Genomic DNA, 1153433 nt, shown 5'->3' with positions numbered 1-1153433 from the left:
ATTATAAGAAATCTACTCTTACAAAAGTAACCAATGTCTTCTCTGTGATGATACCCTTGGACATCTTCATGCTCATCGAGCTAAGGATATTTCTCAGGACTTGATTTTCATTGTCATTTTCTTTGTTCTCCATTTAACTTACCTGGCTATAGTACCCAACAAATATGCATTTAGAATAAATGATTCTGGGGGCCATTATGTGATAATTCTTTGCACATATATTACATTCAAAATTCAAAATTAGGAGTCCTGAGGTGTAAAATTTCCCTTGGCTAAAGAAGAATATACAAAATAAAGCATTGAATGTCTACTGGAATTTCATAGACAGTCTCCTAGAAGTGCAGCAACTGTAAAACTAATATCAGATTCTAAAAGAACAAAATTGGAAACTCAAACAGTCCTACCCAGCAAATAATTATCTGATCTGTAAGAGCAAAAGAAAGAAAGAAAAATGAATACTTTAAGGGAAGTCAATATTTCCACATAGTCTCATCCCTGTATAATGTTAGTGAAACCATAGAAGCTGCTTTTTCATATTACAGGCAACAGTCTATAACCCTGAGAGGCTGTGCTGAGACAGAAAGGAGAGAGAGAGAGAGAGAGAGAGAAAAAGAAAGAAAGAAAGAAAGAAAGAAAGAAAGAAAGAAAGAAAGAAAGAAAGAAAGAAAGAAAGAAAGAAAGAAAGAAAGAAAGAAAGAAAGGAAGGAAGGAAGGAAGGAAGGAAGGAAGGAAGGAAGGAAGGAAGGAAGGAAGAAAGAAAGGAAGAAAGGAAGAAAGGAAGAAAGAAAGAAAGAAAGAAAGGAAGAAAGAAAGAAAGAAAGAAAGAAAGAAAAAGAAAGAAAGAAAGAAAGAAAGAAAAAGAAAAAGAAAGAAAGAGAGAGAGAAAAAGAAAAAGAAAGAAAGAAAGAAAGGAAGGAAGGAAGGAAGGAAGAAAGAAAGAAAGAAGGAAAGAAAGAAAGAGAGAGAGAGAGAGAGAGGGAGGGAGGGAGGGAGGGAGGGAGGGAGGAAGGAAGGAAGGAAGGAAGGAAGGAAGGAAGGAAGGAAGGAAGGAAGGAAGGAAGGAAGGAAGAGGGAGGGAGGAAGGAAGGAAGGAAGGAAGACTTCTTATATTTTTCCAATTGGCATAGATATTGACTAAAGGGAGTTTTGGAAGATGTTTTTATTCTATCTCCATGAATATCATAGGTAATGGTTTTATATTTTGATGCCAACAGTATCATCTGGAAATAATGGTGCTCTATAACTGAACAGTCCACATGTGATTACAACACAAGTGATTTGCAGAAGTGTTGTGACAGCTAACACATCCTGCAAACTTTGTTATTCTTTCATCAAACGTTTATTGTTTCCTTTGTATCTAGAACTGAGGGCACCAAGTTGCACACAATGCAAACAAACACATATATCCACATGCTCTTAGAAGACATCGTAGCAGAAGTGATTGATTTTGCTTCTAAGTATAGAGGAAAGTCTGGGAAAATAGGAGCAGCCTGACCTAGTTTCAAGAATGATTAGTTTGCCATGTAGGTGGAGATGTAGAGATGGGTGGGGAAAGAGATTTTCCAGACAGAGGGGATGAATACAAAGGCCCAGAGAGGTGAAAGGACAGGTGTGGTCAGAAAGCTCTGACTAGAAAGATTTTGCTGGAGCACAAAGTCCAATGGAAAGAATTGCAATTCAGGGAAGTTTGAGATGTAGGCCAAACATAGAGGGGCTTTCGTTTGAAGCTAAGGAGTTGGTCTTCAACCCGCTGGCTAGTGGTTCTCTTCAGTGTGTCAGAGTCACCTGGGGATTTTGTTAAAATGTCCAACCCCTAACACTTCTCATTCAGCAGGTCCAGGGTGTGGTCCAGAAAACCATTTTTAGCAAAAATCCTCAGTGACGTTTTTGAAGGTAGTTTTTGTTTGTACCTTGAAAAAATAGCAACAGTGATTGCAGGAATTTGAGGTATTCTAACCAGAAGCATGGCGTTCTGAAGGGTAATTTGGGGTGACGAGGAGGAAACTGGGCACACTTGGTAAGACTGACATCACAATTGTTTGTAAAACACTTGGTCTGGGATTGAGGAGACCTGGAATCCTACTTTAGCTCCATCACTGACTAGATGTGCTTCTTCCAGGCAGTTTTCTAATTTGTCTTTCACTTGCATTTTTCATTAAAGAGTGTAATATTATGAACCCTCCTTCTAAGTACATAAGTAATTAAGCTAAAATTACTTTTTAACTGCTTACACTCCATGCAACTGGAGTGGAAATATTTTTTTTAATTGAAGTATATTTGATTTACAATGTTGTATTAATTTCTGCTGTACAGCTAAGTGATTCAGCTATACATATATATATGCATTCTTTTTCATATTATTTTCCATTATGATTTATCACAAGATATTGAATACAGTTCCCTGTGCTTGAATGTAAGTTTTATGATTGTAAACTATGCACACGTTACAGACTGATAAAATCAAGAATCTGACCCTGATTAGAGAATATGCAGTAATAATGGATACCAGCTAACATATAAATTTGTTTTTTTAAAAAATAATATCATTTCTTTTTACCCTTTTAAAAAAATTTTATTTATTTTTTTAACATTGCTTTACAATGTTGTGTTAGTTTCTACTATATAACACAGTGAATCAGCTATACATATACATATATCCCCATATCTCCTCCCTCTTGAATCTCCCTCCCAACTTCCCTATCCCACCTCTCTAGGTGGACACAAAGCACTGAGCGGATCTCCCTGTGCTATGAGACTCCTTCCCACTAGCTATCTATTTTACATTTGGTAGTGTATATATGTCCATGCCCTTTCTGACTACGTCCCAGCTTACCCTTCCCCCTCCCTGTGTCCTCAAGGCCATTCTCTACGTCTACGACTTTATTCCTGTCCTGCCCCTAGGTTCTTCAGAATCTTTTTTTTTTTTTTAGATTCCATATATATGTGTTAACATATTGGTATTTGTTTTTCCCTTTCTGACTTACTTCACTCTGTATGACAATCTCTAGGTCCATCCATCTCACTACAAATAACTCAATTTCATTTCTTTTTATGGCTGAGTAATATTCCATTGTATATATGTGCCATATCTTCTCTATCCATTCATCTGTCGATAGACACTTGGGTTGCTTCCATGTCCTGGCTATTGTAAATGGTGCTGCAATGAATATTGTGGTACATGACTCTTTTTGAATTATGGATTTCTCAGGGTATATGCCCAATAGTGGGATTGCTGGGTTGTATGGTAGTTCCCACCAAGAGTACAAGAGGGATCCTTTTTCTCCACACCCTCTGCAGCATTTATTGCTTGTAGATTTTTTGATGATGGCCATTCTGACTGGTATGAGGTGATACCTCATTGTAGTTTTGATTTGCATTTCTCTAATGATTAGTGATGTTGAGCATCCTTTCATGCGTTTGTTGGCAATCTGTATATCTTCTTTGGAGAAATGTCTGTTTAGGTCTTCTGCCCATTTTTGGATTGATTTGTTTGCTTTTTTGATATTGAGCTGCATGAGCTGTTTATACATTTTGGAGATTAATCCTTTGTCAGCTGATTGGTTTGCAAATACTTTCTCCCATTCTGAGGGTTGCCTTTTCATCTTGTTTATGGTTTCCTTTGCTGTGCAAAAGCTTTTAAGTTTCATTAGTTGCCATTTGTTTATTTTTGTTTTTATCCATTTCTCTACGACGTGGGTCAAAAAGGATCTTGCTGTGATTTATGTCATGGAACGTTCTGCCTATGTTTTCCTCTAAGAGATTTAAAGTGTCTGGCCATACATGTAGGTCTTTAATCCATTTTGAGTTTATTTTGGGGTATGGTGTTAGGGAGTGTTTGAATTTCATTCTTCTACATGTAGCTGTCCAGTTTTTCCAGCACCACTTATTGAAGGTGCTGTCTTTACTCCATTGTATATTCTTGCCTCCTTTATCAAAGATAAGGTGACCAGATGTGCGTGGGTTTTTCTCTGGGCTTTCTATCTGTTCCATTGATCTATATTTCTGTTTTTGTGCCAGTACCATACTGTCTAGATTACTGTAGCTTTGTAGTATAATCTGAAGTCAAGGAGCCTGATTCTTCCAACTCCTTTTTTCTTTCTCAAGATTGCTTTGGCTATTCGGGGTCTTTTGTGTTTCCATACAAATTGTGAAATTTTTTGTTCTAATTCTGTGAAAAATGCCATTGGTAGTTTGATATGGATTGCATTTAATCTGTAGATTGCTTTGGGTAGTAGAGTCATTTTTTACAATGTTGATTCTTCCAATCCAAGAACATGGTATATCTCTCCATCTGTTTGTATCATCTTTAATTTCTTTCATCAGTGTCTTATAGTTTTCTGCATACAGGTCTTTCATCTCCTTCGGTAGGTTTATTCCTAGTTATATTATTCTTTTTGTTTCAATGGTAAATGGGTGTGTTTCCTTAATATCTATTTCAGATATTTCATCATTAGTGTATAGGAATGCAAGAGATTTCTGTGCATTAATTTTGTATCCTGCTACTTTACCAAATTCACTGTTTAGCTCTAGTAGTTTTCTGGTAGCATCTTTAGGATTCTCTATATATAGTATCATGTCATCTGCAAATAGTGAGTTTTACTTCTTTTCCAATTTAGATTCCTTTCATTTCTTTTTCTTCTCTGATTGCTGTGGCTAAAACTTCCAAAATTTTGTTGAACAAAAGTGGTGAGAGTGAGCAACCTTGTCTTGTTCCTGATCTTACTGGAAATGGTTTCAGTTTTTCACCATTGAGAACAATGTTGGCTGTGACTTTGTCATATATGGCTTTTATTATGTTGAGGTAACTTCCTTCTATGCCTACTTTCTGGAGGGGGGGGTTATCATAAATTGGTGTTGAATTTTGTTGTAAGCTTTTACTGCATCTATTGAGATGGTCATATGGTTTTTCTCCTTCAATTTGTTAATATGGTTTATCACATTGATTGATTTGTATATACTGAAGAATCCTTGCATTCCTGCGATAAATCCCAGTTGATCATGGTGTATGATCCTTTTAATGTGCTGTTGGATTCTGTTTGCTAGTATTTTGTTGAGGATTTTTGCATCTATGTTCATCAGTGATATTGGCTTGTAGTTTTCTTTTTTTGTGACATCTTTGGTTTTGATATCATGCTGATCGTGGTCTCGTAAAATGAGTTTGGGAGTGTTCCTCCCTCTGCTATATTTTGGAAGAGTTTGAGAAGGATAGGTGTTAGCTCTTCTGCAAATGTTTGATAGAATTCACCTGTGAAGCCATCGGGTCCTAGGCTTTTGTTTGTTGGAAGATTTTTAATCACAGTCTCAATTTCAGTGCTTGTGATTGGCCTGTTTATATTTTCTATTTCTTCCTGGTTCAGTCTCGGAAGGTTGTGCTTTTCTATGAATTTGTCCATTTCTTCTAGGTTGTCCATTTTATTGGCATATAGTTGCTTATAGTAATCTCTCATGATCCTTTGTATTTCTGTAGTGTCAGTTGTTACTTCTCGTTTTTCATTTCTAATTCTATTGATTGAGTCTTCTTCCTTTTTTTCTTGATGAGTCTGGCTAATGGTTTATCAATTTTGTTTATCTTCTCAAAGAACCAGCTTTTAGTTTTATTGATCTTTGCTATCATTTCTTTCATTTTGTTTTCATTTATTTCTAATCTGATCCTTATGATTTCTTTCCCTCTGCTAACTTTAGGGTTTTTTGTTCTTCTTTCTCTATTTGCATTAAGTGTAAGTTTAGATTGTTTATTTGAGATGTTTCTTGTTTCTTGAGGTAGGATTGTATTGCTATAAACTTCCCTCTTAGACTGCTTTTCCTGAACCCCATAGGTTTTGGGTCGTCATGTTTTCATTGTCTTTTGTTTCTAGGTATTTTTTCATTTCTCTTTGATTTCTTCCGTGATCTCTTGGTTATTTCGTAGTGTATGGTGTAGTCTCCATGTGTTTGCATTTTTTACAGATTTTTTCCTGTAATTGATATCTAGTCTCACAACGTTGTGCTCAGAAAAGATACTTGATATGATTTCAATTTTCTTAAATTCACCAAGGATTGATTTGTGACCCAAAATATAATCTATCCTGGAGAATATTCCATAAGCACTTGAGAAGAAAGTGTAATCTGCTGCTTTTTTATAGAATGTCCTATAAATATCAATTAAATCCATCTTTTTAAATGTTTCATTTAATGCTTGTGTTTCCTTATTTATTTTCCTTTTGGATGATCTGTCCATTGCTGAAAGTGGGGGGTTAAAGTCCCCTAATATTATTCTTTTACTGTCGATTTCCCCTTTATGGCTCTTAGCGTTTGCCTTATGTATTGAGGTGCTCCTATGTTGGGTGCATATATATTTATAATTGTTATATCTTCTTCTTGGAATTATCCCTTGATCATTATATAGTGTCCTTCTTTGTCTCTTGTAATAGTCTTTATTTTAATATCTATTTTGTCTGATGTGAGAATTGCTCCTCCAGCTTTCTTTTGATTTCCATTTGCATGGAATATCATTTTCCATCCCCTCATTTTCAGTCTGTATGTTTCCCTAAGTCTGAAGTGGGTCTCTTGTAGACAGCATGTGTACGGGTCTTGTTGTTGTATCCATTCAGCCAGTCTATGTCTTTTGGTTGGAGCATTTAATCCATTTACATTTAAGGTAGTTATTGATATGTATGTTCCTATTACTATTTTCTTAATTGTTTCAGGTTTGTTATTGTAGCTCTTTTCCTTCTTTTGTGTTTCCTGCCTAGAGAAGTTCCTTTAGCATTTGTTGTAGAGCTGGTTTTGTGGTGCTGAATTCTCTTAGCTGTTGCTTGTCTGTAAAGAATTTAATTTCTCTGTTGAATCGGACTGAGATCTTTGCTGGGTAATGTAATCTTGGTTGTAGGTTTTTCCCTTTCATCTCTTTAAATATGTCTTGTCACTGCCTTTTGGCTTGCAGAGTTTCTGCTGAAAGATCAGCTGTTAACCTTATGGGGATTCCCTTGTATGTTATTTGTTGCTTTTCCTTTGCTGCTTTTAATATGTTATCTTTTTATTTAATTTTTGATAGTTTGATTAATATGTGTCTTGGCGTGTTCCTCCTTGGATTTACCCTGTATGGGACTCTCTGTGCTTCCTGGGCTTGATTGTCTATTTCCTTACCTATATTAGGGAATTTTTCAACTATAGTCTCTTCAAATATTTTCTCTGTCTTTTTTTTTTCTCTTCTTTTTCTGGGACCCCTATTATTCTAATGTTGGTGCATTAATGTTGTTCCAGAAGTCTCTGAGATTGTCCTCAATTCTTTTCATTCTGTTTTCTTTGTTCTGCTGTGCATTAGTTATTTCCACTATTTTATCTTCCAGGTCACTTATCCGTTCTTCTGTCTCAGTTATTCTGCTATTGATTCCTTCTAGAGAATTTTTAATTTCATTTATTGTGCTGTTCATCATTGTTTGCTCTTTAGTTCTTCTAGGTCCTTGTTAAACTTTCCTTGTATTTTCTCCATTCTATTTCCAAGATTTAGGATCATCTTTACTATCATTACTATGAATTCTTTTTCAGGTAGACTGCCTATTTCCTCTTCATTTGTTTCATCTGATGGGTTGATACATTGCTCCTTCATCTGCTGTGTATTTCTCTGTCTTCTCATTTTGCTTAATTTATGGTGTTTGGGGTCTCCTTGTCGCAGACTGCAGGTTTATAGTTCTAGTTGTTTTTGGTGTCTGCTCTCTGTGGGTAACATTTGTTCAGGGGGTTGTGTAGACTTCCTGGTGGAGGGGACTTGTGCCTTTGTTCTGGTGGATGAGGCTGGATCTTGCCTTTCTGGTGGGAAGGACCATGTCCTCTGTGTGTTTTGGGGTGTCTGTGAACTTATTATGATTTTAGGCAGCCTCTCTGCTAATGTGTGGGGTTGTGTTCCTGTCTTGCTAGTTGTTTGGCATAGGGTGTCCAGCACTGTAGCTTGCTGGTCGTTGAGTGGAGCTGGGTCTTAGCGTTGAGATGGAGATCTCTGGGAGAACTTTCACTGTTTGATATTACATGGAGCTGGGAGGTCTCTGGTGGAAAATGTCCTGAACTTGGCTCTCCCACTGCAGAGGCTCAGGCCTCACACATGGTCAGGGCACCAAGACCCTGTCAACCACAAGGCCTGGTACGTGGGGAGTTTCTTGCCTTTTGGGAAGTCTGAGGTCTTCTGCCAGGGTTCAGTAGGTGTTCTGTAGGAGTTGTTCCACGTGTAGATGTAGTTTTGATGTATTTGTGGGGAGGAAGGTGATCTTAAATTTGAATATAGGTTCTCAGACCAAAGCAGAAAGTTGTGGTCAGAACTTAAAGTTTTGTCCTCCTAATAACTTCCTTACCATTACTAATTAAAATAGCTAACAGATATTTATGTGCTATTTGCCAGGAACTATTATAAGCACTTTGAATAAACTATCTGATTGATCTTAAAACCCCTATAAATATGAATTTATCTCCAATTTTTTAGTTGGACACTGATGCACAGAGACATCAAGCAACTTTCCCAAGGTAAATTTAGTTGTTAGAAAGCAGAGCTGGGATTCGTACTGAAGGAGTCCAACTCTATACACACTTGTAACATTTCACTAAATGGGTAAGTCTCTCTTAATTTGGATGTGCAGGTGCAAATAGACTTTGCTGTTGATCACAAGTAATCACTTAGATTTTTACTAATATGTGATGTTCTCTGCCAAGGTAATAATTGTGGGCTGTGAATTATGTAAAATGAAATTACCATCTCTTTATTTTTTGCACAAAAAATCTATATTCATATATTTGAATGAATTCATTCCGAAGCCTATTTTAGAAGTGAAAACTTAAATGGATCCATGTGAAATAAAGACCAGATAGCTCTTCTCATACAAAGGTACTGGAGTTACTGGACTAAAAGTCAGGAAACCTAATTTCTTAAACCAGCTCTGCTACCAAGCAGCTGTGTGCTTTGAAGAAATCGAGTTATCTTTCTTTTCCTTCATTTTTTTTTTTCTCCCATTATAATGTCACAGGACTGGACTAGGTAGCCTCCAATACCCCTTTTGGCACAAACATTTTATGATTCTGTAATTAGAAATAAAGAGTGTTGCCCATCCCTTGGGTTTAACATGAATAATGGATCATTTCGGATCTGAAAAATATGCCTTTAATCTCATGTGACACCTCAGCGTCTTGGGTATCACAGGAGAGCCAAACCAATCACATTTGGTTGCTTTGCTTCAATAGTTTATGGCCAGAATTGGTTTGCTTTAGATAACACACTCTTGTGCTGTGTCACTGTTGCTAAGATACAGTTTAGTAACTAAAAGTTATTTTAAATATATATCCTGATATGAGGAGGAAAAAACATGGAAAATTTTTGACCAAAGATTTAAACTACTTTTTTGAGAGGCTGGAGACAATGCTTTAGATAAACCTTTAAAAGGCCCATTTTCATGTGCATCCTAAAATTATTTTGCTTTACTCTGAAACTGAGTAAAGAGAGGCTAAGGACCCAGAGCAGGAGAGGTCCATCAACGGTTAGTAACTATGATGAATTGTTTTGCAGCAGTGTTTTGGCCAGTTTGAAAAGACACTGATATTGTTGCATCATGGTCTATCTGTAAAGATAATTTTTCCTTGATATTTATGCCTTTATTTTCCTCAAAAAAAAGAGGGATTTGATTGTCATTATCTACAATAGATCAAAAAAGCCCTAATCTTAGAAATCCCTCTTGAAGGCTGAAGGGATTCCAACTGGACAGCCCTGTCCCAAAAGCAGGGGACATGCATGCTCCCTGATAGAGGTGGTAGGGCCACTTGTTCCCCAAGTGCTGGGCGTGGACAGGCACAAAAGCCGGTGCCTCCAGAACCTCCTCCACATGACCCACAATCCCATCATCAGAGGGGCATGTTTTAGAGCCCCAGCGATCTCATTTTTCAGGGACCCCTTGGATGTGTGAATGATGGGTGCTGAGGAAGGGGCATGTCACACTGCAGCTTAGGCTTTACAGGGGGATTTCTGTGCAGTCAGCTGTCAACAGGATAAGAGGGCGGTTAGACACAAGGGATCTAGAGGGTACCTTGGTTACCAGGCAAGGGAGAAAAGGAGCTGGCAACATACCGCAGGGTTTCGAAGTCAGATCTTGCCTGCTTTGCCCATTTCACCAAGGGTCAAGCCAGCTTCTCTAGCTTATATTTGGCTCTTTGAATGAGGCCTGTTCCCTCCACCTATTTCATTTGCTTTGTGATTCTAGGCAACATTCTTATCAGCCACATCTAAACTACCAGGCTTTGCATAATTCACTCCCAGTCTGAGCAGACCTGTCCTGTCTTTTCAGCCTGTGTATATTCAAGAAACGTAACTTGATCTTAAGTTGGTTCATCAAAAGTCTTTTAGCCTCCGATAAGCTTCTGAGGGGGGATTGAAAGCATAACCCCTGCTCCTAGGCCTTGCTAGGTCTCTGTGACATTGAGTAGTTCCACCCTGAGAAAACACCCCGTCACCCAGCAGCAAACAAGTCAGGAACTCTTCCACAATCTGTCACCAGAAGCAGCTCTTTGTTACCACCCCAGGGTCTCTGTTTTCTGTTACCATTACCATTATTACTATTATCATCATTACTATTATTACTACTATTATTATTACTATTATTATTGTTAATACTATGACTATTATCATTATTGCTATTAACATTTTCATGATTACCATTATTACTATGATCATTGCTATTATTACTATTATCATTACTACTGTTATTATTTCTATTCTCATTACTATTATTAATACTATTACCTTTATCGTTATTACTGTTGTTAATACTATTATCGTTGTTACTATGATTGCTACTACTATTATCATTATTGCTATTATTACTACTATTATCATTATTACTATTATTACTACTATTGCTATTATCATTACTGTTATTGTTACTATTATCATTATTACTATTATTATTGTTTCATGCCCAACTTCTTCACCAGAATCTAAGGCTCTCCAGTCATAGACTGGACACCACATGCCTTAGTACCCTTCCCTCTCCCCACCCCGCTCTCCTCTCCCAACCCCACTCCCCTGCCCAACCCCATCCAGTGTCAGCCTTAGTACTTGGCTCAGGGTTACCTTCTGGTAAACGTCTTCTAAGTAAATGAAAATGATAAGAGCAGCATATCATTTCACTGTTATTTGAAATAATGTCTGAAGGCAAGGGCCATTCTTAGTATTTCTCTCAGTTTCTTAGAAGGGAAAACAGGGCTGAAACCTTCAATCACAGTTTGGCTGATTCTGTATGTGCTGCTCTGAGTAATAAGGAGCTTAGATCCCATCACAGGAGGTGGAGCTCAAAATGGAAGGTGATGAGTGTTACTCAAACCCACAGGGTTTTACCACCCTTTGCTGCCCTGGTTTTGCCCCAAGCTGTCCTTTTTGATTGTTTTCGTCCCATCTGACTCAGGATCACTCACCCTCTTGTCCTGTGTCTCTCCCTTGTCCAGGTAGTAAAAAAAAAAAAAAAGAGAGAACAGTAAAGAAATTACTCTTCTAGTAAATAAAATGTTAACATGGAAATCACTGACATCTGGACTGCTTACAAATCGTGTACTTCTCCTATATGTGCCCCTGGGAAAATCCCAGAGGACAGTGTTGGACTATGGGATTCAGACTGTTTCACAGAAATGGAACTAAAACCAAAACAAGCCGCTCTCACTGCCAAAGAAGAATGTGGAATATAAACCTTGCCAAAAGGGACATTAAAAAAGTAGAACATAATAACAAACTCAGGAGTTCAAACTTACTGACTTAAAATAATTTTATGATTCTAAAGATGTGGATATGTTATATATAGCCATTTCCTAGAATTTTCAATAAGCCACACTCTATGGGGATGTGTATTTAAAATACAAGGTACTTGCAGTCAGCCGTACCTATGACTGAGAGTTGAGAATTTCCACAACGTACTAGTCTCATAGCCTTGGGTTTCTGAGCTCTTTAGCATCTGTTGAACATGAAATAAAGGACAGTTGTATTCTGTACAATAGAATTAAATGCTAATTGAGCCCTACGTGTGCTGGGCTCGATCCCACTCACATAAACTGCATTTATTCCTCATCGGGACCATCCTTTACACATTTTATGGTGCCATAGCTGAGATAAATAAAAGGTAAGTCACTTGTCCAAGGTTACACAGATGGTAATTAGGAGAACTGAGACTCAAGCCCAAGCTAAGGGCTGAGAACCCACTCTCTTAACTACTATTCTTTCAATCAATATGTTTGCAAAATCTTAGAAATGGAAGACACATTATAAAGAGTCCAGTACAAGCTATCATTTACATGTGAGGAACCTGGGCCTCGGAGATTGGGTCATAGTCACCAGAGAGTGACAGACCCAGGAGAAGGTCTCTGCATCCACATGCGATCCTCACTCTGCATGGAGAAGGATGTCTTACACACAAGAGACACACCATGGGTAGTCTGAGCAGGTTCAAGAGAGCAGACAAAAGAGTATTTGTTTTGAGAAAAGGTTTTTAAATGGTTTAGATATTTTATATAAACTAGTAAAATAAGTTAGACCTGGCCTGCAGGAATTTCATGTCATCTGCAGCATCAGAATAAAAGAGTTGATAAAGCAGAAGGGGTCAGAGAAGAGTGGAAATGAACAGACATAGAGCTGTTTTATTTTTTTTATCTCGATAACTTTATTTATTTATTTTTAACTGGAGTATAATTGCTTTACAATGTTGTGTTAGTTTATGCTGTACAACGAAGTGAATCAGTTATACGTATACATATATCTCCTCCCTTTTGTCTCTCCCTCCCTCCCCACCACCGTCCCACCCATCTAGGTCATCACAGAGCACCGAGCTGAGCTCCCTGTGCTATACAGCAGGTTCCCAGTCGCTATCTATTTTACACATGGTAGTTTATTTACGTCAAACCTAATCTCCCAATTCATCCCACCCTCCCCTTCCCCCAAGAGAAAAACAAATATCATACATTAATGCATGTATGTGGAATCTAGAAAAATGGTACAGATGAACCTAGTTCCAGGACAGGGATAGAGACGTAGACGTAGAGCTGGTTTGAGTATTCATTGTATCTCCAAACATGAGAAGGTGTGGCCATTGGATTTTTCATCCTCAGTCCATCACATACTTACTAGAACTTTATCTATATATTAAAAAAAAATGAAAAGCTACAAAAGCCTTTACAGTTTTTCAACGCTTTTCTTCTGTGTGCAGGTTGAGGGATGTGTGTTCATTTTCCTCAGTTACCCCTGGTCTCCTGCTGGATGTGTAAGAACAGTTACGAGGATCTTTCACTAGAGTAGCTCAGGACCATTCACACTGTGTAATTTCTTCCTCACAACTCTTCTGGGACACGTGCAATGGAGATTCAATTGTCTCCTTTAGTCCAAGAGGAAAGTGAGAGCTCAGAGAAGCTAAATGCCATACATGATCTCTTGGAGGACACTTTCATTGACCACACCTCTATTTCTTTCTCCCAAGTGTTGTGGCCTAAGGCCCAGGAATGTACTGTAATTTACATCTGTATCTATCCCTGTATATTACTTTATAGTGTTTGTTTCCATCTTACTGATGATAAAGATAGAAAAATAATAGAGACAACCGTCATCACAAGTAGCGTTGGAACACACAGTTACTGCAGACCTTGTCACAACAAAGGCTAATCAACGTTATATTTACCCACAGACTCAGAGGCAAACTCAGAGGCAAGCGGTCATTTAATGCCTATAGAAATATGTACTGGCCAGAGATAAACGTTAACAGGAAAGTTTTCAATCACAAGTTTATTAGGTAGGTGTACATCATAAACTAGACTTAACTCAAACCTAATGCACCCTCAGACCTCTGAGCAGCAAGTTATAAGGGAAAGGAAAGAAGATACAAGTATGAATGACATCAGCCCAGCCAATCAGGAGAATTCCCGCAGTACAATATCAGAGGGTCCAGTTTCAGAGCAGTGTCCATTTTCCTCCAGAGATCTGAAGACTTTTTGATAGAAATGCCCTGGTCTGCTTGTTGCTTAAGTAAATAGGCAAACAATTGCTATCTGGCATAGTATTAATATTCAGGATTGTGTTGGGCTCTTAAAATAGTCTTTTTTTGGTTTGACATATTAATTATTGAGATATTTTTTGATTGGCATCATTTGCATTATTTAGGGTACAGGCCACGTTGCTTTATTTTTAATTAGGACATCACAAAATATTTAGAGCACTTTATTATGCTCACAGATACTATGGGTCAGGAATTGGGAAAGGACAGAGCAGAGATGGCTTGCTTTGTTCAAAGATGTCCAGTGCCCTGGCTGGGACACCGTGAAGATTCCGTGGTTGATGCAAATGAGTAGGAACAGGAATTGTCTGGAGGCTTCTTTACTGACATGTCTGTACCTCTGCCGGGAGGACTGGAGGGCTGGGAGGACCGGAAGACTGGGCTCAGCTGGGTTGTCAACCAGGTATCTACACAGGACCTCTCCATGGGGCTTGGGCCTAACACAGCAGGGCAGCTGGGTCCCACCAGCATCCTAGACTGAGCATTCTGGGAGAACTAGGTGGAGGTCACATGGTCTCCTCTTGCCAAGCCTCGGAAGGCACACAGTGTCACTTTTGCCATGCTTCCTCAATTGAAGAAGTCACAAGTCCTTCAGTGGGAGGGGACAGAGACTCCATCTTTTTATGCCATGTTTTAAAAACTGTCACAAGGGCTTCCCTGGTGGTGCAGTGGTTGAGAATCTGCCTGCTAATGCAGGGGACACAGGTTCGAGCCCTGGTCTGGGAGGATCCCACATGCCACAGAGCAACTAGGCCCGTGAGCCACAACTACTGAGCCTGCGCATCTGGAGCCTGTGCTCCGCAACAAGAGAGGCCGCGACAGTGAAAGGCCCATGCACCACAATGAAGAATGGTCCCCGCTTGCCACAACTAGAGAAAGCCCTCGCACGGAAATGAAGACCCAACAGAGCAAAAATAAATAAATAAGTTAAAAACTGTCACAAGGTACTTAAATAAATAAACACTCTAAAGGTGAACATTTGAGAGCTGGGGTTGGCTCTTCTGCATTCAACCTATGGTTTCCAAGGTTTCTCCAATTGTCACCATTTTCTTTCTTTTTTTCATTTTAATTTTATCGAAATATAGTTGATTTAGGACATTTTGTTATTTTCAGATGTATAACATAGTAATCTGTTATTTTTATAGATTATACTCCATTTAAAGTTATAAAATATTGGTTATGTTCCCTGTGCTTTACCTTACATTCTTTCTTTCTTATTTATTTTATACTTAGTAGTTTATACCTCTTAATCTCCTACCCCTATCTTGCCCCTTCCCTCAGGCCTCACCCCACTGGTAACCACTAGTTTGTTCTCTATTAGTCTGTTACCATTTTGTTATAATCATTCTTTTGTTTTATTTTGTTTTTGATTCCACATGTAAGTGATAATAACAGAGTATTTGTCTTTCTCTGGCTGACTTACTTCAATAAGCATAATACCCTTCAGATCCATCCATGTCATTACAAAATTTCACTTTTTTATAGCTGAGTAATATTCCATTGTATATATATGTACCACATTTTGTGGATCCATTCATCTGTTGGTGGGCACTTGTGTTGTTTCCATATCTTGGCTACTGTAAATAATGCTGCTATGAACATTGGAGTACATGTATCTTTTTGAATTAGTGTTTTCAATTTTTTTTTTTAGTGTTTTCAAATTTTTATGGATATATACCTAGGAGTACAATTGCTGGATCATGTGGTAATTCTATTTTTAACTTTTTGAGGAAACTTCATGTTATTTTCTACACTGGCTGCACCAATTTACATTTCCTCAAACAATGTATTAGGATTCCCTTTTCTCCACAACCTCACAACATTTGTCATTTGTAGATTTTTTTGATGATAGCCATTCTCACAGGTGTGACTGTGATGTGATATCTCATTGTGATTTTGATTTGCATTTCACTGATGATTAGTGATGTTGAGCATCTTTTCATATGCCTGTTGTCTATTTTTGGAATAATGTCTATTCAGATCTTCTGTCCATTTTTTAACCAGGTGTGGGGTTTTATTATATTGAGTTGTGTGAACTGTTTATATATGTTGGCTATTAACCCCTTATCAGTCATATCATTTGCAAATATCTTCCCCCATTCAGTAAGTTGTCTTTTCATTTTGTTGATGGTTTCCTTTGCTGTGCAAAAGCTTTTGAGCTTGATTAGGTCCAATTTATTTATTTTAACTTTTGGTTCCCTTGCCTGAGGAGACAGATCCAAAAAACTATTGCTAAAACTTATGTCGAAGAATGTTCTGCCTATGTTCTCTTCTGGGATTTTTATGGTTTTTGGTCTTAAATTTAAGTCTCTAATCCATTTTGAGTTTATTTTTGTATACAGTGTGATAACAAGTTTTAACTTTTTTCTTTTACATGTAGCCGTCCAGTTTTCTTAGCACCAGTTATTAAATAGACTCTTTTTTCCATTGTATATTTTTGCCTCCTTTGTCACAGAGTAATTAACCATATAAGCATGGGTTTATTTCTGGGCTTTCTATTCTGTTCCATTGATCTCTGTGTCTCTTTTTGTATCAGTACCATACTGTTTTGATACTGTAGCCTTGTAAAGTATATAGGCTGAAGTCAGGGAATGTGATTCCTCCAGCTTTTTCCTTTTTCTCAAAATTGCTTTTGCACTTTGGCAGTCTTTTGTGGTTCCATAAAAATTTACAGATGATTTGTTCTAGTTCTGTGAAAAATGTCATGGGTATTTTGATAGGGATTGCATTAAATCTGTATGTTCCATTAGGTAGTATGGACATTTCTACAATGCTAATTCTTCCAATCCATGAACATGGGATAGCTTTCCATTTATTTGCATTGTCTTCAACTTCCTTCATAGATGTCTTATAGTTTTCAGAGTATTGGTTTCTCACCTTCTTGGTTAAGTTTATTCCTAGGTATTTTATTATTTTTCATGTGATTATAAATGGGATTTTTTTAATCCAATAAGCCACCCTATGTCTTTTTTTTAATTTCATAAGTAATAGTTATTTCTTTAAACTTCTTTATGCTTTTATTTTTTATTTATTTTTTTGAATTTTTGAATTTTATTTTATTTATATTTTTTATACAGCAGGGTCTTATTAGTTATCTATTTTATACATATTAGTGTATATATGTCAATCCCAATCTCCCAATTCATCCCACCACCACCCCACTTGCCGCTTCCCCCCCTTGGTGTCCATACGTTTGTTCTCTACATCTGTGTCTCAATTTCTGCCCTGCAAACTCGTTCATCTTTACCATTTTTCTAGGTTCCACATATATGCCTTAATATACGATAGTTGTTTTCTCTTTCTGACTTACATAACTCTGTATGACAGTCCTTAGGTCCATCCACTTCTCTACAAATGACTCAATTTCATTCCTTTTTATGGTTGAGTAATACTCCATTGTATATATGTACCACATCTTCTTTATCCATTCGTCTGTGGATGGGCATTTAGGTTGCTTCCATGACCTGGCTATTGTAAATAGTGCTGCAATGAATATTGGGGTGCATGTGTCTTTCTGAATTATGGTTTTCTCCCACTATATATGCCCAATAGTGGGATTGCTGAGTCATACAGTAATTCTATTTTTAGCTTTTTGAGGAACCTCCATACTGTTCTCCATAAAGGCTGTGTCAATATACATTTCCACCAACAGTGCAAGAGGGTTCCCTTTGCTCCACACACTCACCAGCATTGGTTGTTTGTAGATTTTCTGATGATGCCCATTCTAACTGACATGAGGTGATACCTCATTGCAGTTTTAATTTGCATTTCTCTAATAATTAGTGACATTGAGCACCTTTTTATGTGCTTCTTGGCCATCTGTATGTCTTCTTTGGAGAAATGCCTATTTAGGTCTTCTGCCCATTTTTGCATTGGGTTGTTTGTTTTTTAATATTGAGCTGCATGAGCTGTTTATATATTTTGGAGATTAATGCTTTGTCAGTTGATTCGTTTGCAAATATTTTCTCCCATTCTGAGGGTTGTCTTTTCATCTTGTTTATAGTTTCCTTTGCTGTGCAAAAGCTTTTAAGTTTCATTAGGTCCCAGCTGTTCATTTTTGTTTTTATTTCCATTACTCTAGAAGGTAGATCAAAAACAATCTTGCAAAAAAAAAAAATCTTGCTATGATTTATGTCAAAGAGTGTTCTTCCTATGTTTTCCTCTAAAGTTTTATAGTGTCCAGTCTCACATTTAGGTCTCTAATCCACTTTGAGTTTATCTTTTTGTATGGTATTAGGGAGTGTTCTAATTTCATTCTTTTACATGTATCTGTCCAGTTTTCCCAGCACCACTTACTGAAGAGACTGTCTTTACTCCATTGTATATCCGTGCCTCCTTTGTCATAGATTAGTTGACCATAGGTGCGTAGGTTTATCTCTGAGCCTTCTATCCTGTTCCATTGATCTATATTTCTGTTTTTGTGCCAACACCATATTGTCTTGATTACTGAAGACATTCAGAAGATTACTGAAGTATAGTCTGAAGTCAGGGAGTCTGATGCCTCCAGCTCCGTCTTTTTCCTCTCAAGACTGCTTTGGCTATTCAGGGTCTTTGCTTTCTCCATACAAGATTTTTTGTTCTAGTTCTGTAAAAAATGCCATTGGTAATTTGATAGGGATTGCATTGAATCTGTAGATTGCTTTGGAGAGTATAGTCATTTTCACAATACTGATTCTTCCAATCCCAGAACATGGTATATCTCTCCATCTGTTTGTGTCATCTTTAATTTCTTTCACTGGTGTCTTATAGTTTTCTGCATACAGGTCTTTTGTCTCCCTAGGTAGGTTTATTCATAGGTATTTTATTATTTTTGTTGCAGTGGTAAATGGGAGTGTTTTATTAACTTCTCTTTCAGATTTTTCATCATTAGTGTATAGGAATGCAATAGATTTCTGTGCATTAATTTTGTATCCTGCAACTTTACCAAATTCATTGATTAGCTCTAGTAGTTTTCTGGTGGCATCTTTAGGATTCTCTATGTATAGTATCATGTCATCTGCAAATAGTGACTGTTTTTCCTCTTCTTTTCCAATTTCTTTCCTTTCATTTCTTTTTCTTCTCTGATTGCCATGGCTAGGACTTCCAAAACTATGTTGAATAATAGTGGTGAGAGTGGACATCCTTGTCTTGTTCTTGATCTTAGAGGAAATGCTTTCAGGTTTTCACCATTGAGAATGATGTTTGCTGTGGGTTTGTCACATATGGCCTTCATTACGTTGAGGTAGGTTCCCTCTATGCCCACTCTCTGGAGAGTTTTTATCATAAATGGGTGTTGAATTTTGTCAAAAGCTTTTTCTGCATCTATTGAGATTATCATATGGTTTTTATTCTTCAGTTTGTTAATATGGTGTATCACGTTGAATGATTTGCATATATTGAAGAATCCTTGCATCCCTGGGATAAATCCCACTTGATCATGGTGTATGATCCTTTTAATGTGTTGTTGGATTCTGTTTGCTAGTATTTTGTTGAGGATTTTTGCATCTATATTCATCAGTGATATTGGTCTGTAATTTTCTTTTTTTGTAGTATCTTTGTCTTGTTTTGGTATCAAGATGATGGTGGCCTCATAGAATGAGTTTGGGAGTGTTTCTTCCTCTGCAATTTTCTGGAAGAGTTTGAGAAGGATGAGTGTTAGCTCTTCTCTAAATGTTTGATAGAATTCACTTGTGAAGCCATCTGGTCCTGGACTTTTGTTTGTTGGAAGATTTTTAATCAGTTTCAATTTCATTACTTGTGATTTGTCTGTTCATATTTTCTATTTCTTCCTGGTTCAGTCTTGGAAGGTTATACCTTTCTACGAATTTGTCTATTTCTTCTAGGTTGTCCATTTTATTGGCGTAGAGTTGCTTGTAGTAGTCTCTCACTTTGTATTTCTGCAGTGTCCGCTATAACATCTCCTTTTTCATTTCTAATTTTATTGATTTGAGTCCTCTCCGTATTTTTCTTGATGAGTCTGGCTAATGGTTTATCAATTTTGTTTATCTTCTCAAATAACCAGCTTTTAATTTTATTGATCTTTGCTATTGTTTTCTTTGTTTCTACTTCATTTATTTCTGCTCTGATGTTTATGATTTCTTTCCTTCTGCTAACTTTGGGGTTTTTTTTTTGTTCTTCTTTCTCTAATTGCTTTAGGTGTAAGGTTAGGTTGTTTATTTGAGATTTTTCTTGCTTCTTGAGGTAGGATTGTATTGCTATAACTTCCCTCTTAGAACTGCGTTTGCTGCATCCCATGGGTTTTGGATCGTTGTGTTTTCATTGTCATTTGTCTCTAGGCATTTTTTGATTTTCTCTTTGATGTCTTCAGTGATCTCTTGGTTATTTAGTAATATATTGTTTAGCCTCCATGTTTTTGTATTTTTTTTACGTTTTTTTCTCTGTAATTTATTTCTAATCTCATAATGTTGTGGTCAGAAAAGATGCTTGATATGATTTCAATTTTCTTAAATGTACTGAGGCTTGATTTGTGACCCATGATGTGATCTATCCTGGGGAATGTTCCATGCACACTTGAGAAGAAAGTATAATCTGCTGTTTTTGGATGGAATGTTCTATAAATATCAATTAAATCTATCTGGCCTATTGTGTAATTTAAAGCTTGTGTTTCCTTATTAATTTTCTGTTTGGATGATCTGTCCATTGGTGTAAGTGAGTTGTTAAAGTTCCCCACTATTTTTGTGCTACTGTGTCAATTTCCTCTTTTATAGCTGTTAGCTGTTGCCTTATGTATTGAGGTGCTCCTATGTTGGGTGCATATATATTTATGGTTGTTACCTCTTGTTCTTGGATTGATCCCTTGATCATTATGTAGTGTCCTTCCTTGTTGCTTGTAACATTCTTTATTTTAAATTCTGTTTTATCTGATGTGAGTATTGCTACTCCAGCTTTTGATTTCCATTTGCATGGAATATCTTTTTCTATCCCCTCACTTTCAGTCTGTATGTGTTCCTAGGTCTGAAGTGGGTCTCTTGTAGACAGCATATATTTGGGTCTTGTTTTTGTATCCATTCAGCAAGCCTGCGTCTTTTTGTTGGAGCATTTAATCCATTCACATTTAAGGTAATTATTGATACGTATGTTCCTTTTACCATTTTCTTAATTGTTTTGGGTTTGTTTTTGTAGGTCCTTTTCTTCTCTTGTGTTTCTCACTTAGAGAAGTTCCTGTAACATTTGTTGTAGAGCTGGTTTGGTGGTGCTGAATTCTCTTAGCTTTTGGTTGTGTGTAAAGCTTTTGATTTCTGCATCGAATCTGAATGAGATCCTTGCCGGGTAGAGTAATCTTGGTTGTAGATTCTTCCATTTCATCACTTTAAATATGTCATGCCACTCCCTTCTGGCTTGTAGAGCTTCTGCTGAGAAATCAGCTGTTAACTTTATGGGATTTCCCTTGTATGTTATTTGTCATTTTTCCCTTGCTGCTTTCAATAATTTTTCTTTGTGTTTAATTTTTCCCAGTTTGATTACTATGTGTCTCAGTGTGTTTCTCCTTGGGTTTATCGCTTATGGGACTCTCTGCACTTCCTGGACTTGGGGGGCTATTTCCTTTCCCATGTTAGGGAAGTTTTTGACTATAATCTCTTCAAATATTTTCTCGGGTTCTTTCTCTCTCTCTTCTCCTTCTGGGACCCCTATAATGCGAATGTTATTGTGTTTAATGTTGTCCCAGAGGTCTCTTAGGCTGTCTTCATTTCTTTCATTCTTTTTTCTTTATTCTGTTCTGCAGCAGTGAATTCCACTATTCTGTCTTCCAGGTCACTTATCCATTCTTCTGCCTTAGTTATTCTGCTATTGATTCCTTCTAGTGTATTTTTCATTTCAGTTATTGCATTGTTCATTTCTGTTTGTTTGTTCTTTAATTCTTCTAGATCGTTGTTAAACATTTCTTGCATCTTCTCGATCTTTGCCTCCATTCTTTTTCCGAGGTCCTGGATCATACTCACTATAGTTTTTCTAAATTCTTTTTCTGGAAGGTTGCCTATCTCCAGGTCATTTAGTTGTTTTTCTGGGGTTACATCTTGTTCCTTCATCTGGTATATAGCCCTCTGACTTTTCATATTGTCTGTCTTTCTGTGAATGTGATTTTTTTCCCACAGTCTGCAGGATTATAGTTCTTCTTGCTTCTGCTGTCTGCCCTCTCTACCCTATGTCTTTTGATTGGAGCATTTAGTCCATTGACATTTAAAGTGATTATTTATAGGCACGTACTTATTGCTATATTGTTACTTGTTTTCTGGTTGTTTTTGCAGTTCTTCTTTGAACTTTTCTTCTTCTTTTAGTCTTTTCCCTTATGGTTTAATGATTTTCTTTAATGGTAGGCTTGTAGTTCTTTCTCTCTAGTTTTTGTGTGTCTATTGCAGGCTTTTGATTTGTGGTTACCATGGGGTTTATATATGTTGACCTATATCTACTTGTTTTAAACATGTAGTCCTTTAAGTTCGATCACATTCTAAAAGATCTACATTTTTTACACTCTCCCACATGTTTTGTGTGTTTGATATCATATTTTACACCTTCATATCTATCTATCCCTTAACTGTTTATTGTAGGTATAGGAGACTTTACAATTTTTGTCTTTTAACTTTCATACCAGTTTATGTGAGTGGTTGATCCGCAGCCTTTTTATATATTTGCCTTTACCCAAGGGATTTTCCCCTTCCTCTAATTTTTTATTTCTTGCGGTAGCCTTTGCTTTTTCACTTAAAGAAGACTCTTTAACACTTCTTGTAGGATCAGTTTAGCATTGATGAATTCCTTTAGTTTTTGCTTGTCTGAGGAGTTCTTTATCTCTCCTTCAATTCTGAATGATAAAATTGCTGGGTAGAGTTTACCCTGTGCTAAGTTATAGATTTTTTTCTTTCAGCATATTAAATGTATCATGACACTTCTATCTAACCTGCAAAGTCTCTGCAGAAAAATCAGCTGATAGCCTTATGGGGGTTCATTTCTATATGGCTTTTTGCTTTACTCTAGCTGTCTTTAAAATTCTCTTCTTAAACTTAACTTCTGTCATTTTAATTATATGTCTTGGTGTGGGTCTGTTTGGGTTCATCTTATCTGGGATGCTCTGTGTTTCCTGTACCTGCATATTTGTTTCTTTCTTCAGGTTTAGGAAGTTTTCAGCAATAATTTCACCATATACAATTTCTACCCTTTTGTTTTCTCTTCTCCTCTAGGACCCCTATAATGGGAATGTTAGTATGCTTGATATTTTTGCAGAGTTTCCTTAAACTATTCTCATTTTTTACAATTTATTTTTCTTCTTGCTCTTCTGATTGGGTGTTTTCCATTATTCTATATTCCAGATCACTTATGTGTTCTTCTGTATCACCTAACCTGCTATTAATTCCTTCTAAGTTTATTTTTCATTTCAGTTATCTTATTCTTCAGGTTTGATTGATACTTTTTTATATTTTATAGTTCTTTGTTAAAATTCTCACTGTGTTCATCTAATCTTTTCCCACGTTCAGTTACTATTCTTATTACTATTGCTTTGAACTCTTTATCAGGTAAATTATTTGTTTCATTAAGGTTTTTTTGCAGGGTTTTTTTTTTCCTTTTCTTTTGTTTGAAACATACTCCTCTGTCTTCTCACTTTGTTTAACTTTCTCTGTCTCTATGAAATTAGGTGAAACAGTTACTTGTCCCTGTCTTGAAGACATGTCTTGTGTAAGAGTGTCCCTATGCAGTCTGTGTGTGCCTAGTAGGTGGGAGAGCTGGATCTGAAGTCAGGAGTGGCTGTGTCTTCCCCTGGGATGTGCTGGCAGCTATCACCTTGGAATGAAGTGGAGATGGAGGGGCTAGAGCCAGAGCCAGGTGTGAGCTGCGGTTTCTCCTCTGCTCAATGGCAGTCACTGCCCTATTGGGGGTAGAAGCAGGGCTCAAGGGGATGGAGCATAAGCCCTGGGGGAGCTGGGTTTCTCAAGGGTGTGAAGGCAGTCTCTGCCTTGGTTGGGGGTTTGGCTAGGATCCAAGGGCTTGGTGTTGCACTTCATGCTGCTTTTGCTTTTTCCTCCATGTGCGTGACTTGGTTAGAGGTTTGGCTGGGGCTGGAGGGGTTGAAGCTGCACCACTGAGCTAGTTTTGTTCTCTCCCAAGTGTATGCATGCATTGGCAATGGTTGCCTCCACCCTGGTCAGGGGCAGGGCTGGGGTCTGAGTTGGCTCAGTTTCCTCCAAGTGTGCACCCTCTTGTTGGCAATAGCAGCCTCCGCCGTGGTGGAGAGCAGCATTAGAGCAAGAGGGGCCGGCGGGGGACCCCAGTGTGGGCTGAGGTGTGTGTGCTGGGGTGATCCTGGCAAGCCATCTAGAGCCCCAGCCAGTTTGCACTCTGCTTCCTCAGCGCTGGGACTGAGAGTGAACAAGCATGTGTCTGCAGTCTTCATAAGTGGAATCTTAGTTTCCTACAGCCCTCTGGTAAGCCTCACTGGTTTTCAAAACAGCCAAGGGGGCTCGTCTTCCTGGTTTTGGACCCCAGACCTGGGGTTCCTAATATGTGGCTCGAACACCTCACTTCCCAGGGAGGATCCCTGAGCCTGTGACATCCCCCTCCTGCTAGGGGTGCAGGTTCTGCCCAAATCACTTCTCTTCCCCTCCTACCAGACTCTGTGAGGATCTTTCTTTACAGCTTTGGTTGTAGAAGAGCCATCCTGCTAATCTGCAGGTCAATTTCAGAGAGAGTTTTTCTATATGTAGTTGACGTTTTAATGTGTTTATGAGAGGAGGTGATCTCAGCATCCTCCTACTCTGTCATCTTGATCCCACCTCAACTGTCACCATTTTCTAGGCAACAGAAAGGGGAGCAGACAGAGTAAGTATCTGTGAGATGACCCGGAAATGGCCTGACTCAGATTCTTTCCTATCCCATCGGCTTGAACACAGTCAGACAGCCTCACATGACTGTAAAACTGCCTGGGAGAATACAATAAGTCCCCTACATGTGAACGAGTTTCATTCCAAAAGTGTGTTGGTAAGTCCAATTTGTTCGTAAGTCCAACAAAGTTAGCCTAGGTACTCAACTAACACAGTCGGCTATACAGTACTGTACTGTAATAGGTTTATAATACTTTTCACACAAATAATACATAAAAAACAAACAAACACAAACAATAGAAAACATTTTTAATCTTAAAGTACAGTACCTTGAAAAGTACAGTAGTACAGTACAACAGCTGGCATACAGGGGCTGGCATCGAGTGAACAGACAAGAAGAGTTACTGACTGGAGGAGGGAGAGGAGGTGGGAGATGGTAGAGCTGAAGGATCGTCAGCAATAGGAGACGGAGGGCAAGCTGCCATTTCACTCATGCCTGACGCTGACAGCACAGGTTCTGGTTCCTTGCTGGATTCAGTTCTATCTACCCTCTTGAAAAAACGATCCAGTGATGTCTGGGTAGTACTGTACCAGCTATATCACTGCTGCTTTTATGCTTGCTTGGACATCCTGGGCTCGAAATAAAGATATTGTACTACTATATTCTATACAGTACTACACAGTAAAGTACACAGAAGCACAACCACTTGTAGAGGATGCACACGTGTGACAATGTATGCCAGACATGTGAACTAACTTATGTGATTGGACATGTGAATGCACATTTGCATCTCTGAAAGTTCTAAACTTGAAGGTTTGTATGTAGGGAACTTACTGTAGTGTGTATTTTGCAGCTGTGAAGGGATCTGTGTACCCAAGTAAAGACTGGGGGACCCTATTACTAAACATAAAACGGAGAGAAGGCTACTGGGAGACTGGCCATCAGTCTGCCCCTCCGTAAGTCCTTCCTCCCCTAGATTCTACATACTTTTTTCTTTCTATTAATACAACTCTCCCTCTCCCCACAAAAGACAAGTCAAATCTCATCCTGTTTCTTCATTCAGCTCACAGTTAGGATTTCTGGGTGATATTCTGTCTTCTCCATCAGATCTGGCTATGGCCCGCCTAGTCTGGCAGACATCAAACAGGAAGATAGCAAAACATGCAGATGCTGAGACCCTGGTGGCTCTGGACACCTCACCTCTGGCTATTATGTGATAGAGGAATAAATGATCTTTTATTTTAACCCACTGTATTTTTCTCCTTCTGTCACAGCAGCTTAGTTTTTACCCAAACCAATAGAGGATCTATTACAAAATCACTTGAATTTCCTATATTTATTTCAGTTTTATACTTCCCAATGACTTCTCAAACAAGACTATGTATTTTAGCAACTTAAGATTCAGTGAAGTGGAATCTATTTTGCTTAATCTCAGTTATCTTGTTCAATGATCCCAGCAGACTCTATCATACAGAGCACAAAGAGAAGAGCAGATGGCCTGGAAAATGAATCAAAGGGAATTTGGCTCTCACTGTCACTGTCATTGCCACTTCTTTTGCTTTTAAATGAGAAAAATCATTACAGTTTTTGAAAACTTCCCTACAGACTCAGTGAAACCTGGGGATGTTCTGAGGTAAGGATTAGAGGGAAATCCTCTCATCCTTGCCCACTTCTTGTCCAATCCAGTGATGAGGTCACCTGAATATTGGGTGTGGAATAATTAGGTGAGGACTGTGTATGCCTCCGTTGACTTCTGCAGCTCCCACTCAACCCCTGACTCTCTAGGGACAGTTCAGACATGGGAAGTACATGATTTGTGTTGAAATAACTTTCTAGGCCTAAGATGCAGCCATCTCCACCCTGGGTGCCTCATTAGCAAACTGAAACTTAGGTGACTTTCATTTCCCTTTAGATGCTCTTCTTGACCAGAAACACAGTACATCCAGTCAGCAAATCCCCGAATGCCAAGCCAACTGTGAGTTCTATAGTTATTTCCTTGTTTCCTGTTCTTTACCCTATAAAAAGCTCCTGTCTTCTGCCCCTGCAGTGATCTGGATGCCTGGGGATGGAGACAGTCTGCTTCATGAAGTGTTAAGTAAAGTTTGTTTGTATCACCTGCCTTGTCTCCTTTAATCATTCTTAGCAAAAGTTATGTTATTTTTTAGAAGAGTTTGTGTTTCTTGTTTCTTTGAAAGCCCTCAAATGTCTATTTTAAAATTCAGAGATCAAAATGATACAGTGAAAATTCAGTTCATCAGATTGCCTGCCTAAGGAATAGTCTTGTAACTAGAGTTTGATAAAATAAAACAAGTTATTTTTCATTTCAAAAATTGTCACAGAAAAAATGTTTATAAATTTATTAGTGAACCAGCATTTCCATACAGAATCTAGCTCCCATGACCCTCGCATTAAACCCACCTGGAGTGGCAAGGATGGAGGGAGCATCTATCCAGAGTCTAGTTAGAAAGCACCAAGATTCCTCTCCACGAGCAAGAAAAATCCCAAGAGAAAAAGGCCATCAAGAGCATGGACCAAAGTCTGAGAAGAATACTGAATACTGTTCTCAGAATCTCCTTTAGTTCAATCTCCATGAACCCACACCTCAGTCCTACATCAAGGGAGTTGCAATAAAAATAGACGAAAAAGAAAAAAAAAAGATCTGGGAAATAAATATCAAGCAAGTGTTTGGGCTTCAAATATGAGATAGGGCCAGTAGCATAGACATTGGCACCCTTCCCACCGGGCAGTGGCACCTGCTGACCGGACATCAGTGGACGTTAGTGACAATGAGGGCTGCCTTAAGATTTCTAGAGGGCCTGAGACTCAAAAGATTATGATAATTCTCCCACATAGACATGAAATAATAATAACTCCGAACTGTTAAGTAAATGTAAGAAAATTTAAATAAATTATGACTTTGCTCTGAAAACTAAATCAATGAATTTTTGAATAGCCAATGATTTACAAAAGTTTTCCTGATGCCTATATTTTGTTAGTGCTCTAAGCATATGCTTGCCCAGCCCATTGGGTAAACCAGGCTGGCTTCAATAGCAGTCTCTCTGGAGGGAGAGGGCTGGACATTAGTACTCTTGGCACAGATACCATGTTGTTCAACACAAAGACCCATAAAACACAGAAGGCATCAGTGGAGACAGAGGCACAGCCAGGGCAAGCTGGGCAGGAGAGGAGAAGCCTGGCAGGTACCTCCGGTGGTCAAGAGTACTAGTTTACCCAGCACACTTGGGAACCTGCCTGAGGTCTCCCAGAACTATTCGGGAGGAATTTGTGAGGAGTCTAGAGTTTCTGCAGAGCAGTTAAAAGAAGAGAGGAAAATGGGTTTATAACAATTGTGATTCTATTTTTTACCTCTAGGTTGATGGGATTTGGGTTGCATTCATATTTATACATACATATATATATACACACACACACACACACACACACACACATGATATGTATGTGTGATAGAAGATAAAGTATATTGCAATAATTGAATCTTGGTGATACAAAGTCTTGAGGTACCTTAATCAGACATCTTTGAGCATTGCTTGTACTACAAATTAGCACAGATGTATAAAAAGAATATGGAGACAATTAGCTTTAATGTGCAAAGTGCCATAACATGCCCTGAATGTTATTTTCTGTTATATTCAATTTTCTATCATCTCACTTTTGTTCTTATTGCTCAGGGTAGCCAACAATATTTCTGTTCACTGTTAATCACAATTTTAGGGCATGTGCTAAAATTTCAGTTCAATTCAACAATCATATATTGAGCACTTACCACGTGCCAGGTTCAAGGTGCCAGGATCCAGAGATGACGAACACATAAGTCTCTGTCTTCCTCAGCCTCACACTAAGAAGATACACCAAAAAAACACGATGATTAGAGACAGTGTGGTTAAATCTCATCACATATAAATGAGGTAAATAGAAGTGCAGCAGTAAAGTAGCCGCACATGGAGAGAATACTTAATTTAGTTGGGGGATATGGAGTTTTGCTAAGAAAATGTTTCTAAAAGGAGGTAGTAATTGATCTGTTCTGGAGGAAGAACAGAAGTCACCAGGCAGTTAAGTAGGAGCTGGGAACCACAGGGTTATAACAAAATCACAGAACGTTTGGCCTGGTGAGAAACTGAATGTGCTTTGGTGAAATTGAAGCGGAAGCTTCAACGTTTGGACATTTAGGGAGGTAAGCCTGGAAGAGTATCAGACATTTGAACTAATTCTGTAGGTCTGAGGAGCAAGCTAGGAAATGAAGGGAATGAATAGCATAATGGGATCTGCATGTGAGGAACTTCACCTGGTAGTTGTTTGGAAGGTACTAGGAACGGACTAAGATGCTAATCAACACATGGCAGGGTTTCGAGGAAGGTTTTGACACTGAGGTAAGAAGATAAGAAAGACGGGGCTTCCGGGAAGATGGCGGAAGAGTGAGACGCGGAGATCACCTTCCTCCCACAGATACACCAGAAATACATCTACACGTGGAACAACTCCTACAGAACACCTACTGAATGCTGGCAGAAGACCTCAGACCTCCCAAAAGGCAAGAAAGCCCCCACGTACCTGGGTAGGGCAAAAGAAAAAACAGAGACAAAAGAATAGGGACGGGGCCTGCACCAGTGGGAGGGAGCCGTGAAGGAGGAAAGGTTTCCCACACACTAGGAAGCCCCTTCGCAGGCGGAGACTCCGGGAGGCGGAGCGGGGAAGCTTCGGAGCCGAGGAGGAGACCGCAGCCACAGGGGTGCGGAGGGCAAAGCGCAGAGATTCCCGCACAGAGAATCAGGGCGGACCAGCACTCACCAGCCCAAGAGGCTTGTCTGCTCACCCGCCGCGGCGGGCGGGGCTGGGAGCTGAGGCTCGGGCTTCGGTCGGAGCGCAGGGAGAGGACTGGGGTTGGCGGCGTGACACAGCCTGCAGGGCGCTAGTGCGCCACAGCTATACGGGAGGGAGTCCGGGGAAAAGTCTGCACCTGCCGAAGAGGCAAGAGACTTTTCCTTCCCTCTTTGTTTCCTGGTGCGCGAGGAGAGGGGATTAAGACCGCCTCTTAAAGGAGCTCCAGAGACGGGCGCGAGCCGCGGCTAAAAGCGCGGACCCCAGAGACGGGCATGAGACGCTAAGGCTGCTGCTGCCGCCACCAAGAAGCCTGTGTGCGAGCACAGGTCACTATCCACACCCCCCTTCTGGGGAGCCTGTGCAGCCCGCCACTGCCAGGGTCCCGGGATCCAGGGACAACTTCCCCAGGAGAACGCACGGCGCGCCTCACGCTGGTGCAACGTCACGCCGGCCTCTGCCGCCGCAGGCCCGCCCCGCACTCCGTGCCCCTCCCTTCCCCTCCCCCCACCGGCCTGAGTGAGCCAGAGCCCCCGCCTCAGCGGCTCCTTTAACCCCGTCGTGTCTGAGAGAAGAACAGACGCCCTCAGGCGACCTACACGCGGAGGCGGGGCCAAATCCAAAGCTGAGCCCCGGGAGCTGTGCAAACAAAGAAGAGAAAGGGAAATCTCTCCCAACAGCCTCAGGAGCAGCGGATTAAATCTCCACAATCAACTTGATGCACCCTGCATCTGTGGAATACCTGAATAGACAACGAATCATCCCAAATTGAGGAGGTGGACTTTGAGACCAAGATTTATGATTTTTTCCCCTTTTCCTCTTTTTGTGAGTGTGTATGTGTATGCTTCTGTGTGAGATTTTGTCTGTATAGCTTTGCTTCCACCATTTGTCTTAGGGTTCTATCCGTCCGTTTTTGTTTTTTCTTAATAATTCTTTTTACATTTTAATAACTTTATTATATTTTATCTTACTTTATTTTATTTTATCTTCTTTCTTTCTTCTTTTCCTTCCTTCCCTCCTTCCTTCCTTCCTTCTTACTTCCCTCCCTCCCTCCCCCCTTTCTTTCTTTCTACTTCTACTAATTCTTTCTTTCTACTTTTTCTCCCATTTATTCTGAGCCGTGTGGATGAACGGCTCTTGGTGCTGCAGTCAGGAGTCAGTGCTGTGCCTCTGAGGTGGGAGAGCCAACTTCAGGACACTGGTCCACAAGAGTCCTTCCAGCTCCACATAATAACAAATGGCGAAAATCTCCCAGAGATCTCCATCTCAACACCAGCACCCAGATTCACTCAACGACCAGCAAGCTACAGTGCTGGAAACCCTATGCCAAACAACTAGCAAGACAGGAACACAACCCCACCCATTAGCAGAGAGGCTGCCTAAAATCATAATAAGGCCACAGACACCCCAAAACACCACCACCGGACACAATCCTGCCCAACAGAAAGACAAGATCCAGCCTCATCCACCAGAACACAGGCACTAGTCCCCTCTACCAGGAAGCCTACACAACCCACTGAACCAACCTTAGCCACTGAGGACAGACACCAAAACCAACGGGAACTACAAACCTGCAGCCTGCAAAAAGGAGACCCCAAACACAGTAAGAAAAGAAAAATGAGAAGACAGAAAAACACACAGCAGATGAAGGAGCAAGATAAAAACCCACCATACCTAATACATGAAGGGGAAATAGGCAGTCTACCTGAAAAAGAATTCAGAATAATGATAGTAAAGATGATCCAAAATCTTGGAAATAGAATGGACAAAATGCAAGAAACATTTAACAAGGACCTAGAAGAACTAAAGATGAAACAAACAACGATGAACAACACAATAAATGAAATGAAAAATACTCTAGATGGGATCAATAGCAGAATGACTGAGGCAGAAGAACGGATAAGTGACCTGGAAGATAAAATAGTGGAAATAACTACTGCAGAGCAGAATAAAGAAAAAAGAATGAAAAGAACTGAGGACAGTCTCAGAGACCCCTGGGACAATATTAAACGCACCAGTATTCGAATTATAGCGGTTCCAGAAGAAGAAGAGAAAAAGAAAGGGACTGAGAAAATATTTGAAGAGATTATAGTTGAAAACTTCCCTAATATGGGAAAGGAAATAGTTAATCAAGTCCAGGAAGCACAGAGAGTCCCATACAGGATAAATCCAAGGAGAAATATGCCAAGACACATATTAATCAAACTGTCAAAAATTAAATACAAAGAAAACATATTAAAAGCAGCAATGGAAAAACAACAAATAACACACAAGGGTATCCCCATAAAGTTAACAGCTGATCTTTCAGCAGAAACTCTGCAAGCCAGAAGGGACTGGCAGGACATATTTAAAGTGATGAAGGAGAAAAACATGCAACCAAGATTACTCTACCCAGCAAGGATCTCATTTAGACTTGATGGAGAAATTAAAACCTTTACAGACAAGCAAAAGCTCAGAGAGTTTAGCACCACCAAACCAGCTTTACAACAAATGCTAAAGGAACTTCTTTAGGCAAGAAACACAAGAGAAGGAAAAGACCTACAATAACGAACCCAAAACAATTAAGAAAATGGGAATAGGAACATACATATCGATAATTACCTTAAATGTAAATGGACTAAAGGCTCCCACCAAAAGACACAGATTGGCTGAATGGATGCAACAACAAGACCCATATATTTGCTGTCTACAAGAGACCCACTTCAGACCTAGAGACACATACAGACTGAAAGTAAGGGGATGGGAAAAGATATTTCATGCAAATGGAAACCAAAAGAAAGCTGGAGTAGCAATTCTCATATCAGACAAAATAGACTTTAAAATAAAGACTATTAGAAGACACAAATAAGGACACTACATAATGATCAAGGGATCGATCCAAGAAGAAGATATAACAATTGTAAATATTTATGCACCCAACATAGGAGCACCTCAATATATAAGGCAAATACTAACAGCCATATAAGGGGAAATCAACAGTAACACATTCATAGAAGGGGACTTTAACACCCCACTTTCACCAATGGACAGATCATCCAAAATGAAAATAAATAAGGAAACACAAGCTTTAAATGATACATTAAACAAGATGGACTTAATTGATATTTATAGGACATTCCATCCAAAACCAACAGAATACACATTTTTCTCTAGTGCTCATGGAACATTCTCCAGGATAGATCATATCTTGGGTCACAAGTCAAGCCTTGGTAAATTTAAGAAAATTGAAATTGTTTCAAGTATCTTTTCTGACCACAACTCCATGAGACTAGATATCAATTACAGGAAAAGATCTGTAAAAAATACAAACACATGGAGGCTAAACAATACACTACTTAATAACGAAGTGATCACTGAAGAAATCAAAGAGGAAATCAGAAAATACCTAGAAACAAATGACAATGGAAACATGATGACCCAAAAAATATGGGATTCAGCAAAAGCAGTTCTAAGAGGGAAGTTTATAGCAATACAATCCTACCTTATGAAACAGGAAACATCTTGAATAAACAACCTAACCTTGCACCTAAAGCAATTAGAGAAAGAAGAACAAAAAAACCCCAAAGTTAGCAGAAGGAAAGAAATCATAAAAATCAGATCAGAAATAAAAAGAAATGAAGGAAACAATAGCAAAGAGCAATAAAACTAAAAGCTGGTTCTTTGAGAAGATAAACAAAATTGATAAACCATTAGCCAGACTCATCAGGAAATAAAGGGAGAAGACTCAAATCAATAGAATTAGAAATGAAAAGGAGAAGTAACAACTGACACTGCAGAAATACAAAAGATCATGAGAGATTACTACAAGCAACTCTATGCCAATAAAATGGACAACCTGGAAGAAATGGACAAATTCTTAGAAATGCACAACCTGCCAAGACTGAATCAGTCAGAAATAGAAAATATGAATAGAACAATCACAAGCACTGAAATTGAAACTGTGATTAAAAATCTTCCAACAAACAAAAGCCCAGGACCAGATGGCTTCACAGGCGAATTCTATCAAACATTTAGAGTAGAGCTAACACCTATCTTTCTCAAACTCTTCCAAAATATAGCAGAGGGAGGAACACTCCCAAACTCATTCTACAAGGCCACCATCACCTTGATACCAAAACCAGACAAGGATGTCACAAAGAAAGAAAACTACAGGCCAATATCACTGTTGAACGTAGATGAAAAAATCCTCAACAAAATACTAGCAAACAGAATCCAACAGCTCATTAAAAGAATCATACACCATGATCAAGTGGGATTTATTCCAGGAATGCAAGGATTCTTCAATATACGCAAATGAATCAATGTGATACACCATATTAACAAATTGAAGGAGAAAAACCATATGATCATCTCAATAGATGCAGAGAAAGCTTTCAACAAAATTCAACACCCATTTATGATAAAAACCCTGCAGAAAGTAGGCATAGAGGGAACTTTCCTCAACATAATAAAGGCCATAAATAAAGGCCACAGCCAACATCATCCTCAATGGTGAAAAACTGAAAGCATTTCCACTAAGATCAGGAACAAGACAAGGTTGCCCACTCTCCCCACTCTTATTCAACATAGTTTTGGAAGTTTTAGCCACAGCAATCAGAGAAGAAAAGGAAATAAAAGGAATCCAAATTGGAAAAGAAGAAGTAAAGCTGTCACTGTTTGCAGGTGACATGATACTATACATAGAGAATCCTAAAGATGCCACCAGAAAACTACTGGAGCTAATCAATGAATTTGGTAAAGTTGCAGGATACAAAATTAATGCACAGAAATCTCTGGCATTCCTATACACTAATGATGAAAAATCTGAAAGTGAAATCAAGAAAACACTCCCATTTACCATTGTAACAAAAGAATAAAATATCTAGGAATAAACCTACCTAAGGAGACAAAAGACCTGTATGCAGAAAATTATAAGACACTGATGAAAGAAATTAAAGGTGACACAAATAGATGAGAGATATACCATGTTCTTGGATTGGAAGAATCAACATTGTGAAAATGACTCTACTACCCAAAGCAATCTACAGATTCAATGCAATCCCTATCAAACTACCACTGGTTTTTTTTTCACAGAACTAGGGCAACAAATTTCACAATTTGTATGGAAACACAAAAGACCCTTAATAGCCAAAGCAATCTTGAGAACGATAAACGGAGCTGGAGGAATCAGGATCCCTGATTTCAGACTATACTACAAGGCTACAGTAATCAAGACAGTATGGTACTGGCACAAAAACAGAAATATAGATCAATGGAACCGGATAGAAAGCCCAGAGATAAACCCACACACATATGGTCACCTTATCTTTCATAAAGGAGGCAGGAAGGTACAGTGGAGAAAGGACAGCCTCTTTAATAAGTGGTGCTGGGAAAACTGGACAGGTACATTTAAAAGTATGAGATTAGATCACTCCCTAACACCATACACAAAAATAAGCTCAAAATGGATTAAAGACCTAAATGTAAGGCCAGAAACTATCAAACTCTTAGAGGAAAACATAGAACACTCTATGACATAAATCACAGCAAGATCCTTTCTGACCCACCTCCCAGAGTAATGGAAATAAAAACAAACATAAACAAATGGGACCTAATGAAATGTGAAAGCTTTTGCACAGCAAAGGAAACCATAAACAAGACCAAAAGACTAACCTCAGAATGGGAGAAAATATTTGCAAATGAAGCAACTGACAAAGGATTAATCTCCAAAATTTATAAGCAGCACATGCAGCTCAATAACGAAAAGACAAACAACCCAATCCAAAAATGGGCAGAAGACCTAAATAGACATTTCTCCAAAGAAGATATACAGACTGCCAACAAACACATGAAAGAATGCTCAACTTCATTAATCATTAGAGAAATACAAATCAAAACTACAATGAGATATCATCTCACACCAGTCAGAATGGCCATCATCAAAAAAATCTAGAAACAATAAATGCTGGAGAGGGTGTGGAGAAAAGGGAACCCTCTTGCACTGTTGGTGGGAATGTAAATTGATACAACCACTGTGGAGAACAGTATGGACGTTCCTTAAAAAACTACAAATATCGCTACCATATGACCCAGCAATCCCACTACTGGGCATATACCCTGAGAAAACCATAATTCAAAAAGGGTCATGTACCAAAATGTTCATTGCAGCTCTATTTCCAGTAGCCCGGAGATGGAAACAACCTAAGTGTCCATCATCTGATGAATGGATAAAGAAGATGTGGCACTTATATACAATGGAATATTACTCAGCCATAAAAAGAAATGAAATTGAGCTATTTGTAGTGAGGTGGATAGACCTAGAGTCTTTCATACAGAGTGAAGTAAGTCAGAAAGAGAGGGACAAATACCATATGCTAACACATATATACGGAATTTTAGAAAAAAAGAAGTCATGAAGAACCTAGGGGTAAGACAGGAATAAAGACACAGACCTACTAGAGAATGGATTTGAGGTTATGGGGAGAGGGAAGGGTAAGCTGTGACAAAGGGAGAGACAGGCATGGACATATATACACTACAAAACGTAAGGTAGATAGATAGTGGGAAGCAGCCGCATAGTACAGGGAGATCAGCTCGGTGCTTTGTGACCGCCTGGAGGGGTGGGATAGGGAGGGTGGGATAGGTAGGGTGGGAGGGAGGGAGACGCAAGAGGGAAGAGATATGCGAACATATGTATATGTATAACTGATTCACTTTGTTATAAAGCGGAAACTAACACACCATTGTAAAGCAATTATACTCCAATAAAGATGCAAAAAAAAGAAGATAGGAAAGACATCTTTCAGAGGTAATCTTTGGGGGAAAGGGGCAAATTAAGATAATGCTCATTTTTTTAGTAACTGGTGGTTCCACTTCCTGATACAAGGAAAACTCAAAGAAAAAGATTTGGATTTGTGTTCAAGGCGAATGCAGGGGTAGCTGTCATGGAATGTGGAATTGCAATGATGTGAGAGGGCCATGTTGAGGTGCCGTGAGGCTCTTACAAAGGGGACTAAAGAGGAGAAGTCCAGGATGGAGAGAGAGATGTTATAACTGACCTTGTTGTATTTCACGTAGATTATCTTACATGAAACACCTTATCATGCTTTTATAACACGTAATGTAAGTAATTTACATGTAAGCAAGGACTATGTAAATGGGTTCATGATAAAAGAGACAGTTTTATCTAACTCAAAAAGAAACATGTGCCCCAATGTTTATAGCAGCACTAGTTACAATATCCAAGACATGGAAGCAACCTAAATGTCCATCGACAGAGGAATGGATAAAGCAGATGTGGTCCATATACAAAATGGAATACTACTCTGCCATAAAAAAGAATGAAATAATGTCATTTGCAGAACATGGATGGACCTAGAGATTATCATATTAAGCAAAGTAAGTCAGACACAGAAAGACAAATATCATATGATATCACTTATATGTGGAATCTAAAAAAATGATACAAATGAACTTATTTACAAAACAGAAATAGACTCACAGACATACAAAACAAAGTTATGGTTACCAAAGGGAATAGTAGGAGGAGGGGAAAGAGATAAATTAGGAGTTGGGGGTTAATATATACACACTATTATATATAAAATAGATAAAAAACAAGGACCTTCTGCATAGCACAAGGAACTATACTCAATATCTTATAATAACCCACAGTGGAAAACAATCTAAAAAAGAATATGTACATGTGCATATATGTGTATATACACATATATAACCAAATCACTTTGCTGTACACTTGAAAATAACACATTGTAAATTAACTATACTTCAATTTAAAAAAATGAGAAAAGTACAGACACAAAGAGATCAAAAAAAAGGAGTCAGTTTTAGAAGTTAAAAATGCAAAGGCAGGGCTTCCCTGGTGGCGCAGTGGTTGAGAGTCCGCCTGCCGATGCAGGGGACACGGGTTCGTGCCCCGGTCCGGGAGGATCCCACATGCCGCGGAGCAGCTGGGCCCGTGAGCCATGGCCGCTGAGCCTGCGCGTCCAGAGCCTGTGCTCCACAACGGGAGAGGCCACAACAGTGAGAGGCCCGCCTACCGCAAAAAATAAATAAATAAATACTTCTAAAAAATGCAAAGGCGATGGCTGAGAATGAATCCTCCAATATATGTATAAATATATATAATCCTCCATGTGTAAACACAATATTTTCTTTAAAAAATAGTTTGAATTTTTCTATGCATTTCTCACATTGAAAGGCAGTGTGGGATTGAGGCTAAGGGCATATTTTCTGGAATGATCTGTGTGTTTAACTCCTAGTTCTGCCTCTCCTGAGCTGTGTGATCTTGAATACTTCACTTAAGCTCTCTGGGCTTCTGCAATCTCATATAGAATGAAGGTGATAACTTGGAGATAACATACCACACAGGATTTTTGTAAGAACTAAATGGGATATTACAGGGTATGACTTTTTTTTTTTTTTTTTTGCGGTACGCGGGCCTCTCACTGTTGTGGCCTCTCCCGTTGCGCAGCACAGGCTCTGGACGTGCAGGCTCAGCGGCCATGGCTCACGGACCCAGCCGCTCCGCGGCATGTGGGATCTTCCCGGACCAGGGCACGAACCCGTGTCCCCTGCATCGGCAGGCGGACTCTCAGCCACTGCGCCACCAGGGAAACCCTAGGGTATGACTTTTAAAGGAGAGCCTGGCATATGAGAGTGTTCAATAAGCATTGTCTATTATTATCTTAGATGAAAGTATTTGTTGTTATTCTTTCAACATAAATTTACCCAGAATGGTGAAGAATGGTCTCAAACTTCTATTTATATCTATATCAAACGAACCCAAAGTTGGTACATGACCTAAGTAGAAATTGTGCTCCTTTGAAAAGGGGTTGGATACAAGGTGAATGCACAGGTCTTTCTTCAAAGGAAAATTAAAGCTCATTTAATATTTTTAAAAATATATGTAGTTTGGAGGAAATTTAACTGTTTGACATTGTTTACAATAATCAACCAGTTAATAGCTTCATCATAATAATGCAGATGCAATCCTAGTTTTAGTAAACCGACTGTGCAAAGGACAAAAGGGGGAAATTATAAAAGCTGGAAACCGAAACAAATGCAAGTAATAAGACATAACTGTAAAAAACAGAGGGCTCTATCTTCTGGGGGCCTTTCCTGTGATGATTCTGAGGCACAGCAACCTAGCTTGGAGGGTCAGCTGCCCAAGCAGAGGAAAGGATGCAGGAAGAAACCTGCAGCATCAGACGGAAGGGAAATTTCAGGAAAAGAGAGGATTCAAAAATAAAGTATGTCAAATCAGAAGTTTCAAATCGAAACCAGAGAAAGAGTACCCTTGCCCCTTCTCCCCCACCAAAAAAAATTCCCATTTGTGTATCTTCTGTTAAAGGAAAGAAATAAGAGCTGTGCAGAGATGATTAAGAAGCTATGTCACCCCCTGTTAGGTGATGCTCAGTTCAGCTTCTGGACTGTAAAAGTGACCTAATTCTTTCTCTTAACTTTCTAGATGTTTATATGCCTTCTTCTGAATAGTCAACAATTCTTTCTTCAAGTTTATGTCTTAGATTATAATTTTCTTGATATAGACACTTTGTTGAATATTATGTATAACAAGTGCAACAAAGCAGCCTCTGACAGTTTTTCTTCCTTCATACACAGATAGTATGCATTTGGTAATTCATTCCTGAGGAAGCTTTACTAAAAATAGTATGAAAGATAAAAGGGACAAGTTACAGTGTGGAGGATATGGAAGGGTGAAAACCTAAGAGGACACTAAAAGCATATTTCAATCTATTTAATATAGCTTCCTATATAAGACACAACAATTAGATACATCTTTTGCAGAAAACAAAAAAAAAAAATTCCACCATGTAGTACACTTAGCTCCCAGAAAACCACCCACAGTTCTCAATTTGGAAATTTATCCTTAGGGTTTTTTGCCAGAAATAATTTATCCTTTTCCATGGTCATGTTTTCAAAGAAATCTTTCTCTTTTTTCCCCTCTACTTTAGAGGCAGTTTAATGCTTATGAGCCCTAGCCCTGACCTAGCCTATGTTCTGATGCATTTTTCCAATGGCAAAATTCAAACTTGGCATTCACTATCTTTGGCCTCACAGAAAATTGGTCCAAGTGGATTCCAGGAATGTTGGCTGAAGAAGACTTTGACACGGAGACAGCCTCTCTGCCAGGTGTATGCCCTCAGGATGACAGACACGGTCTAATTCAGATTCCAAACTTGCAGGAGAGACAAGAGATTAAGAAGAGCTGAGGTCACACATCCATCTCTGGTCCATCCAACTGTGGCCAGGCTTGGGGCTGGAGGGAGAACAGGGTCACATACTAAAAATACAGTAGCTTTCAGGGAAACATGGCAGTGGGCTGAGGGGAAACTCCAGCATTATCCACTCCAGGTTCTAATCAGGGCCTATTCACCAACAGGATTAAAAGCAATCAGGGCAAGAAATTGTTTGGAAGAGATATCCATGGGATATGATCTTAAAAAAAAAAAAGAAAAAGAGTAGTCGAGTTGACCTCCAGGCTGGAGGGTTTAGTATTGTGACAATGACAAAAGAGAAAACCCAAAGATATCTTGGCTACAACTAGAAAGCTTAATCTTTTTTTTTAAAAAAAAACATCTTTATTGCAGTATAATTGCTTTACAATGTTGTGTTCGTTTCTGCAGTATAACAAAGTTAATCAGCTATATGTATACATATAACCCGATATACCCTCTCTCTTGCGGTCTCCCTCCCACCCTCCCTATCCCACCCCTCTAGGTGGTCACAAAGCACGGAGCTGATCTCCCTGTGCTATGTGGCTGCTTCCCACTAGCTATCTATTTTACATTTGGTAGTGTGTATATGTCAGTGCTACTCTCTCACTTCGTCGCAGCTTAGCCTTCTCCCTCCCCGTGTCCTCAAGTCCATTCTCTATGTCTGTGTCCTTATTCCTGTCCTGCCCCTAGGTTCATCAGAACCCTTTTATTTTTTTTAGCTTGCATATATATATGTTAGCATATGGTATATGTTTTTCTCTTTCTGACTTACTTCATTCTGTATGAGAGTCTCTAGATCTATCCACAGCTCTACAAATGACCCAATTTCGTTCCTTTTTATGGCTGAGTAATATTCCATTGTATATATGTACCACATCTTCTTTATCCATTCATCTGTTGATGGGCATTTAGGTTACTTCCATGTCCTGGCTATTGTAAATAGTGCTGCAATGAACATTGGGGTGCATGTGTCTTTTTGAATTATGGTTTTCCCTGGGTATATGCCCAGTAGTGGGATTGCTGGGTCATATAGTAATTCTCTTTTTAGTTTTTTAAGGAACCTCCATACTGTTCTCCATAGTAGCTGTATCAATTTACATTCCCACCAACAGTGCAAGAGGGTTCCCTTTTCTCCACACCCTCACCAGCACTTGTTGTTTATAGATTTTCTGATGATGCCCTTTCTAACTGGTGTGAGATGATACCTCAGGTTGTCCATTTTTTTGGCATATAGTTACTGGTAGTCATCTCTCATGGTCCTTTGTATTTGTGCAGTGTCAGTTGTTACTTCTTTTTCACTTCTCATTCTGTTGATTTGACTCTTCTCCCTTTTTTTTCTTGATGAGTCTGGCTACTGGTTTACCAATTTTGTTTATCTTCTCAAAGAACCAGCTTTCAGTTTTATTGATCTTTGCTATCGTTTCCTTCATTTCTTTTTCATTTATTTCTTATCTGATCTTTATGACTTCTTTCCTTCTGCTAACTTTCGGGGTTTTTTTGTTCTTCTTTCTCTAATTGCTTTAGCTGTAAGGTTAGGTTGTTCATTTGAGATGTTTCTTGTTTCTTGACTTAGGACTGTATTGCTATAAACTTCCCTCTTAGAACTGCTTTTGCTGAATCCCATAGGTTTTGGGTCATTGTGTTTTCATTGTCATTTGTTTCTAGGTATTTTTTGATTTCCTCCTTGATTTCTTCAGTGATCTCTTGGTTATTTAGTAGTGTATTGTTTAGCCTCCATGTGTCTCTATTTTTTACAGATTTTTTTCCTGTAATTGATATCTAGTCTCATAGCATTGTGGTAGGAAAAGATACTGATACAATTTCAGTTTTCTTATATTTACCAAGGCTTGATTTGTGACCCAAGATATGATCTATCCTGGAGAATGTTCCATGAGCACTTAAGAAGAAGGTGTATTCTGTTGTTTTTGGATGGAATGCCCTATAAGTATCAATTAAGTCCATCTTGTTTAATGTGTCATTTAAAGCTTGTGTTTCCTTATTTATTTTCATTTTTGTTGATCTGTCCATTGGTGAAAGTGTGGTGTTAAAGTCCCCTACTCTTATTGTGTTACTGTCAATTTCCCCTTTTATGGCTGTTAGCATTTGCCTTATGTATTGAGGTCCTCCTATGTTGGGTGCATAAATGTTTACAATTGTTGTATCTTCTTCTTGGATTGATCCCATGATTATTATGTAGTGTCCTTCTTTGTCTCTCATAATAGTCTTTATTTTAAAGTCTGTTTTGTCTGATATGAGAATTGCTACTCCAGCTTTCTTTTGATTTCCATTTGTACGGAATATGTTTTTCCATGCCTTCACTTTTAGTCTGTATGTGTCCCTAGGTCTGAAGTGGGTCTCTTGTAGACAGCATATATATGGGTCTTGTTTTTTTTATCCATTCAGCCAGTCTATGCCTTTTGGTTGGAGCATTTATTCCATTTACATTTAAGGTAGCTATTGATATGTGTGTTCCTATTACCATTTTCTTAATTGATCAGATCAATACAACATTTCTAAAATATGTCTTCTGTGAGTGAGAAAGCAGGCTTCGTGTCTAATATCCACACCTAGGAAAACCAAGGGAAGATTTGGTTTTACTAATTCAAATCCCCTTAGTGGAAAATAAACAATTCCCGAAAACCTACAAGAGCTAAATACACTTCAGAATGGAAATCTGAAGCACTGCACTTCTTTGTTTGTAAACCTGCTCTTTGGATCCATTGATCTAGGTATTAGAAAAATAACCTGGGTGTATGAGTGGAGAACAGGCATTTGTATATGCCCTTTAAGAAGCAGTTTATGTTAAAGGTATGCAACAAAATTTATAGATCTCAATAAGGTCAAAGGGAGGTTGGTTTAAAAGGGTGAGGGGTTATATTTAATTCACTGAATGTGAATGCTTAGCCTTAGATTCAAAAGCTAGGATCAGTGAGAAGGAGAAAAATACTCCCTTCTGAATGGAAAAGAATGCATATAAATGATACACCCTGGGACTGCATTCATTGAATGTCCTTTTTTAACTGTAGCTAATTTGGGTTGAATGTCTTACTCTACCAAATGATTCAGACAAAGCAGCAAAGACAAATGAAAGCCGTGGATAAGTATTTCCAAGTTGTCCCAGAAAAGAAAACTAGGGTAAGCCAGCCTCCTTAAAATTTTCATATTCAAGACTCCGTTGAGATTTCTGATAAGAGCTATGGACTCTCTTTCTTGAAAATTGTGCTGCACTAAAATATTTACATATGAGGGGCCAGGGGCTTCTGAATCCCTGGAGATATTTCTGTGGACTTTACCATTTCAAGACCAGCTTGAAACTTCTAGTCATCCATTATTTTCCATTCCCAGTGTCACCATCCTAATTCAAGCCAATTTTATAACACTCCTGTTCTATGTTATTCTCTCCCCTGTGGAGTTCACACTTCCTGTTGAATATATCACTATCCAAAATAAAATTGCAAAGAGTTTTGCCTCAAGTGCAACCCCCTCAGTGTTTTGATCAGAGTTTACCTTATCTCCCTATAAATCCTACTGTTCTACCTGCTTTATTTCTTGTATATACCTAATAGAATTTTTTTCATCTCCATGTTTTTACTTTGAAAGTTATTTTTTGCTTTTAAATGCCTTCATCTGTTTCTCAGCCTATCAAGCTTAAGATTCAACACAAACATCAAACAGTCTTTAAAAAATGTTGCCCTCATAGCTTTCCATACTCTGTTTATAGTCCCATGACATTTAGTTTATGTCCTTCATATGGTATTCGGTACTTATTTATTTATACTACAATCATTTATATATATATGATTTCTCTCCTTTTAAGATAGTCAATATTGGAAACTCAGATCAAGATGGTGGAGTAGGAGGCCATGGAACTCACCTCCCCCCCGCAACACATCAAAAATACATCTACATGTGGAACAATTCTCACTGAAAACTAACTGGAGACTGGCAGGAAGTCTTCTGTACAACCAAGGCTATAAGCAAGACACACACATAATCATGTAGGAAGGGAAGAGAAGAGATCAGTCGGGACCCGTGCCGCTGGGAAGGGACTCAGAGGAAAAGGGAGATCACATGGGCAGAGAGCCTCCCTGGGGAGAGAGTGGTTCAAGCCACACATTGGGTGTCACAGCCCTGGGGTCTGACACAAGGAAGATGAGCCCCCTTGGCTGGTGGGACTAACAGGAGGGCTGTGGGAAGCCTGGACTCCGCACTTGAGGAGCACAGGCTTGCTTGCTTGCTGCTGAGGGAGGGCAAAGAGGGCAGGCTGAAACCACATGTGGGTGGCTGGCTGGTTTCCCACAACTGCCCCAGCGTGTGCCCCAGCCTGAGCTGAGGGAACGCTCCAGCCCTGCTCGCCCCGCATCACAGCGCCACACTGGAGCGAGGGCTGCCGAGGACAGAACCCCGCTGCAAGACAGAGGTGGCTCAAACCCAAGTGGAGGCTGAGCAGGGGGGTGACAGCCACTATTGGCGCTTACACAGGCGGCACATCCAGGGCAGACTGCCACACCTCACACCCCAGCCCTTGCCAAACACCCACACCAGTCCCTCGTGTTGCAGAACTGCTCCCCTCTAGGGATGAGGCTGGGGGTCCTGGGAGAGGGGAGAACACACACCTAAAGGGAATGGGCCAGCTTGGACCTGAACCTCAGGGCTTCTGCTTCAACAACTTCGGACCCACCCTCACCCCTGATAGTGTGGTGATGAGCACTGAGCAGAGGAGAAGCCCTGCCTCACAGCTGGCTCCAGCCCCAACCTCTCCATCTCCAGCCTCACCTCCTACCAAGGCGATAGCTGTCAGCACACCCCGGGAAAAGCTGTGACTTGTGTTCACGTCAGATCCAGCTCTCCCACCAAAACCACTGGACACATGCAGTCTGTACAGGGATGCTCCTACAGAAGGACACCCATTTAAGACCACCATGGGAAACTATTTTACCTAATTTCACAGAGACAGAGAAAGATAAACAAAATGAGAAGACAGAGGAATTAGTCTCAATTGAAAGAGCAAGAGAAAACTAAAAAAAAAAAAAAAAACTAGTGAAATAAAAATAAGCAGTTTATCAGATAAAGAATTCAAAGCATTAGCAATAAGAGTAATAAGTAAATCAGGGAAAAGAATAGATGAATGTAGAATTTTAACAAAGAACTAGAAAATATAAAAAAGAACAAGTCAGAACTGAAGAATGTAATAACTGAAATGAAAAACACACTAGGAGGAATTAATAGCACACTAAGCAATACAGAGGAACACATAGTGGAAGATAGAATAATGGTGATACTCAATCAGAACAATAAAAAGAAAAACAAATTTAAAAATGAGAATAGTAAAAGTGACCCCTGGGATAACATCAAGCATACCAACATTCACATTGGAGGGGGTCGCAGAAGAAGAGAGAGAGAAAGGGGTTGAAAATATATTTAATGAAATTATTGCTGCCAGTCAATGCTTTGGGTTTGGTATGTGTCTTCTGTATCTTTTTTACCCACATTTACTTATTTAATAAAACTTTATTAATACTAATCTTGTGCTTGGTAGCAAAACATACATGGTACTTGCTATCATAGAACATACAGGTAAACAAACAAAACACATACAATAAGCTAACAAAGAAATAACTAATCACAAAATGTAAAATTCTATGAAAGAAAGAAATAGCTTGGTCAAAACTTAACAGAAAGGGACCAATTAAGAATGACCAGGAAAAGCCTCCCCAGGTAAGAGACATTGAATAGAGAGCTGTGGAGGAGCAGGGAGCTGGTCTAACCACAGCCCGGGGAAGAACATTTCAGAAGGAAGGAACAGCATGAGCAGAAACCCTAAGATGAGAAAAAGAAAACCTTTGGAATGTCCTAGAAACTGAAAGGGTTCATGTGAATAAAGCATAGTGAGAGAGAGGAGGAATTGCACCACATGTCCAGATGTAGTTGTAGAGAAGCAGGGGCTAAGTGTGAGCTTTTTACGTAAAAATGCACACAAGCTCTTATGTGGAGAATAAATTGAAGGTGCCAGAGCAGCAAAGAATCAGGGAAACTCAGAAGGCTGTTCTGAGTACATGTGTTTTGAATGAATAATATCAGGCAAAGTAAAAGAAGAACCCAATGTGGAGGTTTAGGTACCTAAATGGTACCAAAAATGGCCTGAATTAATGAAGAAAATATATTTGACATTTATTTAATTCACTTGTTTATGATGCCTCTATTGGAAATGAGCCTACATTGGATTCCAGATAGTGCTAAAAAATAACAATGTAACAGCAGAAGCAAAAGACCAACTGACACTAACATAAGAGCAATTGATTATGATATTAGTAGGTCATGAAATGATGTGTAATGAGTGTACATTAGTTAACTTCCTCAAGAGTTAGTTTTATTTTAACTTTTTATTTGGAAATAATTATAGATTCATAGGAAGTTGCCTTTCACCAAGTTTTCTCCAATGGCTTATATAATTATTATACTATTTCAAAATTAGGAATTTGATGTTGGTAGAATGTGTGTGTATAGTTCTACATCATAAAATTTCATTTTAAACCCTAGAAAAGAATGCCTTTACTTCTTCATAATTAAGATGCCTTTCCACCTATGCTGTTGGCTGAAATTTTCACAGGATAAAGCTGTTTTTGAATAATGGGCTTACTTCATGCCCTTGTTGTCATATTTCGCACCACTTAAGGTATTTCCAGCATTAGCTAAATTATATCCTCATCTGTCCAACAGACAGATTTTCTCCTATTTTTATACATAAAGTTGCTGCAAAGAAAAGAAGCATTTGAGAAGTCCACTAAAACATTTTTTTGGGTGCTCTAAAGAATTTATTCAGACAGTATTCTTATATCGTGTATAATAGTTATCAATGGTAAGTAACAACTATTTATAAGCTCTTAAACTCACTTCTGTGTGTCACAATACAATTAATTATGGTAACAGGCCAGGAAAATAGCAGAACTATTTGTGTCACATTTAGATGGCAGTGCTAATTTGACTTAGAAATTACTACATAATATTATAGCCTAAACAGTCATTGACATTAATTTCAGATTATGCTTCAAATGAAGAATAGAAAAATTAAATAGTTATAAAATAATAATTAGAAAACAGGTTAGCACGTCATTTAAGACACGTTTTTTCCAGTTTTACATATGAAACTTTTTTTTTTTTTTTTTTTTTTTTTTTGCTGTACTTGGGCCTCTCACTGTTGTGGCCTCTCCTGTTGCGGAGCACAAGCTCCGGACGCGCAGGCTCAGCGGCCATGGCCCACGGGCCGAGTCGCTCCGCGGCATGTGGGATCTTCCCGGACCGGGGCACGAACCCATGTCCCCTGCATTGGCAGGCGGACCCTCAACCACTGCACCACCAGGGAAGCCCCATGAAACATTTTTTTAATGGTAAAATTAGTCCTGGAGAATGTTTCTATCTGAAGTCAGAACAGGTGTTTCAAATTCTATACACTATCAATTTAAAATTCCCTTTTCCTCCAGCTGCTCTGAGATCTTATCTGCTGCGGGATTGTTCATAGCACTTTCCTCTGCCACCCCTACTCTTGTGAAAATTCATTTTATTGTAATTGTTGGAAAAAGCAATGCCTGAGTTCCCATCAACACACAGAGAGGGTTACTGACCCTCAGCCTGCCTCCACAGCCTGGTGTGAAGGAAGAGCCCATGGCAGCCCTAAACCCAACCCAAACCCAACCCAGCCTCCGTTTACCCATCTCTAAAGTGTAAGTTATAAGTACAAGATCTTTCAAGATACTTTCTCTCTTTAATTCAATAATTCTGTGATGTCTCCAATTCAGGTGGCACATGCAAATTCAATTCCATAGCCAGCATCCCCTCGTGTAGGATATTATCAGCAGAAATGCAGTTTCATTTCTTTGAAAGGATACAGTTGATACTCTCAAGGCATCCACGGTAGCTTGGATGATGGGCCAGAGAATCTTTTTGGCTCTGACAGTCTGGCTTGGCCATGGCCTTGACTTTTGTACCCTGTAACCTTCAAGCTGTGCCAGGACACGAGCAGCAACAAACTGAGATTCCACTGCTCAACTGTTGAAAACCTAGGATAATGGTTGATTTGGGCCAGCCTTTCTATTGAATCCCAGCCCACCTCTCACCAGCTGTGTCCTCTAGGCAGAGATGTGGATCAGGAAGGAAGGAGGACCAGGGTAGGCCAACCCTGGACAAGCACAGAGATGGTTTTACCCTCTGCCCCATTTCAAACACCTTCTGGACAGAGCTGCTCCTGGACCCAGCAGTGTGATTTCCAGACAGGCAGGGGTCAAAGACCTGAGAGTGGATCCTGCCCTTAAAAGATGAAGTCGAGGGTGGGTAGGAAGACCTCACAGCAGGAGGGCACAAGCTAGGAGTACAAATGAACATGAGAATCATAGAGCTTCAGATTTGGGAAAAGGCTGTAACTAGAACTTAGTCCTTGACCTCCTGCTATCTCCTGACCAGTGGCAGTTGGTATTCTGCTTCAGTATCCCCAGTGGTAGGTAATTCACCACCTAGCAGTGTAAATGGTTTACTTTTTACCTACCTAATTCAATCCTTCCCAATTATGGACTGTCTTTAATTTTATTCTATTTTCTTGCACAGTTGTTTGAATGGGAAGTAAAAGGGAGAATGGAAGGAAAAACAATAGCAGCTCTTGCTGAACCTTGGCCTCGTAGTTTGACAGCATCACAGTTTCACTGGTTTTATTTGCAGGAATAATTGCACCTCACAATCCTTAAATTGCTATGGATACGCAATTATTGGTGAGCATTTCCTTTGGACTGTTTTTGAATTGTATCACTTTAGAGAAAGCTATTTTGTATTTCTAAAAAATTTCACATTATTGTGACAAATTTTGAAAAAATTCCAGAACAAGTGGTTTCTTTTTTGTGTGTGTATCTATTTCAAATACGTGGCTTGACGTTTTCCCCAAGGTCTTGCTTGAAGTGTGAAATTGTTCCTCCAGCTCTGGTAATGCTCCTTAAGTTTCTCATTAGCAAACGATAGAAAGCATATTGTCTAGAAAAAAATTAACTTTAATAAAAATGGTCAGTCTTAAATGGAACCAGACCACAATGTCTGTACCATATTCCAGATGGTTAATGGGAAGGATTTTATTCTTTCCTCAACTTGGAGTCTTCTTTGCATTATTCTCTATTTCCTTAGATAAGTGCAGATTGTATTTGAAGACAATCAGAACTGTTAAAAGCTAAGCGACTGCATTTCAGAAGAATAATTTGTGTTTTCTGTCACCCAGTGCCATTGTATTCTGATATCTAATATGCAGTCAGCAAGGATGTGCATTCACCATTCAGCTCTTCAATCTTTGCCCTCCAGAGAGGAGAAGCATTACTCATTTCTCTCCCCATGCACTTCTGGAGCAGGGTTACAACAAGGTTGAAGGGTCTAACTCTTAAGGAATCATCCATCCAGGAAATTAAAGGTATTTCAGGAGGCATTTTTATAAATACTAACCTACACAGTGAGGATTAGCATAAAGTCATATAAAAAAGAGAGCCGACCAGTTAAACATGACTTTTTCTAATAAAAGTTATTCATTTTAAGACATGAGAACAGGGCAGTGCAGAGTTTGAGAGGGAAGGCTCCAGAATCAGACAGTCCTGAGTTTGAATTCTGGTTTCACCGTTACTAACTATATGACCCTGAGCAAGTTCTTCATAGTTAAACCTAAGCCTATAATTTTATGCTTAAAGATAAAGCTAACGTGAGACGTCCACCCCATTGAATTCTGTGAGGAGTAAATGAGATAACACACAAGAACATCTCCTGTAGCACCTACCTACCACACAGTAGTGCCTAGTAAGTACAAGCACTGTTACTATATTATTGCTTAATCCAGGTTCTAGAAATATTTATCATGTCTGCTATATTCCAGATCCTGGGCCAGGTACTGAGGACACAAGAATTTGAAGTTTGTTCTTTAATTATTTTCAAGATCTAGTAGAGACAAGCAAAAGGTAAACAAATGACAGGATAACGTAAGAAGTGCAGTGACGAGGGACATAGGAACACAGCTGGGGGCGGGGGGGGGGGTGGTGTTAACTGATAAGACAGCATGAAGCTTTTGACAGGTTTACAGATGAAAGTCTTTCTGTTGGTGCAGAAATGTCTCTGGTTCTTTATCACCCATGCTAGACTCCCCATGGATAAAATTTCTGGGAGTAAATTATGTGCTTCTAAAATCTGCCATCATTACTTGAGGCTGTTAAGGATGCTGTCTGGGCACCATCCTAAGCGACTGTCTTCAAGGTGCAGCCTCTGGAATCTTCAAGGTGTGGCCTCTGGAATCAGGCTCTTGGGATTAATTTCCGACTTCCCTGAGCCCTGGTTTGCTGTGTGCAAAATTCTCGATCTCGAAGTCTCAGTTTCTTCCCCTGTAGAGTGGGAGCGTAATGTTGCTTACTTTACGAAATTTTGTGAGGATTAAAGGAAATAATATATATAAGGCACTTGACAGATGCCAAGTGACAAGTGGATGTTGACTGCTGCACTTGGTTAAATAAGAGCTAAAAACTGCTCTCATTTCAGAAAAGTCATCATTTTCTGGTTGGTTTGTTAGGACCATGACCCATGAGTCAGAATTAAAAAGGGAGTAGTACATCTCTTGGCCAAAAGGAAAAATCTAGACATGATGGAAAGAACACCCCTATTTGTCTGTAATTTAGTTCTTTTCTATTTCCCTGGATGGTGAAGGGGGAAGGATCCTGGAAGTGTCAAATTAGATAAGGGCTGGTTTCCATTTACATTGCCGTGCTAAGCTCTATTTTCTGTGTGCGTGTTCATAATGTTCTCATTTAATGTGTAAATATGTTTTAGTCCTGACACCGTGTGCTCCTGGTTTTATGACCAAATCTGTTGCCACGCTGCCCATAGTTTTATTTTTTATACTTTAATAAAAATCCGTTGTTTGATCCTTTTTATCAGACTCTTGTGAAAAGATTCATGTGAGAATCACCCAGTGGTAAATCACAGCCCTTTCCTAAATACCCAGGACAACAAAAAAGAAAGGAAAGGCCTTGGAAGGAAGATATGTTACCCACAGAAGTATTAATAATACACTCTGGACACAGGAAGTAGTGGGAGTATCATTCATACCAAGGTAAACATGCTGATTAAAATCTCCCTCACCGTGCCTCGCCTACAGGAGTCTCATTGTTACTTTCACCAGCAGCAATGCTGTACTGTCACTTTCTGATTTCTAGAGATTATTGTCTAAACTGTGTATTTTAGCTGAAAAAGCAGCCCCAGAATCCCCAACCACTCCCTACCACATGGCAATACAAAGGCAACCCAGTTGATGGGTGCTAATAATTATACATATATATAATATTTCACCAGTAAACCAGGCATAAGATTTATCCTTACCCCAAATTCTAATTATACTCAGATTTGATGGTATTTATGTGAGGTTTTTCTGCTTAAGCAGTCTTTTGAAAGCCATTTCAAAATTGCGAAACAGAACACACATACAGCATAATTGCTCATATAAGGTGTGATTGAAGAGCATAATGAATAATTATAAAGAGAACACCCAGAATGAGAACTGAAATAAGCTGCCCTCCAAGGAGTCCTCTGCCCCACTGTGTGCCTCTGCCAGATCCCGTTCCTTTCCTGCCGTTTGAGGTAACAATTGCCCTGATTTGACAGTAACACTTTAGCTATAGTTTTCCCAAATATGTGTGCATCCCTAAAAATGAGGTTTAGTTTTGTGTTTTTTTGAAATTCATATGAGTGAAATCATACAAAAGGTATGATTTCTTGTCTAGTTTCAGTTATTAAATATTATCTGTGGAAGATTTGGAAAGGAAACAGGGTTTATTTAGTTTTGTTGCTAGAAGATATCCTGATCTATGAATATATTATGATTATCCATTCTAATCGGACATTCGGATTGCTTCTAGTTTGGATAATTAAGGGCAGTGATGCTACAGAGAGTTTTTACATCAAATGTATTCTGTTCCACATGGGCAAGAGATTTTACAAGTTCTATCCTAGGGTTAAAACTGTAGGATGATCAGATATGCATTTTTTCAACTTTGCTAGCTAACCCCAAATTGTTTTCCAAAGTGGTTGTACCCACTTACACTCCCGCCAGCAGTGTAAGCAACTCATACCATTCCCATTTTGGCCAACTTTATGGGTGTGCGATGGTATTTTATTGTAGTTTTAATTCACCTTTTCCTGACTACTAATGATATTGAACACTTTTTATATGTTTAGCAACAAACTGAATTCCCTTTTTGTGAATTTCAAATATTTTGTCAATTTTTCTAGAGTTTTTCCTTTTTCTTAACAGTATTTTAAATGAAATATGGATATCAGTACATTGTTGTGCCCCCAGCTTTATTGCGGTATAATTGAAAAATAAAATTGTAAGATATTTAAAGTGTACAGGATGATGATTTGATACATGTATACATTGTGAAAGGATTCCGCAAAGAATTAATTCACACATCCATCACCTCACATATTTGCCTTTCTTCTTTTTTTCTTGTCAGAACATTGAAGTTCTCCTTTCTTAGTAAATTTCAGTTATTCGCTACAGTGTTATCAACTATAGTCATTAGATCCTCAGACTTAATTCACCTTAGAACTGGAAGTTTGTGCCCCGTTACTGACCTCTTCCTGAATTTCCTCATGTGAGAACTACACTGAAAGACCTCACTCCCTGCTCTGTAGAAACACTTCTGTCAACAACAACAATAATGATCCTGAATTGGGTACTCGTTTTATATACCCATATATATACTCATATAGTTAAAAATGTGGACGTCTCCATTGGTGTATTGTCTATGTGTTTTACTGATTTATTTCTGTACCAATATTGTCTTAACTGTTAAATTTTGTGCTTAAGATGTTTTAAGTCATTATAATACAAAAACATATCTAGGGTATTACAGGCTAGTAAAAACCTGGATATCTTTCAGTCAAGTTTCATAATGATTAATGATCAAATTGATGATCAGAATTCCATGTAAGATGTTTAAATGTAGTTAAATTAAGAAGTCATTTTTAAAAGATGATTAATGATTCTTGATGATCTAAGTCTAGTTTGAGAAGATAATTTATAATAAAGAAGCAAATGGGGAAGCAGTGGGTCATAACCAGTGGAGCACATTAGAATAAATTGCAGAAGCTTTCAAAATTCACATATGATTGCTTAGTCCCAAGGAAGTCTGGGATATAAGCCAGACACATGAATTTTAATTTAAAAATATGTGATTCCAATCATCTATCATGTTGATAATTACTCCAGACTCAAAAAGTTGATTTCAAGTGCCAGGTCCACCATTTACTAGCTTTGTGACCTTAAATATGTTAACTTAAATTTCCAGTTTTTTCACCTATAAAATGAGGGACAGGTGTCCCCCTAAAACCTAAAAAGGCTTTTAAAGACTGGTAGGCATAAATACAACTTATTTCTCTTCCTCTTTTAATCTCGGTTTCCTCATCTGTAAAGTGGAGCTAATAATTATCTAGTGTGAAGAGTTGAAAATATCTAAATAAAGCAAACTATGTAGAAATGGTATATGAACTGCAAAACATTATTTAAGTACGAAGTATTTTCATCTAAAAAGTTAACAGGTCAAGGAAGAGCTAGGGAACAAGGGGTAGTGGATTTACTTAATACAAGGTATGAATGCAAATTTTAAGGGATTTAGTGTCAGACTTTAAGCAACACTGAAAATGGCCTTTCGTGCGTCTTCTGAGGCTTCATCTTCTTTTGTGTGTGGCCATTTGTCAGTTAATATAACAGCAGTGACAGCAGTGGGCAATGCTCCTTCTTTAGCCCTAATATCAAGACAGCCATACTACTGGGTCTCCCTGGTGCAACTCACCTACAGGCTATGCCCCTTGATCTCCACTTAGTTTACTATTATAAAGAGACTTGGACAGCAAATTGGAATGAAATACCTTTGTCACATAAGTCAAGATAATTAGAAATAATAATAGCTGCATAGCCACAGAGAACCCCAAGATTACCCTAACTAGGAAAATTGCTTCTGTTCCCAAAACTGATTGTTTGAATAAAAAAGAATTTCCACTTAAAGCAAGGAACTTCCCTGGCGGTCCAGTCCAGTGGTTAAGACTCTGCCCTTCCACTGCAGAGGGTATGGGTTTGAAGGTTAAAAAAAAAAAAAAGAAAGAAGCAAATGAATGTGCCCTGAGTGTCACATGTACCTACCCCCTTTAAATTTCCAACTTATACCACAGATGCCCAGATAATACCACATCTTCCTCAATCAACCTAAATGTATTTAATCACCTCCTGATCCCATCAGTGACTGGACTTGGAACCAACATGTTCAAAAGAAGCAGGATTCTTGGATGTGTTAATTATTTTTCCAGTACTATGAACATCAGCTTCATTTACATTTGTCTTTTGATTAATGTTAGCTCCTTTCTCCACTAAAATAATTCTTGTTCTTATTAAATGTTTAAAGATAACTTTTGATTTGAATGCATAAATTTGTATAACATAGGAAAAGCAAAAGAATTCTGATAATTTTGTTGTATGCTCTATTACCTGGCCAAGTGAAGATCCTCCGTAATTCTTGTCACACAGTAGACAGACTCGTGCTGCTAATACTCTTACTCAGGTCCAAGGCTTGATTCAGGTGCCTTCAAGAAACTTCCTTCAGTTTTGAGTTAAGTACCTCCCAGAAAACTGTGACTATACATCTGGGGTTACGCTCACCATCTGCTACATGTTAAAAAGATGCATTTCTGTGTAGGTTTCCCATGGAACTTAACGCCTGTCAAGAGGGAGGACTGTCTTGTTTTACTGCCAGCATCTTCCACAGAACTTGGCTGGTACCATTTGGGCTACTCATTAAGTGTTAGTTGAATGGAACTGAACGGCTACTACCTTTTGCTGAGATCCATTCTTCAACTTCTCAGATAAACTGATAGTGAGATGAGCATATTCTGCTCAACAAAGGTTGAATAAAAATTCTTCACTTTATAGTCTGCTGTTTCTTCCTCACCCAGTCTCCAGCCAAGACCACTGTGTCAAATTGTTCAGACAAAGCTAGCTGGAAAGGGAATATGATGTCCAAACTACAGGAAGCATGAAAAATAAACAAAAGAAGTGTTAAGATGACTTAGAAACCGGGAGCAATTGAAATATTTCCAAAGTGCCAACTTTGTGATTTCCTCAAAAGGAAAATATGTGAATAAAGCTCTTAACTGAACCCTAGTATACAGCTTCTAGCATTTTAGCTTACTTTATTTTCCCCCTATTTTTCTTATTTGGGTGACTTTTTTCTAATACACTCTAGTAATACTGAGGTTTTTAGAGTCTTAATCATGGCTATTTAATTATAAATTCTCACTTTATTTGAAATGTGATTTTTAAAGTTTTAACACGTTATTTAATTATATTCAGGTGCAATTTTCCCTAACGAGACACTTAAATGGGAAGATGATATTTCCTTGAAAGAATTTGCACTTTTTTTTCAAAATTGTCTTGTGTTCTTTTTTTTTAAATTTATTTTATTGAAGTTTAGTTGATTTACAATGTTGTGTTAGTTTCTGGTGCATATAGCAAAGTGAATCCGTTGTACATATATATATATTCTTCTTCATATTCTTTTCCATTCTGGCTTATTATGGGGTATTGAATATATTTTCCTGTGCTATACAGTAGGACCATATTGTTTATCCATTCCATATATAATAGTTCACATCTGCTAATCCCACACTCCCAGTCCATCCCTCCCCCACCTCCCATCCCACTTGGCAACCACAAGTCTTTTCTCTATGTCTGTGAGTCTGTTTCTGTTTTGTAGATAAGTTCATTTGTGTCATATTTTAGATTCCACATATAAGTGATATCATATGGTATTTGTCTTTCTCTTTCTGAATTGTCTTTTGTTCTTATTTAGCATTAAATATAGGCTAACCATAATATCTTGAGATTAAAAAAATAAGACTTACTGTATGCAGGTGCTCAAGCTGAAAGTCAAGTATACAACTTTAAAGACTTCCATTTGGCTTTGAGTGGGAAGTATAGTAATTCAGTGTTTAGGTAGGCATGCTGTGGAGTCGCTCAGATGTAGGATTAAATTTGCCTTTTGCAAATTGCTGTGACTTTGGGGGAATGTTCTATAGTCTCTGTGAGCTGCAGCATTCTCATCTGTAAAATAATAACATTATCCAACTTATAGCTTATTGTGAGGCACTAAATGCTCAATCGGTAACTATTGGTATAGCCTCTATGAAACAATTAGTCAATTGATAACCCCTTTACTCCATTCAGAATGAGATGGTTTTATTGCATTTGTTATTTGTTGTCATTTTGCATCAGTACTTTCTAACCGAATGTTTTCAAATTCCAAGACTTTGATTGGAAGACAGATCACAGTCTTCCTTTTAATACTCACTGCAGGTGTTCTCGATTTCCCTGAGCCATACCACAAGCCCTGGCCTCTATGACCCTACGCTTAGTATAACCCACATCAATTCTGAATTCCATTTTGTGTATAGTCTGTTAGTTTGGTCCATTTCCTTTCCTCTCCACAACCTCATTCATACCCAAATATATTTCTAAATATTTTGTTCTGTTCCAAGTTGCAAAATATCCTTTATATGACCTTTAAAAATATTGTCTATTTTGAAAACTAGGTGCATTTTCCTCATCAGCTCCCCTACACCTCCTGCAGTCTACCTCAGCCTTATGTTGGCATCTTCCCCGGTCTGCTCATGTACGGCACAGCCGTCTCTCTTACTTTGCTAAACCATGTCTCTATTTTACATGATACCTCCTCTTAAAGGATTTGTTATCTGTAGAATATTGTATAGCAAACAGTCCCTAACTAGGTCTCCCCTTTCTATTAACTCATTCCTAGATTTAATTAAATGGGATCACATAATTTGGGCACTTATATCTATCTTAGATATTATTTAGTCTAATCTCCTCATTTTGCAAATGAGAGCACTGAGGCCCAGAGAGATCGGTGCACAGAAAGTATTGCCTGTCTTTTCTTTCAATTAAATTAAATTTCATTTAAAATTACCCCTTGAAAGCAAAGATTACATTTTATGCATATCCCATGTGTCTATACAATCTAAGTTGCTTTGGTGCTAATAAAACAATTCAACACTATAAAAGATTTTGATGTAATTTTCATGCCTAATTATCAAAACAGTATGCCTATAACAGGTGATGCTTGTTTCAATGGATAATGGCAACAGCAGAAGGTTACCTGGAACTTTTCCTGAGCCATATTTCTATGGCTGTCCCCTGCCCTCTGTTAGGCCTTTGGATAAACTCTATGCCCATAAAGGGCAGTGTGTTATGTGATAGAACAGAGTTCATGTGCTTTGAAGCTGGACCTATCTGAATCAGAATTTGCCACTTGCTACCTCACGGCCTTGGTTAAGTCATAGTACCTCTATGAGCCTTAATGGGAACAATAATACAAACCTGAAGTGGGAATTAGAGATGAATTATAATAAGCCCCCAACAGATAAGTGTTCCATACCTGGCAACTCTTATTATTAAAGTTTATTTGCTATTACCTAGGGGGAATGCATGCAAAGGAGAGATACAGCAGTCTTCAGAATAGTCTTCCAAAAGGAAGGAAGAGAGAAAACAAAACTGATGGGACTAGAGAAAATGTCTGATACGGATGCTCACTCATTTCATTAATTTTTTTAAAAGCCATAAAATATTAAGGCTCAAGATGAATACATATCTACATACATAAAGGAGTGGGGACCACAACAACCTGTAAAATATAGTTTAGAAATAAAAACAGAAACAAGAAAAATCAGTCAGTCACACCTTTTTTTTCCCCCTTGTTATTTGGGAAAAGCACAATATTTTGCTTGATTGCTTTTACTACTCACTTTTCAACCAGTCATATGGATTATACGGACCATAGGCAAAATAAGGCAACTGTATTATGTTTTTTAAAAACAATATTTCTTTATTTATTTTGGCTGTGCTTAATAGCTGGGGGTGATGGGTAAAAGGAACTGTGTTCAATAGGTTTTTAGGGACGCAGTGGTGAAGTGTGGGCGGAGAGCGGGTGTTCTACAGTCCTAAGGTTAGGTCTCAGTCTTTGAGTGAGTCTCTGAACTGTGAACTTTACAAGTGCTTCTCAGTTTGTTCTCCCCCCTTGGGAGGGGTAGGGTGCTTACATTCGGCTGGAGTTGGGTATTTCCCTTCTCTTATATGGAAGGCTAGAGGTAGCTGCAGTCGGGTGTTTTCCTTCCCCCAGGCCAGTTAGACTCTGATAAAAATCCAGCAGGTGAGGCTCTGATAAAATAATTCCCCTCAAGGGCAGGCCTTGTTATGAAGCACAGAATGTTCTGGCATATTTTAAAATGGCTCCTTTTCCCCTCGTCCTGCCAGAAGCACAAGAGGATTTTTTTCCAATATTCACGGTGGAAATGCGGTCAAGCTCCTGAAGGGAAAAAACACGAAGTGTGCTCTGCCCCCCACCCGGGACTGGTTCCCTTGGAGTTTTTAACTCTCCCATTTGTCCATTCTAAGCCTCTGCCACTTCACGTATCAGAGTTCAAGGTTTTCTGCCCCAGCACTTATTCCCGTGGAAGCTTCTGCTCCAGTAAGTTGTGAGTCTCTGTATCTGCTTGTCTCTCCAATTTGGGGCCAGCGTTAGTTGAAAACACTTCTAAAAAGTGAATTTTGGGCTTCCCCGGTGGCGCAGTGGTTGAGAGTCTGCCTGCCAATGCAGGGGACACGGGTTCGTGCCCCGGTCCGGGAAGATCCCACATGCCGCGGAGCGGCTGGGCCCCTGAGCCATGGCCGCTGAGCCTGTGCGTCTGGAGCCTGGGCTCTGCAACGGGAGAGGCCACAACAGTGAGAGGCCCGCGTACCGCAAACAAACAACAACAAAAATATATATGTATTCACATCCATACAATGTGTTGCGTGTACGCACACACAAATACATTAATAAAGGAATCATTAAATGAAAGAAATTTGAGAAATCTTACTCATTTGCCCTAGAAAGCTATGCTCTCCTTCTCATAGGCTCCAACTCTTAAGTCTGACATTGTTGTTTGATGGCCCACAGGGATAAGTAGACAAAGAAAAGAGGGAGACGATGAAAGAATTCATGCTCACTGAGAAACTACATTCTAGAAGAATCCCTGATTGCTGAGAAAGCAATCCCAGCTGTGAGGAAAGACCTAGTAGTGCCCAGGAACTCTCTGAACAAGGCTAGCATTATCCCTGGAGTTTCAGCTTAACTTGGCCTCTTTCCACCACTTTCACTGTTGTGGAGGAATACTTTGTCAAAATACACATTTCCTTGGCTGTCAAATTTTGAAGATATAGTATAATGTGCATGTGTATATCCTTGGAAATTTGTGGACGAGAATATCCAGTTAACAGGAAAGAAATAAAGGTGGTATGAATAATCAAATACTATTTTAAGTGGAATTATCTGAAAAGGGAATTCTTGTAATCATCATGGCCATTTTCCCTCCACTCTTCCACTTCAGTCTTTTCTGCAGCTGAAATCAGAATGAAGGTGAATGGTATTATGTCCTAATAACGTCCCTTGTAAGGAAAGAAAGATAAATGATCTCCTAAAACTCTATCATAGGTTCGGCACACTGATGGGCTTGGTGTCACTGGCCAGACCTTAGTTTTGTTCCTGCTGCACCTGCTACGCAGGGAGGGGCTCAAGTTTTTCAACTTGAGTTTCGGTTGTCTCTTCTGTAATGTGGTCACATCAGTCATGCATCCTCCCAGGTACTTAAGCCCTTGACATAGTACATGCACAGGTGTTTTAAAATGCTGGCTATTATCTTCTTCTAAATTTGTATAAGCTACATTATAATTATGCTCTTGTACTAAGCCAACAATTGAGTTTTATTCTAAAGAAAACCCAATGGTTTGTTTGTATTTATTTATTTTTTAAATAAATTTATTTATTTATTTATTTTTGGCTGTGTTGGGTCTTCATTGCTGCGCACGGGCTTTTTCTAGTTGCGGTGAGCGGGGGCTACTCTTCCTTGCAGTGCGTGGGCTTCTCATTGCAGTAGTTGTGGCTCGCGGGCTCTAGAGCGCAGGCTCAGTAGTTGTGCAGGGGCTTAGCTGCTCTGCGCCGTGTGGGATCTTCCCTGACCAGGGATCGAACCCGTGTTCCCTGCATTGGCAGGTGGATTCTTAACCACTGCGCCACCAGGGAAGTCCTGGTTTGTTTGTATTTAACATGCATGTTTATTTCTTCTTGAATCACAGTGGATCTGTGGTCGACCCTAGACTTTACCACTAGTTCATCGAAGTCTTTGGATAAAAGAGAAGAATTTGGTATTCAGGTCATTATTTATGAAAAGCTAAGGAATCAGCAGCCTACATGGCTAAATGAAGATTTTAGAAATGGTATCTCAGCAAATGTGCTATCAAGAATGCACCTGCATTTTCAGGCTGTTCTCAAGCAGCAGTTTGTTTCCATAGCACCTAAGTAGAGAAAGACAAAATCTCCCATTCATCCCCCAAAGCAGAAAACACCAGGTAGTTTCAAATTCCAGGTTTTGGTAAGGAAAGATGATGATATTTTCCAATACACATTAAAGGTTGGTTTTAGAATTTTTTTTCCTTTGTTAACTAAAAGTCATTCTTAGGCTATAATTTGAACTCATATTAACATTCAATGCAAAAGACTAATACTTGTCTTACAAGACAAATCGTGCAAGTTTCTAAAATCTAAAATGTCATTTTGCTTAGTTTAGAAAGTGACATAATAAAAGAGAAAACACCTCCTTGCTAAAGATGAACCTAGGAGGAGGAGTCCAAGAAAATTTCAGAATGTAAAGTCAGTACGATCAATAATAAGAGGGAAGGATTTGTGTCATTATTTATTCATTCAATTGTTTAAAAATTTTTTTTAAAAAAAAAAACCTTCTAGGTACTTGGCACTTTGCTAAATGCACTGAGACACAGAATCATGTAAAACAGTCTCTTCATGAAGCTTCAGGAAGCCAAGGAGAGAGGCTGGACCATCAAGGGTTATACCACAGGGTAGAAAATGCTTCATCAGCAAGCAGACAGAGGATGCTGCAGAACTTCATGGGAGGGAAGACAAGAGGCTAAAAAAGGAAAAAAAAAAAAAAAGAAGAAGCTAAAGAGAGTCACAAAAGAGACTATTCAGAAAAAGCAGAAACAATTTTAATAAAGAAAATGTCTGCCCTTCTAAAATCAAACACATTTAATACTATGTCTGTATAATACATCAAAGATATGTCTTGTTCTTTAAAATATCTTCCCTCCCAATGATTCTGAGGCTCAATCATGATTACAGGTACATGAAATGAAGTATATTAACACGACACAACCCCTCAGTACATAGTGCATGATAGGTAAGATTCCACAGGCACACAGTTCACACAAGTTAAGATGAGCTACGTGAGGTGTCTTCAGTTTTCCTGTATTTACCCCTGCTATCCAGGGTGGACATTCTTTCAACACTGTACCTTGGTGTCCTTTGAAAGATGGACATTGAAAGTTAAAAATGAGTTAGTATATAGGCACTGATGTATAGAAAATACACTTTGTGGTTATATATATTGTAAGCTGGAAATAAATGCCTCTGAATTACGTGTGTATTTATGCTAGGAAGCTTGACAAACACTGTCTGTGAAGAATGGAAAGCCTCTTGACCATCAATTCAAATAAATATAATCCAACCATATGCAGCAATACTAATTTACTTGTTAAACGAACTGCTCTGAAATCATTTGGTTGTCAGGTACCAAAATAGTTTTAAAGTTAGGGAACTGCTGTCCCACTTAATCTTTGTGGGTGGCCCAATTCCCCAAGATATTCACAGCTGAGAAGTATTTTTAAATGTATTTTTTATCTTACGTGATAATCAATTAGGAGCAAATGAAATCCTGTCTTAAACTTTCAAAAAAATGCAAATCACTTTTGAATGACTTCAGACTAGGCATAGAGGACACAGACTCTCTTTTAGCTCACACCCTGAATGCTGCTTTTGCATGCCATCACCTCTGTAACAGGCTGAAGCTTGACGCCTAGCCTTACACAGGACTGCCCAATCTACTGACGATCTCATCGAACAAGGATGGCCCAATCAAGCGAGAGCATCAGGTGTAGTGCTTCTGAAGTCAGTGAACAGTAATACTTTAAAGAAATTTCCTTCTAATAAATACAATATAAAAGCCTTTCTATTCTATGCATAAGTTTACAAAAAAGCACTTCAAAGATGTCTGGTCAAAACCATCACCAGAAGATTCCAAAGCCCACACGTTTTGTTGCAAATATAATTATGACAGCTACTACAAAAGCAGTAAAAAGCAAGACAAGAAAATCTTGATCTTTCTTCAATGATTTCAACCCTATTCCTTGGGAGAACAGGGAATTAAAGTCTTTGCAGGTTGTGCTTGGTTTTAAGCAGATGTCACCTGGGACCAAATGCTACGGCAGGTTCAGATTGTTTCATTATCATCACTGTGGATCTTTTTAAGCATGACTGGGCTTGGTTGCTTCAGAGACGTCTTAGAAACATCCGTGTGAATGGTGGACATGGCGATGGTCTCGTAGTCGTCATCCTGAGACCGGAAATCACAAAAGTTAAAGAAGAACTGCAGGTCTCTCTGGAAGTTTTTGTTCAGGAAGCCATAAAATATGGGGTTGACACAGGTGGAGATCATGGCTGTGAGGTGGCAGAGCAGGAATAACAGATTATGGTTGCACGTAGCAATGATCTGATGATTCCAGTCGAACACAGTGTTGAAGATGGTGAGCGGCAGCCAGCAGACCGCAAACGCCACCACGATGGACAGCAGCATGACGTTGATTCTTTTGGTTTCGCTGGACCTGTACTTACTGTCTCTCATCTTGTCCATCATGTTGTTTCTTCTTTTTAAGCGTATATATATCTACAGGAGGGAAAAAATAAAGAGTTCAAATAGAATCACTCATTGAATGAGGACTCTTGGAGAAAGAAGGTAAAAATGGAAATGGTGGCGGGGGGGGTGGGAGTTTTCTTACCTTGAAGTAGCAAATAAATATAAAACAGAGTGGGCCAAAATACTGCAGCACCAAGAGAAGAGTGGTGTAAGACAACCGGTGAGAGTCTGATGGAAATTTATCAAAGCAGACGTACTTGTCCTTGAACGCATCAAGGGTCACATTCTGGAACGGTTCATCCGTCAATACTTGGTAGATCAGGAAGGGCAGAGAAGAAGCCACAGCAAGGACCCAGATGACAGCAATGCCTACGTAAGCATGTCTATTACTTGGTCTCCAGCCCCGTGGATTGATGATCAGCTGATGCCGTTCCACGGCAATGAGGACCAGAGAGAAGATAGACACAGTGATGGAAACACACTGTACGAAAGGGTTCAACTTGCACATTGCCTCACCAAAAACCCAGTGGTCCATCAACGTGTAGACAAATGTGAAGGGGAGACACATGATAGCAACAAGCAAGTCTGAGAAGGAAAGGTTCACAATCAGGATGTTGGTGACATTTCTCAACTCCTTTTGTTTCAAGATGATGATGATCAAGGCCAGGTTTCCAGAGACCCCAAGAATGATCACAGCTCCATAGGCAAGAGCTAACGTGAATATCATGGCCAAGGGCAGATGACAATCGTCATTTTCAAAAGCCAAAAACTGGGAATTCTTCTCTGAAAAATTATAATAGATTGAATGATTTTCTACCTGGGAAAATATCGTTGAATTCATTTTGACTGGTTTGGCTATTACAGATGACTTTAGACAAATGGACAATATGTTTCCTCAAAGCAGGTCAAAGACTCAACTTATTTTTATTCTCCATATTGGAATCCATTTCTCAAAATTATTCTGAATTCTTCATTCCCTTGAACTGAACAACCTGTAAAGAGAAAATGACCAATTGCATTACTAATTCTATTGACGGCAGTCAAAACGAATTCTGATTCATAGTACTGTTTAAAGGGAAGACACTGAAATAAACAAAATGTATTCTATATATACATCTTCTTTTAAATAGTAGAAACAGTGCAAACAATTTGAAAAAACAACTTTAGTAATATTTTTAACTTGATGTTGCTTTCACATTGAGTTTCAGCAAAATGCAGTGGTCTGTACATTAGTAAGGTGTGTATAAATCTCATGCCCAAAGTCTTACATAAACGACCATCGGCACATTCCTAAACACTGTAGGAATACGAAGGTATAAAAAAAAAAGGACAGATTAAAACATATGAAAAAGATATGACACCAACAAAGGAAAACAAAAAAAAAATTTACCTAATTCTTCCTCTTACGATAAAAAAGAAAGAATTTATCACGTTGTAGTAACAGCCCCACCAACACTGAACTGCTCTTTAAGGAGATGATCGATACAGTGAAACATCAAGAAACTTTGTCCTGTGAAGGACTGCTGATGGAAAAGAAGACGTTTAATCCAGAAAAGACTCACTAGGAAGGGTACAAACATCTTCTCACATTGGAATGGGTAGCATGTGGTCCCTGGCTTGTGGCTCAGAATCTTATGTCCTCTCAAGTTAGAAGTAGGACCAAGGGAAGTGGATTACGTTAAAAATATTTCACGTCATTATGAAGAACAAAAGTTTAATCAAATGGAATGAACTGCCTGTAAACCAGAAAGTTCTCCACAAGCAACAGTTTGTAAGTACTACTCGAAAGGCTTGGGGAAGTTCTCACATTGTGTGGGAGATTCAACTGGGTAACTCTGAAGCTCTTTCTGACTTTAAGATTCTATAATATTACTAACATGTCAGAAGCTTTCAAAGGATTTCTAAGGTTTTCTTCATGGAAATATCCTCCCTCCCCACTAGACTGCATACAGATACAATGCAGGGATCTAAATTTTAGTCATACTTTTGATCTTTCACAGCATTTTGTGATAGGAATACTCTTTTCTTACCAACAAAACAAATCACAGACAACAGTCCTGTAGAGCTTAAAAGCTCCTTTAAAAAAAAAATCTCTGATTTCCTTTACGTTATTAAGTAAATATATGAGATGGGGTTTCTTATGTTAATTAACAGGCCATTGTGCTTGCGTTAAGAAACAGAATCGCACTTCTTTCTTCTGTGAGAACAATAAAGAAAATCATGCAGAATTACTTCCATTGAAAAGGAGACAAGAACTTTAATGAACAAAATATGCTTTTGCCTTTTAAGTGATGCCACTATTGAACCTTTCCTTTTTGCTTTTGCTTTCTAGAATATGGGTACTTTTGCTCTCTAGAATATGGGGTGTTTTTATTATAAAACTACAACTTATAAAACTGAAGAATAAAAAGAAAGGTTGCTACCACTTAGTGAGAATGAAAGCATCTGGACTAGGAAAGGTATCAAGTGTGAACGTTATAGAAACGTTCTCCCCTCTTCTTGTCAACAGCCTGGAAAGACTCCTGAACCTCCCTGGTAACACACTTTTCTCTCAAGAATACCAAAGAGAGAGAATATCTGTGTCTCTCAGTGTCTGAGAACAAACCTGGAGCAAGCAAGCGCTAATCTAAAAATTCTTTGGAAATTTCGCACTAAAGAATTCAAGAAAATTTCGCATCATACGTCCTAGTCAGGTTGCTGGCAAGATAGTTAACGTCACTGCACAGGTATCTGAGTTTTTCTTCATTAGTAGAACTAGCATGACAGGAAAATGCATCCTCTAACGCCCTACCCACTGCTCCCCCTCTGCACACAGTGCCAGGTGAGACACACAAGGTAGGGACCACTGAGCCTCCTGGACCTGACACTTGAGGACCGCTACTCTGCCTTACACTCCCGGTCTAACAACCCCATGGGGCATGTTCTGTACCAGGTGGGCAGGTCCCTTCACAGTCACCAAGTGCCCTGGCCCGTTTTAGCTTCTGCATCTTCGCCTCTGCAACACCTCATCACGCATCCAAATTCTACCCATCTTTCAAAGCACCATTTAGTCCCTTAGATCCTTAATTGGCTCTTCACAACTGTAATATTGCCTCTTGAAGGTAGGTACTACGTATATTTCATACTACTTTGTGAATATTAGATTTAGAATAAAAGTGTGTTGATGACACAGTAGGTGCACAGATGGAATAATAGGTTCTTGTGTGATTGCTATTAACATCAATAGCTGAATTCTATTGTCAACTGAAAAAAATCCACAATCTAAAAGCTGAGAGTTATGTTTTATTCGGCGGACTTGCTGAGGACTCAAGCCCGGGAGGCAGCCTCTCAGATGCTCTGAGGGACGGCTCAGAAGAGGTCAGGGCGCAGCCAGGATATACAGGAGTTTTTGCAAGAAAAGGCAGGTAGCTGGAACTTCAAAAGATTGCTGTTAATTAAAGCAAACCAGACATCTCAAGTGAATGAATTTAGCACTTTTCTATGTATGGGAAGATACAAGAGTCTGGGCTCCACTGAAATATTATCTGGAGCCAGTATCCTGTTCTCTCCTATCCAGAATCCCCTCAGGTACACCGTCCAGGGTGACTGCAGGGGCTGATGGCTTGATGCCCACAACATCCTTTGTTTACTGATACGGCAGGCGGCAGGGGACATTCTTGTCCACACTATCATAGTCCTTTGACATGCCAAATGGATGTTAATTATAAGAGCCATTTTACTAGGTCAGGTACATGGTGTGTGGGGAGGGGAATGTTCCACTTTGTGCAAAAAAAAAAAAAAAAAAAGGAATTGTTTCTGAAAGAGAATTCATTCATCCAATAAATATTTATTGAACACTATTTTGTGTCACGCAGGGTTTTAGTGGAGACAACAGTGAGGTTCCCACTGAGTTTCTAGTCTTGTGTGCAGAAGCAGACAAGAAAAAAGAAATCAGTAAAAGAGACAGGACACAAGACGGTAGTAAGTACCATGGAGAAAAATAAAGCAAGGAAGGGGACCTGGGACTGTTGGGGGCGGGGGCGGGAAGGCCTCTGACTGCCGGAGAAGATGGCGCATGAGTTAAGACCCGACAGTGAGGGAGGAAGCCAGGCAGATGCCGCAGGGATGCATCCCCTGTGGAAATAGCAAACATGAAATCTTTACGACTGGAGTGTGCTTCGTGTGCTGAACAGATGAGAAGCGAAATAAATGAGGGAGAGACTATAGGGAAGTAGCAGGGAGGGTAAGCAGGGGAGAAACAGACGCTGCAGGGCCTTACTCCGTGGGACAGTCTTCGACTTTTTCTCTGAGAAAGACGAGGACTCCCTGGAGAGTCTTTGGTAAAGGCATGAATTTCTATGACTTGTTTTAAAATTATTGCTCTAGCTGTTGTTTGCAAGGACTTAAGACAGGAGAGAGAAGTAGGGAGATTCATTTAGAGGCTAGTGGAATAATCCAGGTGAGAGATAATGGAGGCACGGACCAAGGCGTTTGCAGTGAAAAGGAAGAAAGAAAGTTTACATCTACCAACTGACTTTGACAAAATTCACTGCATATGGGACTTAACGCAAACACTTATTAAATTATTACAATGTATGGGCTACAAAGTTTTCTTGCAGATGAATTTAGGTTAAATATACTGAAACTCTACTCTGATCCCTTTGAAATTATATTTGCTAGACATATCCTGTGAGAAATAGCAGTTTTCTTACTAAGTAGAAGTTAACTTAGCTATACAGAAAATGCAAACTTCACATTTTCTTAATGTATTTGAAATCAGACTCCTTTGCTAAGTGCATGTCATTCCAGTTGGGTAAAACAGTTCTGCATTGGATAAAATGTGTATTTCCAGCCTACCTTAGTATAATCTCAAGGATGAATAATTGTCGGAAAATAATATTGAGAAAGAATTTACATACATCATCTTTGACAAGGAAAATGATTTGATATTTACTATTCCAATATATATTTCTAAAGTAAGGTATGCAACTACAGGCACTGCAAAAATGAAAGGTTGCTGCATCTCACTATAGCTGCCATGTGCTTTTAGAGACAAAACAGAGACACTACATACATCCAGTTGGCAAATTAGCCCCCTTCCAAAGGGAAATTTGCTTCTCCGTTCCAATTTGAACGCTGGCCTTTACTGCCTGCTGTTCTTAGAGCTGTTACTGCCTGAGAATACAGCTCTCTGGTCATAACGTGCTGCAGATAAATTTTGTCATATACTCAGAACCGGCTACTTAACTCCCTTGTTTTTGGAAAAGAAATCAGCCTTGCTACCTGCATCCTCCCAAAGTTACTGCTAGTTTATTCACATGAGTTACATAATTCTCTGTTCCTTTCCCTTCCAGGAGGTCTTGCTCAACTGACAGCTGCCTTAAAACAATAAGGAAAGACTAATAAAGCAGTAGTCACCCACCGAAAAGCGCTCAGTCTTTGGTCATGGGTGAGGAACCCGGCCGACAGCTTTCTGCTCTCACCGGGGAAGCAGCCTGCAGTCCAGGGACTGACAGCCGCTGTTGCTGGGACTCCCCTTCAGGCAGAGCCAGGCAAGCTCCGTGCTCCCCGGCCCCCGCCTGTGTGCCACCCGACAAGTTGTGCTCTCCCATAGGGTCCTGGTGGGCACGGCAAATCTGAGAACTCTTTAAAAAAAAAAAAAAAGGAATGTCAAGACACACTTGCTCACTCTCCCCTCCCCTCCCCTAGGTTTTTCCTGAGTTACCAAACTCAGGAAATGGGATGTGTTAAATCAAAATTCCTGTCGGCACGCTTATGCGCCCACCCTTTTCATATCGTGTAACTAGATGAATTGCCCCAAACTGTCCTCATTCCTAACACTCCCTCCCTCCCCGCCCCCCCCCATACACACACATTTGCCACCCATTTGTCAGATGTCTCTACCCATGATGATGAGACTGGCAAAGCAGAAAACATCTACAACAACCAGAACCAAACGAGCATAGCCCAACTTAGTTGACTCTGGCCCAGCATCAGTCCTTAGAACATTCGCCTCTCTCCAATCTACCTGGAGACCACCGGGCCACTCTTAGGCCACTTCCCTCTCCAGTCCATCCACAATCTCCTACCCAGCCGCGCTCCACCACCACCGGTGTAAAGGAGCTGAAGAGGTGGACGATGGAAACTCGGAAGTAGGGGACAGTACGATGTCTCCTGGGGACGCAGAGCCAGGCTGGAGAGGCCAGCACCGGGGGGCAGGGCTCGAGGCAGCCCGCGCGCGGGGCGCCCACGGGGGCCCCGGGCCGCTCCCCGCGCACAAGTGCGGAGCGCAGGGCGAAGGCCGACCCGTGAGCCTTCCTCCCCCTGCCGTCCCAGCCGCGCGTTCCTCCGCAAAAGCTCAGCGCGGCCGCGCCGCAGAGGCTCGGGAAAGATGCCAAAGGTAGCGAAGGAGGGAGGACGACGTCTCACCAGAGCCAGAGGAGGGGGACTCGGACCCCGTAGGGAACCCCCGTAGAGAGGCGTCGGCCCCGCACCGCAGGCGGTCCTGGGTGGCCGGTGGTTTGGAGCACCTCGCGACCCGCCCGCGCGGGGACCGAACCGAAGGCTGCCTGCGCCCCCGCCACTCCCCAGAGCTCGTTTCGGGACTCGCGTGCCCTTTCTTCCTCTCTCATCCTTCACCCCATCGGTGACAGATTCCTCTAAAGTCAGTCCTTTCAAAGGTGTACTCTTGGAACTTACCCTCTCTGCCGGATCCGTCTTTTAGCCCGATGATTAAAGCGGGAAGGGCGGTCGTGGAAGGGAGCGGAGCGGGAAGGAAAGCTCGCGGGTGTTTCTCCGGCTCAAATCCTAAAGGTTGGTGGGGAGGGGAAGAGCCGCCCTTGAAGCGGAGCTCCACCTCGTCTCGGCCACGTGACAACCCCCGGGCGGCGCCGCAGACCCCCGCACTCCTTCCCGGGAATTCGGTGGGCAGCGCGGGAGCCGCGCGCGCTGTCGGACCGCGCGCCCGGGGCGGTGGTGCGCGCTCTGCGCTCGGCGGGGCCAGGAGGGAGGCGCTGCGCCGGGCTGAGGTCGCGCCCGCGCGCCGTCGCTGGCTGTCGGTGCCACCTCGCGGCGGAGGCTGAGCCGGCGGTGCGGGCAGCGGCGCGAAACCCAGCTCCGGGGAAGGGGACGCGAAGCCCACCGCGACTGCGCCGCTCGTGCGTGCCTAGCCTCTCCTGTGACGTCCGGAGGTTTCTCACGCCGGAGCCAGAAGTTTTTCCTTTTTAGCAGTGAACAAAGAGAAGACCTTAAAGAAGCAAAAGTAGCGAATCTCCGATAAGATGGAAGGGGCTTTTTTTTTTTTAAGTCCTTCTTTCTCTCCGCTAGAAAAATGCGTTGAGGCAGATTTGTTCCCGGCACCGAGCTGCTCCTTTCAGGAAAGCACGAGGAGAGGAACATTTTCTTGCGGGTCAGGAAGAGTCAGTGCCATTTCCTCGGTACTTAATCTGCTACCGTACGGAGCAATATGAAGGAATAAAAGAACAGAATGTACACAGAGCACGTTGACGGTGCAAAGCCATCCTGGTGCCTGATGGTTCAAGCTAATTGCTGATACACTGCCCTCAGGTGTTTTACATACTTCTACTCTACTTCGAAAAGCCAAAGTTGTGTAACACACACACACACACACACACACACACACACACACACACAGAGTGATTACTGATGTAGATGAATACAGCTTCTTCCAAATCAAACTTTCAAGTAATAAAGAGTCTTCCTAATAAAGATACAGGACACTGCCTACGAGATGCATACAAGTTTCATTACATAACAACCATGATGGCAATCTGTCTTCAAACTAAAAGCAGAACAAAATTCTGAGACAAATGGAATTACTTGAACTTCGTTGAAAAATGTTTTATTTTTCTAGTTATTAGACTGAATAAATACTATTTAAAGCTCAGTAGAAACTCTAACTCATTCATTTATATAAATTATGAGGTACACAATCTCTGTTGTCCCCCCCCCGCCGGGAAAGGTTTCTAAAATATTTGTAATTAGGTATATTTTTATAAAGTTGGAAAGGGATTATGACCAAGAATCGGTATATCACAGTCAGGTAATAAATGCACTCTAACAATATATATGAGCGTATATTTTTTAAAAGCCCACTAGTGATTAAGGAATAGTAAAATGGCACATATATTTTCTTTCTTTTTCTTTTTTTAACCAAGGATGGAAATATAAAACATAATTTAGGAATTTCAGTTATTTAAAGAGCAATAACTCATTTAGGTTTCTATTCACTCTCTGTTTATCCCTTAAGTCACATTCTGTTCATAGAAGCAAATTTACCCCAAAGTCTTCATCATCTAATTGGCTCTTTTCAGTCTGCTGCAAGAATTACAAATGAAATAATTTAATTCTCTGAAAAGAATACATTTTTAGGTAAACATTTTTGCTATATCAGCAAATATTTTGGACTTAAGAATATAATTTGGACTCATTAAAAGACACTTTCCTTTCTGTGTTTTCCAAAAATACTAATAAAAGCATGTCTGCAAGAATACCTGAATTACTGTGGCCATTGTATTTTGTCATCTTATTAATTTTTATAAAGTACCCCCCAAGTCCAATTTACAAAGCTGTATTTTTTTTTTTTAATTAATTTATTTTTGGCTGCGTTGGGTCTTCCTTGCTGTGCGTGGCCTTTCTCTAGTTGCGGCGAGCGGGGGCTACTTTTCCTTGTGGTGCGCGGGCTTCTCATTGTGGTGGCTTCTCTTGTTGAGGAGCACGGGCTCTAGGCGCACGGGCTTCAGTAGCTGTGGCACACGGGCTCAGTAGTTGTAGCTTGCAGACTCTAGAGCGCAGGCTCAGTAGTTGTGGTGCACGAGCTTAGTTGCTCCGCGGCATGTGGGATCTTCCCGGACCAGGGATCGAACCCCTGTCCCCTGCATTGGCAGATGGATTCTTAACCAGTGTACCACCAGGGAAGTCCCTAAAGCTGTATTCCTGAGACATTAATAACAAATACCAATCTTTGAAAGATCATTGCTCTCAAAGACTTTTTTTCTGTGTCAAATTTTGTGATATAAAGGGAAGTTTTGAAATGCTGAACAAAAACAGCGAATTTATACAATTCTCTAGGACTATCATTTACTAAAGACTCTTTCCAATGTGTAAACTAGAAAACTTAAGCATAGTATAATAACCAAATACAACATAAGATCCTTGTATAATGTAATCTAATGGAAGATTTGAAATAAACAAAGTAACATGAGTTGCTCAGAAAATATGTGTTAAAGAATAATCTGAATTCCTCAGAAGATGTGTTTAAAAGAATATGTGTGTTAAAGATCTTTTTTTTTTCTACTCTTAAGTGAACAGTCAGTTGCATACTTTCCTATTTGGGATTCAAGCTAGATAAAACCTCACCTTTGTTAGAGAGAGAATTTTTTTGCATCTTGTGTATTTCCTTCTGAAATTTCACAGCAGCCAGAGAATTAAACTAAAGACTTATTCTCATGTTCTGATGGGCAATAGGTTTGTTCTGTCATTTAAACAAAGGAATAGGATCTACTCCTTAACTCTCTGTAGATCTTAGTTTTATCATATAAAAAATGGGACAACTTTATGGTCTGGCCCTTTAAATTCCATGATTCAATAATTGGCTAGATAAAATTATTTATCACTATATTTACTGCTGGAATTTATCCGCTGTAATTAACTTACTGGTCTCCTGATGAATTTCTGCTGCAAGGGTTAAAGTTCCTGAAATGCTGTTAGGCCTTGATTCATGAAAATTATCATAAATTATCATTCAGAAAAACCCTGATAGTCATTAACACATGTGAAAACTAAAATGTAGCTGATATTGATTAGGAGGAAATTCCATCAAGGTAGAACTTACTACGAAGTATGTTATTCTAGGAATTAATGAAGTGCCAATTTTCCCCTCTTTCAGTGACTTACCTATGGCATTTCTTTGAATCTACGATGCCATAGAATGTAAGCTGCAATGTTATTTTATGGACCACCAACAAAGAGAAAATCCTTCCAGTAGAGCAATGACTTACAGTCAACTGTAAATGAATCTTAAAGTTAGAGAATTTAAATGTTTTTAAAAGCCCTCATCTTAGGACCAATAAAATACAGTAGGTAAAGAGCTTTGACTAAATTGGTTAGTACAATCAAATAGTCAATACGATCACTTTATTCAACTGTCTTTTTGAAAGAATTAACTTAGCAGAAAAAAGTGACAATTAATTTAATTAAAATGTTAGTATACAAGTATATAGACAATTCAATTATCTTCCTTGTGTAGAAGACACCAAATACTATTTATGGATTCGCTCTTGATTTAAAATGGGAATGCACTTCAAGAAAGTTCTCATTTGGTTACATAGGCTACAAATTTAGAGCTTTTGTTATACAACTCTGTCAGAACAGATTCCATACGACCAGGATCTTAAAATTACTTAGGAAATATTCAAAAATTTTCCTGCAGATTTCATCCTGTTTGACACCCTTTAGACATTCAACAAATGTGTAATGTTATGTATTTCTTGCATGGTATAATGGAAAGACCTTTGCTATTATTATTTCTGACTATAATTATTATCACTCCCTTCTTAGGTGTAGGCATAGCTAGCTGGTGAGAAGGGCAAGTATGAATGCCATCACTGACCTTCCTTCATCCATGACAAACATCCTGCCCACCTCCACCCACCTCCACCCCAGCCCTGAAATCTCAGGGTTGACATTAGACCCCATCTCAACATCAGCAGATCAGACTTGGGCCCATGATGTAAAGCTATTTCCCATCCTGAGATAGGACAATATTTCCCAAAGACAGGAGAAAGATTCCTTATGTGCACCTAAATAATATGACAGATGGGCACAGAGGTGGTGAGAAGTGTTGCCGGGTATCACTTTGCTTAGGTAACTATCCCTTATTCATCCCTTTATTTAAGGTCTAGCTGTTGCTTTTCTTTCCCCAGATACATATAAGTCTAGAAAGAGGTTATATAGCCAAATATGGTCTGTGGTATAACCCGATCCTTCTCATCCTAAGAGACTGCTTGGCTGCCACTCTCTGCTAGTATAGTATGTTGGTGGAAATTACTCAACTGTGCAGATTATTGCAACTACAAATTCAAACCCTCAGTTGAGCCTTCAATGTCACTCAGAAATTCTCAGGCTTGGATGACTCCCAATTCCTTTCCTCTTAGAAGATATTTCAAATAGCCACCCCTCTCCCCAGCCTCCCACCTCATACCCTCAGCCTCAGTGGACTCCTCCTTCCTTCTGAAGGGAGTAAAAGCCATAGGGTATTTTTTTTTTACTGAAATATAGTTGATTTACAATGTTATGTTAGTTTCAGGTATACAGCAAAGTGATTCAGAGATATATATATATATGTTTTCAGAATACTTTCCCTTACAGGTTATTACAAAATGTTGAGCATCATTCCCTGTGCTACATAGTAGGTCCTTGTTGATTATCTGTTTTATCTATTTTATATACAGTAGTATGCATGTGTTAACCCCAAACTCCTAATTTATCCCTAACCCCCTTTCCCCTTTGGGAAATTTGTTTTCTATGTCTGTGGGCCAATTTCTGTTGTGTAAATAGGTTCAGTTGTATCATTCTTTTTTTTAGATTCCACATATAAGTGATATCATATGATATTTGTCTTTCTCTGTGTGGCTTACTTCACTTAGTGTGATAATCTCTAGGTCCATCTGCATTGCAAAAATAGAGCTACCATATGATCCTGCAATCCCACTCCTGGGCATATAACCAGAGAAAACCATAATTTCAAAAGATACATGCATCCCAGTGTGATAGCAGCACTATTTACAATAACCAAGACATGGAAGCAACCTAAATGTTCACAGACAGATATAAGGATAAAGAAGATGTGGTACATATATGCGGTGGAATACTACTCAGCCGTAAAAAAGAATGAAATAATGCCATTAGCCATAGGGTATTTGTTCCCTTTCATGTCCCTCAGTTTGGCAACGGATCCTCCAGCCCAGCTGACCCAGTCTCCAGGCACTGAGTTGCACCAGCCCACTGAGTTTTCCCAGCTGATGCCCCAAATGTCATGTGACAGAGACAAGCCATCGTCGTCGTGCTCTCCTGAGGTGCTGACCCACTCAATCCATGAGCATAGAGTCCATGAGTTTTTGGTTTTCCATTAAGTTCTGGGAAGTTTTTTACACAACGATACCATAACAAAAATACCTGTTTATTTGACAATTCATTTTTCTTGGCCCAACACTGAAAACAAAAACAGCAAGACAAAATTGCTCACTCTTCCTCACTGTAACTCCCTCACCCTTGTCACAGCTTCTCTAGCTGCCTTCTCTGTCCTGGTCACTCCTCCAAGAATAAGGCACATTCCCTGTCCTCTCATTGCTTCTCATATGGCCCACTGGAACCTGCTTCTGCCGGGGAAAACAATGACTAAACCGGTGGATACAATTCAGACTTTAATTCTTCATGTTGCATTTGACTCTCTTGACCATCCTCTCCTGGAACCTTCTTTTCCTTTGACCTCACTAACTACATTTCAGATGGTTTTCTTTCCTTACTGGCTGTTTCTGTCTTCTTCCCAAGGATCTGCTGTCTCCATCTCCTCCCTAGGTGATTTGCTTCCTAGGATACTGTTATAATCAATCGGCCAGAGGTGGTCCCTGTGTATTAGCCTAAAATGTTCCCCATATTGTTTACCTCTTCACAGTTGGCAGGACACAAATGCCAGACTGCATCAACCTCAAATTCTCACAAATCTAATTGCTTTATATGCAATCCAAATAAATACAGTTTTAGTTATTTAGAGCCTACCTACTTTATACACTCTGAGAAACTGCGCCAAACATCTGCTAACCATGGATAAGACAAATCCTGTAGCCATAAAAGACGCCTACCTGACGCTGCCCTTCAGAGCTCTCTGACCCAAGTCTCCCCACCTTGCCACTGAGTGGTGTCCCCTAGACACTAAGACTCCCTCTGTTTTCTCCTCCCCGGGGATTCCCTTGTCCCATCCCCCTTCTGAATGGTAGCTCATACTACTGTCTCTGGAAGGTCTCTTTCTGGGAGAAACTTCCCTGTCATGCAAGCCTGTCCAGGACCACCCAAATAAAACTTGTGTGTCCTGCCTTTCGTGATCCTGTCTCTTCCCTGATCAGCCCTGAAATTCCCAAGTTTACCAGAGACCTCATTCTTAATCTTCTCCCTTTTTTCACTTTCAAACATAATCATACCCTCTGCCATCACTGACACGCTTGTACATTTGTAACCTTAAATCTCCATGTAGAGTGCGGACATCTCCTGGGTTTCCTTGGCAAAGGTGCTTCACAGCTGGTGGAACCAATACAAACCAGTGTCGTCATCTCTACCCCTCAAGCCGGAACCTGAGAATCATCCCAGTATTTCCCTCTCTCACACTCTCAAATTCAACTGATCTCAAATTCATTGGGTCAGTTGGGAATCGGTCACACATTCCCACTGAATTCACAGCATAATATCTCTCAAATGTGTTCTTTTATATCCATCAAGCTCTAGCTAATTCTCTACTCAATGGTCTCTCTGCCACCAACTGCTATCACGGTCAGCCAGTGATGTCACCGCCCAGCTTAAATCATCTAGTTGCTCTCCACATCTAGTTGCACTCTTCAGGAAGAGTGCAAACAATGTCCTTGTGAACCAACCTTTTCAGTAGCATCCTCTACCCATTTCCACATGGACTTCAATCAAACTGAACTACCTGCAGGTCTCTGAATATTACTCTCTATCACCTTCATGTTTCCCCCCACTTCTTACTTGCCCATCCCCTCCATCTGCTGGTTTAACTTTCACCAATTCTTCAAACTTCAGTTCAAGTATCTTCTCAACTACAAAGCCCTCTCTAATGTCTATCTGTCCATCTCCCCAGATCACCCCACAGGCTGAGTTTCTATTTATATTCCTATTTTTAGTCCTACTGGTCTCTGAGTTTATTTCTAACACAGAATTTGTCACACTATATTGCAGTCAGTTATGTATCTGCACAGCTACACTGGGATCTCTGGAAGGCAGTGATTATTTTTTTTTACCTCTTAAAGCTTAGAGCCTAGAATAATATCTGGCATATCATAAGATACTGAAAACAGTTTTGCTGAGGGATTGAAGAAAAAGAAATAGGATAGGACTATATAAATTATAAACATCACAAATCAAGCCCATTTGTTCATCTCAAACATTAAAAAATATCTTTAGCACTTGTAGCTATGATGGATTATTGTTATTTTTATACATATGCATAACACATGTACATATTTATACATATTACTATTATACTTCTCTTGATTCTTATATTTTTGGATTTTCTTATGTGTTGAATTCTGCTTTCCCCATTCAGTGTAAGCTTGAGTAATGGACTTCACTGCCTATGAAAATGCATGTAATGTCTAGTAGAGAATACGTCTCATATATTTTCTACCTGCTGAATAACATACTTTTAAAACGTGAATTACCTATGAGCATAAGAGTAAGAATATGGTAACAGATGCAGTTTTAAGGAGTATATTATTCAACCATATCCGCTTTTGTTTCTGAACTTATGCTTTGAACAGTTCTCTAAACATCCTTTTTAAAGACTATTAAAAACAAACTGACCTACCAAAAATAAATAAACTGTTTCCCTTTCATTTCCACTTAAATATAGCAAAGCTATATTTAGCTTTATAACTAGATTTAATTTTTTAACCTTGAAAAATTAGCTAAGAAATGGAAATTTATCTTAAGATGATATTGAGGTGATATTTATCAACTACACTTTTTGTGTGGAGTTTTAACCTACAGAAGGGAAGAATATATGACCTATGTATGAAATTGTATGATAGAATATTGTGTCTCCAAAGGAATCCATGTTCTCTTCCTTTATATATTTTGTAATAAAAATTTAAAATAATGTAATTAGATATAGAATGATTTGCTTTAAGACACCCACAGCTTTTAAAAAGAATGAATTAAATATCATTATATAGCTACTACTAGCTTCAGGGAAAAGAATGTACACTAATAGTGGGAAACTTTATCAACAATATTTCTTTCTTCTTTTTTCCCCCCTAATATGGAGGGGCAACAAACAATGTTTGTCACCATCAAATTTTTCTGAAGATCCAAAAAAGTTATTTTTCTGCCCATATATCTGTAATATGTGCTTGTTAATGGCATAAGGTCATAGGTTTTCAGAGCTAAAAGGGGGCTTCAGATCTGCTAGTCAAAATATTTTGTTTTACAGACAAAGAAAGTAAGGACTAAAAAGATCAAGTGCTTTGTCTAAAGACACACCATTAATTTGGGATAAAACCTGGCTGCAATCCAGATGTTTTGACAAACGACCATTATACAAATACGTATGTGATATGTGATTATATAACTATATACGTGGGTATCACACATAAATGTGTATATATTTTTAACGTGAAAAATTACTTTAGAAAAAGAACTGGAATCAGTCACTGCTTTATAGTGAATGCTTTAATCATTAGGGCATCAAAGAGAAAGATAAAAGTTTGCTTAAGTACCACAGTGTTGGTCAGAAGAAGACAATGAAATGTTTATAGTTCTCCCTTAGCACTTCAAAATTATGATTGAATTCCCTGGAAAAAATGACTCTATGCACGCAAATACTTTAGGTTAACTTATTTTTTAAAAATATCTTCTGTTACTTAAAAAACTGCTTGTATTTCACAATTATAAGTTAGTTCCTTGTTTTAAGTCCCGAATATTGATTATATAACAAATTATTATGATTCCAAAGAAATCAATGCAGCAATGAGTATCATAAAAATATTTGTAACACACAGAGATGGCCCTTTCCATACCTTTTAAGAATTAAAGATTTAAATCTATCATGGTAGAAACAACGGACAAAGAAATGTTTACTCTTCGTGAATATAACAAAAATCTTCAGAGGAAAAGAATGCAACAACTAAAATAATATTTTCTTTAGTTTATTCACTCCCACTATAACTAATATTCGAGATCACATATCATTTGAGATTACATCAAAGCACTTTAGTAACTGGCCTCCACAAATGGTAGCTGTTATTAAAATGCAGTAATAACTTTGATAAAAACAACAGACATTCCTCAGAGAAATGTTACCCCAGGCAGTGTCTGGAGAGTGTTTTATTAGTCAATAATTTGTCTTAGGAGTTACCTAGCAATTTTTAGTTTTACCTTTATAGATATGCTTCCTTCCATAATTGATAAAGAACTATGAGAACTGGAAAATAGCCAGTTTAATTTTGTAACACACATAAAACCCAACTTAATTTCCCAAATGAGCATTTTGCAAATAGTGAGAGGGAAAAGTACATAGAGCAGAGGTGGACGTTACTATTTTTGTTCCCGTGGTGGTACTTCCTCTGTTTGAATGTCACTCCATCAACTAGAAACGAAATTATTATGTTCTATAAAGAGTGATCATGAGTCTTGAATCCCTCCTGGGAAATTTGAAGATAAAAGCACAGTTATCTTCATATTTTCTTCTTTATGTAGCATATTGTTGGAATTTTTCAACTTGACAATTTTTTCAAAAAAAAAAAAATCCTAACAATGTGTTCACTCCATGTATAGCAAGCGTGTATTTAAAGAAGAAATCCGGACTGCCCTTTTGAGGCTTGCGTGGTTGTGTGTGTGGTGAGAAGAGAAATGGTGGGTTAACCAAAATCTTCATCTCAAAAACATGCTGGCCTTTTACTTTTACTCTAATAATGATAGTTACTTCAAACCTAAATCCACATCATCGAAAGAAAAAACCCAAATTGGCGGAAAAGAAAAAAATACAATTCATCTTGTATTTTTAATATACAAAAGCTTGTAGCATAGCCTAGTTGTATTTGTTTTTGGAAGCTAGTGTTAGGGCTCAGAGTGGGCCACCCCAAAATATGCCATTGGTTACTTCGAATTAAAGCTACTTAAGAAATAGGGGCTTCCCTGGTGGTGCAGTGGTTGAGAGTCCGCCTGCCGATGCAGGGGACACGGGTTCGTGCTCTGGTCTGGGAAGATCCCACATGCCGCGGAGCGGCTGGGCCCGTGAGCCATGGCCGCTGAGCCTGCGCGTCCGGAGCCTGTGCTCCGCAATGGGAGAGACTGCAACAGTGAGAGGCCCGTGTACCGCAAAAAAGAAAAAAGAAAAAAAAAAAAGACCAGTGCAATAGGGACACTCTGACCCTCCGTTCTGTCTCTCTGAAGGCAGCAAAGAAATATGCCATGTGAAAGGGGCTGTCGGTGCATCTGGAAGTGGAAGGACACCCTCACTACCAGAGATCCGGAATTTGGCCGAGAAGCCTGTATAAACAAAGCGTGTTACTTCTTTACTTTACTACCCCAAGCCCAAACTCTGTTGAGATTCCTTACTAATTAAGCACCCAAAGCCTAAATTCCCTTGTCCTGTCAATTCCTCACAAATTTATTGTTTCTTTGTCTAAAAACTGTAAAAGCTGCTTGCTTTGGCCACTTCTTAGGTCTCATTTCTATCAGACCTCCATGCATATGAATTAAAATTTGTTTATTTTTCTCCTGTTAATCTGTCTTGTGTTCGTTTTATTATTAGTCCAGCCACAAGAACTCCGGGAGGGGACAGGGGGAAATTTCCCCCTCCCAAACAATAGTCACAATGGGGTTCGTTTGGAAGTTTTTTAAAGTCAATATGTCCTAGAAGTAGGCGTGTATTGTAACTGTACAGGGTATGGGAGGGTAGAAATTTATGTGGTAGGTGTGGTGCTTTACTGTACAGATGCTGGAGTTAAGAAAGTCTAAGAACCAAGCTTTCTTTTCTCCCCAGGCACTGCTTCTTGACACTTCCATCTTTCCCTTCACCCACTGCAGAATCCCAGGGCCTTCTCAAAATGTCTATTGTGCTGAAACAGCAATGAATGAAATAGGAAGTTTATATACTTGGGTATTTAAAGCTCTTGGATGACTCTGGCTGATACAACAACAATCTATCCAGGTCCCCTGAGTATCAAATACTAAAATTCAGCAGAAAAGGGCCACAGGAATTTTTTCTCTGGCTTCTGGGGTAACAGCTAGCATTTACTGCCCCCAGAAATTAGATTTACCAGTAGTATCACTCCCAAGGGATACAGTCCTCTGTAGTTTAGAGAGGGCTAGTCTCACAGGATTGCACTCATCACCACACACACGATGCTGTGACTGTCACATAGCCGTCTTTAGTTTTAAAGTGTACAATAAACACACCCCTTCTCAGTCTCGGCTATAAGCCAATCTACTGACACTGGGCTGTGGTGAAGGAAACTGCAGCGTTTACTGCAGGCGCCAAGCAAGGGGAACAGGCAGCTCATGCTCAGAAGACCCCAACTCCCCGATGGCTTTCGGGGAAGGGGTTTCAACGCAGTGTGAAGGAGGGGGCGGCAGGGTGTATGCTCAGCTCATGCACAGTTCTTGGATTGGTTAGCATCAAGGTGAGGTTTCAAGCATCATCAACCTTCTGGTTTCAACCGGTCTAGGGTCTAAGGGCTTGTGCTCAGCAGTTTTCATCTGGGGATCTGCTTCCTGTAAAAACAACTGAGGAATGTGTGCGGAGCCTTTATCTGTATCTTTCAGGAAACTGGGAGTTTGGTGATTTTGCTGTGGCTGGTTTATGGTCTAAATTGTCACCAGTTTCTCCACCCAACAGCTGTTCTTTGTTTCTGCATGTTCACGTTCCCAATCATTAACTCTGGAGCAGCCTTTAGAGATTCAAGGGAGGCTCCAGAGACTAAAGCAAAAGCCTTTTACTTCAAAAGACAGGGACCCAGGGGCTTGTACACGGTTTCATCCCAATCTCTCTTGCCTCTTCTCTCTTCTTTTTTCTCTCTCCCTGCCTCCCTCTCTCACGCGCGCGCGCGCGCGCACGCAAACACACACACACACACACACACACACACACACACTCACTCACACACACAGAAAAGCATTAAGCACCTGACAACTAATAACTAAAAATAAGGCAAACCTGCGCGATACAGATTTGGACGCCCTGGGGATGGAAATCACGTTGCGCAGAAAATGAGGACAAGTTCTCTTTGCTTGGGACTTTTTTAACCTATGACAACTCTTTTCATCCCAGCCTTCTTCAGCTGCCACGCGCAGCCTGGGAAGCGTGGGCTCGCTCCAGCCTCCCGGGCCCCGGGCCCCACGCCCACGCCTGGTCCCCGCGGCTCCCGCAGAACCCCGTGCCTACTGCGCCCGAGCGCCTCCGCCACCCCGCGTCCCAGCGTCCCCGCAGGTCAGGCGGCCCCCCGCCGCCCTCCGGAAGGTGCGAGAAAGACCAGCGCGCTGCTTTGGTTTGGTTTTTATTATTATTTTTCGAACAAAGAGAAAACCTGGGCCTTGCGGCGTTCCCCGGGCGCCCACGCCGGCCGCGGACCCCGACTTCCCTGCGCGGCCTCGGCGGGCCCGGCCCGGGAGACGGGGTGCTGGGGGCTGCCGCCTCTCCCCGGCCCACGCGAAGGTAGGGGGCGCCCTGGGCGGGCTCGGGGAGCAGTCGTGTGCCCGGGCGCAGCCTGCCCCCGTCCCCGCCGCCACCGGGCGCAGGAGCGGCCGCGATCCCGGGAGCCGGGGCGCCCCGAGGTACGGGAAGGGCCGGGGCTGGAAGCGGGGGTCCGGGCGACTTCGGGGCGCGGAGGGAGAGCGGAGGGACCCGGCGGGGCTCCCTGCGGCGCAGGAGCTCCCCGGGTGGGCGCGCGGAGCTGAGCCGGAGGAGAGTGTCGGGGGTCCCGCCGGAGCCGGGGCGGGGAGGACGCAGCCTCCGGGAGGGCGAGCCCGCGGCGGCCCGGCGGCGTCCGAGTCTGGGGTCCCGGGGCGTCGAGCACCTGCCCCGCCGCCCGCTGATGCCCGGGACCCCGAGGCAGCGCGCCCCGGTCTGCGCTCCGGGGACACATCCCTGCGCCTCGACTTCCGACCCCGGGAATTCATCCCCGAGCTTGCGGACCTTTCGGTTACCTTTTAAAGGGACCGAACGACCGCGTTGGATCGAAGCCCAGAGACTTTATGACAGACCGTGGAAATTGCCTAAGGCGCTCTCAGCGGAATTTGCAGCCCGAATGAAATTTTAAATTTCAGATTTCTCAAGGGAAGAGAAACTAGTGTTAGAAATGGGAAGAGAGGGTGGCTGTGCCTGCGTGTTTATCAGCTGAGCGGAGCAGTATTTCTTTCCGATTTGAATTTTGCCAGATTCTGGCTTTAAAAATAAATCGTGGGAATATTTTCGAACGTGGAATCTCGCCATTGTTCCAGGATCACAGCAAAGTAGGCAATAGTTGATATGTTATCATTGCCGGAGGGGAAAAAAATTACATGGATTTTATTCTTTTGTGTGATTGGCATCTTTTTTGAGATGAAAGATGTGCATTTACATTAAGGCAGGTAAAGAGCCTAACAAAGGGACCTTACTTAAATGTATACGCGCAATCCTTCATTGTCCTCTGAGTTCATGCAGTTCTTTTTGAAGAACTATCTATTCAACATACTTAAAGTCTATTCACGAGATTTCATTTCTGTTGGTGTCACATATAGATCAATTTTTATAAACAATTACAGTATAGCAAAGTTGCAATGTCTTTACAAGACATTGCTTTTTTAAAAACAGTCACCACAGTTTAACCAGGAAATTTTTTTTTTCACTTTTACTCTGAGGATTAAAGTTTGGTGTTTCAGCCTAGGAATTCTGAGGGTAGAGGGGTTAAAACTAGATATAAAAGAGAAAAACGAAATCTCGTAATTAGGCACCACAAAGGTTTCACACAGTCAGTATCAGATTTCTTCTAAAATAATATTTCATTTTAAAAACATTCTCTATTTCATAATTTCTCTGGTGAGCTGAGCTGAAGTTCACATTTAACATTATTTTTTATTATGTATAAAATATTTATGTTGCATAAAATTGTACAACGTTCATTATGGCACTTGTTGCAAAACAGATCATTATTAGAGATTTTACATTTCCATTATAGGCTTCCTTATTGTACTTTTCAGGAAAAAAGGACGTGAAGGCCTAAGTTGAAGGAAAGAAATCCTGTGTGCTTTTTCTCCTTTTCTTAAACTTCTGTTGTCATTTCAGCAATCTTCACAGCATTTCTACCATCTCAAGATGGATCTTCTTGAGAAGATTCCATCTCAAGAAACCACTTTCTAAGTTCATCCATAAGAAGCAACTCCTCACCCGTTAAAATTTTATCATGAGATTGCAGCAGTTCAGTCCCATCTTCAGGCTCCATGTCTAATTCTAGTTCTCTTGCTGTTTCCACCACATCTGCAGTTCCTTCCTCCTCTGAAGTCTTGACCCCTCAAAGTCATCCATGAGGGTTGAAATCAACTTCTTCCAAACCCGTGGTCATGCTGATATGTTGACCTGTTCTCATGAATCACAAATATTCTTAATGGCATCTAGAATGGTGAATCCTTTCCAGAAGTTTTTCAATTGACTCTGCCCAAATCCTTCAGAAGAATCGCTGTCTATGGCAGCTCAAGCCTTACAAAAATGTGTTTCTTAAATATTAAGACTTGAAAGTCGAAATTACTCCTTGATCTATGGGCTGCAGAATGGATGTTGTGTTAGCGGGCAAGAAAACAACATTAATCTCTTACATCTTCGTCAGAGTTTTTGGTTGACCAGGTGCACTGTCAAGGAGCAGTACTATTTTGAAAGGAATCCTTTTTTCTGAGCAGTAGGTCTCAACAGTGAGCTTAAAATATTCAGTAAACCCTATTGTCAATAGATGTGCTATTATCCAGGCTTTGTTGTTCTATATATAGAGCACAGGTAGAGTAGATTGAGCATAATTCTTAAAGGCCTTAGGATTTTTGGAATAGTAAATGAGCTTTGGCTCAACGTAAAGTCACTGGCTGCATTAGCCCCTAACAACAGGATCAGCCTGTCCTTTGAAGCTTTGAAGCCAGTTATCAACTTCTCCTCTCTAGCTATGAAAGTCCTAGATGGCATCTTCCAATATAAGACTGTTTAGTCTACATTGAAAATCTGTTCTTTTGTGTATCCACCTTCAGAAATACCTTAGCTAGAGTTTCTGGATAACTTAATGTAGCTTGTATATCAGCACTTGCTGCTTCACCTTGCACTTTTCTGTTACGGAAACGGCTTCTTTCCTTAAATCTCATGAACCTCTGCTAGCGTCAGACTTTTCTTCTACAGCTTCCTCACCTCTCTCAGCCTTTACAGAATTGAAGAGAGTTGGGGTCTGGCTCTGGATAAGGCTTTGGATTAAGGGAATGTTGTCACTTTGATCTTTTATCCAGACCACTAAAACTTCCTCCGTATCAGCAATAAGGCTGTTGCTCTTTCTTATCACTCATGTATTCACTGGAGTAGCACTTTTAATTTCCTTCAAGAACTGTTCCTTTGCATTCACAACTTGGCTAACTGTTTGGTGCAAGAGGCTTAGCTTTCAGCCTATCTCGGCTTCTGACGTGCCTTGCTTACTGAGCTAAATCATTTCTAGCTTTTGATTTAAAGTGAGAGATGTGAAACTCTTCCTTTCATTTCAACACTTAGAGGCCATTGTAGGATTAACAACTGGCCTGACTGCAATATTGTTTGTCTCGGTGGGGGGGGCGGGGGGGGAACAGGGAGGCTCAAGGAGAGGGAGAGAGATGGGGGCATGGCCAGTCAGTGGAGCAGTCAGAACACACACAACGTTTACGGGTTAAGTTGTCATCTTACGTGGGGAAGTTTGTGGTGCCCCAAACATTACAATAGTACTATTACAATAGTACTATTACAATAGTACTATTACAATAGTACAATAGTACATCAGAGATCACTGATCACATATCAATATAACAAATAAAATAATAATGAAAAATTTGAAATATCGAGAGAATTACTGAAGTGTGACACAGAGACATGAAGTGAGCAAATGCTGTTAGAAAACTGGTGCTGATATACTTGCTCTACACAGGATTGCCCCAAACCTTCAATTGGTAAAAAACACAATAAGTGAAATAAAGTGAAGAACTATAAAATGAGGCCTGCTTGTAATTTAAAATTGTAAAGTGGTAAATCATCACAGTTGTTTATATAGGTACTCTTCATTTCATTTTGGGACCATCTGAAAGCTTGTCTACTTTCAGTGGTTCTAGTATATGTATATATGTACAGACATACACACACACACACACACATATATATATATATATATATACCCATATATATACATATATACACATATAGTTATACTTTACCCTGAATTTGCCCATATTCCCAGGATGATTCATTTCTGTTATTTTAAAGCTGGAAAAATTAAACTACTTTTCTAAAATTATTAAGTAACAGATACTTACTTAGCATCCACTATGTGCAACATACTCTATTAAGCATCATTAAAATTATGAACATAATTAAAACATTTTTCCTTCTCTCCATTAGAGTCCAGCAGAGAGAACTGACCATGCATTTGAGGCACTCTGAGTTTTAGACTCAAAACCACATTCTTTCTATTACCATCAATTGTGCTGCATATCCTCTTACTTCAAATTGAGAACAGTGGGCTTCTCTGGTGGCGAAGTGGTTGAGAGTCCACCTGCCGATGCAGGGAACACGGGTTCGTGCCCCAGCCCGGGAAGATCCCACATGCCGCGGAGCAACTAGGCCCATGAGCCATGGCCGCTGAGCCTGCGCGTCTGGAGCCTGTTCTCCGCAGCGGGAGAGGCCACAACAGTGAGAGACTCGCGTACCGCAAAAACAAAAACAAAACAAAAAATAAACAAATTGGGAACAGTAATGTTTTACTCTCGGGAATGTCATCCGATAGTTACATGTCCCAAGAAAGCACAAAACCATTATAGAATCGACTGCCCAGTTTCTACCTTGTCCTTGCCTTGGTCGTAGGGGAGGCAATCAGTAACTACTGAAGTATAACAAAAAAGGATTGTTTCCAAAAAGTGAGTCCAGAGAAGAATAAGATATATATATGTATACAAGGATCATGGTAACAAACAGCTTGTACAGATTATGAGTGTAAAGAGGGTTATGAACAAGCGAGATGGAGCCAGGGGGTTATCGGATCTCAGGAAATGAGACAAGAAAGCCAGTCTGGGCTTCCCTGATTAGGAGCTCACTGAGCTGTCCAGGGGAGCAGCAGGAAGGCCATTGACTGGGAATATGATGAGTGGGATGAATCAGTAACCCTGGTGAGTCAGTTTGGTACCAGTTATCTTTTTCAACTTGAGGCAACATCAATGTAAATTGTTGGTTAGAGCCTAAGAATAAGTCAATAAGATCCTGAGCTTTTGAATTCATTTATCTTTAAAGGAATATATTGATAATTAGCTTTCAGAAATTCAATCAATATAAAATCAGTTATAGAAATTGTGAAAAACTTACACTTCTAAATTTTCTTATAGCACAAAAATGCTTATATCATCCTATTTGAAAATTGCTATATATAAACTTAAAGTTATTTATGATGAATGTGTGTATACAGTAACATTTTCTACTTGGAAATTTGTTGGACCAGGACCTATACTTCCCTTATAAATTGAAGATAATAAGGTTTACTATTAATTTAAATATATATGTATTTTTATAGTTTTAAGTATAATTACCCAACTATAGATCTAAAAACAGGTTGATAAACCTACATTGATATGTAGTGAAAATGCCTTTTTAAGATATATATATATATATCAGGATCTCTATAACAAGGTATACTCATCAGAATTAACAAACTGTTGTTGTCCTGAGTATGCTGTAGGATATTCTTGTTTAAAAAAATGTAAGTGCTGGGCGTCCCTGGTGGCGCAGTGGTTGAGAGTCTGCCTGCCGATGCAGGGGACACGGGTTCGCGCCTCGTTTCGGGAAGATCCCACATGCCGCGGAGCGGCTGGGCCCATGAGCCATGGCCACTGAGCCTGCACGTCCGGAGCCTGTGCTCCGCAACGGGAGAGGCCACAACAGTGAGAGGCCCGCGTACCGCAAAAAAAAAAAAAACTGGAGGTGCTTGCTTTTTTTAAAGGGGAGAAAGCATTCCTTTTGCCTCTTCTTGATATATGATAGGCAGTTGTGTACTTCATTAGGCAATACTGTCAAATCTCTAATATATACCAGTAAATAAGTAATATCAGCAGAGTCAAGAGAGTGGACTGAGTGGATGCAGAGTTCATGTCTCCGCACAACTAGGGCACCTACCAGGCCCTGGTGGGGGACCACAGACACCTAAGGGGACGGGAGGACCCCCCGAGCGACTGGGTAGGATGAGGTGGGGAGGGAGGGGGGAGGAGAACTTGAGGCAGGATGGGACCGGCACCCTTGAGGGGCAGCTGGGGGAGGGGAGGGGTTCCCACGCCCAGAGGGGAACGGGGGAGACCCTCGGGAGGGCAGAAGATCGGAAGGGCATGCGGCCAGTTCCCCCTGCCCACTTGGGCCCCAGGGAGCTTGCTGAGGTCCCGAGCCTGATCTGCCCACTGGGACCCCTCGAGCCGCGTGGGTCCTGTGGGAGTGGGAGCGAGCGGGGAGGAAAAGTAAAGGCCGGATGGACAGGACTGGTGCCCCTGAGGGGCGGCTAGGGGCGGGAAGGGGTTCCCACGCCCAGAAGGGCCCACCCACAGTCAGGGGATGAATGGGGATGGGGGAGACCCTTGGAAGAGCGGAGGAACAGAAGGGAGTGCCTGGGCCCCGGAAAGCCTGCTGAGGTTCCGGGACTAAACCTCTGCCCTCTGAGGCTCACTCCCGCCACGCTGAGCCTAAGCCCCGCCTCCGCACCCCCCACCCAGTGCCTTACCTCGGAACTCTGCAATCCAAAGCACACCTTTCCCAGCAGCCCAGGTCCTGAGCCTGGGCCCTGACCTCCGCCCTAACCACCCCCCCCCCCCCCCCCCCGGCCCTCGCCTAAGCTCCACCCCGAACCTAAGCTCCACCCCACACAGCCCAAGCTTTTTCTGGCCTTTTTTTTTTTTTTAGGTTGTGGTTCTATTTTACCTTGTTGTTAATTCGTTTATATTTTTATTTTTTCTGATAAGTTTTTTATTTTTCTAATTTTATTTTACTCTTTATAATTTGTTACTGTTCTGCTCCTTTGGGCTTGTTCCCCCCACTTTTTTTTTTTTTTTTCTGTTGTTGTTCTGTTTTACCTTGGTGTAGTTGTTTCACTTATATTTTTATTTTTCCTAATATATTTTTTATTTTTCTAATTTTATTTTATTTTTTATTCTTTGTTATTGTACTGCTTCTTTTTTCTTTTCTTTTCTTTTCTTTTCTTTTGCTATGCTGCACGACTTGTGGTAGCTTGGTTCCCAGGCCGAGGATAGGGCCTGAATTCCTGTGATGGGAGCACTGAGTTCAAACTGCTGGACTAACAGAGAACCTCAGATCCCAGGGAATATTAATCAGACTGAGGTCTCCCAGAGGTCCTCATATCGGCACCAACCCGGCTCTGCCCAACTGCTTGTAAATTATAGTGCTGCATGCTTCAGGCCAAACAACCAGTAAGACAGGTATACAGCCCTACCCATCAAAAAAAAAAAAAAAATGAAATGACAAAAAAATATGTTACAGATGAAGGAGCAAGGTAAAAACCTACAAGAAAAAATAAATGAAGAGGAAATAGGCAACCTACCTGAAAAAGAATTCGGAGTAATGATAGTAAAAATGATACAAAATCTTGGAAATAGAATGGAGGCACACATTGAGAAAATACAAGAAATGTTTAACAGGACCTAGAAGAACTAAAGAACAAACAAAAAGTGATGAACAACACAATAACTGAAGTGAAAAATACACTAGAAGGAATCAATAGTAGAATAACTGAGGGAGAAGAGCAAATAAGTGAGCTGGAATGTAGACTGGTGGAAATAACTGCAGAGGAGCAGAATAAAGAAAAAAGAATGGAAAGAATTGAGGACAGTCTCAGAGACCTCTGGGAAAACATTAAATGCACCAACACTCAAATTATTAGGGTCCCAGAAGAAGAAGAGAAAGAGAAAGGGTCTGAGAAAATATTTGAAGAGATTATAGTCGAAACTTCCCTAACATGGGATAGGAAATCGCCACCCAAGTCCAGGAAGTGCAGAGAGTCCCATACAGGATAAACCCTAGAAGAAACACACCAAGACACATATTAATCAAACTAACAAAATTTAAATTCAAAGAAAATATATAAAAAGCACCAAGGGAAAAGCAACAAATAACATACAAGGGAATCCCCATAAGGTTATCAGCTGATTTTTCAGCAAAAACTCTTCAGGCCAGAAGGGAGTGGCAGGATATATTTAAAGTGATGAAAGGGAAAAATCTACAACCAAGATTACTCTACCAGCATGCATCTCATTCAGATTTGATGGAGAAATCAAAAGCTTTACAGACAAGCAAAAGCTAGGAGAATTCAGCACCACCAAACCAGCTTTATAACAAATGCTAAAGGAATTTCTCTAGGCGGGAAACACAAAAGAAGAAAAAGACCCACAAAAACAAACACAAATCAGTTAATAAAACGGTAATAGGGACATACATATCAATAATCATCTTCAATGTAGAATGTTTAATGCTCCAACCAAAAGACATAGACTGGCTGAAAGGGTACAAAAACAAGACCCATATATATGCTGTCTACAAGAGACCCACTTCAGACCTAAGGACACATACAGACTGAAAGTGAGGGGATGGTAAAAAATATTCCATGCAAATGGAAATAACAATAAAGCTGGAGTAGTAATACTCATATCAGATAAAATAGACTATAAGATAAAGACTGTTACAAGAGATAAGGAAAAACCCAAAATTAGTAGAAGGAAAGAAATCATAAAGATCAGAGCAGAAATAAATGAAATAGAAATGAAGAGACAATAGCAAAGATCAATAAAACTAAAAGTTGGTTCTTCAAGAAGATAACATAATTGATAAACTTTTAGCCAGAATCATCAAGAAAAAAAGAGAGAGAAGTCAAATCAATAAAATTAGAAATGAAAAAAGAGAAGTTACAACTGACACCACAGAAATACAAAGGGTCATAAGAGCTACTACAAGCAACTACATGCCAATAAAATGGACAGTCTGGAAGAAATGGACAAATTCTTGGAAAGGTACAACTTTCCAAGACTGAACCAGGAAGAATTAGAAAATACAAACAGACTGATCGCAAGTAATGAAAGTGAAACTGTAATTAAAAATCAACAAACAAAAGTCAAGGACCAGATGGCTTCACAGGCAAATTCTATCAAACATTTAGAGAAGAGATAACACCTAACCTACTCAAACTCTTCCAAAAAATTGCAGACTCTCAAACTCATTCTACAAGGCCACCATCACCCTGATACGAAAACCAGACAAAGATATCACACAAAAAAGAAAATTACAGGCCAATATCACTGATGAACATAGATGCAAACTTCCTCAACAAGATACTAGCAAACAGATTCCAACACCACATTAAAAGGATCATACATCATGATCAAGTGGGATTTATCCCAGGGATGCAAGGATTCTTCAATATATAGAAATCAATCAATGTGATACACCACATAAACAAAGAATAAAAACCATATGATCATCTCAATAGATGCAGAAAAAGCTTTTGACAAAAATCAACAAACATTTATGATAAAAACTCTACAGAAAGTGGGCATAGAGGGAACCTACCTCAACATAATAAAAGCCATAAATGACAAACCCACAGCAAACATCATTCTCAACGATGAAAAACTGAAAGTATTTCCTCTAAGATAAGGAACAAGTCAAGGATTTCCACTCTTGCCACTATTATTCAACATACTTTTGGAAGTCTTAGCCACAGCAATCAGAGAAGAAAAAGAAATAAAAGGAATACAAATTGGAAAAAAAGAAGTAAAACTGTCACTATTTGCCAATGACAAGATACTATACATAGAAGATCCTAAAGATGTCACCAGAAAACTACTAGAACTAATCAATGAATTTGGTAAGGTTGCAGGAATACAAAATTAATGCACAGAAATCTCTTGCATTCCTATACACTAACAGTGAAAGATCAAAAAGAGAAATTAAGGAAACACTCCCATTTACCACTGCAACAAAAAGAATAAAATACCTGGGAATAAACCTACTTAAGGAAGCAAAATACCTGTACTCAGAAAACTATAAAACACTGATGACACAAATCAAAGATGACACTAACAGATGGAGATAGATACCATGCTCCTGGATGGAAGAATCAATATTGTGAAAACGACTATACTACCCAAAGCAATCTACAGGTTCAGTGCAATCCCTATCAAATTACCAGTGGCATTTTTCACAGAATTAGAACAAAAAATTTTACAATCTGTGTGGAAACACAAAAGACCCCGAATAGACAAAACAGTGTTGAGAAAGAAAAACAGAGCTGGAGGAATCAGGCTCCCTGGCTTCAGACTATACTACAAAGCTACAGTAATCAAGACAATATGGTACTGGCACAAAAACAGAAATATAGATCAATGGTACAGGATAGAAAGCCCAGAGATAAACCCACACACCTATGGTCACCTAATCTATGACAAAGAAGGCAAGAATATACAACGGAAAAAAGACAGACTCTTTAATAAATGGTGCTGTAAGTCAGTAAGTCAGAAAGAGAAAAACAAATATTGTGTCTTAACGCATATATGTGGAATCTTGAAAAATAGTACAGATGAACCTATTTGCAGGGCAGGAATCGAAACACAGAGGTAGAGAACAGCCATGTGGACACAGAGGGGGAAGGGGAGAGTGGGATGAATTGGGAGATTAGGTTTGACATAAATACACTTCCATGTGTAAACTAGATAGCTAGTGGGAACCTGCTGTATAGCACAGGGAGCTCAGCTCGGTGCTCTGTGATGACCTGGTTGGGTGGGATGGGGGGGGTGGGAGGGAGGTCCAAGAGGGAGGGGATATATGTATACATATATCTGATTCACTTCACTGTACAGCAGAAAGTAACCCAACATTGTAAAGCAATTATACTCCAATTAAAAAAAGTAAAAATAAAAGTAATATCATTGTGGTATTAATATTACATTATTAATTTCCTTGAGGTGAAAAAACTTATTATGGGATGTTATATTAGTATCACTTCTACATTTAACTTTATGCCGTGTTATCTTCCTTAAAAAATATGAATTTATTTAATCTTTTTAATGCTGAAATCTACTTTCAATTTTTAAATTAAAAAATAAACAGGTAAATTTTGTTTTTAAAAACACCAGTAGCCAGCTGCTTAGTGGTTTAATTCATGGTAATCTGCACCTCTCAGAGAATTAGTCATGAAATGATTTTGCCATCCAATTGTGTTCACATAGTCAACAGTACCATGTGATAAACATTTATTGAGTTCCTACTCTATACATGTAGGTCATGGAATAGTGTTTCTACACTTGAGAAGCTCAAATCTGAAGATTATATGAACTGGATATATTTAGGATATTAGCTTTTTGTTTGAATTTCTCATTTCCCCATAAATATTTATTTTTGTTTGAATTTTTCATTTTCCCACATATATTTATTTAACACTTTCCATGGTGAAGTTACTGTGCCATGTTTTATGGTAGATACCACAGTGAGTAAAACACAGTTTCACTTTTCCATTGCTTATACATAAATAAGGTATACTGATTTTTATTATAATTGCAGTGCAAAGCAAATTGTGTCATGTAGCATCAGACAGCTATAAACAGAAATACATGGAGGTTCCAAAAGGTTCCAGTTGAACAGATGAAGGAACACTTTAGGGCAGGTGACTTTTAAGTTTGACCTTGATTGATGTAAGAGAGGAAGGAATGTTTAAGGTAAGATTATATGACTACAACATGTATCAGGTACCTTGACTGGAGAACAATATTAATTAGCTATTATAATCTTGAAGTTCTTATCCACATTTGTCTTTTCTGTCCCTTCCATTATTTATACATAAATTAAAAAAAAAAGTTCTGCTATTTTAACACGAGTCAACACACCATAGAAGTGATGATAGATTTACACTTACTGTAATTGTTATTGGTTGACATTTACACTGTACTTGTTGCCAGTTAAAGACTTCCCTAAACTTTTTAGTAAATGAATAAGGTAATGGGAACACATGGTATAATGTTTCCTTCTCAATGGATTAATTTATAGTAGTCATGGAGTTTTTTTTCGAGTTGCTAACTAATGTCTTTTTATTCCAAGCAGGAGAATAATATGGCTTCAGAGCTCAAGGATTATTATAACAAGACATTTGCTGCAGAGAACAATACTGCTGCCACTCGGAATTCTGACTTCCCAGTCTGGGATGACTACAAAAGCAGTGTCGATGACTTGCAGTATTTTCTGATTGGACTCTATACGTTTGTAAGTCTTCTTGGTTTTATGGGGAATCTACTTATTTTAATGGCTCTCATGAGGAAGCGAAATCAGAAGACAACGGTCAACTTCCTCATTGGGAATCTGGCCTTCTCCGATATCTTGGTTGTGCTGTTTTGCTCACCTTTCACACTGACCTCTGTCTTGCTGGATCAGTGGATGTTTGGCAGGGTCATGTGTCATATTATGCCTTTCCTTCAATGTGTGACAGTTCTGGTTTCCACTTTAATTTTAATATCTATCGCCATCGTCAGGTATCATATGATAAAGCATCCTGTATCTAATCATTTAACAGCAAATCATGGCTATTTCCTGATCGCTACTGTCTGGACACTAGGCTTTGCAATGTGTTCTCCCCTCCCAGTGTTTCACAGCCTTGTGGAACTTCAGGAGACATTTGGTTCAGCGTTGCTCAGCAGCAGGTATTTATGTGTCGAGTCATGGCCATCCGATGCATACCGAATTGCTTTCACTATCTCTTTATTGCTCGTTCAGTATATTCTGCCCTTAGTTTGTCTAACTGTAAGTCATACCAGTGTCTGCAGGAGTATAAGCTGTGGATTGTCCAACCAAGAAAACCAACTAGAAGAAAATGAGATGATCAACTTAACTCTCCATCCTTCCAAAAAGAGTGGGCCTCAGGTGAGGGTCTCCAGCAGCCGGAAATGGAGCTATTCGTTCATCAGAAAGCACAGAAGGAGGTACAGCAAGAAGACAGCATGCGTGCTGCCTGCTCCGGCGAGACCTCCTCCAGAGAACCGCTCAAGAAGGCTTCCAGAACACTCGGGCTCTGGGAAAAGTCAGCCCCCTTCATCCCGTAAGTTTATACCAGGGGTCCCCACTTGCTTTGAGGTGAAAGCGGAAGAAAACTCAGATGTTCATGAGATGAGAGTAAACTGTTCTATCATGAGATTAAAAAAAAGATCTCGAAGTGTGTTCTACAGACTGACCATCTTGATACTAGTGTTTGCAGTGAGCTGGATGCCTCTGCACCTTTTCCATGTGGTGACCGATTTTAACGATAGCCTGATTTCAAACAGGCATTTCAAGTTGGTGTATTGCATCTGTCACTTGCTAGGCATGATGTCCTGCTGTCTTAATCCAATTCTATATGGATTTCTTAATAATGGGATCAAAGCCGACTTAAGGTCCCTTATACGCTGTCTTCATATGTCATAATTCTCAATGTTTTCCAAGGAAAGTACAAGTATGGGGATCATCTAAAATATATTCACAGTGACTGTATATGTATAATCAACAAATTTTGTTAACTTACAGAATTTAATTTATGTGTAAGAACGCTGGATTTGGATATCAGTTCCTAATATATGGAAGATAACTTTAACATGTTATAATATGATAAATTCATTTAGTTGTATAAAGTCATTGTCAATCCAATCTGTAATTTCATTTTAAAGAGTAGTTATATTACCTTCCATTTCAGCTTGTCCTGTAAACCGATGAATTGTAAGTTCTTGTTTAAAATAAAAGTTATATTTAACCATCTCAGTATTTTTTGTTCAAAATTATAAGCAAAACCATTTTTCCTAAGACATTTAATTTCAGGTATGAGGAACATCTAATAATCTTCATTTTTACTTCACAGATTTCTTAATAGTTAGTTTCTGACAATACAGAAAACTTTAATATGACCAGCAAACCATAACTAAGTGACAGATATATGCCTAAGTCATAAATTAAATGTCAACATTGGGTACAGTTTTAGAACCTCTAAAGGAAAATTTTTATATCCTATTATTGATGATTGGTCAAATTGTCAATTTATTCCCCACTATCCTAGTAATACACAGTTAATTTATCCAATAAAAATAGATTTTAAATCTTTTCTAGACTTATACCATGACATTAAGCTATCAAACAAAGATTGTTTCATATACATCTTTTATATTCTAAAATTTGAAATATAAATGGTATCTATATTTCCAAGTATTAAATAATTGTAAAGAATACTTGAAGTGTCTACAGGGGGAAAAAAGTTTAGTTAATGTTTTTGGCCAAGATGAAGAATGATTCATATACTTTATGCCATTTCAGTACTGAGGTCTCATATGCTATCTTACTAGATTGAAGTCAGTCATTTCAAGTGGAGCTTTTTATTTGTTTTAGTCAGTTTTTTATAGAACTAAGTCCCTGAAAATAATGAATGTTTTCACATGAGGCTCAGATGTGCAAAATAATAATGCTGTCTTCAGTTCCTTTCTCTGATTTAACCGTCTCCTGTATGGATTCCTGTTCATAAGGGAAAACAACTGAGCAAAACAAGAAACCGTTTAAGTTTTCAAACAGTAGGTAACTCTGGTCATTGTTTAGTCAATTGAAAGTCCAGACTCTCTACGGGGGCTTTTTTTCGGGCCTCTCCTGCTTCCCTAGGCAAGGCCTACACATAGGGGAAGCAGAAGATGGTGCTGGTCCCCACGTGTCCTCTGCTGACTCCTGCCCAGCTCCAGGTGAGAGGTAACTGTCTTGCCTGGTCTCTCTGTTCCATCAGCTTCTCCGTGTGTTGTAGAATGTATGGTCTATTCTCAGCAGGGTCCAGGCCTGAGGGTTCAGCCCCCGCGTTCTCCACCCCTGCTGATGTAAACTCACTGGCTGTGAGGTCCCTCTGAATCTCCACCACGTTTCCCAGTTTGTCCTGAGCCTGGGCTGTCTGCTCTGTGGGGTCTTGTCCCTGCCAAGGCCGGGGACACTTCAGGAACTTTATCACCAAGAACTCTTCAGAAGGGTATTGTCGACTGTAAAGATATTCACAACCTGAGAGTTGAGAGTTCTGTTTTATTCGACGGGAAGTTTTAGGACTTCAAGCCCGGGAGGCAGACTCTCAAGTAACCCTGAGAGAACCGCTCTCAGGAGGCGGTGGGCAAAGAGTGAGGATATAGAGAAGGTTTGCAGCAAAGGGCAAAGGGAGCATAAAAATATTCTTGTTAATTAAAGAAAACCAGAAATCTCAAGTTAAGGAATTTAGCACTTTTCTATATATGGGAACATGCAAGAGTCTGTGCTCACCGAAATCATTCCTTTGAGATGCACCTCAGCTCTCTGGGGCCGTATCCTGTGTTTTCACATCCTGAGTTTCCTCGGGGCTCACAGTGGCTGCAGTCTGATGGCTGCTACCTGGCAGGTATTCTTTCCTTGGGAGTCCCCTCAGGGCTCGCTGTAGGAAGTGGCTGCAATCACTGACGACGGTGACATCTTTTGTTTATTGATACGGCAGGAAATATTCCGCATAATTCCAGTATGAATGCTTACGGCTCACGTAGCTCACCTAGAACTGAGGCAGCATGGACTTCCCCAGGCCTTCTCTGCCCAAACGCTACAAGCCACCCTGCCCACAGTGTTGTTCACCTCATGTTGCTGCCAAAGCATCTGCTTTCCAGTTCCTTTCTAGATTTTCAAACATGAAACTAGGTAAAGCCACCACTGCTTTTAGCTTCCCTCTAATCTACCTGGGGTTATATGAGTGTCCTCCCCAAGTTTTGATAGGAGAGCAGAAAAAAAAAGTGAAGAAACTTTGGTTCACTTTTGCTTTTCTCTTTCTTTCCTTCTTCTTATTCTAAGGGCTTCTGCTGCTTTCTGCCGACTAAGAATGTCCCTTGCTAATAAAATCTTTATATTTCTCTGCACTACGGCTTACGGTAAAACTGTGTTCAGAATATCAAGGTTTGTATTTGGAAAAGGAAGCTTTTGTGATTTAAAACCCTTTTCCCCTTTAAATGCTTGGATTTAAGACTATTGTCTCACCTCAGACCCAAAACAAAAAAGTCTAAGTTGAAGAATGACTTCTTATTTAAAAGAAATTTTAAATTTTTCACTAGGGCAGTGACTTCAAGGTTTAACTTCAGTGGCCAAAGGGGGAAAACCCACCGACAAGGGCAAATATAAACACATAAAGAGGTATTTTATCCTGTTAGAGTAACTTACACTAGCAAATGTACAATAAGTGTCTAACTCCACAGATTTTATGGTTGCTGATAAATGAGTTTAGTTAAACTGGATAAACTAATTTGGGGCTCTTAAACTATTGAACTGAAAGGTAGCCATTTATCTTCCCTAACCAGAAATGACTGAATGTTCTTAATAATTCAGAAGAATAATTAATAATTAATTAATAACTAAGTAAGTAAGTAGAGAAGTTTAAATGGATTGGTGAATAGAAGTCATTAAGAGGGGGATTAATTGTTTTAGAAGGTTATTATGAATAATAATTTCTTCCATGGATACAGTTGCTCCAAACAGCACAGGTTTGAACTAAGCAGATCCACTTATATGTGGACTTTTTCAGTAAATATATTGCAAAAATTTTTGGAGATCCACTTATATGTAGATGTTTTTCAATAAATATATTGGAAAAAATTTTGTGACAATTTGAATAAAGTCGCAGATGAACTGCACATCCTAGATAGAAATAGCAAAAAAAGAAAAGAAAAAAATTAAGAAAAAGTTAGGTGTCATGAATGCATAAAATATATGTAGATACTAGTCTATTTTATCATTTGCTACCATAAAATACACACAAATCTATTAGAGTTAAAATTTAACAAAACCTATGCACACAAATGCAGACTGTACATGGCACTATTCATAGTTGAGAGAAATGTAAATGAAGGTAAAGATGCAGTTTTATATCATAACTGCATAAAATTAACCATAGTGCATATGTAGCAATTTTGCAGCCACCGTCCTCTTAACCATGTGACACTCATTATCTCCATGTGAGCAGTTCTTTTGTCCGGTAAATTGCATATCACAGTAAAAAGTGATCAGTCACACTTCTCGCATGTTTTTCACCTTGCTTAGTGCGATAGCATAAACCATGAATAACCGTAAATCCATAAGAAGTACCACTAGTGTTATTGGAAGTGCTCCCAAGAGGCAGAGAAAAGTCATGACACTATAAGAAAAAGTTGAATTACTTGATATGTACCATAGATTGAGGTCTGCAGCTGTGGTTGCCCACCACTTCAAGATAAATGAATCCAGTTTAAGGACCTTTTAAACAAAGAAAAGGAAATTCATGAGGCTGTTGCTACAGCTATGTCAACAGGCACACAAAACTTGCACTTCTTGTGAAGTATCTTTTTATCTCATGTTAAAATTACAGCTTTTTTGTGTAAAGATTGTAAGATTGCTATAAGAAAGGCACACCTGCGCTTCCCTGGTGCCGCGGTGGTTGGGAGTCCGCCTGCCAATGCAGGGGACACGGGTTCGAGCCGTGATCCGGGAAGATCCCGCATACCATGGAACAACCAAGCCCTGCGCCAGAACGACTGAGCCTGTGCTCTGGAGCCCGCGAGCCACAACAATTGAGCCCACGTGCCACAACTGCTGAGGCCCGCACGCCTGGAGTCCGTGCTCCGTGGCAGGAGAGGCCACTGCTGTGAGAGGCCCATGCACCACAGCAAAGAGTAGCCCCTACTCGCCACAACTAGAGAAAGCCTGCGGGCAGCAACGAAGACCCAACGCAGCCAAAAATAAATAATAACAATAAATAAATAAATAAAAAGAAAGGCACAGCTATAGACTGACATGAAGTCATTGTATGAAAAGTTAAAGCCAAAGGAAGGTGAAGCGTCTAAAACTGGAGAAGTTAATGCCAGGAAAGGATGGCTTGATAATTTTAGAAAGAGGTTTGGCTTTAAAAATGTCAAGATAACAGGAGAAGAAACTTCTGCTGACCAAGAGGCAGCAGATGAGTTCCAAGATATCATTAAGAAAATCACTGAGGAGAAAGAGTATCTGCCTAAACAGGTTTTTAATGCAGATAACAGTGTCCTAATCTGGAAAAAAAAAAATGCCATAAAGGATATTCATTACTAAGGAAGAGAAGTGAGCACAAGGATTTGAGGCAGAAAGGGATAGGCTAAGTCTATTGTTTTGTGCAAATGCATTCAGGTTTATGATCAAGACGCCCCTTATCTATAAAGCTGCTAACTCCGGAGCCTTGAAGGGAAAAGACAAACACCAGTTACCCCTCTTTAGGTTGGACGACAAGAAGGCCTGGACAATTAGAACAGTTTTTCTGGATTGGTTCCATTGATGCTTTGTCTCTGATATATATATAAAATTTTATTTTTGTTTCAATAAATATCATGTTTGGCAAAAAATTGTGAAACAAATATTTAATTTATCAATATTTTATAATAATATAAACTATATTATTAATATATTAATTAATTAATTAGTTGTAATACTTTTCATAATTTTTTATAATGTGCTACCTTAGGTTGTATAAAACCTTACATCCATCTAGACCCAGAACCCTTGAAGGGGTTGCTTTTTTGCCCTTGAAGGAGTTAATTTTCTACAAACTTTCATATTTTTTCTGGTTTTAGACTATTCAGATTTTCTCTCGATCACATTTTTTTAAAAAGATATCTGGTTTAAAAAATATTCAAACGAATTTATATATATTTTTTCTTACAATTAAAACTTTTTTTTCTGAGTCTGATTACACTATCTCCTTACCTAATGTTGTACAGGTACCTTATCTAGTTTATTGTACATCAAACATTCCACAGGATTTTCCATCTTAAAAGACCAAACTCTTGGTTTTGTTTGTTTCCATTGACTTATTTGTTGCTGAAGTCTAGCATTCATATATAAATCATGGGTGTACAGTTCAATTAATTTTCACAAAAGGAGCACATCCGTAGGATCACCACTCAGATCAAGTGAGAGTAGCTTTCTGGCACCCAGAAGCTTACCTTATCCTTGTTACAACACCTGCCTTCTCCTCCAAGGTAATCACTCTTCTGACTCCTATTACTGTAGATTACTTTTACTCATTTTTGAACTTTGCAAAATGAAATCATATAGTTTCTCTTTTGTGTCTACTTCTTTGTTCACATTATACATGTGAGATTCATTCATCTCACTGTGTGTATTAGGAGTTTATTTTCAATGTTGTTGTATCTCATTGGTTGACTATAGGGCAATTTATTTATTCATTCTAGAACTGATGGATATTCAGCTTGTTTCCGGTTTGGACTATTCCAAATAGCACTGCTAGGAATATTTTTGCACCTGAATGTATCTTACACATTTTGATTGAGTATATACTCAGCAATAGAATTGCTGGATCTTAGGCTGTACACATGATCAGCTTTGGTTGATACTGCTAAAGAGTTTTCCAAAGTGATTGTACAGGTGTACCTTCCCACCAGCCCTGCAGCATCTGAGAGTTCTATTTGCTCCAGATGATTGCCTGCACTGGGTATTGTCAGACTTTTCATTTTTATGTTTTTATTTTAAATTTTAGCCATTCCTGAAAGTGTCTAGTGTTATTACATTGTAGTTTTAATCTGCAGTTCTTTGATTATTAGTAGAGTAACACATTTTTCATGTTTGTCAGTTATTTAGATATTCTTTTTTGTGAAAAGCCTGTCCAGGTTTTTTCCATTTCTACATTGGGTGGTCTGTCTTTATTTATTGAGTTATTGCTCTTTATACATTCTTCCTATGAATATGTACCTTCCTTGGTTTCTCATTTTGTGGTTTGTCTTTTCACGCTTTTATTTAATAGAAGTTCTTAATTTAGTTAATTTGAATTGATCGCTCTTCTCCTTTATGGTAAGTTGCTTTTATGGTCTGATTGAGAAATTTTGCCTTAAGGTCACAAAGATCTTATATGTTTTCATCTAAAAGCTTTATTGATTTGCCTTTCACTTGTACAACCACAATTCACCTGGAATTATTTTTGAGTATGGCCTGAGATTTATTTTTCCCCATATGGGTATTCCATTGACCCAACACTATTGAAAAGGCCATACTTTCCCCATAGATTTGATAAGAGTTGATGTTTTGTCAGTAAGTTCTTCAGATTTGTTCTTCACCTTGATTTGTCTTTGCCCTTTGTATTTCTATAATAAATTTTAGAACTTCCACACCAGAATACAATAATAAAGTAATATATTTTATTATGTTATTATGAATAATGAGTAGGATTGCAATAGATCTATAAATCAGTTTAGTGGAATTATCATCATTACAATATTAAATTTTCAAATTCATATTTACTTAAGTAGTCTAAATTCTCTCAGCTACGTGTTGTAGTTCTCAGTATAGAAGTTTTGCATGATTTCCTTTAGATTTATTCCTAAGTATTTGGTGTTTTTGAAAGTTATTTTCAGTGTTAATTATAAAATTGTAAACATTTCATTTTTGAACTGTTTATTGCTGGTATATAAAGATATCGTTTTTATACTGATTTTCTAACCAGTCAATGTACTAATTTTGCTTATAAATTCTAATGATTTATATGTGGATTATTTTGGATTTTCTAGAGATACCATAATGTTGTCTGCAAATACTGACAGTTTTATTTCTTCCTTTCCCATCCTCATACATTTTGTTTACTGTCCTTGACACATGACACTAGATTGTCCTCCAGTGTAATGTTAATAGATTTGACAATTGCAAGCATCCTTGTCTTTTTGCCAATCTCAGGGGGAAAGTATTCATATTTATTTTCTATGCACACAACCAAACCTATCTTTGGTATGCAAAACCTAAAATTAGGTAAATAAATGACTTGTCATGTCACCCCTGTAACACTACATACAGTGTCTAAGTTATCATTCCAACAAAATACAATATATGTCTTATTCACTTCACCTGAATTTATGAGGTGAAATTTGAGGGGTGGGTATTTTAAACATAATCAGACAGAGGTTTTAATGATTAGTGGCAACTAAACAGGGCAGGATTGAAAAGATAGTGCTAGCATTTGGGAATTTGCTTTCTCTTTGTATGTCAGTGCAGCTCAATGATTTCACAATTAATATGACATATTAGTTTTAGAGATTTACCAAACAGTTATTTTAACTATGTTACTAGATATCTTATACCTAAAGAAGGATGCAGTCACCATTATTTTTTTTTCCCCTAGGTTGTTTAGCAGTCAAGTTTGGTGGAAAGGACATAAACTATGGACCAACACAGGTCTGGATCAGTATCTCACAAGAGTCATTCAACTAATGTGTAAACTTGCCCTGAGGACCCCATTTTTCTGAAACTCAGTATCCTGATCTATTAAATAGGGATAAAAGCAATAATATAGGTAAGTGTGAGCAGTAATCAAGATAACATAATAAAGCATCTAGTAACATGCTTGCTACAATGAGTAGGACCTAAATAAAAATTATGTTATTATTGACAAAGGCAATAATAAAATATGTCTGAATTACGCAGTATCACATAATGACGAAAACCAGGCTCAGGCTGTGTGTTCACATGGATATGCATTTAAATTTCAGCTGCACCAATGACAAACTGTGTAAATACACAGAATACGTTCACACCTCTGGTGAGTTACTTACATTGTTAGCACCTCTGAAAGTAAGTTTCTGCATCTGTAAAGTAGAAAATGATACTCACCTTACAGAATTCAAATGAAAATTAAAGGAGATTGTGTATAGAAGAAACTTAGAAGAGTTTCTGTACATAAGAAGCCTACAATCTATGGTAGCTATTGTCTTATCGCTGCTGTTAAGCATTGTAAAGATTAAATATGTGAGGGTATGGAAAGTTCTGGATAGGGTGTCTGGGTTAGGAAATGATAACACTATTGCAGTCACCTCCACCTCGACCTCCACCTCTACTCTTACAGAAAATTGACTCTGCAATTCCAAACTTCTAAAGGTCAGCATTGAACAAATGAGCACAATGCATGGAGGATGTGTAAAGGACAAAAGAATTCCGGAAAGTGTCTGCAGTCTCTGTACACTCACCTTGATCCTGTGGATTAACTTCTTATTGGTAAACTTATATTCTCAAAATGCATTCTGTGGTTGTAGTTGTGACTTTTAAGTCCATATATAGAAAGGTCTCATGTGCTTGTCATCACAAAAATACCACTTGGAGTTTTCTACAAAAAGCTGTTCAAAACTGGCTACATGGGTGTCCTCACCAGAACCCAGCAAGACTATGAATTTTACTGTTCAGAAATATGGAAACCCTGGATTTTCTCCTCTTCAGCATCTTTAACCTGCTGGTAATCAGACTGTCCTGACCCTGGTAAGCTTCCCTGATTCTCATTTAATGATCTGGAACCTTCCTTTCCTGAGGACTAGACACACATGAATGAATTTTACCTGTTAGGACACATTGAATTATTTTTCTAAGAAACCGCTGGGTTCACTACCTGAGCAAGCCACAGAAGATTTCTTCCTCTTTCATGCTGTGAAGCTAAAAGCAGTCTTTTTCACCAGTAAGTTAGAAGAGAACCTACTCTTAAGAGTGACTGAAGGAGAGTGCAAGGACCCTTAAAATAAATAATATACCTCAGAGGATAGAGAAATGGACAGGGAGGTTGGGAGACATAGTTTATTTTTCCAGTCGTACCTAACCATCTGGGTAATCTGACCCAACTTTCTCAACGGAGATATGTCATATTATGTTCTTGCAGTATAATGGCATTAATCAGAAATCTGAAACAAGGGAAAGAGATTAAGATGAACTATAGGGATATTAACACTTGTTGAAATTAAACTGAATTTTAACGTTTGTTGCTCTAGTTAATTGTGACAACAACTTAATGAGATGTTATCCTCATTTTATTTATTTTTTATTGAAGTATAGTTAATTTACAATGTTGTGTTAGTTTCTGCTGTATAGCAAAGTGATCCAGTTTTATATATATATATATATATACATTCTTTTTTTATATCCTTTTCCATTATGGTTTATCATAGGTTATTGAATATAGTTCCCTGCGCTATACAGTAGGACCTTGTTGTTTATCTATTGCATATATAATAGCTTATTATATATAAGCTCATTCCAACCTCTCACTCCACCACTCCCGCATCCCCTCCCCCTTGGCAACCACAAGTCTGTTCTCTATATCTGCGAGTCTGTTTCTTGTTCATGGGTAGGTTCATTTGTGTCATATTTTAGATTCCACATATAAGTGATATCATATGATATTTGTCTTTTCTCTTTCTGACTTACTTCACTTAGTATGATAATCTCTAGGTCCATCCATGTTGCTGTAAATGGCATTATTTCATTCTTTTTTATGGCTGAGTAGTATTCCATTTTATATATGTACCACATCTTCTTTATCCATTCATCTGTCATCAGACACTTAGGTTATTTCCATGCCTTGGCTATTGTGAATAGTGCTGCTATGAACATAGGGGTGCATGTATCATTTTGAATTATAGTTTTGTCTGGATATATGCCCAGGAGCAGAATTACTGGATCATATGATAATTCTATTTTTAGTTTTTTGAGTAACTTCCATACAGTTTTCCATAAAGGCTGCACCAACTTACATTCCCACCAAAAATGTAGCAGGGTTCTCTTTTTTCTAGACCCTCTCCAGCATTTATTGTTTGTGGATTTTTTTGATCATGGCCATTCTGACTGGTGTGAGGTGACACCTCATCATAGTTTTGATTTACATTTCTCTAATAATTAGCAATGTTGAGCATCTTTTCATGTGCCTATTGGCCATCTGTATTTCTTCTTTGGAGCTATTTAGGTGTTCTGCCCATTTTTTGATTGTAGCACAACTTAATGAGATGTTATCCTCATTTTAGAGATGAAGAAGCTGAGACTTAGAAGACTAAATTGCTTACACATGTCAACAGCTGGCTAATAGCAGTGATGGGATTTGAGACTCAGCAGTCTAAGTTCAAGACCCCTGCTCTCTCTTGGTTGCATCCTATGTTTACTTTTTAAGAAAAATCTGGTACCTCCTTGTCCTAAATAAAACAACTGAGTTGATCCCCATCTAATTTACTATTGCATATATAGGGGGGGTAATTAAACTCCATAAGGATTATGGGCAGGTGGAAAATTATTCACCCCACGGGCAGGGAGAACATGCTGGAAGAGGTACAGCACCCAGACCACAGGGGGCCAGCTCAAGCTCCATGTTGTAAGGGCTGCAGTTCTGCTGGTTTGCTGATTCCTGGGCTCGAGGATATTGACCTCTACTCTCATTTGGAGCCTATGCCTTCTTCATTCTAGAAGCCTTCCTTATTTTGGAGTCTGACACTAACAACCTAAAAACTTTATTGAGATGAGCTGGGTACCAGACTGTAAGCTTACAGCCCATAGCTCTGATTTTATTTGATGCTCACAGAGAGACGATGACCCTTCTTACACGACAGTCTGTGATAGAAGTTTATTACCTTGTAGTCCAGGTAAGACCACTAGGATACATCTATTGCAGGTAGCTTTTTCTTTATGAGGATGGTATTTAAAAATCTTTTGGTTACTTGAAATATAAAGTCCCTGGTATTGGATAGAGAGAAGTGTGGAATACTGTTCAGTCAACATTTATCTCAGTTGTTTGTATCTAGGTGTGAAGATTTTACTCTCTTCTCTTGTCTTTCTGTACTACTCTCATTCTTCATAATGAGTGTGTGTTGTTTACATAACCAATTGAAGGTAAATCCTACCATAATAGTATAAATGGGGTCCACAAAATTCAATTTCTTAAAATGTATGTCATGTTAGTGAAATGGTAAGTAAAAAAAACCCCACTATTTTTCAGTTGGATTGCCTGGTCATAAATGTGCAAAGTAAAGACAGTAAAACCTTTAGTGACCCCAAATGACCTCACCTTGAATTGAGAAAGTCCCACCCCAAATAACCACAAGGCAGTCACTTCCAAGCAACCCCATATGCCAGCCTATCCCCATTTGAGCATGGATGTGGGGTAAGAATGTGCTCTAAACGACAGTCCCGTGATATCCAAATCTGCGTCACAGCAAAACGCTACTGAAGCGTTGTACTGTATTTACTTCCCTAAAATAACAACTTGTAGATGACAGAGGGTAAATGATGTATTAATTCAATTTAGAGTGTCTTTGTTAACTCATATTGTATGCCCTAATCTCTAACTCAAGTAATATTCTGTGTTTTGCCTGGTTTTGTTTGTGATGCAGAACCTATACAACAAAGAGAGCTAAGGGATAATTAAGAAGTAAGTCTAACAGGTTAAGTTGACCTCAGAGGGAGAAGAAGAATGAGAGACAGAAAACTGTACAGGTGGGTTTAGGTGAACATTGGGGGGTTAACCTCTGAAAGTCTCCAGACTACATTATGTATGAAATGGATGAGGCTAGAAAGGTATTGTTGGTTACAAATTAATTGCCATTAGTGCTCTAAGTTACTTGTGTTAAGTGTTAGTTTTCTTTTTTCTTACCCTTGGATTTCTGGACTGTGCCTGTTTGCACTTCACTGAGGAAAGACTGAGATATGTGGACTCAGGCTCATATTTGATTTAAAATTCAACAACAATAAAAAGCACTTCTCTGGTATTAGCAATAAACCTTGTTTAAAAGAGAAATAGTGACACAGTTAGGAGTATCAAACTAGGAAATACCTCTACTCTGGTTTCTTTCAGATCCTTTATCTTATTTGTTCATCTGTTTTGCTAAAATTCCATGATGACTGCAATTCTTCATCAGGAGAGTTAATTCCTTCATTAGAATTTTTGGCTAATTCCAGAGGCTCTGAAATTTCTCTCTTCATCTCTTAGAATAGAGAAGATGTATAAGCTACCCCTCTGTAACTCTAATTGTTGTTTATAATTTGCTGCTGCAATGATCAGTTCAGGACTGAGAAAGCCATTCAGGTTTAAAGAAAAGGGCAGAAAATGTTGAGGAGACCAGTGACGCTAGGGATTACCGACCAGGACTACAAAAGCATGATGTCATCAAGACATGATGGCTGGTCCTTGCATCAGGACAGAGATGCCAGAGGATGGCTTCCCAGATGGTTTTCATAAAAAACTGAAATAAATAAATGAATAAATAATTTACTTATCAGTCTTTTTTTTAATTAATTAATTAATTATATTTTTGGCTGCGTTGTGTCTTTGTTGCTGTATGCTGGCTTTCTCTAGTTGCGGCGAGCGGGGGCTTCTCACTGTGGTGGCTTCTCCTATTGCAGAGCACGGGCTCTAGGCACGTGGGCTTCAGTAGTTGTGGCACACAGGCTTAGCTGCTCCATGGCATGTGGGATTTTCCCACACCAGGGCTCGAACCTGTGTCCCCTGCATTGGCAGGCAGATTCTTAACCACTGTGCCACCAGGGAAGCCCCTTATTGGTCTTTTTAAAAGAAGTACTCTTAATGCTGTGTTTCTCTAGAATTACCAACTTTTCTCTCCAATTAATTTCCAAGTACAGATGGCCATGTGGAAAATTTTGACTGAAAATCTACATTTTCATGTTTGGGAATTGTCATATTTTTGGTTTTTTTAAATTACTTTTTATTGGAGTATAGCTGCTTGACAATGTTGTATTAGTTTCTACTGTACAGCAAAGTGAATCAGCTATACATATACATATATCCCCTCTTTTTTAGACTTCATTCCCATTCATGTCACCACAGTGCATTAAGTAGAGTTCCCTGTGCTATACAGTATGTTCACACTGTTTTTAATAGACTAAGCAAAGCTATTTTAATAGATGGTTCTTTCTTTAAGAAAAGTAGAAAAAAAAAAGAAAAGTAGAAGTACAGATATATTGAATTTTTTATTCTTTTATTTTTTTTTAATAAAAACTTGACTTGGAGAATATGAAGTTTTCATTAAAAATAAAAATAAATTTCACAGTTCCTTTACTATTGTTATCAGTTGATTTTCTCGGCAGTGAACTTCATTTTAATGTTTCAGAATAAATATCACATCACCCTTATTACATTATTTTATTATTTTTCTTTTGAGGCAAATGCATAGGGTTTTGAAAGTGCATACACACAAATGAGTAATATGTCTAACGTTTCAATTAAATATATAATGGCTTAAAATTAAGAATCTATTCAAAAGTTCAAGAGGACACAAATCACTTGCTTATCACAAGACCTCTTATTCACTGTAGGTGTTTTTATCTATTTGGGAAAAGAGAGCATCAGCTGTACTCCATTAGAGTTTTCTTGTTTCTCTTGCACACTTCATTTCAAATTCTTCTTGTGCTTTTACTCTTCTAAAAAGAGTCTTGCTGGCTTTAGTTCACTTTTTAAAGAAAGAGGTCACATATCACCCTAGCAACCTTGTGTGAGGGAAGGGATGTATCTTAAAACATAGTAAAGCAAAGCCAGCACCTGGAAGATTTATTATCGCTAGCCACTTCTTCTTAACTTGTCATGTTGTCCTGGTGAAAAGTGAAGAATGCCAGGTCCTGAAGAAAGGTGCTAGAAGTGTTTCCCAAAAGCACTACATGCAACAGCAAGATCAGCTAATTATTCTCAGAAGAGTACAAGTAGCTACTAGAATAGCATAAACTATCATTTTATTTAAGAAATGGAGTAACTGTCAAATGACATCAGGATGAATATAAGTAGGCACAGCCTGAGAACTTATAAAACTATGGATGTGACCTAGAAAGCAGTTACAAAGTGAATGATGCTCATGCAGTCTCAGAGTGCATACATTGTCTCTTTATTAAAGAAAACAAGAGCTCACATAAGGTGGCTACATATAGACATACTTACAAATAACACTGACATCCGTTCTCCTCTCTCCTGTACTTCATTTTGTGGTACTGTGTCCCAGACATGTGTGAGTTTTCCCATCAGCCAAGGGTTTCCAATCATGGATTAATACTTGTGTTTTTCTTTTTTTTTCTTTACCTTTCTTCTGCAATTTCCAGATCAAGGTTAGAGCCAAAAATGTTTACACACTTCTGCACCAAACATGGAACAAAAAATGAGAAAGACTAAACAGAGCTATTGATTAAAAAGCAGAAACATTCCTCAGCGTTGTATATTATTCCCATTAATATTTTCTTTTTCTCTTTAGCATACAATTTCAGTGTGGTCCAAGAGAAAGAAAAAGAAAAACAAAGAAAATTCCAGGTAGATGAAAGAGGCACTTGGGCTCGTGATAGCCATATTATTGCAAAGCTGGCAGGCACCTGCTCTCTGGCAGCTCTCTGTAAAATCATCCCAAAGTGATAATTGTCCAATTTTCCCTACACTAAGGAAAAGACTATGTTATAGCAGAATCTCTGCTGAATTCCAACAGCAAATTACTTTTGGCCTAAAGCTAAATGGACTCTTAACCATCATCTTATCTGAATAGTTTCAATAATGATGGAGTAGATTAGAAAAGAGGACTCTCATAGTTTGGTTTATTAAGAGTAAAATTATAGAGTGAGTGCTCATGTCCTTTGTTTCCAGGATGATGTCATTGTGATTTTCATGATGTTACAGGGTAGGAATGTTAGGAGAAAAAGATTTTCACAAGAATCCAAGAACACAATAAATTCGTAAAAATATGCATGGCCTGTGTTCTCTGCAATCTGAAGACCAGTTTCATGTCCTAAGGCTTAGATTCACTGCCCACCTTCCTTCCAACCCAACTGTTTCATCTACCATATGGTGGCGCCTTTCCTGTGTCTAATCCTAGGAATCCCTAAAAGGTAGTAAGTGATGGTTTAAATATTGTCTGCTAACTCTGTGCATTTCTCAAAGGTCTATAAATCCATGCAGGATTTCAGGAGTATAATTTGGAAATACATTTCAAAAACTTTAGAAATGTTTATATTTTTTAATCCAGAAAATTTATTCCAGGAAATTCTAGTAAAGAAATAAACAGGAATGTACACAAAACTAATAATAAGATATTCATGGAAAGTTGTATATAACTTAAAAATGCAAATGATCAAAATGCCCATTAATAGAAGATTGTTAAAATTAATTTTGGGGAGGAGATGATATCGGCAAAATGGCAAAATAGAAAGCCCTGAACTTTTCCTTCCCCCCGACCAACACACAGATTCAAGAACAATATAAGTACCAGTTCCCTTTATGAGGAATCCAGATATGAGTTGAGAGGCTCCTGTAGCCCAGGTGAGTATGAAACCAGCCCCAATCAGAGCTGGTAGGAAATTCTGAGACACTCTCTCACCATAGTCCCTCCCCTTGGCATGGAGTCATAGGATTGGGAGGAAATCCCCCAGTTCCCAGCTTCCCTCTGGGGAAGGAAGGAAAGGACTAGACAACATCTAACATATGGATTTTCCTGGGGGCTGCCCAAGGAACTGGCTTCTGTCTTGCCTGAATCTGAGCACTGACTGGAACTCTCGGAGCTCTCAGGTTGGGAGAACAAAGATGGTGATTTGGACCACTGTGCAAGCAGTCACCTTAGCTCCTCCCCACAGCTCAGGGTAGAGTGAGCAGGTGATCAACTCCAAATCCCAGCTTCACCCTTGGAAGGGAAAGAGACCACACATCAAAATTCCCTTTTCAAGGGCTGCCCAGGGGACTGGCTTCTGTCGTGTATGTCTCGGAGAATTGCCAGGACTTGGTATACTCTAGCCACCTGAGAACCACTGAAAACAAAGATGGCAGTTTGGACCAGCAGGGAAGCATTTCCCATAGCTCCTCTTCCTGGCTCAGCACAGTGAAAGTTGCTGAAAAGCCTCAGATCCTAGCTTCTCCCTGGAGAGGAAAGATTTGGACCATGTGCTCACTATTCTATCTTTTCCAGTGGCTACCCAAGAGAATGGATTCTGTCTCACCTATCTTGCAGTGCTGAGGGGACATGGCATACTCCAGATGCCTGGGGATCACTGAGAATAATGGTGCTTTGGACCAGTATGCAATCATCTACCAGAGATCCACCTCCAGCAAGACTCCAAGCTCCTGGCTTTTCTCTGGGGAGGAAAAGAGAAGACTGAAATATACATCCAATATTTAGACTTTTCAGGTGACCATCCAAGGCACTGGCTTCAGTCTCTGCTATCTCAGGACCCAGCATACTCTAGATGCCTGGGGGCCACTGAGAACGGAAAAAGGGTTTGGAGAGTGCTGCTGCACCAGAGGATCCACAGTACCGCAGATAAACACAAGAGGAAGAAAGAGAGTACAAACTCTTGGAAATAAGAAATAAATAAACCAGCAAATTCCTCTAGTTGGGAATTTACACACACAAGTCCAGAGAATATACCTACACAGAGAAGGTCTGAGAGGCAACCTGAATCTCTTGCCACGCTGATTGTTGATGGTTCTATCCTGTATGGGACCAGTCCATGAAGACTGGTAGAGGTGTCTGCTTTTTCTAATGCATAGAGGCCAACACAGAGTCAAGGAAAACAAGAAACAGGGAAATATGGTCCCCAAAATGGAACATGATAAAGCTCCAGTAACCAACCCTAATGAAACAGTGATATAAGAATTACCTGACAGAGAATTCAAAATAACCACTGTAAAGATGCCCAATGAACTCAGGAGAAAAATGTGAACAATGTGAGCATTTCAACAAAGAGATAGAAAATATAAGAAGAACCAAATAGAAACCTTGGAACTGAAGAGTTCAATAACAACTGAAAAATTCACTAGAGGGGTTCAATACAGACTAAATCAAACAGAAGGAAGAATCAGAAGACTTAAAGACAAGTCACTTGAAACAATCCAGTCCAAGGAACAAAAACAACAACAAAAAGAATTAAAAAGAGAGAAGATATCTTAAGGGTCTTAAGAGATACCATCAGCAGAACAATATACACACCATGGGAGTCTCAGAAATTGAGGAGAGAAAGGGAGGGGGGACTAAAAGATTATTCAAAGAAATAATGACCAGAAAACTCCCAAATTTGGGAAAGAAAATAGACATCCAGATTCAGGAAGCCTAATAGTTCCTATGGACAGAAAGTATCTTTCCATTTATTTGTGTCTTCTTCAATTTTTTTCATCAGTGTTTTACAGTGTTCAGTGTTCAGATCTTTCACTGCCCTGGTTAAATTTATTCCTAAGCTTTTTATGTTTTTGATGCTTTTGTAAATAGGATTATTTTCTTGATTTCTCTTTCCAATAGTTTGTTGTTAGTGTACAGAAACACAAATGATTTTTGTATATTGATTTTGCATCTGCACTGTTAATACATTGGTTTATTAGGTATTTTTCTACCAGGTTTTTTTTGGTGAAGTGTTTAGGATTTTCCATATATAATATTATGTCCTCTGCAACCAGAGATAATTTTACTTCTTTTCTGATTTTGATGCCTTCATTTCTTCTTCTTGTCTAATTGCTCTGAGTAGGAGTTCTAATACAATGGTGAACAAGAAATGGCAAAAGTTCTTATTCTTATCTTGTTTCTGAACTTAAAGGAAAAGCTTTCATCTTTTCACCATTGAGTATGACATTAGCTGTAGGCTTGTCATATATGGCCTTCATTACGTTGAGTCATGTTCCATCTATACCCAATTTGTTGAGAGCTTTTATCTTGAAAAGAAGTTAAATTTTGTCAAATGCTTTTTTTCTGTAATTGTTAAGATAATTATGTTTGCTCTTCGTTGTTACCATAGGGTGTCATAATTATTCTTTACATATGATGAAATGTCCTTGCTGGTGATAAATCCTACTTGATCATGCAGTTAATCCTTTTAATATGCTGTTGAATTCAGTTTGCTAGTGTTTCGTTGAGAATTTTTTCATCTATGTTCGTCAGATGCTTCAGTCTGTAATTTTCTATTCTTGTACTGTCTCTGGTTTTGCTATCAAGGTAATGCTCATCTCATAAAGTGAGCTTGGAAGTGTTCCCTCTTCTACAAATTTTTGAGGAGTTTGAGGAGAATTGGCATTAATTCTACTTTGAATGTTTGGTAGAAGTCACCAGTGAAGCCATCTGGTCCTGAGCTTTTCTTTGTTGGGATGCTTTTGATTACTGCTTCAACCTCCTTACTAGGGATTGGTCTATTTCAGATTTTCAATTTCCTTATGATTCAGTCTTGGTAGGATGTATATTTCTATTAGAATTTTTTTTTATTTCTTCTTGGTTATCCAATTTGTTGGTGTATAATTGTTCATAGAACAGAAACAGCAGACTTGAACAACACTATAGATCAATGGACCTAACAGACATATTAAGAACATTCCATGCAACAGCAGCAGATTATACATTCTTCTCAAATGTATACGTAATATATTTCCCAAGAAAGATCATATGTTAGGCCACAAAACAATTCTTAACAAATTTAAGAACACTGAAATCATACAAACTATCTTTTCTGAGCACAATGGAATGAAACCAGAAAACAAAAGCAGAATGGATATTGGAAAATTAATGACTATTTGGATATTAAATAATACATTCTTGAACAATAAATGGGTCAAAGAAGACAAAAAAGAGAAATTAAGAAATGTTTTGAGGCAAGCAAAAACACAGCATACTAAAATTTATGAGATGAAACAAAAGCAGTACTAAGATGGAATTTTATAGTAATAAACATCTTTATTATAAAAGAATAAAGATCTCAAACATCCTAACTCATACCTAAACTAAAAAGAAAGAACAAGCTAAATTCAAAGTTAGCAGAAAGAAATAATATGGATTAGAGTAGAAATAATTAAAATAGAAAATGGAAAAACAAGAGGAAAAAATCAACAAAAGTAAGAGTTAATTTCTTGAAAAGATTAACAAAATTTACAAGCCTTTAGAAGACTAAGAAAAGAGAGTAGACTCAAGTAAATGAAATCAGAAACAAAAGAGGAGATATTACAACTGATGCCACAGAAATAAAAAGGTCTGTAAGAGACTAGTATTAACAACTATACATCAACAAATTGGATCCTTAGAAATTAGATAAATTCCCAGAAACATACGACCTAACAAGACTGAATGGTGAAGAAATAGAAAATATAAACAAACTAGTAAGGAGATTGAATCAGTAATCAAAAATGCCCCAACAAAGAAAAACCTAGGAATGGATGGCTTTACTGCTGAATTCTATCAAACAGCTAAAGATAATACTAATTTTCAAACTTTTCAAAAAAAATTGGAATTCCTCCCAAATTTATTTCATGAAGCCAGCATTACCTTGACGAAGACACTACAAGAAAAGAAAACTACAGCCTCACTTCCCTGATGAATAAACATGCAGAAGTCCTCAACAAGTTACTAGGAAACTGAATTCAACAACACATTAAAAAGATCACTCATCATGACTAGATGAGATTTATCCCTGAGATGCAAGAATGCTTCAACATATGAAAATCTGTTAATGTGATACTCCACATTAACAGAACATAAGACAAAAATCATATGATTATCTCAATAGAGGCAGAAAAAGCATTTGAAAAAATTCAATAACCTTTCATGCTAAACTCTCAACAAACTAAGCATAGAAGGATATTACCTTCAATGGTTTTCATATTTTAATATGAAAGACGATTTATGAAAAGTTCACAATCAGTATCATAGTCAATGGTGAAAAACTGAAAGCCTTTTCTTTAAGAACAAAACAAGTATTTCTCCTCTTGCCACTTCTATTTAACATAGTACTGGAAAAGCCATTAGGAAAAAAATATATATAAATGACATCTAAGGAAGAAATAATATTATTGCTGTTTTAGATGACATGTTCATACCCTAAAGACTTCACACCCAGCAAAACTGTTAGAATTAATAAATTTATTCAGTAAAGTTGCAGGATACAAAATAACATACAAGAATCAGTTACTTTTCTATACACTAACAATGAACTATCAGAAAAAGAAATTAAGAAAAGTCCCATTTATAATAGCATCAAAAATAATAAAATACTTAGGAATAAATTTAAATAAGGAGCAGAAAGACTTATACCCTGAAAACTACAAAATATTGATGAAAGACATTAAAGAAGACACAAATAAATGAGAAGATACCCCATGTTCATGAATTAGAAGACCTAATATTGCTAAAATGCCATGCTACCCAACGTGTTCTACAGATTCAATGCAATTCCTATCAAAATCCCAATGGTATTTTTTATAGAAATTGAAAAAACAATCCTAAACTTTATGTGGAACCACAAAGGACCCCAAATAGCCAAAACAGTCTTTGGAAAATAGAACAAAGCTGGAGACACCACACTTCTTGATTTTAAGATATATTACAAATCTAAGCAATTATAACAGTGTGATACTGGCATAAAGGTAGACACATATAGACCTGTGGAACAGAATGAAGGGCCCAGAAATAAAACTGTGCACATGCAGTCAACTGATCTCTGACAAGAGTGCCAAGAATACACAATGGAGAAACGATAGTGTCTTCAACAAATGGTGTTGGAAAAACTGGATATCTGCCTGCAAAAGAATGAAATTGGACTTTTATACCATACACAGAAAGCAACTCAAAATGGAAGAAAGTCTTACATGTAAGACCTGAAGCTGTAACAGCCTTAGAAGAAAACACAGGAGAAAGCTTCATGACATTGGTCTTGGCAATGACTTCTTGTATATAACATCAAGAGCACAGGCAACAAAAGGAAAAATAGACAAGTGGGACAACATCAAACTAAAAAGCTTTTGCTCAGGAAAGAAAACGATCAGGAGAGTAAAGACTGGGAAGAAATATGGGCACACTGTATGAAATATGAAACTACTTCACAGAGGTTGCCAAATCTAATAAGAGAACATGTGGATGAGATCCGCGGCATCCTTCACTGGGGATGATATATGTTACATCCTGGTCAATGTACTAGTCAGAGTAGGTTTGTGTATATGTATGTATGGCGCTGAGAGTTATATTTGGAGGAATAAAAGGCCCAAATAGAGAAGGAAAAAAGCATAAGAGAGAAATCAAACCAGAGCAATTAAACTTTTTCTATTCCCAAGAGGTAATTGCCTAATACCAGTGAATTAAATTATAAAACTATAAAAAGTGAATTACATGCACTTATTAGGATGGCTAAAACCTGAAGGAGTAACACCAAATGCTGGCAGCCATGTAGAGAAAGAGTAACTCTCATTTATTGCTGGTGGGAATGCAAAATGGTACAGCCACTTTGGAAGACAGTGTGGCAAGTTCTCACAAAACTAAACATATTCTTATCATATGATCCAGCAATCACACTCCTTGATATTTACCCAAATGAGGTGAAAACTTATACCCATACAAAAACTTGCACGTAGATAATTATAGCAGCTTTGTTCATAATTGCCAACACTTGGAAGCAGCCAAGATGTCCTTCCGTCAGCAAAATGGATAAACTTTGCTACAACCAGACAATGAAATATTATTAGCACTAAAAAATGGGCTATGAAGTCGTGAAAAGATAGGGAGGAGCCTTAAATGCACATCACTAAGTGAAAGAAGCCAATCTGGAAAGACTAAATACAGTCTGCTTCCAGCTATAAGAGATTCTGGAAAAGGTCAGACAGTAAAATGATCAGTGGTTGCCAGGGTTGGGGTTGGGGAGAGACAGCACAGAGAACGTTAAGGCCGTGAAACTATTCTGCATGATACTATAACAGTAGATATATGTCGCCGTACATTTGCCAAAACCCATAGCATATAAAACACCAAGAGTGAACCCTAATGTAATGAGGTGTCAGTGAAGGGTCATCAATCATAACAAATGTGTGTTTCTGGCAGGGGATGTCAATGGTGAGGAGTTTGTATCTGTGTGGGCCCAGGGGGTACAAGGGAAATCTCAGTACCCGCTACTCAGTTCTGCTGAGAATCTAAAATCTATTTATATAGGTATACATGAGTGTTACAGACTGTTGAGAATAAGATGTTAAATCATCAAATTTAAAGGAAAGAACAACATAATCAGAAAAAGGGAACGTCTTCAGATACAGCGACATAGAGAAGAAAGAAAGGAGCAGGAATTTCCCCCCCCAAAATGTTCCATAACTGATTGTTATCAAAAATTTACTTGCCCTTTGAGGCCAAGTGCATATTTGTCTGCAGCAGATTTTACGTTGCTGGATCACTGTTGCTCATTGCCTCATCTCCTTTCATGCGCTCCTGTAGTTTTCCAAGTATTCATCCTGCTTTTAGCTCGGTTTGTCTCATGTCTTTGTACTTGCATTGTCTCTATTCTCCAGCAGAAAAGAAATGGCAAGTGTAAACTCTAAACCCTGAAGATTCGGGGCATGTGGCTCCCAGGAATAAATGCTTCATGACAAAACACCCGTTAACAAGTCTCCAGTCCAAAATCAGTTACAGCTTTAGGTCTCTTAACTCACAAAACAGTATAGAAAACTGACATCCCCTTGAACGACAAAAGTGCAAACATTACTTATTCTGGAGGCTGCTGCTGTAGTCATCTCAAAGGAAAGATACATTTATTTAACAGGCTATTCTTTTCAGAAAGCACTGAAATGCCAGCTGAACAGAGATCCACATGGGATGCTATTCACGACAGACATAGGGACCGACTTACTTCTCCTTTGCCTCATAAAATAAAGAAAATGAAGATCTGATATTCTACACTGCCTTAGAAAAGTTGCCAAATTCTGATATAAGATATGTAGGTGGGGTATGCTATGAGCTTGGCTAGGGCTTATACTTGCTGTCTTCCTGTCAATGTGCTCCCTGTGCAGTTGGTATTTGTAGAATATTCCGTGCCACCCTCTGTTCTTACTCACTGCCTCTCACTGCCTTGGGACGGCACATGCAGAAGGTCAAGAGGCAAGTTGAAACAAGGTGATGGCCATCGGCATCTGGTTGCTGTAGGACTTCTCTGATACTTCAGAGGCCAGCAGAGTAACTAATCCTGTGCCAGCCAGCTAATTCTAGACTAAGGGAAGGATTGGCACAGACAGTATGAATGCTCCAATTGATAAGCTATGGTCTAAAGGACAGGGAGGAATAAGGTGTGGCTGAAGAAATATATGAAATCAGAAGAGGAAGTTTTCCAAAGGTGAAGGAAATCACAGCAAGTTGGCATGATGACGGGATGATTCAGGAGGAGGAAAATTACACAGGAGAGGGTGGAAAGTATGTTGAAGCCACATCCTTGAGAAGATGAAATACAGTGAGGTCTAGTGCATAAGCAGAGTGGTGACCCTTAGAGGAAAATTCATCTCTAGAAACAAGAAAAAAGGCAGAAAATATAATGGCCAGGTCATGGCTGGCTACATACCTTGTGGCCCAAGTGAAAAATGAAAATGCAGGGCTCTGGCCAAGGACAGAGAAGTCCATCTCCCCTTACCAGAAGCTGACGGCTCCAGCCCATGGTGAGTAAGCATAGTAGTCAGGGTTCTCCAGAGAGACAGACCCAGTAGGGTGTTTACATGTATGCGTGCACATACATAGAATCATAAAGAGATTTATTTTAAGGGACAGGCTCACATGATTATGGAGTCTGGTAAATTCAAAATCTGTAGAGTAACCCAGCTGAGAGGCTGAAGACCCCTAAACAGCCAATGTTTCAGTTCAAGTCTGAGATGGTTAATTTAAAGTGTCAACTTCACTGGGTTAGGGGATGCTTAGATAGCTGGTGGAACATACTTCTGGGTGTGTCTGTGAGGTGTCTCTGGAAGAGATTAGCATTTGAATCAGTCAACTGAGTAAACAAGATTGCCTTCGCCAATGTAGGCCAGTAGCATCCCACCCGCTGAGGACTGAATAGAATAAAAAGGCAGAGGAAGGTGAATTCTCCTTCTCTTCTCGAGCTGGGACCCATATCTTCTCCTGCCTGCAGACACTGGACATCGGAGCTGATTCTTGGGCCTTCAGCCCCCTGGGTCTTCAGAACTGTGCTTTGGACCACCGTCTTTCATGGGGCTCCAGCAACATGGGACTTCTCAGCCTCCATAATCATGTGAGCAGATTCCCATAATAAATCTCCTCATATATCTTCATATATCCTATTCGTTCTGTTCCTCTGGAAAACCCTGACTAATACAAAGTCTGAAGCTCTTCTGCTGGCAGAACTCCCTCTTGCTTGGAGGATGTCAGTCTTTTGTTCTCGTCAGGACTTCAACTGACAGAAACAGCCCCATCCACATTAAGGAAGGCAATCTACTTTACTCAAAGTCCACCCACTTAAATGTTAATCCCATCTAAAAACATTCTCACAGAAATATCCAGAATGATGTTTGACTGCACCGTGGCCCAGCCAAGTTGACACGTAAATTAAACCATCATATGGGTGACTCCTAAGAGATCAGTCTCCCCGAGCTGTGCTCAGTCTTGGGATCAGGAATGGGATAGAGGGCTCCTGCTTGTTCACCTGCTGAAGGAGCTGCCAGACCAGCCATTGCCTCACTTTACCCCAAGATGTCACAGGTGTGAGCCCAGCCCTGACCCACATTGACCCAATGTCAGGTGTTCTGCCTGGGGGAGAGGCTGATGGTGGATTGCAGACTGCCAGCTCAACACAACTTGCAGCCCTAGCTTGAGGATGGCAGCAGTGGTGGCAGCAGGATGATAGGGGAGCAGGAGGGGTAATGAGAGACTGGGGGCAGGACTGAGAGATCAGGAACCATTTGGAGGAGATAGAAAGGCCATGAGAGTCAGGACCCAGGTTCTGAGCCCCTGAAGTGTGCTCAATTATCTTTTTGAAGTTGACTTACAAAACACAAATTCAAAGATGAAAATTATTAAGAACTACGTCTTAAGACAGGTATCACAGAGCATGAAAGTCCCAGAGCAGGACCCTTCTGAGTGTGGGTCCCTGTGTGACTGCACTGGCCTCACACCCATGAAGGATGTTCTTGCCCAGATGGAGACAGATGAGCAGATGTCTTAGTGGAGTTTGTGGAATTCTTCTGATTACTTTTATTTTCTCAATAAATTAAGGTTTTTGAATTAGAGGCAGAAGGGGGAAGAGATGGTGGTGGTTTCAGGAGAGAGAAGAAATTTCAAAATCATTTAGGGAGAGTAGAAGGAGAGAAAATAAACCAGGAGATGTGAATGGATTGTTGGGCAGCTCCAGGGCCCTACTTGAGTTTAAGTCATGAATTTAGAGAAAGATCAAGTAGTCCTGAGGTGTGATTCTCTCCAGCAACACTCAGATGTGTGGGTGCAGCAGGGAAGAGTTGGATTTAACTCATGCTGGAATTTTTCCAAGAAGCATGATGAAGCAAAAAAGGGTAAGGAAGTTGAGCTTGTAGGTAAAGAAGCTGTTAGAGTGTTGGAACATAGAAATAAATAAATAGATAAAAATTAGCTAAATAGATGAATAAATTAGTAAATTATTGCTTAGTAAGTTTCAAACATTTTGTGCCTGATAGATTTCTTTCGTTATTTCATTTAATTTTCAAAACATTATGTGATATGATATTCACTTATTTTATCCAACAAATTTTTTTTGAGCACTATTCTGTGCCAAACACTTTTCTGTAGCTATGGCTTATTCATAGAGATGAAGTGTGCACCTATGGAGCAGGAAAATGAAAATAAACATAAATGCATGAACAGGATAATTTCAGGTAGTGGACAGTGCTTTGAAGGCAATAGAATTGGGTGAGAAAGTGGAGCTTGGCTGAGGTTGGAGAGGATATTCAGTCAAGTAGTGAGAGAAAGTCTTTCTGAGATGATAACTGACTGAAGCAAGGATAAGAAGGTGCACACACACCACACACACATAAAGCTAATATGAGCAGAGGATCAAGAGGTAAGTCTTGCCGTACAAGAGCAGCTGTAAAGCAGTTAAGCAAGTGCATTCACAACTGAGTCTCAGTACAGTCTGTGTAAATGGAGCTCCCTAGAGACGAGCAGGGCACAGCCTGCACACCAACACTAAAGCGAGAGCTCATCTGTTATAGAACCAAACTTACATCCACCTTCCCACATGCAGTATGGCCAATTTACTGACTCCAGTTTGTGGTGAAGGAAAGTGCAGCATTTATTGCAGGTGCCAAGCAAGGAGTCTAGGTAGCTAGTGCTTAAAAGGCCCCCAAATCTCTGAAGGTTTTCAGGGAAAGGTTTTAAACACAGGATAAGGAGTGGGGTTGTGGGGTGTGTGATCAGCTCGTGGAAGTTCTTCTGATTGGTTGGTGGTGAGGTAATCGGGAGTCAACATCATCAACCTTCTGGTTCCAATCAGTCTGGGGTCTACATGCTTGTGGGCAGCACACAGTTAACTTCTTCCTCCTGGGGGTTTCAGTATCTGCAAAACAGCTCAGAGGACGTGGCTCAGAATATTATCTACAGCCCTTGAGGAGGAAGTAAAAGTCCTTGACTTTGTTTAATGGCTCAGTTATTATTATTTTGTCTTGCTTGACTGTTTTCCTTTCTTTCTGCATTTTCTCACATCTCTGATTAAATTTATTCTTTGGAACTCAGGGAAGGTCTAAGAGGCTAAAGTTTTTCTACAGACAAGAGGCAGGCAGAGGACACTGGGGGATGGCAGGGTCTGTCCCAGGAAGGGCCCATAGGGTCCTGCTCGGTTACACATCCTCGGCTGACTTCTTTCTTCCAATTGAGAACACATGATTGGTAGTCATGTCAAAATCACTACAAAATACATATAATGACCATGAAATGCTGATTTCTAGTTCTCTAGGAATTTGAGAAAACTCTTAATCAAGTGAGGTTATGATAATCGCTTCTGCTTCTATCTAGTACCTATTTTCCTTCTTTTGTTGCTGAGCCCCACTGATTCTTGTGGGTGCTTTCCACATTTCTCCTCTCATACCTATCTGTGCTTGAGTGCCATTTCCTTTTAGAGAAAGCTTATTTAAGTCTCTGCAGAAAATGACTGGTTTATAATCCTGCAACGACACACAGTTCATTTAAAGTACAGTTATTACCTATTGTATTGTTGGTGAGGCTTCCATTTTCTCCACTATGCTCTGCAAATACCTCTTGCCAGCCTTACAGGTGAGCTGTCTGCAAGCAACTCTGACTGGCTGGTTTTCTCTCTTCTAGTGCTTTCTACTCTTTGGCCAGATGCCCCAGTGTTCTCTGTTCGTTCTGTGCTGCTGCCATGAGAAGACATTTTATCCTCCCTTCCATTATGTCGAAGTTTGGCATAGGAGTAATTTTCTGATTGGGTATGAATTGAAAAGGAATCTCTACTGGGAAAAACATAATAGTTACAATGTAATACAGTTTATATCCTAAATTATATCTTCTCATGGATTTTTCTGGCTAACCATTGAATGGCCATTTTATCGCAGAATGAACTAAGAATCAAAAGGTCTGGACTCCAGTTCTATTGCTGACACTTATTAGCAAGCTACTAAACACTGTTGACTCTCATATCTTCTCTATAAATAGGTATGGGTCTAGCTTAGAGTGTTACTCTGAACTCCAAAGAGAATGTAGGTGGAAATGATTTGTACATGAGAAAAATGCTTTATAGCCCTAAACCATTATTGTGCAGATAATTTTTCTGTTTGCTTCCCTATACTACTTTTCTTTTAAGATTATAATTAAGATAGGTCATAAAAGGGTACAAGTGCAATGATATCTCTACGTGAAGATAACATTATGGGTTGTTTAAATATAACAGTGTCAGATTCCAGAAAAAAGATTTTGTCCTGGGAAACTCACTGGGAGACAGGGTTAAAGATATTCACAGTAATTGTGAACATGAATCATGAGAAATTGAATTGCCTTAATGTACTAATGGCTTAAAAGCCTATTAAGTGACCAACACACAGACTTGCACATGGGAAGAACATTATGGCCTTATAAAGTACTGAGGCCACATCCTTGAAAAACACAAAACTGGAAGAGATCCTACTGTCCTTTTTTTCCCTATTTATTGGAGGTTCTCTGAACAAATTAATTCTAAAATTAAAAACTAAAATGAAAAATGGATAGGAAGGAAGATATTTAAAGGGTCACGGATATGACAAGAGTTCAAGAAAAATAAAGAATTGTTGATTTTAGAAGTGAAATGACCCCTTTAAGTAAAATGAAACTCAGAACTTCCAACAGCTGGCATTGATTGGAGAATCAGCAGATTCTGAACCAAGGGGCACCAATTATGTCCTCTTGATTTTTGCCTTCTCTCTTTGGTTCTCTTTGATTCCACTGCCATGAATATGCTGGTTCCCAGAGCTTCCACTTAGCATACAAACACCTTTGCCATGATTCTCAGCCTAAATCTAAATCTGTGGAGCTTATGTTTAAACTGACATCTGAGTTAAATTTGGAGTCTCAGAAGTAGCTACTCCTACCATGTTTCACATTCTTGGCATCACTTGTTACAACCCAAGTACAGACTCCTAATATCTTCCCCAACTCATCTATTATTTCTACTCTGCCTGACAAATCATTTGTTTACATCCTGAGGCTCTTCATGGAATACTTCTTTTGCTGTCTAGAAAATTTTCCTTTCCAAGAATACCACTTTCCCTATAATCATATCAAGTGGAGGCTCTTCCTCCTTTTAGAGTCAATACACCAAATATACCCAAGGACCAAAGAATGAATTTTTAGCCTGAGTCATATTAGAAGCCAGAGGGTTTTGGACAGAGAGGTGATATGACCTGTTGAATATTTTGGAAACACTCTGGATGTTGTAAGGGGGCAAGAGTGAAAGCACATGGAAGTTATGCCAATAATCTAATTGGTTGATAATGGTGTCTTGGACTAGAATGTTAATGATAGAGGTGATGAAAAGTGGTGAAACACTGAATATTTTTCAAAGTAATGCTGTCAGTAGTTGGTGTTGAATTGGATGAAGATGTGAGAGGAGTCAAGTATGTCTCCAAGTTTTTATGTGCATGTGTGTGTGCACATGTCTGTGTGAGTTCACGTTTAGCTGGGTGAAAGAGAGTGTCATTTGTTGAGATGGGGAGGACTGGGGTGGGGGGGATTGTTTGGTAGGAGTGTTGGATAGAAATTCAAAGGTGTCACTTTGGATATTTAACTTTGAAATGCCAACTAGACATTCATATAAAAATGTCAAAAAGGCAGCTAAATTTTCAAGTCTGAAATTAAAGGGAGGGTTAGAGCTAAACACATAAATTCAGGACTTTTCTACTCATAGATGGTGTAAAGCCATGAGATTGGAGATTATCCAGATAGCGAATAAATACATCTAGGGGGATTAGCAATGTAAGAACTGTACATACGCATGGAGAGGGGATGTGATAAAATGACAAAGGAGACTGAGAAGGAGCTGTTGGTGAAGTAGGAAAACCTAAGGAGAATGGCACTTTGGGGACAAGAGAAAAACTTTCAAGCCAGAGGAAATAAGTAATGCTGACAGAGCTGTATGAAGATGGAATGATAGATATTTTCAGGAAATATTTTCTTGGATTTGAGGAGTGTTCTGTGCAAACAGCTCGTTTCTTGCATTTAATTGAGAATCTTTATAGAATCCTGTCATTGAAGAAAGTCACGTTTTCCCAGCTACCAAAGACCCCATGTTAGATGAAAATCTAAGTATAAACAATAGTCAGCAACAATAGCAAAAATGATAACATAACTGGAAATAAAATAAGAAGAGGACAGGACCTGAATGAAAACAATGTAAAAGCTTTACTGAGAGATTTTATTTTGGGAAGAATAAGACCCCACCCCAAATTGTTTCTGTCCTATTTCTCAAACCCATGAAAAAATGATCTTGCATGACAAGAGGGACTTTACAGATTTGATCATGCCAAGGATCTTGAGAAGGGGAGATCGTTCTGGATTATCCAGGAGGGCCCAGTGCAATCATAGCACCCTTAAGAGAGGAAGCCAGAGGAGTCAGGGTCAGAGAAGGAGGTATTATGACGGGGACAAAGGTCAGAGAGAAATGGGGCCACTTTGCAAGGAATGCAGGCAGCCTCTAGGAGCTGGAAAAAGGTCAGGACATGGTTTTCCCTCTAGTCTTGCAGAAGGAACACAGCCTTGCCAGTCCATTTTAGATTTATGACCTCAAGAACTGTAAAATAAATTTGTATTGGTTTAATCCACCATGTCTTTGGTAATGTGTTGCAACAACTATAGAAAAACAATATAGTATATAGATTTTAAAAGATTTGAACCAATGGGAAGAAACCACTTATCATACATACATAGAGATAAATCTGTATAGCCTGGAAAGTTTCTTGAAGGACTCTTAATTGGGAAAGTAAGACTTGGAATAAGCTTAGGGAAGAACATTTTACTACATCTTTTATCCTACTGTGCTATTGGAATCTCTTTTTGAAAAATTAACTATACACATGTATTACTTTCTATATATTTTTTTGGAAAATACACAGATCAGATGAAATTAAGCCAATTCACTTTCAGTCACTGCAGAAGGTGATTTCTCTCAACATGGTCAGATTGCTTCTGTCACTGGGATGGACAAGAAGGCTTGAGCAAGAAATATGTGAACAGCTGGTTTGTACTGATGCTCCTAAAGGTAAGCAGTCATGCCTTACACCTTGGCATAGAAATATACAGAACATAGAATCACAGAAAATAAAAGAACTAAGGTTTTCAAGCTTTTGCCAGATATTCTGCATCCCAAATAATGAGGAATCATCAAATAATAGTGTTCCTTTACACTTAGAAATGGTAATGGCTTTGAAGCAAATTTCATATGCCTACCTCTTAGTATTTACTTTATCCTAGGGAAAAAAAATTGATATTTGGGGAAATAGAGAGAATGGTATAAGGGTTTATGAATAATAGCTCAGTGGCTATGATAGAATTGGCATTTTGGTAGAGACCTGCCGTTATTCAGTGTATCGTATTTGCCTGAATGATAAGTCAGTGATTTGGAAAGGGTATAAATGTGGTTGCTTAGCAAGCAACATGCTTTTGCTTAATGCAAATCACTATGATGTAAATCTTTTTTGTAAACCTTCAACATATCCATTTTATTAAAAAATGACACCACTGACCATGATCAAAGCAATAACTGTGTGTACAACTAAAAATAAGAAGGTTCAATCAACAAGGCTTTCCTATTTGGAGACAATAAAATCATTTATAAAACTAATATTTGCTTATTCTGATAGAGGGCTGTTTCTTGCTTTTCTCAACCATAAATTATTCTGATTGCTGCACATTCACTATTAGGATAAACATTGCCATCCTTTCTCAGCAGGCTACACATATATGACATATATCCACTGAAATAAATACACAACTGAAGAGTTGTGAGTTGAGTTTTATTCAGTGGCTTACTGAGGACTATAGCTCAGGAGACAGCCTCTCAGACAGCTCTGAAAAACTGCTCCCAAGAGGCCAGGGAATACGTGCAGTCAAACACATCTCAATAAAAGTTACTGCTAGTCACAAGGAACTGGTATTTCTGTTAATGATGTTAGTGCTTTTCTGGGTACAGGAAGGTGCAAGAATCTGGGTTCATTCATTTTTTTTTTCCCAAGGTATCTTTAACTTTCTAAGAGGCTGGTTTTTTTCCAAAGCACAGAGTGTCTTATCCTGGTTTTTGTCCTGAATTTTTTTCAGGGTGCACTGGTGGTAAGTGACTGCAATGCTAATGACTTTATCCTTGTAGAACTGGATGGTGAGCAACATTCTTTGTTTTACAATTTCCCCCTTTGGTCACAAATTTGACAGAGGTTTGGGAGGCACTTCATGACCATTTTCTCCCATGGTGCTAGCAAGGCTCATTCCTACATCAGGGGAGGATTTCATTGATTGGCCACTCAATGTGCTATTACTAGACATGGTCATGTTAATGGTAGCATAAAAATCTCTGGACCACCTGTCTTACTAGTTTGTTGTGGTCCAGGAGAAGATTCTCCCTTGTTGCTTCTTCCCATATATAGAGTAAAACTATTACAACCATTTTAATCTTATACAGAACTAGATATTTCATCAACCGCTTCAAGCTGCTTAGTCATTATTTTTGTCTTAGGCTCAGTTACATATTGGGCAATGCAAGGAACAACAATCTTGCAGAATAAGGAGAATACAAGTAATAAAGGTAGTACCATTAATAAAGTCATAAGTAAGAATTTAAGCCACGACTTCCATTAGGTGCAACCCAGTATATCCTTGGTCATTTGACCCAGCCTGTTCCATGTTAATCGCTATCTTTAAGTGTAATGATATATTTCCCTTGTTCATAAGGCATCCAGTCTAATTTCCTAGTGTTATTAGACTGATTATCCTTGGTATGATTTAATTATACCCAACATAAGGGGGCCTTTTTTTTTTTTACATCTTTATTGGACTATAATTGCTTTACAATGGTGTGTTAGTTTCTGCTTTTTAACAAAGTGAATCAGTTATACATATACATATGTTCCCATATCTCTTCCCTCTTGCATCTCCCTCCCTCCCACCCTCCCTATCTCACCCCTCCAGGCGGTAACAAAGCACCAAGCTGATCTCCCTGTGCTATGCGGCTGCTTCCCGCTAGCTATCTACCTTACGTTTGGTAGTGTATATATGTCCATGCATCTCTCTCTCGCTTTGTCACAGCTTACCATTCCCCCTCCCCATATCCTCAAGTCCATTCTCTAGTAGGTCTGTGTCTTTATTCCTGTCTTACCCCTAGGTTCTTCATGACATTTTTCTCCCCTTAAATTCCATATATATGTGTTAGCATACGGTATTTGTCTTTCTCTTTCTGACTTACTTCACTCTGTATGACAGACTCTAGGTCTATCCACCTCATTACAAATAGCTCAATTTTGTTTCTTTTTATGGCTGAGTAATATTCCATTGTATATATGTGCCACATCTTCTTTATCCATTCATCCGATGATGGACATTTAGGTTGTTTCCATCTCTGGGCTATTGTAAATAGAGCTGCAATGAACATTTTGGTACATGACTCTTTTTGAATTATGGTTTTCTCAGGGTATATGCCCAGTAGTGGGATTGCTGGGTCATATGGTAGTTCTATTTGTAGTTTTTTAAGGAACCTCCATACTGTTCTCCATAGTGGCTGAACCAATTCACACTCCCACCAGCAGTGCAAGAGGGTTCCCTTTTCTCCACACACTCTCCAGCATTTATTGTTTCTAGATTTTTTGATGATGGCCATTCTGACTTGTGTGAGATGATATCTCATTGTAGTTTTGATTTGCATTTCTCTAATGATTAATGATGTTGAGCATTCTTTCATGTGTTTGTTGGCAGTCTGCATATCTTTTTGGAAAAACGTCTATTTAGGTCTTCTGCCCATTTTTGGATTGGGTTGTTTGATTTTTTGTTATTGAGCTGCATGAGCTGCTTGTAAATTTTGGAGATTAATCCTGTGTCAGTTGCTTCATTTGCAAATATTTTCTCCCATTCTGAGGGTTGTCTTTTGGTCTTGTTTATGGTTTCCTTTGCTGTGCAAAAGCTTTGAAGTTTCATTAGGTCCCATTTGTTTATTTTTGTTTTTATTTCCATTTCTCTAGGAGGTGGGTCAAAAAGGATCTTGCTGTGATTTATGTCATAGAGTGTTCTGACTATGTTTTCCTCTAAGAGTTTGATAGTTTCTGGCCTTACATTTAGGTCTTTAATCCATTTTGAGCTTATTTTTGTGTATGGTGTTAGGGAGTGATCTAATCTCATACTTTTACATGTACCTGTCCAGTTTTTCCAGCACCACTTATTGAAGAGGCTGTCCTTTCTCCACTGTACATTCCTGCCTCCTTTATCAAAGATAAGGTGACCATGTGTGCGTGGGTTTATCTCTGGGATTTCTATCCTGTTCCATTGATCTATATTTCTGTTTTTGTGCCAGTACCGTACTGTCTTGATTACTGTAGCCTTGTAGTATAGTCTGAAATCAGGGAGCCTGATTCCTCCAGTTCCGTTTTTCATTCTCAAGATTGCTTTGGCTATTTGGGGTCTTTTGTGTTTCCATACAAATTGTGAAATTTTTTGTTCTAGTTCTGTGAAGAATGCCAGTGGTAGTTTGATAGGGATTGCATTGAATCTGTAGATTGCTTTGGGTAGTAGAGTCATTTTCACAATGTTGATTCTTCCAATCCAAGAACATGGTATATCTCTCCATCTATTTGTATCATCTTTAACTTCTTTCATCAGTGTCTTATAATTTTCTGCATACAGGTCTTTTGTCTCCTTAGGTAGGTTTATTCCTAGGTATTTTATTCTTTTTGTTGCAATGGTAAATGGGAGTGTTTTCTTGATTTCACTTTCAGATTTTTCATCATTAGTGTATAGGAATGCCAGAGATTTCTGTGCATTAATTTTGTATCCTGCTACCTTACCAAATTCATTGATTAGCTCTAGTAGTTTTCTGGTAGCATCTTTAGGATTCTCTATGTATAGGATCATATCATCTGCAAACAGTGACAGCTTTACTTCTTCTTTTCTGATTTGGATTCCTTTTATTTCCTTTTCTTCTCTGATTGCTGTGGCTAAATCTTCCAAAACCATGTTGAATAAGAGTGGTAAGAGTGGGCAACCTTGTCTTGTTCCTGATCTTTGTGGAAATGTTTTCAGTTTTTCACCATTGAGGACGATGTTGGCTGTGGGTTTGTCATATATGGCCTTTATTATGTTGAGGAAAGTTCCCTCTATGCCTACTTTCTGCAAGGTTTTTTCATAAATGCGTGTTGAATTTTGTCGAAAGCTTTCTCTGCATCTATTGAGATGATCATATGGTTTTTCTCCTTAAATTTTTTAATATGGTGTATCACGTTGATTGATTTTTGCGTATATTGAAGAATCCTTGCATTCCTGGAATAAACCCCACTTGGTCATGGCGTATGATCCATTTAATGTGCTGTTGGATTCTGTTTGCTAGTATTTTGTTGAGGACTTTTGCATCTATGCTCATCAGTGATATTGGTCTTTAGTTTTCTTTCTTTGTGACATCCTTATCTGGTTTTGGTATCAGGGTGATGGTGGCCTCGTAGAATGAGTTTGGGAGTGTTCCTCCCTCTGCTATATTTTGGAAGAGTTTGAGAAGGATAGGTATTACCTCTTCTCTAAATGTTTGATAGAATTCGCCTGTGAAGCCATCTGGTCCTGGGCTTTTGTTTGCTGGAAGATTTTTAATCACAGTTTCAATTTCAGTGCTTGTGATTGGTCTGTTCATATTTTCTATTTCTTCCTGATTCAGTCTTGGCAGTTTGTGCATTTCTAAGAATTTGTCCATTTCTTCCAGGTTGTCCATTATATTGGCATAGAGTTGCTTGTAGTAATTTCTCATGATCTTTTGTATTTCTGCAGTGTCAGTTGTTACTTCTCCTTTTCCATTTCTAATTCTATTGATTTGAGTCTTCTCTGTTTTTTTCTTGATGAGTCTGGCTAGTGGTTTATCTATTTTGTTTATCTTCTCAAAGAACCAGCTTTTAGTTTTATTGATCTTTGTTATCATTTCCTTTATTTCTTTTTCATTTATTTCTGATCTGATCTTTATGATTTTTTTCCTTCTGCTAACTTTTGGGTATTTTTGTTCTTCTTTCTCTAATTGCTTTAGGTGCAAGGTTAGGTTGTTTATTCAAGATGTTTCCTATTTCTTAAGGTAGGATTGTATTGCTATAAACTTCCCTCTTAGAACTGCTTTTGCTGCATCCCATAGATTTTGGGTCGTCGTGTCTTTATTGTCATTTGTTTCTAGGTATTTTTTGATTTCCTCTTTGATTTCTTCAGTGATCACTTCGTTATTAAGTAGTGTATTGTTTAGCCTCCATGTGTTTGTATTTTTTACAGATCTTTTCCTGTAATTGATATCTAGTCTCATGGCGTTGTGGTCAGAAAAGATACTTGATACAATTTCAATTTTCTTAACTTTACCAAGGCTTGATTTGTGACCCAAGATATGATCTATCCTGGAGAATGTTCCATGAGCACTTGAGAAAAATGTGTATTCTGTTGGTTTTGGATGGAATGTCCTATAATTATCAATTAAGTCCTTCTTGTTTAATGTATCATTTAAAGCTTGTGTTTCCTTATTTATTTTCATTTTGGATGATCTGTCCATTGGTGAAAGTGGGGTGTTAAAGTCCCCTACTATGAATGTGTTACTGTCGATTTCCCCTTTGATGGCTGTTAGTATTTGCCTTATGTATTGAGGTGCTCTTATGTTGGGTGCATAAATATTTACAATTGTTATATCTTCTTCTTGGATCGATCCCTTGATCATTATGTAGTGTCCTTATTTGTGTCTTCTAATAGTCTTTATTTTAAAGTCTATTTTGTCTGATATGAGAATTGCTACTCCAGCTTTCTTTTGGTTTCCATTTGCATGAAACATCTTTTTCCATCCCCTTACTTTCAGTCTGTATGTGTCTCTAGATTTGAAGTGGGTCTCTTGTAGACAGCAAATATATGGGTCTTGTTTTGGTATCCATTCAGCCAATCTGTGTCTTTTGGTGGGAGCACTTAGTCCATTTACATTTAAGGTAATTATCGATATGTATGTTCCTATTCCCATTTTCTTAATTGTTTTGGGTTCGTTATTGTAGGTCTTTTCCTTCTCTTGTGTTTCTTGCCTAGAGAAGTTCCTTTACCAGTTGTTGTAAAGCTGGTTTGGTGATGCTGAACTCTCTCAGCTTTAGCTTGTCTGTAAAGATATTTATTTCTCCATCAAATCTGAATGAGATCTTTGCTGGGTAGAGTAATCTTGGTTGCAGGTTTTTCTCCTTCATCACTTTAAATATGTCCTGCCAGTCCCTTCTGGCTTGCAGAGCTTCTGCTGAAAGATCAGCTCTTAACCTTATGGGGATTCCCTTGTGTGTTATTTGTTGGTTTTCCCTTGCTGCTTTTAATATGTTTTCTTTGTATTTAATTTTTGACAGTTTGATTAATATGTGTCTTGGCATATTTCTCCTTGGATTTATCCTGTATGGGACTATCTGTGCTTCCTGGAGTTGATTAACTATTTCCTTTTCCATATTAGGGAAGTTTTCAACTATAATCTCTTCAAATATTTTCTCAGTCCCTTTCTTTTCCTCTTCTTCTTCTGGAACCCCTATAATTCGAATGTTGGTGCGTTTAATGTTGTCCCAGAGGTCTCTGAGACTGTCCTCAGTTCTTTTCTTTCTTTATTCTGCTCTGCAGTAGTTATTTCCACTATTTTATCTTCCAGGTCACTTATCCATTCTTCTGCCTCAGTTATTCTGCTATTGATCCCATCTAGAGTATTTTTAAGTTCATTTATTGTGTTGTTCATCATTGTATGTTTCACCTTTAGTTCTTCTAGGTCCTTGTTAAATGTTTCTTGCATTTTGTCTATTCTATTTCCAAGATTTTGGATCATCTTTAGTATCATTATCCTGAATTCTTTTTCACATAGACTGCCTATTTCCTCTTCATTTGTTAGGTCTGGTGGGTTTTTATCTTGCTCCTTCATCTGCTGTGCGTTTTTCTGTCTTCTCATTTTGCTTATCTTACTGTGTTTGGGGTCTCCTTTTCGCAGGCTGCAGGTTCGTAGTTCCCGTTGTTTTTGGTGTCTGTCTCCAGTGGCTAAGGTTGGTTCAGTGGGTTGTGTAGGCTTCCTGGTGGAGGGGACTAGTGCCTGTGTTCTGGTGGATGAGGCTGGATCTTGTCTTTCTGGTGGGCAGGTCCCCGTCTGGTGGTGTGTTTTGGGGTGTCTGTGGACTTATTATGATTTTAGGCAGCCTCTTTGCTAATGGGTGGGGTTGTGTTCCTGTCTTGCTAGTTGTTTGGCATAGGGTGTCCAGCACTGTAGCTTGCTGGTCGTTGAGTGAAGCTGGGTGCTGGTGTTGAGATGGAGATCTCTGAGAGATTTTCGCCATTTGCTATTATGTGGAGCTGGGAGGACTCTTGTGGACCAGTGTCCTGAAGTTGGCTCTCCCACCTCAGAGGCACAGCACTGACTCCTGGTTGCAGCACCAAGAGCCTTTCAGCCACACGGCTCAGAATAAAAGGGAGAAAAAGTAGAAGGAAAGAATTAGTAGAAGAAGAAAGAAAGAAAGGAAGAAAGAAAGAAAGAAAGAAAGGAGGGAGGGAGGGAGGGAGGGAGGAAGGGAGGAAGGAAGGAGGGAAGGAAGGAAAAAAAGAAAGAAGATAAAGTAAAATAAAATAAAGTAAGATAAATATAATGAAGTTATTAAAATAAAAAATAATTGTTAAGAAATAAAAGAAAAAAATTTAAAAAAAAACAACGGATGGATATAACCCTAGGACAAATGGTGGAAACAAAGCTATACAGACAAAATCTCACACAGAAGCATACACATACACACTCACAAAAAGAGGAAAAGGGGAAAAATTCATAAATCTTGGTCTCTAAGTCCACCTCCTCAATTTGGGATGATTCTTTGTCTATTCATGTATTCCACACATGCAGGGTATATCAAGTTGATTGTGGAGATTTAATCCGCTGCTTCTGAGGCTGCTGGGAGAAATTTCCCTTTCTGTTCTTTGTTCTCACAGCTCCCGGGGCTCAGCTCTGGATTTGGCCCCGCCTCTGCGTGTAGGTCGCCTGAGAGTGTCTGTTCTTCACTCCTCACTCAGGCGGGGGGCGGGGGGGCGGGGCACGGCGTGCGGGGCGGGCCTGCGGCGGCAGAGGCCGGCGTGACGTTGCACGAGCGTGAGGCGGCGGCCGGCGTGACGTTGCAGCAGCCTGAGGCGCGCCGTGCGTTCTACCGGGGAAGCTGTTCCTGGATCCCGGGACCCTGGCACTCGCGGGCTGCACAGGCTCCCCGGAAGCGGGGTGTGGAGAGTGACCTGTGCGCGCACACAGGCTTTTTGGCGGCGGCAGCAGCCTTAGCGTCTCCCGCCCGTCTCTGGGGTTCGCGCTTTTAGCCGCGGCTCGCGCCCGTCTCTGGAGCTCCTTTAAGCAGCGCTCTGAATCCCCTCTCCTCGCACACCAGGAAACAAAGAGGTAAGAAAAAGTCTCTTGCCTCTTCGGCAGGTCCAGACTTTTCCCCGGACTCCCTCCCGGCTAACCGTGGTTCACTAACCCCTGCAGGCTGTGTTCACGCCGCCAACCCCAGTCCTCTCCCGGCGCTCCGACCGAAGCCCGAGCCTCAGCTGCCAGCCCCGCCCGCCCCAGCGGGTGAGCAGACAAACCTCTCGGGCTGGTGAGTGCTGGTCGGCACATATCCTCTGTGCGGGAATCTCTCCGCTTTGCCCTCCGCACCCCTGTTGCTGTGCTCTCGTCCGCGGCTCCAAAGCTCCCCCCGGCCGCCACCCGCAGTCTCCGCCCGCGAAGGGGCTCCTAGTGTGTGGAAACTTTTCCTGCTTCACAGCGCCCTCCCACTGGTGCAGGCCCGTCCCTATTCTTTTGTCTCTGTTTATTCTTTTTTCTTTTGCCCTACCCAGGTACGTGGGGGGCGGGGGTTTCTTGCCTTTTGGGAGGTCTGAGGTCTTCTGCCAGCGTCCAGTAGGTGTTCTGTAGGAGTTGTTCTACGTGTAGATGTATTTCTGGTGTATCTGTGGGGAGGAAGGTGATCTCCGCGTCTTACTCTTCCGCCATCTTCCCAAACTGTTTTTATGGGGGCCTTTAAACTTAAATAACCATAACCTGGTATTACCCATATAAATCAATCCCATAACTGAAGGATAGTCCCTCCTAATAATCAGGAGGTTATGGTTTTTGACTGAAATTTAGATCGTTGCTCTGATTGAGCTTGAGTACTTTTAAAGAAACTTTATATTTATGGCCAAGGTCAAAGCAAATATTATTGATTGACCAAGTGAGGGACTCCCATATAGTAATATTAATAGTCACCCCCAAAGAATTGTAACTTCTTTCCTCAAGAATAAATTTCCTAAGGGCAATCCAATCAGCGCCTTGGAGTGGATAAATCCACCAAAGTAAACCAAAGTACTGCACATAGGTAATCATGCATAATCCCAAAAATTGGATTGATTTTTAAACTCTGCATAGGATTGTGCCCATTATAGAAAAACATTTAACATGAAAAAGTCCAAGAAATCAAGAAAACACTATAAATAATCATAAGGGGCAGGTCCAGCATCTTAGGATAGCTGTCGACTTCCAATGTCAGATTCTTTCCACCCTGGTGCTGGTGTTATTTCTTCTCTGTTTGAATGTTGTTTTAAGGTGAACTTGAAGTCAACAGTCCTCTCTATAAACCGTTCCCATTCAGGGCCCCTTTTTGAGTGGGAAATATAAATCCAAGAATCAGTTCCCTTCAGTTTTGCTGCCCATGAGCTAGTTTACAGTACCTGATAAGGGTCCTTCTATCTAGGTTGGAGAGAGTCCTTTAAATGATTTCTTTTCCAGTATGCATAATCTCCTGGTTTCATGTCATGGGGCATCTGATCTTCATTCAAAAATAGATTACTGTGATAAGCTTCAGAACAAGCTTAGAATGTCCTTTTAATAATTCAATTAAACCTTACAATAATGCAACATAGTAACATGGAACCATCTGGGAAGTGAGTCTCAGGCAGTAAATACAAAACCTCAAAGACCATTAGCAACACTAGAATTTAATATCCACTGGAACATATTTTTTTTTCTCTAAAATTACGCTCATTTCTACCAACTATAGCCAAATTGAGACTAATTTGCTTGCAAAATAAGTCTGGTTTCAATAAACTTGGCCTGATTATTTACATAGTGTAAATATGATCACATAGGCCCTTTCAAATTGTTTTGCTGTAACTTTTCATAAGGAATCTCAGGCTGAACTTTTAAAAGACCTCTTAAGGCCCAAAAAAGTCACACCAAGTACTTGCCATCAGATTCACCTGTAATACCTATAAATTTGGGTAAATTCTTCTCTTCTCGAGGTTCAAAATATCTTGAGGTTCCTGTACCTGCCAGGAAGTGGCCTTCTTTATTCACCTGATAATGTTACTGGGAACCCCGTAACAAGGTACCAGGATGTTTTTCCAGTGAGCATTCTGGGTCCATAAAGTCCACCTTAGTTCTTTAAAGCTGTCTGCTCATATCTGAGTCTATGCATATTCTCAATATTGATATTCCAGTCAAAGCCATGGTAATGTAACCAGTGTTTCCAATTATGTTTTGTATAAGGAGAACAGATTCTTTTGAATTTATGCAAATATATATATTGCCATGAAAACAAGAATACTCACGAAGAGTTTCCAAATTCTGGAGGGATCAGGTAGAGAGAAAAGGTAAATGTTTCAATTCTGCTTACAAAGGCATAATTTACCAAAATGCTGTAAGTCATTGATAGCTTAAGGGGAAATGTTTCCCTAAGTCTGGAAAACAAAGATTAAAAACCAGTAGTGTTTTAGACAAAAAGTCATAAAAAATGTCATTCACCCCTATGCAACTAATTCTTGTTGATCTTGATCTTCTGTTAACAGTTTTACAAAGCTATCAGATTTTCAATTAGAATTTTTCAATTTTTTTACCCAGCTCAGTGGCATGATCTGAAAGTTATCAGAAATCTGTACTTGTCATAAAGTCCCTTCTATGAAACTTCTTGAAGATGAAGCACATTTTATAAAAGCATCAGAGTAAAATAATAACTGTCTATAAATAACAAATAACTAGAAAGGTACAGCTAAAGACCTAGTTACAATGCAATTGTCAAAGAAGTTTGTTTATTTAGTGACATAAAATATTTTAAAATAATAACTAGAATTATGACTGATAACATACCAGGACATATTCAAATTTTAGAACTTTCATATAATTTTCAAAACATTTATATTAATAACATTTACCCATACACTATAAACTAATAAGGTTTATTACCACTCATTTAACAATGCTTCACATGTAATTTAACATACCAAATAAGCCTAATTAGTCTAGTATGTCTCTTCGAGATATTTCAGGCCCTCTGAAACATCTCAAAGTTCCCCAGAGGTCAATAGAACTTTATTTAGAATTTGATTTGAAGAAGTTCATCAGAGATTCAAAAGGGTTGAAAACACTTGGTCAAAGGATCCATAGGTCACTGTGAAGCAATACTATTCACTTAACCAAGTCACAATAAAATATTTCAAAGGAAAATGCAGAAAGTTACAACAGGTTACTTAAAAGATAAAGACACTTTACAATCTGTTATCAAAAGCAGATCAAAATTCCCAGAAAACTTTGCCCACTTAACAGAGAAAAGCAAATTCCATTTTTGCACCAGCTTACTTTTAATATTAAAATTCATTCACTCAGTTAAATTCATTCCAGTCTTTGCCCATCCTGAGTGTGGTGCTTCAAGGACAAAGGACGACCCTGCCTGAAAAACTTGCAGCATTACACCCCCTACCAGGCTCTTACTGGCCCTCCCTGCCATGTTGCGATAGTTACGAAATTCCTGAGCCTGGGGATGGGACCTGTCCCAAATAAGGAAAGGCATCTGCCCAGTCCCACTCCCACCCTATAGAAGGAAGGTATATGTGCCTTGACTAATCAGTAAACGAAATTTTCACCTCGGACCATTCCTTTGTTTTCTGTCTATAAAAACTGATCAATAGCACATGTTCGGGCTCGACTCTCCCAGACTACTAGGAAGTCAGCCCGCTGTTCTGGCAGCCACCCTTCCCTCTAATAAATTCTATCTTCTTTACACTCTGCCTTAGGCCTGGAAATTCTTTTCCAACTGGCGTTTGGACCACTGATCACATAAAAAACTCTTTCCTCAGGGTTTCATTTCCACAAACATTCTATAACTTCCTTTTTTACCTTCAGATTTTGTTCTATGCTTTCTCTCTCTTTTAAACTCTCTGTAGGATAAATTTATTTTCTTTTCCCTTAACAAAATGCATTTCCATTCCTTACACCTTCTTTTTTCTTGCATAAAAGATATTTTCCTTATTAATTTCAGTAGTTTTAATTTTAATTACATATACTACTTAGAATTCTCAACTCTCAAAAAATCTTAATTTCTAGTGAAAACTAAGTAAGCCGTTACAAACTCTTTTACTTTAGCATTCTGTAGATTGGCAAACTTATAAATACATTTATAATTCCTAAAAATGTGTGCTTTCTTATAGAAAATGTCTCATTGTGGCACCAAACATATTTATTAATAGTCTTAAATATCTTTAACTTCTCTGTACAAGAAAATCTATGTTCAGTAATTAATGTTTTGGTATATTATTTTATTTGGGAATGATCTAGATAGTCAATAAACTTCCATCATTTAACTTAATTTAGAAAAACTCTAAAGTTTCAAGTTAAAAAAATATGGAGAAACTATTTTTAAGTGGACATACCATAAAACATAATTATCCTAGAGTTCACCTAAAACTCTTATTTCATTTACATTTAATTTACTTACGAAAATTTTGTCATATTAAGCTACTTTTTTTGCTGACAAATTTTGTAACAGAGATAACATGAACTTATTTGACTTTTATTAAACCTAAGTACAATGAAAGTATTATACTTAATGTTGATGACCCTAAAAACATGTCTGTACTAATTAAACCAAACTTTATCTTTAACACTGAATATTAATTTAATACTATTTCCCAGATCATGTGAACCTGAAATCATTAGGGTTATTTTCTTTTATATTTTCTGAGAATTTATATAAGTGCTTAATTTCCTTTAAGCCAATTAAATATATTTATTCATTGTAAATAATTTACAAATTAATTTTGGCAATGTCATCTGAAGGTAGCAACATATATTTACAATGTTCGTACATAGACACATATATCCAGATAGACTCAGACAGAGATCTCATAGTTTCAGTTTAAAACTTAATCATGAATCAGGTATTAAAATATAAAACTCACTGGTTTATAAATACCAGTTGGAATAAGTTAAGTTTATGCTAGAACTTTAAAAGGCCTCTTTTTTTTTTTTTTGTTAGTCTCAGGAATTGGTCTAGATAAGAGTTCTCTGACCTAGTAGAACATTTACATCTCAAAGGCACAGGCAGAGAAATGCAAACTGCTCCTAGAGGGACTTTTGTTCCCATAGGATCAGAATTTTGAAAAGATGTTTTGTCAAGCTGGCTTTTTCTAACTGCAAATGCAAAACCCAGTTTTGGAATGTCAAAAGATCCCTATCTTGGCCATTTCAGGGCGAGATTTCCTTAGTCCCCAGTTAAATAAGTACTTACAAGTATAAGTTTGTATGAACATAAATCCAGCAGGGGTATTAGCTGGCGGTTATTTGGTGCCTCTTCTTCTTCTGTTTTGATGGCTTTGTTTCCCATTTCAGGGTCAGTTTTTTGGCGTAAAATTAGTATTGAAAACTGTGTGGTGGGCTGGTGTGCTGCTTGTGAGCTTACTTCCTCTAGGTGTCACCCTAGAGTCGTTTCGGCTCTTTTAGGTGTCTCAGTTTCTCCGTCTGGCAGTCTAAAACTGCTGTGGGTGCTGGGAGGACTGGATGGCCAATCCTTATGTGTGCATCCCCAGATGAGCGAATTTTTAAATTAATGAGTGGGTTTCCCTATGAGACTGCTGCACAGTATGAGGACTCACTTCCACTACTCCTGTAAGTTTCTCAGTTGCCCGAGAAAGTTGTAGCTGGTTGGAAGGAGTTGTATCCCTTACCTTCAGAGCTGAAAGCTCTCGTATGGCATCTTCACTTTTATTCTGACAAAACACTGTTACGATAGCCAATTCGAGGAAAGACGTCAGGTCAGCCTTTTACGTAATTACCCAGTCCAAATGTCCTCAGTGTCTTTTAACTGAGCAAAGTCTTTCCAGTGCTTTTCATCTGGGGAATCCAGGTGCCTCTTCTTAAACTTAAGTTCAAGGAAAACCTACTCCTCATAGAGAGAAGTTTAACAACCATTGAATAAAACTAACGATCATCAACCAAGACGGGAGATCCAAGACCAGGAGAGACTCACCCAACTTCGTCTGGATTCACCAAGGTGATGGACAGGCACGAGGGCCCTTGCTGGTACCAAGGCTCTGGATCTTTGTAGAGTTCAGGCAAAAGAGAGAAGGATGCTCTTCATGTCACTAGAACTGTCAGCTGAAGGAAATGCACAACTTAAGAGCTGTGAGTTGAGTTTCCTTTAGGGTCTTACTGAGGACTCTAGCCAGGGAGACAGCCTCCTAGATAGCCCAGAGGATCTGCTCCCAAGAGGTAGGGAAGTGACCAGCCTGTGTATGGTTTTGCTTAGGGAATACATGCAAACACATCTCAGTAAAAGTTACTGCTAGTCAAAGGATCAGATATCTCAGTTAATTATGTTAGTGCTTTTCTATGTATAGGAAAATACAAGAATCTGGGTTCATTAATTTTTTTTCCTGAGATATTTCTAACTATCTAAAGGGTTGTTTTTTCCCAAGGCACAGAGGGCCTTATCCCGGTTTACATCCTGAATTCATTTCAGGGTGCACTTTTTGTCAGTGACTGCAGTGGCTAATGATTTAATCCTTGTAGAACCAGATGGTGAACAACATTCTTTGTTTTACACATACTTTGCTGTTGCAGGCCCATGTTTTCCTCTGGTTACCTCACTTTGGTTCCATATCAAATTATATAGGATGGTGCAAGACTTCAGTTTTATTTGAGGACATTCAAAATTTATAACAGTTCATCAACCTGTATTCTCTAATCACCATTTCTTACAAAATTCCAAAGACTAACAATAGTTCTAATAAACAAACATAATTTTAGCATTTTACCCTTACACATTAACCTTTTATTCTGAACAAAGAAGTTTCATGATATTTTATAAAATTGACCTAAAAGACTAGACACACTTATTTTTAAATATGGAGAATTCACTCGAATCAAAAGTACTGTGTGCTTCACTACCCTTTCACAGAATTTAAATATAAAAAATACGCTTTTTGGAAACATGATGTATGTATCACAACCAAAGAATATCTTCTTTTTTTTCCCCATTGACATTAATCTTTATATTTCCAAAAGTTTTCATTTAAAGATAGGAATTTTAAAAGCTATGAAATAGCATTTAAGTGTTATTAGATAATAATAGAATTTAGGAATGCAAATTCAGAAGATAAATATTGCATAAAGATAGTGTTCTGGGTCCTTAACAGAATGCATTTTCTTCTCTTTCTACATTGCTATTCCAAAAGGAAATACATAATTAAATTGGTGCTATGCTCACTTGGCAGGGGTTTTTCCATAATATTCATTTTTCTTTATGAATTTGAGTTTTCAAAAATTTTCAAAAAAAAGCCCTTAGTTCTTTGCCTGTAATTGATGTGCTGCCATCAGGAGGACTGAAGCTGTGCCTTCACTGTAATCCACTGACAGCACCACCATAAGAATTTTACATGCTTCCCACTCAAGAATATTAATAAGCAAAAACATAAAGCATATAACAGTACCCAAATATATCATTTATTCATAAAACAATACTAAAATATGGAAGTTTCTAAACACACATGATTTCTAATTTAGTATTTTTCTCAATATTACCAATCTTTGCTAATATAATATTAAATTTTCCAAGCAGAAATAAATCTTACTAATGCAGCATTCTGCAAAGGGTGATATTGTCTTGTTCTGCCCACTTTAAACAAACATGATTGACTGCAACAGCCATTGACATGTGTCCCTGTCTCTGTATTTATGAGATGAGAACCCTATGCTGTGTAGAGTATAATTCACAAGCATAATTGAATATCAAACAATACAGAGTGGGGCTGACATTATCTAGAATTCTCCACACTAAGCAAATGATAAAAACTCTAAGATATAATGACTTTCATTCTGGCCTACCTTTATTTTCTGTTTTGTTCTCATTTTGGCTGATTCCTAGTTTCTGGGTATAATCTGTTCTTTTGGTGGTTCTCAGAAGAAATTGGGAAACTCCAATTTAAATGGAGAGCAGGTGTTACAGTGACCTAGGCACATTCAATAAGCTTTCTGGGACTGAGAGTTCTATCCTTCAATGTGAAAAGGAGAGAAAAAAAAGTCTTGCCACAAAGCTCCAAATATGTGGTCTTGAATGAAGCATAACCATTTCCTTTCTTCAGTCAGAGAGACACATTGAAGCTACTTTTTTTTTTTAAGAAAGAAAATGGAAAATTCTATTCAAGCCAAATTTGAGGATTTTATAAAACCCGGGAGGAGCATCTCAGAAAGCTCTGAGAACAATTCTGTCCATTAGAAGTCAAGGCACAGGTATATGAGTTGAGACAAGAGAGCTGTACATTTAATGACGTATTGTTGACAGTTTACACAATCCATCATGGCGGTGGGTCATGTGGCCTCTTACAAGATAAAGATGGAATGTTATCTTTTAAGGAATTGCCTTGTTGATGCTAGGAGAATGCTGCTTTTTTTCATTGAGCAGTTATTTCTGCTGCTGGGGGAGGTTTGCTTGATGCCTAATGCAGATACACAATGCACAATCGTGGTGAGAGAGGAGGCCCAAGGGCAGAGGAAATTTTTTATGTTTAAATTTTTCTTGTCTTGCCATAAAATATGAATTTTATTTCACAGTTGCATTTCCTTGATGATATATGATGTGGAACATCTTTTTATGTGCTTATTTGCCATCTGTATACCTTCATTGCGGAGGTGTCTGTTAAATTCCTTGTTCTTTTTATATTTTGGATAACAGTCCTTTATCAGATGGCATTGAAGCTACTTGACCTTTATTTTAACTTCAGATCTTTGTCTTGACTTTTAGTAAAATGTTGTTTCCAATCTATATCATTTTTTTAAATGCAAAATTTTGTTATGCCTCAGTCTTTTTATTAAAAAAAAGCCATATTGATATTTATTAATGAATTCATTTACGCATTCTATCAACAAACATTTATTTAATGTCTACTACACGAAAGTATTGTGCTAGACACTAGGGATATAGAGGATAAGGCTGACCTGGTTCCTTTTCTCATAGAGTTTTTTATTCTAATTATTTATAGACATGAAACAACTCTGCTTTGCCGGCCTCAGTGATTCTCTCTGCTAGAGATTGCCTTCAGCACTTGAGATGCCAAATCTTAACAACCAGGGGGGAAAAGAAATCCCCTTTTTTCTCTTAGCATTACTCTTTGTTAAAAGGCTCCCAAAGTAGTGTTGCTTGGGTCCCCAAGTGTCATACAGGTACTTCAGTACAGGTAGTCTTCTCTTTGAATGGTTCTGTTACATGCAAATTTCAGTTATCATAATTTTTTTTAAATTAATTAATTAATTTATTTTTTTTGTGGTACGCGGGCCTCTCACTGCTGTGGCCTCTCCCGTTGCGGAGCACAGGCTCCGGACGCGCAGGCTCAGCAGCCATGGCTCACGGGCCCAGCCGCTCCACGGCATGTGGGATCTTCCCGGACCGGGGCACGAACCCGTGTCCCCTGCATCGGCAGGCGGACTCTCAACCACTGTGCCACCAGGGAAGCCCAGTTATCATAATTTAATTAAATAATAGTAGTTCCCCAAAAGCACAGTTCAAATATCAGTTACCAGGGTATATTAACTTTGAGTAATTGCATAAAATACAAACTTCACTGCCAGCTCTTCAGAACACAAATTGCTATGTAGATAGCAGATGTGCATCATGATTAGCAATTGTGATGGATCAATCACATCACTTCTTTCAAAGCCTGTTGGTGTTGGGTCACTGCACCTCTGTTATTCACTTGGTGCTCAGACAGCAAAGCATGTAGTTGTGTTGCCTCCTTGCCTCATAGTGATAAACCTACCTGACAGTTTACAAAAGTGGATAATTAAAAGAGGAAATTAGCCAATATAAGAAGAAACAGCTAATTATGGGAATGTTAACACTCCTGCTGTTTGAGGAGCTCTAGGTGTGTAGCCAGTAGGACTGATGAGGGTGAACTTCCCAACAAAAAAGAAAATGATTGTGAGGAAAAGTAACAGTGAAAGTGATGCTAACAACAAAATTCACAGTAAAGAAACTCTCAGAGATATCTCATGACATTGAAAGCACTAAGGATAAAACATTGAAGTGGATCCATATGTAGAAAGAAATATGAAAACTAGCAAATCACAGAAAAGTAAATGCTTTGTGTCATTATACAATAAGAAGTTATAAAACAAGTAGGAGGCATCACTTTTCAAGCTACTCTGGATAAGTTTTTCCAAAGAAATGAAACATGTTCATTCTCAGTGTTTCTAATGCTTTACATTTCAGTGTACCAAATATGTAAATAAGTAAATAATCATTGGCTTTACTATTTTTTATTTTTTTACATTTTTATAACCAATGGTAAAAAAAATCTTTGATATTTTAACAAAAATATTTAAAGATCACAGAACAATTGTTATTTTTACCATTAATTTAAAAGAATTCTTTGCATGATTTCAGCTTGAAGTTTTTTATGGGCCTGCACTACAGAGAAGTGCAAAGCAGCACCTATCTGTATATATTACATCCCACTCTCTTCATAGGACCCATAATGCATGTGGGGATTTATCCAAGAGTGGTTTAAGTACTGACTGTCAGACTCAGAGCTCATATTCCTCTCCAATGACTAAGCACGAACAATGCTTCTCAGCTCTTCTGCAAAGATACTTTCATTGGACAATCTCACACTTTCGTAGGTATGACAAAATATGCCTGAAATGTGGAAGGACATACAGTTTAAATTATTTTTCCAGGCAATGCCTCAGCTCCTGTATAGACATAGCAGACGATTCTGATAGGCTTATCTCAGCAGGGTCTACAAATTTCCAGTCATGACTAAATCCACAGTGGTGGACACTGCCCATCTGAGACTGTACCTGTTCCATGAGAAAAATGAACGTAAAAGAAAAAAAATATTGAAATAACATAAAGGTGTGTTGGAATCCCAGTGATCATTGCAGAAGTATTCCAATAGTGTTTATTTTGAGAAGAGTAGAAATATATATTTATTTTAGGACTTAGGGAAAAATGATCTTGATTTTTTTAATGTAGTATAATTAAATAGAACATATTATCTCTTAGAAAGAGATAGTCTTTTCATATTTTCTCATGAGTCGAATACAAATTTGTATCACACTGAATATTTTTTATCTTCTCAGTCACCACTTGAATAAAGTTTCTCATTTCCCAATGCCAAACCACTGAAAAAAAAGAGAAACTGTAATATCTTTTTATCTACTTTTTTGGGGGTTTATCCTTCATAAAATGGAGGAAAATCGATGTCTTTCTCTTCTCTAGCTAAAATATATTCACGTAATTCAACTTTTGACATTTCCAGAGATACAGCATTAGTCACTGCTTGACTGAGTCCCATTTGCTTGATTTTGAATATGTATCTGGGTATGCAGCCTTGAAAGAGATTACATACAAAACAATTTCCAATTGCGATTTGATAATGGAGGTCACATACTTTAAATTATGAGTTTTGTGGCTCATGGCTATAGTTTGAGAGGCTTGGAAATGAGTTGTGCCAGTTGATGGTTGTGTAAGTGGATAAACAAGGCTGGATGAGCTCGGCAGAGCGCCAAATCACCAGGGAAAGGATAACAAAAACAGCTTCAACCATCCAGCTCCTATTTAGCAGCTAGAAAGAGCATAAGACCTCAGGTTCACTCCCATTAAATACGGGCTACGTCTTTTTTATAGCAAATATTCTTTACCTTTCATCATAGGTAACAAAACGTGAATCCAAACATATGAGCTGTCCTTTAGATCGTCTTTTTTAATGCTAATACTCTTCCAGAACTGAAGAGTAAAAAGGATTTTGGATTAAACTGTGAAACAGCAGCTGAAGCACATCAGCTGAAAACAATATGTTGAAAATTCGGAGGCAATATGCAGATTAAATAACTTTGCTATTTTTAACCAAAATTAAGATAAATTAAAATAAAAATCTTTGTTTAGCCAAATTCATAAAATTCTGCAACTCCCTTTATCAACAACAGTATGTAACTTAAATTAGAGGAAGGACTTTGGGACTAGGGAACAAGGAGAAGATGCAAAATCTAGTCTCACTTTTGCCACTAATTAGAATTCTTGGAAATGAAACCAAGTCCCCGCCAAACCAAGTTCCCCTGCCAAGTTTATAGTTAACCTCTCTCTTCAAAACTTTATTCCCTTTCTTGTCCCCTCTCACCTCAGTCCTGTGCTAACTGACCACCAATCAACCAGTCAGATGACAACAATTGCTGTTGTCCATAACATCATTAATGTACTAAAATTGCTGCTGGAGATATCACCATAATGTACAAACTCAGGCTGTTTCTCCAGGACAAGATGAACACAGGTCACAGGGTCATGGACCAACAGACCAGAGACTCATAAAACGTAGGCATCCTGATTCCTGAAACTACAATTAAGAAATGTCACCGACATGTCACAAGATGATGATTAATCCCAGCTTCTTCATTCTTCCCCTTTAAAACACCCTCAAGTCAAAGACCAAGTGGGAGTGGATCTGAGGCTTGTCTCCCACGCCCTTGCTTGGTGTCCTGCAATGAACCCTTACTTTGCTGAAAAATCCAACTGCCGGCGTTTGGCTTTCTGCACTGCAGGCACACGAGGCCTTGTACTCAGTTACAAAAGGAAAAAAGAAAAAGGAATTATCTTTCAGTGAGGATTTACTCTGAGTCGGGAAGTCAGACCTTTGGTTCATGCATCTCCTTTAGTTCTCTCAATAATCCTGTGAGAAGGGAATCTTTATCTTTATGTTACAATGATCAAGCAAAAACGCAGGACTTCCCATAGCAAGCAGGCAGCTAGTAAGGGGCAAACCCAAAATTAAAACTCAGATTCGTTACACTCTAAAATCTGTGCCCTTCCCAATAGGATAAATCTCATTTCCTCTCAAATAATCTAAAATACAATGGATTCCTTTGTGCCATGAAATCGGTTTCAAATATAAATCAAATCTGAAATTTCTTTTGGCTTTGAGAGCTCCCAAATCCCACTCATGCTCTTCCCACCACATTATGCTGTCAGCAATATTTTATAATCTTAGTTATATTTAAATCATTGCATTTCATATTTTAATTTTTACCCTAAGTAAAAAAGGGCATCAGTATTTGCCTCTGAGTAGTAAAAAGGTCAATTGAAATAATGAGCATAAAAGTGTTTCAAAGATATAAAGGTAGTAGACAAACTGAGGTCATGATTATGCTTCCATTATGGAACAACAAAAAATTTGCTTTCCAAACTTAAAAATACCTTAGAAGCATGTACAGCAATATCCTTTATTCAATACCAAGAAAAACCATTAGAAAGACCATATTTATATGGTAAGAAACAGGAAGTCATCTGAGAGTGTAAGGGAAAATACAAATCAAAAATAAGAGGCTTAAAAAAAAAATAGGAGACAGTTCTCCCTGATGAAAATAAGAAAAGAACCCTTCCCTCCCAAAACATTTACTTTAGAAAACCTGCAACTGTGAGTTCTTTCTCTGTCCCTTTGAAATAAATGTGAATCTCTTTAAAGCTAAATAAGCCTCTCACCAGCTTTATGGCCCAGAAGTGTCTTTCTTAAGGACTAGGAAACATCTCTTTGAAATGTAATCACTCAAGGAGAGAGAGCCCCTATCTCCTGTGTCTGAGGGAGGGAGGAGCCCCAGTTTAGCACTAGCACTTTTTGCTCCCAATTGCAAAACTACGCCCAGTCACAAAAATATGAGACATTTTTGGGATAAAGCCAATTAGATAGCATAGATGGTCCCCCAACTACCAAGTGAATTTAGGGTGAACTATGAGACAAATCAAATGCCTTTACTTGAAGACTAATTATTGTTTATTTAGAGAACGTGTGTGTAGTGAGTTGTATCTCCTTCACTACACAAAAAGTGAGATTTCATTCTATCTTTGTAATCCGTTAGCTGATTTCCTGTGATATTTCTCACATTCTTAATGTATATTCAATAATAAAATTGTTTTCTTTCTTTTATGGAGAGATTTTCTGAATTGGGAAGAGATTTTGTTATTAATTATATTGCCCAATGAGAGAAAATATATCCTCAGAGAATCAGAAGTCCTTAGAAAATCTGAGTCTTGAATGCAGTCAGAAAATGGGAAATACTAGGATAAAAGCAGTGACCATTTATTTCATCAGAGGACATTTGAAAAGGTATATGTGACTGGCTGGTAAGAGGAACCCACACTGAATTTTTTTTTTTTTTTGGTATTAGAGAGGTGTGCTTCATGCCCTTTCAGAAGAACACCAGTTAGTCCAATTTTCTATAAAAGATTTGATGAAATAAAATTCATATTTTATGCTAAGACTCTTGCCAAGGCTGTTGCCCTAGAATCCTACCCCTGCCCCTCCCTCGAATGGAAGGTCAATTATTCTTATCTAAGTTTGAGGAGGAAGCAGCAAAGAGAAGAAAAACAAGAACTGGTTAGAACCAACTAGGCCCAAGATGGCAGAAGATCTGACTTCCAGTGGACCCTGAGCCTCATTACATGCTCACTGTAATACATTACCTGCTAAATGACGCACCCACCAGTGCCATGACAGTTGAGATTGCCACGATGAAACTGAGCAGGACCCGGTGGGGCTCCTGGGCACAAAAGACTTTCTGGGTCCCCTGTTTCTTGTTTGTAAGGAAATGAGCTTCATTCAGCCTCAGTGACCTTCCCTGAGTTCCACAGGGCAGATCGAACAGTTGCTAATCAGGGAAGGGAGGGATGCAGAGACAAGGGAGAAGCAGCCACAAAACAATAGTGCAGCCTTGGGGCAGGGTCCTGGTTCCTGCTCAAGGGATATACACAATATCTTTGAGCTGTTTTGCAGATACTGAAACTCCCACCAGGTGGGAGAAGTTACTGTATGCTGCCCACAAGCACATAGACCCCAGACCTGTTGGAACCAGATTAGTGATGCTGACTCCCAATTACCTCACCACCAGCCAATCAGAAGGATGTCCATGAGCTGACCACGCCCTGCTCCTCGAACACTATAAGACTCCTCACTACCCCGTCCAGGTCAGGACACACAGTTTTGAGGGCACTAACCCACTGTGTCCCCCTTTGCCTGGCAAAGCAATAAAGTTATCTTTTTCTACTTCACCCAAAACTCTGTCTCCGAGATTCAACTCAGTACCGGTGTACAGATGCTGAATTTCGGCTACTATGACAAGAACCAGAAAAGCCCATAGAAGGACTGGAAAGGAGTATTGCATGAGTTCTGGGTCCACACCACAGCCTTGTTCTAGATAACTCACGAATATTCCTACCACTCTTTCCTATTCCCTCCCTTTTACCTCGGTCCTCCTATATATTTGGTGTCTCCACCTGAACTGGGCTGTGAACTAGGTTCCTGCTTCCCCATTCTTTGGCTGTGGAATAAAGCTTGTGCTGTTCTAGTCTCAGCACGAGTTTCATTACTGGCTGTGTGAATCTGAGCAGAAAAAGAACTTCCCTCTCTGAGACAAAGGATCTCTGTCCAGGCTAGGAACCCAGTAGGTCCAATTCGGTAACAAGACAAATATTTAAACAAAAATTTTTTCTTTGCTCTTTCGTGCCTCCTTCCTCCCCTTTAGTGTGTATTGAGCACCTGCATTAACCAGACCTCCTTAGGAGATAACCTTCCTTCCTAATCTTGTAGGAGCCACGATGACCCATGACCCACTCACTTTGTAGATCTGGATGTGTAAACTGTCAATAATACATCATTTAATGTACAGCCGTCTGTCTCAAAAAACTTATATAACTGTGCTTTAACTTCTAATGGGTGCCACAGTTCTCAGAGCTTTCTGAGAGGCTCTTCCCAGATTATAATCCTTAATTTGGCTGGAATTTAAAATTTTCCATTTTTTTTCTTAGATTGACTGATTGATTTTTTCGTTGATAGATTTGAATTGCATTAATAGATGTATTGGGTATGGGAATGTGAAGGGTTACATATTTAAGTACAAAAGAGGGAAGAAAAGTGGTGGTTGGCGGATATACTAAACTAAGGCAGTGTTCACCAGTATTCATTCTCTTGTTGGGAACGAACAACGTCTAGCCCTTAGGATGTTCTGGGGGAAGAAGTTTTAGAGACGGCACGCCCTGTTTTAAACGTTCACAACATCCATGAGCTTATTTAAAGTTCTGAGATAACTTACAGTTAAGAAATTTGTCTCACTTTATTTGATCTAATTTTCTCTAAATATATTTGACCTTTTGTAATCAGATAGATTAGGGGGTCCCTGGAGGGAGATGACCAGGCATGACTTTCTTGACACAAGAAAAGCCATTTTGACTTAAGCCATTTTGTGAGCTAAGCCTGGTCTCAGTGCTTGCCCTTGGACAGGTCTCAGTAATTAATGATCTTGAGGGAACAAAAGAATGCAGGAATAAACGACTGTTATCAGGCAAGAGAAGTGACAACAGCAAAGATAATACATCAGTTGTAAGACTCTCAGTTCTGTTTCAGTGGCAGAGATTAGCCCAAAGCACTTTCTTGAGCTGTTTTGCAAAATTCAAACCCCTTTGAGCACTCAACCACCAGATGGACTAGAACCTAAGGGATGCTGCTGCCCGCATCAATCAGCTAAAACTTCGACCCTGTCGGCCTTTGCCCCAATTCCATGCAGCATTCTCCTTTGCTCAAGCCCCTTCATGAATACGCATGTACCCTTAGCTTAACACTTCCCCAATATTGCTGTTCAGGGCAACACTACTTTGGGAAAGATCCCCAGAGTTCTTACTACAAGGAGTAAATCCTTCCTTCTCCATCTTTAGCTTGGTTGTATCTTTTGGCTTGACACCCACCAAGAGGCAAACCCAGTTTTTAGGGAACTCTTTGAGAACACTTTATAAACTAGTTGTTAATATCCCCAATGAGGTAGTGTTCCACAGAATAGATGTGAGGAGTCACTGAAGATTTTTTTTTTTTTAATATTGAAACTGACTACATCAGTGGAACATATTTTGGGAAATGCTGATTGAAGGCCAGCACTGAAAATTCAGATTTTCCAATTCCCATTAATTGGAAGAGAGAAAAGAGACACACATTTGATCAATCACGAAATGATGCTCTAAAGGTGTTTGCTTCAGAGTTTAGCATATGGCAAGAGCCACAATTCAAGGCTTTTGGTTAATGGGAATTAACAAACAGAGCTGGAAGCCTCTGTTAATCACTCAGAAAGTAATTTGTCTAAGCAGCTTTAAAAGTGTTTCTTTTCTTGAATTTCTGGATTGTGCCTACTCTAATGGAAATGGATTTCATGTTAATTCTTGGGGGGTAAAATTGACATGATCCTTTTCTATCATTACAGGAATTATTTTAAATACAATCTGCTGACACAAGCGTTTTCCCAAGTTAAATAGAAAAAAATAAATAAATTCCCTTTGTGCTCTGGTGGTTGTTTCCCTGCAGTGTAGCCTTCAGAGTGAGGACTGAAGGCAACTGCCCATATTCCCTCTGACACTGAGGACTGAAACTGTTACCGAATTAGGTCGTATGGACCCCCCCACTTGGACACTAGCCTGGCTGAGACCCCTGCTTTAGTGACAGGGTGACAAGGAAGGTTCTTTTTCCGTTCAGATTCACACAGCCACAAACAAAACTGAAGCTGAGATTGAGGCAGCACAAGCTTATTCAGAGACCAGAGAATGGAGAAGTGAGAATTTAGCTCACAGATCAACTCCTTGCCTTAATGGCGACAGGGATTTGCTTTTTTTTTTTTTTGAGGTACGCGGGCCTTTCACTGTTGTTGCCTCTCCCGTTGCGGAGCACAGTCTCCGGACGTGCAGGCTCAGCGGCATGGCTCACGTGCCCAGCCGCTCCATGGCATGTGGGATCTTCCCGGACCGGGGCACGAACCCGTGTCCCCTGCATCGGCAGGCGGACTCTCAACCACTGCGCCACCAGGGAAGCCCTGAACCACATTTTTGAAGTGGAGGTGTTGTCCCATGAAAAGCTTATTCATTTCCATTACCATGGTGACCCAAGAGGACATGAAATTGCCCGTGTTAATGGTTTCACTTAGGGGTCAATTTTTAGATTAATAGATGTGTTCCTTTTTGTCCCTACTCTTCTTAGCATTTACCCATGGTCTTAATATCAAGTTTTAGGGTAGATTGTCTCATTTTTTATCAGAAGGTGACATGTCTAGGAAACGGAAGCAGAGAAAATTGTATGACTCTGACAAATCTCCCAAAAGTAGTGAGTGAATACAGAAACCATTTCCACTAAGTGCATTTGCCTTGACATTGAAAAATGTGTCAGAGGCTGCCAGGGGTTCGTTAAAATCTGTTGTCCTCTTCTTTCCTGGCATAGGACAAGATTTCACTTCCCTGAAGTCAGATTTGGCTACGTGAGCTGGGTTCTACCCCATGAAACATGATTGGAGGTCACACGTGCCTTATTCAGAGAGGGCTCACAAAGTCTCCTGCATAGCCATGTCCCTTTCCCCTCTGACTGACTAGGATGGCAACACCCTGTGTGACCTTGGATGCAACATTTCAAAGGTGGCAGAGAAGCTGTCAGCCAGTCAGTGAATGATCACATAAAGAAAAGCACTCTGCTGACCTTGGTATCTGCCTGTACAGTTACAGAGGACAGTAACTGTCTTCTTATTCTCTAAACCACTAATTTTTAGGGGTCTGTTATTTGCAGCCTAGCCTACCCTAATTCTGACCTCAGTCTTGGTGTGAGAGAAATGTGTCTATGTGTGTCTCATGTAGTCATAATCATAAATTGAGAAGAAATCTAATTATTAGGAACTTAAATTGGAAGATCCAAAAAAGGGAAATGATACTTTTGCACAAATTGCTTGGCCTTGCATAAAAATTAGAAATAACGAAAAGTGTATTTTTTGCTTGTATCTTTCACTTAGCATAAACTAATCTAACATAGGTCTCAATTAAAGGATTTAGCAATTTAATCACAATTTCTCTAAACTGTATCTGTACATTTCCATGAAATCTCAGGTTTTTGTCGTTATTTGGAGTTCTCTATTTTCTTACTAATATGGGTCCATCAAAATGTGGCAACTGGCCAATATTTGATTATCATGACTATATCTCACAAGGCTCAACTGACACCATTTTGATATACTATCAATTCCAAACGAGCATATTTGCCATCAGGTAATAATACTAGTGATAATGATAACATTTAGAGCAACTGTCTCCACTCATTACATGCTACGATATTAATTTAATCTTCACACTAGATTTGAGGTTGGTATTATTATCCACATGTTACTGATGAAGAGCTGAGGCTCAGAGAGAGTTAAATAACTTGCCCAAAGCTCTGAGAAAAGCAAGTTGCTGGAACTAGGATCTGGACCCAGGTCTTGACTCAAGCGTCTGTGCTTTTAGTTCCCCACTGTATCATCTTAGAGAGCAGAATACTCAGCACAGTCACTTTCCGATTTTCCTCGGGTGTTACGTTTTACAGACTATTTCATATACTAGCAGGACACTGAGACAACTCTGTATTGTAGCTCAGAACTGGGTCCTTAAATCCTTAGCTTTGTAGAATAGCTCTTTCGGATCAAGCACTGAATCACATAGTTTAAAAACAATGGAAAAAATTGTCTTCAAAACTAAAATAATTACACCTCTCAAAGTGTTAGAATTGTATAGTAACACCTTTGGTCCTTCTACAAACTACAGCAGATACCACATCTGATATCACACCCATTTTTATTTGTACAAAAACAGTCTGAACCTTAATCTTCAACTCCTTCTTCTAACCTGGGTTTTATAACATAATTTCAAGTATTTATAAGACAGTTCCCCCTGGACGTTATAGAGAAATCTTTAACTCAGCAGCTCATTAAACACAGCACACAATTGCCCTCAGAACTTGACTTCCCATCCTACCTTCCTGTTTATGTCTCCAATAAAGGAATTAATTTCTCAGGGCTTCGGGCTTCCATGTTACTTAGTTTGTACTGTATGTATAGCACTTACCAAATTCATGAATTGTAACTATTTTTATACAGGATCTACCTGCCCTGACTGCTTGTAATACATGCCATTTTTATGGATAGATCATTTGTTTAGAAGAAATTGACAAGTTCAGTGATTTATTTATTCAGCCACAGATTTACTTTAAGAGATAGTGTCATTTGAACTAGGTGGGAATTATAGCATTGTAGTCATCTTTATGCTTCCAAAAAGATCTGTTGTAATGCCCTGATTTTGACTTATCGTGGCAAATACCTGTTGAGTGATAAATCACATATAAATACATTAATACAGAACTTTAGTACTAATAGATAAGATAAATTCTAAAACATGAAAGGGCAATTATCTGAGACTAAAGCACACATGAGTCAATGCCCACTGGGCAGGGGGTAAGTGAAATCCAACTTATGATTCAGAGAAATCTCTACTTATATTATTAAGGTGATGAATAAGCATCTAACAAAAACATAACTAATGTACACAAAGCTGCAATCTTGGAAACTGTAACATTCTACAAACATGATATTTTGTAACGACAGGAGTTTGGGGAAGTTAATAAAGAACAGTGAAAATAAGAACAATCGAAGAAGAATTTGTTGATGTTTATCCAGAGGTAGGGACGACAGATACTCTGACTTATTTGACAGACGTGAGTATTCAAGTCATTTTTAGAAAAATATTCTCTAAAAAGGAGCAAGGGCAATTCTCCAGACTCAGGTCAGATTACTCACATCCTTTAGCCCACCTCTCTCATCCTATCTTTCATTTACCAGGTACATTCATGTTGAGAATTAGGTATAGCAGTCGGTGGATTTGAATATTAAGATCACTGAAAGCATAACAGTTATCTTTTACTGTAATAAATTTATTATTGTGAAAAAAGGCACAGTTTATGTGAAATCCTGATTTTATCACTAAGAAACTATATAATTTTAAGCAAGTTACTTAATCTCTCTGGTTTCCACTTTTCCAAACATCCACAAAGTGAAGACATGGGGCTGATAATGTCCTTTATTGCTTTAAAAAAAATCTGTGATTAGAGAAGTCTGTGTCCTTAAGTACTACCATTACCCCTGCCAGTCGAGATCTCTTCTGGCAAACCACATCTAGGACATCCCAAGGGAAAACTGAACATTTCTTAAGAGGAACTTGCCCTTAAAAGATTTGAACCCATTTGTCTCTTGTTTACATGGACTTAATTTGCTGCTTATAATCAGGGAACATATCTCCTCAACTTAAGTTTTAATTCAAAATATTAATCTATCTGCTTCTAATAACACAGCAAATGTCCGTTTGATTTTAAACACAAATGGTGGTTATAAGGAACTGTTAACAGCTGTGATCTTGTCTCCTTTCCACATACTTCTCTTGAACACAAACGAAGAAGATCCCATTCATTTTGAATGGAGTCAAGAAATCTGGTTCTGAATCTGACTTGGTGTAAAACCCAGCTCTATTCTAGTGTTCCCCTTGAGTTTAGTGTAGTCCAGAGTCAGTTGTAGGACTTTTGGATCTATCATACTTTAAAAAAACCCTGAATTTCCGGCAATTCCTAAACTAAGAACCGGATGAAATTGAATTATGCTGTATGGATTTCCCTATTTTTCAGGCCACTTCTCAACTAAGTTTGCTGCTATAGACTTCATACCTGAATAGCTTTCACTAGGCTATTCCATCAATTATCAGAGTAAAATAAGGAACAGCAAGCTTAAATATGAATAAAGGGGAAGCTCAGGGCAATTATAAACAACCTAAAAAGTCCCCTAAAGAGGAAACTTCCTAATCATTGTTTCTTTTTGATGACCAAAGGCAATTTGACTGTGTTCATAAACATTAGAACTGGCAAGCACAGTCCTCTGTATCTTTCTCTACTTTTGGCTGAGATCAACGTTACCTTTCATGCTAGTTTACCCCCAAACATAATAACATCATTATGAATCCAGCAAAATTTAGCCCCTATGTTATGAGCCAAATATGTCTCAACACAGTTGAAAGTCCCCAAATCTGTTAGCTACATATAGCTGGGTTTTCATGAAGCTGTGTAGGTGAAAATGACAAAAGTAAGTAACTTAAGGAAGCCATCCATCAACTAAGATTAAGAACTGGCACCATTAAATTATTCCTTTGTTAGTGAAGACTCTTTTAGGGGACACTTAAATTAGAATTTCCTGTAGTGAATCATAGGCATAGGGAGTGTTTGAACAAAAATGTCTGTGCTTTAATATCCATTCAACACAATTTAAAAACTATTTTTATGAATATATATTTTGTAAGTACCCTGTATATATATGACTTATGCTAATAATAGCAAATGCTGTTAGAGAATATTTCATCAAAATCAACTTAGAATCATTGCTTCTCTTCCTTCAGTCATAAACTTATACACTTTGAGGGCTCTGCTTTCCACTGTCCTCATAAAGGGACAAGATATAAAGATACAAATAAAGATAAAGAAAGAGATACATAAAGACTTTTCCTTTAGAGTCAGTCCACTTTCTGGGTTACAGACATACTCAAAACTCCACTCTTTGTTTCTCAGTTCTTCAGCGTAGGCCTCAGCTTTGGTGGCAGGGTGAGATAGGGCCAGGGTCAAGGAGGTCTGGTCTCTGCGTTTTCCATCTCCAAAACTCAAGTTTAAGTGCTCACTCCAAGATTCTGAATCACATTACTATGTGCAGAGCCCCTGACCACAACATGACTTATAAACTGAATTCCAATTTATTTATTTCAAATGGAGGGGAAGCTAATACTGTCCTGGTCTAATAATTGGAGTCTATTATCTAGAGGTCAGTCCTTCCCTGATAGTTCTGGAAACTAAATGTTAGAGAAAAATGCTGTTTATTGAGCTTATTATTATAACCCATAGAGGCTCCTAAGGCACATCTGCTAAGCTTTGGTTCTCTCATAAATTGACTTTATGGAATTTAGAAATTTTCTGTATTTTGGTTATATCTGCACAACCAGGGCCAACTGTCTAGGATCAGAGCCTCTTTCCATTGTCACACACCGACCTGCACTCTCCCCACTGCCTTTTTGATCTTCCTTATCAGTTACTAACATTTCTGTCATTATAACACTCTCTCAAGAACAGGCTAGAGTTTCTAAGATGATACTTTATCTTCAGTTTCCAGGATTTGTGTCCCCCTGGCTTGTTGATTTAATCAATGAACTATCTCACAAGCATGGTCCAGGAAGAGTTAATATTTCTGGGAAGTTTCCTAAAAATAATTAAATCTGTGTGTAGTTTTATGGCTCTGGTGTTTTCTACGGAGAGTACATATTTTCTTTTATCTATTTACTACAGCTTCCATCTGTGTTTTTAACCAACACTTTTGATGTTAACAAAATACAAAATAATCTAGATTCATAAATATCTATGTGTAGTATGAAGTAACCATTCTATTCAATATTTCAGAAATTTTCGCATTAGCATCTAAGAAAAAGACAAGCTTTTTATGTTGTGTTAGATGAAAGAATTACTTTAAGATGAAAATAATTTCAGCAGACTAGTATTATTTCAGTGAAAGATGGACATGATTTTCTTTCAAAGTGCCTGTATTACATTCTTTCCTATCTAGCTCATTTTCCCACCAATTTTAAAACATCATCATAAAGTTTAATAGACATAATATAGAAGGTACAGCAAAAGAACCAAAATATTTAACCTCAACTGCTGTCTTCCTCTACACTATATCAGGAAAAAAAGGACCTATTGATTATGTTTAATATATATTTGTATATATTAAATATATATAATATATTAATATATGATTATTTAATATAGTTTTAAATTGCATAAAATAAACATGAAGAAAGAGTGGCATGGAGGAAATATTAGAGACTTTGAAATCACACCCCACTAGTTTCCAATAGTAACTTCTGTCCTTACTGGGGTAGTCTTTGACAAATCCCTCATAGCCTTAATACTTGGCTTCCATACAAATAGTGGCTGTCTTGATAAGTTGTTCAGGGATTTGAGAGGATATACATAGAATGAAGTAATTCCAATTTATTTGAGATTTGATGAGATTAAATTTTAATAACATCTAGCATATTATGGGTATTTAATGGGCAGCATCAGTCATTATTGTTGAGAGAAACTTACCTGAAAGCCTATAGACATGCAGACTCTTATTGTAGACCAACAGTCACCAATAAAGACCATGGTTTTGGAAATATAACTGAAAGAGAACAAAGTATTGCAGAAAATAATACTGGATAAAGAGAAATGAAGACCAAAATTTGGAAGTTATATTAACATATGCTTGTGTCATGTTTCTAACTTTTCAAATAACTTGCAGATCAACTGTAAAAAGGAATTTAGTCAGTAGGAACTAAGCTTTCATTTCATATCCAGCATCAAATAATGATGGAGTGTGACTGAAAAGACATATATGGTATAATTCCTGCCATGAATTACTTGCAGATGCACTAGGAGATAATGGAGACTTTTTTCTGAATGGAGACATCTTACACTCTAAGGAGAAAATACAATAAAGAACCAAAATGATGATAAAGATAGTAGATGTGAAAGGAATTCAGGAAAGCACATATCGCGGGGTAGCCAGAGAAAGAGGTGGGGAGAAATGGCCATGAAGATAGGTGAGATATGGCTGTGCATACAGCGGGGGAGGAAAACCCTGAGTGAAACCACTGTGGCAGGAAGGAGCACTGTAGGTGTAGGAAAGATGATAAGATTAAATGTAGCAGAAAGGGGATGAGTGGAGAAGATCAGGGTCAGAATTAACATCATGGAGGAACCAGATGGTGGAGCTTCAGTGTTAATAGGACATGTCTGTTGTAGATCTGATAAGCAGTTAAAAACAACAATCTGGAATCAGATCTGAGTTCAGATGCTTGCTCTGACATTTCTTGGCTGTGTGACTTTTGGAATGCAGACAGACCTCTCTGACCTTCTGTTTCTTCATTCGTCACATGTGGAAAGGAATTCTTAAGTCAGAGGATTGTTGTATATATGATGCCAGTATAAATCTCAGAAGATTTTGGTCCACAAAAACAGTTCTTAAAAGGAGGCCAAGGACCAAAAACTTTAAATCATAAGCCTCATTTCACAAAGCAGACTTGAAAAATCAAGAAAGCAAATTGAAACGGAGAAGGACCCTATGGTCCTTCCCCTCCACATCTTCTGCCTGCCTTTTGCCTATAAAAAAACTTTAGCCAAACAATAAGTTTAATCAGAGAAGTGAGAAAATACAGAAACAAAGAAAAACAGTCCAACAAGACTAAATAATAATGGTTTAGTCATTAAGCATAGTCAAGGGCTTTTAGTTCCTCCTCAAGGGCTATAGATAATATTCTGAGCCATGTCCTGTGAGCTGTCATGTAGATACTGAAACCCCTGCTAGGTGGAAGAAGTTAACAACATGATGAGCAGACTGTAGCCATGACATAAGCTGCCACAATTCTGAGAACTGGCCTCAAGCAAATGGGAAACTGACCCTGGAACTGAAGATTAACTGTACTTAGAAAAATCAAGATGACACTGATCAGACAACCAATGATCAATTTCAAGATGACTGTCAGAGCTGACTGTGCTGTTTCTGCATGTAGCCCCCTCCATCCGTCTCTTGCAACTGGCTGTGGGCAGGAGGAGGGGAGTCGGCCTTTGAACAGGAGTCCACCCTCCCCCACAGTTGCCGGCATCCAAAACAAAGCAAACTTTCCTTTCCACCAACCTTGCCTCTTTATTGCCTTTTGAGTGGTGAGCAGCCGGACCCCACTTTCAGTTACAAAATGACTCTCAAGAAATTCTTAAAGCTGAGTGATTGTCCCTGGTTCTCTGAACTCTCAGACCTGTGTTCCTTCCATTAAATCACATTTATTTTCCAATATGCAAAATTCCAAGTATACATGGAGCAACTTAGAAATCACTGAGCTAGTAGGAAATTACATTAAAAATAGTTAAAACTTTTATTATCTCTTATTTAATATACTATGATTATATTATACATTATTAATAACGTATATAAAGAGTCACAAACCAAAATAAGGATTTGAGCATTTGAACAGTAAATTAGATAAGAGCATTACTTCAATGTTCCATTTACTGAAGTTGGAAACTGTCCTGGGGTTATGTAAGAAAAATACCTTATTCTTAGGAAATCACACTGAAATATGTAGAGGTAAAGGAAGACAATGATATCTGCAACTTACTCTCAAGAGATTCTGCAAAAAGAATAAATATATATATTAATTCTCTTTCTCCCTCTACAATATATGTGTGTGTATGTAAATATATACAAAAGTGTAAGTATATATAGTATTTGGGTGTACTAACCTTGCACCTTTTATGTAATTTAAATTTCCAGATAAAGAGTTTAAGGAAAAAAAGCAGGGGAAAGATAAACACAAAATCCAGCCAGTGTGAGCCAGGTAGCGGGATCGGGTCAGGGAGGAGGGCCCAGAGTGCTGTGACGGGTTCATGTTGGCATGGCTGTTCCTCTAGTCACCCTGCTTTTGAGCTACGTATATGTTACCGACACTCTTGTGTGTGTACCATAGTACATGAGAAAGGAGATGAAAGGAAAAATAACTCTCTCTAAAAAATAAGGACTCGATCAAGAAAAATTACAAAATAATTCTGCCTGTAATCTTGTGGAAATGATGTAATGATATATAAGGAATATACTTAGAAAAGCTGAGACAGTTTATGGCAGATAATTGAATATCTGAGAGAGAACTTTCATGCTACCTGAGCTGTAAACAGACTTTCAAGGTTAAGGATGTAAGGGAACTGAGGAACTCATTTGCTTCACAATGACGAATTTGAAGACCTTGAAAGATACGCTTTGCTCCGCTGAGATTTGCACTGTTCTGAGAAAAATAACTTTCAGGAGATAAAGGCTTTCATGTTCATCTGATTCTCACATTAAATAAAACACAACAAAACAAAATATAGATTGACCAGCATTCACAGAATGATTACTTTATGGAAAGATCTGTATTAGAAATAAATAAAGGTAAAACCAGCATGATTTCTACCTTAGGGAACTTATGTCATAAACAGAAACAACTGTGTCATGAGGGAAAACGTGAGATGTCATAAAGGAACAAAGATTCGTGAAGGAATTCTTAGGAGGAAAAAGTATTTGAGGGTTCTAAAAAAGTCAGCGGGTCAAGAAAGGATGATGAAGAGAGTTGCTTATGAGTAGAGCTTGAAGGTTGGGTAGGATTGCGTACAGGTACATTTTACTGGAAGAACCATAGCAAGAAGTTCATAGCAAGCAGCAGGGTCAACGTGAGAAAGGTGAAGTTAACACACAGATGGATGAGGAATTGTCCAGCTGATTTAGAAAAGCCATGGACATCATGTAGACCAGGCTGGAAAGGGGGGTTAGAGCCGGATTTGCCAGGCATTGCCGGTGGGTCGAGTAAGGAGTATTTCCCAAACGTGGTGGGCACATACTCCAGCAGGACAGGCAGACCACTCAATGGTGAGATGCTAAGTGCTCTCCTTCTGCACGACCTGAATAGCCCCTTCTACACTGAAGAAACAGATGCCAAGCAGAGGTTCTCCATGGCCCAGTCACACTCACACCCACAACCCAGATGCCTTCAAGTAGGGCTCTCAGCAGGGTCTTTCTGAACTTCTTCATTCCTGGCTTATTGCTCTAGACTCAGAATTAGAGATACGTATTGTATCTCAAAGTTGTTTTTCAATTTGGTCTTAATTATTCTGTATGAGGCAGACATTATTTAACATGTTCGTATGAAATTGTAGTTCTTCCTTAAATTTCAGTATAGAAAATGTTTCTTCTCCAGTTCTCTTTTTCTTTTCTTTTCTTTTTTTTTTGGTTTTGTTTTATTTTATTTATTTGTCCATAGGATTTTTATTTCCATTTAAATTCAGGTAAGAGAGTTAAACAAACGTGCCTGCACTACTTTGCCATCTTACCTGGAAGTCACATATCTTCTTCTTTGATTACATGCCATAGGAGACTGAGAAACATTCTTAGTAAGCCCCTGGCAAAAATTTAATTTTATTAGCTCCAGAGCATTAAAGAGAATTTCCTTCTGAGTGTGTTACTGTGTGTGGAATGAAGCATTCCCAGAGTTTCTATGTTAAATCAAGCTTTCCTTTTTCCCTCTGAATCAGGTTAAGGGTTTTGTAATAGATTGCTTGGTTGGTGCAGACAGGAATTGCTCCGACAGTTATAAAGATTAGTTGAACAGCCTTAAGTTATCCAAGTCTTACCCTCACAATTTAGAATACCCTAATTTCCATCAAAAGTGCAGGGCTTAACAGAACATCTCAATTTAAGGTAGCGCTCTCTTTTAAAGAAGAGGAAGTGATATTTCATTAGACCTGGCATCATTTTCCAAGGATTTTGTGATTTCCCCAGTGTGAAAACCTCTTGGTAGAAACCTCAGTAACTGGGTAAAGAGAAAATACTCTGACTAATCAGAATTGCTTAAAGTAAATTTCCTGCTGGAGTAGAACCCGGACACCATTACTAAAACTGTTGCTGAGTTATGATCATAAAATGCTAAGAGGGGCCATACAGATAATCATCTGGTTAAACTTTTGTATTGTAGCTTAAATCAGAGAAATTGAATAAACAGACCAAGGTTGACCAGAGCTAAATTAGGTAAGATTCAGAGTCAGTTTTCCTAACTATGCTCATTTTACTTCACCATCACAACTCCTGAGAGTAAAAGAATGCACCTACCGTTTGAATCTCCTGTTCCCTGGTGAATTCTTAAAAAAGACTAAACACCAATTTTTAAAAAATGTTATTGGAGTAGAGTTGATTTACAATGTTGTGCTAATTTCAGATGGACAGCAAAGTGATTCAGCTATACATATACATATATTCATTCTTTTTTAGATTCTTTTCTCATATAGGTCATTACAGAGTGTTGAGCAGAGTTCCCTGTGCTGCAGTAGGTCCTTGTTTGTTGTCTATCTTATATAGAGTAGTGTGTATATGTTCATCCCAAGCTCCTGATTTATCCCTCAGCAACGTTTCAAACACTAATTTTTTTTCAAACTAATTTTTTTTTCAAACACTAATTTTTTGAAGTATAGTTGTTTTACAATGTTGTGTTAGTTTCAGGTGTACAGTAAAGTGATTCAGTTATACATATATATATATATATATATTTTTCAGATTCTATTTCCTTACAGGTTATTCCAAAATATTGGTAGAGTTCCCTGTGCTATACAGTAGGTCCTTGTTGATTATCTATTTTGTATATAGTGGTGTGTATATGTTAATCCCAAACTCCTAATTTATCCCTACCTTCCACCTTGAAAAGCCAAACACTTAAAAACATTTGAAGTAGCCCCCAAACCATGTAAACAATGTGAAACTGGTAACAGTGGCTCTTGCCTCTAACGAAGAGAACTTATTGGCTGGGCAAGGAAGAGATAGGAGGGAAATTTATGTTTATTATATGCTCATTTTATGTCTTTTAAATTGTTTTTTCTTAAGTAATTCTTCACTAAACTAGATAAGTTGAAAGTCTGATAGGGAGAGAAACTTGTGTTTCTAAGGATTAAGGGTGCTAAACTGAAAGGGATGGGCTTGTGATAGTTACATTTATGTGGCAAGCTCACTGGGTGCCCAGATATTTGGCTAAACATTATTTCTGGGTGTGTCTGTTAGGGTGTTTCCTGAGGAGGTTAGTATTTCAACTGGTGGACTCTTTAAAGCAGATGCCTTGTCCTATGTTGGTGTCCATAATCCGATCCACTGGATGGAACAGAACAAAAGATGGAGGAAGGGCAAATTCAGGTCTTCTGCTGCTGTTGAGCTGGGACATGGGTTTCCTCCTGCCCCTGGAGTAAGACTGGCACCACTGGCTCCCCTGGTTCTCAGGCCTTTGCATCTGGACTGATGACACCACCAGCTCTCCTGGGCCTCCAGCTTGCAAGCACACATCGTGGGGCTTCTCAGCCTTCACGATTGTGGAGCTAATTCCTCATGCAAACTCTCTCTCTCTCTCTCTTTCTCTCTCTCTCTCTCTCTCTCTCTCTTTCTCTCTCTGTATTTTTCTTTCTCCCTCCCCATATACATATTCTATTGGTTCTGCTTCTCTGGGAAGCACTGACTAAATAGAGTGTATTTACTATGCCAGCACATTATATGCACGATCTCATCAATCCTCGCAGGAACACTGGAAGATTTCTGTGTTACAAGGTAGAAGTTAGAGCATTGGTCTGTAATCCTTTCTTCCCCCCATAATTAACTGGGAACAACTTGAGGGAAATGTAAAAAGCAGGTGATCCAGTGTAATCTGCTTGTCAGCATGTTAATGGAACCTCTGAGTAAATACACTAAAAATATTTGCCAGGAGGGGATATTTATGTGTAGAATGTTTTTAACAGGATGAGCCTGGTTAAGTATAACATGTAGGAAATAAACCCCAAATCTGTGGTTTTATAGGCATGGCTCTGGGGAAAATGTCACATAAACTGAAACAGAAGTGGAGATATCCCATGTGCAGTAAACCCGTAGTAGTTGCTTTGAAACCTGTTTTTTTTTAAAAAAAATTTCCAAAGTACAGTTGTTTTACAGTGTTGTGTTAATTTCTGCTGTACAGCAAGTGATTCAGTTGTACATATATATGTATATACGTTTTTAATATCCTTTTCCGTTATGGTTTATCATAGGATATTGAATATAGTTCCCTGTGCTATACAGTAGAACCTTGCTCTGTTTATCTATTCTGTATGTAATAGTTTCCATCTGCTAACCTCAGCCTCCCACTCCATCCTTCCCCAGCCTCTCCCTCTTGGCAACCACAGGTCTGTTCTCTATATCAGTGAGACTGTTTCTGTTTCATGGGTAAGTTCCTTTGTGCCATGTTTTGGATTCAACCTATAAATGACATCATGATATTTGTCTTTCTCTTTTAGTTCACTTAGTATGATCATCTCTACTTGCATGAAACCTCTTGTGTCGTCAGGGGTCAGAGAGCATGTGTCTGATGCAAGAGGCAGGAACTTGAGCCACCTCAGCGTTCTAGAATTTTCTTTGCACTGCCTTGGGTCTGTCTTCCTGCAAAGCCTTTCTCACTTTAGGGCCTCTCAGGAGAAACTTCCTCACTCCTAGGCCACTCTCTTATGATGATTTGTAAGTAGAAATGTTGTTAGAGAGACCTACCTGCAAATGGGCACTCCTCTGGTTGTCTGTGTGAGAGAGAGAAAGGCAGTAAAAAGAGGTGGGGAGAGACTGGAAGGAAATGTATAAATAGGCTCCTAACGAAAGCTGACCGTTAACATCATTGCAAGGTATTACGTGGTCTTTTAAAGTGGAAAAAGAGTCCTATTTACTTGACTTGTGAAATCCAAGTGTTGAATTAAGATAGATACATCATCATCACAATCTCTAGAAGCTATAGCGTGTTCTAGTTACGAGCTTTGCCTCTAGAGCCAGATGGACTAGAGTTGAATCCCTGCTCTGCTACGCATTAGCTATGAGCTTGGCGGGTTACTTCATTCTCGGTGCCTCATTTTTCTCATCTGTGAAATGGGAACAATGTTACTAGTACTTAGCTCATAGGGTTGTTGTAAGGATTAAGTGAGATAATACATAGAAAGGGTTTAGAACAATGCCTGGTACATAGTAAGTGCTATTAGCTATTATTATTATTCTGTTACATCTGAGGTTCAAAAAAATCAAACATCTTTCACAAGCTCAGTCAGTGACAGAGTCAGAATTCCAATCTTGCTATGTGCTTCAATGAAATACAATTCTCTCTTGAAAGGTTTTGTAAATATTTTAAAATTAAAACTGTGCTTCATTCTCTGATCCCAGAGCACTTTGTGTGTGTATCTATTTTGCCACTTCATGGAAGGTATTGTGGTTTTGGTTGGTTCTTTTGCAGCCTTCTCTGCCAAACTGTGAATTCGGAGCAGAATTGTGGAGCATACATCTTTGTCTTACCCGTGCCCAGCATAATAAATATTTGGTAAATGAACACTAAATGCAACAAGTAATAATAAATATACTGTCAGGCTTGTAATTTTTTTTTTTTTTTTTTTTTTTTTTTTTTTTTTTGCGGTACGCGGGCCTCTCACCGCTGTGGCCTCTCCCGTTGCGGAGCACAGGCTCCGGCCGCGCAGGCTCAGCGTCCATGGCTCACGGGCCCAGCCGCTCCGCGGCATGTGGGATCTTCCCGGATCGGAGCACGAAGCTGTGTCCCCTGCATGGGCAGGCGGACTCCCAACCACTGCGCCACCAGGGAAGCACCAGGCTTGTAATATCTTTAGGTCTGTAACTTTTTGACTCTTCAAATCATATTACTCAATTTTTTTACTTTATTATATGCAGTCACACTTGAGGATATCTTTGGCAGATCATTTTCAAAAACTTTAATGATACTTAGTGGCAAATAAAAGAAGACATTTCTCAAGTTGTGCTCACTTCCTTGATTCTCACCCTAACATTCCACTTAGCAAATGTCACTATGACTCCCAGAGTAGGGACTCAGATTTATCTCATTCCCTGATCAAAGGGACATATTATGTCATGTCCTATAAGGACATCTTCCCAGAAGTTGAGATCTTGAATGCTTCAGCTATGCTACAATAATTTAATTAAGGCTGTGACTGTCCTCAAAAATAACGAAATAAAAATAAACATGTATAGAAAATGCGTCAAACAAGAAAAAATAAAACGTTAATATAGTTGATCTTGTTAGAATTTTTCAAATGTTCTCAAGCTTGCCCACCATGGCAGCTTTCTGTTTTATGTAAATTGTACACACACACACACACACACACACACACACACACACAACTCAGGTACACCCAAAATTGTAGAATTTGAAACTATGAAAAATGAAAGAGTGCTGACTCCCTGATTATTGGAGGAATGAAGTGGGGACCATGTCAGTGAAGACTTACACGTTAGTATGAAATGTTTCAGGGCTGCAGTTTCTTATTGTGACTACTGCAGAACCTTTCTTTTTCTCAAGTCATTCACCAGGTCCACAGATGTAGTAAAGCTATACTAGTGTCTGGGGGCTTGGACACGCAGAATCTATCCCCATGTGACCCTTTCTGCCTGTGAATCTGCTTTCTTGGTTAAACAGTTGCACTTGGCCTACAGTTTCCCACTAACCAGAAAGATGTGCTCATTGGATAATCAAAACATGAGCAGAATTTGTGATTAGAAATGGTAAGCAGGCTCCACAACTAAGTGGAACACACTGATTATTTTAAAGTGAAGCTATAAAGAACATTTAAAAGCACTGCAAACCCAACTCTCAAATGTCTCCCTATTAAGGTAAGGCTTGGTATTTTGGCCTAAATTTCTGAGATACCAGGTGCTGGAAGTATTAAAACAAACCAAAATGGAAAGGACTATGAAAATGAATATAAATATATATGTATAACTGAATCACTTTGCTGTACAGCAGAAGCACACTTTACAACACTGTAAATCACTTTACAGTAAAAGTGCAAATCACTTTACAACACTGTAAATCAACTAGACTTCAATAAAATAAAATTTCTAAAGACACATTTCAGTCTTTCTCTAGTTAGTCAAACATATATGTTTAGTGTATGTGTGTAACTGTGTAATTGATTATATTATACGTGTATATTAGGACTTATTGAAAATGGGCTATTAAGAAATAAAATCAAGTAAAAAAAATGAAAGACTCTGTCTTATTGGGCCAATCCTTTGAGAATAAAAATGTCATTGAAGGTAAATTTTCAGCCTCCCATAAGCTTTATAGTGTATAACTCTTTTGTTTTGAATTATGAGGACATAAGCTTGGTTATTATATAAAAATGTAAAGAAAATTTTATCTAATAAAAGCCATAAATGATTAAATCACAATGTGCATTTAGATGGTTTTCACGTAGCAGAATATGTACATCTCATTATGCTAAATTGAATGCAAGCTCCTAGACAACACAGAGATCCCATTGCTTCATAAATATTAAAATTAATCAGGATGATATGTTGAACCTTGAATACATACAGAAGTATCTGTCATGTGTTTATGAATATCTCGGTGTCTAATGTTGAGCACAATGAGAATCTCATAATATAGTTTCTGATAAAGAATTGTCCATAATTAGTTTATTTATTTTTCCATTAGTAGGTGAATGATAAGAAAAAGCGAAGGCAGTTGAAAAAACATTGAACGATAGTAAGTTTCTTCACTCATATTTGACAGTGGGAGAAACACACACATGCACACACACTGACAAGTCATAAATCTTTTCTTTCTGCCATGTGTGTACAGTGGAGGTTCTTAACCTGCAGTACAAGATCATGCATAGAAATAAAAATTACAATTTTTTGCCTTAACCTCTAATTAAAGTTTGCATTTCCTCCAATTATTAGTGTACAGGAAAAAAAACACCACCACACCATTAGCAGTACAATAGAAATCAGGTATTTTCATATCACATAATAGTGGTTGCAAATATGTCTGTTACTACTTTGAAATTATTATAGTTATGATGAGTGGTTGCAATGATTATTTAAGCAATAATTTTTTTTTTTTTTTTGTGGTACGCAGGCCTCTCACTGTTTTGGCCTCTCCCGTTGCAGAGCACAGGCTCCGGACGCGCAGGCTCAGTGGCCATGGCTCACGGGCCCAGTCGCTCCGCGGCATGCGGGATCCTCCCGGACCGGGGCACGAACCCGCGTCCCCTGCATTGGCAGGCGGACTCTCAACCACTGCGCCACCAGGGAAGCCTAATTTAAGCAATAATTTTAAAAGTACACTTATTACTATAGCACACATTTTTTAAAACATTTTGATTATTGCACTTTAGTACAATTTTTTTCCATTGTACACTTATGAATTTTACTTTATGCACTTAAAAACATTATTCTGAGAAGGAAACCATAGACTTCAACAAAATACAAAGGAGTCTGTGTCAAAAACAGAAAAATGTCCCCTCAAACATCTCATGTCCTAATCCCCAGAATCTGTGCGTGTGTTACCTCACATGTAGAAGGGACTTTGCAATGTGATAGAGGTAAGGGTACTGAGATGGGGAGATTATGCTGGAGTATGTATCTAAGTGAGCTCAGTGTAATCGCAGTGTCCTTATAACAGGAAAGCAGGAGTGAAAGTCAGAGAAAGGAGGTGAGAAGCTGTCACCAGAGGTTGCAGTTATGCACTTTGAAGACAGAGGAAAGGGCCCTGAGCCAAAGAATGCAGGCAGCTCCTGGGAGTTGGAAAAGGCGAAGAAAACCAATTCTCTCCAGCCTTTGAAGGAATGAAGCCTGATGACAACTTGACTTTGGCTCAGCGAGACTCATTTTGGACTTCTGACGTCTACAACTGTAAGAATAGAATTGGTGTTGTTTCAAGCCACCATGTTTGTGAGAATTTGTTACAGCAGCAGTGGGACACTAATGAATCATGGCACCAGTCAGGAACTCCTGAGGGTCATGTTGGCCACTTGTTCCCATGTTCCTATGACTTAGGGGAAGTGCTTTCCCTGTTTCATATAGGAACATGGTCTTGGTCAAACAGACTATCACTAAGAACAAGTGCTTTGTTTTCCTGGAAACATTCCAGTATTAAAATATTTTTAAGGTTTTGGCACATTTACGTTGGCCTTACACCAAAAATTAAAAAGTAGACATGTTTTGTTTTGTTTTTAAATTCATTCATTTATTTATGGCTGTGTTGGGTCTTCGTTGCTGTGTGCAGGCTTTCTCTAGTTGCGGCGAGCGGGGGCTACTCTTTGTTGTGGTGCGCGGGCTTCTCATTACGGTGGCTTCTCTTGTTGTGGAGCATGGGCTCTAGGTGCACAGGCTTCAGTAGTAGTGGCGCGTGGGCTCAGTAGCTGTGGCTCGCAGGCTCTAGAGCGCAGGCTCAGTAGTCGTGGCGCACAGGCTTAGTTGCTCCGCAGCATGTGGGATATTCCTGGCCCAGGGCTCAAACCTGTGTCCCCTTCATTGGCAGGTGGATTCTTAACCACTGTGCCACCAGGGAAGACCTATTTTCTGTTATTTGGGAATAATCATTGCTTTTCAAATCTCAAACTGAATATATGTCAGGCCTACTACTGACACAAATGGCATTCTTTACTCAAAGGCAATTTATTTTTTTTTTACAGAAAGTAATTTTAAAAGCCTTGATAACCATTTGAATATAATCATAGCAATTTTTTCAGCTGGGAAAATTCCACAGTGTTTTGATGCTTTATACATTCCACACAGAATTGCAATAACTTATTGAAGACCATGACCTGAACTGCCCTTGCCTCTCTTCAGAACACATTAACCAATACATTGACCATTACCTAAGACTATATAATAAATATAAGTCTGCAGACACCCCCTGGAATGACATATTCCTTGCCCTCATCGCCTTGATATACATGAGATAAATCCATACTGGTTGCTAAAATTTAACATTATTTGTATTTATAGATTATTTTGCATTAAATGATACTGTTTCTTATCTACCTACAAGTATCAAAAAATCACCTATCTCTTTTACAAAAGCAACTGGAGAAAACAGCATAATTTTGATAATGGAAAGGTCCTTGTTTTATGCGTTAGTGTAGCTCTTTGTGGAAACAGTTCAAAGGCAATTCAGTCATTTGTAAACAACATCCTTATAATGCTAGAGCTACTATTGCTTATTTAATTCATTTGAAATCACATTGTTATGATAACTGGTTCCTGGCAGTCAAAGTTTTTTTATACAATATGTTGGAAGGAAATTATTCTTTAATGACATGGGTTAATTGTATGTGTAAAAGCTTTGAAATCCTCCCAATAAATCACAGGTTCCGAATTGGCCTAGTGATATAAACCTTTTTGTATTCAAGGTAATTCTATAGACCCCAAGTTCATGGCATGAATTCTACATAGATAAAAGCTTTATAAATTATATTCCTGTTTGTTTTTAAGTCAGTATGAGAGAGATCTGGTAGCTTTGGGAAATGTTCAAGTGCTCAAGGCCAGATTTCCTAGTTAGCCCTTAGTTCTTGAGCAAAAGCCTTATTATCGATGAACACATTGACCTTCTTTGCCTAGGAACGCTCACCACTCCTCATACAAATTACGAAAACTCTGCTAAAAAGGTCAAGCATGAGGCATGTCAGTCTGAATCACTGAGTAGTGATGCTGAAAATGATGTTAGAGATTCAGCCAATACATTCAATTTACACTTTAAGAAATGAAAATGTACAGAGGTTAAGAGACTTGTGTGAATGAACATAGTTAGCATAGGCGAATCTAGGAAGGAGGGGTTTCTGCCTTCTGATGCCATATTCATTCCATTAGATCATATTAGTTTATCTTCAGAGCAACTCAGTCTAATGTATTTGACTCAGTATAATTAAACACCTTTATGTGTCAGGAATTGTGCTGCATGATACAGACAAAAGAATAAAAGATATTACGTACTCTTAAGGAGAAAGGAATATGTAAATAAATAGATGGTATTAATTAGAAATCAGTGCTGTAATAAAAATAGGAGTTCAAAGAAAAAAGAAGTCAGCTCAATTCAGGAGTCAGTGAAGCCTTCACAGAAGAGTTAATTCCTGAAATGACTTTGAAGGTAGTTCAGTTACTTGTCAAACCAAATGGGAGGGTATTCCCAGGAGAAAGAAAGAGCAAAAGTAAAAGCAAGAAAGAACACATCCTTTTCTGTGAGCTTCCCCAGGCCACCACACACCCAGCAGGAGAAATTACAAAAGGAAAACAGGAACTTCCTGTACTCTAGGTGAGACGGCCCCTCCCCATACCCCATGACTCAGTCGGCAGGAATTGAGGGGGTACCACAGTGTCTCCTGCTGTGGAGTTAGGAGAGAGACCCACAGAGAGGAGAGTTCCAGGTAAGACTGCCCCTGCCCTGGCATCCACCTCGGTGTTAGAGGAAGTGAACATTACTCGGCATGCTTCTGGCAGGAGGTGCCCTGGCCCCAAATCTCATAGCCTTACTGCCACATTCCGCTTGAGACAGTTAGGGTTGATCATGTCACAAATGTCATGTATTTTATCCCTGATCACCTCACTCACTATACGAAGCCCAAGACTTCCAAATCTACCCTCATCCCTCAGCTTCTCATCCTAATAGAATTCTGTACATTTCCTTCTGGAACTCGTGCTGAGTCTACAGCAAAATCTTCCTTGGCCTCAAGAGTGCCATAGCTAAGTCACACTATGCTGCCACGCAGTTTTGAAAGGTACTCCTCCCTCCCAGTGTGACAGCTTCACATCAAGGCATGCAGGTTGGCTAGAGGGACCCAGTCTGGATTTTAGATTCCCCTACTTCCTGTGCGTAACCCCTGGGGCAGAATACAACCTACACAGCTGTAAGTGGTGGTTTGGACCTTCAGTCGTTTCTCCGAAAGTCCCCTTTACCCTCTCCCTTTTTTTTAATAAACTTTAATAATTATTTTCAACATGCTCCAAAAGATAAAAAACTATATGAGCAAAAACAAAACAAAACAAAACAAAACTATATGAGCAGAAAACTGAACATTACAAATATCAAATGGAAATTCTAGGACTGAAAATAAAAATGGAAAGAAGTGAATATTCATGGGTAGATTTAACAGCACATTTTTTTTTAATTGGAGTATAGTTGATTTACAATGCTGTGTTAGTTTCAGGTGTACTGAAGTGAATCAGTCATACATACCTGGAGAAAACCATAATTCAAAAAGATACATGCACCCCAATGTCCATTGCAGCACTATTTACAATAGCCAAGACATGGAAGCAACTTGAATGTCCATCGACAGAGGAATGGATAAAGAAGATGTGGTACATATATACAATATACATATATATATGTATACATATATACAAGGGTATATTACCTTCTCCCTCTAAGGATTGCTTCTTTTGCATCCCTTTTAGAAGAATCTGTTTTTCTCTCCACTCTCTGTTTAATAATTGCCATAAAGGACTGCAGATGCTCACCAGCCAAAGACCATGAGAAAGAGGAGAATCAGAATTGGGCTTATTACTCGTTGCAAGAGAGACCAATGCCATGGGAAACAATGGGGTATCTCAGTAAGAGAATATTATGATGGGATTGTTATAGGATTGAGTTACGTCATTTTGAAGAGGAACAGAGAAGTGCGTTTAGCTCTGGATTCTATGATTTTTGTATCTTCATTTTTATCTAGTAGGTAGGTGGATTGGAGTGAGTTAAAGCTGTAATTGATCCTAGAAATAGTCATTCATCTGTGTAGCGCACAGAGGGGAATGCTTGGTTGTTTTCGCTATTTGCAGTGTTCTTCTATTTTCCTAAGATCAGAAATGATTAAGGAATAGTCGGTTTTGCTCACTCTATCACAGTCATTCACAGAGGGACCTTGGCTGACGTGGATGTTCTATGAAGTTGTTTGTATTAAGGAAGAAAGAGCATAGCCTTGCCACGAGCAACAGATCAGCACACAGCTAACAGTTGTCAGGATTTCTTCTTTGCTTTCTCAGTAGGCATCCTTGTCAGATCTTTTTTTCCTCCCATAATGGAAATACTTTAATGTTTCATGACTAAGTATGATATGTGCTGTAATTTTTAAGAAGGTTAAGAAATTTGACTTCTATTCTTACTAAGAATTTTTATCATAGATGGCTGTTAAGCTAACCCATTACAGAACAATGGCTGATGAACAGAAACATAAGACTGACATGAAGGCCTGGATGACTATCTCTAATTTGTCCTATTTCCTAGGCCTCCTTAATCTTCAGACTCTCCATCCTCTAAACCATCCTCAACTTAACATTTTAATCACGTTTCTAAAATATAAATCATCACATTACTTTACATCTTATTCAATATAATTCCCTGCTACTTACATAATAAATTTCAAAATCCTCTCCATAAAAGTGTCTTTGAGTTATGATCTCCTATTTATATCTTTAACTGCACCCCTTGTAATCTCCTCATACACCTTTCAATTTATTTATATCTAAATATTCATTAATTTAACACATATTTGATCAAGTGCCAAGCAGGGTTCTAAGTATGATGAATACAGCAGTGAATGAAATAAATAAAATTCTTTGCCATTACAGACCTTATAACCCCCAGAGAGGGGGAGACTAAAAAATAACATCTATCATATCTCTCTTTAATGTTTCTTGTAGCCAATGTGAAAAACCTTTGAGTACTGGAGAATGACAGTGGATATAATGAGCTTAATGGGACGGTCACACTCCAATTGTTGCTGTCTTTACTGGGGCACATCATCAGAGCCTTTCACACCTCTTACAAATGATTTTCTTTTAACTAAGAAGTGGAGAACTCTAGAAGCAATTGGCTTTTACCTGGAAGGAACAGCAGGACTTCATAGCATTTTACGTCAGAACTATGTCAATTCTGACTCTTTGCTGTCATTTAATAAGCAGAAACGTGGATCACCTCACCATCCTAAGGACATCTTACTGTACTGGTGACATCATGCTAATTGGGCCTGGAAAGAAAACAATGTAAACATCCTACAATAGATACTTTAGTAAGATAGAGAGGATAAATCCCTGGTAAACACAGGAGTCTTTCACCTCATTGAAGTGTCTGGGGAGGAGGTGGTATAAGGGTCTTCAACTTATCACTTTATATCAAATGAAGTACATGTTTCTACTTGACTAAAAGACCACAATGCTTAGTATCATATTTACTAAATAATCTAAAGACTTGTCAGCTTTTAGTGGAGTCTAGATGAGAAAAGACTCTCCAGACGATACAGGCTGAAGTTTAAGCAGTTCTTCATTTTTGCCTCTACGATCCAACAGATCCAGTGATGATTCGATGCACTACGAAGACCGTGGCTGACTTTGTTAGGAAAATCACAACAAAGTCTCAGAATTCTGGAGGAAAGCCAAGCCATTTTGGGAATGTAATTCTCCTTCAATCCTTCTTGGATTGAACATCTGATCACTGGACACTGGGAGACATTAAGAACTGAGAAACTCATTATGAGCTGAGCTTTATGAGAGCAACTCAAACTGTAGATTATACACAGTAGCATTTCAGTGTTCACCTAGAATATACTTATCGGAGTATGTCCTGAAAGCTCAAGGAAGTTGCATCAACAGAATGTTCACACTTCTGTTGGTCTTGCTCTTTCCTTATATCCAAGCCTTCATGGGAAGTTCCTATGACCAAGTTTTACTGGAGAGTAAGTAATTGGAGTCTGGCTTACAAATAATTTCGCATGATGTGCTGGCATTAATTAGCAGTGGACAATGGCAGGAAAGTGAAGATATAGAAGATATGAATAACACTATCGACAAGTGTGAACTAATAGACATCTATAGAATGCTGTACCCAACAATAGAAAATAAATTCTTTTCAATTGTACATGCAGGAATCATCTGGTTAGACCATAATAGGGAGGGTTATTCAAAATACCTCAATAGATACCATAAAGCACAAAGAATTAAAATCACATGTGGTATATCTCACACCAGACACGAAAACTATTTTGATAGGGATCAGGTACCAAAGCATTAAACCCAGAGCCATAAGTCTTCTAGAAAACAGGAGATTATCTTTGAGAACCTGGCCTCAGCAAAATTTCTTGGAGAGAACATATAGAGCACTGACCAAAACCTTGAAAATTAATTAATTACATTCCATAAATATTTAAAATTTCTGCTCCTCAAGATACCACTAATAAAATAAATAAACGAGCCACAGACTGAGGAAAAATATTTATAACACATATGACAAATGATTTGTACCCATAAAGAACACCTACAAATCAACAGTAAAAATATGAACATCCCAACTTTTTAAATGAGCCAAAGGTTTGGACACTTTGCCACAGAAGATGTATTAATGCTCAATAAACACACGAAAGAATACTTAACATCTTTAGTCTTTGGGAGTTTGCAAATTAAAACCATAAATGAACTACCATCCCATACCCACTAGAGTAACTAAAATCAAAAGGACTAACTTCACTGCCTGTTGGTAAAGATGTGGAACCATTGGTAATGGCTCCTTGGATTTCCTTGGAGAACTAGTGCCCTGCACTCTCAGGCCATGTGTTTCGGGTAGAGTGGAATCTACCTGTACTTTAGGACAGGCAGATCTGAGCCTGGCCAACCAGGATCGCAGGAGATAATCAAGAAATATTACCAGATCTAAGCAGGCTCAACTAAAGTAAGTCGGCCTCGGATCTTTGTAGTTCTTGGGAAAGAAATGTGTTTGGGTTTTTGTTTTGTTTTGTTTTGGTTTTGGTTTTGGTTTTTGTATTGTCACCAGATCTGGCTGCTTATAAGCCTGGTACAATTGGTGGCCATTGTGATCATCATCCTAGGAGCATCTTTGTAAAAAGAAAGCTAACAGTTATATGGCACCGTGAGGGAAAGACCGATTATTTAGGTACCAAATCCAGCATGCTCTAACCCTGGACTTGTCAGTTAGGAAAGTCAATAAATTCCCTTTTCCCTCAAGTGTATTTGAATTCTATATTTCATTTGCAACGTAAAAAAATAAACTTCATTAAAACAGAAATAAACTAGATTTCATATTTTATTTGCCATTAAGCAAAATCAATCTAGAATATATGTTAGAAATCCACCTGTGTATTATATTCTTTTTGATGCAAGATGGGGGATCATTAATTTTTTTTTTTTTGCCTTACAATTAAAATACTTCAAAAAGTATAAAATACTTCTTCTAAAATGACATGATATACTATACTATGCTATACCAATTTTAAGCTGAGATTTCACTTCTGGGAAAAAAAAAATAGTAGTTAAAATGAATGTGCCCGCTTGATTAAACTACAAAGGAACCAGCAGTGCCACAAAAAAATGAAAATCCATTATCTAAAATGATTAGGGGCTTCCCTGGTGGCGCAGTGGTTGTGAGTCCGCCTGCCGATTCAGGGGACATGGGTTCGTGCCCCGGTCCGGGAAGATCCCACGTGCCGCGGAGTGGCTGGGCCCGTGAGCCATGGCTGCTGAGCCTGCGCATCCAGAGCCTGTGCTCCGCAGCGGGAGAGGCCACAACAGTGAGAGGCCTGCGTACTGCAAAAAAATAAATAAATAAAATAAAATAAAAATGATTAGGATGGAGAATGAACAGGATATAGTGGTGTGCATTACTTTTCAGGCAGAAAAAGTCAAAGTATAATCAAGTTATTCTATCCACTGGTCAAATGAAATCACTGGATTTAGAAAAATTCAGTTCTAGAAAAGTCTGAAAATGTCTGCAGATGAAAAACTGATATAGGGCCCATGCAGAAATTTTACAGGGAACGTTCATCAAGAAAATATTTCCTTAAAATCATGTAATAGTTGTATTTACAATCTACTATAAATACATTTTCAAAGTAAAAATGCGTGACAGTCAGCCTATCAAATAAGTCAATCAGTCAACTGAGTATAGTCCAAAATCCACAACAATCAGACCTAAAATATAATAAATAAATATAATCAATGATGTTATTTTGAAAAAAATTTAAAGGAGAAAACAAATTAGGCTGAAATTTTAATACTAAAGCACAGTAATAGTCTTCTGTTCATAGTATATCATCCTTGTATACATATCATCCTTGAATCTGAAATTTCTCGTTTGGGTTCTAAATCAGGCATCCATCCCAGAAAATAAAAAAAATTCTTTTAATTAGATTTTAATAATAATACCTGCTTTTGTTAGAAGGTTACTATTATTAAGCACTATGCTATTTCTTTGAATGCATTATTATATTTAATCCTTACAATAACCCCATGTTATAGATTTCATTAAGGTCATTGTAAATCTGAGGAAACTAAAAATTACTAAAGTCAAATCAAAACAAACAAATAGCACACATGGCATTTGGTCTGTCTCATTTCAGACCCCACATACAAGCCAAATAGCAGAAAAAAAAATTTTGAAATGAATTCAGACCCAAAGAGTGAAGTAAATGATTCCTAAATTTAGGAACTACAGAAATAAAGCTATACTGGTTAAAAGAAAGCCCCTTTCTCAAGTTTATGTAACTGGTGTTAGCTCAGTTTTAACAGATTTCTCTCTTGGGAAATGTAATCTGTATATATAAAATCCTTAAAAAATCAAGTGCTGATATTTCTTGCAACTCCTTTGGGAGAAATGAAGCTCAAATCCCAGTTTAAACAGAATTTTTGAAAATCCAGGGGGAGATCAAGATGCAGAGTAGAAGGACATGGAGCTCACCTCCCTCCACGAACACATCAGAAATACTCTACATATGGAATAATTATCACTGAAAACTAATTGGAAACTGGCAGAGGACTCCTGTACAACCAAGGCTGCAAGGAAGATCCACACGTAATAAGGTAGGAAGGAAAGAAAAGTAATCAACTCGAGACCTGTGCCCCTGGGAGGGGACTCAGAAGAGGAGGGGGATGACACGGGGAGAGATCCTCTCTGGGAAGTGAGCAGTTCAAGCCACATGTTGGGTGCCCCAGCCCTGGGGTCTGACACCAAGAAGATGAGTCCACTTAGCTGGTTAGAGAACCAGTGGGACTGACAGCATGGCTAAAAGAAACCTAGACTCCACTTGAGAATAGCACACATGCTTGCTTACTGAAACAAGGCTGAGGAAACAGATTGAAACTGCCTGGGACTCTGGCTAGTTTTCCACAGTCACCCCGGCATGAGCCCCAGTTTGAGCGGAGTGCACACTCTGACCCCACTTGCTTCTTAAAGCAGCATATTTTTCAGCAGAAACTTTACAGGCCAGAAAGGAGTGGCATGGTATATTTAAAGTGCTGAAAGAGAAAAGCTGTTTAAAGTGCTGAAAGGGAAAAGCCTGCAAACTAGGATACTATACCCAACAAGGTTATCACTCAGAATTGCAGGAGAGATAAAGAACTTCTCAGACAAGCAAAAACTAAAAAAGTTCATAAGTACTAAATTACCCTAGAAGAAATATTAAAGGGTCTTCTCTATGTGGAAAAGAAGTAAGTATCTATAGGCAAGGAAAAATCCCACTAGTAAAGGAAAATATGTAGTAAAGCCTGAGTATCAACCATTTAAATAAGCTGGTATGATGATTAAAAGATTAAAAAGTATAAAATAAACTATAACTACAATAAACAGTGATTGATGGAATAAACATGAAGATGTAAAATATGACATCAAAAACACAAAATGTGGGTGATGGGATTTTAAAAATGTAGATCTTTTAGACTGTACTTAAATGACTGCCAGTTTAAAATAAGTAGATATAGTTATAGGTCACTATATATGAACCCCATGGTAACCACAAATCAAAAACCTACAATAGATACACAAAAACTAGAGAGAAAGGAATATAAGCACACCACTAAAGAAAATCCACAAACCATAAGGGAAGAAGCCAAAAGAAGAAAAAAAGAATAGGGAAGAAATACAAAAACAACTAGAAAACAAGTAGCAAAATGGCAATAAGTACATATCTATCAATAATCACTTTAAGTGTCAATGGACTAAATACTCCAATCAAAAGGCATAGGGTGGCTGATTGGAAAAAAAAAAGACCCATCTGTGTGCTGCTTACAAGAGACTCACTTCAGAGCTAAAGACATACACAGATTGAAAGTGAGGGGATGGAAAAAGATATATTATGCAAACAGAAATGACAAGAAAAGGAGGGGTAGCAGTACTTACATCAGACAAAATAGACTTTGAAATGAACTATATAACAAAGACAAAGAAGGTCATTGTATAATTATAAAGGGATCAGTGCAAGAAGGGGTTATAACATTCATTAACATAGATGCACCTAATACAAGAGCACCTAAATATATAAATCAAATATTAACAGACATAAAGGGAGAATTGACAAGAAAACAATCCCATTTAAAATTTCATCAAAAACAATAAAATACCTAGGAATAAACTTACCAAGGAGTTTAAAGACTTATACTCTGGAAACTATAAAGCATTGATGAAGGAAATTGGAGATGATACAAAGAAATGGAAAGATATCCAATGTTCTTGGATTGGAACAATTAATATTTTTAAAATGTCTATACTACCTAAAGCAATCTACAGATTTAATGCAATCTCTATCAAAATACCCATGGCATTTTTCACAGATCTAGAACAAATACTTCTAAAATTTATATGGAATCACAAAAGACTCTGAATTGCCAAAGCAATCTTGAGAAAAAAGAACAAAGCTGGAGGTATCATGATCCCTGACTTCAAACTATACCACAAAGCTATAGTAATCAAAACAGCATGGTAAGGGCACAAAAACAGACACACAGATCAATGGAACAGAATAGAAGAGCCCAAAAATTAAATCCACATGCCTATGGTCAACTAATCTACAACAAAGGAGGTAAGAATAATCAATGGAGAAAAGATAGTCTCTTCAATAGTGGTGTTGGGAAAGCTGGACAGCTACATGTAAAGAATAAAATTACAACACTCCCTCACACCGTATACAAAAATAAACTCAAAATGAATTAAAGACCTAAGTGTAAGACCAGAATTCATAAATCTCCTAGCAGAAAACAAAGGCAGAACACTCTTTGACCTACATCATAGCAATATTTTCGAATACGTCTCCTAAGGCAAAAGAAACAAAAGCAAAAATAAACAAATGGGACCTAATTAAATTTAAAAGCTTTTATATAACAAAACCATCAACAAAATGAAAAGACAGCAAATAAGAAAATAAGAAGTAGATAAACAATTCAGAGAAGGTGAAGTTTAAACATTGACAAGCATTTGAAACGATCTTCAATGTCTCCAGTAGTAATGGAAATGCGAAATAAAACCATAATGAGATGGTACTTTTAACTCATCAGATTGGCAAAAATTAAGAGTGAAAACATCTCCTGCTGACGATGTTCCAGATAAATAAGAGGGAGACTTGATGAATTGTTTTTGGAAAGTACTCTGTCAATAATGCTAATGTAAAAGGACTTGTAATCTGTGACTCAGCAGCCCCATTTAAAAAAATCTCACCCTCTGAAGTTAAAAAAACACGTTTACATTAAAAAATGTATGTAAAAGCTGTTTTTGTAGCATGGAAGCAACTGAATGTCTACCAGTTGGGGAATGCTGAATAAATTATGTTACACCCATGCCTTGAAGCTGTAAAATGTGTAAGCTATTTCTATTTCCATTGCCCTGAAGAGATGTTTATAGTATACTGTTAGTGAAAAAAGAAAGTTTGAGAGTATTGGGTAGAAAATAGCTGCATTTTAGTTAAAACCAAATTTTAAAATTTACATGTGTTATATATCCAAATGAGAGTACCCTGGGAAAGGCCATTTGTCTGCGGGTAGAGAAGGGCTGAAGGAATGAGAGGATGTATGTGGGGCTCTTACCACTGGTTACCTCAGGGGGTGAGAAAAGAGATGGGTTGACAAGTGTGAGATCATTCATTTTTTACCAAACTCTGGATGATTTTTCCCATGAAAATAAGTATCCATTATCTTTTGTAGTTTAAAATCTCAAAGACAAAGACTTTTGAAAAATGAAGCAGTAATAATGATATAAGGCTGAGGTCATGTCGAAAAACCCCAACATGATGTGAAGCCATTACGGTGAGTGAAATGTAACTTCAGGGTGAGACACAGAAGAGGCTCCGGGCCCTGCAATGCTGCCCTGTGGCTGGGCCCATGGCAACTGCACAGCATTCAGATTTGACAACCTTGAAGTGGAACTCTGTGTCAGCTCACCTCCAGCTGGAGTCAGCACAGAAGAGAGTTTTGGTTTCCTTAGCAAGAGTCAGAAGAACCTTGAAAGAGAGACAGTTGATGGAGCCAAGTTGTGGAGAGTTACGTCAGGTGGTGATGCGATCAGACACTTCGGAAACGGAGCGGGACCCTATGGTCTATGCCCTCTGTGTCCTCAGCCTTCCTTTTGTCTGTGGAAAAATTTAGCCAAAGAATAAGTTTAATCAGAGAAGTGAGAAAATGCAGAAACAAAGGAAAACCGTCAAAGGAGACCAAATAATAATAGTTTAGTCACTGAGCCTAGTCAAGGACCTTTAGTTCCTTCCCAAGGATAATATTCTGAACCATATCCTGAGAGCTGTGTTGTAGATACTGAAACCGCCGCCAGGTGGAAGAAGTTAACTACATGATGATCAGACTGTAGCTGTGACATAAGCTGCTGCAGTTCCGAGATCTGGCTGCAAGGAAATGGGAGCACACCGACCCTGGAACTGAAGACTAACTGTACTTAAAACAATCAAGGGACTTCCCTGGTGGTCCAGTGGGTAAGACTCCATGCTCTCAATGCAGGGGACCCGGTTCGATCCATGGTCAGGGAAATAGATTCCACATGCGTGCCGCAAGGAAGATCCCTAGTGCCCCAACTAACACCTGGAACAGCCAAATAAATAAATATTGAAAAAAAAAAACCCAACAATCAAGATGACCTTGATGAGACCAATTTCAAGATGACGGTCAGAGCTGACTGTGCTGTTTCTGCATGTATCACCCTCCCTCTGTCTATGAAAGTTCTTGCCCACTGATTGTGTGGGTGAGGGAGTCTGCCTGGAGTCCGCCCTCCCCCCAGGTTACTGGTATCCGAAATGAAGCAAACTTTCCTTTCCACCAACCTTGCCTCTCTGTTGGCTTTGGAGTGGCGAGCAGCCGGACCCCACTTTCAGTTACACTGCCTGCAGGGAGAGCCTTAGACAGGGGCTGGGACAGAGCTTCAGGAACGCAAGTCAAGGAGAGGAGGGCTCTTCAATCTTAATCCTTCAACAGTAACAAGTGACACGGACAGAGGGCTTCCTGTTGCCAGACGCCATCCAGAGAGCCTTAAACATTTAACTCATTTAATCCTCCAACAACTGAATGAAGTTGGTCCTATTATTATCTTCATTCTCCAGATGAAATAACTGAGGGACAGAGAAATTAATAGCCTACGGTCTTCCAGCAAGTCAGTGGTGGAATGAAATTTAAACCCAGACAGTCTGGCTACTTAGATTCTAAACAACTGGCTTCCTGTGCTTCCTGGAATATGTTAAGTTACTTGATACTTTCAAGTCTAAGAGTTTTCCCTTTGTGTGGAATATACTCTTTTCCTCATCCAGTATTAACATCTCCTTCCCCAATTTCTTTACTGCCTGACACCTGACACCTCTCATTTTTCACAATACCTTAAGCAACGCTTTCAAACTCTGCATCAGCACATTATAGTATTAGCTTAAAGATGACCAATTTGGACCTACAAAGATGACAGTATCATATGTTTTGATGTAATATCTACCTGTGTTTTATGAATATTACTTATGGATATTTCTTTCCCATTAAGGAGGAACCCACCTCAGAGTCCAAACTTTTTAAAATCACTGTTACTCCAAAGACTATCAGAGTATATGCCACATACTATATATTTATTAAATGATTACGGAATATAATAGTAAATGATGCTGTAAAGAAATTCTGAAGTAAAAAGGCAGATGAGATGATGAAAAGGAGATGACAAAGCAAAAGACTTTGAGGACATTAAATCGATGATGCAGAAATCATAATTTAGCTAACTTCTTAAGGATAGGTATCAACATTGCTCATAAAATGTATAATATCTTTCTATTTCACTCTTAGGGTTAAGTCACTCCCAAGTCTGTTGATTAATTGACATATTTCCTATTTCAGTTCCACAGTATATAGTCATGTTGAAGGATACAAGTCCAACAGAAGCAGAAATCCTAAGTGGTTGGGAAATATGTTACCATACAATCTGAGTCAAGTAATTCTTTAAAAATGGAAGATAATGTGGGTCAGTATTATGACTGATTGGAAAGTGCACTTAAGATTAAAGAGATGATAGCAAATGGAAGCTTTCCGCAGAAGTGCTCAGCATGAAGACAGTGCTGTAGAGCACTGTTCTTTCCCCACTGAATACACGTGGGCAGAGAAACAGACTTTGAAAATAAGGGATGTGGCTAAACTACATAGAAGTTTTAAAGATAAATGTAAGTATAAGCCAACACCAACAGCTATAACCTATTTGTTTTATGAGGGAAGAAATGAATTTTTAAGATATACTAAGTGCAAATCTGCAAAGGGTCTAAAATAAAGATGACTGATATCATGGACATAGGTGACATTATGAGTTCTTGGGATTGGGATTTGTAGATTCTATAGTTGATGAACAAAATCTATATGGTCTGTTACAGACTCAGTGGATAACTTAGTCTCTTATATATCTGAGATCAATACTACCTTATATCTTCTTCTACTGTTGCTTTCTTTTTTTAAATTCAAATATCATTATCACTTCTCTCCTCACTACCTCAAAGCTTCTGTGAAGTTCATCCTTTACTTCTTAATTCAAAGCCGCTCCTTCCTTGTGTGCTCTGGACTTACTGTATTTCTGCCTTGATTTTTAAAATTTTACAGTATTCTTTCTCCATTGATTTCTAAGCTGATCCGTACGTCTGTCTCCTCTAATCTTAAAACCCATGAACCTGTAACCTCTTTCAATACTGTACTACTAGTGGTAAGAATTCTCAAAAGGCTGGTCTTATCTCAGCGGCTTAATTTTCTCACCACTTACTCCATTCTTACCTATTTTCATCTGGCTTCAACCATCCTCCTCATACTGCATCTGCTCTCTCCAAGGTTTCAGGGAAAAAGAAAGGATCGTTCATGGAGTAGGTCTCAGAGAACATGAGAAGTGATGAGAGCAAAGGAACGAGGTGTAAGTAAGCCCTGGAAAGGGGAGACGCAGTCAAATTTATGGGAAATTGCCTGGAGAACAGCATGGAGAGAAGGGCTTAGTCAAGCCACGTCCACAAAGCAGTGATACAGTCAGCCTGTGGTGACACCACATTGGGACACTGCACAGTAGAAGGATCTGATCTTCATGAGACCCAGCATAGGAAAGACCGAAGAGTCAATGACTTGACTGGAAATTCACGAACCACTTTCATGACCAATAAAGAGATGTCAATACCACAGTAACGGAAAGTGTGGTATCTGTACAACAAAGTCTGCATCTGGTAGGGGCTGTGCCTTTACTGTACAATTTCAGATACTGTGGTTGTGATGACTGAAGGGAGCATAGAAAAGAGAGAAGGGTGAGTGAGGCCCACGAGCAGTATGTAAACTGGATGAGAGCCAGTGGTCTGAAGGCTCTGTGTGTTTAAGAATCCTCTACGATTTGCTATACTGAGGCCAAGAATCCAAGTCCAAAAAATTCTCTCTGTTAGTTTTCACCATAATATCTAAAAACTGGGATGAATTCTTCTTTTCTCCAAGATTCTGTATTTAGTAAGGCTCATTAACTGCCCTTCTGCTCATCCCAGGCCAGTGTTCTCAGAGGCCTTTGTGGGCACTGGTCCTGCAGTGCATCAGAATTTGTTGCTTGGAATAGCTTATCACACCCACCTTAATGACCACCATTCTCAAAGAAGACTCTCCAGGTAAAGGTCTGGCTGCACAGTGTAACCAATTAAAACTTGGTAAGAAGGAGGACAGTTTCTTACAGAAATAACTACCCCAAGAGAAGTTGCCACAAAAAAATAGGCATATCTTATAACTTTTTCAATTCTGAGGAGAAGGGGGTCATGAGAATCAGACATTATTTAAAATTTTTTCACTTTAGTTTACAAAAGCAGAACTTATGAAATCATTTTTGGTTAAGAAATAGCTTCCTTATATATCCAGAAAAATAGGGTTAGGGTTAGGGTTAGAGTTAAAAAAGACAAAATCATAAATATTTCAAAAATGTAACCACAATAAATTTCCCCTCATCAGTTAATTCAGTGATTAATTGCTGTCCTTCTGGATCTGGTTACTAGTCAGAACTAAAACTGAGTTCTGGATATCCTGACTCAGTGTTATGGTCTGAAAGTTGTTGAAATGATGTCTTCTCAGAAGCCTGGACTCCGAGTCTATTCTCTGAATTGTCAACATCAGTCCAAGGGTTTTTTTCTTTTTTAATGTTTATTTATTTATTTATTTTTTGGCTGCATCGTGTCTTAGTCGTGGCACGCGGGATCTTCACCGCGTCCTGCAGGATCTTTTTGTTGCGGCGCACGGGCTCTGTAGTTGCGGCGTGGGGGCTTAGTTACCCTGCGGCATTTGGGACCCCATTTCCCCGACCAGGGATCAAACCTGTGTCCCCTGAATTGGAAGGCGGATTCTTAACCACTGGACCACCAGGGAAGTCCCATTCCAAGGTTTTAAGTTACCTAAATATCTTGGAAATTATCCTCAAGCTGACATATGACAAAACATGATTAGTCTTTAAAAAAAGCTAATCAGAAAAATGATTCAATTAAGATGAATAAAATCTAATCTTTTATAATCATAAATATTATGTAACAGTAAAGTTAGCCTATTTGATCAGTAAACCTATTTAAGTTTAAAAAAAGCAAACTCAAATAGAATAAAACATAAGCTTGTTTTATACTTAACCGTGATGAATCAGAAGACATAGCTTTTTTTTTTTTTTACTAAACTAAAATTATTAAACTGGTCTTGTTTGCCACAGAGTTATCTTAATTATGTTAGCCTGGAATCTCAAAACATTTTTGAGATAGTTTTTGTAGGAAAACACATTTTAGATTTATTCCGACCTTGGACTGGAATAGGATGACCTTTGCGGGCTCGAGTCATTCCTCAGACCAGCAGTTTGTCATGTCTGCCTGGTACAAATGAGTCCCCATTAATTAAAGCCAGTGATCTTGAATTTTTTTCCTCACCTTCTACCAGAAAATTAAGGTTACACCAAATTTTTTTTATTAATTTAAGGATGTAACTTCTGTCATATATTAATATTGCCTTTTAAATAGAAATTGTTATTTCGTGTTTGTAATATATCCATTGGAATTAGAATGACATATCAAACCTGAAAGGAACAAAGTAATTCTGACTAAATGAAGTGGGTTCTCTAAAGTTCAGGGCACCATGCCCTAGATTGTCCTAGATTGCAACAGGGGGACATTTAGCTCTGCATCTGCATTTAATATGTTCTGCTATCAAGAGAGAAGTTTTTATTTAATTTGTGGAAATAAACATCAAAAATAAAAGAAGTAAAAGTAAACGTAAGGTTTATAACAGATATATTTATTATTGTCTCTTAAATGAACACTTTAGAGAGTAGAATCCACAATATACCGAATTTAGGTTAATTCAAATCTAGTAAGTACATGGTAGAAATGGGCACCATCAGAGATAACAGAAATATTAAAGATGAAAAAGCAGAGAAATGGTCTACCAGTGACAACAAGCAGGAATCTTACCCCCAAAGGAAACAATGCATTCGTCTGTGCATTATCCAGGAATCTTGTCACAAGTCAAAGAAAACATGTCACCTGTGAGTCTAAACAAATAGCGCCGAAATATTAAACCATATTTTGGTCTATCAGAAATAAACATGGAACTTTTCACATCGTCTGCCTTGAAATCATGCAGAGTATCATTTCATACTATAGACACAAGCGGATGAGAGTCTTTACCTTTTCTTTAATGAGGAGACTGGAAATGCTCTTCATAAAGTTTGAATATTCCATTTCTAAAATTCATAGATAAGGTATAGCGACTTGTCAGGATGTTTTAGGCTGGATGAAATAAAATGCTTCCATCTTCAGTATTTCTTACTGTTGTTTGGTTTTGCTTTCCTGAGATTCTAAGTATCAATGCTTTGACAATAGCTGAGAGATGGGAGGAAAGGACTTGTCAAAAAAATGTCATCATTGCCACCACTCCAACCTATAATGTATCTTGAATTCAAAACATACTCGCACGGGTTAAAATAACTTTCTGATTCCGGGATTTACCTTTACCAGAATTACCAGTAAGGCAAGGAAAGGCACAGTAACTCACTGCTGGCTCATGGTGACTTCAGTAATGGAGGCTTTGCCAGAATCAATATTTTGAAATGTTTCATTGTTTGGCCGTCTGAAGATGTCACAGCTGGCAGTGAATGAGAGCAGTAAGGATAGGTGAAAAAATGGACTTCTTCTGAAAAGTAGAAGAGAGGCAATTAGGAAAGAGAATACTGGAAAAATCACAGGGGTATTCTCAGGCCGATCAATTTTAGGAACAACGACATGGATTTAAGGATCTGGAAATAGATTTGCTCAAACTTGTCCATGCTTACATACCCACTTGCAAAGTCCTCAGGACCCCCTCCCCGCCCCGCCCAAGGTACATCAGAGTTTGAAGACTGTAAACCTAACTTGCTAAAATTACTTTAATGAGATCTCTTTAACTTCCTAAAGGACCTTTAATAATGTGATCTCTTTAAAAGGGAATATAATCCAGATATATTGATAATTGCATCAAGATGCAATTGAAATTTTGTGAAAATTGACAGCTTGTTTCTAAAATGTATATGGAAATTTAAAGGACCAAGAAGAGCCAAGGCAAACTTGAAAGCAAAAAGTAGAGGAAATAGAGAACTTAAAGTATTGAATTAAGACTTATGAAAAGGCAACAATAATTAAGACAGTGTAGCAAGGGCACAAGAATAAACAGACCGATGGGTCGGAAACAAATCTATACATGTACAGTTGCCTGATGTTAAAGAAAGATAACAATCTGGTACAGTGAGGAAAAGGATGGGTTTTTTGAAATGATGCTGTGCAATTGTGTCAGTAAGGACAAAACAAACATTGCATCTTGACCCCCAACCTCACACCACACACAACAGTCAATTCTGGATGAAAATGAAAGATATAAAGTTTGCAGAATGAAACACAGGAGAATATCTTCAGTAACCTTGGGGAAGGCAAAGATTTTTTAAACACAATACCAAAAGTGCTAACTCAAGAGGAAAAACCACTTCTGTTTTGACCATTTCTGTTGGTCAAAAGAATTCTTGAGGGAGGGAAATGGCAGTGCACAGAGTGTGCCCAACAAATGTGTGTATGCAAAATATGTAAAGTGCCCCAAAAAACAACAATATAAAAGCAAACAACCTATAGGGAAAAGAATTGAATAAGCACTTTCATGCGACCAGTGAACATAAGAAGATGCCCAACTTCATTAGTCATTAAGGAGATGCAAGTTATAACCATGATGCAATGCCACTTAAACAACAAACTCCAAGAAGACTAAAATAAAAAATATGGACAGAATCACAGACATAGAGAACAGACTGTTGGTTGCCGGAGGAGGGGACTGTTGGGGGAGGGATGCAGTGAGAGGCTGGGATTAGCAGATATAAACTTCTATGTATAGAATGGATAAAGAGCAAGGTCCTACTGTACAGCACAGAGAACTATAGTCAATATTATGTGAGAAAACATATGGAAAAGAATATTAAAAGAAGAATGTATATATATGTATAATCGAATCGTTTTGCTGTACAGCAGTAATTAACACAATATTGTAAATCAACTGTACTTCAGTAAAAAGAAATATAGACAAAACCAGATGTTGACGAGAATGGGAGGCAACCTGAACTTTCATACTCTGATGTGAGTGTATAAATTAGTATAATCACTATGGAGGGGTTGCAAGACTTAGCAAATAAAAATACAGAATACCCATTTATGGAATAATACTTGGTAGTTTATACTAAAGGTGGACATACGTATGGCCAAGTGACAAAGCAATTACTCCTGATTTCTATAACCAATAGAAATAAACCCCTGTGTTCATCATAATACTGTATAGTAATGTTCATAGCAGCACTATTTGTTATAGCCCCAAACTGAAAACAAACCTAATGTTCGTCAGTAATTTAAATGGATAAATACGTTGTGCTATATTCATGATCTGAAATACTATACAGCAGAGAAATTTAATGACCATCGAATTTGTCATATCTACTGGTAGATATGAAAAATTCCATAAACACAATGTCTAGTAAATGAAGCCAGGTACAAAACCGTACACACTGTATTATTCCATTTATATAAAGTTCAAAACCAGGTAAAGGTAATCTATGGATTTAGGAGGTAAAATAATGGTTACTTTGAGGAAGAACTAGGAAACGATCCATGGGAGGGGGCAAGAAAGCAGCTTCTGGAGTGCTGTTATAATTCTGGCTTCAATATGAGTTTGGATGAGTGTTTCCACTTCATGAAAACTCACTGAGCTGTGAGCTTGTGCACTTTTTTGTGTGAATGATATACATCAAAATAATCTGTTAGTTTTTAAAATATAGATGTGTATGGAAGGATTTAAAATACATGAAAACAATAGCATTTATGTGAGGGGTGGGTTGGTATAAACAGAGGTAAAGTATTCTAACATCCTTGCATTCCCCAGAAAGAGTAAAACTACCAATGAACCAAACCAACCTATTTCTAATAAATAGACTTGACTTGTACAGCTGGTTGAGTTAGGTGACTTTTTATTGTAATTACTATCTATTATATATTCAGCATTAATCTGTCACCTAGAGGGTAGATGCTATCAGAACAAATAGTTCAGGGAAGGGTGTTTAGTGTAGGTGAAAAGATGAAATAAAAATATACCTTTTAGGGTTCTAGGAATAGATTACCTAGTAATTTTCAGAAGACAGCTAACTTGGGCCAAAGGTAATTTTCCCATTCCTTTTTTTAAGCCTTCTGTGTATAAGTGGAGCTTTAACGCTCTGGTAAGTGCCCCAGGAGCAGAGCAGCAGACCTCATCCTAAAGGGGCAAACCTATAAGGCCAAGGACAGAAAGACGAGAGACATCGGTTTAGCAGCATCCAGGTGCCGAGGGAAGTTTACATGAATATTTCTCAGGTGTACGGTGGCCCATCTCCTGACAGGGAGGAAAGTCAGGCGTTGGCTTAGCACAGGCCCAGGTGGTAGAATAAACGTGGGTTTGCTTCCCTCTGCTTCTTACCCTCCCAGAAACTGGTCACACTGATTAAGATGGGACCACACAATTGCTACTTGTTTTATTTTTATAAAATTAGTGTTTATACTGAAGAAAAAAATCTATTTGAATCAGAAACATAATTTGGGGGAAAAATCAAATATAAGTGAGATGAAGTATAATGGAATTTAATTTAGGAACAACTTGTTTAGAAACTTGTGTATTTAGAAATTGACAAGGAACATTTTTCTTTCTGGGACTAGGTTTCCTCATCCGTGAAATGGGGATAATAATAATATACATATTTCAAGATTATTGTGAGAATTATATGAGATACATAACTTTAACTTCAGGCTCCAGGACACGTTAGTTATGTGAACTTAGGCAAGTTATGAACACGTAATCTCTCTGCATTTTAGCTTTTTCATCTGTAAAATGAGAATATAGTAGCACTCATCATTCATATAGATATTTTCTTTTAAACATGTGGTATAAATAGTGTGATGTACACACACACATGAACATACAGGTCTGTATATGTGTGCGTCAGTTAATTTTCATGCTTAGTCTGCTTTTGAAATACACCAATCTATTAATCAGATGATTAATACACTAATGATAAATACACTAATCTATTAATCTATTAAATACACTAATCTATTAAGCAGATGATTGTTAAAATAACTTTTCATTGGGGAAATATATTGTGTCCAAGAAATTTTATGCACATTGTTCTCCCTTTGAAGGTATGAGAGGTAAGAAACTGGAAAACTCAGCAGTTTGCCTTTTGGAGGAAAACACTCCAACTCCAGAGCTCTGTGTGATTCTGTGTCTTCCACTCCACAGAGCCCTTCAGCCCAACTAAATGGTTGGTCACCTCTCTGTTGGGAATGCCAGTGAGTCTACGGTACAGTCCTCCTGGCAGCGTACCTTCTGATAGATCAGCTTCCTTCTTGGTAGGAGGTGCCCCTGCCAAGCTGGCTTTTGATTTTGAGCTTTACTCCTACCTATGCCCACCTTGGAGCAAACATCCCTCCACGGTGCTTGTAAAAGTGCCTGACAGTGGAGTGGGGACTTGGCTAAGCTTACAGCACACTGCATGACTGCCTTTTTGCCTTCGTGGAAATAAACACGTATTTGTTATATTTTGGTCTAACTGCCTGTATCCATTCCAGTGTATGACATGGTGATGAAGTTCTCTACATTTCAGAAATATTTGCACAAGTGAAATAAAGTTGCAGGCACAGAGATGCATCCGCTTTACCCACCTTCCAAACTATGGAAACAGAGTCTTCCAGTCAAACAAGAGCTACTTCTCCTCCCACCCTTCTATGGTCTAAAACTCTAGCTGCAAGTTGGAGAGGCTGGGAGAAGGGAAACCTAACCAGGCAGCCACCCACCCTTCCCTGCAGACGGGCACCCTTCCCTGCCAATTGCAGCCCTTTGCTTGGGTAAAGTGAAGCAAAATCTCACTTTTAACGAAGACTAAAGCATTGCTTATAAATTAAGCTGAACATATTGTAGTCTCTGAGTCCAGATTGGATTTTCTTTTTTAACCTCTTTATTGGAGTATAATTGCATAACAATGTTGTGTTAATTTGTGCTGTATAACAAAGTGAATCAGCTATACAGTATACATATATCCCCATATCCCCACCCTCTGTGTCTCCCTCCCACCCTCCCTATCCTACCCCTCTAGGTGGTCACAAAGCCCCGAGCTGATCTCCCTGTGCTATGTGGCTGCTTCCCACTAGCTATCTCTTTTACATTTGGTAGTGTATATATGTCAATGCTACTCTTTCACTTCGTCCCAGTTTACCCTTCCCCCTTCCCGTGTCCTCAAGTCCATTCTCTACCTCTGTATCTTTATTCCTGTCCTGCCCCATACAGATTGGATTTTTATGATTTAAAATAGCCCTAGGGTCGGCTATCCCCTAAGGATGGATGGGAAAGTCAGGGGATCTGTCCAACTTTCCACTTAGAGCCATGCTGAAGACATTTGAAAGGAAGAGAAGGAAACAAAAAGTTTTGTTTTAATTTCATCATAAATCATTTTTATTCGATGTGCTTATAAAAATAATTCAATGTCATGTTGAATTTATATAAAAATATTGAGAATGATATTCTACTTCTTGGTATAACCGGTTTGACTGATGGGACACAATTTCTGTGTGTACTATCACAAAATGGTTTTATTTTTCCATTAGCTGTCATCATCCGTATTCTTTTGAAAATCCCTCTTTCTCTTTCCATTATATATAAGCATCTTTAATGTTGTCCCTAACTCATAGCACTTTCAGTCATTTTCAGTTATTAAAACAGCTTTATTAGGGAATTCCCTGGTGGTCCAGTGGTTCAGAGTCCAAGCTTCCATTACAGGGGGCACGGGTTCGATCCCTGGTGGGGGGGGGATCTAAGGTCCCACAGGCTACATACGGTGGCCATAAAACACAACTTGGTTATATTTTTAAAATTTAACTACACATCTTTAAAGCTACAATCTTCAGCTCTCCCTGTCTCCCCAGTTCCTTCAGTGGGAGTTGAATAAAAGGGAGGTTTCTTCTCTTACACTTTTTCTCCATCCGACTTCCCAGTGGTTTCTCCAAATACATCTTTGTCTCCTCTCGGTTGAAAACCACTACCCATTCAGCCTATCTTCGTAAACACAGCAACACTGGGGCCAACAGACCCTGGATTTAACAGCAAGTAGGTACTCTAAGCAGTGGTGGTCCCTTTCTAGGTGAGATCACACCTTCCTATTGTTCCCAAATTGCAGGCAGCACACAGAACTGCTCTGATGCGTGTGCCTCTTTACTCCTCAACATGGTGGCCTGTGACAAGCCTGCAACCTCCAATCCTTCCAACACTTTATAGTCAAAGATAGAGGTGGCTGTAAAGCCTGAACCTTAAGAGGCCATCCTTATCCCCTCCACCTGCATATGGTCACCCTCATCTGGCTCCAATGCTCTACCCCAGGATTTGCAAACTTCAGTTGTAAGAATCCAGAGAGTAAGTCCTTTGGCTTTGCAGACCATAAAGTGTGTGTCACAACTATGACTGATGTCAACAACTAACGTCAATTCTGCCTAGGTAGCTCCAAAGGCGCCACAGATAATAGGTAAACGAAGGAATATGGCTGTATTACAATACAATTTTATTCATGGAGATTTGAATTTCATACAATTTCCACGTGTCATGAAATACCACCCTTTAAAAATTTTTTTCAACCATTTACAACTGTGAAGTCATTCGTCGCTTGCAGTCACACAAAATCAGAAGGCTAATGGATTTTGCCTGCTGGTGTTTGCTATCCCCTGCTCTTCTCCATCCCTGCATCTCTAAGGTCAGGGAAGCAAGCCCATGTCTAAACCAACATCCAGTCTTGCAAGGAAATACTCCTGGGAATTAACCCCAAACCTTGTAAGCAATTCTCTCAGGGAAACTCTCCCCCACCCCCATCAGTGAAAGGACCGGGAAAGTTGGAGGAGATGATAGTTTCTAAGAACAATACACTCCTATCACAACAATGTCCCAGAACCTCCCTTACATATCACCATAGTAATGGCCACCAAAACAGCTCAATACTTCTCATGGGCTCCCCACCACACCCCCGACTGGGCCCTGGAGTATGTAGTAATTCCTGCAGAGTTCAGTAAACTTGGGGGATGTTAAATCTCTATCAATACCTCACATTATTGTTACATAATTTAGACATCAGAAACATTGAACAATTTACTTTTTTAAAAAAATTATTTTCCCAAATGGGTCCCTCAATTGACCTTCCAGGTGGCTTAAGAGCCACTGATGTATTTAGATAAAGTAAAATAAAAGTTTAATGTCCTGATTTCTTCTTTTGCTATCTCTAAGAGTCATAGAAATCAGGGAGTAACCTGAGAGCCATTCACCATCTGAATGATCAGTGACACTCTCGATGACTGATTGCTGGTCTTCGCTAGCAAAAGCATAAGCAAGGCAGCCGTTGGAGTCATAGCTGTCCCTGGAATGTCATCAAGCTTTCTTGATAATCTAGATGACATTCTTCTAGGCAAAACAATGAATAGGAGACCTGAGTTAACCCAGGGACAAGGTGTTCATCCAAATCAAAACTGCATCTTCACAAGCTTTAGTGGTCAAGGATTAGCGTCAGTCAGGACGACTCTCTGATTTCCATGGACACTTACAAGATCTACAGACTGATTCAAAGCTAGAGAATATTCAATACAACAAAACTGGATCTGACTCCATCTTACTTGAAGAAGTGTAGACACAAGGTAAGAAGTCTCACCTCCTACTTCTTTTCTCTGCACCTGATAGCCATGGATTGACGCCCCATGGAACAACCTTTACAGGAGAGATTAAGGGCTTCCCCACCCTCCTACAAAAACCATTTTTGTTCCTCTCCGAGATTCCATTAGTCATTAAAAAGAAAAACCAAACCCTGATCTGCTGTTATTATTAAAGGTGTGTTTATGCATGTTTGATTGCAAACAGACCATCTTGCACCCCACATTCAAGTTACAACCATAAAAGCTGAAGCCCTTTCTTAGTATACACACTCAAGTTAGGACAAGTACTTTTGTGCTGGTATTTTATCTATTTATTTTACCCTGTTTCTGCATCAGTACTAGGGTTTGAAAACTTTAAGGATGAAGAACTGTTATTCAGTAGCAACCCACTCACAGATATATTTGATTGATGTTACTAGATGGGAATGACCATATTGGAAGATCTACAGTTAGAGATCACAGGCTCTAAGTGGATTTTTTTGTGTGTCTGTGAGACAAATGAGGTAAATTTTTTGGTGCATTTGTATTTTCTAAATTTCTACAGTAATCCTATAGCAACTGTTTTAATTTTTACAAAATAATTTTTAAATCTTAGGAAATAAACAGAGCAATTATCATGATCAGTTTTCAAAAGGAGAAACCAGAACCGGCTCAGAGAAAAAGGACAGACAGCACTACTACCATCGTGAGCAGGCCCCAACTTCTCTGATTCCCCGGTTGGCAATTTCTGGTCTCTGCAATACCTTCTAGAACAATGACCCAGAGACAAATTGGTTATGTCTCCAAAGAATTTAAAGAGGGCACTTAGTGAAGGTAATAAAACTAAGGAGCTAATTTCCTGACAAAAAGTAATTTTAAACTTACTTTTGAACCTTGGGTCCGTGTTTGATTTTCCTGACTGGTACTTTGTTCTTGTATTCCAGCCACATAATCTATGTACTCACAGTGAAAAGCAAGGGGCCTGCTTCTGTCCACACGTTGTTTTCCAGTGATTTGTCTGCAGCTCGGACCTTTTCCCAGGATTACTGTTGGGGGACATGACTCTTTCTGCTTCTGGTTTAGACAGAAGGTTTTTCCTTATCAGAGAGAAACCAAGTCACACGTACATGGCATAAACTGAATAAAGCTATTGGTTTTTAAATACTTTATTACACTGACTCTAGTGTCCTTAGTAGATGAATATAATCAAGTTAGCAACGTGGTTTGGTCACTGAGAAAATGAAACATTTCTGAAACCTCACGAAACAGTGTAGTGTGCAAACTAGAACTAATCAGGCTTTCACTTCTTTACAGAACAGTCACTGCAAGCAGCACGGTACATCATAAGAGCTTTCACTGCTGTCCTTCAGCCTCTAAACTGCAGAGGAGAGATGAAGGCAAACTTCCAAGGAAATGCCCAGGGAACTGCAGTCAAACATTACCCAGGAAGCTGCAGGTAGGATGGCATTACATGAAAGCTCCAACTTGCTTCAAAACCTAGGCTACTGAAGCCTACAATGAAATTCACATTTTCTTTACATACAAAGAAATTACACACATTTAAAGAACTGTTACCCTATGTTAATTCCCAACCTGGTCGATTATTTGTAGTCTTATCATCAAACTTTGTATGAGGTGGTGGTTTTGTTTACTATTCTGTTACTTCAACTATTATAACTTGCTTTAATGATTCAGAAATGAGAGTGACATTTGGATATATAGTCACAGTTTAAGAGGTAGTTGACCTGAATTTCTGAATTAGGAATGAGGAAAGGTGTTAAATGGCTTTGTTTAAAAAACAAAAAAAGGCCCAACACTATAGATATAAATGATAGCTTTGTCACTACAAGCATGAATGTAATATAAAGAGACCAGTGTTTTAAAACCAATGTGAACAGACTGACTTTTTAAGAAATCAGCTATTTTAGTTCATTAAAGTGGATTTCACAGCTGCTATGATGTGTCTAGCACTGATTCCAAACATATCCAGCAATTCGCTAGGTTTCCCGCTTTTTTTAGGCACTCCTGACACTGCCAGCTGATGAACGTGGATGCCAGGCTCCCCAGAGATGGCTGCACATATGGCTTCTCCAATGCCACCTTCTCAGTAGTGATCCTCCACCGTGATAACCCGGCCGCCTGTAGCTTTTGCACTGGATATGATGGTGGCAGCATCCAGGGGGTTAATGGTAAACAGGTCAATGACACAGATAGAAATACCCTGTTGAGAAAGAGCATCGGCAGCTGCTAAGGCTTCGGGCAGAGTAACTCCAGCTCCAATAACTGTGACTTTGTCATTAACAATGTGGTGGATGACCGTGGCCCGTCCCATCTCAATATTTTCTTGGGGGGTATAGATAACTGCAGTTTCTGACCAGCTGGTCCGAACGAAGCACAACCCCTTTGGGGTTGGCAGCCAGATAAAGAGCACGCTCTGTCGAGACGGCATCACTTGGATTAAACACAGTGCAATTGGGGATGCTTCGGAACATGTCTAGATCTTCCAGGGCCATCTGGGAGGGGCCATCTTCACCAACGGACACCCCGCAGTGGGAACCACTAAGACTGACACTGGTTTGAGATATGGCTCCCTTCCGGATCTGATCAAACGCTCTGGTCAAAAAGGCAGCTGAAGTCCTAACAAAAGCAACGGTTCGACCACGTGTGGCACAGGCCAGTTCTGTTCCGCAGTAAAACAATAAGACGCTCAGAGTGATCTTTCTTGAATATCTCAGAAAAGATGGACTTCTTTGGGTCGCCATGCAGGACAATGGCTCTTTCATTTGCATGGCCCAGTTCAGCTAGAGCCAAACTATATGCTTTCTGAGTAGCTATCTTGTCACCTGCTTTATAATCAGGCAGGCAGGTCATTTTTATATCTGTGACGCTGACTGGAGGTGAGCCTTCAACAGGGGGTTTGGGTATGAGATTCATGTTGGTCCGTATCTGACTCTGTTAGTCTGATGACTTCATTTGCTCTTTCTTTCGGCACCGGCTTTCCATGCCAGTTCTCCGCATCCTCAACGTCTGGAATACGCTGGCCCCTGAAGGTCTTCGCAACTACGGCAGCGGGCTTGCTCTTCACTCGAGTCGCTTGGCAAAACGCGTGGCACAAGGCCTCCACGTCCTGGCCATCCACTCCCTACCCGAGTGTTCCACCCACAGGCTTCGCGGCGACGCCGACAGATGTCTGCGCGGTGCTTTGGGGGCGCCACGCCACTCTGTCCCAAGCGGTTCACGTGGAAGACTGCCACGAGGTTATCCAAACTGTAGTGGGAAGCAGAGCCCTCCGAGGCCTCGCCGTCGCCCAGGAGGCAGAACACCCGGTAGCTGGCTCTGGTCCAGTACTCGCCAGCATAAACCGTTCCACACGCGGCGCCCAACCCAGCCATCCTGTCGCCACATCGACAGACGACAGTCTCGGGGTGGGATGTCCCTCCGGGGCACAGTGAATTGTCCTCAAGTTCAGCAGGTTAGGTTCACTGGTGCCGCCCGCCTCCGCCCAGGCGGCACAGAGCAGTGGAGCCGCATGGCCCTATGGAGAGGACGAACCTGTCGCTGTCCGGCGGCTCCGGCTCTGTCTGTAGCTCATCGCGTGGAAGAAGAGCACCGACACGACCTCGGCCGCGCTGCACCACGACGTGGGGTGGCCCTGATGGAACGGATGCGCAGGTGGTTGGCCAAGTCCTGCAGGACCAGCACGGTGGTCGCGTCCTCGGGGGGTGGGGGTCGGTGTCTGCCACGTTGCCGTCTTCCCCGGTTTCTGAGGAGCGAAAGGGGCGGTGCTACGGCGGTTCCGTCACGTAACAGCGCGCCCGGGCCCCGCCTCCGGGGAACGAGCCTGGCAGCGCCGTCACGTGACCGCTGCCGCGGCTTCGTCAGGTGACGTCGCTCGCTGGGCCCGCCTCCCTGAGGAAACGGCTCGCCAAGCCGCCTTGGGTTCTCGCCCTGCTACGCTTTCTTCTTACGGTGAGTGGGTTTTTTACTACTTTGTCACTGCCATGTTCAACATTATGAAAAGTAATTAAATGTCTTTATACCCTAACTCGTGGTATAAATTCAGAAGGGGGCATTCTTCTGTCCGTGTGTTATGGGAAGCTGTTTGTTGAAGTCGTGCTGCTTTTCATTCCTCGAAGTCACGTCCGAGACATTTTCACGGTTCTGTAGCCGAGCATTAATAGGAATTATCCAAAGTCACTTTCAATCTAACCGATATGGCAGCTCTGTGTCAACGAGACTTTTCAGAGCAGCTGAAAATCCTGTCTGTGACTTGCAGATAGAAGTACCAAAAGGTGCAGGAAAGGTCAAATCTAGACCCGCTGAATGGTGGCATATCTAGAACTGCAATTTCCCAAGTATACCCTAAAATACTGTTAGTAATAATAGCTTTTAAATAAAATGAATTTATTTGCTTCAGTTATAAAACTAAACTTGTGCCATGGAACACTTCTGGTGGGCAAGGGTTATAGCTTATTGTCTAAAAAAACAAAAGCACAATGACAGCACTATATCCTCTCCCACTCTGCGGTGTTGAGCAGCTTGATTCTTGAGTAATTATAAGTTAATAATGATTATTAACTTCACATTAAAATCATCACACTGGACACAAAAAACAAGCAAAACGCCTGGACTCCACCTTAGGCAAGCCGAATTTTAATCTATGGAACTAGAAGTCTCGGACGCTATAGTTTTAATGCACCTTTCGATTCTCTGGGAGGAAAGTTAAATGGTGTTGGTAAGAGAACTCTCCAAAATGGAGCTGGGAGGCCACTGAAGAAGTGATTCCGAATGGATTCCGAACTTTTGGCCGCTGGTTGTCTTAACACCTGAACACCAGAACACCTGCCCAATGTTCCAGAAACTTAAGATGCTTGTTGGACCGTTACCCTAAGTAACGCTCATAGCCTATCACTTAAGGACAAATATCTCCTTCCTGCATGAGGGTCAGTCATAATTCTTGCCAGACAACTTTAACAACCTTGTGGCTTTTGTCTGTATAAGCCCCTGACTCTTTCTCTTCCCTGCACACTGTCTCAGTTTTACCCCAATCTGTGTCTCCAGAATTGCAATTGCTAAGACCTCAGTAAAGCTCTTTGTTCTTGGCAGCCTTGATACTGATTATTGTTTCACAGTTCTGATGTTTAGTCAAGGTTAAGAATCAGTCATCTGCAGATAGGCTTACACCAGTGGTTCTCAATGTTGGTAGTACTTTAGAATCATCTGAGGAGTTAAAAAAACAAATCTCATGTCCAGGCTGCACTCCAAAGCAATTAAATCAGAATTTCTGGGTAAAGGATCTAGGCATCGGTAATTTTTAAAACGCCCCAGATAATCTCAACGTGCAGTTGGGTTGTAAACAACTAACTCAGGGGTCTTGCTACTCTTTATATATCTCTTATATCTCAGAAAAAATTTTAAATATTATTTGCCACTTTAATTGTACCGTTTTTATTTTTAAGAATACATATTAGAATAAACCGTAATGGTATGACACTGACAAGATTTTAAGACTTGCTGAAGGAATGTTGGAGTCGGAAAAATTCTTAGAAGGTCATCTTGTATTACTCTGCATGCCCTTTACAAATTAGTGCTTGCTTACTAGATTAAAAAAGGAAGAGAAAATAAAAACATACCAAACTAGGACTGGGAGTACAGATGGAAATTGAAGAAAAAAATATTCGTAGTATCATAATAGCAAACTATTAGGGGCTGACAGGAAGGCAATGAATATAAACATAGGCAACTCACTATTATTTTGGCTAAGGAGAGCTCTAATAAACCCAAACAATTGGTAAACGTGATAGTATAAAAATGGTCTATGAGGCAGTGTTTACCTGAAGAAAATGGGAGAAATAAGAGGTACTTAACATTTCTTTTAAAGTTCCCTAATTCTTCCATTCGTTTAAAGTATTGCACAACTATTTCCAAAAGTATTAAATGGAAAGTTCTTAACATTAGTAAAGATCAATTTTTTTAAGAAAAGAATGTAGTCTTGAAGATTTAATACCCTAGATAGTGAGTGTGAATTTCCCTCTGTTGTTCTGTGAGACCGTGTGGATTTCTTTTTTAACTACATAAAAAAAGAATGTTTTGTAAATTATCTATAAAATATTTTAAAGTGTTCTGAGATTTTTTAAACGAAGGAATGGAAATTTATATATAAATTATTATTTTTTTTATTTTTTATTTTTTTGCCGCCCCGCCCTCAACCCCCTATATATAAATTATTAATATTCCTTGTAGGCATTTTAGTCTTTTAAAATATATTTTCAAATATGCAGCTGAAAGTAACCATATAAGTATAAAGTATGCATAATTTGATAATGCAGATCACCCAGTGTGGCCATGAACACAGCTTAGTCAAGTAAATCAGAGACATGACACCACATTCTATTTTCTCCATTTAGAAGAGACTATTACTGACAAAAGGCCAGCCCCCAAGTTTTAAGCCAACATGGCAAATTTTTAATTGTCTTGGAGAAAAGTCCATTACTCATTTTAGAAGTCATTTTGGAAGATAGTCAGAAGTTTTCTGCAAATAGGAAGAAATTATTCATTTGTTAATTTTGGTTTATACACCTAAAGTAGGGATTGGCAAACTCAAGTACCTACTGGAGTAGGGAGTTAAATGCGTAAATGAATGTAGGATATAATGTAAGAGGATTGGAGGGGCCTGTGACAAACTGGAGGATACAAGCCCACCTAAAGGCATTCAACATTGAAAAATTTGTGAACATTTTGTTGGGGGAAGAAGCCGTATCTTCAGGCTGCCAGTTTTTACCCCTGATTTAAGGCATGTTGTAAATAAATAAATATTTTGTTTTACCTTTGTTTAAATTTTTCACTATAATTTTTTCTCATAGTATGAAAAAGAATTTATTGTGTGTGTACTTCAAATGAAAATAAAACCCAGCCAGAGCACTAATACAGATAGCTATGGAGGAAAAAATATAAATAGCAAGAATTGGTAAGTGCAGTTTCTGAGGAAACAAAACACACCTACTGATTACTCAGGAGGTCTACACCAATTTGTGAAAATATACATTTCCACTGTTTGGGAGTGAGTTATATTTAGATCGGGAACACTGACATTTCGCTGATATCTGAACTGTTGAGTTTTGTTAAAATGGAATTTTATCAATGAAAGACACAAATGATGAATTCATCCTTTTTGTTCCTTTATTTGAATTTGGTTAGTTTAGTGGGCTGAGTATGGAGTGAGCGAGGGTAAGATTCTTGTGTAGGGCAGTAAGTTTCTTGGGGGAAGAAAGGTGCTCTACTTTCTTGAATTATTACTTTGAAATTTATGGCAGATGCTATCACTGATGGTTCTACTTTTTCCATAGTTTATAGAGTCCTTATTTTTTTTGGTAGGAGAGAGGTAGACAGTAATGTATTAAAGAAGGTAGACCTACTTCTTAAAGTGCTTCTCAGATGAAGAAGTCTTGGGAATGTAATATACAGCATAGTGACTACAGTTCAAAATACTATATTGTGTATTTGAAAGTTGCTAGGAGGGTAGATTTTAAATGTTCTCACCACAGACACAAACACACACGCACAAATGATAACTGAGGAGATGGCTGTGTTAAATAACCTTATTGTGGTAATCATCTTGCAATATAAATGTGTATCAAATCATCACATTTTATGCCTTAAACTTACACAATATTATAGGTCAGTTATACCTCAGTAAAGCTGAGAAAAAAAATAAAGTGCTTCTCTGCTAAGTCAGTTATTTCTAAATCTGCTCCTATTGCCTGTTTTCTCTTCGGACAGTGAGTTACCCTGTTCTGCTTTTTGAAATAGCTAGTAATTTAAAAATTAAATGATGGACATTGTTTGGGGGTGCTATATTTTATTTCATTAAATTCTTTTAAAGTGTTGGATTTCATTCTAGCAGACAGCTTGGTTCTTTACATTTTTTGAAGTTTGTTAAGACCGATACAAGGTATGCTTCACTCTGGTGTTACTGCAAAAGCATAACCTCCCCTGGGGTCTCCAATGAAGGTCCCAGGTATTCAGCAAGGACCCTCTTCTCTTGGCCGGTCAAGTTTCAGTTGTGTCAGTCAGCGCTTTGTGAGCTCTGGGAACTGTTTCATTTACTGCCCTGAAGTTACGCTTTGCCTGGCCTAGTAGAGACCTCCAGAATTCTGCTGTGCTCTGTGTGAGACAGCCTTCCCTGCAGCGCTGTCTGCAAAGTGCCTCCAGGAAGATGATGTGGCTTACCTTGTTTGTTTTTATTCTCTAGGGATCACGGTTCTGCCCTGTTTGTTTTCCAACATATGAACACTATTGCTTTCTATAGTGTCTCTAGTTTTGTTGTTGTTTATGGCTAAAGGGTAAGTCTCATTCTAGTTATCCTATCGTAGTCTCAGAACAGCACTTTAAAATATTTTGAACCATAATACCTTCCATGGGGCATATACTCTCCAGGTAACCTAGGTTTTGTAGAATGGGTATGATTTTGGTTAGTGTAACCTTGATAGGAAGTCAAGAGCAAGGTTACAAAAGTAGAAAAAGAGAATTTCTAATCTGACAGGAAGGGAAGATTCATGCTGAGAACAGTGAGGGGAAAGCAGGAAGCCAGATTTTGAAAAGGCCTTGAAATAGAGCCAAGTGGGTTGTTTTTGAGTGTTCTTTTGTTCTCTTGCTTTTGGGTTGAGGGTGAAGTGCAGTGGAATGGGTTTTATCATCTGAACATCTTGATCACGGCAGTGTTTGGGAAAATTGTTCTGATAGTGTTAGGGGAGATAAAATGAACGTGGGGAAGGCGAGGCTTTGCAATGGTGCCAAAGTCAGACTAGGGAGTTCTTCGTCTTGTTACCTCCATGAAAATCTGTCCTAGTATGAATCTAGGCACCCCAGTCCTCCGGAGAATCCTGGGCAAGGAAAATGAAACTCTGACTACAGAAACGTTGATAGAAAATGCCCCTGCACACATAGCTGTAGTTAGGAACTTTTCTGTTTGCTACATGTATGGTACAAAAGTGTAGCAGAAAATTATAAGACAATTCGTGAATCAGAAACACAAATTATAATAGGGAAAATTACATTTCCAGAGTTAATTAGTGTCATGGTTTCCTTTGGGACTTATTTATTTCTGTTCCATTTATTATGTTCTTTCTTTCAGATCAATTTCCAAATGTTCTAAGTTCCTGTAAGTTTAACTTGGTGTGTAATAAACAAAAGTTTATTTGTTAACTCCAAAAATATATATATATATATATATAGTTCTGAACATTAAATTTAATGCAAGTAAGTAGAATTATCTGACAAAATTGAGAACAAGAAGTGGAGAAAGCAGTAGGTCTGCGGTAACAAAGGACCACACACTGGGGTTTGGGGGTGGGAGCTAAAACAACACTGATGATCTCACAGCCATGGAGGCTGGAGGTCCAAAATCGAGGTGTCAAAAAGATTGTCCTTCTGAGGACCATGAGGAAAGGATCCACTCCTGGCCTCTCTCCTTGGCTCGTAGATGGCTGTCTTCTCCCTGTGGCTCCCTCCCCTCTATGCATGTCTCTATGCAAATCTCCCCTTTTTATAAGGACATCAGTTATTTTGGATTAGGGCCCACCTTAACAACCTCCTTTTAATTTGACTACTTCAGGAAAGACTCTCCAAACAAGGTCACGCTCTGAGGTAGGGCTTAGGACTCCAAGGCATCTTTTGGGGGAGGGAGGGGAGCAGTTCAAATGGTAACACTTGTCTTGTGGTCGTATAACTCCAGTATTCACACGGCCTTCTCCTTCATGTGTGTCTATGTCCAAATTTCTTCTTTTTATCAGGACACTAGTCGTACTGAATTAGGGGCCCACCCTTCTCCAGTAATGACCTCATCTTAACTAATTACATCTGCAATGACCCTGTTTCTAAATAAGGTCACGTTCTGAGGTGCTACAGGCTAGGACTTGTGCACTTGAACCCTAAGCTTGATCACCAGCCCTTATGTTTCTGTTTGTATTAACACATCTCTGATGACACCACAGTCTTTGACCACGTTAATCATCAAATTCAGCTTTTCTCAATCTTCCGTTTTTTAATTGGAAAAGTTTTAAAAATATTGCTTTAAAAAATTCAAACACTAGAGAAGAAGAGTGAAGAGTTATTTTCCGAGCTCCCCCCACCTCAAGCCTCATCTCGTAAACTATTAACAGTTGATTGTTATCCTTGCTGATATTTTCTATACTTTCTTCCTTCCACAGTTTGTTCTAAGTGGGATTTCTTATGCACACTGTCTTATAGCTCACTTTTTCAACTTAACAAGTCTATAAAATTGCCCACATCAGTAAAACTGATTTAAATCATTTTTTAAAGCAGCAGCAAATAATCTTGACTTGTTAACTAGAGTAGCGAGATCTCGAGGATGTGACCACGAGATGGCACTAGCGCACAACCACCTTTTTGGGAGTCACTCCGACAGATTTGCACGGGGGCGGGGAAAGCCTCTCAGCGCTGACCCCTCCCAAAGGCAGGGTGGAGCCACTCTCCTGCAGGGTAGTGGTGTGGGCATCAGAGAGGGGAGACCCTAGGCCCAGGTAACTCGGACGAGCCGCAGTGGCTTGGGGTCTTTCACAGCCCCAGGGTTGATCTCGCCTACGGGTAGCTTATGCTGGGTGATGTTTCACAGGGTGTGCAAAGCAGGGAGACTCTAAATGGCAAAACATCTGCTCTTTGGGGCTATATTTCAAATAACCGGAAGTGTAAAAGTTTGATTTTGGCACCAATCAGGCTTTTGAGTTGCTGGGTCCCAGCCTGCTGTGAGGAAGAAAACACGATACAACTCTATAGGGCGCCACCTTTAACTCTTCTGTATAACAACTAGCTCCCTACTGAAGGACATTTTACAGTTTCTCCGCCGCAAAAAAATGGTCACAGATCGTTCAAAAGAAAACTTACTAACCAATTTACATCATATATGACAAAAGGCTAATTTTATTCATGTAATCAGGATGCCTAACAATAAGTAGGATAAAATGGTAAAGAAGCACAGGCTCCTCGAAAACAACCCTGAAAAATGACAGCAGCAGGAAGGAATTGGCTGTTGGAAGTGAGATTACAACTGTGAACCCCCTAGGAAGATGGGAACTGGTGAGTCATGGTGGGAGGCAGTGGCCTGGGAGGAGGATGTCTGTCTGAGGATCTGGAGAGGTTGTTAACTTGAGCTCTTGTCTCTCTTCCTCACCTTAGGGATGGGGAGTATCACTGGTGTCCCAGTGGTGTGAGGCACTAGCAGAGGAGATGGGGCCCAGCTAAATAAGGAGAGACGGAAACAGGCACAGGATGACAGCTGCCCTCGGGCCCTCAGCCTCCTGCTCTCCTGTCAGCAGAAATACTCTGGTCCCTGGAGTCTCTCCTCTGTGATTTCACCCTCCGTGTTCTCAAACTTTCCAAGACTGACACAGTTGAGGGTGTGACTTTCGGCATGTCCCCAGTACACATTACAGGACAAGAGAGCTGACTCCGTCAGTGAAATGTGATGCTACAGGTTCAAGGAAAATACACACCTGAGGAGTACGACTCCTCGAACAGAAAGTTAAAAAATAATGAAATTGAACAACACATGCCACCTTAAGCAGAGTTATTGGAACAGATGAACCAATAGTTTCACATGAGTACAATACATGTTCAAGAGTTGAAGAAGAATATGGTAATAAAGCAAAGTGATAAACTCTTTTAGAAACAAGTGATATATGATATATATCTGTTAAAAGTAAGGTAGTTAAAATGAAGACACAAGGAATATCTAGCAGGATGATTACATGAAAGAATAAAAGGATAAACTGGGAGATGAAATTAGGAGTAATCTAAGGGGCAGCAGAAATAAAGAGACAGAAAATACAGGAGAAGGGCTAAAAGATTGGGAGAACAGAATTATCAATACCCAGATAATACAAATCCCCAAAAGGAATTGAGAGGCCGTGAGTATCAGGACACGTAAGGAAATACCAATACCTAGACACGCGATAGTAAAACTGCAGAAGAGCAAAGGCAAGAGAAATTTTATGAAAAGATTCCACACAAAAAGTAAACCACCCATAAAGGAACAACAATTAGCCCAAAGTGAGACTTCTCAACAGTAAAACTGGATGCAAAAGATAATGGAGTAATAACATTTGTGCTAAAACTTTTTTAACACTTCTTCCTGTGAAGTATAGCCTACAAACATAGAAGTGCATAAACCATAAGTGTGACACATGAAGAAAAATTATAAAGTAAACAGCAAGGTAACCACCACTCAGGTTAAGAATATCGCTGGCCACTTAAGAAAGTATATCTAGAAAATGTAGCTCATTTTGTCTGTTTTTGAACATTATAAATGAACTTTACAAATGAGCTTATACTGTATGCATCCTTTTGTCTATTCTTTTATATTACGATTAAAAATTAATGTTTACCATCACTGTAGTTTGTTAATTTCATTGCTGTATAGAATTTATCACACTTATTTTTCTATTTTTGTTGATGAACAATTAGGTTTTCTCTAGTTTGGGCTATTACAAACAGTACTGTTAGGAATGTTTTCGTATATGTATCCTGAGAGACATGGGCTGGAGTTCCTAGGGTATGTGTCCGGGAATGCCACTGCTGGATTAGAGGATGTACACCTTTCAACTTTTCAGATAATGCCAGAATGGTTTCCCAAAGTGGATAAACAAACAGAAGCTTGCTCTTTGAGGTCAGGAATAAGACAATGATATCTACTATCACTAGTACCGATCCACATTTTTATCATATTAAAGAGTAGTGTTCTATTCCTATTTACATGTATTTATAAAATCTAAAAAATCTGTGTTTGTAATTTTAACGTGGGAAGATATCTGAGTAGCATTTTTAGAGATGATGGAAATATTCAAGTTTTCTATTCCTCAGTTGTATAGGTTATATTTTTTTTAAGAATTTGGCTATTTTATTTAAATTTATTTGGTCATAATATCCTCTTAACGCTTGCATCATCTGGAGTGATATCACCTGTTTCAATTCCACTATTGGTTAATTGGGTCTACTCTAAAGTTTTTGAGTGGTCCTGCAGGAATGTATCAATTTTATCATTCTTTAAAAGGAACCAAATTTTTACTTTCCTGTTCTCAATTATGTATTTTTTCAATCTCAATAATTTCTGGTCTTCACTCTCTTCCACCTTCTGTTCTGAATTTCCCTTATTATTCCTTTCCCGGACTCTCAGTGCGGATTAGCTCATTAATATTCAGCTGTTCCTCTTTCCTAACATTTATGTTGAGGCGCCAATACATACACTAAAGGACCCAATTGCTGCCTCGGATGTATCTCACAAATCTGGATATGTAGTAGTTTTGTTATCATTTCAGCCCCAAATATTTTCCAATTCCCGTATGATTTCTTCTTTAACTCACGACTTATTTGAAAGTGTAATTCTTAATTTCTAATTATGTGGGAATTGTCCAGCTATCTTCTTCTTGTTGATTTCTAGTCTAACTGCACAGTGGTTAGAGAACACATTCTGTAGGATTTCAGTCCTTTCACATTTGTCTGGATTTGCTTTCTGGCCCAAAATATGATCATTTTTGATAACTATTCCATATATGTTGGAAAACACATGTATTCTTTCTTGCAAGCACTGGAAGCAGCGTTCTATGAGACCCATTAGGTCAAATTGTGTTGGTGGTCTAGTCTTCCAAATCATTGTAAATATTTTATCAGCTTGTTCTATTAATTACTGAAAAAGGTAATTTTCCTCCAAAGCTGTTTGTTTTCTACCATTATTTGAAATTTTATCAGTTTTTCCACTGTATACTTGGGGCTATATTACTACGTGAATATAAGTATATAAATTTAAAATGGAACCTTTTTATCTTTATGAAGTGACCTCTTCTAACTACCATAATACTTTTTGACTTACAGTCTATCTTCTATAACATTAATATGTCTGTACTTTTGGTATTTGTTTAGTATACCTCTTTCCATCTTTGACTTTTAATTTTCCTGTTTCCTTATGTTTCAGATGTGTCTCAATAAACAGAACACAGTTGTATGTTTTAAATCCAATGTAAAATATTCATTTTTTAAATTGCAGGCAGTTAGTCCATAATTATTGTTATATGGATTTAAATCTACCACCATATTTTTAAAATTTTCCCTACAGTCCTATGTTTCTTTTTTTTATTTCATTGCTTTGAGTTATCTGAATATTTTATCATTTCATTTTCTCTACTTGTTTGTATCCTATTCAAAGTCATATACCCTGTTTTCTGTTCTTTTAGTGGTTACCCTAGAAAGTATTCCTGTATTATTATATCAGTATCTAATGTGAATCAATACTTTACCCCTACACATACACACACACACACACACACACACACACACACACACACACACACACACACACACACACACACACACATGCCTTAGTACGTTTGTGAAAGCACAGGGAAACATCTCTAAAGATATCTCCCAACTCTCTACTGCGTGGCAGGGTGCAGGGGTGTGATATTGGGGGGGAGAAGTAGGAGGCTTCATTCTGCTTTTCACTGTGGTACATGTACACACTAAATTATGACCAAATATTAGTCTTCACTATTGTACTTTATATATATATAGTGCATTACTGTACTCTTACTTTGTATAACTCATTCTTGCATTTGCTACAGTGTATTTTGAACATGGTGTCTTGCCCATAATCAATATTATTTAGGGGTTAAATCTGAATGGGGAAAATAAAAAATCTTTTATTTTCAAACCCAAATTAAAATGAAAAAAAAATGAAGATACATGGTTTGTTGGATTGTTGGCAATTTGAAATTAAGAATGGGGTAGGAGCAGGTAGGGAATTTTGTGATCGGTAGAGCAATTAGTAACAGCTGAAATAGCCAGAACAAGAATTTAATGCTTACTGGATTTGCAGTAACATAGAACTCAGGATGATGACTTGCAGTGGGCCGGATTTCGGAAACTGGGTGGAGTGGGTGTTAAGTTGGCTTCACAGGAAGCGGTTATCGTATAGAAGTAGGGTGCGAATGTTATGGATTAACCAGAGTTCTCAATAGAGTAGTGCCTCCAGAGTAGATACTACAAGGGTGCCCCCCTTCATTGTGTAGATTCACACAGAATGCGCTGTCACACACTTAAAAGCCTTGCCCCTAGATTCAGGGATCTTGTGGTTACCCATTCTTGTTTACAATTTAATCTAGTTTTCAGTGGCTACAGTTGTTGATTAAATTCATGCACCTGCACGCATATACCCCACTTCTCCCCACCTGTAGCTCCTTGTCATGCCAGGTTTTCTCCTTTCATTCAGGTGACAAGATTCTCTCCTTGACCAAACTCTACTCAGGTTCCTCTGAACTCTTTTTTCAACTAGGCCTGGAATTTTGGATTGCCTGTTCGTATCTGATTGTTCAATTTTAGCAGGAAAGTCGGTTTAGCCAGAGTCCCCCATCTTCCACATCTGGTCAACCTCCATGTCTGTAACTCATCAGATTCCGGATCATTCACCATCTTCCAGGTGATGTCTGATCACACCAGCCTGCCTATTTCGAGAGTCCTGTTAGGTTGCTGTAGCCAGAATGCCCCGTTACCCCTAATGTTTCCTCTTAGTAATTTTCCATCCACTACCCGCCACCCTGCTCCTGGGCTATAAATTCCCTCTTGTCCCCGTATATTCCGAGTGGAGCCCGTATCTCTCCCCACTGCGGTGATCCTTATACAGATTGAGGAGGAGCCCCTTGAATAAAGCCTGCCTTACCTTTCCTTCAATTTTTTGCCTTTAACGTAGGTCTCTGCTCAACTCTTAACTTTCAAAAGCGGATTCAGAGACCAGCACGTGTGAAACAGCTTTCCTCCCTACCCTTTCAGCTTTATGTTTTTCAGAACAGTATGGTACTGGAAACAATATTAATTAGGTGTTTTTTTTTCACATGTCGCCTTGGAATATGAGCTGAGCTAGGGCAGGAATATCGTCGGCGTATTCCCAAGGCCTGGCACACAGTAGGAGATCATTCAGTGTTTGCTGAACGAATATATTGTCCACGGAATCCTCCCAAGTACAGATGGAACGAAGACTCACACATCGTGAGAACAACACAGAAAAACCGGGTGGGAAGGAGCCTCGAGTGGGCAGAGGGGGGCTTCACGGGTGAGGAAACAGCCTCGGGGGAACTTCGCTCAGGCAGCCCGGAGGCGCGGAGGGCAGGCCTGCGCCCGGGGGACGCGGCGGCCCTGGGCGCCACCGGCAGCGGGCGGCGTGCGCGAGGCCGGAGCCCGGTGCCGCCACGTCCGAAGGGGCTGCGCGGCCCGGGAGCTGCGCGCCGGGCAGACGCCCGAGACCCCGCGGGGCCGGGCCGCCACCGCCGGGAGCGCCGAGCCCAGGTCGCTGCCTCACGCCCGGCGCCGCCCCGTTCACCCTTAGCCCGGAGCTCCGCCACCCCGCCCACGGCGCCCGGCGAGCACGCGGGGAGCCTGTCTGCGCGGCGGGGTCGTGAGAGTCCGCCACGGCCCACAAAGGTGAGGTCTTGTTTCCGGGGACGTTTTAGGGAAGAACACTCGTCCCTCCCCCTGCCGGTCAGGTGAGCCCGGCTTCTTCCGCTCCTCGTGGATTTGGCCGGAGTCGCCTCGTGAGCTGTTGCCGCCGCCGACTCTGAGGTCTCGCCGTGTGGACTCGGGGGTCCGGAGGTCCCAGGCCGCGAGAACGTCACCATGGTGAGTCCCACCCGTTTCTGGAAGGCTCCGGTTGGCGGCGGGGAGGGCGGGCCGGCGTCGGGCCGCTGGGAACGGGGTGCGGAGGGAGAACGGTGGGCGGTGCGCGGGCTGCGGTGCAGGCACGGGTTCCGGGCCGGGTCCTGCAGGGGTCTTAGGGCGCCTGCCGCTGCCCCCAGCCCGCGGGGAATCCGCGGGTTTCCGTGTACTCGCTCCTCAGCGGTGTAGGAGCGGGGGGCGGACGGGGCGCGTCGGGGACGGCGTAGTCGCCGGTCCTCGCGGCCGCTCACCACCCCTCAGTGTCCTACTCCCGCCCCAGACCTTGCCTCCACGCCCCTCATCCCCTCCGTCGCACTGACACTTGGTTTTTATTAAAAATGCAGTGGATGCAGAAGAGCGCTTATGTAGCACGTTTAAGTATAAACCGTATAAGGAACTCTCGTTTATCCGTTTTTCACTTTAAGAACACGTCTGTGTTCTCCTTGAACCTATATTTCCAGGAGCCACTCAGAGGTAAACAGTATCTAAATTATGCTTGCTTGTTTTTATGTTTACTCCTTATGTTTATATTACAAAACTGCTATTTTTTTCCTTTTTGCTTCTGTTGTTGAGAATAATTCTTGAATGGGAACATGTTTTGTAAATAGTCACTTTTCAATTAGTTTCTAACGAAAACAACAGCATAAAAAAGTTTATAATCTGGTAATAAGTTGTGATACTCTGGTCTCAGTGCCATTAGTCCCCTTTCTCTGTCACTTTCCATTTTCTCTTTTTCCTTTTCATTGTATTTTTATTTTTCATGTCTGTCTACAGTCTTTTTGCTTTAGATTATATACACGTTTGTGTAAATTAAGTCTTTTTATTTATCAGTATGTGCGGTGGCCAGCTGTTTATAATTTTCTTTTCTAGGCTTTCCTAGAAAACCTTGGCTCCCTTGTCTGGACTCCCGATTCTGTTTTATTTGTCTCTGTTTCTGTTTTTATGCCTATAAGCGTAGTAAGTATTAAAGCGATTACCTGCTAGTAAAAACTGGTTTCTGAGAGTTAGTAAAACTAAAGAAAAACATTAATGAAAATCTACCTAGTATACCAGCTTTGGGGATCATGTTACATGTACGTGGTTTAAAAAAAAAAAAAAGAGTAAAATGTTGTCCGTGAAATGTGTGTTAATTTCCTTTTACTGCTGTGAAAAATTAATACAAATTTAATGGCTTGAAACAACACAGATGCATTCTCTTATATTCCTGGAGATCAGAAGTCCAAAAATGAGCCTTACTGAGCTAGAATCAAGGTGTAGGTGGGGCTGTTTTCCTTCAGGATGCTGTAGTGGAGAATCTCGTCCCTTTTTCCAGTTTCTAGAGGTTGGCTCTTGGCCTTCCTTCTCTTCAAAGCCATCAGTGTAACATCTTCAAATCTGCCTGAAGAGAAGGGCACATCTCTTTCTCTTGACAGTGATCCTTCTGCCTCCCTCTTATAAAGACCTTGCAATTATTTTGGGCCCTTGTGGATAATCCAGGATAATCTCCCCATCTCAGGATCTTCGATGGCATCTGTACAGTCCTTTTTGCCATGTGTGGTAACACATTCATGGGTGTGGGGGAATTAGAGCATGGTCATCTTTGGGAGGGAGGGCATTCTACCTACAACAAAAAGTAGGTCTGCCTCCAACTGTGTTACCTAATTCCCTAGCTCAGTTGAGAAACAACCACTGTTAGAACACAGTTTCTTAGATAATCATTCAGATATTTCATATGAATGTGCCAGTATATATGTCCTCTGACCTCCCTCTTTTTATAGAAGCAGTATGCTAGACACGCTCCTAATGCCCCTTGCTTTTTTTCTTCTACCTGATCTTAGACATCAATCTACGTGAGTACACATAGATCTACCTCTTGCTTTTTTAACAGCTGACATCCTATTGTTTGCTTTTACTGTAATTTATTTACCAGGTCTCTGATGGACACTTAAGCTGTTTCCATCCTTTTGCTATTACAAACACTGCTGCATTGATTATTATTTGTTTTGTACATGTGTAAATATGTCTGTAGGCTAAATTAATAGAAGTAGGATTCCTTGATCAAAAGACGTGCAGTTTTTATTTTGAAAAGAACTATCAAATCACCTTCCAGAAGATTGTACCAATTTGCATCCCGCTTATTAGTGAGACTACTAACTCACCCAGTGTCACTAATGCAGTGTGAATAAATAATTTTTAAAAATCTTTTTTATACATTAAAAATTATAGTTGATTGAGGTTTTAATTTACATTTCTTTTAAGGTAGAGCACACATCTTTTCAAAACCTAAAAGGCATTTATCTATACTCTTTCTTGTGACCTGTTTTTATTTTAGGTTACTAATCTTTTTCTCATTGATTTCATAATGGTGCGTGTTACATTGTAGGTGCTTATTAAATATCTGTTCATCTGAGCTTAGCCCTAGCCCCTTTTCTTATTCTATTGAAGAGACTCTTATCTCTGTGGCTTTAAAGTACCTCCTTTAACCCCACGTTATCCCAAATTTGTATCTTCAGCCCAGACCTGTTTTCTAGGTGCCAGACTCATAACTTTATTTACTTAGTTTACATCTCTACTTAGCAGTCTCCAGGGCATCTTAAACCAGTGGCTGAAAGTGGGTTCTTGATGCCCCCTGTCTCCATGTGCCAATTCCTGTCTTAGTCAGTGGGAGTTCTGACCACTTGGTTGCTTTGTTGCAAACGTGGGAGTCATACTGGACTCTTCCCTTTCCCTCACCGTCCATAGTCAGTTCTGTCATTCTGTCTTCAAAATGCATTTCATACCTTGCCATTTGTCTCCATCTTCACTGTCACCCTGGTTGTGCCACTCAACTGTCATCTTTTTCTTAATGACCTCAATACTTCAGTAGTCTTGCTTCTTACTGTATCCCTGTCCAAATTGTCCTATATACAGCAGCTCACATTATTCTTAAAAAACCAAGTAGGTCTCAAGTCCTCGGGGAGTCTCTTCCTGATTTCCCAAAGTTAGGTACGCCTATTATATGGTGGCCATTTTCTGGCCAGCACTTACTAAGTTATATAGTTATTCATGAGATAACTAGATTGTAAATTACGTAGTTAGGATATAACTAGACTGTAAGCAAGTCCATGTCTGTTTTTAATCCTGGAACCTCACTGCCTATTTTAATATATGGTAGTGTGTGCTCAGTAAGTTTGTGGGTTTTTGTTTTTTTTGGTCAGTGAACATTAGTATAAGATAGAGGTGTTAAGAGTGGTAGCAGAAGAATGGGAGAAATGGTTAATTCTGACTAGGTATCGATGGGTAAGTCAGGAATAACATAAAGTTGAGCCTGATGTTAGATTTTTGCATGAAAGGTAAAGTCGGCATTAGAGAATTATTAAGATATTTTCTTAATGTTAAGGAGAGTATTGTTTGTGAGGCTTTAAAATTATTTTTATATGAGGTATTTCACACGATTTTAAAGAACTTTTTAAAATATTTTTTACTCATAGTAGCTCAGTGTACAGTATACAGTAAAATATTCACTTGGGTCAACATCCCACTCTCTTTTCTTTCCTTCCAACTATTATTTTCAACCCAGTAGAACATGTTTGTAGTCTTCAGGGAGCTGCAATGTAGGAGATAAGCACACGTGTGGAATTAAATGACTGGTCAGTGCAGTATGTTAAGTGCTATGGGAGAAACGCTACCCAGAGAGAAAGGATACCGAGATGTGAAATGGTTACATATTTGTGGATGTCTTCACAAATACGTGAACTGGAAATGGTCCTTGAAAATTGAATGGGATTTAGCAAGGCTTATGTGGAGAACAGTTAAGTTCCTTTCTGGATGCTCTAACTATGTATTTGTCATTGACACTTGTCGTTGGCATCAAATTTATCTGTTAAGCAAAGGAAATGCCCTAGGGTTCTTCAGGGTAGAGTGCCTGCAAAAAAAATGGTGCAGGTTCTGTTAATTAGTTCATTACATTCCTGTTATGTCTTCGATGTTAAGTGACTTAGTATATCATATTCTAGAATTTATTTCGTGCTTTAGGGTATTTGGAGTTTAAGGTATTATATACTGTAAGCTTTCTCAGTTGTAGGCATGGCTTTACTCCTCTACATTTTTTTTTTTAAGTATTCATATACCTTTGTGTACCTTAAGTGTGTTTGGTGAAATGATCATTCTTCTAGGTTTCTAGTTGAATTGGGCAGTCTAAATGACACTTTTGTTTCTAGTTGAGCCTAGATTCTTTGATGGCTTTGATACTATTTTAGGAAAAGTTCCATTTTGTTATTTATGATTTTAACAGGAATATTTAAAGCATATTGCTCCTGAAATACCCCTCTTTGTTGCGGTGTTGTTTGAATAAACTACTTGTGTGTTTTCTTTGTTACTCTGAAGTATGAATCCAAAGACTAGTTTATAATGAATTTTCTGAAGTAATCACTAAAGATTGTATGTAAGAGAGACTTTTAATATCAGTTTTCTTTTTTTGTTTTTTTTTTAACATCTTTATTGGGGTATAATTGCTTTACAATGGTGTGTTACTTTCTGCTTTATAACAAAGTGAATCAGTCATACATAAACATATGTTCCCATATGTCTTCCCTCTTGCGTCTCCCTCCCTCCCACCCTCCCTATCCCACCATTCCAGGCTGTCACAAAGCACCGAGCCAATATCCCTGTGCCATGCGGCTGCTTCCCACTAGCTATCTACCTTACTACGTTTGTTAGTGTGTATATGTCCATGACTCTCTCTCGCCCTGTCACAGCTCACCCTTCCACCTCCCCATAACCTCAAGTCTGTTCTCTAGGAGGTGTGCGTCTTTATTCCTGCCTTACCCCTAGGTTCTTCATGACATTTTTTTTCCTTAAATTCCATATATATGTGTTAGCATATGGTATTTTTTTTTTCTTTCTGACTTACTTCACTCTGTATGACAGACTCTAGGTCTATCCACCTCATTACAAATAGCTCAATTTCGTTTCTTTTTATGGCTGAGTAATATTCCATTGTATATATGTGCCACATCTTCTTTATCCATTCATCCGATGATGGGCACTTAGGTTGTTTCCATCTCCGGGCTATTGTAAATAGAGCTGCAATGAACATTTTGGTACATGACTCTTTTTGAATTTTGGTTTTCTCAGGGTATATGCCCAGTAGTGGGATTGCTGGGTCATATGGTAGTTCTATTTGTAGTTTTTTAAGGAACCTGCATACTGTTCTCCATAGTGGCTGTACCAATTCACATTCCCACCAGCAGTACAGGAGTGTTCCCTTTTCTCCACACCCTCTCCAGCATTAATTGTTTCTAGATTTTTTGATGATGGCCATTCTGACTGGTGTGAGATGATATCTCATTGTAGTTTTGATTTGCATTTCTCTAATGATTAATGATGTTGAGCATTCTTTCATGTGTTTGTTGGCAGTCTGTATATCTTCTTTGGAGAAATGCCTGTTTAGGTCTCCTTCCCATTTTTGGATTGGGTTGTTTGTTTTTTTGTTATTGAGCTGCATTAGCTGCTTGAAAATTTTGGAGATTAATCCTTTGTCGGTTGCTTCATTTGCAAATATTTTCTCCCATTCTGAGGGTTGTCTTTTGGTCTTGTTTATGGTTTCCTTTGCTGTGCAAAAGCTTTGACGTTTCATTAGGTCCCATTTGTTTATTTTTGTTTTTATTTCCATTACTCTAGGAGGTGGGTCAGAAAGGATCTTGCTGTGATTTATGTCATAGAGTGTTCTGACTATGTTTTCCTCTAAGAGTTTGATAGTTTCTGGCCTTACATTTAGGTCTTTAATCCATTTTGACCTTATTTTTGTGTATGGTGTTAGGGAGTGATCTAACCTCATACTTTTAAATGTACCTGTCCAGTTTTCCCAGCACCACTTATTAAAGAGGCTCTCCTTTCTCCACTGTACATTCCTGCCTCCTTTATCAAATATAAGGTGTCCATATGTGCGTGGGTTTATCTCTGGGCTTTCTATCCGGTTCCATTGATCTATCTTTCTGTTTTTGTGCCAGTACCATACCGTCTTGATAACTGTAGCTTTGTAGTATAGTCTGAAGTCAGGGAGCCTGATTCCTGCAGTTCCTTTTTTCGTTCTCAAGATTGCTTTGGCTATTCGGGGTCTTTTGTGTTTCCATACAAATTGCAAAATTTTTTGTTCTAGTTCTGTGAAAAATGCCAGTGGTAGTTTGATAGGGATTGCATTGAATCTATAGATTGCTTTGGGTAGTAGAGTCATTTTCACAATGTTGATTCTTCCAATCCAAGAACATGGTATATCTCTCCATCTATTTGTATCATCTTTAATTTCTTTCATCAGTGTCTTGTAGTTTTCTGCATATAGGTTTTCTTTCTCCTTAGGTAGGTTTATTCCTAGCTATTTTATTCTTTTTGTTGCAATGGTAAATGGGAGTGTTTTCTTGATTTCACTTTCAGATTTTTCATCATTAGTATATAGGAATGCCAGAGATTTCTGTGCATTAATTTTGTATCCTGCCACTTTACCAAATTCATTGATTAGCTCTGGTAGTTTTCTGGTAGCATCTTTAGGATTCTCTATGTATAGGATCATGTCATCTGCAAACAGTGACAGCTTTACTTCTTCTTTTCCGATTTGGATTCCTTTTATTTCCTTTTCTTCTCTGATTGCTGTGGCTAAAACTTCCAAAACTATGTTGAATAAGAGTGGTGAGAGTGGGCAACCTTGTCTTGTTCCTGATCTTAGTGGAAATGCTTTCAGTTTTTCACCATTGAGGATGATGTTTGCTGTGGGCTTGTCATATATGGCCTTTATTATGTTGAGGAAAGTTCCCTCTATGCCTACTTTCTGCAGGGTTTTTATCATAAATGGGTGTTGACTTTTGTCGAAAGCTTTCTCTGCATCTATTGAGATGATCATATGGTTTTTCTCCTTCAATTTGTTAATATGGTTTATCACATTGATAGATTTGCGTATATTGAAGAATCCTTGCATTCCTGGAATAAACCCCACTTGATCATGGTGTATGATCCTTTTAATGTGCTGTTGGATTCTGTTTGCTAGTATTTTGTTGAGGATTTTTGCATCTATGTTCATCAGTGATATTGGCTTGTAGTTTTCTTTCTTTGTGACATCCTTGTCTGGTTTTGGTATCAAGGTGATGGTGGCCTCGTAGAAGGAGTTTGGGAGTGTTCCTCCCTCTGCTATATTTTGGAAGAGTTTGAGAAGGATAGGTGTTAGCTCTTCTCTAAATGTTTGATAGAATTCGCCTGTGAAGCCATCTGGTCCTGGGCTTTTGTTTGTTGGAAGATTTTTAATCACAGTTTCAATTTCAGTGCTTGTGATTGTTCTGTTCATATTTTCTATTTCTTCCTGATTCAGTCTTGGCAGGTTGTGCATTTCTAAGAATTTGTCCATTTCTTCCAGATTGTCCATTTTATTGGCATAGAGTTGCTTGTAGTAATCTCTCATGATCTCTTTTATTTCTGCAGTATCAGTTGTTACCTCTCCTTTTTCATTTCTAATTCTATTGATTTGAGTCTTCTCCCTTTTTTTCTTGATGAGTCTGGCTAGTGGTTTATCTATTTTGTTTATCTTCTCAAAGAACCAGCTTTTAGTTTTGATCTTTGCTGTTGTTTCCTTCATTTCTTTTTCATTTATTTCTGATCTGATTTTTATGATTTCTTTCCTTCTGCTAGCTTTGGGGTTTTTTTGTTCTTCTTTCTCTAATTGCTTGAGGTGCAAGGTTAGGTTGTTTATTCGAGATGTTTCCTGCTTCTTAAGGTGGGCTTGTATTGCTATAAACTTCCCCTTAGAACTGCTTTTGCTGCATTCCATAGGTTTTGGGTCGTTGTGTCACCATTGTCATTTGTTTCTAGGTATTTTTTGATTTCCTCTTTGATTTCTTCAGTGATCACTTCATTATTAAGTAGTGTATTGTTTAGCCTCCATGTGTTTGTATTTTTTACAGATCTTTTCCTGTAATTGATATCTAGTCTCATGGCGTTGTGGTCAGAAAAGATACTTGATACAATTTCAATTTTCTTAAATTTACCAAGGCTTGATTTGTGACCCAAGATATGATCTTTCCTGGAGAATGTTCCATGAGCACTTGAGAAAAATGTGTATTCTGTTGGTTTTGGATGGAGCGTCCTATAATTATCAATTAAGTCCATCTTGTTTAATGTATCATTTAAAGCTTGTGTTTCCTTATTTATTTTCATTTTGGATGATCTGTCCATGGGTGAAAGTGGGGTGTTAAAGTCCCCTACTATGAATGTGTTACTGTTGATTTCCCCTTTCATGGCTGTTAGTATTTGCCTTATGTATTGAGGTGCTCCTATGTTGGGTGCATAAATATTTACAATTGTTATATCTTCTTCTTGGATCGATCCCTTGATCATTATGTAGTGTCCTTCTTTGTCTCTTTTAATAGTCCTTATTTTAAAGTCTATTTTGTCTGATATGAGAATTGCTACTCCAGCTTTCTTTTGGTTTCCATTTGCATGGAATATCTTTTTCCATCCCCTTACTTTCAGTCTGTATGTGTCTCTAGGTCTGAAGTGGGTCTCTTGTAGACGGCATATATAAGGGTCTTGTTTTTGTATCCATTCAGCTAATCTGTGTCTTTTGGTGGGAACATTTAGTCCATTTACATTTAAGGTAATTATCGATATGTATGTTCCTATTCCCATTTTCTAAATTGTTTTGGGTTCGTTATTATAGGTCTTTTCCTTCTCTTGTGTTTCTTGCCTAGAGAAGATCCTTTAGCATTTGTTGTAAAGCTGGTTTGGTGGTGCTGAACTCTCTCAGCTTTTGCTTGTCTGTAAAGGTTTTAATTTCTCCATCAAATCTGAATGAGATCCTTGCTGGGTAGAGTAGTCTTGGCTGCAGGTTTTTCTCCTTCATCACTTTCAGTATGTCCTGCCACTCCCTTCTGGCTTGTAGGGTTTCTGCTGAGAAATCAGCTGTTAACCTTATGGGGATTCCCTTATGTGTTATTTGTTGTTTTTCCCTTGCGGCTTTTAATATGCTTTCTTTGTATTTAATTTTTGACAGTTTGATTAATATGTGTCTTGGCGTATTTCTCCTTGGATTTATCCTGTATGGGACTCTCTGTGCTTCCTGGACTTGATTAACTATTTCCTTTCCCATATTAGGGAAGTTTTCAACTATAATCTCTTCAAATATTTTCTCAGTCCCTTTCTTTTTCTCTTCTTCTTCTGGAACCCCTATAATTCGAATGTTGGTGCGTTTAATGTTGTCCCAGAGGTCTCTGAGACTGTCCTCAGTTCTTTTCATTCTTTTTTCTTTATTCTGCTCTGCAGTAGTTATTTCCACTATTTTATCTTCCAGGTCACTTATCTGTTCTTCTGCCTCAGTTATTCTGCTATTGATCCCATCTAGAGTATTTTTCATTTCATTTATTGTGTTGTTCATCGTTGCTTGTTTCATCTTTATTTCTTCTAGGTCCTTGTTAACTGTTTCTTGCATTTTGTCCATTCTATTTCCAAGATTTTGGATCATCCTTACTATCATTATTCTGAATTCTTTTTCAGGTAGACTGGCTATTTCCTCTTCATTTGTTAGGTCTGGTGCATTTTTATCTTGCTCCTTTATCTGCTGTGTGTTTTCTGTCTTCTCATTTTGCTTATCTTACTGTGTTTGGGGTCTCCTTTTTGCAGACTGCAGGTTCGTAGTTCCCGCTGTTTTTGATGTCTGTCTCCAGTGGCTAAGGTTGGTTCAGTGGGTTGTGTATGCTTCCTGGTGGAGGGGACTAGTGCCTGTGTTGTGGATGAGGCTGGATCTTGTCTCTCTAGTGGGCAGGTTCACGTCTGGTGGTGTGTTTTGGGGTGTCTGTGGCCTTATTATGATTTTAGGCAGCCTCTCTGCTAATGGGTGGTGTTGTGTTCCTGTTTTGCTAGTTGTTTGGCATAGGTTGTCCAGCACTGTGGCTTGCTGGTCGTTGAGTGAAGCTGGGTGCTGGTGTTAAGATGGAGGTCTCTGGGAGATTTTCGCCGTTTGCTATTATGTGGAGCTGGGAGGTCTCTTGTTGACCAGTGTCCTGAAGTTGGCTCTCCTACCTCAGAGGCAGAGCCCTGACTCCTGGCTGGAGCACCAAGAGCCTTTCATCCACACGGCTCAGAATAAAAGGGAGAAAAAGTAGAGGGAATTAGTAGAAGTATGAGGAAAGAAAGAAGGAAAGGAGGGAGGGAGGGAGGAAGGAAGGAAGGAGGGAAAGAAGGAAAAAAGAAAGAAAGAAGATACAGTAAAAATAAAAGTATAATAAAGTTATTGAATTAAAAAATTATTATTTAGAAAAAAAAGGGACGGATAGAACCTTAGGACAAAGGTTGGAAGCAAAGCTATACAGACAAAATCTTACACAGAAGCATACACATATACCCTCACTAAAAGAGGTAAAGGGGGAAAAATCATAAATCTTGCTGTCAGAGACCACCTCCTCAATTTGGGATGATTCGTTGTCTAAGGGAGGGAAGGAAGGAAGGAAAGAAAGAAAAAAGAACGAAGGTAAAGTATAATAACGTTATTAAAATTAAAATTGATTATTAAGAAAAAATTAAAAAAACCATGGACGGATAGAACCCTAGGACAAATGGTGGAAGCAAGACTATACAGACAAGATCTCACACAGAAGCATACACATACACACTTACAAAAAGAGGAATAGGGAAAAAAATCATAGATCTTGCTCCTGAAGTCCACTTCCTTAATTTGGGATGATTGGTTGTCTATTCATGTATTCCACAGATGCAGGGTATATCAAGTTGATTGTGGAACTTTAATCCGCTGCTCCTGAGGCTGCTGGGAGAGATTTCCCTTTCTCTTCTTTGTTCTCACAGCTCACCGGGGCTCAGCTTTGGATTTGGCCCTGCCTCTGCGTGTAGGTCGCTGGGGGGCGTCTGTTTTTTGCTCAGACAGGACGGGGTTAAAGGAGCCGCTGATTCGGGGGCTCTGGCGCACTCAGGCCGGCGGGGAGGGAGGGGCACGGCGTGCGGGGCGGGCCTGCGGCGGCAAAGTCCGGCGTGACTTTGCACCAGCCTGAGGCGCGCCGTGCGTTCTCCCGGGGAAGTTGTCCCTGGATCCCGGGAACCTGGCAGTGGCGGGCTGCACAGGCTCCGCGGAAGAGGGGTGTGGAGAGTGACCTGTGTTCGCACACAGGCCCCTTGGTGGCGGCAGCAGCAGCCTTAGCGTCTCCCGCCCGTCTCTGGGGTCCGCGGTTTTAGCCGGGGCTCGCGCCCGTCTCTGGAGCTCCTTTAAGCAGCGTTCTTAAACCCCTCTCCTCGCGCACCAGGATACAAAGAGGTAAGAAAAAGTCTCTTGCCTCTTCGGCAGGTGCAGACTTTTCCCCGGACTCCCTCCCGGCTAGCCGTGGTGCACTAACCCCTTCAGGCTATGTTCAAGCCGCCAACCCCAGTCCTCTCCCTTCGCTCCGTCCGAAACCGAAACCGAGCCTCAGAGCCTCAGCTCGCAGCCCCGCCCGCCCCGGCGGGTGAGCAGACAAGCCTCTCGGGCTGGTGAGTGCCGGTCGGCACCGATCCTCTGTGCGGGAATCTCCCCACTTTGCCCTCCGCACCCGTTGCTGTGCTCTCCTCCGAAGCTTCGAAGCTCCCCCTTCCGCCTCCCGCAGTCTCCGCCCGCGAAGGGGCTTCCTAGTGTGTGGAAACTTTTCCTCCTTCACAGCTCCCTCCCACTGGTGCAGGTGCTGTCCCTATTCTTTTGTCTCTGTTTTTTCTTCTTCTTTTTTTTTCTTTTGCCCTACCCAGGTACGTGGGGAGTTTCTTGCCTTTTGGGAGGTCTGAGGTCTTCTGCCAGCCTTCAGTAGGTGTTCTGTAGGAGTTGTTCCACGTGTAGATGTATTTCTGGTGTATCTGTGGGGAGGAAGGTGATCTCCGCGTCTTACTCTTCCGCCATCTTCAAGGTCCAATATCAGTTTTCTTAACCAGAATATTTCTGTTGTGCCAGAAACTTTTGAAAGCTTCTGTTATTCAGAGTAGTCTGTGATGCTTATGAAAAAAATGTATTTTTGTTGTATCTTTGAGAGTTTAATTTGGTGCTTTTTGAAACATAAAATACTGAGTTTTAATTGAAAATACACCTTAAATCCCTCTCCCCCCAGTTTTGTTATATGTTTACATTCTGTACATTTTTATGAATTGTCAGATGTTTTACAAAATAAATTTGGACAATCCCTGATTGATGAAGATTAATTGCTTTTTAATTAAGAGATACTTAGCTTGAGTAGACCGTAATTAATAGATTAATTTTCATTGATAGGGTTTTACTTCACTTTTCCCCTGTTGAAGTATTTTGTTGGTTTTTATTTTTTAAAGTAATATATTGAAACATAAAATTGTTTTGAAATTTAATATTTTATGATACATGTTTCTGTGCCTTATTATATATTTATAACATGCCTTGAGGCAACCTTTTCATGAATAAATTATAATAAGAAATCATAGTCTACTGTTGAGTCAGAATATAAGTTCAGTTTTTTTGTATTTTCTTTGTACTAAGTCTTGGAGGTTCTTTAACTGAGATCTAAAGCTGTGCAGACATTTTTATACTCCAATGGTATCAGTATTTCTTGTCCTAAAGAAAGTTTTTAAATCTTTAAAGGAAACTTTTTTTAGACTTGGACATACTGCTGAACCGTTACACAGCTCTGTAACTTAAGTTTTACAGCTTCAGAAACCATCTTTTTTTCTTGAGATTTTTGTGACCTTGTTTCATTTTTTTAAGCATTTTATTTGTTGGAATAAAGATATGTTTTCAAAGAGATCTTTGCTTTATTGTTTGGTCTTGCATTAGTTATCTCTTTAACATGCTATCCCACAATTTATCAACTTAAAACAACAGAATTTATTATCTCATACTTTTTCTGGGTCACAGATCAGGATCCTTACCTGGATCCTCTCCATCAAGGTTTCTCACCAGTTTCAGTCAAGGTATAACCTGAAGCTGTGGTTTCATCTCGGCACAGCTGTGGATGATCCATTTCCCAGCTCACTCACATTTTTCTTGTTGGGATTCAGCTCCTCGTGGACTGCTGGACCAAGGGCCTCTGTTCTTCAGTGCCTGTCCGCCGAGGCCTCTCTCAGTTACTTGTCACAGGGGCCCCTGTGTATGTAGGGCAGCTCACTACAAGCCAGCTGGTCTCCATCAGAGTGAGCCAGAAGAGGGCAAAAGAGAGCGGGCAAGACCGAGCCCGGGGTCCTTTCATAACCTAATCTTGGGATTGATAGCTCATCGCTTTTGCCCCAGGCTAGTCAATAACGTGAGCTCACGCTCAGGGAGGGGGTTACAGGTGGGCGCAAACAGACTTGATTTATGTTTGCTGGGCACACTTCATGCACAAAAGTTCCTTCTCACACCTTCCTTTCTCCTTCCTCCCTCCCCACCACATGTGCAGAGAGACACACAAAAGAATGCACATACTCTTATGATGGTTTCACACTTTATACTCCTATACTTGTAACAGCTTCCAGGGGCATCCTGGGTTTCAGACTTGGAGTTAATCTTCTCTGGTCAGGTTTATCAAGAAGTGAGCAGTAAATATTAAATATTTCAGTAAATATTTGTTGATGAAATGAGTACATGTGTGAGGTGGTCATTTTAACTAATTCTGCCTGGAGAGTTTTACAAAGGAAGTGACTTTGAGCTACGTCTTGTCAAAGGACAAGTAAGGAAATGGATTTTGCAGGCAGAGGTAGCAACAAGTATAGTCTCCAGATGTAAATAAACAGCAAGGTATATTCTAGAATTGGTGAGAAGTTAGTAAGAATGGGATGAAGGATCTTTGGAAGAATGGGATATAATGCTGGAGAAGTAGGTTGGGGTAGATTGTTTTCCACGTTAAGGATTTAGGGCCTGAGTTAGTGCAGCTCTTTAGCAGGGGAGAAGGACTTTACTAATTAGTGTTCTAGGAAGATAAGCTCTGTCACTTCCAATGAAAAAGAACTAGCAGTGAGAACCTAAAGGCCATTCTAATCATGAAAGATCATGAGACTGAATTAAGACAGTGACAGTAGGTTTGAAGAGAATATTCTAGAAACATGACCTTTTTGAGAATTAGGTATGTTAGCTAATGCCTCTTTTTCTTCTGTAATCCTGTATTTTTTCTGAGAATAAAGATTATATTTACTAACTGCTTATGTAATCCTCCCTTACATATAATATAGATGGAATATGTGTTTTGATTTTCTTTTCCACTTCTCACTGGCTGGAGTGTAGACCTGCTTTTAAGCCATTTTGAACTCTGGATAGATACGAGGTTACAGCCTAAGGATAGTAGGATAACAAGGTGGAAGGAGTTTGGATCTCAGGGCTTTGTGGAACAGAACCTCCAGCTCCTTTTTACGTGAGAGAGCTAAGCTTTATCTGGGTTAAGCCACTACTTTTTGGCTTTCTATTATAGGGAGCCAAACAAAATTCCTAAGTAATATAGGTCAGATATAGGATACAGAATTATGTAGGAATAAAAAGTTACTGAAATACTAGACAACTAGTTTAGAGGACCTAGTTAACTGGCATAAGGGTTGAATGGGATGTGCTAATTTCGAGATGGCTTATATTATTTCCTCTGTTCCTCATCTCCTGTGAGCCCAAGTTTGATTTGCTTTATTCACTGCCCAGCGTTCCACGTGTAGCTTCTGCAGTCGGGCTCGCATTAACATCCTGTGTTCCTTCTGCCCTCTTTCAACTTTCTTAACTTTGATGCAAATTTCCAACCGTGAGTCTTCTCACTATCTGCATTCTTTGTATCTGCTTTGAAGCTGGAACAGTTGAAGAGCTGGTTCATTGACTCTGTGCCTTTCTTTCTGTTCTTACATTAATGGAGAATAGTTCTGAATACAGTTGACCCTTGAACAATGCAAGGTTAGGGGCACTGATCCTCCATACAGTCAAAAATCTGCATGTAATTTATAGTCGGCCCTCCATATATGCAGTTCCTCCATAACTGTGGATCATGTAGCACTGTAGTATTTACTGTGGGAAAAAAATCAATCTGTGTTTAAGTGGACCCATGCATTTCAAACCGATGTTCAAGGGTCAACTGTATGTATATCATTTCTGTTAGGAGCATGGAAACAAAGACTTTGAGTCTGGCGTTTCTCCTGATTCGTAGTGTAGTATTTCTGACTCACAGTATTTCTGTTATATTACTGTTTTAAATTTTTATGTATAAAGAAAATTTTTTGAGAGAAGTCATTTATGTATCTGACTGTGTGTGCCATATGTTTCTCTACATTTTAGCCTAAAGCACCAAAGGGAAAAAGTGTAGGACAAGAAAAAAAAGTCATCCATCCATACAGTAGAAAAGCGGCTCAAATTACGAGAGAGGCCCACAAACAAGAAAAAAAGGAAAAGTAAGTGTCTTCATTGTTTGTATTATGCATTGGTGAAAAGCCCTTTTATATATTTATTCCTAATCAGTATTCCCTTTCTCTTCCTTTAATAAATGTCTAAGTATGTTCTGTGCACTAAGGTAAAACAGTGAACGAGGATTCAGCTCTTAAAGCTTACCTAAAACAGACAAATAAATATAAATGGGTTGTGATGCGGGCAGTGAAGGAAAATTTTAAAGGATTATGGGATACAGAGTGAGGGAGAGGTTCTGTTTTACGTAAGACAGTCGTGGAAGGCTTCTCTGAAGACCTTACATTTGAGCAGAGAGCTGAAAGGTGTGAGGCAGTGAGCCATGCAGACATATATTAGGCAAGTAGGTTAAAGTGCCCATTAGATGTGGAAGACAAGAGATAGAATGGGCAGTTGAGTGTCCTGGGTCTGGGGCTCAGAGGATAGGTTAGGGATGTAGACACAGATTTGGGAGCCATCAGTGTCTAGCTGGAACTCGAAGTCATGAGACTGGATAAGATCACCTACCAATTAAATGAAGATAAGAGAGAGAGAGGAGCATCAAGGATTGAGTCCAGAGGCCCCTACCATTCAGAAGTTGGAGAAATGGGGAGGCTCTGACAAGCAAGCCTGAGAAAGAGGGAAAAAAAGATAGCGTTTCAAAGAGAAAACACTGATCAACCTGTGTCATTTGTTGGATTAACGCTGAGAATTGATTTAGTAATTTGATTTAGTAAAATGGAGAGCACTGTATATATATATATTTTCTTGCATTGTTTTCTTAGTTGTTGCTCTGGAAATTTCAATTCACATCTTAAAACTGAAAACAACCTAGTTCAGGTTAATGTCAAGTTAATTTCAATAGTATAGAAAAAACTTGCTCCACTATAGGTCCATGACCCCTTTCTTTGTACTATTATTGTCATATAAGTTACATCTTTATATACCGTAAGCTTATAATTTCATAATTATCATTTTTATGCAGTTATCATAAGTTAGGACAAGAAAAGTGTTACAAACAAAAATACATTTATACTGTCTTTTCTATTTATTTACCTATGTAATTACCTTTTTTCATTGGTGCTCCTTATTTTTTCATGTGGATTCAAATTACTATTTACTGTCCTTTCATTTTGGCCAGAAGGACTCCCTTTAGTGTTTCTCATAAGGCAGGTCTGAAAATGACAAGATTCTCTCATTTTTGTTTATCCGAGAACGTCTTTAATTTTTCTTTCATTTCTGTAGACTGTGCTTCATTTTGCAGTTCCACTGTGTATAGAATTCTTGGTTCATAGCCTTCCTGTTCAACACTTGGAAGTCACCCCTTGGCCTTTGGCCTCCAGGGTTCTGATTAGGAGTCAGCTGTTAATCTTATTGAGGATCCCTGGTATGTGATGAGTCACTTTTCTCCTGATCTTTCAAGATATCCTCCTTGACTGTCAGTAGTTTGACAATGATAAGCCTAGTTGTGGATCTCTGAGTTCATCCACCATGAAGTTTGTTAAGCTTCTGAGGCATGTGGGTTAATGTTTTTCATCGAATTGGGAAATTTGGGGCCATTATTTTTTCAAATATCCTTTTGGTCCTCTCTCCCCTCTCCTGTGACTCCCATTATGCATATGTTGTATGTTTCTGAAAGGGTGTCCCCTTTCTGTTGCTCAGATCGGATAATTTCAACTGACTTGTTCTGATATTTGCTTGTCTTTGTCCAGAGGTCCAACCCTCTGGACTACCTCAGGAACAGTTTCTATTGTATGCTATTTTTAACCCCTGAGTATGGGCCCTGCTTTCCTGTTTGTTAGTGGGTCTCCTAATTTTTTGTACTTTTTTGTTCAAAACTGGACATTTTAAGCAGGTTGACAATCTTGTTAATCAGACATGCCCTACCCCCAACCTCAGTCAGGTTTGCTGTTGTTGTGTTGTTGCTGTTTGCTTGTGACTTTCCTGGACTAATTTTGTAAAGCCTTTTTGTTGTGTGTGGCCTTTGCAGTTTCTGTTGAGTTAGTGGTCAGCTAATGTTTGGACAGGGATTTCTTTAATTGCCTTCAACTAATGAGTCAGCCTTTATTGAGGGGCTATGTTAGTCTGTTGGATATGCTTTCAGTGTTCCAGTAGGCAGTTTATAGACTTCATTTCTCATTTGCACAGAGCCTCAGGGTTGCCCAGAGGTGAGAGAGTAGGACCTTCTCAGATCCTCCTTTGGTACAAACAGTCCTGAATGTACATATTATCATTCTAGATTCCTAGGAGTATGTTGGAGCTAGCTTTTCAAAGCCCTCTATGGGCTTTGCATTCCTTAATTTTTCCTTTTAAATTTTTTTGGTCAGCCTTTTGTTAGCCCCCAACTGGTAATATCACTCAGGCAGCTGCTGTGTTAGACAGCTGCTGCTGAGATTGTTTCTGAGAAACAACCTGGGGATAGGGCTGCTTCCACAGAGTTAGCTCTGAGTTAGATGAAATAAAGTAATTCTGAGAACGGAGCTGTTCAGTCTGCTGCTGGTTGGGTCAGATGGTGACAACTCTCAGGATGAAGCTTTTGGGGAATTCCAAACCCAATCTGTTCTAGTGGCTGCTAGGAGGATGGCTTTTAACAACTACCATAAGTTGCTAGTCTATTGGTTTTCAAATCTACTGCAGAGCTGGGAAGAGGGGGATGGGATTAAAACACCATAGAGATTACTCTTCTTACTGAGATTGGGTCGTTTTTCTTGAGTAAATAAGAATTTATTTTGGGAATAAATAAATTTGGATTGTTATAAGACTGGTTAATTTTTATACTTCTGAAAAGGTTGATTTTGACAAGTTTTATCAGTGTTCTCTTGCTTTTATGGAGGAGTAGATTTTTTTAAGTTCTTATTCTGCCATTCTGAAAATTGGCCTATATTCTTTTTTTTTTTTTTTTTTTTTTTTTTGCTGTACTTGGGCCTCTCACTGTTGTGGCCTCTCCCGTTGCGGAGCACAAGCTCCGGACGCGCAGGCTCAGCGGCTATGGCTCACGGGCCCAGCCGCTCCGCGGCATGTGGGATCTTCCCGGACCGGGGCACGAACCCATGTCCCCTGCATCGGAAGGCGGACTCTCAACCACTGCGCCACCAGCGAAGCCCCTGGCCTATATTCTTGATGTGAAGAATTCATAGGAAAATTTTCTTCTTAGGAAAATTAAATATGTGTATGCTGCCCCTTCTTTTCTCCCCTTCCTATCCCTTAGCCACCCTTCTCTGATCAGCATCCCGCACTGTAATTTGCCTATTTTCCCTCCATCTGTGGGCTCTGAGAGTCCCCAGGAACTGCTATGGGATCAAATTTAAAAATTCCTTAAAATGAAGTTATGAAATCAAAATAGAAATCATCATTTAGATTATTTTAGAATAGCGTTAGCACTATTTTTGGGGGGGTGGGGTTTGGAATATAAAGAGTACATCTTCATCTTATTTTATTTTTATTTATTTATTTATTGGAGTAAAATTGCTTTACAATGTTGTGTTAGTTTCTGCTGTACAATGAAGTGAATCAACTATATGTATACATGTATCCCCTCCCTCTTGGACCTCCCTCCTCCCCTTCCACCAACATCTAGGTCATCACATAGCACCGAGCTGAGCTCCCTGTGCTATACAGCAGGTTCCACTAACTATCTGTTTTACAGATGGTAGTGTATTTATGTCAAACCTAATCTCCCAGTTCGTCCCACCCTCCCCTTCCCCCACTGTGTCCACATGTCCATTCGCTACGTCTCTGTCTCTTCTTGCCCTACAGATAGGTTCACCTGTACCATTTTTCTAGAATCCACACATATGCGTTAATGTATGATATTTGTTTTTCTCTTTCTGGTTTACTTCACTCTCTATGACAGACTCTGGGTCCATCCACATCTCTACAAATGACCCAATTTCATTCCTATTTATGGCTGAGTAATATTCCATTGTATATATGTACCATATCTTCTTTATCCATTCATGTATCATTGGACATTTAGGTTGTTTCCATGTCCTGGCTATTGTAATTAGTGCTGCAGTGAACATCGGGGTACATGTGTCCTTTTGAATTATGGTTTTCTCAGGGTATATTCCCAGTAGTGGGATTGCCTGGTCATAGGGTAGTTCTATTTTTAGTTTTTAAGGAACCTTCATACTATTCTCCATAGTGGCTACATCAATTTACATTCCCACCAACAGTGCAAAAGGGTTCCCTTTTCTCCATACCCTCTCCAGCATTTACTGTTTGCAGAATTTTTGATGATGGCCATTCTGACCAGTGTGAGGTGATACCTCATTGTAGTTTTGATTTGCATTTCTCTAAACTAATTAGTGATGTTGAGCATCTTTTCATATGCCTCTTGGCCGTCTGTATGTCTTCTTTGGTGAAATGTCTATTTAGGTCTTCCACCCATGTTTTAATTGGTTTTTTTTTTTTTTGATATTGAGCTCCGTGAGCTGTTTGTATATTGTGGAGATTAATCCTTTGTCCATTGCTTCATCTGCAAATATTTTTTCCCAGCCTTAGCATTTTAATGAATGCTACATACATTCGCATACTAGCTGATAGAAACCAGCACTTTCATTGTTAAATATTGATTCCTTGGCCAAGGCCAGTAGGGGTTAGCTGCTTTATAGTGATTTGGCTAGAAGTTTTCTTGAAAAGAATAGTCAAGTGCTGGGCTTCCCTGGTGGCGCAGTGGTTGAGAGTCCGCCTGCCGATGCAGGGGACGTGGGTTTGTGCCCCGGTCCAGGAGGATCCCACATGCCGTGGAGCGGCTGAGCCCATGAGCCATGGCCGCTGAGCCTGCGCGTCCGGAGCCTGTGCTCCGCAGCGGGAGAGGCCATAACAGTGAGAGGCCCGCGTACTGCAAAAAAACCCAAAAAACAAACCAAACAAACAAAAAGAATAGTCAAGTGCTATGATAGTATACTCGAATTTTCTTTCTTTTTTGTAAGGGAGGGTCTTTTTTTGTAATTAAGGGTTATTAGAATAATATTGTTTTAAAACAGTAGTTTTCAAACATCAGTTATCTATGTATCACTTTCATGAATTTTTTGTTTTTTTAACATGTTTATTGGAGTATAATTGCTTTACATTGTTGTGTTAGTTTCTGCTGTATAATAAAGTGAATCAGCTATACATATACTTATATCCCCCTGTGCCCTCCCTCTTGCGTCTTCCTCCCACCCTCCCTATACCACCCCTCTAGATGGTCACAGAGCACTGAGCTGATCTCCCTGTGCTATGTGGCTGCTTCCCACTAGCTATCTGTTTTACATTTGGTAGTGTATATATGTCAATGCTTCTCTCTCACTTCGTCCCAGCTTACCTTTCCCCCTCCCTGTGTCCTTAAGTCCCTTCTCTGTCTGTGTCTTTATCCTTCTCTGTCTGTGTCTTTATTCCTGTCCTGCCCCTAGGTTCTTCAGAACCATTTTTTTTTACATTCCATATATACATGTTAGCATATTGTATTTGTTTTTCTCTTTCTCACTTACTTCACTCTGTATGACAGATTCTACGTCCATCCACCTCACTACAAATAACTCAGCTTCATTTCTTTTTATAGCTGAGTAATATTCCATTGTATATATGTGCCACATCTTTATCCATTCAGCTGTCGATGGACACTTAGGTTGCTTCCATGTCCTGGCTATTGTAAATAGAGCTGCAATGAACATTGTGGTACATGACTCTTTTTGAATTATGGTTTTCTCAGGGTATATGCCCAGTAGTGGGATTGCTGGGTTGTATGGTAGTTCTATTTTTAGTTTTTTAAGGAACCTCCATACTGTTCTCCATAGTGGCTGTATCAATTTACATTCCTACCAACAGTGCAAGAGGGTTCCCTTATCTCCACACCCTCTCCAGCATTTATTGTTTGTAGATTTTTTGATGATGGTCATTCTGACCAGTGTGAGGTGATACCTCCTTGTAGTTTTCATTTGCATTTCTCTAATGATTAGTGATGTTGAGCATCCTTTCATGTGTTTGTTGGCAATCTATATATCTTCTTTGGAGAAATGTCTATTTAGGTCTTCAGCCCGTTTTTGGATTGGGTTGTTTGTTATTTTGAAATTGAGCTGCATGATCTGCTTGTAAATTTTGGAGATTAATCCTTTGTCAGTTGCTCCATTTGCGAATATTTTCTCCCATTCTGAGGGTTGTCTTCTCGTCTTGTTTAAGGTTTCTTTTGCTGTGCAAAAGCTTTTAAGTTTCATTAGGTCCCATTTTTTTATTTTTGTTTTTATTTCCATTTCTCTAGGAGGTGGGTCAAAAAGGATCTTGCTGTAATTTATGTCATAGAGTGTTCTGCCTACGTTTTCCTCTAAGAGGTTTATAGTGTCTGGCCTTACATTTAGGTCTTTAGTCCATTTTGAGTTTATTTTTTTGTATGGTGTTAGGGAGTGTTCTATTTTCATTCTTTCACATGTAGCTGTCCAGTTTTCCCAGCACCACTTATTAAAGAGGCTGTCTTTTATCCATTTTATATTCTTGCCTCCTTTATCAAAGATAAGGTGACCATATGTGCATGGGTTTATCTCTGGGCTTTCTCTCCTATTGATCTGTATTTCTGTTTTTGTGCCAGTACCATACTGTCTTGATTACTCTAGCTTCGTAGTATAGTTTGAAGTCAGGGAGGCTGATTCCTCCAACTGCGTTTTTCTTTCTCAAGATTGCTTTGGCTATTTGGGGTCTTTTGTGTTTCTATACAAATTGTGAAATTTTTTGTTCTAGTTCTGTGAAAAATGCCATTGGTAGTTTGATAGGTATTGCATTGAATCTGCAGATTACTTTGGGTAGTATAGTCATTTTCACAATGTTGATTCTTCCTATCCAAACATGGTATAACTCTCCATATCGTTGTATCATCTTTAATTTCTTTCATCAGTGTTTTATATTTTTCTGCATATAGGTCTTTTGACTCCTTAGGTAGGTTTATTCCTAGGTATTTTATTATTTTTCTTGCAGTGGTAAATGGGAGTGTTTTCTTAATTTCACTTTCAGATTTTTCATCATTAGTGTATAGGAATGGAAGAGATTTGTGTGCGTTAATTTTGTATCCTGCTACTTGACCAAATTCACTGATTAGCTCTAGTAGTTTTCTGGTAGCATCTTTAGGATTCTCTATGTATAGTATCATGTCATCTGCCAACAGTGACAGTTTTACTTCTTTTCTGATTTTGGATTTCTTTTATTTCTTCTCTGATTGCTGTGGCTAAAACTTCCAAAACTATGTTGAATAATAGTGGTGAGAGTGGGCAACCTTGTCTTGTTCCTGATCTTAGTGGAAATGGTTTCAGTGTTCACCATTGAGAACTATGTTGGCGGTGGGTTTGTCATATATGGCCTTTATTATGTTGAGGTAAGTTCCCTCTATGCCTACTTTCTGCAGGGTTTTTATCATAAATGGGTGTTGAATTTTGTCAAAAGGTTTTTCTGCATCTATTGAGATTATCATATTTTTTTTTCCTTCACTTTGTTAATATAGTGTATCACATTGATTGATTTGCGTATACTGAAGAATCCTTGAATTTCTAGGATAAACCCCACTTGATCATGGTGTATGATTGTTTTAATGTGCCGTTGGATTCTGTTTGCTAGTATTTTGTTGAGGATTTTTGCATCTATGTTCATCAGTGATATTGGCCTGTGGTTTTCTTTTTTTTGTGACATCTTTGTCTGGTTTTGGTATCGGTGATGGTGGCCTCGTAGAATGAGTTTGGGAGTGTTCCTCCTTTGGCTATATTTTGGAAGAGTTAGAGAAGGATAGGTGTTAGCTCTTCTCTAAACGTTTGATAGAATTCACCTGTGAAGCCATTGGGTCCTGGGCTTTTGTTTGTTGGAAGATTTTTAATCACAGGTTCAATTTCAGTGCTTGTGATTGGTCTGTTTATATTTTCGATTTCTTCCTGGTTCAGCCTCAGAAGGTTGTGCTTTTTTAAGAGTTTGTCCATTTCTTCCAGGTTGTCCATTTTATTGGCATATAGTTGCTTGTAGTAATCTCTCATGATCCTTTGTATTTCTGCAGTGTCAGTTGTTACTTCTTTTTCATTTCTAATTCTGTTGATTTGAGTTTTCTCCCTTTTTATCTTGATGAGTCTGGCTGATGGTTTGTCAATTTTGTTTGTTTCCACAAAGAACCAACCTTTAGTTTTATTAATATTTGTGGTCGTTTCCTTCACTTCTTTTCCTTTATTTCTGATCTGATCTTTATGATTTCTTTCCTTCTGCTAACTTTGGGGTTTTTTTGTTCTTCTTTCTCTAATTGCTTTAGGTGTAAGCTGAGGTTGTTTATTTGAGATTTTTCTTGTTTCTTGAGGTAGGATTGTATTGCTATAAACTTCCCTCTTAGAACTGCTTTGCTACATCCCATAGGTTTTGGGTCGTCGTGTTTTTTCATTGTCATTTGTTTCTAGGTATTTCGTTTGTTTGTTTGTTTTGCGCGGCCTCTCACTGTTGTGGCCTCTCCCGTTGGTGGGGCACAGGCTCCGGAGGCGGAGGCTCAGCGGCCATGTCTCACGGGCCCAGCCGCTCTGTGGCATGTGGGATCTTCCCGGACCGGGGCACGAACCCGTGTCCCCTGCATCGACAGGCGGACTCTCAACCACTGTGCCACCAGGGAAGCCTAAATGTTTACAATTGTTACATTTTCTTCTTGGATTGATCCCTTGATCATTATGTAGTGTGCTTTTTTGTCTCTTGTAATAGTCTTTATTTTAAAGTCTATTTTGTCTGATATGAGAATGGCTACTCCAGCTTTCTTTTGATTTCCATTTGCATGGAATATGTTTTACCATCCCCTCACTTTCAGTCTGTATGTGTCCCTAGATCTGAAGTGGGTCTCTTGTAGACAGCATATATATGGGTCTTGTTTTTGTATCCATTCAGCCAGTCTGTGTCTTTTGGTTGGAGTATTTAATCTGTTTACATTCAAGGTAATTATCGATATGTATGTTCCTAGTACCATTTTCTTAATTGTTTTGGGTTTGTTATTGTAGGTCTTTTCCTTCTTTTTTTTTTCTGCCTAGACAAGTTTCTTTAACATTTGTTGTAAAGCTGGTTTGGTGGTGCTGCATTCTCTTAGCTTTTGCTTGTCAGTAAAGGTTTTAATTTCTCCATCGCATCTGAATGAGATCCCTGCTAGGTAGAGTAATCTTGGTTGTAGGTTTTTCCCTTTCATCACTTTAAATATTTCCTGCCACTCCCTTCTCGCTTGCAGAGTTTCTGCTGAAAGATCAGCTGTTCACCTTATGGGGATTGCCTTGTATGTTATTTGTTGTTTTTCCCTTGCTGCTTTTAATATTTTTTCTTTGTATTTAATTTTTGATAGTTTGATTAGTGTTTTGGCATTTCTCTCCTTGGATTTATCCTGTATGGGACTCTCTATGCTTCCTGGACTTGATTGCCTGTTTCCTTTCCCATATTAGGGAAGTTTTCAACTATAATCTCTTCAAATATTTTCTCATTCCCTTTCTTTTTCTTTTCTTCTTCTGGGACCCCTATAATTCAAATGTTGGTGCATTTAATGTTGTCCCAGAGGTCTCTGAGACTGTCTTCAGTTCTTTTCATTCTTTTTTCTTTATTCTGCTCTGCGGTAGTTAGTTTTACTATTTTATCTTCCAGGTCAGTTATCTGTTCTTTTGCCTCAGTTATTCTGCTGTTGATTCCTTCTAGAGAATTTTTAATTTCATTTATTGTGGTGTTCATCATTATTTGTTTTCTCTTTAGTTCTAGGTCCTTGTTAAACATTTGTTGTATTTTCTCTGTTCTGTTTCCATGATTTTGGATCATCTTTACTATCATTACTCTGAATTCTTTTTCAGGTGGATGCCTGTTTCCTCTTGTTTGGTCTGGTCGGTTTTCACCTTGCTCCTTCATCTGCTGTGTGTTTTTCTGTCTTCTCATTTGGCTTAACTTACTCTGTTTAGGGTCTCCTTTTTGCAGCCTGCAGGTTTGTAGTTCCCATTGTTTTTGGTGTCTGCCCCCAGTGGCCAAGGTTGGTTCAGTGGGTTGTGTAGGCTTCCTTGTGGAGGGGACTGGTGCCTGTGTTCTGGTGGATGAGGCTGTATCTTGTCTTCCTGGTGGGCAGAACCCTGTCTGGTGGTGTGTTTCGGGGTGTCTTTGACCTTATTATGATTTTAGGCAGCCTCTCTGCTAATGGGTGGGGTTGTGTTCCTGTCTTGCTAGTTGTTTGGCATGGGGTGTCCAGCACTGGAGCTTGCTGGTCATTGAGTGGAGCTGGATCTTCGCATTGAGACATAGATCGCTGGGAGAGCTCTCGCCAGTTGATATTATGTGGTGCTGGGAGGTCTCTCGTGGACCAATGTCCTGAGCTTGGCTCTCCCATCTCCGAGGCTCAGGCCTGTCAGCTGGCTGGAGCACCAAGATCCTGTGAGCTACACAGCTTAGAGAAAGGGAGAGGAAAAAAGAAAGAAAGGAAAAAATAAGTAAAATAAATAAAATAAAGTTATTAAAATAAAAAAAATATTAAAATAATAAAAAGGAGAACATCGAAACCAATAAACAAGTCCACCAACGATAACAAGTGCTAAAGACTAAACTAAGATAGAAACATAAAAATCTGAAACTGATCAGTCACTTACAGCAAACCCCAAGTCTACAGTTGCTCCCAAAGTCCACCTCCTCAATTTTGGGCTGATTCATTTTCTATTCAGGTATTCCACAGATGCAAGGTACATCAAGTTGTTGGTGGAAATTTAATCTGCTGCTCCTGGGGCTGCTGGGAGAAATTTCCCTTTCTCTTCGTTATTTGCACAGCTCCTGGGGTTCAGCTTTGGGTTTGGCCCCGCCTCTGCATTTAAGCTGCCCTCTGGCATCTGTTGTTTGCTCAGACAGGAGGGGTTTAAAGGAGTGGCTGATTCGGGGGCTCTGGCTCACTCAGGCCTGGGAGAGGGAGGGGCAGGGAATGTGGGGTGAGCCTGTGGCGGCAGAGGCCAGGAGGATGTTGCGACAGCCTGAGCTGTGCTGTGTTTTCTCTTGGGGAAGTTGTCCCTGGATCACGGTACCCTGGCCGTGGTAGGCTACACAGGCTCCCTGGAGGGGAGGTGTGGATAGTGACCTGTGCTTGCACACAGGCTTCTTGTCTGCAGCAGCAGTCTTAGCGTCTTATGCCCGTTTCTGGTGTCCACACTGATAGCCGTGGCTGATGCCCATCTCTGGAGCTCATTTAGGTGGCGCTCTGAATCCCCTCTCCTCATGCACCCTGAAACAGTGGTCTCTTGCCTTTCGGCAGCTCCAGACTTTTCCCCGGACTCCCTCCCGGCTAGCCGTGGCGCACTAACCCCTTCAGGCTGTGTTCACGCAGCCAACCCCAGTCCTCTCCCTGGGATCTGACCGAAGCCCAAGCCTCAGCTCCCAGCCCCCGCCCGCCCCAGCGGGTGAGCAGACAAGCCTCTCGGGCTGGTGAGTGCCGGTCAGCACCGATCCTCTGCGGGAATCTCTCCACTTTGCCCTCTGCACCCCTGTTGCTGTGCTCTCCTCCGCGGCTCCGAAGCTCCCCCCCTCCGCCACCCGTAGTCTCCGCCCGCGAACGGGCTCCTAGTGTGTGGAAACTTTTCCTCCTTCACAGCTCCCTCCCACTGGTGCAGGTCCCGTCCCTATTCTTTTGTCTCTGTGTTTTCTTTTGCCCTACCCAGGTACGTGGGGAGTTTCTTGCCTTTTGGGAGGTCTGAGGTCTTCTTCCAGCGTTCAGTAGGTGTTCTGTAGGAGCTGTTCCACATGCAGATGTATTTTTGATGGATCTGTGGGGAGGAAGGTGATCTCCGCGTCTTACTCCTCTGCCATCTTGAAGGTCCTCTCTTTTCTGTACCTTTTTGACATGATATACTACTTACATGATTTTGCTATCACCTATATCAGTATCTCACAAACTTTGGTATACATGAGATGCACCTGTAAGGTGTATTAAAATAGATTTTTGGGCCTCATTCCTAGAGGTTTCCATTCAGAAAGTCTGGGACAGGGCCAAGATGTTGCATTTCTGACAAGTTTCCAGTAATATTGATGCTGTTGCTGCTGGTTCAGGCATTGATGTATAGTATTCTTTAATTATATTCTTTAAAAATAATTTTCCCTCAAATATTGTTTTTAAAGGAGACATTTTATCTCTGTTAAAACCAAGTAGATACTATTGTCTTCCCTGAGTGGTTTGAGCTTGAGGCATGTTTGCTTATTTTTGGGGGAAAGATTTGGCAAAGGTTGGAAGACTTGTAAAATGAACTGACATTAAACTAAGTTTTCTCCTTAATGTAATCGGAAAGGGTGCAAAGAAAATGACGGGAAAAGTAACTTGCTTACCATTTGATTAAAGATTATTTAATTCTCTGTATATGAACTACCTAAAGTTACCTTACATAGTACCAGTGGTATACATGCAGTATTTTCAGAAATAACGCTTTAGAATATGATTAAGTACTTCAGTTCACTGTAAATACTTGTGATGTTTATATGTTGTTATTTATATTCAGGATCTTATGCACTGATTTAATGTTGATTTACAGTCAGCATTACAGAAAAATTACCTAAGGGTAAAGCAGAACAACATGCTAATCTCATATATAAAACTTGTCCTAAAGAAGTTCTGTTGTTGGCCAAGGTTCTATTTTAATAGTACAGAGTTGAACAATATTTAATTTTTTGTGCTTGGGTGATGTTTTAAACAGGCTGAGCTTTCTCTTTTTTCTTAATTTATTTTAAAGAAGTCATCAGTGTAGCAGTCATGGCCCCAGAAGCAAACAAATGTACAGTTTTAATAGTGTCTAACATTTTATGAAACAGGCTTACACTTCTTACGACTAGCAGCATCAGTGACCGTGAGTCCTGTTCAGTTAAGTGGGAGCGTGGTCACAAATAGCATTTTGAAATGCAGCTCATCTCCCTGACTTAGAGCAGTACTTCCAGCAAGACAGAAATGGAGAATTGCATATTTTCAAAAGATGGCTGGTGACAAGATACTCAGACTGTAGTGGCAGCTGTAAGCAAGATGATAGAAGAGGTACCAACAGGACTTGACCTTGAACGTCAGGTGCATGTGATGTCTTAGAAAGAAATAGCAGTTAGCAGGTACTGCTTTACTCAGCAGCTTGAAACAAAAACAGTTCCTCTGTCAGGAATCCCAGAGCCACTTAACTGGGTGCTTTGGGCTCAGGGTCTCTTGCAAGGTTACAGTCAAGGTGTTGGCTGGGGCCGCATCATCGCAGGGCTTGATAGGGAGAGGTTTTGCTTCCAGGCTATTTACATGGTGGTCGACAGACCTGTTGTGGCAGCTGTTGGCTGGAGACATCAGTTCCCTACCACGTGAGCTGCTCACCACGTGGCAGCATGTGTCCTCCAGAGCAAAGGCTCTGAGATAGAGTGAGAGGGGGTGACAGTTCCAGCAAGATGCCTGCAGGGTCCTTCATGACAGCCACCACCGACGGCCTTCAGTGCTGGTGAAGAAGGCGAAGGAAATGGTGGGGCATTGGTGTCACATGGTCTGGATTGGAAGGAGCCCCGAGCCAGGGAGGTGACGTGCCCTTCACCCAGCCCGCGTCCCCAGGGCCGACCCCCAGCTCAGGCTCTGGGGCCTGCTGCCAGTCCTCCGCCTTCCCCACCCCGTGGGCCCCCCTGGGCTGGGATCCCCTTTGCCCCTCTCTACAGCTCTCTTCAAGAAGGGCCCTTTGTCCTTCTCCACCCCGTGCCCCGTTCCCACCGTGCTTTGAAGACTGTGCTGGTGAGAAGAGGCCCGGGTGGGAGGCGGTCAGCAGGGTCTTCCAAGCGCCTGTACGCCCTACCGCCCCGACACACACAGCTTCCCAGTGAGCGGCTGTGGGGGAAAGAGGTGGGGCTGGCCCAGTTCTTACTCCAGCATCAGCTCCACCTACTGCAGAAGCAGGGGTTAGCCTTGCCCAGCCTTTAGGGATTTTGGTGGGGAAAAGAGCTTTCAAGAGAGGAGGGTGATTTTAGAGAGGGGTGACAGTGAACCCTGGGAGGGTGGGAGGGAAGAGGAGGGGCGGCCGCCTGTCTCCCTCCCCTACCTCCCCCCCCAATGGAGGGCGGAGCAGTTAGAAGGGAGGGAGTCTGTTGCCGCTTAGCCTCAGAATAAAGGCGCCGTTTACTGCCTCAGTTTAAAAAAGGAAAGAGAAGACAACGTTTGCAACGTCGTTTCTAAGTGACATCCATCACTGTTGCACTATTTTATTTGTTAGAAAAGAGTCATTAGGTCCAGCCACGCTCAGGGAGGAGAGGGGCGTGAGTATCAAACCAGCAAGAATCGGCAGTGGGGACCATCTTGGATATGACCACGTCCTGGTAGTGCTTGCCTGCCGAAGGTACTTGGTGTTACAAGGAGGAAGGGTAGCCAGGCAGCTGGAGGGTCTGGTCTCTGTTCTTTAACAGAGAATCCAGGGTTCTTTGTGCTACTTCCTAAGATTTATTTTTGGGGAGTGAGAGAGGTGGGGGAGGATATTGTTAGGGCGTAGAGCTGCGGGATTCGTCAGGTAGACTCTTAGAGGTGGAGCCTGATTACCTGAAGATACTGCACGCGTGGTAGCAGCACAGAGTAGAGCCAAATGCTCTTCATCTTGAGCATTTGAATGCTCTGGTTTAGGACTGTATGAAATACTGCTTCTGTTCCTATTCGTAGAAACTAGTGTGGTTTGAAGACCAGCACATTTCAAGTGGTGCACAGTTTATAGGCAGCGAAGAGTTATTCTGTATCATGCTTTTAGCTTTATTTTATGACTTCTCAGCATAGTGACATCTTGTTGCTGTGTACTACTCTCATATTTTGTCCCATTGGGTATGTAGCAAAGAACTCTAGATAGCAAATGAAGGTTATTTAATATGGAAAATCAACAGAGAGAAGCTAAGTGTAATGGGTAAGAATCTAGGAAACAGCTGTTTTTGAGAATCAGTCTCAGATTTCTCTTCTTTTCTTCATCGCAGCTCCACCCCACTGTAGTTCAGGCTCCCAGTGCGTTCATTCAGAACTGTAGCAAACTTGACTTCTAACTAGACTCTCTCCTGCGGTATAAATAAGATACGACAAAGCAGACATATTTGAAGCGTACAGCGTCTGGGTTTTGGCAATATGTGGTATAACCACTGTGATCAGTGTACGTATAGTGCATTTTCATCCTCCCCAAAGCTCTTCCCGGTCAAGTCTCAGCTCTCCGCCCCTAGCCTTGGCACCTGTTGATTTGCTCTGTATTTTGGTAGATGAGATTTGTCTTCCGTAGTGTTTCATGTAAATGGAATCATACTGTATGTAATTTTTGTGCCAGATTTTTTCAATTATACTGTTTGTGAAATTTGTTGTCTTTCTGTTTTATTACTGAGTAGTGTTCCGTTGTATGGATATATGCAGTTTTTTAATCCATTTACCTGTTGGTGGTCATTTGGATTGTTTATAGTTTTTGGCTCTTTTCAGGGTCTGCAAACTAAGTGGCCATCCACCTGTTTTTGTAAAAAAAGTTTGTTTTATTGGGAAGCAGCTATGCCCAATCCTTTCACGTTGTTTGCAGCTGCTTTGAGGCTACAGTGGCAGAGATGAGTAGTTATGACAGACCAACCACATGGCCCTCAAAGCCTAGTTTGTTACTAGCTGACATTTAAGCAAAGAGTATCAACCCTGCTGTTACATTTTGATAAAGCTGCCATGAACATTAGGGTATAGGTGTTTCTGTGGACATAAAACATTTTTCTTTCAGTTCTTAGAACTGGAATTGCTGGGTCATACAGAAGATATATGTTCAAGTAAATAAGAAGTTGAGTTTTTAAGAAATTGTTTAAAAGAATGAAGTCATGTGGTGGGGATAATGTTTAAGTATATAAAAAATTATCTGCAGTGATGGTACCATTTTATTTTTTTCCCAGTGATGTGTAAGAGTTACATTCACTCCATTTCCTCTCAAACATGTTGTATTTTCAGTTTTAAGACAGATTTTAGCCAATCTAATATGTGTACAGTAGTATCTCAGTGTGGTTTTAATTTGTATTTCTTTATGACTAATGATATATTTTTATGTGCTTTTTGTTCACTTTTATGTCTTTGATGAAAAGTCTGTTAAAATCTTTTTCCTTTTGGTTTTGAATTTTGTTTGTAGTTAGGTAGTAAGAACTATTTGTATATTCTTAATGCAAGTGTGTTATTGTTTTGTGAATATTTTCTCCATTCTGTGGCTAAAAAGTTTTTATTAAAAAGTCTTCATTTTAGTTCTCCAATTTTCTAGTTGTTTTAAGTGGGAGGGTAAATCTGGTCTGCTTTGTTAGGGCAGGGACAGTGGATTTATTTTTCTTCATTGCTGTATCCCTAGTGGCTAGCATAAAGTGTTGCAAAAGCTAGCATCCAAAGGTCTTTCCTGAATGAATTAGAATTAAGAATAACAATAATAGGAGGCATATATCACCTAGACCAGTTTTTTGAGAGTAAATGAGTTCTTTTTCTTTGTTACAATTCTTATCAAATGGATGAAAAGTAAACATTCTTTTGTTCTTGTTGAAGTTTAAAAGGTGATAGTGATGCATTTTGGTCTTGGTGGCAGCACTCAGTCTTCTAGAAGGTCCTCATTATTTTGTGCACAAGTATTCTGCATATTACAAAATATAATCAAGCTTTCTTTTGTGTTCTCAAAACCAATTTGTTTTATAGGTATCATTTAGTCATTGCAGAGCAGGAAAAAAAATTTTTATTTTATTTTATTTTTAAACATCTTTATTGGGGTATAATTGCTTTACAATGGTGTGTTAGTTTCTGCTTTATAACAAAGTGAATCAGTTATACATATACATATGTTCCCATATCTCTTCCCTCTTGCATCTTCCTCCCTCCCATCCTCCCTATCCCACCCCTCCAGGCGGTCACAAAGCACCGAGCTGATATCCCTGTGCTATGCGGCTGCTTCCCACTAGCTATCTACCTTACATTTGGTAGTGTACATATGTCCATGCCTCTCTCTCGCTTTGTTACAGCTCACCCTTCCCCCTCCCCATATCCTCAAGTCCGTTCTGCAGTAGGTCTGTGTCTTTTATTCCTGTGTTACCCCTAGATTCTTCATGACATTTTTTTCCCCTTAAATTCCATATATATGTGTTAGCATACGGTATTTGTCTTTCTCTTTCTGACTTACTTCACTCTGTGTGACAGACTCTAGGTCTATCCACCTCATTACAAATAGCTCAATTTCATTTCTTTTTATGGCTGAGTAATATTCCGTTGTATATATGTGCCACATCTTTTTTATCCATTCATTCGATGATGGGCACTTAGGTTGTTTCCATCTCCGGGCTATTGTAAATAGAGCTGCAATGAACATTTTGGTACATGACTCTTTTTGAATTATGGTTTTCTCAGGGTATATGCCCAGCAGTGGGATTGCTGGGTCATATGGTAGTTCTATTTGTAGTTTTTTAAGGAACCTGCATACTGTTCTCCATAGTGGCTGTACCAATTCACATTCCCACCAGCAGTGCAGGAGTGTTCCCTTTTCTCCACACCCTCTCCAGCATTTATTGTTTCTAGATTTTTTGATGATGGCCATTCTGACTGGTGTGAGATGATATCTCATTGTAGTTTTGATTTGCATTTCCCTAATGATTAATGATGTTGAGCATTCTTTCATGTGTTTGTTGGCAGTCTGTATATGTTCTTTGGAGAAATGTCTATTTAGGTCTCCTTCCCATTTTTGGATTGGATTGTTTGTTTTTTTGTTATTGAGCTGCATGAGCTGCTTGTAAATTTTGGAAATTAATCCTTTGTCAGTTGCTTCACTTGCAAATATTTTCTCCCATTCTGAGAGTTGTCTTTTGGTCTTGTTTATGGTTTCCTTTGCTGTGCAAAAGCTTTGAAGTTTCATTAGGTCCCATTTATTTTTGTTTTTATTTCCATTTCTCTAGGAGGTGGGTCAAAAAGGATCTTGCTGTGATTTATGTCATAGACTGTTCTGCCTATGTTTTCCTCTAAGAGTTTGATAGTTTCTGGCCTTACATTTAGGTCTTTAATCCATTTTGACCTTATTTTTGTGTATGGTGTTAGGGAGTGATCTAATCTCATACTTTTACATGTACTTGTCCAGTTTTCCCAGCACCACTTATTAAAGAGGCTGTGCTTTCTCCACTGTACATTCCTGCCTCCTTTATCAAAGATAAGGTGACCATATGTGCGTGGGTTTATCTCTGGGCTTTCTATCCTGTTCCATTGATCTATCTTTCTGTTTTTGTGCCAGTACCATACTGTCTTGATTACTGTAGCCTTGTAGTATAGTCTGAAGTCAGGGAGCCTGATTCCTCCAGCTCCGTTTTTCATTCTCAAGATTGCTTTGGCTATTCGGGGTCTTTTGTGTTTCCATACAAATTGTGAAATTTTTTGTTCTACTTCTGTGAAAAATGCCAGTGGTAGTTTGATAGGGATTGCATTGACTCTGTAGATTGCTTTGGGTGGTAGAGTCATTTTCACAATGTTGATTCTTCCAATCCAAGAACATGGTATATCTCTCCATCTATTTGTATCATCCTTAATTTCTTTCGTCAGTGTCTTATAATTTTCTGCATACAGGTCTTTTGCCTCCTTAGGTAGGTTTATTCCTAGCTATTTTATTCTTTGTGTTGCAAAGGTAAATGGGAGTGTTTTCTTGATTTCACTTTCAGATTTTTCATCATTAGTGTATAGGAATGCCAGAGATTTCTGTGCATTAATTTTGTATCCTGCCACTTTACCGAATTCATTGATTAGCTCTAGTAGTTTTCTGGTAGCATCTTTAGGATTCTCTATGTATAGTATCATGTCATCTGCAAACAGTGACAGCTTTACTTCTTTTCCGATTTGGATTCCTTTTATTTCCTTTTCTTCTCTGATTGCTGTGGCTAAAACTTCCAAAACTATATTGAATAAGAGTGGTGAGAGTGGGCAACCTTGTCTTGTTCCTGATCTTAGTGGAAATGCTTTCAGTTTTTCACCGTTGAGGATGACGTTGGCTGTGGGTTTGTCATATATGGCCTTTATTATGTTGAGGAAAGTTCCCTCTTTGCCTACTTTCTGCAGGGTTTTTATCATAAATGGGTGTTGAATTTTGTCAAAAGCTTTCTCTGCATCTATTGAGATGATCATATGGTTTTTCTCCTTCAGTTTGTTAATATGGTGTATCACATTGATTGATTTGCGTATATTGAAGAATCCTTGCATTCCTGGGATAAATCCCCCTTGATCATGGTGTATGATCCTTTTAATGTGCTGTTGGATTCTGTTTGCTAGCATTTTGTTGAGGATTTTTGCATCTATGTTCATCAGTGGTATTGGCCTGTAGTTTTCTTTTTTTGTGACATCCTTGTCCGGTTTTGGTATCAAGGTGATGGTGGCCTCGTAGAATGAACTTGGGAGTGTTCCTCCCTCTGCTATATTTTGGAAGAGTTTGAGAAGGATAGGTGTTAGCTCTTCTCTAAATGTTTGATAGAATTCGCCTGTGAAGCCATCGGGTCCTGGGCTTTTGTTTGTTGGAAGATTTTTAATCACAGGTTCAATTTCAGTGCTTGTGATTGGTCTGTTCATATTTTCTATTTCTTCCTGATTCAGTCTTGGCAGGTTGTGCATTTCTAAGAATTTTGTTCCAGTGATTTAAAAGAGAAGCATGGTATTCAGTGTTTCTTCATTAAAAAAAATTAATTTCGGGACTTCCCTGGTGGTGCAGTGGTTAAGACTCCGTGCTCCCAATGCAGGGGGCCTGGGTTTGGTCCCTGGTCAGGGAACTAGATCCCACATGCATGCCGCAACTAAGAGTTCGCATGCCACCACTAAGGAGCCCACCTGCTCCAGCTAAGACCCGGTGCAACCAAATAAATAAACAAAATAATTTTTAAAAATTAATTTCATATGCATAAAAGAATGATCTTTGAATTAAGGTTCTTTGGGTAGTTTTTGTTGCTTTTGACAGATTTTTAAAACTTGCTTTGGAAGTTTTCTGACACATACACACTTTTTCTCCCAAGACTGAAGAATGAAAAGGCGTTACGTCTCAAACTTATTGGTAAGTGGATATACTTATTTGAAGTTCCTCTCTATACCTATTTTCTTTTGACTCTCTTAGTAAAATACTATTTTTATCTAAGTGAATTTTCTCTACCAGACTTGATCAAAACAAAATAAAATCAATCAATAAGCTCTGAGAACAAACTGTTAATAATATCTAGCTCAGTTTTCTAGAAACTGTTTAGTACCTACCTACCTGTTTTTATCCATCCCCCCCTTCCTGTCTCTCTCTCTCTCTCTCTCAAGTTTAATTCTAGCTCCCTGACCATTAGAATTATGAAGGATTTTGAAAATAACAATTCATATTTAATGATGTGAATATATACATCCTCAGTCTGTATCTCAGTGTCGTAGTCTTTTTGTGTGTGTGACAAGTCCTAGTCTTTTTGTGTGTGTGACAAGTCTGAGATTTCAGAAGAGTGGCTATTAGGCTTTATAACCAAAATGAGAGGTATTTGAACCATTAACTCTAATGCTTTATCAGGCAATAGAATAGTATTTCTAAACGGTTTGTCAGTAATCCTGGGTAGGGCCATTTCTTGATTTGTAATATTGAGAAATCTAATTGAAAGTGACACCGCCATGGTCAGATTTACTCATAAGGATGAAGTCTGTCAGCTCCGTGATTATAAATGTCAGTCATTCTGCACAGTATAGGGCAGATCTTGTATGCCTAAGATATTTACTAACTTTGAGGCCCTGAACAGGTTACTTAACCTGTCTCTTCTAAATGGAGATAATAATAATAATAATCCTCATAAGATTGTAAAGGTCTTGACATAGTGCCTGCTGCTTATTAAATGTTCAGCAGATGTCATCTTCTTCATTAATCTGATCAGACTCTCATTTTTGTTATTTCGGATAAGTTCTATCCTTTGCTTTATAAATACCTAGAACTTCATGTTCTGTTAAGAGTGTTCTTTCCTTTTTTAAATTTTTTGTATCCTTACTGGATAAGAAATATATACAGAAAAGCGTCCCTCCTACCCTTGTCTCTTGCCCCAATTAAAATGTGACAATTTAATTTCTGACAGACTGATTTAGTTAGCTTTGAGCCCACACAAAACTTTATATTTAACTTTGAAATAAATTTTGATACTGTTTTAAACACATTGATGTTGAAAATTATAATGACTACCTCTGCTTGAATGATGACTTGTGGTGTTAAACTGTCTTGGTACTTGTTGTTATAGGTGAAAAACTGCAGTGGTTTCAAAATCATCTTGATCCCAAAAAAGTAGGATATTCAAAGAGAGATGCTTGTGAATTAATTGAAAGGTAAACACTGGGCATGTTATGAGCAAAGGGTCAGTAACAGGAATTCCCCAGCTTGATTCTTCAAGATTCAGAGTTCTATTCGGGATTTATAGATGAGCAAATGAGCTTTGTTATCAAGACTTTGGATTCTTACACTAGCTTAGCCATTTTAGTAGCTTTGTAACCTTTCTGGGCCTCAGAGTGGTAGTTAGCCCAGTTTCTTGGCTTCCTGGAGGAATGTCATCTAAACTGACATCTAAAGATAGGGGTTAGCAGATTGAGGTGAGGTAGTTGGAGCCTCTAGGCAGAGAGAACAAGATCTGAAAGCCCAGGGTGAGAGCAACGTATTTAGTGATCTGCCAGACATTTAATAAGACTGAAATAATAGGTTCAAGGAGGGAATTGTGACAGGTAGGATAAACAACCAGCTTTTGAAAGATTTCAGATATCAGTGTAAGAGTTTGGACTTTATCCAAGGACCGTGGGAGACATAGTTACAGCAAGCACCTGCGATGGTCACATTTTTAAACTTTAGAAAGGTCTCAGTTGGAGGAATGAGGAAAATGGACGAGGGGGCAGGCTTTGGCTGGGAGACTGCTGAGAGGCTGATGAAGCAGTCCAGGCAAGAGGTGATGGTGGGAGCAGTGTGGTGAAGAGAAATGAAAGAGTGCAGACCTTTGAAGGAAGCGGAAGTCCCCATCTTTAATGAAGACTTAGATGTGGCGTAAAAGGGAGAGAGGCGAGGAGTCAGGGGGGGCACTCGCATTCCTCACTTGGGCAGCTGGATGAATGGTTGTCCCAGGGGATGGAGCGGGTCGGGAGGGGGCGCCTAGGGGCAGCGCGGAGGCAAGGCCAGGGGTGGCATGTTAAGCCAGTTGGAGATGTCCAGGAGGTGGCTGAGTACGTGGATACGGAGTTTGGTTAACAGACACTTTAATGGCAGGCTTTGATGTGGTCACAGGAATTTGGAAAATGGTTAAGTTACCACGAGAAGGTCTGAGAACTTAAGGAACTCAGAGGAATATAAAAACTTCAGGGACAGGCGAAGGCTGGGGATTTATGGTGGGTTTTTTGGGGGGCGGGGGGAGATTATCTTTTAAATGAACTAATATAAGCCAAACAGAGACTCTGTAAGTCAGATCATTTTCTTGTTTTTCAGGTATTTAAATCGGTTCAGCAGTGAGCTGGAGCAGATTGAGTTACACAACAGCATCAAGGCCAGGCGGGGCCGGCGGCACTGCGCCCGAGAGGCGGCCATCAAGCAGACCACGGAGCGAGAGTGGCGGCAGTACAGGGGCTGCGGCCTCGGTAGGAGCGGGAGGGCGGCAGTACGGGACTTGGTGTGTTCTCAGCGTACCTTCCCTTCTTTCTAGTCATATTTGGCTTTACTTATTCTATTTATTTAGTTTAGTTTGATTTTCTTCCTTTGATTTCCTTTCCTTTTGAGTGTTTGGAATAATTTTTGAATTCATCCTTTTTTTCCTCCTACATTCCCCAAACTGTCAGTGTTGACAGTGACTTATCTTTCTACTGTGACAGTAAGGTTTTCCTCTCCCTTCCAGTGTTCTTGATTTGCTTTGTTCTAGAGTTATTACTTGCCCGTCTCCAACCACATCGACGTTTCTTTAGAGTAAGTACTGTGTCCTCTTGTCTTTGTAAGTCTTGTAGTAAAGAGCTATACTTGTTGCAGCATTTCTTGAGAAATTATAGAAATCAAATTTTCTTTCTTAGCACTAGCATTTCTTACAGTTCCTGAAGACAAGTATGTTGTGGGCTTAACAACACTGTCTGAAGAAAGGCGCTTAGGAGGAGAGGAGAGGGCACTTGTAAGGGCTTGCAAAGCCCGAAGTCAGGTGATGACCCAAGGGCTACATGGCCTGCAAATGGTGTTTGATTGGCTTATTAATTGTCAGTATAAGAAAATCTGCTGATTTCACATGAAAAATGTAGATTTCTGGCTTCTCGTAAAACATGCGGTGGTCTGGCAGCATCATCTGCTAGAGCAAAGTAGCGACTGTCCCTTTTAGACTTGAGCATTCAGTGGTTCCAAACCTTCCTTCATTCACATTCCCTGCCTGGTCCCTGTAGGCATTCCTGTGTGGATTTGCTTGGGAAGTACAGTAAATGAAATGCTTAAAGCAACATTAGGTTTTTAAATTTTAATAATAACAATAGGGCCCTGAAGCAGATACCCTGTGGGTAACTGTTGTGTTAGTCCCAGCCTGTGCATAGTGATGCTGTGCGCCAGGAAGGTCTGGGGCGGCCTCCACAGGCATTCTCCCCACTGGAGCCAGTGTTGTGGCTGGACCCCACCCTCGTGGTTCTTACTGTGATTGTAGGGTGCACCTCAGCAAAAACCAGCAGGGAGCTTTGAAAAAAACAAGATTTAGTGCTTAAAAGTCCTGGATGGTACAGGACATGCCTGAGGGCCACACAGCGAGGTCTCCAGTAGAGAAAGAGGGAGGGAACAGGGACCTGGGGCCCTGCCTTTGTTAGGGTCATAGGCGGGATGCCTGGGGTTTCATGGGTTCACTCTTCATAAAGGCGCCAGCAGGGGGAACGGGGTCACTCAGGTGGTCAGTTATCTGCGTTCCCCAGGGCTTTCTAATAGGGGAACTTCGTGGGGGAGGAGCCTGGTCCCTCACCTAGTTGTTTTGCTGAGCTGCGTCAGTCTGGCCGTAGGTGGATCCATAGAGTTGGATGTCTTCGCAGCATATACCTCGACAGCTGGAAGGCTGGCATCAGGCACTTACCCTCAGTGACACTGTGAGCCCTGAGTAGATGGCAGTTCCTCCACATCATTCCTAAGCAGTGAGTGTCTTCACTGAAAAAACAACAGAATAACTTCAGAACTAGATAGATCTGGACTTAACCCCTTACAGCTTACTATATAACAGGGCAAGTTTCTTCCCACCCACTCCCTGGCCTTGTTACCTTCTATTTAAAAATAGAGGTAAATAGTGCACCTCCTTCCCAGGTTGTTTAAAAGTCAAGAGAGGGGCTTCCCTGGTGGCGCAGTGGTTGAGAGTCCGCCTGCCAATGCAGGGGACACGGGTTCGTGCCCCGGTCCGGGAAGATCCCACATGCTGTGGAGCGGCTGGGCCCGTGAGCCATGGCCGCTGCGCCTGCGCGTCTGGAGCCTGTGCTCTGCGACGGGAGAGGCCACAACGGTGAGAGGCCCACGTACGGCAAAAAAAAAAAAAAAGATGAGATTTCACGTATCAAGTGCCTGACACAGAACCTACTGTAGGAGGTTGAGGGAGAGCTTCGGCCACTGTGTCCTTTTCACCTCAGTTTGTCTATGCTTGTAGTCTCCATTTCCTCATTTTTCCATTTTTATTGGAACCCCTTAATTAAGCTTTTGTAGCCACCACTCAACGAAAAGCCCTTGTCACCAATGACCTTTAAGTTGCTAAGACACATAGTGCCTGTACTGGGCACTCATGTAGTCAACTTTTCTGCAGTGTTCGATACAGATGATCCCTTGATTTCTTGTCACACTTTTTATTTGGGGTAGAAGCCCCTGACCTTCCCTGGTTTTCCTCCAAGTTAACTGGCCATGACTTCAGTGTCCTGAGTTGAATCTCTCATAGCCTCACAAACTAAATATTGACCCAGGTCCTTGTCCTTGGGCCTCTTCTCTTTTCTATTTACATGAATTCCTGAGTTGATGTCATTCAGTCCGGTGGTTTTAAATACCATTTAAATGCTCATAACTTCCAAATTTATATTCTCAATACTTGTCGCTAGAACTCCAGACTTGCATTATCAAACTTGGGTTTCTCAGAGTATCTACTTGAATGTCTTACATGCATCTCCAGCTTATGTCCCAAAGCAGAGTCCAGCTTTTCTCCTAAAACTTGCTTCTCCTGCAAGCTCCGTGTGTCCGTCAGTGATATCACCACTTGCCCCGTCGCTCGTGTCAGAAACCCTGCCGACGGTTTCTCATTCCACCCAGCTCATCAGCAGGATATGCTTAAGAGTCTAATGGCTTGCCCTGCTGCCCCCAGCACCTCTGGCTCGAGCCACCACCATCTCAGCTCTGCCATCATGACAGCCTCCCAGGTGGTCTCTGTGCTCAGTCTGTTCAGCCTACAGCCGCCAGGTTAATCAACAGTAATTGACGGCACACTCCAGGTCAGACATCTGCTGGTGGTGGAGCCAGTGCTAAAACTCAGACCTCGTCTTCCAGTTATGCCACAGTCCTTATTCCAGATGCATGGAATGTATCTGGTGAAAAAAACTTTGTCAACTCTATCAAGTTTACAAGCATCTAGAAACATGTGGGCAGATTGTCACCAAATGCTGTGTTGATCAGGTTCAGAGAAGACAAGATAACTGACATCTCTCCCTCTTGCTCCATGGTGGTATAACTGTTCCTGACTCATTTTATTAGAATTTCTTAAAAAAAATAATTGTGCTTAATTTATACCTTTTAAACACCTGACCCCTCGTACTCATACTCTTATTTTCTGAAGCTATTGTAAAAGTCAGTATACAGTCATGTCAAACATTTTTATCTTTTTCATTAATTGATACTGGATTTTATTTAATATTTTATCCATTGGCCAGAATTTTTGCAGCAGTGTTCCAGTTTTTGTTAAACATGCCTGTGTTCCATCAACATGGATGACCCATGCATATAGGTTTATGATCCACTTTCTAATCATAAGGAGCTGTCATACACCTAGTTTTCATTTAAAATGGGTTTAAATTTTATTGAACTTTATTGAACACCTATTGATTATAGTTTATTTGAAAAAGTTTTTACATTTTTAATAGTATTTTTTAATGTTTAATAATCCTTGCATTCCTCAAACTCTACCTTGCCAAAGCGAACTATATGCTTGAAAAAATTGCACCTTTCACCAAGAAAATATGTAAAACAACTGAGCATGTTGTTGTAGGGGACTGATAGTTAGAATTTGCCAGGCACCTTTACTGTCTAAAAGGACAGAGTTTATTTTGTTGATAGGTTTGTTTTATAGATTCTGTGGTAGAATACATTATTTAATAGTGTTCTTTTTGAATCACCTTCTTATAAAGTAAGTCCTTTATGCTTGCAAAACTTACTTTTCATTATAGCATTATAATCATGCTTCGAAATTTTGTTTTTCTTTCGATGTTCTTTCTGTCTGTCAGTTATTATTGTTTCTGAGATAATAAATGAGGAAACTATAAATGTTATCATAGAAAACATTGCCTAATAGATATAAATTATTTTCTTTTCCAGAGATTCCAGACATTTTAAATGCAGGTAATCTGAAAACTTTTAGGTGAGTCTGTCTCTTTTGTTCTTTGAAGCTGCAAGTAAAATACATAAGAGATAAACTTTCTTCCCTTTTGAGTCTAGACGTTAGAGCTAAAAGAAAATTAGGAGGTTCTTTTTAACCTTTCCTCTTTCATCAGTTGAAGTAAGAATTTTCCTAAGTTCAGCATTTGTTTGAGATGCCTGATGTACACTGAAATGATAATGACCTGGTGCTTTTGTTTTTCAAAATACTTTAAAATTCTTTAATATAGTACTTAAAGAACATGGTATCCTTGTGCCTCCCTGGTTGTTATTTAAAAAGATAAATTGTCAGCAGCAGACTTGTTGGCTGAGTCCTGTCCCCATACTGTTTGCAGCACCCCCTTCTGGAGAAGGTGGCTAGTGGGAAGTGGTATGGGGAAATGGTTAAATCATAAAGAACCAGTTGCCCCAGTGGTCTCTCTAATAGTGCTGTGTGACCGAGAGACCAGTGAGTAGGATTTCCTGTTTTCAGTTTTCAAACATGGGTTCTTTGTCTTTAGAACATAATTTTTATTAATCATTTTGATACTAGCTAGACCATGTTGATCAGTCTGAAATTTTAATTGAAATTAGATACATTTAAGTCCATATTATTTGAAACCCTTAAGCTTATTTTATATTTTTATACTTCTGAATTCATAGAAGATATTTAATATTCATAAAATATTCGCTCTAATAGAATTCACTGATCATATTTAAGAAGTGGTTCACTTTGTAGCCTATGTACATGTATTTATAAGTACATGGAGCTTGAGATTGATTATACATTAATTTTTTTTGCCTGTAATGTTAAGTAATCAGATATATAAATGTTCTCTTTATTCCTAAAACAGTGTATGTTCTGCCTCCCCCAGAGAAAGCCAGAAATGAGAAGAAATTAGCCTAGACTGTTAGTATCAGAGTTCAGTTCTCAGAAGAATCTTCACATTGCTCTTAAAGTAATTGAACATAGGATTGTCACAGAAAAGCTGGGGTTGAAGAACTAAAAGTTTCCTATTATAACCAAAAAAATTGTTTGATTACTAGAACAATTGTGATTTACCATTGTGTGTGAAAAGAAAAACCTTTTCTGACTGTGCATTTTGGAGATTTTCCAGGATGATGTAGTTCCTACTTCAGAGACTCTTGATACCATATATGTCCTAATAGAGGGAAGTGTTTGGGTTAGGGAGAATAAAAGAATGGAACGGAGTTTGCTTGTAACTTCTGCCTAATATATTCCTGCATTGCTTTGGAAATTTTGAATTCTCTGTGCAGTTAACTGCTATTGTAGATTAATGAGAAAGTTCAGTTAAGTATGGAAAAAGCAAACCTCAGTTCTTGGGACATTTTTTTTTCTACTGCATTTATATTGTTTCCTTCTAGTGCATTTCAATCTGCTGTAAATTTGTAAACTTTCTTCTGCTTAGTTTTGAATATTGACTTTATTACTTCCCTACCTCACCACCCCTCTGCATTCTCTCTTTTGTCTAGGGAATGGGATTTTGATCTGAAGAAATTGCCAAACATTAAAATGAGAAAAATCTGTGCTAATGATGCAGTGCCTAAGAAGTGTAAGAAGAAACCTGTGACAGCTGTAGACAGAGATTTAGGAGAATTGGAACTGAAAGATGAATCAAGTGACACAGATGAGGAAATGACTGCAGTGGCCTAATTGTCTTTACTTGAGTTGAAAATAAATAATTTGAGAACTTCAAGTTACACTTGAATTGATTATGGTAAATAATTGTCTCTACACAACAGTTTGCTGTTTAGCTTATTCTCTTATATGAGAATCCCATTTTCAGTTTCAAAAACAGTGTTATGATTTTAACTTAAAAATGAATGTTGCTTTATGTTTATATAAATATGTTCAGACCCTGCTTAAAAACCCAGACCGTTATAAAATCTTAAGAACTCGGGCTTCCCTGGCGGCGCAGTGGTTAGGAATCCGCCTGCCAATGCAGGGGACACGGGTTGGATCTCTGGCCCGGGAGGATCCCACATGCCACAGAGCAGCTAAGCCCATGAGCTACAACTACTGAAGCCCGCGCACCTGGAGCCCATGCTCTGCAACGAGAGAAGCCACGGCAATGAGAACCCCACGCACCGCAACAAAGAGTAGCCCCTGCTCACCGCAACTAGAGAAAGCCCACACACAGCAACGAAGATCCAGCGCAGCCAAAAATAAAACAAATAAATAAATTTATATATTTAAAAAAAAAAATCTTAAGAACTCAAGGCTGTTTGAATGTTGCAGATACAAATCTGCAGAAATCCAGGTAAGTTAGGCAAAAAATACAGAAACCACAACAAAGGTTTGGATCACTTGTTTAATATACAAAGTCTGTTTTTCACAGGTAATTATTTTCTTTTCCTTACTTTGTCTTAGTACACATTATTCACAAAACAGTAAATCGTTCATGCAAGAGAATTAGGTAAAACCGAAAAAAGTACAAATGCTCAATCCCCCAAATTGCACACAGTTAAAATAATTTTTCCTTGTTTGTTTTAATGCAGTTTCAAATGGGCTTTCTTCAGATGTGGAGGAAACACTGCAGCCCAAAATAACAGTACTTCCTTTCAACTGTATTGACAGGTAAAATAGCACCTTTGGGCTGACTTAAGGAAAGAAAACTAATTTTCATCTTTCTTCGTTAAAGTGTAAGTAAGTCCTACACAATTATCGTATGACAGCTACCATAATGATAATGATCAGTTTTAAGAGCTCTACTTTGTTCCAAAATATTATCATGGCAAGGAAAGGGAAATTGTGTCAGGCAGATGGAAAAACCTTCCTCCCCACCTCTCCTCCATGACAATTAGAGTATCTTAGTGATGTCATTGCTCTAATGAGCTAGTTTTCCAGCCCAAATAAGTAGATGTTTTGGAGACCTTTTGCAAAACAAGGTAAGTGTGACTATGTGGCCATCTCTCTGGAACTATAATCACATGTAACAGCAGCTCGGAGTGAGAATAGATAGTTTTAGGGACCTTTTGCAAAACAAGATAAATGTAACTATGTGGCCATCTCTGGGACTATAATCACATGTAACAAGCTCGGAGTGAGATTTAATCCTAGGGCATTTTGAAAGACTCCCGAGTATATATATACCTGTCTTCCTTTTATTTCTCCATTGCTTTATATCCCAAGTCGATGGGAACATTTTTGTTTTGTTTGTTTACATTTTGTTTGTACTTAAGTTTAATTGCCCTTTGGGCTTCACTTTAAAAAAAAAATACTGGATTTCGTTTCTTTACAATTTAATCTTCGATTTTACACAATTAGAGTGACAGTTCTTTAAAAAAATCAACAGCATAAATGTATGTTTTCTGGTATTGATAATACCACAGATTCATGATGATAAAAAACCAAGATTTTAGCAGAACTGTAAGTTTATTCTTCAATTTCATTCTTTGTTGCAATTCCATTTTATTTCTTACATAAGCAGGTGAGCATGCTTCAAAAAATTGCCATTCCGGAGAGCAGTTTTTCTTTTTGAAGGGCATATCCAGTCCACAAAAGTGTTGTCACAAAGCCAAACCCGGTCCTCGAAAGGACAAGTGTACCACTGCCACACAGAACATAAAAGAAAAGAATCGACACTAGGTTTTAAATGCACATAGTTACTTCAGATTGTTTGAACTACCAACAGCCATTACAGGAAAACTTTTAAAGATTTAAATTCAGGAGTTCAGTGTTTAAATTTAAAGAATAGCAGAATAATGTTGACTTTTAATGTGTTAGGGAGCTATATTCTTTTCTCATTTCAAGAAAGTCAAAGCCTATTCAAGTTCATTTTGAGAATTTACGTATAGTTTTAAAACACCATGTCATTTTTTATCATTAATACAGTAATGCTTATCCTTACTTTTCATTCTAGAATTTCTTAGTGTTTGGTATGCCCCTTAATAAATTATTATTTATTAAGCCAATCGTCTTCCACTGTGAAATTATGCACTTACCTGTATTGCTAAAGTTTGGACAGAATTTAAATGGTATTTATGGTATAATTCAGGTAAATAATCCTTTTCCTTACAGAGCAAACAAAAGAGAAATCAACATTTCTTTGTTTGCTGGTGGCTAGATTTTGTACCTTCAGGAATATTTGTAAACAAGTGTTGCCATTGCTAAACCTCAGGAGAAATGGATTAGTAAAATGCTTAGGGAAATTATCAGAAAAGAATGAATCACATTTAATCCCTCGGGTGAGGTGCCACGGTGAAATCCCCTAAAGCTTCATTATCCGTGAGTGCATTTATCTTAAACCTTGAAAATGGAAATTTAAGGAGTTAATACGAAGTCCAGGTTGTGTAAGCTTCGTGTATTTTTAATTACACCACTATGTCTTTATTTGTGCAGAAATTTTGGTCGTTTAGTTGCCTCAACTTAGTTTTTCCTGTGCCTTCATTCCGCACTCCTACAGCAAGTTTTAAGAAAGATGGGTTTTAAACCTTTTGTTTCCTGCCTGACTGAATACCTTGACGTTTTTCTCATGTATATACAGGAACAAACACATGCCACACACACACAAAGTTGATACTGTTGACCTTTGCTTTATTTCTAGGAACTGGGACTATTTGGACTCAGTGTCAGCCACTACTCATATCGAATCAGACTTCTCTTCAGTAAAAGGTTATTTCTCTTTTCTTTCCCTATGGTAACGTGTGAGTTTTGAAAAAGCCCACTGACAATTACAAAGTGCATCAATGTGATACCCAGATTTGTGCAATACGATACCCATGCTTTGGTTCTATGGCCATCACGGTTGCCTTTTCACAATAATAAATACGACAGCTAGCAAAAATAAATCACCTCATTTTATGTAAGACATCTCTCTTTAACAGGCCACACTATATTTATAATCATTAATCTAGCTCACTGCTATGTCATTCACATTTCAGTTTTACATGAATATGCAAAGAATACAATAATCAACTGAACTGTCAAACCTAAACAATTCAATTTATTACTTAGCACAGAATCTGTTGAATATTTTTGCCTCCCAGCTGAGCAAGGGAAATACTGTCAGCTTTTTAAAATACAGTCTAATGCTTGGTCATAAGTACTCATCTGTCAAGTTGACACCTCATAAAAAAAAAGGTACGTCTGTAAATTATTTTCCCTATTATAAGTGCTTCATAGTAGCAAATAAGTTAATTTCAGAACTTACCACAGGCAGATTGCTTTGTAGTTTTGTTTTTTCACCCTTTAGAGAAATGGTAACTTCACCTAACTCTTAACCAAGATATTTAATTTGATTAATTTAGTGCTTTGTAAAATAGTATTTGTGATACTTTGAATAAAAGTGAATTAAGCTGCTGTTTTGAAAGATTCAATTGTTAAATGAAGCAGAGGCTTTGTCTCTAATTTTAGGGCTGCACTAGCCAATAAGTTTAATTCAAATTGAGCTATGCTGTAAACATACTGGATTTTGAAGACTTGGTTCATAAAAAGAGCTGTAAAATAACTCAATACTTTTTTTATATTGATGACATTGAAATGATAACTTGGGTATATAGTGTTAAATAATATATGTTATCAAAATTCATTTCACCTATTTTTACTTTTTCTAATGGGGCTACTAGAAAATCTAAATTTGCATATGTGGCCTTCATTTGTGGCTCACATTATATTTCTGTTGGACAACACTGTTTCAGAGGGTCCAGGTGGAGTATACAAGGCTCCTGTGGGTATTTAACAGAGCTAATTAAACCCCAAAATCTCTGAAAATCATGATTTAAACATAATTCCAAGTATTAATATCTTGAAATGTGTATTGCATCTATTTTAAAAACATGCATCTGTCAAAACAACTGGACTCCACTATAGCCATAAAACCTGTTAGCTGTCAAAGTATGAATATCAAAATATGCATCTTCTGAGTTTGCTTCTGATGTGCCTTAGGGATAATGCAGATAATTTCAAGCTTAAAACCAAATGTGTTTGTCATTTCCAGATGAGAGAGTTAACATTACAAGGCCCTAGAAGAAAGACATGTTGCAATTCAAGTCTGTATTCTTGACCTTGCCCTGTTACTGTGAAGACTCATGGGTCTGTCCAGTTAGTCTCTCCTCATTGCCTGAAAGCATTCCTTGCTCCAGCGGTCCTTGTCTCACAAACCGTTCTCCAGCCAACTTTTCACATTTTCTCTTCACACTTGAGACTGCTTCATGGGATCCTGATCATTTGGTGTTTCTTCTCCTTTCTTTTTGAGCAAAGAAAGGACAAATGAGTCAGAAAGAGGAGAGAAGATAATGAGGGTGACTAACTCAGGATCACTTCTGTCACTTGTAGTGGCTGAGGGCCAGGTGATACTCCAGTGACACACTCCCGGCTGGCCCCATCACACAGGTATGACTTCGGGGGGGCCGCCCTCTGAAGGTGGCAGTGCGTTGGTCCCCGTTTGTAAGGCAGGCACTACTGCCCCGGCGTCCTTGGCATCCGTGTTCACCGTGCAGGAGCAGTTCTTCTCCAGCCTCTTGGCTGTGTCGGGGCAGTTCTGCACAAAGATCACACGGTTGTAGGCCTTCAGCCTGCGCCACAGCTGAACGTAGACCTTGCACTGTACGTACATGAAGACCAAACCTCCCGTGAAGCCGATGGCCACCACAACCAGTTTTGTCCAAAATGGCCATTCAAGGACACCTGTGAAGTAAAAGAGAGAACATTACCACCAAGTCTTTATTGATGGATTTGGTGATTCTTTTCCTGTGGTTCCTTGAAAGGATCATGCCAGCCTGTTAATACATAGATCAGGAATATATTCTTAACTAGTAAAAATTATAACCTGTTGCTTAATTGCCTTAAATATTCTCGAGGTATTGCCAAAATTGTACATAAAAAAATTCTCTCCCCTACCCCTGTAATGATGTCTCTCATCTCTCTTAGCCATCAAGAACCTACTGTGATCATCAGATACTTACTTCGACATTTATTCCTTACAGCTAAATCTTTAAGGAAGTGAAAGAATCAGACTTTAGGATCCTCTTAAGGTAATGTAATAGGTACATGTGTGGGATTGTACCCATGGGTTCCCTCCCCACCCTCATTACCTTTAAAATTAAAAAAAGAGAAAGAAAGAAGCTGCCACATCTCAGAATTCCTGAGTACAGACACGCATAAGATTTAGAATTTTAGTCACTTGTTTTATCAGTCTTACATTTTGTTACTGAGAACCATCTCTTTCTTAGACATCAATCAATATTTTCTCTTAATTTCCATCACCATAACTAGAAATGGACTTTCTTTCACAAAGAGTTTTTAAAACTATGTCACGAGCATTTCTGTAACTACAACAGTATTTACGCCACATATAATTACAAATGTTAAATATATGATGGTCAAGAGACCACCTCTTGCCAACATTAGGATGGTATGGAGGATGTGATAGCTGCCTTCATTCATGTGAGAGACCGTCAAGTAAAAGAGAAGGGTGGGTTGGAAACCACACTTTAGGGAAGTCGGGTTTTACTTACTTGTAACAGTGAATAGAGTTATAAGAAACATCCTGTCTATATTTTGTAAGAGTGACATTTATGAATACTTTATGCTTCTGGAAGCAAACTGGACCCCTGCCCCATTTGCCTCAGGTTGAAGGGCTTGCCTTGTTCCTTAATCCTGTCTATGCCTGACTCACTGAGCTGGGGGGACCAGCAGCTTACAGCTGGGGGTAGTTGTGTGCCCTGGGCCACTGAGCAGTGTCTGGAGATGCTGATCGTTATACCTGGTGTTGGGCGGGTGCTACTGACTTCTTAGTAAGTCCTGTGATGCTGCTTTGCCAGCATCCCGCATTGTGTGCACAGCAAGGAGTAAACCTAGTCCAAAATGCCAATAGTGCTGAGGTTGAGAAACCCTGTTGCAGAAGATGATCACGTTTCTTTATTTAGAATTTTTGCTCTCAGCTGTTCAATTGAGCAGTAGTGTCTCCTTGTTTAGAAGGATGTTAACCACAGACAAGCTGAAGTGTGTTTTGTCTCCCATTTTTAGGGAAATCCCCATGGATTACATCTCATTTTCCCCTCTGATTCCTAAATGACACTACCACCTGTGACACTACCAGCTGTGCCCTGGAAGTGCCTGGAGATTCTCTCCTTCCAAGCCTCTGCCCATGGTATTTCTTCTCTCAGAATTTTGCTTCTCTATTTCTGAATGTCTACCTGTCCCACAAAACCTGACTCAAATAATTTCCAGCTGGGGATAAGCATTCTCATCTTCCAGTTTCATGTTATTTTTACACCTGTGGCATGAGTCCCTCTCTGACATAAGTTATTTGTTCTCTGCTGTGCCATAACCTTGACAGTGCAGGATCTACGTCTGGTTGGTCTTTGTTTTCCACGCTGCCTTGCTCAGTGGACATTTTAAGGATGAAGGAAAGCTTTTAATATATATAAAGCTTTGATATATGTCTTTCTCTGTCTGACTTACTTCACTCAGTATGACAACCTCTAGGTCCATCCATGTTGCTGCAAATGGCATTATTTAATTCTTTTTTATGGCTAATACTCTATTGTATATATGTACCACTTCTTTATCCATTCCTCTGTTGACGGACATTTAGGTTGCTTCCATGTCTTGGCTATTGTAAATAGTGCTGCTGTGAACATTGGGGTGCATGTGTCTTTCTGAGTTATGGTTTCCTCTGGATATATGCCCAGGAGTGGGACTGCTGGATCATATGGTAGTTCTATATTTAGTTTTTTGAGGATCCTCCATACCGTTCTCCATAATGGTTGTAACAATTTACATTCCCACCAACAGTGCAAGAGGGTTGCTTTTCTTCACACCCTCGCCAGCATTTGTTGTTTGTAGACTTTTTGATGATGGCCATTCTGACTGGTGTGAGGTGATACCTCAGTGTAGTTTTGATTTGCATTTCTCTAATGATCAGTGATGTTGAGCCTTCTTTCATGTGTTTGTTGGCAATCCGTATATCTTCGGAGAAATTTCTATTTAGGTCTGCTGCCAATTTTGGATTGGGTTGTATGTTTTTTTTGATATTGAGCTGAATGAGCTGCTTGTAAAATTTGAAGATTAATCTTTTGTCAGTTGCTTCATTTGCAAATGTTTTCTCCCATTCTGAGGGCTTTTAGTCTTGTTTACAGTTTCCTTTACTGTGCAAAAGCTTTGAAGTTTGATTAGGTCTCATCTGTTTTGTTTCATTTCCATTTGTGTAGGAGGTGGGTCAAAAAGGATCTTGCTGTGATTTATGTCGTAGAATGTTCTGCCTATGTTTTCCTCTAAGAGTTTTATACTGTCTGGCCTTATATTTAGGTCTTTAATCCATTTTTGAGTTTTACTTTTGTGAATAGAGTTAGCGAGTGTTCTAATTTCATTCTTTCACATGTAGCTGTCCAGTTTTCCCAGCACCACTTATTGGAGGCTGTATTTTCTGCACTGTATATTCTTGACTCCTTTATCAAAGATAAGGTGACCATATGTGCTTTGGTTTATCTCTGGGCTTTCTATCCGGTTCCATTGACCTACATTTCTGTTTTTGTGCCAGTACCATATTGTCTTGATTACTGTCTTGATTACTGTAGCTTTGTAGTATAGTCTGAAGTCCATGAGCCTGATTCCTCCAGCTCCATTTTTCTTTCTCAAGATTGCTTTGGCTATTCGGGGTCTTTTGTGTTTCCATACAAATTGTGAAATTTTTTGTTCTACTTCTGTGAAAAATGCCAGTGGTAGCTTAATAGGGATTGCGTTGAATCTGTAGATTGCTTTGGGTAGTAGAGTCATTTTCACAATGTTGATTCTTCCTTTCCAAGAACATGGTATATCTCTCCATCTATTTGTATCATCTTTAATTTCGTTCATCAGTGTCTTGTAGTTTTCTGCATATAGGTTTTTTTTCTCCTTAGGTAGGTTTATTCCTAGCTATTTTATTCTTTTTGTTGCAATGGTAAATGGGAGTGTTTCCTTAATTTCTCTTTCAGATTAGTGTATAGGAATGCAAGATTTCTGTGCATTAATTTTGTATCCTGCAACTTTACCGAATTCATTGATTAGCTCTAGTAGTTTTCTGGTAGCATCTTTAGGATTCTCTATGTATAGTATCATGTCATCTGCAAACAGTGACAGCTTTACTTCTTCTTTTCCGATTTGGATTCCTTTTATTTCCTTTTCTTCTCTGATTGCTGTGGCTAAATCTTCCAAAACTATATTGAATAAGAGTGGTGAGAGTGGGCAACCTTGTCTTCTTCCTGATCTTAGTGGAAATGCTTTCAGTTTTTCACCATTGAGAATGAAGTTGGCGGTGGGTTTGTCATATATGGCCTGCCTGTATTATGTTGAGGTAAGTTCCCTCTATGCCTTTCTGGAGGGTTTTTTTTATCATAACTTTGTCTGGTTTCGGTATCAGGGTGATGGTGAACTTATAGAATGAATTTGGGAGTGTTCCTCCGTCACATTTTGGAAGAGTTTGAGAAGGATAGGTGTTAGCTCTTCTCTAAATATTTGATAGAATTTGCCTGTGAAGCCATCAGGTCCTGGGCTTTTGTTTGTTGGAAGATTTTTAATCACAGTCTCAATTTCAGTGCTTGTGACTGGTCTGTTTATATTTTCTATTTCTTCCAGGTTCAGTATCTGAATGTTGTGCTTTTCTAAGAATTTGTCCATTTCTTCCAGGGTGTCCATTTTACTGCCATATAGTTGCTTGTAGTAATCTCTCATGATCCTTTGTATTTCTGCAGTGTCAGTTGATAAGTCTGGCTAATGGTTTACTAATTTTGTTTATCTTCTCAAAGAACCACTTTTTAGTTTTATTGATCTTTGCTATTATTTCCTTCATTTCTTTTCCATTTATTTCTGATCTGATCTTATGATTTCTTTCCTTCTGCTAACTTTGGGGTTTTTTTTGTTTTTCTTTCTCTAATTGCTGTAGGTGTAAGTTTAGGTAGTTTATTTGAGATTTTTCATGTTTCTTGAGGTGTGATTGTATTTTTCCTGCATCCCATAGGTTTGGGGTCATTTTGTTTCCATTGTCATTTCTTTCTTGGTATTTTTTGATTTCCTCTTTGATTTCTTCAGTGATATCTTGCTTATTTAGTAGTGTATTGTTTAGCCTCCATGTGTTTGTATTTTTTACAGATTTTTTTCCCTGTAATTGATGTCTAGTCTCATAGTGTTGTGGTCGGAAAAGATACTTGATACAATTTCAGTTTTCTTAAATTTACCAAGGCTTGATTTGTGACACAAGGTATGATCTATCCTGGAGAATGTTCCATGAGCACTTGAGAAAAATGTGTATTCTGTTGTTTTTGGATGGAATGTCCTATAAATATCAATTAAGTCCTTCTTGTTTAATGCATCATTTAAAGCTTGTGTTTCCTTCTTTATCCTTCTTTACTTTCATTTTGGATGATCTGTCCATTGGTGAAAGTGGGGTGTTAAAGTTCCCTACTATGAATGTGTTACTGTCGATTCCCCTTTGATGGCTGTTGGCATTAGCCTTATATATTGAGGTGCTCCTATGTTGGGTGCATAAATATTTACAATTGTTATATCTTCTTCTTGGATCGATCCCTTGATCATTATGTAGTGTCCTTCTTTGTCTCTTCTAATAGTCTTTATTTTAAAGTCTGTTTTGTCTGATACGAGAATTGCTACTCAGGCTTTCTTTTGATTTCCACTTGCACAGAATATCTTTTTCCATCCCCTCACTTTCAGTCTCTATTTGTCCCTAGGTTTGAAATGGGTCTCTTGTAGACAGCAAACATATGGGTCTTGTTTTTGTATTCATTCAGCCAATCTGTATCTTTCAGTTTGAGCATTTAGTCCATTTACATTTAAGGTAATTATCAATATGTATGTTCCTATTCCCATTTTCTTAATTGTTTTGGGTTTGTTATTGTAGGTCTTTTCCTTCTTTTGTGTTTCCTGCATAGAGAAGTTCCTTCAGCATTTGTTGTAAAGCTGGTTTAGTGGCACTGAATTGTCTTAGCTTTTGCTTGTTGGTAAAGGTTTTAATTTCTCCATCGAATCTGAATGAGATCCTTTCTAGGTAATCTTGGTTATAGGTTTTTCCCTTTCATCACTTTAAATATGTCCTGCCACTCCCTTCCCGCTTGCAGAGTTTCTGCTGAAGGTCAGCTGTTTACCTTATGGGGATTCCCTTGTATATTATTTGTTGTTTTTCCCTTGCTACTTTTAATATCTTTTCTTTGTATTTAATTTTTGATACTTTGATTAATATGTGTCTTGGCGTGTTTCTCCTTGGATTTATCCTGTATGGGACTCTGCACTTCCTGGACTTGATTAACTATTTCCTTTACCATATTTCAACTATAATCTCTTCAAATATTTTCTCAGTCCCTTTCTTTTTCTCTTCTTCTTATGTTGGTGTGTTTGATGTTGTCCCAGAGGTCTCTAAGACTGTCCTCAATTCTTTTCATTCTTACAGTAGTTATTTCCACTATTTTATCTTCCAGGTCCCTTATCTGTTTTTCTGCCTCACTTATTCTGCTATTGATTCCTTCTAGAGAATTTTTTTTTTTTTTTTGCAGTACGCAGGTCTCTCACTGTCGTGGCCTCTCCTGTTGCACAGCACAGGCTCCAGACACGCGGGCTCAGTGGCTATAGCTCACGGGCCCAGCCACTCCACGGCATGTGGGATCTTCCCAGACCAGGGCATGAACCCGTGTCCCCTGCATTAGCAGGCGGACTCTCAACCACTGTGCCACCAGGGATGCCCCTTCTAGATAATTTTTAATTCACTTACTGTGTTGTTCATCATTGTGTATTTGCTCGTTAATTCTTCTAGGTCCTTGTTAAACGTTTCTTGTATTCTCTCCATTGTATTTCCATGATTTTGGATCATCTTTACTATCATTTCTCTGAATTCTTTTTCAGGTAGACTGCTTACCTCCTCTTCATTTGTTTGGTCTGGTGGGTTTTTACCTTGCTCCTTCATCTGCTATGTTTTTATCTGTCTTCTCATTTTGGTTAACTTACTCTGTTTAGGGTCTCCTTTTTGCAGGCTGCAGGTTCATAGTTCCCATTGTTTTTGGTGTTTGCCCCCAGTGGCTAAGGTTGGTTCAGTGGGTTATGTAGGCTTCCTGGTGGAGGGGACTAGTGCCTGTGTTTCTATTCATGTATTCCACAGATGCAGGTACATCAAGTTGATTGTGGAGATTTAATCCGCTGCTCCTGAGGCTTCTGGGAGAGATTTCCCTTTCTCTTCTTTGTTTGCACAGCTCCTGGGGTTCAGCTTTGGATTTGGACCCGCCTTTGCATGTAGGTCGCTGGAGGGCGTCTGTTCTTCGTTCAGACAGGACGGGGTTAAAGGAGCGGCTGATTCGGGGGCTCTGGCTCACTCAGGCTGGGGGAAGGGAGGTGTATGGATGCGGGGTGAGCCTGTGGCAGCAGAGGCCGGCGTGACAGTGCACCAGCCTGAGGCGTGCCGTGTGTTCTCCTGGGGAAGTTGTCCCTGGATCACGGGACCCTGGCAGTGGTGGGCTGCACAGGCTTCTGGGAGGGGAGGTGTGGAAAGTGACCTGTGCTCGCACACAGGCTTCTTGGTGGTGACAGCAGCAGCCTTAGCGTCTCATGTCTGTCTCTGGTGTCCGCGCTGATAGCCGCAGCTCGCACCCGTGTCTGGAGCTCCTTTAAGCAGCGCTCTTAATCCCCTCTCCTTGCGCACCAGGAAACAAAGAGGTAAGAAAAAGTCTCTTGCCTCTTCGGCAGGTCCAGACATTTTCCCGGACTCCCTCCCGGCTAGCCGTGGCGCAGTAACCCCCTGCAGGCTGTGTTCACGCCGCCACCCCCAGTCCTCTCCAGGCGCTCCGACCGAAGCCCGAGCCTCAGCTCCCAGCCCCACCAGGTGAGCAGACAAGCCTCTCGGGCTGGTGAGTGCCTGTCGGCACCAATCTTCTGTGCGGGAATCTCTCCCCGCACCCCTGTTGCTGTTCTCTCCTCTGCGGCTCTGAAGCTCCCCCCACTCCGCCACCCGCAGTCTCCGCCCTGCGAAGGGGCTCCTAACGTGTGGAAACTTTTCCTCCTTCACAGCTCCCTCCCAGAGATGCAGGTCCCGTCCCTATTCTTTTGTCTCTGTTTTCTTTTTTCTTTTCCCTACCCAGGTACGTGGGGAGTTTCTTGCCTTTTGGGAGGTCTGAGGTCTTCTGCCAGTGTTCAGTAGGTGTTCTGTAGGAGTTGTTCCACGTCTAGATGTATTTCTGGTGTATCTGTGGGGAGGAAGGTGATCTCCACGTCTTACTTTTCAGCCATCTTGAAGGTCTCTCTCTCCTTAACTAGTTTTAATGGTAATTTTTATTGTGAGTAAACATGAATGATACATGTACAATTTGTATAAACACTTTGTTTCTTTTTTTAAAAATAATTTAGTATGTGGGGTTTTTTTGTTTTGTTTTTTTATAAATTTATTTTTGTCTGCGTTGGGTCTTTGTTGCTGTTCGTGGTCTCTAGTTGTTTCGAGCAGGGGCTACTCTTCGTTCTGGTGCGCAGGCTTCTCATTGCGGTGGCTTCTCTTGTTTCAGAGCATGGGATCTAGGTGCAGGAGCTTCAGTAGTTGTGGCTCGCGGCCTCTGGAGTGCAGGCTCAGTAGTTGCGGTGCACGGGCTTAGTTCCGCGGCATGTGGGATCTTCCCGGACCAGGGCTCGAACTCGTGTCCCCTGATTGGCAGGTGGATTCTTACCCACTGCACCACCAGGGAAGCCCTAAACACCTTGTTTCCATTTATCTGATGCAAGGGCAAGTTCATGGTGTTTTTGGTGGTTTTGAAAAATGAATCATAGAAAGTTTGGAGAATATTCAGTCCAATTTAGTCAACAAATGAGAAAAGCAAGCTTCTGAGTGATAATTATTTTGTTGAAGATAACTAGCACATGACCAAGGCAAAAAGAGACCCTGTCCTTCTGATCATTTGCCCAAGTTGGTGTTTACCACTTTGGCGTTGTTAACAATAAGAGCATGTGTAATTACGTTAAAAAGGAATGTTTAAGCAACGTTGCTGAAAAGGCGAATATTATATGGATGGCAGGGAAGTGATTTTTAAGACATTCTCAAAGAAATGTTAACAGCCAGTAGGCACGGCACAGCCCTGGATGTTCTCGGAGGCTCACAGGGGAGTGAGACAAAATCAATTTCTTATTCTAGTCCCTCGCTTCTATGCATTTAAATGGTCCTGCGGCAGCCTTAACATCTATAGTCCCTTTAATAGACAGCATGGGGCTTTGCTGGTGGCGCAGTGGTTAAGAATCTGCCTGACAATGCAGGGGACACAGGTTTGAGCCCTTGTCCAGGAAGATCCACATGCCGTGGAGCAACTAAGCCCGTGCGCCACAACTACTGACCTGCACTCTGGAGCCTGCGAACCACAACTGAGCCCGTCTGCCTAGAGCCTGTGCTCCACAACAAGAGAAGCCACCGCAATGAGAAGCCTGTGCACCACAACGAAGAGTAGCCCCTGCTCACCACAACTAGAAAGTCCGTGTGCAGCAACGGAGACAAAATGCAGCCAAAAATAACTAAACAAATAAAAGACAGCATGAACTTTTGTTTTGTTTTCAGCACACAGATAAGTACCCTGGAGCATTCCTCTAGAATATGTAAAGAAAGGCAGGAGGAGTAATTGTTCTCCCAAATTAGAGTTGGCAACATGGATAACTTAGGGAGTTAGTTAAAGTTTCAAGTACCATGTATTTAGTTTTCTTTTCCTGTTATTACAGCTCAGAAGATGCTGTTTTATATTCGACCTCCACTCTGGTTAAAGAAGGCAATTTGTTCCTCCTCAAATGTTTTCAAGAGGGATTTAAAATATTTTGACTTTTAAATTATGCAGTTTTTTCCAAAACTTTAAAAGCCAACTCAGGATCAGCGCCCCCTGTTCCAATGCCAAAGGAAGATTAAAATAATAACTCACACAGATGCCCACACTACCTGAAAATGTGCACTTTGGGAAGTTAGGTGTTAAATACAACTTGAACTTAAGTGCAGAGAGTCTTCTACTAAAAAACTTTTACAAAAGTCACCATGGTCCCATTTGAAATTACCCAGGTCAGGAGCTGTCCCTCTGGTCAGTGACTCTGTAGGAATAACCACGGGGACTGCTTTGTGATAAAGATCTTGCTTCCTATTTCAGAAGCTCTGAACACCGAAGATAAAAGCTATCTCATTTTCACTTGCTTTTAAGAAACTGAAAATAGGGACTTTCCTGGTGGTCCAGTGGTTGAGAATCCGTCTTCCAGTGCATGGGATGCCGGTTCGATCCCTGATCGGGGAACTAAGATCCCACATGCCGCAGGGTAACTAAGCCTGCGTGGTGCAACTACTGAGCCCACACGCTCTGGAGCTCATGTGCCACAACTAGAGAGAAGCCTGCGTGCCGCAATGAAGAGCCCACATGCCGCAACGAAAGATCTCACGTGCTGCAACGAAGACCTGACGCAGCCCAAAATAAATATTTTTAAAAACCTGAAAATAACTTTAAAAAGTGTATGGTATGGGCTTCCCTGGTGGCGCAGTGGTTGAGAGTCCGCCTGCCAATGCAGGGGACACGGGATCGTGCCCCGGTCCGGGAGAGTCCCACGTGCCGCAGAGCGGCTGGGCCCGTGAGCCATGGCTGCTGAGCCTGCACGTCCGGAGCCTGTGCTCCACAGCGGGAGAGGCTGCAACGGTGAGGGGCCCGCATACCGCAAAACAAAAACAGAAGAGGACACTGTCTCTGGAGAACTCCTGCCACACACATGCTCCAGCTACATAAAACACATCCTGGGGGGTCTGGGGTCCTGGTCCTTTTGAGCCCAGCCCTGTTCTGCCCAGAAGCAGCACCCAAGGAGCACGAGAAGGGCCCCCCCCCCCCCCGCTTTTGTGACTCCCAACAAAGAGACACAGAAGACAGAAACCTCTCCTTTAAAAAATTCTTTTCCTCCTTCCTTCTTTCCCTCACTGCCTCTCATCTTGTTCTTTCTTTCACCTTCTTTTCTTGAGGGAGACACAGACTTAGTGTTATCATCTGAACAAGTTCTCCTTCCAAATTCACTGCTGGTTTTCTATATAATATATATATTCCCCCCCCAGGGGGAGGCTAGGGGAATATTCCTCACTGTTTCACCTGCTATGATTTAGGCTACAGGCTAAAAGCCAGCAGAACCTGCTGGGAAACAGAACTGGGTACGGAGGTGAAGATAAGCCATTTTTGCTCCCGTTTTGAAGGACCTACCCATTGAAAATGTTACAACATGCCTCAGTGGTTTTAAGACATCTCGCTTTGCAGACTCCATACCATCCTTCACTGTCAAACTCAGCGCAGCAAATATTTCAAACTGCAGTGTTAACCTACTCTATCAAATTACAGCGTGCCAATCAATAAGCTGTACCACATCTCTGCTAACTGCCATCTTATTTGTGTGTTACAAGAAGCCGACTGGGCTGAATTAAATACAATGAAAGACCTTCTATTTTTACCGCTGTTTGCCTCTTCCCATCAGGCAGAACCTGATACTTACCAGCTCCTTGAAAAGCCTAAAGTGGTGCATGGCCTCTGTATATTTCTCCCCCACTAAGGTTTACTTGATAAATCTTATTTCTCAGCTTGGGAACCCTGTGTGCTCAGTGCTTTATAGTCCGAGCGGTCATCAATAACATAACCGGAGGGCTTCCCTGGTGGCGCAGTGGTTGAGAGTCTGCCTGCCAATGCAGGGGACACGGGTTCGAGCCCTGGTCTGATCCCACATGCCACGGAGCAACTAGGCCCGTGAGCCACAACTACTGAGCCTGCGCATCTGGAGCCTGTGCTCCGCAACGAGAGGCCGCGATGGTGAGACGCCTGCGCACCGTGATGAAGAGTGGCCCCCGCTTGCCACAACTAGAGAAAGCCCTCGCACAGAAACGAAGACCCGACACAGCCAAAAAAATAAAATGTGGGATTTAAAATAAATAAATAAATAAAATAACGTAACTGGAGCAGACTCCGTCGCCAGTACTGGGTGTTGCTCATGCACCCAACATGCTCTCGGAAACATCTTCCCTGCCTGTCTCGGGATCCACGAGGGAAAGAGAATGGACACATGCTCTTACCATTATCATTGCCTTGCTTGATTTCCTCCGCTGTCCGATCAATCAACACGTACAAAGACCAGACCACGCAGGTGATGGCAATGACGTGGAAGGTGACAGAGCAGAATATCTTCCTCCTCTCACTCCTGGTCATCTGCAGTTTCTCCCACTGCAATTACAAATGAATCACACACAACTGAATCCCCAACCCGTAAATGCTGCTCCCCATTTATACCCCAGGCATAAATCGTGAATTGAGGGAAAACACTGAAGAGCTGTCATTTAGATGACACTATAATACATAAGTCTTTGTGTTTGAAAAGATCTGAAATCATAACCTGTGGAGTTATAATAACTTAAGCATACATTAAAATGAAAAAAAAATTCCTATTCTCCAAATGAATTAAATTAGGTCATTCCTGGTTTGCTACCCTGTAAGTTCCCTTGTCTGTAACACGAAGGGGCCAGTTTTATACTGTACAATTTTCAGAAATCATTTCCACTCAGGTGTCTGCATATTACTTCTCTGTGGTCCTAGGTTATAAGCAGTAATACATAGTCTCTTCTTGGATTAATACATAACCTGATAGAGTGTTGCATTCTTGAATGTGTCAACTTAACAAGTATTTGAATGGTATCTGTGAGAGAAAGTCAACATCTGTTCACAACTCTTCTAGAAGACAAATTTTATCCTCCTGGCAATGGGAGGTGGTCAGCTGCAACCCCTTCCAGAGCAGCCTTGCTTTTCTGCTGCCACTACTGTCACAACCACTGTCCCCAAGTCACACTCCTCAGAAAGTTGAGGGCTGCCCCCTCAGCCTTCGAAAGGGGGAGGGCCACAGTGTTTATAGTAAGAAGTCAAGGATTACATGAGGGAACATCTCCATTATTTACTTTGAAGTAATAAGCTCTCAAATGAAATTTTTGCTACCAAACAAAATTTTAATGTGTTGACAGTGACACTATCACTTGATTACTGTGTTAGGATTTGATCTTTATTTTTCTTTGCATATTTCTATAGGAAAATCAAACCACTATGATCTTATTAATCATGGATTATTTCAGTAATCCATGATTCTTTACATTCTTTTTTCTTAAAAATTGAAGTATAGTTGATTTACAATATTGTGTTAGTTTCAGGTGTACAGCAAAGTGATTGTTTTATATATATGTAAATGTATATATATATTCTTTTTCAGATTCTTTTCCATTATAGATTATTACAAGATATAATAGCTCCCTGTGATATATAGTAGGTCCTTGTTATCTGTTTTCTATATAGTAGTGTGTATCTGTTAATCCCAAACTTTTTTTTTTTTTTTTTAACATCTTTATTGGGGTATAATTGCTTTACAATGGTGTGTTAGTTTCTGCCCCACAACAAAGCGAATCAGTCATACCAAACTCTTAATTTATCCATTCTCCCACCCTATCCCCTTTGGTGACCAAAAGTTTGTTTTCTATTTCTGTGTCTATTTCTGTTTTGTAGATAGGTCCATTTGTATCTTTTTTTAGATTCCACATATAAGTGATATTATATTTGTGTCTGTCTGACTTACTTCACTTAGTATGATAATCTTTAGGTCCATCCACGTTGCTGCAAACAGCATTATTTCTGTGGCTGAGTAGTATTCCATTGCGTGTGTGTGTATGATATATCACATCTTCGTTACCCACTCCTCTGTCGATGGACATTTAGGTTGCTTCCATATCTTGGCTAGTAGTGTGAATAGTGCTGCTATGAGTCGTCACATTCTTTACTTGTTATGCTCTTGCTAAAGCAGAATTCTTAGAGCTTCAGAAGACACTCCTTTCCCATCCCACCCCACCATCATGCTCCATGAAGCCCTGGCTCTGCCACCAGCTCTGAGACATGGGTGAAGCCTTCGGTCTTTCCGGGCCCAGGTGCCTCATCTTCCTTAGAGTCAGAGATGTGACAGGTGTGGTGGAGAATACACTCCTCTCCTTCTCCTGCATTAACAGACTAAGCCTCTGAGGGTTGGCACTGTGCCAGCTGAAGCTACTTTCCCACCTTCCTGGCAGAGGTGACAAGGACTGTTTCCTACCGGTGAGATGTGAGTGGCTATCTCCCGGGATGCTGAGTTTTTGTCTTCCTGACATAGGAATTGCCCCTTCCTCCTTCATTTTCTCTCCTTTGCTATTAATTAGGAATTCCTAATTAATGGTAAAAGCCCCAACAGTCATCGTACAAACCTTGAGGAAAAGTCTTGAGAATCGGAGAGACCTCAGCCAGTCGACCACAGCTCACTCCCAGCTGCCTGTCATATGCGAGGGAAAGAAAGCCCCGTCTGACTGAGCCATTATTTCTCAGGCCTCTGCTCCTGGCTGTCAAATGCCATTCCTGATAGGATCAAATGGAAACCTCCTAACTTCCCTTCCGGTCTGAATGTGAAGGTCCTATCACTTCTTTGTGAGAGAGCACAATGCTTAGAGTCTGATCATGACCCTCTAGAAAGCTTCTTAAACATTTTAGAAAAATAAATGTTTTATTTACAAACACTATCCGTTCCTCTCTTGCTGGCCGGTTAGTCATCACAGAGTTTTCCTTACAGAGTAGGTTAGAGCCAACTAACCATTCGTACCTCATCTTGGACTTTCTTTTCCAACAAACTATATGTTATATATTATTCTAACTAAATAATGGAAAAATCTTAGTGATGAAGCTATGGGGAAACCAGATGCTTCAATCTAAAATCTATTTTTAATCAGTATTGAATTGAGAAGATTTCAGGATGTGCATCTTAGCTTTTATCAAAACTTCACATCATAGGTGTGAAAGATTTTTAAAATTTCATTTTGTTATTGATTATGTTAATCTGAATAATTTGTGTGATAATAGAACAGCACATTATTGCTTGGCAACAGCATTTTGTGATTTAATAACTATTTCTTGGATTACCTCAGACTCCAGTATAACCAGATAGAAAGTGCAGGATGGTGCAGAAGGGCAGCTTTACATGTTCAAATTTCCTAAACGTTCCAAGCAGATGGCGATACCTTCATACTAAAATATTCATACCAAATCAACCCTCACTTGTAAGTCTGGCTTTGGGAAAAACGCTTAAAAAGTGAATCTTCGGGCTTCCCTGGTGGCGCAGCGGTTGAGAGTCCACCTGCCAATGCAGGGGACACGGGTTCGTGCCCCGGTCCGGGAAGATCCCACATGCCGCGGAGCGGCTAGGCCCGTGAGCCATGGCCGCCGAGCCTGTGCGTCAGGAGCCTGTGCTCTGCAACGGCAGAGGCCACAGCAGTGAGAGGCCCGCGTACCGCAAAAAAAAAAAAAAAAGTGAATCTTCTTCAATCTAAGGAGCGTTTTGATGAAGTGGCTGAAACACATTCTTCAGAAGTAATGAGCCTCAAATAGAAAAATATCAGCGGGGCTGACAGGGATGAACCAAACTCCTTTTAGTTCCAGACAATAGAAGCTCTGAAGCTGTCACTTCCTAATCTCAGCAGCGTTTTAAGAAGTGGAGTGTAAAAGGACCAGCAAACGTTGCTATTTTTCTTTACAAATCCTCTCAGGGACCACTCAGGAATTCACCAGACAGCACACGAGTAAACGCGGTACCACAGCGCCCTCCTCCGGACGATCATATCACTGCACACGATACCCAGCACCAGGCATTCACTGAAACGTCATCAATTTCATAAAATGTTCGTCCACATTTTTGTACTTTCAGGTTTATATACAAAGTTTGAATAAGTTTCGCAAGCCCCCCAGTGAGAAGTGGATCGAGAAGGCAAAGATAGAAATCTTATTTTAACAAAGTTGTCACGAAAGGGCAAATACTAATTTATTATTTGGGATGCTAAAATTCAACACCATCAGTTCGCAAAAGATTTTGTGATAGCACAGCGCTAATCTGCACAAATGCACATTGCAGCGGGCTTCCCTGCCCAGTTTTATAAAGTAATGGGTGCTTATGCCCACAGACCACGTGTCCGTTGTGAAACCCCCCCGACCTGTGGAGCATTAAGGGGAGGGAGCCTCCTGGGTGCTCAGTTTTAAGCGGACACGTCTCTGCAGGGGGTCTCAGAGGAGCTGGTGGAAGTGAGCAGACGCAGCAGGGCGGGAGGGGAGACCGCCTTGAGCGCCTGGGCCTCTTTCCTCGCCAGCCCTTGCCCTCCTCGGCCCGCTCGTTCCCTTCACCTGCAACACCAGCTTCACAATCTTAGCGCCTGGGACCTCGCTTCCCTTTACAGGATCCCTGGGTCTCTGGCACCTGTATACCGTCCTTAGCCTTAGGTCCCTTATCCAGACCCCTCAACGATAGAGAGAATTGAACAGAACTCCGTTATTCAACTTAGAAATATACAATTAGATCGTTCTGAAAAGACTTCCAAATTGGAGCCAAAATTGACGCAGATACTGTTTCTGTGAAATTCACCGTTTGCTCTAGCGAGATGAAACTGATCAAGTTTTCTAATTTAAATTACTTGTATTTGCCTTCTGTCCTAAAATATAAATTCAAAAGCACTGCCTAATGAGAATGCTTTTTTAATGTATTTTTTGTTGAAGTATAGTTGAATTACAACGTTGTGTTAATTACTGTGGTACAGCAAAGTGACTCAGTTATACATATATACACATTCCTTTTTTAATATTCTTTTCTATTATGGTTTATCACAGAATATTGAATATGGTTCCCTGTGCTATACAGTGGGACCTTGTTTATCTATGGGGCAGAGGTTCTTAAAGAGCTTCCCTAGGAGCATCAGGATCAACATGGGACTTGTCAGTGTGACATTAACCAAAGGAGGAGGCCATTTGGCTGACGTGGCTCAGTGCCTGGGCGCCCACATGAACAAACCAAAATCTAAGCCTCTAGACGTCTCACAATGGACACCAGTCAGAAAGTGTACACGATGCGAGCTGGTCCCTCAACAGAATTACAAATAACCAGGTACACAGACTGCCTGGTTTTCTTGCTAAGAGTCAAAACCTCAAATGTGACATCCATAAATGTTCTGTGGGTCTACCGCAATCTCCTGGAAAAACTCTCCCCCCCCCATAGTGTTGTTCCCTTTTTGTCCACCAATAATTACTACTTAGCATCATTTATGCATGGTCCCACGTGAAGGGGTATTATACATTTCTGATTGAATGCAGCTCCTCCATTTCCCATGGTAACAGGACAAGAGGAAATGGCCTCACGCTGCAGCAGGGTCTGGGACCCACATCCAAAGAACTCGCGAGCAGGAACAGTGCGTGTGGGCACGTGCAGTGAACTTGTGAAGTCTCCCGCTGAAATGTAACTATGGGATTGCCAGCTCTGATTGCACGACATTTGGAGCCTATGTTGATCTGGAGTTGGGGGAGGTAGTCATTGACATGCAGGGCAGGAAAGATAACACTGCAAGCAAGTGGCGGTCTTACTGAAAAGTGGTTTACAAATTTTCCCACAAAGAAGAGGAATACTTGGGAACATGGAATCAATGGCTTCATTTGCTACCACCCTTGGCATCCGGAACTACTGAGTAATGGGTATTACCTGGACATGGAGGGAATAATAACACAGATTCTTCAGCTCTGGGAGTCCTTATAAGTAGAAGTAGTTTTCAGCCTTGGCTGTCTAACAGAAGCCTCTGGGCAGGTAAGGTCCCAGCACACATACCAGACCTCAATGACTCCATCACCGAGAGCACACTTGGTCCGTGGTCCAAGCATGTCTGCTAAAAATGAGGGCTCTGCCACTACGTGCTGTGTGCCCTGGGCTGGGTTACTTTAATCCTCTGTCCTTCCATTTCCTTACCTGTAAAATGGTGATAAGAATAGTATCTACAGCAGCCACTATGGAGAAAAGTATGAAGTTTCCTCAAAAAACTAAAAATAGGTTGCCATCTGATCCAGCAATCCCACTCCTGAGAATATAGCTGGAGAAAATGCTAATTCGAAAAGACACATGCACCCTGATGTGCATACCAGCACTATTTACAATAGCCAAGCCATGGAAGCAACCTAAGTGTCCACTGACAGATGAATGGATAAAGAAGATGTGGTACAGATACACAATGGAATTAACCATAAAAAAGAATGAAATTACGCCATTTGCAGCAACATGGATGGACCTAGAGATTATCGTACTAAGCCAGAAAGAAAAAGACAAATATCATATGATATATGATTATATGTAGAATCTAAAAAGTGATACAAATGAACTTATTTATAAGACAGAAACCGACTCACAGTCATAGAAAACAGAATTATGGTTACCATATTTTATCTATGAAATCGATAAACAACAATGTCCTACTGTACAGCACAGGGAACAATATTCAATATCCTGCAATAAACCATCATGGAAAAGAATGTGAAAAAGGATACATACGTATATGTATAACTGAATCACTTTGCTGTACACCAGAAACCAGCACAACATTGTAAATCAACTCTACTATACTCCAATTAAAAAAAGAATAGTACTACAGTACAGGGTCAAGTTTAAGTGAGTTAATGCACATAGTGAGAAGGGTATCAGGCACTTGGAAAGAATTCAACAAATGGTTATCATAACTTGGACCCTGCAGCACCACGGCACCTCAGCCAGTGAGACTCTGGTTGCTTTTTTTTTTTTTTTTTACGGTATGCGGGCCTCTCACTGTTGTGGCCTCTCCCGCTGCGGAGCACAGGCTCCGGACGCGCAGGCTCAGCGGCCATGGCTCACGGGCCCAGCCGCTCCGCGGCATGTGGGATCTTCCCAGACCGGGGCACGAACCCGTGTCCCCTGCATCGGCAGGTGGACTCCCAACCACTGCGCCACCAGGGAAGCCCACTCTGGTTGCTTTTACCTTCATGTTGATACCATCACTGGGGGGTGGGGATGAGTTGGGATTTGGTCATTTTGCAGAATTAAGGCAGTCAAAGCGCCCCAGCCCCATCTATTTTCCAAGTACAAATAGATTTTTCTGAATATTGGCTCTCATAGCAGAGAAATACAGTTTGTTTTTGTTGACTGTTTATACAAAGAAGGGCAAGTGAATGAATTACTGTGCATATCCTAGGTGGACTCTCTTGTTGAAAGACTGCACAACAATACACCCTTTATTGTTAGGACTGGAGAATATATATCACAGGTTGCAATGTATGTCCCAGTAACTTCTCATTCTTTTTGTCTGGAAATTCAATCAAAATGTTATGTTAAAGCCACCTAAAGAAATACTGTTTTCGGTGACAGTTTTCACAGAAGGTTAAAGGGACTCAAATATTCCACATAAACTACAGCACTGATGCGAGCGTGCGGTTATAACTGTGTCTTCCCCAAGTAATGTAATCCACGAGAGGCAGCCTGGTGGGAAAGATGCCCCAGGGCTGCTGTTCTGCCTTCGGGATCGTAAAACCCAAGCGGCTACCTGAGAATGGATAAGTAAAGAAATGGCTCTTTTTCCTCAAAGGTAATTCACTTGGATTTCTATACATCATGACTCTTACTGTTTGCTTTTCAAAAACATGTTTTGAGGCCAGCTGACACAACAGGGCTTTACCCAGAGATCTCCCATCTTTTTACAGGATTCACAGTGGTACCTGGAACGGTTCCATTGAGTAGAAAGGTAGGGGGTGTTATAGTAGGGCCAATTCCACTTGTAACAAAAATCCGAGCATTACTGAAATATCATTTTAAAACTTGAGGAAAACGTGCACCTATTTAAAACAATAGCAGTACAAATATATTATACTGACATGCTTGTCACATTCATTTGCAATGGGATAATAAGTTACCATCCCAGTGCTGGTTTAGAGAGGCGTCAGCTACCTGATGAGAAACTGCCCAAATGCAAAGACACCAGTAGAATCAGAGGCCAAGGGAACAAAAGAGGTTGCGAAGAGCCTGGGTAGCAGGGGGTCTGGGCGGGAAGCAGGGGGTCCGAGGTGGTGGGAGGGGAGCACATTGGGACATTCAGGTGGAAAAGGCTGGAAGCCCGCTGCTCAGAGAGGCCCTGGAGTGAAGTGACAGGATGCAGACTCAGGTCTGGCACGGTGGATTAGAGCCTGGGCCAGGGAACCTCACCTGTCTGACTTGGGGCGAGGAAACTACCTCCTAAGCCCTCGTTTCCTGGATGGTACAACTGGGATGTGAAACTATCCCTTGTAAAGGGTTGTGGTTAGAATTATATGAGCATAATATCCATACACAGTTAGCACTTCGTAAGCCGTCAAGTAAATCAGGGATCTTTAGCTGGTTTATGAAACAAAGTTTCATGCAATTCACAGATGTTTAATTAGGCCCATAGTGGGCTTTATAAAATTATAATTATTCTTGAATTCCTTGAAATGTAACAAACTCAGTTTGCTTTAGTCTCCACCAGTCTTTGGTTTACACCCTGCCCACCCACTCATCTGTGTCACCTGCTTGGTGCCTGTGGGCAACTGAATTTGTGACTCTGGAAGTGATAGCATCAGTAAGCAAAGTTCTTCAGTGAGATGAAAGCCACAATGTGCAAAACACATCCAGAGCTTTCAGGATCTTGAAAAGAGCTGTCGAACGTAGAAGCCAACACGAGAGGTGTCGGAAGGGCCAGTAGGTTCTAAAGAGATGCCCAGCAGGGAGCAGTCAGGAAGATCCAAGTTATCGTACTGATTTGCTGGAAGGAGTGTATTAGGAAACTGGTGTGTGACAATATTAATCTTACAGGTATAAATGGCCTAAAAATACTGTGGCCAGTAAATCCAAGGTTTCTAAAATCTTTTAATAAAACAGATTAGCCATGTTCAGCCAACTTGATCAGGATTAAATTTTTCCCTATATAATATGTATGTATATTACACATTAAATGTATATCTAAATATATATGAATCTCATGTTCCTTGAAGCAATTTTTCTTATGAGCCTTTTCTTGATTTCCCACTGTTTCAAGGAGTTCACGAGAGATGGAATTTCCTAAAAGTTTTGAGCAAGGCATTTGTAATACAGAAGAAGTTTGCTGAGTGAAATCATCCACTAGAGGGCGCAAAAATATCACAGATGAAGGGATTATAGCGGAAAATAAAGAAACGGACACAGGATTATTTTATAGGTGTCCTCTCCAGAGGGAGATATACAATGTGGTTCTGTGGAACATGTGCATTGGAATTGCTATGGTAATAGCTAAAAGGTGATTTCCTAGGCTCTGTCCAGATCCATATCTGGGGGTAGACCCTAGGTATCTGCATTCTTAATAAGCACTCCAAGTGATTTTTATGTGTGTTGAAGTCTGAGAGTAACTTCCCTGAGGGGGACAAGAAACCCAGAGAAATATTTTAAAGAGGAGCTGTAATTTCTAATACTTTTTCACAAGAGTGAAAATATTCCACCCACCCCATATCTGGGTTGACTAACATGTTGTCATGTAAGAACACAAACTACTTAAAGAATTAATAGATGCATTTAAACAAAGTTACTTCAAAAATATTTAACCAGGGGGCTTCCCAGGTGGCGCAGTGGTTGAGAGTCTGCCTGCCGATGCAGGGGACGCGGGTTCGTGCCCCGGTCCGGGAAGATCCCACATGCCGTGGAGCGGCTGGGCCCGTGAGCCATGGCCGCTGAGCCTGCACGTCCGGAGCCTGTGCTCTGCAACGGGAGAGGCCACAACAGTGAGAGGCCCGCGTACCGCAAAAAAAAAAAATATATATATATATATTAACCAAACTTGCTTGTCCGTTTTCCCTCAAAGGTTATGGAGAAAATATCATATGGCACATTCTGGAAACACTAAGAGTGTGTTACTGCTTCAGGCATGTTGAACCAGTGGAGAAATCTAGGGTGCTGAGTCCAGGGGATACTTAATTATAGGCTGAGACTTCAAGAAGAAAACAGGAAGGAAGTTGGGCTACATCTCGTAAGATGGGACGCCACCTCTTCCCCACGGAGCCAAGCCCTCGCCTGGGACTCTGGGACTCGCCCTGCTGTCCGCAGTGTTCTCCCCAGAAGCCTGTTTCTCTTTAGTGAGTATCCACAGTGCACACAGGGTCTTCACAGGGCAGGTACCAACTTGTGCTTAAATGATCATAGCCTTGCACTTGAGGAGAAATTGCCTGTGTGCTAAGTAGAACCAGAGACTGGCAAATTAGAAGACTTTAAAAGGACCCAGTTTTGAATTTGGAGTTAACAGACACGTTACTATATATAAAATAAACAACAAGGACCTATTGTATAACATAGGGACTATACTCAATACCTTGTAATAACCTATAATGGAAAAGAATCTGTAAAAAGAACATACATATATATATATACCTGAATCACTTTGCTGTACACCTGAAACATTGTAAATCAACTCTACTTCAATAAAAAATATATATGTTTAAAAAAAGACACATTTTACCTCCTCATTTTCTAGATGAAGAAACTGAGGCCAAGAGAACAATTGATTTACCCAGGGTAATACAGTAATTTTAGTAGATTTTTTTCCCTAGCTTTATTGGGTGGTAGATTTTTATCATCCAGAAGCTAACTGTTGAAGCATCACAAGGTATCGGGTATTTATTCTAGGTGTCAGGGAGCAAGGGAGACAAGACTCCTTCTTTTAAGAAGCTTACATTGGTGTCATAATTGTGGATTTTTCTGTATTTGCTGAACAGGGGACTGTATAATTGTCCATCAATCAGATATAATGGGCTTTCGTTTCATAAGCGCTTCTATCCCTTTCCCAGATGTCTTTTATTGTGTGTGTGTGTTTTCTGTACTTATCTTTCTAAAATATTCCTTTGGGTGGCAACAAAGAAAAAGAGAAGTTTCTCCCCGGAATCGCTATGGTGCAGTAGTGCCAGCCTGATTCTAACGACAGCCCACGGTCAATGCTTATTTTCATGTCTGAACGTTGTGTATAACGTAACTGGGTTGAGTTTTTTTGTTGTCTTTGTTTTTGTTACTGTTGTTTTTTACTCTCAGAGTATTTTAGTCAGATAAAAATTTGAAATAAATCAGATAAATAAATATATGGTCTCCTCAGCCTGAATGGCAGCTAATGAAGGTTTAATCTCTCTCAGTATTGATTCACATTTTGCAGATAATAATACAAATAAAACAAATCGTGTTTTAGGTAATATATTTTAAAATCAGTTTTATCAGTACTTTGACATCAAGCATAATTAATTGGCTCAATATATTACCTTTGAACTTGTTTTTGGCATTTTATCGACTCATCTTTTGCTAAGAATTTTGTCCTAAAACTGAAGACTTTTTATTAAAGAGTTTTTCAGACTTTTCAAGGGTACAGGCACACCTCAGAGGTGTTGTGGGTTCAGTTCCAGACTGTCACAATACAGTGAATATCACAAAACAGCGAGTCACACAAGTTTTCTTGTTTGCCAGTACATATCAAAGTAATGTTTACACTATACTGCAGTCTATTAAGTGTGCAATAGCATTATGTCTAAAAAACAATGTTCATACTTTAAAAAATACTTTATGCATAAAAAATGTTAACCATCATCTGAGCCTTCAGTGAGTTTTAATCTTTCTGCAACAGTAACATCAAAGATCACTGATCACAGATCACCACAAAAATATAATAATATTGAAAAAGTGTGAAATATTTCGAGAATTTCCAAAGTGTGACTCAGAGATAGAAAGTGAGCAAATGCTTCTGGAAAAATGTTGCCAGTAGACTTGATGCAGGGTCGGCACAATCCCTCAATTTGTAAAAAATGCAGTACCTGTGAAGTGCAATTAAGTGAAGCACAATAAAATGGTTTGCCTATATATAAATTCCCTAAATTTTATGTAAAATGCTGGGTGTATTTCCTTTTTCTGGGGAGAAGTCTGTAATTTGCATTGGATTCTCAAAGAGGTCTGAGACATTTTCTGGATTAAAAGCCCTTGCTTTAAACTGCTCTCCCTTGAATTGGTTTAATAGTACTGGGTACATCCACTTTTTACAAAATAAGGAAGCCCTGGACCGGGGAAGGATGAGAGGTACACAGAATCTCTACAGGCTGGAAATGAAACTTGTGGTCTGGGGACTTGACAAGTTTGGGAAATGAAGAATAACTGCAACCACAACTGACCAGATTTCCTCATCTGCAGAACCTAGAGTGGGTTCCAATCCCAAATGCTGCTTCTCAGCCTTCTGGGTGGTGGGAGAGAATGCGTGATGCTTGCTCGTGTTGTCACGGAGATGCTCATATAAGAGCATCTTTATAAGAAAAGCAACTGTTGCCATCCTACCAGCCCCACATCTAGTTTTTCTCCATTTTTTTTTTTTTTTTTTTTTTTGCGGTACGCGGGCCTCTCACTGTCGTGGCCTCTCCCGTTACGGAGCACAGGCTCTGGACGCGCAGGCTCAGTGGCCATGGCTCACGGGCCCAGCCGCTCCGCGGCATGTGGGATCTTCCCGGACTGGGGCACAAACCCGTGTCCCCTGCATCGGCACGCGGACTCTCAACCACTGCGCCACCAGGGAAGCCCTAGTTTTCCTCCATTTTATGAAGAAGTTGCTTTGACTAGGGAAAGCTTTTGGGTGGCTAAGCATCTCCTTTCAGTTTCGAGGACACCAGAATGGTGTGTTCAGGTCCTTGCCAAGGCGTCTGTTTCCTGAAATGATCCCTTAGGTCTGACTGCTGTGTGTGTGGAATTTCTTGGGACACACGTGAAAACTGTTCACATTCTAGAACAGATTCCACTTCCCTTCCTGGAGCTTAAGAGTGAGAAGTGAATATGAAAGAAGCTCTTATTCAAAAGTTCTTATTTAATAGTCTGTCATTTCCCCCTCCCCATCTTTATGGAAATCAAATAAAAATGGGTTGGCCCTGCTTCTTTCTCTATGTCATTCATTCCCAGTTATTAAATTTTTGAAAATAAACACCTTTCTGTGCAGCAGATTCACTATCAATTTCTCTAGCACCACTGAATCCCTGCAAAAGGACACAAATTAAATGGTGAGACAATCTAACATAACTCCAGTAATGTGTTCTTATAAAAGCAATGAGGTGGGGGGCTTCCCTGGTGGCGCAGTGCTTGAGAGTCCGCCTGCCGATGCAGGGGACATGGGTTCGTGCCCCGGTCCGGGAAGATCCCACGTGCCGCGGAGTGGTTGGGCCCGTGAGCCATGGCCGCTGAGCCTGCGCATCCAGAGCCTGTGCTCCGCAACGGGAGAGGCCACAACAGTGAGAGGCCCGCGTACCGGAAACAAAACAAAACAAAACAAAACAAAACAAAACAATGAGGTGAAGTTCAGTTATCCCCATTGAAAATGAAGAAGGAAGGTTTAATAGTCCCATTTAAATATCCCCTTGTACCAAAGATCATAAAAGCCTTTTGATGCTTGAGCTGAGTGTGACAAAGGGAAAGAGCACGAGGTGAACTTGCGGTTAGGTGACAATTTAGAGTGGTGTGGGGCAGATTTGTCTGAGGAAACTGCAAAGACTCTGTGTGAGTGCGAGGAAGGGAGATGGGATGCGACCAGGTGATGAAGAGCCTTGAGCACCAACCCAAAGCGTGGGAATCCGCGTCATGGGATTGACGCGGACGCATTAACACGCGGGGAGAAGTAGAAAATGTTCTTCCCGATTTCCTTCACGGAATCTGTTTGAAAGAGATTTCTCCACGACTAGTTGGAATGAAAAGCGAGACACACAGGACGTGAGCCTGGGCTGCTCTCTTTTTTAGTGTGTGTTAGTTTCTGCTTTATAACGAAGTGAATCAGCTATACATATACATATATTACCATATCTCTTCCCTCTTGCGTCTCCCTCCCTATCCCACCCCTCTAGGTGGTCACAAAGCACCGAGCTGATCTCCCTGTGCTATGCAGCTGCTTCCCACTAGCTATCTATTTTACATTTGGTAGTGTGTATATGTCCATGCCACTCTCTCACTTTGTCCCAGCTTACCCTTCCCCCTCCCCGTGTCCTCAAGTCCATTCTCTAGTAGGTATAGAGGTTCCTTAAAAAACTAAAAATAGAACTACCATACGACCCAGCAATCCCACTCCTGGGCATATGTCTGCTCAGGAGATAATTCAAAAAGATACAAGCACCCCAATGTTCATTGCAGCATTATTTACTACAGCCAAGACATGGAAGCAACCTAAATGTCCATCAACAGATGAATGGATAAAGAAGATGTGGCACATATATACAATGGAATATTACTCAGCCATAAAAAGAAATGAAATTGAGTTATTTGTAGTGAGGTGGATGGACCTAGAGTCTGTCATACAGAGTGAAGTAAGTCAGAAAGAGAAAAACAAATATCGTATGCTAACACATATATATGGAATCTTAAAAAAAAAACAAAATGGTCATGAAGAACCTAGGGGCAAGACGGGAATATGGGCTGCTCTCTTTGAGGGAGACAACAAAGAGCTTGTCTGTCCTTCTGAGGAGGCGTGGGGATGGGGGGATGGAGAGAGTCCGGGAGTGGCTGGGAGAGAGGGCAGAGCCCTGGCTTCATGATGAGATTCCTCTCCTGCTATTGCACTCACCAAATGCTGAGCGTATCTGGGGACAAAAACCTACAAAGTGGCTGATTTCTGAGGTCAGATTTATATGAACAGAAGTGAGATAGCCTGTATGGACAGAGTATGTAAAAATAGGGGAAATAAGCTGCAGGTACATGCAGAAAGCAGGAGGAAGATGTGGACCATCCCAGACCATGGATTGGAAGCTGGGCCAAGTTTAAGCAAGTTTCCCAAGGGTGAGGTGGAAAGGAGGTTAGGGTTTAGGGTTTAGGGTTTTAGAAAGCCCATTCTTGTAGCTCTGTGGAGGGTGAACCGGAGAGAGGGTGATGAAGCAGCACCTCCTGCTACCAGTTTTCTCTCGTCTGGATGGACAGACATGCTGACAGGTGGGTCTTAGTATGACTTCTACTTTGGGGAACACTGATGCTCTCATGGGTAAACTCCCCTAACTTCCTGTCTTCAGACTTAATGCATCATACCCTGCTTACTTCCTTTCCTCTTATTTAAGCAGACAAAATGTCCCTCCACGGTCCAAATGAATCATTCCTCATGAACCTTCACCCTGTGATTGTATCTTTTCGTTTATTTTAAACTTCTCTCTCTCTGGATACAGCCCCTTTCCCTTCAATATAAAAACCTGCTTTTATGTCTCTCCCAGATTTTATTTTACAGTAGTTTATTATTTTTATGTAACTGCATGTTCATTATAGAAAATGTGTAAAATACAGAAAAGTAAATCAGAAATAAAATCATTCATAATCTCATCGGCCATGTGTATCTCAATATTGCGAAGAGGTCAATTCTCTTGCAGTTTCTTTTTTTAATTTTTTTGCGGTACGCGGGCCTCTCACTGCTGTGGCCTCTCCCGTCGCGGAGCACAGGCTCCAGACGCGCAGGCTCAGCGGCCATGGCTCACGGGCCCAACCACTCCGCGGCACGTGGGATCTTCCCGGACCGGGGCACGAACCCGCGTCCCCTGCATCGGCAGGGGGACTCTCAACCACTGCGCCACCAGGGAAGCCCCCAGTTTCTTTTAAAACTTTGGTTTCAAGAGTGTCACTCTCCTCCACTGGCCCTTTGCCCCCCTCTGTCTGCTGCTGTTAATCTTTCTCTGCTGCCTCTTCTTTTCTACCTTCCCCTTTATCTTGGTCTCCAGGGCTCCATCTTCATCCCCATTCTCATCACACTTTCTCACTCTTCACTGACTCATCTGGGTCTGAAGCTTCCACTACCGGAAATGTCCTGATGGCTGTTTCTCTCTGCATCCAGACTCAAGTTCCCTGAGACTTGCCTCCTGTTCTTGGCTGACCACAGGCACCTCAAGCTCATGTGTCCTGCATGGGCTTCTGATGTTCTGTCCCCGGATTTGCTCATCTGCATGTATATTCTTCCCCAGTGAATAATCAGACTCTCCCCCCCGCCCCGCCCGTCACGCAAGGTAGAAAGCTGAGAGCCATCATGGGTGGTTTCCTACACCTCGTCCTTCATCTTCGGTCCTTGCAGTAGCTCAGGAGCTAAACCTCACCACATGCCTTCTCTCCATCCCCTCGGCTACTGCTGTACTGAAACATCTTCTTTCCTAGCTTGCATGTTGTACCTCGTTTGCTCACTCACACGGGCAATGCATCCTCCACACATGGCTGCAGCGCAATCTTGCAAAAGTACAAATATATGAATTCCTTACGTAATGCCCTCAAGTGTCTTTCCATTCCCTTCTGGATAAAATTGAAATTCTTTAGCAAAGCACCCTATATTACCTGACACTTGCTTTCTATTTAACCTCATCTATTATCTGTCTTAACAAGAATATTAATAGCTTTCTATGGTTAACTTTATTCTCACACCCATTCTATGATGGACACCTTGTTATTCCTCTCATTGTAGCTGAGGATGGGAGACTGAGAAACCTGCCTATGGTCATCCTCGCTGGCAGAGACAGCTGTTCTCAACTTGTGAATTATTCATACTCTACGCATGTAAATGCACTATTTTCTTGCCTAGAAGGTCCTCAGCTCTCTAGATCTCACTGGAAGACATCTAATCACCGCTTATGACCAGTTTCAGTTCCCCCCCCCTCTCCTAGGAAGCATTTCCTAACCATCCAGCAAACACGATCACCCCTACTCTGAATCACAGAGGCAGTACAGGCTACCTAAAACCATAGACTTGGGCAAAATGTTGATCTGAGTCTGAATCCCAGGTCCACCGTGTAAAAATTTAGACCTTAAACAGTTTATTTAACCTCCGCTGGCCTCTGTTTACTCACTTCTGACACTATGATTAGAACACCTATTCTGACATGTTTCTTGGGAGGGTTGAAGGAGGTTAGGTATGTAACAAAGCACGCACCGCAGGGCTCGGCACCAGGAAGCAACCAGTGAACTCTGGCTGATTACGGCGGCCGCTAACATAATGCAGCTTAGTGTATCATTACTGCAGATGATCTACACCTCTACCAGATTTACTTAGTGGTAATCCAGGAGGAAATTTCCCTTTGGACCTCAGTGCCCTGATGATCTACGTATTTGCTGAAATATTTCTATTTGTATACTAAGAATTATTTAATTGACCACATTTCTCTCTTTAGTTTGGCTGCTAAACTACTGGAAGCACACAGCTCTTCCCATGCAAACAGCATACAGACTATGGTACGAATCTTCCTTGTGTTTGCTTTAGGATTTTACTTCACTCACCACCTTTTCCTACAACCTCCTTATCTTTCGCTTATGTTTTGGAATGTACTTCCGAAAGCAGGCTCAAGTTCTTCGTGCACTGTGATGGGGTGCTAATAATCGTTGAAGGCTGCAATAGGAGAGGGCTGAGCTGAGCAACCTGAAAGGCTTTGTAGATGGACCGACAGGTGAATACCTGATCTGTCGAATCACAATAATGGGAAGAAAATAATGCCAATGCTTCAACAGCGGATATGCTAATCTGTACTATTTTGTATATATAAAACTCTTTATTGAAATAAGAAGGGCAGCTGAAAGGTGCTGAGGTGTGTTTTATCTAATAAACGTGCACCATGAAAATGCTCTGAGCCAGTAAGACCCATGCGGGAACTTCGTTGCAGCCATATTTGTGTCTCAAAGCTTTGGGAACTGTGAAATGAAAGACGGCTCCCTTTGACGGGATCAACTTTTGAGCAAAAATGTAAGGAGTGGGAAATCATATGACTTTTTGAAAAACTAACTGGAAACCCATGCTAGCAGTATTGCATGAGTGACTAAGAATTACTTCCAATTATTTACATAATTAAATGTAGCCTGTGAGTTGTATATCCAGGACTAGGTTAAAAATAAAGTCTTCAAATGTGGTACATATGCACATATTCCATTGCATATTCTCCTACTCAGCCGTGAAAAAGAATGAAATAATGCCATCTGCAGCAACATGGATGGACCTAGAGATTATCATACTAAGTGAAGTAAGTCAGAAAGAAAAAGACAAATACCATATGATATCATTTATAAGTGGAATCGAAAATATGACATAAATGAACTCATCTATGAAACAGAAACAGATTCACAGACATAGAGAACAGATTTGTGGTTGCCACGGGGGACGAGAGGTGGGGGAGGGATGGACTGGGAGTTTGGGATTAGCAGATGCAAATTATAAACAACAAGGTCCTTCTGTAGAGCACAGGGAACTATATTCAATATTCTGTGATAAATCATAATGGAAAAGGACGTGAAAGAGAATGTATATATATGAATAACTTCATCACTTTGCTGCACACCTGAAACTAACACAACATTGTAAATCAACTATATTTCAATAAAATAAATTTTAAAAGTCTTCGAATCTTTAAACCTAAGAATCTTAACCTAACCCAGTTTTCTTGTCAATAGTGAGCTAGTAAAAATAGTAAAATGACCCCTACTATTCTCCTCTTGAGATTTTCTTTTAAACCAACCTCTCGGGAGCCCAGATCTCTGGGGAGACACCTTCCCCCTTGATGTCAGTGTCTGAATTCAAGCGTGATGCTGTCATAGCTTCCCAGGGAATCGTGGAGTTAGCTCAATTACATGGAAAGAACTCTCAAAACTGGGTCTTGACTCTTAAAAAGGGGGGAAATATACAACAGGTGGGTGTATATTAACCCCAGAAAATACTTTGTCTTTTATGTGATTTAATTTCACAAACCATGAAAAAGCTGTTGACTGCAATCAATTTACATAGAAATTAGTTGAAATATGCCGACATTGTTACCACAGCTCCAAAAATGTAACTGCCTTTAGTAAACAACCTCACATCTGGAAGTGCACTGATAGGACACAAATGCTACGGGATTAACGTTAACACTTTAATATACACATTATCCCTCAAGTCAGATTCTTTCACTGTAATGACACGATATCTTATAAAAAAGTAATAGCTTTGTGCATGCAGGGGATGTACTGACCCTGTATATTATGAGAGATGATTGAAATTTAGGGTTTGCAACACTGGAAATGGTTTTCTAGAGGGGAGAAAGCAGTTAAGTGGGTTGCCTTGACAACATGGGTTAGTTGCATCAAGAAATCCATGGCAATGCAGGAGCTTCTGTTATGTCAAGATTGCAAACTATCTCGCAAGTTAGGTTAAAAGAAAACGAATCCCACTGCAAGGCAGTGTTACCTGACCTATGAAATATTAGTTCTCACTTTTTTTTTTTTTTGCGGTACGTGGGCCTTTCACTGTTGTGGCCTCTCCCGCTGCGGAGCACACGCTCCGGACGCGCAGGCTCAGCGGCCATGGCTCACAGGCCCAGCCGCTCCGTGGCATGTGGGATCTTCCCGGACCGGGGCACGAACCCGTGTCCCCCGCATCGGCAGGTGGACTCTCAACCACTGCGCCACCAGGGAAGCCCAGTTCTCACTGTTTATCATGAAGCTTGTTAGAAAATAGATGAAAAATGTAGGTGGGCAAAATAGGACAGGGGGACGAAAACAGAAAGTACAAGGGTTCTATTAAAGGGTCTTCCCCACTCTCCTTCACACCCCTGCACCCCCAACAGGGCTCCAGGGATCCCTGCATGTTCTCTGAAAATCAATTCTGCTAAGAAAAGGTGTCTCGCCCCGATTCTGTTCATTTCCCCAGCAGTCTCCCACAAAGCCTCTCTGTGGGGAATATCCCACGTCCATACTGCATATTCATAAACAACGAGCGTAATTAGGATTACCACACAAAGCTGGTTATTAGTGGAAGCGAAAACCGAACCTGTTAACATGCATGCCCTCTAGTCCAATTATCCTGGCAGGGCTGAGGAGAGATTTATCTGCAGAGCATCAAGCCTCAAAGACAAAGCCTGTTACTGAAAACAAGCTTGTTTCTTCCCACCCTCCAGCAAGCAACCCTTTCTGGTCCTGTTCTAAGTACACAGTTTTGATATTCTGCTTCTAAAATCTCCATCAAGCAATTTTGAAGGAGCTTGGGTTTTCCTTTCTTAAATCCTTTTTTAAAAAAGGTAGACAGAACTATGCTTTTCTTTGGTTAAACTGCAGTGTGAGTTTCACTTTCAACGTAGTCCAAGGCTACAATTCACCTGCTATCATCCGCGATGCGCCCTGAGCATCTGGGCTGCCCTTCCCTTCTGTATTTCCTGGCTGTAGGCTCATGGAGGGGAATGGGGACCAGAGCGACACATACTAGGAGCAGAGGGACTGCCTCTGTAGTAACAAAGTGGAGAAGAACTAGTCCAGACTCCTGCGAGTTTAGAGAGTACAAACAGGCAGGCGCTGGCAGCTCCCACACCTGCAGGGCCGAGGTAAACCAGCAGAGTGAGCCACTAAGCATGAAAGCCAAGAACGAAGACAGTTTTCGTTCCAAGGGGCGTTTGTTTTCTTTCTCCTGCAAAATAGACAGGAAAGGGGCTTCCCAGGTGGCGCAGTGGTTGGGAGTCCGCCTGCTGATGCAGGGGACGCGGGTTCATGCCCGGGTCTGGGAGGATCCCACGTGCCGCGGAACGGTTGGGCCCGTGAGCCATGGCCGCTGAGCCTGCGTGTCCGGAGCCTGTGCTCTGCAACGGGAGAGGCCACAGCGGTGAGAGGCCCGCGTACCGAGAGAAAAAAAGAACAAAACAGAACAGGAAGCCCTAACAGGTGGACCCATCCCCTACAGTAAAGTCCAGTGTTATTCACGAGGCTTTTTATGTATCTTGGAGGCAAAACCCATATCCCTTCAAGCCTATGAACAGCCTAGAGGGTGCCAAAGGATGCCAGGGACACTGCTCTTTAGGTGTATCTTTAGAACTGACAGGTGAATGGGCAGGATCAACAATGACTCACTGGCCAGATACCAGGCAGAAAAATAGGCATGTCATTAGGGAAGTAGGCCAGAGAAGGAGTCCTGGACAGCTTCTGATTCAATCTTAAATGCTAGGATTTCTCAATCAAGATAAGAATATAGGGAACGCAAACAAACGTTAAGCCATAATTTGTGCTCTTGGCTAAGTCCTTTAACCCAATCAGTCGACAAGCCAACCAATGTATCTCCTATGCAAACACTCTTCTAGGACCATGGGAAACAGGAATTTCACCCACGAAGACAGGACTCATCTTTCTCCAATGACCTCTTTCCTCAAGGTGTCAATAAATGGCCTACCTGTCCTTTGATCCACTCTGTGACCACACATGGGTCAGTCTCACATGGGGACTCTTTGGGTGAAATACATGAGTCTACCTTTGTGGTCACATTGAAGAAAACCCCTCTATTTCAGAGCAGAAAGTAGGCATAACTAAATAAAACCTACAACTGGTGAAAGGCAACGAATATGACACAGAAGGGAATCCTGTCTTCTGGTCCTCACTTTACACACGTGTAAGATGTGCAATAATCTTTGGGTCTTGTGTCTTTCTGCCCCTAAACAAGTAAAAAGATTTCCGATCTCTTTTCTTTAGAGGCCAGGGATTTCAGAGTCCCAGGGGCTACCAGAAGTCAAAGGGGACAGAGAACAGGAAGGCCTCGGAGTCCCCCTTCTGTAACTTTCCTCACTAGTCTAGGCAGAGTATTTCAGCTTTTACCCCTTGTTATTCACTCTTTTCACTCTTAACATTTTAATTTTGGAATAATTTCAGATTTATAGAAAAGTTTCGAAGACAATAAAGGCTGTATGTACCCCTCACCCAATTTCCCCTAATGTGAGCACCTTACGTTACTGTCATACATTTGTCAGAGGAAGAAAACAGCACCAGTACATTAATATTAACTCAACTCCAGACTTGTTAGGGTTTCACAGGTTTCCCCACAAATTTTCTTTTAACTAGACACTGTTCCCTGAAGAAAGTGTGGAGACTACTTTTGGAGTTGTGAGCGACAATCTAGTGCCTAAGTGAGGCTTTCTCTCTGATGGCATCAGGATGTCTTAAGATCCAAGTTAGGAATAAATTCTGCTTACGTGACTCCATGCTACAGAAAGCATGGTCCTACACTGGCATTACCTGGGAGCTGATTAGTTATGCAGAATCTCATGCTCCACCAAAGCTTACTGAACAATCAAAACTTGATATATTTCTTGAGATTTCCATAAATCTATAGGCAAGTTCATTTTAAAGACCATCTAGAATTTCATCGTATGACCATCTCCTGCTCTGCCCTATTGCACCCTTCTCTACCCTTATCTAGAGGCAACCACTTAAATGTGGTAGATGCTACTTCTTCTCTTCTTCAAATTTAACATATTTTAAAAAATTTATTTTATTGATGTATAGTTGATTTACAATGTTGTGTTAATTTCTGCTGTACAGCAAAGTGATTCGGTTATACATATTCATTCTTTTCATATTCTTTTCCATTATGGTTTATCACAGGATATTGGATTAGTTCCCTGTGCTATACAATAGGACCTTGTTGTTTATCCATTCTATATATACCAGTTTGCATCTGCTGATCCCACACTCCCAATCCATCCCTCCCCTGCTCCCCCCCTTGGCAACCACAAGTCTGTTCTCTATGTCGCTGAGTCTGTTTCTGTTTCGTAGATAAGTTCATTTGTGTCATATGTTAGATTCCACATATAAATGACATCATATGATATTTGTCTTTCTCTGACTTCACTTAGTATGATAATCTCTAGGTCCATCCATGTTGCATTATTTCATTGTTTTTTTGGCTGAATAATATTCCATTATATATATATATATATATAATATATATACACATATATATATGTGTGTGTGTGTGTGTGTGTATGTGTATATATATATATATATATATATTCTTCCTCATCCATTCTTCTGTTGATGGACACTTAAGTTGTTCCTATGTCTTGGCTATTATGAACAATGCTGCTAGGAACATAGGGGTCCACGTATCTTTTTGAATGATGGTTTTCTCAGGGTATATGCCCAGTAGTGGGATCTCTGGGTCGCAGTTCTATTTTTAGTTTTTAAGGAACCTCCATACTGTTCTCCATAGTGGCTGTTATCAATTTACATTCCCACCAACAGTGCAGGAGGGTTCCCTTTTCTCCACACCCTCTCCAGCATTTGTTGTGTGTAGCTATTTTAACAATGGCCGTTCTGACTGCTGTGAGGTGCTATAGTAGGTGTTGCTTCTGATATTTACTTCCCTCATTTTCCGTAATATGCTTCTACTGTTATGACAACTCATTGATATTACACATCACCTGTTGACCTCTTATTATTGTTGTTGAGGATTTAATGCTCAGCCACAGCCCCGCCCACTCATATTCATCCTCCCAGGATAAGTGTAGGGCTAGTTTGATTACATCAATATAAGAAATTATAACTATATAAAATGGTATTCATTAAAGAAATCAAGTGTTACTTGAGAGCAGTGTTTTTCGAAGTGTCATCTGGGAATCCTTTCAAGAGATCAGTGTGGTCAAAACGATTTAATAATAATTCTCAAAGATTTTTGTATGGTGGGATTTTCCAGAAGCTACATGAAGTAGGGCACATTCAGCAGACTGAATACGGAAGCAGACACGAGATTTCAGCTGTCTTCCATTAGACCAGACATTAAAGAGATTAGGCATTAGAGAGATGAGCGAAGTGAGAAACAGTGCAGCTCTTCTCATTGAATACTTTTTGTTTTGGAAATATAATTTTTCATAAAAATATAGTACTTATCTTAACATGAAATGTTTCTTATTATTTTAAAATAATTTAATAAGTGCATATTTGAACGTTTCTCAGTCTCAGTTCCTAACCTGGTAAATACTGGTAGATATAACGCACATAAACCAAAGCTCTCTGGTGTCTTCCATAATTTGTAAAAGCGTCTTGAGACCAAAATGTTTGAGAATTGCTGCTCTAGAGAAATAATTCACTTTCTTAATAAATTTCTGTTGCATTTTAAAGATAATTCCCTTTTAATTATTTGCTTAAAATGTATCTACTTTAATTTTTTTCTATATCCTTCAATGCATCTATCCAAAGCCCCTTAATCTTACTTCTGAAGCAAGTCAGATATCCTACCAAACTGATTTTTCCACTGACCTCTGACCCTGAGGCTTCTATCCTATTCCCCATTCTGAACACGTCACTGTCTTGCTGCACGTATTTCTTTTCCTCCTCCGCACCCTCCCTGGGGGCAGTCCCTTTCTAATAGTTTAGAAATGCTGGGTGCCCAGACCTTGTTCTGAGAGCGTCTTTGCTCCTCCGCTGTGTTGCTTCCTGTGCTTTTCCAATCTTAACTTTTTTCCGTGTCAAGTCCCTTATTTTGCTTAAGGATTCCCTTGAAAAGTTTCCTAAGAGGCCATGGGATGTAAATTTTTAGAATCCTCGCATTGTCTGAAAATCTTTATTCTACTCTTACATTTTGTTGGTATATTTGCTAAGTATTAAAATTGTGGTTGAATATTCCTTTAGAATATGCCAGTACGTACTAAGCCACCTCTTTATCACCAAATTATGGTAATAATTATAACCATAATTCTGATTACAATGGAATTCATCAGAACCTTCTGAAAGCTTCCTGAATTTACTCTTCATTTTTATTTATTCTTGGTCTTCGGAGTTTCACAGTAGCAAACACTTTTCTAAGTATTTCTTCATTTGTGCTGGATAATCACGCTCTTCATTTTTCAGAAGCACTCTTGCATTATTTCTTTGATAATTTTCTCTGCCTTTTTGTCTATTCTATGCCTTAAAGAATTGTTTTACTCCTTTTATTCTTTTATTTTAGTTTTTGGAATATTTGTTCAACTTTCTTTTTCAAGTCTTTCATTGAATGCTTTTTATTAGCTACTTGACATCTAAGGGAAAAGTGTTTACTTTTTTTAATTGATGCATGCCTAAAACATAAATATACAATTTAACCAGTTAAGATTTCTTTGTCAAGTTCTGATAGTAATGCTATGTCAGCTTCCTGAGAAATGCTGGAAACGTCAGTCTTTCCCTCCCCGCTGGACGTGTTTAAATAACACTGGTGTTACGTAAGTTACAGGCCCTTACATCCTCCAATTTCCACAAACATCAAAATGTTGATAAATGCTGGCCCGTGAGGGGCAGGAATTCTTCAGTTGTCAAGACTTTGGTCGGACTGTTCTTTGAGCTAAACTCAAGGGGTAAGTTGGGAGGTTAATTTCTGCTCTTTCCTCAAAGTTACCTGACAACTCTGTGATTCAGAAATTTGGACGAGGAGATGCCCAAAGGGAGGACAGAAGATGTAGGCTGTGAGGAAAGGTGGGTGGTTATTTTTCTTACAGAAACAGATTAATCCCTGAGCTTGGTCTCTTTCAACCCAAGTCCACCCATTAAAGGTATCTGGAATGCTTGGTGACATCAGGGCTTGGACACAGACCTTCCTCAAGAACGGTGTGCCTAAGGCAGAAGGAGACCAGTGCCGGCCAGCCTTCCCCTGCCAGGGCACCCAGAGGAAGAGATACGTATCTAGGCTGTTGGGATCATCTTCCCCAGGTAAGGCAGTTGTACAAATTGGTCTACGAATGTCTCAGGGGACTGTGCCCAAGAAAGACCTGAGACTCCAGACATGTTTCTCGGGCATCATAATGCTAAGAATTCCACTATGAATGCCAAGAGGAGGCACCTCTGCTCAGGCTGACTCAGTGCCAGAGGCTCAGCTGCAGAAGCATTGGGACACCCAGGACAAATGTCTGCAGCAGTGGTGGGTACGGGGTCTCCCCTTCACTGAAATCGCATGGTTTGATGCTCCTGGCAAAGCCTGTTGCTGAGTTGTTGCACTGCTGTTTCTTCTACTTGGCACCCCGGTTCTTGAACCAAATCATTGGTACTAGCTCATCAAAGCTAGGGGTTGAAGTCAAGCACCCAATCTGTGTCTATGATCTTTTAGATTTCACCTTCCTACCCTCTCAGCTGTTCCAGGCTAGGCTTGTGTGGCTTCAGCGAGGGTGCCATGGCTTTGCTGATCCCTGGGAAATGCCACTGTCAATCAGGGGGCCACGCCCGAGTCACGCTGTAGTGTCTCCGTCTGCCCTGTGTCCTCTTACCTCTTTTATATTTTTGAATTCTAAATAGAATTACATTAAAAAAAGGAGGGGAGTTCTACTGCTTTAAACAGCTTTGGAAACCAGTTACAATTTCAAAAGACACTTCTTACTTAAAAATTCTAGGACCATAAACAAGGCTGAGAAGTTGAAATTAAAGTCACTTAAAATTTACATACACTAATAGTTAATATTTATTCTCATCATGTTCCAGATGCAGTGCTGAGTGCTTTTCATGTATTATCTCATTCAGACTGCCTAACAACCGTATCGGGTGGTACACACTTTTATTATCTCCATTTTACACATGAGGAAATACAGGCATGGAGAAATTGAGTAACTTGCCCAAAGCTCTAAAGCTACAATGACTGCTTTCAAGGTGCAAACACTGGCAGGCTGACTCCAGAGCTCAAGCCCTAATCATTACACAGTCAGGTAGAAAAAAATAAAAATAACCAGGCTATTGGGTTACTCTGTATCAGAAGTTTTTAAAAGAAATATTTCAATGCATCAATAAAAAGGATTAACAACTACGTCAGGTGTTCATATGCAAATGACTGCCCAGTACACTTAGCGGTCACCCTTCAGAAAGTAAACACGAAATAAATTTTGGTCAAATATGCCAGGCAAGGCTAATGATTTTCTTGAACATTTTTATGAACTCCTTAAGAGTTTTCAGTATGTTAATGATTTTCCTGCCTTCACCTTGCTTACATTATTAATTTGCTCAGCAAATTCTTTATAGATAAACTAAGTTGCAAACTTAAACCAGCATAACTCTTACGTGGATGACTAAACACCCCGAATCACTGAACAAATTAATCAATGCATGTACCCCTATAATCATCCAACACTTTAGAAATAGTTCTTTGAAGATGTGCATGCTACTCTCTTAATGGCCTTCCAGTGAATTCAATGCTAAATGCTGATTTAGTAAGAATGGAAAAGTGAATTTGCTAGAGCATCGATTGGGTGATGGGAAACTGGGGAAGATAATAACACCGCCACTTTGTGGGACTTTACTGCTGACAAAGGACTTGTACTTACATCACTTTATTCCTCAGTACAAACTGAAAAGTTGGCAAAGTAGATATCAATATTATTGCCACCCTTCCTCCTTCCTCCTTCAGTTTGATAGATCCCATCTCAGGTCACAGGATGCACCTACAGCCACAGGGTGGCTACACTGGGGGTTTGACTTTCGCTGTCCTGCACACTCAGCCCAGGTTCTTTTCACTGCATCATGCTCTACTCCGTTGGGGAGATATCTGCAAAGATAGATAGGCACTTCTACCCTGCAGAGGTCATAGACTCTTGGTCTGGGGGCTGAATCTAGCCTTCAGATCTGTTTTGCTTTGCCCGAATAAATCTTGAGTTTGATTAGTTACGGTTGTTTTTTAAAAATCAGAAGAGATTAAGCTAAATCTAGAATTGTGGCTTCATCTGGAAAAGCAGTTGATTTGGCAACAATCAACTACTGTTGATTTCTCTGTTTAGAGTAGGTGTGTCTATTTCAGAGTGCCACAGTCTCTTCTACTCCTTAGCACATGACCGGTATTGCCTTATTTGCCATTTATCCTCCTAAGAACAGGCTGCTTCATTCATTCATCTTACCTGCCTGGCTCCCAATAGAAAGTGAATGCTCTGTGGGACTGAGAAGCTTTCCACAGACATGGGGTAATTTTCCTCAGCCAACTTGGGCACGATTGTCTCTGTGTATCTTCCCAGCTTTGGTTCCTCACTCACTCAACAACCTTTTCATTTAATTTTCTTTATTAGTTCTAATGGAACAGAGAGGTAGTTGTGAAATTGAGGATTCAAAGAAGTCCCATAAACTTCCTTTTGATTATAATGTAATAGCTGGAATTTTATTAACCCTGCCCAAAGTTACTAAAAATATCTCTCATATAGTTTTTAAGTCTACTTCAAAATATTTTGACTAACTCATTTTCAAACTCTCAGCCTTCACCCCTACTTCACAAGAATGTGAATTAGGGGTGTGAATGAGATCAGAGGACTCTACTTGTTTATCACTATAATCTTACTACCAGGGACAGTGACTGGCACATAGTAGATGCTCAGTAAATGTTTGTTGACTGACTGAATGAAAGTGGGAGTAGTGAATCAGGACTGGGCATTCCTGGAACCCTCTCAGTGTGGTCCTTCAGACACAGTTGGCCCTTATCTATGGTGTGGTCTTATTTATGCAGAGAGTCTAGTAGGAGATTATCAGTCTCTTGGGAGATAACTCATTTCCTGGAGGCAGAAAAGATCTAGCTCAAAAATTTGTTAGCTTTGCTTATTGGTAGAAATACTTCATCAAAATATCAACTTTTGCAATAAACTGGCTCTACGTTTACAGAAACACTAGCCTTCAAGAAAACAGAATCTTTCTTAGATTCAACTAACCCTTCAGTCTACACTGGTTTTCTTGGTTGTGCAAAGAGAAGATGACTTTCAGCCCAGCCTGCCTCTTTTCTTAGGGCCAGGAGTCTTCCATGTAGTGGAAGCTTGCTGTCAAGAACCATTTGAATTTGCTTGACTTTTTTTTAGTTCTTAATGACCTGTTTACAACTTATAAGAAAGAAGAGTGTGGCCTGGACCCTCTAGCTTCCAGTCACCTCCCAGGACACCTCGGGTACTCAGCCACCCTATACACTCCCCTTTTCTCTCTCTGCTTCTTTCTTTCTCCTCTTCCCTCTCCCTTTCTTCTTCCCTGTCTTCCTTTAGTCATGCTTTTCACTGGCTTTCTTTTTAGAATGTGTAGAGAGTGTGTCTTGTTTTACCCACCATGATCTGCTCTAAAGGGTAACGAGATTGAGAAAGCATACACGTTACTTCTTCAGGACTTGAACTTGGACTCTGTTACTCAGCATCCTGTCCTGTAGAACCTGAGCTACTGTGGGTGTGAAGTTTTTCTTCTGAACATTTAAAATTCATTTAATGCGAGGTCCCTTCCTCCCTCCCTCCCCCCTTCCCTCCCTCCCTCCCTCCCTCCCTCCCTCCCTCCTTCCTTCCTCTCTCTCTTTCAGATTCCTCACTTTGCTTTTTTGTGAAATCACAGAATTTTATGTTGGAAAAAACTTAAAAGATAATCTTGTCCAGACTCTTTGTTTTACAGATGAAGAAACTGAGGCAAAGGTCAGAGGGATTAAGCTTCAGAACCAGAATTAAAATCTGATCTTCTGGGACTTCCCTGGTGGTTCAGTGGTAAAGAATCCACCTTATGATGCAGGGGATACCCGTTCGATCCCTGGTCAGGGAACTAAAAGATCCCGCATGCCGTGGGGCAACTAAGCCCCATGTGCCACAACTACTGAGCTCCCGCACCTGAATTAGAGCCCACATGCCACAAACTACAGAGCCCACACGCCCTGGAGTCTGCGCGCCGCAACTAGAGAAGAGAAAACCCATGCTCCACAACTACAGAGAAGCCCGCACACCACAACGAAGAGCCCCATGAGCCACAACTAAGACCCAACGCAGCCAAAAATAAATAAAATAGATAAGTGGTAAGTAAGTCTTAAAAAGAAGAATCACATATTTCAAAAAATCTGATCTTCTGACGTGTAGCTCTTTCCTTTACTATTTGAATGGATTATTTGTCTTTTTAAATTTACTGTAACTCCTCTCTGTATATTTCAGTTAAAAGAGGATTTAAACGTATGACTCATTCCTGACTGCAGGGGTCTCTGTGTTTTGGGAATGGAGTGTGAGGTCCCCTGGAGGAAGATCTCTATGATGGAAGCGCTGTTGTCTTCCAGGTCTTCCCTCTCCCCTTTGCTTCAGGTCTCCGTGTGGAGGGACCTCCCTTAGGGGAGAATAGCTTGTCTCTCAGAGAGAACGGGAAAGAGAATGGGGTATGGATTGCCCAACCTCTCTGCCTCCTGACCCACTCTCCCCACTTTTTATAATGTTCAACGCCATACATTTCACAGGGGCAGGTCCTGCCATATCTGGCTGGGGTAAATCAGCCTAATTTGGGGCAAAGCGTTCATATGCAGGGTGACAGCACTGGTATGATGAGGCTGTGGTGTATCTATGTGGGAAGCAAGAATCAGGAGCCACTTGATGGTACCAGGGAGAGAAGAGTAGAAAATTGGAAGGAAACTGGCTTGTGAAGGATTGGTCCTCTTTTAGAGTGAAATCTTCCAGCCACTGACCTCATGATAACGTTCATAGCATCACACACGCATGTTGATGGACTAGGTGGGGCTCGACACCATCCTCCCAGATAGATCATATCAAAGTCTCCCTCATTTCTCTCTTACTTGTCAATCCAATAGAAAAGGAATTTGACTTGGTTTAAATAGTTTTTCAAACTATTTTCAAAATAGGCCATGTTGATATTTTCAAAAGGCCATGTTGATTCCCAGTGCCTTATGTTTCAAAATATTAAACCAAAAAATTAGGGAAAATTTTTTCTTATGTTTTATGCCAAGATTTGAGCAATGAATTAAGAAAAAAATCCCAGCCAAGAGAGAAAAATGTTTAGTTGGAGGAAAATTTAAATATGAAAGTAATTTGATGATCATTCCACCATCTTAAGAAAAATGAAAGTGAAAGATAAATTTACCTCTTTCTATGCTAACACATATATATGGAATCTAAAAAAAAAAAATGGTTCTGATGAACCTAAGGGCAGGACAGGAATAAAGACAGACGCAGACGTAAAGAATGGACTTGAGGACACAGGGAGGGAGAAGGGTAAGCTGGGACGAAATGAGAGAGTGGCATGGACATATACACACTACCAAATGTAAAATAGATAGCTAGTGGGAAGCAACTGCATAGCACAGGGAGATCAGCTCGGTGCTTTGTGACCACCTAGAGGGGTGGGATAGGGAGGGTGGGAGGGAGGGAGACGCAAGAGGGAGGGGATATGGGGATATATGTATAGCTGATTCACTTTGTTAAACAACACAAACTAACACAACAATGTAAAGCAATTATACTCCAATACAGATGTTAACACAATATATACATACCTCTTTCCCATAAAAAACCCTCAGTCATAAGATGATGCTTTGGGGAAAGCTTTACTTGTAACTCTGTGTGTGTGTGTGTGTGTGTGTGTGTGCGCGCGTGCGTGTGCGTGTGCGCGCGCGCGCATGCACGCACAGATGTGCATCTGCTTTTGCACATTCTAATTTGATGCTTTTATGCTGTCCATATGGATCACTGCAACACTGATTCCATCATTTTAACCACAGTTTACGTTTCAAGTATCAAAATACACAGTATATAAAAGAAGTTCCATTCTGTGTGTCCCTTATCCTTGGCAAAAGGAAAATAGATCCTCCCAAGCAGGGCACTGTGTCCAGTTAAAGACTTCAGTAAAGAATATAATGTAAGTTAAGTGTTTCTTTTCATATCTAGAATACTAACACCAGGTAACGTTCTAACCAACCCGGTGAAGTTATATTCTTCAAGGGATAATGTTCAAAGAGAGAAACTGAACTAAATTAGTATACAATTGGGACTTCTAATAAGGAAGTCCTGAAGAGAAATGTTCCAGCCAACAATGATCATTCAGGAATAGTTTACTTCTGTCTCCTTTGGGAGACCTAGCAAATCCTGCTGTTTTCCCAGATGTCCAACTGGTAGCTAATACCTTCTTGATTACCCCAGGTTATGGGAAGCATGGAGAACAAAAGAGAAGAGACACTTTGCTATGTGTCTACAGTTACTGCAAAAAAAAAAACCCTCTTGATATGATGGTCTCACAATAAAGACCAAATATACGGTGGCTTGCTCTCTCTCTGAACGACCGTTCCCATTCCCACAGAAAATTCTTGATTCCCACACCACTACCCACCAACTACCATGCTTTTCAAATTTATTACACCTTATTGTAAGTTATTCAGCCTTTTCCATCCTTCTTGCAGGGGACTCTAGGCCCTCTGAGAGCAGGGGTTTTCTATCTGGTTCTCTACTGAGCACCACTGAGACGTGGTAGATCCTACCGGGAGTTGAGTGAATGAGTGAACTGGGCCCATTGGCACCTTTTCAGGACAACCATTCAGAACACAGCTGGCTGCGGCGCTGGGGTCCACTCTGCCTAGGGGGAGGCCTATTTATGGATGCAAGCTTCACAAAAGAAGAAGATCTGCTCCCCAGAGAAGAATATTTCTATTTTGAACCAATTATTCTATATTATTGAGCCCAGTTGACTACATAGTTGTTTTTCTGTTTTTGAAATTTTACAGACTAATTGACCTACGAGTGTTTCCTCAAAAGACAAAAGGATGAGGCCGTGTGATAATTCCCAGGTACCTATTAGAAAAATATGCGAGATGCTTGTATTTTCCATCTCATGATTATCTGACACAGACATGTTGGGACTGTTACCTACTCACCCTGGAATATTATTTTAATCGAAGTATCAACTGTAGTTCAATCGAGAGCATAAAACAAGTAACAGCAACAAAAACCAAGAAAAATGTTTTAGTACAGAAGATAATGCTCCCATTGAATTGAACTCCTTCTCTTTTCATGATCTTCTTTTTGTTATCTGCTGGTTTCCTCACTCTCTCCCTTCCCACAGCAAGCAGTTAAGAGCCTGCTGGCCCCTCCTTCTCACAGAATAAAGCCCCTGGAAGGTAAGGGAAGTGCTAGGCTGGAGACAACGCCACCACTGGACAGTGAGAAATCTGTGTGGAAAACTTCCCGGATCATTTGGAGACTATGAGTTTGAAAACAGAATCACTTCCTAAGAGTATTCTAAATCACTGAGGGCTCATATAATAATGAAACTGAAACTCAGCAAGAAGATGGTTAAATGAGCATGCACTGCAAATTATGAGTACGGATGTTCTGCAAGAGTATAAAGGAAGCTTTGTCTGGCCCTGTACTAGGGCAGAGATTTTCATTGCTTCCAGGCTTACATGTCTGTGAAGAAATGAAACAGCAAACCTGCTCCCAAGAACTGGGCTCTGAGTATAAGCGAACAGCCTGGAGACATCAAAAGTTCACTTGCGGAGGGCTTTCTTATCATGTAATCCCAAGTAATTTGAGTCAAACTGAGAATTAAGAAGGATGCTATGGAGAACTCCAAGAACACTAGACCGGTGTCAGCATGACACGCCTGCTAAAACCCTTGCCAATGATCAAAGAGAATCACGCAGAAGTTCATCTAGAACTGACTTCAGCCCTTTATAGACCCAAGTCTATAATTTTGATTTTGTTGTTTTTGTTGTTTAAAGCGAAAAGGCAGTAGCAATGTAGTATGTTGAATAAGGGCTACTGGAGGAGGAGAGGAGTGAAGCACATGCTCTGAGAGCAGGAAGAAAGAGAAACTACAGATAGAAGGGCTTTCAAAGCACAGTAGGCTGGCAAATGGGAGTGAAGATAAACGGCCGAGGCTGCTGATGTTTTCAGCCTGCAAAATAACTGATGTTTATATAATGATGTAACTGAGTATTAGGAAAATATATTGGGTGAAACAAGCATGTTTAAAAAAGAAGGTTTTACAAGCTATGGTTACCAAAGAGGAAAGGGGGAGGGACGGATTAGGAGTTTGGGATTAACAGATACACACTACTGTATATAAAATAGATAATCAACAAGGACCTACTGGATAGCACAGGGAATTATGCTCAGTATTTTATTATAGCCTAAAAGGGAAAAGAATCTGAAAAAGTTATATATATATACATAACTGAATCACTTTGCTGTGCACCTGAAACTAACACATTGTAAATCAACTATACTTCAATAAAAAAAAATTTAAAAAGGTTTTAGCAACCATTTTACTTTAGAAAGTTTTAATTTGAAAGATTTCCACTAGATAGTTTAAGTGAAAACTGAAGCTTTGATGCTTAAAGGGCAAGGTTCCCAGTGCTTATGGCAGTGAGATGCCATGCAGCCAGCACATGCTATGGAATCAGGAATCTCGGGGTGTGAGACAGCAAGTGGCTCATTTGCTCATCTGTAAAATGGGCTTCACGTGCCTACACACAATGGCGCTGTAATGAGATGAAATTAATTGAGAAATACATTCCAAATGCCTGGCACAGAGCAGAAAATTCAGTCTGTGGTGGTTGCATTAGTGAAATTGCAAATCACCCATAATGCTAAGTAAAGGATGCATTTTGAATTTCCTTTCTGTATTATTATGTATGATTATTCAATAGGGTGCTAGAAGCTGCTGGCTAGGAATCTGACTGCACCCTGCCTGGTCCAATGTTAAGGCTACGAACTGCAAGAGTTCCAGCTCAGCAGAGAATCAGTAACACCCTTCGGGTGGTTCACCTGCTATGCTAACTTGCATTGGCTCTTGGCTATTCTGAAAGATGGATGCTACCTCAAATTAAGGAAAGGGAAAAAATAACACAGTAGTTGTTAAATACAGTTCTTTATTTTCTGAAAATAGGTATTTCAACTAAAGCATTGTAAGTCACTATGGTGGAAATGTAGAAATATAAAAATGCTGTATTGCACAGGGAACTATATTCAATATCCTGTGATAAACCATAATGGAAAAGAATATGAATAAAAATGTATATATATGTATAGCTGAATTACTTTGCTGAACAGCAAAAATTAACGCAACATGGTAAATCAACTATCCTCCAATAAAATAAATTTAGAAATATCGAAATGATTATTCCTTTTTATTTAGCATAATAAGTTCTACAGAACTTACATTTATGAACTTACCAATCTTCAACTGTTTTTGATCTATAAAAATGACAAGTGCATATGGTTTGACCTAACTGCTACTAAAGCAAACATAATTGAATTGATTCACTGCCTCATTTTATTTGCAGAAATGAGACAAGGAACTGATGCATGGATTTGCATATTTTGTATTATCTATTTTCAAATAGTTTGTGAATGGAAAACCATATAGAGAACTCTTTTAGGGAAGGACACACAGTGTCAGGAGTATTCTCTGTCCTCATTAAGCTTAGCTTTCTGTCCAGCAGCTGGCTTCTGCCATTCAGGAGTGAGATTCAGATCTGCCCCATGCAGTTCTTCAGCTTCAGAACAGATTAGTTTCCTTGTCCTGAGACTGCATGCAGTTGCAGACAGCACTTAGTCGTTGCTGCGCTTTCTGTATTTTTGACTTTTCTGGGCCCTGAGAATTATTTCTGATTCTTGGTAACTCAGTAGATTAATGAGACTTCTATTGAGTGTTATAAAAGTAGCTGAGCCACTGACTTAAAGGTGATGAAAACTGCTTTTTCTCAAATAAGGCCTTGCTTTTATTTAGGCTTTAAAGATTTTCTTCTGGAAACATTAGGATACCTTGATGAATTCACTAACTTAGATTTTAGTGTAGTAACAGTAGCAATTAATGAAGTAAGCTTTCACTGATATCTTTAGAGGCTATTAAGCCCCAAGGTTTGTCAGACTATGAAGATTTGTACCTTTCTACTTCAAGAAACCATTTCATCTCCACAGAATCTCCTGCCTTCATTGGCTAATGATAGAAATTCAGAATCATTAGCTAAATTAATTGTTTCATGTGGTTGGTCTTTAGAATGTTATAAACTGTAATAGAATTACTGAGTTGAGAGCAATTAATTAGATGTACTTTGAATATATTCTAATTAAATGCTATACCTGTCATTCTTAATGACCACTTGAAAACTACCAAAAGAAAACTGTTGATGAATCTCAGTGCCATGAAAATAAACCATCCAGAACCGTTATGCCTCATGTCTGTATAGTTCACATCACTTCAAAATCTGAAAAGTCATTTCAGATACTGCCATTGAAGTATTACCACAGGGCCCCATAATTTTAAGGGAGAAAGTGAAAGTGTGGAATCCTTTTTTTAGGTTTTTAAAGCCCATAAATCATAGAGGTAGGAATAGCATGTATATTTCTTATGTCTAGGACTGTGTTAGACCATGTTAGACCAGGAGCTGAAAATTCAGATCTGTATACCAGAGCCACAGAGAGATCTGATGCTCAGAGATCACTGAGATCTCATGCTCAAATGAGAGGAGATGTCTCAGGATCAGAAAGGAGGAGGACTGAGAAATGCAGGGCCCTTGAGGGCAAACAGCTTTACAAAGGGGCCAGCCTCCCGCTAGCTACACTGGTTGTTGTCTTACGGATATGTGGTTCCTGTCAAGCCAGATACAGTGGTTTTCAAACAAATACAGATGTGTGGGATTTTACATGAAATTATCACAGATTCAAATTTTCAGCCCTGTGGGTCAAGTAAAACACATCTGTGGGCTGTTGGCAAGCAGCCTCTGGATTAGATTCTGACATCCTCTGTAGGTATATATGCTATTAAAAATGAAGGATGTTGGGCTTCCCTGGTGGCGCAGTGGTTGAGAGTCCGCCTGCCGATGCAGGGGACGCCCCGGTCCGGGAAGATCCCACATGCTGCAGAGCGGCTGGGCCCGTGAGCCATGGCCACTGAGCCTGCGCATCTGGAGCCTGTGCTCCGCAACGGGAGAGGCCACAACAGTGAGAGGCCCGCGGAACCCCCCCACAAAAAAAAAAAAAAAAAAAATGAAGGATGTTGACATGCTGCCCGCCCTTCATCAGTACTTACGACCAATCAAAGGAAACGTCTGTGAAAAGAAACTAGGGTATTTCATTAATCAACAGATAGGATGTGCCCACTAGGTTGCTGCAATATATATATTTTTAAATTTTTATTGGAGTATAGTTGCTTTACAATGTTGTGTTAGTTTCTGCTGTGCAGCAAAGTGAATTGGTTATACGTATACATATATCCACTCTTTTTTTTTCATTCCCATTTAGGTCATGACAGAGGACTGAGTAGAGTTCCCTGTGCTATACAGTAGGTTCTCATTGGTTATCTATTTTATACATAGTTGTGTATATGTGTCAATCACAATCTCCCAGTTCATCCCACCCCCCCTTCCCCCTTTGGTATCCCTAAGTTTGTTCTCTACGTCTGTGTCTCTATTTCTGCTTTGCAAATAAGTTCATCTGTGCCATTTTTCTAGATTCCACATATAAGCAATATTATACGATATTCGTTTTTATCTTTTTGACTTACTTCACTCTGTATGACAGTCTCTAGGTCTATCCACGTCTCTGCAAATGGCACAATTTTGTTCCTTTTTATGGCTGAGTTTAAGATTAAAAAGATAGATGTATTCGTAGTCTTTCTCTGGTTTGTAAACAGGTTGGTTGAGGAAAAAAAAGATCTTTTGAAAGGATTGTTAACTTATTGGGAATGGAATACTAAGAAAGGATCAAAGCTGTATGTCAGGGGTGATTCTAGAAAAGCTGAAGGTAGAAGACTTTCCAAGGTCCATACAACATCATGTACTGTTTATGATACAAAAATGGGGGAGGGGCACACAGTATGAAGAAGAGAAAATTAGAATATTTTATTATCCTAGATTGTTGTTCTCATATTGAAATACTATGTTTGAAAAGTTGAAATGAAAATTTTATACAGATGTAGGTTGAAAAAAATGGAGAACTGTACAGATGTTATGAAACAATTGGTACTTCCCTGAGGGGTAAGAAGAGAAATTTACAGAATCACAGAGCACAGTGTGTCATGTAGCGGCTCCAGAGCACACAGCATCCTTCAGCGGATAAAGCAAAGGGCAAGGAGGTAGGGTCCGTTTCTATTTCTGGCATCTATTGCTTTGGGACTTGGAGGATCAGAGTGTCACCTTTTGGCACTCAGGTCACCCCACATGTTAAAAAAATCCATAACTCAAAGGTGTTTTATGCACCAGTTTTGACATCTATAAACCACTGGCAGATTTTAAAAATCAAGGCTATCACAAAAGCAGGGACTGTTGTTCTCCCTCTCTGTAATTTACAGAATTCATGAAGACTTGCAATGGTCAGCCACCAATCAGATGTCTATTGGAATATTCTTGTTTGCTTTACATTTCTGCTCACCCTGGAACCCATCACCTTAATTCATTTTTTCTTTGCATGAAATTTAAATAAAAAAGCAGCTCTAGGCAGATTCATTATTTAAGTTGCCGTTTCCATACTCTCCTTTGGAAATTGAGGCATCCGTATACGTAAGGCTTCAGTTAGGCTAAAAGATAAGTTAACATGCTAAAATCCAGGGTCCCAGCTATCATGCATGAAGTATATAAAGTTCATTGTCTTTGTTTGCATCCTTTACAAGCTATCCTCGGCCAGCATTGATTTAGATGCTAACTTTATATTCAACTCAATTCTTACCTTCATTCTTTAGAAAAATATAACACATATGAGAAATTTGAAGATTAAATTTATAGATAAAAATACTTACCTCTCTCTTGCAGCTTGATGCACAATATGGAAAAATAATACATGAAAAAATAAAAATAATACATAAACTATCAAACCAAATCCCCAGATAAAGGCAAACACAAAAAAGAGTCCACGCCTTGTAGAAGACATCATTCTCTTCCATTACCTAATGCCTGGCTTTCAAGAAATTAGGTGAGTTCATATTGTTTAATCTATGGGATCTATTATCTAACCTTCTCGGGAAGTGACTTCAGTAAGTATCAATGCAATGTTCTCACAGTTCTCATCAATTCAATTACCTTGACCCACAGGTATATTTTGCGCACACACACACACACATATGCACACATGCACACACTTACATACACACGCACACACACATGCAAATGCTTTTCTTTGGCTTTGAAGAGTGAAACAAAAACCACAGGTCCTAGACCCTAAAACAGAAGTAGGGAGGATAATCTGTAAACACTTGGCTGCATTTTACATATTGAGCCCAACCCAAGATGTGTATTCTTAGCGGATACTAGCATGTTAGCAAAATCTTATTGCGGAAAAGAAATGGGTTTTTAATATGTGTGTGTAACTGAATCACTTTGCTGTACACCTGAAACTAACACAACATTGTACATTTTTACTGAAGTCAACTATACTTCAATTAACAAAATGCCTGCTTTGTCGGCTCTCTCACACCCGTCCCAGCGACACCCTACCTTGCGGAGGGGCTTGAGCTTGGTCTCCATGATGAAGTCGTACTTGCACAGCTCACAGCAGCGCGTGTCGGAGCTTTTGATCCACTGGTGGAGGCAGGCCTGGTGCACGAAGCGCAGGGTGCCCGTGCAGCGGCAGGGCGTGATGAGCGGACTCCCCTCATCCCCTTCGCAGTGACAGATCCTGGGGAGGATACAGCAGCCGGGTGAGATCTCTCCCTCGGGGAGCACACGGCATCCTCCTCCCACACATCCCAGGCTGTATTAGAAACTGCAACCTCACATTCAGACCCATGGACGTCACACTTCGGCTTAATGCTAGAGCTGAATCTATGGCCAATACTAATTTCCTTTCCCTTGCATAGTCGTTGCTGGACTCTTAAGTCATGTTCAAAGGCATTAGACACCAATACATCAAAAATGTGCGATCATTCCTACACGGAAGTCAATTTTAACAGCATAGCTATTGAGCTATGTCCCCACCTTCATCTATTAAAAGTCAATATCCATAGGCACAAGCTTGCTTTCATATACAAAAGTTACGACTTAGTATTCTAAGGAGTGCTGGAACCTGGTAACTTCAATGTTTTACTTTGATGGTAGTTTTATGGGGTGTATACTTTACTACATATGGTATCTTACCAATGTGGAAGAATTCTGAAACATTTTAACATGCTACTATGGAATAAAGTGAATATAGAAAGTCTCAACTAGGAAATATTATGAAGATTTTCCTAGGAAGATGCACACATATTTGGTCAAAACAAAAGGCCTAAACTGTCAATAATCATCGTCACAAAAGTTACTGGTTACAGAAAGTTCAAGTACAGTAAATCCTACTGTTTTAAAATGTTAATTACTACATCTTCCAAGGAACTCCTAGTTCAAGTAGTTTACTGAATTACTATGACTTCTAGTGTCACAGATTCATAGTCTATGAAATCTTCATTATTCTTTCCTTCAAATTAAAAAAAATAATTTGTTTTCCTCACTGGATAAGTTTTTATACCACCAGGTCACGAATTCAAACCTTAGAACTTCAATAATTCTTATTATATAACCAGCTGTTAGAAGTTGTTACTAAATTTAATTAGAAATATTGCTTGAACTCTGTTAGAAATATGAATGGAATGTTCCCAAAACACCTGTATATTAATTTTTTGGAGCAGAATCACAGTGGTAGGCTGGAAGAATGTTTGAATTGCTGCTACTTTCCTTTCATACCTCTTCTCCGGAAGCATGTTTTAAAGAGTGGATTTTAAAATATATTTATCTAGCTCAGCTGTCTCCCCAGGGGAAATGTGATGGTTGGTCAGATTGTTACTGCAATGAGATACAGGAATTGAAACCCAACCCTCCCCTAACCTCAAAATAAGAAGTATGACACAGTACACTAGTATTCTTGGATCTCTTTTTCTTAAGTAAACCCAAATCACTCTTTGGGTGGAGTGACAGGATGAGAACACAGGAAAGTTCAAAATCAGCATCTGCCTTTCCCTGGACAGAGTTAGGAGGTATCAGTGTTGGATGTTGCAGCCCATGTCAAAGGCTGGCGTGGTGGGGAAAAACTAAAACTCATCTCAGAGCCTATTCTTTAATATGAAAGCCCGAGATATGTCCTCTCTCCAAACGTGTAGGTCCTAGGATCAGGGCTTAAGTATACTTTATAGCATACCTGTTGCCGACAGACTGTTGGTCAGTGGATGCTTGTTGACTAAAGGAATTGTTCAGTCAACAAACTGTGACTTATTATAAAAGCAACCAGTGAAAGCATATCTGGGTTTCTATAGCACATCATTTAATTGTAATATTTATTTTTTTGAGTCACTGAAACCTAACGCATTATATACATCACGAGCGGCTGAGATTTCTGAAGTCCTTTGAACCTCTTCTCTACCTGTTCCCACACAAAGATACTCCCTTAGGTCAGGGGCCAGCACACCGTGACCTGTTTCTTCCTGCTGCATGTTTCGGTAAAGTTTTATTGGAACACACCCACACACGTTTGTTTATGTATTATTTAGAGCTGTGTTTCACTATAACTGTAGACCTAAGAGTTGATGCAGAGGCCATGTGGCCACAAAAACTATCATCTTTACTACCTGGCCCTTTACAGAAAACTCATGTCTTAAACATGGTGATCCTGAGTTAAAGACAATGTCTGACTATTATCAACAATGATGAAAACAAGGTTCAGAAAATAAATCACCCCAAATTCTGCAAGTAACAAAAGCTGAAGTAAAGGTTCCAGAGAGAAGCACACAATAAAGACGAAAGTCCCTCCTGACCCACCACTGAAGCCCGCTGGTCCACAGCAGTCTGCAGGGACAGGGGGTAAAGTTTCTTGTTTGAAAAAGAAAAATTTGCAGTTAGTGCCATCTCATAATTCGTCACCACAAAGGGGGTCAAGTGTTGCCCAGCTGCCAAGATGATTCTGAGGCTCTGAGTTTTTACTAACTTGAAGAAGTAATTCATCATAAGTAGATGTAAACAGGGACCGCGCTGATGACTGAGTTCAGACTGACCACAACAGTTCTCTGCTTGTAGTCAAGACTTCTTAAATCTTACAGATTCTTTTTAAAGAACTTCTGAAACTGTCACCCGAAGCATCACTGGCAATATCACTTTTTCATAAAGTTAAGATTATTTCCCATAGGAAAAATCAAAAGCTTGGTTCATTTCCATTTCACAAGATTTCTTTTTATGTGATTTTAGCATTTTGAATTTTTTCTAAATTATCCAACTCAGGTTGGCTCCTAAAGAGTCTTTTTCAAACTATGCTGATATTGTTCTAAATGAATTTAAAAGCTAAATATCAACTTCAAATATCTGCTAGAAATGAAAATAAAGTGACAGAGCCATTACAGGAAGCATTAAACAATTCTTAAATTGATATACTTCACACAAACCATAATTGCTAAATTATAAATGAAAGCATAGTAATAAAAATATAAACATGCTTTTTTCCAATAGAATAACTGTGTAGAGAAAGCGATTTCAATAATAAAATAAAAATGCACTGTAAAATAATCATAATTTTGATGCATTTTTACCTTATGGGAAATCGAGACTCGGGAATTAAGTGATTTTTTAAAATCACTGATGGTCTACATTGGTGTCTGTCACCTAGCGGCAGGAACAAGCTGAATTCACAGATATTACTGGCATTTTAGTATCTTAACTGGCTGCTTACAGTCCAACCACCATGTGTTAGGTTTTCACCATTTATGACGTGAATAAACATCTACTTCCATATAATTTCTAGTTTTCTGTAAAGAGTGGACCACAAAATGCTATTGAGCAAATTAAATTTTAGAAAATGTGTGTGTGTGCGTGTGTTTGCAGCTTCAAGTCCCCCCCTTAATGTTTGAGTTTTAAGAAAAGTTGGCTTTTTTTTTTTCAGTCATATAGATCTGAAAACGACCTCCACTGCCAGCCCAGACCCCATCCCTTGCCAAGGCTTCTTGGCTCAGGTAGAATAGTATTTTTTGTTATGCCTAAGTTTTTTAAAAAAATAATTCATCACTTAAAAAAATCTTTGTGAGGGCTGTAGTGATTATGTAACTTTAGAATTATTTTCATTCATTCATTCATTACTTAATTCATTCACATTTTCTTAGTTCTTGCTACATGCAAGGAAAATCAGACACTAGCATCTGCACGGAGGGTGACTTGAGAGGAAGAGAAGAGAACCTGAAGGCGGGGACACCATTTGGGCAACGATTACAAATATCTAGGTATTAAGAATCTGTAACAATGTGGTAACACTTGGGAGGAGATGGGAGACAGCCTGCAGAGAGTGTCAGGATCCCCGAGGGCCTTGCTTGGTTTCCATGACTACTAGCTTTGGCATCGAAGCACATCTACAACATGGGACTCTTCAAGGCAGTCATCCCTGTAACCTTCAGACAGCATTGCAACTCCTTTCCCATATTCCATGCCATTTTTTCCCCTTTCTCTATCCCCTCATTTCCCTACCTACATTTTCTTCCATCCTCCTCTCTAACTAAATAAGCTTTAAACACAGTACTAATGGACACTGCTATGTTTGTAATGGTTTAATTTAGACGTTAATCTTTACTCAAAACCAGTCATCATGCTTCAGAGTTTGGTGCCCATTCTTCCCCTTTCAAAGAACCAGTTTGGTTTTATTGATATTTTTCTATTTTTTTAACCTTTATTTTATTTATTTCCTCTCTGATCTTTATTATGTCCTACCTTCTGCTGACTTTAGGGTTTTTTTGTTCTTTTTCTAATTATTTTAGGTGGTAGGTTAGGTTATTTGAGATTTATCTTGTTTTTTGAAGAAGGCCTGTATTGCTATGAACTTCCCTCTAAGAACTGCTTTTGCTGCATCCCATAGATTTTGTATGGTTGTGTTTTGATGTCCATTCTTAGAATTCACTTTCTTAAGCTAAAAAATGATTAGAACACATGTTGGGCAGAAGCCATGTTGAAAGGTAGTAAGCAGTTACAAGAAATTAGTGCTCAAGTAAACAAGTGAGGAGATATAACCACTCTTTTTGAGAAGTATAGCACAGCAATGAAAGGATGGTGGACTAGAGAAAATTTTAGTTTTCACTTTCATTTCATTTTTTTTAACAATAAAAGCTGACTGTGTTCATAAGCAGAAGTGAAGGTGCCACAGAGAGGGAGACACTTACAGAAATAATCAGGCAAGAGAATGACCCATTGTTAAATGAAGTTTCTTGAGAAGTCAGGAGAGTGTGGGGAAAGAAAAAATGGTAGAGGAATATCTTTGGACAAGTGCAAGGGTATCCAGGAGGGAAACAGACACCATTTCCCGTGAGCAAGAGGCAGAGGAGAAACAGCAGGTGAAGATGGAAAGGAGGTGGGGGCAGGGAAGGTTCAGCCCCTGGGCCTAGGGGGGTCTTACTATCTTCCCCGATATAACAGACAACAGGTAACTAAAGGGAAGGCAGGAAGGCACGGGGTTACGGTCTCACAGAGGCTGTAAATAATTAAAGAAAGCCACTGGGAGAATAAGATGGAAAATTAACCAAGCATGTATATCAGAATCATGGAGCAGCCATGAGGTCCTCGGTGAGATGAGACAGCATGGATTTATGGTGGACGTTCTGGGACTCAGTTTGCTGAGCAGTCAGAGAGGTCCTACAAAGGGTAGCACAACCTCTCCGTGCCGAGATCACTAGGTCAGGCTGGAGAAGGATGAGGAGTGAAGGATTCTGGTGCATCAGAGAAGACGGTGTGAAGATAGTTGTCATAAAGTCTAGATGAACTGAGCAGGGAAGCTAGTGAAACCACCTCATGGCCATTGTATTATGAGAAAAGGATGGGTTTGAGAGACCAGAAGACACAGCGATGCAGAAGAACAGATGCTGAAAATAGGAGGAAATGGGACAAAGATTGCCCCTGTGTACAATATGCATTCATCTCCCTCATGGATGAATTTGTATCCCTTCTGTTGTATTTTTTCCATTGTCACAGAAAAAATAAAAAATATAGACTTATTTGGTGCTTGAGGTTCACAAGCAAATCTAATCCTGACTCACATCCTTGTTTTCCCCTCCAGTAAACTGGTGAAGTTCTCTGTTTACTCATGTGCAAAATGAGGTCAAAAATAACTCTTAGGGTATCATGAGAATTAAATAAAAGAGTACATGTCTGGCATATAGCAGGCAATCTAATACTTGTTAATTTTATTATGGCTAATTTGTTAATTCTGTCATGGGATCATGGGATTAATACTATTGCTACTACTATTATTAATGTGGTTTTTCTATGTTACTGCTGCCAATGCACTGGGACTAACAGCTTTTAGCAGCTAGTTTGTGAAGTCAGTTAAAGCAAGTGCTTGTAAGGCCAAGGTCATGAATTCTGACAGCATCCAGGTGAGTTAGTTATGACACCTTTGAATCCCCAGGTTAGTCGAGTCACAAACATGTCTCAAAGAAATCCTGGCATGGGAGTGTGTTTAGAGTAAACCTGGGATGGGATTCAGCTTCACTCTTCTGTATGTTGGGTGCTCTCAGACAAGTTTTCAGACAGTTGAGAGGCCCGTGTACCACAAAAAAAACCAAAAAAACAACAACAACAAAAAAAGAAGAGCATGCAGGATGATTGTAGGGACTGAAATAGTGACTACTTATGGAGGACCAGCCCAAAATGTCGGTATTCTGGAACCTGGAAAGATGAGAGATGATGGGGGAGATGATCCTATGATAAGACATAACAGGTGCGTTACCATGTGGAGAATAGTATACAATTCAGCATGTCTAAATTCATGGGTAAAACTCGTCTACCATAATTTAATATTGTAGGGTACAAAGCTTACCTCTTAAAGTATGAGTGTACTCATTTTGAGAGAAATAAAAAAAAATACTAAGTCCTACATTTAACATCTTGGAGGGGAAAAAAAAAGCAAGGAAGGGTCATTACATGCCAATTGTCTTTAGATATATGACAGGCTATTGTGTGAATGGGCAGCTGGTCTTATTCTGAACCATAACTGGATCCAGGGAGTACAAGTTAAAGAATATATACATTGATATATACAGAACTTTCCAAAGATGAACTGAGCTTGCCCAGGAGCCTGTGGATTTCCCACCATGGAAGGTACTCAAGCAACAAACATTAAGTTGTGTGATTACATGGCAGGCATAGTGTAAAGGAATTCAAGCAAGGAATTCATGTACTTAAACTACATGACCTAAAATTTCTAGAGTTGCGAGTCTGTTTTCCTTCCTTTCCAACAGACTGATCTCCCTGCTCCACCCCCTGAAATTTCTTTGTCAGCATTTCCCCTCTGCTTATCCTGGGAGTTTTGTACTTAACCCTTTGATTTTTCCATTCTACGCTGACTGCTCCAGGGAGGCCATCCTGGACCACAAGTTCAAGCATTGCTCCTAGACTTGTGATTTTAAAATATTCATCTCCAAAATCAACCGTTGCCCCTCCAACAGCAAGAAACCTCAGCCGGTTCTTACTGGTTCCTGCATCTCACCATCTCCAAAATAGCCTCTCTTCCCAAAGAGGCCATTCCATCAACATCAACATCCTGTGCTATTGCTTGCCTTTGTTTTGAGCCTTTCAGGTACTTCGTACTCTAAATTTAAATGATCAATATGCCAAAAATTTTTCTCCCTTAGTGTTTTGGTTTTTTTAAATTATTTTCCTCTTTTCATCCTCACTGCCATTGCTCTGGTAGTTTTGAATTGTCATCAGATACACAAACTGTCTTAAAGCCTTTGCTCCTTCCAAATCATTCTTTAAACATACAGTTATTCAGATCCTCTTAAAATACTGCCATTCTTCAAGAACCCTATCATCAATCAAATAAAATCCAAATTACTTCACCTGGTTTTCAGCTGACCTTCCATAATTTGGATTTACCTTACCCATCCTGCTGTATTTCCTCTTAATCCCTAACACACAGGCATAGCAGCATGCTACAGAATTTACCAGCTGAGAAGCTATGAGTTTTGCCACAAATAACTTACCACTGTGCCAAGATCTTGATTCCTCTCCATCTAGAGGGCATTTTAAGGGTCTGGGTGTGTTGTCCATTAATCCCAGTTAACTCACAAATGTTATCATGTTCTGCGCATGTCATGATGCAGAAAGTGTTGGGAAACACTGGTGTGCTTTTTAATAGTACAATCACCATTAGAACCCTAGTTCTGCCGGTACAGTTCTGTTACCTCACTTAATCTCTGGTATTTTCAAGTTCCTCACCAATAAAATAGGAAAATAGCAGTGTCTACTTCATAGGATTGTTTATAAGAATTAAGTTAATTAAGTGTCAACTGTTAAATACTGTTTTTTTAAAATTAATGCTCAGATGTTTATTTCCTCAGCCTACTGCGTTCTGTGACTGTGCTTCTGGGAATTTTCTCAAATATGATCCCAAACCCCTGAGACCCTATTTCTTTCTTTTTTTTTTTTTTTTTTTTTTTTTTGTGGTACGCGGGCCTCTCATTGTTGTGGTCTCTCCCATTGCGGACCACAGGCTCCGGATGCGCAGGCTCAGCGGCCATGGCTCACGGGCCCAGCCGCTCTGTGGCATGTGGGATCCTCCCGGACCAGGGCACGAACCCATGTCCCCTGCATCGGCAGGCAGACTCTCAACCACTGCGCCACCAGGGAAGCCCGAGACCCTATTTCTTGATCACACTTCATTTAAATTTAAGCTGCCCTAAGACTCACATCCTTCATGAAATAGACTCTAGATCTTCTTTCCCTACAGCGTTTGAGGTGTCACTGTTCTTAGCACAGATACAGATCCGGTCTTTGCTGTCTGTTGTTTCATCTATGCAAGTTCTGCTATTATGAGCTAAATAAATTCTTGTTTATTAATTTTGAGGGTCAGGATCTTCTTTGTATGGAAAGAATAGCAGGATATTAAGAGTAATTTAAGTGATGAGAGTGTTAAAAAGTCAAGGTGAAGATGGCTGATTCCCAGACCGCAAAAGGATTGGGAATGCTATACTTTAAACTATCGTTTAAGCATGTACAGACCAAAAGAGATAGCCGAGGTTAGTGAGATGATTTATCAATTCTCAGAAGATGTTACCAACTACCAGTGTTTTGTTTATGTTTCGGGAAAACTCACTTATAATGAAAGTGAGAGATGTATGACCCTTACAAGTACCATGCACTCTTTATTTGCATTTGAGGAACTAAACTGAGGTGTACCAGTTTTACACCCTCTCTGAGCATCAGAGGAAGTCAAGCAAACCGATCTGCTGTAGAAAGGAGAAGTAACTCTTATTTAATAAACAGAGAAGAAGATAGGCAGTATTTAATATTAGTCTTAACGGCAGCTGTTTCCAGCAACTCTTATTGATATGGAGCCAGAATATATCTTTAGAATTAAAAGAAAAAGGCCTTGCAAATCAGGTTTCTAAGATTTCCCTACAGAGATGAAGATAAGTATTATGAGCTACCATTCAGCCTGAGATTTAAAATATTCTAAAAACTTCTATTAAAGGTACAATTATGACATAGGAATAAAAATATTTTGTAGAGAGCTGATACAATTTTTATAATCGTAAGATGGGTCATTCTGAATCTACAATCTTTTTCTACAGATGAGTGACAGCTCTTTACACACAAGTGACTTTTTAAAGTGTTTTGTTTTCTCAGAGGAATATTTTCAACTCGAAAAACCTGGTATATACCACAACTTCCTGAGTTTGATTTCATGCCCTAATTTGTCACCACTGACTTGGTCAAAACCTCAGACCATCTGCACAGAGCTGCAGGGAAGGATCAACAACAAAGGCAGAAACATAGCAATGTCCCTGGTTCCTCACTGGGCCCTGGAGCAAATCCAAAGTCACAGCTCATCAGCTGTGTCTTCTTCCCATCGGATACCACACGAGGGAAAACAGTGGAGAACATAGTGATCACTTGTGCCAATGATGGAAGCAGAGGAAGCCAAGGCTTATTTGAGTTCACAGGTACTTGGGTTAGGTGAGCTGCAGTGGCTTGGTAAGATGCTATCTGAATTGCTCCCCCTGCAGCCCTATCACCTCTGGTGACGGCTTGAACCTATTGATCCCAGGAGTTTAAACCCTGATTGGGATCAAAGGTTGTCATAAGAACTCCCCTATTAGTGGCTAGCCTAGTGATTCAATCTCATAGTAGCCTAGGTCCTCTTGGAGGGCTTTCTGAGACGTCTCCGTGGGCGCATGGAGTACGTGAGATTTCTTCCCGTGTATTGGCATGTGTAGCCCCAGGTGTCCCAGCCCCAAGTGTACCCAACAACAGGATAGATCTTCCTCATTAGTCTTAGTATCAGCTCAGATGGTCCAAATCCTCCAGGTCAGGAGAGATCAAACGATGGGTTGTGCCCTATGGGATAACCCCTCCTTTGTTAGCCATCACCTTGCTTTCCCATCCACACTCTGTTGGTGGGTTCAGACAGAGCACGGTCTACTTCTGAGTAGAAAAATGGATTTTCCCCAATGGTGCTTACCTTTCAGATCCTACCTTATAATTTTGGTGACATAGAGATGAGTTAATAGATAATAAACACTGAATAAATATCCTGAGGTAATGATTCTCTCTACACTCTCACACATCACCAACATTCATTTTATGTCAGCTTTGAGACCTTTCTGCGTGTGTTCGTAAGATGGACAAAACTGAACTAGAGACATTTCTAAGCAGGAATTCTTAAAGTTGTTAGGCTCAGGGCTTCCCTGGTGGCACAGTGGTTAAGAATCCTCCTGCCAATGCAGGGGACACGGGTTCGAGCCCTGGTCCGGGAACATCCCACATGCAGCAGAGCAACTGAGCCTGTGTGCCACAACTACTGAGCCTGTGCTATAGAGCCCGTGAGCTGCAAGTACTGAGCCCATGTGCTGCAACTACTGAAGCCCGCATGCCTAGAGCCCGTGCTCCGCAACACAAGACGCCACCAAGATGAGAAGCCCGCACACCGCAATGAAGAACAGTCCCCACTCGGCTGCAACGAAGAGAAAGCCTGCGCGCAGCAACGGAGACCCAACACAGCCAAAAATAAATAAATAAATTTATTAAAAAAAAAAGTTGTTAGGCTGTTTTTATTAGCTGCATGCGTTGAAGGGAAAAGGAAAAACAAAAAGACAGATAACACACACTCATTTGCTTTCTGTGTAGATATAAGCAAAGAAATATATTTGGTCAGATGCAGAATAGGGCTTTTGTACATGCATAATAACAGAGCTATCAGAAAACTTATCATTATAACTTTTTAGTCCTTTTACTTTTCTGCATGTGGCAGAGATTCTTAATTCAAATTGATTTTGTGATACCACTTTTTCTGATTGCTTAGTGTTTGAATCCTCATAACCTCATCCTCAACCATGACTTCTTTCTGTTTTTGTCTATTCATTAATCTTATCTGGTGGAGCACTACTTCAAAGGAAGTCTCAAGTTGCCATGCATAACTGACAAACAAGGTAATTTATTTACAGATAACCAAGAATGCACTGAATGAATTAAAAATATGATTCTGCATATAAATTCTCCTACATAGGCAAGCGAGTGTCTTGGCAAAATACTGATGTCTTATAGTAGCTCCAGCCACCCTGAGTGAACTGATTCACTTTTGATTCATTTATTCACATATTCCTTTATTTGTTTATTTATTCATGTAATCATTCTCTCACCAAATAATCTGTTGCATGTGTGCAAGGTTATACGAGGTGGTGAGATAAATGCAAAGATGAGTAAGTCTCAGTCTCTGTCCTTCAAGGAGCTTATACTTTGACACTTTATACATTGGACACCTGCACAACTAGCTGGAATCCAAGTCACCGTGTGACGTATGCCACATCAAATGCTGTGCAAGGCGGGGAAAGAGAATGTGTAGATTGGGGTGGGGGGAGGGTGGTTACAGCCTAATGGAAGATGTTTATAGGAAGTGGAATTGGGGCCTGGGGAGCATTTTTGGCAGATGGAGATGGAAGTTGGTAGAATATTCCAGACATAGAAGATCCTTTCAGTGAATGCCTAGAAGTAGGAATCACTAGGTAATCTGGTCAAGTATGAGGCTAAGTTTGAAAGGAACATGAAAGTTTGGGTAGGATTGCATTGGGATGTCATGCTGACAAATTAAGATTGTGGAGAGCCTAAAATACATTTCCTTCATCCAGCACCAACATTTACACACACACACACACACACACACACACACACACACGCACACACACACACAGGCATGCACATAAAAAGTTTTAACTATCAATATATTCAGTTGGAGGGGGAACTCAATAAAGAATCGGATTAAGAAAGAAAATTATTAGATTAATCTGCCTGTGTAACCTCAGAGATTAGACAGAAAAAGAAGAGGATATTACAATCATCAAAATCAACAGTAATAAGAACATGCACTAGTGTAATAGTCGTGACAATGAAAAAAGATAACAGGAGATACTGAATAAGTAAAGTTGGTGGGATGTAGACACGAACTTGGGAAGAGGAACAGGGATGAGCCGTGAGAGGAAAGGACTGACTACATTGACTTCAGGGTTTTAATTAAAACTATGATACAGAGAATGGATCAAAAACAAGGTCCTCCTGTACAGCACAGAGAACTATGTTCAGTGTCCTGTGATAAACCATAATGGAAAAGACCATGAAAAAGAATATGCATAACTGAGTCACTGTGCTGTACACCTGAAACTAACACAACACTGTAAATCAACTCCACTCCAATAAAATAAAGAAAAAAGCTTCTCCGGACAGAGGCTCAAGATTAACCGACTTACAGGGCCTCTGAGCATTTGTGTGTCACCACAAGCACCACCTGGAAATGATAATGTTCATAATTTAATTTTTAACTTAGTTACACTGTATGGGGAGGGTCATTTTGAAAAGCAGAAGGAAGTAGTTCCACACATTCTCATAGATGCAATTTTCTTGGATTTGAGATATTTCAATGAATAAACATATTCGAAAGATGTTTTTCCACATAGCAACAGAATTACCTATGACAAATAATTATTTCAAATAACAAGCCTATTTGAAATAGACTTTTTTCCAATTAGCAGTAGAACAGCCAAGAGGTTTCTAAATATTAAGCCCAGAATTTTACCTTCTCTCTTCTCCGTGCATTAAAGAAAAAGACACATTCTGCACTGATATCAAGAAACTGGAGGAGAATATTACTGTTGCTCATATTATAGGTCAGCTATAAATCATCAGAAACCAAAACAAACTGGGAATTCATCATGAGAGTCATCTCCTCTTTATTTTATTTATCTTGCATTATGTATGGTGCAACACCATGCTTGAGGTTTTCATTTTGCACTTTTCACTTCTGTAGTTTGTGCATGAAAAAGAAATGTTCTACTTTACCTTTCATTAAACCCCATGTTGAAGTTATACATTTAAAATTTTTTAATAGTTTCTATCTTCACATAAAGACAGCTGCTTCAAAGACATAACAATAAGGCAGAGATAGCAGGAAAGAGATATGTTACTGCTTTTTATTTTCAAGTTATATTTTAATTTTCAAATAGCATCTTAAGGTGTATGTTCTCTAAGGAAGTACATAGTGAATATAAACTGCTAGTAGCTTCAGTTTGATTTCATACAAATAGTATTTTACTTGAGTCTAACTAAAACAGCTTTAACTATTATAGAAGATTACATATCTACTGTATATATACCCACATATACACGTTATAAACGTAAATGTATATGTTTCAGTCCATAAGGAATATTCACATTATATCAATGAACCACACTGATGCAGGGTTTGCTGATCTCCACGCTCGATCCCTTAATGGCATCTGACAAAAAGTAAGGGAATTAAACAGCTGCAAAGGGAACAAAAGGCGTCTGCCTTATCGCTGCAACATATCATCGTGATAACCACAGGAAAATTAATCTGCAGCTAACTAACCACTGGCAAAGGTATGAAGAAGCTACATAAGCTAAACTCATTTGTGAGCCTTGTTTCTGCACAGAGTAGAATTTGGGCTAAGATATCTCCCAAGGGATGCTGAAGGCTGTGGCTTCATAGGTGGGAATTTGGGACGAATGCTCTTTTAGCTGAGTGGCCTCAACCTGTGGTTACACTTTGTCACGTTGGTTCACTGTGGGGAAGGTGAGTAGGGGTGGTGAGGAAGAAGAAACATAGTCTCTTTTTATCCTATTCTTCAAAGGCTCTTCCTAAGCGAATCTAAGATGATTTTACCTCAGCCTTTTCTCTTCTTCACAAATGATATATTGTATAGACCATGCAAAATGATCAAAAATATATAAGCCATGAATTTTACGATACCTCACTGTATTTCTTATAAAACCAACAGGCTCTTGCAATGGCACATTTTAAGACTAAAATAAAATGTAAATGGAACACAACAAAGTAAAACCAAGCATGGTATCATTTTAAAAATCATCCTTGCAACAATGTGCAAGTTATTACATACCATCATGGGAAAGTGAAGTGGTTACACAAGAGAGGATTGATCTTGAGCTATTTCTCAAGAAAAAGTGCAGGCTGCCAGTGGACACGGACATTTGCTCCTTTGACATTCTTTTTCCCACAAATTCTGAGTATCTAGGGAGCTCTGGAGCTGGAGAAGCCTCCTTTTAAGTGCTCATCTTAAGGTAGCTCTCTAGTTTCTTGACAGGGCCCTAACTCTGTCTTCTGCCAAGCCTTGATTGTCAAAGAAAGTGGCACACGTTGCTTACATGCAGGTAGCCAAGGATGCCATCCACTATGTTGAAATGTTCTCATTATAAGGAAAGAAGTTTTGCTCATTCTTTACTAGCAAAAGCTGGGTTGCATCTGAACGCTCGATTTGCTTTTCTGTGAATCCTGTTTCTTTCTTTGCTTTGACCACTGTGCCTCTGAAAATTAAACTTGTAGTAAATCTCCATATATGCGTTTTTGTGGATTTAGTAGTTTTCTACCCTTCTTTTCATGTGTCCTGATTTTCTCAATTTCCTATTTTATCTGTTTTGAGTGTGTGCGTGTACACACACACACACACACATATACACATGCATACCTATATACACACACACATATATATACGTGAAAAAGGGGTCAAATAATTTAAAAAGGACATAGAAAATTTTCAAATACAAACATGTATCATCATCTCCTTTACCTGCTTTGTGTTTTGCTGTCTCTTATGCATGACTTGCACTGGGATCCTTTTCCGTACCCTCCCCAGCACACTATGCTCAGCCCATGGGGGCATGAACACACTCTATTACAACTGTCTGTTTTCTCCTCTGCAGCCTCTGCTCCAGCGGTTCCCAAACTTAAGCCTGCATCAGACTCACACAGAGGGCCGGGGCCAGTTAAACTAGGGGCTGGGCCCCCCTCCCAGAGCTTCTGATTCAGTATGTCTAAGTTGGGTCCCAATGGTTTGCATGTCGAACAAATTCCCACTTGATTCTGATGCTATGGGTGCAGGGACTATCTTTGGGAACCATGGATTTAGCTGGGTTTCATTTCCTATCCTGTCATTTTTAAGTGAATTGCAACTAGATGAGAAATTTGAGGTTTCATCAAAGATGAAAACTGTAAAAGACAATTGTATTTTTTATTTCCTCCAATCAAGTTGTCACGTTTGGGAACCCCTGTCCCAAACGGTTTCAGGAGCCAAGAGGAAATCATTTGTACCCGTCGTTCACCCCAGGGTCCATTCTACTGAGTCCAGATCACAGACGTACCACCAAGTGGGCTGCTACCCGAACTGTGATTCTTATGACACATGTGTCTTCTGGGGGTCAATTTGTTCACCCAAGATTGAGCTGGAAATCAGTGATTCTCAGCCCTCACTGTGCATGAGAATCATCTAGGATGCTTTTATAGATGTGCCTGTGCTGAGACATCGCTTCCAGAGGGATCTGGATGAAGCCCTGGCAGCAACATTTTTTTTTTTTTAATTTCCCAGGTGAATCTAATGTGCAGGCCAGACTGAGAGCCACTGGGTGAGGTGAGCTCTCTAGGTCTTTCCAGCTCTACCTGGTAGGATTTTGAGGCTTTCAAGTGCTGAATGGAACCACGACTTCTCAACCATGGGACATTTTGACAGTGTATATGACTTCTATTCCATTCTAGTTATTATTTTTTCTTTCTTTCCTCCTCCTTAATTTTTTCCCTTGGTACTGGCTGAGAGTGTGGCAAAACACCTTAGTTAACACCCTCGGAGAGCTGTGAGCTAGCCTGAACCCCAAAATCCCTAAAATAAAGACACCAGAATTTGTTAAGGTGAGGCTCAGAGGGCCAAACAAGAACAAAGTGGTGCAACTTCGGCAGAAAAGAGGGAGGTTTTGATTATTATTTATTAGATAACCATGAAGGAAAGAGGAAAGGTTTTAGTCTAATGTCTAAAGTAAAGGCCATCTCCAAGAAGCTACCCAAACCCAGGACTCCGGGATTATGGCATCTTCAGTCTGCAAAAACATGCAAGCGAGTGGAGGGGAACCAAGAGTCCTCTGGAACAGAGGCGGGAGGAAGGTCATGGTGCTGAGTTTGAGACGCTCAGAGGCCTATGAACGGAAGGCAACTCCCTGGGGCTGCTCCAGAGCCATTTTAATTTCTGAACTGAATTAAACGCTGTATTTAAATTTACCTATGTCTGAGGATGGGTGCAGAAGATGTGAAATGAATGTATAACTACTCTGCAACAGTTACAAGGAAGACGAGAACTCAGATATGGTGATTAAGAATGGAGGGGGAAAAAAGAAAAGAATGGAGGAAATGCTCAAGCTATAAATACATTCTCAGAGACATATCATGATTTGGTAGCAACAAGCACTGTACCCAATATTCATCAGCATATGTACACAGTGTGCATTTCCTGTTTGCATAAATATATGAATATATAGGTTTAAAAAGGAACTTATGTGACAGAAAGAAGAAAGAGGAGGAGACCTTCAAGATGGCGGAGGAGTAAGACGCGGAGATAACCTTCCTCCCCACAAATACATCAGAAATACATCTACACGTGGAACAACTCCTACAGAACACCTACTGAACGCTGGCAGAAGACCTCAGACCTCCCCAAAGGCAAGAAAGTCCCCACGTACCTGGAAGGGATTAAGAGCGCTGCTTAAAGGAGCTCCAGAGATGGGCGCGAGCCGCAGCTAAAAGCGCGGACCCCAGAGACGGGCTTGAGACGCTGCTGCTGCCGCCACCAAGAAGCCTGTATGCGAGCACAGGTCACTATCCACACCCCCCTTCCGGGGAGCCTGTGCAGCCCACCACTGCCAGGGTCCCGGGATCCAGGAACAACTTCCCCGGGAGAACGCACGGCAGGCCTCACGCTGCTGCAACGTCACGCCGGCCAGCGCCTCACGCTGGTGCAACGTCACGCCGCCTCTGCCGACGCAGGCCCGCCCCGCACTCCGCGCCCCTCCCTCCCCCGCGGCCTGAGTGAGCCAGAGCCCCCGAATCGGTGGCTCCTTTAACCCCGTCCTGTCTGAGCGAAGAACAGACGCCCTCAGGCGACCTACACGCAGAGGCGGGGCCCAATCCAAAGCTGAGCCCCGGGAGCTGTGAGAACAAAGAAGAGAAAGGGAAATCTCTCCCAGCAGCTTCAGAGCAGCGGATTAAATCTCCACAATCAACTTGATGTACCTGCATCTGTGGAATACCTAAACAGACAACGAATCATCCCATATTGAGGAGGTGGACTTTGGGAGCAACTGTAGACTTGGGGTTTGGTTTCTGCATCTAATATGTTTCTGGCTTTATGTTTATCTTTAGTATTTAGAGTTTAATATCATTGGTACATTTGGTTATTAATTTCGTGGCTCTCTTCCTTTATTTTATATATATATTTATTTTTTCCTTTTGCTTTTTTTGTGAGTGTGTATGCTTCTTTGTGTGATTTTGTCTGTATAGCTTTGCTTTTACCATTTGTCCTAGGGTTCTGTCTGTCTGGTTTTTTTTTTTTTTGTATACTTTATAGTGCTTGTTATCATTGGTGGACTTGTTTTTTTGGTTTCGTTGCTCTCTTCTTTCCTTTCTTTTTTAAATTACTTTTTAATTATTTTTAATAATCTTGTCTTTTTATTTTAATAACTTTATTTTCTCTCTTCCTTCCTTCCTTCCTCCCTCCCTCCCACCCTCCCTCCTCTCTCTCTCTCTCTTTCTCCCTTTTCTTCTAAGCCATGTGGTGGACAGAGTCTTTGTGCTTCAGCCAGGTGTCAGGCCTGTGCCTCTGATGGGGGAGAGCTGAGTTCAGGACATTGATCCACCACAGTCCTCCAAGCTCCATGTAATATCAAACAGCAAAAGCTCTCCCAGAGATCTCTATCTCAACGCTAAGATCCAGTTCCACTCAATGACCAGCAAGCTGCAGTGCTGGACACCCCATGCCAAACAACTAGCAAGACAGGAACACAGCCCCACCCATTAGCAGAGAGGCTGCCTAAAATCATAATAAGGTCACAGGCAACCAAAAACACACCACCGGAGGCAGTTCTGCCCACCAGAAAGTCAAGATCCAACCTTATCCACCAGAACACAGGCACCAGTCCCCTCCACCAGGAAGCCTACACAACCCACTGAACCAACCTTAGCCACTGGGGGCAGACACCAAAACAACGGGAACTACGAACATGCAGCCTGCAAATAGGAGACCCCAAACACAGTAAGTTAAGCAAATGAGAAGACAGAGACACACAGCAGATGAAAGAGCAAGGCAAAAACCCACCAGACCTAACAAATGAAGAGGAGATAGGCAGTCTACCTGAAAAAGAATTCAGAGTAATGATAGTAAAGATGATCCAAAATCTTGGAAATAGAATGGAGGAAATACAAGAAACATTTCACAAGGGCCTAGAAAAATTAAAGAGCAATCAAACAATGATGAACAACACAATAAATGAAATCTAAAATTCTCTAGAAGGAATCAATAGCAGAATAACTGAGGCAGAAGAATGGATAAGTGATCTGGAAGATAAAATAGGGGAAATAAGTACCACAGGGCAGAAAAAAGAATGAAAAGAATTGAGGACAGTCTCAGAGACCTCTGGGACAACATTAAATGCACCAACATTCGACTTACAGGGGTCCCAGAAGAAGAAAAGAAAAGGACTGAGAAAATATTTGAAGAGATTATATAGTTGAAAATTTCCCTAATATGGGAAGGAAATAGTCAATCAAGTCCAGGAAGCACACAGAGTCCCATACAGGATAAATCCAAGGAGAAACATGCCAAGACACATATTAATCAAACTGTCAAAAATTAAATACAAAGAAAAAATATTGAAAACAGCAAGAGAAAAACAACACACAAGGGAATCCCCATAAGGTTAACGGCTGATCTTTCAGCAGAAACTCTGCAAGCCAGAAGGGAGTGGCAGGACATATTTAAACTGATGAAAGGGAAAAACCTACAACCAAGATTACTCTACCCAGCAAGGATCTCATTCAGATTCAATGGAGAAATTAAAACCTTTACAGACAAGCAAAAGCTAACAGAATTCACACCAGCGAACCAGCTTTACAACAGATGCTAAAGGAATTTCTCTAGGCAGGAAACACAAGAGAAGGAAAAGACCTACCAAAACAAACCCAAAACAATTAAGAAAATGGTAATAGGAACATACATATCGATAATTACCTTGAATGTAAATGGATTAAATGCTCCAACCAAAAGACAGACTGGCTGAATGGATACAAAACCAAGACCTGTATATATGCTGTCTATAAGAGACCCACTTCAGACCTAGGGACACATACAGACTGAAAGTGAGGGGATGGAAAAAGATATTACATGCAAATGGAAATCAAAAGAAAGCCTGAGTAGCAATTCTCATATCAGACAACATAGCCTTAAAATAAAGAATATTACAAGAGACAAAGAAGGACACTACACAATGATCAAGGGATAAATCCAAGAAGAAGATATAATTGTAAATATTTATGCACCCAACATAGGAGCACCTCAATACATAGGCAAATGCTAACAGCCATAAAAGGGGAAATCGAAAGTAACACAATCATAGTAGGGGAATTTAACTCCCCACTTTCACCAATGGACAGATCATGCAAAATGAAAATAAATAAGGAAATACAAGCTGTAAATGATACATTAAACAAGATGGACTTCTCTGATATTTGCAGGACAATGCATCCAGAAATAACAGAATACACTTTCTTCTCAAGTGCTTATGGAACATTCTCCAGGATAGATCATATCTTAGGTCACAAATCAAGCACTGTAAATTTAAGAAAATTGAAATCGTATCAAGTATCTTTCCAACAACAACGCTATGAGACTAGATATCAATTACAGGTTAAAAACTGTAAAAAATACAACTACATGGAGGTTAAACAACACACTAATAAAAACCAAGAGATCACTGAAGAAATCAAAGAGGAAATAAAAAATACCTAGAAACAAATGACAATGAAAACATGACAACCCAAAACCTATGGCATTCAGCAAAAGCAGTGCTAGGAGGGAAGTTTATAGCAATACAGTCCTACCTCAAGAAACAAGAAAAATCTCACACAAACAACCTAACCTTACAGCTAAAGCAATTAGAAAGAAGAACAAAAAACCCCCGAAAGTTAGCAGAAGGAAAGAAATCATAAAGATCACATCAGAAATAAATGAAAAAGAAATGAAAGAAACAATAGCAAAGACCAATAAAACTAAAAGCTGGTTCTCTGAGAAGATAAACAAAATTGATAAACCATTAGCCAGACTCATCAAGAAAAAAAAGGGAGAAGACTCAAATCAACAGAATGAGAAATGAAAATGGAGAAGTAACAACTGACACTGCAGAAACACAAAGGATCATGAGAGATTACTACCAGTAACTCTAATGCCAATAAAATGGACAACGTGGAAGAAATGGACAAATTCTTAGAAAAGCACAACCTTCTGAGACTGAATCAGGAAGAAATAGAAAATATAAACAGACCAATCACAAACACTGAAATTGAGACTGTGGTTAAAGTCTTCCAACAAACAAAAGCCCAGGACCAGATGGCTTCACAGGCGAATTCTATCAAACATTTAGAGAAGAGCTAACACCTATCTTTCTTAAACTCTTTCAAAATATAGCAGAGGGAGGAACACTCCCAAACTCATTCTACGAGGCCACCATCACCCTGAAACCAAAAGCAGGCAAAGACGTCACAAAGAAAGAAAACTACTGACCAATATCACTGATGAACAGAGAGGCAAAAATCCTCAACAAAATACTAGCAAACAGAATCCAGCAGCACATTAAAAGGATCATACAGTGTGATCAAGATTCTTCAGTATATGCAAATCAAACAATGTGCTACACCATATTAACAAACTGAAGGAGAAAAACCACATGATCATCTCAATAGATGCAGAAAAAAAAAAAACTTTTGACAAAATTCAACACCCATTTATGATATAAACCCTCCAGAAAGTAGGCATAGAGGGAACTTGTCTCAACATAATAAAGGCCATACATGACAAACCCACAGCCAACATCGTTCTCAATGGTGAAAAACTGAAACCATTTCCTCTAAGATCAGGAACAAGACAAGGTTGCCCACTCTCACCACTCTTATTCAACATAGTTTTGGAAGTTTTAGCCGCAGCAGTCAGAGAAGAAAAAGAAACAAAAGGAATCCAAATTGGAAAAAAAGAAGTAAAGTTGTCATTGTTTGCAGATGACATGATACTAGACATACAGAATCTTAAAGATGCTACCAGAAAACTACTAGAGCTAATCAATGAATTTGGTAAAGCAGCAGGATACAAAATAAATGCACAGAAATCTCTGGCATTCCTATACACTAATGATGAAAAATCTGAAAGAGAAATTAAGGAAACACTCCCATTTACCATTGCAACCAAAGGAATAAAATGCCTAGGAATAAACCTACCTAAGGAGACAAAAGACCTATATGCAGAAAACTATAAGACACTGATGAAAGAAATTAAAGATGATTCAAACAGATGGAGAGATATACCATGTTCTTGGATTGGAAGAATCAACACTGTGAAAATGACCCTACTACCCAAAGCAATCTACAGATTCAATGCAATCCCTATGAAACCACCAACGGCATTTTTCACAGAACTAGAACAAAAAAATTCACAATTTGGATGGAAACACAAAAGACCCTGAATAGCCAAAGCAAACTTGAGAAAGAAAAACAGAGCTGGAAGAATTAGCCTGTCTTCAGACTACACTACAAAGCTACAGTAATGAAGACAGTATGGTACTGGCACAAAAACAGAAATATAGATCAATGGAACAGGATAGAAAGCCCAGAGATAAACCCACACACATGTGGTCACCTTACTTTTGATACAGGAGACAAGAATATACAATGGAGAAAAGACAGCCTCTTCAATAAGTGGTGCTGGGAAAACTGGACAGCTACATGTACGAGAATGAAATAAGATCACTTCCTAACACCATACACAAAACTAAACTTCAAATGGATTAAAGACCTAAATGTAAGGGCAGACACTATAAAACTCTTAGAGGAAAACATAGGCAGAACACTCTATGACATAAATCACAGCAAGATCTTTTTTTGACCCACCTCCTAGAGAACTGGAAATAAAAACAAAAATAAACAAATGGGGCCTAATGAAACTTCAAAGTTTTGCATAGCAAAGGAAAACATAAACAAGACAAAAGGACAACCCTCAGAATAGGAGAAAATATTTGCAAATGAAAAAACTGAAAAAGGATTAATCTCTCAAATTTACAAGCAGCCCATGCAGCTCAATATCAAAAAAACAACCCATCCAAAAATGGGCAGAAGACCTAAATAGACATTTCTCCAAAGAAGCTATACAGATTGCCAAAAAACACATGAAAGAATGTGCAACATCACTAATCATTAGAGAAATGCAAATCAAAACTACAATGAGGTATCACCTCACACTGGTCAGAATGGCCATCATCAAAAAATCTACAAACAATAAATGTTGGAGAGGATGTAGAGAAAAGGGAACCCTCTTGCACTGTTGGTGGGAATGTAAATTGATACAGCCACTATGGAGAACAGTATGGAGGTTCCTTAAAAAACTAAAAATAGAACTACCATACGACCCAGCAATCCCAGTACTGGGCACATATCCTGAGAAAACCATAATTCAAAAAGAGTCACACCCCCCCCTGCAGCAGCCCCTCCAACCCTCATTCTTTAAGCTGAAATCCTACCACTGGGGTAGAGGTCTGGGAATAGGCATCTCAGAACACCTGTGCCACCCAGAGTCCATGGTGGGGCAGAGGTCAGCGTGCTCGTGAAGGACGGGGCTCAATGCCTCCAGCACAATGCTGCCACCGCCACCGTCCAGTCCTGGCCATGTGACAGCCCACAGCTGACTGGGCAGCAGGCCTGGGTTGGCTGGCTCAACTCCAGCCAAGGCTGCCTGCATACATTTCTCTGGACATCCTACAGCTAATTTTGTTACAACTGCACAGTGGCTGCTGCCATTTTGTATTAAACATTTCGTGAAGCAAAAGAAAGAAAAAATAGAGTCACATACCACAATGTTCACTGCAGCTCTATTTACAATAGCCAGGACATGGAAGCAAGCTAAGTGTCCATCGACAGATGAATGGATAAAGAAGAAATGGCGCATATATGCAATGGAATATTACTCAGCCATAAAAAGAAACGAAATTGGGTTATTTGTAGTGAGGTAGATGGACCTAGAGACTGTCATACAGAGTGAAGTAAGTCAGAAAGATAAAAACAAACACCATATGCTAACACGTATATATGGAATCTAAAAAAAAAAAAAAAGGTTCTAATGCACCCAAGGGCAGGACAGGAATAAAGACACAGACGTAGAGAATGACTTGAGGACACGGGGAGGGGAGGGTAAGCTGGGATGAAGTGAGAGAATAGCATTGACATATATACACTAGCAAATGTAAAACAGATAGCTAGTGGGAAGCAGCCACATAGCTGCTTCACACAGGGAGATCAACTCGGTGGTTTGTGACCACCTAGAGGGGTGGGACAGGGAGGGTGGGAGGGAGGTACAAGAGGGAGGGGATATGGGGATATATGTACACATATACCTGATTCACTTTGTTATACAGCAGAAACTAACACACCATTTTAAAGCAATTATACTCTAATGAAGATGTCTAAAAAAAAAAGGAGAGAGGGTGTTTTTCTTTTTCGCATATTGCCAAACAGATATAAGTTCATTAGAGAAGGGTTATAGTTCAAAATAACTGTAATCCTGAACACATATTGCTCTTAAATTAGAAGTAGATAAACTTGATCTAATCGCTATTCCTTCTCACTCAGTATTTTGCACTTTGCTGTGACTGGGCATTTAACAATCTTGGAAATTACCAAAGAAAAGATAAATGTAGCACAGTATAAAGAGCTTTGTAATATGTAGACATTGACTTTTACCTCTGAAGGAGATTTGTACTTCTATGTACCTTTGCCTGAAGCTTTCTGAGGTTGGAAAATTCCTGCGTGATTCAAATCTACTTTAAGACGTTTTTATAAGCGAAAAAATTCTGGTTTTTTTCCTTTCTAAATGTACTACTTGTTACATCATTTGTCTACAGAATACATATTCTTTCCAAAAATCAGAGTTACTTGGTTAGCCAAATTAGAAGGTAATGAATCAACCCACTTGGTTTTGGTCATGTAAGATAATTTAACAGTCAAGACAATCAGTATTATTGATGACACTGTCATTTCATTCCTGGAAAGATTATCTCCCAATTCAGAACAATTAGAAAAAAGCCTGCATGTCTTTCAAAGATAGAAAAAAAAAAAAGATATAAATTGCCACTTCTGCTAGCCTTTCAAGTTTTTTCTTATATGTTTCATGTGTGTGTGTGTATATATATATCTCAGTGCCTTCATTTATTGTTTTTGTTCATTCAATATACAAATTACTGAGCTAAATGCTGAAATTCTATGTGAAATCACACCAAACATTTATAACATTAAAATGTGGTGTCATCAATGTTTATCTTTTTGAGAACCTTTACTCTGTGAAATAAAGTAGCATCGTGTATATCTGAATTTTTGCCGAGGACTGCAATGAATTCAATTATTCACTTGGAGGAAAGAAATTAGTTTTAAACATTGTATTAGACTAGCAATGCACCTATTTGCAACACACATCCATTTTTCTCATTTTTGATCACATAAATGAAGAGAGGGCCACTTCACCTTTTGCAGCCTGCCTGCTCTAAGTAGCGAGAAAGCAAGAATTGAAAGTGAGACCTTGTGACTCTGTGTCGAGTCACCCCGAGTAACTCATCTCTGGAGGGTCACCAGCAATGTTCATGCCTGTATTTCCTACCAACTCAGCCGTTATTAAAATGAACAGGAGAAAGGTTGTTATTAATTCCTACAAGACTCAGCAAAACAAAGGCAAAGGCATAAGGAAGACAATAAATTCGTGAACTTCCTTAAGAGTCTGTTACCTCTTGGAAATGAATGCTTCTCTTTAGGTCACTTTGGATAAACTTTCTCACCTGAATGTTGAAGACGGTGAACAGCTTATCTTTTACTCATGGAATGGATGTTGACAAAGAATGTCAGTTTCATTTTTTTTACAGAAAAACTAATAGAAGTAATAGAATATGTAACAAAATTTAAAAAAATCTACTACTGAGTGAATATAAATCTAGGACTAACAAATAGAAAATAGAAGGACACAGGCTATTAACTATTACAAAGAATTGCTTTCACAATTAGAGGCTCTGGAAGGAAAGAGGCTCCCAGGAAATGATATGTCCAAGGAAGAGATAATGTAACCAAGCAGGACCCTACGAGCGTTTCTGGGGATGGACCCCTCTACCATATCCTCTGCTGTAGCTCCTCTCGGAAATACTTGCATAACAGTATCTGATGCACATTTCCTGAGTTGTTTTACAGATGCTAAAATCACCACCAAATGGAAGAAATTAATTACTTGACAACCATGAGCACGTAGCCCCCAGACCTACTGGCACTAAAGATCGATAATGTTAACCCCCGTGACACCATCCAGTTACCTCACCGCCAACCAATCAGAGAATTGCGCATGAGCTGATCACATACCCTGTGACCCACTCCCTCGCCTTGACTTTAAAGATGCTTTGCTGAAACACACTGAGGAGTTCGGATTTTGAGCACTGGCTGCCCCGGACTCCTTGCTTGGCGTCTGCAATAAACGCTGCACTTTCCTTCATCACAACCCGGTGTCAGTAGATTGGCTTTACTGCGTGCAGGAGAGCAGACCCAAGTTTGGTTTGGTAACAATAGATAATAAGAGTGCTGATATTCAAGGATTCTCAAAGAGCAAACTGGAAAGCGACCTGGATGGTCCATGAATCTATGAACCCAGTCTTCCCAATGACCATCATAATTGCCTAAAAGGGGAAGGTAAAGAGAAGTATGCTTTTTCCTCTAAATACATATTTAGAGAGAAAAACTACTCAGTGAAATGTTATTTTGCTCTAAAAATCTTAATTTGTAAAGCATATTTGTCTTAGTTTTTATATTTCAAAATGTAAATTCAAAATGTAAATGTGAAGTGTGTCCCTGGGGACACATAGGGATAAATACATGAAACTGTGCTAAGTGTGAAACCTGGCTATTTCATGATGTCACTCCTTTAGGTCCCTGTTCAATTGCCCTCCTTTGGTCATATCTGCATTTAAACGACGAGCTGCAGAGGGAAATTGCACTTCCTGCAGCTGTGGCCCCATAAACTCAGTTATGAGTCTCAGCAGCACTTTCAATGTGCTTTTCTCTCTTGTTATTCTTAGCACTGCCAGACTTAGAAAAAATATACAGGATGCCCAGTAAAATTTGAATTTCAGATAAACAACGAATACTTTTTACTGTATGAGTGTGCCCCAGTGACAAACTATTTGTTGTTTATCTGAAATTCAAATTTCCCTAGATGTTTGATCCTGCCAAACTCCCTCATTCCACAAGGCCATAAAAAGAAAATTTTATAATCTGTAGATCTGCATTTGTTCACATCTACCGTTTCCTTGTTCTCTTCTACTGGAAAGAAAGACACACCTATTTTCCTCACCACAGTGATCCTTCTATTTTGGGCTCTGGGTCCCATCCTTTTCTACCTTCCCTGTGGGACCTCAATAAATAAGCAATCCCCCCAGTTTCCTACATCTTCAACGTCTTTGAGCCCAAGGGTTCTCTAAATAAAAAGCACAAACAGGCCCCCCAATTCCTCTCTCCCTCCACCTGGTCTACTCTCTCTTTCCTTCACACAGTCCAGGGTTTCCACCTGCTCCTTTTCCTTTCCCAGGGCCATTAAATGTTGCTGTTCCATGGGGCTCCCCGTGCCCTTATCCTCTCAGTTTGCAGTTTTCTCTGGGAGATCTTGCCAATCACCACCTATCGGCTCAAGACCCCCTAGTCTTCATCTAAAGTTGCAATGCCACTTCTGACCTCTAGACCTATATATGTCTCTTTGATATCTCTCTTTGGATGTTTGTTTTGTGCCTCAAACTATCATGTCTAAAACTGAACTCCTCTCCTTTTCTGCTTCTCAGTGTGTTCTCTCCACAGTAAATGGTACTAGAATCTACCCAGTTTTCTAAATCAGAAACTTGAGATCAGATCTATAGGTACTTAATCATCAAGTCCTGTTTGATTTACTTTCAAAATACTTTAAAAAATCCACCTACTTCTTTTTATTCTCATGGCCACCATCACCTCTTTCCTGAGACACCGCGCTGGCTTTCTAACCGGGTTCATTCAGCTTCCGTCTTGCCCTTCCTATCTGTTTTCCAAAAGTAGCTTGAGTGTTCTTCCAAAACACAAAAGTGACAAGTGTTGTTCTTTTACTTAAAAGTCTACGGAAACTTCCCCTTGTCATTGGAACACTGTCCAAACGCCTAACTGTGGCTGATAAAGACCCCGTGGATGGCTCCCACCCCCTCCTCCTGCTTCCCTGAGGGGCTACAGGGAATCACTCATCTCTGCGTGCTCACTTGTATCTCTTCTCTTTGCTTCTCCTTTGAATTGTTCCTTAATTATTAGTTTCACAGGGAAACCTGCTTTGTTCTACTAGATCAGTATGTTCCTTTAGCTTTGTTTATTCATGTTTTTTTTTTTTTACATTTGCCTATTTGATTATTTGTTTTACCACCTGGAATATAAGTTCATTAGGGATGAGACCATTACTGCATTTTCCACTGTATTTCCAGCTTCTAGCACCTAGCTGTGATACAGAGTAAATTCCCAAGAAATAGTTGCTCAATGTGTGAATAAATAAGTGGGCACACAGATATGATGACAGGGATAAGAAAAAGGTCCATTTTAAGCACAATTTTCTTAGGGGCTCAGGCCTATGATTCAAAAATAATCTAAATCAATTTTCTAAACCTCAGTGCTTTGTCAAAACGCATGATTCTGTTGCTTTTGAAAGGCAGTCTTCTGCTATGAACACTTGGGAGTTTTAGAAATTTTGTCTCTACTTTCCCATACCCAGATCAAAATTATTGCAACAATTAAACAACTCAACATATAGACTATTTTTTATCATTTTCTCATCCAATTTGCCTCAAAATTTTTTCTTAATGAAGGTGAAGGCTAGAGAAAAATAACATAAAGTATACCTTCAAGTTCACCATCCAACCCAAGATAGATCTAAAATATTACCAGGAATTATTATTTACTTTTGGGCTCTTCCTGTTTTAATGAAACCATTGAAAGAATTTAATATTCCCTCTGTCACCCAATTCCCATTATAGTACCCATGTTTTTTGCAAGTCTCCTCTCTTAGGTTTCACTGATTACAAAGCCATTCCAAAAGTTCCGTGTGAGCCACTGCTAAATTCCCAAGTTATTCTGAGTACTGCGTAGGGCACAGAATAAGTGTGAAACATGAGTCCTACCTTCAAGGAGCTTGTTGTGTAGAGAAAAGGGAACCAACACACTTGAAACCACTAAAAAAATGACTGAATACTAAAGACGTGATGTTGAGAATAAAGGTTATGGGAATTGCAGGAAGGAAAATGTCACCATGGACCAGAATACTTTGGAAAAGCTTCATGGACGAGGATAAACATGAGAAAGCATATCTAAATATGGGCGTTTGGAGAGGAAGAGAAAGACATTTAGGAAGGAAAGAACTGCATTTGATGGTGGTTGAACACTACTACCTTTTTTTTTTTTAACTGAAGTATAGTTGATTTACAATGTTGTGTTAATTTCTGCTGTACAGCAAAGTAATTCAGTCATACATACACATATATATATTCTTTTTTATATTCTTTTCCATTATGGTTTATCCCAGAGCATTGAATATAGTTCACTGTGCTGTATAGTAGGACCTTGTACTGCATTTTTTTTGTTTTTTCCTGCTCATAATTCTTTCCCCACTTCTTCCGGTATAGTGCTGTTCTTTTTGGTGTTCACGTGTTCTTTCCCCAATTCGTAAGGTTCTGAAGGGGTTGCCCATAGCCATATTTTAAATCCAACCTTCCCACCCAAGGACTGGGTCCAAGCATAACGACCCATGCCCTGGTGACAGCGATTAGCCCATGGATGTGACCTAAGGCAGGCAAATTCTATTCCTTCTCTGGGATTTCATGTAACTGCTTGAAGAGAACATTTCCCTTTTCTGTTAAGCCACTGCTGGTAAAATGTAAGCCTGCCACTGTCTCTGTCCACAATGTTTCTTCCCTCTGCTGTATAGAGGAAGCTTGTCTGCAGTCAGAGAAAATAAGAACCACACAGAGAAGGAGAGTGAGGGAACCACATTGCTTGACTCTCTGGAGGCCCTGAGGGCACCTGTGTACCCAGATTTTCTATTTCTGTGGCTAAGACATCAAGCTCATTTGAACTGGTTTCAGCCAATCTTAACCTGAGAGATGAGTCCTGACCAAAACGGGGGGTAAACGGTGGATGTGGAGAGAGAACAAACGTGTAGAGTCATAAAGGGATGGTGGTAACGGGTAAGAAGACCCAGATCAAAGCAGTATCTGGAGGAAGTGGCAGAACTTGGTTGGGACCAGATATACCCAATGAGAAGAAAACATTGTCAAAACTGGAATTCAGGGGATCTGTGAACTCACTGACAGAAGTGGGTATAGATGGGATGAGGAAGTGTGTTTGAAGGGAAACAATAGTCAAACCATGACAGCTGAGTTCCTGGTAAAGTTGGGACTTTGTCAGTCTATGGTTTTAGCTTGATGACCTGTCCCACACTGGTATGACAGCATGAAATACAGGAAAGTGATCTGATTTGGTGCTTTTTGTGTCAGCACTCCGCAGAGGATGACAGAAAACTCTAATTATGCTTCCCAAACTCAGCCTTTCCCACAGAAAGCCCAGGGAGAATCTGTAGCATCGAACAGTAGTTCTCAAAACGTGGTCCCTGGATCAACTGCATCTGTATCACTTGGGAATGTTTTAGAAACGCAAAGTCATGGGCACAACCCCAGAGGAAGGGCATCAGAATCGCTGGGGGTGGGGACAGTGGTCTGCCTTTTATAGGCTCGTGAAGAATATTCTTTACATGGGACTCCACTGCAGGAGAGGTAATCCACCACTTACTGCTATGATTTCACATAGGAAGAATGACTCCCTTCAAAAAATTTATTTTCCCTAAATCTATTCAATCAAAAACTGTATGCTGAGTATGTGCTATATATCAGGCACTGTTCCAGGCACTTTGGATGCGGCAGGGAGCAAACCTGATACCGTCAAACACAAAAATACATAGATGTTGGCAATTAAAAATTATGCTATGGTAACTGAATCACAATGCTGTCCACCTGAAACTAACACAACATTGTAAATCAACTATAGTCCAATAAAATAAAAAAAATGATGCTATGGAAGTGAAGGGGACCTGAGTGTCAGTTAGGGAATCACAAAAGTTTCCCTAAAGAAATGACATTTAAGTCAAGAAAGAATGACCAGGAGTTAGCCTGGTGAAGGGCAGAGTAGGTAACGTGAAGGCATCCCAGGCCCTGAAAGGGACAGGCCTGGCTCTTTCAGAGACCTGAAGACAGACCGGCATGAGTAGGTCATTGTTAATGATGCTGTTGAAGCTGGGTAGGCAGGTCAGATAGATCATGCAGGCCCTTGTAAATCCTATTGAAGATTTTGAACTTGCCACTGACAGCAACTAAGAGGCTACTGACAAGTTTCACGCATGAGCTAACATGATTTTTTTTAATGTAAATTTTCTTTAAAAAAAAGGCAAAGCCTTTCCTACTCCACAAGTGTGGGTGTGATAGTATGATGATTTAAATTCCCTCTAAGTTATAGGAAGGTAGTAGAGAAACTTTCTCTGCGCGAGGCTTTGATGAAGGTCAAGAGTGGGTAGAGCGTCCCTGTGGGACTAAATGCCAGGAAGAAAAAAGGAAGAAGGGCTTAGGAGCTTCTGCTTTGTGGTTGTAGCTGAGACTCATCCTGCCTGTCCATGTCAAGCGGCAGGAGTGCGAGTTCATCTTCCTCTGTACGCAGGGGACCCCGGTGCTCGGGCTGGGTCCATACAGAGGCTTTTTTCCTACACATGATCTCATACAGAGACTTCATTCACTTTCCAGGCATCTCAGTCACCTCCCTGAGAATGATACCCAAATCTATATGTCCTCCGTGACCTTGAGATTTTCATTTTTAATATCCTGATGCGATTGCCCTGTGCTCATACATGACGCTAATGACCATTGCAAACACGCAGCTGTTTAGTGTTGGTCTGTGTATATAGTTCACTACTGCTTGAAAAATCACACAGACCCAGCCGTGACTGCCCTCCTGCATTTCAGTGACGTGACTCATGTTATCTGCTCGACAGTCGACCCTGGGACGGCACCGTCACCACAAATAGCCTGCCTGCAATTAAACTCATCATGTCTTTCCCTAACCAACTGGCCTCTGACCTCCTCTGCCTCTGTCAGTAACATCGGCTTTTACTACCTCCCAGCTTCCAAGGTCTGGAGTCTTTCCTGACTTCTTTGTCTTCTGCCCTCACCGACTGCAAGCACTAAGATTGCTCCTGATGGCCTGGGGGAGGGGGGTAACCCTGCTCACCTGGGGGGATCCCACTCACCTGGGGGGATGCAAATGCCTGCATGCCATTTGTTCCTCCCTTTCGTTCCCCTTTACCATCCTCATCCTACTCACCCCGAAGTAGGCTGCTTCCACCACATCACCACTCCTCCTCCTCAATCTAGGTCCCTTTCCGGTACATCACTGGTGTCACTGTGACTACTCTTACGAGTTGTTCTTCATCAAGCCTATTTGATTTAGCAAAGGCTGTTCTACATTATTTTTTTTACAGTGGAATCTTCTTTTTTTTCCTTAAAGGAATGTTATATAGAACCCCAACCCTCTGGTTAAAGATGGGCTAACGGGAACACAACTGCCTTGAACTGTCCTCGGCAGCCTCTTTGGCACCCAGAGGCTCAGAAAGGCAGTTTGAAAACAGGGGTGCACGGAACAGAGTTAAGCTCCTTGGAAGGATATGCATGTTTTCTTCACAATGTCTTTTTAAAAAATATTCTAGTTATCCATCTATGCAAACCTTCTAACCCAGTCACACAGTTCACAAAGAGTTCCCGGGTGCACAGTGGCATTCCCTAGTCCCTGCCTGGGCCCTGCCTTGAGGGCCTGGATGCAGGCCATGCATCTCTGCCAGGCTAACTTCTCCTTTTCTCAGCCCCAATCCCACCTCTCAAGGGGTTCTTGGATGATGTCAGCTCTCAGCAATTTTTCTTTCTTCAAATTCCTGTAGTATTCCTCTTCTTAATTAATTAATTAATTTATTTATTTTTGGCTGTGTTGGGTCTTCGTTTCTGTGCGAGGGCTTTCTCTAGTTGTGGCAAGCGGGGGCCACTCTTCATCGCGGTGCGCGGGCCTCTCACTATTGCGGCCTCTCTTGTTGTGGAGCACAGGCTCCAGACGCGCAGGCTCAGTAGCTGTGGCTCACGGGCCTAGTTGCTCCGCGGCATGTGGGATCTTCCCAGACCAGGTCTCGAACCCGTGTCCCCTGCATTAGTGGGCAGATTCTCACCCACTGCGCCACCAGGGAAGCCCAGTATTCCTCTTCTTAAACTTACCCTGTGCTATCTTGAACATTCATCTTTTCGGGTATACATTTGATTTTTTCCACTAGAAAACAGGCCACTTAAGGGAAGAATCAAGTCTTCTGTCACTTTATCCTCAGCTCCCAGTATAATATACGGCTCATAGGATTTGCTTAGTGGGTGTATTTTGACGATAACCCACAGTAAGAAATAAAGACTATAGGTCCATCGATCTCACTTTCATTAATAGAAGTCTATGTTAAATATTCTGTCTTTGAAAATGTTCCTCCAGAGCAGTGCTTTTAACTTCAGAGAGCCAGCCACTATGACTTTAATTACAATCATTACTTTTTTCTCCAATTACCGTTAAGCCTACAACTAGCTTTTCTGACTCTCTTTCATTAAATTACTCTGGAAGTAGATTTGGGGAATGACCACAGATGTCTATGACTGGGGAGTTCTTCATCTAGACTAGAAATAGTGTTTTAGTCCATCCCCAGACATTTTAGCAAAGTCACACTTAAATCATAGTCAAAAGATTACAAGAAACTTACTCGTATTAGCATCTAAGTCAAATGGTGTCACTTCTGTTTTAAACCACTTAGCGTGTTTTACAGGGCGCTCTCCACCTCTCTAGCCTCAGCTCCACCACCTCCCCCCCACCCCAGCAGCATGCAGCTCTCAGTTCCCTGGAACCCTGCTGGCATGCTGCCTGGATGGCCTTCCCTGCTCTTTCCTTGATCAGTTCCTGTCATGCTTGAGCCTCAGTCAGCTTGTCACTTCCTTAAGAGAGTCCTTCTCTGATCTCCCAGAATAGGTAAACCTTCCACATTATACGCTCCTACATTCCTTATCACAATTGTAACTAACTGTGAAATAGCTTTCGTGTCTGTTATTCCCATCAGATTGTAAGCTCTAGATGTCAGAGACCCTACAAATCTTATGCACTGTAATAGTTTCAGTGCCTGATGCATTATAAACGCCTGAGTGAATAAATGAACGAACATTTTATGAATGACTATTTCATAAAACTTTCAGAGGAACAAACCATTACAATGTTATTTACATCCAGAGCTTAATCCTCCTTCTCGTCCTGCCCTGAATGTACATAGGAGGTGTTCTCTGGGTCACGTGATTCACATGAAACATACATGTTTTATAAAATAACTTCAACTTTCATAAAAATAAGCCCCCAAAACCAAGCATTATGCAACAAAAACATCACTTGCTCCCGAACAGAATCCAAGCAACTTAAATGACTGGGTATAACAGGAAAATCCAAAATATTTGTTTTGTTTAACATTGTCTTATTTGTGCATACTAGCCTGGACAGTTACATCATTCTTTTAAATTTTAGGTTATTTTGAAAATTGTATCCAGTCGGGTAAAAAGTGCAAACAAGCAGTCTCATAGCTATGAATTGTCTACACATTGAAAACTTTTAGTACACAATTATCACCAAAGTTAATGTGGTCTCCTTCCCCGAAGGCCCCAGCAACCCCGCAGACATGTCCGTGACTTGTTTCTGTGCCCTTTCAGTCTCGAATTATCCTGCTGAGTCAGATAACTGGAGAACAAATTAGCACCAACTGCAGAGGAAATTTTTCTGATACAAAAATCTGACCTTAAACCCCCCAAGCCCTGAATATCCTCTGTCAGAGTGCTAACAGTTCACCAGATTTGCACTGAAGAGTCTAAAGTTTCACGCTCTCACTCATGTTTCCTCCACAATTCTTGTCTTACCGAGAGTAGGGATAGGACTCAATTGGTTTGTCAGTTTTTTGACCAGGATAAGTCATTATTCAGTTGAAAGAAGGGGGAGGGGAAAATCTAACTGTATTCTGGAACAGCATTCAAACCCATGGATACTTGTGCATTGTTCTTCCCAGCCCTTTGCTCGTTTTATCACCCTATATCCAATTGGACAGTATGAATAAAGTATGAATAAAGGTTATAAAGTATGAATAAAGTATGAATAAAGGTTATGTTTTGAGGGTAGGTGACACACACACACACGTAATTCACAGCAGGAGGAGATATAGTTGGATGTAATCAAGTCTTTCCCTGGAGTGACTGACCTGCATGCTTTTAAATGATCAGACCCATCATGGTAGATGGCAGGAGGCTTCTGAAGGAATCCTGCATCCTCCACAGGCTTGCCATCTTCTTTGACTGCCAGCATTTCAGTGCTGGAATCTGTCTCTGAAAACATGCTCTTGATTGTTTCATTTTGCCCAGGCCTGTGCAAGAGCCGAGGATCCCTGTGGTGGTACCTGCCTCTGCTTTCCTCATCCTTCCCTGACGGTCTCTTAATGTCAGAGGACCGTCTTGGCAGGGAAACACTGCATCCTTGGTATGTTGTGCCTTTTCCTCTGTGGAGATTTAAAGAGTAGCTCTCACACTCGGTCAGCTCCGGGTGCTTTTTATCTTTGGATCCTAAATGTACTGGATGGATTTCATTAGGAGCGGAAGACTCATCCAAGCTTCCACTTGGTTTCTTATTTCTCCTTCTCCGAGACAGGCGGAATTTCACTTGGGCTCTTCGTTTTGCCTGAATCCAGTGACTCTCATCGGTGGACGATGAATCTGAAGAATCTGTGTCAGTCTCACTCCATCGGTGGCTGGGGATTTGGAGGTGAAAATCCTTTCTTCTCCCTTTCACTTGTTCTTCTGTGTGCTCGTACCTCAGAGCAGCCCTCCTCTTCCTCCTAGGCCTCTGTTTTACTGATTTCTTACCAGACTCCTTCCTAGCAGGGCTCAGCACCACGACAGGGGTGCTTTGCTCAAATGAGGCTTCTGACATGTCATGTAAGATGGCAGATCTAGACAAAGCAGCAGGCGAAGGATGGAGAATGGGAATGGAGAGGAAAGCCATGGGGAAACAGAGAGAGAGACTGATGAAAATGACAGCACGGACGCAAAGTTGGTAAATAAAGATCAAATGAGGGAAATGCACTAAGGGAGAAAAATTAGGCTGGTATAAATTATCCACGGACAATGTAAGGCAGAGGCAAGAGTCACACAGTCTCAGCAAACACAGCAAGAGTACAAAGCACTGGTCTAAAAACACACCAAATGGGATCATTTGCTGGGCACTTACCTGCAGATGTCCTGAGTGGATGGACAGACAGACAACCTTGACTGGCTCCTGGGAGCTGTCCCTGTGGTCGGGCTGCTCGCCTGGAGAAACAAGTTAGATAATTTGGCATCTTGGTTAAGGTAATACATAGTCGATATCTTGCTTTTTTTCCACATATTTAAAAAATTACAACAAATGTGGCTGCCGGTCATGTTGCTCGTAAGGCAGCTCACAGGATATAGGAAGTCGGAGGGCCGGTTTTGCAAAAGTAAAACTGATTTGAGGAACTTGGAACAGCTGAGATGCTGTACCACTTTGCTGTTTCTTCATTTGTGAGAGAGGAAGATGATTCCAGAAGTTTCTATTCTATTTACTGTAAACTTTTGAGGGGAATGGTTCAATTTGCCTTGGGAACAAATAGGCAACCCTTGAATAGCCTATGAGAGAAAGGACACAATGTCTATTATGTGACCAGGATGATAATAATCCGGGAAGCTTCAATAATCAAATAGCCCTTAGATTGCTAGATACTGCCTGGGGTTAACATTGGCACTTTAAGGCCCCATGAGATGATATATTTAAAAACACTTCATAATATTTAAAAGTCTGCAGTGATTATTATTATTTCATCATTGACACTAATAAAATCTATCCATTGCAACATTACTGAACCTTCATATCTTTTAACCTAAGATAAGAGAGCCTGGAATTATGCAGATTGTTGGCACAAATTTGAGTCCATTTCATGAAACTCCTATCTTTGAAACACAACATTTTCTTCACTATTTTGACTTATTTAACTGTTGTATTTAGTACAGACAATAATGACAAATCAAAAGCTAGACTGTGTTGAGAATTTACTGTGCGTAAGGCACGGTGCTGTGGTTTATCTACTGTCCCTTTAATCCTTACAATAATCTCACAAAACAGAAATACTAATAACTAACAGTTTTGAGGGAATATTATGTGCCAATCACTGTTCTAAGTAATTTTCATATGTTCATTCACCAATACTCACAAGAAACACATGTGGCGCATACTAGAATTATTTCCATGTTACAGATGAGGAAACTGAGAAATTGGTGCTGCTCTGTGCTAGTAGCTGGTAGAGCAGGGCTTTGGGTTAGAAATCCTGCTCCTCTATCTGCTCTCATTCTCAGCTAGAAAGGCACCCCTCTCCTTTACACAGAGGTAACTGAGGGAGTCCCAGGTCCAGATTTAGGCCATTCTGACTGCACAGATGAAGTTGCCACCAAGAAAATAATAGTAAAGGTAGAAAGATTAACCCCAAATTTCAAAATAGTTCTAAAACTCTCCATACTAAAGATATATACATAGAAATCAACTACAAGAAAAAACTGCAAAAAAAATTTTAAAAAACACCTAAACATGTGGAGGCTACACAGTATGCTACTAAACAACCAAGGTATCACTGAAGAACTCAAAGAGGAAATAAAAAATACCTGGAGACAAATGAATATGGAAACACAATCATCCAAAATCTCTGGGACTCAGCAAAAGCAGTTTTAAGAGGAAAGTTTATAGCAATACAAGCCTACCTCGGGAAACAAGAAAAATCTCAAGTAAACAACTTATCCTTGGGCTTCCCTGGTGGTGCAGTGGTTGAGAGTCTACCTGCTGATGCAGGGGACACGGGTTCGTGCCCCGGTCCAGGAAGATCCCACGTGCCGCGGGGCGGCTGGGCCCATGAGCCATGGCCGCTGAGCCTGCGTGTCTGGAGCCTGTGCTCCGCAACGGGAGAGTGAGAGGCCCACGTATTGCCAAAAAAACAAAACAAAAACAAACAAAAAAACCACAACTTATCCTTACACCTAAAGGAACTAGATAAAGAAGAACAAACAAAAGCCAAAGTTAGTAGAAGGAAAGATATAATAAAGATCAGAGCAGAAATAAACAAACTAGAGACTAAAAAAAAAAAAAGAAAGAAAAAAATACAAAAGATCAATGAAACTAACAGCTGGTTCTTTGGAAAGATAAGCATAATTGATAAACCTTTAGCCAGACTCATCAAGAAAAACAGAGAGAGGGCCCAAATCAATAAAACCAGAAATGGAAAAGGTAAATTACAACCAACCCCACAAAAATACAGAAGAGCGTAAGAGACTACTATGAACAACTATATGCCATGAAAATGGACAACCTAGAAGAAATGGGCAAATTCTTAGAAATGTACAATCTCCCAAGACTGAACCAGGAAGAAATAGATAATATGAATAGACCGATTACCAGTAATGAAATTGAATCCATAGTTAAAAAACTCCCAACAAACAAAAGTTGAAGATCAGATGGCTTCACAGGTGAATTCTACCAAACATTTAGAGAAGAGTTAATACCTATCCTTCTCAAACTATTCCAAAGAAATTGCAGGGGAGGGAGCACTTCCAAACTCTTTCCATGAGTTCAGCCTCACCCCGATAACCTAAACCAGACAAAGATATCACACAAAAAAGAAAATTCAGGCCAATATCACTGATGAGCACAGATGCAAAAATCCTCAGCAACAATACTAGCAAACTGAATCCAACAGTACATTAAAAGAATCATACACCATGATCAAGTGGGATTTGTCCCACAGATGCAAGGATTTTTCAGTATCTGCAAATCAATCAATGTGATACACCACATTAACAAATTGAAGAATAAAAACCATATGATCACATCAATAGATGCAGAAAAGCTTTTGACAAAATTCAACATCCATTTATGACAAAAACTCTCCAGAAAATGGGCATAAATGGGAATATACCTCGACATAATGAAGGCCATATATGACAAACCCATAGCTAACATCACACTCGATGGTGAAAAGCTGAAAGCATTTCCTCTAAGATCAGTAACAAGACAAGGATGTCCACTCTTGTTATGTTTATTTAACATAGCTTTGGAAGTCCTAGCTTCTGCAATCAGAGAAAAAAATAATAAAAGGAATCCAAATTGAAAAGAAAGAAGTAATACTGTCACTGTTTGCAAATGACATGATACCATACATAGAAGATCCTAAAGACAACACCAGAAAACTAACAGAGCTAATCAATGAATTCAGTAAAGTTTCAGGATACAAAATTAATATACAGAAATCTGTTGCATTTCTGTATTAATAATGAACTATCAGAAGGAGAAATTAAGGAAACAATCCCATTTACCATCACCTCGAAAAGAATAGAAACTGGAATAAAACTACCTAGGAATAAAGCTACCTAAGGATGTAAAAGACCTGTACTTGGAAAACTATAAGACACTAATGAAAGAAATTGAGGACGACACAAACAGATGAAAGATATACCACGTTCATGTACTGGAAGAATTAATATTGTTAAGATGACCATACTACCCAAGGCAATCTACAGATTCAGTGAAACCCCTATCAAAATACCAAGGGTATTTTTCACAGAACAGGGACAAATAACTTTAAAATGTGTGTGGAAACACAAAAGATCCCCTATAGCCAATAATATCTTCAGAAAGAAGAACAGAGCTGAAGGAGTTAGGTTTCCTGACTTCAGACTATACTACAAAGCTACAGTAATCAAAACAGTATGGTACTGGTACAAAAACAGAAAAATAGATCAATGGAATAGAACAGAGACTCCAGAAATAAACCCATGCACTTATGATCAATTAACCTATGACAAAAGAGTCAAGAATATACAGTGGAGAAAAGACAGTCTCTTCAATAAGTGGTACTGGGAAAACTGGACAGATACATATAAAGAATGAGATTAGAACATTTCCTCACACCATATACAAAAAAAAAAAAAAAAAAAACCACAAAAAAATCCCAAAAAACCCTCAAAATGGATTAAAGGCCCAAACATATGATGTATCTCCTAAAGCAAAGGAAATAAAAGCAAAAATAAACAAATGGGACCTAATTGAACTTAAAAGCTTTTGCAGAGCAAAGGAAACCATAAGCAAACAAAAATACAACCTACTGAATTGGAGAAAATATTTGCAAATGATATGACAGATAAGGGGTTGATATGAAACATATAAACAGCTCATGCAACTCAACATCAAAAAACAAACAACCTGATTATAAAAATGGAAAGAGGACCTGAATAGACATTTTTCTAAAGAGGACATTCAGATGGCCAAGAGACACATGAAAAGATGCTCAACATCACTAACCATCAGGGAAATGCAAATCAAAACTGCAATGGTATAGCACCTCACACATAGCAAGACGACTATCATCAAAAAGAAAACAAAAGGCAAGTTTTGGAGAGGATGTGGAGAAAAGGGAACACTCCTACACATTGCAGCCATTGTGGAAAACTGTATGGAGGTTTCTCAAAACACTAAAAATAGAATTACCACACATGACAGAGCAATTTCACTCTTGGGCATACATCTGAAAAAAACAAAAACACTAATTCGAAAAGATACAGTGTTCACAGCAGCATTACTTACAATTGCCAAGATATGGAAGCAACCTAAGTGTCCATCAACAGATGAATGGATAAAGAAGATAATATTCAATGGAATATTAGTCATAAAAAAAGAAAATTTGCCATTTGCAGAAACATGGATGGACTTGGAGGGTATTACGCTATGTGAAATAAGTCAGACAGAGAAAGATAAATACTGTATGATATCATTTCTATGCAGAATCTGAAAAATAACACAAAATTTTTTTATTGTCATATTTTTTTATATGGTGAATATAACAAAAAAGAAACAGACTCAGATATAAAAAACAAACCAGTGGTTACCAGTGGGGAGAGGGAACAGGCGAGGGACAAGATAGGGGCAGGGGATTAATAGGTACAAACTACTATGTATAAAGTAAGTACGCTACAAGGATATATTCCACAATGCAGGGAATACAGCCAATATTTTATAATAACTATAAATGGAGTGTAACTTTTAAAAATTGTGAATCACTACGTTGTACACCTGTAACTTACACAATATTGTACATCAAATATACTTCAATTTACAAAAAGCTAAAAAAAAAAAAAAGATAAAGGTAAATGCAGATGATTGTGGAATCCAGAGGAAAAGAAACTAATTCTAACTCAAAAGGTTAAGAAAACTTCAAGAGGAGGTACGGAAGGCTGAATAATACACCCCTTCACCCCAGCCAAGATGCCAACTTCTTAATCCCTGGAATTTGTGAATCTGTATCCTTACATTACAAAAGGGACTCTGCAGAGGTGATTAAGTTAAGGGCCTTGAGATGGGGAGATGGTCCTGCATTATCCAGGTGGGCCAGGTGTAATCAGGAGGATGCTTCTAAGAGTGAGGCAATAGAGTTAGGGTCAGAGAGAGAAGACATAAGGATGGGAGCAGAGGTTGGAGAGAGGGGGAGATGCTACATTTCTGCATTTGAAGATAAAGCGAGGGGGCTCTGAGTGAAGGAATGCAGGCAGCCTCTAGAAGCTAGAAAAGGCTACAAAATGAGCTCTCCCTAGAGGGTCCAGAAAAATGCAGTCTTGCTGATATCTGGATTGTAGCCCAGTGAGACCCATGTTTGACTTCTGACCTCTAGAACTATAAGATGATACGTTTGTGTTGTTTTAAGACAAGTTTGTGGTAATTTGTTATAGCGGTCACAGGAAACTGATATAGGAGGTAACATTTTAGCTAAGCTTAAAAGGAAAGGAGGAGTTATTAAAGAAGAGATTAAAAATATTCTAGGCAGAGGAAGCAGTGTCCTGACAGGGAAGGATGGCATCCTCAATGTGTTCTAACAAACTGATCTACATTTGTGCACTTCTTTTTAAAAAATTTATTTTACTGAAGTATAGTTGACTTATAGTGTCAATTTCTGCTGCACAGCAAAGTGATTCAGATATACATATATATTCTTTTTTATGTTCTTTTCCATTATGATTTATTGCAGGGTATGGAATATAGTTCCCTGTGCTATATGGTAGGACCTTGTTGTTTATCCATCCTATAATAGTTTGCATCTGCTAATCCCAAACTCCGAATCCTTCCCTCCTTCACCCCCCTCTCCTTTGTCAACCACAGGTCTGTTCTCTATGTCTGAGTCTGTTTCTGTTTCATAGATAAGTTCATTTCTGTCATATTGGAGATTCCACATACATGTGATATTATATGGTATTTGTCTTTCTCTTTCAGACTTCACTTAGTATGATAATCTCTAGGTCCACCCATGTTGCTGCAAATGGCATTATTTCATTCTTTTTTATGCCTGAGCAGTATTCCACTGTATATATGTACCACATCTTCTTGATCCAATCATCTGTCGATGGACATTTAGGTTGTTTCCATGTCTTGGCTACTGTGAATAGTGCTGCTATGAACATAGGGGTGCATGTACCTTTTTGAATTAGCATTTTGCCTGGATATATGCCCAGGAGTGGGATTGCTGGATCATACAGTAACTCTATTTTTAGATTTTGAAGAACTTCCATACTGGTTTCCCTAGTGGCTGCACCAATTTACATTCTTACCAACAGCGCAGGAGGGTTCCCTTTTCTCCACACCCTCTCCAGCATTTGTTATTTGTAACATCTGCCCCCTTCTGACTTTTAACTTTCTGAGTCTTTTCTGTCAACCCATGAACATTGTGTATTTTTAAAGTCTTTGAACATCATCTTTGGACACCAGTCCGTGTTCGATTATCTCCTTCAATATTTGTATTAAAACTCACTTATTTCAAGTTTTCTAATGTAGATCAACTTCATATCTACCCATCGAAAGCATAGCCAGTTTTTGTAAAAATAGAAGCATTTCTGTACTCAACGCAGTGAGCAGTAAGTTTTGTTAGATTGTGTACTGTTTATTTCATGTACACCCATTGAGGTTCATAGGAAGTTGTGCATACAGCAGGCACTGAATAAAAGCCACATGTGCGAAGTTTGCTCCTCATTCTGTTTTTAAAAAAGCAATGCACCAAATGTAAAATAGATAGCTAGTGGGCAGCAGCGGCATAGCCCAGGTAGATCAGCTCGGTGCTTTGTGACCACCTAGATGGGTGGGATAGGGAGGGTGGGAGGGAGGTACAAGAGGGAGGGGATATGGGGATATATGTATACATGTAGCTGATTCACTTTGTTATACAGCAGAAACTAACACACCATTGTAAAGCAATTACACTCCAATAAAGATGTTAAGAAAAAAAAAGCAATGCAGCCCCAAAATGACCTTCAATCACTGATGATGTGACTATGAATGTGAACCACAATATGATGAGCATCATAATGGGTATCCATGGCTACTTAATGGTGTGTTAAAACCAATTCCACGAAGTTGCACAGGCAAAGGTGCTGCAATAGACATCATCATGATAAAATAAAATTTATAACCTCACAGGTCTGGGTAAATGCTTGTTCTGCAATGGGAAGGTGATTTATCAATTAATAATAACACAGAACATTAAAAAACATGCAGCTTTCCTTTGGAGAGAGTTTTGGTCCACCATGACACTAAATCAAATAACATTTATATCTATAACCCTGAAGGATTTTGAAGGGAACTGAAACTGTTCCTTGCTGCCGCTCAAGAGTCTTCAAGTAGCTCACATCCGGTGTTAGTCTATACATATTGAGCGGGTAGTTGGGCTACTGCTGGAGCAGATGCTGCCAGTGCCTCCCTGGACCTTCGCCCTACCCTGAGTTAACTTGCCTGTGGACTGGTCCCCACTTGATTTCTCTGCCTGGGTCTTTCCTGGTACCACGTGCACATGCTGGGCTGCACACAGGCACAGCCTGAAGTGTGGGATAAGTTAACCCCCTGGGGACAGTTCTTGGGTTGGAGTCAGTGGATAAGTGCCCTGGCTTATTCCATCTTCCCAGGGGCAGTTCTGAGAGGTGGCTACCAGAGTTTCTCAAAAGGTCCTGAGCTGGATCAAGGCCCATTTGTTCACAGGTCATCAACACACTCTTTATTGGCATTTCCCCTTTCTCTGTCTTACTTTTTTCATGCCTTGTGTGCTTCCCAGAAAAACCACCTGCACCTGACAAAGACAGCATCTAAATTGACTGGAATCTATTTGACCAGCTGATGGATATCAAATTAATCTTAGCTTGTGTCACTTTTGATTCATTTGCTCAGCAAACATGAATAAAGATCTATCATGTAATCAACACAATGCTGAGTTCTGGGAATAAAGAAATGGATGGCATCCTGACAGGGCTTCTTGTTTAGTGGAGAAGAGGTGTAAGTGAACAGGCAATTTTAATACAGTCTAGAGTATCCTGATAGTATAGTAGTGGGAGTTCCGATGAAGGAAGGGAACCTAATGGAGGGTGGAGCAGAGATTTAAAGGAAGTGTCCCAGAGAAGAGAAAACCTCAACTCAAAAGTGTGGTGTGGGTCATGTGGGTGAGGACCGTCCAGACGGGGAGAAGAGTGTGTCAGAGTAGAGTGGGGAGACCATGGCTTGTTATGGGAACCACAGAGACTCTGGTAATGGCTGGAGGGAAGGTGGTGAGGAAGATAGGAAGTGATACAAAGTCAGGAAAAAGAAGTGGATGGAGGTTTTATATGCCACATTGAAAAGCGTTGGTTGTATACCCAAATAAATGGAAAGTCACTGAGACAATCAGAAGCAAATGGAAATGATTAAATTTGGGCACCAGAAAGCTCACTTTGCCAGCTGAGCATTGGATGGTCCAGAACTAACTATAAATAGAGAGAATTAGGATTGTTATATCCAGGATACAGCAGGGAAGGAGGAAAGGAAAAGTTTAAGCAATACCATCCCAACTGGTTGTTTTATTTTTAAATATGATAAAAATCATTTGAAAGATCAGCTGAAAAAAGTAACATGGGGAAATATCTAGGAAAATTCTTTAATAAGAGCTAAGTGAAATCAGAGTACTTTTACCAAATACCAAACATAGTGTGAAGATTCAGAAATAAGAATATGTGGGTGGCAAAGATACATCATTAAAATAGAAATTTATTTATCTATATATCTATCTTTCTATGCCGTAGTACATAATAAAGTTGCATTTCAACTTTTCGGTGGGAAAAGGCTAGGTTATTAAATAAATAGCATGGGCAGAATTACAGGGGAAGATGGCGAAAGAGTAAGACGCGGAGATCACCTTCCTCCCCACAGATACATCAGAAATACATCTACACATGGAAAAACTCCTACAAAACACCTACTAAACGCTGGCAGAAGACCTCAGACCTCCCAAACGGCAAGAAACTCCCCCACGTACCTGGGTAGGGCAAAAGAAAAAAGAAAAAACACAGACAAAGGAATAGGGATGGGAGCTGCGCCAGTGGGAGGGAGCTGTGAAGGAGGAAAGCTTTCCACACATTAGGAGTCCCTTCGCGGGCGGAGACTGCGGGTGTTGGAGGTGGGGAGCTTCGGCGCCACGGAGGAGAACACAGCAACAGGGGTGCGGAGGGCAAAGCGGAGAGATTCCCGCACAGAGGATCTGTGCCGACCGGCACTCACCCGCCAGAGACGCTTGTCTGCTCACCCGCCGGGGCGGGCGGGGGCTGGGAGCTGAGGCTCAGGCTTCGGTCGGAGCGCCTGGAGAGGACTGGGGTTGGCGGCGTGAACACAGCCTGCAGGGGGTTTGTGCGCCACGGCTAGCCGGGAGGGAGTCCAGGGAAAACTCTGGAGCTGCCAAAGAGGCAAGAGACTTTTTCTTACCTCTTTGTTTCCTGGTGCGCCAGGAGAGGGGATTCAGAGCGCTGCTTAAAGGAGCTCCAGAGACGGGCGCGAGCCGCGGCTAACAGCGCGGACCCCAGAGACGGGCATGAGACGCTAAGGCTGCTGCTGCCGCCACCAAGAAGCCTGTGTGCGAGCACAGGTCACTCTCCACACCCCTCTTCCGAGGAGCCTGTGCAGCCCGCCACTGCCAGGGTCCCGGGATCCAGGGACAACTTCCCTGGGAGAACACACGACGCGCTTTACACTGGTGCAACGTCACGCCGGCTGGTGCCTCACGCTCGTGCAACGTCATGCCGGCCGCCGCCTCACGCTCGTGCAACGTCACGCCGGCCGCCGCCTCACGCTCGTGCAACGTCATGCCGGCCTCTGCCGCCGCAGGCCCGCCCCGCACTCCGTGCCCCTCCCTCCCCACCGGCCTGAGTGAGCCAGAGCCCCCGAATCAGCGGCTCCTTTAACCCCGTCCTGTCTGAGCGAAGAACAGACGCCCTCAGGCGACCTACTCGCAGAGGCGGGGCCAAATCCAAAGCTGAGCCCCGGCAGCTGTGCAAACAAAGAAGAGAAAGGGAAATCTCTCCCAGCAGCCTCAGGAGCAGCGGATTAAATCTCCACAATCAACTTGATGCACCTGCATCTGTGGAATACCTGAATAGACAACGAATCATCCCAAATTGAGGAGGTGGACTTCGAGAGCAAGATTTATGATTTTTTCCCCTTTTCCTCTTTTTGTGTGTATGTATATGCTACTGTGTGAGATTTTGTCTGTGTAGTTTTGCTTCCACTATTTGTCCTAGGGTTCTATCCGTCCGTTTTTTGTTTATAAAATTTTTTTCTTAATTATTTTAATAACATTTTTTGTTTTTTTGTTTCTTGCGGTACGCGGGCCTCTCACTGTTGTGGCCTCTCCCGCTGTGGAGCACAGGCTCCGGACGCGCAGGCTCAGCGGCCATGGCTCACGGGCCCAGCCGCTTCGCGGCATGTGGGATCTTCCCGGACCGGGGCACGAACCCGTGTCCCCTGCATCGGCAGGCGGACTCCCAACCGCTGCACCACCAGGGAAGCCCTTAATAACTTTATTTTATTTTATCTTATTTTATTTAATCTTTCTTTCCCTCCCTCCCTCTCTCTTTCTTTCTTCTTTTTCTCTCTTTTATTCTGAGCCGTGTGGATGAAAGGCTCTTGGTGCAGCAGCCAGGAGTCAGTGCTCTGCCTCTGAGGAGAGAGAGCCAACTTCAGGACACTGGTCCACAAGAGACCTCCCAGCTTCACATAATATCAAACGGCAAAAATCTCCCGAGATCTCCATCTCAACACCAGCACTCAGCTTCACTCAACGACCAGCAAGCTAAGGTGCTGGATATCCTATGCCAAACAAACAGCAAGACAGGAACACAACCCCACCCATTAGCAGAGAGGCTGCCTAAAATCATAATAGGTCCACAGACACCCCAAAACACACCACCAGACGTGGACCTGCCCACCAGAAAGACAAGATCCAGCCTCATCCACCAGAACACAGGCACTAGTCCCCTCCACCAGGAAGCCTACACAACCCACTGAACCAACCTTAGCCACTGGGGACAGACACCAAAAACAATGGGAACTACGAACCTGCAGCCTGCAAAAAGGAGACCCCAAACACAGTAAGATAAGCAAAATGAGAAGACAGAAAAACACACAGCAGATGAAGGAGCAAGATAAAAACCCACCAGACCTAACAAATAAAGAGGAAATAGGCAGTCTACCTGAAAAAGAATTCAGAATAATGATAGTAAAGATGATCCAAAATCTTGGAAATAGAATAGACAAAACACATGAAACATTTACCAAAGACCTAGAATAACTAAAGATGAAACAAGCAACGATGAACAACACAATAAATGAAATTAAAAATACTCTAGATGGGATCAATAGCAGAATAACTGAGGCAGAAGAATGGATAAGTGACCCGGAAATTAAATATTGGAAATAACTACTGCAGAGCAGAATAAACATAAAAGAATGAAAAGAACTGAGGACAGTCTCAGAGACCTCTGGGACAACATTAAACGCACCAACATTCGAATTATAGGGGTTCCAGAAGAAGAGGAGAAAAAGAAAGGGACTGAGAAAATATTTTAAGAGATTATAGTTGAAAACTTCCCTAATATGGGAAAGGAAATAGTTAATGAAGTCCAGGAAGCACAGGAAGTCCCATACAGGATAAATCCAAGGAGAAACAGGCCAAGACACATATTAATCAAACTGTCAAAAATTAAATACAAAGAAAACATATTAAAAGCAGCAATGGAAAAACAACAAATAACACACAGGGAACCCCCATAAGGTTAACAGCTGATCTTTCAGCAGAAACGCTGCAAGCCAGAAGGGACTGGCAGGACATATTTAAAGTGATGAAGGAGAAAAACCTGCAACCAAGATTACTCTACCCAGCAAGGATCTCATTCACATTTGATGGAGAAATTAAAACCTTTACAGACAAGCAAAAGCTGAGAGAGTTCAACACCACCAAAACAGCTTTACAACAAATACTAAAGGAACTTCTCTAGGGAAGAAACACAAAAGAAGGAAAAGACCTACAATAACGAACCCAAAACAATTAAGAAAATGGGAATAGGAACGTACATATCGATAATTACCTTAAATGTAAATGGACTAAATGCTCCCACCAAAAGACACAGATTGGCTGAATGGATACAAAAACAAGACACATATATATGCTGTCTACAAGAGACCCACTTCAGACCTAGAGACACATACAGACTGAAGGGGGATGGAAAAAGATATTCCATGCAAATGGAAACCAAAAGAAAGCTACAGTAGCAATTCTCGTATCAGACAAAATAGACTTTAAAATAAAGACTATTAGAAGAGACAAAGAAGGACACTACATTATGATCAAGGGATCGATCCAAGAAGAAGATATAGCAATAGTAAATATTTTTGCCCCCAACATAGGAGCACCTCAATACATAAGGCAAATACTAACAGCCATAAAAGGGGAAATTGACAGTAACATATACATAGTAGGGGACTTTAACACCCCACTTTCACCAATGGACAGATCATCCAAAGTGAAAATAAATAAGGAAGCACAAGCTTTAAATAATACATTAAACAAGATGGACTTAATTGATATTTATAGGACATTCCATCCAAAAACAACAGAATACACATTTTTCTCAAGTGCTCATGGAACATTCTCCAGGAAAGATCATATCTTGGGTCACAAATCAAGCCTTGGTAAATTTAAGAAAATTGTATCAAGTATCTTTTCCGACCACAACGCTATGAGACTAGATATCAATTACAGGAAAAGATCTGTAAAAAATACAAACACATGGAGGCTAAACAATACACTACTTAATAATGAAGTGATCACTGAAGAAATCAAAGAGGAAATCAAAAAATACCTAAAACAAATGATAATGGAGACACAACGACCCAAAACCTGTGGGATGCAGCAAAAGCAGTTCTAAGAGGGAAGTTTATAGCAGTACAATTCTACCTTAAAAAACAGGAAACATCTCGAATATACAACCTAACCTTGCACTTAAAGCAATTAGAGAAAGAAGAACAAAAAAACCCCAAAGTTAGCAGAAGGAAAGAAATCATAAAAATCAGATCAGAAATAAATGAAAAAGAAATGAAGGAAACGATAGCAAAGATCAATAAAACTAAAAGCTGGTTATTTGAGAAGATAAACAAAATTGATAAACCATTAGCCATACTCATCAAGAAAAAAAGGGAGAAGACTCAAATCAATAGAATTAGAAATGAAAAAGGAGAAGTAACAACTGACACTACAGAAATACAAAAGATCATGAGAGATTACTACCAGTAACTCTATACCAATAAAATGGACAACCTGGAAGAAATGGACAAATTCTTAGAAATGCACAACCTGTCAAGACTGAATCAGGAAGAAATAGGAAATATGAACAGACCAATCACAAGCACTGAAATTGAAAATGTGATTAAAAATCTTCCAACAAATAAAAGCCCAGGACCAGATGGCTTCACAGGCGAATTCTATCAAACATTTAGAGAAAAGCTAACACCTATCATTCTCATACTCTTCCAAAATATAGCAGAGGGAGGAACACTCCTAAACTAATTCTACGAGGCCACCATCACCCTGATACCAAAACCAGACAAGGATGTCACAGAGAAAGAAAACTACAGGCCAATATCACTGATGAACATAGATGCAAAAATCCTCAACAAAAACTAGCAAACAGAATCCAACAGCACATTAAAAGGATCATACACCATGATCAAGTGGGGTTTATTCCAGGAATGCAAGGATTCTTCAGTATATGTAAATCAATCAACGTGATACACCATATTAACAAATTGAAGGAGAAAAACCATATGATCATCTCAATAGATGCAGAGAAAGCTTTCGACAAAATTCAACACCCATTTATGATAAAAACCCTGCAGAAAGTAGGCATAGAGGGAACTTTCCTCAACATAATAAAGGCCATATATGACAAACCCACAGCCAACATCGTTCTCAATGGTGAAAAACTGAAAGCACTTCCACTAAGATCAGGAACAAGAAAAGGTTGCCCACTCTCACCACTATTATTCAACATAGTTTTGGAAGTTTTAGCCACAGCAATCAGAGAAGAAAAGGAAATAAAAGGAATCCAAATCGGAAAAGAAGAAGTAAAGCTCTCACTATTTGCAGATGACATGATACTATACATAGAGAATCCTAAAGATGCTACCAGAAAACTACTAGAGCTAATCAATGAATTTGGTAAAGTTGCAGGATACAAAATTAATGCACAGAAATCTCTGGCATTTCTATACACTAATGATGAAAAATCTGAAAGTGAAATCATGAAAACACTCCCATCTATCACTGCACCAAAAAGAATAAAATATCTATGAATAAACCTACCTAAGGAGACAAAAGACCTGTATGCAGAAAATTATAAGACATTGATGAAAGAAATTAAAGATGATACAAATAGAGGGAGAGATATACCATGTTCTTGGATTGGAAGAATCAACATTGTGAAAATGACTCTACTACGCAAAGCAATCTACAGATTCAATGCAATCCCTATCAAACTACCACTGGCATTTTTCAGAGAACTAGAACAAAAACTTTCACAATTTGTATGGAAACACAAAAGACCCCGAATAGCCAAAGCAATCTTGAGAACGAAAAACGGAGCTGGAGGAATCAGGCTCCCTGACTTCAGACTATACTATAAAGCTACTGTAATCAAGGCAGTATGGTACTGGCACAAAAACAGAAAGATAGATCAATGGAACAGGATAGAAAGCCCAGAGATAAACCCACGCACATATGGTCAGCTTATCTTTGATAAAGGAGGCAGGAATGTACAGTGGAGAAAGGACAGCCTCTTCATTAAGTGGTACTGGGGAAACTGGACAGGTACATGTAAAAGAATGAAATTAGATCACTCCCTAACACCATACATAAAAATAAGCTCAAAATGGTTTAAAGACCTAAATGTAAGGCCAGAAACTATCAAACTCTTAGAGGAAAACATAGGCTGAACACTCTATGACATAAATCACAGCAAGATCCTTTTAGACCCACCTGCTAGAGAAATGGAAATAAAAACAAAAATAAACAAATGGGACCTAATGAAACTTAAAAGCTTTTGCACAGCAAAGGAAACCATAAACAAGACCAAAAGACAAATTTCAGAATGGGAGAAAATATTTGCAAATGAAGCAACTGACACAGGATTAATCTCCAAAATTTATAAGCAGCTCATGCAGCTCAATAACAAAAAAACAAACAACCCAATCCAAAAATGGGCAGAAGACCTAAATAGACATTTCTCCAAAGAAGATATACAGACTGCCCACAAACACATGAAAGAATGCTCAACATTATTAATCATTAGAGAAATGCAAATCAAAACTACAATGAGATATCATCTCACACCAGTCAGAATGGCCATCATCAAAAAATCTAGAAACAATACATGCTGGAGAGGGTGTGGAGAAAAGGGAACCCTCTTGCACTGTTCGTGGTAATGTGAATTGATACAGCCACTATGGAGAACAGTATGGAGGTTCCTTAAAACACTACAAATAGAACTACCATATGACCCAGCAATCCCACGACTGGGCATATACCCTGAGAAAACCATAATTCAAAAAGAGTCATGTACCACAATGTTCACTGCAGCTCTATTTACAATAGCCTGGAGATGGAAACAACCTAAGTGTCCATCATCGGATGAATGGATAAAGAAGATGTGGCACATATATACAATGGAACATTACTCAGCCATAAAAGGAAATGAAATTGAGCTATTTGTAATGAGGTGGATGGACCTAGAGTGTGTCATACAGAGTGAAGTAAGTCAGAAAGAGAAAGACAAGTACCATATCCTAACACATATATATGGAATTTAGGGGAAAAAAAATGTCATGAAGAACCTAGGGGTAAGACAGGAATAAAGACACAGACCTACTAGAGAATGGACTTGAGGAATTGGGGAGGGGGAAGGGTAAGCTGTGACAAAGTGAGAGAGTAGCATGGACATATATACACTACCAAACGTAAAATAGATAGGTAGTGGGAAGCACGCACATAGCACAGGGAGATCAGCTCGGTACTTTGTGACCAGCTAGAGGGGTGGGATAGGGAGGGTGGGAGAGAGGGAGACGCAAGAGAGAAGCTATATGGGAAAATATGCATATGTGTAACTGATTCAGTTTGTTATAAAGCAGAAACTAACACACCATTGTAAAGCAATTATACTCCAATAAAGATGTAAAATAAATAAATAGCATGGGCGAAAAAGACTCTAGTCATTTAAAGCCTGATCCCTTCCTTACCATTTACACTGAAGTTTATGTGAATGAAAGACATAAATGTAGTAAAATAAACAATAAAAGTATGAGAAGGAAACATAACTGATATGATATAATATTGTGGAAGGGAATATCTCTCTTAGGATGATATGGAACAAAAATTTCATACAGGAAAAGACAAGTAATCATAATAATTTTAAAAATTGAAACTTCTAATGTATAAAAAGGAAGCACATATACCTACACACCCATACTACCCCAGACAAAAGTCAAAGCCATAAATAATGCCATATTTCATAACATATATGATAGCCAAATAGCTAATTTTCCTAGTATTCAGAGCTCTTCTACAGATCAAGAAAAATAAAATTGATTGCTCTTAGAGGCAAAGGAGTAAAACAGGTAGGTGACAGAGAAGGAATTCCACATTTGCAGAAGAAATTCCAAAAGCCTTGTGTAAAAAGATGGTCGATCTCAATAAGCAAAGAAATGCTGATTCTGCTAACAATGGCATTCACTTTCACTTACAAGATCAGCACTTTCAAAAAAAATTGATAATACCCAGTGTACCTGAGGTGAGGGGACCAAGCATCGCTATGCATTGTTGAACTAATCATATATTGGCATGACTAATTTGGAGGGCAATTTGGTAAACTATTAAAATAGAAATTGTCTATGTTACTCAAGTCAGAAATTTTACTCATAGGAATCAACTTTGATAAAATACTTGCACAACTGGCCAAAGATATGTTCATTATAACAAGAAATTGGAAACAACACAAATGTTATTTAAAATGAAATACATAAGCCATTAAAAGAATGAGATGCACACACATACAAACTCACACACACAGACATGTGAAGGATACATTTTTAAGTGAAAAGCTAAGTTTCAACATTTTATATAGTGGGATCTCATTTGGGTAGATAACACTTTCATGATGTATGTTATCATATGACTAGGACACATTCAGAGGAGTACACATCCAGCCACCAACAGTGATTATCTTTGTAAGGCAGGATTATAACAAATCTTTATTCTTCAGGTTAAATATATCTATAATATTTAAAATCTTTAATTTTAATAAAAGTGAAAAGAACTTTTAAATCATATTAATGATGATGTGATAAATCACAACCATTAAAATCAAGAATCAAGATTTGTGGGTGTTTTCCTCCAATATTTAAGTGATAAAGTCATTGCTTATTTAGCCTTTCTGAGCTCCACTTTGCTCCTTCAATTAAATGGAGTCAAGACACCATCTACATAAAAGGATTGTTAGGAAGAGAACATGAAATCATTGATCAGATAACTGCTTTTTGAGGGTCTAAGAGTTATAATAGGACACGGATTTTGAAACATTAGAATTTTTTTCTCTCTACATATAACTCAGTGATATCCCCTCTTTCAGAAAGAAGACATGTAACAACAGTCTTAATTCAATGGTTCTCAATCCTGGCTAAAATTTAGAACCACCAGGGAAGTTTTAAGAAAAAATACCTCCTTCCTGTGCCTAATTCCAGAATCTCTGAGGAATGGGGATGAGGGCATAGGACCTGACCATCAGTCTTAAAGCTGTGACTCCATGTATATCCGAAGTTAAAGCTTAGGTCAAAGGGGACACTAATCTACCTTAAATTTCATATTAGATTTTCCCCCTGAGACTCCGGGGGTAATATTCTTGAAATCCTGATTTTTTTTTTTTTTTTTGAGAGAGTGAAAATATTTTCTGAATTCCCAAATCAGACTTTTATATATCTAGAAGAGATCTTGGACTTTGGTCATAACTTTACTACAACCTATAGTGTAGGGAGATAAGGGGAAGGACTTAAAGGAAATTTACAGTTCGCAGGAATAGGAATCACGCTCTGCTTACCACTACTTGTGCTGAAGGGCAGGACAGGGACAGAAGACCAGGGATGACATTCCAGTGTGTCTCCCTCCCCATTTATCCCCCAACAGTACAATTTGGGGAGACGTGTGAGGACAGAGCAGGGTACGTGGCAGGCTTGCCAGGATAGGCTTGGGGGAACACCTAGAGCGTGACAGCTCTTCCCTTCCTGGAAAGACTTGTCTTTCAGATCAGCTTCTGGGTGGCCACGGGCGGTGCCTAGCCTGGCACCTGCTCCGGAGGTGGAGCGACTGAGGGTGGGCCTGAGCAGCTCCCCTAGCTCCGCGTGGTGTGGGCCAAGCATCCGGAGGCCTTGTGCTTCTGCGAGTGTGTGAGATGGCCAGCCTGGGGGGTGGTAAGCGAGGGTCGCCAGAGTTAAAGCTAACATGACGTCACACCAGAAGGCACAGAAAAGACTACCCAGGCAAGAGGCCTGGCAAGGGTGGTGAAAACCCAGACTGGCTGGAGGGTCAGCGTCATGCTCGACTGTAATACAGAGCTGGTCACCAGGTCCACCAGCCAGGGGTTGGTGCTTTAGCAACAGGGCTGGTAAAGACCTGTAGGATAAAGGTCTAAACAGAAGCCCCTGCCCCCGTCTATTCCGAAAACTGAAGGGAAAAGAGGAGAAACTTTAAAAGTCTGAATGTGATTAAGCTCTGAATGGGTAGAGACTGAGGTCTTTTTTTGAAAAAAAATCCAACATCTCCCATATCAGAGGTAAAAGGGCTTAAGAGGAAGATAGGGAGACTGAAGTTACTTTCAGAGTCACATGTTTTTTTCCCTATCTTGTGCAAAAATTTACCACACTACACACTGAGGGCCATGTGGGATCCCTAAGAAACTGGGTAGCACACATCCACACCATTGGCTGATTACAAAACCTGGATGTTTTGATAGAAGAAAGTAATCTTGAAGCTGAGTCTATAATCCCGTGAATTAAAACTGGTGCCTAAAAGGGGAAGCAGGCCAGACATAAAGCGTAGAAAAGAGCAGGGTGGCAAGTTGTCTCAGTGCTCCTTTTGGGACACTAAGTCTTGCAAGGAAGCAAACATCTTTTCAAAAGGGGAAAATCAAATCTACCCTTGGCAATTCATACCATTCGGAGAGAGGCTTAGAGCAGGGCTAGATCTGCAGGTCAAAAAGAGAAGCTGCAACCAGTGGTGCAGAACCTAGCCTGCCCTGAAAGGCCCTGGAAGGCCAGAGAGTGGAGCTGCAGGGGTCTGCAGAGGCCAGACTGAGCCAGCCTGTATGTCCTATTGGAAACAGAGATAGGGCACTGACTGTCAGCAGGGAGGTCATGGCCGGGAATCTCGTTTAAAGCACCAGCTTGTGTTACCCGCCAGTCCTCAAAGGCCATCCACTCCCACTGATATAGATTAGATCCAAGGTAAGCCTCGGCAGCAGTCAAGACCAGGGACCGGGAGATGATAAGTCTGATTCTGAGAGCAAGGATCGTCTCCTGGGGGATGCACAGGGACCATACTGTGAAGGAGTTGAGGACCCATCCTGGTACCCAGGCAATCTAGTAAGATGCAGGCATTCTGGGAGTGGATGGAGAAGCAGACTCAGACAGGTGTCTCTTGTCCCCTGTATCATACCCCTTCTGTCTATGTCCAATGGCTGCAGCCCTGGTGAACACTCCTTGTGAGAGTCAGCTGGTCTCATAGTGACAGTGACCCACCTCAAGTGAGTGCCACATTGTTTGTACTTCCAACTCCTAATTCCATGGGAACCCACTTGGCCTTACATAATCCTCAAGGCAAGGGAGTTCCTAAGTCCAGGAGTAGCCCTCAAAGACACAGGGGCCAGGAGCTTGTGGATAAATGACCCACCCTCCTATCCCTCATGTAGAAAATTCTGAGAGACATTTTGGATATTTCTCAGGAGTCCCATTAGAATCAGGCCCCCATAAGTGACTTCAAAATGCACCCTTAACTTGACTTTTTATCTGTCCTTGTTTTCTGCACCTTAATCCCTCATTTACGATTTTTGGGATGACCTCTGAAATATACCATCTGCACCAAAAGTCTATTGTCGCCACTACTGCTTTGAGGGGAGCCCAAACTGAGTCATAGCTGGTATCAGAAAGAGTGCTGGAAAGCAGACCCACGTAGAATTTAGGAGCTGGGTCACTCATGGCTCGACATAACAGGGAACCCTTTGCTGGTGGCAGGCAGGGCGGTGATAATGCCTAGCGAGCTGTAGCATCGCTATTCCTGGGCTGGCCGAGGTGCAGGTGGTGGAAAGCACGCAGGAGCTCTAGCATTTGTACAGGAAGCACCAATGGTAATTACAAGGACACGTAGTTGCCTGGCTCGGTTTCCCGCCCTGGCAGCTTCTATGAAAGAGAGTGGTCAGTTCAGCTTGGTCAGAGGTGCTTTGTGTATATCCCCAAGGGTAGAGATGGTACCGAGGCAGCCCTCAACCCAGAGGGGGCAGCAGCCGGAGGAAAAGTGCACCAGCCCCCAATAATTCAGGTGGTCAATTCTTGGCAATATTCTTTTTTTTGGGAAGTCTTGGACACTAGTTTTATTTTGTTCTGAGAGATTTTAAAAGCAAACAATTCTCTGGATGCCTAAAAGTAACGCCTAGGTTTCTGTTTTTAGGTATTTAAGCTGGACATAGAAAACAAACTTATGGTTACCAAATGGGAAACGGGGGGAGGGATAAATTAAGAGTTTGGAGGCTTCCCTGGTGGCGCAGTGGTTGAGAGTCCACCTGCTGATGCAGGGGACGCGGGTTCGTGCCCTGGTCTGGGAAGATCCCACATGCCGCGGAGTGGCTGGGCCCGTGAGCCATGGCCGCTGAGCCCATGCGTCCGGAGCCTGTGCTCCGCAACGGGAGAGGCCACAGCAGTGAGAGGCCCATGTACCGCAAAAAAAAAAAAAGAGTTTGGGATTAGCAGACACACACTACTATATACAAAATAGATAACCAACAAGGACCTATTGTATAGCACCAGAAACTATACACAATATTTTTTAATAACCTATAAGGGAAAAGAATCTGAAAAAGAATATATATATGTACATATGAATATATATCTAAATCACTTTGCTGTACACCTGAAACTAACACAACATTGTAAATCAACTATACTTCAATAAAAAAAATGAAGATCAGGCAGGAGTCAGGCAGATAGCAGTCTTTTGAAAAACCACAGCACTTGTCAGATGCATTTGTATAGGTAGTAGTGACAATGGTAATTATCGCAACACTAGTAATAATCAGAAATAGTAAATATTGGTGATCATTTACTAAACCCTTATAATGTACTTTACTTATATATATCCAACATATACAACCTTGGAAACTAGGGATTATTATTATTATACCCATTTAACAGATGCAAAAACCAAGTCTGAAGAATTTGCAGGATTTGGCGACATGGTTTACGTTTCATAGGAGATCCTAGGGATTCAAACCCATCACTCCACCAGTGGCCTCTTTACACCCTTCTATCGGCTTCTCCCCCTTTTCTGTCTTACTCCCTTTCTCCCTCACTCCTGCTGCCTAGGGAACACTTCCCATACAGGGTACCCACACAAGTCCTTGTCCCGGGTCCTGCTTGTGTGAGAACAACTCAGACCCTGGAGGTCTAGGGTGGGCTGTACCTCAGGTAAATGGTTTGGCTGTCGCCTTCGCACCCGCTGGCCTGGACCACTTCCCACACTCCTGCTGCTGCGTGTATTCTCCACTGCCCAAGCCCTCAGAGACTTGCAGGTCTGCTGCCCAATCTAAGTCTCTCTGCAAGAAGATCAAGTTCCAGATCCTGGCCCTTCCCTTTCCCTGGTGCAGTTAACTGTCCAGAGAGAAGAAAAATATTCTTCTCATAATTCTCACTGCCTCCCGTTCTTCTCCATTTTGGTCTGTATTCCATGAGCTTTGAGATGTATCTTCTTAAGGGAGATTCCCCAGTCATTTTCTTTGTCTTATCAAAAGGCTTCAATGGTTCTTGACTGTCTAATAAATTAAATACAAAGAGACCAGTTTTGGGGATTTTAGGGCCTTTGGGTTCTGCATCCCATCTACTTTTCTGGTATTAAACATCAGTCAGTCCTCTTCATTCCCAGATTCCAGCAAAACCAAGCTTATTTGTTATTATCAAATATGTCCTGTACTTTTATTCCTATGCCTTTCTCCATAGAGAAAAGAGCAAAAGCAAAGGCTTGGAATTTTCCTCAAGGCCCAGTTAATTTTCCCAGCTCTATGCCAGCCATTTCCTTTGAACTCCAAGAGCCCTTCTTCTCTTATGGTATCCACCTTGCTCCAGCATTTATTTTATCAACCATGTTCCTGTCTAACCATTTCCAAACTGTCATAATGTTCTATGGTTCATCTTCTGTACCAGATTGAGAAAACAGGCCACATCTTCCTCATTTTGGGGATCTTCACAGTGTCCTCTATGTAGCAAGTATCTAATAAAGAGTTGTGGGGTTGAACTGAACTTGGTAATAGTTGCATTGAGGTGAACTGAGCTTGGGAGTAGTTGGACAGAGTTGAATTGACCTTGGTAAATCTCGTCCTGACTGTGGTGGAGATACAGATGACAATCGCATTACAGTGAACCAAGAAGAAAGGGCTTCCACTCTCTGTAAAAGAGGCATTTCTGCTCTGTAACAAAGTAAATGAACTGAGCCCTAAGTTTTATATATTTCTTGAGATCCCTTCCATGGACTTCGGGGTTAAAAAGTATATCAAATGCAAGATGCATGCTTTGTTTTCTTTTAATGATAGAGATTTCTAGTTAGGAAATGACATAACTATACTGTGTAGAGAAGAGAATGTCTTCCAACAATTTTTAAGCAGGCAGGGTCTGTTTAAAAAGAAGACATGGTAATTGAGGATAAAACTGAATTAAAATCTTTTAAATGCGTGGCCCTATTCAGCATCAATGAATTGTTTTAATTAGCTAGTTGGTACATTATGAGAACTTGGTAATTTGTTCATCCCTTTAATAGGTACAGAAAGAAATGTATTTGGGGAGGGAAAAATAACAATTGGCTGGATGAACAAAATAATATGTCCTTTGAAATGAACCATTCGTTGTAATGGATGTTTATTTCAGATGATTACATTGTACAATGCATTCAAATGGGAAAAACAAACAGGAGACCAGCTGCACTAATTTTATCAAAGTTATTTATATCAGCAGTATAATTAAAGGCAGTAATTTCAAATTAGGTTTTCTGAGAATCCATTTATAGGCAATACAAGACAACTCGTCTCTATGGCATCCAGGCCATGATTGTGCTCTGGGGGCAATGTTAACTATTGCCAGTTGGCCTTGGCATTTTGAAAATTAATTATTGTTTCGAAAGACGCTAAAGCTGTCGCTTCCTGCTGCTCTGACCCCCTCAGAGCCACTCCGCTGGGAGAACCCGATGGATAATTTACGGATGTGACAAAGAATGATCATGCATAACCATTTACAAATGGCTTCTCCTATTTAGTAATACATTAATAATACCCTGTCAGGAATGATTCTAGAACTTCCGACGGGAAGTGCTGTTGCAGGAGCTGCTTTTTAAAAAAGCCTCTGTTAATTTCAGCAGTAGTTCATGAGTAGCGTGTTCAAGACTTAAGAATTAGAGGAAATATTAAACTGGCTCTAGGGAGTACAAACTGAAAGACTCCTTTTGGTTGTGAAATGATATTTAATGACTATAAATAAATAAATTTAGAGAATATTTTCATGCAATCTCAGCACTAGGGGGAACTTTATAAAGGTGACCCAATTTAATCCCCACAGGACACTATTTATTCTCTTTATAACATTCTCAGTAGCTGATCACTCAGGCCCTGCTTGGCCAGTAACAAAATTTACTGTCTCCTGAGAAAGCGCCTTGCATTTCTCTAACTGTATCATCTGACTGTATCATCCTAGTATCACACTGAAGTCAGTTTCTCTGCAGTTTCCAGCACTAATTCTAGTTTTACCTTCCAAAGCCAAGTAAAAATTGCTTACTCTCTGAGTCTCTCTTCTATACCAGGGCCCTTTACTACTCACTGATCTTCATATATACCGTATTCTTGCACACCATCCTTGGTCCTCTTATGCAAGTTTATTAGAGTATACATGTGCAGTTTTATATGTAAGCTTGGAGTATACATTTGGAGCAGTGAGTAATTCATTTTATTGGAAACAGGATGCTGGTGATACATCTTGTAAAGGAAGATTTTAGACAATGATGGGATTTCAATGTCGGGTTAAGTAGTGTTCCACATTATCTGATATGCAATCAGTGAAGGTTCTGATTAGGAGATAAAGATGATGATAACTTTTAAAAAATTAGCCTGTTGAAAACTGAAATTAAAAAAATTCTATTTACAACAGCACCAAAACCATAAAATAGCTACAAAGTCATCAATGGAACAGAACAGAGAGTCCAAAAATAGACTCACAAACACGATCAACTGACTTATGTCAAAGGTGCTAAGGCAACTCAATGAAGAAAGGAACATCTTTCAAACAAACAGTGCTGGAACAAATAGGCATCCACATGTAAGAAATGAATCTCAGTCCTTACCTTACAACCGGTTAGAAAATTACTTAAAATGATTTGATAATTTAAAAAAATCTAAAACTATGCCACTCTGAGAAGAAATATATGAGAACATCTTTGTGACCTAAAAGTAGGGAACGATTTTCTAGATGAGACACAAAAAGCAACAAATCATAAAATAAATTTTTGGTAAATCAGACTTTATATAAACGAAAACTTTTGTTCTCAGAAAGGCATTATAATGAGAGATAAAATGCAAGGTGTATATTGGATAAAAATATGTAAAGAATTCTTAGACTCTTATAGCTCAAAAATAAACAGACACCCAATAAAGACGGGTTAAAGATTTGAGCAGCTACTTAAAAAAAAGAATATATGAGTTTCCAATAAACATTTGAAAAGGTTCTTCTAAATCATTAGTCATCAGTGAAATGCAAATTAAAGCCACACTGACATACCGCTACATACCCATTAGAAGGGCTACAATTAAAACTGACAATATCAAGGACTGGCAGAGATGCAAAGCAACAGGAAGTTTTGTACATTTCTGGAGGAAATGTAAAAAGGAAAATCGTTTGGCAGTCTCATAAAAAGTTAAATATGACCTAGCCATTCTACTTCTATGTATTTACCCCAGAGAAATGAAATCCCATGTCCACTCACACCAAGACTTATATATGAATGTTTATAGCAGCTTTATTCACAACAGGCCCAAACTGTAAACTATCCAAATCTCCATTAACAGGTGAATGGATAAACAAAATGTGATATATTCATGCCTTAGAATAGTACTCAGTAATAAAAAGGAACAAACTACTGACATACGCAATAACACTGATGAATCTCCAAATAACTATGCTCAGTGAAAGAAGTTAGTTACAAGACTATATACAGTACAGTCTCATTTATAAAATGTCAACTAATCTTTGTGACATAAGCAGACTAGTGGCTGCTAGTGACAGAGGTGGAAGGTGGGATGGATGGACTCCAGTGGAGTCTAGAGCCTCTTTGGGGGGTTGATAGAAATATTCTGTATTTTGGCAGGTTCTAAGGTCAAAACTCTGTGAATTGAACAATTTAAAGGGATGCAGTCTATTGTTCTATTTGTTTGAGTTAGAACAATCTAAACTTAGTTTAATTAGGCAATATTGTGAAAAATGGATTATGGTGGGAAAAGACAGACTGGATTCCATAGAAGCAAGAATATTTCTATGTTGAAGGTCAGAGATTATTAATGTAGGCTATAGAATATGAGAAGGGGAATGCAGTTAAAAGCAGGAAATGACAAAAGAAAGAGGGAAAAAAGAGAGAAATGAAGAAAAAGTTAAAAATAAGAAAGATGAGTAAAGTTGGAATGAAAAAGAAATTGGAAAGAAAAAAGCTGAGGTCAGAAAAGGAGCAGAGAAAAAGGAAAAACAGAACTAAAATAAAATAATAAAAAGGAGGGATAAAAGAAAAAACAAAAAGATATTTATATTTATATATACTACATGTTGTGGAGAGGAGTCTGGCTGTCTACGGTTTTGAAAACTTTATTCACTCTAGCCTTTATTCCACAGTTTTGCAGGAAATCAATTTTTTTTAACTTAGCTGTATTGCTTAGTTATTGTTCTAAACTGGATCTTCTGAGACATGAAGCATTTAAGGCATATCTTAAAAAGAATAAACAGATATGCATGAAGATTCAAATACATAATATAAAATCAACTGCAGGACTTTAAAAGATATGTAGCATGGCTGCTAATTAGTTTGGAGAGGGTTTAAGGAATGGTGTCAAAAAAGGTGAATAATTAAAAAACACTACCTTATGTCTCTTCATATATCTCTTGCTCAAAAATGAATTTAAGGTAATTTACACAAATTAGATAAATACAAACAAAACATAAATACCAAAAGTACAGTTTTAAATATAATTAAAAGTAAATGTAAAAAATTATTAGAAGAAAACATAGAGGGAAAGTCTCATGACATTGGTTTTGGTAATGACTTCTTGGATATGGCATGAAAAGCACAGGAAACAAAGGTAAAAATAGATAAATTGGACTATATCAAAATTAAAACTTCTGGGCACACAATCAATAGAGTGAAAAGGCAGCCTACTGAATGGGAGACAATGTTTGCAAATCATATATCATATAAGGGGTTAATATACAGAATATATGACAAACTTCTACAACTCAGCAGCCTCAAAAAACAAACAACCCATTTAAAAATGGGCAAAAGACTGATAAACACATGAAGATGCTCAACATAATTAATTATTGGGGAAATGTAAGTCAAAACCACAATGAGATACCACTTCACACCCATTAATTAGGTTGGTCACTATTGAAAAACCAGAAAATAACAAGTGTTGGCAAGGATGTGGAGAAACTGGAATGCTTATACACTGTTGGTGTGAGTGTAAAATAGCACAGCCACTATGGAAAATCCTATGGCAGCTTCTAAAAAAATTAAAAATAGAATTACAAGTATGATCCAGCAAATTCACTTGTGGGTATGTACACAAAATAATTGAAACAGGGTCTTGAAGATATATACGTATGCCCATATTCATAGTAGCATTATCCAAAATAGCCATAATGTGGAAGCAACTCATGTGTCCATCAACAGATGAATAGATAAGCAAAATGTGGTCTCTCTCTCTATATATACAAGAAATAGTATTCAGCCTTAAAAAGGAAGGAAATTCGGATACATTTTACAACACAAATGAACCTTGAGAACATTGCGATGAGTGAAATAAGCCAGCCACCAAAAGACACATATTGTATGATTCCACTTACATGAGCTACTTAAACGTAGTCAAATTCATAGAGACACAAAGCAGAATGTTACCAGGCGACTGCAGGGCAGGGGAGTATGAGGAGGTGATTAATGGGTACAGAGTTTGAGTTTTGCAAGAGGAAAAGAGCTCTGGATATTGGTTGCACAGCAATGAGAACGTCCTTAACACTACTGAACCGTCCACTTAAAATTGGTTGAGATAGCACATTTTATGTTAGGTGTATTTTAACTACAATTAAAAATTTTAGATATGTAAAAGAGGAAATGAGAGCAGGAAAGATGAGATACATACCTTTGGGTACACTGGCCAGAGCAGTAACCCCAAGGTGGTCCTAGGTTGTCTAGTCCCTGATACAAAGAATCACATCATTTGTACTTGCCATAGGACAAAAACAAACTGAATCACTAGAAGAAGCACAACTGCTGGTGCTGAGACCAAAAAGAACTCTCATGTCCTGCGTGATCATTTAAGAGAACTAGCAATGAACATTTATGCCCAACAAAATTTTTATCATGAATACAGTGATGAATTTCAAACACACATCCACGATTATTTTCCCAGTGGCATAATGTCAAAGTAGACTGCAGTGTGACAGGAAGAGTTTTACTTTGACACTATGCCATCGGGAAACAATAATGGACGTGTGTTTGAAATTCATTGCTGTGTTCGTTACAAAATATTCTTAGCTCCTTCCGCTACCCCCTCCCTTTTTAAATCTTCACTGCTTGTCGTTATCATGCTATTTGGATTGGCAGATAGTGCTACTTAAGGGAGCACAAGAAGTGGAATAGATTACAAAGGAAAAGTCTGAAAAGGAAATAAATAAGATCTAATAAGGAGGTGGAGTAAGGACAGAGTGATAGGGAGCTGAGAACAGCTTTGAGAGTTTTGTGAATAGACAAAGATGAGTCGCTGCTTTAATGAATGAGGACTCGGGGAATGGAGATAAGGAAAGGATCTTTTGGAGTCTTTATTGTATATTCTTTGCCCTGATTCCAACTTTATACCCACCTCTGCCTCTAATCCATAGACCATTCGAAAAAACCCTTATGAAAGAGTTCGTCAGCGCTGTCCGAATTGGAATTGCATTTCTTTTGAATGACATTTTGTGTCGACGCAGAACTTAAATTAGGCGCTAGAAGGCCTAGATTTCTTTAGTTTGTATCCAAGAAAAACAGCCCTACAAGAGAACAAGATATGAGATCTAAAGTCCTCTTTACTATCTGGTTTAGTTCAGAAATCAAATTTAGAGCACCTGGAAGAAAAGCTGTAGATCACATAATACTTTACAAATATTATGTATCATAAAGGGTGTTGATGAAGAGTTGAAATGAGTTATATATTCCTGGGCATATGCTTCCACGAAGCTAATCTGTGTGGCCAGTTAAATGTGGAGTCAAGACAAGGTCAATATATATCTTCTTACATATATTGAGGACCCTATCAAAAATGTGTCTGAATAAATATCTGGCAAACAGTCACAAGCAAATTAGGCAAAGGTTTACACAGAGGCAAGGCCAGGTGCTATCAGAAGAAACATCTGAGGTGCACTCAAGTGCACACACAAAAGGACAGATAAGATCTCACATACCAACACCATGGGCCAGAACTATAGATAATTTTATCCTGGAAAAATTTTAAAGTGTGTCCAATCACATCTTACCATGTCCATACAAAAATATACAGCAAACCACCTGGGATATATTTAGCAGCCTGAGCTATATCACCTTCTATTATAACCACCAAGTTCGACATCTTGCCAACTTCATGCCTAAGTCACTGCATAAGTTAGATTTTTATACAGGATTATTGACATTTCAAATAAGCAAAGCACATTAATTGGGCCCATTGTCCGTTAAGGCCATTCTTTTTCATTAAAATCATATTATCTGTATCAAAGACAATATTTACTTTTGTATTTCAAATGCCAAAGGGGTACAAATGGGCAATGAGATAAGAATGTAGAAAAAGACTGTACTATTAGTCTCAGTTTGCATACTTCCTTCATTTATAATTTGTGTTTTTACGGTTTTAACACAAAATCTCATCATCATGTCAACCTATAAGTGCATTCTCTTTGTTATCTCTAAAGTCATTTAGTCATCTTTAGCTTCTGGCATATATGATACATTTGCTTAATGTTATGTCATTCTTGCATTTCTTACAGGTTAATTTCTAAGTAGTGTCTGCTATAAGAAGCTAAAGAATATTTCTTAACATCCAGGTTGTTATTTCATCAAATCTGTCACTTTTCAAGGATAAAATGATAGTTTAACTTTGATTGAGAGAGCATAGGGAAATCAAGTAATACTATTCGGGAGAAGAAAGAGAAGAACTAAAGTTATTATGATTCTTGTAATTTAGTTGTTATGACTGGTAATCATATAAGAAAATGATGGCTGTTTGCAGGGAAAAGAAAGAGGTTTCTAAGGGAAATGAGTTCTTTCAATCTTCATAAATCTGGGTTTTACTGAAGGTCTTGGGATGTATTCCTTCAAGGGTCTACTCTATGTGATTATCACATATTAGACTAGGGGTAGGAAACTACAAGGAAGATATTAATTCCTGAACTTTTTCAGGAGTGAATAAGTATCTTTAAGCTTACTTCAATGGAAAGCAAATATATACATGCTAATGAGGGAGTCCTGGACATGCCCCAAATCTGCCTCTTTTGCATGTTCATTATTTTGAGGTAAAAGTTCTTGAGAAACAGCAGGTGTGAGAAAGGAGCTCTGACCTCCCCTTTACTTCCTGAAAGAAGTAGATGAAATTCCCACGTGACAGATGCAGTCCCAGTACGAGGAGGAAACAAACATTCTTACCACCAGAGACAGAGAGTTGAGGCCAAGAGAGATCACCTCAGCAAATAGACCTTGCTATAGTTCTTATCTTCCTTGAGTCTCCCCATGTATTTCAGTTACTTTTCCACAATTGCATCTCTTTGTTCCGCCTGGTATATGAGCACTGAGGCCTGGCCGCTTCTTTGGGGCTTCATTTTCCTCGGAGAACTCCCATTACTCGTAAGATTTGATTCAATACAATTTGTATCTTTTCCTCTTGTTAATCTGTCCCAGCTGGAAACCCCAAGACAGCAGAAGAGAAAGGTCACCTCCCTTACAGTGGGGACAGGGCGTCCCTCCTCTTGGGTTTTTGTTGAGAAACATCAATCCAATGGATATATTTAGGAGCCCCCCAAATCCCCAAAGGCAATGCTCTTGGGTGGTCCCTCTCTCTCTCTCTCTGATTTCCATGTATTTTCTTCTTTTTTCTTGCTCTTCGGTTCTTCCTCCCCAGACTAATGCCAGAGATCTGTGGTACCAAAACCAAAGGTGTTTTTATCTATGTTGGAATTAGGTATTTCCAACTTTGCTACTTTCTGTGGCTGGCTTGGCACTGTGTACAGCAGCTCAGAAGCTGCTGAATGAAGGTCACCAACAGAGACACTGTGTTCCTATTCTTAGGGGAGTCTCCCCCCCTCCAGGCCCACTCCCGCAAGGACAAGCCTGCCCGTTTTCCAGTGGTTGTGTTATCCAGGCTGATCTCCTGATGTGATCACAGATCAGATCACAAAGAGTTAGTAATTTGACTTCTTATGTGGATCAATTGCTCAACGACTTTAACTGAGCTTAGGTGCACAGATCCTCATTGTACGTGGCCGTGCAATGATTGCACTCATTTTGGCCTTTCTCTTGAGGGTAATTTTGAGGGTTGGCTTTCGGTTTCTGTTGTTCTCCAGTTAAGAAAAATAGACAAATTCCTTGCGGTGGCTTCTCTTGTTGCAGAGCTTCAGTAGTTGTGGCACGCGGGCTCAGTAGTTGTGGCACACAGGCTTAGTTGCTCCACGGCGTGTGGGATCTTCCAGGACCATGGATTGAACCCGTGTCCCCTGTGTTGGCAGGCGGATTCTTAACCACTGTGCCACCAGGGAAGTAGTCCCTGACCTTTTAATAGTCAAATTAAATTTCCTGGAGTCCTGGGTCACCTGGATTTATTTTTCCACTGAAGTGTATAGCTGTCACTGTTTGCATAAAAGTCACTTCAGTTCTGCGTGACCCATTCTCATTGGATTGATACATCATTACCTTGCATTCTGGTTGAGTTGATTGCATGTCTGTCTTTCACTAAGGAAACAAATTTGCTAGATCTCTTTGTAAAGTTGTTTCTGTAGCTACCGTTACAATTGGACTGTTTCCTATGCTCTGAAGCAAATGGATGGGTGATTAATGGAAGCTTACTGGATATACTATTTATCTGTCTGGTTTGCTCCTCCAGAACTGCAGATCTGCTAACCTTATTTTGTAGAGCTAGGGTATTATGTTTCTGTGGACTTGTCAAATAATCCTCCTAAAAACACCTCTATCTGTAGAGTGACAAAAGAATTATGTGACTACAATGTATGGAATTATTTAACACCATGATTAGGCAAGAAACTGAAAAGTCTTAGATTAAGAATAAGAAAAATATGCCTTTTTAAAATGTCTTTATTTATTTTTAATTACATGGTACTTTAGACAGTACCATAAAATGTGAAGAAATTAATCGACAAGTTCACACTTTCTCCTACTTCCTTGCTTGCCTTACATGTATCTAGCTTTTTCTTCCTGAATCCCTTATGATTTGTTTTTTAATCCTTGTAATTGTGTAACTTCCCCTAAATATGTGTGTGTGTGTGTGTGTGTGTGTGTGTGTGTCTATTTTTGGCTTAAAACTATCATGTTTAATTCGTTTATGATTCTGTGGGTTGGTGACTTGGGCTGGGCTCATCTGGTTAGTTCTCTGTTGACTTTTGATGGGCTCATTCATGTATCTTTTATTTTTTTATTGAAGTAGAGTTGATTTATAATGTTGTGTTAGTTTCAGGTGTACAGCAAAGTAATTCAGTTATACTTTCCTGTGTCTCCAGCTTGCAGATGGCAGACTTTTCAACCTTTATAATATTTCAAGACAACTCCGCATAATAAATCACTTTCAGTTGGTTTTGTTTCCCTGGAGAACCTTGACTAGCACACAGTGGTGTGTTCTGAATACTCAGCAGTGATTTCAATGATTTACATTTTTTTAGACATTCTTTCCTTTTTGGGGGCAGATAGGTAAACAACTTTGTTTTTCAAAATTAGCTTTCAGTTTATATTTTGTTACCATTTTGTTATAACAGAAAGAAAGTGGTCAGAAGGAAAACATGTAGAAGAAAACCACATATATAAATATATATATATTTGCATATATATATATACATTTAAAATTTTTATTGAAGCATAGTTGATTTATCATGTTTCAGGTGTACAGAAAAGTGATTCAGTTTTATATAAATATATATATAATTTATCAGATTCTTTTTCCTTATAGGTTATTACAAGATATTGAATATAGTTCCCTGTGCTATACAGTAGGTCCTTGTTGTTTATCTATTTTATATGTATTGATAGTAGTGTGTATCTGTTAATCCCAAATTCCTAATTTATCCCTCCCCTACATATATTTTTTGTAAATAGAGGATGCAGATGGGACTGATGAACAAGGAATGTGTGGAAACTACGATGTTAGTGCATGATGTTCCTCCTATGCTATCTTAAAGTTCAAATGTGCTTTATCTCTCTACAGATTATACAGTGATTTTATAAGTGATACTACCCTTGTTTCTTCAAAAAATTTTTTTAAATTATAAAATTTATAACTTTTAGGTAAAGCCAATAAAATATTTCTATATTTTCTTTAGTACCATGTTTTCTTAATGTTTTAACCATTTTGGGTAAAATATTGTTTTCTCAGAAATGTCCTTCAAATGTATGTTCTCCACAAATACTGAAGCAAATTCAGAAGGCTGGTTGATAAGTTTTGATCTACAAAAAAAGAGTATCACCTAATAAAGTTTTTCTATTAACATGAAATAAAACTTAGGATTTTCCCCTTTACATTAGGGACCCATTAAAAAAATGAATCATGTAGTTAATAAAACTGTTTCCAAACTCCCTTTAAAGAAAAATTGTTTTTCTGAGTCAAAACGTGAAATTGAGACTAAGTAAATATTTATCTTCATATAGATCTTTGTTTCTAGGTATTAGGCTTGATTGTTAATTAGTGAGACCAATTTTAGATACAATATATTATCCACTGTGCAGAATATTGCCTAAGAATAATATATTTTATATATATATATTATTATTATTATATTATATTATGAAACAGTGAGTCCGTGATTTTAAGGCATATCTCCTGTGTCCAAACTTTTGGAGTCTGGTGCATGAAACTAGGCAAGTTAGTCATCTTTGCATCTCTTCTAGTTAATCGCGAAGACTTCATTCACTTTGTCATTTTACAGTCTTTATCAGGCGTCAGCAAACTGGCCCATTGGGCTAAATCCATCTAACTGCTTGTTTTTGTAAATACCATTTTACTGGAACACAAAACACTCATTCATAGACATACAGTCTCTGGCTGCTTTCACACTACAAGGCCGAGTTAAGTAGTTGTGACATATTGTGTGGCTTGCAAAGATGAAAATATTTATTATCTGGTCCTTCATAGAAAAAGGTTCCCGAACCCTGGGCTATAGTAAAGGTAAAAAATAATGGGGAAAAGCCCAGCTGGCCACCTTCAATGTCAGATTTAAAAAAAAAAGCTGGAGAGAAAAGAAAATATGTAATGTTGTGGGGAGGATAAAAATAATGGAGGAGCTAAAAATTATCATGGAGAGAAAAGGGCAGAGACATATAAAATAATAATGAGCATATATTAAAACTACAACCCTAGTACTAAACAGCAACTCAGAGAAGAATGGATGTGAGAGGGAAAAAGAAGAATGTTTGGGCAAAATAACAGAAAACATATGTTTGAGATGGAAAAAAATTTTCCTCTACCTTTCTAGGTGCTTCCAGCTGATCTGAGAATGAAGTTGACATGAGACAGATTAAGAGAAGAAAATCCAATTTAATTACGTAGGTACAGAGGCCCGTAAGAATATGAGGCCCAAGGACAAGTCAGGCCATTGAGACTTAAATGCCCTCTGAGAGAAGAAGCGGGCAGGGGTTTGAGACTTCAAAGGGGAGGAAGGCAATTCACATGGAGATGGGGAAGCATATGTTTGGTAAAGAAATGTTTGCTGGGCCAGGCAGATCACAGTGGTACACAGAGTGGACTCTGGTCTCTAAGCCATGTTCCCCTGCCACATCTAGCCATGTTCTCTGCAGATACACCTGGTGATAGTGTTCTCCCTGGACCAGGCCCTCTATCCAAGTCTTTAGGCAGCTAACAGGCCAGTAAAAAAGAAAGACTTCCTCAGTCTTCTGTTTCTTAAAAATAATTAGTCTAAAATAATCCACAGGTTAGCACAGGGAAATTTATTTAATATGCTGTGATAAACCATAATGGAAAAGAATATAAAAAGTGTATATATATGTATAACTGAATCACTTTGCTGTACAGCAGAAATTAACACAACATTGTAAATCAACTATACTTCAATAAAATAAACTTAAAAAAATAAAATAATCCACACGCCAACGAAATACATTTTGGGATGGCAAATTTGCTCCCCTACACAAGCAAATACAAGTAGAACAATTAAAACAATCTCTTTCTGTCCTTGCCTGTTACGGTCTGAAGTATTGCTACAGATACCATCGCTGGGGAAAAAACATGTAGGAACACAGGGAGTTCAATGCAGCTTTTTTTCCCAATGTGACAATATTTTGAGGCTTTCCTCAAATCATCATGGTTCTTGAGGGCAAACAGTGCTATTGATGTTGAATGCCTAGTACAAGATCCAAGCCACATGTGATGCATTTTTCTAAAATATGCTGAACTTAACTTCATTTCTGGTGAATTATGTACCTGGTTCAGCATATTTCCGAGAATGAGTTTTTCTTTGAGCACAGTATGTTCCATTAGACTGGATATTCCATTAAGACGAACGAATTCTCTGAAATAGGCAACTGGAGCCCTCACATCACACAAAAAGAATATTTCCTGGAGCATTTTTGGAATTTAACTGCTTGAAGCTTAATTTCCTTTCAACCCAAAGGAACACCTCATGCAACAATGGAAGAGAAAGTTATGGGCAGAGAGTTATAAATCAAAACAAATTGCCCCAAAGAAAAGGATATTGGGGAAAACAGTTGGTGATAATCAATGCTTTTGTTTCCAAATCTCTTAGTCTGAGAGACTGACCTGGTGAAATTTTGAACAGATGTTTTTAGGACTTAAATAGCGTCTGCAACGTAAAAGCTGGGCCTTGCTGGTTTCCTAGTAGCTGAGGTTGCAGAGTCTCACCACACAAAGGTCTCAGAACTCCTCACTTCTTAGCCTGATGCCAGTTTTCAAGTGCATGATGTTAAAACAAACAACCAAACAAACCCCCAAACATAGCATTCTTCCTCAAACACAGCTAACTGAAATGCCCCTTACGATACACTGTGGAGTCTCTCCTTGTTTATACCTGGCTCTGTCATTGTGTCTGTGATATAATCGCTTAATGGCTACACTCTCCACCTCAGGAAGACAGAGAGAATATCTCTGTGAGGATAAAGGCAAAATGAGTAGCTGAATAAGTACAATTCACTTGAGATTATTAGAACAGAGAATGCACTCCAATTCACCTTTATGAGAAGGTTTGCACAGGAAGGCGGCAACCAGGAGGCCTTTACTAAAGATGAGAAATGAACAGTTCTGGGTAGATCTCTGGGGTGCAAGACATGATTAGTGACAAGATATGGGTAGGGGTTAAAATTCACATGTTAGAGTGAAAAGAATGAGTAAGCATAGGAGATATAAAAGGCCGTGGCATAGGACTTCTATAAATATACTGGGTATCATTTTGTGAGGTCACTGAGAAGCATGAAGTGGGGATAAAAAAAAGTTGTGCTGAAAACTCTGAGATAACTAAACATAATCAAGCATTTAAGTCTTTTAAGAGTAGCTGTTAAAGTAAGAAACTAATAAAAAGAAAAGAATTAAAAAGGGAAAACAAAGCCATTTTCTAAGTTTAACGGCAGAAAAAGATAAATATTTATACAATGGAAAAGATGAAAGTATCTAGAAATTATGAGACTCTGGAATGGACTCTGAAGTCAGACAGACTTATGTTTCATTTCTGCTCTCCAATTCACTAACCCTACACCTCCCAAGCCCCATGAAAGTGTCCGAATTTCCCCTGGTCTTGTTTCTTCGTCTATAAAATAGCGATAATATTCCTGCATTGTCTGTGCTCTAAAGCTTACATTAAATCCAGTGTAAAGTGTCTAGTACACCTGCTATGTTAGTGCCCTTCTTCCTTAAATATGTTGCTGGGAATTGAACTCCACAGAGGAACAACGCAACGCCAATTAAAATCTTTTCATTCACTTCTGCGTTTACTTAATCTGAAAACAGATATCAAGTTTATTACATGTCAGGCATTTAAACATATTAACTTGATCTTCATAACAACCACATAAAATGGATACTTCTATGGTTCTATTTTACAAAAGAGACATGAAGCAAAGAGAGGTGACACAGTCCACCTAAAGCCACCCAGTATCAGAGCTGGGATTTGCACTCAGGAAGTCTAGTTCCAGAGTCAATAATCTAATCATCACCTTAAACTGCTTCAATACCTATTTTTCTAATAAATGGATAAATGAATGAATGGCTTGTTTCGACTGCCAATGGGAACCAGCCAGGACTGGTAGCTTGGAGTTCCTCGTCATGTTATGAGTCTCTGTTTGTTAGTCTGTGTACTTACAAAATTTCCTCTCGTGTACCCTACGCATTTGTTGAATTTTCTCAGGACGTTCACGCACAATTCGATCTGGATCTGAAGGCTTAACTGCTTCTGAAACAGACTTTCAACCAGTCCTAGAACTTGCACTCCCACCTTTGTGCCCACCTCCAAAGGCTGGCCTTTTGGGAATTCCTTGCTGGAAATGCAGTGGTTTCTTAGCCTTTCCCGCTGCAAACTTAGGTGTCAGCTTTCTTAACACTGCTTCTTCAATTCCCACAGCTCTATCTGCTTTTCAAATATCACACGTTTTTAATGCTCTTTCCTATTTTTTAAACGGTTTTATGCTTTTAAAGGAGTCCATTCGTTTTATTTCAGTGGCAGGCTAAAGAAAAGTAGAGGTAAGTAGTCGGGTTCTGCCACAGCATCTGCAACTGGAAGTTTAGGTCTTGTCTTTAACTCCTTCCTCTTTACACTATTTTCCACATCCAAGCTGTCATCAAGTTCTACTACCTTTTCCTCTTTACTATCTTAATCTATCCACATTTCTCCATTCCCTCTTTTTTTTCTCAATGACTTTATGTATTTATGGCCACACCGAGCAGCTTGCGGGATCTTAGTTCCCCAACCAGGGATCGAACCTGCGCCCCCTGCAGTGGAAACACAGAGTCCTAACTACTGGACCTCCAGGGAATTTCCCCCTCTTTTTTCAAAACTTAGTTCAAGGCATTCTTTCTTTTTTTTTTTTTTTAATTGGGGTATAGTTGTTTTACAATGTTGTGTTAGTTCAAGGCATTATTTCTTGATCAAATGACATCAGCAGTCTCCTCATGGGAGCTTCTTCCAATGATACTCCACTTCCCTAAAGAAATTCATGGCTTTTTATTTTGGCTAACTAGGCTTTATGATCTGGCCCCTGGTTATCTTTGCAGTCTCTTCCCTCCCTCTCTCCATCCTCTGCTTTACTCTTTCTGAATTATTTGTGATCTTGTGATTACTATCTAGGAAGCTTTCTCTGATTCTCTTGGGCTGTTTTAGATGCCTCTCAAGTTTCTCCCATAATAGTCTGCACTTACTCCTAGCATAGTCCTTTTTCACACCAAACTGACATGGTCTCCCCAAATTTAAACACCTCTATGGCTTCCTACTGTATTCAGAGTAACGTTCAAACTCTTTATGGTGGCTGAAGATGTCCCAGGTGACGTGTAACTTTGTGACGTCATCTCCTACAGTGTTCCCTTTACTTGCGCTGGGCCAGCCATGCTCTCTTCCCCTCTGAGGTCCTCCTGGAAGACTGAGTACATTTCCTCTCCCCTCTGGCTGTTATGACTCTCCTCCAACTCCTGGCAGAGTAGGTTCATTCTACTTGGCACTCAGCTTCATCTCAAGGCCCTTAATTGCTGCATCTAAAATAGTCCACTGCTCCTCTTGTCAGCTCACACATAACTTTATCTGCTCTATGGTACCTACCACAAATTTCAGCCATGAGAGCAGGAATCCCGCCTGTGTCTTTCAACATATTTTTTATTTCTTCTAAATATTTCAGAAGGATCTAGAAATGTTTTACTTTCCAGTTAAGGGAAAGGAACCAGATAACTTCGTATGTGTACACACATTTCCAAGTGGTATTTTCTTTCTTTTTTAATTTTTATTTTTTTATGGAAGTATAGTTGATTTACAATATTATATTTGCTTCAGGTGTATAATATAGTGACTTAATATTTTTACAGATTATACTCCATTTAGAGTTATTACAAAACGATGGCTATATTTCCCTGTGCTGTACAGTATACCACTGTCGCTTATCTATTTTATATCTACTAGTTCGTACCTCTTAATTCCCTACCCCTGTCTTGCCCCTTCCCCATTCCCTCTCCCCAGTAGTAACCATTAGGTTTTTTTGGTTTTTTTTTTGCAGTACACGGGCCTCTCACTGTTGTGAACTCAGATACAGACCCATGTGGCCTTGGTCCTCCACCAGCACCATTTGCCAAGGGATCCTGCAGTGGTCACACCCACCTATGCCCCAGTAACAGACTCACTGACCTCAGTCCAAGCTGCGGGCTCCGAGGGGGCCCATGACCCAGCTCCTGCCCCTTCTGCCCCATCCTGGACAGGAGACATTCCTACCCACCCAAGGACCCGCAGGGAGCCATGCCCGTCCGGGCTCTAGGGGCACGCTCTCCTACCTTGTTTCTACTGCAGATCTAGAAACGGCCCTGTACCTTGGCACCAGCCCCTCTCAGCCACGGGCTGGGACCACTCCTGCCTGTACAGGGACCCTCCAAGAGATATGCCATCCACGGCCCTGGAGATAGGCATGCTGACCTTGGTCTGACTGCAGGTCTTGAAGTAGTCCTGCAGTACAGCTCTAGCCTCTCTTAGCCATTGTCTGGGGATGGTCCTGCCCACCCAGGGATCCAGAGGGGGACACATCCATCTGCGGTGAGCGAATCACTTTTTCAGTACATCCTTATGGATACCAGATTCTAGTCCTGTTCATTGTCTTTGAGGTTTGGTCATTGACCTGTAAACTAGACTGGAATTCTTCTAGTCTCCTTTGACGTCTGGCTATGACTCTACAAGCTTATGTTTCCAATTTTCTCCCACCCTTCTGACTTGAAATTACTCAGAACAAAAACTGCCTTTTTGGGAAAAGAATCTAAAAAAAGAGTGGATATATGTGTATGTATAACTGATTCACTTTGCTGTACACCTGAAACTAACAAACACAACATTGTAAATCAACTCTACTCCAATAAAAATTAAACAAATAATAAAAAAAAAACTGTTCTTTTTCCCAAAGCCTTGAAAGCAGAAGCTGGGCAACTTGATATAAACTCCAGAGAAATCACCACAACAGTCCATGTATGCACAACCATTGTTCCTGCTGCTGTGTGAACCCCTCAGAAAGTTCACTGGAAGACCCAATGACATCACCAGAGGTATCCAAACTGCAAAGGATGCTTTCAGCCCAACATCTTAAAATCTTCGCTACAGGCTGCCCTCCAGACTTAGAAACTTTTTTATAGTCTTCTCCAATCATTAAGTTGTTTTTCTTCTGTCTCCATAGAAATGCCTGTTATTAAATACCTGATTTCTAACACCTTATAGGCCTAACTTTGATAGGAGCCCACCTTCACCATCACCTCCTGAAATGAGACCCAACTGCTTCACTGAACTGACCTATTTTTAAGGACTAAGAGACAGGTTCAGTGAGATGTGCAGCAATCTACCAACTCAACTTCTGGACTGTGAAACTTCCTGGGGAAGTTTCAAAGGCGGGAAATGAAAGGTAGAAGAATATGGCATCCTTAAATATGCCACTTTGGCAAAAGGATTATTTTGAGCTGAAGGCAACTGAGTAGAAGTGGATATAAGAAAAAATCCTCTGCCTTCCCCCTATTTGACTAAAATCAGGACATAAATTTGCAAAGCTGTCCCTCTTCCCCCCTCTTCCCTACCATGAAGGACAAAAGCTCATCCTCAGACACAACTTTGTACTTTTATCAAGGGAGAAGGCACCCACTTCAATCTATGTAACAGATCTTACTCTTTTTACTGTGCACCAGTTATGGGGAGTGGTAATCTCCCCATAACTGGCCTCCTCCACAGCTTTTTTTTTTTTTTTTTGGTCTTTCGCTGAAGATGGTATTTAAGTCAGAGTTCTAAGCCACTACTCTGAGTTACTCATTTTTCCTTAGGATATCCCATGTACACATGAGGTATACATGTTCATAAGCTTCTGTTTCTCTTGCTTAAAAAAAATAAAACCATGAAATGGGTGTGATAACCTAGGAATTGCATATAGAGATGAGAGGGAAGGATTACAACACTGGGGCACTCTGACATTGAGCTCAGAAAGGTGAAGAGGAACCCCTAAAAGAGACTCAGAAATAGGGACCATTTGGGTGGGAGAAGAGCCTGCAGACAGGGGGCCTTGAAAGTCAAGTAAAAGGAGAAGGCAGTTTGAGAAGGCCAGAGAGGACCACTGTGTTAGATGTCCTGAGAAGCCTATTTGCAACATGGAAATCATTGTTGCCCTTGACAGCAAGAGTAGAAGGCCTGACTAGAACACATTCAAGAAAGAGCTGAGATACAGGAATGAAGTCAGCAGCTATAAAGAATTATTTAAAAAAAAAAAAAGGATGGAAAAATGCAAGCGGAAAGAAAAATTAGAGGCAGATGAAGTTTGTGTCAAATGTTGAATTTCTGCCTTTTGACGATCAGAGATTGTAAAAGCTACTCAAGAACGCTTTGGAGTCTCTCACTTTTTAATTATAAAATGTTGTAGGCATACAAAACGGTATAGAGGCCATTATAATTGAACGCCTGTGCACCCCACAGCTTTTTTGTCTGATCTTAAATTGGGGCTTCCCAACATTTTTCATGTGTTGATTTACATATAAAATTACAATAATATTTGTAGAAAGCAGGGTATATAGAGGCAGCCCCTGGACAGACTGGGTTACCTGGCTCAGGACCATGGCAACCCAAGGATCTTCTTGACTGAGGGATCACTGTGTTCAGACAGTACCTGTAGCATCCTCCTTGAGAAATGGCAAGTTAGATAAAGTTGTTTATTGCGTTGCTGGTATCTTGTATACGTTGTAAAGTTTTGTTTTTTTGATTTAGCAAGTACCGAGAGGGATGTATTAAATTTTTAATATAGATTTCTCTTTCAAATTATTGTAGTTTTTATACTTTTAAGACTTACTGGTGCATACACGTTTAGAATTAATGTAACTTTCAGGTGAGTTGTTCCTTTTCTTATATGTTCCTCTTCAGCCTTAATAATTGTTCTTCTCATAAAGTCAATTTTGCCTGATATAAACACCAACTTTCTTTTGCCATTTATTTTCCTGTTATCTATTTTTCTATCTGTTTACTTCCAATCATTGTGTCTCTGACTTTAGACGTGCCTTTTATAAACCCCAAACAGCTGAATTTTGCTCTTTTGAGTCCATCTTACAGTTTCTATCATTAAACATCAAGTTTAACTCACTGATATTAATTTTGATTAGTTACATAGTGAATTCCTATTTATTTCTATTATCTTATGTACTTAATATTTACCATGCTTTTTTTTCCCCCTTTGCCCTTTTTCTTTTCTGCTTTGTAATTAAGTTTCCTCTAATCGGGCTTCCCTGGTGGCACAGTGGTTAAGAATCCGCCTGCCAATGCAGGGGACACCAGTTTGAGCCCTGGTCCAGGAAGATCCCACATGCCACGGAGCAGCTAAGCCCGTGCGCCACAACTACTGAGCCCGCATGCTACAACTACTGAAGCCTGCAAGCCCAGAGCCCGTGCTCCGCAACAAGAGAAGCCACCACGATGAGAAGTCCACGCACTGCAACTAGAGATAGCCCGCACGCAACAGCGAAGACCCAATGCAGCCAAAGATAAATAAATTAAATAAATAGGGCTTCCCTGGTGGCGCAGTGGTTGAGAGTCCGCCTGCCGATGCAGGAGACACGGGTTCATGCCCCGGTCCGGGAAGATCCCACATGCCGCGGAGCGGCTGGACCCGTGAGCCATGGCTGCTGAGCCTGTGCATCCGGAGCCTGTGCTCCGCAACAGGAGAGGCCACAACAGTGAGAGGTCCGCGTACCGTAAATAAATAAATAAATTAATTAATTAAAAAAAATAAAATAAAGTACAATGGTACATCTTAACTATTTAAAAAAAAAAGTTTCCTCTAATCATGTATCCCTTTCTTACCTCCTTCCCACCTCCATCTGCATGGGTTTGGAAGTTATACATTCTACTTTTATTTTTTAAGTTCACTCTTAAATTTTTAACATGCATTCTCTGATCTCTTGCTAAATGTTTATCATCCCCTTTCATCTTACCAGTTATGGTTCCTCATTTTTCGTTTCACCTTGTTGTTAAAAGCCCTTAAGTTAATCATTATTATTGTTATAGTTCTTTAGCTCTATGCATACATTTCTTAATTTATTCAGTCATCATTTCCTCTTGTATCTCGTGACATTTTGTACCTACTTTCTTCTTGAATAAGTAAATTTTCTAGTTCTTTTGTGAAGATCTGTAGTAAATTCCATCAGAACTTATTATATCCTTTCTCTTCAAAAATAATTTAGCTGAGTATATAATTCTACATTGACAGGGTTTGTGGACTTTTTTTTAGCTTTTACATGATAGTATTTCATTTTCTTCTGGATTTTATTCATTTTGTTGGAAAAAAATATGGGATTAGCTTCCTTGGAGGTACCTGTCTTTGCTCTATTTTGCTCTTCCCTATTGACTATGGTGTTCTGTATTTACTTTCTGCAGTCTGGATTTTCGTGACATTGACCTTCTTAAATCTAAGGATTCATGATTTTCATAAATTCCGTAAAATTATTCTTCCCCACTTCTTCTCACTATTATTATGGAATTCCAAGTGTTATAATTTTTCACTCTGATTCTTCCTCTACAGATAAACCACTTTCAGCTCATTGAGACGTTTCTTTTGGAATTTACCTTTGTATTGCTAAACATATATTATTATTGATATTATTATTTCTTAATTTGGATGTTATTTGTTGACTCCCTACTATGGAAATTAAGAAATTTACCTTTCTTACAATTCTCCTCCAGCCATACATCCTTTCCTTCTGTTCCCTTAATATAACTGCATAATCATTTTGGCTATACTGTATAAACATTGAGTCATGTACTACACTTTCTGCTACCACTTGACATGATTCCATTTCAGAAGCCCTTGTCCTGGATCCAAAGTCTTCATTTTTCTAGATGCTTTCCTTCGTTGGCAAGGAATACAGATTTCAGTAGGAATCAGAGAATGGGCTGTAAGTCTGAGATTTTTATTTCTGAAAATATTTTAATCTACCTTGCCATTCAACTGATTGCTTGGTGGGATAAAAAAATTCTAGATTACAAATATTTTCTTTCAAAAAATTGAAGAAATTGTTCCCCTTTTCCCCCTAGAATCTAGTGTAATAATTGAGAATTTAGAGGTCATTCTGTTTTTTGATTCTTCAGACATAATCACTTATTTTTGGATGTGTAGTATACTGTCTTTGTCTCCAGTGCTTTAAATTTTTTAAATCCAATTTATTGGGCACTCAGTTTGTCCACGCAATCTGGAAACATATGCTTTTCAGATTGGGGATGTTTTCTTGAATTATTTCCCTGATGATTTCAACTCACTTTTCTTTCTTTTTACTCTCACATCAGAACTCTTATTATTTGGATGTCGAAGCTCCTTAACTATCTTTTCTATTTTCTTTGTCTTGTGCTTTCTGGAAGTTTTCCTCAAGATTTTCTTCCAAACTTTTAAATTATTTTTTATTTCTCCTCACATATTTGTAATATCAAAGCACTCTTTTCTACTCATTGAATCTTCCTTTTTAAGAGTTACCTGTCTTGCTTCAAAGACATAATATCCTTCCTCTCTATGGAGTGCTGTGTTAAAAATTTCCTTCTACTCCTTTCATTGGCTCTATTTTCTTCGATCCTTGGACATTGATTCATATTTAAGAATAAGTCACTAAAAAGCTGATTAGAAATTCTATGTGTGCATTTGGGGCTAGTTGACAGATGGTCTTCTCCATAGGGTGATCAGGCTGGACTGTTTTGGGGGGAAATTTCCTCAACTCAATGTCTTCAGCTATTTTCTCTGCTTCCTCAGTTTCTTAAAAAAAAAAATCTTGCCAATTCTTGCCTTAGGTCATATGGCTGATGCCAGCATTCTGGGACCAAGCACAGAAAGAGGACTCATCACCACTCAATGTGCAGACTTACGCTTAAACTGTTTTACAACATTAACTCCACCCTAAGCTGAGCCTGATTCCTAAATGCAGAATCCATGTGAATTATTTTGTGTCCAAGGTTGGGAGGGGACAGTCATCCAGACACCTGGGACCGGCGGAAGATCTGCAGGCCTTTCTGATTCTTATACACACTTACAATCCAGTTTCTTTTTATTCAGTCCAATGGGAACCCCGTTTTCAAAGTACCAGTCACCTCTGATTCCTGGAGCTCCACAGCACGAAGCAGTTTTCTTCTTGTTCTTGGAAGCTGGTTTAGTTTTGGCTTTTCTCTCTTACAGTCAGCAAGATATTGCTTCCTACTTGCTGAGGTTCTCCTCACTTTTCCAACTTCCAATATTTTTGTTATTGTCTCCTTTCTCCTCTCCACAATTTTTTGTCCCTTTGTGTTTAAACTCTAAATAAAATATTTTGACTATAATATTAGTGAAGTTTCAAAAAGAACACATGCAAACATATGTAATCCATCTTTCTGGTTTAAGCAGAATTCCAGTTCTCTCTTAAGCTGTGTCTTATCTTCTGTTTAATTACTTACTGAGTTTTTAAAAACACATTTACTATATTCTTCAGTTTAGCATTTCTAATATTTTTTCAAACCCATTTTTCTGTGGTTTCATGATATTTTCTTATTTGGGGGTCCTTTTTTATGTCTTTAATAATTTTAAACCTACTAATTTGAAAATTCCTATTTAATTTATTCAAGTACTTGAAATTTGGGGGGATTTAATTCTGTCATTTGTTGGTACTCTTCCTCAGGTGTCTGTTTCTTTGTGTCTTTTTAAGGTTTGATTGTGAGCTCCTCAGGTTGTCATCTGGGGAAACCTGTTCATCCTTCAAGGAGGACCACCCTTCTGAGGGTTTGTGTTTATTTGCCTGGGGTTAACACTGGCCTGGAACAAAAATGTTTCTTAATTTGGGGGATCCTAGTTCATGCAGATTAGACAAATTTGTGTCCCCAACTGGAATGTAGCACAGATCCGTGATTAAATTTCTCAGAGAACATTTTTTTCCTTGTATACACAGAATTCAGGTCAAAAAAAGGACAAGCTTCTTCGTTTTTATCTTTCTGTGTGGGTTGGTTGGATTTGTTTTCTTTTCCTGGCAGATACTTTCCCTGAGACAGCTGTATTTTAAAGAGCCCCCCTCCCTTTTTTTTTTTTTTTTTTTTTTTTTGCAGTACGCAGGCCTCTCACTGTTGTGGCCTCTCCCGTTGCGGAGCACAGGCTCCGGACGCACAGGCTCAGGGGCCATGGCTCACGGGCCTAGCCGCTCCGCGGCATGTGGGATCTTCCCGGACAGGGGCACGAACCCGTGTCTCCTGCATCGGCAGGCGGACCCTCAACCACTGCGCCACCAGGGAAGCCCCCCCCTCCCTTTTTTAAAGGTAGGGTTGGGGGGAGTTTAACTCCGCAGCCCCTGCAGGCCAGTGGCCCCGGCTCCTTTCCTGAGTGGGCGTGGCACTCACCACGTGATCACAGTGACCAGTTCCCAGGGCAGCCACCTGTCAGCTCTCAGGCCAGCTTCACTGGCTTATGGCGCCCTCTTCCTTCCTGATTCCTGGAGATTGCTGTCGTCCTCTTGCTCATGCAGATGAGCATGGATAAGGATATTTGCTATTTTTTATCTAGTGTTTCTAAGTCTTAATATTAGGAATTATCTCAGATCCTGTCTGCAACACCACTAGTCTCTACTGTCTTATTTTTATCTTTGCCAACAATGGGTTTTACAGGCAAGGAAGTGGAAACTTGTGGACTAAATGACCAACCCAGGAGCAAGCAGTAAGTGGCAGAGCCAGGGTCACCTCTCTCCTGGTCAGTGTTCCCTCCAACATACTGTGTCCCTGGATCTCTTCCAAAGCCTTTTGACTTTAATATACACTAAGGTATACAAGCTAACGGTGCCAGACCCAGTTCCAATATGTGTGTGTGTGTGTGTGTGTGTGTGTGTGTGTGTGTGTGTGTGTGTGGCGGGGGGGTGGCAATTCTCTGACACAAGCTGGGCCCTATAACTTGACTCAATTCTGACTCTCTATATATAGCATCAGAGACCACAAGTTAAGGGATTTGTCCCACAAGACTTCCCTCTCTTCAGGTTTCAGATGCCAATCAAAAGTCCAGGTGGCTACCTGTACTTCTGACCAACGGGCTATAAATCAGGGGTTCCTACAACCTCCTCTCTGTCTTCGATTAATTTGCTGGGGTGGCTCACAGAACTCAGGAAACCTGTTTACTCACCACATTACCAATTTATTACAAAGGATATTAAAGCCCGAGGAAGAGCTACTTCGTGCCAGGTCCCAAACAAAGGAGCTTCTGTCCTGGTGGAGTTTGGGGGCCTGAGGTGGTTCATAACAAGTGTTCTAGGTCACCAACCTGGAAGCTCTCTGAATGCCCTCCATCTGGGTTTTTATGGAGGCTTCATTACATAGGCCCGGTTGATTAAATCACTGGCCATCAGTGAATGATTGAACCTTCAGCCCCTTTCCCATCCCCAGAGGCCAGGGGGTGGGATTGAAAGTTCCAACCCTCTGTTCTTGGTTGGTTCCCTTGGCAACAGCCCCCCTCCTTAGGTGCTTTCCAAAGTCACCTCATCAACATAAACTCAGGTGTGGTGGAAAGTGCATTGTGACGAATATCAAGACACAGTTATAGCTCTTATCACTGAGGAAATTCCAAGGGTCTTAGAAGCTCTGTGACAGAACCAGGGATAAAAACCAAATAGATACTTATTATAAGTCACAACGTCACACAAGCTCATATTGATATCTATTATCTAACATTCAGAAGAAAGAAGTATCAAGTACACAGAAATTAATAGAAGCTAAAAATCCCGAGGCTTTCATACTTATGCCCGTATCTTCCACTCTGCACCTCTTATCTCTTCTGAAAATCTCTTGCTACTAGATTGTTCTTCAGAACTTTGAGCTAACATCACAGCTAAGGCAAGGCTTCAATGTACTTGCCAAAACAGGGTGGTTAAAAACAAAACAAAACAAAAAAACGACAAAAATACCAAAGAGCTGACCAAGACAGTCAGCTGTGATACACGGATTTGCATTGTTGAACTGGCGATCGAACACTGACAGATAAAGTAAGAGTATTTACACTATCTTAGTTTTCACAGACAATAAAATTCAAAGGCACTTGTAATGCTGAAAAGGTCTGGCAAAAATGTTTTCTTTAATAAATCAAAGAGTAAAGAGTTTAAAGCGATGAACTTGTGTATCACCAGTCTCCATTTGTCTCTCCCTGGTAAAGAAAGTGAAGTACTCCTGTTCTTAGCAATCTACAGGCATGTGGAGCACATACTGCTCAGAAAATTCCAAGATGTTTACAAAAGATCAAGTTAATTAAAAGATACTTTGAAACACAGCAATCGACTTCTATTTGTAAACATATAAATTCTGTATTAATGATTTTCTATCTTTTTAAAAAAAAAAGCAGTAAGGCTCATTTTTCCAAATTAAATGTTATCAAGGAGTCCTAAATATGAAATAGACTAAAGTAAAGTGTTCTCTTTGAAGAAGGGGAGGAGATCTCCTGCCTCCTGGCTGGTCGGGGCAGAGGCACCTCCAGAAAATTAAGGAGTCCTCAGAAACAGCTATGAATGAACCAAATCCTGGAGGTTTATTGAATCTAAAGATCACGTGTGAAGTTCCTAATCTGATGGAATAAAGACATATTCCATTTGCAGGGTCAGTGTATCGAGCAAGCACAGCAGGTGCAGGGCTTGAGCCCGGTGCTATTTTTAAGGGATCATGAAAATATTTTGATTTTAGTTTCTTTAAAATTAATATAATAAATATAAATGCATAACAATGAACCCAGATTAGATTATATTTGTCTTTATACTAACATGGTCATAAGGAATAATTTTAATTTTTGTTTTGGAGTAAGGGGCCCACCAGAGGCAACAGTGCTTTGGGCCCATGAGTCATAAGGCAGCCTTATGCATCTGCCCCATTAGTTACTGGACAGGATGCTGTGGTCTCAATCCCAACAACTTTGGAACATTCTGCAGAATTAAAGAGGATCGATTCTGTTACAAGTTTTAGTATACAGGAAAATTCACATGTCACTTTTTATGTCATAATATTTAGTAATACAGATGGAAGTAACTATACAGATACAAATTACAATGTATTTAAATTGCCTCAAAGGTTCTGTCAAGAATATAACTGAAATTACGCCATTTGCAGCAACATGGATGGGCCTAGAGATTCTCATACTAAGTGAAGTCAGAGAAAGACAAATATCATATGATATCACTTATATGTGGAATCTAAAAAAAATGATACAAATAAACTTACTTACAAAAGAGAAGTAGACTCACAGACATAGAAAACAAATTTATGTTTACCAAAGGGGAGGGATAAATTAGGAGTTTGGGATTAGCACATTATTATATATAAAATAGATAAACAACAAGGACCTACTGTATAGCACAGGGAACAATCTTAAATATCTTGTTAATAACCTATAACATAAAAGAATCTGAAGAAGAATATATATATACATATATATGTATAACTGAATCACTTTGCTGTGTACTTGAAACACAACATTGTAAATCAACTATACTTGAATAAAATTTTTTTTAAAAGGAATAAAATACTGCCCCAAATGGAAGCCTGCTCTGGTTAAAAACTTGGTTGGCTGCAGCCTCTTCTAAGAGCTGCAGATGCTCAGGTGACAGGGGAATTTAAAGGAGAAGTCCGGTCCTACTACCTCAAAGAAATCCTCTTCAAAGTGCATTTTCAGGCAGTAGAGATGACTAATGATGTTCTTCCACTCACACTATAGTTTTCTTTTATTACAACAATTTTTATATGTGTGATAGAAATAGTGTTCCCTGGAAGTATTGCTGGAGAGTGTGTAACATTTAAAGAAACAACCCTGTTACATAAGCCAGCTTTGTGCTTGAAGATTATTAAGGTAAAGTGTGAATTCATTCCCTTTAACCATCCTTTTCCCCTTTGTTGTAGCTTTTCTTTCCTCCATGAAAAAAAAAACAAAAATGGCCCAAGCTAGGTAGAAAACTCTATCCATTGTCACCGCTGCCTGAGAGAGAATAAATCTGTGTTCTAGAGTCAACTCTCAAAGATACTCTACATTTTGTTATAAGTCTTCCTGAAAACATCTTAAACTGCTTTTCAATAGCTAAATGTTACCAGTTTTCTACTGCATTGGGCACACTGACGTAACCTCTCGGAAGGAGAGATTTCTGATGAACCTGAGGCTCTGTAACCAGGGGGTTTGATGTGAGTGACACGCCCACGCCCTTTCGGGCAAACATTCATGTTTATGCTGCATGCAAACACTCTCACTAAAATCTCATACAGTAAGTTAACATGTCTTATTTTACTTAATTCATTACTTTATTCCCATTGCCATTCTAATCCCAAGAACAAATATCAATAAATGGTCCAAGTCATGAATATTGCCTTGTCCATCTGATTCTACAGAACAAAATTAACCAGAGCATCGGAACCACTTGTCCACGAGTCTTCTGAAAACCATAAAATACATCATTTGATAGTATTACTTTGTTTGATGAAAGTTTTGGCCACTGTAACACACAGCTTTATGATATTATTTTTTTCTATTTTATGAGCTTCATCTTGTAGGTGATTTTGAAACTGATTTTGAAGAAATACTTTAGCATTAAAAAAGGCGTTTTTCACTTTCTTGCTCCTAACCAACTCTTCCTCTTTTTAGTTACACACACACACACAAATTAAACCCTCTCAGGTTTTGCACCAGTGCTGTGTAAATGCGGCAGCAACAGCGTTATTTAATAAATTTATTACCAGGAACTTGTCAAAGAAGCACACATGCAGATTTAGACCACCTGCATCTCCATAAACATGAAGCACTCGTTTAAAATAGTGACTGTCCCTTCTTCCTGAATTGACTGCTATGATTACTCTCAGTGAATGGGTTGACCGTCTTTCCATGGGTCTCCAGTATCAAGTTTATTTTCAGAGAGCAGAGCAATCAGACGACAGAGGCCATGTCACAAGATAGAATTTACAGAATTCTCTTCTGGGGCCTGTTTTCAGAGACTTGAAGGTTCTGCTTTGTACTTCCTGTTTCTAACCAGTGTTATATGTTCCCATTTAAAAATACAATTTAAAAACAGTTTAAATTCTGCTTTTAAATTGGCAAATAGAAATGACACTAAAACCACAAAGCCCTGAATTTTTGGAATCCTCATGTTAGACTCTAAGAACTCCAACTTTTTTGAAAGAAGGGAACATTTTTATCTTTTACTGTATCTTATCATTTTACCTTTTATCATTATTCTCACTTATTTTTTAATATTTTTATCATTATTATCATTTTACCTTTTATCTCATCGCATTATCCATACACTTCCTTGCCATCTTTAATATTTGGTGACTAAAATAATATGGGGTAAGTCTTCTAAACAAAAAATTGGTTCGACACCATTTTTTTTTAAAGCCAGTTAGTTTGGTGCAAAATACTTTTTAGAAAACCCAGCAGTGTGACTACTTGCAGATGTTCTGACCAAGAACTGCAGGGGGTGAACTGAAGTTGGGCTGCAGGCCTGCTACCACAGACTCGCCAGCAAGAGAAAAGTACTGCACTTTTCAATCATTAACTACGTGTACTTTTCCTCTCTACACTGCAGGCTTGAACAACAACAACAATGCCCCATCATTTAGAAGATGTTGAAAACAGCCTTCTACTGATTGGGTCAAAACCTTTACTGACATCAAAACACGCACACTTACTTTCCTTAATCTTCAAGTAAGACTGGAATTATGTAAGAAGCCCCTAGAAGAGTGGAGAATTCCTTAGGAAATCTTTGTTAGTTTTAGAATGTTTTCTAAGGTTATATAGTTGTTGGATGCCCATTATAAGAAATGGACATCAAACAGCTTTGAAATTTGAGGGGAAAGTAATATTTTATGGTCCTGCTTTTTTAAAAAAGCTTATTTTGGAAGGATCTATGTTAGAATGAATGTATGCACGACCCCTATATGCCAAATATTTCCAGTTAGAAACACTGGTGGCACTTTGGTGATTGAACCATCTGATATAAATATATGACCAACTGATCATGAAATTGTTATGTCACTCTGTGTGGTATAAACGCTAATCTGGAGAAACTCTGCTATAGTTTTTTTTAGTATGTTCCCAACAAATCCAGAGTTCACAAGTTCACTGCCAAGCTGGATCCTAATCTCAGGGAGGCAGTGATCTAAGTGCAGGTAAGAGAAAATGAGTGAGACATAGTCAGTACCCACCCTCAAGAATGGCCAGAGTTTTACAAGTGAAGCAGATATGCAAGCAATTAATGTATACACTGCTTGATAAGGCTCACGCATATGACGGAGAGTAGCACAGGGAAGTGACTAACTCCAAGAAGGAAGAGGGGAATGATGGAGAAGAATGGACAGAGAAAGGTTAGAGCAATAACAAATGGGGTGGTCTTTAGGGGAGACCAGGACCTGCCAGATACACGTGGGAAAGAAGCCGAATAAGAGGCAAGTGGACAGCACCTTTATTCCCACTGAAACACGGCATCAGCAGAGCGCTGAGTGGTGAGCTGAAAGAGCAAGGATGGCTTGGGATAATACTTCTGAAGTTCAAAACCAAATCTATCAGAAGCAAGGTTTCTTTATTATTTCTCCTTAATCATTTTCCCAATTGACAGTGCAATGAAGGAATTGTAAAGGACAGTGTGAAACCCCCATATGTGCCCTCCTTTTAGTAGTATAACATGCAGAAAAGTCACCAAAATTAGCTAGAAGTATCACTGAGTTATCACAAAATAGATCAGGTCCGGAGATAGAACATTATGCTCATTTTAGAAGCAGGCTTCAGGCCCCCTTTTGGTCACCTACACCTTTTTCCTTCATAAAGAGAATAATTATTTTGTCTTTTATGATATTACCTTCTTTCTTTTAAAGAGTATTTTCAGCATCTATATATGTAGTCCTAATAACTATGATACAGCTTTGCCTGTTTTTAAACTTTATGTAAAGAGGATCGTATAGTATGCATTATGTTCTGATGGGTATCTCAACATTATATTTGAGATTAATTTAATTTTTTGCGTGTATAAGCAGTTCATCCATTTTCATTGCTGTACAGTGTTCAATTTTATAAACATGCCATAACTTCTTTTACGATATTTAGAAATTTGGGTTCAGTTTATTTTATTTAGAAATTTGGGTCCAGTTTTCACTATTAAAATTAATGGTGCTAGAAAGATTATTGTATGCATCTTGGTACAAATGTGCACACATTTCTATTGAATATATAAATGAGCGGAAATGCTGGGTCACAATGTATATGAATTTTCAATTTTAGGAGATAATGCCATAAGTGGTTGTTTCAATTAACCTTCCCATCCACTCCCATTGGTCCGTATCCTCTCCAACACTTAGTATTTTCAGTCTTTTAAATTGTAGCCATCCTAATATCTGTGTCACAGTATCTCTTTATGCTTTAAACGTGCATTCCTTTGATTACTCATTAGCTTGGATATCTTTCATACATTTTTTTAAACTACTTGGATATCTTCTTTTGTGACATGCTTTTAATTGTCATTTTTCTATTGTGCTGTCAGGTTGATTTTTTTTCCTCCTTACTGAGTCATAGTTCTTTACATAAATCTTTGTCTGTTATGTGTGTTTAAGATATCATTTCATACTCTGTAGCTTGCCCCTTTACTCCATTAATGATGTCTTTTGATGAGCAGTTTCTTCATTTTACTGCAGTCCAATCAATCTTTTCTTTTATGGCTCGTGCTCTCTGCATCACAGTTTAGAAGTCTTTCACTGTTCTGAATTCATTAAGAAATTCTCTCATGTTTCTACATAACTTCTAGAAACCAAGAAAATAAGCCAAAGGACATAGAACGCAAGATCCCCTCCCTGGGTACTCTTGGTGAGAGACTCTTAGAAGTGATTGGGAAGATAGAAAGGAAGTCATAACTCCCCAGAGGCTTTTGCAGCTGATGTGTGGGCTGGCCTGAGCTTCACAGTGGCTTTCCAATGACCTTGAGATCCACCCATTTCTCTTCTGCAGATTGTGGTATCTGTGGGAACTTGTGAGAATTTCCTGAGAATTGTAGCAGCTTTTGAAAAGCTTTTGAGAAGTTCTACTTTGTTACTTGTGGCTGAGGGCAGTAATTTTCTGTGGTAGCTTCTCAGCTCTGTGGTCCTCCCTCCCATCTTCCAGGGTGGATGGAAGCCTCCAGGGCTCCCATTAAATGCTCTGTACCTGGAACGCATCCAGTAGCTGCTCTACTTCTGACTGAACCCTGACTTGGCTCTAGTTTTGTTGTCTTGTCTCTTTGTATGCCTGGTTATCTTTTTTGTTGGACGTTGTATTCCTAAGAGTGCTTTTTAGAAATAATTTGAGCCAAAGTGAGAATTTAGGTTTGTTCGTATTGGGCACCTAGTGTCACTAGTGATCCAGAATTGCATTAATTCTGTTCCAGGCACTGAAATGATGTGAAACAAGCTGCAGGTGCTTTGAGGCATGTCTGCTTCCTGCTCACACTTCATCCTAGGGTTGAGCCTTGAAGGGCCACCAAAGTGAGGGACGCTCACCAGGTTCCTGACTGGGTGGGCCCTGGACTCCTACTTCGGCCTCTCAGACTGCCAGCTGCTGGGCCACTTCTGAAATTGTTAAATACCTCTACACATATTTCCCTGTATAGGGAAAAGTAGCCCCAAATGCCAAGCTCCCCTCCCTGATTTTTACCCACTTTGGATCTTTGTCTGTTATCTCATCCCTGTCATGTTAATTCTCCAAATTCTTGCACCAAAAAATGATTTTTAAATATTTTTTCAGCTTTTCTAATTGTCTTTAGCGAGAGTAATGATCCAAATTACATAATTAGTTATAAAGAACAGAAGTCACCTATGGTGACTTAAAGTTTATTTCTTTAAATATCATTCATTAAACACAAATCCTTCATCATGCATAATAATAAATTTCAGTTGAGTTAAAAAGGCTCACATAAAAAACTATAAAAGAAATGGAAAAAGTTATAATCTTAATATGATAAGGGCCTTTCTAAGTCAGACATAAAAACTAGAAACCAGAAAGAACAAAAAGAGAGGGAGAGAAAGAGATTCTACTATATAAAATTTAAATATTTCTGTACTTTAATATTTTTTAATTTTAATATTTTAAAGCAAAGTTATTTGGGGGGACAGGAGTATATGGGAAATCTCTATATCTCCCTTTCAGTTTTGTTGTAACCTAAAACTTCTCTAAAAAATAAAGTCTTTAATGTGAAAAAAATAGCAAAGTTAAAGGACAAGTTATAGACTGAGAATAAGTATTTGATTCATACATAATGACACATTCTTTATGTTATCATCTATTACTCTCTCAATTGCACTTTTCTTTTAAATTTTCTTACTTTGTACATTTTCTTTTCTTTTTTTTCTTATCTCAGGTTATTCTCTCTATAGCTTTACATTCATGCTTCATAGATTTTAAAGACTCGTTGTTACCCATTGAGAATGTGGAATACTTTTTGAAATGATTTATTCATTAATTTAGTGAGTATTTATTGAATGTCCACTCTCAGTCACACAAATGTTTTAGGAGCTGGGGATATAATTGTTAACAAGAAAGACAAATGTTCTTATTCTGATTGTCAATCACTGTAAGGGTTCTATTTTCCTTATGAAACTTGAGGTGTTTCCTTTCTCTTGTCTTATAGTACCTGGCAATTATAAGTGTGTTTTTATTTCTGTTTATTAATCTTCAAACGAGAGGAGGGCCAGGCAGACCTAGTGTGCCAACGGGAAGACCATGAGATTATCTTTGACATCATTCCTTCTGGGTTCATTTGTTTGCTCGTTAAATCCTTTCCCTTGCATTTAGCTGGATGGTTTATGGAGGTTGTTAGCTCATGGCTGTTTTACTCTTTGCAGTTTTCTGTCTTAGCAGTTGGATACATAGATGTTCTCCTAGACTTACTGCCTAGTTGTATAAATGGATGACTCAAATGAAAAAACAAAATCGTCACTACTTATTGTACCTAGGCTCTTGGGCCTTATCTCTTCCATGATTATAGCCATTTCTCTGTTAACCTGCCTTTTTGTTTTCTGGGAAATACAATTATCAATAAGATGTACTAAAGCTGAGAGTGACTGAGGGTGTTTGAATCAGCACTGGATACTTCAGAAAGCAGGGGACCCACAGTAGAGGGAGAGCTGCCAAGATTTCGTTAGTAGAGAATTTAAATGTTGAATAAGGGTTCAGGTAGAGGCAGAGTCTGATAGTTTTCTTTCAGCAAGAATACAATGTAAATCTTTCACCGTGGCATTTTTCTTTCTTTTTTTTTTTTTAGTGTAGTTCTAGTCTGGTAGTTTTCAGTATGTCTTTGTAGGTACTTTCCTTGTAAGTGTTATAGGGTGGGCCATATTAGGGGCTAATCAGATCCCATTTTCCCCCAGGGTTAATTTTTTAGTTCAATTCCTAATGCTACATTTTATCATGTGTATCTTTATTGGTATTTATAAGTAAATGTGTTGGTATTTAAATATACATACATTAGATTTGCAAAGCTCTGAATGGTATATAATCAAGTAGGTCGTGACATAATTTCATTCTCTACACCATTACATACTTATAGAAAATCCTTATAGCAATTTACTTTGAAATGAGACAGGTGCTAATTTTTCTAAAAATTAAAGTGAGAATAGAAACTATTTTTCAAGGACCATCTCAACAGACTTTTAAAACTTTTATGTTTTTTTTTAATTTACTTTTTTCTTCATTTCAAAAGTAATTGAAGTTTACTGTTCAGATGAAGAAAAGAACATAAAACATGGACGTCTTCTACCACATAATATTATCATGCTTTATAAGTTTGCTTTGCTTACTGTCCAGGGTTATTTATGTAAAGAGGACTAAGAGTGCAGGCTCAGGAGTCTCATGTCCTGGTTTCAAATCTGTTACCTACTAACTGTGAGCTCCTACTGACTCAGTGCCTTAATGACCTCATCTGTAAAATGGGGATAGTATATCCACTTCCTAGGAGAAATAATTGAGATAATACATGTAAAGCTCTTTAAAATTTCCTGCTGCACATAAAAGCACTTAAAATGCAGCTATTTTCACTTGTAATTTCCTTGTTAAAAATGAGTTAACATTTTGTATGACTTTTTTTAATAACATAATATGAGCAGCACATAAAATATTGTCCTACAACACAATTCCAATGGCTGCATAATACATATTTTTTGATGTGTCATTAATTAGTTAATGCTTTGTAGTTGATTTGTTTTTAACTTCTTCCTATTATGTACTTTATTAGTTTCCTATCGTTGCTTTAACAAATTACCACAGATTTAGTGGCTTAAAAAACCCAATTTATTATCTTACAGTTCTGGACGTCAGAGTCTAAAATCAAGATGTCGGCAAGGGTGTGCTCTTTAAAGAGGCTCCAGGGGAGGACCCATTTTCTTGCCTTTTCCAGCTTCTAGAAGCACCTGCATTGCTGGGCCCACCCACTTCTTCCCTCTTCAAAGTACATCGCTTCAATCTCTGGCTCTCCTGTTCCATGTTCTCTTCCTGACTTCAATCCTCTTGCCTCCCTCTTCATGAACCTTTGTGATTACACGAGGCCCACTCAGGTAATCTAGGATCATCTTCCCACCTCAAGGTCCTTAATTAAACGACATCTGCAAAATCCGTTTTGCTGTGGAAGGCAACATATTCATGGGTTCCAGGGCTTTGGACATGGACCTCTTTGGAGAAACTAACTTGTGCGTACTTCTTCATTATTTCTTAGAATACATTTCTAGACATAAGTTTCTAGTCAAATAACATGTCCATTTAAAAATTCTGCTCAATATTGCCCTATTTAGGATTTAGCAAAAGCCTAATTGAGTGAGCATTATCTAATTAAATGCAAGAATGTCATATTAATTTACATTCTGACCCGGATTTCATGACAGCTGCATTTTATTTTAATGTTCAGCATTTCAAAATTTCCAAACTTTCTAATCATCTTAACACTAGGCTTTTAGTTGTTCTTTTCTTATTTGTTTAGTCAGTTTTCAATAACAAAATGAGGACTTTTCTTAGTTTTCTATATTGAAATACAACGCTAACAGAACAAAGATATCCTATTAAATGAGATTTGCTTTCCTATCAATCATAAAACAGCTATTCCATGAAATGCAGGTGACAAAAATACGTGAGATGTTGCAACATCCGAAAAAGGAAAGAAATAAAGTTGTGATTTCCTAGAGACATCCATAAACATAATATCATAAAAGGCAAAAGTTGTTTTTTTTTAAGTGCTTGCCATATGCCATAGACTTTGATATATTATATATTACTTTTGGAATCTGTCATGAGTATAATTCATGAATTGCAGTTGGAGAATAAAGATAGCATTGATTCAAATCAAAGAAATATGAGAAAAAAACCCAGAACTTCTACGCCTGTTATGATGGTGAGCTAGCATGAGTTCCTAGCCACTCCTTCAAAATCAAACTTGGAAAAACCAAAGATGAGAGTAGAAACATGACTTACAGGCATCACCTGTTAACAAACAGCCACCCCGACCTGACCCACCCCTAGGAGACTGCCTGGTGCCTTGACCCGGGAGTGTGGGAAGTGGTGAAGGGGACTTTCAAGTTCCTCTTTGCTTCTCCCCTTCATGCCTTCAGACAATCATTCTTTCCTGTCGCATCCTCAAACTCATCACCAACACCTGGAGGATAGTGAGTTCAGGTGCAATCAGGGCCGAAAAACATAACAGAGCCAAACACGAGCAACAGGGAGACAAAGTCATGGGCAGCCTTGCCTCCTCTAAATCCCCAGGGCAGGCGTCGCACCGAGGAAGGAAGACTCCTCTTCACCCTCCTTGTTTCATCTCGAAAGCTGACACTAAACCCTGACCCATGAGTTTAACCAGAAGAGTGACAGCAGGTGGAGGTTGTCAGCAGGGGTTTGGGTATTGGGGGTTTCTGCTGTCCCTCATCCACGGCCCCAGCTAGTAGCCCTTCCCCAGAGCAACTGCTGCCTTCAGGGAAGCAGGAGCTCATAAATCAAATACTGGATACCTGGTAATACAGCCTTTGTAAAGAAAGGTTTAAATTGAACAGCATATACCATTCAAAGCACAATCATTGTAGTCATAATTTAAAGTAAGTATAATATTTATGCTTGAGTAGAAAAGGTAAGACATCAGCAATAAGAAACAAGACAAATGTCATAAAATTGGAAACATTAGATATTAAAATATAACGGTTGAACATGAAAGGATGCTCAACATCACTAATCATTAGAGAGATGCAAATCAAAACCACAATGAGGTATCACCTCGCACCGGTCAGAATGGCCATCATCAAAAAATCTACAAACAATAAATGCTGAAGAGGGTGTGGAGAAAAGGGAACCCTCTTGCACTGTTGGTGGGAATGTAAATTGATACAGCCACTATGGAGAACAGTAGGGAGGTTCCTTAATAAACTAAAAACAGAACTACCATATGACCCAGCAATTCCACTACTGGGCATATACCCGGAGAAAACCATAATTCAAAAAGAGTCATGCACCACAATGTTCATTGCAGCTCTATTTACAATAGCCAGGACATGGAAGCAACCTAAGTGTACATCAACAGATGAATGCATAAAGAAGATGTGGCACATATATACAATGGAATATTACTCAACCATAAAAGGAAATGAAATTGAGTTATGTGTAGTGAGGTGGATGGACCTAGAGTCTGTCATACAGAGTGAAGTAAGTCAGAAAGAGATAAACAAATACCGTATGCTAACACATATATATGAAAGCTGAAAAAAAAAGGTTCTGAAGAACCTAGGGGCAGGACAGGAATAAAGATGCAGACTTAGAGAATGGATTTGAGGACACAGGGAGTGGGAAGGGTAAGCCAGGATGAAGTGAGAGAGTGGCTTGGCCATATTTACACTATCAAATGTAAAACAGAAGCTAGTGGGAAGCAGCCGCATGGCACAGGGAGATCAGCTTGGTGCTTTGTGACCACATAGAGGGGTGGGATAGGGAGGGTGCGAGGGAGACGCAAGAGGGAGGAGATATGGGGATATATGTATATGTATAGCTGATTCACTTTGTTATAAAGCAGAAACTAACACACCATTGTAAAGCAATTATACTCCAATAAAGATATTTTTAAAAACAGATGCATCAGAATCGTAAACTGGAAATAAACTTAAAAAAATAATAAAATAAAATATAATGGTTGAAATAAAAAACATAATAGAAGGGATAAATACCAGGGTAGATATAGCTGAAGTATAAATTAGTTCCATAAGATAATATGGAACAACTTTTCCAGAAGACAGAAAAATGTACATAAAATATAATAATAAATACAAACTTCACAAGATTAAAGAAAGATGGAAGACTTGAGGGTGAAAGGATTTAGGATTCTAAACAAGGGGAAAAGGGAAAACAATTACCTAATAAATATAATTAAATTTAAGAAATCCAAGACAATGAGAGTGTTCCGGAAAACATTTAGAGAGAAAAGCAAAGTTCCATGTTGGAACAAGAATCAGGTTGTCAAACATTTTGATAGCTCACACATAATAAAACAAAAATGGAGTAATATTTTTAAAGTATTAAAAAATATCCAGTTGAATAATTCTTCAAACATGAGGACGTAAACATATTCTCATGCATTGAAAATTTCAGAACTTTTGATAATGTCATACAATGAAAACATTCTTGAAGTAAGTACTCAAATAAGTAAAGAAAAATAAAAAAGAACCCCAAAGATGTTACAAGTATCAGGGAAAGAAGAGGTAGTCAAATTATTCAGTAACATTTAGTGTGTGTGTATGTGTGTGGGTGTGCATGTGAGAGAGAGAGAGACACGAGAGAGAGAGAGAGAGAGAGAGAGGGAGAGAGAGAGAGAACAAGCACAAAATCGTAGGACCTAGTTAAACTAGTAAGTTTATCCATAAAAATTAAGTTCTAGAAAATATTAATAAAATGAGGGCTGGGGAATAACAAATTAGATTTAAAAATGTTTTCTGCAAGTGACACTCCTAAAGCAAAAAGACAAAATCTTTTAAAAGGGAAAATATGAACAACATAAACCTGGGGTAGCAATCTGAAAACCTAACAAAATAAAATTTAAGAAAAAAATATCATGTGAGCACACAAGGATATGCTATACTGGAAAAGAAGAAAACTAGGAAAAGAAGGTGTGATGTTATAAACATATGTGCTCCTATAAGACAGACTCAAAACGTATACATCAAAACTTTCCAGGGAGAAACAGGTAAATGAACGAACGACTGTCATTTGAGATTTTACATATCCCTCTCAAAAACTGCAATCAAGTTTATAAAAAATAAGCAATCTGTTCTCCACACAGAACCTAGAATAATTTTTTAAACATGTAAATTAGATTATGTCTTTTTTTTTTTTTAACCACAATTCTTCTGTAGCTTCCTGTTATTCTTAGAATAAAATCTAGAGGGTTCTACACATCTCTCACGGCTCATGATTTGTTCCCTCTTATTTCACTATTTTCTCTCCCTTATTTATTACATTTGTGCCCGACTACCCTTCTACTGGTACTTACTTGGAAGTTGCCAAGCTCCTTCTTGCTCAGGATTCTGGAGTTTATTGCTGGTGCAACAACAGTCTCTCACTTACATCTAGTGATTTTGCACCATTCAGGTGTCTCCTTAAAATATCTCTTTCTTGGCTATCGTAAATAGTGCTGCAATGAACATTGGGGTACATATACAGACTACTATATATAAAATAGATAATCAACAGGGACCTACTGTAGAGCACAGGGATCTCTACTCAATATTCTGTAACAACCTATATGGGAAAAGAATCTGAAAAAGAATAGATATACGTGTATGTATAACAATCACTTTGCTGAGCACCTGAAACTAACACAACATTGTAAATCAAATATACTCCAATATAATTTTTTTTAAAAATCTCTTCCTCAGAGAGGCCTTGCCTATTCATATTGCACTGAAAACAAACAAACAAAAAAACCAAAAACTCTTGTCCTCCCCCAATTCTCCAGGCCCATTATTTCTTCAACAGCTCTTACCACCATCCAATAACACAGTATGGCTTCTATCTTGACTTGTGTACTCTTGGTCTGTCCCACTAGAGTGAAAGCTCTGTCGGGGACGTGACTTTTTATCCACCGCACACGCCCACCCTTAGCAGACACGGCACACACTGTGTGTGATTCACATGCATCACTGAATAGGGCAGCGGGCAGAAGGGAAGGGCAGGGCCTTCGCAAGCCCAGATTTCCAGCTCACCAGTTGTGTCATTTTGGAGCTCTTCTGGCCTCAGTTTCCTCGTCTCAAATACTTTGTGTGTGTGTGTGTTTAAAGAAGTGAGCTAGATCGTAAGGATGAACTCTCTTATGAGTTAATTCATGTGAAAATGCCTAGAAAGGTGTCCAGCTTTTAGCAGATACATCGGAGATGATAATGAAGAAGCTTGGGTTTTCGCCCCTCCTTCCGTAGTTCAATCGCCCTTGATACAGGATTACCTGTACCACTATAAGCTAAAATGGCCACGGCAGAATTCTTTGGGTCTCTGCCCTTCCTTATTCCTTAGAGTAAAACACTAGTGTTACCTTCAGGTCAGAAAACCTCCTGAACTTCATTCTGATGATTGTGACAATGTTATCAGGCCTGCCAGGTTAGAGCCATCTCCAGCTCTGTATTGTCTCTACGCTCAGGCAAAGGGGATGCTGTTCACGGTGATTAAGTTATACGGAGTCTGCCCTGCCTCTTGCATAGAATTAACTTTGGTATAGCTTCCATTTCATTAGAGAAACGCTTTAAAACAGGTCAAGTGTAACCAAGACAAAATTGAAAATGCATTATTCTATTTTGATAGGTCCTCCAAGCTGATACGTATTTAATGCAATTTTAGAAGGAAGTTCAAATGTCAGGCAGACTCCTTTAAGGAAACAAATGTCTTAAGCCTCACACTCAGTAATTTTAGAATAAACACTCAGTATATCTCCCCTACTATCCTAGAACATTTTCTGGATGGAAAATAAGCCATTTGTGTGAGTTATGTGGAATGCAGCCGACAGCACTACACTGAATACTGTTTTCGATAACGTCTGTCTCTTTGGGACTCACTTTATGCTTTCAGGAATACCTTGAAGTTTTCTATATTTTCTTTCTTTGTATTGAATTCTTGGAATTATCAAAGTTTAATAAAACTTAGGTCTGTGCCTTGCTGCTCTTCCACGTATTAACATAATATAATTAAGTCTTATTCATCAGGTTATTCAATCAGCTGGGCAACTACAGTCGCTTTCAACTTTTCACTAAATGCAAAAGCAGCTCCGTTGAGATGGAACCACTTTCTGCAGTTGTCAACACAACTTAAAAAAGGAACATTTTATTTCTACCACTGTCGTGATTTTTCAAAAATGAGTCCATGGACTAATGAGTGGTAGATGTTGGGAATCAGCGCTGGGTATGGTGGTATGGGATCTGGGCAAAGAGAACAAGGTGTGAAGTGGGTCGTGAGTTGTGGCCATGAGTCATTATCATAGTGTTTGGCTCTTGAAACATTCAAACCAATTGAAAGAGGAGGGGGTGAAATTACTTCCCTTCCTGCCAGCGTGCTTTGGGAGAATATGAAGTGCGAATTTCTGGGCTTAATGTTTAAACTTGTGTCATGAGTTTCAAAAATCACTGGATTTTCCAGGAATATGTTTCCAGATTTAAGGACACTCTGAGCTGATCATTTTCCAGAAGAAAATCTGAGTGTATATGCTGATATGTCTGTTTTATTCCCACGGCCCAGATCCCTCTGCCTAGAGCCTGCTGTCATTTAGAAAACCCCAGGATACCTCAACCCTGTCTTCTTCTACCCCTCTGTCCTCCTTAGCGGTAAGCGCAGTCCCTGCCCCACATGTTCATCCTGGGACTAAAGATGGAGACCTGAACAGCATCCTAGGCTTCTCCCTCATCTTGTCCCCAGCCTCCAGAGTCTTCAAGTCCTAACACTTGGCCTATAAAGGACAGCTCACATGTCTCGCCACCTCTGAAACTCCCATGTTTCACTCGGCTCAAATGCAGTTGCTTCGTAACTGATCTCTTGCTTTGTGTCTGTCCTGTTTTGAAACTGATCAACCTTACTGCTGTAGTGCTCTTACTAAAACTTAGATCTTTTAACGTTACTTTCTTGTTTTAAACCTTCCAACGTTTCGCATAACCTTTCATATCAGGCTCCACTCCTGGACCTCGTCCAGGGATCTTGGGTGATCTTGTCCATCCCACTTACCTCCCTAGCCCGGTCTCTGTCATCTATTCAAATGCAACCGCTTGCTCCAAACCACTGGCAGCTCCAGAGCACGCCACCCTCTCCTGTTTCTCCGTGGCTTCCAACACCTTTTAATCTCCCTATTGCTTTACCTTTACAACTCAGCTGGAGCTCAACCTACCCCAAAAGCCTCCTTGGATGCCACAGCCTAAATTTGAATTCCTCTTCCTCATGAAGCTGTAATATTCTCCTTGTGTCCTTATCAGAGAACCCAGGACCCTTTTCTAAACTTGAAGGTGGCCAGTGCTCACGTATTGGTCCAACCTAATAATCTCTCCTCAGTGTTCATCCTCCCTAAACTAAGGACTCTAAGGACTCTGGAGCACCAGCTCTTTCTGAAACAGTCTCCTCGCTGTGTTCTGAGGCTCTGACTCAGGTTTGCTCGTGTCTCTCTGCCACTTCTGTTCTTCCAGGGCACCTTCCTCTGTGGAACAAACGGTGCTCATTGCAACTCTTTTTTCTCACACCTTTACTCCCTGTGATTATCAGTTCTTATATTTAGAACCACCATTTCTATGGGATAAACTCTGACTCTATTCTCAATCCAGACCTGTGCGCCAAACATTCCACTATGACTTGAAATTCCTTCATGACACTCGTCAGCGTTCACCATTATATATTTACATATCTGTATGCTCTTATAACTGTTTGAATAACCCATTACACTGTAGATGCCATGGCTCATCAGTATATTCCCAGTGCCTGATTATATATATATATATATATATATATATATATACATGAAATCAATAAATTCTGGCTAAATAGAGAATAATGACCAGATGTTATTGGGCTATGTTAAATGGGACTGTTTCTCTTCCTGAACTGCATCTAAAAACAAGTAAACAGTATCCCCATATTTTAAAGGGCTGTGCTACTGAATCTATGTAGGGCTTGTTAAGAGATGGCCCCCTCAAACTAGCTCTGTGACACTTCTAGATCATTAATCATCTTCAGGTTAAGATTGAAAGGGGAGAAGAGCTGTTTAGTGTGATTGAGAGAATGCTTCCATCCACTTCAAGCCAAGTAAGGAAACCTTGGAGAAGAATTTTCAGACTGGCATGTACAGTTGGGCAGGTTGTATACTGCACCCTAGGGGTGCCATTCGCATCACAGGCATTATAGTTTTGTATAGTTAAAAAAATGTTCAGAGTGGCAGAAGTAAAATATTTTGTTCTAATAAAATTAGTAAATATGACGAGAATTTGATGAGGGAAGTATGATATCTTGAGTAAGTGATGCCTTTCTCTACTTTGCACAAAGGGCACATATGCACTGGTGGTTGGCCCGAGTTTGGTATTTACTGTCTAAATTTTGGAAGCTATAGAGAGTCTGTCTCTCATTTAGAAAAGTTTAAAGATGAGAGACTAACTGAATCTAGGCACTACTGCTGAGTGAAGGGAGAAACCAGCTGGAATAAGATGGAATAAGAATAACTGCTAAGGAGCGTGGGTTCCTGTTTCCTGTGGGCTTAAGTTGTCTTGAAAGAAGTCAGGTCTTCCTTCTAGGACAACGTGACCTTCCTGGAAAAAGTCTGTGTGAACGTGTTCTACTTATGACGGCTAAGTGACATAGTATCCCAAAACTTAGTGGCTTACGATGATGACATGTATTTCTCTTACAAATCTGTAATCTGGACAGGGCTCAGCAGGAATTCCGAGGAGGCTCACTGGCTTACGTGTCCACCACTGGGGCTGGAGCAGCTGAGGCTCCTCGGGTATCTCTCTCTCTCTGTTTGCTGACCATGTGGTCTCTCCAACATGGTGGCCTCAGGGCGGCCAGGATTCTTCCACTGGCATCTCAGACTCTCAAGGAGTGAGTCATGGGAGACAGGTAGCTAGGCAAAAGACACACAGTAGCACTTCTGCTACGTTCAACTGGTTGCAGAAATTACAAAGGTCCACCTACTTTCAAGGGGAGGGAACCTGGGTCTTCCTCTTGGTATTGATGGACAGGTGGGGATGTCATGTTGTAGGAAGAGCACATGGCATGGGGTATGATGCATTGGCATAGCCAGTAAATGGAGCTCTAGCAGGGTCAGGAGATGCTAGGTACAAAGTCTGTTGTCAACATCAGGGAGAATTCCAGTTTGGGCAGTCTCCAAAAATACCTGCTGTGCCTCAAGAGAGCCAAGATCTGGGCACCTGTCACACCAGCACCTCAACGCCAGAGGACAGAACACCATCATTTGATCTTTCTCCCAGGCTAGAATCTCTCTGTAAGATTCATTTCTCTTTATTTCATCCCTTGTTTCTAATTTTTAAAAAGTAACTCATTTCTTTATTTTAAATATCAATCATGATCAATATTTCTTCTTTCCCACTGTTGCTAGCTAGCCCAAGTACTCAATAGCTCAGATCCAGTTTATTGTTATGTCTCTAAGCATTGCTTTCTGCTCCGCCAATCTCTCCCACATATGGCTACCAATGTTTCTATTTTTTCTAGCATCATATGAAAAATGTCAACTATACATAAAACCTGAAAGGATTATGCAGTAACACCACTATACCAAAACACAGATTTCTAAAATTTTGCTAATTGTACTTTATCACATATTTAGCTATTTATCCATACCTCTATCCAGTTACAAATCCATATTTTTATGATTCATGTCTAAATAAATTGCATGTAAAAGTACACTCTATTGGTAAATAAGTTAGAATGTATACCAGTAACCAGCACTCAGTATTTGTGTACAATTTTTTAAGGTAAAATTCACATACAGTGAAATGCATATATCATAAATGCACCATGTGACAAGTTTACACAGCACTGTTTTTTAAATGCCATTTTTATGATGCTATTCCCCTTCTCAAGAAACCTAAATGGCTTCCCACCCTCCATCAAAGTAAGCCCCCCCAAATCTTCCCTTAATACAACCACATTCGTTCTCCAATTATATTCACAATCACCTCTCTTCCTTCTGTGCTGTGAGTCCTACATAATCTGGGATGGCCATTCACATTTCTGCGTGTGTCACACTGAAGAAAAGTCGGGAGTCCTGTGGGGTGGTCTGTCACTTGCGACCATGGATGAGTAACTCCTGGTGTGTAACACGTAGCTTAAAATCCAGGCTCTGCCACCAAATTGTCTTGTGATTTAGGGTAAACTACTTGATTTAGGTCTTAGTTTTCTAATCTTTCAATTGTAATCTAGCTAAAAAGGCTCACACTTATTAGTGATAATACGTGTACAGTACCAACTAGGAGGCTTGACACATAGTAGATGCTCAATAAATAACAGCAGGTGTCCTTAAGGATTCTTAGTAATGTTAATAAGACACAGCAAAGTTCCGACCTCAAGAAACTTAAAACCCAGTCCAGTATTGTGCTAATAACAAAAGAATTTTCAATAGAAAACAATATTTTTCCCTCAGATATATATTTTTTAAATATAATTTTATTATGCATTAAACAAGCAAAGCTTCTCTTTACACTGGGGCAGAAAGTACCTAAAATATACACTCACTGAACTATCTCTATCGTAAGGTCTGATTTTCTGAGTACCCACATTGAAAAACCTTCAGCTCCTGGGTTAAATGTTGAGCTCACAACATTTTTTTAATTGCAAACACATAAATTTGCAATAAAAGTTAACTATTATTATTATTGTTGTAATTTGTCCATTTAGAAAAGAAAAAGCAAGTCAAAGACTCAGCTGACATAAGAAAAACGCTTTTTCATACAGGGTATGCCCATGTAGAAAACGAGTCTGCCATTACAATTCACTGTGAAAAACCTAGGAATACAGGACTCAGTTGAAATATTTGTGGAACCGTTAAATAATTATTATAATTTTTATTACTTTTAGCTATTTGTTCAGTTCTCGGAACAAAGGTGTTTTCTCAAAACCAAATACTCTTCCATTAGAAGTGATGAAATAAAATTCCTATTTTAAGGCAAGACAACAAAAATTTAAACATAAAATTTTTTCCTGGCCTTTGGCCTCCTCCCTCCCCTCTGGTGTGCATTGTACATCTGTGTTATGTGTTCTCCAGACCTTCCCAAAGGCAGAAATACCTGCTCAGCCATAAAGATTCATTTTTCTTCTTCTGACGCCAGCCTTAGAAGATAACATTTCTTTCTCAATCCTGTCAAGGGTCATGATGACCCACCACTCGCCTTGTACATGCAGACATCTTTGGTGAACTTTATGTACAAAGCCAATCTATCATTTCTCTTAAAGATAGTGATTGGTGCAGGACAGACTGGTCAGACCACCTGGGGAGATAGTGGGCCACACCGAATGGAAGATTTTAGCTTAAATACTTATTTATGACCTGATGAATGCTACTCTCTTTATTACTTGTATTCTGCCTACTTTACCTGACTGTTGTTTCTTGCATTACCAAATGTGTGACTGAACCTCGGATAAAAATAATGATGGCTAGGCAACTTTAAACGACTGACCAAATAAGTTCTGTAAGATCAATGACTGTAACAGTGTAACTCTATATATGGGAAGAAGCAAAAAGAGGGAGCCGTTTCCTGGACCATAACAGACAAGTAAGACAGGAGGTCCAGGGATTTCTGGTTACGGTTGATAGTAATAGCACGTGGAGTGGTCTATCAATGCAATCTTCGCCTGGTCTGGGAATGAGCATTCCTAGCACCGTGGGACAAAGTGGTCATGAAATGCCTCCCAAAGAGTCATTGAAATTAAGAGTGAAAGGGAGGTGATCATAAGATAAAAAATGTTGCCCACCATTCCTGAGCTTTGCCCTGAGTTCCTCCCAGGGTGTACTGTACAAGTACAGAAGTTTGCTGAGTAAAAATATAAAACACTAGTTTACTGTAGTTTGGTCAGCAAAAATGTTATTTCTGAAGACTGAAGGCCTATGGTGAGCTAAAAGGTAATTAATTATTCTATTTTCATTTTTAAAGCTAAAAATCAAAAGCTATTAAGACTGAGAATTTCAGTATGTTGTGAGGGGAAGTATGTGTATGAGCTTTGGGTTTAGTGGGTGCAGGGTCCCCTCTTTCTCCCTTTCCCTGGTGGCGGCACAAACGATGTATTCTTACAACTTTTCCCTTTCCTCACTTACGGAAAACAATGCAAGTGGTTATCGAATTTCATTTTAAATTGGTGCTGTTTATACGTCACCATGCCTTCATAGAGCTTAGACTGTAAATTACAACAAAATGAGAATCAAATGAGGGAATAAACCATGCGTCTCTGCAGTAAGTAGTGAGACAGAGATTTGACAATTATCCAGCTAACCTGATTGGCAAAGACAGCCAAATTGGGTAGTTTAAGTCTCAAAGTGGATTTATATGGCCTAGTCAATCCAAACTGACTACGCACATTAATTACATTACCAACACAGCTGCCAACATTCTCTGAACTGTAGGATACATGGAAAGAGCTCAAAGAAAGGGGTGATGAAGGACACAGGAAGGAAAAAAGTATTAGGTGATAGCAAGTAAACGAATCAATGAAACTGAGAAAAGCAAAAATACAGGATTCAATTGTAACCTGCAAAAAAAGAAAAAAAAGCCAAGACCTGCCCAACAAACTTAAGCAGACAATTATTATCTAATAATGTCAGAAATAATAGAGAAGGAGAGAGACACAGAGGAGCAGTGTAATGCCATAGAAAATATGTCAATACAGCACCTTTTGTTTAAGTGGGTTAAAGATGATCAAAAACTTACTTCTTTGGCTTTTAATGACTTAAACAATGCTTCCTTTATTTACTTGTAGTATTTGAACTAGCATGTGTCTAAGTCCTTAAGAGATCAATCTTTATGGTTGCTGGAGCTAAATGCAGCCTATTGTCAGGAGTGGGGAAATCTCAAAATTAAACTGTTTCCTGAAATAAAATCATAGGTGAAAAATTCAAGAGGGTATCCATCAAACTACCACGTTAGATAAGATGAATTTAGGTACATTTGGTATAGCTTATTAAACGATCCAAAGTTTAAACATATCCAAAGAAAACAAACACCCGTTTGGCTTCAGGTCAATTTTTCTTGCATTGAACTTTTAGTGGAGGAAATCCAGAGGCAGATAGTTATGATTGCTTATCCCATCTCCTCCCCCCAGCCACCAGAATCTCAGGAAACTATTAATTCATGACCAGTTAGACTCGGAATGTATGCTCCTATTTCATCAGAGATTCAATAACTGGAATTTACGAGTATCTGCAAAAATTAGAAATACACTGAATGCAATCAGTCTCATTTAAAATAAATCCCTTCCTTTAGAAAAGAAACGACAACTGCAAGGTTGGTTTTTGTTTCTGCTCTGTAGAGCAGAAGGATGAGCAGTGATGTCGGATGATTTCCACCCTGGCAGCACAAGACTACGTGGTCTTCGTTCCCTTTCAGAATTGTTAAGAGAACCGAATACTGGCCCCCTTTTGCTTTATGACCCCATCTGGAGAAACTACTTCCCACATGACCACAGAACCAAGTCACAACCATTACAGCCCTGTCATTTGTCCCCTGGCACCTATTCATGATCAATAGTTCTTGATCTTCAGTATTTCTTGTTACGAGAATATTACATTAAGCCAGGCAAGGCTGAATGGCAGGCATCAGGATTTAAGAGCTTGCAAATTGTTGAATTAAGCATTATCACATATTATATTATCACAGATAATAACTGTCACAGATAACTAAGTATGATCACAGATTGGGCTTATTTTTCTAACTGTGCTGAAATTGTCTAGGCAACATTCACATACCTCTTTCCACAGAGGAGTCTGATGTATTTTCTAGAGCAGCAGAGTCTGTCTGATAGAGCTTTTGGTGACGATGTGAATATTCTGTCCCTATATTGTCCAATATGGTAACCACTGGAACGTGGCCAGCACAACTGAAGAACTTATTTTAAAATTTTATATAATTGCAATTAATTTAAATTTAGATAGCTACCCATAGCTAATGGCTACCATGCTGCTTAAGAATCAATAACCAGCTACTTACTACTGTAAATTCACCTGGATAGAATATTTTTTTCCATATGTGTCATAAAACAAATCTTTTTCATCTTGCCCCAAAGGACCCAGACTCTTTGAGACTGACTTCCCCCATTACTTGTAGGATGGATGAGAACTGTTTACATCATTAGACAGGTAAATGACACGATACCCTAAATTCATCTCACGAATCTATTAACTTATATTATACTAAAAAAAGAAATTAGAATATTCAAGTACAATACTGAAGAGTTTGAGTTAAATCGAACTGGTCCATTTCTTACATGTTTGGTTGGCCACTGCCAGTGTTACTTAATATCTTGGCACTATTCTCTCATTCTGCCTGTTCTCTCCCACTGAGTGGTTGGCATGACCTATTTTCTGAGTTTTTTAGGAGCCTGTACTTAGCTGGGCATTGGGTCAGGAGATCTGAGCTGTCTACACTCGTCATGATATCCAGAGTTCTTCACCTAAGGAGACCAAGGGTACACAGACTAAACGCCAACAGTGATTCCCACTCCCCACAGGTGTCTGATTCCCGGGCCAGCCTGCAGCCTTGTTTCTGAACTTCACCTCCACAAACATAATCCTTATTATCAACTAATTCTGTTTTCAACTAAAATTACTTTGACTCTGGACTTCACTTAAAGTGAGTCAGTCTTCTTACAGGATGTTTAGAGAGTCAATACGATGCAAACGGATTTGAAAGAAGATGACATCCATCTACTCAGCACTGGGGGAGATAAAATGTTACTGATCCTAACTTCTTAGTAGGTGTTCTGTCCAGGGATTTAATCACTGACAATACTTGAAAGTGGAATTAAAAGCAGACCTTAGAAACTATGAAGCCAACATAGTGGTGAATCCCTTTCACCACCACCATCCACATGTTGGTCACACTAAGGTACATTTAAAAAGTGTCTCCAAGGACGGCCAACCTCACCCCAGATCTCAATGACACTCCTACTCAGACTCAGCTCCCCGCCTGCCAAGGAGCCAGGCTGCACCCCGCTGGTCCCATGTTGGGGGCGGGGATGGAGGTATCAGCCCCACATTTCCTATTTCAGATGCCAACAAGCTGTGACCGAAGGCACGACAGGGAACACCGACACCACAAAGGAGCATAAACGATGGCTTGAAGGCCTGGACATATCGCCTTCCATGCCCATGCTGCTCCTGCATTAAGAAGCTGCCACTCGCTGTGTGAGACCTCTGGGCTGGAATTCTCCTCGAAGCCGGAGACGGTTCCCGGAGGATGATAATACTCAGTACTTTTCGGTGCAAAGATGGGGAAGTGACCTAGAGTCACGGGGTTGTTTTGCAGACAGAGGAGAAGAGGCTCCTGCTAAGAAGCCTGTCCACACAGACGCCAGATGGACCCCTGTGCCATCTCACCCCGACGACCCACACAACCTCGGGAGCACGGCACCCTGATCTGTGCTTACTAGTGTCTCCCCAAACCTGCTCTTCCCACCCTGCCCAGAAGCCCAGGGAGCATTCCAGATGACGCTGGCCACTGGAGGAAAACTTCTGTGAACTTTGCTTTTGTCTCTGACACGTCTCCTACCTGCCCACTAAATCCTGCCTCAGTGGAACATCTATCCTCCCACCTGGACCGTCAGTTTCTGCCCACCTGGCCTCTGCCTTCAGATCGGCTTGTCTCCAGCCCCAGTGCGCCCTCCAGTGGCGGCACTATTGCTGTGGGGCTGGCTGTCCTGCGCATCCTGGGTGTTCAGCAGCATCCCTGCCCCCCCCCCCCCCGCGAGATGCCAGGAGCAACCCCCTACCCAGCTGTGACAACCCAAAATATCTCCAGATGTTGCCAGATGTCTCAGGGGCTTTCATCTGGGCTGTACATTCAAATCACTTGGGAAACATCTTAAAAAACACCAATGCCTGGGCTCCACCCTACTTAATTACCTCTTAAGTAAATCAGAAACTAAAAGAAAAAAGTACCTCCAACTCTTCCTATTGTCAGAAGGCTTGACATGGCACGGTTGTTGAAAGAAACAACAACTAAATATAGATTACATAGTTTAGGGATGGAAAAAGGAGAGAGTATATTTCAAGCCCTCTGCTACCTATCGCTTGCCAGAATACACATGAAGCCACAGACATAATTTAATTGGATAACAAAAACCAGCTAGCATTACAGTATCCAAATCACGATCCTTTATCACCTCTGGTGTGGTCATGAGGTCACCTCAACCAATGGTCATGTCAACAGCCTTCCCCAGGCTGGCCCCCAGCACTAGACCACCATACCTTCAAAATGCTTTAGCAGAAGGCAGAGTTCACCTGTTACTACACCCAAAGCTTCCCAAACGTACGGCTTTTCCTACTTCTTGAAATCCAAGAGCGCTACGGAGACCCGTCCTAGAGGAAATTCCGAAAAAACCAACCAACCAACCAAACCAAAGCCAAAATAAACCTTTTAGCTAAAGGTAACAAACCAGAGAAATGTTCAATAATCCTAGAATATATATTTCATAATGGCCGTGACTATAGTAGCTCTAATAGCTTTGAATGTTTAGCATCTAAAATAATTTCTTGCATATAATAACTGGGCATTCTGTAACTATTCAAGGTATGAGTGAAAAATCATAGATGCCGTCCTATTCTGTTTTACAGAAAGTAGTAGGGCAGATCAACCCAGTTTTAGCAAACAAACAAACGAAGCTCATGATGAGCCAGAAGACTGAGCGTTCATGTGTATTTCTCTACAGATATGTGGAAACATCATTTTCATCTTTGCACATTTTTCAGATGATGAAAACTATGTAGTCTCTCCCCAGATGCATAAATATACACACACTCAAGTTAATTTGAAGTAATTTCTTTTTTTTTTCTGGACTTTCTAAAGCATTCTAGACAATTGAGAAATCTGGATCTTCTAAAAACATATTAGATGCCCCAGGGCAGATTATCTGTAGTAAAGAACCGATTCTGTCTTTCCCTCTCTTCCTCTCCCCCACCCTTTCTCTTTCTCTCTTTTTTTCTCTACAATCCTTTACGGACTAATACACTTGAAAATACTATTAAAAATTGCCGTGGGATATGTGTGCTGTAAGAATGTAAAATTGCTAAAAAGTTTCTAAGCTGCTTAGGTCAGATTCCCTAGAAGCGGAGCCTGAGACAAGAATTCTTGTCCAAGTGATTTACTAGGGTGGTGTTTTTAGAAGTGGAAAGAGGGGAGCAGTTATAGAACACGAGCTACAGAGCCAGGCAGAATTTTGTCTTACCTGAACGTTAGCTTCAGCTGATCCCATATGGCGGCTCTGACACCCACACTGAACCAAGCATTAATCCCACCTTCAGGCAAGGGGGTCAGTGCCCCCTTCCTTCCAGCAGCCCTTGACCTCGTGGGCAATAAAGTTCTTGCGTGGCCAATGACAGGTCTCTGGGGAGGGAGCAGCTGTGAGTTACATTATCAGCCAGCACTCACAGCAGCTGTGTGACGGGGTCTGTAGTAGGGATCTGGGTGGGGACTTAACAGCGTCCACTTGAGATGATGCCTTGGACCACTCAGATCCACCTGCGGTTCCCATCAAGTTCACCCCACCTTGACATAGCTTCTCCAGGATTCTGACTGGTTCCACTTTCAGGAGAGTCTCAGCAGAGGAGGTTAAGAGGGATGAAATATAGCCCCTGTTGCTGCATTTGGTCCAGAGATCATGGCTGATAACTCAACATCTTCCTGACTGCACACCCCTTCTAAATTCCTTTCACCTTTGTCAACCATTCTGTTGGTCTGGGTGGCTTGCCTGAGGGACTGAGCCGTGGTTACTAAGCCCTTATCAGGCTGTAGTTGTTCTACTTGCCCATTTACACAGTGAAAGGAACAGAGATGCTAGTAAATCACACGAGGGGCAAACATATTTCCCCCTGTCCCAATGTTGTATAAAGGTTAAGGATAAGGTTAATTGCTCCTGCTAGAATGGTAACAGATTTCTTTACTTGCTGGGATACTAGCTGGAGGCGCTCAAGGTGAGCAGACAGCAGTCATAGCTTTAAGTTTAGTGGGATTCTTACTGTGTCCTCCGGTGGGACTGTGTGCCTTGTGAACCAGCACTTAGAAGCCCACCGAGCCTAAAGTGATGGCTGTGGGAAGCACAAAGTCCACAAATGGATCACTGGAAGTAAGGTAACTGGATCTGTAAGAAACAAGGCACTGTTTCATGGGTGCTGGTTTCAAACACGTAATGTATCTTGTGGGATAGTGTCCCATTCTCCCAGGGAGTCTTCTCTAGGCTGATAGCTCGCAGCCATCTTCAAAAGTCTGTATGATTGGGGCTTCCCTGGTGGTGCAGTGGTTGAGAGTCCGCCTGCCGATGCAGGGGACATACGGGTTCGTGCCCTGGTCCGGGAAGATCCCACATGCCGCGGAGTGGCTGGGCCCGTGAGCCATGGCCGCTGAGCCTGCGCGTCCGGAGCCTGTGCTCCGCAACGGGAGAGGCCACAACAATGAGAGGCTTGCGTACCACAAAAAAAAAAAAAAAAAAAAAAAGTCTGTATAATTGCTGTATCAGACTGACAGCATCTGGCAGACAGGGTGTGTGCTGCAGGAGGCCTGTGAATCCCACAGTCACACACACACTGCTGCACCTTTCTGCTTTACACTGAGTCCCTGGGTCTGATGTGATGCTGGCAGAATCCTGCATTGGTAGATCAGATGCTGAGTTCGGACTGCTGGCAGCAGCTGGAAGCTGTTACATGAGGCACAGAGCCAGGACTCAGACACTCGCCTCAGGCATGCAATGTAAGAGGGCACTGAAACACTCAATAATCAAGAGAAAAAAAAAAAACTTTAAAACAATATTTTAAAAAATGCAAAAAATCCATGATGAACAAATACCAAAAAATTAAATACAGAGAAAACCAGTAATACAGAATTTTCCCTTTGCCTCTGGCTGCATAGGGCCTGATACAGCACTGATCCTGTTTCTATTTAAAATCTTGATACCCTATTTATAATGGAGTTTTGGCAAGACACTTGTTTCCTCAAGTATTGCGTTAAAATTTATGTTGATTACTGAGGTTTTTGGCATCCCATTGCCGTTTGTGTCTGAGCCTAGTGCTCTTCTTACTTCACCCTAGTTCTAACTTTTCAAAAGAGGCAAACCCAGAAGGCCTGTGATGCAATCCAGCCGCTATCAGGGGCTGGTTGGTTTTCTTGATAAACGGTACTAAATGCGGGGGCTCGACATCAGCCTCTGCTTCTTCATGTCAAGTGTTCATTCAGCAAGGCAGGTGGCTGGATCGCCCCTGGTGAAGAGGAGACCACGGCATCGTGCCCACGCAAGGCGTCCTTCTCTGCCACCAGAGCTATTCCATTTACGGGCTCTGGCACAGCAGTGGGGGAGCTTAGGACAAAGCCTGGCTGAAATCCACTGGATAAGCCATCCTTTCCACCTATTTAGCACCTCTTCTGCAACAGATGCTCTTTGGTGGGTATTAAAGTATGATTTTTTTTTTTTTTTTTTTTTTTTTTTGCGGTACGCAGGCCTCTCACTGCTGTGGCCTCTCCCGTTGCAGAGCACAGGCTCCGGACGCGCAGGCTCAGCGGCCATGGCTCACGGGCCCAACCGCTCTGCGGCATGTGGGATCTTCCCGGACTGGGGCACGAACCCGCGTCCCCTGCATCGGCAGGCAGACTCTCAACCACTGTGCCACCAGGGAAGCCCTAAACTATGATTTTTAAAAATGCTCACATGTTATGTATCTAGGGTGAAAGGCTAGACTTCACCCACTTGACTTAGGGAAAATCTCTGAAGAAGGAGGCAGCTGGTGAATTATGTGAAAACACTCAGAGAAGCTGGGAGAAGGTGGCTGGTGTTGGGCATCTGGGTGGGGCATCAATTGCATCCATTATAAACACATGTACTTTCACCTATCTTGTGTGTACTGGAACAGTGAGTCATGGACTGGCCTGGTCCAGGGATCACTGCTCTGTGCACCCACAGATTCCACATTAGGAACATACATTCTAAAGCTAACAAAACAAAACAGGCTCTATTCTCTCATTCAGCACATATTTTTTGAGTGTATTTATCAGTCACATTTCTAGGTGCTGAGGAAGCAATACTGAACCAAGAAATGAAGTTCTTGCTCTCATAGACCTTAAACTAAACAAATAAAGAAAATATATAATATTGCAGATTACAACACAATCCTTAAGGGAAAATAAAGCAGGAAAGGAGATAGGTCCTCACTGATAAGGTGGTATCTAAGTAGAAAAATCGAGAAAGCAAGCCATGTAGACATGTGGGGAATAAGAATTTTGAGCAGCCAGGGCAGAGACAAATGCCCCGAAGCAGAAGGGTTCAGTGAGTCTGTAGCTGAGTAACCCAGAGGAAGAGCAATAAGAAATACAATTAGAGAGAGACTGCAGGGACAGCTTAGGGATTTCTGTTTTACTCTGGGTGATATAGGAAACGACTGGAGGGTTGAAACAGGAGCAAGACACTATCTGGCATATATTTGAAAAGGATCATATTGGCCGTTTCATGAGAATAGACTTAAAAGGATATAAGGGTGGTCGTTTCCGTCATGTCACTTAATTTCTAGTCTGTTCCTGCTGAAATATAGTGGGCCAGGCACCCTCACCATCAGAGCAGACCAGCATGTGGTATGAATCTACTTTCCTAGAAACGTGTTCTTTCAATATTCATCATAAATGAGGATCAAGACCAATTTGCATTCACCTGGCATGGACAGCAGTACACATTCCTGGTCCTGCACCAGAGATACATCACAATATAGACTGAAGCTAACCTTAATTGTCTGACGGTTGTCAAAATCAGTTTAGTCCATTTTGTGATGATATCATGTTAATCAGGTCTAATGAGCAGGAAAGGCCAATAATCTGAAGGCTTTTTTAGGACACGAGGGAGGGACAAAAATTCCACAAACATTCAGGAATTGGCCAAACCAGTGAAAATACTGGGGATCCCATTTTGTTGTGCGTGTCAAGACATTCCCTTCAGACACATTTGGCATCTAATCTTGCTATGAAGAAAGACGCAGAATGCTTGGTAGGATTCTGAGTCTTAGAACAAGACAACACTTTGGAATAATTCTCAGGCCCTTTATCAGATGACTCAGAAGGCTACCACTTCTGAGTGGGGACTAGAATGAGAAAAGTTTCTGCAGCAGTGTCAGCTGCGATACAAGCAACCTTGATGCCAAAGCCGTAATAAGTGGCAAGCCCCATACTATTATCATTACCATGGTAACTAGGAATGCCAGGCAGGTTCTCTGTCAAGTCCCAAATGGAGAATTACAGTGAAAACTTCAGGGTTTTGGATCAAGGTCACACCATTGCAAAGTTCTGATAGTATAGAAAGCACCTCCTGGTATGCTAATTGGCTCTAGAAAGACTGGTCAGGACATCAGTGGACCACAGGAATGGAGCTTTCCCTCAAGAGTGACACAAGTTATGTGGTCTGGTAGACAGAGCAGCAATTCACTCAACAACAGACTTGGCCATCATGAGGAGCTAGCGTGGCTGCTACATAATGAGGAATCCAGATAAGTCTCAAACTTGGGGGATCTGCTGTAGCATTTTTCCATTTATCCAAACACAGGTTTAACTTCAAATCGTTGGTTACATCAAGCACAACCTGTTAAGGGCAAGGTAATCAGAGACACCTCACCAGCAAACTGCCTAGTCTAAAAGAACTGATAATCAAGAATGAGGTATATCAATACATAAGGCAACTGCTAACAGCTATAAAAGAGGAAGTCGACAGTAACAGTAATAGTGGGGGACTTTAACACCTCACTTACACCAATGGACAGATCATCCAAACAGAAAATTAATAAGGAAACACAAGCTTTAAATGACACAACAGACCAAACAGATTTAACTGATATTTAGAGGATATTCCACCCAAAAACAGCAGATTACACTTTCTTCTCAATGCACATGGAACATTCTCCAGGATAGATCACATCTTGAGTCACAAATCAAGCTTCAGTAATTTAAGAAAACTGAAATCATATCAAGCATCTTTTCTGACCACAATACTATAAGATTAGAAATCAATTACAGGGAGAAAACTGTAAAAAACACAAACACATGGAGGCTAAACAATACACTACTAAATAACCAAGAAATCACTGAAGAAATCAAAGAGGAAATCAAAAAATTCTACATCCCATTTTACTTCATCAACCTGTCAAATTTACCCTCTCAAGGTATGTAGTCTGAAGGTATGGCTGATTTATAGGTCCCTTATAAGCAAACCAAGATGGATCTCTCACTAACTCAGAACATTAAACGCCTGTTCAGAGATGCAAATACTTGGCTCAGGGTCAGCTGAATGAACTCCCAATACATGTTAAATTGGGGGAACACATTCACCTTGACCTTGCTGGAAAACACACTGGAATCTTAAAGGCAAATCTGGCAAAACAGGAAGAGATGAAGACTTACAGAAGTAGAATCAAGGTATTTATCTGATCAAAAGAAAATACCTATTTAAAATGTACATCCTTAAAAATGTCTGTTGAATAAATTGTGTTGACTATACTATACACCTTTATTTATTGCAGAATAAGCTGGGGCACACAGAGAGGGAAAGGAAACACTTTAGCATTAATATTTCATACACTATGTACTGTCTTTACCTTAACATTGTATATGATATTTCTAGGTAGATACCAACTGAACATTTTAGATGACGCTTTGTCAAGTAAGTGAGGTCTAGGGAATATAATAGGGAATAATGGAAACTAACTGAAACATGATTTTAAGGTAGTAGCTTTTGAATTTCTTTTCATAAGTAGATTAGATTTCATGAGCTGCTTCCTACATAGACCAAAAAGCATAAAGTGTTTTGTTTAAAAGAAAATGCTAGATGTTGATTTTAACTGAAAGTACAAGCCTTTCTTTCCTTTTGACAGTTTGCTCTTGAAAGGTTTTTCTTGTGAAATACATAATATACTGTTGCTAGTTGAATGTAATGAGGCCTCACCCTAGAAAAAAGAGAAGAAAAGCCAAATTTGGCTAATTTTGCTTCCCGAGGAGCCTATCTGTGAGCCATATGTGTGTTAAAAGGCAGCAACAAACACTAATATCAAAAGCAGCTTTTCAGAGGAAAAGTAAGTGAGGAAAAAATGAAAACTGGCATGTTCACACTGAGATATTGTGACAATCTCACATACATTGTTTTAAACTTATATAGCTTCTCTGTAGCTTTTAGAGCAGCGTTAACATATCCAAGGCACACAAATCCTATTAGAGTAAAAAAAAAAAAGAGTCACAAGTATATCTTATATTCCTAAAACAAGTTAGAAATATAAACTAATAAAAAACTCAAAGTTGGAATGACCAGAAAATTCAAAGTATAATTGCAACTGAATAATATAGGGTAGAAATACTGAGGTAAAGACTAAGGAGAAAAAGTTTAAATGTTTACTAACAATTCAACATTTGTTATTTATCCCACACTTGGATATTTCGTATTCACAGCAGCAAGATCACTCAGGACTTATACAATCCTGAATATCAAAAATAATAATGTTCCGTTTCTAATGTTCTGTTTACTAAAAACTGTCTCAAGGATCTCAATGGATTCTAAATCCATCTCTATGTTTCCAAGCCAGGGAACACTTGTACAATTAAAGAGAATGTATCCTACGACCAACGTTCCATGTCAAAGGTCCCTGAAGACTATTTTGAGTACCTTTCTTCTTCTAATCATGTTTTCTGGCTTCCATGCCTTGTACTTATATGCCTTTAAACATACTTTCCTTGTATTGGATCAAGTCACACCCCTCCTTCAAGTCCCTGTTTATATACAGTTCTTCCCTAGTGCTATCCTGTCACCAGATGGGAGTGGTCATTCCCTGAACTCTCATAGCCTGCGGTCTGTACTCTTTTGGCTGGAGCTCCAGAGGGTCCCATGACTATGCTCAAGGGCAGTGATCGCCTAGGACCCCTCATAGGACTGAACTTGTAGCCATATTCCTCCCTACGGTTTATTACAGTGAAAGGACACAAAGCAAAATCAGCAAAGGAAAAAGGCACACGGGGTGAAGTCCAGAGGACATGAGGAGCAGAGTTCCAAACTTCCCCAGGTTTACTCCCAGGGGAGTCATAGACGCGCTTAATTCCTGCAGCTGTGAGTTGTAACACCAGATGAGAAGTGCTGTCTACCAGGGAGACTCGTGAGAGATCCAGTGTTCCAACTTTTTACTGGGGGCTGGTCTTATAGGTACCAACTGTCTAGCATGTACCCAAACCCCAGACTCCCAGAAGGAAAGCAGGAATCTAGGATAAACTGGTGTTTTTGCACAATTTAGGCACCATGCGCCATTCTTACCAGTTAGGGTGGTGGTACCCCACTACTGAAATCCCAGGTGCCGACCAAGGGCCAGGTCTTTCTAAAGGTGAGAGGCGCAGGGTTGCTTGCTCTGTTATCTTTTTTGCACATAGTTCCACTTAATATATATTAAATTATAATGTATGTATATATTAAATTACAAGTTATATATCGATGTCATATCTCAACTCCTTCACTGTAAGCTCACTGAGGACTTGGAGGGGATTTTTTTGTTACTCCGTCATTCCCAGTATAGAATAAGATTGCTGATGGAGGCATTCCACAAATACTAATGACTAGAAGTTCTGATTCATTAAGAAACTGTAGGAAACAGGCAGGAAAGCAGACTCAATGGCATGCAGGACGCTTCTGCTACCCCAGCCTGGATGGAGTCCTCTGAGCTGTGACTGCCCTTTATCAAAGGCTCAGGGATGCCACAAACTTGACAACAGTTAAGGAAGATGCCCATTATGAGTTTTAGTGCTACTGACCTAACAGAATTTTTATTGTTAAAAACACATGCACTTTTTAATGAAACAAGAATGTGCAGTATTTTTTCAATAAAATTATGTCACATCACAAATGTTTTACTTAATCCTAAATTTAACTTAATCCTGTCCAATCTGTTACTTATTCTTAGTCAGCCGAGAAAACAATATGTATACTATAACCCGTGTCACAAATTCACTTGCTCACAAAAAGATTACTGAGTACTTACTGTACTGTGAGACATCAGTATTAAGAGCCCCATAATAAGAGCAGCTCATACTTACACAGTGCTGGGTACTGTGCTAAGTACCCCTCTGAGAGAGATATTGTTTGATACTCTTATTTTACAAATAAAGTTACTAAGGAAGTGTACTATGCTCCTAAGCAGTTACTCTGAATCCATACTCTTAATTACTCTATTATGCTGATTATCACACCCTTGAGAAACTTAGTCTTTTTTGACATAAAAATTATTTTGACAAAGTTAGAGAAAATATACCCTTGTTCTACTTTAATCTCTTTTTTTCCACCACTTTAAAAGTTAAGGGACTCGAGGAGACCTTCAAGATGGCAGAGGAGTGAGAGGTGGAGATCACCTTCCTCCCCACAAATACATCAGAAATACATCTGCACGTGGAACAGCTCCTATAGAACACCTACTGAACGCTGGCAGAAGACCTCAGACTTGCCAAAAGGCAAGAATCTCCCCACGTACCTGGCCGTGTGGCTGACAGGGTCTTGGTGCTCTGGCCAGGTGTCAGGCCTGTGCCTCTGAGGTGGGAGAGCCGAGTTCAGGACATTGGTCCACCAGACACCTCCCGGCTCCACGTAATCTCAAACGGTGAAAGCTCTCCCCAGAGATCTCCATCTCAAAACAAAGACTCAGCTCCACTCAATGACCAGCAAGCGACAGTGCTGGACACCCTACGCCAAACAACTAGCAAGACAGGAACACAACCCTACCCATTAGCAGAGAGGCTTCCTAAAACATAATAAGGTCACAGACACGCCAAAACACACCATTGGACACAGTCCGGCCCACCAGAAAGACAAGATCCAGCCTCATCCACCAGAACACAGGAACCAGTCCCCTCCATCAGGAAGCCTACACAACCCACTGAACCAACCGTCGCCACTGGGAGCAGGCACCAAAAACAACTGGAATTACGAACCTGCACCCTGCGAAAAGAAGACCCCAAACACAGTATGATAAGCAAAATGAGAAGAGAGAGAAATACACAGCAGATGAAGGAGCAATGTAAACACCCACCAGACCAAACAAATGAAGAGGAAACAGGCAGATCACCTGAAAAAGAATTCAGAGAAATGATAGTAAAGATGATGCAAAATGAAATTAAATAAGGAAACACAAGCTTTAAATGACACATTAAACAAGGTGGATTTATTAATATTTATAGAACATTTCATCCAAAAGCAACAGAATACAATTTCTTCTCAAGTGCTCATGGAACATTTTCCAGGATAGATCATATCTTGGGTCACAAATCAAGCCTTGGTAAATTTAACAAAATTGAAATCGTATCACGTATGTTTTCTGACCACAGCACTATGAGACTAGATATCAATTACAGGAAAAATTCTGTAAAAAATACAAATACATGGAGGCTAAACAATACATTACTTAACAACCAAGAGATAACTGAAGAAATCAAAGAGGAAATCAAAAAATACCTAGAAACAAATGACAATGAAAACATGAGGACCCAAAACCTATGGGATGCAGCAAAAGCCGCTCTAAGAGGGAAGTTTACAGCAACACAAGCCTACCTCAAGAAACAAGAAACATCTCAAATAAACAACCTCAGCTTACACCTAAAGCAATTAGAGAAAGAAGAACAAAAAAACCCCAAAGTTAGCGGAAGGAAAGAAATCGTAACAATCAGATCAGAAATAAATGAAAAAGAAATGAAAGAAATGATAGCAAAGATCAGTAAAACTAAAAGCTGCTTCTTTGAGAAGACAAACAAAATTGATAAACCATTAGCCAGACTCATCAAGAAGAAAGGGAGAAGACTCATATCAATAGAATTAGAAATGAAAAAGGAAAAGTAACAACTGACACTGCAGAAATACAAAGGATCATGAGAGATTACCGCAAGCAACTATATGCCAATAAAATGGACAACCTGGAAGAAATGGACAAATTCTTAGAAAAGCACAACCTTCTGAGACTGAACCAGGAAGAAAGAGACAATATAAACAGACCAATCACAAGCACTGTAATTGAGACTTTAATTAAAATCTTCCAGTAAACAAAAGCCCAGGATCAGACGGCTTCACAGGCGAATTCTATCTAACACTTAGTGAAGAGCTAACACCCATCCTTCTCAAGCTCTTCCAAAATATGACAGAGGGAGAAAAACTCCAAAACTCATTCTTCGAGGCCACCATCACCCTGATACCTAAACCAAAGATGTCACAAAGAAAGAAAACTACAGGTCAATATCACTGATGAACATAGATGCAAAAATCCTCAACAAAATACTAGCAAACAGAATCCAGCAGCACATGAAAAGGATCATACACCATGAACAAGTGGGGTTTATCCCAGGAATGCAAGGATTCTTCGATATATGCAAATCAATCAATGTGATACACTGTATTAACAAACTGAAGGATAAAAAACATATGATCATCTCAATAGATGCAGAAAAAGCTTTCGACAAAAGTCAACACCCATTTATGATAAAAACCCTCCATAAAGTAGGCATAGAGGGAACTTACCTCAACATAATAAAGGCCATGTATGACAAACCCACAGCCAACATCATTTTCAATGGTGAAAAACTGAAACCATTTCCACTAAGATAAGGAACAAGATAAGGTTGCCCACTAGATCACTATTATTTAACATAGTTTTGGAAGTTTTAGCCACAGCAATCAGAGAAGAAAAAGAAATAAAAAGAATCCAAATCGGAAAAGAAGAAGTAAAGCTGTCACTGGTTGCAGATGACATGATCCTACACAAAGAGAATCGTAAAGACACTACCAGAAAACTACCAGAGCTAATCACTGAATTTGGTAAAGTAGCAGTATACAAAATTAATGCACAGAAATCTCTTGCATTTCTATACACTAATGATGAAAAATCTGAAAGAGAAATTAAGGAAACACTCCCATTTACCATTTCAACAAAAGAATAAAATACCTAGGAATAAACCTTCTTAGGGAGACAAAAGACCTGTATGCAGAAAATTATAAGACACTGATGACAGAAATTAAAGATGATACAAATAGATGGAGAGATATACCATTTTCCTGGACTGGAAGAATCAACATCGTGAAAATGACTATACTACCCAAAGCAATCTACAGATCACTGCAATCCCTACCAAAGTACCAATGACATTTTTCACAGAACTAGAACAAAAAATTTCACCATTTGGATGGAAACACAAAAGACCCTGAATAGCCAAAGCAATCTTGAGAAAGAAAAACGGAGCTGGAGGAATCAGGCTCCTGGACTTCAGACTATACTACAACGCTACAGTAGTGAAGACAGTATGGTACTGGCACAAAAACAGAAAGATAGATCAATGGAACAGGATAGAAAGCCCAGAGATAAACCCACGCACATATGGTCACCTTATCTTTGATAAAGGAGGGAAGAATATACAATGGAGAAAAGACAGCCTCTTCAATAAGTGGTACTGGGAAAACTTGCCAGCTACACGTAAAAGAATGAAATTAGAACACTTCCTAACACCATAGACAAAAATAAACTCAAAATGGATTAAAGACCTAAATGTAAGGCCAGACACTTAACAAACTCTTAAACGAAAACAGACATCAAACTCTTAAAAGAAAACATAGGCAGAACACTCTATGACATAAATCACAGCAAGATCCTTTTTGACCCACCTCCTACAGAAATGGAAATAAAAACAAAAATAAACAAATGGGACCTAATGAAACTTCAAAGCTTTTGCACAGCAAAGGAAACCATAAACAAGACCAAAAGACAACCCTCAGAATGGGAGAAAATATTTGCAAATGAAGCAACTGACAATGGATTAATCTCCAAAGTTTACTAGCTGCTCATGCACCTCTATATCAGAAAAACAAACAATCCAATCCAAAAATGGGCAGAAGACCTAAACAGACATTTCTCCAAAGAAGATATACCGACTGCCAATAAACTCATTAAAGAATGCTCAACATCACTTATCATTAGAGAAATGCAAATCAAAACTACAATGAGGTATCACCTCACACCAGTCAGAATGCCCATCTTTAAAAAATCTAGAAACAATAAATGCTGGAGAGGGTGTGGAGAAAAGGGAACATTCTTGCACTGTTGGTGGGAATGTAAACTGATACAGCCACTATGGAGAACAGTATGGAGGTTCCTTAAAAAACTACAAATAGAACTACCATATGACCCAGCAATCCCACTACTGGGCATATACCCTGAGAAAACCATAATTCAAAAAGAGTCATGTACCACAATGTTCACTGCAGCTCTATTTACAATAGCCCGGAGATGGAAACAACCTAAGTGTCCATCATTGCATGAATGGATAAAGAAGATGTGGCACATATACACAATGGAATATTACTCAGCCATAAAAAGAAACGAAATTGAGCTATTTGTAATGAGATGGATAGACCTAGAGTCTGTCATACAGAGTGAAGTAAGTCAGAAAGAGAAAGACAAATACCGTATGCTAACACATATATATGGAATTTAAGGAAAAAAAATGTCATGAAGAACCTAGGGGTAAGACAGGAATAAAGACACAGACCTACTAAAGAATGGACTTGAGGATATGGGGAGGGGGAAGGGTAAGCTGTGACAAAGTGAGAGAGTGGCATGGACATATATACACTACCAAACGTAAGATAGATAGCTAGTGGGAAGCAGCCGCATAGCACAGGGAGATCAGCTTGGTGCTTTGTGCCTGCCTGGAGGAGTGGGATAGGGAGGGTGGGAGGGAGGGAGATGCAAGAGGGAAGAGATATGGGAACATATGTATATGTATAACTGATTCATTTTGTTATAAAGCAGAAACTAACACACCATTGTAAAGCAATTATACTCCAATAAAGATGTAAAAAAAAAAAGAATTACCATACAACCCAGCAATCCCACTACTGGGCATATACCCTGAGAAACCATAATTCAAAAAGAGTCATGTACCACAATGTTCACTGCAGCTCTATTTGCAATAGCCAGGACATGGAAGCAACCTAAGTGTCCATCGACAGATGAATGGATAAAGAAGATGTGGCACATATATACAATGGAATATTACTCAGCCATAAAAGGAAACGAAATTGAGTTACTTGTAGTGAGGTGGAGGGATCTAGAGACTGTCATACAGAGTGAAGTAAGTCAGAAAGAGAAAAACAAAACTGTATGCTAACACACATATATATGGAATCTAAAAAAAAAATGTTTATGAAGAACCTAGGTTCGGGACAGGAATAAAGACACAGATGTAGAGAATGGACTTGAAGACATGGGGAGTGGGAATGGTAAGCTGGGACGAAGTTAGAGACTGGCATGGACTTATGTGTATTACCAAATGTAAAATAGATAGCTAGTGGAAGCAGCCGCATAGCACAGGGAGATCAGCTTGGTGTTCTGGTCCACCTAGGGGGGTGGGATAGCGAGGGTGGGAGGGAGATGCAAAAGGGAGGGGATATGGGGATATATGTATATGTATAGCTGATTCACTATGTTATACATCAGAAACTAACACACCATTGTAAAGCAATGATACCCCAATAAAGATGGTAAAAATAAAAAAGTCAAAGGACTCAAATATTACTAGAATTTGCCACCTCCTTCTTGGTAAGTTATGTGGTCTAATGAAGAGTTTATCACTTAGTAATTCATTAAAAAGTAGTGAGGGCTCTACAGTGGATTTAGGATTTGTGGCTGTCATTCTGAATATAAGTAAAAGTAGCATTATATTGGCTTAAGTCTAATAAACTTAAGCACACTGAAATCTTTTCACCCCCATGGGTGTGTGATGGTTTGAGTTTTTGTGACTGTACAATTAGAATGACTGTTTAAGGGGAGAGCTTTTCTTTTCTCTCTGAATAGAATGCATTTTATCATTAATTGTCTCCCACACAAGCCTGCAATTAAAATGTATCAAATAAACTGTTTAGTCATAACTGAAAAAAAAAAGAATGAGTCTAGAACGTTTATGATGCAGTTTGGCAAACCGGTTAATAAGACCTGCCACTTCATGTTCCTAATCTAAGATAAATTACCATCAAAATGGATAACAACCAATATTTATATCTAATAGCTTTTGCAGGTCATCTATAAATAGAATATGGATTAGCAAATACTTGTTAGACTGAGGACAGCTCACACTTGTCTTACTGTCCCAAACTTGTATCATCTTTTTTTTTTGGTATCATCTTTGAATAAAATTTCTTCATACTACTCCTATTTTAAAAGTGTTATGAATAGTCTGTGAATACTGTTAATACAAAAGAAAAAAGTATTTCTGAGAGTAATAAGATGTACATGAAAGATATACATTAAACAGTAATAAAATCAATAGTTTGCACCAATAAAATCAAGAGTGTTGCTCTTGGAGAGGCAAAAACACACAAAAAATGTTATCAGAGCCTGGAAGGCGAATTCATAGAAGGGAAACTACATTTCTGACTTTTTCTTAAAGAATAAATGCAAAGGTAAAAGCTATAAAAGCTGCATCATGTCAAAGTCAAACAGCAGTTTGGAAACGCAGATACAATTTTACCCCTGGATCACGAAGCAATTGGCATGACAAAGGAGTTGTCAGTACTGCCTACAGGTTTCTAGGTCAACATTAACACTCACATTCAGAAAGATGATGATGCTCTGTAGTTGCAGGCAAGGCTCTCCATGATGTGATGGAGAGGACTGACATTTGAAAGGTATTGTTTTGATTTACAACCACTTAAGAAAACCTTCAATGACTGATACCATCGCCTCATGTCCCAGTGGAGGCAAGCGTGTCTCAGGGCGGTTAAGTGAGTGTCTTGGGTCCCATAAGTAGGAAGTGACAGTGATGACTTACACTCACATCCTCTGTCTACACGGCTAGTGCTTTAACCACTGGGCCACATGGGCTCTCAAATATTAGGAAGGCGCCCAGATTGCAATGTGCTTAGAGATGTACAGTTCCAACTACTGAGATACAATTCTCTGTGGGTCTCTTGCATCTCTGCACGTCTTGGAAGCAGAAACACTGACTGCTTTTGTTCTGGACTATCTTACTAAGCTTGTACAGTGGAGAGCATTGCAACACAGTGATGTGGTCTGCCTATGGAGCACCGGACAGGCATCCTTACTGTGTATTAAAAATACGAGAGTTTCCTAAGAGCAGGATTCCATTCCCATACTCAACCCAGTGTGCTGACAGGTGTCAGCTGACCAACTTAACATTGTCTCGTAAGAATCAGCCTCAGGAAACCCACTTAAGAAAATGCTGATAATCTGGCCACTGCTATTTTTCAATGAGTAATAGAAGTCCTTTGTTTGTGAAAACAAGACAAAACAAAACAAAAACTTTTCTAAATTGGAAGTGGGTCTATGTTCTGTAGTGCCTATGGTTTATTGCTGTTTTGGGGGCCCCCTCGAAGGAAAATAATACAAAATTATGTTTACAAAATTGAGCTCAGGGCTGTGGTGTTGGCAAGTGAGGGGCCCTGCTGTGGAAGTTCTCGTCATGGTAAATTCAGCTTTGTCAGAATTATATTTTTGGAAGTCATAATTTTCCAGTTTCACAAATGGCCCTAGATGATTTTTCACTCCCCAAGTACCAAGTCTATAAACTGCATAGTGCCTCATCTTAGAGAACAGCTCTTAATTTTTGTTTTCTAGGAGAAATAAAAATCTAGAGGATCGCTCCCATGCCATGGGATTTTCAACACCCTCGTGTCTTGCTTGGATTTATAGGCAGTCTAGGGAGTATTTTGTTTTTTTCATCCATCGACTCTATAAAGCAAGTATGACCAAACTAGTGTCTTAAATTAAATTGTTTTCTAAAACCTGTCCTGGTTAGATTCCAGCATAGTTGAGCCCATATTCCTGGAAAAACTGAATTCATGGGAATTGTACCATGATGTGGATAGAGTTTCACCTTGGGTGTGTGGTAGCTTTCTGAGCCGAAGTGAGAGAAGAAACATATTTTGAGTGACACTCGGAAAGTAGCAAATTGTCTTTTGCATACAGCACTGAAGACGAAAAATAGCTTCACTCATTTTGCTGTATGAAATCAATCACGGTAAACTCTTAAAATATTTAAGACCATTAACAAGTCATATTTGTGTATTGCTCACAGATAACAATAGCAGGTTAAATGTTAGAAAATATTTACTTGAACTCATAAAATATGTAAATTAATAAACAATTAAGAAAATGAATACAGTTCACCTACTTTTGAAATATTACTTGATCGACTTGCAGATCGCCCTGGGGATTTGTCGTTCTGAAAAATAAAATTAGAGACATTGATTAACAACAGCAGTATTCTTTGCTGCTGAGAAAAGAAAGCACAGCACAGGCCAACGTGTAGATGTCCTCTGTATTGTCCTAACAGACATAAAAATTGCTTACACAGGATGGTATTTCTTCTACCAAATTTTATTTCTCTAGTGTATATCAGTGTCCTTTTGAAAATGTTTCAATTATTATCAGGTTATATATCAGTCTAGGAATATTTATTTCCAGGAAACACTTATTTCTCTAGAAAAACATATGAAGTTCCTTTGAAATAGAATTAGAAATGAAAATATAGTCCATTATTTCCCCTTTTCTTCTTCTACCAGTAAATTCCGGTCCTCAGTGTCAGTAAATATTGCATACTGGGTACATGGTACATAACACCTAACTCCTGTTCTGCTAAAATACATTTTATCTGTCTGTTCAGTTATTTTATTTTCAAAATTAAAAAAAAATTAAAGGTAATTTAAAATTTTAAAACATTTAATCATTTAAATTAAAAATATTGAGAAATTATTTTAAAATTTAAAACTTAATAATAAGTTTTAAAAAATTATACCTCAGTTCTTGCCTCTTAAGGAATTTCCCATTTCAGAGGAAAGAAGCATGAAAAAAAGCTTTTGAATAGATACATTTTTTTTAAAGTCATGCAACTGTAAAGTCGAATGGGTCCTTGAAGAGTGGCACTACCTCATTCAAAGCCTGGAGGCCTTCTGTTGCCTGTAAGCCGGGCCAGTCCAGGGCCTTATGGCCAGAGCTGGTGGGAAACTGACCTGACAAATCAGAATGTGTGGTACATATACCAAGAGATCACAGCACACCTTTCCTGCTGTGGAAAAAGTGTTGGAAGAGCCTTTTCCGGAAACCAAAAGTTTAGCACTTTAGGATTCTTTTTAAAAAACATTTCTGAGCATCTGGACTCAACACCACAATGGATCTGAGTAGACAACTACAGTACATCTTGACAGGGGTCTTTTTTTTTTTTTTTTTTTTTTTGCGGTACGCGGGCCTCTCACTGTTGTGGCCTCTCCCGTTGCGGAGCACAGGCTCTGGACGCACAGGCTCAGCGGCCATGGCTCACGGGCCCAAGCCGCTCCGCGGCATGTGGGATCCTCCCAGACCAGGGCACGAACCAGTGTCCCCTGCATCGGCAGGCGGACTCTCAACCACTGCGCCACCAGGGAAGCCCCGACAGGGGTCATTTTTGAGAACGAAGCTGTTATAACAACCTGTGGGTCTGAAATTGTCCTGTGATGACTGCTCGAGACAGTTTCAGAAACACAGGGTAAATGTGTAATGCTGGAAACACAGTAGCTGCATTCACTGCAAGCTGTCACTGTCTGGCACAGGCTTGCAGACATTTCAGCTGAACAACACTTTTTCTTTTACATGCAACATCCATCTCATCCAACCACGGACGGCACGGTGGAGCATGTTATTACAGACCGAGACGAGTCACAACTGTACGATTAGTTACACCTCATAACAGCCCTGTGATCCAGCTGGAGATTAATGTGTGTGTTCCCTGAAGACATGTTTCCTTGATTAGCTTCCTCTGGTGATGGAGAGAGGTGCTTTTCTACTGACATTTCAACTCCTCTTCTAGAGACAAGAAAACAAAACCAATCCATCTTTCCTTCTCAGTGAAATTGAGGATTTTGACACAGGACTATATAGCACAGAGGTCAATGATACATTAACAGGCTTTGAGAGGTGTTTGGTTGTCCTGGTTGTTTTAGTATGTTTTCTATTTTTACATGATATTTGAGAGCATGATCAAGGAACTAGAATTGAAAACTCTTCAGCAAGAACCAAGAAGTACTATTTGTACAAGAAATTGATCTGGCATCAGATTACTTAATTTTTCCAACCAAACAGGACTTTGTTGTGTTTTGAGATTAAAAACAAGGAGGGCCATGTCCTTCCATAACTGTGAATGAGTTTAGTGTGAGGTCGTAATAAGCAGATAATTCCCATATGCTTCAGCCTCCCCCAATCTAATGGGAGGAGGCCTCTGCTTTATTATTTTGTACTTCAAGAGACCTTTTACGTTGAAATCAGTTAGCTCTATTTCCTCTTAATACAAGGTTAGGCATTGAAGGAAATAAACAAGCTTAGGCAAAGGCTAACTTTTTGCCGTGGCTAAGATCTCTATTATTTCCATTCCAGTTTACACATGGGAACAGAGAGGTTACCCTATTGCTGCAACGGCGGTGATATAAAATGGGGTTTTGACTTGAACTAGACCTGTACCCGTGCACTCGTTCTAGCAGGAGTGTATTTGAGATCCCAGACCTCCAAATTCCTCACTGTGAAATGGGCAGATAATATATTGGGGATTGGATCAAATGAGTTATAGATGAAAACATTTTAGAGATTACAAGTTTATAATATTTCCATTATTATTCACAGGTAGAGTAGACATCCAAAGAGCCCCCTCAAAAATCAGGACAATCATCACAGGTTACTAGACCCATAATTTTAACATAAACACCTCTCTATCCTGCAATTCCACCTCTGCTGTGGATTAGATTCTGGCATATAAAATTCAAGGATGGAAAATCAAATTTCTCTCTACCAAAGGGGATTAAGGAAGTCTGGTCTGCCTTGCTTTTGAAGCAAAGCTCCGCAAGCACTTTCCCTCTTGGAACACTTCCAAAGCAATCTGTTCAATTTGCTACTAATTAATTGAATGGCTTGTCCCATTACTATTGCAATGACATATTCTTCTTTGTAGATTAGCCAAATATGGTTGTCATACCTCATTATGATCAGTTTAAATTTTTACCTTAGATTAAATAGAAGCTGTCTCAGAATCTAACATAACTTACTGGTACCCAAATTATAGTGACCTTGTGGGTCACTAAAAGCTGAAACCAACAAGAGTTCCAGATAAGTCCACATGAAAATTATGGGATCGTCAAGCAATAATTTTGATGAGCTATCTTAGTAGAACAATCTTAGCAGATTGTTCACAGTATGCAGAGGGAGAGACTTCTAGTTTCATAAGCATGTTTAAATCTTTTCAAAATTTCTAATTTTTGGTTTGATATGAATGAATCTGCTATTGTTACTTTTGTTTTGTGATTATTATTATTAATATAATTGTTTTTCAAATTTGACCTTACTAAACATGGTTGGATTTTTATTACCAGCAAGAAAAAAATGATTACCAAATGAGGAAATCGTTACTAAGTTGTTTTAATATATTTAATATTGTAATCTAAGGAAAGTGACATAGTTCCTTTAAAAGGGGCTGCTCTGTGTTAAAGAATGCATAATGCAGTGGACTTGTATTTATCTACAGAGGAATACTCTGTATATCCATCGATCAGAAGACGGCAGTAAGGAAGCTTGAAGGAGGGTTTTATTTATTTGTTTGTTATTTTTTATGTAAACTAAAGGAAAAAACAAATTACTTCTGACTTCAGAAATCAGAATAAGACAATCTCACACAGACCACTGCTATGATGCTATTCTGTAGTTTTCCTCCTTTGTCCTCTGCCCCACCCGCTCTCACCCCAGGCTAAAACTCAAGATATTTGAAAGGAGAAAAAAAAAATGAGGCAATTTTGAGGGTCAACTGAAAAATTCTAAGTAGACCATGAAACTATTTCTGTGAGAACAATTAAAGAATTAAAACTTGAAATAGAAGAAAAGTCTTTGAAAGCAATGTGGTTTGTAAACAAAAAATAAATGATACAGAGGAACTGAATAATACAATAAAACTCAATTAATAGACGTATTAAAAATCTCATGTCCTTTAAATTAAAAATACTTTAAAAATTTATGTGGCTTCAAATAATACCTCTACAAAAATCTTCAAGTAGAGATTTTATAGGGTACTTCTTTTGATATTGAGTCAGCAAAATTAGAAATAAAAATTTGAAATATTACTATAAATATTATAAATATTTATAATATATAATTATATATATAATTATATAATTATAATATATATATATAATATAATATATATATTATATATATTATATATATAATATATTATATATTATAATATTATAATTATATTTATATTATAATAATATTATATAATTATAATATATAATTATAATATTATAATATTATAAATATTATAAATATATTATAAATAAATCTTGATCACCTCAAAACTAACACATTTTAAGATAACGCTTGGTCCAAAGAAATAACTAACTGGAAAATTACAGACAGAAACTCTGGAAAATGTTATACTAAGACCTATGTAACACAACAAAAGCTATATCCAGATAAAAATTTATGACTGTAAAGGCCTTCGTTATTAAAGAACACAGTAACAAAAGAATGCAGTAAAAAGAAATAATAAAAAAGCTAAAACTCATTAAATGGATATAAATAAGAAGGATAAAGAAATATTTCTTAAAGCAGGTTTTTGAAAATAATTACAAAATAGATGAATTTCCTATAAGACTTATTAAGGAGAACAGAAATATGTAAGAAATAAGAAAGGATAATCAAGGACACAGAAAAGATTAGAAAAATTATAAGAGAATGCTCCATGTAATGGTATTACAACAAATTTGAACACCTAGAGGAAATGGACCACATGCTAGCAAAATAAAGTTGTCAGAATTTATTCAAGAAGAGGAAAATTTGAATAGATAATTAACAAAGAAGAGATTGGGTAAGTAAATAAAAGTCTATATGCCCTGCAAAGGATAAGGGCATGATGATTTCACAATTGAGTTGTATCTTACTTTTAAAGAACACATAATTCTAATTTTATTTACAGTATTCTTGACCATAGGAACATAAACTTCCTTAATCCATATTATTAATTCTGCATAAATTAATCTCCAAATGTGTTAAGACAGTATCCAAAAAGATATAAACAGGGAAAAGAAAATTATGCTCTGGTCTTATTTTGGACTACTGACACAAAAATTCTTTTAAAATATTAGCATATATCTAATAGTAGTATGTATCTTTGATACACCAGCAGTGTACCAAAAAATGCTGAAGGAATAAAATAAATAGGATTTATTCCTGATACTTCCTTATCAGGAAATCGATCAACAATTCATTAGATTAATACATCAAAAGCAAAAAACTATGATCTTATAGTTAAGATGTTTAACAAACCTCGACAGTGTTACTAGAAAGTAAGCTCTGAGTAAAATAAAAATTGAAGGAAATCTTTAAAAGTGATAAAGACAATATCCTAAAAACCATTACCAAATATTATTCTAAACGGTAAAATACTAGAACTATGTTAATTAAAGAAATTCTCTTAGGGCTGCTTGCTCTTGCTCTTATTATGCAACTTGACTTAAGAGTTTCTAACAAATTTAACAACAAGAAAATGAAATACATGATAGAAAAAATTATTGAAAAAGAAGCAATAAACCAATTTTCTCTGATTGATGATATGATATTATAGAAATTCCAACTGCCTCTAGTTATAAAAGAAAACTGCAGTAAATGAGACTTTAGTACAATGGCTAGATACAGGATACATATATCATGGCAGAGTCTACTAAATTTCCTAAAACCCACTATCCCTTCTTCTGTCCTCAGAGAATAGTAATTAGGTATACATCACCCCAGTCACATTACATCTCCCAGGCTTCCTTCCAGTTACAGGTTGCCTATGGCCAAATTCCCTCCAGTGAGATGTGGACAGAGCTAACAACTGTCAGTCTCCTGCTTGTCCCGTAAATCTAAACTTTCCACCATACTCCTTTCTACTGCTCTGTGCTAGGATGGTGTCTATCAGAGCAAGCCAGGAAGCACATATTAAAGATGGTAGAGCTGAATTCCCCTGAGTTCCTGAATGAACACACAGTGAAAAGCCATGTGCCAATTTGGAACACACACTCTAAACCATCACCAGAGAGAAATTAACTTGTATTTCTTCGGGGCCACCACATTTCTGGATTTATTTATATAGCAGTTTAGTCTAGCCTAATGGAATACTGCAAAATCAATAGCTTTCTCTCTTCTAGTTTTAAATATCCAGAAATGTAAAAATAAAAACCAAATCTATAAAACATTTAAGAATAAATTTAACAAGGAAATCATAAAGTCTTATTAAAAATATAAAGTATAATATCTTAGGAGTATAAATCATGATCTGAACAAATTCTTTGATGGCAAGAATATTTCATAAAATATAAATCCTCTACAAGTTGCCATATAAATAGAATGTGGTTCCAGTGAAATCTCCAATGGGGTTTATTTCTTCTTTTTGGAAGTACAAAGGAGATAGATAAAATGATCTTAAAGAACATATATAGAAGAAGAAATGCCTGAGAATATTCAAAAAATAATGAAAAAAAGGACATCTTGTGCTAGGCACTGACCACATTAAGTCAGTGTGATTAAGTCAATATGGTATTGGCATAAGAATTAATTAAAAGTCAGTAAAATCCAGAATAAGAAATCCAAAAATAGGCATAAGAATTTCACATTTAAAAAAACTAGTATTCAAGTTAATATTGAAAGGATAGTTGATATAATAAATGCTTCTGGACAACTGGCTATCCATGTGAAAGAAAAAGTGAAACCCGTATCAAAGAATATATACAGTCATACTCCATATAAAACAAACTCTAAAATGTAAAAAATAATAAAGTTTTAAAAATAAGCGTATAGGGCTTCCCTGGTGGCGCAGTGGTTGAGAGTCCACCTGCCGATGCAGGGGACACGGGTTCGTGCCCCGGTCCGGGAGGATCCCACATGACGCGGAGCGGCTGGGCCCGTGAGCCATGGCCACTGAGCCTGCGCGTCCGGAGCCTGTGCTCCGCGGCGGGAGAGGCCACAGGGGTGAGAGGCCCACGTACCAAAAAAAAAAAAAAAAGCCTATATTATAAATGCAGTCTTGGAGTGAGGGAGATCTATATAACTAATACAGGAACCAGAAGCTATAAGTTGCTTTTGGTTAGATTATATTGGAAAAAATACAAAAATGAAAGTGAATAAACAAACAATTGAGTTAGAAAAAAGTACAACACAGAAGACTGATAAAGTTCAATTTCTATAATAGTCAAAGAGGTTTTGTCTAGTCACAACAAAAGGTAACAGAAAGAATCCCAATAGAAAAAAAATCAAGCAAAAGATAGGAAAAGAAATGCACAAAAAAGGACTACAGATTGTTAATAAGCATATGACAACATACTTAAAATCACAAGCAGTCAGGAGAATGCAAATTAAAGTAACAAGACATTGCTTTAACCCATTATGCTGGAAAAATGGAAAAGAGTGATAGCCTCTATTTCTGGTGGGGATAAGAAGAAAGATTTCTCTCAAAAACTGCTAGCAGGAGTGTGAATTTTTGCAGTATCATTTAAAAAAACATCTGGCAACATCTGTTAAAATTTTAAATATCATTTTATGCAGTAACCTCACTCCTGGGAATCTATTCCAGAGAAATAAAATCACGGGTACAAAAGGATATGCAAATAAGGACACAATACAGCTCTATTCTTAACTGACAAAAAAATCTTGGCAATAAAGATGTGCCAGTTGTTAATTTAATGTCTGGAACCTTTAAACCCATCCTCCTAAATTCTACTCTGAAGCTGGTACTCTGTGAAGTCACCCAGCTCCCTCTGAAGAAGGAGACTGCAGGGAAACTGGAAGCTTGGGAAAAGAAAACAGGATTTGCTTCCTGTTGGCTTCTTATCTGCTTCTTGTGTTTGAGCATTAGTCTAGGAACGATTCTTAACCGTAGCAGCAGCAGTTCCTTCCTGCAGCCACTGCTGAGCCTGTGCAGCTTTTCTCACACCTGCAGAAACAGGTTTTAGATACCAGCACCCGCCAGCTGGCTCCCTCCTCAGAAGTCTGAGTTTCGGTTCCATGGGGCCCCTCTTCCAAGCTTTTAATAATTCCAATTTCTTTCCTTTGTTCACCCAGACCTAGGGGGGACGACTGCTTCCTGCAATTCCAATTTGTAATATATTGCTGTTCTGTTTTTATTTTTTTCCCCCTTCTCTCTTACTTAGTGATCATTTACAGCCAGGCAATAAATCTTTACAATAAATTCTCTGTGATAAAACAAAAAGTCTGTTTTCTCTCTCCTGACTAGAACCTGACTAACAGAGTAAACAATGCTCATCAGTAGAGAAATGATTAAATAAGTTATAGTGGAGCCACACCTTGGAATATTATACAATAATGAAAAAGAATGAATTGGATCTCTGCCATTTGACCTAAAGGGATTTCCACCAAATAAGACTGAGTGTGAAAAGTAAAACGGGAAGTGGTATAATAGGACTATTTGTAAAACATATAAGGGCGACCCTCCCTAAGTGTCTGTGTGTGCACACATTAGTGTGTAGACATGCACCATTACCCAGCTATGTGAAGATGGAAAAAGTCACAGAAAGATATGCATAAATTTCTGGGGGTGCGGATGGGAGGGCAGATGGAGGAGATAAGGGGGAAAAGTCCTTATAAAGCAAAAGAGCATGTGGAAATTGTTTATGTAAAATTATATATGGATGTGATGCACACATAGAAATTATGATCACATATGAAGTTAGGCAAATGGTAATATACATGATATGATAAAGAACAATGTGTAGAGAGTGATTTCATTTCTTTAAAAACTAGTAATATAGCTGGAGGGGAAGATGGCGGAAGAGTAAGACTCGGAGATCACCAGATACACCAGAAATACATCTACACGTGGACCAACTCCTACAGAACACCTACTGAACGCTGGCAGAAGACCTCAGACCTCCCAAAAGGCAAGAAACCCCCCACGTACCTGAGTAGGGCAAAAGAAAAAAGAAAATACAGAGACAAAAGAATAGGGACGGGACCTGCACCAGTGGGAGGGAGCTGTACAGAAGTAAAAGTTTCCACACACTAGGAGCCCCTTAGTGGGCAGAGACTGCGGGTGTCGGAGGGGGAAGCTTCGGAGCCGCGGAGGAGAGCGCAGCAACAGTGGTGCGGAGGACAAAGCGGAGAAATTCCCGCACAGAGGATCGGTGCCGACCGGCACTCACCAGCTGAGAGGCTTGTCTGCTCACCTGCCGGAGCGGACGGGGGCTGGGAGCTGAGGCTCGGGCTTCGGTTGGAGCGCAGGGAGAGGGCTGGGGTTGGCGGCGTGAACACAGCCTGCAGGCGGTTAGTGCGCCACGGCTACCCGGGAGGGAGTCCGGGGAAAAGTCTGGACTTGCCGAAGAGGCAAGAGTCTTTTTCTTCCCTCTTTCTTTCCTGGTGCGCGAGGAGAGGGGATTAAGAGCGCTGCTTAAAGGAGCTCCACAGACGGGCGCGAGCCGTGGCCAAAAGCGCGGACCCCAGAGACGGGCATGAGACGCTAAGGCTGCTGCTGCCGCCACCTAGAAGCCTGTGTGCGACCACAGGTCACTCTCCACAACCCCCTTCTGGGGAGCCTGTGCAGCCCGCCACTGCCAGGGCCCCGGGATCCAGGGTCAACTCCGGGAGAACGCAAGGCGCTCCTCACGCCGGCGCGACGTCACGCCGGCGCGACGTCACGCCGCAGGCCCGCCCCGCACTCCGTGCCCCTCCCCCCCAACCCCCGCCCCCTGCCCCGGCCCGAGTGAGCCAGAGTCCCGGAAGCAGCTGCTCCTTTAACCCTGTCCTGTCTGAGCGAAGAACAGACGCCCTCAGGCGACCTACACAGAGGTGGGGCCAAATCCAAAGCTGAGCTCTGGGAGCTGTGCGAACAAAGAAGAGAAAGGGAAATCTCTCCCAGCAGCCTCAGGAGCAGCGGATTAAAGCTCCACCATCAACTTGATGTACCTTGCATCTGTGGAATACATGAATAGAAAACGAATCATCCCAAACTGAGGAGGGGGACTTTGAGAGCAAGATTTATGATTTTTTTCCCTCTTTTTGTGAGTGTGTATTTGTATGCTTCTGTGTGAGATTTTGTCTGTATAGCTTTGCTTCCACCATTTGTCCTAGGGTTCTATCCGTCTGTTTTTTGGTTTCTTTTTATTTTTTTCTTAATAATTATTTTTTATTTTAATAAATATATTATATTTTATCTTACTGTGTCTTCTTTCTTTTTTTCCTTCCCTCCTTCCTTCCTTCCTTCCTCCCTCCCTCCCCCCATCCTTTCTTTCTTTCTTCTACTAATTCTTTCTTTCTACTTTTTCTCCATTTTATTCTGAGCCGTGTGGATGAAAGGCTCTTGGTGCTGCAGCCAAGAGTCAGTGCTGTGCCTCAGAGGTGGGAGAGCCAACTTCAGGACACTGGTCCACAAGAGACCTCCAAGCTCCACATAATATCAAAAGCGAAAATCTCCCAAAGACCTCCACCTCAACACCAGCACCCAGCTTCACTAAACGAGCAGCAAGCTACAGTGCTGGACACCCTATGCCAAACAACTAGCAAGACAGGAACACAACCCCACCCATTAGCAGAGAGGCTGCCTAAAATCATAATAAGTCCACAGACACCCCAAAACACACCACCAGACAAGGACCTGCCCACCAGAAAAACAAGATCCAGCCTCATCCACCAGAACACAGGCACTAGTCCCCTCCACCAGGAAGCCTACACAACCCACTGAACCAACCTTAGCTACTGGGGACAGACACCAAAAACAACAGGAACTATGAAACAGCAGCCTGCAAAAAGGAGACCCCAAACACAGTAAGATAAGCAAAATGAGAGGACAGAAAAACACAGAAGATGAAGGAGCAAGATAAAAACCCACCAGACGTAATAAATGAAGAGAAAATAGGCAGTCTACCTGAAAAAGAATTCAGAATAATGATAGTAAAGCTGATCCAAAATCTTGGAAATAGATTGGACAAAATGCAAGAAACATTGAACAAGGACCTAGAAGAACTAAAGATGAAACAAACAACGATGAACAACACAATATATGAAATTAAAAATACTCTAGATGGGATCAATAGCAGAATAACTGAGGCAGAAGAATGGATAAGTGACCTGGAAGATAAAATATTGGAAATAACTACTGCAGCGCAGAATAAACATAAAAGAATGAAAAGAACTGAGGACAGTCTCAGAGACCTCTGGGACAACATTAAACGCACCAACATTCGAATTATAGGGGTTCCAGAAGAAGAAGAGAAAAAGAAAGGGACTGATAAATTATTTGAAAAGATTATAGTTGAAAACTTCCCTAATATGGGAAAGGAAATAGTTAATCAAGTCCAGGAAGCACAGAGATTCCATACAGGATAAATCCAAGGAGAAATATGCCAAGACACATATTAATCAAACTGTCAAAAATTAAATACAAAGAAAACATATTAAAAGCAGCAAGGGAAAAACAACAAATAACACACAAGGGAATCCCCTTAAGGTTAACAGCTGATCTCTCAGCAGAACCTCTGCAAGCCAGAAGGGACTGGCAGGACATATTTAAAGTGATGAAGGAGAAAAACCTGCAACCAAGATTATTCTACCCAGCAAGGATCTCATTCAGATTTGATGGAGAAATTAAAACCTTTACAGACAAGCAAAAGCTGAGAGAGTTCAACACCACCAAACCAGCTTAACAACAAGTAGTAAAGGAACTTCTCTAGGCAAGAAACACAAGAGAAGGAAAAGACTTAAAATAACAAACCCAAAACAATTAAGAAAATGGGAATAGGAACATACATATCGATAACTACCTTAAATGTAAATGAACAAAATGCTCCCACCAAAAGACACAGATTGGCTGAATGGATACAAAAACAAGATCCATATATATGCTGTCTCCAGGAGACCCACTTCAGACCTAGAGACACATACAGACTGAAAGTAAGGGATGGAAAAAGATATTCCATGCAAATGGAAACCAAAAGAAAACTGGAGTATAGGACATTCCATCCAAAAACAACAGAATATACATTTTTCTCAAGTGCTCATGGAACATTTTCCAGGATAGATCATATCTTGGGTCACAAATCAAGCCTTGGTAAATTTAAGAAAATTGAAATTGTATCAAGTATCTTTTCCGACCACAATGCTATGAGACTAGATATCAATTACAGGAAAAGATCTGTAAAAAATACAAACACATGGAGGCTAAATAATACACTACTTAATAACGAAATGATCACTGAAGAAATCAAAGAGGAAATCAAAAAATACCTAGAAACAAATGACAATGGAGACACAGCGACCCAAAACCTATGGGATGCAGCAAAAGCAGTTCTAAGAGGGAAGTTTATAGCAATACAATACTACCTTATGAAACAGGAAACATCTCGAATAAACAACCTAACCTTGCACCTCAAGCAATTAGAGAAAGAAGAACAAAAAACCCTGAAGTTAGCAGAAGGAAAGAAATCATAATAATCAGATCAGAAATAAATGAAAATGAAATGAAGGAAACGATAGCAAAGATCAATAAAACTAAAAGCTGGTTCTTTGAGAAGATAAACAAAATTGATAAACCATCAGCCAGACTCATCAAGAAAAAAAGGGAGAAGACTCAAATCAATAGAATTAGAAATGAAAAAGGAGAAGTAACAACTGACACTGCAGAAATACAAAAGATCATGAGAGATTACTGCAAGCAAATGTATGCCAATAAAATGGACAACCTGGAGGAAATGGACAAATTCTTAGAAATGCACAACCTGCCAAGACTGAATCAGGAAGAAACAGAAAATATGAACAGACGAATCACAGGCACTGAAATTGAAACTGTAATTAAAAATCTTCCAACAAACAAAAGCCCAGGACCAGATGGCTTCACAGGCGAATTCTATCAAACATTTAGAGAAGCGGTAACACCTATCATTCTCAAATTCTTCCAAAATATAGCAGAGGGAGGAACACTCCCAAACTCATTCTACGAGGCCACCATCACCTTGATACCAAAACGAAACAAGGATGTCACAAAGAAAGAAAACTACAGGCCAATATCACAGATGAACACAGATGCAAAAATCCTCAACAAAATACTAGCAAACAGAATCCAACAGCACATGAAAAGGATCATACACCATGATCAAGTGGGGTTTATTCCAGGAATGCAAGGATTCTTCGATATACGCAAAAATCAATCAACATGATACACCATATTAACAAATTGAAGGATAAAAACCAGACGATCATCTCAATAGATGCAGAGAAAGCTTTCAACAAAATTCAACCCCCATTTATGATAAAAACCCTGAAGAAAGTAGGCATAGAGGGAACTTTCCTCAACATAATAAAGGCCATATATGCAAACCCACAGGCAACATCGTCCTCAATGGTGAAAAACTGAAAGCACTTCCACTAAGATCAGGAACAAGAAAAGGTTGCCCACTCTCACCACTCTTATTCAACATAGTTTTGGAAGTTTTAGCCACAGCAATTAGAGAAGAAAAGGAAATAAAAGGAATCCAATTGGAAAAGAAGAAGTAAAGCTGTCACTGTTTGCAGATGACATGATACTATACATAGAGAATCCTAAAGATGCTACCAGAAAACTACTAGAGCTAATCAATGAATTTGGTAAGGTAGCAGGATACAAAATTAATGCACAGAAATCTCTGGCATTCCTATACACTAATGATGAAAAATCTGAAAGTGAAATCAAGAAAACCCTCACATTTACCACTGCAACAAAAAGAATAAAATATCTAGGAATAAACCTACCTAAGGAGGCAAAAGACCTGTATGAAGAAAATTATAAGACACTGATGAAAGAAATTAAAGATGATACAAATAGAGGGAGAGATATACCATGTTCTTGGATTGGAAGAATCAATATTGTGAAAATGACTCTACTACCCAAAGCAATCTACAGATTCAATGCAATCCCTATCAAACTACCAATGGCATTTTTCACAGAACCAGAACAAAAAATCTCACAATTTGTATGGAAACACAAAAGACCCCAAATAGCCAAAGCAATCTTGAGAACGAAAAACGGAGCTGGAGGAATCAGGCTCCCTGACTTCAGACTATACTACAAAGCTACAGTAATCAAGGCAGTATGGTACTGGCACAAAAACAGAAATATAGATCAATGGAACAGGATAGAAAGCCCAGAGATAAACCCACGCACATATGGTCACCTTATCTTTGATAAAGGAGGCAGGAATGTACAGTGGAGAAAGGACAGCCTCTTTAATAAGTGGTGCTGGGAAAACTGGACAGGTACATGTAAAAGTATTAGATTAGATCACTCCCTAACACCATACACAATAATAAGCTCAAAATGGATTAAAGACCTAAATGTAAGGCCAGAAACTATCAAACTCTTAGAGGAAAACATAGGCAGAACACTCTATGACATAAATCACAGCAAGATCCTTTTAGACCCACCTGGTAGAGAAATGGAAATAAAAACAAAAGTAACAAGTGGGACCTAATGAAACTTCAAAGCTTTTGCACAGCAAAGGAAACCATAAACAAGACCAAAAGACAACCTCCAGAATGGGAGAAAATATTTTCAAATGAAGCAACTGACAAAGGATTAATCCCCAAAATTTATAAGTAGCTCATGCAGCTCAATAACAAAAAAACAAACAACCCAATCCAAAAATGGGCAGAAGACCTAAATAGACATTTCTCCAAAGAAGATATACAGATTGCCAACAAACACATGAAAGAATGCTCAACATCATTAATCATTAGAGAAATGCAAATCAAAACTACAATGAGATATCATCTCACACCAGTCAGAATGGCCATCATCAAAAAATCTAGAAACAATAAATGCTGGAGAGGGTGTGGAGAAAAAGGGAACACTCTTGCACTGCTGGTGGGAATGTGAATTGGTACAGCCACTATGGAGAACAGTATGGAGGTTCCCTAAAAAAACTACAAATAGAACTACCATATGACCCAGCAATCCCACGACTGGGCATATATCCTGAGAAAAACGTAATTCAGAAAGAGTCATGTACCAAAATGTTCATTGCAGCTCTATTTACAATATCCTGGAGATGGAAACAACCTAAGTGTCCATCATTGGATGAATGGATAAAGAAGATGTGGCACGTATATACAATGGAATATTACTCAGCCATAAAAAGAAACGAAATTAAGCTATTTGTAATGAGGCAGATAGACTTATAGTCTGTCATAGAGTGAAGTAAGTCAGAAAAAAACAAATACCGTATGCTAACACATATATATGGAATTTAAGAAAAAGAAAAAAATGTCACGAAGAACCTAGGGGTAAGACAGGAATAAAGACACAGACTTTCTAGAGAATGGACTTGAGGATATGGGGAGGGGGACGGGTAAGCTGTGACAAAGCGAGAGAGAGCCATGGAGATATTATACACTACCATACGTAAGGTAGATAGCTAGTGGGAAGCAGCCGCATAGCACAGGGAGATCAGCTCGGTGGTTTGTGATCGCCTGGAGGGGTGGGATAGGGAGTGTGGGAGGGAGGGAGACGCAAGAGGAAAGAGATATGGGAACATATGTATATGTATAGCTGATTCACTTTGTTATAAAGCAGAAACTAACACAGCATTGTAAAGCAATTATACTCCAATAAAGATGTAAAAAAAAAAAATTAGTATATAGAATCTTTCTACATAAAAGCAGTGTCCAGACTTCTGAAAGAAAGACTGTCTCCTGGTGAGGGACTTGGCATTCTGTACAAGTTAGTGCTTGTGATTCCTAGCATGCAAACAAAAGGAGATGAGTTTTTTAAAAAGTTTGCACACTCCAGTGTTTCAAACCAAGTCTTATTTGGATGGAAAGAAAACTAAGATAGAAAAGTGATTATTGGCTAAGTTACCAGAGCACCAGGGAAAAGACTGTGAGGGTTTAATTTCCACATCTTTCCAGTTATGAAAAGACAGAGAATAAGGGGCACAGAATGGCTGCTAAATGCGGGAGGTGATGGCTTCAGTTCAGGGGCTTGTGTGAAAGGTGGTTACTACTATTTTTTTTTTTGTAATTACTTCTTTTTTAATTGAAGTATAGTTGATGTACAATATTATATGTTACTGGTGTACAATATAGTAATTCACAATTTTTAAAAGTTATATTCTATTTATAGTTATTATAAAATATTGCATATATCCCCCATGTTGAACAATATATCTTTGTAGCTTATTTTATACCAATTACTTTGTATCTCTTAATCCCCTACCCCTATCTTGCCCTTCCCCTCACACTTCCCCTCAGTGGTAACCACTAGTTTGTTCTCTATATCTGTGAGTCTGCTTCTTTTTTTGTTATATTCACTAGTTTGTTGTACTTTTTAGATTCTACATATAAGTGATGTCATACAGTATTTTTACATTATATAAAGTGAGGTCAGCATAAGCTCTTAGTGTACAGCAGTTGAACTCATAAAACTGAAATGTAAGCGATTTTGTTCATTCCCACAATTCTGTCCTATGTGACTATGTTCACATTAAAAGTGGGAAGCTCACCAACCTCAAGTATTCTAAGAATATACACGTAATTGACAAAACTTCTCAGATTTCATATTGATCCACGTATAAAATTACCTTTGGTCATATTCTTTCTTTCACAATAATATTCCTACTCCACTTTGCCAAAAGGAAAACCCACCATCAGTTTCCTTAAAGTTTTTAAAAAACATTCTTTATTAATTATTCATTCCCTATTAATTAATTGACTTTTTCTTATAATTAGTTAACATTTCACTGACTTTTAGGCTTTTCTTCCTGCCTTGGAATTTCTGACTTTCAGTAATAAAGACTTCATGTGTTCATTTGAGTTGCAAATGTATTTGCAGGCTTGCTTGCTATCTCATACTTGTCCCTTGGGATCCACGCCCCACTCTCCACCCTTCTCCGTGCCCAGAAGGTGCACTGGCAAGAATTTCATCACAGCCTCCTTTCTTCTCTAACTTGCAGTTTCATTCCACCATTGCAGAGCCCAGTAGGAGATTGTAGGAACAGAGGATAATGAGTTCAGAGGTCTTCGTCCCCTCCCTGAGACCTACCAGAGGCTGGCTGTGTCCCTCAGTTGGAGTCAGGTGGCCCTGTCCACAAAGCCCTCTCTGTCTCTGGTCCAGAGAATACTCCTTCTCCCTGGCTTTTCAAGCCTGTAGGTGGTAACCACCCACTGCTGCTTCCAGCCAGGGGGTACTGACCTATCCCTTGTATTTTCTTATACTGTGCTCACACTTGCTGTAAATAGACTCTTAATTCTCCCCTAATTACCCAATTTGGCAGTGCCATCTCTTTCTCTGTAGACCCTGATGAAGAAAAGTCATCTCTAGTATTCTTTGTCTAGCCTTATTGTTATTATTATTAATAATTTTTGCTTTTTTAGTCAAATTAAGATTTTAGAAGTTTACTCTGGAGGTACAGTCATATTTTATCAACCACAGTCTGCAGCTACTAGGAAATCTATCAAGTAGCTTTCGAGCCACTTTTGGTATAAGAGTTATATTGTTTTCTTCTATGGGTTTAATTTGAGATTGGAGACATGTTTATAAGACAGTATACACATTAGAGACCAAGCATTTAAAATGTGTCACTTGGTCAGATGCTTGCATTAGCATTTTTCATCTTCCATTCTATTGGAAGTGCATTAAAAAAGCACTCTAATGATTAAAACATCTATTTCTTAAGATATTGTCAGGGAGAATTCAGGCTAAGTTTTTTTACTAAATTCTGGAACAGGATTAACAAATTCTGAAACCTTCATGGAGCACACACACATATGTTTCGGCAAGTATATGTTTTGGCAATTTTAGGGTCTGTGCAAAGGTTGGCAATTCTTCCTTCTGTACTTGTGGAAGAGCCTCACTTTGTGATATTGCTACTTCAAGCCTGTTTGTCCCACTCTTGTGCCAGCCTTCCCCTATTTGTGCTCCCCAACTCTATTATGCAACTTTCTCTCTCCTTCCTCCGTCAGTAATTTATAAAGAAATGTGATGAAATTTTATCCCTGGGTATGTACTTTTGGTTTTGTAAAATAGCTGAGGACACATGAGATTTCCCTAGTTGGGCAAATGGGGACAGTGACCTAGACAGGGACCAGAATACAGTCACAGAAAAGGTGGTATTGCCCAGGTGTCACACCTTTCCCTCACTGTCATTTATTTATGGTCCATTTTTTTATAACGTCTTTATTGGAGTATAATTGCTTTGCAATGGTGTGTTAGTTTCTGCTGTATAACAAAGTGAATCAGCTATACATATACATATATTCCTCATTATATGATAACATTGGCCCACCAGGGAGTGTGGAGTTACAAAACTTGAGGCAACATTTTATGGGTTATTTTAGGAAAACAGCCTGAAAGTCAAACTTAGTTTGCATGAATGCAAATCCCAGCATGCACGCAAGAGATCACAGTCAAACTGTTTCTAAATCTTTATAGCAGCTTTAAGACAGCTTTTCTGTCTTCATCTTTTTCTATTTCTCACCTTCCATTGCTAGAGTAATCCCTTCAGTAGCTATTTAAAAGACAAGCACAGGGCTTCCCTGGTGGCGCAGTGGTTGAGAGTCCGCCTGCTGATGCAGGGGACACGGGTTCGTGCCCCGGTCCGGGAGGATCCCACATGCCGCGGAGCGGCTGGGCCCGTGAGCCATGGCTGCTGGGCCTGGACGTCCGGAGCCTGTGCATAAATGTCCTGAGTGGTATAACATGATAGTTGTTGATTAATTTGTTTTAGTGAGAAGTTCACATTTCAAGCATTTAAAAAGTTGGTGATAAATATAGTAGCACAAAAGAAGAAAACACAAAGTATGGTAAAAGAAACTTTAAAAATGGGAATTTAAGTGGTAATAGTAATGCACTTTCCATTCAATAAGTGGTTTAGAAAATTAATTTCAAAATAAATCCTCAAAATTTTCATAGTCTGTATTTGTGAGGCAGTATAGAACAGCATGTAAGGGCATAGAATCTCAAGTCGGAAATTCCAAAGCTGGAGTTCTGGCTCTATCATTTGCTGATTAGCTGCACAATCTTAGGACACTTACTTAACTCCTCTGTGCCTGTTTCTGTAATTGTAAAAGGTAAGTAACAATGGTACTTATCATTAAATACCTTTACTGTAAGAATTAAATGGGATACTAAATATTTTAGCCTATAACAAGTTAATATGTTTTTCATTTTTATTAAAACTATCATGTTTAGAATGACATTATTTTATTTTTCATGGCTTCCATTGATCTAATAATGCAAAAAATTTTTTTAAAGGATGAGAAACATAAGTGATCACTTGTCCTTAACTTTTAATATTTCACTGCATTTTATTGCATAGAATTACACATTTTATCAAATTAATATTTTAAAAGTAACGCTGCACGAAGAAATATGCTAGCATGAGCCATCAGAGAATTCATTACCAAAGGCCAGATCTATGAGGAACCTTTTGAACTTTCTATTTTTACAGATGAAATAGATATGAATGAGTGCAGTAATCTACTCGAGGCCCTGGTTAACTTGTGGCACCTTGGTTTCTGCCATAAATCTAGCATTTATTCAGCTGAACTTATTCAATATTCATTATTTCATTTATTCATTCAACAAACACTTACTGACATAAATAATACCAGGTATCAGACACCCAGCTATAACCCTCTGTTGCTTTTTGACAATACAGTGAGTAAAATGCAAATGTAAAGGGCATAAAATAACTAACATTTATAGTGTACGTATACGTATAGTGTACGTATTTTATTGATGTTAAAGAATGTTTACTAAGTGATCTGTGGGGCTATCAACCTGAACTTCACAGAAATAGGAAATGATGAGAAGAGTTTTAAAGACAGTAAGGTCTGTGTGCCCTGTAACCTTCACATAGGAAAGAGAAGACCAGGAAAAATGATTGCCATGTTTCAACTAGTTGTAATCAGCTTGCTACCTATAATAGCAATAGTGCTATAAGACCTTTGGACCTGAGCACGTGAGTTTCCATTACATTAACCTCAATTGGGTGAGCCCTGGGAATACAATATAGTCATTTACCTCCCCGTCTTATAGCATAAAGTCATACAGCGGAACCGACGTATGTTTATGGGCTTATTTCATAAGTACATTGCTTCTCATTTCAAGCACAGACATTAAGAAAGCTGTCATTCAGGATTTGCACCCACACAAGCCTACGGAAACTGAAAACAGCCCTGTCACATCTTCCATTAGAGATGGAGTGCCCTTTTAATTATTTCTTTACTTGTTTAACTGCTGTTTTCTTTCTTCCATATCCAAACAGCATAACATGTACCTACTAATTGTGGTTCAGTGAGCTCTTGGCATCACACCCCCAAAAAAGTCAATTACTTTTTATTGCTTCTCCCCCTCTCAGTGCCACCTCCACCTCCATTAACCATGGTAACAGTCTTTTTGCTGACTTCTCCTTTTTCAAACTCCTAAAAGTTGGAGTGCCCCAGGGATTACCTCTTGATTTTCTTCTCTTCTTTACCTATACTTAACCTATTCGGCGAGCTCTTCTGGTTCTACGGGTTTAAGGATAACCAGTAACATGAAGGCTCTGAATTCATAACTCCTTGTCCAATCTCTCCTCTGAATTTCAGACTCACCTGCCCAACTTCTTTCTCATCATCTCCAAAAACTTACTTAGCATCTCTATATAGATATAAAATAGGCAACTCAAATTTACTTGTCCGAATCTAAGTCATCCCTACAATGATGCAGGACAAGAACAACTCAGATAACCTAGGACCTGCTCTAGATAATTGCACTTGAAAGGAGACACCACTGTCCACACCTTTCATGAAGCCCTTGGTGTTTAACCAAAAGAATAAATTTTAAAACCGAATTTTAATTATGTTCAGAAAAAAGTAGGATAAAGCTCCCTACGGCCCAATACACCACGACACATACACAATCAATTCTCCTCATGGCAATTAAGATGATTCTTTAAAAAGCAAATCAGGCCACTCAGGAATAGGAATCCTGTGAGCATTACTCACTGCAAGTTCTTGATTCAAGACTCAGTAAAAAGACAACAAACAATTTATAAAAAATGCAAAGATTTGAACTCTTAACCAAAGAAGACATACAGATAGCAAGCAAGCACATGAAAGATATGTAACATCATTAGTCCATCATTAGAGAAATAAAAATTAAAACCATAGTGAGCTACCACAAACAAATAATTAGTGTGGCCAAAATTTAAAAACAAAACACAAAACAACTGACCAGTATAAGTGTTGGCAGGACATGGAGAAACGGGAGACCTCATCCACTGTTGGTGGGAATGTATAATAGTACAAGTACTTTGGAGAATAATGTGGTAGTTTCTTAAAAAGTTAAATATACATCTACCATATGACTCAGTCATTCTACTCTTAGATGTTTTAACCCAAGAGAAATGAAATCATATGCCCATAGAAACACTTGTACACAAACATTCATAAACCTTATTTGCAATAGCAAAGAAACCTGGAAACAAGCTAAATTTCCTTTAGCAGGTGGAGAAATAAACTGTGGAATATTTATGCAATAGAATATTAGTCATCAATAAAAAGGACTGAATTACTGATGTGACACAAAGTGGATGATTCTTAAAATAACTGTGCTGAGTTAAGAAGCTGGATCATCATCAAAAAATCTACAAACAATAAATACTAGAGAGGGTGTGGAGATAAGGGAACCCTCTTGCAGTGTTGGTGGGAATGTAAATTGATACAGCCACTATGGAGAACAGTAGGGAGGTTCCTTAAAAAACTAAAAATAGAACTACCATACGACCCAGTAATCCCACTACTGGGCATATACCCTGAGAAAACCATAATTCAAAAAGATACATGTACCACAATTTTCACTGCAGCATTATTTACAATAGCCAGGACATGGAAGCAACCTAAGTGTCCATCGACAGATGAATGGATAAAGATGTGTCACATATATACAATGGAATATTACCCAGCCATAAAAAGTAACAAAATTGAGTTATTTGTAATGAGGTGATGGATCTAGAGTCTGTCATACAGAGTGAATTAAGTCAGAAAGAGAAAAACAATTACCGGATGCTAACACACATATATGGAAACTAAACAAACGATACTGATGAACCTAGGTGCAGGGCAGGAATAAAGATGCAGACGTAGAGAACAGACTTGAGGACACAGGGGGGAAGGGGAAACTGGGACGAAGTGAGAGAGTGGCATGGACATATAAACACTACCAAATGTAAAATAGAGAGCTAGTGGGAAGCTGCTGCATAGCACAAGGAGATCAGCTCAGTGCTTTGTGATGACTTAGAGGGGTGGGATAGGGAGGGTGGGAGGGAAACGCAAGAGGGAGGGGATATGTGGATATATGTATATTATAGCTGATTCACTTTGTTGTACAGCAGAAACTAACACAACACTGTAAAGCAATTATACTCCAATAAAGATATTTAAAAAAAAAGAAGCTGGACAAAAGAAGAGTGCACACTTTTTGTAATATTCCAATTATAGAATGGAATGTCCAAACTCTCGAATATTCAAACTACTCTAGAGATAGAAGAAACATGGGTAGCCTCCTGGAGATGAGAATGGTGGGGAGTGGCAGGATGGAGGAACTGCCCCGGGATACAGGACCTCCTTTGGGAGAAGGTCATGTTCATTACATTGGTTGCAATAATGGTTTCAACAGGTCTATACATATGTCAGAATGTATCCCATTGTACACTTTTAACATTGGCAATTTATAGTATGTCAGTTATACCTCAATAACAGTGTAAAAATATATTAAATCAGATCTTACCACTTTTCTGCTCAAAGCCCTCTGTTGCCTTCCCATTGTTTTGGAATAAAATTTGAAGTTCCTACGTTGAGTTAAAAGGTTCTACATAATCTGGCCCCTGTAACTCCATCTGGTCTCCCTCCTGGTCCATAATATATCAGACATGCCCCTGATCGGGAGCATTTACTATTCCCTCAACTGCACACATCTTCCCTACGAATCCTCACAGATGCTTCCTCACTTTCTTTATTCTCTAATCAAATGCCGCCTCCTCAGAGAAGTCTTCTTTGACCACAGCATTTAGATGAGCCCCTACAAACTCACCACATTCCACTCTTGATCCCATTACCCCAACCCATTTATCTCCCTGGCTATCATAACCACCCAGTATCATATTAAATAACTGTTTATTTATTTATTTTCCCCATTTGAAAGGACAGCTATGGCAATGGAGAACCTGTATGTTCTGTTCTGTGTTAAAACTCCATCACCTGGAACACTAGCTAACATATTATGCACTCAATAAAGATATATTGATGCGATTCCCTAGACAACGCTAAACCTTTCGCTGTATGCTATTGTTCTGAAATAGCCCTTGTCACTTCTTTAAAATTTTCCTTTCCTTTTTTTTGGTCATTCTCATGATATGCTGGAGTAGTTTATGTGCCAGGATTGGAATCAAGGGGGAAAGGGGGGGAGGGATAAATTGGGAGATTAGGATTGACATATATACACTACTAAATATAAAACAGATAACTAATAAGGACCTACTGTATAGCACAGGGAACTCTACTCAATACTTTGTAATGACCTATATGGGAAAAGAATCTAAAAAAGAGTGGATATATGTATATGTATAACTGATTCACTTTGCTGTACAGCAGAAACTAACACAACTTTGTAAATCAACTAGATTCCAATAAAAATTTTTTAAAAAGTGTACATACTGCTCCCAACCTACCTTTTCCCAAAGTGAAAAGAATCATGCTGAAATGGGTAGTGATCTGTAAAATGTCTAGGATGTAAGGAAGCCTAAGAAATATAGGGCAAAAAATATGGGCTATTGTAAAGAAATTAAAAGGTGTAAAAATCAATAGTAAATGACACTAAGTTATACCATATCTAAGAAATATAATAAAAAATTCCAAAGTGCTCAACTAGAATGCTTTTATTCTATTACAGTTAACAGTTTTTGTGCATGTATGAGCAAGAAATTGTTTTTCATTACGAATAAAGTCTTGCATAAGATATACTTTACTTTGTTCATGGTCATTTAACTCTACATCCTTTCTTAGTTTTCTCTCTTAGTATACAAAAGTGAAAGGCTCATAAATTTATGATGGACCTAACATATTCAGTTGCAGGTGACATAAAAACAAACCATAACTCACACACGTGAAAGGAGAGAAACAAGCGTAGGGCTGTGTCTAAACTTCTTTAAGCCCCATCCTCATGGCTCAGGCACAGAGGCAGAGCCCTCTGTTCATGGAGAGAAAAGGAGGATGTGTCAGGAAGCAACCATTGTTCGACAGGGCCTCTGTCTAAGCATTTGTCAACTGGACAAAGCCTGTGGCCACGCCCCTTCGGTCAAATCACCTTCCAGCACTCACAGCTTTCTTTGTCGCTTCCTCTGGAAGCAGTTTAGGCTTCCTGGTGGTCTGATAGGCATGCATTGAGGGTGCGTGGTAGGGTTCTGTGTTACTCTGAAGTCTGCAGGCTGGTCTGCCCTGTAGACCTTGTTTACCAAAGTGGTTCAGTTCTTTTTTTTTTAATTGACGTATACTTGATTTACAATGTTGTGTTAATTTCTGCTGTATAGCAAAGTGATTCAGTTATACATATATGTATAAACTCTTTTTATATTCTTTTTCATTATGTTTTATCTCAGGATACTGAATATACCTTCCTGTGCTACACAGCAGGACCTTGCTGTTTATCCATCCTGTATGTAATAGTTTGCATCTGCTAACCCCAAACTCCCAGTCCAAAGTGGTTCAGTTCTGACTCTCGGTGCTTCAGAAAAGGCTGAAGGAGATCTGAGTCTGTTTTCAAATTGGCCTTAATTAGTAGGGTCAACAGAAAAATTCCAAAGGCATATTTTATATTCAATTCAGTCCCTTGAAGCAAACATGAGTCTTTCTCAGTTGATTTTAGAAATTTCCACCAGAGAACCAAAGCCTTCTTTCGGGCTTTGAAAGAACAAAGCTGAATGCATATGGGCCTGGGGTTTTGTTTCACTCAAGCCTTATCAGATCCCAAAGTATATTTAGCATCAGAGAACTTTTACATATTTTTTAAAGATTATTTTCATCATCTATTATTGCCTTTTAGGTAATATGACACATGAGACTATACACTTTTATGCAACAAAACCTTCTTCAAATTGAAAAGTAATGTATTATCTGTCACCTGGTACTTCCGTATTAGATACCAAAACACACCCCAAATGTCTTTATGTACGTGATAAAGGGCTATTTTTCTTATTCAAAATGGTATTTTTAGAGAGTGCTTTATGCCAGGTGATTAACATCTCCCAAACTGCAGTTCTCACAAATGCAAAGCAGAACAGAATTTCATTCTTCTGTTCAGGATTTAGCCTGAGAAAAACATTTCACTGCTGTAAATACAGAACCACAGCTGGATAAATGGCAAAAAAAAGCACTCATGAAACTTTAAAATCTGAAGCATCTTTTTAAATTACAAATTGCTTCAAACATCATATATTTTCCTGATACTCAGGCACAGTAACTAACCTCTACCTCCTTCCTAACGAATTTCTAGTTGAGGTTTCAGTTGCTGCTGAGAATCCATGGATGAAAAAAGGAAAAGAGATCTGTAAGCCCAGGGCTGAAATTTCAGAAGGCTTTTTTCTTTTTGTCAGATTCTTTTCAGATTAGTGATATTTGCCGTACGGAAGAAAATACTAGTCTGTCACAAAAATCAAGCAAATATTCTACAAAATCGAATTTGATAGCATTTTGATTTTCATTTCTTTTCTCTAAAAAAAGTTTACATGTGGAATAAATATTTGTTCGCATCTCAACTAATCTTACAACCCTGTACAACACATTGACTGTAAATAGATTTTATACTCTTCTTCCAAGTGATACATTACAAAGACCCCGGGTAGGGTGGTCACTGAATCAGACTTTATACACTGAAATACGAGGACAACTAGACAAATCATAAAAGGACACAGTAGACTAGTTCATTGAACAAGTGATTATTCACAGATTATGGAGGCTAATTGTTATATATGGGAAAATTCAGTATGATGAAAAGGGCGTGCCTTCTCTTGACATTTATCCAGGCAGAATGACAAAACTGTACGTGTGAATGACAGAACGGTAATTTCAAAGTACACCATATCTTTAGTGAAAGAACACTAAATTGAAATGTCATGAACTCAAACCACTGCCCCACTACACACACTTTTAAAAGCCTTTGAGAACACTATTTGGTATTTAACAACTAAAATAGTGTAAGAGATTATCAAATAAAATTCACTAATATGACATTCAGAATAAATTCTCAAGAGGAAAGTTTTCAGTCATTTAAACTTCTTTTATATGCTAATTTTCAGAGATAATTTCTATTCACACTTTCATGTTAAGATTAACGTCCATTTTCTTTAAAATACAGTAACAATCATCACTTAAGACTTCAAAGCATCTTGTCCTGTAGTAAAAACTCTATTTTTCTCATTTCTCAGTGGAGTCTAATTCCCTCTGATATGGCATTCCACTCATAGGTCAGAATGCCTGAATGGTGGTAAAAGAAATAATAAATTGTGATTCACTTTCTTCTTGTTGCAATCACTTTTTGCCATTTACTTACCAACATGTAAATTACCTGGTCATTACAGGCAGGCTGCAGGATTGACCTGACCTTGATTCACAGTCATTTGAAATGAGAGACTTGATGATTCCATACCAGCTGAGAGAGAGCTCAGTTTTAGCCCCTGATAAAGACCGATAGCGTTGTAAAAACTAGCTAACCTCATCCACTGTCCCCTTCCTGCCAGGTTACTCTGCTCTCACTAACCCCCTGCAGTGCAGGGCACCCTTGTTGGTGTCACCTACCATTACATGCTTTGGTCCAGGACAGGTCCTGTTTCACTGATGCAGGCAGAAGATGCAGGACTTGTGGATCAAAGACAAGGACAGTTTGTTACTTGGAGTCAGAGTACCAGCATTTATGCTGGTTGTGTCCATGGCTAATTTACCCTGGACAAAGCGGAGAGAGCCAGGCAGTGTCTACACTCAGCGGGATGTGTAACAGGAGAGCAGCCCTGGGCTTTAGGAACCCGAATCACTTGTAATGGCCGGAAAGCATGCCTGCTCGGTGCTTTGGAGGGACACATAGTCTCTCTCTTCCAAGGCTCTTCCTATATAGCATCCTTGGAGAGACGGTACGAACATAGTGCCTCTCCTAGCAAGATGCAGAGAAATGCAAGAGACTCATGGAGACTTGTATTCCAACATTAATTTAACTTAATGTAATGCATTTTCGTTGTCTTCCCTGAATAGGTAAAGAGTGAAATGAAGAAACTCTAAGGCAGGTAGTTCACAACAAGCTATGCATCTTGCTACTCAAGAGCAACCAGAAGGGCTTCCCTGGTGGTGCAGTGGTTGAGAATCTGCCTGCTAATGCAGGGGACATGGGTTCGAGCCCTGGTCTGGGAGGATCCCACATGCCGCAGAGCAACTGGGCCCGTGAGCCACAACTACTGAGCCTGCGCGTCTGGAGCCTCTGCTCAACAAGAGAGGTCACGATAGTGAGAGGCCCGCGCACCGCGATGAAGAGTAGCCCCCGCTTGCCACAACTAGAGAAAGCCCGCGCACAGAAACGAAGACCCAACACAGCAAAAATAAATTAATTAATTAATAAACTCCGACCCCCAACATCTAAAAAAAAAAAAAAAAGCAAACAGAAGACACATGGTGGCAACTGGAGAAAAGGAGATTCCACGTCATCTACTGCAAAGAAGAGCCTTGCCATTTCTAATAAATGACGCCTGTCAGTAGGGACCTCTCCTTTCTTCCACTTAGACCCTTGTCCTTTTGTGAATTATCTATTGTTTTTTCTTCTCTCTGTTACTCTTTTATCTACTACTCTTTATAGGGCAGAGGGTATGATGTAGAGCACACTACCTGGAGGTCAGAAGACTGGCTTCTAAACTCAGTTCTTCTACATATGAGTTATGTGACCTTGGTTAGTCATTCAAAATCACTGAGTCTCAAGTGTTCTGCTATGTAAAACAACACATTGCCATTTCCAGCCCCGTTCTATTACCCCAGTTATTCTTTTATCCATGGTTTCACAGTTTAATTGCTCAGTATTGTTATTATGTGTGTGTGTATGACAGAGTAGAGAATAAAAGAGAAGGGGGAAGACAGAGAGAGAGAGAGAGAGAGAGATTAATTTGCCTTTAATGTCACCCTTAATTTGCTCCCTAAGGAAAACCCAAATCTTCATTTATTTACTAACTTACTTCTTATGCAGTGAATTATGAAGAAACTGTCTGCTAGAAAGTTTTCAAAAAGGATCTATTCTGGGGCTTCCCTGGTAGCGCAGTGGTTGAGAATCTGCCTGCCAATGCAGGGGGCACGGGTACGAGCCCTGGTCTGGGAAGATCCCACATGCCACGGAGCGGCTGGGCCCGTGTGCCACAACTACTGAGCCTGCGCGTCTAGAGCTTGTGCTCTGCAACGAGAGGCCGCGACAGTGAGAGGCCCGCGCACCGCAATGAAGAGTGGCCCCCGCTCGCCGCAACTAGAGAAAGCCCTCGCACAGAAACGAAGACCCAACACAGCCAAAAAATAAAAAAATAAAAAAATAAAAGGATCTATTCTGTCTAGTAACTGTGCATAATACATTCCCTTGATCATTCTGATTGATCCTCACAAAAACCCTTGCCGGTGGGTATACCTCCTGTCACCTATAGGGGGTGGAATAAGGATTTGCACTGAAAGCAGAGACATGGATTCAGATCCTGAGTCTGCCCTCTTTGAACCAGTGATCTTAGATAAGTTACCTAACTTAACCTTTGTTTTTTCATTAAAACATCTGAATAATAACCTATATTATGAAGCTATTCTGAAGATTATACATTTTTTTGAAATATAGATGATATACAATATTATGTTAGTTTCAGGTGTACTATATAGTGATTAGACATTTGCACACATTATAAAATAATCTCCACAAGTCTAGTAACCATCTGTACCCATGGGTTTATGAAATGTTTCATGTAAATTACCCTAGTACATATTTGATGTAGATAAATGTAAACATTTCTTACCTCCCATTAAAAAAATTAGGAAACCTAACATCAGGGTGTTTAAGTGACTTGCACAAGATCACATAGCTGGTTTCCCTCCTATGTCATAGATGTTTCCTGAAGGAAGTCTGTCTCACAGGAGGTCTGGCCTTTAATAGAGGGGACCAGGACTGTGGTATGTTTACTCTGGCTTTAAGCTTCTCTCATCGCTCCAGCCAGCCACCACAGGGCACACCAGGTATTCTGGACTGATATGTTTGAATACTATTTCTACTTATGTCCACATTTTTTTATTATGATCAAATATATAAAATTTACCATTCTAACCATTTTAAGTGTACAATCCACTGGCATTAAGCACCTTCACCATGTTGTACAATTCTACTTACCTTTATCTCATCCTGTCGTTTCTATTTTTATATATGCCTGTTATCTATATAATGAATCAACACAGCAGTGTATTCATTTTTGAATTATTTTTTAAAATATAGCACACTGAGGGTGTGCTTCCAAAGTTTTCTCATGCGTACATGACCCCAAATCCTGGAGACCACGGCTTACGGAAGTGCTCTTTATGACCCTAGGCCATATCCACCCGTTGAGCTGTGCTCTCCCTTGGTACTCTCTCTCCTCATTCCTCTTCCTCTGGCTCGCTGGGAACACTGAATGAAGTCAAACAAACATGATAGGCAACCGACCAGTCCTAAAGGGGATTAACTCTCTACTTCTGAAAGATTAGGACCCGTCACATCACCAGGAAAGGTTGGGACAGAGAAAACCTGTGCTTCAATTTCGTTACCGCACGCGGGCTTTCTCTAGTTGCGGCGAGCTACTCTTCATGGCGGTGCGCGGGCTTCTCACTGTGGTGGCTTCTCTTGTTGCGGAGCACGGGCTCTAGGCGCGCCGGCTTCAGTAGTTGTGGCTCGCGGGCTCAGTAGTTGTGACTCGCGGGCTCTAGAGCGCAGGCTCAGTAGTTGTGGCACACGGGCTTTGTTGCTCCGTGGCATGTGGGATCTTCCCAGACCAGGGCTCGAACCCGTGTCCCCTGTATTGACAGGCGGATTTTTAACCACTGTGCCATCAGGGAAGCCCTAAATGCCATTTTAAAGCTGACACACGCTTCTACGTATTGGCTGGAATTAGAAGCTTCGAAGGATTGAAACTAGAAAATGGGCATTTGAGGAAACAAAATATTTTCTGAATTTTAACATGACACTTGATGAACTTTTTTTAAATTAAGTTTTATTGGAGTATAGTTGCTTAACAATGTTGTGTTAGCTTCTACTGCACAGTAAAACGAATCAGCCATACATATACCCCTTCCCTTTTGGATTTCCCTCCCACTTAGGAAAATGGTATAGATGACCTTATTTGTCAAGCAGAAACTGATGAACTTTTTAAGTGAGGCTAATGTAAGAAAAGTATTTACCTATGTAAATGAACAGTCTCTAGATGTGTGAAGTAATACAAATTCACTTTTATGTTTTTGTCATAGATCGCTTACTAATATAAATTAAATTAGTAATTCAAAATCAGTCCTCAAATACTTAGAATTATAACTAATCTCAGTGGAGGTTCTTGCTGACTCCTGTGTCCCAATAGATTGAGTAATTTAGACATTAAGGCATGTATTATTGATTCCAGTGACTATCCTTCTGGGCTTTAGAGGACAGGAGACCACTCTATGATTGTAGGCATGAGGGCTGAGGTGGGAGTGACGGTCCCTTTGAGGGAGATGGAATTCTCTCCATCTATCCTGGAGCAGGAAGGATGGAGCCTTGTCCTGCGGTTGAGAAGAATCCTTATTATAGTTGGTGTTAAGGAGAGTTTGGTTTTGGATCCTGATGTGAGAGAAGAAGGTCAAACAGGATTCCAGTGAAGGCGAGAGAAATTGGCCCTTGAAACATGGAGGTCGGCTACAAGCAAGGGAGAGAGAAGGCCTCACCTCTGGGAACATTTATGGCCAACAGGCTCCAGGAAAAATATGTGATTTTCAGTTTAAAGTTACATTTTTCTTTCCTTCCCTGATAAGACCAATTGCCAAAAGCTCTCAGTAATAAGTGCAATATGCATTGCTCTGCTTTGTGGAAAAAGGAGAAGTACTCACTTCTTCCTTTGGTGGCAGCAGACTGAGGAACTCCAGTCTGATCTCCAGTCACCACGCTCCACCCCCTCACTCATTACCCTCCTGATATTTCCAGCAACATCTCTAGGACTGTTATGTGGGCATTAGCTCCATGGGGATCCCTTATGAGAAACTCTCATTTACTCGATCATTCCTGGAGGGTAACTGCACCGTAGGAATGCAAACAGATGGGAACAGTTCAGATTGTATAGCTCAGTCAGTAGAAATCGGGACTAATAAAGTCAAGGTCAGGAGATTGTTCTCTATGGTAATCAGAGACAGGAAAATAAGATGATATATGAGAGAGAGGTAATATTTAGGCTCTTATCTCTGTGGCTGGTTATGGTAAAGTTCATGTATAAAGAAAAGGACACGAATTACCCCACCTAATTTTGCTTCTCCGTTTAAATAGATTCAATTATAATAATACAAAATGGAAAGGTGATACACCTTCTTTCACAGAGTAGTGCTAAACAATTTGCTGAAATTGGTCATCTCTCTTAGACTTAAAAAAATTATAACAAATAAATATACCCTGAATGTGGTGCTGAAAGATGCATTCTGTATCACAATTCAGACTCTCAAACGTGTGACAGTAAATTGTGGCTGTAGCTGCAGCTTTGGTTGTAAATCACCTTAGTTTTAGTGAGAAATACTTCAAATAGAATTATTCCATAAAATATTAGATTAAAAACTGACCTCTATTTTCAAATCAATTTCTACTTCATGAGCAGACGCTGGAGCAGTTTTCAAAGTGACTGTACTTAGCCCATTCTCTGGGAGCACTGATGGATTTATTAGTATGGGAATATTTTGTTACTATGAGAAGATTCCAAGGACCCACTGGGTGATTTTTCACAGAATTTTATTTGTATTATCAAACCAAAGTCTTTTTTCCCTATAGTACAAAAGGAAATAGACATCTTACTCTTATCTTATTCTGCTTAGGGTGATGCTTTGCATATTTCAGGTGCAGAGTTATAATAAAAGGCCACACATTCCAAGAATAACATGGGAAAATAGCATGTTATTCATCTGAGTTCAATAGACTCTCTTTATAATAAGCATTTCCTCAGGTCTTGTCTAGATAAATATCAGTCCCATGTATTGAAATGAGCTTGTATTATAGAGTCAGTTAGAATTTACTGTTACTTAAGCTCTCTGATCATCAGGTGTCTTGTCTGTAAAATGTAAAGAGAAATACCTAATTTGTTGGTAAATATTGTGTGAAGGTCAAATTTGTAAGATATAAATGTGCCTAGAATAACACCTGGCAGATGAAGAAGTGTATTTGTAGAGCATTTCCCCCCACGGCCGCTTGATCGTGTATGGTTTACATCACAGTTGAAAGGTGAGAGCCCAGCCATAAATTGGCCCTGAAGTAAAATGTAAGCCTCCTTTTATGTATGTGTATGTAGACTGCCTCATTTCACAAAGGACTGAGACAACTTATAAAAATATAGAAAACACAATAAAACTGAAAGTAAAATTGAGCCAGAAAATATACTGATAGACTAAAAAGTATAAAACTGGAGTAAGATAATATACAGATTATGAAAAATAGACATTAAGTTCTACATGTTTTCCACTAAATAAGGCTGAAAACTTGGCTCTGAGTGACCAAAGCCAAAAGAAAAACAAAACCAGTTTCAAACTTCGATTACCTATTTTAAAAACCTAGCAATCTCACACCAGAAATGAAAATTTTCATAATACTTAGCTTCAAAAATTGTTGTATGGCTTATTTGTCAAGGGACATAGTAATGTAGTGGGCGATGTACTCACTCACACACTCAAAAACATAGAGGGAATGGGATCCTGGGAAGATGGCAGAGTAGGAAGCTCCAAGAATCCGCCTCCCCACCTAGACAATTTCACTGGCAGAATCCGTCTGTTGGAATGATTTTGGAACTCTGGAGTCCATTAAAAGCCTAAAATTTCCAAGGGAAAGCTTGGATGGTAAATGATGGTTAATTCTGGTCAATTTCAGCTCTTAGCTCAGTAGCAGCTACCACCTCCCACTGCCTGGCCCTGTGACAGGTGGCTGTGCATGTGGTCCAAAAGCAGTTCGCGGGAGCCAGGGTGGGCAAAAAGGACCTTGTCCTACAAATATCGGAGATCTGTGCTCTGACTGCCTGTTCCTGTTTCTGATCTCAGACATGAGGACAAAGAGGCAGGTGGCTACTGTTGCACCCCAAACCCCACCTGTTACACACACTTCCTCCTCCTCCAGCTGAAGGGACTCCCAGGGGATTTAAATGGTTGACATCCTTTCCCACTCCTTTTATTTTTCTCTTTTTTCTCTTGTGGGAGCCAGACAGTAGCGACTAGGACATTCAAAAGCAACTTCATAAATGGGAGAAATTAGAAAGTACTATATGTGCCTAGGGAAAGCAGCAGTCTCAGAAAAGACCTGAGATGACCTTGAGTTCACACTTCAGGCTGATCTGCAGCACAAAGACAGCCTACAACAATAATTTTTAAAAATAAACAAACCCAAAAAATTTCAACAAATCCTGGAGAAGGGGGAGAATCTGATTTCAAGAGTTACCACATTATTAGATTCAAAAGTCCAGTTTTCAACAAAATACCCCAAGGCATACAAAGAAACAGATAAGTATGGCCCACTCAAAGGATAAAAATCAACAGAGATTGTCCCAGAAAAAGACTGGATGGCAGATCTACTAGACCAGGACTTTAAAACAACTGTCTTAAAGATGCTCAAAGAGCTGAAAAAGATGTGGAAAGAAAATTATGTATAGGTAAAACAGAAACATCAATAAGGAGAAAATCTAAAAGGAAACCAAAAAGTAAATTCTGGAGCTGAAAAGTATAGTAACTGAAATGAAAAATTCACTAGAGGGATTCAAATACAAATTTGAACTGCCAGAGGAAAGCATTAGCAAATTAGAAGTTAGGACAAAGGAAATGATCAAGTTTGAGAAACAGAAAGAAAAAATATTGAAGAAAAGTGAACAGAGCCTAAGGACCTTTTGAGTCCCATCAAGTAGACCAACATATGCATTGTGGGAGCCCCAGAAGAGGCAGAGATAGAAGGGGCACAGGGAAAACTCAAAGAGAGAATGGCTGAAAACTTCTCAAATGTCATGAAATACATGAATACAGGAAGGTCAACAAACTCCAATAAGATGAATTCAAAGAGACCTCCAGGGACATGTTATAATCAAATTTTTGAAGGACAAGGAGAAAAAAAAAAAAAAAAAAGAATCCTGAAATCAGCAAGAGAGAAGAAACTCATTACACACAAGAGTTCCTCAGTAAGACTGTCAGCAGATTTTTCATCAGAAACTTTGGAGACTAGAAGACAAGGGACCAATACATTCAAAGTATACAAAGGAAGATTGTCAACCACAAATTCTATATCTGGGAAAACTGCCCTTCAAAAGTGAGAGAGAAATCAAGACATTGCTAGATAAACAAAAGCTGAGGAAGTTCATTACCACTAGATCTGCCCTGAAAGAAATGCTCAAGGGAGTCCTGTAAGTTGAAATAAAACGATGCTAGACAGCTAACTGAAGCCATATGAAGAAAAAAGATACAGTAAAGATAAATGCACGGGCAATTATAAAATCTAGTATTTTATAACAATGGTTACTAATCCAGTTTTTACTTTCTAGATGATTTAAGAGATTAGTACACTAAAAATAAATTACTAGTTTAAAAGCTAGCACTATTATAATTTTGATGTGTAATTCTACAATTTGTTTTCTACATAATTTTTAAAAAACTAATACATGTAAACAATCATTAGTGTAAGTTTTTGGAAACACAATGTATGAAGATATAATTTTGTGACAACAACAACTGAAAGGGGTGGGGATGGAGCTAGCTGTAAAGAAACAGAGTTTTTGTATGTTATTGATGTAAAGCTGGTATAAATTCAAATTGGTGTGTTATAACTTCAGGATGTCAAATGTAATTCCACAAAAAATTATTAGAACTAATAAATAAATAAGCAAAATATTAGGATACAAAGTGAACACACAAAACATCAGTTACATTTCTATACACAAACAATGAATAATCCAAAAAGGAAATTAAGAAAATAATTTTGTTTACAGTAGCATCAAAAAGAATAAAATACCTAAGAATTAATTAATTAACCAAGGAGGTGAAAAATTTGTTCAATGAAAACTCTGAAATGCTACTGAAAGAAATTAAAAAAGACATACAAAATGGAAACACATCCCATGTTCATGAATTGGAAAGCAATATTGTTAAGACATCAATAACTTAATACTTATTGTTTAGATGTCAGTACAAAGTGATTTGCAGATTCAATGCAATCTCTACCAAAATTCCAATTCTGTTTTTTGTAGAAACTGAAAATCCCATACTAAAATTAATATGGAACTCAAGGGGCCTCAAATATCCAAAACAATCTTGAAAAATAAGAACAAACCTGGAGGATTCACACTTCCTAATTTCAAAACTCACCACAAGCTATAATAATCAAAATAGTGGGGTACTTGCATAAAGACAGATATATTATTCAATGGAACAGAACTGAAAACCCAGATATAAACTCTTGCACATATGGTCAAATGATTTTTGACAAAGGTACCAAGATAATTCAATGGAGAAAGGAAAGTCTTTTCAACAAACGGTTCTGGGAAAACAATATCACATGAAAAAGAATAGTTTGACACTTACCTAACACCATACACAAAAATTAACTCAAAATGGATCAAAGACTTAAATGTAAGAGCTAAAAGCATAGAATTCTTAGGAAAAAAACATGGAGTAAAAGATTCACAACATTAGATGGGCAATAATTTCTTGGAAGTGACACCAAAGACACAGACAACTGAATAAAAAATACAATTGGACTTGATAAAAAAAAATTTTTTTTATGTATATCAAAAGCCCTGATCAACAGAGTAAAAGTCAACCCACATAATGGGAGGAAATATTTGTAAATCGCATATCTGATAAGGGATTAATATCCAGAATACATAGAGAAGTCCTAAAACTCAACAACAACAAATCCAATGCAAAAATGGCAAAAGACTTCCATAGAAATTACTCCAAAAAGATATACACATGGCCAATAAACACATGAAAAGCTGCTCAACATAACTAATCACTACTATTAAAACTACAATGAGATACCACCTAACATCATGATGGATTTAAAAAAAAAGAGAAAATAACAAGTGTTGGCAAGGATGTGGAGAAATTGGAATCCTTGTGCACTGTTGGTGGGAATGTAAGATTTTTTTCTAGCTCCTGTGGAAAATAGTATTCCAGTTACTCAAAAAATTAAAAATAGAATTACTATATAATCCAGCACTTTCACTTCTGGGTATATACCCCAAAGCATTGAAAGCAAGGTCTTGAAGATATATTTGTACACTTATCTTCACAGCAGCATCATTCACAATAGCTAAAATGTAGAAGCAGTCCAGGTACGCATTGATGAATGAATGAATAGGCAAACATGGTATTTACCACAGTGGAATACTACTCAGCTAAAAAATGGAAGGAAATTCTGACATATGCTACAACATGGATGAACCCTGAAGACAGTAAGTGAAATAGGCGAGACACAAAATCCAAATATTGTGTGATTCCACTTTTATGAGGTACTTAGAGTCGTCAAAATCATAGAGTCAGAAAGCAGAAGGAGAAGGGTTGTTGCTCGGGGCTGGATGGTTGGAGGAATGGGGTGTTATTCTTTATTAGGTATAGAGTTTCAGTTTTACCAGATTCAAGGTCTTCTGGAGATGGATGGTGGTGATGGTAGCATAGCATTATGAATCTATTCATGACCACTGAACTGTACACTTAAAGATGGTTAAAGGTGGTAAGTCTTATGCTATGTGCATTTTACCACAATTTAAAAACTGGAAAAAAAATTGTAGGGAAGATCCCTTAATGAGGCCATAACGCTAGGTTAACCCATGAACACCCTCTGCTGGAAGGTGGGCGGGCATGCTGACTCCTGGTGTGCAGCTCTCACAAAGCTCTGTACTGACCCTTCACATCTTCTCAGGCATTCTGCTCAAACAGTGCAGCATCTGATCAAAAGTGACATTCTTCAACTGCTCATCCCAGCAGCAAAAAGCCATGGGAAAACACTCGGGACCTGCTAATGCGGCAGCAAGGAGCATCCCGCGTGCAAGACGCTGCTCTCCCCTGCGGACTTTAGGAATTCCCTTTCCCTGAGAGAAGCTGGGTTGTTGTGAAGCTGGGAAGGTTGTGTAATAGACACCCTCATTTTTAAAAAAAAACTAAACTATTTTTGGAGCAATTTTAGGGCCATAGAAAAACTGAGCAGAAAGGACAGAGATTCCCCATATACTCCTTGATCCTACACATGCACACCTCCCCTACTATCAATACCCGCACCACAGTAGTACAGCTTACAACTGATACAACTGATGAACCTATATTGACACATCATTATCACCCAAAGCCCGTGGTTTACATTAAGGTTCGCTCCTGGTGTTGTACATTCTATACGTTTGGACAAATCTGGAGTGACCTGTATCCACCATGATAGTAACATACAGAGTATTTTTCACTACCCTAAAAATCCTCTGTGCTTTGCATGTTTCAACCATCCATCTTCCTTAACTCCTGGCAACCACTGATCTTCTTACAGTGTCCATAGTTTTGCCTTTTCCAGAATGTCATGTAGTTGGAATCATACACTATGTAGGCTTTTCAGTCTGGCTTCTTTCACTTAGAATTTTGCATTTATTATTTTGCCTCAGGCTCTATTTCTTCAGAAACACAGGCTAAGGCACCTGGCACCCATACCATGCTACTCATAGGCTAGCAAAGTGACTTCACCTCAGGATCCCTCATCCTCATCATGGTACATCAGCAGTGGGGGAGTTTTGTAGACTGAGGCTTCTTACTCAGAGGCACGAAGTAAGAAAGATAAGTAGACCATTAAAATGGTCTTTGACCTTGAGCATATTTTCAAAGCTGGGTGAACTTGATCAACATTTTCTAATATCGTACTCTGCCGAGGTACAGGAAACAAAGTTGAGTCTGCCAATGGCACTGTTTAACAGGAGAGATACATAATTTGAAGCATTAAAGGATTACATTGCCAGTGTCATGAGGGAATAGAAAAATTTCATCTCCTTTCAGGGAACTATAAAGAAAATTGTCTTTCATGAAGCATAGCACTTATAAGAGGGGAAAAGTACTTTCCCCTGCGAATTTGTAACTATAACTACCCTGAATTCACATTATCTGGCTGGACCAAAATACCTCAAGCTGAGAATTTATTTCAAAGTGATCTCAAGCTGGTAGTGCCCTGAGGTACTGGCAGAAGCAAATATAAATTTTCTCTGATGGAACTTAGTTTTAGATCTCAAAACAATTCCCACAGGTAATATTCCAAGATATATGAGCTCACAGTCAAAACTCAAAATACACAAGATAACATGGTATCATATATGAGAACCAGCAAATTAACTGACAGCTGAATTTAACATACAAAGTCTTCAAATTCTGGAAGTATGAAATAAACAATATATTTAAAATGCTTCATAAAATAAATGAAGGAATTAAATATATGACTTAAGAAGAAAAGTCTATTAAAAATTATCCAGGGCGTCCCTGGTGGCGCAGTGGTTGAGGGTTCGCCTGCCAATGCAGGGGACACGGGTTCGTGCCCCAGTCCGGGAAGACCCCATATGCCACGGAGCGGCTGGGCCGGCCCGTGAGCCATGGCCGCTGAGCCTGCACGTCCGGAGCCTGTGCTCCGCAACGGGAGAGGCCACAACAGTGAGCGGCCCGCGTACCGCAAAAAAAAAAAACAAAAAACAAATTATCCAGCAGATTCCAAGAGAGATCAAATTGAACTTCTAGAAAAAAATGATATATAATAATGTAATAATTTAAATTAAAAACTCTGGGATTGGGTTTAACAATAAATTAGATTTGCTGATAAGATAAATAAAGTTTATAGAATATGGCAAAGAAATAAAAATACAATAGAGAAGTGCAGAGATGAATAACTGAGTGAGAAGGTGTAAGATCTATCTAGCCAGAAAAGACAGATGAGGTATTCTAGTCTTTTACTTCTCCATGTATATTTTAGAATCCTTTTGCTAATTTCTAAAAAAAAAAAAAAAAAGCTTGCTAAGATTATTAATAGTATTGTATTGCAACTATCATCATATTGAGAAGAACTGGTATTTTTGTGATTTCTTGTCTTTAATCTATGAATGTGGCGTATCTATTCACATTTATTTAAGTCGTTTTCCCTGCAGGTGTTCATAGTTTTAGGTGTACTGGTATTGTGGATTATTTTGTTGACTTTATTCCCAAGTATTTTATATTTTGAATGCCATTGTAAATAGTATTGATTTTCTATTTCATTTTAAAATTATTTTCATAAATAAAGAGAAATATAATAGATTTTCTCTACCATCTGGTCATTTGTAAATAAAATGATTTGTTTCTTGCTTTCTGATTTTTAAGACTTTTATTTCTTTTTCTTGCTTCTTGCCCTGGCAGGGAGCAATAGTAAAATGCTGAATAGAAGTGATGAGGGTATTCATCCTTGCCTTTTCCACATCTTAGGCAGTTGTCTTCACCACTGTGTATAATGTTAGCTATAAGTATTTGTAGATGGTCTTCATTAAATTGGGGGATCTTTCCCCTATTTCTAGTTTATGGAGAATTTTTATCATGAACAGTTATTAAATTTTGTCAGCTGTACCTTTTGAATCTACCGAGTTGATGGTATGATGTGGTTATATAGATTCTCAGGGACTGTTTTGTGAAATCAGCCAACAGAAGCACTTAACAGAGGCTAAATCATTAATATATCCAAGTATTGGCTTCTGTCCTTGTCCTTTTCTATTTCATTCCTTTTGTCCCTCATTCTTGCTTCTTGTGAATGAAATGTTTAAGATGATTCTGCTTCCTAGAAATCCCAGGCCCAAACACCTTATACCTATTAAAGACACAATCAATAGTGAAAAATATTCTACAAAGAGAATACAAGACTCAGATGGCTTTACTTATGAGTTCTCTCAAACTTTCAAGGAGAAAATAGTTTCAAGCAAGACAGACTCCTCTGAAAAATAACAAAGGATGCCTCTGCCTCATTTTATGACGTTAGCATAACCTTGATACCCAAACTAGAATATTTAAGAGAAAAAATTAAAAGACAGTCTAATTCATAAACACAGATGCAAAATTCTAAACAAAATAATAGTAACCAAATCTATGGATATAGAACAAGATAATAAAATTACCAAATTTGTATTTCTCTCTGGTATGTAAGAGTAGACTAAATTTAGAAAGAATTTTTCCATTTTACCACATTACCAAATTTAAAGTGTTTATACTAAAAGATATAGGAAAATGATAAACGTCAGGATCAATTCAAGATAAATACTCTTTGTAAAATAAGAATATAATTGAATTTTCTGTAACTGATGTAAGAACAGATACCAAAAAAAAAAAACCAGGGCATATTTATATTATACTTAATGTATAACACTAAAAATATTTTTTTCAAGATTAAGAACAAGACAAGGATATCAGATGCCACCACTTCTATGCAACATTGTCTTGGCATCTGAGCCATGAAAAAAGGCACAACAAAAGGAAAAAAAAGACAAAGGAGAGGAGAGAAAGAACACCAAATAGCCATTTTTTTCAGGAGATACAATTATAAACAAAAAAATTCAAAAGTACCTACAAATAAATAATCATAATGAACTAAAAAAGCCTTTTGAAAATTCCTAGATATAAAATTAATATATGACAATAAAATGCAAATTTATGTACTACCCAAAATCATAATATATGATATATGAATAGATATAACATCAAATGACCAAGAGCTTTATGAGGAAATTATAAAATTTTATTGAAATACAGTAACATAGACTTAAATAAATAGTGAAAACTACCTAATATTCATGACTGAGAGATACAATATTGAAGAATATCACTTCTCAAGTGATACATAGATTTAATGTAACTTTGGTCTCACTTGCTTCATTCAAATATTGTGGGATCATCAAAAGTGTTAAACGTTATTATTATAAAAGGGAGAAAAGACAAATCACAAATGTGAATACAATGTTTGCAGAACATATAATTGACTTAACATATAATTGGATTAATATACAGAATACACATAGAATACTTAAAAAAATAATGAAATACAAAAACCCTATCAGGGGGACTTCCCTGGTGGTGCAGTGGTTAAGACTTCATGCTCCAAATGCAGGGGTCCTGGGTTCAATCCCTGGTCAAGGAACTAGACCCCAAGGGCATGTCACAACTAAGAGTTCTCATGCCACAACTAGGGAGCCTGCCTGCTGAAACTAAGGAGCCTGCCTGTTGCAAATAAGACCCAGCCCAAACAAATAAATAAATAAATTTTTTTTTTAAAAAAGCAATGCTGTCATGAGCACACACACACACACACACACCTTTTCCCTGCCAGGAAAAATTGACAAAAATAGTCTAAATAGGCACTTCAAAGAAAAAAAAATCACAAGTGTTCAATAAGTACGTGAAAAGTCATTCAATCTCATTTTGTAATCATAAAATATAAGCAAATCCATAAGATAGTATTTTACTTCCTTTACGCTGGCAAAAACTAAATATTTTAAAAATATGAAATCTTGGTAAGAATGTATTGCTATGGTTAGTAGTCTGCAAGTGGAAATTTAAATTGCCACCACTTCTTTGCAAAATAAGTTTTCATTACCAACAAAGCTGAAGGTATGTGCCCTTTATGCAAGGTTCTTCAAAACAGTGATGAGTACGTGAAGTTCTTTCCATGTGTTCTGTCAAATACAGACATAAATATATATAATGAACGTTCTTTTGCATTTACTCATTTAATAGAAGCAAAATAAGATAAAATGGCTCCTTGGCACTACCTTGATCACTCAGATTTCTTCCTGTGTTAGGATACTATGGTTTTAAAATTTTTTATTTTAACATTTCAGTTATTTAATGTTCAGGGAAATGCCTTTTCAGCCTGTTGGTGCTGTTTTCTTCTCTGCTTTTAATCGTCACAATTCCATTTTCATGAAAGGGTGTTGGCTGTAGAAGGAGAGATGTTTTCATAAACACCCCCCAGAGACCCGGGGGGCGGGGATAAGGGAAGCCTAGATGGGCTCTAATCCTTGAATGCCGAGATTCACTAGCTCGGGGTTACATCACATGGCTGGAAGGCCTGCGGACAGGACCTGCTGAAGTGATTTCATAGGGTCTCTGTGAGGCAGAAGCAACAGTTCTCACGCTGAGAAGGCAGAGTGTGACAAGGACAAAGCGTGAGCAAGGTTTCCTCCTCACTCTACTATAGGTACGATACAGCCAGAGACGGCAATGCCCGTAGGAGTGATGCTTGCTGGCTTGGGAACTTAGAGAAGTACCTACTTTGTGGGGACATTGGTGTTATTGCACCAATGCCAGGACTAACAGCAATAGCAGTAGAACAGCAGATATCACCTAGGGGACCTGGAGTAGACGAAACAAGAGACAACTCCAAGGCGTATCAGAAATAACTGGATGTTTCTGTTAAGACTCCTGGTGGCAAGTGACAGAAAACCCAACCTGACTTGATTGCTATGTTGCTGTTGCTCTCGGAAGGTCAAACCCAAACTGACTTAACTGTGATGCTCCTGTTGCTTTCAGGTCAAACCTGCTATCAGGAGCAGCTGTCTCCCCTTTCTGCTGATTTCTGTCCTCCTCCACCTCTGGTTTCATTCTGAGACTCCACAGAGCTGTGATCATTTCAGACACCTCTCACCTACATTCTTCCAGGTTTAAGTCCAGCAGGAAAGGAAGCTTTCCTCTATCCCTACAAACCCAACAAAATCTCTAGTCTCATTGGATTAGGTCTGTGTCGTGGGCATTGCTCCTCCAGCCAGAGGTGGAACCCTTTCAGATCACCTGAACCAAGCGAGGAAGAGGGGTTTGCCTAAAAAATAAAATCTATGGCTGTTGCTGGAAAAAAGAGGACAGAAAGTGGGGAGGAAAACAACAAATCTCTACTATACAGGATGAGATTCGTAAGACTAGACGTCCTGGATTTTTCAGATGAGATCAGGTACTAGAGAACAAATTGGTTACTACCGATAACGACACCACTAATAATAAAAAGCTGATACAGAGGATGTACGGAGGCAAAATTTGCCATCCCAAAATGTGTCCCTTTGGCGTGGTAATTATTTCAAGCTGAAAACGATCGGAGGTAAAAAGACTCAGGAAGGACCTTTGATCTTCCCCCTGACTGGCTAAGAGAAAGTGGATAGAGGACCTGTTCCAGGAATGAAGCTGCCGCCACAGTTCACTAGTATGAACTAGGGTTGTGTACGGTGAGGAACTCAGCAAAGTCTGCTTGTTAAAATCCCTCTCTGTGTTCCACTGTCTCTGCCTGGCCCAGCCAACATTGGTTTACCAAACATTTGCTTCTCCACCTCCACGTGAATTGCCCCCCTCCCCTCGGAAGTCCCAAATCACTACTCAACATGCTCCTTTGCTTTTAGCTGAAGATGGTATTTAAGGTGAGGATTTGGGCCATTTTGGTGACTTACTCAGCCCTCCTGTGTCTCTCCCATGTAGACACGTTATTGAATTTTGGGTTGAGTTTCTCCTCTTCACCTGTCTCGTGTCAATTTGATTCTTAGACCAGCTGGAAGAACCCAGAAGGGGAGAGGGCCATTTCTTCCTCCCGAGGACTGGATTCCTTGGATAGCTGGCTGCCATCTGGGGATGATCTTTTGGGAAAATTAATACTTTTGTATGATCCATTTCTACCACCAGGACCTTGCAAAGGCTCAACACCTAAAACCCCACGATTACAATTTGACTGCTTTGATTTAAGCCTATTAAGGACTCTGCTCCTAGGTAGAATGTAAAATGTCATTTCACACTTACGCAGGGATAAGAATTTGTTTTCAGAAGCATTGAGATGAGGGGGAGAAGATGGGGGGGAAGGAAGCAGCAAGGGAAAGCAAAGATCGCAAGGATAAATCCTGCAGTTTGGCTCCTGCCTCATTATCCCCTTTATTTTTTTGTTTTTGTTTTCTTTTCTGGCTGCGTGGCTTGCGGGATCTCAGTTCCCGGACCAGGGACTGAATCTGGGCCACGGCAGTGAAAGCCCGGAATCCTAACACTAGACCACCAGGGAACTCCCCCTTTATTTTTAAACTGGTGGTTTTCAACTGGGGTGGTCTCCCACCCCAGGGGAATTTGGTCATGTTTGGAGAAGTTTTGGGTTTTTCCAAATGAGTAGGGCTGTGATGATGATGATACTGGGCATCAAGCAGGTGGAGGCCAGAGGTGTGTAACATCCCATGATGCAAAGGAAAGCCCCTCACAACGAACACTGTCCAGCCAGTACAACGGGAGCGCTGAGGTTGAGAACTCTGGGCTTAGACTTATCGTCAGACGGCTGGATCCACAAACTACAGTGAGATTGCTCCCTCTCCTGGCTGGCTGACAGCAGGAAGTCATAACTACAGCTAATGAAGCTTCTCTCTCTCCTTCAAATACGCTACATCACGGGCTAGCGTTCCTTGTGACTCTGGTTTCCAACAGCAGGTCAAGCCTGTGCCACCAGCTCACCTAAACTTTAGGGCTGGGAAGTACCCACTTCAGCAGATGTTGCATGTTGAGTCCCTGACAACACTGGAACTTCTGTTTTTTTCTGTCAATTTGATTTCCAAACTTAACATCAGCAGTGAACACAACTGTCTGACCCTCTCTCAATTTGAGCAGATCATGCAGAAAGAAAGAAAAAGTGAGGCACAGAGCAAAGATCCAACTTTTCTCCTCAAAGAAAAGGACTCAAGAGGTGAAATGATTTGTTTGGCTGGTCCAAGCACCTTTGGACTATTGAGCATCTGAAAAGGAAAATAAAATCACCCAAATAATTGAGGAAGCAATGCTGTATTTCTATTTTAACAAGGGAGCTAGTAAAGAATAGAAATTCTTGGTGAGGTTTAGATTGCATGAGCAAGCTCAATAAATTTGGTGCTAGAGGAGAAATTTCCTAGAGGACATAGAGAACCAGGTAAAGGTGCACACGAGCTCTGTCATTCCAGGGAAGTAAGGGGTATTACAGTTGAATCCAAGTTACTGGGCCTTACCTACTATCAGATATATATTGGTGGCAACCTTATCCTTCCAATGAGTAAGGAGAGAGATTTTACTCTATGATGTAATCTGACCTGACCCATGGATGCAGCCTAAGTAATCCAGATGCTTTTCATTTTAAGGTTACTTGTGACTCCTCAAAGCAACTCAAATATTACTTAACACTTACAGCAACACTGAGCTTACAAATACTTTCACATACAATTTATATTTAGACCATCACAATAGCCCCTAGACAAGAATGAACATTGGCATACAGAGCAAAAAAGGATGCTTTATGCAAAGTCATAGAACTAGTAAACCTGGAGCCAGAATCCAACCCTGTCTGTCTAATTCCTATTCCAGGGCTTTTTCTACAGCACCAAAACAGCTTCTATTCTTAGAGAGATCAGTGGTATAAAAGGAAGTGTACACTGTTGGTAGGAATGTAAATTGATACAGCCACTATGGAGAACAGTATGGAGGTTCCTTAAAAAACTAAAGATACAACTACCATACGACTCAGCAATCCCCTGAGAAAGCCATACTTCAAAGAGTCATGTACCACAATGTTCATTGCAGCTCTATTTACAATAGCCAGGACATAGAAGCAACCTAAGTGTCCATCGACAGATGAATGGATAAAGAAGATGTGGCACATATATACAATGGAATATTACTCAGCCATAAAAAGAAACGAAATTGAGTTATTTGTAACAAGGTGGAGGGACCTAGAGTCTGTCATACAGAGCGAAGTAAGTCAGAAAGAGAAAAACAAATACTGTATGCTAACACATATATATGGAATCTAAAAAAAAAAAAAGGTTCTGAAGAACCTAGGGGTAAGATGGGAATGAAGACACAGACCTACTAGAGAATGGACTGAAGATACAGAGAGGGGGAAGGGTAAGCTGGGATGAAGTGAGAGAGTGGCATGGACATATATACACTACCAAATGTAAAATAGATAGCTAGTGAGTGGGAAGCAGCCGCATAGCACAGGGAGATCAGCTTGGTGCTTTGTGACCGCCGGGAGGGGTGGGACAGGGAGGGTGACAGGGAGGGAGACGCAAGAGGGAAGAGATATGGGAACATATGTGTATATATATATATATATATATAAAACTGATTCATTTTGTTGTAAAGCAGAAACTAACACACCATTGTAAAGCAATTATACTCCAAAAAAGATGTTAAGAAAAAAAAAAAGGAAGTCAGTTTAAAAAATTAACAAGAAAAAATGTTTTGGACCCTAATACCAACTTTCATGTGTTCTGAGAATGACACAGTGAAATTTGAGTAAAATATTTAATATCCAGGTGTCTAATATAAACACTGTTTATGTTTAGATATCTAAGGTAAATTTGTTTAGGATTCTGATATTTTGTGATATATCTGAAGAAAAGAATTAGCAGAAATATTTCAAGTGAAAGACAGCCAGGACGTGGAAAGAAAAAAAATGGAGTTGATGTTTCATTCGTCTTTCAATGCCTTTCATCAGAGACTTGCAGGCTTTGGAAGCCATAGAGGAGAGGAAACGGGCCTCCCATCTTTGTTATAGTGAAGGCTTACATGGATTTAGGAATCACACTTGAGATGAAAGTGGAAATGAAACTCAACTCTTCCTACAATCCAAATCTTTATTAAATCAGTAATGTTTGCAAATTAAGATTTTGGGGGAAGTCATTGTGTCAAGTGGCACACACACAAACTCATTATCAGAGAACTTTCTGAATGAGCGATCACACATGTGCAAACATCAGTGTGAGCAGCTCTCCTCCCAGGGACTGAGAGGGTCTTGGTGTCCCTCCTGGATAATAGACCCCATGTCTGTGTGTGAAGAGACTGAAGCACCATGAAGCTAGGGCGACAAGGGACTTTATCAAAACACTACCTCATAGTAATTTATAGTTACTGCCAAAGAATTTATGAATAAACTGCAGAGAAAACGTGGACATAAGAAGCATTAGCAATGTTGATTGGGCTTAAATCCAGCTTGTCCTTTGGATCCCCTGTCCATTCCTATCTCTGGTCCTTAATAATGGTGTCACGTTTTGCATCCTAGGAATGTCAGTTTAGGGAATGCTAAAGACAATATTACCTAAGAAGACAAGTGTGCTTTTATCTATTGTTCAGCTCAAGGGCAGCAAAACGTTAAAAAGTGAGAGTTCTTCAAAAAGAATAGACCTATTATAGAAACATGATTTAGTTCAGTCTTGCCTTCATAGCTTGAGAAACAGGCATTTTAAATGAATTAAAGGTTCTGTTGACCAACATGACCATGGACCTTTTAGAATTTATGTTACATTTGTTTGACTAAATGGCCTTTTATTCAAATGACAAAATGAGTCAGTAGTGTAATTACACCAAGAACAAGTATTAACACGCCTTATTATACTCATAAAGCTGTCACTGTTTACAGTAAAAGAGTTTAGGTCCAGCCTATTAAAGGAGTTAAAGTGATATTTCAGAGCAACTGTTCCTGCACTGAAATATATTTATTTAGTTCATGACTTGATTTTTTCATTAGTTACAGATTTTTTCATTAGTTACAGTTATCTCAGGCAACGGTCCTGGCAACCATCAAGGGACCCAGAGCAGACTTTTCTCCTTCCCTGGAACTCTATGAAGATCTGAGGCCTTGGTACCAGTAAGGGTCCCTTGTGTCCGTCCACCCCCTTGGCAAGTCCAGATGAATTTGTGTGACTCTCCTCTGGTTTCAGATCTCCTGTTATTGGTTGACAATCTGAGTTTTATTTGGTGGTTGATAAAAAGGCACCTGACTTCTCAGTTGAGACACTGAGGAAGATTTGCTCAGTTGAAAGACATTGAGTGGTTTGGACCGGATGACTTGGTAGGAGGCTGGCCTAACATCTTTCCTCAATTTGACAAATTCTGTTAACAATTTAACAGAATTTGTTAGGATAAAAGTGGACGTATTGTATAAGAGCTCTCTGCTCCAAAGAAAGGTCCTCCCACCTGGCTATGGCTTTCTCAGACACCTGAGAAATTTATGGGAGTGACGGAGGCAAGTCCTCTCTCACTGAGCAGCAGTCTCATAGGTAAACCCCCTCATTAATTAAAAGCTAGCTTCAGGGATGCATAATATAAGAGTTGGTCACTCAGTGCTCCAAAGAGTCGCAGCTGTTTTCGACGGCTGGAGGGACACATGAAAGAGCTGAAATGACTCTAGCATGACACCTAGAGGAATTAAGCTCACAAACAGCACATCAGCTCACCATACAGTCTCACACAGTTAGTAATTTTATCCCAACAAACCAACGTTAAAATGGGGAAAAATGTTTCTCAAACAGAGAAATGAGGGGTGTCAAAGAGCCAGCCTCCAACTAACACCCCTGCCAGGTTTATGCAGATACAGAACTTATACTTGCAAGGACTTATTTAATTGGGGAAGCTATACTAAAGGAGATCCCAACCTCAAATGGGTCAAACTGGGACTCTTTTTACTTTTGAAAACTTATTTTTGCATATGCAATTAGACGAAGCCAGCTTGATGAAGCATCTTTTCAAAATTCTTACCCTAAGGGATAAAGTCCTTCTTGGAGGAGCTTACATTTTTCTCCCTGTGCCTTTGAGATGTAAATGTCCTACCAGAGCTCTCAGGAGCTCTTATCTTACTCTTATCTAGATCATCTCTAATTCCTGAGACTGAGAAAAAAAAAAGACAAAGAAAAAGAGAACTTTTTAAAACTTATCTCAACTGTTATTTATAAACTAGTGAGTTTTAATACCTCATTCACGACTAAGTTTCAAAATGAAGCTAAGAGATCTCTGGCTGTGTCTGTCTATATGTCTGGAGTATGTTATAGATATGATATGTCTCTACCTCTGGACAGTATTGACAAAATTAATTTGTAAATGAGCTCTATTTTAATTGACTTAAAGAAAATTAAGCACTTACATAAATTCTCAGAAATACAAAAGAAACTAATGAATTTCAATACAAAATTTCAATTTCAATACAGAAATACAAAAGAAACCAAATGAATTTCAGGTTCACGTGATTTGAGAAATATTAAATTAATATTTGATATTAAAGTTATTTTAATTTTGTTGGGGTCTTCCCTGTTGGTGCAGTGGTTAAGAATCCACCTGCCAATGCAGGGGACATGGGTTCAAGCCCTGGTCTGGGAAGATCCCACATGCCGTGGAGCAACTAAGCCCGTGCTCCACAACCACTGAGCTTGTGCTCTAGAGCCTGCGAGCCACAACTACTGAGCTCACGTGCCACAACTACTGAAGCCTGTGCGCCTAGAGCCCGTGCTCCACAACAAGAGAAGCCACGGCAATGAGAAGCCTGTGCACTGCAACGAAGAGTAGTCCCCAGTCATTGCAACTAGAGAAAGCCCGCGTGCAGCAACAAAGACCCAACACAGCCAAAAATAAAATAAATAAGAAAAAAATAAATTTAATTTTGTTGGTTTAATTAATACAGACATGTCTTTAGAGTCATCAACATAAGTACTTTTATTGTAACTAGGTTTTCTAGAAGTCAAATAAGACATTACTTCTGTTACAACATTTGTCAGCAAGAAAAATGATAAAATTTTTATAAGTAAATTAAATATAAATAAGGTAAGAAGTTTCTTTAGGTGACCTCTTTAGGAATAATTATGTTTTATGTTGTGTCTACTTAAAATAGTTTCTCCAGATTTCTGGTAACCTGAAACTTCAGAGTTTTGCAAAATTAAGTTAAATGATGAAAGTCTATTGAATACCCAGATCATTCTCAAATAAAATGAGACGCTGAAACATTAATTACTTAACACAGGCTTCCTTTTACGGAGAAACTAAAGATATTTAGGTCTATTAATAAATATGTTTGGTGTCACACTAAGACATTCTTTGTAAGAAAGCAAGTTTTTAGAAATTATAAATAATGTTTATAGGTTTGCCAATCTACAGAATGCTTATGGAAAATGCAGTTCATAACTGCTTACTTCTTAGTTTTCACTAGAAGTTAAGGTTTCAAGAGTTGAGATTTCTAATTAACATATGTTTCAAGTTACCAAAAATCTGCACTGGACTGGTCTAAGGAGAGGACTGCTGACCTCAAAATCACCTTAAAAGAATGCTCAAACAGAGGATAAATGACACCCACACCAAGATAAGAAGAAGACAGCTCTCCTAAGGTGCCAGACCTGAGCTGTATGATCACTTACAGTGTTTTCTTAGACTTTTGCATATGAATCAAATGTTTTTCTATTGTGGGCATGATCCTATGCAAATTTTAGAAATCAATCCAATTGTTGGGTTTATAGTCAATTATCTACATCCAGTACTTCTGGTTACCTTGGTGGACTTATTCTCTCCAAGGCTCTGACTGGATGGCCCTCAGAAAATTCATTTTAGAGGAAAGAAGTTATAGTTCTATTCAGGCCACTGTTGATATTACTAGATGGGATCCCATCACTTGGCTGATCAAAAATACCTTCTCCAACTCAGAACAAAGAGCTGAATCTCAGTCAAAAACCATAACTTCCTGCTTATTAGGAGGAACCTTCCTGCAATTATGCGATGGATTTACAGGGATAACACAAGGCTATGGCCATTTGAGTTTAAAGGTCCCTTTATATTGGGAACAATTAAATCATACTAAGGATAATAAACCTAGTAACTCTAAGAAACTGGGCTGGGTGCTTTATGAAAAATGCCAATATATTATTATCCTTAAAGATAGCAATTGGTGCAGGCTGGACCAGATGACAAGGGATATACTGGGTTGTACCTAATGGAACTCAACAGCTTTATGGTACCAATTTATGGCCCTGGCTGTTGCCAGGATGGACAGGAAGATGTACCCTAGGATTCCCTTGGACTCAAGGCTACTTGAGTGCAATTTAGATATGACCCCAGCAAAAGAAATCCTTACCAGACCTAGGAATGAGTCTTCCTAAGCCCCATGGGACAAATTGGTCATGAAATACCTCCCAAAACTTGGTTGATATGACCTACAGGGGGCACTGCAAACTAAGGAATGTCATTCACCATCCAGTTCTACAAGGATTGAATTATTAGCCACTGCAGTCTGTGATCTACAATACACCCTGAAAACAACGATGAGATACTCTGTGTTCTGGGGAACCGAGCAAAATAGACTCTCAGAGAGTTAGAAATATTTCAGAAGAAATTTTTATGAATTTCCTGGACTCTTGCACCTTCCCATACTTAGAAAAGCACTAAAGTCATTAACTGAGATATCTGTTCCTTGTGACTAGCAGTCACCGAGATGTGTGCTTCCTTCTACAGAGATGTGTGCTTGAATACACGTACCCTCCTTCACCAAAATCACATATATACTGGCCTCTCCCCTTACCTCTTAGGAGCAGTTTCTTAGCACTGAAAAGTTGTCTCAGGGCTATAGTCCTCAGTAAGTCCCCAAATAAAACTGACACTCACAGCTCTCACATTGCACATTTTTATATCAGTCCACAATGATAAACAATTGAAATGTCTTACATGTTGACTTTCACCTCTAGATTTTGGAATAAGCAGATAAAAGTTTTTCAAATATTAGGAAAGTCCTCTTATTACTAGTGCTTTTAATTACTAGAATCCTAGTTACTAGAGTTACTAGTTACAGCTTGAAAGAACTGAAGTAAACATTCAATCAAATGATAAGTTGTATATGTACAAGCTGTTTCATCTTTTCTATGTAATTTTTAACTATCTTTTATGTTTCATTTATATTCACTTTATTTTTCTACGTAAGAAATTATTCATGCTGGTGATTGTTTTCAAGGTGTAAAGGTTTGGAAGGTAGGGGCTTTAGTATTCTTACAGCATCAAATATGAGTTGGAATTATTTTATGTTGATGGAGAACAAAAGGTGGAAGCAGGTAAGTTCTTTTTCTTATGGTATGAGCTTTCCTTGATGTATGGAAGTATAATTTCAGAAAACACGTGGCTTTCTGGGGGAATTAATAATATAATATACATGCATGGATCATTATTTTATCATGTCAATATTTCCTTTAATTTAATCTCCCAAAAGGTACAAGATAATTTGGCTTAGATATATTCAATAATGGTTTATAAGCTTTTTCTTCATTTGGTCAATAAATGATTAAAAGCATTTTAAGGTTAATGATCTCACGATGTGATCAATCATTCTAAACTACAATCTGCCACCAGGGCTTCTCATTTTGCAAATGACTTCTTGATAATGATCACAAGAAGCACATCTGTATGCTGGTTGAAAAGTTAATTAAAATGTGATTCCATCTGGTAGTCCTGTTGGGAATGTCACTATTCAATTTAATCTACATTGAGCTGAAATGAACTCTGCATAATCAAAAGATATAATGCAGTGGGAGACACGGGAAGTTAGTCAGTCAGTGTTGCACACGTTCATTTAAATCTTTTTTCCTTCTCTTTTGATTCTTTTATTTTTTATAAAAGTTAGAAACCTGGGAAAACAACATTTCCTTATGATTTTCTCATTATGGGCACACTTCCCTTTATGTGAATTTTGTCTAACTGCACACTTATTCTTATTTTCCCCATTGGTTTTTAGTAGTGCTGAGAGAGCTGATGTGAGCGCATCATTCTCTCAAAGCGGCAGACTTCAATCACTCATTTTGTTCTGATGCCATGTGTATTAGGTACCTATTGCTCTTGTAAAAATTTACCACTAACTCAGTGATTTAAAACAACATAAATGTATTAACTTACAGTTCTGGAGGTAAGTTCGACATGGGTCTCATGGCTAAAATCAAGCTATAAGTAAGATGGTGTTCCTTCTAGAAGCTCTTGGAGGGACTCTGTTCCTTGCTATCCCAGCTCCTAGAGCCTGCTCACATTCCTTGGCCTGTGGTCCCCTTCTGTCCCCAAAGCCAGCACTGAATGATCAGGTCTTTCTCATGATGCTATCTCTGATTAGGACTCTTCTGCTTCCCTCTATTAAAGGACCCTTGTGATACATGGAGTCCACCCACATTATACATGATAATGTCCTTGTCTTAAAATCAGCTGATTAGTGACCTCAATTCCATCTGCAACTCTTATTCCCTCTTGTCGTGTAACATGACATATTCACAAGTTTTGGGGATTGGGATGTAGACATTTTGGGGAGGCCATTCTTCTATCCTCCACACATTGTTACCAGTTTATTCTAATGCTAATGGTTGGGTAGAGACTAGAATGATGCCCCTCCTTTCCGCTCAGAGTAATTTGAAGTGTTTTCCGGTTTGGCTGATGTTTACCAGTTTGCACATATGCTGACAAGTGTTTCTAGTTATAGATTTTTCCAAGGGATGAAGAACTGGAGATAAAACTTACGTTAAAAGATTCTTTCATTGGGTATTATTGCAATGTAGAATTGAGTTCATATAAAATTCCATTTCTTTTCATGGAAAGGCTGAAGTTTAAAAAAAAAAGATAACTCAGGGGCTTCCCTGGTGGCGCAGTGGTTGGGAGTCCGCCTGCTGATGCAGGGGACACGGGTTTGTGCCCTGGTCTGGGAAGATCCCACATGCCGTGGAGCAGCTGGGCCCATGAGCCATGGCCGCTGAGCCTATGCGTCCGAAGCCTGTGCTCCGAAACGGGAGAGGCCTCAACAGTGGGAGGCCCACGTACCGCAAAAAAAAAAAACCTCAGAAATTCAATTTTTAAAGCCACTAACTTTGTTATTATGGGTTGGCTAATATTCCATCTTATAAATTTATTTTCCATCTTATTTTTCATTGGAAAGTGTTTATTTTTTATCAGTTAAATGTATTTCTGCTAAACTCAAATAGGTAGGACATTAGACTTTGCTTGTTGAATTTGCAATTTTAATCCAACTCTAAGTTTGAGGCTCCAAAGAAACTGTCTAACAATTTTCTGCAAATAAAATGTACCCAACAAAATAACGATAAAGGATTACTACTAGGATAGCGATAATGCAAGCATAAAATTATTTGCATTTGGAAGACAATCATTTTAGAACTAAAAAAATATAAGAAGTTCTGAGGCTAAGATGTTTAGTCTATCAATCAGTCATATTTTAATAGGCAGAGACATTAGAATATATATTTATATATGAAAAGTTTTGTTAGACAGGTTTATTTTTCATTTTTAAAAACCCATTTTATTAAAGTATGGTTAATGTGTAAAAAGCTGTTCATATTTAAAGTATACAGTTTGATGAGTTTGGGGATAAGTATACACCTGTGAAACCATCACCACCATCAAGGCCATGGACACAACCATCACTTCCCAAAGCTTCCTGCCATCCCCTTTATTATTTATTGTTACTACTATTTTTGGAGGCTGTTTTTTCCCCAGTTTTATTGAGAAATAATTGACCTACATCACTGTATAATTTTAAGGTGTAGCGTGACGGCTTGATTTACACCTATTGTGAAATGATTACCACAATAGGTTCAGCTAACATGCATTGACTCTGTTATACAACACAGATTTGACTTTCCACAATTATGGGAGCTGGTGAAGCAGTTTCTCGCCTTTATGTATCTGATGCTGGAGCTTAAAGTCTATGGAGCAGGAAGTGGAGGAGGAAAGACAGACGTGGAGAAGAGGAGGGTGTGGGTAAGCTGTAAGCTACAAGCGTGGGTTCAGGCCTAGGAGAACAGAACAGAACCCATTCAGCTCTTGCTGCCTCTGCCCTTGAAGATACTGGTGTCTTGCAGAATCTGAGGCCCTTTGTCATTGAGTCCAGGAGTAGGAGAAGCTAAAGGAAGACCGAGAACGATGTAAGGGCAGCTGCCTAGCCCTGCCTACTCAAGTCCCACAGTCGCCCTTTGCTGCTCATCTTACCTGGAAACACACAGTGCAGGGAGTCTGTGCAGCCTTGCCAAGTGGACACATTACAAAGCCACCACACACAGTCTGGGAGCACTTACGTTCTAATAAAATATTCATCTCTGGTGAGTCTCGAACCATAAGAAAAACACATAACCTTGCTTTGCCCCTTTCCCTTCTCCACACTCAGTGTGGGTACTGAGTTGTTTTATTGAAATACACATTATAGAATATTTTTCTTTGGGATAAAAAACACTGATAAAAACTTTAGATTTATCATTTTTCTTTCTCAGTATATTGTCAGATGTCATTGGTCTTTCAAGTCAAATAATAATTTATTCTATTTCAGAAATGGGAAATAAGGGAATAGGACAGGAATTTAGGTACCCCTTTATATAGTAGAGCAATACTTTTACTAGCTAAATGAAATAGAAAATTGAGGTATTATCTGTGTTATTTCAGGTTTTTCTTTAAAAAGCCTTTCTCACTTGAATTTTATTCTTCCGAAAAATAGCTTGCTTACTTTGTATTATTCAGATGTTTCCATTTATTCATTATTTTATTTCACATTTGTATGTCTGGCCTATATGATTAATACACAGCTTTTTATGAAACCAGCTTTCAGAAAAGTCTGTTCTAACTATGGTGAAAAAAAGTATAACCTGGACTTTGTTTTAAAGAAAATGGCAAAAGTAACTATGAATGTGTTGTACATAATCAAAAGAAGAATTCCAACAATTACTTGGATCATGTACAAAGAAAAAATATCTTTTTAAATGGATATTTAAGGCAAAATTGCATTATTTGGGCTACTTTATCTTCAAAATTGTCCTGGTTGTCCAGATCCCATTATGTGCACAGAAAGTTGGACAGAAATATATACCTAGAATATTTATATAATATATAATATATTCACATAATATTTACATATTAGATAAATTATTATAATATATATATTAGATATATGTAATCAGTCAATCTAAATGTAAGAATGAAGATTTTTATATTTTAGAATATTTTAGAAGAAAATACATCCTTTATTATCACTTATTTGATCATTGTAAATATATATTATAAAGATTTAAAATTATACAAATAGCACACTTTCATAATTAAAAAATCTTTAAAAATGTTTCTAGCATATATTTGTTGAATATGTGAAACCCTGGTACAGCGTTTTATATATAAATATATATATATTTTATTTAGAGAGTTAATATGTGATCATGTATCTTAGCTGGACATTATGTATTGACTATTTTGGGGTTAATTTTCTTACCAGACACTTCCCTGATGTTCGTTACGAATATGATAAAAAGAGTGGGGCCACAATGAAAACATACATGGCCACTTGATAAGCTTACTCTAGTCTTCTTCATTATAAAATAATCATGTATCTCCCTACTACACATAACAAGGCTCTAATTACATTGAAATGTTCAAGGGATAACATAAACTTTGTTGTCCCTTTGTTGTCCCCTTGAGGCAAAAGGCAGTGCTCTTGGCATCAAATGTGCTTATTGCATTCTGAGCACAATTTTAACATTTTTGTTTTTTATACGTGTAGTGAAAGGGAAAGCTTAAATGAGAAGACCTTATGATTCCTATTTCTTTAGAAATCTGTCAGGATGCAGCTCTTTCCTGCACTTGAACCTCTGCAGTTCATTCTACCCTTAATGATGTCTGAGGACAGAAATCAAAGGAAGCCCTAGGAAAGCCTCTGGTACTCGAGTAGATGAGTTCATGACCCGTGCCTGTCCTCGTTTCCATACCTGCTCCCGCATTATTGTTCACTGAGCATGTGAACATATATTGCTCACAGGAGCATGTTTATTTGCAGGGTTGCAGCATTCTCGTCCCGTCCAGGGGAGAATTAACCCTCCCCTGGCTTAGCATTCGTTAATTTTATTTGCCAAGGCTTGCCCAAACTGAGTTTCTCTGGAGCATTTTTAATCTGTAGACTGTAAAACGCCCTGTGTAATTCATGCAAAATTGTCTGTTATACGTGGATACTCATTTTTCTGGGGAGAGGAATCCAGGTCTTTATAAGACCCTCACTGGGACTCCGACCAACAAAAGTTTAAGAATCACCGCTTTAGAGCATGTCTGAACGACTTCCCCTGAGCATTCTACTGTCTGCTAATAAAGTCTTCACACACTGTGTGGCATTTCACAGTCATACCTTGTTTGGGGACATTTTGTACTGGAGAACAATGAAGGCTCTGATAGTAAGGACTCATAACTCTACTTTTTAACTGAGTCAGACTGTTATACAGGCAGTGAATTATTTAGTGCTAAACATCATGTATTAAGCGTGCAAGTAAATTAGACTCAAGGAAAAAAAAAGTTAAAATCTGTTTTCAAATGATACCAGCTATAAGGCTAGAGTCACATAACCCCCATTACCCCACCTTTTTTGAAATCTGTCATTTAAAATTTTTTTTTTGTCATTTTAAATTTTTCATGAAGAAATAAACACCATTCCAAGTCTATGCCAGTGCAGGCAACTAAGGCCAAAAACACAAGACTCTACTCCTTCACCACAAGGAATAGACCCAATTCATTTTCTTTTCTTTTCTTTTTTGGCCTGAGCCTGAGTCAACCCCCCTGAACCATACATTCATCAAAAGAGTCATTGGGGGCTTCCTAGGTCTATGTATTGTTCTAGCACTTTAGATTGTAATAGATGGTAATACTATTTAGGAAGAAGAAACACCAGGTTGTGGCAATTTACAAGTTGTAAAAATGAGGGAAAAAGAAGAACCCAGTATTACATCCAGGTTTCTTGCTTTGATAATTGGTGGACAGGAGTGACATTTAATAATATAGGAAGAAGAATATGTTAAAGGGTAGAAAGCAGAAGCTCCTTAAAATATTTTCAGTGGCTAAACTTCTTATTTTATTGCACTAAAAATTGAGGTCTGAGCACAGAGGAAAAATCTGTAAGGTTTCTCTATTTGCTAATTCTTTGGAGAAACAGTGGCACATGTGTCCACAGAAGAGCATGATAGAACTTCACTGCGAGCCATTGAAGGGGTTCAGAATGAGCCTCCCCAAACTGTGCCAATTCAGCAAGTGGATTATTTTGAGCTGAAGACAAGTAAGGCCGGAACAGGAAGAGCTTTTTATCTCCCCCTTAACTACCTAAAAGAATTTAGATAATGGACCTGGCTTAGAGAGAGAGCTAACACCAGAAACAACTTTCATCTGAATGACCTATCTGCCTGGCAGGACAAACATCTAATTAATAAACATCTGCTCTTTTTATCTTCCTGTGAATTGCCCTCATGCCCTCATCCTCTTTGAAGTCCCCCGCTCCTACCCCTTCCTTAGCTCAGGATTCATGTAGCCTCAACTGCTCAACTTGCCCTTGGGTCTCAAATCTCCGAAGCTCCCATATGTATGTACTTAAATTTGTTTTTCTCCTGTTAATCTGTTTTATAACAATCTAATTAATGTACCAGCCAAAAGAACCTAGAAGGGTAGAGGAAAATTTTTCCTACCCAACACCATTTTTCACTTTGAGAAAATTTATCTTTGTAGTGGAAATCCACAAAGATTAGAGAAATTCCTAAAATGTACCCTTTTCTGAATATTATATGGTCTTAAGGTCTCAAGTTCTCTGTGACAACTACAGTTACCATGTAAATGTGTCAATAGAAGACCCAAGAGGGGTTATAAGATTATAATCTAATGGAGATTAGACATAGTGGTGAGTCAGCAACTGAGTATTATTAGTTTCAACCATTTCCCGCTTTGTTGCAGGTTGTCATTATGACACCATAACTGGGACCAATAGTATCAGTATGTTGGAGCTGGTTTGTTTTGGCCCATGAGAGCCAACTGTTAAAGCTTCAGGAATATTGTGAGCAGTTGTTAATCACAGGCATTATTAAGAAGTTAAATTAGGTAAAGTCACAACTAAATAAGTTATACTAAAACAAAAATAATAAACACTCAATGTCACTATTTCTTAAATTTTTACTACATTTTACTATTACCTAACCTCTTGAGCATATTGATGACTATTATATCTGTATGGTGGAAACACTATATAATGGTGTTTGCTACTGTGCTTCTTTTCTCAACTCTGCATTTAATGAGGTCACATTGGTAGCTTGATCTCAGTCATGGTGAGTGTATACCACTGAAATTGGCAAAAGCTACAAATCAAGGTTTATTGTTTCTTTGATTGTTAGATTTAAGACTGCAGAGAAAATGTTAATAATGGAGATTAAATTTAAAAGTGTGTTTTGTCTGTAGCCATTATAGTTTAAGTAACATAAAAATTTGAGGTTATATTCTTCCAGTATTTGAAGAGTATTCTCCAATTTACTGAAGAAAACATTCATCACTGACCATTGATGAATACGTGACCTTCCAACATACAATTTTCACTTTCATCTTACTGTCAAATAAAACAAAAGCATCAACCAGCATTTTGTCGGAACAACACTCATCTGTCAATTGCAGCCATAGGTTATCTATGGATAGAACATATCACAAAAAGTAATTAAAGCATTCTATGACCATCAATAGACTACATGGAATTTACAATAAAAGTATTACATATTGTATTATTATTTGTAAACTGTGTGCTACAGAGCTTTCATGTCAGTAAAGTTTGTAATAAATGTATATACGGATAGGTATGCAGATTTTTTTTTTTTTTTTTTTTTGGTGAATACCTATTAAACACCACTGTCTCAGACATAGAACCTATGGCTTGACCCCCTTCCTAGTGTACAAATGGCAACATTTGGAACTAGCTGGCTGTATTATGAAATAACTCAATAAATATTCATGGAATATTCCCTAGCTCTGCAGTCATAACTTTAAACTGATATATTAGAAGCAAATGAGATGGGTAATTAAAACTAAGAAAATAATATTATTCATATGAACATTTTATTGACACTATTCTCATATCATATAAAGTTTTCTCAAGTCTAATTGACTTCTCAGATTAGGGGCTAGAAGAGATACCTTCGATTTATATGGAATTTTCAGTTTTCATACATTTCTACGTAATCTCATTGATCCCCATAAAGTTTGTGAATAGACAGGAAAGTGTTACTATCTTAAGAGACACAGCTGAGGATATCACTGTGTGCAGCATAACTTGTGTTCAGCGTGCAGCTATTCCTTGCCAGAGCTGAGAACAGAACTTAGGACTTTTGGTGAACTTGCCACTGCCTGGCCACACAGATTCTCCTTTCTTGCATAACTGCTGACTGTGGGCTTGGAGCCTTCTTTCCCTGTGCCAGGTAAGAGAAGTGCAGTGGACCGAAGTGGTAAGAGCAATGGCATTGAAGGAGGTCTGCCATGGATTTCAGAGAAGGAATTTTTCCTCTCTGTGTTCTGAATCCTGAATGACAGGTCTAAGATTGCTTTTTACCTTAATTTATGTTTTGAGTTTCTTTTTATGATTATCAATGAGTTCTCACATGAGTATGCAATCATAATGAGTCAAACTTCAGCAACTTCCTGACAAGTTAGAAAACAATAAAATACTCCTAAATGGTATATCACAGGAGATGATATTTTTAAACCAGAGGTGTGGTGACACCTATATATCATCTAGGCATTCGTCTTGAGATTTCTATTCTCACTTGGAGAAACTAAAGGAAAAATGTACACAGAAAATGTCATCCAGAGAAAACAAATGTACCCTTGGAGAAATTAAGAAGACCCAGAAGTCTTCTGATGCTTACGTAAATTGGAGAAGAGAATGCTTTTCTGTCTCAATTCTTCTCACCCCATATTTACCCTTTATCTGCACTGCTAAAGGTTTGAGAATTTAGCACATAACATTAAAAGTAAAATATAAATGGCTGATCATGGCTTCTCAAGAAATATCTTTACTTGAATGCACAATCTAATTGCAGGTCTATCATGTTTTAAAATGAGCCCCTGGGAAAAGGGACAGAATCCAAAGTTCTGAAACTCCATCTCATCAGGTGAGTCAGTCTTAAGGAGGAAAAAGAGGTAGGGTGGCACCCCATACCTTTTAATAGACTAACACATCGCACCTTTGTTCTATTTCTGAGCAGCTGGGCATTACCCACAGGCTCATTATTAATGTATAGCTGCCAGAATAGGCTCACGATGGTATTTTCCCATCAAGAACCCCTCCTGGGGGGGGTTGCTCCCACAGGGGAATACTCCCCTTTGTTAAAAAATAACAACAGGGCTTCCCTGGTGGCGCACTGGTTGGGAGTCCGCCTGCCGATGCAGGGGACACGGGTTTGTGCCCCAGTCGGGGAGGATCCCACATGCCGCGGAGCGGCTGGGCCCGTGAGCCATGGCCACTGAGCCTGCGCGTCCGGAGCCTGTGCTCCGCAACGGGAGAGGCCCCAACAGTGAGAGGCCCGCGTACCGAAAAAAGAAAACAACCACCACCAAACCCCAAACGCCTAGAAAAGCAAAACAAACAAACTAGGGCCCAAAGATCTTTTACTTGGTTCTTCTTCACAGAGATGAGACAAAAGAGGCTTTTCAAAACCACTTTTAAAACTGCATTGATTTCCAAGTGTACATGTTTGACTTCCAATAACCTTAAATCTAACAGGCAGGTTCAAATTTACCGGACTGGGATTGCTTCTGAATTTCCTACCTCGCTGTGTGTCAGCGTTCCAAAGCAGCTAGTTTATCAGTGCCCCCCTCACAGGTCCTTGAAGAAGCTGCCTTCCCAGCCTTGTCAACCCAGTTCCCCTCTCCTGTCCACCACCTCCCACTGGTAGGCCACCCACCATACCCTGGGGCCCTGGCTGCGAATGGAAAGGCCTCTCCCCCAAATAAGGGAGAAAACCGTACCTCTGCAGGTTAATTCACTACAATCCTTCACTCAGTCACAGAAACACTGCACGACACAGGTTACACACCTAATAACAGGAAATGCTTTCAAAGGGACAATTAAACATTTGCTTCATTTTTCGAGCTAGATGGATTATTTACCTTTCACTAACAAAAAATCCTCTGGTATTATACAATGTTTCCAAGCCATGGAAACATTGCGAGTTTTCTTAATCTTTTTGCATCTACTATAGAAATGTCGAAACTTTTATCTCTACATAAAAAAGTTTTCCTCAGGGATTTTTGTAACGTAATACATAGATTGTTATAATCGGTTGTAAATATAATAATTACTATATGCCAAGCATTATGACGTACAATTTTTCATTATCTCATTTAACCCCCATGAAACATCTTCAGGGTACGTGCTGCTGTGTATTTTCAGATAGGGAGACGGAGATATGGCAAAGTTAAATGTCTCGCCCAAGGGGGTATAGCCTGTCAGTGCTGGATATCCGCCTGATTCTAAGTTTCCTTCCTAGAAATTCCACTCATTCCCACTGGGGAGGAAAAGCAATCTAGACAAGAGGATACTGCTTTTTTAATAACCAGTGAAAATATGAGGAATTCTGATTCTGCCTAGTTATCAGTAGAGAACACAGTGCCTTGTCTTCAGCCCCATTATTGCCATTTTTGACCCAGCGGTGACACCAAACGTTAGGCTGGCCTTTTCCCTGCCCTAATGTTCTGTTCTATCCTTATCTACAGATTGCGTGGTTTTATCTGTTCCCTCAAGTTAACATTAAAAAATTTGCTTCTACTTCTTTTATTTCAGTGAGTGTTACTAGACCTCAAAACAGGCTTTTCTTTAAAAAAAAGAAAAAAAGAAAAACCAAACTAAAAATGAAAGAACCTAATTTTATGTGATTTATAAATGTTGCTAAGGCATCATCTCTTTTTACCAAGTAGGAAATTTGGGGTTTTACCTGTTCGGTTTAAATTTTCAGCTTGGGGCTCTCTGTATGGGAATGGCCAGATTTATCTAGAAAGAGTGCATTTATGAAACAAAACAAAACTTCTTCATAAAAAAAAAAAGCTGAAAACAAGCAATCATATTTATTAAAAAATTTAAGGGAAAATTTAAAAAATATGATTCTAAGGTTTGATTTTCTCGATGTCGAAGTTGAACTGAATACTCTCTAGAGTGTCTAGGAGTTTGCACAACCTATGATAATGCTTCCTTGAAGCATTTTGGACTAGATTTTTTCTTACTTTTACTTAAAAAAATTTTTTTTTCACCCTTTGCTTTCACTGTAAGATCTTCTCCCCAGTTGGAGATCTTCATTCTGACTCTTAAAACACAATAAAACTCTCAGACACTCTGACCTGCTTCTCTCCCAAACAGAACAACATTCTCTTTTAAAATACCATTGTATTATTTTAAAAGGACAGATCCTGTTTTCCCTTTAAAATACCACTGTATTATTTTAAAAGGACAGATCCCATTTTCTCTTTAAAATAGTCCAAATGTACCAATAAGCAAAACAGGATCTAAGTATCTGAGTTGCATTAACTGATCTCCAGGATGCCTCATTCTTTCCCCACATAAACGCAGAAAACAAATCTCATCTGGTTCTCTCTGCAGAGACACGGACCCTCTTGGCTTGTCTAACTTTCTCTTCCCGCTGTGTCATCAGACAGGAATTCCTCCAAAAAAAATTACAGGTGATATGTGGAATTGGATTTAATTTGGTTAATGTTAGGAAACATTGAAAAACCCTTTCAACTGCCACATATTCTTAAATTAAAAAGAAAATCAGACAGCTTGGCAAAAGAGTATAAACTTTCAGCTATCAAATGAAGAAGTCTGAGGATCTAATGTGGTAACTCTAGTTGACAACACTGTCTAGTGTAATCGAAATTTGCCAAGAGAAGAGAATGTAAATGTTCCCATCAAAAAAGAAATAAATGAATAAAATATGTGAGGTGATAGATACGTTTATTAGCCCGATAGGGGAACCTTTTCACAATGTATATCAAATCACCACGATGTACACTTTAAATATCTTACAATTTCATGTGTCATTTATAATGCAATCTGAAATTCTTAAAAGGTAGAACTAAAAAAGGTCGTAAGTATCAGTATAATGTGTTTAAACCCCTCATGTTGAAAAGAACACTATGAACACAACCGCAGTGAGTTACAGAGACACACTGTACTGGCTACATTAAAAAATTATGAATATATCATAAATATGATTCAAACTAGCTACAAGTATGGGTAGTTCTACTGATTTTGAGGGGAAAACAAAACAGGAAAAGTGTTGCTAACAGGGAAGGTCATTCAGTTGCCCTAAATCTAAAAAGTCAGGTGAAAAAAGTTTGAAATATTTTATTAATACAATGCTACAATAATTTCATTTCTTTTTTCTTCAGTAACATGTAGGTAATTATTGTTTTGCAAGAGCCTGAATAAATGTCAAAGACGGAGTGAGTCATCTTCAGTACAATGCTTATTATGGAACTATTCAGTGTCACTTTTGCACTTTGTAGTGAGCTTCTGAAAATTCTACAAACCAAATCGAGCCTCCTTTCTTTGGTTTGAGTTTTGACAAACAAGTAGCAAAGTAAAAACTTAAAGTCAGTAATTTTCCTGCCTGTAGAAATAGGATGAAGTTTCCTACACTTTCTTTTTCATTAAGCCATTAGCTCTTCAATTGACATTAAATCTCTATGTCTTAAATATCTGGACATCTTGGTGTCTACAACAATCCTGAAAACATTTAGTGTGGATACATATCTTCAACTATGTGAAAAGTCCCAGTAATAATAAGTCCTGTTTCTCCTCAGTTAGCAAAAGGCCACTGTAGAGAAAAGCAGACCAGGATATTTTAACAAGTGACTTATAGCTATATATAAATGTATATGTTAATTATATATATAGTATATATGTAAAAAAATATATATAAGAATTAATAAGAACAAACAAATTTCTGATCTAGCCATGCCTTTATGTCTACCCCTAAGATTAAGGAAAACAAACAGCCAGACAGGCACCAGTTCAGGAGAAGTAAAATGATATTACTATATTATTAATTACTAATATTATTATTTATTAATAACAAAAATGGAATACTTTCCATGGGCCTAGTCCTGTGCTAATCATTGAACTTATTTTATTGCATTTTATCTTCACAAGAAATCTATGAGGTTGGTTCATCCCCTTTTCAAATGAGGTGACTAAGATTTAGAGAATTTACGTTATTTGCCAAAATGGTGCACACAGCTAGAGTCAAACCCATGTCTGTCTACTCTGAAGACCATGTCTAATTCCACTCCTCTGCATTGTTTTTCCAAATAAATGCTAAGTGACAGACATGAGAATAAATGAGAGTATTCAGGCCACCTTTAACAGAGTGACTAAACTCTGCTCAGTAAACCATTTCTTCTAGGATGGCCTCTGGATTTGAGAAATTAGCAGTAGCTGGGATAGACTTAAGTTTTTTTCCACTTTTCTTTTTATTGAGATATAGTTGATGTACAATATTATAACTTCCAGTTGTACAATATAGTGATTCACAATTTTTAAAGGTTACACTCTATTTATAGTTATTATAAGATATTGGCTATATTCCCTGTGCTGTACATTACATCCTTGTAGCTTATTTTATACATAATAGTTTGTACCTCTTAATTCCCTACCCTTATCTTGCCCTGCCCCCTTTTCTCTCCCCAGTGGTAACCACTAGTTTGTTCTCTATATCTGTGAGTCTGCTTTTGTTTTGTCATATTCATTCACTCATTTTATTTTTTACTTTTATTTTTATTTTTGGCTTGCCATGCAGCTTGCGGGATGTTAGTTCCCCGACCAGGGATTGAATCTGGGCCCTTGACAGTGAAAGCATGGAGTCCTAACCACTGGTCCACCAGGGAATTCCCTGTTTTGTTTTGTTTTGTTACATCTTTATTGGAGTATAATTGCTTTACAATGGTGTGTTAGTTTCTGCTTTATAACAAAGTGAATCAGTTATACATATACATATGATTCCATATCTCTTCCCTCTTGCGTCTCCCTCCCTCCCACCCTCCCTATCCCACCCCTCCAGGTGGTCACAAAGCACCGAGCTGATCTCCCTGTGCTATGCGGCTGCTTCCCACTAGCTATCTATTTTACGTTTGGCAGTGTATATATGTCCATGCCACTCTCTCACTTCATCCCAGCTGACCCTTCCCCCTCCCCATATCCTCAAGTCCATTCTCTAGTAGGTCTGTGTCTTTAAGGGAATTCCCTGTTTTATTTCTTAGATTCCACATATAAGTGATATCACACAGCATTTGTCTTCCTCTGTCTGACTTATTTCACTTAGCATGATGCTCTCCTAGTCCATCCATGTTGTTACAAATGGCAAAATTTTATCTTTTTTATGGCCGAGTAGTATTCCATTTGTGTGTGTGTGTGTGTGTGTGTGATTTCACAACTTCTTTATAAAAATTCTATAATAGATACACACACAAAAGAAAAAGGAATCCAAAGATAACACTATAGATAGTCATCAAATCACAAGAGAAACAAGCAAAAGAAAGGAATAAAACATACCTATGAAACAACCCCAAAACAATTAACAAAATGACAATAAGAATATACATATCAATAATCACCATAAATGTAAATGGACTGAATGCTCCAATCAAAGAGACAGACTTAATTTTTTTTTCAGACTTAATTTTAAATGAGTAATTGCACCTACCACACAGACTATTTCACTGTGTACGTATTTAAAATCATGCTTTTAGTGATTTTACCTTACAATTGTGTTTAAAATAGTTAGCTGGAAAAGAAAGGATTGTGCCTCGTAAGGAGGGCAAAATGAGGAGCTGAAGTTACTCAGATACACACATGGCTTATTTGCCAGATTGCCTTAACAATAAACTTCAACATGAAATATGAATTCAAAGGAGGCATTATTACTGGTGATATAGAAGCATGGTCGTCACAATACATTTTTCCTCACTGAAAAACACACACATAGTCATCTAATAGTGATGGGGATTTACACAGACCCATAGAAAGTTGCAGAGTCAGATTTTTACGGATCCATCTCATTTGTGGAGAGAAAAGTGTGACATGCTATTCAGCAGAGATATTTGCCAGAAGCAAAGGACCACTAAACTGGCTGGGAAAAAATGGGGAGGGGTTGGAAACAGTATTTCATGGTTCATGAGAAATGTTGAGGACATAATTTTTTTAAAAAGCACTCTTTTTCACAGCTTTTATCAGACAGTTACAGTCTCTTGAAAAGCAGAACTGCTAAGCCTTATAAAGGCATGAGTATTAACCAGGACTTCACAAATTAAAGTCAATTATTGCAAAGTTCAAACTGAATTAAGCAGGGATTGATTGAAAAAAGTTGCACTTAGAAATTAGTGTCTATCTAGATACTTTTAACTAAACAAGTTAAGTCATGCTATAACTTTCATAGCGTATTTTTATGGATATACATTTATTCTATTTTTATAGAAAAAAAAGGGACTGAGTCCTGTGCTAAACATACTTTCAGTTATGTCTTTTCTAGATAAAGCCTAAATCAACAATCTTTGAAATTTAGAGCCGGTGGGGGGGGATTTTGCTGCCTGGGGGCATTTAGCAAAGTTTGGAGGGACTTTTTGTTGTTATGGCTGGGGAGGGGGCATCGACTGAGTAGAGACCAGAAATGTTATTAACATTCTCCAGTGCACAGGACAGCCACTCACGAAAAGAATTATCCATCCAAAACATCAACAGTGCTGAGGTTGAGAAACCCTGCTTTTGAGTAACATAAGATGCATCTGAGGACCTTATTAAAGATACAAGTTCTTGGGCTCTGCCTCCAGCAGTTCTGATCTCAAGGGTAGAGATAGAATTCAGGAATCAGCACCTGGTTATTTTCCTCAGGTGACATTCCATTCCCCTCTCTCAGGTGACATTTTGAGAAACACCAGACTGAGTATGTAGTTACTTCAATCAAAGTCAATTCAACACTATTTGATGACCATTATCTAACTTATAAGAATGGTGCCTAAGAGGAATTACACATTTCAATAGGGTTAGTCATGCAACTACAAATTTTAGTTGAATTTCTTGAGTTATATCCACAAACAAAGCTACGAGGCATCCCCTGGAAATTGGTTTGAATCTCAAACCCCAACCTAGACCCACAGACGCAATCTGCATTTTCATAAGAGCCCTGGCTTTTGTGAAACTTTAAATAAAATAATACATTGGCAGAATTTAAACATAGTGTCTAGCATATTCATTCACTATTAGAGGTGGTGGTGGTGGTGATGGTGGTGATGACAGTATAAATGAGGCAGCAGGAGAGGTTGAAGACTGAAAACAATTTAATGAAAAGATTCCTAAAAAGAGAGAATAGATGTAGAGTGTATTTGTTTTCTATTTCTGTGTAACACACTGCCACAAACTTAATAGTTTAAAATACCCATTATTATCTCACAGTTCTGCAGGTGTGACTGGGTTTTTTGCTTGGGGTACCACAATGCTGAAACCAGGTACCAGCCTGGCTTGTCTGGAAGCTCCAGAGAAGAGACAACTTCCAAACTCATTCTTCTTATTGGCAAAGTTCAGTTCCTCGTGGTTGTGGGACTGAGGCTCCTGTTCCTTGAAAACTGTCAGCAGGGGTCTTCTCTCAGCTTCTAACCACTCACATTCCTTGCCAATGGGACCCTCCATCTTCAAGTCAGCAATAGCTCACTGAACCTTTCTCAGGTTTTGAATCTTTGACTTTCTTTTCTGCCAGGAGCCAGATAAAAATCTCTGCTTTTCTCATGTGATTAGGTTAGGCACCCAGATAAACTCCCTTTCCTAAAGTCAACCATCCCATAAAATAACCTTAACATGAAAATAAAATCCATATATTCACATCCACAGGGATTATGCTGGGGGGGGCAGGGAATCTTGGGGGACAACTCTGCCTGTCACACAGAGTCCCTGCTGTGATGAGCCCCACATGGAAGGGCAACCTCTGTGGCAGCAGAAAAAAGAAGGAGATAGGAAGGTGTAATGGTAAACATAAATCTGGCTGTGCTGTGATGTCTGCAGACCTCTATTCTATTTGTCACGTTAGTGTTTAATTTGCTAAAAGTAAATGGGAGCATTTCAGTTTCAAAGCTTTAAGGCGACTGAAAGTTTTAAGACGCTGCTACAGGCGACGGGGGAGAAGTTTAACAGAAAAAAAATGAAAGAAATGTTGCCGGAGAGAGAGCAGAGATTCCAGCAGGAAGCGGGATGTGCCTCAGAGGAGCAGGGTGCTCTACACAAGGGAGGAGCCGTCATGGGCTGGATGTTTGCTGACGTAACGGGGAGAGAAGGAAGACGCAGACTCCCCTGCGCAAGACAGCCCAGAAACCTGTGTCCTCAACGGGAGGCTGGGTACCCCCAAGCCAGGTGATACCCCACATCCTGTGAGCTTCAGGATTTTAAGTAGGGGGATGACAGCACTGAATTAATCTTTTCAGACTTTTCTAAGCCACAGAATGCCACCACTTCATCCTGCTTCTTGGGGCTCTGGGGCCAGGGCTGGGGTTGCCCAGCTAGGAGTGAAGATCCTCTCGACAGGTTCATGGTAATGATGTTCAAACAACATAGAATAGAGGGAGATGACCTCATCTTCCCTCCCACTTCATTACGGGTAAGAGATGGGGGCTGACACCAGCAATGGGTGACACCAGCAATGGGTGACACCCCATTTGTCATATGCCTCACAGACTCCTGACCTTGGGGCTGCTCTGGTCCTCCACACCTTGCTTCCTGGCACCTGCTCCTTTGTAGGCGAGCAGAGGGCAAGGTTTCTGTCTTACCCGCCACCGTCAGGCCTCTCTGTTAATGGTGTGCTGTCTCACTTTGGGTTTAGATCCATGTTCTGCTTTTGTTTACTGAATAAAAATTTTAGAAAACGTTAAACAGGTTCCCATTATGCGCAGGTAGTCTTATAATGTAATTTAAAAAGTAGGTTTGAGTGTCAGTGGAAAAAAGAATTAAAGAATTCAAATTTATTATGGTTTTATACATAATAATCTCCTTTTTCCCTGGGTTCAAACTTCTGCCAAAATACTTTGCAAAGTGTTGACATTTTACATAAGGTTTTGAAGAAAAGTCTATTTGAGAATTTATCAGTGAGAATAAGACAAAGATTCTACATGTCTGTTTCCCTTAAGACAGGTTCATGAGTTCATTTACAATAAAAAACACTTAAAGCCATGAATGGTGCCTCGAAAACCGTATAAAACAGGTCAAGTCACTATTCACAGTAAGTTAGAATCATACCTGGTTTTGCAGCTTTCCCTTAAATCCAAATATTTTGGGGATTTTGCTTGAGATGACTCAAGATTGCATACGTAAAGCATAAGGACATGGGTATCTTTGGTATCTATCCAAAGTGACCACAGTTGTTGAGATGTGATCCCAAGACAAACATTATTACGGAGGGAGGTAAAGCTGATATTGACAAACGCACTTGTGATAAGGTTTAGTATTGTACTTTCAATAAAGGGTTCATCACGTGTTAGGCTTTCTGGTAAGTACTCATTTAATTCTCTCAATTTGACAAGGCAGTTGTTCTTTTCCCCATTTTTAAAAAAAGGAAAGTGAGCCTCAGAAATGTGGGGATATCTCATCATCGTCTAGGAGATTTGGAATTTGTGTCTAAACTTCGCTTTGATTTTCCCCCCTAAAGAGAAGTCATGTTGTGTCACGTCGCTGTTCCGAAGTCTCTACTGGATTCTCCTCTCTCTCAGTAACATCCCAAACCATTACTGTTTCCTACCAGGTAGGTCCTGAGTTAGCTATTGCTGCATCCCCACTGCCTACTTACGCCAGCTCTGCTCCAGCTACACTCAGGCAGGCTCCTGCTCTCAGCCTTTACATTGCTGCTCTCTCTCCCCGAATTCTCTTTCCACCAGCATCGGCATGCTTTCCTTGCTTCCTTCTTTCATATTTGTACTCAAATGTCAACTTACCAGACAAACCTTTAATCATTCTCCCCTTCCTTTACTTTATATTTCATCATAGTACTTATTTATGTATTTGCTGACCTGTTTGTTGTCTGTCTCCTTTCTCTCTGCATGAGAATATGGCTTTGTTTTGTTCAGTGCTGTGCCCCTTATTCTTAGAACAAAGCCTGTCATGCAGCAGTCACTCCAATATTGTTGCATGAATATATGAATTATTAATATTTTATAATATCAAAGGAGAACATGCATTATGTGTCCAGGCCCTAAAAGTCTCAAATTCAGCTCAGGAAGGTTTAACAGGAATTTGTGGCCAACCCTCAGTCCAGCCAGGGCTTTACATAGAGCAGATATAATTTTCAGGGACAGATTAAAGGACTTGATTCACTGATTTAAAGATAATAATAAGAATGGCAGGCTTAAGACAGATGTTAGAAAAAGTGCTTAGTTTGGGGTGAAGCAGAATATTTCCAAGGAGGAAACGGTGAGTAAATTTATCTGAGTCGAGTATAAAAGAAAAGAGGGGAAAAAAGGGGGAGACCAGGTGGTGGGGTCATTTAGAGCAGCCTGTGATGGATGGTCAAGGAGAGAGAGCTTGCACTCTGTCTAAAGTACTATCAGTGTCTGCAGGTGGTCAAAGTGGTTGTAATGCTGCAGTGAGAATGCAGGTGGAGAACCGCCCTGGAAACATTGCTAACCATGTCCTGGAAAGAGCGCAACTTTTGGCTATATTTCTGCCAGGAGGGCGATATAGATATGAAAGGGCATGGCGGGTGGCGGAGAAAAAAAGAAAACTAGCACTTTATTTAGATCCTACTACAAGTCAGTGTTCAAGCCCATATCTACTTCTCAGCATTCATTCCCCCTGTTCTCTCTTCTTCAGTTTTTGTGGTTGCTGTTTATATAACTGAGATTTGCCAACCTAACAGATGCTGAAAGAAGAAAATTTTAAAAAATGTGTATCCAAGAAAATGCTCAAATGTCCCAGTTGGAGTTAAGCTTTTACTTTATTTGAATATTTAATGCATTTTGCCTTTTGTGATGCTTGACTGTTCTCTCCTGCTTTCCTCTTCACTAGACTATCCATCCACCAGGGACTGACACATTTCTCACATGGCTCTGTATCGCCAAGACTCAGCATATCGTTTTATACACAGAAGATATGCAAATTATTTTCTGTGAAAACTAGGTAACATTTTAGAAACAAGACAATCCAAAGAGGTATTACGGAGGCAACTTGCTAATATCATCACTGCTGTAGAGAGGCTGGGTTTGATCACAGAATTTAGACTATCGAAAAAGATTTGAATTGAAAGTATAGATCCTCTACTAACATGTTGATAACATAGTCATTTGGAGAGATGGGAACAATCTGTGGCAATTTTTCTACCCTCAAGATACACTGCCACTGTACTCTCTTTAGGAACTCTTTTGCTCTAGCTTCTTTGGCTTTTTAATTCAACCTCTTTACAAAGGAAATCACTTGTAATTGATATTTAAAGGGACAATGCATAGACTTTCAATCCTTGTGATGGAGGTCAGAGCGTTTTATGATGATCTACCTCTAGGTCAAGACACCGGCTTCTCAGAAGCGTCGGTCGATGGATCTAGTCTAAGTTGCATGCTAACCTCCGTGAGGATGAGGTTGTGCCTTCCCTGAAGATAAATGGGCCTTTCAAATGGCAGCCTTGCAGCTGGAATTTAATGAGAACATAAATGCCACAAAAAGATATTTTCTTTTGCTAATGATGGACCACTCACTCCTTCTTTTTTTTTTTTTAAATGATGAAAGGCTGTATTCTAAAATTAACAACACAGAACAGAGCTGCGTATCTATTTTTCTCTCAGATGTCTGCATTGCATCATTTTAAGGTCTCTCGTGGCTTCTGTGGATGTTTTGGGGTTGGCTTCAGAACTTCCATTGAAATATATTACATGCTTATTGTGCAAAAATTATACGGGTTATTATCAATTGATTCTTTAAAAAACTATTTTCTTAAGACCACAGTGATAAACACTGAAAACCGAGAGCTTGGGATCAGCAGAGAGACCATATGTTTTATTCAGGGATTCTGTTTATTTATTTTAGCATGTTTAGTTCTCATTTTGTGAAAAATGTTCAAGAGTATTAGGATATCAGGCACAAGAGGGAAGCCTATCCAAACATGCGATGATACTTTTACTTAAAGTTTTCCTTCACCATATTTTTGTACCGTTTTACTGTCAGTTTTATTGACTGTAATTTACATACAATATAACCAACTTTAAATGTACAATTTGCTGAGTTTTGACGAATGTATATAGTTGGGTAATGATCATCACAGTAATAATTCTGAATATTTACATCACCTCAAAAGGATCCCATGCTTACTAATGCTTGGCATTGTCAGTCTTCCAAATTTTAGCCATTCTAGTGGGTGTGTCATGGTATCTCACTTTGATTTTAATTTGTATGGCTCTAATAAATAACGATGCTGAGAATAGTTTCATGGGGTTGTTTGCCATCTATATATCTTCTTTGACGAAGTGTCTGTTCAAATCTTTTGCCCATTTGTGAGGACTATTTGTCTTCTTACATCACTTATTTTAAAAGAATGCAGAAAAGCCAAGAAAGTAACCCAAATTTGGCTTCAAAAGATTGACTTTCACCTGCCATTGTCCCCTCAGGTCTGCCACCCAAGCAACAAGATCTGGTCACTGAACTCCCACAGCCTAGGGACAAGTCTTGAGTAGAATTTTGAGAACTGGAGTCCTGAACAGACAAAATGATAGACTTCTTCATAAGGCTCTTGAAATACACATTAATTTCTCTCCCTAAACCTAATACTATCTCTAAGAAACCCCACGAGAGTATTTTTCTCTCTCTTTTTTTTACCATGTTACATCTGGCTGTGAGGAATCTTTTCAACACAAAATTCTGTTTATTAATTTACTGAGACTACTTCAGTGGCTAATTAGGCTATTCCTTACAGTTTTGTATACCTCCGATTGGTGTGTCTTCTGGTCGCAGTATGTTAATAATTTCTCATAAGTAAAGCTGTAAATTATATACTGCCTAGAATCAAGAATAGGGCAACCCAATCAACAGCTACTGGGCATTTCTTGAGTATTTAGCTCAGTAACAAGTATAAAGACGATGCTAAAAAATTATAGTTTCTTTTTCACAGGTTGATGTCACAAATCTGACTCCTCTTTACAATGAAACACTGGTAGCTCTGTTAGCTTCGCATTCCAACTTGAAGCATAGAAATGTAGGAGTATTCTAAACGGCAGGTAAAGGTAGGAATTGAACATGAGTTTTTAAAAACTTGTTTACACCAACCAAGCTACAAGCCAGACATAAGTGACAAACGATGGCATTTACTTCAAAACATTTAAATGACCCTGGATCCATTTTACCAATGGCAACTTTTCCAAAGGTGTCATTATTCTGAAGTATTCTGCTGGCTTCAGAAAAAGGATTGGAATGCTGCCTTTTTTCTCTGTGCCCTGAAACCACTGTTTCCCTCCATCACCAATCCACCTCACCCCTGCTTCAATATGACTGGTGAAAGGTCCGATTAGAGGAAATTGCATTGGCTCATGGAGTTTTCAGCGGGTAAACTGACTCCACATAGATCATTAGATCAGACATTTCTCTGATTTACCCTTGAGAACAGTTATTCACCCTTATTCACAAATGTAGGGACACGTTGTTAGAATCTAACATTTTGCTAAACAAACTTCTCTCTTTTAATAGTCTCTCAAATATTAAAATGTACTCACAACCAAAACTAACTTCTAATAAAGGGGTCTGAGTCCTGAAAAGATTATTTGAGAATCTTTGTCCACAGGTAAGGAATAAATACAGGATGATTCTACCGTGTTTGCTTTTGCCTTCTTAGAATGGGACGCACAGGGAAAGTCACTGAAATGTAAGGTATAAGAGGCATGAATTCTGTCCTAGCAACTAGAATCATGCTTAGTACATATTAGGCACTCAAAAAGTTCTTGGATGCTTAACAGTGTCTTGGTGTCTTTTCCTTGTCTCCCACATGACCTATCAAGTTTTTAGAACTCATTTTTCAAGATGAAAAGAAACGTAACCGAGCAGGACCCTCTGAGGCCTTCCCAGGACAGACCCCTCCCCCCATGCCCTCTGCCTGCTTCTTGTTTGTAGCAAAGCTGTAGTCTCCCAGGCCTCCCCAGAGTCACAAAAGCCTGGCTCAAGAATGACTGATTGAAAGGATGTGAACATGTAGTGACAAAAACAGCAGTTGGGCCAGGAAAACTGATAAGAATTTAAATAGTAAATTAGCCATATAGCAGTCACAGAATCTTTAGTTCCTCCCTGAAGGACACAGATAACAGTATCTGATGCACATTCCTGAGTTGTTTCACAGATGATAAAACCCCCACCAAATGGAAGAAGTTGACTATGTAATGACCATGAGCATGTAGCCCCCAGATCAGCTGTAGCCTAAAGAATAACGTTAACCCCTATGACACTGCTCTGTTACCTCACTGTCAACCAATTCGAGAATCATGTACAAGCTGGTCACATACCCTGCAACTCCCCTCCCCAACCTTGCCTTTAAAAATGCTTTCCTGAAACCCATTGGGGAGTTCAGGTGATTTTGAGCATTAGCTGCTCTGAACTCCTTGTCTGGTGCCTACAATAAAGGCTGCACTTTCCTTCACCACAACCCGGTGTCAATAGATTGGCTTTACTGCGCACGGGCGAGCAGACCCAAGTTTGGTTCGGGAACAGATATTATTGAGGTTCTGCAGATTGTCCTTTACTGAATTGTGACTCTCAGGAAGTAGAATTGAGTATAAACCCCGATGTGAGCAGAATAATGAAAAAGTTAACTGATCAGATAATGGAGTCAGAGTCAGGCTGGGAATTCTAAATCTGCCATTAATTCTCTGTAATTCCCTAGAGAAGGTATTTAGCTTTTTCCAGACGTCATTTCTAATCATAAAAGGAAGCTATAACATCTTACAAGAACTGTTCATGAGGAGACTGTCTGCAGCTCATAAAAATAGGAAGGCTTACGATTCAGTGGTCCTGGACTTAAAGGTGAAGGCAGTGAGGAGAAAAGAATTTCCTTTAGGAAGTGGGGAACTTGGACTTGGATTTTACAAGGCTAGCTAGTTGGTTTATGTGAATGGGACACTTGAGAAGATCACATTTGAAAAAAGTGTGCATGGATACTGGGCAATGAGTGGATTGTTGTTTCTGATTTCCAAGCACACCTTCCTCCTTCTGATGAGAGAACCATCTTTTCCACAAGGAAATTATTTTCTTGTGAGGTCGGTAGCACTGTCTGCATCTCCTACAGTAGCATCCATGTGACAGAGCCCCGGCCAATCAGAGTGCTACACCTCACATCTCCTGACCACAGTTCTTGTCTGAGAAACAGCATGTGATTGAAGCAGGGTGAGTCAGGTCCCTCTTTGGTAGTTTTCTGCCAGAGTCCAAGTGGAAGACACCGTTTTACTAATGGGATCAGCAGGCTGGTGGGATATGAGCTTTGACTGTTGGAAGACATAAGGAAAGGTCAGTTTAAAAGAAGAGAGAAAACGTCTTGACCTAGATTCTGTCAGGCATGGAGCCAGATGTAGTCTTGGACTTTTCTGTCCATGGCCACATTTGCAGGGTGTGGAGGGAGCCTGTAGCATGACTTATCTGGTATCATTTTACGTTCTGTCATTTGGAACGAAAGGAGTCCTGACTGATGCCTTGGGCGGGAAGATGGGCTAAGGTCACTAATGGCCAAGGGGTTCAGGGGGTTCAGCTGAAAGTAGGATTCAAATTTGGCAAGTGATCCGTGTTTGCTAAAGGAGTAGGGAGAGGAAAAAATAGGCAGGAGTTGTATCGAGAGTAGTGAATTCCCACAGGCCATCTTGCACAGGTTCAGTGTGTTCTGCAGCAAGAATAAAGGAGAAAAAATAGAAAGGAGAGAGATAATAGGAAAACTTTTCTGATACAGGGCCCAAGGCCAAAGGAGACCAAGTTTGGAGTGGTCATATGTGAGTTATACCTATTTATGGTTAGAGATTGCCTTTACAAAGTTAAGATCTCCATCTGACCATTAATCTAACAAAGCCATCTGTGGCATTCCAGAGTCCTTACCCAGGTAAAGTTGGATAAGGTCAGTGCTTACATTCTGAGTCACTATAGATGGTGTTCATCTTAAGACCACTAAAAGTAATAGGTCCCCTCGTATCACAGTAACACTCTACAGCTTCTTTGTGCGTGTGTTCGACTATCTAGAAAAATATATGTATATATCTTAAAAATTAAGGAAAGCCCTCTTCCATGGTTACCTGCAGAAAACTATTACTATTGACTCAAAAGAGAAAAAACAATATGTTCTAAATGAGAACAGAATAGCTTTAGTATTATGACAACCCCTGAAAAAATGGGAATTAAGTAGGAAGTAGCGGAGGCACTCTGATTCAAAGACCTGGTAAACTCTCTGGGATGAGGTTGGTGCTCAGGGCATATCTTGTGGTAACAATGAAGCAGGTTGGCATTGTCCACCAGTGTGGCAACGGGCAGCAGATGACAGTCAAGACTGAGTAGGCACTGGAATGTCCTGCAAATGGCCATGGGCAAGCACGCATGTAGTCACAGGGATGGAGAGTGTGAACCCACAGGCGTGCTGTGAAGATAGGCATGTATCTAAGGGCATCAGGGAGAAGGAACAGGAAGTACTAGTACTGGGATTTAGGACTCCAGTCTCCAATAGCCATGCAAGGGAAGTGCGGAATTTGAGTCTCATTGGAACCGAGGTGCCCAGTAGACTATCAATGTAAAGAACTTGGACTGGGAGGAAAATGGTAGAATAGAGACCCTGATTATTAAAATAATAGTGTCAGGCAAAACCAGGGACAAAAGAACAAGGGAGATTACGTTGGTCATTTTAAATTAGAGATAGAGCAAGATCCAGATGCATGGATGACTTAAATCCCCAAATTAATAAATAATGTTAACAAAACACAATTATCCAATGTATGTCTTACACTGTGTTGTTATGTAAATGCTTAATTTTCAAAATAAGCCCCAAGTAACCCCAAAATGTAGCACTTTGGCATATTGAGTAATTTAAGCTAGAGGAATTTGAGAAATGGCTTGTGCAGGAAGGACTTTCTGACCTTCTCCTGAAGCAGGTTATGTGAGAGGAGCCCTCCCTATACCTGAGGGAAAGGAGCATCCTTATCTCCAAGATGCAGAGAGGAATCTGAATGAACAGGCCTTGCTCTTTCCTCCAGTTTACTACACTTAGCTCATACCGCTTTCTGTCCTATCACATTTTTCCATGACTCTCCACTCTTCGTCACACTTTGCCTAAAAATAGTGAGGTTTAACTGCTTCTCTGAGTCTTCATTTCCATATGAGGGCTCCCATGCCATGTACAACTTTAATAAACTTATATTTAATAAATGTGTATGCTTTACTCTCATTAATCTGTCTTGTTTTCAGAGTGGCCCCAGCCAAGAACTTAGAAGGGTAAACAAAAGAGATATTTTTTCCTCCCCTACACCCGTAAGGTCCAATTATTATTACCCTTTCACAGATGACAGAATTGAAGCTCAGACTGAAGTAACCTTAATGGAAACTAGCAAATGGCAAAGTCAAAATTTCTGACCATCAAAGTTCTAAGTTTTAGACAGCAGCATCTACTCCACCTAGCTTAAACAGGGAGAGATTTAATGTAAGATATGATGCAGCTCACAGAATCCTTGGAAAGGATGGGGTCCTCGGCTATAGGTCAGGTTTATAAGACGGCTTCCAGAAACACACCACGGAATTGGCCTGACAAGTGAGCTGCAGACTCCCATGAATCAGAATCACATTTCTTCTGCTTTAATGATAAACCTGTCTCACCACAGCACCCAAAAACCACACTGCTTCTGCTGCCACCTGCACCAGTCATATCTTCCAGTTCACTTCTGAAACAAAGTCTGAGGGCATACATCTAAGGGTCAGAACCAAGGTAGGGACCAGGGAAAGGCAAGGGCTAGGGTGTAAAATTTAAGGAGGCACTCATTCTCAGGGTCATGCATGTGCCCGGTAAGCAATGGAGGGTGAGTGCTTCCTTACATTTTAAGTGGGCTCCTTGCTTTCCTTATACAAGCCCAGGGCCCAAACCCCAGTTGTCAGTCTTCATCCTAGCCTCAAGAGAGGTAGGCAAGGTAGACTTTTTAAGAAAAAAGAATTGTTTTCTTTGTCTTGAAAGTTTAGAAATTTTATTGTAAGAAAATATCAAGTTGTGAAGAAGACATTTTACAGAGTTTTGTACCATTTCTTCTCGTATTGTTTGAACTACAGGAGCGATTGGCTTTTCCAAGACTTCTTGGCTCTATATTTACGAACTCTCTAATCCTTCTGCTTGCCTGCAAACCAGGCAAATCTGGTCCCTTTCTTTAAGGTTTTGCTTATACATAGCATGGAGCAGCAACAACACACACCAATATTCTGGCTCTTTACAACTATTTTTCCTAGAACTATGGGCTTGGTTGGCACTAGGTCTGCCTTTCTAGAAACCACAGGTCTTAGTGTCATCAAATATTTCACCCTGACAAAACACAGCTTATAGCTTTCCCGTTTGCAGTGTCTGTGTGCTTGCTGTTTGCAACCTACTGCATGACCATTAAACCAATGCTAAATATTTCAAGTTTTTGTTAAAGCGGCACCTCAATTCAAGATACAAACTTCTGTATTATGGTCAATGAAAATATAATGTTCAAACCAGCAGAAGTTGTTTCTCACTCTCTAAAGTGGAGAGTTTCCAATTGAGAGGAAGTACTTTTCCATTAGGTCTGTGGGGACCCAGGCAAAGAGAAGGTATTCTGTTTTCCAACATGTGACTTTGAACATTGCTCTAGTCATCACTGTACTAGTCTGCAAATGGTGAACAAGGACACAGAGCCCGTTTCCTGGGAGGTCCAGTGGGTCAGGGTGAGAAGTAACCAACACACTTTTTCTCACATTCTATTGGGGAGAATTTGTTTACATAGCCATCTTTAACTGCAAGGGAGGTTTGGAAATAAAGTCTTGCATGTATGGAGTAAAAAGGAAAGTGATTTTGTGGAAAGCTAGCTATTTCTAAGGTAGTATTAATTGTACAATTTAATTGAATATTATGTAAATTGATTGACTACAATTATAAAAAGAGTTGCTTACATGAAAACTACGCTGTATTTTTGCAAAGGTACAAAAAAAGTTAGGAAATATTTACAAAAACACTGTTGAATAAAGAGTGTATGAAGAAAATATAAAGACTGGATTAAACAATGTTAATATTTAGAAGAATTTACATCTCAGAGTGGTTCTATTTTTTAATAACTTTTTAAATGGTTGTTTTAATCTAAAGAAACTAAAATTACAAATCATAAGTGGTCTAAGCAAGATGGCAAGGAACTCCAATTCAAAGGAAGTGTGTGTCGTCTAAAACTTAGTGAATGGGGGAGGGGGAAGGGTAAGCTGGGATGAAGTGAGAGAGTGGCATGGACATATATACACTACCAAATGTAAACTAGATAGCTAGTGGGAAAGGGCTGCATAGCACAGCGAGATCAGCTCGGTGCTTTGTGTCCACCTAGAGGGGTGGGATAGGGAGGGTGGGAGAGAGACTCAAGAAGGAGGAGATATGGGGATATATGTATACGTATAGCTGATTCACTTTGTTATACAGCAGAAACTAACATACTATTGTAAAGCAATTATACTCCAATAAAGATGTTAATAAAAACAACTTGGTGAATGACATGCATTTATGGAATTTTATTTTTAAAAATATAAGGTATATACAGATATTTTGTATTGTTACATCTTTAACCAACTTTTTCAATGAATCCACCAAACACTGGTCTTGATTTTGTTGGTGAAGAGGACAGCTACTCTATTTAATATTCATTAATGTTCTTTAGTTTGTAAAATTAATGTTTATGGCCAAAACTTCAGAGCTCCTGAAATGTTTTGTCCTGTCTTAAGTGACAAAAGATGACAAAAAAGTTTCATTTTGAAAAGTATTACAATATCAGCTAACCTATACCTGTAAGAGGACCAAGTTCTTTCAGATGGTGTTATCCTCTCACTTGGGGTGTTGTTTGATACTCTTAGGAGGAAGGTGAAATTATCTGATGGATGGAAGAATATTTTTATTCCTTAACGAATCCTAAGTTTATGGAACTTTTTGGAGCTCCAGGACAAATTTGTTTTGGAGCACCACAGCAATTCAGCCAAGTCACAGACTGAAAACTCAGCTAGTAGGTCTGTTTCTACCTACACTGCTGACATAAGATCTTTGATAATTTGCTTACAATTTGGCTCTCCATTTCTGGAAAAATAAGAACTGGGAGATAATGCTATTTCATAGGGACTGCTGAAGTCCATAATTGTTAAAGACCTTAACTGCTTAGCAAATAAAGAATGGAATAAGCAATCAATACGTATGTTCTTCTAGTGATTAATTTCAAATGAGGGTTTTTTTTCCCAAACAGCAACTTTTGGTAGAAAAACCTGATTCCCACCAATAGATATTCCACTTTAGATATTCTTGATTTGCATATCTCTCCCCAGCACTCACTGAGAAATTCAAATACTACACGCAAAGATTTCTATCTGATCTGTAGGCCTCTCAACTTCATTCTTGTAAAACACGGCCTGGTCTCAATCAATATCCTTTTGTACCAGCCAAGATATTGACTACAGAGTGGAGAAATGTGTTCACAGCATTAGGACAAGAGAAATACCAGAGGAATAATTAGTCTTAAAAAACTCTAAAATAGTTACATTTGGGTTGCATTGAGTTTGTAGGTCTAGTGCTGCTAGAAATCAGAATCACAGATTAGAGAACTTAGCATGAGGAAAAATTAAGTATTTCAACTTGCAGTTCTCCACATAGGAAAATGACATAAATAGCATTAGTTCTCCAAATATATATTAATTTATAACTTGAAAATTTCTCCACAGTTTCTCATATAGAGGACCACAATTTACTTGCCCATGTCTATAGTTTGCTCTGATTCAAAGTGTGTCTCACGTATTTTATCTAAAGCAGCTGGTATTTCACACCCTGATAATCATAGCTAAGGAGGCTTTTCTAATAGAGGTGTTGTCAAATACTGATCTCAATTTATTCTTCTATTATTCTCATTTAGCCAGAACTGAAACACAATTAAGACAGTGGCTTTTTTTCTTCATTCTCAAAAAAAAAATTTTACTTACGAAACACAATGTGAAAATACATGGGAGAACAATATTCCATTGCTGTTAGAGGCTATTAATTAAAGAATAAAGGATTCTGCTTTACACTTTGTTAGACGAGGCAGATAATACTAACATATTTCCACAGTGTCTGTCAAATATCTTCCCACAGTATCTGATTAAAAGTAACACATTTGCCCCCAATTTAATGGATGTCAGAGGAAGGAAAGTCACTGTTAATGGAAGAATAATGCCCCCTACAGAGGTCCACATCCAAATCTCAACACCTATGCGTGTTACCACACATGGTAAAAAGGACTTTGCACCTGTGATTCAATCAAGGATTCTGTGATGATGAGATTATTCTGGATTATCTTGGTGGGCCCAGTATAATCAAAAGAGTCCTCTTAGAAGGGAGAAAGGAGGGTCAGAGTCAGGGAAGGAGATATGACAGGAGGACACCAAGGGTGGAGAAAGAGAGGGGGTTGGTGGGGAGGGAGAGAGAGAGATTGTGAGATTTGCAAACCTGATGCTGCAGACTTTGAAGACAGAGGAAGTGGCCTGGAGCCAAGGAAAGCAGGTGGCTTCAAGAGGTGGAAAAGGCAAAAATGCATTTCCCTAGAACCTGCAGAAAGAATTCAGTCCTGCTAGCATCTGGATTTTAGGAGTTCTGACCTCCAAAAATGTAAGATAATAAACTCGTGCTGTTTCAGGCCGCTCAGTCAGTGGTTATTTGTTATAACAGGAAGCTCATACATTCACTCAATCACACCTCTACTTTTTGAATTTCAACATTTATAAATCTCTAATGGAAATTAAATTAAGGGTGTTAAAATTCAGATTATATATTTGGGATAGATTTGAAGATATAGACAATGAAAATTATTCCTAAAATGACACTTCAAACTAATTGTAGCAATTAAGTAGAAATCTTTTCTCTCTCTTACGTATATATATATATATATATATATATATATATATATATATAAAATTATATATAATATTTAAAATTATACAAATTTTTCACATAAATAATGAATGATAATAAAATAGTAATGGAAATTATTAAATTTTCTTTTTTTTTGCAGTATGTGGGCCTCTCACTGTTGCGGCCTCTCCCGTTGCGGAGCACAGGCTCCGGACGCGCAGGCTCAGCGGCCATGGCTCACGGGCCCAGCCGCTCTGCGGCACGTGGGATCCTCCCGGACCAGGGCATGAACCCATGTCTCCTGCATCGGCAGGCGGACTCTCAACCACTGCGCCACCAGGGAAGCCCCTAAATTTGCTTTTTAAACATTGACAATAATAAGACATTATAGTAAATACATAAAATAAAAAGAGTAAATAAATATTTAGTGTTCACAAATTCATGAATTTTGCCAATATTCCTGGAAAACTAAATGTTAAACTTATTATACATTAAAAAACTTTTTGGCTTTCTAACAATTTTGGGTTACAAACACAGTAAAATGTTAACAAAGATGATAGAGTTCCTGTATTATCTTCTGACATTAACCCAATGCTAACATTTTACCTAAGTATATTTATCAAAATGAATAAATTTACATTGCTCCATTGATAGTAACTAAATTTCTGACATTATTCAGATTTCACTAGCTTTTCCACTAATGTCTTTTTCTGTTCCAGGATCTAATCAGGGATACCATATTGCATTTGTTCATCATGTTTCCTTAGTCTCCTCTGATCTGGGAAATTTTCTCAGTGTTTCCTTGTTTTTCATGATCTTGACACTTTATAAGTACACTAGCTAGGTGTTTTATAGAATGTCCAGCAATTGGGGTTTGTCTTATTTTTTCTTGGGAAAGGAACATCATGGAGGTGAAGGGCCTTTCTGATTGCATCCCACCAGCAGGGGCGTGCTATCAATATGACCTACTGCTATTGATGTTAACCTTGATCACTTGGTACAGGGTGTCTGCCAAGTTTCTGCAGAGTATTTTTCCCTAAACCCAGACTGCACTCCAGAGGTTGGGAATTCAGCTTCCCCTCCTGCAGGGAGCAGAATCAATGAATCCATGGAAATATGTTAGAAGCCTCACATGATTAATATTTTGGTGGTGATATTTTGAGGCTATGCAAATATTCTGTTTCTCCTCAAAGTTTTTGCCACTAATTTGAGCATTTATTCGTGAATCAGCAGCAATTCTTACTGGGATGTTCTAATGGTGATATTACATTTCTCTTATTGTTCTGCATTTTTTAATTGGAAATTTTTGTGCAACAATATGCCTCTTTTCATATATATATTCAGACATTTTTTAATATCAGCAGAGATTCATGGATATTTATTTTACTCTTTGGGTTATAATCTAAAACTATCATTTAAAATTTTGTTGCTCTTTAACCTCATATTTTAAAACATGCAAATACTGTGGGATAGAAATATAAATGATATAAATCCTTTCTGTAAAATATTAAAAATAAATGTAAAGGTATGCGTGTCAGATTCAGCTGAGGAACCTGATAAAATGCAGATCCTTGGCCCTCCCTCCATATATTTGTATCTTTGTATTTGTATATTTAGCAGGTCTGTGGTGGGGTATAACACTGCCATTTTAATAAATATGCCAGGTGATTCTGATATGTACACATGAAAAAGTTTGATATATATTGCTTGAAGTAAACATCAGTAATATCACTTGTTTAATATGTGGGAAAAAGTATGTACTTGAGCTTCCTTCTTTCTTTCTACTTGTGAATAAATGGATTTGTAAGAACTTGCTTGGAGGACCTTAAAGGGGAAATGTTTAGAAAAGGTCATGTATTAAGAAAAAGTTTAAGAATGCCATAAGTTCAGTGTTACATCTGCTTTATTTAATATGGTCATGAATTATGTAAGTAAAAGAGTAAAAGTTATTTCTTTCAAAGTTGAAAATAACATTGACAACTTCAAGAAGCACCAGTTCAGTAAGAACAACCACACACAAAAAATGTGCCATGATAAATATCTACGGTGAGGAGAATTTTCATCTTTTCAAATACTTTATTGATTGCCCTCCATCTTATTGGTTTCATTATAGCACTCGGTAGGTATAAGCAAAGGATGCTTACAAAAGGTGGTCATTCACTCACGGGAACTTTAAAAAGAATTATATGGACTTCCCTCGTGGCCCAGTGGTTAAGAATCCGCCTTCCAATGCAAGGGCCGGGGGCTCGATCCCTGGTCGGGTAACTAAGAGGGGCAACTAAGCCTGCGTGCCGCAACTAGAGAGAAGCACGCGTGCTACAACTACAGAGCCCGCGTGCTCTGGAGCCCACGCACCACAACTAGAGAGAAGCCTGGGTGCTGCAATGAAGAGCCCACGCACCACAACGAAGACCCAGCGCAGCCAAAAAAGAAAGAATTATAAATGGGGTTTGAGTGCTAGCTCTGCCTTTTGCTAGCTATGACAATGGAAAGTTATTTTACCCCTGTAAATCCCAGAGAATACAATAAGATAGTGCATTTAAATTCTGTACCAAAAAACCTGGCACAAGCCTAATATTTGGCAAGTTATTATTATTACTATTCCTATTATTCTTGATAACTCAATGTCTTAGATATCAACTTCATTTTTTTAGGACATATCTAACCAAAGACAAATTTATTAACACGAATTAGAAACATCATAGATGTATTTTTTAGCACTTATGTGCATAAGGTACCTCCCTCAAAGTTCAGTTAATGTGCAAGGACTCTGTGTGGTTTGCTAAGACTTATATTAGCTGGTGCTGAAGTTGAATTCCTGTTAAAGTTGTAGACTACACCCACTTCTTAGTCAACTTAAAAAGTTCATTAATACAATGTGAGAATGTATTTCTTACAGTTGGTACTGAAACTATGGAAACATAGCAACAGTTCCTGAAATGTATTTTAGCACATGTGTGTTGATGTACGTAGACCAGGTAAAAAGCCTTAACACATGAGTGTTCATATCTTTCCTCTTGACCCAATTTATAAGGAACAAAGATACCTGCTTTCTGTGTCAGCTTCTGGGCTTGAGTTGTTTTGAGAATTTTGATCAGTGGGTAAATCTCAGAGAGAAAGCAAAGAAGCCAGAGAAGCTAACTTGATGTAGCTCATAAAGGTAACAGAAAGAATACGGTGGTGAAGGTTGGCAGAAAGAGAAAGAAATGCAGCACGGCATGAGTTTGGAAGGTCATCTTGACATGGAGGTAAAAGTGAAGCATCAAGAAAGGGAGTCCTTGGGGTGGCTTTGGGTTCTTTGAGATCAGAAGGAATGAGAAAAGGAAGGTTTTGAGAAATGTGATGAGTTTTATATTAAATCTCCATTACTCTTCCTTGAGATGGTTAAATAGAAATGTAATATTTTTACTTCTGGGTGTTATGCTTTGAATGAAACACAAGTTAAGATTGACCCATGTAGGGCCTGGGAAGTTAGGTTACAAAATGTCTTATTTCACCTTTAATGTATATAGGCAGAGACCTTTCTCACTGAGAGTGTCACTGACTGAGAGCACAGTGTCTTTCTGTGATCTTGGCATTCTTGGGCCCTGGTGATATCAAAATATATGAGAAGTAAAGGTATCATAATTACTTGCTCAGTGTGTTCAATAAGGAAATTTTAAAAGAAGCTTGCAGCTTAACAGTGCTTTATTTTCCTACTGTTTTAATCTTCCCAAAAGGTCAGACAAGCCTTTATTGTTATTCATGAAATCAAATGTCTGTAGCCCTGAAAAGACAAATGGTAGTGGCTCTTTTAAATTACTTAGTGATGTGGATGAAAACTAACCACTTGACGGAAGATGCTGAAACAACAAAAACCCATGTCCTCCTTCTAACGTAGCTATTCATAGGATGGATATTCATAAGGACTCAGAAAGCAGAATATTTCGCCTCTCTACACAAACTTCACTTAGGTACTAATATGTCTCTTCGGTTATACAAAGACCTGAAATAAAAACCACCTGCATCTCAGAGTAATATCAGACTCAGCTCATCCTAGAAACTGACAGATTGAAAGAAGAGTTCTTAGAAAAATTGTTAGGGGAACCACTGACTGAAACCGCCCAACCTGGCCAGGCCCAACAGTAACCACTTGCATGAGTTCTTACAACAGGAGGTCCTGGTAAGGGATGTGGAACTCACAAGCTACCACCAACTGGAAGAATTCAGGAAAGGTCAAAAGGAGAGAGAAGATGCCAGCTCGTATGTCCTACCAACCTCCCAGAATCCTTTTGCTGGAATCCATCTTGGCTGAGCGATGTATGCACCACCAGGAAGGATGCTGAGTCAGAATAATTGTCCAGAGACAACTGGAAACTCATCCCATCACCACAAAACTGGAGACCACGAGCCATGTGGCACAGCAGTTCTCCTGGGGTCCCTTACCCTGCTGCTCTCTGCCCGGGCGCCCCTTCCCAATAAAGTCTCTTGCCTTGTCAGCACGTGTGTCTCCTCAGACAATTCATTTCTGAGTGTTAGGGAAGAAAGAGCCCACTCTTGGGACCTGGAAGGGGCCCCCCTTCCTGCAACAAAAGGACCCAGAGACATGATGAGTCTGGACCTCTAACAGCATACATTTTTCATCCACTAACAGCACTGCTGACTGGAAACTGAACCTGCAGTGCTGGGGCCTGGGGGTAGGAGAGTGTCTTCTTAGGCAGCAGTGAAATAAGGAGTAGGGGATGAGAGGGAAGCCACCTTCTCACACTGGGATGAGGGTTGAAAACAGAATTTCTGTAGCGGCTAGTGACCTGGCTGAAGACGCTGTTAGCATGCAAGGAAGGTAACTAAGGGGCAAGTTTTTTACGTCAGAAGTCTCATTAACACCTCCTAGCAATGCAAATACCTCATTTTAAGTCTCCTTTAATATATGTTTGAAAAAGGGATGAGAAAATTACTCAAGTTATTGATTCTGGTTTAGCATGGAAGGCATTCTGACAACGACTTCAGAATAAGAACATAAAACCACAGTACCTCAAGAGTTCCGAAGGTACAATGAAGAAAATAACATGGTAAGAGCACATTTACGCACGCCCTGAGCTACAGCATATATGAATGTTTTCTTCTTCTAGCTGAAAATGAACCACCTCTGATTTACAGACTTATGACAGGTATGTGGCTATGTAGCCATTGTTATATATTTTGTGTACTACTGTTGCATTTATTCCATCACAGGTGGGTTTTCACCATAATGTGTCCCTTGTACAAACTGAGCCCATATATGGTATGATTGAAGTCCCAAAGAATGTCCTAGTGTAATTATTTTGAGGGCTACAGTTTCATTTACAGGTGTTAACTAAGAATGCCTCCTGCCACATCAGTGAACGAAGGATGTTGCGGCCGTCAAGCCACCACATTACAGCCACCCCGACAGCGAGCCCTGAGGGAGCTCAGGATGGAAACAAAGAATGCCTGCCATGTAGCAGTCAGCTGCTGCAGTCACCCCTGTTGGTACCCCCTAAGGAGACTCAGGATGAGAAGCACAGGATACTGGCCCCAGATTCCTGAGGTGCATATCAAAGGAACGATTTCAGTGAGCCCAGACTCTTGCATCTTCTCATACATAGAAAAGCGCTAAATCCCTTAACATGAGAGAGCTGGTTTTATTGTATTGTATATTATTTTTTATTAACAGTAATCTTTTTATGTTCCGACCACCTGGTTTTGCTGCAAAACACTCCTATATACCCTGGCTGCCTCCCTTCCTCTTCGTAACAGTTTCTCAGAGTTATCTAGGATGCTGTGTCCTGGGGCTTAAGTCCTCAGATTTGTCCACCAAATAAAACATAACTCAACTTTTAGGCTGTGCATTTTTTTTCGCTGACAAAGGTAATTATATATGAGTCATAACACCTTAGCATTTTTCGTACTCTGAAAATCATACACATTCATATTAACTTCAGAATAACTTGTCAATCAGGTGTTTCTATGTTAGACTATGACATCATACCAGTGTAAACCTCACCCCTGATCAACAAGGGTGGGTATTACGGGACTACAGAATAAGGATTGAGGCCCTGGCTCCTGAACAGGGTCCCCTCCTCTTTCCAGAGCAGATCAAGTCACCCAGGCATTCCTTCCTGGCTCCAAAGACCAACACAACTTTTCCAACCTAATCTTGCATCTTCAATTTGTTTCTTTCCTTTGATTTACTCTTCACTGCTAAACTTCTCCTGTGCTTTCTGCTTTCATCGCCCACCAGTCCTTAAAAGCTTCCTCTCTGCGTTTATGCCCATGCCACTCTAGTAGACATTTTCTTGCGTTCAAATACGGATGCCCCTCAACTGCCCAAATAGTAACTGTTTCTGAGAACTTTTCTTGCTGGGAATCAAGAGGGAAAAAAAAAATGTGGTTCTTAAACCATGATGTCACCTTTTTCCTACTATCAAAACACTTCCTTCCACTCGCTGCTTCATAAAGACAGAATCCATGAACAGAATTTTCACTGTTTCATTCCTGCTGTTGCCACCAGTGCTTCTAGGTTAACAGATTATCACAACAAAGCTATTTAAATAACTCCTAAAGTCTACTACAAAGGATCTTCTCTTTGTATAAGTCTTTACATTCTTTTATTTGAGATGAAAAAAAAAAATCTCTGCAACAAAATGTAAAGAAAATGCTATCCAATTTTCAGTGAACAATATTTAGAGTCTATGGAGAATTTAGCAGTCAGCTTAATCTTAATTTGATGGCTTATAGATATAATTCATGTCTGCTCCTTTGCTCTTCTGATCCAACACAGACATCCTCTTATGTTCAACAAATGCATGCTGATCTTCAAAACCTAATATTTGCAATGCACATTTCACACAATCTACATCTGTAAATTTGTATTAAAGTATAGATATAATTCTTCCATAGTGACATAACTAAATCCCCATCATATGTATAGCTGAATCCTAACTACTTAATTGGTATCATCTTCTAATGCACATGGCATGCGATTAAAACATTTGAATAACTATTTTAACTGAGAAATAAAACATAACCAAGTCAATCCTAATTTAGATGTAATTTGCTATACATGGAATTTAGAATTAAACACTAAAAACCACACCACTTAAACCATGTATATTGCAACGCACACATACTGGTGTTTCACAAGGTGGTTGTTGTCAGTTACAGAGAAGAGTTAGACTAGGAATCCAGGGAGAAAGCTTGGAGGAAGAAGTGTGCAGCAGTGAAGAGGTCCTGGCCTGGGAATTAGGGCCACCAGCTCTGATAGACCCTGGTTCTATTGCTACATAACTTGATCTTAAGCACAGCAAGGTACTGAAATTTCTGTCTCCTCCTAAAATGGCACTACCGTCCAAGAGTCCTTGGAGAACTGAATGCAATGGTGTGTACGAACAACTCAACTCAATGCCTGACATATAGCAGGTGTTAAGTAGATTTTAGTCTCCCTTTGTTTGAACACCATTTGTCATTTTCGATTAAAAGGCAGTAAAAAAATATTATCCCTAAATGAAAAGTAGAACAGTCAAAAATGTCAACTCAATCTAGGGATGTAAGTTGCCATGGCAATGCAAATATCATCCTACTATTCTCTCTACTTAGGTAGTAACAGGAATATATTTCACAGATTGAAAATAGCATTTAGAAAAGTCTCAGGTGTGACTGGCATTGGTGGATTTATAAAGTTACTTGCTGGAGAACAGATCCATCCCCAGGCCTGTAATTCTTCCCAAGTAGCTGGAGGAAAAGATACGGACCTCAAGGGAAGAATTTCTCAACCTTTAAGAAATGTCCCCTTCCTCTCCCTTGAAAGGTATTTCCTGGCTTTGAAAACAAATTTGATTTTTCTGATAGAAAGAACAGTGTAGAAAGTGTTCAGTCACACTATTAAGTTCACTATGCTATCTTCTCTCTCAGTAATTGTTAAAATAAATGTCATTTATGAAAATCATTGGGGACAGCCTCTGAGAGGGAATTGCTTACGGAAAACCCTTATTCCTTCATTTTAATAACTAACAAATAAAAGCAGCAGCTGTGGTGCAGAGTGCTGACGATTCAGATTGACATTAGTGCATGAAATACATGTTTCCTCTGTCTTCCCCCCCCCTTTTTTTGGGTTACTAAAATTATATACTTCCTGCACATTATGTATCTTTCAGGGGATGTAACCTCTGATGCATTTTCAAGTTTTAGTTTCTAAAATATTGCTATTTCTGAAGAGAATTGCTTGACCAAGCACATCAGTTTCAACTATACTTTTTCATAATAAAAGGTATACTTTTTCAAAATTCCTAACACATCAAATAATAAATGTGTAATGGTCAATGAAAAAGTGTAACACAAATGGATATATAATAAAACAGTAATTCTGTAGAAATTCACAAACAGATGCACACATTTGCAGAGAAAGAGACTAGAAGTATAATGATATTCATGATGCTTAACCTGGATCCTGATGATTTTTATTTATTTGTGCACACTTTCTGTATATTCCCAATTTCCTTGATTACACATGCATTCCAGTTACATTAAAATAGAGTTTACTTTAAAAAGTGAATAACAATTATTGAGTTCCATATATAAAATGGTAACTATCCTCATTTTTAGTTGTCAATTCTGCAGAGCAATGAGCCGCAGATTTATACTGTTAGTTTAAAAAAAAATGTTCTGAAAGAGAGTACATAAAAATATATATAAAAACTAACTTGGGTGTTAAATATAATAAAACAGATTTAAGTCCACCAAGATTAAGAAATAGAAAATTCTTTGCCTACTTTAACCACTGCCCTTCATCTTGTTCTTCTTTTCCCAACATGTCTTGATTATTCTTCACCTGTTTTCTTTCCATATATATTTGGGACTCATTTTATCAAGTTGCAGAACAAATTACATTGGAATGGAATTGTATATACAAATTCATAAAAATCTGTTTGTGAAATTGATTTTTTCTATCCAATTATATTTATTTAATCTTTTTTCAGTGTGTTTCAATAAAAGATGCTGCACATTTTTGGTTGGATTAATTTGCAGGTATTTTAAGAATATTTTCTAACAAATTTTTACTTGTATAGGCATACCTTCGAAATATTGCAGGTTCCATTCCAGACTACCATGATAAAATGAATATCTCAGTAAAGCAAGTTACGTTTCCTAGTGCATATAAAAGTTATGTTCACACTACATTGCAATAGCATTATGCCTAAAACATGTACATAACTTAATTAAAAATACTTTATTGCCTAAAAATGTTAACCCTCCTTTGAGCCTTTAGTGAGTCATCATCTTTTTGCTGGTGGAGGGTCTTGCCTTCATGTTGATGGCTGCTGACTAATCAGGGTGGTGGATGCTGAAGACTGGGGTGGCTGCGGCAATTTTTTAAAATAAGACAATGATTCTTCCTTTTAGGAACAGTTTCTCTGTATCACGCATGCAATGCTCTTTGATAGCATTTTACCAACAGTAGAACTTCTTTCCAAATTGGAGTCAATCCTCTCAAACCCTGCCACTTGCTTTATCAACTAGGTTTATGTAATATTTTAAATCATTTATTGTCATTTCAGCAACCTTCACAGCATCTTCACCAGGAGTAGATTCCATCTCAAGAAACCACTTTCTTTGCTCATCCATATGAAGAAACTCCTCATGTGTTAAAATTTTTCCATGAGATTGCAGCCATTCAGTTACATCTTCGGGCTCCATGTCTAATTCTAACTCTCCTGATATTTCCACTACATCTTTGATTAGTTCTGCCACTGAAATCTTAAACCCCTCAAAGTTGTCCTTGAGGGTTGGAATAAACTTCTTCTAAACTCTGGTTAATGGTGATATTTTAACCTCTTCCCATGAACCACAAACATTCTTAATGACATCTAGGATGGGGAATCCTTTCCAGAGGTTTTCAGTTGACTTTGCCCAGATCTAAATAAGGAATCACTTCTATGGCAGCTATAGCTTTATGAAATGTATTTCTTAAATAATAAGACTTGAAATAAAAATTACTCCTTGATCCATAGGCTGCAGAAGGGATGTTGAGTTAACAGGCAAGAAAACAACATTAATCTAGCTGTACATCTCCATCAGAGTCCTTGGGTGACCAGGTGCATTGTCAACGAGCAGTAATATTTTGAAAGGAATCTTTTTTTTTTTTTTTTCCCTGAGTAGTAGGTCTCAATAGTGCACTTAAAATATTCAGTACCAGTACCATACTCTCTTGATTACTGTAGCTTTGTGGTATAGTTTGAGGTCAGGGAGCCTGATTCCTCCAACTCCGGTTTTCTTTCTCAAGATTCCTTTGGCTATTTGGGATCTTTAGTGTTTCCATATGAATTGTAAAATTTTTTGTTCTAATTCTGTGAAGAATGTCATTGGTAGTTTGAGAGGGATTGCATTGAATCTGTTGATTGCTTTGGGTAGTACAGTCATTTTCACAATACTGATTCTTCCAATCTAAGAACATTGTATATTTCTCCATCTGTTTATGTCATTGATTTCTTTCATCAGTGTTACATAGTTTTCAGAGTACAAGTCTTTCACCTCCTTAGGCAGGTTTATGCCTAAGTATTTTATTCTTTTTGTTGCAATGATAAATGGGAGTGTTTCCTTAATTTCTCTTTCTGATTTTTCATTGTTGCTGTATAGGAATGCCAGAGATTTCTGTGCATTAATTTTGTATCCTGCAACTGTACCAAATTCACAGATTAGTTCTAGTAGTTTTCTGGTGGCATCTTTAGGATTTTCTATGTACAGTATCATGTCATCAGCAAACAGTGACAATTTTACTTCTTCTTTTCCAATTTGTATTCCTTTTATTTCTTTTTCTTCTCTGATTGCTGTGGCTAGGACTTCCAAAACTATGTTGAATAATAGTGGTGAGAGTGGACATCCTTGTCTTCTTCCTGATCTTAGAGGAAATGCTTTCAGTCTTTCACCATTGAGTATGATGCTTCCTGTGGGTTTGTCATATCTGGCCTTTATTATGTTGAGGTAGGTTCCCTCTATGCCCATTTTCCAGAGAGTTTTTACCATAAATGGGTATTGAGTTTTGTCAAAAGCTTTTTCTGCATCTATTGAGATGATCATATGGTTTTTATTCCTTAATTTGATAACGTGTATCACATTGATTGATTTGCCGATATTGAAGAATCCTTGTATCCCTGGGATAAATCCCACTTGATCATGGTGTATGATCCTTTTAATGTGCTGTTGGATTCTGTTTGCTAGTATTTTGTTCAGGATTTTTTCATCTATGTTCATCAGTGATATTGGTCTATAATTTTCTTTTATTGTAATATCTTTTTCTGGCTTTGGTATCAGGGTGATGGTGGCTTCATAGGATAAATTTGGGAGTGTTTTTCCCACTGCAATTTTTTAGAAGACTTTGAGAAGGACTGGTGTTAACTCTTCTCTAAATGTTTGATAGAATTCGCCTGTGAAGCCATCTGGTCCTGGACTTCTGTTTGTTGGGAGATTTTAAATTATGGTTTCCATTTCATTACTTGTGATAGCTCTGTTTATATTTTCTAATTCTTCCTGGTTCCGTCTTGGAAAATTGTACCTTTCCAAGAATTTGTCCATTTCTTCATGGTTGTCCATTTTATTGGCATATAGTTGTTTGTAGTAGTCTCCTATAATCCTTTGTATTTCTGCAGTGTCAGTTGTGATTTCTCCTTTTTCATTTCTAATTTTGTTGATTTGCGTCCTCTCCCTTTTTTTCTTGATGAGTCTGGCTAAGGGTTTATCAATTTTGTTTATCTTCTCAAAGAACTAGCTTTTAGTTTTACTGATTTTTGCTATTGTTTTCATTGTTTCTATTTCATTTATTTCTGCTCTGATCTTTATGATTTCTTCCTTTCTACTGACTTTTGGTTTTCTTTGCTCTTCTTTCTCTAGTTGTTTTAAGTGTAGGGTTAGATTGTTTGAGATTTTTCTTGGTTCTTGAGGTGAGATTGACTTGCTATAAACTTCCCTCTTAGAACTGCTTTTGCTGAGTCCCATAGGTTTTGGGTCATCGTGTTTTCATTGTCATTTGTTTCTATGTATTTTTTAATTTCTTCTTTGATTTCTTCAGTGATCTCTTGGTTATTTAGTAGTGCACTGTTTAGCCTCCATGTATTTGTGCTTTTTCACAGTTTTTGTCCTATAACTGATTTCCAATCTCATAGTGTTGTGGTCAGAAACATAGATCAGTGGTACAGGATAGAATGCCCAGAGATAAACCCACACACATATGGGCACCTAATTTATGACAAAGGAGGCAAGAACATACAATGGAGAAAAGACAGCCTCTTCAATAAGTGGTGCTGGGAAAACTGGACAGCTACATGTAAAAGAATGAAATTAGAACACTCCCTAACACCACACAGAAAAATAAACTCCAAATGGATTAAAGACCTAAATGTAAGGGCAGACACTATAAAACTCTTAGAGGAAAACATAGGACAAACACTCTTTGACATAAACCACAGCAAGAACTTTTTTGACCCACCTCCTAGAATAACGGAAATAAAAATAAAAATAAACAAATGGGACTTAATTAAACTTAAAAGCTTTTGCACAGCAAAGGAAACGATAAATAAGGCAAAAAGACAACACTCAGAATGGGAGAAAATATTTGCAAATGAAACAACAGACAAAGGATTAATCTCCAAAATATACAAATAGGTCAGGGAGCTAAATATCAGAAAAACAAACAATCCAGCTAAAAAATGGGCAGAAGACCTAAATAGACATTTGACCAAGGAAGACATACAGATGGCCAAAAGGCACATGAAAAGATGCTCAACATTACTAATTATTAGAGAAATGCAAATCAAAACTACAATGAGGTATCACCTCACGCCAGTCAGAATGGCCATTATCAAGAAATCTAGAAACTATAAATGCTGGAAAGGGTGTGAGGAAAAGGGAACCCTCCTGTACTGTTGTTGGGAATGTAAATTCATACGACCACTATGGAAAACAGTATGGAGGTTCCTTAAAAAACTAAAAATAGAACTACTGTATGACCCAGCAGTCCCACTACTGGGGGTGTACCACAATGTTCATTGCAGCACTATTTGCAATAGCCAGGACATGGAACCAACCTAAATGTCCATCAACAGATGAACGGATAAAGACAATGTGGCACATATATACAATGGAATATTACTCAGCTATAAAAGGAAACAAAACTGAGTTATTTGTAGTGAGGTGGATGGACCTAGAGTCTGTCATACAGAGTGAAGTAAATCAGAAAGAGAAAAACAAATAACCGTATGCTAACGCATATATATGGAACCTAAAGAAAAAAAAATGGTACTGATGAACCTAGTTGCAGGGCAGGAATAAAGAGGTAGACATAGAGAATGGACTTGAGGACACGGGCTGGGAGAGCGAAGCTGGGGTGAAGTGAGAGCTGCATTGACATATATACACTACCAAATGTAAAATAGTTGGCTGGTGCGAAGCAGCCGCATAGCAGAGAGAGACTGGCTCGGTGCTGTGCGATGACCTAGAGGGGTGGGATGGGGAGGGTGGGAGGGAGGCTCAAGAGGGAGGGGATATGGGGACACGTGTACGCATACAGCTGATTCGCTTTGTCGTGCAACAGAAACTAACACAGTATTGTGAAGCAATTACACTCCAATAAAGATCTATTAAAAAAATATTCAGTAAACCATGTTGTAAAGAGATGTGCTGTCATTCAGGCTTTGTTGTTCCATGTATAGAGCACAGGAAGAGTAGACTAAGCATAATTTTTAACGGCCCTAGGATTTTCAGATGGTAAATGAGCATTTGCTCAACTTAAAATCACTGGCTGCATTAACCCCTAACAAGAGAGTCAGCCTGTCCTCTGAAGCTTTGAAGCCAGGCATTGACTTCTCCTCTCTAGCTATGAAAGTTCTAGATGGTATCTTCTTCCAGTATAAGATTGTTTTGTCTACATTGAAAATCTGTTGTTTAGTGTAGCCACCTCCATGAATTAGCTAGATCTTCTGGATAACTTGCTGCAGCTTCTACATCTGCACTTGCTTTTCACCTTGCACTTTCATGTCATGGAGATGGCTTCTTAACTTGAACCTCATGAACCAACCTTTGTTGCCTTCAAACTTTTTTTTGCAGTTTCTTAATCTCTGCCAGCCTTCATAGAATTAAAGAAACCTAGGGGAAGGGGAAGCTGGGATGAAGTGAGAGAGTAGCATTGACATATATACACTATCAAATGTAAAATGGATGGCTAGTGGGAAGCAGCTGCATAGCACAGGGAGATAAACTTGATGCTTTGTCATGACCTAGAGGGGCGGGAGGGAGGCTCAGGAGGGCATATGGGGATATATGTATACATATCGCTGATTCACTTTGCTGTACAGCAGAAACTAAGACAACATTGTAAAGCAATTATACTCCAATAAAGATGTTAAAAAAGACTGGAAGGCACACAGGAAGGTAACAATAAATCAGTTCATCCCATTGGAGAATACATAGTAATTGGAGAATTTGCTAAATCTATGTAATTGGAGCAAGATGTGGAAATTTTCTAATTGTTAATAATAAACGGTAGTATCTTTTATTTGACCACACACACAAAAGAAAGTTAGGCCCTTGCTCTGGATTAGGCTTTGTCTTAAAGGGATGTTGTGGCTGCTTTGATGTTCTATCCAGACCACTAAAACTTTCTCCATATCAGCAATAAGGCTGTTTTGCTTTCTTATTATTTGTGTGTTCCCTGGAGGATCAATTTTAATTTCCTTTAAGAACATTTCCTTTGCAATCACAACTTGGCCATTTGGTGCAAGAGGCCCAGCTTTTGGCCTATTTCAGCTTTCAACATACCTACCTCATTAAGCTTATTTATTTCTAGCTTCTGATTTAAAGTGGGAGACATGTGACCCTTTCTTATAAGGTTATTAACTGACCTAATTTCAATATTTTTGTGCCTCTGGAAATAGGCCTGAGAAGAGGGAGAGAGATGGGGGAATGCCTGGTCGATGGAGCAGTCAGAATACACACAACACTTATTTTTATTTTTTTATTGAAGTATAGTTGATGTACAATATTATATTTGTTTCAGATATATAATATAGTGATTTAATATTTTTATAGATTATACTCCATTTAGAGCTGTTACAGAAGAATGGCCATATTTCCCTATACTATATAGTATATCCTTGTTGCTTACCTAGTTTATATGTAGTAGTTTATATCTCCTAATCCCTTACTCATATCTTGCCCCTCCTCCTTCCCTCTCCCCACTGGTAACCACTAGTTTGTTCTCTGTATCTGGTGTCTTTTTCTATTTTGTTATATATATTCATTTGTTTTATTTCTTTAAATTCCACATATAAATGATAACATAGAATATTTTTCCTTCTCTTAGTTTACTAAGCATAATACTAATTATGTCTATCCATGTTGTTGCAAATGACAGAATTTCATTCTTTTTTATGGCTAATACACCATTTTATATATATCTCAAAACATCTTTATCCATTCATCTCTTTATGGACACTTAGGTTGCTTCCATATCTTGGCTATTGTAAATAATGCTGCTATGAACCTTAGGGTGCATGTACCTTCTTGAATTAGTGTTTTTAGTTTCTTCAGATATATACCAGGAGTGGAATTGCTGGATCATATGGTAGTTGTATTTTTGATTTTTTGAGAACACTACATACTGTTTTTCATAGTGGCTGCACCAATTTACATCCCCATCAATGGTGCACAAGGGTTCTCTTTTCTCCACACTCTCTTCAGCATTTGTTATTTGTAGAAATTTTGATGACAGCCATTCTGACTGGTGTGAGGTGGTAACTCATTGTAGTTTTGATTTGCTTTTCTCTGTTGATTAGCAATGCTGAGCACCTTTTCATGTGCCTGATGGTCATCTGTATGTCTTCTTTGGAAAAATGTCTATTCAGGGCTTCTGCCCATTTTTTAATCATATTGTTTAATTATTTTGATTTTGAGTCATATCATTTGCAAATATTTTCTCCCATTCAGGAGGTTGTCTTTTCATTTTGTTGATGGTTTCCTTCACTGTGTAAAAGCTTTTAAGTTTAATTAGGTTCCATTTGTTTATTTTTCTTTTGGTTTCTGTTGCTTTAGGAGATGGACTCAAAAAAATATTGCTACAATTTATGTCAAAGAGTGTTCTGCCTATGTTCTTTTCTAGGAGTTTTATGGTTTCAGGTCTTACATGTAGGTCTTTAATCCATTTTGAGTTTATATTTTGTATATGGTGTGCTAAAATGTTCTAATCTCATTCTTTTACATGTAGCTGTCCAGTTTTCCCAGAACCACTTAGTGAAGAGACTGTCTTTTCTCCATTGTATATTTTTGCCTCCTTTGTTGTAGATTAATTGAACGTAAGTGTGTGGGTTTATTTCTGGACTCTCTATTCTATTCAATTGATCTATGTTTCTGTTTTTGTACCAGTGCTTTGCTGTTTTGATTACTATAGCTTTGTTGTATAGTCTGAAGTCAGGGGGTGTGATACCTCCAAGCTTTGTTCTCTTTTCTCAAAATTGTTTTGGCAATTTGGTGTCTTTTATAGTTCCATGTAAATTTTAGCATTGTTTGTTTTAGTTCTGTGAAAAACGTCATGGGTATTTTGATAGGGATTGCATTAAATCTGTAGATGGCTTTGGGCAGTATGGCCATTTTAACAATGTAATTTTTCCAATCCAAGAACATTGGATATCTTTCCATGTCGTTGTATCATTTTCAAATGCCTCCATCAGTGTTTTGTAATTTTCAGAGTATAAGCTTCTTGGTTAAGCTTATTCATAGGTATTTTACTTTTTTTTTTTTTTTTTTTTGGCAGTACGCGGGCCTCTCACTGTTGTGGCCTCTCCCGTTGCGGAGCACAGGCTCCGGTCGTGCAGGCTCAGCAGCCATGGCTCACAGGCCCAGCTGCTCTGCGGCATGTGGGATCTTCCCGGATCGGGGCACGAACCCGTGTCCCCTGAATCGGCAGGCGGACTCTCAACCACTGCGCCACCAGGGAAGCCCCTATTTTACCTTTTTGATATGGTTTTAAGTAAGACTTTTTTCACTTTCTTTTTCTCATAGTTCATTATTAGTGTATAGAAAAACAACAGATTTCTGAATATTAATCTTGTATCCTACAATTTTACAGAATTCATTTATAACACACATGACATTTATTGATTCAGTTTGCCATCTTACATGAGCATGGTTCATGGCACCCCAAAATAATTACAATTGTATCACTGAAGATCATCATAACAAATGTAATAATAATGAAAAAGCTTGAAATATTGCAAGAATAACCAAAACACGACACAGAGACTGAAGTTAGTAAATGCTGTTGGAAAAATGGCACTGACAAACCTGCTTAACACAGGGTTGCTGCAAACCTTCAGTTTGTAAAAGATGCAATATCTGGGAAGCACAATAAAACAAGGTATTCCTGTATAGAAGTGCAATCTTGTTAAATATTCACATTATGTTGTTTAGGTCATTTTTAGCTTTATTGTTTTCTCCCTTCATCTATCATTTACTAATAGAGTATGTTAAAATTTTTCCCTTATGATGATGATTTATCAACTATTCCATGTAATTCTGTCAAGTTATGAAGAACATTTAACATATGTAAATTTATAGTTATCATGTTCTCCTCGGAAATTGAAACTTTTATCAACTGTAGCCAGGCTTTATCTCTAGCAATAAATTTGACTTAAAGTGTAGTTTGTCTGATATTACTACTGCCACACCAGTTCTTGTTTTTGTTTTAGCCAGGAGCAGAGAAAGGTTAAAGGGGTGATGTTTAGCTTTACATCCACCTTGCCATCTTTTGTCTTTTCTGTGTCAAGTTTTAGGTGCATCTCCTAAAAATAGTACATCATTATGTTTATGTATGTTTTAATATAGTCTGACATTTTTTCTCTTTTAATTAGTGAGTATATTTCATTTATATCTATTTTGATATTTATTCCCACCACTTTTCTGGACTTATTTTGGATTACTCCTCATTCTATTCTTTTCCCTTCACTCTTTGGTAATTACATTCTTTGCTCTTATTTTTTTTAATTAGTTATACAGCTTTTAACCTTCCTACTTAATAAAGTATGAAGTATAAGAACACATTTACTTTCCTCCTAAACAATAAATGGCCTAAGAATGTTTTAAATCTGACCACATCTCACACCTTTATGCTAGTCTTATCTAATTCCTTCTATTTAGGATTATTTTTTAATGTCAGAGGCATACCAGCGAGTTTCCTTTCATAATGGTCTATTGGTAGCAAACTCCTTTATTTCTCTGTCTTTATTTCACCCCATTCTTGAAATGTAGTTCATATTTGCTGAGTTTATTTTTTTTCCTCCAGATATACTGAGGATATTTTTCTACTGCCTGAAGCTTCCATTCTTGCTGCCAGGAAGTCTGTGGTCCTTTCTAAGGGGTCTAACTCTCCTCTGTGGATGCTCTTTCTGTCTTTGGTATTATGCGGCTTCACTGTGATATGGGGTGTGTGTGTGTGTGTGTGTGTGTGTGTGTGTGTGTGTGTGTGTGTGTGTGTGTGTGTGTGTGTGTGTGTGTGTGTGTGTGTGTGTGTGTGTGTGTGTGTGTGTGTGTTTATTCCATTTGAGATTATTTGGGCTTCCTGATCTGGGATTAGTCTTTTTCAACAACTCGTGAAGTTGCCAAATTTATCTCTTCAAATATTGCCACATACCGTTTCTCTCTATTTCCTTTCAGAACTCAAGATGGATATATATTAGACATTAGATATATATTAGATATATAGAGATATATATTAGATAGTATTCACACTTTTGATTAAAATCTCTTTTATAATTTACATGTATAATGCTGCATTTTGGGTATTTGGTTTGATACTCCACTAATTTCTTGAGCTACATTTAATCTGTTTCTAACTTGTCCACTGAGTTTTTAGTCTTAATTATATTTTTAAATTTATAGAGTTTCATTTAACTGTTTTCTAATTCTGTTGATTTTTAAAATCATCTCTCCTTTCTTACACATAAGTTCCAGTTTCTCTTTTACTTTTCTTAACATAGGTATTTAATATTCTGTGCCTGGTCATGTCAACTTCTAAATTTTCTGGGCCTTATTCTGTGGTCCTTGTTGCTTCTTGCACACATTCTTGTGAGAGTTTGTGAGTTTGTGTTTGTGTGTGATTTTAATCTCAAAGCTCACATGTTTTGGAACTTTTGGAAGTTCCTGGAGGCCTCAGTGGAAGGTGTATTCTTTAAGAGTGGATATGTATTTGCACTTGGGAGCATTACGAAGGTAATATCACTTTACATTTGATTCTCATTTTGAGGGGGGTATTTGGACCCCTACATTACATGAGGTCTGGGAGATGGTTACACATTATCAGGGCAGAGTTATTTCCCTGCACTCAACGCCAAATTCTAATCAAGCAAGTTCATTTCCATGTCATATTTATACTCAGGATAGAGCATTTTGGGAAAGAGAAGTAATTGTTGAGCAGCCTTTCCTGTCACGAAGGGAAGGAGAAAACAAAAGAGTAGATAAGTAGAAATAAAAGTAAAATGGACTGTTTAGTTAAACAAGAGAGAGAATTTTAGGGGAACATAAAGAGAGAACAGGGAACAAACTATAAAAATAGTAGAAAAGTCAACAAATCACAAGGATCAGCAGTACTGGTTAAGTATTGAATTACAAAAGGAAAGGAAGGAAAGTGACAAATACATCTAGTATGGACCAGGCACTATGTAGGCACCTCACCATTTTAGGTCATTTAATCTTCTCAGTGATAGTGTCAGGTAGTACTGCTATCTTAATGGAAGCCCTCTGCTTGATTTTTTATTATCTAAAGCTGCACTGTCCAATGCAATAGCAACCAGCCACATGATATTTAAATTTAAAGTAAATAAAATTAAGTATTTGTTTTCCTATTTGTATTAGGCACATTGCATGTGCTTGATAGCTACATGGCTAGCAGCTATCTTCCTGTGTAGTACAGCCAGAACATTTCCATCATTACAGAAGTTCTGTGGGATCACACTCATCTAAGTGCCTTCAAAGAGATTCTTAGTGAATGACTGTCTGATGATTCTGACAAAGCATTGTCTCTGGGTACTCCTTAATTTCTAAGTTCTACTGATGAAAGAATGTACGTTTCCTAGCATGCTTGCAAAAATGTTGTATACCCTTCTAAAAGTGAATTAATGTCTGAGAATATTCAAAAAGGCACAAATAATAGATTTAATTATTTGCTAAATCAGGCAAGTATGAACCAGCAAGTATAAAGGTATATAAGCCTAAGTCAACTGAAGCTTAATAATAAAAAAATAAATGTCCACACCTGCTAATATTTGATGTTTCTTCATTGGATTCTAAGAAAAAAATTCTTCACAACACATAATATCTTTACAGAGCTTAAAAATGAGGCTCTAACCATTATTTGATTTTTAGTCATGAAGAATTAAACTAAAAACTTTAACAGTCTTAATTTTTATTATTTTAAATTATGTTATTAATTATAAACCAGTATTTATTATTTTATTGGCACATATGCTGTCTTTTCAACATCATTTTCCTCTGGTACTCTATTTTATTAAAACATGCAACATATAATTCCTTTTTTCTTTACAATAGTACCTTAAATACAAATTAATAGGCATTGAGCCATATAAAACACCTCTCTCCCATCTCCTTTCAATAGTCTTAAACACAGGATTCTGGTAACAATAAAAAAAATATATAAACATAATTCTAGGCTATATTCTATGATAAAATATATTTGACTTCCTTTTCCCTACATTTAAGCAAGAAACAACAAAGTATCATCTGCTATTGAGACTTTAGATAATTATTCTGACATGATTTACTTTTATTTTTTTTTGCGGTACGCGGGCCTCTCACTGTTGTGGCCTCTCCTGCTGCGGAGCACAGGCTCCGGACGCACAGGCCCAGCGGCCATGGCTCACGGGCCCAGCCGCTCCGCGGCATGTGGGATCCTCCCGGACCGGGGCACGAACCCGCGTCCCCTGCATCGGCAGGCGGACTCTCAACCACTGCGCCACCAGGGAAGCCCCATGATTTACTTTTAAAACTGATTTTTCAAAGACAAAGTTTTCTGACTCTGCAGAACATCAAGAATCTTTGCAAAAAGAAGTTGAAAACTTTTTAAATGATAATACCATTGTAGATGTTCCATCAGGGAAAAGATGTTGGGTAAGATGTCTTCAACTTCTCCAAACTCCAGGGAACAAGGCCAGATTTCACATCAGCAAACAAACAGATAACTGAGAAGCTCAAGGTGGCTCTGAAATCAGTGATCTTCCTCTTAAGTTCTGTAGACGAGCCCAGTGCCATGAACTGAAATATTCATGGGAAGAATACCACCTCGGCTATAACTGGCGCTCACAGAACACACTCACTAAACGCTCCCATCTTTCCACTGGAAATCTTAAAGAATCTGTAATACCATCACCATATCACTTGTGAATTAGAGAGAGAACAAAGTTTATACTTTGCTTTTGAAAGAAAGCCAAAAAAAAAAAAAATACAAGCCACCTATACATTCTGGCTAATCTTTTACCCAGAACTTATAAAGGATAAATCCTAATTTTTTTTGTTTGTTTTTAGTTACAGACAATCCATGAATTTTTGATCATGGAAGGATTTCAAATGGACTGTTAAGAATCGTCCAAAAGTCAACACAGGGACGGGCTATAATATTTGAGGCACCAGTTTCTGAAGAAAATGTCCCTGGGTATCTACCTACCTACCAGTTTCCTGAAAATCTCTAAATAAACTCTGATTTTTGTTCTATTTTCATGATGCTATGTTTAAATATTTTGAGTTGTGTCACTGAAATAACTGGAATTACCTACAGTGACTTGTTTTCACTTTATTTTTTATTAAGGTATAACATAAATTTGGCGAGATGTACTAATCCTACGTATACACGGTAGCACAATGAAGTGCTACCTTTGTACACACCAACATGTGTAGCCAGATCAAAACACACATCTTCAGCAACGCACGCTTGCTCTTTCCTCTGCCCAGTCAATTCCTCTTCCTAAGAGATGACTATTAGTTGCACTTCTATCACATTCCATTAATTTTGCCTGTTCTCTAACTTCATACAAATAGAATAACAATGAATACACTTTTTGTGTCTGTTTTCTTTCACTCAACACAAGATCTTGAGAGTCATCCATGGTGTTCATGTGTATGTTCTTCATTCCTAGTTTTAATTGCTGTATTCAGAATATAGTTTCTCAGTTTCAGGATTTTTTACAGGAGTATTTTTAAGAGGATTTCTTTGTAATGGAGAGAAAGTATTTGAAATTGAAAAGCAAAAGTAATTTTGAACATACATTAGATACATTCAATTCTTGAGAGGAAACCATTGACCAAAATTTCCCTTGATTTGCCCAGGGTCTGTACTCTGTAACTTTGAACATAATACTAACAGGATCTTATTTGATTTATAAAAAAGACAAATTATTCTCTTTCCTCTGGTGAGAATAATAAGATGAATCAGTTAAAGAAATCTAGGTGCTTTGCTCCAATTACAGGGAATGCAGTGTTAATATAAAGTCGTTGTTCTGATGATTCTAATACTAATTTAGAACTTCTCTTTCACGTACAAAAAATGACTTCTTGCCTCACATTCAAGTGGTAAAGAAAACACTCATTTACTACCTGATTCACCCCATTAAGCCTCATTTTAAGGTGTTTCCTCTGACTCTAGACTTTCATGTCTGTTGAATTCTTGCTAAAACTCCAGCTGGAATTTCTGGAAGAAGTGGTCTTCATAGTTATGCAACATTGGGAAGTAAATCTATTTTGAATATTTTAAAATAATGTTTTCTTGATGTAAAACATGTATTCGAAGAGTCTCCTGAATTCAGGGGTGTCTCTAAACTGTGCATTTTAATTAGATCCGCCAAGTGTTAAATAGCTCTTAACTTTGCAATCACACTCTCCTTAATGTAATACTTGGCATACAGCTCAAGTGCAGTGCCCACTTGAGACTGTTATATTGTTAGTAAAAGGTGGAAGGCATCTCTAATTGAAGCTTAAGTCATTCTCCCAATGTAATGGTCTTTTGTATCTTTCGTTTCAATTCCATGTGGATTGGGGGAGAACATTAAATTCAGTCTTTAATCCCCATTGCAAAGTCACGAATGTATTTTAGCAAAATATTTCTATACAAGTATATTCTTATACTTATACAAATATAAGAGATTATCTTGGAAGAGCTGTTTGAAATCACTTGTAAACCAAGCATTGGATTTCTCATTTCTGCAACTGAAACAGTAGCTTCTTAAGACACGCAGCATGGCAGGCATGGTTTTATTTATTTACTTCCAGTATGACCTTACTTTTCATATTAATGCTTAAAGTGCACTCTGACTGAGACAAAATCATCTTTGAGAAGCAGCTCTTGAGCCAAACGAAGAGCACAGTGGGACGATCTGTTTAAAGAACGGCCATTATGGAACCACAAGAGCACTACTCATAACATCGTCACTCACTCCTAAAACTGTATTCCTGTGGGTCCCACAAATTTCTAACTCTAAGCAGCCAACATCCAGAGACATGGTTGACTTTAAAACCAAGAACCGAAATATCTGAAAAGTAACCACATCAAGGACCTCTGTTTTTGGGTCACAATCAGTTTTCTGCAGCACTGGCTCTCTAGGTGCCGTCCTCAGATGCGCACTGTCAACACCATCTTGAGAACTTGAGAGGTACAACCCAGACCTACTCAGTCAGAGACCCTAGGGTTGGGGACAAGCTCTCTAGGGGATTCGGAAGCACACCAAAGTTTGCAAACCACCGTTTAATAGAAATATGCAATGGAATATTACTTAGCCATAAAAAAGAAAGAATGCCATTTGCAGCAACATGGATGGACCTAGAGATTATCATACTAAGTGAAGTAAGTCAGACAGAGAAAGACACATATCATGTGACATCACTTATATGTGAAATCTTAAAAAAATGATACGAACGAACTTATTTACAAAACAGAAGCAGACTCACAGACATAGAAAACAAACTTATGGTTACCAAAGGGGAGGAGGGGAGGGATAAATTAGAAGGTTGAGATTAACATATACACACTACTATATGTAAAATAGGTAACCAACAAGAACCTACTCTAACAAGAACTATACTCAATATTTTGTAATAAGCTATAAGGGAAAAGATCTGAAAAGGTATATAATATATATATATGCATGTATAACTGAATCACTGTGCAGTACACCTGAAACTAACACAGTATTGTAAATCAATTATACTTCAATAAAAAAGAAAGTAGAAAAAATGTTTTAAAAAATCAAGTTGTATATAGTTTGCAAAACAAAATTCTCTATTGTCTATTACTTTGAATTGAATTAAAACTTTTCTATGAAACCTAAAGAAAAAGAAATATTGAACTATAAGAATATGAGAAGCTCTAAAAGAAAAATTAGAGGTCAGTAATTAAACTTTCAATTAAATTAAGCAAAAAAATCACCAGACTAAATCAACGTAATTAAAACTTTCCTGTTTTCCCACCTCTTGTGAGAAAACAGAAGAGTTTTTATCTCCCAGAGATCTATGACTATAATAAAATAACAGTCCATGCAAAGGTGAATGAGTCATTCATAGAGTAGAAATCCAAAGTTTGTACTAAGGCCCACTAGCTGGTGCATTAGAATAAAAAAAATGTAGAAATGACTTATTTGCACCTCTATTTTTCTTTGAAGCATTCCTGTCTGATCTGTTCCCTGTCCTGTCTTCATTCTTAGCTGCATGTCTGTCATTGCCTCTTAGTGCCTTGTGTTTCAAATCACTGACTTTAATGATAGAACACAACTCTTTTGGAAATTTCAATGACTCCAATATTGAAATGACTGTAATAAAGTTATGCATTCCGAAGGAGGCTTTGAAAAGCTTATTTTTTCACCTTTGGATAATGGCCCAGACAACTGGTTACCTGCATTATCCATGAAGGCAAGAAGGAAATCTGTGAATATACACACACACACACACACACACACAAACACACACACACACTCTTTCTTCAAGACTCAGCAAGTTGGCAAGTTGGTAATTAGTAAACCTAAAAATATGGTTTCTAAAAGACATAAGATCAAACATTCTTAGACTCAAAAGCAGCTACTGCCAAGCAAAATTTGGCATGGCACTTTTGAACCCCCAAAATTAAATTTAGCTTTTCTTACTGCAGGGCAGAAGCAACATGAAAAAAAGTGTTCAATATCAAATTTCAGTTAGATTTTCCTAATTGAAAAATGTGAGGACATGAAGTTCAAGAGATAAGACATGAGGCTCCCAACTTTCTTTATGCTGGTGAGCACGCACGTTTGACACCTTTGGAGCACATGGCTGCATTCAGAATTCTGGCCTTAGGGCATTCCATGTCAGAATGTCAGTTGCTATGGACGGACAGAGTGACTGGTGGTTTAAAGTCACAGCACCAACACAAACTCAGGGGTCACCCGTAGAAGCCCTCCTTCCTTGTCTTTCTCTTATCTTGTTAAAATTCTTTACCCCCATCTTTTGAAGACTCTTTTAGGATTCTTTGTCACCAACCCCTTAAATAATGTGATTCTCCAGAGATCCTCCTAATTCTAGTTTCGTTTTATTCACTTTCTTGGGAACAATCTGCAAACTCGTAAGTGCCTGTCCTAGGGGAGATGCTTGGATTCTCTGCTTATACATGTGCTAGGCTTACGAGGGGGGACAGGCCGGAGCAGGAAAGAATGGGTTCAGTTTAGGAGTTACACGTAAAACCCAACTGTAGGGAAAATAGGCACATAGTTTTCTCCAATCCACTTTATAGGCAATGGATTAACGTGTCAATTGCCATCTATCTGGCATCCTCCTTTCTTTCTCAGTTGGCTTCACATTCTGGGAGAGTGGAAAGAACGGGAGGGATGACAACGTGATTAGCAACCCCCTAAACTCCAAAAAGTGAAACAAACTGAAACAGAACATTGAAGGGAACGTCTCAGTCCCACCTCTGAGCTCCAGTCCCTTTCCATCCATCTAGCACCTTCTCATTTCCTGTTAATTGCAGCATCCTCTTTTTTTTTTGATAACTACTGCTGTTCCACTCCAGCCATGGGCTCCAGTGGGGACCACTAACCCTAGGACCCTGGTTCTCTGGCCACTGGGGTAGACACATAACCCACGATGTGACAACTGACGTTCTTTCTTAAGAAAGCTTTAGCAGGGAGGGACTTATTCTCTGGTGGCAAAGCTCTGAAGATATAAACAGATGGGCACCATTTCCCCACTGCAAAGAGAAAATGAAACCAGGATGCAGAGAGGAGGAGAGATGGGAGACAGCATCCTGTCTGATTCCAACTGCTCCTATTCCCAGGTACAATGTTTCCCTTCCCAATTTTATAGAATAAACCTGCCCACTTTAGTCCAAAACAGTGTGATCATTCACAATAAAAAAATTCCAGACTAATAAAACATTACTCAACCAACTAAATTTCAGATAGGTTAAGGAGATAAATGTAAAAAAAATACCATAAAATCTAAAAGAAAGCAAAAAAGTATGTCTCATAAATATCAGATGAAAAATTTTTCTCCAAGCTTAAAAATGAAAGATGATACAAAGGAAATGTCAGATAAAATGGAAAAACAAAAATAATAAGCACTTCTGTTTGTCACAATCCTAATCAAAAAACATAATCGGACAGAAGAAACATAGCACGATATTTACTAAAAATTTCAAGAAGTGATTACTCTGTAAAATGGTTATATAAATTGATAAAGGATGGTAACAATGTTCCCAGTATTAAAATGGGTCAGATATATAAAGAGACAAGTCACAAAGAGAAAGGATGAATGGCTAATAAACATTTAAAAATGTATCACTGATACAAAGAAATGTAAGGTAAATTACAGCTTTCAGTCAAATGTTGTATGCTGTGTGTGTGTGTGTTATAATTTAGAGACACACACATACGCATGCTTACATGTGAAATGAGCATTTTTATATACAATTTATGGATATATATACTGCTGTTTTGGAAGCAATTCAGTACTTTTTCCCAGCAGCCTTTACAATCTTCATTCCAATTATCATCTTACAACTTCATTTCTAGGAATCTATTACAAGAAAATAATGCAAAATTACCCAAAGAATTCTTATGCCTAAAGATGATTGTGGAAGTGACAAACTAGAAGTAATCCAAATGTATTATAAAAGGGGCACTTGAAATAAAATTTGACGTATCCATTTATTATTATTTCACTATTGAAATAATGTTAATGAAGAATTTATAGTAAGATTATAAAAATGGTTCTGCTTCAAGGTAAAGAAGAAAGGTATGGTATTATACACATGGAATTATTTCAATTACATTAAGCATAGATAAAGAACAAATAGTGGAAATAATATACCCCAAATTTAATAGTCCTTAACTCTGAGTAGTGAAATCATAGGTAATTTTTATTTGCTTCTCTATGATTTTCTTTATTGCACCCAATAAGTATTTACTATTTTTGTTATAAAATTGTTATATGCAAAGGTTTAACACTTTCCTAGGAGTATTTTTAAAACACTGCTTCTGAATTACAGAATCGACTCTGACGTGATTATTCAGAGTCTCGGGTAATCATAGTAAACTTCAGCCTCTTCCCTGGGATTCTCTCCCCTCAGTCCTACACACATTTCCTGAACTGCTAGCTTCCTGTTGTGCTAGTTTGTGACACAGTATTTTGAGAGAGAGAGAAAGAAATTACTTATATGCAGATACTGAGTGACATTAGCTTCTTCTAACTAGGCAATGTAATTGCAACAGAAACCACAGCTAACCAAAACCCAATTATAACTCCTGCTCACATAAAATAAAACATCCATTTCACTAATCACATCCTGACTGGACCGTCCTTTCTCCATGGCTTCTCTATATAAGCTTTTCTGATTCAAATACATAATCGGCAAGTTTGCTCCAGCTTGATTGACCTAGTTTAGCAGAAGTTCTGCAGCCTGAATTGGAAATGCTACAGCTGAAAGGAAATTTCAAATATAAGTATCAATTAAAACATCTTTTCCATTTTATTTTGGAAATTAAATACTGGTTAACAGATATACTTTTATATTTTTTTTAACTTTTTTTTATTGGAGTACAGTTGATTAACAAGGTTTTGTTAGTTTCAGGTGTACAACAAAGTGATTCAGTTATACACATACAAGTATCTATTCTTTTTCAAATTCTTTTCTCAATTATGTTGTTATAGAATATTGAGCAGAGTTCCCTGTGCTACACAGTAGGTCCCTGTTGGTTATCCTTTTTTTTTTTTTTTTTTTTTGCGGTACGCAGGCCTCTCACTGCTGTGGCCTCTCCCATTGCGGAGCACAGGCTCCGGACGCGCAGGCTCAGCGGCCATGGCTCACGGGCCCAGCCGCTCCGCGGCATGTGGGATCTTCCCAGATGGGGGCACGAACCTGTGTCCCCTGCATCGGCAGGCGGACTCTCAACCACTGCGCCACCAGGGAAGCCCCGTATCCTTTTTTTTTTTTTTTAAGATTTTTTTGATGTGGACCATTTTTTAAAGTCTTTATTGAATTTGTTACAATATTGCTTCTGTTTTATGTATTTTTGGTTTTTTGGCCGCAAGGCATCCCAACCAGGGATTGAATCTGCACCCCCTGCATTGGAAGGCGAAGTTTTAACCACGGGACCGCCAGGGAAGTCCCTGGTTATCCATTTAAAATATAGCAGTGTGTACATTAGAGTCAGAGAAATCACTGATATTACTTGAATGAGGCCTAGGAGATGTGAAAACGAGGGACAGGTCACACGGAAATGCATTGAAATCCACTTTTGTATTTAAGAAGAAAATGAGGTACGCTGGCTGGGTGGAGGCCAGATTAGACCACCTCGTTCATTTCACACAGAGCCAGGACCTCAAAGCTCCGCACCATCGCTGCCACTGCATCCCAAATACAGCAAGTCCTCCCTCCTTCTGCCTGTCCCCTTCCCTTCTTGTATCTTTGCAACTGACTCCCAGCTTTCACTCACCATCCCTCCCTGACTTTAACCCTATAGATGATAATTAACACATGATTTAAAATTTAAAAATGCTTTGTTACTGTTAAGCCAATTAAGACCTATTCTATGCGAAACCTTAAAAAGGGGCCATGATTTGTGTTAAGACTAGACTAGCTACGGGTTATGCAGAGTAGTTTACTAACCGCAAAAAGAAAAACTTTTTACCAGTGCTTATAAAGTGATAGGTTCAAGAAAAATCCAGCTGAGACCTCAACGTCTAATCCACTCTGCAGTCATATTTGCATTTTATAATGACATCTATAATATTTCACACTTGTATTTATTTCAAAATAGCACTTTAGTAATAAATACCAGTTCTGCCCATCTCTTTGGTATGAAAAAATTTCCCCAAGAACTGAAAATGTTAAATTGTTTGGTTCACTCTCTCTTATTATAAAGTCCTCCATGATTTCAGAATAAGTCAGAGGAAAGGTCACAATTATATTGAAAACCAGGACTGCATGAGGCACATAGCATCTGCTGATATTATTATGTGAAAAAGATATATATATTTTTTCTTTTCTTTCGTTTCCATTACTTTAATACATGTGTGGATATACATATAAGTTATATAAAAATCAAACACACACATATATATGACATACATGATAAGTTATTGGTCAAAATAAAAATATTTTAAAATAAGAATATAATTTTAAAATGTTAAGGACTGACTCCTATTGTATAAATAATGGAGTGATAGAAAGAAGAAAGGCTAGGGATTTTCACTGAGCTCAGTAACTTCTATAAAGCTTCACTTCTTTTTCTGTCTTTGGTAAGGTTTCTTGTAAATGATACCATTTTAAAAGCTCTGAGCAAAAACTCTCAGACTGGGAGACACCTTTAGTTTGAATGCTAGACCCCCAAGACAACCGGGAAAGACTGACATGGAGCCTAGCAGCCCACAAGTAAACCATTTACAGTGACTCTCCAGGACTGCCCTCCCAAGTGTGGACTCCACCTTTGATGTGGCCAAACTGAGGTTGCCAAGGTTGTATAAAGTGAAGGAAAAAGAGGGGGGTAATGAGAAGAGTCAGTGTTATCGGTCTGAGGAAGCCCCCGCTCTGGGCTGATAAAGATCTTTAGCAATGTTAAACTCAGAACCATCATGGTGCTTTCCACTATCTGTAATTCAATAGTATTTTTTAAAATTGTTAATAATTTTAAAATGATGATAAATACATTTAAGAATACCCAGCAATATTTTGAACTTTCCCGTGAGGTCTTCTTTTTGCATTCAATGTTCTTTTACAAGGTAGTAAATACAAACTTTAACTCAAAAATGATCAGGTTCTGGGTAAAAAGTTAGATGAGCAAGTGCCAGAGATCTGCTGTACACCCTAGTGCCTGTAACTAACAGTCAGCGCTGTGCACTTAAAGTTGTGTTCAGATTAAGTATTCTTACCATGAAAAAAAAAAAAGAAGAAAAGAAAGCCAGAGGGATACTGGAAACTTTTAGAGGTGGAGGATATATTGCGTACCTTGATTATGGTAAAGGTAACACAAGTGTATACAGATGTCCAAACTCACCAAATTGTATATATATATTAATCATGTGCAGTATTTTGTATGCCAATTCTATCTCAATAAATCTTGAAAAAAATCAGATTCTACTGCTTCTCTGGAGCCTGAGCATGTAAAGTCGACAGGTGAATCCATCTCTGCCTCTGTGGCCCACAGTTGTCTGGGTTTACCACGTCCATGTGGTCTCAAACGGTTGAGCATATTTTTCATATGACAATAATTTTCATGATAGTATGAACGCTTTTTCTAGGTTAAAATTGAAGTTCTTATCCTTAAAAAAAGTTGATTCACAGACCAAAATACTGCTTGAATTTAAAATTATCTAAGTATATTTTTGATTGTTTCATTATTTTTACAAATCTGAAATGTTAATATTTTTAAGAAATGTCTTTGGGGCTTCCCTGGTGGCGCAGTGGTTAAGAATTTGCCTGTCAATGCAGGGGACATAGGTTCGAACTCTGGCCCAGGAAGATCCCACATGCCGCGGAGCAACTAAGCCCGTGCGCCATAACTACCGAGCCTGCGCTCTAGAGCCCGCGAGCCACAACTACTGAGCCCATGTGCCACATCTACTGAAGCCCGTGCGCCTAGAGCCCCTGCTCCGCAACAATAGAAGCCACCGCAATGAGAAGCCCGTGCACTGCAACGAAGAGCAGCCCCTGCTCGCCGCAACTAGAGAAAGCCATGCACAGCAACGAAGAACCAAAGCAGCCAAAAATAAATAAATAAAATAAATAAATTTAAGAAATGTCTTTGAATTCTTATCACTAATTAAGTGAATATAAATATGATCTATTGACAATTATAAAGTAATTTCACCCACGGTTAAGAAATCACTTTGAAGCCAACCTCCTTCACCTCATTTCCAAAAATACCCACAAAACCACTGAATTTGCTTGAGTAAATCTTTAAAGCAATAGTGACACAGGCACTACTGTCAACGTCAAGGAGTGGTAGTATCACTGCTTTTGTGTTTTATCGGTCACATCTGTGTTAGCCCAAAGAAGTTTCACTGCAGTAAAGGGCTATCTTATTGGAAATCAGTCAGTTTGCCTGTTTTTCTTCTCCAGGACACAATAGATGAGACCTTAAGTCTTTCATCTAGTCAAATCTGGAGTCGTTCCTCTCTTGACTTTTTCAAACTCTCAGAATGTGGTTTGTCTAATCTTCAAACTTTGTTCCTTTGCAAAATTATATTAATATTTATACATCAGACAGGCCCAAGTTCTAAGCTTTCAATCCACTCAACAGACTACTTTGGAGAGTCCCTGATTGCCAAAATAAATTTCCTAAATACCTTTAGTCTTCAGAAAACCAAAATGGAGAGGGAGAGGTGTAAACAGCAGAATCAAATTTCTGATGCCTCGGTGGCAACTGTACGTGGGCAGGAAAGAAGAATATAATTCAGTTGTAGGTAAAGGTCAAACCTAGAAAATTTATTAGAAAAGAGCTGACAATCTGAGGCATTGGGGAAACTCTAGTATAATTATCATGATTCCTACTTATTCAGTACCGAACAATGGACCAGGCGCTGTGCTTCACTTGGATCACGCCATTTAATCTCCACAACGACTTAGTAACTCAGCTGTGGTTTTCACCCTCATTCACAGATGAGGAAGCTGAGGCTTAGAGATATGAGACCTAGGTCCACAGTGTCTGATTAAAACCTTTTGGAACTAAATGATCTTTGAAATTCAGAAATGTTATCAGTTATTATTGTTTTTAGAAGGTAACATCATACATGAACCATAAATCGTACAACCTCACGATAGCATATAGGGTGATACCAGCAAACGTAGACTCTTCACACACTAAGTGGGATAAGTAAACATTATAAATAGCTCATGTCAGCTCAGGACGGGTGGTACTGTAGTCAGAGCATTGGGATTTCAGAGCTTTGTGGATTTCAGAATTGTGGACTTATCACATGCTGGAAGTTACATGACTGGTCATTGATAGATTTGAGTCTTAAACAGTCAGGCTGATTTCTAAGCCCATGCACTTGCCCCTAAGCCACTTTCAGTGGCTTCAAAGAAGAGGAATCCAAGGACCAGAGTGTTTAAGTAACCCTGGAATTCAAACCCATATTTGTCCAACCCCAACACGTAGACTCTGCTTTCAGACTCTTGGGTCAGTTTTTGTGCATGTTAGTTGATATCTTGCTTCTATTCTGCTAACGAACTTTATTACCATGGTTGGTCACCTGTAAATAAGCATTATTATTCATGGGACTATTCTGCCCTCAGATTTCCTCAGGACAATACACAACATGCATTACTGCTAACCCAACCAAAATGCTACACTAGGGTATTACGTGGCTGTGACTTCTACAAAGCTTGTGTAGTCAACTATATTTTTAAAAAGAAATTAAAGAACAAAAGCTGAAATTGCATCACATCTGCCTATATTTTAATACATAAATTACTTTCACTCAATTTTGTTATGTACAAGATTCTGATTATTTTGTTAAGCAGTTTCATTCTAAAATAAACCTATAAAATGACTAAATTAGTTGCAAATACCACACATCCTAGAAGCCAATAAGTAACATATTTGAAAAAAATTACTTTCATATGACTAGAAAATTATTTGCTGTAACCACATTTTTTGGGGGGGAAGAAAACTTTGCAGTACAATGTAATGTAAATTGAGATGGACTACAAGTCAGAAGACTTATTATTTCTGGTTCAAAAGTTTCTTTGTCATGGGACTTTGGGCAAATCATATATTTTCTTTCTATTTTAGTTTTCTGGTCTGTGCAAAAAACTATCAACAAACACTAAAGGAGTGTGAGATGTTGAAATTATATAAACAAGTTAAAATAATTTAAAAATTCTATAATGCCAAAAAATGTACCTTTTTAGAAACTCATGATTTATTGTAAAAAAAATACATTTGTACAAGTTTGAAATTTTGAAGATTCTTTTCTACTGGTTTTGAAATTAAGTTTATCTATGCTAGAAAATGGTCAACATCATTTCTTAAAAGTTAAGATGGAATGAAAGGGCCACAGTTGTTAACCAGATATATTCACGAACAAAGAATTTTCTTTATTATGTTTGGCTTGTTTGTCCAGGACATAGAGTAGTAAGGGCAATATTATTATAATAAAGTTCAACTTGGCATTCTACCTTAAATCTTACATGAACACGTTAAACAAGAGTAAGTTTGGATACTTTACTTTTATTGTAACATGTTCTCACAAGTTTTCCATGTAAGCCAAGATTTTTAAAACTCCCAAAGATCCTAGTGAACATGTACATATTCATAAATAAAATAGTCTCAGTCTTTATTCCTTTAACACCCAAGTAACCATACTGCAGTTTTGAAAGAAACTTCTTTTGTGGCGGATCTAGAAAACGGTGCTATATTTTCTTACTGATAAAGAAAGGAAGAAATTTAACAGGACATCAATTCTGAGTAATGCCTGGTACTGTTGCATTATCCACACGATTGCATGAAATCTTCACAGCACACCTGGATAGGTATTACTAGTCCTAGTGTACAGAGGCTCAGAGAGATGAAATACCTTCATGATGATTCCACGGCTGTCTGATGGAAAAGACAGGAGTCCAACCCTCAAATACCAGGCCTAAGGTCCAGTTTCTCTGCAATCTGCCACAGTCTATCTTTCTGTGCTTTTATAGTTCCACACAGTAAGACTCTTCTTCAAAGATGTCAAAGATTTAGGGCTATCATAATCTTCCAAGACTCAATAATGTAAATGACCGGTCTATGCAGATTGTATAAGATATGAGAACATTATGTAAGAGACATTCCATACAACTCAGCCATAAAATAGAACAACATTTTGCCATTTGCAGCAACATGAATGGATCACGAGGGCATTATTCTGAGTGAAATAAGTCAGAGAAAGATAAGTACTGTGATATCACTTATATGAGGAACCAAAAATACAACAAACTAGTGAATAAAACAAAAAAGGAAGCAGACTCACAGATATAGAGAACAAACTTGTGATTATCAGTGGGGAGGGGAGGTACAAACTATTGGGTATAAGATAGGCCAAGGATGTACTATACAACACAGGGAATATAGCCAATACTTTGTAATAACTGTAAATGCAAAGTGACCTTTAAATTGTATAAAAATGATAAATGATTAAAAAAAGAGACATTCCAGAAAAGTACCCAGTTCTTTCTTCCCAGAAAAAACTGTGGGAACTACCAGCCTAACAATTAATGCAGAAATGTGGGGAAATGAGCCAACCAAATGAAAACTAAAATAGCAACCATCTTTTTTTCAATCATATTAACTCCTTCCATCTTCCCTTTCTGTGGCTGGAGAAAAGTAAATATAATCTTCAAGTAATATTATATGTTCAAGGAAAATGCAAATGCACGTATTTACCAGACCAAAGTAGTAAACATTTGTCTCTACGGGTTACCAGAAATTACTATTTCATAGCAACCATACTGTACTCAGAGTTGCCTCATTTCTACTAAATGAACAATACCATGGGACTTCTAAAAGGAATGTCTGGAGCTTGAGCAATAACACAGTAAAATTAAGGGGATGTCAGTGGGACTAGATGTTTGTAATTACATGTAAACTGCTGTGACGGTGGTGAAAACTAGCTGAGAAAAGGGAATAAAACCTGAGGCTGATCAATAAGCAGGAGAAGACTTCTCATATAGTCCTGTGCACTTGTTGGCAGATAATTACCACAAATTACATCGATCTTCAGAAAAGTACATAGACCACATCAGATGAGTGAAATACTACCTTAGTGAGATTTTTTAAAAATATCTTGTGGTTCAGCTAAAACTCTTTACCTTCATACATTTTCCCCTTCTTGACTGGATGTCCTAACCAAAAAGTCTTTAACGATACTATTAATAATAATTTATTTGTCAGTACTATTGTATAATTAATTTTAATACAATTCTACAAAGAAATATTTATTGGCTACTGTGTATCAGGCTGTGTTCAAAGAGGAAAAGGTTTATTTAATTCTGATCACAGCCCACCGAGATAAGTGGTGTTATCTCCACTTACAGATGCGAACACTGCATTTCAGGAAGGGTAAATGACTTGCACAAGGCTGGGAAGTAACAGAGTTGGGGTTTGAAACCAGCAGTCTGGTTTCCAGGCGCAGGCTCAGTGATCACACTACACAACTTCTATGAGTGCCAGAGCAGTTCCTGTGTGCCAGACGCTGGTCATACCCTGCCCACATCACTTCACTTTACTGGCTCAGAAAGCAAGCTCCCAGTAGCTACGATGCTCTGTATTTTACTAAGGAAACTGAGGTTCAGAGGATTTAACCAATCTGCTCAAGGCCCATAGCTACCAAGTGGTGAAAACAGACTATGACTTAGGTCTTTCTGACCCCAAACCTCTTCCCTGTCTACTCTTCTGTGCCTTGGCTTTGCCAGTTACTTTCTCAGCAAGTTTACATTCGTTGCATGAGATCAAATGCCAGAATGGTTTGGAAATAGTCATAAGATGAAAAACAAGGTCAGACGTGTCTTTAATAATTAGGACTCACTCAAGATTGCAATAAACCAATGTCTGTTACACCACTGTTCACTGTGTTACCCTTCAGCTCTGGTTGCTCTCCTGTTTTATGTGTTTCATACGTTTCAGAAGCATATCATCTTTCCCTGACGTAAAATTATGCCCTCACCAGTATATCTCTTTACTCTTTAAAAGGAGCTAGTTTTATACAATTGTAAGCCACATTTCATGATCTGTTGCACTCCAGAATATGTCTGTGTCCAATAGAATAGCACCCAAATAGTGTGTATGCTCAGGTGGATTAAAAATACAATTTACATATCCATCAGGATTTGGTGGCATTTCTGTCAAGAATTTACATACATTTTGAAACTACTTGGGAAGGTATCTGCAATGAAATTATTACCCAGATGTTTTACTTTGTTCTATGTTGCTTCATTTACTAATATTTCAATATTTCCTATTTCATTATTATGTTTTAATCTGCTTCCTTTTTAAGGGGAAGATAATAAAAGATTATCTTGTTGATCTTATGGGATTTTGCAAAATATTCTTTTATCCACGTTTCACGAATCCTAACAGAGGTAAGGGATGCATGTCATAGTATCTGTTTTTAAATCAATGTGAATTAATATTTACTTTTAGCTAGAAAATTATCCTCTGATACTTCTTGATAAAACTGGAACATTTCAAATCAAGTACCATTCCCATATTGCTCTGTCTTCTTTGTCCCAAACTCAGGCTTTAATCCCTCCCCTTTTTCCCAAACCCTGCCATGTCACCCTCTGGAACTGCCATTCCCAAACCTGCAAAGCCCCCCTGTGTCGTCTCCATGTTTTAATTGAATTCTGGTTTGCCTCTGAAGACACTAGTTTTTCAGTGTTGGCTATTTTCTCACCATCCTGTGAACCTCATGGTCAAGAAGAGAAACTGACGTTCTTCTTACTTTCACTTAGAACTCCCAGGCAGCTACTTCTCTTTTTGAAGCCCATGCCATCATGCTCAACACCTCACTCTTAACGTCTGCAGGCAATCTGCTCACATTTCTACTTTCATTGAAGATTCAGGCACCAGGCTCACAGCTACTTTCCTGGCCCAGAGCCTGCTACTCATCTGCCTGAGGACGTTCCCCCTAATGATCCAGCATCACCGTGGCCCTTTGACCCCAGTGCGCTTCTCTACCTCGGCGCTTCAGACAGCACGCCAGAGTCAGAGCTGAGACTGGTGGTCACCTCTAACAAATGCACTTCCAAATCCACCTTTATTATTCGACGACACCCACTGCAATCAAATCATTTCTAAACCACTCTTGGACGTCCCAGTCCTTGGTCCTCTTTATGTTCGTTCCTTCTCTCATTATCAAGCTGATATTCTATCGTTTTTTATTTTAATAATACACTTTCTGGTGTCTCAGCCTCTCTCTTTTTTCATCACATTTGATGGTGGAACTACTGGCTGTAATGAAACCCCTGCACACCTGAGTTCTGTGGTTTCCCCAGAGCAGCACAGGGCTGCTTCGGAGAGTTTCACAACAGGACGTATTCAATCCACTATAAATTAATGATTAGCAAACTCAGAAATGCCCTGAAATATCTTCTGTAGACCTTACTCTGTCTCTCTGAAAGCCTCCTCTCCAATTCACCACAACCATTTCAAAATTTTTTGAGTCTCATTATACCTCTGATAACTTTCTACATCTCCAAAATGGCACACGTCTGTGCAATCGAAAAGAAAATATATCTGAATAATAATTTTAAAAAACATAAAACTGACCCTCTGTTCCCCTCCAGCTAGTGCCCTCTCTCCTTCACAGCCAAATTCCCCAGAGGAGTTTTCTGTGCCCACCGTCTCCACATTGTCACCCCCACTTACTCTCCAGGCTATGCCAAACAGCTCTTGGTACGGTAAGTGCTGGCATTTACATCGTCCACTGCAGTCGATACTTTTCACTCTTCTAACCTGCCCTCTCGGCAGCCTTCTAGAATGCTGACCTCAGTGGTCCTTTTGAAGTGTTCTCTTCTATAAACCCCCACATCACAACCCGCTCCTGGTTGTTACGAATCTCCAGCTTTCCTCTCTGTCTCCTTTAGAATTCATCCTTCTCTACCTGGCCATGAACATTAGGATTTCCAGCTCTTCTGGGTCCTTTCATTTTCTCATTTTATTCTTTCTCACTGGGAAAATCATTCATGCTCACAGATTCGATGGTATACAAATATATGGCCACAGTTTGCAGGCCACTCTTTACTCTGCAAATCATTCACTCAAAGCCTACTGACGTCTCATTTCGAACATGCCAACTCATAATGCCTACCATGAATTTTACTATCTTCCTCACAGCCCACCAAACCTGCTCTGTTCCAGTGTTCTTTACTTCTAATAACGGTAACCCAGTCACCAAATTATGCTGGCTGGAAACCGAGGGTGGTTTTGCGTCTCTCTCCCTTCTTTCCACATCCAACCCCTCACTAAATTCTGTAAAGCTGACTTTACAAGCTTCATTCACATCCACTTCCTAGTTTCCACAAACCCCACCTCCCATGAATTCTAGTCCATTATCATCATCTGGGTTATTGAAATAATCTCCTTTCTACCCATTTCTACTCTTGTGACACTTCACTCTTTATGCTGCAGGAGGAGCTTAAAATGAAAATATAACGGAATCACACCATTTACCTGCTTAAAATTCCGTGTTGCTCTTAGTATAAAATGAAAGCTCATCGACCCAGCCTGCACTGTCCAACCTGGGCCCACCCCCACCTCTGCACCTTCATCGTGGACCACTCTTGACAATCTCACTGGGCCTCCTGGTCTTCAGATACAGTCTTCGTTTCCATGGGTGCTTGCACACGGTTTCCTTATTCTGGGGCACACTTCCCTCCCTTCTTTGTTTCGTGAGCTCTAACCCTCAGCTCTCAACACACGCCACTTCTTCAAGACAGTCTCACTTTCTAATTATATACGCTTTTACCTCAATCACCACTCCTCTCTAGTACTGATCACAATTTCAATTTTACATTTTGTGTGTGTTCAGTAATTTAGTTAATGGCTACTTCTCTAACTAGACCATGAGGTCAAGAACCATGTATGACCAGTGCTTAGTATAGGAGTTGGCAACAGTAGGCATTCAATGAATATTTGGGGAACAATATTAAATATAAATAATTTCAATTATCCAGGTTGATAAATTTGTGGTAAACTAAATCACTGACACTAAGAGGTAAATCAAAAATATTATGGGCCAAAATTGAGAAGTTCAAAGAAGGTAAACTGAAAATTAATCATGAAAATTTTATCACGATTAAAAAAAAATGACTGCTTTAGTTAGTTTTTATGTTCTCCCTAATTTTCATCTCTTTCCTAATTCAATTGAGAAATGACTAGTTCCACAAATCAAGGAAAAGCTGTCCTTTGTAGAATAAAAGACTGCAAAAGTAGAAAATTCCAGCTTCAAATCCTGAACCTCTCATTTATTGCCCTGGAAAAACTACTTGCAATCCCACTTCAGGAAAGCATCATCTGTGGCTCTGTTGTCACAAAACAGAAGCTCCTTTGGCAGAAGAAAGCACAGAGCAAACTTCCCTCTATAACTTCTCATACAGCCACCGGCAGCAGACATGCAAGGAAATTGGTAGAGTTATGAGATAATGTCATTAGATAAAATTAATAAAAGCATAACTTTGCATGACTTTTTATGCTTTGCAAAGACTTAATTACTTTACATTTAACCTGTTTTTTTTTTTTCAGCCATGTTCTCAACTTTGAATTTCTTAGATAGAAATCACTTGTTGTTTGATTTCTAAGTAGGGAATCTAAAGGAATATGTAACTATAGAGATTAAAGGCTTGCATTCCTTTTCATGAACATCTATTCTATGCACACATCAGATGATTATTTTTCACTAAGGAGGCTCACTCCTTCTTGCTGACCTTCCATTCTGAAAGTCACCTGATCTATAACTATTTCTACTCACTGCAACATGCATACACAACTGGGAAAATACAAAAGTAATTTTTTTTTTTTTTTTTTTGCGGTACGTGGGCCTCTCACTGTTGTGGTCTCTCCCGTCGCGGAGCACAGGCTCCGGACGTGCAGGCTCAATGGCCATGGCTCACGGGCCCAGCCGCTCCGCGGCATGTGGGATCCTCCCGGACCAGGGCACGAACCCATGTCCCCTGCATCGGCAGGCGGACTCCCAACCACTGCACCACCAGGGAAGCCCCAAAAGTAATTATTAAAAGCATCATTGCCATCTATTTATTTGCCGATTATTTGAATGGTAAGGCAAAAAAAAAGAAGTGCTAGATTTTAAGCCAGTTATTTGAGGTGTGGAGGTGATAGATGTCATTGAGAATAGGATGAAATCTGTGACTCTTTTTTCTGGAAAAGCACTCTTCACGTACAATTTTACATAAAACGTCAGGAGACCTGTAGTGTCCTGAATTCCATTCACGGATCTGAGTGTAGAAGCCCTGTTAAAGACTGTAGACTCTAAGACTGAAACTACTTACAGTCTTCTTCACCTGCTGTTAAATCCACTGTGCTTCCAACACAAATAGTCTCACTATATGTTCGTTAGTCTTATGTCATCTGTACCCATAACACCTACAAAAGTGATAGAATTATAGACCCTCAAAAGTCAGAGGATTAAGGGAATGGACAAAGAATTTCCTTCACATGTCCACTTAGACCTCCCAAAGTGTTCTGATGTCTCAAGTTTGTGTCAAAAAACCCATTACAATGCTGAGTGCTTTGCCAGCTGCTCTGTCCATCTCACTAACTCACAGCTACCCAGCAAGAAAGGCATCATTACCCTCCTGTTACAGATGAAGAAACTGAGTGTCAGAGAGTTGAAGACAAGTTGGCCTGGATCCAGCCGCTGATAAATGGCAGAACCGGAATCTACACACAAATCTAATCAATTCTAAACATCTTGTTCTGTCCACTACTTGAATTTTACCTAATGCAAGATAAAAGGTATACATTAGGATAGTAGAGATTTAAGAGGACCATTACTTTTCTAATTTTACAGTAAAATAATGTCCTAACCAAATTCCTAATCAAATATAAACCATTGCTGTTGTTTTGAAAACCACACCAGTGGTCATTAAATTAGTCTTAGATAATTAACTGAGTTGATAGTTTTCTATCCTGATTCAACCATTTCAGCATTATCGCTGCTAGAGCATAAATATTTACAAAGCAGAATGATCAGAAGTAATTAAAGTATGCTGAGATAATGTGACCAGTAGGAAACTAATGATGAGGATGATCAAATAATGTCAAACCTTCAGGAAAATTATATTTCAGTTTCTACACTTAATAAAACACAATCAATGTACTTTGAGCCAAAAATACATTGAGAATTAAGCTAGAGATTCAACAACAGAAATTGAGAAAAAGAAATTATAGCCAGTGAGGATAATATATTCCCTTCTTATAAAAATCTAAAAATCATAAAATCCCCTTAACCTCAGTCTTTATCTAAAGGAAGAAGTACCTGCATCACAATTTCTGGAAGAGTAGAAATAAAACCAAACGATAACTTGAGGGGATGGGATTACCAAAAAAGCACATTAACAAATGAGCAATTAAGACTTAGTACACAGAATCAGTTTTTGATCATTCCAATAAATATTTAATGTCACCAAAGTTCATATATATATATATATATATATATATACACACACACACACACATGCACACATATGTGTTATATGTATTTATTTTAAAGTCATATAGAGATCCTTCTTGACTTACTGTGTGTTCATCCTGATAAACCCATTGTAAATTGGAGATATTGTAAGGTGAAAATGCATTTACTGCACATAACCTACTGCACATCACAGCTTAGCCCAGCCTACCTTAACCGTGCTGGGATCGCTTACATGAGCTGTGCTGTTTCTGCGTTTCTCTTTGCTCTCCTGGCTTTCCTGCTCTGGGACTCCCACCACCAGCTTCTCTGTGCTATTGATCTCGCACTTTTCCTTTCCATTGGTTCCATCAGATCACTGTACAGAGTCAGTATTGGATTATAAATATGTTCACGGTAGGTACTACAGGCTGTATGATTGGCACAATGAACACCTGTCCTGTTAGGTGTTGAGGGTCTGAAACTTGTTACACCAGTCCCCCCTTATCTGTGGTTTTGATTTCTGGGGTTTCTGTTACCCTCAGTCCACAACCACCTAAAACTATTAAAGGGATAATTCCAGGAAGAAACAATTCATTAGTTTTAAATTGCATGTCAGTCTGAGTAGTGTGATGAAATCTGACTGTCCTTCTCTGTCCCTCCTGGGCCGTGAATCAGCCCTTTGTCCAGCATGTCCTGCCCATTAGTCGCTTACCAGCTACCTTGTTCATCAGGCTGACTGTCACGGTACTGCAGTTCCTGTGTTCAGTAACTCTTGCTTTACTTTATAATGCCCCCAAAACGCAAGAGTAGTGATGCTGGCAATTCAGATATTCTCTCACTGTACCTCATTTATAAATTAAACTTCATCACAGGTATGTATGGATAGGAAAAAACAGTAATATAGAGGGTTCAGTACTATCTGCGGTTTCAGGGGTCCACTGGAGGTCTTGGAACGTTTCCCCCACGGATAAAGGAGGCTACCATTTATGAGAAACGGTAACATTTGACCTCATGTGTTTTGGGTGCTTTATGCTCTCAGTATCTGTATACTCAGAGGTACTTTTCCACTTTTTACCAGCACTGAACCTTATTTTGTTGATTTTCATTTGTCATAGGGAGCAGTTGTTAATATAACCTAGAGGTTTTACCACTCAAGAAGGTGCTTTATTATTTCTTTTTGCAATACTTCTCACTTATATAGGATTTTGCCTTTAAATTAATGAATTATCTTTGAACACAATCTGTCCTTTCTGGGCTTATAAACTATTCAATTCTAAAATCTTGAATGAAATATAAATGCCAACATAATACTTCATATTTATTTACACAATTGATCCCTTAAATTATTTATTTAATAATTAATTATTCTTCACTAAAACATTTTCCCCTTAAGGTATACTCACTGATTTCAGATTTTCAGTGAAATAATAACTTGAATCAGCTCCTACCAATTCCTCTTTCAGCTCTTCCTGTGATGAATGTGGGTTTATCAAAGCTAGTTATGTCTGGCTATCCAGACAGGATACATGTTCTCCTACACACTTCCTGTGGAGACTGTGGGACTGGATTGGCTATGGTTATGCAACCTACGAGTAAAACTACTTGTGATCAATGAGTGAAAATAGGGACCAGTAGGTTTTGAGCCAACCTTAAGCATCAAACACTGAAAGGTCTTTGTTTTGTCATGAAACTTTTACAGACATGAAGTGATGAAAATGGACTAGTTGAAAAACAGTATGATTTTATGAGATGTTAAAAATAACTGACAAAATGTGTTATTCTCTAGTTAATTAACCTAGTTTAATTTATTTAGATTATTATCTAGTATTTAACAACTTTTGTAGTACCATTTATAATCTGGCTTTGGCAATTTACTTGCATATTATATATCCAGCAGCTATAAAGATATCTTAGAAAGCTATCAGTGCCCAAAAAGCATCAGAGAAGTCATTTCTTCTCTCTTTGGTTTAGGAAAAAGGCAACACAAGAAAAATAATCACAATTTATTATTATCTAAAAATTTCACTTGAGATTTTACATTTTCACTATCCTTCCTGATGAAAAATTTTGAAATATTTGATAAAGTGATTCCCCAAATTCATACAGTTAGGAAAATGAATACCCTAAAGTTGTACATAAACATAGGTTTCATTGAACTACAGAATATTCAAGTGGTATTTATTCATTTAATAAATATTCATTGAGAGTCTAGAAGTGTTGTATTAGGCACTAAGGTACAACATTTAGCAAAATCAACATGCACCCTGCTTCACAGAATTCACAGGGGAATACACAAAATGAAGACAATATATTGATTAAATAATTAGAAAATATAGTCAGTGCTATGAGCAAACAACAGGTATTGCCAGAATAACAAGGGCATCCCTACTTTGAAAGGATAGAAGGCTGCCATGAAGATCCAATATTTATTGAACTTATCTTTGAACAGAAACAGACTCACAGATATAGAAAACAGACTTGTGGTTGCCAAGGCGGAGGGAGATGGGGGAGGGAGAGATTGGGAGTTTGGGGTCAGCGGGTGCAGACTATTATATAGAGAATAGATAAACAACAAAAGTCCTACTGTATGGCACATGGAACTATATTCAATATCCTATGATGAACCATATGAAAAGAATATGAAAAAGAATGCATATACATGTATAACTGAATCACTTTGCTGTACAGTAGAAATTAACACAACATTGTAAATGAACTGTCCTTCAATAAAATAAATGTTTTGAAAAGATAACAGTATTTATGCTTAGCTCTGTATCTCCATGGGTAATTCAGGGAGTGGCCGGGAAGTGTATGGGGTTGCTCCCAGCAGAGGAACAAAGGAGGCACAACAGAGAAATAAAATAGTATTAGCAAATTTAACTTATAAATAACAATACTGAGGCATTTCCCACAATTCCCAGAAAGAAAAACTGGGTAAAATTCATGGTTTCCTCACACTTTTCTCTGCAGAATTAATGACTACAGAATATTTTCTACAGTCTAAAGTTATATAAACTTATGTTCCCTTTGCATATAGAAGATATGAATATTTTCATTGTTTTAGAATGAAAAAGAGAGTCAGTAATAAAAACATATTTTTTTTTGCTGCCATTCCCAATGGAAACTAGAAGTATTCATATTATACTCATTCTTACAGCAGCTTTGAGAGGCAGATAGGAATGCATGTCTCCTTTTATCTTAGGTTAGAAAGAAGATATGTAGTGGTATAGAACTGTTTACATACAAACCTCTTCTAAGCATGTTGATGCTTTAGGGAACTTCCAAAAATCAGATTTCTGACCAACATATTGACTTTTTCCCCATTGAATTGGGAGAGTCAGGAACAGGGACCTCGACATTAAAGGCATCAAAAACTAGCTGAAGATTACAACACCTGACACTGCTGGAGGAGATTATTCTAATTAATTCCATTATAAAAATAAGAACATGTCAAATAATGCCTTTGAAAAAGCTGAGATTATGTTTCTACTTTCATTGACATGATTTATAAATTTGCTGAATACATAGATTGGTTACAATACTGATTAGTGAATTACTTCTGACATTGAATTAAATGTTTCCTTTTAGACTATAAGTTCATTTAAGGCCTAAGTTCCTTCGCTTCATGAAAGCAAGGCAAGGCCCTCAGGTGAGCCCACACCTGCCACGTGGTGAGTATTCAGTAAGGTATGGCTGAACAGAAAAACCCTTTTGCACTAGTTAATCCTGGGTATACTCCAAGGATGTTTTGTAAGTTACAGATAATACTGTTAATTCTTTGTACACTATTAATTGAACTTTATTTTGCAATGTTGCAATATTGAAATGGACCATACAATGAGACATACAGCCAATGAAAACAAGACCTTTCTTTTTCTTGGAGACTTTTCAATCAATACAGCTAAACAAGCACAAATCTGAACTGAAATCAGTGTCTGGTGTAAGTGAGTTTATAGAATGCACACCATGGGTGTCGATTCAGTGGATCTGAGAGAGGCACAACTCTGGGTATTGTGCAATCAGCAAACACACACTTATACACACACACAAAGACTCCTCATGTGACCCTCTGGCCATCCTGGTCAAAAACTTTTGCCTTTGGTTTACTTTGAAAGTGTTCTTTCTTTCTTTCACACTTGCTCTTAACTTTATAGAAGCACGTTGAGAGAGTCAAAGGAAACGTAAGAAATAACTGAGTCCTGATATTCCTCTGGTTTTACCTGATTTTACCTTTTATATTATTCTTCTTTTTCTCATTTTACAACAAGACCTAACGCCTCCGACATTATGGAATCTTGTTCTGTGGTGATTTTTCTTATATAAATGTGGCTTCTGCATGAGGCAGCTGAGTGGAGGCACATTTCAAGGGATTTAAATAAACATTTTTAAAGAAACTTTGGTAAAAATGTATTCATTGATGCCTGGAGTTCTTTTTGTAAGGCAAGAAAAGCTGATGTCAAGAGAGGGAGAAATAAAGGGGCATTTACATTAAAAATAGAAAAAAATATGTATTCAGTTTTATACGCACATACACACAAAGCCTCAAAAACAACTTACAAGGAAAAAATTGGCTGGTAAAGCAACTCACTATGGCCAATAAAACACCATATTAATTTCTCCCTCAGCCCTGAACCCCGGCTGTGAATCTGTGTTATACATTAGGAGAAAAGGGGTCAAAAAGTAAGTGCTTGGGTTCTAGATTTGTTTTGGAGACAAATTCATCAGAAACATTTATAACTTCACACTGTGAGTCTCCTGTGAAACAAAAGCAGAAGACAGTCTGGGGATTCCAGGCAGGGAGTACAGAGCTACTTTTATATCTGACTGAAGAACAGAAGCACATCTTATCCTGGTAATGTAATTCTCTACAGAGGAACAAACATACAGGCCCAGGAAGGACACACAAGGAGCACACAGATGGGGCAGGGACCCCCAGGCAGTCAAGCTGAGCAGCTGAATCAACCCTCGAGTCTAGGGGTGCTGCAGACCACCGTGAGAACCCCTTCACACCCAAAAGTGCAAGAGGAAAGGGCCCTCCAAAGAGAGATCCATTTTTATCAGCGTGATTTCTGACCGTCAGATGCATACTTTCTCACTCAGCGCCTAAGAACTCCTTTTACTAAGAGAAACCCAAAACAGTTTGTGAAACACCACCACACAGTAACAAGTTAGATGATAAGAATTTTGTCATATTTACTCTGCAATAAAGAGGCAGAGAAAGACTAGAAGACCTGCATCAGTTAACATAAAATCAAAATTCAAGTTGCTTGAATCGCATCTCCTAGAACCTACACTAGACACCATGTGTCACGAGCATATTTGTGACTCTCTCTTATGACTTACACATTTTCATATGTGGCAGTTCAAGTCACCCACTTAAATACTCAGAAACTACCAAATCTCCATACAGCTCTTGCCATGCTTCCCAGGGCCCCCTTCCCTGGAGCTCTACGAAGCGCACAAAGGCCCAAAGGAAAGTGCAGAAGGAAGGGAGGCAGCTCTTCTCCTGGACAGGATGGTGACCACATACACACCAGCATTAAAAACCCACACTTCCATTTGTAAATGCTGTTTCTGCCAGCATTACTTTTATAAGTGCAGAGCTACTTCATGAATTTAAGGTTTTCTCTACAGATCTGTACTGAGGGGAATGTAAGCATCTATGTTTGCATGAAAATTAATTAGACAAACAATTGAACTGAAGGCCAGGCTGCACAGGAGATAACCCTCTCACCTATTCCAGCAGACAGGTTAATAACTTGGCCTTGCCTGACTTCCTAATTTTCTGAGACTCATTTTTTAAATAGCAGATAGATTGTATCTAGCCAATCCAGTTTTGGGCTTAGTTTCTAAAACATATTGTGTATAGCCTGGAGCAATGCTGAAATGTCAGGATTTTGTGAGTAAGGTCGAATTGTAAACAATTGAATTAAAACCTCCAAAAGTTTAATTCAAAATGTGTGCGCTTTCTGGGAACTGTATTCATTTTATAGTTAAGTTCAGTTTCATATCTGCTTTACTGGTTTGGAAGATAAATACAAACTAGATCTAACAATGCCTGATAAACTCCCAAGTTTTCACATATTACCTAGGAATGTTTCTTTTTCTTCTTTTTCTTTTTTCTGCTTGTTTTTAAATCCACGTATTTTGTCAGTACCATCATACCATATTGATGGGTCAAGCTGGACTAAAGGAGGAAACCCTATACCTGAAAAAAAGAAAGTACAGCAGGGAGAGGAAACGAACGTCAGGCCGAGAGAGTAGCTGCACGGGAGCTGGAGCTGGAAGGTTGCTGAGGACCCTGGACTGATTCCTTCAACCCGCAGTCCTCCCTCCTTCCACATCTGGAAAAGCCCCAAACTGCTTTTCCCAGATTCCCTTGCAGCTAGGGTTCTCAATGTAAATTAGGCCCATCAATTACACGCCGTCCTGAGATCTGGAAAAGTGGAAACGAGGTCTCCTTTCTGTTGCTTGTGTGGGGTGGCTGTTTTCAGTCCTGAGTGTGAAAATGTTCAGGTGTCCCAACAGCAGCAGTGAAGTACCTGTTATGAGTTTTGGAGATGCTGCGAGGCAGCTGTGATAGTACAGATGGGGCTCTGGCTCCAGCCTGGTCCGGACAAACAGTGACCTCTCCCTTATGGGGACAAGAGTGTCGTCGTGGGATTATGTCCAAGAAGCTCAGCCCAAATAGTTTTCAGCCCTTCCAACAACTTAAATCCCATCTTAACGATCTTCCTCGCGTCGTTTCTGTTTCTGGTACTGAACCCTGACTGATAAAGGGAGTGAGGGCCGGATGCTCTCAACGGAATTTTCTGTTCTTTGAACCAAGGAACTCTTCCTGGCCCAACACCCAGAGTGTTGTGATGCCGGGTTAGAACCACATCTATGGTTCAAAGTCAGTCTATGTACTAAATCCAAATCAAAACAGAATTGAAGGAAAAAAGAAAGTCAATGGCCAAAAGAGAGGTTTCAGGGAAAAGAGAAGCAGGGAAGCTAATTCATGTAGAAACATAACAGGCAATGGTCCAAAGGAATTTTTCAGCCCCCAGATTCATCTCTCTCCCTTCTGTACTTACTTTTTTCAGGTATAGAGTTTCCTCCCGCCAGCATTTCTGTGGTCTTTTTTGCAGGGTATGTGGCAACACTTTGGTGTGGCAGAGCTTGGGCCACTAAAGGAATGTGTGGTAGTCAATACAGAGCTTGAATTTGAAGAGCCTCATTCACACACCACAGTAACGAGCTCTGAGTTTGTGTTACAGGCAAAGCTGAGCATTGATGGTTTCAGAGCACTGGGGTCTATTTACTGTTTTGGAAAGACAACTTTCAAACAAAGTTCAAAACATATTAGAAACAATAACACCTAGCAACAGAAAGACAACTTAGGAGACTACGGAACTATTACAGGGCAGACATGATGGTGGCATGAATGGAAATGAGGACTGAAAAGACGTTATCAGGTAAAAAAGACATTATCAGGTAAAGAAAAAAGACGTTATCAGGTAAGTTTGATAAAACAGTGAGTGAGGGACTGGAGGTACACGACAGGAAAGGATGCACTTTCTAATTTGCACAAATGGATAAATTGTGATGCATTTTATAAAGACATAGAACAGGCATGGAATTCATGGGAATAAAGAACAAGGTAGGACTCAGCAAGGTAGAAAGTCAGGATTACATGATTCTGTGGCGGGTCTTGTTCCTGATGAGTTGTGTGAACCTGAATAAATCCCTTAATCTTCAAGGCCCTCTTGTTTGTATAATGGAGGTAAGAACATCTGTCCTCCAGCACACATGAAATTCATATGTGAAGAAAAGGAGCTAATGTGACAGGGACCTGAAGATTAAGTTGTTTTTTCTGATTGTGATTTTTAACTCATTTGGAAAAACTAGAAATGTTTGTAAAAAGTCCCCAACCTTGAAAAATTAAATTTCATTTCCTTCATCTAGCTCAGTTTAAAGTTTGATCCAAAATTGTTTTTAACCTCAGACCAGGAGGACTGGGCTCCTTTTGTATGAAAAAGAATAATGGAGCCCATTATTTTATTTAGAAAGACAACTGAGTAAAGTGGACATGAGTCAGAGATGTCCATGGAAATGGGGACAATTACCATGGAATAATGCACTTCGGTTTATCGTGCACTGCCTTGTGTAACATCAGTCAAAGCTTTCCAGAAGCAGTTAGAAACACACAGTGAACTGCAACTTCACTATTAAGTCCATGTCCACAAGTAAGCAGCAGGCACACATGGGAACCCGGTCTCATTTTTCAGCCATTCTGACAAGCAAAAGGCAATGAACATAAGCCATTTTATGTGTTACAAAATTTGCACCATGTTTTTGTACTTCACTCCTTTGTTTTCGAAGAGAAAGAGTCAATATGTTCTTTACCAAGAACAAAACAAAACAAAAATTTGTAAGTCAGCACCTGAGTTAACATGTTTGACACAGAAACAAAAGCATGTAAAACAACAACCTTGCTTTAGGTACATCAGAGTTGTAACTTTAAGAGAATAAGGAGCAGGAACTGGTCCCTGATAAAACCTGTCAAATAACCTTACTAATTAGAGAAATTACACAGACTGCTTTGTGTACTCTCAAACAACTTTTGTGTTATATATAACTAAAATAGGACGTGCATGATATATTATGCCTGGTCAATTTGTGTTGAGACAATAAAACTTTTTTTCACATAGTAGATCTTAAGTCAATCTCTATATTTATACCTTGTCCTCATAGGCATCTACCCAGGTCAGGGCAGCTTTCTGGATAGGTAGACATATGCTGTTGTTAAAAATGCAAATAAATATTCAATACTTATAGTAAATAAAGTCCAGTATAATAACTAGGATAGAATACTTATTATCATTTATAATCAATGTATGGAACAGGTAAGGCCACATCCAGGGTTCTTAGAATCCCAGAGTCAGAAATCTTTATAGACAGGGCAGACAGATGAGTGAGGTAACTCATCCATGGAATTGGGCTGTATATCTCCAACTTGAGGATTTCGCATGTGGTTTATAGAAGTATATATAATTACCTTACTTAAAGAGTTAATGTAATATAATTAAAGATTCTTTTTCTTTATTATTACCTGGCTTAGTCACAAAGAAAAATTTGCTTCAAACGTCTTCATTTCAGCTTCCCCATCTGTGAGATGGGAAAAGTAACATAACAATGAGCCTCTGGAAAGAAGAAATAAAAACGGACTGACTTGGCTTGGCACAGTTCCCTTGGACAGGCTAGTGATGAACAACATATGGTGGTCTTAGGCCAGATTGAATGAAATATTTACTTCTTTTTTTAGTGTCAGGAATTAGCATGAAGCTAACTAGAGTGTTTGCAGGAAGAGTTTCCATGTAACGGGAAGGAGCTGGCTTTGTAGGGACCCATCTTCAGATCCATACCTACCTAAGAGTTGTAATTTATCTTCTGATGCACACTGATTCTTAACCCTGCACTTAGGGCTTCTTAAAAGACATACCCCAGGGCTTCCCTGGTGGCGCAGAGGTTGAGAGTCCGCCTGCTGATGCAGGGGACACGGGTTCGTGCCCCGGTCCGGGAAGATCCCACATGCCGCGGAGCGGCTGGGCCCGGTGAGCCATGGCCGCTGGGCCTGCACGTCCGGAGCCTGTGTTCCTCAACAGGAGAGGCCACAACAGTGAGAGGCGCGCGTACCACCAAAAAAAAAAAAAAAGTAAACGCAATTCAGCACTTTAATTTTCACTTGATAAATGGTTTACACAGGGTCATGGAATGCCCCTTCTCGTCCCTCCTTACCACCATCCTCTTCACATCTCCAACTCTCAGTGTCTACAGGGAACTTGAACTCCCACAGCTGGACCAGCGTCACCTAAGGGGTCTTCTAACACCCTGTCTTTACTCCCTCTCCTATCCTACCTTTGACTTACTCATTTATTTGTTTTCTTCCCTAGATTCTTGAGGGTAAGGACTGTCTTTTTTTTCAGTCCTGTATATTTATTGCATAGTGCAGGGCTTCACACAAAGCCAACTATCAATACAGAGTAGTTAAATGAATAAATGAAGACACGTTATAAGCTGGGTGATAACTGTGATTCAGATAGCTCTGAATCACTCCATTTCCCCCGAGACTTACCCCTATTTTGTTCTATGACAACAGACAGCTCTGGAGTCCCAAACTGAAACTCAACAATGGACAGCCCTGGATGTCAAACAATTCATTCATCAGGCCTTTCAACAACCACAGTGATGAATTAGTAGGGTAGTTACTCTAGGTTAAGCAACATCATATTAAATGATGTGACTATCAAATATTTCAATGAACAAAATACACTCTATGAAGTAGCACAGAACTCTGGATTCCTGTTCTGCCACTTTTCTAGTCTTCCTGCATCTTCATTTCTCTGTAGGTGTCATTAGCACAGCAGTACTTGCTTTCAGGGTTACCAGGACATTCTGAGATACACATCTAAACTTGTTAGCATAGAACAGGCATTAAAAATACTCTTATTATGTTATTGGTAATTGTGTTTTGAGATATAAATGTATCTGAGCTATAAATGAACTCTATCCTATTTGAGTAAGAAGATTGAGTAAGAAGACTGTTGCACAGAAATAGCTTGGATTCTTCAGGACCACTCTGACATGTTCCACTTATTTCCAGGTACATTTTTTTATTCTGAGGCCCAAACAAGCTGACTTGACAAATATCACGTCAATGTGTCCTGCCTGTTCCCTTGCTATAAAACATGACGACACTCCCACAAAAACCAACACAAGGAAGACAACTTTGCTGTCTGTATCACTTCAGCCTGCTAAGAGTGGAGAGAAAGCAGGCAGGTCAACTCCACACTTGTCTATCTGGGTACACACAAAAATGACCATTGGGTCTCAGAAAATTAAATCAGTGCATTGGAAAATCAGTACGTTCTAAATACTATACAGACAGTAGAATTAAACAACTATTGAGAATTAAACATTTTTTTGAGGAGCTCACAATTTAATTTATATCTAAATGAAACAGAAAGACACGACACATTTTGAAAAAGAACAGCTCTGAATATGATCTGGTGACTTGCTCTGGAGAGGAAAAGATCTCTTCCTCTGAGGAGCATTTTTAGATCAATCATTACTATTGTGAATAATCATGTTTTGACACTGTTCAGTAGCTATACAATTAAAGTTAATGCATTACTTTAAGCTGCACGGCGAATGTAACCTTTCTTTGTGATGTGACGTTTGAGGCACCAGTCTCCCCCCCCTTTGCATTCTTCAGTTCAATCTGTTTCCATAAAAACCATTGGGGTATATTTTTAATGATTTACTTCCTTACAAAAATCAAAGCTCTTGAAACGCACGAGGTCTTTTATGTCATTTCCCTCCTTTGTTTTTTATAGTTATTCTAATAAAAATTTAGATTTCATTCACTATTGCCTTTGGCAGTACTTAGTAAAGGCTTTGTAATAGCAATTAAACGTAATAACTGATAAACAATCAAATAAGAAAGAATCCAAGGGAGGAAGAAAATGAGGTTAAAAAAACCTTGCAAACTCTATCTGCCCTGACTTATTTATTTTCAGAATGTATAAAGGCCATCACACAATGAGCAGCTGGCCCACTTGCTCAGAGACTGAAAGAAATAAGGGTGAACCTATTGCAAATAAGTCAATATGTTTAATGAGAAATTTAATATACTCAAACTCCTCTTTTTATTTACCATTTATTTGGTTCCTAAGAGAGATTATGTTTGTAGGGCAATACCAGTCCATTTGCTGTAGGCAGATATATGATTTCCTTCAGCCTGCTAAGGCTAAAAATCGACTAAGGGGATGATTGGAAAGCAAGAGAGTAAGGAAGATGACTCTGGTAAACCGTAATCGGTAAATGTGTTTTCTTAATAAGGATGCATTGACATTTCATTGTCTCACGCACTGGGGAAGCTATCTGCAATATTTTAAATTCTTACCAAAGGGGAGCCTTATTCCAACGGAATGTAGCTTTTATAATCATGATTTCGGTTTCCAAAACTTTATGTATTTTTGTCGTAGAAACCATCTCAGAATTGTTTGATCTTTCAGACTAGTTCTTCCATATTTTAAGGCATAGGCATTTCTAGTAAGAGGGATTTAATATGAGATATCGTACTGAATAGAATTTTATAAACAAAAAATAATTTTGCTTTCTCTCAGTTCATGCTGTCTGCTCAAGCTGTTTATCCATTCTACAAATTTTATTCCGTTCCTATTCTGTTCAAAACACCAGGGATATAGAGGTAAACAGGACAGATCTTCCCTTTTCGTCTTATATCCTAGTGTAGAAAACAGAAAATAAACCAACATGCATTCATATTTATGTAACTATTTTCAGATTAGGATGAACCTATTAAAAAGAAAAAAGAAAATCAGAATTGGTGTAGAGAGGGAATTGGTGTAGAGAGGCACAGTTGGATGAAAATCAGGAGTAGCTCCAGTCAAAGTTGCTATGGTAGATGTGCCAAGTATTGAAGGAAGAAGCTAGCCATGCAAGGATCTAGGAAAAGAAGCTTTTCGGCATATAATCTAGATCTATTAGGAATACACATATACTCCCTGTTCCTATCTCCTTCATTTGCATAATAAACATCATCTCCATATTACTAATTTATGAAGCAGATTCCTTTTTCCCTCAGTTTTATTTGTTATCATTCTTGCATAAAGATAGTTGACCTGGATCAAATATTATGGTCATTGATCAAAAGGGTGTATTTCTTCACTCCAATTTAATGATTAAATATTATATATTACATTCAATACACCATACTCTAATCAATTCCATCAACACCATTGCTGAAAGTTACGCATAGAAGGCAAATAATTTAAAACATTTTGTTAATTTTTTTTTTTTTTTTGCGGTACGCGGGCCTCTCAGTTGTGGCCTCTCCCGTTGCGGGGCACAGGCTCCGGATGCGCAGGCTCAGCGGCCATGGCCCACAGGCCCAGCCACTCTGCGGCATGTGGGATCTTTCCAGACCAGGGCACAAACCCGTGTCTCCTGCACCGGCAGGCGGACTCTCAGCCACTGTGCCACCAGGGAAGCCCCATTTTGTTAATTTTGAATATAAAATACTTCAACCTACTAGACTTGGATAATATGGCTATTTCCAGTAGCAAATGATATCAACATTACAAATTTTGGCATAGACTAAGGAAAAAGATGTTATATCCATCTGTCTATAGCAAAAGCTCTACCTGACTTTCTTTTATGTTTTCATCTAATTTTGCTCTTTTGTGATATTATCTTTGAAATGGTAGGATCACTTGTAATTAATTAAAGTTACATAAATTCTAGGCATGCATTCATTTTCTGTTTGATATCCAGTCATTGTTCACTAAATCATAAAGAATGGGATCCCAGATGAAGAAGTCTCAAGTTCAGGGGCTGATTTCATCTATATTACGCAAATGTCCAAGTGGGCTGGTTTAATATAAACCAAAGAAAATACTAGTAAAGTCTATGAGCAACAAGAACAACAAAAAAGCTGATGATGGGTATGGCTTTTCAATTAAAACATACAAAAAGAAGTAAAAATAAAAGTGCATCATTTTAATTTCTGATTTTTTCATAAGCTCAATAACTATGGAACTTTAACCTTCAACACAACTGTTCTATTTTGAAAATAAGGTTATGACGTAATTAAACATGAATCTTTTTAGCTGCCTGTTTCATTAATAAATACTTATCAGGCTATGTAAGGAGGTACTTAGTCGTCCAGTAGCTGAAAATTTGATCTCTAAAATGTGTATTATTAAGTTATATTATTCCTAGAAAGAGTTTATAGCAAGTTGGAAAAATCTTGGGATTTAAAATTAGACAGAAATCACAAATTCTGATTTGCCACCGGGGTGAATTCCTTTACCTTTTTGAGATACACTATTTTCACTTATATTATGCCAAAAACACTACCAACTTCTCATAATGGGTGTGGTATATAAATAACCTGGAAATTAGAAGTTCTGAGTCCTTATGATTTGGAGTGAACTACTTAATCTCTTAACAGCATCTCCATTTCACTATGTATTTGAACAATTAAATTGTATTGTGTACATTTCAGCAATATTCCCCAACCTTTTTGGCACCTGGGACCGGTTTCATGGAAGGCAATTTTTCCACAGACCAGGCGGTGGGATGGTTTTGGGATGATTCAAGGGCATTGATTGATTATGGTCTCTGTGCAGTCAAACCTCTCTGCTAATCATAATCTGTACCTGCAGTCGCTCCCCAGTGCTAGCATCACCGCCTCAGCTCCACCTCAGATCATCAGGCATAAGATTCTCATAAGGAGGGCGCAACCTCAATCCCTCTCAGGCACACTTCACAGCAGGGTTCGCGCTCCTATGAGAATCTAATGCAGCTGCTGAGCTGACAGGTGGCAGAGCTCAAGCAGTAACGCAAGCGATGGGGAGCGGCTGTAAATACAGATGAAGCTTCGCTTGCTTGCCCTCCGCTCACCTCCTGCTATGCGGTCTGGTTCCTAACAGGCCATCGACTGGTGCCGGTCTGTGGCCCGGAGGTTGGGAACTCCTGCATTTCAGAATGGTTGTGAGCTATAATGACACAATGGACATAAAGACTGCTTGAAAATTATAAAGCTTTATAAATATATGTCTTATTACAAATAATTATATACATATATGTGTATATATATATAAAACATACTTCTCCTTGAAAGCTTTCTTATCTAGTATCTTCAGTCTTTTCTAGAGCAGCAAGTACCTCATCCCAGACCATGTACACAGAAGCCTGGAAAATGTGCCCGGAGCTGATGCATACATGATTGAAAGTGGCAAATCACCTCATCTAACACATAGAGTGGCACTTTGTTCTTCTTTTCTACCTAACCATAGTCTATTTAGAGCCTTAAAGAACCATCACTGATTAGAGGAAAGTAATTTTTTCTGGATGACTACCTAAAATGGCATTTTTCGATCTCCCTATTTTGACTTCCATAGATTTGTTTTAAACTCCATTCCTCATAAAATCTTTCACCTTCTTATTTCTATTTCTTATGATATCTTTTGCTCTCATTTTGAATTTAATGTTGAACTCTGATTTGATTCAAGCAATTGCTTAAGGGTATAGTCAGTATAAGGTATTTTTTTGTTTTGTTTTTAACATGTAAACTTGTGTTACAATAAATTTCAAAGGTTTCTTCCCTGCCTGTCATACAAAGGGCTCCCTCACCCCATAGGTTAAAACTATGAAGATGGTTGCTTAATAAGTATCTCTCAAACCCTTCAATGTTCTTACTCAAGGGATTTTTAGGCTAAGTAAGCACTTTCTGAATTTAAAAAGCAGATAATTTGAACTGCATTGTAGATTAAAAAAAAGTGTTTTTTTTTTTCAATTAGGTCAGTTATTGAGGATGCAATGGTGATACTGGCCACGTTTATATGTCAGTCAATGCAGAGCAGAGAGTAATCTAACAGACACATGTAATCAAGAGATTATAAAGAAAAGGCCCTATTTGTTTTTATGTCACACACTGTAATGTATTATTATCTCCTTTACAATCTTGCTGTTTAACCAAATGTGTCAACTCAAATAATGACTTTTTCCCCCAGCCTGAAAGACAGGAGAGCAACCCTCGGTTTTAGACTGCTTGGACTGTTGGAATCTCAGCTTCACCAGTCATTACCTAAGTCACTTTCAGCAGGTTTTACATTTCTCTGTAGCTCAGTTTCTTTATCCACAGCATAGGGATAATGATCACGCCCACCTCATCGGATCCTTGTAGCATTACAGACGGGAATGTGTGCGAAATGCTTAGAAACGCTCCTGGCAAACAACCATCATCATATCTTCCTCATCCTCCTCTTTCTCTCCCCCCACCCCATCATCATTAGAGGGGGTATGATTTGTACAGAAAAGCCTCAAATGCTCCGGGTGACAACAGAGAGTAATAGTTAAATCCTGGGGATATAAAATGGAAAGGCAGGACAAAACTGCTACCACTCAAAGAATGAACGCATTTGTGGTAGAGGCTGGCCAAATGCTCTCAATTTCCCTATTCTGGTCCTATAGGAAGACCTTATTTCCCATCATTCGGACAGATACACTGGGATGTGGCATTGGTTTCAGCCAACGGCATCAGGGTAGTGATGCTTAGCACTTCCAAACCTAAACTGATATCTACATAGTCACCCATTCATACTCTACCCCTTAATTGATAAACTCAGTACCAGGAGGCCTGTGTTTAAGACAGCAGCCCTGGGAGATGGGAGGAGCAGAGATCTCTGCATTCACTGTCTGAGGATCGAATGTCCTGTATCAGACTGAGCCATGAGTGAAAACAAACCTTTATTATGCTAAGCCTATGAAATTTCTGAGTTCGTTAAAGCTTCTATTCTTAATTTTCCATACTGATTACTAAGTCAATATCACTCAGCCCTAAATCCGTTCTCCTGTATTCTACACCGAGATGCTGGAGCTGGGAGCCTTCAAACCAGATGTCTCCTTTGACATTTACTTCTTGGTCAGGTTCTGCCAACGCTAGTGCTAAAAGAAAACATTAGACAAGAGGAGAGAGAGGACTCTGTTTCTGTTAGCGTTATGCCACAAGACTTAAGTCGGCAGTGGAAGGTGGGTCCAGTTTCTAAGCTTTTTTCACACGCCCTGAACTACGTTTACTGCACCAGCCCCTTCCCCCCACTTGAATATATAAGGATTGAGAAGTGCATCCCCTTCAGGAGTCTGGGTCCTAGATCTTCAGGGTCCTTCCTCTGAGCTCCAACGTTCCTTCATCAGCTGAGAAGCATCCCTCCTCAGAGTTGGGGTGCAGTTCTGAGGGGTCCCTCCGTCAACCTTTTAGGTTTGAGTAGCTCTAGTCTCCTCCCTGTGTGACTCCTCTGTATGGGTGGTTGCTACTCCTTGAAGTTACCAAACTTGTGTACCTTTCTGACATTTTCAATCTTCCAATAGCAGATTAAATAATTTTTCACATTATATATTGTTAAAATTGCCTATTTCTGTTTTCTTGACTGTACCCCAACTTTTATAACTACCCGAATACAGAAATCAGTTAGCCAGAGTCTGTGCTACCATAAGAAAAGTCTAAAATATGTGGCATTTGTTTAATGTTTAAGCAACGGGGAGGGAGGAAACTGTTTACAAAGGTAGAAAGCTATTTATCTGCATGATGTTTGGGCAAAACTATTGGCAAAATCTCTATTTGAATTAACTCAAGAGGCAGACCCTGGGCCTGCTGGGCTGGCAACACTCAAAACAGATTGAAAAACAGAACTTAATAATGTATGTTAAGTACTATCAGCTACATTCAGCAAGGTGTTACAGGAGAAATGTGAGCTCAGGAACTAAGCGGCTTGTGTGAAAGCAGATCTGACCAGGAATAGAGAGAATCCGAAAGTTTCAAGGTTTGTTGGACCCAATGCCTGATTTCTTCTAAACCCCAACTGGTAGACCTGCCATTGAAGTGAGTGTTGAGTAACAGAGGTCCAATGAAAAGTTACATTTGAATAAAGTGACTCAAGGCTAGTATGATTTTCAGAGCTGACACCGAGTGGACCCTCTCAGTTGAACAAAGCATCTCTGGACAAAGAGGTTAAGGATGTGGTCCTCCTGCCTGTTCTTCAGGATACGATCATGCTGAGATAGAGACATGGAGAACTGGAAATCAATGGCAACCAAGATAGAACTCTGCTAGGCACACGGACTACCGGAAAGCAAAGCGATCAGAGCCCTAGCAGATTGCAGAGGATGGTCGTACTGAAATACCGTGATTCCAGCAGTATGAGCCTTGAAATTCCTAAGACTTAAAACAACTCTTGGTTCCATAATCTTCCCCAAACAGGAAAATAAAATATTTTAAGGCTATACAAGTTTCATTAGGCACTTTGAATGTGGACAAGGAGAATAATAGAAAAGGAAGAACTTCCCAGAGGGCGTATCCAGAGGCTAGAGGAAAGCAGGGACAAGGGAGATCTCCCAGGGAGCAGGGTCAAAGCCAATTCAAGGATCCTCCCTGACCTAGAGGTCAGGGAGACTTGACAATGTCTGTCCAGCAGGAATACACCACTGACTTCCATGTACATTTAGTTCTTTCTCTTTCCAAATATGAGTGTTTATTGTGGTTTCCCTTTTCCTACTCCTCTCCTTCATATTGGGTATATATGTATGTTGGGAGCTGGTTGCAAAATATAAATCGTTTATTTATAGGTGATTGACCATCATCATCATTAGATGAGGACAATGAATAACCAGAGACCATGAATTTGAACTGAATCCAGTGACTGAAAGAATGTTTAGTTATCTCTCTTGGAAAATAATAGCCCTTCTTAATGAAAGAGTGGAAACGTGACATGAATGTTTGGCGACCACAAGAGTGGACTTTGGCAGAGATGTCCTTATCTGCTTTTCCTGCCCACATGGCTTCCTGATATTCACCGGCCTCCCTTGCAGTTCAGATGGGGCTATGAGACTAGGTTGTGGCAAATGGAAGGATGTCTACACACTTCAGGTTGCTCCATAATAGCTCACGCACAATGGACAGCATAGCCTTTTCCTTTCCTCAGTGACCTAAGAGGCCATGTACTTAAGAAGGCAGCATAAGAAGAGGGATGGAGTCTTTGAATAATCAGTGAACCTTTGACAGTGAACCTCTAAGGAGAGCTGCCCAGACACATGAGCTATGACATAAGAAATATTTTATTTTTCTGAGATTTGGGGGTTAGGTTACAGTGACTGAAGACTACTGCCCTAATACAGCATGCCTTACCTTCAGAAGCCAGGCTTCTAGTAATCCTAGAAGTGACATTTACTAGCTAAGTGACACTGGGAAAGCCACTTAATTTCTCTGGGCTACTACACATTTGTAAAATGAAGCTAATATTAGGTTACCCAAAATTATAAGAGAAAGTCAGGCCAAATGTTGGCTCAAGATTTTTTTTAATGGTTTTGATCTATGGTTCTATGAAATAGTAATTAAGCACTAAAGCCACTCTAATGAGATCACAGAAGTAATATTTTTATTTAAAAAATTTTAGTTATTGCATGGTACCTACAAAATCCAGCTTTATGTATAAATATTGTGCAACATGTGTATTTAAATGGTGTTAACTCATGCCAAGCAGTTTTATTGAAAATGGTAATTTACAAAAGAGCATATGACTGAGATGAAACACTGCAGATAATAATTTCAAAGAATCTATTCCCTAGAACTTTGTCCAATCACATTGCATACTTTCTTCATACCCTCAGCCCTCTCCCTACAGTCTAAGATGATGGAATTAAACAGAATTCCCATTTCTATGTTTTATCAATTGAAAGCCTATTCCTTTCCATGGTTTCTCTTGAAATTCACTCTATAATGTTTGCTCAGGACCATTGTTTTTATGTAAAATGATAGAAATTATCAAATAACTCAAAAGTAAAAAAATAAACCTAAAACCTTTGCTTATATTTAATTATATGTTCATCAACTAATAAATCAGGCTAATGAAAGTACGTGTTCTTATAAAACGGTAAAACAGCAATTAAAATACAACTAACATGTCAATTTAAAACTTAGAGATTGAATGGAATTTTCCTTCCTTAAATCAAAATGAAGTATGTTGCAGCCAAAATCTAAACAAAGAACTTATAAAACTCCTTTTGCTAATGAGTTCTCTTTTCCTAATCACTGGGAAATAAAAGCTAGCTAAAGCCGAACATGTAAACTTAACGCAGAAAACAAAACAAGAAAGAGTATATTATTGATCTGGTCTTCAAATCATTTTAGCAATTCACGACTTTATATCAAAATTATAATTTTTTGAATCCTATATATTCTAAAAAATGCCTTTAAAAAGGATTCAATATAGGAAAATACAGAAGGTAGGATTCTGATTTTTCATTATTTTTGGATAACGGTACTTGTTTTCCTCCAATGATTCCATTACCGAAGTGTAGAATGCAAGGTATAAACTTTAAATATCTCTGTAAGGTCCCTGACATAACGGACGGGTGATGTCCAAAGAAACAAAAAGAAAAAAAAATTGTTAATCTGAATTAAACTCTAGATTCTATGAAATTAAGATGTTTTTATTACTACCCGTTGATTAAGCGACGTCTATATGAGCAATATAATACATTGTAAAGCAGAGAACTATTGAGGAAGCCCTCCCCGGCCCCCTCCCCATTCCCTCCGCATCCATTCACACAAGCCATTGGAGGTACCACGGCTGCACTCACCAGTGTGGAGGTTTGCGAGGCGTCAGCCCATTCCTCTGAGCCCTCGGGGGTCCGCGTGTTGTTAGGGATCCTGCGAGGGTTACGCGCTATCGCTTCACACCAGCCCAGCATTTTCTCCTTCCTCTTATCCCTTTTCAATTTCTGAAATTCTGAAAATAATTTACATTCCCTGAAACAGGTCACTTGTTTTAGATGTCTGTTTTTGGAAAATGTACATCATTGAAATGAAATAAGCAATTTAATGTAATACCAGTGGAGGCACTTCATTTTAGCCAGGTTTTATAGGGAGGAAAAGAAGAATACGCTGACCATTAAAAACCTCAGAACCACAGGCAATGAAAACAGTACACGTCTACTCAAAGAGCCTAACGTTTTACACCTCAATTCGTGACACTTTTAGATAGTGGGAATTCCTTGCATCAGGTTCTAAGTTATTTTCAAAGATCGGTTTCTAACAAGAAGTTCTTACCTTGAGAGCTAAGAACAGACTCAGTTCCTGATATATCTACATATTTCAATATCTAAAATTTGGCATAGCTTTTCAGCTGAATGTCCTACAGATGCAGAATGAATTGAACGCAGGCCAGTGATGAACATTACTCATTCTGGCAGTGGCATGATTATCTCTCTCATAAAATTCTGCCAACTAAAGAAGGAGAAATTTTAGGGCAAGCATGGTAAAATTAGTATATGACACTCATCACCAATCTATTAAAATAATAATTTAAAAAATATCCTTACTATATCATGAATAAAAATATTCCACAACTCTTTCTAGCTTTCCAGAACTTCCCATTTAAGGAATTTTTTTGTTTGGCTCTGAAAAAGTTATATCAACAATAACTTTTAATGTAATGAAGAAAACATTGTTTCCTTGTAAAGTTTCACAGCCTAGTTTTTCCACTCCACCACCCTCAGTAATTAGAAATAGTTCATTGCAGATCTTTAGTTAAATGCATTACACTGTCAATTAAATATAAAAAATAATGTGGAGTAATTATTTTTCACAGTATCCAAAGCAATTAGCAATCTGGTGGTTTATAACATTTCAGAGGTTCAAAATAGCACATTTCATAGGACTAATAAAAGTAATATTAAGAAAGGTTGCATTAATGGATTGATGAGTTATTACTGTAAATGACAAAATACTCAAGTGAAATGGATCTTAACAATGTAAATAGGAAATTATTTCTAAAAAACTTTCATAAAAATTAAGTCTAAGATACTCAATGGAATGGCCTTTTAAATAAGACTGGCAATCTTATATGAGTGAATCATTCATCTGAGGTGCAGGAAAATGGGGAGGGGAGCTTCAAAGCAATTGTGTGAATGAGCAACAAATTATGAATGCTTGCCCTTTCAAACACATTGCTTGAGATTTTATTTGAAAACTCTGATCTGTGTAATGCAAAATCTGCATCTCCAACTAATTTGCATTCCACAGAAAGTAAATATTTCCACATTCCTGGTACACAGTATCTTGGTTAGTCATCAGTATTTAACTACATTTCTTGAAGTGTACTAACAGTTAATATAAATGAGTATCTTTATTCAAAAGCAGGGAGTGAAATGATACATAACGACCAAAACAGTTTAATCAAGTACAAACAAATGTCCTACTTGTAAGTCATTTGGCAATTAAAAAAAAATTTAACTCCATAATTAAATATATCACTTTAGTGCTTATAATAAAATGTTGAATTCATGCATGAATAAAAAGCATAATAAAGTAGCCCACAAAAATTATATCATCAGTACCCATTCTGGGATATGTTTTTAAAAGCAGTCGACTTCTTATTTCCTATTCAGTTTCTGAGATTAAATAAAGCAGTTTAATTTCATTTGTAGCCTTCTCTTGTGATGGTGGTGGTCATAGCTATATTCCTCCTTATTCAGTCAACATTAATCCTTAAGTATTTCTTGAGCCTCTACTATACTGTAGGTACTGAAGTAGGCATGGAAAAGCCATAAGAGGAAGATTACTTTCATTTTTGATTTGAGTCAGATTCAGTGCAATATTCTCTAGAATTTTAAAATCCAAGCATAACTAGGATCTTCCTGACTCCCTAATTTTTGAATTTGTGAACTTATATGCTCAACTTCAAGGTGACTGTCTGCCCCTTTTGATCTTAGACATCCCCCCTGAAGTTTGCTTGTGCAAACCATCTTCCTAAACTGTTTTGTTGAACAAGTCATCATGACAGGGCTATTAAACTTTGGACGACACCTGCTGATGTAGTATAATAAAACGTCAGCTGCGTTTTAGTTTTTTTTTTTTTTTTTGCATGTAACAGACATTATCTTAATTCTAGGATGATTAACTAGGTTAAATAATTCAACCAGTTAAAATACATACTCTTTTTCCCTAAATAATGTGTTAATAATCATCATCGAATATTTACCATGGACACTGTCCTGTCTGTTGTGGGAAAACAGAAAAGAAACATGATGCATGGCTACGGCCTGGAAGACTGGAAAGCTTCTCTTTGAACTTGGACATATTCATAGGAATATTCACAAAGAAAGTTAAATGTGTGAAATGACCAGAGCAATCTAACTAGACAGCATCACTTCACCTTTTATCATATGAATGAAGAATGTGTGAGATTATAATAAAGAGCTCTGATGTTTACATGACTACATCTGGACATTCACATCATCTGATAAGAGAAAAGCTTTGTCTAATGACGTGCTCAGTATAATATGCATCCACCCACTTTACTAGCTACTTTTGAGTTGAAGCATCATATCTGAAAGAAACCAATGTTTCAGTGGCCTCCAAGGAAGCAGCACAGGTGTAGGTGAGTTGAAAGAGAGGGAGACAGGGAAGAAAGGAGAGCTCCACTGCACCATCCTGTAAATTCTGTGGGGAAGAGACTGTGACAGTTGCTAAAGATAATATCTTCTTCTCTATTATCACAAAACACTCCGACTTTAGGTTACACTTCACAGCGATCTTTTGGGCAACATGGATGACAAAGTAGAAATTCCAGAAACAGTTTAGGTTATAGATTTGAGACAACTGAAGGGTTAATAATGGTGACTGCTGAGCCGCTGAAGACCAGCATTCTTCCTACACAGGTCTGGAGTGCTCATCATATTCTGAGGTGTAAGAATATGCTGTCAGTCAGAAGGGTGGGCAAATTATAAGCATTTACAATTAACCCTAATGCACTTTAAACTGTAAGTATCACTAGTAATATATCAGAATGGAAACGTGGTCATTAAGTATTCATGTCAATTACCATCTAACCATTGAACCAAGCTAATATGAGATGCAGCAATGAGCAGCTTATATAATGATCACAGGACACTGAGATTTAACTAAGCTTAATTTTTAATATGCTACCCCTAGGAGATATTTAATTTAATAAATAGAAACACAGTGCATTCTCTGTGAACTAAATTGACAACAAATTAAAATTAGGAAGAAAAAAATGCAGGGCAATTGGGTGTATGTCATAGAGAATAGTTACTTTTAATTCAGAAACATTTAGCAAACCCTTCCTTTGTGCCAGACAGTGTGCCTGGAACTATTGGTAAAGGGATTAAAGCGATCTGGAGTTCCAGGTAGGGGGGAAACTGACAAGTCAATCAACTTCTGATAGCAGTGCAATGAGTACTATGAAGACCTTGAGAAGAGATGTTTGACTTAATATCAGCTGAAGGAGACCATTGATTTTGGACAACTCTCCAAAGAAAATACAATTACAAATAACTTACATGAAAATTAAAATTCTTACTACTCCAAAGGCTGCCACAACCAGCTTTGCTACACAATGCTAGGGGGCCTCCTTCCCATTGTAATCCGTGTAAATGGCACTGCGCTCCAAGGGGTGCGCTCCACATAAGCGCCACATGAGTGGCGCTCCTGCAGCTATGCTGCCTGGTGGAAAGAAAGCCCAGCCGACCTCTCTAGGTGAGCTTATTAAAATTACCTTACTGTACCCCAAAACTAATATAATTCAGCTAGTGGGAAGCAGCTGCATGGCACAGGGTGATCAGCTCAGTGCTTTGGATGGGATAAGGAGGGTGGGAGGGAGACACAGAGGGAGGGGATATGGGGATATATGTATATGTATAGCTGGTTCACTTTGTTATACAGCAGCAACTAACACACCGTTGTAAAGCAATTATACTCCAACAAAGACGTTAAGAAAAAAAAAGAACATTTTCTTCTCACAGAAAAAAAAAACGCAGTTGCCTGCCTCTACTTTGTCTGTCTACCTTCTCCACTCTCTCCTTCCTAAAACATCGCCCGCTCCCTGCCGCATCCAGTAGAGTATAGTTAAGGGCCTGGTCAAGTCCTTCCCTCTTCACCACATACATGGAACTGAGAAAGTCTCCCCCCACCTCCTCATGTACACCACCATCCTCAAATTGGTAACTTGAGGATAGTCCTTGTCTAAGAATTTGAAAGGATTTTTCAAACGAAAATTTTAGAGATTTGACTATGTATTTCCTTAGCTAAGTGTCCTTAAGAAATATGTCTCAAGAATGGAACACTTTCCTCACCCCGCCAGAATGAACTTGAAGATCGATCTCCATTATGAAAGAAACAACTTGCAAATAAGAGAAGGAAGGGACCGTTAAGACCATGCTTCCCTTCCTCAGTAGGCTGCAATATCTCTGAGAATTAATGTTTGTTTTTTGAAAAGGTGCGTGTATGTGTGTGTGTGTGTGTGTGTGTGTGTGTGTGTGTGTGTGTGCTCCAAGAGTACCCCCTAGACCCTCAGAAGACTATAACATACATGCCTAAAAGTCACACCAACTGCTACGCTGGACGCCTGCGTGGATGTTTTGAAGCGCTCACACACAACTGTGAGTTGTCCTTGAAGACATGGAGTCCTAACAACCATCAAGAACTGCCTGCTGGGAAGTCTTCAGACCAGATGGTCCTTACACTAGGTAACTATTTATTAAATTTACTGCTATGAAATGGAAGTATGTACTGAGGGCCTTCTGATTTCTATGAGAAGGGTGTGAGGTTTCTCAAATGGACAGAGAGGTTCATAGCTGTCTTCTAAGATGTGGAACACTAACTGATAATAGAACCCAATAAATAACTGTTGGTAATAAAATAAAGGAGAAAATAAAGAAGAGCTCTCCCCTTTAGAGTAAAGTTAAGAAATGGGAACAACCATAACGTGACTCATAGAAAAGGTTTAAATTCTTAAATGCTTTTTTGCTTGGACTATAGGAAAGATATATTTAGTACATAGTTTTCTTTTTAAAAACTCTCCCTCTACCTTGCAATCCCTTTTAGAAGCAGCCATCTTTCTGTGAAGTCTTATAAGTTACTCTAGCCTTGTGAATGAAGAAATGGCACAGAAAAGGTAGGGGCTCCTATTCGCCCTCTGTTGGGGCAGTGCAGAGAGAAGGGTTTTGAAGAGACAGTCTTGGTAGCAGTATGAGCCGTAACACTGAGGTCATTAGAAAAGGAGGAAGGGGCAGCTTCCAGGTCAGCAACCTTGGGAAAACTATAATAGCAGGGACTACTCCAGTCTTAATACAGATGCAGATGAAGGGAACGCCACACACACATTTCCACACTTTAGTGATGGCTAAGAAGCCTCTTTATGAGAGGGTGGTAGTCACTCAGCCCTTAGCACATAGGTTGGGCCAATCTTCGAGACATCAAAAGTGAAGTGTGAGGGACTTCTAGTTTAAACACTGACATGTAAAGAGTGTAGAAATCATCACTCCCATCCTTACAAAAAGATAAACCTGAACAAACTGAAAATTAATGATATTTCTTGGAACCATCAGAGAATGAAGTTGTAATAAAAAACTACTACCCCCAAATATGGAGAAACAGATGCCTACAGAGGTGCAATGGCCAATTTCAGAATACATGCAGAGAAGCTGCTAGAACCATAAACTGGTGTTAGCACACAGTAATTTTGATGTATTATTGGAGGCACAATATGGCCTAGCTTAAGAAGAAGAACTTCCTGGAGGCTGCATTCTTAGTGGAGGCCCCAGAGTTTCCTGGGTCTCACCACCAGGAAGCTTACCTCGATCTCACGATGAACAGCTGAGAAAGGTGCCACTGTGGCACTACTAGGGAGAAGGGAAGAGTAACCATCATGAAATGCCCTAAAACACTCCTATACAAAGACCTATTCTGGGCTTCCCTGGTGGCACAGTGGTTGAGAGTCCACCTGCCGATTCAGGGGACGTGGGTTCGTGCCCCAGTCCGGGAGGATCCCACATGCTGCGGAGTGGCTGGGCCCGTGAGCCATGGCCGCTGAGCCTGCGTGTCCAGAGCCTGCGCTCCGCAACGGGAGAGGCCTCAACAGTGAGAGGCCCGCGTACCGCAAACAAAACATAAAAAACAAAGACCTATTCTTCAGGGAAAATATCTTAACAGAGTCAAATTAACCTACCTGAGTGAAGGGCACTGTTCCCTCTACAGGTATTTCTAGGCTTCCTGCCTCATCTAAGGTGGGGAGGGAAGCTAAGAAACACCTGTAAAGGCCATAGCCCAGAAACACAGGCCCACTAAGACTTGGAGATTTAATCATACCATTGTAGAATACTTTCCTTCTACTCTACTTTCCCACCATACCAAAAGGGCTTCAGGATAATACTAGCAGATTATAACCGAAAGCACTGCAAGATACTAACCCTCTTGGAGGAGGAGCACGTAGGGAAGGCTCAAAGCCAACAGACAAACACAGGATGCTAGAAGGATCTGAAGCATCTGGTAGTGACAGCAAACATTAAATACACCCTATTTCTAGCCAGGAAAATAGAAACGCAAAGGGTGTTTACTTCAGTTTCTATTACTTAATACAACATATGTGACTTTCAACAAAAAAAAAATTAGAAAACATACTAAAAAGCAAGAAAAAAGTCTGAAAAGACATAAAAAAGCATCAGAACGAGATTCAGATATGAAAGATACTGGAATTATCAGATAGGGAAATTTAAATATCTATAATTAATGTATTAAGGGTTGTAATGGAAACAGTAGACAACAGACAAGGACAGGTGGGTGGGGTAAGCAGAAAGATGGAAACTCCAAGAAAGAAAAAAAGGGAAATGATAGAAATCGAAACACTGTAATAGAAATGAAGAATGTGTTCGACAGGCTCATCAATAGACTGGAAATGGCCAAGAGAAGTTATCAATGAGCTTGACGACAGAACAGCAGAAACTTCCCAAGAGAAATGCAAAGAGCATGAAGAATGGGAAAAAAAAAAAAAAAAAAAGACCAGGACATCCAAGAACTGTGGGATTATTTCAAAAGATGTAACATATGCATAACTGGAATACCAGAAGAAGAAATAAAGATAACAAAGAAGCAGAAGAAATATTTGCAGGATACAAGGTTGATATATAAAAGTCAACTGCTTTCCTATATACCTGAAGGCCTATATACTGTCAGTGGACAACTGGAATTTGTGAAAATCAATACCATTTTCAATAGCACCAAAAGAAATATTTAGGTATAAATCTAACATAATACTTAAAGAATCTTTGTGGAAAACTACAATATCTTGATTGTAAAAATCAGAGAACATCTAACTAAATGCCAATAAATTCTGTGTTCATGGACGGGAGGACTCAATATTGTTAAGATGTCAATTCTTCCTAACTTGAGCTATAGCACAATCCCAATCAAAATTCCAATAAGCTGTTTTGTAGATATTGACAAACTTATTCTGAAGATTATATGGAGACGTAAAACACCTAAAATAGCCAAGGCAATAGTGAAGAAGAACAAAGCTGAAGGATTCACACTACCCAGCTTCAAAACTTAACATAAAGTTACAGTAATCAGGTCAGAGTGATATTGGCAAAAGAATGAACATATAAAACAATGGAACAGAATAGAGAGTCCAAAAACACTCAAACAAACTCATAGTTATTATTAATTCATCTATGAAAAAGAGCAAAGGCAACGCAATGGAGAAAAAAATAGTTTTTTCAATGAATGGTTCTGGAAGAACTGGACATCCACATGAAAAAAATCAAATCTAGGCACAGAACCTTACACATTTCACAAAAAATAATTCAAAGTGGATCATAGACCTAGTTTAAATAAAAACTATAAAACTTCTAGAAGAAAACAAAGGTGAAAATGTGAATGACTTTGGCTTCAGCAATGAAGTGTTAGATAAAACACTAAAATCATGATCCATGAAAGAAAAACTGATGTTAGAATTTATTAAAATTATAAACTTCTATTCTCTGAAAGACTTAAGAGAATGAAAACTCAAGTCATAAACTTGGAAAAAATATTTGAAAACTGCTTATCAGATAAAGGACTTGTATCCAAAATATACAAAGAGCTCTTAAAAATTAATAAGAAAAAAAACAACCCAGTGAAAAATGGCCAAATTATCTGAACAGACACCTCACCAAGAGGGTGTACAGATGGCAGATAAGCATATGAAACATGCTCACCATCATATGCATTAGAGAAATGCAAATTAAAACAATGAGATACCACTACATATCTATTAGGATGGCTTTGAACCCAACTGATAACACCAAATGCTGGCCAAGGATGCAAAGCAACAGCAACTCTCATTCATTGCTGGTGGGAATGCAAAATGGTGCAGCCACTTTGGTACTTTCTTACAAAACTAAATATTACCATACAATCAAACAATTGCACTTGTAGCTATTTATCCAACTGATTTGAGAATTTATGTTTCCACAAAAACCTATACATAAGTTTTTCTAGTAGCTTCATTCATCATTGCTAAAAGCTGGAAGCAACTAATATATCCTTCAGTCAGTGAATAGATAAACAAATTGTGGTACATTCATATAATGGTACATTATTCAGAAATAAAAAGAAATGAGCTATTAAGCCATAAAAAGATTCATAAATGAATCTTAAAAGCATATTGCCATGTTTAAAGAAGCCAGTCTGAAAAGGGCTACTTTATGTGTGATTCCAGTTATATGACATTCTGGAAAAGACAAAACTATAGGAACAGTAAAATAATCAGTGATAGGGCAGTGAAACTATTCTGTATGACACGGTAACAGATTGTGGGATTGTGACAGTCTACAGAATTTCACAGCACGAAGTGTAAACCTGAAAATGGATGCAAATTAAAACATGTCATTTAAAAGGTTGGGAGATCCCAAGATGGAATGTGAAAAATACAGTCTAAATACGTGACAAATGTACGAAAGGACCTCACGGAAAAGCATGAGGGAAAATGTGCTGACCTAAGTACTTTAGAAATAGTGGAATCTATTAGATTAAAGCAAAAAAATATTGTACATCAGCACTGTGCTCTAGTTCATATAATATTTCCCCACGGAAGTACGGGTTGACAACTCTGACACAGCTTGACAGGTATGCTGGGATTGAACAGCTAAATAAGTTGTTGGCAAGTAAGGAGGGCGAGGTTTCTCAGTGTTGGAGTGGAAGGTTACAGATAAACAGGGGGAGAGCCTGTGCCCAGCGACAAGAGAAGCCACTGCAATGAGAAGAGAGCACACCGCGGTGAAGAGGAGCCCCTGCTCGACGCAACTCGAGAAAGCCCGTGTGCAGCAATGAAGCAACCAAAAATAAATAAACAAGTAAATAAATATTTAAAAATGAAGAAAAAAGGCCATATGGTTCTAATATTTCATTGTTTAAACTTGCCATCTTCATTTCTTTAAGTTCTTAAATAACCAGTAATAATCATGGTAAGTATAAGATTTGTAAGCAAAAATTTTTAATATTAAACATATGGAAGCCTCTTTGTGGATTTCCTTTCATATATGAGGTTAATTGAACATACAGTGTCCATAATGCAGTAGAATTTATTTATTTTTAACATTAAAATGATTGCATATGACCTAATCAGAATTACATTTCAGTGTCAAAAATACGATGAGTATGCTATTGTATACTCAGTCTTATTTTTATCTTGGACACTTGACCTAATAATTCAGATATCGACTACCAAGATTTTTTTTTAATAGTACAATTATTTGCCACAAACTAATTTTTGAAGTTAGAAATTTTGAAGGGAGTTATTTTTACCTTCTTAGGAGAAATAAATAAATAACTACAAGAGAATGGCAGAAGAGTATGTACTACTTGTTTGGGATTCAAAAGTGACCACATTGATTTTACCCAAATTTCCAAACAAAATAATCACCACTGGGTTGAAAATAGGCTAACTTCCAGCCTCATCTCTCTAGAAATGAGAGAATTTAGTGAAAGAGTGAAATTCATAAAATTGAGTGCAAGGCCTTTGAAGGATACATTTCGCTATGTGCATCAGACATGTCCACTTCCTCAAAAATTCTATTTACCAAGAGCATGAAAGTGAGATCGTATAAGAATGAAAAACAAAACAACAAAAAAGGAACTTTGGGTTTCTTGAGCAGCTTTATGAAGACATTTAAAGGTGTTTGAATAAAATATGGGTTTCCAAAGTTTTCCAGTGTGAAAACATTTTTTTATCTTTTTATCATAAAAATTTAGCAAACCATTGACTTAATACTATTAATATATTTTATTATATATATTATATTATATATATTATATTATATATATTATAATATATATAATATATTATATTAATATAATAGACTTAATATATTTTAAGTATATATTTATTAAGAAAAAACATTGCCATGTGAATTTTTTCTGACTGTAATAACTTTGTAATATATCCCAGAGATTTATATTTCACATCATGAAAGTCATTGAAATGTCTAGGTGTTTTGCTTAAAATTTTCAAATATACAGTTTTTACCATCCTCATTGGGCCTGAAAATATAGCTTCCAGGAATACTGGTTTCTTTTCTAATTCTCTTGGTCTTTGAGCTTCTTTCAAGATGATTGTGTCACGCATTACTCAAGGGAAGTTTCTGAAAGGCATATGCATTTGTAACAAATAGCTGGTACTGAACATTTCACATCAAATATTTTAAACATTGTCTCCCTTAAAACCAAAATATGTCATTTAATGTCAATGAAATTCTGCATGGCTAACATATGAAAATATATGAGAATATAAATACAGGGATGCCTGGATTTCTAGGTTTATTTTGGGGACTTTTATCATTTATGTAAATGTAGTAAAAATTTCATAAACAGTTTCCTTGTTTTGTCCATGCTGTGGGACTGTGGATCTCTATTCCTTCCCTTTCCTACATTACCAGCTGAAATTTCTATTCAATTTTTATAATCAAAGAGAGAGTTTATCTTTTTGACACTGTAACTCTTTGAAAAGAGCTTCATGTTTCTCTCTTTACATGGGCAATTAGGGAACTAGAAGACAACTAACAGTATAATTTAATATTTTCTGATGTTTCTAGTATATATTTTATGTACTTAGTGTAACCCTGATCACTTGTTAATGTTTGAACCTTATCAATGCTCAGGGTTACACTAAGTACGTAAAATGTATACTAGAAACATCAAAAAATATTAAATTATATTGTTAGTTGTCTTCTAGTTCCCTAAATGCCTACATTTTTACCTGATGTTCCAAATATATCTTTGCAGCTCACTCAAACTTCTTTTGCAAGTTATAAAGGTACATTCAGGGCTTCCCTGGTGGCGCAGTGGTTGAGAGTCCGCCTGCCGATGCAGGGGACACGGATTCGTGCCCTGGTCCGGGAAGATCCCACATGCTGCGGAGCGGCTGGGCCCGTGAGCCATGGCCGCTGAGCCTGCGCGTTCGGAGCCTGCGCTCCGCAACGGGAGAGGCCACAACAGTGAGAGGCCCGCGTACCATTAAAAAAAAAAAAGGAAAAAAAAGGTACATTCAGAAAAACAGATTTTTAGTTGCAGGTATATACCAAGAATCATTAAACTTAGCGCTCACTCACAATGAACCTCCTTCTTCCCTTTCTATCTAGTCTCCAATTGTGATACTTATATAAATGAAGAGGGGCTTCCCTGGTAGCGCAGTGGTTGAGAGTCTGCCTGCCGATGCAGGGGACACGGGTTCGAGCCCTGGTCTGGGAAGATCCCACATGCCGCGGAGCAACTAAGCCCGTGCGCCACAACTACTGAGCCTGCGCTCTAGAGCCCAGGAGCCACAACTACTGAGCCCACATGCCACAGCTATTGAAGCCCACGCGCCTACAGCCCATGCTCCACAACAAGAGAAGCCACGCAAAGAGAAGACGGCACACTGCAATGAAGAGGAGCCCCTGCTTGACGCAACTCAAAGCAACCAAAAATAAATAAACAGATAATTTTTTAAAAATGAAGAAAAAAGGCCATACGGTTCTAATATTTCATTGTTTAAACTTGCCATCTTCATTTCTTTAAGTTCTTAAATAACCAGTAATAATCATGGTAAGTATAAGATTTGTAAGCAAAAATTTTTAATATTAAACATATGGAAGCCTCTTTGTGGATTTCCTTTCATATATGAGGTTAATTGAACATACAGTGTCCATAATACAGAATTTATTTATTTTTAACATTAAAATGATTGCATATGACCTAATCAGAATTACATTTCAGTGTCAAAAATACGATGAGTATGCTATTGTATACTCAGTCTTATTTTTATCTTGGACACTTGACCTGACTAATAATTCAGATATCGACTACCAAGATTTTTTTTTTAACAGTACAATTATTTGCCACAAACTAATCTTTGCCACTCCCAGAAATTACTTGTCCTTAAATATTCAGTAATATCTGGGTTTTAAATATCACAGTTTAATTGATTATAAACCGATATCCAAAATTCAAAGTGTGAAAGGTATATTAACTTTTAATAAATCACTTTTGAATTTTTTTTTCTGAGAAGCTGATCCTTGTAAGCCTCCTTGTAGCCTCCTTTTCTGTATTCATCTCCCTGCAATGTCTCTTCTCAGCTCTCCTAGTTTTGTCATCAGTCTACACTAGACTACGTCAGCAGTAACCCTGCGATATCTTGCCTGGTTCCTTACCTGCTTCCCTATCTATGAGAACTTGGTGGTTTATTTACTCCACCATCAGAGAGTCTTTTGCATTTCATGATTATTTGTTCATTCTCTGCCTCCCTACCTATGTTGAGGGTAGTCTGAGAAAGGGGTGAGGGTGTCTTCAAATAAGTCTCTTATATCATTAAGATCAAAACCAAATCATAGCACAAAGCAGATACTCAGTAATGTCAGATGAATATTGAAATAGGAAGAAGAAATGCAGGTTGTCAAAATAAAGAAAATATTTTCCATATGTTAATGAAAAGCAAAAACATTACTCAATGCTGAGCCATCTTTTAATACTGTCCCCATACATTATGTATAAGAATGCCATAGGGACTTCCCAGCTGTCAGAGTGGTAAAGAATCCGCCTGCCAATGCAGGGGACGCTGGTTTGAGCCCTGGTTGGGGAAGATCCCACATGCCACGGAGCAACTAAGCCTGTGCACCACAACTACTGAGCCCGTGCTCTAGAGCCTGCAAGCCACAACTACTGAGCCCACGCACCTAGAGCCCGTGCTCTGCAACAAGAGAAGCCACCGCAATGAGAAGCCCACGCACTGCAAGGAAGAGTAGCCCCCGCTCGCCGCAAGTAGAGAAAGCCTGCGCACAGCAACGAAGACCCAATGCAGCCAAAAGTAAAAAAAAAAAAAAAGGAATGCCATAAAAATGTAAGTTAGAATTAAAGTCATAAAGAGAGGTCATTTTGTGAGGATATGACAAAAACTACAAACTACTCTTATGACAAATAGGAAGTTGGCACCAAACCAGAGAATATAAGATAGAGAAAACTATTCAACAGTTCATTCTCAAAGGGAAAAATTAAAACTTCATTTGAATACATCAAAAAATTACGTCTATTATATATAGAATGGATAAACAACAAGGTCCTACTGTATAGCACAAGGAACTATATTCAATATCCTGTGATAAAGCATAATAGAAAGAATATGAAGAAGAAGGTATGTATATGTATAGCTGAATCTCTTTGCTGTACAGCAGAAATTAACACAACACTGTAAATAAACTATACTTGAATAAAATACATTTAAAAAGATATGAGCTTCTGCAGAGTTCTAATGCCACTAATTTCACCACAAAAGAGAAAAGAACATGCATGTATATACATAAGCAAATGTGTAATTTGGAACTGATTTCATGAGAGCTAATTTTGGGTATGTGAATAGTAAGTTTTAAAACAGAATCTGTGAAGATCCATCTGAAGATAAATTTGACATTTAAAATGTATCCTGCTCCATTGTGGAAAAAAACGTTGAACTGATGATAAAAGAAGAAGGAAACTTTGTTTTTGACACAATAAAATAAAAAGGGACTTTGGTGGACTTCATATCCCTCCATAGATTGCTTGTGTGATGACAAGCAAGGAGTACTGACCCTAAGAGCCTTTTTTTTTTCCAGAATAGGAAACAGAAAGTTCTAATATGACACTATGTCCTGCTGCCAGATTCCTGACCACACATTTTTCTGTAACATTTAATAGATCCTCTACAACATGCTAAATAGTTCCTTAAAATTTAATTCACAATGCACAAGAAATGTCTGAAGCTTTAAACAATAGCTTAAAAGGAACAAGGTCACTGTAGCCAAAGAAAAAAGGATATCTACAGAAAAACCCGGGAAGGAATTACATGACTGAGCTGAGGTATCATGCCTTATTTCCCAATCATAATCTAGATCCATGATAGCTTGATTTATGCAGGCCTAACTCGGGCTTCTGAGCAGCCAGGTGTAAATAGCAGATATCCTTTAGGGAATTTACTGTAAAGATGCTTCATGACCTTTGTCGATGGTAAATCCCAATAACAAGAACCACCCAATGGATTTGCTCAGACAAGTTGTATGCAGACTCAATGTGCTCATTCAGGAGGTTGAGAAACGAAACCCTGACCAGAGATACTGCAGTTCCAGAAAAGGCGTAAGGTCTGCCTCGGGGCCATTCATCTCTTGCTTTCTTTGATCCCAGAATTCGCCACCAAATGAAAACACAAGTTACGCATTATATGTTGCTACTGTTGAAAACTCTCCCCATATAGTTTCTGTCTGACAACCCAAGGGGAATAGAATAATCCTGAAATAGAGCATTTTCCAGCAGTTTATCTATTAAAGAACATTATAAAAGTCTATTTTGTTCAGATAAGAAAACACCAGGGCTATTAAGTAATATGAAACCAACAATTACTCTATGTTACACAATATTATGTAGCTATATTTATTAGCTGCCTCATGATTTAGGTGAGTTAATATAACACCTTGTCCAAATTTTATACTGTTAAAGTCAAGACTCTCTTGTCATTACTATATATTGTCCATGCACCAAAATTTCAAGCTGGATTTTAGTCATCAAGCAAGAAGACTGGCGGAAATAATATTGGAAATAGGCATCTTGCAAAATAGTGAACTCTCCCAAGATTGTCTTTGAATATTAGAGAAATCTTAAGCCTAAGAAATGTATTCAATACATACTCAAATACTGGTCTTGTTCTAGGATTCTGAAACTCAATTTAGTTACTGAGTCAAAGGTCCAACATATAACACTTCAGACTGTTTAACAGTCAATTTTCCGGCTAAACAGAATTTCTATGTGATTCAAGTACAATAATATAAGAGGAAAAAATTCATAATAGAACGAATTATTTTTCAATTATGTATATAGAATTTTTCTAAATTTCTGTATTATATTTAAAATGTCTTGTGGTTCCAAATGACTATTGTCATTAAGATGCATCACAAACATGTTCCATTTGAAAAGCTTTGTCATTCAAGCCCATCCTATTTTCTATTACTCTTGTCATTGTGCAAATATATTTATGACATGGACAGAACAGAGCAGAGGTGTTGCATTGCTGCCTGGTACCCAAGTTTTTTGTTTGGCTTGGTTTCGTTTGTTGGCATATTATGAATAGTGTTTTACGTACTGCAGACGGGAAATATTTTTTCAATTAATTAACTTACATGACAAAGAATCTGAAGTGCACATTTCTTCCTGATTGCTGTCACATTTACCCAACACTACAGTGAAGCAAAGTGGAATGAATTTAAAGGAACTGTCAGTCTAGAGATGTTGCCTTTCTCATCACAGCTCAGAGGAAGACTAAGGTGACTTAAAAGTTTTTTAAATCAATGAAACATAAATCATGTGTTTTCATATGTGAGAAACAAAGTACTTTTTCCCCCTTATGTATTATGGTAAGATTCTTATCCCCAGTCATATTTGAAGAGTCAGTACAAAACAGCATTATTTTTTACATGGTATGGTACAATTGGAGGTGTTTAGTGAAAGATCTAATAGGCGGAAAACTTGTTTGGGTAGAGGATAATAACAGGATTAGTATTTGACTGGTGTTATGCCTAATACTATCTATCCCAACATCAGCACTGCACTCCTTACGTTCCTTCTTGCCCGTGGTGCTGTGTAGGGCTCATTCAGAGAACTTTAAACACAGTCTTTGCTCTCTAGAGGGCTTCACAGTAAAAGGTGTAGGAAAGTGAAAGACAGAATAGAAGAATGAATTGACACGAAAGACACATTTTAAATTTGGTTAATTACATTAAAGTATATGTATGTGACTCTAAGAAACCACACACAGAAGGTAATAGTCACAGGATGTGCATTTGATATCTCCATGTGAATTATATGAAAACTGTATGCTTCTTCCTTTATTATGTACTTCTGTACAATACATCTTCATTTGTCAGTATTTGAGACCAGGAATTCCCAGTTAATGACTAATCCAGAATTAAATGTAGGAAAAGTTTATTTTAGACAATTTATTAAAATGACTAATTTCATGACCTATAATGTCCGAAACAATTGAGTTTTATTAGCCAAGAAGGATATTTGATACTGGAGTTCGTTATTAATTTAGTCAAAAAGCAGCTTAAAGTATTCGAAATGAAGATGCTTAAGAGAAAAAATTTAAGAGAAGTAATCCAATAAAACCAACCATTACATGGAGTTGGATGTTTTACTAGACACAGCAGAACTAAGTTCTAAATATGTCGGTGTAAGCGATATTTAATTCTAATTCAAAATAACCTTAGGTATCCTGCATTCTTCTAGCCAATACTTACGTCATATGTAAAGTGAATAAAACATTCACTGGAGCTGTCTGAGCAAGTCTATCACCTTGAACTGAAACTAAGTTAATCGCCTTCCCAAAGGGAAGACCAAAACAACACTTGATTACAGTGAAATGCCGAAGAACACTTAACTTTTCATTTACATCTACACAAGTAGACCCTTGAAGAATGGTAACTCTGTATCCACAACAGAAGATGAAAGCAGAATCTTTGCCGAGTTGATTGGAAGCTAAAAGCTCTCAGCAAAGAATATACCTGATGTTAAGAAATACTTGATAATCATGCTTTCCTTTTCTGCAACAAGAAAGACACGTTTCGGGCTTCCCTGGTGGCGCGGTGGTTGAGAGTCCGCCTGCCGATGCAGGGGACACGGGTTCCCACATACTGCGGAGTGGCTGGGCCTGTGAGCCATGGCCGCTGAGCCTGCGTGTCCGGAGCCTGTGCTCCGCGATGGGAGAGGCCACGACAGTGAGAGGCCCACGTACCGCAAAAAAAAAAAAGAAAGAAAGACATGTTTCCTGCTTATACATCAGAAGAGATATCACAATAATGCTACATCTTTAAGTAAAAAAATAAACATGGTCAACTACAAGTTACCTGCATTCAAAAAGTATTTTGGCCAAAACAAATAATTCATCTTTTACTTTCAAAATACTTTCAAGAAAAAAATGTGGAACTCACAGAGACAGAGTAGAATGGTGTTGCCAGGGATTGGGGGCAGGAAAGTGCAGATGTTGGTCAAAGGGCACATATTTTCAGTTATAAGATGAATTAGTCATGAGGATGTAATGTATCACACGGTGAGTAGAACTAGTAACACTGTATCATACACCTGACATTTGCCAAGAGACATGTAACCATCTGCAGTAATGGATTGTGGTAACCGTTTTGCAATGCATACGTATATCAAATTGTCATCTCATATACTTTAAATATATACAGTTTTGTTTGTCTATTGTACCTCAATAAAGCTGTTTAAAAGTTGTTTAAAAAAAGATACATTCAAGATATTCTGTACCAGAATACCAGAAATGTGTATATATATATGGCCATATGTTGTGATATTTCTCAGCATTTATTTAAAAATAAGAAAGTCATACTGGAAAGACCCAATTCACTGGAAATTTTTTTAAAAATCAACTTCTTAAGGTTCTTTTTCAGGTAGTAGACAATCTTCCTCTTTCTATCAGACTGACAACATTGAAGCCTAAGTCGTTTCCCTTTAAGCTTCCTATCTACCAGGTCCACAACTCACGCAGTGGTGGTGGGGGTTAGGCTGGGGTAGAGGTGACCGAGTTTAAGTGTTCAAATGAAAAGCCTCTTAGAAACTGCTCTGGTCCTTATTTATGTGTCAATCCAGGCTCCCTTGGCCCCTGGGATTGGGGGCCACATCAGAGCCCCTTGGCCTCTGCTACTACTGCCTCATTCCTTGACATCTCTGGTTGATCTCAGCTCCTTTCAAGACTGAGGCAGGGGTCAGGGCTGCACTTGGGCTTGGCGTCCACCAGGCTCCTTGTGATGGAAGCTGCAGCTGCTCTGACAGCCCCGGTCCCTGGTGCTCTGGATCCCCAGCATCTGCCTTTACTGGCCTGGTGACACCATCCAAAAGTGTGTGGGAATTAATGCCCAGTAGGGAAACTAAGATTAGTGAGAGATAACGTGACAAGAATTCCTTGCCCTTCCTCCCTGCTCAGGGACTGTTCTAAGGCACACTGGTTCTGCGTGTTCTACCTGGACACTTCCTCTGTGCAAGCCGACTGGTCACATTTTCTTGCTAAGCTATGGGAAGGGATAATGCAGTATCTTTATGTGTTTTCCCTCCCCCGTGCTGTTCTGCAATTGCACCCCTACTAAAGCATTAGTGTGTAAACCTTGCTTCAGCCTCTTTTTTCTAGACTACCTGGGCTAACACAAGAATTGAAACCTGAATTTTGATGTCAACTCTTATTTTTAAAGAATTTAAAAGAATTAAATTCAATTTAACAAACATTCCCTTCTATATACCAGGCATTGGAAGGCTATACACATGAATACAGTCCAGGCTGAGTCGTTATGGAGATCCTAGTCTAGCAAAAGAGATAAATAGAGGGATTAGAGCAAGAGTCACCAACTGAGTGACATTCAAATATTTAACGACCAGTATGGCATGAGGACTACCAATTACAGCAGATATTATCCTTTTGGATGTTGGATTACCAGAGATGCTACGGCAACCAGGTGGCCAGAGTTCACTCAGAAAGCTGAGGTCCACATTATTTATCATCTGGAACAGAGGTATTGCACTATTTTAATAGCTGGTCTGGTAGTCTGGTGTGTAGTATCAGTCTGCACACCAAATACGATAAGTCCCAAAGACACATAAGTAAATGGATATCCACGTGACTGAGATTTTATTGTGCAGAAGCATTGGATTACGTACACTCTCAGGAAACTTCTGCACTTTATATAATCGGCTTTATGTTGTCCTCCTTTAAGAAAAGTTTTCTACCCAATCTTCCTGAAATGGATCCAAATGTATAGAAAATAAAAAAAGAACAACATTTTGCACACACCTTGAGGTATGCACTTCAACCACAGAGATATGAAGTATCTTTATATGCAGTAAGATTTATGAATCTCTTCGGAAGTTTTGACTTCGTGTCTACATGATATCTCAATAATCTGCCTCTTCTGTGAGTTTTATCAGTCCAGGATAATTCATAATGGTGGACTGAGCTCTATTTTATCGGTCTTACCTGAAAACATGCATTGGATTTGATTTTGAATGCCTGCACTTCTTTATAACACATCACTGATGCTTTTTTGAAAATTTTTCTTCAGTTAGTCTTCAGTTAAATGTGCTCATACAAATGCTGTTACAAACACGAGTGACGCACTGGGAGGTCCCCCAGTTTTGAGTCTCTTGAAACTCTTTAATTCCAAAGTCATTGATGTGATAAAAAGCAACTCGGCAAGACTCAGCAGTGAAATATGCCAAATTTCAATAAGCTGTCACAATTTCTTCCAAAATTGCCTTAAAGTGGTGAAGATTAAAATCACAATCTGAAAGAAAATTCACTCCCTTAATTACATTCCCCAACACAGCAAGCAACGAGAACTGCTCACATATTCCACAGCATGACCCATCCCGCTCAATGACACGATGAAAATTGGGCTCATGAACTTTCTCTTTCGCTTTGAATAAAATGTTGAAACCTTTATTTGTCCTCCTTGTATGGCAGGTACCAACATGTGAAAACTGAACTCAGTTTTTCCATGTTTAAACCAAACTACAAAATCTTTACTGAACTGCTTTATTAGGGTTTTTATAAATTGTGAAGACTTGTGCAAACAATACTACAGTCAGGTTAATTCTTCTCATTCAACAGGCTGCCTGGGGGATGTTGCTTGTTCCCCATCCAGAGCAATGAGTACGTGATTCTGACCAGGAGAACGGAGAGGCAATTTATCACACCTTGGAAGGCTGAGTAACCAATTGGTATTTAGAAGAGGGAAGAAAGTAGATTTCAGGCAGAGATAATGGTAGAAAATTAGGGAACACAGAACCATAAAGACATGTGTAGATAAAGAAAAGCAAACTATTAGAATTGGAATTTTAAAAGCCCTTATTAGATAAATTACTGATTAGATATTATTACTGCTTATTAGCCCTTACTAGACACATTCTTCTCATTTTAAAGATGAAGAAATTCCCAGAGAAACTGTCTTGACAATCTCTAGACAGCATAAATTGACACGACACTGGAATACCAAATTTTACAATGTAGCTCTAACCTGTTTCCCCAAATCCAGACTCAACAGTTAACTGCAAATGTATCCACGTCAATGTCCTGTGTGGATACATTTGATACACACAATGTCCTGTATATTGACAGACACACACAATGGAATATTACCCAGCCATATAAAGAATGAAATAATGCCTTTTGCAGCAACATGGATGGACCTGGAGATTATCATACTAAGTGAAGTAAGTCAGACAGATACGGCTTATATGCAGAATCTAAAAAAGATACAAATGAACTTACTTACAAAACAGAAACAGTCTCACAGACTTAGAGAACGAATTTATGGTCACCAAAGGGGAAAGGTTGGGGGCAGGGGTAGATTGGAAGTTTGGGACTGACACCTACACATTGTTATATTTAAAATAGATAACCAACAAACACCTACTGTATAGCACAGGGACCTCTGCTCAGTGTTCCGTAACAACCTAAATGGGAAAAGAATTTGAAAAAGAATAGATACATGGATATGTATAACTGAATCACTTTGCTGTACACCTGAAACTAACACAACACTGTAAATCAACTACAGTCCAATATAAAATCAAAATTAAAAAAAATATTGAATGTAATATGTGAAACTATCTGACTTGTGAAAAAAAAAAAGGAATGTCAGGATTACTATGTCTGAAATGGATTTACCTTCTCAAAATTGTTCTGTCACCTAAAACTTCCATTTTTGTTACGACTTCCCATCCCCTCAGGTTCCTAACTAGAAATGTGGATGCCATCCATGGTTACTATCCTCCCCATATGTCTAGTCAGCCCCCAGATTATAAAGACTGATTTCAGAAAGCATCTCAAATCCAGTTTCTTCTCTCCGTTTCCTGCTACCGCTGGCTTGATTCCAATTCCTCAGCTCTCCTTTGGGTTATTAAACAGTCTCCTCACTGGTCCCCCTTTTCTGCACATGGGGTGTGAGATGCCAGAAGAGCCTCCAGCTCAGCGGCAGTTTGAAGGGTGTGAAGTATTCTTGTGAAACAGGATGGGGATCAGGGATAGGACTGTACTTATTGGTACAGAAATAATGGTAGTTACTGGTATAGAAGTAATATTAGAAACCACAGAAATACATGGGATTGCCCCAAAACAGGATGGTGAAAAAGGAAGAGGTGAGGATAGAAATACAAAGTGATACCTTTTGCTTTTTTACAGTCTACTGCTGACTATATTCTCCCACCTTCCATGTGGATGTGGAATATTCTTTCATCAATTCACTAGTTAAATCAGAAAATTAACCAGCCAGACTTTCCAAATAATTACAAGAAGAAATATTGATAGTTGAAAAGACTACATAGAGCAAAATGTTAAGCTAATGGTGTTTGATGATTAATCAGATACTTTAAAATAATGTTATGGATTCAATCATAAATTTAATTGTTTCAAATCATTCTTTAATTAGCATCAATTCTTTGAAGTTTTAGGGAGCAGAAAATAGCCCCAAATTATATTTTAAAAACTCTACAGGTTTTGGAATAATAGCTATTATCTGTGCTTAACTCTATGGAGACTGTGTTAAGAACTGTACTGTATAAATGATAATGACAGCCTTATATTATAAGCCCCTTTCATCTGTCATCACTTGTGATCTCAAGATCAGTTATTTTCATCGCTACAGAAATGGTTTTGATTAAATGTCTAAGTGACAGAAGCATCAGTGATTTAATCCCAATACGTTCACCATTTATCTTTCTCTTCCTACATGTCCAGGGTTTAGTCCTCTTCTCTCTCTTTAACAATGTTTCTTAACCCTCGTTGCACATCAGAATCAGTCGGAGAGTTTAAAAAAATTACCGTTGCCTCAGTCCCATCCCAGTCGTTTCTATTCAATTAATGTGTATTTGGATGTGGGTGCTGTTTTTTTTTTTTTTCTTTTTTTTCTAATGAAAACAGGGCTGAGAATCACTGCTTCTACATTCTCTCCCATTTTCTGGAAAATAATCTATTACATTCTCAAATTTTATCTCACCTCAATGTCTTACTTTCCTCATGTATAGATTAATAAATCTAAGTTCCTCTTCGATATCTCAACTTAACATGTCCGAAGATAAACTCTTGACCACTCCTCTCCGAAATTTGCACTGTCCACCTTCTTACACGCACAATAGCTAAAAAGTATGGGATTTGGATTTTAGTTAGACTGCTGCCACCCTGATATCATTGCTTATATTCTTGTCCTCTGACAGCATAGTCTTTACAGAGCAGGCAGAGCAAACTTTTAAAAATGTAAATGATCCAGGTGAACTTACTTACAAAACAGAAATGGACTCACAGACGTAGAAAACAAACTTATGGTGACCAAAGGGGAAAGGGGGCAGGGATAAATTAGGAGTTTGGGATTAACATGTACACACTATATATAGAACAGATAACAAGGACCTACGGTATGGCACAGGGAACTATACTCAATATTTTGTAATAACTTATAAACGAAAAGTATCTGAAAAAAATATATGTATAACTGAATCACTTTGCTGTACACTTGAAACTAATACAACATTGTAAATCAACTCTACTGCAATTTTAAAAACCATAAATAAAAAGTGTAAATTGGATAATGTATGCTTACAACCCTCCAACCATCTGCTTATACTGAGAATGAAGCCCAGTCTCTTCCCGTGGCCTTCATGTATGTCCATGCAAGTATGTGTGCACATCTAGAGGTACATATACACACAGGCATGAAAGTGCAGGGTAGGGAGAGGAGGGGATGCAGATGTACTTTGAGATATGGAGTCACAGGAAGTTTCTCAAGCTGTCTGAAGATGTTCTCTCCTATGCTTCTCACTTTTCTCTTCCAGCCCCTTTGTCGGGAGCAAAGAGCCCTCTGCGTCTTTCGCGTACTCCCTTTTTCCTTGACCTCACCTGGCAAACGTTTGCAGGAATTCTGCCAAATGCCCTGCGGTCACATACATTTTTGGCAGACGCTTTCCAAGAACAAGTTTGATTCTGCACAGCACCAGCTTCTTTACTCTGGTGAGCATTAAAGAGGAGGATGTAAGCAGCAGATGTGGGAGGTATTGGTGTTAAAAAAAGGATATTTGCTCACCCACTAGAATCTGTAATTGCTCTGACTTTGACCTGTGCTCGGACAGTGAGTTGATGGAAACTGTGACCTGCTGGTCAATCAAGGAGGCACAGCCTTGGGGCTTCCTGGGTTTTAGGGCATCATCCTGGCGTTCACAAGGCTTTCCTAACTCGGGATCTGGGAGGCCCTCGGTGCCTTTTTGGATTAATTCCGCCCCATGACTTTGTTGTGAAGTTTAGGCAGGACTGGGACATGTGAGTCCATTTCTCTGGTGGGTGCTGAGGAGGGCCGTAGAGCTTCTTCGTTCACATAACTGAAGGACTCTTTCCCTAAGCCATAAAACAGTCTCCTTGGCAGTTTTTGGCTTAGGTCGAATTTAAAAATAAATGATAGATGCCGTCACCTGTGCACCATCTGCAGCTGGCGTTCTGTACCAGCCACTGCAGGCTCACTGGGTAAATTTACTCTGGCTGCTACCTGACGCCCCTTTCCACCACGCGACGTTCAGGACTGGACTCGGATGGGGATATGGGCACCTTCACTGCAGTGGCAGCACATAATAAAGAGACTCCCAACACATCTGTGCCCCGAGAAATTACAGCGAACGAAGGACAACCTGGCTCCACAGTAAAACAAGATGAAGCATTCGACTATTAACAGAAAGAAATTTCAGACTCTCACCAAGAAAGAATTTGAGAAGGGGAACTCATTTTTCAGGTGACCTTGAAAGGGCTGTTAGGATTTGGTATAACTTGAGCACATCGTAGCAGAGTCCTGGAGACTGCCTGTGGGCCACACATTGCCTCTGTAGTTTCTCCATCAGAGGGAGGAGTGCAGGGTCCTGGGGCGACTGAGGCGATGAGATGGGATCCCTGCTGGGGACCAGGGTGCCTAGGACACCAGCATGGTTGTCAGGTGGCACAAGCTTACCCATATACCAGCTACAGTTATATAACATTTATATAAATATAACTTTCATGGAAGCATTATTTATAGTTATAGAAAAGTAGAAACAATCTAAATGTCCTTCACGGGATACAATTAAATCAATTTTACATTATAAACAAAGAAGGAGGCTGACACTCATGATGCATCGTTTAAAGTAAAAAAGCGAGTTTCAGGCTAAAGATAGTACCATCCCCTGCATTTAAGAAAAGCGTGTGTATGCGTGTGCATGTGTATGTGTGTGTGTTACATACACATGCAAATATCTAGGATGTTCTATATCAAACTTCAACAATAGTTCCTGGAAAAGTGAACTATGGAGGGAGTGGAGTAACCGAAAAGGACTTCAGATTTTATGTTATCTGCTAAATATTGTTTGAATTTTACAAGGAGTATATGTCATTTTGGTAATTCATAACTAATCTATTAGACAAAGGAGTTGGAGTGGTGTGTGTGTGTGTCTGTGTGTGTGTGCGTTTATAGTTTTTAAAATCAAAAGTTTGAGGATAAAAGCTAGTGGATATAGTCTGAGAGGTACTTGGAGATTTCACTTGTTCTAAGGTTCCCACACACAGTGCTTGAGGCAATGACCATGGGCAGGGCATTTGCAATGGTCGCCCACATGGATAAAGAAAAATTTGCAATACTAAACAATTTATAATCTTCTTAAATGTTATAATAGTACATATATAGTACTAAAGTAAATACTATAAATACTTAATCAACCAATATTATATGCATATAGTATGTGTATATATAAATGTGTGGATTAAGTTATATATGAAATCTGATGCTGATCAATACATTAGCAAAGAGGTTGATACAGAATTGAAAACTTTTATTTTTATAAAATTATTTAATAAAATGCCAGAAACTTTTCAGAAAATAAATTTAAAATTTTCACCTTTCAAATAATTTTGCTTTCAGATTTTGAAGTTTATAAATAGAATTTATAATTTACCTTTTAATTATAACAGGTAACTTTGAATATTTAGAAAAAAATTCTTAAGTAATATGAAAATAATTTAAATTTTACATTTACATTAAAGGACATTGTTATTATAATATATTTGAATTTTATGTATTTTGAATACAGTTACATTTTACTCTTTTAATCATTTAGATTATTACTTTTGCTGAAACCCAAATTATATAAAAAATATTGATTGTAACAACATATTTTGCTGAAAGCAAGAAAATAACTCTTTGTGAATAAATACATAATAATATATGAATTAAGAAAGTTTTACAGCATTATTTCACCAAACATTGCTGATCATTAATGAGGAACATGTAGATGTGAGCAGAAATAGTTAAATTAATATGTCTGTGAATTTTTGTCAATTCATTGTTGTATAAAAATATAGCTTTATATTTCTTAAAAGCAATTTATTGCATAAAGTTGTATTTTTTAATGTAGGGGAAGAGGGTATATTTAATTTAAATGCATTCGCTTGATTTCAAACTGTTAAATATTCCACATATATCCTGAGTTTCCATTTGAGCTCGTGCTCCAAGTATCCCGTTCATGCCCTTGTGAGCGAGCCTCCAGACTTCCACGCTGACAGATGCACTTGAGGAGGAGGGAAGTATTTGACCGCAGAATGAATTAGACATAAATAGAGATAAAGAAAGGATTGAGGAGACAGGCACACTGACATTATCAGGACAACAGCACAGAGCAGACTTGGGGGAGCTGGAAATCTGCACAGCCTCACGCCCTCATCACCCATCACATCCGAGTGCACATTTACACTCAGAACATACCTGACTCACTCTGTGAAGTACGAGGAATAAGACCCTCCAGGAAACACATAACTGGTGCCCACTCTGTCCCTTTGCTGGGCTCTGGGGGAGAAGTCACATGACAGGCTTCCTGCCCTCAGGGTGTCTCATCTACGAAATAACTGAATGCATAACAAGGGGAGGGGGAAGAGAAATAATAAACCAGTCAACCTACCTGGGATCAGGGGGAGAAAAGATAAGGAATATGGGAAATATAGGAGCTACTCTACAGGAATCAATGAAAAAGATTTAAGAACAGAAACATATCTATGAACTTTACTTGGGCACATAACACCAATAATAAGAGTCAAAGCCATGTAGATAGACACGATTTATTAAATCTGAACACTACCTCTTGTACACGAGGAAACAAGGCAGTCTAATGTTTCTGTACTGTTATCCCCTCAAGGGAGTGTCATGAAAACAAAATAACTTGATTATGAGTCTACTCCAGTGAAAACATCTATAAAGAAAATCATCATGATTTTGTCACTTCATGAAGAAAGCTACATGAACAATGAATTGTGGGTACTGTCTGCAGTATCAGATCCTAGTTACTGATTTCTTTCTGCTTTCAACAGGTCAAGAGATTTGCTTCTTTTTCAAATTTGCAGAAATATAGTACTTCACAGGGCAGAGATGAAAAAGGAAGTTTTTGGATGTCTGGTTTTGAAACTGATTTTAAAAGAGTCAACCATTAGGGGAAGACTCTGTCACTGAAATAAACATAGGACTGCATCTCTGGGACTTGCTGGTAATATTAAGCCAGTGAGCTCACTTAACCTGTTTTTGCCAGTGCTAAGGTGACACAGTAATGCTTACCTGCACCATAGAGGATGATCAGAAAGTCAGAGCCCAACCAAAGGGGAGAGGTGCGGGGGGGAGGGATAAATTAAGAGGTTGGGATTAACACATTGCTATATATAAAATAGATAATCTGTTGTTGGACATTTAGGTTGGCTCCATGTCCTGGCCATTGTAAATAGTTCTGCAATGAACACTGTGGTACATGTCTTACAGATGAATGGATAAAGAAGACGTGGCACATACATACAATGGAGTATTCCTCAGCCATAAAAAGAAACGAAATTGAGTTATTTGTAGTGAGGTGGATGGACCTAGAGTCTGTCATACAGAGTGAAGTAAGTCAGAAAGAGAAAAACAAATACTGTATGCTAACATACATATATGGAATCTAAAAAAAGAAAAAAAATGGTACTGATAAACTTAGTGGCAGGGCAGGAATAAAGAGGTAGACATAGAGAATGGACTTGAGGACACGGGAGGGGGAAGTTGGGGCAAAGTGAGAGAGTGGCATGGACATATATACACTACCAAATGTAAAATAGATAGCTAGTGGGAAGCAGCCGCATAGCACAGGGAGATCAGCTTGGTGCTTTGTGACCATCTAGAGGGGTGGGATAGGGAGGGTGGGAGGGAGACGCAAGAGGGAGGGGATATGGGGATATATGTATACACATAGCTGATTCACTTTGTTGTACAACAGAAACTAACACAGCATTGTGAAACAATTATACTCCAATAAAGATTTATTAAAAAAATAGATAATCAACAAGGACCTACTATATAGCAAAGGGAACTCTACTCAATACTCTGTAATAACCTATATGGGAAAATGATCTGAAAAAGAATAGATATGTGAATATGTATAACCAAATCACTTTACTGTGTACCTGAGGCTAACCCAACATTGTAAATCAACTATACTCCGATATAAAATAAATAATTTTTTAAAAAAGACCCAAACAGCCTGAGAGCTCCTGGGTCCCAGGGAAACTCTTGTCTTCAGGAGGAAACATGCCCTTTTAGTCAGCTAAGCAGCTACAGCATATTAAAGGGATTATGAATGTATAAACAAATCTCTTCAATTTCATCATCTATAGAAATTGTCTAAATTATTGTCTATTTTGACTTCTGCCTCTTAAGACATAGCCTGTTGAAGACCACTGTTAGCTCACTTTTTTTGGTAAGTTTTCTTTTTCCTCTCACTGTTATATTAGATGTTCAATGTTGAAATCACATAAAAATATTGAAAAATAATTTCATGAACACATAGTTTACATTCCAGAGGAGGTGAAATATACATAATTCAGCGCCTGGGAGCCAGCTGCGCAGGAAACAAGCCCATTGCTCTTGCCTCATACCGTAACTTCTGGTTGTCCTAGAGGCTTGGGAGTAGCTCCCTTTGCTATCACTGTGCCCTGCCTGTACAGCTCCCCACCATTGGAAATAGACACATATACCTAATGATTAGAAAATAACTTTATTTAAAGGAGACTCAATCAACCACACATCATTCATACAAACTAAGATGCCCGGAGATGCTGGCATCCGGTTTGACTTTGGTTATGTTGTATCCGCTAGATTCCACTCTGACGTGTGGACATTGGCACCTTTCTGCCTGATCTACTGATTTCACATGAGAATTTGATGCCTGGTGAAGTCTGGTGGGTCAGATCTATTGCCTTCCTCCAAATAATCCATTTTCCTACCATGGCATAGATACCTAATAAACTCTGAAATGCATTTTTATACTTACACTTGAACATGCATAGGTCTGACTTTATAGAAATTTAGGGTGTTTTAAACATAGTCAAAGTCAAAAGTAAAACACATTCAAGATGCTTTGGAAGGATATCTAGCTAAAAATGGGTGACTGCCATATCACAGATAAAAGGCTGGAAATTCGATTAAGAATTTGACTCTATATTTTTTAATGTTAAGCCTTGTTTTTGAACTGAGACTGGAAAAGGAAAGCAGATGTTAACATCTCTTTCCTTCCACTTTCCATCACTGAGTATGAACAATGGTAATACGTTCCATTCCACTGATAAATACAAATAAACTCCATTTAATTAACTTATTATTGATACTTATTAAAAAACTGAGAATTATATACAGAGGTACTTTTTCCATTTTACGTATGAAGATTTGAGGGCTCATAATCACCTAGTCATTAAGGTTTCTTAACCATATTCTTTATTGTTTCTTGACTTGCTGAAAGGTTCCAGTAAGCGATCCAACTCTTAATTAAGGAGTCTTAAGATTTGTTACAAAAAATGATCAGATATTGTACTATCTGGTAACAGAGTACTGACTGCCAATATTGGAAATTTTAGAAGGACATTATGGTTGTGATATTTTTTTCTCTGAGGCTTTAAGATAGGGTTGCCAGATAAAATATAAGATGCCTGCTTTAATTTAAATTTTAGATAAACAATGAATATTTTTAGTATAAGCATGCCCTAAATTTTGTGGGGGACATGCTTGTACTAAAAAATTATTTGTTTTCATCAGCTATTCATATTTAACTGACGTATTATGTTTTCATTTGCTAAATCTAGCAACTCTATTTACCGAGCACTGCTAGTAAATATCCAACTTATATACTGCCATACTGAGCTCTTTGCCTGCCCCTGTCTGTGCCTAATCTAGGGACATCTAATAGATTTGTCAAAAACTAGCGAATTGATGTTCATTGATGTTTGGTGTTTTTGAATTGCAAATACCATGATTACTAACCATTTCCTCTGGCAATTACTGTACTGAAATAAAAAACAGCTCCTTATTTATTCAATGAGGGAGAAATACCCGATTTACTAAGTTTCATAAATAGTGTCTGAAAACTGGTTTCTGAATAAAGAGATTGATGGTTGATTGTCACGTGTGCCCAAGTCACCTAGTAGTCCAGGGAAACGTAACTTTGTAGAGTGATCCAGCCTAAGTGGTACCCTGAGAAGCCCCCATAACGTCCCCTGGAACCTGGGGCCCAAATCCTTGCTTAAAGTATTTCTAGAAAGAAAGGAGAAAGCAGTCATATTAAGAAAACTCAATAATTATCAAATAAAGGTATCTCGTGTCACCTGAATATAGACTGTTTTCTGTCTTAAAATGAACTGTATTTTATGACCATATTTGAGTATTCCTTCATTTTTCTTACTATTCTAAATAAATAAAATTTTAAAATGGAGGGTCTGAGCCTCTCTTCCCTCTGGGAGGTCATGGGTACAAATGTCATAAAGTAGCACTGGGGCTGCACCTCTGTCCTATTCCCCTTGTCTCCATGTTTACTAGAGACACCGGTTCCAAGATCTCTTGGTACTGAGAAGGTCACAGGTGTTGCTGGTGTCACCAGGGTTTTGAAACATCAACATCACAGAGCCGACCGATTTCAAATTACCCTGAACACATTTAAAGAGACCTCTTTTATCTTTGTTCCAAAATTGCAATCCTGAAACTTGCAAACTTACATAAACATAGTTATTTGCCAGGAGACAGACCAAGCCAGAAGACAGACATGGTATAAATACACATTTTAGAAAATGGTTAATTATTGAAAAGACACTTTATCTAAAAATCAATATGATGATGAATGCTAAAGCTATTTTACTTTTAAGGACTTTTAAAGATATAATGAGAAAACTTCAAAAAAATTTAGTGACTGTCATTTTAAAGCTAATGCCCAAATTTCCAGGAGTGTGAATTACTTTCCTCTGCAGTTGGTGACCTTTGGGGATAATTTTGGAAAAGTATTCCATTTAAATCAGTGGGAGTCCACAGTAGAACAAACAAATGAGGCAGCGAGTAGGGCTTAGGTTGAAAAAAATAGGTATGTACACATGTAACAACAAAGAAAACTAAGCTCTACTAAGCTGTACTAGTCGGTGACTGGCCCAGCATCCTTTCCCATGCTGGTAACACACATCACATCACCCAAGTTCCGGAGGACAGAGCATCCCTCCTGAGGAGGAACGGACAGTGGCTGCCTCACTCAGCCATTTAATTGCAGCATATTTCAACCTCCCTTAGTTTAGACATGCCCTGTTAAATGGATTTCAAGGTTATTTAATCTGGTTTAGTAAATTAACCTTCGTTCATTGGACAAGTGGCTTATAGCTACCTTAAAAGAAACCACAGATTGAAAATAAACAATAAAGTCACACAAGCAAAAAATAATTGTAGAAAGGGATAGCAAGCCCTTCATCAGGCACATTACAGTTACAAAGTAGGGATGATTTAACCAGATCTTAGAGTCACAAAAACAACAGACTTTAGGATTATGATTTGAAACTTGCTTCCCGTCCTCTATGACCGGAGGTGTGCCCGGCTATCTCTGTGCTTTGGACTTTGAAATATTAACTAAATAATTGTATGATGTCATCATCATCATAAATAACATTTAAAATATAATAATATAATACATTTTAAATGTATAATTTTTTCACCACTATCTCACTTTTTTAATTTCTATTTTTATGTGTTTTACAGTCTACCGAATGTAATGATCCACCATATAGCTTATTAACAAATATAGCAAAATAAAATATATTTGGAAATGTGTGATAATATTTTTAAAGAATAAAGAGACTCAATAAAAAAAAATTTGGAGGCCCCTAGTTTAAGCTATGGTGAGGCAGTTTGTAAAGAAAATAGATGCTAGGTAGGCATTACCAAAAATCACCCAAATCTTGAGATTAATTAAGGTCAGTATAGTAAGCAAAGAAGAGGTTGGGGGTTGGAGATTTTTCTGTTCATATAGAGAAAAACTGTAGAAAATGCAAATGTAATTGAAGGAAGAAAAACCTTTTGTGACTGGAGAGAACCTACATAGGATTTCTCACTTCCAAAGTGAAAGGCAAGTTTCATTTTCCTTGATGAGGGTTTTGAAAGAAGGGGCGTTTAGCAGGAGAAAATCTGAAAGGTCCTTGATGCTAAAAAGTTCAAAGCCCATATCAGGTTTCAGAGACAAGGAACCCTCCCCCTGTAAGATGAAGAGGTCTTTTTGAAAGATAAGATGAAAAAGTCAAGGATTATCTAAACTTTTGCTCTGAATCCTCTTCTCACCCAGCCCCAAATTCTCATGCCTAAAAGACTTTTCCATTTCGACACCTTCAAATACCACACTTTCCAACCCCAAATTCTCCCTTATGTATTTCTACCTGAATTCATTCTTTATTCAACATGTATTTATTGAAGATCCTCCCAAACGTCTGTCCTTAGCAAGAAAACACACTCATCTTTGCACTCTGAGTATTCCTGTCTGTGTGAGAGTCATTTCTCACAGTTAATTGATAAACTGCAGTCTGGTTTCATTTATCTGATTAATTAGGTCAGAGTCCACTCCTGAGAAATGAATAAAGTATTGGTGTGCGTTCCAGTTCGTTTTCTAAGCTCTTAAGGCTGAGGATCAGACAGACAGTGGAAATGCATCAAGACACAAGACTTCTGCAGGTTTCTTGGGAGGTAGCCTGAGGCCCTCTTCTTGGAGAGCATAATATCGCTCCGATATCCTCACTGTTTTGTGTCCAGCAAGCACTGTGTTGTTTTTCCTGCGTAACTCCTGCACTACATGCCGGACATTGTGCTAGATGCTGAGGATGCAAGATCATTCATTATGGTCCCTGTGAGCTAGAAAAATGTATCTAAGTAAATCAACATCCCCAGTAAATTGTGTCAACTATTACATATGCTATAATAAATGCTATCTGAGCTCTGAGTTGATGCCTTACCTGAGTTTCCATAACAAGCCGGAGTTAATGAGGAATCAGGGAATGACATATGTGAGAAAATAGAAAATCTACATATTGGTCTTTGGCTCCCTTGTTCCAGGCGCAGGAGTCCAAAAACCCTTGTAACTTCCTAAGTGATAAGAGCATTAGAAGCATCTTTGGTCTGATGAGGCGACTCAGGGTGGGCTCCTGGTTGGCTCCTGGAAGGGGGCTGGTCACCAGAAAGACCAAGCCATGATTAGAAGCTTGGAATTTTCAGCCCCATCCTCCATCCTCCAGGGAGGGGAGAGGGGCTGGGACAGAGTTCGTGATCCATCGTGGCTATGTGAAGAAGCGGCCATAAAAATCCCCATAGTGCAGGTTTCTAGGTGCTTCCAAGTGGCTCAATATATCCACATACTGGGAGGGTGATGCACCCCAAGTACACGGGGACAGAAACTCCCAGGCATAGGACTCTCCCAGACCTGGTCTTATGTGTCTCTTCATTTGGCTCTTCATCTGTATCCTTTATCATATCCTTTAATAAACTGGTAAATGTACGTGTTTCCCTGAGTTCTGTGTGCTGCTCTAGCAAATTGTTTGAACCAGAAAATGGGGTTGTAGCCAAGTCAGACAGAAGCTATGGGGAGCCTAGGGACCTACTCCTTGTGACTGGCATCTGAAGTGGGATGGGAGCAGTCTTGTGGGACAGAGCCCTCAGCCTGTGGGATCTGATGCTATCTCCAGGTAGAAAGTGTCAGAATTGAGTTAAATTGTAGCACACCCAGCTGTTACCACAGAGAACTGATTGTTGGGGGGAAAACTCCCATACATCTGGCATCGGAAGCGTTGTACACGTGACAGCAGTGTGACAATAAAGCTAAGACCCAAAAAGGGAACTGTAGGCTTTTGCAAAACAAAACGTTAGGAGAAGGAAAAGAATGGAGAAAATAGAGCTATCTGGAATGAAATACCATGTTCTGGGGAGACAAGTGGTTTATCATAATTGAGTGTAATATTATGTATATTGCATTAAAATAACAAGTAACATTTATAGAGTCTTTACCATGTGCCACACACTGTTCTAAGTGCTTTATAAATATTAAACCATTTAATTATTTAATAATCCTATGAGGTAGATATTCTTTTCACCTCTACTTTAAGGATAAAGAACTGAGGTACAGAAAGGTTAAATATCTTGCTCAGATATAGTCTTAGAACCAGGACCGAAACCCGGGATGTGGCAGTCCAGAGGCTTCACTTTTAACAAAGAGGCTACATAATATGGTGATTTCTTACGTGTTCCTACTTAACTATAAATGTAATTAGAGCAGGAATTGTGTCTCACCACCATATAGTACAGCCAAACACATTTGACAAATGTATGTTACATGGTGGAAGAGGTTAAGATAATAGATAAAAGCCTGACAAAAGAGATCCTGATTAAATTTCTCAGACCTTAGTCCCAGGACTGCCTGAGTATCTCCTTAGTAACATTCGTTCCTTCCTCACGTGCAATGAGAATCATGTCCTGATCCTATTTCCCTTTTATACTCTATTTTATAGACCAGAAGTCCTGCATTCCCAAGCTGGTGACTCTGAAAACTGTATCACCCTCTTATTACACTTCTGCACATGCCCTTATAAAAAATCCACCTTTTAAGTTATTACTTCCAGACCACTATCTACAGATCAAAAAGAAATCTTAATAATAAATACCATATACTATTTTTGTGACAGTTTAAATGTAGGAATGTATGCTGTAAGTTCTGATGTTTTTGTGTCAGAATTATTAAGTAAAAATAATTTTCTCTTTGTATTACAAAATATTCAGGGTGTTTTGAAATTTTAAAATGAGCCCCCTCCCCATTTTTATTCTTTATTGTTTCTTTCTTCGTTTTTTGAGTTCCCAATAAAATGCCAGACATAAGGTTTTAGAGCCAGACTGACTGTGATCGAACCCTGACCCTTGACCTCCATTAACTGTGTGACTTTGGGCAAATTACTTGATCTATATGTGCCTCCGTTTCCTCATCTGTAAAACGGAGTGAAAATGACTTCTTCATTGTGTTGTTGGAGGATTAAATGAATTAATATTATATAAAGCCCTTACAACGGTTTCTGGCAAATAGCAAACACTACTTAAATATTAGTTAGTGTTATGTTCATTTTTAAAGCACAACCAGATTTATCCCTTCTTTCACTCAACAAATATGTGTTAGGAACCTACTATATGCTGGACCTGCTTCTGGCAATGAGAATGTAGCACTGAATTAAAGAGAAAGCATCCCTGTCTTAAGAAGCCTACTTTCTATTGCGGGGACACAGACACTAAACAAATGAGTCAATATAAGTGTGTCAGCTGGTAATAAGTGCTGTGGAGATAAACCAATGCCTAGAAAGCAGGAAAGGGGGTTGGAGAATAGGGGTATTATTTAATGCAGAGTAGGGAGTAGATATCTGAAGGAAATGAAGCAGGCTATCACTTCAAGAGGAAGATTATTTCCCTGCAGAACGTATATCAGATTCACTCAGGAAAACAGAAGCCATTCTTTGTATTCCAAGTACGAAGTGTTTTCGTGTAAGTCACTAGAGACTTGCATAAACTTTGGAAAGGCTGAGGAGGGCAGGTCAGGGAATCTGTTGCCAAAGATAGTGGCCATCAGTACTGAAGAGCTTTTTATGACTTGAATCTCAAGAACTCCAGAAGCTCTACTGGTAGACTCCAATCCAGAGCCATCTAAGGTAAGAGGTTTTAAGAAATGTGATGCTGAGGAATCCTTAGGAGGGGATAGAAATGATGTGAAGGTAACAACAGACATCCCGGCAAACAGAAGGAAGGGAAAATGCAAAAAGAACATGTCTGATAATGTTCCAGGAAAAGCAAGAAAACCAGTGTGGCCAGAGCAGAGGGAAACTGAGTATGGAATGGACAAGGCTTGGAAAGTAGTAGGGAATGAGCCAAGGAGCAGACATTTAACTTGGCAATAACAGTTTTGCTCTAGTTACTTTGCTGTGATGAGGGAAGAAGGGCAATTTAGTAAAACCAATGAAGAGGCACTTGCAGTAATCTGGTAGAAAGATTACAATGGTTTGGGTAAGCAGTGAAGAGAGGTAGCCAGATTCTGGATTTATTTTTCACGGTCTGGATGTAGTTTGAGGGAGGTGAATAGAGGATGACCCTGAGGTTTTGGATCAGAGCAATTAGGACAATGGAGTGGTCATTTCATGAGATGGGAGCAATATAAAACATTAGGATTTGGGGACTTCCTGGTGGTCCAGTGTTTAAGACTCTGCACTTCCACTGCAGGGGGAGCAGGTTCGATCCCTGGTCAGGGAGCTAAGATGCTGCATGCCGCTGATATAGCCAAAAACAAAAACAAAAACATTAGGTTTTTGAGAAGGGGGAGATTAGAAATTTTTTTTAACCATATGTAAATTTGCAGTGTTTATTAGACTCCACGAGGAGTGTCAAGAAGACAGTTAGATACTTGAGTATAGATTTCAGGAGAGAGATCTGGGATGCAGCTATAAATTTGGGAGTAATGAGCATGTAGCTGAGTTTTAAAGCCAAGAGATGGATGAAATCGCTTAGGGAGTAAGTAAAAATAGAGAAGAGGTTTAAGGATTCAGCCCCAGAGGAGTCCACAGTTGATAAATAAGGAGAATGTGCTGAGCCAGTAAAGAAGTCTGAGGAAAAACAGCAGCTAATGAAGTGAGGAGAAGGTTAACCATGAGAGAGTGGGGTGTCCTGGGAGTCAACTCCGGGGACAGTTATAAGGAGGAGGAATTAACCACATAGATCAAATGCTCTGTCAGAAGACAACTGAGACTTGACCATTAAATTAGCAAGGTGAAGGTCACTGGTGACCATGACAATGCAGTTTTGATGAAGAAAGAGAAAGCTTGCTTGAGTGGGCTCAAGAGAGAAAGGGAAGGCATTAACTGAATGCAGAAAATATGGACAATTTGTGAGGATTTTTTTTTTTCTGTAAATGGGAATAGAGAAATGGGCTTAGCAGGAATGGTGTGTTGGGTTATGAGGTCTTTTGTTGTTGTTTAAGATGGGATTAACGGCATATGCTTGAATGCTGATGGGAATGATGGAGTACAAGGGAAATACTGATGATTTCTGGAAGAATTTCTCCAGTGACTTTGAGTAAGATGGAGGAAATTGTATCTAACACACAAGTTGAGGCATTGCCTCAGCTGAGATCGTGGACTCTTAACTACTCAGCCAAAGGAGGGGAGTGTCAAGTGTACGGACATGGATCAGTGGGTGGGTAGGTGATGGTGGAAGGGCTTGTGGATTCATGGAAGTTCTCTTCTGGTTGCTTCTATTCTGGTGAGAAACAAAGCAAGGGCATCACTTGAGAGGGAAGATGAGAGAGGAGGCCTCAGGGGTCTCAGGGTGAAGGTATAAAATAGCTGATTAGGTTAGTGAGAGAGTGAGTGAGCTAGAGAAATAGGGACTGATGATAGTTACTGCTCTATGGGTCTGCTTCTGGTAAGTGGCCAGGAAGTTAAAGGGAGGCGTGGGAGGCTTGTTTTTCTTCAGTCACATTCAGGGCACAGCTAAGTGTCCAGAATGGGCAAAGAATTAGATTTAACAAGACTTAGAAGTCTTCCAACCAAATACTAGAAGAAGAAGGGCAAGTAAGATGAATGGTACATACAAGGGAGTGATTACAATGATGGATCGAGGAATCTAAGTCATGTAAGAAGGACACTGAGAAGCTCACTGGGCTAAAGACAGTGAAAAGTGGTAAGATCAATGGATTCAAGGTCTAAGGGGAGGATATCTAAAGATTGTTGGAGATGGATTCTAGAGACAGTGAGCCAGAAATATAGGCAGGGTGGTCAGAGAGAGATGTACATGGCAATGAGATTAAGAAGTGGGTATAGTTATTGTTAAAGACAAGGTCTAAGCTGCACTGTACAAGACAGTAGCCACATGTGGCTATTTAAGTTAATTAAAATTCAGTAAAATTAGAATTCACTTCCTTAGTCATACCAGCTACATGTCAGTGCTCAATAGCCACAGGTGGCTTCTGGTTACTTGTCTTACTCTGTTCCAGCTGCAATAATAGAGTACCATTCTCTGGGGAGCTTAAACAACAGCTATTTATCTCTCACAGTTTCGGAGGCTGGGAAGTCCAAGATCAAGTGCCAACAGATTCACTGTCTGGTGAGAAATTGCTTCCTGGCTCATGGATGGTCATCTCTTTGCTATATCCTCACATGGCAAAAGGGATGAGGAAGCTCTCTGAGAGCTCCTTTAGGGCACGGGCACTAATTCCATTCATGAGGGCTTCACCCTCATGATCTAATCACCTTCCAAAGGCTCCGCCTCCAAATACCATCACGTTGGAGATTAGGTTCTAACATATAAGTTTTAGGAGACAAACACTCCATCTATAGCATAGGTACAGAACATTCTCACCACTGCAGAAGGTACTATTGAACAGAACTGGTGTAAGATATAGCCATAAGAAGGGATGGCTTAGTTAGGATGGAGGCTAGGATACTGAAGGACAAGGAAATGATACACAAGATCATTGGAAGGATCAAGTATTACAGGAACAAATTTTAAGAGTGATACCAATTCTATACAGAATAGAGAACAATTTTGAAGATCGCTATCCAGGAGCTAACATGTTCAAGGAATAAGGGGGATAGATCAATGGCCTGTAGGTGATTATAACAAATAGAATTGGGCTTCCCTGGTGGTGCAGTGGTTGGGAGTCCGCCTGCCGGTGCAGGGGACACAGGTTCGTGCCCTGGTCCAGGAGGATCCCACATGCCGCGGAGGGGCTGGGCCCATGAGCCATGGCCACTGAGCTTGTGCGTCCGGAGCCTGTGCTCCGCAACAGGAGAGGCCACAACAGCTAGAGGCCCGCGTACCGCAAAAAATTAAAAAAATAAAAAAATAAAAAAAGAGAGTTATTAGGTAGTACATTACGACAGAATGAGCTTTGATGCTAGTGTTTTTTTAGGGAAGAAGGAGGCATGGTGATCTGAAAGGAATTAGGAATTATATCACGTAACAGAGAGAGGAGTGAGGAATGGCTTATCAGCAATTCCCTTACCTGCAGCACCAGCTCCCTGCATTACACTCCCTCTGTTTAAATACTCAGAGCATTTTCTACTTTCCTAATTAGACAGATGCACATTCTTAATTATATATTTATTACATGCTTATTATTTACTTTTTAATTTTTCACTGCAGTTTTGGTCGATATGTCATATGATAGAGTAGGCTTGCTTTTTAATTTTATCTTGAATTTTATTATTTTTTTAAATAAAGCAGGTTCTTATTCGTTACCTACTTCATACACATTAGTGTAAATATGTCAATCCCAATCTCCCAATTCATCCCACCACCACCACCACCCTCCCCTGTATCCCCCCATGGTGTCCATATGTTTGTTCTCTACATCTGTGTCTCTATTTCTGCCTTGCAAACTGTTCATCTGTACCATTTTTCTAGATTCCACATATATGCGTTAATATACGATATTTGCTCTTCTCTTTCTGAATTTCCTTCACTCTGTATGACCATCTCTAGGTCCATCCATGTCTCTACAAATGACCCAATTTCATTCCTCTTTTATGGCTGAGTAATATTCCATTGTATATACATACCACAACTTCTTTATCCATTCATCTATCAGTGGGCTTTTAGGTTGCTTCCATGACCTGGCTATTGTAAATAGTGTTGCAATGAACATTGGGGTGCGTGTGTCTTTTTGAGTTATGGTTTTCTCTGGGAATATGCCCAGTAGTGGGATTGCTGGGCATATGGTAATTCTATTTTTAGTTTTTTAAGGAACATCCATACTGTTCTCCATAGTAGCTGTATCAATTTACATTCTCACCAAAAGTGCAAGAGGGTTCCCTTTTCTCCACACCCTGTCCAGCATTTGTTCTTGGTAGATTTTCTGATGATGCACATTCTAACCGGTGTGAGGTGATACCTCATTGTAGTTTTGATTTGCATTTCTCTAGTAAGTAGTGATGTAGAGCAGCTTTTAATGTGCCTCTTGTCCATCTGTATGTCTTCTTTGGAGAAATGTCTATTTAGGTCTTCTGCCCATTTTTTGATAGGGTTGTTGTTTTTTTTAATATTGAGCTGCATGAGCTGATTATATACTTTGGAGATTAGTCTTTTGTCTGTTGATTCATTTGCAAATATTGTCTGCCATTCTGAGGGTTAGCTTTTCATCTTGTTTATGCTTTCCTTTGTTGTGCAAAAGCTTTTGTTTCATTAGGTCCCATGTGTTTATTTTTGTTCTTATTTTCATTATTCTAGGAGGTGGGTTTTGTTTCATTAGGTCCCATTTGTTTATTTTTGTTTTTATTTTCCTTATTCTAGGAGGTGGGTCAAAAAACATCTTGCTGTGATTTATGCCAAAGAGTCTTCTTCCTGTGTTTTCCTCTAAGAGTTTTATAGTGTCCAGTCTTAAATCCATTTTGAGTTTATTTTTGTGTATAGTGTTACGGAGTGTTCTAATTTCATTCTTTTACATGTAGCTGTCCATTTTTCCCAGCACCACTTATTGAAGAGACTGTCTTTTCTCCATTGATTATCCTTGCTTCCCTTGCCAAAGATCAGTGGACCATAGGTGTTTGGGTTTATCTCTGGGCTTTCCATCCTGTTCCATTGATCTATATTTCTGTTTTTGTGCCAGTACCATATTGTCTTGATTACTGTAGCTTTGTAGTATAGTCTGAAGTCTGGGCGTCTGATTCTTCCAGCTCTGTTTTTTTCCCTCAAGAATGCTTTGGCAATTCGGGGATTTTTGTGTCTCCATACAATTTTTAAGATTTTTTGTTCTGGTTCTGTACAAAAGGCTGCTGGTAATTTGATACGAATTGCACTGAATCTGTAGATCGCTTTGGGTAATACAGTCATTTTCACATTCTTCCAATCCAAGAACATGGTATATCTCCACATCTGTTTGGGTCATCTTTGATATCTTTCATCAGTGTCTTATAGTATTCTGAGTAGAGGTATTTTACCTCCTAGGTAGGTTTATTCCTAGGTATTTTATTCTTTTTGTTTCAATGGTGAAAGGAACTGTTTCCTTAATTTCTCTTTCTGATCTTCCATTGTTTCTGTATAGGAATGCAAAAGATTTCTGTGCTTTAATTTTATATCCTGAAACTTTACCAGATTCATTGATTAGCTCTAATAGTTTTCTGGTGGCATCTTTAGGATTATCTACGTATAGTATCATGTCATCTGCAAACAGTGACCGTTTTACTTCTTCTTTTCCAATTTGTATTCCTTTTATTTCTTTTGCTTCTCTGATTGCCATGGCTAGGGCTTCCAAAACTATGTTGAATAATAGTGGTGAAAGCGGACATCCTTGTGTTCTTCCTGATCTTAGAGGAAATGCTTTCAGTTTTTCACCATTGAGAATGATGTTTGCTGTGGGTTTGTCATATATGGCCTTTATTATGTTGAGGTAGGTTCCCCCTATGCCGACTTTCTGGAGAGTTTTTATCATAAATGGTGTTGAATTTTGTCTAAAGATATTTCTGCATCTATTGAGATGATCATATGGTTTTTCTTCTTCAGTTTGTTAATACGGTGTATCACATACATTGATTTGCATATATTGAAGAATCATTGCATCCCTGGGATAAATCCCAGTTGATCATGGTGTATGATCCTTTTAATGTGTTGTTGGATTCTGTTTGCTAGTGTTTTGTTGAGGATTTTTGCATCTATATTCATCAGTGATACTGGTCTGTAATTTTCTTTTTTTGTAGTATCTTTGTCTGGTTTTGGTATCAGGGTGATGGTGGCCTCGAAGAATGAATTTGGGACTGTTCCTTCCCCTGTAATTTTTTAGAAGAGCTTGAGAAGGATGGGTGTTAGCTCTTCTCTAAATGTTTGACAGTATTCACCTGTGAAGCCATCTGGTCCTGGACCTCTGTTTGTTGGAAGATTTTTAATCACAGTTTCAATTTCATTACTTGTGATTGATCTGTTCATATTTTCTATTTCTTCCTTGTTCATTCTTGGAAGGTTACACCTTTCTAAGAATTTGTCCATTTCTTCTAGGTTGTCCATTTTATTGGCATAGAGTCGTTTGTATTAGTCTCTTATGATGCTTTGTATTTCTGCATTGCCCATTTTAACTTCTCCTTTTTCATTTCTAATTTTATTGATTTGAGTCCTCTCCCTCTTTTTCTTGATCAGTCTGGCTAAAGGTTTATCAATTTTGTTTATCTTTTCAAAGAACCAGCTTTTAGTTTTATTGATCTTTGCTACTGTTTTATTTCTATTTCATTTATTTCTGCTCTGATCTTTATGATGTCTTTCCTTCTTTAACTTTGGGTTTGGTTTGTTCTTTTTCTAGTTCCTTTAGGTGTATTGTTAGATTGTTTATTTGAGATTTTTCTTGTTTCTTGAGGTAGGGTTGTATTGCTGTAAACTTCCCTCTTAGAACTGCTTTTGCTGCATCCCATAGGTTTTGGATCATTGTGTTTTCATTGTCATTTGTGTCTAGGTATTTTTTGATTTCTTCTTTGATTTCTTCAGTGATTTGTTGGTTATTTAGTAATGTACTGTTTAGCCTCCATGTCATTGAGTTTTTTATGTGTTTTTTCCCTGTAATTTATTTCTAATCTCATAGTGTTTTGGTTGGAAAAGATGCTTGATATAATTTCAATTTTCTTAAATTTACCAAGGCTTGATTTGTGACCCAAGATGTGATCTTTCCTGGAGAATTTTCCGTCTGCACTTGAGAAGAAAGTGTAATATGCTGTTTTCAGATGGAATGTCCCATAAATAACAGTGAAATCTATCTGGTCTACTTTGTCTTTTAAAGCTTGTGATTCCTTATTAATTTTCTGTCTGGATGATCTGTCCATTGGTGTAAGTGAGGTGCTAAAGTCCCCCACTATTACTGTGTTACTGTCAATTTCCTCTTTTATAGCTGTTAGCATCTGCCTTATGTATTGAGGTGCTCCTATGCTGGGTGCATACATATTTATAATTGTTATATCTTCTTCTTGGATTGATCCCTTGATCGTTATGTACTGTCATTCCTTGTCTCTTGTAACATTCTTTATTTTAAAGTTTATTTTATCTGATATGAGTATTGCTACTTAAGCTTTCTTTTGATCGCCATTTGCATGGAATCTCTTTTTCCATCCCCTCACTTTCAGTCTGTATGTGTCCCTAGCTCTGAAGTGGGTCTCTTGTAGACAGCATATATATGGGTCTTGTTTGGGTATCCATTCAGCGAGCCTGTGTCTTTTGGTTGGAGCATTTAATACAATCACATTTAAGGTAATTATCGATATGTATGTTCCTATTACCATTTTCTTAATTGTTTTGGGGTTTTTTTTTGTAGGTCCTTTTCTTCTCTTTTGTTTCCCACTTAGAGAAGTTCCTTTAGCATTTGTTGGAGAGCTGGTTTGGTGGTGCTGAATTCTCTTAGCTTTTGCTTGTCTGTAAAGCTTTTGATTTCTCTTGTCGAATCGGAATGAGATCCTTGCTGGCTAGAGTAATCTTGGTTGTAGGTTCTTCCCTTTCATCACTTTAAATATATCATGTCACTCCCTTCGGGCTTGTGGAGTTTCTGCTGAGAAATCAGCTATTAACCTTATGGGCGTTACCTTGCATGTTATTTGTCATTTTTCTCTTGTTGCTTGTAATAATTTTTCTTTGTCTTTAATTTTTGTCAATTTGATTCCTATGTGTCTCGGTGTGTTTCTACTAGCGTTTATCCTGCCTGGGACTCTCTGTGCTTCCTGCACTTGGGTGGCTATTTCCTTTTCCATGTTAGGGAAGTTTTCAACTATAATCTCTTCAAATATTTTCTCAGGCCCTTTCTCTTTCTCTTCTCCTTCTGGGACCCCTATAATGTGAATGTTGGTGTGTTTAATGTTGTCCCAGAGGTCTCTTAGGCTGTCCTCATTTCTTTTCATTCTTTTTTCTTTATTCTGTTCCACAGCAGTGAATTCCACCATTCTGTCTTCTAGGTCACTTATCCGTTCTTCTGCCTCAGTTATTCTGCTATTCATTCCTTCTAGTGTACTTTTCACTTCATTTATTGTATTGTTCATCTCTGTTTGTTTGTTCTTTAATTCTTCTAGATCTTTGTTAAACATTTCTTGCATCTTCTTGATCTTGCCTCCATACTTTTTCCACAGTCCTGGATCATGTTTACTATCATTGTTCTGAATTCTTTTTTTGGAAGGTTGCCTATCTCCACTTCATGTAGTTGTTTTTCTGGGGTTTTATCTTGTTCCTTCATCTGGTACATAGTCCTCTGCCTTACATTTTGTCTATCTTTCTGTGAATGTGGTTTTCATTCCACTGGCTGCAGGATTGTAGTTCTTCTTGCTTCTGCTGTCTGCCCTCTAGTGGATGAGGCTATCTAAGAGGCTTGTGCAAGCTTCCTGATGGGAGGGACTCATGGTTGGTAGAGCTGGCTGTTGCTCTGGTGGGCAGAGCTCAGTAAAACTTTAATCCCCTTGACTGCTGATGGGTGAGGCTGAGTGCCCTCCCTGTTGGTTGTTTGGCCTGAGGTGACCCAGCACTGGATCCTATGGGCTCTATGGTGGGGCTAATGGTGGACTCCAGGAGGGCTCATGCCAAGGAGTACTTCCCAGAACTTCTGCTGCCAGTGTCCTTGTCCCCATGGTGAGGCACAGCCACCCCCTACCTCTGCAGGAGACCCTCCAACACTAGCAGGTAGGTCTGGTTCAGTCTCCTGTGGGGTCACTGCTCCTTCCCCCTGGGTCCCGATGCACACACTAGTTTGTGTGTGGCCTCCAAGAGTGGAGTCTCTGTTTCCCCCAGTCCTGTCGAAATCCTGCAACCAAATCCCACTAGCCTTCAAAGTCTGACTCTCTAAGAATTCCTCCTCCCATTGCCAGACGCCCAGGTTGGGAAGCCTGAAGTGGAGCTCAGAACCTTCACTGCAGTGGTTGGACTTCTGTGGTATAACTGTTCTCCAGTTTGTGAGTCACCCACCCAGCGGTTATGGGATTTGATTTTATTGTGATTGTGCCCCTTCTACCATTTCACTGCAGCTTCTCCTTTGTCTTTGGATGTGGTGTATATTTTTTGGTGAGTTCCAGTGTCTTCCTGTCGATGATTGTTCAGCAGTTAGTTGTGATTCTGGTGCTCTCGCAAGAGGGAGTGAGCGCACGTCCTTCTACTCTGCCATCTTTAACCAATCCTTGCTTTTTAAAATAATTGTGTATTTTTAGATTTATAATATTTAAATTCCGGAAATGTCATTAACCTGGGACAAGCCAGCTCTCTGTTATCACTAGAAAAATTTCTGCTGGATCTCAAACCTGGCCTCCTTTTTTTTCTTTGCTTCCTAGTTCAACACCAGGAGCAGATTTGTGCCTAATAAATGAATAAATATTCAGAGAATTTTGTCAGGCAAGTTTGTTATATGCTACTCTTGCTTATATTCATTTTATTTTTCTGATTTCATACTACTTAGTATAATTAACCTATATCTCAAACACCAGAGACAATACCAAGCTTCAAAGCCCAGGGGACACCATGTGAGGAAAGAAAAGGTCACCAAAATCTTGTCAGGTCACAATTTTGATCGCTCTGTTGTATATGTTTTAGTAGTAATTATTTCCATGCTTTATCCTGGCAGCATACAAACAGTAATTAAATTTTCACCCTAAGAAAGTGAGTAACTGTCTTCCCAATTTCTTGCCTAGGTCCCATGAAGATAAATGGCTTCACTAGCTCATATGTTGAATAGTTTTAACACCTGATTGTCTAAGAGGAAAATCTAGAATAAAAGGTGTTAACTAAAGAACACAAAACTGACATTCCCAATTAAATTACTTGCACATTGTTCCTGCTTTGTGCTTTGTTTTCTCATTTTTAAAGTTTAAAATAAATTTCCAGTGGCTATAGATCCAAAGAATTTATTCCAAAATATGTTTCACAAAGGAGTACTTTTGCCTGTGGAAATTTATGAACTCTCTCAACTCACAACAATGAAACAAAAAACTGGAAAAGCAGTCATCATCGCACAGGACAAGCAGAGGCTGTCCATTGCTCCCCTGAAAGGTGTGCCCCGCTCCCTCAGGATGGGACCTCTGCCACCTGAGGACTGGACCTGATCCCCACTGGGAATTAGGGGAGCTTTGATTCCCTTCACCTTCTCAGGGCTAATCCAACCAGAGCCAAAGCAGGCTACGGCAGAAAGCACAGCAAACTGCCCTGCACTTTGTTTCTTCTCCTCTGACATGTATGACTTGATAATCATCCTCCAAGTCGTGATTAATAACACACGCAATTGCAAATAATCACTGTACAAGATCGTGTCCTGCTTTCTACTTCACCATCATCAAATGAAACTGGATGCAATTAACCTGACCCTGTTCAATGAAGCAGTAAAGGGTCTCCACAGATTAAAAAAAACAGAAACTAAAAAAAGAACCCTCAGCCCATTGTCATCTTAACAAGTTAATTTTGAACATGTAGAAAATTTTTTAAAAAATGTCAGATGGCCTCATCTACTCACTGAATTTCACATTTTTAAGTTAACAAGGGAAATAAGGTGGGAAAAGCATGAGTACCAGTTCCTAAGCAGCTCTCTCCCAGACTAGAAACCTTTTACCTGCATCATATAGAACAGTGATTTAAAGCATTTCCTTGTTACATATTCCTTTATTCATTCTTTCTTTCTTTCTTTTATTCATTTACAGCCTGAAACATTAGACAGACATGTAACACATAGAACATATAAGAGTGGAACTGCCAGGGCTTCCCCCGTGGCGCAAGTCGTTGAGAATCCGCCTGCCAATGCAGGGGACATGGGTTCGATCCCTGGTCCTGGAAGATCCCACATGCCGCGGAACAACTAAGCTCGTGTGCCACAACCACTGAGCCTGTGCTCTAGAGCCCGTGAGCCACAACTGCTGAGCCCATGTGCCGCAACTACTGAAGCTCACACGCCTAGAGCCCATGCTCCACAATGAGAGAAGCCACTGCAATGAGAAGCCCGCACACCACAACAAAGAGTAGCCCCCGCTCGCCGCAACTAGAGAAAGCCCGTGCGCAGCAACGACGACCCAACACAGCCAAAAATAAATAAATAAATAAATAAGTAAAATAAAATAAAATAAAAAAAGAGTGGAACTGCCATGTTTGAAATGGGACAGAACCTTCAAGTTGCTCACAATCCAACCACAAGGCCCACTGAGGCTCTGTACAGCTTAATTTAAAAAATACTCCTTAAGTAATATGCTGCTTGAGTTGGGAAGGTACAAGCTGCTATAGCTGTTATCATCTAGCAGATATTTGTCAAGAAGAATACAGGTAGAAGGAAAAAAGACATATTAAGTGAGTTTTTTAAAAAAGAATTATTGACCTGATATTCTATATAGAAAACCCTAAAGATTCCACACAAAAACTATTCGAACTAATAAATGAATTCAGCAAGATAGCAGGATATAAGATTAATATATAGAAATCTGTTGCACTTCCTTACATTAACAATGAAATATCAGAAAGAGAAAGTAAAAAATAATCCCATTTAAAATTGTGTCAAAAAAATAAAATACCTAGGAATAAACCTAACCAAGGAAGTGGAAGACCTATATGCTGAAAACTATAAAACTATATAGGAAATGAAAGATGATGCAAAAAAATGGAAAAATATCCCATGCTCTTGAATTGAAATAATTAATATTGTTAAAATGGATATACTACCCAAAGCAATTTACAGATTTATTGTAATCCCTACATATCAACCATGACATTTTTCACAGAACTAGAACAAATAACCCTAAAATTTATATGGAATCAGTAAACATCCAGAATTGCCAAAGCAATGGTGAGGAAAAAGAACAAAGCTGGAGGCCTAACCCTCCCAGACGTCAGACTATACTACAAAGCACAGTAAACATAACAGCATGGTATTGGCGTGCACACACACACACACACACACACACACACAGAAGACACATAGATCAATGGAGAAGAATAGAGAGCCCAGAAATAAACCCACACAACTATGGTCAATTAATCAGCAACAAAGGAGTCAAGAATATACAATGGAGAAAAAAGTCTTTTCAGCAAGTGGTGTTGGGAAAGCTGGACAGCTTCATGTAAATCAATGAACTAAGAACACTCCCTCACACCATATACAAAAGTAAACACAAAATGGTTTAAAGATCTAAATATAAGACATGATACCATAAAACTCCTAGAGAGAACATAGGCAAAATATTTTCAGACATAAATCATAGCAATATTTTCTTAGATCAGTATCTGAAGGCAAAAGAAATAAAAGCAAAAAATAAACAAATGGGATCTAATAAAATGTAAAAGCTTTTTCACAGCAAAGAAAACCATCAACAAAACAAAAACACAACCTACATAATGGGACAAAATATTTGTGAGCAATGCAACCGACAAGGGCTTAATTTCCAAAACAGGCAAAGTGTTCGTACAACTCAATGTCCGAAAAACAAACAACCCAATCAAAAAATAGGCAGAAGACCTAAATAGATATTTCTCCAAAGAAGACATACAGACAGCCAACAGGCACATGAAAAAATGCTCAACATTGGGGCTTCCCTGGTGGTGCAGTGGTTGAGAGTCCACCTGCCGATGCAGTGGACACCGGTTCGTGCCCCAGTCTGGGACGATCCCACATGCCGCAGAGCAGCTGGGCCCGTGAGCCATGGCCACTGAGCCTGCACGTCCAGAGCCTGTGCTCCACAACGGGAGAGGCCACAACAGTGAGAGGCCTGCGTACCGCAAAAAAAAAAAAAAAAAATGCTCAACATCACTAATTATTACAGAAATGCAAATCAAAACTACAATGAGGTATCATCTCACGCTGTTCAGAATGGCCATCATCCGAAAGTCTACAAATAATAAATGCTGGAGAGGGTGTGGAGAAAAGGGAACCTTCCTACACTTTTGATAGGAATGTAAATTGGTGCAGTCACTATGGAGAACAGTATGGAGGTTCCTTAAAAAACTGAAAATAGAGCTACCACGTGACCAAGCAATCCCAGTCCTAGGCATATATCTGGAGAACACCATAATTTGAAAAGATATGCACCCCAGTGTTCATAGCAGCACTATTCACAATAGTCAAAACATGGAAGCAACCTAAAGGTCCATCAACAGATGAAGGGATAAAGAAGATGTGGTAGACTATATATATAATGGAATATTACTCAGCCATAAAAAATAATGAAATATTGCCATTTGCAGCAACATGGATAGACCTAGGAAATATCATACGAAGTGAAGTAAGCTAGAGAAAGACAAATATTATATGATATCACTTATAATATGGAGTCTAACGAATAATATCAATGAATCTATATGTGAAACAGAAACAGATTCATAGACATAGAAAACAAATTTATGGTTACCATGGGGAAAGGGACATGGGAGAGGGATAAATTAGGAGTACGGGATTAACAGATACAAACTAATGTACATAAAATGGATAAGCAACAAGAATTTACTGTATAGCACAGGGAACAATATCCACTATCTTATAATAAATTATAATGGAAAATAATCTGAAAAAAATATATAACTGAATCTCTTTGTTGTTCACTGAAACTAACACGATATTGTAAATCAACTATACTTCAATTAAAAAAACTGAAAAAGGGGAATTAGTTATGTATTATTTATTTATTTATTTATTTCACCATAAGGAAACAAGATGATGGTAGAAAAAAGGTAATTTAAGAGAACATTATGTCAAGAACCGTGAAGGGTGTATTTGCAAGCTAATTAGTTAGCCACTAATTTCATGGATGCTGGCATAAGACATGAGATTCCAGGATCAGAGGCAAGCGACTTCGTTACTCATAGCAACAGCCACAGCCAGAGGATTAATATTGGTGCCAGTTCCTTGAACCCAAATTTCCACACACGAATGCAAAGAGGATTTGATGATATCTGTACACATAGTGGGTTGCCCAGCAGGAGAGGAACCCTGAACTAGGGTACCCAGATCTTTTACAAAAGGCAGTAAGCCCTGGAGGGAGACATTATCTTTACTATAATGGACAGTAAACAAACCTGCCTTGCTCTGGCTGGAGATACCATTTATACCTTTCAAAGCTGTTTGCTATACAAACATCTTTGAATAGATAGTTTGGAACAAAGATAGCAAAAATTGCAAAATGTGCAGAAATGCAAGACACCCATGGATAATTGTCTTCCAACTCATTAAGCATGCAAATGGATAGGGAACCTGGGTAAATAATTATCAAACATTTACATAATATTCTCTTCACTTGTTTGAATAGCTAATTGCTATTTCTAAAATTTATATGAGGAAACATTAGGAAACTGTACTGAGCCTTTCACACATAGTTTAACAAATGTGTTTAGCATAAAAGTATGAATAAATAGCAATGATTTTTCTTTTAGGTTAAGATGAAGGGACACTTAGTAGCTTCCCTAAAACATTCACTGAAGTCTCATTACAGAGTGTAAGAGGGAACCAGGGAGCCGCCAGATGTCAGGCAGCCAGGAGCCAACATCATCAAAGAAGTGTTCACAGGCAGTGTGGTTGATTCAGCCAGAAAAGAAACTGATTACCTACTCGAAATTTGATCACTGGTCAAATGGCATAGGAACACTTGTGATGTTCCTCAATAACTTGGATTAAGGCTGACTTTAATCAAAGTACCTCAAATAAATTGTTTCACCCACTTCCTCATTTTTCTTGCATAATCCCAGAAAATAACACAGTGCAAGATGGTGACTCAGTATATATTCATTGAACTGTACACTTTAAATGGGGGAATTATATAATATGTGAAGTATGTCTCAATAAAGCTGCTATTAAAAAAAGATGGTGACTCAGAATTATAAGACCGCTGACTCTCAAGTACAAATTAATATTATTTCCTATTAGGGACAGTGGGTTGAAGTCTGTCATCCTTTAGGACCCAGCTAACTGTGAGAGTAAACCTTCCTTCCAGGCTGGATTGGTTCGCCGATTTTCCTCTATGTTATTATAGTACCCTAACTGTAGCAGTTGGCACTTTATATCGTAGTTGTCTATTGTCTAAATCTCCACGTTATATAAGAAAATTTAAAGCAAGAATTGAACCATAATCTTGGCTAAATACCCCAAACATTCAGTACAAAGCTATTTGGATTTATCATAAATATATGCAGAATCAATGAATGAATGATCAGTTAATGAAGAGATAAGCTTCATTGCCAGCCTCTGTAAGAATGAAGATAAGTACCTACGGAAGGCACTTTAAAATCATCTTGCTGAAAGATAAGAAGTACACTCATTTATATATGCACACATATATGTAGTTTTACCTACGAACAAGCATGTATAACAATGTATTTGCAATAGCTAGAAAGTCTGCAGCACCAAAGTTTTCAGCAATTTAAATGATTAAGTTGTGTTGTGTACTTCTACAATTAGGGTAGCAATTACTTGGAATCGTTCAGCTTCATTATTGCCCCCACTACCTCATTCCTTTAACAGTGCCAATCAAACTCTCCACTAGAAAGGAATAAATCATTTTAGGACAAGCTGCTCTCCTGAGACAGCTCCACTTCCTGGGTGCTTGATGAACTGGCTCAAACAGTGACGGCTGGCCAAGGAGAAGCACCGTGTTTGCTGCATACAACAAACTATCTCAGCCTACACCTAACACCCGCCACCTGGACCAGAAGAGGGGCTGAATGCATTTCTCCGGTTCCTTGCTCCTGTGGTCAGCCCCTGCCCTTCCGAAGTCTGAGGTGCACGGCGCACAGCGCAGATGGGGGCAGGAAGGACAGCTGATGGGTTTGAGGGTTTCCATCTCCAAGCCTGTTGTCCCGCAAACTGAGGGAAGTCTCCTGATTGATGCTCTTCTGTTCTGACCAGGTTGCACATGGAAGGTGGGTGTAGCGAATTTTGCTTTTTATTTTCCGGTTTACTGATTATAAGTAGAGGCTTTGACTGCATACACTACTGGGGGGATACTCAGTGAGTGCTGAGTTACCACTTGGATGCAGGGAGTGGAGGGACAATGGCCCTCGTCTCCCCCAGAACTAATCCTTGACTCTCCCTTTGGCCATCACTGTTCAGTCATGCAGTACGCACGACACCACCACCCAACAATAAACACACATGCAACTGCAAACAGGGAAAGAAAAGTTCCCGACAGAAGTGGCTCAATTACCTCACTGATAGACACTTAGAATCACTGTTTTGTGAAACAAAAATGATTTTCTATAACCAATTATAAAATATAGTGTGCAAATATTTCCCTCTGATTATACTTATATATTTTCTTTTGATTGTGTCTTCTTGCTTTCTGTTGAATTTATGTTAGATATACATTATGCTAAAAAAGAATCAAGAATAATTTTCTGTTCAAGTTAGGGTTTATTAGCATGCGATTAATTATAACGACAACTATAGTGATGATAAAGCCAAGAACAGAAACTACAGGATTCAGCTGGGACTTGGTTGTGTTGTTTGTTCTATGGCACTAATAGTCAGGAAGGCTGAACTCTGGTTTCAGCTCTACCACGTTGGAATCAATCATGCAGTTCAGATTAATCATTTATTTCTTTGTGCTTCAGCTTTCAGATCTGGAAATGGTCAATATAAGGCATTCCACCCCTTATTGTGTTTAGGATTACTGAGAATCTAAGGATGGCTGTTCTCTTTTTGGAATTCCTTCCTTATGCAGTGTCTTTCCTGGTTTTCCTCCAACTGTCCTGCTATGTCATCCCTTCTTTCAATATGCCTGTAACTTCTCACTCTCAGTTGTATAATAAATAGCCTTATTCTTGATCTCTCTCTTCTCCTCTGTCTCTAATCTATTTTAACTACAGTTGGCATATCAGTCCTCTGGATACCTATCTCTGATCCTGACACTATCCTAATAAAAATAGTTAATTTTCTCAAGTGCATCAAAAAGAGTACTGAACAAAATACGAAATTATTATCTTACCTGTACCATGGTGACTTCCCACGCTCCCACCACAGCCCTGGCACCACTGGATTGGGAGATGGGTGCCACCCATGTTTCTAGATAATTGTCCTGCTTTCCTCTCTGAATCTCCTCAGTCATCAAATGCATATCACCAAACCACACCATCCATATTAATTCAGGTACAACCAATTCACCCTTGGTCTACTCCACTTCATTTCTTGAATATTTGAGCTCTTATCTCATTGCTCATTCTCTCCACAACTCCTGAACATTGATAAGTTCAAAATCCATGGAGATAACCATTCCAACACAGCGGCCTCTAAGTCCCTTTATCTTATCTTCACCCTCCCAAGGCCAATCGCTACTGAGTCACCACATATGCATACGTACCTTGTCATTACATTACATCCTTAATCTCAAGGTCAGACATCTTACTCTTTTCTCAATAATTCATATCTTTCAATTCTCTGCCTCAAGTATCTGACCCTAACAATTCTTTAACCCTAGTGGGATATATAATTTATTGAACCCACCATCTGGGTGATCTTTGCTAAGTAAATTTGCCTCTTCAAATCTTACTTTTCACAGTCAAATGGTCTTTGACAAGGGACCAAAGGCAATATAATGGAGCAAAAGCTGGCTTTTCAACAAATGGTGCAATAGCAACTGGACATCCATGTGCTAACAAATGAATCTCGACACAGACCTTACACCATTCACAGAAATTAACTCAAAATGGAACACAGACCTCAATGTAAAAATAAAACTATAAACTCCTACATGATAACATAGGAGAAAACCTAGTATGGTGATGAATTTTAGATACAACACAAAGCATGATCCATAAAAGAACAGACTGATAATCTGGATGGACTTCATTAAAATTTAAAACTTTCTCTCTGTGAAAGACAATGTCAAGAGAATGACAGGATAAGCCACAGGCTGGGAGAAAATAGTTGCAAAAATCACATCTGGTGAAGGACTGTTACCCCAAATAAACAAAGAACTCTCAAAACTCAACAATAAGAAAACGAAAAACCTGATTAAAAAAATAGGCCAGGGCTTCCCTGGTGGCGCAGTGGTTGAGAGTCCGCCTGCCGATGCAGGGGACACAGGTTCGTGCCCTGGTCCGGGAGGATCCCACATGCCGCGGAGCGGCTGGGTCCATAAGCCATGGCCGCTGAGCCTGCGCGTCCGGATCCCGTGCTCCGCAACGGAAGAGACCACAACAGTGAGAGGCCCATGTACCGCAAAAAAAAAAAAAAAAAATAGGCCAGCACTTCCCTAGTGGTGCAGTGGTTAAGAATCCGCCTGCCAATGCAGGGGACACGGGTTCAATCCCTGGTTGGGGAAGATCCCACATGCCGCAAAGCAACTAAGCCCCTGCGCCACAACTACTGAGCCTGCGCTCTAGGGCCGCAAGCCACAACTACTGAGCCCACGTGCCAGAACTACTGAAGCCGCACACATCTACGGCCCGTGCTCTGCAACAAGAGAAGTCACCACAATAAGAAGACTGTGCACCCCAAAGAAGAGTAGCCCCTGCTCGCCGCAACTAGGGAAAGCCCGCGCGCTGCAACAAAGCAGCCAAAAATAATTAATTAATTTAAAAAGTCTCCTATTTCTTTTTTTTTATTTGTATGTGTGTGTGTTTTATTCTATATTAGTCTCTTAAATCAAATAGAAAACAAAAAGTGGAGCTACAAACCTCAGTTACGATAGTACTAGCTTTTCTCATTGCCTGTCTATCTACTTTTACCAGAGGTCTTTATTTCTTCATAAGGCTTTGAGTTACTGTCCAGGGTCCTTGACTCCAACCTGAAGAACTCCCTGGGGCAGGCAGGTCTGGTGGTTAAGAACCCTCTCGACTCTTGATTAACTGGGAATGTCTTGATTTCTCCCTCATTTTCAAAGGAAAGTTTTGCTAGATATAGGATTCTTGGTTGACGGTTTCTTTCCTTCAACACTTGAAGTACATTGAGCCGTGCCATCTGGCCTCCGAGGCTCCTGATGAGAAATCTGCTCACGATCTTCCTGGCAAATCTTCTCTCAGCTTCACAGACTTTCGTAATGTACCTTATCGTGTCTTATGCAACAGAACATTTTGTATAGTATCGTGAAGTCAGTTAAGTTGTAACCTTATTTTGAGACCAGAATTTAAGGAAAAGGAATTGAATATTTCAAGTGTAGACATTATGAGGTTTTATTTTCAAACTAGAAATAAAAGGGCCACTGAAGTATCCTACAGATTTTAATCTATAACAAGGTGAATACCAATATCTAATAACACACGTACAGAAAAATTTCTTTGGGATCCTTTTTCCGAAGTGTAAAGGGGCCTTGAACTCAAAAAGTGAGAAAACCACTGTGGTTTATCCCCAGTGGTGATGGGTCCATTTCCTGCTCTGACCTCAGAGTGCCCCACTGTCATGTAATTCACAAGAACCCTAGAAGACACTCCAGCTGGGCCCAGGTATTTTGGCCTTAGAGCCCAGGAAGCTGCTTTTGGTGACCTGATGGCCTTGGACCCACAGTTAGCTTGTTTTTTCCTTGTTTCTGCCATTTTGTTGATAGATTTTCCTCTTTTCTCTACCCTTTTTTATTTTTCTTTGTTCTTTGCCTTTTTCTCATTTTTCTTTATTTTTCTCTCTTTATCATTTCTTTTAGTTTTAAATTTGTTCTTCTCAATTTTTTGGTGTTTCCTTTCCATTTCTTCTGCTTTCCTTTGTTCCTTTGTTCTTTTTCTCACTTTTATCTTAATTTTAGTTAGCACTGCAAGATTAGTACAGTTAGCATAGTCAGTATTGTTGATATAGTTAGCGTAGTTGGTATAGTTAATACTTTATTAGCATAGGTAGTGTAGTTAGTACTAGTTAGCGCTGTTGGTACAGTTAGCATAGTTAGCATTGTTAGTACAGTTAGCATTGTTAGTTAGCATAGTTAGCATTGTTAGTTAGTGCTGTCAGGCAGTGTAGTTAGCAGGTCACCATGATGGAGGGCCTCACAGTCAACTCCACTGACAAGGGTGCTCCTATTGATGATTACGAGATCCTCCACACCATTGGTGAAGGCACCTTCGCTAAAGTGAAGCTGGCCCGGCACATCCTGACCGGGACACAGGTGGCTGTCAAGGTCATTAAGAAAAGGCGTCAGAGCTTATCAACTTTCCAGGCACATTTCCGGGAAGTGCGCAGCATGAAGGCTCTGAATCACCCCAATATTGTAAAACTGACCTTGAAACGGTGATTGACACGGAGGAGACATTGTTCCTCGTGATGGAGTACCTCAGTGGGGGGCACATGTTCAGCTATTTAGTGAACCATGGCCGTATGACAGAGGCGGAGGCCCGAGGCCCGTCCCAGCAGCTGGTCTCCGCCCTGCAGCACTGCCACCAGAGGGGCATCGTGCACCCGCACCTGAAGCTACCGAATCTCCTCTTTGATTCTAACATGAATCTAAAACTGACAGACTTTGGCTTCAGCAACAAGTTTGATGACGCTGCCAAACTGGACACGATCTGCGGCACACTCCGTATGCTGCCCCAGAACTCTTGCTGCGTTGGACGTGTGGAGCCTGGGAGTAGTGCTCTACACCATGGTAACCGCGTGCCGGCCCTTTGTGGGAAACGACTTCCACGAGCTGCGGACGCAAATCCTACAAGGGCAGTACCCCATCCCACCTTACCTGTCTTTGGAGATAAGGGGTCTATTACAAAAAATGATTGCCCTCAACCCCAGTGACAGAAGCACCTTACCTGACCTCATGAGGCACCCATGGGGGAACATGGGCCAGAAGGAGCCACTCCAGCCACCCTGTGAAGAGGACCTGGAGGTGACAATGGTGAGGACTCTGGGCATGACTCACGATCAGATCAGGAACCCAGAAACAGGCAGTGTGAGCTCCATGAAACCAATGGTAGGGACCTCAGTGGCAGTGAACGTGAGCCTTCTTCGAGCCCTGAGTTGTCCACCCTGATAATCAGATGGCTCTACCAGGGAGAAAATCTGCAGCTGCAGGAAGACCAGCAGGCAGGGCAGAAGACCAGTGAGCCTGTCTGGCCCCCTCCCAGCCTGCAGTCGACGACTGCCACCCCCAGCCCAGCCCACCAGTGTGGCCCTGGGACATCCCCCTCCACCAGCAGCACGACTGGAGCCCCAGAGGGAACCAGCTGCCCCCCGGGGGTGTCTAACACTGGAAGGTCCTCCCACGCTGGGCAGCCTGAGAGTATGTCCTCATCCACTCCCTCTGGCCACAGCCAGAAAAAGCAAGGGGTGGCTGGGAGAATCTGGAAGTTTATATTAAAACACCTTTGTTGCAAGCTGCCCTGCAAGAGGCGTCATAATAAAGTGAGCCCATCTGAACCCCATGGATGACCGAGGCAGGAAGGACAGGCCGCCGCGCTCCCTGGGACCCCAATCCAGTGGAAGATGAGTGTGTTCTCTGCACGGCCTTCAGAAGCATCATATCCAAGACCCTGGCCCGCTCAGAGGATGGTCCGGAGCAGCCCAGGCGACCGAAAGAGAGGCCACCGTGGCTGCAGGTCCGCCCCTCAATCCCCACCTGGGTGAAACTTCAGAGACTGGACTGTTGTTCCTGGGGCACGTCTCCCCTCCCCCACTCTTCTGTCTTCCGCGTTGGTGGGGGAGGGGGATAGTTCTTGTTTGAAGAACTCCTTGGTTCTTCCAATTCTAGTTAATAAACTTGATGCTCCAGAAAGATGTATCACACTGTGCTTTGCATCGTCCCTGCACAGAATTGGGGCTGTGCATTTTCCAGTTAGACAAGTGTAGCCATGTAGTGCCTGGAGTTAATCAGAACAACTAAAGGGAAAAATGACCTAAGAGAATTAGCACAATGACTCCCAGCAGCAACAACTGCTGCACTGCAGGGCAGAAATGCAGGAAGTGTGAAATACCTTCCTGCACTAACATTACCGAACATTTTCAGAAGGGCCGAGGGGAATTTTTGGTCCCTGCAGCCTGTGTTAATTACAACAGAGAGGCCCATGAAAGGATAAGAAGGTCCCGCGAACCAGCCTGTGCGCGGTGTGGCAAGGTCCCTGTGCAGCTGAGTTTCATGACGGTCACGCAGCAGTTGGGCTCTCCTCTTCCCCCGTGCGGAGGGGCCCTGATGCATGGGTTTATTTTATTTTTTTGATGTACACCATTTTAAAAGTCTTTATTGAATTTGTTACAATATTCCTACTGTTCTATGTTTTGGTTTTTTTGGCCGCGAGGCACGTGGGATCTTGGTCCCCGACGAGGGATCCAACCCGCACCCCCTGCACTGGAAGGCGATGTCTTCACCACCTGACCGCCAGGGAAGTCTTTTTTAATTTCATTGTTTTGATGCATGGGTTGGACCACGGGGACTGGACGATTATACTAGATGATCACACTCTCAAAACACTAGATTTGTCAGCGTTACCTGGTTCCCTGGTTCAATAAGCCCTTGAACACACGGGTGACTGGAGCAGGGTCTTCTTCCCAGAGGCCTCTCTCTGGGGACACATGCTCTCGGAGGCATCACCTGCACAGTCCCATTGGCTCTCGTCCGCTTACAGGTCACTTGCCAACTGCGGAATCCTTCATTCACCGCAAGACACAGAGCACTCAGACCACGTGCCCGTGAACCACCTAAGAACAAATACTCGAGGGGCAGTCCCAGATGTTACAGGGCTGGACCCAGCCATCGGCTCCTGGAGGTGCTCACAGAGGGCCTCACTCACTTCCTGCCCGTTGGCCATTAGGCACTGGGGTCTCTGAACTCAGGCTCCCAAGTGGCCGCAAGTGGCACAACAATGTGTCCAGCTACCAAGCTCCCAGAAAGTCTCCAAAGCCCCACCCATCTACTGCACTTGTAAATACCACATTTCTCTGGTCTGGAGAGAAGTAAAGGTGAGAATCATCCATGTCCTCCAAGCCAGTGCTCCAGTCATATACTTGCTCTCCTTGCTCAGAATTTGTATTCACTTGGGATTCAGTCTCTCTCTCTGCTCTTTCTTCTAGCACTTTAGAAGTAAAAAGAGCTCCTGTGAGTGCATTAATCTTTTGCATAATGTAGTGGAATGGCACTGGATTTCACAGTGATCCCTCGGACCTGTTCATCCTCTCTGCTGTCCATGTACCTTAACTTGCGTGCCAGGCGGCTGGAGGTGATGCCATTGCAGATATAAGACAGTCAGCCAGAGTAGCTTTTCCATGGTCAACATGAGCCAAAACACAGATATTCCTGATGTTAGCCGTGTTTTTCTGGAGTTGAATCATCTTATCCAAACTATTGAGCACCATGGTCACTTATTTCCTGTGACGGCTGCCGCCGCCCAGCCAGCCCAGCTCAAATCACAGCACCGACCACCCAGTCTCCTATTTCTAAAAAAAAATAAAATAAAGGCCCAAATCCTAAGCAGACACTCACCAGAGAAGATCTACAGATGTCAATGAAGCACATAAAAACAATGTTCCACATCATGTGTCATCAGGGAGATGCAAAGTCAAACAAGACGCCACTATACAGCTATGAGAACGGCCAAACCCAGAGCACTGACAGTGAAACTGGAGGTTCAATTCAGGTCCCCTGCCTTCATTAATCAAGATCATTTTAAGAGTTGCAGGTCCTCCAAGTGGCACGTAGCCTAAAGAGTGAGATGTTTGCCTGAGTTGTTTTCTAGAAACTTGGGAGTCAGTTAATTAATTCTAGTTTGCCCTGAGCTGGTTAAGACTGGATGGGACCACTGCCCCGCTAGCCAGGCGTGCACTAGTGTCTGCTTGTAACCTCTTCCATGTGCAGAGGCCTGTGGCTTAGTTACACCTGTGCAGAAAGACCATTCCTGCACCTTCTGCCTACCGCCTTTCCCCACGCTCCCCAGGCCTCACGCCGCCCTGCCGCTTTATTCGCTATTCCATAATCCCAATCCCCTCACCTTCAGGGAGGCAGATCTTGTTCTCCCATCTCCTCGCTCAGCTGCCTTACAAGTAAACCCTCTCTTTGCTGCAGACCTCGGGGTCTCACTGTTTTGACTTGCTGTGCATCTGGCAAAAAAAAAACCTGGTTCAGTAACACCACCACCAAATGCTGGCGAGGATGTGCAGCAACAGGAATGCTCATTCACTGCTGGTGGGAATGCAGATGGTGCGGCCACTCTGGAAGAAGCTTGGCCGTTTCTTACAAAACTAAGCATATTCTTATCCTAGGATCCAGCAATCGTGCTCCCTGTTTATTACCCAAAGGCGTTAAAAACTGATGTTCACACAAAATATGCACACATGTTTACAGCAGCTATATTCATAACTGCCAAAACTTGGAAGTAACCAAGACGTCCCTCAGTAGGTGAATGGGTAAATGAACTGTGGTCCATCTAGGCAATGGAATATTATTCAATGTTAAACAGAAATGAGCTATCAAGCCATGAAGTGACATGGAGAAAACTTTAATGCATCTCACTCGGTGAAAGAAGCCCATCTGAAAAGGCTACACACTGTATGATTCCAATTATATAACATCCTGGAAAAATCAAAAATTATGGAGACAGTAAAAAGATCAGCAGTTGCCAGGGGTTGGAGGCAGGGGGGAAGGATAAATATGTGGAACTCAGGGGTGTTTAGGTCGATGAAAATGCTCTGTATCCATGTCCACATCATGATGGATATGTGCCATTATACATCTGTCCAGACCTGTAGAATGTACACCACCAAACATGAACCCCAATTTAAACTGTGGAATTTGGGTGATGACGTGTCAGCGTAGGTTCATCAGTTATAAGAAATGTACCCCTCTAGCGGGGGATGGCGACAATAGGGGAAGCTGTGCATGTTTGGGTGCGGTAGATGGGAACTTTCTGTACCTTCCTTAGTTTTGCTGTGAACCCTGAATTGCTCTTAAAAAAATAGTCTTAATAAAAAAACCACACAGTTACCTTTCTTCTCGGTTGATAATTATACTATCTTATTGGGCTGTGGTAAAGACTTAATACGAGGTAAGTCAATTGCCTAGCATAAGAGGATTTCAGGGTATTTATTATTAGTAATAGCAGTAGCAATAGTGTGCGTCCTGTTCTTGGTATAATACGGTTATTTGTAATACAGTCCTTGTTGTTTGCCTGTGGCTTTTATTAGATTTACTGCCCTTACCAGCAGGACCAACCTTCTCTCTTTCTGCAGCTCTGTAGAGCACCCAAGGCAGCACACTTACTCCACGCAGAGCTTTAATAAGATTTTGACCCTGAGGATATTTTTTCAGAGTTAAAAGTGTTATAGCAAAGCACAGACTAACAAATGGGCAAGAATGACGTTTCTCTTCCGGCTGGAGCAACTGCTGTGTCCTACTTCAAATATTCGGAGGTTTTTGCGAAATTTATGGGAACAACTAAATATCTACAGTCTCCCCTTTTATCCCATCTACAGAAGCAGTCATTTCAGGAACTTCAGAATAAACAACAGGGCAAATACAGCTCTGCCTCAAGTGTTTGGCTCTGTTATCTGGATGTTCAAAAGCTCTAGCTCTTTAAAATTAATATCAAGTAAATTCCAACACTTGCAGCAAACGGAACTATACCCACATCACTTCAGTGAGAAATTCTGCTGTAATGATGAGCAGAAAATGTTGCCAGTGGGGAAGAAACCCTGCCTGCTGCTATTTTTCATATACTCCACAGAGAGGGGTGATGAAAAGCCCATGGGAAAGGATGCGTCAAAAGCACTGTTACATTTGACAAGGTTCTAAAACTGGTGTTGAGCACACCTTTAACCCCACAGGGCTCTCTCAGTGAGCTCCAGCAGCTGTGATGTCCCTACATTACCATCACAGGAGGCTAATTTTTTAAATCTAATTAAATATTAAGAAGGCAATACACATCTTTTCAAGTGATTTGATGCCCTAATAAGAGACCGTTGATCACATAGACCAGGAGAACGCTATCGCTGGCTCTCAGAGTACCTTAAGTGGCACTGAAATGGTGAGTATATCAGACTACAGACATGAAGTGTTTTCTATGAACTGATTGTTGGCCCTTCTGTTAATCAGAAAATCTTTGAAACACAATTTCCATCATAATGTAATGTGCATACATTTGTTCAAACCACCTATTGCATCTTTAATGACTTTTTCATCCCTAAACAAAGAGCTTCAGATAGGAACTCCTCCGTGTGCTGTTCTAGAAAAGCCCAAACTGTCAGATTCCAGATTCCCTGACTGAGACGGAGCAACTAGAGCTCAGTCTTTCTATCAGAAGGAAATAATTATAATGGACTCTCTTTGTTTCTAGAAAACATCCTACTATTCACCACAATAAACATATGATTATTTGATTGTTACCTCTGCAAAAAAGTGCTCTGTTCAGCTCCCAAACATCATATGCCTTAATGCCCTGCTATACTTGTAGCTACACTTTCCAAAGCTATCTGTCGACTCTACCATCACGCCTGCTTTGGGGCTACAGTAAGAGCTGGAGCAAACGTGGGCTGTGGTCCTTCTTCTCCAAACCCTGCCTATTCCCCTCTGCTGGTCCTTACCCACCGCCTTCAACCTGTACACCCGCTGCCTCTCCCCCCTTCACCCTCTGCAGACTGTCCCCAGTGACCCCCATAAAACGATCCCTAATAACTACTATGTCTTCAAAATGGATTGAGAAGCCAGAATTCTCAGGTTATTGTCAGTTCAGGCAAATTACATAATCTTGGAAGGCTTGTTTGAAGTCTCTGAAAGATAGTCCCAAATGTTTAACTTTTGTGTTGGAGGTGAAGTCATTTCTGGTTTTTAAATTATCTTTCCTATATTTTCCTTCCCTTATGCATGTGTACACACATATACTACCGAAAACCATGCTGAGAAAATAAAATATAAGCTCCTTCAGGGAAGAAACCTAGAGCCTGGGACCAGCTGATATAAATGATAAATAAATATTCTCTACTTTGGAATAGCGACTTGTTACCTGATAACAGACTTTCCCTAATAGCTACAGTGCCAAGGGCTGTATCACTTGATATGAATCTTCTCCAGCTGTGTCCAGCCTCCCCAGCAAACACTCCATTTCTCTGGCTGGACCTTCCTGATGTCTGAAGGCTGAATATTTGACACACCCACTATCTTGTTCTTCCTTTTTAGCTGATTGCCTTGAACACTCAGCACCTACCCCATTAGAGTAGATATTTCTCATTTTAAGATTTCTCTATGTATCTCCTTTCCAAGAATCTTAAACTTTCAATCCTACTACGGTCCTGACATAACCATGATAAAAAGGTTATTCTCAGGAGCTAAGAAACAGAGAAGATTCCAACTTAACTGAACATTTTAGAACTTAGTTAACCTCAGGTTAACTTGAATTTGTTCAGCATGTAATTTGGGGGGAGGTCTATAATTCAAAGAAGTTGTATTAAGATTTCAAGGCTGAATTCTAAAAGGGCTGCATTTGTAAGAATTAGCCATTTTAGCCACATGGAAAAGTTTCATGATTCTTACAAGTGTGACATACATTAAACAAAAAGTAACTGTATCTGGGTCAGGCTCTTCAGATGTTCTATATTTGTACTTTTTGAGTAGGACAGATTTGATTTAAGTACAATTATTTCAATTATAAATTAGGCATATTTTATTTAATTCATTACACAGTAAGAAGACATTTTAAAAGCTTATGTAGAATAAAAACCTTGTTATTCTACTGACTGTTGAATATTCTACATAAACTTTATGTTCATTACTAATTGGAGATTTTAGGTTCATTTATTTAAAATAGTAATACAATTTTCAACTACAACAGCAAACTGAACCATTGTATGCTTACCTTCCTCTATTTAAAAGAGTTAAACAGGTATTTCTGAAATCACTGCCGACTAAACCATCCCTAATTCACAGGAAAATCTTGAGACAGGCTGCATCCATTTCCAAGGCTGAAGTAAAACTTCGAGAAGCAGACCCAGAAATGAGTAAACCTCAGTGTCCCGAGCTGAAATGCCCTCATTACTTGTCTGCTCATCAAGGCTGCTGACACTGAATACAGAATGATTGCACTGCCTGCCAAGAGCTTACCTTGTGAAGATCCCACTACTACTGTGAATCAAACAGTCCTACACCCCATTCTGGATGGAGGAACAGTTAATGCATATTCTGGATAGTTTTAAATTTTAAAAAATGTATGTGTGTACGTATGCACTTTTAAACTCATTCTGAATCTCCCAGTGCTGGTTTTTGTGGCTTGGTGTTAACAGATGCATACGACTCCAATATTGTATTTCACGTTGCTTAAGGAAAGCAAATTAGAACCTGTTCTGCTATAAAAGCAAAAACATTGTTTCTATTCTTCACACAATTTGTTTCTGTATTTTAAGCGATGTCATTAATAAAAATTTTATGTTTCATATTTTAGAGCAAATATGTTAAGTATACTGTTCAATGCTTCTTAGGTGCCTCATGTTGATACTACTTTAATAAAGTTACGATCATCCATTTGAGGAGGTAGGTATGTCTAATACTACAGATGAAGAAACTAGGGCATAATGAACATTATTGTACTTTGATTTTGAACCAACAAGTGAAAAAAATTAAATAATTCTAAATGACAAGACTATTACGATTTTCAATTTCATTCACCAAATATTTATTGAGTGCCCATTAGGGACACTGACTCACATAATTAATGATCTATTTGAACTACCTACTGAATCTTAATCAAACTTAATATGCTCCTTTAATGATTCTTCTCTAAACCTTTTATCTAAAGCTTAATGGCTTGACTTCTGAAATAGAATATGACTACCCCAATATTGAGTTAACTTCAATCTGAAGTTTATTTTGCAAATATTTTCAAGGATATATAGCTGAGATATCACAGACAAAGAGGAAATAAAGTATTTAAAGGAGGAATTTCTGGTGAAAGTAGGGGTAAGGACAGTTCTGCTATGTAAATGATGTCCAGTCGAAATCCCTGAAGAGTTAATTTTTGATTGCCACAGATTCAGGCAACCTGTATTGTTGCTTTACTTGTGAGCATCTTCTGATGGTGATTGTGAGGTGTGAGAAGGCTAAGATGACTTTAGACTCCTAAGGTAATTGTTTGGGTGGGAAGATCCCCCAGTTACCAATGCTTCCTTTCCCATCTGATCTCTGGAAGAGAAACTGGATAATAGCGCGACTGAATGTATTTCTTCTGCTGACAATGTATCCCAGCCATAGAATCAGCTGAACCTGTTACCATCCAAACTTTATCATTGGCTCTCCCAACCTGCAAGGAAAACTCAAAAATGGTTTTCATACTTTTCCCTGTTAACGTATGTGGCTTAATCATTCGTGTTAACTCCATGCATCTCAGACAGATAAAAATATGGATACTAAATCTCTGTGGTATTTTGTGGAAAGCCTAAGATTTATCCAATGGATACATGAAGTAATATCACTATACTTTACCTCTGAAATTTAGTAGAACAAAGGATAGTTTATTTAGTACAAAACTGTTAGCGGATGTATAGTAATTGTTTTTTTTTTCCATCTTCCACAGGAGGAAATTCTTGCTGACCACTGGCTTATACTCATCTTCTCCACCAACCTCTACCCACAGAGAATTAAGCATCTCTCCTGGGCCTTAATGTATAACTGGGGAAATAAAGGGGGTATTGAGGGAGAACCTGAGATGTATCTGGGCTCATTAGGATTTACCTTGGAGAGGCTAGAATATTGCTCTGGTTCAAGGTAACAGAAAGAAAAGAGGAGAATGGAGATGAGGAGATAAAGAAGAGAGAAGAGAAAGCTTGTTATGTATCTGGCTAGATTCCAAATAACATGTTTCTTCTTTTATCAGCAATAAACCAGGTTTGCATTTTGTTTTACACCTCAAGCTATGGACAGGAAGCTTAACTTTCTGTTGATGCCTCTCCAGGTCCTGACAACTAAAAAAATACCGCCCACCATCTGATTCTATCAGAATGAAGTCACTAGCCACTGTAGTTGCTGACCTTTAACACACCTTTAAAGTTCAGGGTGAAGATGAGGAATGAGGCCCTCTGTGCTCTGGAAAAGACTGGCAGAACAGGCCTTCAGATAGACAGGTAATTTCAGGAGAAGATTTTATGAACCCAATTTCTTCCATCTTCTTATATCTTCAGAAGCACTAAAGTTGTTAACAGAGACATCTGCTCCTCGAGGCTAGAAGCAACCTTCTCCTGAGCTGTGTGTTTGATCGCATGTACCCCCTTCACCAAAACCACATATGTACTGACCTCCCGCTACTCTTCAGAACAGTTTCTCAGAGCTACCTGAGAGATTGCTTCCCAGGCTATAGTCCTCAGTAAGCCCCCAATAAAACTGAACTCACAGCTCTCGTGTTGCATGTGTTAGTTTAGCCAACAGAGTCCTCAGTGAGAACACTGGTATTTGACAAAGACTATTTAAGTAACACACTATCTCTTGTATTTTAGAGATCAGGTATCTAAGGCCTGAATTTGATATCAAGTTAAACACACACACACACACACACACACACACACACACACACACACACACACACACACACACACACACACACACACACACACACACACACACACACACCAAGTTACCAACATACTTTTATTCAGTATTAATTTAATCATTTGCTTTGGTTTTCCTTGAAAATCAATAGAATATTTTTATGAACATTTTTTGCATCTTTTACCACTCCATTGTTCAGATATTATCATCTACTGTCTTTAACTCTTGTTTTTGAATCCATGTGATACATTTCTTTACAGAATGCCAGAAACAATGGAGTTTCTTCAATAACGTATGTATTTTATCTGGTCTGATAGTAAAAATTACACAGCAGTCCTTTTTCCATACTTGCCTTGTTTTTGGAAGCTCACAGCTAAATTTTATGCTCAATCATATGAATTATTTTTTTCTTATACATTTGCATTTCATATTTATGACTTTTTAATTTTATATTTCTATTGTAAGATCTTTGTTTTATACCTTTCTTAACAAAATAAACTGTAAATGAAAGGGATACACTTTACATGTCAGTAAAAGCTGGTTGGTTTAGTGTGTGTGTTTGTGTAATTTTGTTTAGTTGTTTTAGGAAAAAATAGGGTGTATACAGGAGAATGAGTTGTAAGAGCAGTAATAGCTTACAACATAAAACTCAGTAATGCTTTGAATGAACATGTATAGGTTAGGAGATGTAGAGGTTACCTCATTTGTCCGGCAATGTTCCCATCCAAACAAAGCACCCAGATCATAACTGAATAAAACATTTCATTCTAAACCCATCAGGTACAATTTGTATAGAGATCTGAGATCAGAGCATTCTGCAATAACTTTAACTTCTAGACTGAATTTTTAATCAAATAAGATAATTATGGTGTATAAGGGAGAACAAAGTTTAGATGAGTTGACAGGCTGGAATGAATTGGAACTATTATTTCTTATTTGATCTGGTCAGTCTGCCCTGACCATTTTGGTTCATTTCTACTATTTAGAAATTAAATCAAACTGAACTATGCCACTTACTAAGAAATTCTTACTCCTAAATAATTTCACCAAGGTTTATTAATTCAGGACAATACATGTTGAAGATCATGCAAGAGCTCTCAGCACCTGGCTCACCCATTATATTCCAACATCAATGCAAGTGAGGTGCCTAGAGAATAAAACAAGGGACCTGGAGATTGGTGTTGGAATACATCTGTTGCATCCCACAACTCAAGCTGGCTACACAACACACTTCTCCAAATGCTACTCAGTTCTCAAATTCCCCAGACACTTCTCCAAATGCTGCTACAAGCCGATGTCTACACATGGCAGGCATATGAGAAGACACGGTGTTGATGCCTCATCTCACAGGATGAATTCAGCAATGTGGCTCAGTAATCAAGAGGAAGAAGATCAAAACTCAGCCTACATCTAACCCAAACAAAAGATTTTAATCAGCTAATAATATGAAAGTCTGCAACCGTCTTCTGCACATACCAAAATGAAAATTCACCTTGACATAGTTAATGGGTTTCAGTCAACAATATTAACCATGTACCCATGACATTCAAAATGTTTGTAGCATGCATTAATTAAAGATGTTCTATTGACACCATCAGAGAGAGAGAAAGAGAGTGGGAGAAAGAGATAGAAAGAGTAAGAGACCAAAAATATACTATACTAATTCATATTTTCAGTCCTAGATACTTACAAGCTAGAAGTGATATTCACAATGGCAAGATACATCCAGAAACCAGGGATGAGGCTGAAGCATGCTCCTTCCTGGACCACAGAGACTGGAAAAAACTGCATTCTAAGGGTAAGAGGAGCAGCTAAACTCCAACTACATCACTCCTCCCAGGCCGGCATAGTGACACTCCAAGGGGAACCAGCTGGCCTATGGTTTCTCCAGTAAGAAAAAAAAACAAAAAAGAACCCAAGGTGAACATCCAGCTTCCCTAGCATCAAGGTGAACATCCAGCTTCCCCAGCATCGAGGGGCACTTCCTAGGAGGCCTACTTGGGTCTTGCCTCACAGGGATCTCTGAGGAAATTTGTGGGGCTTGATCATCTAGGATCAGATAGAAACGGAGAGTTGGGGCAGGCTTAAGGCAACCAGTGCTCAGATGTTGTCAGACCACATTCCTCCCTGAAGCTGCACCTGAGCGGACACCCCAGCCAGCAGCTCTGCCCATCTACACAGCAGAGCCAGTCTGGCCAGGGAGCTCAGTGGGCAGTTCTGCTTGATTCATGTCCAGTCAACGGGGCTACACTGGCCATGGAGACTGCTCTACAGTCCCACCAGGGCAGGGAAGCAAATTCAAAGCCTTGCCTACTGCTAAGTATAGCTTCCAGTCCAGCCTGACCAGAGAGCCTGTCCAGAGAACCTGGGCAGCTGTATAGCCCATCCTACACATATTTGCAGCAGCACCAAAGCAGAAATCCCAGCCAACAACTCGGCTCATTTGCAGAGCAGAGCCAGTGGCTCTGACTGGAGCTTGGTGGGAAGTCTAACACCCTGCAGGACATGGAAGCAAATTTGCAGCCTTGTCCAACAGCTGAATATAGACTCCAGTTCCATGCAACCAGGAAGCCTGACCAGAGAATCCTGACAGCTTCAGAGCCCATCTTACAGCTGCACTTGAGCAAGGAACTGAGCCAGCAGCCCACCCAGCTGTTAAGTACAGCTGCTGGCCCTGCATAACCATGGAGCCTGAAAGTGACCCTGGACAGCCTTAGCACCCAGTATGTTGTACAAACCAGCCATGAGGCCCAGACTACACCCCTGCCTTGCAGGACAACCCAGCCAACAACCTTGCCTGATTGCTGAATGCAGCCTGTGACCTTGCCTAGGCAGGGGGCTCAGCCAGTGACTCCATCCAATCGTGGAGCACACTGACCGGGAACTCTGGACCCTTGTCCAACTGAGGAGATACACAAAAGATTATGATAAAGGAGTCAAAGCATACTGCTACAAGTGGTGATCACATCAAAGAGTGCAAGAGAGGAAGCAAGGAACACGAATCTACAAAACAGCCAGAAAAAAAAATGAACAAAATGACAGTAATAAGTCCTTACCTATCAGCAATTACTTTAAATGTAAGTGGATTAAATTCTCCAATCAAAAGACAGAATGGCTGAATAAATCAAAAACAAGATCCTACCATATGCTGCCTACAAGAGACTTACTTCAGCCTGAAGAACACACATAGACTGAGAGTGAAGAGAGGCAAAAAATTATTTCAAGCAAATGATAACCAAAAGAAAGCTATATCTATCTATCTATATATATATATCTCAGGCAAAAGACACTTTAAATTAAAAATGGTCAAAACAGGCAGTCATTATACATTCATTATATATATTAATGAAGAAGATATGACAATTGAAAACCTTCATGCGCCTAACATCAGAGCATGTACATATGTAAAACAAATACTAACAGGGCTAAAAGGAGAAATAAACAGCAGTACAATAATAATTGGAGACTATAGTAGCCCGCTCTCAACAATGGATAGATCATCTAGACAGGGACTCAATACAGAAAGAGCAAACCTGAACAACACCATAGATAAATGGACCTAAAAGACATATATGGAGCATTCCATCCAACAGGAACAAAATACATATTCTTCTCAACAACACATGGAACATTTTTTAGGATATGTTGCATGTTAGGCCACAAAAGAAGTCTCAACAAATTCAAGAGAATAGAAATTATATCAAGTGCCTTTTCTGATCACAATGGAATAAAACTAGAAATAAATAACAGGGGGAAAGCTGCAAAATCCACAAATAAAGGGAAATTAAACAATATACTCCTGAACAACCAAAACGTCAAAGAAGAAATTGAAAGGGGAAATTTAAAATAACTTGAAACAATGAAAATGGAAACACAATATACCAAAACTTATGAGAGGCCACAGAAATACAAAGGATTATAAGAGACTACTATGAACAACTATATGCCAACAAATTGGAAAACCTAGAAGAAATGGGTAGATTCCTAGAAACGTGAAACCCATTAAAGCTGAATCATGAAGAAACAGAAACTCTGAACAGACCAACAATGAGTAAGGAGATTGAATCAATCATCAAAACCTCCCAACAAAGGAAAGCTCAGGACCGAATGGTTTCACAGGTAAACTCTACCAAACATTTAAAGAAGAATTAACACCAAATCTTCTCAAACTCATCCAAAAATTGAAGAGGAAGGAACACTTTCAAACTCATTTGATGAGGTCAAAATTACCCTGATACCAAGGCTAGATAAGGACATTACAAGAAACCTATAGACCAGTATCCCTGGTGAATATAAATGCAAAATTTCTCAAAAAGACACTAGCAAACCAAATTCAAAAGAGCATTTAAATGATTATATACAATGATTAAGTGGAATTTGTCCCTGGGATGCAAGGTTGGTTCTACACACACAAGTCAATGAGCATGATAATTCTCAGAAACAGAATGAAAGGTAAAAAACACATGATCATCTTCATAGATGCAGAAAAAGCACTGACAAAATTCAGCATTCTTTCATGATAAAAACTCTCAACAAATTGGGTATAGAAGAAAAGTACCTCAACACATTAAAGGCCATATATGACAAGCCTACAAATTATATGCAATGGTAAAAGGGTGAAAGCTTTTCCTCTAAGATCAAGAACAAGAAAAGGGTGCCCAGTCTCACCACTCTCACCAAGATAACACTCGAAGTCCTAGCCAGAGCAGTAAGGTAAGAAATAAGAAGGGGGAGAACATGATTAAAAGAGATCATTTCCAGTTACCAAGTTTATTGATTCTATTAGCTTCTTCACCTGAGGTGAAAAAGCCCATTTCTTTAAAAGGTTTCAATTTCTGTAAATGGTTGACATGCTGATGAAATGGTCGCTATAGGCACAATGTATTTTTTCTGCAGGCTCTGAACAGAGGTAACATCACTGCGTCAAACTGAAAGGACAGTTGTAAATAGTGACTATGGGGTGTGTTCATGTATCTCTGGGAGTATGAACAGGCCAGGCATACCACAGAAAAAATCCTGTCCTACACAGAGCAAGTGTTCCTAGAATTCATAACTGATCAATACTTTTACATTTTAAATAGATTTCACAGTTTTCTTAGCCAGTAGCAAATATAATACATGGTCACTGTAGAAAATTAGGAAAATATAAAAGAAAAAAATGTAAAAGCCACAATCTAGGGATAACTACTAAGGATTTATATATATATATATATATAATGTATATATACATATATGTATTTGTGTGTGTATAGATATTGCATTTATAATTTTATGGGCTTTTATTGATTTAATTGAAATTCATATTAAACCTCTTTTTAAATGGCTGTGCAGTATTTCATCATAGGACTGGATCTCAATTAATTTATTACCAAGGTTGATTTTTTTTATTATCATAAATAATCTATGGTGGGCATCCTTCCATATAAGTTTTGCATTTACATTCCTAGAGGTGGAATTAATGGATTTAAAGCCTATATACGTTTCTCTTAAACAGTTTTATTAACACACAGTAAAGATGTAACAGTCTATAGAGAATGTAAAACCAGTGGATCAATAAAGTTCATCTCATTCTGCCAGAATATAACATTAAGAAAATCAATAACACACTTCATTATTTTCTCTTTTTTAACATTATAATTTTTCCCAGTAATGCAGTTTTGTGTGGCACTCTTAGGCTTAAAAATTACTTTTAACAAGTGTTAATTTATACACTATAGTATAATACCCTTCTTTAAACAGCCCCTTCTGGATTAACCTAATTTAATTTAAATTGCTGCACAATGTAATTAAATTGTGTTCAGGTAGTGGTTACTATGGAAAACTACCAGCAATAAGAGAAACAGTAAATGTTTAAATGTGAGATGATAATAAACTCTGGTAGCACTCCAGGATCCTGATTTCAGAGGCTTAACATTATCTTTTATATGCATAAACATAGCATTTCTCTCATTGCAAGCCCATAAATTGTATCCCACTGTGGTAAATATGAATGACACCTACAATCATGTTTAATCCATACTCACACTATAATTACCATGAAACATTACAAATATTTTCAAGGGAGAGAGAAAGCGTTCTATGCCTGTGACTGAAAATGTTTGCCCTCTATAAGAGAGTGGGTTCAACAGTCCAGTGGGAGGGGCATACTTTATTAATAAAACACTGACTCTCATTTTTCTTTCATTAAGCAGCATTCAATCAAAAGTTTTATTCAGATTTATGAGCTTAAAATAAAGGCTTATCTCCCATAATCTAATCTATTACACTAGTGATTGAAATCTGACTAGATTTTGAAGAATTAAAGAACTTTAATTTCATAGAAAATAAAATTAGGTAACCCAGCTTAAGTTACTTTAGAGATTTTTTTTTTAACTGTGCCCTGGAAAACCATCATGTTATTTGCATACATATATTTAAAGGAGAATTATCTGAGAGTTAGCTTGTACTTCATATTAGTGAAACTGAGACATATTAGTGAATAACTATCCTAAACCATAATTCACTGAGAAAAAAGTTCACTAGCTATACTTTAAATCTGTTTAACAAATTATCAACCCATTTTCCCATTAGGGTGCAATGGAAATAAAAGTATCTAATCAGATCTTAACTAGAACACTGGATCCTGGCCTACATGAAAAGGCATTTTACAATCTTCTAAGCATTGCAGAACATTTTACATATAAGGACCAAAACCTTCTTTTGTGAAGAAATGTAGAATTCATCAGTTTATATCTGAATTAATCCATAAAAATTTTCTATGAATAACAAAATTAAACATAACCAATTACGTATGATAATTCGGCATTTTAAAGGGGCAAACTAATGGCTAAAAATGAAAGTATCACATATGACTCTCTTCTATACCCAGGACAGCAAATATTTCCAGAACAGGCCACAAAATAAGTATCTTAGGCCTTGTGGACAATACGTTCTCTTTCATAATGACTCAACTTTGTTGTCTTAGAACAAAACAGCCAAAGACCCTGTATAAACAATGTGTTCCAATAAAACTATTTGCAAAATAGTCAAAGGGCTGAAACTGCCATAGTTTGCTGAACTTGGGTCCGTGCCAACAAATGGACTAAATCCTGAGACCACAGCACTGCCAGTGGCTTTAACTTCCAGCAATATGTTCTCTTCCCTATGTACTGTGACTCCTATAATATACCATCTCGAGTGCTCCAAATTTTACCAAGTTTCCCGAATAGTAATCTTCCAAAGCGCCTGGTGAAAAGTCTCTCCTACAAGAGACAGTTTGAGTAATTAATAATAACTTTGATAAACTCATAGGCCATGTGCTCAAGACTTCTGGCTTGCAATGTTATCGGCCTTTAATAAAAATTTAAATGCAAAATAAAGTTTTAAAAGTCAGTAGTACCAGGTACCTGAAAGGTAGTTTATCCAGCATTAGAGAAAAGAGAACGAAGTTATTTCCCTTAGCTGCATGTTTCCACGTGGAGAATTTTTAATGAGAGGACTCAGGTTTGTGCCTCTCTGCTCATCCCTTATCATCAGAGGGTGCAGTGACTGAGCGATCTGTCTGGTGGGTTTGGGAGAAGAAGTTCACACACATGTTTTAATGCCTCCGGCGTCCCATCTCTTTCTTGGAGCACAGGAAACACACTTCCTGTTCGCTCTTTACCCAGCAATGATGAACTTGCTAGGACAGGTTTTGCCTGCCAGGGGGTGGTGTGTGTGCCTAGACTGGGCGAGAAGTCAGGTTACTGAGGAGCAAAGACCTAGGAGGCCTTTGACGTCCAGACATCTAAGCCAGGCCATCTACCGACCCAGCTTCCATCAGTAATTACAGTATTTGAATATCCCCGTGTAGTGTCAGGAATACGTTTGGCAACAGGTTAAAAAAGAAGAGAAGAGTTGCTATCGGTTACATTGTGTCCTGCCAGAATTCATATGTTGAAGTCCTAACCCCAGTACCTTAGAAGGTGACTGTATTTGGAGAGAGGGTCTTTCAAAAGGTAATTGGGGTAAAGTGAGGTCATATGGGTGGGCCGTAATCCAATACGATTGGTTTCCGTATAAGAAGAGGAAATTTGGACATAGACACACACAGAGGAAGACCACGTGAAGACGCAGGGAGAGGATGGCCATCTATAAACCAAGGAGAGAAGCCTCAGAAGAAACCAACCCTGCTAACGCCTTAACTTCAGACTTCTAGCCTCCAGAATTGTGAGAAAATAAATTTCCATTGTTTATACCATCCAGTCTATGGTACTTTGTTATGGCAGCCCTTGCAATCCAATGCAGAGTGGCTTAAGCAAGAGATATGGCTTCTCTTATGAAAACAAAATCTTTTGTCTGGAGCTGGTAAACCAGCAGCTGTGAAGGGCTCCTGTGAAGCCCTCAGGAATACAGGTTATCTCCATGTTTCAGATCTAGCCATCACATCTGCATTCCACCCAAGAGGAAGAAAAATCAGGAGAGAAACCAGGCATCCTTGGTGTAAGAGCATTTCTGCTTACAAACCGTCGGCAGAACGAAGATATATCACCACACGTAGTTGCTGGGAGGGAGACCGTACAATGTGGCCATTAGTTTAGGAAGTCATCTGTCCAGCTCAAAACTCAAGGTTCTCTTACTTAAGGAAAAAAAGAGAAGGGATAGTGACAAAAAGGAACTATCTTTCCCTTGGATCCGAACCAACTAAAGAAAGAAATATTACATAATTATCCCCTAAAGAACCAGTAACTTTTAAATGCAGATTTATCCAGAGTATTATAGGTAGCTCCATGGAACAGGGAAGGAAGTGATAATTCAGATTGTCTTCAAAGACAGATCTGAGTGGAAAAAGGCATTTGCACACAAGAAATTATCCTTAAAATCCACGAGAGCTGGCTTTTGAATTGGACTTCAGCGAGGCTAATTTGATGGCTTTGACATTTTCCTGGCTATTACCATTTGCTTAGCTTCAACTCAATTATGTGGTGATCCACATTGATCATTAAGACAGCTAACCATCATTCTTCTTGTCTGTTATAGTGGAATAAGCAAAGCAGAACAGAACAAAAACAATCCCGTGGCCTGTCAGTGTAAGACTGGCATTTGCAAAGGTGTCTAGTGGCCCTAACCCTGGTCTAAAATCCATGCACATCAAAAAATAATGCTGCAGGAATAAGAGAAATTATTTAGGAAGTCACTATGGTAATGTCACATGAAACAAAGTGTGTAAAAATACTGTGACAAATAGAAATGTGTAAATTAAAAGACACATTATTATAAAGCAAATCACTCATTAATTTGAAACAAGTCATTTTTCCTACATAAATGACACATTATGAATGTTAAATTGCTTTTCATTACAGTTTGCAATCAAATATAAGTTTCCTTTGTGGAACAGAGTCTGTTGATAAATGGTATCGGAACAGATTTTTGAGACATTTAGAGATTAAGGCCTTGGGTTTTTTAAATTACAAAGTTATACAAAAGTGGAAGATCTTATTACTTTTTTCTCTTTAACTAATCAAAGTGCCCCACGGGGCAGGGCTAGAAGGCCCATATGTTTTCTGCATTTTGTGTGAATTACACACATGTGTAATGATGTTCTACATAAGCTTGAGGGCTTGCTGTTCAGGTCTCTATTTTTGATGATTATAGGGTCCTTGATTAATGTTTGTGCCCCCAAAGAGGGATTTGCTTCTGCTTTAGTTTGTGATGAAAATAAACACTGCCGTGTACTCAGAGTCTAGCCTTTTCTGAGACCGTATTGTGGAAACAGTAACTATCTTTTCCAGTGCTATATTCTCATGCCTAGAACCCTCTTCCTTTAACAAGGAAACTTTCTATTTTCCCTGCATACAAGTCTTGGAATCCCACTACCTCTGTGGAATCTTACATTACTCATGGGAAAGTGCCCAGAAATTCCCTTTGCCTTAGGCCACGATGTGCACTAAAAACTAGGGTATTAACCCACACAACTTGCTAGTCTATATTTAACACTTTCTTTTATAAAGAGGAAGATAATTGAAGAGAAACTGAGCTCTAGTCTGTAATGGCCACACTTTTATTGGATGTGTGAAGCTGTCATAACACCAATTTCACTGTTTTCTGGACACTGGTGCCCTGGTGTCCCTCTCCCTGACATTTCTTACTGTCACTGATTATAACTGTCACCACAGTCTAAGTGCACAAACCCAGCATATCTTGGGTATCAATAAATGCTAATTGATTAGACTTCTGCCTTTCCTTCCCCTTATTATACGTTTGTTTCTTTAACATTTGCACAGCGGGTGGTGGCAGGCTATTAACAGCAGACAGAGGCTGGTGACATCAGAGACCATAGCAAGGTGGTCTCCATTCTTGGATTTGTGCTTTGTGCATTTGTAGGAATAAAGATCTTTTTTTGGCAGTTATTATTCAAGTTTTACATAATTTATATAGTACATAGAAATTTTGTATTCTCTATTTAGGAGAGAATGGATACCAAAACTTATGAAAAATTCAACTTAAAAGTGACTTTTTACAACCTCCTTTACATCCTTTAAAATGTTTCTTAACTATGGACTAATGTTCTTTTCTTTTACAGACATTTTCATCAAATCTTTGGTAAAGTACCATTTCATGGAAGTGAGAATCACTTTTTTACAAGGGATATAATCTTGATAAACCTTTAAAAAAGGTTCTCAACTGTAATTCTGCCCTACTATAAACGAAGGGTTTTAAAGCTCTCCAGAAAGAAACTGCTTGACTTTTACAAATGTTTTCAGAAAGCAATGGATGTAAGAGAAGAGAATGCCTGTAAATAGTCATAAAACTTTAATCCTCTCCCTACATACTATTAAATACAGACATGCAATAAAACCGTCAATTATAAAAGGAGATAAATACAATTGTTAAGGTATGTAATTTAAAACATGGCTGCTTTTTCAATATTAAAAAAACCCAGAAAGTAAAAAGAATAGAGTATATGGTTTTATGATGATTAAGATTAAATTCAGAAAAAGAAATTGAGCTTTGTACCTTATTAAGAGTACATTTCAAGCGCATGCTAAAAATTTATAACAGATCACTCAGATATTAGGCCATTAAGAATGCCTAGAAATATTCCCCAAATCAGAACTTATACAGGTATAATATTTTAAACAACATAATAAAATAGAAGTTTATATTACGTTAAAAGTTCTTAAAATAAAACAGGTTCCTTTATTAAAAAAAAGGCTTGTTCTTAAAAATACTTTTGATTGAAGAGAAAGCAAAGACACAGATTTTTAAGAAAATTATGATATCCAAAAAATTACAAATAAAACTTAAGGGAAGTGATCAGGCTATATTTAGAGTAAATTCTTTTTAAGTTTTTTATTTATAAATATATAAGAATGAATATAAATTAACAGTCATTTCAAAATACTAGGAAAAAGTCTAAAGAAGATATGAGAAAAGAAAGATTAAAGATTGAAAGCAAAATTAATAAGTTAAAAAAACAAGTATTTTTAAATTATTTTTTTAAATAATATTAATAAAAGTAAAATTTATAAATCAGAATGCTGGTTGTTTTGAATAAAAGAATTAAATGTACAACATTCTGGCAAGTATAATAAAACTATCAAATATTTCAAATTATTTTATAAATATAATGTAATTCCAATCAAAGTACCAGCAGTGTTTTATGTTTTTTTTTTTTTTCCTTTAAGAAACTGATGAGTTTCTAAAGTTTATGTGGAAAACTAGCAGATAAGAACACCTAAAACTTTGGGGGGAATAAAAGAATGATGAGTGAAGCTGGCAGACGATAAAAGCCTTGCTAAACAAATCTTCCTGTGTTTTGTTCAGACTTGAGTTCTGCTTCACTGTCATTTCTGCTTCATGGAGGTGTGAACTGTTCCTTAGAGCCTGAGTGTACACTGCGTATTATCAGTGAGTCCTTCAGCTGTTATTGCAGGATAACTATGCTGAATAATTGGAGCTGGTTGGTCTGAGGAACAGCACAGCTGTGGCAGAGTGGGGCAGGGGAGTAGTTGGAATAAGTCTGGAGAGATAGGCAGGGATCAGATCACCGCAGGGCACCGCAAAACAAGGGAGGTCTTTGTATATCTTGTTCTAAGAGCAGTGGGATGCATGGGTGGGGAGGGTGGCTAAAGGGGAAGAGGCTTTATTTCCTTTAAAGAAAAAAGTACATTTTGCTCTTATGTGAAGATTAAAATGTGAGAGAGCAAGATTAGAAAGGGGGAGTGAAGAGGAAAAGAGAAATAAAGAAAATTCCTAGGTTGATTTGAAATTTAAAAAAAAGAAATAGTTGCTTCGTTGATAAGATGTGATGAAAATGACACTTTATCTCTGTGATCTTCCTCCCCTAAACCCATAACCCCAGTTTAATTTTTAAAAAAATATCAGGAATAAATCCAATAGAAGAGCACCATACCAGTACACCTCAAAGCTGTCAAGGTATTCAGAAATGAGGAAAGCCTGAGAAACTGTCACAGCCAAGAGATGCCTCCGGAGACCTGACAACTGAATGTGATGTGTATCCCACATGGGATCCAGGAACAGAAAACAGACATTAGATAAAAACAGACAGTAGCTAAAAAGAAAATCTGAATATACGATGGACTTTAGTTAATAATATGTTAATAAATGCTTATTAATTATAACAAATGTACCATATTAATGTAATATGATTTTAATAATAGGGGAAACAGTGGGAGAGGTATGTGGGAGCCCTCTGTGCTACCTGCTCAATTTTTCTATAAATCTAATACTACTCTAAAAATAAAGTCTGTTAATAAGAAATGGATACATAGTCTATTGAACTGTATTTAGTAAAATAGAGATTGCTGTTAGAATAGTTAGGTGGCCCCTAAAAAGGCAGCTGGTAGGATCTGTGAGCATGGCCTGATTTCCTACTTGACTAGTGGTTAGATCCAAAAACCTTTTAAGTACTAGGGTATAAAACACTTAATTCTAATACTCCACTGGGGGGTTATAAGAACAGAAATTAATTCTACCACTAGGACAGTCAGGTCTTCCCCCAAGGAACCCTGTCAGAATCTGAGCTACATCTGTTGTAAACTTCTCAGATAAGCTATGGGGCTCAGAGCCCCTTAAACACCTGGATCAGGTAGGATTACCTGCATCTCTGGAAAAAAATGTGTATCAGTACCTGTAACTGTGGAGCTAGACCAAGGTAGGTAGAAAGCAGAAATCACTTTCTCATTTAATGTTAGTTTCTCACAGTCTTTCAAAAGATGGATCCCCATAAATTGCTCCAGGCACTAATACATTTGTCCCAGACCGAGGGACCTCCTTTACCCCACCCCTAGATCCAAGGTGAGGAAAACTGGTACCAAAATGAGGAGTTCGTCCACTCTAGCACAACAGAGGTCATTCGAAGAACCATGGCAGGCCAGACTGAGACAAGACAGGGGGCAGGTGCACAGGTGTGTGAGGGCACAGGAGTGCAAGTAGAAGGAATTAAGAGAAAAGGCAGTTCTGAACGTGTGGCTCCAAATGGCCAGAAATATGATCACTGCTTTTCTGATGGTCCCATGAGTCACAGAAACTAGCCCACTAAGTGGGCTAAATTCTCTATGGCCCTATCAGACAAGTCATGCTACAGGTAACTTCTCTGTGCTTTATTTTTTATAGACTTTAATTTTAGAGACATTTTAGGTTCACAGAAAAATGGAGCAGAAGGTATAGATTCCTCATATACCTACTGCCACCACACATACACACAGACTCCCGCCATGGAAGTCCTGCACCAGAGGGACACATTCTAACAATTGATGGACCTACACTAATAATACATCATTATTACCCAAAGGAAGGCCATAGTTTACATTAGGGTTCATTCTTGGTGTTGTCCAGTCTGTGAGTTTTGACAAATGGGTAATGATACGTACTCACCATTAAAATATCACATAGAATAATTTCACTGCCCTGAAAACCTTCTGTTCTTCACCAGTTCATCTTTCCTCCTCCCCAGTCCCTGGCAACCACTGATCCTTTTTCACTGTCTCCATAGTTTTGCCTTTTCCGAAATATCATATAGCTGGAATCATGCAGTGTGTAGCCTTCTCAGACTGGCTTCTTTCACTTAGGAATACGCATTTGAGGTTATTCCATGTTTTTTTCAGGCCTTGATCGCTCATTTCTTTTTAGCACCAAATAATAACCCATTGGATGTACCACAGTTTATTTATCCATGCACCTTCTGAAGGACATCTTGGTTGCTTCCAAGTTTCAGCAATTATGAATAAAGTTACTATAAACATATGTGTGTAGGTTTTTGCACAGGCATATGTTTTCAACTCCTTTGGGTAAACACCAAGGAGCATGATTACTAGATGTATTGTAAGAGTATATTTAGTTTTACAAGAAACTTCCAAATTGATTTGCAAAGTAACTGTATCATTTTGAATTCCCATCAAGCAGTGAATGAGAGTTCCTGTTGTAAGACATCCTCACCAGTATCTGGTGGAGTCAGTGTTTTGGCCATGCTTTTAGGTATCCATTGCTTTAACTTGCAATTTATAATGCTGAACATCTTTTCATATGTTTATTTGCCATCTATATGTCTTCTTTGGTGAGGTATTGTTTCTTTGGCCCATTTTTAAATCAGGTTTCTCATTTCTTGTATGTTGAATTTTAAGAGTTCTTTGTACATTTTGAATACAAGACCTTTATCAGATATGTCTTTTGCAAATGTTTTCTCCTAATCTGTGGCTTGTCTTATCATTCTCCTCACTGTGCTATATCTTTCATAGGATGGACTCTAAGAGAACACAAGGTGAGGTGGAGAAATATATGAAAGTACTTGTAATCAGCTAAAGTTAAGGAGGCCAAAATGTGAGAATGTTGGGGAAAATCTAGCATGTGTGGTTTGAAAGGTGTGTGGCAATAAAGAATGATGTGAAAAAACTGCATCTTTGGAAATACACCACTTTACTTCATAACTATGGACGTTTTTGTCCATCAAAATATGTCTAACATTTTACTCTTTCAGACAATAAAGAAGTTTATACCTGGAGTCTATTTGTTATTCATTCATTTATTTGTTGTGTGCTTATTTTTGCTAATGTGTGGATTAACTGGGAATTAACTGGTTAGAAATCATCTGTGAGGAGCAATGTATTATTTGTTCAAGATAAGCTCTGTGATAAAAAGAAATATACAATCTGCATCCATTTACATGTGTTTCTCCATCAGTGTGGATTTTGTGCAGGGATGGTGGTAATGGTTTGGCCTTAATAGATACTCTTTCTCCTGTGGTATGAACTCAGGAGAAATTAAGTTATTTCTAACTTTTTTTTTTTGTTTTTTTGTTTTTTCCTATAGGGAGATATGTTGTTGCAAGGTTATAAACATTTCTAAAGCAAAAGGCTACTATTTCCTTTTACCTTAAGAAACTATACTGACACATTGTCCACAAGGTGTTATTGATTTCATGAGCAGGAATCCAGAGAGTGGCCATGGACTCAAGGATGGCATTATGCATTGGATTTCATTTGAAGAGCAAATGTTAAAGCAGTTTTTGTTGGCTTAAAATCCATTGTGAAAATACTGGAGAAAGATGTTAGAGCTGGCCAGAGCTGATGAAAGAGAAGGGGAAGTCCTTCGAGAAGGTGAGAGTAAGTACTTCCATTAAGAAAACAATTAACAACACATGGGAAAATGGATGCAAACGAATGATTCTCAAAAAAGGAAGTAAAATATGAAATATCTAAAATATTGTACTGAAAATTACAAATTAACCAAAAAGATATTTTACCAATATGATTGGGAAGGATATAAAAATGACAATGTCTTGAACTGGAAAGTTTATGTATGTATTTCTTTTTTCCTGTGTATTTTACTTTATTTTCTCCAATTTTGTATGACAAATAGAAACTATTTATAGTTAGAAATAAATACATTAACTTAATTTAAAAAATTTAAAACATACATTTTAAAAGATTTCCATTTTTCCTGTCATTACACCCAATTATGTAGCTCAGTCTAATGAATTGTATATATTGTAGTATTGACATGAATTCTCTTATATCAATGCATTTATTTTCAAAAAAGTTTGCTAAGGTGTTTCAGTAACTCAAAATACCCAGAAATATTTTAACCAGTCCTTTGGACTGAGAACTGACTTCAACACTACGTCTTAAGGACCCCTCTATTTTAATGGCATTTAATATTAACTGGAAGACAGTAGATCTAGCAATCTACAGGAGAACAGATGTCTCACTAAGAAAGAGAGCACAACTCAATTTGAATCCAGCTCCTGTCAAGGAGTGTGATTTTGGTAAGAAATTAAATCTTCACAATTGTATATCTTTACCTTCAAAATGAGGATAATAACTAATATTTCATGGGTTTCTTAGAAAGATTATTAGAAGGACTAATTTAAAATGAGATAATCACATATGTAGGATCTGGTGAAGAGATGGTATTCAAAGGTAGATCCACTTTGTGGCTCCCAGATCAGTGAGGACATGGTAGATGGTATACTTAGAAATGATTGAAGGTCAAGCTCTGCTTTCTTTACCAAGAATAAACAGCCAGCTGGAAACATGGACTAAACATTGTCCACATGTAAGAACCAGGATACCCATGGATTTGTTCACTTTCTTGCAAGAATTAGTCTGCATAAGAACTCTCCTGGTTGGTCAGGAGATGCTAGAATTGGAAGCATTTTTGCCATAATGTCAAATTTTAATTTTATGTTGAGTGAAATGAATTAGTCTTCTTGCAAAAATAACTCTTAAGAATAACGATGCCTCTGTGTTAGAATTTCCAGGACTGAGCAGATTTTTAATTAGTGTGATTTGACCAATGTAAGAATCTTATAAACAGAAACTAGGGAACCATCGTACATTGTTGGTGGGGATGTAAATTGGTACAGCCACTATGGAGAACCGTATGGAGGCTCCTTAAAAAACTAAAAATAGAGCTACCATATGATCCTGCAATCCCCACTCCTGGGCATATATCTGCAGAAAAACATGGTCTGAAAGGATACATGCACCCCAATGTTCATTGCAGCACTGTTTACAATAGCCAAGACATGGAAGCCACCTAAATGTCCATTGACAGATGAATGGATAGAGAAAGTGTGGTACATATATACAATGGAATATTATTCGGCCATAAAAAAGAATGAAATAATGCCATTTGCAGCAACATGGATGGATCTAGAGATTGTCATACTGAGTGAACTAAGTCAGAGAAAGACAAATATCAAATGATATCACTTGTATGTGTAATCTAAAAAAAAAAAAGATAAAAATAAACTTATTTACAAAACAAACAGACTCACAGACTTAGAGAAGAAACTTATGTTTATCAAGGTGGAAGGGTTGGGGGGAGGGATAGTTAGGGAGTTTAAGACTGACATGTACACACTGCTATATTTAAAATGGATAATCAAGAAGGACCTAATGTGTAGCACAGGGAACTCTGCTCAATATTATATAACAACCTAAATGGGAAAATAATTTGAAAAAGAATAGAGACATGTATATGTATAACTAAATCACTTTGCTGTACACGTGAAACTAACACAACATAGTTAATCAACTATACTCCAATATAAAATAAAAAGTTAAAAAAAAAGAAACTCATAAAAAGTACAAAGGATTCAACAAAAAACACCAAACTGGCTACAGTTTAGAAAATAAAAGTTATAAAGTTTTAATAATGTTAAATTTGAAAACAAATATAATTTGAAAAGGTGTAGCAGGTTTGAATCTTGAATTATATCAAAGCACTGTTCTCCAAACAGAATGATGGCAACTGTCTTTGTTTCTAAGGAGAGCAAAGTTAGGCTAAAACAATCGAAGATATCGAATAAGAGATTTAAATGAGAAGAAGAAAATAGCCTGATGAGGATGTTCTTAAACTGTTCATGATGCTATGAATTGTGATGGAAATCTGATTCCCCTGTGGATGTTTGGAAATTGAGGAGACCCTCATTCAGCTGCAGTAGCTTAAGGTTAATCTTGCCTGAGGATGACACTAAAAATCTTCTCATGGTATCAGACGTAGGACGTTTATGAGCCTATATTGGGGCTGATTTAAGTCACTGGCTCAAAAGAAAGCAAGTAGATCTAGAAGTTTACACTCATGCTATATTTTTGCCTTCAATACAAGGGTAATGTGTTGTGAATTCTAAAAATGGGAATTATCATGGATGGCGGTGTTCATAAACAATTTGACCATCATTAGAAGCCTTTCATGATGACTCAGAATGGTAACAGAGCAAAGTAAGACAATGTAATTATATTTAATAAGGTAAGAAAGAGTAAGAACACACTTCAGGGAGAATTCTGTGGTGTATTTTTTTCTCAGAATATTACAGCTGTTTTGGATTAAAAAAAGATATAAAGTTGATACCATGATAAAGAAAAAATCAAGTTTTGATTTTTCAGAATTGTTTAATTCTTGGGAAAGCCAGGATTAAATTATGGGAGGGAAAAGGGATTGTTTTTTCTTTCATTCTTCTAAATTAGCTAGTATACTTTTAAATTGGGAAAAAATTCTCAGGAATCTTGAGCACTTGGAAAGGTACCTTGAACCTCCCACACCATATAAAAAAGAACACAACAACAACACTGGGTTTTTCACTTTAGACCCATTTTCGGTACTAAACAAAATAGAAGTTTCCTCTGGCTATTGTATAGTGAGTTGTGCCGGCCTACAGTACTTTACCAAAATGTCTCTCTAATGTATTTTCATAATGACATTAAATCGATATTTCAGCTAAATAAAGAAGTTCACGAAGAGTAATGAACTTCCTTTTAATGTCAAAAGACACACATCAACAGATATTCTTCACTGAGCAAACAACTCCTCCGCTCCCATTTTATCTCTGTGGAGTTGTTTCTTTCCATGGATACATAAAAGTGCATTTTCTTTCAACAAACTTTTCTTCAGCACTATTTTAGAGAAAAATCTCTCACCAGTAAAGTCAAATTCAGCTCAACCAAGTAAACCATAAGAAAATTTTATCCTAAGGAAAGCTAGAGAAATAGAGGAAATTTTGTCAAAGATGAAGAAATTCTTTAAGGAGCCAAATGTCAGACGTGTGTACCTCTTACAGGACTGGAAGAAAGTCCTTCTGAGAAAAGGTGTTAAAATAAGTATTTGAAGGGCACAGTAATGGTGACCCAGGTTGCTTAACAACACAAGATGAGTCTACTTAATAGAATAACCTCTTGGAAATACATTTTAGATGATCAGTTAAACTCACTTCTAATTGCTCTCTTGAAATGACAAATATTTTCCTTCATATCAATAAAATATTCATTATTCCTTTATGTGTGCACTATAAAATCCCTTTTCAAAATGAATCATTTTAAAAAAAAACACTCTACAGATATATATGGCCAGCTTCCTTTCAATTCCCTATTGGTATTTCTTAATTTCTCTCTACATGCTTTTTGCTTTCTGCATATTTAGAGCAAGTCAAAAATACACTTTGCTTTCAATAATGCAAAGTTCTGTATGGAAAATATTTAGTAGTTCTTTTAAGATTGCTTATTGAAAATTACTTTTTGTTTCTCCAAGCTGAACATTCCAGTTTTTCTTACAAACTATTTATTGCACTTAGAATTAAGCAAGAGAGAGGGAAACTGTCTTACATGCTGTCTCTCCCCAGGATGTCTAAGGTCTACTGCTGAAAAGCCAGCAGATAAATCTATTTAATCAATTTATTTTAATCTGTTTAATCTAAACTATTCAAAGATGATGGTGTGTTCTTATATTTCTAGGCTAAAGCAATCTTATTTTTGTATAAGCATTTACGTTGTTGCAATACTAAGCTTTTATAATTATAAAGGTGATGTACTGGGATTGTAGAGATTTCATCAAAAACTAAAAGAAAATTTAAATCACCTGCATCTTATAATGTAGACATAAATGCTGTCAACATCTGTGAAGTTTCTTTCCAGTCTTTGCAGAATAGATAGGTAGGAATTTATAGCTATGTAGGTAGGTAGATAGATAGATAGATAAGAGGTAAACAGATGGATAGATATTTTATTTTAGAAAACTGGAGTCATACTGCTTATAGAGTTTTCTATCACTTAACATTATATCGTGAGTATTTTGTCCTATAAATAGATAGTCTTAGAATATTTCATTTTTAAAAACAATATATTTTAGTTGTAAAATATATTTAAACCAAGATTCATTAATCCATTCAACAAGTATTTGTTGAGCATCTACTTTGTGCAAAGAACAGTGCTCAACTCATGAAGAATATAGAAGGATTTGCACATCTCCACAGACCTCTCATCTAGATGAAGTGTCATATTCAAGGAGCTATAACACAAGATAGAAAGAACTTAAATGCTATAGTAGAACAATAAGCTTTACAGTTGCAGAGGAGGAAGAAATTCACATCCTCATTTAGAGAGTAATGAAAGGAGTCCTATATTTGAGCTAAGCCTTTGAGGTCAGCTGGACCTTGGACATGCAAGGATGAGAAGAAGGAACATTCCAAGTGAAGGAGTGCAGGGAAGGGGCAGGAGGGACAGAGCATCTCAGCATCTCAGCAAGTGTGACATGATGCATGCAGGTTCGAGGGCACAGACGTCTTACAGAACAAGGGACAGCAACAGAAAACAGTGTAGTAACAAATAAAGGATTTTCCCTTTCTTTACTTAATTTCTGTGGAGGTTTCACTTATTTTACTTAACAAAGCACATTTAGAGCCAAGAAGTTCTCTTACAACTTCATAAACGTTAATTCACTTGATCATTTTGACACAGTGAGGTGGGTATAACATTTCAGATGAGGAAATGGCGGTAGGTGGAGAAGATGGAAACCTGAAGGGGTGGGGTACACAGCCAGCAGGTCCTAGAACTTGATGTCAAAACCAGAAAGTTCTGCTTCAAAGTCCAATCTCTAAAGCACTTGCTCTGCTGCCTTCCCCCCACCCCAACATTTATAATTAATTCATAATGTAATAAACTTGTGGAAAAAGAAATTGAACAGCAACATAATACATACTTACACAAAGTTATTTCCATAGATACCCCTTTATCTCCATGAGCCAACTGATTTTTGGTCTAGCCCTATGGGTACAGGTATAAAATAACATGACAATGGCTCGTACTGCAGAATCTCAAGTTTCAATGAGTTTTCTAACATCCCAGAGGCACAGGTTATTCCCCTGGTCTTGCTCTCCAGTGGACTTCAATTTGGTCTCTCCAGGAAGGACTGAAATCACTGATGAGCTTCTTTAAAGAACTTGTCACAGGAAGTGACCATGTTTGGCCAAAGACTGTCAGTTTTGAAATCTGTTTTTCTATCTACCTGACAATAATTCCTGGCACATACTCCATTCAAGAGAGAGAAGGATAAAGAAGATGTGGTATACACAATGCAACATTACTCAGCCATAAATAAGAATGAAATAATGCCATTTGCAGCAACATGAATGGACCTAGAGATTATCATACTAAGTGAAGTAAACCAGACAAAGACAATACCATATGATATCACTTATATGTGGAATCTAAAAAAAATGATACAAGTGAACTTATTTACAAAACAGAAACAGACTCACAGAAATAGAAAACAAACTTATGGTTACCAGAGGGGAAAGCAGGGGGAGGGATACATTAGGAGTTTGGGATCAATAGATACATACCACTGTACATAAAACAGACCACAAGGTCCTACTGTATAACATAGTGAACTATATATTCAATATCTTGTAGTAACCTATAGTGGAAAAGAATCATCACTTTGCTGAACACCTGAAACATTGTAAATCAACTATACTTCAATTAAAAGTAAAAGTAAAGAGTGGAAAGGAAAAGAGTAATAAAAGAAAATGAGTACAAGGTTTGTTCATACGTGAAACCATTCAACTCAAAAGCACAGACATGCAGCACTTGCTGGGCACCCCGGGGCCCACACGTTTACTTCTGTATAGAATGTCCATTCCTCAGACACCTCAATACCTCAGTAACTGAATGTTCCATGAAGGTCCAAGTGGAAATGCTCCCTAGTGAGCACCCCTATACTTACTGTTGAGAAATAGTTATCTAGCAATTGAAATTATTCTTCTAAATCAACCCATTGCCACATTATTTTGTATATTCAACATGTGAGATGCTTTAAACAATTATAGAGATCAAGTGAGATATATCAAGAATTTTGTTGAGAAGAAATAAGTATGAAAATCTGTATCTGTCACCCTTTCAAAGAAGCTTGGAGACTGAGCTTTCAGAAACATGTAACAATTTTCATGGGAAAATAGAAGATAAATATTTGGGTAGAACATATTAGGTAGACAAGATTGAAGTGTGACAGACCTTTACTAGACCAAATCTCGTGGAGTAACTGCTTATTTGGGGGGTTATAGTTTAATTATTAGTTAATAATCTATTACTTGTTAATTGAAACCTAAAACAGAAATTTTGATGTTAATAAATGCATCTTCGTAATGGAGAAAAATAAAAATGTCTAATATAAAAAAGAAAGTTAGTAATTAAAATTTGGAAATACTTCTCCAAAGTTCTTCCTACCCGCAGAAGTATTTAGTTTCAAAGTACTCTTGAGTTTTTTTAGTTGCATTCCAGCACAGAATGCAAATAAAACCAAGTCATATAGAATATGCTTTGTAAACTTTCTAACTGAGGTATCAAAGAACTGTAAAAAACTGGTAAAAATAGTTACATCCATTGAAACTAAAGTTTAGTGTGTGAATTTGGGTATCATACTTGGCCTAAAAACACTTGCACAAAAGAAAAAGAAGAGAAAGAGAAGAGGTTGCTTTGCACTCATGAAACCAGGCAAGCGTTAAGTCTTGGAGGGACCTCCTTTCTAGTTTCAAAGTGAGCATCTAGGAGAGCTTTGTGTACGACTCCATGATTCTGATACTTCATGTTGAATGACCCTAACAAGTTCAAGAAACAGCTTTTCCACCTCTAAAATGCAACAGGTTCAAACCAATCCAAAACACTGATTTTCTGAAGCCCAAGGCTTAGTGAACAAGCTCAGAAGTCGTGACATTTAAAAAGTCTGCTGCAAACCACAGAAGGGACCACTGCCTCCACTACACGTGTCCCATGACGCAAGGGACATCAGGCTTTTCATCTTCAGTGCAAGGAAGTCTGAAATCTCAGAATGCTGGGGTTGCCAGCTTCTGCCCAGGGCACCATTTTATTTGCTAGTTTAAACAAAGCAACGCAGGGAGGGGTGGCACATTATGTGTGTACTTGGCCAAGTTGGTTCACCCAAGAGACGTGGGGCGGGGGAAGGTGGGAGGGCAGGGAGGGGCAGGAAGCATCAGCATCTCAAAGAGCTTAGAGAGACACCACAGTTTCTTACCACCTGCACGAGGAACGCTAGCACTGGCCACACGGGCAGGTGCCGGGGAAGCACCCCACCAAGAAAGGGAAAGTACAAAGGTGTAAAATGCTTTCTTGGAATTCTTTAAATAAAATCTGTTCATCATCGTTTTTTAATAGAATTGGGAAATGTTAATGACATGATGTAAAATACAATAAAATAATAAAATGAAATGAAGTGAAATGAAGTGAAATGAAATGAAACAGGTTCATTGGTTAGTGGGCAGAGTAATTTCAGAATAGACTATATACAAAGTTAAAGCAAATAACATAAAACTGCACTCAAGAAAGAAAGAAGAATTCTTACGGATTCTTGGTAACATCAGAAATGTCCTCTGCAGTTACAGTGTATCCATTTTGGAAGGATTCCAAGATGAACTATGAGATTGAGCTGATTTTTCAGATTAACTTCTCTTTAAATATGGAACGTGTGCACTTATGCAAGTGAAGACTCATAAGCAAAAGGCTTTCGTACCAATACTACGACTGAAATTTTTTTTCTTTGCCAAAGGGAATATGAGGAAGGAAAAGTTGTACATTTTCTTTCACTTATCTGCTGAGAGAAAGTTCTCTTTTTCTGATTGCCCACTTCTGAATTAAGCACTTGATGCTTGAATTGTGTATGTATAGTTTGCTCATATTAGAAAAGTCTCAATTAGATGTTCAAGTCCTTGAATGACCTTATGCAATTCTTTTATGTAATTCTTTACAGTAGAGACAACTGAAGCAAATTGCCTTTGCCAACTTCAACCATTCATTCCTTGTGTGTTAATTTACTTTTCCCTCCATGAACATTTACTGTTATCTCTAGGTCGCTCATCTGCTGTGTCCAAGGAATACAAACACACCAACACAGTGCCTTTGCCCCAAGCCAACACCCCAAGAGCGAGAACAAAACAAAGATAAGAGATAAAGCAGTATGACAAGTGCTGGGAGAAAATGAAAAGGAAGAAGAGTTAGGTATTGGGGCAGAGGTATCTTCTTAGCCTTTGTGTGAACTTTACAATTTTATAATTCTAAGGTAGTTGATATTTTGAACCAGGTTTTACAGATGAGGAAACTAGGACAAAGAGAATTTAATTGATTTGGGGTAATCTAACTGGCATCATCACAACTTCAGAAAGATCAGTTGCTATATTCTTGTTTTGTTTTTTTTTTTGTGGTACACGGGCCTCTCACTGTTGTGGCCTCTCCCGTTGCGGAGCACAGGCTCTGGACGCGCAGGCTCAGCGGCCATGGCTCACAGGCCCAGCCGCTCCGCTGCATGTGGGATCTTCCCGGACCAGGGCACGAACCCGTGTCCCCTGCATCGGCAGGCGGACTCTCAACCACTGTGCCACCAGGGAAGCCCCCAGTTGCTATATTCTTTTTAACTGAAAACTCTGGCTAGAAGTGACATTTCAATTATGCCTGTAGCAGCCTTTGAACAAAAACTTTAAAATCCTGATTTAAGTCATGTATTAATATTATGAAGACTAGCTATGGACAAGTAATATGTCACGTAAGAAAATCAAGAAAAATAGCACATGCAGAGAGTGGTAAAATCTACTATAAGCATTTTAACTTCCTTTCACTGGGTTTTTAATTTTAATTATGCTTTTAAATATAATTTAAAAAGCGTAATTGCCTTAATATAACTTTTGAAAGTTCATTGATCTAATATTTTCTATACTTTAAGAATTGTCCTCAAGATACCAGTGGGACAAAATAGAAAAATAAGAGAGCTGTATTTCTATTTAAGTAACTTTGTAACCTTTAAATAGGGAGACAACATAACTTATGGTCCAAACTAGAATACTCTTGAGATGGAAAGGGGGCTTTAACAAAAATCATCCCACCACATCAGATGTAAACTGGGGTTACTCTGAACAAGATGGGATGCATGGTCAGGGGTGTAATCGGCTGAATTGTGTCTCCCAATATTTATATGTTGAAGTCCTGACCCCTAGTCATTCAGAATGTGACTGTATTTGGAGATAGGATCTTTAAAGAGGTAATTAATTTAAAAAGTGGTTGTTAGGATGAGCCCTAATCCAATATGACTGGTGTCCTTATAAGAAGAGGAGGTCGGGACACAGATAACACAGGCACAAAGGGACAGCTGTGAGGGGGCAGGCTGGGGAGGTGTCTGTCTATAAACTAAGGAGAGCAATCTCAGGGGAAACTAATTCTCCCAACACCTTGACCTCAGACTTCTAGCCTCCAGAAATAAAATTCTGTTGGTTAAGCCATCAGCATGTGTTATTTGTCACGGCAGCCCTAGCACACAAATACAGCGTGCCTATCAGGTACTTCATTGCTTTCTTCATATTCCAAAAGCTAGAAAATAGTTGTTCTCAAACTTGAGGGTACAAAACTATCACTGGGAATGTAATTAAAATGCAGATTTCTGGGCCTCACTTCAGGCCTACTGAATCAAAACATCTGATTATTGGAGGATTATCTAAGGGGAAGGCTCAAGAATGTAATGATTAATTCTAGACAGTCTAGAGCCATATACTCTATGACTCTCATCTTCACAGGAATATTTTCTTATAATTCTGAAAAAGAACAATCCAAATATATTTTAACAGAGCTTAAGGAGAAGATTTTCTCTAATCAAACTTGCATTGTAATTATATTTCTTCTTTATCTAGCTATATTCTTTTTTCCCAGGTTTATTGAGCTATAAACAGCATTCAATATTGTGTAAGCTTAAGGTATACAATGCATTGATTTGATTCACTTATCTGTTGCAAAATGATGACCAGGGTAGGGTTAGCTAAAACCTCCATCATGTCACATAAAGCTGTATTGGTTTTGATAATTAAAATTATGGTATAGCAGTTATAAAACTAGATTACTGGGTACAATTCCCAGAATCAGCACTTCCTTCCTATGTATATTCAGACAAGTTGATTAACCTCTCTGAATATTTCACCTATAAAATAGAGATAATAATAGTGCCTTCTTCACAGGATTATTGTCAAAGTGAAATAATTACAGTCATCCCTTGGTATCTGAGCAGGTTGGTTCTAGGACCCGCCAGGGAGACCAAAATCCACAGATGCTCATGTCTCATAGTTGGTCCTCCACATCTGCAGCTCTACAGCCTTGGATCCAACCAGCTCTGGATCACGTAGCACTACAGTATTTATTGAAAACAATCCACATATAAGTGGACCCACTCAGTGCAAACCCATGTTTTTCAAAGGTCAACCTGTATATGCAAAGCACTTAAACTAGTGCCTGTACAGAGGAAAAAGAATCAGTGAATAGTAATATAATAATATAGTTGTATGTACATTAAACTTATCAAATATCTCTATCCTTTCTTGCTGCAGTAATTTGGGTGCTGAAGTGGTCGGATTGATTTAACAACCCTTTTTCAGGTTGTTCATCTTTGCCAATTAGATTGCTTTCTGTTTCTTAGAAGACTGCTCAAAATTCAAGTCAATTCTGGCACCTTCTAATGCTACTCAGATTTATGTCAATATCTCAATGGCAACATATTTCAATATATTTGGATAAATTGTATAATACCATGATAGATTACAAAATCCGAGAGTTTTGGAGCTGTAATAAATGGTGGAAACAGTCACTTACTCTTCACACTGGATCTGAGTGACTGCTCAAAGTCACGTGCATCTTTTACAGAGTCAGTGCTAGATCCCAGGTGTCCTGACTAGAACACTGTTGTATACCTTTAGCATGACTGTATCACTTACTGTTTAACTAGCATACTTTGGAGAGTAAAGGACAATGAGAGTTAAAAACACAATGGGAAAATAGACATAAATTAGGACAGTCCCAGGAAAACCAGAATTATTGCAATGGACTGAATATTTGTGTTCCCCCAAAATCCATATGTTTGAATTCCTAACCCCCAATGTGATGATATTAGTAGGTGAGGCCTTTGGGAAGTTATTATGTAATGAAGATGGAGCCCTCATGAGTAGAATTAGTGTCCTTATAAGAAGACACGAGATCTTGCTTCACTCTCTGCTCTCTGCCATGTGAGAACAAAGCCTGCAAATCAGGAAGGGGACTCTCACAGAACCTGACCATGCTGGTACCCTATTCTTGGACTTCCATTCTTTAGAAACTTGAGAAATAAATTTCTGATATTTATAAGCCACACCACCTATGGTAAAGACAGTTATGGTGTATCAGCCACCATGGTCTAACAGATAAAATAGAAACGGCATCAAATATTTTAATAAGCAGAACTAACATGGGTAATTTGTTAGACAGCATTACAGAACTGGAAAAACAAAAAGGGAAGAGTACAGTTAGACAACAGTTGCCGGAATCAACTATCACTTCCTGGAGTAGGGTGATTAAAGGAAAGATATTGAGATTTTTAATCCTTAGAAGTTCAGTGGAGGGGCGCCACAGACCTGAGATTCAAATTGTTTGGAGAAAAAGTACCACTGGCTAATACTGGTACCTCAGAAGCCCAAAGAAGGGTCCCAGAAGAGTTGGGACTCAGACCTTTAAAGATGATGTGATGTCTTATGTGACAACTGATTTCACATGTCAACTTGGCGGGGCCACGGTGCAGAGAAATTTGATCAAATGTTATTCTGGATGTTTCTGTGAACTGTTTGTCTATCTTATGCATGTCACACCATCAAATTTTAGAAGCACATAACTTGTGCGGCTTCACAGGTTCACAGCTGGAAGGAATTTTGCCTCAGGATGAATCATACTTCAAGTCTCACCCGTACCTGATTTAGATGATATTTAAATGTGACTTTGAACTTTAGACTACACAGTTGATGCTGGAATAAACTTTAGACTTTGGGGGCTGTTGGGATGGAATGAATGTATTTTCTGTGCAATAAGGACCCAGATTTTAGGGGGCCAGGGAATGCTATGAATTGAATTGTGTTCCCCCAAAATTCATATGTTGAAACCCTAACCCCCAATGTAACTCTATCTGCAGATAGAGTCTTTATGAGACTTCAGGGGAGCAGATGCTACCCCCCTGCTGCTGGGATCTCTGAGTGGGAACATTAAGGCTGGTTCTGGAAATGACTAAGAAGCTTGAGATGTAAACCAACTGCTGCTGATTGAGTGAAACACCATTTGCTAGGATGATACTGACATGAAAGAGATTCTTCTTCCTGCCTTTCCACCTCCCTCCAGGGTCTCTGGTTGGGTGAGCTCACTGGGAATCAGCTGACAAAGGAGAAGGTAGTTTTCAGAATCTCAGGTTCAGCATCTCCAAGCAGAATACATAAGAGTGGGTTTGGAACACAATCCATCCCCAGTCTAAACAGTACCAATTTTATGCTTCTGTATAACAAGTTGCAAATAGATTCATGTAAATGAAAGAACTCTCACCTGCTCCCTAAAAAGGGAGGTACAAAATCCAAACCATTATGTAACCATCTCTAGAGACAGTAGTTTACACCTCTCTAGAGATTTTCATTACTGCTCTATTTCAGTCACACTGAATATTCTGTAACCTAAAGGCTAAATTTTGGAGTAAACCACCAGCACCAAGTTTTAAGTAAAATAATAAATAAAATAAGGGAGAAGAAAAAAGAAATTAGTGAATACATACATACAAACATATATACACATGTATGCATACTCATATAGCCAAGTACTTAATAAAATATGCATATTGATTGCACTAACAGTTATTAAATGGAGTTATCATTTTATAACTGGTTATGAAGCTGTAACTGGTTTCTGTAACTTCTTTATTCTACTATCAAGTCCATAGACTTTTTGTCATTGGAAGCAATGACAAGTTTAGGCCAACCTAAATTTTCATTCCTAAAAATCCAAATCCTCAGTGGTCTTGTGCCCTTGGGTGGAGGCATCACAGATCATCTTTCAGGCTTGCTGACATATCAGTGACCCAATTTCTTCTTTGTAATCAGGATCAATCACGTCAGCCAGTGTAATAACCTGCCTTTTGGTTCATGACAGGAGAGGCACAAATTGGCCAGGTGTCAGTCAATTTCTAATTCGGTGAAACCATTGCTGTGTCCCCTGCTGAAATTTTTTTTCCCTTAGGAAATTAAAACCAGCAGTGTCTAAGTTATGGGAAAGAAATGCAAAAATTCTGCAAAAGGGTTATTAAGTGAAATAGTGAGTGATACCACTCATCCTACGCTCCTTGACAATCAGACCCATACGTTCTAGCTAGAGAAAAATGACATGATGTGTTGGTCACCAATTCAAAACATATTACCCATCCTACACAATAAAATTTAGTTTTCTAAGGGTATAATTTCTAAACTGCACTGTAATTAAGTTTTAAATAGACCATTCCAGCATTTGATCAGGCTGCCTACTTTAAACTGAAGGAGTGCATGAAGACCAGATAATTTTATGGGCATGAGCCCACTGGCACACTCCTCTTTGTGTGAAATGAGTATTTTGGTCCTAGGCAATGTCCTAGGAACATAATGAAAGTATATAAGACCATAGATTTTGGGGCTAGTAGAAGCATTTTTAACAGGGAAAGCAAATGTATATCCAGAATACAGTCCCATTTTGTAAGGGCAAATTACTGCCTCCCCCTGTTGGAAGGTATTCGGTGTAATCATTCAACAGCGAGGTGGCCGGCTGGTGCCCCTGAGAAAGCTGCCACGTTGAAGCCTGCATTGATCTCTGCAGTTCAGAGGGTTGAGAGCTGAGCCGGGGTGGTGGCCAGATAGGACACTGAAGGGGAGAACAAACCTGACTCCATATTGGATCTGTTTCTTTTACTTTAAGCTTTTTCTATTGTTTTTGCTACAAGTTAAGAATGTTGCCTGGTAGCCTGAAATATACAGGATAGCCCATTCTCAAGGCACTGACCTTTAAAGGTGTAACATTTTTCCATTCACACAGGGATAAAAAGTTGCAGAAGAGAGAATAACATTTGCCTTGCTGGAGGTTTACAGGAACACCATGACTTGACCTACAACCTGACCTGCATGGACAGCTGCAAGAACAAAGGATTCTGACAAACAAGTCTGCAATTTCCGACACTAACAAGTCTGCGACAACCAACCACACCCCTTCCCCTTTTAGTATAAAAGGCTCCTGAATTCTAACTCGGGGAAGATGGTTCTTTGGACCACTAGTTCATCATCTTCTCGGTCTGCTAGCTTTCTGAGTAAATCACTATTCCTTGTCCCAACAACTCAACTCTCCGTCTATTGGCCCGTCATGCAGTGAGCAGTACGAGCTTGGACTCAGTAGCAAGAGGAAAAAGAAGGGCAAACACTGTCTTCACTATGGTTGTCAAGACAGGCTTTGTGAAGGAGCTGGGGTTGAGCTGGGTGCTGAATGGAGGCAAATAAGGTAAAGGGAGAAAAAGTATATTGCAAGAAACCACAAGAGTGAAAGAGCATGGACCACGGTTAGGGCATGAACCAGTGCTGCAGATGTGACAGCAGTAAGGAAACACAGCCTTCGGGTTAGAAGTAGTTCTGTGTGCTAAACAGCAGTGAAGGACACAGGCTCAGATTGTGTGGGATCCTCCCTGCTCTCCATCTGTGGTCCTGCTACTCAGTTCCGTGGGACCTTTTTGGGTATTTCCCAATCCATACAAAACCGACAACAAAATATACTATTCTAAGTTCTGCCCAAAGGGCAGATTTCCCTTTATCACTGACTTTACAGAGACATTCCTCAGTTTTCTGGTTGCTCCTTGAAGAACAGTTTACCTAAGTAGCTCTGTTTTCTCATTTGTGGAAAGGAGATTCACAGAGCTGTTGCAGTGATTAAAGGATTCAATGAATGTAAAGCACGTAAAACAGTGCTTGGCATATAGCAAATGCTATAAAAGTATTTTTAAATTACTATTTAAGTTTATGATTCAATTTTTAAAAGTGTTAACTTACATTCAGAAATACTTCAGATAAAAAAAAATAAAGTAAAACCTGTCTGCCTCTTTCCATATTATGTTTCTTAAGCCAAAGAACTTTCTTCTGTGTTTACTTTTTGGTCAAAGTCATATACACAATACATGAAATTCAGTGTGAAGGACTGGTTAAACTAGAAACACTTTCTCAATAAAACTGTTGTATTTGGGGTCATGAACAACAAAACAGCATGTTAAAATATTTATTTTCTATTGCTTTGTATTACAACTTTCATGAGTCATGGCCTGATTCTGTGAAATATCTGTGAAGCTGCAATGTTCCACATCATCTTCACCTTGTAAAAGTGGTCAGATTTACCATGGCCAATTTGGAAGTCATCCTCAAAGTGCAGTACTACAAAGTAGTAAAGTGAAGAAAGTAGTCATGGGTTTTAACAATCTCCTTCATATCCAGGAGTTCTAGAAACATGTCCTCCTGGCGGAGCCAGTTGTTTCTCTAATTGTAGCTCCTGTTAAGACTCACATCAAGATAATAAGGCGATTGTTCTGTAAGCCTCTTGGGCAGCTTCCTGACCTTGTACTATGTATGGTGACAGGCAGTGCTCTTGAGAGCCTGAGCTGATGGTATAGGTGTGATATTATCTGGGCAGAGAGATGGTGGTAGATATACCATATAGGGAAAACTGACAGGAAATCCATCCTCACCAGCCGTCTTGCAAGCCGGACATTTTTCTACTCTATTTTTTCCTCCTGATGGGGATGAATAGGGGAGCACTCATTACCTCCCCAGATCTATTTTGGAAATTTTTTTTTGATAGAAAATTCTCCCTTATAATAAGTTGAAATCATTTCCTCTCAAATAAGATTTCTCCTTGTTTTCATACGTTAATTCCTTTGGATTCTACACTGCCCACCATTACCACCTTTCTAATGTGGAACTGTGTTTATCATTAAACACAGTTGGAGAACTCTCCTTCAAAAAAAGAACAAAATGGGTATACTGGTTCCTTCAGCATTCTCAGAAAGCAGCTCAGAGTACATCATCATCAACATCATCACAACACTGTTATTATTACCGTTATCATTATTATTTTGGATTAGCCTGGGCGCCATCTGTAGGGGACTTTATAAGCAACTCAACCAACTCTTGTCAACTAAGAGAAAATAAGTAAGGAATTCATTGGAATACTACTACATCACTCACAGAATCAAAGCAGCATCTTAACACTTAGATTTCAAGCAGAGCAAGAGCCCTGAGGCTTGAGGGCAACCTTCTCAGGAAGCTGCCACCTTGATGAATCAGCCTCAACTGCCTCTTTCCTACTCTTGTCATTCCTCCCAAAATTCAAATTCTAGGGGGAATGCATCTCACTGGTTTAACTAGTCTTACGTGCCTACATCTAGGCCAGGAGACAGCAGAGCACGGGACCACAACAGTAGGAGAGCTGTGATTTTCCAAAAGAAAATCAAGGTTTTGTTCAGGAGCAAAAAAGAGTTGGATTCTAGACAAACAAAACTCAACTCATAGAGTACCACTAATGGATACGCTGGCATTTGTGTTCTGTAAGTGCTTATAGTGTTTCAAACTGCACCTCTGTCCTTGGGCTGGTTCTAGAGACTTCCTGGGAATTTGACCTTGGGCTTAATTTGGCCACCACCATAGATTTTATGGAATGTTAAATCTTATATTCATCTTATAATTCACCCATTACCATTCATCCAAAATGCCTTCACGACAGTCCTTCATTACAATCTGCCATTTACTAACTCAGCGTAGCAGACACAGGAATACGCTTCCCTTTAAGGAAGGCTTCATCTCGCTGGGGTGAGCATGGTCCAGCTGTCACCCCCTTTACGGTCCGCTTCTGCAGCAGAAAGCCACCTTGCTGATGGCAGGCCCTGTCAGGGGCCGTTCACACCCAGTGACTGAACAAGCAAGGTGGAGGATAAACTCCCAGTGATTCCAGCTGGTCGTGGGACACTCTGACCTGCAGCATCCTCTCCTGAGATCTCAGCCTAGTCGGCCAAAGCAGTGTTGGGTCTGTACTGCAGCTCAAAGTCTTCCTCAACTCAACCCTGCTTCCTCTTACTTTCTTTCCTTTGTGTCAAGTGTCGATGTCTAAGAAACACCTTAAACCCTAAACTCCCCTTAACACCTGCTCCAGAAAGTCCAACGTGTAACACTTGTAAACTGAGGCAATACCCATAATGTAACTTGTTCAAAGTCACAATAACTAGAGGCAGAGACATAATTAGAACATGTGTCTCTTGACGGGAAATCCAGTGTTGTTTCTACTCTTCCATTCTGCCTGATGTCAGTCTTCCATGACAATTTGGTTGATTGAGTCTTGCAGGAATTGGTACTAAAATGATTAGATACAGCAGCAAGACAGAAATCATGAAGTCACCTGTATCAATTGACTATCATATCCATGGGACTCCAAGCACAGGGTGCTGGCCCACCCTTCCATCTCCATAAACCAATTTATTTATGGTACAGTCCTAGCGGTACAGGTAAAATACAAAATAATGTTGTCTTACACACATGAACAACACCCACAAAAGCTGAGTCTCAGCTATACGAAATGCCCCTATAATTCCTACATTAGCCTCTACTCCCAAAGATGTCAGGAAAATAATGTCTCATCTGTTATCTCTAGCTTTACAGAAAACTATGCTTTTCTCTTAATTTTCTTTGAACTCCTGGTTGTAGACCAGCCGTATGTTTTTCTGGGATTCTTTGTTATGAAAACTTTTGAGTTATTTTGGGTCACTAATTGGAGAGTAGGTGTTCCAAGGAGGAAAGAAGGTAGCCAAAAATTTCTACTGTCATGTAAGATGAGATATTTTATGATAAGCATAATATATATGATTGTCAATCTGTTTGGGGTTCATTATGGTGGGTAGGTGCAAGTAGTATAATTTTCAAATGGCATCAAAGATCATCACTAATAATGCTTCAAAATTAGCTTGTCTAATAGTTAAGTTACCAACGAAACCCCCAAAGCCTAGATCTGTCTGAATTATTGAGCTCATCCCCCCACAGTGCTGCAATCACAGATCTTTACAACAGTTTCAAATTTCATTAGCTCTATATACTAGCTTATTATTGGCAACTCAATATTTTGCATATGAATTTAATGGAAAACCGCACTGCCCCTGTGTACACCTAATTCATTTATTGAGTCATCTTGATATTTCAAAGGATAAAATAAAGAAAAAAGGGATGAATTCACCAGCGTATTATGGAAAGCTGTTAGAATACTCTGCCTTCTGGTCAGTTTAAGAAACAGGCTTTTGTCAGGAAAAGGTTTCTCTCTGCCTTGGAGAGTCCAGGATGGTTCAGCCTTAAAGAAGAGCCCAAACAGAGTCATCTTTCTAATGCTAAGGGGACAGTTCAGTGTGTCTCACAGCTTCCCTACTTCTTAGGTCTGGGGTATGGAAAATATGTAACTCAGCTCTTCACCCTGTACTTTTAGTACACTTAGGGAAAAAGGAAAAACCTAATCCTATATGGCATCAAATTGATGTTAAATCATTTACACAAAAACCATTAGGTTTTTGGGGGTTTTTTTTATACACCTTTATTGGAGTGTAATTGCTTTACAATGGTGTGTTAGTTTCTACTTTATAACAAAGTGAATCAGCTATACATATACATATATCCCCATATCTCTTCCCTCTTGTGTCTCCCTCCCTCCCACCCTCCCTATCCCACCCCTCTAGGTGGTCACAAAGCACTGAGCTGATCTCCCTGTGCTATGTGGCTGCTTCCCATTAGCTATCTATTTTACATTTGAAAAACATTAGTTTTAAAGTTGACTGTTTACAAAAGCATTACACAGAAAATGAATTCAAGTCATTCAATCATTCATTCAATAAAATTCAATAAATGTATATCAAGCTTCACTCTGAGCAAAAAATAAACAAAATAAACAAAAATCCCCATCATTGCATACTTTTCTTGTGTGCATGTGGGGTGGGGAGACCTTACACTCTACGGTTTTGTCTGTTTGACTGATTTTTAAATATCCTGTATTATTAAGCCTAAATTTTTTTAACCACCCTTAAAGAACCTTTTAATCTGACCCCACTGTGTCCATCCAAAATAGAGTCCATAATGTCCTGCTTTTCTTTTCACACTGTTCTTTTTTATCAACTGCATATCTTAGTCCAGTGTCATTTTCGCCTATCCAGCTCATCAATGTAAAGTGGTTTCCTCCAGAAAAGGTTGCTGATTCCTCTAATCCAAGACAATTATGTTTATCTCCCAATTTCTACTGCAATTTAATTTACTCCAATATCTACCTAATCTCGCCAAATAGATTAGTAGAAAAGGTCATGCTTCTATTATTTTTGTGTTCCCCAAAAGGCTTCAGATTATGCTGAGCACGGTGGACGATGTTAATTAATTTATTTCTAAGTAATCTTTTGAACTTTATCTTTATCTGATTGTGGTCATGCTTTTGAAAATCACAGTAGCATTTTAATCGTCCCTCTCAGTAATTAAAAATGATTACATTTTCCATGATGTTTTCCATGGGATGAATTTGCATTATGTATTAAAATATCCCTTAAATACCGCTGCGACATTTTGTTGAGATGTTACCTCTATATCGTTAGAAAATTCTACCAAATTCTACAAAGATAACGGAAGTCCAGATCTGTATTTAAATACAGGGCACCTATTTACAGAATGTTTAAAATGTAGGCAGCATTTGCCTTTCAAACATGTTTTTGAAATATGAATAAAAATAGCACATTCACCAAACAGTGAATAATTATTTGAACATTTCTGAATCAGCATATGCACAAAGAAACGGTATAAATGTGGAACAACACATTTGAAGATTGTGACTTGTGAAAAATCATCACTAAATTCACTTGGAGAAAGGTATTTCACTTTATATGATAATAACTTACTAAAAAGATGGTCTAAAAATGGCAGATTTAAACATTTTTTGGTGACTCTTTTCCAGGTACTCAGAGTAGGAAGATGATGAGCTATGGTCCTTATACCCTTAGTAGCTATGGTGGCCAGAATATTGTTCCCCTACAGATGTCCATGTCTGAATCCCCAAATACTATGACTATGTTACCTTATATGGCAAAGAGGGTTTTCAAGTTATGATTAAGTTAAGAATCTTGAGATAGGAGATTATCTTGGATACCCAGGGGAACCCCTTATAATCACAGGTGGGTCAGAGTCAAAGAGGGGAAATGACAATGGATGCAGAGGTCAGAGTGATGTGTTGGCACAAGCCCAGACATGCATGCAGCTTCTAGAAACTAGAAAAGGCAAAGAAATGGGTTCTTTGCTTTAGTCACCTGAAGGAACAGAGCCTTGTAGACCAATTTTAGATTTCTGACATCCAGACCATAAAATAATAAATTTTTGGTTTGACTTAAGTCACAAAATTTGTGGTAATTTTTTACATTAGAAATAGGAACTAACAGCATAGCTTATATTGCCTTTTAGGCATTAGCTTAGTTTCCTTTTGCATATGCTGAGCCACTTTTAGTTCATAATTATTTATCTTCTTCTTTTTCACATCTGGTTACTAAAAGCTGTTTTGTAGTTATTATAGCTTCTTAGGAGAAAAATAAACATGATTTAACTGTTTCTATTTCTGTTGACTATTATCAAAATTCTAAAGGTATGCAGTAATATTCCCCAGTGCAGACATCTTTGCTTCCATCCTTGTAATAGGGAAGAACAAATCTGACTCCATATTGGATCTATTTCTTTTACTTTAAACTTTATTCTATTGCTTTTGCTACAAGGTAAGAATGTTGCCTATAGCCTGAAATATACAGGATAGCTCATTCTCAAGGCTCTGACCTTTAAAGGTGTAACATTTTACATTCAAATAGAGATAAAAAGTTGCAGAACAGAGAATAACATTTGTCTTGTTGGAGGTTTATAGGAACATTGTGACCTGGCTTAGGTAAACAGCTGCAAGAACAAAGGATTCCAAACCAAGAAGTTTGTAACAATCAACCACACCCACTCCCCTTTTAGTATAAAAGAAGCCTGAATTCTAACTCAGGGAAAATGATTCTTTGGGACACTTTTCCACCATCTTCTGAGGCTGCTGGCTTTCTGAATAAAGTCTTTATTCCTTACCCCAGCAACTTGTCTCTCCATTTATTGGCCTGTCATGCAGTGAGCTCTATGAGCCTGGACTGGGTAACATCCCCAACCATCACTGCTCCCTTTGATTACGTGTTCTGCCTTCTTACCATCTACTTTTCCATATTATGTCCTCTGCTACAGCACATTACTAGTCTACGTAATGTACAAAACCAAAATCTAGCTATAAAATTAAAGGCACAAAACATACAATAGCATTTTAAACTAATAATCAGTGTCCTAAAATGGCAATACATGGTGCAGTTTACGTTTCAATGGTTCACTAACAATACTCCTATCAAATCAGACAGTATCATTAGCTACACTTTTTTCATATTAAGAAGCAAATTCTTTGAGTTTAAGCTAATTGTAGCTGTCCTAATATAGTACAGAGAGCACATTTATTTTCATTAGAAAGAGCAGTCTTCTAAGAGTTTGCTACATGCCTAGTATTTTAGGACTTTAGGGAGCAAAAACTTTAATTCCTTACCTATGTGAAATTTACAATCAAGTCAGGGAAACAACACAAATTAGTGAAAAAAGTAGTACATGATGAATCGCCAGGTATTTCCGTCATAATGGTACGCATAAAGAAAGATGATCAAAGAGAGCGTGTTTCTCAGGAAAGACTTTTATGTAGACAGGACATGAGTTGGACTTAAAATTGTGTGCAGAAGAGGAGAGAAGATATTCCAAGCAGACAAACAACAAGAGTAAGGACACAGAAAAGCCTAAGCACAGGACTGTGACGACTCTGTAGTGTGGAGGAATCGTGGAAAATTAGAATAAACAAGAAGAGAAGTCCACAATTAGTGGAGCAGTCAGCAGCAATTTGGAAACACTGGAAACTTGAGCAAGAAAGCAGAAGTGATGAAAGCATTAAAAAACAATGATTAGCACAATGGGATTAAGACTGTGAAAACCAAACACCAGAAACCCCACGTTTAGGGAGTGTGAATGGATAGGAAGATTTTAATCCTGGAGCCGCCTGGCCCTTCATGGACCTACGACATGTGACACACGCAATTCCCATAGCTCCTGCTGTGATGCTTAACTATTACACATGATTTCTTAGGGTGATCAAAGATATGAATTTAGAGGGTTATTTGTATTTTATGACTGTGCACGTTTATTAATAGAGCATTTTCAAGAAATTAATCTAAATAAATATTTCTCCTTGACATGAGAGGCAACCTCACCTTGATATCAGCTCCACAGAACACTTTCCAAGGGAGGCAATGAGCCAAGTGACTTTTAATAATTTATAGATTACTGCAGTTATTGAAAAGGCTGAGATCTCATAGTCTTGGCCAGAGTCAAGTCACATGGACTGAACAGATTAGCTTGCAAAAAAATGAAAGCACATAAAAACATTACTTCACTCACTTTGATGGTATTCTGATAAATTCGTTAAACTTCATCTGAAATATTAGATGAAAAGAGGGAAAATTGATCTTCAAATCAAAAAAAAAAAAGTAGATAAAAAGGATCTTTACTTCTGGAAATAGTCAACTGTATTTGCACTCGTTCTTAACCATATCTGCAATTTTGTCTTTAAATCTATCATCAACTCCTACTCTCCCTCCACTGCCTTTAAATTAACACTTGTCCTGAACTTTCACCCACAAAACAGATAGCTATATAGATGCAAAAAACCATGAACATGAGTGTAACCCTGTGGAAAGGTTAGGGATAGTAGAGCTTGAAAAATGTGCCTATTGAAGTGAACAGAATTCATCCTTGTGGAAAATACACGGGCCAAAACTAAAACCAAAGCAAATACCAAGAAGAAAGTAAAGTCCTGCCAAATAGAGAGAAAAACTACATGATTAACTGAAGGTAGTCGTGAAATGAAGGCTCCAAGGGAATGAGAACTGAAATCTGGGAATTAAGGAGGAGAAAGCAAGAGAAAAAGCAGAAAGATCAAGCAGAAAGGGGACCAGGATAATTGTCAAAAGCAAGTACTGAGGTTCACAGCTTGCTCTCTGGGTCCTGCCTGGGCAGACTGTGTGGAGGAGTCAGTTGAGTTTAAAGCTCTAGGGACAGCTTAGGTCATCCCAGAGTATCATTTAGGAAGGAACAGTTGGACTCATGGCTGTAGCTCCCCAAACATTTGCTGTTTCAAAGAACTATAGCTAAAGGCACCTTAGAATAATATTTTCATAAGCAGACAGTCCCCAGGTTACTACTTCAAAATATGCTACATACAGTGAATTACAGAAGTCAACACTTTTATAAAATATTTCTTGCCTGTTTCCTCATTTTTAATTTCATCCTATAATTTAACATTTATAAAGGATAGAACATTTCTTAATCTTGGAAAATAGTCATTAGTAGCAACAAAAATTCTATTGATCTCTTACCTCTTTAAGACTCCATGAAAATTGCTTAACTTTCTCTAGATAAACATTAGGGCATGAGAACCATAATATTTGCATTTGATCTTCCAAATACAAAGTTATATTTTCCATCTCCTGAATCAAAGTTGAATGCTATCTAATATCATAGAACCTTTCACACATACTTTTATTCTTTCATTATCCTACCCTGTAGTAGATGCCAACACAAGGACATGTGAAATCTCTGGTAGGGTGTAACTTTCTCATATCATTTTTCTAACATTTACTGTAGACTCTTGTGCAAATGTTCTGGACTAATTTCTTCATTGTCTTACCTCAGCTCTTTCGGCTGTGAGGGATTCCTGAACAAAGAATAATTAAAATACCTAAAAAATAAGTGGATATTAAATATGACTGCATTATTAAGAGGAAAATGTAGATTGTGTTTCTCAACACTCTCACCAGCCAACAGTCTGCATAAGGTGCTTAGTTGTATTAATGAAACACTCACCACTCCACCTACATAGTAATTATCACCCAGCTCAAATACTGTGACCAGATATAATGTGCGCAGCATCTAAAGAGCTATGTGGCTGTAATCTGCTTTGAGAAAGTACAGAAGGCAATGGTGTATGGAGGACACAACCCCTATGACCTGCCTCCTTTGTCTTTTATTACAGCCCACTGCCAAGTACAACTGCTGGAGATTAGAGGCGCCTTCTGAAATTTTTCTTGGGGACTTGAATTGCCAGGTGAGCAGCAGTGAGTTTACTTTTTGAAAAATTTTATCCAAGAACAGAGACAGAAAAGTAAAAAGAAGAATGTGAACAAATTCTATTTTGGTCAGGCTACTAAGGCTAAAAATTACAAAGGGAAGAGGAAGTTAAATGAAGGGGAGCGAAAGGAAAGACAACGTCACATCCACTGGGAATTTAAAAGTGGTCTCCCATTTGCCTATTTTTCAGCCTCCAAATACCTCCTCCTTGGCTTTGCACCCCTATAATTGGATTGCCTTCCTCTACCTTCCAACTGCTTGTCAGAGTTCCACTCCGAGGTTGCAAACAAGCATTACATTCTATGTGACACTCTCCCTCATCTTCCTCTAAAAATGTATTGTTTTAGTATATTGTGTGCATTCCTGTTGGGTGAGTCACGCAGCCAGTGTGGTATAGTGCAAACCTCTCGGGATTTGGAATCAGACTTGGATTAATTCTGCCATTCACTTGCTGAATGACCTGGAAAAGTTATTTAAGGCTCAATTTCTCTCATGTGTCAAATGGCAATGATGCTACTTGCTTCACGAGGGTGTGCTGAAGTTTAAACAAGATGAAGATATAAAATGCTGAATACGGGGGTTAGTACATAGTAGATTCACAATGACTTTTCATTCTCTTTGCTTCTACCTCTTTCTCTTTCAGTCTCTGGTTTTCGTCTAAAATCAGCAAAAACATAAAGCCCATGTCATAGTTAAGGTACCAGGACTCATCAGGTTCCTATGGAATCTATAGTCAGTAGTGAACCACTCTGAATACCCATTCATAGACTCAGTGACTTACATCAGAATCCAGCAAACCAAGCCTGCAGACCAGACCCAGCCCACCAGCTGTTAGGTGAAGCCCTCGAGCTAAGGATGGCTTTTACATTTTTAAAGTGGTTGAAAAAAATCAAAAGAAAGATAAAATTATATGAAATTGAAATTTCAATGTTCACACATGAAGTTTTGTTGGGACAGGTTCACGCTCACTTGTTTAGGTGCTGGCTATGGCTCCTCTTATGCGGAGAGGTCAATGTTGAGTAGATAAGAGATTATATGGGCTACAAAACCTCAACTATTTACTACTCAGCCTTCACAGAAAAAGAGAGCTGACCCTTGTCTTAGATTAGTAACAACAGAGAACTGAATCAGAATGATTCATGAGCAAGTGCTCCAGACTTTGATGCGAATTTCCTGAAGGCAAAAATCACTGTAGCTCTAACAGTAGTTTTGTATATAATAAGCCCTAAGTAGACACTTTTAAATATATAAAGAAATAATTAAAGGACACAGGTTCTATGAAAGGTAAATAATTTCTAACTTTCATTTATTAAAATTTCACTTAAAATACACATAGGGAATTATAGTTCTTGCAGAAATCATATAGAATATTAAGATATAATTAAATGCCCACGAAATTCAGAATTTTAAAAAAGTCATGTTTAACACAAACCCAAATATTTAAGTGGTAGTTGAAAGAATTTAGCATCTAACATTCCTTATCTAAAAATTTCTTGGAAGACTGATATAATAAATTTCATTCAGTCATTAAAAATGCATAATCAGAAGGAGTGAAATGTAATGAGGTGACATTTAGAGATGCTTAAAAACAATTTTCCCATTTGTCCCCTGCATGCTGTCAGGTAAAAATAAAATTCATATTGAAAAAGACCAAGAGTCATGAGCAATATTCTTTCCTTTCTAGAAGAATTTTAGCATGCACATAGTCTTGACAAGTTTTCTTCTTTTAAAAATAAATTATAGCCATGATTTTATTTTTGGCTATCACATTCTTGTTCATAAAAAATTTAAAATCTAATAAGCAGTGTCTTAAATTAGTGCTCCTAAAACCTGAAGTGCACATGAATCACAGGGGATTCTGTTACAGATGCAGGTACTGATTCAGTAGCTCACAGGGGATGCTCATTACACAGTGAGTTGCAAGGTCTAAACAATACTGGCTTCCAACACACACAAAAGAACAGCACAGCCTTGTTTGAAAATTTATAATTTTGTTCTTTTTACCTGGCATAAATTCAGAGTAAAACTCCTTCCTCTGTGGCATGACCTGGAGTTTCCAACAAACTATTATACTGTTTGGGATTTTAAAATGTTAATCCTTTTTAAAAGTCACACCTTGTTCTACATTTAAAAACCAATTCCAGATTGTAGCAACATTCTTTGTGTTCCCCTACTGTCTTCTGTTCTGTCCACATCCATTGTACTTTTTGTTGAGATATAATTGACATATAAAATTATATCAGTTTTAGATGTACAGCATAATGATTGGATATCTGTATGTATTGAGAAATGACCACCACAAGAAGTCTAGTTAACATCCATCACCACAAGTAATTACAATTTTTTTTCTTGTGATGAGAACTCAACTGTAGTCCCCATGCTGTACATTACATACCCAGGACTTATTTACTTTATATCTGTAAGTCTGTACCTTTTGACCACCTGCAGCCATTTTGCCAACCATCCAAGCCCCACTCTGGCAACCACCAATCTGTTCTGTGAATCTATCAGTTTGGGTTTTTTAAAATATATTCCACGTACAAGTGAGATCATACACTATTTGCCTTTCTCTGTCTGACTTATTTCACTTAGCATAATGCCCTCAAGATCAACCCATGTTGTCACAAATGACAAGATTCCCTCCTTTTTAATGGCTGAATAATACTCCACTGTATACATATACCACTTTTTTTAACCCACTCATCTATTGATAAGCATCTAGGTTGCTTCTATGTCTTGGCTATTGTTAATAATCCTGAAATGAACATGGAGGTGCAGATATCTTCTAGAGTTAGTGTTTTTATTTCCTTTGGATAAATACCCAGAGGTGGAATTGCTGGATCTTTAAGTAGTTCTACTTTTAATTTTTTAAGGAACCTTCATACTATTTTCCACAGTGGCTGCACCTACCAATTAACAGTCCCACCAATGGTGCACAGGGATTCCCTTTTCTCCACATTCTCGCCAACACTTATGTCTTGTCTTTTTGATGATAGTCATTCTAACAGGTGTAAGGTGATACCTCACTGTGGTTTTGATTTGCATTTCCCTGATGATTACCCGTTGAACACCTTTTCATGTGCCTGTTGGCCATCTGTATGTCTTCTTTGAGAAAATGTCTACTCAGATCCTCTGCCCATTTTCAATCAGCTGGTTTTCTTGATGTCAAGGTGTACGTGTTCTTTACATACTTTGGATATTAATCAACTTATCATATATATGATTTGCAAGTATTTTCTCTCACCAGGAGGTTGCCTTTTCATTCTGTTGATGGCTACCTTCACCGTATAGAACCCTTTTAGTTTGATGTAGTCCCACTTATTTATTTTTGCTTTTGTTGCCTTTGCTTTTAGTGTCCCATTATATTTCTTACTTGTAAGGAAAAATATGGGAAATTTGGACAATGGAGGTGCAATGTAGGTATGTTTTTACTGGTTATTACTAAAATTTACCTATGGAGAAAAATAACTTCTAAAAATGTTTATGAATGATAGCCTTAGTCTTAAAGTCTTTCCTAATCCTAAACATTAAGGGAAAATGAAACTTTGAGAAAGACACAGTGTTTTGAATAAAAATCTAATAGACAAGAATAACTCCCCAGAGTGATCCAATGATCTTATAACAATCACTGTCACCTAATATAGAGAAACATTTTTATAGGCTCCATTAAAAAAAAAATTCACTGGTTCTCATTGCCTATGAGATGAAGCCCACACTTTTTCGCAGAACAGACAAGTCCTTCGGGATCTGAGTTCCCACTGCCCCACCCACCGTCCTACTCTCTCAGCACTCATCCTCTCACTCCATGTGCCAGTCTTATCAGTAACTGTGCCATGTTCCTCACCTCTGTGCCTTTGCACATGCTGTTCCCTGTCTGAATAACCCAATTTACCCGCAGAAGTCTCACTTATGCTCCTTCAAGACCTGATCTGTTTCCAGTCAGAGTCAGATCCTTCCCCTAACATCCTCCCAGTTCCTCTCTAAAGCACTTAACGTCATTGCTGGAATTATTTGCTCGCAGTAGATTATGAGCCCCTCTAGGATAAGAATAATCTCATCATGTTTATATTCCAGTCCCGAGAACAGTGTATTACAATAGACATTTAATAAGTGTTCAATGAGTTGATAAATAAATGAAACAGATTTCATTTCTGTATAAAATATATTAGAAATGCCAACCATTCAACTACTTGGACATAGATGTAAAAGTTTGCTTAAAAACTGTCTCAGGGGGCTTCCCTGGTGGCGCAGTGGTTGAGAGTCCGCCTGCCGATGCAGAGGACACGGGTTCGTGCCCCGGTCTGGGAAGATCCCACATGCTGTGGAGCGGCTGGGCCCGTGAGCCGTGGCTGCTGAGCCTGTGCGTCAGGAGCCTGTGCTCCGCAACGGGAGAGGCCAGAATGGTGAGAGGCCCGCATACCGCAAAAAAAAAAAAAAAAAAAAAAAAAAAATGTCTCAGGTAGAAACAGATAAGGGTACATGATGACTAAATCCAAGATTTGATCCTGGGGCATGAAAATAGACACGAATGGAAAAAATGATGAAACTCAAAAAAGTCTGTAGTGAATAGAATAGTATCAATGCTAATTTTCTTAATTTTGACAAAAACAATATATAAAAATTACAATTATGTAAAATATTAAATTAGGGGAGCCTGAATGATGGGTATATGTGAACATTCTCTAGCATCTTCATAATTTTTCTGTAAATCTAAAATTATTCCAAAGTAAAAAGTCAAAGAAAAATTCTGCTCAAGTCATAGTGACAAGCCAGAAATCCTCAACTCATTCAGTCATTCAATATTTATTGAAATGCCTACCATATAGTAGGGGCTCAAAGGTATTTGTTGAGTGGACCACTGCTACAGGAATAACACAGCACGTGATCACTCTGGAATTGGAAATCCTACCATTAAAGTCACTGTGGAGGCAGCCAGCGAAGGAAGTCAGTACCATTGCCAGAATGCCCCTGTTCTAGTGGACACGCCAGACAATAAGACCTTCAGCCCAGTACTAATTTGTAAGAAGATTTTTATCTTACTTAATTGCTTCTTTAAGCAACAAGTAAAAATAATACCAAGGAGAACATTTTCTATAAGGGCAACAAAATAAGAAAGATGTCAGTAAAATATACCATATTATTTTAATAGTAAAATTTTAATATATGATACACAAATTATTTTAGATAGTATAATTCCTGTGCTGAAATAACTGACAAATGATTTGGGGCAAAATGAACAAGTAGATTATGGAATGGCAAAGTGACTTTCTACAGTAAAGATCTATATAAGCATTTAAATAGTATGTTTATCATTCAATTTGAAATAATCCCTGTAAGGTTGTTTCTTCATCAGAAGACTTCAAAACTGCACATACTGTGATGGTTATATATTTAGCCAATAAGTATATAAGTGTTCAGTCAATAAGAATCTCTCCTGCTTACTCATTCCACTTATCCCAGAATGTCTGTCTACATTACATCTATATCATTAGAAACTCAGAAAATAATTTTTATTTTTCTCCAAATATAGAAATTTTATGTAGCTTTTATTACTTAAATAACTATTTTCAACTGTTTAAGAATTGTATTAAAGTATATGATAGAATTTCTGCATGTTTTAACAGACAAATTTGAATTTACTAACAGAAACCTCATAGTTACAGCTGAGAATAGTTTTTCTCTGGAAAAAAATATAGCTGTGTAATTAGACTGTGATACCAAATTCTAAATATTTTATTAAATTGTATAATCGTTAATGTAATGTGACAAATTATTTTCTGAAATTCTGTGTAGATGTTTAGTGACTATAATGAGAAGTTAATCTTAGCAGTGGTTTTAGGATTTCTTTTATTTCAGTTCATGAAACCAAAACCAAATTGGTAGCAAACCCAGTGGATGGCAGGAAACCATACCATCCACTGATTTCAAATTTTCTTTGAATATATGAAAACTCCTACCCAGAATGCTCTGTTTTGCTGGTAAGTCAACAGCTTGGCTCTTTTCTGCCCTTTCTTTTTTCTTTTTTTTTTTTTTTTTTTGCGGTACGCGGGCCTCTCACTGTTGTGGCCTCTCCCGTTGCGGAGCACAGGCTCCAGACGCGCAGGCTCAGCGGCCATGGCTCACAGGCCCAGCCGCTCCGCGGCATGTGGGATCTTCCTGGACCGGGGCATGATCCCGTGTCCCCTGCATCGGCAGGCAGACTCTCAACCACTGCGCCACCAGGGAAGCCCTCTTTTCTTTTTTAAGGATACACCTTATTATGTTGTAGGAAAAAAAAAAGTTATGAAAGAGGGAAAGATGATATCAAATTGCCTGAGCATTTATTGAAATGTGTGCCAGATACAGTGTTAGTTCCTCCCACACATAAGCTAAACTCATGCTTTCCTTTATACTGAAACTTGCTCTTTTCCCATTATTCCAATTAAGGAAATAGCTCTTACTTTTCACTGAGTTGCCCAGGCCAAAAAGTTTTAAGTTATTTTGGACTATTTATATCCTTACACCCAACCTCCTTCTTGTAAGTAGATCTACTCTACTTTCACTGTATGTCGTGGATCTGACAGCTTGTTGTACATCCAAAAGCATCATCCACAGTCTGATTTGGATCATCACTTTTCCCAGACTCCTGTAAAAGCTTTCTAATGGGTTCTCTGTTCAATTCATGTTTCTCCAGTTTATTTTCCATACTGCCCTCAGAGAGCCTTTTAAAAACTTAAATGATTTCTAATCACACTTAGAATAAAAATCAGAGCCTTACAATAGCTTAAAATATTCTGCACGTCTGGCCCCTGGATGCTTCTCAAATCCATTTTCCTTCACAGTGCTTCAGCCATTCTTGCTAGAACATTCCAGAGCATTCCTACCATAGAACCTTTGCACAGAAGGAGCTTCCTCCAGGCACTGCAGATCTAACTCCCTAATTACCTTCAGATGTTCAAATTTTACCTTTTTCTGACAGCTTTAACCTACTTCATTTAAAATATCAAACTTTCCCTTCCCCAATTGCCTCTCAATCACTTTATCTTTTTTTCTGTTTTTAATAATAGCCCTTACGATGTGACTTAATACTTAAGTGTTTGTTAGTTATCTAATCACTAGGAAGTTATAGCTCTGAGGACTGTGTTAGGAACATTCTTATAACAAAGTTGGCGACTTTGTTTACTCTGTTTACTCCGGTATATCCACTGTCCGGAAGCTTGTAACATAACAGATAGTAAGCATGTAACAGATAATTATTAATTTTGTAAACCAATGAATTAATATATTCTCCTTTGATTCTTATACATTCCTGTAAGTTGTTTTCTTATTCATATAAGATATTGACTATCCTACATATTGAGAAAAACCTGGGATCATACAACATAAGCCAGATAAAATTTAGCCTTTCTCAGGAAAAGAGTAATAATCAATTTTAAAACCATATTCTTCACTCTGATTTTTTTTTTATTTTATGTTATTTTTTATTGCTTAGTGACCTAGGCTGGTCTTTTAAAGTGTACTACAGTCTACAATCAGCTGAAACTATTGAAAAAAAGAGAGAGTTCATTCCTGAAAATGTTGTTTCATTTTACCACACAATCTCCCAGTAGTTTCAGACTATTTTGAATGACCTGTTTTGACCAAGAAAATAGTGAAAGTGACATTCTAGGACCTCTGATTCTGAGCTTTCAAAAGGATTCACAGATCCTACTTTCACAAAGAGGAAACCCGTCTGCCATGTAACAAAGTCTAGGCCAGCCCATCCCTTGAGAATTAGAAACGTGGGAAGAGAAAGTCACGTGGAGAAAACTGTGGCCCTCCCACCAACAGCCAGCACCTGGGCCCCAGCGTGAGCATGGGGTCACCTGGGAGTCTCCTTGCCCAGCTGCTCTGCCCTGCACAACACCAGAGAGGGCAGAGAAGAGCTGTCCTTGCCAGACTGGACACAAATTCCTGATCCTTGGAATTGCTGAGCAATGAGCATGATGGTTGTTTTGAGCCAATAAAACTCAGAGGTTCATCCAGCAGCCATATCAGTCTCCTCAGGCTGCCGAATACCACAGCCTGGGGGTTTAAACAACGGAAATTTACTTCCTCACAGTTCTGGGGGCTGGAAGACCAAGACCAAGGTGCTGTCAGGGCTGGTTTCTGGTGGGAGCTCTCTTCCTAGCTTGCAGACGGCTACCTTCTCACTGTGTCCTCACCTGACTTTCCCCACGTGTGTGGAAAGAACGCTCTCGGTCTCTTCCTCTTCTGACAAAGACATCAATCCTATTGGATTTGGCACCACCCTTATCACCTCATTTAACCCTAATTATCTCCCTACAGGCCCTATCTGCAAATACAGTCACATTGCGGGGCAAGAATACAACTTATGAATTCTGGGGGGACACAATTCAATCCGTAACAGCAGCAATAGAGAACTTATGGCTATAGAATAGTTCTTAAGTAGCAATTAATCCCATAATGACCTTCCATATAATAAATGCCAAGCATGAATAGTCCTAGAGAGGACTAACATATGTGACATTGCTATTTCTTATATTTAAAATAAGCACTAATGCTTTCATTTAAAACGATAAAAGTCAAATATTTCTACCACTGCTATTGTGTGGGACTAGCTGAGCATCATTGATTTTTTTAACCACTAGTTCCCTTAAATGGAAGCAAAAAATAATAATAAAAGAAAGTTACATGGTACCATTCCCTTAAAACTTGTGATGTGCTACCCTTGCCCATAACCGGGACAACCTCTTATCCTATCACAGTTTGCCATCAGCTGAAGCAGCATTAATGATCAAAGTGACACTCAGCCAGCCTGGTCCAGAGCCAGAGACTTGCTTATTCATCTCTTTCTCAGCAAATGACTTTGCTATTCTTTGATGTAATATTTTATATAACTTCTTTTTGACTCCTTTTCACCAAGCTTAAAAAATAAGATTAAAAATACTTTCTCTTAAATACTGTACTTAAAAATACATCCTGAGGCTAACGGTACTAATGCACTGAGGATAACTGTGCTAATTTTCATTAGCATACTTGGAACTCCTTGATGAAAGGCTGTAACTAGCAGAACATATTATCATTTTTTAGAAGAGAATACTCATCGTTTCTCGATGCTCTAGCGATTCTCATTTTTCTATTCATTTTACTAATATGGCCCAGATTTCTGGGGACAAAGGGGAAAATTTTAACATTCCTTTTTTACTTTGAAATTAGGAAACATTGTTAAAATGTTTAAACTGTCATTTGAACTAATCTGTAAAAATAGAATGTTTTAAAAGTTAATACTAAATATAACTTGTTGATATCTATGTTACATTTCATTTCTGAAATGTTTTTATAATATTTTCACCCAAAAAGTCAATCACCTAGGCTTTGCAAAGCTTTCAATTAGGGTAAGCTGCAATTAAAAAACTGACAGAGTCATCCCTAATCCAGGTGATCTCAGAAAGTCAGGTACAAGTTGAAGTCATCTGGGACCAGGAATGCTTTCCATCCAATTAAGGAGGCAAAGGTTTTCATTCATTCACCAAATACTTATTGTGCACATTCATTATGGCAGGCCCATGCTAGATGCTGGAAGCAATAAGATGAGGAGGGGGTGGGGGCAACTTATAGGGAGTGCTCCGGGAAGGCTTCAAGGTGGAGGTGGCTGGATGAGAAAGATAAAGCAAAATGCCATCTGTGGGAATTCACAAGTCCACAGCCCCTAATTAACTGATGTAGAGAATGATTAAAAAATATACTATGACCGTGGCCTAAACTTGAATAGCAGGTAGTATAGTATACTATACTATAGTGTACTATAACCATAGAGAAAAATGTTCTGTTTAGGTATTCAAATCTGAAGAGTGTTTAAAAGAAAGAAACTGTCTAAGAAATAAAATATAAACATTCCCATTCTCTTTCATTTTAAAACCTTAGATGCTATAGTAATATATTAAAGAAGAGATGTTTTTGGCATTCTGATGAAGAATCGTTTTATAAACATTTTAGTATAAATTTAAACATAAATATCCTTTACTACTTTTTTAGAGAATAAGCAATTTTTAAAGTAATTTTTAATTATTTAGAGCTTAAATTTTTATTTTGCTTCTTTGGTAAAATTTTAATGACTTTCATACAAGGAACAGCATCTGGCTTGATCTCATGAGATACTCTGAGCAAGAGAGTCTGTACATTCATAAAATTATAAGAAAATCCACATTTATTTTCACTCATCAGGACTTCCTAGAGGGCATTGCATTTCTCTACAGAACCTTATATTTCAAAACATCTGGGTCAGAATAGAACCATTATTCTCTGAGGAATAATGATTGTAATGGGCTAAAAGTTCCCCTAAGTACACTAAAATGAAGTTATAGGACATTATTGACTTTAAGAAACTTAGATACACACATGCATTGGTTATATATCACCACTTTGAGATTATGATTAGTGTGGTCTGATTATAGACATGAAATTAAAGCCAAGATGCTTCACCAACATAAGGATATATTTTTTTTCTGGGAGGTTGCTGGTAGTTTTATAACCTGAAGAGAAATTTCTTTGTGTATTTCAACAGTCCATACTGGTAACCAATTGAAAACCAAACGTCATGGGAGAGAAAATTGACGATATCCACTTTAGAGATATCTTACTGTTCTCCTTGGTGAATTACCATTTATGGAGGCCAGGTTGTAAGGTCATAAGAGGTGAAGCTGCAAGAAAGAACACTCCAGAGGTCATCCAGGCCGTAGCCACCATTTTCCAGGGTTTGTCAGCGACTTGTGTCACCGGTTAGTCTCCAGAAGATGGCCCTCCAAGCAGTCACACCTGTGTCCTCCCTCCCCTGAAGCTGGGACTTGACCTGTGACCTGTGACTGCTTTGACTCTGAGACCAGGACACTGGGAGAAGCCCAAGTCACGTGGAGATGTCCTGGACGCAGAGGGAGAGAGGTCACGACCTGTGAGTGAAAAAGTGCTCACTGAATCCATCGTCCTCAGATTTTTGGAGAACTCCGCCCAGCTGCAACTGAGACAGGCTGGGACCTGAGACCTGGGACCCTTTGCTGAAGCGCTTGCAACTTGGACAAATATCTCCTCAAAAAACAAAATACAAAGAAACTGTAAGGGACTAAAAATAACTGTGTGCATGCACAGTTGGTGCAAATTATGGACAATAAGATACAAAAAGACCGAAAAAACTCAACTTCAGAAGTGTCTGAAGAGCCGAAAAGCAGGGTATCTGGAGCAAAAGCACATGCCCCCTGCATTCAGCACCACCAAAGGGGTGGTCAAAACACCTCAGCGACCCCTCTGGCCTGATACCTGGACACACCCCTACCTTCACCCCGTATAAGGAACAAGCTCACTCCCTCCTTGGCAAGCAAACAAGCAAGGGAAACTGCTGTTTGTTCTTTCCCCCCTGGTGCAGCAGGGGCTCCAAAAAAGCCTTGCCTGAATTTTTTGTCTGGCCTCTCATCAATTTTTATTGATTAAGGAGGCCAAGAACCCTGGTCAGTAAGACCACGATCAGACTGCACACGCAGAGGAGATCCCAGGCAACAACCTCCCAGCTGAGCCCAGCAAACCCAGAACTATGAGAGATAATAATACATTGTTGCATCAGGCCACCAAGTTTGGGGTAATTTTTTTACTCAGCAATAAATCATCTGGAGACTTGCCCAGAAACCAGAGCTGGAACACAAAGATGACGACCCACTCCACTAAATTCTTATGTCCTGACTTTGTCTACAGTCACCTGCCATGTGGGTATCACCACCTCCTCTGAATATCTATAGTATTATTACAAAAAAATCAACATTTGATACTAAGCAAATACTGCTTTGTATGGTTAGCTGTCTATAACTTCTTTATCTCTAACAAGAAAGCAGAATATAGCTGCTTCTTCATCTTCAGGATGAGCAGAAACAGCAGAACCACATGACCTCCATCTGCAGCAGTTATGTAGAGATTACAATGATATTTTAAAAATTGTTTCATTACCTTTACTTAATAAGCACTGAACGTCAATGACTGTCTACCTGCCATCTGGCTAGGTTATGACAGGGGTTCCACCTAGAGGGCTTGTGAAAACCAGACTGGGGGACTCCATCCCCCAGAGTTTCTGATTCACAAGGTCTGAAATGTGGTCCAAGAATGTGCATCTCTAACAAGTTCTCAAGTGACGCTGACGCTGCAGGTCCCAGACCACATTTTGAGAAGCTCAGGGTTAAGATAATGCCCAGACAGTATTTTCTAGGATTGTTAGTCCCCCCAGATTACAAATCAGGTAAAAATAAGTTTGTCTGCTATGCTTCTCCATTTCTCATCCTGGGCTGCGCCCCTTTGTGATTCCTCTGCTTTACGACCCTCTCCATGGGCAGTGCCTTTAGGTCATCCCTGCCTCTCCATGTAAAGTCCTCCAAACATACAGAACATGCCAAAATTCCCACTGCCTTCTACTTCTGATTCAGAAATACTGCATTAAATGATCAAGTTTGAGCTCATCCTGGGTTGAGATTATACCGGTATATTCTTGTACCAGCAGTGTCCAAGAACACAGTGCCTGATGTACAGAGCTGGTATCCAACTCTGTACATCAGGCACTGTTTTTAGGTAAAATTAAATAAAACTTCAATGTACAGTGTGATTTACTGATCATTTTGCCATGGTGCTACATGGCAAGGATTCTATACAAGTTTAAGAATTATGTCTGTGAACTGAAAAGGAATAAAACACCAATATTTGATTTTCAAGTGATTTAAAAAACAATAAAAAAAGAATGAAATAATGTCATTTGCAGCAACATGGATGGAACTAGAGATTGTCATACTGAGTGAAGTAAGCCAGACAGAGGAAGACAAATATCATATGATACCATATATGTGGAATTTAAAAAAAAGGTACAAATGAACTTATTGACAAAATAGAGTCACAGATGTAGAAAACAAACTTATGGTTACCAGGGAGGAATGGGGAGGAGGGATAAATCGGGAGATTGGGATTGACACATACACACTACTATATATAAAAGAGATAACTAATAAGGACCTACTGTATAGCTCAGGGAACTCTACCCAATACTCTGTAATGACCTTTATGGGAGAAGAATCTAAAAAAAGAGTGTATATATGTATATGTATAACTGATTCACTTTGCTGTACACCTGAAACTAGCACAACATTGTAAATCAACTATACTCAATAAAAATTGTTAAAATTAATTAATTAAAAAAACAAACAAAAACCCAAGAAAACAGAGGCAATGACAGACATTTAAGTTCCCGTGTTAACTAGAACCAGGGAGAATGATGAATAGGGCACAATCGCAGCTACTTACAGACTCGGGGAAGACAAGAGGGATGGATGAGATTTTGCTTTAAGCTATGGAGGTTCTAAGCACTCTGGTCAAACATAGAAAAGATTTCTCTTGTTAGAGTGAGGTATTCAGGCACATGCTTGCCACAGCATGTGCCTGAATTTTATATATTCATACTTTACATATTTTTTATATTCATACTTTACATATATTGACCCACTGAATCCTCATGATAACCCTGTGTGGTAGAGACTGTTCTTATCAGCATCCCCATTGCACAGATCAGGAAACTGAGTCACAGAGAATACGTTAATAGAATTGAACTTGGGCAGACTGGTCCTAGAGACTGGGGTCCTTGTGACTAGGCTGCAATGCTCTCTTTTAAGGCAATAAGACAGTACAATTCTGGAACAGTTCCAAATGGCAGCATTAAGAACACAGATCTGTCTCTTCCTTGGCTCCACTCCTATTGTACATGACTTTTTTTTTTTTTTTTTTTTTTTTTTTGCGGTACACGGGCCTCTCATTGTTGTGGCCTCTCCCGTTGCGGAGCACAGGCTCTGGACGCGCAGGCTCAGCGGCCATGGCTCACAGGCCCAGCCGCTCCGCGGCATGTGGGATCTTCCCAGACCGGGGCATGAACCCGTGTCCCCTGCATCGGCAGGCGGACTCTCAACCACTGCGCCACCAGGGAAGCCCTACATGACGTTTTTACCAGAACAGTTGACAGGTTCACCTCTAAAATAGCTCTGAATTTATAAAATCTGTACTATTAGCCTGAAAAGACTATAACACTGTATAGTTAAAGCAAGTTGATCCACACCAATTATCCCCAAATGGACAGGTTTAGGCATATGGAAAACCACACAGAGCACATAACAAGGAGTCTGCTTTGTTACTCGTTTTTTAAATGAGTAACTGAATGAGTTATAGTAAAGTTGCATATGTAATGGACTAGGGTCCATTCACTTAATAGGTCCAGTATTTGATACCTAAGAGCGTATGCATTACCTCTATGTATACGTAAGGATACATGTATGTGGAAAAGGACATACTTTCATTTGTATTTCTCACAATTTTCAGTGTAATTTATAATATACCAGAGACTGAGATGTTAGACACAATAACGTAAAAATTATAAAATGTAAGTATATTTTGCATTTGAGGTCATGTGTTATTACTAACAGCTAATGTTATATATGTAGCTCTTGCAAAGTTATATTGATTTAGTTTCAAGGAGTTGAGATTATTAATATTTCAAAGGTTACAATTTATATCTAATTATACTAAACTTTACTACACTAAGACGAAAACATACAATCATACCATTTATAAATTGGTGTTTCCAATGTAATTTCATAAGGTATTATCTTTATAAGTATAGTTATTTTGCATACAAAGAAGGTATTGTTTTATCTTAATTAGGTTATTTAAATTCTGAACCATTAAGGAAAACAGCATTCCGGTATAAAGCATGTTTATCATAGCTACAGGCAGTATCTTTTTACCTAATAATTAGAATGGAAACTGAGTATCCAATTTCCCAGTAGTTAAGCCTAATGACCAAAGCAATTTTTATGCTGATAAACATATAATGAACATCTATGTGACGTTTATTGGGCTAGGTGTTCAGCATTTAAAAATGAATGTGAACTCAGTAATTATAAGGGTGATCATGATAATGCCTGGTACATAACAGATACTCAATAAATATTTCTTGAAGAATCAATAGATAAATGAATTAAAGCTAATATTTTAGAACTCTTTTTTAATGCCAGGCACTGTTCTAAATACTTTGATGTATTAAAACATTTAATTTTCCTAACAATCGTACTATTTTCACAATTTTCCAGATGAGGAAATGGGCCTTAGGAGGAAATACCCTTCGTGTCACCCAGCTATCACGTAGCACAGCTGAGTTTCCAAGCCAGGTTTGTCTGCTCCAGCAGAAAAATCAGCCTTGTACGCAGTGAAGTCTGCTAACAACTGGTGTGATGGTGTTATCACAGACATGCAAAAACATGCTCTGACAGCAAAAAGGAGGTGATTTTTCTGATTCTCTGGAATGGAAAATATTTTACAGCTGAGGGAAAATATTTTCCCTTTTTAGCTGGGGAAAAATTCAACCACCAAAGAACAGGAAAACAACAGCCAGGGTAGAGGGGGAAATGCCAGCATGGCTGTCTATTCAGGCAGTTATCAGTAGATCAATAAGTTCACAGCAATCAGAGTGAAATGACTCTAGTGAGACCTGGAAGGAGAAATGTCTTTGGCATCCAATCATTAAGGGACCTTGTGTATCATGACAAGGAAATTAGATTTATTGCAAAAACAGTAGGAAGTAATCAGAGTCACTTAAGCAGAGGCGTGATATTGTCAAATGATCTTCTATGAAGTTAACCTGTTGACAGAGTCAAGTCTGGTCCTTGACAGAGAGGAGTCAGGAGCAATAAGCGGTGAGAGGAACCAAGAGGAAATAAGTGACCATGATCGGGGATCCATACTTGATCTCACTGTGCTACTGCACTCCTCCTGGCCCATTTGTTTTTCACTTTGAAGACATGCAAATCACTTTGGCAATTTGCATAACTAACACAATCAAAACAGTACCAGAGCCCTGCTTTAAACCACAGCTGCCAGTGTTTTTCCTGCTCTCTCACTTTCTGCCCTACCACCCAGCTAGTTTCCCCAGGCCTCCACAACTTCCTTCAGCCAGTGCAACAGAGAGAGACACGTTCAAAAGCTAGTGGTGGTCATGTGGGTCAGTGTTCTCCAGAGAAACAGAACCAAGAGAAGATAAATATGTATATATGCATATAAATAGAAAATAGTATATATACACACATATATATACAGTGCATTAACACGCTGCACTTTGTATTATAGAATATATATCAATCTCTTTATATAATATAGAGAGATTTTGTTTGGTAAGGACTTGGCACATGCAATTATGGAAGCTGGGAAGTCCAACATCTGCAGTATGGACCAGCAGACAGCGATCCAGGAGAGCAGATATGGCAGATAAGGCTGAAGGCAGTCTACCAGAGAACCTCCTCTTCCTTGAGGAGTCCAGTATTTTCATTCTATTCAGGCTTTCGACTGATTGGATGAGCCCCACTCACATTATGAAGAGCAATCTGCTCACCAATTTAAATATTAATCTCATTGAAAAACATCCAATTCAACACATGGAATTAACAATCAAAGTGGTCGTTCACGTTTCTAGTTGATATGCTATCCATTAAGCATTCGTAAGAGTCCCCCTGGCATGGATGGAAATATCTTTCATCCTACTGGTATTTGCTGCTGTAGGTATTCATTTGCTGCAAGTATTCCCCTAGTGAGAGCATCAAATTCAAGGCTCCTTGGACCCATCTGCACGAGAATCCTTTATCTGCAAATAGCTTCTTGAATGCTCCTTGGACCCTATTCACTATACCTTATGACCCATGAAAAATGCAAGTCTTGTTTCGGTTTTTGAAAGGCATTTTAACGCTCACTTAGACACTCCTATTATGGAAACTGGGCAAAAATAAATAAAGTAAGAGGAAAAGTTAGACTTAAATTTCTACCTGGGTATTTCCAAATTTGGCATTTAGAAACATTTTACTACTTGTTTCAAAGACAATGATTACCACCATGTATTTGTTTTTCTCTGAATACAGAAAAATGTCCATCACTGGCCATGTATTACCATTATTAAATAATACTTGAAGCACTTAAAGCATACAAAGAGCATTAATCAAAAACACCATTACACTTCACCGACATTTGCTGAGCTCTTACTCTATGCCCAGCACTGAATAAAGGCTTTCTGCTTTCCGACAGTTCCGGGGCATCCTTCCCAGTTGGACACACTACTTCATTTGCACTTAAGAGAAGCCTGGGATTGTAGATGCAAACACCCAAATCCTAATATTTGGCAATCATTTCCTCTCTTACTCAGCACGACTCTCGTCCATCTGCCCCCCAGCCAACAAACAGCTCTGAAGTGAAATTAGCCCTGGAAAATAAAATGCAACAAAATAAAAAGTAGACTTCTTGGCTCAGGAATTGTTTATCCAAATCCACCACGTCTAGCCACAGTGCATTAATTAGGAGGGCTAAGCTTAATGACTCCCCCTGGCCCACGCAAAGCAGGGAGGAAGATGGCTTTGTGGCAGAACTTGGTCCGCAGGATTCGAGGTCCTGGGAAGAGCCAGGATCCCCAACTGACAAGGGAGAAGCAGCTGGGCACTGCAGCTAGCCATAGGCACAGGGTTGGAATTCATTCTCAGCAGAGACCCAGTGGGGCAGGGTGGGCAGGTGCTCTCCAGAGCGATCACCTGTTTCTCCAAGAGCTTTCACAAGAAAGGAGTGGGGGGCGGTTCCTGAGAGAGAGTCAGAGCCTGCACACTGCCAGAGAAATGGGATCGCACACACACACACACACACGTGCACAGCTGGCGAACTGTTTGTTTGCATGTTCATGTGCTGTGCTGGCTCAAAATGTAAGAGTACCATTTCAATTAAGAAAATATAAGAGCAGCACTATGAAATTCAGTATGTTTCCTACGGCATTTTCTGCAAGTTAAAGCAAATTTTGTGCTGGAATAAAAATGCTTTAAAATCTGTTCAAAGAGATCTCAGTCAGAGGGGTGACATTTCAGGGAAGAAATAATGCTTTCTGGGGAATTGATTCTTGACAATAAAGCTGGTATGTGACAGGATAACAGGAATATGTATTTTAACAGTCTCCTTTTACAGAAACTTAAATTGTATTTAATGTAAAAGTGAAAACGGTCTTCCTCAGACTGGAAGTTCATCTTTCCATTATTTATCTTTTGTGATAAAGTGGCATACATTGAAGTCCATCTGGATGGGCAACAGATCAAAACGAATGACGTGAAACAGAAATATATGCTACATGCCACTTGTTTCTATGATCCAATTTTTCTTAAACTTGATGCCATGTAGCTTACTAATCAATGCATTTATCATTCAGCAAACAGACGTAGATTCGAGTGGAAAATGAAGTGGGAGAGGAAATGAACGGAAATCATTCATCTCATAACACATGTTTGGGGGAAGAATTAAGGAGAACAGCAACAAACAGTCTCAAAATAATCTGAAATGTGTGACCACTATTTAAATAAACAGGACTTATAGTCAAAGAAACAGATTTGTAATTAAATCACTTCACCAGAGTGACACTTGGCAAGGAGAAGGGCAGGAGGGTGATAGGACAGAGCAGGGCCCAGTTGTTCTCACTCATTCCAAGAGCCAGAAAGACAGAGCCTCGGACACAAGACACAACAACATCATCACTCTGACAGCGTGACACCTTTCCAGGTTCCGTTCATGTCATGTCTTCGTGGCGCTGGGCAGAATAGTAGGTGTACTATGGAGAACAGTACGGAGGCTCCTTAAAAAACTAAAAATAGAGCTACCATATGATCCTGCAATCCCACTCTTGGGCACATACCCAGAGAAAACCGTAATTCGAAAATGTACTTGCACCCCAATGTTCATTGCACAACTATTTACAAGAGCCAGGACATGGAAGCAACCTAAATGTCCTTCAACAGGGGAATGGATAAAGAAGATGTGGTACATATATACAATGGAATACTACTCAGCCATAAAAAAGAATGAAATAATGTCATTTGCAACAATATGGATGGACCTAGAGATTGTCATACTGAGTGAAGTCAGACAGAGAAAGACAAATATCATATGATATCGCTTATATGTGGAATCTAAAAGAAATGAAACAAATGAACTTATTTACAAAACAGAAATACAGTCATAGATGTAGAAAACAAACTTATGGTTACCAAGGGAGAAAGGAGAGGGTGGGGAAGGATAAATTGGGAGACTGGACTGACATATACACACTACTATATATAAAATAGACAACCAAAAAGGACCTACTGTATAGCACAGGGAACTCTGCTCAATACTCTGTAATAATCTAAGTGGGAAAAGAATTTGGAAAAAAACAGATACATGTATGTGTATCACTGAATCACTTTGCTGTACAACTGAAACTAACACAGCATTGTTAATCAACTATAGTCCAATAGAAAAGTAAAAAAGAAATTAAAGTTAAAAATAAAAATAATTCTGTGGGGTAAACCTACTAGCCTGAAAAGTTACAGTAAGCTGTGGAGCTCTATTTTTACTGCCTTGAGTATCATCTGACTGAGAACAGGGATGCAGTGTGATCCAGGACTACATCAAGCTGCCTGAGTGGAGAATCGCTCATTACTCTGCTCTCCCCTGGGTCCTGGAGGATCCTGGGGCCAATGAGACCACCCAGGAACTACAATGAATCATCCCCTAAGTCCTTCATGACAGATCAATCATGCATGGGGCATGCTTCAAAACACAGCAAAGCAGACTCTGGAGGAAAAAGAACAGGACTGTCTCCCCATTCGGAAGTTGAATCCCCTCTAGAACATTCCCTCCAAATCCTTTTCCTGACTGATTGACCCCCTCAGTGTCTCAGGAGCCCTTCTGCTTCATGAATCAGGACTTCTCTTGTCAGAATGAAACAGCCAGTTCTCAAGATTTATAAGTCCTTATGTATAGTGAAAAAAGATCCCACCTCCTTACAGGACTACTTCTGACCTCCGTAATCGTACTTCTCCCACATGATGGATGTGAACTCTATGAGCACCAGGAACTCGTCTGTGTGCAGAACAACTGTATCACCAAGTGCTACATGCTAGCAGATAGTTAGAACTCGATACGTCTTTGTTAGCTGAGTGAGTGAATGAATGACAAATGAATGGAGTCTCAAAGGCTTGAAAGTGCTGTTTCATAGAAAGAACGTTAGAATGTAGAGAACAATGAGTGAGAGCCAGCAAACCTGGATTCTAGCTTTACATCCATCTCAAAACTTGTAATATCTTAAGGCATATTTTGATATGAACACTCTGGTTTTTTTTTTAATCTGAAAAGAGGAGTTTGGTTACTTTTAATCTAAATTATCATCAGACTCTGACATTGTGTCCTCTTAATGCTAGGTTATGCATTCTAGTACTAGATAGAACATATTTAATCCCTCCCCTAGCTCAACTCTCCAAATACTTGGGAAAAACTGTGATTTTATGCATAATATTTATTCTCTAAGACATACATACTCTACATATGCTCCTAAATTTTTATAGAAAAATCGTTTTGAGCCTCTTCACCTCCCTGGGTTGTCCATTTCTTGGAATGCTTTGGTTTGTCAACAGTGCTTTTAAAATGCAACAGTTGGAACTAAACCCAACACTGCCAGCAAGTTGCAAGTTCTGAACAGTACAGACTGAAGGAAGACCATCACGTCACGAGTGCTACACACAGTTTCTTCTTCCCACAAATATTTACTGTAGGGCTGCAATGCACCAGCCCAGCTCTGGGCGCTGTGGCTATAAACAAGGACAGAGGCAAAGCACTTCTTCCTTCTGTATCTTATTTTCAAGGAGGAGTAGACAGGTTAGGTAATTTTGGATTGGGATCTATATTAACCAAGTAAATAATACCAAGGAGTGGGACAGAAAGGGGGGTAGGGGGCTGCAGTACTAAGACAAATTCAGACAGGTGGGTAGAGCCAGACATATAAAGAAGTAGGGGGAAAGCATCACAGGTAAATGGAAACGGTAATCCTACCCCTGAGGCAGAACTGAGCTTCCTGTACCCAAAACTGAAGAAAAGCTCGCAGGTACTGGCCAAAGAAAACCCAGGGGACAGTTTTATTACATGTAACGTAATTGTAGTGATTGACAGTTAGGCTAGTTCCAGTTTATCACAGTAGACTTGCCAGACAGGTTGGTCCTGTTAGTGAAAATCCCACAGAACCAAATTTGGTGGAGAGCATGGGGCAAGGAAAAGACTTAAAACAGAGCCTTCACCCATGTACGTTTGAAAAAATACACTTTCCATGAAAAAGGTGTGCTGGAGAGCTACTATATTTAAAGGTCTAGGGGCTAGGTGAGAAGATTTGATCTCTTCAGATACTGTCTAACACTGAGTCTTCCAAATACGATATTACATATTTAAGATGTATGCCTTTTATATTGTCATTCAGAATATTATAAAAAGAGTGAAATATGAATTAGCCAAGGGAAAGAGCCGTGTCAAAAGGATTCTGCAGTTTGCATTTGATATTGTTCAATTTTTAAAAAAATTAAAATACACTCTAAAGTATTAGATTTATTCATATTGCAAGGGATAGTTGTACTAAAAAAAGTCTTAACTATTAAAAGATCAGCTAGGTATGGAAATCTAAAGGGCTCGATTTAGAAGAATCAGAATTAGTCACTATCAGAGTAACTGTTAACAGTTGTAAAGTTAATTTAGCAGCTGAGATTAACCAATCCAGCAATGGCAGAGATGATTTATATATATATATATATGTGGTATTAAAATAGGTTGTCATATCCTTTAAAAAAACAATGTGGCAAACACAAAATCTGTATTTAACCTCTTCAGGGACTCTTAGAACAAGCTGTACAAATTTATCAAGTGTGAAGGCAGGCTTTAGAACATAAAGCTTGACCATATACTGGTATTTTGAAGAACCCTAACACCAACCTTTAAGAGACTGTTAGTGACAGGTGGAAAGATCTCAAGGAGATTTGATCAAGGATGGGAAATTTAGGAAGAAACTGGTATTGGAGGTTGAAAAAAAGGGTGAACATTGTTAGTGGCAGAAAGTTTGGCAACACTCTCACATATGATGAGAAAGTAGCTGAAGAGATTTACAGGCTGCATATGATAAGATACCAATGTAGAGACAAATGGAAAGAGAACTCCAGTTTTGAAGCAAAATTTAGAGGAAATATAAGGGAACCAGGCCTTGCTCCTTTTGCTTAGAAATAAACTTATTTTTCTATCCTTAGTCTCTCCCAGCAGAAGAGTTTCAAATTAAGAAAATGCCTCAGTGCAAATCTCAAATCCTGGTTCCTCTCAGGTAAACATCTCTGAGTTAAAACGAATTCAAGGGAATGATTATAAAAATTCTTCAGGGGGACTTCCCTGGTGGTCCAGTAGTTGAGAATCATCCTTCCAATGCCAGGGACACGGGTTCAATCCCTGACTGGGGCATGGAGATCCCACATGCCACAGGGCAACTAAGCCCATGCGCCATAACTAGAGAGCCCACGCGCCACAACTACTGAGCCCACGAGCCACAACTGGAGAGGAGCCCGCAAAGAAGATCCTGCATGTCACAATTAAGATGGAACACAGCCAAATATATAAATAAATAAGAAGAAATTAAAAAAAAAAACAACTCTAAGAGCTTAGAAGGATTAGAAGCAGTGCCTTGTAAACCCTTTCCAAGATCTTAAGAGCATCCCTGGAAAGTTCCCCCTGTTAAACATGGGGATTCTGAGAAGGTTAAGATCCTTGTCTCCAGCTGTCTCACAGGAAGCCAACATAGTTGAGTTGATCTCGAAGAAAATTTTGCATATGGCTTTTGTCTAATTAAATGGATTATAAATCAAAACACAGGAGACCTACAAAATGTTTAAGGAAATTGGTCAGCTTTGACTGAAAAGGACAGAGACAGTCCAAAGTGAAAAGAGGCCTTGGCCATTTTTTGTGAGCAGGAAGCAAGCTTGAGAGGGCTTCTCATCTGAAGGACAGACGGTATCTTATAGCAAAGAAAGAATAAGGAAAAGGGAATAACCAAGCGCTAGAGAGCAGAACCAAGAGCCTCAGGAAACTGCGTCTGGGAGGCAGGAACAAGCCTAGTCAAAGAATGTGCAACAAGTACCCAGATTTCAGAACTATTATGGACCAGGGTCTGCTGTGAGTCTCTTATTTCTTTCTTCATGAATAGGAGTGTCTAGGGAGGTGATTCAACCTTTAAGTGTTGAGTGTGTAGCAGAGAGACAGTGTGTTTCTTTATTTTAGAATTCATCATATTGAAAACAACCATCCTAGAAGTACTGCACCCAAGAAGCCTCACTTGCACCTAGATAGCTTAGATGACAAGATCCTGGACTTGTTAGTTGATGAAAAAATGGATTGAGACCTGAGAGGGCTTGGGGAAGGAATAATTGTAGTTTGCACCCTGGAATGCAAAGGAAGGTGTGTAAGTAATTGTGACCACAGGTGAGCTGTGGTGGCTTTAAAACATGAGCTCCAATTTATTTGACACTACTTCCATCAAAAGGTGGGCTTGGGCTTCCCTGGTGGTGCAGTGGTTGGGAGTCCACCTGCCGATGCAGGGGACACGGGTTCGTGCCCCGGTCCGGGAAGATCCCACATGCCGCGGAGCGGCTGGGCCCGTGAGCCATGGCCGCTGAGCCTGCGCGTCCAGAGCCTGTGCTCTGCAACGGGAGAGGCCACAACAGTGAGAGGCCCGCGTACCGCAAAAAAAAAAAAAAAAAAAAAAAAGGTGGGCTCTATATCCACTGTCCTTGCACCTAGGTAGGAATGTGAGCAGCTGCTTTGACAAATAGGTTACTGCCTAAGAGATGCTGGGTGACTTCTGAGGCTGTAAAATGAAAATCAATGCAGCTTCTGATTTGTTTGTTGGAAAACAAACAAATGTGTCTCCATGCAAGAAGTCTGGCTACCCTGAAGTACCATGCCTGCCGTGAAGATGCAGAGACATGAAGAGGTCATGTGTAGGTTATTCAGTGGGTGGTCCTAGTCTTCTAATAATCCCAGGTCAGGTGCCCAACATCGGAGTGAATGACCTCTCAGATAATCCCAGTCCCTAGCATTTGAGTCACCTCAGTGTCATCGACTGGGAGTCACGGACTGGAAGTCAGAGCCACGCACAGCAAAGCGTCTCAGTGTGTGCTGTCAAACACCTAACCCACAGAATTCATGGACATTATAAGATGGTTGCTTTAACCCATTAAATTTGGGGGCAATTCATTACACAGAAATAGCAACCAGAGTAGGATCTCATAGAGAAGTTGTGAGTTACCATGGAAAGCACATAAAACTATTCCTATTGGACATGTAGTATTTAACAATATTAGATATAATAACGATGATCGTTATAAATACATTTCATTATATATATTATATTAACGTCGAGATTAGAGAAAACTGCCTTTACCCTTATAGCGCATTCATTTAGCAGGCTGGGAAGAGAGATTATCTGTTAAGGCTGATTACCAGAAATTACATACTAAGCCCAGAATTTCTGCAGCTTGAGGCACCTGGGAGAACATGGTCACCTCCTTTGCTGACATCATACAAAGGCAGAGTAACTGACACCTATTAAATATCACCTGTAGTGTTAGCCAGTCCCTGTAAATCAACTCCCAAGGATCTCATATTCTGTTCTCCCAAGTCAAATTCAGCATAGTGGCTTTTTCTTAGGCATTTCTACTCTCCAAGTTATTTCACTGAAGTTGAAAGCACTAATGTCCCTAAAGAATATCAGAAGAAAAAAAAAATAAAACTTTTCATAGAGCAATTCACTTAGAATTAAACCAGGCCAGCACCTCAGGTAAATGCTGTAGGTTCGACAGTTGTAATAAAGTCTTCATCCTTCAGTTGAAGACCATTTAAAAGATCTTCAGAACAATTTAAAAGATCTTCAGAACAATGTTACTTTGTTAAGAAGAGTGTTATTTTGATTTAGAAAAATGAAAAAAAAAAAAAAAGACCATTTCCCTAAGTGCTCAGATATTCACAAGACAATCCTATGCATGTAAACTTTCAACAAACTTTCCCTTTCAGTATCATTGGTTATTTTAGTTTTTCATAGCATGGGCTATTCTACATGATAACTAAAGAGTTGTTAAAACGAAAGGAAATTGAGAGCATCACCCCCATAAAGATGAAGAAAAGTAAAAAGAATTATCAAAGAGATATTTACAATACTTAAATTTAAAGGCCCATGAAATGTTGAGAAATAGTAGCATAAGTAAAGAACACTTGGCAATATGTTCATGGAACAGAAGTGAAAGATAGCATGCATTTTTCTACAAATTCTTTTGACACTAGAAAATTCTTGGTTTAGCAGCTGTGAGATTGACATTCAGACAGTAAAGAAAAGCCATAAGTTAGGTTTCACTTATCTAAGGCAAATAGAGAGTTTAAACACAGAAAGGTCAGAGTGTGGGCAAACTCTGAATAGCAATGAGCTAGCTTTTTATTTTCATTATTTTTTAACATCATCATTATTATGAAAGGCTCGATTTGGGTCTTCATCACTTCATCACTAAGGGAAGATACTAACTAATGGGTCTTATTCACTGCAAATAATAAACTATGTTGATGAAAAATAGGGATTTGATTCCTTTTCCCACTTTTATTTATCAAACACTTAATGGTATTTATTTTGTCTCAATGAATCTTCCTAGCATTTTAGAAATATTAACTCATTTTAATTCTCATAACTGTGAGGAATGTCTCACATTTGTCACTATTTACATATGAGGAAACTGTGGCACAAAGATGTCAAGTAATATTGCCGAGGTCCCACCACTAAAAGTGGCAAAGCTCACATTTGAACCCAATTAGTTTTCTTCCAGACACGTTTTTAACTACCTTGCTCTGTTGCCTCTCCACATGTAACATGCAAGAGATTTCTTCTAATTCTAAGCCATGACATTTCTATTATGCGCTCACTGGACACCAAACAGAATCCCTGAGTAAGAAGGTAACATTGCCAGTCACAGGCAAATCCTTTACTGTGTTATTGGCTAATGATAAGCAGATATCACTTCTTCCAAAACTTGAATGTACTACAGTAGTCGTTTCATACTAAATGGTCATAGAGAAAGTAGTTTTAGATTAAAACAAAACCATCTTGCTGGAATTTGAATTTTTAAAGCTTTGTAAAATTTACAATAACAAATCTCTTTCATATTTTGTAACTTTATGAAAATTAATTTTGAATAAAACTGCAAAGTAAAACTGCTATGGATCTAAGTCTGCACAACTGGAACACAACTTTCAGCCACCACGAAGCACTCACAGCCCTACACCACTGTGTGGAACTTGTTTACCATTAAGTGTTTAGGTTTACAGGTAGGAATAATTACTCTCTGTTAAAAAATGTGACCATTTGTGAAAACATAGCCGGTGCCTCACTTAACAAATGTTTGTTCACTCTGTATCTCACGCCTGAGCTTTCCAGTGCCCTGCAGCACTGCGTGTCCAGCGGTTTCCTGGAGCCAGAATTCTTTCCTAAGAAGCTCTGTTTTTAATGTTGACATCAAAAGCACAAATCCTAAAGAATTCCAAGCGCTCCTGTGTATCAGAGCCTGTGTATTCTCTGGCAGCGGCTGGGGGAAGAGAGCCCTCTGCAATTGTCTTCTTTGCCTGCCGCATCCAGATTTGCACCAGATGATGAATGGAGCCATCACGTCAGGAACCCCACACCCAGAAACACTCTGCCTGCTTCTGCCTTTTGTTCTAAGAGCCAAGTCTCATCACCAGTTCCACCCTTGTGTCATGCCTATTTCAATTATTTAACAGGGTTGCAGAGACAAGGGAGAGAATTAGTATTGAATAGATGTCATTTCTCATCCCCACCTGGAGGTTATGAAGGCGGCTGCAAGTGGCTCGAGGTGATTTCGTGGAATGAGCCGGGGGAAAGCAATGCTCACACTGCCATCCTCCCCCTTCAGCGGTACCTCAAACCTAGAGATTCTAAATCCATCTTGGCATCCTCAGTGCTCCCTTTGTGCTGCAAAGAATCGAGTTAAATGTTGGGTAATCAGCAAGTTCTAAACATCCTGATTAATAAAACATGGGTAGCTACACCTGCTCCTCCCATGATCCTAGACACTTCCGCATCAAGAATTTTGTTCTACAATCTTTCAAACACAGTGATCACACTGAGTCTCATTAAATCAGCCATAAATTCATAATAATTTCCAAAATCCACACCCGAGGAGTTTTAACAATCTACCTGCCTAACTGAGCCCACAATTTAAAAACTACCGACGAGGGTGTGTTGGCAATTACTTTTTTCATTTAATAGTCAATAAAATGTGTTATTCAGTCTTACTGATTAATGCAATTATCCACAACATCTGTTTTAAACAAGAAAAATTAATGTGAATTATGCTAATTTTGTTTCTGAAAGCAAATAATAATATGGAAATTTCCTGGTTTTCATTATAGAAAAGTCTTTCAATACTATTCGCATGCTCAGTGGAGTTCACGCTAAGCACATGGGACTCTAATACACAATTTAGACTCAGGAGAGTCCTTGGAAAGTGTACTTTTGGAAAAATGAAAAGTGAATTAGCCTTTCTACCCCCTGGCATTCTCCCTGTAGCGTCGGGCTCATTCCTGCTCAAAATGCATTTCACTTAGATAATACAGAGCATTCTGGGTAAATGCGCACAGGTTATTCATAAATTAATGTTTGTGATGGCTTTACCTGGAACCCGGTTCTCTCCAACCTCAGAGGTTGGCTGCTACACTTTGGCAAAGAATCATTTAGGACCCTGTCATGCTGTAAGTGACTTAACATCCAAACAAGAAAATGGCTTAACCAATAAAGAACATATATTGAATCATTTTGTTTGGTTTTGAACAAGGTTTGGTTTCTAGCAAGAATTGACCCCATGGCTCAACTGCCATCATGTAGAACGTAGGTTTTCTTTCTCTCCTTCTGTCCTGCCTGTTTCCAAGTCAGATTCAGCATCCACAGCATCTCTGGTCCCCTTGAAACGCCAACCTTTTCCCTCACAATATCCTGTTACAGACCTGCAGTCCTCATACAAACCATTCAGAAGAAGAGAGCTAGTCTACTCCAGAGGTTTTCAGGAAGAGTAAGGCTTCTCTTCCCAGGAAGTTTACTAAAGGCTCCATGTGTGCTATCGATTCTGATGGAGCTATGTTTCCAGTGCTGAGCCATTTCCTATGACAGAGTATTATGATATACGATTGGTTTAAGCCCATCAAGTCTGTCCTGAGTCACCTGGCTGAACATGGCAGGGCTGGTTCTCTGAGCACTGTTACTAGAAGGCAGAATGAATGATGGGCAGCAGACAGCAGGTGTCCACTGAAGGTGAGTCCCACCCTGCCTTAGCTAAACCTGCCTTTGGGGACAACCGTGTCCCTGGGTGTCCAGAGTGAAGCACGGTCACATGGTTATATTAAAGGAGTAACAGAAGAAAAGAAAAGGCTCTCACTTTTGAAATGAGATCTAGCAAACTTACTTTTTTCTGCGTTTACCAGTAAACATACTTTTTTCTCTAGGGGACAAGCTTGAGATGTTAAGTGAGTTTCTCAAGGTTAAAAGGCTTTGGTGAAGCCAGGACTGCATTTCAGGTACTCTGAATCTCAGTACAGTATCCTCCCTACCAAACTCTTTTGAGCATTATTATTTAGTTTCACCTTATTTTCTAAATTTTAATAAAATTAATTCTAGGTATATTCTATAAATTGGACCCATTTTATATTGCATCTAACCTATGAGTCATGGGCAGCTAACCCTAACAACAAGAAACCCAAACTCCCCCATTCAGAGGTTAGCAGCTTTGAGGGTTACATGAACTCTTTTAAGTTTGGGGATTGTAATTTTGTGCCTTGAAAGAAAAAAATCAGTAAATTCAGTAATAATAGAAAGGACAAAGAAAATGGCAGTCAGAAGGCCCATGTTTTTGTCCCAACTTTACCACTAACTACTCATACAACGTAAGCAAGTTATTCATCCTCTCTGGGTTTCAACTGTAGAATTAAGAATTTTTAAGGGACTTTCTGATTCTGGAACCCTTTGATCCACAAATTTTGGTTAAGCAATGGGAAAAGTCTGAGGTACCTTAATTGTAAAGAAACATAGAATTTGGAACTAGATTTGGCTAATCTCAAATTAGGCTCTGGCCCTGAGATTAAATATGTTATTTAACTTTTATGATTTTTCTATGATTTTTCTAATTCTAAAAATAGAATAAATCTATAATATAGCCACTATTTCAAAATGAAGAATATTCCAAAAGCCATATTTTTTTCAATTCGCCAAAGTTCATGAAGGGATTGCCAAGTAAGAGATCAGCCACTACTTGGAGTAAGGAAGGGCATCCCTTTGGGCTATCACTGGAAAGACAAATAGAAGATCTTGAAAGGGGTATCCTAGGAAAAAGGAAGGGAAGTTAAAGATTCTTTAAAAAAAAAAAAAAGGAAAATTGAAGTAGAGAAATATCATAAAATTGTGAACGCAGGGAAGGAAAATGTACATATAAACAGAGGTTTATTTGTTTTTGTTTTCTTCTCCCCAAAACCCTTCTAAAGCACGGTTGTCATGCATGGTCAGTTTGAGAGTGAGGAAAAGTAGGAAGGAAAGGGTTCCAGCCTTTTCTCCTCTGACGTGGCCCCCATCATCTGAGGAATGATGGAGTGTGCTGATGGAGGCCTGGCAGCATGCAGGGCCAGTAGCAGTAACACTGGGCTTGGTCCCTGGTTTATCTCCACATTTGAAATACAATGGATCTTAGGGACATTTGCTTATAAATTCCACAAGGTCATGAGGAGTATGTGCTACAGGTTAACTAAACACTGGACTTTGTACAATCCTTATAATTTCCTGTTATAGAGTAGGAAATTAAAATACCCCTGAGGTCTAAGAATTTGATTATTCCCCTTGTAAGAGACAGATGTCTTATAGGCCCAGATCCCTAGTGTGAATTAATTGCAGCCTAATAAGTGATGTTAATCTATGTAAAACAGAAGGAAAAGACTGGATTAATAGAAAAGTGGCCATTTGGAAAAGCATGCAGATGAGTGTTAAAGAAGCTAAACTGGTCAGTCTCTGTCTTCAGTGAGAGGAGGAGAGCTCTGGACAGGCCTGGAGCTATGGTGCTCATCAGAGGTGTGCTTCCCCCATGGCCTTCTCAACATCCCGGCTTTCTCCAGGTGTAGACGAACTAACCCCACCCCAAACCATCTGACTTCCCTCCTGATTCCATGCTACGAAGGACGGTCTGATTACGAATTTCCTTTCCAGAACTTTCCTGCTTGCAGTCAAGCATTTCATCACTAAAATAAATATCTCCAGGTACAAATTAATAAATTTGACCAACTGCATTGTACATATACCTTCTGTAACTTTGATTAGTCCATTCACTTCGTAAGAGATGGATCATCTCTGGTTGTGCTGATAAAATCTTGTGTCTGAAGGCACACTACCCTTTAACTGCCCAAGGACCTCCAGAGCCGATGTCTCTGGAAGATGAATCTGCATCCTTCGCTTGAGCACTAATACAAACTATGTCCAAACTGGATGGATTATGTTATTTTGTGTTTTGCACTTCCAGGGTTGTTGGGAGCCAAGAAGTTTTCGCCATTAGAAGATGGCCGACACCCTGCTTCTCTTCCTGATTTATGAGCTAGAAGTTCGCGCCTAAAATGAAAGCCCGCGCACGCAGCACCAATGATTAGCCAAGTACTTCCCTCATTCTGAATCCCGCCCCCCTTTCTCTGCAGTGTATAAATACAGCTACCGCAGCAATAAAAGTTTGAGGCTTGATCAGGATTTTGTCTTGCCTCCATTCTTTCGCGTCTCCTGCCCTTCCCCCTTTTTTCAACCCCCACAGGTTCCTCCTCGGACTCACAAGGATTTGTCCTGCTGGTCGGGACTCCCGGGGACGCCCGGGGCCGTACACAATTGGCGCCCAACGTGGGGCTCGAGGAACGGATCCTGACGGAGGTAGCACGCTTACGAACGCCTGGCCAGGCACCCACTGAGCCGCCTCGAGACTTACTCGAAAGTGCAGCTTGATTAGGTCCCCGGAGGACTGGCCGCCCTTCGGCAGTCGTGACCTGAGGATAAGGTAAGCGGAGCTATAAATATGGGACAGGAATTGAGTTCCCATGAACTCTTTCTTCAGGGGATCGAGGATTCCCTCAAGATGCCCTAATCCTCAAATTAGGATTCCCTAATTTAATTAGGGAGATTCTCATGGGTCATTTTTTTGACCCCGATGTCCAAAAGGTTGTAGAGACCGGGGAAACAATTCTTAAAGCAGCCTCTCGTCTCCATTCAGCTTGTCCATCCGTTACCATTGATATGGGTTCAAATGAAGAGTTCCCAAAAATTCCAGAAACCGGTCATCATTATCCCACAGATGATAAAGTTATCCCAAAGATTTATCCTTCCCTTACTGCTATTAAGGGTGATCCCAATGATGACCAGCTTTCCCCCCAAGATCAGGAAACTCTCGATGAGCAGGCTGCTCGTTATCATCGCAATGATGATCCCTGGGGATTCCCCCTTTTGAAGCCTCCACCATCTTATAATACTCCTCATCAGATGCCTGCCTTTAGCGCCCCTGCTCCCATTGCCCCCCTGATTGATCCCCTTCGACAGGCTAAGATGGCCTTAACCCAGGAAATTTCCTCTTTGAGAGATGTTTTACAACAAAAACGGGAACGCTTGGATCTCCTAAAGGAGCTTAAGGCTCTTGAGGTGGAGCTTACTTCTTTTAATGTCTCGAACGGTCCCAATAAACCCCCGCTTCGACAAAAACCAGGATCCATTAAGTTAGCCTTCCCTGTTACTCGCAGTCAAAATTTACCCACTCAAGGTGAAATTCAAGCTGAAGATAGTGAGGAAGGGGAAGAGGAAGAGGGAGAAGAATCTCCTGAACCTGATGAGGGACCAGATATTCATAATTCTTCTGGGGGCGGCCCTTTTGAACATAAATATCGCCGCCTCAATTTAAAACATATAAAAGATTTAAAATCTGCTGTCAATAATTATGGGCCCACAGCCCCTTATACATTGGCAATCTTGGAGGGATTAAGCGATCGCTGGCTGACCCCAAATGATTGGCTTACCCTGGCTCGGGCCACCCTTTCTGGGGGAGATTTTGTTTTATCGCGCACTGAATTTGCAGAAAATTGTAGAGAAACTGCCCAAAGAAATGCTGAAAACAGAACTTCCCGATCATGGACCCGAGATAAATTACTTGGCCGTCCCCCCTATGAATCCAATGAGTCTCAGGCTGCTTTTCCCCCTGGTTTGTTGGCTCAAATACAACATGCTGGCCTTAAGGCCTGGCGCCGTCTTCCGCCTAAGGGTTCGCCCACAACTTCCTTGGCAAAAATTCGCCAGGGACCAGAAGAGCCTTATTGTGAGTTTATTAGCCGCCTCACGGACGCCGCCGAGCGTGTAGTGGGTGATAGTGAAACTGATAATGCCTTTGTTAAACATTTAGCTTATGAAAATGCCAATCCGGCCTGCCAAGCTGCCCTTCGGGCTCATCGTGGTGGTAGCCTGGCTGATTACATTAAGTTGTGCTCCGGAATTGGTCCCTCCCATTCTGTTGGTCTTGCAATTGGAGCTGCTCTAAAAGATTTTATTAAAGATACATCCGTCCTAGATAAACAACAAAAAACTTGCTATAATTGCAAACAACCTGGACATTTTGCCCGGAATTGTTCATTACACAGACAAGGACAGTCATTAAAGGCTAACCCACAACAACCCCAATATCAATCCCGGGCTCCTCCCACCACCGTTTGCCCTCGTTGTAAAAGAGGCAAACATTGGTCTTCAGAATGTTTTTCAAAAACGGATATAAATGGCCAATTGCTCCCCAAAAAACAGGGAAACTTTTCACGGGGCCAGCCCCTGGCCCCTTCCTTGGAACCAAACCAAGGGGCAATTCGGTTTGTTCCTCAAAAATCTGGACAAGTTCCCTGCACCCAGATGTTGGCTCCCTCTGTCGAGCCACACCCGGAAGCGCAGGATTGGACCTCTGTGCCTCCACCGACTCAATATTAGTCCCAGAACAAGGAGTACAACCAATTCCCACAGAAGTTTATGGCCCCCTGCCCCCAAATACTTTTGGTTTAATTTTAGGAAGAGGTAGTTCCGCTTTGGCTGGCCTCCAAATTATACCTGGTGTTATTGATAATGATTATTCAGGTCAAATTACCCTTTTGGCATCTGCTTTACAAGGCCCTATATCAATCCCTAAAGGTCAAAGGATAGCACAGTTAGTATTGTTGCCCCTAAATTCTTTAAATAAGAGCCATACTAATTGTCCTAGAGCAGATGCTGCTTTTGGCTCCTCAGATGTTTATTGGGTCCAACAAATTACTCCTGAAAGGCCACTCCTAACCCTGTGGTTAGATGGAAAGAAATTTGAGGGTTTAGTCGATACAGGAGCCGATGCAACAGTTATTTCGGAAAAATATTGGCCCTCCTCTTGGCCTTGTACAGTGTCTATAACTCATTTACAAGGCATAGGACATTCTACCAATCCTAAACGGAGTTCTAAAGTTCTTACATGGATAGATACTGAAGGTAATACTGGACAGGTACAACCTTATATTTTGCCACATATCCCGTTGAATCTTTGGGGACGTGACATCCTGTCACAATTAAAGTTAATCATGGCCAGCCCCAATGAGGTGGTGACCCAACAAATGCTAAACCAAGGGTTTCTACCAGGCTTAGGCTTAGGAAAAAATAATCAGGGTATTACACGACCTATTTCCCTGGCATCTAACATAAATCGCCAGGGCCTAGGCAGTTCGCCTTTTTCTTAGCGGCCATTGACCTTCCTGTGCCCCATGCGGACAAAATACGATGGAAAACTAATGATCCCGTTTGGGTGGACCAATGGCCTCTAACAGAAGAAAAACTTACAGCTGCCACAAAGTTAGTGCAGGAACAATTGGCCGCTGGACATTTAGAAGCCACTACTTCGCCATGGAATACCCCTATATTTGTGATAAAAAAGAGATCTGGCTCATGGCGACTTCTCCAAGATCTTAGGGAAATTAATAAAACAATGTTTACTATGGGAGCTTTACAGCCTGGCTTGCCTTCTCCTATTGCCATTCCAGCTGGCTATTTTAAAATCATTATTGATCTTAAAGATTGCTTTTTTACTATCCCTCTCCATCCTCAGGATAGAGAGCGTTTTGCATTTAGTCTCCCAGTAATTAATTTTAAAGGCCCAATGCCACGTTTTCAATGGAAGGTCCTCCCGCAGGGTATGGCCAATAGCCCCACCTTATGTCAAAAATTTGTTGCACAAGCTGTAGACCCTCTTAGGGCTCGTTGGCCTGGTATCTATATCATTCATTATATGGATGATATTCTTTTGGCTGGAAAATCAACTGATGAACTCCTTAAGTGTTATCAAGATTTAAAAGATAATCTTGCTTCCTCTGGCCTTCAAATTGCTTCAAATAAGGTACAATTAAAAGATCCATACTATTATCTTGGTTTCGAATTAAACAAAAAAATAATTACCACTCAAAAGATACACATACAAGTATCACATTTGCAAACCCTCAATGATTTTCAAAAATTTTTGGGAGATATTAATTGGCTACGACCGTATCTTAAACTTACTACGGGAGAGTTAAAACCCTTATTCGAAATTTTACAAGGGCCATCAGATCCCTTGTCACCCCGTAGGCTGACTAAGGAGGCTAAAAATTCTCTTCAATTAGTAGAAAAGGCCATTAGATGTCAACAGATTACCTTTTTAGATTATGGTCGTCCCTTTAGTTTGATTATTTGTGCCACTGCACATACACCCACTGGAGTCCTATGGCAAGATCATCCCCTCTTGTGGATACATTTGTCCGTATCTCCTAATAAAGTGCTTAAGACCTACCCTTCCTTAGTAGCACAGGTTCTTACTTTGGGCAGAGAAAAAAGCCGTCAATTTTTTGGCAGAGATCCTGATCATTTGATTCTCCCCTATACCAAAGAAGAGCTTGGTTGGTTATTACAAACTGATGATAAATGGCTTGTTTCCTTATCCTCCTTTCAGGGTAATATTGATAATCATTATCCACCTGATAAGCTCCTTCAGTTTGCTAGAAAACATCTGTTTATATTTCCCAAAATCACTTCTGCTGTTCCTCTGGGAGATGCTGCCCTAGTATTCACTGATGGATCATCATCCGGTGTTGCTGTATTTGTTATAAATAATCAGCCCTATAGGGTACAGTCCCCCTTTTTATCAGCACAACTTGTTGAGCTTTTTGCCATTCTTCAGGTTTTTGAGATGTTACAGAATATCCCCTTTAATTTATATATGGACAGCTCATATATAGCTTTGTCCGTCCCCCTTTTAGAAACTGTTCCATATATTAAACCCTCTTCCAATGCTGTTCCCCTTTTTCAACAACTTCAAAGTCTTATACTTCGAAGACAAGCGCCTTTTTTTATTGATCATCTTAGGGCTCATACAGATCTTCCTGGACCCCTCTCTCAGGGCAATGATTTAGCTGATAAAAATGCCCGCCTGATGTGCACCGTAACCTCTGATTCTGTTTCTCAAGCTACTCAATTTCATCAGCTACATCATGTTAATGCACATACTCTTCGCTTAATGTTTAAGCTTACTCGAGAACAATCAAGACAAATTGTAAAAAATTGTCCAGGGTGCGTTACATTTTTACCTCTTCCACATCTTGGGGTAAACCCAAGAGGTCTATTACCTAATGAAATCTGGCAGATGGATGTTACCCATCTTGCTAAATTTGGAAAATTAAAATTTATTCATGTGTCCATTGATACCTTTAGCGGCTTTATATATGCCTCCCTTCAGGGAGGAGAAGCCACAAAAAACATTATTTCACATGTGCTCCAATGTTTTACAGTTTTAGGCAAGCCTCAAATAATTAAAACAGATAATGGGCCTGGGTATACCTCCCAGGCTTTCCAAGATTTTTGCACCCGGCTTCAAATAAAACATCTTACGGGAATTCCATATAACCCCCAGGGGCAAGGCATAGTAGAAAGAGCCCATCAAACCCTTAAAAATACCATTTCCAAGCTTAAAAATAATGATTTAACTGCTACAAAAAATTCCCCAAAAAATATTCTTAGTCATGCCCTGTTTGTAATTAATTTTTTACAATTAGATAATAATGGTAGATCTGCCGCCGATCGCCTTTGGCATCAAGAAACTAAAAATCAATATGCACAAGTTATGTGGAAAGACCCTTTGACCTTTAAATGGCATGGACCCGATCCACTCCTCATCTGGGGGAGGGGATCCACATGTGTATATAATACCAAAGAAGGTGGAGCACACTGGTTGCCTGAGCGCCTTATTAAACCTATAAGTTCTATAAAGTAATAAATTTTATCCAGGGCCCTTTTCCCTGAGATTGTATTTCTTTTTCTTTTTCAGAAAAAGATGGAGACCCTCCTAATATTGAAAGAGCGGCAGAGACGACATGAGCTATCCGTTGTGACCCTGATCCTGTCATCTTTGCTGGTTGTTGGACAGGCTGAAAGCACTCCCCACTTGCCTCAAAATTTAACCTGATACATTACCATCGCCTCGCCATTACAGAAGCAGAACCAAAGGATGATTCTGGCTGCCCCTCCACTGGAGCGGCATGAAACAGAGACATGCCTACCCCCCTCTTTGATGGAGGGTATGGGTACCGAGTTGAGTGTGGCAGCAAAGCATGCACAAGGGAAAACGTGTATATATGTATATACAAGGTAATCTCTGTTATTCCCTGTGAGTATACCTGAATTATGATAGAGGTTGGTATCTAAACATTGTTTTTGGCTTTTAGTAGCTAAGATTATCTTCGGCTCTGCCTCTCCTCCCCAAAAGATACCAAGAGCCGATGAGTGTGGACACACATACCTTGTCCACGGGAGGATTCAGGTCACTACTCCCTCACTCGGTTAATGCCCACCTCCTTAAAAGAAATAAAAAGGGAGGAGATGTTGGGAGCCAAGAAGTTTTCGCCATTAGAAGATGGCCGACACCCTGCTTCTCTTCCTGATTTATGAGATAGAAGTTCGCGCCTAAAATGAAAGCCCGCGCACGCAGCACCAATGATGATTAGCCAAGTACTTCCCTCATTCTGAATCCCGCCCCCCTTTCTCTGCAGTGTATAAATACAGCTACCGCAGCAATAAAAGTTTGAGGCTTGATCAGGATTTTGTCTTGCCTCCATTCTTTCGCGTCTCCTGCCCTTCCCCCTTTTTTCAACCCCCACAGGTTCCTCCTCGGACTCACAAGGATTTGTCCTGCTGGTCGGGACTCCCGGGGACGCCCGGGGCCGTACACACAGGGTTAGTTAACTAAATAGATAAATGATTATAATGTTATACCATGCAAAATACGTCAAAATGTATATGCATTATAAAGCTTGGGGTTAGATTTATTATTTTTTTTTATTTTTATTTTTTTTTAACATCTTTATTGGGGTATAATTGCTTTACAATGGTGTGTTAGTTTCTGCTTTAGAACAAAGTGAATCAGTTATACATATACATATGTTCCCATATCTCTTCCCTCTTGCGTCTCCCTCCCTCCCACCCTCCCTATCCCACCATTCCAGGCTGTCACAAAGCACCAAGCCAATATCCCTGTGCCATGCAGCTGCTTCCAACTAGCTATCTACCTTACTACGTTTGTTAGTGTGTATATGTCCATGACTCTCTCTCGCCCTGCCACAGCTCACCCTTCCCCCTCCCCATAACCTCAAGTCCGTTCTCTAGGAGGTCTGCGTCTTTATTCCTGCCTTACCCCTAGGTTCTTCATGACATTTTTTTTTCTTAAATTCCATATATATGTGTTAGCATACGGTATTTGTCTTTTTCTTTCTGACTTACTTCACTCTGTATGACAGACTCTAGGTCTATCCACCTCATTACAAATAGCTCAATTTCGTTTCTTTTTATGGCTGAGTAATATTCCATTGTATATATGTGCCACATCTTCTTTGTCCATTCATCCGATGATGGGCACTTAGGTTGTTTCCATCTCCGGGCTATTGTAAATAGAGCTGCAATGAACATTTTGGTACATGACTCTTTTTGAATTTCGGTTTTCTCAGGGTATATGCCCAGCAGTGGGATTGCTGGGTCATATGGTAGTTCTATTTGTAGCTTTTTAAGGAACCTCCATACTGTTCTCCATAGTGGCTGAACCAATTCACATTCCCACCAGCAGTGCAAGAGTGTTCCCTTTTCTCCACACCCTCTCCAGCATTTATTGTTTCTAGATTTTTTGATGATGGCCATTCTGACTGGTGTGAGATGATATCTCATTGTAGTTTTGATTTAGATTTATTATTTTTTAAGATCTTTGTCTATGTATTTTTTACAGCTTAAATCTTCTGGAGTGTAATAAGAGCTACGAAATAGTTTCCAAATTTTCTCTTTTTTTATATGCCCAAAAACAAACAAAAAACTAGATGTAAAGTTAATAGATTAGTATATTTGAAAGACTCTAAGTTTCTAAAAGAACAAATTAAATTGACTCACATTTAAATTAGCAAAGTCTTAATTCTGAAATTAGATGGTTTGCCCCATATGCACATGTATTATTTGGATAACTTTAGCACAGGCAAAATACATTAAGGAAACTTCAAAGGAAGATACGTCTCATTTGTTCAACCATTAGGAAATGTCCCCATGTATACCAGATGTATTGCCTTCCTTTGGAGAGAATCAAGACTTGAAATTACAGAAATCACTGCCCTGAATAGATTCTTTTTGCTTTCCACACACAGGGTATGCTGTTTAATTTATTCAATTTAAATGGCATTCACAACTATTCTGGACTATCTATTTAGTCCATCAAGACAAACAATTTAATGGCTCATAAGACTTAACAGTATGTTTCAATATACTCTTAAAGAGATACTAATTAACTCCATCCTATAGAAAACTAAGATGTACTTGAACCTGAAATGAACTTCCCTTTATGATGCTCAGAACTGTCTCTTTAAGAAAGTAATATATAAGCTGGGAATTTCCTTTATTTCTCTCATAATTAACCCAATTTTCCTATAGAATGTCCACTGACTCAAACTGTGACATAGTAAGTGTGTTTGCCCCTGAAGAAAACACAGCTGCTCATAAACGGAAACTTTTTCAAAAGACTTTTGAGGATTTCTAAAGATGTGGCTTAACATCAATATCAGGATAAAGATCGTGGCTATTTATATTTGAGGTTGAATAATTTCATTATTATTTCTAACAAGGAAACAACCAAGTGTGATTTATTTAAAAAGTCACATAAGCCACTCGAGCTTTTTCTGACTCATTGCCAAGTAGACATGAACAGCAGGAGATTTCTGGTGGTGACATAATGCCAAAGAAGGGGGTGGGAATCAAAACAGTGTTTTCATTTCCAAATATGGTTCAGATGTTGATCATTATGGATATTAAACAAAATTGCCACCCAGTATTCTCATGTGAAGTTTCCTTCCAAATCATCTTAGGATCATGCAAAGAATCTAGATGATGAGTAAATAATGTATAACTTTCATAAATCTTGCTTTTAGCATTTTCATACCCATTTTCAGAATTGATCAGTGTCTCTCACTCCACTCCCCACCCAATAAACTTAAGAGATGGCTCTTTGATTGTCTAACAATCACATCACCAAGTCAAAAGAAAGCCATATCATAGAGAATAGTTCCAGTTAATACTTGGCTGATAAATTTCCTCACTTTGCAGATATTTCATTCTCAGAAACTCCACAAATACACCATGAGCCTACGGCAGCGCAATGACTGGAGTAAAAGTGTCTGTCACTACATGAGTCAGGCACATCTTCTGACGTTTCCTACAAACTCTAGACACGCCACGATCTGCTTGCTCTTCGATGACATTTTCAAAATCAGTACGAAGAAAGTACAAAGAGGCTACACATGTCTTTTCTCCCTTGAAGGTGATTCGAGTTCATTACTCTCTTCCTCTCAGGCTCTCCTTGACACTCCACTCCCTTTGTTTCTTTCGTTTTGGTTTTGTTTCATTGCCCCTTCTGTCCCTACCATCCATTCTTAAGAAAAAAGAATGAACATGCAGAACTAGACATGGGGAAAGTTCATTTTCTACAAAGCTAATGGGTCCTGAGGACTAGACAACAGTTATGTTGAGGGAACAAGAGGATTACAGATTCTAGCATTCTGTCTCAATATCCCTTTTAGGGGAACACAACAACATTTATAATATTTTCACCCAATATCCTTGAGTCTGCTCAATCTCCTTAAAAATGCTTTGAAATAAGTTCGCAGCATCTTTCAAGCAGTTTCACTTAGAACAGCCCCGGCTAGATTTCACTGCAAAATACAGCCTAAATGTAATAAGTTGAATATTCTATTTCTCTAGCCCATGTAAGTTTCAAATAACACTTGAAGAAAAACAATACAAATGAAACAGACATCAAACAAAAGTAATCCACATACACCCCTGAGAATGAATATGGAAGCAGTAGATCGTATGAGGCAGTGAAGTCCCGTCCTAATTCATATTATGTCATCAGCAACACAGCTGTCACAGCTCTTACTTCTCTGTCACTTCGTTAAGAAAGTTATTTTCAAACATTCTAGCTTAAAGGGCAGTGGGCAAAATTAGCAGGCGTCAACAGCCCCACTGTCTGAAAATGAATGACAGCAATGTCACAGCCATCCAGGGCAGCCCTGGGAGCCATCCGAGTCCAAAGTGACTCCGTAGGATGTTTAGACAAAGAGAAGTTTTTATCTTTCAAGCAGCAACTGTCCTCAAGGATTTGGTTCCTTCGTTCAGAAAATAAAGGTTACACTTAATACGTTTCCGTTAGTTACCAATGATTCCCTTCCAATGGACCATCACACACTGAGAGGGGCAGCCCAGCTGCTCTTAAGCCGTGGCCACTCCTGGGGGCACACAGAGCAGTGCTGGCTGCAGCTGGCTTGGCTGTCCTAGTTGATCAAATCAAACCTCCTCTTACCTCGACTTCCTTGTTCTTCTCTTTGTTTCTGCCCATTGAACTTCTCCCATTGCTGGCCGTCTCCCGGGTGGGGATTACGGAAATCTGGTGGAGGGGCATACTGGCAGGGCTGCAGGTGGCCAGTCCCTGACTGGATGCCTTATCTCTTCACTCGCCCTGAGGGGCCCACCTGCACAATTGTTCATATCCTGGCTTTGCCAAGCTCAGTTCTAAACAAAAAGGGGGAAAAGAGTGTTTGAGACACTGTGCAGCAGAAGCCAGGGTCTCTGGCCAAAATGTCAAACACACTGAAAGGGAATGGAAAAGAAATGCAAGAGCAAATAATCCAGGGAGGGTTGCATCTCAAAAGAACGATTTACTGCAAGTCATAACTGCACCGCTTTGTCACTGGAGCATCCCCTCTCCCCTAAGAGCATTGTGGGAGACAATTCAATTTCTATGGTACCTAATAACTGTCATGGAAACCAAGGAAACGTAGGTCTCACAGGCCCTTATTAGCAACTGCTTCCTTTAATGGCACAGACTCCCATATCTGCAGCGGCTGCCACTTCTGTTTTTGTTTCTCCCTGATTCCCCAGGAGCCCGCTGAGCACCCAGAGACACCGCATCCTGCTGACTAGGTAAATAAGCAGAAGGCTGAAAAGCTTAGTGTCCTATTTGGAGCCAAAGCTCTTCCTTGAAAGATACGGCTAGCTGGCTGTGCCCTTAATGCACCACGATAATCTGCTTAGGTTAAAGGATCTGCCTTGAAGTGAAGAGAATCCAACGACGTGTTGAAAAAATAAGAGACAGAGAAAGAGACTGGGAACAAGTGCAAATGTCTTTCTTTGACCGGTTATTAGAGAGAGCTGCCTACTGCCTGCACTTCCTCAGTGAGACATCAGCAACAGGAGTCAGGGCATCCTTACTCCGAGGCTTGGAGCCCCAAACTGCCCATTTCTGCTTTAACTGCAACTCCTGTGCTCCCAGAAATATATCTGTTAGAACCAAGAGTATTTTCTCCTTGCTTTTCCAGGAAGGGAGTAGACTCTGCTAAGGACTTTACTGTCCTCTTTATAGATATACAATTTGGAGAAAATGAATGGTTAATCCAAATTTCTGCCCTTCAAATTAAAAAAAAAAATCCAGTCTCTCAGTGGAGTGAATTCTCAAAATATATTAACTTTAAAAAAATCCTTTTTCTCCTGTGATCATGCTTTGTTAGATTTGCTATTCTGTTTTTAAAAGGACAGACTTTTCTTTTCTTATTTTAATACACGCAATTTCTATTTTCCAGACGTTATGAGTAAATCAAATCTCCCACTATCTTTTGTGCTTCTTCACCCCCAAAAAAGCAACATTCAGGAAATTTGTATTTACATGTCTTCAGGCATTTGTGTTCAAATTTGTCCCTAATCACTAGGAGATATTCAAAGTAGTCTCTAGCTGCAATTCATCTCTAACTAGCTTTGTATTCTAACAATAACGCCATTTCTATATGACATTCCAATTTGTTTAAACTCGGGCAAAGATAAAAAGTGAAAAAGGTAGCATTCTCATTAGCAATTAAGCCAAAGATCATCAAAGATTGCTAAAACTTTAAATGTTTACTGAAATGAACACTTTGATGTACTTGCAAGTTTAATCTATTTTCAGCCTAAATTTGCCCCCTCACAGGAGCCCTGGCTCTCTGGCCACCAGGCTCATCTGGGAGATTTCATAACTGGGGGATGGTATCTGAGACTCACTTTACGATGGATTCAGGTTCAGCCTGTCTGCAGGGAAAATGTGAAGTAGATGCTTCTTTAATATATCACAGAGGATTCTAACATAAACCAAGTTTGAGAATCACCACAGCATATCAATAAAATAACCTTGGAACAATAAGCTATTGCAAGTTTACCTAGTGACAAATGTCTTGCTTTAAAATAGTAAAAAATAGAGTTAGATAACCCTAAACCTAGTATTTATTCATCATCTGAGGTCACAAAGTGTATCTGTGAAGCTTTAATGAAGGGACTAAAAGCCAAACTCTTCCAAAACGGCCATGTCCAAAGTTAAGTAGATAATGCTTAAACATTTCTGTAGCTCAAGGATCACATCTATGACCTGTAATTGTGAGGTTGGTATTTCCTTACTTTAAAAATAACTATTAATCCCGCTATCCAAAAGGACTGTCTTAATTAAGGAAAGGATGTAAACAGAAATCTGTAAATTTAATAGTGTGTGACAAATACTAAAATGTAAATTATGAACCTGTTTAGAAAAGTAGTATCGTCTGTGTTTACATCCATGAGAATTTCCGTAAAAAGCTAAGGCAGCTTTCCAGATAACTTAGAACTTAAATACTTTTGTTTAAAATATTCATTGAAGTTACAGGAAAGGAGATTTTTAGCTCGAATTAACTAAACTGGTGTCTTAATCCTTTACCTCATTATGCATGTGCTGTTATCCCTTGTTTGCTCTGAGGTTTTTTAAAAACTCAGATTTGAATTTCAAGTTAATTTTATTTATGTGGTTGAGTCATTTCAATTAGCTTTCTTTTATCTTAAAGTTTAGAATATAAATCAGGAAAAAGATTTACTTTGTCAAGTATTTTATACACTAAACAAGAGTTTAGTTCTTATTAACATAATAAACATGGTTTATCATGTCTTTTCAACTAAATGCTTCATATATAACAGGAATAATTAATAATCAGGATGTTTAATAAACACTTCCCTAGTACTGTATGAGGTACTGCCACAAATTAAGCTTTTAAAATTTTCAAATCAGGGGAAAAAAATGCTTTGAACACTCTGTGGGTTCTAATACTGTGCAGCCTTGGAACACTGGAACCTATACCAGCCAGTGTCAAGGATGCATTTATCTAACACCTTTGCTTAAGCAGCTCCCAGGGTGCTCTCCTAGCTAGAAGCATGAAGTCTCACTGGGATGACTCTTTATGTAACAATCCAAAGCTAAGAAAAAGGTAATGGAATGCATTTCTCCTGTGGGAGCACAGTCTATCTCGCACACTAATTAAACCCTACGGGATAAACAAGAAGCAGTGCACTCAACAGCTCAGCACTACCAGACACTGGCCCCCATATCAGAGAAGAGCCCCAGATTCTAGAATCACTCAGCTGATTTGTCTCTACATACACAATCAATCCTAAGACATGATCCAGATTTCCAAACTTGATTTTTGTGGATACTACTGACCATAATTATTGTTGAAACCACCCTGGAATATTCTCTCTCTACCTGGATACTATTCCACACACACACCTGAATTGCATTTCTTTTGGCTTCCAACCCCTGGCTCTGGGGACAGTACCCTAATTACTTCCTCTGGCTAATAACTGGGGTTTGCAGTTGATGATTCTAATGCTGGGACCTCCGCCTTTCTGAAGAGGTTCTGATTTGGTGCTTCTCCTTGCTCTCAATAGCCTCGGTTGTCTCTAGTTTAAAAGGAAAACAAAATGAAATATACATCTGATCCTCTACTATAAGACCTACCTCAGTCTTTGCCAGCTTCAAGAACTAAAAATGACCTCTAAAAGGTTTATTCAGTTTGATTGTAATTAAGCAAGAAAAGAAACACATTATTAGGCAAAGACAAGGAACCAAGTAAACATCTGCTAATGCTTTACTGGAGAAACTGATAATTGAACAAACATTTATTGAGCATCTTCTGTGTTTTCTGAACCATGCTAGGAATTAAGGAGCAGGAGGTAATATATAAAATTATGTGGGACAATCTCAGTAGTCAAGCAATTTGCTGTATCTTTAGGGGGATAGGACTTCCACAGGTAAGTCAGTTTGAAAAATACATGGTACAATACAATCAACATTCAGAACATAATATAGAATATTGAATGTAAGGGTCAAAGAAGGTTTGAGCACCAAGAAATCATTATAGGTCTAAATAGTTCATCTTAAGGAGGAACTGGGGTCCGGGTTGGGGCTTAGTAGAGAGAAGGTGATCAAGTCACTTCAAGTCATAGAGATGAATGTGAGATTGGCAGGTTCAAGTTCAGGACACTATTTTTAAAGCCACAGAAAATTTGTTTCAGGTTATCAAGTTGTTTAAGCCATGTATGGCCATTCGAACGTGACACTGATTGAAACTTGGGAGGAAGAAATCAGGCCAAAGGACTCAAACAGAAAGTCTATGCAAAGCAGTATCAAAGTTATAAGTGCATTGCTAGAGGAAGTAATAAAGGTAAGAACTTTAAGAGAATTCTGAAAATGGAAACAAGACATTCTGAGCTGGGGAAAGGAGATTTCATAACGCATCCCTGTTGAATGGGAGGAAACCTGGATGGAATGACTTTTCGAGGTGCCATTGTACAAGGCACTGGATGGCCACTGTCACAGGTCATCAGGAAGAATGGATGAACAAGATAGCGTCACACAAAGACTTTATGCTAGCTGGTAAAAGAAGGGGAGAAAGGAACTTGGATTGAAAATGCTGTTTTTACTGGGGAAGTGTTGAACCATATGCTTATGTAGAGTTATGTAGGGTTAGGGAAAAACTCAAGCAAAATAAGATCAATGGGAATAATGAGAGGGGAAAAAAACGGAAATAATTAAAATTTCTAGTTCTGGGTTCATAAAAAATGTGCAATGTAATGAAGCATTTCTAAGATGGTGTGTTTTTCTGTGTTTTGTCTGATAGTGGGAATTCACTTTGTGATTATATTTGGCATATACAAGCATCTTTTGTAATTAGAAGAACATCCATTTAATGTAGACATTTTATCCCTGAAGATCTTTCAGAAGCAATCAGATGATCAACTTGCAAAACGGAAGACAGGATGATGGCTGGGATGAACTTTCAGAGTCCTTGATTTTATTCTCTGGAAAGCACTGGTCCTAATTTTGGACACATCTATTTTCTGAGGTTGAAGCAGATCACAACGAAGCCAAGGAATTCATTTCAGTCTTTTGGAGAATCAATAGCAGTCCTCACAGCCACATAAAATGTGTGATAATTACAGAGGCGCTGAAATAGTCAGTTGTACTAGTTTGTATTTTTATATTATGCTCATGACAAAAGAATATCATCAGAAACAGAATCTCCTTATTAATTTCATAGGACTGACCTTTGCTCCCTTCTAATTTGCTAAGGGAAAGTAAAAGAGGTCATTTCCTTAAATTATCTAAAAAAATGACAAGTTAAAAGTAATCAAAATTCTAAGGAACATAAGCATATATAATTATTTACTTAGCTTTGTGGACATAGTTTAGGATTAAATAAAGGCGAGTTTTTAATGTTCTATTTTTTTTTTCCTGGCCAGACAAATAGAACTAAAATTTTGTTTAAAAAACAAGATTTGTTTTGGAAAATAAAGTTAAACAGCCTTGCTCTCCCACCATATAAATCTACAAGTTAGTCTTTGCTAATGTGCTCTATAACTTTCAAAATATTAGTATATCTGGTTGAACAAGGAACAGATAAGAAAAAACAAATCTCTTAGGGCAAATATCTACTTTTTCACATATCTTCAGAAAATGGAAAGCAGTTATCCCAAAGCATGGCATCTAGACGGGAGACGGAATCACGGTACTGTTCAAGTCACTTGTTGCTTCAGAACCTTTCCACCCGGGTCTTTGAGGAATGGGGTGGGGGTCATTTTTCACACGGGTAGTGATGTTCTGCCCTCTGTATTCTGGAATGTCACCGTCAGCATCTCCAGGGTCTCAGGAACCCCAGCCTCCTCAGAGCCCAGCAGGAAAGCTACTCTCACACTTTCAATGACTTAAAGAAGGAAATAGTAGTTTCTCCTCATTCGTGTCAAAACTCTGACTTAATGCATCAGAAAATTAAAGAGCAAATTTAATTAAGTGCTTCTTGTATGGTTTTAAGATATTAAGCAAAGGACAGTTGGGCCCTGACATTCCTAATCAGGTGTACACACACACACACATATACAAGCACATGCACAAAAACACAAAACAAATAACATTACTTTGCACTCCTAAATAAAATTTAAGTCCAGATGTAGAGATACACATATCTGCTCAAATATTATTTATTTGAATTCTCTATAAATAAATTTTTCTTACTGGTCTTTATTCAGTGTAAATTGAAAATAGAATCATAGAATTTTATATTTGGAAGTAAAATTGGAAAGCACCCTAGAATTTTATAGATGACTAGATTAAGTCCCAGGAGACTGAATGTTGTCACATATTTGGAGACTAGCTGATGACAGAGAGAATGCAGAACCGTCTCCTGATTCACAGAGACTCCTCCCCTTTCACCATGATCTGGCCCAACCTTATCAGTATAAAGCTTAGATGTGTTCTATTTATTTATTTTTAATTTTTTGAAAATCAAGGGTGTTTATTTGTAATTCCGACATGCACAGACTTAATCAAAATTACATGCTGTCTAAGCTAGAGATTTTTTTTAACATCTTTATTGGAGTATAATTGCTTTACAATGTTGTGTTAGTTTCTGCTGTATAACAAAGTGAATCAGACGTATACATATATCCCCATATCCCCTCCCTCCTGCATCTCCCTCCCACTCTCCCTATCCCACCCCTCTAGATGGTCACAAAGCACTGAGCTATCTACCTGTGCTATGCAGCTGCTTCCCACTAGCTATCTATTTTACATTTGGTAGTGTATATATGTCCATGCCACTCTCTCACTTCATCCCAGCTTACCCTTCCCCCTCCCCGTGTCCTCAAGTCCATTCTCTATGTCTGCGTTTTTATTCCTGTCCTGCCCCTAGGTTCTTCAGAACCATTTTTTCTTTTTTTTTTAGATTCCATATATGTGTGTTAGCATATGGTATTTGTTTTTCTCTTTCTGACTTACTTCACTCTGTATGACAGTCTCTAGGTCCATCCATCACACTACAAACAACTCAATTTCATTTCTTTTTATGGCTGAGTAATATTCCATTGTGTATATGTGCCACATCTTCTTTATCAATTCATCTGTCGATGGACACTTAGGTTGCTTCCTTGTCCTGGCTATTGTAATAGTGCTGCAATGAACACTGTGGTACATGACTCTTTTTGAATTATGGTTTTCTCAGGGTATGTGCCCAGTAGTGGGATTGCTGGGTCGTATGGTAGTTCTATTTTTAGTTTTTTAAGGAACCTCCATACTGTTCTCCATAGTGGCTGTATCAATTTACATTCCCACCAACAGTGCAAGAGGGTTCCCTTTTCTCCACATCCACTCCAGCATTTACTGTTTGTAGATTTTTTGATGATGGCCATTCTGACCGGTGTGAGGTGATACCTCATTGTGGTTTTGATTTGCATTTCTCTAATGATTAGTGATGTTGAGCATCCTTTCATGTGTTTGTTGGCAATCTGTATATTAGAAATGTTTTAAATAAAAACAAGCTATGTAATGAATACATTTATTTATGCACATGATGCATTTATTTTGTCAGTGTTACCTGTTCTGAGACAAATATATTTTATGGTATACTTGTGAATTACATATATCTCCTCTTTGGAAACCTCATTTTACTAAAAGCTTTTAAAAGTTTTCTGGAAGACAGAAAAATATGCTACCTTCAATAACAAGTTACCACTAATTTCCCAGTTTTCGTAGCTTAAGGGTTTGTTTTTCTACTCAAAATAATACAATCTGAGAAATAACTGGATATAACCCCAATTGAGCAATGTATTTTTACAAGACCATTCAGTGTACAAAACTCTCTCTTGATCTTTCTGAGAACAAAAGTGCTTACTCTAATTTTTTTAAACCAGCGTGTATATTCCTTGCAGACTTTTAGACATAAGACATAGAATACCATCAGAACTTAATAATACCTCTTTTCAGTGAGCTACACTACTCCATGTTATGGGTTAAATTATGTCTCCCCAAGAATATATGTCAGAGCCTTAGCCCTCAGAACCTCAGAATATGATTTTATTTGGAGAAAAGGCCTTTCCAGATGTAATACATTTAAAATGAGTCATCAGCTTGGCCTCCAGACCAGTTCAACTGATATCCTCAAAAAAAGGGAAAATTTGGGCACAGAGATGGAGGGAGATGCCATGTGAAATTTGCAGCTCTGCTACCACAAGCCAGGGGACTGCCAAAAGCCTGGATCCAGCATAGATGCTGCCATAGGGTCCGGAGAAGTAGTCATCTCAGCTGACACCTTGTTCTTGGACTTTTAGCTTCCAGAATTGTGAGACAATACCTTTTTATTGTTTAAGCCATTCAGTTTTGGTACATTGTTGCGGCAGCCCTAGGAAACTGACTCCTACTGACAGGTCCTTTGAATCATTTTTACTATTAACCTTGTTCCAAAAGTGTATAAGTAATTTTTAATGAGCTACTGAAAATAACTGGGTATAACCCCAGTTGAACAATGTATTTTAAGAGACCACTGAGTATACAAAACTATCTCTTGATCCTTTTGAGAACAAAGTTGCTTATTCTTATCTTTTATACCAGCATGTTTTTCCTTGCAGAGTTTCAGAAATAAGTAAATGAAAGAAGAAATGAGCTACTCATTAATTGTGAGTAGCTAATGGAATGGTCCCAGAAGAGAAAAAGTGGACTAAATTCACTAAATATTCTCTTTGCATACACTGTGATTTTAATGCTCTAAATTATAATCTAATATGGATGAAAATATGTCAAAATTTGAATTTACCATTATAAAAACAATATCATGAATGGAAAATAAGGAACAACTGAAACCTTTACTCCCTATTGGTTGCTTACATATTTTGTTGATGAATTAATGCAATTTTGGCTAAACATTACCTACTCCATATTCAGACAGCTAAGATAGGTCTGATCTCTTTCTAGAAAAGAGGAAAGGAAGGATATATTCAAAGGATAAATTCCCATTTCTACATTTCAAATGCTGACTAAAAGAATTAATAAAAGCACTCAGATATCCTTGTTTTTAACTCTAGACAAAAGACTCTATTCCTCATCAAATCTAGTGACTTTTTTTTTCAAACTAGAAAAACACTTTCCAGTAAGAGGCAAATAACAGGTGTACAAAAATTAGAAAGCAATTTACTGAAATCTGAGCATCAAGAAAGACATGCTACTCAGATAACTAAGAAAATGGAAATTATATTCCAGGGGGCATCCTGGCTTCCGTATCAGGCAGGTGTGCTCAACAGGAAATGGCCCACGTAAGAGGGACAAATAGGGGAGCCTCTGAGGCACGATACATAAGACATGAGGGCTGACAAAGGGCCAGGCGAAGGCACATGGTCCTAGGGATGGAGTCTTAGCAGAAGAGCAGTAACTATTGGGTCCTGAAATGGCATACCTTTTGGGGAAATGAGAGTAACTATTAACAAGAACCAAAACATTAGTCAGATGATAACAATGGGCCTCAAGTCCTGGGGAAACAGCTAAGGATAGAAAGAGGAGACCAAGGATAATGCAGCGAGAGCCACGGGCAGAAAAAAACAGCTTTAAAAGCAGCCTGGGGATGAAGAGTACACACCAGGGTCTGCATTTTGTTTGTTGCCTTATGTGTGGTTACAGGTCCCTGACAGAGCTAGAAAAAAAAGCATGGGAAGGGTGGTAAATGGTTGAACTCAAGTGGCCTGGCCAGCTGGTGTATTCTGAAATAACGGAACACATATTCCTTGCCTTGAATATAGTCTAGCAGTGAGAGGCCCATCTGAGTCAATACAAGGAGGAAAAGTATGACAGTCAGAGCACTGTGAAAATAAAAACAGGCTATTTTTTCATTCTACAGTTTAGGAACAAACTTTACTGATCAAATAGGAGATACACAACCCCTTACTGGGATGATAAAGGAATACACAAAAAATGTTTTTAGAGGCTGAATTCAGTAAATTCTGAAGTACTTTTTAATTGGGGATTCGGTGACATTAGATCTTGTGTTTATCCTTTGTACCTATCATTGTTCCTTGTATAAAGATAGTAACATTTCGGGCTTCCCTGGTGGCGCAGTGGTTGAGAGTCCGCCTGCCGAAGCAGGGGACACGGGTTTGTGCCCCGGTCCGGGAAGATCCCACATGCTGCGGAGCGGCTGGGCCCGTGAGCCATGGCCGCTAAGCCTGTGCGTCCGGAGCCTGTGCTCCGCAACAGGAGAGGCCACGACAGTGAGAGGCCCGCGTACCGCCAAAAAAAAAAAAAGAAAGACATTCAATAAAAAGATTAAAGGGTGTAAAATGTATGCAATACTATAAAATATTTGAAAATGGACTACTGAATAAATTTTAAATACACAGTATTACTGTAACTACTTTTTAAGAAGAATAAATCAAAAACTTTATCAGATGAACATTATATCATTTTTATAGGATGCTCTCTACATTCATGATTTGGTCTTCAAAGTCTGGTAAATTAGAGCATTATAGTAATCATTCAAATACTTTCTTATTTTTAACAGTATTAATAATCATCTAGATTTTTTTTTTTTTTTTGGCGGTACGCGGGCCTCTCACTGTTGTGGCCTCTCCCATTGCGGAGCACAGGCTCCGGATGCACAGGCTCAGCGGCCATGGCTCACGAGCTCAGACGCTCCGCGGCATGTGGGATCTTCCCGGACCGGGGCACGAACGCGTGTCCCCTGCATCGGCAGGCGGACTCTCAACCACTGCACCACCAGGGAAGCCCCATCTAGATTTTTTAACTTTCAAAGGCAGTAAGATTTTTAAATAGCATTAATTATTAACAGGAGTTCTATGGTAATACTTAAATAAATGAAATAATGCATGTCGACTTCTTAGCATGTGGCCTGTTATGGAGGAAGCACTAAGTAAGTGTTAATCATTCATATTTGATGAAGTTTAATAAATGTTTCAACCACAAAAAATGTACTTATACTTAAAAGAATGAAGATTAGTTTTTTAAAGAAATAATTGAGTATGTTCCTTCAAACTCTACCTAAGAAAGGAGTATTCAAACACACAGTAAAACGTAATATTTCATAAGTAAAGGGAATTATTTCCAGTGGTTGATTAAACTTAAATATGTATGCTAAGTTGAATTACACTCTTTAAAAACTAAGAATTATAAGAAAATAGCATACACCTTGTACCTATAGTTTATACAATGTAACTTTTCACGATCAGAGGGTTGCAGCAGCTCAGTTCAGTTATTATTAACCTGAATTATTACATTGCAGAAAATACCAATGATGACGATAGTAATTATTATTTGTTGAACCATCTACTATCTGCCAATTAATGTATCAGGCACTCTACATAGATACGGTACCTAACTTGGCTCTCACCATAAGCTTTCTAGGCAGAATAACTGTCCCATTTAACGGAGAAGGGAACTGAGGTTCTGACAGGTGTATGACTTGCCCAGGTTCCCACATATAGTCAATGACAGACTTAAGATTAAATATAACTCTGCCTGACATCAAACACTTTTAAAACAACATGTTAATAGAGAGAACGGACTGATGGAATGGAGAACAACTATGATACTGATGTGTGAGTGCTGATCAGATTCATCATGGTACCCTGGTTATGCCATCCTTGTAGTCCACACCACAAAGCCAGTCAATGGATGTTCTTAAAGCTTTAGTAACAGTGACACCCAGCTCAACGCATTCTATCATAACGTCTTTACTTTCATAGTAATAGGCAAACCAATATATCCATCACAAGCTCCTATACTGTTAGGTCATTTCCTCAAGAATGTGGAACCAAGAGTGTACTAAAACAGGTCAAAAATCTAGAAAATTAATTTTAAAAAGGTGGAAAAAATAAACTATTTTTATGCCAGATTATACATAATTGAACTGAAAAGATAAGTGTTTGGCAAGACACTATCTTCTGAAAATTTTCACAGATGGTAGTCACCCTGGATGTCAAATAATCATAAGAAGTACCTAAATTTTAGAAAACAAACTTAATTCGCTCCCCTAAGAGGTCTGCATACACACACACAGAGAAACCGAACAACTTCATCTAAACTACCAAAAAGAATAAATTGGATTATTTGTGTTGAATATTTACTGATACAATTACTGAGTTGGATGGAATTTAAAAATTATCTTTAGTCCCTGTGGAGTCCACCAAGGAAGAAAGAATACTTGAGTAGAATATTAAGAAGTACTTATTCCCAGACCACACAGTGGACAAATATCTATAATTGGTTTGAAAATAAAATGCAATCTGAACTATAATTCTATTATGAACATTTTACATAATTTAAAATTTGATATCCTTTCCTTCATAGAAGAACAACTACCTAAGAAATTGTTTACTACTGTATAAAACTGCATCAATATAATGAAGCAATAAAAACATAGATCTCTGTTTAGAATTTTAAAATTAACTGGTGATTTTTCATCTGTTGTAAAAGAGTCTGGAGCCCAAGGATCATTTTTCTAAAAACAGCTACAATTAGCAAATTAATAAGACATGAAAGAAAGTAATGACCATTTAGTTCATATTAAAATTACCACATAAAATTTCCATTTAAGAACAGAGAGTTCAATGCATCTACAATCATATTGTTCAATGACCTAATTTTTCTTTTAAAGAAAAGGCTAATATATATTTTATTCCTTAAATTAATTTAAAATAAAGACAACCATTTGCTGTTATATGGAGTCTATACGAGATGAATACTAGGAAAACGTTTAATTACTTCATCTAAGGCCAGCACACAAAGAGTTAAAAAGCATGTGGTTAGATTATACAATATGTGTGAAGCACAAGATAGATCATGACACATTCTGGGCACTCAAATAATTTAAGTTACAAACACCTAGGAACAGAAAGGAAATCACAGAATAAGGTATACAAGAGGCAAGGTAGATAGGATGAGGAAGGAAGCAACGTGAGAATAAAAGTGATGGTGGGGAGATTTCTTTCTCAGTTGTTCTGAGGCTTTCTCTCCCACTGTATATAACTATATACAATTGTAAAGAAATATACAACAGGGGAAATACATTACACGAATGTTTCCAGGCAATGGACAATCAGGCAACACAGATCCATGATTTTTTTAAAAAAGGGAAACAATGAGAAGATTCTTACAATTTTCTGGTTTTCGGCCTGGAGGCAACTTCTGGATTCTGGTATAAAGAAGAACAAAACCAGGGCTTCCCTGGTGGCGCAGTGGTTGAGAGTCTGCCTGCCGATGCAGTGGACACAGGTTTGTGCCCCGGTCCGGGAAGATCCCACATGCCGCGGAGCGGCTGGGCCCATGAGCCATGGCCGCTGAGCCTGTGCGTCAGGAGCCTGTGCTCCGAGACAGGAGAGGCCACAGCAGTGAGAGGCCCATGTACTGCAAAAAAAAAAAAAAAAAAAAAAAAAAAAGAAGAAGAACAAAACCAGAACCTGGTTGTTTATCTTAACTGAGGAGATACAGATTGAGATGGAGGCAAATGAAGATGGCTGAAATTTGTGAACCAAAGAACCAGAAAGGACCTCAGAGAAAGAGCTCCAGAAATCTGGAGCTAGATGGTGAGAGCTAGAAATGGTATATTTATAAGTAATTATAAAAGACATTTCTTGTCTCATTAAAATTTTTTACTTAAAAATTGATTATTTAAAACATTGCATTGTGTTTATTATATACATATTATAAAATGTTTTTGGAAAACACCATACTTAATGTTAAATAAGCAAATAAACAAACCAAATGCTTTCTTCCCTGTGATCAGAAACAAGACCAGATGATTCATAATTCCTAGTCAATATTGTCTTTGTTTTTAGAAAACAGGATCAGGTAAGCAGACAAGCTTCAGGAATCTCACAAAAAAGCAACTAGAACTAAGTGAATTAAGACAAATTACAGAATTGAAAGTCCGTATTGCTAAAATCAATTGTATTTGTATATACTGACACAAACAATGATGAAATATAATTTTCAAACACCATTTACAATAGCATCCAAAAACAAGATTACTTAGGGATAAATATGAGATAAAGCATCTGTGTGTGGTGGGGATACATTTGAATCAAATACCACTGGGGTTTCACAAACCCATTAACCTCACCCTAGACCTGAGTCAGTTTACAGACTTGCAGTATACTAACTTGGAGGGAGGTTTCGGTTATTTTGAAAAAATGCAACATGGCAACAAGTATACACTGTAAATCACCCCCCAAGCTTTCTCCAGAGGCAGTTTTGACCATTTATCAAGATGAAAAAGCTCTGGAAAAACAGCTGTATACCTAGACCTTCCGTACAATCTAAGATCCAGGTAAGACTGACTGACTGACAATTGGCCTCACCCTGCAAAGATATGGTGACTGTGGGACTTTGTATTTCTTCTAAGTAGAGAACGCATTTTTTCTGAAATTAATCAAAGGACAAAAACGGAAGCTGATTGGTAAAGAGAGTAGAATCTCGGGGGTATTTCCTCTAATCCACTTGCTTTCACTGTTCTTCCCTGTGTGTGCCCTGAAAGGATGACTTCTGTGGAATACGTCAATCAGGTCCTCCACCCTCTAGATCCCACTTGGGATGCCAAAGTAGGATAATTGTAGCAGGTAGTTAGAAGCAGATTGTTTTTCCAGTGGATACTTTCCTCATCAAATAAAGCTTCTCTTGGGCAGCCCTCTTCCAGGGTTTTAGCTCTTACTGGGTTGTGCTAACATCGTTTGACTCTCTGGCCGTTAACTCTGGTGAAATGGCAACCTGCTGCTGTAGTCTCTGGGTTTCCCCTTCCCTTTCTTATTTCCTTAACCCCTATAAATACTTTGATATATGGGTCTTCCCTTGAGTCTTTTCAGTTAAAAATTTTTGAATACTAAAATATTTTAATGTTGATAAAGTCCAATTTATCTTTTTTCTTTATTTTTTTAATTTATTTTTGTGGTACGCGGGCCTCTCACCGTTGTGGCCTCTCCCGTTGTGGAGCACAGGCTCTGGACACGCAGGCTCAGCGGCCATGGCTCACGGGCCCAGCCGCTCCGCGGCATGTGGGATCTTCCCGGACCGGGGCACGAACCCGTGTCCTCTGCATCGGCAGGCGGACTCTCAACCACTGTGCCACCAGGGAAGCCCAGCAAAGGCATTTTTAATGTTCTTCCTTAAAAGACTTTATTCTTATCATAAATTCTCTGTCAGTGATGAAATGCTGCTCTATGACAGCCTTGTATAATAATCTGCCACCTATTTTTGCATCCCCTTCAAGATCAAACTACCTGTTTACAGACACTAACGATTCACCTTAACACAAAAGATTCAGCCTAATCACAAATGACATGCCTGAGTGTCATCATCTTTTAACTACAATCCAACAACTCTATGGAATGTTTACTGAGTGTCCAGAATGGTATTAGGCACTGTGGGGTGTGCAAGAAAGCATGAGGATATAGCACTGCAGAGGAGTTCAGACTTATAAAACAGGATCTATTTAGCAATTAAGATAATACAGTACCACACATAAATCTGTGTGGATAATAACTGCAACATAATTTTCAGCATGAATGAATCAGTACGGTATAAGAGGTAATTTTTTTTTTTTTTTTTTGCTGAGAAAGTGAGATTGGAGTGTGAATTGAAAATGTTGCGAAGAGAATGTTAGTAGATGGGAGTGAAGGAGATGGTAAGAGAAGACAATTTTGAGTATATGGGAATGCTGTGCTATACTTTATTCTACAAGAAAAAAAATGACGTCAGATATATGCACCCCTAAGTTCACTGCAACATCACTTAAATAGTCAAGATATGGAAGCAATGTAAGTGTCCATCAACGCATGAATGGATAAAGAAGATGTGGTGTGTGTGTGTGTGTATGTATATATTTATATATATATAATGGAATTTTACTCAGCCATAAAAAGAATGATATCTTGCCATTTGTAACAACGTGGATGGACCTGTATGAGACTCCCATGGGAAGCTGAAAGGGAATAAATGATGGAATCCACGGTGGAGGATGTAAAATTCTCATATTTTGTAGTCAAGAGCCCCAAGTTAATGTCTAATGTTTCTGGAACAAGAAATAGAAGATTCTGTATGTATTTAACTGGAAATGTTTGCATTTCTAACATGAGAATTAGTGATGAAATAAAAGCATTTAATGATAAAAAGTAAAGTTACAAAGCTATCAATAGAAAATGAATCACAGTAATCTCATTTAAAATATTAGAGTGGGGTGGGTAGAAATGATGGGTGCGGGGGTAGAAAACTAGCTACATTTCATCTGTCCTGGTGTGAGTCAAAGGCACTGGCAAGAATTAAAGTATAAGTAATGGAGATCGACAAACGCAGGCACTGAGAAAAGTAAAAGCAAGGATGGTTTTCAGTGACTGCCTTGGAACAAGGGACTGGAGTGGAATATTGCTCCTTTAGAATGTGTGCTTGCTTTATGTCAATTAAAATTCCAATGTATTTAAGTGTACTTCCTGAAAATGGGTGTACTACACCTAAAAAGTGTTCAAATTCAAAGATATTTTATTAAAAGTATATTTCTCAACATCTTATTTACTTTATTTTTACTTTTTTATTGGGGTATAGTTGATTTACAATGTTTTGTTAGTTACAGGTATACAGGAAAGTGATTCAGTTATACATATATAAATCTATCTATCTGTGTGTGTGTGTGTGTGTGTGTGTGTGTGTGTATATATTCTTTTTCAGATTCCCCTCCCCCATAGGTCATTACAAAACATTGAGTACAGTTTTCCTGTGCTATACACTAGGTCCTTGTTGGTTATCTATTTTATATATAGTAGTGTGTATATGTTAATCTCAAACTCCTAATTTATCCCTCCCTGCCTTTCCCCTTCAGTAACCATAAGTTTGTTTTCTATGTCTGTAGGTCTATTGAAGTTCTGTACATAAGTTTATTTGTATCATACTTATATCAGACAAAATATACTTTAAAATAAAGATTGTTATAAGAGACAAAGAAGAACACTACATAATGATCAAGGGATCAATCCAAGGAGGAGATATAACAATTGTAAATATATACGCACCCAACATAGCAGCACCTTAATATATAAGGTAAATCTTATTTACTTAAAAAAAAAAACAACTGAAATATGTACAAGGAGGTGCAATGATTCCTGTGTGGCAAATATACTCTGGGCTCAAAAACATGCCTTTTAATCTCACCTTATTTTTGCACTTTTCCTAATGTTCCCTTGTTCATTTTTGCAACCAATTTTAACATATTAAAATGTGACTCACTATTCATCAGCTTCATAAAAAAAATGACTTTCAGAAAACATTGAAAATACCAAGTACAATAGAAAATCTTTTTGAAGCTAAAATGCTCAGAATGATTATACAGTGAAATAAGTTTTCACTGCCCAAATTATTAATTCTTTTGGTATGCAGATACTATTAATGTCATAAAAATATTTACCAATACAAAGAAAGAATAATAACAGTACATTTTAGTTGAGTCCTTAATACAACTTTTTTCTTGTGATGAGATGAAAGATCTACTCTCTTAGCAACTGTAGTTTGCAATACAGTATTATTAGCTGTAGTCACTATGCTGTACATTACATCCTCATGACATTTATTTTATTACTGGAAGTTTTTTTGGTACATTTTGATCCCCTTCACCCATTCTGCCCACCCCTCATCTCTGGCAAGCACCAATCTGTTCTCTGTATCTATGAGCTCGTTTTTTGTTTGTTTGTGTTTGTTTTTTTTTTTTTACATTTCATATATAAGTGAGATCATACAATATTTGTCTTTCTCTGTCTGACTTACTTCACTTAGCATAATGCCCACAAGGTACATCCATGTTGTTACAAATGGCAAGATTTCATTCTTTTTATGGCTGAGTAAAATTCCATTATACATATATATAGTTTATATAAAATTCCATTTCCATGTAAATAAATCACCAGGGCTGAAAAGAAAAAATACTGGCAAAAATATATTAAATGTTTTTAATGAGAGTACTAAAATCAGACACAGTGGATTCTCTGGTTCTAAGTAAACTTTATATAGATGAAAAAATTAATGGAATTAGATGAAATTAATAGGGTTTTATTACCAAAAAGAGTTGTTAAAAATGATATATGTTTTAGTTTGAATTAATGGTAATGAAGTTCTGGGACCTTAGTTATCTACCTCACCCATGGATAATCTCCCTTAATTACAGTTTCTGAACAATTTGACAGATACCATTAGCTTGTCAATGTTGTGTCTATAATACAGTTTGAGAGGGGTTCGAGAGACTGAAGAAAGTTTCTGTGAATATCTGTGTTTTCTGATGTTGCGAAAGCTGGACGGCAGCATGTAAATCACTGAAGTTAGAACACTTCCTCACATCACATACAAAAATAAACACAAAATGGCTTAACGAGTTAAATATAAGACAAGTCACCATAAAACTCCTAGAAGAGAACACAGGCAAAACATTCTCTGACATAAATTGTACCAATATTTTCTTAGGTCAGTCTCCCAAGTCAATAGAAATAAAAGCAAAAATAAACAAATGGGACCTAATCAAACTTATAAGCTTTTGCACAGCAAAGGAAACCATAAACAAAATGAAAAGATAGCCTACAGACTGGGAGAAAATATTTGCAAATGATGTAACCAACAATTTCCAAAATATACAAACAGCTTCTACAATTCAATAACAAAAAAACAAAACAACCCAATCAAAAAATGGGCAGAAGACCTCAACAGGCATTTCTCCAAAGAAGACATACAGATGGCCAATAGGCACATGAAAAGATGCTCATCGTCGCTAATTATTAGAGAAATGCAAATCAAAGCAACAATGAGGTACCACCTCACACCAGTGAGAATGGCCATCATTAAACAGTCTACAAATAATAAATGCTGGAGAGGGTGTGGAGAAAAGGGAACCCTCCTACACTGCTGATGGGAATGTAAATTGGTGCTTTATGGAGAAGAGTATGGAGCTTCTTCAAAAACTAAAAATAGGGCTTCCCTGGTGGCGCAGTGGTTGAGAGTCCGCCTGCCGACGCAGGGGACACGGGTTCATGCCCTGGTCCGGGAGGATCCCGCATGCCGCGGAGCAGCTGGGCCCGTGAGCCATGGCCGCTGAGCCTGCGCATCTGGAGCCTGTGCTCTGCAACGGGAGAGGCCACAACAGTAAGAGGTCCGCGTATTGCAAAAAAAAAAAACAAACTAAAAACTAAAAATAGATTTGCCATATGATTCAGCAATCCTGCTCTTGGACATATACCCAAACAACTATACTTCAAAAAGATACATGCACCCCTATGTTCATAGCAGCACTATTTACAATGGCTAAGATATGGAAACAATATAAATGTCCAACCACAGAGGAATGGATAAAGAAAATGTGGTATATATGCACAATAAAATATTACTCAGCCATTAAAAAGAATGAAATAATGCCTTTTTGCAGCAACAGTGACTGACCTAGAGATTATCATACTAAGTTAAGTATGTCAGAAAGAGAAAGACAAATACCATATGATATCACTAATATGTGGAACCTAAAATATGGCACAAATGAACATATCTATGAAAGAGAAACAGACTCACAGACATAGAGAACAGACTGTGGTTGCCAAGGGGGTGGGGAGGGAAGGATTGGGAGTTTGGGATTAGCAGATGCAAACTATTATACACAGGATGGATAAACAAGGTCCTACTGCATAGCACAGGGAACTATATTCAATATCCAGTGACAAATCATAATGGAAAAGAATATATATATGGAAAACTGAGTCACTTTGTTGTACAGCAGAAATTACACACAACACTGTAAATCAACTATACTTCAATAAAATTAAAAAACAAATCTGTTTTCTTCTGATTCAGACAGCTAACAAAAGTAACTGTGTGATTTAATTGGAATACAGGGCTTGATTACAATTATAGTTAATGCTAAGAGCTGTGAATATACAACAGAAATGAAAATGTAAAATGATGAGCAATACATGTCAATCACCTTCCAGCTACCCTTCTGGACCCCTTTCGCAGTCCAGTAGGTCTCCTCTCCAGCCTTCCACTGCTGGGCACCACCATATGCTCTCTGGATGTCTAAGTCTCTCTAACCCCTCATATTCATTCCTCACTCTTCCTTCCTGCTCTCCTAACTAGAAAGCTCCCATTTTCCTGTCCAAATTACTCTAAAACCTCATAAATCCTATCATTTTTAACAGACACTAGTTCCGGGCACTAAAGATGAGCCTCATTGATGAACCTACGAATTTCCACCAAAAAAAAAATCTATACAAGTTGTGTGTTTTTATACATGACCTTCATACATCAGTCCATAATTTATGTAGAGCAAAAGAAGTGAATTCGTATAAAAAAGGACAATGTTTCATTACAGAAGAATATAAGCTTAACCTCCATAGCTTCCCTGATATTGTGATGCATTAAGAACCACAGTATTTCCTATCTGAATGAAATCTGTCCCATAAAATTGTGAGTGACAAGTACAGACACATTATTAATGTATAATTGTATTATAGAAAAAGAACCTTAAGCATAAACACTTGTGGGAGAGGCAGGGGACTCTGCCATTTCTCCTTCCTTTTCTTCCATGGTCAGTGCAGCACACGTTACATTCCTTCCTCTGTGAATGCATTCTGCAGTGTGTGACGCACAGGGCAAGAAGGCTAGCGGGAGCTAAAATGTAGTCTGTGTTTACTTACCACACTCTGCATTCTGGCACTGGGCTGGACAAAGAAGAGAGATGTCTTTTTATTAGTGCAAAGGACACCTTTCTTCACCAAGCTGGGACTGGCAGGGCTGTGCCTAACTAGAAAAAGTGTGTAGCATTAGGGTCCCAGCAGGAAAAAGAAATGGTGTATTCATAGTTTAATTGAAGATAATTTATTGAAGGGAGTATTTACAGAAGTATGTGCAACATGCAGAAAATCTACAAGAGATAGGGACACACACAGGGGGCACAGACAATGGGAATTCATAACAATCCCTAACTATAAAAGGATGAGGTGAATGTCAGTAGATATCGGTAAAAGCAAAAGTGGTGGCAGACGGGCTGTCTGATAGAGGTTAGAACTACAAGTAGGACGATGTCAGAAGGGAGGGAGCTGGAATAATATAAATAGCCAGGCGCATTCTCCTTCCCACCTCCAATCTCTGGCAGGTGTGTCTCACTGCTGAGTCTACCTGCAAGCAGAGGGAAAGAGAGTTGGAATAATGTGGTACATCAAGGTCGGCCTCTCAGGGCACAGAGCAGAGCAAAGAAAGGCAGAGAGCGAGTCTGGAGAGCCAACCAGAATAACCAGCTGAAGATATATCTTTCCAACTCGTCTAATGCCCTAACCATGTTTCTAACTTCTGTAAACTCAATGCTTATCTGTCCTTCAGGCATGTACTGGACACACCTTGTTGCAGACAATTCAATAATATGCCTGAGACACTTGCTCTTGGGAACTGTGAGTAATAAACTTTGTTTTCAATAGAATTTATCCCCTGATATGTTGGCCTTACTGTACCTCTAGTTTTCTATTACTATAGTATATTTTTTAAACCTAGGTTGATGACCATCTTATTAAAATTTGTACAGGTGCTGTATAAGCTAGAAGTAGTCATGAAAAAAAAAAATGGTCCTTTTTTTCATGTTAGACTTTCTTGATGATTTAATAGTTTCTCTAGCTCTACTCTGAATTCAGGTAGGAGGAGAGACCAACAAAGTATAGAAAATTGCAGGGTAGAATGGTTGTCTTTGGCAAACTCCCATCTCTCTCTTTCCATCTTTCTTATACCCACTGGTCTCAACTTCATCCAGTAACTTCTTCCTGTGTCTAGAGGACTGTTTGCTAACTTATAAGTAATACATTTATTAATCCCATGGCATTGTTTGATGTTTAAAATGATTTGTTATGAGTTGAGATTATGAAATTTTGTATTACCAAATTCATTATCTCCCATTGTATGTTTTCAAGTGATAAATCAATAATTTACATAATTGACTATGAATAAACTAACATAAAATAAAACAATAAAATGTGATTACAGGAGACCTGTAACCTCAAGTAAGATAAAGTAAGATGAAGGAAAACTCATTAATTCAACACATACCTTCAAGTTTATAGTCAATATGGACTTCTAACATATGGAATTTGAGCAGATACATATACACTAGATTAGAGAATAAAATAAGCTATTCACCTCTACTCATTCATTTAGAGAAATGCAAATAGCTCTGTATATTTGCTTTACTTTTAAAATTCAAATACAGTGATGTCTGCTAATTTATCTTTTGTTTTTATTGGAGTAAAATTGCTTTACAACGTTGTGTTAGTTTCTGCTGTACAATGAAGTGAATCAGCTATATGTATACATGTATCCCCTCCCTCTTGGACCTCCCTCCCACCCTCCCCATCCCACCCATCTAGGTCATCACAGAGCACCGAGCTGAGCTCCCTGTGCTATACAGCAGGTTCCACTAGCTATCTGTTTTACACATGGTAGTGTATTTATGTCAAACCTAATCTCTCAATTCGTCCTACCCTCCCCATCCCCCGCCATGTCCACATGTCCATTCTCTATGTCTCCATCTCTATTCCTGCCCTACAAATAGGTTCATCTGTACCATCTTTCTAGATTGCACATACACGTGTTAGTATACGATATTTGTTTTTCCCTTTCTGGCTCACTTCACTCTGTATGACAGATTCTAGGTCTATCCACATCTCTACAAATGACCCCATTTCATTCCTTTTTATGGAGAACAGTAGGCAGCTTCCTTAAAAAACTAAAAATAGAACTACCATATGACCCAGCAATCCCACTACTGGGCATATACCCACATTTATCTTTTTAAGATGCTTTGAAAAGCAACAGCAGCCACCGGCTAGGTATATAACTTGACTCTCTGTGGAACTTCTGGCATCAAAGTAGCAACTTGTATTGATTGGTCACTTGATAACAGTGACCATTTTCTAAGCTAGGGATAATAGAATATAATAGGAAACTCTGAATTGCTTAAGCTAATATTAATCTGAATTATGCTGAAAGACTACCTCGCTAAAATCGTGTGCATATTTTATCAAATATAAACTCACTACTACCTTTCCTGACAGTGTACAATTTTATTAGCTCTCAGATACTAAATTTAATTTAAAATCTCATAGGTATATATAATGACAATGTTAAAAGAATCATAACATAATAAACCTATTACCACGTATTATATTATGAAGCCAACCAGCTCCAGCTCTCAGATATCTGTCACACAAGCAGATAGAGAATTTCACGGCAGTACCTAAACATGCAAATCAAATATATCTTATATGGCAAGAAGAGAATCTGGCCATGGGTGCAGCTGTGAAACCTATCCTGGTCACCAGAACCTCCACGCCTTGTAGGTCTCTGTCAGATCCTCCCTCCTTTCCCCACCAGAGCTCTATAAGCTACATTTTGTGTTGTGACTCTTAGCCTTTCTATTGGAAATCATTGTCTTCTACATGCCTTATCTCTTCTTTGAGCCTGGAAGCCATCTGTGGATGGGATGTATGCCCACCTCCTCAAATGATCTGCCACAACTACTAGCATAGGGATTCCTTGGTTGATGTGTCCTTAGCAATTATTTGTGGAGTGGATGAAGACATTAATCACAGAGCCAAATTAGTACCTATTTTATAACAAAGCGCACTGTATTTTAGATTAGAATATTTAAATGTACTTTCTTTTCTATTCTACCAACAGCCTGGAGCTGTGGTTCTCACAGTGTGGTTCCAGCACCACCAGCAGCAGGACCTAGGAGTTTATTATAAATGCCAGCTGTGGTTCTGATATACTGAATCAGAAACTCTGAAGGTGGGACCCAGCAACCAATGTTTTCACAAACGTTGTGGGTTACTCTGATGTAGGCTAAGTTTCGAGAACTATTGGTCTAAAGATTCATGGCAGGCTTATAATCTTTCATTTGCTTTTCTTTGTACCTCCCATAGAACAGTAAGTAAGCTTTTTTTAGTTAAGTTTTTATTGGAGTCTAGTTGATTTACAATGTTGTGTTAGTTTCTGCTGTACAGCTAAGTGAATCAGCTATACATATACACATATCCATGCTCTTCTAGAGTCCATTCTCACATAGGTCATTACAGAGCACCAAATAGAGCCTTAGAATTAAGATGGGAATTGTGTAGGAAAAAAGATGGTCCCATGCCGGGTTTGAATGATCAATCTAGGCTTAGAAAAGGAAAGGCCCCTCCTCACTCCCATGATGCATCATGCCAGCGCTACCATCACTGGTCTCCAGTCGCCAACTCTGCTGCAAGGTGGCACAACCAGCCATTCTCACTTTATTTCTCTTAATGAATATTTTCTGAAAGAGTGAAATATGTTCATCATTGTCTTCTACCTTTTGTCCTCAGGACTGTTCATCCTGGCCAGGATCCAAGAATGAGACCCCTCTGTCCCTCCAGACAGAATAAGAATTCAAGTACTACTTAAAATGATTGTTCTATGAGAGGAGAGGTTAGCCTCTGAGGGAATGGATGGCAGATAATGGAATCAGGCCTGGGAACGTGGCTCCTAGCCTTCCTCTTCTCTCCTCCTCAAATCACCCTATATCATCGTTTTTTATTTTATAACATATTTCCCTCCGCTAATCCTAAAATAACTCCCCCAGGGCTGTCTGGAAGTAGATGGGGGATGGAACTGAGGTTCTAATGCTCAGCAGATATAAGAAAAGGTGACCTGTCCAGTAATTCAGGAAAATGGAGATTAAAATAAGGACCGTCTAGGAGTTTTGGGGCTTACAGAACTGATGTGGCTCTGACTACACATATCTAAAATCACAGAAGTGGACATCAAAAGAAAAAGGAGTCAATATTACTGTATGATAACTGAAAACAAAAGTCAAAGCACTCCTAAAAATCTCAAAAAAAAAAAACCCTAATTAACCAACTAAAACAAGAAGACAACAAAAAAAGGACCCTTTAAAGAATTTTAAACTTTCTAAATGCATACAACTTTGATTAATTAAAAACTGATATCCTCTTGGCAAATTTTAGGGTTATGTTATTCAAGTTTAGTTTAGTTGTTTTTTTTTAATGCAGAAATAATTGTATTACACCGATGAAAGTACTGCAGCTTACTTTAAAAAATAGCAAAAAACCAAAACAAATAAACAAACAAAAAAAAAACCTAAAAACCTCCACCTCCTGATTTTCTTCTCTGTGATTCTTGTCTCAAATAAAAGCAACCCAAGGTAGGTTAACTACATGAGAGTAAGGTACAGCTTCTTTTACCTTAGACGTGGAGCAAAGTACCTGAAACATGTCGAAAACAAGCAAGGGTATGGGTTTACCCTATTCGCAAGCTAACAAGCCAACCTGCCTCAGTTTCATGGATGCTGGCAGAAAACAAGGCAAAAGGCAGTTAATTACTCATAGCAATTGCACTAGCCAAAATATGATCGTTCTCTTGAACCGGTTCCCTGTGCCCCACTTATCACAGGCTGACACAACAAGAGGGAGGTGACACCTGCATATACAGTGGTTTGCACTACAGGAACGGGACCTCAGGCTTAATCCTAATGTTTTATAACATGCCTTTGCCCCAGAGGGACACATTATCTTTATTACACTGGACAGCCAACACATCTTCCTTCTTTCCCAGAAGAGACACTATTGCTATTTTCCAAGGCTGTTTGATCCACAAATATTCTTGAAAAGATCATCCAGAACAAAAGCTACTTGTGCCTCTGCTCACAAGATGTGCAGAAACACAAAAGACCCATGGGGAATTATCTTCTGACACATAACAGGTGCTCATTTCCAGTCTTCTATTAACTGATGAACATTTGCCCAATTATATTATCATATTATCATATTATCACAGACTAATTATTGGTATATTCTTAAATGGCCAATGTGAATATAATAATTTTCATCTTTCCTACTAAAATAACTCATTAAATGCTTAATGTATCTTTCCCCAATATGAGAAATTATAGCTTATTGGCAGAAATCACCTCCTTGTCCTGTAATGAGTTTATAATTCAATGTAATAATATTAATAAAACTACAAATATATTGGACCTACTATACATGAATGAACATGAAGAACATTATTTTCAAGACACCACTGCATGTCTATGAATGAGAAGAAAGATAAATTACACAATTAGTGTGAGGATTAGTGAAAATAACTATAGAAATATGATCATCCAGGGCAGAGTGAAGGAGAACAGCCAGTTATTTTGATGAGAACTCACAGAAAAAGTTTTACGGATGAAGTACTTCCAGATCTGTTTACGAGAAGGGAATATTTTGGTGGAAAATAAGAAAATGCATACTAAACATAGATTAATATTTTTATAAGAAGGTTAGAATATGCTATATTAGACTTGAAACCTCAGGACAAAAATCACTGCCACAAACTTAATTAAATTAAATAAATGCATATTCCTCAAGGAAATATAACTTTTCATAAATGTTATTAAATATAATGCATATATTTGAAATAAAAATATTGGCTTCAAGGCATATCCAAATATATATTTTTTAAAACACTCGTTTGATGATTCTAATCCCAGTGACATTCATATATATTCAGCCCCAGCCACAGGATGCCCATACAGCTGAGAATGACATTCAGCTGACAGACAGCAGGGAAACAGAGACCTCAGTCCTACAACCACCTGGCAATCATTATTTCTGTCCTGAATGAGTCTGGAAGCAGACTTTTCTCCAGAACCTCCAGATATGAGCCCAGGCCATCCATACCTTGATTTGAGTCTTGTGGGATCTGGAGCAGAGGACCCAGCTGAGTCCACAGGGACTTCTGACCTCCCAAACCATTAGATAGTAAAAGAATATTGTTTTAAGCCACTAAATCTGTGGTAAGTTGTTATGGCAGCAATAGAAAACAAATACAGTGACATTCTGTAAACATATCCCAACTTAATTTTGCAGGTTTTACCACTGCCCCCTGCCCCATATTTGACCACAGAGATATTCTAATTCTAATCTGTTCTCCACTTTTGTTTCCTGAACATACATATGTTCGTTAACCACTATTATTTTGTTTTTAAGTCTTCCAGAAAGACCTCTGTGGGCCATTTCTGCTGAATAAGATCATATCCATCCTTCAAGGCTTAGCCTAAATCCCAAGTAAAATGATTTTTATCTTTGAGCGTCTGGGCCTAAAGAAATTTCTAATTTGATAAACACCAATGTTCATATTACACAAATCCATTTGTGGGCAGATACTTAGTGCCTTGCACTTGTAACTATATTTTCTCATTTATTCACCTCATTTCCCAGGTGAGATTCGTACCTCCTAAAGGTGAATGATATTATTTTACCCTCTAGTAGCAATCTTCCTTCCCAAGGCAGTGCCTATCACATCCAAAATTCTCTCAGAAGCCTATGGTAGTTAATATATTTTTGGTTCTTTCTACTGAAAAAAGCAAAATCAAAAGACAAAACAATACAAAATCTCAATAGATATGCAATATAACATAAAGTTAATAAAAATTAAATGGTAAGAAAAATGGTCCATGACCTTTTGTTAGATGCCATATTCCCTGGTCACATGAAAAAATATATTATTACTCAGCTCCAATTTTATAAATAGAAACTTAAAAAGTCAGCTTAAACACATCTACACTTTTATTTCTGATTTACACTTTAAACCTACTAGGCAATTCCTTCGAATTCAGCACATAAAAACATAAATTTTGATGTTGAATATTGTTAGTCATTCCAGACTAACCCAGGAAGCATATCATGACAGTGCACAATGAAAATTCAAGAATCTAATATATAGTTTATTCTACACAGGGAAAACGTTAAAACTAATGAGACCAAATAAGTGATGGCTGAAAATGTTAAAGAGAATGTAAATTCAACAACAACAAAAACGTAATCAAATTACCTAAAACATAGTCCTTATATTAGCAATACCTTCCAGCTCCTTTTTGAGTGCTTCCACAAAAATGCAAGAGCTGAAAGGAAGACAAAGGTCAAATGACCACCCTTTTGCTGCACATCTTCCTTCACTATGACCTGGTCAGACTGTTTGTCTTAGTGTGTGCTGGCTTTTCAAGGTTCTTTCAGAAACAACAAAGTACATAGCTGATTTGTACTTCTGAAAATTTCACTATGACTCTAGTTTTCTCTGGACATAGATATTATACTGCATCTATGGACCTTCAAAGTTCCTCTTCCTTTTTCACTTCAGTCTTCTGGTCTCATGCCTACCCAATCATGACATTGAAAGCATTTTCCTTAGAGGTTTTGCCTTTGACCTTTTAAAAATGTGCAGATCTCAATTTATCTAGTTTAGCAATTTCCTGAGAACTTTTATCTTAGTTATTTTTCCCACTGCAATAGTCCAATCAATACAAAAAGCTATTGAAAATTCCTTCCAGAATTGATTTTCAGGGTTTTTTCATCTTTTTTGCCTTAAATATGTTAAATCTTATCATCTTTTAGCTGACTTCATAAAAAATTTTACACAGCTTTACTTATTGTTTACCTACCTATGGGGGGGAAAAGCACAGAAAAAAATCAACTCTATGTAATTGCCTTACACAAAAATTTCTAATCTAATGAAAAAATATGCTAATTATTAAAAGAGAATATTTACTGAATATGAATTAACAGATGGTAAGAACCTAATGTTAGTTATTAGGTTAAAAACACTTTCTGGTTTATTCTTCTCAACAATCTTGGGGAACACATATTTTAATCCATTTTTCACAAATGTTGATACCAGGGATCAGAGAGGTTAATTAACTTGACTAAATTTCCTGAGATATTAAGGATTAGAGCTGTTACTAAACCCATGACTTCTGACACAAAACATAAAGTCTTAACCACTGCGGTATACCACACTCATTTCTGTATGATACATTGAGAACATATCCTTGGCCACATCTGTTCATCCCTTTTTCTAAATGAAATTAACAGAAAATATCGCAAAATAATTACCTCACTTGTTTTTCCTTACAAACTGATGAATTAAAACATAACAGTTTAGCTCCCGGAAAGGAAATTATACCATCTCATTCTTGTCATATATACTGCACACCTGCGTACACACACATATACATCTGAGAAGCCTAATGAAGTTATATCTTTATTGCCACTGTTTCATTGCATCTTTTAAGAGAGGCACATATTTATAGCATGATACAGTCTCTGATGCAAGTATCTATCTAGACCTCTTCCCTGAATTCTGCATGTACGTTTTCAAATGCTACTTAATATTTCCACCTGGATACCTGTTAGGCACCTCAAATTGGATATGTTGAAAACTAAAACTCTGACTTTAGCTCCCCTCCAACTCTTGCTCCAACTGTGTTCCACATCTCCATTAACATCACTTCCATCCCCCCAGTAGCTCTGATCAAGGACTTGAGGATATCATTCAGTCTTCTCTCAGTCTTGTGAACTTTACCTTCAAAATACATCAAACATTCGCACTTTCACTGCTGCGCTCTGATCTAAGACACCATGATCGCTCATCTCAATTACTGAAATTGTCACCTAACTTCTTTTTTTAAACACCTTTATTGGAGTATAATTGCTTTACAATGGTGTGTTAGTTTCTGCTTTATAACAAAGTGAATCAGTTATACATATACATATGTTCCCATCTCTTCCCTCTTGCGTCTCCCTCCCTCCCACCCTCCCTATCCCACTCCTCCAGGCAGGCACAAAGCACCAAGCTGATCTCCCTGTGCTATGCGGCTGCTTCCCACTAGCTATCTGTTTTACATTTGGTAGTGTATATATGTCCATGCCACTCTCTCACTTTGTCCCAGCTTACCCTTCCCCCTCCCCGTATCCTCAAGTCCATGCTCTAGTAGGTCTGTGTCTTTATTCCCGTCTTACCCCTAGGTTCTTCATGACATTTTTTTTTCTTAGATTCCATATATATGTGTTAGCATACGGTATTTGTTTTTCTCTTTCTGACTTACTTCACTCTGTATGACAGACTCTAGGTCCATCCACTTCACTACAAATAACTCAATTTCGTTTCTTTTTATGGCTGAGTAATATACCAAAATGTTCACTGCAGCTCTATTTACAATAGCCAGGACATGGAAGCAACCTAAGTGTCCATCGACAGATGAATGGATAAAGAAGATGTGGCACATATATACAATGGAATATTACTCGCCTAACTTCTTGCTGCTCAAAACATGGTCCACGGACCAGCAGGCAGCATCAGCATCACCTGGAAGATGGCTGGACATGCAGGGTCACAGGCCCACTGGACAACTGAAGGAGACTCTGCATTTTAACGATACACCATGTGGTCAGAGGCAAATTAAAATTTGATAGGTACTATTCTAACTCACATCCCTGCTTCCTCCCTTGCCCTTCTATTTGTGTGGCAACCAGAGTAATTCTTTTAAAATCAGAGATTATATCACACTTTTGCTCCATGCTGGAGATCAATTTGCTACCATGTTTCCAAAGATCTTAATATACTCACTCCCTTTAATCCTTTAATTCCATTCCTCAGATTCTATCGTGTATATAATGATGCATCTCACACGTATACATAAAAGTATATATACATTTATGTGTGGAAATGGACTAAATGTTGTTAATTGGATTATAATACATCTTTGTGATATCATAATGTGTAGCCACTGATAAGCATGTCTTTAAAAAAATTTTTTTAATATCTTTATTGGAGTATAATTGCTTTACAATGGTATCCTAGTTTCTGCTTTATAACAAAGTGAATCAGCTATATCTATACACATATCCCCATATCGCCTCCCTCTTGCATCTCCCTCCCACCCTCCTTATCCCACACCTCTAGGTCACAAAGATAAGCATGTCTTTTATAAAATTTTTAGCCAACTTGAGTTGGCTAAATGTACCTGACATACTTTTAAGAAGGAACAGTAGTTTAGAACACAGTAGGTGTGATATGGTCCATATGTGTTTGTGTGTCTGTATTCATGTAGCAGGTGTTCATGTAGCAGATAAACCAGAATGTTAATAGAGCTTTTTCCTAGTGGGGAAAAATTTTAAGTTCTTATTCATGCTTTTCTATATATCCTAAATTTGTATTCTTAATCTAATGGGTAACTTTTTGCATGTTGACATTGGGCCAGACCCTCTACCAAGTCTCACATTTTGATGAAATAGGTTATATTATATTTTCCCTTACCAGAAGAGGTACCCACTACTTACAGAGGAGAGGTAACTTTCCCAAGAACATGCAACTAGTTAGCAGTGGAGCCAGCATTTATCTTAGGTCTATCTGATTCCACAGTTCAGATACTTAATTGCCATGTCATTCAGTAATGTTCAGGGAAAACAAGGCAATGCATTAGGGCTACCGAGGTCTTTAGAGATAATACAAGATTTATAGAGAATTAGCCTGATTCTTTCAAAACAATGGAGCATTTTTGAATACTTTAGAGGACACTTCTACTTTAACAATGTAGCCTTTTCAAAATGTAAGACTTTTCATTTGCATCCGTGGAAAGTGAATATGGCAACAATGAGATTTCAGATATTAACATCCTCATCAAGATATATATATACACACATACGTGTATCTGTACATGTATATGCATATAAATATACATATATATGTGTGTGTATATATATATATGACTCTGACCTACTGATAAATAGCTGAAGTCAAATGACAATGCTTGCTATTTTATTTCCACAAAAAAAAATCCTGGTTACCCATGTTATAAGACAATTCTCTGAGATGTTTCTATACATCTATGACAGCTTTTTTTTTTGTTCTGTATTATCTCTTCAAGGACATTTTCAAAGCACACAGCCTTGGAAGCTGAAGACTGTGTCTCTCTCAAATCAGGATAATAAAGATAATGCCTTCCTCCTGGGCAAAGACTGGATAGGTTTGCTAGAAGCCCCTTGTATGATTAAAGGTTTCCCAAGTTCAGGGTTCCTTGGCTGTGACACAGACCTACTATGTGCACAGCACCCACCTGGGCTGCTTCTCATCACTCCCAGGAAACGGAGAGAAGAAAACACGGATGCTACAGAAGCCCATTCTGCCTGCTGTGCTGCGAATAGCAGCCTTTGGTCTCTGACCCAGTGGCCTGTGTCTTCTGCCAGCATCTAGAAAGTGGCAGGATAACTTGTTATCTTGCAAGCGGGTAAATCTCATGCCAGTTCCTGACAGCAGGATGGGAAATCACAGTAGTCACCAATGGGGGTAAAAACTACTTAGTAGAATCGGACTAGAGGTACTTAAAATTATCCTAGAGTAGAACCATGAAAGGAATCAACTGTAGAACTCTCCTTCCCAACAGTGGTTTTCACACTCAGGTGGCCTCTTTGCTTTTGGCTCTTACAGTTTCTTCATCTTTTCCACTTTTGGAGTTCTTTCAAAAGAGAATGTAATTAAATCTTATTTGATAGTCAAAAATAATAGAATTATTAAATTCTCCAAAATATTTAGTAAATTATTGGGGGAGGAAGCATATTGATTTAGAAATAAATTTGGGATTTATAACATACAGTGTACAGTGAAAAACTTTTCTAAATTCGGTCTGAAGAAAGTCTATTTGAATTCATAAAAAAGGCAGGGTGTCCTTTGATGTTTCTTTCAAAGTTATCAATGACTATGTCTCATGGACTTAGATTAAACCATATGAAATTCTTGACTTTTGAGCATTTTTGACCTATAATATCATTTCAATGGGACAATCCCATACATATGATTTGAGAAATGAAATTTAGGAGGGAATTCCCTGGCGGTCCAGTGGTTAGGACTCCATGCTTTCACTGCAGGGAGCCCAGGTTCAAGCCCTGGTCAGGGAACTAAGATCCTGTAAGCTGCGTGGTACAGCCAAAAAAAAAAGAAATGAAAATTAGGAGTCTGATGATATTTCTCGTTCAATGATGCCATGTTTGAATATAGTAAAAGCCCTGGCACAGTTAGTGACTGGCACACATCATGGTGACAGTGATGCTTGGCAGGGCAACATTTGCATGTGATTATAAAGGTTCAAGCATAATCCATCTCCTGGTTTTCTAGTTTGTCTACAGTAAACTTCTGTTTGACTAGCAATACTTAAATCTTGGGTTTTAAGGCCCAGGACACTTTTCCTCTGAAAAAGATGGTTTTCCTAACTGTGCCTAGCCCTTGGGAAGCATTTAAAGTAGTGCTTAACTGTCTTTTCCACATGCTTCTTCCATTAATCTTCTGAAACAGCCCTGTTTCGGCCCATAAAGAAACAGTTTAAGTACCTTGCCATCCTTCTTTGTTTTACTTTATATTTTTTCTTCTTCTTTTACTAATTTTTTTTTGGGCTTCTACTCTTGAAGATGAAAATAATATTTAAGGGTATCTCACACAACCTCATTCTAATGCAGGAATCGTCTCTTCAGCATCTTAAGTCAACAGTCAGAATATCTTTGAAAAAGTGCAGCGATAAACAACTCACCGTGTCATGAAGAAGGCCACCTTGATTTGAGATGGCCCTAATCGTTAGAAAATTATTCTTTACAGCATCAGGTGATATGAAAGTTGTAAGTGACTTTGGATATTATTTATTTATTTATTTATTTTTGTTTTTGTTTTTGGGGTTTTTTTGCGGTACACGGGCTTCTCACTGTTGTGGCCTCTCCCGTTGCGGAGCACAGGCTCCAGACGCGCAGGCTCAGAGGCCATGGCTCACGGGCCCAGCCGCTATACGGCATGTGGGATCTTCCCGGACTGGGGCATGAACCCGTGTCCCCTGCATCGGCAGGCGGATTCTCAACCACTGCGCCACCAGGGAAGCCCTGGATATTATTTAATTCAAGCCTCTGTTAAATCTGTTGGGGCTTACGTGATTGGGGGGGTATGAAAAAATAAACAAGTGAGCAAATGAAAAAGGTACAGTAAGTTAGTGAAAACTACAGTGAAGGCAAAAACCCTAGACCATGTGATGAGACACTGGGGAAAGGGAAGCCCCTTGGATTGTGGAGGGTCAAGGGTATCATCCCCCCTGAGCCCTTCTCTCCCAGAACGCAGGCACCAGGTACTAAATTAATATTTATTAGATGAGCAAATAAGTAAACTGAAAAGGAGAAGAGTTATAAATAAATGTAGATTTATACTGAACTTTTAGTCCACTTAAACATATTTTCTTTTTGGTTTAACACATGTTAAGTAGCATGGATTAGGGAAAAGAATACAGTCCCAGAGTAATGGTCCTCTGGGGACTATTGCTTTGAAACTGGATTGAATCTATAGTTACTCTATAGGAAAATGCACATATACACATGCATGCAACACTCTCCAGCCTCCGTATTTTATATCCCCATTATCAACTGTGCCAGATGGGGCTTGTAACAAGAAGAACCTGATTTCCTGAAGGCCTCTGAAGGTTAGATTTCAATGTTAGTTTTTTTGTGCAAGAAAACTTGTTCTTCTTTAGTCACATCTGCATTATTGATGCTGCTCATTTTCGTCACCAAGGAAAGGTGCAAACATCCACCGTGCAGAAGTAACCTTCGAAGAATTTGGCTATAAATCAATTGGCTATAGATACCTGCAGCAGAAAAAAAGGCCAACCATTGCCTGAAAAGCAGCCATCCAGTTTGGGATGTTACTGCAGGACATGCTTTTGGCGCCTGGGCCATATCCCCTGTGCCTGTCACCACTTCTGGGGCCACAGGGATATGGGTCCCTCTGCTTTCTCTCCCTCAACCAGCATCTCCCATCTCTCTGCTGAAGGGCTCCCCAGTCAACCCTGGCTGAGTGCCACTGGGAGAACAGAAAGTACTTATTTTCCTAGGGGGTATCCCCGAACTGGGGACTGCCCGGTGTGGGCAGACATTTCTTAGCTCTCCTGTGGTCCGGTTAGGACACCTCAACAGGTCTGGCCTACACTGACTCAGAAGTACTCCCAAGTATATAAGACAAGTTTCCCTTGAGAACTTGTAGACTGTCACTTGGGTGCCTGTACTTCCCACCCCACTTCTCCAGGCTCCTACCACGCTTCTCTGGGAAGACTTCCTAGTGAACCACTTTCACAGGAACTCATGTCAGGGTCTGCCACTGGAAAATTCTACCTATACGTATTAATGGTGTTATCAGTTTCCAACCTGTTCGTTTAGAGTAACTGACTGGGTAGAAGAACTCATAACTGGTGCTGACTTTGGGGGCTTGTAACCAGTGTAGGTGCACAGGGCTCCATGCTCAGACAGGGATCCCATGACGACATTTGGGGTTCGTACTCTGTGGTCGCCATCTTGAAATTCTTAATAATTTTATCTTTGAGTCTATGTTTTGTTAGCAAGGTACGACGGGACACTGGAGCAGTAGCAGGGTCCTGGGGCCTCTGCTTACCTGTGGTCCTGCATCCTGCCCCCTCAACTCCCTGGGCAGACAGGGTCTCAGCCCCTCCCTTGCTCTCCCACACTGACTCAGCAACTGCAGCCTCTGTGCCCCCATTGGGGCTTGAGTGTGGACTCTGGGAGGGCTGCATGGAGTTGTAGGCTGGGTTGCCAGCACGTGTGGAATTTGGTACTCACCTCAGGAGTATCCTTTTGCCAGGGGAGCATGACATTAAATAGCCAATAAAAACACAATGACATTTAAAGAGAGAGACTGCAGAAGAAAGCAAAAAGCTTTTTTTCCTGCTTTAGAACAAGGCACCTCAAATGTTCATATTGCAGTGGACACCACAAATTAGGTAGCTGGCCCTGATCATACCTTTTTCTTTGTAATAATTATAATAAAGACTGCAGTGCCTTGAAAAAAAGTATTATCTCATTAACAACACAAGAATATCCACTAGTTAAGTCAAGCTAAGAAGAATTGCATCCAGCAAATTGCTCTGAATCAATGTGGTAGAAACTGCTAGTTGCTTAACCCAACTCCCATTTCATCCACTTGTTCTTAGTAACAGCTACCTATTTTTATAGACACATAATTTTATATAATTCAGATTAGATTTTCCTGTCTCCCTTGTATCCGGATACGGTCATGTGACTAAGTTCTGGCCACTGACACCTAAACATATATGTGTTGGGGGGACTTCCATGAAAGTTGCCTTATAGCTGAAGGAAATTTTTCTGCCAATTTGTCTTCCATCCTTCTTAGAGGTTGAAACTCAGACATGAAACAACCATCTTGGCTAACGAGACAGCTGTGTGAATAGAAACAATGGGTGAGGATAATAAACTGGAAAGACAGAAGCCTAGATCCTTAATGGAAATGCCGTATCTCTCTGGATTGGCTACATCTGTACTTCCTTTATGTAGGCAAACTTAACCTTAGCTGACAAAAAAGGCAATTATTTTCCCTTAAAATGTCTAAAATCTAATCAGTCTCTTGGAGACACATCCACTGAAAGCCCATGTTCATCCATGACAGTAAAAAGGAACTTCACATTTTATGCCATGTCTTGATTTAAAAAAACACCTCTTGAAAATGTGGTTATTCAAACCCGTTTCTGACGAAACTGACAACTTTCAGGACAACGGGAAAGATGGATTTGGAGGGGTTGGCATAGTCTTTGATGCAAATATTCACGGATATAGAAACCAGTGAGTCACAATGATGCCTGTGGAACTTCTCTGTTCCCTAAAATTGTAAATTCAGATATGTTGCCAAAAACTGCAGGTGCTCCGTCTATTTAGAGTAACAAGATTTTCTTTCCAGTTGAAGTCTGGCTTGGCATAGACATTCTTCACCATCTGAAGACACTGACGTCCTTAACAGTTTGCAAAAGGGACCCATACAAAAGGAGATCTTTGTAGATATTTTATGCTTATACATAAGAGCTGCTTGTACTAAGAACATTGCAGGGTTCCTTCCAGTTGTATATTGAAGGAAAGTAACTACCAATTCCTCCATCATCTGCTTCAAAATATTAAAGCAATATCAGGACTGGAGTAAATGATGTCTTGTTATAGAGGCATTGATTTGGCTTCCTTTCTCATAAACCACACTGGTATTTCCAGGGCATATGACTTCACTGAGAGCTTTTCAATTGCGTACACATTCTTCCTCTTAGCAACATGACAGGCAGTTCTGTAGGATACTTCAAGACAAGGCTTTTGTGTTTAGGCAAATTCAAGTTTTGATAAAGTTCTCGCCTTTTCAAATTGATACTCCTCATCAAAAATTCCACATGATTTATACGTCTTCAGGATGGATTAAAAAAACATGGTTCTTTGGCTTTCTCGGCATTATATGAATTTACTGGCAAAAAACCCTGGTCATGTAAGAGGCATTGCAGCTTTTGTGCACCATCAAGCTTAGCAATGAAAATGAAATTAAACATGTGAGCTTTGTTGTACTATTTTTATGTTTTCCAATCAAGATTAACCTGATGTAAATAAATGCAGAGGTCCACAATCATCATGGTGGGTACATTTTGGTAGCTCCTAACGAAGGAATCCACTCTGAATGGCACACTATGCGAAACTCACAAATCTGCATTATCTGATGATTTACAATTGTACACTTGTTTTCATGTAATAAAATTTGATAATAAAATTAGACTGTGATTTTTCATAAAGATGGGCAAAATTAAGTAAACAAAATATTTTTGCAACACACTCAACATGGGAGGTAGGTAAATAACCCCTTTGTTTGCATATCCAGTCTGCCACTTCTTATTGATATAAACATTGTCAAGCTGTTTATCCTCTTTGTGTCTCAGTTTTCTCATGTGTGGAATGAAAATTCTGTCAAAAAGTAAATTAGATAATTTAGTATATAAGTCAATTTGCAAAACCAAATAATTTTAGTTTTTTTTTCTGGGTCACATTCTGCTTATAGTGTACTTTTTGTACAAACACAATAAAGGATTTTTAAATCAAGTATGGTCCTTTTTTTATTCCCCAAATATCCATATTTTGATACAAGATCCATAAGTATAATGTAAAATTAAAAGAATTTAACTAAGGACTTGCACTTTAATCTTACTATCTAAACAATGGTTTAGCATAACCATATATTTTAAAATGTATTGGAGAATTTAATAGAGAGTGACCTCACTGGAGAACAATTTTCTGATACGATTTCAAGTTATATGAACAGAAAGCAGAAGCTCAAATAAGGGAGATAATCATACACTATTCTAATTTTATCAGAGAATATTTATTATTTTATTTGTAGTCCTGGAATGAGATGTGACAAAGCGTACAAAAATATTTTGTGACCAATGGGTATTAAGAATGATTGCACACAAATGCAGAACCATGTCATTTAATAATGAAAAAAGAATAAGGATGTGTACCAGGACAAAGTGGGAACAATCACGAGAGCTTTCAAATATTTAAATGGCTTTCATTTAGAAAATACAGTCCAACATTCTTTATAGCCTCCAAGGGAGAGAACCAAAAACACTAAGTAGAAGTCTCAAGGAGATAAATTTCCTTCAATAATCTTAAGAACTTTCTAAAAGTCTGTAATTTTCTAAAGATGAAATGGATGCTTAGAATGACTACTGGAGATGCTCCTTTCTGCACTTCTCCTAAACCATGTATTTTATCCTTTTCAGCTATGCATCACATTCTGATTTGCCACACGTATAAACAGTCTCCTCCCCATTCTACCACTAACAAAAATGTTGAAGAGACAAGTTACCTGACGCTAAAGGGTGGTCCTCTAAGTTACATCAATTTATTAATCAATATTGTCTGACAATGGTTGTTGGATCACTTACAAATTCAACCAACTAACCTAACATTGTGCTCTCTTTCATCCATTTGTTTTGCTAAGTCATCGTAAGAGATTATTATACGTCTTGATTATATATACAAGATATATATTATCTTTCTACATCTACAACAGCCCAACAAGTTATGAGTTGAACAACAGCAACAAAAGACCAAAAAAAGGCTAATTAATCACGTCATTCACATCAGAACCTTGTTGGTTCCCACTTACAATGTTGTTATTTCTACTTGCTCATAAACGATTTTTTAAAAATAATTTCTTTCATAAATTGTCATGCTTTTTGGGCACTTTGCTTCTGAATTCCAACTTTCCCCACTTTCACTACCTTGGTCTTTCATTAATTCTTTCACTCACGATGTTTTCCCAAATAGGAATAACTGGCTCATCTTCAAAACTTCAATCAGTGCTTTAGGATGGAATTCATTGTTCCTACAATTTTAATTCACTTTGGAATATTTCCATTGAAGTAGTCCAATGGGGAAAAAAAGATAAGTAAATTTGTAGTCAAGTAGCTTGACTTTGCCACCTGTGACCATTATATCATCTAGCTCCTCATAATTAGCCTAGCCCCTCTTTATTTCTCTCAAATTCAACAAAAGTTAGAGCCTATTTCACCATGCTTAAATTTTTCTAGGCTTTATTTTGAACTCTTATAATCCAAACACCATTCTTAACATTTCATACTGTACTTTTGCCCTCTCTACATCAGTATAGTCAGAAAAACTGAGTTGTAGCAAATAATGCCCCAAAACATGTAGAATAGATATTTTGAAAGAATTTAGTGTCGTGGCATTTAATGTTAAATATATACTTAAGTGATATGTAAAGGCCTTCAGTATTAATGTACCCTATGTGGAGAAAAGGGAACCCTCCTACACTGTTGGTGGCAATGTAAATTGGTACAACCACTATAGAGAACAGTATGGAGGTTCCTTAAAAAACTAAAAATAGAACTACCATATATGATTCAGCAATCCCACTCCTGGGCGTATATCCAAAGAAAACCGTAATTCGAAAGGACACATGCAATCCACGGTTCACAGCAGCTCTATTTACAATAGCCAAGACATGGGAACAACCTAAATGTCCATCAACAGAGGAATGGATAAAGATGTGGCACATATATACAATGGAATATTACTCAGCCATAAAAAGGAACAAAACTGTGCCATTTGCTGAGATGTGGATGGACCTAGAGACTGTCATACCGAGTGAAGTAAGTCAGAGAGAGTAACAAATACTGTATTTGTACATATAACAAATATCGTCTATATGTGGAATCTAGAAAAATGGTACAGATGAACTTATTTGCAAAACAGAAATAGAGACACAGATGTAGAGCACAAACCTATGGATACCAAGTGGGGGGGAGGGGCAGGTGGGATGAACTGGGAGATTGCGATTGACACATATACACTACTATGTATAAAACAGAAAACTAATGAGACCCTGCTGTATAGCACAGGGAACTCTACTCAATACTCTTTGGTGACCTAAGTGGGAAAGAAATACAAAAAAGAGGGGATATATGTATACATATAGCTGATTCACTTTGATGTACAGCCAAAACTTACACAACATTGTAAAGCAACCATACTCCAATAAAAAAAAAAAATTAATCTACCCTATGAAAGTTGTGGAGGTCACTTTCCACCCAGAGGTTTGAGATGGTACTCATGAATGTGATAAGGTCCTTAAGTAGAATTTTACTAAAGTGTATATGTATATAAGACTAAAAGGGAGTTCATTTAAAAGACTGATCAGTTGGAGACGTGGGAAAGGTTTCAATGTGTCTTCTTTGCAGAATACAACCACATGTTCTGCTTTCTCTGGGATGGCCCACGTCCATTCCAGTTGGCGCACCATAATATCTAGTTACTACTCCTTTAACTCTCAGTAGGATCCTGGTTAGATGACAAATTATACATTTATCCTGACTCTATAACAAGGTATTCTTCATTTGGAAGAACTTTTAAGAAGTGCAAAGAGAATTCTATTCCTGTATGTTAATAAGCAAATAAATACCTGTAATGTAGGCAGAGTCACAACATCCTGTTTATGCCAGACTACATGCCCCAATTCATTCTGTTAGAATATTCAGTTACATGATGTAAGAACCTATTTTGACCTTGATCTTTGAGCTACAAACAAAGCCAAACATCATTCTTCAAATTTAAAAAGTAATAATAAGTAAGCAGCATTTCATGACCCTTTCAGAGTAAACATCTGGGTTTTTATTGTATGTGGTAATTTAGTTTGATACTAACTATAAATAACTATTCTCAAAAGAATATACCAGTGTTTTCAAATTTAAAGGAAACAGAAAATAATCATAATTCTTCTCTATCAGTTGAGTCGTTTTGCTTTAGACTATATATAAAAGTTTTCACAAATGAAAACTATAAGTAAAAAATCTATATTTTCTCTATTATTCACTTAAAAACAAAAATTAATAGTGATTAAAAACATACTAGTTGGGGGAGACCTTCAAGAAGGCAGAGGAGTGAGACGTGGAGATCACCTTCCTCCCCACAAATACATCAGAAATACATCTGCATGTGGAACAACTCCTACAAAACAACTACTGAACGCTGGCAGAAGACCTCAGACCTCCCAAAAAGCAAGAAACTCCCCACATACCTGGGTAGGGCAAAAGAAAAAAGAAAAAACAGAGACAAAATAATAAGGATGGGCCCTGCACCAGTGGGAGGGAGCCGTGAAGCAGTAAAGGTTTCCACACACTAGGAAGCCCCTTTGCGGGCGGAGACTGCGGGTGGCAGAGGGTGAAGCTTCGGAGACGTGGAGGAGAGCACAGCCACAGGAGTGCGGAGGGCAAAGCAGAGAGATTCCCGCACAGAGGATCGGTGCCAACCAGCACTCACCAGCCCAAAAGGTTTGTCTGCTCACCCGCCGGGGTGGGCAGGGCTGGGAGCTGAGGCTCGGGCTTCAGTCGGATCACACAGAGAGAACTGGGGTTGGCGGCGTGAACACACACTGAAGGGGGCTAGTGTGCCACAGCTAGTCGGGAGGGAGTCCGGGAAAAGGTCTGGAGCTGCCGAACAGATGAGACTTTTTCTTGCCTCTTTGTTTTCTGGTGCGCGAGGAGAGGGGATTAAGAGCGCTGCTTAAAGGAGCTCCAGAGACGGACGCGAGCCACGGCTAACAGCGCGGACCCCAGAGACGGGCATGGGACGCCAAGGCTGCTGCTGCCGCCACCAAGAAGCCTGTGTGCGAGCACAGGTTACTATCCACACCCCCCTTCTGGGGAGCCTGTGCAGCCCGCCACTGCCAGGGTCCCAGGATCCAGGGACAACTTCCCCAGGAGAACGCACTGCGCGTGTCAGGCTGGTGCAATGTCACACCAGCCTCCGCTGCCGCAGGCTCGCCCCGCATCCATACTCCTCCCTGCCCCCAGCCTGAGTGAGCCAGAGCCCCCGAATCAGCGGCTCCTTTAACCCCGTCCTGTCTTAGCAAAGAACAGACGCCTTCAGGCGACCTACGCACAGAGGCAGGTCCAAATCCAAAGCTGAACCCCGGGAGCTGTGCGAACAAAGAAGAAAAAGGGAAATCTCTCCCAGCAGCCTCAGGAGCAGCAGATTAAATCTCTACAATCAACTTGATGTACCTGCATCTGTGGAATACCTGAATAGACAACGAATCATCCCAAATTGAGGAGGTGGACTTTGGGAGCAACGATATATATAAATTTTTCCGTTTTCTCTTTTTGTGAGTGTGTATGTGTACACTTCTTTGCGTGATTTCTCTGTATACCTTTGCTTTTACCATTTGTCCTAGGGTTTTGTCTCTTCGTTTTGTTTTTTTTTTCTTTTTAGTATAGTTTTTAGTGCTTGTTATTATTGGTGGATTTGTTTTTTAGGTTTGGTTGCTCTCTTCTTTCTTTTTTTGTTACTTGTAAGTTTTTTAAATAATTATTTTTTATTTTAACAACTATTTTATTTTATTTTATTTTATTCTTTCTTTCTTTTTTTCTCCCTTTTCTTCTGAGCCATGTGGATGACAGGGTCTTGGTGCTCCGGCCAGGTGTCAGGCCTGTGCGTCTGAGGTGGGAGAGCCAAGTTCAGGACATTGGTCCACCAGAGACTTCCCGGCTCCATGTAATATCAAACGGTGAAAGTTCTCCCAGAGAGCTCCGTCTCAACGCTAAGACCCAGCTCCACTCAACAAACAGCAAGCTACAGTGCTGGCCACCCTATGCCAAACAACTAGCAAGAAAGGAACACAACCTCACCCATTGGCAGAGAGGCTACCTAAAATCACAATAAGGTCACAGGCAACCTAAAACACACCACTGGATGTGGTCCTGCCCACCAGAAAGACAAGATCCAGCCTCCACCACCAAGACACAGACACCAGTACCCTCCACCAGGAAGCCTACACAATGCACTGGACCAACCTTACCCACTGGGAGCAGACACAAAAAACAATGGAAACCTCGAAACTGCAGGCTGCAAAAAACAGACCATAAACACAGTAAGTAGAGGAAAATGAGAAGTCAGAGAAACACACAGCAGATGAAGGAGCAAGGTAACAAGCCACCAGACCAAACAAATGAAAGGAAATAGGCAGTCTACCTGAAAAATCATTCAGAGTAATGATAGTAAAGATGATCCAAAATCTTGGAAATAGAATGGAGAAAATACAAGAAACGTTTAACAAGGACATACAAGAACTAAAGAGCAAAGAAACAATTATGAACAACACATGAAACTTAAAATTCTCTAGAAGGAATCAATAGCAGAGTAACTGACGCAGAAGAATGGATAAGTGACCTGGAAGATAAAATAGTGGAAATAACTACTGCAGACCAGAATAAAGAAAAAAGAATGAAAAGGATTGAGGACAGTCTTACAGACCTCTGGGACAGCACTAAATGCAACAACATTCCAATTATAGGGGTCCCATAAGAAGAAGAAGAAAAAGAAAGGGACTGAGAAAATATTTGAAGTGATTATAGCTGAAAATTTCCCTAATATGGGAAAGGAAATAGTTAATAAGGTCCAGGAAGCACAGAGAGTCTCATACAGGATAAATCCAAGGAGAAACACACCAAGACACATATCAATCAAACTATCAAAAATAAAATACAAAGAAAAACTATTAAAAGCAGCAAGAGAAAAACAACAAATAACATACAAGGGAATCCCCATAAGATTAACAGCTGATCTTCCAGCAGAAACTCTGCAAGCCAAAAGGGACTGGCAGGACATATTTAAAGTGATGAAAGGGAAAAACCTACAACAAAGATTACTCTACCCAGCAAGGATCTCATTCAGATTTGATGAAGAAATTGAAAACGTTACAGGCAAGCAAAAGCTAAGACATTCAGCACCACCAAATCAGCTACACAACAAATGCTAAAGGAACTTCTCTAGGCAGGAAACAAAAGAGAAGGAAAAGACGTACAAAAACAAACACCAAACAATTAAGAAAATGGTAAAAGGAACATACATATCAATAATTACCTTAAATGTAAATGGATTAAATGCTCCCACCAAAAGACACAGACTGGCTGAATGGATACAACAAGACCCATACATATGCTGCCTACAAGAGACCACTTCAGACCTACAGACACATACAGACTGAAAGTGAGGGGATGGAAAAAGATATTCCATGCAAATGGAAATCAAAAGAAAGATGGAGTAGCAATTCTCATATCAGACAAAATAGACTTTAAAATAAACACTATTACAAAAGACAAAGAAGGACACTACATAATGATCAATGGATCGATCCAAGACGAAGATACAACAATTGTAAATATTTATGCACCCAACATAGGAGCACCTCAATACATAAGGCAAATGCTATCAGCCATAAAAGGGGAAATCAACAGTAACACAATCATAGTACAGGACTTTAACAACCCACTTTAACCAATGGACAGATCATCCAAAATGAAAATAAATAAGGAAACACAAGCTTTAAATGATACTTTAAACAAGATGGACTTAATTGATATTTATAGGACATGCCATCCAAAAACAATAGAATACACTTTCTTCTCAAGTGCTCATGGAACACTCTCCAGGATAGATCATACCTTGGGTCACAAATCAAGCCTTGGTAAATTTAAGAAAATTGAAATTGTATCAAGTATCTTTTCTGACCAAAACTCCATGAGACTATAAATCAATTACAGTAAAAAAATATCTGTAAAAAATACAAATACATGGAGGCTAAACAATACACTACTTAATAACAAAGAGATCACTGAAGAAATCAAATACAAAAAATACCTAGAAACAAATGACAATGAAAACACGACCACCCAAAACCTATGGGATGCAGCAAAAGCAGTTCTAAGAGGGAAGTTTATAGCAATACAATCCTACCTCAAGAAACAAGAAACATCTCAAATAAACAACCTAACATTACACCTAAAGCAATTAGAGAAAGAAGAACAAAAAAACCCTGAAGTTAGCAGAGGGAAGAAATCATAAAGATCAGATCAGAAAAATATGAAAAAGAAATGAAGGAAACAATGGCAAAGATAAATAAAACTAAAAGCGGTTCTTTGAGAAGATAAACAAAATTGATAAACCATGAGCCAGACTCATCAAGAAAAAAAGGGAGAAGACTCAAATCGACAGAAATAGAAATGAAAAAGGAGAAGTAACAACTGACACTGCAGAAATACAAAGGATCATGAGAGATTGCTACTAGCAACTACAAGCCAATAAAATGGACAACCTGGAAGAAATGGACAAATTGTTAAAAAAGCACAACCTTCTGAAACTGAACCAGGAAGAAAAAGAAAATATGAACAGACGAATCACAAGCACTGAAATTGAAACTGTGATTAAAAATCTTCTGAAAACAAAAGCCCAGGACCCGATGGCTTCACAGGCAAATTCTATCAAACATTTAGAGAAGAGCTAACACCTATCTTTCTCAAACTCTTCCAACATATAGCAGAGGGAGGAACACACCCCAACTCATTCTACGTGGCCACCATCACCCTGATACCAAAACCAGATAGGGATGTCACAAAGAAAGAAAACTACAGGCCAATATCACTGATGAATATAGATGCAAAAACCCTTATCAAAATACTAGCAAACAGAATTCAACAGCACATGAAAAGGATCATACACCATGATCAAGTGGGGTTTATCCCACGAATGCAAGAATTCTTCAATATAGGCAAATCATTCAACGTGATACACCAAATTGACAAACTGAAGGATAAAAACCATATGATAACCTCAATAGATGCAGAAAAAGCTTTTGACAAATTCAACACCCATTTATGATAAAAACCTTCCAGCAAGTAGGCATAGAGGGAAGTTAACTCAACGTAATAAAGGCCATATATGACAAACCCACAGCCAACATCGTTCTCAATGGTGAAAAACTGAAACCATTTCCACTAAGATCAGGAACAAGACAAGGTTGCCCACTCTCACCACTATTATTCAACATAGTTTTGGAAGTTTTAGCCACAGCAATCAGAGAACAAAAAGAAATAAAAGTAACCCAAATCAGAAAAGAAGAAGTAAAGCTGTCACTGTTTGCAGATGACATGATACTATACATAGAGAATCCTAAACATGCTACCAGAAAGCTAGTAAAGCTAATCAATGAATTTGGTAAAGTAGCAGGATACAAAACTAATGAACAGAAATCTCTTGCAGTCGTATACACTAGTGGTGAAAAATCTGAAAGAGAAATTAAGGAAACACTCCCATTTACCACTGCAACAAAAAGAATAAAATACCTAGGAATAAATCTACCTAAGGAGACAAAAGATCTGTGTGCAGAAAATTATAAGACACTGATGAAAGAAATTAAAGATGATTCAAACAGATGGAGAGATATACCCTGTTCTTGGATTGGAAGAATCAACATTGTGAAAATGACTCTACTACCCAACTCAATCTACAGATTCAATGCAATCCTTATCAAACTACCAATGGCATTTTTCACAGCAAGAGAACAAAAAATTTCACAATTTGTATGGAAACAAAAAAGACCCCGAATAGCTAAAGCAATCTTGAGAAAGAAAAACGGAGCTGGAGAAATCAGAGTCTTTGACTCCAGACTATACTACAAAGCTACAGTAATCAAGACAGTATGGTACTGGCACAAAAACAGAAATATAGATCAATGGAACAGGATAGAAATCCCAGATGTAAACCCACGCATGTACGGTCACCTTATGTTTGATAAAGGAGGCAAGAATATACAATGGAGAAAAGGCAGCCTCTTCAATAAGTGGTGCTGGGAAAAGTGCACAGCTACATGTGAAACAAAGAAATTAGAACACTCCCTAACACCATACACAAAATTAAACTCAAAATGGATTAAAGACCTAAATTTAAGGCCCAACACTATAAAACTCTTAGAGGAAAACATAGGCAGAACACTCTATTACATAAATCACAGCAAGATCCTTTTTTGACCCACCTCCTAGAGAAATGGAAATAAAAACACAAATAAACAAATGGGACCTAATGAAACTTAAAAGCATTTGCACAGCAAAGGAAACCAGAAACAAGACAAAAAGACAAGCATCAGAATGGGAGAAAATATTTGCAAATGAAGCAACAGGCAAAGTATTAATCTCCAAAATTTACAAGCAGCTCAATATCAAGAAAACAAACAACCCAATCAAAAAATGGGCAGAAGGGCTTCCCTGGTGGCACAGTGGTTGAGAGTCCGCTTGCCAATGCAGGGGATACGGGTTCGTGCCCCGGTCCGGGAAGATCCCACATGCCACGGAGCAGCTAGGACCGTGAGCCATGGCTGCTGAGCCTGCGCGTCCAGAACCTGTTGCTCTGCAACGGGAGAGGCCACAACAGTTAGACGCCCGCATATCGCGAAAAAAGAAAAAATGGGCAGAAGACCTAAATAGAAATTTCTCCAAAGAAGATATATAGACAGCCGACAAACACATGAAAGAATGCTCAACATCACTAATCATTAGAGAAATGCAAATCAAAACTACAATAAGGTATCACGTCACACCAGTCAGAATTGACATCATCAAAAAATCTACAAACAGTAAATGCTGGAGTGGGTGTGGAGAAAAGGGAACCCTCTTGCACTGTTGGTGGGAATGTAAATTGATACAGCCACTATGGAGAACAGTATGGAGGTTTCTTAAAAATGTAAAAATAGAACTACCATACAACCTAGCAATCCCACTACTGGGCATATACCCTGAGAAAGCCATAATTCAAAAAGAGTCATGTACCACAATGTTTATTGCAGCTCTATTTACAATAGCCAGGACATGGAAGCAACCTAAGTGTCCATCAACAGATGAATGGATAAAGAAGATGTGGCACATACATATAGTGGAATATTACTCAGCCATAAAAAGAAACAAAATTGAGTTATTTGTAGTGAGGTGGATGGACCTAGAGTCAGTCATACAGAGTGAAGTAAGTCAGAAAGAGAAAAACAAATACCATATGCTAACACATATACTTGGAATCTAAAAAAAAACGGTTCTGAAGAACCTAGGGGCAGGACATGAATAAAGACACAGACGTAGAGAATGGACTTAAGGACACGGGGAGGGGGAAGGGTAAGCTGGGACGAAGTGAGAGAGTGGCATGGACATATATATACTACCAAATGTAAAATAGATAGCTAGTGGGAAGCAGCCGCAGAGCACACACAGGGCGATCAGCTAGGTGCTTTGTGACCACCTAGAGGGGTGGGATAGGGAGAGTGGGAGGGAGACACAAGAGGGAGGAGATATGGGGATACATGTATATGTATAGCTGATTCACTTTGTTACAAAGCAGAAACTAACACACGATTGTAAAGCCATTATACTCCAATAAAGACGTTAAGATAAAACCAGAAACATACTAGTTAAAAACACAGTAAGAAAAAACAAAGTGTTTTTGTCCATCAAGGAATAAAACTATAGTTATTAATCTCACTTGTGTTTAATAAAAGATTGTATTTTATTTTATATGCTTTTAAAAATTAATATTAATAAAGCAAACACAGACAATGACATTTGCCCAAATTAATCCAACTTGTTATAATCAATGCTTAAACTTTTGTTTTGTTCCTTTGAGGTGCTTTGCTGCTTTGATTTCTTTCTATAAGACACCTCCTCAGGTTGTTACTGACAACCCACAGCCCGTGATGGTAAACTTTGCTTTTAAAATTCTCACCCTGCTGTGTGTTTCTGGCCCCTGCTGTAAGTACACACTATACGAAATGAAACTTTCCTCCTTCTTCTTACCAGCTACCTTACTCTGATCTGAAAGAGAAATACTTCATTGTATCTCTTAGGCATTTTTTAGTACAGCAAGAAAGTGGAATGCATATCAAATAGATAATTCCAATGCTAATAATAGGAGCATGCATTTGTAGATTTTTTTTCAAAAGATACTGAAACCAGAGAGAGGAGTAACAAAAATGTTTTTTTGCTCTGCACTTTGAGCTGGTCAAAATCTAGAAATCTAGAAAAAAAAGTAATTTCTGACAAGCAAAAGCCTCGACTTCTTCCCTATTTGATGCTTCGTAAGAGATATGCAATTAAAGTAACACAGAAACTGCTGAGGTTAGGTCATTTTTTTTTCCTATACCAAATATAAAAGCTTAATTATTTCCGAATGTTTATTCATGTTTTCCTATCAGCAGAATTATTCACTCCTCAGTGCCTTCACTAAAAACAGATAAACTTTAATTGTTCTCATTTCTTTGAAAGGAAATTGAAGCATTATCTCCTTTACAAAAATGGGAGCACTAAAACCATGAAGTTAAATAAGTTTCTCTAAAAAACACTTTATTAGTGCCCTAGATCCTTGGTTTCATACGAAAATATTAATTGATAAAAATTATGTATTGAGTACCTATTAATGGAAGTTATTACATTAGGTGATAAAGAAGATACAAACAAGTATGAGAATTTTGCACATAATTGATCTGGTCAAATAGGATAGGAAAAAAGTTAGCATATGATATCAAATTGGTAATAGTGATAACAAGTACATATAATAAAAATTCATAGGAAAGAGTTTGTTGGTAACCAGCCTTAACACAGAAGATGAAAACGAGTGAGTTTTGAAGAATTCACATAGAAAGGGAGAAGGAATTCCAGAAAAAAAAAAATAATGTAAATAGTGTCAGGAGCAAAGTTTCTCTGTAGTACAGTGTCTTGTGCAGACATTATGAGTAAGTTATGATGCATGCCTTGAGTTTATGCTTAGTACACAAATGTACACATTAGGACAGAATAAATATGAGAGTCTCTGAATATCAGTTAAATACACTCATATCATCATTGCTATACTGAATGTTGTATCTCCCCAAGATTCATATGTAGACACTTAATCCCCAGTGGGATGGTTTTAGGAAGTAAGGTCTTTGGGAGGTGATTAGGTCATGAGGCTGGTGCCCTTATGAATGGGATAGATGTCCTTACAAGAGAGACCCCAGAGCTCCATTACCCTTTCCACCATACGAGTACATAACGAAAAAAAAAAAAAAAGTCTTGTCTATGAACCAGGAGGAAGATTCTCACCAGACACTGAATCTGTCAGTGGCTTGATCTTGGATTTCCCAGTCTGCAGAACTCTGAGACATAAATTTCTGTTGTTTATAAGCCACCCAGTCTATGGTATTCTGCTACATTTTTAGCCTGAACTAAGACAACCATGTAGAATATTAAATGCCATTGAGTTTGGGTTTTTTTTAACATCTTTATTGGAGTATAATTGCTTTACAGGGGTGTGTTATAGTTTCTGCTTTATAACAAAGTGAATCAGCTATACATAAACATATATCCCCATATCTCCTCCCTCTTGCGTCTCCCTCCCACCCTCCCTATCCACTGAGTTTTGATAAAGGGTAATATAATGAACACACTATTTTAGAAAGTTAAACTTAAGTGAGTAAACAATAATAGCTAGTATTTGCTGAGACCTTGCTATGGATTAATTATTTTGCTAAAATCTTTCCATAAATATTTAATTGCAAAAGCAATTTTTAAAAAATATATAAAATCACAATGCAAATTAAGCATTAGTTCTTAGATGACTTTTTCAATATTAAAAGACTGAATATACAGATGAGCAATGCCAGACCCTATATGGCAAGAGACTTCTGATCACACAGTAAGTCCTGGAAGCCAAGCCACAGGTTCTGCAACAATCAGGCCAAACAGCCAAACCTCTGCAGCTGCTGATCCAGAATAGTCAGGACTTAACCAACAATCCACAAGTGATTTTTCTTTTCCCCTGCTTCCAACTGAGGACCAACGAGAGAAAGCTAAATATGCTCCCAAACCAACCACATACACTGCTCAGCTGCTACTCAGCCTGCCTCCAATGTTCCCTTGCCAATAACCTCCCGTCAGAAACCTCCCCTTTCTCCGTAAAGCTTTCCCATGTGCCTGACTGCCTCAGCATCACTGCCATGTGCAGGTGATGATGACTTGATGCCCTGTGCAAACATCCTCCACTGGTTCTCACTGGAGTGGTCCTCATTCATTTCTAGAGTGTGCAAGGGGTAAAGATTTCCAGGGGCAAATATAGAAATATGTATCACATCCCTGAAAATGGGTATAAATTTTAATCAATTTGTCTAATTCAGTGAACTCATCCTCAAGAAATACAAAAAAGCAGAAAAATCTATATGAATATTCCTTGCAGCATTATTTATAATATTGAAAAACGTAGAGCCCATCTGTCTAAAAATAGGTGTTTGGCTGAAAAAATTGTGATAAACAACAGAATAAAATAACATGTAGTCATTAAAAGTATGTAGTAGAGGAGTATTTATAGACGTGAGAAGCTTTCCTCAGTGTTGTTTTTTTTTTTTTGCAGTACGCGGGCCTCTCACTGTTGTGGCCTCTCCCGTTGCGGAGCACAGGCTCCGGACGCGCAGGCTCAGCGGCCATGGCTCACGGGCCCAGCTGCTCCGCGGCATGTGGGATCTTCCCGGACCGGGGCAAGAACCCATGTCCCCTGCATCGGCAGGCGGACTCTCAACCACTGCGCCACCAGGGAAGCCCCCTCAGTGTGTTTTGAGGTGAAATGAAAACAAGTTATATACAGTATGAACAGCACTATCCTATTATTTTTTAAATCTACCTGCAGTGATTTCTCCTAGATGCTTTAGGCTAAGTACGGTTCATATTTTCTTCATTGTATAAATCTATATAGTTGATGGTCATTATAAGAAAAAAATTAATATTTTATCTAATTATAAGAACAAAAAAATGCTACCCTGTTTGGTCCAACCAATTCACCATTTGTAATGGTAACATTATATGTGCTTTATTTTGATGACATCTGCCTCAAAATGTTAAAATAGATTAATAATTATAGAAAGGAAAAAAAAATAAATCAATGAAAACAGGCTCTGTTCTCTCAGGCTATTCTATTTGAATCAAATAAACCAAAGAAAACAGCAAAAATATTAAATAAATATAAAAACAATAAACTTCTTAATAGCACCACAGAACTGAAAAGATAGTAAGAAATTACTGAGGTAAGTTAAATTGTAAATTATATCCCTATTCTTCAACTCCAAGTGTATCCACCCCTTTGTCACACGGCAACCCTGGACCAATTCCATGCTGGCAAGCATGCTCTAAGCAGGAGCTTGAAAGGTGCTTATGGCTTTGGATTTTCTCACTTGTATTGGAACTGGGGCCATCATCAGTTAGATCTCTTGAACCATACCTTGCTTAATAAATAATAACCTGAAACCACCTTCACTAACCAAGCTTGCTTTAATTGTTCCTGTTAATTGCATACCTCCTAAGCTTCACGAAGACTCCTTAGCAGCTCCCTACAGACAACTCCTCTGAGCTATGGGGCACTATAGTAACAGTTACTTAAATAAGTTTTTAGGAAGCTGGAGTCAGCTCTTGTTCAGTTCAGGTCCCTGCTGGTTAAGACTAGTTGGGATGGACACCAACCCTCCAGCTGTCAGAGGGTCCAAAACTCCACCCTCAGATCATGCTAATGCTGCCATTTTCTGAACATGCATAAAATAAAGAAGCATGTAACTCAGATATGCTGCACAGAACACCAATTACTTCACCTTTTTCTTACCTCCAATCACCTTCCCCACACCTCAGACCACCCTGTTTCTGTATCACGTAAATATCCTGGGCCTTTTACCTTCAGGGAGGTGCATCTGAGATGTTCTCCCAACCTCTCTTGGCTGCCTCGTGAATAAAGCTTTTCTCTGCTGCAAACCTTGGTGTCTCAGTGTTTGGCTTGCACACCAGGCAAAGCAACCTGGTTCAGTAGCAATACCTTCTGTGGTAGCCACGAGGGACACACCCAGGCCCGTCCTGTACAGTCCCAGGCAGAGGATGAGAGCCATGAGTAACAGCATCAAATCACCCCAGTCCTGCCAGCTGACCCCACGCAACTGAACAAACCCCAGCAAGATCCTCGGAGCCGCCTAGCTGACCACTCCAGATACGTGAGCAATATGTGCCTATTTTTATATATCACTGAAGTACTGTGATTGTTTGTTACATAGCATTATTACAGGAATAGAGAACAGATATCTAAGCCCAAGTCCAATACAGAACAGAGAGCCCAGAAATAAACCTACACACTTAAGGTATTAATCTCTGACAAAGGAAGCAAGAAAATACAATGAAGAAAAGACAAAGACAGTCTTTTCAACAAGTGGTATTAGGAAAACTGGACAGCTACGTGTAAATGAATGAGATTAGAACACTCCTTCACACCATATTAAAAAAAAAAAAAAAGCTCAAAATGGATTGAAGACCAAAAACTCCCAGAAGAAAACATAGGCAGAACACTCCTTGACATAAATCGTAGCAGTATTTTTTTGATCTGTATCCTAAGGCAAAAGAAACAAAAGCAAAAATACACAAATAGGACCTAATTAAACTTAGAAGTTTTTGCATAGCAAAGGAAACCAGTGACAAAATGAAAGACAACCTACTGAATGGGAGAAAATGTTTGCAAATGATATGACCAGTAAAGGGTTAATATCCAAAATATAGAAACAGCTCATAAAACTCAATGTCAAAATAACAAACAAACAAAAAAACCTGATTAAAAAAATGGGCAGAAGACCTGAACATATATTTTTCAAAAGAGGATTACACATGGTCAACAGGCAAATAAATAAATACTCAGCGCTGCTAATTATCATATAATTGTAAATCAAAACCACAATGAGATATCACCTCACACCTGTTAGAATGGCTACCATCGAAATGTCTACAAGTAATAAATGCTGGAGAGGATGTGGAGACAGGGGAGCCCTCCTACACTGTTGATGGGAATGTAAATTGGTGCAGCCACTGTGGAAAACAGTATGGAGATTTCTCAAAAAACTGAAAATAGAACTACCATATGATCCAGCAATCCCATTCCTAGGTGTATATTTGAAGTAAATGAAAACACTAATTCAAAAAGATACACCGTTGTTCACAGAAGCATTATATACAATACCCAAGATATAGAAGCAACCCTACTGTCCATTAACAGATGAATGGATAAAGAAAATGTGGTAAATATACAATGGAATATTAGCCATAAAAAGGAATAAAATTCTGCCATTTGCAACAGTGTGGATGGACCTAGAGGGTATTATGCTTAGTGAAATAAGACAGAAAAAGACAAATTATGTCATCACTTATATGTGGAATATAAAAAAAAATAAAACTATGAATGTATACAAAGCAGAAACACACAGATATCAAGAACAAATTTAGTGGTTACCAGTGGAAAGAGGGAAGGGCGGGGAGGTGCAAGATAAGGGTATGAAATTAAGAGATACAAACGACTACGTATAAAATAAATAAACCACAAGGATGTATTGTATAGCGGAGGGAAATATAGCCATTATTTTGTAGTAACTTTAAATGGAGTATAATCTATAAAAATATATTGAATCACTATGTTGTACACCTGAAACTAATGTAATATTGTAAATCAACTATACTTCAATAAAAAATAAAATCTAAGTGACAGTTGGAACTCAGATGATTAATTGGACCCATAACTCCATTTTGTCCTGAGGGTATTTGCCAAATTGAATGAATTTATGCTTTTTTTGTATGTATATATTGCAATATGATTACCACAATGAGGATAGTTAACACATTCATAACCTCACGTACTTTTTTTGTGTGTATTGTGAAAACTTTAAATCTACTCTCTTAACAACTTTCAAAATACAGTAATATTAACTATAGTCATTGTGCTGTATATGCTTTTATTTTGCTGTATTTACAGGGATTGGGAGAGACCAGCGTGTGCCCCAAGGTAGGCGTGGAGTCTAAGAGGCCATCTCCCTGTCGTAGTGACTGAAGTGTTTGAAAGAGGAAGATCAAATATCTTTTTGACAAAAGACACCTTTTGTCTTAGGACTCAAAGAATCCCAACAATTTTCCAAAAAAATAATAACAATAATAGCAATAATAGGCAGCTCACAAGAAAAAAAAGAGTTAAGTACATTAGGAAATAAGAAACCATGGACAAAACCTATAAGAAACAAAGAGCAAGAAAGGACTTGGAAATACATTAGATATTAGAATTCAAAGAAAACTATGCTTACTGTGGTCCAAGAAATAAAAGACAATATTTAAATTAATACCAGTTAATAGCAAACTATGAGAAATAACCTAGTCTTTCTGCAAAAGAATTATATATGACTTTTAGAAACAAATACTATAGCTGAAGTTAAAAATTCAAGGACTAGCTTATGAGCACATTAGACATGACTATTTTACTTTCTTCGTTAAGAAATGTTTTTGGTATATTTCTGGGTCTAAAATTCTGTGTTGATGCTCAGAAATCACATTTACAATCCCACCAACAGTGTATCAGTCTGTTTTTCCAAAACCCTTGCCAATTTTATAGATAGTAATTTGTATCCCATTATTACTTTAGTTTGCATTTCTTTTATTTTAAAAATAAAGGTTTGAGCATTTTTTTAATCCACTTATGGCCTTTTTCATATCTTCCTCTGTAAGGTGCTTATTGATATTTTGTCTCTGTTCCTATTGAATTATGTACTTGCTTCTTATTCCACTGTAAAATATATTTTATATTACGACATTAACATTCTGTGTTTTACATATGGCAACTATTTTCCCCTTGTTCATTCTTTGTCAAAAAATGGTTCTACTGTTTCAGGAAGACCACTATTCTAAGAAACACAGGGGAAAAATCAGTGAACCAAAGAGAAGTTTGTATTTTCAGCCAAATGGAAAATGGAAATCAGATGATCACAATGATTATACTTCTTCACCATAAAGTAATCAACAATTGTAGTGATTGCCAAATCCAGTAATTTTATAGAAATTCTATTCTTTATACTGTTAATAAATATGTTTAATTTTTATTGTAATATATTTGTCTAGACAGCATGTCTTTTTATTATTAGTAGAGTTCTTTATGAAATGGATACCTGAGAAAATATTACCAGAACTGTGAATAAACCTGGGGCCTCATATAACTTCTAATTTAATAAAACAGTAAGAGTTTCCAACATAGAAATTCGATGAATCTTCTAGTTTAGAAGCTTTGGTAATTATTTATACTCATTTATAAAAGGATTAGTGTGTTTTTTCTTTTTGGTAAATTTTATCTACTTTTCTATGTCTATTCATCTACTTTGCAGTAGTCATAATTTGACCATTTTCAAAATAAAATAAAATTTTACAACGCAATTTACACATTTTACAACACAATACTAAAAGAAGTATTTACTTGCATTTTAAGTTGCATATCTTTCCATAATATTAATATTACAAATGTATTATGGAAAGAGTGAATAATGTTATACACAATACATTAGTACCAGTGTGGTTGTCTATTACATTGGTAGTTCATGATGAGTCATTGCTTAGTATTTATGCCTTACTGAAATCAAATTCTCTTGATTTGGGGCTCTCTCTGTGGCTCGTTTTAATTAACAAAATACAGTTAAATTGACAATGTGCAATTCTCACCCTAAGCCTTAAGATGCCCTTATAGCTTCTGCTTTTGTGGTCTGGGGAGCTCAATGACACCAAGTGAGTACTTTGGCTATCTGGCTGAAGAGGCCATTCGGATATGACACATAAGAGAAGAAGAGGTCCTCAGACTATGTGGAGTAAGACAGATTCCTAGGCTTTCTGGCATCGGAGCTGAGCCCAGGCCTTAGCTAACACGCCAACTGATTTTAATCACATGACTGACCACTGGCAGGATCAGCAGAAGCATCCAGCTGAACCCTGAGCAAGTTGCAAAATCATGAACACAGCAGTTAATTTATTTAAGCTAATAAACTTTGGAGTGTGGGTGGTTATGCATGATAGATAAAATCTTTATTGTATTTCCGAATATCCAATTACATGTTTTTATTGTATTCTCATTATTTCAAAAATGAGGGAGGGGAAGGTTGAGGGAGAGAACGGAGCATAGATTTTCACAAGAAGAAATTCTTGAGTCATAAATTATATAAACCTTTCCACAGAATCTCTTCCTTCATTTATCTTTAGGGAACCACAAACTTCTACTAAGGCTTATTCTCCATTATCTTTCATTGACTTCAAAGACTCTTACTTAATAGTAATCTATTATATATTGTTCTGTTTTATTTTGATAACGGTGAAATGTACATTCTTGCAACACATTAGCAGAAGAGTCCAAAGTAAATGATATAAGTTCATTTGTTTAGATTCCACATATAAGCAATATATATTTGTCTTTTTCTGTCTTACTTCCCTTAGTACGATAATCTCTAGGTCCATCCATGCTGCTGCAAATGGCATTATTTCATTCTTTTTAATGGCTGAGCAATATTCCATTATATATATGTACCACATTTTCTTTCTCCATTCACCTGTCCATGGACATTTAGGTTGCTTCCATGTCTTGGGTATTGTAAACAGTGCTGCAATGACCATTGGGGTGCATGTATCCTTTCAAACCATAGTTTTCTCCAGATATATACCCAAGAGTGAGATTGCTGGATCATATGGTAGCTCTATTTTTAGTTTTTTCAGGAACCTTCATACTGTTCTCCATAGTGGCTGTATCAATTTACATTCCCACCAACAGTGCAGGAGGGCTCCCTTTTCCCAACACTCTCTCCAGCATTTACTCTTTGTAGACTTTTTGATGATGGCCCTTATGACTGGTGTGAGGTGATATCTCATAGTTTTGATTTGCATGTCTCTAATAATTAGCGATGTTGAGCATCTTTTCATGTGCCTCTTGGCCATCTGTACGTCTTTTTTTGGAGAAATATCTATTTAGGTCTTCTGCCCATTTTTTGATTGGGTTGTTTGTTTTTCAATATTGAGCTGCATGAGCTGTTTGAAAATTTTAGAGATTAATCCCTTGTTAGTTGCATCGTTTGCAAATATTTTATCCCATTCTGTGGTTTGTCTTTTCATTTTGTTTATGGTTTCCTTTGCTGTGCAATAGCTTTACAGGTTAATTACCTCCCATTTGTTTATTTTTGCTTTTATTTTCATTCTTCTAGGAGATGGATCAAAAGATATTGCTGTGATTTTTGTCACAGAGTGTTCTGCCTATGTTTTCCTCTAAGAGTTTTATAGTATCCGGTCATACATTTAGGTCTTTAATCCCTTTTGAGTTTATTTTTGTGTGTGGGGTTAGAGAATGCTTTAATTTCATTCTTTTACATGTAGCTGTCCAGTTTTCCCAGCACCACTTATTGAAAAGACTGCCTTTTTTCCATTGTACAGTCTTGCCTCCTTTATCAGAGATTAATTGACCATAGGTGTGTGGGTTTATTTCTGAGCTTTCTATCTGGTTTCATTGAACTATATTTCTGTTTTTGTGCCAATACCATACAGAAACAGACTCACAGACATAGAAAACAAACTTATGGTTACCAAAGGGGAAAGGCGTGGGGGAGGGATAAATTGGGAGTTTGGGATTCACATATACACACAACTATTTTTTAAATAGATAACCAAGGACCTACTGTGTAGCACAGGCAGCTCTGCTCAATATTCTGTAATAATCTAAATGGGAAAAGAATTTGAAAAAAGAATAGATACATGTATATGTATAACTGAATCACTTTGCTGTACACCTGAAACTAACACAACACTGTAAATCAACTATAGTCCCATATAAAATAAAAATTTAGAAAGTAAAAGATATAAATATTTCAAAAGCATGAAAAACACAGAATTCCCTAATTTTCTGGAGATTTATAAATGAAATTTGCAGTTACTTTCAAAACCAAGGCAACTCTAAAAGTTACTGAACAAAAGTCAAACCAGTTATTACTGGACAAAGGTCAAACCAGTTATATCTAATTTTGCACATCACGATTTAAGAAAGACACACTAGATAAATTCTTGAAGTTGAGAGATATTATTTACATATTAAACTGTTGAAATCAGGAACGTTACTGATTCAGAAGAGCACACAAATATAATTATGCTAGCAGATTTTGTTCACTGATTTTATTTAAGTTTTTTATGGAAAATGATACTGTTTTAATATGTAAGCACTTTTTGGCATAACTTAGCAAAGAAAGATTTTTGTAAAATAATAAGAACTGTTCTGACATGTCCCTAAATAAAAAATAATACTTAAAACTTTTCCTTGCTCGTCTCAGAATCCTAGGATCTCCAGGGGTGTACAGGGATTTAAACATATTCTGTGAGTTCTCCTCTACTCATCACTTAACAGCACAGCAATCTGTCTCTTCTTAGTTTTGTGACAAAAGGGAAAAAAATGCCTTTCCTGTAGGCAAGGTTTCCTAGCTTGATTTGGAAGTCATGAAAACACACACACACACACACACACACACACACACACACACACACACACACACACACACACGAATGCAGAATCCAGATCTTGGGTCCTTCTCTTTCCTCATGAGCGCCTGGGAAATCTGGTAACTAGACCTTTACCTACGGACATGTTTAACCTTTGGTTTTTCCCATTATGGTTGCATTTTATCCACGGCTCTACTAAAGCCATACTAGAGTAACAGTCAACTTGACTAAAACAAGCGAATGAAGACATCATCTAATAAGGAAACTGTCTCATGCCTTCTGGCTGGTAAGTGTCCACAGGCTTGCTCACTCTGTCCTGTGCATGTCATCCTGTCTACCTCATCAGCAGAGCAGAGCAAGTTATTCATGTATCAGTGTTTTCCAAGTTATGGCAACAGCCCCAGGAGACTACTTTCCCCAAAGCTTCCTCCTCCCCCTATATGCATATGCACATTCCCTGTAAATGTCAAATTCTCCAAAGAACACAAGTTTGCTTTTCTCCAGTGAAGCCTGGCTTCTCATTTCACCTTCAGCCTTCAAGAGTTTCTCTTTTTCACAAGGTATGAAATTATGTATTAACGAAGTAAATTTTCCTCAAGAACACCAGGAACAGATGCTATATTTCTTATTGCCATCAGTTTAAATATATTAATTTATAGACCCCATTACTTTTTAACAAAAAATCTGCAGAATAAGAAGTGAAGCAACAGATGAAAGACCTTTACAGTAATTCTTATCTGTGCCCTCCCCCCCAATTTGGTCTTCAATATGTCTTTGAATTTGTTTACAATATTGAAGATGCCGATTTTACAGGGAATTTTCAAAGAAAAAGCAGAAAGGGATAGTAAAAATTTCACTTCGTTAAAAAGCTTCACACATTTCCTAGAAAGCAAACATGCAAACGCTATCTATACTTTAACCTAGATAATTATTTTGAGGCCATTCTACAAAAAAAAAAAATCAAGTAACTGGGCATCACATTATTACTTTCATTTGTTTAGAGTAATGGCAAAGAAATGTCTGTGCTAAAAATAGACCAATTCATAAATTGTATCTCATTTTCAAACCCATGAAGCAAGCAATGTGATCGTTTCTGAAATGAGCCAAATTCAGTGCCTTCATCCTGATTTGCAATCCATTTTAAGCAGAGGAGAAACAGGATTGTAATGAAGCACATCCTCACAGATCACTGCTACAAATCAGCACCAGCCGTGTGGAATACTTAAATTAGAATCCACATTAAAAACTCATGTTGCCATTATTTTACCCTGAATCTCAAGTCTCAGAGCCCTTCTTACATGTTGAGATTTCTTTTTTCCTATATTTCACTAGCAAAGATATGTAAATGGTGGCTTTGAAGGGAAGGTCTCCCATTTACTATACTTCCGGCCTTCCTTCCCCTCACTTGGAGCACGTGGCATTTTACCTATACTCTGAGGGGACAAATGAAGTCACCAATGTGATGCTCCACTGCCTCTGCTCAGAAAACTGAAGGAAAGGAGGAGCTCAGGTGGGTAAGAGATGAGAAATAGTCAAATGAGGTCGGATGCAGCTGAAAGTTTTGTGGTTTTGGTTCCCTTCCTTCCTTCCTTCCTTCCTCCCTCCCTCCCTCCCTCCCTCCCTCCCTCCCTTCCTTCCTTCGTTTCTTTTTGCAATAATCTGGCTTTCTCTTGGACCGAGTGCCATAAAAAATTAAATCGATATGCCGACGATTCACGTTGGCACGTGCTAAAGGGGCATTTTAGGGGAGAGTGCTGGTGTGATGGCTCCATTCCTGGCTCATAAAGGGGCAAAATGGAATCAGTACCAAGGGCATGAGGGCAGCGACAACAGCCAGGCAAAGGAAATGCCCTGCTTTTATGCAGAAAACAGTATAGATGCAAGAGTCAAACAGATTATTCCAAAAAGAATACACTTTGTTTTTTACTGGAGTGAACTGCACAGCATTCCCCCAAGTCTAAGCTGCATCCGATGATCTGGTACAAAAAGGCACTTGGTTAGATCCCTAAGGAAACAAAACCAAAGTGAGCGAATGTTTCTGGTGGCCTGATTGAATTCTAGCACCACCTAATTCTGCTTCAGTCACATTTTTAAAAATCTGATTCCACATTTTCACAGAAGAATAGACCTAAAAGGACCCCTATGACTAATTTCCAACACTACGATATAAAACATAAAGGCACAAAAACAGAAAAAAATATAGAAATGATTTGTAGTACCTTTAATTTCTATTTCCATTAGCCATACTTCTTTCAGATTATTTTAACCTAGGGATGTGATTTTTTTTTTTAACACGTTTTAGCATCTATGGTGTATTCTCCATTACCCTCTCATAGCAAAATATCTCTGACTTAGCAAAGGGGCTGCTAAAGGGAGCATTTATCATTTACTAAGGACTATGTTAGACACTTGGGTATAAGCTTATCTCGTTGCACCATCACTGCATCATCAGGGAGCTGTGATTTATCCCATTTCACAGGTAAAGAAACTAAGGATCATAAAATAAGGATAAATTAGCTTCTGTCATACAGCCAGTAAGTGAAGTTGAAATTATGTTCTCTCTTATCTAATTTTCTAGGACAAAAAAATTCTGTTTTAGAGATGCTGAACTTGCATTAGTAACTGTAATTTGTTATAATTTATTTAAGGTATGAAATCATGGATTATTATTTATTATTTTTCCCAGCTATACCAATTCAGTTCTTGGCTATAAAGGTATACAATAAATATTTGGTGAATTAAATTGAATTGAATTTCCATACTTTAGATAAGGCACATTTTAGATACCTTATCTTTAAGATGAAGTATTTAAATAAGGAAGAGAGAAGAATTTCCATACTTTAGATAAGAAATACTTTCTTAATTTGGAGAATAACTTAATTATACAAATGCAATAGCTGTTGCAGAAGCTTATTAAAATAAGCAATTATTATTTGCTATTCTAAGCTAGTATTTTACATAAGTCATAAATTTGCCAGCTTCCAAGACTAAGTGTTTATAATTTGCTCTTCTAGTGTTTTATATGAATTATAGATTTGCAGACTTCCAAAATTCAAGTAAGAAATACTTCAAAGTGAGCACCACTTTATCACTGTTTTAATTGGGAGACGTGTTTGTATTTCACAGCTTTTTACTCTAAGATTCAGTTCTTTAGCTATATTGCTTGAACCATTATGAATGTCAAAGAAACAAACCTCAGTGATGATTTTATGAGAATATATAAAATGAAGCAATGCTTCTGCGACAGTAAAAAGGTTAATGATGATTTTTTTAACAAATGAATCAAATATTTATACTTTATATTTTATTGAAGGAATTCACTTATTAATAAGACCACAGAGCCCACAGAAGATCTTTCTTTATGCTGTCACTGGCCACCTCCTATTGCTTAATTACATAATCTTAACCTAGGGACCATTTACTAAGTTTTCTCTCCATTTCTCCTTTTAATATACTTCTTTCATCTACAAAATCTAATTTGACATATCCAAAAATACAGGATTATTTTTCCAGCAATTGAAATGTTTTCCACGTAGTGGATCTATTATTTGAGGTAGAGAAAAATTTGTATGTCACAATTCTATTTATATAAGTCTTCATATCAATCTAAGATATACTTTGATTTCTAATTTATTTAAAATCCCTAATAGGCCAAAAATATTAGTTTTATGAGATTTTTTTGAGGCAATAAATTGCCAAGGTTTACTCCAAGTTAAATTTGCTGTTACATAAAGAGATTTTCAATGCTTTCAAAACCATGTGTTATAGGAGAATCTCTTGTTTACCTCACTACGTACAGGGCCATAATGGAGCTAAGATTAAAAATACAAAATTCTGAATATCCAGATCCAAGAGGATGATATTCTTCAACCCAATGGTACAAAGTCATAATAATAACAAGTCACATTATGCTCTCAACAGAGCACTTTACCTTTTAAACACATCCTATTGTCATTTCATTTGCCAAATTCTGATTGACATTAAGGAACAGACTAAAGAAAGAATATTGTAATTTAAGAGCTTTTGTGCATTAAAAATAATACATAGTTATCAAGAATAAGACTCTTGGGCACTTAAAAAGAAGTTATTACAACTTTCTCAAAGGCAAATGCCACTGATTTTTTTCTTCTTTATATCTGCAACAATTCTGTATTGCAATTCTTTTTTTCTTTTTAACATCTTTATTGGACTATAATTGCTTTACATTGTTGTGTTAGTTTCTGCTGTATAACAAAGTGAATCAGCTATACATATTCATATATCCCCATATCCCCTCCCTCTTGTGTCTCCCTCCCACCCTTGTCTTGGTGCATGAAAATCATTTCTGTTATGAAGGATAATTATGATTATGCATTCCTCACCACTTTTCTGGGTAAGAATGAGATGAGAGGATAAAATGGGAACAAGGTAAATATTGAAGTGTGAAAAAAAATCTTGCCAAACATCCTTGTTCTAAGAGTTACAGAAAAAGTATTGTATGGGAATGAGTTATTGTATTTTTACAAGGAATTGATGACTTTGGTTAATAAATATAACTAAAAAGAAGGATTAAAACAATTAAGAATAAATGATATGCCTTCTGGAAATACAATCTTCCAAAATAATGTTTGGCTGGTTCACTTTAAATCTTGGGATTTATAATATTTTTAAAGGCTGAACACCCCTAGCCCTAAAGGATGAAAATTTACTTTTCCTTTTCTAAATATGCTTCAGATTTACAAGTGTTGGTTAGGTTTGACACACCAAGGCACACTTTTATTTCCTGTAGCTAAGACCACTATATAATTTTTATGAATACTGGCTAAAAATATACATTTGCCATGGAGGTGTATCATGGACCTTATCAAACAATTATCACTTGAAAAACATGCTGTACTGTGATTCTTCTGAACTAAACTTTGTTTCAAGACATGAAGCCATTTTTTAACGAATATATAGATGGCCAACAATAATCTTAGATTCTTAATGAATATAATACATTTCACATTTAGTCATGCAAAGTTCAACATGCTTTACCACTGTAAATACCAGTTATTAAGATTGATGTTCATTCAGTGTTAATTGCGTATTGCATATTATCTCACTGAACTCTTTTATCTACCCAGTCTACAGATTAAGAACCCAAGTGTTTGGATTAGCAACCACATAGCTAAAAAGAGGCAGAGTTGATATTCAAGTGCAGAAGAATTTATACTCTGTTTTTAATCAGTAAAGCACACAGCACTTTTTTTTTAAGGAACTGACAGATGTTAACCGAAAGTACTAATTAAAAATGTCAGTTATCATCAAGAACTCAAAATAATCTCTGTTAATGATTTGCCATCATGGATGTGGACTGAAATCACTGATATAATTTTGGGAAGATGGATGGTGGCTTGAGAAGAGGCAGAAGTATCTGTGAAGTGAATGAAAGGAAATATTAAAACAATAATCACAAAAGGGAAGTTATTAAAATCATAATGGTATGAAAATTAACTTTAAAAACTTCTTTAGAAGGTTTTGTTTTAATGAAGCACCAATCACAATGTGTGGAGCAGAGTATTATATAATAAATAATTATTTAATGAACGAAAGAGAAAATTACTATGTCTTAGCAACCTTAGATGCCCAGTGAGACCAGTGCTGCCACACGACTGTGCCTCAGAAAAGAAGCACAGTTAACTCAGCCAGCTGGATTTGGATGTTTTGGAGACTTACTGACCTTTAATCTATTTTGCTAAAGATTTAAGAATGCTGGAAATGAATCAATAACTGCAAAAGTAGCACATTTCTATGATTAAGTATTTTCCTCTTTCTCTACTACTGCTGGCTAGAACTATTCTCTATTATGTGCAAAAATATATTTCATAAATATTTCAGAGTGATGTTGTGTAAGTCAATTACCATAATCAGACTCTTAAAAAAGTTTGTAGTCTTCTTGTAAAGTAGCTATAATTGTTATGAGTGAGAACGTAAAGAGATAGCAATACAGCCAGGCATCAGGGTAATGGGGGGTTGGGAGGGTGGGAGAGAGACGCAAGAGGAGGGAGATATGGGAATATATGTATATGTATAGCTGATTCACTTTGTTATACAGCAAAAACTAACACACCACTGTAAAGCAATTATACTCCAATAAAGATGTTAAAAAAAAAAAAGAAAAGAAATACAGACAGGCAAACTGTATATGAAGAATCAGTGAGAAAAGTAAAATAGATCATGGAGTGAAGGGAGTTACGTAGACTCTCGTGATGCCCATCAATTAGGTCAGTTAGGTTGTACCCGTGGATTAAAGTCAGGGAAACACAAAGAATCAATTAAAATTATACAAGATGGACATTCTCTACTCATAATTTACTCCTAAGCCAATACTATCTTCGTCCCAAGTTTCCAGCTATGTGAACACCAGTCTTGGATAAAATAATTATTTGATCTAGCATAAATCCAAGGGATTTTAGACAAAATGACTCTGTAGTGTCATCAAGGAATAAATCCTCATTGCAGTCCACAACTAAGAGTTTTCTCAGACCCTCCAAACTAAGAGACACAAAACCCAGCTAGGATCTTGGAAAAATGGAAGCGTTTGTTTGACCCTCATCACTCCAGTAATTCCAGAGTTGTTATTACACTTGAAGGAGAGGATGCTGACCCTGGAATACAGAAGAAAGTTAGAGGTGTCGAATTGCGACATGACCTAAAAGGAGTCTTCTAACACATGAAGGGATTTAGAGACAGAGAAAAGCACTTCCCCTCCCTAGAACCATACATCAGGAATCAGAAGCAGGGATAATTAGATGTCAGAAAACATAACCAACTTGGTTAACAGTGCATTTGTGTGTTTCTCCCAATGTACTGAGTCTTTAAGATAGATACTTTCAGAATTTGTTACTTATAGACTGATAACAAATATGTAAGTATTACTCTACTTCAAAATAAGGGAATGGATTAATTGGCCTCTCCTTCAAAGGTTCCTATGAATAAAGCTTGATAATTCTATAGGTTGAAAAGTTAAAATATAATTAATTTCAGTGATTTAATATTTTCCTTATTAAGATTATTGTACATTTATAAATGTTTAAAATTAAAAAGTATTTATAATCTGGAGTTGTAAAGGTTCAGAGGGCATCTGTTTAAAGTCTGCAAATCTAAAAGACAACTTGATAAGATAATCATGAAAGTGGAGAGACAGGGTTTTTTGGAAAAAAGTATGTTTTACACAATAGAGATTCCTTTATTTTAAATTACATCTAAGAAGAGATATATGCTGATATGGAAACAGAATCAACTTATAAATGTATGGAAATTTCTTTTTCTAGAGTCAACATCAAAGACACAGTTTTAAGCTCCATGAAAACACACGTCTGACCTAGAACGACCCTGACAGTGCTCCTAGGATAATATTCCTTACAGCCAATTAAATTCTCCTAACTATAAAAGCTATTGTCCAAGGCAATAGTGCCACTTTCTTGTAAAAAACGGATAACATTCAGTTCACAATGTTTTGTTTTCTTTCTCTTCTTGAGGAAGAACCAAATAAATATGAAAATATCACATTAATATTGTCCATGCAACTAAATATTAGGTAACAAATTTCTGGGTATGCATCTTCAACAATCTTCAAGAATTTTAGCAATCAAACATAAATTAGATGTTATCTTCATACTTACATTCATGAAAGGTGGATACATGCTAATTAGATAAAATTTCTGCTAAAATTTTTAAAAGATGTATTTCTGTGCAGAAATAATAAAACTGGTAATTCATATGGAAGCCGAACATTTACTGATAAGAAATATTCTAAAAGTCAACTGATAAAGAGCACAGCATGTTATCACACAACATGCTAAAGTGGAAACACAAGGAGGAAACAGTGTGAATAAAGCACAAAAATCACTAAAAATAATACAAATGAAATCAATGAAATATCATTTTTGTCTTGCAATTTGGTATGAAAATAATTTCAACAAAAATTCCAATACAGCTGAGAATTATTGAAACAAAGGCTCTCATGTGGTATTGATGTAAGCATAAATGGAGTCATACTTTGTGGAAGAAATTTTCTCACTATATAGCATAGGCTCAGAAATGTTCATATTAAATGACTGAGCCATTCTACTTCTGTGAATTTATTCTAAAGAAATCTAAAATAGAGATTTCTACAAATGACTTTTGTCATTCTGTTTATAAGCATTAAATTTTGAAAATCCATGAAAGAGCATATCTAAGACATAGTAGGAATCCATTAAAATTGATGTTTGTAGAATTTTGGTTGAAAATATAATCTGTTATCTTTTGAATCGCTTTCTCCAGCTTCATATTAACATACTTATGAAAATATTAAAAAGGCAAAGACTCATAACACAGAAAATACATGATAACAACCAATACAGTGGCCAAATCGGGGTGAAATTAACTAACTCGAAGATTGAGAAAATGGGATAGAGAATGAATGGCCAATCATTACTAGGAACCAAAATATCAGGGCAGACACCAAGGTGGCAAAAAACTAATCAGAAAGTATATAAGGTTCACCATTTACCACTGCAACAAAAAGGATAAAATACCTCGGAATAAACCTACGTAAGGAGACTAAAAACCTGTATGCAGAAAACTATAGGACACTGATCAAAGAAATCAAACACGACGTAAACAGATGGAGAGATATACCATGTTCTTGGATTGGAAGAATCAACATTGTGAAAATGACTATACTACCCAAAGCAATCTATAGATTCAATGCAATCCCTATCAAACTACCAATGGCATTTTTCACAGAACTAGAACAAAAAATTTTACAACTTCTATGAAAACACAAAAGACCCCAAATAGCAAAGCAATCTTGAAAAAGAAAAATGGAGCTGGAGGAATCAGGCTCTCTGACTTCAGACTATACTACAAAGCTACAGTAATCAAGACATTATGGTACTGGCACAAAAACACAAATCTAGATCAATGGAATAGGATAGAAAGCCCAGAAATAAACCTATGCACATATGGTCACTTATCTTTGACAAAGGAGGCAAGAATATACAATGGAGAAAAGACAGCCTCTTCAGTAAGTGGTGCTGGGAAAACTGGACAGCTACATGTAAAAGAATGAAATTAGAACACTCCAGAACACCATACACAAAAATAAACTCAAAATGGATTAAAGACCTAAATGTAAGGCCAGGCACTATCAAACTCTTAGAGGAAAACAGGCAGAACAGTCTATGACATAAATCACAGCAAGATCCTTTTTGAGCCTCCTCCTAGAGAAATGGAAATAAAAACAAAAATAAACAAATGGGACCTAATGAAACTCAAAAGCTTTTGCACAGCAAAGGAAACCATAAACAAGATGGAAAGTCAACTCTCAGAATGGGAGAATATATTTGCAAATGAAGCAACTGACAAAGGATTAATCTCCAAAATATACAAACAGCTCATGCAGCTCAATATCAAAAAAACAAACAACCCAATACAAAAATGGACATAAGACTTACATAGAAAAATTTCCAAAGAAGATATACAGATTGCCAACAAATACAGGAAAGGATGCTCAACATCACTAATCATCAGAGAAATGCAAATCAAAACTACAATGACGTATCACCTCACACCGGTCAGAATGGCCATCATCAAAAAATCTAGAAACAATAAACACTGGAGAGGGTGTGGAGAAAAGGGAACCCTCTTGCACTGTTGGTGGGAATGTAAACTGATACAGCCAATATGGAGAACAGTAGGGAGGTTCCTTAAAAAACTAAAAATAGAACTACCATATGACCCAGCAATCCCACTCGTGGGCATATACCCTGAGAAAACCATGATTCAAAAAGAGCCATGTACCACAATGTTCATTGCAGCTCTATTTACAATAGCCAGGACATGGAAGCAACCTAAGTGTCCATCGACAGATGAATGGATAAAGAAGATGTGGCAAATATATACAATGGAATATTACCCAGCCATAAAAAGAAATGAAATTGAGTTATTTGTAGTGAGGTGGATGGACCCAGAGTCTGTCATACAGAGTGAAGTCAGTCAGAAAGAGAAAAACAAATACCGTATGCTAACACATATAAATGGAATCTAAAAAAAAATGGTTCTGATGAACCTAGGGGCAGGAAAGGAATAAAGACGCAGATGTAGAGAATGGACTTGAGAACATGGGGAGGGAAAAGGGTAAGCTGGGACGAAGTGAGAGAGGAGCATCGACATATATACACTACTAAATGTACAATAGATAGCTAGTGGGAAGCAGCTGCACTGCACAGGGAGATCAGCTCGGTGCTTTGTGACCACCTAGAGGGGTGGGGTAGGGAGGGTAGGAGGGAGGGAGACGCAAGAGGGAGCGGATAATACAGCTGATTTACTTTGTTATGCAGCAGAAACTAATAAAACACTGTAAAGCAATTATACTCCAGTAAAGATGTAAAAAAGAAAGTGTATAAAGTTCAGAGAAAGCTGGTGGGGGAGGGAGTTGGCTGTCATTTGAACACAATGAGTAGAACATCAAAGCTAAGGGCAGAAGAAGATCCTGAAGAAAGGTGAAGACCATTCTCTCTGGAAACCCCACTTGATGGACTGGTCAAGACCCTGGCTGTGGTCCAAAGAAATCACCCCATTTCAGAACAACAGAGCAACCTTAAAAATGCCTGCAGAACACAGGAGTTGGGCTAGGCTCTGCACTCATGCTCCAACTCTAGGAGATAATGTAACTGGTATCCAAATGGAAAGAAATCAGGTCACTCCAAATAGTCTGGTAACAACTACCAGCATTTGATAGAATGGGACATTTGAACACATCTCTCTCAGGCATTGATAGATCCTGTCGATTAAAAATAAATAAATAAGAAATAAAAGATATAGATTATTTTACGGTATCTATTTGATTTAAAAATTATACATCAGGTACTGTATTCTATAACAGAAATATACATATTTTAAAATGTTGAAATATTTTCTAACACAAAAGCCTTCAAGCAGTCATTCAGAAAATTTCAATAAATTCCAAAAAAAACTTAAAATGTCATATTCTAAGAAAATAGTTTAACAAAAATATCTAATAATGAAGTTTAGATAGGCACTCAGAAAAGCACAATCACTTGAAAATTTAAAATACATAATACTCATGGTCTAAATAGTAAATGCAAACTATAAAGTAAGTACTACTTGCAATCATTGTCAATAATTATCAGTATAAAGTAATATGTGACAGAAGAGGGCTAGCAACTAGAGATTGAAAAATAAACAAGAGATGGACTGTCTACAAATATTTTACAGTCAAATTGGGCATGCTGTTTAAAAGACAATATAGTGTTACAGATATAGTGTGGATATTATGTGACACACAAACATCATCTAACTAATTCTTGGAATTTCAGGGAAACCTGTAGGAGTAAATGATATCTAAGCAGAGTCATGAAGTGCTAACAAAGTGGGGGGTGTGTTTGTGTGTGTGTGTAGGATCTCAAAAATCAGGTGGAGAAGTTTTAAATGAACCAAAATGTGAATTTTTGTCATCTTTTTCCACTCACCCAAGAGTGAAATGGGTTAGAGTGTAGCTATGTTGGCAGGGGTAGAAGCTATACATAGCTTAACAACATGGTCTTTCCTCTTTGAGGCTTGTCTGGCTACCATGGCTGGGTGCCTAACTTGCCCGCAGCAAAGACCAGTAATAAGTCCTCAATTTTGCACCAGCAAGCCACTTGGCAGTAGGTCAATTACACTGAATCTCCTTCCATCGTGATACGGATAGGGAGTTGTACTCACTGGAATAGACACTTGTTCTGAATATGCATTTGTCTTCCCTGACCAAAATGACATCTATGAACTTATCAGGTCTGAATACCATTGTGGATCCCATGCAACACTGGTTTGGACCAAAGAACAACAAAGGGTTTATGTCAGGGAATTCACTTTTCTCATGATGTACCCTGTTACTCAGTGGCCGCTCAGCTGACAGGATAGTAGAGTACGCTGTTGAAGGCTCAGTTCAAGAAATTTGTGAAGCTGGAGGGCAGTTTAATAGGATGTGTTATATAAAGTAAACAAGGTTAAATGCTCTAGCCTAGAGCTAGAATACTTGGGTCCAGAAATCAAGGATTCAGTGGAAGTGATTCCTCTATTAGACCTAATAACCTACTTGCAGAATTTTTACTTCTATTACTCAAAATTTTTGCCTTTGATGGTTCACAGTTCTTGGTTCCTGAGGATGTAATGCTTTCCCCAAAGGATAAAATACTGTTTTAATTTAGTTGGACGTTGAAACTGCCACCAGTTCACTACTGAAATCTTTTCCCGTTGAGCTAACTGGTAAAGAAGAAAGTACTTTACTGGTTAAGTGGACTGATCTCAATTAACAGAAGGAAATTGGTTTACTGATATATACTAGGACAGGAAGGATTATGTCTGGAGCCCAGGGGATTCTCTGGAGCTTCTCTTATCATTCCATATTCAATGGTGAGTGTTAATGGAAAACTGGAACAGTTCTATAAATTCTTGATCACAGAGCTTAAAACCTTCTGGAAATAAAGGCTTGGGTCACTTCTCTGGAGAAGAACCTTTACAAACTAGGGTTCTGGCTAATAACCGGGGAAGATGAAGTTCATGGTGAATAAGCAAGTTATAGAAATGAGAACATTAGCGGTAAATTTATATAGTTTCTTCCTTATTTATTTGAATATATTAATTTACTTTTCCCCCCTTTTTTCCTCTAATATTTTATACTTTAAAATGTTTTTTAAGTTAAAATAGATCCAATGGAGTATTACTAAACCACAAGAGGAATAACTATCCCCAGAGATAGACTTGAGGACTGATTAACATTGTTTCTTCCTTTTGGGGAAGAGGGTAAAAGCCTTTCATTTGTATGACAGTGGCTTTATCACATCAGGCAAAAACATGAAAGTGTTGTTATTGTTGCTTGGAAATTATATACGCATAGAAGGCTAAGAACAGACACCAAGAAACCTTTCATCCCTTTGCTCTCAACCTCCATTCCTACCTCCTGTGCTCTGTTATATTATAAAGCCTCTGTGACACCACAAAAGGCACTTCTAAGATTTTCTTGGTTAAGTTTCCAATAGGAGGCACATATTAAAGTTCAGAAGGCAGAAGAAAGAGAAATGTGACTCTCTTCACTTCAAGTTTCTGGAGGCATCTCCAGCAGGACAGCGCAGGAAAAGTTTCAGCACTGGAGGGGAGAACAGTGGCAGTGAGGGATCCAGGCAGCTGCTTTAGACTAGAATAAGCTCGGGGCATCTGGAATCCAGCAACAGAAGCCTTCTCAGCATGGCACCCTTAGTGTATGGGAAAGTGTTTGCGTCTCCAGCCCAGAAAAGGGAAACCAGTTACTAAATCTTGAGTTGCTTTATCTTTTCTTCTTTTTGCCCCATACCTTTGTCTTATCTCTTTTGTTCCTCCAGTTCTTCCAACACTGTTATAAAAAATACAGTATTAATTTAATATTTCTCTGTTTGAAGCAACTACACTGGATTTTGTTACCTAACTGACATGTGCCCCAATTCACTCTTCTAGGGTTCAGTCCAAATGAGGGAGGGACACACCTGATTGATTGACAGGGATACTTAAGATCTAGAGGTTACTTTCAAATCACCATTTTGGACTTCTTATGTCTGCTGTTCAGGACATGCATGTAAGAGGAAGGGTAGCCCAGAATGCCAAAAAGGGCAGAACTGTGGTGAGGCAAAAGAAAGAAAATAATCTGTACTTCTAAGCCTCTCTCATTTCTAAGCCACTCCCACATGGCAGACTGCTGGCATTAAAATCAGTGTACACACCTTTAGGTCAGCCATGTGGCAGGGGAGAATGATGCTGTGGCAGCATACAGGTATGGACCAACTGAACTAAGACTTCAATGGGGGAAAGAATAAAGGGTTACACAATGCAACCCAGTCCAACATGCAGCCAACTTGGCCCAAGAGGGCTCTAACAAAGTCCAGAGAGCACAGAGTAAGACTGGCATCCAGTGATGCCAGTAATCACATTTTAGTCATCATGAATGTGATACCACAGGGTATATGTGCCCTCCTTTTTTAAAACCAATTCTCAGCTGAAAGAGCAAGGGTGTGCAAATAAGAGACCATGTACAAGTAGTCCCAAAGACAGACAATTACCTAATATGATTTTGATATAAAAGCCTGCCAAGGATTACACAAAACATAAAGCTACTCAAAGATTATAAATGCAGATATTAAAAGCAAACCTTATGCAAATTGAATTCAGAGCCATGACTAAGGGCCATTTACTGCTAGATTGAAAAAAAACACTATTAAGCTATTTAGAAACTTATCAATAAAATGTAACTTTGATTCAAAAGAAAAAAAGGATTATGACCATCTTGCTGCTAGAAGCCATTTAATAGTATTCAGAACACATTTCTGAGAAACATTCGGAGTTCAACAGAAATATAAGAATACATTTTACATTATGAAGTATATCTCTATCATAACAACACCCCTCCCCCAAGAAATTTTAATACTAAACAACCAAAAGCAATCCTATTTAAGTCTGAATATAGTTAAAAGATACGCATAACATCACTAACGCTTTACAATGGTCTAAAAGCTTTAGTTGATGCAACAAAACACTAACCAGAAATAATACATTTAGGAGCTGGAAAGGAGAAAATAAGTTATGAGAGGCCTCATGGCATAGAAATTAAGAGCTCAGACTTCAAAGGCAGATGACCTGTGTTATACTCCAGAGTCTTGTCCTCTCTAGCTGCCACTCAAAGAACTTTGTGACCTTGAGATAATCACTTGACCTCTGTACTTCAGTTTACTCATCTGTAAAATACGGCTAGTAACAGCACATATCGAAAAGAGTTATTGTAAAGATAAATGAGTTAATATAGATGAAGTACTTTTGAAAATGTGGTAACTGTTTGCTATTACAAACATTTCATATATATATGAACTCATTCATATATATATATGAATTCATATATATATGAATTTAAGCCTGGAAACAAAGATTCAACTGATAATCTAATAAAGCTAATATATGTGATTGCAGAAAGTTGCCTAAAGATCTCATTAAACATATGGATATTATTAGCAATAGCTGGTTAAAAATATAATTTAAAAAGTACTCCTTTGTGATAGCATGAAAACTTAAAATATATAGCAATAAATAAGATATCTTCAGATCCTGCATTTCAAAAATTACAAATCTTTACTAAGAAAAATAAATTGAAAAGAGTTTTATAATGCTTTTAAATGGGTGGAATAAATATTATAATATGTAAATTTTAAAATAAATTTAAATATAATACAACCCAAAATGTTTTCCCTATTTTCAAACTTGACATAGGTCAAATTTATGATTTCCAACTTTGATACGTATCACTTCTATAGTTTGAAAGGAAAATAAAATTACGATTAATATTGTTATTTGTCTCATACCTCATAGAAGGCAACGATATGGTGAAAAAACTTTACTTGGTTTTACTTCTGCTACCAGTGATCAAACCTTAGACACATCATAAAGCACTTTGTTCAGGTGTCTCATCTTTTAAAAAGAGATGACCATTAGATCGATTTAGAGTGCATGTAAATATGCTTTGAAAGTTAGAAGGGCTAGTGCAATAAATAAAGAAATCTTTGCCTTTTGAAAGACAATGTATTTTATAAAGTTTATTCCTCTTCTTTTATAAAAAAAAAAAAAAAGAAAAGAAAGTGCACCCCAGAGAAACCAAATGGATTTTCCCAGGTGACAACGTCAGTGGCAAAACCCTGACAGGGACCTATATCAAGTACCTTTTGGACCACATGCAACGCACAATGAAATGCTCCAAACTTGAGGTATTTGGGGAGAATTCAACACCTCTGAAAACTGGTCAGAGACAAAGAAGACCAAAAGTGATTAGTCTGACATTACAGAATACATAAAAATTACTAGTGACCCACAAAGCACCCAAAAGGAAAAAAACATAGAGAATCAATGATATATTGGGAGAATTTATGTCCATATTACTTGGGAAATGAAAATAGTGTCATAGAAAATTTTAAAAAATAGGTTAACATTCAGAAGACTTATCAAAGTAATTGCCACACTATTTTCAAATACCCTTTTAGTTAAATATTTATGATGTTTAATAAATTAAAATGCCCATGGCATTATATAAAGAAAATCTAACTGACATTTATTAAGGCCTGCTCTGTGCCATGAAAAGCACATAACAACCATGAAAGGATGAAGACTGATCATCACCATTTTACAAACAGGTTCAACTGGGCTGATACTGAGGAAGTACTTGGTCCAAAACCCAAGTCTACTCAGTGAGAAAGGATCACAGTCAAGATCTAAATTTAAGTTCCTTCCAAAGCTTGAGCTTTTCATTGACCTCATGGTGTTAGAAGGGTTAATATAATCCACTGTAGTCTACGTACCAAAGTGGTAGAATAAGGTTGGTGCTCCTACCTGGTTTCCAATCCAAACCCTGTTGGGTGGTAATGGCATTACCTCAGCCAAGTTATTTAACTTCTCTACATTTGTTTCTTTTTTTTTTTTTTGTAATATGAAAGTAAATACCAACAATAATTATTCCCACCTTAAAGGAATTAAATGAATTGATACAGAAACCATTTAGAACCCTGGCTGACACTCATCTTTTATTTTAGTGGCTAAAACATATACAACATTTATGTCCTTAAATAAAGGTAAAAAGCAACATTGAAATGATAAAACCAAGCTTACTGCACACCCAGAGATGGGAGAAAGCTGGCACTAGGCACAGCCCAGCAGTCACAAACGAAGGTTTAGACCAGAGGGCTGAGGAAAATTGTGGTGGTGGAGAGTTATCTAACTTCAGCCAGGAAGAATGACAGATTGGAAAGCTGGGTGAGAAAGAAGTGACAAAGGTCTGGATGAGTGTACCATCTGGGAGGAAAGGGTGCTCTAGTATTCAGAAGCCAGCTACATAGGTTACACAGTGTAAATTCTACTACTCCATCCACCAATGACAAAAAGGGAAATTAAATTTAAATGACTGCAAAAACAGCAGTCGGTCCAACATGAAACCTCAGTACTATGATGAACATGCCATCAAGAATCAGTTCCTAAACATTAAAAAAATCAAACCAAGAAAGACACAGAAAGTCAAATTGTGAAAGAATTTACACCTGAGAGCACATCTGATGGAGTAACCAGAATTGTTTCAAAACCACTTACTTAAATATTGGGCTACTGATTTTCCTATAATTCCCAAAAGCAGATACAGGAATTATGCAAGTCCACAATTCCTTATTCATCTATAAAATACTTTCATGAGGTGTAAAATTAAACATCAAATAATCTATTATCATTATAAGAGAAAGATAACATAAAGTATAAAACCTTAAATTCTAGAACAAGCACCTTCTGTTTCTTCCATGTAACCTTAGGCAAATCATTTTCCCTCACTTTGTTGGAGCTTATCTATCCATAAAATAAAGAGAATAAACATTTCCCTCTCAGCACTATAGTGTCAAGATTATCAAATGAAATAATGTATATTAAAGTGCTTTTTAGATGTTATAATACAATTAGAATAGAGTATAATTATTAATTCCTAATTGCGAAGAGTATCTGTTACTGTAAACAAGTCACCGAACTTGCTACCTCTGAGAATATTCTAAAAATAAGGTGATAATAGAAACTCAGAAAAAATTTTTAATGTATTATTAAAAATCGTGCCTCTATTCATCTGTTGATGGGCATTTGGGTTGTTTCCATACCTTGGCTATTGTGAGTAATGTTGCAATAAACATGAGTGTGCATATATCTAGTCAACATCTTGTTTTCATTTCCTTTGGGTATATACCTAGAAGTAAAATTACTGGATCGTGTGGTAGATCTATTTTTAATTTTTTGAGGAACTCCCATATTGCTTCCCATAGTGTTTGGACTAATGTCCTTTCCCACCCACAGTGTATAAGGACTCCCTTTTTACCACAACCTCATCAGCACTTGTCTCTTGTCTTCTTGTTGATAGACATCCCAACAGGTGTGAGGTGATAACTAGTGGTTTTTATTTGCATCTCTCTGATGATTAGTGATGTTGAGCATCTTTTTATGTGCCTGCTGGCCACTTTTAATGTCTTTTTTGGAAAAATATCTACACAGTTGACCTGTGAACAATGCAGGGGTTAGGGCCATCTACCACCACGCAAGTGAAAATCCACATGTAACTTTATAGCTGGCCCTCCATTTCCACCGTTCTGCATCCACGGATTCAACCAACTGAGGATCGTATAGTGCTGTAATTTATTGAAAATAATGTGTGTATGAGTGGACCTGCACAGTTCAAACCTACGATCTTCAAGAATCGACTGTTTTCATTTCTTCTGCCCATTTTTAATCACATTGTTTGTTTTTTTGTTATGAAGTTGTATTAGTTATTTATATATTTTGTACATGAACCCCTTATCCAATATATAGATTGCAAAAAATGGTATATGTACACAGCAGAATAGTATTCATCCATGAGAAAGGAGGATATCTTGCCATTTGTGACAATATGAATGGACCTTGAACACATTATGCTAAGTGAGATAAGTCAGACAGAGAAAGACAAGTACTGTATGACACCACTTCTAAGTGTAGTCTAAAACTAAGTTAAAACTGTAAAAAAGCACAGAGTAAAATGGTGGTTACCAGGAGATGGGGGCTGAAGGGGTAAGACTGATGGTGTTTAAGGATACAAACTTGTAATGAGTAGTAAATAAGCCATGGAGATCTAATGTACAGTATAATGAATATAGATAATAATATTGTACTATAATGATGTAACATGATAAATATTACTTCAATGACAATCATAGTACAATATATAAATGTATCAGGTAACACACCGTACACCTTAAACTTGCAAAGTGTAACATGCTAAATTTATCAAATACAGAAAAGAAAAGAAACAAAATTGTACCTCTAGATTTCTTTTCTTAAGAGTATGCAAAAACAAAGTTGAACACAAAGTTTAAAAAGGCCAAAGTTAGAGAAAACAGAATTTTTTAAAAAATGATTGAGACAGAAATTTGACATTCTATACTAATATTGAATATTATTTCACTTTGTATACTTACAGCAGTATCTATTTAATAAGCTGTGCAATTACTCTGCAGTTTTATTGCATGCAAAGAGAAAAATTTTCCTTATAAAATATAATACAGATTGAAAGAAATTCATTTGAAAACATTTAATAACTATCATACTCAGGAGTCTAAATGGCGCTATTTTACTACGTCTAAACTGTGAAAAAAAAATCATTGAAGCCTTCATAGCAAGAAGAAAAATCCCGGGACCCTACTAACAATTTAGTGTGGCCAGTTCTTGTGGAATGTTGATTTTACTTTTCACAGAGACATACCGAGATGCTGTTCATTATGATTAAGACTTTATAACTATAAACAAGTTAAAAAATTAGTGTGAGGTTCATTATACTACAGACATCATTTAGCATGTGATACCCACAGCCGGGCATCTAGACCTCAAAAATGTTTCTTTGAACTTTTTACCTTAAAAAATAAGTACAGGTAAAGATCACTCACCAAGAGAGTTTGTGACTCCAAAGGAGGGATACTATCCTAGGATTTACAGATATTATCTATGAGAGGTCAATGAATAGAACAGATCTGTGCATGTGTATTGGGGGAAAAAGTCGTATTTTCACTGAATTCTAAGTGAAAATTTATCATTTGCTTGGATTATGATGTTAGTCAACGAAGCACAATAGGAATAGCAGTATTTATGAACTTTTCTTCATACAAAGTATTATATTTTCATATATTTTATTACAATTACGTAAAGTATGATTTAAACTCATCACAGCTTCAGAATTACTCTTATTATTAAACATTTGCCTAGACCTTATTTACCGTATTATGATGCCTGTGTCTGACTACTCCACAAATTTGATTTCTCCTGTTTTGATGACTGTATTCTAATAAAATTGATTCTCTGTGTAATCCTCTGCATTTGATTATATGCATTTAAAATATTAAAATCATTATTTTGAAAGGGGATGCATACACTTCATCAGACTTCCAAATGGACCCATGGCACTGTGGTGGCTCTGTATTGTGTCAGCTGGGCTAGGACAAACAACATTGCTCAGAACCCCCTACCCTGTATGATTCCAGTTAGTGTGGGCCATGGAGACAATTTTGTGAGATTTGTGGGTACAAGAGAAGCAGCAGCCATGTTGTTTTTTATCTGGAAGGGCAGGGCAGAGTCATCAGGTGCCTCTGCAGATCACGCACAGTGCATCTTATCTATTCAACCTCCTTCAGCCTCTCCTGCATCACATGTGTGTTTAGCTCTGTAATGATCATGGCCCCAGTTTCTCCTGAATGACATCTGTATCACCAAGGTTGAAAGCAGTGAAAAGTAAGAACTGACATGACTTCCAATCCATTTCCCTCGGTTTCAGCAAATGCTTGTGAGTTACAGCATACTCTTTCCCACATTACATCCACCTTCTCTCCCCAGCTGCCTGTCCTGTGGATTTAAACTCTAGACACATGCAAAGACAGTGGCCCTATTGACATCTTTTAACCAGCTCCTATAATTATGTAAATCCTTATAAAAAGTTCTTATAACAAATATATACTTTTTTCTAATTTTTCAACTTCTCTGATAGAATACTAACTGATACAGCACAAAAATTATGTTAAGAAACCCTGTTTTAAAACAATTTTTTTGAATTATCACAAGACACTGATAAGTATAAGGCCATTAAATTAGCTAACATTTATTCTAACTTTAAAAGTAAGTACTGGCTGACATTTTCTGGTCGAGAATGTATGTAAGTTAACTTCACAGTAAAACAATTTAATCACAATTTAGTCACATATTTAATCACATACCACGTATCTAATGGTTTCAGGTCAGGATATGTCAGAAGACAACCCTGAAATGGAGAGCAGAAAAAGAAAAAAAAACCCAGAAAATAGTCCCAGAAAGTGTTTGTTTCAAAGGGTGAGAATGAATTATTGAAGGGCAGTTCTAAAGTGCCACGACTCAATTCAAGGCGATAATTTAATTCTGCTTCTAGTTGAGTTCATAACACACTTCAGTCTTATCCCATGGCATAATATTGAGTCTTATACATCAGTCTTACTCTATAGTTGTTTTTTAAGAAATTTATGTGATTTTTTTTGTGCCACCACACAAGACAGAATAACATCACCGATATATAGGAACATATTCCCAGCCATTTTAGAATGGAGAGCTTTACATTCCCTCTTCAATCATAGAAGAGAGACATACTCAGAACAAGATCTGAATGTGATGCAAAAACTCTTTTGACTGTTTTTGTGCAATGGTTGAAGCTGAATACCTACATTCCTAACTCTTGTCTGTGAACATGAGGAGTAATGCATTTAGACACATGACCATTTTGCCTTTAGACTAATAACACTGAGGAACTACTCAAACTAACCCTTGGAAAAGTACAGAAAACTCTACATCATTTGGAGCCAATTTTTCCCCTTTGGGCTCCAAATGATATAGAGTTTTCTGTACCATTGCAAAGCAGAAAAGACAACCTTTTGCAGATGTAGCATTTGAAATATGACCAATGTTAGGTTTGGGTGGGGAACCCTCAAAACACAATTAAATGCCTGTGTTTGTCACCATCAACAATGCTTCGATCCAGTCTTCTCAAAATACAACAGAAAATCTGAAACCAGGATTCTAAGCAGCATTAAAAAAAAAAGGTCTTACTTGTACACATTCTTTAATCCACAGAAGACTCAGAGAGTTGGCAAAGGTAGAAGAACAGTCTGGAAAAGTCTATTTCAGCAGATTGATATTTATGTACTATTCTGCTCCCATGTAAATTTGCAAGGAGCTCATTTTCATTTACTTAATAATAGAAAGTTGGAATGTAGACCATTAACATTAAAGAGATTTGAGGCTACGTGCAACAATACTAAATGTCCGTCGGTCTGTGTATAAAAACTTTTTTTCAATTTCTGTAATTTCATATATTTGTCAAAACATCTTCCATGTTCATAATGACTTCACTGAAACAAATTCAGTTTGAGATAAACTCTATTTCTTGGGAAAGTCCCTCTCATTTTCTCAGAGAAGTATTATATAAGCTACTGTAACAGGGCCAATTATCTGAAGCATATTAAGAAGCAATGATGCATAAAACCTTTTTCAATATCAAGTTCAAAGCAGGACAAAAGGTGAATTCATTAATGTGAATGTTAAGACAAATGAAATAGAAAGTCACAGTGGTTAATTATGCCGAGGAAACAAATTAGAGTTTGTCACACTTAAAGAAAGTCTTTTTTAAATAACTAAATTATTCAAAAGGCGAGTTTTGTCAATATTGTTTCTGAGGCTATAATGTCAGGAATGTGTGTGTGTCTATGTATGTATGAATTTTTTAAAAACAATAAAAATGGAGAAACTAATGATTTTTGTTATATTTTCTTTTTTTAATTTTTAAAAAATAATAATTTAAATATACTTGTTTATAATGTTGTGTTAGTTTCAGGTGTGCAACAAAGTGATTCAGTTATATATGTATTCTTTTTTTTACATTCTCTTCCATTATAGGTTATTACAAGATATTGAATATAGTTCCCTGTGCTATACAGAAGGTCCTTATTGGTTATCTATTTTATATATAGTAGTGTGTATCACAGATGCCCAATGATGCAATTGATGGTAATTATGAACAAAGAAGAAGAGATGTGTCTCTCTGCTAATAAGCAAGGACCACTGGTACAGCTGAGGAGAAAAAATAACATATAAAATTTTGCTGTTTTTAGAACTGATGCTTACTGTGTTGATCTCTATTCTATACATGAATATCTAACTGAAAAGAGACTGACTTTTCCTTTTAGTGACTTCTAATTTTTACACTTAAACTTACTTGCTTGTACTTACATTACACAGTAGTTTTTTTTTCCCATTTAGAGGCATTAAGAGCTTTACTCCAAATAATAAAAGAGCCATAACTTCCTAGTACAGAACACAGATAAGGAAAGAAAGAGTGGGTAAAGAGCACACACTTCCATCACTCTACTTGGACACGGTGTTTCTCTAGCAGATTCATCACAATGGAATTTCAATCAGATTAAACTCCTTAAGAGAGCAAACTTAGGTTTTACTATGTTGATAATATTTAGTGTATCTTTAAGATCTTCTGCCGTATCTTTAAGACAGACATACAGCACTTTTAGATAACCTTTTAGCACTCTTAAGCATTTAGAGTTCCTTCCTGACAAAAATTTTCATCCTGCACATGGGTACCTCAACTTCTGGTGATAAATAGAATGGCCAGCAATATGTGCTACCAAAGAATATGTGTAGCTAAGTGAATGAATTGATAACCTTTAACTTTCACAATGAAATGTCTTTATTTTCAACATGGCTGATATCTATAACACAGAGGTGTTTTTTCATTCAGGAATGAAACATTCCCGCCCTTCAGATCCTCAGTAGAACTTCTCTTATGAGTTCTCTGCCATAAAACTCCTACCTTAAACCTGCTGGAGACAGCTGATGTTCAAGAATTGTCTAAGGAATAAGTTGTCAACTACTTACTCCTCCACAATTCTTCAGGCTCTTCCCTGTGTACGGAGATAATCAGAAAGCTACCATAATCATTTTGTTTCTTTGTGTAATTGCATTTAAGTTTTGTTCAAGGTGACTACCAAAGCTCATACAAGAAACAACCAACTGTATGCGGAAGCCCTTTCACATATTTTAAAAAGCTGCTGTTGAGAATGCGTGCCATTATGTGGTTCAATCGTATAAACATCCTTATAACATATGGGGGAGAAAAATGATTCTCTTGATGAACTGTTATCCTTTCTTTTAGACAAGGTTAGACTAACAAACTTAAAGCTTTATACTGAAATGCCATAGCTTTCTCCAACATATTTATTTGTTTTGTTTCGACATAAACAATCTCTAGTCCAATTCTGTGCTAAGCTCATGCCCTTCATCATATACCAGTAGTTTTTGGCTCACAGTTTTTATTTTTCTTGCCAATCATCAAATAACTTTTAGATTAGAAAATATTTAACAACATTAAAAATACATTATGATATACATTAAAAACAAAATTGTGAAAACAGATGAAGAACAGATCATGAGAAATTAGTTTGTCTTGCTGAAATCACTGTTATCAATTCTAGTCTCTCACAACTGGTTGCAAAGGCCCCAAAAGAATCCACATGGGCACATCTCCCTGTGCTTCATAATCCTCTTGAAAAGTCACTGATAAATATTTTTATTCTAAATTATTTTTCACTGACACTTTGGGAAATATTAAGTTGTTTTCCTTTTATGTATTTATGTCAACTTCCCTCAGTAGGTAGCTATACCATCTGTACTACTCTCTTTTGTATACACTATGTATATTTTTACAAATGTTCCTTGAATCAGGGCAAGCATAGTTCTGTCTTCCTCAGAGAATGTCTAAGTTGTTTCTGGCCACATCATAAATAGTTGCCTATTAATGGATGAGAAAATCAATACATGAAATGACTAGGCCTCTACCTCATAGTTACCTCTTTCTGACCAAGCGTCTCTGTCTTTTAGGAAAGTAAGAAGAATCTTTGTCAATAGAACAAAAAAATCAAATCCATTTTATTACTACAAAGTGTCCAAACTTATAAAACAAACTGTTCAATGTCTATAACGAAGCAAATAATTACTCCTGAATGTCAACTCGGGACTTTATGTGAGTAAAAGTTACTCCAAAATGAATGAACACATCTTTCACCATTTCAATAATTCCTGTTTATTCACTTAAAAATTCACTTTTAGGTAAACTAGAGGTGCAGTGACAGTATAAATTATAAATGAATACAAATAACCCTTTTTTTTTTTTTTTTTTTGTGGTACACGGGTCTCTCACTGCTGTGGCCTCTCCCGTTGCGGAGCATAGGCTCCGGACGCGCAGGCTCAGCGGCCATGGCTCACGGACCCAGCCGCTCCGCGGCATGTGGGATCTCCCCAGACCAGAGCACGAACCCGTGTCCCCTGCATTGGCAGGCGGACTCTCAACCACTGCACCACCAGGGAAGCCCCCCATTTGTTTTACTATCAAAAATGCCAATAACATTAAAAGCGAAAAGAATAGGTTTGAGATAAGAATATGAGTAGAGATAAGTCACTCTTGGAAAATAAGCTGAGGATGTTTCAAAATCGGAAGATTTCACCACTTACATCAACCTTACCAACTGCCCTCTTCACCCCAACCTCTTAATTTTCATATTTCCATTCATCGCACATTTTTTCCACTTATTCAGAGTTAGAAGTATGACGTAGTCTTTGATTTTTCTTCCCCCCATGTCAGTTATTCAGGAATTGATAGGAGAGGATTTCACTGAAATGTCTCTGGTGACTGACCCTCCCACTGAATAAAGTATAGGCTGCCCAGAATGGAGTTAAGACCTTTCCTCGTTTAGACCAATCTTACTTCTTAGCTTTGCTGCTCACTACTCATTTTATAAAATTCACTTTCCAACACCTTTAAAGATAGAATCTATCACCATATCCTAAGTAAATTCTTAAGCCAAGTCTCTTTTTACTCTGTCCGATCTGTGATGTGAGTCCCTTAGTTTTTCCTATGTTTCATTTCTCAAATTTAATTACATTGACTCTGAATAACTGCAGCACTTCATTCATTCATTCATTGTTCTTTTCTCCATCTCTTTAAATATGTACGTGGCATACATACAAGGGTACACTTAACATGTTGCAGGGTGTCAGAGAGCTATAATACAGTCTGAGTTTTTTACTGACTTTAATCCTACATTTAATTTTTATATAATTGATTTTTTCTCCACAATGAAACTGTAGCAATTTGGAAGCACTGGTCTTTTGCAATTTTCCTTTATTCTCCACAGTTCTTAGCACAAATATTCATTTGATTGAATTAAATAATTCAATCATTTGATTGAATTAAAAAATCTTACAAAACATAGTGCTGATTTCATCACTACTGAGTTTCTTGGAAAAGAAAGTCTATAAAATAACTAGCATTATAAGCCAGAAGATAGAGTGATTTCTAAGTTAGAATCATTCATGACCTCAGAAAAATAGCCTCTATTGATAGATATTACCTTGTGAAATATAATCCTCTCTTAAGGGAATAGCAATATTGGACAGCAAAAAGACAGCTATGAGTTTTGGGGTTTTTTTTTTTTTTGCTGTACGTGGGCCTCTCACTGTTGTGGCCTCTCCCGTTGCGGAGCACAGGCTCCAGACGCGCAGGCTCAGCGGCCATGGCTCACGGGCCCAGCAGCTCCGCAGCATGTGGGATCTTCCTGGACCAGAGCACGAACCCGTGTCCTCTACATCAGCAGGCGGACTCTCAACCACTGCGCCACCAGGGAAGCCCCCTATTTTTTTTTTTTTTTAATGTGCTCCTTAAAAATTTGTTTAAATGACTTCCAGTCAGATGACATGAGTAGAGCTCCCAGGGAGGTTCTCATTCCAAAGGCAGAGGGTCCACTTTGATCATCCTTCACACCCTTAGAGAAAAGTGTACTAATTCTCCATTAGCAACTAGACAGTATTCAACTGGGACCACAGCGGAGCAGGAGATGTTTTGCTAAACCAGTTAGCTTCCTCCTTTGTACGGTCTCAGAAAAGCAAAGTCAATGTTGACTGAAGCTAATGACTTATTACAGAATGTAAAGCAGCAACCAACGTATGATCATATAATCCTAGGTTTGGAAAATTTCATGTTGAATTAATTAGCATTTTTTCTCTCAGATAGTCTCTGCAAGATAGGATCTGTGTTGCTTGAAAAGTCTTTCAAAATAAGGGATTTTCAAACGTGTATCTATAGCTATTCTAGCACTTAAAAATTCTCTCAGCATGGAAATCTGCACTATTAATAGTCCAGGTTTTTGAATTTTTTAAAAAATCAGTACAAAATAAAGAATGGGTCACATTTTTGTAAGATTTCTTAATATACACTGAAGAATAGTATTCAGTTATTTCAGTATGTTTTCTTTTTCAAATGGAATTATTCTACTTCCTTAATTTTTTTTTATTGGAGTATACTTCTAGTACTGAGAATATTTAATCAAAATTTTTATTTCTCCCCTGTACCTTCTTGGTACATTCCAGATTCTTCATTAGATGAATAAACTACAAGTGCTCAGAGAAATCAAGAAGAGTGTGATCCAGCCAAGAATACATTTGTGCCTGGTTCTTAAAAATCTTTCTTATTAATCTAAGTTCTAATAATACGTCCATAGTTCCCAACTTGGATTTCTTAGAGCTGTAGGGATTGATGTAGTAATAGGGAAACAGGAAACTCCTGTGAAATCCTAATAGAAAATGTATGTTCACCACTGATCAGATGGCACAGGTCATATTCAACACTAAATTTCTTTGCCATTTTTCATGCATAAGGCTTGATACATAGTAAATATTCAACAAATATTTCTTACTAATATAAAATTGTATAAAGTCATTTAAATGCTGTTGCTATTCAATGATAAAACTTAGAATTTATGAGAAAGATATATACATAGAGAAATCCTTAACAAAAATAGAAAATTGAACATTTTTATTAAATGCAGTGTTTTAGAGAGAGAATTCCCTGGTTTCCATTTAGAAAAATAATAATGTAAATGGACAGGGCTTGAAAAAAGTGGAATTGCTATATCTTAGTTTAAATTTAAGATAAAGATTTTTTGTTAATCTTCTATATAATCCTTATTTTTTGTCTTCTATATAATCCTCTATATAATCTTATATTTTTTAATCTTCTAAATAAATCCTTATTTATTTATGAGATATGTTAATATTTATCTTTACAAAATTTCCAATTTTGTGAGTGATTCCTCACCAATTTCAAGATCTTTTTGACTGATTTATGCCTTCCAAAGTACTATATACATTTCTAAAATCTATTCTAACTTTTGAGTGTGTTTTTCCAGTTACCATACTCCATATTAATCCAGCTTGTTCAAAAATACTGGAGCAACAAAATACCCCTGCTGAATGCACTTGGAATAGCCACTTCGCTGCTGATTACAGATCTCCACGTACATCGCTTCATCCAGATGACCCTCCCCCATCCACTTACTATGGGGGGACATAGCACAATTTTTTTCTCTTGTTTATTGGGAATAGTTTACTTGAATAAAAAGCACACACACAAAAAAAACACAGAAAAGAAAAAGTTGCAAATGTCAAATTACATGAGGTGTATTACATCCTCAATCTCCTGAGTCAGTCATAGAAAAGTAACTAGAGGCAAGGGGGCTATTCTGTATCAATATCAGAAGAGAGCTTGTAAAAGAGGGAGAAATTATTTTGCTTTCTACTGTGTTTCAGAAACTGAAATAGCAAAACTCTCAACTTTGAGGTAATCAGAAGGGTTGTAAATTCAAAGTTTCAGGAAACATTCACTTTAATGTCACTCATGACTCTCCACACAGTAGCTTTTCTTTGCCTCACATCATGTAAAATTCATGAGTGTTAGACAGATTTTAGTACATCCAAACAATGTGGTACACATCTCATCATAATGAATAATCCAGGAATGTAAAAATCTAAGTTTTAGTAACAAAAAGAAAATCAATATGTTTCCTAAAGAGGCTCAGTATTCAGTTACCTTCATCAGGACCCAAGAGGCAGCTGTTACAGATCAAATTGAAAGTATTCGTTCAGTGAAATACAGGACATTATAATTACCAATATATTCACCCAGGCCAAATCAGTATTACTGAGAGCACTGCCCATTTAAATTAGCTAAAAAACTTATAAAGTTCCTCTCACAGGTCATTAAAATATTGGATAATACATACAATGAAACAGAGTTGATCTAACAAAGAAATGTTTTTCACTATCCATTGAAATTGAACAAAATTTAGGTAAAAGAAATCTTGAAAAAATAAAATTGTCTTCTATTAAATCAAATTTGACACTAATTCCAAATTTAAAAAAAAACTGGTTCTCTGCAGCAGAAAATCTTCTTTACTAACATAAAAATAGATAAACTTACGAAATACAGCAGTGTCTTGTTTAATCCCAGCAGAACATCTGAGGACATTCTCTCAGAACTCCTCGCGGGTACACTTCCTGAAAAAGAAAATTGAAATAAATAAACTTAAAGGCTGCACTTAAAAAAAAAAATTAACTTTAAGGAAACTAATTCTGCGTAATGGAAAGATCCCACAAATGTACAAATTGTGGGTCTATCTAAATAGTCTTTATAATGTAATAGGGAGGGTTCCCAGTGTCACTTGCGTCAACATTCAGCTCATGTGGAAGAATTTATATCAATATCCATACAGTTTCAAAATGTGTAAATACTTTTAGTATATTAAGAAGAGAAAGGTGCTGACTATCCAAGTGGGGAGATTGTTAGTAAAGCGGCTAGAATGGCCAACCCGAGCACCAGGAGAGGAAAAATGAGTACAATTGTAGCTCGAGGCCGGGGGAAGACGGCGGAAGAGTAGACGCGGATATAACCTTCCTACCCACAAATACATCAGAAATACATCTACACGTGGAACAACTCCTACAGAACACCTACTGAACGCTGGCAGAAGACCTCGGACCTCCCAAAAGGCAAGAAACTCCCCACGTACCTGGGTACGGCAAAAGAAAAAACAGAGACAAAAGAATAGGGACGGGACCCGCACCTCTGGGAGGGAGCCGTAAAGGAAAAGGTTTCACACAGTAAGAGCCCCTTCGCGGTCGGAGACTGTGGGCGGCGGAGGAGGAAAGCTTCGGAGCCGCGGTGAAGAGCACAGCCACACAGGTGCGGAAGGCAAAGCGGAGAGATTCCTGCACAGAGTATCGGTGCCTACCGGCACTCTCCAGCCCGAGAGGCTTGTCTGCTCCCCCGCTGGGGCGGGCGGGGCTGGGAGCTGAGATTCGGGCTTCGGAGGTCGGATCCCAGGGAGAGGACTCGCGGCATGAACACACCCTGCAGGGGTTTAGTGCGCCACGGCTAGACGGGAGGGAGTCCGGGGAAAAGTCTGGACCTGCCGAAGAGTCAAGAGACGTTTTCTTCCCTCTTTGTTACCTGGTGCGCGAGGAGACGGGATTAACAGCGCTGCATAAAGGAGCTCCAGAGACGGGCGCGAGCCGCGGCTAAAAGCACGGACCCCAGAGACGGGCATTAGACGCTAAGGCTGCTGCTGCCGCCACCAAGAAGCCTGTGTGCGAGCACAGGTCAGTCAGTCTCCACACCCCCCTTCCCGGGAGCCTGTGCAGCCCGCCACTGCCACGGTCTCGACATCCACGGGAAACTTCCCCGGGAGAACGCACGACGCACCTCAGGCTGCTGCAACGTCACGCCGGCCGGCGCCTCACGCTGGTGCAACGTCACGCCGGCGGCGCCACACGCTGGTGCAACGTCACGCCGGCCTCTGCCGCCGCAGGCCCGCCCCGCACGCCGTGCCCCTCCCTCCCCCCCCCCCCCCCCCCCCCCCGCCCGCCGTGCCCCTCCCCCGACCTGAGTGAGCCAGAGCCACCGAATCAGCGGCTCCTTTAACCCCGTCCTGTCTGAGCGAAGAACAGACGCCCTCCGGCGACCTACACGCAGAGGCGGGGCCAAATCCAAAACTGAGCCCAGGGAGCTGTGCAAACAAAGAAGAGAAAGGGAAATCTCTCCCAGCAGCCTCAGAAGCAGCGGATTAAAGCTCCATAATCAACCTGATGTACCCTGCATCTGTGGAATACCTGAATAGACAACGAATCAACCCAAACTGAGGAGGTGAACTTTGAAAGCAAGATTTATTATTTTTTCCCCTTTTCCTCTTTTTGTGTGTATGCTTCTGTGTGAGATTTTGTCTGTATAGCTTTTCTTTCATAATTTGTCCTAGGGTACTTATACGTCCGTTTTTTTTGATTTTTTTTTTTTTACTTTTTAAAAAAAATTTTGTTTCTTAGTAATTATTTTTTATTTTAATAACTATCTTATTTTATCTTACTTTATTTTATTTTCTTTTATCCTCTTTCTTTCTTTCTACTTCTTCTCCCTTTTATTCTGAGCCATGTGGATGAAAGGCTCTTGGTGCTCCAGGCAGGTATCAGGGTTGTGCCTCTGAGGTGGGAGAGCAAATTCAGGACACTGGTCCACAAGAGACCTCCCAGCTCCACGTAACATCAAATGGCGAAAATCTCCCAGAGATCTCCATCTCAACACCAACACCCAGCTTCACTCAACGACCAGCAAGCTACAGTGCTGGACACCCTATGCCAAACAATCAGCAAGACAGAAACACAACCCCACCCATTAGCAGAGAGGCTGACTAAAATCATAATAAGTCCACAGACACCCCCAAACACACCACCAGACGTGGACCTGCCCACCAGAAAGACAAGGTCCAGCCTCATCCACCAGAACACAGGCACTAGTCCCCTCCACCAGGAAGCCTACACAACCCACTGAACCAACCTTAGCCACTGGGGACAGTCAACAAAAACAACGAACCTGCAGCCTGCAAAAAGGAGAACCCAAACACAGTAAGATAAGCAAAATGAGAAGACAGAAAAACACACAGCGATGAGGGAGCAAGATAAAAACCAACCAGACCTAACAAATGAAGAGGAAATAGGCAGTCTACCTGAAAAAGAATTCAGAATAATGATAGTAAAGATGATCCAAAATCATGGAAATAGAATAGAGAAAATGCAAGAAACATTTAACAAGGACCTAGAAGAACCAAACATGAAACAAGCAATGATGAACAACACAGAAAATGAAATTAAAAATACTCTAGAAGGGAACAATAGCAGAATAACCGAGGCAGAAGAATGGATAAGTGACCTAGAAGATAAAATAGTGGAAATAACTACTGCAGAGCAGAATAAAGAAAAAAGATTGAAAAGAATTGAGGACAGTCTCAGAGACCACTGGGACAACATTAAACGCACCAACATTCGAATTATAGGGGTTCCAAAAGAAGAGAAAAAGAGAGAGACTGAGAAAATATTTGAAGAGAGTATAGTTGAAAACTTCCCTAATATGGGAAAGGAAAGAGTTAATCAAGTCCAGGAAGCACAGAGAGTCCCATACTGGATAAATCCAAAGAGAAACACGCCAAGAAACATATTAAACTGTCAAAAATTAAATACAAAGAAAACATATTAAAAGCAGGAAGGGAAAAACAACAAATAACACACAAGGGAATCCCCATAAGGTTAACACCTGATCTTTCAGCAGAACCTCTGCAAGCCAGAAGGGACTGGCAGGACATATTTAAAGTGATGAAAGGAAAAAACCTACAACAAAGATTGCTCTACCCAGCAAGGATCTCATTCAGATTTGATGGAGAAATTAAAAACTTTACAGGCAAGCAAAAGCTGAGAGAGTTCAACACCACCAAACCGGCTTTACAACAAATGCTAAAGGATCTTCTCTAGGCAAGAAACACAACAGAAGGAAAACACCTACAATAACAAACCCAAAACAATTAAGAAAATGGGAATAGGAACATACATATCGATAATTACCTTAAATGTAAATGGATTAAATGCTCCCACCAAAAGACACAGACTGACTGAATGGATACAAAAACAATGCCCATATATATGCTGTGTACAAGAGACCCACTTCAGACCTAGAGACACATACAGACTGAAAGTAAGGGATGGAAAAAGATATTCCATGCAAATGGAAACCAAAAGAAAGCTGGAGTAGCAATTCTCATATCAGACAAAATAGACTTTAAAATAAACACTATTACAAAAGACAAAGAAGGACACTACATAATGATCAAGGGATCGATCCAAGAAGACGATATAACAATTGTAAATATTTATGCATCCAACATACGAGCACCTCAATACACAAGGCAAATACTAACAGCCATAAAAGGGGAAATCGACAGCAACACAATCATAGTAGGGGACTTTAACAACCCACTTTCACCAATGGACAGATCATCCAAAATGAAAACAAATAAGGAAACACAAGCTTTAAATGATACATTAAACAAGATGGACTTAATTGATATTTATAGGACATTCCATCCAAAAACAACAGAATACACTTTCTTCCCAAGTGCTCATGGAACATTCTCCAGGATAGATCATATCTTGGGTCACAAATGAAACCTTGGTAAATTTAAGAAAATTGAAATCGTATCATGTATCTTTTCCGACAGCAACACTATGAGACTAGATATCAACTACAAGAAAAAATCTGTAAAAATATAAATACATGGAAGCTAAACAATACACTACATAATAACCAAGAGATCACTGAAGAAATCAAAGCGGAAATCAAAAAATACCTAGAAACAAATGACAATGAAAACACGACGACCCAAAACCTATGTGATGCAGCAAAAGCAGTTCTAAGAGGGAAGTTTACAGCAATACAAGCCTACCTCAAGAAATAGGAAACATCTCGAATAAACAACCTAACCTTGCACCTAAAGCAACTACAGAAAGAAGAACAAAAAAACCTCAAAGTTAGCAGAAGGAAAGAAATCATAAAGATCACATCAGAAATAAATGAAAAAGTAATGAAGGAAACGATAGCAAAGATCAATAAAACTAAAAGCTGGTTCTTTGAAAAGATAAACAAAATTGATAAACCATGAGCCAGACTCACCAAGAAAAAAAGGGAGAAGACTCAAATCAATACAATTAGAAATGAAAAAGAAGAAGTAACAACTTCACACTGCAGAAACACAAAAGATCATGAGAGATTACTACAAGCAACTATATGCCAATAAAATGGACAACCTGGAAGAAATGGACAAATTCTTAGAAATGCACAAGCTGCCAAGACTGAATCACGAAGAAATAAAAAATATGAACAGACCAATCACAAGCACTGAAATTGAAATTGTGATTAAAAATCTTCCAGCAAACAAAAGCCCAGGACTAGGTGGCTTCACAGGCGAATTCTATCAAACATTTAGAGAAAAGCTAACACCTATCCTTCTAAAAGTCTTCCAAAATATAGCAGAGGGCGGAACACTCCCAAACTCATTCTACGTGGCCACCATCACCCTGATACCAAAACCAGATAGGGATGTCACAAAAAAAGAAAACTACAGGCCAATATCACTGATGAACATAGATGCAAAAATCCTCAACAAAATACTAGCAAACATATTCCAAAGCATATTAAGAGTATCATACACCATGATCACGTGGGATTTATTTCAGGAATGCAAGGATTCTTTAATATACACAAATCCATCAATGTGATACACCATATTAACAAATTGAAGGAGAAAAGCCATATGGTCATCTCAATAGATGGAGAGAAAGCTTTCGACAAAATTCAACACCCATTTATGATAAAAACCCTTCAGAAAGTAGGCATAGAGGGAACTTTCCTCAACATGATAAAGTCCATATATGACAAACCCACAGCCAACATCATCTTCAATGGTGAACAACTGAAAGCATTTCCACTAAGATCAGGAACAAGACAAGCTTGCCCACTCTCACCACTCTTATTCAACATAGTTTTGGAAGTTTTAGGCACAGCAATCAGAGAAGAAAAGGAAATAAAAGGAATCCAAATCAGAAAAGAAGAAGTAAAGCTGTCACTGTTTGCAGATTACATGATACTATACCTACAGAATCCTAAAGATGCTACCAGAAAAGTACTAGAGCTAACCAATTAATTTGGTAAAGTAGCAGAATACAAAATGAATGCACAGAAATCTCTGGCATTCCTATACACTAATGATGAACAATCTGAAAGTGAAATCAAGAAAACATTCCCATTTACCATTGCAACAAAAAGAATAAAATATCTAGGAATAAACCTACCTAAGGAGACAAAAGACCTGTATGCAGAAAATTATAAGACACTGATGAAAGAAATTAAAGATGACACAAATAGATGGAGAGATATACCATGTTCTTGGATTGGAAGAATCAATATTGTGAAAATGACTCTACAACCCAAAGCAATCTACAGATTCAGTGCAATCCCTATCAAACTACCAATGGCATTTTTCAAAGAACTAGAACAAAAAGTTTCACAATTTGTATGGAAACACAAAAGACCCCAAATAGCCAAAGCAATCTTGAGAACAAAAAACGGAGCTAGAAGAATCAGGCTCCCTGACTTCAGACTATACTACAAAGCTACCGTAATCAAGACAATATGGTACTGGCACAAAAACAGAAATATAGATCAATGGAACAGGATAGAAAGCCCAGAGATAAACCCATGCACATATGGTCACCTTATCTTTGATAAAGGAGGCAGGAATGTACAGTGGAGAAAGGACAGCCTCTTCAATAAGTGGTTCTGGGAAAACTGGACAGGTACATGTAAAATTATGAGATTAGAACACTCCCTAACACAATACACAAAAATAAGCTCAAAATGGATTAAAGACCTAAATGTAAGGCCAGAAACTATCAAACTCTTAGAGGAAAACATAGGCAGAACACTCTATGACATAAATCACAGCAAGATCCTTTTTGACCCACCTCCTACAGAAATGGAAATAAAAACAAAAATAAACAAATGGGACCTAATGAAACTTCAAAGCTTTTGCACAGCAAAGGAAACCATAAACAAGACCAAAAGACAACCCTCAGAATGGGAGAAAATATTTGCAAATGAAGCAACTGACAAAGGATTAATCTCCAAAATTTACAAGCAGCTCATGCAGCTCAATAACAATAAAACAAACAACCCAATCCAAAAATGGGCAGAAGACCTAAATAGACATTTCTCCAAAGAAGATATACAGACTGCCAACAAACACATGAAAGAATGCTCAACATCATTAATCATTAGAGAAATGCAAATCAAAACTACAATGAGATACCATCTCACACCAGTCAGAATGGCCATCATCAAAAAATCTAGAAACCTAAATGCTGGAGAGGGTGTGGAGAAAACGGAACACTCTTGCACTGCTGGTGGGAATGTGAATTGGTACAGCCACTATGGAGAACAGTATGGAGGTTCCTTCAGAAACTACAAATAGAACAAACATATGACCCAGCAATCCCACTACTGGGCATATACACTGAGAAAACCATAATTCAAAAAGAGTCATGTACCAAAATGTTCATTGCAGCTCTATTTACAATAGCCAGGAGACAGAAACAACCTAAGTGTCCATCATCGGATGAATCGATAAAGAAGATGTGGCAAATATATACAATGGAATATTACTCAGCCATAAAAAGAAGCGAAATTGAGTTATCTGTAGTGAGGTGGATGGACCTAGAGTCTGTCATACAGAGTGAAGTAAGTCAGAAAGAGAAAGACAAATACCGTATGCTAACACATATATATGGAATCTAAGGGAAAAAATGTCATGAAGAATCTAGGGGTAAGACAGGAATAAAGACACAGACCTACTGGAGAATAGACTTGAGGATATGGGAGGGGGAAGGGTAAGCTGTGACAAAGAGAGAGAGTGGCATGGACATATATACACTACCAAACGTAAAATAGATAGCTAGTGGGAAGCAGCCGCATAGCACAGGGAGATCAGCTCGGTGCTCTTTGACCAGCTAGAGGGGTGGGATAGGGAGGGTGGGAGGGAGGGACACGCAAGAGGGAAGAGATATGGGAACATATGTATATGTATAAGTGATTCACTTTGTTATAAAGCAGAAACTAACATACCATTGTAAAGCAATTATACTCCAATAAAGATGTAAAAAAAAAAAGTCAACTGAAGTTTTATTTTCTAATAAAATAGTTCATAATGATCTCTTCTAGTGTAAGACATAAAAAGGCTGTTTATGCCATTTATGTGCTGCTGAACAGCCAAGACAGTCAGCAAAAGCCCCAAAGACAGATGACAAACTAAAAAAAAAAAAAATCAGACTATAATATCTGGCTCCAGTTTAATACAGTTGCTTTATAAAGATAGTTGGAAATTGATAGAATGTTTTTTATATATATATAAATTTATTTATTTATTTTTGGCTGCCTTGGGTCTTCGCTGCTGTGCCTGGGCTTTCTCTAGCTGCTGTGAGCTGGAGCTACTCTTCATTGTGGTGCGCAGGCTTCTCATTGCAGTGGCTTCTCATTGTGGAGCATAGGCTGCCATAGTTGTGGCATGCAGGCTCAGTAGTTGAGGCACACAGGCTTACTTGCTCTGTGGCATGTGGGATCTTCCTGGACCAGGGCTCGAACCTGTGTTCCCTGCACTGGAAGGTGGATTCTCAACCACTGCACCACCAGGGAAGTCCTTGATAGAATGTTTTAAACATAATGAGGATGAATGAAAAAATGAAGCACTTGAAGGACAAGCAATAGACACTGTGTGAAGCTAAACAAGTTTCATTTTGGGATCTTTATATATTCAAACAGCACATCACGGGGGAATAGTCACCAGGGACTTCCCTGGTGGTGCAGTGGTTAAGAATCTGCCTGCCAATGCAGGGGACATGGGTTCGATCCCTGGTCTGGGACGGACCCACATGCCGCAGAGCAACTAAGCCCGTGCGCCACAACTACTGAGCCTGCGCTATAGAGCCCGCGAGCTCCACAAGAGAAGCCACCACAATGAGAAGCACGTGCACCGCAACGAAGAGTAGCTCCTGCTTGCCCCAACTAGGGAAAGCCTGCAAGCAGCAACGAAGACCCAACGCAGCCAAAAATAAATTTAAAAAATAATTAAATCTATAAAAAATTATTTTAAAAAAGGAAATATTCACCAGCCACGTGATTCACAGTCTCTTGTATCCCCAGATATAACACAGCAGCAACAATTTCTTATTTGTTTTAGGGTCCACTCCAGTAGAAGGCAGAGCTGACTACAATATACGTTCCCCCAAAAGATGTATCTAAGAATGTTTTTAGCAGTATTATTGGGAATAGACAAAATCTGGAAACAACTCGTGTACTCAGTAATGGGATAAACAAAGTGTGATATATTCATGAAAAAATATTGAATTGCTTATGTTTGGTTGAAGGGGCTAAGAATGCCAATTGTCCATACAGTGAGCTGGTATCAACCTCTTAAGACCTCACTATATTGTTTTTTTAAATAAAGAAAGATCACAAGATGGTATTTTAACAAACTGGAGTAATAGAGACAATTATTGGTCATTTTTCAAGGAATGCATAGAGCAACACTGTAGTTGTAGGTAAAATATGACATTTTCATATCAGAGTTGTATCTATTTACAGAATTACTGTGGAGAGGTGTTAGGAGAGGTTGTGTAATAGTTATCTAAAATAAGCGTGCCTATGGAATAAGTTGATTTACGAAAGTCGACTTCTTCCACCTGGAAACACATTGTAACCATGACTATGTACAACAAATAGAATGTCAGATAAATTAGAGAAATAACAATAACAAGAACAAAACTGTTTCCATAGAGACCTTTGAGAATTTCCTTCAACTTTTAAATATTTTCAACGCAATTCCAAAAATAGGTCATTGTTATTATACCTTCTTTCACTATTTTTTTAATAAATTGTGCATTTTTAACTACCCCTAAATAAAAATAGTGTTAGCATTCAAACATCCATCAACAATTGCGAATGACATCTTTATGAATTAAAGAATAGCATCCGTCTTTGGCTCAAAATAGTGCAACTACTGTTATCAGTTTTAATTCTGGCTAACTTCAGTTATGCTCAAATTAAATTGAATAACTTTAAAATTTTCCATGTTTCAAAGGATCATTTTTACAGATCATATAATTTAAATGGAATTTAGATATCCAAATCCGAGTTCCAAATACAAAGTACCGTGAAATATCAATGGATCAATTAGCATAATGAAAGCAAACAGAAACCCCAGCAAATTGTGCAAAAATTATGTTGTCATTAATTGCTTGATTGAGGTTAGTATTACACATTCTACTGCCTCATCATTGTAGGTTCTGCAGCTGTTTTTCCATCTTCATAGGTACCTGTCCAACATTTACTTCTTCTTGTGTCATATGGCAAGAGACACAATAAAGGAGAGAAAGGAGGAAGGAAGGGAGGGAAGAAGAAAGGGAAATAGGGAGGAAGGGAGAAAAAAAAGAGCAAAGCTCACATAAAGAGAGATGTATCTGGAGAAAAGAGAGACTTTGAGACTAAACAGTGGTCACCACAGGTGTTCATATATATTTGGGCATTTTGTGAGGTGGGTGTGAAAAATATCTTTGATGGTGACTGAGGAGAATCCTGAGACAGAACTAAGTGAATAGAAAATTGAATAGATAAGTTTATCCTTGAAATAAATTACCCAGGTGGAAGTGGGGAGATGTCAAGATTTAATCAACAGATGGTACATAATGATTATACATGAGATTTATCTTCCAAACCACTCCCTGTGACTGTTGAAGATGTTTTTGGAGGGAGGAAGAATGTAAGTTAAAGGTGAAACTATTGTTTCACTAAAAACGTGGGATAGCATTTGTTCCTCAGATTGAGCCCAGCACATCTAAGGGTGCCTCACTCATTGCAAACATTTTTACTTGTATATTTTTATTATAAATATCTAATCCAAAATAGGTGACTTGCATGTTTATTATGACAAACTTCCAGTAAATGGGATAAATTGCTCTGCTATTATAGAAGGATCAATATACATCACTTTACTTGGATTGACAAATGAGGAATAAGTTTGCTAAAGATTTGATAAACAAAAAATAGTGTTGATTGAAAAACATCTACGATAATCTGTGCTTCTAAACAAGTGGCTGGGTTTCAAATTGCTACAACCATCAACCTTTCTATCATTCTATTTTAATTCGATCTGCTTGATCTATCTACCTATGTATCTAATCTATCTACGGTTGTATGTATGCACGTATATATGTATATATATTCACACAATTAAAAAATCTCTCATTGGTGTTAGTGCAATGGCTATACTTAATACAATTTTATGGTAGTTTGCACCATCTGGTTTTTGCTTACTGAAACATAAAGATATTGCTGAGCCCCCAATTAAATATGATACAAATCATTACATAAGTGTTATTAATTAATCATTAATAATCCAAAAGTAAATACTAACATAGGCTTAAATTAAAATTACTGTATAATGATCCACTCATTATAGCTATTTTCTTAGTGTAAATAGTTGGTCAGTACCACTATTAAATGCTGTGTTAAAAGTTGCTGTTTATTTCCAATACAGGTTATATATTAAAGCATATCAAATTATTTTATTATTTTCCCTAAATATTAGAAACACAAAAAAATTTACGATAAACTTATTAGAATACAATCATTGTAATAAACGTATTTTATTATAATAGAAATCATTGAGACAAGTAAACAAAAAGTGGAAAACCTTACACAAAAAAATAAAAAGGAAATTATTTGGAACATCAAAAATATTTTTGAAGAATGAGGATTCAATGATCAAAAAGAAAAAAGGAGCGAGAACTCAGAGCTATTAATTTTAGCAGAATGTAGCATAAGTCATCATTGATGGAGCAGGATATGATATTATCGCCCGTCTCTTAGTCTGCAATGACTAGTGACTTTCAACAAAAACTAGCAGAGAAAAAAATCCTAAAAAAACCACCAAATCAAATGTGTTCCCTTAAAATCCCAGAATGTAGACATATTTTAAAATATTCATCACTGAGCTACTCTTGCTGAAAAATCATCCATTTCATAAATGAAAGTTTGACTATACAAAAGATAGCTCAGGTTTTGGGATATTTGTTACACTCTGATTTTTTCAAATAAAAAAAATGACTATATTCTGGTTCCTTTATGCAAAGCAACTTGCAGTTAGTCTGAATTTCTGCAGATATAAAATCTCTGAATCAGTTGAGAATGAACAAAATCAATTATAGGCAGTGAGTAAACATGAATAAAGTGAGCTGGATAGCTATCACAGTGTTAGGTACTTAAAATTAAAATCTAATTGTAAAAATCAATAACTATTTTTGTTGCAGAACAGACCCTAAATGAAAATAACAAAGGATAAGTTCTTGATCATATAATATACATAAATTTGGTTTTGGCAAGGCAACTGTGTACAGAATATCATCCAAAGAAATTTTATGAGAGTTATAATGGAAATTTTCAGCATTTGGCAAAGATCATAGTAAAACTTGTTAATATTATGAAAGAATGTTTATTCAGACTAAGAACACTAGCATCAATTAGTATGACACATCATTTAACGAATGATATACCAAACTGAATAATTAGATTTATTGCAAAAGTAATGAATCATTCATGTGGAAGGAAATGCTAGATGTTACTCAAATTATTTTACATACAGCTCATACTATAAGCATTGTATAACAAAATATAATTATTGAGAATTTGATCATTTGAAATTTTGACTTTTTATGTAAACATTTTTGAGATATTTTTTTCCAGGAGGTACAACAACAGGTACATTTTTTGTAGATTCTTGAATTCCAAATATAGGGGGGAAATCTGATGGCTAAGCAGACGCCATAGCTGCCACAAAATACACAGAAAACATAATAGATTTCAGCAAAATTTTGATTTCAGGAGAAAATACTCAAAGAAAAACTGAGGAATTTTAAATTCTTTTGCTGTCTAGTCTGTAAGCATGAATACTTAATAACACAGCACAAATTTCTTCGGACATACCTGATTTTGTCTTATAAGGTTGAAGATCTTAACTTTCCTTGGCTTCAATTAAATTTTAAATGATATTGAATATTTGTCAATCATAAACATTAAAACATTACAAATATTCCATGGGAAAGTTAAATCGATGCCTACACACCACGAAAAACTCAAAGTTTATCATGCACTGTTTCAAATAAATCTCTTGATGACAAGGCTAGATGATGGTACACCTTCCAAAATATCTGCTTTTAAATTTATTTCTTAATTCTGCATGCTGTATTAAGTAAAATTAACATTTTAGAGCAGGAGTCTGAAAACTTTTTGTGAAGAGCCAGAGGGTAAGAGCCTGTAGGCTTTGCAGACTGCATACTGTCACAACAATACTGTTGTGTTGCACATTCTGTGTCTGTATTTACAATCCTTTAAAAACATTTTAAAAATTCTAGCACATGGGTCATACAAAAGCAGGCCATAGTTTACCAGTTTATGTTTTAGAGTTTTTCTAATGAAGTAGTCACTAGCCACATGTAAATTTAAATTTAAGGAATAAAAATTCTCAAGTTCTCAATAATTCCAAGTCTCGATAGCCACATGTGGCAACTGTAATGAACACTGCAGAGAGAAAGCATGCCAAGAAAGTTCTATTGCACAGTATTGTTTTAGAGGAAAAAAAAAATGCAAAAAGTTGGTGTGTGCATTTGTGTGTGTGTGTGTATCCCTTGAAAGCATTAGGAAGAACCAAGGTAATAAGGGCTGAATCTCTTGACATTGATACTAATCTATGCCATTTAGAAAATGCCAGAATTAAAAAGATGGCTTAATTTGACCATGAATTCCATTGTTAGTCCATCTTTATCCAAAGTTATAATCCATACCAACATGCCAAATCAATGTTTCTTTTAAATAATAGAATAATTCATACTTCCAGAGAATATTTTACAATACTAAAAAATAATAACTTTCTCATTATTTTAGGTCAATGCTTTTCCCATTTTAATGGGCATACATATCATCTAGGGACCTTTATAAAATGCGAATCCTGATCAAGTAGGTCTAATCAAGAGATGATAAGGAAAATTTTGATTAAAAAAAAAAACAGTGATGAGCATTGTATACAGTATTTATTTGTGAACCTAGTCAAAAAGATAGGTTGGGACATTTGTGGAAGAATTTAGTAAGGAAGGGTTATGAACTTAGATACAGTACAAATAACAGTAGAAATAATTACAGTAGAAATAATTAAACTAAAAAATGAGAAGACAAGGAGAAGGAAAATACTAGTCTAATCCCTGTGTAGGAAGAGGTAAATAATGGATATTATTTAATGCTAATCCTGACAAGCCAAATAGTAGAAAGATAAGTGAGGGGAAAGTAGTGATAGCATGGTAACAAGTCTTAGAACAAATATAATCACTAGAAAAAGATGCAAATCCCATGAAATATAAAAAAATAAAAAATATATAAATAAATGTAAAGATGCTTAATTCACTTTTGTATTTTTTTCTAAAAAACTAAATACAATTCTATTTTGTATACAAGAGCCACAGCTAAACAAAATTGTTCAGAAAAGCAAAATATTACAAGGATGTGCAAAGGTGCTCCACCCAATGCAAATCAAATAAAATGCCAGCCAAATGCCATTAGTTTTTAATTCTGATGTAAGAAAGTAAAATTTAGATAGCAAAACACTAAAACAGGCAACAAAGAACATTTTGTAATGCTAAAGACCAAAAATAAAAATGAATTTATAAGTTATAAATATCTGAATGCAATAACACTAGAACCACCTTCAAAATAAACAAAACAAGTAGATTCAGGAAGAAAGTAATAGGAAAACACTAATAATACAAGACTTTCAGACCAAGACCCAAGTGGGAAACATATTTTTAAAATATAAATGTATACAATTTATATATTAATAAGCATTTTATTAATATGGGTTAACTACTAAGGATTTTTTGCATATCCCCCCAAAAAAAGGCACATCTTCTTCATACTAATAAGAAATGACCATATACTAGGTCCTTAAAAACCTTAGCAACTCTTATAGCAGAAATAAGACAATCAATATTTTCTAGTCACAATGAAATAAAACTAAAAATTAATACCAAAAATTATTAAAGTCTCTGTCACCTCAAATTTTAAAAAATCTTACTTATGCAATTTTATTTAGAAGGGATAACTTACACCAAAATTGAAATATTTCAAAAAATAATGATAATGAAAATTAGGATATCAGAATCTATGGGATATAATAAAAGCATTAATCAAAGGAAAGTCATATCTTTAAATCCATAGGTCAGTATATATGAAAAGTAAAAATAAGTGCATCAAATATTAAATGCAAAATTTGGGGGAAAAATTAAGCCAAAAGAAAGCAAAAGAAGAACATATAAAGATAATGCAAAAATTGAAATTAAAAAAAAATTTTAAGGAGTAATAATCATCCTTTGAGAAAAAATTAATAAAAACAACAAAACCATGAACTAAGCTAATGAATAGAAAACAGAATCATAATGACACCACCTGAGAAGTAATAAGGAGGAATAACTTTTGAAACTGATAATGTTCAAAAATCTTGACTCTTTTCACAAGTTTATGTGAATTTGAAATTCTAGCTGAAATGGATAATTTCATAAGCAAACATATTTTTAAAAATGTAACAAAGCACAGAAAAATGCTTACGTGGAGCTATTTCTACAGAAAAAATAAAGTTATAAAACAAATACTACACACAAAAGAACCAGGCTCAGATATTTTCACAAATGAAATCAATCAAATCTGAAAAGGCCTAATAAAGCCAAGACTATTTAAATTGTTTCTGAGAATACACAAAGAAATATTTTAAAGTTATTTTTATGAAGTGAATATAAGAGGTACCAAAGGTTGATAAAATTGCACTGCATAAGAAACTACAGATCAATCTATATATGCCCATTCATGAAAAATCGTAAGTAAAATATTAGCAAATAGAATCCAACTGCACATTAAAAAAACTTAATGCATCATTATAGAGTGGGATTTACTCCAGGAATGCAAGGTAGTTTAATACTAAGAAATTCATTAACAGCATTCATCATATAAATAGGTTTATGGAGAAAAACTTTACAGTCATCTTAAGTGCTGAATATGTTTTTGTCATTCAACATCCACTCTTAATAAGAAAATTATGGATAGGAATTGATAAATACATACTTAACATCATAAAGTAAATACATCTCACCCAAAAGTCACTGTAACTCCTACTCTACATTGTAACCTCAGAATGACAGCCAAGCTCATGAGACACAATAGGCTTTAACCAAGACCAATTTCTAGTTCATAAATCATGCTGATTGCTAAAAGGTCCAAACTTTCAGTTATAAGGTGAATAAGATCTGAGGATGGTGACTAGTTGATAACACTGTATTGTAGAATTGAAAGTCGTTTAAATGTTCACACACACACACACAAAAAGCAAACATGTGAGGTAACAGGTGTTAATTAACTTGAAGGGGAAATTCTTTCACAATGTATATGTATATCAAATCATCATGCTGTACAATTTAACTATTTTACAATGTTATTTGTCAATTATACCTCAGTAAAGTTGGGATAAAAAGGGAGAAAGGGTGTATAACAGGCAACACAGCATGCATGTCAAGAGTCTTGTAAATCCCAGTCACCACTCATTTCTAGGAGGCACATGTTTCTGAGAAATGCGGTTTGGCAGGTAAGGATGTGAACCATCTCAGCTCAGGGAAGCCAGTGGATTGGTAGCCCTCAGTTTTTATCCTCTCTTCTCATTCTCTTGCACTGTTTGCTTCACGTCATGAATTACATATTTACAAAAAGACAATTCCAACTACCTGGTACAGAGTACTCAGCTCAGTAAAGAGAAATTCACATTTATGTTGAATCTGGTATACTGCTATATATTCCCTGAGTTAATGTTACAAAGAGTTTGAATAAGCTTGCTTTTCAGTCAGTAAGGTCAAAGGATTCATTTTGGTTCTGTTCCCAACCCATTCATTCCAGGCAAAATCTTAATAGAGAATTATCAAGCTTTCTCACTCAAGTTAGGAGCAGGACAGTGGTGCTCACTACTATTTGATTTAGTAGCCAAAGTAATCAGATAGGAGAAAAGAACTAGAGACATAACATTGAAAAGAAAGAAGTGGACTATGCCTATTTGTGGGGGAATGGTTTGCATGCAAAACCCATGTGCTGAAAGAATGCTACAACCCATGTTAAAACCACACATTTAGTAAGATAGAAAAATGTAAAATGGACATTGAAAGTCAATGGTCTTGCTGCATATTTCCAGATATAATGCAAGGAAATATCTCAGTTACAATAAAACAACAACAATGACAAAAAGATCAAATGGTTAGGAATAAATTTATCAAGGAAAAAGCAATCTATATAAAAAAGACTTTAAATTACTTATGAAAGATGCAAAGTAAACATAAAACAATAATTTTTATCCAAGTTAATATATGCATTTTTAATTATCCCCACAAAATGATGAGAGGTTTATCTTTTCTTCTTTCGTGTTTTTTTCTTTTTTGTTTTTCCTTCTAAAGCTGGACAAGTTGACTCTCAAATACAAGTGGAAAAATCAACAGTGGAGAATAGCCAGAAAACATTTCAAAAGAAATGAGAGTCCTTAGCCCTAGTGAAAGTAAGATGTGTCATAAGGCCTCTATAACTGAAACAGTATTGTACTGGCCAGAAATACACCCAGAGAAGACATTCGAGAATCAGATTCATCAATATAACTCTGGGAGAAAATGGACTTTTAAATAAAACTGTGTAGCCATCTGGAAAAAGCTGGATCTATACCACTACAGAGCAGAATTACTTTAAGTAGATCAGACATCCAACTCAAAAGCAAAAACAAACAAACAAAAAAACATGCACCAGAAGAAAACATGCATTAATTCCTTATAACTTTGAGGTCAAATTTTCCAAAAATGACATAAAATCCAGAAGCAATTAAAGAAAACACAGATATATTCACCTATGTTTTAAAATACAGATACATTCACTTACGTTTTTAAAATAATAAAATGAACCATACACAAATTCGAAAGATAAATTATAAGCTCTTAAGACAAATAGCTGTGAGTACTGACCACATTCTTTCTAACTATGTTGAAAAGTATTTAAAACCCCCAAATGCCTGTAGAAATGCTCAAAAAGTATAAACAGAGGAGTCACAAGAAAAAGATATAAAAATGACCTTTAAACACATGAAATCATGTACTCATAATAAAAAAAATACAGTTTAAAAATACCCAAAGATACTATCCCTCATTTCTCAGGTTAGCAAAAAAAAAAAAAAAAAAAAATTATTGAGAGCACACCTCAGCGAAGCTGTAAGGAAGCAACGTGTGCGCACACACACACACACACACAAACACTGCTGATGAGAACTCAGCACGACGGCACCTCTGCAAAATCCTACAGAAGTGTTCATGGATTTACACATCAACCGAGTGATCCCACTCTAAACTGAAGATACTCCTTTGCCAACATGAAAGAACATTCACCATCTCTGCTCCATTTCCTCTCATGGATGTCCCCTCTACGGGCTCCAAAACCCGGCATGGAACTGCCCCTTGACGTGGCCCCCAACACCCACACCTCACACTCCATCACGGCCCACTTTACCCTTCCTGAACTCCAAGCCCTGCTCTGTCCTCTCACAGCTCAACCTGCCCCTGGAACAGATGCCCTCCTTGTTTGGTCCCATCTAATGGCTTTTGAACTAGATTTCTAGAAAGAGAAGGGAAATGAAGGGAAAGCAGGGGACAATAAAGAATGTAGATCTTGATTTTTAAATACTTCTCTCAACTAAAAGGCAGTAGGGCTCCTAGGAGAAACGGTTGACACAGAGAAACTGAAAGTGTTATTGTAGCAAAATATTAGCCCATCTGGAAATGTAGATTTTTTTGTGATTTTCTCTTTCTGTTCTACAACAGAATAGTAGTGATTAAGATGAAGGAGGAAGAAGTTCCTGTCACAACGGATGTAATTTGTCATTTGGAAACTCAATCTCACAATGATAAACCTAATTTATTTTAAAACTTCATAAAATGTTTTAGAGTGGCTTGGTAGTACTCTTTAAGAAAACATATAGCTTGAAAAACTGATTAAGGAAACCAATTAATATAATTTACGAGTACGAATCTGTACTTTCCTACTCTGATTGTTTGCAGTTAAGCAAAAATAGAAAAGTATTTGAGACTCTCCTAATTTGGAAGCTGGAATGAATTATCTGAGAATAAATTATCCAGAAGGCTGTCATAGTCTCTCAGAATGGCCATTGAAAAGTTCGGTGATAAGCACCTCCAACTTCTTATATGAACTTTTCTCAATATTAGCTAATTATATAATCGTATTATGTACTCACAATATGATTTTACTCACTATATGATTTTTATTATATACAGAAATATTGGCTCAGTGTAGATTTTTCCCAGTTTCTTCCATATCAGTTGGCACAATCAAATGTTGGGTTTTTTTAATGAATTATTGTTCTAAGTAAATTTCTAGTTTAAAAAGTTTTCTAAAATCATCACATTTATTTTAGAAACTAAATCCTACGCTACTGAATTTTGATCAAGTATATTTACAATTTACAATCTAGAGTGTTGTAAAAGCATATGAAATAAATTAGCATAATGTTTTGGTTAAGACTCATTAGAATGCAAATGTCACACATTACTTTTATAAACATAATCATTCTAACTTTAAGCACCAATGATAACATCTGAAAGGAAAAAGGGAATAAAAATTTTAAAAAAATAAACATGTCTTTTTAAGCACATATGAATTTTAGTTTCTTCACAGTGGTTTGTCACAACAGCATGCTAAAGCATTTTTCAAAATAATTATGATTTGAAAAGTTATTAAAATATGGATGTGTATTCAAAGGTACAAAAGCAATTTTAAATTCAAATACAGAGTGCTTTGGTTTCATAAGACTACGTAGAAAGCAGTTTACTGCTCCTTTCTCATGATTTCAAATGCCAACAATGATTTCATTTAGAATTTCACTCATTTCATTATTTTGAATAAAGTGCTTAAAGCTACAATATCATTGTTATGTTTTAACTGTGTACAGCTTACACTTATTAAATGTTGAAGAGGAGAGTGTAATAATAAACCCTGCATAGTGCTTTGTTGTTAACGAAAAGCTTTTGCTTGTTTGTTTGTTTGTTTGCGGTATGCGGGCCTCTCACTGCTGTGGCCTCTCCCGCTGCGGAGCACAGGCTCCGGACGCGCAGACTCAGTGGCCATGGCTCACGGGCCCAGCCGCTCTGTGGCATGTGGGATCTTCCCGGACCGGGGCACGAACCCGTGTTCCCTGCGTCGGCAGGCGGACTCTCAACCGCTGCGCCACCAGGGAAGCCCACGAAGAGTTTTTGTAAGAATCTCCCATTGTCTTCACAACACCCTGCGAAGTTACACCCATTTTCTAAACTGGAAAATTGAGGTTTAGAGAGAGTAAATAACCTCTAAATAATTAAAGCTGTAAGTGACCCCCTGGGAAGATCCTAAATTGACTGCTTTGGGCTCACAGTTCCTCCCAGGACCCATAGACCTCTCAGCAAGAATTAACAAGTTAATGATATAGTTATGTATTATAAGTAAATGGACTCGAATTTTTCTCTTCCCCCTAAAATTCTAAATGTATAAGCTTTTCTTTCAAGTAACTTTCTAGGAGAGAGACTTTTTCACATTGATAAAAATGATTATCTCTTTGTCTACAGACAGGAGAGTGGTGATGTTGTGAAATAATGGGATTCATCCTCTTCTTTGGAATTGAAACATGATTCACAAACCATATGAAAATCAAGTACCTTCTTATCCATATAAAGGAACATATATGCAATCATGGAAATTGTGGAAGGGGTCCTCACCAATCAAGCCCCTTCTAAATTAATGAAAAATGCTGTCCTTGAAGTGCTAAGGTGGTTTCCCTGGGAGAGACTAGCTCACTTGGGAGTCAGGGAGCTAAAATGCCATTGGGGGTTGCCATGGGATACAGTTTTATAAGGACATTTGCAGAGCAGATGGAAGGAAGCTAAATAAAGTACATGCAGGTATGAAAAGTTTTCTATTTAATTTGCCATTAAACAATGGAAGAGCTTGAATATTTGTCTACAGGAAAAATTTTCTCCTGTCAGAGCAAATTACATTTGATGTTTAGAAATGTGATCCCATAATTGTAAACCTAATTTGTCGTAAAACTTGAAAGAGCAGTTTTTATGATGGTGGCGTAATGCTCATTAAGGAAAAAGTTTCTAAGCACTGGTTGAGAAAAACAAATTAATATTACATTAGTAATATGAATTTATACTTGCCTCTTTTGTAAGGTAACGGGTAAACAGATTAGGAAACTATTTGTGACTGTACTTTTATAGTCTGACGCTGGAAATTCTAAGAATTAATTATCAGAGGGAAGGATAGCAAACCTTTTAAAATTCTACTGATGATGGCCCTGTTTGCAAACTAGTTTCCTGCATCCGCTACTCTGAGTAGCTCATAATATTTCACTCCTTTAAATAGCACATTTTAATTAGCACAGTTCTTGAGTGGCCTTCAGTGAATTAACTAGCTGTACATAAAAATGTAACTTTTCATGTGAAGTTTCTATACTGAATACATATAAGACATGTCATATAAATTCCTATTAAGAAAAGCAAATGCTTTTCTCCGGAATGCATTGAACGACTATTCCTTGCCAGAAGAATTACAAGAGGACATTTACTTCCAAGTCTTACATATTAACACTAATTTTTAAATCACCCCTTGAAATGTACTAAATTCTAATAGTAAGAAATCCTACACATAACAGCCAATAGAACAAAATAAACAAAAACCGGTAGCTGTCTGTGTGCTTGGCAGAAAAAATGATTCATACACCAAGAGAGAAATTGTTGTAGGGCAGAAATAGAGAGGAAGAAGGTAACCTTCCCACCTGTCCTCCCTCCCTCCCTTTTCCTCCTTCTTGCTAGGCTCTGGAATGGAGTGTACAGGCTTCATTAGATTCAGGTTAACATTATTAGCAAGAATACTAATAATTTTCTTCATGATGCATCATATCAGAAAGTGAAAAATCATCGCACTGTCTATATCCCACTATTACTGATAGTCAACTGTAAATGTACTCATTTGGCTCAGATGATGACGGCCAGTTCTGTAGTCAATGTACATTTTCTCTCTGCAGTCTGAGCTGGATGTGCCAACATTTTAAAATCCTGCTCCCCAACGACCATCTATATGATGGTTTTAGCACTGAACGAATACCCTTCCCTGAATCAGGTATGAATGTTGAATTTCTAATTCGATCATTCCATAGACTTTTATATCTAGCACATCTTTCACAGAAGTTATTTTGCCCCCTTCTCATTTATGTATGTATGTACATACATAGGTACACATGTAGGTATTTATTATGATTAGGGTTCGTGGGTATTTTATACCGTATATTATAATCAATTGTAGACATTATCATTTTCTGATGCTCAAATACCTCATAATTTATCCAGTAGGAACATCTTCAAACTGGGTCATCGTTCCTCTTAACGTGATCCCATTAGTCTTTGAGCTCCCTTGCTTTCCCGTAGAATACAATGTCCGAGGCACTACTTGTACTATAGTTGCCCCAGATCTGAAATTAACTTCCTATCAAGGAAGAATAATAAATGTGCCTGATTCCTGCACCTGGGAGCAGACCCAGGGAAACTGTAGCTTGGTCACTTTAGGGTATCCTTCTAAGGAGAGCTCATCAGGATACATGCATTCTGGGTGCTATGCAACAGATAGTGGAATTTTACCTAAAGAAAGATGATATGTTTTTGACCTACATAAATTCTAACGCCCAAAGACTAATCAGTTATTGATAACTTTACCAAAAATAAATTACATAGGGTGTTGGTAAGGGCTAGTAGAAGTACAGCCTAAAAGAAAACTAAAATTCTTGTACTTTGGTATGTACTAAAGGAGCATCTGGGTCATCCCAACAGTGGGTATAACCCATCCACCTGTTATTGCTGGTGGTCCTCTCATTAACCTGGATAAGCGACTGCACTTTGCCAAAAAAACAAAGAGTAGGTTACGTCTGAAGAGAATCTGATTCACAGAGGCCACTTACAATGGTCTCACTTTCTAAACGGGTACTGCATTAGACAAAGACTATTTTTTTTCACCTATGTGTCATTTCCTAAAGATATTAAAAGTTCCTCAAGGGTGTTTTATAACCCTAGCATAGTATATTATAAACAGTAGATATTCAATTAAAGTTTTGTTTTCAAAGTCATTCTTATTCAATAATCAGTTATGAACTTCACCATTTTGGGGCCACGACTTTTTTTTATCTTTCTAAAACCATTTTGGTTTGGTATCACAAAGAAATTTCATGAATGGATCAAGGGAAGCAATTTCCCCTTTTACTTTCAACTTGCTTTCCAAACACATTACTACAATAAGGTGCACAGTGACCTTCTTCTGCCAGAACAAGTGACTGCTTACCAGCGTTGCTACAGTCTCAAGAGGGCATATTAAAACTCAGATAAATTTCATTATGCTTAAAGGCACTCTCATTTAAATGTCTGTTGTCTGCTGAAAGCAGTACCTGCTTTAAAATTCAGACATCTCTGGGAAAGAGAATTAGTAGTAAGATTTATATTAAGGTCTTGTTGGGTCCCAGAGGAGTGTATGAAAGGAAATAATGGTCTAAATAACCTGTTCATATCTAAAGGGAACTAAAAACTTTATTTTGAGATTTAAACCATATGACAAAATTTACTTTAGTCAAAAATATTGCTATTTTAATTCTCTCTATTCAATTCAAATTTCACAGCTCTCATGATTTACCTAAGTATTATGGTAATTTTTACCATTGATGTCTACTTTCTATTAATTCTATACCTTTTCCAGCTTTAAAGTTGTCAGGACTTCTGTTGTTGTCTTCTTAACAGACAACTTTTTTACTTAGTAGACTGAAAACCCAGAATATGTCAAAAGGAGAAGCATTCTGAATAAAATAATTATGTTAATATATTTCTATGATATCATGATAATAGAACATGACAGACAAAACTTGATGATAAAGTACGTGGTAATATCTTTCATGCAACATCAGCAGAGTGATGATGTTTTCAATAGCAGCAAGGAAAATTCAGCTATCAACGTCCTTTCACAATATTAATGACTTGTAAGTTTCAGATTGCTCAACCAAATGCTACGGATTAGGTTCGTCAAGCCAATATCTAATATGAATAACTCTTTTTGTCCAGAATATATCAAAATATGTATTCCTGGTAAAATATGTCACAATAGAAAAGAAACATTCAGTATCTTATTTTTGAGAATGACGCGGAACAGAGTACGTGGTTAATGATGAAAGGGTAAATTCCAGTTTGACATCTAATCATTTGTACTATTTCCATAACTTTGGGGGAATAGTTCCCCTCGCTGTGATCAAACCAAAATCTTTAGGCTACAAATAAAACAAACAAAACAAACATACAAATGACAAGAAGTTAGTCAGAAGAACTGATAGCAGTGGAATTCTTGAAGGGGGGTTTTGAGGAAATGGTTGTGAAGTGAACCCAACGTAAAGGACTTGAAAGCACGCTCATCCCTAGCGGTAATTTCTGAAATTCACAGCCGTTTCTTTGCTCCTTGGTCATCAGGCTGCTCCAGGGCCTTCTCACTGCAGTGAGGACAGAACCAGGGCCGACTTCTCAGGGTCAAGTCCCTACAGCGACCGCAGCAGCTGTGAACTCGGGGATAGGACATGTGTATGTTTCTTAGAGAACTTCCTGGACCAAGCAAGACATTTTATGATTTTAAGTTCTTTTTCTTCTAGTTTATTAGTTTAGTTTTTTACTGATCTCTCACAGGATATAGCTTTTCTTTTCTTTATGTAAGTGTAACCTTTACTTTCTTTTAATCCTAGAAACTAGCAATGCCGCTATATAAGCCGAGCCTGTGTCAAGGGGCTACTGAAGTTCGGCAGCTCGCACACCGCAAAACTAAGATATCTGAATTGAACTCACTACACAAATAACAAGTTGTTGACAGAGAAGCCTAGGCTAGATGTTGTATATTTTTAGTATATTTAATTCTTTCCCTGGGGCTTGACTTAAAAAGATATTATTCTTTCCGACTGCCAAGGCAATGTCAGTAGTAACAGCTAAGCTTTCTTGAGTAAGAAACATGCGCGTCTGATACTGTTCTAAAAGCTTTTTATGAAATATTTTCAAATATCCTTACAACACACTAAGAAGGTACCATTAGCATCCTCATTTCATGGATGAGAAAACTCATGGTGCAGGGTGCGAAGTAACCTGCTCACATCTGCATCTGACATTCTTACACACACGAGAACCACCACCCTCATACCTCTGTGTCAGCGATCATGAGCATTAAAGGTAGCAGCCCAGTAGCCTTGAGATTCTACTACTATTTGCTCTAAAGCAGCAGTCTTACCTAATGCAAGACTCTTAAGAAACAGTTACGAACTCACGGTTACCGGGGGGTTGGGGGGAGGGATAGTTAGGGAGCTTGGGATTGACATGTATACACTGCTATATATAAAATAGATAACCAACAAGGACCTACTGTACAGCACAGGGAACGCTGCTCAATATTATGTAACAACCTAAAGGGGAAAAGAATTTGAAAAAGAATAGATACATGTATATGTCTAACTGAATCACTTTGCTGTACACCTGAAACTAACACAACATTGATAATCAACTATGCTCCAATATAAAATAAAAAGTTAAAAAAAAGAAACAGTTACACAAAAAGACATCTATTTACCAAAAATGGAGGCATGTTTACTGAAAGGAGGATACAGCAGTGTGAGGAGAGTCCCAGAGATAAAAATCACTTTGTCTCTGTCCTCATAGAGTTTACAGTGTAATATAAAGACGGAAGTACCCAAAGGATTAAAAAGCCAGGGACACAAGAGAGGGTCAAAGGGCTGTGTGGAAGGTCTGTGGGAGAAGAGATTATTTATGGTGAAGAGATCAGGAGAGTCTATATACTTATTAACAACAGTATAATTTTGTTAATAAACAACAACAAAAACAAAATATGCTTGTTAGTTAAAATTTTTAAAAGAATATAGAAAAAAAAAAGAATATAGAGACCCACAGACATAGAAAATAAACTGATGGTGACCAAAGGGGAAAAGGGGGAAGGATAAATTAGGAGGTTGGGATTAACAGATATACACTACTATATATAAAATAGATAACCAACAAGGACCTACTGTATAGCACAGGGAACTACACTCAGTATCTTGTAATAACTTATATGGAAAAGAATCTGAAAAAGAATATATATATATACACACATATATATGTGTGTGTGTGTGTATAACATATATAACTGAATCAATTTGCTATACACCTGAAACTAATACAACATTGCAAATCAAATATATTTCAATTAAAAAATATAAATTTTTACAGGATATTTAATTTTTTTGTTGTTGTTTGATTGGTTGTATGCTAACCTTGAAGCGCATAACCTATGAAGGAACTATCATTTTAAAATTACAACTAGTTTGGGCTGCAACTTTGGTTGTGCCTGTGGAATGAGTCTCTTCTTTAGTTCTGAAAAACTAACTTGAGAAGGCTCTTTATTATCTAAATATAAAGAGAGTCATCTCCCATTGTGTCTGGAGAAGGTCATCAACATGAATGCATCTTTGGGAGGTTTTCCTTAATTTTGTATTAATTTGACTACTGCTTGTTCAATGTGTATGCACGTGATTATTTAGAAGTTATTCCCTAAATAACCTAGGCGGGAGCCCCTGAGACTTCAGCCGAGATCTTTAGAAAGACATTTGTTGAAGGAAAGACATTAAAAAGAAAAGTGTCTGGGCTCCAGTGAGCCCAACCTGCACTATAAAACCATGTCCCATGTATGATGCTCCTTGCCAAATGCCATTCTGGGAAACGTACTGATGTGATTGTCCACAGCACTACTGTGATTCTCACAAGAGGGATAAAGTGTCAGTGAACCAAAGAAGAGTTAGATGCTGCAACCAGAAGTAGGAGTGAAGAGAAAGGCCTGACCCTGGAGGCTGGGTCACTCCTGAGACTCAGGGTCCAGGCTCTGAGTACAGTTGTGTTTGTAGGACAAGCAGCCACGGTGTGCTTGGGATGGGCCAGGACATAGACATAGAGGGAAGATGAGTGTTCTCTGTGGAAACCAACTCTACACCTACATGACAATTGAAATTCAAAGAACACTATACACAAGTATGTGTATTGAATGCCTATTGTGAATGCTCAAAAATAATGTATAATAGATATCATGAACTCTATTTACTTTTAGGAAATAAGGAAATGCTCAGTTAGATTTAGATTCACTAGAATTTCTGGACAAAAGATGACATGCCTCACTTCATCTTTTTTCCCCTGCCCCCAATAACAAAGGTTTGTTAATTATCCTATTTTATCAGGTATAATCTATGTCATGAATCTATGTCATGAATCCAGTTAACAAATCAAGGTCTCCATCTCTGGATTAACCCTTTTACCTTTTGGACTAATAGTATCAACATTTCTCCATCCATATCACCATAAAATATACCCTTGGAGTTAAGGATATAGATATTTATTACCTGAACTCTAGCTGCTAAGAGTGACTCAGGCTACACCTACAGCACTACACCCTCATCCATAAGGATATCTCTAACTAATCATAACATCCTGCCTCAACAAACCTGAACATGACCTTCTAAATTTTGTCAAGACAGTGCCCTAACACTGTCCTGTCAGGAAGTCTCTAACGGTTCATGAGGGTTAGCAGAAGAATTGAAACCTATGTGCTACCCTAAGTGTTGAGGGGTTTTTTAGTAACAGGCCCCTATAACCTGACGCTATTCTTCTCAATGGGAAGTTTCTGAAATGGGCTTCATGAAGTTGTTCACTTGGTGAGTGAATCTTTAAGAGAAAATGGAGGAAAACATCACCAGCTACTCCCTGTGATGGAAGCAGCAGGAAACATTGGCTTCCTGACCTTTCCTTCGGCAAACGAACCCCACCACAAGCATTCTCTAAGGGTGAGGGCTTCTAGAATCTTTCCCTGTCCAATATTATTTTAAGATCTGAAATTTGTCTCTGCAACAGCTATTGACTCCTTCTTGATGGGATCAATCAGTGTTAATTTTTATCTGCTTCGTTTAGAAAACAGTTGCAGCAAGTTTCTTTTAGCTCTCTTGTGGTAACTCCTTATAAAGGAAAGCCTTATACAGAAACTTCTGTAGAGAACTTCTCCCATCCTCTCCATTAGGATAACAAGTCTGTATCTTACCAGACAAAATCATACTATCTTTTGTCCCACCTTCAGGCAGTGAACTTTTCACACGAAGGTTAGTTATTTTAGTAATAATTTTAAAAAACATGCCTACTAGTTGCAACACGGAGTTCATCATTCCAACTGGTAATGTGCAAGATTTAGGTAAGATGGCTACTTGGTAAAAATACAAATTCTTCACATTATCCTTCCAAACAGTACAGAAATAACAGTTTCAGTGACCTTTAGACATAATGCTGGTTGTCCCATGTAATTACTCAAATGAACACAAACTAAATGTAAAAAGTCATTCTAGAGTTTAGCTAAATATAGGAAAGAACAACCAACAGAATATTCAAATATGGTAACAATTTGATAAAATTACAATCATATTTAAATTTTTTATAATCAAATTGAATTAAGATATTAGTCATGTTCTGAGAATAAGTACTCAGTTCTTTTAATTTCTTATAACAAAAATATCTTGAGCCCAGGTAAAGAAGACACATATGCATTTAACTGAGGCAATCTATTTAACAGAGGACCAGTAGGGGATGCTGACATGGTGTCAGTTCACTGGATTTTGCTCAATCCTTGACTATAACTCTAAAACGAGTCAGTGTGAAAATAACACTACTTGACTAATGAGAGCAGATAATTCAGACTCTTCAGAAAAACACCATAATCCATAGATCCTAGCTAAGTAACCTATCACTGCTAACGATGGACAGCCATCTTCTCCTCAGCTAATCACCACCCCATTCTACCATGTCTTTACCCCTCTCCTACTTTCACTGTTCAAAACTTAGCTTTCCCAATAGGTTTTCAGTCTGTAAAATCCTTGGGCGAGCAGGGTTGCTTCTACACTGCTTCCACTTAAGCCACTGCCTGAAGCTAGGACTCCTATAGCATTCCATGAAGGTCCTCAAATAGAAAGAAAACTTGTCATTTTAACAAAAATGCAATTAACCAAGCCAACGACTGTTAAGTACATTTTAAGGCCTTTAGAAAACTCTGGCTAACTGACAACTGTGCATTGTGAATAATACTTTTTTAAAAGAAAAGATTAATCCCTATATGTGATTTTAGAGATTCAAGCAAATGTTGCCTTTTCTTCCTTCTGTCCATCCGTAACAATTAACATGGGCAAAGACACTAATGTAATTGTTTTATATATATATATATATATATAAAATATCCTAACATGATATTTAATTTCCTACAGGCAAGGATCAGGCATATGTGTTTAATGTAGCCTGAGGACTCTAGACTTCCCTGAAACCTTCACATTTGAAAAGTGAATTGTTATTAAATCTAACAGATGACATCTTGGTGAATATCAGAACATGGATTACAGAGAGTCGAGTAGAAGACAGTTTCATGGCATGACAACTCGGGATGGGCCAGGCCTGAAAAAGTTGATCACTGCATATCAGCTTCCCTGAGAAATGGCTGCTTTTCAGAATTTTTCTCCTTTTTAACCAAGAGATTTCGATGATATTTTCTCTTCATTTTCCAAAGCTCGTTCCTTAGCAACAGCTTCAAGGACTCTTTCAGTAAAAACAACTATTTTTAGATTTGAGTCAGTAGTAAAAATTCATGCTTTTGGTCAGGAATACCATGAATTCACATAGTTTTGGACATAATTAAGTCAGATAAACCAGAAGCTTCCCCAGTGTAGTAGGTGTTGGATGAGTGATGTAAAGACACTCAGACAGCTTGTTTGAGGTATGGATTATGTTATAGATTTCTGGATATTTAATAAATTCACCTCAAGTGTTCAAACTTTTGACATTCAAACATCATTAATCATGGCTTTTACTGTAGTTACGTGTCTCACTTGGGCCTGCCTCACATGAATAATAATCTAATTTCCTGATTTATTGATGGAAATCTCTCTGTTATTCAATAGGATAAATATTTGTGCCTAGAATTTTTCTACTTAGATGCTATATTATTGCCTCATAAAACAATATGATGGAACAGTTACTGACAAAAACAGTAAAAAATAAGCAACTGTTGGTTTTGCCTGCACACAATTATAAAGTGAAATTCCACTGCCAGTTAATTACAGACATTAATTCTTATTTAGAATCTACCACAGAGGGTCAAATATATGAGTCATTATTAAATCTCACTTGGACAGATAATAACGATTTCAAAAGACTTGTTGTTAATTTTATTTTCTAAAAACGTTGGAAGTGCCTGAAGTGTTCTGTTCTTTGCAAATGTAAAGCACTAGCTCAAACGTTCCCACTAAATGCAGGGACGGTACCAAAAAACAATGTATATAAAGTCCTATCTGAGACTTGTGTGTCTGCAAATAGGTAATTACCTGTAACAATGAATGGGATTGCTTTCTTCACAAGAGAATAGGTATTTCTTCTAAACAGCAGGAAGTCGAATTGGAAAAAAACAAGTGCAGCTGTGACATTTCTGACCTCATCTCATTCCAGCAGCCGTGAGATTGGTCCTCTTGGAAGAATAAACTGACTAGAAATAAACAAAGGCTTAGATGTTCTTCTTTCCTAAATCTAGGCCATTTCAACCACACATGAAAGTAGAATTGTCCCTTTTCTAGAGATGTGCTCATTTTTAGAAAAGCCCAAAGCTTTATAAATAAAATATATAATGTGGTAGGCAGAATAATTGTCTCCCAAAGGTGTATGTTTCCTGATGCCTAGAATCTACGAAAATGTTAATTACATGACAAAGGCGACTTAAGGTCTCAGGTGGAGTTATTTACGGCTATTAATCAGCTAACCTTCTCTAGATCATCTGAGTGGACCCAATGTAATCACAAGGGTCCATAAGTGGGAAGGGGGAGGCAAAAATGTCAGTGTCAGAGTGATAAGATGATGTGAGAAATACTTGGTCGGCTACGGCTGGATTTGAAGATGGACAGGGGCCAGGAACCAAGGAATGTGGGTACTTTTAGAAGCTGGAAAAAAAGCAAGGATTCCCCTGGATGCTCCAGAAGGAACACACTGTTGACATTTGGTTTTAGCTCAGTGAGACCCATTTTGTACCTCTGACATCCAAAACTGTAAGATAATAAATGTGAGTTATTTTAAGCCAGTAAGTTTGTGACAATTTGTTTCACCAGCAACAGGAAACTAAGACAAGGAGGAACAGGAGAGTTAAGAGAGTTCTGAAGAGAAACACATCACAGAAACCCCTCCATTTGGATTTTGAAAGATTGGCTGCAAGTCCATTTGCTTGTAAGTTCAAATGCACAGTATGAAAACGGCCACCCACGCCCTCTGTCGATGGTGACAAAGCTGACAGCCTTGGTTCCTGGGCAAAGCTTTATTCTTACCTATGATGTGCTGTAACTGAAAGGCAGAACACAATTAACTTTCTACAGTGTGAAGAACAGCCCTTTCCTGAAGTAAGATTTCCTATTGGGCACTTGCCCCAGATGGAGGAAATTGTGCTCAGAATTGAGTGTCATTGAGAATCAAAGGTCCCTCAAGTCCATTTCTGAACTCTGCTGTGCTCCCGGATTTGAATGAGAACTCCTCAGCTGTGTCACCTTCCCCAAGGTCATCCAAGTAGCAGGAGCAGGGTTCCCTTCTCCACTGGAGCTGCTACCAGCAAGCCAGGCACTGGCCTAAATGTTTTCTACATTACTTCATTTTGTGCTTTTATCTAAAATAGGAGAAGACTAAAGTGCTTTTTTCTCACATACCCCAAGTTTTATTTGCTAACACCCTTAATCTCTTTTTTTTTTTTTTTTTTTTGCGGTACGCGGGCCTCTCACTGCTGTGGCCTCTCCCATTGCGGAGCACAGGCTCCGGACGCGCAGGCTCAGCGGCCATGGCTCACGGGCCCAGCCACTCCGTGGCATGTGGGATCTTCCCGGACCGGGGCACGAACCCACGACCCCTGCATCAGCAGGCGGACTCTCAACCACTGCACCACCGGGGAAGCCCACACCCTTAATCTCTTAACCACTAATCCCATGAAATATTTACTTAGCTTGTTATAATGTTATAAATGTTATAAATGTCCTGACCTTCCCATTCTTGAGGTGTTTTTGACTCTCACCCTTCACAACCCTACTGTGAATAGCTGGTTGAGTGGACGTTAGCACATATGACTTTAACCGTATCCATCCATTCATGCATTTGCCAAGCACTGTTCTGAGTCCTGTGGTTGCCTGTGGTTGCAATGATGACTAAGGATGGCAAATTCGTTCTCTAATGGAGTTTTATCTTCTAGTGGGAATGTGAGAAAGACAGAAACAAAACAACAAACAGGCGCTTTCATTTAGACATACACACCAAATTATAAGTTCAGGTGCTGATGAGTAAAATAAAACAATGGGAACCAGACTGACACAGAGATTATTTTAGGAGATTATTTTAGCCAAGATGGTATCAAAATTATTTCTAAATTTTTTAAAAACTATTTCATTTTGTCACATGCCTTTAAAAAATACTTTTCTCCCCCATCCTTCCAGAGAATTTGAGAGAGTATAGGCAAAAATAATGATTAGATTACACACACACACACACACACACACACACACACACACACACAGAAATACACAAATATGCACTAACCCTCAATGACCGAAGCAGTAGTTCAAACCATCTTAGAGTTACAAAATGAATCTGTTATTGTAACATACCTATTCTCTGCTTATCTACTTTGAAACCACCCACATCCTTTTAAAGTAAAAGAAAACTTTCTAAAGCAGTTTGTGCAAGGAATAACTCTACCTCAAGTACCTCACCAGGGAGTGTCAGGGATAAATAACCTTTGAGAAAAAATCAAATATATAAATATGACATGTTAAATTAAAAGTCTGAAAATGTTGAGAAATAGCCAAACACTATTATTTATATTTACAATATCACCTGTGTATCTCTATATCACCATATAGATATAATACTCCTTTTAATAAAGAAATTATACTCCAATAAAAACATTTAAAAAATAAATGAATAAATAAATAAACAAACAAGAAGCAAAAAAAAAAAAAAGAAAGCATGCCACATATGAAGGAAAGTATCTATCACATTTGAGGAAAAATGGCTTGACTTTTCACAGATCACCACTTAGGAATAAATTTGATTTTTATGCAAGGGGCTCTCCACGGACAAAACATGCTGACTTTCAGAATATACATAATACAAATCACCAAAATTAAAAAGAAAAATCCATCACAGATTTTTTTTTTCCTTCTTTTTTTTTTTTTTTTTTTTTTTGCGGTACACGGGCCTCTCACTTTTGTGGCCTCTCCCATTGCGGAGCACAGGCTCCGGATAAGCAGGCTCAGCGGCCATGGCTCACGGGCCCAGCTGCTCTGCAGCATGTGGGATCTTCCCAGACCGGGGCACGAACCCATGTCCCCTGCATCAGCAGGCGGACTCTCAACCACTGCGCCACCAGGGAAGCCCCATCACAGATTATTTTAAACAGTCTCCTATTCTTGTGTATTTAAAATATAATTTGATATTTAAAATCTTAATTCAGATTTTTAAAATACATATACTGTTAAAAAATCAAATAAAACATGTCTGATACATACAATATAAAAAATACATTAACATATTCATGTATTTTTTGAAGTTCTAACTTTACCTTAAGTGAGATGACACTTTCAGAAATTGCTCTGTAAACTATAAAAAGCCAGAGAAGTATGATTTCTCTATTTATCAGTTCTATATTATTTTGTGTCACTCAAGAGCTAATATAAATGCGAGCAGGATACATTTCATACATTGTGACTTATACGTGTGAAATGTTTTGTAAATGAATACTCTTTAAAAAACAGTATAATAACTTACCTGTACTTTTGCATGTTTCATAGAGTAAATTCCGGCAATAACAAACTTCAAGAATAGCTGTTTAAACATGACAAATGTTTTGTCATTAGGCCATTTTAAAGACAAAGAATACATTTCTAATCATTTGGTAAAATCTGCTAATGGATGCTTTGAAAATCACAGGTGTAGAATTACATCTTTTATAAATGGAATGAAATCTAAAACTTATTTAACTTCTAGTCCTCATTTTCCAGATGCAGAAACAGCACTAGAACAAAAAATTTCACAATTTTTATGGAAACACATAAGACCCCGAATAGCCAAAGCAATCTTGAGAAAGAAAAACGGAGCTGGAGGAATCAGGCTCCTTGACTTTAGACTATACTACAAAGCTACAGTAATCAAGACAGTATGGTACTGGCACAAAAACAGAAATATAGATCAATGGAACAGGATAGAAAGCCCAGAGATAAACCCACGCACATATGGTCACCTTCTTTTTCAAAAAGGAGGCAAGAATATACAATGGAGAAAAGGCAGCCTCTTCAATAAGTGGTTCTGGAACAACTGGACAGCTACATGTAAAAGAATAAAATTAGACCACTCCCTAACAGCATACACAAAAATAAACTCAAAATGGATTAAAGACCTAAATGTAAGGTCAGATACTGTAAAACTCTTAGAGGGGGGGCTTCCCTTGTGGCTCAGTGGTTGAGAGTCCGTCTGCCAATATACGGGACATGGGTTCGTGCCCAGTCAGGGAAGATCCCACATGTTGCAGAGCGGCCATGGCCTGTGAACCTGTGCTTCCGGAGCCTGTGCTCTGCAACGGGAGAGGCCACAACAGTGAGAGGCCCACGTACCGCAAAAAAAAAAAAAAAAAAACTCTTAGAGGAAAACATAGGCAGAACACTCTATAAAATAAATCACAGCAAGATCCTTCTTGACCCACTTCCTAGAGAAATGGAAATAAAAACAGAAATAAATAAATGGGACTTATTGAAACATAAAAGCTTTGGCACAGAAAAGGAAACCATAAACAAGATGAAAAGAAAACCCTCAGAATAAGAGAAAATATTTGCAAATGAAGCAACTTACAAAGGATTTATCTCCAAAATTTACAAGCAGCTCATGCAGCTCAGTATCAAAAAAACAAACAACCCAATCCAAAAATGGGCAGAAGACCTAAATAGACACTTCTCCAAAGAAGATATACAGATAGGCAACAAACACATGAAAGAATGCTCCACATCACTAATCAGTAGAGAAATGCAAATCAAAACTACAATGAGGCATCACCTCACACCAGTCGGAATGTCCATCATCAAAAAATCTAGAAACAATAAACACTGGAGAGGGTGTGGAGAAAAGGGAACCCTCTTGCACTGTTGGTGGGAATTTAAAATGATACAGCCACTATGGAGAACAGTGTGGATGTTCCTTAAAAAACTAAAAATAGAACTACCATATGACCCAGCAATCCCACTACTGGGCATATACTCTGAGGAAACAATAATTCAAGAAGAGGGCTTCCCTGGTGGCGCAGTGGTTGAGAGTCTGCCTGCCGATTCAGGGGACACTGGTTCGTGCCCCGGTCCGAGAGGATCCCACATGCCGTGGAGCGGCTGGGCCCGTGAGCCATGGCCGCTGAGGCTGCGCGTCCAGAGCCTGTGCTCCGCAACGGGAGAGTCCACAACAGTGAGAGGCCCGCGTACCGTAAACAAAAAAAAAAGAAGAGTCATGTACCACAATATTCATTGTAGCTCTATTTACAATAGCCAAGACATGGGCGCAACCTAAGTGTCCATCGACAGATGAATGGATAAAGAAGATGTGGCACATATATACAATGGAATATTACTCAGCCATAAAAAGAAATGAAATTTAGTTATTTGTAGTGAGGTGGATGGACCTAGAGTCTGTCATACAGAGTGAAGTCAGAAAGAGAAAAACAAATACCGTATGCTAACATATATATTCCATATATATGGAATCTAAAAAAAAAAAAGAAAAAAAAGTTATGAAGAACCTAGAGGTCAGGACAGGAATAAAGACACAGGTGCAGAGAATGGACTTGAGGACACGGGGAGGGGGAATGGGAATCTGGGATGAAGTGAGAGAGCAGCATGAACATATACACACTACCAAATATAAAACAGATTGCTAGTGCGAAGCAACCGCATAGCACAGGGAGATCAGCTCGGTGCTTTGTGACCACCTAGAGGGATTGGCTAGGGAGGGTGGGAAGAAGACGCAAGAGGGAGGAGATGTGGGGATATATGTATATGTATAGCTGATTCACTTTGTTATACAGCAGAAACTAACACATCATTGTAAAGCAACTATACTCCAATAAAGATGTTTAAAAAAAAATAAGTATAGGAATGACTGAAACATGCTTTTGAAGAATCACCCAAAAAACAGCATTAGTGAACAATAGTTTTTACACAGAACTGTATTCATTATCCTGTAATAAAACATAATGGAAAAGAATATGAAAAAGAATACATGTATATATTCTTTTTCATATTCAGTTATATATATAACTGAATACTTTTCACATACTTTATATATATAACTGAATCCCTTCGCTGTACACCAGAAACTAACATAACATTATAAATCAACTATACTTGAATAAGAAATAAATTTAGAAAACAATAGTTTTAAAATTGACGTTAAGATAATTATTTTAACAACTTTGAAAGACAACTTCTGGGCATAACATTATTCAGGATAAATCAGAATATTTTCCTTAAGAAATTGAAGGCTTCATAGTTTGTGAAAATAATGCAGACTACTCTGTATTGGAAACTAGAACTCTGTGCATCTGATTTATTCCACTGCACATTGTATTAGCTTTCTAGGTTTGAAGATAACAAGACACCACAAACTGGGTGGCTTAGAAGAACAGAGACTTAGAGTTTCAGTGCTCTAGATGCCAAAAATCAAGGTGTTGGCAGGCCCACGGTCCCTCTGAGGCCTATAGGAGAACCCTTCCTTGCCCCCTCCCAGCTCCTGGTCTGTCTGTAATCTTTGGCATTCCGTGACTTCCAGCTACATACCTCCAGTCTCTGCCTTGCCTTCTCATGATGTTTTCTGTGGGTGTTTATGTCTTCACGTAGCCATCTTTTTAAAAGGACACAAGTCATATCAGACCAGGAGCCCATCCAACTCTAGGACGATCTCAACTTAATTACATTTGTAACAACACAATTTCCAAATAAGGTCACATTCTGAGTTACTGTGGGTTAGAATTACAACATATCTTTCTTGGGGGGAACACAATTCAACTCATCACACACATTTAAAACATGCAGCTTCACAGCTAATTCTTTAATGTTTCCCAATGCTTTCTTGGACGAGTCTTCAGAAGCATCTTTCAGTCATTACCACGCTCAGTAGTTCTTCTACAATCACTTGGCTAAATTCATCAACAGCATATAGGGAAGTATGTGTATGTGCTACCAGACTCAGGTTCGGCTGTTTGCTGCTCAAAAGCCAATGTACAGGAGACAAGTGTTGGTAGGAAAGGAAAGGTTGCTTTTTTCAGGAAGCCAGCAACCTGGGGAGAAGGCAGACTCATGTCTAAAAGCCAGTTCCCCTGCTGCTGATCAGGGGGGAAAGGTTTTTAAAGGGGAGTTTCAGGGGAGTATAGATGGAGGGAGGGGGCTACATGCAGAAACAGCACAGTCAGCTCTGACAGTCATCTTGAAATTAGTCACGTGGCGGTCTCATCAGCATCATCTTGATTGTTCTAAGCACAGTTAATCTTCAGTTTCAGGGTCGCTTTGTTGCCATTTCTTTGAGGCCAGTTCTTAGAATTCTGTAAGATGGAGCAGCGTATGTCATGGCTACAGCCTGGTCATCAGGTAATTAACTTCTTTCAGTTGGTGGGGAGTTTCAGCATCTACAACACAGCTCACAGGATATGGCTCAGAATATTATGATAGCCCTTGAGGAGGAACCAAAGGTACTTGACTTTGTTTAATGACTAAACTATTATTATCTTGTTTTGCTTGATTATTTTCCTTTATTTTCTGTATCTCCTCATTTCTCTGATTAATTCTGTTCTTTAGCTAAAGTTTTTCTACAAACAAGAGACAGGCAGCAGAGCTGGGGGTTTGTGTCCCAGAAAGGGCCCATTGGGTCCTGCTCCATACATATGCACTTGGTGCTATACTTAAAACACAGCAGAAATGACAAGTTCTTGTTCTTAAAAATTATGTTTAATCAGTGTCACACTTAGAAATAAGTCAATGTTTTCATTGGCTAAAATAGACTCTGTTTCTACTATATTTCAATATCTAATCAGATGAGCGCTGCACTTTTTTGTGGTCATGACAAGTACAATTTTGATGAGGACAAATTCACTTAAAAATGATAATGCCTATGTATTTTGTACTTGCAATCTTATAAGGAAATTTAAACCAAATACATGGAATATAGAAAATGAAAGAAGTTTCTAATTGCAAAATTATCCTATCTCAGTGTCCCACAGCAGCCTCTCCCCAGCCAAACTGGCCCATTTGTTTCCATACCTGCTGTTCCTATTCCTCCATCTGTTCCCCACTATCCTCCACCAGGAATCCTGTCACATTGACTATACCACTGGCCCAGCCTCACATGCCTTGGACACCAAGCTACTTTTATTAGTGTTTTCTTTGGAAAGTATGCCAGTTACATAGGTAAAGAAGGCTAAAGACATACGCTTATTTTTTTATGTCTTTTAATATATTTATTGACTATTTGTGCTTCTTGTGATAACTGCCTCCATATATCCTTTGTAAGCTCTTCCTTCACTTGTTTAGCTTCTTTGATTTGTATGTACTTCTGAAGTATTCTGGTTAATAATCTTTTTTTAAAATTTTTAGTGGAGTATAGTTGCTTTACAGTGTTGTGTTAGTTTCTCCTGTAAAGCAAAGTGCATCAGCTATACGTATACATACATCCCCTCTTTTTTGGATTTCCTTCCCATTTAGGTCACCACAGAGCAGTGAGTAGAGTTCCCTGTGCTATACAGTAGATTCTCATTAGTTATCTATTTTATATATAGTAGTGAATATATGTTAATCCCAATCTCCCAATTCATCCCAACTCCGCTTTCCCCCCTTGGTGTCCATACATTTGTTCTCTGTGTCTCTATTTCTGCTTTGCAAATAGGTTCATCTGTACCATTTTTCTAGATTCCACATATATGTGTTAATATGTGATATTTCTTTTTCTCTTTCTGACTTACTTTACTCTGTATGATAGTCTCTAGGTCCACGCATGTCTCGGCAAATGGCACAATTTCGTTCCTTTTTATGGCTGAGTAATATTCCATTGTGTATATGTACCACATCTTCTTTATCCATTCCTTTATTAATGGACATTTGGGTTGCGTCCATGTCTTGGCTATTGTAAATAGTGCTACAATGAATATTGGGGTGCATGTGTCTTTTTGAACTATGGTTTTCTCAGGGTATATGCCCAGTAGTGGGATTGCTGGGTCATACGGTAGCTCTATGTTTAGTTTTTAAGGAACCTCCATACTGTTCTCCATAGTGGCTGTATCAATTTACATTCCCACCAACAGTGCAAGAGGGTTCCCTTTTCTCCACACCCTCTCCAGCACTTGTTGTTTGTAGATTTTCTGATGATGCCCATTCTATCAAGTGTCAGGTGATAGATACCTCATTGTAGCTCTGAGTTGCATTTCTCTACTGATTAGTGACGTTGAGCATCTTTTCATGTGCCTCTTGGCCATCTGTGTGCCTTCTAAGACATACACTGATTTAGATCACCATTCATTTCTCATACCCAGAAGTGTAAAATTAATTAAATCAGTAAATACTTTGTACTGTGTGCTTTTTAATAATGCTCATGTTAGGCTTCCACCGTATAAACTTACTTAAACATGACATGCTTATATAGGACACCGAATAAGATTCACCACAATGCTTTTAAACCTCACTGTAATGTAAGATCTAAGAGGATGGTGACCTTGGCTATCGAACTTATGATGGAATGACTTGCCAGCTCTGAAATACATCACCTGGCTCAGAGCCAATGTTCAGTACATATTTGCTGAATGAGTACATAAATGAATGAATTACCTCTTTGCTATTTTCAGTGCCTAATATAGGTCTTTATCATATCTTGCCTGGTCTGTTACATAATTTTCTAATGGTATAGCAGGGACTGGCTAAGTGTTCACAAAACCACTCCCATTTTCTCCTGAGGATATGGCCGGCCATCCTTTTCCAGAACACCTTGCAGTTATAGATGTGGACTTGTTACACTGTTGGGTCAGTAGAATTTGCGTAGAAGGGGAAAATATCACCTGGTCTGTGACATACACTGCCTGGTTAGGGCTACAGTTAGGGCGAGGTTTAGGGTTAGACTAAAATCTTCCACCTTCCTTCTCTTCTCTTCTGGTCAGATCCAGAGCAGTCATAAGATCCTAGAGGATGAAGAGTTTTTGGGTGAAAGAAACCTAAGACCCAAATTGACTGCATGGAGTGGAGACTAACCCCCGCACAGTTGCCAACCTACTCTGGACTGTGACGTGAGAACTAAGCTCCCAGTGCATTAGCAGATGAGATTTTTGATTGTTAGTTAGAGTAGTTAACATATAACTAGTACCAAAATTGGTGCCTTCAAGAAGGGTTTTGTTCTGTAAAAAAAAAAAACCTAACATTGGACTTCACTGTCAATTGTCAAGAGAAGATAAACTGGAAGCTGAAAAACATGGTGACCCACGTTATGTGATGGCAAAATATCTGTTCAAACTGTCACCTGAGACTACTTGGAAGGAAAAACATGTGCCACTGAAGCTGGAGCTTTGAAGGCATTGGTTGGCAAGAATTCTAGTTTTGTGCGTTTGACTTCTGTTGACTCTCTTTGGCAAGATATTAAAAAAATGAATGAGCTCATCAATGAACTGGCCAATGTACAGGTTGAAACCAAAGTAGTGGACAGGCTGGGAAAAAAAACCAAACTTGGAGCACTTAAGATTGGAAAATCAATTTGCTCCTATATTCCAAGCTATTTGAAAATAAATGAAACTCAGGGTTACCAAGGGTAAAGTGGAGGGTAGGGAGGGATAAATTGGGAGATTGGGATTGACATATATACACGACTATATATAAAATAGATAACTAATAAGAACCTACTGTATAGCACATGGAACTCTTCTCAATACTCTCTAATGACCTATATGGGAAAAGAATCTAAAAAAGAGGGGTTATATGAATATGTATAACTGATTCACTTTGCTGTACACCTGAAACTAACACAGCAACTATAATAAAACTGTAAATCAACTATACTCCAATAAAAAGTTTAAAATATACAAATAAAGTTTTTAAAATTTAAGTAAATAAATAAAAAGGGTCTGGAAGTCATAGACTGTAAGTAGCAGAGATTCTACCTCTGTTTCTGGCTCTGAGGACACAAACTATCACGAATGTTACAGCCTCAAGAAAATGAATTTTGCCCACAACCTTAGAGAGCTTTGAGGCAGAGCTTTCCTTCGTCAAGCCTCTGCAGAGTGGCTGACACCTTGATTTAAGCTTTTGAGATCCTTAGGAAAAAACCCAGCCGAGCCATGCCTGGACTTCTGTCTTACGGAAAGTGTGAGACAAAAAGGAATGCTGTTTTCAACTGCCGAATTTTTGACAGTGTGCTACCCAGCAATAGACAACGAATACATACTCCTTCCAAGGATAAACACTCCTTGTTCCGTCACATCGCTCCCTAAAACACAGAATATTACTTCTGGGCCTTTTCCTTAATGGTCAGGTTCAAATGCCCTTCCCTTTACCTACCTGGCCAAATCCTGTCATCCCTAAAGGATCAGCTTAGATGCCATTCTTGCCTCCATCCCCTGCACCCCCTGCCCTGCCCTACCCACCACACATGGAATTAATCCTTTCTTCTCTATCGCCCTTGTTTCGGTACTTTGATTACACACATTATTGTTAGCTGTTTATGAGTTTATGCACTAATCTGTGAATTCTTTCAGAGAAAGACATATCTTATTGATCTGCAAATTCTTACCACCTGGTACAGGGCCTGACCCTTAGCAAGTGTTAAGTAAGTACTTGTCCTCTGTGATTTCCAGATTCTTCTAATTTTCCATTGGTTTTGCTCAAACTCTGATGAGCTCTTGTCTGTTTCTTTTCTCAATTTGGCCAGTATTTTCGTTTCCTTTATTTGCTTCTACTCTTCGTCAGAGATTATCCCAATAATATTTCCTTTTCATTGTGGCTCTTATTTTTAAAGACAACTGTTTTGATACCATCCGGTTTCATAAACATAGATGTTTATAAGTTTGAAGTCTGAAAAAATGTATCGCTTAAGCAGCCAACTTACGTAATGATTACAGACACTCTTCACAAGCCTGAGTCTCAATAATAATCACAGTAGTCAGAAATGTTACACGTATATTTCTAGAAATATTTATGCTGCTTTATGCCAAGTATCATGTGCTTCAGATTTCAGCACATCACTGGGGTTGAGAACTCAGGCTCTGCCTTCAGACAGACTTAGAGTCCATTCCCCTAATTCTTGCGTGACAATGGCCAAATTACTTAATCTCTCCAAGTCTCAGACAATAAAGTCATTAACCTCATAAGGCCACTATAAGGGTCAAATACCACACACGTGGTTGAAGCTAAAAAAAAGTGTTACCGTGAAACTACTGGGAATTATAGATTAGGTGCAATGGTGCATTTATTGTATCCCTGTTAAATAAATTGCATAGCCACAGATGGCTTTCTCTACAATAAAACTATTTAAGATAAATATATATAAATCTAATTTTTTTCTTTGAATAAATGTTTGTCACTTTTTAAAATAAACAATATGGATAGACACGAATCAGGAATAAATGAAAAGGAATAAATTCATTAGGACTTTGTTCCTATACTTTATTCTGAATGGTGACTTTTTAAAGCATGTTGGAAATGATGAGTAAAGTAGTTGATAAAGACTTCCCTCACCTCAGGCAAACAAGAGGACTTTCTTAGGTTGCAAATCATTATGAAATATTCTCAGTATAAGCTTTGCTTTAGCCCAGGTGATATTTGTAAAGGTGTGCAGAAAAGTTTGTAAAATTGGTGTGAAAGAGCTATAAATGAAATATTTATGATACATTTCTAGGGGAGATTATTAGACATGGAAAAATGTTAGCGAACAGGAAATACAGTGTACTAGAGAGAGAAGTGAACTTGGACTCAGAGAGGAGCTAAACCGTGTCTCTGCCATTGAGCGCTGCCTGACCCCAGCAGATCCTGTCTCTGATCTGGACCTTTTCTCCATCTGTACCCTGAGCACAGAGAGCGTAATCACTGTGGCTAAATATGCAGCTGTCAGCGTTTTGGCCTGTAAAATGCTTCTGCAAAACATGACTTCTCCTTCAAGACATCCTTCCTACTGAGCCAGGACCTAACCCTAGTATCCCTCGTAATATTGTACTCAAGAGAGCCATTACCATTATGTTTATTATTATTGTTAAGTGGTATAAAATATAAATCTAATCAGCCATCCAAATTACAGATAAATTCTGAAGACTTTCTTACTTTTTAAACTCCATATTTCATAGGAATATATTAAAATTTCACTATGATAATCTGATTTTATATTTATGATGTGAATATTAAAATTAGAAAATGTTTTGTACTTAAAGAACTTTAGAATATCCATTATCAGAAAAACTTGTTGCTTAGGGAGATAACTAACATCAAAAAAAAAAAACTTTGGGGCTTCCCTGGTGGCGCAGTGGTTAAGAATCCTCCTGCCAATGCAGGGGACATGGGTTCGAGCCCTGGTCCGGGAAGATCCCACATGCCGCGGAGTAACTAAGTCCGTGCACCACAACTACTGAGCCTGCGCTCTAGAGCCTGCAAGCCACAACTACTGAGCCCACGTGCCACAACTACTGAAGCTCGCCTGCCTAGAGCCCATGCTCCGCAACAAGAGAAGCCACTGCAATGAGAAGCCCGTGCACTGCAACGAAGAGTAGCCCCCCGCTCACTGCAACTAGAGAAAGCCTGCGTGCAGCAACGAAGACCCAACACAGCCAAAAATAAATAAATAAATAAATTTATATATAAAAAAAAAACTTTGGATGAGATATGATTTTTTACATGCTGCTTTTAAAATAAGGGAAACAGCATGATCCAAACTGAACATATGAATTCAACCACTGAAGGCTAGTGCTCTTTCCTTCTTTTCTCATTACAAAACCCCAACTGACAGGTACACTTTCATCACAATTCAGCTTAAGGCTTACCTTCTCCATGAAACTTTTAAAGAATAACCCATGTAAAGAACTGTAAAGATCAGAGAGCATGTAACAAGATAACAGAGGACAGACCACGCAATTAAAAGACACAGAATCTCAGATTCCATATAAGTAAAATCAACTCTATGCTCCTTACAAATGACACAAAATGACAAAAGGATAAGAATAAAATAATGGCTGCTGTTTTCAGCGTTTTTGCTAACAAGATATGCTAAGCAACCATTCAACTGAAAAAAAGTATGAATGTTGGATAAAACCTAGGGAAGCATATTTTTAAATCTCACCATAAGATTTAAACTAATAATAATATAAGAATAATGATGATAGTAATATTGCTCAGGCTAAACCTCAGTGAAAGTGGGAACTAAAATGAAGCACTGATGATAGCTTTCATCTTGAAGGTAACTGTTAGACCTCATAAACTTGAGTTGATGTTTTCATGGCCTTCTATAGCTTAAAGGTTAAGAAACAAAGCCTGGAGCCTCTCTCAGTAGAGGATCTAAAAGAAAAACTTCACTCTAAAGATCTAGGACACCAATGGCTATAAACATAATGTAAAAGTGAATTATATACACCTGTCTTATTGCTAATAATTAGCAGTAATCATGAACCATCCCTCATATGACCTAAATTCCAAGAATAAATTTTAATTTATAGTGATCCTTGATAATGTAGTTCACTGAGGGACCTGGCAGAAGAAAAACCAATCTTTTAAAGGAAACTGTCTTTATCCCAGGACTCAGAAAATGTCCATAAATTAAATTCCAAGAAATATGAATTCACACTCAAAAAAGCACAAAACACTAAAAGAAACAAAGCATGAAAGAGGCAATGAAAACACTGTCAACAGAATCAGACTCATGACGACTTCGAGTACAGGATCCATCCGGCAGCATAAAAAAGAAATATGTTTTGTAGGTTCAAAGACGTAAACCGGGAAGATAAAATATAAATGAAAACCACAGACTATATAAATCAATTACCAAACAGATTTGATAAAGAACCCAATAGAACTTTTAGAATTTCAAAGTATAATCATTTAGTCCAAAAATCAGTAGAACTAAAGAAGTAAGATTTGAACTGGAAGGAATGACTCAGAATGTAACACAGATATAGAGACACCAGTTATGACAGGCAGGTTAAGTGGCCCGGAGACTGAGAGAGTCATGCACATTGGTGTGAGTCAGAGTCTGAATTGGGAACAGTACGGTCCAACTGGGCAGTTTAGGGAGAGGTTAAGAATGGCCATGTATAAATCTGGGGCCATAGTTTAAGGAAACTGCATGTTGCATTTTAATATCCCCAGGTTAGTACCTGTGGGGGGGCACTACCTCCTTAGGACCAGTGAGGAAAGGTAAGGGAGCAGTGATGGAACCCAGAGAGGACAGCCATAGGGAAAGGGCTGCCTGACAGGAGCATGCTTTCAGTAAATGGTCCATCAGCCTGGCTGAGCAGCAATGGTAGTAAGTGGCCAAATTCACTTTCCTCCCTCTCTCTAATCCACTGCCTGTGCCTTACCTTCTTTGTACATCACTGGAAACCAGAGGGCAAAGGAGGTCATTACTGCAGTTCATACAAGTCAGCCTCTTAGAGATGAGTCGATAAGAGGTCAAAAAAGATATCCAGGGGCTTCCTTGGTGGCACAGTGGCTGAGAGTCCGCCTGCCGATGCAGGGGACACGGGTTCATGCCCCGGTCCGGGAAGATCCCACGTGCCGCGGAGCGGCTGGGCCCGTGAGCCGCGGCCGCTGAGCCTGCGCGTCCGGAGCCTGTGCTCCGCAACGGGAGAGGCCACAGCAGTGAGAGGCCCGCGTACCGCAAAAGAAAAATAAATAAAGATATCCAGAATAATATATACCTGAGTTCTCAGGCAAAATGTAGAGACAATGCCTAAGAATTTTCTAAACTGAATGAAAGACCTAATTATCAGATACAAGAGCTCAGAAAATTCAAAGCAGGAAAAATAAAAAGAAAACATCATTAAGCAAAATCACAAGGGAAGAGCAGAACACACACAAAAAAGACTCTGATTTAAGCAGCTAACTTTTCCAGAGCAACACTGGTAGCCAGAAAACAGTGGAATATTATTTTCTATGCACTACAATAAAATAAATGTCAACCTAGAATTCTATACTCAATGAAAATATCACTCATTAATGAAGATAAATTAAGAAAATTTTAGAAAAATACTGACAGATTTTGCCATAGACCAAATTCATCAAAATTGCAAAGAATGGTTTTTTGTTTGTTTGTTTGTTTGTTTTGCGGTATGCGGGCCTCTCACTGTTGTGGCCTCTCCCGTTGTGGAGCACAGGCTCCAGACGCGCAGGCTCAGCGGCCATGGCTCACGGGCCCAGCCGCTCTGTGGCATGTGGGATCTTCCCAGACCGGGGCACGAACCCATGTCCCCTGCATGGCAGGCAGACTCTCAACCACTGCGCCACCAGGGAAGCCCACAAAGAATGGTTTTGAAGCAAAAATAAAGTTACCCTACACAGAAGATCCTAGATACAGGAAGAAATGAAAACCAAACAAACTGATGGCTATGTGGTAATATTTGAAAATAAAAACGGATTTATAAAATTATAATAATATTGAGGTAATCAGAAACCAAGATAAAACTAAAATACAAAACCAAAATAGCATGCAAGTAAGGCACAAGGTAATTGGAGATAAAGTGACTGAGATTTCCCTGCAGTGTTTGGAAGGAAGGTTATGATCCTGATGGATGTTTAACTTTAAAGTGTGTAAATTAAAGGTTTAGAGCAAGTGCTAAAAGAATAGTTCTATTATGTATCACTTTCAGATTAGTAGAGGGAAACAGAGAGAAAAAGATAGTAAATCAGTCCAAGAGAAGTCAAGAAGGAGAGAAAATAAAAATATAAAAGACAGGACAAACTGAAGTTTCAAAATTCATAGAGCAAAAACTTACATTATGGGAAGGAAAAACAGACAAATCAAGACTCATCTGAAGATTTCAATACCTTCTTTCAACAAATGATAGAGCAAGTAATCAGAAAATTAGTGAGTACACAAAACACTTAAACAGTATTATGAACCAACTTGACCCAGTTGACATTTATAGCACACTTCACCAAATAAGAACAAAATATACATTTTTTTCAAGATAATATGGAACATTTACCAAGATAGACCACATCTGGGTGACAAAATAAGTCTCAGATAAAAGATTTGCCATAATACAAAGTATGCTCTCAGACTCTAAGGAAATTAAATTAAAAATCAATAGAACAAAGATATCTACAAAAGTCATAAGCATTTGGAAACGAAACAAAGTAATGTTGATACATTCTAAATAACCCATGGGCAAAGGAGAAATCAAAAGGAAAATCAGAACATATATTGATCTGGAAGTAAATGAAACAAAAATATATCAAAATTTGGGAGAATGCTGCTAAAGCAGTTATTAGAGGAAATTTACGGGACTAAATGCCTATATTAAAAAAGATCTAAGGCTTCCCTGGTGGCGCAGTGGTTAGGAGTCCACCTGCCGATGCAGGGGACATGGGTTCGTGACCCGGTCTGGGAAGATCCCACATGCCGCAGAGCGGCTGGGCCCGTGCGCCATGGCCGCTGAGCCTGCGTGTCCGGAGCCTGTGCTCCGCAATGAGAGAGGCCACAACAGTGAGAGGCCCGCGTACCACAAAAAAAAAAAAAAAAATCTAAAAAAAAACATGGCTCTGAAGAACCTTGGGGCAGGACAGGAATAAAGACGCAGACATAGAGAATGGACTTGAGGACACGGGGAAGGGGAAGGATAAGCTGGGATGAAGTGAGAGAGTGGCATGGACATATATACACTACCAAATGTAAAACAGATAGCTAGTGGGAAGCAGCCGCATAGCACAGGGAGATCAGCTCGGTGCTTTGTGACCACCTAGAGGGGTGGGATAGGGAGGGTGGGAGGGAGGAGTTATGGGGGGATATATGTATACGTATAGCTGATTCACTCTGTTATACAGCAGATAATAACACACCCTTGTAAAGCAATTATACTCCAATAAAGATGTTAAAAAAAAAAGGGAAAAATAAGATCTCAACTCAAAGACCTGAGTTCTTTCTTAAGAAATGAGGAAATGAATTGCAAATTAAACCCAAAGAAAGCAGAAGAGAGGAAATAATAAATATTAAAGGAAAAATGATGAAATAGAAAATAGGTGAAAAAATTTAAAATCCGTGAACTAAAAGCTGGCACTTTGAAAATATTAATAATATAGGTAAAACCTCTACCTGGACTGATCAGGAAAAATAGAGAGAAGATACAAATTACCAATATCAGGAGTGATAAAAATGACATAATTCAGATACTGCATATGATAAAAAGATAACAGGAGAATTTTATGCACAATATGAAATATGCTGAGATTATGAATAAATAAACATTCAGAGCCAGTGAGTAGAGGAACGCCTGATAAACTCTGTCCACATTCAGAGATGATATAAAAAGGTTATGTATACGAAGAAGAAATGCTCAATGTTCACAGCAATTTAGCGACTGAAATGCGTTGTACACTAAATCATATACACAAATAGTTTGTGGCTTCAAGTGTGTAGCACTGTGGTCTTGTAAGAAAATAATGGTTCAATAACTCTTTAATTTGGTGGTAGAGAAACCTCTGTGGATTGACAGGATAATCAAGCCTTTGAATGAATATGAACATGGGTTTGAATCATGGCTCCACTAGTTTCTAACTGATCCAGAAGAAGTCATTAGTCTCATTTACAGATAACTCTATCATATAGTGCTTTTGTAAAGATAAAATGCAGTAGTACATGTAAGGATGAGTAGCATTATTCTGTGAATAAAATTTATTTCTCTTACTCTAATAAGAAAATAGCAATGGGGGAAGTAAGACCCTCCCCAATTTCCTTCCTCCCTCCCTGACTCATTCAACAATTAGAAGAAAGCATCCATTGATAGAACAAGAATCATACCATCATAAGAGAAAGAAGCCTGGCTGTGGCCAGGATTGGAGTCACCAATATCAGTAAAATGTAGAAAGAACAGGAAACAACCAAGAGAAGGGGATCCAATGACTTGAAATGCAAAGAGCACATGTTGGAAGACTCAAGGATTCTGTGAATAGGGAGACAGAATCTTTAGCAGTGGTTCTGTGATTAGGGAGACAGAATTCTGGATTCTGTGAATAGGGAGACAGAATCTTTGAGCAGTGGTTCTGGCAATCCTTCTGATAAAGGCTCTGGGCCAGAGACAATTGTTGATTTACAATATCGTGTTAGTTTCAGGGGTACAGCACAGCAATTCAGTTATATACACATACATGCACACACACACACACACACACACACACACACACACACACACACACATATACTTTTTCAGATCCTTTTCCCTTATAGGTTATGACAAAATATTGAGTATAGTTCCATGTGCTGTATAGTATAGTTCCTTGTCAGTTATCTTTTTTATATATAGCAGTGCATATATGTTAATCCCAACCTCCTAATTTACCCCGCCCTTTTTATATATCTATTGTTATGGCCCAAAAGTCATATACTGAAGCCCCAACACCCATTGTGAGTGCATTTGGAGACAGGGTCTTTGTGAGCTGATTAAGGTTAAAGGAGATCATAAGGGTGGAGTCGTGATCTGATAGGGTTAGCACCCTTATAAGAAGAGACACGGGAGAGCTGTCTGTCTCCACCTCTCTCTCTGTGCCCCCAGTGTCCCATCCCCTCCACCTCCTGCCACGGGAGGATATGGGGGAAAAGGACAGTCTGCAAGCCAAGAGGAGGGCTCTCACCAGAAAGTCATCATGCTGGGACCCTGATCTTGGACACCCACCCCCAAAACTATGAGAAAATAAATTTCTATTGTTTAAGCCACTCGGTCAATGGTATTTTGTAATGGCAGCAGACCTAAGACACCGCTAGCTTTTATTTTCACTACATTATGCAGATTGTGCCCGGTGAATGAGGATTACGTATTAAAGAACCTTTTGTAGAACAAAAACACGAAGTGTGCATGAGCTGAAAGGTCCTGCATTTTGGATCAACACTGGGGTAGACACGGAGGGGATGTGCGGTGACTTGAGTTCTGTTTTTCCTGGTGACCCCAAACCCTACGTCTTGCTTCTTTCTTTGAGACCATCAGCTGAGCTGGAACGCCCCTCCTTCTCAACTCCCTCTCTCTCCTGTCTTTACTACTCCAGTGCATCACGTGGCTGCCATGTCACCAGTCTGATCGCAGACCCTGGTGAACAAAGCAGCACAGGAGTGAAACACCATCCAGTTGCTCCTTCCCTTTCCCGTTTGCTTGACTCACAGAGCAGAGTACAGAGTCTGAATACACACAGCAAATAATGCAGCAATTCATGTGCAAAGAATTTTTAAAAGTTAATTCATGCAAGGAACAGAGCCTGATATGCCCAACTCTTAACAAGACCCACTCTCACTGGAATCTGGGATAAGAATTTCAAAGAATTTTATGCCTATCAAAAATCAACCTGGGGATAGAATTCCATCAGCCTAATCAGGATCCCTGCCTTTGAAGTGCTCCTTTGTCTTTTATGCCTTTTCCTCTGGTGCCTTTATTTCATGCACAAGATGATACATACATAGGCATGTTGGGTGAGCTTGTTCAGTGTAAGAAAACTCCATCAAAGTCCACATGAAGTGTGAAGCTAGTTAAAGGCTTTTCATTATTTCCTCACTTATATCATCAAGTTATCCAAAAAATCGTATATCAAAATGCTGAGTGTTTTCAAAAGACATGTATTACAAAGAAAATACTAGTCTCTACACCTGTCCTTAATTTTAAAATGTATTCTGTTGGGATAATGACAATTTATAAACCCCCAAAAAGAAATGTAATTTTTTTAAATGTATGTAATGTCAAATAGGTATAAAAGCAAAGAGTTTTCAGCATATATAAAAGAGGGTATTTATTGAAACAATAGAAATTGGACAAGACCATGAGAACCCAGGGCTGTTGGACACTGGTTGCATTTCTGTCCCATGGGTACCTGGCGTCAGTTGCCCAGTTTTCCCCATTTACCATCTTTACCTATGAGAATGACTCGCTCACTTAGTAACCTATACATCATTTTCAGGCAGACAGCACAGCCAAGTAATTTGAAACCACTTGGAGAATTAAAAATCTATCATCTCACAAATACACATTTACCCTTCATTTAGCAAGGGCACCTCACATGCCATTTCCTGGCCAGTTTTTCTTACCCTTACTGCTCCCTGTGTTTTTGGCACTGCTTAATTGGACTCAGGAGTATTTTGAAAGCCAGAACTCTTAGCTATCTTCCCAGAAAGCCAGGTGTCTAGGAAAACCAAACAAAAGGAAAAAGAAAAATGAAAAGATAGCACTTTAGGTCCTCTAAGTATGAGCCAGCTCTTATCATGAAAATTTAAATTTTCGTATTTTGATGGAAACAGTAAACACATTTTGAAGAAAATGTCAGTGTGCCATTCTAAGAACATAGAAAGTTAAACTACTTTGTTTTGGCCATAAAAAGCCTTAGCATATGTTGCAAAGCTATAGTTCAGGAAGCTTAACAGGAATTAGCTGCCTTTAATGAAAATACATTTAGAGTTGTTATAAATGTCAGCGGCACCTATTAAATGGGTGACGGAGTTTACAACTTTTTTTTAGACTGATGCTTCCAGGCTCACCAGGGACATTATTCAAGTCATAAATAATATTTCAACGAATGTTTATTGTATTTGGGTCAGGGATAGCGTTATCTTCCATAATCACTGCTGCCGTGAAGATTAAATGAGATAATGTAACCAGATAACGGACATGACCATGCCTAGCACGTGTTTAATGAATATTGGTTTATCTACAGTTCCTGCCCTCAGAGAGCGTACAGTCTGTTAGGGTTGCCCAGTCAATCACTGACCACAGTGACCTTATGACTGATGGGAGAAGCAGGCCCAGTGGTGCTTCAGGAGCACAGCAGGGCAGAGGCGTTTAAACATGATGAACAAGAGATTACACTTAAAATTAATTTTGAAGGATACATAAAATTTAGGTAAATGCCAGGAAGAAATTTATTCAAAACTGGTGGAGCAAATCCCTGTGGAGGTGAGAGTAAATGTGATCCAGACACAGAAGAGAAGCCATTAGGATGTGCCGACTGGCATGAAAAATTCATTCACACTCACAGGCTACCGATGTTCACGAGTAACTGTGACGGCTCCGTGTGCTTTAATAAAGACATCAAAAAACTCTGATGAAATTCACCTAGAATTATATCACTCATTATGGCTGGCTACCAGTATATGCCCCCAACTGGAAAAAACAAATGTGTATCCTTTGATGCAACCAGTGTTTTAAAATGTTTATTCTTTGATTCAATAAATGTTACAATGAATTGAGTGGTAAGTGTAACTAGCCTACCAGGAAGAAAGGTCTTATGATGTATCTGCACTTCACAGTACTTTTGCCCTTTTAGTAAACATTAATTGTTTCACCATTTATTTGAAGATTTCCTTTCCAATGGGAACAATGAAAAATTTACAAATTCCAATCATCTTAAATGGTGAAAAGAGAGAGTGATTATTTATGATCTTGGGTGTTTCCATTACTGTAATTTACTCTTGACTTAGAAAAATGATTATATAATCAAGCAACATTAAGATCCACAATAGAGTAATAATATAATTAATATATATGTGTGTTTATGTCTACCTACCTGCCTTTAAAGTGTACTGCCCAGTGACCACAAATTATCACCATGCTTATAATGTGTCATATTAAGTGAATTAAGTGATTAGGCGATTCTAGGAATGATTATTTATCAAATAATAGTTAAAAACAAAAAAATGTGTCAAAGTTATACTATTACGCCATTAAAAGGAAAAAGTAAGGGTACATTATTTTTTCCCAAAACTTATTAAGGAAAGCAAATTACTGGAATCCAAAGCCTAACAGAAATTTAAGTACACTTTTGTAAAGAATAATAAGTTAGAAAACAAAACTCATTATCGAGTTCCTCAGTATACTGAGTCTTCCTGTCACTTATAAGCCTCACGATATTGGGAATGAGTGCTGAGAAAATAAAAATGCATTAGACTGGGCTTCCCTGGTGGCGCAGTGGTTGAGAGTCCGTCTGCCAATGCAGGGGACACGGGTTCGTGCCCCGGTCCGGGAAGATCCCACGTGCCGCGGAGGGATATGCAAACCAATATGCAAATCTGAGTTTAAGAAGACAATGCTGTTACAGCAAACCCAGTGTTTCTCTAGTTTTTCAATGGCTCTGTAAGAACGACATTCTGTTTTGGCTGGGGAATATTCCACTCTATTCAGCAGAGTTTACCATTGCCTCCACCCATAAGGCCTGGTCCATGGTCTCCACATCACAGCCATGGGGTAGAATTAAGATGCCAAACGTGAGCCCTGTGTTCCAACGTGGAACCTTTATACTAATCGCTTCCTTCCCCCACACTCAGATGCTCAGTTCTGGTCTAACTCATGATCATCCATCACCCCCCATTCTCTCTTGTCTGTTGGAGCAGGAATTACAATTTACCATCTGCGTGGCCTTATTCTTCTCCCTAGTGACTAGAAGGGAGAGTACAAGTAAATTAGTTCCTCAAAACCTATAAGGAAATCGAATTATTGTTTACCAGTCTGTAATCACTTTACGGGCAGCAAACACAATACATCATTTCTAGTAATCACTTAAAAGTTTGTTAAGTTAGAATGAATATTAGAAAGTAATATTTTCTGAGCATCAGAGACCTAAGTTAATTTTTTTTCTCTCATAAGAGATTACTATAAAACATTCAAGCCTTGCCCACTGCTTCTCAGAATATTGTAAGCTCATTGAGTTTACTAAGTTAATTCTTTATCAATGTCTTCCCATATACAGACTAGGCAATGACAAATTATTTTTAGAATAATAATAATAAATCTCCAGTAGCACACACAAACCAATATTTGAGTTAAAAGTCAATTTGCCGCCTCCAAGTCTGTAATTTATATCCAGAAACAATATTAGATCATAGAAGAAAGAGCTTTGCAAGTTACACATTGTAAAAAAAAGTTATATTTTCCCTCCCTCTTCATCACATACTCAGGATGCACAATACACTATCTCCATTCCCATGCAAGAATAGCTTTTTTAAAGAAAATTAAGGGACAAAATTAAGGTGTTTTGTATATATATATTCTTTAAAAATAGATACACTAATATTTAACAGTAAATAGTTGTATAGCTGTGCCAACTACCCACACAATCTTAAAGTTCTACTATTGTTGTGTTTTTGATAGATTACTATATAAAAAGCAATTTTTTAAAATACCGCTATAATAGTTATTTCACAGAATTCTCAAAATTGAAATCTAATGGAGTGACAACTGACAAAGTACAATGTTCAAGTTATGAGTAAAAAAGAAACCAGCTATTTATTTCCAAATATTTAGGTTTTGCATTTTCCATTTAGACTTCTTGGAGTAATTTTTATAAAGTTCCAGAACAAATAAATCTTTTAACCTGAAGAGTAATTTTTTCTTGATGCCTATTCTAAGGAAATCTAATGTCAAATATGATTGAGTTTAAATGAGAACAAATAAAATTAACAATTGGCCATAACACTGGCTACCCAATTTTACTTGGCCCAAAATGCACCTTATTATGACTGGTTCTTCTAGTCATTACTTTCCAACAAAAGCTGCATGAGGTTGACTATTTGTACTGAATGGCATCAATATAGATTACTTTCACAACAGCAGATCAGACACACTGTTAGGTTAAAGTAACAATGATACATGCAATCTCCATCCTTTCTCATTCTTAAAACATGTTTCCCAAGTTTATAACGGGTCATTCCACGTCTAGGGAAAATTTCTTGCGGGATTTTATTTTTTATTTTTGAGTTTTTTATTTTTTTTTATTGAAGTGTAGTTGATTTAAAATGTTGTGTTAGTTTCAGGTGCAGAGCAAAGGGGTTCAGTTATACATATACATGTATCTATTCTTTTTCAGATTCTTTTCCATTACAGGTTATTACAAGATATTGCATATAGTTCCCTGTGCTATACAATAGGTCCTTGCTGGTTATCTATTTTACATATAGCTGTGAGTATATGTTAATTCCAACCTCCTACTTTATCCCTCCCCCCCTCCCCTTTGGTAACCATAAGTTTGTTTTCTATGTCTGTGAGTCTCTTTCTGTTTTGTAAATGAGTTCATTTGTATCATTTTTTAGATTCCACAGATAAGCAATATCATAAGCGATTACTCTGCAGAAATTATCTAACATGACAGAGTCCACCAATCTTCTAAAATTGGAAATTGATTGGTATTACTTTTTGCATTAAAATAAGAAAGTTCAAAGATGGTAAGTATTTTTCACTATGGCTCAGCACATGCTGAGCTCCAAAGGTGCAATCTTGGGTCTCACAATGTGTGACAAACCAGTAGCAAGAGATGCAGAGGAACGATAAAGGAAGACAGCTGAAAAGATGGCATCAGCGCCTGCATCGCACTGATTCCCTTCTCCGGAGCCTCTCAGCGGCTGGGAGGCCAATTACACCAGTAAGAGTGTTACAGAAGTAACACACTTTACAGAAGTAAAGAAGCAAATTGAAGGGAAGAAAAATGCAGAGCTAAAAAGTGAGTGTTTCTAGGAATATTGCTTCCTTCCTAACTTCCCTCCTTCCTTTCTCTCTGGAATGCTTCCTTCCTAACTTCCCTCCTTCCTTTCTCTCTGGAATGACTGATTCAGCACTATACACTGGGTAAGGCATTAGAAATACAGCTATGATATTGTTCAGCCGACAGAAAGACTTGAGAAAGATCGCAGCCACGGGTATGAAGTAAGCAGTGGTGAGACATTCGAAAAGCGGGCAGAGCAAACTCAACCTTATTGTTGGATCTGTTGAGATTACTTCTCCAGGCGGTCACTCTCAAGGTGGTAGAGATGTCAGTGAAGAGTTTCTATGAAGCTTATGAGGCCTGAAGTTTTCCCCCACAGCTTAAAGGTCAAACTGAAAGTATCTTATTCTAAACCAGTTCTTTAAAAATAGATACACTAATATTTAACAGTTAGTAAATAGTTGCATAGCTGTGCCAACTACCCACACAATCTTCTTAGAAAATACTGACCAAGAAAACTAATCTGACAAATAATTAAGGAGCAAGAAAGAGTCAGCCCTGTTTAAAGGCATTAATAGCTAACTAATTGTTTCTAATTTGGAGGAGAGTTTCTCTTTATAAAAATTGGCTATAATTGAATTTGACATATGTGTGAGTACTTTGGTATATATATATATATATATTGCAGAGGATATAACAGAATTAAGGCATGTTTCTTATCCCCATGCAGCTAAGAATTTAATTAAATGGACAGCATAAATAGTCACATAAATAATATACACTAAAGTTAGACAGCCTTTTCTAATGTTTACCTTTGTACAGTACTTAAGTGTCAAGTGTACTGCAATGAAGCTAATGGGAATTAGGAGCTTTGTCGTGTTCCATCCTCATTCACCAGCATCTGGAATAGGACCTGCGTGCACATAGAAGCTGCTCATAAATCCTGATAAAATGACTGAATGTATGAATCATTTCATATGCATTATTTCACGCAAGTAACTTCCCTGTGGTCAAAAGAGAGATCGTTTTACAGGCAGTCAAATCAAGACAGAGATGTGAAGTTATTTGCTGAAATCACACCATTAGGAAGGGGCAGAACTGAATACAAAACCCAAGGTTTCTGACCTCCAGTACCGTGCAACTGCCATGCACCAAGAATTGCATGGCTTGTAACCACCAAAGGAGATGAATGTGGAAAGAAGCAAATGTCCAGTGTTTCAGACTCAATACAGACACATTTTCTAGTGTTAAGGTTGAACTAAGAACAGGTTCTTCTCCCTCTAATAAGGTGGGTCTTTTAATGAAGAACGCACACTCACCAGATGTGAGTTAAATGAAAGCAAGTTTTAATGTTGACACCTAGGAAGTACTGTATTTCTTAAAGTGGAAAATGGATGATCCCAAACCCAGGGGAAATTAAGGGCTGCAATTTTCACAATTTCAGATAGAATACCATGCTGAGATGCATGCAGATTTGTGTGTATGTTTGTGTATAAGAGAGAGAGACGGAGAGAAGAGAGAGAGTGGGAGAGAGAGCCTGGCCATAAGTGTAGTCCTGGCCCCCTCAGACCACAAATAAGCATTGCACCCACACTGACTGGTCAGGGAGGGACAGTAATTCCATCACCAGAGTCCTTCAGTTGTAACACTCTGCCCTAGAGAGATGTCACAGAACACTTTTTCTTGTGGATATAAAACAGGGCATTGATGTGCAGTGACAGTTTCACAAATAACCCCTCAGTTTTCTGAAAATACATCCTTGAACCCAATTACACTCATAATTCAAATATAATACCTGCCTCTACACTCAAATACTCCTCTACAATAAAGCTGCATCATATCTTGCTTGTAACTCTTGTGGAGGGTCTTCCTTAGCAAAGGGATAAAGTCTTTACACAAAGTAACTTTAGCTTGGAGATGCCTAGACCCGGCTGATGCAGCCAGAGTAGATAGGAAAGCTTCTGGAAAAGAGATAACACTAACAGAGAGGCTGAAATGCAGGACAGATGGAGGGAGGAGGGCCAGGAACAAAGTTATGGGTCCAGGAGAGATCTGGGTTTTCTAAAGGAAGATGGGTAAGCCAACCTGGTGGCAGGAAAGGGTTCAAGATGGAGATAGTGGGAGTGAGGTTTCCTCACCCACTTTAATTTAACAATTGGAACTAATGAGATGACAGAGAAACAACTGTAATTATTTAAGAACTTCCCATCAGACTTAAGGAGCTTAAGCAGTAATTGATGTACGCTCCCAGAATAAATTACAGATTGCCGATGATGCTATTCTGTATATAAAAATCTGTACATCACTACAATTTTTAATCCTATACCATATCTGAGGAGTTGGTGTCTTCTCTTTTACAATGAAGATTTATGTCAGATAATGATAAAATTTTGACTTATTTCAAAAACAGTGATCTATTTAACTACAGAAGTTAAAAGAAAGAAATGTAACTCAAGGAGAAAAAATAAAAGTGCAGTAAGAAGAATATAATCAGGGCTTCCCTGGTGGCGCAGTGGTTGAGAGTCCGCCTGCCGATGCAGGGGACACGGGTTTGTGCCCCGGTCTGGGAAGATCCCACATGCCGCGGAGCGGCTGGGTCCGTGAGCCATGGCCACTGAGCCTGCGTGTCCGGAGCCTGTGCTCCGCAACGGGAGAGGCCACAGCAGTGAGAGGCCCGCATACCTCAAAAAAAAAAAAAAAGAATATAATCATTCTGTAGGCCTAGGGAAAATGAGAATTACAAAGACATGGAGCACTGTTTCTCCTGTGAATTGAAGAATTTTGCCTCATACTTGCTTGCTGGCTTTTTTTAAAAGGTGAGGCAATGTTATCTACAGAACAAATTCCAGGCCTCAGTTTTCAGAGGAGAAGAGCACACAGCACCAGCCATCCCTGGGATGGTGGTGTGTTCAGGAAGAGACCTGTTCATCTCCCAGCACCGCCCCAAGAGTCTTCTGGGTCCTTAAGTGGTTTCTCAACCACTGAATTACCAGGTAGGTAAACCCAGGAAGCAGAAGCAGCAGGTGATAGATAAGGAGGAAGCCATGGCTTCTTCTTTCTAGAGTTCAATAAAAATAGTTTTTAAGAAAATCACTTAGCATGGGGTCCTGCATATAGTAAACTCTCATTATATCTAACCTAAAATTATTAAGAATTAACAAGCACCACTTGCCAACAGCCTTGTAATGTAATTTCTTTACTCATCAATTTCTCATAGCCATGTCTTCATGGCAAAATCTGTAATACTTGAAAAAATAAAGGGGAAAAGTAGCAGGTCATATGAATTCTAAGATAATACATGAGTATAATAATATTGAATAGCTTTAAAGTCCACAAAGTGGCACAGAAACCATTGAAAAATGCAATTTTCCTAATTCATGTTAGGAAGTAACATAAAAGTCAACTATAAAGATTAATTGCCTGGAATTAAAACATACACACACACACACACACACACACACACACACACACACACACACACACACACACTGTAAAGGGCACTTTAATGAGGAAACTTTGCACATTCATTCTTATAGGCTATTATGACCTATAAAATACTGTTAGTATGCCTTCTCATTTGCAGTTAATTACTCACCATCTGGTAAAATCTCTAGGAGACATTTTTCTTCTCAAAAGAAAATTTTGCATAAAAACAATTAGATGGCCTCTAACCTATAAAAAGACAAAGCAAGATGGGGACAGTATTGAGAAGAAAGTTTTGCTCAACCTAAAAATATTCCAGTAATTTCCAGAGGGAGGAGAATTTGAACACTGGCTGATTGTTTACAGCAAGGACAGACTTGCAAACTATAACTCCATACTAGATGTTAAAACTCTTAATGTTGAGTGTTTTGCTTCCTTCACCACTGAATCACCAACAGTGACTAGTATTTGGATATCGTTATGTGCTGAATAACTGTTTCTTGATTTAGATCACAGGATGCTGATAATGGTAGTATCCTTCAGTAGTGACTGCAATGAACTCAAAGACAAGTACAATTTTTCCAAACTTTAGTTGTCAAAAATGTCATGATTAGGCACATTACTTATACATTTTGAAAGTTAGGAATTTATATTGAATTATGGATTCTGCTCTCGTAAGAATTTCATTAGATATAATAAATACAGATTTATTAGATAAATTCAGTGTGTGCTAAATTTGAAGATACCGAATTTTGTGTCATTTAATTTTTTACATAAGTTTGTAAAATACCCTTGCCTAAAACTGAAGATTAGCACAACAAACCTTTCAAGACATCAGTTACATAAGATTGCAATCTACTAGTATTCCAGCAGTCAAATTTAATGTACATCTAATAATTTAATTTTTAAAAAAATTTTATTTATTAATTTTATACAGCAGGTTCTTATAATTTATTTTATACATATTAGTATGTATAGGTCAATACCAATCTCCCAATTCATCCTGACCCCCTCCGCTTTCCCCCCTTGGTGTCCATACGTTTGTTCCCTACATATGTGTCTCTATTGCTGCCTTACAAACCCGTTCATCTTTACCATTTTTCTAGATTCCACATATATGTGTTAATATACGATATTTGGTTTTCTCTTTCTGACGTACTTCACTCTGGATGACAGTCTCTAGGTCCATCAACGTCTCTACAAATGACCCAATTTCATTCCTTTTTATGGCTCAGTAATATGCCATTGTATATATGTACAATATCTTCTTTATCCATTCATCTGTCGATGGGCATTTAGGTTGTTTCCATGACCTGGCTATTGTAAATAGTGCTGTAATGAACATTGCGGTATATGTGTCTTTTTAAATTATGGTTTTCTCAGGGGATATGCCCAGTAGTGGGTTTTATGGGTCATATGGTAATTCTATTTTTAGTTTTTTAAGAAACCTCCGTACTGTTCTCCATAGTGGCTGTATCAATTTACATTCCCACCAACAGTGCAAGAGGGTTCCCTTTTCTCCACACCCTCTCCAGCACTTGTTGCTTGTAGATTTTCTGATGATGCCCATTCTATCAAGTGTCAGGTGATACCTCATTGTAGTTTTGAGTTGCATTTCTCTAATAATTAGTGACGTTGAGCAGCTTTTCACGTGCTTCTTGGCCATCTGTGTGTCTTCCTTGGAGAAATGTCCATTTAGGCCTTCTGCCCATTTTTGGATTGGGTTGTTTTTTTAATATTGAGCTCCATGAGGATTAATTTTGGAGATTAATCCTTTGTCCATTGATTCATTTGCAAATATTTTCTCCCATTCTGAGAATTGTCTTTTTCATCTTGTTTATAGTTTCCTCTGCTGTGCAAAAGCTTTTAAATTTCCTTAGGTCCCGTTTTTTTAATTTTTGTTTTTATTTCCATTACTCTAGGAGGTGGGTCAAAAAAGATCTTGCTGTGATTTATGTCAAAGAGTGTCCTTCCTATGTTTTCCTCTAAGAGTTTTATAGTGTCTGGCCTCACATTTAGGTCTCTAATCCATTTTGAGTTTATTTTTGTGTAAGGTGTTAGGGAGTGTTCTAATTTCATTCTTTTACATGTAGCTGTCCAGTTTTCCCAGCAACACTTATTGAAGAGACTGTCTTTTCTCCATTGTATATCCTTGCCTCTTTTGTCATAGATTAGTTGACTGTAGGACATGGGTTTATCTCTGGGCTTTCTATCGTGTTCCATTGATCTATATTTCTGTTTTTGTGCCAGTACCATGTTGTCTTACTATAGCTTTGTAGTATAGTCTGAAGTCAGGGAGTCTGATTCCTCCAGCTCTGTTTTCACTTAAGAATGCTTTGGCTGCTCGGGGTCTTTTGTGTCTCCGTACAAATTTCAAGATTTTTTGTTCCAGTTCTGTAAAAAATGCCATTGGTAATTTGATGGGGATTGCATTGAATCTGTAGATTGCTTTGGGTAGTAGAGTCATTATCACAATATTGATTCTTCCAATCCAAGAACATGGTATATCTCTCAATCTATTTGTGTCATCTTTGATTTCTTTCATCAGTGTCTAACAGTTTTCTGAGTACAGGTCTTTTACCTCCTTAGGTAAGTTTATCCCTAGGTATTTTATTCTTTTTGTTGCAATGGTGAATGTGATTGTTTCTTTAATTTCTCTTTCTGATCTTTCAATGTTAGTGTATAAGAATGCAAGAGATTTCTGTACACTGATTTTGTATCCTGCAACTTTACCAAAGTCATTGATTAGCTCTAGTACTTTTCTGGTGGCATCTTTAGGATTCTCTATGTATAGTATGATGTCATCTGCAAAACAGTGACAGTTTTACTTCTTCTTTTCCAATTTTGTATACCTTTTATTTCTTTTTCTTCTCTGATTGCCGTGGCTAGAACTTCCAAATCTATGTTGAATAATAGTGGTGAGACTGGACATCCTTGTCTTATTCCTGATCTTAGAGTAAATGCTTTCAGTTTTTCACCATTGAGAATGATGTTTGCTGTGGGTTTGTCATATATGGCCTTTATTATGTTGAGGTAGGTTCCCTGTAGGCCCACTTTCTGGAGAGTTTTTATCATAAAAGGGTGTTGAATTTTGTCCAAAGCTTTTCCTGCATTTATTGAGATGATCATATTGTTTTTATTCTTCAATTTTTTAATATGGAGTATCACACTGATTGATTTGCGAATAGTGAAGAATCCTTGCATCCCTGAGATAAATCCCACTTGATCATAGTGTATATCCTTTTAATGTGTTGTTGGATTCTGTTTGCTAGTATTTTGTTGAGGATTTTTGCATCTATATTCATCAGTGATATTGGTCTGTAATTTTCTTTTTTTGTAGTATCCTTGTCTGGTTTTGGTATCAGGGTGATGGTGACCTCGTAGAATCAGTTTGGGAGTGTTCCTTCCTCTGCAATTTTTGGAAGAGTTTGAGAAGGATGGGTGTTAGCTTTTCTCCAAATGATTGATAGAATTCACCTGTGAAGCCATCTGGTCCTGGACTTCTGTTTGTTGGAAGATTTTTAATCACAGTTTCAATTTCATTACTTGTGATTGGTCTGTTTATATTTTCTAATTCTTCTTTCTCCAGGTCCTTTAGGTGTAAGGTTAGATTGTTTATTGAAGATTTTTCTTGTTTGTTGAGGTAGGATTTTATTGCTATAAACTTTCCTCTTAGAACTGTTGTTGCTGCAACCCATAGGTTTTGGATTGTCGTGTTTTCGTTTTCATTTGTCTCTAGGTACTTTTTGATTTCCTCTTTGATTTCCTCAATGATCTCTTTGTTATTTAGTAACGTATTGTTTAGCCTACATGTGTTAGTGCTTTCTATGTTTTTTCGCCTGATGTTATTTCTAATCTCATAGTGTTGTGTTCTGAAAAGATGCTTGATATGATTTCAATTTTCTTAAATTTACTCAGGCCTGATTTGTGACCCAAGATGTTATCTATCCTGGAGAACGTTCCATGTGCACTTGAAAAGAAAGTGCAATCTGCTGTTTTCAGATGGAATGTCCAATAAATATCAATTAAATCTATCTCATCTATTGTGTCATCTAAAGCTTGTGTTTGCTTATTAATTTTCTGTCTGGATGATCTGTCCATTGGTGTAAGGTGGTGCTAACGTCCCCACTATTATTGTGTTACTGTTGATTTCCTCTTCTATAGCTGTTAGCAGTTGCCTTATGTACTGAGATACTCCTATATTGGGTGCATATATATTTATAATTGTTATATCTTCTTCTTGGATTAATCCCTTGATTATGTAGTGTCCTTCCTTGTCTCTTGTAACATTCTTTATTTTAAGGTCTATTTTATCTGATATGAGCATTGCTACTCCAGCTTTCTTTTGATTTCCATTTGCATGGAATATCTTTTTCCACCCCCTCACTTTCAGTCTGTATCTGTCCCTAGGTCTGAAGTGGGTCTCTCGTAGACAGCATATATACAGGTCTTGTTTGGGTATCCATTCAGAGAGCCTGTGTCTTTTGGTTGGAGCATTTAATCCATTCACATTTAAAGTAATTATCAATATGTATGTTCCTATGACCATTTTCTTAATTGTTTTGGGTTTGTTTTTGTCGGTGCTTTTCTTCTCTTGTGTTTCCCACTTAGAGAAATTCTTTTAGCATTTGTTGTAGAGCTGGTTTGGTGGTGCTGAATTCTCTTAGCTTTTGCTTGTCTGTAAAGCTTTTGATTTCTCCGTTGAATCTGAATGAAATCCTTGCCGGGTAGAGCAATCTTGGTTGTAGGTTCTTTTCTTTCATCATTTTAAATATACAGTGCCACTCCCTTCTGGCTTGTAGAGTTTCTGCTGAGAAATCAGCTGTTAACTTTATGGGAGTTCCCTTGTATGTTATTTGTCATTTTTCACTTGGGCTTTTAATAATTTTTAATTTTTGTCAATTTGATTACTATGTGTCTTGGCATGTTTCTCCTTGGGTTTATCCTTCCTGGGTCTCTCTGTGCTTCCTGGACTTGGGTGGCTATTTCCTTTCCCATGTTAGGGAAGTTTTCAACTATAATCTCTTCAAATATTTTTGGGGGTTCTTTCTCTCTCTCTTCTCCTTCTAGGACCCCTATAATGTGAATGTTGGTGCATTTAATGTTGCCCCAGAGGTCTCTTAGGCTGTGTTCGCTTTTTTTCCACTCTTTTTTCTTTATTCTGTTCCATGGCAGTGATTTCCATTTCCACCATTCTGTCTTCCATGTCACTTATCTGTTCTTCTGCCTCAGTAATTCTGCTATTGATTTCTTCTAGTGTACTTTTCACTTCATTTATTGTATTGTTCATCTCTGTTTGTTTGTTCTTTAATTCTTCTAGATCTTTGTTAAACGTTTCTTGCATCTTCTTGATCTTGCCTCCATTCTTTTTCCAAGGTCCTGGATCATCTTCACTATCATTGTTCTGAACTCTTTTTTTGGAAGGTCACCTATCTCCACTTCATGTAGTTGTTTTTCTGGGGTTTTATCTTCTTCCTTCAACTGCTACATAGTCCTCTATCTTTTCATTTTGTCTATCTTTCTGTGAATGTGGTTTTCATTCCACTGGCTGCAGGATTGTAGTTCTTGCTTCTGCTGTCTGGCCTCTGGTGGATGAGGCTATCTAAGAGGCTTGTGCAAGCTTCCTGATGGGAGGGACTGGTGTTGGGTAGAGCTGGCTGTTGCTCTGGTGGGCAGAGCTCAGGAAAACTTTAATCCACTTGTCTACTGATGGGTGGGACTGGTTCCCTCCTTGTTGATTGTTTGGCCTGAGGCAACCCAACACTGGAGTCTACCTGGGCTCTTTGGTGGGGCTAGTGGTGGACTCCAGGAGGGCTCACACCAAGGAGTACTTCCCAGAACTTCTGCTGCCAGTGTTCTTGTCCTCATGGTGAGCCACAGCCACCCCCTGCCTCTGCAGGAGACCCTCCAACACTAGCAGGTAGGTCTGGTTCAGTCTCCTGTGGGGTCACTGCTCCTTCCCCTGGGTCCCAATGCGCACACTACTTTGTGTGTGCCCTCCAAGAGCGGAGTCTCTGTTTCCCCCAGTTCTGTCAAAATCCTGCAATGAAATCCCAGTAGCCTTCAAAGTCTGATTCTCTTGAGTATTCCTCTTCCCGTTGCCAGACCCCCTGGTTGGGAATCCTGATGTGTGGCTCAGAACCTTCACTCCAGTGGGTGGACTTGTGTAGTGTAATTGTTCTCCAGTTTGTGGGTCACCCACCCAACAGTTATGGGATTTGATTTTGTTGTGATTGTGTCCCTCCTACCATGTCACTGTGGCTTCTCCTTTGTCTTTGGATGTGGTGTATATTTTCTGGTGAGTGCAAGTGTCTTCCTGCCGATAATTATTCAGCAGTTAGTTGTGATTCTGCTGCTCTTGCCAGAGGGAGCGAGTGCACTTCCTTCTACTCTGCTATCTTGAACCCATTCCACATCTAATAATTTTTAAATTATAATTCAAAGTCACACTGACCATGAAAATTATATAGCGCTTGGTAACAGTAAAATATTTTGAGGTGTAAGTTTTGTTAAAATATGGTATCCGCCTGCCATATGATACTACAATCCCACTCCTGGGCATATATCCAGACAAAACTCTAATTCAAAAAGATACATGCACCCCAATTTTCACAGCAGCACTATTTACAATAGCCAAGACATGGAAGCAACCTAAATGCCCATCAACAGATGAATGGATAAAGAAGATGTGGTATATATGCACAACAGAATATTACTCAGCCATAAAAAGAATGAAATAATGCCATTGGCAGCAACATGGATGGACCTAGAGATTATCATACTAAATGAATTAAGTCAGACAGAGAAAGACAAATACCATATGCTATCACTTATATGTGGAACCTAAATTATCGTACAAATGAACCTATCAATGAAAGAGAAACAGATTCACAGACAGAGACTTGTGGTTGCCAAGGTGGAGGGGGTGGAGGAGGGATGGATTGGGAGTTTGGGATTAGCAGATGTAAACTATTATACATAGGATGGATAAACAACAAGGTCTTACTGTACAGTATAGGGAACTCTATTCACTATCCTGTAATAATCCATAATGGAAAAGAATATGAATCAGAATTCAGTTATATATATATAAAACTGAATCACTTTGCTGTACAGTAGAAATTAACACAACATTGGAAATCAACTATATGTCAATAGAATAAATTTTTTAAAAAATGAAAAGATGGTAACTGCCTTGAAGCTCCTTTACTTTATAAGGAGGCTTATGTAGCAGAAGAGACAGTGGTGATATACATCTTTAAGCAGATAACGAACTTTTTATTTACATTAAGATAGCAAATATGTGTGCAGGTATCCTAAATCTACCTGCACCTCAGGGACAAGTTAGATTACTAAGTCTCTTACAAGTCACTCTAAATCTTACTGTTTTGTAAGTAAGCTTTAGTAAGTAATTAATTAGGAAGTAACTAAATTTAGATTAATGTAGAATTTAGTATTTAAGGGATGAATGCCATTCGAAGTGCAACGTCCACCTACCATCTCTAGTCCCACTGCTCTAGTCCAACCTGCCAGCTCTCACCTGAACCATGCTACTTGCATCCCTTCTAGGTACCACTTGCCTCCCCTAAAACTTACTTTCATTTCTGTAGCCAGAGAAAGCTTCCCAAAGTAAAATCCTCATCACCTCATTTCCTTGCTTAAAATCCTTTACTAGACTCTTATTGCTCTTAGGACAAAAGCAAAATCTTAGTATGGCCTGCAAGCTCCCCATAGTGCTGGGTCCCTTTCGCCTCTCCCACGTCAGCCCCCTAAGCCTTCCTCAACTCTTCACCACCACCAATTTTTCTTCTCCTCAAAGCATTTGCTGGGGTACTTCCTCTTCTAGAGTACATGAGCCTCCTTCACTGACTGGGTAACTCCTACTCAACCTTCAGTTTTAGCTCCCAGCATAGTCCTGTGTATCTTTTGTATCACTTTTGCATAAACATTTATGTGTATATCACACACGCGCATGCGCACACACACACACACACTCGCACACACATATAGTGAGGAATATAAGATATATACATATATTAATTATATACATATACAATGTGTGTGAGATTATTTGATGAATGTAAATCTACTTTACTAGACTGTAAGCTCCATGAAGGCAGAGGTTGTACCTACTTTTCGTTCATAATTTTATCTCTTCTTCCACGCCTAATTTCTGGCACATACTAAGGCCTGATAAGTATAAATTATGTCAACTACATGCAAGAACTACAAAAATTCCACAGTAGGACGGATTAGATGGCCAAAGAAAGGACTCAAATTTGAGGGCACAGAAGAGGCATCATAATTCTAAGTCTTGTAAAACAAAATCACTTCCAAGTTATTTATTTCCACCACAGTTTTTTGATGAATTTTCTATAATGAACAGTGTGAAATGATGATGCTTCTTTGGGAAGGTGATTATATTTTTAGTACCGTCAAATAGATGGCCTAAGTACTGCTTAGAACATGACAATATGGTCCCAACTCAAAGATGTTCTATAATTAAATAGACTGTGTTCTTTAGATATGTCAACTTGTTTATAAATTGCTGCAGCACAACTAATATTATTTTTAAATTCTGTGTCAAGTTAACGTATTTTTTGCTAAGAACTATGTCACAGCTTCTTGAAATTCTATTTTTAGTATCACATTACAAATTCCCTGAATGTAAACAGAATTAATCATTTGCCAACCTACACTTCAGGTATGTTTTCTCTTCTTTTCTCAGAAACTTATTAAAATGAACTAAGAACAAAATCCACAGATAGATGTTTCATTGCCAATGAAATGATTAATAGCTACACGACTCTAAGAAGGCAATCATAAAGACTTTAAAATTTACACCAAGTCAGTGTGCCTCTAGTGCACTTCCCTGGAGAGCATTGTGCAGAGGGAGACGACCACAGGTTAATAAGATGAATAAAGGAAGGATAATGTAGAGACGATTGCAAAATACAGTCAATATATTTGACCAACAGACATATAGCCAATTGTATGTCCTACTAATGTTCCCATATAATATTTTCAAAAACAAAATTGAGCACCTTAAGATACAAATAATACAAAAATATATCTCAAAAAGCAAAAGTCATACAGAACATATCTTCTGAGGTAGATGTAAAGGTATCAGAAAGATTAAATAAGCCACATTTGTAAGTAAAAAAAGCAACTTGAGATGATGTAAGCTCATTTCTTTTACAAAGAAAACCTTTCTTTCCCTCCCTCCCTCCTTTCTTTCCTTCCTTCCTACTTCCCTTTCTTTTTCTTTTTCTTTCTTTCTTTCTTTCTTGTTCTTTTTCTTTCTTTCTTCCTTTCTCTTTCTCTTTTCTTTCTTTCATATGTAATACACACACTTTTAGTACATGCATGTAGATTTATAAAAATGTCTGATGTATGTGCAAGAAAAAGCAGTTACAATACCATAATGACCCTTGCAAAGTAGGACTGAAGAAGTAGGAGTCATTTTTTCCTAACTTTATATACACTTTTATACTGCTAGAGGTTGTACAATTGTATCTGTCATTTAAAATTAAATTAATTAATTTTAAATAAAACAAAAAGGGAGGTCTCAAAGTCAACTACCTGGAAATGTCCGACACATGTAAGTTGGCCTGTTTTTTCAGAAATGGATAATTTGAAATTCTCCCAAATCTAACATCGTATCTTTCCTTTGAAAATTGAAGCCCACATTGCTTTGAGCTCTTCTTAGTGGAGAAAGAAAATATTTGGATATAAAACTTTATAAAAACCCTTCATGTCAAATGATAAGTCTCAGAATTTGAAGTAACCAAGAGATGAAGGCCTAAATCCCTAATTTTTGAGTCAAAGCATTTAAGCCCGAAGACTGTTGCCAATTTACCTTTACCTTCCCTCTGCCTGTTATAAACTCGCCCTACTTCTTATACTTTCCTCATATTTTATATTTTTAAAACTTTAAACGTTTTCCTTTCTCTAACTGTTGTATTACTGAATTTTAATAGGTGATATGATTTCAGGGTTCAAAGACTAAAAACTTAAAGAGTACTCATCACTGAATGTTGAAAACTTCACCTCACATCCTGGCTCCTGCCCCTGCAATTCACTCTAGGTAATCTTATTATTTTTTATATTCTCTCCCCACCACCCACAGATTGTAGGTATCAACTTGCAAGATTTGATTTGAAATAAGCTGAGAAAATAATATCTCCAGTGAATATTATTTATACGCTTTCACTACACACCTCATTTAGGTTTTCCATCTTCACTACTGGATGACTGGGAATCCACTTTTAGCCTCCATAACAAAGAGATAGTAACCCTTTCTACCCGAAGTTACACATCCCTTGTTATATACACAGAAGGTTACGGGCTGCACTGAAAATGCTGACTCAGCCAGAAATGAAGACTCTCACCTCTACTCAATACTCTGTAATGACCTATATGGGAAAAGAATCCAGAAAAAAAAGAAAAGGGGATATATGTGTATGTGTAACGGATTCACTTTTCTGTACACCTGAAACTGACACAAGATTGTAAATCAACTAGACTCCAATAAAAATTAAAAAAAAAAAAGTCTCACGAATGCTGAGCTGCAGCCTATTGACAGAAGCAAAACCTTGCCTAGAAGCTAGTTGATGAAAACTCAGTAGAGGATGATACACTTAAGCAAGAACATCATCAAACATTAACTCCCTTGGTGGAATGGCCCCTGAAGCAACAGTGGACTTCGATGTGGAGCTGACCATTTGGTACACAGAGGGAACGGAGCCTGATTCGAACAACTGTCCCCTTGTTCTCAGATCAGCCTAAGTTCTTAGCCATTTTGAGTTGGACACTAACACCGAAACCTGCATGGAGTGTGCTGTATACAAATATTGGTATCGCAAGATGAAAAGTATTCTGTGCATGGACGGTGGTAAAGACATCAGAGCAAGTCAGAGTACTTAATGCCCCTGAACTGTATACACAAAAATGGTTAAGATAGTAAATTTTATGTTATGTGTATTTTACCACATGTTTAAATCAAAATATAAAATTAAAAAACAAAACAAAAATTTAAAAAATTGTATTAAACAGTATAAGATTCTAAACAAACCATTTCATTGCCCTCCTAAAATTCTTTAGAATTTATATTTAGCTACTCAGGATGGGTGGTAAAAATGTGGGAAAAAATACCACATAAACTCCTTCTCTGAGGCTTGTCTCTGTTTGGACTAGCTTTATGTTGTATTAGCGTACAAAATTAGTTTTGACCAAGGCTCTAACGCTGACATTTGGTGATAAACATATGGCACACGTAAGTCATTTAGGTGACTGCTTATTTTTATTGAACTTTGCTTTTACTTCAATGACAAAAATACTGCAATTAGTACCTTCAATAACTTCGTTAGGAAAATTTATTTGCAAGGTTAATCAATCTCTAAGTTCTGCACACAGCAAAAAGGTTCTTATCCAATGTTACCATGTATTAATGCAACAGATTTTATTATAGAATCATCGACACTTTGAAGCAACATTAAGTACTTAGATGCATAAGGACTGTTGGAAAGCAATATATTTCAACAATTAAATTTCCTGCTGGTCTTCATGTCATCTGAGACTCAGTTCCTTTAAAGGAAGAGCAAACCTTTGCTGTAAACTCTGGGGAGATTCAAAAACAAAACCTTTTTTTCCTCATTGAAATGAGACTATACCCAGATGATTTATAAAAATAGGTCATTTATTTTCCAGGAAAGAAAAAACCCACTAAAACTGCTTTTATATTGTGGGAGATAGAACTAGTTACAAAAAACTTTTCAGGCCACTATCTAAATTTCCTTGCAACAGTCTGTTATGTTAGCTGAGGGTTTAATAGGACAAGTGCTGATTTCTGGTTTCAATAACCTTTGGAAACATGGGGCAATCCTAAAGCCCCACAGTGTTCAGGATCTCTTCAAGGATAGGAAAATTGCCTCAATCAATTGTTATATTAGTATACAGCTCTCACTTTAAAAACCTATCAACCTAATAGAATGTGTATCATTGTTAGGCAAGCTCTATGTGACCCGGTTGGGTGAAATTCTGAGAACAGACACTTTGCTCCTAACTTCCTTCCACCAACTGTCATTCAAGCAGTGATCACCCTGTGGACCAGTCCATCTCCTGGGCTCTTATTTGGAAGGGAGCATTTCTTAGTATCTACCGCTACCATCACATCCTCTTCAGAGAGGAAATGGTATAATCTGAGAAGAGAAAGAGCTCTCCCACTTTTAATTAAAAACTATGCACTATTTACAATATCCAGGACATGGAAGCAGCCTAAATGTCCATCAACAGAGGAATGGATACAGAACATGTGGTACATATATACAGTGGAATATTACTCAGCCATAAAAAAGAACAAAATAATGCCATTTGCAGTAACATGGATGGACCTAGAGATTGTCATACTGAGTGAAATAAGCCAAACAGAGAACGACAAGTATCATATGACATCACTTATACATGGAATCTGAAAAAAGAAAAGAAAGATGCAAATGAACTTATTTACAAAAGAGAAACAGACATACAGATATAGAAAACAAACTTGTGGTTACCAAAGGGGGAAGGTGAGGGAGGGATAAATTAGGAGATTGGGATTAATATATACACAATAGATTGCCAACAAGGACCTACTGTATATCACAGGGAACTATACTCAATATTTTGTAATAACCTATAATAGAAAAAATCTGAAAAAGAATATACATGTGCATATATATATAAAAATATATATATATAATTGAATCACTGTGGTGCATACCTGAAGTTAACATGACATTGTAAATTAACTATACTTCAATAAAAAAATTAAAAATTTTGGGCTTCCCTGGTGGCGCAGTGGTTGAGAGTCCGCCTGCGGATGCAGGGGACACGGGTTCGTGCCCCGGTCCGGGAGGATCCCACATGCCGCGAAGCGGCTGGGCCCGTAAGCCACGGCCGCTGAGCCTGCGCGTCCGGAGCCTGTGCTCCGCAACGGGAGAAGCCACAGCGGTGGGAGGCCCGCGTACCGCAAAAACTAAAAAAAATAAATAAATAACTTTAAAACCCAAAAATAAATAAATAAATAAACGTACAATCTGCTTAGATCTATGTCTTTATACACTTTCTTAGTAGTGAGGGGCTCACACGAGTAAAAGCCTCAGGGCAAAGCTGAATTACTCAAGGATTCTTAGGTTTTAGCTCAATTAAAGATCTCAGAAAAGTTCATTCTTCTCTCCTCCCATGTAATTAGGTGTTATCGGTTTCTTTATAATACAAGGGATAGTCCTCAATTTGCTACCTGTGGACAGGGCCTTGCAGGTATGTGCCTTAATCTCAATACCAGCGGGGCAGGTGGAGGTTAATCCAAAGGCTTTGGCCCAGATCTAGAGTGTCTAAGTGTGTCAGAGTTGCTTCCATGTTTGTAAATCAATATATATGAAATTCTCACCAAAAATAATATGACTTGAAATGTTTTCAAATAGCCTTAAACTATGACTGAAGCGATCCTCATTTGAGGGCAGATCCATGTTATAATCGAATATTGCTCAGACCCTCAGCGTCTGCACACCATTTAAGGGCAGTGGATGCACCTGTGCAGGGAGATAGTCACCACAGGTCTGGCGTTTCTGCACACCTGAGCAGAGGGCTTTGAGAGTTCTGTCCGAGGACATCTGCAATGCTGCTGTGGGGCAGGGACAGATCTGCTTCTGTAGGAGGTGACTCGAGTGAAGCTCCCCGTCTCTCCGGGGGATATTCCAGGTCAGAGTGTGTCGCCTGGGTCAGAGGGTGGCTGGATCATGTCTCTCCCTGAAATGGAAGACCAGCAGGCTGCGCAGCAGTCCCCTAACGACTCAGGGATTTCCGGAGCTTCTCCCTGTGACACACACCCATCTACTCAACCACTCCACCTCAGCGACTGACATGAACGTGAACGTGAAGCTCATGCCGCCTACTGTGCTGAGACGAATAAACTAACTAAATCATTTGGGCTGTTGTCACCTGCCTGGTTACATCAACAGAGCCCGGGAGGTCAGCCCAGCATCTCCAACAGTGCTGATGTCAGGACCTGCTGAGCGCTTGGCAATGTGGGTCACAACTGTAGGTGAATTAAAAGAAATTAATACAATGTTCAGCAATACAAAATAAATCATAATCTTTTGCAATGACTGTCACAGTCGTTTCATATAATGATAGTTGTATTGTTTATAATCATGTTCACCAAGGAAGATATTTTCAACTTTCTCAACAGCACAGAGCTTGTACCTCCTGTCAGATTCCACATCTTTTCCCTTTAACTACACAGATTAGAAAATCTAATTTCTTAACATAAATTACTCTAAGTAGTAATCATTTTTGGCACTATAAAGCCCTTCCGAATACCCAGATTGAGTTTGGAAACACCTAGAAATTATGAGTGTTTTCTCACTGAGGGTCATTTGTAGCACTCCTTCAGATGCAAAGTCACTGAACAAGGCACATTCAAAACTAGAAGGCTAAAGGTTTTCTTTTAGGAGAAAGGGCTGTGTATGGAATTCATATCTGATTTTTGACTGCTGACAGCCCTGGAAATAATTTCCCTATGCTTTTGCTACATTTCATTGTGGTTCTTACATATGCCCACACATATATAAAAAATACTTTCTCAAAAGAAAAATTTTTAGAACGAGGTCAGGAGAGTGTCAAATTCTTGATTATTGAGTTTCTTCTTCATATGAAATCCTGATATCATATCAACATGATAAGAAATCTTTCTCATTAGGTCTTGATGCAATAGGTTTACACTTTGAAGGGTTTCAGATACATTACTAAGATAGTTAATTTAGGACATGTCCCTTGAAATCATAGAACTTCTCTTTACTTGTGTTTTTGTTATCAAGAAGCAATTGTTTTAATGTTTGAATTTTGTTTGTTTCTTTTCAAACATTTGAGAAATTGTCTTTACCCTCAATGGTCAGCTGACCTCAGAGTAGACAAGCAAAGTTACATGGTCTCTTAGCATACTGAAAAGAATAATATTTGGTGGTAATAACTGGATCACAATAAGAATTTTCATTATTTCCTGTAATATGCAATATAACCAAAATTCAGTGCAAAATCCTCTCAAAGTAAATATATCCTTTCTTAATCCTCACATAGGCAGGGCTGAATCACCACTGAACACTTCTCCCTCATACTCTGGAAACCTGCCCAGAACTGATTCATAATCTGCACATCAATTGATAAATCCAGCTATAAAATCAAATGTCTGTTAGAATACAAGTTAAAAAGTAATTACTTTTCTACAATGTACACAATTAGTACAGCATGGCACTAAGCAGTGTCATGTAACAAAGATATTTTGCTAACTTGTTCCACTTTTTCTCTGAGTACAATATTTGGAATTACCTTTGCAATTGTTTCTACAAATTTCTTGGAAATAGTATTATTTATTCATATTTTCTGTTTTGAGAAGTGCAGTTTTGAGCAATGACTCTGAGGTTTGCCCCTTCTCTACAAACAATTGCAGAATTAATCAAATTTATACTGGAAATGTGATTTTGTACTTGTTCTGAAAATCACTACTTGGTAAAGTTTTATGATAAGTAATATGTTAGAGACGTGAGGTAAATGGGTTGTTTTAAACCAATACTGTCCAACTTTTTATAGTAGTAATTGTACTTCCTATTTGCCCTATATTTAAATGGGTTTCTTTGAAATAGCTATAACCACACACACTGATAGATACATATTCACTTTCTACATTTTTACTTAATCCTGTTCACTTTGAACATCATATGGACGTCTCATGGATGTTCTCTGGGGGCAGATACCATGTCTGTTATTATTTCACCTTCAATGCTAGAATAATCATCATCACATCATAAGCATTCAATAAACATTTGGTGAATGAACAAATGCTGCCACGAATCTTCCAGCCCCTGTAACTAGAGTCCTCTAGGGAGATCTGTAACATTCAGGCCAGTAGTCCAGTTCCTCGGATAATCTCAAACCGAGAGCCTTACAGTAAACAAGTCTGTCTTTAAGAAGCAGCTGGCTCTTGGTCAAATACCCCAAGAAATTTGATTTCTGTGGTTAAGAGTTCTAAATCAGTGTCTTTAACGGTCTAAAGATTTCTAGACCAAAACCCGTTTTTGTTGTTGTTTTTTTTTTTTTTGCGGTACGCGGGCCTCTCACTGTTGTGGCCTCTCCCGTTGCGGAGCACAGGCTCCGGACGCGCAGGCTCAGTGGCCATGGCTCACGGGCCCAGCCGCTCCGTGGCATGTGGGATCTTCCCGGACCAGGGCACAAACCCGTGTCTCCTGCATCGGCAGACGGACTCTCAACCACTGCGCCACCAGGGAAGCCCCCAAAACCCGTTTTAAAGATCCTGGTGATCGTGGTGATTCACAAGGATGAGTTGTCTCTTTCAAAAATAGGTGAAATCAAACAGAATCATCAACAAAATAAGAACATCAGGAAACTGAGTTCAAGACATAACAAGGTTTAGCTGATGAGTGAGTCATAAATTAAACTGTTTGTCCTCATGACTATATTACACACAAGTTCCATTTCTTTGTGAAAAGAGTAAAGGGCAAGAAACATAATTTTAGTATCAATTTGGTATTTTTTCTTCATCTAGCAGTTTCTGCCCATGGTGCCAACAAAGTATTAAACTTTAATGCCACAGTATTCTAATTTCTAAAATTGCTTTCCGAAACAGATTAAGGGCTCTGCAGGTGGGAAGTGCATTATGACTTCACTGGGAGCAAAATGTGAGAACTGCCTGATGGATGAACAAATCTCTCTAATGGGAAATATCCCCTTCCATTTTTCTTGGTATCATAACATGAAATAAAACTTAATTCAGTTTTTTAAAAAGAACTATTTTCATTTTAATTTTTAATTACCTGGTGTCTGTCAAATCTTGCAGTTAATTATCTTTTCATACTCACTGTCTCCATCTCTTAATTATATGCTGTCATTCCACAGCAAAATTTAGCACGATACTCTTGACTAACATCAAAATGTTAAGGCCGTGTTCTGTGAGTATTTAATGGATTTCCATACGAAAGAAGAGAAGCATGGTTTTCACCATTTGATATCACATAGTAAAATTCAAAATTTTAGTATTTCATAAACTCTAAAATGAATTATGTTATACTAAACTCCAACTCACCAATGTACACACGTTTGCTAAAAGGTGTGAAAACTTTGCTGACTGTGACAAGAAAACGTATTTTCCCTGCAGCACTCCATTCATTCTAAGTTGGTTGAGGACATGATTCATTTTTTACTAATCTTTGTAACCAAGCCTCCATCAGTATCTAACCACTTCTTTTTCATGTAACAAGCATATGTTTACTGAATGAATAAAAGGAAAGTGTTCTTCCAAATATAATTTTAAGTGTTAAAATCTCAGGTTTCTTATGCTACTATTAAGAAAATAATGAAGAATTTAAAAAGTGAAATCGACTTTTTATATTAATGTTTTCATGGTAATATGACATATTTAAGATATTAAAAATATTTTAAACAGACTTATGAGGTAAAATATAGGGAAACTAAGTATATACCTCAAGATCTCCAAAATTTTTTATTCCAACAACTTCCAAGTCAAATAGAAACAGAAAGTTACTTTCCCATTGTGTAGCACAAGGGACCCTGGATTACACAGTCTGTACACTCATCCTATTCTTCAACTCTCTGTCCTGTGCCCAGGATCTAGAATTCAAATGCTCATGGTCTCATTTTCATCATTGAAAGAACTAGGGAATTTCAGAACTAAAACGGACCTGACAGACCATGGAGACCAGCAATAAAGTTGAATGTAGACCAGCAACACTTCAAATACAAAAAGTCTTACTGGGTTTGGAATTAATCAAAAATTATAAATCTTTTTTTGAGTTTTACTGACATGCTGTAGACTTTTATTTTTATACATGGTGTAACTTGAGTTATTAGGGACTACTGAAATCTGATATTAACAACTAAAACTGGTTTATGACTAGAATTTATTGAGGTCTCCAATAACAATAAAAAACATCAGTCGGTGCTGAAAATTCAACTAGAATCTAGTTGTGCTGCTGCAATTTTCCAACAATCAATACATTGATAAATACCTTGACTGATAAAGGTATCACTGACGATGCCCTGAGTTAGATCATAGTGTTTAATTGCTGTTATTATTACTATCAATTACTGTTATTTATTATTACTCTCTGAGGATATCTCTTTTCCACACTTTTTTTGCTAAAGTAGATATATGCTTAATGTCCCCGAGGATGCTTCATTGGTTCTGGACAATGATTTTGCATCATTTAAATAATTTGCAACATATAAAAATAAAAAGTATATTAAGTTTCTTTAGGCTTAAAATATAAAATCAGGTATAAAGCACAATATTCTTTTCCCAAAAAAGTACATAAAATTTGCTTTAGCAATAAGTTCATTGTAATTTGTTTTATCTTTTTAACATTATTTTCATTGTAAATTTGTTTCTTTCTATATTTTTCTTTTTTATCACTGAGCTTATTCTACTTGAAAACAAGAGCAAGAAGTATTAATTGGACTGTAGTGTCTTTCCCTCTATAGGAAAGAATTTAAGAAAAGAAAAAGAACAGGACTTCCCTGGTGGTGCAGTGGTTAAGACTCTGAGCTCCCAATGAAGGCGGCCCTGGTTTGATCCCTGGTCAGGGAACTAGATCCCACACTCATGCCGCAACTAAGAGTTCGCATGCCACAACTAAGGAGCCTACAAGATGCAACTGAGTCCACCTGCCACAACTAAGGAGCCAGCCTGCCGCAACTAAGGAGCCAATTTGTCGCAACTAAGGAGCCCACTTGCCACAACTAAGACCCAGTGCAACCAAATAAACATTAAAAAAAAGAAAAAGAAGAGAATGAGTGAGAGAAAAAATATAATTGATAGATAAATGCTCTAGAAAGCTGCTGTCCTAGTTAATATTCACCATTCTGATGTGTGAAGAAAATAACAGGTAACATGGGTCAAGCAGAAAAATTATCCTAGCATAAAATCTTCCTTGCAAGAAGCTATGTGTCACTGGAGATGAAAAGAAATGGTACCTGGTGCCCACGATGAATACTTGTTAACTGAACAGACAACATCTCTCAATCCTATTGTCACTTGTCACAAGTACCCACTACTTCTTTGTTTTAGGAACCTGGAACCAGATGATTTATCTTTGAATCTATACACTACATGAAAAGTAACCTGAGTATATTCATAACAGAAAATAAATAACACAGTGAACATAAAAAGACATCTTTTTGGTGAGATTTTCTCTCAAATGAAAGAATAAGTAAAATGCCAAAATCATCTTTTTAAAAGCTAAGTATATACTTCACTGGTGTTTTCCAAAATACCTAACAATACAGGCTGTCTTTAGGTTGAAAATATTTCAAAAAGCTCACAAATAAACCGCTTGATTTGTAATTGGTAATTCTAGTGTTAAAAATATCATGAATTCTCCATTTCTCACTTATAATGTGATCTCAGTTGTACCTGTTCTGTCAAATCATAACGAAAACCGTAAAATTTAACCAATTTTACATATAGCAAAGTATATAGGAGTAAAATTAAAAAGCATATATATCAATTTAGAGAGAAATAATTTTCTCCTTTCTGAGACTTCTTTGTGTTTAGTAAACAAAGAAAATAATATTACTGGTTTTCATCAGTTTTTCCACAAGGAGCTTGAGATATTTTTCAGCAGGTACTAGGCATGTGTACTATATTTACTAAACACGCTATATTAAAAAAGAATATTTCCCTAAAGTATTTTTTCACAGATGTATGGGACTTAGGGGAAAACATTCAGAAAGAAGATAAGTTAATACATTGGTCCATTGAGAAGAGCTAGAAGAGCAGACATTAGGGATTTGTGTCTGAGCCATAATCCCACCAGTAAATAGCTCCAAAGAAATGACACAGGGGGCTTTTTTTTTTCTTTTTGGTCTCATTTTTCAATCAGTGAATTGAGAATAGAAGTATCGTTTTGTTCCATATTATAATATATAACATAACCAAAAGGGAAAGACACAGAGCTAAATGGTTGCAATTCTAAGCAATTATAAATACATTTCCTGAAACCCTTACTATAAAGATATGAGCAATAGATTCAAATAAAATGGGAAATAGTAAATAAAAGTTATCCCAGATCCCCGCAGTAAAATTTTTGTCGATTTTAACAATCTTCTTCAGATTGCTGACTTATATGTGCTTAGATTGACTGTGTGTTCCAAATCCTATAACCCACACATAGCAAGAGAGCATTGAGATAGTCTAATGAGCTTAAGTAAACTATCTCAAAATAATGTCTCAAAATTTGCCTAGCTTATATCCCAAATATTGCCATTCTGTACATCCTGACCATCACTACCAGGTTTCAGACCTTCAACATTCTCTTCTACACAGCTATCCAATAAACTTTTGATACTGAACTTCACCCTCCTGCTTTGCTCCCCACAAATCCATCTACAATACTAACACAAAATGATACAGATGAATGGATAAAGTATCTTTGGAATATTCCATTACACAGTGGAATATTACTCAGCCATAAAAAGAATGAAATAATGCCATTTGTAGCAACATAAATGGACCTAGAGATTATCATACTAAGTGAAGTACGTCAGAGAAAGAAATATACCATGATATCACTTATATGCGGAATCTAAAAAAAAAAGATACAAATGAACTTATTTACAAACAGAAACACGCAGACATAGAAAAAAATTATGGTTACTAAAGGGGAAATGGTGGAGGAGGGATAAATTAGAACCATGGTCCTAACTTATCCCTCCGCTGCCATTCATATATAAATATAAATATATATATATATATATATATATATATATATATATATATATATATATATATGAATCACTTTGCTGTACACCTGAAACTAACACAACATTCTAAATCAACTATACTCTAATAAAAATATAAAGAACAGATATAACCCTTGCTTAAAATTTCAGCAGCTTCCCAACGTCTTCCCAGCCATCTTAGCATGACACATATGGTTGTCTGTGTCCTGGGGCATATGCATGTGTTCAGTCTCCCCGCTCATCACACAGGACCCCCAGGCTGTGTGTTCCAGAGAAACAAACTGCTGAAAGCATCCTCAGAAATGCCCTACTTTTGCACCTGTGTGTCTTTGCCCCTTGTGCTTTTCACCCAGGACCTCCCTGCAATCCCTAGTTGCTTTTGGTCACCTTCTCCTTTAAGAACCACTTAAGATATCACTTCTGCCTAAACCTTCCTGGGAGATTCTGGTCTCCAAGTAGTGCCCCTTCTCTATGCATGCAAACATGGTGCCCACATCTGTACGCTGCAGTTACTACATTTATATGTGCTATGGGTCTGGTCATCCCTCTACAATGACTTATCCATCATATTATTTTTGTTTCCTAGTGCCTGTCGTGTTATTTTTTAACTAGATATCTGTAAAATGTTACTGTGAACATTGAACAGTCATTTTGAGATTTTTCCAGAAGTATCAAGGATGACATAAACTCAATATGATTAAAATAACTGAGAAATAAGGGACACCTTGCCTCTCCACCCTCTGATGTGTCAGGCTCTGAGTTACATTCAGATGGTGACTTGCCATTTTCCAAGTTTATCTTGTACCTGTTTCTAGTTCATGTACCTCTTCCCTAACTAGTTCAATTCCATTCATCTTTCAAGGTACGGTTCTATAAAGTATTTCTTTGTTCATGTCTCTTTTTTCTACCAAGTCCTCAAGTTCTCTTGTCAAATACAAAGATACTAAACAAAAGTTTGTAAATTAAATTGCTCCCACAATTATCTTTCTACAAAAATGGTATATTTCTTCAAGAATTCATTCTACAAAAATTGAATGTCTTCTACAATCCCAGCACTGAGTTTCCAACAGTAAATAATCCAGAAAGATCCCTGCTTTGATGGATTTTATATATCTCAGTAAGAGTAAGTAGAAAAATAAATAAGCAACAGGGTTTCCCTGGTGGCGCAGTGGTTGAGAGTCCATCTGCCGATGCAGGGGACGCGGGTTCGTGCCCCGGTCCGGGAAGATCCCACGTGCCGCAGAGCGGCTGGGCCCGTGAGCCATGGCCGCTGAGCCTGCGCGTCCGGAGCCCGTGCTCCGCAACAGGAGAGGCCACAACGGTGAGAGGCCTGCGTACCACAAAAAAAAAAAAACTAATAAATAAGCAACAAAAATAGATAATTTCAGACAGTACCAAGTGGTAGGGAAGTGAAGAAAACAGAATGATGCTCTAGGGAGCAACTGGAGGGTCATGCAGACAGATGGTTGGAGATCTTCCCGGGAAGGTGACAGACAACTGAGCTAAGATCCCTGAGCGTGTGGGCCAGAGAGCTTTCCAGGCAGAGTGAACAGCCAGTGCAAAGGCACAGCACAGCAACAGATGGGATTGTACGGGGACAGAAAGAATGCCAGCTCAGCTTGGCTCAAAAGAGTGAGCCACAGGAGTGAGTGGTGGAAGGAGATAAGGATGCTGAAACTCATACTGGCCTTACAAATCACCAAAAGGCATTTGGGTTTTATCTTAGAATGACAGAAGATCCTGACATCTTCTCGGCATGAAACCTGATTTACGTTTTAAAAGACTGCTTTCAGAAAATGGATTTTTAGCAGGACCAGTGTTGGGAGGCTATTGCCCTAGTACAATCGAGATGTGTTAGTGGATTCCAAAAGGAAATAACGGTGAATTGGGAGGTAGAGTCCGGATGAATTGTTGATGGGTTGCATATAGGAGGCAAGGGAGAGATTTAAGAACAACATCTTGATTCTTGGTTTGAGCTAGAGGGACAGTGCTGTCATCTCAATAGGGAAAAATGGGAAAGGAACAAATTTGGGGGCAGTAACTCAGAATTTTGTTTGTCGAAAGGATAGTTTGGCTTTAATGTCCAAATTCCTTAGTATAACGTAGAAGGTTTTAAATCTTGCAAGCCGCCTTCTGCTTTTACCCCAGTAAAAATTCCCCCCATCCAGTAATGGACGCGACTTCTCTGGCCCCTTTCTCTCGGACCAGTGAACCTCGCCCGGGAGTGCTCCCTAATAAAGCTCACTTGAAGCTTTCCTTTGTTTCGCGGTGCCGTTTGTTAAGATCCGACCTTACAACAATAATCATAGTTCCCAAATACTTCCAAATATTTGCTTATGTCATCTGCAGAACATAAAAGCATTCTCCAAGGTGCTTAAAACTAAAGTTCCATGTTTCTCCCTTTGAATTTCCTTAACCAACCTATAGTAATTGTAATGGAACAATATTTTGAAGTAGTCAATGTAATTTTCATTCTTTTAGTTCATTTTGACCTATTCCTGTCTACCATTAAACCAAAACAGCAACACACACACACACACACACACACACTCAGAAAACAAGAGAGTGGATTGAGTTTCTGATTTTTGTTTTCATTTGCTTTTTCTTTCTCTTTTTCTGTCTTGATATGGACAATAGTCATGAAGCCCTGGATTTCGATTCCTATAATCAGGTACTTACTGGGTTTTAAGGGATTTTTAGAATAGTCTGCATGTCAAAAACTTGCAAACTCAAGCAAAAATGATAATTACCACAGAGAAGAGAGAATATAAAATGCAGCCATTTTTCTGAATACTCAGGGAAGAGGGACGAAAGAAAGAAAGAAAGGAAGGAAGGAAGGAAGGAGGGTAGGAAGGAAGGAAGGAAGGAAGGAGGAAGGGAGGGAGGGAGGGAGAAAGACAGGCAGGCAGAACCTTCTGGACTTTAGAAGGGTCTGGAGAAGACAGAGGTCGTGTGGGCCCCTGCTGTGCTGTACCCTCTCCTCAGGGTCAAGGGGTTAAGAGTAAGTTGATATAAAACTCCAAAGAAACTTAAACTGGTTAGCGGAGGTGAGTTAGTCACGGTTCTCCAGAGAAACAGAACCAACAGGATTTATTTATTTTAAGGAATTGGCTCACACGATTGGTGAGTCCAAAATCTGATGGGCTACACTGGCAGGCTGGAGACTCAGGGAAAAGCTGCAATTTGAATCCAAAGCCAGTCTGCTGGCAAAATTCCTCTGTGCTCAGGGTGGGCTCTATTCAGGCCACCAGCTGATTAGATGAGCCCCCCACGCACATCTGCTTTACTCAAAGTTCACTGATATAAACGTTAATCTCATCCAAAAACATCCTCACAGAATAGAAATGAAAAGATGCTCAACATCTCTAATTATTAGAGAAATGCAAATCAAAACTATAATGAGGTGTCACCTTACACCAGCCAGAATGGCCATCATCAAAAAATCTACAAAAAATAAATACTGGAGACACTGTGGAGAAAAGGGAACCCTCTGGCACTGTTGGTGGGAATGTAAATTGATACAGCCACTATGGAGAACAGTATGGAGGTTCCTTAAAAAACTAAAAATACAGCTACCATATGACCCAGCAATCCCACTCCTGGGCAAATATGTGGAGAAAAACATGGTTCAAAAGGATACATGCCCCCCAATGTACATTGCAGCACTATTCACAATAGCCAAGACATGGAAGCCACCTAAATGTCCATGGACAGATGAATGGAGAAAGAAAATGTAGTACATATATGCAGTGGAATAGTACTCAGCCATTAAAAAGAATAAAATAATGCCTTTTGCAGCAACATGGATGGACCTGGAGATTATCATACTGAGTAAAGTAAGTCAGACATAGACAAATATCATATGATATTGCTTATATGCAGAATCTAAAAAAAAATGATACAAATGAACTTATTTATGAAACAGAAACAGATCCACAGGCTTACAGAAAGAACTTACAGTTACCAAGGGGGAAGGGTGGGGAGAAGGGACAGCTAGGGAGTTTGGGATTGACACATACATGCTGCTATATTTAAAATAGATAACCAACAAGGATCTATTGTATAGCACAGGGAACTCTGCTCAGTATTCTGTAATAACCTAAATGAGAAAAAATTTGATAAAGAATAGATACATGGGGCTTCCCTGGTGGCGCAGTGGTTGAGAGTCCGCCTGCCGATGCAGGGGACACGGGTTCGTGCCCCGGTCCGGGAAGATCCCACATGCCGCGGAGCTGCTGGGCCCGTGAGCCATGGCCGCTGAGCCTGCGCATCCGGAGCCTGTGCTCCACAATGGGAGAGGCCACAGCAGTGAGAGGCCCGCGTACAGCAAAAAAAAAGAATAGATACGTGTATATGTATAACTGAATCACTTTGCTGTACACCTGAAACTAACACAACATTGTTAATCAACTATACTGTAATATAAAATAAAAAGTTAACAAATTAAAAAAAAAAGAAATACCCAGAATAACACTTGACCAATGATCTGATCTGAGCGCCATGGCCCAGGCAAATTGACATACAAAGTTAACCACCACTGGAGGATTTTGAGAGTCAGAGATTTGCCTTACGTTCAGTCCAGAACATTTGGGGAAAACACCCTCACTGTGAATAGACATGTTGGTGGAGGAAAACTGGGGAGAAAGTGAAGAAGATAATAGACAGACCTGTAAACCGGAAGTTCTGAGTTACATTAACTTGTAAAATTTGCTTCATTCAACTCTCATGTTTAAATACAGATCCACAGATAAGCTAATTTGGGTTATAAGCAATAACTTATGTATGTATTAACAGGCATGTTATATTCTAGAATCATCACTGTAGTGTCTGCACAACTCTGCTGGCCCCTGTTCCCTCCACTGTAAGTGTTTTGAGGTGATATTTTCCCCCTAGATGTGAGGAACAGGCTATTATTATTTCTTTATGTGTCCAGATACGGTTGATAGGTGCTAAATAAAAGCTTCTTGCATGAAGTTTCATTAAGTGGAAAAATTCCCTAGATGATGTCATTCACTCAAAGTAAAAGATGATATCCTTCGATTGTTCACCATTTTGAACATAGTTAAAAGAACAAACATTAGAAATCAACATATAACAGCAGTCAAAAAATACCCCTGTTTTTTTCACTTACAGAAATTCTTTGGGATGAGGAATGTTTTCCTCCTGACTTTAGACATGTACCTCCATAAAAGAACCTGTTCTTAAAAATCACGATTTTACTTTTTGCTCTTTGAGTCAGACAAGAATAGGGAAAATAATACGAGCCTTTCATTCTGTGTGAGTCACATTTCACCGTAAATACAGAGCAGAGTTTGTCAGTGAAAAATGACATGAAATGTGTCCTTCACCATTCAGTAGCAATGACCCAGTTATAGCTAACCATTCTGGGTTAAAAGCTTTCTGCTTAATAAAATATGCAAGAAGCTTGTCTGATTCAGAAACCCTGGAATCCTGAAAATGCCTCCAGTGACCGGCGTCAGAAAGCCAGTGATGGTGGAGGCTGTGAAAAGAATGTCAAAGGTAATGATGGAGGTGTCAAAGGGTGTCCTGAGCAGAGGACTCAGGGCTTTCTCTGCAGCAACACTTCCAGCCTCATTCAGCTTTGTCAGAAGGTAATTTCCTCAAGGACTTGCAAACGTAACTGGGAGCATTAAATATTTAATTTTACATTTACAGCATGAAACTCTCTCCTCCCATTCCAGTATTTAGATGTCTCTGTGCAGTCAAGAAACCTAATTTCTTTCAGTATAAACAAAGTTAAACAAAATAGTATTCAATTATTTTAAAACAAAAATTATCGAAATGTCGTGAACATTTTCTTTGAGGACATGTTTTAATTTTCTCTAGTGTTTTACTGTATTCTTTCCTTCAGTTTAATAACTTAAAATCCTGTAGTCTTTTTTCATCTTGAATGAAAACCTTATTTTTAATTCTGTACAAAAAATTGTTGCCTGAGAATTAATTACATTATTAGCCATTGACAGAAAGAAAAACAACCTATATATTAAAACTGGCTACATTTTAGCACTTAATAACGTCCCAGAGCTTATATTTATTGACCAGTCAATATGTTCCCAACCTAGGCAAAGAGCTTTTATTTTATACTTAAAACAACACAGTGATATCTGTATTTGAAAAATGAAAATGAAGTTTGTTCAGGATAAGTTGTCAAATCAGAAAAAAGGACCCAGGCTGGAACCTTGGTCTCTACAATAGCAAAGTCCCTGCTCTAAATTATTCTGCTCCTTGTCTCTTTCTATCAGGGATTAAGATTATGTAATAAGAAGAAGGATTTTAAGTCTCTCACTGAATTTAAAACACGCAAAAGTGTTCTAAATGAGTACTCACATAGGTCTACCCTGCCTGCCCATTGAGAATTTGGTGATGCTACAAAGCGATGGCTTTTGTTTGTTAGTTTGCTTTGAAACACTTGCTAGAAATTTGAAATATTCCTGTGATTTCTCAGCTCTGACTATCTAACTAATATGGTAAACCAAAATTCTCTACTTAAAAAAAAAAATCTTTCTAATTGTTCTTGAAATTCAATTAACCTAAAGTACTGTAAGATACCTCTACAACCATAAAAGGATAGTAAAAATAAATTGTAAGGAAGCCAAAGAAAACTAAAAATCTAACCACGCTACACTATTTGATAAAGCTTTTCAGAATGATATATTTCTTAGTAATATATTCCGAAGGGGATACAAGTGAATTCATACTTCATCAACAGTGACCATTAATCATAGGCTCAGCTGTAATAATATAAACATAAAATTTAAGTTCAAGACTGAAAACTGCAAACGAGTCACTCTACTCTGGATTATTAGCTTTCCGCTCTGACACCCCCTCCCTCACTTACCTTTGGCAAGAAGTGAAAATGAGCAATGATGAGTTTTTACTTTATACCGCACAGACCAAGGGAAACCTTTGTACTATTTGCTCACTTTCTCTTGGATGGGGCCAAAGTTGCTCCAAAAAGCCTTACTCATTAAAACCAAAACAAAAAGAAGTTTCAACTTCCCAAAATTTTTAAACACAATTCTTTTCTATGTCAGACATCAAACTAAGAATTAGAATATAAAAGAAGAAAAACTTTTGCCCCTTAACTTATTACAACACAGCCTTCACATTCTTCTTTCTTTCAAATAAAGTCTATTTAGTTTTCAGAGTCATAAAACTCCTTTGAACTAGTGCCTCATTCTTTTAAAATTAATTATTACTAACAACTAGGCTACAATTTTTCATATAGGTAATCATAGGATATTCATATATTTAATTGGAATATAGTCAATATATGTAATAATTATATAAAACAATTGCTCAAAATAAGAGTTTAAATCAATAACAAAACCAAAAAACACTCTGCAAAGTAAAATAAGGAAAAAACAAATTTAAAATTATGATTAACAAATGATTTTACCAAATAAAAAATATACTAATTTATCATTAAAATGTAGCATATATACCAAATAAAATTTTAGTAGAATGGAAGCCATTCTCAACGAAACTGAAGAATAGTAATATTTATGCCAACACAAGTCATCATTATTTTGCATTTTATAATGCATAGAAACATTATTTCCTAATACATTTGTGTAACATGATCACACTGGTATAGCATTGACAATGTGGAAATGTTTAGTCAATTGTGGGCCAATAAATTTACTAGACTGTCAACTTTCTGTTTTAACTTCATTCACCTATTCATTTTAATAAATATTTCCTACTACTAGGTTACAGACAATGGGGACAAACGCAGATGGGAATAAAACACACAGCATTGAACAAATTATCCCAAAGCCAATTTACAAACACAAACTGTGATAGCTTCAATAAAGGAAAAGCATACTTTATTAAGAAAACTTATTAAAGAAAGAAACAATGTTGACTGAGACTGAAAGAGACAAGATGTCACTAAACATATGATATTTAAGCAGAACCTTGAGAGAAGCCTCCCCGTGATCGTTTCTGGGAGGAGCATTCTTGGGGTCACTGCCTGTGGGAAATCCCTGAGGTCAGAGAGCTCTGTATCTTCAAGGAATGAAATAATCAGAGTTGCTGAATCAAAATAAAGGAATCCTGAGAAGAGGCTGGAAAGGCAGGCAGGGGCCAGGGCCTGGTCATTAAAATTCCACATTAAGACTGTGGAATTTGACTCAGATGCAATAGGAAGGTATTTGAAGGGTGTTTATGGAGGAAAGATGGCTTCTTAAGATTTCCTGGGCTAGATTCTTCCTGCCTCTATTGCAAATTGAGAAATATGAGCTTTACTTAATGTCCAGGCCAAAGGATCCAGAAAGGAGTTTAACCTGAAACCGAACTTTCATGGACCAACTGCAGAAGTTTACCTTAAATTAAATCTGAGTCCAGTTTCTAGATGTCATTTAAATATATCTCCCAAGAAGACACAGTAATCTTTGCCTTCCCACTTGTATCTGCCTACATAACATCAGTCTGGGGATAACTGCCGTTCCCCACAAACCGAAGAGATGATCAAGCAACAGCAAAATGGTTAGAGTCTTGACAGGTCGTATCATATAAAAACAGCGTCATTTCAGAAGGAAGTGAGTAAAAGCTCTGAATAATGAACATTGAACATTTAAAAGCTTCCTTGTATTATAAACCTTAAATGAAAAAGCAAGAGAGTCAGGTCACCATTTTATGGCATTAACATTCATTAAGGTGATGCTATTGTGACGGCTGCAGCTCCAAAAATCTCAGTGGCTTAACTAACATTAGTGGATTAACATTAGTTTCTCTGCTCAAGTCAAGGGCAAAATGTTCTTCCTGATCAGACGACTCTCCTCCAAATGGTAATTCAGGAATATTTCCTTCCAAATGATAGCTCTGTCATCTTGAAAATGTGATTTCCAAGATCTCCCTGCTCACCTATATATCAAACCTCAGAAAGAGCAGGAAACATCAAACAAAGGATATTTATATGGCCCAGGGCTGGAATCTTTTCACAGTTCACAGTTCAGAATCCACTGGCTAGAACTCAGTCCTACCTAAACTGCACGGAGTCTGGGACAGACAGTCTGTCTGTGGACTCAGGAAGAAGAAGAGGTGGGTTGGATTAGTAGCCAGACAGTCTCTGATACTACAAGGCTGCCTCAGGACATATACTTCTGGAAATTCTGCAACACAAAATGGCCAACATTAAGGCAAAGTGATCCATATTTCTGGAGAATAAGGAATGGCCAAAAACAAAATGAAACAAAACAAGAGCTATTTTGTCCCATTTGCAGCAATGTTCTTATCTGATGCCACCTGTAAAGAGTCTTGCCTTTCCTCATATGCTTCATTATTGGTTCAGTTTGTGAGAAATGGCAGTTATGCCCAGCTGATGTTATGTAGGCAAATCCTAGTGAGGAAGCAAAGATTACTGTGTCTTCTTGGGAAATATGTTAATCATATCAATGATTTTAATTGTCCCCATTGTATAAATATAGCATTACAAATTGCCTCTTTCCTTCATGAGTCACTGCCTCCCCTCCTATAACCAGTCCTCTTCATTTAACATGTATTTGTAATTGGAAAATTTCACTAATATGAAAAATCTCTTAATTAATTTTACTGAGTGGCCTCTAGAAGAAAATTTGAGTCTTGTGAAAAGCATGTGTAATTTAGAATTAATAATGAGAAGTATCTCAACCACTAGAAGAAGAAAAAAAAGTGTTTAAAAAACACAGTTAAAAAAAAGAAATACTTAGGCCTTATTGACGCTGAAATGAGCTAGTTGAATAAACATCTTGGTTAGGCAAGTTCCCTATAGTTAAATGTTTTTTACTTTTTTTCTTGAAAAGTATTTTTCTATGAGTAGTGCAAAAGTAAGTTCTGCTGTACTATTTCAGTTTTCAGTTATAAATTAAAGAATATGTAAAGAAAAACTGATATAGCACTCTGCTTGCAGTATGGAGTACTGATTAGAAAGAGACAAAAGGGGAAACAGATTGACTGATAAGCAAATAATTACATGTGCCTAAGTGTGAGAGGGGTTGCATCATTAACCAGCAACTCTGAAGATGCAGAGAAGTTGATGGCTCAAAGCTACAGAACATTTTAGAAGCAGCACTGACACAGTGTCATGGCAGGTTCCATAGAGGAGGGGAGGGAGAGAGAAATCAAGGCTAACTGCTCAGTTTCTAGCATGAGCAATGGGATGAATGTAGATTCCTTAAACTGAAATGGAGAAAAATAGAAGCTAGATGTGGAAGAAAGAAGAAGAATTCAGTTTGGGGCATACTGAGATACAAATATTAGCATACCTTGGCATATAAATAGTGTTTAATGCTATGAGAGTAATTAACAGAGCTAAAAATAAGTAAATCCAATACTGAGCCTTAACAAAGTTAGAAGTTGTGGGGGTACTACTTGCAATTGGCATCTGAAATAGGGGGCAGTCTTATGGGATGGGATGGAGCCCCAAACCTGTGGTGTCTGTTAGTGCCGGAATTAAATTGTAGGACACTCAGCTGAGGTCACAGAGAATTGCTTGATATGTGGAAAAACCCCACACATCTGCTGACAGAAGTACTGTATGTATGAGTAAAGGATAAACACAGCCAGAGAATTTGTCCAACTCAGAAGCTATATGGGAATAGTGAGTCAGAACTGGAACGAAGAAATTGAAGATGACCTTTAGGCAATTATTTTAGTAAATTTTGCCTTGAAGGACCCTTGGGCAGGGGTCCCCAACCCCCGGGCCGGGGACCAGTACCAGTCCGCAGCGTGTTAGGAACCGGGCATCACAGCAGGAGGTGAGCAGCAGGCAAGAGAGCAAAGCTTCACCTACCGCTCCCCATCTCTCGCATCACCGCCTGAACCATTCCCCCCATCGCTCGCATTCCCGCCTGAAACATCTCTCCCCTCCCCCGTCCATGGAAAAATTGTCTTCCAGGAAACCGGTCCCTGGTGCCAAAAAGGTTGGGGACCGCTACCCTAGAGTGAGTGGGAAGAGGTAGATTTAAATGAGTATTTTTTCTTAAGTTGGAGGACAATACAACTTGTTTGAATACTTATGGGAAAAAAATTGTAAAGAGAGAGATCAAGGAAATAATGTAGAAAAACAATGGAGCAAAGTCCTTGAGAAGGAAGAATATTACTGTGGTGACATGTGGTGTTTGATTTCATTTAAAAGCAATGAAGAGGGCTTCCCTGGTGGCACAGTGGTTGAGAGTCCGTCTGCTGATGCAGGGGACATGGGTTCGTGCCCCGGTCCGGGAAGATCCCACATGCCGCGGAGCGGCTGGGCCCGTGAGCCATGGCCGCTGAGCCTGTGCGTCCAGAACCTGCGTTCCGCAACGGGAGAGGCCACAACAGTGAGAGGCCCGCGGACCGCAAAAAAAAAAAAGCAATGAATAATAGCAATGATGACGATGATGATAATGATGAAGATGATATGAAGAAGAAGGAGAATAAGAGGGGCTACAACAACATTTATTGAACACTCACCATGTTCTAAGTGCTATGCAAATCTCTTGACAGACATTTCCCTCATTTATTCCTCATGACGGCCATATAAGGAACCATTATTTCTGCCATTTTACAAGGGAAAAAAATGAGGAAACCTAAGGTGTCTTACATAAGATCATCCAGCCATGATGCGGTGAGTCAAACACTGAAAACGCCACTGTGTCCGTCTCCAGAGCCTCTGCTACTTAACTAAATATGTTTTTCTGTTTTCTAGCTTTCCAGAGATGTTAACAGATTTATTATATTTTAAAATTTTTGTTATTTCATGGGTTGAGAGAAGACACACGTTTGTTTCACTACCTTATTTCACATTAGATATAGATACAGATATAGATATAGATTCACACACATTGAAAGATAGGGCAAAACAGCAAAGGGCAAACATGTGACTGATGGCAAACAGGCAAATGACAAGCCTGTACATACGTATGTGTGCTCATATCATATGTGTGTATTTTTATGTCACATAAAAATCCCTATCATCAGTAATTCATTTCTTGACTCAGATAAATTTTCAACGTGCCTTTAATCACTTTTCTCTGGAATTTTATTTTCAAAGCACATTGATAATAGGCAACAAAAAAATGATATCAGTAATATATAAATATATTCTAATAAAATTACATTATGTCATTAATATTTTTAAATGTTAACACTAGAAGCTAATTTCAGAAAAATTTAGAGTATATATCAAATATGTGACGTTATTTGGGCCCAATAAATTAGATTATCCTAAAATGTTGATGCTCTGCTCTATGAGAGTACATTTAGAAATGTAAACATGTACATGATAAATAATAAATATCTTATGAATTAAAATGTAATTTGATTCTGCACAGCAAAGGAAGCTATCAACAAAACAAAGGCAACCTACCAAATGAGAGAAAATAATTGCAAATCAAGTATCTGATAAAGGGCTAGTATCCAAAATACCTCATACAACTCAACAGCACAAAAACAAACAATCTGATCTTAAAATGGGCAGAGGACGTGAACTGACATTTTTCCAAAGAAGACATACACATGGCCAAAAGTACATGAAAAGCTGCTCAACAGCGCTTATCAACAGGGAAATGCGAATCAAAACCACAATGAAAGAAGATATAACAATTGTAAATATTTATGCACCCAATATAGGAGCACCTCAATACATAAGGCAAATACTAACAGTCATAAAGGGGGAATTCGACAGTAACACAATCATAGTAGGGGACTTTAACACCCCACTTTCACCAATGGACAGATCATCCAAAGTGAAAATAAATAAGGAAACACAAGCTTTAAATGATACATTAAACAAGGTGGACTTAATTGATATTTATAGGACATTCCATTCAAAAACAACAGAATACACATTTTTCTCAAGTGCTCATGGAACATTCTCCAGGATAGATCATATCTTGGGTCACAAATCAAGCCTTGGTAAATTTAAGAAAATTGAAATTGTATCAAGTACCTTTTCCGACCACAACGCTATGAGACTAGATATCAATTACAGGGAAAGATCTGTAAAAAATACAAACACATGGAGGCTAAACAATACACTACTTAATAACCAAGAGATCACTGAAGAAATCAAAGAGGAAATCAAAAAATACCTAGAAACAAATGACAATTGAGACACGACGACCCAAAACCTATGGGATGCAGTAAAAGCACTTCTAAGAGGGAAGTTTATAGCAATACAATCCTACCTTAAGAAACAGGAAACATCTCAAATAAACAACCTAAACTTGCACCTAAAGCAATTAGAGAAAGAAGAACAAAAAAACCCCAAACTTAGCAGAAGGAAAGAAATCATAAAGATCAGATCAGAAATAAATGAAAAAGAAATGAAGGAAATGATAGCAAAGATCAATAAAACTAAAGCTGGTTCTTTGAGAAGATAAACAAAATTGATAAACCATGAGCCAGACTCACCAAGAAAAAAAGGGAGAAGACTCAATCAATACAATTAGAAATGAAAGAGAAGTAACAACTGACACTGCAGAAATACAAAAGATCATGAGAGATTACTACAAGCAACTCTATGCCAATAAAATGGACAATCTGGAAGAAATGGACAAATTCTTAGAAATGCACAAGCTGCCAAGACTGAATCACGAAGAAATAGAAAATATGAACAGACCGATCACAAGCACTGAAATTGAACCTGTGATTAAAAATCTTCCAACAAACAAAAGCCCAGGACTAGGTGGCTTCACAGGCGAATTCTATCAAACATTTAGAGAAGAGCTACACCTATCCTTCTCAAACTCTTCCAAAATATAGCAGAGGGAGGAACACTCCCAAACTCATACTATGAGGCCACCAATGCCCTGATACCAAAACCAGACAAGGATGTCACAAAGAAAGAAAACTACAGGCCAATATCACTGATGAACATAGATGCAAAAATCCTCAACAAAATACTAGCAAACAGAATCCAACAGCACATTAAAAGGATCATACACCATGATCAAGTGGGGTTTATTCCAGGAATGCAAGGATTCTTCAATATACGCAAATCAATCAGTGTGATACACCATATTAACAAACTGAAGGAGAAAAACCATACGGTCATCTTAATAGATGCAGAGAAATCTTTCAACAAAATTCAACACCCATTTATAATAAAAACCCTCCAGAAAGTAGGCATAGAGGGAACTTTCCTCAACATAATAAAGGCCATATATGACAAACCCACAAGCAACATTGTCCTCAATGGTGAAAAACTGAAAGCATTTCCACTAAGATCAGGAACAAGACAAGGTTGCCCACTCTCACCACTCTTATTCAACATAGTTTTGGAAGTTTCAGCCACAGCAATCAGAGAAGAAAAGTACATAAAAGGAATCCAAATTGGAAAAGAAGTAAAGCTGTCACTGTTTGCAGATGACATGACACTATACACAGAGAATCCTAAAGATGCTACCAGAAAACTACTAGAGCTAATCAATGAATATCGTAAAGTAGCAGGATACAAAATTAATGCACAGAAATCTCTTGCATCCCTATACACTAATGATGAAAAATCTGAAAGTGAAATCAAGAAAACACTCCCATTTACCATTCCAACAAAAAGAATAAAATATCTAGGAATAAACCTACCAGGAGACAAAAGACCTGTATGCAGAAAATTATAAGACACTGATGAAAGAAATTAAAGATGATACAAATAGATGAAGAGATATACCATGTTCTTGGATTGGAAGAATCAACATTGTGAAAATGACTCTACTACCCAAAGCAATCTACAGATTCAATGCAATCCCTATCAAACTACCACTGGCATTTTTCACAGAACTAGAACAAAAAATTTCACATTTCCTATGGAAACACAAAAGACCCCGAATAGCCAAAGCAATCTGGAGAACGAAAAACGGAGCTGGAGGAATCAGGCTCCCTGACTTCAGACTACACTACAAAGCTACAGTAATCAAGACAATATGGTACTGGCACAAACACAGAAATATAGATCAATGGAACAGGATAGAAAGCCCAGAGATAAACCCACACACTAATGGTCATCTTACCTTTGATAAAGGAGGCAGGAATGTACAGTGGAGAAAGCACAGCCTCTTCAATAAGTGGTTCTGGGAAAACTGGACAGGTACATGTAAAAGTATGAGATTAGAACACTCCCTAACACCATACACAATAATAAGCTCAAAATGGATTAAAGACCTAAATGTAAGGCCAGAAACTATCAAACTCTTAGAGGAAAACATAGGCAGAACACCCTATGACATAAATCACAGCAAGATCCTTTTTGACCCATCTCCTAGAGAAATGGAAATAAAAACAAAAATAAACAAATGGGACCTAATGAAACTTCAAAGCTTTTGCACAGCAAAGGAAACCATAAACAAGACCAAAAGACAACCCTCAGAATGGGAGAAAATATTTGCAAATGAAGCAACTGACAAAGGATTAACCTCCAAAATTTATAAGCAGCTCAATAACAAAAAAACAAACAACTCAATCCAAAAATGGACAGAAGACCTAAACAGACATTTCTCCAAAGAAGATATACAGACTGACAACAAACACATGAAAGAATGCTCAACATCATTAATCATTAGAGAAATGCAAATCAAAACTACAATGAGATATCATCTCACACCAGTCAGAATGGCCATCATCAAAAAATCTAGAAACAATAAATGCTGGAGAGGGTGTGGAGAAAAGGGAACCCTCTTGCACTGCTGGTGGGAATGTGAATTGGTACAGCCACTATGGAGAACAGTATGGAGGTTCCCTAAGTAACTACAAACAGAACTTCCATATGAGCCAGCAATCCCACTACTGGGCATATACCCTGAGAAAACCATAATTCAAAAAAAGTCATGTACCAAAATGTTCATTGCAGCTCTATTTACAATAGCCCAGAGATGGAAACAACCTAAGTTTCCATCATCGGATGAATGGATAAAGAAATGTGGCACATATGTACAATGGAATATTACTCAGCCATAAAAAGAAACGAAATTGAGCTATTTGTAATGAGGTGGATAGACCTAGAGTCTGTCATACAGAGTGAAGTCAGAAAGAGAAAGACAAATACCGTATGCTAACACATATATATGGAATTTAAGAAAAAAAATGTCATAAAGAACCTAGCGGTAAGAGAGGAATAAAGACACAGACCTACTAGAGAATGGACTTGAGGATATGGGGAGGGGGAAGGGTAAGCTGTGACAAAGCGAGAGAGTGGCATGGACATATATACACTACCAAACGTAAAACAGATAGCTAGTGGGAAGCAGCCGCATAGCACAGGGAGATCAGCTTGGTGCTTTGTGACCACCTAAAGGGGTGGGATAGGGAGGGTGGGAGGGAGGGAGACACAAGAGGGAAGAGATATGGGAACATATGTATATGTATAACTGATTCACTTTGTCATAAAGCAGAAACTAACACACCATTGTAAAGGAATTATACTCCAATAAAGATGTAAAAAAAAAATTCTTTGTGTTTGTTGTCAATATTTATAATGGTTTTTGTTTTCTTGCATGATGGATGAGCAATACACTGAGAGATTTTTTGTGAGCAGTACTCTTGCATATTTGGGAGAAGGAGAAAGGACGGCACCATTTTAGCTAAATTAAAGTGACATCACTAGGACTCCAGGGAATACCTCAGCACAGCAGTGACTTCCTCTATTTTTTTCTTCATCCCGGAAACTCTTTACTTTCCACTTTTAATTGAAGTGGGTAAAGAAACTCAATGGGAGAAATACTCCATCGCTGATGGAGTCAGTTCTAATGACCACCACTGTTGAGTTTCCTCATCTTTAAAATCGGCAAAATGCTAAAACCTTAGTTCATAGAGTTGTTACAAAATTTAAATGAGCTAAAGCAAATAAGGTACTTAGTATAGGCCCTAAAATACAGAAAGAAATAGTAGTATTAGGAATAGAAGATGCAGCAGTAGTTTTGGGTGGGAGCCACTCAGATTTCTGACCTAAGAGCTGTGAGATAATAAATGCATGTTGTTTTAAGTTACTAACTTTATGATAACTTGTTACACAAATTCCTAACAACTTCCTATCTGGTTAACATGAAACTACATTGCACTTGCAAGTCTACAATCTATTTTTTAGTATAAAAAAGTTTCCTTCTAAAACACACCTTTGGTTATAGTGTCTCCCTTCAATGAACCCCCATTATCCTCATGAAAATGTCCCTACATTTTAACTGCATATAACTACATTATATTATCATATAATATTATATCACATTATATGATATAATAATGTACTATCAAGCCACGATGAAAGAGTTTGTAAATGGCAAATCTAGATCCAATTCATAGCTCTACCATTATATTGTGACATTAGACTAAGGGCTTAAAATTCTGATTTTCAGAGTCTTTGTCAGTTTAGAAGACAAGTCACACATTGGTAGATTGTTGGGCAACTTCTGGCCAAGAGTCTGTTTTTTGTTTTTGTAGAGTTTTTTTGGTAGACAGAAAGTTTTAGTACATTTTTAATACTTTAATGCATTTTGGTAGGACACACATTCCAAGATTCACCATAATCTCTACCAATTCCTCCTGTCTTAAACCTTTATCATGTTTTCTCATTACTATTCAACTCTTTAAATAATTAGATTGTGCTACTCTGGCCAAGAACTTCAAACAACAAAATTAAGTGAAGTTGAGAAGAATCTAACATTTAAGGGATTTGAGGAGGAAGAGATAAGGCTGATTAGGAACAGTCAGAACACTAGGGCAAAAATTTTAAAAACTGATAATTATCCTAAAGAACTGTATAGCACTACCAGGGATGAGTTGTGAACTTGAATATACTTTTCTAAAGTAACAACAGTAAAAACAATTTTCAGTCAACCATGCTAGATAAAATTCTGAACTATCTTTTTCTATAAAAACTGATACAATAAAATTACTGAAAAATAATTAGAAATGCTCAAAGTACAGTGAAAATATATGAAAAATATTACTTTTGTGTTTAAGTTGGTTCTCATATAAGGCCTATATAGTTAATGAGGATACTTGGGACTCAATTTTGTGTGGGGTCAGCAACATAGGAAATGTTTCCCATGGTTAGAAGTCTGCCTGCCAATGCAGGGGACACAGGTTAGAGCCCTGGTCCAGGAGGATCCCACATGCCCCGGAGCAACTAAGTCCATGTGCCACAACTACTGAGCCTGAGCTCTGGAGTCAGCAAGCCACAACTACTGAGCCCATGTGCCACAACTACTGAAGCAAGCACGCCCAGAGCCCGTGCTCCGCAACAAGAGAAGCCACCACAGTGAGAAGCCCACGCACTGCAGCGAAGAGCAGCCCCTGCTCGCCGCAACTGGATAAAGCCTGCATGCAGCAACAAAGACCCAAAGCAGCCAAAAATAAATAAATATAAAATAATAATAATAATTAGTATAAAAATTTTTTTAAATGTCTTTGTGAAAAAAATGTTTTTATGATGATGCCAACATTTGAATACATGAAAGTATTTCCTTTTATGGCTTAGCCATTTTCTCCCTTGACCTTTATAAAAGAAAACACCATAAGTATTAACAGTGGCAGTTGACTCATTTGTTTAAAAAAAAAATGTCTTTTATAAGAAATTGTCAGGTAGCCAAAGGAAAAATGATGTGCAATTACAGCTTTTTATTCTAAATGTCTTGGAAAATAGCATTGTTAAACATTCTTTTGAATCTGAAAGTCTCATTAGTATTTCATTAAATCTCCCAATATAAGGTGAAAGGGTATGTGATGCTAATAAGGGAAAAAGCAGAAAAAAGTATGCTTTATAAGAAAGGGCAGCAGATTGAAAAACTAATTAAGTGAAAATTTAATTAGTCGGAGCCCAATTGCTAACAATGGAATGATCACGTTTAGTTAATTTTTCTATTAATAAAGTGAAGTCATTTCTTGGATTAGATTAATTACTGACAAAGAAAAATATTTAAATTTTAATTATCCTGAGCTTCATGATTGAATATATAGTTAATTCTCAGTTTTTACCTCTTGAAAAATAAAGGGATTATCTATGGCCTACAGGTGTCACATTCTATGAGAAAACCATTTGAAAGCAGGGTTCTTCAAGGGTCTCTGCTGCTGCAGGGAAAATTCCTGACTTTAAAAAGATGATAATATTTCCACCTTTCTCTGTGATCTATGTTAGTTAACTACTGAAATCCAAAAATATTAATTTTTAATTAATTTTTTAAAATATATAACTACACATTACCAAATGTGCTTATAGACATATTATAGAAATATTCAGGATATTTTAATTTAACTGATAGCATGAAAATAAATATACCTTGGAGTACAAATGCAGAATTAGAACTACTAGAAATAAATGGAAACCTTTATAGCAAGCACCTTTTTACACTCATTTATTAAAGATTACAAATTGTCAATGTTTCAACTGCTTGCCAACAATTCTTTCCTATCATTGAACAGAATTACACTACTCCAGATTAAATATTAATACTAAATTACCACTCACATATGATTAGCCTATTTTTTTTTTGATATCCTCATTCAGTCAGACCAGATAACTTCCCAAAACTATTTTGGGAAAAGTATCCCTTGCCTATCCCACTAGCTAAGATTCTGATGTAGGCATTAATTTATTTAGCTGGGAATAAAATAAGAATTCTCCTAAAGGCAAAAAATGTGAGATCTTTGTCAAACGAACAAACAAAACTCTGATTCTGTGTATTCATTTATCATTTATCAAAGGCTAAAAGCTCTCACCACCTATCATGAATGTACCAATATTACAACTACACGTAGAACAACTCTCTTTGAGAACAACCTGATGACTAGCAGAACAGCACTTCTACAACCAAGGATATAAAGTAAGAAGCACACAGTGTCTGGTAGGAGGGAGGAGAAGTAAACTAGTCAGGGCCCACACCCCTGGCAGGTAACCCAGAACAGGAAGGAGATGTCACACACTCAGAAGTTCTCCTTAAGGAGCGAGTAGTTCAAGCCCCACATTGGGCACCCCAGCCCTGGGAACCAGATCAGGAAGATGATCCCCCTTAACTGGTTTGGAAAAGCAGCAGGATTTACAACTGGGAGAACCCGAGGGCTGTAAGAAACTTACACTCTGCACTTAAAGGACACATGCACAAACTTACTTCCAGTCACAGCACAGGGGCAGCAGAATGATAAGCACTTGGCAAGGTTGCCCCAGCACATCTCCAGGCCCAAATCTGGCTCTGGCTCCAATCCCACCACCGAGGCAGTGGCCCCAAGCATGCCCTGGGAGAAGCCCTGCCTGCACAGGGTCCTGACTCTATCCCCACTGGCTCCAGTTACCACCAACGTGGCAGTTTCCAACACTCCCTGGGAGAAGCCTTGGCCTGCATTGGGCTATAGCTCAAATCCCACCCCCTCCCCAACCCAGCAAAGGAAGTTGCTTCTGACACATCCCAGGAAAAGCCCCAGCACCCACCAGGCTCCACTTCCAATTCGAATTATCCAGCCAAGATGGTGGGTCCAACGTGCCCCAGGAGAACCCACAGTCCACGCTAGATTCAGACCCAGCCCTCCCACCAAAACCACCTGGCACACACAGTCTGCATAGGGATGCTCCCACACAAGGACATGTTTTCAAGACCTGAAGAAGTAACTGTTTCACCTAATTTCATAGAGATAAACACAGAAGGTTAAACAAAATGAGAAAACAAAGGCATATGTTCCAAACAGAAGAATAAGATAAAACCTCAGGAAAAATACCCAAATGAAATGGAGATAAGTAATTTACCCAATAGAGTTCAAAGCTGAGATCATAAAAATGCTCACCAAACTCAGGAGAGAAATGGAGGAACACAGTGAAAACTTCAACAAAGAATTAAAAATATATAAAATAACCAACGAGAGCAATTGGAATACAGTAACTGAAATGAAGACTACACGATAGGGAATCAAGAGTAGATTAGGTGATAAAGAAGAATGGATCAACAATCTGGAAGACAGAGTAGTGAAATTAATCCAATCAGAAGAGCAAAGAAAGAAAGAAAAATTTAAGTGAGGTCAGTTTAAGGGAATTTTGAGACAACCTCGAACATACTAATACTCACATTATAGGGTTCCCAGAAAGAGAAGAGAAAAGGGGGCTGAAATTTTATTTCATGAAATAATGGCTGAAACTTCCCTAATCTAAAGAAGGAAACAAATATCCAGGTCCAGGAAGTACAAAGAGTCCCAAACAAGATGAACCCAGAAACACTCACACAAAGACATATCACAATTAAAATGTCAAAAGTTAAAAATCAATAGAGAATTTTTAAATCAGCAAGAGTAAAAGAGTCATATACAAGGGAACCCCCATAAGGTTAACAGCCGATTTTTTCAGAAGAAATCATAGAAGCAAAAGGGAGTGTCACGGTATATTTAAAGTACAAAAACCTTCAACCAAGGATACTCTACTCAGCAAGGTTATCATTCAGAAATGAAGGAGAAATAATAAATTTCCCAGACAAGCAAAAACTAAGAGTTCATCACCACTAAACCATCCTTACAAGAAATGTTAAAAAGTGTTCTTTGGGGCTTCCCTGGTGGCACAGTGGTTGAGAGTCTGCCTGCCGATGCAGGGGACACGGGTTCGTGCCCTGGTCCGGGAGGATCCCACATGCCGCGGAGTGGCTGGGCTCTTGAGCCATGGCCGCTGAGCCTGCGCGTCCGGAGCCTGTGCTCCGCAACGGGAGAGGCCACAACAGTGAGAGGCCCGCGTACCGCAAAAAAAAAACAAAAAAGTGTTCTTTAAGCTAAAAAGGTCATAACAAGAAACAAGAAGGTATATGAAAGAAAAAATATCACTGCTAAAGACAAATATATAGTAAGGGCACTGGATTACCCACTTAAAAAGCTGGGATGAGGATTAAAACACAGAAGTCAGAAAAGCACTGATAACAACAATAAGTAGTTAAAGGATACAAAGAAGATGTAAAATATAACATAAAAAACATAAAAGAAGAGGGGTAAACAATGTAGAGTTTTTACAATGTGTTTGAACTTAAATGACTATCAGTTTAAAATATATGTCTATGTACATACAACACACACATATATGTCCATATACGTGTGTGTGTGTGTGTGTGTGTGTGTATATATATATATACACATATATATATGTAACAACTAGAGACTACTAGAAAAGGAACAAAATGGCAATAAGTAAGTACCTATCAATAATCACTCTAAATATAAATGAATTAAAAGCCCAAATCCAAAAACAAGGTGACCAAATAGACAGCAAACAAGACACATCAATATACTGGCTACTAGAGATTTAATTCAGAACTGAAGACACATAGAGATTGAAAGTGAGAGGATGGAAAATATATATATAACATGCAAATGGAAATGAATAGAAAGCTGGGGTAGCAATGGTCATATCAGACAAAATAAACTTTAAAACAAAAACTGTAATAAAGACAAAGAGGGGCACTACATAATGATAAAGGGGGTCAATCCAACAAAAGGATATAACATTCATAAACATATATGCACCTAAATATATAAAGCTAATATGAACTGACATAAAACGAAAAATTGACAATAATACCACAATAGTAGGGGACTTTAACACCCTGCTTACATCAATGAACAGATCATCCAGACAAAAAATAAATAAGGAAACAGTAATCTTAAATGACATATTAGACCAGACAGACTTACTAGATAACTAACTGCTCAACATTCCATTCAAATATTGGAGAATATATTCTTTTCAAGTGCATATAGACATTCACCAGGATAGATCACATGTTAGGCCACCAAACAAGTCTCAATACATTTAAGAAGACTGAAATCATCATTAATCTTTTCTGACTACAATGGAATGAAACTAGAAATCAATTACAGGAAGAAAATTGGAAAAAAGCACAAATACTTCAAGACTAAAACCATGGTACTAAAAAAACCATGGGGCAACAAAAAAGAAAAATACAGAAATACCTTGAGATGAATGAAAATGGAAACAAAACTTTCCAAAATCTATGGGATACCACAAAAACAGTTCTAAGAGGAAAGTATATAGCAATGTAGGCATAAATCAGGAAATGAGAAAAATCTCAAATAAGCACCTAACTTTGCACCTAAAGGAACTAGAACAAAGCTTAAAATTAGCAGACGGAAAGAAACAATAAAGATCACAGTGAAATAAATTAAATAGCAACCAAAAAAGAAAAGATCTATGAAACTGAGCTGTTTTTTTAAAGAAGATCAAAAAAATTGATAAAACTTTACCCAAACACATCAAAAAGAAAACAGAGAAAGCCAAATAAAAGTAGAAATAAGAGAAAATGTTACAACCAACACCACAGAAATACAAAAACAATCATAAGAGAATAGTTTGAACAATTATACTCAAACAAATTGGAACACCTAGAAGAAATGGATAAATGCCTAGAAACATACAAATCCAAGACTAAAACAGGAAGAAATAGAAAATATGAAAAGACTGATTGCCAGTAATGAAATTGCATCAGTAATTAAAAAAAAAAAAAAATCCAAACCAACAGAAGTCCAGGACCAGACTGATTCACAGGGGAATTCTACAAAACATTTAAAGAAGACTTAATACTGATCCTTCTCAAACTATTCCAAAAAAAAAACATATAGAAAAGAGAACACTTCCAAGCTCATGCTACAAGGCCAACATTACCCTGATACCAAAACAACACAAATACACCACAAAAGAAAAAAAAAAGGAAAATTATAGACCAATATCACTGATTAACATAGATGCAAAAATCCTCAACAAAATGCTAGCAAACTGAATTCAATAATACATTAAAAGGCTCACATACGGGGCTTCCCTGATGGCGCAGTGGTTGAGAGTCTGTCTGCCGATGCAGGGGACACGGGCTCATGCCCCGGTCCAGGAAGATCCCACATGCCGTGGAGCGGCTGGGCCCGTGAGCCATGGCCACTGAGCCTGCGCGTCCGGAGCCTGTGCTCCGCCACGGGAGAGGCCACAAGAGTGAGACACCCGCGTACCGCAAAAAAAAAAAAAAAAAGGTTCACATACCATGATCAACATGGACCTGGAAGGTATTATGCTAGTGAAATAAGTCAGACAGAGAAAGACAAATACTGTATATTTTCACTTATATGTGTAATTTAAAAAAAGAAAAAGAAAAAAACACAGAAAACAAATGAACAAACAAATGACCAAATATAACAAAACAGAAACAGTCTCACAGAACAGAGAACAGTGTTTGCCAGAGGGGAGGCGTGTGGCTAGCTGGGTGAAACAGGTGAATAGGATTAAGAGGTACAACTCACCAGTTATAAAATATATGACTGGGATGTAATGTACAGGACAGGGAATATAGTCAATAATATTATGATAAATTTGTATGGTGCATAAGCTATAAAAATATCGAATCACTATATTGTACATCTGAAACTAACATATAATTGTAAGTCAACTATACTTTAATTTTTTTTTAAAAAAGCTATAATCCTAAAATGTCTATGTAAAAGTTTTTTGGAAAAGTGCCAAATAGTATTGTTAAGGATTGAGGATAACCTATTAGTATGGAAAAAATAATTCTTCCCCAAAAATTATTTTAAAATAATCACCATCAAATAAGTAAGGAGGGGGCTTCCCTGGTGGCACAGTGGTTGAGAGTCCGCCTGCCGATGCAGGAGACGCGGGTTTGTGCCGCGGTCCGTGAAGATCCCACATGTGGTGGAGCGGCTGGGCCCGTGAGCCATGGCCGCTGAGCCTGCGCGCCCAGAGCCTGTGCTCCGCAACGGGAGAGGCCACAACAGTGAGAGGCCCGCGTACCGCACAAAAAAAAAAAAAAAAAAAAAGTAAGGGTTTCCCAGGGATGACTATGTCACCTTGGGTGATAAAGACTCATCGTCAGATGTCAGTACTGAAGGCTTACTTGTTTCTCAGGAACATATTCTGCCCAGACATTTATAAGTGTTATTAAAATAATTAGAGAACAAAGTGGAAGAACAGACCCCTCAGCTCCAGTACATGTCCATTCTTATTAAAGTTGAATATTTAGTCCAGTTGTAAACACTATTAGTGCCTAAAGAACAATAATAGGATGGCTCAAGAACAAAAGACCCATTCATAAACAAAATGATACCTGTCTTCCCACACGCACAAGCTGTTTTTATCCCAGTTTTGAAATCAGTTCAGAATGTATTTTTTATCTCTCGTCTAAAACCAATGATCTTCAAATAAATTTTCTTCAAAACAATATGGTAATAATATAAAGAACACATATCAAGTTTATCATAATAAAAGCAAAATAAAATCAAGTTGTATAATAGAAAACTTGAAATTCCAGTGTATTTACATTTAGGTTGGGGCAGTTTTTCATTTTATGAATTTTAGAGTGATGGATCATTCAAAATTTCAGTTCAGTCTCACTGATAAAATGTTATCACAAAGTAGGGGGTAATATCTGGGCTATCGTTCATAATACTAAAATGATTTAGAAAACAAGAGCTCTCAAGTCTCAAAAGGACCTAATGAAAAATTCAATACCTCTGTACATTTTAAAAAGTTATTAGCTGTAGAGTGTATCTGACTACCCTCTTAAAATTTAATTAAAACTCAGGAAAAAGAAAACAAAAAACTATGGTGGGAAATATGTTCTTGAAGTCCTGAATCTTTTTTTTTTTTTTTTTTTTGGCTCCACCGCACTGGCACCTGGGTTCTTACTTCCCTCACCAGGGATCGAACTGACGCCCCCAGCAATGGAAGCGCAGAGTCTTAACCACTGGACCGCCAGGGAAGTTTGTTAGCATTTTTTTTTTTTTTTTTTTGCGGTACGCGGGCCTCTCCCTGTTGTGGCCTCTCCCGTTGCGGAGCACAGGCTCCGGACGCGCAGGCTCAGCGGCCACGGCTCACGGGCCCGGCCGCTCCGCGGCATGTGGGATCTTCCCGGACCGGAGCACGAACCCGCGTCCCCTGCATAGGCAGGCGGACTCTCAATCTCTGCGCCACCAGGGAAGCCCCGGAAATATGTTCTTTTACATTACACCATGACATAGTTTAACAAAGCCACTCAAGGATTACTTAAATCCACAAGAGAATATACCTATGCTTGTTTTTTCCATTTTTATTCGAATACAGTTAATTATAGGCAGTATGAAGTTACATGTTAACTTGTAGATTTCTGTCCAGTAAAGAAGATACCCCTAAGGTTATGGTTTAATCACCTTGTAAGATACAGTAATCAACTTTGTGTGTATCTAACCTAGCAATCTTATTCTAACATTTTAAAATACTTTACCAAAATCCCTGTTTCTCAAAGGTACTTGAGACCAGATTTACCATCTTGTCCCTACCTAATTAACAATTTGAATAAAATGGTTATCATCTTGTATTTGAATGAGGGCTATATTTTTACTTTCTGGAAATTACATTTTCTGAAAAGTATTGAAAACTTTTTGAAAATTATAATTGCTCATCTCTACAGATCATAGTCAAAGTTATTAGAAATGAAGTCCATTATATTAATAAAAATAAAGCAGTGGGGACATTGAATAATAAAATTTTAGGGGCATTTTAGGCAAGAATCTTTTCCTGCCTCAAAATATTTTTGTTCGTTCTGCTTTTCCTCCTAATGGAGTCTGAAAGAACTGTATGGGGGGAAAAAGGGATAAAGACAGAACCTCTCCTCCCTTTAAAACTGGTCTTATCCTTCAAAAGATGTAGTCCATAATTTTAAACATACACTATGGGAGATTATCACATTTTATACAGTCGATTTAGGGTGTATATAACTAGAATAGTCTATGAATTTGCTGGTGAATTGTTGACAGTAAGGATATATCTCCACACTGAAACCATTCTTGAAACACAAGGGAACAAATCTCTATATTACTGTGTTAAATCTATGTTAGACTAAACATTATAAAATATCTGTGCACCAATGTTCAGAACATCAGAGATGGCAGATATCTAATGGACAAAGCAGATATTAAATAAGAAATTACATTAAAAAAATGAACTATAACTGAGGAGAAACACAGGATATTATGGTAGTAATTATGGGAAAATTAAATAATAACAATTCTGATATATCTGATATAAGAGTAGAAAATAAAATTCATAAAAATATAGGATTATGTCATTTTCAGAGTCCCTTACATTCATGTAAACCATAATTAAGTAAAAAACAATATATAGCATTAAATTTGCATCCAATAGAAATGATCTTTGTTGAAAATATAACCAACCTGCCTATGAAATAAAACAAATAATAGTTTATTTTTCTCAGGCAAACAGACATCCAGAGATAGAAATCCAGGGATGGTTACAGATGCTCAGTGATGCTTTCAGATACACAGGACTTTTTTTTTTCCTCTCTCCTCCACCATCAATATTTTGTTAGTTTTTATGCTATTGCTGTTGCCTCGATCACACAGCTGCTGCTACCTTCTGAACATCAGAGTTCCAAGCAGAAAGAAGAAAGGGAGGATGGCTTTACTATCTGGCAGACGCTGTTTACATTCTATTGGCAAAAACCGGGTAACATGTCCATTTTCAGGTCAAGAAAAAATAAGCTTACCAGGACTGGTTTGGATCAACTGTGATCTTTCTCTGAACCACATTCCCTGAGCTCAAGGAATATATGCCTGTATTTAAAAAAATCAGCGTTTAGGCAGCAAAGAAAAAGACCTGGTGAGGCAAGAGGGTGGGAAAACAATAGTTGGTGTCTGCTATTAAACAGCCTCCAGAAATTGACTATAATTGAATAAGCTAGAAAGCTTGAAAGTTTATGTAGGTGACCTTTAATTCAATCTGTTAGGCTTTATTATTATACTTTATTATTACACTTTATTACGACACTCTCTGTAGAAAGAAAAATGGGAGCTGTTGTCATTTTATTAAAAAAAAAATAAAATGTATTTGAATAACACCTGTCAACAGTCTTTAGAATAGCAATTGGTATTTAGCATTTTAGATTTTAAATCGACATGTGTCTTTTTATTTTCTCTTACCTTCTTGTTCATTTAGATTATGATTTTTACGCTTTATGTGTTTGAGGAAATTAATTTATGGGAAATATTTCAGAAAGACATCATAAAAATAGGCGGTTCTTCAGGTATATGTATGAAATACATGATTTATGTATATTATGAATGAAGGCAGACTGGATTGTGAGTAAAATAATTTTGTAAAAGTAAAAGGACTTACTAGCATAGACCTGTATTGATAACAGAAATTATAAGCCCTGTTGGCATCTTCAGGCAAGATAGCTTTCCTTCAGATTTTCCTAAGGAGCATTTCCCATAGGGAGTTCTAACAGTGTCTGCCAGGTAGAAAAACAGGAGAGAGAAAGGGAGAGATGAAGGGGGGGAGGATGGATCATTTATAACAAACATCTGATTAATCAAAAATAGTAAGGAGAGATTGTAGATTTTGATGACACTTTTACAAATTATGACTGTTCAGTGTTTATGATATGTGTTCCACTACCCGAAGGGCAGTATTTGATAGAGTATGTGTACTATGTATCAATTAACTCAGTAGTAATAATAAAGTATGTGGGGAAATTTGAGGAAGACCTCAAAGGGCATATTGTAGAGTTGAGCCAATAATGAAGTTTTAGAAATGCAAAATGACAGCAGTAAACCTACAGGGAGGAAAAACGCTTGTATTATTGCATTCTTAATTAACCAGAATAGTGAAGGGAGAAGCGGGAAACTGGTGAATGCATACACATGCTGAAGGTTGTGACTGCTAACAGCAATGTTTGAGGACTTGAGCATTTCTTGAAAAGGCACCAGAGAAGTCAAAAGATTGAATCATCAGTGCAATAACAAGCTTCTTGGAAAAGCAGATGAAAAACATTGATCTCATTCATTCTTCAACCAACAGATATTTACTTGAGCTAGGTCCAGTGTTTTGGGAAGAAGATCCAAAGATAAAAATTTCACCGTATATTTTAACAGTGAGCAGATAGGCTCACCCCTGTGATTTTTTATGCCCTTCAAACTGAGTTCAGATTCCTCAGCAATCAAACCCCTTCTGCAGAGATTCCCATTTTCCAAAGTGTGTTTCATGAACTACTAATCCTGCTCTTTAGAAAGAGCGTTCCTTGGTAAAATATATGTAGGAAACATTTATTAACATATTATATTCTCCTTTTAGAGAATAATGACACACACTAATAAGTTAAAGGCTCTAAAAATTCCTGAAAAACATTTTAAAATCTGATTAACTTATTCAGCTGTCAAATTTATGAATTTATTTGTACCCAGAGCACTCTTTCCTGCTACCCACTAGCATCCGAAGAAACCAATATTTCAATTCAGGAAATTTTAGTCTTGCCTCAGGACATTTCCAGGATTCTCTTCCACAGCACCTTTCCATATACACTATTTCAGGGAAGCAGAATCTCCCACCCCAAAATATGTCTCTTTGGCATACTAATTATTTTAAGCTGGTTATTTTCTAAGAAACTGCAGACACGAGGGAAACTCTGAAAACTAAGTAAGAGTTGCCCTTTCATAAGAAATATCGTATAAGGGAAATCTCCATTTGTAAGGGTGTTTCCCTTGCTGTACCGGTAAGAGGAATATGACCAAATCTCTAGAATTGAGATAATAATGAAGGAGGCAAGGACTGAAACTCTTAATAATGAAGGAGGCAAGGACTTAAATCTGCATGACAACCTTACCCTTCTTTACCGAGCTTTTCCTGGTCACCTCCCATACCTGCCTTTCCGCCATCAACACCCTCTTTTGTCTTTAGCTGAGGATGGTATTTAAGCTAGGGGCTTTGGCCTTTTTGGTGAGTTACTCAGTTTTTCTGGATCTCTCCCGTGTATGTGTGTTATTAAACTGTAGTTTGATTTTCTCCTGTTAATCTGCCTCATGTCAATTTAATTCTTAGACCAGCCAGAAGAACCTGGAAGGGTGAGGAAAATTTCTTCCTTCCTAACACTATTAGTCAAAGTGGAGGACTAGATACTCTCCATATATATCTTAAATTTCTTACCTCTCTTGCTATTTTAATTTTGTGTTCTTCTCTCATTTGTGCTTACTTACATTCCAACCTCTACCTTCTCTCGCCAATCTACCTGCATATCACTAGCATTAAAAACTTCCACAGGGGGGCTTCCCTGGTGGTGCAGTGGTTGAGAGTCTGCCTGCCAATGCAGGGAACATGAGTTCGTGCCCCAGTCCGGGAAGATCCCACATGCCGCGGAGCGGCTGGGCCCGTGAGCCATGGCCACTGAGCCTGTGCGTCCAGAGCCTGTGCTCCGCAAGGGGAGAGGTCACAACAGTGAGAGGCCCGCGTACCACACACAAAAAAAAACTTCCACAGACTTTGATCTAGTAGCCTCTTCCCTAATAATCTCTCCTATAAATATGTAAAATGTAGAAAATGACTTTACACGAAAGGATGTTCAAAATGTAACTTATATTAGCAAAACCTAAGAGATTACCTAAATCTCCTATAGGAGAGGGCTGGCTCAGTATTTAGAATATTCAGAAAGGTGGAATAAACAACCATTAACATTATAATAATTATTAAAAAGTTTTAAAATACAGTGCAACTCTTATTTATCTAAGTTAATATGATATTAATTTTTAAAAGCAGCATATAAAATTATAAGCATACTATTCTCTCAAATATATGAGGCAATGAAATGCAGCAGGACCCTGAGGGGCCTTCCCGGATACAAATCTTTTCCATATCCTCCGTTTCTAGTTTGTAGGAAATATGGGTTCGTTCAGCCACCTTGACCTTCCCTGAATTCCAAAGAGCTGATTCAAACAGCTGCTCATCAGGGAAAGCAGGGAATGCAGAAACAAAGGAGAAGCAGTCAAGAAACAATAGTGCAGCCTTGGGGCAGGGTCCTGGTTCCTCCTCAAGGAACATACATAACAAGATCTTTGAGTTCTTCTGTAGGAACTAAGACACACCCCCCACCCAAGTGGAGGATGGTAACTTCAGGCTGAGCACAAGATTCCTGGAACACTGCCCTGTTACCTCACCACCAACCAATCGGAAGAAAGTCTGCACACAGTGGAAGATAAAGAAGACTCTGACCCCCTCCCCAAATGATTAACTTCCTTTTCTCCCTTTAAAAACTTTCATGGTTGAGCAGAATCTTCAGAGTTGGTTTTTGGAAACAAGTCCACCTTCTCTTCAGGTTCCCGGCCTCCTGAATAAAGCACCCTTTCCTTTTCCAGGCAACACTTGTCTCTCTAGTATTGGCTTTTGAGTGGCAAGTAAATGCACCTCAGTCTGGTAACAGTAATACAGAGAAAGGCTAAAGTGAAATATGCTCAAGTGTTAATATGATTTTATCTGGGTGGTGAAATCTAAGACTTGTTTTTTTGCTGTTTTTTAAAAATTTTTCTAAGCATCTAGATTTTCAGAATTTTTTACAATAACATTAATTTCATAACAAAAAAATTAAAACCAAATAAACAAACAGACAAATCCTTATGCATTCTTCAGGGACAAACTGATTTTCTTTGTTGTCAGGAAGCCTTCCCTAATTCCCCCTAACAGATGTCATTGCTTCTGCCTCCCAACTCCACAGCTCTGTGGGCTATGTCTCCCATGGTACATTTCACCATCTACTTTGGACCAGAGATAACTGTATAATTGTCTTATCCTGCCTGCATCAAATTACATTCTATTTTGTGTCTGCTGCAGTGTCTAACAGAATGCCTTTTATACAGTAGACATGTAAGAAGCATTTGTTCAATGCATAGATTATTTTCTGTCTCAAATTTATTCTCTTTTGTCAATATACTTTTCAAAGAAACTTTATGAAATCGAATGGTGTAAGATCAAATGGTATAGGCATTCAAGAAACTTCGCCAACTGCCCATTTCTCTTTGCCTATGGCATCCCGCGACAAGATTGATATCCTCTTAAGGGGTTCTTCTGATCGTTGAAACTGAAGATTGTAAACACGGAAGAAAAGTGGAAAAATGCACTAGGACTAATGAGCATATCAATCATAATTATATATTCTCTTCATATTACTTAGTTATTAGACTGGCCTCTGACTTCATTATTCCTTCTAGGTCATCCTACTGTATATCAACGTTCAAATGAAAGGGTGTGCCTTTTCTAACTAAGAAGACCTGCTACTCACGCTTCCTATGAGTTATTCAAAGTCTTATATTTTCCACTACCTAAATACTAGAATTTATAATCTTTCAATTTAAATTTTAAAACATTTTTTTAAAAAACTGACTAAATCAAGTCCTGGTGAGAACGTGAAGCAACTGGAATTCTCATATATTACTAATAAAAATATAAAATGCAAACAGCCACATAGGAAAAGAGTTTGGCCATTTCTTATAAATGACACATACTTCTAATTCTTCACCAAGTTTGCCAGGCTTAAGCAGCCATTTGAAATATTTCCCACTGGTTTTAATGCATGCCATAAATTTAAGCATAACTATTATTTTCTGCTTTGAGTATCTCCTTATCCTGATTAAATTTCAGTTATTCCATTCCATCTTGCAGGGAGGTTATTGATGGAAATAGTCTTAGGAGATCAAGAACCAGCAAGTGCAGGAGGGGTTTTACACCATCAACTGTAACATAATGCATTTTATACAACCAACTCACTTCTATCATTTACTGTCTTCCATTTCTGGTCTTATTTCTTTTCTTGCATTCTACTTATTTTTCTTTCCTCTTTGTCCTTCTCTTTTGCTTAGGCCAGTGATCCTTAATTCAAGATGTCCCTCAGAACCACGTGTAGACATTTTTAAAAATAAAGACCTGGGCTCCACCATGTGATCCATGCATCTGTATGTTTCAGAGACTCCACATACGAGGTTGATGCGCTCAGCTCCTGGGGGATGCTGACTTAGGGTCTGCATAGGGAACACTGCCCCATGCTTTAGATGTTGACGCTTGCTCTGCAGAAACTACATATCTGCTGTGAGCATAACAAGTATATGTTTACCGTTCCTTTACGTAAACACCAACTTAGCTTAGGAAAGTGAAAATACTGGCAGAGTACATGAAAACTGAGGTCACAGCATGACCCTCTTCCATTTACTACGATTTACCAGCTCTTCACCTGAATATCCATTCGCTCACTAGGAACTCATTCCTACTCTCCCTTTTATATCAGCTTTTTATCTTCATTTGAGATACTGGAACATAGCAGACGCTCAACAATTCTTTTGTTTGTGTTTGTATTGATTCATTTACATTTTTTTTTTTTTTTGCAGTACGCGGGCCTCTCACCGCTGTGGCCTCTCCCGTTGCGGAGCACAGGCTCTGGACGTGCAGACTCAGCGGCCCAGCCGCTCCGCGGCACGTGGGATCTTCCCGGACCAGGGCATGAACCCATGTCCCCCGCATTGGCAGGCGGACTCTCAACCACTGCGCCACCAGGGAAGCCCCTACGTTTATTTTACACTTAGTTCGTATAGTTTTAGCTACCTGGATACAGTACTATATAATTATTTTTAAGCCTCCCTGAAACTATGTGTGTACAGCTGAGGCTGCAGCTCTGTAATTCTGACTTGGGCTCTCTAAATGGGTTCTGGAATTAAAGTGTTCTCAGCTAACCATGGCCAAGAGCAGAGGCCAGGAGACTCCGCACTCAGAAAACACACCCCTGGGTCTATCCTGCTCCTGGCTGTGCTCTCACCCCTGCAACCAGTGAGCAACAACATTGGTTTTCCATAACCTACATTTAGACTTTAAATGCACTCTAGCTGCCAGTGTTATTTAATATAAAATTTTAACCACAAATATAAACTGATAGCCTCAAATTACCAAAAAGTTAAAGAAAATTAACATTAAGAACAAGAGGGACTTCCCTGGTGGTGCAGTAGATAATAATCCGCCTGCCAATGCAGGGCACATGGGTTCGATCCCTGGTCCGGGAAGATCCCACATGCCACAGAGCAACTAAGCCCCTGCATCACAACTACTGAGCCTGTGCTCTAGAGCCTGTGAGCCACAACTACTGAAGCCCGCGCGCCTAGAGCCCGTGCTCCGCAACAAGAGAAGCCACCGCAATGAGGGGCCCGTGCACCGCAACAAAGAGCAGCCCCCGCTCGCCACAACTAGAGAAAGCCCGCAAGCAGCAACGAAGACCTGACGCAGGCAAAAATAAATAACTAAAGATCTTGGTGAAAATGAAAAATGTTTCTTTAAAAAAAAAAAAACAAGGGAAGTCAAATTTTGCAAACAGGCTAACTTCTGAACAACACCATCATTAATAAAGGAAGCAGAAAAAACTCAGTAAAGTAAATATAATACCTTCCAAGATATTCAGAAGGCTATCACCTCCACAAATCAACAACAAAGATAGTTATGAGAGAAAAAAAGAAACTATTCTTAGAGTTGTCTGGGGAAAAAATCTGTTTGCCAAAATAAAAACATGTGGAAAACAAATAAAAGAACAAGAAAAATCAGTTGAGGAGTAGACTAAATCAACTGAAAATCACATTTCTGAGATGAAAGATTGACCCAAAAGATTCTTGCAAAATTCAGTGTGGAAACACAAATGAAAAATGCGAGAAAATAGAGAAGAGACACAGAAGACAGAATAGGACATTGTAAAATATGTCTAGTAAGACATATATATGTGCAGTATATATACACACACATATACACACACATATTTATCCATTTACATATGTGCACAATATACAAATACAGATGGGGGTGAAGGCAGCAATTACATATACGTAAATACACCAGATGTTCATGTATGTGTCTACATGTGTGCCTATATACATACATGTGTGTATATAAATGTAATACACCTTACTAAACATATATATATAACAGAACCTTGTATAATAGAACATAATATATAGAACTGTGGACTTAATGTATAGAGAATACAAACAACACATTTCAAAGAGACATGAACCACATCAGATGACTATGCTCTATATGTCTTTCTCCTTCCAAGCTCCCACTCCGATCTCTCTGACATTAATTTCCAAGGTTTTCATCCGTAATGGCTGATAGAAAGTATAGCCAAAAAGCCAAAGAGGTTTATTAATGAAAATATTGAAATGCAGATTTTACTACAATATAATTTTCCCCAAGGAATTAGTGAAGAAACAGATGTAAGAGTCAGTAAATAGAGATTGGGAGAAGTACCCCCCCCGCACCCCATTTTTATCAGCATCTTAAACACAGGAAACAAGGAACACTGAATAACAAAGTTGTTTACAGTGATCCAAAATCTGTGGTCAAGGATGTCAGGATGTCAAAGAATTTGAAGAGAATGGCATTTGCCAATATTTGATGACAGGAATACTTCCTTATACAAACTATGCTGGGGATAAAGGAAGTGATGTTGACGAATATATTAAAACTAGTCAAAGGCATTACATTACCTCTGTGTTACCTTATTAAAATTTAAATATATGTATATATATATATATATATATATATACATAGTGTGGAAAAGGAGGACTAGAGCGGTGATCTTGTAGTGTTGGATATATCCCGCCATCTCCTGGTGCTCCCACCCAAGATTGCTAATAAAAAGCCATCTATATTTGTACACTCAGCCAATTTCAGGACCTCCTCCCCTTGCTAAGGGTTTGAGGAGAAGACAAATACCTTATTATGCTGTGAGGAACGCTGTGGCCCTGTGATAGAGCCAGGAGGTGGCTGGTAAAGGTGGTGTCATACATGGAGGAAGCTCTATGGTATAGTCAGGGGATGAAACGGCAAGGTAACTTGAAAACATAGGTACCTCAACAACTCCTGGACTTGAGTCCCCTCATTGTTCCCTAGAAATGTAACCTTAGACAAGCCACCTAATCTCTCTATGCCGCAGTGTCCTCATCTCTAAAACGGGTTTTTTAAGGGGACTGATTTATAGACATGTTTTTAGAGTTAAAACTGCAGAATGTTTGTGAAAGACTACTCACATAATAAGTCTTCAATAAATGTTGATGATTTTGATGATAGCGATCATGGTAACACTTGAGGAGAAGCACCCACTCAGCTCAGGAAACCATGTGATCTAAATACTACAGAGATTCCAGCTTAGCTTCGGGGCACAGACTCCCCCCTTGGTGACAGGAGGTTGAATTTTCTTTGCTATTCCTATATTTTATTTATTTGGCCCTATTATCTTAAATATTCCTTAATCTATTAGAGAATAACCATAGACTGAATTAAACATATGCATTTCCTTAATTGGGTTTAATGGAATGTTATAAGTAGCTTTATTCTACTAATTATCATGGTTAACAGCCTTTACTTCGAAAAGTTCTCTTTAGCAGTTAATCTTCATGTGTGACCATTTCGTTTACCATGGAGATTACTCCAAAAAGCACTAGACTGAATGATGGACAAATCTATAAGATTTAGGCAAAAAAATGTTTCCCTTAATCCTAATGCAACTACCAGGAATAAACTCAGAGTGTATATCTATTTCTTTTTTTTTAATTATTAAAACAAAAACATTTGGGGAAATTCAGGGTCATCCACAGTTCCCTTGCCTTCAGATATTGCATAGGAAAGGATATAGTTTTATTTTCGAGTCCCTTTGCTAAGGATTGCTTGAAAATTTTTAGCTCATGTGAACAAATGCGTGTAAACCTATTGCCTTTCTTGATCACGGAAGACAAACAGATGCCTCTGGGACCGGTAGACCAAATCCCCATCTCAATAGAGGGAGAAGAGGACAGAGTAATAAAGAAAGCCCATAATGAAATCAATAGACAAAGAAAAGTTGGCATTTAAACCAGAATCATAAGAGGAAGTAAGGGAAACATGGATAGCACAGTTTTGTGAGGATGTCTAAGGCATGGGCTTCTGTGGGCATCAGGCAAACGTGAAGAAGAAAGAAAGGGAAGTGACCTAGAACTAGCTTTGTGCTTATAGAGAACAGTGTCTAATTTATAATAAGCTCTCACTAAATAGTAGCTATTATCAATAGTTGTGTCATGTAGTTTTTAAATGTCCACAAATTCCTTAATACTTCTCCCTTCTTGCTTGCCTCCCCTTGAGCGTGGGCTAGCCTTGGTGCATTGCTTCCAATGATAAATGGGATAAGATGCATGTGCTAGTGTGTAATTGCAGGGACTGGGACACAAAAGCCATCTCTGCGACTCTGTGGCTTCCGTGGTGCTCTCTCTCTTTGGATCACTCACTCCAAGGAAAGTTAACTGTCATGTCCCAAGCAGCAGTATGGAATGGCCCACATGACAAGGAACTGAGGCCAGCTGCCGACAGCCAATGAAGAACTGAGCCTTTGGTCAACAGTCACATGAGTGGTCCTTCTTGAAAGTGGAACCTCTAGCCCCAGTTCAGCTTCATCTACTTATAACCCAGAGTTACAACTTTTTTAAAAATTTATTTTTAAATTTCTTTGGAGAAATGTCTATTTAGGTCTCTGCCCATTTTTCAAACTGACATCTTGACTACAATTGCATTTGAAGACTCTTAGCTAGAAACACCAAGTTCAGGCCCTCTTAAGTTGTTTTGAGTTGCTAAATTTGAGAGTAATTTTTACACAGCAATAAATAACTAATGCACGTTACTATTCTTACTTTTGGTAAAGAGTTTAAATGTGCATTTGCTTTTACTGCATAGTGTACTGATTTATGAGATAATAATGAAGTGTCGTTTCAAATAAGTATAGTACTAAAATTTTTAAATCTCTGGTATATCAGAATAATCCTATCCCTGAAAACATTCCTGCCTAGAAATCTGGGAACAATACAAATATAAAAATAGAACACAAATGGTTAATGAATCCTAGTTTAGTGAACAAGATGTGGATGGATATAAAAGTTTGGTACTTAAAGTGAAGAGCAAAAAGAAATGACGTATTTTCTTCAGCTTGTTGAGTTCTGTCCGAAGTCTGTCCCCAACACTAATTCTATGTTGCTTTGATGGGGAAAGAAAGGTCATAAAAGGGATATTTAAAAGAAGAAGAAAAAATAATTTTAAAAAAGTTTTGAGGTGGAATAAAAATACAAGCCATCAAGTTCAGCCTCCAGAGAATTTTCTTCCACAATATTTGTGACATATCTTAACGCAGCTCACTTCTTTCATAATTCCATTGATGGAGAATTGGTCAATTTACTTTTTAAAGCATGATAAAATTTAGAAACCCCAAATGTTAGATTCTTGGTAGGTTCGAATCCCCCTTTCCGCTTGGACATACTTCTGCTATTCAGATGGAAATAGAAAAAAATTAGCATGTAAATCCTTCAAATTTGGAGTAGTTAACATGTCAGCTTTTAAGTCCAACAAAGACGTGTGAAAAGGACATTGTGAAGCACTGGACACACACACTCCTAAGTGAGAACAGAATTAAAGAGCAATAAATGTGTGGGGGCATTTTTATGTGCAGTGTGAGACTAAAAGCTGGGGATCCAAATTCATGGCTTTGGACCAAATGTCTGTCTTTTGTTCCCAGCTCTCAGCCCAAATTACACATAAATGCCCAACATTAAACTGTTGAAAAAGTATTGATATATTCTCCTCTATACCCTTTTCCCGGAACCTCTAATATTATAGGTCAGACTCATAAAGGTTAAGAGAGGATAATACATTTTGACAGGAGAATAAGTTCTTAAATCTATAACCAACTCTCATTTTGGACACATCACTGATTATGAACAACTTATATGCTCTAATTCTATAATTGTAATGAAAGTGATTGAACGACCTCTAGTCATATCACCAATAAATGTCTTGAGTTAGCTCATATAACAATATCATAAAACGTATAATAGAATGACTGACCAGTGAGAAATTTGGGAATTAAATCATCATATTATTTCATTTACATAAAGTCTATTCTAAAGAAAAGAAGGCAACCACTTATATGACAAGCTTGATTAGCGCACAAAGAACAAAGGCAGTACTCATTTTAGTAAAACCTAATTTTAATCAAGCAACACCATTTTCATTCATCATCTTTTGGCTATAATCACTGTCTTCACTTGAATGCTGAACAAAAATGATTGCTAATGTTTGAAGGTTAATATAAAGAGTTATCAAACTACACTTTCGTCCATGGCTATAAAACACCAACATTCCTCACAATGCTTAAATATTATTCTTGGGACTACAGCTGAATCTACCTAGGTGTCTTTGTATATATAAAATCTTATCTCACACACACACACACACACACACACACACACACGTAACTGAAGTCAGGGGAGTATATAATGCCTTGTGATGACAAAAGACGGTATCATGACAAGGAAAAACACATGACAGGGCTCAGACACAGACATATTGATATCAGCGGATGATAACCAATAAACCAAAAAATATAAATCCCTGTTTCTCATATCTTGAAGATTAGAAAAACTATTCCTATACCACAAGTTCACCCTTGGCCTATATGCAGCCATCAAAGGATTTATAGATTTTGATAAAATGTATTTAATATGTGGTTATACCTCTGACCCATGAATAATGTGCTTAATATATTAAATTAAAAATCCAGGTCTTCAATGATATCATAACAAAAATATTTTCTAGTGTGTTATATTGGATTGTGGCTATAAAATAATATATCTTTTGCTTAGCTGATCAAGGAGTATTTAAGTTTAAGAAATCTTGTATACATGCAACTCAAGCTGTATCTTCAATTTCAGTGCAAGATGCAATAAATGTTACACAATTATACACACACATGCGTGCGTGCACACATATATAAATGCATACTCGTGCTGTATTATGGCCCATTTTATAGAGCGTCTTGCTTAGTTAATATGAGATTCATTCAGCACTGTGTGTAACTACTGCCTTTGTCAGGTCTTCCTCATCTCCTACCTCTGCAAAATTCGCCCTGAACCCCATTTATAGGCTCAGCTGTACTTTAGAAATAACTCTGGAATTATACAGGAGGTTTCTAAGCACCTAATAATAAGTAGTATTCTTGGATTCAGAATCATAACAGAGTATTTGGTATTTAACAGTATCCCTGTAAGTGTTTGTTAAATACAAGAATAAAGGTTATCTGCAAGTTTAATCTCTAACTCTTAGCTTGGGGTACAACTCTCATAACGGGATTTCTGCTTATTTCTACAGTTCACAGGGTACCAATAACCAACCTTGCTCACTGCTTCAAGGTTGCAGTCTTATCAACCTGCCCAATGACACCATCTCTCTGGGTATAGCATCCAGACATTTTGCTCAACGTCCCAAATCCCTAAAGAATTCCCCTAGTAGAACTTAGGGTCTGGGATCTTGCCAAGACCAGAATCTGTATGCACAGCTGCAGGGCTGCTTTCTATTCGTTTCTCTTCTTACATCCATCAGGGCCTGTCTCTGTTTACCTGTCATGACACACCTGGACGTAACCCCTCAGGGCCCACAACGCAGCAGGACTGGGGCCTATGGATGGTGTCCACACCTTTAAAATCCAGGCAATGAGCAGGCTGTCCCCCCACCGGACATCAAACTGTGTGTCCTGTCCCTCCCAGGGGGCCGTTTTCCTCTTCAACTAGCCCAACCAAAAAGGGCAGATCCTGAAATATTACTTCCCTGGTCAGTTCAGTCTGTAGAAAAATAAACGTCTCCTTCATCTTATATATTTGAAAACTGAATCAGGTTTGGTGAACTTTAAGGAAGGATATACCAATACCATCACCACCAAGAAAGAAAACTAAGCATAAAATCTAAATGTTACCTCTATAAAGTCACTTTATAAATATCTTAATTAACAAGAAATTAACTTGAATTAACAAGAAATCAAGTCTTCCTTATAATTTAGTTGCCACATGAATATTATAAATTGAAGTTCAAATCAGATGGGACATTATTTCTAAATTTTTTTTTTTAATGAGAATTTATGCTTCTGAAAATTCCAGAAATTTTCTCTTTCTGGAGTACCTCTATCAGTTGAGTTCTACGTGACTCTATGAATTAAGATGAAGTAGAGAATCTCTGGGAAACTCTTATCAGAGTTGTCTCCTATCAAAAATTACTATGAAGGACAAAACTTACCTCCTGGATGATGTAAAATGGCTTAACAAGCTAGAGTTATTTATATCTGGGTAACCAATAGAAAAATATTTAATATTAATTATTTGATAGGCTTCTAATACCTTTTTATGTCTTATAATGTATGCACACGCTGAATAAGTTATACAAGAGCTATTTATGGTACCTACCTACAAAAATATAATGTCATGCATATTTACCTTTTCTGATATATTTTGCCAAAAACTTCAAATGAAATATAAAACTGTTAAAACCTTGCTTTAGCCAGTGAAATTATTTTACTGATGTCTGTGATAGTCCTAATAAATGACCAATACAGAGTCTCAGACTACTTGTCCTTTTTTTCCTTGACAAAATGCGTAACTAAGAGGAACAGTCAAAGATAGAGGTAATGAAAGTTTATAATTGATTTACTTGGAATAAGCTTTTTCATGAGATGCCGTGGTATTAGAACTAATTCTCCATACTCTCTTAAACCCACAGAAATAGACAATGAAAATGATGTGATTTTGAGGCACCATAAGATCAAAGACAGATACAGAATTCTTTTAAAGATTTCCAGCATCAGATAAAATGGGAAAGGTTTCCACGTAAACTACCCTTACCAGGATCCTTCTTTATCTCAGCATCTGAATTTCTACCCAGTGGTACTACTGAGTTAAAGAGATTCTGATAGTCTTTGCTGGGACAAGATGAAGAGCGAAAACGTGAATTTATACCAAATTAAGTGAATTTATACCAAATTAATTACTCTTAAATTAAGCTGAGGTATCCATACTTTTGTAACACCTATCTCATTTTTCCTTGTACAGTTTAGCTCTAATTTCTAACTTCCCTTTCTTCACACCTCTTTCTCCTCACATGCCTTAAATAAGGACTTTCCCTAAAACTGTCCCCCTAGGCTTCCCCTTTCAGATCACTCTCTCCTCATGTGTACATTGTAAAGTTTCCAAGAAAATATTCTTGATTACATCCAGCTCAGTTCCTGCCTTCCCCACACACTAGGACTGTGGGAATAGTCCCCATTTCCCTGTATCTCAAATTCCAAATCTCAGGTGGTGCTGCAGAACAAAACTATACGAAAGTGTCAACTCACTCTTCAGAATATTGCATTTTACTTTCTATTAGTTTTAATGTATTAGATCTCTTATGTGGGGAAAAAATAATAATTCTCCCTCTTCCCTTCTTCTTGGCTGAGACACGCCTGTAATAAAAAGACAGACTGACAGAAGAGAAACAAAGGTAAATTTATTAACAAAGGTAAATTTATTAATTTATTATTAAATTTATTAAAGGTAAATTTATTTACAAAGGTAAATTTATTAAATCAAATTTATTATTTATAATAAATTTATTAAATTTATTATTACCTTCACAAAGATAAATTTATTAAATAAATAAAGGTAAATTTATTAATACACGCCTGTATACCTGGGAGAGACCCAGGAAAGCTGAGTAACTCCCTGAAATGGCCTAAGCCATCACCTTAAATATCATCCACAGCTAAAGACAAAAGATGTTGGCAGGAGGAAAACCTGTTACGGGAGGTGACCAGGAAAAGCGCAGCAAATGAAGGTAAGGCGGTTTATGCAGATTTAAGCCCTTGCCTCCCTCACTGATAAATTTCTAGAGATTTAGAGTCATCCTCCGCTTCCTGGTACAGGAGGGAGACACCTTCCAAATGGAGATTTCCCTTATACAAAATGTAACTTTTTCTCAGTTTTCTCAGCTTCACCTGTGTCTGTTTCTTAAAAATAACCAGCTTAGGTGGTTAAGAAACAGACACAGGTGAAGTTCTGAGAAAACTGAGAAAAAGTTACATTTTGTATAAGGGAAATCTCCATTTGGACATCGACAGATGAATGGATAAAGATGGGGCACATATATACAATGGAATATTACTCAGCCATAAAAAGGAACGAAACTGAGTTATTTGTAGTGAGGTGGATGGACCTAGAGTCTGTCATACAGAGTGAAGTAAGTCAGAAAGAGAAAGACAAATACTGTATGCTAACACATATATATAGAATTAAAAAAAAATGGTTCTGAAGAACCTAGGGGCAGGACAGGAATAAAGACGCAGATGTAGAGAATGGACTTGAGGACACGGGGAGGGGGAAGGGTCAGCTGGGACAAAGTGAGAGAGTGGCATGGACATATATACACTACCAAATGTAAAATAGATCGCTAGTGGGAAGCAGCCGCATAGCACAGGGAGATCAGCTCGGTGCTTTGTGACCACCTAGAGGGGTGGGATAGGGAGGGTGGGAGGGAGATGCAAGAGGGAGGGGATATGGGGATATATGTATACGTATAGCTGATTCACTCTGTTATAAAGCAGAAACTAACACACCATTGTAAAGCAATTATACTCCAATAAAGATGTTAAAAAATAATAATAATAACATAACCTATAGAGGTGAAAAAAAATAAATAAATAACCAGCTTAAAATCATCAAGATGCCAAAGAGGCATATTTTGCTCCCCTTCAACTACAAGAGAACATATATTTCAGGAAAATTCTTGAACCTAACCTAAAATTTTGTCCTAGTATTTTTCCCCTATGATAAGTGCTGAGATTCAGAACCTCATCAGAGTAAGTTTCTTGTAATTAACTTTCTAAGTTCTTGTCTAATTTCTTTACTGCTCTTCTTCTCCACCAAAGCTATTAGTGAAGAAACACAGTCGTATAGGGAATTTGGCTATATTTAGCTAAATCCATTCTTTCTTTTTGCCTCCTTCCTCCACTTCCCGTCCTGGCCTTTTACACAAGGGGACACGGCATCGCCTGTATTATGAAATCTAAACTAAAACACCATGTGTTTGTTACCTCACACTCTCTCTGAGGGTCAGGAATTTGGAACTGCCCCACCCAGTGGCTCTGGCTCAGAGCCTCTAAGGAGTTTGCAGTCTTCACCTGATTACTCCTCCTCTCAATCATTTCTACCTTTTTATCACAGAAACCTTATTTTATCACCCCTTTCTCCACTTAACCTTATTTGGTTTATTAAATGCTGCTGAAACTGACGAACAGTCTGTGCCGTTCTGTTAAATTCTCAGAAGGATCTATATTAAATATTAAGAAAGCTGTCGTGTGTTGAGCCCTCTGATGCAAACAGTGGTAACTTGAACTTGTCATGTGATTCCTCTTTGGTGAGCAGAAGAGCTAGGCAGAAGAAGGTTGATCTCAAACACCCTTGTTCCATAGTTCCTACAAAAACTACTATAAAGCTCATTGCTTTTATTTAACTTATTTTATTTTATTTTTGCTTCTCTACCAGGTCTTCTAGCTTATGATACAAACAGCAACATTATCCCAGAAATGCTTATAGGAAAAATAGTTGAACCAATGAAACAGAAGGCTGAGGAAACATTAAGGAATTGTTCAGAATACTGATCACATTTTAGAAAAGGATGTGCACTAAAGATACAAATTCAGATGAAGAAAACACACATCCCGATATTCTATTATTTATGGCATAAAACATGATAAAACCATTTAAAATATTTTTTAAAAACATTGTTTAAAAATCATTTTAACACACAAGCCACTTTGAATGGCTCGTTATCTGAAAGATCCATAACAACTGAATAAATTACTGTGAAATTTCTTGCAAATAATCCGTTTGAGCTTTTGTGGACAGATAATAAAATGCATTTTCTTTGCTTTAATATAGAAACTTCTAAAAAATGTTTTATCAATAACCATGTCCCCTACTCAAAAAATAGTTACATTATGATTATGGCAGAATAAAACACAGACCTGAGAAATAGTTTAAAGGATCATCAATATTCCATTTTAATCACCCATCTAAGTTTTGAGCTGTTTATAAGTACACTCAGTTCTTGTCATTGGCAGTAGTTAGGATCTGAACAGTCACTGAACAAGAATTAGCAAACACTGAACCTCTGTTTCTAGGGGAAACACTGGATTAGGTCCCTGCAAACACCTGGTCACATTTCTACCAACTGATCAATAAATAACCTTGCTTTAGGTCTGTTTCTGTTGAAAGACACTGTCAGAGAGGAGGAAAATTTCCTCTACCCTTCTAGGACCTTCTGGCTGCCCTAAGAATTAAATGGACATGAGACAGACGAACAGGAGAAAATCAAACAGAGTTTAATAGCATGTATACGTGGGTGAGACCCAGGACAAATGAGTAACTCCCCCAGATGGCTGAAACCCTCACCTTAAACACCATCTTCAGCTAAAAACAAAAGAGGACTTTGGGGGTAGTGGTTCGGGACTTCAAAGGAGAGTAAGGCAACTCAGGTGAAGATGAAAAAGCAAATGTTTGGTAAACAGGTGTTTGCTGGGCCCTGCAGATCACAATGGGACACAGCGTGGACTCTGGTGTCTGGGCCCTGTTCCCCGACCAAACCCAACCCATATTCTTTGCACATATCTCTGGAGATGAGCTCTATACCAGGAACAGAGCCTTTATCTAAATTCTTTAGGCAGCTAAGCGCGAGGTAAAAAAAACATTTCCTGAGCCTTCTGTTTCTTAAAAATAACCAGCTTACCTTAACCCTCATGCCACAGGTCGGGTGGCAAACTGTGCTGCCTTCTTTCATATATACCGTTGCTCCATTAACACAACTCACAGCCAAAGCACTCTAACTCACACCTGAATGATGCTTGTCTCACCCATGTAACATCTGTAAAAGGCACATGGGAATGCTACTCAACACTTCAGCACTAGGCTTGGGGCCATTTTAAACAGTGAAATCACACACGAAACTCACAAGTGTGAAAAACATGGCACTAAATAGACTGCAAAAGGGAGGCTTGTCCACAGTAGAGACTGAAGCTGAAACACAGCAGGACCCGGTGGGGCTCCTGGGCACAAAAGTCTTTCCTTGTCCCCCGTTTCTTGTTTATGGTAAATGGGCTTCCTTCAGCCTCCTTGACCTTCCCTGAGTTCCAAAGGGCAGGTTCAAAGAGTTGCTTATCAGGGAAGGGAGGGGATGCAGAGAGGCAGGAGGAACAGTGAAGAAACAATAGTGCAGCCTTGGAGCAGGGTGTGTTCCTCCTCAAGGAATACACATAACAAGATCTCTGAGTTCTTCGGCAGGAGCTAAGGCCCCCCACCCAAGGGGAGGATGGTAACTACAGACTGAGCACCAGATTCCTGGAACACCAACCTGGTACCTCACCACCAACCAATCAGGGGAAAGTCTGCACACAGTGGAAGGGAAACAATACTCTGACCCCCTCCCCCAATGATCCTCCCTCTCAAAACTCTGATGGTCAGCGGAATCTTTACAGTTGCTGTGGCCTTCTGACTACAGCAGCCCTTCCTTTCCAACCAACACTTGTGTCTCGAGGTTTGGTGTTTGAGTAGCTGAACCTGAGTTTGGTAACGTATCCAGAAGTCAGCATGTCCCCTCGTTTGACCTCAGCTGGGAATGTGTGCATCTGGCGCTCACGTTCTTAGCTCCTCTGTGCATGTGGGCAACAGTGAGAGTGCTGAGAGTGCTGCCTCTGGGGTTACAAATCCATTTTAGTGACTACATGAATCCACAAATACAGAACCTGTGAACTAGAACACATTTCAAATGCCCTTGAAATTTAAAGACCCTATTTTTCTTCGCCTCCTACAAACTGGGTTAATTTGATGTATTCCCAACATCCTCGTATTTGACCATCCCCGCCTCACTGGCCATTGTGCATCTCTGTCAACTGCAGGCCAGTAACTCCGCCACGGCTTTCGGCATCACATAACTGCTCCGCCCTCATCTCTCTCATTTGGTTCTTCAAATTTCCACATCCAAGCATTCCTTTCAAATAGACTCAACTTCCTACCATCTTGAACAACTTTTTCTGAGACTGTGCCATGTTCCTTAACTGTTATTCATTTTCTTTCTGTTTTATGTTCAAATCTTTGAATAAATCACTGATATCCGATAACATGACTTCATCTCCCTATTAGCCCTTAATTCTTTAAAAATCTGCCCATTGCATCCAACACCCAATTAAAATTTCATTCTTCACTGACATCAAAAACCTCTTTCCTGCCAATTCTGAGGGCTTTGGCTCAGATGTTATTTAAACACGGGGCACTTGCTGCCTCGTGCTCTTTCCACGCATACATCATGCTTCTCCTGCTTATCTGACATTTGATCTTTGATGCTGCTGCTTTTCTATCTCTGTAACCATCTCCTCTTTTTCTTCTCTCCCACTATCTGTAGGCATTTCTAAGACCAAGGACATTCAAACATTTGGACTATCTTGAAACCAATTTCTAGGCCCAGGATGGAACCACTCCCATCCAGGGTGCCACGTCAGTCAAGTGAACTTGCCTGTTCCTGTAAATGACCAGAAGTGCAGTACACTTAGTCAGCCAATCCCCAAATGCCACCAGCTCTGGGCTCCACACTTACTTCCTTGTCCCTTGATCTTTCTACTTAAGGTCATATACACAACCTCAGGCATTCATGCCAGTTCCGCGTTGCCACTTTGAACATTCTATAAAACTCATTCTTGTCCCAAATCCCGCAGAAAGAGGGCCCCAGTGCTGAGGCACTGTAGCCCCCAACCCGTGGATTGTTTTCCCTTGAATAAAGAATATCAAGGTGTTACTAAATTGTTAGTTTTGCATTTAACTACAACCCACAATATCAAATACGTGTTATATCATGACTTAGTGCATGCACACACACACACACACACACACACACGCAAAGAAACATGAAAATACTTGATATAAAGGGTTGCAAAATAATTCTCCTTATTAACTGCAATGCACTCTGATGCTCCTTTCCTAGTCAACTGTATTCTTTTTCTGTATTTCTATTCCTATAATATTCTACTTCTATAATATTTTCTATAGTGTATTTATATAACACCTCTCAAAAAGTGTTTGTTTCTGTCCTTAAACCTTCCCTCTAAAATGCAGCTCAGTGCTTTGTGCTTGCCCTAGAGACAGGCCTAAATGTTGCCAAAGACACAATGAAAAACATTTCAGATATGGCGTCTTTACAAACATTAAAAAGGGGGAATGATTCAAGAATACGTTTTCTTGAAAAGATGAAAATGCAAACCTGCTATATATCTTTTTTAGATGCTAAAAAATATTTTGGAGAAAACAATAAAAATTCCAGTGGGCTTTTGCTGATAACTTCCCATAACTGTATCCCCATCCTCAACATCTTTTCTCTTTAGCTGGTGATGGTATTTCAGGTGAGGCTTCCCATTTCAGGGAGTTTTCCTGGGTCTCTCCATGTATACAGGAGGTATACATATTATTAAACGTTTGCTTGTTTTTCTCCTGTTACCCTGTCTTATACCAATTTAATTATTAAACCAGCCAAAGAACCTAGAAAGGAAGAACAGGAAAGTCTTCGCCCCTAACAGTGTACACTGCTGGCAGGACACTTCACTGGCTGGATACTGCTCACCCTGGAGTTTTTGGAGCTCAGGGATGCCGGGGTCTTTGGCAATATGGGTGGTCACCACCTCCATCTCCCAAATCTCTGCCTGCCTGCAGGGCCTAATGGAAGAAAGAGCGGTGAGACTCCTCTTCATTTTCTAACTTTAGATTAGCAGGAGAAAGCATCTGTGGCGCTAACTGCTTGGGGAGAGCGACTGTGGGAAACACTTGTGAGGAGCGCTCTTGTTTTCTACTGACCCCAGCAACGGCCATTGCTGTCTTTTGTCTCTCCCATGGGGTTTTACATCCTGAGAACTTGGCTGTATGACCAGTGAGAATATTCTTTCCAGTCTCCACCAACTGGAGAATTAATGTACTGGCCTGTATCCAGCGGGCAGCTGGATAAGCTGTGGATTCAATGAGCCATTGGTTAGAAGCACAGGTGACAACCCAGGCGTGTGACTGGGATCTCTGGCCAGGCCAGCAATAAGGGAGTTTGTCATAAAGGGCTCAGGTCTGCAAGGGGCTTTGTCGTCTCAACCTTCACTGTCTCGTTAGTTCTGGAAAAGTCCCATGCCAGTAGTGCCTGCACGATGTCACAGATTAAGGGGTCTGTTACTGGAGGCACCTTACACTCCCATGGGAAGCCAAAGACACCATCTGCACTACACCATTCTTACCACCTGTGACAACAAGGTCTTCACTTTCTTAGAGCATCTTTGGGAGTGAATTTTCTGGATCTTGTGAGGTTTGCTTTCTTTGTACTCTCTTGTAGGATGCCTCTAGCATCCTTGGTGAAGCCATAAAAAGGCTTATTGGTTTGAGTCACTAGTGAGATTAATAAATCCAGACGATGGATGCTTTAAATTGGCTATAATCTTTAAAAGTGTAGAAAGCTTCCATCCTAAACAACTGTCTCGTTGGTACCTTTGGAAAAAAGAAATTAAAAAGCAGATGCAAAGAAATATAACCGCTAGCCTTAAAGACTCCCTTAACAAGATAAAAGAACAGAAATTAAACTTAGAATAAAAATTAAAATCCACATCTAATGTAAATTCCACCCTTTTCTATGCCCACTTATCCACAACTCCCTGACCCAACCCTCCAGAAGATCTTTTTGATCTCTGGGTCCCTTGTCTAAACACTCCCTCTCAAAATCCAGACCCACTGCCTTAGCAAATTCCCTTAGAACCCCAAAAATCTCCAACTTCTCCAGAGAATTCCTTAAATACCCAGCTGCCTGTTTTGATTTCCCTCCCTTTAAAAGATTTACAGAGAACACTCCAGCCTGATCTCCAGGCCTGCGATATACAAGCTACTAGTGTAAACATTAAAATCCAGGAAACAAACTTAGCAGAAGCCTCAAGAGGGGCAGTAGGGCTTGCTTTGCTGTCCTTTACAATTCCTCCTACTTCCCAGGGCTCTGTAATCAGGCTCTGCCAGCTCCAGGTCTTCCTGTATGATGTCTTTTGTGGATGTATCCTGGATCCCCACCACAAAGAATTAATGTCCCCTGGACAAGAGCAGATCCTCAATAAACTATGCACACAGCGAAAAAGAGGCAAATTAGAAATAACATAGTTGGACAGGCAGATCAGGCCACTGATACCACTCAGGCAACAAGCCAATTCTCTGAGGAATTAAAAACAGCTGTCCTTTGTTTTACAAACCTAGTCTTTACAGAAACAGAGGTGTGTTTCCAGAAACAGTCTCACCCAGCCCAAAACCTCCCCTATTCATGTCAAAATGCTTGCGGATACTGAGACATCAGAAATAGAATTGTCCTGCACTTAAGAAAAAGAAGAAGAATTTTAAACAATAACTAGCCTAGACCTCTGAAAATAGTCAAATATGCCCCCAAAATTCCACTTTGGAAAAAACTTAGGTACTTTCTCTGTGCGTTTGTGATGTAGTTCTTCTACCCTACCTGCTCTAGGACTTAAGAACCATTCTTTGAAATTCTAACTTTAGGAAAATTATTCCCTTCAGGGGGAAAAATAAAGGGGGAAGGGGACTATTTGGAAGTTGGGCAAATGAGAAATCTTAAAAATCTTCTCCATATATTTTAAACAAAAGCATTAGCCACAGACGTTGTAAGATCTCTGTTTGCATCTATCTGTATGTTTCTCTCTCTCTTTCTCTCATATATATCTATCTCTCATATATATCTATATATCTATATCATATACAGATATATAGATATATATGATGTGTGATATTTTTCTATCTCCAGACGGTTTTACCAAAATTAATTTATAAAGAGGTCTATTTAGTTGGGTTGAAGGCAAGTGCTTGTAAGAATTGGGTATTCTTAAAATTATCAGAAATATAATAGAAGCTAACCAACCCAAATGCTTTTCAGGTTCACAAGATTTGAGAAATTATTTGGTATTAAAGCTACTTGAAGTTTGTTGGTTTAATTAAAATATGCATGTCTTTAGAGTTATCAACATTGGTTATAATGCAGACATACAACTTTTTCTCTTCCTGAATTCATTAGTCAAATAAGTTCATGTTATCTCTGTTACATAACTTGTCAGTAAGGAAAATAACTTGGTCAGAGGACATTTTCATAAGGAATCTAAACATAATCATTGAAAACAAGTAAATTAAATAGATGTAAGTGATATAAAAGTTTCTAGGTGACCTTTTCAAACAGTTTCACCGTGTGTTTTTGAAAACCTGAATACTTAAAGTTTTGTTAAGTTAGATTAAATGGTGGATAGCCATTGAATACCTAGATCATTCCCAAATAAGACAAAATACTGAAACATTAATTACTGAAAATAGGTTTATCCACTTTGGCTTCCTCTTACAAACAAACTAAAGATATGTGGGTTTATTAATAAACATATTTGGTACCACACTGAAAAATTTTCTATGAGAAAGCACATTTCCAGAAATTATAAAAAGTATAAGTTTGCCAATCTGCAGAATGCTAATGTAAAAGACAGTTCATAATTGCTTAGTTTTTAGTTTTCATTAGAAATTAAAGGCCTCTAAGGGTTAAAAAAAAATCTAATATATGTGGTTAAAGCTACTACAAACAGTAAGGAAAACATCTCCACATGCAAGGAAAGAATGATGTGTGTTTTTAGTAAAAGAAAATTCATGAAAAAGGAGTCTTTGGAAATGAATTTCATTTGTGGTCACGACTGGCTAAGATTGAACTAAATTTAATTAAGTGAGTTTTAATATCAAAAGTAAGATCCCACCAAAAAAAAAAAAAGTAAGATCCCACAAAATTAGAAAGAACAAAGTTTTTTGGGCTATTGGTCTGCTCTTGATAACATACTGTAAAAAGTTTTTCTGCACCTTTTAAAATAATCTGTCTAAAAACAAGATTTTGTGTTTTGTCACAATTTTCTGTGTTCAGAAAGCTGAATCTTCTCTATTAAAAGAACTAAGTTTTTTGTTTGTTTGTTTTTACAATGATTTAACTTTCTGTATTTGCCTTTAACATCTTCTATCATCACTCTGGCTAAATGACAAACTAAGCATTGTTTCACACTGATCTATGAGCCTATCTGACCAAGTATTTTAAAACCTTTTTGATATTTTTGACAAATTTCTCAAAATCAAATTCTAAATAAAGTCTTTTTTTTTTTTTTTTAACCTCAAACTAACTTCAAAATCTTCCAGAGGGCCCCTGGAACATTTCAAAAGATTTGTTCCCTCTCCCTATAAAAAGAGAGATGTTAAACTAATTAGGCTTATATGATATGTTAAAATACATGAGAAACATTGTCAAATAAGAAGTAATACACAACCTTCTTTGTTTTGTGTTTATGTAGGTATATAAGAGTTTCAGAAGTTATGTGAAATTCCTAGAAATCTGTTAGATCTTGGTGTAATGTTATCAGCCATGATTCCAATTATTATCTTAAAATGTGCTATGTTACAGAAATAACCAAATTTCTTTGTTAATTCCATTACAATGATTTCTCATCAGATCTTTAATCATGGCAATTTTTAAGTCTTTTGTCATTTACAGAGAGTCACTGTTTTACTCAGATGCTTTTGTAGAAAATTCCTGCAAAAATGCTTCAATCTCAAGGAGATTCATGGAAAGGAAATAACACAGGTTTATGATAAATTTAAGATCATACCATTGAACTGGGTAAGAATTTACAGAATTCTAATGGAAAAACTGGATTCATAAAACTGCTAATGAAAGATCAAGATCAACAGGAATTAATTACATAGCCCTGAATGAGCTAAGATGATTATAATTTTACGACATTGCTCATTTTTTAATGTTTTATTTCTCCAGATTTAATGAAACTCCTCTTTTCTCTTAAGCTACCTATGACCTAGAGCAATTTAGTAAAATATACCTTTGTGGACAAAGATGAAACATTTATCTTTGCTCCTTACCTGATCCCTCCAGAATTCAAAAACTCTTAGTATTTTTATTTTCAAGACTATATATTTATTTGCATAAGTTCAATAAGAACCTGTTCTCCTTGTAACAGAACACAATTGGAAACAGTGGTTATAATTCCAAGGCTTTGACTGGAATGTCATATTTGTGAATGACGTGCATGGATTCAGATATTAACCCACAGCTTTAGGGAACTATGGTTGGCTTTATGGAGCCAATAAAGACCCTTGGAACAATTCGTCTGATACTTTGCTTACAAGGTTCCTGGCAGCCTTACCAGGTGAGTAAGGAAGATCATTTCCTGGCAGGTGCAGGAACCTCAGGATTTTTCTCTCAAGAAGAGAGAAATACACCCAAATCTATAAGTATTTCAGGCACAGTCTGATGGCAAGTATTTGGCCTGGTTTCTTGCCTCAAGAGGTTGTTTGTTTAAAGTTTAAATAAGAGATTCCTTAGAAAAGTTCCAGCAAAGCAGATTTTTAAAAGCCTATCCAATCAATCACTATTCTTGCTACACTTTTATAAATAACTAGGCCAAGTTTATTGAATCTAGACTTACTTTGCAAACAAATCAGTCTTAATTTCGCTATCTTTGGTAGAAATGAGGATGATTTTATAGAGATATATTATGTTTCAATAGCACACCTCTGTGGCTATTAGATTACACTGTTGTTCATTGTCGTTGAGATTTTGTTGTTTATTGTAAACGGTCCAGGATCCTAAATTCTTCTACTTTCCTCCAACATCTGGTTACAAGTCTCCAAATTAACATTTTCAATTCTCTCTTATATTTCTGACTTGGAATCATTGAGAACTAAAGCTGCCCTTTTTCCTGAAGCTCTGCAAACTGAAGCTGAACGACTTGATATAAACTTCAGTGAAGTCACTACAACAGTTCATGCTTAAACAATCTTCTTTGTGCCTGTTGCTGTGTGATTCACTCAGAAAGTTTACCAATATACTCCATGACAGCAGAGACAGTCTAACCATAAACCAGGAAAACCTGTCAGTTTGCCACTACCTGCCCTCACTCCATCTGAAGATCCTTTGAGCCTGACATCTAGAAATCCCCTCCTCTGGCAGCACTCAGGACCCAGACACTGGGTTTATCATTTGCTTCAAATCATTAACTTTTGTTTTTCTTTTGTTTCCATAGAAATGCCTCTTACTAAATACCTAACCTTCGAAGCCCACATGCAAGACCATCTCCTGAAATGAGACACAACTGTTTAACCGAACTGAGCTATTCTCAAGACTGAGACGGTTTAGTGATATATGTAGGAATCTGTCAACTTAGCTTCTGGACTATGAAACTTCTTGGGGGAAGATTCAATTTCCAGAATTTGCTGCCCCAGAATATGTCCTTTTGGTATGAGGATTATTTTAAGCTGGTTATTCTTATGAAACAGCAGACACAGATGAAGCTCTGAAAACTTTTGAAAGAGACATTTACATGTATAAGGGGAAATCTCAATTTATAAGAGTGTCTCTCTCACTGTACCAGGAAGCAGAGATGACCTTATCTCTAGAACGTCTTATCAATGCAGAAGGCAATGACTTAAATATGCAAAATAACCTTACTCTTCTTTATATAGCTTTTCTTGATAATCTACCATAACTGGTGGGGGGTGGGGAATTGACATTGGGTTGGCTCATCAGTTACCAGGGAAACCAGCAGAAGGGCACGCCCCTCACCACCGCTTTGACAAGTATAGTGAAGAGTTCTGATCTAAAGCTAGAACGATCAGTAGCTGGGTTCTGGGGCAAGTATGTAGGAAGGTCAGTCTTGTGAGTAGGTGTAGGTGAAGCAGGCACTGGTCGGGCAGGGGATGGACAGAGAGCAAGAGGACAGCCACCTTGAGTGACCTGACCCATACAATGCTTTTAACAAAATATGGTATAGAAAGATATTTTTAGAGTCGAAACATTACAGGTGAATCTAGAAAACAGAGTTACTGAGTTTCCAGAAAAAGAAACCATGTCTCTAATGAAACAATGTATATTTATAAACATATAAAATAAAACCTTAATTAACCAAATTCTGATCAAGTTTGTACTGATATTTCTGATTAAAAGACGGACTTTCTGTTAGTGTCAAATCTTTTAATTTTTAAAGTTTTCCTGTCATTCTTCCTAATCTGCAGACTGAGGCTCTATTTAAATCTATATCAATAAGGGTGAATCGGCTCTGAGTGAGGGGCTACGTGGCTGTGTCACGATCAAGACATTAGCTTTACTTCAAGAAGTTTGGAACATCTATTTTGTTTGGATAAAGGCATAATTTTACTTATTTACTAATTCCTGCCTGTGTGCAGATACTGTAACTGAGCAGGACCCTATAGGGCCTTCCCTGGACAGACCTCTCCCCCCACCCTCTGCTTTCTCTCCTCTCCGAAGTACTTGGATAATAGTGTCTGACGCACATTTCCTGAGTTGTTTTACAGATATGAAAACTCCCACCAAGAAGAAGAAGTTAACTACTTGATGACCATGAGCACATAGCCCGCAGACCTACTGGAGCCTGAGGATGGATGACCTTAACCCCTGTGACCCCACCCTGTTACCTCACCATCAACCACTCAGAGATTGGTTGCATGGGCTGATCACTTACCCTGTGCCTCCCCTTCCTCACCTGGCCTTAAAAATAATTTGCTAAAACCCATCGGGGAGTTTGGGCTTTTTGAGCATTAGCTGCCCTGGACTCCTTGTCTGGCACCTATAATAAAGGCTGTACTTTCCTTCACCACAACCCAGTGTCAGTAGATTGGCTTTACTGCCTGTAGGCAAGCAGACCCAAGTTTGGTTCAGTACCAGTACTCGAGGCCTTACTGTGGTTTTAAAAAACATCATTCCAAAATCTGCCAATAGTTAATTGTTTTATTATGAGACTTTTCAGTATTTGAGAACTTTTTAAAAACTTCGGTAGTATGTCAAAAACACAAAACACGCCTCCCCAGAGATCATCTAAATCGTGTGGTTTGACATGACTAGAGTCAGGCTGTCCTTGATATCTCTGATTTTCCTGCTCGATTACACAGTGTTCAGATCGCTCTGTTGGGAGGCAGTACATTACCAGTAATTCAAACATGTTTTGAGCACAAGAAAGTGTTTTGACAAAATTTGAAAATGCCTTGTACTTAGAGACTTTGGTAACCCAGCTAAATCATGACTCTGTCAACATTTCCAGTAATAAAACTATCACATCTTAAGCAAGCATTGATGTTAAAATAGACCGTCTCTTGAGAAACTGAAAACTCACAGAATTTTTTTTAAAGGTGTGTGTGTGTATGCCATGTTTTTCTTTCATACCTTTGACTTCCTTAGCAGTTTTCCAGAACTTAATACTGATTTCATATTGATGAAAATCTTTCTGACAGCAAGAAAGCATTCTTAATTAAACACTATTAAACACTATTATTATCCTATGAAAGCATTCCTTTCCTCCTTATCTTGTATTGATTAGTACACATTTAAATATAGCAATAGAGCATCTGTGCTTTAAACATTTATAGTGTGGTCATAGCTATTTGTTAATTCAATAAATGCTCATCAGGCACTTTTTAGGTGGTAAGCCTTGAGGTAGACACTAGACTTATAGGACAAGTAAGACAGACTTGGTCATTCCAAGGACAGTATGACCTGAAGGGACACACCCAATAAGAAGCAGGAGACTTGGCCTCCTGCCCAGCTGTACCATCAATCAACCATGTTGCTTTATCCCCACCCCTTCAATGAGTTTCTTCAAGCTCAGTTTTAGATCACAGAATTTTTCCATTAGAATATAAGTAGTAAACAAGTCATTAGAAGTGACCACTAAGTACCAGCATGTGGGGTAACTTGAACATAATGTTTTGTTATTTATTGTATTTGGTTTTGTACTGAAAGAACTTTAGCCATGTTTTTTAGAGAGCGTTTTCCACAATAAATACTGCTGCCTGGACAAGTTTCCAGGACCAATTCCAATGGAGACTTTTCATTCTTCATCTCACTTTACATTCCTGCAACATTCGAACTCTACTTCCACATCTCGCTCCCTCCCGGGTTTCTCCCAACACTCCCAGTGCTCATTTTTAATAAGAACTATTTCTTCTTCCTCTGCCTGTCTCTTAATTCCTTAGCCAATAAGTGGTCCTAAGCCATTCTTACCTTAGTTTCCACCAATCACTCTACAAACAAATGGCATCCACTAAAATAAACTTATAATTTTCACCTTTTGCATTTGATATTTTGGCCAGTGGTCACTCAGAACACATTGATGCCATGAGTTTAAGCCTTAGATAGTTTAATATTTGGCCACAGTCTTAATTTTGCTTGACAATAGTTTGTCAAGATAATATGTGTTTGAGGTTTTGACAAGAGACCTACAATTGAGAAATTCCTCTTTTCTACGTATTGCATTTTGGGTTTAGCAAAAAGCAGAGCTTGAAGCATAGACTCATATGTTACTAATTTATAAGGAAATGCAATCCCAGGCAACACCAGTGCTAGACAAGGGGAATGAAATGGGACAGAAGCAAGAGATAATGTGAGGTTGCTCTATCAAACTGGCCATGCAATGTGACTGCAATCTCATAGAATTCCCTTGTGAGTAGCCACAGAAACTTCACCTTAGGACATTCCATCTGGAGGGGGAAAGGGGAAAATTGTTACCTACTGCCTCTCTTTTCCACGGGTCAAAAGTGTCTGTGAGGGACTGTTAAATCTCTCACACTTGAGTTTTGCCTGCACGTGTGCTAAGCACCCCACACTTTGGAGTCAACAAAGCAGCTTTTGGGCAAGGAACACAGTTATGTAGCTGGGGCACAAGGTGAGGGGTTGTCATGTTGCACCTGAGTGAGTCTACTGGCACCTACGCGGACCTAGTTGACTCAGTACTAGTTGAAACAAAACAGCCCAAGAGCATCTTTAGTGACATGCGATGGGTGTCTGATCAAACATGGGACATACATGTCGGCTAGGAGACTGAGTCTTACACGACACAAATCTAGGAGATCCAAGGTGAGATCTACGTTGTCATGATTCAGTTCTGCCATATTCAGCACAGAGGGAGAAAGTGGGGAGGGTGGAAGGAGAGAAAGAGACAGAGAGAGGCAGAGACAGAGACAGAGGTTTAATCCTCATTTCCTAAACTGTCCTCTCAACTCTTCTGATTCTCTCCTTGGAGGTGATTACCCACTCTCAACAATGTGGTATATTCCCTAAAAGGCTAGTTTTCACTCTTTTACACACAGATTTCCTTTGTGCATGCACACATACAGACACACACAGTTTTTACAAAAATGGAATTATGGTATATGTATTGGTTAGAATCTTGCTGTTTTCTTCAGAGGTTTATTTTAACTCTTTTACTATTACTCGAATCAACCCTAGGAGGAGGGGTAGCGAAAGAAACAACTAGACATAGAGAGCCTTCTGAAGGATTCTGGGTAAGGTCAGGGACTTCCCCTCCCCCACCCAGGTTGCTGTCTTCCAGGAGGCTATCCTCTGTATCAAAATAAACTCCAACTTCTGAAGTTTCTACAGAGATCACTAATCACGATGGGTATGTCCCAAATTCAAAGATCCCTGCCCATTGGCTGCTGTAGGTACTTTACAGATCAGTGCTTACACTCCAGGTTTTGTTGATCCAAATGGGCAGAATTTGTGAGGGAGATGACTGATCTCATGGAAAAGACGTGCAACTAGTCAGGCTGCTGACACCCTGGGATAGGATGCCCCGTGCATAAGAAGCTCAACATGCATGGTGGTGGTGTCTCTGTCTCTACACTTCCACTATCAAAACTTCTCTGCTCCAGGAGAGATCTCAAGAGATAGATAGTAGGACAGTTTTTATTTTGTCCAAAGTGTTTAGTTTTACCCTCTGTTCAAATCATCTACTGCTGCATAAACAAGTTCCCCAAACTTAGTAGCATAAACAAAAACCATTTTATTTTGCTTATATATTTTTGTAGGTCAGGAATTTGGACAGTGTGCCGTGCAGGTGGCTTGTATCTAGTATGAGCTGCCTGGGGTCTCAGACGACTCAAAGAGCTGGGGTCTAGAATCATCTGGAGGCTCCTTCTCTAATGAAGTCTGGCTTTAGAACCGGTATGACGTACAGGCTGAGCTCAGCGAGAACTGTAAATGCTACGTGTGGCCTCTCGGGAAGATGGGAATCTAAGGATGAGGTGGGATTCCCAGAGGGGAAATCTGAGAGGAAGAAGGGTGAGAGCTCCAACAGACCAAGGGAGAAGGGGCCGGGCTTCTTCTGACCCGGCCTGGGAATTCATGCAGCATCACTCTTGGACTGTTCTATTGTTTACAAGTAAGTGACTAAGACCAGCTTAGATGTCAGGCGAGCAGAACTACACCCTTACCCTTGATGGGAGATGGCAAAGTCACACTGCTCAAGAGTACGTGCAGTATGAGATGCTGTTGAGGCCATACTGAAAAATATCATCTACCCATATCATCCCATAGTAATCCACACTTAGTAAACATGGGAGGTCATCAGTGAACACTATCACACTCTTAAAGATCTAGAAATTAGGGCTTCCCTGGTGGCGCAGTGGTTGAGAGTCCGCCTGCCGATGCAGGGGACACGGGTTCGTGCCCCGGTCTGGGAAGATCCCACATGCCGCAGAGCGGCTGGGCCCGTGAGCCATGGCCGCTGAGCCTGCGTGTCCGGAGCCTGTGCTCCGCAACGGGAGAGGCCGCGGCGATGAGAGGCCCGCGTACCGCAAAAACAAAAAAAAAGACCTAGAAATTAAAATGATTTGCTTACAGCTATACAAAGGTCAGGCCCTAGAGAAATTAGCAATTGACCTATACTACATCTGCAATACTGCCCCATACATCAATCACAGCATACAATTTTTTCATTAAAGACTAGTGGAAGAGTAAAGTTATTGTGACCGATATAGTTAAGCTAGTAATGTAATTTCATGGGTTCTTTCTCAAACTCTGTAATTTTTTTGTGACCTTGAGCAAGTCTTTTACCATCTTGGAACTTCAGCAGCTACATTTAATAGGCATCAGTTCCAAGGTGCATGGTGAGAGTAAATGTCCCATTGTTAAAGCCTTTTAAATGTCTGCCTAGTAATGGTTACATAATGATTGCAATGGTGATGGTGACATTGATTCTTGGTTTAAAAATGATTATAACGCTTGACTTAGAAGTTGACTTTTGTGCCTCTCATTATTTCCCCTTCACATTATCAAAGGTTCCAGCAAATCCTCAAGCAGCTTCTGAAACTCAACCTAAATTTCCATATGAAAAATAATTATTTTATATGTCAAGAGGGGAAATAAGCAGAACAAGAATAAATGAATAACTTTTTTTTTTTTTTTTTTTGCGGTACGCGGGCCTCTCACTGCTGTGGCCTCTCCCATGGCGGAGCACAGGCTCCGGACGCGCAGGCTCAGCGGCCATGGCTCACGGGCCCAGCCGCTCCGCGGCATGTGGGATCTTCCCAGGCCGGGGCACGAACCCGTGTCCCCTGCATCGGCAGGCGGATTCCCAACCACTGCGCCACCAGGGAAGCCCTGAGTAATTATTTTTAATAATCAAAATATATATGCAATATATTCTGCATTGGTTCCTGGGGATGATAAATTGCCCAGCATTTACAACTGGCAATGTAAGTTCAGAAGAACATTTGCCGAAAAGGTAAAAAACATTAATGGGGGTATCTTATTTTTAAAGCAATTGTTACTTATTCCTTTATATTTATTTCTTCTTGCAACCCGGAGGATTAAAAAATAAAGATCATGGTATACCATACTATTATATATATATGAGGAAATTTTAAATTTCATAATAAATTCTCTGGAATATGTAAATAAACCAAATCTGATCCCTAAAGACATGATTATTATTTTTCAAAGACAAAACTATTTACCAAGTGTTGCTGACATTTTGTTCAGAAATTACTTCGTGAGATCAGTGAAAAAAGAAATGAACTCTAACCTTAACAATTTTGAAACGAGATGTATCTTTTTTAATTAAAGGTAAGCATTTTCTCCCTCATTATTCCAATCTGCTAATAACAACATTAGCAACAACAAAACCAAAAACTATAAATTGAATTACAAAGATTTTTGTTTGTTGCAAGTGCATGTGTGTTACACATCACTAAACATCATTCGTATTCCATGACTATGATGTTATTCTTTCATATTTTATGTTTTATTTTTAAGTTATTACAAAATAATAGCTATATTTCTGTGCTGTACAATACATCTTTGTTGCTTATTTACTTTATACATAGTACTTTGTATCTCTTAATCCCTTACCCCTATCTTTCCCACCCCCTTCCCTCTCCCCACAGATGACCACTAGTTTTTTTCTATGTCTTTATAGATAATCTGAACAGATCAATCCCTAGTAGTGAAATTGAATTTATAATAAAAAAATTCCCAGCACCTGATGGTTTCACAGGGGAATTCTACCAAACATATAAAGAAGAACTAATACCTATCTTTCTTAAATTCTTCCAAAAGGTTGAAGAGGATGGAACACTCACAAATTCAATTTTTTAAAAACACTTTCCTGTTTATTTATTTATTTATTTTTTGGCCATGCCTCCCAGTATGTGGCATCTTAGTTCCCCAACCAGGGATCGAACCCATGCCCCCTGCATTGGAAGCACAGAGTCTCAACCACTGGATCACCAGGGAAGTCCCCCAAATTCATTTTAAGTGGCCAAAACCAAACACTACAAAACCAGACCCTGACACCAAACTAGACACTACAGAAAAAGAACATCCTTTCATATTTTATATAAGACTTCTGAAACAATTTATAATATAAGCGTTGTTGGAACACAGGCTAATACTATCAGGGTGTTAAGTCTCTTACTTAGAGGAAAAGATCATGGATTCATAAAAGTTACCACTATCACAAGATGGTACCTTAAAATTTTACGGCATCATTCTTCACAGAAACTCGAAAAGCTTTCAATTACATGATCTCATTTAACCCACCATATTCTTTTGGTTGGGAAGATCCAGAATATTCCCTTCACTTAACCTAACAGAATGTGTGGCATAGAGATTTAATGACCTCGTGGTGATGGATCACGGCATAAAGGAAAGGCTGGATCTGGTTTTTGGCACAGATTCCACTGTTTCCTGTTTGGACAACTAATCCAAGCTCTGGAAGCCTTGAGCCTTTCTTCCTCTTGACTCTAAGATGGGAGTTGGGGTAGTTCCAAAATCTATGGTATCCTGCAGCTCCACTCCCTCTTTATTGCACTCAGGAAATATTTGTTGAACATACAAGTGTGTGAATTAATAAACAATTGAGTACATGAAAACCCTGAGACTAAAATTCAGCATGGTTAGCTTTCAGCCCTTTCCTCTGTCTTCAGCTTTTAAAAATATAAACCATTTACCATGTAAACTTTCATCAGGATAGTAAAAGCTATGCTATTATTAATAATACAACAAAACCAAGTAGTAATTAAAATTAAGACATTCAATAATTATCTCAAAGTAAATTAAAGAAAAGCTACCAGTTAAGAATTCAGCACACGCACACACACACACACACACACACACACACACACACACACAAATGGCTAACTGTATGTCTTGGGAACTGAGAAACCAAGAATGTGCAATATTTATGTTATGCAAAAATCCTAATGCAAAGTTTCTGTGGTAAAGCTCCTAATTAGAGCTTAAATTATAGAATATATTTGGAGTACTGACAGAGATGTTCTTTTTTAAAGGGCAGAATATGTTGTGGCTAAATGAATCACTGAAAAGTATGTTTTAAAAAAAATTCCTCAAAGATCATAATTTCATCTGTTAGACAAAAATGTTAAGTATATTGGCAATTATAACCTTTTCTGCATATCATAAAACATGTTGAGAATAGTTCATTCTAAATAGTTTGCTGCCTCTTTAAAAACACATAACCTACTTTTGTCAAAAATGTGAAAAACCTTTCAGTAAAGTTGTTAAGAATTTAAACCACTGTTAAAACATCATTGAATATTTATGGCAATAAAATCTGGAAAATCCCAGTTCTACAAGACGTTTATGCAGAAATAAATATTGTTCATGAATTAAAAATTATCATCAATTAAAATATTTCCTCTCCTATGATGTGTCTTACTGAATGGGAAACACCACCTTACTAAGGTTGCTTAATAAATATATCATTTGAAAAACATTTTGCAAAAGAAACAAAGGCATGATTCTCACATTTTTAACTTGACTCTAAATTTTTTAAGATCCAACTGGCTTAGTACTTCTGAGTGTAAATTCAAAACCACAGTAAAAATAAATTCATTCAGCGTCTCAAAGTATTTTATAAGCAATGAGTGGCAAATGTTGAGACCACTCTCATACTACAGAAAGTCTACTATAACAAGGACTGCACATTTTTATTGCTATATTCATTAATTTTCCTCACAAATTTTCTTAAATCCTTTTGGGAATCACATGAGTGATAACTAAATCAATACATATCCACTTATTTATTCAACAAATGTTTATGAAGTAGTATAGGAAGAGTTTTATTTATTACCCTTGAGTGAATTCCAAGATGAAGATATGGATTCTACCATCAAGAAACTTATGGGGAGAGAGGACATATAACTAACATAAAGCAGAAAGTGGCAAATCATACAGGTGAAGTGAAAATTCAGATTGAGAAATAATTGCATTACTGGAAATCACTAGAAAGGGGGAAGGCTCTGAGTTGTACCTATAAAATATGGGTACGATTTTGGTCATATGGGCATCAGGAGAAAGATGCTCTGAGGCCCTGAGGAGCATAAACAAAGAGTCTGAGAAAGGAAATCACGTGGTGTGTGCGTCTCATCGAAGTGGCTTCCTGTGATGTGAGGCAAGGTTTGCAAAGAGAGCCGTAAAGACAGAGGGGAAATGCCTAGGTACTGCACTATTGAGGGTCCTGAATCTAAAACAATGCAAGTTGGACTTTATCTTGTAGATACTGGGGAATCCCTTGAAAATTTATTAGTAGTGGAAGGACACTCAGAACTGTATTTCAGAAGTTCTTCCTAGCAAGGTATAAAAACTAAATAAAGAAGGAAGAGCCAGCGGTCAGGAAGAACAGTAAAAGTCAATTATGAAATGAACCAGGCAAGTAGATCCTGACCCAGAGTATAGTCACTTGGGATCAAAGAAAAGCAATTGGTGGGAATTCATGGATTTGATATGGGAGGCAAGGAAAAATCACAAGCTGAAAAATGATGATCCAGTGAGTGGATGGCGGTTGCCCTGAGAGAAATGGAAAACTCACTCCTCGGAGAGAGGGGGTCAGGGAGGGAAGAGTTGGCCATAAGAGCAAACAACTACTGGGCGCCTCCAGACACAATTCTAAGCATGTCCCTGGTGTTACCTCATTCAGCCTCACACTGGCTGGGAAGCTCAGGCTGTTCAGATGACTTGCCCAAGATCACTTAGCAAGTGAGTGACAGATCCAGGAAAGATCACAAGGTCAGCTTGAGTCATGCTGAGTTAGAAGAAGAGGTGTAAAATGCAGGGGATGGTATTGGGTAATGAGTTTGGAGCCCAAAAAAAGGCAGATCCAAGGCAGATTTTGAGTGAGTCATATGCACAGTACAAGCCATTAAGTTACAGAGCTTTAATGATATAACATAGCATTAAAACAAGGAGGGAAGAGAGGTAGTCAAAGAAAATAGACGGCAAATATTTGTAAGGGTAAAGAGTTAAATGAGTCATTACATCTTACAGATCTTCACTTGTTACCAGATTTTAGAATTTTTCTCTCACAAAGCAAAGATAGAAGATGCTCTGAATGTAGAAAATTTAAAAGAGAAAATTGCATAGGCCAAATAGTTCCAGTATTACTTTGATGTCATTGTGTAAACTGGCAAATAAATCTAGAGGAAAAATGGTAACACAATTTTCCACCTCGAGATTTCTTAATTAATAAAACTAACATCACATACATTATATTAATAAATGATACTTATTTTAATTATATTTTGAGAAATTATTTCTCATCCCAAGGTCATCCCAGGTTGATTAAGTAAATCAATCAATAATTAATCATGTTTCATAAAATGATAAATTGGAGTTTGCTTTTTTTAATTACTAAAAAACCAATAGCATTATGTTACAACTAAAGCAGTTTAACTTTTAAAAATTAACTAGTCTCTAGGTAAATAGGATGAGAAAGTGCTTTAACAACACTCGAACAAGAAAAAGGAGGAAATATAATGTAAAAGGGAAATGGACAAGGAAGGATCAATCAAGGCCTTCAAATCCATCAACCAGGAGTATCTAAATGCGTCCTAATCGAGTGAATTCATTATTCCCTACCTGTTTCATTCTGTTCTTTTTTAATCTGGGAGAGGAGAATTGAGAAGACTTGAATGATATCATTTCTTACTAATGTTTAGTAGAACCACAACAAAAGTAGGGAAATATATTACCATGAACAATTATTAGTAGCATAATGATTTAATATAAATAAAGGGTCAACAATGTGCTAGTCATTATACAAAATTAAATACTTAATATAAGACTTATGTTCTTCTTTGCTGAGTTATTCATTTGTGAAATGTATTTCCCTCGCAAAATCTATTTGAACTTGCTCTTTGCTTAACACTGCACAGTATGTCATTCTTTCCATAGTTCTAAGGCATAATACCACTTCAAACACAGAACGTATAATTATATTTACCCAATTCAAACTCACAGTGTTTTACTGACATTTCATGAGATGATCAATAGAAAAAAGATATAGCGTAAGCCATGAGACTGAGAAATTTGAGGATGCTTATGTGTAAAGAAATGTAATGTCTGCCCTCGCAGCTTTTCTTTCTTGGCCCTTCCCCTCCTAGTCAAATCCTGCACAACCACAGAGATGCCAAATTTGAGCCTCAGGCCAAAACAAAATTCACACGGAAACGATGATCACTTTCAATCCTTACACTGTTGCTTTACACCATGTGTAAATGGATATGCCTTTGCACTTTACGTGTCAGGATGATGGTAAAGGCAAATTACTTTATGTAGTATCGATAAAACGAAACTTTTTATTGCTCCCTCCTTTATAATGCACAGTGATTTTGAGAAATCCAAGACCTGGCTTAAATAAACACACTTCTGTATTGCCTTACCATCCCTTCCAGCAGAATTCTCCACCTAGACAGCGACAGAATACACCATGGCCGCATACTAACACATACACTCTTTACAGGATGGAAATCACTGGAGAAATAAAAAGATACGTTTTAAAACTGACAAAATAATACACTGATAACTCAATTTTAAGAAGATTAAGAGAGAAATATAAAATATAATTATTTAATTGTATTCAAAAAAGGCACAAAACACCCATGGATTTTTTAAATGATTTTGATTGCTTAAAGGATCAGTCATTTTCATCTTAGATGAAGCAACACAAAATAATATTTCGGGAAGAAAAACACACAAATTATTCTAGAGATAATATGACTGCTAAACCAACGTCAAATAGATTTGAACTTTTTTAAACTGCCCTGTATATGGATGCCAAGAAAAACTCCAAAGAGATTTGATTATCCTCTATAACTTAAGCAATAGAATAAAGAAAGAGAGTTTACTACATAACTAAGTATAATTTAGGCCACTGTTACTAGGAATATGTCAAAATGTTTGGCTTATAAGAAAATTAGGCACAAGCTAGATTCTCCCATTCTTGCACCAAACCTTTAGAAAAGGTAGAGGAGATACACATTTTTTAAATTAATAACTGTATACATCCTTAAAAAAAGAAAAAGAAAATCAGTAGAGGCCACCCCAGGGAAAGGGAAGAGATGTGGTCCTAGCAATAAACTTCCACCTGGAAGCACTGGGACTTCCTCTCAGTCTATCCTCACCCCCATAGCCGTGCCCATGCTCAGTACCAGCTTCAGTACCGAAGAGGCACAGCCTCAGAGGTGTGCCATTTGGGAGGCCAAACACTATAGAAAGACCAGCACTACAGAAACCATATACAAGCCACTGTGTCCCTGCCCTTTGCAGTTAAAGCCTTTTGCTTTAGTCTCTGGAGCCTCGCCTGAGTCTCTAAAGGCTGCTGCAGAGTTAATGATTAGGAATGTGAAGATGTAGAAACAAGGAATAGCTGTTGGGTGGAGAAACTGGTAACAATTTAGACTATAAATATGCCACGTGGCAGAATCACCGAATTCCCAGTTCCCCGAAAGTTATAAAGGTATAACACGCGTTCCTAAATTGTTTTTACAGGAAGCATACCCTCACCAGATGAAAACTGCTGACCACAAGCACAAAGACGCTAGACTGGTTAAAACTAGATGGTTGGGACTTCCCTGGTGGTCCAGTGGTTAAGAATCTGCCCCCCAATGCAGGGGACATAGGTTCAATCCCTGGTCAGGGAACTAAGATCCCACATGTCGCGGGGCAACTAAGCCTGCATGCTGCAACTACTGAACACATGGGCCACAACTAGAGAGCCCACATGCCGCAACTACAGAGCCCATGCGCTCTGGAGCCCATGCTCTGCAACTACTGAGCCCATGCGCCACAACTAGAGAGAAGCCCATGCACTGCAACAAGGAGCCCCTGTGCCTCAACTAAAACATGACGCAGCCAACAATAAAATAAATAACTATTAAAAAAAAAAACTACATGGTAGATGATGCTTGAAACCTCACCTTGATGCCAATCAAGCTGAGAGCTGTGCAAGAGCTGATCATACACCCTGCAGCTCCCTCCCTCACACTGCCTGCAGCTCCCTCCCTCAAACTTCCCTCAAAGCCATCAGGGAGTTGGGGTCTTTTGAGCATGAGCTGCCTGTTCTCCTTACTTGGCACCTTCAATAAACTCTGCACTTTCCTTTACCACAACCCAGTGTCAGTAGATTGGCTTTACTGGGCAATCTTGGTTTTGGGCAAGTTTGGTTTGGTAACACTATCGAAAGAATCAACAACTTTCACACAATAAACACTTAGACACAATAAGATGAATCAATCAATCAGTATTAACATATTAAAATAAGTAGGTTAATATCCTCAGAGAAAGGAGGGAAAAGTTTACATGAAATAAACCTAGCAGGTAATGCAATAAACATCTAACCGTAATAAAATGTTTACAAATGAAAAATATAATTGTTATAGTAGAAACTCAATAAATGACTGAAGAAGGAAATGGGGAAAATGGATTCACAAGTTTCCAAAATCTATCTCTAAGTAGCTCCCAAGAAGAAAAAAGAGAGAATATAAGTGAGAATGTAAACTAATTCATATTTGAAGGAAGAATGCCTGAGTGCTTTCCAAGCTGGGAGGGGGGAAAGGACAGGGCAAGTTCTCCAGTTGAAAGACCCCATTGCCTAATGAAAAGGATGAAAACAGATCAATAGGGCCTAATAATGTAGTCCAAATGCAACTTGAAAACAAGGGATAAGAAAAAAAACTAAAAGCTTTCAAACAGAAATGATTAACACCAAATGAAGAAAATATATGATTTCAATCTTATGATCTGCAAAATTAAATACAAGAACTATTGAAATAATGTCTTTAAAATGCTGTGGGAAAAGAATTTAAATCTAGAAATCTCTAATAGTCCAACTTTTATTCAAGGGAGATAGGCTCAGTAAAGGCAGCTGCAGACATCTGAAGACGTGGAAAATAGACCACACACAAAACCTTTTCTAAATATAAACAAGAAGGAAAAAAATGCTAGAAGAAAATAATAAGATGCAAAAACAGTAAAGCAAGTGAATGAATAAAATCTATTGTAATACTTAAATAGGTACCAGTTAGAAACAATGTTTTTAAGAAGTTGGAACTAAAATTCCAGACAATAGGATAATAGTAGTGAATTACAACAAAAGTACAATCTGATTATTTAGTATATTCAATATATTGATTTCTTTAGGGGAGGATATGACTATTGATTAATCTATACATAGTTTTAAAAGATACAAGATTAATTTTGTATTAAAAATGTAAGCAGGGCTTCCCTGGTGGCACAGTGGTTGAGAGTCCGCCTGCCGATGCAGGGGACACGGGTTCGTGCCCCGGTCCGGGAGGATCCCACATGCCGCGGAGTGGCTGGGCCCGTGAGCCATGGCCGCTGAGCCTGCGCGTCCGGAGCCTGTGCTCCGCAACGGGAGAGGCCACAACAGTGAGAGGCCCACGTACCGCAAAAAAAAAAAAAAAAAAGTAAGCATATTCCTAGGCATTTATTCTAGAGAAATGAAAACATATGTTCACACAAAAATCTGTTCACAAACATTTGCAGCAGATTTTTGTAATAGCCCCAAACTGGAAATAATCCAATTTCCTTCAAGGGGTGAACTGAATGGATAAAAAGAATCTGGGACACCTATACAACGGATGCATTACAAAGGAAGAAACTACAGAATCACACAAAATTTGGATGTAGAATGAAAAAAAAAAATCTCAAAGTGTACAGACTGTATGATTCCATTTTTATAACATTCTTATCAAGACACAATTGTAGAGTAAAGCAGATGAGTGCTAACCAGGGGTGGGTGGAAGGTGGAGGTGCTATAAGGGGTACTATGAAGGGATTCCTTGTGGACACAGCAATTCTGTATCTTGACTTCAGTGTTGCTTATAAAAGTCTATACACATGATAAATGTCATACAACGACACACTCACATAATTGAAACATACCAAAACAGTGAAATCTAAAGTCTCTTTGATTATATACACCAGTGCTAATTTGGGGGTTCAATGATGTGCTTTAGTTATGTTAAATGCTGCCATTAGAGAAGACTGAGTGATGGGTACATGGATATCTCTGTACTGTTTCTGCAGCTTCTGTGATTCTATAATTATTTCAAAATATAAAGTATAAAAAATAGAAACAAAAATCTAAGCACAGCCCCTAAAAGAATATAAAATATTATTAAAATAAGTTCTAAATCTAGTTTATGTGGATAACATTTTTAAAAATATAAATCTTCAAAATAAGTCCAAGAATAAATTGAAAACATGGCTGAAACAAGTACTGTAAAATAAATTAGAAGAAGACTTCGATAACTATGCCCAAAAAGCATACTTAAAGGCAGGAATAGAAGATGATACAGACAATTTGGTGTGTATTTTGGTCATAATTATTTTTTAAACTTTCATACCCCATCACTTACTAATTTTATTCCCAAGTGTACTTTATTTAAAAAGGAAGAAATACTTTAAGATGGTGAGGCTGTAGGGGAAGCTGATGTATTCATAAATCGATTATACTAGTGTATTTGTCACAACTCTTGTAAAAAATAACCTAACAGTACACACCAGGAATCAAAGATTTTCATGGGAAGATCAAAGATAATCAGAGAAATTTATCCTTAAGATGTAGTCAAAAGAGGGAATAGCTACCCATAAAGTGTTCATCACGTAATATATCAAAAATCGCAAATATCACAAATATTAATCAGTAGGTGAATTCTCACTTAAAATCTCAATGCAGTTACTCAGTGAAACTCTAAAATGTGATGCAGAGATAAAAGGTTGCCTATTCAGGTTGGTTCCATGGGCTGGTGGGAAACAGCCACATAGCACAGGGAGATCGGCTCGTTGCTTTGTGATGACCTAGAGGGGTGGGAGGGAGGCTCAAGAGAGAGGGGATACGGGGACATGTGTATGCATGTGGCTGATTTGCTTCGTTGTGCAACGGAAACTAACACGGTATTGCGAAGCAATTATACTCCAATAAAGATGTATTAAAAACGAAAAGACAAGAAATAACAAGCGTTGGTGAGGATGTAGAGAAAAGAGAACCCTAAAAAAAAAAAAAAAAAGTTTGCCTATTCAGAATATAAACACAAGCATGTCTACACCCAGACTGATCGATATCTGTTTATACCCTTAATTTTATCTTAGAATTGAAAAAAAGAGAGGTACATAATTAGATGATTTATCTTGTTTTTCTTACAGACACAATAAATTTTATAGATTAGATTTTTCCCTTTGTATGACTATTAAAAACCTTAGATCTATATTGGAGGCCCAATCACAAAAAAATATTTGATTGTATGTTATAATAAATTACCAGTGCCACTGCATGTTCCTCTTTCCTTTCTAACATATTTGTTTTATATTTTATTAAGCTAACTTTTATTATGACCTAATAACTATGTGTTAATGTAAATATTTTGATGTAAAACATGGGTTAGCAATAAATAAAATATGTATATGAAAAATTGAAAATACACAAAATATAAATACACAATGTATAAGGTATTTTTCAATATTTAGTAGAATGCAAAACTGAAAATTGTAATAAATGTAATTGTGCATATGGCTAGGTTCTGCAGGAAAGTACAGAAAAATAAAAATTTGTAGATTTTTATGATAGAAACATCATACTTTGTAAACTTCGATATTTTCATGTTTTGTATGATATAAGGGAAAGCTGGCATAAAAGCAATAAAACAGAGCCACAAAGCAAGCGAGAGAGAAAGCTTTTTTAAGAAACGTAGCCTGGACTCATAGAAGGCAACACCATCTCAGTAAGACTGGGGAGCTCTGAGTTCTGGTTTCTGTTCCACAGTTAAATAGGGTGTGACACTCTCTAATTCAGGGCTTTAGTCATCTTCTATCCTAGGGATCCTAGTTAACCTAACTTCTGAGTCTTAGTGTTCTTGGCCACTGGACGGCAATTGTGAAAATGAGTTTTTGCAATGTGTGCAGATCATATCAAGGAAATGCACTTGGGGCTCATGTTTTGATCATGCAGGCACTTTATAATCCATTTCCATTTTCAGCTTCAAAATACAGTGTAGTCCTTTAATTATAAATATGTATTCAAAAAGGGTCTGGATTTATTTTTCATCATTTTTCTCACTTTAATAGCTCAAGTTTGATCATTCTGGGGAATTGTTATCTTTAAAGTCAAAGGCTTTTATTAACAGTGAAAAATAATGACATTTCAGAATTACAGAAGCAGATACTAACCTTTGGGACCCGAAGACATTTCAGTATTTACAGACCAACATAAATGAGATTATAAAATCAAGTATATTGTCATTAAAAGTTGGTCCATCCTTTATGCCAGATGGTTAATTCATTAAAAAAAAAAAAAGCAGACAAAAACCTACTGAGGACTTCCTATACAATAGGCACCATGTTTATAATATTTAAAGAGGAGATTTAGGTATATTCCTAACAAAAAAATTAGCAATAAACAGTAAATCTGTATTAAATTGAATCTCCCATGGTGCAGAGGCTGACCTCAGGCCATCCCTGTGAATCACCTACCCATCAACACTGGTTCTTCTGTAATGATTAGTCAAGATGCATAGTTGCAATAAATATAAGTAGGATAACATTCCAGCAGTTTGCACTATTAAGCTTTCTGGTTTCTTCCAGAATGGTGAATGTCTGTGACCCTTGAAGAAGGTTACATATGTAAATTCTGTGTGACCCTTGAAATAAGTATATGGACATAACCTCTGGCATTTGCATAGATTTAGTCACTTTCCAGTAACCATCAGGTTTAAAGGTGTTCAGCTCTTTGGAGATAAGTTAAACTACGTTCAGTTGCCATTCTGTAATTCACATGCCACCAAAAATCTCTGGACTACATTAAAAAGAATAAAATAATGCCATTTGCAGCCACATGGAAGGACCTAGAGATTATCACACTAAGTGAAGTAAGTCAGACAGAGAAAGAAAAATATGTGATATGACTTATAAATGGAATCTAAAAAAATGATACAAATGAACTTATTTACAAAACATAAACAGACCCACAGACATAGAAAGCAAACTTGCCAAGGGGGAAAGGGGGGGATAAAGTAGGAGTTTGGGATTCACATATACACACTACTATATATAAAACAGATAACCAACAAGGACCTACTGTAGAGCACAGGGAACTCTACTCAATACCTTGTAGTAACCTATAACGGAAAAGAATCTGAAAAAGAATAAATATGTATAAGTATCACTGAATCACTTCACTGTACACCTGAATCTAACACAACACTGTAAATCAACTATATTTCAATAAAAATTTAAAAAACCCAAAAAACCCCTGGCCTTAACAATGCTCTCAACCCTGGCTGCCAGTACACCACCCCCAGCAATAATTCAATCGACTTGGAGCAGGGCTGAGCATACTTTATAGAAATCTCCAGGTGATTTCTAATATAACCAGGAGTGGGAACCAGTGACTAAGCTGTAAAAAGATAATATCCTAGAATGTGGAGGTAAGTTCTTTTCTTGACTTTGAGAAGAATCTAACATAAAGTTTGATCTTCTATTTTCCTCTAACTCAGGGTCATCAGCCCTCAAGCTTCAGTCTCTGTGTTCACAGGTGCTGCAAACACGCACATCACTATTCATATCCCACTTCATGCTCTGTGGCTCAGAAAACTCCAGATATTCGTAACCTATAAACCTCCAGAATAATGAGCCTACGGGGTTGAATAAATTGCTTTGGTTTGAAGCAGCGTTAGTCCAACGTAAGAGAAAGATACATCTGTCAATGGCATGCTCTTTAAGATGACTTAAAGTTTGTGGAAACTGCAGCTGAGTCTTCGCTCCAGCAAATGGTAAATTAACCCTCTGTCCCTTTTCCGTCTCTCTCCAGTTGGGTTCCACCAGTTTTGCCAGTAAGGGCTCCACCTGGTGTGCTTACCTACCCACCATGCTCCAGGGCCTCACTAGATATTTCTCTTGACCAACTTAACAGGACACACAGCTGAGCTCAGCAAACCCTAGCTGACAAGTTCACTCATGCTACTTTCCCTCATTCAAGGTATTTACGGGAGTAAATATGTATGACCACAGATACTCACAGAAACATCAACTTTATTAACATACAGACTAACTGTGTAACAGTCTATACAGGACCAAAGAGCCTTCATCAGATATTCAATACCTGGAGTACGCAAAGGTCCCACGCCACGAGCTATGAGGGAACAGGGACAGGAGATGAGTCACTCTACCTTTCACAAGCTACACACCTACCAGTAACACAAAGGTATGGCTATATATGATAAAATAAAAAAGACTGAGTGTTTTCTATTTGGAAGCTATTTTGTTAAATTCTTTACCTATACAATTTCATTGGATCTTCACGTTATAGGTGAACTGTGCTCCCACAAAATTCATATAACGAAGTCCTGAGGCCTAGTACCTCAAAATGGGACCTTATTTGGAAACTGCGGATGTAATTATTTAAGATGAGGCATTGGCTGAGGGATCTGATCCATTGTGAGTGTGTAATTATTTTTTAAAAGGGGAGGGGGGATTTGGACTCAGAGACAGATACATGGAGAGAATGCCACGTGAAGACTGGAGTTCTACACACAGGTGAAGGAACTACCTACCAGAAGCTAGGAGAAAGGCCTGGAACAGAACCTTCCCAGCACGTTTGCAAGGAGCATGCTCTGCGACACCTTAATCTTGAACTTCTCGCATCCAGAACTGTGAGACAATCCATTTCTGTTAAGTTCATTTTGATATCCTTTGTTAAGCAGCCATAGAAAACAGGTACACTTTATAATCAGTAAGGTAGATACTAGCATTATGCCCATTTTGCATATGAGGAAATGATGCCTCAGAGTGGGACCTGTCCAACACCATCCACTCTTGACCCACTCCAAGGCATTCTCCTTTCAGCAACTTTCAAAAAGTGTACTGCAGGGCTTCCCCGGTGGCGCAGTGTGTTGAGAGTCCGCCTGCCGATGCAGAGGACGCAGGTTCGTGCCCCGGTCCGGGAAGATCCCACATGCCGCGGAGCGGCTGGGCCCGTGAGCCATGGCCGCTGAGCCTGCGCGTCCGGAGCCTGTGCTCCGCAATGGGAGAGGCCACAATGGTGAGAGGCCCGCGTACCCAAAAAAAAAAAAAAAAAAAAAAAAAAAAAAAAAAAAGTGTACTGCAAATCATGTTAGGTCCTTGCTTAAAATCTTCAATTGGCTTTCTCTTTCCACAGAAGAAAATGCAAACTCTGATCACAGCTCTACGTTAACTCTTTCTTGTCTATCTTTGTGACACCCTCTTGTACCCCTCTCCTCCTCAATCATTATGTCCTCCCCAGAGGGGCTGGGATTACCAGCTTAGGTCCTTTGCTCTTGCCGTTGCTTCTACTTGAAATACCTTCCCACCCACTCTTCAGAGAGCTAGCTACTTCAAGGATTTGGTCTCTGTTCAAATAGCACTTCTACAATAACGGCTTCCTGAACACGAAGACTGTTTTATTTTGTAAGTAAAACAGAATGTGTTAATAAATGTATAAATATAGAATCCTAGTTCTTATACCAACCTAATATATTATCAATTGATAAAAACTTTTTTTGACTGTCCCTTTCCATTAAAATGAGAAGAATGCCGCATGCGAGAATGAGTCTTAATGATTTCGTGCACCTCCCTAGAAGTGAACATATCCCCAGAGCCTGGAATAGTCCGTGGTATATAAAAAGTGCTTGTTAATAGGTAATGATGCAACATCGTTAATCAACTGTGCTCCAATATAAAATAAAAATTTTTTAAATAGGTAATGCATGACAGTGTGACAGATGTGGGAAGGAAATATGCCTCAGCTCACCAAAATTAGATCCCCAACAAGCAAAGATCCTGCTCTGTCAGTTCAGCTCACCACCCCCAGTCAGGCCTGAGTCACTTTGTATCTTTAACCAAATTATTTTTTTCCAACTGTAGAAATGAGATTATGATTGTGAATGGGGAATTAATCTCTTTTCATTTTGTAAGCATGGTGGAAAACTCAGAACCAGCACTGGACTTTGTTGAACTTTGGGCAAGTGGGATGCCAGCACTTATTTGGGGTATGAAACAGGGAACCAGAGTGTTCAGTTTTAATGATACTCAAGTGTGTGTCACAATGGCAGTTATAATCTCTCAATTATAGAAGGTGGAGGAATAAGTGGGTATTCATTGCAAGTGGGGTGGATTTTATAGTGAATCAAAGAAATACTGTGCCCTGCTCCTGCATCCATGGGAACCAGAAAAATCTTGTAAAGATCAAGATAACAGAAAAGAATAGGAGTATTTACTGCCCCTTTCTTGTGTGACACAGTGAGTTAAAATGGGGACAAGAAGAGGACTGGGTGAGAAGGATGGGAGCCCACGAGGGCTGACTTTATTAAGGACATTTGGGGGGAAGCTATAAGAAAAAGAGAAGAGGGTACTTTTCAAGTTGTGTGTTCATGTGTATGTGTGTGTGTTTGTAAGTGAGAGACAGCAGACAGAGGGAAACCTGGGAAGACCAGGAGATGAGAATCACAGGGAAAAGTTGAGGCAGAAGAGACACACTTAGAAAGCAATGGGCAGGAGGGGGGAGCCGAGAAGTGTGTGCTGTGAGTGTAAACCACAAAACCACATTTGATATTTGCAAATTGTACATATCTATATATGAATATATATTAAAAGTATATATTTAAACAGTTAATATGCATTCATATATTCTTTATCCTTTTTAAAACGAAAAACCATGCGAAGATTAGATGAGGCAGCTGCACTCAATAATACAAACACTTACTGACAATTAAGCTCTTCTTATCATCTGCAGGGTAATATGAGAAACACTTTACTCTTATTCATTCCTTTCTGCTGACGAGGAAACTGAGGCATGGAGAGTTAGGAAGTGTCCAGATTGAGATATAAGGTCTGCCACCATCATGTTGCAAATGTTCCCACTGTTGAGGCAGTCAGAGCTGCTCCTAAACCAACTTTAATTCTGTAGAACTGCTCCTCAGTTTGATTTATTTCATAGCTTTGCTCTTAACAAATTATTAACCCTCAATTCATTATCATTATTTCATATACAAACACAACAGAACATAGTATCACACTCCTTTTAGAAATCTCGTTCATAACGTAGAGGATAAGTTTGTGATTTTTTTTGAAATTTATTTTATATTATATATAGCAGGTTCTTATTAGTAAGCATTTTATACATATTAGTGTATATATGTCAATTCCAATCTCCCAATTCATCACACGACCACCACCACCCCACTTTTCCCCCGTGGTGTCCATACGTTTGTTCTCTACATCTGTGTCTATATTTCTGCCTTGCGAACAGGTTCATCTGTACAGTTTTTCTAGATTCCACAAATATGCGATATTTGTTTTTCTCTCTCTGACTTACTTCACTCTATATGACAGTCTCTATCTAGGTCCATCCACATATCTACAAATGACTCAATTTCGTTCCTTTTTATGGCTAAGTAATATTCCATTGTATATATGTACCACATATTCTTTATCCGTTCATCTGTCGATGGGCATTTAGGTTGCTTCCATGACCTGGGTATTGTAAATAGTGCTGTAATGAACATTGGGGTATATGTGTCTTTTTGAATTATGTTTTTCACTGGATATATGCCCAGTGGTGGGATTGTTGGGTCATATAATAATTCTATTTTTAGTTTTTTGAGGAACCTCCATACTGTTCTCCACAGTGGCTGTATCAATTTACATTTCCACCAACAGTGCAAGAGGGCTCCCTTTTCTCCACACCCTCTCCAGGATTTGTTGTTTGGAGATTTTCTGAAGATGCCCATTCTAACTGGTGTGAGGTGATACCTCATTGTAGTTTTGATTTGCATTTCTCTAATAATTAGTGATGTTGAGCAGCTTTTCATGTGCTTCTTGGCCATCTGCATGTCTTCTTTGGAGAAATGTCTATTTAGGTCTCTGCCCATTTTTTGATTAGGTTGTTTGTTTCTTTTAATATTGAACTGCATGAGATGCTTATATATTTTGGAGATTAATCCTCTGTGCATTCATTCATTTGCAAACATTTTCTCCCATTCTGAGGGCTGTCTTTTCGTCGTTTGTAGTTTCCTTTGCTGTGCAAAAGTTTTTAAGTTTCACTAGGTCCCATTTATTTATTTTAGTTTTTATTTCCATTACTCTAGGAGGTGGGACAAAAAAGATCTTGCTATAATTTATGTCAAAAGTGTTCTTCCTATGATTTCCTCTAAGAGTTTTATAGTGTCTGGTCTTATATTTAGGTCTTTAATCCATTATGACTTTATTTTTGTGTATGGTGTTAGGGAATGTTCTAATTTCATTTTTTTACATGTAGCTGTCCAGTTTTCCCAGCACCACTTATTGAAGAGGCTGTCTTTTCTCCATTGTATATCCTTGCCTCCTTTGTCACAGATTAGCTGACCATATGTGCATGGGTTTCTCTCTGGGCTCTCTATCCTGTTCCATTGATCTTTTTTCTGTTTCTGTGCCAGCTCCATATTGTCTTCTTTACTGTACCTTTGTATTATAGTCTGAAGTCAGGCAATTTGATTCCTCCAGTTTTTCCCTCAAGATAGCTTTGGCTCTTCGGGGTCTTTTGTGTCTCCATACAAATTTTAAGATTTTTTTGTTCTAATTCTGTGAAAAATGCCAGTGGTAGTTTGATAGGGATTGCACTGAATCTGTAGATTGCTTTGGGTAGTAGAGTCATTTTCACAATATTATTCTTCCAATCCAAGAACATGGTATATCTCTCCACCTGTTTGTGTCATCTTTGATTTCTTTCTTCATTGTCTTACAGTTTTCTGAGTACAGGTGTTTTACCACCTTAGGTAGGTTTATGCCTAAGTATTTTATATGAATGTGGTTTTAGTTCCACAGGCTGCAGGACTGTCTGCCTTAGTGTTAATATTAAGTTGAAATAAGTTATTCAGAATTTGACAAAGAGATTGAAGATAAATTTATATGCTAAGTATTCAGAAATTTTGAAATTACTAAGTAATTAGAAATTTTGAAAATAGAACAGAAGACAATTATCATGACCTATTTCACAGCCAATTATAATTCTGCCAAGAAGTATAGATAAAAATCATTGCAAGGAATTCATAAAATATCCCAATGACACTGTTATGAACACCATTTCTGGATTCTTCATGGAAGAAATTCTGCCAATTTAGAATATTTGTGTCATTCAAAGTAGCTAAAGACTGTAGCAGGCTAATAGTAAGCACTAAATATTTGTTAAATATGAACACCATATATGTTTAAATTACATTTTTAAAAGAACTTTTTACATATATATATTTGATAGAATCATGCTTTCACTCACAGCTTATACTCTCGGTTGTCTGTATTTACATTGATATCCTAGCTTGGTCTGCAGGGCCCAAGGCAACGTGAACCTGCTGACACCTCCTGCTTCATTTAACAGCACTTTCCCCACATCACTCTGATACAGCCCCTCCGACAATTTGCAGTTCCTAGACCAGGACAAGCTCTCCCCATATTCAGGTCTTTGTACCTGCTCTTTCTTGCCTAGACAGTTTTAACCCTAACAACTTACTAATTATCAATGATAATTCCACTTAAGTGGCACTGATTCAGGGGAGACTTCCTTAACTGCCTCCCCTCTATGTGGTCATCATATAGGATCTCACCATATTTATAATTTTAAAACAGCTGGAAGGTTTCATTATTTAACATCAGCTTCTGCCATGAAGGCAGGGACCATGCCTGTTCTGTTCACTTCTACATACAGTCAGTAGAGTTCTTGGAATATTCAGTAAATGCCAAAAGAGTACCAGATAAATGAGTAAGTAAGTGAGTCGATACCTCATGTTTAGAATAAAGTGCTAAAGGGGTCACGAAAGCTCTACTCACACAGGTCATTTGTGAGATATACATATCTTGTCCAGTCTACCTTTTCCTGGATACATGGCTTTGATAAGTCTCTTAGTCTCGTATAACTTCAGATTCCTCAGTGGAATATTATTCAGCCTTAAAAAGGAAGGGAGGGGAACCTTCAAGATGGCAGAGGAGTAAGATGTGGAGATCACCTTCCTCCCTACAAATATATCAAAAATTCTTCTAAAAGTGGAACAACTCCTACAAAACACCTATTGAACGCTGGCAGGAGACCTCAGACTTCCCAAAAGGCAAGAAAAACCCCACATATCTTGCCGTGTGGCTGACACGGTCTTGGTGCTCCGGCCTTGTGTCAGGCCTCAACCTCTGGGCTGGGTGAGAGGAGTTCAGGACATTGGACCACCAGAGACCGCCTGACTTCACATAATATCAATGAGAGAGAGCTCTCCCAGAGATCTCCGTCTCAATGCTAAGACCCAGCTCCACCAAATGGTCAACAAGCTCCAATGCTGGATGTCCCATGCAAAACAAGTAGTAAGACAGGAACACAATGCCACCCATTAAGAGAGAGGCTGCCTAAAATCAAAATAAGGTCACAGACACCCCAAAACACATGACCAGATGTGGTCTTGCCCCCCAGAGAGACAAAATCCAGACACACCTACCAGAACACAGGCACCAGTCCCCTCCACCAGGAACCCTACACAAGTCACTGAACCAAGCTCACCCACTGCGGGCATTCACCAAAAACAATGGGAACTAAAAACCTGCCCTGTGAAAAGGAGACCCCAAACACAGTATGTTAAAAAAAAATGAGGAAACAGAGAAATATGCAGTAGATGAAGAATCAAGGTAAAAACCCACCAGACCAAACAAATGAAGAGGAAATAGGCAGTCTACCTGAAAAAGAATTCAGAGTAATGATAGTAAAGAAGATCCAAAATCGTGGAAATCGAATGGAGAAAATATAAGAAACGTTTAACAAGCAGCTAGAAGAACTAAAGAGCAAACAAACAATGATGAACAACACAATAAATGAAATTAAAAATTCTCTAGAAGGAATCAATAGCAGAATAACTGAGGCAAAAGAATGGACAAGTGACCTGGAAGATAAAATAGTGGAAATAACTACTGCAGAGCAGAGTAAAGAAAAAAAGAATTAAACGAACTGAGGACAGCCTCAGAGACTTCTGGGACAACATTAAACGCACCAACATTCAAATTACAGGGGTGCCAGAAGAAGAAGAGAAATAGAAAGGGTCTGAGAAAATATTTGAAGAGATTACAGTTGAAAACTTCCCTAACATGGGAAAAGAAATAATCAAGTCCAGGAAGTGCAGAGAGTCCCATACAGGATGAATCCAAGGAGAAACACATGAAGACACATGATAATCAAACTATCAAAAATTAAATACAAAAAAAATATTAAAAACAGCAAGGAAGGGGCTTCCCTGGTGGCGCAGTGGTTGAGAGTCCACCTGCCAATGCAGGGGAGACAGGTTCGTGCCCCGGTCTGGGAAGATCCTACATGCCGTGGAGTGGCTAGGCGTGAGCCATGGCCGCTGAGTCTGTGCGTCCGTAGCCTGTGCTCCACAACGGGAGAGGCCACAACAGTGAGAGGACTGCATACCACAAAAAAAAGAAACAGCAAGGGAAAGCAACAAATAACATACAATGGAATCCCCATAAGTTTAAGAGCTGATCTTTCAACAGAAACTCTGCAAGCCAGAAGGGAGTGGCAGGACATATTTAAAGTGATGAAAGGGAAAGACCTACTACCAAGACTACTCTACACAGCAAGGATCTCACTCAGATGTGATGGAGAAAATAAAACCTTTAAAGACAAGCAAAAGTCAAAAGAATTCAGCACCACCCAACCAGCTTTACAACAAATGCTAAAGGAACTTCTCTAGGCACGAAACACAAGGGAAGGAAAAGACCTACAACAACAAACCCAAAACAATTTTAAAAATGGTTAGTAACATACGTATCGATAATTAGCCTAAATGTAAATGGATTAGATGATCCAACCAAAAGACATACACTGGCTGAATGGATACCCAAACAATACCCGTATATATGCTGTCTACAAGAGACCCACTTCAGACCTAGGGACACATACAGACTGAAAGTGAGGGGATGGAAAAAGATATTCCGTGCACATGGAAATCAAAAGAAAGCTGGAGTAGCAATTCTCATATCAGACAAAAGAGACTTTAAAATGAAGACTATTACAAGAGACATAGAAGGACACTACATAATGATCAAGGGATCGATCCAAGAAGAAGATATAACAACTGCAAATATTTATGCACCCAACATAGGACCACCTAAATACATAAGGCAAATGCTAACAGCCATAAAAGGGGAAATCAACAGTAACACAATAATAAGTAGGGGACTTTAACACCCCACTTTCACCAATGGACAGGTCATGCAGAATGAAAATAAATAAGGACAGGTCATGCAAAACGAAAATAAATAAGGAAACACAAGCTTTAAATGACACACTGGAAAAGATGGACTTAACTGATATTTATAGGACATTCCATCCAAAAACAACAGAATACACTTTCTTCTCAAGTGTTCATGGAACATTCTCCAGAATAGATCATATCTTGGGTCACAAATCAAGCCTTGGTAAATATAAGAAAATTGAAATCGTATAAAGTATTTTTTCTGGTCACAACGCTATGAGACTAGATATCAATTACAGGGGGAAAAAAAGTGTAAAAAAGACAAACAGTTGGAAACTAAGCAATATGTTACTAAGTAACCAAGAAATCAATGAAGAAGTCAAAGAGGAAATCAAAAAATACCTAGAAACAAATGACAGTGAAAACACAATGACAGAACACCTAGGGAATGCAGCAAAAGCACTTCTAAGAGGAAACTTTATAGCAATACAATCCTATCTCAAGAAACAAGAAAAAATCTCAAATAAACACCCTAACCTTACACCTAAAGCAAATGGAGAAATAAGAACAAAAAAAACCAAGTTAGCAGAAAGAAAGAAATCATAAAGATCAGATGACAAATAAATGAAAACAAAATGAAGGAAATGATAGCAAACATCAGTAACACTAAAAGCTGGTTATTTGAGAAAGGTAAACAAAATTGATAAGCCATTAGGCAAACACATCAAAAAACAATCAACAGAATTAGAAGGGAAAAAGGAGAAGTAACAACTCACATTTCAGAAATACAAAGGATCATGAGAGATTACTACAAGCAAATATATGCCAATGAAATGGACAACCTGGAAGAAATGGACAAATTCTTAGTAAAGCACAACCTTCCGAGACTGAACCAGGAAGATACAGAAAATATGAACAGACCAATCACAAGCACTGAAATTGAAACTGTGACTAAAAATCTACCAACAAACAAAAGCCCAGGACCAGATGGCTTCACAGGCAAATTCTATCAATCATTTGGGGAAGAGCTAACACCTTTCTCAAACTCTTCCACAACATGACAGAGGGAGGAACACTCCCAAACTCATTCTACGAGGCCACTATCTCCCTGGTACCAAAACCAGACAAAGATGTCACAAAAATAGAAAACTACAGGCCAATACCACTGATGAACATAGATGCAAAAATCCTCCACACAATACTAGCAAACAGAATCCAACAGCATGTTAAAAGGATCATACAGAATGATCATTTGGGAACGCAAGGATTCTTCAATATATGCAAATCAATCAATATGATACACCATATTAACAAATTGACAGATAAAAACCACATGATCATCTCAAAAGATGCAGAAAAGGCTTTCAACAGAATTCAACACCCATTTATTATAAAAACTCTCCAGAAAGGAGCAATATAGGGAACTTATCTCAAATTAATAAAGGCCATATATGACAAACCCACAGCCAACATCGTTCTCAATGGTGAAAAAATGAAAACATTTCCAGTAAGATCAGAAACAAGACAAGGCTGCCCACTCCCACCACTATCATTCAAAATAGTTTTGGAAGTTTTAGCCACAGCAATCACAAAAGAAAAAGAAAAAACAGAATCTAAATCAGAAAAGAAGTAAAACTGTCACTGTTTGCAGATGACATGATACTATATAGAGAGCATTCTAAGGATGCTACCAGAAAACTACTATAGCTAATCACTGAATTTGGTAAAGTAGCAGGATACAAAATTAATGCACACAAATCTCTTGCATTCCTATACACTAATGATGAATAATCTGAAAGAGAAATTAAGGAAACACTCCCTTTTACCATTGCAACAAAAAGAATAAAATTCCTAGGAATAAACCTACCTAAGGAGACAAAAGACGTGTATGCAGAAAACTATAAGACACTGATGAAGGAAGTTAAAGATGATACAAACAGATGGAGAGATATACCATGTTCTTGGACTGGAAGAATCAACATTGTGAAAATGACTCTACTACCCAAAGCAATCTACAGATTCAATGCAATCCTGATCAAACTACCAATGCCATTTTTCACAGAACAAAAAATTTCACAATTTGTATGTAAACACAAAAAACCCCGAATAGCCAAAGCAATCTTGAGAAAGAAAAGTGAAGCTGGAGGAATCAGGCTCCTTGACTTCAGATTGTACTACAAAGCTACAGTAATCAAGACAGTATGGTACTGGCACAAAAACAGAAAGATAGATCAATGGAACAGGATAGAAAGCCCAGAGATAAACCCACACACATATGGTCACCTTATCTTTGACAAAGGAGGCAAGAATATACAATGGAGAAAAGACAGCCTCTTCAATAAATGGTGCTGGGAAAACTGGAGAGCTACATGTAAATGAATGAAATTAGAACACTCCCTAGCACCATACACAAAAGTAAACTCAAAATGGATTAAAGACCTAAATGTAAGGCCAGACACTATAAAACTCTTAGAGGAAAACACAGGTATAAGACTCTATGACATAAATCACAGCAAGATCCTTTTTGACCCACCTCCTAGAGAAATGGAAGTAAAAACAAAAATAAATAAATGTGACCTAATGAAGCTTAAAAGCTTTTGCACAGCAAAGGAAACCATAAACAAGAAGAAATGACAACCCTCAGAATGGGTCAAAATATTTGCAAATGAAGCATCTGACAAAGGATTAATCTCCAAAACTTACAAACAGCTCATGCAGCTCAATATCAAAAAAACAAAAACCTAATCCAAAAATGGGCAGAAGACCTAAAGAGACATTTCTCCAAAGAAGATATACAGATTGCCAACAAACGCATGAAAGGTTGCTCAACATCACGAATCATTAGAGAAATGCAAATCAAAACTACAATGAGGTATCACCTCATACCAGTCAGAATGGCCATCATCAAGAAGTCTATAAACAGTGAATGCTGGAGAGGGTGTGGAGAAAAGGGAACCCTCTTGCACTGTTGGTGGGAATGTAAATTGATACAGCCACCATGGAGAACAGTATGGAGGTTCCTTAAAAAACTAAAAATAGAACTACCATACGACCCAGCAATACCACTACTGGGCACATACCCTGAGGAAACCATAATTCAAAAAGAGTCATGTACCACAATGTTCATTGCAGCTCTATTTACAATAGCCAGGACATGGAAGCAACCTAAGTGTCCTTCGACAGGTGAATGGATAAAGAAGATGTGGCACATATATACAATCGAATACTAGTCAGCCATATAAAGAAACGAAATTGAGTTATGTGTAGTGAGGTGGATAGACCTAGAGACTGTCAAACAGAGTAAAGTAAATGAGAAAGAGAAAAGCAAATACCATATACTAACACATATATATGGAATCTAAAAAAAAAAACTGGTTCTGAAAAACCTAGTGCCAGGCCAGGAATAAAGATGAAGATGTAGAGAATGGACTTGCAGACACGGTGAGGGGGAAGGGTAAGCTGGGACGTAGTGAGAGAGAAGCATGGGCTTATACACACTACCAAATGTAAAATAGATAGCTAGTAGGAAGCAGCCGCATAGCACAGGGAGATCAGTTTGGTGCTTTGTGACCACCTAGAGGGATGTGATAGGGATGGTGGGAGGGACACACAAGAGGGAGGCGATATGGGGTTACATGTATACATTCACTTTGTTATATAGCAAAATCTAATACAACATTGTAAAGCATCTGTACTCCAATAAAGATGTTAAGAAGAAAATAAAAAGGAAGGGAAGGGAAGGGAATCCTGCAACATGTGACATCATGTATAAAACTTGAGGACATTATGCTAAGTGAAACAAGGCAGTCATGCAAGGGCAAGTAGTGAGAGATTCCACTGATTTGAGGGATCCCACAGAAACAGAGTGGAGTGGTGTTTCCAGGGGCTGGAGAAAGGAGGAAGGGGAACATTATTAACCAATGGGTATAAAATTTCAATGAAAGAACATGAATAATTTCTAGAGATGTGCTTATACTGCATTATGCCTACAGATAAGAATGCTGTGTTATACACTTAAAAATCTGTTAAGAGGGTAGATCTCACGTCAACTGTTCTTATCACATTAAAATTAAATAGAGACTAGGAAACATGGACCATAGCATAGCTGTCTTGCCCAACTCAAACTCTTACAGAGGATCAAGTGAGATGAATGAAAACTGGCATTGGAAAACTGTAAACCCCTATTAAAAGAAAACTGCCAGTTGTTAGTATCATTAATATTATTGTTACGATCAGAAACCAATGACATTTCCAACTAACAATATCAATATCTATGACAGCCTTGAATCACTTGTTTAGGTCATTCTCTAAACACACGTCTGCTCACATAGTGACTCCGAGATTCTAATCCAGAGTTCTTGGGACCCACATTTACCAGTATTGTGCTAAGCAGTGCCAATGGGTCTCATATCCCACCTGACTCTTTGACTTTCAGGTTTATTTCTCTAAATTTGCAAATTAAATATTTATTTTTGTCATTCAGAAAAGGACACAGGATTGATGAATTCCCTCTAACGGTTGCCCATTTCAAGAGGAACTTTACATATGAAAATAGGGGTCTGATATACAAACTGAAGGCTGTGACTCAAACAAAATCTTGACAATTTATTTTTGCCTTAAACATCTGTATTCTAATCTAACGCAATACATGGACAAAAGCAACCTTTAATAGAACCATTCACTAAAATACAGACATGATGAATTCTTCCTGTTAGCTGAGAAACAAGGGAGGTATGATACTAATTCAACTCCACAATTTAAGAAACATTCATTAAGAGCCACGTACGTGCTCAGGATTGAATAAGCTGCTAAGGTTTGGTGACATGAAATGCTGTGAAAATCACAGTCCACCATTCATGACAAATCAAGACAGACACAGATTCTAACACAGGTCTGTGATGAGAGAGAAAATGGGAGATGGGAGAATGTAGAAGAGTCATTTCATACTAGAGTGACCAGAGAAGATCATATTGGAAGCCCTGAATAAGATATTCTGGATAAGATACTGTGGCTGCTTCTAAAATAGCTCCCAATGATGTCTGTCTGCTAGTAGTCATGCCCTTGTGTGATCCCTTCCCACTGAGTGTGGCCTAGACCTGGTGCGTTACTTTTATTCGGTAGAATATAACAAAAGTAATGAGATGTCACTTCCAAAATTAGGTTATAAAATATTGTGACTTCCCTCCCTCCAACCTTCCTCCCCTCTCTTTCTCCCACTTGGTGGCTCACTTGGATGAAGCCAGCTGTCCCGTTGTGAGCTGCCCAATGAAAAGGTCCATGTGCAAGAAACTGAGGAGTACCTCTGGCCAGCAACCTGAGGGAAACTGAATATAGCCAAGCATCATGTGAGTAAACTTGGAGGAGGGCTCACCCCCAGTCAAACTTTGAGATGACCATAGTAACAGCTGACACCTTGAGTCACATGGCGTGTGGGAGGTGCGGGGAGGTGGGGAAGCAGGGGCACAAAGCCAGGGTTCAAAGTGCAAACTTGGTTTTGAGATCCTCACATAAATGCAATGCACTCAGAGAAAGTGTGAACTAGAAATAAAAAGTAAGTAAATGCTGACAGACAGACAGCAAGTTTTCCCATGGCCCCAGCTGCCAGTGGATAGAGAATGGTCCCCATGTGGTTTGTAACCAAAATTTAGCTCTCAAACAGGTTTCAGCCTGAACTCACACTACCTGTATGTTGCCCAAACCTGCAAGTTGAAAATTTAATTCCAAGTGGTCTCAAGTTGGTAACTGTCCAAAGTGTCTGGTAGAGATAAATTCTCTCTGGAAGAATACCCCATCCAACCAGACCTCCAGAAAACCTATATATCAGGTTGCAAAGACCGTGAGTCTCTGACGACAAAAATCACAAAATACACGCTAATGTAACAGAGAAGAACAAACTTGACTCCATACTGGATCTATCCCTTTAGCTCTAAACCTTGTGCTCTGTTGCCTGTGCTCAGTCATGCTGGCTCTGCACCTGCATAAAAGAATGTTGCCTATAGCCTGAGATATACAGCACAGCACTTTCTTAAGGCTCTGACCTTTAAAGGTGTAACACTCTTCCATTCATATAGAGATAAAGAGTTGCAGAACAGAGAATAACATTTGTCTTGCTGGAGGTTTACAGGAACAGGTGACCTGACCTACGTGGACACCTGCAAGAACAAAGGGTTCCTGCACCAAGAAGTCTGCAACAACCAGCCACACTCCCTCCCCTTTTAGAATAAAAGAAGCCTGAACTGTAACTCGGGGAAGATGGTTCTTTGGGATACTTGTCCACCATCTTCTCAGTCTGCTGGCTTTCTGAATAAAGTTGCTATTCTTTGCCCCATCAACTAGCCTCTTGATTTACTGGCAGCCGGGAGTACAGCTTGGACTCGGGTAACACTAACACAAGGCGACAAGCGTTCTCAGAACCACAAGCAGCAGACTCAAACCTGAAAACACTTCAGATGTCTACATTATTAGATACAGATTATAAAATAATGTTAATGTGGTTAAAAAATAAAAGAAGGAATCAAACTTCTGAGAAAAGAACAAGAAAACCCTGTTGGATGCCCAGGGTGCCACTTCCATTCCCGTGTAAGCCTGGGAACTGTGTTGACCCAAGTCTCCCTCCACGTGCGTTGTTGCAGATTTGAGTTTCCTAATGAAAGAACCTCTTGAAAGCTGGAAGGGAAAGTGAAGGGAAGATCTTCGGATTCTGGATGTTTGGGATTAGCTATGGCAGCTTTGGCAGATGTGATGGCTTGCAGACCCCTTCGTGAGCCCTCACTGTCAGTCTAGGTGGGATTTACAAATTCTTCAGAAATCCCATAAGCTCTAGTTTTTGTACCCATTCTCTGGTCTTTCAGGCTGAGCTCTCAGACATAAAACAGAGCTACTCTAATCTTCTCTAGCTGCTTTCCTGAGGTCTACTTCCCCGAGTTCTTCCAATAGTCATATAAGCCCCTAATTAATATGAAACTATGATTACTGGAATATGTACCATGGCTTTTGTTTTCCTGATCAGACTCTGAGTAATATTAGAGTACAAAAAGACTGTCCAGAAAGGTATGAAAAAAAACTACACATTAAACTTTTGATAGACAGCTAGTGGGAAGCAGCCACATAGCACAGGGAGATCAGCTCGGCGCTCTGTGACCACCTAGAGGGGTGGGATAGGGAGGGTGGGAGGGAGACACAAGAGGGAGGAGAAATGGGGATATATGTATATGTATAGCTGATTCACTTTGTTATAAAGCAGAAACTAACACACCATTGTAAACCAATTATACTCCAATAAAGATGTAAAAAACAACAAAAAAAGAAACTTTTGATAATGAAAATATGTGTAATTGTTTGGACTAGGGTGATTATAGTGGAGGTGATGAGAAGTGGTTCAATTCTGAATGTCATGTGATGAAACAAGCAGTAGGAAACCTCAGCAACTTGATAGAAAAAGTTGCCATTTACTTGGAGAAAAGACTGGTAGTGATAGTGTAGGGAAGGTCTGAATTTCTGTTATCTTTGATATGTCTATTACAATGTACTAGCTTTTTTATTCCTTCCCATTTTCTAATGATTCAGGGATTTATATTCTTGAAAGGGATATGCCTTTAATTTTCTTTTCTTGTACTATTTTTATCTAACTTTAATGGGCAGATTATATGACTATCATAAAATTAGTGGAGAATGTGCCTTATTTTCTGGTCTCTGGAAGAGTTTCTGTGAGAGTAAAATTAACTGTTCGTTACATGCTAGAACTCTCGCGTGAAACTGTCTGAGCTGGGTTTCGTTTTAGCTTTCCTTTTTCGGTTGGAGAGGGGGAGGTTTAACCTACTAATTCAAAATGAAAAGATAAGATTCAGATTTTCTATTTCTCCTTAATTCAGTTTGGGCATATTCCTTTTTTTTTTTACTAACTTGTTCTTTTCACGAAACTTTTTGCAATAGCCTCTGAATGGTCCCTCTGCTTCTGCTCTGGATGGACCCTACGATCGAGCCTTAACACAGAGCTGGAGTGTTCATTTAAAACATGTAACAGATTATGCCACTTCTTTTGCCCTAGAATCTCTCATGGTTTCTCATGGTATTTATAGCAAAAGTAAAATCCTTGCCTTGGCCTGAGAAATGGCCCCCATCTGGTATCCATATATTGTCTGTCCTTATCTCCTCCTAACACCCCCCGGGCTGATTCTGCCACTATCATCCTGGCCTCCTTCCTGTTCACTAAAATCTCCAAGATGCTCCTACTTCAGGGTGTTTGCCTTATGGTTGTTTCTGCCTGGAAGATTTCGCTCCCAGATAAACACAGTAATTGCTTTCTCATGTCCTTCAAGGGCATTCTCAGATGTCCTGTTCTCTGAGAAAACTTCCTGATCATCTTATTTAGAATTACAGTCTTACACTCCCACGCTCTCTCCTACTTTAATATTCTGCATTTTACTTATCATCCTTAATGATCTATAAATATACATGTTTATTGTCTGCCTGCAAATTCTGGAGTATAACTTACATAATGACAGGTATTTCTGTTTGATTTACTAGTATCCCTAAAGTATTTGTAACATAATAGACATGCTCAATAAATATCTGTTGAATAAATATCACATTGGGTTTATCCCTGAATTCAAGGTTCTTTCAATAGTTATAACTATCCATAAATGTAAAATATAACATTAACTAATTAAAGGAGCTAAACCATATCACTACCGCAATAAAACCAGAAAAGGCAGAGAAACATCTGATAAAATTAAATACTCATCCATGTTAAAAAAAAAATCTTATCAAACAATGAAAAAAGACACGATACACCCTATTTGTGAATAAAACAATAAAACTCATAGCAATAACAAATTTTCCAAAATTTATCCAGAATTTAATTAAATTCCTATCAAAATCATAGCAGAATTCTTCTTAAAACTTGACAAAATGATTCTAAAATGTATATGGAAGAAAAAAGAGCCAAAATGGTCAAGTTACTTCTAAAGAAGAGGAAAAAGAAAGTAGTGAAAACTTTAAAATGAGTCTTGAGACTTATTTTACAGCTGCAGTAATAACTCCTTCCAGCATGATGTACGAATACAAGTAAACCTATGGAATAAAATAGAGGAAAAGACCATGCTTAACTGAATTTTGATAATTGATAGGAATGCCACTGCAAATCACTAAGCTAATGATGGAGAATTTATTCAATGATGTTAGGGCAAGGGATGTAATAGGCAGACTTACAGACTTCAAAGATGTCCACCCCCCAAACGTGGAACCTGTGAATATGTAACCTTATATAGTGAAAAGGACTTTTCAGATGTGACTAAGAACACACACATTGAGAGCCACCACTGATGCAGCTCCAGCAGGAATAAGCCAGCTCTCACGTGCTGGGCAGGACTGGTTCCAGCACCCACACCTTGAAGGTCTTTCCTTCTGTTTCCTGCCTAGAGAAGTTCCTTTAGCGTTTCTTGTACAGCTAATTTGAGAGGACCTTCAAGATGGCAGAGGAGTAAGACGTCGAGATCACCTTGTTCTCCACAAATACATCAAAAATACATCTAAAGGTGGAATAAGTCCTACAGAACACCCACTGAATGCTGGCAAAAGACCTCAAACTTCCCAAAAGGGTCTTGGTGCTCTGGCCAGGTGTCAGGCCTGAGCCTCTGAGGTGGGAGAGCCAAGTTCAGGACACTGGTCCATAGAAACCTCCTGGCCCCTTGTAATACCAATCAGCGAGAGCTCTCGCAGAGATCGCCAACTCAGCACTAAGACCCAGTTCCACCCACAGACCAGCAAGCTCCAGTGCTGGAGACTCCATGCCAAACAACTAGAAAGACAGGAATACAACCCCACCCATTAGCAGAGAAGCTGCCTACGATCATACTTACTTCACAGACACCTCAAAACACATCAATGGACATGGTCCTGCCCAGCAGAAAGACAAGATCCAGCCACATCCACCAGAACACAGGCACCAGTCCCCTCTACCAGGAAGCCTACGCAACCCACTGAACCAACCTTACTCACTGAGGGCAGACACCAAAAGCAATGGGAACTATGAACCTGGAGCCTGTGAAAATGAGACCCCAAACACAGTAAGCTAAGCAAAACGAGAAAACTGAGAAATACACAGCAGACGAAGGAGCAAGCTAAAAACACACCAAACCAAACAAATGAAGATGAAATAGGAAGCCTACTTGAAAAAGAATTCAGAGGGACGGTAGTAAAGATGATCCAAACTCTTGGAAATAGAATGGAGAAAATACAGGACACATTTAACAAGGACCTAGAAGAACTAAAGAGCAAACAAACAATGATGAACAACACAATAAATGAAATTAAAAATTCTCTAGAAGGAATCAATAGCAGAATAACTGAGGCAGAAGAACAGATAAAGTGACATGGAGATAAAATAGTGGAAATAACTACCACAGAGCAGAATAAAGAAAAAAGAATGAAACGAATTGAGGACAGTCTCAGAGACCTCTGGGACAACAATAAATGCACCAACATTTGAATTATAGGGACCCCAGAAGAAGAAGAGGAAAAAAAAGGGACAGAGAAAATATTTGAAGAGATTATAGTTGAAAACTTCCCTAACATGGGAAAGGAAACAGTCAATCAAGTCCAGGAAGCACAGAGTCCCATACAGGATGAATCCAAGCAGAAACATGCCAAGACACATTACTCAAACTATCAAAAATTAAATACAAAGAGAAAATATTAAAAGCAGCAAGGGAAAGGCAACAAATGATATACAAGGGAATCCCCATAGAGTTAATAACTGATCTTTCAGCAGAAACTCTACAAGCCAGAAGGGAGTGGCAGGACACATTTCAAGGGATGAAAGTGAAAAACCTACAATCAAGATTACTCTAGCCAGCAAGGATCTCATTCAGATTCAACAGAGAAATTAAAACCTTTACAGACAAGCAAAAGCTAAGATAATTCAGCACCACCAGATCAGCTTAGCAGCAGATCCTGGGGGAGCTTCTCTAGGCAGGAAACAAAAGAGAAGGAAAACACCTACAATAACAAACCCAAAACAATTAAGAAAATGGTAATATGAACATATATATTGATAATTAGCTTAAATGTAAATGGATTAAATGCTCCAAACAAAAGACACAGACTGGCTAAATGGATACAAAAACAAGACCTGAATATATGCTGTCTATAAGAGACCCATTTCAGACCTAGGGATACATACAGACTGAAAGCAAGAGGATGGAAAAAGATATTCCATGCAAATGGAAATCAAAAGAAAGCTGGGGTAGCAATTCTCATATCAGACAAAACAGACTTTAAAATAAAGACTATTACAACAGACAACGAAGGACACTACATAATGATCAAGGGATCAATCTAAGAAGAAGATATAACAATTGGACCTATATAAGCACCCAACATAAGAGCACCTCAATACATAAGGCAAATGCTAAGAGCAATAAATGGGGAACTCGACAGTAACACAATCATAGTAGGGGACTTTAACACCCGATGTTCACCAATGGACAGATCATCCAAAATGAAAATAAATAAGGAAACACAAGCTTTAAAGGACACATTAAACAAGATGGAATTAATTGATTTTCATAGGACATTCCTTCCAAAAACAATGGAATACACTCCCTTCTCAAGTGCTCATGGAACATTCTCCAGGATACATCATATCTTGGGTCACAAATCAAGCCTTGGTAAACTTAAGGAAACTGAAATCATATCAAGTATCTTTTCCGACCACACCACTATGAAACTAGATATCATTACAAGAAAAAAATCTGTACAAAATACGAACACTTGGAGGCTAAACAATACATTACTAAATAACCAACAGATCACTGAAGAAATCAAAGAGGAAATCAAAGAATACTTAGAAACAAATGACAATGAAAACACAACGACCAAAAACCTATGGGATGGGCTTCCCTGGTGGCGCAGTGGTTGAGAGTCCGCCTGCCAATGCAGGGGACACTGGTTCATGCCCCGGTCTGGGAAGATCCCACATGCCGTGGAGCGGCTAGGCCTGTGAGCCATGGCCGCTGAGCCTGCGCGTCCGGAGCCTGTGCTCCGTCCGCAACGGAAGAGGCCACAACAGTGAGAGGCCCGCGTACCACAAAAAAAAAACAAAAAACAAAAAACTATGGGATGCACCAAAAGCGGTTCTAAGAGGGAAGTTTACAGCAATACAAGCCTACCTCAGGGAAAACAGAAAAATATCAAACGAACAACCTAACCTTACACCTGAAGCAATTACAGAAAGAAGAACAAAAAAAAACCCCAAAGTTAGCAGAAGGAAGGAAATCATAAAAAACAGATCAGAAATAAATGAAAGCAAAATGAAGGAAATGATAGCAAGGATCAATGACTCTGAAAGCTGGTTCTTTGAGAAGATAAACAAAATTGATAAACCATGAGCCAGACTCATCAAGAAGAAAAGGGAGAAGGCTCAAATCAACAGAATTAGAAATGAAAAAGAAGAAGTAACAACTAACACTGCAGAAATGCTAGGATCATGAGAGATTACTACAAGCAAGTCTATGCCAATAAAATGGACAACCTGGGAGAAATGGACAAATTCTGAGAAAAGCACAACCTTCTGAGACTGAATGAGGAAGATATAGAAAATATGAACAGACCAATCACAAGCACTTAAATTGAACTTGTGACTAAATATCTTCCAACAAACAAAACTGCAGGACCAGATGGCTTCACAAGCGAATTCTATCAAACATTTAGAGAAAAGCTAACACCTATCATTCTCAAAGTCTTCCAAAATACAGCAGAGGGAGGAACACTCCCAAACTCATTCTACGAGGCCACCATCACCCTGATACCAAAACCAGACAAGGATGTCACAAAGAAAGAAAACTACAGGCCAATATCACTGATGAACATAGATGCAAAAATCCTCAACAAAATACTAGCAAACAGAATCCAACAGCACAGTAAAAGGATCATACATCATGATCAAGTGGGGTTTACTCCAGGAATGCAAGGATTCTTAAATATACGCAAATCAGTCAATCTCATACACCATATTAACAAATGAAAGGAAAAAACCATTTGATCTTCTCAGTAGATGCAGAAAAAGCTTTCGACAAAATTCACCACACATCTGTGATAAAAACCCTCTAGAAAGTAGGCATAGAGGAAACTTACCTCAACATAATAAAGGCCATATATGACAAACCCACAGACAACATCATGATCAATGGTAAAAAACTGAAAGCATCGTCACTAAGATCAGGAAAAAGACAAATTGCCCTCTCACCACTATTATTCAACATAGTTTTGGAAGTTTTAGCCACAGTAATCAGAGAAGAAAAAGAAAGAAAAGAAACCAAATCAGAAAAGAAGATGTAAAACTGTCACCGTTTACAGATGACATGATACTATACATAGAGCATCCTAAAGATGCTACCAGAAAACTACTAGACTAATCAATGAATTTGGTTAAGTAGCAGGATACAACATTAATGCACAGAAATGTCCTACATTCCTATACACTAACGATGAAAAATCTGAAAGAGAAATTAAGGAGACACTCCCATTTACCACTGCAACAAAAAGAATAAAATATCTAGGTATAAACCTACCTAAGGAAAAAAAAAACACCTGTGTGCAGAAAACTATAAGACACTGATGAAAGAAATTAAAGATGATACAAACGGATGGAGAGATATACCCTGTTCTTGGATTGGAAGAATCAACATTGTGACCATGACTCTACTACCCAAAGCAATCTATAGATTCAATGCAATCCCGATCAAACTACCAATGGCATTTTTCACAGAACTAGAACAAAAAATTTCACAATTTGTATGGAAGCACAAAAGACCCCGAATAGCCAAAGCAATCTTGAGAATGAAAAATGGAGCTGGAGGAATCAGGCTCCCTGACTTCAGATTATACTACAAAGCTACAGTAATCAAGACAGTATGGTACTGGCACAAAAACAGCAATATAGATCAATGGCACAGGATAGAAAGCACAGAGATAACCCCATGTACATTTGGTTACCTTAACTTTGACATAGGAGGCAAGAATATATAATGGAGAAAAGACAGCCTCTTCAATAAGTGGTGCTGGGAAAACTGAACAGCTACATGTAAAAGAAGGAAATTAGAACACTCCCTAACACCATACACAAAAGTAAACTCAAAACGTATTAAAGACCTAAATGCAAGGCCAGACACTATCAAACTCTTAGAAGATAACATAGGCAGAACACTCTATGACGTAAATCACAGCAAGATCCTTCTTGACCCACCTCCCAGAGTAATGGGAATAAAATCAAAAATAAACAAGTGGGACCTAATGAAACTTAAGAGCTTTTGCACAGCAAAGGAAACCATAAACAAGAAGAAAAGACAACTCTCAGAATGGGAGAAAATATGTGCAAATGAAGTAACTGACAAAGGATTAATCTCCACAATATACAAGCAGCTCAATCAGCTCAATATCAAAAAAAAATAACCCATTCCAAAAATGGGCAGAAGGCCTAAAGAGACATTTCTCCAAAGAAGATATACAGATTGCAAACAAACACATGAAAGGATGCTCAACAATACCAATCATTAGAGAAATGCAAAGCAAAACTACAATGCGGTATCACCTCACACCGGTCAGAATGGCCATCATCAATAAGTCTACAAACAATAAATGCTGGAGAGGGTGTAGAGAAAAGGGAACCCTCTTGCAGTGTTAGTGTGAATGTAAATTGATGCAGCCACTATGGAGAACTGTATGGAGGTTCCTTAAGAAACCAAAAATAGAACTACCATAAAACCCAGCCATCCCACTACTGGGCATATACCCTGAAGAAAACATAGTTCAAAATGAGTCACCTACTTCTATGTTCACTGCAGCTCTATTTACAATAGCCAGGACATGGAAGCAACCTAAGTGTCTATCGACAGATGAATGGGTAAAGAAGATATGGCACATATATACAATGGAATATTACTCAGCTGTAAGAAGAAACGAAATTGAGTTATTTGTAGTGAGGTGGATGGAGCTAGAGTCTGTCCTACAGATTGAAGTTAGTCAGAAAGAGAAAAACAAATACTGTATGCTAACACATATATATGCAATCTAAAAAAAAAAATTGTTCTGATGAACCTAGGGGCAGGATACGAATAACGACACAGATGTAGAGAATGGACTTGAGGACACGGGGAGGGTGAAGGGTAAGGTGGGACGAAGTCAGAGAGTAGCATGGACCTATATACACTACCAAATGTAAAATAAATAGCTAGTAAGAAGCAGCTGCATTGCACAGGGAGATCAGCTTGGTGCTTTGTGACCACCTAGAGGGGTGTGATAGGGAGGGTGGGAGGGAGACACAAGAGGGAGGGGATATGGGGATATATGTATACGTATAGCTGATTCACTTTGCTATACAGCAGAAACTAACAAAGCATTGTAAAGCAATTATACCACAATAAGTATGTTAAAAAGTAAAGAAAAAACTTAAAAAATAAAAGAATACACACTTTGAGGTGTGCACATTTTCCTTGATCATCCAGATGTGTTCAATCTAATCACACAAGTCCTTAAAAATGGAGACCTTTTTCTTATTGAGGGCAGAAAGAGAACTGTAACAAGGAAAAAAGGGTCAGAGAAATGTGACATTGCTAGTTTTGAAGATAAAGGAAGAGGACCATGTGACAAGGATGTGGGCTGTCTTCAAAAGCTGGAAATGTCAAGGAAATGAGTTCTACCCTAGAGCCACCAGAAAGAAACCCTGGTGGCAACTTATCTTAGTCCAGTGAAATTCACCTCTGACTTTTCACTTGCAGGACTATAAAATGGTAAATATGTGCTATTTTAATCCACTTTATGTGTTACAGCAGCTATAGAACAAGTGGTTATCTATATGTGAAACAATTGAACTGCATCACCTGTCTCACTCCATAAATAGAAATGAATTCAAGATGGGTTCCAGGAAGATACTGAAAGCTTTTACATAAAAATAAATAAGAATTTTTGTGTTTTGGTAGGCCATAAAATAAGCAACACAAACATTAAAGTGGAAAAATGCATTTATGACTGCCTTAAAATATAAAGCTTCTATATTTTGAAGACACCACAAAGTGGCAAGAAAAATTATAAACTTTAAATCCTCGCAACATATATAATGAATGAATATATATTCAGAATACTTAATATAATGGATTCTCAAAAATCAAGTAAAAGGAATCGTAAAATGGAAAAGGTGAGCAAAATACATAAACAAAAAAGGAAAAAAGAATGACTAGTAAACATATGAAAAGAAGCTCACTCTCATAAACAAACAGGGAAATGCAGATTATAAGATATTTATTTGTGTTGTCTTCAATTTGGTTCATCAATGTCTCACAATTTTCAGAGTATAGGTCTTCACCTCCTTGGTGAAATTTATTCCTAGGTATTTTATTCTTTTTAATGTAATTATAAATGGGATTCTTTTCTTGATTTCTTTCTCTGATAGTTCACTATTAGTATACAGAAATGCAATAGATTTCTCCATATTAACTTTGTGTCCTGCAACTTTATTGAATTCATTTACTTTGATAGTTTTTTGGTAAAGTTTTTAGGTTTTCTATATATAGTGCCATGTCATATGCAAAGAGTGACAGTTTTATTTCTTCCCTTCCAATTTGGATGCCTTTCATTTCTTTTTCTTGTCTATTTCTGTGGCTAGGACTTCCAATACTATGTTAAATCAATGTGGTGAGAGTAGGTATCCTTCTCTTGTTCCTAATCTGAGAAGAAATGCTTCCAGCTTTTTACCATTGAGTATGATGATGGCTTTTGGTTTGTCATATGCGACCTTTATTATGTTGAGGAACATTACCTCTACATCCACTTTGTTGAGAGTTTTCATCATAAATGGGTGTTGAATTTTGTCAAAAACTTTTCCTACATCTCTTGAAGTGGTCATATGATTTCTATTCTTCAGTTTGCTAATGTGATATATCACACTGATTGATTTGCAGATGTTGAACCATCCATGCATCCCTGGAATAAATCCCACTTGATCATAGTGTATGATCCTTTTAATGCATTGTTGGATTTTGTTCGTTAATATTTTGTTGAGGATTTTTGCATCTATGTTCGTCAATGATACTGGCCTATAATTTTCTTTTCCTGTGGTGTCTTTGTCTGGTTTTGGTAACAGGGTGAAGCTGGTCTTGTGGAATGAGTTCTAAAGCATTCCTTCCTCTTCAATTTTTTGGAATAGTTTGAGAAGGATAAGTGTTAAGTCTTCTTTAAATGTTTGGTAGAATGCACCTGTGGAGTCATTTGTTCCTGGAATGTTGTTAGTTGGGAACTTTTATTACTAATAATTCAATTTCATTATTGGTAATTGTTCTACTCCTATTTTCTATTTCCTCCTGATTCAGTCTTGGGAACTGGATCAGTTCTTCTGTTGGGAACATATCCGTCTGTCTTATTTTATTTGACTCTTTCTCTCTGCCTCTATGAAATGAGGCAAAACAATCACCTATCCCATTCTTCAAAGGCTGTCCTTGTGTAGGAGCATCCCTATACAGACTACATGTGTCCATTGGCTTTGGTGGGAGAGCTGGATCTGAAGTGATTCTGGGCCAGGTTTTTTCTGGGAAGCACCAGGGCCATTGCCTTGGCAGGGGTGGGCTGAAACTGGTGAAGCGGGGATGGAGCTGGAGCCTGACATAGGTGGGTGCTTCTCCCAGGGCACACTGGCAGCTTCTGCCTTGGCAGAGAGTGAAGCTGGAGCCATGGGAGCCTAGGCTTTTCCTGGGGTTCCCCAGAGCTGCTGCCTTGGCAGTGGTGGAAGGACTGAAGCTAAGCCCACTTTGGGCTGAGGGATGTTCTGGTGTGGTTTTGGCAGGCCAGCTAGAACATCAGGCACTTTTCATTCTGCTACCTCTGTGCTGGGATGGGGAGTGAGTAAGATTTTGCAGAGCAAAGTCTGTGTCCTTTAAGAGCAGAGTCTGAGTTTCCTACAGCCCCTGGCTCTCGCAGTTGTAAGCCCGCTGGTTTTCAAAACCAGCTGGCCCCAGGTGCTTCCCAGGGGCTGGGGTGCCCGATGTGGGACTCAAATTACTTGCTCCTTAAGGGGGACTTTCGAGGTTGTGATATCCCCTTCCTCTTCTGGGTTGCCTACCAGGGGTGTGAGTCCTGACTAGATCACTTTTCTTCCCCTCTTACCCATCTGGCTGTCGCTTTTGCTTTATATGCATAATTGTAGATGAGCCTTTCTGCTAGTCTTCAGTTTGTTTTCAGAAAGAGTTGTTCTGTATGTAGTTGCTGTGTTGATGTGTTCATGGGAAGAGGTGAGCTCAGGGTCTTCCTATTCCACCATCTTAATCCTGCCTCGAGTTAATGTTTTAATAGAATTGTTGGTAAAGAATAAACAGAAAGTTGTAAACCATCTATGCTAAGACATAAAACTCATTTGGTTAGCTGTAAGATAGAATATGACCTCCTAAGAAAGAAAATTAACTGGTACAAAACCGTAGAAAATGTTCAAGTTATTGATCTTAAACCGAGCTATAACACTAATTACAGTAGAATAATCTCAGTAAGATAGGTGTATATGTTTCACTAGTCACAGTAATTAAAATTTAATGAAACCCCACTGGTGGTGTTTTCAATCAAACAATTTCTGAAGATGTTCCAGCTTATTCACAGAAGCAAGCCAAGTCCCTAATACCATGAAAAGAAAGAAGAAAACAGGCAAATGAGATCTATTCCAATTTTTTTTGAAAAAGTAATAAACAAATAAAAATGTTATTAAAAGAAGAATAAAGAAATCAATATTCAGCTCAAACTGACAGTATTTCAGGTAATCTATCAGAGGCCACCAACCCTCAGAATCACTGTTTTTGGCACGAGGCTTTACAGTAGAGAAGACAATATCTTACGAAATAAATCACAAAGTTAAATTTATCTCGTCTAAAACTAGACAGTGATGGTAAATTATTTTCTACTGAAACAAACAAGTCTTATTTACTCAGGCTCTACTCTATCTGGAGCTTTTCCTTGTGGGTTAGCAAGTGGGTAGAAAATCATAATTTATGCACATGCAGCTTACCCATCCTTTCAGCAGATGAAGATGACTCATAGGGCCTTATCTCTATTTCAAAGTTTGCTTATAGCAAGGAGTAGGTTCAATATCTACCTCTAAAAGTGCTTAAGCCTGCAACATTTCCCTGAATGATTAACAACGGGTTAGCTGGTTCTTCACTGAATACTGGATAGATTACTTTTCTTAATAAAGGGGATTCGTACGGATCAGCCAGGAAAAAATTATTAAAAGAAAAGTCAATTTGAAAGTTATATTACATGTGAGAAGACCATTCTCAAATCCCCTGTGGTTCACGGCTGTTCGTGCAAGTAAAGAATGCCAGTGTTGATTAGGTTTGAAATGTCACCATTGGTCCAGGATTTATGAACTCTCTGCATGACACACGGCGTGTGCTTTAGAATCCACTTTTAAAAGTAGATACTATTCTGAAAGTTGTAAAAATGTAATGAGATAAGACTTATTTGCCCTTAATCTAAGTATAGTAACTGCATATCAACAAAGAGTTCCAAGAAAATAAATGGAAAGTAAAGAAGGATGGGTCATTAATCATGTCATATATTTTAAATTATAAGAGAGGAATTAGGGGGCTTCCCTGGTGGCGCAGTGGTTGAGAGTCCACCTGCCGATACAGGAGACACGGGTTCGTGCCCCGGTCCGGGAGGATCCCAAGTGCCGCGGAGCGGCTAGGCCCGTGAGTCATGGCCGCTGAGCCTGCGCGTCCGGAGCCTGTGCCCCGCGGCGGAAGAGGCCGCGGCAGTGAGAGGCCCGTGTACCGCAAAAAAAAAAAAAAAAAAAGAGAGAGAGAGGAATTAGGAAGGGTTTTTCTGGAAGTTGTGTTCCTTTTCTGCTCTTGCTATACAGACTTCCACAACCAGCTGTTCACCTCCTTGCTTCTAATAAAGAGCTAATTGACTTACGATAAACGTTAAATCGGAAAGAGGTAAGGGTCGCTATAGATATTTTTTATCCTACTCTGACATTAGAATAGCCCTTGGGGGGAGAAAAGTTTAAAATCCCCACTGGATAAGTGTTAATTAATTAATGATGATTGTACTAAACAATGTTTGGATAATTTGTCCTTGTCCTTTGACATAAAGTTGATAAATAACACAGAAGTGAGAAAGGGATTAATGGTTTATTAAAATCCACTCAAGGACTTAATAGTAGCTCCTAAAATTTAGCTATTTATAAACTGTCATGCATTGTAACAGTAGGTAATATGTAGATTTCTTTTATCTTTGGTGAAGAGAGACTGAAGCATGAATCATTGAAGTCAAATACTCAACTAAGAGAAAGATAAAGGCATTTTCCCTTTTTCCTTAAAAAGCAACATCATTAATTAAATAGAGATTATTAGTTGATACTGGAAAAATACATTTAAAGTGATAACAATAAATGAATTGATTATTGTGATGATTATTAGAGAGATACTGCCTCTACAGTTGTGCCTCCACAAAAGTTTATAGTATTTGCCAAGTTCGAGTTACCCATTAAACAGTATTATTAAACTTCCCTTCTTTCATTTGTATATTCAACGTCTCCATCTTGATTGGATCTCATCAAGTTCTAAACATAACACAGTCTTTCCCATTAAAAACAAACAAACAAAAACTTCCTTGATTCTATAATCTCCTTCAGATACTATTTTAGTCTCTCCTTTTCGTATCTTTGAAAAGTTTTCAAAAATGTAGCTAATTCTGATGCTTTCCACTTCTCGTTTCTCCATTCTAATGGACTTGGCTTCCGTTACTCCATCAAAACAGGATTTAGTAACCCTCCAGTCACTAAACCCAAAATAAGTTGTTCTTATCCTTACCTGTCAACACCATTTAATGATGAAACCACTGGCTTCCTTTTTCCTTGAATTCACACAACATACTTGTGGCTTTTTTCTCCCATCTTCAGAGCAGCTTCATCTTTCTCCATCCAGCCATAAAATCTTGTCCTCATCTGTTTCTCCCCTCACCCTACGTTATCCCTGTAGCCTATTTTCTTCATGTCCACTTCTTAAATTACTGCACATTACAAGTGTGCGTGCACACACATACCGTGAGAGCTCGTCAATACCCTCTGAGCTGCAGAGTCCAGAGTCAGGACAGCTGGAACTGTTTCTTCTGGCTGACGTGTATTCACCGCTCTTCGGTAACATTCATTTCCTCCCTGGATCTCCTCGTTTTCTTCAGATCTTGCTTACATGTCACTTCCTCTGTGAGGATTTCTCTGACCTATTACACACTGCATTGCATTACCAGCAGTATGAGGACAGGTTTTTTTGGTCTGGTTTAGTCCCTGCTGTATTTCTTGTGCCCATAGCAATATCTGATGAACAGTAGGCACTTGATAAGTACTTGTTAAATGAAGTGATAAATTTAAGTCAGATCATGTCACCCCTTTTAAGCACTTCTTTGGCCTTCACATTGCATGGAGAGTAGAGGACACATCTTCTCATACAACATAAGGCCCTCCACAATGCAGACACCCTCTCCCTCTCAGGCCTCTTTTTAACGCCCCTTCTACTGGCTCTCAACATCCAGGCCATTCAGACCTCAAAGGCCACTCAGACCTTTCCACAGTTCTTTCTACAGACCTTGTTTCCCCTGCTCGCAGGGTCTCTGCATATGCTCCTCCCCCTGTCAAAAAGGACCTCGTCTCCACTTTGCCTAGCGAATCCCTGCTCAACTTTTCGTCTCAGCGGAAGATCCACTCTCTTTGCAGTCACCCCGGCCTCCCACCCATCTATTGTGTGCTCCCATATCAGCATGCACTGCACACTGTATGTACATCAATTACACTTTCACATTTAACAATTTATATTTCCCATACCGGACTGTAAGTCTCCTGAAAGCAGGGACTCTGCTTTTGCTCACCAATGATTTGTCCAATGTTGACTGCAGTACCTAGCACTTAGGTGTATTCAATAAAGGTTCATGGAACTTATGGTTGCCAGAGGGGAAGGCTGGAGGGAAGGGGTAGTTAGGGAGTTTGGGATTGACATGTATACACTGCCATATTTAAAATGGATAACTAACAAGAACCTACTCTACAGCACAGGGAACTCTGCTCAATATTCTGTAACAACCTAAACGGGAAAAGAATTTGAAAAAGAATGGAAACATGAACATGTATAACTGAATCACTTTGCTGTACACCTGAAACTAACACAACATTGTTAATCAACCATACCCCAATATAAAATATTTTAAAAAGTAAGGGTTCATGGAATGAATGAGGAAAAGAAAGAGTTGATGTATTTTTCAATCAGGATAGCGGGGCTCATATACAGAAAGCTGGCCAAATTGCTGTAGTGCCTTCACATTACTTCCCAATTAAGGGGAATCATCATTAAAAGGCAGGTTCAAAATTAATAAGTAAGAATTTTTAAAAATGTAAAACAGAAAATTAAGCAAGAAATTAGCAGAAAAGATTTAAAGCTTTCTCCAAAACCACTAAATCAACCTAATAAAGTTAAAATTTGATTTAGTGTTCACGAAATTATATTATGTATCAAACATATGTCATTAATCAAATGCTAAAATAATTCCTGGATTAAATGGTATGATGTTAGCTTATGCCAGAGCTGACCTTGAAAAATCTTTCAAATATGGTTCAGTGTGATTGGAAGTTACATGTGAATATGTTTTCCTAAGGATTTATCAGCAATGCTTCAGTGTATGTTTTTGAAATAAAATGTATCTGAGTAGCAGCAGATAAAGTTACTCTTGGATCCCCTTTTGTTAGCAGTAGCTTTTGAAACATGTATGATAAAACCCAATATGGATTAATTCCTTTTGGGAGTCAATCTGTTATATGAACGAAATATTGAGGGGAGTGGAGAGTTAAAATAAAATAGTTGCTTGGCTCTAGAGACTTGATTTCTTATTCACACCATCTGATTGCTGTATCCCCACCCCTCCCCAAGGTTAGGAAAGGTAAAAATAAACCCACAGATACACCATACACAAATTTACCAAAATCTCCATGTATACATGCATATACACACCTAATAGTATATTAGTTAAACCCATTCACAGTTTTTGTCACTATAACTCAGTTTTCTATTTCACCTAAAAATCAACATATGTTTTTACATGGTTAACCAAAACCTGTATACAATTTAAAACTGTATATACAAACAATTTAAAATTGTATATACAAACTCTTAGTTTAGGGGGAAAAAAAGCCAAAATTTAGACTATATAAAAATTAAAAGATGCAGCCAAATTTCTAACCTGATAAAATTTTACACAAGATTTAAAATTTCTAACCTGATAAAATTTTATACAAGAAAAAAATGGGGGGCTTCCCTGGTGGCGCAGTGGTTGAGAGTCTGCCTGCCGATGCAGGGGACACGGGTTCGTGCCCTGGTCCGGGAGGATCCCACATGCCGCGGAGCGGCTGGGCCCGTGAGCCATGGCCGCTGAGCCTGCGTGTCTGGAGCCTGTGCTCCACAACGGGAGAAGCCACAACAGTGAGAGGCCCTCGTACCACAAAAAAAAGAAAGAAAGAAAAAAATGACTGAACTAATCATTGAAGAAAGATAGAAAGAAAACAAAATAAAAAGAGTATAAAGATTTTTTAAAATAAGTGCATAAATTAATATATTAGAAAAAATAGGAAAACAGAATTGATAAATAAGAACAATATAATATAACACCTCTGTCAAAACTAATTTAACAAACATAAATAAAAGGTGTTCCATTCATAAATGAACATTTTTCAAAATGAGAGAAATACTATTTAAAGTTGTGGAATAATAAAATTATATGTTCATAAATTGCACAGTTTTAGATAAGTATACCAGACTTAATTAGGAGGAAATAAAAATTGTAATGGATAAAACACACAAGGGGTAATTAAAAATTTTGTCTAAATATTGCTTACCTAATCATTGTGTGTAGCAAAAATTACCTGAATACTAAATACGGCAAAAGAAACAAAATCAAAATTCCACAGACCAATCTGAATATTGAATACAAATGAAAACTCCTAAATAGAATATTATCAAATTAAACCAGCTTTGTAAAGCATGAACCAAATACCCAACTAAGTATGTATTATTCTGGAAATTTAAAAATAGTTTATCTTTTGAGTATTGATGAGAACAATTTATTACATCAATAATTTGAATAATACAATTATATATTCTTTTCCCCAGGTGCCAAAAGCAAAAAAAAAAAAAGGTAAATTTTTATATTCTTGCCCTGTGCTAGAAGTTAGAAACATAGTTAAAAAGGTAACATAATTCCTGCACTAATGTACAGTCTATCAAAAGGTTCTTGTAGCTTTTTCAAATAAATAAAAGACAAAATAAAACTTTTATGTTATAAAATGGAAGAGTGTAAGTTATCTATGCACAAGACAGTCTACCTGATAATCCAATCAGTACAATGGAAAACTTCTAGAACTAAGAAAATTTAGGAAGGTGGCAGATGACAAAATTCATATTCAAAAAGCAGCAACTGGGCTTCCCTGGTGGCGCAGTGGTTGGGAGTCCGCCTGCCGATGCGGGAGACACGGGTTCATGCCCCCGTCTGGGAAGATCCCACATGCCGCGGAGCGGCTGGGCCCGTGAGCCATGGCCGCTGAGCCTGAGCGTCCAAAAAACAGCAACTTTTTATCAGCAATAATCAGTTAAAAATAAGACTTTAAAATTTGGGTCCATTTTTCAAAGACAACCAACATTATTTTATACCAATAAATATATATATTAAGGAATGTAAAGGCTCTTCTAATTTTACTGAGGGATATAAAAGTAAGAAACACACCATGTTTTGGGGGAACTCAAGTTTCCATCCAATTTACCCATAGGTTTAATAAACCTTAAACAGAATGCCAAGAAAGCTTCTTTGAAAACTTTACACAGTGATTCTTAAGTCTGTGTGTTAGTATAGACGTGAAAAAATAGGAAAAATTAAACCTTAAAACAGAAGTTAATTGAAGGGGCATTGTCCCATCTCATAACAGATTAGGAGATTTAATGGATCATTGGATATTTAATGTGTGCAGAAATTATACTAAGTATGTACATAGATTATCTCAGTTAATCCCCTCAATAATTCTACAAGAAAGATTATTGGTATACCCATTTCATAATTATCTTCATTTTAGCACTGAGTAAACTAAAGTTTAAAAAGGTTATTTCCTCAAATTCACAAATCCAGCAGAAAGCAGAATTGAGGTTTAAACATAGGCCCATATGACTTCAAACACTGAAGTCTTAACAACAACAAATCACTGTCCATAGTGACTGATGCAAAGATGGGCACATAATGCAAATAAGGTCAGAGTCACTTATAAGTGACTGAAGAGATCTCCTTTCTCTAAGGCCATGGATTTTAAGGATTGTTTAGGTCTAGTTTTATTGGGGAGTCATTCTCACTGCATGGGAATAACACTCCAACAGAGGAAGAGAGAGCATAGCGACAGAGAGACAGAGCCTGTTGATTGTTCTAGAACCTCCGGATCCAGCTGCTCCGGACTCTCAGATTTCCAAGTTTTGAGAAACAAATTTCCCTTTTTATTCAAATGAGTTGTGTTCCTGACACTTGCAACAAAGAGCATTCTGACCAAAAGACCAGCTGTGTGTTTTTGAGGGAAAGAGGGACAAGAGAATTGAGGGCATTTGCAAGGGAATGTTTGTAATGAGGACCTCTACGGGTAGTGAAGCAGGACAGTGGTGACACGTGGTGAGGCCATATGGGTAAATGTACTGGGAGTGCTGATGGGCTGGAAATATTGCTCCTACATAAAGGGAGTTGGTAGGCGGTGGTCTGAGTGCAAGGTTGTTGAAACTGAGATACTGGACATAGTGGAATGATTGGTGATAATAAGAGTGCAGGTGTAATCACACCAATGGGTGACCGAGGTGGATAAAGGGGAGGAGTTCAAGGAGCTAGGAGGCCAGGATACGGAATGGTAAAGTTGGAAAAGATTTGAGTAGAGTCGAAATTATGGGTGGACTGGAGAGTTGGGGACGACGTTTTTTAGCGAGCAGAGAGTGGTACAAACGGATGGTCGGAGTGCTGACAATGCCAGGGACTGGAGAAGCAAAGAGTCCAAATGACTTGAAAGTGGTTATTGGCAGCAAGGAGGATCCTTCCATGACACATATGATGTGAGAGAGAAGAAACAAACTCCATTAAACGAAATTCAGTTCATGCAAGAACGTGATGTATGAGAGAGTTTATAAATTAGAAACTAAGAGGCCCAGGGGGTAGAGCAAACAGGTGAAGGAGGGAAGCAAATCAAATATGAGACACTGGACCCTCAGATGTCCAGCGTAGCTGGATGTGTAGCTGGTCTCAGGATAATCTTACAATAACTGAAAGTCAGAGAGATCTAACATATGGGTGTCACTCAAGCTTTCAGAAGTGCTGGACGTTTTGCGATTAGTTCAGATCATCTCTTAGAAGGAGGAGGACCAATCAGCTGCCCCACAGCCCGCAGTGACGTGTGTGATGTGCAGCCCAGGTGGCACACACTGTGCCCCCTCAGTGGTATTTCACGGTGCCCTCATGACACAGTGACGAGTTTAACATACCACATGGGTTCTTATGATCCAGATCCCTGAACCTCGTCTCTAGTGACCTCTCAGCATTGTATATTCCAGTCCAGTCCTACTGAACCCCTCTGAGTTCACCGGAATACTCCACAGCCTCTCTTGCCTCAGATCTATACACATATTTTTCTTCTGCCTGAAAAGGCCTTTCCCGCCCACTCCACCTTCCTGGTTTTGGTTGACAACTGTAGTCATCATTCATGATTCAACTTTGGCATCACCTCCTCAGGGAAGCCTTCTTTTACTCACCAGTCCCAGATCAGTGCTCCCGTAACATCTTTTATCCCTATTACAGTACCTGCTACACTACGTCATCTTTGACTTTGAGCGGAAGCTCTCGGATGGAAAGTATTATGACTTGTACACCCAGCCCTTAAGAAAAAAGGCATGTGGTAGTTAGTTATTCAATACTTATTTATAGTATGAATGAACTGAACAAACTAAAAACAGTCATGACACAATCAGGCTTCTGCTTGAATATTTCAGGTAACTGATCTCACTACTCTGTGTCGTTACGTATTTTTGCAACACAATAAACGATGCTCACGTTCCTGAAGATTATGTGCCACAATAAAGACAAAAATATAATAACTAGGACATTGAGAGACAACTGAATCCAGATGCCCCTGAGTATTCAGGTTGGTTATAAGCAATGTATTTTTTTCCATATTGTCCTGAGACATAAAAGCTTTAGAAGACATCCCATTCAGTCCTCTCTTCATTCCCCAAAGTACTGTATAATTGCTCAACGATTCTCTTAGTCATCACCAGTTTCGTTCTAAAAGAACCAGGGAAATTTTCAGGAGTAGAGAATTACAGCCAAAATCTTTATAGTTAGGTAGCATGAGCTCAGGGATAGAAAAATAAAAATATTTGCTCCAGTTTTATCCATTGGCTTCCCCACTATCTAAGCACTTAGTATAACGGGTCTAATAATATTAGAAAAAAATAAATTTTAAGACATTTGAAATGGAAACCAGAAGTCTGAATTTATACCTTAAAGGGCCTCATACCTGTTCCTGAAATGTACCTAAATCTGTAAACAAAACATCTAGCCTTCTATTTGCTGGGCCAAGTTGACAAGGGTAATAAATTTGCTTTCAATATTTGAATATAAATCTATAATCCATCTGGAGTTTATTTTGGTTTATGTCACAAGGAATGAACCAATGTTATTCTTTTTCCAAATGGTGAGCCAGTTGTTTCAACACCTTTTCTTGAATAATTCATTTCTTTCCACTAATTTGAAATGCCATCTTTATGATATACTAGTTTCTTTAATTGGGTTTATTGCTACACTTTCTATGCTCTCCCATTGATCTTTCTATTCTTGGGGAAAAAAGTCTATATTGTCCCAAAAGCCTACTCCTTTTATTTATTAATTTCATTTACCCACTCTGCATTCAGTATGTCATGATTTTCCTCTCCTCAATATCAAATACACCTTCCCTACCACATTCACACCACGTATAAGCCATTTTAGAGGAAATTCCTTATCTTTTCTTCACAAAGTCTATCTTTTTCTACCCTTGCCCTCAAGGAAGATGCCTGGGAAATGAGGAAAGATGGCACAACGCAATAAGAGACAGAACACAGAGAAAGAGATGGAGGTCAGCGGAGTAAGAGCGTTGTTTGCAGCAGCGCCAGCAGCCCAGGAAGTCTTGAGAGCCCATCAGTATATATACGTGCACTCATTGAAGGCTTTGTAGGCAGTCCGACAACCATAGAGATTTATACAGTAAGAAAAAAGTGGAATGGGACTTCCCTGGTGGTCCAGTGGTTAGGATTCCACCCTTCCAATGCAGGGAGTGCAGGTTTGGTACCTGGTTGGGAAACGAAGATCCCACATGCCACACGGCGCAGCCAAAAAATAAAAACAAAAAAAAAAAAAGAAAAAGAAAAAAGCATAATGGAGTCCAGACACACCAACAAAAACCTTAAAAGATGTTGCCAAAAAAAAAAACAAGTAGGTAGAAGAAGATAGGAAAAATTCAGGCAGGAGTGTATATGAGGGTGATGGGATCAGGAAACATCAATAGCAACCAAGGGAAGAAGGATTTTTAAAAAAGATTCTGAATTCTGATTTGGTCTAGTATATTATGATGTTTCTCTGCAAGGAACTATTTTGTTATAAACAGAAGAAACAGAAATTATTTTCTGATTCAAACAGTTATTAAATGTCAAACTCTACTTGAGGTTAAATAAGAGAATGCCATTTTAAAAAGACAACTGATTCAACAATTAAAATTGTTTGTGGTATGTTTGAAATCAACTCCATTGGAGAGACTCAGCAATGAATTGGATATAAAAGATACTGAAACTGAGGAAGGAGATAATAAGATTTTGGATGGATGGCTCTCCAAATCACCTCACAGATGTTAAAAAAAACAAACAAACACATTCTTAGTTTGGATGTGACGCAGGATGAAATGTTTTTGAAAATTCATTCATTTGAGTATTCTGATGCATATGTAAGTGTAGACCAAATGTAAAGAGATTTAGGAGGTCACTCAGTTTGTCTTTACTCCAGTCCTTAAACTAAAGAAGACAAAAAAAAAAAAAAAAAGATAGTTGGTCTATTTCAATTCACTGGAGTAGGAAAACCTCACAGGAAATGGGGTGTCCTATACTGTTGCTGGACACCTACACCTTTATAAACCATATCATGGCAACTAGGTAACTAAGGCTTTGAGCATTCAGGTCATCGCTACATATCTTAAAACAAGCAACTCACTTTGGAGGAGCTGAAAAACCAACTCAGATTTTTTAAAAAAGAAAACCTTCTACTGAAAATAAAATAAAATAAAATAAAAAAGAAAACCTTTTAAGTAGTTTTACATAGTTTCCACACACTTGGGAACAGATGAAAACCAAGAACAGGCTGGTTCCACTCTCTGACTTCCAGGAAACTCTCTATTGCCTCTCAGACGCCTGCTTGGCTCCAGTAACTACCTTCTACGTTATAAGACAACTGGGTCAAAACCACAAAGATATTCAACCATCACAACAGTTTTCCTTCCTTGATACACACTGAGAAGTAAAACGAGTAGAACAACATGTATATTGAGCACAGCTTTTCCAAATACAACATGGGAAAATTAGATACAAAGTCGTCCAAATATGTTTGGGTTTTTAACTTACAAAAAGTGAAGCCTCGGGCTTCCCTGGTGGTGCAGTGGTTGGGAGTCCGCCTGCCGATGCAGGCGATGCGGGTTCGTGCACTGGTCCGGGAGGATCCCACATGCCGCGGAGCGGCTGGGACCGTGAGCCATGGCCGCTGAGCCTGCGCGCCCGGAGCCTGTGCTCCGCAACGGGGAGAGGCCACAGCAGAGAGAGGCCCGCGTACCGCAAAAAAAAAAAGTGAAGCTTCTTTCAATGACCTTAGCTAAAATGCATACTCATTTATGGTGGCTGATTGTTTCTCCTTCATGAACCGATCACATAATAATAGATAAAATCAACTGCCGTCTCTTCAGCAGGTGTTCATTTTACAAAAGTAGTTTTACTACTTCAGGGGGGAGTGCAAAATATTATTTACAACAAAAAAATTACCTGACCCTGCTGAACTAGAACACATCTATGATTAAAATGTTAAGAACTGTGAGAACTTCAGAACAAAGACAATTATATGAGATGTCACTAGGAACTATTATTTCATTATAACCAAAAACAAAAGCCTAAAAATTGAACTGCTATTTACTAATCAAGCTATTTTACTTTATGTTTTAAATTGAATATCCTAGTAATTGTGTCATCTTCACTGTATTTTTTTAAAAGAGGCCAAACTGAGGCCACAGATTATATAAAGTGAAAATTTAATGGTAATGCTCTCCCAACAGAATATCTGATAAAAAGTAGCCAACTAGACTACCCTGGTCTCATCTCATCCCTACCAGCACTCCTGGGGAGGAGTAAACATGCAAGTAAAACAATGACAATATATTAATTTAATTTAAACATGCAAGTAAAACAATGACAATAAATAATTTCTATATTTTTAAAACAATATAGAAATCTAAATTTAACTAATAAGAACAAGGAAAATACTTCAAAAACTGTAATCATAACAACAAACAGCTATGGAACTTTTTTTCCCAGTATTCAGCAGAGCAGTCTACTTGTGTTTGACTCCCTAAAAGATAAAGGGAAATTTTAATCATAAGCCCTGGCTGTGTGATTTTTATGAAACTTGCATTTGAAAGTTCATCATGTGAATAATAAAAAACACCACAGTATCTAACCTCTAAGTTTTTAATATATGTCCATCATTTTCCTTGAGTATTATACATATATTATCTCACTTATATAGAATAAATGACGGCTTCCCTGGCGGCACAGTGGCTAAGAATCCTCCAGCCAATGCAGGGGACATGGGTTCGAACCCTGGTCTGGGAAGATCCCACATGTCGCGGAGCAACTAGGCCCGTGTGCCACAACTACTGAACCTGCGCTCTAGAACCTGCAAGCCACAACTACTGAGCCCATGTGCCACAACTACTGAAGCCTGTGCACCTAAAGCCTGTGCTCCGCAACAAGAGAAGCCACAGCAATGAGAAGCCTGTGCACTGCGACGATGAGTAGCCCCTGCTCACCACAACTAGAGAAAGCCCATGCACAGCAACAAAGACCCAACACAGCCAAAATAATAAACAAATAAAATACAGAAGAAGTGAGATAATATTTCATTGAAATATTATTCAATGAAAGCAAGGTATTCCACTGGAAACAAAAACAAGATACACATAATTTAAGTTTTAGTCTTAAAATAAAACTCTATTTTTCACTTATCTTGTTTTTCCTAAGGGCTTACTTATTGCAAGTTTACATGATTAACAAATAATTCCATCAGGAATGAAAAAAATACTAACACAAAACATTTTACCTAAATTAATTTAACAAGCTAATAAACTAATGACCTGACAGGACTTGTTTAACGATTATTGTCTTCTGTTTTTCGTGGAGAACCATAGAGTTATAAGGAAAAGCTGGCACAGACAGAGGCAGTGTCTTTCAACATGTGTCATGAAGTCTCTTGGATGACAGGTCATTTTTACTTCAAACACAATTGAACTTTCATTCTCTCTCTCTTTCTGTTAACTGACAAAATTTAAATTTTTGCCTCATCTCTTTGAAATAACACATCAAATTTCTCCTTGATTCTCTTAGAGGAATAACTTGTCACCCAAACCACATTCATTTTTAAGGAAGGCTAATTTTGAGTAGAGCTCTCCATATATCCTGACACCATTGAGATTAAAAATAAATATTCATCCCATAAAGTGAACAGAAAATATACAGCTTTGTGAGTTCACACGTGTGGATTTGGTCACCTTGGTTTAATACATATGTTTAGGAAAGAGCTGATATATAATAAAATTAAAGCATGAATACCTGGAAAATACAAGTATAAAAACCTTTTCCAATATGTGTAAACTCTTACTCGTGATCGTTTTTTTAGTTTTCCCTCCCCTTCCAAAAGTAGGAGTTCATCATAATCCTTGTAACATTATTCTCATAAGTAGCAATGTGCAACATGATCAAGCAGAGTTAAGTGTGTTGTGGTCAAACTCTGGATTCAATGATTAGACACAGGGACAAATACTAGAAACAACATAATAATGAAAACAATAACAATAATAAATAAACTATGTGGCACTGACGATGAGGACAAAGCCTTCCTAAATTCAGTAAAAAGACTCAGAGACGGAAAGGACTCAGACTCCACTCCTTTGCTTGAGAATGGCATGTAGCTCCGTAGACATCATGTTTTGGGTAAATAAAATGTGATTTGGAAATGTTTCACAAGTCCCACACATGACTCTTATGATCAGTATGTTTGGAAACACATCTCTCAGGCAAGCCACTTTCCAGCAAGGGATCAGAGATAATTCTTAACTGGTGAATAAACATGCACAGGAGTAGGGTTGCCAGAGTTAGGAAATATAAACACAGAACACCCAGTTACATTTGAATTTCAGACTAAAAAGGAATAAGTTTTTTAGTATAATGTATCTCAAATATTGCATACATACACACAAAAAGTTATTCATTGTTTATCTGAAATTTAAATTTAACTGGACCTCCTGAATTTTATCTGGTACCCCTACACAGGAAATCAGTACACAACATTATTTTTTTTTTTTAAGTAAAATGTTTCCCCCTCCACATGACCATTACTGTACAGTGAACTGTGTCATTTTTTTCCTTTATAAATCCCTCAACATCCTTGAAACTAGCTACTACCTATAAATGTATTCACATATTTTAGCAATATTTAGTGCCAATTAATTTATAATTATGGATCATTTGTTCCAACTATTTTCTCAGAATAACAAATTTCTTTAGAAAATGCACAAAGCTCTAGAGGCACACAGAAAATTGATGCAATTCTTTGGTATCATGAATCTTAATCCCTCCTTAAAGAGCCTGAAAATATATCTTAGATGATTTTATGTATTATTTTTATGTGCATATGTTATATATTGTTGTAAAATATGTTATATCATACGTGTGTATAAAATTACATTGTATAAAACGCAAAACGGTAGAAGTCTACATTAAAGGTCATTGTATCGCTCAGGTCAAGGGTTCTGCAAAGTCACTGCCATCAATAGTCAAGTATATGACAAGGATTTCATGGGAATGGAAACAAGGGAAAAACAACCCATCCTCAGGGCAAATGAACTCATTTTAAGGGCAACTAGTCAAGGACTACCTGTCATCGTTTTCACTATGAAGTTCCTTGCCTGTCACTCCAAAGGAGAGCCTCCAGGATAAGCTAAAAGACAACACAATTTAAGAGGAAGTAGCCATGTTATAACACAGATCTCAGTTTCAGAGCAGCAAACATGTTGCTGGGTATATATAGATTAAGAGAACACACTCCAAGGCATTCCTTAGAATCAGTCAGTCAAATCTGTAAGTCATTGAGACTGCATCACTTTTCCCGGCTACCATGAGTGCAGCCTTCGCAGAATTTAAATGAGAAGTAGTCCTTTATTCAAACTTCGAGATCTGCACAATCTCTCTCACTTTATGATGTGCAAAATAAAAACATCTTTTTCATCATTGTGATGGCAGTGGTGCTGGTACCGCATGAAAACTAAACCAGCATCTTTGTCTTCATAAGAATTCCAGGTCACCTGAGAATAGTTCCTTGTTGACTGTATTATGTAAGGTTTTGCATGCGGAAACAAGTTCTTAGAAATGTGTTACTAAACCATTAGATTACAGTGATACACTTCCCTGAGAAGCTGAAAATCAGAGCACACTAAAATGAACTCTACAACTGTTAATATAAACTGGCCCAGAAAAAAAACAAAAATACAATTTTAACTAAGGCTGCTATGGGAAGCTTATGAGTACCTAAAAAAGAAATGTTGTGTGAGTGTAGGAAAGAAAGAGAAATGTCACAGGCAAGATTAAATCCATGACCCGTATGGTTGGAAATCCTGGGTTGCAAATCCTCAAGGTAAGAGACTTGGTGTTGAGGTCTGAGTTTTCAAACTCTAGAAGCAGCCACTGTCACTGTGCACAGGATAAAGAAAGATAGACATAAAAAAGCTTACCACAAGAGCCAGAGCTACTTAGAATACTTTAAAATAGGTTAAAATAAATTTTTTTAATTTTTAAAATGAGCATTTTTAGTAGGGGTTGAAAAAGTGAATGCACTGGAATGAATTCCAAGAAATGAAGTGAAAAAGGAAAGCAAATGTTGCCGAGGATGTTCACTGACAGCCCCGTGGGTCACGGAGGAGTTCCTCCCAAGGGTGGAGATCAGACCACGGTGGTATTCAGTAGTATTACAAGACGGGTGGCTATATGAACAAGAAATTTAAAAAGGAAGTATACAGAACGACAATTTCTAGGTGTGAATGCAGAATTAATGCAAACTAATTGTGAGTGAAGATAAAACAGAAAGTCATCAAGCCAGATGAAATGTAAAAGATAAGAAACACAAAAGAGATTTCCCTCCCATTCAATAATCATGATTCTCTCCTCATAGTTATATTATTATGTAAGTACCAGTGAAATTGTCACCTTTCACCACATTTCTAGAGACCTGCTCTATTCATTGGTGGAGTCCTTTTGAAATCTTTGGGAAAGACTCAAGATAAACATGAGGAGTTTCCACCATTAAATTCTCAGAAATCACTTAACATTCCTAAATGGACTGTCTTTGAAGTATATACCAATTTAGCTCTCCATCAATAAAGAAAACTTATGAACTAATCCTATTACTTCCTATTACTTCCAATTCTCTCCTTCCTTGACTATCCAAATTGTTTCACTGTACTTGTTAGAATTAGTTAGGTCAAAAGTACTCAAATCTTGAATGCTTGAGACTTGGACTATTCCAGATAAAACACTTGATGGATATTGAGGGGTTTTGTTTCTGGGATTTTTTTGGTATGTGCTATACTGACTTTTTTGGGGGGGGGTAGTTTCTTTTTTTTAACAAACACTGAGCCAATTTATGCTAATTAAGTTGATGTCCTCATTCGTTTATTACAGAGATTTTTCTGGCTACGTATATATCAAGCCTCATTTATATAAAACAAATTCTAGTAACTGGGGCATTCTGCATGGGAGCCTAACAGTGAAGTGACACCCACTCTTGGTGGTGTTTGATACCAGTCCCAGGAGGTCTGGGAACTTCCCAAGGGTGGCCTTGCTCGTGGCCCCGGTCTTAGGACAGATTTCTATGTAGCTTGATATTCTGTGGTTTAACAGATGGGTTTATATTTTTTGATACCTGGATTTTGGAGTTTTTTTTTAAATGAACGTGAAATACATCAGTCATTACCTGGGGTTTTATAATCACTATGAAACAGATTTTTAAATGTTGGGCTTGACTTGCAAACATATTTTCATGGATGTAGCCAGTTTTGTGTAATGGAAGGAGGCAAGGGGTTGCAGGAGGGAAGTTATGAGTCTGGGGGAGTGATTAAAGAAAACAGACTTTCTGTTTTCTTTATGATGTTCAAACCATCATTCCCCTGATGAAGCAATAACAGAGTCAACCTTGCCGTCTACCTCCCTTACCCCACATTTGACCAGACTTTCATAGGCTACAAATCCTCGTGTCTCTATTCACTCTCCACCACCCCATCCTCAATCCTGTTCTTACAAAGACCTTTCAAAAATCTGATCGTATCACACCACACGTTACACACCTCAGTGGTTTATCATCAATATAAATATAAAGATCAAAACACTCAGCTCTTTCTACTGTAATCCCTTCTTTCTAGCCTCATCTACCACTGGGGTCTACACTTCTGCTGTAACAAACGACCTGCTGTTTCCTAGTAAGTCTATGCCTCCATGGAATTCTCTTATGTCTTGTTTCACGTCTCTCTGAAACTGTTCTGAAATCCTTCAGCGCACACACACACCTTTCTTTCCCTGTGTCCTGACGCACATCATATACGTCTCTATAACAGCATTCACACAAGGATTGGAACTATTAATCTGCATATCTATTTTCCCCACTAACAAATGTACTCTCAAGTTAGAGGCATTCTTGGCACCTTCACTTGTCCTTGGGGCTGGCCAGTCACTCAGTACAAGTTTGATGAATGGATGAATAATGATGTCTCTAAGATTACATAAAAAAATCAAGGAGACCTACCTCTTCTTTCTTAGGTTACTTGAAGTTTCATCAATTGAAACAAAAAGATACTGCATTACAAAACACATTATATAAACTTTTGAGATTTACTAACTTCCTGATTTTCAAAAGTCAAAACCATTCTTAAAGTTCAAAAACGAATCCTCTCTATTTTAAACTCTTGTGATATCATTAAATTAGCACCATGATTGGGGAAAAGAAAAAGACTGCTTCAGAAGAAGTTAAGAACTCAAGAACGTCCCCTCTCCATATATATATTCTTACTTACTTGCCTAATGTTTGCTAATTTATAAATGAGAAGCTCAATTATGTGGCTTAAAGATAAAATGCATCAATGAATATTTAATCATATAGTTCAAAAAGGAAATGCTGACAAATAATGAAAATAATTTGAAAAGTATTCATACTTCATTTTTGTGAAAGCTAAGAATTGATTTTATGCTCAGTATCTCAAATTGTCATATAATAGCTCATGAAGGAAAGATCATGAAAAATTATCCTTAAAATCTATTTCTGTTTAACTTCTAGAAATATACACATTTTTCAAACAAGGACAAAGAAGATAGATCTAAATAACTTGAGCTTCAGATATGTCACTAGTATCTTCCTTTTACATGTGTTAATCTTAAGTAGATATTTTTTTAATATGATGATTATCTGTAGTATTACCATTGTTTATTTTTCCTAATTTTTAAACTGAAATTAAAAAAAAAATACTTGGTAACCCTGAGACTATGATTAAGGATCAAGGAACTCAAACTCTGCTGATGATAAGGCATGTCATCAGATTACAATTTTTTAATACCTAAGAATTTGTGAAAGATTGGTTACAGCTTTTCCATTCTGATTTTATAATTCAACACTATAAGTGAAGTTCTTGATCACTTGGATAAACTTGGATTGCAGTAATAGAAGAAGTCTGTTTTAGAGAAGATCTAATGTAATAGATTTTCGCTTACAGACGGTCCTCAACTTAAAATGGTTCAACTTTCTGATGGTGAGACGGCTATACACATTCAGGACAAACCTCACTTTGAATTTTGAGTTTGAAATTCTGATCTTTTCCTGGCTGGTGATATATCGCAGTTCCATGCTCTCTAGTGACACTGGCAGTTCAGCTCCGGGTCAACCATGCGAACACAAGGGTAAAAAATTGATACACTCAGAAACATTCTAGACCCAGACGACCATTCTGTTTTTTCACTTTCAGTATAGTATTCAATTAATTACATGAGATATTCAACACTTTATTATAAAATAGGCTTTGTGCTAAAGGATTTTGCCCCACTATAGGCTAATGTAAGTGTTCTAAGCATGTTTAAAGTAGGTTAGGCTAAGCCGTGATGTTCGGTAGGTTAGGTGTATTCAATGCATTTTCAACTTACTATACTCAACTTACAATGGGTTTATTGGGATGTAAACCCACTGTAAGTAGAGGATTATCCATACATATAAGTAAAATAATTTACTGCATATTATTTGTAGTGCTATGAATGTAAACACAATAAATTTTCTTTAAACTACTGGTTTACAGAATCACTGTTTTGGTAACAAAATTATCTGATTTGTAAAGAGTGATGTCTGGATTACCATTTTATATACAATAAAATACAATTACATATTTCCTTGATGATTCATGGATTCTTTACATGTATTATATTCTCTCAGGTATTTTAATGTCATTTATACTTACTATAATTTACTCATTCATGCCTTCCACAAATACTATTGAGACTGTCGTATAAATTCTGCTGAAGTATCAACTAAGAGCGATTCTGGTTTACATAATGCTAGCTACTAAAGATTTTCCATATTTGACTGAATTTAAGATGTCATCAATTATAAATATCCCATTATTTCATGTATCACTAAGGAAGGAAAAACCACATCTGCTATTTAAAATTTTGACCTTGTAATTTCTTGTCACTCAGAATATTTAATTCTTACTGAAAAAGCTCTTCTACATTTACTTGTACATAGACTACTACCAACTCCTGTTGAAAAATAAATGCAAAATAAATTGCTTAAGATTATTTCTAAAGCTTTTTCATATTCAGAATCTAAAGTCTCTGAAACGTTTTACAATTCTAAGTGATTGATTTTTTTTTCTTTCATACAGAATGATCCTCTATTCCACCAAGGAAATTGATGAAGCATTAGTTCTTAAAAGAGCGTTCTACTATTGTCTCCAAGCTTCTTACACCCACACTACAGGTTTTGATGCTGACGCTTTCTTGATCTTAGCAGAAGATGTCAATAAACAGTTTCCAGATAACACACAGGAATCATTTTCCCCCTTAAATGGTTTTCACATGGGTTGTTATAAACTGCCAAGATGGTGCAGTTGTACTGTAATGCCCCCAGGAGTGACACATGCCGTAACTCAGTCTACCAATGTAAAGGCAATAAAAACTGTATCTCAACTTCCAACTGGCCGATAGCAACTACAAGTTTGCATATCAATTGCAGAAATGTCAAAATGTGTATTATATGCACGTCTTAGAATCACTGAACAACAGCGGCCATGAATTCACATTAATATTATTATAACTAACTTTTTTCCATATATGTTTTTATGATGATAAAATCAAGAGTATGTGTATTTTGTAACCATTTCAAACTTTACTGGCAAACTGTTTTTCATATGTGCTGCTATACGATGTCACCGCTCCCTAAAATCTTCTAGTAATCTTGTAAGATCCGGGATACTATATATATATTAATATACTATATATTAATTTTTTCTCCTAACCAATCATTCAACCATCCCATCAGTTTTCTTTAACAACACCCATGAAAGTCAAATTTGAGTCACTGTCTTTTCTTAAACAATTATTTTCATTGTTTTTGTGTATAAGAAACCATTTGAAAATGAAAAAATATCATGTGTTCCTATATGACAGTACAAATATTTTAGTGGTCATTAATCAAAAAAACCCCATAATGACAAAAAGCTACTATACACTTAATAAAAATAACAATTCTGATATATAAATTTTTTAATTACAGTACATATGATCCAATGATATTATTTAAAAATTAACAGAATGTTTCTTGTACCTGTAAACATGAAGGACCCTTGCAAGGGTCCTTCAGGAATCTAAGGCCCAGAGTAGGAAGTCACTGCTGAAAACCAGCAATTCTCAACCTGATGTCATGTCACTCTGGTGTCATGATCAATGATGAGAATTTAAGCAACAAGAAAGGGAGTAGCTTGAAAAGATTCTTACTTTTGCCTCGATCCAAACATGTAAATTTCCCATGTCAATACATGTTCCATGACAAAATAGCCTGAGAATTACTGCTCCAGATGCAACTCAACCAATTCAAAGCTCAGTGCCCCCCCCATCCTTCCTCCTGTGACCTGGCTGCATTACAAATCAACTGTATCTCTCTTTCCTTCTGAATCCTGTCATAGACTCAACATTCTTCTCACACGTGGTTCAGCCACAACCAACTCACTAGAGTCAATACTACAAGTAGAATCTATTTGCTGTCCCAAGTCTAGACTATATATTTTTTCACATGCTACATAAACCACCTGATTCCTAAGGTTTTCTAAATTTTTCTTTCTCTCCTTTACAATCCCCTTCTTCTGTCTTCTCTATGAAATCTTTTCAAATCAAGAAATTTTTAGCAGATTCACACATCAATTAAGTATATGCATTGCACATATTATACATTCCAATTCAATTTAATATTTATTGAACTTCTACTTGACATGCCCAGCACTGTCACGGAAATTGTGAACACAAATAAAATATCTCACGATTCCTGGTCTCAAGAAATGTACAGAGTGGTATGTACTTAAAAATAATGACAAGGTTTTTAAGGGTGCAACAACTTAAATACATAACTTAAATACTTACTATATCATAGAGGACACTAGAAGACATTTCACACAAGAGAACAGTATGTGAAAAGTCATAGAAAAATAAAACAAGATTTTATTTGAACTAAACTAGATTAAATATTGTGGGAGTATAAGATCCCAAGAGAGCATTTGCTGGATTAAGGTAGAACCATTGGACAGGTCTCAAGTTTTTAAACAACTTGGCATTATATCTTTGAATATCAATTTTGCATATGACAGGAAGGCACTGGAACTTTTAAGAAAAAATGCCCCATGATCAAGATAGCTCTCATAAGAGAAAAAAGAAAGAATAGTAGTAGGAAGACCAGGTAGTGAGTTGCAGCATTTGCTAAAGAAATGGAAGAAGACAACCTAAACTAGTGCAAAAGCGGTCGAGGAGGGAGGGTATTTAGACAGTTAGTTACAATCAATAGCACTTGGTAATCGATTAGATAAAGAGTGTGTTGTGGAATGAAGAGGAATTAAGGATGAATCAGAAAGCAAAACAATTACCACACACACAAACTATCAATTACAGGAGAGAAATCTGTCTGGCATTTCGACAGAAAGTAGGAATCACTTAAACAGAAATGTCCAGCTTTGTTTCTGTATAGCTGCATAATTAGACTACCTTTAATAATCTCAAGAAGAATTTTGAAATTCTCAAGTACAATATTTTGTTTTAACTTAAAGTGACTAGTGATAACACTAGTTTTGAGGTGGTGATTGTTGTTTTATGGCCCAAGACTAGTGTCAGAAACATCAATCAGTGATGCTTAAGCCCATCCCAAGAGTCTGGGGATCCTTGGCTTGCTGAAGATGAGTCACATTTCTTCTATATCTGTCACTGCTGCTGATTCCTCTAACCAACACAAATATTCCACTGATGGTTAAAGAACTTTTAACTGATGAAAGAGCTTCAACAACCATAATTTAATATTCATGCACTTGTATATAGCTGCTTTGTTACACCCTTATCCCACATTTACCTCATATATATGATTGCACAGCACTTGTCATGGAAATAGTCTCTAGAAAAGGTGAATTTTCAAGTTATATAAACTTTTTGATATACAAATACTTGCCCCAAATATGAATCTTTGCATATAGAGGGAACCAAGAAGCCAGAACAAAGAGTATGCATAAATTTCTCATGGCCAAATTTGGTGAGGTTTGGGGTGTCTATCAGGGAGGCTATGTAGCCTAACGGTTCACAGCAAGGGCTGTAGCGCCCAGCAGACCTGGTTCACGCCCTCGTTCTCTGTGACCTTGTCAAATTGCTTCATCCTTCACTCTAGTTTCCACATCTGTAAGATGAAATAATAACCTCTATTTTATAGGTCTGTCATACTAAGAGAAACAATTGATATACCATGTTTAGTATAGTGGATTGAATATAGAAAGTAGAGAAGAAATGGTAACTATTAAAATTCTCTTCAATGTAAGCAATAAGGAAATTTCCTCCATATAGTCCCTGAATCATTAAAAATAGGTAGGGAGCCTAGAGTGTTGGTTGAAATTTAACCCTTCCAAAGAAAAGAGTATGGGAAGGGCAGGGAAAGGCAACCTGAGGGTGAAGAGACCTGGTGAGCAGGCCCCTTTCCAGGTGACCCAATGAACATGAGCTGTGATAAAATCATGTTGATCGAAGGGACCCCTGTGGGGACACGATGGAAACGGCACTGCGCCTCGGCAGTGTTCCTCATGAGAACATCAGACAAACCCAAACTGAGAGGCATCCTACAAAAGAGCTGAGTAGTACTCCTCAAACCTGTTAAGTTACGAAAACAAGGAAAGATGGAGACAATGTCACAACCCAGCAGAGACCAAGGAAACACTAAACAGGACGCAGTGTCCTGGATAGGATCCCGGACTACAAAGGGGAAACTAGGGGAAAAGCCTGTGAAGTGCAAATAAAGCCTGGAGTTCAGTTTACAGCAATGCAGTAATGCTAATGGTTTCTTAGTTTTCATCACGTGGACCATGGTTGTGGAAAACGTTAAAAGCTGGAAATCTGGAGGGGACGTGTATAGGAATTGTCTATAATTGCAACTTCCTTGCAACTTCCTTGTCTATAATCCTTGCAACTTCCCTGTAAATCTACATTTTAAATTATTTTAAAATAAAAAGTGTATTAAAGTGAGTGGGGCCACTTCACACCAACCCAAATGGCCATCATTAAAAAGTCTACAAATAATAAATGCTGGAGAGGGTGTGGAGAAAAAGGAATCCTCTTACATTGTTGGTGGGAATGTATATTGGTTCAGCCACTATGAAGAACAGTACGGAGGTTCCTTAAGAAACTAAAAATTGGGCTTCCCTGGTGGCACAGTGGTTGAGAGTCCGCCTGCCAATGCAGGGAACACGGGTTCATGCCCCGGTCCGGGAGGATCCCACATGCCGCGGAGCGGCTGGGCCCGTGAGCCATGGCCGCTGAGCCTGCGCGTCCGGAGCCTGTGCTCCGCAACGGGAGAGGCCACAACAGTGAGAGGCCCGCGTACTGCAAAAAAAAAAAAAGAAAGAAAGAAAAAAGAAACTAAAAATAGAATTACCATATGATCCGACAATCCCACTCCTGGGCATATATCTGGAGAAAACCATAACTCAAAAAGACACATATACCCCAAGGTTCATTGCAGCACTACTTACAATAGTCAAGACAGGGAAGCAACCTAAGCATCCATCAACAGATGAATGGATAAAGAGAATGTAGTACATATGTACAACAGAATGTTACTCAGCCATTAAAAAGAATGAAATAATACCATTTGTAGCAACATGGATGGACCTAGAGATTATCATATTAAGTGAAGTAAGCCAGACAGAGAAAGATAAATATCATATGATATCACTTATGTGTGGAATCTAAAAAATGATACAAATGAACTTATTTACAAAACAGATATAGACTCACAGATATAGAAAATAAACTTATTGCTACCAAATGGGATAGCACGACAGGGGGCAGATAAATTAGGAGGTTGGGGTTAACATATACACACTATTATATATAAAATATATAAACAGCAAGGACCTACTGTATAGCACAGGGAACTATATTCAATATCTTGTAATAACCTATAATGAAAAAGAATACGAAAAAGAATATATATATAACATATATGTGTAACTGAATCACTTTGCTGTACAATTGAAACTAACGCAACATTGTAAATTAAATATACTTCAATTAAAAAATAAAAATTTAATCCAGAAAGCAGTGGTGGGAAGCCATAAGATATACAAACCATGTAACTCAGTTTACCTAAAGCATGCTTACTTAAGTATTAAATAGATACCATGAATCTCCTCATTTTGAGACCTTACGGCTTTGAATTCATATAACTTCACAAGACAACTCAGGTCTTAATCCACACAATCTAAACTAGTAAAACATCTTAATACAGTGCCAAATGATATGGGTGAAAACACAAGACCCAAATAAAGCTTAAAAAGACTCAACCAGATATGGAGGGGACCTTACAAATGGAGGAGGAGTGAGACGTGGAGATCACCTTCCTCCCCACAAATACATCAGAAATATATCTACATGTGGATAGGACACCTACTGAACGCTGGCAGAAGACCTCAGACCTCCCAAAAAGCAAGAAACTCCCCACGTACCTGGGGAGGGCAAAAGAAAAAAGGAAAAACAGAGACAAAAGAATAGGGACGGGACCCGCACCTCTGGGAGGAAGCCGTGAAGGAGGAAAGGTTTCCACACACTAGAAGCCCCTTTGTGGGTGGAGACTGCAGGTGGCGGAGGGGGGAGCTTCGGAGCCGCGGAGGAGAGCGCAGCCACAGGGGTGCGGAGGGCAAAGCGGAGAGATTCCAGCACAGAGGATTGGGGCCAACCGGCACTCACCAGCCCGAGAGGCTTGTCTGTTCAGCCGCCGGGGCGGGCAGGGCTGGGAGCTGAGGCTCGGGCTTCAGAGGTCGGATCTCAGGGAGTGGACTGGGGTTGGCTGCATGAACACAGCCTGCAGGGGATAGTGAGCCACAGCTAGCCGGGAGGGAGTGCAGGAAAAGGTCTGGAGCTGCCGAAGAGGCGAGAGACCACTGTTTCGGGATGTGTGAGGAGACCGGATTCACAGCACCGCGTAAACGAGCTCCAGAGTTACGCACAGCTGGGGCTATAAGCGCAGACACCAGAGACGGGCATGAGACGCTAAGGCTGCTGCTGCCGCCACCAAGAAGCCTGTGTGCGAGCACAGGTCACTATCCACACCTCCCTTCCGGGGAGCCTGTGCAGCCCGCCACTGCCAGGGTCCCGGGATCCAGGGTCAACTCCGGGAGAACACATGGAACACCACAGATTGTTGTCATGTCACGCCTGCCTCAGCTGCCGCAAGCTCGCCCCGCACTCCATACCCCTCCCTCCCCCCGGCCTGAGTGAGCCAGAGCCCCCGAATCAGCTGCTCCTTTAACCCCGTCCTGTCTGAGCGAAGAACAGACGCCCTCAGGCGACCTACACGCAAAGGCGGGGCCAAATCCAAAGCTGAACCCCAGGAGCTGTGCGAACAAACACGAGAAAGGGAAATCTCTCCCAAGAGCCTCAGGAGCAGCGGATTAAAGCTCCACCATCAACTTGATGTACCCTGCATCTGTGGAATACCTGAATAGACAACGAATCATCCCAAATTGAGGAGGTGGGCTTTGGGAGCAACTGTAGACTTGGAGTTTCCTTTCTGCATCTAATTTGTTTCTGCTTTTATGTTTATCTTAGTTTAGTATTTAGAGCTTATTATCATTGGTAGATTTGTTTATTGATTTGATTGCTCTCTTCCATTTTTTAAAATCTTTTTATATATATATTCTTTCCTTTTTCCCTTTTTGTGAGTGTGTATGTGTATGCTTCTTTGTGTAATATGTCTGTATAACTTTGCTTTAATCATTTGTCTTAAGGTTCTGTCTGTCCATTTTTTATTTGGGGTTTTTTTTTCAGTATACTTTTTAGCACTTCTTATCATTGGTACATTTGTTTTTTGGTTTGGTTGCTCTCTTAAGTTTTTTTTGAAAAATTTTTAAAATTTTTTTACTTTAATAACTTTATTTTATTTTACTTCTTTATTTCTTTTTTTCCCTCCCTTTTCTTCTGAGCCATATGTCTCACAAGGTCTTGGTACTCCAGCCAGGTGTCAGGCCTGAACCTCTGAGATAGGAAACGAGATCAGGACATTGGTCCACCAGAGACCTCCCGGCTCCAGGTAATATCAATTGGTGAAATGTCTCCCAGAGATCTCCATCTCAACACTAAGGCCCAGCTCCACTCAACAACCAGCAAGCTCCGGTGCTGGACACCCCATGCCAAACAACTAGCCAGACAGCAACACAACCCCACCCATGAGCAGAGAGGCTGCCTAAAATCATAATAAAGTCACAGACACCCCAAAACACACAGCCAGACGCGGTCCTGCCCACCAGAAAGACAAGATCCACCCTCATCCACCAGAACACAGGCACCAATCCCCTCCACCAGGAAGCCTACACAACCCACTGAACCAACTTTACCCATGGCGGGCAGACACAAAAAAGAACAGGAACTATGAACCTCCAGAATGTGAAAAGGAGACTCTAAACACAGAAAATTAAGCAGAATGAAAAGACAGAGAAATACACAGCAGATGAAGGAGCAGGTTAAAACCGCACAGACCAAACAAATAAACAAGAAATAGGCAGTCTACCTGGAAAATAATTCAAAGTAATGATAGTAAACATGAACCAAAGTCTACAAGAGACCCACCAAGTTTTCCACTGAAGTTTTCCACTGTAATCTCTTCAGATATTTTCTCAGTCCCTTTTTTTTTCTCTTCTTCTTCTGGGACCCCTATAATTTGAAGGATTATAGACTTCAAATTACCAAAGTCTACAAGAGACCCACTTCAGACCTAGGGACACATACAGACTGAAAGTGAGGGGATGGAAAAAGATATTCCATGCAAATGGAAATCAAAAGAAAGCTGGAGTAGAAATTCTCATATCAGACAAAATAGGTTTAAAATAAAGACTATTATAAGAGAAAAAGAAAGACACTACATAATGATCAAGGGATCAATCCAAGAAGAAGATATAACAATTGTAGATATTTATGCACACAACTTAGGAGCACCTCAATACATGAGGAAAATGCTAACAGCCATAAAAGGGGAAACTGACAGGAACACAATAACAGTAGGGGACTTTAACACCCCACTTTCACCAATGGAAAGATCATCCAAAATGAAAATAAATAAGGAAACACAAGCTTTAAATGACACATTAAACAAGATGACTTAATTGATATGTATAGGACATCCCATCCAAAAACAACAAAATACACTTTCTTCTCAAGTGTTCATGGAACATTCTCCAGGATAGATCATATCTTGGGTCACAAATCTAGCCTTGGTAAATTTAAGAAAACTGAAATTGTATCAAGAATCTTTTCTGGCCGCAACACTATAAAACTAGATATCAATTAAAGGAAGAAAACTGTTAAAAATACAAACACTTGGAGGCTACACAATACACTACTAAATAACCAAGTGATCACTGAAGAAATCAAAGAGAAAATCAAAAAATACCTGGAAAAAAAGGACAGTGAATATAGGACGACCCAAAACGTATGGGATGCAGCAAAAGCAGTTCTAAGAGGGAAGTTTACAGCAATACAATCCTACAGCAAGAAACAAGAAACACCTCAAATAAACAACCTAACCTTACACCTAAAGCAATTAGAGAAAGAAGAACAAAAAAAACCCCAAAGATAGCAGAAGGTAACAAATCATAAAGATCACATCAGAAATAAATGAAAAAGAAATGAAGAAAACAATAGCAAACATCAATAAAACTAAAAGCTCGTTCTTTGAGAAGATAAACAAAATTCATAAACTATTAGCCAGACACATCAAGAAAAAAATGGAGAACATTCACATCAACAGGATTAGAAATGAAAAAGGAGAAATAACAACTGAAACTCCAGAAATACAAAGGATCATGAGAGATTACTACAAGCAACTATATGCCAATAAAATGGACAACCTGCAAGAAATGTAAAAAGTCTTAGAAAAACACAACCTTCCAAGACTGAACCAGGAAGAAGCAGAAAATATGAAAACACCAATCACAAACACTGAAATTGAAACGGTGATTAAAAATCTTCCAACAAACAAAAGCCCAGGACCAGAAGGCCTCACAGGCAAAATCTAACAAACATTTACAGAATAGCTAACATCTGTCCTTCTCAAAATCTTCCAGAATATAGCAGAGGGAGGAACACTCCCAAATTCATTCTATGAGGCCACCATCCCCCTGATACCAAAATCAAACAAAGATGTCACAAAAAAAACTATAGGCCAATATCACTGATGAACACAGATGCAAAAATCCTCAACAAATACTAGCAAACAGAATCCAAAAGCACATTAAAAGGATCATACACCATGATCAAGTAGGGTTTATCCCAGGAATGCAAGGATTTTTCAATATATGCAAATCAATCAATGTGATAAACCATACGAATAAACTGAAGGAGAAAAACCATATGATCCTCTAAATAGATGCAGAAAAATCTTTCAACAGAATTCAACACCCAATTATGACAAAAACTCTCCAGAAAGTAGGAATAGAGGGAACTTATATCAAAATAATAAAGGCCATATATGACAAACACACAGCCAACATCATTCTCAATGGTGAAAAAATGAAACCATTTTCACTAAGATCAGGGATAAGACAAGGTTGCCCACTCCCACGACAATTATTCAATATACTTTTGGAAGTTTTAGCCACAGCAATCAGAGAAGGAAAAGAAATAAATGGGATCCAAATCGAAAAGAAAGAAGTAAAACTGTCCCTGTTTGCAGATGACATGATACTATTCATAGAGAATCCTAAAGATGCTACCAGAAAACTAGTAGCACTCATCAATGAATTTGATAAAGTAGCAGGATACAAAAAAATGCACAGAAAACGCTTGCATTCCTACACACTAATGATGAAAAATCTGAAAGAGAAATTAAGGAAACACTCCCTTTTACCACTGCAACAAAAAGAATAAAATACCTAGGAATAAACCTACCTAAGGAGACAAAAGACCTGTATGCAGAAACCTGTATAAGACACTGATGAAAGAAATTAAAGATGATACAAACAGATGGCGAGGTATACCATGTTCTTGGATTGGAAGAATCAACATTGTGAAAATGACTATACTGCCCAAAGCAATCTACTGATTCAACAGAATCCCTATCAAATTACATATGGCATTTTTCACAGAACTAGAACAAAACATTTCTCATTTTGCATGGAAACAAAAAGACCCTGAATAGTCAAAGCAATATTGAGAAAGAAAAACGGAGCTGGAGGAATCAGGCTCCCTGACTTCAGACTATACTACAAAGCTACAGTAATCAAGACAGTATGGAACTGGCACAAAAACAGAAATATAAATCAATGGAACAGGATAGAAAGCCAAGAGATAAACCTACGCACATATGGTCACCTTATCTTTGACAAAGAAGGCAAGAATATACCATGGAGAAAAGACAGCCTCTTCAATAAGTGGTGCTGGGAAAACTGGATAGCTACAATTAAAAGAATGAAGTTAGAACACTCCCTAACACCATACACAAAAATAAACTCAAAATGGATTAAAGACCTAAATGTAAGGCCAGACAGTTTAAAACTCTTAGGATAACATAGGCAGAACACTCTATGACACAAATCACAGCAAGATCCTTTTTGACCCACCTCCTAGAGAAATGGAAATAAAAACAAACATAAACAAATGGGACCTAATGAAACTTAAAACCTTTTGCACAGCAAAGGAAACCATAAATGATATGAAAAGACAACCCTGAGAATGGGAGAAAATATTTGCAAATGAAGCAACTGACAACGGATTAATTTCCAAGATTTACAAGCAGCTCATGCAGCTCAATGTCAAAAACTCAAAAACCCAATCCAAAAATGGGCAGAAGACCTAAATAGACATTTCTCCAAAGAAGATTTACAGATTGTCAACAAATACATGAAAGGTTGTTAAACATCACTAATCATTAGAGAAATGCAAATCGAAATTACAATGAGGTATCACCTCACACTGGTCAGAATGGCCATCATCAAAAAATCTACAAGCCTTAAATGCTAGAGTGGGTGTGGAGAAAAGGGAACCCTCTTGCACTGTTGGTGGGAATGTAAAGTGATACAGCCACCATGGAGAACAGTATGAAGGTTCCTTAAAATACTAAAAATAGAACTACCATATGACCCAGCAATCCCAGTACTGGGCATATACCCTGAGAAAACCACAATTCAAAAAGAGTCATGTACCACAGTGTTCATTGCAGCTCTATTTACAGTAGCCAGGACATGGAAGCAAGCTAAGTGTCCATCGACAGATGAATGGATAAAGAAGATGTGGCACATATATACAATGGAATATTACTCAGCCATAAAAGGAAACGAAATTGAGTTACTTGTAGTGAGGTGGAGGGATCTAGAGACTGTCATACAGAGTGAAATAAGTCAGAAAGAGGAAACAATTACCGTATGCTAACACATATATATGGAATCTAAAAAAACAAAAATTGTTCTGAAGAACCTAGAGGCAGGACAGGAATAAAGACACAGACATAGAAAGTGGACTTGAGGACACAGGGAGGGGAAGGGTCAGCTGGGACGAAGTGAGAGAGTGGCATGGACATATATACACTACCAAATGTGAAATAGATAGCTAGTGGGAAGCAGCCACATAGCATAGGGAGATCAACTCGGTGCTTTGTGACCACCTAGAGGGGTGGGATAGGGAGTGTGGGAGGGAGGGAGACACAAGAGGGAAGAGATATGGGAACATATGTATATGTATAGCTGATTCACTTTGTTATAGAGCAGAAACTAACGCACCATTGTAAAGCAATTATACTCCAATAAAGATGTTAAAAAAGAAAAAAAGTTAATAAGCTACCTCCAAAAGAATAATGAATAAATTAATTAAATATTTATGTACATATAAAAGGAGGCCAACACATTAACAATTTTTAGTCTTATAACTTGGATGGTTCAAGTTTAAGCATAAATGCATCTTTTTTTGAACTGCTCACTACCAAGTCGTATTTTTATAGCAATTTCAAATATGGAAGAAGTACATAAAAATAAATGCTAAATAAAAATAGATTAAAAATAAAGTCCCATCCAGAGTGGCTTCGCATTGCAAAGAGAGGTTAAATATATTGAACAGTTTAATGAAGTAGCACTTCTCTTTCTGAGTACAAGTGAAAACGAAAACAGGAACCCTATGACCATGAAATTTTTCCATAACAGATATTTTCTTCAAAGTTTGGGCAGTGAATACCCATGGGAAGTAACCCATTACCACCTGATTTACAGCACAGAGTATGGACAATTCCCCTTTGTATACTGTATACAATTTTCATATTTTGCTTCACACAGTAGGATGTGGCACAATACCTTTGCATGGATTTACAGTCATCCCTGAAATATTATGAGTCTGTCTCTCTAAAGGCCTTTCACGTTGGTTTTCTGCAATGTTACACTCAACTCTCACCAGAGCTTAAAACAGTCTTTGTCCTTTAGTATGTTTACAAAGGCTTTACCTCTCTAAGGTAATAGGTAATACATTATTGCTTCTTTGAATAAATGACACCCCGGTTACTGGAAATACTTGCTCTTCTCAGAGTATCTCTAGAAAGAGGTTATACTTTATTGTTCTCCAAGTTAAATAAACACAGAGATTGAAGCAAAGTGAGGTACTCTGCTATAGTTATAAGGAGTTAAGTGATAGGAGATAATTCACTTTCCTTTCAGGTAGTATCCTCTATAGAGTAAAATGCTAGATTTTTTTTTTAGGATAAAAAGGTGTAAGTAAAATAAGGTATAGAAAAACTGCATTTCAAGTGTATTTTCCTTTAAATCTTGACATATTATACAAAATACATCTTCAAGTATGCACTCATTCTAGCCCACAATATATTCCTCCTGACATATTCATACTCATCCAATACCTACTCAAAATTATCAATTAAAAATATGTATTAAGCACATGTTCATCCAACAAATATTTATTGGGTGTCCACTATGTGCCTTCTTTATGCAAGAAGGTAGCATTATTTTCATTCCATTAGAGCTATGTTCCCTCCATTAAGAGCACTTCCTAGGCCAAATTCCTTAATTGTCCACAATAACTTATAGTTCTCAAATCTATTTTTAATGGAGGGGGAAAAAACTAGAACTAAAGTCCTGACGACTTTAACACGTTAAATAGAAATCTTAGAAATAACGTAATGGGAAGAAATCATTGCACCTGAAAGCTGCAGGCCTTAACATAGTAAGAGAGAAATTTAGAACTTGCCTTTATTATTGAAATGGCGTATTAGCTTAAGGAAACAAATCAAGTAACCAAAAGTATATGAGACACAATTTGTTGGAGGTTAAGGAAGTTGGATTTTTGTGGCCTGAATTAAATCTGATAAGCTCAATCTAAGCATTCCAGCCGGGGCTGCAAGACCCTAGATGTACAAAGGAGTTTTCCTATTTGGTGCAACTGATGAAAATAACCTAGCTCTCAAATACTGTTCCAATCTCTGTTCCCTGATTTTCCGAGGTTGGGCCACAGTTGAGCTGCTTGTCTAGTGGGCCAGTTTTCAACAGATGTCTAATTCGAAGTAAAATATCTCAATTTTCCATAGAATTCACACACTATCTAACAAAATTCTATCGACAGATGTGTTCAGTGGAAGAAAAACATCTCAATCAATAAATATGGCACCCACTTGTAGCCTGGGAACCCGTAAACAACCGAATAAAAGTCAAAACTTAAGTTACCTAAGCCTAATCTCCCAGGACCAGGAGATTTATAAAAGACTAGGTGTTGAATTCAGCCCTAAGTGGCTCTCTCTCCCCCACCTACTCCTTCCCCCAGCACAGAATATCATTATCATTATAATCATCTTCATTATCACAAAGAAGCTGCCTTAATGGCTGCTCTCAGCTCACCTTCAAAACCCTCTGGCTGAAACAATATTTCAGACGATGAACCGTACACCAGGCTGACTGGAGCCAAACGGTGTATCCTTATGGGAGTTTACTGCTGGCCATAACGAGCTTTTGAGATATCTATAAACGCTAAAGCCTAGCCTTCTGTCTGTCCACGGAGGTCTCAATATAACCTGAAATTTCAAAAACGGCAATTTCCCCCAAGGCCCAAATCTCCTCTCTAGAGATTTTCCAGTCTCCTGACAATTTCCACTCTTGAACTAATATCTTTACAATACTGTTGGAGAAAATCATGCATGAAATTAACAGTGATACTAGTTTGAAGGTAATAAGTCCAATCAGTGCATCAGATAGCTACATGCAAAATAATAAAAGAGGGAGATTTACTCATTTGCCAAATTTGACTCAGGGTGGTGACAAAAAAGAGGTGGCATTTAAAGTGAGCATTAAAGGATAAGGAAGATGTGAATAGAAAGGGAAAAAAAAGACGGGAAAACAAAAGAAAAAGCTAATCCACACAAATGTGAATATGTGCCTGCCTAATTTGCCTAGGATGGGGTCTTTGGAGAGAGATCATGAATAACAAACACACTAAAAATTAAGGTGAGACCAGAACTTAAAATGCCCAGACACATAATTAACTATTTAATGTGCTGACAACGGGAGACATTTAAGTTTTATAAAAGAGCACGAACTTCCAGGACTCTGAGACGACGCTAAAGGACAAAAGGCATTAGAGGTTGGGGAACCAGATATACTGATCCATGGCAGTGGCAGTAGAAATGAAAGATGAGAATGGAAGACAGAAGTATTTTGAAGACATAATTGCCAGGAACCGACAAATAAGGAAAAGAAAGTGGAGCACTATGTATTTTCTAGCTTGGGTGAAAAATAGTTACAAGAAACAGAGTAACTGTAAGGCTGTCTTAAATTAGATTTGGATCTAACGGCACTGAATTCTGTAGAACAGAGAGGGAATAAGTTCATCTGACAGAAAAAGTATTCTCTTTGGAGCTAAGTGGACAACGCTGGATCTGTGCATTAGGGATGCATGAGCACAGTGCTGATAGCTAAGCCTTGGGAGTGGGTGCAGTTACCCAAGGAGAAAACACTGAGCCAGTAAAAAAGGCCAATGTCAGAAATTTAAAGAACTCATATATATATATATATTTTTTTTTTCCCCCGGTACACGGGCTTCTCACTGTTGTGGCCTCTCCCATTGCAGAGCTCCGGACGCGCAGGCTCAGCGGCCATGGCTCACGGGCCCAGCCGCTCCGCGGCATGTGGGACCTTCCCGGACCGGGGCACGAACCCGCGTCCCTTGCGTCCGCAGGCGGACTCTCAACCACTGCGCCACCAGGGAAGCCCAGAAGAACTCATCTATTTAATGAGAGTCAAAGAGTCAAAGAAGAAAACCAACAGGGGAAAAAAAAAAAAAATCAATGGAATAAAGGAAGAATGCCAAAGGTTCAACATCACGGACGGCAAAAAGAATGAAAATGTGCCAAAGTGGAAGAAAAAACACTGTAGAAGGGTTGAAGGCTGGCAGAGTTCATGAATTTGGCTGACTTTGACAAAGGAGTCAAAATGAAGTGTGACACAAAAACGTATCTGCAACTCCTAAAAAATTGAGAAGTTCAGTTACAGAAGACAAGGCTGGGAGGAAGCCTAGTAACACTTTTTTTTTATGTTTTTGAGTTCTATTATAAAGAATATTCTAATTAGGCCTGAATATTATTTTAAGAATATTCTTTAAGAATATTCAATGAAGGCCTGGAGAAGGACTCTCTCTGCAAAAGGAAGTTCAGTTAGACATAATTACAAGCATATGTTCATGCTTACAGATATAAGGCTTCAAAATGAGATCTTTAAAATCACTAATAGATGTTTATCTTTCTGGAGTGGGAAGAGTTGGACACCAGGCATTCCACGCTGGGATCTGTAATTTTCTCTCTGCCACTGGAGCTGAGCGGTGTTCTGTCTCTGGTTTGGAATACAGCATGCCTACAGGCGAACATACAGGCTGTCAGCTGCCCAGCTCCTGTATGCCTTCCTTCTTTCCATAAGGGGTCCCTGGAGCTCAGTAGGCCCCTCTCTGCATAATGATTTGTGACCAAACTTTATGATTTGTTTCTGTAGGATAATCTTAAGAAACTCAATCTTTTAATAAGAGTACACATTTCTCTTCTAAGAAATGAGGACTGTCTTTATGGTGAAGGAGAGTACTTTCTGGAAGCACCCAGAGGAAAGGGGCCAGCTTGGACAGGTGATCTAACTTTCTGAGTCTTTGCTTCCTTTTCTTCCTCCTTGATACCTCACAGGATGAAATGAGGGATCAATGAGATGGTGTGTGGACCACCTGTCAGTGTGCCTGGCACAGAGCAGGTGTTCACAAATCACCATCCTTCATCCCTAGAATTCCTACAGGGAATTGTAGTCACACCCTTTCACCTGTTCTTGGACCACACAAGTGATATTAACTGAACACAGGGCTGGGGGGGTTTGACTTCACTCCACCAAGCCCTCACTACCCCAAGTACCCACGCCCCATGCCCCCGACCTCCACCACCAACACACCCACACACATTTCAGGTCTGGGATCTTAAGTGAAATTCATGAGGGCGAAGTAAAGGAAATTTGATTTTCTTAGTTGCTGTTAGGAAAGAAGAAACTTACAGCCTCCGTGGGCATTACTGTGATGATCAACACCCTGAGTGATAAGTCTGAGCAAAGCTCCCCTACCCCTATCCACTGCTGGCATTTAAGACATCAAGCTGAAATGCTATTGAATCCCTTCCAAATGGACTATTGCAAGCTATTTCATTCTAAAACATATTCTTAAAAACAATCAAATTATGAATGAATCCCTAAAGACTTGAAGATTGCAAGCCACGAAACAGTACAGAAGCTTGCAATTAGGATCATCAATAGGAGATTGCAGAAGAGATGCCAGAAATTATGTTAAATGATTAGCTATAACCAGAGGGAGAAAAAACAAGTGTAAACGTCCCAGAAGATAATCCCTGAGCTCAGAGCAAGTTACAGGAGGAAAATGCAAACTGTGAGATCTCCAGCCACAGTTGATTACATTCCAAAGAAGCAAACCAAGCCAGTACCATAGAAGATGTGTTACTAATGTAAACTAAGAGCCTCTATCTATACTGCAAGTGCATTTTGAAATAAATGAGAAATCATGTGTGACCTGCCAGTGACTCTCCCTGCCACTTCGTGTCTTTATTCATTTTGAAACTATTTAGAGCCAGTCAGCAGCAGTAGTCAAATATGGCTCAGACTTCTTTAAGGATAATTTCCGAGAATTTACATAAATTCTCAGAGTTACCTATTTTGGATTTCAAGTGTTAACTCACTCCAATGGAAATACCTTATATTGAGATGGGTTACAGCAAGGCACATAACAAGATACGTAACTTCCCTAAAGTACAATGAAAACACCTGTGATCCTAGAACTTATGAATGCTTCCTGATTCCTTAAATACTCACTTCAAAATTTTATGTTCTTGAGGCATCCATCATTTTCTCATGCTAGGTCTTTATAAAGTATGTCCTTGAGCAGCAGAATTGTGTGTTACGGGGTCCACAGGTTTTTGTTTCTTTTGTTTTGTCTGTGGGAAGAAGAAAGCTAAATTTTGTAAATAAACCATTTTTATTTAGTTTTCGTTTAGAAAAGTTGCTTTTTAGATTTTTAGGTGTTTGGTGAATCTGAATGTTTTCGTCGAATAGATTTATGAATGTGGACATAGTCTAAGTTTCCAACATCATTTGTAAAACCCCAAGACACATTGCTTTGATTATAGTGGACACCCTCATTCATCAAGTCACACCTTAATTTACTCATTGCAAATTTCATGTGCACTACGTATGTCAGACACTATCCCAGGAAATGGGAAGCAACTGTAGTCCAAAAAAGGCAGGATCCTTACCCTCAAGTAGATTGTACTCGAGGTAGGAGAACAGATACTAACCAAATAAATACAACATACATGCAGATACAAAATTAACGAACTATGAGTCAGTACTATGAAGGAAAAGGAGACTATTTTGAGAAAGACTAACACTGTTGAGTGGTGGCTTCAGGATGAAGCTGTTATTTAGATGAAATCAGACAAAGAAGTAGGAGCAGGGGTCCAAAAGCAGGGAGAGAACATACAAACAGCAGTGTTCTTTGACTAGAATTATAGAATTCTAGGAAGTCTTGAGAAATTATCTACTAAAATCAAACAGTCTCATTTTTTAGAGAAGAAACTGCATTCCAGAAAGAAAAGGTGACTAGTCCAAGGTCACAGTCCAAGTCAGAAATCAAGCCTTGTTTCATAGTTGTTGCTAAACTCACTTCCCCTTTCCTTTGCCACATCACTCATCCTCCTGCGCAATCCAGCTTTAGGCAATTCTCTCCTCACTTGTTTCAGGAAATCATGAATGCTCACTTGATTTCAAGTTACCTCCTAGACCCTTCTCTAATATTCCTCAAACTGAGATTATAATCTATACTTGTGACAAACGGTGAAATATTCCTCTTAAAACTGAGGTGAACAAATGGTGATTAAAAGATGAATGAATGTCAAAATGTAAGTCAGTGCACATCCAGAAAGCTTATAAATTAAAACAAAACAATAAGTCCTTTTGTGCACATCTATCACCTCTCTGGAAAAGAGGGACAATATTTAATAAAATAAAAGAGAAAATATTAATTTAGCCTCTTACACAAAAGATATTGATTAAAGGTTAGGTATTCAAGGTGCCATAAATTAATCATCGTCAATGAAACATCTACTCATTGAGTAATTTTAAATGTTGGGAGAGGTAATATTTAGGGATGTTACACACTCGTTTTCTGTATTTTCTTACACTGTGGCCCTCTAATCTTGAATTATTTCCTTCTGACTTTTGAATTTTAAGCCCTCAGGGCTGGATGAATAGGAAAAACTCTTGCTTGAACAAAACATCTAAAGATTCGGGTGAACACAAAAGGAATAGAAACTAGATGCCCTCACAACCCACAACTCATGTCTTGTCCAGCAAGATACAGCTTCTCTAGATTTTCTTAACTGACAGAACTCTAAGATGAGTTTATAAATCTAGGGAAGAGGGAAAAACTGAGCTGTGCATTTCAAAGATTTGGAAAACTATACTCCAGTATTTAGGTAGACAAAGGCTCCCAGAGGTCCTTACAGCCCAGCATGATAAGGGGGTAACCAAATGAACTCTCATGCATCTAAAGGGGATGGATCTGAAGGGGCTCTGAGCTCAGGAATGGAAGGGAAAATTAGCAGCAACGGGTTCACTCCTCCAAGGCTGAGATAAAGTGATGGACGTGTCAGTGGTCCATGAGTGTATGTGTGGCCATCCCAACCCCATGTAATCCCTGTATTACCCCACTGTCTCCTACCTCCTACCCCCAACCCCCTGGGCAAAAGGAAGGAAAAGCCTGAATCCAATGCCATTGCATTTCTGCTACTCAAGGAATAGAGACCCCCATGAGAAATTAAATTCAACAACAGCAACAGAAATATTGTTTGTGGATTGAGGCGGTCACCCTCTACATAAGAGACTGTGCTAAATGCTAAAGGTACAGATTCATTTAAAAATAGATCAGGGAACTCTACTCAATGCTCCGTGGTGACCTAAATGGAAGGAAATCCAAAAAAGAGGGGATATATGTATACATATAGCTGATTCACTTTGCTGTACAGTAGAAACTAACACAACATTGTAAAGCAATTATACTCCAATCAAAATTAATTTTAAAAACAAAACAAAAAAACAGGTTATGCCCTTAAATTGGTGCTACAGCTAGGAGACAGAGTATGGGCACAACAAAAATATAGGGAAACGTGTAATGTAACAAGACCAAGAAGCTCTAAGCTGGTGCAACTCCCTAATGTGCCTCCTTTCAGGAAGAATATATGAGCTCAATGTTCAAGTCTTCAAAACTATTGTGCTGTAATGCTTTCAAATCATGTGTCTTCATTCACATTATTGGCCACTTGAGCCTACTAAACATGTCAAATTTTCAAGTTGTCTTATAGCTACACTGACTCTTTTATATCTGCCAGATGGGGTAGCTATACACTAATGAATAAAGAGCAATATATGAAAAAAGCTGGGGTGACAGGACCAGAAAATGTGTCTCTCTACTTAGAGTACTTAGATCAAGCATCCTTTCAGAAATCACAAAGCTTAATAGGATATCATTAATTCTAAGTAGAACAAAATCACAATGATGCCATGACTTGACATAATTCACAGAGGATCTTGACATTTCATTGAAGCCTAGCATTGAATGTGAGATATATCAGCAAATATTAACTGAGAGTACTTACATTAAACTGTGAAGCATATGTGGAGGATAAATTATCTGCTATTTTCCTTTCTGGATTCCAGGACAAAGAAATCAGTAGAGAATGGTAATGATATCATTGGTGGAATCTACTGATTTCAAATCCCGCTCTCTAAAGATGGATCTGTGAGCCTGGTTTTCTCAGAAAAGCAGCTCACTCTTCACTCCTTGTACTTCTCTGATTACCCAAGCTCCAGAAGAGATCAACTAATTATGTGAGATGATTACAAAAGCTATTATTTAAGAAAAAGCAAAGTATAAATTTTTTAAAAGACGTATGATCTCATAAAATGATCACTGGATAAGAAACAGAGAAAAAGAGTGTTGTCTAGGCATCATATAAAAATTCCAGGGCTTCCCTGGTGGCGCAGTGGTTGAGGGTCCGCCTGCCGAAGCAGGGGACACGGGTTCGTGCCCCGGTCCGGGAAGATCCCACATGCCGCGAAGTGGCTGGGCCCGTGAGCCATGGCCGCTGAGCCTGCGCGTCCGGAGCCTGTGCTCCGCAACGGGAGAGGCCGCAACAGTGAGAGGCCCGCGCACCGGAAAAAAAAAAAAAAAATTCCATATTAGTAAAAATAGATGGACAGATAGATAATAAAAATATATATTGTGCAAAGAGAACATCAATTTAGGCATAAGGAAAAATTAAGCAGCAAGAACAAATAAACTTGAAAACAGGATAGAAATATAATTATATAGAATTAGCTGCCCTGGATATTTTTAAAGAAGGTCTATTTTACCATTGATGTACGTGGCAAAAAATTTTTAATCCTTTTCTATAATTCTGGGAAACTACCAAGTGCTGGTTACTTCATAACCAGGACTTAGTGTGTGTGTGTATACACATACATACACACACATATACATACATACAGAGTATATATACATAAAGCGTCTTGTGTGAGTGTGTGTTTGTATCATGTCTCTGCTTCTCTGTGTCTGCCCTATTCCACCCTCTGCATTTCAGAAAAAAATCAATGGTAACAAGACCTTTTTGGCAGAACCGTCCCTGTGGGTCTGAGAGTTTGCTTACAAGTCTACAGACGGTGTGCTGTGGGTCAGCAGTTCACCTCTGGGTCAAGACCATGAGGCACAGTATCCTCAAGCAGCGGGCTGGGTGCAAGGCAGTATAATTTAGAAAAGTGGCTACTGTGGCAGGCATCACCACTGTTAAGAATTAATAAACTATGACGTGCACTTTTAACACGTTTATAGGTACCTTGAGGACAGAAGAAATTCCCGTCTTCCTGTACTTTTTTATTTCTATATTCAAGGCTTAGCACAGCTCAAGGACATAGTAACCAACCAATAACTAGCTGTGGAATTGAATCAAGTTCAACAGAATAAGATCCATTTGATGGTAAGCCCAAAGATATTAAGGGGGAAAAGAACTAAGCCAGAAACTGAATATGTATGAGGAATTTCTAGGCAAGCCAGGTAACGGTAACTCTGTGCTTTGTTTAATTACTTAACAGTGAGTCACAAAGAGCGATTACGTTGCTTGCTCTTTCTCTGATGCCTGACAGCTCCCTTCTCAGGAAGATGTGTAAAACCAAACTCAGGCAGTGCAAAAATGAACACATAAAATGATGTTCCTTTTAAATTATTTTCCAACTCATTAGGAAGAATAGAATTTGAGTTTTACTGAACTACCTTGAGAAGAAAGTGTTTTTATAAAGAACATGTTGATTTAAGAGACCATTAAAACCATTGTTTCTGAAAATGTCTTTGTATCTTTATCAGAAAACTGAAATTTATTTACAACAGTAGATGATATATTTATTATTTCATGGTGTTTAGTCCTTTACCATGTGTAACAATTTTCCCTGCAAGAAATTTAGTTGCAAGAAATTTAGTTGCTTAAATTATTACCTAGCTCCTTAATTTTAAATCATTAAACAAAATAGTAGAAATATAGTTTCATAAGGAAACTTAGAGAACAAAGCAAATGAGATCATTGAAAAAATATAAAAATATATTTATCACACAGTTTAGAAATTTTTCTAATAATGACAGTGGATAGTGAATATTGATTCTTTTCTTCTCCATTTAGCAATCTGTGGGTCTACATTAAAACCTGAAACAGATTCAATCTTAAAAACCTAGATTCAAGATTGTGTGCTCAAACTTTCCACTAAGAACCCTTTCCTTCTTATGAGGTTTTGCCTTAGAACTCATTTTAAAGAATTCCAGGGAAAGGAAAAGGTGAAACCATTCCAAAAGCTCTGTACATGCTGCATTTGCCTCCAGGGACAAAGAAGTTGCTCTTTATCGTTTATTTATGCTAAAAGGTGAGTGTTCTTGAATTAGTTATTCTTTTTCGTTGACTGTGCTCTATACTGAATTGTAGACAGACATGTATTGAGCTATCATTATAAGGATTACTATTCAAAACACCCAAGATTCTCTTAAACAAGCTCTCAGTCACTCTCTAAGGTAATCTTGGGGCAGAAGAAAGAAAAAAGACAAAATATGAATTTCAGTTACAGAAATAGCTTCTTTGGCTTTATGGCTCAATATGAAAGTAACCAAAGTTAAATATTTTGGAACATCTTGGAATGGGATACATACAATTAACTGATGCCTCTACTATGCATATTTTAAGGAAAAATAACATATTCTTAAAGAGTACAATTCATTGAACAATTCTTCAAGAAACCGTTCCACTTGACCATCTGTCCAAACCGTGTGTTTAAGTTCTGCAACATTTAAAAAGAGATCCGTGTAGTTAATTTTCAGTTGCTATGGAACTAAGAGAAAAAATTATGGTTCCAAATATTATGTTAGTCACATTTACCTTGGTGATTATTTTGTGTGTGTAAACATTTTTTTCATAATCTGATTAGATGAAATTTGTCAAGGATTTGCAATCTCATCTGGGTTACAACTACTCCCAAAAATTTTTGGTGCAGATGTGTTTCACATAAGAAATACATATTTACATGGAGACTAGGAATTAGATGGCAACAATGTTCACGCATCAAGTAAGAAAGCCCCTATCTAATGTGACTAAATGTGTCATGAAGCTCTTCCTGAGATGGACAGAGCTTTATGGCTTTCTCATTAATGTTTTGAACAATGATTCTCTTGTCTTTTATTTTATTTTTTTAAATTTATTTTTGGCTGCGTTGGGTCTTCGTTGCTGCATGCGGGCTTTCTCTAGTTGTGGCGAGCAGGGGCGACTCTTCCTTGCGGCGCACAGGCTTCTCATTGAGGTGGCTTCTCTTGATGTGGAGCACGGGCTCTAGGCACGCGGGCTACAGCAGTTGTGGCTTGCAGGCTCTAGAGGGCATACTCAGTAGTTGTGGCGCACGGGCTTAGTTGTTCCACGGCATGTGGGATCTTCCCGGGACTGATGAACCCGTGTCCCCTGCATTGGCAGGCGGATTCTTAACAATTGCGCCACCAGGGAAATCCCTTGTCTTTTATTTTGGATCAATTTTTTTCCATCTTGCTTCCCTTTGATCCCCAAGTTTCAAGTAAGACCCATAATGATAATATCACCAGCTTTAAATAGCTCCTCAGCTTAATGAGTTTCCTCTCCAAAATCATGTGTATTTTAAAGGAAACTAAAGCCATGAATAACTGAATGCATCATCTTCCCAAAAAATCCCTCTCCCTAGATTGCCTAACTTGGTGAATGACAATTAAATCGACCCAAGTCACCCATTCATTCCAGCAACCTGAGAGTCAGAATGAGCCTTCTTCCCCCACATTCAATCAATTATCAAGGCCTGGCATTTTTTTTTCTTATTAATAATTCTCAAATTCACTACTTCTCCTATATACCTATTAATCTGCCCCAGTTCTGATCTTTGTTATCTTTTGCCTGAAAGAAAACAGCTTCCCCAGCTTCAGTTGCATCCATTTTAATCCATTCCCTATTCAGATGTCAGAGGAAGGGCTTCAAACAATATATCAAATTCCAACATTCCCCTGCTTAAAATCCTTCACTGCTTCAAAGATAAAGTTAAATCCTTCAGCTTCTACACAGAATCCCTCACTTACGCTCATGCAGCGTGTTCTGTGACTGTACCCTCTATCCCAACTTGCTCCGTGGTACTCTCTGATCTGTTTCAGAATGGATCATTTCTTTCATCATGCCTTCTGTAAAGACTAGAGAAAAATACATTTCTGTCAAGTTCAGACCTTAAGATGGAACGTTCATCACAACTTGTCTCTAGGGGTAATTATCCTTGGTCTTATTTGCTAGCATGACAGAGCCATACAATGAGAGAACTAACCATACCGATCTTGTGCATCACACTTCTCTAGGGAAAGCCACCTGGAAATAACTGGTCTCTTTCCACACCACCCAAGGGATAGAAGGAAGGACTCAATGTTTATTTTACCTAAGAAGTTTTCTCAACTGTATGTGAGCCACTGACTCTCAATAATTCACTTTGCTCTGCTATGAGCATCGCTTTACTTTGGGAACAGGAGTTTTGCCAGTCAATACTTACATATGCACCCACTGGGGTAGGTGTGATTTTAACCCTGAGAACTCCAACCAAACTAAAATACACTTAATAATAATAAGTGTTAGAAAATTTACTATATTCTAGAGACTACATCATGTGATGCAATTTTTAGACCATGCAAAAATTGTACATAAGTATTTGTTAGTCCTTAGTTAGTAATTTACTCATGTGGCCCTTGCCATCATGCCTTTTATTTACCATCTCCTAATCACTTCTTATTCATATAGTTAACCTATCTTGAATCCTGACTGTGTGCTATGTTCACTATGTTTACAATGCAATGGATTTTATTCCACTATGCTAAGCGAAATGAAATCTCTCAGGTCCTTTTCCCTTTATTCAGTCAAGAAATTGTTGGAAAATTTATACTTCGACTACTTGTGTTAGGTAGTGGGTCAGAGATGAGCAGGTCCCTGCCCTGTCCTGGTTGGGGTCATCGTTTCCTTCCTCACCTGGACACTGGGGATCAGGGCATGCCCAGAAATCCTCCCTCTTGTGGTCGAGCACCACTAAGTTTCCAGCATTGTCAGGACCAAGCAAGAGGAAGCCGCCAGCACAGGTTGGCACAGGTGCACCAAGACCCAAAAAGTGGCTCAAAGTAACCCAGGGTTCATCATGCCATATTTGTAATAAATTAGCATTGCAGTTTTTGCCCCGCCATGGGTTTCACTCGGGTGCTTATGGGTAAGCACCTGTGCACAAGCAGAAAAGTTATATAACCTAAAGCAGTCGGTCAACTTGTCAATCAAATGATACAGGACACAAGGAGGGACTTTCGACCACTCTGAAAAGCCAACCCTACCCCCACTGTGGGGCTGCTTCTGCTTTCTAGACAGCCCACTCTCCTTTTTCCGGGAAGCATGCTTTCACCTCGCTTAATAAAACGCTTGCTCCTTAAAACTGCTCTGTGTCTCCTGATTGTATTCTTTCCTTCAGGAGGACAAGGACTGAGGAATTGCTATTTTGCTGCTAACACTTGCACTAAAAACCTTTTTCTATGACAGTGACAATACAACTTTCAGAAATGATTTTAGAAGTCACTTGCCAAGTAAATATCAAATAGGGTACAGGAATGACACTACTGAGCAATTTACTTGGGTATGGCAAGATGCTGAGGGAGCTGGCCAAGCTACATTTTAAACACTAAGCACCAAGATTGTCCATGCCCCACAGATCATTTCAGATCTCATTAAAACCAAGTGAACAATGCCAATAAGACCATCTAAGGCACACTTCAGCTTTCTTCTGTATTAGGTTAATTCAAGAAAAAAGAAATTCCACAGACCTTTAACTTTCAATTACAATACCATCTTGTGGAAAATACTAAAGCAATGCAAAAGACTCATTACCATCTTGATACAGCAGTTAGCAAACCACTGCAGAAATATGGTAGATACGTGAGAACTTAAGACACCAATGGGAAATGTTTACATCAAAGTTTTCTAATTCTACAAGGTAAAAAACACTCCAAGATGCAAAACTATGTTCCATACCATTAAGGTCCAGCCAACCACATTATCATGAGGAAGGGAGGTAGTCACACTGCAGCGAGGAAGAAAGCATATGGAGAATCGCGGCAAGATGGCGGAGGAGTAAGACAGGGAGATCACCCTCCTCGCCACAAATACATCAGAAATAAATGTACATGTGGAACAGCGCCTACAGAACAACTACTGAATGCTGACAGAAGACCTCAGACCTCCCAAAAGGCAGGAAACTCCCCACGTACCTGGGGAGGGCAGAAGAAAAAAGAAAAAGAAAAAGGGACAAAGGAAACGGGACTGGACCTGCCCCTCCGGGAGGGAGCTCTGAAGGAAGAAAACTTTCTGCACACTCGGAAGGGCCTTTACTGGTGGAGGACAGGGGGAGGGTAGTTTCAGAGCCTTGGAGGACAGCGCAGCAACAGGGGTGCAAAGGGCAAACCAGAGAGATTCCCGCACAGAGGATCGGTGCCGACCGGCACTCACCAGCCCGAGAGGCTTGTCTGCTCAACCACCAGGGCGGACGGGGCTGGGAGCTGAGGCTTGGGCTTCGGAGGTCGGATCCCAGGGAGAGGACTGCGGTTGGCTGCGTGAACACAGCCTGAAGGGGGCTAGTGCGCCACAGCTAGCCGGGAGGGAGTCCGGGAAAATGTCTGGAGCTGCCGAAGGGGCAGGAGACCATTGTTGCGGGGTGTTGGAGGGGCAGCCCACCATAGGGGTTTCCTGTTCTGTGCACTCACAGACAACAAGGACACACCTACGCAAGCACGAGCACAAGCTATAGCTGTTATCTTGGACCCCAGAGGCTGTCGCCGATGTCCTCAAGGATCCTGTGTGCAAGGCAGGTCACCGCCCACACCTTTCCAGCAGCCTGTGCAGCCTGCCACGGACAGGGTCCCACGGTCCGGGGCCAACTTTCCCAGGAGAACACACGGCCCGCCCCAGGCTCTTGCAACTTCACGTCGGCCTCTGCCGCCACAGGCACTCCCTGCACATCCCAATTGTGACTGCCATATCCCTCCCTCCCCCGGCCTGAATGAGCAAGTGAGCCCTAATCAGCTGCTGCTTTCACCCCCTCTTGCCTGCGTGGGGAAGAGACGCCTGACAGCGGCCCACACACAGAGGCAGGGCCGCCACCAAAGCTGAACCCCAGTTACTGTGCTACCGAAGAAAGGAAAGGGAGATATCCCTGTGCGGCCTCAGGAGCAGCAGATTAAATCCCCACAAGCACAATCAACTGGGTGAACCATGCACTAGTGGAACACCTGAACATACAACGAGTGTTCCTACAACTGAGGCTGCAGACTTTGGGGGCAACTGTGGACTCTGGGGGCAAGTACACACGGGAGTAACGCCAGATGAGAGTGTGAACGGCCCCCTCAGTGGCCACAGCAGGTCCAGAGACCTACCTATAATTACTGGAGGGCATTCTGGGCAGGCAGGGGTTGGCTGGGGCTCACTATGAGGGCAAGGACACTGACAGTTAAAGCCACAGGAAAATACCACTGCTTTCTTTTTGTTGTTGTTGTTTTTTAATTATTCTTTTAATTTTTTATTTACTTTTTCTTTTCATTTTATGCTTTTATTTTTAACATATTTTTTATTTCACTTTCTTTTCCTATTTCTGCTGGACTTTTTTGTTATACTGCGTTTTTTCCTCGAGTTTGTTTTGCTTTTTTCTCATTTTACTTTTAACTATATTTCCCATTTTTCTGCTTTTAATGTACTACTTCATTGTTTTGTACTTTTTCCTTTTGTTTTCATCTTTCTTTTGTCTTTACCTTTATTTTTTTTGATTGTTCTTGTGTGTTTGTTTTATGCTTTCATTGCCTTTATTTTAGTTTGCTTTCTGTATTTGAGTTGTTTCTGGTTTTATGTTTTTGTTAGTTTAGCATTTAGTGTTTGCTTTCATTTTTGGGTTTCTTTATTGGTTTGCTCTCTTCTACTTTGTTTTCTCTTTTTTTCTTTTATCTTTTCTTTTCTTTCTGTGAGTGCATGAATGTATGTTTCTCTGTGTGATATTATTGTCTGTTTAGTTTTCTTTTTATCATTTGTCTTGTGGTTTTGTCTGTTCATTTGTTTGGATTTTTGTTTTTTGTTTTGGGGTTTTCTTTTTTTTTCTTTTTTTCTTTCTTTCTTTCTTTTCTTTTTTTTCTGTTTCTTCTTCCTTTTCTTCCCCACCCACTGTGGCTTGCAGGGTCTTGGTGTTCTGGCCGTGGGTTGGGCCTGAGCCTCCGAGGTGGGAGAACTGAGTCCAGGACATTGGACCACCAGAGAACTCCCAGCCCCATGGAACTCTTAATCAGTGACAGCTCTCCCAGAGGTGTCCGTCTCAACACTAAGACACAGCTCCACCCAAGCTGCATTGCTGGATGCCTCCATTGTTGGATGTCTCCATTGTTGGATGTCTCACACCAAACAACTAGCAAGACAGGAACACAACTCCACACATTAGCAGATAGGCTGCCTAAAGTCATACAAAGCTCACAGACACCCCAAAACACAACACCAGATGCTGCTCCACCCACCAGAGTGACAAGATCATGCTCCACCCACCAGAACACAGGCACCAGTTCCACCACCCAGAAAACGTACAGTAGCCACTGGACCAACCTCAGCCAGTGGGGCCAGAAAACAGAAGTAAGTGAAACTACAAACCTGCACCTACAGCAAGGAGACACCAAACACAGTAAGTTAAACAAAATGAGAAGATGGAGAAATACGCAGTAGCTGAAGGAGCAAGGTAAAAACCCACCAGACCAAACAAATGAAGAAGAAATAGGCAGTCTACCTGAAAAAGAATTCAGAGTAATGATAGTAAAGATGATCCAAAATCTTGGAAATAGAATGGAGAAAATACAAAAAATATTTAACAAGGACTAGAAGAAATAAAGAGCAAACAAACAATGAGGAACACAATAACTGAAATTAAAAATACTCTAGAGCAGAATAACTGAGGCAGAAGAAGAGATAAGCTCAAGATAGAAGATAGAATGGTGGAAGATAACTACCATGGAGCAGAATAAAGAAAAAAGAATGCAAAGAATTGAGGACAGTCTCAGAGACTCTGGGACAACATTAAAGGTACCAACATTCAAATTATAGGGGTCCCAGAAGAAGAAGAGAAAAAGAAAGGGTCTGAGAAAATATTTGAAGAGATTATAGTCAAAAACTTCCCTAACATGGGAAAGGAAATAGTCAATCAAGTCCAGGAAGCGGAGAGAGTCCCATACAGGATAAACCCAACGACAAACATGCTGAGACACATATTAATCAAACTCTCAAAAATTATTTACAAAAAAATATTAAAAGCAGCAAGAGAAAAGCAATGAATAACATACAAGGAAATCCCCATAATACTATCAGCTGAGTTTTCAGCAGAAACTCTGCAGGCCAGAAGGGAGTAGCAGGATATATTTTAAATGATGAAAGGGAAAAACATACAACCAATCAAAAGCTTTACAGAGAAGCAAAAGCAAAAGCTAAGAGAATTCAGCACCACCAAACCAGCTCTATAGCAAATGCTAAAGGAACTTCTCTAGGCAGGAAACACAAGAGGAAAAGACTGACAAAAACAAATTCAAAACAACTGAGAAAAAGGTAACAGGAACATACATATTGATAATTACCTTAAATGTGAATGGATTAAAGGCTCCAACCGAAAGACACAGATTGGCTGAATAGATACAAAAACAAGACCCATATATAAGCTGTCTACAAGAGACCTGCTTAAGACCTAGGGACACACACAGACTGAAAGTGAGGGGATGGAAAAAGATATTCCATGCAAATGGAAATCAAAAGAAAACTGGAGTAGCAATACTCTTATCAGACAAAATCAACTTTAAAATAAAGACTATTACAAGAGACAAGGAAGCACACTACATAACGATCAAGGGATCAACCCAAGAAGAAGACATAACAATTATAAATATTTAACCACCCAACATAGGAGCACCACAATACACAGGCAAATGCTAACAGCCATAAAAGGGGAAATCAACAGTAACACAATAACAGTAGGGACTTTAACAACCCACTTACCCCAAGGGGCAGATCATCCAAACAGAAAATAAATAAGGAAACACAAGCTTTAAAAGATACATTAGACCTAATGAACTTAATTGATATTTATAGGACATTCCATTCAAAAACAACAGAATACACTTTCTTCTTAAGCGCACATGGAACATTCTCCAGGATAGATCACAAATCATGGGTCACGAATTAAGCCCAAGTACATTTAAGAAAATTGAAATCACATCAAGCATCTTTTCCAACCACAACTAGAGACTAGATATCAATTATAGGAAAAAAACTGTAAGAAATACAAATACATGGAGGCTAACCAATATGCTACTAAATAACCAAGAGATCACTGAAGAAATCAAAGAGGAAATCAAAAAATACCTAGAAACAAATTACAATGAAACATGATGACCCAAAACCTATGGGATGCAGCAAACGCAGTTCTACGAGGGAAGTTTATAGCAATACAAGCTTACCTCAAGAAACAAGAAGAATCTCAAATTAGCAATCTAACCTTACACCTAAAGGAACTAGAGAAAGAAGAACAGACAAAACCCAAAGTTAGCCGAAGGAAAGAAATCATAAAGATCAGAGCAGAAATAAATGAAAAAGAAATGAAGAAAACAACAGCAAACATCAATAAAACTAAAAGCTGGTTCTTTGAGAAGATAAACAAAATTGATAAACCATTAGCCATACTCATCAAGAAAAAAAGGGAGAAGACTCAATTCAACAGAATTAGAAATGAAAAAGCAGAAGTAACAACTGACACTGCAGAAATACAAAGGATCATGAGAGATTACTACAAGCAACTCTATGCCAATAAAATGGACAACCTGAAAGAAATGGACAAATTCTTAGAAAAGTACAACCTTCCAAGACTGAACCAGGAAGAAAGAGAAAATATGAACAGACCAATCACAAGCACTGAAATTGAAACTGTGATAAAAATTCTTCCAACAAACAGAAGCCCAGAACCAGAGGGCTTCACAGGCGAATTCTATCAAAGATTTAGAGAAGAGCTAACACCTATCCTTCTCAAACTCTTCCAAAATATAGTAGAGGGAGGAACACTCCCAAACTCATTCTACATGACCACCATTACCGTGATACCAAAAACTAGACAAAGATGTCACAAAAAATGAAAATTACAGGCCAGTATCACTGATGAACATAGATGCAAAAATCCTCAACAAAATACTAGCAAACAGAATCCAATAGATCCTGATTAAAAGGATCATAAACCATGATCAAGTGGGGTTTATCCCAGAAATGAAAGGTTTCTTCAATATATGCAAATCAATCAATATGATACACTATATTAACAAACTGAAGGATAAAAAGCATATGATAATCTCAATAGATGAAGAAAAGCTTCTGACAAAATTCAACACCCATTTATGAAAAAAACTCTCCAGAAAGTGAGCATAGAAGGAACCTACCTCAAAATAATTAAGGCCATATGTGACAAACCCACAGTCAACACCGTTCTCAATGGTGAAAAACTGAAAGCATTTCCACTAAGATAAGGAACAAGACAAGGTTGCTCAATCTCACCACTATTATTCAACATAGTTTTGGAAGTTTTAGCTACAGCAATCAGAGAAGAAAAAGAAATAAAAGGAATCCAAATCGGAAAAGAAGAAGTAAAACTGTCACTGATTGCAGATGACATGATACTATATATACAAAATCCTAGAGATGTCACCAGAAAACTGCTAGAGCCAATCAATGAATTTGGTAAAGTAGCAGGATACAAAATTAATACACAGAAATCTCTTGCATTCCTATACACCAATCGTGAAAAATCTGAAAGAGAAATTAAAGAAACACTCACATTTACCATTGCAACAAAAAGAGTAAAATATCTAGGAATAAACCTACCTAAGGAGACAACAAACCTGTATGCTGAAAACTATAAGACACTGATGAAAGAAATTAATGATGATACAAACAGATGGACAGATATATCACGTTCTTGGATTGGAAGAATGAACACTGTGAAACTGACTATACTCCCCAAAGCAATCTACAGATTCAATGCTATCCCTATGAAACTACCAATGGCATTTTTCACAGAACTAGAACAAAACATTTCACAATTTGAATGGAAACACAAAAGACCCCGAATAGCCAAAGCAATCTTGAGAAAGAAAAATGGAGCTGGAGGAATCGGGCTCCCTGACTTCAGACTATACTACAAAGCTACAGTAATCAAGACAGTATGGTACTCACACAAAAACAGAAATATAGATCAACGCAATAGGATAGACGTCCCAGAGATAAACCCACACACATATGGTCACCTTATCTTTGATAAAGGAGGCAAAAATATACAATGGAGAAAAGACAGCCTTTTCAATTAGTGGTGCTGGGAAAACTGGACAGCTAGATGTAAAACAATGAAATTAGAACACTTCCTAACACCATACACAAAAAAAAACTCAAAATGGATTAAAGACCTACATGTAAGGCCAGACACTATAAAACTCTTAGAGGGGGACTTCCCTGGCAGTCCATTGGCTAAGACTCCATGCTCCCAATGCACGGGGCATGGGATCGATCCCTGTTCGGAGAACTAAGGTCCTGCATGCCACACTGAGTGGCCCCAAAAAAAACTCTTAGTGGAAAACACAGGCAGAACAATACTCTATGACATAAATCACAGCAAGATCCTTTTTTGCCCCACCTCCTAGAGAAATGGAAATAAAAACAAAAATAAATGAGACCTATGAAACTTAAAAGGTTTTTCACAGCAAAGGACACCATAAACAAGACAAAAAGACAACCCACAGAATGGAAGAAAATATTTGCAAATGAATCATCTGACAAAGATTAATCTCTAAAATATACAAGCAGCTCATGCAGCTCCATCACATAAAAACAAACAACCGATCATAAAATGGGCAGAAGACCTAAATAGACATTTCTCCAAAGAAGACATAAAGATGGCCAACAAACACATGAAAAGATGCTCAACATCATTAGTCATTAGAGAAATGCAAATCAAAAGCAAAATGAGGTATCACCTCACACAGGTCAGAATGGCCATCATCAAAAAGTTTACAGACAATAAATGCTGGAGATGGTGTGCAAAAAGCAAACCCTCCTTCACTGTTGGTGGGAATGTAAATTGATACAGCCACTATGGAGAACAGTATGGAGATTCCTTAAAAAACAAAAAATAGAACTACCATATGACCCAGCCATCCCACTACTGGGCATATACCCTGAGAAACCATAATTCAAAAAGAGTCATTTACCACAATGTTCATTGCAGCTCTATTTACAATAGCCTGGACATGGAAGCAACCTAAGTGTCCATCGACAGATGAATGGATAAAGAAGATGTGGCACAAATATACAATGGAATATTACTCAGCCATAAAAAGGAACGAAATTGAGTTATTTGTAGTAAGTCAATAGACCTAGAGTCTGTCATACAGAGTGAAGTAAGTCAGAAAGAGAAAAACAAGTACCATATGCTAACGCATATATATGGAGTTTAGAAAAATGGTACTGATGAACTTAGGGTAGGGCAGGAATAAAGATGCAGACATTGAGAATGGACTTGAGAACACAGGGGGGGGAAGGGGAGGGAGGCTGGGATGTAGTGAGAAAGTTGCATGGACATATATACACTACCAAATGTAAAATACATAGCCAGTGGGAAGCAGCAGCATAGCACAGGGTATGGGCTTGTTGCTTTGCGATGACCTAGAGGGGTGGGATAGTGAGGGTGGGAGGGAGGCTCAAGAGGGAGGTGATATGGGGATATATGTATGCATTTAACTGATTCACTTTGTTTTACAGCAGAAAGTAACAATATTGTAAAGCAATTATATTACAATAAAGATGTATTTTTTTAAAATGATAGCATATGGAGACAAATGTGTCTGGTGTCTGAATTCATAGTCCATTTTGCTGATGATTTAGAACTTGTTCTAGATGTTCCAGGCCGGCTAGTGACCTGTATCAGAGAGCTGAAGGCTTTCAGTGGCCTCAGGAAATCTTTTTTTAAGGAAATCTTATTTTCACAAAATACCTGTCTGGTTCACTGGGAGGTATTGGAAAACCGTTAGTTATATGAGATCAAAACCAGGTCATACCCAATAACAGTCTAGCTACACGGTGTTAATAACAAACTCTGAAATATAAGCTATCACAAGGACTGGCTAAGAGGCCTCCTTATTTAAGAGATGCATAAACGGTCTTATAGAGGTTATATACCTTGAGGTCCCAAGTAGAGGTGATGAATGCAGGATCTGGACCAGATGGGTTGAGTGTAAGTCTAGCTTCTTTACTTTCTAACTGTAAGAACTTGAGCAAATTATTTAATCTCTGACTCACTTTCCTAATATGTAACCTGGAAGTGATAATACTCATCTTGATGGGTTGCTGTGTGGACTCAATGAGCTAAAACCCACAGAGTGTGCAGACAAGTGCCTGGCACCCAGGGACGCTCAACAATGTCAGCAACTACCATTACTCATGGTCCTCAGTGGTAGAGTCAGGACAGGAGGTCATGTCTAGTGGCTCCTGGATCCAGCTAGCCAGTCGTGCCGAAGGTGGCAACAACTTCAGTGTCTGGGGTAAGGTGTTGGTAAAAATGGGGATGAATAGGTCACACGAGCAACAACTTTTGAGAACAACAAAAGACTTTTGCTCGCTAGTTAGTATTCAGATCTCAGTTGGCTCATTTTTAGGGAACAACAAATCCATAAGGGATTTAGGAGGAAGAGAGAGGAAAGAAGAGAAGGTAAGGAAAGTGTTGCTTAAATATTAGTACCAATATTGTGTTTTTAAAAATAAAGAAAAAATTAAAAAATAACAAAACCTATCTAAAATATTTTAAAATAGCCAAATTCCACACGTCCTATGTTAAAGCAACAATAACGCAAAGAAGTTTCCTAAGAGAAGTGAAAGATACCTACCTGTAAGAGAACAAAAGAATATCTTTTTGTTGAAAAAGTACTTCTTTTATGCTGAGTTATTCTAATGTAGCCTTGATCACTATACTTTCTTTCTGGTGGATAATGTCCGGAAGACATGTCTTTGATAAATACTATTTTCTTTGAAAAGCAATACAAGTAAAATAAATAAATTTCTATTCCAAGATTAAGCAACTAACTCTACTTTAAACCACAGCACGTAGAAATTACTATTAACCTGTTTACCTGATTTTCTATTGTCCTTTTATTTTTCTATTGCTCTAAACTCATCACTTCTACTGATACTTAGAATGAATCAGTTAAGTTCAGCTGGTATGATGCAATGAAACCCAAAATAAGAGTTGCTTCATCAAGACAGAAGTTTCTTTCTTTTACATTGAAAAAGCCTGGACATGTGGTGTCCACGGCCAGCAGAGCAGTCCCTCAAGGTTGTCCTCAGATCCAGCCTCCTTCCAGCCATCCGTGGAGGATGCCCCATTTCTTCATGGTCTGGGATGGCTGCCAGACCTGCAATCCTAACATCCACCATCCGGCAAGAGGGGGAACAAGGAGAATAGCCTCCTTCCACACCCTGAACACACCTGCTCGTGTCTTATTGACAGGAACCCGGTCCCCTGATCGCTCCTACGAAGAAGTGGAGCTGAAAACTAGCTTGGCTGAGCCCCACTTTTGCTCAGGAAGGGAGAGTGAATATAGGAAGACACGCAGCAGACTCTGCCTCAGGAAGGACATCAAATAATGCAGAATAGATGACCCTGTTGCAGGCGGGCAGGATATCAGTTGTATGGGTCGTGGCTGAAAAATCTGAGAACCAAAGGATGCATAGCTCTGCATAGGCTTGAGTAAATGGGAGACTGGATTGTGTAGATTGTGTGTTGATTCTCTGCTCACTTGTACCTTCCTCGTGAGGCACTTATGGTCTGGCTAAAAAGCAATTTTCAGGATACAGTCATCAGCCATAAGACCCAGGTGATAACATGTTCAGACCCAGGTCTGTGCAATTTCGGATCGTTTTCAACTAGGATTGAGGACTCCAGCCTGATTCCATGTTCTTTGTCTAAATATATCATTACCATTGACAGGACAGATATTGCACTTTACTTTTAACTCCAGAAAGAGTGGAAATTCAAGGTCTTGAGAGGCGTCGGAGTGTAATGGTCATAAGTGCAAACTCAGGAGCCTGATTGCTTGAATTTCAATTCCAGTTCCTCTTTTTACTAAAACTGTGAGTTGGACAAGTTATTTAATTTCTCTCCACCCCGGGTTCCTCATCTACAAAAATGGACATAATAACAAAATCTAATTGATAGAGAGTTGGTGTAGGAATTAAATGAATTTACAGTTGTAAACATTTATTATAGGGCCTTGCACATGGTATTTGTTCAAAAAAAAATGTTAGCTCTTATCAACTGCAGACTTGTATTCTGGAAAAAAACAGTGCACTGTAGCCTGCAACCATGCGGTTGATGGCTAAAAAAGTAAAAACCACAGTCTGAGGAAGTGTTTGATGTTAGTGGGGGAGATATGGGTTTTGTCATACTCAATCTGGAATTTATTTTTTTCTTCTGAAGAGAGAGCTAGCACAAAATCTTCATACTACCACAACATAATTCAGAAACTGGGACGTGGAAATGACCGGATATTCTGTGGAAGGACATAGACGACATAGACGCTGATGTCAGAGAGAAATAGTACCCTACAAAGAGAGAGAACATGTTATAGGACAAAGGAAGCGGCATTCTTCAATGTGGTAAATACAGAAGGAATTGCGTCAAGTTGTGTACTGTGAGGGACTGGGATAACTGGTCTATAGAAATGCATTTGAATGCTGACTGTGTAAAGGAGAACCTTGAGCCCTTTTGCTGACTGTGAAGTCTAGGCGGCTACTACTGGAGGCCCTGAAGCAGGAAGGGATGTGTGTAATGTGACAAGCACAAGGTCGGCAGACCCCGCAGAACCTGGATTACAAAGGACTGCCCTCACGTTTCACTTAGCCACTAACGTACTTTTTTTTGTTTGTTTTTTAAAATTTATTTTATTGAAGTATAGTTGATTTACAATGTTGTGTTAATTTCTACTGTACAAAAGTGATGGGTTATAAATATATACATACATTCTTTTTTATATTCTTTTCCATTATAGTTTATCACATGATATCGAATATAGTTCCCTGTGCTATACAGTAGGACCTTGTTGTTTACCCATTCTCTATGTAGTAGTTTGCATCTGCTAAACCCAAACTCTCCATCCATTCCTCCCCACCCTGCTCCCCCTTGGCAACCACAAGTCTGTTCTCTATGTCTGTGAGTCTGTTTCCGTTTTGTAGATAAGTTCATTTTGTCATATTTTATATTCCACATATAAGTGATATCATATGATATTTGTATTTCTCTGTCTGGCATACTTCACTTAGTATGATAATCTCTAGGTCCATCCATGTTGCTACAAATGGCATTATTTCATTCTTTTTTATGGCTGAGTAGTATTCCATTGTATATATGTACCACATCTTCTTTACCCATTCATCTGTCGATGGACGTTTAGGTTGTTTCCATGTCTTGGCTATTGTAAATAGTGCTGCAATAAACACTGGGGTGTATGTATCTTTTCTAATTATAGTTTGCTCCATATATATGCCCAGGAGTGGAAATGCAAGATCATATTAGCCACTGAAGTACTTTTTATAGGAGAAATTGAAATTTAATGCCAGAATTCTAATCTATTTCATTTGTAATATTTTGCCATATGAGAACACATATGTTTTTATTCTTAAATTAATTATATAATCTTCAGCTCACCCTGTGACCTGATAATACCCATCTTATTTGGTTGTCATTATAAAGTATGGAGTTAAACAGCCTCTTCAGGTGTTGTCTGGACCTGACTGAGTGGACTCCCAAAGACAATTACACTTTCCTGATGCCACAGTGAGCAAACAAAACAGGCAGCACCTCAAACAGAGGAGCCTTCCCCTGGCTGACGGCCCCTAACTGTGCTACATGCAATAGCTCTTCCAGAGAAAAGTGAGAAAAAATATTTTAATAACAAATGTTCTATTTTAATAAATCCATGTGTGGTAGATCTCTTTAAAATTGTCATTAATAAGGCTCTTTGATATAAAGAAAGAACATATTATTAAAGTTCAACCTCATGTTAAAGAATTACTTTTTAGTTCAGATAATTTATTTGAAGAAGAAAACAAAGACAGAGATGAGATAACAGGCTTTGTGAATGATTTATACACTGTTTGGGGCCATGCCTGGGTCATATTTATATCCCAGAATGAGAACAGCAAAACAATATGCAATTTTTTCAGTCAATTACTGAATCCAACTTTACACTCAACATGTATTTATTGGCATTTACTTTATGCCAGACATTATCTTGGATGCTGGGGAAATAATGGAGACGAAAACAATCTTTCTATCTTCATAGAATTTGTGTTCTACTTAACTTGTATAGAAATCACAAACATTTTCTGATGAGCTAGAATTCACTCATTAGGGATTTAATTCCAGAATTCTCTGCCAGATATTTCCCAAAATCCCTGAGAGGAAAGGCCTAGGAGAACACCAAAAGCAGAACTAAGGAATTCTTGCTCCTGAATTTATGAGAAATAGTGGACAAGATGAATTCCTTCTCATAAAAATAATGTCACAGAAGCTACCCAGCTCTGAAAGGAACAGAGCAAGGCTGTCCTCATACCCCAGTCTCCACCTGCAGGCTGAGAGCCACCAGTAAGCAAATATAGGCTTCTGGTCTGATACAGGTTTCCTTCATGAAACTTACAAAATCTAAACCCTTCACCGTCCCAGATATACATGAACATTACATGCACAGGCAAACAAAGAGAAGAAGACTGAAAACTAAAAACATGTCAATTAACCATAACATGGGAAAGATCTAGGGATTCAGATCTTTTAAAGAAACCCAGGCCCTTGAAACTGGTGATCCCACAGTAACAAAAGATTCCCATAGGTAAATCTAGAGTCATGGCCTTAAAATATGATCAGGGATATAAAATTTAGAAAACCAATGCTCTGGGGAGATGGCCTTCAGACATGGCTTACTGCCCCTCCATTCCCAGCTCCAGCTTCACTGTCTCTTCTGAGCCAAAGGCCAGCCAGGTATGAGGTGTTGGTTAGAGTCTCAAGATAGAGAATTGGTGTGGTTTTTCTCAATGATAGATTGCGTGAGAGTCTGGACACAGCCTCTGAGAGTGCTGGGGTAAGGACCCGGGAGATCCTGGGGATCTGACCCACGTGAGACAGTCGTCACTTGGGCTGCTCCAACAGAGATGATTTTCAAGTAACCTAACAGGATATTTAAATTTAAAGGGACCCAATAACCACAAGAGGGAGATAAAAATAAGCACATGCCAGTGATAGAGAACCACTGGAGAAGACAGCTGATGACTTCAACAAAAATTATAATCAGAATACCTAAGGACATGCATTTACAGGACAAAGAAAAGTCTTGCTGAAGAAAACACTGCTTAACAAAATAATTTTAAAAATTAAAAGATTCCAAAAGTAAAGGATTCAGTAGATAAATGTAAAGAGTGCACAGATCCTGTTGAGACCTGTTTTAATAGCTTGAAAAATCAGGTAAAAAGAAAACATTTTAGTAATAGAGAAAAGATACAAGGGGAAAAAAATCATGATACATCCTGGTAAAATGTCTGAATGCCAAGGATAAAAAGAAAAAACTATTACACTATTCCATATACAAAGAATAAGTTATCTGCAAAGGAAAAGGTGATCAGATTTGCATATGATTTCTCACCTGCAACATCAGAAGCAAGAAGGTATTGGAAAAACACGAGAGACTGAAATTCAAGGACAGCAACCCAAGAATCACTCTCATTCATCTGTTAGCATTAAAGGAAGACTTTTGAAGCTAGGCAAAGGATCTGCGAGTACATTACTCATGTTCCCCCAAATGAAATAAGAACTGAAAAGAAAGCACAAGACACCTGGAGATGGGAAGGTACATAGGACAGTCAATAAAGGTGACCAATGACCTGTAACACAATTACTAACAGATAAATCCAAGTGGAAAATCGTGGACTTAATGGTAATAATTATAGCAAACACTTACTGCCTGCTTACATATCAAAAGCAATGTTTCACGCACTTATTTTTCATTTAATTCTCACAACAAACCCATAACTTTTATTGCAGTGATTTCAAAACAAGGAGTTGTGGGTGGAAGAATACAGTGTTAAATGTTTCAGCCTAGAGGGAGTCAACAGAGAAGTAAAAATATTCTAAATTTGCTCTGGTGTGTGCAGTGGGTGCAAGAAGACATTTAAGGAAGGACAATTTCTTTTGAGGGAATATAGTTGTTATCCACGAAAAACATGTATAAATGCAAACAAAATAACACTAGGATGGCAATAATATTATCAGATCACATGGTGCCTAAGGTTTATGCAGTAACATATGTAAAGGGGAATATTATGTAATTAGAAGAGACATGATGCCTATAAACCTGAAGATACCAAAACATAGTAGTTAAATATGTAAAATAAGAAACATCTTTTCATGTGCCCATTGGCCAACTCTGTGAGTATATGAAAAACCATTGAATCAGACATCCTAAATTTGTGATATTGTACAGTATGTGAATTATATTTCAAAAAAGCTGTTACCAAAAAAATAGTATTTAAAAAGAGAAATGAAAAGAACAACTGATATTAAAAACAGGAAAAATATAAATGGAAATCATAAATACAAACAAGAATTTACTTTTAAAAATCAGGAAGACTGATTTAAAAGATATATATAGAACCTTACATTCTTCAATTAGAAAATTTATACTTTTTAGTATGTTCGTGGGTAACGAACAAAGATAAATCACATAGTTGGCCACAAGGAAATCTTGTGGGCTTTTTCTTAATGAAGATCTTATAGATAAGAAATACTGACCATATTCCAATAAATTTAAAAATGTCAAATAATCTTAACCAATTTCAAACTAACAAATATGTTCCTAAGATAACCCCTGGATCAAAGAGGAAAGCAGAACTGAATATAAATAATATGAAAAGCATACAAATGAGTAAACACCATCTCAGAATACATGGGACATAGAAAAAAGCTTGAGTTAGAAAACAATACAGTTTTCATGCCTTTATCATTATTAAAGAGGAAAAGCACATAAACATAGAACTTATAAGAAACATAGATACCCTTTAACAAGATTTATTTAAAAAGTTGGAAAAGAAAACAAAGCAGAAATTAATTAAAACTAGAGAGGATAAATAAATCAAAAACGTCTATGAAGATACAAATAAAGCAGATAAAACCTTTGAGTAAGGAGTGGTTAGATAGCAAAAAATATTGAAGATAAAGGTTGAGAAAAGAGACATAACCAGCTATTACATTGCATGATAAAATTTATAATTGAAACTATGTCAATAAACTTTTTAATGAACAGGAAGTAAAATGTTTCATAGCAAAGTCAAAATTTCCAAGTTGGACCTAAGAGAAGTATATAGAAATTTTGGAATATATCAATTACCTATAAGGAGACTGGAAAGGTGATGAAAAATATTTTTAAAAGAATCTGGATTAGATGGACTCATAGCAAATTCAATCTAATCTCTAACCTTTAAAGAACAAATATTTTCAGTTATTTACAATATTCAACAATGTGAAAGCGCATGGAAAATTCTTCAGTTGATTTGAAAAAGACAGCAAACTTTAACACCAAAACCTAATAAAGATCAAACCAAACAAAAAGAGACCAATTTAAATTATTTCAATGCAAAATTTTAAAGAAAATATTAAGTAAAATCTAGTCCGGTGTAAAACAATTAATATCCCATGCCCCAAGTAGGGTTTATGCAAAGAATATCAATTATTACAGATTACTATGTTATCAGATTTCCTGAAATTGAATCACTCATATACAAAAAATATGCATATGAGTGATTCAATTTCAGGAAATCTGATAATAATCATTTTTACCAATCAACAGAGGGAGAAAATCATATAATCATATAATTATGGGTAGAAAAGGCATTTGACACATTTCATATATTCCTAAAAGAGATTCTAGGTAAAACAGAAATAAAAGAACACTACAGATATATAATGACAATTACCTAAGAAAAATCAACAGCTAATATGATCCCAAATATTGAAACATTAAAACAATTTCAATTACAATTGGAGATTGCACAGGAAATCACAGTACCATTCAACATTACCTTGGAAGTTGTAGTAAATAATTAGACAAGAAAATGAAATTACCTGTATAAAGAATGGAAAAGAATATACGAAACTTTGTGTAATGAATGAATGACATGACTTTATTCTTTGAAAACTCAAGAGAATCTAGGTTTAAAAATTGTTATATTAAATAAGATAATTTAATAAAGTTCTGCATATAAAAATAGCTTGAAGAAATCAATATTTATTCTCTATTTTAGCAATAAATAATTTGAAGGGAAAAAAGAAAAATATTTGCAAGAGCAACAAAAGTATAAAATCTTTAGTACTAAATTTAACAAGAAAGTCACAGGATCTATATGAAAAAAATATAAAATAATTTTGAAGAACTCAGAAAAATATGTAATGAAATGAAGATGCATTGTATTTTTTTGGATGACTTATGTAACAACTTATATAATAATAATAAATTAATATATAAATTTAATGCAACTTGAATTAAAATATCAATAAATTGTAATTAAATAAAATGATATTGGAGCTCATATGGAAAAATAAATTTCCAAGAATATCCAACAGTACAAAACAAACAAAAAACAACAAAATATATATATATATATATATATATATATATATATATATATATATGAAAGGGAAGAGATTTGCCTTATAAGATAATACAGGATAATCATATTGATATGTTACTAGCATAAGAATATTATATGGATGTGTGTGTATACATACATATATGTATCTATACAGGTGTTGATGAAAGTTGTGGTTGAATACAGGTTTTTTTAATGATAGATTACATATAAATTATTGGCTTAACTAGCTACACACTTTTAAAAATGTTACACTGGAGCCTTATCTCACTCCATATACAACAATTAATTTCAGATGATTTGAAATTTAAATTAAAAATTGTTGAATTTAAAAAAATTGTTTTAAGTTAAAGAAAACTTACTTACAAAACTAATTTAGGAAGAAGGGTACCAAATAGCTGAGAGATTACATGTACAAATCACACCTTCTTGACTAAAAGAGGAAACCCGGGATGTATAAAAATGTGACAGAAACATTCTACTTTATAAAAAATTTATAATATAGCAAAAGATACAATACACAAAATAAATGATATCTAGTAGCAAGAGGAAAAATAAAAGCAGAAATAAAAAATTGTTTCATTAAGATTTAAAAACATGTGGAACAGTGGCTATGTACTAGTCACATTTCATCACTTTACATTTTTATTTCTATTCTAAAGTTTTCAGTTATAAGTGCTTGAAAACTTTTCTTAATAGTAAGAAAATCCATAATATTTTTCATTTCAAACTCCCAAACCATCATCTTGTCTCATCAGTCAGCAAAATAAAGCTTGCTATTATTTTAAGTTTCAAACTATGTTTTTTTCTTCTCACATCTCTCTTCCATATATTATCCTTGCCTTCACTAGGATTACAGCTTTCCTTTGAGGATACCATGATGGAAACAGCAAGTTCTTAAACCAGGTACATGCAACATCAAAACAGTCTGGGCGTGGTCACAGTTACAGGACATTGAGATGCAAAATGGCTGGATCTTTCCGTCCAGACCATCTTCTGACCTCCAGAAACAGCCAGCAGGTCTACATCACATTCAAAAGTAAACTTAAATTCTGATGAAAGGAAAGTTATGTTTTAAAAACAAGGATTAACTGGATGCCTGGAGAGATAAAAGTAATAATAAAGATAATAGAACCTGTGACTCTATAGGAATTTGCTAGGAGAATTGTGGCTGCTAGAGGGGAAACTGTACCAAGGAAATGGGCAAAGGCCCACGAGTTGGAAGGTAGGAAATTGGGAGCACAGCAAAGTGCTACAGGAAGCTAGCATGTGAGGATACAGAGTAGAGCAGTGCCTGTCTGACAAGTTCAAGGTGTTGTCTGTATAGTTTTATTTATATAACCGAGATTGGCAATAACTACAGATTTTCTGAAGTAACTATTAACCAAACCACAAAGTTCACTTATTCATAGGTATGAGTTAAAAGAATAAATTTTGGAGCCAAATAAAAAGACTGCTTGTAGTTTCAGCTCAGATTCTCTGCTGACTTGTTGTTACCCTGGGTATTTTACTTAACTTTATTGTGTCTCAGTCTCTGCATCAGTTGAACAGGGTTAATAACAGTACTTCCTTCACTGACTTGCTGTAAGGGATTAAATGTGAAAACACGTATAGGGCTTAGAACAATCCCTGACACGCATAGGTACTAATAAATGTGAGTTATTGTTACTATCTTGTATTCAGACAGCAGAAATATATTTGAGAGTCTACTATATATCAGATGCGATACACACTGGAAATACAAAAGCAATAGGAAATACAACCTTAACCTCAAGTAATCTAATGAGGAGATGGACAAGTTGACCAGCAGCTACAAGTCCTCTGCTGGATCCATGCAGAGTCTGAGAAAGCAAAGGGGTGGCACAGATCAATGACAGTCAACAAAACCCCCTGCTAGATGTGACTCTTGAGATGAGCCTTAAAGAATGAAGGAAAACTGAAGAGCACAGTTTGTGCAAGCAATGATAGACTGAAGCATCATAGCATTAAAGAGCAAATCTCAAGTACTTTTGTAACAGCTGGAGTTAAGTTGCGGGCAAGAGGGAGGAATGTGGTAGATGGCTGGGCTAATGTCAGTGAGAAGAGCAGAGGCAACCTAGGAAGGATATTGTACGTCTGGGAATCTGAACATGATTGTGAAAGGCTTGAAAATCAAGGAGTGACAAGTTCAGATACTCCTGAGCTGTGGGTATGAAGGTGACGCTGGGAGCAGTGGCCACTTGGAATGACACGCCAGTAATTTAAGTAGAACTGAGGATAGCTATGCTAAAGCAGTCAGTAGAGAGAAGGAAAAACAAACAAAAAGCAGCAACAAAGGAAACCGGTCGTTAATACCAGGATTCTAATTTGATACAGGAACTCAGGGGAAACAAAGGAATCTATGACGACTTTCCAGCTCAGGAGGTTTCTAGCCTGTGCAGCTGGAAAGCTGGTGCAGGCATCCCGTAAACCAGGACAAGGAGCAGATGGGAAGAAGCCCAGGGTGGGGCAGGTCCTATGTGTGCTGTATGCAGGGAGTCCAAGTAAAGATGCTTAGTGTGGTGCTTCCCTGGTGGCGCAGTGGTTGGGAGTCCGCCTGCCAATGCAGGGGACACGGGTTCAATCCCTGGCCTGGGAGGATCCCACATGCCGCAGAGCACCTAAGCCTGTGCGCCACAACTACTGAGCCTGCAAGCCACAACTACTGAGCCCACCAGCCACGACTGCTGAAGCCCGCACACCTGGAGCCCATGCTCTGCAACAAGAGAGGCCACGACAATGAGAAGCCCGCACACAGCAACAAAGACCCAACACAGCCAAAAATAAAAAATAAATAAATAAATTTATTTTTTAAAAAAAAGATGCTTAGTGTGCAGTTAGCATCGGGGTTGAGACCCAGGAATTAAAATCTGTGCCATCCCGATGGAGGATATACATTCTCCTATACCCCGTAGAAACAGAAGAGCAGAAGGCTAACTGTGGAGCATGGATTTTCCAGGGGCTTTACAAAGATGTGGAGAAAATTCTAAAATTAGATTTAGAATATTTCACTTAAAGACGTTTTCTCGTATCTGAATAAGTAAAGGAAAAATGACACAACAAACCAGATGTGTTCTGAAAGATAATGAAATGTTCACAGCACTCAAATCCTTATTTTTTTATTTTGAAAACAGCAAGACATAATATTTAGATTTATGCATCCCACAACTGTATATCAAATGCAAGGAGATACTTCCAAAGCTTACAACGGTTAAAGAAAGAATGTGTTCACTCAGTCAGGTGTGAAAAATTTATGGCAGTGTCAGCCTTTATCTAGTTCTTAACGCTTAACATGGCAACTGAAGAACAAAGACCCAGGGTAGAGCTAAGTCGGTGTACCAGCTTATGTGCCATACATTTCAACAGACAAAATATCTACTTTTTAAATTAAATGTTAATTCACATCATTCAATGGTAACACTCTACTGGAGGAAACCACCAAAGATCCCTGGTTTCAGCATCCCTGTCACAGAATAAACTTCCAGTAAAGATTTTTCTCCTGGTAGGTTCACTACTGTGTTTCAATCAGCTTACCCACCTGAGCATGTGTAATGCACTGTATGTTTAGAACTTAAATATCCCTTAATGATTCGCTCAACATTCTACATTTTTACCTCATTGTGGAAAGAAGGGGACTTACCACCCCAGACAAAGTTCTGTCATGTGATTACTGGAAAAGAGATTAAAAACTGCCAGAGAGGGCTTCCCTGGTGGCGCAGTGGTTGAGAGTCCGCCTGCCGATGCGGGGGACGCGGGTTCGTGCCCCGGTCCGGGAAGATCCCACATGCCGCGGAGCGCCTGGGCCCGTGAGCCATGGCCGCTGAGCCTGCGCGTCCGGAGCCTGTGCTCCGCAGCGGGAGACGCCACAGCAGTGAGAGGCCCGCGTACTGCCAAAAAACAAAAAAACTGCCAGAGACAAATAAAATCCTCATTAGCGTCAGAAATTAACAGATGTGCTTTGGCAAAAGTAGACCGTCCTTGACCTCCACGATGATCTTTTGCTTATGGAAACTGTGACAACTGATTCTTTTGAAAGTTATAAGCTTTTCCTGCCCAAAGTGTTAAAACAGTATATATTTCAATTAAAATATAAGAAAAGTAGTTGATGTGTTCCAGGTTTCACCAGCTTAAGGAAGGAAGGGAGGGAGGGAGGGAGGAAGGAAGGGAGGGAGGGAGGGAGGAAGGAAGGGAGGGAGGGAGGGAGGGAGTTAGTGATGATTTATATTAACTGGCTTTTTAATGGCTCAGGGAAATTCTGCCCATCAATCTTTCACACCACAATGAGAATGAAATAATCTCCCAAAAAGTAAAGGAAGATAAGGAAGGAAAGAAGGAAGGGAGGGAGGGAGGGAAGGGGGGAGGGAGGGAAGAAAGAGGGAAAGAAGTCATACTTGTATCAATGTCCTCCCTCCTCCCAGGGTCCCGGTGTTCCCTGGGGCTCCACTAGGACCTCTAGCTCACACACCAGTCTGCCAGCTGCCCCTGCAGACAGCATCTGTTTGGTTCTCCTCTTTTGCTTCAGCACCTCCCCTGGGGTGACCACAGAGAAAGCCTCTTTGTGAAAATGCCAAGTCCAGGCCAGGGGCGGTCTCCCTGCGCTTCTGAAGCCACACGACTGGCTGTCTAGTCCTGTGGGAGACGCGGGAAGAAATGGCCTTTCCAGCTGCACACCTTATTTTGTCACCTGAACCACAGGGCAGTTGCGGTGTCTGCTCAGGGCCCATAGAGCCTTTCCAGAACAGTCTGCTGGGAGGACACGTCATCCCCTAGGCGCAAGGACAAGCCCGCTTCACAAGGAGGCTGGGACTGCATGTGTCTCACGCCCTCCATCACTCACTCCATCACTCCCTTTGCTCAAGGCCGGTCGGCGGCACATGGCTCTGAGTGTGACAGACGCACAGGGATCCCACCACCAACCATCCTCTTGAAGTCCCTGTGGGCTTCAGACTGTGCAAGTTGTGTAATTCAGGATAATTAACCCATCAACTAGAAAATACAGCTGATATACTTTCCCTTACAAATACAGTAAGTGCCCTACACACGAACCTTCCAGTTGCAAACTTTCAAAGATGCAAACGCTCCCAGAGAAAGGATGAAGACAGACAAGAGGAAGAAGAAGTAACTGAAGAACCGAAGAGATTCACGACGCAGGAAGTGGCAAGGGGATTGTCTTTATCTGAGGAGGCACAGTGAGTTTCTGAGGCACAGAACCAGAATGTAGAATGGTACACCAAGGTTGCAGCAGCCGTTCAGAATGCAATTCAGTACTACCAGGTCTTCTATGACAAGAAAAAAAAAAAAAAGAGCTACTACCCAGACATCACTGGATCATTTTTTCAAGAGGGTAGACAGAATTGAATCCAGCAAGGAGCCTGGGCCATCAGCATCAGGCGTGAGTGACATGGCAGCTTGCCTTCCATCTCTTACTGCTGACGATCCTTCAGCTCTATCATCTCCCACTTCCTCTCCCTCCTCCAGTCGTAACTCTTCTTGTCTGTTCACTAGATGCCAGCCCTGGATGCCAGCTCTTGTACTGTACTACTGTACTTTTCAAGATACTGTACTGTAAGATTAAAAATGTTTTCTTTACTTTTGTGTTTGTTTTTTATGTATTATTTATGTGAAAATATTATAAACCTATTACAGTAAGGTACTATATAGCCGATTGTGTTAGTTGGGTACCTAGGCTAACTTCGTTGGACTTACAAACAAATTGGATTTACAAACTCGCTCTCAGGAACAGAACTCATTCGTTATGTAGAGGACTTACTGTACCCAAAACAGACACTGCTCAAATGTGAAGATGTAGTAAAACTACTGCAAGAACATGGTGAGAAATATACACATGGTTGGTTTTCTGCATGGAAGCATTAAGGGGGTCTCCAAAAATGCAATATTGACTAATATGGAATAGGATTCCAGTAGGCAAAACACCACCATCCTACTTGGCAATAGAGCTCTTGTCTGGAGGATTAGTCAACACTATTTGGGTTTTTTCCCACATTTGGGGAAATGAAGCTATTCCCAACCATTCAAACTATACCTGTATTTGTTAAAAAATATAAATCACATTTTTGCCAGAGGTAGCCCTAGATATAATGATGATCCAGTTCTATAAAAACAATTCTGAATGTTACTTGCAGATACATAAAAGCACATCTATTCCTGAATTAAACCTTTACATTCTTTGTGTGTCAGTAGATAATTAGGCTGCTTGAAAGCCTGAGATATTTAACCATTAGCACTTTTCTGATGAAACCATTTCTTTTATATCTCGTTAATATTTCTTCTATCCACTTTCATTTAAATATATATATTTATACATATACATATATATTTTTTTCCTCTCCTACATAAATAGTATTACCTTTTGTTACAATCTTAGAGAATTTACTGGTGGCAAAGTAAGAGGAAAGTAAATAGTAGACCATTCAAAATAAGTAACATTAAAAAATAATATAAATGCAAAATTTAATTATAATGGTGAATAATTAAGGTCCCATGAAAGAAAGAAAAGTAAAATGGGGTGGGTTAAAGCATCCTTTCAAATGCTTTACAAAGCAACCTTGAAACACAAGATTTTGAAGAAAAAGATGGAAAGTGCACATCTCTGATTCTAGACTCCTCGTTTGTACAAGTGGATTTTAGCATTTTAATTTCTTTTGTACAGCCTTTTACGTTTTACATGCATATTTGCATGTATTTCTTAGGTATTATTACCAGGCCATTAAAATGCCATAGGAGTGCATTTCCATTCTTTTTGTTTAAAATCATGAGCCTTAACGGGTCACTTTGTCAAGCATTTGAAAGAACGCTTTAATTCACCCCATGTCTCTTCCCTTTTTGCCACATTTATATATAGTGTTATAAGTGTGTGTGTGTACATACTACCTCTATATGCATACATCTATAATTTACAACTCTCAGGATAAATGATTTGCACACTGGTAAAGAGAAAAGTCTTCTCCGAATACCTCTTTCAATCTTCTCAATCTCAACATCACCCGTTTCATATTATATTTATACCCTAGCTTATCTTTATCTTTATTACATAACATTTCAAACACATACAGTAGCAGAGAAGACAATAAAATAAACTCCCGTTCCTATCATAAAAAATCATTTTAATAAAGACACTTTTGTCCTTTAGAAATATGCCAGGGCCTTACAGAGTTGCACATACCATAAAGAATCCATCTCCTTCCTAAATTTCCCTAACCTCTATCTTTCTTTTCTACCTTGTATTCTTCCCTTCTAACTTATTCGTTTTCTTATCCTGTCTGTTCCTACTGAGGTTATGACACGGAAAAATGACAGGTGTGCAAATAGAAAGAGAAGAGAGAATAATGGGCTAGAACATGCCTCGGCCATGTCTTCTTTATTTGCCACTTTCAAAACACACAGATCGCACACATTGTGACCCAGACACACAAATGGCTGCTGTTCCAGTTTCCATCTCTGATATCCCTACCAAAGAGTGTTATCAAAAATAATTAGAGGGCTTCTTCAAGATGGTGGAGAAGTAAGACGGGGAGATCACCTTCCTCCCCACAAATAGATGAAAACTACATCTATATGTGCAACAAGCCCTACAGAACACGTACTGAACGCTGGCAGAAGACCTCAGACCTCCCAAAAGGCAAGAAACTCCCCACATACCTGGGTAGGGCAAAAGAAAACACAGAGACAAAAGAATAGGGACGGGACCTGCACCAGTGGGAAGGAGCTGTGAAGGAGGAAAGGTTTCCACACACTAGGAGCCCCTTCGCGGGTGGAGACTGCGGGTGGCGGAGGGGGAAGCTTCAGAGCCACAGAGGAGAGCGCAGCCACAGGGATGCGGAAGGCAAAGCGGAGAGATTCCCGCACAGAAGATCGGTGCCGACCGGCACTCACCAGCCCGAGAGGCTTGTCTGCTCACCCGCCAGGGCGGGCGGGGCTGGGAGCTGAGGCTCGGGCTTCGGTCAGAGCGCCTGGAGAGGGCTGGGGTTGGCAGCGTGAACACAGCCTGAAGGGTCTAGTGCGCCACAGCTCGCCGGGAGGGAGTCCTGGGAAAAGTCTGGACCTGCCTAAGAGTCAAGAAACCATTGTCTCAGAATGCATGAGGAGAGGGGATTCAGAGCGTCACCTAAACGAGCTCCAGAGACAGGGGTGAGCTGCGGCTATCAGCCCGGACACCAGAGACGGGCATGAGACGCTAAGGCTGCTGCTGCCGCCACCAAGAAGCCTGTGTGCGAGCACGGGTCACTATCCACACCCCTCTTCGGGGGAGCCTGTGCACCCCGCCACTGACAGTGTCCCGGGATCCAGGGACAACTTCCCCAGGAGAACGCACGGCGCGCCTCAGGCTGGTGCAACGTCACGCCGGCCTCTGCAGCCGCAGGCTCACCCCGCATCCGTACCCCTCCCTCCCCCCGGCCTGAGTGAGCCAGAGCCCCCGAATCAGCTGCTCCTTTAACCCCGTCCTGTCTGAGCGAAGAACAGATGCCCTCCGGCGACCTACACGCAGAGGCGGGGCCAAATCCAAAGCTGAGCCCCGGGAGCTGTGCAAACAAAGAAGAGAAAGGGAAATCTCTCCCAGCAGCCTCAGGAGCAGCGGATTAAATCTCCACAATCAACTTGATGTACCTGCATCTGTGGAATACATGAATAGACAAAGAATCATCCCAAAATTGAGAAGTTGGACTTTGGGAGCAACTGGAGACTTGGGGTTTGCTTTCTGCATTTAATTTGTTTCCAGTTTAATGTTTACCTTAGCTTAGTATTTAGAGCTTATTATCATTGGTAGACCTGTTTACAGATTTGATTGTCCTCTTCCTTTTCTTATTTTATATATATATATTTTTCCCCCTTTTTCTCTTTTTGTGAATGTGTATGTGTATGCTTCTTTGGGTGATTCTGTCTGTATAGCTTTGGTTTTGCCATTTGTCCTAGGGTTCTGACTGTCCGTTGCTTTTTGTTTGTTTCTTTCTTTCTTACTATAGTTTTCAGTGCTTGTTATCATTGGTGGATTTGCTTTTTGGTTTGGTTACCCTATTCTTTCTTTTTTTTATTAAATTTTTATTTTTAATAAATTTTTTCTATTTTAATAACTTTATTTCATTTATTTATTTTTTCTTTCCTTCTTTCTTTCTTTGTTTCTTTCCTTTTCTCCCTTTTCTTCTGAGCCACGTGGCTGACAGGGTCTTGGGGCTCTGGCCAGGTGTCAGGCCTCAGCCTCTGAGGTGGGAGAGCTGAGTTCAGGACATTGGTCCACCAGAGACCTCCCGGCTCCACATAATATGAAACAGTGAAAGCTCTCCCAGAGATCTGCATCTCAATGCTAAGACCCAGATCCACTCAATGACCACCAAGCTACCGTGCTGGACGCCCTATGCCAAACAACTAGCAAGACAGCAACACAACCACACCCAATAGCAAAGAGGCGGCGTAAAATCATACTAAGGTCACAGACACCCCAAAACACACCACCAGACGTGGTCATGCCAACCAAGAAGACAACGTCCAACCTCACCCACCAGAACACAGGCACCAGTCCATTCCCCCAAGAAGCCTGCACAACCCACTGGACCAACCTTACCCACTGGGAGCAGACACCAAAAACAAAGGGAATGACAAACCTGCAGCTTGCGAAATGGAGACCCCAAACACAGTAAGTTAAGCAAAATGAGAAGACAGAGAAATACACAGCATATGAAGGAGCAAGGTAACAACCCACAAGACCAAACAAATGAAGAGGAAATAGGCAGTCTACCTGAAAAAGAATTCAGAGTAATGATGGTAAACATGATCCAAAATCTTGGAAATAGAATGGAGAAATTACAAGAAATGCTTAACAAGGAACTAGAACTAAAGAGCAAACAAACGATGCAAACACAATACATGAAATTAAAAGTTCTCTAGAAGGAATCAATAGCAGAATAACTGAGGCAGAAGAACGAATAAGTGACCTGGAAGTTAAAATACTGGAAATAACTACTTCAGAGCAGAATAAAGAAAGAAGAATGAAAAGAACTGAGGACAGTCTCAGAGACCTCTGGAACAAAATTAAACACAGCAACATTAGAATTATAGGGGTCCCAGAAGAAGAAGAGAAAAAAATAGGGACTGAGAAAATATTTGAAGAGATTATAGTTGAAAACTTCCCTAATATGGGAAAGGAAATAGTCAATCAAGTCCAGGTAGAGCAGAGAGTCCCATACAGGATAAATCCAAGGAGAAACATGCCAAGACACATATTATTCAAACTGTCAACAATTAACTACAAAGAAAAAATAGTAAAAGCAGCAAGGGAAAAGCAACAATTAACATACAAGGGAATCCCCGTAAGGTTAAGAGCTGATCTTTCAGCAGAAACTCTGCAAGCCAGAAGGGAGTGACAGGACATACTTAAAGTGATGAAAGGGAAAAACCTACATCCAACATTACTCTACCCAGCAAGGATCTCATTCAGATTCGACGGAGCAATTAAAACCTTTACAGACGAGCAAAAGCTAAGAGAATTCAGCACCACCAAACCAGCTCTACAACAAATGCTAAAGGAACTTCTCTAGGCAGGAAACACAAGAGAAGGAATAGACCTACAACAACAAACCCAAAACAATTAAGAAAATGGTAATAGGAACATACATATTGATACCTACCTTAAATGTAAATGGATTAACTGCTCCAACCAAAAAAAATTGCTGAATGGATACAAAAACAAGACCTATACATACGCTGTCTACAAGAGACCCACTTTAGACCTAGGGACACATACAGACTGAAAGTGAGGGGATGGAAAAAGATATTCCACGCAAATGGAAATCAAAAGAAAGCTGGAGTAGCAATTCTCATATCAGACCTTAAAATAAAGACTATAACAAGAGACAAAGGACACCACATAATGGTAAAGGGATCAATCCAAGAAGAAGATATAACAATTGTAAATATTTATGCACCCAACACAGGAACACCTCAATACATAAGGCAAATGCTAACAGCCATAAAAGGGGAAATCAACAGTACCACAATCACAGTAGGGGACTTTAACACCCCACTTTCACCAATGGACAGATCATCCAAACTGAAAATAAATAAGGAAACACAAGCTTTAAATGATACATTAAACAAGATGGACTTAATTGATATTTATAGGACATTCCATCCAAAAAGAGCAGATTACACTTTCTTCTCAAATGCTCATAGAAAATTCTCCAGGATAGATCATACCTTAGATAACAAATAAAGCCTTGGTAAATTTAAGAAAATTGCAGTCGTATCAGTATCTTTTCTAATTACAATGCTATGAAACTAGATATCAATTACAGGAAAAAACCTGTAAAAAATACAAACACATGGGGCTTCCCTGGTGGCACAGCGGTTGAGAGTCCACCTGTCAATGCAGGGGTAACGGGTTCATGCCCTGGTCTGGGAAGATCCCACATGCCACAGAGCGGCTGGGCCTGTGAGCCATGGCCGCTGAGCCTGCACGTCCGGAGCCTGTGCTCCACAATGGGTGAGGCCACAACAGTGAGAGGCCTGCATACCGCAAAAAAAAAAAAAAAATATATATATATATATATATATATACACAAACACATAGAGGCTAAACAATACAGTACTAAATAACCAAGAGATCACTAAAGAAATCAAAGAGGAAATCAAAAAATACCTAAAAACAAATGACAATGAAAACAAGACGACCCAAAACTTATGGGATGCAGCAAACGCAGTTCAAGGGAAGTTTATAGCAATACAATCCTACCTCAAGAAACAAGAAACATCTCAAATAAACAATCTAACCTTACACCTAAAGCAATCAGACAAAGAAGAACAAAAAAACTCCAAAGTTAGCAGAAGGAAAGAAATCATAAAGATCAGATCAGAAATAAATGGAAAAGAAATGAAGGGAACAATAGCAAAGATCAATAAAACTAAAAGTTGGTTCTTTGAGAAGATAAACAAAATTGATAAACCATTAGCCAGACTCATCGAGAAAAAAATGGGAGAAGACAAATCAACAAAATCAGAAATAAAAAAGGAGAAGTAACAACTGACACTGTAGAAATACAAAGGATCATGAGAGACCACTACAAGCAACTACATGCTAATAAAATGCACAACCTGAAAGAAACGGACAAATTCTTACAAAAGTACAACCTTCCGAGACTGAACCAAGAGGAATTAGAAAATATGAACAGACCAATCACAAGCACTGAAATTGAAACTGTGATTAAAAATCTTCCAACAAACAAAAGTCCAGGACCAGATGGCTTCACAGGTGAATTCTATCAAACACTTAGAGAACAGCTGACACCTATCCTTCTCTAACTCTTCCAAAATATAGCAGAGGGAGGAACACTCCCAAATTCATTCTGTGAGGCCACCATCACCTTGATATCAAAACCAGACAAAGATGCCACAAGAAAAGAAAACTACAAGCCAATATCAATGATGAACATAGATGCAAAAATCCTCAACAAATACTAGCAAAGAGAATACAACACCACATTAAAAGGCTCATACACCATGATCAAGTGGGGTTTATCCCAGGAATGCAAGGATTCTTCAGTACACACAAATCAATCAATGTGATAAATCATATTAACAAACTGAAGGAGAAAAACCATATGATCATATCTATCGATGCAGAAAAAGCTTGACAAAATTCAACACCGATTTATGATAAAAACCCTCCAGAAAGTAGGCATAGAGGGAACTTACCTCAACATAATAAAGGCCATATATGACAAACCCACAGCCAACATCATCCTCAATGGTGAAAAACTGAAACCATTTCCACTAAGATCAGGAAAAAGACAAGGTTGCCCACTCTCACCACTATTATTCAACATAGTTTTGGAAGTTTTAGCCACAGCAGTCAGAGAAGAAAAAGAAATGAAAGGGATCTGGGCTTCCCTGGTGGCACAGATGTTGAGAGTCTGCCTGCCGATGCAGGGGACGCGGGTTCGTGTCCCAGTCCGGGAAGATCCCACATGCCGCAGGGCGGCTGGGTCCGTGAGCCATGGCCACTGAGCCTGCGCGTGCGGAGCCTGTGGTCCGCAACGGGAGAGGCCGAAGAGGGGAGAGGGCCACGTACCACAAAAAAAAAAAGAAAAAGAAATAAAAGGGATCCAAATCGGAAAAGAAGAAGTAAAATTGTCAGTGTTTGCAGATGACATGATATAATATATAGAGAATCCTAAAGATACTACCAGAAAACTACTAGAGCTAATCAATGAATTGGGTAAAGTACCAGGACACAGAAGTAATGCACAAAAATCTCTTGCATTCTTATACACTAATGATGAAAAATCTTAAAGAGAAATTAAGGAGACACTCCCATTTACCACTGCAACAAAAAGAAAAAAATACCTAGGAATAAACCTACCTAAGGAGACAAAAGACCTGTATGCAGAAAATTATAAGACACTGATGAAAGAAATTAAAGAGGATACAAATAGATGGAGAGATATACCATGTTTTTGGATTGGAAGAATCAACACTGAAAATGCCTATACTACCCAAAGCAATCTATAGATTCAATGCAATCCCTAACAAACTACCAATGGCATTTTTCAAGGAACTAGAACAAAAAATTTCACAATTTGTATGGAAACACAAAAGACCCCGAATAGCCAAAGCAATCTTGAGAAAGAAAAATAGAGCTGGAGGAATCAGGCTCCCTGACCCCAGACTATACTACAAAGCTACCATAATCAAGACAGTATGGTACTGGCACAAAAACAGAAAGATAGATCAACGGAACAGGATAGACATCCCAGAGATAAACCCACACACATATGGTCACCTTATCTTTGATAAAGGAGGCAAGAATGTACAATGGAGAAAAGACAGGCTCTTCAATAAGTGGTGCTGGGAAAACTGGACAGCTAAATGTAAAAGAATGAAATTAGAACACTCCCTAACACCATACACAAAAATAAACTCAAAATGGATTAAAGACCTAAATGCAAGGCCAGACACTATAAAACTCTTAGAGGAAAACATAGGCAGAACACTCTATGACATAAATCACAGCAAGATCCTTTTTGACCCAGCTTCTAGAGAAATGGAAATAAAAACAAAAATAAACAAATGGGACCTACTGAAACTTAAAAGCTTTTGCACAGCAAAGGAAACCATAAACAAGACTAAAAGACAACCCTCAGAATGGGAGAAAATATTTGCAAATGAAGCAACTGACAAAGGATTAATCTCCAAATATACAAGCAGTTCATGCAGCTCAATATCAAAAAAACAAACAACCCAATCCAAAAATGGGCAGAAGACCTAAAATAGACATTTCTCCAAAGAAGATATACAGATTGCCAACAAACACATGAAACGTTGCTCAGCATCACTAATCATTAGAGAAAGCAAATCTAAAGTACAGTGAGGTATCACCTCACACCGGTCAGAATGGCCACCATCCAAAAATCTAAAAACAATAAATGCTGGAGAGGGTGTGGAGAAAACGGAACCCTCTTGCACTGTTGGTGGGAATGTAAATCGATACAACCACTATGGAGAACAGTATGAAGGGTCCTCAAAAAACTAAATATAGAACTACCATATGACGCAGCAATCCCACTACTGGGCATATACCCTAAGAAAACCGTAATTCAAAAAGAGTCATGTACCACAATGTTCATGGCAGCTCTATTTACAACAGCCAGGACATGGAAGCAACCTAAGTGTCCATTGACAGATGAATGGATAAAGAAGGCATCACATATATACAATGGAATATTACTCAGTCATAAAAAGGAATGAAATTGAGTTATTTGTAGTGAGGTGGATGGACCTAGGGACTGTCCTAGTGTGAAGTCAGAAAGAGAAAAACAAATACCATATCCTAACACATATATAGGGAATCTAAAAAAAATGCTTCTGAAGAACCCAGGGGCAGGACAGGAATAAAGACGCAGACGTAGAGAATGGTCTTGAGGACACGGGGATGGGGAAGGGTAAGCTGGGATGAAGTGAGAGAGTGGCATGGACATATATACACTACCAAATGTAAAACAGATAGCTAGTGGGAAGCAGCCGCATAGCACAGGGGGATCAGCTTGGTGCTTTGTGACCACCTAGAGGGATGGGATAGGAAGGGTGGGAGCGACATGCAAGAGGGTGGAGATGTGGGAATATATGCATATGTATAGGTGTTTCACTTTGTTATACAGCAAAAACTAACACACCATTGTAAAGCAATTATACTCCAATAAAGATGTTAAAAAATTGTTTTAAATTAAAAAAATTTAAGATGTTAAAAAAATAAAAAAGGTTGCTTTTCAAAAAATGATTATTTCTAATTCATGCATTTGGTGTATATTAGTCCAGGTGTGGCCTTTCACAGTCAAAATTGACTCTGGACATGGGACTCTGAGAGAAGCAGATGTTTCCCCAGGGTTGGGAGTACGGGGCAAAGGGAGGTGGTAGGCAGCAGGCAGAGACTATGAGCCCTTGGGGCAGGATACAGGCTTGAGCTGGTTTTCAAGATGCAGAAAAGAAGATGAGCTTTATTGCATTTTAAAATTTACTTTAGGGCTGGCCTTGAGCACAGGAAAGAAAAGCCCTGATTTCAGCACCTAGAACTCAATGCAATTAGTGCCACACTTGCATCTTGATTAACTGGCCATCTGTGATACAGTCTGGATGCCAACTCAGCATCGTAAGATTGTAGTTTTGAGTGAGAGGTTCTGCAAGTGGACTTAGAAAGGGAACACTTCAATATAATTAGTTGGTTAGAAGCTGCCTCTATTAACTGTGCTTCCAATGTTACTAATTTTCAGGTAGGATTTTGGAATTGTGGGTATAGATATTTAATAGTCTTTGTATTTTAAAAGATATACTGAAATATATGAGTGAAATGAAATGTCTGGGACTGCTTCAATATAATCTGGGGGAATGGGAGGAATGTGGAAGAAAGACAAAAAAAAAGATTGGCTGTAAGTTGATCATTGTTATGGTTGGGTAGCAGAAACATGGGTGTTCATTTTACTGCCCTCTCTGATATTGTCTGTGTTTCCGATTTTACATAATAAAGATAAGATACAATGTAAACATTATAAAATTATGTATATATATACATATACATATGTATATATTCTCTCCTCCAATCACCAATCAGGCAAGCTTAGTAATGTATACTATATAATATTTTCAATAGCAAACTTTTCCTTTTTCTACTTAAAACAAGTAGTTGAGGAAAGAACAGAGTTACTTGTTAATGGGAGTAAATGAACTTGCATTTGCTGTACCGAAAGACAACATTAGTATCAAATTCATGAATATAAAATGCTGAAGCAGAAAGTTCACAGCTGTGAAACGGAGGATTTTCTACCCGGACCACCAAAGAGAAAACAAGTGCCCTCTTTGTGATAGATGAGAGACTAAACAAGAAAACTGACGATTCTGAGACTTGCCAGGATGCCTGAAGGAGAGCCCACATCAGGCAGGAGTGTTCAGTAAACAGCAGGGAGTGGTCTTATAACAGTCATGTAGTATCGGTATTTGGTTGAGGCAAAGAGAATGGAAATATTAACCACAAAGGATTTTGTCTTTCGGGCTAGGTATGGGATGTGTCATATCCATTGTAAAATAAACTACCAGCCTCAAAGGGCCCAGAGATCACTACCATCATTTTTTCATATAAATCAGTTTCTTAACTCCATTTATTTTATTATATGTAGCAATGGTTATAGGATAAGTTGTTTTTTCTCTCCTTTTAAAGCAAATATTCATATTTTAAAATAATGAATCTTGGAAGCTGTAACCAATCTATTGAAGGAACATTTGCATTCACAGTAGGAGTTGCTTATACTTGTATTAAGGCTACATTTGCTCTAAGGATACAGTCTGTGAATATTGTCAGCATAAGGGCCACCCTCTTCTCACCTCTTTTTGCAGGTGTGGCAGGTGAGCTCTCAACGCTTACTCCCAGGTTGCTTCGTTTTTCTGCTCTTGTTGAGAGTCAGAGCAAAGGCTGTGTCCCATCACAGGAAAGGGGTTCAAATAAGGCTGGCGTCATACAGAAAGCTTTCTATCCGACAAGTTAGGGATGATTTATATTAACTGGCTTTTTAATGGCTCAGGGAAATTCTGCCCATCAATCTTTCATACCACAATGAGAATGAAATAATCTCAGGGAAGGGAAGGGAAAGGGAAAGGGAAGGGAAAGGGGAAGGGGAAGGGGAAGGGAAGGGAAGGAAAGGAAAGGAAAGGACAAAGGGGGGAGGGAGGAAGGAAGAAATAAGGAAAAGAAAGAGGATCTAGAAAGGCAACTAGCTTTAATGGACCAGTACACAGAAACGAATTTGGAGTCGGTTCTGTTGTCACTACTTAACTATAAATTCTGGCGAAACCTAACCTTTTGGTCCATACATTTGCACACCTACAAAATAGGTCTAAAAGTGGCTTGTTTGCAATCTCGAGAGCTCCCCAAGTGACACCTGAAACTGGCCCTGGAAACAAAGAGCAAGGAGAGACAGAAGAGAGAGCCACTCCAGATCGGCAGGTGGCAGCTTTAATAAGCAAGAGAACGAACATGTGAGGCTTGTCGTGGGCACCACAAGACAAGTAGATCTCCACAGCCACCAGCCAAAATCTGCAACGTTTGTACAGAGGCCTTAACGGGGCTCAGTGCCTACTCCCACATTCAGTCTAGATGGTCTCAGCAACACACTGCTCTCTCCAGGCTGCGTCCTTGAAAACAGCTCCCACTCTGGGAACAGGGGGTGGAGCATGCACTCCAAGGACAGGGAGGGTCGGAGGAACCTGGATCCCTGGGACCAGCTCATGGGTCAACCTGTGGTCACGTCCTCTCACTGACCTCCTCTAACAAAAGAACACACCCACCCCAAACCCACCACCCAGTCCTACAAATTAAGGACACTGATTATTAAAAGAAGTCTTTTGTTCTCTGTGTTTCAAAAGTTTGGTTCTTCATAACTAAAGGCAGTTCATTGACTCATTTAGTTAATTTTTCCCTGTGGGAAACCAGTAATTAAACAGTTTTCATGTGCCAAGCGCCTTGCTAGGTACTAAATCTATAATCGATAAGCCATGACTTTAAATCGTTTCTGTAATACCATCAAGCGATGTCACTCTGCTTACCACTGTACTGTGCACTGTGGTTAACTGCAAATATTAATGTTAGGATTTGGCTTCCCTATTACATGCAATTTTGTTATTTTATCATCTGTTGCCATTTTCTCCAAGTTGTTTTTTTCCTCACTTTCACCAACACTAAAGTATTTCTGAGTTCCAGAGCCTGATAATACATTGCAAGTATTGGAAGATCTCTGAAGAGTTTAATAAGAATATACTAAAACCTGTTTTAATGATTCTCACAGTAACAAAAATCATTCATAATGCCTTCATTAGTAATTAGGTAAGTAAGATCAGATATTTATATAAAGACTGTTTTAACAATAACATGAATTTTATCAGGCCAATGGTTTGATTGAGACAAAGTCACATTACTTTAAGAGCTAATCTGGTGAGTATGCAGCCCATGACCACACATACCTGGGTTGCAGAGCTGAGATTCTGTTCTCCTTAGTTCTGAATACATGAGCTAAGTGGAACTAAACAGATAATGCCGAGATATATCAGGATATAGGAGATGAGTCTTCTAGGAGCTGGGCTCAAGTAATAAAGAGGCAAAAGAAATATTGGTATTGAATAGGTAGACTCATTGCCATAAAAATCCCCTATACTTTTAAAAAGCAAATATGTTTTGTGATTCTCTATAATCCATTATGTTTTGAAGAGACTATGTATCTAAACTGCATTGTTCACCTACAGTTAGTCTTTAAAGATTATGTGCAATGGCTAGACCAAAAGGCCGTGGAGGCCTGGGTCTCATCTTCCGGTATCCCTAGTACCACGTGCTGAACGATCCTGTCAAAGCTGATATCCCCAAACCAGTGTGCATATACTCAAATATAGTAAGAAATGCTTAGTCTTTTCACTTCAGAGATGCTGATGCATCATTTTAAAAGATGGATTCATTGTGCAGCACCTAGCCCTGGTACCTGGCACGAGGGTTAATAATTTGTTGAATAAATGAATGAGCAAGTGAGTGAATGCAGATTTACAAAGAGCTATATGCATTACAGTGACTTTCATCATGTCTAAGTGACTCTGGACTACTCCTCTTTACAGGTCCTTAAGAAAACAATGTAAATGTAAGTAAAAACTAATTTAATTCTTTAATTTAAATTTTTTCCACTTTTTTTTTTTTTAAAGACTTATAAGCCAGCATTCACATGTCTAGATTTTTTAAGTTCATTCTATGCTAGAATTCACAATTGGGATTACCCTCCGAGTGAGTGTGTGTTGGGGAAGAGCGGAACTGTGTTATTTACTGATGCTTTCCATGCTCCTTGAACTGGGTCTGGCCCATCCTACGTGCTCCGCATTTGTGGAATGAATAAATGAAGAACACGTAATTGTAGGAAACAGCTTGATTTTGGACTAAGCTGAATGAAGAAGTTACATGTGTTCCAGAACATCTCCTTCAAATATCTTTATTTGTATTTAATCCTTCACTTTGCATTAGCAGAGATTCCGCCCCTTATTTCTATGTGTCCTTCCAAACTCGGCTGAGCGAGAGCCGCCCCTGGTGACTTAGCAGCTGAGGAATGGCCCACAGAGCTGAAGCAATGGAGAACTGGGTAAGTTCTGTTCTTTGCCAGAAACAAACGTCTCTTTTAGCAAAGGGGACAGATGTGGTTCTCAATCACCACTCTCTTCCAAGGGGCTGCTGCACCCCCTGTGTCATGTTAATGATTGATGCTGAATTTATCTCGTTTGCCTGTTCTTAGCTACTTTTATTTTATTTTCATTTATCATACTGATAAAAGGCAGCTTATCCCATTTCCCAAAGTGGGTAAATTATTTAGTTCTTGTATCTGCACTATGCTATTTTTTTTAGAAGAATTAAAACATATTCCTAATCTTAGTCCCCAAAATGAAACATATGATAAAACACTTAATAGCTGCTTAATGGAGAGCAGTACTAAGGAAAATTGTTATTTATGAGTTCTGTAGTCCCTGAGGAGTTTCCGTGCTTCGTAGACATTAATTTAGAGACAGCAGAGTAAACTGAAAGCCAGAATCAAGGTGGTCAAAGGAACAAAATGAAAAGAATCTATTTTAGTGCTAAATAAAGTGAATAGAAAATGTTTGTTCATGACATTTAACACAATTTATTCTATACATTCGTTTTGTCCGTACGCAGCATTTAAGAAGTTAGCCTTGTCTCTAATCCCATTAGACTTCAAAATATTGTTTTTAAAAGGGAGAACAGGTAGAATTAAATAACAAACTAAATTAAATGAAAGCAAATTGAACACTTGCCTGTGTTGGGGGCAGGGTGGAGACTGGTAATCTGATATTTCTGCAGTTTTCTAGGAGCAGGTAGAAGAGGGAGAGATAAAAATCTAGCATTTTGCCCAATGACTGGCATCAAGAGAATCTGCCTGACTTTCTTTATAGAAAATCAGCCTTATTTAAAAGCAGAAAGCTTGTTCAGCGGCCCAGACTGTACTTCAGCCGGTGCTGATTTATAAACTGCCTTTATTTGGGGGAAATGGGGCGAGTTCATACTGATTAGAAGTAGAGGGATAATCTTTATTTAATTAAAATACTTACTTATGAGAACAAGGCTCTTCTACTTCATATGTTAAAGTTGGGATTTCTCTCATCCCAACTTCTTCTGAGATTCATGGTGTTCCCATGATCTGGAGGCACCAAATACACAGATATAAGGATAGCTTGTTTATAAGTAGACATTGCTGTGCTAGGATCCTCACAAAGGACCCAAACAGAAGAGAACACACTCTTCTGAGAAGGCATAGAGCCTGGCCTGAGAGCCACGAAGTTCTAAACTCCATGGGGGTTAATAACAATATCATTTCTACATAGAAATGAGACCAGGGTCAGAGAATGAATTAATAATAATAAAGTGAGCATTATAAAACAAAGCAAAAAGAAAAACATGGATGTGATTCTTACCTAAACTAATATATGATCTCCTGGTCTTTAGCTGTAACGTGACCATGGCAGTGGATGTTTGGCCAATTCATTCATACATTCAAACGTTACTTATTGAGACACTACTATATTTCACGCACCTTTCCAGATACTGAAATACCATCACAAAGAATAAGCCAGACAAGCTCCCTGTGTTACAGCACCTTATACTCTAGTGAAGACTGTTAATTTATGATCAACAAAACCTGCTTTGAGGTTCTAACGGTAAGCAAAGCTTTCGTACACCAGAAGATCTTCTTCTACCTGGGACTTTACTCTTCCTGACACACAGGGATGGTACTGATGCACACAGGGCAGAGGGCAATAGTGGTCGGGGAGAAGATGAAAGCCCTCTCTCTGACAGAGCTCTTGAATCAATTCTGGAGATCAATCTACTGTTAGTTTCCAAAAAAGATCTGTATTCCCACTCACGAGTTCATGCTTAACTTTATGGTATCTTATGTATGTTCCTCTAAAATCAATACCAGCGACTTGAAAGAGTTCTTTGCACTTCTCAAAATGCAATCTGCTATGAACTACAAGAATATTTTCTAGTCCAACTCCTGAATAGAAGCAAAATTTGAAGAACGTTAACAAGGCCTCTGCATTTTCAAATTCTTCTCATCTCCGACAGTATTATTAAAATAAAGCACAAAGTTAATAATATCAAAACACCAGCCACTCAGCAGCTCCCCATTGTGAAGTACCCTTTTTCCACTAACAATCTTATTCAGAACAACCAATCTTGATATAAGAAACGCTGGTGATTATTTTTTTCCTAGTATATCCTTTTCAGAGTAGAGTACTTATTTTCCAGTGTTTGTCCAATAGTGTAGGTTTTATATCCTTTTATAGGAATGCTTCTGGAATTAATGTAATTTTAGAGAGTAAGGATTTTTATAAGACTTCAAATACTCTATAACTTATAGAACTCGAATATCATAATCAGAGCCACTATACTTATAGAGATGTTTTATCAATACACAGCAGTTACTTGCTAAAGAATATAACACGAAAGGTGAAACAGGAGGAAGAAGAAAAAAATATTTCTTTAGCATTTGAGGTAAAACAGTAAAGTCACATGTAATAGTGCATTTCAAATTTATCACCTTATATTGTTCAGACGGTTTCAAGAAATTTCAAACATACTGAAGACAATGTAACACGGTTGCCAAGTAAATATCTGGCTTTCGAAGTCAGAAATACCAAAGCTGGAATTTCAACTCTATCACCTAGTGATTGAATGACTCTGGTTAACTAAACCTCAGTTTCCTCATTATAAAATTGGGATGACAGCACGTATTTCACAGAACTGTGAGGATTCACTTGTAATCTTTGTAATGCATTTAAAACCTATTAATGATTCGTAATAAGCACACAAATATTTAAGCAAACACACATACACATATTTTCAATAATCCTAGAAAAGAAAAAGCTACTATTACTTGTATTATCCTGGGACTGTAAATATCCAAACTGCCTGATCTGTGCACAGAAGCTGTGTTTAAAAATCATGTGCGCCAATCCAATTTCACATCATACCAAGTACAGTAAAATATTGTCTGTCATCTTCAGGGAGAGGCAAGTCTAATGCTGATTGTATTCATTTCCTAATGTTGCTATAATACTCATCATAAATTTAAAATCTCAAAACAACACAAATTTATCATCTTATAATTGCGGAGGTCAGAAACCCAAAATCAGTTTCCCTGGGCTACAGTTGAGGTGTTGGCAGGGCTGGCTCATTCTGGAGGCTCTGAGGACATACTCTGTTTTCTTGCCTTTTCAGCTTCTAGTGGCCGCCTACGGTCCTTGGCTTGCAGCCTCTTCTTCCCTCTTCAAAGCGTTATCACTTCATTCTCTGCTCTGTCATCACATCTCTTTCTCTAACTCAGATTCCTGCTGCCTCCCTCTCATAAGGACTGTTGCAATAATCTTTGGCCAACGCATATAATCCAGGATAACATCCCCTTCTCAAGATCCCTAAATTAATCTCACTTACAAACTCTCTTTGGCCATATAAAGTAACCTTCACAGGCTCTGGGTATTAGGAAATGGAGACCTGGGACCAGGGAGCCATTATTCCGCCTACCACATCCACATAAGACATATAAGAAATGCCAATTCAAAAAAATTATAATATAATAAAATACACTTAAGAAAAAATTCTGATTATAGTTCAATCAATTTTCAATACAGAAGAAAGTCCAAATCCTACAGTGAGAGAGGCATTGGAGAAATGAATGTGAGTTATCATTTTTTCCTAAGTACTGAGTGTCAATCGGTAAATATCTTGTAACTGATAAAAACTAGGTTTTTTCTGTCTTTCCCAATATTGACAAAACAAAACTTTCAGCTAAGTATTAAGTCTGTACAAAAAAGATACTTGAGAAATAATTTTTCCCCAAAACCTTATAAGAAAAAGGAAGTATCCATTTTCTGGAAGGGATCATAACATCAGGAAGAGTTTCAGATTCTCCTGCAGATTCTGTAAATTCCCAGTGCTCAGGTGACGGGTGGCAAGATGAGAATCATAAGAAAGAGAGGGAAAGACTGCACAAATTGTACACTGTGACTACATTTTTCTAATAAATAGAATACGAATTACTCCCCAGGAAGGCACACACATCTCCCCTACAACAACTCTGAGATTACAAAAGTCAGTCCACAGCATACAACTAGAGCCCAAGGTGTGACTCAGAACAGACTGCAGAGCATCCTCTGCTAGGGAATATCTGCTCCTCGGACAGGGAGCCCGGGGCAGAGTGAACAGTTAGATGGGGGCCAGGGGCCCCCAGGATCTCTTGGCATGACTACAAGTAGAGGTCATAAGTGGATAGCCTAGAGACAACCAACGTGACTGAGGGGCATAAAGGCTGAGAAAGTCACTGGCCAAGTAACATTGAATATGAAGCAAAGGGAAGCTTCCTTTGTGCCAGAGAAAGAATTAGAAGATAAAAGAAACCTTGGCTTGGTTTAAGAACAACATATATACAATGGAATATTACTCAGACCTAAAAAGGAATGAAATAATGCCATTTGCAACAACATGGATGGACCTAGAGATTATCATTCTAAGTGAAGTAAGTCAGACAAAGACAAATATGATATCGCTTATATGTGGAATCTAAAAAAAATGGTACAAATGAACTTATTTACAAAACAAAAATAGAGTCACAGATGTAGAAAACAAACTTATGGTTACCAAGGGGAAAGGGGGGGGACGGATAAATTGGGAGATTGGGATTGACATACACACACTGCTGTATATAAAACAGATAACTCATAAGAACCTACTGGGGACTTCCCTGTTGGTCCAGTGGTTGAGACTTCATCTTCCAATGCAGGGGGTGTGGGTTCAATCCCTAATCAGGGAGCTGGGATCCCTCCTGCCTGGCAGCTAAAAAACCCAAACCACGTAGCAGAGGCAATATTGTAACAGATTCGATAAAGACTTTAAAAATAGTCCACATCAAAAAAAAAAATCTTAAAAAAAAAAAAGAACCTACTGCGCGCACAAGGAACTCTTCTCGATACTCTGTAATAACCTATTTGGGAAAAGAATCTAAAAAAGTGTGGATATATATATAACAGATTCACTTTTCTGTATAGCAGAAACTAACACAACACTGGAAATCAACTATACTCCAATAAAAATTAATTTTAAAAAACACAATGGTAATGCCTTAGTTTATCTTCATGATCAAAATGCAAAATTAGAGAAGTGGGGACTTCCCTGGTGGCGCAGTGGTTGAGAGCCCGCCTGCCGATGCTGGGGACACGGGTTCGTGCCCCGGTCCGGGAAGATCCCACATGCCGCGGGGCAGCTGGGCCTGTGAGCCATGGCCGCTGAGCCTGTGCGTCCGGAGCCTGTGCTCCGCAACGGGAGAGGCCACAACAGTGAGAGGCCCGCATACCGCAAAAAAAAAAAAAAAAGAAAAATGTAAAATAAAACCTAGGAAAATTTGAAAAACAATAAAAAAAGAAAAAACTAAGATAAGAAACTGAGAATTTCAAAATGAGACTAAACAGAATATCTGAAATTAATTTCACAAAAATAAACAACATTTTCAACACAGTTTTTGCTTTGGGGACATAAAAAGGGTGCAAATACAGTGTACACTGAGAGGACTCTTGGCAAATGAGAATGAGGAGAGCTGGTTAATATAAGCAGTTTATCATTTATGCTGATAAGGAAGAAGGAAGTCAAGGAATAAGATCATCAGTTTGTAAAGCAAGTTGTAATTAGATTAATATTATTAATATCATCCCAAGAAAATTAAATCTATTTTTCTGGCTACTAAACCAAGTTCAACATAGTTTACAAAAAAGAAAATGTTTTTGAGTAATATTTGTTATTGTAAGACTGGCTTTTTCTAAGTATTGATGATATGGGACATTCAGCAACCAGACATTAAAACAAAAAACACAGAAATGTAAAAAGAAGCTGCAAAGGTCTTTTAATCTATTTTCACGTACTTTTATAGCAATAGCATTTTTCTTTAAAGTGTTTGGAAGAAGATATGTTAATAAATTCTGATATCTCAATCCATTTAAGAAAGGAGTTTCTGTAATTACTCTACAAACCCTAACCTCAAATAACACAAAGATATGCGCTTTCTTCTGGGGATTCAGAGAGAACATTGCTAGCGCAATAGGTGTATTTAAAAGGAAGGCAAGGGCTTCCCTGGTGGCGCAGTGGTTGAGAGTCCGCCTGCCATGCAGGGGACACGGGTTTGTGCACCGGTCCGGGAAGATCCCACATGCCGCGGAGCGGCTGGACCCGTGAGCCATGGCCGCTGAGCCTGCGCGTCCGGAGCCTGTGCTCCGCAACGGGAGAGGCCACAACAGTGAGAGGCCCACGTACCGCAAAAAAAAAAAAAAAAAAAAAAGTAAGGCAATTCCATTCCTTTGCACCCAGCTGTTACAGAACCTTTGGAAGATGTGGACGTCTGCATCGTGCCTTTAAGCATTCTATTAACTCCAGTGATGTGTGTCATCACGTGGGTGTTGGTTCTGAGAGATAGTGTTCTACTCAAGAAGTGATGCCTGGGGAGGAGTTCACGCTTTCCCTCATTTGCCATTGTTTTCAATATTGCTGTGTGAGGCATTTAAAAGCGCTAAACTTCAGCAGGTCTGTCTGAAGTGAAACCCTTCGATCAAGCTACTACTTCTGCTACACACCAAGACAGATCCCTTAGCTGCTGCTTCTGTAGAGAAGAAAGGTTTTCTCTGCAGTCCTTACTCCTGGCGTGCTGTAAATAAGTCATGGAAGACCATAGTCCATAGTCTACACATGGTGAAAATACAGTTTAACCAACCGTACCTGCAACAGAATATTCAAATTATTTATGCTGCAATTTCAATGTACTAGCTGTGCTATGAAATAAATAAGGCACCCTCTAGAGCTTCATTTTTCTTCCTATAGCGAGTTCTTTGCTGTAACAATGTCTATTTTTTTAAAAATAGCCTCACAAGTATGGGTAGTGCTACCACACAGGTGCTTACATCGTAGCTGTAAGTCCATCTCTCTGGGAGACACAGGCCACTAGGAAAGTGACAGACTGTTGTTCTCACTCAAAATGTCAGAATCTCTGGCTGTGGGACCCAGGAATCTGGATCTTTAGCAGCTCTACAGGTGACTGTGATTCACACCAAAATCTGAGAACTACCGATACAGACCTGTAAATTAAAAATGGCATTATTTCAGAGAGTGGCATTATTTTAGCAGCCAATGTGAGCAGGAACTGAGGACCATCCATGTGACCAGTGTGCCAGGCAGGTACCAGGCCTCAACTGCTGCAACATTTGCCCCAGGAGAACTGTACTGTGTAGTCACTAACAAGAGCATCATAACGAAGACTCTGTGACCCAGCAGAGCCACTGGCTTTCCTCCCACTGGCTTTATCTTACAAGATAAAAGCTTCCAGCTTTATCCAAAGGGGGGAAAAAAAAATTTCCTTTTTCTTCCAAGTTTTGCAATATGTTTAACACAGCAGGTGGCCTCTTGCCAGGCTTCCAGAGGCACAAGGCTTCTCAGGCATCTGGCCCTCACTGAGGGAGAAGAAGAGGAATTCTTAGTCCCCAGAGGATCCCTAACAAACATTCCTGGTATTTGTAGATCTTTACGTCTCTATTATTTCCTCACTTTAAAACAGTTTGAGAGAGAAGGCTTAAAAGAAAAATAAGACAAAACAGAATGCCCTCAGTAAGGCCATGGCATGTGGTCATACACAAGCAGGAATAGGCTTTATTCTATTAAGTTGTGGCTCATCATATACATGTGTTACCGAGTCTAAGCTCATACTGCTCACCGCACGACAGGCCAATAAGTGACAGATGAGTTGTTGAGACAAGGAATAGCGACTTTATTCGGAAAGCCAGGAGACCGAGTGGATGGTGGACTCATGTCCCAAAGAACCATCCTCCCCGCGTTAGAATTCAGGACCCTTTTATACTAAAAGGTGAGGGAGTAAAGTCAAACACTTCCTGATTCCCATCAGCTTTCGGAGGGGGTGTGTTAATTTCTTCCTCCCTGCAGTCATTCACAGGTGGGCCTGGTCGGGATGTTTCCCGTTTCCTGTGAGCTAAACAAAGGTATTTTCGCTTAATATTCATGACCTGGGAAGCAGGGCTCCTAGAGATGGGCCATATGTATAATTTAAGCTTATAGGCAACATCCTTTTAGTGATTAACTTGTAATAGAATACAAAATGTTCTTCCTATTACAGACGCATCCCCCAGAGAGATGGTTCAGTGTAGACTTCTCAGCTCCACCTGAAGAGCTGGTCTGGGAAGAGGGCTCTGCATTTTAACGGCCCTTCTAGAAGTCTCTCCATGGATGTGCTTGGGGAAAACATTGAAGAAATGGCCCTCGGCACTGTTCTCCCAGCTATGGGCACCAAAATTTCAACTGCAATGATCATTTTCATATACTTATTTATAATAAGAGCTGAAAGCATTTTCTAACTCTGAATTTTATAAAAACAGAAATACTTAGTGAAGAATACCTGCACCAACAACTGACAGTAAACCATATGTATATGGTTTGTTGACAAATAACTTAAGCAAAGACACATAAGCTGAACCTAATGACATGCACTGTTCTGGTCCTAAGGATCAGTTATTCACATAAAGGACACTTGGCTAAATGCAGCTGAAGCAGCTCAGCCCTGACTGTATCCTCGTCCTCCTCTGGTGTTTGATTAGCTAATTCTCTTCCCTTTCCTACAGTGTCGTATGTTCCACACTTGCTTTTCAAAATAGCTACTTCCTTACAGCAAACCTTTGGTACTCATTACAAGAATTCTTATTCTCTTTGTTTACAGTTATTTAAAGTTCAAATTAAATTAAATCCTTCATCAGCCACCCTCCTCCTTTCTCTGCAACTGTTGTCACACTTTACTATTACACGGACTGGTACAGTATAAATCCATAAGGGGATTTGTATCCCTCCATTATGGACAATACAAAATCTGCAGTGTTTACTGCAAGTGCTACTTATCTGAAAACAGAGTCAGTTTCCCTCTCTCCTCTTTCTTGAGCTCTGCCTCTGTAATCACTCTCTAGTTGTTTTTGCTAAGATATAATTGACATAGAACAATATATTAGTTTCAGGTGTACAACATAATGATTCAATATTTGTATATCCTTCTCTCAGTTTTTTAGACATTCATGCTACTATGAACTCTGCCTGTATTTCACTACAACTATAGGAAGCTGGTTTGGGTAGAGAGAGGTGAATATACCAGAAAGAACACTTCACCATGAGAATTTATTAATCAAACATTAACCCTTGTCATGCCTTTCTGAGGTTTACTTTTTTTTTTTTTTTTTTTTTTTTGTGGTACGCAGGCCTCTCACTGTTGTGGCCTCTCCCGTTGCGGAGCACAGGCTCTGGACGTGCAGGCTCAGCGGCCATGGCTCACGGGCCCAGCCGCTCCGCGGCATGTGGGATCTTCCTGGACCAGGGCACGAACCCATGTCCCCTGCATCGGCAGGCGGACTCTCAACCACTGCGCCACCAGGGAAGCCCTGAGGTTTACTTTTAAACATGGACAATTTCAAAAGGTAATTTACTAAGGCAGAACTTTGCCTTTAATGATATGAACTTTTGGAATGGATTTCAAAATTACATACATTAACACTGTACTGTAATAACCACAGAACACATAGTTTAATTTCAATTACAAAAATGAACACCAACAATTCTAATCATGTATCCCTACAAAGTATCCCCCAAAGGTACCAACATAAATCCAAAATGTTTGGAGCACACTGGGTACATTAAGCATTTGTAGGATTCTAAGATTGACTCTTCATGTTTTTCCCCTCAGTGAACATCAAAGGGCTTTATCACCAAATACACAGTTTAAATTTAAGTATGCCTCAGATATTGAAGTAAAACATAGTGGGTGAACAAACAAACAAACAGAAAATATTTTCTAAGGAACAATGAATACTATATAAAACCTATGGACAGTTATGTGTGTAATACACAGATACACATCCTTTAAAACACGTAATCCTTCAAACACATGTGAACGATCTATTTTGTTTTCAAACGGCCAACTCTCTATTTTCTGAACTAGTGGAAGAAAACAGTGGTGTATTCCACACCAGAAGGATCTAAATGAACAATTGTTTTGGTTAGTGTAAATGTCTGAGGGACATGAGTCCAGGGGCATATGATTTATGTGGATGAAGGTCAGGGCCATACAGGAGCCATAAGAAGTTCTGCCTACATCACTGGCCTGCACCAAAGTTTGTAGACACACAGACACCTAAGACAATTGGACTGGAAAACAGGCACCTTTTATAACCCTGAGGAGGTCAGGAACGTTCCTTTATAACATAAAGTAATAACCAACACAACTGAGGTTCAAATGGTGTGCTTTTGTCACTAGTTAAAATTTAAATAATTATCTGAGATTTATCAAAGGCTGGTCAGGTATGACAGGTGAAGATACTATCAAAGATATAGGGCTTCCCTGGTGGCGCAGTGGTTGAGAGTTCGCCTGCCGATGCAGGGGACGCGAGTTCGTGCCCTGGTCCAGGAAGATCCCACATGCTGCGGAGCAGCTGGGCCCGTGAGCCATGGTCGCTGAGCCTGCGCGTGCTGAGCCTGCGCGTCCGGAGCCTGTGCTCCGCAATGGGAGAGGCCACAACAGTGAGAGGCCCGCGTACCACAAAAAAAAAAGATATAAAAAGGCAGGGAGTTTGCATAACAAGATTTAACACAGTTTTGTGAACAATAGAGACAAACAGAAACTCATCTACAAATATCACCTACAAATAGGTGTTCCTCTGTTCCAATTCTTACTTTGAAATTTTATTTTCTTTTACTTACAGTCCTACCAGATTGTCTCATTTTTGCTCCAACTGTTTTTCTGGAAACATGTGTTTCTATAAAATGTAATTGCTAGAATCATTTTTCACAACAACAAAAAAATTACTGACTAGGGTACGTAGACTCTTGTTGCACACACAACTGCCATAGTCCCTAACAATCCAATACTCCAGGCAGAAAAAGACTTATTAATAGTAAATTCCATAAGAAAACAATTTAGTATACATAAAACATGCTCCATTAAAACATAAAACATGTTCCATTCTGTTTCAAACTTACATGTGGCAAACTTTTACATAACCAATAAATGGTACAAGACATTTCCAGATGATGTAAAATAAAAAATTTACTAAATATAGACAGAATCTAAAAAAAAAAAAAAACAGGGCAGAAATCAGGTATATTTAAGACAGGCCAATTTTCTTTCCCCTGAGAAGTGAGAAAATCTGAACATTGAATATTTGACAAACAGCTTAAAGCAAATATAACTAGTTCTTATCTTTTGAAAGAGGATTCCAAGGTCCCAAAACAAACACTTGCAAATTTTCTCTTGTGTAGCTGGCAAACTAAGAGAGGATCACAGATAAGAGGATAATGTCAGCAGTTAAAAGGGATCCACAGGACCCCATCAGAAGAGAAGCCACCAAAGTTCACCTCCAGCGTTCCAGGGCATGAGACTTTGGAGGAAGAAAGAACAAAAGCTGAGTCAGGGCTATTCGAGACTTAAAAGAATTTAAATGATCAGGTGATGACTTCGAACCAGCTACTGAACTGTAAACAAGACTGGCATTCAATGTAATTGCCTGTATTTCATTATTTAGCAATTATATTAATATCAAGAGGCATATGTGTGAGTGTTTCCCTATATTGCATACCCTGGGTCTACAGCATATGCCACCTCACTGATTCTCCTGTTAAATAGAGAGTGTGGAGGTGGTCCAGTGAGATCAGTGATGACAACCCAGCAAGCACAAGAACAGGGCTCTTAATACAAAAGAACACTTTCTGCCAATGTTTACCAGGGCAAGATCATTAACCTTTCTAAACAAGTTTCTCATTCATAAGAATAAGAATAATCCTTCTCCTGCATACTTCATAGGGGTTCTCCACCCCAACAAACAGTCCATTGAATTTGTCCCTGATAATTAACTGTGGCCAGGATATGGGTGGGTTCTAAGGATATATAATCCTGGCTCTTTTAAAGTTTACCTTCAGCTGAAGGACCAGCATGTAAAAGACTGTAGTTATAACTACACTGAATAATGCATGTGAATATAATCTCTTATAAAATTAAATAATACCATAAATGTAGGTTAAAATTGTGTGATTCTTTTTCTTACGTGGCATGTGTTCAAATTCACAGGAGGCAAGGGTCTGTCTTATATCAACAGGACTAGGCCTGACCCTTCTGCATGGCCACATAACACATACTATGATTTGGGGGAAGCAATTTATTAAAAAGATGATTTAACAATATGAAGTACATTTTTAAAGGGAAAAAAAATTAACCATAAACTTATCATTGTAACAATACATTTACATTTTTGCCTAATACTTGCCAGTTATCTATATAATCGCATTCATAGAGTACACATTTTAGTACGCTTTTTAACATATCTTTTTTTTTAGAGATTTATTTATTTTTGGCTGCGTTGGGTCTCAGTTACGGCACGTGAGATCTTCGTTGAGGTATGCAGGATCTTTCGTGGCTGCATGCGGGCTTCTCTGTAGTTGCGGCGTGCAGCCTCCAGGGCATGTGGGCTCTGTAGTTTGTGGCACACAGGCTCTAGTTGAGGCGCTTGAGCTCAGTACTGGCGGCACGCAGGCTCTAGTTGAGGTGAGCAAGCTCAGTAGTTGTGGCACATGGGCTTAGTTGCCCCGCGGCATGTGGGATCTTAGTTCCCCGACCAGGGATCGAACCAGCGTCCCCTGCATTGGAAGGCGGATTCTTTACCACTGGACCACCAGGGAAGTCCCAGTGTATCTTTTTATATTTTAAACATTTTACATGTTTATTTAAATGTACATGTTATTTACATTTGCAAAAAAAATTAGGATGATTTGTTTCTAAGTGTTCGAGAGCAGTTTAGTTCAAAATAATTTCCTCATCGTTTGTGTTATCACTAACTACAACCACATAACATTTGTACTCGAATTCAGATCACTCGCTATAGCAAAGTCCCATGATTATCTCATAATCATTTCTTCGGTACTTTCAGGTGCAGTCTAGTTACCAAAGAGAGACAAGCTTGTTACAGAATGACAACTGTTCAGAGGGCCCAGGCACCACAGGAAGGGAGAGTGATCACAGGAGCCACTACCATGCCCTGGGATAGTCAGATTTCAAAAAATAATAAATCTGCCTACTCCTGTCCAAATTTCTGCTTATTTTATTTTTCTTAGTTTTTGACCACCACATAGAAAAATACTAAATGATAATGGTGATAGTGGAGATTTTTGTATTATTCCTAATCTTTCACAGAAGGCATTCTGAAATTATAACCAGTTAGATATATATTCATACATGCTACAAAATTTTCTTCTATTGTTTTACTAATCGTTTTTAACCAGAAATGTATTTGTATATTTTCAAAAATCACCTGAGCAACTATTGAAAATTTCTGGCAATTTTATCCTTTAAATGTTCAATGGATGAATTATATTAATAGGTATTCAAAAATTAAACTTTCTTTGTACTCCTAGAAATAACCCCATTTTTTCATACTGTTACTGTTTTAATATACCCATATATGTTATTTTTCCAGATATTTTGTTCTGAATTTTAACACCAATAATCATTTGGTAGAAATGTCCAATTTGCTGGCATAGAATTGTTTATAGTAGTCTCATGTCCCTGAAGTATTTCTGTGGTATCAGTTGTAATGTCTCCTCTTTTATTTCTGATTTTGAGTCCCCTCTCTTTTTTTCTTGATTAGTAAAATTGGACCCCTAGATCTTACATTACTCACAAAAATTAATTTAAAATGGATTAAAGACTGAAATGCAAGATCTGAAACCATAAAACTCTTAGAAGAAAACACAGGGGGAAAGCTCTTGATATCGGTCTTGGCAATAAATTTTAAATGTGGCACCAAAAATACAAAATAAATTAACAAAAGCAAAAATAAATTAACCACTGGGACTACCATTAAACTAAAAAGATTCTGCACAACAAAAGAAATAATAAAATGAACCTACAGAAAGGCAACCTATGGAATGGGAAAAATACTTGCAAACCAACTATCTGACAAGGGGCTACTCTCCAAAACATGTAGGAAACTCATGTAACTCAATAACAACAAAAACAGTAATAATCCAATTTTTAAAATGGACAGAGAACCTGAATAGATATTTTTCCAAAGAAGACATACAAATGGCCAATAGGTACATGAAAAGGTGCTCAACATCACTACTGATCAGGGAAATGCAAACCAAAATCACAATGAGATATTACCTCACACTTCTTAGGATGGCTGTTATCAAAAAAGACAAGAGATAGCAAGTGCTGGTGAGGATGTGGATAAAAGGGAACGCCTTTGTATACTGTTGGTGGGAATGTAAGCTTGTGCAGCCACTATGTAAAACAGTACGTAGGTTCCTCAAAAAATTGAAAATAGAACTACCATAGGATCCAGCAATTCCACTTCTGTGAATGTAACTAAAGGAAATGAAATCACGATCTCAAAGGGACATCTGGACCCCATGTTCACTGCAGCACTATTCATAATAGCCGTGACATGGAGACATGGAAACAACCTAAATGCTGATAGATGGCATGGATAAAGAAAACATGAGAGTGATATTAATATGTTAATATACATGTGTATGTGTGTATTTTGGAACATTATCATAAAAAGAAGGAAATCCTGCCATTTGTAACACTGAAACTTAAGGACATTATGCTAAGTGAAATAGGTCAGAGAAACAGATGCTGCACAATCTCGTTTATACGTAGAATCTAAAAACCCAAACTCATGTAAACGGGGAGTAGAATGATGGCTGCCAAGGGCTGGGGTTTGGGGGAAATAGGTGAAGAAGGTAAAAGGGTGGAAACTTCCAGTTGTAAGTTAAATAACTCCTGGAGGTGTAATGTACAAGGAGGCGACTATAGTTAATAATACTGCCTTGCATATGTGAAACCTGCTAAGAGAGTAGATCTTAAATGTCTCACCACACACACAAAATAAACTATATGAGATGATTGATATGTTAACTAAACATATCATTTCACAGTATATACATGTATTAAATTATCACATTGTACACCTTAAACTTATACAGTGTTATATGTAAATTATATCTCAATAAAGTTGGAAAAAATATATATTTTTAATAAAAATTTTAAGTATAAATGCATGATAATAATATCTATATCATAGGATTGAAATGAAGATTAAATGAGCGACTAAAGTATGTCTTTCAGAAAAGTTAGTTCTTAGTAAGTTTTAGTAATTATTGTTATTACTATTTTTATTATAAAGATACAATATAATTATCTACCTAGTCTATAAAAGAGAACCTCCAAAAAATCTATTAGAAAAAAATGAAACAGTTTAATAAGTTTGCTGGATGGAAAGTCAACATGTAAAAATCAATATCCATCACCAATAACCATTTAGAACATACATCTTTATAAATATCTCATTTACAATTATAACAAAAATGATAATAATCCTGGGAATAAATCTCAGAAAAAAAAACTAAGCCAGATTTTTATTTTAAAAAAAGTTTATAACACATGGAAGCACACATCTCGACAAATAGAGATGTGTAACATATATATGGGTAAAAAAGGCTCTACCGTAAAAATGACAATTCTCTCAAATTAAACTATAAGATCAAAATGCACTTCCAATCCCACCAGGGTGTATGCCAGAAGCTTGAAGGAAAGAGATATCACAACCAAAGGGACAAAGTGCTGAGATGTGATGGTAGTTAAAAGAAGGATGCTGTTGGGACTTCCCTGGTGCTCCAGTCCAGTGGTTAAAGACTCCGCGCTTCCACTGCAGGGGACACGGGTTCGATCCCTGGTCAGGGAACTAAGATCCCAGGTGCCACGCCATGTGGCAAAAAAAAAAAAGGATGCTGTTCTCTATCCCTTCGCTACTACAACCACCACTACCTCCCACGCTTGATGGGACAAAGGGAAGGTATGGAGTTACAGAATCCAGATGGAACTGAAGCTCTGTAGCACAGCAGCCTCCTTTTATCCACCTTGGATATGCTCCAAAACTCCCAGTGGATGCCTGAAACTTCAGCCAGTATTGAACTTCCTATACACTATGTTTTTTCCTATAGCACTAACAGACGGGTAGTGTATTCAGTGCAGATACGCTGGACAAAGGGATGATTCACGTCCTGGGCAGGATGGAGCAGGGAGGCACAAGATTTCATCACACTACTCAGAATGGCGTATACGTAAATCTTATTAATTGTTTTTTTCTGGAATTTTCCGTGTAATATTTTATGACGGAGGTTGACCACGGTAACTGAAAGCAGAATCCTGGACAAGGCGGGGGACTACTGTGTAGGGCTTGCGGGCATAGAAGTATGCATTCACTGCCACGTCTGCTAAGGGCCAGCGAGGAGGCCTGAAACGTAAATTCCCTTACCTCTCTCTTCTCCACCCCAATCTCCTGCTGCTGTCTCACACTGGCTAAACTCAGCCACTAGTCAGAAGACAAAGCAGCACGAGGGATGCAGCTCCATGGAGAAATGGTCAAAAGAAGCAACCAAAGAACATCCATCCCACAGAATGCCTTATGGAACTGAACAGGCAGACTCTAAACTAACACGGACAAGTTTATAAGGGCAGCCAAGACAATGAACAAACATAAGAATTAGTGTTACTGAACCAGGCTTATTTGCCTGAAAGGCAGCAAGCCCAATGCTGAGATGCTAAGGTCTGTTTGCAGCCAAGAAAGGGAGGATTCACGAGGCAGCCAAGTGAGATGGGAGAATAAATCTCAAATCTGCCTACCCGAAGGTGAGGGGCTCGGGTTATTTATGGGATAAAGCTCAGGCACAGGGAAAGGTAACTGCAGACAAGGAAAAGGTGAGGTAATCATTCTGTGAAGACGTAACTAAGTTACAGGCTTCTCCATGGGAGGCAGGCTCAGAAATCAGCATCCGCATGCTCTGAGGGTGGAGTTTGGGGCCCTCTGACGTCAAAAGGTCACAAGCGGACCCTGGCGCGAGCCCATTTGCAGGGTTCATGTTCTTAACAGGCTCAAGCTCGAAGTGGACACAGCGGATTCCCAGTTCCTAAAAAAAACCTGGGCAAACATCTTGTTGTTTAGGCTACATCAGGGGTCCCCAGTGCCCCGGCCTCACAGAATGAGGGGAGCAGCCGGAGAGCTAGCGAAGCTTCGTCTGCCGTCCCCCCCCTCGCCCCCCATCGCTCTCGTGACCGCCTGACCCATTCCCCCAGCCCCGTGCGTGGAAAAACCGCCTTCCACGAAACCAGGCCCTGGTGCCCAAAAGGTTGGGGACCCCTGGGCTACGTGACATGTGGAAGGCATGCGAGTTTTTATAAAAACAATTATCAAGAGGCTGATTAGTGCAAACAGGTTACAGTTTATTATTTATTAACGGCTAACTGATAACTACACTCAGTTTCATAAGGACTGGACTTCTTCATGGCTAAAGGATTAAGGAATTAAGTTTTGAATTCGCATGAGATTAGACAAACAGGTCAATGGAACAGAAGAGAGAATCCAGAACAAACCTATAAGTTAGCCTTACAAATCAATGAGAAAAATTAAACTAGGACAACTGGCTGTGCACATGGGCTGCAAGGGGGAGGAGAGTGTGGGTTTGTACTTCAAAATAACAACAAAAATGAATTCCAACTTCCAACTACGCTAGAGACTTTAGTGCAAAACATAGTTAAAGCTTCAGGAGGAAACTAGGGGATATCTTTATAATCCCCAAGAAAAGACTACTTGAACAAGTAAAACCAAAATTTATAAAGGAAATTAATAATAAAACTGAGAGTAATAAAATTTCAAAACCTCTATAGAATAAATATTGTAATAAAAAATTTTTTTAAAGGGCCATCTGCCAGAAAATATTTTCAACGCATATAAATGATAAAATGTTAGTGCTCACAATGTACAAATTTTAAAAATCCAAACTGAGGGGTAAGAAGAACAAAGTATTTGAAAAACCATTTACAAAAGAGAAGAATTAAAAAGTCCTTATAAATATAAAGAGATGCTCAACAGTACCAATCAGATAAAAGAAAATAAAACATCAACATGTATAAACATGTACATGCAAAAAATAAGAAGTCTGATAATACTCCATACATTGCTGTAGGGCATGTAAACTTCCACAACCATTATGGAGAGAGACTTTGTAATATCTGTGAGGACAGATAGGTCTATGAGGATCTACTGAAAATAGAAACTGCTCTCTCAACACTGTGACCACATTTTCACAATTCTACTACATGTTTAAGTATCTGTAACTAATATATAGAATTACATTTTTGTATGTAAAATTGTGAACGTGATATAACATTATAATTATCTTTTACAACCTTCTTTTTCACTCAAGCTAAATTTTACAGCTTTATCTACCTCGACATGTAAATTTTAGGTCATTCATTTAACTTCTATATAGTATTCAGTTGCATCGAGATAGCATAATTGATGATTTTTAGAATTTTTAAATTAATACAAAGATACTCTCATAAACTCATGTCTCTTTGTGCCCACATGCAAGAGTTTTTCTAGAAATTAAATCGCTGAATACTCCCAGAAACGTAATGTCATACAATTTGTAGACTATACTAGTAAGATATCCAAGAGATACGATAAAAAGATAAGGCACAGCCCAATACATGTTTAGTAAAAGGTGTATGTTCTAATACAGCTGAGCATAAATATATAGGATATATACGAGCATAAAATGTCTATATTTTGGCTACATCTCAGGAAGAAAGTCAATACATTTGAGTTTGGAGGGAATTAAAGAGGGCCTTTCACTTTTTACTAAGATATTCCCATATTGTTTAAACTTTTTACAACAAGCCTGTTTTACCCTGTAGTTTTATAGCTACAAAACCATTGAAAAAATCCACATTTGTTCTTTTCTTTTGCATTATGTTTATTATCCTACTATGATATAGTAACAATACCCTTGGATATCAGATTGAATGTTTGTTGTCTATGATTCACAAACTAATAATTAAGTAAATAATCCATCTTGCAAATAAAGTTTCCTTCATATTGCTATTATCAAAGTGTTATGCTCTCATCATTGAAAGTTTTAAAAATAAAGAGAAAAAATGAAAAATAAAAGCACTCACTGTAAATTGATACCAATTATGAATACATGCATTAATTAATTCATTTGGAGGTGGTAGTGGTAGTTGTTGCCAACTTTCTTAGTTTCTCATGCAACTAAATCTTTAAATTTCATCCACACCTAAAAGTACCAAGACAACATAGAGAGTATCTAATACTAGTTTTAATAATGGTATGAACTACTTTTATTAAATACCTACTATTTATTAGGGAATTTCCTTACTACCTTTGATCTTCATAACAACCCTAGTAGGAAGGTACTATTATCCATGGTTTTTTCTGGTTTTTGTTTTTTGGGGTTTTTTTTTGCGGTACGCGGGCCTCTCACTGTTGTGGCCTCTCCCATTGCCGAGCACAGGCTCCGGACGCGCAGGCTCAGCAGCCATGGCTCACGGGCCCAGGCGCTCCGCGGCATGTGGGATCCTCCCGGACCGGGGCACGAACCCGCGTCCCCTGCATCGGCAGGCGGACTCTCAACCACTGCGCCACCAGGGAAGCCCTATTATCCATGTTTTGCAGATAAGGAAGCCAACATTCAAACATGTTAAGCAATTTGATTAGTGTACCTCACTAATGAGTGGGGATTTCAATGACTTAAGAGTCTGAGCTTTTTCCGACTACCACTGTATACCATTCCTCTAATAGGGATACTGAGTCTTTCTGTTTAAAACAATTTTCAAATTTTCTTTATATAACAAATATTAACCTAAGTAAAGTATAATAATTTTTCACTCATCGAGGAATAACTAATGTAAAAGTACTGCATGTCTAAAAGCATGGACACTCCTATCACCCACATGGTGAAGTGCACATGATCAAATTACACCACAGCTGCTGAGTAGGACCCCAATCAGGGCTAAGGGGCTTGTGAGTTCAGAGTGTGTAATCCACACAACTGTTACCACCATAAAAAAAAAAAACAGAAGGCAAAATATGTGGAGAAGTCTTTGCTCTTCACGAAAACACATAAAATTTGGCAATATTAAATTGTTCTCTTACTTATTAGGACAAGTTAGGATAACCAACAATTTCCTTAAAACAATTCATTTGAAACAAACATAATTTTGGATCCCAGTAAGAAAAAGCCAAACATATGTTGTCTCTTACACTGTTGAGAGGCACATTATTCAAATAATTTTTGCACTAGATGTATCACCATAGAGGGTAACTTAGCATGAAATAGAAGATTCCTTTCACATCATTTTTTCTCTATGATTAATTTTATCACAAAATATATATATATCATGCAGAAAAGTATTAAAAAAATAACAAACACCCACAAAAAGAACCCTTCAAGTTTAACAGAGGTTATCACTTTGAAGTTTGCTTCAGGTATTCATTTTTTCCATTCAAGAAGTATTTATTTACATTTTTATTATGAAAATAAATCACACTTATTGAAAAGTTATTTGGAAAATAAAAAGTAGGAAATCAACTAACCATACTCCTATGACTAATACCAATATTTTGAAATACTTCCTTTCATTGTTTAAAGGAAAACAGTTTATTGTAATTAGACTTCAAATACTAAGATCCCTTTAACATGTCCCCAAAATATAGTTTTGGGCTTTTTGGGTTACTGGGCAATATGTGATAAAAAAAAATTTAACACTTTTTGCATCATTTTTAACAATTTCTGTAAGTTGACAACTATGGTTCATCCCCAAAACAAAAGTCCATGAAAATAATATCTATTGTCATTGCTTTTAAGACTTGTGTTCTTACTTTTGGTCTACAAAAAATAGGGGAAGGGATTTTTCTAAGTTTGTTTTTCTGAGCCTAGGGGTGCTTATCCTCCACCATCATAAGGAACAAATCAAAGAGTCCCAGACTTTAGCTTTTATACTTGTTATTCAATATCTTAATAATCTGTCCAATTAATTCCTCCATTTCTGTCTAATTCTCTGGAACAAATCCTTCTTTCATGTTGTGCTTGCTAAAGCAATATTTGTATATCCATTTATTTAATAAACTTTTAAAAATGAGACATACAAGATTAAGAGATTTCATAAAAGATTAAGTTTAAAAGTAACATAAAAATAAACCAAGTTATCTCATCAAGAAGAGAGAATAACTAGCAAGAGCTGTTATATATATTATGCTAAATCTTAAAGGGTCATTTCACACTGTGTCTGGAATATAACTTTGGATTGTATTAAGGCAAAATTCCTGAGACATATCAAAGGAAATATGGTTCTAAGTGGAAAATAATTTGTCTCTAGTCCCTTGAATTTTAAATTAGAGAGAAATTAGCAGAACCAGAATCCAAACTTCCAAACTTATGTGGGTACATAGGCAATTTAACTTTATTAAAATCTCAGTGCAGGAAGTGACTTGGGACTGGGTAATTAAATGTGGCCAGGCACCGTGCTGCAGTACATCTGTGTAGATGCCTTCTATGTTACACTGTTAAAAGCAACCGTATGTAAAATTTTTGTTGAAAAGTCTACCTACAGTTCTACCACCCTACAAATCGACAGATAACTAGTAAAGGTACATAAATTTTATAGCAATGTAAAACTACTTAGATACATAGAACTTAAAAAGCCTTTTATACAGTTTTTAAGATCTCATGAGCTAGGACAAATAAATAGAGCAACAAATAAATGAATATCTCACTCCCTTTTTTTTCCAACTTTTTTTAGAAATGCACTAATTTAGAATGATCTGTTTCTACAAGTCTCACATTTTTCAAATATTCATAACTTTTACTATTTGTTAATCTATATATAATACAGCGTTCTCCCCAGATGCCTCGCATATTTCTTTTTTGCTACTACAGCCTCTCATTTATTTATGAGGCCCCTCCTTACTGCCACCATCACACACAAACACAGTTACACACACACATGCACACACACTTCAGTCGTCGACATCTGGAACGTTCTGGGACAGCCCCTCATATGTGGCACATCTCCTCAACCATTTCACACTCCCTCCTTCAGGCTGCCTACGACTCCTTCAAAACTGTCAAACTTCCCCCAACAACAGGGCCCTGAGCACAGTCCATTTGTCCCTCTGTTAGAAGACTCTTTCCTCCTCTAGCTGCCTGATTAACTAGCTCTCACCCTTCTGCTGTCAGCTCAAGTGTCCCCTCCTCAAGAAGGCTTGGCCAGACCCCTCCTATAATAGCTGAACTAAGTCAAACTCCCCTGTAACCGGCTTTCTAATCAGTGTGTACCTGTCCTTCAATGCATTCACTCTCCCATAGGTGCAATCTGCTTGTCTGAGTGTTCAATTAATTTCACAAAATAAAACTCTCCAAAGAGGCAGGAATCATGCCACATTTTTCAATCATCATATCACCAGGACCCAGCTGAGTACAGGATGTAGAGTGGATCACCAGTAAATATATATTAAAAGGAAGTAGAAAAGAAGGGAAGGAGGGAAATTAATCATTAAGTCAACAGGTGATCTCATAGTTACTAAAAGAATTATTTAAATGGCCCCATTTGGTGACTTGGAAAATGATGACTTTGTAAATAAAATACCTTTGAGAAATATGTTGTTTTACTTCTTCCTTATCACTTTTCTCGCATTGTAAATGCATGTGGCTTAGGATTTAGTCCTGATTCTTTTTCTTTTTTTTTTTTTGCTTGTTTTTCATTTTCCTCTAAAGAGAAGCTAATTTACCACATACTTCAAGCCAAGCTTCCTTCAAAAGCAGTGGCTGAAATAAAAATTTATGTGCAAATAGTATAAGGTGATATCAGAGAATAAGAAAGAAGCCCCAGGTAAAGTGAAACAGGCACAGAATAAAAGCCACTACGGGTGTATGGAGCTGGGTCATGATCATGGCCATCTGAGGTTCCACCCAACCTGGACCTTCTGAGGCCCCATAGAAAGTCTCTCAGAACTGCCCACTTGTCTCACTCTTCCCACTTCTAGGCTGCACTGCACTTCCAGGGGCAGGGGTAAGACATGCTGGTAAATCACAGACCAGAAAGGAAAAGTTCTCAGCACAAGCTTAAGGGGCAAAGTCAACACAATTGAGTCACAGCCTTCTTACAATGTCTGCCACAGTCACAGACAGAATCAGAAGTGAGGCTGAAGGGAGGCCAGGAAGGGCCCAAGAGGCATGTGATATGCCTGTGAGAATCAAAGCTCTGACCTTCAGAGTGTCAGCCCCAAATAGCGAGCCAGCAACTCCACAGTGCCTGCTTTATCGCTCCCACCAAGCATTATTCAGTTTCCTGATGGACCTTAGGACACTGAATAGAAGGCAGAAAAAGAGTTCATTCTGGGCATTCTCCAATTTCCACCTGATTGTGTCCCAAAACTTCAGTGGTTTCTTACATGTTACCTACTAGAATATATAATCACTTAGAAATAGCATTACATATTTTAGTTCACCTTGAGTATCCATCCATCCACAGACAGATTCAATAAAACTTCTAGGCTAATCCGTAGAAGTATAGTTAAATTAGGTCATGCTTTAAGTATATTGTTAAAGACATTATTTCTAAAGCAACTGACCATCATTTGCAACATTTCTTCTGGAAGAAATATATTCTGAGTTTCATCGATATACCAATAAGAAAAAACTTGCTATACTATTAACTTGTTAACTCTATTACATGCATATGACAAGCTATCAGTCTGTATCTTTGCTTTCCAGAGTAACAATTTGAAAAACAAAAGACAGTTGTTTCTACAAAGAACGAGGCTCTAGACTTCCCACATTATTCATTCCTTTTATGTAGAATTTATTTGTAAATTAAGATGAGTCCTAAATCATGGGGTGCTTATGTTCAGAAAGGACTGTTATTTTTTATACACACGTACGTGTGTGTGTGTGTGTGTGTATCACTCCTAAGAGGAAGAAGTTTCGCCAATTTATTGTGTTTACTTACCGTGAATGTACATTTACTACCTATTTGAATCATTGTCTTTCACTGTTGCTAAATTCTATCTCAAAAAGGAAATAGTCAAACTGCTTCCAAATCATATTGTACAAAATGTGACTACAGTATAATTATAATATATAATTAGTAGAATCTGACCTCTTTTTATGACAACACTTTTTTTTTTTTTTGCCTTACGCAGGGCTCTCACTGTTGTGGCCTCTCCCGTTGCCGAGCACAGGCTCCGGACGCGCAGGCTCAGCGGCCATGGCTCACGGGCCCAGCCGCTCCGCGGCATGTGGGATCTTCCCGGACCGTGGCACGAACCCCTGTCCCCTGCATCGGCAGGCGGACTCTCAACCACTGCGCCACCAGGGAAGCCCGACAATACTTTTTTAAATCAAATGGGTTTGGAGTTAGCTGTATTGCCTAGGAGCCCATAAGGCTGAGATTACTGAGATTACTAACTCCAGCTTTATCACAAAGTAATGATCTTGCATCTCTACACATCTATTTTGTACTCAGTGAAAAGTGATGACTCACTTCAGCTGAAAGTTAAGGTGAAGTAACTCGCAGTGACCAACATTACCACCTGGAACAACTAGAAAAGCCAGATATAAGAAAAAAATTTGTTAAAAACTATTGAAGATCTTCTGAAGAAGCCAAGACTAGAGGCTTCAAGACTCCAGATAAAGGAAGCACTGAAGAAGTAAACTGAATTGTTGAGGGTGCTTTTCTCCCCTGGAATGGAGAACAGGGGCATTTGTCATTCTAAACACATGGCAAAAGGTTGAGAATATGGGCTTTGCCTGAGCAAAGGACTACTGAGATGGGATAGAGAATCCAGAAGAAATTTTTGCTTTGAGGGTGAAAGATAAAAGATTAGATATAGGACAGGCCAAGATCCCAGTGAGAAACAAATGATGAAGCACCAAACTGGCACATGCCTGGTTTTACCCACATGCTCGTATGATGTTGCATGTATGATTAGAGGCTAAGACAGTAAGAAGAAAGCTTCTGAAAAGAAGAGCAGGATTCTCTAAACACACCTGCCCTGACTGTGTTTAGTATTTGTGAACGCACCCGTGGCAGGCTCTGGATGTCCGTGCCTTGGCAGCTACGTAACCCTGCAGGGGATGAAGTCCATCTGCACTGGAGTTAGCTCTGTCACCCACTGGATTACAATGACTGTCCACCACTCCATTTTATCTGCTTAGCAGAAGAAATGCTGACAACTCTTTAGTCTTGGATGAATTTGCCTGGAGCCTCTACAATTTTTATACACAATTACTAAAATCAAGAGTAAAGAGAGACACTGAAAAGAAGCTCACAGTAATCCAGTTATTGGCATTAGCATAAAAAACTTTAAAGTAATTTTGATTAGCATGGGCAAAGTAACAGGAAAAGATGGAGAAAACAGATAAATTGGTATCCATAGAAAAGAATGAAATACACATTTGAAAACTGGAAAAAAATACAATAATTAGAGTAATAACCCATAGATGAGCCTGAGAGCATAATAGGCATAGTGTAGGTGATGATTAGTAAACTGGAAGAAAAGGTCAAAGAAAAATTTCCAAATAAGCATAGAGAGAAATGAAGAGTGGAAAGTAGTGAAATAAGTATAAGAGCCAGGCTGGGCACAGTGAAACAATGTATTAAACATATAATTGAGATCTCAGAAAAAGAAAAGAGAATGGAGTAGAGTAGCAAGAATGCACTACGGAGCTTCCCTGGCGCAGTGGTTAAGAGTCCGCCTGCCGATGCAGGGGACACGGGTTCGTGCCCCGGTCCGGGAAGATCCCACATGCCGCGGAGCGGCTAGGCCCATGAGCCATGGCCACTGAGCCTGCGCGCCCAGAGCCTGTGCTCCGCAACGGGAGAGGCCACAACAGTGAGAGGCCCGCATACCGCAAAAAAAAAAAAAAAAAAAAGAATGCACTACGAATTTCATTTGATGAGAGACATCAACCCACAAATTCAAGAAGTTCTGCAAACTCCAAGGAAGTTAAACCAAAAGAAAATCATATCCAGGCGCATCATAGTAAAAGTGAAAAAAAAAAAAATGAAAATTTTAAAGTCAACCAGAGACAAAGACCCATTATCTTTAAAGCAACAACAAGATTGAGAGGTCTGATGGAAGCCAGAGTCAAAAGAATAACAAGGTAAAGTGTTGAAAGAAAACAACTGCCAAATAAAAGTTTTATACCCAGCTTAAATATTCTTTAAAAATAAAGGCTGTATAAAAATATTTTCAGACACACACACACAAAAATGAGAGAATTTGTTGCCAGGAAAGTTGCAATAATAAAGATATATAACAGCCTACTTAACAATTTTTATTAAGATTCTAATAAATGAGTTGTCAAGAATGCCACTAATTAAAAATACCAGACGTTTAAAGTAGAAATCACAAACCAAATTCACCTTTATATAAATTTACTTCTTTAACTGAAAATACCTGAAGTTTAAAAGTTAACTAATAAATAATATTTCTTAGATAGTTCTTCCTCTATTTTTAAAGTCACTTTTGCACATTAGCTCATTTACTATACACCACTCCCTGTGAGAAAGGCAGAGCAGATACTATCTTTATTTTATGTAAAATGAAAGTGTTATCCAAGAAGTTCAGAGACTTGTCCTCAATTAGATGACAAAGTCAAAGCTAGAACACATTTCTCTTACCCAGTGCTCAACATTCTTACACTGGGAAGTAGAAAATGGATTAATAATATCAAAGGAGTCCATTAAGTTGCAAAATGTGTCCAATACATAAAAAGGGGATAACTTTAGCTTATTAAGATTTTTTCTCCATTTTTTAAAAATTTTATTTTTTAAAAACTGCACTGGCAAAATTACCTTACCCCTATAAATGTCATCACACTCCTGAATATTTTCAACAATTCCATATTGTTGGTTTTCACTCTTAAATTATAATTCCAAGAAAAGGCTGAAATGCCAAAACCTTTCAGCCAAAAGGCTTCTACTAAACAACTTCAATATCCAAGGCCTACACAAAAGTTAAAGTCATGATGCTTTGTGAGCCATAAAGCATCCTTAAGCTAGAATTTGAATTACACTACAGAAAATACCATAAAACAAACTTCTGATTGGGTTCAAGATTTAATTTAGCCTCAAGGAAGGTGAAGAGACTTCTACTGTATCACAGAAATCCTACATTACCTGTTCAAATCAGACAATTGAAACAACAAACCAAGAGGCCACCAAATAGTATAGACTTAATCCTCATACATAATCTTTTCTTGGAAATCTTCCAGTCTTCTGACATAGTGGTCCTTTTCCATGACCTTGAAACATCACTGTTGCCTACTCTGGGCAACATACTATAGCTGTGTTTTTGTCTTACAACTTCCTCTTCTTCCTCTCATTTTTCCCAATTCAGAGTCCTTGTGTAACAAAATAGCCAAGATATTTGTGAAATATGTTAAAGAACATTATGAAAATATTACTTCATATATTTTTTAAAATAATTTTGTACTGCCTATCAAATATATTAAACAATATAGATTTCTAAGAGGCTTACACTATCTGAGGACTTTCCTCACATATTCCAGTGTGTGTGTAGTGAAGCATCAGAGCATTTTTACCTGCTTGGATAAATATTTTTGAAATAAGAGATTTCAGACATAAAGTATAACCTGCTGCCTTAATGGACATTTTCATTCACCATATAAAGGGAGTAAAATATCTTATCGTTAAAGGAAATATCATTTGCCCAAAACCATGAGCCAAATACCATATGCCTCCTGCTTATCTCTGCTGGCTGACTGTCAGATCAGGATTATATATTTTACATAAATGTACATTATCATGTCCGGTGCACATCATCACATGAGCACATCAGTAAACAGTACGTTCACTGGGCTAGTTTCAAAGAGATTTTGGTATTACTATATTTAAGGAGAACAGCCAGTATGAGCAACAGGCTCTCTAAGAACCTTCATGTAAAGCTCCTTAAGCTTTACTACAAAGAGATGAGCACAACAAAGTTACAAAGAGAGAAAACTTTTGAAGAAACTGGTGGAGCCCTTTCTGATACGAAGTCAGGAAACAAATAATGAAGTAAAAATTATTTCTGAATCACGGGAGAAAATGTTGCTTCCAAACCCAGAAGTTCTGGATAAAGATAGGCTCTCTTTGGTTATATCACGGGTCTGCCAACAGAACACAACACAATCAAACATTTAATTATTTCCTCCCCAGAAAGAGACAGCAGCATGTAAAAGCCACAATGAGCAAAACTGATGTGACATCCTCTGAGACCCATCTTTGTTCCACGGCTTATATTTAGTAAAACCTCCCTCTATAATCTCACCTAGCTCCTTTTTCACTTCCACCCCATTTCTTACTCCAACAATTTTCTATCAAGTCTGTTCTGAAAAGACCTCAAGTTTATCACAAGAGCTTGCACTGATCAAAAAAATTCACTTTGATGCTTCCGTTCTGGAAAAGTTTACTTAGGAATGCCTGTCTTTAAAGGAAAAGAAATATTCTAAAGGAAAACCAGCAAATCTTTTTTAATAAAAAGGCAATAAAATGACCCTCCGAATTATGACTGTGATTACTTCCTTATACCCTCGTACTATGTTAGATGCTGGAATATCGAATTCGTATACCAAGAATCTCGTTAATACTCCGAGATAATTTATTATACACTAAATTCATGAATATAAAATAGCTCTCAAAATTTTAAATATCTTACATGGCAACGACAGTAGATGAAACTCCAAAACAAAGTAACTGAACCCCAAAGTGGCAAACTTTCACTTTCTTTCACCTTTTCCACCAAGTGTTTCTTTTGGAAATAAAATGACTTTAAAATCAAATATTCCAATAGGTTTCGCTACTTCTCTACGATCTGGAAATTGGACTCTCCCCAAACAGAAGAAATTCACGGGTAAAAGATGCGTGGAACCCCCAGGCAGCGAGGAGGCGTGGGTGTGGGCACCGTGTCTTCCAGCTCTCAGAGGCAGCTCAACTCTAAACGAAAGGACGTCAGCAGGTTCCCACTCTTTCCTCGGTCAGCCCACAAAGCTCTGTAACAGAACAGATTCCGACCCCAAAAATATTTAGCAAACGGACCTCTTCCGCCACTACTGAATAACAAAAGGGATTGCCAGGAAGACGTAGATCTCCCTAACTACATACTGGACGTGCCTCTAACTGCATCCACCTGTCACAAACAATCCTCAGGAAGAGCGCTTCGGAAACCAGAAAACAAAGCGCGAGGGAGTCCCGCTAAGTTTGCCCTTTCACTCGTATCACCTGGGGACAGAACTTGGGCGTCTTTCTGCCTCCACCGGTCACTTCACTTCCTGGAGCTTAAGAAGCTCGCTCTGCACCTGGACAACTGCGACACTCACCCTCGGGCGCAAGACCCTGCTGAGGTCTCAGTCCCAACGGCGGCAAGAACACGACGGCATCCCCGCCAGGCGGGCGATGCCGGGACGCGATCCCCCTCAACAGAGGCCGAGAGCCCGCGCAGGGCTGAGCGCCCCGGCGTTCACCCGAAACAAAGGCTGCGCTCGGCGGCCCGCGGCGCGCGCCCTCCCCGGGGAACCGGCGTCTGAGCCCCTCAAGCCCGCACTCGAGCTTCACAAGGGACTGGCATCGATTCCGCGCTGCCCGAGGGGCGCGGTCGGGCACTAGCACGAAGCCGGTGTCAGCGGCGGTCGCGCACCGGGGGGCCCACCAGAAAGGGCCGGCGCACAGGGCGAGCGCCGGCGGACGGGCGGAGGCGACCGCCCAGGCAGCCGCCGAGGAGGCGGGTCCTAGCAGCCCCGCGGACGCCGACCCGGAGCTCCCGCTCCCGCGCGGACCCACCGGGCACGGGCACCTGCTGCCTGCGCTCCCGGGCGGGCGCCGCGCCGAGCCCCGCTCGGGTCGGAGACCCAGGCTTCCGGGACGGCGGGCTGAGGGGCTGCGAGCTCGCACCGGCGCTGCCTGGAGGGTCTTCGCGGTCACTCACCGGCGGAGGGAGAAGCCGCTCAGGCGGCCGCCCGGCTGCGCGGAGCCCGCCTCCCAGGGCGCAGGCATCCTCCCATCCTTTGTCAGCAGCGGGCGGAGCGCTCCTCTCCGGCTGGCGGACGGCCGGCCGGCGGCAGGCAACCGTCTCAGGCTCCGCTTCCCAGCCTCTCCCCTCCTCTCCCCCCTCCCCTCCTCCGTCCCCCCGGCGGAGCCGGCACTCACTCGCTCCCATGATGTCATCCGGCGGAAATCTGCCATGCTCAAAGACTGGATAAGCCGGCGCGCACGCGGGGACGCAGCGCGGGCGGAGGCGGCACGGAGCCCGAGGCGCACCCGGAGCCCTCCCGGACAGGGCCGCCGGAGTCAAGGGCAGTACGGGGAGGGGTCTGCCGCGCGGCGGCTCTGAGGGTGAGTGCGGACAGGGCGAGAGTGGGTGGAGCCCAGGAGGAGGAGTGCGGTCGCCGCTGCGAAGATTCCTATCTCGGTGCTTGGACTGACGGCAGATGCGTAGGGTGAGGAGAAAGTTTTTTGGCTTCTCAGCAGCTCATGTGCCCTAGCACGCGGACGGACACCTATGTTCCGGTCCGGTGAATGACCAGAATCCCCGGGACACCGGAGCCCCAACCTCAGCGAGAGAGTTTAGGTTGTCTGGCCGGCGGCAGCCTCAGTGACGAGCTGCTGAAAGGATGAAGAAAGGCGTGTCCTGTTTATGGGTGAAAGAATCTGAAACAAAGCATTGGGAAACTGGGGGGGGCGCGATGACCCAGGAAACTAACACGGAAAAACCTCGGCTCCCTAGAGAGAAGCTAATGGCAGAGATTCACCCGCGGTCTTAGTTTGTTGCTCCTTTCCTCCCCACCACTGTTGGGCACTCTTGAGGTGACTTCCTCGTGGCCTCACCCAGGGACTGCCCTAGCTGGTAAAACCATTTAAATCACAAGAGGTTCATTAAGAGCCATGAAAGATGTAATACCAATTCTTTTTACCTAACATTCTTTATAAAATCAATAAATGTTTTATTAGAGGAGTGAGCAAACAGTACTTTTGACGATTTCCCTGTATTAAGGGACACACACACACGCACGCACGCACGCGCGCGCGCGCGCCAGCCAGAACTGAGACCCAGCCCTACATCAATCTAGGGCAGCTTCATGTTAAAAACTCTGGCTGTACAGAGAACAGGGTCTGACAAGTGAGAGTTTGTGCTCTTATTAATCAGCACTTCAGGGAGTCTATCGAGACCCTCAAGATTATCCACCACTCTCACCCCTGGAAGAAACCAAGGTTGCAGAGGAGACCACCAACAGCCAGTGCCAGTGAGGCAGACTGTCCTGAGCCATGGGACTCTGCCTGCGGGTTCATCCACCATCATCCTTTAGAAGGAGAGACTAGGAACAGCATTTATTGTAAATATGGGTACAGTGAGGAAGTCCTTAATCTTTGTAAATACAAGGCGGAGGACTCAATAGAATAACAACCTGAAGGCTATGTGCTGTATTCAACAGCTGTTGTTATGAATTATGAAATTGTGAAATTCACTGGGACTTTCCTTAAGAAAAGTTAATACACTGTTTGAAAGCAAGATCAGAAATTATTTTTTAAAAAATATATCAAAAAGGCCATGAAGTACGTAGTTTGCAAATAATGCAGGAAATCTATAAGTGTTAACTTGCATTTATTTATTTTCAAGTTAAAATATTTTGGGTATCATTTATATATATATATTAGAAATATGTATTTTAACATCCTCGTTAACAACTCTTACTTTTTTTAGATTAAAATAAACTTTTAAGGATAATGGCATTCTTTCCTTCAAATCAAAGAACAAAAGGACGTATAAAATGCACAAACAACTTTTAGAAACAAGTATTTTTAAATAGCAAAATAATGAAGATTTTTAAAATTCAGGGCAACTAGGAAATAAACTAGATAGAAAAAACTAAGAGAGGTAAGAATTTGGTAATGTAAGCAATACCGTCTTGGAGAATAGAAGAACGATCTAATTGCTTGAAAGAAGGTAATTAGAACTGCTAATGATGCTGTTCTAAGTATATCAGAAGGTCAAGTTGTAAACCTTCCTTCCTAGATTGCTTCTCTGATCCCCATCTGTCTTCATTGCCTCAGTTTATCTTGACGTTCTTCAGCGTTCTCTGGACTAAGACACAAGTGTAGAGACAAGAAGGTCATAGGGACTTAGCAGATCTGGGAAACTGAGACAAATAACCAAAATGATCAGAAAATGTGTCCCTCAACTTTTATTTTTTTATCACTGCTCTAAAGGGTTAAAGCAAAACCTCTATCTCTTACTTTAAGAAAAATGAAATGCATTCATATGTGTTCATTTATTTGGTCCTATGGGAAAGTCTCCAGTTATATAATTCTGGCCTTCTTTGAGAATTAAAATGACTGTGCTGTGGTCTTCGCTCTGGCCCTTGATCTTAGCAAAGTGAATTGACTATATCTCTACTAGAACTTTTTCTCTGTGTGTTAACCTACCAAGATCCTTGCCTCTGTCACTGACATTTCCCACTTCTAAACATGCTTTTTTCTTTACTTATAATTTTTTAAGTCATGCTGTTTGAATATTTTAAGATATTTTTATCCAAATGGATGGCTATAGATAACTAAGATAAAACATCCAATTGTTACCTTGAAAAAAGTATCACAATTCTTAGAAAAAAATTACATCTGAAGTCATATCTTATAAACCTTACGTTAGAATTTCATTTAAATGGTGAATATATTAAACGTTGAAACTGAAGATTCAGAGGGGAAATATTAACTTTGCCTCATTTATTGATGCTTGGCTGCACTATTTTCATATTGATACATGATTCTCTTCACAAAAACAATGACTGTTCAGGGGAGAAATAAACACATTTTAGAATTTTCCCTTGTGGATTTCCTGAAATGTAAAATTTTTACACTCTGGTTTTATCCTAATTAATAGACTCATTAATAGCTAGTGACATTTTGAAACAAGCTTTCATAGATACGAATTTGTTAATGCATAATAAGCAAAACTAATATTATGAAGCCCTTATTATATGTCAAATTCTGTGCTAAATGCTTACATGCATATGCCCCTTTGATCGTTAAAATTGCCCCATGACATGAATGTCTTATTAGCCTCTCTTGAAGATGAGGAAACAGATACCTAACGGGGTTACAAAAGTTGTCCAGGCAACTAAACCAGTAACTAGTCAAAGTTAAGATTTTATTATATCAGCCTAAACACATAAAGCCTGCCCTCATAATGGTACACTAGCAACTTTTAGATAATTTTTCCTCTGAAAAAGTAAAAGCATGATGATTTTCTATATACGTATCCTATTTAGTGAGGTGGACAATATGCCTTTGTGAACTTTGCCATCAGTTACTAAATCCATCACAAAATTTATTTCCATTATCCCTGTTAATGAAATGCTTCCAAAGTTATTTACAAAGAAAAGGAATCTCAGGATACCAAATACATTTTAGTTTCTAATGTATCCTTAAAGAGTTTCAGACAGAAAGCAAGGTGCAGTGATTTTATACTTGGAGACAGATCACTGTGAAATGAAATAAAAAAGAAAAAAAAACATTAACAATTTAAACAAAGACAGAGACTACCTCAGCAACTATCTTCTCTATATAGTTAGTCCACTAGTGGACCTGAGAAGGCAAACTCCGTCACCCACCCAAACAAAGACTTCCCTCCCTACTGTGGATATTAACAAGGAAAATAGATCATTTTACACATTGTATCTCAAAGGACCCATACGTTTTTTATCATAGAAAATAATATTCCCTGGGTACAGATGTATAACCAAGCTTCTTTAAATAGAAAGTTTTAGTATACAGATTTTTCCAAAATCCTCTTTTATCTCACCTTTTTGATAATTGGTCATGTTCAGCAACTCTGCTAACAAGGATTATTTGAATGGATTTGTGGAAAGGTTAAAAGGTACACATCACAGGGCTCCCCTGGTGGCGCAGTGGTTGGGAGTCCGCCTGCCGATGCAGGGGCCGTGGGTTCGTGCCCCGGTCCGGGAAGATGCCACATGCCGCAGAGCGGCTGGGCCCGTGAGCCATGGCCGCTGAGCCTGCGCGTCCGGAGCCTGTGCTCCTCAACGGGAGAGGCCACAGCAGTGAGAGGCCCGCGTACCGCAAAAAAAAAAAAAAAAAGGTACACATCACAGATTATTCTTCAAAGGTATGCTGCTAACCTAGCTTTTCGTATTAATTTCTCATTTATGAAATAAAAATGTAAACAAATAATGGGACTCCTTATATTCATAACATGTTAGCAGACCAACTAATCTATTGCACACATGTGATATTAATGTTATCTTGACTCTGGCTTCAGAAGGTTCTTCTGTCATTAAAGATGCTTATTTTACAGGACAGGAGGCTTGTCCCATTCTTATGCTCATTTTCCAGGTGCTCTGTCTATGGTGTCTGTAGCAGGTCACTGGCACTAACATGACATAGAAATGGTCATAGAGGAACCACTTTTGCTTAAAGGTGGACGAAAGGATAAGGGAAAGTTCTCTTGAAATGGGCATTCTGCTTGTGAAAGGAAAGGGAAGTTATGTATAACAGCAGCTGGCTTTGAAAAAGTGTATGTATACAATCTCTTCTTAAAAAAAAGTATTTGAGAAGTAGAGAGGCTGATGTATCTATGCATATGTTAGTTCATCATAGTAAGTGGGAATTTTTCTTAATCAAATGCTCATGGTATTCAGCTGTCATAATAGCATGAATGATCTTCCTCCAATATTTCCACCCATATCCCATGATCATGTATATATCTTCAAATGACTTCAGTTACCTTGGCTGACCCCATTTATAAGCGTGGAATTAAGGACAACACAGAATGAAATATTCACAACAGGGAGATAGTTCTCTGATTTTTGAGTTATAGTACTTCATCTTTATAGCATACTGCTTTTCTAAGGCTATATCTTTTTTAACTATTATGGGAGAAGACACCAACCAACATATTTACCGAGGAAAGACCCTAATAGGCATTCCTGATTTTCCAAGTCAACTTTAATTCCTGAAGTACACCATACACTGAGAGCCATATGGAAAGGGCTCAGAGTGCTATGACCTTGCTTCTGGATCTGACTCTCTTATTGATGTCTTTTATGATTTAAGCAATTTATTTAACCTAGCTACCTTATCTTTCTCATTTGGGGAAAGGAAGTTAATGACATCTGTCGTACTTGAGAGGATTTTATGAGAAAAGAAAGTAGAGTTGGAAGTGTGATATAAAGGTAGGGTAATCGTTTTAATAAGTCTAAATGGGCTTCCTGAGCTGTGTCTTGTACAGATAGAATGAACATTCAGTCATGTGTGGTTGATTTTGGTGACTAGAACAAGAAGTAGGCGAAGGTAGAGGAAGAGAGAAGAAAGGAAGATCTAGTCTGTTGGGAAGCTTTCCAACAGATGTAAAAATAGAGCAGTGAGGGCTTCCCTGGTGGCGCAGTGGTTGAGAGTCCGCCTGCCGATGCAGGGGACGCGGGTTCGTGCCCTGGTCCGGGAGGATCCCACATGCCGCGGAGCGGCTGGGCCCGTGAGCCATGGCCGCTGAGCCTGCGCGTCCCGAGCCTGTGCTCCGCAACGGGGAGAGGCCACAGCAGTGAGAGGCCCACGTACCGCAAAAAAAAAATAGAGCAGTGAAAAGAGAGTGGCTTTCGAAAAGGTTCTAACTCCAGTTTTGCCATTTACCTTGATTAATATCTTAATCTCTCTGAACCTCACTTTCTCCTGTAAAATGCAACTAAAGTTATCTTTTTCTTAATTTATTGCAATGTTTCTGAAATGAAGATATGTGTGTACTTCTAGAGTAATTTTAATATAGTGTTATTTCTCACCACTCCTAAAAAGTTATTAACTATAACAAGAATTGGTGATAAAGTCTCAAAGAAATAAGATTCTATCTCAAAGAAGGAAGGAGAAGTTAATTTGCTTTATTAATGCTACACCCAAACACCCTGAACAGGATCTGGAAACTCTCGGTTCAATGAATGAATATATGACTGGATCATCATGATGATTAAGTAAAATAACAGAATGATAATACCTAGGATGGTGTCTGGCATTTAGCAGCTGATCAGTAACTAATATAGCCCCAAATCCTGGATTCGGAGACTAACTGCATTCTAAAAGTTTTTATTCATTTATCCTTTTAGAAAGAAAAGAGTATGTAATGTATTTTGTGTAATATCCCCACAGTGGTCTAGGTAAGCACCCTGAAATCAAACACAGCAACATGTCTGCAGTAAAATATTGAAGGTTCACATCCATCTTGATAAAAGAAGCCATGAGTCAATTCAGGTCATGTTGTACCAAATGAATCATGAAAATGTTTTCAATATTCAGAGATTTCTAGATTTTAGAATTTAGTAAATTAACTGTGAATGATAATGGGTAACATTTATTAAGTACCTACAATGTGTCAGGTCCTGCTCTAAGCACTTCACATGAATTAATTAAACCTCACAACAAATTTCTAAGGTAGGTACAATTATTATTCCCATTTTATAGAAGAGAAACCTGATGAACTAAGAGGTTAAATCACTTGCTTTATTTGGTTTATGAACCAAATAATTCTGGAAGGATTTGTGTTAAACATTATAAAAATAAATTTAAAATTAAATTAAGAGGAATATATAGGTAGACATTTATCTCAGTAGCAAAGGACTTTCTAAGATATAAGCAATGAAGGAAATAAAAAATTAAAAGAGTAATGTATTTTATTAAATAACAAAATTTCTTGAATATCAAAAATACCAAAAAATTTTTTGAATATCAAAAATTTTAAGTTTAATAAACTGTATTAAATATTTATAACAAATTGTTGATATATTAAATATATAAAGAGTTCATACAAATCAATAAAAAGCACTAAGACCTCAATAGATGAGAAGGAAAGACATAAAGAAATTACAAAAAAAGAAATGCCAGTGGCAAAACAAGTGTGAAAATTCAAGTCTAAAGTTCAAAGTTAGAAATTGAGGTAAAAATTTTCAAGTATCAAGTAAAGATTCTTATAACTTATAACATGTGCCAAATGCTTTAAAAATTTCCACAGCCTTTGAGGCAGTGAGTTGATTTTTTTTCAATCTACCGTAGAGAAATAACCAGAAATAGAGGAGAAAATTTTTATCTTCCAAAATGTTCATTAAAGAGTGATTTATAATATAAAAAAAGGAAACAAGTGCTTTTAAGGCCGAGAGTCATGTTGTCAATAAAATAACTTCTAACCAATGAAAAATTGTTTGGGGCAACCAACATGCCATTTTTCAAGACACTGCTGAGCCTAACAGAATTGCCAATGTTGTAAAATCATAGTTTAGTTCCTGATGTCACATTAATAAGCTCTCTGGAGTTGTTGCCAAGGAACCTGAGACCCCGAAGCCATATATCTAAGTGGGAGAGTTTTCTCTGAAGTTGTGATCAGGTGGGAGGGTAATTTTTAGTGCAGACACATTTTTTCCACAGTAAGTGATGACTAACTGTAAAATTCTTATATTCCACTGTGGACTTGTATGCTGTCCCTCTCTCCAAAAACGTTAGTACTGCAACTTTAGAGCAGTATTAACTTTGAAGCCTTTGAGAACTAAATTAACCCAACTAGAGTATAATAAAATAGCAATTTTAACCGTTAAAAATGAATCTCATGCATCTTCCTTTTCTTAACTCCAACTCCAGCCCTTCTTCCTTCCTGCTCTGCCTTTTGTAATTCTTTTCTTGGTAAACAATTCCACCATTTGTCCAAGTTTTCAAGTAAGAAATCTAAATATCCCTGCAAGATCTCTCCTCTCACTGCACCCCATTGGAGTAATCAATATTTCATATTATTTAGCAGATTATTCTATTTTGATTAATTAAATGCCAGTCCTTTTAAACATGTCTGACATCATATGATTCAGTCATCATATGTTTTCCAGTCAAATGCTATCACGTGAATTAGTAGAGTCTTAAGGGATGGGACGTAGTCATCAAGTCCTACTTGATGGATCCTACTTCACAAAAATCTCTGCTGGGTATTCTTCTTCTCCCCCTTGCCATCGCCTTCATTTAGACCCTTTTCATCTTGGGCTGGCTATTCTCTCTGTCTCCCCTCCTACATCTATTCTATATTCTTCTTTGTCTTTCTCAGTTCCCCAGAGAGTTGACTCCCATGGAGTTTTTTTTGCCCCCTGCCTTATGCTTGGGTTGGGTTTGGAGAGTGGGAAGAGAGAGCGCTGAGTCAATATTTTCCCCAGTCCCTCTCTGTTTCAGTGTGATTCTGATGGATATGACTTTGCTTCATGATTTCAGCTTCCCCCAGGATTTCGGCCCTCAAACAGCCTCCCATGATACCTTAAGAGTAGAAGGGTAGTAAGGCTTAAGGTGGTAGTGGCTTCTGTTCTTGCTAGTCCTAACCTGTTGGTTTCTTTAACTCTACTCACCCATCACTAAGTATTTCCTTTACTAAAAGGTCTTGTAATAAACCCTAGCAGATTGTGCCCTTTGTTTCCTATCAAGACACACACAGGTACATAGCCCTTTCCCAAACCACTGAAATGGCCTCTAATTGATTTCATGCCTACAGCCTCACCCTCTCCCCAGCCCTTTTACTGCACCTCCTTCAATCATGCAGAGTACCCTTTCTCAAATGCAAACCTAATCATGTCATTGCCCTGAACAATACCTTCAGTGTTTTATGTCATCATTGGCAGTAGTTTCCAACCAGATGTGCTACAAATGATCTGCAAATCCTTATACACCCAAGAATTTTCTGTGAAATAATCAGTCTCATTTATACACAAACTACTATTTTTTTAAACATCTTAATTGGAGTATAACTGCTTTACAATGGTGTGTTACTTTCTGCTTTATAACAGAGTGAATCAGCTATACATATATCCCCATATCTCTTCCCTCTTGCGTCTCCCTCCCACCCTCCCTATCCCACCCTTCTAGGTGGTCACAAAGCTGATCTCCCTGTGCTATGTGGCTGCTTCTCACTAGCGATCTATTTTACATTTGCAAACTGCTATTTTTAAAAATTAGGCTACTGTGATTAATTAAATGCCTGCTCATTTAAAACATGACTGACTTCATACTGACCTTGTCATTATATGTTTGCCCAGGCCATTTAATCTTCCTTTATGTGTATTTTTAAAACTTCATATTCAAAATAAAGTCTAGACTCCTTCTAATTTTCTAGCTTATTCTTCTATCGCTCGCCCACATGTACTTACATTTTACTTAAGTGCCACGCTCTCTGCATCTCTGCTTTAGGTAATTTCCTTCCCATTTCTGAAAGGAACTCACCTACACTCCATAAACTTTTCATGGCAAATTCTTTCTCATTTTTCATAATAGAAACATTATATTAAAACCAGTAGGCTAGAGTTTAAGTTCTTTGTATGCATTATCTCATTTAATACTCATTATAATAGCTGAGATGAAGCTTAAAGGGTTTGTACAAGTTCACCCAAACATAATATGTAAAATTAAGACTTAAACCTGACTTCAAACCCACACCTTTAAAACTAAACTATACTTGGGGCTTCCCTGGTGGCGCAGTGGTTGAGAGTCCGCCTGCCGATGCAGGGGACACGGGTGCGTGCCCCAGTCCGGGAGGATCCCACATGCCAAGGAGCGGCTGGGCCCGTGAGCCTGGGCCGCTGAGCCTGCGCGTCTGGAGCCTGTGCTCCGCAACGGGAGAGGCCACAACAGTGAGAGGCCTGCGTACCGCCAAAGAAAAAAAAAAAAAAACTAAACTATACTTTCTCATAAGATGCTAGTCCAGAAGGTCAAAAACTTACATATTCTTTGCAATCTCCCTCACGTGCCTCTCCTTGTGTTTATTCCCATGCCACTTTATACATACCTCTTCATAGTTTATTGCCGTGATCTGTTTACTTGTTTATCTCTCCCATCAGTTTCAAATATTTTAGGGATGAAAACTTCATCTTGCATTCTGTTTGTTCTTTTTTTTTACTTTGCATATTAAAATTTAATAGAGTATCTAGTTATTAAACCTAGAATAATTTCTTAATCAAGTTAATGCTTGATAAATTAATGACACTGTTTTTAATATTAAAATGAAACCATTTGTATGAGGAATTGTTGCATTGCAACATTTCCAAAAGTGCTTATTTTATTTAAATCCTTGATTCAATACTGGCTTGATATTTATACAGGGTGTCTCTTCTGACCATCTTATTGTGGCAACTGACCACTTTTTCCTTGGTTGCCCAATAATGATTAACTAATCATACGTGCTAAGAAACATCAATTTTTCTGTTAACTTAGTTGACTTGGTTCACATATGAATGCTGATAGTAATTACTTTTCTGTTATCAATATTATATATTGTAAATCAGCTGCAGAGTGAAAAACACTGTCTATCTGGATGTCTTCGTTTGTAATTTATGTTGTTTCTTGTTTAGTCAGTCACATATACCAAATTTAGAAGATGTGTATGGGGGTGGAAGAGCAGCCAAACTTATAAAAAAGCAATGCGTAAGAAAGAAAATAAATACTTAAACCACGTCCTTTGGCCACAAGATTTTTGTGAACAAGATAAGGTTTATCAAATATCTGATTGCAATGTAATTAATGCCATGAAAACATGTAATAATGACAGCTGACATTTAATGAGGTTTGTTATGTGCCAGGTATTTTTCTAAATACCTTACTTTCATTAGTTAATTTAACCTTCACAACAACTTTATGCAACAGGTATTAATAGTTCCCATTTTGTAGATGAGAAAACTGAGGTGCAGAAATGGAAAGCAACTTGCAAAGTCATGGAACTGCTGATGTTCCAGGTGGTATTTAGAACCCAGGAAGTCTATCCTCTGAGCTTTCTTAATCACTATGCAATATTGCCTTTACTTAAAGAAATAGCTAGTTGAATCAATTATTATTAGTGAGGACACACACACACACACACATAAAAGCATTAGAAAAAAGGGTCCTGGCCCATATTCCTGACCCTGGGCTATATTCCTGACCTGACTGGTTCCTGAGGCAGGATTCTGGTTCCATCATTTTCATTCTGTGTACTTCAAGTTTTTTACTTATAAAACAAAAACTATGGGTATTTATTTTATAGGTTTGTTGTGATGATTTTATCACCTAATATATATATGAAGCACTTTAAACAGTGCCTAGCACAGACTAAATGCTGGTTATTAATCATTTCTGACTAAAATGAGCATTTATCCTCTTGGTAAGCATTCATTTAGTTACTTTTTAATATGAAAATTAATAAAATATTATTCCAATTTATAGATCAGTCTATTTGTATACTTACTAAACTGAATTTTCTTCCACAAGTTCTGAAGTACATGCAAGGATGAGACATAATATTAGACATGGATTGACTGATAGGTTTTAACTTGTGAGCCATCTATAAGAAATTGATGGCCGTTTCTTGGGTAGGCAGTTGAGATTCCTCTAGTCACATAAGTGTACAGCAGGAGCAAGTGATTTGCTAGATTCATGTGCACTTGGTTCAGGGAGGCTGGGTTCAGCACCACGGACAGCACTTTGCAGGGACACACTATGCTGACACAGCTCAATCACTCAGGGTCTTCAGCAAAGAGGCACGATAAGAAGAAGCTTGTGGGCTTACCGCGTGGTGCAGTGGCTGAGAGTCCGCCTGCCGATGCGGGAGACACGGGTTCATGCCCCGGTCCGGGAGGATCCCACATGCCGCAGAGCGGCTGGGCCTGTGAGCCATGGCCGCTGAGCCTGCGCGTCCGGACCCTGTGCTCCGTCCGCAACGGAAGAGAAAAAAAAAAAAAAGAAGAAGTCATTTTCTAATCTGATATATTCATTATGTATTTTATCCTTAAAGTAATCATATCTTGTGTAAGCATATTTCTTTGGGACTTCCTTTTGTAGCAAGCTCCCACCTGTGGATTTAAGAACGTGAGAGGGTTTATTTTAAAAATTAAATCCTTTTAAGAGGAAAACATAACACTAACTTTTTGGTGGTCAGCACACCAGTCATTAAACAAACTTCTGCTGATAAATGTTTATACTTTATTATTACAGCTTTTCATAACATAGCACTGGAATTACACTGTCATCTATTTTCATAAAAATCTCAACACAGCTTGACAATTTCATAGAATTTTAGAATATTAAGCTCAAAAGGATCTCAGAAATTATTTAGACCATATTTAGATAAAATAACTAAGGCCCCAAAAGGTTAAGAGGTTTTTATAAGATTCTGTGGTTACCCCTGGCAGAATTATGACTCTGACTTAGAGTCACTTTACTAAATAGTGAATTTTCAAAAACTTTATAAAGAAGCCTTCTCAATTTTACTTAGTAGAGAGAACATATACTATGGTGATATGTGGATAGAAGGAAAAATATTTTACGTCAAAACTAAATAATACTTTAAATTGAAACAATATACCCATAATTAAGTGGTGTTGCATTGAGCTTTAAACAATTAATTCCACAATATGCTAAAAAACACACTATTTTAAAAAATAAAACATGAAGAGTATCCAGTGTATCAAAGACTACCTAAAGCAGCTAAACATACTGCATAAAATGTTTATCTTCCAAATCAGATATTCATTCAAAAAGGAAATTAATGAAAATTGGCCACTAGCAGCTTTCTGTGTCCAAAAATCATCAATAATATAAAAATTTGTGCGCACACACACACACTCTGTAAAATAGCTGAGTCATCTTATGTCTAAGGTTTCTTTTAAAAGAGAACTACATGAAAATATCAAAACATAAACATAATTTTTTCTTATTTGAAATGTAACTATATTTGGGAGTATTATATTTTTTATAGCCAAATTCTTTGGTTCTTAACTTGTCTCATATCTATTCAATGCTTTTGGTAAATAAGAGTAATTTTTTTCTTCTTTTGGAAAGCAGTCATTACTCATCTGCCACAAAATCATGCTGGTGGAAAAAGAAAAGTATAGTATGAGATTAAATAAAACACAGTCTTAATAGAATTTGAGTTCCATGACACCCAAATAGAAATTAGGCATTCTATGTAACGAATTATACAGGAAAAACCCCATATAATATATAAGCAACAGAGAGGAAAAAGGGAGAAATATTTTTATTTAATTTTATTCTTTGGCATAGAATACATAAGAAAACCCCTTATAGGAGCAATTCACAATATGTGAATCAATTTTATGTTGATCTATGTAGCCATGAAATACTGAGTTCAAATTTATCAGGTTCTACTATGTAGGAACTCATCTGGCGGCCAGAACAGCTGAGAACCTGATGCTGGGAATTTCAGTGGCCTTCACGCCAAGTTGTTTCTAATTCCATCCTCAGAAGAAAAACAATTTTGGGGGGGGGGAGGTTTGGGGTTTTTTTTCTGCTGATAAATTGCAGGCTTTTATTTATTTATTTATTTTTAAAACCAAAATAAAAACACGGAGAAGTCCAATTTTCTTCCTTCCTTTGAGCCATAATACAAATTCCTGAAAATTTTATAGATTAAAAAAAAACCCAGAGAAACAGATGGACAGAGAAACAGAAAATTACATGAGAGTTACGACTCCCCTGGAGAGACTGGTGTGAGCAGCGTGGATGACGCCCCCTCTTCCAAGGCTAAGTGGAGGCCTTCACAGAGCTGCGGCAATAGCCACCTTACATGGCTGGACCATGTGATGCCACATCTGCTATCTCATCCATCTTCCCTCCTGTTGGGCATCTGATCACCAGGCTTCGCTGTGATCATAAGTGTAAAATATCTGACTCTCCTAGGATTTGAACCCATGAATGAACTCCAACACCTGTACAAAACTCATTTATGGGACTTGATATCTGAGAGCTGTTTCATAACGAGTGTGTTAATTACTCATTCAATAGAGAGGCATCACTTCTGACATTGCTTCAAGCTTGACCATCAGGAACAAAGTTTCTGCACAACTTCATCTTCACGCCTCACAGCTTGGACTCTGCTTAGTTACGATTCAGTGTCGAACCCTCCATCTTTACGGAGGATTGATTGACTAAACAAACAAACAAAAAAGATTGCACTGGCTTTCCTTACTGATTGTAAAACTGTGCTTCAGGGTATTGTGCCTTCTGTCATTAAATGCCCTCCATCCAAGGACACACATGATCAACTTATGCTTTGGTTTAGTTAACAAAAAAAAATCATCTGCATAGATAGATGTGCCTGCTTTCTGTTGCCACAATATAAAAGCTGTGTTAATTTCTTTAGTCTTTAAATCTGAATGAAAACAGCATCATATTTACTCATCAAACAGTGTAATTCAATTCTGGTCCTGAAAACTTCACTTTTTCTGGTAAATTTAAAGGCACCATTCAGGTTTGTTTTGTTTTGTTTTTTCATAAATTTATTTATTTATTTTTGGCTGCTTTGGGTCTTCATTGTGGTGCACGGGCTTCTCATTGAGGTGACTTCTCTTGCTGCAGAGCACAAGCTCTAGGTGCGCGGGCTTCAATAGGTGCAGCACGCGGGCTCAGTAGCTGGGGCGCGTGGACTCTAGAGCACAGGCTCAGTAGTTGTGGCGCATGGGCTTAGTTGCTCCGTGGCATGTGGGATCTTCCTGGACCAGGGCTCGAACCTGTGTCCACTGCGTTGGCAGGCGAATTCTTAACCACTGTGCCACCAGGGAAGCCCACCATTCAGTTTTATATTTCCAATACACATTCTTGAACTCTTATCAAATCTGTATACTTCCCATGGCTAACTCCAGCCACACTGGCCTCCGGCATTCCTCCAATCAGCCAAGCATGCTCTTACCTCAAAGCCTTTGCATTGAATGTTTGCTCTTCTTATGATATTCTTTCCCCAGGTATCTTCTTCCTGATTTTATTCAGGACTCAGTTCAGATGTTACCTCCTCTAAGAAACCTTCACTGGTAAAACTATTGAAAAGAATGCCTCAAGTCACAATCTATTTCCTTGAATTCTTTATTTATTCCATGTTAGTTATCATTACCCATCACTGAAACAACCAGTAAATCCAGTCAATTTTGCCATAAAAATATCAGCCAATTTCATGAAACATCCAACCTTTCACTCCTGGCATCATAAAAACAGAAAAGAAAACAATGCATTACTTTTTAAAGTTTATTTTGACTTTGGGAAGACAGAGTGCGATCAGCATTACCTCCAAACTCTCTCTTTTAAAGAACATTTTGTGAAAACGTTATAAAGCATATTATGTGAAATTCACAGTTGTATTATGTGGGAAACTCAGGGAGATAATTTTCAGAGAGAAATACATGCCCTTCTCACATTTTTTGACACAGAACTGACTGTCTTTTCAAATGCTAAATATGCTTATACCACATCTAAAAATCTCATTTCTAACATATTCATCCCACTCATAGCATTCAGAGACAATTTGTGGGAAAATCTTGCTCTTTTTGGTTGAACCCATAAACAATTTGGACAGTATATTGAAATGTTCATATCCTCTTTTTGACATGAGTGTTAACAGAGGAATATGTGGAGTCCAAAACCCAGAGCTTGAGTCTTGGTCCATCCTTCGCTGGGTCTGTGATTTTGAGTTAGTTATTCAATGCTATATCCTCAGTGCTCTCATTGTTACAAAAAGAAAAAAAAGAGCAGACATTTTTGAGATACTTTGTAAAATGAAATTATCTGAAAACTGGGAATTTATTAGTAATCTAAAATAAATCTTGAACAAGTTTTATACTACGGTTGATGGATAGAAATGATTTGGATACACATGATGACCTATAACTGGCAACAACTATTTATTTAGGTGCAAAGTCATATACCGGGTATTTTGCCACAATATAAGACCGTAACATTTTTGGAGGGGTTAATATGTTTCTCAAGTCCCTATGTTACTACTATATACAGAGGTGTAATATAGAAGGAAGAAATTGTTGCATATCCAAAGAATATTGGCAGATACAGTAAAATAAATATATATGGTTATTTATTTACATAAGACTTTGCTTATAATAGCTTCAAAACCCCAATATTCATGTAGCAGTTACACCAGGGACATGCCAAACAAGGGAATTATTCTTGTTTTATAAGTTTTGTCACTTATAGTCCAGCTGATGTCTGTCAACTTGCCTAAAATCACCTGATAAATCAGTGATAGACTAAAAATAAAAATAAAGAAAACAATTGGGGCTTCCCTGGTGGCGCTGTGGTTGAGAGTCCGCCTGGCGATGCAGGGGACACGGGTTCGTGCCCCGGTCCGGGAAGATCCCACATGCCGTGGAGCGGCTGGGCCCGTGAGCCATGGCCGCTGAGCCTGTGCGTCCGGAGCCTGTGCTCCGCAACGGTAGAGGCCGCAGCAGTGGGAGACCCGTGTACCGCAAAAAAAAAAAAAAAAAAAAAAAGCAAACAATCGATGCTTAGCATAAGTTTTAGGACAGAAATTTAATTTTTCAAACACGTTTAACACTAATTCTCTTTACCAATATACTCATGATGTAAGTATATTTGTAAATCCCCACCTTCTAGCATGACCCTTTCCAGTGTCCAGTGTCACACATGGCATAGCTTATCATCTGTGAGGTGACACTCCCCTGCCTCCTTCCTCCTCTTCAGAGCATACTCGAACCATTAGAAAGTCACTCTCAGCACTTTTGGTGCTGTTGTGGTGAGATAATGAGCTTTTCTCTTCGGATATAAGAATTTTACTCACATACAGATTATGCTGTGGCTTTCAGGCATGCAAAGCTGGCTGCTTCTCTAATTGGGATAATTTCAAAGAAACTCATACATTTAAGAGAAGATGTGATCTTTTGGTGGACACATCTAGCTTAAAGGATGGTCTCATGATGCAATTTATTAACCTCTTTTCACCTTTTTCAATATACCCCTGTTAGGAGTCTTCAGAACATTAGCATTTGCCCAGGGGTAATCACTTTTCGAGTTTGGCTTGATAATCAATTCTACCACGAACAACATTAAGATTAAAATAGTTGAAATTCAGCTTCATATGTACCTTGTGCATTGGTACTTTTTCCATGCTATTTAATGTTGTGATTTTCCATTTTCATCTCTTACACTAAAAGAGAATGAGCTGGGGCTTCCCTGGTGGCGCAGTGGTTGAGAGTCCGCCTGCCGATGCGGGGGATGTGGGTTCGTGCCCCGGTCCGGGAGGATCCCAAGTGCCGCGGAGCGGCTGGGCCCGTGAGCCATGGCCGCTGAGCCTGCGTGTCCGGAGCAGGAGAGAGGCCCGAGTACCGCAAAAAAAAGAGAGAATGAGCTGATGTAATGTGAAACAGTTAAGATATTTTCTTACATGAGGGCTAACTACCTCATAATTTTCTTATAGCTATAGCTTCCTCTATTTGGGTAACCTATGGAAAACCATCTTCTGCTATTTGCTTGCCTTTGCCTTTATCCAAAATATGAAGGAGGCAAAGCTGATGTTCCAAATCTGATCAGATGTCACTATCAAACCTCTCCCTTCCAGAACTCCATGACAGGTAGCTGATTTAGTCATGTTACCTCCCCATGACTGAGGACTACCAACATCAAGGCAAACAAAACTTCAAGATTTCAGTCTTTCCTGTCTCCTTCTCTCACCATTGCAAGTTACCTGGCCCTGTGTTCCATTTTCTCTAGATCCTTCTTCATCTTAAGAAATGGAGAAAATCATTGTTCCAAGGTAACAAAAACTAATGATACCCCACCCAAGAAACACATATTACTAGATGCCTTTAATGTGACAACTAAAATAAGGTTCAAAAATAGAACCGCAAGAGTAGGAGAAGTTCGGGAAGGGAAATGTGTGTGTGGTGGTTAGCGGGGGCTCCTCAGTTGTCTTTGAAGCACACTGTGTATGGCTGACTGACCTGCTGGAACATAGACTGGCCTAATTTATTTAGCTTGAACTTTGAAGATAGTTCACCAGGATATAGGAAAGCAGTAAGAACTTTTATGATTACCACATGGCATAAATTTTCCAATATCCCCTTTTGATTTTGAATAATCTCGTCTATGAGCCCAATGAACTTAACTCATAAGTTCATGTATTTCCATTTTTGTTTCAGAACAGATATTATGGAAAACATTACTAAACTGATGATTCAGCACCAGATTCTTGCATTACATTACTACTGGAAAATATCAATGGCCATTTTCTCATATGGAATCATAAAGAGGAAATCGACAGTAACACAATAATAGCGGGGCACTTTAACACCACACTTACACCAATGGAGATCATCCAGACAGAAAATTAATAAGGAAACACAAGCTTTAAATGACACAAGAGATCAGATAGATTTAATGGATATTTATAGGACATTCCATCCAAAAACAGCAGATTACACATTTCTTCTCAATGGCACACGGAACATTCTCCGGGATAGATCACATCTTGGGTCACAAATAAAGCCTCAGTAAATTTAAGAAAACTGAAATCATATCAAGCAGCTTTTCCGACCACAATGCTATGAGATTAGAAATCAATTACAGGGAAAAAAACGTAAAAATACTAAAAACAAAAAGAATTAGGTCTTGACATTGGTCTTAGTAATGATTATTTAAAATTGATACCAAAAGCAAAAATAAGTAAGTGGGACTACATCAATAAAAAGCGTCTGCACAGCAAAGGAAATCATCAACATACTGATGGGAGAAACTATTTACAAATCATGTATCTGTAAGGGGTTAATATCCAAAATATATAAAGAACTCATACAAATCAATAACAAAAAAAACAAACAACCCAATTTAAAAATGGGCAGAAGACCTGAATAGACATTTTTCTAAAAAACACACAGATGGTCAACAGGTACATGAAAAGATGCTCAGCTTCACTTGTCAACAGGAAAATGCAAATCAAAACTACAATGAGATCTCACCTCACACCTGTTAAAATGGCTACTATTAAAAAGACCAGAAATAGCAAGTGCTGGTGAGGGTGTGGAGAAAAGGGAACACTTGTGCACTGCTGGTGGGAATATAAATTGGTGCAGCCACTATGGAAAGCAGTATGGAGGTTCCTCAAAAAATTGAGAGTAGAGCTACCGTATGATTCAACAACTCCACTTCTGGGTATTTATCCAAAGAAAATGAAAACATTAATTTGGAAGGATATACACACCCCCATGTTCATTGCAGCATTATTTACAATAGTCAAGATATGGAAATAACCTAAGTGTCTATTGATAGATGAATGTATAAAGAAGATGTGATATGTATGGTATACATATTATATATATATCAATATATAATATTCCACATATATACACACAATGGAATATTATCCAGCCATAAAAATAAGGACCCTGAGGTCATTATGCTAAGTGAAATAAGTCAGACAGAGAAAGACAAATACCATATGACCTCTTTAATATGTAGAAGGAATCAAAAAAAACAAAAAGTTCATAGATACAGAGAACAAATTGGTGGTTGCCAGGCCAGATGGGGTGGGGAATGGGCAAAATGAGAGAAGGGTGTCAAAAGATATAAACTTTGATTTTTTATAAATTAAATAAGTCCTGGGGATGTGATGTATAGCATGGCAACTATAGTTAATAACACTGTATTGCATGTTTGGAAGTCTCTAAGAGAGTAGCTCTTAAAAGTTCTCATCACAAGAAAACCATTCTGTAACTATGTGTGGTGATGGGTGTTAACTAGACTTATTATGGCAATCATTTCCCAATATATACAAATATTGAATCATTATGTTGTACACCTGAAACTGATATAATCTTCTATATTAATTATATCTCCATTAAAATAAAGAAGCAATTGGGGGTTAGGAAGTAGCTGGCTGTGTCAAATATTAAAACATATAATATAGCTTCTGTAATTAAAATGGTGTGGCATTAGAGCATGAATAAGCGAGTAGACCAATGGAAGCAAATTGAAAACACAGAAATAGAATCAATATCATATAAAAAGTTAGCACATGATAAAGGCTGCATCTTAAATCATTGGGGAAAATATGGACATTTTAATAAATGGTACTGAAATAACTGGACAGCAAAATAATAGAATATAAAATTCAATCTGTCCCTGTATACTATGATAGATTCTCAATAGATGGAATATTTAAATGTAAAAAATATAATTATTCAAGTATTACAAGAAAACATGGCTAAATTCTTCTATAACTTGGGACTGGAAAAAGCTTTTCTAACTCTACTCAAAATCAAGATGCAATAAGAGAATGATTCATAAGTTGGACTAAATAAAATGTTAAATTTAAATAAATTTTAAATTCCGTACTCTTGTGTATGGAAACATTTTATATTATCACGATCAAGATAAAAAAAATGAAAACACAGAAAAATATTTTTAACTTTTTTAAATTTATATGTCATATATTCAACTTATAGGATATTTTATCATTGAAAAGGATTTTTTAAAATATTTATTTATTTATTTATTTGGCTGTGTTGGGTCTTAGTTGCAGCATGCAGGATCTTCACTGTGGCATGCGGGATATTTTCATTGTGGCATGCAGGCTTCTCTAGTTGTGGCGCAGGTTCCAGAGTGAGTGAGCTCAGTGTAGTTGCAGAGTGTGGGCTTAGTTGCCCAGCGGCATGTGGGATCTTAGTTCCCTGACCAGGGATTGAACCTGCATCCTCTGCATTGGAAGGTGGATTCTTAACCACCCAACCACCAGGGAAATCCCTGATAAGGTATTAATAATCCTAATATTTAAGTAGCTTAAAACAGAAGGAACAACCAACAATCAGGTAGAAAAATGGGCATGATATGTGAACAATTTGTGGAAAGAGAAACGCAAATGGTCCTTAAACACGTAATAAGATGTGCAATTGATCTTGAGCAATCATAATGGAAAATGAAATTTTAAAACTGCTCCGAGATATCATTTCTCCTCTATCAGTCTGGGAACAGTTTGAAAGTCGGACAACAGATTTTTGTTAAAAAGAGCTCAGTATAGCATTGCAGGTAGCGGCAAAAACTTGGAGGCTATACAAATGTCCTCCAGTCAAATTTTGTCCTTTAGTTAAATTTTGATTCATTTATTCAATGGAATAGAATGTGACCATTCAAAGGACAAAAAAATATATAAGCAAAATCTCTGGATTTCTACCTTTAAGTGCTATTTTAGCCAGAATTTTCTGTTTGATTACCTGACCCAGGAAAAGGCATAATTTTTTAAAGAGTGTTTTAAATAAAATCAATAATCACCACTAAAAACCAATATATGCTTTGTTTTTAGGCTTTTTAAACACCACCTATCACTCTAAAATCTTCTAAATAACGGCTGCACTTAAGTTTCAGTGAGGTATACAAAGCCATGTGTGGGGCCTCTAAACAAAGTTAACCAAACACAGTGAAAGTGCAAAGTGACAGAGTTATTCATGATGTGGAAATTTGAATCAGATGAAGAAGAACCTTGATTAGGTTAGAGACCTGAATCTATAATTTACATTCAACAAGATGAAAATCAACATTGCCAGGAGTATTATAATCAGTAACCCAGGGATGCAGTAACTAGCTCGGGGGGTGTGGAGGGGGAGAGAGATAGTCAAGTCATCAACATTTGTCTTCTTAATGTCAATCTTACCAGCACATTTTCTTGAAAGGAAACACTAACTAAGAAACATTCATATTACAAAGTCATGCATTTTTAGTTCAGTTTGAAAGTCTGCGTTAGACGTATGACAAGGCACGTGAGCGTCTGGCATAAAAAAATCAAGTGCTATCACTCATTCATTAATAAACCATCTGATTGGTTTATCTATCATACCAATGGTCAAGCTTTGCACTAGGGACTGGGTATTTGAAGTTCCCTGTTGTTGACAAATGATTATAAATCAGTGTGATAAGTTCTATATAAAAGTACATTTAAAAGACTAGGAAGAAAAATTGAGACTGTTAAGAATGACTTCATAAGGCAAAGAGTGTGTGAGCTGTGTCTTAAGGAATGTTTCCTTCCTTAATCTATTCCATAACCAGATGGAAGAGAGGAAGACTGTCCATGCAAATAGATTAGCAAGTACAAGGGTATAGAGCATGATATTGCATGCTCTATTCAGGAAATGCAAAATATTTCTGTGCTAGCAGCATTAACTGCAGTGAAAGTGGGTGCAAATGAGGCTGAAGTGCACCATGAAGCCACTGGTGAAGGCTTTCACTTCTACCAGGATAAGAAAATTGTGAGCTATCTGGAGGAGGATGAGAGACCACCTAAGGTTCTTTAGCAGGATGATCAATTTATTTGGGTTTTACGAAGAGAACTCTAAGGCAGTGTTATAATTGGATTGGAGAAGTGAGACACTAAAGATTTTTTCCTAATTATCTGTTAGTCAACAGGTCTTGGTAATTAATTGGGTGTTTAAGGTAAAGAAGAGAGAAAAGTCAAGGATGACTCAAGTTCCTGTCTTGTAAATTAGTGGAACATCCAGGAGACGCTCAGATGACAGTTGAATATAGGAGTTTTAAGCTTGAGAGAGAAATAAAGGCTAAAGACACAGATCTTGGAGTAAACAGCTTGCTGGTGATATAAAAACTATGGGGGAAGAGGGTCAACTGTATAGTGATGGATGGTAACTAGACTTGTGATGGTGATCATTTTGTAGGGTATACACACACCCTACAAATCATAATGCTGTACACCTGAAACTTATATAATAAAAAATGTTTTTTAATTATGGGTGAGGATAGATAATATTGACAAGAAAAACTATGGCAAATACAAAAGTAAAGAGTTCCAACAGCAGAATAGAACTTTGGGTCACTGGTGTTTAAAGGACAAAGGGAGGGAATCTAGAGAGAGGTGGAGAATCTGTGTCATAGATACCAAGGGAAGAGAGAATTTAATGAAGTACACGTTACTGTCAACCGCTTTACCCTAGTCGTGAAAATAGAGACTAAAATGTTTCCATTGCAAACTTGGGGACCTTATAAGAAGAGTCAGTGATTGACGGGGGAGTAAAACTTCATTTCAGTGAGTTAAAAGTAAGTGGAAGAAAAGCAAGTAAAGATAGTTTATGATACATTTCTTGATAAATTGCATGATGAGGAAATGAGAGGGCTTCATCTATATTTTAAGGTTGAGTTCTCCTTCCCTAGTTTTACAACAAAATATTGTCATACTAAAACACAGTTGAAATATTTAACTTGCTTGCTTCATGTGAATAGGTTTACATAGCGGAAAATAGAAACAAAATGGTCGTTAACTACCCTCTTCTTCAAAGTGAGATAAGAATTAGAATCGATTAGTCACATAACATGAGCCCAAATAGGTTTACCAGAAAAATCAACTTACTACACTGTAATATCCACAAAGATTCTGAGACCTTTGAGAAGCCCTTCTCTGGTTTTCTCCCAAGAACTTTCCTTACCCTGATCTGTAAGAAGCTTAATTCTTCCACTAATGTGCTCCTTTTAAGCTCTGGCACAGACTTTAGGAAAATTCCCAATTTGACCACAAAAACTTCCTCCCTCCTTCCCTCCCTCCTTCTCTCCTTTTTTTTTTTTTTTTTTTCCTTTTTTCAGACTTTAGGCTGAACCACATTTATTTTAAACACCAATCTTTTACCCTTTCTCAAAGTTCTCAACCCCTGAAATTTCTACACCTTCTCCTTTCCTGTTTTCTTTCATTTCTGTTTTCAAGGAAATGGCTTATCACTGGACTGTTCCCTAAGTTCCTGCATCTAGCCTGGGTTTACTTCTGGTTCCCATGTCATTTGCAAAGCAGAGATGATTGATATTTCCTGAGACCAAGCATGGTTAAGCCTTTCTTTTTTCGGGTCCCAATGTCCCTGATTCTTTAAATGCTTCAAGTGCCTTGCTAAGGAAAATAGCCCTTGAGAATTCTACTTATTAAAATGTTACCACATATTCTACTTAACTTTTTCAACATCAGTGCAAAGTATTTTTCTCACTAGATTTCAAGCAGAAATTACAAAAAATATAAAATTGTCCTGTTCTTTCTTAGATCATATGATTTACTGTCTGTATCTTGCAGCTTCCCTCCTTTCCAAGTAAAATCTCTCCATTTGAAGGGGGACTCAGCAAGCATAAGCTGAAACTTCTACTCCTAGGATCCAGCATATGTGCTTTAAAGAATATGCACAAGCACAACTTCAGGCCTTTAAACTATTTAAGTGAAAGTAGTTTGTAGAGGAAAATAATATATAAAACTGGATCAGTTAACTATTGCTGTATAACAAACCACCAATCGTGGCTTAAAACAAGGAAGATTTTACTTGCTCATGAACAATTTTGGTTGAGCACAGATGGAAGGGTCCTCTGCTAACTTCTCCTGAAATCATCTGATGGTTCGGTTGGGGCTGGAAGATCCAAGATGGCCTCAGACACGTATCTGGCAGTGTGCACTGGATGTTGCCTAGAGTGCCTTTGTTCTCTTCCACATGGTGTCTCATCCTCCAGGAAGCTAGACAGTGATTCTCCCTATAATGGCAGACATGTTTCAAGAGAGCAAGAGTAGAAGTAGCAAGAATTTTTAAGGTCTAGGGTTGGAAATCACCCAACGTCACTTTCACCATGGCAAATCTCAAGGCCAGCCCAGATTCAAGGAATATAGAGATAGACTCCACCAATTGTGGGAGAAATGATAATATTACATTGAAAGGAATCATAGATGAAGGGCAGTGTGATTCACTGGAATTTAGATTAACATTTTCACATGGTAGGAGTACAAATAATAATAATATATGATAATAATAATTGTTATTATCGTTATGTAGTATAATAGCTAATGTTTATTGAGTTCACTGTGGTCTGAAATCTTTGCGTGGATTACCTTTTTTAATGCTCACAACAATGCTACTGGGAAAGTGTTGTTATTACCTTCAATCAAAAGATGAGGAAACTAAACCTTAGCAGGAACAAATAATGTAGCCCAGATTGTATGGATAGGCGAAGAGAGATTACAAACCAGTTCTGCCTGACAACTGAACCCATCATTTTGGCCTCCAAACCATACAGCCTTAGTTGATGACATTCATGAGGAATGTGATGTGAATGGTTTTATCTAACTACAGGCAAGAATATTCACTCACCTAAGTATGAGTCTTTTATCTACTGTTTTATACATTTTCCTTAGATATTAGTTTAGATTTTGCAATCTAAACTAATCTGTACACCTGAAGGTGTACAGAAGTGATTTGTTTTCATCTCAATTCCAACATATTTTGAGCCATTTTATCAGACCATGGGGAGAACAGATTGTTGTTTTTGTTTTGACTTAGTTTTTTAAAAACACACACACACACACACACACACAAAAAGTTGGCTTACTAGGTAAAAATATTATAAACATTCACCTGGGGTCATCTCCTTTGGCAGAAAAACTGTTTGTAGGGTCCAATTCCCACTAGCTCAGTTGAGATTAAAGATATGGGAAAGGTTTGAACGCTATAGGTGGCAAGAATGGGTGATTGAACAGCAAAGCTGTGCAATTCAATCTACTCTGCATCTCATGGTCAACTTATAAGTTTACAGAAAAAGAAAAAAAGGGAAGGAAGAAGGAAAAGGAGAGAAAGAAGAAAAAAATTAATATTTCCTACTTTCTTTTCTTTTCTTTTTTTTTTTGCGGTACGTGGGCCTCTCACTGTGGCCTCTCCCATTGTGGAGCACAGGCTCCAGATGCGCAGGCTCAGTGGCCATGGCTCACGGGCCCAGCCACACCGCATCATGTGGGATCTTCCCAGACCAGGGCACGAACCCATGGCCCCTGCATCGGCAGGCAGACTCTCAACCACTGCGTCACCAGGGGAGCCCCCCTACTTTCAATATATGGAGTTATATGTGATTTTTGCCTACTTTTTATATTTATCTTTGTCTTTACTTTTATTACAAAGTGCATGTGTTACCAAAAAACTGTTATAATGTGTCTCGCATTGATAGGAATTTGTATACAAAGCAAATAATACACTTCCTCTGAGCACCAATTCTAAATGAAAGGTGGGCTCGAGTTTTACCTTTGGGTGAGGGGCATGTGGAAAGAGAATGATTGCTGGACAGGGAACTCTAAGAGGGGAAAAGGTAGATTCCTGTGTTTCCAGATTCTACCAGCCTGATCTTCCCCAGTGGGATCAACGAAGGGGTACCATCTGATCTGACAATTCCTTGAATTGTCTCAGACACCCCGGAAGCCCAACCAGGAGAAGAATACAGAACTGTCCCAGGTAGCACCAAATTTAATTTGGATCAGGCTGTCACATGGTCTCACCTTGGTCATTTTACTAACTGCACCCAAAAGCAGCAGAATACTCATTTTTTTTTCAAGTGCAAATAGAACATTCCCCAAGATAGATCACATGCCAGGTCACACAATAAGTCTCCGTAAATTTAAGAAAATTGAAATCACATCAAGAATCTTTTCTGACCCCAGGGGTGTGAGACTAGAAGTCAACTACAAGAAAAAAACTGCAAAAAATCCACAACATGTGAAGGCTAAACAAATATGCCACTAAACAACTAAGGGTCACTAAAGAAATGAAATTTAAAAATGCCTGGAGATAATGAAAATAGAACCAAAATGATCCAAAATCTATAGGACTCAATGAAGAAAGTTCTAAGAGGGACAGTTATAGTGATACAATCCTACTTCAAGAAACAACAACAACAAAAATCTCAAATAAGCAATCTAACATTACACCTAAAAGAACAAGGAAAAGGACAACAAACAAAACCCAAAGTTAGTAGAAGAAAAGAAATAGTAAAATCAGAGCAGAAATAAATGCCTAATGGACATAAATGTAAAAATTCAACAAAATATAAGCAAATCAAATTCAAGAATACATTAAAAAGATCATACAACATGATCAAGTGGGATTTATTCCAGGAAGGCAAGGATGGTTCAATATTCACAAACAAGCAACATGATACATCACATTAACAAACTGAAGAGTAGAAATCATATGATCATCTCAATAGAGAAAGAAAAAGCTCGGAATATTTCAACATCCATTTATGATAAAAACTCTCAACAAAGTGACTCTAGAGAGAACATAACTCAATATAATAAAGGCCATCAATTACAAATCTACAGCCAACATCATACTCAATGTTGAAGAGCTGAAAGGATTTCCTCTAAGACCAGAAACAAGACATGGATGGCCATCCATTTTTGCTCTTTTATTCAACATAGAATTGGAAATCCTAGTCACATCATCAGATAAGATAAAGAAATAAGGGGAATCCAAATTGGAAAGGAAGAAGTTAAACTATGACTATTTTCAGATGACAAGATACTATATATAGCAAATCCTAAAGACACCACCAAAAAGACTATTAGAACTCACCAATAAATTCAGTAAAGTTGCACGATGCAAAATTAATACCTGAAAATCTGTTGCATTTCGATACGCTAACAAGAAACTATCAGAAAGAGAAATTAAGAAAGTAATTCCATTTGCAATTACATTAAAAAACCTAGGAATAAATCTAAGCAAAGAGGTAAAAGATCTGCACTTGGAAAATTATGACATTGATGAAAGAAATTCAAGATGACACAGACAAATGGAAAGATATACCATGATCATGGATTGAAAGAATAAATATTGTTAAAATGGCCATACTACCCAAGACAATCTACAGATTCAATGCAATCCCTAAGGCATTTTTCTCAGTAGAGTAAATAATTCTAAAATTTGAATGGAACACAAAAGACCTCCAATAGCCAAAAAAATCTTGAGAAAGAAGAACAAAAATGGAGATATCACATTCCCTGGCTTCAGACTATACTACAGAGATACAGTTAACAAAACAGTGCAGTATTGGCACAAAAATAGACACATATCAATGGAAGAGAATAAACAGCACAGAAATTAACCAACACTCATATGTCAATTAATCTACTACAAAGGGGCAAGAATATACAGTGGGGAAAATCTAGCCTTTTCAATAACTGGTGTTGGAAAAACTGAACAGCTACATGTAAAAGAATCAAATTGCTCTACTTTCTCACACATATACACAAATAAACTCAAGATGAATTAAAGACAATTGTAAGACCTGAAACCATAAAACTTCTAGAAGAAAACATAGACAGTATACTCTTTTGTTTTAGCAATATTTTTTAGATATCTTTCTTCAGGCAAAAATAAATAAATGGCAGTATATTAAACTAAAATCGTTTTTCACAGTGAAGGAAACTATCAACAATATGAAAATTCAGCCTACTGAATGGGAGAAGATACTTACAAATGGTATATCTGATAATGGGTTAATATCCAAAATACACAAAGAACTCATACAACTCAACATCAAAACAAACAAACAAACAAACAACCTGATTAAAATGTGGGCAGAGGACCTGAACACACATTTTTCCAAAGAAGACATACAGATGGCAACAGACACATGAACAGATGCTCAACATCACTAATAATCAAGGAAATGCAAATCAAAACCACAATGAGATATCATCATATCATCTCACACCTTTCAAATGGCTATTTTCAAAAAGACAATAAATAACAAGTGTTGGCAAAAAGGTGGAGAAAAGGTAACGCTTGTACACTTTTGGTGGGAATGTAAATTGGTGCAGCCAGTATGGAAAACAATATTCAGGTGTCTCCAAAAATTAAAAATAGAACCACCATATCTAGCAATTCTACTTCTGGGTATTTTTCTGAAGAAAACAAAAGCACTGATTCTAAAAGATGTATGCACCCCTATCTATGTTCATTGCAGCATTATTTACAGCAGCCAAGTTATGGAAGCAACCGTAGTCCCACTGATGAATAAATTGATAAAGAAGATGTGGTATACATATACAGTGGACTATTACTATGCATAAAAAAAGAAGGAAATCTTTATTTGTGATAACATGGATGGACCTAAGGGTATTATCCTAAGTGAAATAAGTGAGAGAGAGAAAGAAAACCACCATATGATTTCACTTTTATGTGGACTTTTTAACAAGATAGATGAACAAACAGAACAAAACAGAAACACAGTCATAGATACAGTGACCAAACAGTTAGTTCTCAGAGGGGAGGGGCATAGGAGGATGAGTGAAATAAGTGAAGAGGATTAAGAGGTACAAACTTCCAATTACAAAATAAAGGAGTCACAACATAGTAATATTGTAATAAATTTGTTTAGAGACAGATGGTCACTAGACTTATTATGGTGATAATTTTTTAATGTATAGAAATAATGAATTCCTATGTTGTGCACCTGAAACTAATACAATATTGTAATTCAGCTATGCTTCAAATAATAAAAAAAAGAAAATGAAAAAATACATTAAATTTAAAAAGGTAAAGGACGCACTGTGAAAATGCTTAGCTGCAATGATTCTCTAACACTTTCCCACCATTACACATTGATAGTAGGTGCTAATCACTTTTACCTGGAACCATTATTGAATGAGACACAGAAGAGACAAAATTCACTGCAGCATCACAGAAACAAACACTATACTGTTTTCACACATTCTATTCTTTTCACACATACTGTTTAGAGTCTTGAGTTTGTGGGGGAGGAAAAAGCGTTCCTCTACCCTTCTAGCTTTTCCTTGCTGTTCTAAGAGTTAAATTGACATATAACAGATTAACAGGAGAAAACTGAAGTTAACTGTGTAGGTATAGGGGTTCCATAAGAATATGGGGCCCAAGGACAAGTTAGGCAATTGAAGATTACATGCCATCTGAGAGAAGGAGAAGTGGGGTAGGGTTGGGGTCTTCAAAGGAAAGAATGTCATTTTATAGGAAGATGAAAAGAGCAAAGGTTTAGTAAATAAATGTTTGCTGGACCATGCAAAGACAATGGGACAAAGAGGGGACTTTGATCAAACAGGCCTTTCTCCACACTTCCTTTATACTACACTGTAGTTGTCTACGGTGATATTTCTTCTTCCTAGAAAAGGCCTTTCTCTTTTTTAAAAAATATTTATTTATTTATTTTTGGCTGTGTTGGGTCTTTGTTGCTGCGGGCAGGTTTTTCTCTAGTTGCCGCGAGCGGGGGCTACTCTTCATTGCACACGGGCTTCTCATTGCAGTGGCTTCTCTTGTTGCGGAGCACGGGCTCTAGGTGTGCAGGCTTCAGTAGTTGTGGCACGCAGGCTCAGTAGGTGTGGCACGTGGGCTCAGTAGTTGTGGCTCGCGGGCTCTAGAGCGCAGGTTCAGTCGTTGTGGCACATGGACTTAGTTGCTCCGCGGCATGTGGGATCTTCCCGGACCAGGGCTCAAACCCGTGTCCCCTGCATTGGCAGGCAGATTCTTAACCACTGCGCCACCAGGGAAGTCCTAGAAGAGGCCTTTCATCTAAGTTATTTTAGACTATTGAGGGAGGCAGTAAAAGACTCTTTCTGAGCCCTTTGTTTCTTAAAACAACCAGCCCTCAGTAATCCTCAAGGCAAATAGACACATTCTGGGGTAACAAGGTTTGCTCCTCTGCAGTTTCAGAAGTTCCTGCCATTCAAACACCAGTCTTCTGTCAAACCCAGTCCAAGCGATTCCCTTTTTCCTAGCAGCTCACCTGAGCACTCCAACCTGAGGTTGTCCCTCCTTCAGGAAGCAGTAATGGTGGCTAACACATTACTCTGCTGTCAGGGACTGTTCTGTACATTTTAGGTGTGTTAATTAGTCCTCACAGCATCCTATGGTTTCCCCTTTCCATGGATAGGAAAACTGAAGCCTGGGGGCACATAGGCAGCAAGTGATGGAACCAGATTGACGCCAAGGTCGAGAGCTCCAGATGCTTGTTCTTGACCTCTGCTCTCCTTGTGATGCTTCTGGGACTTACTGACTCTGTGACAGTTGATCTTGTGATGGTACCTGAATTTTCCCACAGGATCCCTCTTATGACCGGGAGAGAGCCCCACACTGTCTGCTCTCCAGCCAGTTGGTAGAGGAAAGGGGCCATTGTCTCCCTGGCCCCAGGGCCTCCCACAGCACCTTGACTCCTGCCCTCGTTCTGGGAGAGCCACTGTGTCACTGGCTGCTTCCCTTCCATCTTCCCTAGACATAGTGGGGCTTCACCTGGATGATAGTATTGGTAGCAGTTGTTGCTGCTCTTGTCGGGGGAGAAAAAATAATTTTCCCTCTACCCTTCTTGGTTACTGGTTGAAACCCCCATGTAATAAAAGACAGATTTAAAGGAGAAAAACAGAAGTTTAAAAACATGCCTATCTCTTATGAGAGACCCAGGAAAAATGAGTAACTCCCCAGAATGGCCCAAGCCATCACCTTAAATAATATCTCTGGCTAAAGAAAAAAGATGTTGGGGAAGGGAGTAGTTATACGAGGTGACCAGAAAAAGCATGGTACACAAGGGTAAGGCTCTTATGCAGATTTAAGTCTCTGCCTGCTGCATGGATCAGAGCGTCTAGAGATTTAGTTATTCTCCTCTTCCAGGTACAGAGAGGGAGACACCTTTACAAGTGGAGATTTTTCTTACAAATGTTGATTAAAAAGCTTAACTTCTACTCAGCCCTCAGAGCTCTTTCAGTGTCTGCTATTTAAAAAATTAATCAGCCTATAATAATCCTTTTGCCCAAAAAGACATATTTTGGGGTGGCAAATTTCTGCTCTTCACCCTCACTGCCTCAGCCCCTCTTCCTCCCACCCCAAATGTTCAAACTCAGGGGCCACACAAAGGTACCTGTGGATCACGCCTGGCCCCTGACATCCCACTGCCCCAAAGCTGGGGGAAGCCTGCTCAGGACCACATGGGACCAACCCGGCAAGCGGGCAGTCCTCCTTACCCCAGGCCATTCAGTGTGGCCTCCAGGTGTCCAGCCCCACGGCCCCCTGTCTTGTTGGTGTCACTGCCCACAGGGTGCCACCTTGTCCACCACGTGGTCTGTCCTCCCTGTTGAGCTGCCCCGTGTGGTGTTGTACCCATTACCCCCAGGGCTGGGCTGGGCTGGGGTCGCCTCCCCTGCCATGTACTCACGCTCCAGGGCATTGTTATTATTATTATTATTTTGCCGATTTTTGAATGCGATTTTTAACAAGTGGAAAATGAGAACTCATTTTTATAAAAAATCATGCTCCCCCCACCAAAAAAGCTTCAGTAAATATTTTAGTGCTATTTACTTTTCCCACAAGTTTATGTATTTGCTCTCCAATTAGATTATAAGCTTATTGAAGGAAAACAACATACTTTATAAGTTTTAGGTTTTCCAGAGAATTCCCTGGTGGTCCAGTGGTTAGACTCGGCTCTACCACTGCTGGGTGGCCTGCGTTCCATCCTCGGTCAGAGAACTAAGATCCCATAAGCCGTGCATCACGGCCAAAAAAGAAAAAAGAAAAATCAGGTTTTTCAGTAGTGATAGTTTCAAAATTTCTCTACAGGAAGGGATAAGCAGTGTCTTCTGTTGAGGGGGGAAGTTGGGATGAACTGCAGGATTTCTCTTGAAACTTCATTTTCAAAGGAAACATTTTTATGTAGATTATATATTTATTTGGGGCACTTGTGATGGTGGAGAGTCTGATAGAATTTGGGGTTGATAAAGACTCCCCATTACCCCTCAGCCCCAAAGCTATAAAATAGTGCTATGTACATTAGAGGTACTTAATGAATGTTTGATGTATAATTTTATTAATATGAGAAGATTCAAATGACAGGAAACGTCAGGTGCCTTCATAGGTATTAAAGAGGACAATATTCTCATGAAAAAGTGGACAGTCTGTGATTGTCTCCCCTGCTCCAGTTGCCATCTGGAATGTCCCACTATACCAGTCCAGTGATCTGTGGCCACTCTGAGCCAGTCCCAGACAGATGGCAACCTTAAAAAGGAAGTCTATTCTTAGGAATTAGAATCAAGATTTTATAACACGATAAAGTCCAAGACCATATCTTTTTCCTCTATAAAACTTGCAAAAAGGAACCAGAATTTAATTAAACTGCCATTACTCCTGAATTACGTATTCAGGTTTCTACTTTTTTCCAAAGTTCTTCATTATCTTTTAGTTTTCAGCTTCAGACTGATCTCGGGTGGCCTCGGCCTGCAGCGGCCTGAAGCAGGATCTCAGTTCCCCAAACAGAGACTGAAGCAGGGCCGTGGCAGAGAGAGCTCTGAATCCTAACCACTAGACCACAAGGGCCAATGGCTGGTGACAAGGCCCTGGCTTGTCTGCTTTGGAGAAACGAATTTCAGCAAAGAGACAGAAAGTAGTGAAACAACTAAAGTGTTTATTAGGAGGAAAAGAGTACCTGTGAATAGACTCACACAGGTGGGCTCAGAGAGTCATGCCCTTGCGGTAGCCTGAGTGACTTATATGGGGCATTTCTTCTGTATTTCCTCTGGCCAATCCTCTTGCTCTGCCTGGCTCTGAGCCCATATTTGGTATAACTCAGGGTCCTCCCTTGTGTGCATGCGCATCTCTTAGCGAAGATGGATTCCAGTGCAGAGGCCTGTGGGAAGGTTGACACCACCTATTATAGGGTGGCACCCCCTTCCTTTCTGATCCCTGAGGAGCTCTTCTGCACATGTGTAGTCAGGAGGTCTCCTTGACCTCAAGAATGAGAAATATGTGGTCTCTTTATCTTTTACCTGGGCTGGACTCAGCACCTCCCATTATCTTCCTGCTATTGTCTTTATCTTGGAGTATCTGTCCACAGGGGACAGATTCCAGCTGCTCAGCCTGGGGTCCATCTGTCTCTTGCCTCAAAACAAAGCAGCATGAGGAGGAGAAAGAAAAGAAGAAGAGAAGGAGGAAAGGAGGCTGCCAAGGAGAAGGAAGGAGAGAGAGGAGATGGAGATGGAAAGAATGACTACCAGAGGAAAGGGCACTGTTCAAGAAAATATTTGTAATTATTTAAACTATTTCCCTTTGTGAGGGAGGAAAAACAATTTTCCCTCTATCCTTCTAGGTCCGTGGCTGAGATGTCCCTGTAAAGGAAAGATGGGTCAATAGGAGAACAGCAAACAGAAGTTTCATGACATGTATACCTCCTGTATACATTTCCTGGGAGATACCCAGGAAAACCGAGTAACTCTTAAAGTGGCCCAAGTCACCACCTAAAAACCACTTCTAACTAAAGATAAAGGAAGACGCTGGGGGAAGAGAGAGCAGTATGGGAATTCATCAGGCAAAGCACAATAATCAAGGGTGCTGTTGTTATATAGATTTAAGTCCTTGCCTTCTCCACTGATAAGTTTCTAGAGATTGAGTCATGCTTCTCTTCCTGGTACAGAGAGGGAGATACCCTACAAATAGGGATTTCTCTTATAAATACAAATGTCTCTTACAAAAGAGTAACTTCTACTCATTTCCAATGCTTTTTTCCTGTGTTTGCTGTTTCTTAAAATGAATTAGCCTAAAATCATCCTTATGCCTAGGAAACATATTTTAGCGTGGCAAATTCTGCTCCCCTTCACCATCTTAATGCAAGGGAATATCACAACAGGAGGGGATCCTATGAGGGGACAGGAATTTAAAGTACAGTATTTCAAATCAAGCAGACCTGGTTCCCTTCCTGATTTTACTATTTACCATCTATGCAAATGGAGTTAAATTATTTAACTATTCTCAGTTTCAGTTTTCTCATCTGTTAAACAGAGACACTAACACCTACCTATCGCAATGAATTAAATAATGCATACCAAATGCTCAGCACAGGGTCTGGCATATTAGAACTCAGACACTAGTAGTTGTTATGACCATTAGGGCTCCCAAGGCTGATGCTGCTGTTAAAAAAAAAAAATTAACTGAGTAAATTTAAAGACCTAATTACCTTCATTCAATGATTTATGAGTCAGCATCCCATCTAGTAAATAGAAAAGGGCACAGAGGAGCTGTACAAAATGGAAGACATTTATAGGCAGAAGGAAGTGGAAAAGGAAGTTATTCTAGCAAAGAGTGGATTGTTTCAGGCAAGGTCACCTTCCTTTGGGGGAAGGTGAGGTCTAGCAAGTAGATTACCTCACTAGTGCTGAGCAGGTAATTCCAGACAGACTGGTTAAAGGTCACATTCCTGGGAGAGGCTAAAACTGCAGTTAGGTTAGGTATGAAGTCTGGGTTTGCTGACATGGGACTGAGCACAAGGGACTCCATTCAGGGCCTGTTGTTTCCTTTCTAACGCTGCCTACTGATGGCACATGAGAAGATGCAACCTAGAAAAACTGAAATTGACATTCTGCCTTAGCGTGTCCTGCTCTAAGGCAAACAGACTTAAACACTGGTCATTGTTGTGACAGAATTAAACAATATTCTTTTCTTTAACAATTTTATTGAGATATAATTCACATACTATACAATTCACCCATTGAAAGCATACAGTTCAATGATTTTTAGTATGTTTAGTTGTGCAATCCTCACAACAATTTTTTAACATTTTCATCACCTTAAAAAGAAACCCCAAACAATATACTCTTTATCAACAGTAATTTTTATGCTTTTGAATAATGTCATAGAAACATTCACCTCTAGATTATAAGAAATTACCAGATATGTAATATAAAAATAGTAAACAAAGTAGATTAAGCCATATTTATGTACATCAGCTTATTCAAACATATTATGATGTTTAATACTATAATAACTTATTATAAATAAGTTCAATGAAATGCAATTCACATTAAAAGTGAGAATAATTATAATAGAATTGATACAGTAACAGAGATAAAATTACCATTTTATGCACACCCCTCTGTATTTTCTTCTAATTCTTTAGGTTTGTAAATGATCAAATACACATTAAAATTTTTTAAACCTTAGAAAATATATGATTATCATGCAGAAATAGTGGTCAGGTGCTCAAAAATTTCAAGAAACATCAAGAAATAGAATAATTTCTATTTTTATTCTTAATGGTGTTGGTTAGGGAACCATAAGTCTACATTCTTTTTATAATTGACTTTCCAGGTTGTTTTTATTAATCAGGCTCTATGGGGAAAAATAATAGTAGTAAGAGTCAACAAAATGCCTCATGGAGCTGGATGCTCCTTATCAAATCCAGCTGGACAACCTCAAGAAAATTACATGATCTCCCTATGCCTCAGTTTTCTCATCTGTAAAATAGGGTGATGGTGACAGCACATGTAGCCCATAGGATTGTAATGAGGATTAAATATATAACATGCATAAAACAGTATCCAAATAATTCCAAATATATGTAGATAACCCCTTCCAGGATTTAGAGCTTAATTTCCCTCCACTTGAATATGGGGTGGACCTAGTGTCCTACTTTCAAAGACTAGTGTATGGAAAGGGGAAATGGTACCTTTACAGTGGAGAAACCTGGCAAACAATCTCACTCTTCGACACCATCTCCCCCTGAAAAGAATAAAAATTTTTAAGTGTAATCCAGACTGTCACATTATTGCTTAAAACCATCCAATGCTTCTCTTTGTACTTAGAGTAAAATTTCGATTCTTTGCCGTGCTTTCTAGACCTCACGTGTATCTACTTCATAATGGACCTCTATTCACCCTCTCGCTCCGATCTGGCCTCACAAGCATTTTCAATGTAACTCAACTGACCCAAGATGTTTCTGCCTTGCATGCTTTACCTGTGGTGTCTCTGATCTTGCTTCCATGCCTCTGCTCCATAGTCGCCCCTTCACAAATACCTTCCCTGACCATCCAACCTAAAGTCCCTCCACTTGGCCACTCTCTGTCACTTACCTGGTTTATTCCCTTCACAGAACCTATCATACCAAGAAATTTTCTTGATTTTGTATTTACTTGCTTGCTGTCTCTATCCCATCATTAGAAAGATGGCTCATTGTTTTCTTTAAGCCCCATATCCCAGTTCCTAGAACCTTGTAGGAACCAAAATATAGTTTGCTGCTTGAATAAGTGACAGAGTAAAGAGTGGGGTTGCCTGGAACATCCAGGATTTTAATGTATTTTAGGGATGACCCATAAGGTCAACTTTTTAATGAGAACTAGATGCACCAGAAGAATGTCTATAATTTAAACATCTATTCCTATTATCTGATAATCACCAATATTTTTCAGCCTTCATGCTTAGCATCATTTGTTCCCGACCCAGTGCTGACTATAGACTCCTACATGTCAGCAGATGAACTGTAGAATTAATCATTCTGCCAAGACTGGGACCACCTATGGGAGTGTGCTAATTATTCCCTTCCCACAGGCCACAGTTTTCTTTTAACACTTACCATATTTTCTTAGGTCTAGTAAAAACTATCAGTGGATTTTTTTTGTCCCTCACTGGGATTGTAGCCCTTTCTGACTTCAATGTAACTGATCAGGACTTTACCACATGAGTAGCTATCAAAAATCCTCTACCTAAGACACATATTCCTATGCCTCTGTGACTCTTTTTCTTGTTTCCCACATCTTCATTGTGCCACCCATCGCACTTTAGATGTGCCCCACCCTATTTTCTTGCAGCACCCAAAACACCAGTTTAGAGCCCCTTGGTCCATGCAGGACTGAGTTCTTATGCCTCCTTGGACATAGGACATTGAATACTAGCTATTAAACCTAGATTTTCTTCTTTTTTCCACCAGCCTCTGCAGCTGAGGTCAGATTATTCCTCAGGGAAAAGCCCACTTAAATCATAAACCCCACTTAATGCGTGTTGCAAAAAAATGACTAAATAGCCAGCCATAGCAGAACCTATTCCAATTTTTGAGATATTTGAAAATAATAAATACATCATCATTAGATGCAAAGTATAGAAGGCAGGACTAGCAATTAGTGGACTGCACAATATTCAGCTGAAAGTTAAGAATCTTTGGCATGGTTTGATAATTGCAGCTTATCATGACATTTCCACAAAATACCTTGGACTGTTTAATCATTTTGAAGGTAATCTTATGGTAAGAAACAACATACCTAAAGAAAACATGTATAAAGTTCTTTATTTTTAAAAAGGATTTACTAATACCTCTCACAGAACCCAAAATCTTTGTATTTTAAGTAGTAGGATCTATGGAATATTGATGTTTTTATTTATTCAGATTCAACTCTCAGTAAAACCTAAAAATAAAGAATGCTGTTCCTATTAGTAGAGACTCACAAGATATAAGTATAGCAATATAATATCATAATGGTCGAGTGATCAAGGGAAATATTCTGACTATCAGAAAGCAACAGGAATCATGTTTTAAAAATATTAAAGTAATGTATTTTCCCTTCTTATTAATCCAATTATTTCCGCTGTAACTCCTTCTGACCCTTAAGACTACAACAAGGAGGTTATTACCTAGAAAAAGTATGAGTGATGTCCCTAGGTTCATGTGTCGTATAAAAGGTATCCCAAGGGCTTCCCTGGTGGCGCAGTGGTTGGGAGTCCGCCTGCCGATGCAGGGGACACGGGTTCGTGCCCCGGTCCGGGAAGATCCCACATGCCGCGGAGCGGCTGGGCCCGTGAGCCATGGCCGCTGAGCCTGCGCGTCCGGAGCCTGTGCTGCGCAACGGGAGAGGCCACAACAGCGAGAGGCCCGCGTACCGCAAAAAAAAAAAAAAAAAGAGGTTCAAAATCTATATACACAATATGCATTGTCCAAAGTTAGAATAAAGAAAAATGTAACATTTATCATGTGAAGAGGGGACTTAATATTATTTGATTATAAAAACAATTCCCATCTTTGAAATGGCTGAAAGCTACTCTTTTGTTAGAGAAATATATTTTAATGGATACAGCTAATCAAATATAAACTACTACAGCATTAGACATATACACACGTATATGTGTTATATACCACACACAATGTTATTATAATCTTCAAATACAACAAATGTTTGCAAACTAAACTCAGAGAAAACAATTATGTTTAGATTCCCCTCAGCCCTTTTGAGCAAGAGAGCTGCGGGAAGCCTAAAAGGCCTCATTGAAAGTCACCAGCCGGAGGACCACGTAGGGTTTTATAAAGATCAAAGTAACGCATGCAAACTCCACTGACGTCAGACGTTAAATCAAAACATGAAAAAAGCCTTTTTATTCTTGAAAAACTCTATTGGATTTTGTCAGAGAATTTGTGTATGGCTTTCCTATTTCTGTTTTAATTATTAGAGGTATTTGCACGAAAACAGGATCTTTATTTTTAAGGACTCATCTGTTCCTGCTGTTTTTCCCTCATTTGAAGGCTAATCCAGTGTAAGATAAACAGCAGCAGGAGGAGATCAACTCTTAAAAGACAAAGATCTGGTTTTTATGCAAATGATTCCAGAAGTGTTTTTGAAGTCAAAAATAAGATTGATGGTATGCATAACATTGTCTGTAATATATTTTTCTGTATATTTTAGGATATTTTTTCCGAAGTGCTTGCTGTACGAAGAAAAGTGTTCAGAGGAAGTGCTAAACATTTTACTTATCAAATGCTGAGAATTATTAGCAGGGAGTTAATATATAACTGAAATGTAGCAAGGTAGATCAAATGTCACTTTGAATAAAGTTCACATCATCCTTAACCAGCACTTTCAAAAGCCAAATAATTCTATTGTGACTTTGAAAAGTTCTCTTACAAAAATGTGCTATTTTCTCCTGCTTTTATTTTTCCAGATTTAAGTTTTTTTGTTTGCTTAATAATATTCTCTCAAATGCATTGAGAGAATGTTTATCTCTTAACCCACCATCCATAGGACTGACTACCAGCAGTGTACAGTGCCAGAAGCTGATAATGCATAAATACTCAAGAACTATCAAGAAGGTTTTAAGGAAGAATTTTTCAATTATAATTTAAGATATATTTTATTATTACTCTAAATTCTAAGGTGTCATTAATATTAATTAATACCTCCACATACGTGATCTTTTGTTCTTTAAAAATCTTTTGAAGAGAACAGAGAGGATATTACTAAGCCCATGTTTTAAAGTAAAAACTAATTAAATTAAATTGCTTGCTTGTAAGTCATGTGACTAGACAATGTTACATCTGGTCTAGAATTCAGGAATTCTGGCTTTCAGACTCAGGATTTACCCACAATATTACGCATATAAAAAAAAGATCCTAAAAAAAAAAAAGATCCTTGGGATACCTGTAAGAAATTAATTAACAAAATAGCAAAATTATAATAAAATATATGCTTTATTATGTGTCTGACTTATCATAAGACTGAATCAAGGGGAAAGACATTCATTAGGAGTGAGCTCATTTGTTTTGCAAATGATACGCAACAGTTTATTGCTGGGAAGGGGATTTTGAAATTATGGAACAAATACCACCTAAATATAAATGATACTTTGTTTCTATATGCCCTAAAATACTTCAAGATACAACATTTAGAAAACATGGGTCCAGAAAGCAGATTATCATGATGGAAAAGCAAATGTGCACTCAATTCTGCCTGGTTTGCAAATTAATTCCATCTACTGGTAGCCTCCCACTACTGCCTTTCACTAATGGAATAAACACATTGTGGGGAGGAAAAACAATGTTCTCTGTATACTCCTAGGTTCTTGGTTGAGACACTCTGTCATAAAGACAGATTAACAAGAGAAAAACAAACAGAAGTTTAATAATATGTGTGTCTCTTGTATACATAAAAAGATACCCAGGAAAGCTGAGTTACTCCCCCAAATGACCCAAGCCACCACCTTAAATATTTCCAGCTACAGACAAAAGGTCCTGGGCAGGAGGAAAGCCCGTGTTGGGAGGTTACCAGAAAAACCATAGTGAACAAGGGTCAGGTTTCAGCCATTGCCTTCTCCATTGGTAAAGAGTCTCTAGAAATTTAGAATCGTCCTTCTCTTCCTTGTACAGAGAGGAAAACACCCTCACAAATGGAGATTTCCCTTATAAATGTAAATGTTGCTTACAAAAGGGTGACTTCTACTCAATTTTCAGAGCTTCACCTATGTCTGCTATTTCAAAAAAAACCAGCTTATAATAATCAATATGCCAAAGAGACATATTTTGGGGTGACAAATCCTGATTCCCTTAAGTCCTGCCTTTGGAACTACCGGTAGAAGTTTTATAACCCAGAATTTGAGCTACTCCAGCTTACTGAAACACTCTCCTAGTCCAGAAAATTGGTAAATTCAGTTAAACTGTTGCGTCTCATTTCAGAAGGCCTTGATGCAGATGGGCTCCCAAAGTTAGGCCTATATTATTCAAGAAACCAGGTATTTAGTAAAAGGAATTTCTATAGAAATAAAAGAAAAACAAAGGTTAACGTTTGGAGTGAATTAGAAACCAGTTTCCGATTCACAGCCAGTCAAAAAGATTTCTAGATATCAGGGTCCAAGCATCCTTTGCAATTTGGATGTTTCTGATGATGTAATTGGGTGTTCAGCGAAACTTTCTGAGTGGCCACAAAGCAGCAGGCACAAAGAACACCTGAGAGAACCATTAAAGAATGATCAGTGTTTCAAACAAAAGTCATACACATTACAATCGGCCTCATCAGTTCATCCAGTCCCACGTTATTAATTCCTGAATTCATTTTCCCCATAAGTTCTGGAAATTCTTACCCAGTTCATCTTTATAATCTTCAAGTTATCAGAAACTTGTGTTTGCCAGAGTGGTTTCCATGAATCTCCTTGAAGATGAAGCACTTTTGCAGGAACATTTTTTGCAAGAGCATCAGAGTATAATAATAACTATAAATGACAAAAGACTTAAAAATTGTCATGGTTAAAAATTTAATGAGAGTTCATTACAATGCAGTTGACAAGGAAATTGTTCATTTCCATTACGTATAACACTAAGATAATAGCTGGAATTATAAATGATTAACATTATACCAGCACATATCAGAATTTTAGGTATTTCACATAACTTCTGAAACACTTATATTCAAATACAACATAAAGAAGGCTTAGGGGTCCTCCCTGGTGGCGCAGTGGTTGAGAGTCCGCCTGCCGATGCAGGGGACGCTCGGGTTCGTGCCCCGGCCCGGGAGGATCCCACATGCCGCGAAGCGGCTGGGCCCGTGAGCCATGGCTGCTGAGCCTGCGCGTCCGGAGCCTTTGCTCCGCAGCGGGAAAGGCCACGGCAGTGAGAGGCCCACATACCGCCAAAAAAAAAAAAAAAAAAAAAAAAAAAAAAGAAGGCTTAGCATTTCTTCTCTTTTGACAATGCATCTCATTTAATTTAACATATCAAATAAACCTGATTAGTTTAATATCTCTCTTTTATAAGGAAAAAGAACAAAGTTTTTGAGATGTTACAGAGTCCCTTTGGAAAATCTCAAAGTTACTTCCAGGTCAAAAGGACTTCATTTAGAATTTGATTTTCAGAAGTTTGTTAAGAACATCAAAAGATTTGGACACTTGACTAAATAAGAGTCAGGGATCATTATGAAACAATACTTTATCTATTTAACCAATGTAACAATAAAAGATTTCAAAGACAAATACAGAAGGTTACATAGTTGTAAGCAAATTTTAGCTCTTTTAATAATGAGAAGATTTAAATTTCTTAAGTAATCAAAGACATGATTAAGACAACATAAAGCTTAGGAAAGTATTTTTTTTTTTTTTTTTCGTACGCGGGCCTCTCACTGTTGTGGCCTCTCCCGTTGTGGAGCACAGGCTCCGGACGGGATGCGCAGGCTCAGCGGCCATGGCTCACGGGCCCAGCCACTCCGTGGCATGTGGGATCCTCCCGGACCGGGGCACGAACCCGTGTCCCCTGCATCGGCAGGCGGACTCTCAACCACTGCACCACCAGGGAAGCCCAGGAAATTATTTTGATAAAACACAGAATCTTTTCTTTCTAAGCAGATTACTTAAAGGGTAAAGAAAAACTTTTCAGACTCTTATTAAAGCAGACAATAGTCCAATATAACTTTACCTTTATAGAACTTGTAAGAAAATTAAGTTCCAGTTTTACCTAAATACACTATTGATATTAAAGCTTAATTTTAAAACCCTTATAATAATTCAATTTCTGCCAGCTTGATTACACAAGGTAACTCTACAAATGTCTATATTTAGTTTGTCCTTCATTTTCCTCTTTCCTGTTCTAAAATAACCAGCTTTACTTTAGGAAAAAAATCACTTTCATTTCCCTCAACAAAGATGCACTTTTGTACTTCATGCCTTTTCTAATCAAAAAAAGGAAAAAACAAAAAACGCCAAACAACCCCCCCAGAACACATCCTACCTTCTTTGCATAGAGTTATTTCTCTCACTATTTCTAATAATTTTAATTACATATATTAATTGGAATTCTTAACCCTTAGAAACCTTAATTTCTAGTGAAAACTAAGAAATACACAATGTGAACTTGTTACCGAGTCCAAGCTCGCCCGGCTTGCTGCACAACAGGCCGGTAAATCGGGAGATGAGGTGCTGACGTGAGGAATACAGCTTTATTCAGAAAGCTGGCAGACCAAGAAGAGGGCAGACTAAACTCTCAAAATAACCATCTTATTGGGGTTTCGATGCCAGTTTCTTTTACAGCACAGAGAGGCGGAGGAGATGAGGAAGTAAAGTAAAAAGGCCGTAAGTTTGGCAAATATCCCCTGGAATGGCCAGCCTCGCGGAGGGGAGGTGTTAAATTCTTCTTTCTTGCAGCCATCCACAGATGGACAGAGTCGGGATGTTTCCCTGAACAAAGGCACTTTGGTTTAACATTCAGGCAGAGGGGCAGGGTTCCCCGAGGCAGGCCATTATGCATAGACAGTATCCTTTTAGTGAACAAAAGCAGAGGAAAGCAAAGGTTAAAGGAGAAGAAACAGATCCAACATGGAGTCCGATTTGGCTCCTCCCTGTTACAAACTGTGTATTACACCAACATTCTGAAGACTGGCAAATTTATGAATATATTTAATAATTTATAGAAGCACGTGCCCTTTTTAAATATTACAGTCTTTCAATGTGGCCAAGACATGTTTAATAACAAACCCAAATATCTTTAGTTCCTCTGTAATAAGAAGACAGAAGTAGGTAAACCTGGGCTTCCTGGTGGCACAGTGGTTGAGAGTCCGCCTGGCGATGCAGGGGACACGGGTTCGTGCCCTGGTCCGGGAGGATCCCACATTCCGCGGAGCGGTTGGGCCCGTGAGCCATGGCCACTGAGCCTGTGCATCCGGAACCTGTGCTCCTCAACGGGAGAGGCCACAGCAGTGAGAGGCCCGCGGACCGCAAAAAAAAGAAAAAAAGTAGGTAAACCTATGTTCAGTAATTAATGTTCAATATATAATCTTATTTAGAAATGATCTAGATATTCAATGAATTTCCATTATTTAACTTAACAAAACTAACAGTGGAAGTTACCAAAAGATTTGGGAAACTTTTTAAGTAGACACACCATAAAATATAATTGTAGGTGAAAAGTTCACCGTAAAATTCTTATCCCAGTTGCATCTATCTAAATCACTTCTTAACAATTGTGTTTAGACTACACTTGAAAACTTCATGAGACATCAGATGAAGTTAGCCATCACGTCAAGCTATTTTTCTTGCTGACAGATTTTATAACAGAGGTAACAAATTTTAATAGCAAACCCAGATTGAATAACTCTGAAGACATGCCTATTTCAATTAAATAAACAAACTTCAACTAGCTTTTATACCAAAGATTGTCCCAGATCACATGAACTTGAGAAACATTTGGATTAATTCCAT

The 1153433-nt window shown here is 38.6% G+C and overlaps 5 protein-coding genes and 1 long non-coding RNA gene across 9 annotated transcripts; 3 read left to right on the top strand and 3 right to left on the bottom strand.

Annotated features, from left to right (window-relative positions):
• Positions 1-61107: 61107 nt before the first annotated feature.
• On the bottom strand, positions 61108-69740 carry NPY1R (neuropeptide Y receptor Y1). 2 transcript variants are annotated; one of them, XM_004329095.4, is made up of 4 exons: positions 69467-69740; positions 68190-68412; positions 62931-63780; positions 61108-62818 (listed from the first exon to the last, which is right to left on the bottom strand). In XM_004329095.4, the coding sequence occupies exons 3-4, from the start codon at positions 63627-63629 to the stop codon at positions 62366-62368; spliced, it is 1152 nt and encodes a 383-aa protein (XP_004329143.1). In that variant the 5' UTR covers positions 63630-63780; positions 68190-68412; positions 69467-69740; the 3' UTR covers positions 61108-62365. The 2 variants fall into 2 exon arrangements, with proteins under 2 accessions (XP_004329143.1, XP_073661703.1); XM_073805602.1 differs by lacking the exon at positions 68190-68412.
• A 12164-nt stretch (positions 69741-81904) lies between these two features.
• NPY5R (neuropeptide Y receptor Y5) lies at positions 81905-95561 on the top strand. Of its 2 annotated transcripts, none has more exons than XR_012331785.1 (2): positions 81905-82034; positions 86160-86438. XR_012331785.1 is itself a non-coding variant. In XM_019926754.3 (2 exons), the coding sequence occupies exon 2, from the start codon at positions 93900-93902 to the stop codon at positions 95238-95240; it is 1341 nt and encodes a 446-aa protein (XP_019782313.2). In that variant the 5' UTR covers positions 81941-82034; positions 93891-93899; the 3' UTR covers positions 95241-95561. The 2 variants fall into 2 exon arrangements, 1 of the variants encoding a protein (XP_019782313.2); XM_019926754.3 differs by lacking the exon at positions 86160-86438 and adding an exon at positions 93891-95561 and having other exon boundaries at positions 81941-82034.
• A 101396-nt stretch (positions 95562-196957) lies between these two features.
• Positions 196958-199161, bottom strand: TKTL2 (transketolase like 2). Its single transcript, XM_033856431.2, is given in 10 exon segments — positions 196958-197495; positions 197497-197776; positions 197778-198038; positions 198040-198230; positions 198232-198479; positions 198482-198623; positions 198625-198665; positions 198668-198742; positions 198745-198997; positions 199129-199161. Coding segments are annotated over 10 exon segments (2007 nt in total). The 3' UTR covers positions 196958-197012.
• A 12466-nt stretch (positions 199162-211627) lies between these two features.
• On the top strand, positions 211628-255360 carry TMA16 (translation machinery associated 16 homolog). Its single transcript, XM_019926387.3, has 7 exons — positions 211628-211765; positions 227013-227125; positions 247074-247111; positions 248307-248391; positions 249530-249678; positions 253604-253646; positions 255137-255360. Exons 1-7 carry the CDS (start codon positions 211763-211765, stop codon positions 255315-255317), a joined length of 612 nt encoding a protein of 203 aa, XP_019781946.1. The 5' UTR covers positions 211628-211762; the 3' UTR covers positions 255318-255360.
• A 601-nt stretch (positions 255361-255961) lies between these two features.
• Positions 255962-1109186, bottom strand: MARCHF1 (membrane associated ring-CH-type finger 1). Of its 2 annotated transcripts, XM_073805601.1 has the most exons (10): positions 1109063-1109186; positions 817105-817181; positions 728924-729132; positions 581193-581341; positions 436514-436564; positions 345932-346011; positions 344910-345653; positions 310390-310570; positions 271681-271828; positions 255962-260291 (listed from the first exon to the last, which is right to left on the bottom strand). In XM_073805601.1, the coding sequence occupies exons 4-10, from the start codon at positions 581301-581303 to the stop codon at positions 259990-259992; spliced, it is 1617 nt and encodes a 538-aa protein (XP_073661702.1). In that variant the 5' UTR covers positions 581304-581341; positions 728924-729132; positions 817105-817181; positions 1109063-1109186; the 3' UTR covers positions 255962-259989. The 2 variants fall into 2 exon arrangements, with proteins under 2 accessions (XP_073661702.1, XP_019781944.1); XM_019926385.3 differs by lacking the exons at positions 344910-345653; positions 436514-436564; positions 581193-581341; ... (1 more) ...; positions 817105-817181; positions 1109063-1109186 and having other exon boundaries at positions 345932-346134.
• LOC109548527 (uncharacterized) lies at positions 294507-315878 on the top strand. The gene is made up of 4 exons (XR_002174613.3): positions 294507-300984; positions 308874-309035; positions 309709-309868; positions 310379-315878. It is a non-coding gene; the product is annotated as an uncharacterized lncRNA (long non-coding RNA).
• Positions 1109187-1153433: the final 44247 nt, after the last annotated feature.

This window comes from Tursiops truncatus, chromosome 5, assembly GCF_011762595.2.
Source record: "Tursiops truncatus isolate mTurTru1 chromosome 5, mTurTru1.mat.Y, whole genome shotgun sequence".
NCBI classification, from domain to species: domain Eukaryota; kingdom Metazoa; phylum Chordata; class Mammalia; order Artiodactyla; family Delphinidae; genus Tursiops; species Tursiops truncatus.
Note: the sequence above shows the minus strand (reverse complement) of the source record. Positions and strands in the feature narration are given on the sequence as shown.

Excerpts from the sequence above, each read along its gene's own strand:
- NPY1R (XM_004329095.4), bottom strand. The coding sequence starts at position 63,629 with ATGAATTCAACGATATTTTCCCAGGTAGAAAATCATTCAATCTATTAT. Across the intron at positions 62,819-62,930 it reads TATTTATTTGCTACTTCAAG|ATATATATACGCTTAAAAAG; the intron begins GTAAGAAAACTC and ends TCCCTCCTGTAG.
- NPY5R (XM_019926754.3), top strand. The coding sequence starts at position 93,900 with ATGGCTTCAGAGCTCAAGGATTATTATAACAAGACATTTGCTGCAGAG.
- TMA16 (XM_019926387.3), top strand. Across the intron at positions 247,112-248,306 it reads GTTACGTCTCAAACTTATTG|GTGAAAAACTGCAGTGGTTT; the intron begins GTAAGTGGATAT and ends TTGTTGTTATAG. Across the intron at positions 248,392-249,529 it reads GCTTGTGAATTAATTGAAAG|GTATTTAAATCGGTTCAGCA; the intron begins GTAAACACTGGG and ends CTTGTTTTTCAG.
- MARCHF1 (XM_073805601.1), bottom strand. The coding sequence starts at position 581,303 with ATGCTGGGCTGGTGTGAAGCGATAGCGCGTAACCCTCGCAGGATCCCT. Across the intron at positions 346,012-436,513 it reads GATCAAGTAATATTTCAAAA|GCGAGCAGCCCGACCACAGG; the intron begins GTAGGTGAACTG and ends TTGTTTCTCCAG. Across the intron at positions 271,829-310,389 it reads AGCTCAAGCCCCTCCGCAAG|TGGGAGAAACTGCAGATGAC; the intron begins GTAGGGTGTCGC and ends TTGTAATTGCAG.